Consider the following 1,121,282-nt stretch of genomic DNA (forward strand, 5'->3'; position numbering starts at 1 on the left):
GACCTATTACACTAAAATATTTTAAAAATCGCTCTGAATTATATTTTAAGAGGGGCGGGTTCACACGTTTGCTGGAAGCCATAGGGCACAAATAATAGTGTCTTAGGTAATAAAAGGCAAACGCTGTTGTTTTGGGTAACATGCTTCGGATTTAAGTCCGAAGCTTAGCCACCCCGCAACTCCGGTTCCGCCTGAGGCGTATCCATAGAGACCGGGAAGCGTCCCCTAGCCCGGCGGCCCTGCTTCTTCTGATGCACCGGCTCCCGGTTTCCGGGAGGGACGCGAAGAGACTTCCGTATCTCGGGACTCTCGGTGCAGCCGGCTAGGTTCCGGACTCACCAGTGGCTCCCAAGCTGCACCAGGCCCCGGAGCGACCGACTGGGCACTTCCGGCTTGGGCCAGCGCGGCTGCGCATGAGGGGCGCTCTCATTGGTCAGAGCCGACTCGTGCGATTCGCGTCACGGCGGCTGCGGCGCGAGTAAGCTCCCGGACGCTGGGTCGCGGCGGCGGCGGCGGTGGTAGCGGTGGCGGCGGTGGCGGTGGCGGAGGCAGCGGGCGGCCTCTCCGCTACCCTGGGCTCCCGGCGGCCGCGGTTCCGAGGAGCCCGAGACGCGCGGCGAGACGGCGGCGAGCATTGGTGAGGTTCTTGAGTGAGAGCGCCGTATCGAGGAGGGAGGTCGGGCCGCAGGGGGCGAGGGCTGAGGGCTGCGGGCTGCTGTCCAGGCGGCGCGGCGGGAGGGGAGGGCGCTCCTCTGTCTCCAGCTCTGCCGCCCGGTCCCGGCGCCACTCAGCCCAGGTCCCTTCAGCCCCACCTTTGACGGCCTCGGGTACCTCCAGTCCTGGCTTCCTTCGGCCCCGGGATTCCCCGGCCCCAGCGCCCCTTCGCGTCTCGGCTAGCCGCACTCCCGGGCGGGCTCACTTAGAGACCCGTCCGGTGCCTGCGGCGGAGGGACCCTTCCCAGTCCTTGCCCGCAGGGATGACTGGCTGGACCGCGTCCTGGGCCCTGTGTCCGGGACCGCGTTGGGTTGCCTGCGTCGGTGTTGCCTGTTGGGGCTGCTGCTCACCGGCTTCGGTGGATCTTGGCGTTCGTGTGAGAGCTCGCATTGGGTCCCGGCTTTGGACCATGTTTACGTTGGCTTCTGGCGTTTGACAACTTTGTGGGGTCGCCCAATAGGAGTCAGACGTCCCACTGTGATTGTATCGGGCATGCTAACTTCAATGCAGGTTGTTGGCATTTCTTTAGTTTTTTGTTTTTGTTTTTTAAGTAGAGTGGTCTTTTAACGTCTTTATGTTTAGACTCTGGATTTCTCAGCCCTAGGTTATTACCATCATATCTCCTCCAAAAACAGCCCTTCCTCCCTCCTCCAAGAAATCTGTCATAACATTTCAGATCTGACCACAAAACTCTCCCCAGTGAAATGTTAAAAATAGTTTCCTCCAACTCAAAGCTGTATTTTGGGGCAGAGATCAAAAAGTTTGTCAGTTTTGAAGTTTGAAGTGTTCTCATATCAAAGGCCACTTATGTGTCCCCTCTTACCACCCTCTGATTCTAATTCTTTCAGAATTTGTGAAGTTGCCAGTTGTGGCTCAGCGAGTTGGGAACTGAACCTGACATGACATAGTGTCCATGAGGATGCGGGTTCTGTCCCTGGCCTAACTCGGTGAGTTAAGAATCCAGTGTTGCCTCAAGCTGCGGCTCAGATCTGGTGTGGCTGTGTCTGTGGTGTAAGCTGTCAGTTGCAGCTCCAATTCCACTCTTGGCCCAGGAACTTCCATATGCTGCAGGTGTGGCTGTTAAAAGAAAAAAAAGAAAAAAAAAGAATTTCATAGATTTCTTTTTTTTTTAGGGCCACAGGTGCAGCATATGGAAGTTCCCAGGCTGGGGGTCAAATCTGAGTTTCAGCTGCTAGCTTACACCACAGCCACAGCAACAAGGGATCCAGGCCTAATCTTTTACCTACACCACAGCTCACGGTAATGCCGGATCCTTAACCCACTGAGAACGGCCAGGGATCAAACTCACATCCTCATGGATGCTATTCAGGTTCATTACCACTGAGCCACGACGGGAATGCCCTAGATTTTTATTTCTAATTTTTGTCTCAGCTATTTCACTTCTGATAATAGTGTTAGTTATCCATAGGTGTTTTCATCTCTTCTCACAAATTTGTCAGTGATGACTGTGATGATCCAAAATGAAAATTATTTCATCAGTAATTGTGAGTAATTGCCACAGGTGTGGTGGCAGCTATTTGGTGGTAAGTTATGAAATTTGAAGAAATTTCAAGTTGTTTTAAATATGAAAGATGTTTTTCTTTTAGCTTCTATTTGTAATGCCTGCACACCAGTGTATATTCCTAGCTAGATTTAAGATTTCTTAGCACATTTTCCCTTCCTGGGGCACTGAGGATGGAAGGAGGATTTCTAGAGCCTAAGTAAAGGAGTTTGTGTTTTTCTGTCTCCAGACTTGCGTAGATTAAATGAACACATTCTGGAGTTCCCATCTTGGCTCAGCCAAAATGAATCCGACTAGGATCACTGAGGTTGCGGGTTTGATACTTGGTGTCACTCACTGGGTTAAGGATCCAGTGTTGCCGTGAACTGTGGTGTAGGTCGAAGATGAGGCTCGGATCTGGCGTAGGCCAGTAGCTGTGGCTCCAATTAGACCTGTAGCCTGGGAACCTCCATATACCCTGGGTGCAGTCCTAAAAAGACCAAAAAAAAAAACCCAAAAAAACAAAAACCAGATTCCCTGCCCCCCCCCAGCATCCGCAGTGGCAGTTTAGTTGATATATCTTCTTTGGTATAAATCACATTTTGTTTTCCAAAATGAAAACAATTTTGTTTCCTTCTTTATTTCAGGGGTTGGGAAACTTCACAGCTTGCTGTTCATGTCCTGCCAGCTGTGTATTTTTATAAATTAAGTTTTTAATAGGACATAGCCATATGCTTTCATTTAGGTATTGTCTTTGGTTGCTTTTATGGTGTAATGGTAGAATAGTTGGGACAGAGACTCTTGTGGCCTGAAAAGCCTATAAGATTTACTTTTTGGCATTCAATAGAAAAAGTTTGCTGACTGCTACTTTATTTGTATTAAAAATGATACATATACAATGTAGAAAATTAAAATATGTCAGAAAAGTGTTAAGTTGAAAGTAAACACTGTCTAGAATGACAGCACTTACAGGAGTTTTTGTAATTATCCTTATAGAATCTGTTAGTGATTTTTTGTTGTTTATTTTTGGCTGCACCTGTGGCATGCAGAAGTTGCTGGGCCAGGGCTCAAACCCATGTCACTGCAGTGACAGTGCTGGATCCTTAGCCTGCTGAACCACATATGGAAGCTCTGGGAAGCACTTATATTTATTTTGTTGTATTTTATTTTTTGGTCTTTTTTTGTCTTTTTTAAGGGCCCCACCCGTAGCACTTGGAGGTTCTCAGGCCAGGGGTCTAGTCACAGCTGTTGCTGCCAGCCCACACCAGAGCCACAGCAACATAGGATCTGAGCTGTATTTGTGACCTGCAACACAGCCCATGGCAACATGGATCCTCAACTCACTGAGTGAGGCCAGGGATCAAACCCGTGTCCTCGTTGATGACTGTTGGGTTTATTAACCGCTGAGCCACAATGGAAACTCTGGTAAGCACATATTTTTTAACTGGATAGTCTGGCTCCTCCATGAAGGCATTCAGCTTCTTGGAGATTTCTTGCTGTTCTTCATTGCAAGAGTGGTGGCCATCAGCCTGCTTACTGTCAGCATGCTTCTCCTCCTCACTGAGACTGGTATCTCCCCCCCCCCCATCTTTATCTTTCTCAGAATCCTCTTCATCAACTTGTAGAACTTCTAATTTTCCATATTATTCCACCCTTGATTTTGTTAAGGCCTTGGTAGTCTTACAGAGGAGTTCCTTCTGCAGTATCTGTGGATTCAGTTTTCATACGAACTGAGTTAAAGTCCTTTTGTAGATTTTGTACTGGGCCAGGTCTTGAGGAAGTTTTTCAGTCGTTGAGCTGTTATCTCTGTCAGAGCATTTGCTACTACAGTCCTGATCTCCCAGAGTTCTTGTCATAACAAAATGGGTGGCCATGGTCATGAGCAGCAACTGAATGGTCTCTGGGATCACTGGGTGAACAGAAGTGTGTACCGTAAGCAGAATGATCTTGTACTTCTCTTTGGTGCTGCTGCAGAAACCGTTGCACGAAGGGATAGAAGTTAGGGAGAAAAAGCTCATCAATTCTTGACAATCTGGAGATAAGATTCATGAGCAGCATCTTCAAACATTCCCTTATAACTCTGGCTGCTTTAGTAGTTTTTCTGCAAAATCCTAGGGCTCATGAGTCAAACAGATAGCTGAAAGTTAAACAATTCCATTTTTTTTCTTCATTTCTGAATTACTTTCATAACTTTCTTTTCATGTGTTTGGAGCCTCTCTCCTGTGGATACTGCATTAGCATTCCGAGTTGCTGTTCTGGTCCTCTTGTTCATCTTTTCCTTTGGAAGACTGTCAAGGCAGCAACTAATACCTTGGGGACTTTAGAAAGGCATACGGTTGTGGTGACATGGACAGTTTTGGCATAATTTCAGATGTTTCTTCTGTAGTTTAGTTATCACTTCCAAAGATATCTTGGCTGCAGTTCCTTTGCTGTCCCTTAACATGTGTACATGCAATTCTGCAATACTATATTCACTTTATTCTTGCTTTTTGCATTTTTATTTTCTACAGTCACAAAATGAGTGTATAAAGTCTCAGAAACTCATATGGCAAGGGAGAGAAGTTCAAAGAAGAGCTCTAGCAACCTTGATGGATTGAGGAGATTCTTCTCAGCAAGATCAGAGCATGGCAAAATATTATTGGGAAATCTACATTCAAGATGGTATGATTGTAGGAGAGCAGGTCTTTCAGTTCTTGAGGAAAGTTGTCTGGATGTTTTGGGTGGCAGTGACCAGTCTGTGCCATGAGCATCACCAACTTTGCCATTTCTTTGCTGAGTTTATTTGGTTGATACAGTGATCAATTTGCAGATCTCCACATTGGATTTGTAGTGAATGTTCTGCTGAGGAAACTCCTCAGCATAGACCAGAGGGTCCACTTTATTAATTCTATTAACTGGTAGCTGGGCAGCGAGTGTTTATTTCTGCTGGACTTGTTGCTGGTGACTGGTTCTCCTTGAGCAGTTCGTAGAAGACGCACACTGCTGACACCAGGCAGTCCTTCTCAGGCTGTGGCTTGGAATCTTGTTTCCCACTTGTGACTGGAAGTAGCACTTGGGAGCTTGGCAGTTGGTACCATCTTGGCTGATAGTAGTGTGCTTTGAAAATCAACATTCATGATGGCGTCTCAGGTCAATACATTTGCATTTACTCCATTCTTTAGTTTCGTAATATTTTATTGAGTATGTGCACCATAATTTAATAGCATTCTATTTATGGACATTTAGATTGTTTAAATTTATTGTATATTGCACATATGTATTGTGTGGACAGTTGTTGCATGCTGATGACTCTTTAGGGTAACTATCTAAGAGTCTAGTCACTAAATCGAAGGAAGTGCATGTTTTTCCTTTTGATGTATATTGCCAGACTGCCATCCAGAAAAGTCACAATAGTATAAACTTGTACTAGAAAGGTCTAGCTTCTCCATGCTATTGTGAACTTTTTCCCCCAATCTTTATCTGATGGGGAGTTACACATTTCTTGCAGTGCATTCTGTTTCTCTTGGAGATGTTTTGTTTGGATAGCATTCTTTTGAAGTTGATTTAGAATTATTTTAGGCAGGACTTATTCTATAGTTGTTCTTTCTAGACTTACTCCTTTAGATAGAGCCTTGAAAGCAGCATGACTCTGCCACCCTTGTTAAAAAGAATCTGTGTGACTGCCCAGTAGACCGTATATTTCTTAAGGATATCTGTAGCAATCCTGGTGGTGCGTAAATGTTATGTTTTTTAAAACTTAAATTGGATTGTGTTCTGGGCTTACTGCTGAGTAAAGTGCTTTAACTTTGTTAAAAATGACCTTTTTAAAGTGTTTGTGAAATGTGAACTCAAAACATTGAAGCACAAAGTGGTCACATTGGTGCACATTCTCTATATTATCCTTTATTTCTAAAAATGAGGTAGGAGTTCTTGTGTGGCTCAGTGGTTAGCATGTCCAACTAGGAACCATGAGGTTTCGGGTTCGATCCCTGGCCTTGCTCAGTGGGTTAAAGATCCGGCGTTGCTGTGGCTCTGGTGTAGGCTGGTGGCCACAGCTCCGGTTAGACCCCTAGCCTGGGAACCTCCATATGCCGCTGGTGCATTCCTAGAAAAGACAAAAATAAAATAAAATGAGATAAACAGGACTGGTTGATATCCTAGGACCTGTTTGTTAGGAAATAACCTATTTAATAAGCATATTTGCCATTCAGTTTTGGAAGTTAAGGAATGGATTAATTAGGGGCTTTGGTTTGAATTTTCTGTATTGGAACATACCATGTGTAGCCAGAATGAGTGCTGGAGAAGTGGTATGCTCGGCTTAGTCATTGGGAGAGTCCAGACAGAAGGAAAAGGAAACTGCTAAATTCAGGAAACTGCCAGAAGATCTTTAGGATGGGAATAATACCTGTGGGAAAGGACATTTCAGTCTTTTTATTTTTGGTCAAGGCATATGGGAATTTTTGGGCCAGGGATTGGACCTGCACCATAGCAGTAACCTGAGCTGTTGCAGTGACAATGCCAAATCTTTAACCCACTGAACCACAATGGAACTCCATTTCAGTCTTTAAAAAAAAAAAATCATAAAAATAGAATTTTCTTTATATCTGACTTACACTGTTCATATGCTTATTGGACCTTGCATTTTCCACAATATCCATGCACAGGAACACAAAGCATATAGAACATCATGGTCTTGAGACAGAATTAATTAGCTTATTAAATTTTGTCCAACTTCACATTTATGCATTTTTTTGTTAGTATAACAGCTAATTATTTTTCAGTGGTTGCATTTTCACTTAAATCCTACATGTCTGGAAATAGTTTAGTGAACATGTATGCATAGTTGTATCTGCACACCCATTCCTTTGGACAGGGAAGAGGTAGTGGCAGTAAAAACTCCTTAGTGTGGTGAAAGAGAAGGGTTATTTTAATTTTCTTTTGATTTATTTTTATTTTATGTCATTCCAGAATTTATGTAACTTAAAAGATCCAGAAGTATAATTAAAAAGTACATGTATATGAAAGAGAAATGAAGAAAAGGAGGAAGCCTATATTCTTTTCCCAAGTAGCAGCATAATTCAGTGACTAAGAATAAGATTTGGATTTGAATTTTCTTGGCAGCAGAGATAAAAATGGAATATGGTAAAATACATAGCACTGAACTGGAAGGAGGAGTAAGACCAATTTTCCAGGGATAAATCTTCCCTTGAGAGGTTCTAAGGAGCTGATTAAATTGAGTGTTAGAGAAAGTTTTTTTTTTTTTTTTTTTTTAAAGAAAGGTGGAGATATGTGTTTTATTTGGCTAACACAGACTTTTTTCCCTTAAAATGCTTCAAACATATAGGAGAATACAGAGACCGATAAAATTAACATTCACAAATCCTCTGTACAGCTATGTCAAATCTTAACATTTTCCCACACTTCCCTTCTTTTTTTTTGGCCATGGTGTGCGGCGGCTTGATGTGGGACCTCCGTTCCTAGACCAGGGATTGAACCCGGGCTGCAGTGGTGAAAGTGCTGAGTCCTAACCAACTTTCATGTGTAGTCGAGGCACCTTCTTGGGTTACTTGTCACTGTCTTCAATTTGGTGTTGACATTTCTGATATCCGTTTTTATGAATTATTACATAGGCATAAATCATAATTTTGTTTTGAGTATTTTCAAACTTTATGTAAACATTATTCTACCTATTCTATAACTTATTTTTCATGAAATATGTTTTTTAGGTTCATGAAATTGCTGATGTTTTTACTCAAATGGCAGTTTCATATGATTCGTTTTAATTACAGTCATCACTTTTATCTATTGTATAGTTACATTATTTTGTTATACGAACAGAGCCAGTTTAAGTTTATTTTCGTGTTGATAGGTATTTAGGTTGTTTCCATTTTTTCCTGTGTGTGTATGTGGTTACTAAGTTTGAAATGAAGTTATTTGGTGTAAGTTACCCAGAAGTGGAATTATTGCCAAATTGCTCTCCAGAATTAACACTTTGCATTTTTTTAGTGTGAAGAACATGAGAATTTGTTTGTTTTGGCCATGCCTGTGGCATATGGGAGTTTCTGGACCAGGAATCGAATCCATTCCGCAGCAGCAACCTGAGCCACTGTGATAATGATGCCAGATCCTTAACCCGCTGTGCCACAAGAGACCTCTTAAGAATTTGCTGTATCTAAGACCAAAAAAAAAAAAAAAAAAAAAAAAAAAAAAAAAAAAAAGAAAAAGGAGTTCCCGTCATGGCGCGGTGGTTAACGACTAGGAACCATGAGGTTGTGGATTCGATCCCTGCCCTTGCTCAGTGGGTTAAGGATCCGGCGTTGCCGTGAGCTGTGGTGTAGGTTGCAGACTCAGCTCGGATCCTGCGTTGCTGTGGCTCTGGCGTAGGCCGGCAGCTACAGCTCCAATTAGACCCCTAGCCTGGGAACCTCCATATGCCGCAGGAGGGGCCCAAGAAATGACAAAAAGACAAAAAATAAATTAATGAATTAAAAAAAAAGAATTTGCTGTATCTAAATCCTTATAGATCCATGGCATGACATTGCCAGATTTTTTTCATGTTTACAAATCAGATAAGGGTGAAATGATATCTAAATTTTTTTTTTTTTTTTTTTTGGTCTTTTTGCCATTGCTTGGGCCGATCCGAGGCATGTGGAGGTTCCCAGGCTAGGGGTCGAATCGGAGCTGTAGCTGCCAGCCTACGCCACAGCCACAGTGATGTGGGATCCAAGCCGCGTCTGCGACCTACACCACAGCTCACGGCAATGCCGGATCGTTAACCCACTGAGCAAGGGCAGGGATTGAACCCACAACCTCATGGTTCCTAGTTGGATTCGTTAACCACTGCGCCACGACGGGAATGCCTAAAATTTTTTCTTGATTATTTATGAGATTGAGCATGTTTTCGAATGTTGAGTGACCTCAGATTTCCATTTCTTGAACTAGCTGTGTCTGTCCTGGTTTGTCTTTCCTCCTTCCCCCATCCCAGTTGGATTGTCTTTTAAAATTGCTCTTTAGGAGTTTGTTGCATACCTGTTTATGTCTGTTAAGTGAATCACAGATATCTTCTAGTCTGTGTGGCTTATCTGTTAATTTTTTTTTTTTTTTTTTTTTTTTGGTCTTTTTTAGGGCCACACCTGAGGCACATGGAGGTTCCCAGGCTTGGGATCCAGTCGGAGCCGTAGCCACCAGCCTATGCCAGAGTCACAGCAACGCAGGATCTGAGCTGAGTCTGAGACCTACACCATAGCTCACGGCAACGCCAGATCCTCAGCCCACTGAGTGAGGCCAGGGATTGAACCCGAAACCCCATGGTTCCTAGTTGGATTTGTTAACCATCAAGTCACGATGGGAACTCCTTTTTTTTGTTGTTGTTAAATTTTTATATGGTTGGTTTTGTTGAATAGAAGTGATTATCAAATCTATCACCCTTTTCTTTACTGGTTTGTGTCCTTTGTGCCTTATTTAAGAAATCTAGGGAGTTCCTGTTGTGGCATAGTGGAGACAAATCCGACTAGTATCCATGAAGATGAAGGTTCTATCCCTGGCCTTGATCAGTGGGTTAAGGATCCAGCGTTGCCATGAGCTGTGGTGTAGGTTGCAGACGTGGCTTGGATTCCATGTTGCTGTGACTGGTGTAGGCTGACAGCTGTAGCTCCTATTCGATCCCTGACCTGGAAGACTTCCATATACCATGGGTGAGGTCTTAAAAAGCAAAAAAAAAAAAAAGAAAAAAGAAAAAGAAAAGAAATCTATTCCATGAGTTTCCCAGTGGCTCAGGGGGTTCAGCATGTGGTGTTATCAGCTGCTGTAGCTCATGTTGCTGCTGTGGCTCAGGTTTGATCCCTGGCCTTGGGACTTGTGCATGTCACGGGCATGTCCAAAAAAAGAAATTATTATACTCCAAGGCCATTCAGGTCTTTGTATTTCTTTCTAAAAGTTTTAGAAATTCGTTTTTTTACGTTTAGATATTGATTTGCCTGAAAAAAATTTTTTTTGTGTGTATGATGTGAAGCATAATTTTTTTTTTTTTTTTTTGTCTTTTGTTGTTGTTGTTATTTCTTGGGCCGCTCCCGCGGCATATGGAGGTTCCCAGGCTAGGGGTTGAATCGGAGCTGTAGCCACCGGCCTACGCCAGAGCCACAGCAACGCGGGATCCGAGCCACGTCTGCAACCTACACCACAGCTCACGGCAACGCCGGATCGTTAACCCACTGAGCAAGGGCAGGGACCGAACCCGCAACCTCATGGTTCCTAGTCGGATTCGTTAACCACTGTGCCACGACGGGAACTCCCCATAATTTTTTTATATGCATAGCCAGTTACTGCAGCACCATTTAACAGTATGTTTTACAACTTGAATTGTAAATCTTTTAAGCAGTTTCTGTCTCAGCACAATAACAGTCTTTTTGTCTTTCATCAGGCTGCTGCACATGTTGGTTTGTGACTTTTGGGCCAGGGTAATTGGTGGATTACTTGATGCAGAAAAAGAACCTAGAGGAGGAGATAGATCTAGCACATTTTGTAGATTTTGCTAAAATGTCATTTCTTTCTCTAAGCTACTTTTTTGTTTTTTGGTTTTTTTTTTTTTGTCTTTTTGCCTTTTCTAAGGCTGCTCCCGCAGCATATGGAGGTTCCCAGGCTAGGGGTCTAATTGGAGCTGTAGCCGCCCGCCCACACCACCAGAGCCACAGCAGCGCGGGATCTGAGCCTCGTTTGCAACCTACACCACAGCTCATAGCAACACCGGATTCTTAACCCACTGAGCAAGGCCAGGGATAGAACCTACAACTTCATGGTTCCTAGTCGGATTCCTTAACCACTGAGCCACGACGGGAACTCCCACTAAGCTGCTTTTTTAATAGAGGCGAGTTGCAGACAGTTTGAGGATAAACTTTGATGAGGAAACAGATTGCTGGCTTTTTGAATTGCTGGTTACTATCTACACACTTTGGAAACTAGATAAGGAGATACTCAGTTGACTTCTTGATATTTGAAACTTTAGAATAGTTCTGTGTATTTAGTTATCAGTTGCTATTTATCATATATATTCTGAAGTTAGAGACTTTCAATTTTGATTTTAGGAGAATTATGCATATAAATTTGAGTCTTAGCTTTTTGAAATGTCTTATGGAAGCTGCTATAAATCACTTAATTTAAGATGAAAATTATTTTCCTTTCCACTTGAAAGGGTTTTTATTGTATTTGTGGTCTGAGAAGAGTTGCTGTGAGGTCTGCAGATAGTTATATATTTTAAGCTTCCCCCATTCCTTGTTTTTTATATTAATGGTTGAAAGAAGGCTCTGTGTTTTAGTGGAATTGAGAGATACTGAGAAAAGTTGTAGAAACAAGTTTTATTTCTAGATTTCGGATTATGATATCGAGGGGGATAACTAACCACTTGCTTGGATTTTCTAACTATTGCATTGTGAGAAAACAAACTTGTAGAGAATGTTATGTAGGATGAGTTAGGGCCATGAATGATTATTATTTGCTTACAGAGGAAGGTCTTTACTAAAGTAGGGTTTTTGATTTTGCCTGAAACATTGACTCTGCAGTCAGATATTTTACCTGGACGTATTTTATGCCTGAAATAGATGGAACAAGAGTGTGGTTGTATGATAGGGCATATTTGTGGAAGGAAGTCTCTATTTTACATATTTTGGTTCAGTGTAGGTATGACAGTTTGCCCCGGACTCATCAGGATTTCTCTAACATTTCAGGACTGTTGTTTGTATAATGTACGTTTGCATTATTGTGTACTGTTCTTCATTTTAGAAACTCAGGGTTACTTATAGATCTTGTGAAATGGAAACAACCATTGTAGTGTGGCTCTAAAAGTTGTATAATATCTTTTTTATAAAAGTTTTTATTTGTGAGTGTGACCAGTGGCTGTAATGCACTATTTGTGTCTTTAATGAAGCCCCGTAAAGTAGTGGTAAGGTGTAGTCTTTGGAGTTAGACACACACAGATTTGAATTCATAGTCTTCCACTTAAGTTTGTGTCATTGATAAGTTATTTGATCTTCTTTAGCCTCAGTGACCCCATTTCATAAGGATTGCTGGAGGATTAAATGAGACGATAGGTGACAGACCGACTCCTTAGCCTGGTTTAAAGTTGGCTCCAGTAAGTATTAAGCAGCAGTTCACCTCCCTTCAAAGAGATGACATCATAACTAGGAGAATGGGACCACTTAACCTTTGTGGGAGGCAGTGTTGTGTAATGGAGAGGGCCCTAACCTGGGTAGTTCTTGCTTCTCTATTTTGTAACTGCTGTAACCTTGAGTAGTTTTACCCTCAGTTCTCTCATTTGTAAGTAGAGGTAATACTATCTGTAACAGGCAGGTTGTTACAATTAAGTGAAAGTACCTGTCAGAGCTCACCTTATCTGGCATTTTTATAGTTAGTGATGGTCGGTAATACTGTGCTTCTGAAGTAGGTCTCAAGACTGAGAGGTAGGCTTTCGCTGCTTTTTTCCCCAACTCTTCTTCACAAAATTTGCCTGGTTTCTTCTCAGAGTTAGTCAGTAGGGTGGGACAGTTAAGTTTGAAGAGGTTCCTTGTGACTTGACTTAAAAGTTGCCCTACCTAATGCTAGGAAAGAAAAGTAGTGTAAATGATACAGAGTGTTGCCAGCCTTTATAGCTTCAAAATAATCCTTAAAAAAGTAAACCGCAGTTTGATTTGAAATGTGTCTGTTCTTATAGCAGTTAAGGTTTTATGAACATGAAAGTGTGATAGTGCCTGTCTTAAAAAAATCTAGCTGTTGCTCCTTCTCAGTTATAACTTTACCATTTGTAAGGGCTGTTTCAGTTAGTAACATATGTTGGGAACTTTTCCCATTTTATCAGTTATTCTTTTCCCAGTTATCAGGTTTTTTTAATTGACATTTTTCTACTCACATGTTAGTGTTTGGGAAGAATTCCAATTTTAATTATTTTATTGCTTCTGGTATGGAGCAAGGCTCCATGCTCCTCCCTGTTTCTTGACTATTTCTTAATACTGTATTTTCAACATTGCTGTAAAGTACAGTGTACTGTCGGTGTTAACTCCTGGTTTTGTCATTTAAGTGCTATCTATCATGCATTTACCTGAGAATAGCTTATGGTTCATGCTAACGTAGAAGGTTGTGGGTAAGAGCATTAACTTGAGTGTCAAGTAGACTAGATTGACTAGATAGATTAGGTTGCTGCTTATTACTGTAGTTATCTCAGGCAAGTTATTTATAACCTCTCTGGGTGTTTTGTCATTTCCAAAATGGAAGAAACAGTTGACCTGTCACCTAGGATTGTTGTAAGGATTTTAAAGGGATAATCCATGGGAAATTTTCTCTGTGTGCTTTGCATGTAGTTAAGCACTCATTGCATGATAGCTTTTCGTGTCATCCCACTCCTCCTCCTTATCATCAGCAAAGGTTTTTAAATACCTCCTTTATATCCCAGACCATGCTTGTTGTGAATACAAAAATGGATTCCAAAAAAGGCTCCCTGACCCTGAGAAGGTTCTTTGTTTTTGTTTTGTTTTGTTTTGTTTTTTGCTTTTGAGGGCTGCACCTGGGCATATGGAAGTTCCCAGGCTAGGGGTCCAATTGAAGCTGAGGCTGTCGGCTTATGCCACAGCCACAGCAATGCCAGATCCAAGCCATGTCTGTGACCTACATCACAGCTCATGGCAATGCTGGATCCTTAACCCACTGAATGGGACCAGGGATCAAACCTGCATCATCATGGATGCTAGTTGGGTTCATTACCACTGAGCCACATGACCCTGAGAAGTTTTGCAGTTGAGGAGCGGAAGACAAATACAATAAATTCTGACAAGTACTATAATAGAAATATTAGTAAATAATAAGAAGAAAGGAGTTAATATCAGGAGTCTGGGGAAGTCTGGGAAACTAGTTTCTGCCCATGAACTTTCTCTTGAAGTGTGGGTAGTAATTCCCCACTTATGTATTCAGCAGATATTTACTAAATACACCTACTGTGCTATTAACTATTTTATTTTAGGTGCTGGGATATAGGAGTAAAGAAGATACATAATGTCTCTTCAGTGTAATGGGAGAAAACCAGTATTAAACAAATGGATAAGTGCTATGAAAGAGATTAATTAAAAGGTGATGTGATAAGGAGTGACTGAGATTGTGTGGATGGGGAAGGCTTCTTTGAGGTGACCTTTAAGTTGAGATCTGCATGTGAAAAAGGAGCCCAGCCTTGGGGAGATTCAGGAGAAGTGTGTTCCTGGCCTTAGGAACCAGGTGATAGACCTTTGAGCTTTCAGAGCCCTTTGAACTCCTCAGTGTGAAGAGGAGAGTAGAAGTCATTGCGGTTGGAACAGCGGTAAGGGGGAGAGTGGTACAGAATGAGGCCAGAGATGGGGCTAAGTCATTTAAGGTTTTGTAAGCCAGCGTAAGAGGTTTCTTAGATGTAGGCTCAAAGCCTTTTGATAAAGATCACTATGACGGCTGTTTGAGGACTGGATTCTGAGAATAATGAAGCCCAGAAACCTCTGGCTCGAACCCAGCCTAAACCTAGATTGGGACTTAAACCCATTTTTTTTTTTTTAATTTTAATTTTTCTGTTTTTTTAAATTAGAATCACTCACCTGATGTCTGGATTTACTGAGGCACAGGTTCTTTGAGTCTCAGCACAGAATGAATTTAGCAAGAGGCCAAGTGATGGGCAAGAAATAGATTTAGTAAGCTAGGACGCTTGTGAGGGATACAAGCCATCAGGAAAGAATTAAGTGGGCTACATTTTTTATAATTCAAGGAAAGTGGGGGAGTGGGAAAAAACTGCCTTGGCTTACATCACTAGCTCCTCCTTCATATTGGGTAAGAGAGTATTTGACCCTATGAGGTCAAGCCAGGAGAGTCATTGTGCTTATTCAAATCAGCAGAAGGGTGGTAACATATGCTTAATATGTTGCATCATCTCAGGTTTCCATGTAATGAGGGTCTCCTACTTTGGAATGTTATCTTTCCCTTAAATTCCTGTCCTTGGTCCTATGGATCATTGTGTTGCTAAACTTGAATGCAGGTTTCATTTTATCTTTCGTTTAGTGACCTGAGGCATATCTTAGATCATTATCTTATTTATGATTTTATAGTTAAGCAAGCCTGCTTCTTATGGCTTTCTTGAGCTATCATTTACTTAGAGTGGTCTCCCAAAGTTCCCTCTATCTATGGACTTTGGCAACTGCTTGTAACTGTCCTATTCTGCCCCTGTCAATAAGGGGTGGGGTGGGTGGGTAATAAAAAAGGACCATGGAGACCTTCCTGGCTATTCTGTTAGGACAGGTGAGACATGATGGTGGTGGCTTGAACCAGGAAATAAGAGTGAAGAGAAAGAGGTAGATTTGGTCTATGTTTCTAAGACCCTTCTCTTCCATCACTGTAAAACTTTTTTAAGGCCACACTGGTGGCATATGGAAGTTCTGGTGCTACGGGGTCAAATCGGAGCTGCAGCTGACGCCTATACCACAGCAACACAGGATCTGAGCTGGACCTGTGTTGCATCTTGTGGCAACGCTGGATCCTTAACCCACTGACTAAGGTCAGGGATCGACCTGGATCCTCAGGGATACTAGTTGGGTTTGTTTCCACTGAGCCACAATAGGAACTCCACTTTTTTTTTTTCTGTAGAGTTTTTCTAAGTATTAATTTTAAGAGTGTCCAACCTTTGTCCCTTTTTGCCTGGCAAAGCAATAAAGCTATTTTTCTCTTCTCCCCAAACTCTCTCTCTGCACTTATATTTGGCACGTGTTGACAGAGCTCGGCAACATTAATATTTCAGATTTGCATTCACTATATTTTACTTCATGTGGAGTCTGAAAGAAGAGGTAAGCGAGAGGCACAGCATACCCATGTGTCCATGTGGAACATTTTGTACAACTTGGGTTTCCAATCAAGAAAGAACATGCGGAAGTTCCCATCATGGTGCGGTGGTTAATGAATCCGACTGGGAACTATGGGGTTGCGGTTCGATCCCTGGCCTTGCTCAGTGGGTTAGGGATCTGGCGTTGCTGTGAGCTGTGGTATAAGTTGCAGACGTGGCTCGATCCCCGTGTTGCTGTGGCTGTGGTGTAGGCAGGTGGCTACAGCTCCGATTGGATCTCTAGCCTGGGAACCTCTATGTGTCTCGGGAGCGGCCCAAGAAATGGCAAAAAGACCAAAAAAAAAAAAAAAAAAAAGTGGAGTTCCCGTCATGGCACAGTGGAAACGAATCCGACTAGGAACCATGAGGTTGTGGGTTCGATCCCTGGTCTCGCTCAGTGGGTTAAGGATCTGGCATTGCGTAAGCTGTGGTGTAGGTTGCAGACCCAGCTCGGATGTGGCGTGGCTGTGGCGCAGGCTGGCAGCTACAGCTCTGATTAGATCCCTAGCCTGGGAACCTCCATATGCCGTGGGTGTAGCTCTAAAAAGACAAAAGACAAAAAAAAAGAAAGAAAAAAAAAGGAACATGAGCTTCTTGCCAGAAATCTTATTAACCATGTACCAAATGCATGCTTCAGTGCAGAAAGATAGACAACACTGGAATAATGTCATTATACAACTTTCACAATGAGCCCTCCAAATTTTGTTGCTGAAACTCAGCCTCTGTTCGATGGTGCCAAATAAGAAACGCAGAGAGTGTTTTTGGTGAAGTAGAAAAGAATAGCTTTTAGTGCTTCGCCAGCCAGAGGAGGCCACAGCAGGCTAATGCCCTAAAGACTGTGCCCTCTTTTGGGAGAGGATAGGAAGGAATCTTACAGTTTGGGCCACAGATAAGGATCAAGGTAGACATAAGCTTGTATTCTTCTTCAGAGCTGGTGTTCAGTGGTCTGGGACTGGTACTGGTGGTCCTTGAGATGATCACACCGTGACCTTCTTTCTGAAATGAAGAATACTTCGTCCAGTAGTTAACATCTTCCATTTGTTGGGGATTTTACTTTTGCAGAAGAGCTCAAAGATATGTGTACCCCTAGAGGAGGAACTAGGACCTTGTCCCAAGGCTGCACTGTTGTTTCTGGACTGTTCCTCCCTTATCTCTGCATCCCCTCCCTTCGCTGATTAAAACCGTTTGAACCTGCCCTTTGGAAGCTGAATGAAGCCCATTTCCTACAAACAAAAAATGGGGGATCCAGGCTTTTGTGCCCAGAAACCATAGGGTCCTGCTTGGTTTTACTTTCACCTTAGAGGAAGCCAACAAAATCATGGGACATATTTTATAGTCTCTTCTCTACCACTGAATAATTATAGAACTAGAAAGTGGTGCAACTAGAACTAGATTACTGCGCCCCACTCGCTGTGTCCCGGCTAACACAAAGACATTACACCACTGGTCCTTAGAATTTGTGAGGTCCACGGCACATGGCAAGTCTTTAGAGAACCTTGCTGGAAGGTTTCTATCTATCACATTAACTGACAAAGTAAGGGTTGAACCTCTTAAAATTAATACTTGAAAAAGCTTTTCAGTGACGTGGAAGAGGTCTTCTGGGTGCCAGAATGTTGTTTGTTGCTGGTGACACAGCATTTATACTTTGTCAACTTTGTGTCCTTAGTGTGCTTTTCTGAGTGTTATTACCCATGGCATATAGAAGTTCCCAGACCAGGGATCAAATCTGAGTCACAGCTGCAATCTATGCCACATCTGCTGCAATGCCAGATCCTTAACCCACTGAACTACTGTGGGAACTCCCAAGTGTATTTTTTACATTAATAAAAAGCTTAGTAGAGAGAGACACAGTACGATAGTATATTTTCCTGAAAGCTATTGCCTTGATTATCTTCTTTTACAGTTACTAAAACTTTTATTTATTTATTTATTTTTTAATGAGTTTGGACTCTGTGAGGCCTAAATTAAGCATGTTTTAAAAAAGACATTTCTATCTCCTTTTTTCACCCAATTTTTAAAGATAATTTAACTTTTTGTCTTTTTTTTTTTTTTTTTTTGAGGGGGTGCTGCACACTCAGCATATGGAAATTCCCAGGTTAGGGGTCACATCAGAGCTGTAGCTGCTGGCCTACTCCACAGCCGCAGCAACTTGGGATCTGAGCCACATCTGCTACCTACACCACAGGTCATGGCAGCACTGGATCCTTAACCCATGAGTGAGGCCAGGGACTGAATCTGCGACCTCATGGTTCCTAGTCTGATTCATTTCTGCTGCGCCAAGGTGGGAACTCCAGGAACTCTGATAAAGATAATTTTATTTCTTCTCATTTGTTCCCAAAATAAGACAGTAAATTTACCCCTTCACCCATATTAGTCGTTTTTAGTAAAGTTATATAACAGTATAGGTGAAGAGCCTCAGCAGCGAGACTGACTGGGTTAAAGTTCTAGCTTACCAATTACTAGTTGTATGTTAATTATTCTGACTTGTCTTGCTTTATTTCCTTATGTATAAATTGGGGCTTCTTATGGTACCCATCTCACAGAGCTTTAAATGAATTTATTCTTAAATATTAAGTAAAAGACACAGTGCCTGGCATATAGTAAGCACTAAATACATATAACTTATAGTGGGTATTGTTGCCAAAACTCAGCCTCTGTCGCTGGTGCCAAATAGAAACAAGAGTCGGGTGAAGGAGAAAAAGATAGGTGTATTGCTTTGCCAGGCAAAGGAGGCCACAGCAGGCTAATGCCTTAAAGAGTGTGCCCCCTTTGGGATTAGGAGGTGGTTTTATAGTTTTGGGAGTGGAGAATAGGGCTGCAGATAAGGAACAGAGTAGAGGCAAGCTTGGATTCTTTTTCAGAGCTGGTGTTTAGTGGCCCCCGGACTGGTTCTGGTGGTCCTCCTTTCTGGAAGAAGAAGGCTTCATCAAGTAGTTAACGTCTTCTACTTGTTGGGGGTTTTAGTTTTGCTGAAGAGCTGAAAGATGTTGTTATGTATATTCCTTGAAGAGGAACTAGGACCCTGCCGCAAGACTGCACTGTTGTCTCCTGACTGTTTCTCCCTGGTCTCTGCATTCCCTCCCTTCCCTGATGAGCAACTGTTTGAACCTTCCCTTTGGAACTCATGGAAGGCCTTGATGGCTGAAGCTTATTCCCTAAAAACAAGAAATGGGGGCACAGAATGGCTTGTGTGTGCAGGAGCCCCACAGGGGCCTGCTCGGTTTTAGTATTGCTATTTTTTATTATGCTAAAATGTACATGATATGAAGTTTATTATTTTTACTGTTTTGAAGTTCATATTTCAGTGACATTAAAGTACATTCACAGTGTTGTATAACCACCATCAGTATCTATTCCAAAATTTTCCCGTCACCTAAAACAAAAACTGACCACCAACAATAATTCCCACTGTTCTCCCTTAATCCTTTGTAACTTCTCTTCTACTTGTTGTAGCAGGAATCTGAACTTCATCCCCCCCCCCTTTTTTTTTTTTGCTTTTTAGGGCCTCACCTGTGGCACATGGAAGTTCCCAGGCTAGGGAACTTACACCACAGTTCTGAGCAATGCTGGATCCCTAACCCACTGAGCGAGGCCAGGGATACAACCTGCATCCTCATGGATCCTAGTTGGGTTCCTTAACCGCTGAGCCGTGAAGGGAACTCCTTCATTCCCTCTTACAGCTGAAAAATATTACACTGAATGCTTATACACATTTTGTTTGTCCATTCATCTGTCCATGGACACTTGGCTTGTTTCCATGTTTTAGCTATTGGGAATATGGTGTGTAAGAATCAGTTTGATATTAGTAACTGCTTTCAGTTATTTTGGGTGCATAACTAGGAAGTGGAATTGTTGAGTCATGGTCAACTTTTGAATTTTTTGAGGAACCTGTTACTATTGTCATAATTATTATTATCATCCTTTGGTGAAATGTATTGATGAGCTTTTTCGGGGATATTATTTTTAGCACCCAGGTGCTGTTGGCATTATGGTGTGAATGTTTTATTGGGAAACTATGTACATGATTTTCTACACCCCCCCCCCTTTTTTTTCAATTTCTGGTATCAAGTATTATGTTTAAAACTACAGCTGGGTTTGCGTGCTTTTTTTTTTTATAAAAAAAAATTAAACTCTTCATTTTGAGATAACTGTAGATTCAAATATAGTTGTAAGAAATAATATAGCGAGATCTTCCATGCACTTTGCCTAGTTTTTCCCAGTTTTAAAACTTGCAGAACTATATACATGATATTGACATTGATGTAGTCAAGATACAGATCAGTCGTGTCTCCCCTAAGACTGTCTCCCTTAAGTAGTAGCCATGCAGTCTTCCTTCCCACTCCCACACCTTTCTTAACTCTGGACAACCACTAATCTGTTTTTCATTTCTATGTTTTTGTCATTTCAATAATTTTACATAAGTGGAACCCTATAGTGTAACTTTTTGCCCCCCTATTTAAAAAATTTGTAAAATATACATAATGTAAAATATGCTATCTTAACCATTTTAATTTTTCAATTATTTTTTATTTATTTTATTTTATGTATTAATTTTTTTTAGGGCCACACCTGAAGCGTATGGAAGTTCCTAGGCTAGGGGTCCACTTGGAGCTGCAGCTCCCCAGCAGCCATAGCAATGTGGGATCTGAGTCACACCTGTGGCCTACACCGTAGCTTACTGCAGTGCTAGACCCTTAACCCACTGAGTGACGCCTGGGTTTGAACCAGCCTCCTCATGAGTACTAGGTGGGTTACTGCTGAGCCATGACGGGAACTCCTATCTTAGCCATTTTAAAGGGTATTGTCATGTTGTACATCCATGTTGTTGTGCAGCCATCACCACCATTCATCTGCAGAATTCTTCTTGCAAAAAGGAAACTCTGTACCCAGTAAACAGTTCCTCTCAGTTCCCTCTTTCCCCTCAGCCCCTGGCAACCACCATTCTATTTTCTGTCTATGGATTTGACTACTTTTAAGTACCTACGGTAAGTGGAATATACGGTATTTATGTTTTGTGTTTGGCTTATTTCACTTAGCATAGTGTCCTTAGGTTCATTCAGGTTGTAGCTTATGTCAGAATTTTCTTCTTTTTTGAGGCTGAAGAATATTTTATTGTATGTATAGATCACATTTTGTTTGGCTGTTTATCCATTGAAGGACACTTGCTTGGGCTGGTCCACGTTCTGTGTATTGTGAATAACTGTTATGAACATGAATGTATAAAGGTCTCTGCAAGACCCTGCTTTCAATTCTTTTGGGTATACACCTAGAAGTGGAGTTGGTGATCATAGAGTAAATCTATTTTTATCAATTTGAGGAACTACTGTATTGTTTCACACAGCTTGTTTGCCGTTTTAAGATTAGGGGCAAGGAGTTCCCTGGTGGCCTGGCGGGTAAGGATCCAGTGTTGTCCCTGCTGTAGTGTGGGTTCGATCCTTGGCCCAGGAACTTCTGCATGCTGTGAGGGTGGTCCCAAAAAAAGGAAGAAAAAAATGGAGGCAACATAAACATTAAAATCATGAAATAGGTCAAGTAATACATTGCACTAATATGGTCTACCTTGATAAGAAGCCCAACTGTGATTAAATGTCCTATAAATAATATTAATTCCTTTACCTCTTTTTCCCCTAAAGAATGATACAGTCATTCATTTATTCAAGAAACCTTTACTGAAGGTCTACTGTGTATCTGTTGCAGTTTAGTTTTTAGCAGTGAGCAAAACAGAAATCTTTGCCCTCATGGAACATGTGAATATTACTGGTTTTTTAAAAATCCCTTTCCTGGAAGAGAGGTGGATTTCTAGACCAGAGGTATCAAACAATTAAGTTAGCAGTTTCTTCAGGTAAAGAAAATTGCTTTTGAGGTATCATGTAAGTAAACTTGGTGCTTTTAAGCAACATAATTATGCAGTATTATTTGAAGGGAAAGTGAAGTCTTAGAAATAGGGAGTTTTAAAATTTCCATTGCTTTCCCATTGGGAAGGAGATCTGATGTGAGTACATTTAACTGGGAGTCCAGGGGTTCAGCGCCAGTCCTGAATTTACCATCTAATATTTGGTATTCTCCTGGATTCTTTATTTTGATCCTTGCTCCTCCTCTGTATATCTCTTTTTTAAAAAAAAAAAAAGGATTTTGTCTGCTGTTGTTACACTGATAATTATGCTAGTATCACTTTTAATCCTACTAATACCTCATTCTGTTTTCAAGCTCATTCTTTTCTGAATTCCAGATTTGTGTGTCCTGGTGCCAGCTGAACATTTCTGTCACTTTAGACTCCATTTCTTTCTTTCTTTTCTTTTCTTTTTTTGTCTTTTTGCCTTTTCTAGGGCTGCTCCCATGGTATACGGAGGTTCCCAGGCTAGGGGTCTAATCGGAGCTGCAGCCACTGGCCAACGCCAGAGCCACAGCAACGCTGGATCTGAGCCGCGTCTGCAACCTACACCACAGCTCACGGCCATGCCGGATCCTTAACCTACTGAGCAAGGCCAGGGATGGAACCCGCAACCTCATGGTTCCTAGTCGGATTCGTTAACCACTGTGCCACGGCAGGAACTCCTAGACTCCATTTCTTAAAACAAATTCTTCTTCCCCTGTGAATTTGCTTCTCCCCTTGTCACCCCTTCATCTTAGTGAATGACATCTTCTGTACACTCAGCTGCCTGAGCAAAAAGCTTGGTTTACCTGAGTTCTTTCTGTCTAGTCATCACTGACCCTCCCCATCCAGTCAGTCAGCCTAAGGATTGGTTTTTTCTACTGAGCCTATCTTGAATTTGCCCATTCCTGATTTCTTTCTTTCTTTCTTTTTTTTTTTTTGGCTTTTTAGGGCTGCACTTTTGGCATAGGGAGGTTTCCAGGGTAGGAGCTGAATCGGAGCTACAGCTGCCAGCCTACGCCACAGCCACAGCAATACCACATCTGAGCCATGTTTTTGACCTACACCACAGTTCACGGCAACACTGGATCCTTAACCCACTGAGCAAGGCCAGGGATTGAACCCTCAACCTCATGGTTTCTAGTCGGATTCATTTCCGATGTGCCACAATGGGAACTCCCCCTGTTCTTGATTTCTGAACAGTCCCTTCACTCCCTGCCTTGTTTGTGCTGTTTGCTCTGCACATAATACCTTTCCTCTACTCTGCTTGGTGAAGCCTCATTGCTTTTGGGCAGTTAGTGATGTCTGAGTCTGCTCCTGGAGCACGTGAAGTTGAGTCTCCATTGTACTTCTTTTGTAGTTTCAAACTGTTTACTGGGAAGAAGTCTTGGCAAATTTAAAAATAAATTATTTTATGCCAGTACTTAAATTAGTTTATGAGAACATTTTTAAAAAGAGAAAAATAGAGTACGTGTTTAATTTAAACAGAAAATGAGTTTCTTTTCCAACAAACACTGTAGGCTTAATAATTCATTCAATAAAAGAATAAGTTTAATGTAGATATTTGGGGCAAGGTGTCTTGGAACCTATAAAGGACCTGTAGGAATTGAAAAACTCAGTATTTTCTATCTTTCCTCATCACCACTTCTGGCTGCTCAGAGACTTTTTTTTTGTCTTTTTGCCTTTTCTAGGGCCGCTCCCGCGCAGCATATGGAGGTTCCCAGGCTAGGGGTTCTAATTGGAGCTGTAGCCACTGGCCTATACCAGATCCACAGCAACGTGGGATCCAAGCCGTCTCTGCAACCTATACCACAACTCACAGCAATGCTGGATCCTTAACCCACTGATTGAGGCCAGGGGTCGAACCTGCGACCTCATGGTTCCTAGTCAGATTTGTTAACCACTGAGCCATGACGGGAACTCCAGATTTTTTTTTTTAACTCAATGGATTTTATTACATTTATAGTTGTACAATGATCATCACAACCCAGTTTTATAGTATTTCTATCCCAAACCCCCAGCCCATCCCCCCCACTCCCAACCTGTCTCCTTTGGAAACCATAGTTTTTCAGAGTCTGTGAGTCAGTATCTGTTATGCAAAGAAGTTCATTTTGTCCTTTTTTTAGATTCCACAAGTAAGTGACAGCCTGTGACATTGGTGTGTCACTGACTAACTTCACTTAGCATGATAATTTCTAGGTGTATCCATGTTGCTGCAAAAGCCATTATTTCTTTCCTTTTAATGGCTGAGTAATATTCCATTGTGTATGTGTACCACATCTTTATCCACTCCTCTGTTGATGGATATTTTGGTTGTTTTCATGTCTTGGCTACGTATATAGTGCAGCAGTGAATGTTGGAGTACAGGTATCTTTTCAAGTCATGGTTTTCTCTGTATAGATGCCCAGGGGTGGTCCTCAGAGATTTTTAAAGATCTTAAATCTGCTCTCCTTGCTGAAAATGTACCTGGTTGAATTTGTGTAGGACTTCTACATTTATTCACACACTCAGCACCTCTTAGTTACTTGCTCCTTCCTGCAGCTGTTTTGTTTGTATTGGGTTCTTTTCTTTCTTTTTTTCTTATCTCGGTGTAATACAGCGTAGTATTCATAAAAGCTTGACCAATGAGCATTTTCTGAAGAAACAGAATAAAGTTTAACTCTGATTAACAGATAATGGTACTCTGAAGTCTCACTTTTTTGGACTGCCCGTGGCATGTGGAAGCTCTGAGGCCAGGAATTGAACCCACACCCCAGTACCGACCAAGCGGCTACAGTGAGAACGCCATATCCTTAACCTGCTGTGCCACCAGGGAACTCCTGAAGCCTCACTTTCCATCTCCCATCTCACTCCTTTTTACTGTTAAGAATCTTAGAGCAAATTGAAGCCTAGTCCCAAATCCTTTATCTTTTTTTTTTTTTTTTTTTTTTTTTTTTGTCTTTTTGTCTTTTTAGGGCCGCACCTACGGCATATGGAGGTTCCCAGGCTAGGGGTCTAATTGGAGCTGTAGCTGCCAGCCTACACCACAGCCACAGCAATGCCAGATCTGAGTCGCGTCTGTAACCTACACCACAGCTCACGGCAATGCCGGATCTTTAATCTATTGAGTGAGGCCAGGGATCGAACCTGAAACCTCATGGTTCCCAGTGGGATTTGTTTCCACTGCGCCACAATGGGAACTCCCCAAATACTTTATCTTTTATTCTTCTTAGCAACACAATTGGCTGGACAGTTCGTTGTTCCAGCTGCTTTTAGCAACAGACTAATGGCCTTGGAAAAGTTACCTAATCTCTGAGTCTGTTTCCACATCTGTAAAGTGAAGGATATGGGAGATACCACATGTAAATTCTCTGGTACAGAATTTGACTTAATTCAGGGTTCTCCTTTTGGCACAGAGGTTAAGACTGTTGTTGTCACTGCTGTGGTTTGATCCCTGACCCAGGAACTTCTGTATGCCACAGTGTGGCCACCCCCCACCCCCAAATTTTTTTTAATTGAGTCCATATGCAATAAATGTTAGCATATGGAACAAAATGAAATGATGAGTGTGAAACAGCTTTGTGAGCTGTAAATAAAGAAATCTAAGTCAGTAGCATTGTTTGCTCGTTAAGATGGGCATCAGTAGCATAGTTTATAACCTCAGTATTATAATACACTGGCTCAGGCTCTTCGTGATAGGTTTAGGCCCAGGTTTGGTCATGCTTAAAGACTGCATTTGTTCTTCTAAAAACTTTAGAGAACATCTCCAGCAAACTTAAATGATGTATGAAACAAACAGTAGTCTAATTCAAACTCTTCAGTTAATTCTTAGTCACCTTTTACCCTTTTTTTTTTTTTTTTTTTTTTTTTGTCTTTTTGCTATTTCTTTGGGCTGCTCCTGTGGCATGTGGAGGTTCCCAGGCTAGGGGTCTAATCGGAGCTGTAGCTGCCAGCCTACACCAGAGCCACAGCAACGTGGGATCCGAGCCGCGTCTGCGACCTATACCACAGCTCACAGCAATGCCGGATCATTAACCTACTGAGCAAGGGCAGGGACCAAACTCACAACCTCATGGTTCCTAGTTGGATTCGTTAACCACTGCGCCACGACGGGAACTCCTACCCTCTTTTTTTTTTTTTTTTTTTTTTTTTTTGCATCCAGGCCTTCCACTTTGCCCTACTCCTCCTCTCCCCTCTTAAGAATTTTGAATCTCATGAGATTTATGAGCCTAACATGTACCTTGGCTTCTTCATGTTTTAGTCTTTCTAGTTGGATTGGCTGTGATAATCACCTTATTTGGATATGTATCTTAAATCTCTAAAATAAATTAAGCTTTTGTACTATGAGTTATGAAGTAAAGGGCCAAGGACTTAAAATTATTGACCCACTAGGAAACTTATGAGATCCAATTTAGAGGAATATGGATGAATTCTGAAAGTATTTTTACCACTTAAAAACATTTAAATACCACTTGTCACATTCTTTAAATATTTATATGCATAACACTTTCTGGGAGCTCACAGGGATATAAAAGCGGTGTGCTCTGGTGTCAGTTTCTTGCCTTCTAGGGTAGTCTAGAGTTAGTTCAGAACAGCTCAGAAATATTGACATTGCAGACATTAAGCAAGCAACCTAAAATATAAAACATTGCCAATAATATATGCCACATCAGTCAGAGACACTGTCTTACTTATTTCATAAAAGTGTGTTGAATTTTGGTTTCCTCGCCTGTGAAGTAGAAATGAAAATACCCTGAAGAGTCATCATGATTTAAATGAGGTTGGATATGGAAAACTTACATTCTTTCTGCAGTTATAGGTATGTTTTTAATTGAAAAAATATTATATGGCATATGGTTAAAAAAAAAAATTCAGGCAGGACAAGATGGAAAGTAAGTCTTCTTACTCCAGACCCTAGGTTCTGCCCTGGGTACTCCTGTACCAAGAGCACAGTTAGTTGTTCCACGTACATATAAACTTATTTTTATAAAATCTGTGTGGGAACATTATACATGTTATCTTTTATAGCCTGCTTTTTTTCATTTAAAAATATATTTTGGCGGAGTTCCTGTTGTGGCACAGTGGAAACGAATCCGACTAGGAACCATGAGGTTGCAGGTTTGATCCCTGGCCTCTCTCAGTGGGTTAAGGATCCAGTGTTGCCATGAGCTGTGGTGTAGGTCGAAGACGTGGCTCGGATCTGATGTTGCTGTCACTGTGGCGTAAGCCTGCAGCTGTAGCTCTGATTAGACCCCTAACCTGGGAACCTCCATGTGCCACGGGTGTGGGTCTAAAAAACAAAAAATAAAGAATAAGTACATTTTGGCAGTCTTTTAACAATAAATGCAAGTTTTTAAATACATTTATTATTCCTAATAATTGCGGAAAATTCTAGTTTTAGTGTATAATAACACAGCCTATGTCTTCCCTACAACTCATTCAAATGTTGATTCAAAACTTCTCTCCTTAGGGTCAACTCACTATCCTAAAAGTCCACCCTCCTGAGAAGAAGGGACAGAAAGACCTCTCTGTAAGAAGGGCTTGGGTATCCCATGAACGAGACAGCAGAAAACCGATCGGAGTACAGCAGGACTCCAGAGCCAGGTATAAGGCTCAGAAAAGGGCACCAACCTGATGGTACAAGAAGAGGTGACAATGACATCCACCAAGGAGCCTTGGATCCTGTTATAGAGGCAACTGTCATTTCTTCCTGCCATAAAAAAGTAAGTTAAAAAAAGTGTGGGAATCTTGCTGGAGTTTGGAAAGGCAGAACACTGCCTTTTGAAAAGGAACCTTGTAAGGTTTTGTTCAGGATAATTTGAAGTTTTGTATTCTTAAGTTACCTAGGTATTAGTTACGCCTTTTCTATTGACACTGAGAACTGTGCTTATCTGTTTTATTTAAGAAAGGTGGTGGGTTTCTGTAGTTACCACATATCCATTATATACTCTTGTGTCTGGCTTCTTTCACTCATCATCATGTTTGTGAAGTTCATCTGTATTTACTTTGTGTAGCTATAGATTGTTCATTTTCATTGCTCTGTAGTATTTCTTCATGTGACTATACCACATTTAATTAATTAATTTATTTTTTTGGTCTTTTTAGGGTCCCACCTGCGGCATGGGAGGTTCCCAGGCTAGGGGTCTAAGCGGAGCTACGCCACAGCCACAGCAGCGCCAGATCCGAGCTGCCTCTGTGACCTACACCACAGCTCATGGCATCGCTGAATCCTTAAGCCACTGAGCAAGGCCAGGGATCAAACCCGCAACCTCATGGTTCCTAGTCAGATTTGTTTCCGCTACACCACGACAGGAACTCCTGCCTTTATTTACTTTTTTTTTTTTTTTTTTTTTTTTTTTTTGAGATGTTTTGTGTTGGCACTCAGGGAGTACAAAGATAAGACATGGTTTCTGCCCTTAAGCAGGTTGTGTAGTTTAGTTCAGGAGACAGACAAGTAAATCAGTTCATTTTTGCTAACTGCCATGTGACTATATGCACAGGGGGAACCTCTCCTGGCAGGTTGGCATCTGGGAAGGTAGAACTTGCATTTCAAAGTTAGCTAAGAGGAGGGATTAGAAGGCATTCCAGGAGTTCCCGTCGTGGCGCAGTGGTTAACGAATCCGACTAGGAACCATGAGGTTGCGGGTTTGGTCCCTGCCCTTGCTCAGTGGGTTAACGATCCAGCGTTGCCGTGAGCTGTGGTGTAGGTTGCAGACGTGGCTCGGATCCCTCGTTGCTGTGGCTCTGGCGTAGGCCGGTGGCTACAGCTCCGATTCAACCCCTAGCATGGGAACCTCCATATGCCGAGGGAGCGGCCCAAGAAATAGCAACAACAACAATAACAACAACAACAACGAAAGACAAAAAAAAAAAAAAGAAGGCATTCCAGGCCAAGGGAATAGTATATGTGAAGACACAGAAGCAAGAAATAGCATGATGCTTTCAGGGAATAGGAGTCATGTATTTATTTATTTATTTTTTGCTTTTTAGGGCTGTACCCATGGCATATGGAAGTTCCCATGCTAGGAATTGAATCGGAGCTACAGCTGCCAGCCCACTCCACAGCTATAGCAATGTGGGCCATGAGCTTCGTCTGTGACCTACACCACAGCTCACGGCAACGCCAGATCCTTGACCCAGTGAGCGAGACCAGGGATCTAACCCATGTCCTCATGGTTACTAGTCGGATTCCTTTCCACTGCACCTCAACAAGAACGCTAATAGCTAATGTGTAGACACTGGTGATACTGATGTGTGAACCTGCAAAATGCTTGGTGTGGGGGGGAATGTAGGGTGACAGGGACAAGGATTATTAGCAAGGAAGCCTTAGATAATCCAGATCTTTAGACTCCTGGTCCAATATTCTCCCATTGTCAAATTCTTTTTGAGATGTGTGATGTCGTATATTGATTGAAAAGGAAAGACCACTACTTCTAGGCCTCTGACTCTAAGGCCTTGGCTCTTTTAACTATATTTGTTCAAGTTTATAGTTTGTGTTTTGTAAGCTTCTATAGATAAAAGCATAAAAGAAGCATTTCAGACCAGGTTGGCCTGATCTTAGTTTTACGGCTTTATTTCATATCTCTGAGTTTTCAAGGATTAAGTTGAATAAAGAGAGTAGCCCTTATGGTTGTCCTACTTTTCCTCTGTTCTAGGTTCTTCTTTATAAATGGAAGTTTAGGAGCCAGTTTTCATTCATTCAACCTGGGATTATTCTCTTGAACTGATTTGCTTTAACCAAACTTTTAGGAATGCCACTGTATATTAGGTTATCATAAGATAAATAGACTTTCCTGCCTGTTAATCGCTTTATTTTCTTTTCTTGAGGAAGCTTACTTACAAAACTCAGTTAAGATTAGAGAGAGTTGCTTTGTGAGGAAAAAAAAAAATGATTTTAAAGATTTTTTCCATCAAGCTTGGCAGAGATAACTAGTCTTTTTTTTTTTTTTTTTTCTGGCTGCGGCATGTGGACATTTCCTGGGCCAGGGATTGAACCCTCTGTGCCACCAGGGAATCTAGAGATAATTAGTTTTTACAGGCTAAGACTGTATGTATTTCTAGGCTGGCCAAAATGAATGTTCATATAGACCAGCTATTGTACTTACTCTGTTTGACCATACCAGAGACACATCTACAGTGGATGTTTATTTATGGCCACACCCATGGCAAATGGAAGTTTCCAGGCTAGGGGTCTGATTGGAGCTTCAGCTGCTGGCCTATGCTACAGCCACAGCAACTCCAGATCCGGGACACATTTTTGATCTACACCACAGCTCATGGCAACACCAGATCCTTAACCCACTGAGCAAGGCCAGGGATCAAACCTATGTCCTCATGGATGCTAGTCAGATTCATTTCCACTGAGCCATGAGAGGAACTCCTGTATTTTACTCATCTTTTAAAAAATCCTTTTGGAACTCCCTGGTGGCTCAGTGGGTTAAGGATCTGGTATTGTTACTGCTCTGGCTTAGGTTCAGTCCCTGGCCCGGGATCTTCTGCATGCCATGGGCAAGGCCAAAAAAAAAAAAAAAAAAAAAAAAATCCTTTTAATATATATTAAAATGGGAGTTCTCATTGTGGTTCAGTGGTTAGGGGCCTGACTAGTATCCATGAGGATGTGGGTTTGATCCCTGGCCTCACTCAGTGGATTAAAGGATCTGGCATTGCTGTGAGCTGTGGTGTAGGTCACAAACTCAGTTCAGATCCTGTGTTGCTGTGGCTGTGGTATAGACTGGCAACTGCAGCTCCGATCCAACCCTTAGCCTGGGAGCTTCCATATGTCACAGGTGCAGCACTAAATTAAAAGCAAACACATATATATGTGTGCGTGTGTATATATATATATATGTATATATACTGAATTACTCTGTTGAACTGAGTTGGGCTAAGATTGATGAATTATTTTCATATTGGACTCTTTCATCTTTATTACTCTGGTTCTCTCTTTCCATAGGTAAAATACACTCCAGAAAATTGGTGTTTTATTTTGCACTTTGGTTCATCAAAGTTGGTATCATTGTGTTTTGAATTATAACCCACTTTTAACTCTTCTCACAGATGGACCTCACTGAATGTAGGAGGAGAAAAAGACTCAAAAGTGTCTTTGTACTCACTTCAGAGCATTGACCTCTCTTTAAATTTAAATATACTGATTTATTTATGGAAAATCTTAGAAATTAAGATTTATGCTTTTATTTTAGGCAGCTTTAGTTTTAATTGTTTAATCATTGACAGTGTCCTATTTCTCTTCAGAATTTGTTGTGGTAACAGGTATGACAACAGAGGCAGAACATGGCATATTTAATGCTTGCATGACTGTCTTAGTATAGATGCAATTTAGTGTTGAAACAGAGATCTTTAGGTGCTGTGGTTTAGTGGCTTCTAGAAGGGAAATTGAAAGTTATTTCCACTCATGACAAGGTTGTTCTTGAGAGTTATATTGGAAGACAGAGACTTTTTTTATATACAGCGCCCAGTACAGACCTTCCAAACCTTTATTGTGTAGCAGAGCTATAAACTTGCCTGTGTGCCCTGGAGAAAACATTTTTATCCTGTGTTCTGGCCACTGCTCGACACTAACCACTTTATTCCTACATGTTGTCCTCTGTTTAACCAAGGGAACTATATTTACCACCACCCACTTTGCGTAGATCCCTCATTAGCAACTCCTTAATGCTTGAACACAATAACTATTTATGGTCTAGAGTTTTAGACACTTGGTTTTTGAGGACATGTTTGGAATGTTCTATTACAGGAGGGAGAGGAGTGAGGATATTACCTGATAAAATGTCAGACTTACGAACTAATACCTTGCTTTTCTGATGGAAACATTTTCATAAAAATTCAGCAATTCTCCTGATACATTGGGATGGATGGAAGTATTTATCTTTAATGTGAATTTCTTACCATTGACCACCTTCTGTCTCATAACATATGCACTGGGCCATGGAAGATGGGATTATTACTGTTGGTGGTGTTTTTTTTTTTTTTTTTTTTTGCTTTATTTTTTTTAAGGGCCTCACCTGCAGCATATGGAAGTTTCCAGGCAAGGGGGCTAACTGCAGTTGCAGCTGCTAGCCCACTCCACAGCCATAGCAACACCAGATCCAAGCCATGTCTGCAACTTACGCCACAGCTCACGGCAATGCTGGATCCTTAACCCTCTGAGCGAGGCCAGGGATCGAACCCCACAACCTCACAGTTCCTGGTCGGATTCATTTCCGCTGTGCCACCACAGGAACTCCATGTTGGTGGTATTTATTAATAAAAAACTGACCAAAAAACCCGGACAAAGCTACATATCTTAGTAATGGAATCTATAGTGAAATTCTTGCCTCACATTTGGCTTGCATTCTTTTGAATTGAAATTAGCTTTTTTAGAAGCATCAGTTTGGATAGGGGAGCAGGTGTAAAAGATAAGAGAAATGCATACAGGCAACCCTAATGCCTTTGCAAGTTTTAGCTGCCATGGGTTCGTTAAATAGTACCAGTCCCTCCACAGTGTTGTTCAAATTTTAGTTACTATGGTGTATTTAAAGTACCAGCTTTCTACTCGCTCTTCAGTCCACAGATGACTATGCAAATAATAGATGTGCAGTGTATTAATGACCAGTCTTGCCGCTTCTTTGACAGTCTGTCAGTGACCGGTCAGTGTACCTCTGTTATTTACTTAATACGTAAGACGCAAAGTGTGTTGCTTCCTAGTGGTACCATGTGACCCTTTACAAAAATGGATAATCGAAAGCGGGAATTGGCTAACAAAAATAAGAAATGAAAGTGATGATGTGGAAAGTGAAGTTTAAGTCAAATATAAATGGAGTTAGGGAAGCAGTAGCTGGCTGTGGGAATGTTGATACTGCTACCACCTAACAGATTCTGGATCTGCAGCCAGAGGATCTCAGTGAGGGCAAGCTTGTCACCATGTGGGAGTAACAAGAAAGACAAGGATGTCCAGAGACTAATGTGAGCAAAAAGTCAAATGAAAGGATATTTCATGACATTGAAAGTTCAAAGAATAAACTGTTGAAACTTGGTGCAAACTTAGGAGTGTGACATTTTGCCAAGGCTCAGAGAAGATAGATGCTCCTGTGTTACAAGTACAGCAAGAAGGAGGCAAGCATTGTTCAAATCACTCCTGGTAACTTTTTTTTTTTTTTTTTTTTTTTTAACAAATAAACCCTTAATTCTCTTTCTGTTTTAAAATATAGCATACTAAGTAATTACTAGTTTTACTGGCTTATTTCTCTGTACATTTAAAACTAACAGGTTTTTATGTTTTGACAATTTTTTTTTTTTTTGTCTTTTTGCTATTTCTTGGGCTGCTCCCGCGGCATATGGAGGTTCCCAGGCTAGGGGTCTAATCGGAGCTGTAGCTACTGGCCTACGCCAGAGCCACAGCAACGTGGGATCTGAGCCGCGTCTGCAACCTACACCACAGCTCACGGCAATGCCGGATCATTAACCCACTGAGCAAGGGCAGGGACTGAACCCGCAACCTCATGGTTCCTAGTCGAATTCGTTAACCACTGCGCCATGACGGGAACTCCTGTTTTGACAATTTTTTTAAGGTCATGGAGTTGTGCCCACTGGTCATTAAGATTGCTTTTACATGATTTTGGCTTGCAAAGTTGTTTTCACATCCTGCACTGCCATGCAGAGCAAGGGCTGCCTGTGTGTGGGATGGCCTCTTGGTCTAGTGTCTGTTGTGCACAGAAACAGGCTGTTTCATAACTACAGCACTGTAAACGGAGTGACCAGAGGAGGAACTCTGTGGACCTGGAGTTGAACTTCTGACTCTGGCCTTTTCTGGGTGTGTGACCTTGAACACATGGTTTAACCTCAGGTTCAAGAAGGTCAATGAATCCTTCTTGAAGTTTTTGAATGAACATTAGCATCTAGCCCCACCACTTAGTATTAAGTAGCTCACTCTTACTAGCATCTGTCACGGTGAGGGACTGATACAATGTGTCTCATGTGAACACAATGTTGAACCTGGCATTACATAATTTAAAGTGTATAGACCCTCTTAGACCAGAGTTTCTCAACTCTGAGTGACATTTAGGCCGATAGTCCTTTGCACTGTAGGCCCCTACTTGCTAGATGCCAGTAGCATTCCCACCACTTGTGACAAGTAAAAATGAATCCGGACATTGCCAGATCTCGCCTGGCAGGGGTGAGGGTAAAATTGCCCCTAGTTGACCTCAACTGCTATAGACTTTATTTTCTTAATTTATTTCTCTCCTGTCTCCCTTGTCTCTGTTGCCAAAGCAAGTTTGCAGATGCAAAGCTAGTGATGCTCTGCTTGCCCTGACCTCAGCCTTTAAATGCTCTGCTTTGTTTGCAGGGTAACAAAACTCCTTAATCTCCAGACCTTTAAGGAGCTGGTTCCTGCCTAACTTCACCTCCACTCTCACCCTCCTGGGTTTTTTTTTAAAGCATTTTGCTGGAGAATAATTTAAACACAGTAAAATACCCAGATCTTAAATATATGGTACAGTGACACTGCCCGTGTCTGACGACCACACAGATCAAGATTCCAATTATTTCCACCATGTCGAAACTTCTCCTTTGCCCTTTGCAGTCAGTAATCCTCCCCTGTCCCCAGAGATCAGCATTATTCTGACTTCTGCCCCAGTAGATTTGTTTTGCTTTCTTGTCATTGGCCTTAATATAAACATAGTCATGTGATACATACTCGTAATAGTTGGTCTCTTTCTCTTGGCGTTTTCTGCTGCTCACCCACATTGTTTTGTGTCAGTTTATTTTATTACTGAAGAGTGTTCTATTACATAGATATATTGCACTTGTTTATCCAGTTTCTTACAAATCCTAAGTTTTTATTTCTTACAACAATTTCTTATAAATGTGTAAGTTTTTGACTTGTGACCTCTTTGCTTCCTTTAAAAATTTTTTTTGAATTCCCATTGTGGCACAGTGGAAACGAATCTGACTGGTAACCATGAGGGTACGGGTTCAATCTCTGGCCTTGCTCAGTGGGTTAAGGATCCAGCGTTGCTGTGAGCTATGGTGTAGGTTGCAGATGTGGCTTGGATTTGGCGTTGCTGTGGCTGTGTTGTAGGCTACAGCTCCAATTCGACCTGGGAACCTCCATATGCTCCAGGTGTGGCCCTAAAAAAGCAAAAAAAAAAATAAATAAAAATAATTTTTTTTTTTTTACTGTGGCAAAATTTATAATGTAAAAATTCCCATTCTAACCCCCTTTAAAGTATACAATTCTGTGGCCCTAGACTTTAAATGATGAAGAAATTCAGAAGAGGCACTTGGTTGACTAGCCCCTACATTCTCTGGTGGAGTAAGACACTCTTAGATATTACAGTGGCTTGTAGCCTTCCAAAGGGCTGTGTTACTAAAATTTCACGGGGTTGGTGGAAGAGATCTTAAAGTGCTCTTAGCTCTCGGGGTTGGGGTGGGGAGTAGTCTGCAGGGAGGGAAAGGTGGAACCTTCATGAAGAGATGGAGAAACACTGGGCTGGAGGAGTTAGGAGGTTTAAATAGGAAAGTGATGGTGATGGGCTGGGAAGGTAGGTTTAGGTAAGTAAAGAAGGGAGGCTGGTTTATTGGTAGAGAAGCAGATTCACAATAGTTTTCTGGAAGAGCATGATGTTTTAAAAATCGAGATTGAGTGTGTATCATCTCACACGCTACTTAATAGCCTATAGTTACTTTGAAACGTGAAGAGTAGGAAAATATAGTCTTAGGATTTCTTTTTAAACATGTTCAAGTTCAGTGGCAGATTACCTCCTGCCTCTTTGTGGTCATCTTTACTGGTCAGCTTTCTGGAAGATCATTGTGCTTCTGTGTGAAGTTGTGTCGTGAGCAGTGCTGTTAACCTCACCAACAGAGTAGGAATTGGCTTCCTTGTGGCGTCATCATTCTCTGAGTGACAGAACCCCACATTTTAGAGAATAGAGAAGACTAGAGGTTTAGTTTAAACTTCTCCTTTTATTTTTTTTATTTTTATTTTTTGTCTTTTTGCCCTTTCTAGGGCTGCACCAGCAGCATATGGAGGTTCCCAGGTTAGGGGTCTGATCAGAGCTGTTGCCACCGGCCTACACCAGAGCCACAGCAACTCCAGATCCAAGCCACACCTGTGACCTACACCACAGCTCACAGCAACACCGGATCCTTAACCCACTCAGTGAGGCCAGGGATCGAACCTGCAACCTCATGGTTCCTAGTTGGATTCGATTCAGCTGCACCACAATGGGAACTCCTAAACTTCTTCTTCTTCTTCTCATAGAAATGAGAAATGGAGGTTCAGAAAGGTTGAGAGACTTGTTTGAAAGTCCATTGGGGAGTTCCCTGCTGGTGCAGCAGGTTAAGAACTTGGCATTGTCACTGCAGTGGCTCCAGATGCTGCTGTGGTGGTGGATTCCATCCCTGGCCTGGGAACTTTTATTTGCTGTGGGCACAGCCAAAAAAAAGAAAAAGTCTGTTGATATTAGTGGTTGAACCGAGCTACGACTTGACTCTCCTGAGTTTTAGCTCATTGCCCTTCTTACAACATCACTCTGTCTTAACCTGTATGTTGCTTGACTTGGAAGTAATTCTTAATTTTAGTGATTTATCCCTTAAGACCTATCCAGATTGTCATGTCTTCCTGCATTTCCTCAAAGTGATCATTTGTTCAAGTATGTACAAAGACTGGGTTTTGGCTTTTTTTACTTTTCTACTTTGTTAGTTTTAATCTTGGGCCACTTAATTTAACTTCTTTCCCTAATGTTCTCCTTTTTTTTTTTCTTTTCTTGTCTGTTTACCTTTTCTAGGGCCACTCCCGGGGCATATGGAGTTCCCAGGCTAGGGGTCAAATCAGAGCTGTAGCCACCAGTCTACACCAGAGCCACAGCAACACGGGATCCGAGCCGCGTCTGTAACCCACAGCTCACGGCAACGCCGGATCCTTAACCCACTGAGCAAGGCCAGGGATCGAACCTGCAACCTCATGGTTCCTAGTTGGATTCGTTAACCACTGCGCCACGATGGGAACTCCTCCCTAATGTTCTTTATATGTTTAATGGGGATAAGAATATTAACCTAATAAGGTGGCTGTCAGGATTAAGTTAGATGGCCTTTCATTTGTGCTTGGTATATTTTAAGAATTTAGTAAGTCTTAGGGAGTTCCTGTTGTGGTGTGACCTACATCACAGCTCATGGCAACGCTGGGTCCTTAACCCACTGAGGGAGGCCAGGGATCGAACCTGCATCCTCATGGATAATAGTTGGGTTCCGGTTCTGCTGAACTGCAATGGGAACTCCAGTGAATGTAATTCTTGAAGCATTCAGGCTACTCCTGGAATTTGCTACTGAAACAAACATAGGAATGCTGTTGTCATAATTCATCTATCTTTCTGAGAAGCGTCAGGCAACTCTTGGTCATTTCTAGAATTCATAATTCTATAATAAACCTACCTTACTTCCTATATTGTTACTTGTCTGAGGCCTTGTTTTGACCTTAAGAGAATTTCACTGTAATTCTTCAAGGGAGATGTGTCGTTTGCATCCTTTGGCTCCTTGTCTTAGTCTTTGACTGCCCTTGACTGTTCTGTGGTTGCCTTGCAGAGCTTGGAGGAGCCTGAGTGTGACAATGAGGCGTCTCAGGAAGACGAGGGATTTATGGGCATGTCTCCCCTCTTACAAGCCCACCATGCAATGGAAAGAATGGAAGAGTTCGTTTGTAAGGTAAGGTGGCCTGGCTTGTCATTTCCATGCTGTATGTTTAGCCCTTCCCAAGGAGAATGGAGCGCCTTGGCCTTGGGCGTACTTTGTGGATGGTGTGCAGCACAGTAGGGCAGAAGTAGTGTTAAGACTGTAACTCTGGTCAAGGCCCAAGACACTGGTTTGCCTGTAGCAGCGTAAGGTTGTGGTAAGGCTACAATACCAGCCGGGAAATGGCCTTCCTGATAGTAGGTTAACAGAGTGGATGTCAGAAGACAGACAGAATGAAAGACAAGACAAATGAAACAAATTTGGAGATGTCTGATGATGCCTAAAGATGTGAAAATGTCGTTTCCAAGTCCCCTGAATCTGCTGTACTGTGACAGCAGACGTGCTGCTCTTAGGGACTGTGGGCAGTCAGACTCCTTTTCAGATAGGACTTGCCCAGTTTTCATGCACATCTGGTATTTTCAGTGTAGCTGGTCTCTTTCCTGATTCATTAGGGCCCATGTGGGGATTTTTTCCTCTAGAATGGTGACTGGTGGGTTGCTTGCTTAGAGAAAATGGTGAGGGACACTGGTTCAGGTAAAGCACCTTGATTCATCTGATCCCATAGGATCCTTTAGCAGGTAGAAGCTAAAGTCAACACAAGTCAGTGTGTGTGTGTGTAAATTTATTTATTAAACATTTCTGAAGAATTATTGATCATTTAGAGAAAACATTTTTCTGACATTTAGCTTTTAAGTGGGTTTTATGAAACCAAGACTTTTAATGCATGTAGTCAGTCTCTGATCCTGAAAACTAAATTTAGGCTCTCCTACATTTACCATGATGCTAGAAATAATTGGGACTGGTTGATTTGGAGTACTGTGTTTTGGGTCCGAGCCAAGAGGAGAGCATCTAATTTGAGTATAGGCACCCCTTCCAAGACAAAAGGATGGATGGGGAGTGGTGGTGGAGGGGCTGAACATTTATGGGTCTGCTTTTAGAGCCCAGGTTTTTTTTTTGCTTTTTAGGGCCGCGTTTGTGGCATATGGAAGTTCCCAGGCTAGGGGTCAAATAGGAGCACAGCTGCCAGCCTACACCACAGCCATAGCAACGCAGGATCCAAGCTGCCTCTGCAGTCTACACCACAGCTCATGGCAATGTTGGATCCCTGACCCACTGAGCGAGGCCAGGGATCAAACCTGTATCCTCATGGATACTAGTCGTACTCATTTGTGCTGAGCCACAGCAGAAACTCCCTAAAACCCAGGATGTTTTAGTCAGTGTTTGAAAATGGTAAAGAAAAAGCCAGGCAGAACAATAGGCCCATTCTAGTAACCACTGTCTCAAGAGAATGTGCACAAAGGAATTTAAAATATATACTTTTTCAAAAAGCAGGTTTGGTGTTAAATCTCTCAAAGTTGAATATTTAGTGTCAGCCACTAGGAATTTTTCTATTTACGGGTCAGTGGGGTCCTGTTGCCTGACTTTTTGTTCTCCTTTCTAAACTCAGAATAAAGAATGAAGCAAATAAAACTTTCCAGGTTAACAGCTAGTGGGCGAATGAATAGGGCATTTATTTGTTTGCTATAGACTGTGTGCGGTTTTCTGAAGAAAAACCGCACAGAAATTATTACGATTCCCTTATCACCCACAGCAGCTTATCTGTGAGCAAAGGAGAGAGGCTTCCTGGGTTGTTCCACCACTGCGGCCTGAGCTGCCCACCCTGATAGCCCTCAGATATTAGTGACATAGGTCTCTATTTCTTGGGTTGGAAGCAAGTCAACAGTTTACTTTTTATTTTTTTAATTTCTTTTTTGGCCATACCCACGTCATAGAAATTCCTGGGCCAGGGATTGAATCCGAGCCACAACTGCAGCTTACGCCATAGCTGCAGCAACACTGGATCCTTAACTCACTATGCCAGACTGGGGTTCGAACCCGTGCCTCCACAGAGACAACACGATCCTTAACTTGCTGTGCCACAGTGGGAACTCTGTATGCTGACAGTTTAAAATGAAGTTACTAGAGTTTAAAATGAAGTTACTGGAGTTTAAAATACAGTTACTGGAGTTTCTGTTGTGGCTCAGCTGGTTAAGAACCTGACTAGTATCCCTGAAGATGCAGCTTTAATCCCTGGCCTCACTCAGTGGGTTAAGGATCTGGCATTCCCCTACCCAGAGCTCAGTTGTGGTGTAGACCGACACACCTGTGGCTGTGAGTGTGGTGTAGGCTGGCAGCTGCAGCTCCGATTCTATCTCTAGCCTGGGAACTTCCATATGCTGCAGGTGCAGCCCTAAAAAGACACACACACAAAAAAGTTACTTGTCAGAGTTCCTGTCATGGCTCAGTGGTTAACAAATCCAACTAGGAACCATGAGGTTGTGGGTTCGATCCCTGGCCTCGCTCAGTGGGTTAAGGATTCGGCATTGCCGTGAGCTGTGGTTGCAGACATGGCTTGGATCCCATATGGCTGTGGCTGTGGCGTAGGCTGGTGGCTACAGCTTCAATTTGACCCCTGACCTGGGAACCTCCATATGCCGTGGGTGCGGCCCTAAAAAGACAAACAGACAAGTTACTTGTCACCTTACTGGTGTACTTTCCATTTTGGAAAAGCTTTTCTTATAGGAATAAGGGAAGTGAAATAATTTAGACTTTTATAGAATGGCCAGATTTGGTCTTGGTGTCTCTTTTTTCCCAGCCTTCAGTTGCCATTTTACCAGCATAGACAGGCCCATGTGGGAATGAGAGATGTTCTGTGGGTAGTTTTTGTTTTAATTATATTTTGTGCATTATAATTATATGGTCTAATACAAACCTAGTGGACCATTGCTAATTAGGCATTGTCCTTCAGGCTTATAAATAAGTGACTAAGCTGTGACCTTGGGGAGGAGAGAGAATACCTATTTGGGTTGGCACTTGGCTGCACTGCAGGGTGAGCCCATGGGGGCAGTGTCTGAACATGACACCACTCGCAGTATGATCATGGAAGCACAGCTCCTCACTCTGTCTTTAGACCCCCAGGATGTTTGCTTAGAGCCAATCACTCTGACCACTCTGACGTTGTATGCATATGCAACTAGTAAGAAATGTGACAGGTTTTTGGGCCTGTTTCAGCTACGATTACACATTAACACTTTCCATATGGTCACAGCTGAGCTGTTGGGGTGTTGTGAACTGCCTTGAGGGAGGTAAGGATTGATTTCTATCTTTGAAAGTAAAACTTTCCCAAAGTGAAACATAGTAGTAGTGTCTTGTTAATCTCAACTGTTACCCAAGTTCAAATTAGACTGAAAAATCAGTATCTTGGGGTGACTTTTTCTCTCCAGGAAGCCCTGCAGAGGAGCTTAAACAGCTTTTCCGTAAGTGGCGGCACAATTAGCAGTAGACATCCACAGTCTAGGCTAGTCCTTTGGTGTTACTGTATTTTCTTGTCCCTTGGGAACAAGCAGGGAGTGGCCGGATTGGCACAGGCCTCAGGCTTTGCGTTGAAATGCGGGGGAGGGAGGGAGTAAGTGTTAAGAGGGCCACTCCTGTGCTTCTGTTGTTAGTCCCCACTCCCTTTGGAGTCCACAGAGGGGTCTCTAAAAATGTCCCTAAGGAAGATACGAGAGAGTAATGACCAGGAGGTGTTATGGAGCCACAGGGTAGGCACAGTGGCTGGAGGTGTGTGGTCCAGCCGTGTCCCTGCACTCTTCCTCAGTTTAGCAGAGGCTTATGTGGTCCTGTCTCTCTCTCGGCCGAGAGACATTAAAAGGAGCCAAGCGGAGGGGATGATGGACTGGGGGAGGGGCTCCTGACCCCTTTCCTTTACAGTCTGGTGGGGGGAGGGTGACAACAAGGAGCAGGGCAGGAAGGCTGGTCATGAACTCTCAGGCGGTAGCCTGTGGGGCGGTCAGGGCTGCACACCCCTTTTGGGGCGGGAACTGGGATTTGCCAAGTCATTTATTTATGGAGTGCTTTGGGTCATTTCCTTTGGTCCTCATAACCTCCTTCTGTCCTCATTTTATAAACGAGGAAACCGAGGCTTGAGGATTGTATGTTAATTAAAGCTAATTAATTAAAGCTCATTCAACTAGTTAATGACAGATCCAAGATTTCCCGACTCCTGTGCTTTCTTTCCTGCATCCTGTTTGCTGTGGTAGGAGGAGAAAGAGTAAGCAGGAGGGAGAAATTTTAGCAAAAGGTACATGAGTGTGAGCCTGTGTTTTTTTTCCACAAATAGGAGCATTAAGTATAAAATGTTCTTGGTGGAGTTCCCGTTGTGGCTCAGTGGTAACAAACCCAACTAGTATCCATGAGGATATGGGTTCAATTCCTGGCCTTGCTCAGTGGGTCAAGGATCTGAGGGTGCCACAAGCTGTGGTGTAGGTTGCAGATGCAGCTCGGATCTGGTGTTGCTGTGGCGTAGGCCGGCAGCTGCAGCTCTGATTCGACCCCTAGCCTGGGAACTTATATATATATGTTGCAGGTTCAGCCCTAAAAAGCAAGCAAGTAAATAATAAATAAATAAATAAGTAGTCTTAGTTAATATGGCATGGATTTTACAGAGGTACAGTCTGGTGGAGGATGAGGGCTGGGTGCCTGCCTTTAGCCACTCTTGGGTGTTTTCTGTAAGTTTCATTTACTCGTCCCTTTCTTATGAACCCCCCACCCCCACCATTGTAGAAAATGTTTTTCCTCGAGTTTTTAAAAAACTCAGAATCTAGGACATTATACCTCTTGAATGTTAGTTTTCTTACTAAAAGACAAGTGTGGTAAGAGATAGTTGTCAGTGTTGCTTAACTGACAGACTCAGAGGTACTGGGTGATACTCTTCCAGGTGTGGGAAGGTCGATGGCGAGTAATCCCTCACGATGTGCTGCCTGACTGGCTCAAGGATAACGACTTCCTTTTACATGGACACCGGCCCCCCATGCCCTCCTTCCGGGCCTGTTTTAAGAGCATTTTCAGAATACACACAGAGACGGGCAACATCTGGACACATCTCTTAGGTATGTAATGGTGGTGTGAGGGGATCACTCTCTCTCTCCCCCACCAAGGTATTGGAGGGTAAAGACAGAACAGAAAATGGGAAACATCGCGGCTCAGCGGAAATGACTCTGACTAGCATCCACGAGGACAAAGTTTCGATCCCTGGCCTCGCTCATGGGTTAAGGATCCGGTGTTGCCGTGAGCTGTGGTGTAGGTCGAAGATATGGCTTGTCTCCTCCGTGGCTGTGGCTGTCCCTGTGGTGTAGGCCGGCAGCTACAACTCCGATTCGACTCCTAGCCGGGGAACCTCCATGTGTCACAGGTGTAGCCCTAAAAAGACAAAAAAAGAAAAAAAGAAAAGAAACCAGAACTTAGAAAATGTATTTTGTACTTGCCATTTTTGTTTTCTGTATTTCTAACAATGTGATTTCTCACCGGTTGTAATTATCCTGGTTTACATAATGATTTCATTATAGCCGAGTTACATTTTTCTCTACTAGATTTTCAGACATGCCCTTAAACCAGGCCAAGGAAAAGGCACCATACAAAATGGAGTATAGTGTTTTAATGAGCACGGAGAGGAGGGTAGTTATGTAATAGAAGTAAACTGATTTTTTGAAATTCATTACTTAGACTATTCGCTATTAAATTTCAGTTTGGTTTGAAGTAGGATGTGATCTATGATATTTTTTCCCATCATGACTGTATATTGAAGAAAGAGTACAGTGGGGGAGAGAACAGTCCTCAGCAAATGGTGTTAGGAAAGGCTGAGCAACCAGTACGCAATTGACTAAAGTTGGACCTCTAACTCACACCATATAGAAAAATTAACTCCAGGTGGTTCAAAGACCGAAACAGAGGAGCTAAAGCTATGAACCCATTAGGAGAGACCATAGCTGTAAATCTTTATGACCTTGGATTAAATTTCTTAGAATTGACACCTAAATTGTGAGCAGCCAAAGAAAAATTAAATTGGACTTGATCAAATTAAAAATTTTTGTATGTCAGGGGACATTATCAAGAAAGTAAAAAGATAACCCACAGAATGGAGACAGTGTTTGCAAATCATGTGTCTGGTAAAGGTCTAGCAAAGAACTCTTACAGCTAAACAACGGAAAGATAACTCAGTTTTAAAAGTGGGGAAAGCATCAGAATAGACATACAAATGGCCAACGAACACCTGAAGAGATGCTCAATATCGTGACTCATTTGAGGAAGTGCAGTGAGATAGCACTTCACATGTACTAGAGTGGTTCTTACCAAGGAAGTGGAAAATAACAAGTCTGCCAGGGTAGGGGATATAGAACTCTCATGCCTTGCTGGTGGAATATAAAATGGTGCTGCCCTTACAGAAGATGGTTTGGCGCTTCCTCAGAAAGTTTAGAATTGTCAGCAATTCTCATTCTAGGTATATACCCAAGAGAATTAAAAACATATTCACACAAAAATGTGTACATGGATGTTTTTGGCAGCATTTTTCACAGTAATGCTCAAAAGTGTAAACAACCTGAACATTTATGAGCCAATGGATAAATAAAATGTGGTATATCCATATAGTGGAATATTATACGGCCACAAAAAGGATGGACTGCAGATAATGGGCCACATGAGTGAGCCTTCAAAACATTGTGCTAAGTGGAAGGAGCCAACAGAGGCCAGTGGTTGTGTCGTCTATATACATGAAATACCCAGAATGGGGAAGTCAGCAGAGATAGGAAGTAGGCTAGGTTGTCTAGAGCTGTCTAGTGGGAATGGGAGATAGCTGAACAGGCATGGGACTTTCTTTGGGCTGATGAAAACATTCTAGGGTTGAATAGTGGTGGTGACCACACAGCCCTGTGAGTATACTACACAGTGTCTGCCCTTACCCCATTTGAGGGGCATTTCTATCCCTCATTGAATTTCCAATGTGTCTCCAGGTTCCAGGCTGCTGGTGTAGTCAGTGTGGTGCATGTCCGATAGAGAATCATGTCAAGTTGGTTGATGACCTCTTATTCGAGGGTAGCTCCTTTATTAAGTGGATCAAACAGAATCACTTAGTTATGTTTAACTTCTTAATTTATGTGCCTGTCTTGTGTTAAGTGGCCTTTCCCTAAGCAATAAGAACATGGGATCTTCCTGTGAAGAACAGTTTAAAAATTGGTTATGCAATGGCCCAAATAGGCATTTCATTGTCTTTAACTCTTGAATCTTCTGGACCAACTGGTGAGGACCAGAGAATCATAAAGTTTCCTGACAGCTGTGGATGGAGGAAAACTGTATTTCCAGGCAGAGTTTGGTATATCAACATTCATTGCAAAAGAAATTGCAAAATGGGCCTTTGAAACCTGGGCTGTAGCATGTATGCCAAAGACTGTGTAAATCAAATTTTACACTGGGTCTAGAGATAGAAGTGGGCTTCTTTGGTTTTCTAAAAATAGCAGCATTGTCTGTTTTTTTTTTTTGATTATGCTCTTAGATAAATAGGTTATTCTTTGTACTTGGTTTGTGAAGCTAAGGAATATGTGATACCACAGTGTTTGGGGTAGACCAAAAGTTTGGATAAGGTTCAGTTATTTGGGAAAATTTTCTCATGGAACTTTGCATTATGAAGGATTGAAAACATAGTATATAGCACTGTGCCTTCAAAAGGATAACCCTTTCTCTCTTCCCATACTCTTTTCCTAGGTTGTGTGTTCTTCTTGTGCCTGGGGATCTTTTATATGTTTCGCCCAAACATCTCCTTTGTGGCCCCCTTGCAGGAGAAAGTGGTTTTTGGATTATTCTTCTTGGGGGCCATTCTCTGCCTTTCTTTTTCGTGGCTGTTCCACACAGTCTACTGCCATTCGGAAGGGGTCTCCCGGCTCTTCTCTAAGTAAGTACCTGTAAAGGCCATATTTTGGTTGGTGACTTAGAGTCGGTGGGTCAGGAAAGTACTTCCAGCAGAATTGGCAGAATCCTTGATACCATCTGCTGGGAACTTTGATTGGAACCTGTAGCAGGCAGTTATTTTTAACAGGAAATGGATTTTTTTGCTCTTCTAGACTAGATTACTCCGGGATTGCTCTTCTGATCATGGGAAGTTTTGTTCCTTGGCTTTATTATTCTTTCTACTGTAACCCGCAACCTTGCTTCATCTACTTGATTGTCATCTGTGTGCTGGGCATCGCAGCCATCATCGTCTCCCAATGGGACATGTTCGCCACCCCTCAGTATCGGGGAGTAAGAGCAGGTAAGAGCGTGGGGAGGTGCTGTCCTGGACACTCATTCATGGGCCAGAAGCCATGTGTTTCCCTGGAGGAGGGACGGGCCTTGGCCTGCACTGCCCTGTGTTCTTTCTCTGCATTCCCTCACTCCTCCAGTCGGTAACTGTTTGAATCTGCCTTTTGGACCTCAGGGAAGGTCCAGGAGGCTGAAACCTTTTCTCTACAAACAAGAAATGGGGGACATGGTACGGCTTTCCTGCCTGGGAGGGACCCCACAGGGTCCTACTACAGGTGTCAATCCCCTTTCTGTTTGATGGCCCTCAGTCTTGAGGCGAACAGGTCTTGGATGGGAAAATTACTCTGTAGACAGAAGCTCCATCGTACACGCTGCAGGGGAGCTGGGTCTCACCAGCTGTGCTCAGCCAGGGTTGTCTGCGGGGCATGTGACCTGGGAATGTCTTTGCTGATTGGAGCAAGTGGAGCCGCAAGGGCTGCTCTGTACCCATCAGAACCACGTTCCTGAGCCTTTGGCTTTGACCACTAGCAGCCTCTGCTTAGCCCAGGGAAGAAAAGAGCAGTGAGAGAACAGGACTGCGGAAGCTTTCTGTCAGGAGAAGGGGAGGTGGGAAAGGTAGTCACCGCTTTGGCTCTCTTGTTCGTGTGTCTCTGAGGCAGCACTGCCTCTGCTCTGCCCTCCTGGACACCTCTCTCATTCCCAAGTGTGCAAGGGGTACGGTTGCACGGTAGTGCTTATTGTAATGTCCAAAGCAAGAAATAGACTCTGTGTCTTTTGAGGAAGCCTACCAAGTGACAGTTTGTTTTGCAAAGGTCATTATTAACTGTGTGTCAAAATGCGGGAGCAGTTACTGGCTGCTGTGAGGCCTTCCTGTGTGCTTTGTTGATGCAGATTTCAAAATAGTTTTAGATCCAAGTTACCTTTAAACCTTTTTGATCATGACATTTTCTATTATAACCTTAAAAACATGTATGTAATACATAAATTCACTGTATAAAACTTGGAAAAACTGATACCTAACCCTCCACCTGACAGTCTGATTTTTTTTTTTTTTTTTGCTTTTTAGGGCTGCTCCCTGGGCATATGGAGGTTCCCAGGCTAGGGGTTGGATCGGAGCTGCAGCTGCCGGCCTACACCACAGCCATAGCAACGCAGGATCCGAGCTGCATCTGTGACACTGGATTCTTAATCCACTGAGGCCAGGGATTGAGCCTGCAACCTCATGGATGCTAGTCAGGTTCACTTCCACTGAGCCACGACGGAAACTCCTTGATATTTTTTTTAGTCTAGTTCATTTAAAAAGTTGCTGATCCGATTCAGTTTATCTTGTAATCTAGGTCATATCCAGAAGTTTGAAAGCCTCTGACTTTGATGGCAGTCTGGCTGTGGTGGAGCCAGGCTGATAGATTTCTGTACCTGACTGGTACCCTGGGGCCTGGGCTGTCCAGGGCACCTTTCTCATCGCTTCTCCCACCCTCCACCCTGGGACTTTAAGAAAGATAAATGTGTAAAACTGCTCTCTACCCTAATCTGTGTGTTTAAAGAAGCAGCATTTAGCACTGCTTTAAGCCAACTCCCCGAGCTGTCTGTTCCTGGAACACTGAGCACCCTAATTCCAAACCCCTGGAGACGACTGACTTGTTAAGATGAGCCTTTGTCAGCAGGAGGCTCTTTGCGATTGTAAATAGACTCTTGTCTAGAACTTGGCTGTGCTGTCTTGCGTGGCAGAACCCCAGACAGAGCTTGAAGAGCCCTTTTTCCTTTCAAACAAGAGGCTAATGTTGCATCCTGCTTAGGGATATTCAGCTTACGGAATCACAGGTACTGCGATTGCCCAAGTTGTTCTTCCTTGTTTCTCTTCTGCATTTTTACTGTTCTTTTCTTGACCCCTAGGAGTGTTTTTGGGCCTGGGCCTGAGTGGAATCATTCCTACCCTGCACTATGTCATCTCAGAGGGGTTCCTGAAAGCTGCCACCATAGGGCAGATTGGCTGGTTGATGCTCATGGCCAGCCTCTACATCACAGGCGCTGCCCTCTATGCTGCTCGCATCCCTGAACGCTTCTTTCCCGGCAAGTGTGACATCTGGGTAAGTGTGGTCACGGGCTTAGTGTGTATTCGTCCATCTGTTGGTGGGTTGTTGGCAGACTGGGAAGTGAAATAGTTGAAAAAGTTTTAGACACAAAATCCAGAGATCTGTATTCTAGCCCTCAGCTTTCCCTCCTTAGCTGTGTCTCTTTGGGCAATAAGTGCAATAATAACTAACATTTATTGGCGCCTGGCACGGTACTGAGGGAGTACTTTACATGGATGGTCTCTTTAAATACATTGGCCTTGTAAAGTGTAGCAGCTGTTAACAGTGTTCTTATTTCAGAGATACGGAAATGAGGTTCAGGGAGATTAGGTAACTACTTATCCAGCATCCCTGGCTATTAAGTGGCAGGCGTGGAATTTCTGTCTGCTGCTGTGCACTATCCCGCAAGTCTTCTTTGTCTGGTTTCCTGGTGTATGGGAGGAGGGTGATAGGCCAGATTTTTACTGAGGTCCTTTTTGATACCAAAATTCAGCGACTTGTAACAAAAGACTGGTATCTGTGTTTGGTTGGAAGAGGAGATGGGATAACTACAGTTGTTAAGAGAGGGGGAAAAAAAGTACAGGGCCCAGGAGACAGAACATCTTGTAACTAAAGATGGCCTGAGATATTTTCAACAGTACAGTGGTGTTTGATAGGGAATTTGGCCTTCCAGAATTCTGTTCCTCAGCCAGTTACTGATTATATAGACTGAGCTGATCTTCTAGTCTCTTCAGAGATTTAGTTTAGCTACTCTTTAAAAAGAGAGAAAATCCTAATTCATCTTTTGAAGTTCAGATGATCAGATATATCTTTCTGAGATCACCTCATCATAGTTTTGATGTTGATAATGGAGAAATTTTACCACCCTCCCCCCTTTTCTGCAAATGAATCCCCATTGCTTTTATAGGAAGCATCTCTTCTAAAATCAGTGTCTGTCCCTTGATAATTAGTTTTGCCATTGTACTTTTTCATTTGGAGACTAAAATGAGAGAATAGTGTTTTTTTGTTATATTGTTGTTTTGGCCGCGCCTGTGGCATGTGGAAGTTCCTGGGTGAGAATAGTGTGATTCTGCAAGTGATATTTGGTGCACTGAGCAAATACCATATCCCCTTTTAAGGTGTGTACTAGCCTAGTCCTCAACAGAACAGGTTAAATCAGACCTGTCACATGCTTGTAGAAGCTTCTGGCTTGAGAAGGAAGTAAAAGGGCTTGTATTCCTAGTCTTTTGAAGTCACATCTCATACATGTAATTTTAGCATCTTTGAGCTGAAGTCTGGCTGCCTGATGGTTGACTGTGCCCCATCCTGGAAGTCCCTCCGTTTTCCTAGAGCAGCTTTTAAATGACCAGGGCCCTAGTGCTGAGCCCATGAATACCGAGGAAAACACCCCTGAGTCTGCCCCAAGTCTGCCAAGTCCTCCAGTGTCAAGTGTGTACGTGAGCTTAGGGCCACAGCTTGACTTCTGTGGGCACAGCTGGCCTCGGCCTCAGCAGAAAGTGATACGCTTAATGGATCTTCCCGGAGCTTCAGTGCCTCCAACTCGAGTTCTGTCACGTCCATCCATCCTCGCTCTCCCTGCTCAGTATACACGATCTTAAAATCTTCGGCCAATTTTTAATAATGTCGTCTCCCCCTGCCCCGCTGCTCTCCAGTTTCACTCTCATCAGCTGTTTCACATCTTCGTGGTGGCTGGCGCTTTCGTTCACTTCCATGGCGTCTCGAACCTCCAGGAGTTTCGCTTCATGATCGGCGGAGGCTGCAGTGAAGAGGAGGCACTGTGACACCTGCCAGGAGCCGGGACTATGACCCCGACCGGGGCCTGCGGCACCTGCAGGCCTCCCTCGCTGGCCCTCGATGCCAGGACCAGAGGAGCCCCAAATGCGGCAGCCTCAGGGGCCTTGTGACGCCCCAGGGCTCCATGCGGTCCATGACTGGGAAGAGAAAACAAATAAATCACACCTCAAAGGGTGGGGAAGAGGAAAGACGCCCGAACCCTGACTTGTTCTTGGCGCTGCTGGCTGAGGGCTCCATGAGACCCCAGGCAAACTGGCTTCTGATCGGTATCCTGCTCATTTCTAGACGTGGGGACAGTGTAGTTGGAGGTTCCTTCTCCCTTCCTCTCCTTCAAACAATAATACAGACCAATTTCGGTGAACATTTATATTCTATTAAGGGGTGAGAGTGTACTTTTAGATGCTCTTTTGGGAGAACAAAGAAATTAATGTAAATAAGATTTCTAACTTACTGTTTAAATACAAATTTATATAAATGTTTAAAACATAGGGGTAGGGGAGGGAGGGAGAATTTTTGTATAGAACGAAACATGCAAGTACCACACACTGTTTCAATTTTGCACAAGTGACTAGGATGATCAGGTGACAGCCCTGGAATGTATAATGCCTTGTGCACCCAGGTGCCTTCGGAAGGCTGGCACACCTTGGGCCCTGGTGGGGCAGAGCGTCCAGCCCAGCAATCACGTGGCCACTCTTACGCCTGAGTGCCCTTGTGGCCCCGAGGTGGAAGGAAGTGCATGTATGTTCCCGGTGGAAATAGCACGTGAAAGGCTATCAGGATGTGTTAGATCAAGGCTCTAGTGATGGTATTGTTTGCGAGACTGACTTGTCTACTCTTGACAGTGGCCCTTTCTAAGGAGCAGAGCCATCTACTTGGCAGAGGGGTTGGAGAGGGGAGACTCTTAGTATCAGACCTCATTCCTTCCTGGCATCCCCTTCAGCTTACTGGTTGCGAGGGGACAGTTCTCTGTATTTTTGCTACGGAGCTCTGGAAATCCCTGTGAGTTTCGCTCTGTTAAAAGCACTGCCCTGAGGTAGTCTTCCTCCTGCTGGGAATGAAGATCGACCTTTCCCTGGCATCATAGTTCTTGGCGTGGAGCCAGCCACAAAAGAGGTTCTTTTGGGTCCAGGTGCCTCCTGACTCATTTCCATGGGCTTCCTTTGCATCAGGCAAGTTTCATCTGTGTTAACTGTCCTGGTAAACCTAGGTGACAGACGGAAACAAAGCCAGTGGAATGCTTACAAGGCATTGCTATTACCTACCCACCACAGAGTTACCAGCATTCCCAGGACCCCCCTTTTTAGGGATAGTGTGGTGGGAAGTTTTAAAAGGAAATGCGGTATGTTATTGCCAGGGAGTCTGGTAGAATCCCTAAAGATGTCTTTGAAGGGATTCTTGGAGTGGAAAAAGGCTGCTTCTGTCCCAGAGGTGGCCCCTGTGATGTCAGTGTGGAGTGTTTCCTTGGTTCTGTTTCTCCTTTCTCGTCCCCTCCCATCTCCAGCAAGTGGGAGCCAGGAAGGAAGACTCCACCGTGGACCTTGGGGAGAACTTGAGTGTTGTGGTTCTGAGCAAGGTCACTGCCCTGGGTCCTGGGTAGACCCAGTGAACGACTTGAGCTGCTGCCGTGCCCAGCAGGACAAGGAACAGTATTACTTCCCTGGGGCAGCCCGCCCGGCTGGGCCATGGCCTCTGGAGGGAACATCCTCCGTTTTATGGGAGCAGCAACACATATCAGAAGCCAGGCTTGCTCTGTGGTCATGCCCTGGGGAGTCAGAGGGCCCAAGGCAGCCCTGTGCCACCAGTGGCAGTAGCAGTCTGGGCCCTTGTTGCCCCACACCCCAACGGAGCTGGCCTGGTTCAACATAGCACAAACCCTTAGGAGAAAAGGAATAAATGCCACCGACGCGCCCCCTGACCTCGGGGTGGGGGGCCCACTTCCGTGTATGTCTGCGCGCAGCCCGTTCCCCACCTCCGCGGTCTTACCAGCTCGCTGAGAACCCTCACAGGTTGGCGCCTGGATGCCTTACTCTCAGCAGTCAGGGGCTCGCTTGCTCTGCAGATTTTTAATTTCCTTTGGGCCCTGGGCTGGTTAGGACCTCTACAGCTTCATCCTCTCACCATTAAATAGTGGCCTTTTCAGTATTGTCCCCCTTCCCCTTTATAAATTGCTGAAGCCACAAAGCACACTTTGGGGATCATAGGTTGGGGTTCCGGAGAGGCATTTGTGTGGTGGTTCCCTTCCCCATGGGATTTCCCTACTTGCTGTGTTCTCAACTTCTAATAAAAAGAACCAAATGGAACATGAACTTTTCTTGGGGGTTTCTGTTTTTACACTGCCTTAACGCCATAGCTTTTGGTACTTCTTGCTTAAAGCTGCAATTTAGACACTGAAGCTTAAAATTTTGGAAACTTCCCTTGAGTGCTGGAGCCCAGACTGAAAAAGCTCTCCAGGAACTGACTGTTCAAGTTAAGTAAGATCTTGTGGAATTATTCATAGTATTTTTTGGCCACCAGAGAGGTTTTCTATACTAAATAGACTAGCCTAGGACATTTAGGGGGTGTGTACTCAGAGGGCTACCAGTGTTTTGAAAGCTCTCTTGCTCTTGGTCATGCAAAGGAAGAGGGATTTCAGGAATTTCTCCCCCAGTATCTTGTCATTGACTGAATGCCTGAATGCCTTAGGTTTTTTTAACCTGTCTCTGAAATCAAGGTGACAGGACTTTAGCTTGAGCCAGGCTGCCACCTGCTGTCCTTTGGTGGTGGTAAAACTACCAAAGTAGAGAGAAGGACAGTGCTGACCTCTGAAGGCCAGACTCCAGAATGTTCTGTTAACCCAGGTGAGTAGCAAGCTTGGTTTATGAGAAACGGTCTTTGCTTCCCTTGGTTCTGAAAGGGAGCGCCAAGCCTTAGAACCCACTTCCGGCCACGCAGAGACCCAGACCCTGCTCTCCCTTCCCAGTGGACTCTGGAATGTTCCCCAGAGTTCCAGACCCCGGGACAGAGTCGGGTAGTCTCTTGCCTACCAGCAGCCAGAGAAAGATCACCTGCCGGTGGGACCTGGCATCCTGGGACCTGGAGTTGGCCCTCAGGAGCCCCCTGACCATGTCAACCATGAGGGACACTCTCCTGCACCTCTGCTTGGCTGCAGTGTTGGCTGCCACCTCCCCTGAATTTGCATCCTCTTCCGCCAAAGCAGCTTGTATCTCACCCTATTGGCTCTTTCTTAGAGATGCAGACATTCTTTAATTAGAGCTTTGCAAGACATTTTTAGAATTTTTAAAAAAACATCAACGGTTTGTGAACATCACATGCAGCCACGTTAATGTAAAGGACCCTGCCTTTCCTCTGTCTCTCTCCCTGTCTGTCTCGCATACACATGCAGGTAGTTGACGTGCAGCGGGGAGACTGAGCAGCCCTGCCGTGCACTCACCCCGGGGCGGCTGCATTTCTGGTGGGCGCATTCCTGCTCTCTTCTCCTTTCTGCTGTTGGCCTCATTCTCCTCCTTTTTCTCAGTACCTCTAAGTCCTTGGATTCCACTGAAGACCACCTGGATTCCTGAGAAACAGCCGAGCCTCTCCGGAGTCTAGCTGGAAATAAATTCTGTCGTGGTCCCCACCGAGTTCATGGACTCCCAAAGAGGGGGACGGAAAGGAGGATGCACATTGGGACTTGGGTGGACAGTACCAGGCACCCTGCAAGGTTTTGGGGGAGCGATTTCTGGCTCCAACCAGCACTCTTGGGAGGCAGGGACCATCAGCCCAAGCTTGGGATGAGTGTTGAGCTGGGCGAGGATCCCACTGTAGAGCGCTGGAGCCCACATCCACTGCTGACGTGCCAGTGTCTCTGGAAGGATTGACTTGTCAAACAGGTCAGACTGGGCAGGGGTCACTGCAGCAGCCGGGGTGGCAGCACCCAGGCACACAGAGGTAGCAGGAGCAGGGGGTGTGAGGCTGAGGTGTCCGAGGTGCCACCACAGTCCTGGGCGTTCTCCTGTGAACCCAGAACATTCAAGGTGAGGTAACTGTCCCCAGCCGAGGCCGGGTGTGTGTGTGTGGGGGTGTCTCTGGGACTAATTGAGGCCAATGGCCCGGGGAAGGAGGGAAGTTCCAGCAAGTGGAGGCGACATGGCCTGGCCCCTTTGTTGGACCCCTCCATTCTGGGGAAAGGAGAGGCTGTTCCCTCGGCCCTCAGCCTTGGTCAGCCCTGAACTGTACATGTGTGGTGAGTCCACTTGCCACGGAGGCACCTGTGCAGCTGCATCTGTCAGCATCCAGAGGGGCCCAGGTTCACGGTTTGGGGAAGAAGCCCCACCCCGACCCCCGAGCCCCCACCTCTGGATGGAAGGCATGGCAGGTGTCTGGTCGCCGGCGCAGCTTCTGGGAGCGCATCCTGTCACACTTGACAGAGGCGTTATGTGCAGAGCTTGCCGTTAAGGTGGACACACCTGGTGATGGAGCTGATTCTGGAGATTCTGGAAGCCGAGTTCTGGGAGAACTGACCCCCTGGTGGGACCAGCTGCCCTGCAAGTCGCTTCCAGGGTCAGGAGGGGCCCGGAGAGGGTGGCCCCCACCTCTCAAAATCTGAGCCTCTCAGTGTCATGTCCTCCCCTCCTCCCACCTCCTTGACCCATCCATCCCGAGGATGGGGAGGATATATTTGACCTCCATGGCCTCTTGAAGGACTGGTGGGAAGATGCTGCAGTCACAGGTGGGGTCTGTCACCAGCAGGAGAAGGTTGCTCTTGGGAATCTGTTGCATCACAAATGTCCTGTAGCAGAGAGATCAGGGGGGTGGGGGGGCAGTCCTCCGTGGCAGCTTTACCCTGAGCCTTCTGGGACGTGGAGTTGGGACCAGCTCAGTCCAGGGGCAGCCCAGGCCTGTCCTGACTACCAGCTGGCCTCATGGCTTGTTTTACCCACGAGCCTTTGCAGCACTGCTCCTTTCCCAGCAGATTGTAGAAGTCGAGGAAGCTCAAACATTTGGGGGGGGCATTTTTGAGAATGAAAGGACTTGCTACTGATATATGCAGGGACAACAAGCATAAGTCAAGACCTCACAAAGCAAACGGGGATGTGTGGCCATCTTTGCCCTGAGCAGGTGTGGGGGCAGGCCGTGGGATGCAGTACTCATGCTTGGCCACAAGGTGGCACCAAAGTCCTGCAAGCTGCCCGTGCAGGGTGCAGGGGGGCGGGAGGGGGGCCACAGTCACACACCAGGCCTGCTGCTTCAGGCGGCAGCCCCTGCTCAGCATTTCCTAAGGGATGGATGGTCTGGGGTCTCAAGCCATCCCAGGAAGCGCCCAGGGAGTGGCACACTAGTCGAGAGGACAGCCTGGAGGAGGCTGTTGACCCCGGCTCAGGTCTAGGTCAGAACCTCCTGGCAGCAGGCGGCTCCAGGTCTGAGTGGGAGTCAGCAGGACACAACTTTGACCAGGCCTCCCGGGGTCAGGACCAGGCAGAGTCTGGTGTGTGTGGGGGGCCAGTGGCCTCCCCTCGGGAGCCAGGCACAGAGCCAGAGGAGCCTGGCATCCTGGTCATTCACGGGGTACATCCTTGTGCCTCTGGGGACAGGCTTCTGCAGCACGCTGACTCTCCTTCCCAGATCTGCCCTCACTGCCCCCCCTCCGCCCCCATACTGCATATTCCCCCAGCCTGGCCTGTGGGTCCCCCGCTGGGGAAGTGGGGACCCCTGCCCTCTCCCACCCGAGATGCCCGCGCACTTCTGGCAGGCTCCACACTCGATGATGCCGTTGGCCTCCTGGACAGCTGTCTGGTGCACGAACACGGGGTATGCGGTGTCGCAGGGCTGCAGCACATCCTGCTTCTTGTGCTTGTGGGCTGCGGGGACATGGAGAGGCTGTGGACTTGAGAGGGCCTTGGCCGTGCCCGCGGGGACTGGCATCAACATTCCGGGCAGTGTGTTCCCTATGTCCGCTGGCCACAAGACTCAGGACGTGTTGGGGGTGGGGGGAGGAGGGAGAGCAGCTGTGTGTGACCCTCATGCTCGTGTGACCCTGGGGAAGCCACCTCTCCCTTCACTGTCAGCAGTGACATCCTGGTCTGAGAAGAGGGCAGAGGGTCTGGGGCTGCAGGCCCTTCACCCTCTCACCCCCAGTCTCCGTGGACCGTCCCACCAGGTGCTCTGCAGACACACCTCCTGGACAGGCCTTGGGCTGCTCCCTGTCCTGGGCCACCTAGCTGGACAGGGGCCCAGCACCCAGCCTCCTAAGCTGTGTGGTCACTTGAGTTGGCTGAGGAATAACTCGGCAAGCACAGGGCAGAGGCCCTGGCGGCCGCCCTGGCAGACCGTGTCTACTCCAGGGGAGAAGAGCTGCTCATGTGCACAGGCCACACGGCCTTTGGGCTACACAAGCCTTTCTTCCCGGACAAGGTCTGGGCTCCATGCCCAACCCTCAGGAATGAGACTCTCCATTGGGAGGGGCCTTTGGACAAAGCAGGACAGAGACACCGGACACCTTTGGAGTCAGGGGTTCAGGAGGGAGGGGACCATCCGCCTGGGTGCGCTCCTGGGACAGCACCAAGCCCGCCCTGGTCTCCCCACTGTTCTACTTACAGTGATGGAAGACGGTCTTGGCTGCCCAGGACACACGGCCCCGCACGGGTCATGGTGATGGCACACGGGGTAGACGATGAATGGCGTCACACAGAATGTTGTTGTCACGTGGGATGGATGATGTCACATGGGGTAGACCAGTGGGGTGAGGGGAATGGTGTCACAGGGGGGAATGGCATCACATAGGGTAACATCGTCACACAGGATGAATTATGTCATACAGGGCAATGATGGTGCCTCATGGGATGGATGACGTCACACAGAGCCTTTGTATCCGAGATAGTGGGACATCATACCGAAGTGGGGGCAAGGTGATGAGAAGGCCCACAGGAGGGACCTGAGCAGTGGGCTCTCCAGAGTCCCCTTCCCCCATCCTCCCCCCAGAGGTGAGCTTCCTCAAGGCAGCTGGAATGTCACTGCCCCTCTGGGCGCCTGCAGCCCAGCACACTCACCCTCCGCCCTGTTGTCCGCATGCCAAGAGCCCCAGGCGCTCCACTCCAGCAGGAGCCTGCTGGACAGAACCCATCTCAGGCCTGCCCCTCACCATGGACACGGCTGGCCACGCTCGTTCTTGCTGGGCAGCGTTGTGCAGGGAAGGGGCAGGAGGGTGCAAAGAGGGGGGTGAAGGCAGGGGTAGGCAGGGTGCAGGGAGAGGGAGGGGGGTGCATGAGGGGGTACAGAGAAAGGGGGTGGGGGTAGGGAGGAGGATGGGGGGCAGTGGGTTGTGGGGAGGAGGCCCGAGGGGAGGGCAGGGCAGGGCAGGGCGGAGAGGGAGGGCAGGGCAGGGCGAGAGGGAGGGCAGGGCAGGGCGGAGAGGGAGGGCAGGGCAGGGCGGAGAGGGAGGCGGGCGGGGAGGGCAGGGGCAGGGCAGAGAGGGGAGGGCAGGGCAGGGCAGAGAGGGGAGGGCAGGGCAGGGCAGAGAGGGCAGGAGGGCAGGAGGGGAGGGGGAGGGCAGGGCAGAGAGGGGAGGGGGGAGGGGGGGGGGGGGGGGGGGGGGGGGGGCAGAGGGAGGGGGAGGGGGAGGGGAGGGCAGGGGGGCAGAGAGGGGGAGGGAGGGGCAGGGCAGAGGGGAGGGGGAGATCGGGGGAGAGGGGGAAGATCGGGGGAGGGGAGGTTTGCAGAGGAGCAGGAGAGGCAGGCTCCCAGAGGGGTTTGCACAGGGACAGAGGGGCGGGGGGTGCTCCCACGGGGGATTGGTGGAGGGGCAGGGGGTGCTCCGGGGGGGTTGGCAAAGGGGCAGAGGGTCTGGGGGGGCAGAGGTTTCCATGGGGGGAGTAGGGGACTGGGGGGGCAAGAGCGGGGGGGGGGCTTCTGGGGGGCAGTACAGGGTGTGTGCACAGGGAAGGGCATCTTATCCCAGGGCCCTTGCCACCCCCCCGGGTTGCTAGCTCTAAGGGCTCCCTCAGAAACCGCCCCACATGAAGCCCCAGGCCCCTCACTCACAGCATGAGCTCGTTCACCAGCCACCTGGCAGCCGTCAGGAGGGCAGAGATGGGCTGGGAGGAGGGGACACAGTGTTGACCCCAGGTCCCGGGCTCCCAACCCCAGCAGGGAAGCACCGCAAGCTGCACTACTGGGAAATCCCTTCTGTCATCACACTGGGTGACATCTCTGGGGTCTCTGATGGTTTGTGAGATTGGGAGCCTACTTCTTCTGCCAGAGCAATTGCCCTGAAGCCCCAGGTAGGACCTGGGGTGGGAGCCGGCTGTGTGCAGGGGGCAGTGGGAGGGGACTGAGAGTGGCCCTGGAGCTCTAATGAGAAAGGGACAGGCTTGAGACAGAGGGGACATCTGGGGTGACACTCACACTGGCCAGGGGCCGGGAGGCGCTGGGGTGGTGAGTGGGGGGCTTGCACATGGCCTGGTAGTCGTACATGGTCACTCTGAAATCAGAGGCAGGGCAGGGCAAGTCTAGGACCCACCCTCCCTAAACCTCCCCCCCCACCCGCCATCGTCCCTGGGCGGGGGGGGGGGGGTTTGCAGTTTTCCCTCCCCCAGATCCGCGAGGGGCATGATCAGGCAGATCAGAAAGTGACATTTCTGTGCTTAGACTTCCATGATGAAGAGCAAAATGTGCTTTTCCCTCTAAGGATCACAAAATGGACCCCCCCACCCTGGCCTTCCCCAGCTTCAGCAAGGCTGCTTTTGGAGTTCTTGGGAGCTGGCTCCCTCTGGGCTTTTGAGGTCAAGATCTGAGGTCCGCCTGGGCCTTTTAGCCTCCCATTACCCCCGCCCCCAGGTGTATTGAGGTTTGCGGGGGTGGGGGGCGCCCCACTTACTGGCTGAACACTCCCATGCCGAGCAGCTGGGTCACGAGGGCACCGTCCACCTCCCCTAGGAATCTTCCCATCTGTGAGGGGGGCGGTGCAGCGGGATGAGCTCCGGACCTCGCCTTGCCTCTTAGGTTCCCCTCCAGATGCCCTTCAGCACAGTCCACCTGACTGGCTGGTCCCAGGGGCGGCCCCGGTGCCTTTGAACTCTGAGTTGGTGTGACATCAGTCTAGGGGTTGCACCCAGATGGGTTTTCAAAAAGGTACAGAGTTCTGTGTGACTCCCTTGCTGGGAGGCGAAACTTGATTTGTGGTGTGTTGTGTGCACGTGTGAGTGTCTGCATTACCAGACAGTGAGGTCCTGGGGGACAGGCGTCTGCCTCTCTGCTCCTCACGGCTGGGGTGTCTGGCTCCCGGTAGCAGTGTGCGTGTTTGCGGAAGGGCCGTGGGAATGAGCAGACCCAGCAGGGTGGGGGAGCTGAGGCTCCCGCCGAGGCTCGTACTCCCCCAGCCTGTCCCCCACTCTGTCCTGAATCTAGGCTTCTTCACCAAGGGACCCCCTGTCCAGACACCAGATTCCGAGATGGGAGCAGCTCCCAGACACTGGTCAAGTTACCACGTAGCCTCCAGCCAGGCTGCCCACCCTTCTTTGGGAGAGCGGCCCCGCTTTAACTATGAAAGCATCAGGCCTCTCTCCCAGGCCCCTGGGAAAGGGCATGAGACAGACAGCAGCGCCCTGAAGCCTGGGCAGCGGTCCCCGACCTCATCACAGTCAGGGGCATGGGGGAGGGAGGGTTGGCCACCCCGGTTTCTGATCCCCTCAGTTTGGGGTGAGGCCTGAAAATTGGCATTTCTATCAAGCCTCCAGCTGCTGCTGCCGGTCCCCTTGCTGCACTTTGAGGCCCAGGGATGAAAGGGGGAGGGGAGGGAAAGGAGGAGGGAAGGGCCAGGCCTCTCTGGGCACCTGGATTCTGGGGGCTTGGGGTGCTGGCTTTGGTTTTCATCAGACCTCTTCCTCTAGTTGGGCCTGGGCTGGGATGGCTTCCCGCCTTTCTCTGGGCAGCGTGACCCCTCAGTTCCGCCTCCCAAGTACCTTACCTCCTGGGCCCTCTCCGAGATCAGGATAAACCCATTGCCGTCAATGACGAAGCAGTCCAGGTCCTGGAAGACCCCCAGAAGGAGGTCAAGGCCAAACCCTGCCACTGACCCCCGTCCCTGCCCGCCCACCGCAGGGGGGCTCCCTGTGTGGAGCCCAGGCTGCAGGGAGGGAGGGGCTGGCCCACCCTCTTCCCACTGGGGAGGCGCTTACGCTGTCCTGGCAGCTCTCCAAGCACGGCCCCTCGGCAGCACCGCACTGCAGGGGAAAGAGGGGAATAAGTTGTGTATTCGTGTGGCGTGCACATGGGTGTGATGGGAATAAGTTGTGTATTCGTGTGGCGTGCACATGGGTGTGATGTGTGTACATGTGTGATGCACCCGTGTGGGGGACGGTGTCCACTGCACGCCTATGGTCTGTGCAGGTGTGTCATATACACGTTTAGTTTATGTGGTATGTATACGGGGGGTGTGTGTTGTGGGTGCGCTTGTCTGTTGTACACATGGCTTGTGCATGGTGTGTAAGCACTGGGTGTGTGCATTTGGGGAGAGGGGTCACGGGTCAGCGTCCTCTGAGGGAGCCAGGCCTGCGGCCTTGGCAGTAAGTAAGATCGGCTGTGTGGTGGGGGCTGGGCTGTTACCCCTCTCCCCTCCCCTCTGGTGGGTGGCTCCTGGTGAGGACCTGGCAGTGCTTGGGGAGCCCTGGTGTTGGGGTGGCTGGTTCAGGGTGGTGGAGCTGCTAGAGGACAGTGAGGTGCAGTCCTTGGACTGTGGGGCCGCAGGGGTGGGAAGGGAGGCCTGGAGGGCAGGGCTCTCAGTGTAGACATGGCCAAGGCTTGGGCCTTGGTAGGGGGACCACGGGGCTCACATTCCTCTACCTGGTGTGGCTGCAGAGAGAAAGAGAGATGCAGGCCGGTGGAGGGCTGGGTCTGGGCAGAGGGGGACCTGGGGCAAGAGCGCTAGGGACATGGGGAGGGCGGAGGCAGAGAAGAAAAGGGTGTGGGAGCCCACCCACCCATCATGGTGGCGACGCTGGCGAGTCCTCACCCCGACCCGGCCCTCGTACCCACCTGCCGTGTGGCCGACCAGAATGTGCGCTGCAGGAACTCCACCCTCATCTGGACGCCCACCGCTGCCAGGAAGCGGGAGGACGGCCAGGCCGCGTGCGAGTTTTGGGGAGGGGGTGGTGGGCGGGGAGAGACAGCCAGAGAAGATGTTAGATTCGAGCCAAAGGGAGGAGGCGCACCCACGGGAAGCGGGGGGAGGTGAGAGGAACTGGGGGATGGTGGCTCCTTCTCTCCACAGCCACAAACCAGAAGCTGCCCCCAGATGAGGCGAGGTCGGCGAGCCCAGTGGCACAGGGGTCTCAGGGAGCTGGAGGCGAGGCCTCTGGGAAGGCCATGCTCCCCTTTCTGGCCCAGAGTGGGCACCCGCCTACTCTCCACCCAACACACCCCTTCCTGTGCACGTTCCGGGACCAGGTTACCAGGCGTGCGGGAGGCTCCGGGAAACCCAGCTGCTCTGCCCCGCCTGGAAAACCTTGCTCGGATGCCGCCACGCCTTGCTGGTCCCCAGCAGGCTTGGAGAAGGCCAGCCAGGGCTCAGATGCAAAGAGAAAGGGGGCCACAGAACCGAGAGAAAGGCAGGTTAAAGTGAGAGAAAAAGAGTAAAGAAACGAGGCCAGCTTCCCACTGTCTGGGACAATAATATCGAAAATGTGCTGGTACCAGGCACCCCGCGTCCGTGAGTATGCGTCCTCCCCGCGGCAAACCTGCTCTGGTGCTGCTGGAACCTCCCAGCTGAGGCTGCGTCATCTAAATATAGAAGCCAGACCCACCCACCCACCTCGTGTCTCTAAGACACCTGACCTCTATCCTTGGAGCCTGATTTGAGCCCAGAGCGGGGGAGATGGGGGAGGGGCCGACCGGCCTGGTCAAGCTCCCCACCCGGGTTCTGGTTCCCTCATCTGCGAGGTGGGACTGGGTTGGGGTTCCCAGCCGTTATGCATGTTCGCCAGACATTCTACAGTCACCCAATGGCCGTCATTGGAGAGGTTTTCCATCCCAATTTTCTGACTTCCTGAGACTCAGCTGGCTCTTCTTAGAGACTGGCGTCTTGGTCCAGCACAGATTTACTGCATGCTTCTGCTTTTCATTATGGAATGATTCTAAAGACACGTGATGAAGAGAAAGAGGGACTGACCAGAGAAGGGTCAAGGGGCCAGAGTTCTAGCCCTGGGTTAACCAGGCAGCGCGTGTCAAATGCTCAGCTGTAGAATGGGTCGTGATTACATTTAGCCTAGAAAGGCAGATGGAACCTAAGATTGTTGAGGCAAAGATGAGCTCAAGTGGGAGATTTTTCTAAACCAGAGCTGTGGTTCTCAAACTTCAGCCTGCACCAGAATCATCTGGAAGTTTGTTGAAACCCCATCCCCAGAGTTTCTCACTCCATAGGCCTGGGGTGGGGCCTGAAGATTTGATTTCTAAAGTGCTCCCAGGGGGTGCTGATGTATTGGGAAGCACTGCTGTCAGGTATTAGTGCCTGATGGAACTCCTGAGATGCGGCTGTTCTAGATCTGCTCTCTCCCACACAAGAGTCACTAGTTATACGCGGCTATTGAGCCCTTGAAATGTGGCGTGACCGAGGACCTGAGCCTAAAATTCAAAACATATATATATATATATTTTTTTGTCTTTTTAGGGCTGCACCTGTGGCAAATGGAGGTTCCCAGGCTAGGGGTCTAATCGGAGCTCCAGCTGCAGGCCTACGCCAGAGCCACAGCAATGCCAGATCTGAGCTGTGTCTGCAACCTACACCAAAGCTCATGGCAACGCCAGATCCCCAACCCACTGGGCGAGGCCAGGGATCAAACCCGAAACCGCATGGTTCCTAGTTGGATTCGTTTCCGCTGTGCCACGACAGTAACTCCTCAAATGGTAATTTTAGGAGTTCCCGCTGTGGTGCAGTGGGTTAAAGGATCCGACATTGCTGCAGCTGCAGGGTAGTTTGAAGGTGTGGCTAGGATTTAATCCCTGGTCTGAGAACATCCATACGCTGCAGGTGTGGCCACTAAAAAAAAAAAAAAAAAAGTGATTTTAATTAAATGTGAAGAACTACACATTGGACAGTGCAATTCGGAAGCATCACCTGAGGCCCCGGGTGAGTGGACTTGGAGCCCTACTGCAGCTCTGCGGCTGCTACTGGGGCTGGCCTTCGTGAACAGGTCCCGAGATATGGAAACATCTGAGCTCCTGGGGGCTTCTTTGTTTCTTCAAGGTCCAGGGGGCGGGGGGTGAAGGGAGTGGGCAGGAAGGGGACAGGTAGGCCCTTTTCTGGGTTCATGACAAAAATGACAGACCCAGATGCATCCAACTGCCTGCTGACATACTGCTTGGGTCACCAATAAGCATTTCAGAGTTCACATGTTCAAAACCTAATCTGGGGAGTTCCCGTTGTGGCGCAGCGGAAATGAATCTGACGAGGAACCATGAGGTTGCGGGTGTGATCCCTGGCCTTGCTCACTGGGTTAAGGATCCGGCGTTGCCATGAGCTATGGTGTAGGTTGCAGATGCGGTTCGGATCTGACCTTGCTGTGGCTGTGGTGTAGGCCGGCATCTGTAGCTCTGATTAGACTCCTAGCCTGGGAACATCCATGTGCCACAGGTGCTGCCCTAAAAAAAAAAAAAAGACCAAAAAAAAAAAAACCAAACCTAACCCAAACAAAACCTAAAACCTAATCTGGGCTTTTCTTCCCCAAACCCGACCCTCCTTGAAACTTCCCCCCAGGGAACACATCTACCTGGTTGTTGTCATCCCCCGCTTCCCACCCAAGTTCTTCTTCCAAAACCTCATAAATCTTTCATTCTCTCCACCCTCCACTGTGACCCCTGAGACCCCTCGGATTAATGCTGCAGACCCGCAAGCAGACAGGGCTTCACGGAGCCCCAAGAGTGAGCTCACTGTGCTCCCTGGCTCAAAACTGCCCAAGGCCTGCCCGTGGCCCTTTGTAATTGGGCCCCACAGGAGCGGGCCCCGCCCCCTCCCAGATTTCAGCCTGAGTCCCTTTCTCCCTCACACAGCCCAGGCTATCCCCACCCCAGGGCATCTGCCCAGCTGCCCTCTCACCTTCTGATCTCAGCTCAAACACCATCAGGACCAGTGTCCTGACCTCCCCAGATACACAGTCCTCCCCTTGGCCTCATCGTCTGTCTTGTCACTGGTTTTAACTTCTAAGCATGACTGATGTACTGGGTCCTCATTCATAGTCCGCTTTGCCCCATTAGACTGGGGGCTCACGGCAGGTGGGGGTGGGGTTGAGTTCTGATCCTTAGCACCTAGACGAGCACCTAGGATGCAGCAGGACTCCTTGAATATTTTTTGAGCTAAATGAATAAATACATGCGAATTCTGTCGAGTTAGCTACTTGGCTGGAAAGCCAATTCTACAAGCCTCCTCTCACCTCCCGGGGGCGGGGGGGGCACCCTCCGCAGATGCTGTGGACTAGATCCTGGAGATCTAGCTGGGCTCTGGCACCCCTGAGGACCCAGGAAGGAACCTGCTAAGAGGCAGGAATTCAGGTGAGCACTGAATTCAGGTGAGCACTAAAAGCAGCAGTTGGTGCGGAATGGGGATGGCAGGGAGCACGGGAACTCATCCACCACAGAGGAGTACAGGCCTGCTGGCTTGTACAATGTCCAATCATTTTATTTTTTGTCTTTTTAGGGCCGTACCCGCAGCATATGGAGGTTTCCAGGCTAGGGGTCTAATCGGAGCTACATCTGCTGGCCTACACCACAGCCACATCAGATCTGAGCCGTGTCTGTGACCTATACCACAGCTCACGGCAACGCTGGATCCTTAACCCACTGAGTGAGGCCAGAGATCGAACCTGCAACCCCATGGTTCCCACTCAGATTCATTTCTGCTGCACCACGACGGGAACTCCTATGTCCAATCATTTTAAATTCTTTTGATTCACATCTGCCTCGCAAATCAAATCATGCTTTTCCACCTCAGACACTGTGAGGGCCCCGCCTTCTCCTGAGAGACCTGCCGGGATGACCTTCAGTCCCCTCTTCCTTCGCTCAAGTGGGCCCCAGGCTGCCGCCCTGGCCTCTGGCACCTCCTAGAAGCCTGTCACGTGCAGAATCGGGTACCCCTTGGTGGGCTTGCAGAGGGCAGAAGGCAGCGCATGATGAAGGGCAGCTGAGGCACCAGTCCTTCCAGGCTGACACTCCCCACCCTGCTCCCCTGCCTGTGCTTGGCGGGTCCTTGTGTCAGAGCCCAACCTTGGTCCCCAGGAGCACCTGCAACAGCCTGATGGATGAGGAGCCTCGGCCCCTTCCTCCTCCCCAGCCTGGCCTGTCCCCATCTCTGGGCCACCTCCCGCCTTCCCTCTGGCCTTCTTCCTGCAAAGCAGCTTTTCTTGAAGATCTGTTGGGCTGGCAGACAAAGAGCCTCGATAAGGCCACAGGCGGCAGACAGCTTATCAAGATGCACCTCTTTGCTCTGCACCCCGGCTGTCACCTCCGTGTGGCTTTGTCATCACAGACGGCAAAACAAAACAGCTATGCACACAGAGAAACCCTCCCTGTCAGGGCTGGGACTGGGGGTCAGAAATGCTGTCTTGCCCCTTGCTCTCCTATGGACCTGGTCCTTGGAACCCAGCTTCAGCCTGTGCTGACCTGGGTGGAGGGCTTCTAGGTCAGCTCAGGCCCATTCTTTAAGGACAAGCTGGGCAGCCGGTGCTCAGGGACCCCGGAGACGTTTAAGATCCCTCCTCCAGATTACAGGGCGGTGGGGCTGGGGCGTTAACCGCTAATGGCAGCTCAGCAAGCAGCCTCCGAGACTAGCCTCTGGGCCTTGACATCCGGGCTAGGCTTTCTTCCTGCCCATTCCTTACCCAGCGAGGTGAGGCAGACCCTTTCCCAGAAGACCCCCCACTGTAGGAAAGGGGTGACCCACTCACAGATAGCTGCCATGCGTCCTGTGATTGGGGTCACAGAAAGTCCAGCCAGGGACTAGCCAGGGAAAGCACACCCGGGAGGTGCATCCTGGTCAAGTGTTTAAGGCGAAGGTCCAGACGCAGGGCAGGACACGGCTCTCCTGCATGGGGGGTGGAGGTGGGGAGTGTGCATAGGGCTGGTGGGTGCCCATGACGGGGGTGGGGTGGGAGGCAGGGAACCCCGCCAGAGGTAAAGCTGCTCTTCTTCCTGGGCCCTTAGCTGCTGTGTCCCCTGGCAGAGCCAGAGCAGACAGAAAGGTGGGTGTGGGAGCTTCCTGGGTCAAGGGTATTTCTCAGTCTGCCCCCAGGGCTGACCATGGACCCCGGGAAAGCATGTAAAAGGGAAGAGAGGGATGCTGGGCTATTGAGTCTGGCTGTCAGGCAGGGTTTTTTTTTTTTTTTTTTTTTTTTTTTTTTTTTTTTTTATCTTTTTGCCATTTCTTGGGCTGCTCCTGCAGCATATGGAGGTTCCCAGGCTAGGAGTTGAATCGGACCTGTAGCCACCAGCCTATGCCAGAACCATAGCAATTCGGGATCTGAGCCGCATCTGCAAGCTACACCACAGCTCACGGCAACGCCAGATCCTTAATCCACTGAGCAAGGCCAGGGATTGAACCCGCAACCTCATGGTTCCTAGTCGGATTCGTTGACCACTGAGCCACGACAGGATCTCCAGGCAGGTTTTAAGAGATGCCAGGAAGGGGAGTTCCTGCTGTGGCATAGCAAAAATGAATCTGACTAGTATCCATGAAGATGCAGGTTCAATACCTGGCCTCTTTCAGTCGGGGATCTGGCATTGCCATGAGCAATGCTGCCAGTGTGGCTCAGATCCTGCATTGCTATGGCTGTGGCATATGCAGCTGCTATAGCTGCAATTTGAACCCTAGCCTGGGGAAAAAAAAAAAAAAAAAAAAAAGATGCCAGGAAGGCCACCTGGGTCCAGCCCCGACAGGCTCATCCCCTGACTTGGTCACTGGCTTCCTTTCCTTCGGATTACACTTGCCTCCCCCTTGGAATACGGACTTCTCCAACTCCTTTGTCCTGATTGGCTGGTAAAGAAAGAGGCCTCTGAGTTCTTGATACCAGTCTCTCCCCTTCCCTGGCCCCATCTAGCCAGGAGCCTGTGGAAGCCTAGCCTGGGGAGGTGGGGCTGGGATTGCCCCCCAGACCTCTGGTTCACCCCTGCATCAGTAGACAACCTGCCCCACAGGCCCTGGCTAGCCTTTTGCATTTCCCTCCCCCAGCAGCCCTGGTCTGGGGTCACTGAGGCTCAGTAACCTCTGTATGACAGGGTGACACTGGCTTTAAGTGTCCTGGGGCCCGTTCCAGGAGGCCCACTAAGCAGATGAGCCCCCATGTGTCCCTCCAGGCACCCCCTTCCGGAATAAGCCGCCTTCTGACCAAGAGCAGGGTCCAGCTTTCCTTTCCTGCCGGCAGGGTGGGAGCTACTGCCCTACCTCTGAGCAGGATGCAGACTCAGCTTCCAGGGCCTCTGGGCCCTGGGGAAGGGGAGAGGGGAGAGCCAGAGGAGGTGCCAAGCAGCGGGGCAGGGAGAACCTGCGGAGGCGGGGAGGGAAGATGGGGGCCCGGGAACAGCCCTCCCCCTCGGAGTTTCGCCCTTGAAATGGTAGCGTTTCGAGGGTGAGCGCCTCCGGTATGTATGCGCCCGCCTTCCCGTGTGCGCGCCTGTCGCTGTCATCACGGATGTTCCCCCTGCTGTCACTCCGCTGCTCTCTGCTCCGCACACGCGCTCCCCCGCCCCGCCTGCCCCTTTCGACTCCCTCGTCCCTCCCTCTCCTCCTCCGTGTGTTATTGACCCGGCAGCCCCATCCCCTCAGCGGAGGTGGCCGCGGGCGTTCCTCCCGCCGGTGCTTTGCTTGCCGGTCCTGCGGGGGTATCCGGGACTCGGCCGCTGCGTTCTGCTCGGCAGGGCTGTCTGATTTCTCTAGGAATCCTAGGAGGGGCTCGCTGGACGGCTCAGAGTGACTTGATTCAAGGAGCTTGTGGGGGTGAAGAAGGTGAGTGTGTGTGCTTGGTGGGGGCCCGGGGACCGGGTTCGGGGACTGGGCCATATTCCCTGGGCTCCCTGCCTGCAAAGACAGCTGCTGTGGCCTCCTGCCCCCTGGGGAAGGGGCGATTGCTGGGGCTGGGGCAAAGCTCAGTACCGGACCTCTGGGGTGCAGAAGGGCACAGGCCACTCTGACCTCCTGGTGCTGGGGACAGGAGCTGGGGTTCTGCTGGGGAAGGAGAGGGGGGATGAGGCAGTGCCAGTGCCAGATGACAGGCCCGGTGGCATAGAAACCAGTCCCTGCAGCATGGGGAGCGCCAGCCAACAGCCCTGTGCCTCCTGCATGCCCAGCTCCGCATAGATAGCCCCAGAAACTTGGGTGCCATGGGAAAGGGGGTGCTGGTGACAGGGCTGGCACAGAGGATGCCTGTGGGTCTGGGTGGCTGGGAGACTGATGTCAGAGGACCTTGGGGTGCCAACGGTTCTCTTACAGGATGCCCTCAGCATGGAGTGCTGGCCTCTAGAAGGCTGTCCTTGGGCTGGGGCACAGAGAAGCCTCCCCAGCTGGACCCAAGTGCCTGCGGCTCTGGTGGAGCCTCCCTGGGGGGGCGTGGCTGGCAGTGGACCTGGGACAACAGCTTCACAGCCCTTCCTCTCATACTTCACTGAGGCTCCCAGCTCTGCTCCCAGCCAGCCCAGGCCCACTGGGGGTAAGGGAACCAGGCTGGGGCTGAGGCACCCGGGCTGCACACCCCCTCTACCTATAGAGGGGTCAGGAAGCCTTGCGGGTGGTGGACTCAGCTTAGGAGCATGTGGGATGCAGCCGGGCACACTGGCTTGGTTGTGCAGGCTGGAGCAGGACAATGCAGGACATAGGAGGTCTGACCAGAAGTCCCGACCCCCTTGCTCACTCCCAGGGGGCTCTCTGTCCTCTCTTTGACCAGCTCGGTCCACTGGTCGGGAGTGGGTGGTGGGGAGGCTGGCACCTGGCTGTCAGGGCGCATTGGGCATCTCCTGGTCTGATTCAGATTGACACGGGGCAGCTTAGATAACTGCATGGGCTGGGGGAGGGGGCAGGCTGAGCACGTGAGATGGGCGGGGGAGTCCAGCCGGAGGGAAACCCGCAGCGGCGTCCCCCCTCCCCATGGGCACAGGCTGCCAAGAGAGGGAGACCAGGGAAGCCAGCCGGAGGCAGAAGGAGGGGGGTAGGCTTCTTAAGCAACTGATCTGGTTCCTCTGGGGGCTGCCTGAAAGCTGCAACTGGGGCCAGGATGAGCAAACCCTGCCCCCCCGTTTGTTTCCAGGCTCCAAAGCTGAGGGGTGCACGGAGGGGGTTGGTGAGGGTTGGGTGCACGGGGAGCAGAGGGGAGGTGGGGGGAAGGAGGCCTTTCCCTCCTTCTCCACAGATCAGGCTCCTCTGCCCACCTGTGGGGGGCTGCCCCCCCGCCCCCCGCAGGCCAGGCACCTGAGGAGTGACTCCAGGGCTCTGCTGTTCCCCTCCCAGAAGGTCTGATTGGGATGCGGAATATCGACAAGGAAACAGGCTGCAGGAAGCGGGGCTGAGAATGGGGCACACGTTTAAAAATGAACCAGGAGGTTTGTCTGTTCCAAGTACAAATATAGAGATTTAAAAAAACCTGTTTCCGTGCTGTCTGGGCAGTGTGTGTTAGGGGGTGACAGGCAGGGAGGAAACGGGAAAGGGCCTAGATGGCCAGGCTGGTGGCAGGTGGAACTCAGCCCCGCCCCGCTGCCCAGGTGCCTCTCAAGACCCTGCCCTTGAAGCCCCAAGCACTGGCCCCGTCTTGGCCCTGCCTGTCACTAGCCTGTGACTTTCACCCCTCTGCAGAATGATGGGTTCGGAGGCCTTGTCCTGAGGAGGGACCCCTGACCAGAGGGAGGTTCCAGGGGAGCCGGCATGCTATCCCAGGAGGTGGGAGTCCCAGGTCCAGGCACAGTGGGCACTAACGGCCATGGGCTTGGACACTGACTTGGGAGCATAGATATGTTTGAGCAGCATCAGAGGAGCTTGGACACCAGGCCATGTAGGTTTCCTGGAAGTTTCTGGCTGGAGACTGAGCCAAACTTGCCTGGAGGAGGAGTGGGGGGAAGCCCAGAGAGGTCAGGGCACCCCCTAACCCGGGCATCTGCTGGGGCCAGAGCATGGCAGGTTGCTCCTCCCAGGGCCAGGCGAGAGCTTGGTGGGGAAGTGGCTCCTGCCCCTGCCCCCACCCTCTAGTCTGCATGGGAGGCTGCACCCCCCCACCCAGCTTGGCAGGGACACGTGGGCCCTCCTGCTCCCGCCGCTGCCTGCTGCTCCCTCACCGCCACCCCAGCCCCAGCTTCCCTGGAGCTCACAGCCCACCTCCTCACCTCTGCACACAACCCCAACCAGAGGGCTTTTAGAAGGCACCCGCTGCTCCCCAGGAAGACTTCTGCCTCCCAGGACCCTGCCCACTACATCTGTGGCATCACCGGGTTTGATAAGAACACCTGTCTCTGGGGGGCTGCAGTGAGACAGGACCAGGAAATGCTGAGTGAATGAATGAAGCTGCATCCCTTTCCCTGCCCCTTCCTTCCTGTACCAGGAAGCCTCTATGTGCAAGCAGATCAGGGCAGAAGAGGCCTGGAGGCCTGAAAGGGCAGCTGAGTTAGTAGCTTTGTCCCCAGGCCATCCAGGCCCGAGGCTGTGTTTTTCCATGGCATGAATCTCCTGGGCCTCAGTTTCCCTATCTGCAAAATGGTGTTAGTACTTCCAACCCCAGAGAGTTGTTAGGGGACGGAGAATCACATGCAGGTGCTTGTGGCCATGGCAATGGCTCCTTGCCAGACAGAACCTTCCTGCAGAAGGTGATGCTGTCAGTGCTGCCTCCCATCCCCTTTGCCCAGGCCCCTGCCATCCCCCGCTGCCTCCCCAGAGGTGCCAGGGTCCGCAAGGAGAGAGGGGACCCAGCCCAGAGCTGCTTACACTTGACCACGTGCATGAATTGCCTGGCGTCTTGTTAAGAGGCAGAGTCCAACCCAGTCGGCCAGGGGTGGGTCTAGGAAGTTCTCTGGTAAGGCTGGTGCTGCAGGTCCATGGACCAGGCTTGAGTAGCAGAGGACTGGAGCACAGAGCCCGTGTTTCTTTCTGGCAGCAGGGTGGCGGGTGGGGGGGTACTTGGCCGCCTTTAGCTCCTAAGCCCCACCCTCCCTCCACCCTGATTCTCTGAGCAGAGCCAAGTGAAGGAGGCTGGGGGCCCTGTGGGATCTGTTCTTCCTGGGGCTGGGACAGAAGTGCCCATGAAGCTGTGGGTCTTGGAGCCCAGAGATCCCACCTACCCCAACTCACTCTGTTGCTGATTCTCTACCCTGGGTGGGGACTTCCCTCCTAGACGTGGTAATTTATTCTAGCAGCGGCCAGCGCCTGCCATAGCAGCCACACTCCCAGCTTTCTATGTAGGTCACCCCTTTCCTCAAGAGGCTGGTGCTTCTGGGGGTGGAAGGGGGTCCCTTGGTTAGAGGTGGGCTGAAGGGCAGAGGCCTGGGAGCTTGGATGTGCTGGTTCCATATCCCCTCAGGGGCTCTTCCCAGGAGCACAGGTTATGTCTCCCTGGACTGGGGGGCCTTGTTTTTGTCATGTTTCTCCAGAGACCCCTGGGTTGTCAGTGTTCCATCCCCTGCAAATGATGGCTCTGGCATCATTTGAGGCTGGGAGTGGGGTGTCAGGACCTGCATTCCAGGGCACCATCTCCACGGACTGGTGCTCACTCTAGTGGTGACACAAAGGCTAGGGATGGGTAGTGGGGTGGGAAAGCGGGGTGGGGGGAGCTCAGGTGGAAACAGGACTCAGGCTTGGAGGAGAGGTTCTCTGCCACCTATCTCCCCAGAGGCAGCTGGAAAGAGCAGGAGGGATGCTGTGTTGCAAGTCCAGCCCCATATGGGTCTGAGTCTGGAAAGGGTCCTGGGTCAGGGGTGGTCTGCTAGGGGCTTCTCTGGACCCTGGTCCTAGGCTGGAGGTCCCCCTGGGCATCTGTCTAATGGGGGCATTTGGGAACTGCCTGAGTGATGGCATCTGAGAAGTGCTGGAGGACTGCCAGCCTGCTGCATGTGCGCATGTGTGTGAGTGTGCCCGCATGGGCCTGGCTGCACGGCTCCCTGGGGGGGGGGTGTCTGCACCACGTGTTGTGTTGGGAGCCTGTGTGTGCACGCGGCTTAGTCCCACATACGTGCCTCCCCCCAGGGGCCATTGCTGGGGGACAGTCACCAGGGAGCGGGCCTGACATGCTGGTTTTCTCTGAGACTGGGCTGCCCGATAGCGTGTGGGTGCTGCAAGCTGCTGACCTGGGGTCCTCGCCGGCAGGAGGAACAAGGGAGTGTGGCGAGGGTCGGGGCCCAGGGGCACGGAGAGGGTACATCCTGTCCTCTGTGATGGAGGTCCGGGAGGCCGTGTGAGCGCTTCCCACGGTGACCTCCGTGTGATGGCTGCTGGCCCAGGGCAAGCTCAGGAACAGAGAAACCAACCCAGGTGTGAGGTTTGGGGGCCAGGAAAGAGGCCACTCAGATGTGCTGTAAGCTGCTGACCCTTCCCTGTGGAGGACACTTCCCCACGCCTCTCTGCGGCTCAAGCCCTAGCTCAGAGCATCACTTAGGCTGTCTTTCAAGGTGATGTGTCCCAATTCAGCAAGTGTTAGCCGTCCTCCCTTGATTAGACTGAGCTTCAGGGAGGACAATGTGTTGTGGTCTCACCTTCAGAGATAAGGAAACTGAGGCCCAGAGAGTGTGCATGCTTTGTTTAAGTTGCACAGTGTGGGAGTGGCCAGACAGGGATTGGGTGGCTAAGACAAGGAGGCGTGGTGGGCCTGGCCCTGGAAAGGTGGCTGAAGAAGACCCCCTGGGTTCCTCTGCCCCTCAGCCCAGGGCCCCTGATCCATCCCAAAGGCGCATGGGACCATGCAGCTCCCCTTACCCCATGTCTGAGCCCAGTGCTACGGCTCTGCAGCCCCTGCAAGGCTGTGAGTGCTCCAGAAGGGGAGGCAAAGCCCATAGCAACAGACAGTCCCCCCCTTCCTGAGCAGGCGCCCTTGCTGGGCACAGCTGAGGCCCGGGGCTGCTGTGCTCTGACCGGCCTGGCAGTGGCAGTGCCCGCCCAGAGGCAGCTCAGCAGCTGTGGGGGAGGAGGCGGGAGAGGCCCCTTCTGCCAGAGGGAAACCCTGCTGGATGCTGAGATTCCAGGGCGAGTGGAGCCCCCAGCAGCTCCTCCCACCTCCTCAGCGTCTGCTCTGCTCTGCCATTGGCTCCTGGGCTCCCAGAATTAAACCGGCTGTGGGAGGGGGAGCGGGAGGCCGCAGCCAGGAGTCACCAGGACCAATGTGGCAACAGGAAAGGGCTTCTGCACCCTTGGGAGCAGGGGGCAGGCCAGCGCTGTCCTCCCTGCCGGGCCTGCAGGTCAGCCCACAGATCTCTTTCCCATCCCTGTGCTGAGCCCTTGGCCCCTCTGCAAGGAAGAGGGACCAGGGGTCAGCCGGTGCTATTGGGCTGGGGTTGGGCAGGACACCTGGGGAGGGGAGTGCCCCTGTGTGACCCTGGACCTGCTCAGCCCTGTTCTGCAACCTCATGCTGCCCTGTCTTGTCTCTGATGAGCAGCCCAAGCCTCCAAGCCGACCTGCCACGGAAGACGGAACCGGGAGGGGTCGCCGGGGGCTTCCCTGCAGCAAGAGTGGGGCCTGGGCCTCCCTGTACCCGACAGCTGCCCCGTGTGGGACCTGGACCCCTCCTCCTACTGGGGCCATGGTAAGAGGGCAGTGGGGTGGGGGGGTCTCGCTCTTGGTTCAGCACCTGGGGGCACCTGGCATGTGGGGACAGCTCAGCCTTGGAAGCGGCTGCATGCTTCAAAAACAGTTGAGAGAGACAAGAAGAAGCAGACACAAGCTGGGGTGGGGTGGGGACAGGGGACAAGGCTCCTGCATCTCTCAGCCCAGAGCTCAGTGCTGTACCGCCCTTGGGCTCCGGCAGTACCCCTGTCCCTCCATGAATCCTCGCTTATGGAGGGAGGCTGAGTTCCTGGCCTCTCCACCCCCTCGCCCCCCTCCTTCCCCTACCAGGAAATCATAGCCCAGAGGAAAGCAGAGCAGTGTAAAGAGACACCGGCCCCTCCCTGACCCCCAGGGCTGGACAGGCCTGGATGCCTGCTTCTGCTCAGCACTCTCCTTCTCTCTCAGGACTGACCAGGGGACGAGGGGCTCCTCTCTCCCCACAGGTGCAGGGCCTGAGACCCGTGCAGCCATCATGCTGGCCCCAGGCAGCAGCCCTAAGCCGAGGACCAGGCTTGTCCTGCAGTGGAAGCCAATCTCCTGTGAGTGGACTCGGGGGCTGGGCAGGGAGGCAGGGATGATCTGGGACCGGCCCCACCCCACCCCCCACGGTCCTGCCCGTGGTACCAGGGAAGAGAGCTGAGGTGGGCGGGTCAGGAGCTGGAGGTCTGTCTGTCCCCAGCAGCCCCACCCCGAGCACTGTCTCTCTAGCCCTGCCTTGGCTGTCAGCTGGATGTGCCCGGAGACCCCTCTTATGGCTCAGCTCCCCAACTCTGAGGCAGAGGGAACGAGTGGGCTGTGGGGGCGCCCTGCTGGAAGGGAGCTTAGGGATGGGGTCCAGCCTTCCTGCACATGGGGAAACTGAGGCCGCCTACTTCCCGCAAGGAAACCCTGAGTTGTCTGGGTGAAGGAAGCCCTGAGAATTCTCTGCGTGTGGGGAAAGGACAGGGCTGGCCCAGCGACAGGGCAAGAGGGAAGATGGTCCTGGGATGTCCCCGCTCCCCACTTCTGCCCTGCGATGCCTCCGCCCCACAACACAAGCGGCCTGAATTATTCACTGTCAGTGCGGCTGGTCCCCGAGGAACACAGCTCCCCTTTCAACCTCCTTCTAGAATCATTCAACACCTCGAAGTACAGGGTTATGTTTTCTTGTCACTAGAGCTTGAACACCAGCCTGAATTTCTCAGGGAGCGGGGGGAGGGGAGTGGCCTCGGGTTAGATTGCTCTTTTTGAGAGGGAGGCTGTGGATGGGTTGAATTTTTTTCTGGGAAAAGTGACGTCTGAGGAATGTTGACCTTCAAATGGCACTGTGTGGCAGGGAATCATATGGGCAGGCAGACAGCTCAGAGGGTAAGAGGTCCAGCAGGTGGCCCCAGGTGGCCATGACTGTGCTCGTTTCCCTCGAGAACAAAGAGGCTCCAGTGTCAGCCTGGCCGGGTGCCTCTCAGGTGTCACAGATCTTCCGGGGGAGGGGGGAGGATGTGGGGGGGACTGTCCCATCCCGTTCCCTCAGGCTCTGCCTTCTAGGACACCAGATACCAGACCCAAGACCGTCCCCTCTAGGCACCTGGTCAGGCAGCTGCTGCCCCTCTGGGTGGAGCCGGGTGGCCAAAGCTGGACTGAACTTGTCCATCACTCCTCAGCTGGGCCTTTCCTCCCTTCCCCTTCCACGGTGACACCCAGGAGGGCAGTTACGGGGGCTGTGTGGTCACTCTTAGTACGTGGAACACGGAATGAGTTGCCTTGAGGGGACTTACTTTCCTAGCACCCCTCACCCTGCTGCCCTTCCTCCTCAGAGGGCCCTGGGCAAATGTGGCTTGCTGTCAGCAGACCCATCCTGTAGGAACTGGGCCCATGCACCAGTCTAAGGGCAGGATGGCTGTAGAGTGAGGACAGATGTGGGATGTGTCCCTAGCCCATGGTTTGTCTGGAACTGAGCATCTCACTCACATTTCCACGGGGGTCTCTGGGTGGGACCCTGGTGGGCCAGAGCTCCCATTCTCACACTGAGTCACTGGCCCATCTTGGAGGTGGGATTTGTGCAGACCTGGGGGGTTGTGGGGAGGGTCTGGTACCCCTTTGCACATGCATCCCAGCCCCTCCCATGCATGGCCCTCAGCCCAGTGCAGCTCCAGGTTGGGTGGGGGGGTGGCAAGGAGCAGCCATAATATCTGGAAAGAAAACCCTTCCGGGACAGAAGCCCTGAGAAAGGAAGGTGCAGGGACCCCCTGACATCCTCAGACCCTCTGTTGTGTCCACAGCTGTGGTGTCGGGGGTGCCCAGACTCCCAGGGAGATGCTCTGGGCTGAATCCCAGCACCCTGCAGTGTCCCTTCACGTGGAAGGGCTGTGGGTCTGTTAGTTCTTTTATGTGGTGAGGAAATGCTTCTGCTTCTGCACCAGCTGTGGTTGGGCCTATGGAGCTGAGCCCAGGGCTGTGCAGTGAGAACCACACAGGAGGGAAAGCAGCGGGGGCACTGACCTGAGTTCCTTCCTCCACCTGCCCCAGGGCTCACCTACTGGATCGCTCTGTGTGCAGCCGAGGCCCTCCCTGCCTGCCCCTTCTCCTGCTCCTGTGATAGCCGCAGCCTGGAGGTGGACTGCAGCGGCTTGGGCCTCACTGTGGTGCCCCCAGACGTGCCGGCCGCCACACGCACCCTCCTGCTCCAGAACAACAGGCTGAGCTCCCTGCCAAGCTGGGCCTTCGCCAACCTGTCCAGTCTGCAGCGGCTGGACCTCTCCAACAACTTCCTGGATCGGCTGCCCCGTGCTGCCTTCGGGGACCTGGCCAACCTAACAGAGCTGCAGCTGCGCAACAACAGCCTCCGGGCCCTGGACCCTGAGTTGCTGCGGCACCTGCCGCGGCTGCGCCACCTCGACCTATCCCTCAATGGCCTGGCTCGCCTGCCACCTGGCCTCTTCGACGGGCTCCCGGCCCTGCGCTCCCTGTCGCTGCGCGCCAACCGCCTGCAGAGCCTGGACCGGCTGACCTTTGAGCCCCTGGCCAGCCTGCAGCTGCTGCAGGTCGGGGACAACCCCTGGGAGTGTGACTGCCACCTGCGGGACTTCAAGCACTGGCTGGAGTGGTTCTCCTACCGAGGTGAGCTCTGCCTACGGCTTCCTGGGGCGGGTGGGGGAGGAGGGAGCAGTGGGCGGAGGGGCCGGGCTACCCCCTCTCTTCCCAGCCTCCTTTTCAGACTGACTCACTGCAACTTGCTCACTTTTGTAGGTTTCAGGATGGACCTAAAAACACAGTTTAATTTTCCTCTGCCTCTGGGCTTCCCTTGGCACGGCAGCAGGAGGAAGAATAAAAGCACTCTTGCTCTTCTGACTAATGCAGCCATTTCTTAAATACCCACAGTTGTGGGAGGGTGCAAGAGAATTCAAATCCATAAATGAAACCACATTTCATTTTGATGATGATCACAATTCCTCCCAAGAAGTTTTGTTATCAAAGCTTTTACTAAAGGGAGTTCCCATCATGGCACAGCGGAAACAAATCCAACTGGGAACAATGAGGTTGCGGGTTTGATCCCTGGCCTTGCTTAGTGGGTTAAGGATCTGGCATTGCCATGAGCTGTGGTGTGGGTCACAGTAGCTGCTCAGATCTGGCATTGCTGTGGCTGTGGTGTAGGCCGGCAGCAACAGCTCTGATTAGACCCTGAGCCTGGGAACCTCCGTGTGCTTCGGGTGCAGCCCTAAAAGGACAAAGGACCAAAAAAAGAAAGCTTTTACTAAGAAGCCAAATGCCTTTGGTTTCACATTGTTAACTCCCTGTGTTAACCTGGGAAAGTTCTATAACGATCTTCGAAATGATTAAGTAAAGTGGACAAGGAGGGCAAAGAAGTAAGCCTGCTGGTTAAAAGGGCCAGATCTGGGTTTGCTTTGTGGCTCTGCCACTTACTAGCTGTGTGATCTTGAGAAAGTTGATTAACCTTTCTGTGCTCTGCCCTCATCTGTGAAATGCGGCAAACAGCAATAGCTATCTCAGAGAATCTTTGTGCAGATTAAATAGGTAATGCATGGAAAGTGTCTGGGAGGGCTCAGCATAAAGTGAGTCCTCAATAAAACCTACTCATTTATATGCCCACTTGTGGGCAGTAGTCATGATATTAACCGGACTTAATTAGACACAGCTTAGTGCCCAGCACAAAGCTGGCACTCCATGAATGTTTGCTATACGAATGAAGTGACGTGAGAAGGGTGCTGATGCTGTCATCAGTCTTATGCCTTTGTTTCCACAATCTAATTATTTGCATGATATTCTCTTGTGTTAGTGAAAAACATTTTATAAATGATAAATTGCCTTAAAATGTTAGTTGCTGTGATAATTTCTCCCATTTTTGTGAGTGGGGAAATAATAATGAATACTTGCAGCGTTTCCAGTGTACAGATATCTTTCCATGTGCATTACTATTTGAACACTTAAAACAGCTGAGATGGCCATTCTTATTTACAGCCAAGAATCTCAAGACTCATCAGTGATGAAATAAGTAATTTGCACATGATGACAAAGCCAGGAGGGCGTCAGCCTCAGGGTTTTGGAGTTGGAAGACAGGGTTGCCTCTGTCAACACCGAGCTCCCACAGGTGCAAAGGCCCTGGACACACGTTCCTGGATGTAAGCCTTGTCACAGGCAGTCGGAGGGCCATGTGGATGTGTCCTCTGGGGACGTCCTTGGCCTTCCACATGGTCATCAGTCATCAGGAATTAAGGCCCATGGAAGGAGAATGTATGTTTTTAGGAACTTTTCACTATAGAGTTATTTGCAAACTTGCACTTCTCCAAAAATCCCCAGACCAAACCCAAATCAAAAACCTGGACTGTTTTCCTGAGCACCAGGAAAGATTGTAGTAGCTGGGCTGGGAACTGGTGGGGACCAAGGGGCAGGAGCCCAGGCCCTTTGGCAGGAGTGGGTGCCAGCACCTAGAGGTCAGGAAACTGGGAGAGGCCTGGACTTGACTCTGACCCCAGGGGGTATCTGGCAGCCCATTTCCCCCTTGTCCCACCTGTGTTCTGTATCCACTGCCCCCCAGGGCATGTCTGGCTTGGCTGTTGTGGTGAGCCTGTGCAGCCTTGGCTGCCCACATGCCCTCATTGGCACTAGCCCCTCCTCTGCCCTCAGGGTCCCCTCCCAGGATGCCTCTGCACTTGCAGGTGCTTGGCCGGGGTGCGGATGGGGCCACAGTTGCTTTTAAGGAGGAAAGTGCTCTCACCAGCCTCTTCTCTCCCTCCTCTCTGACTGCTGTCCTTTGTGTGAGGGGGAGGAGCCTGGAGGCATGAGACACCGTGGGAGAAGTGCCAGTGGAGGCTCAGGGCAAGGAGAGGTGGGGACTGCCATCTGGGCCAGGCTCCTGCACCTCCCGCCCTGAGCACCAGGGTGGTTTGACTCTGGGGAGCCTGCGAGGTGGAAATGTTTGTGTGCTTCTCTATGATGGGGATGCAGATGCAGTCCATTTATGAGGCTCCTGCACAGGTGAAGGGGTGTGATGCGTGTCCCTCGCCCCTGTGGCACTGGGCTGCATAAATGCTGGTCTCCCCTCCCCTCCCCTCCTCTTTTCTCTAGACACCATGACAGACGGCATTGCCGACAGAAATTAGACCTTCTGGGCCCTCTTTGCCAGGGTCAGGGGGTAGGGAGTGCTGGTTCTGGATGCCTGGTCAGCCCCGCTTTCTCTCTCCTGGATGCAGGGGGGCGCCTGGACCAGCTGGCCTGCACCCTGCCCAAGGAGCTGAGGGGGAAGGACATGCGTGTGGTCCCCATGGAGATGTTCAACTACTGTTCCCAGCTGGAGGACGAGAACAGCTCAGCCGGGCTGGAGGTCCCCGGGCCGCCCTGCACCAAGGCCAGCCTGGAGCCCGCCAAGCCCAAGCCAGGCCCCGAGCCTGAGCCCGAGCCCAGCACCGCCTGCCCCCAGAAGCAGAGGCCGCGGCCCGTGAGCGTGCGGCGGGCCATCGGCACGGTGATCATTGCGGGGGTGGTTTGTGGCATCGTCTGCATCATGATGGTGGTAGCCGCTGCCTATGGCTGCATCTACGCCTCCCTCATGGCCAAGTACCACAGGGAGCTCAAGAAGCGCCAGCCCCTGATGGGTGACCCTGAGGGTGAGCACGAGGACCAGAAGCAGATCTCCTCTGTGGCCTGAGAGCCCAGCAGGAGGTGGGGGAGAGCCCAGCCCACCTCCGTCTCTGTCCCTTTTCACTCTCTTCCCAGCCTGCCAGCAAATGGGCCAGTGTCTCCGTGAACTCCTAAGTGTCTGGAAGCCACCAGTGTGCTGACACTCCTCTCCAGGCCACCAAACCTCCAGACCTCCGGCAGAAAAGACTGTGTGCAAGCAGAGGCTCCTAGGCCAGACCCCTGTGCCCCTTTACCCAGGGTGTGGTCATAGCCTGGACGCTCCCCCCTCTGGCTTGACCCATCCCGTCTTCATTTGGGGGTGGGGAGGAAGGGGTGTGGGGGCCGGGTAGGTTCTGGGATTCTCTCCTAACTGGGAAGATGTTGGGTCCAGCTTTCAGATGCTGGTACTAATGTGCAGCCAGACTACCCCTGCCGTCTGCACCTGGCACGGTCAGCCCTGCTTTCTCCCTTGCTGACGCCTCAGTCCCTGCATCACTGGCCACACCGCCCTCGGATCACTGACCACTCTCACAAGCTCAGCGTCTTTCACACAGTCACACTGGGACACAGATTGTGGGACCCTGGCGGGGGGTGCAGAGCCATGCGTCCCTGGTCGTCTCCAGCCCTCAGACCACACAACCTGCTGCTTGTTTATGCAATCTTCTCCAGCCGATGGGAGAAACCCATACCCGCAACAAAGGATTCCTTTCAGATCCTCTCCAGAGGCCAAGGTAGTGCTGTGGATGAGACTACCCGTCACCATGGAAACCCGCTCACACCTCTCCTGCGGGGATGTCCAGGGACTCCAGCCCAGAGGCCTTGGCGCTGCAGCGCCCATGGATGGCAGCCTCCTGAGAGCCCACCACAGATCACTGGGCTTGTCCTCAGTGCCACCTAAGCACATCATCACTGCCAGGCCCCGTGGGGACCCCATCACATCCATGCCTGCAGCCTGCAGCCCAAGAGCTGTCGCCCTGTACCTCTCACCCTTCCACATCAGCATCTCCGGGCCCGTGACCTCGGGGGCAAGGACTGAGTCATGATCTGTGATGGACCCACCAACACATCCCACACAGACCACGGGAGCAGGGAAAGGACGCTCACGTTCTGCTCTGAGACATCAGTAATGGGGTCCCTTTTTCCCCCAGCATTTCGTCAGCTCAGTCTGCTTTCCCAGAGCCCTCTGTAGCACCTGGACTTGGGCCTGAACCAGAGCATGGGCCAGGGGTCCACCTGCTCTTTACCTGTGACCCACAGCAAAGGGGCAGAGACGGGGGGCAGGGCTGGGAAGGGGGCAGTGCAGGGTGAGGGTCACTCTCTCCTCTACGAGGGCTGCCCCTCCTGGTGACTGTGACCCTAGGGAGTCTTGGGTCCCTGGTCTCCCTCTGCAGGACACCAGTGTCCTCTTGGCTGCATCAGGCTGGTTTCTGGCTCTGGGACAAGGGTCTTGGGGGTGGCCTGCGGAGGCTGCCAGAACCCAAGTCTGAGGCAGGGCAGGGACAGAAAGACCAGGTACAAGCTGCCCACCAGGCTGGCCCAGTCTTCCTTCTTGCAGGTGCTGGCTGACAGCAGATCTGGGGGTTTTCTAAGGGGAGTGGGGAGAAGGCTGGCGTTGTCAATGGTGGTATCTTCAGCCTGAGATAGAAGATTTTTAAAGGCAAAATTATATTTCTGGTTTGTTGTTTCAGATGACCAATAAAGACTGTATTTTCCTATGTACTTCTTGGTTTCCTTGGGTGGGAGAGGTGTGGGCACCCCTTACACCCAGGCTGGTGCAGAGTCCTCAGCTTCCTAAGGCAGACGGAAACCTTGCCTGGGGCCTGGCCTTGGGGTACCGCTGGGAGGGTGGTGGAAGGTGAGGGCTGGGTTGTGGGGTAGGGGTGGGTGGGGGGTGTCTGGCTGTGTTCAGCCTCGGGCCCAGGTGGTAGCAGAGCACAGACACCAGTGCCTGCTCCCAGCTCTGCCTCTGGCGGGGCCGCTCTGTAATCAGAGCAGATGCAGCTGGGTACAAGGCCTACCTTTGTGCAGGGGACCCCGTGGCATGATGGGAGGCTCCCTGAGAGCCACACAGGGGATGAGGTCTCACCAGCCTCCAGGAGGTTGCTGGGTTTGCTGATGCGTGCAAGGAGCCTGTTTAACACCTCGAACTTTCCAGACTGATCTAGAGACAAGCTGACAACACTCTGGGTTTACAATACAACCCCTCCTAAGGGCTCAGCAGGCACAGAATAGAATTATGAACCAGAGGGCCAGGGCCAGGGCCAGGAGGGGAGTTGAGCCAGAGAGCAAGGCCTCTGGGTTTTCTTACCTGACTGGCCTCTGGCTGAACCGGCCTGGGCTACCTGGGTCACAGTCTTCAGAGACCAAGACAGAATTCCAGCCCACCCAGGAGCCCTGACTTGGGCAATGCCCCAGTGAGCCAGGAGCAGACCCCAGGCAGAAGAGAACATCAGGTCCCTGTTCCAGGGGTTCAGCTGGACCCTGGGCACCTTCCCAGCCTGCCGGGTCTGGATATATTCTGAGCGCACCATGATCTGAGGGCCACATGCATGTGGGCAGAGCTCCAAGGAGGGAGTAGGAGGCTCCAACCAGCAGGGCCTCTGCACATAGGCCTCTGTGCTGGGAAGTACACCTGTGGGTTACAGCCCCACCACCGCGATGCTTGGTGAGGTTCCCCAACCAAGACCCAGAGAGCATGAAGGACTAAAACTGGACCCTGATTAAAATGGTAGATTCCTAGAAGTTTTGCATAAACTGTTGATAAACACTTGCTTAGAGGTTAAACAGTCCTCCTCTCTCATCTGCCAGGCCCTAAGCTGCCCTTCCACCTCCTCGCCGGGCCCAGGCATAAACATGGACCATACAGCCCGCACGTCACATAGCACACTCACATGCATGCAGGAGGGAACTGCCAGGGCAGCACCCAAGATGCCTGTACCTCCCAGCGCTCCAGGCCCAGCTGGCGCAGGGTCGCGGAGGCTGAGCCATAGGCCAGGAAGAGGAAATTACAAAAGGACATCGAATAATTGAAATACCAAGGTCTCCAGTGCCTCATCCTTGTCCTGTCACATCCGAGCCCCCCAGAGCGTCAGAGCGATTGTCTGCAGTGAGTTAAACCAGAGGCACCAGGACACAGTTTCCATGGCAACCCCTCCTGGCTCTAATTCAGCGCGGAGTTAAAAATGATAGCAAATAATTGGAGGGTGCAGGGGAGTGTAGCCAGCAGCCTGACCTTACATGCCTTCTCTTTCGGGGGCTTTCAGGTGTGCGGGAACCGAGAAGGTCACATTGCGGAGGGAGCAGGTCCAGCACAGACTCACCCCAGGGCCGTGGAACCGTCTCTAGTGTCTGGGAATAGCAGGCCAGGCCAAGCACAGAAAGGTGACTGGGACGGCGAGAGGCCCTCCCTAGTGCTCAGGACACCAGTGACACACGTGTTTCCAACAACCAGACCAAGGGGTTTCCCTCCTGCCTTCACCCTGTCACGGACGGTGGCCTCGCCTGGGCAGCCTGCCTACCCAGACCTGCTCCTCGCCCTCACGCAGCCTGGGGAAGAAGGTTCAGAGTCCTGCCCACACCCCCATGGCTGCAGGGTCCCTCCACACACCAGGCACCCAGCCCAGAGCCCCCCATGACCCAGAGCCTGAGGACCACGCAGTTTCTCAGAACACAGCGGGGGCTGAGCTTAGAGGTCCAGGGCAGCACAGGGAGGCTCTACCACATAGCCCTCCAGCTCCGGGACGACTGGGTAGAGATGCCAAGAGGCTTCAAAGTTGGGGCAGCTTGTGGGGTCCACTGGGTGCTCTCATGGCTTTTGTGGCCAGTTGCAAAGCAGGTCATGAACCTGGGCTTTCAGGAGAGGTCATCTGAACTTATATTCCATCCTCATTAACTCTTAGCTGTGGGACTTTGGGCAAATAATGTTTCTGAGTCTCAGTTTCCCCATCTGTAAAATGAATCCAAACTAGATGGGCTTCATTGGGCCCCCTGAGGGCTGGATGGGAACATGTGAGAGAGCAGTAGGCAGGGGCTCAGACTTTAGGGCCTGGGTCAAGAGCCCAGCCCTCCCTTCAGTGGGACCCCAGAGCCCAAGGCAATGGAGGTGGAAATGCCATGCAGAGGGTGGGAAGGAGTCTGGGGCAGTCTCTGTCCTGTGTGACCTTGAGCAGTCCTCTCAGCCTCTCTTGGTTTCACTTTACTGCATGAATTCTGCTGGATCTAAAGTTTTACAGTTTTACAAAACGGCTCAGAGGCCTCCGTCCCCCTCAGCCCCACATTTCACCTGGGAAAATGCACAGCCACGGCACTGGCTCCGCAGACCACATGCAGGGGCCTCTTGCACCCCTGTACTTGTTCTTGACACTGACTCACAGTGGCCTGGCCTCTTGGCCTGGGGTGGCTCCTACCTGCAGCGATTGCTGTCCTCTCGTCCACGGTCACGGCAACAGCTGTGCTCACTGTCACTACCTCAGGCTCGCCCGGACTTTCTGGAGGAAACAATTGCCAAATCACTTTCTCAGCCCCCACCAGGGAGCCAGGTAAACCCCAGGCAAGGACATTCCTGAGCAAGCAGGGGCTGTCCGGGAAGGCTGCCTGTCACCATTAACCTCTTGTCTTGCTTCCTAGGTGCTCCTACGTGCCAGAGTCACCCACCTCTCCATGCTGAGCCGAAGCCAGCCAGGCCAGTGTACAGTGGCCCTGGCTGCCTGGACGGTGCAGCATGGTCAGGTCATGACAATGCGGGATTGCTCTACCTCAGGGGGCAGCAAATCTGTCTGCTTGTAGCTGCCTCGCTGGAGCTTGGCACCTGCCCGGGACCCACCCAGAAGGCTCGTATGGCATCAAGTGGCCCTTTTGAACAGCAGTCAGGCTGTGATCCAGCACGTGGTGCTGGCCGACCCTGAGTTGTCCTTGATCCATCGCATGAATCAGTGACACCATTATCCCCTTTGGGAAGCCAGACGCTGGGGCCTCACTGGGCACAGAAGGCTGGCTGGCATCTGACACATCCAAGGTGCCCCATAAACCCTGGTGGGCTCCATGTTGCTACCTGCTGTGTCTCTCCCTTGCTGACAGCTGGCCGCTGTGCTCTGGTGCCTGCCTGGAGGTGCTTTCTGGCCAGGTGCAGAATTTAGGTGGCAGTTTCAGCTCCGCATGAACATGGAGCTTTCTGGCTCCAAGGGGTGTCGACTAGGACATGTCCTCAGCCTCTTGATTTTATGGCCCTGGATTCGCTTTTCAACACACTTTTGTTTACGGGTCAAGTTCATCACTAAAAGTCCCAAGAAGGGGGCACGAATTTACCATGTGCTCTCTTGTTAGAACGTCTTTACATCAAATGTTGCTTGGGACAAACAGGTGACGAGACTCTTACAGTGTCACTTTAATGAAACTTAACCACTGGGCTTCTTGTATCTGCTCTTTTGCCAGATTACTCATCACGCCTTGCTGTAACCAGAATCTCACAGAAATCAAAAATTACTCTGATCCTAGGAACTGACACTACGGCCATCCTGGATTTTGGGAATGGTGAAGACACAAGGGACCACAGCACACACAGAAGCCAGCTTCCCCACCTCGTGCCTGGTGACCCCAGCAGTGTCCCTGGCCACAGGCTACTTGCTGGACAGACCTTCCATTGTGTGTGCACCCCAGGCTTAGAGGAACACCTGAGTGAAGGTGCAAGGCCCTAATGACATGGTCTCTGGGTATATCAGGGATCTTGGTGCTGGGTCACCAGGCAGCTACCTGGCCTAGCACCAGGATGGATGAGCAGGCCACTGGGGGTGGTGAGGCCGAGGGCTGGCCCAGGAAGGAGCGGTAGCTACAGGAGCAACAGGCCTGAGCTGCAGTGGCTTTGCTCTGTGCTGGCAGGTTTCTCAGCACCGACTGCAAAAGACAGCTCCACGTGGGCAGGGCTCGCCCACCAGGCCCTGGGTGGAGGGCCACAGAGTCAGCTTGCAGTAACCCCCTCCGCTTCCTCAGGGTCCCCTATTGAAATTGTTTTGTCTCTTTGGGGGAGAATAGAGCGTGCGGAGCTCTCGTGCTGGGGTTCCAGCTTCCCCTCTTCACCTGGCGCTCTGCTCCTACCCACCGCCCCTACCTCTGCCTCAAAAAGCTCCCCAGGAGGCCAAGCAGGTCCCAGTGACAGGCAGGCCCCAGGTATGGGATGGGCAGGAGGGAGCCCATCCCCAGAGTCAGGCCCTCACCCAGAGACCCTCCCAGGATCCCATGGTCTCTTCCTCTCCTGATGGTGCCAGGAAGGAGGAGCCGCCTGTGGGCTCAGGGGCCCATGTGGGAAGGGGTCTCTGGGGGTGTTTGGGGCAGGCACAGCCCCTTGCTGCCTGACCTGCAGAGAGGGAAGACCCCAACTGCAGAGGGCAGGCCGGGGCTCCAGCCTGGCCCTGAGCCCCTGGCCAAGCCTGAGATTCTCCCTGGGGAAGGAGAGGGCTGTACGTGCTGGGTGAGTGACATGTGGAAGGACCTTTGCACAGCACGTTAGAGATGCTCTGGTAGAAGACGGAGCATCTGGTGGAAGATGGAGCGGAGGCTTAGGCACAAGGCCAGGAAGACCTGCAGATGGCATGCGCTGCCTGCAGCTGCCAGGACCCTTGGACTGCACCACCCTTCCCTGCAGTCAGCTTAGGAGGATGGTTTTGCAGTAGGAGGGTCTGGGTGGGCAGGCCCTGGAGGGGAGGACAAGCCTTCATCCCAAATTGACTCCCAGCCTCTGCTTGTGGTGTCTACTCCTCCCCTCCTTGGCTCACTCCACCTGGATGGACAGGGACACTTTCCAGGCCCTCTTACCCCACTACACTGGACTCAGGACCTCCAGAGGTGACTCTTGAACCCCCTCTGGGGTCTTAAGTCTCTTTAAGTCTGAACAAAGAGAATGAGGATGTGTGCTCTCCCAGGTCTTTTCTGTCCTGAACATTTTGCAGTTTTCTTGGTGTCTGGCAATGCCACTTGCTGGGGCCATTTTTCACTGTGGGGGTGGGGGTGGGAGTTGGCGGCTACAGCTCTGAAACCCCTCCTGGCCCTTGGACTAGCCGGTGTGTGCTGGCTTGGTGCCCAAAGCCCAGTAAGGCTGCCTTCTTCACACTCTTGCAGCCGCAGGGCCTGGTAGCCATAAGGCACCAGTTATTGCCAGGAGCTCCAGGGGCGGGGGTGTTGGGGGCTGAGCCCAGTGCTTCTGCTCCTGGGAGATGCTGAGGGAGGGGTGACAAGTTGCTTCCTCTGCTTGGACTTGTCCAGCCCAGCAGTCCCCCATGGAATTAAGTCTGTTCCTTTTATCCCCCTGGCTTAAGCAACCCTCAGAAACACTCAGATGTTTAGAAATAGAGGACTCTTAATGATCAACTCTCCCAATATCCTCCTATATGGAATTTGGGCTAGAATCCAGCTCTTCCTGACTCTGGGGTCAAACCTTTCTCATGCATTCCAGCTGATTTTTTTTTTTTTTTTTTTTTTTTTTTTTTTTGTGGCTGTGCCCAGAACACGTGGAGATTCTGGGGTCAGGGATCAAACCTGAGCCACACCAGTGACAAGGCCGGATCCTTAACCCACTGAGGCTCCAGGGAACACACCAGGTGGATTTCTAAAGGCCATCATTGACTGCTGGCGAGGGAACGGAGTGTTCCAGCCAGAGTGCGGGGTGACAGACCCCCAGGTCGGGACATTCCTTCTTGTCTCCTGCTCCCATTTGCTGGTCCCCGTCCCGGAGCTCGCGGTGTGGATTACCTTGTCCTTCCACCGAGCGGAGGTTGAAGACCATGTTGCCTGGAGGCTGCTCGGCGGCCTGGCGGTACCACAGAGGGAAGTGGTCCAGGGTGAACATGCTGGCGTCATCTGCAGGAGTCAGGAACTGCCTGCAAGGAGAAAGTTCTAGCACCTCCCCCAGATCCAGGAGATCCTTCTTTCCTCTCTTCGTTCGTACAATGTCATCCTGGCTGGGCCCAGGGAGCGGCTCCCCTCTGCTTTGGTGGAGTTGTCGCAAGAAAAGATTAGCCCCTAAACTGCTGTTCCCCAGACAATGTTCCCAGTAGTTCCTGCCTTTTCCAGAATCAAATGCTGGGGCATCTGATAGTGCGTTGTAGCTAGGAGAGGTGGAGGGCCTGCGTTATGAAAGAGCCAGTTCATCTTTTGTAAACCCCTTGCTAGCAGGGTTTATTTATTTATTTTTTTTTTGGATGTAGCCTAATTTCTCTGTCAGGCTAATTAGCATGAGTGAGGGAGAAAACTGTCTAGTCACAGAGGGACATAAATTCCCCCAAAATGGTTACTTCAAAAGCTACTGTGTCTTGGCTTGAGAGGCAGTACCAGTCTTCCTTTTTTTGAGCAGCTCTACCTTGCTAATTATGGTTTTGCACTCCCTGGGCTCAACCCGCAGACAGAAGGGAGTGTTGGCCCAGAAGCAGAGTGGGAGGCAGGGAGAAGCTGGTGGGGGATTAAAAAAGTGACTGTGGATAACCCGCAGGTGGATAACTGAGGTTAGATTCTGGGAGTGCCTGGCTCATGGGTCTCAGGAGCCCGACTGCCTAGCTGTACCACCTGGGGCTGCAGGGTCCAGGTGCACTGGCCCCCTGGAGGTGTACAGTGCACACACGGCTATTCATGGCAGCTGGTTCATGAGTCAGGAAGGTCTATCTGTATCGCCTTCCCTCTTCCATTCTTGGAGCCTTGTGGAGGGGTGCAGGGGAATACAAGATCTTCCCCTCACTCTGCCTGGTGTGGTCTGCTGTCCAACCTCAGCTGCATGAAGACATGGACATGTGATTTTCCAAGTGGGAGAGGAGGTTTAAGGGATGGTGAGCTTGGGGAAGAAAGTTCCACGGGGCTCAAGGCCCTTGGGCGAATCTGTAGCTTCCCCACCGAATCTGGTTCATCTGAGTCACCTGCCATGTCTCTAACAGGGCAGAGGAAGGGTTGGCAGGCAGGATGCTCCCGCCCTCAGGGAGGTAGTTGGGGGAGAGGGAAGAACAACTTAATTCTCCTTCCCGGAAAGCCTCTGCTTCCTAGCAAGCGTGATCTGCCCAGAGTGTCAAGGTTGTGTGCTTGGATTTACAAAAGGGGTGGAAGGCAAGCACGGACAGGGGTGGGAGGGTCAGGTCTGTGCAGGAGCCCCCTTCCCCTTTGGCTGTTCTCCCACAGGTGCTCGGCGGCCCCACCTACTCGAGTCTCTTGGTCTGCAGAAGGCAGGTGGCTCTGCTCCTCAGCCCAGCTCCTCCCCGCCCCCTCCTCCCTTTGCTGCAGCACTGCGTGGGCCAATCCCTGGGCCCTGGGTGGAGTGGGATTCTCCCAGAATACAGGCTTTGCCAGGATCAAGGCTTCTCAGCCTTAGCACTACTGACGCTTGGGGTCAGATGACCATTGTGGGGCCATCGCAGGCAGTGTGGGATGTTTAGTGGCATTCCTGGCCTTTATCCACTAAATGTCAGCAGCGAACCCCTACCCCTAGTTGTGGGTGGGGGTAAAAATCACAGCCCCCTGTGAGAACTGGGGACTGAGGGGGATGGGAGAAGTTGTTGACAAAGGATGGCATGGCTGGAAGATTTAGCTTGTCACCTAGAGACCCATCTGGCAGGAAGACTGTATCTGGGTCCCCTCTTGGGACTGAAGGTCTAGTGGAATCTCCCAACCTCAAGGTCTGGCCGCTCTCTGCCCTGACTGGGCCACCCTCCCTGCCTCTCCTGGGGCACGTCCAGGAAGGAGTACTTCTCTGCTCTCCCAGGCTGTGAACCCCAACCCACCCCCCCGGCCTCCCAGAGTCCAGGGTCTTCCCACAAACCACAGGGACACCCCTCATCAAGGGATCTCTCCCCTGTGCCCAGTTGGACTCACTTGTCAGAGACTTTCTCGGAGCCCACGAATAGGCTGCTTCTGAGGAGGCCGGCACGGGTGCCCAGGAAGGCCATGTCCACTACACGCTCAGACTCGCTGCTGGGGAAGACAGCAGGCGTCACCCCGTGGGCCCAGAAGGAGGCCACAGGGAACCCAGGGGACCCCAGGCATTGCCCAGTGCCTGGCCCTCCAGCTGGGGGTCTCTCAGGGGGCCGCCCACACACGCACCGGCCCTGAGTATCCCTTGTCAGGGCCACTGGGCCTCTGCCCTCTGCGTTTACTCAGCTTCCAGGGGCATGGGCTCTGGAAGCAGGAAGGGACTCTGGGAGAGAGATTGTGTCCTGGGACCCGAAGAACGTAACGCCTTGTGTGTGTATGTATGTGTATGTACGTATGTGTATGTGCAGCCATTTTCACAGGTTTCCCTTATCACTGAGCTGTGAAATGAGCAGACTGTCCACCCCCACCCAGACAAGTTCCGGCAGACCTCACACCTTGGCAACAAGATGTGGGTGAGCCCGTGGACTGAGGGCTCTGATCCTTCTCATGATTGCAGAGCAGCAATTTTAGGGCCCCGTTCCACGCTGCGGTTGTCTCCTTTTTAAAAATTTCAGTTTCATTAAGGTATAACTGACATAAAATTATAAGATGGTTTAAACTATCTTGTAAGATATTAACGACATGGTGGTTTAATATACATGTACCTTGTGAGAGGATTCCTTCCATCATTTGTGTGTGACATGTATATATGCATTTGTGTGTGCAATATGCGTATCTATATATATGTGAGCATATGTATGTGTATATGTGTGCATGCATATGTATTTATGTACATATGCGTGTATGCATGCTTATGTGTGTATGTGCGTGTATGTGTGCGCATTTGTGTAAGCACACGTGTATGTGTGCACGTGTGCATATAAGTGTTCATGTATCCACATGTGCACACCTGTATATGTGTACATGTGTGCGCGCACACACGTGCACATGTGAATGTGTATATGTGTGTGTGTATGTGTATGTGTGTATGTGTGTGTGAACATTTAAATTCTGCCATTTTAGCTAATTACAGTTATACAAACCAGTGCTGCAACTCAAATTGCCACCTCAGACCTTACCCACCTCACACCTGAAAGTCTGTGCCCATTCACTAGCCTCTCCCCAGTTCTCCCACCCCAGCCCCGAGCAACCACTTTTTACCTCTACATTTCTATGAGTTACATTTTTTAAAAAAAGATTCCAGGCGTTCCCGTCGTAGTGCAGTGGTTAACGAATCCGACTAGGAACCATGAGGTTGTCGGTTCGGTCCCTGCCCTTGCTCAGTGGGTTAACGATCCGGCGTTGCTGTGAGCTGTGGTGTAGGTTGCAGATGTGGCTCGGATCCCGTGTTGCTGTGGCTCTGGTGTAGGCAGGGGGCTACAGCTCCGATTCGACCCCTAGCCTGGGAACCTCCATATGCCACGGGAGCGGCCCAAAGAAATAGCAAAAAAAAAAAAAAAAAAGATTCCACATATAAGTGATACCTTACAGTTTTCACTTTCCTGACTTATTTCACTTCACATAAATCCTCTAGAGTCATCCATGTTGTTGCTAATGGCAAGACCTCCTTCTTTTTAAAGGCCGAGTACTATTTCATTGAATAGATGCATCACATCTCCCTGATCCATTCATGGTTCAATGGGTGTAGTTGTTTCCATGTCTTGGCTACTGTGAATAATGCTGATATGAACACAGGGTTGCAGGTATCTCTTTCAGAGTCCGCTTTTGTTTTCTTTGGATAGATACCCAGAAATGGGATTGCTGGATCATACGGTGGTTCTGTTTTCAATTTTGAGGATCCTACATCCTGTTTTCCATGGTGGCAACATCAGTTTATCTTCCCACCAACAGTGCACAAGGGTTCCCTTCTTTCCACATTCTCACCAATACTGATCACTTTAAAAAAAAAAAAACATCATACTAACAAGTATAAAGTGATATTTCACTGTGTGGGTTTGACTTGCATTTCCTTGATGTGTGGTGACTTTGGAGCATCTTTTCATGTCCCTACTGGCCATTGCAGATCTTCTTTGGAAAAATGTCTATCCAGTTCCTCTGCCCTTAACAAAAACCAGATTGTTTTGTTGCTTGTTAGTTCTTTATATATATTGGACATGAACCCCTTGTCAGATATGTGATTTGCAAAACTCTCCCTACCCTGCAGGTTGTCTTTTCATCTTATTCCCTTTGCCATGCAGAAGTTTTCTAGTTTGATGTAGGCCCACTTGCTAACTTTTGCTTTTGGTGTCAAATCAAAATCATCAATGTCAAGGAGTTAACCACCTATGTTTTCTTCTAGAAGGTTTATGTTTCAAGTCTTATGTTCAAATCTTTCATTTATTTTTACCTTATTTTTGTGTACAGGGTAAGAGAGTGGTCCAGTTTCCCCAATGCCATTTACTGAAGAAACTATCCTTTCCCCATTATGTATTCCATGGTCCCTGGAGCTGGATTAGCACACCTGGTCCACAGTCTGGAAGATCATCAAGGAAGGGGTCTGGAGTGTGAATGGGGCACCCCTCTGTGAGGCTGGAGAGACTAGAGCTTCTGGGGCTGGGTCAAAGCCCCTATGCATCTCTAAAAACCTTCCAAAAACAATTCTCTGTTCAGAGTTCAGAAATAGGGAGGAGTCTAAAGAGACAGTAGCACCCATAACTCAGATCCAACAATTGCCACCCTTGCCAATTCTGTTTCATATACAGCCTCTTCCATACCCTCCGCTAGACTATTTTGAAGCAAATCTCAGATATCATTTCATTGGTAAAGATTTTAATTTCAGCCATTAAAATATAAGGAATGAAAAAAGCCCTCAATGCCATTATCACCTAACTATCCCCTCAATTCTTTAATATCATCAAATAATCCAATAGCCTCATGTTTTTTTTTTTTTTTTTTTTTTTTTTTTTTTTTTTTTTTTGTCTTTTCAGGGCTGCACCCATGGCATATGGAAGTTCCCAGGCTAGGGGTCTAATTGGAGCTACAGGTGCTGGCCACAGCCACAGCCACAGCACATCTGAGCCGCATCTGTGACCTACACCACAGCTCACAGCAACGCTGGATCCTTAACCCACTGAGCAAGGCCAGGGATTGAACCCACAACCTCACGGTTCTTAGTCTGATTTGTTTCTGCTGCGCCACGACAGGAACTTCATGATTTTTTTTTTTAAGTTTATTTGAATCAGAATCTTGACTTGGGTCCATGGTTTACATGCCCTTTCTCTTCTATTTAGTTATAGTTATTGAACTATCATTCACATACCATAGGTTCATCCATGGACAGTGTACAATCCAAGGATTTTTAGGTATTCACAGAGTTGCGTGACCATCACTGCAGTAACTTTAGAATATTTCTATCATCTCCCAAGAGGAACCCCACACCCACCAGCAGTTACCTTTGGTCTCTTCTTGCAGTTTATTTGCTTCAGCAGGCCCTTTGTCCCCCAGAATTTTTTGCATTTTTGGGTCCAGGTGACTGCAATGCTGCCATGTCACTGGTATGCTCTCTGTCCCCCGTCTCCTAGGAACAAGCCATTGGACCCAAGGCCATCAGATTTATATTTGAGTTTTTGCAGGTGGTGTGCTCTTTGTCAAGAGACACTCAAGAGGTTGCAAAGTAGGGATATTCCTTGGTTTCTTCTTTATTTATACTTGAGAAAACTCCTCCTACTCATCTGTTTGTCCTGAGATACAATTTGTACAGGAGAGGCAGGATAAAGAGTTTTGTCTGTTTACTCACTGGTTTTTAGAACATTGTCTGAAGATGGCCAATAAGACTTTTTGTCAGTATACCTGTGAACACAGGATTTGAACATATTACATATGCTTTGATCCACTGCGGTGTCCTCACTTCTGCTGCCCTGACTGCCCCATGTCTGGCTGTTGAGCCTCTTCAGTGTAGCTAGCTCCGTTGGTGCAACCTCATTAGTCTTACATGACGGCTCCTGGCATGACCAGATGCCCCCAGCTCCTTCTGCGCCTCCTGCCCTGGCCCTGAGTCAGGCACTTCTCCAGGGATCACCAGCTCTTTTTAATGAGGACTTCTTAAAGTGGACACTGAAGTCCATAATCTCTGTCTTCTCATTGAGCTCGGTCCTTTCAGTGGAGATCCTTTCTGTTTCTTTCAGGGAAGACAGGTCATGAGTTCACTGATATTTCCAATTCACATTTTCTATTGCATCTAAACTTCTGATTTAAAACTTTTGCGTGTTTTCTTGTTTGCTGAAAGTCTTTTTCCCAATGACATTAACATATGATTTGCTCTGTCCATGTGGTTTGAGAATAACAGTGCCAATAAATACCATTTCTAGAGGAATTCCCATCGTGGCACATTGGAAATGAATCCGACTAGGAACCATGAGGTTTCAGGTTTGATCCCTGGCCACACTCAGTGGGTTAAGGATCTGGTGTTGCTGTGAGCTGTGGTGTAGGTCTCAGATGTGGCTTGGACCTGTGTTGCTGTGGCTGTGGTGTAGGCCAGTAGCTGTAGCTCTGATTAGACCCCCAGCCTGGGAACCTCCATATGCCATGGGTGCGGCCCTAAAAAACAAACAAAAAACCAAAACCAAACAAAAATATATATAGTTTCTAGAAATGTGCTTATTGAACCCTGTTTTTAAGATTTTATTTGTTTAGTGTTTATAGTTTTATGTTTCCAAGTCCCTTGAAAGGAGGCCCAGATGTGTGGTTATTGCATGAATGTGATATACAGCCAGGTTTGCTTCGTTCCCTTTCAAATTTTTAGAGCTTATTTTTAAAAAATTTAATTTTGTTTTATAATGATATGAAGCACAGTTCCAAAGTCAAACATGCAAAGTAAGGCATATTCAGAAGAATTTGTTTCTGTCTCCATCCTTCTCTTCTTTCACTCTTCTTACAAGTAAACTTTTTTGTTTGCTTGTTTATTGTTCCATTAAAATATATAAACGTAGGAGTTCCCACTGTGGTGCAATGGGATTGGCAGTGTCTTGGGAACGCTGGGACATGGGTTCAATCCCCAGCCCAGCACAGTGGGTTAAGAATCCAGCATTGCCACAACTGTGGCTTAGTTTGCAGCTATGAATTGGATCTGATCCCTGGCCTGGGACCTCCATATGCGGTGGGGCAGCCAAAAAAAAAAAAAAAAAAAAAAAAGTAAATATATACATGTATATGTGCACATATGTATGCATACATTTATATATATGTAAATGGCTATGAAGATATATTTGCATTTCCTCTTTTAGATAAACAGTAGGCTATTATACACACGCTTCTTCATTGCTGAGCCCTTCTGCAGCAGTATACAGAGATAGTTCTCACTTTGCACCGCTGTGTAGTATTCCATTGGTGGATCACCAGGGTGTATTTAACTTGGCTCCTTAATGGTTATTTCCAATCTTTGACCATTATAAGTGGTGCTATGACGAGAAGCTCATGTGTATGTCTTTAGGATACATTCCCAGGAGCGGGCTGGTGGGTCAGAGTGTAAACTCTCACATCATTTTGGTAGGTATTGTCAGATTCCCCTCCACAGGAATACAAAAACACTTTGTATTTCCAGCAACAGCATGCAAAAGTGCCTGATTCTCCACAGCTCTCCAATACTGCCCATCAACAAACATGGACAGTGGTCCATCTAAGTGACAAGTAGTATAACAGTTTTAATTTGCAGCCCTTTTATTATGAACTAGATGGAGCATTAGCATTTTCCATATAATTAAGGACTAGCTGCTCATCATCTCTGCGAACTGTCCACATCTCTTGGTTGTTTCCTGTAAGTACCTGGTTTTTTACTTCTTTCTCTGCTGTTGAGGTTCTTTATCTAGGACAAATATATGATACAGGACAGTAATCTTTTCTTTGTTTTCTAGGTTGCTGACACTTTTCCAGTTTGTCATTTCTCTTTCTACCTTGCTCATGTTGGTATTTTTTTTTTTGCCAAATAAATATTTTATATTGTTAAATTTATCAGACATTCCTTTACTACTATTGAATTCTGAGTCATTGTTGGGAAAGGTTTCCTTACGCCTAGATTGTAGAGAAACTGGCTCATGATTTTTTTTTTTTTTTTTAGTGCTTATGTGGTTTAATTTTTCACATTTAAATCTGAGTCCCTTGGGTCTTATGCAGGTGTGCAGTGTGAAGGAAGAGTACAATGTCATCGTTCCCCATGCGGCTCTCAAGCCAGCTCCTGTGAAAAAGTCCGTCTTTCCCTCACTGATCTGACGTGGTGCCTTTGTCATGTACTACATTTCCACATACCTTTAGATGAATTTATAGATTTTCAGTCCCTTGGTCTCCCTGCCCATTCCTGTGTCAACACCACATTTCATAAATTCCAGAGGTTCTGTGACATATTTTACTGTTGGGTGTCAACAGTCTTCCTTTGCTGCCTTTCTTTTTTAGCCTTTTCCTGGCCATTCTTGCCTGTTCTTCCAAATGAACTTCATAATCAATTTCTCTGGATCCAGACAAACACTGGTGGCATTTTTATTGGAACTGCATTAAATTTATAAATTAACTTAGGAAGACAATATCTCTGTGATGCCAAATCTTCCTAATCAAAAACACTATCTTCCCATCTGCTCAAGTCTACTTTTGCATCTTCCAGAAGTGTTTTCTGATTTTCCTTATGTATGTTTTGGGATATTTCTCATGGTTTATGCCTGGTTATTTTCTTACATTTTATCTTTTGCCTGCCAAAATAGGCTTGTGCACATAAAGTCTTTTATCTGGTTTTTGTTTGTATAGATAAAGGTTACCAATTTTTGAATATTCATATTATAATCTGCTACTTTACTAAATTCTCTGTTTGGTCTTCCTACTAGTTCTTTGGGGTTTCCAGGTATATAGTCATACCTTTCTTATTTATTTATTTATTTTTATGGCCACACCTGCCACAGCAATGCAGGATATGAGCTGCATCTGTGACCTACACCACAGCTTGCGGCAACATGGGATCCTTAACCCACTGAGTGAGGCCAGGGATTGAACCTGTGTCCTCATGGATACTATGTCAGGTTTTTAGCCCACTGAGCCACAAAAGGAACTCTTCATATCATCTTTTTTTTTTTTTTTGGTCTTTTTTATGGCCACACTCACAGCATATAGAGGTTCCCAGGCTAGGGGTTGAATCGGAGCTGCAGCTGCCAGCTTACACCACAGCCACAGCAATGCGGGATCTGAGCCTCATCTGCAACCTACAGCATGGCTCATGGCAATGCCAGATCCTTAACCCACTGAGTGAGGCCAGGGATTGAACCTGCGTCCTCTTGGATGCTAATCAGATTTGTTTCTGCTGAGACATGACAGGAACGCCTCCTCATATCATCTTTAAAGAGAAATAATTAACTTCTTTCCACCTCACTGTCTCAGGCCTAACTCTCTCCTGGTTGCTCTAATCCTTCTGACCTTGCTGAGTAGTAATGAGGCTGCTGAGCTCTAATCCCTACCTGTGGTGCTGAGCTGTGAGGGTCGATGCCCCATATCTTCCCACCCTTACTTTAGGCCAAAGGTGGTGGGGTCTTCTGACCTGCCAGCCTGAGAATGGGAGGGGCCCAGCTCAGCCATGGACGTACTCAGAGATGTTGAGGGCCAGCGCCGTCCAGTACGCTTCCATGGGGGCCGTCACCACCGCATCGAACAGCACCTCCTGCAGCAGTTCCTCATCACCTGCAGCAAAATACGCAGACCAGTCCCCTTATTCCCCCACCTGCATGTCTGGAACATGCGGAGCCACCTCTGTGAGCTGGTCCAGGTCACTTTGTGTCCTCAGCCATCCATGTGAGTGGAACTAAGTGACTCTAAGGCCTTTCCAGCTCTCGTGCTGCATGACATCAGGAGACCCGTCCACCAGGCACCCCTCAGTCAGCCTCCTTGTCTGAATGTGCTGGGAGCCGGCACATGCTGGACTGGGTGCTCCCCCCCGCTCTTTGCATGGCTGGCTCTCTCTCTACCCCACCAAAACCACTTATTCACATTTATTGAGGGGACATTCACACAACACAAACCTGATGGTGCAATCTGGACATTTACACTTGCACAGAGACAGGCAGCCACCACTTGTCAGCCACACAGCCTTTTCACGGCCCCAAAGACGACTCACTTGGTGGCTCCTTTTACCCTCAGCTTAGGCAATGCCTCCTGAAGAGAGCCCATCCCCATCATTTAGAGTAGCCCCCTTTCCCCATAGGGCACCTACTCACAGCCTATCACCACCTATAGGAACCTACATCCACATACGTGCTGCTGCCTCTGGGCTGCACAGCTTCTCCCCTAGGTCAGAGGCTCCATAAGTGAGGGCCTGGTCTGCGGGTCACTGGCAGCATTACTTCCCACAGCCCCCTGCCCCCAACAGGGCTGGGTGGAAGACATTGATGGAATGAATGGATGAGGCCCTGTTGGGCTGGCACAGGAGGTGGGGTCTCCTCCCAGGAGTGACAGGATGTGACAGAATGACCTGTACCTCCTTCCAAAGAGGAAGAAGGACCAGGCGGAGGGTAGCCTATGGTCCTGGCTGCATTAATGCAGGGGCTTAGGAAACACTCACAGACCCACGGCCTCAGGAGACAAGGACCTTGGGGTAGGCAGAGGCTGGCTGGGTGGTAGGGACAGGTCTGAGGGACAGGCCAGTATCCTTCGGCCATGGGAGCCTTAACAGTACTGGGGTGACAGAGGTTTAAAGCAACCTTAGGCCTTGCCGTGGGGAACACCTGTGCCATTGCAGGTCTGGGAGCCCCCAGTCACTGGTGTGGCCCTGGTGGGGCTGCCTCCACCCTTTCCTTTGGGAATCCCCTGTTTCCCTAAGACATCAGTGAGCTCCACACACAGGGCGCCCTGCTCTCCAGCCCACCATCCCTGCAAAGTCCTGAGCTTTGGGACCCCGAGGGAAACTCACACTCCAGTGCTGGGTCTTGCCCCTTCAGGAAGCGGACCACAGCCTCCAGCTGGCTGAGCTTCCGGTGGTCAGGGTCAATGTCCGTGAGGCAGTAGATCCTGGAACCCAGCAGAGCTCCGTCACCCCAAGCCTCTCGCCAGCCCCCACACTCTGCTCCACCAGCGCCCTGCCCCTTACCAATCACCGGCCAGGCTCAGGTCCGGGTGAAGCAGGTCATGCAGGCCTGAAAGCAGAGTCCGTGCTGGGTCCGTGCTCCCCCAGGGCTGGAGGACGTGCACCTGTGGTCTAGAAACAGCTCCAGGGAAGGGCGGGGAGCGGGAGCTCAACCCACAGGATGCTGGGGCAGCACCGAGCACCTGAAGTTGTGTTGCTCCCCAAAGCCTTCCTTCCACTGCCTCACATTCAAATCCCGCCCACTGGCATCACCCTCAAAGGAGTTTTCAGCTTCCAGGGCCTCAGTGGTTCCAGCGGAGCCCCAGGGCCACCAGTGTCTGTATAGTCTCTGTGGCTGCATGGCAGCACACGTTTGTTGACTAACTAAATGAATAAATGCCCTACTGTGCACCTGTCAGTGCTCAGAGCTAAGTGGGTGCTCAACTCAGGTTTGTTAGTTAAAAGAAAGGGTGATAGAAATGCTGAGGGCCTCTGTGGAGTCACTGAACGTGGTGCTGGGCAGGCAGACAGCTCAAGGGTGATGCCCCCTCCCCACAGGAAGCCCCTGGACCCTAGTGGGTCTCGCTGCAGAGGAAGGTAAGGGAGGTGGCCTCGGTCCTGCCATGGTGACACCTGGGCATACCTGGGAAGAGAAAGAGAGGAGCAGGAAGGAAGGAGGAGGCCCAGGGAGGTTGGTTGTTGGGGGACAGAGGGAGGCAGAAAAGGTCTGTGTTCTAGCATCGCAGACACCAGTGGTGAGAGGTGGATGCAGGGTCACAGGGAGGAGGCCACATCCGGAAGAGCCCCCAGCAAAGCCACCTTCACATGCACCCAGGTTGGCTGGGATGAGAGGGTGGGGCAGCAGAGGGGAGCGTTTCTGGGGGAGCACAGGACAGGACAGACCCTGAAGCTTAGCAGCAGGAAAAAGGAAAGGAAGGTCTTTAGCAGTAACACCAGCCAGCTGGGATTTCTAGAAATATCCCTCGGGAAGAGATCAGAACAAGGAAGAAAGCACAGCTGGTGTACTTTCCAGGAGGGAGGGATAGCGGTGAGGAAAGATGAGGGATGAGATGAGTCAAGGGTCAGAAAAGGAAGAACCAACAGAATGTGGGGTTCAACCGCTGCAGCCCCTTCGTCCAAGGACCCCCTGACATGCCCAGGGTCCCGCGTGGGTTTTGTTCTCCCAGGGCACCCAGGAGGCTGCAGGTCCAGAGCGGGTCAGGTTGGGGGCCTCTCTCCCATCCTCCCACCACACCCCAGTTCACATGCCAGAAGCCCCCTACCACAGGTGGAATGGTGTCCCAAAAGAGGTGTTGACATGTTAACCTCAGTACCTTTGGACATGACCTTATTTGGAAATAGGGTCTTGGTAGATGAAACCAAGTTAAGATGAGGTCCCTAGGGTGGGCCCTAGTGCCTGATAAGAAGGGAAAATAGAGACACACAAGGGGAGAAGCAGTGTAGTTACAGAGGAGAGAGATAGGAGAGCAGTAGCCACAATTGCAGGGGCCACAGGGAGCAGGGAGAGACAGGAAGGACCCCCTCCTCAGAGGCTGGAGGGAACAGGGCATCCAGAACTGAGAAGGCAGCCAGTTTGGGGGGTGGAGGGGGCAGCTCCAGGGACCAGCTAAGGATTTGCCCCGTCCTGCTCCCCAGCCTCCTTTCTCTCCTTCTGCGTGGTCTCCAACAGATAACCTTCAGCCTTGCTGGGAAAGACCCTCACCCCTCAGCCTGCCCCGTCCAGCAAGGCCACCTGGAATCTGACCATCCATCCAGGCCTTAGGCTTTATGGTCCTGCAGGCTCTGGTACCCAGGATGCACAGGCCCCTGCTGGCCCTGCCCAGTATCCCAGGAGAAGCCAGATTTCCTCCAAACTGTCCGCCAGTCCTGGGCGCCAGCTCACCCACCTTCTTCCACAGACGTGTTACCCAGGAGGATGTATTCTCCGTGGCCACGGGACAGCACCACTCCCAAACTGCGGGCAGAGCAGAGGACATTGCGCTGGCCCACAGCTGCTGCCCATCATGGCTGGCCACCTTCTCTGAGCTTCCGAGTGCCGTGACCGGGACAGTGCACACACCCAGCCCCCTCCACCCTGGCTCAGTGTCCCCTCCAAACTGAGGCAGCACTCCTACTTTGTCACCAGCCTTCTCCCTGAGAAGGACCCTGGACACTACAGGGCAAAAGGCCTCCTGCTCCTATTTTGGTCTGGTTCTCCCCAGACCTCCTGGGGCCCCCCAGGGATAGGGAAAGCTTATAGTGTCCACCCGTTCCACAGTCAGGGAGGCCCTTCCTGCCTGGAGAGTCCCCCGACGCCTCCTCTCCCCCTGGAAGAACACAGCTTCTGAACCTGGGCTGGATGCCAGAACCGTCTGGGGAGCGTTTAAGGGTACAGGCGCCTGGGTCCCAACCCAGGAGTCCTGAGGAAGGAAGGGGGAGACTGGGCACTGGCAGCTGACAAAGGCTGGCAGGCGCTCCAGGGGGCAGCCTGCGCTGGGAACCAACCTTTGGTGAGAAGTGGGTAAGTCAGGGAGAAGGGCCATTTCTTCCCTAATCTGTACGCTGCCTGGTGTTGAATCTTCGTACAGCTGGGGGAACCTGAGAGCTCTTCAGTCTCATCATTCATCTTACAACTGCTTACAGCTGCATTGCTTTGCAATCTCTAGGTAGGTTACGTCATTGAATCCTCCCAATACCACCAAGCAGCAGCTAGTAGTATGTCAGTCTTACCGATGAGGGATCTAAGGCACAGAGAGATTAAGTAACCTGACGAAGGCCACACGGCCTGAGAGTGATGGGGTTGGGGTTCCAGTCCAGGCAGTTTAGCTCCAGACCCTGCACACTAGACTACACTGCAGACTGGGCTACACCGCAGGTGCAGACCTCAATTTCCTGAGTGCAGACTCATTTTCTGTTTCCATAAAACTGCCAGCTACCTGTGAGTAAATCCATCCCCCAGACCTGAAAGTCCCCCCTGAGCCGCTGGCCGGAACCCACCCCTCCCCCGATAAGGCCCAGGCCCCTCACCTGAAAGGCGTGTCACTGATGTCTGTGAAGAAGTAGTCATTGGTCAGGAAAAGAACTCGCTTCTGAAAGAGGTACCAGGAAAGGGTGCTTGTGGGGAGGGGGCACTAATCACCCCTCCCCCACCACCCACTGCCTCCTCTTGGTGATGCCACAAGCAGAGCCACCTCCTGCCAGCGCACCGAAGAGCCATGGTCCAGACCCACAACACCCCATTTGGGGCCACAAGCCATGACACATGCAGTTCAGGAGCGGAGGTTTTAAATTTTAGTCGATGTCAGGTAACAGAAATTGAGGTCTAGAGAGCCTCGGTGGCTGGCGGCCACTGCACTGGGCAGTGTCTGTGGTTCCAGTGGGACCGGAGGAGGCTGCCAGGCTAAGCTCACCTGCAGGACCCACCTGCAGCCTCCCAAACTCTGGGGTCCAGACCCCTTAGGGCCACACTGCCCTTTACAATGTCTCTTCCCTTCAAAGCTGCTCTTTTTAGGTTTAGTTGAATATGTATAAGTCAGGATGAGGAAGGACATCAGACAGACCTGGCAGAAGCCCAGTGGTCACAGACTGATGGTGAGCTCCTAGGTGGGTAATTTCACTTCCCAAGCATTGTTCCCATGGTAATGGATCAACTAGAGCATCCTCTGCAGAGGCCACTGGGAGGGGTGGGTGTGGCTATAGTGGGTGGGGTTGGGTTGGGGCTCTGAAGCTCTGCACTGTGCTGTCTCAGACACAATGATGCCTTTGGGAAAGACAGTGTTGTCCTTGGCTGTTCTTATCCTCTCACTTCTTCTTGGCTTTTCTTCTTCCACTTTGGAAACGGGAGTAAGATGTTGGAAGGGATGTGGAGGAAGAGGGAGGCAGAGATGTTTGCTTCTACAGGAAACCAGTGTGGATGGAACCATGGGCCTCATCCTGTGTGATGCCCTCCTGCCCCCTCTGCTTCCCGTAGATGCCCCCTCACGGCCACCCCTCCAGGGGAGTTCCCGGGAGGTTTGGAGGCAGCTGGGCAGCAAGGACAGTGTTGGGCTTGGAGCTGTGCTCAAGTGGGGCTGGCTTGAGTTTGGAACTGGAGAGCATTTTAAAAAATCTTTTTTAAATTGAAGAAAAAATGCACACATCTAAGCGTATCATTCCATTAGCTTTGTTAAATGTATACAGCCATGTACCCCAGTCCACAATTGGGACTTTTGCATCCTCTACAATCTCTGCATCCTTCCTGTCCATCCCAACCTCTTCTGTGGATGAACTCCATGCCAGAGACTAGGTCTGTCTATCCTCACAGCATGTGCACTTTGGTGTCTGGCTTCTTCTGTTCAGTGTAATGGTCTTAAGACCCATCCGTGTTGCTGAGGGTGTTAGCGGGGTGCTCCTTTACTCCACTGAGTAATAGGGGCTTGGGGGGTGGCGTGACACCCAGTTTGCCTCCACATTCACCCATGGGGTGGAGGGCAAGCATCTGGGGTGTTTCCAGTTTGGGGCTATTATGAATAAAGCCTCTGTGAACATTCTCCTTGTGGACATGTGATTTCATTTCTCTTGGCAAATACCTAGAAAGGAATTGCTGGGTCATATGGTAAAATGTTTGCCTTTATAAAACACTGCCAATTTCCTGAAGTTATTTTATTATATTTCTACCAGCAATGTATGAGTTCCAATTTCTCCACATCTTTCCCAGAATCTGGTATTATCAGTCTTTTAAATTTTAGCCACGATGAAGGGTGTGAAATGGAATCTCACTGTGGTTTATATTCACATTTTCCTAATGACTAAACCTGCTGAGCATCTTTTCATGGGCTTGTTGGTCATGTCTGTTTCTTCAGTCAAGTGTCTGCTCAAGTATTTTGCCCATTTTTATTGGGTTGTTAGTCTTTTGTTAATGATTTATAGAAATCTTTATAGTCTGAATACATTCTGTGCCTTGCTTCTTAATTGTGCCTTTTGATGAAGTTCAATTTATCAAATTTCATTTTATGGTTAATGCTTTTGGTGTTTTGTCTAAGAAATCTTTGTATAACCTCAAGTCATGAAGATTCCCACCTACATTTCCTTGTAGAAGACTTACAGTTTTAGTCTTTACATTGAGAGCTATGGTGCATCTCAAGTTAATTTTTGTGTACAATGTATACCTGAATGTTTATTTTTTTCATATATTTATTCAGTTGTTCCAGCACCATTTGTTGGCAAGACTTTCCTTTCTCTATTTATTTGCTAAAGTGTCTTTACTGAAAATCTGCTGACATGTGGGTTTATTTCTGGAGTCTCTATTCCATTCCACTGATCCATTTGTCTCTTCATATGTCACTCTGCTTGGTTACTGCAGCCTTGTAGTAAGTTTTGAAATCAGGTAGTGTGAATTACCCAAATTTGTTCTTTTTCAAGATAGTTTTGGCCATTTTAGGTCCTTTGCATATTCACATAAATTTTAGAACCATTTTCTTCTCTTATGTCTAGAAGAAGTCTGTTCAAATTTTGATTGGGGGAGTTCCCATCATAGTGCAGTGGAAACGAATCTGACCAGGAACCATGAGGCTGCAGGTTTGATCTCTGGCCTTGCTCAGTGGGTTAAGGATCTGGCATTGCCGTGAGCTGTGGTGTAGGTTGCAGACGTGGCTCAGATCTGGTGTTGCTGTGACTGTGGTGTAGGCTGGTGGTTTCAGCTCCAATTGGACCCCTAGCCTGGGAACCTCCATATGCCAAAAGTGCGGCCCTAAAAAGCAAGAAAAAAAAATTTTTTTTTTGATTGGGATTGTGTTGGATCTTTAGGTCAATCTGGGGAGAATGGATATCTTAGAAATATTGATCTTACAACCGCCCCCACAGTTATAGCTATTTATTTTTTTCCTCTGACGTGCTTTCTGTAGTGTTATGTAGTTTTCAGTGAGAAGTCAGATATGTCTTTGTTACTCCTAAGTATTTTATATTATTTGATGCTACTGAAATCAGAACTTAAAAATAATTTCATTTTACAAATAAATTTGGAAATGCTGCTATATATAAAAATACAATTATTTTTATAATATTGACTTTATGTTCTGCAAACTTGCTAAATTTACCTATTTGTTCTAGCAGTTGCTTTGCAGATTCTTAGGATTTTCTGTGCAATCATCTTGCAGTGAATGAAGATAGTTTTACTTCTTCCTTTCTAATTTTTGTGCCTTTTGTTTCCCTGCCTTCTTGCAAAGATAGGTCCTGGCAAGGTCCAGTGCAATATTGAACAGAAGTGCTGAAGCCAGACATTCTTACCTCCTTCATACTCTTAGGGAGAAAGTATTCACCATTAAACATGAGTTTTTCATACCTGCCTTGTATCACATTGGGGAAATTTCCTTCTGCTCCCAGTTAAATTTTGTCAAACGCTCTTTCAGCATCTATTGGGATGGCCATGTGGTGTTGTCCTTTAATCTGTTAATGGAATGGGTAACTCTGTGTGTGTGCTTGTTGCCATATATCTTACATTTTCCCACATTACAAACCCTACAGTGTCAACATTTTTACTTTAAATAGTCAGTTGTCTTTTTGAGATGTTAAAAAATGAATACTTATCTTAACCCACATATTTACCATTTGCAGTGCTGTTCATTTCCTTGTGTTGATCCGAATTTCCATCTGTGTCGTTTTTCTTCTGCCTTAAGAGCTTCCTTAAGCATTTCTTATAGAGATGAACATTGATCTATTTTATCTGAAACTGTCTTTATTTCACCTCTTTTTGGAAGGCTATTTTCTCTGTATATGGAAATTTGGGTGGACAGTTATTTTCTTTTGGTATTTAAAAAAATATCATGTTACTGTTTTTGATGAGAAGTCAGCCATCATTCATATTATTGTTTTCCTCTAGCCTTTGAAAAACATTTTCCATTATTTTCAATTCACAGCAAGTAGACCATGGTGTGCTTAGATTCTATTATTTTTATTTTTTGCTTTTTTAGGGCCGCGCCTGCAGCATATGGAGGTTTCCAGGCTAAGGGTTGAATCAGAGCTACAGCTGCCAGCCTACACCACAGCCATAGCAGCACAGGAGCTGAGCTGTGTCTGTGACCTACACCATAGCTCACAGCAATGCCATATCCTTAACCCACTGCGCCAGGCTGGGGATCAAACCCACAAACTTATGGTTACTAGTTGGATTCATTTCCACTGCACCACAATGGGAAATCCTAGATTTCTTTTAAAAAAGAATCTTTCTTGGGTTTGCTGAGAATCTTGCATCTATTTGTTGATGTTTTTCACTAAATTCAGGACATTTGGGACATTATTTTTTCAAATTCTTTTTTCTGTTCCTTTCTTTCTCTTTCTTCTGGGACTCTAAGGATGTATGTCAGATCACTTGATGTTATCCCACAATGAGGAATAATTTTTGAAAATTTTTTCTCTTCTTCAGATTAGATAATTTCTATTTACCTAACTTCAGATTCACTGCCTTCTTCCCCCCTCCAATTTGCTGTTAATTCCATCTTGTAAAAATTTCATTTCAGATTTGTGCTCTTTAGTTTTAGAATTTCTGTTTGTGCTGGTTCTTGTGCTAGTTTTTCACTGTGCCAAATCAGCAAGGCTGGAATTGCTTTTTTTTTTTTTTTTTTTTTTTTCAGATTCACTTCCCTGTATGGTTCCAAGTTGGGGTTGGCCAAAGGAGAAGTCTGCATGAGATCCGTAAGGCACAGTAATGCAGCAGCCATTTTACAAGCCAGTGATGAGCACAGCCCGTGGCACTGTCGCAGTTTGTTTGGTTCTGCTGAATTTCCTTCTTGAGATGGGGAAGCGGTCAGATCCAAGCTTCCCCTGCTGCCACTGAATCCTCTCCCTCAGTTTCTCTGAGATCTGAGCCTGACTAGGCAGGTCCAGGTGAAGGGCACTAGCTCCTGCATGTCACCCGTATCATTGTGGTTACAGGTAGTGAGAGACGGATGTGGGTTTTACTTTGTTCCCATGGGTTCCTGTTCCTCTTCATGGGTTCCAGTTTATTCCTATTTCCCCCCACATTTCATCCAGTACTCCTTCCTAATCGCTAGCCCAGCTGACTGACAATGACTTACAGCTCATGACTAGAAGCAGAGACACCGCCTTCCATGGTCTGCTTCCTCAGCTCTCACAATTTCATTAGGTTTACCCCTACAATAAAACCCTGTATTCGTATCAGTTGTAGTCCCTCTGTTTCTTTGATTAAATTCTAACCATTTCTCTCCTGAAATTCTCCATCTGTTCACTCATGATGACCATCTTTTCCTTTAATTCTTTGTGCATATTTATCATATTTGCTTTAAAGTCCTTCTAATTCCAACAGCTAGGTCATCTATGGGTCATTTATAAGACTGCTGTTTTTCTTGACTGTCAAGAAAGGAAACATCATCTTGTTTCTTCACATATCTGGTAATTTTTTATTGTGTACTGCTACTGGGAAGAACAGGTTGTAGATACTTTTGTCTTCCTCTGACGAGTATCGCTTTCTATTTAACTCAGCAAGTAAGTGACTAGCTGACCACCTTGAGCTTGCAGAGACTTGGATCACATTTTTGTTAAGGTGGGTCTGTTTCCCACCTTAAAGAACTTTCTCTTTAGGTCTAGGGTGAATTCCTTGATCACTGCCTTTACTTCCAAGGTGCTTTCAAAGAAAATTCCAAAGTGTTCCAAGCCTCTTCACCCCGGTGTGACATGGGCAGCAGTAAAGCCCCTGCTCTGACTTTCAGCTGCTGCTCAGAGTCTCCATGGGGTTGTGTAGCTTTGCGGTCAGCAGAGGATTTGAGAGGAGCTTGTAAACATACGTGAGGGTCACTTGCGGATCCCTCATTTTTGGAGTATCTCCCTTTATTTTCTGACACTCTGGGAACTCAAATTCTGTCCTCTGACACTTCAAGGTGATAACAACAAATTTCTGCTTGAATTCTAGCTGTTCCATTCCAAACGGACTGGGGGGTGACCTTCGGGAAAAAAGCCACACAAGCGTGCATCTCACCCAGAGACCTTCTCAGGATTCAAGGCTTGAGGCCCCTTCAGCCCTGTTTCTGCCTGCTTTTAGTCATTTTCAAGTACCTTTAAATGTTTGTTTTGTATATTCTGTCCAGATTTATAATTATCTACTGGAGGGTTAGTCTAATGCAAGCTACTTCCTTATGGCCAGAATCAGAACTTTGAGATCATGTTTCATGGATGAAGCAAAAGGAGAGAAGCAGCGTGGGTGGGTGGGTAGTAGTGTTCCCTGAATCCTGTTACCAGGAAGAGAGCTGGAGAGGTTTGGGAGATGGAAGTAAAGAGGTGTCGGACAGTCTCCTCCTTTAACAGACTGCTTCTGTTTGCTAGAAAGTGTGTGTGTGTGCGTATACGTGGATATGTGTGTATGCATGTATGTACACATGTATAATTGTGTGTTCATGTGTACGTATATATGTACACGTGTGTCTCTGTGTAAGCATGTATATGTGTGTATATGTATACACACATATGCACATACATGTGCATATGCATGTATATATGTACACGTGTGTGTGTGTATGTGTGTGTGGAGGGGGAGGAGCCCAGAGCACCCTGATCCCATATTCCTGAATCCAGTGCACAGGGGTCAGAAGACAATGGAGGAATGGGGGGTGAGGCGGCCCCAAGCGCCTTGCCAGTTGCTGGTATGTGTGTAGACACCACATGCCTGAGTGAACTGGGATCTTAGAAGCCCCCAAAGGCTAGTAAGGATACAATGTCTGCCTCTCTCCCTCCCCCACTGCAATTATTTATTCTAAACTATCAAAACGACATGAGAATGAGAAAAAGGGTCCCTAGAATACTTGCTTTCCTGGCTTGTTCTTTTAAACATGTCCCAGGATATCTGAGGACATTGCTACTGAGGGGATAGAAACGATGACGCCTACTACTGGTCCACATTTAGGGGAAAACAGCCTGCGATCAAAGTGGCAAATAGGAGGACTGCAGGCCAAAGTGGGCTCCTCTCATTTGCTATCCTGGATATTGGACCAGATTGTGCATCTAACATTTTTAGAATTAGTTGCACGTGGATTTCTGGTGAATTCTCCAGGGGGCTCTGTACAAGCTGCCTAGCTCCCAGCTCCCCCAGCACCCAGGCTGGCCTGCATCACTCACATTTCTGAACTTGGCCTATCTAGCCCCACAGGTTTTAGAGTCTGTGAGTCCTGTTCTAAATCAGGCTGGTGGCTACCACTGTCCTTGGTAGCGCAACCATAGTTGCCTGTCTGGAGTTAGGGGAGAGAGAAAGGTCTGGGTTAATCTGTGGGGAATAAAGACACATGTAAAATTCCCTGGAAAAAACAAGGCAGGTTGTCACCTGCCAGGAGGATGGCCTGAATGATAACAGATATTCCCACAATGCCCTAGGAAAAGTTTCCCTGTGCCTCGACCTGAAGAGTGTTTCTACCAAGGATCAGGTGTGCAAGGTAGATGCACGCTGAGCTGAGAGAGGGCTAGGGTGGATACTGGGGGACAATGGGCCACTGTGATTCTGGTAGAGAGAGGCCACATGGGGAGACAGGGCAGCTGGCTGTGACAAGCTGTGGCAACATCGGGGAGGGTGGCATCACAACAGCAGTGAGATGCTGGCTTCCACTTGGCAGCCTTCATACCAGCAAAACATCCCCCCACACTGGGCAGGCAGTCACTTCTGGGTGTGAGAGTAGAGGGATGAACAATTAAGGAGGGCTGAGTCATTACATAACTGGGTGGAGGGAGAGGAGAGGACAGTAAATTTTAAATATGAGACAGAGAGCCTTCCCTAGAGACTTGGGAAATCTTTAAAGTTGGAGATGAGCAAGGAAACAAGGACCCATCCTACAGGAAGGCCTCACAAGAGATGGTCAGGAGTGGTGGACAGAATCAGACTCGAACACGCCAACTGGCGATGAAATGTCGAGGTGATCTTGAGCAAGTCTTTGAATTTCCTCATCTGTAAAAGGGGGGGTCAGACAGAACTCACGTTGTAGGGTTGTGTGAAGCAGGCGGATGTTAGGATGTATTTAGTCCAGCTTCTCGTAAACGTTAGCTTCCATCATTATCGTGACAGATTGTGGTAGAGGCAAGGGCTGAAAACTGTGTGCTGGGTAGTGCCCATCACGGTCACGACCATGGTCAGCATCACCTACTTCTTCATATCAGAGCACCATATGCCAGGAAGCCTTTGACGAATTGCAAATCTAACCTGGACGGTTAATTAGCAGCAAAGAACACATTTTGAAGGTTTGGACGGAAGCTTCAGGTGACGCTCAGACTGCCTGGAACTGGTTAGGACTGTCCCTTGGTGGCTTTGAGAAGTGGACCTGGTGCTCAGGGGACAGGATGCAAGACAAACTGCAGCCCTTGATGAGCTCATCTGAGTTTGATGTCATGCAGCTGTGCTCAAATCTGCCTCGAAGTTGCCCGACGCCACGTGTGGTACTTTCCCTGTGGCCTGGCCACAGGTCTCCTCTGACATGCTCTGGCAGCACTGCGCAGTGGTCCTTGGTGCATGTGAGCAGGAGGCCGGTCGGGATAAAGGTGCAGGCACTTGGAAGAAACGTGCTTTTCTGGGTTAAGAGAAGTTGCTACTGGGACGGTTGGAGGTCAGTAATGTTGCCTGGCCTGCCTGAACGAAGCCCCCTCTTGGTCTAGAGCCTGAGAAAGAGCAGGCAGAAGCCTGGAAATGACTGGGTCCCAGTGAAAACCAGTCCATGTGATCAAAGGAAAGCAGAAATGCTTTTCCTTCCAGTGTTTTCTTGTTGGCCTCCATGGAGGTCTGCGTGTGTCTGTGGAAGAACTTGGGTCTAATTGTTGTAGACAGATGCCTGTGTTCTCCCTGCGGAGGCAGATGGGGGACAGGAGGGGGCGGTGGGGGTGGCTGCAAGGGAGGAGGTGACATTTGTAAATATGTCAAGGGACAAGGCAGAGTCAGTGCAAATGCAGCAGAGCCACTTAAATAAGAAGATGAAGCGGCCTTTTGTATATGATGTGCGGGTCTGTGGGGATGGAAATGGCATTGGTGGGGGTGGGGGTTCCCTTTCGTGATTATCTGTGGTTACCGTGAGTGAAAACCTGCTCGGGATAGCAATTATTTTCAACTTCTTCCCATATAACATGTTTTACAAGAGCTGCTAACAGTCTGCAAAACTGTCAGTTTCCCCCTTTCTATCATAAACAACGAAAGGACCAAATAAGGCAGCATGAGGAAGGGCAAAGCACTGTAAAGGACTGGGACCCACCTGCTGCCCTGCCCAGCGGCCCCTAATAACCAGGCATTGGGTGGGCAGTACCTCCTGGGCCGGAGCCCCTCAGGGCTGACCCCTGCTGGGCTGGGCCCTCTAATCAGGCCCGCCAGGCTCCAGCCAGCTCTCAAGTCTCAAGCTCTAATTCAGCCATATCCCTGTCCCCACCCCAAACCTCAGTTAACTACGACGCTGCTTCCTGGGACTGGACCCCAGTTCTTTCCCTCAAGCGCCTTACCCCTCTGTCCAGCGGGACCTTCACGTCCATGGAGAGAGACCCTGTCTCCCTGTTGATCATGGCTGTTCTCAGCTTCAGGAGGAAAGGCGATGTTGTTAGCTCCTGGGCTCACACTGGCGGGCGGGGGAGGCACCGAGCCTAGGCCTGGAGGTGACCCCTGGGAACTCTCTTCCTGGAAGGAGAGCTAGGCTTGCCCCCCCGCCCATCGCTAGGATTCTGGAATTCACCAAGAGAAAGCGCCTGACATGTGAGGGAGCACAGTGGCCTACCCCTGAGACATAATTTCCTCCAGGACGACTCCTGACACCAAGGCCAGCCTATAAATCACTGGAGCTCAAACTCTGTGCCTCAGAGGAAGATGCTGTTTTCTCTTTCTAGTTACTGGGAGAACTGCTCCTTGCTTCTGCTATGGGCCCAGAAAGGTTGTGGGCTCAATGAGCTCAGCGTCTGCAGCCCGGGCACCCTATCCAGCCCAGCTGGCCCTGGCCCCAGCACCTGCTTCCACTCACAGTTCCGGCCTGGTCTTCCCATTCCACTTCCGAGAGGTCCACACTGTTGTAGTTGGGTTTGGGCTTCAGTTTCTTCCCCTCCCAGTACTGAGGAGAAGAGACAGAGGTGAACACAGGGCCCCCCTCACACCCCAGCCTGTCTGTGAAGCCTGGCAGCTGGGCTCATGAAACCAGAGAACGCCAGCGATTCCTCACCGTGGTCTGGGCTGAGCTTCCATCCATTTGTGACAGATGCTCTCCCAACCTTCAGGTGAGTGTTTCCCTTGATGAGGTGTTCCCTTCGGACAGCCCTCACTGTTAGAATGTTCTTCCTCCTCCAGAGCTAAAATCTGTCTCCCTGTGACTTTTACCCAAGGGTCCTAAAAGCTGTTCCTGGAGCTACCTGGAACATCTCCCACCTGACAACCCTGGGGATTTTCAAAGGGGCCCATCACTCCTGAGACCCCAAGGGAAACATTCTTCATTGGCAGAAACCTCAGCTTCCTCTGAATATGCTCCACTTGGTCAACTGCTCTCAAAACAGAGTGCCTGGGACAAGTTTCAGATGAGGTCTGAGCAGTGTAGACAGATGGCATGAGCTGTATGGACCAAATCTTGCATGTCTCTGGCTGTTGCCTCTGACTGCTAATATCCAGGACAGCTACTTTGCCCTGACAGGTCGAACCAAGGTTTCAGCCAATGACACCCCCTTGACTTGCCTCATGACACACTGTTAAATCACAGCTTGACAATCTTATGCTTGAGCATCGAGGATGTTGCAGAACTTTCCATGCATCCTTAATAGATATTTCATTTTGGTTATTCCAGCCCATTGTTTTAGATGAATACTTCCTGAGATATTAATTTTCTTGCTTCATGTATTACCATAACTGCCAGACATTGTGGCATCTGCCTTCTGTGTTACTGTCTTATTGATAGAATTTGTGAATAGGACAGAGCCAAGGACAGACAGATGCCACAGAGCCTAATAAAGCCCTCCTACCAGCCTGACGCAGAACCATTAATCAGCACTTTTTGAATGTTGTTATGATTTTCCGGCTCTGACTTCTCCCCTTCTCTCTGATACCAAGACAGATACTGTCAAGCAATACACTAGTAGGTCTGCAGCACTTCCCAGGTTTAGTTTAGTGATAGACCAAAAAAGGGAAGTTAGTGGGGGGGGGAGGCAGGATCAAGATGGCGGCAGCAGAGGACAAGGCGCTCGCCTTCTCCCACAAAATTGAAAAACAGCATCTACATGTAGAACGACTCACAGAGAACATCTGCTGAAGGCTAGCAGAAGACCTCAGACCTCCAAGAAGGGCAAGAGACCCTCCACATAACTGGGTAGAACAAAAGGAAAAAAAGAGAGCTAGAAGAGAAAAAAGGAACAAGCCCTCCTGAGAGGGGGCTGTGAAAGAGCAAAGGAACCTGCATCCTGGGAGGCCACTAACTGATAGGGAGATCAGCCTGGTTGGATGGGGAGCCCTAAAGCCTCAGAGAGAAGTGCAGCAGCTGAAGTGAGGAGGGAAAAGCAGAGAGAGAGCTGCACAGACCACGGGACATCACCTGGGACACCACAGCCTGAGACCCTCGGGTGGGGGCTGGGCACTGAGACTCAGAGTTCAGAGGTCAGTTCTGGGGAGAACACTAGGACTGGCTGTGTGGAGATAGCCTGGGGGCTGGGGAGAGGTGCACCACAGGCTAGGGAGCAGAGTGCCATGCACGGAGAAATGGAGTGCCCCCTCAGCACAGAGAGTGCTGGAGGAGGCAGGAGAAGTAGGAAGCCACTGCTGGGGAGGGTGAGAGGAGGAGGGGTGGGACCACCATAGGAACATCTTTCTCTGTGCACACTCAGGCTCTCCAGTTGTGGGGTGTCTCTTGCATGGGCTATGGGTGATGGGGGCAAGCTATTGCAGCCATCTTGAACTCCAGATGGCCCACCGCCACTAAGGGTCCTGTGACCAAGCACTACCTGAGGCATTGGTCACCTCAGGGGTTCCCATGAAGGAGGGCCTTGCAACTGAGAACTACCTGTCGCCCTCACTCTCCTGGGAAGGCACAAACCCTGCCTTGTGCCTGGCAAGAGCTATGGGCTCTGTCCCCACCTTCCTGAGGGTCACTGCCACTTCTCAGGGCCCTGCAGCCAGGAGCAGTCTTCAACCCTATATCCCCATGAGTTCTTGCCTCTGTCAAGGGCCCAGCAACCAGGTGCTACCTGCAGGCACCACCCATTGGCCCCATTTCACTGAAAGCACATGCACAGGCTGTATAACAGCACACTGCCTATCAAGGGGATAACAGCCTGTACACACTGAGGAACAAATCCAATCCAAAAGCAGTTCTCATGCCAAAGGGGGAAAAAAAAAGGAAGCCTTCACAAACTACCCAGGAGTACTCTCAAACAGAAATAGTGCTCCAAGACTACAGTAGATAATTGTTTTCCCTAAATTCACACAGGAAGAAAAACATAAGCAAAATGAAGAAGCTCATGAAACATTCCTAGTGAAAAGAACAGGAGAATTCCCCTGAAGGAGCAAACAATGAAACAGACCTCTGCAGCCTAACAGACACTGAGTTCAAAAGGAGGTAATGAAAATACTGAAGGAATTAAGAACAGATATCAGCAGTAATACAGATTACTTTTAAAAGGAGCTAAAAACCATAAGAAGGAGCCAAGAAACATTAGAAAATTCATTTGCAGAGACAAAAGCTGAGTTAAAGGCACTGAAGAGCAGAATGAATAATGCAGAGGAATGAATAAGTGACTTGGAAGATAGAAAAATGAAAATCATCCAATCAGGATAGCAGACAGAAAACCAAATGAAAAAATATGGAAGAAGTATAAGAGATCTATGGGGTAATACAAAGCATGCCAATCTATGCATAATAGGGATTCCAGAAGGAGAAGAAAAAGAAAAGGGGACTGAAAATATATTTGGGAGTTCCCATCATGGCTCAGTGGTTAACGAACCTGACCAAGTAACCATGAAGTTGTGGGTTCAATCTCTGGCCTCACTCAGTGAGTTAAGGATCTGGCGTTGCTGTGAGCTGTGGTGTAGGTCTCAGATGCGGCTTGGATCCTGCGTTGCTGTGGCTCTGAGGTAGGCCAGTGGCTACAGCTTCAATTAGACCCCTAGCCTGGGAATCTCCATATGCCATGGAAGCAGCCCTAGAAAAAGACAAAAAAAAAAAAAAAAAAAAAGAAAGAAAAAAAAAAGAAAAAGAAAAAGAAAGTATACTTGGCTGAAAAAAAATTATGGCTGAAAATGTCCAAATCTAAAGGAAACAGATATCAGGATACAGGAAGCACAGAAGGCCCCAAACAAGTTGAACCCAAACAGACCTCCACCAAGACATATAATAAAAATAGAAAAGGTTAGAGATAAGGTGAGGATTTTAAAGGCAGCAAGAGCAAAACAAAGAGTTAACTATAAGTGAATTCCTTATAAGTCTATTAGCTGATTTCTCCAGAAAAACACTACAGGCCAGAAGAGAGTGGCAAGATATACTCAAAGTTCTAAGAGGGAAAAATATGCAATCTAGAATACTCTACCCAGCAAGATCATTTAAAATAGAAAGAGAAATAAAGAATTTCTCAGACAAACAAAAACTAAGCAAATACAGCAATACTAAACCCATTCTAAAAGAAATACTGAAAGGTCTCCACTAGGAAAGAAGTAAGAAGATATAGGATGGGGGAGATCACAACTGGAAAGCAATCACTTAAATAAAGCAAGTATACAGATTAGAAAGAAAAAAGCCCTATTTGTGAAAGCATGATAAACACAAGAAACAGCAAAAGGATAGACATGAAGATGTATAAAAGAGCATCAAAGTCATAAAATGTGGGGAAGAAGAGTAAGAAAATCTAGACTTCTTTTTTAAGAAAGTGTTTGAGCCTATATGACTATCAGTCTAAAGCAAGCATATACAGGAAAGGGTTAACATATGTGAAAAACAGGGCAACTACAAATCAAAAACAAACAACAGATTCACCAAAAAAAAAAAAAAAAAAAAGAGAGCACGAGAGCGAAAAGTGGACACAGGCATAAAATAAAAGGAAATCATCAATGAAAAAAGAAAGGAACATGAATTCCCCTTGTGGCACAGTGGAAATGAATCCATCTAGGAACCATGAGGTTATAGGTTTGATCCCTGGCGTTGCTCAATGGGTTAAGGGTCTGGTGCTGCTGTGGCTGTGGTGTAGGCTGGCAGCTGTAGCTCTGATTCAACCCATAGCCTGGGAACCTCCACATGCTGCCAATGTACATATTTATCAATAATTACCTTACATGTCAATGGACTGAATGGTCCAATCAAAAGACACAGAGTGGCAGACTAGATTAAAAACTGGATTAAAAAAACCCAACAATCCAATTAAAAAATGGTCCAATTAAAAATTCAGAAGACCTGAACAGACATTTCTCCAAAGAAGATATATAGATGGCCAACAAGCACATGAAAAAATGTGCAACTTCACCAATTATTAGAGAAGTGCAAATCAAAACTGTGAGGTACCACCTCATACCAGTCAAAATGACCATCATTAATAAGTCCACAAATAATAAATGCTGGAGAGGGTGTGGAGAAAAGGGGACCATCCTACGCTGTTGGTGGGAATGTCAACTGGTACAATCACTATGGAAAAGAGTATGGAGGTACTTCAGCAAAGCCATACTAAGAAGGAAAAATGGAGCTGGAGGAATCAGGCTCCTTGACGTCAGACTATACTACAAAGCTACAGTCATCCAAACCATACGGTATTGGCAGAAAGACAGAAATATGGATCAGTGGAACAGGACAGAAAACCCAGAATTAAACCCATACACCTACGGTCAACTAATATATGACAGCAGGAGGCAAGAATATACAATAGAGAAAAGACAGCCCCTTCAGTAAGCGGTGCTGGGAAAATTGGACAGCCACATGAAAAAGAATGAAATTAGAACACTTCCTAACACCATACACAAAAATCAACTCAAAATGGATTAAAGACCTAAACATAAGACCAGATATTATAAAACTCTTAGAGGAAAACATAGGCCAGACACTCTCTGACATAAACCACAGCAATATCTTCTCAGATCCACTTCCTAGAGTAATGACAATAAGAACAAAAATAAACAAATGGGACTTAATTAAACTTAAAAGTTTCTGCACAGCGAAGGAAACCCTAAACAAAATGAAAAGACAAAACACAGAATGGAGAAAAATCTTTGCAAATGAAGTGACTGACAAGGGATTAATCTCCAAAATTTATAAACACCTCCTGCGGCTCAGTACCAAAAAAAATAAACAACCCCATCAAAAAATGGGAAGAAGATCTAAACAGACAATTCTCCAAAGAAGACATATGGATGGCCAAAAAACACATGAAAAGATGCTCAACATCACTAATTATTAGAGAAATGCAAATAAAACCACTATGAGATACCACCTTACACCAGCCAGAATGGCCATCATCGGAATGTCTACACACAATAAACGCTGGGGGTGGAGAAAAGGGAACCCCATTACACTGTTGGTGGGAATGTAAATTGGTGCAACCACTGTGGAAAAGAGTATGGAGACTCCTTGGGAAACTAAAAATAGATTACCATTTGATCTAGCAATCCCACTCCCGGGCATCTATCCAGAGAAAACCATGACTTAAAAAGATACATGTACTCCAATGTTCACTGCAGCACTATATACAATAGCCAAGACATGGAAACAACTTAAATTTCCTTTGACAGAGGAGTGGATAAAGAAGATGTGGTACATATACACAATGGAATATTACTCAGCCATTAAAAGGAAAGAAATAATGGCATTTGCAGCAACACTGATGGACACAGAAATTATCATGCTAAGTGAAGTTAGCCAGAAAGTGAGACACCAACATCATATGCTATCACTTACATGTGGAATCTTAAAAAGGACACAGTGAACTTCTTTGCAAAACAGATACTGACTCACAGACTCTGAAAAACTTATGAGACAGGTTGGGGGTGGGGGGATACACTGAGGGTTTGGGATGGAAATCCTATAAAATTTGGTTGTGATAATGATTGTTGTACAACTATAAATATAATAAAATTCACTGAGTAATTAAAAAAAAACCAAAGGCCATAAAGAAACATAGAGAAGGACACTAATCATAAAAGGATCAAGTCAAGAGGGGACATTACACCCATCAATATATATGCTTCTAATATAGGAGCACCCAAATACATAAAACAAACACTAACAGGTATAAAAGGAGAAATTTATAGAAATACAATAATAGTAGGAGTCATTAACACCCCACTCACATCAATAACAGACCTTCTAGACAGAAAATCAGAAGGCAACAGAGATCCTAAATGACATAGTAGGACAGTTAGACTTAATTGGTATTTTTAGGAGATTATACTCAAAAAAAAAAAAAAAACCCACCAGAATATATGTTCTTTTCAAGTGCACATGGAACATTTTCTAGGATTAACCACATACTGGGGCACAAAACTAACCTCAGCAAATTTAAGAGTATAGAAATTATTCCAAGCATCTTCTCTGAACAATGGCATGAAACCAGAAATCAACCACAGGAAAGGAAATGAGAAAAAATGGACTACTTGGAAACTAAACAGCATGCTACTGAAAAGTCAGTGGGTCAATGAGGAAATCAAAAAGGAAGTTAAAATATTCCTTGAGACAAACGACAATGAAAGGACAACCATAGAAGCTCTATGGGATGCCACAAAAGCATTTCTTCGAGGGAAGTTCATAGTGATACAGGCTTCCCTCAAAAAACAAGAAAAATCTCCAGTCAACAACCTGACCTACCACCTAAAAAAATTAGAAAAAGAACCAACAAAAGCTAAAGTCAGCAGAAGGAAGGAGAGCATAAAGATCAGAGAGGAAATCACTAAAATAGAGATTTTTTTTTAAAAAAAAGGAAAAAAATCAATAAAACCAAGAGCTGGTTATTTGAAAGGGTAAACAAAATTGACAAACTTCTGGCCAGACTCACCAAGAAGAGAGAGAGAGAACCCAAATAAACAATGAAGGAAATGAAAAAGGAGAAATCTCAACTGATACCGAAGAAATACAAAAAACCATAAGAGAATACTACAAACAATTCTATGCCACCAAATTTGACAACCTAGAAGAAATGAACAACTTTCTAGAGACATGCAGCTTACCAAGACTAAATCAGAAAGAAAGAGATCATTTGAACAGACTGATCACTAGAAATGAAAATGAATATATGATAAAAACACGGCCCACAAACTAAAGTACAGGACCAGATGGCTACACAGGCAAATTCTACCAAACGCACAGAGAACAACTTATACCCACCCTTCTTAAACTTTTCCAAAATATGGACGATGGAACACTCCCAAAGACATTCTGTGAAGCCACCATCACCCCAATATCAAAACCAGACAAAGATACTACCAAAAAAGAAAATTCTAGGCCAATATTTTTGATGAATATCGATGCAAAACTTCTCAACAAATTCTAGCCTACTGAATCCAACAACACATAAAAAGTTCATATACCAAGACCAAGTGGGATTCACCCCAAGTTCACCAGGATGGTTCAATATATGCAAATCAATCAATCAACTTCATACACCACACTAACAAAAGAAGTCAAAAACCACACAATCATCTCAATAGAGGCAGAAAAAGCATTTGACAAAATCCAACCTCTGTACATGATAAAAACTCTTACCAAATTTGATACAGAGGAAACATACCTCAACATCATAAAAACCATTCATGACAAACCCACAGCTGGTATAGTATTCCACAGAGAAAAGCTGAAAGCCTTCCTGCTAAAATCTGGAACAAGACAAGGGATGCCCACTCTTAACAGTTTTATTCAACATTGTATTGGAAGTCCTAGCCACAACAATCAAACAAAAGCAATAAAAAGTATCCAAATTGGAAGGTAAAATGTAAAATTGTCACTTTATGCAGAAGACATGATACTATATATAGAAAACTCTAACGACTTCACACAAAAGCTACTCAAACTAATCAACAAGTTCAGCAGAATAGAAGAATACAAGATTAATATTCAGAAATCAGTTGCATTTCTGTATACTAACAATGAAATATTAGAAAAGGAATATAACAAATACCTTTTAAAATTGTACCCAAAAAATTAAATATCTAGAATAAACCTGACCAAGGATGTGAAAGACTTGTACACTGAGAACTATAAAACATTAATCAAGGAAATTAAGGAGGATTTAAAGAAATGGAAAGATATCCCATGCTCCCAGATTGGAATAACTAATATTGTTAAAATGTCCATACTACCCATAGCAATCTACAGCTTTAATGTCATCCCTATCAAATTACCCATGACGTTTTTTCACAGGATGAGAACAAATAATCCAAAAATTTATATGAAACCATAAAAGACTCAGAATTGCCAAAGCAATCCTCAGGGAAAACAAAACAAAACAAAACAAAACAAAGCAGGAGGCATAACTCTCTGAGACTTCAGACAATATTACAAAGCTCCAGTAATCAAGACAGCGTGGTAATGGTACAAAAACAGACAGATGGACAAATGGAATATAATAAAGAGCCCAGAAATAAATCCAGACACCTATGGTCCATTGATCTTTGACAACGGAGGCAAGAATATAAAATGGGAAAAATATCTGTCACTTCACCAAGTGGTGCTGGGAAACTGTACAGCTTCATGTGAATCAAATGAACTTAGAACACATCCTCACACCATGCACGAAAATAAACTCAAAATGGCTTAAAGACTCAAACATAGGACAAGATACCATAAAACACGTAGTAGAGAACATAGGAAAAACATTCTCTGACATAAACTGTACATATGTTTTCTTAGCCTAGTCTCCAAGGCAGGAGAAATAAAAACAAAGAGAAACAAGACCTAATCAAACTGACAAGCTTTTGCATAGCAAAGGAAACCATTAAAAAACCAAAAAGACAAGCTACAGAATGGGAGAAAATAGTTGTAAATGATGTAACTAACAAAGGTTTAATATTCAAAATATATAAATGACTCATACAACTCAGCAACAAAAAAAGAAACAACCCAATCAAAAAATGCCAAAAGGCCTAAATAGACATTTCTCTGAAGAAGACATATGGATGGCCATCAGGCACATGAAAAAATACTTGACATCACTAATTATTAGAGGAATGCAAATCAAAACCACAATGAGACACCACCTCACACTGGTCAGAATGGCCAAGATTAGTAAGTCTACAAATAACAAATGCTGGAGAGGGTGTGGAGAATAAGGAACCCTCCTACACTGTTGGTGGGAATGTAAATTGGTACAACCATTATGGAGAACTGCATGGATGTTCCTCAGAAAACTCAATATAGAACTACTATGTGATCCAACAATCCACTGCTGGGTATATATCCAGAGGGAACCATGATTTGAAAAGATACATGCACCTGTACATTCACTGCAGCACTATATAAAATAGCCAAGACATGGAAACCAATTTAAATGTCCATCAACAGATGAATGTATTAAGAAGATGTGGTACATATACTCAATGGAATACTACTCAACCATAAAAAGAAGGAAATAATTCCATTTGTGGCAACAAGGATGCGACTAGAGATTATCATACTAAGTGAAGTAAGTCAGAAAGAAAAAGACAAATACCATATGATATCACTTGAACGTAGAATCTAATATATGGCACAAAGGAACCTATCTATAAAACAGAAACTTGTGGTTGCCAAGGGGGCCAGGGGAGGGAGTGGGATGGACTGGGAGTCTGGGATTAGTAGATTCAAATTATTACATTTTTTTTTTCTTTTTTGGTCATCCTGCAGCATTTGGAGTTCCCTGGACCAGGGGTCAGATCCAAGGTCAGCTGCAACCTAAGACATAGATGCGGCAATGCTGGATCCTTAACCCACTGTGCTGGGCCAGGGATTGAACCTGTGTCCCAGTGCTCCCAAGAAGCCACTGATTCTTTTGAGCCACAGTGGGATCTCTGCAAACTATTACATTTAGAATGGATAATGAGGTCCTACTGTACAGCACAGGGAACTATACACAGTCTCTTGAGATAGACTGTGATGGAAGACAAGAAAGGGAGTGTATGTATGTGTAACTTTGCTGTACAGCAGAAATTTACAATGTCGTAAACCAACTATATGCTAATAATTTTTTTAAAAAAAGGGCAGAGGAGGAGTTCCTGTCATGGTGCAGTGGAAACGAATCCGACTAGGAACCATGAGGTTGCAGGTTCGATCCCTGGCCTCACTTAGTGGGTTAAGGATCCAGCCTTGCTGTGAGCTGTGGTATGGGTCACAGACGCAACTCAAATCCCATGTTGCTGTGGCTGTATTGCAAGCCAGCAGCTGAGCTCCGATTCGACCCTGAGTTTGGGAACCTCCATATGCCACAGGAGCAGCCCTAAAAACCAAAAAATAATAATAAAAAAAAGAAAGACAGTCTGTCATCAGGGCCAACTAGGAATTAATCGGAGGGTCTCTTTTCAGTAGGACAACACCCCTGCCTCCATGTTGGTGAATTACTGAAATCCTTCATCACTGTGCTTCTTGCTCCAGCCTGGTCCTTTTTTTACCCCAGGAAGCATCTCCAGTCTCTTGCCTGTCCAGAGGTCTGCAGTGCCCTGCCTCACAGGACCCCCATATCCCTATTCCCACCCCTGCTCAGTTGATACTCCCATTTTGGCTTTACTGGGTGTCTGTTCTCATGACAAACAACACTGTCCTGCTCTCCTCTGCATGGGATGTGCTGTTTCTGAGTGAGGAGTGGCAGCCCTCATTCAGTGCCATCTCCCAATTCCTGATGACACCTGAAAGGCCATTTTCACCTCCTCACATGAAAACCACCATTCCATTTTAATTACTCATCCTTTGGGCACTAACATAGAAAGCTTTCAGGCCAAAGGCATGGCTCTTGACCCTATTGTAACTGATTTTTAGGGATGTTCTCTATTATTTTTCTTTCTTTTTTTTGTAACTCAACAGTTATTGTCCTTGATCCCTGTCGTAAGAGGATCGCATTTTCTGCAGGGATCTCATTGTGCTGGCTCTACTCTATCTGCTGTGATGTGACAGTGCTCTGTGTGGTGCTATCCTCTGTTTCATTTGTGTAAGTCTAGTTCCTTAATTAGAGCATAAATGTCTGTTTACAGCTTTCTCAGCGCATAAGGCCAGGTGCACGGTGAACTGATTGGTTGACACCTTCTACTCATTTCCATATACTATACTGGTGGTGACAGACAGGTGTCTGATCAGTGCCCCTAATTCCACAAGTCAGCTCCAGCATCAACATCTCTGTTACTTCCCTAGGATGTTATTGTCTTCTTCCTGGGGTTGCCCCTCTAGAACCCGCTGGGACAATCAGGGACCTATGATGGAGTCAGATGCTTGACCAGCAAGCCTCAGTTGGGAAGACGGGGTGGTCTCCAGTGTGCCCTGATCTCCCTCAACTCCAACCGCCTCAAGTATGCCTTAAATAGCTCAATCTGTGTCTTAGTCGTAAGGGTACCTCTGACCCACAGGTAAAGAGTGTGGCCTGGACTGGTTTTCCGTGGCACCGGGCAGGTGAGGCCATGGTGAAGGCCGTCTTGGTGCCAAGCTCAACTCAGGATGAGACTGTGGTGGGGGAAGGACTTTGACGCTGCAGGACCTTACGCCCCCTCTGCCTCTGCCCCAACAATCACCCTGAGAGGTGTGGGCAAGGGCCAGGGCCACAGGGAGTGGCCCTGGAGGCAAAATTTGGATGAAAGGACACAGCTTTCTCTCCAGCCTTGGTTGCTCAGCTGAACAGGTGGAAACGCCCTGAGTCGTCATGTGGGGATGGAGGAGCTGGAAGGAGGTGGGAGTTCTCAGGAACATATCCCAAGCCTCAGCTCTCAGGGGACTCTGCCCTGCCATTTCTAAAGTTAGCTTGGCACTCACACCCCCTTGGGTGGCCCTGGAGCTCTGGGGGCATGCAGTCAGACGCCAAGAGGGAGCATGGGTGGGGGCTCGACTGGGGCAGCGATGGCAGCAAGTGGCGGGTCCTACAGGGAAAACTGCACACTCATCACCAGCTCCCCGAGCCTGACTGGTACCAGTTCGTGTGTTGCTGCCTTGTCTCTCCCGCTAGATCATAAACAATTGAAAAATAGGGACCACAACTTAAATTCTTTGTCTAGTGTTACACTGAATTCTTAAATGGAGCCAAATGTACGTTCCTTGTTTTAATTGTTTTTATCAACTACCCCCAAATCCCATGGTTAAGACCCCAGGCAAATAGGATCGGCACCTACCAGGGGTCGGAGGTCAGGATGTGAGAGGATGTAGCCATTGTTCGTGTTCAGAAAGGCATATCCGTGCACACCGAGCTAGGAGACAGGGGTGAGGGGTGTCAGTGGGCATTTGTGCAGAGGACTGGGGCTGGGATGGGCTTGGGGCCACAGGCGGGAAGACGGCAGCTCAGAGCCCCGGGTTTCACAAACCAGAGTGTGCTGGGCCGGCCGTTCTAGCCACTGGCTCTGAATTCCACTCCAAATTCTACTGTTTGAAGTGACCGCAATATAACCAAGTACGCCACTACCTGCCTCCTCCCCGCACCTGCTCTAGGTGCTTAAATGACACAACCTCATTCCTCCCTAACTGGGGCTTCGTGGCCAGGAGCAGACTGAGAAACTGAGGCAGTGGGACAAGCGCTGAAGGCCACGGAACACATTACAGCTGCGGTGACCAGGGGTCCCCAGCCTCTGTTCCTGTGCTCTGCCCCACACATCTCTAAGGGTGGAATTTCTGGGGGTGGAATGTGGGGGGATGTCCGGGCAGTGGAGTGTTGGGAGGGGCTGTGGGCCCCACCCCAGCTGTGGGCTTGGCTGTGCTGCCTGCAGGGAGATTCCTAAGCCTGCTGGGCTGGCTCCTGGGTGTCCTGATCGGGGCTCACCTTGTACCGGGGTGCCAGCTTCATCAACTCCCTCAGGGCCACATCGGAGCCCACCACACCCAGGAGGATGCCGTGGGATCGCTGAAAGGGAAACGCCAGTGTCAGGGGGGACCCAGATTCCCATGCACAGCACCAGACCGGACTGGCCTTTCCAGAGCGTGGAAGAGGAAGCCACCTGGACTTTTATGTGCTCCTTCCTCTGCAATCAGATTTTAGGCTGACCTCCCTCGAAAAAAGTCAAGAACTGACCAGAAGAGGCCACAGAAGTAATCTCAGCTGCTGGGAAGATTAATGTCCAGTATTAATGTTTATGTTGTAATATTTAAGTGAAACACAGAGTTGAATGAATATTCATCTTCAGAGCAGAGGCTGAATATGGGATCCAAGGGACCCTAACCTGGGGGCTCTGCAACACTCAGGCCTGGAAGGAACTGTTTCCTATGGGATGGAGGGTGGAAGGCCCTGAAACTCCCCCACCAGAGCCTTACAAACAGGTTAGAGCTGCCCAGACCCTGGGTTAAGCGTGGTTTTGCTGGAAGCCTGGCAGGCAACCCCTCTGACCCTGTATCCCCAAGGCAGGGTCCCAAATTCAAGCAGAGGGACAGCCCCAGGCTGGCTGAGCAGAATCTCGGGGTGGGGGGCATTGAGAAGAGTGTGGAACCCCCAGCCTTTCCTGACCCAAAGATTCTGACTTGGCCCAGAATATGCACATAAAAACTTTCCAAGGTGGCTCTGATGTCCTTCAAGAACCACTGGCCTAAAGATGCCAGCTAGGGGCCCCGACTCCGAATCTGCTGCTGCTGCTTATGGCTGGAGTAGCGGGGGGAGTCGTGGGGGGAACGCTCACCGTCTCGTTTTTCTTGCTGAAGACAGGCATGGCTACCGTGGTGAGGAGCGTCAGGCTCTGTGCCTGTGGGGTGAAGAGCGGTCAGGAGGGGCAGGGCCCCCAGATTAGGGGACCCAGGCCACCAATGTCAACCAGGACTCAGTGCCACCTTTCAACGGGAGGGAAGAGATCCCAAAGGAAGGTTCCCTTCCTGCACAGGAGAGCTGGCAGAAATGCTGGGGAGGGCGGAAGGGGGACCAGGGTGACGTCACTTAGCCAGGGTGGGTGTCAGAGTCCCAGAGCCTGCAGCCCAGCCCCCAAGCTCGCTCACTGGGCCCTCACATCTCAACCAAGCATGCCAAGGCTGACTGCTCACCCACGGGACAGGCCCATCCATGCTCGCCTGGAACCAAAGGCTCAGACACAGGATATGCCAAGGAATCAACAGGGGACAAGCTCTGGTCACTGAGCTGTAGGTTAAGTGTCAGGACAGACCCCCTGGAAGTTTCCCTGAAAGGTGGGGTGTGCCTCTCTCCCTGCCACCCCACAAAGCTTAGCATGTGGCTGCAGTTGTCCAGAGCTGGGACCAGGCAGATGCTGGGCGTGGCAGGGGCAGCGGGAGGGGGGCTGGGTCCCTGAGGGCCAGGGCTTCTTTTACACAAGGGGGATACACTGCTCTCCCATTGAAGCTACCACTTCCAGGCCTCTCCTAACCCAGCCTGACACGGCACCACTGGGGCAGAGGTCTGCGCTGTGGTGCGATGGAGGAGTGTTAGGACATCTCATCCGACTGTCCACTTCCCACGTCCGCTCTTGCATGTGAGAGACCGTGGCTGTCTCACTGAAAACTTGGGCCCAGAGCAGGGATGCTGGGTTAAGCTGCAGGATCTTGAACCACTGGTCAATCTCCTTTCTTCCCAGACCCGGTGGGAGAGGACAGTGAGGCGGTGAAGGGAGCAGGAGGGACAAGTCTGGAGCACACGGCCCTGTCCACGGAGGGCAGACCCCAGCTGGTCTGCTCCTGGAGTCCCAGCCGGGAGCCTCACCCTTCACAAGTCTCCCCAGGAGGCACTCTGCCTGGCCCTCTCCTGACCCACAAGTCACCTCTCACTCCCTGGGGGTTCCCAATTCTGGAGTGGCCTGGGCCCCACCTTGCTGTCCATGTAGGCTTCCGTCCAGGTGACGTCATGGTCATGGTTGATGACCATGGGCCGGCTCAGCACATGCAGGTACTCCATCACGTTCTCCTGGGCATCTGCCAGCGTGGAGATTTGCGTGTAGTAGCCTGGGGAGGGACAGCATGTGGCTGGGGGGTGTGGGCCCACGCCCTCCCTGGCCACCAATGGGTCATGGCTGGGCCCTGGCCGGGAGCTGCCCTAGGCCGCCAGGCTCTGCTTCTCCCAAGGCTGCCTTCTCCCCGGGGCAGCCTGGGCCCGGTGGGGGTGTGGGGATGTGAAGGCCTAGCCTTTCATGAGGGCGCCCAGCTCCAGAGCTGCCCAGGAGCAGCAGGGCCTCAACTCAGGGTACAATGCTGCCCTTCCCCTCCCCACAGGGCTGTCCTCCACGGTTCCCTCGCCTGCATGCAGCTCTGTCCAGAGGGCCCCACCTCCTCTTTTCTCTGACTGCTGCCCTCCCTCAGTTCTGGGGAGGGAGCTGAAGCCTCTCTGCTGTAGCTGAGGAGGTGTTTAAAACAGCAAATGCCAGAGTTTCCTAGTGGTCCAGTGGTTAAGGACCTGGTGTCACTAGTGTGACGAAGGTTTGATCCCTGGCCTGGGAATAGCTACATACTGTGGGTGCAGCCAAAAAACAAAAGAAAGATTGGGGGGCAAACGCCTTCCAAGGCTGTGAACAATTCAGCACATGTTTGCTCATCACCTCCCACCAAGTTCACTCTAGCTCCCAAGAGTGGGATAGCTTTCATACGCACAGTCCCAGACCCTTTGAACATGCTATTCCCTCTGTCAGGAACACCCTTCCCCGCTATCTGTGTCTGACTCACCCGCTACCATTTCTTTACATCTCACTGTAGGAGAGCCCCCAAAACACCACCCAGGGGCTGCTCTCCCCTGCCCTGCCCAGCCTATGCCCCTCTGCCTCCTGGCACCTTTCAGATCATGTCTCCCACAGCCTTGTGCGTCTCTCCCGCTGGACAGAAGTCAGGACAAGACTCCTCTGTCCTGACCACACAGGTTCCTCAGGGTAGGGATAGCCTGCTGGCCCAGAGCTGGTGTTCCTACACTCAGACCATGAGGCCTAGGTTGTGTTCCCCAGACATAGATGAGGGCTGGCAGCGCGGACATCACTCAGGAAAAATGCCAGCCCTTTGTCTTTTGTCTGGAGCAGAACCAGAGCAAACTGGCTTTGACTGAAGCAGCAGTAGCAGTGAGCCTGGACATAAGAGAGAGCTGATATTTAAATGCCCGTCCTGTCTCTATGAGTTTTCTGTGTGGTGGTTTGGGTCAGGCTTGATTTGAGAGACAGCGCTCCCTGCTGCAGACACCAGGTGATGACCTCCAGGAGGTCGCAGGGGCCTCACGGGGGTGCTGGCAATGCAGGCAATGCAGACGGCTCCGGTTCTGGGAGCAGTCAACACCTGTCTCGCTTTGTCTGGGTAGGAAGGGGGTCGATGCTGTCACCTCTGCTTGGGACCCATGCAGGAGCCCTGGCTCAGCACCAGCAGGGGCTGGGTGACGCTGTCCTACCTGCACACAGGCGGGGCCCCAGGCACCACCCACCTTTGTTGTTGCACGCAATCCACTTCAGGCGGTCAGCAAAACTCACTTCCCTCCCGATCAGATAAGTGAAGACCCGGACCTGGTGGGCAGGACACGGCAGACTCAGCAGAGTCCAGACCACGAGGGGCCCACTTTCGGTCCGCACTTTGACACCTTCTTTCATCAGGAAGGGCCTGGGGGTGCCGCTGGTATGGGGGCTCACAGACCAGCAGTTTCCCATCTCCACACCCTCGCATGGGGCCTCTGGGTCACCCTGATTTTGGAACACGTCCTGGGTCTCATGGGGTAGAGAGGAGGTGAGCAGCCCTCTGCAGTGGGAGGGGGCACTCCCTTGCCCTCTCCGCCACCCTGACCTCTACCCGGAGGAACCTTGCGGTCGGGCCAATTGTATTTCTGGAACACCGGCTCATAGTCCTCCACGGCCCCGTCGGTGATCAGCATGATGGCCTGGTTGCACAGGCTCCCACGCCTGACCTCTTGGAACTGCGGGGAGGACGAGGTCGGGGTGGGTGTGCTGTGACCCCTCCCTCCTCCCACCTCCCCTATCTCCCCCTCACTCCCCACTCCACCCAGGGCCGCACCTGCTGCAGGATCTGGAAGGCTTCACTGAGAGCTCGGTCCACAACCCCCACGCCCTTGACCATCAGCTCGTCCACCAGCTGCTTGAAGTGCTGTCATGGGTAAGAAGTTAGAGGAGGGGCAGCGGGGTGGTCAGTGGGCCAGCGAAACTTCACCTTTGGTCCTATCTGCAGAGCCTGTTCAGAGCTTTTTGCCCAGAAGAAGTGACTGCAGGACCCACCCCTCAATTTCATGGCTGGACCCCTGCAGCAGATGCTTCTCAAATGCCCCAGGATAAGTTGAGAGGGGGTGAGTGGCTGGATGTGAGGCCACTCGAGGCCCTGGAAGGAGATGCCTGACCAGCGCCTGGCACACCCACCTCACGGTTGTCCCGATCTGCCTGGACCAGGATCCCTTTGAAACAAGGCTCAATGTAGTGGATGTAGTCGTTGTACTGCAGAGGGCAGAGGGCAGAACACCAGGGTCAGTGTGGGAAGTCAGGGCCCAGTGATCAAGTCTGCAACTCATGGGGGGGAAGAGTGGGCTCCCCTGGGCCCCTGTGTTGTTATCTCTGGGGACCCTACGCTTCTGGCAGTTTCTCTGAACAGAGGGATGGGTACGGGGAATAGAGAGCCTTGACTCTAAATGACCTCCATCAAACCCTGGCCCTGGGTGTCTCCCGGGGGCCGGCTGGGTGCTGCTGTCCCTGGATCTCGTGGACCATGAGTTACCTACCTCACCTTCCCTGTTTCTATTTGTCACTCTGGTCATCACCTTTCTGGGGTAGGGGGAGTGGCCCTCAGGACAGTGGCTGTGGGAGCAGGCCAGGGCCTGTGGGCCCTCCCCCCTCACATCTGGATTTAGAGCAGAAGGAAGCGGGAGGCGGGAGTCACTCATCCTGCAGAAAAGAGGCCCCTACAGCATGACGCTAGGCAAGGGCATCGTGGGGGAGCAGTCAGGGACCTACTCCGACACGCCTTCGTCTCTACTAGATCCCAGATGAGGCTGAGACTGAGGAAACCAACAGACTCGGGACATACACATATCACGTGTAATTTCATAAGCCCTGTGTAGCCCTTGAAGCCCACTGCGTGGGGTGGGGGGGTCCTTCAGGTAGCGGTGGAGGGCGGTGCGTTTACCGCGATGATGTTCACAAAGTCGTTCTCTCCCAGCGTGTCCAGAATGGTGGAGACAGTGTGCTTGGCGATGGTCATCCTCAGCCCCTTCATGCTGCCGCTCGTGTCCACCAAAATCACTATGTCCTTGGGGGAGGTGGCGGCTTGTATGTACCTACAGCAGAAGGAGGGGACAAGTCAGGGGTGGGAAAGCCAAGGCCGGAGCAACCTCTGACTGGCTCTCTCGTTATTTCCATTCAGATTCTGGCCCGAGTGTGTGCAAAGCTGAGGTCACTGTAACCATTGAAGCCATTTCAGGCTCAAGAGTTGGGACTGTGTCCATCAAACAGGCATGTCAAGCAGGAGGAGAGTCAAGTCCTAGTGGTGACCCTTGTCCTCCCTGTTTTGGGCCAGCCGGGTCCTGCAGAGTTGGCAGGGGGAAGGGAGGGAGCTGGGTCCCCCACTTAGACTCAGTTACAAATCTACCAGAGGAGGGGCATGGCAGTGGGGGGAGCCTGGCTGAGGGTTGATCTGGGGATGGATCAGTGTCCTCGAAGGAGGTGTGGGGGGGACAAATATGGTCAATTTGGAACAGAGGCAGCGGTAGGGACACAGGTAGAGGGTGGGAGATGTGGCTGGACACTCTTTTGCTCCTGTATTGCTTCTACAACCCAAAACCTGCAGCATTGGGGTGGGTACGGGTCAGGCACTGGAGGAGAACCAGGCAAAACCCAAAGGCTACAGAGAGATGCCCACACTGGAAGCCTTGCCAGGGAGCACTTACCAACCGCGGTTTCTGCAGTCAAAGGTAATGACTCCATTCTCGTCAGGCGTCCACTTGATGCCTGGGGAAAGAAAGGCTGGTTGTTTCACTGGCTCAGGGAGGCTGTTCCCAAGCCCCTGGCTGGGTGCTGACACCCAGGATGGCCAGGACAGGGCCAGCAGATCACACCCTATAAATGAGGAAGCCGGCCAGGGGGAGGCTGCTCGTGGCGGGCACTCAACTCTCAGATTGCCCCATCCAGTTGGGGTTCAATTCACAGGTAGGACCCCAATATGGTTCCGGGGACTCATCTGTGAGGGTGAACCTCCAACCACAGAGTAGAAGGCGGATTCAGGGCTATGACATTTATTTAGCATCATTACCAGAGCCTGGACAGAGGGGGAGCCAGCCCGGTGCTCAGAGCTCCAGCCCACCTGCCTCCAGGCAGGGTCAGCTGTTACCATTAACATCCTTCCTGTTAGTATGGGAAGAGGTGATTTGGCTCTAAGCCTGTAAGCTCCTCAAGGTCAGGGGTTCCCAGTATCTGGTGGGTCTGACCCAGCTATTCCCATACCTGTTGAGTCTGACCCAGCACCTGGCAGAGCCGGAGCTCAGTAAATGTCTGTCAACGAATTACCCACTGGCAGTGCTGGGGTGGCTTCTGTTCTACTCATCCAATCAAAAATTTGGATAAACTCACCCCCAGCACAGGTAAGACTGATATGATTCACAACAGAATCTCTATTTCTAATGACTGGAATAGTGGGTTTAAAATGAGGAGATTAGGAATTCCTGCTGTGGTGCAGTGGGTTAAGGATTCAGAATTGCCACAGGTGCAGCTTGGATTTGATCCTTGGCCCAGGAACAGTTGTGGAAGGAAAAAAATGATAAAAAATATCTAGTGAGATTGCATTGTGTCTCTATGAATGTTAGATAAAATAGACTTTAAAAAATTGTCATAAAGGCTAACAAGGGTCAAGCAGACATAATATCAGAAAAGACAGAAAACCTAAACAATACAATTAATGGTCTTGATCTAGGGAGTTCCTGTTTTGCTCAGCGGTAATGAACCTGACTAGTAATCATGAGGATGTGGGTTTGATCCCTGGCTTCGCTCAGTGGGTTAAGGATCTGGTGTTGCTGTGAGCTGTGGTATAGGTTGCAGATGCAGCTTGGATCCTGTGTTGCCATGGCTGTGGCATAGATTGGCAGCTGCAGCTCTGATTTGACCCCTAGCCTGGGAACTTGCGTATGCTGCATGTGCAGCCCTAAAAAACAAACAAACAAAAAAACCTTGACCTAACAACATAAGCAGACGTTTTCATCCAACAATTAAAGCACACATATTCTGCCCAAGCACATGTGTTATATTTACAAAATCTGATGATACACCAAGCTCTTAAACTAAATCCCAACTAATTTCATATGAGTACCACATACACCATGTTCTTGGACTACAAAGCAATCGAACAAGAAATTGATAATAAAAAGATAAACATAAAATCCCTATGTATTCGGCAATTAAAAACACACTTTTAAATAACTAAAAGATAAAAGAAGAAATCACAGGGAATTTAAAAATATTTAGAAAGAAACAATAATTAAAACACTACGGGGGGGGGTGGAGGTGGGATCAAGATAGTGTAAGAAGAGGATGTGGTGCTTACCTTTTCACAAACTCATCAAGAAAACCATCTATTTGTAGAACAATTCACACAGAACATCTACTGAACACTGGCAGAAGACCTCAAACCTCCAAAACAGGCAAGAAACCCTCCAAATAACTTGAGGGAGAAAAAAAAAGGGAGAGAAAGATAGAGAAGAGGGGGAAAAAAGGAACCAGGATGGGACCAGCAAGCCTGAGAGGGAGCTGTGAAGGAGGAAAGGCATCCGTTCCCTGGGGGGGCCACCAAACTGACCAGATCAGCTTTGACAGAGGGGTACACTCAAAGCCTTGGAGAAAAGCACAGCAGCAGAACTGAGGGCGGCAAAAGAGAGAGACTGCTGCACAGGCCATGGGTACCACCAGCCAGGACACCACAGCCTAATACGCTCAGGTCAGGGCTGGGTGCTGAGGCTCAGGCTTCAGAGGTCAGGTCTGTGAATAAGCACCACCTGTGGCCCAGTCACCTCGGGGGTTGCTGTGAAGGAGGGCACAGCAACCAAACACCAGCCATTGCCCTCACTACCCTGGGAATGCACATGATCTGCTGCTGCCACTGTCAACGGCTCTGGACACTGCCCCCACCTCGCTGAGGGCCCTACAACCAGGAGCAGTCTGTGTCCCCACTTTTCCGTGGGTCTTTGCCACAGTCAAGGGCCAGCAACCAGGTGCTGCCTGCAGGCACTGCCTATGGCCCACACCTTCCTGGAAGTACACACAAGTCATACGGCTGCACACCCCCTAGCAAGGGGATAATAGCCTGTACACACTGAGGAAAGACAGCAAGCATCCAAAGCAAAAGCAGTCCTCATGCCAAAGGAGGGGGGAGTAAGCCCTCAAAAACTACCCAGGAGTACTCTCAAACAGAAATAGTGCTCCAAGACTATAGCAGATCATTGTTTTCCCTAAACTCACACAGGAAGAAAAATATAAGCAAAATGAAGAAGCTCATGAAATATTCCTAGTGAAAAGAACAAGAGAATTCCCCTGAAGGAGCAAAAAATGAAACAGACCTCTGCAGTCTAATAGACACTGACTTCAAAAAGGAGGTAATGAAAATACTGAAGGAATTAAGAAAAGACATCAGCAGTAATACAGATTACTTTTAAAAGGAACTAGAAACTATAAGGAGGAGCCAAGAAACATTAGAAAATTCACTTGCTTGGAGTTCCTGTCATGGCTCAGTGGAAACAAATCTGACTAGGAACCATGAGGATACTAGTTCGATCCCTGGCCTCACTCAGTGGGTTAAGGATCCAGTGTTGCCATGAGCTCTGTTGTAGGTCACAGACATGGCTCAGATCCTGAATTGCTGTGGCTCTAGCATAGGCCGACAGCTGCAATTCCAATTTGACACCTAGCCTGGGAACCTCTACACGCTGTGGGTGAGGCCCTAAAAAATACACCCCCCCAAAAAAAAGAAAGAAAAAGAAAATTCATTTACAGAGACAAAAGCTGAGTTAAAGGCACTGAAGAGCAGAATGAATAATGCAGAGGAACGAATAAGTTACTTGGAAGATAGAAAAATGAAAATCACCCAATCAGGACAGCAGACAGAAAATCCAATGAAAAACATGAAAGCAATATAAGTGATCTATAGAATAATATAAAGCAGGCCAATCTATGCATAACAGGGATTCCAGAAGGAGAAGAAAAAGAAAAGGGGATTGAAAATATATTTGAAGAAATTATGGCTGAAAACTTTCCAAATCTAAAGGAAGACAGACATCAAGATACAGGAAGCACAGAGGGCCCAAACAAGGTGAACCCAAATAGGCCCACACAAAGACATATTATAACAAAAATAGAAAAGGCTAGAGATAAGGACAGAATTCTAAAGGCAGCAAGAGAAAAACAAAGAGTTAATTATAAGGGAATTCCTTATAAGGCTACCAGCTGATTTCTCCAGAGAAACACTACAGGCCAGAAGAGAGTGGCAAGATATATTCAAAGTTCTAAGAGGGAAAATTATGCAATCTAGAATACTCTACCCAGCAAGATTATCATTCAAAATACAAAGAGAAATAAAGAATTTCTCAGACAGGTACAACCACTATGGAAAACAGTATGGAGATACCTCAGAAAACTAAATGTAGAACTACCATATGACCCAGCAATCCCACTCTTGAGAATATATCTAGACAAAACTTTCCTTGAAAAAGAAACATGCACTCTTATGTTCACGGCAGCACTATTCACAATAGCCAAGACATGGAAACAACCTAAATGTCCATCAACAGATGAATGGATTAAGATGTGGTATGTATACACAATGGAATACTACTCAGCCATAAAAAAGAACAAAATAATGCCATTTGCAGCAATATGGATGGAGCTAGAGACTCTCATACTATGTGAAATAAGTCAGAAAGAAAAAGCCAAATACCATATGATATCATTTACATCTGGAATCTAATATATGGCACAAATGAGCCTTTCCACAGAAAAGAAAATCATGGACAGGGAGAACAGACTTGTGGTTGCCAAGGGGGAGGGGGAGGAAGAGGAATGGACTGGGAATCTGGGGTTAATAGTTGCAAACTATTGCATTTGGAGTGGATAAGCAATGAGATCCTGCTGTACAGCATAGCACAGGGAACTATATCTAGTCACTTATGATGGAGCATGATGGAGGATGATGTGAAAAAAAGAATGGGGAGTTCTCATCATGGCTCAGTGGAAACAAATCAACTAGGAACCATGAGTTTGTGGGTTTGATCCCTGGCCTTGCTCAGTGCGTTAAGGATCCAGCGTTGCTGTGAGCTGTGGTGTAGGCTGCAGATATGGCTTGGATCTGGTGTTGCTGTGGCACTGGCCAGTAGCTGTATCTCAGATTAGACCCCCACCCTGAGAACCTCTATATGCTTCAGGTGAGGCCCTAAAAAGCCAAAAAAAAAAAAAAAGATTGTATATATATGTGTGACTGTAGAAATGACACTTTGCTGTAGAGTAGAAATTGAGAGAACACTGTAAAGCAACTATAATGGAAAAAATGAAAATCATTTAAAAAAAAGGAATTTCTCAGACAAACAAGAACTAAAAGAATATAGCAATACTAAACCCATTCTAAAAGAAATACTGAAAGGGCTCCTCCAAATAGGAAAGAATTAAGAAGCTATAGGATGGAGGAAGTCACAACTGGAAAGTAATCACTTAAATAAGCAAGTATACAGATCAAAAAGAAAAAACTATTTGTGAAAATGATAGTAAACACAAGCAACAGCAAAAGAATAGACATGAAGATGTAAAAAAGGACATCAAAATCATAAAATGTAGGAAACAGAGTAAGATAATCTAGACTTTTTTTTTTTTTAGAATGTGTTTGAGCCTATATGATTATCAGCCTAAAGCAAGCAGATATAGGAAGGGCTTACATACATGGAAAACAGGGCAACCACAAAGCAGAAACAAACAATAGATTCACAGACAAAAAAGAGGATACAAGCTTAAAAGGAAATGAACAAAGGAGAAACACAGAATCAACTGGAAAACAAGGTTTAAAGTGGCAATAAATACATATTTATCAAAAATTGTCTTACATGTCAATGGACTGAATGCTCCAATCAAAAGACACAGAGTGGCAGACTGGATTAAAAAACAAGAGCCTACAATATGCTGCCTACAAAAGACTCACCTTACGGCAAAGGTCATACATAAATTGAAAGTGAGGGGGTGGAAAAAGGTATTTCACATGAATGGAAATTGCAGCAAAGCAGGAGTTACAATACTCATATTAGACAAAATAGACTTTAAAACCAAGGGCATAAAGATACATAAAGAAGAACACTATTTAATGATAAGAGGATCAGTTCAAAGAAGAAGACATTACACCCATCAATATATATGTCCCTAATATAGGAACTCCCAAATACATGAAAAAAATCTAATAAATATAAAAGGAGAAACTGATAGAAATACAATACTGGTAGGAGTCATTAACACCCCACTCATATCAATAAACAGACTTTCTAGACAGAAAATCAGAAGGCAACAGAGATCCTAAATGACATGGAACAGTCAGACTTAATTGATATTTTCAGGACATTACATCCAAAAAAAAAAAAAAAGCCCACCAGGATATACATTATTTTCAAGTGCACGTGGAACATTTTCTAGGATTGACCACATACTAGGGCACAAAACTAACCTCAGCAAATTTAAGAGTATAGAAATTATTCCAAGCATCTTCTCTGAACAATGGCATGAAACCAGAAATCAACCACAGGAAAGGAAATGAGAAAAAATGGACTACTTGGAAACTAAACAGCATGCTACTGAAAAGTCAGTGGGTCAATGAGGAAATCAAAAAGGAAGTTAAAATATTCCTTGAGACAAACGACAATGAAAGGACAACCATAGAAGCTCTATGGGATGCCACAAAAGCATTTCTTCGAGGGAAGTTCATAGTGATACAGGCTTCCCTCAAAAAACAAGAAAAATCTCCAGTCAACAACCTGACCTACCACCTAAAAAAATTAGAAAAAGAACCAACAAAAGCTAAAGTCAGCAGAAGGAAGGAGAGCATAAAGATCAGAGAGGAAATCACTAAAATAGAGATTTTTTTTTAAAAAAAGGAAAAAAATCAATAAAACCAAGAGCTGGTTATTTGAAAGGGTAAACAAAATTGACAAACTTCTGGCCAGACTCACCAAGAAGAGAGAGAGAGAACCCAAATAAACAATGAAGGAAATGAAAAAGGAGAAATCTCAACTGATACCGAAGAAATACAAAAAACCATAAGAGAATACTACAAACAATTCTATGCCACCAAATTTGACAACCTAGAAGAAATGAACAACTTTCTAGAGACATGCAGCTTACCAAGACTAAATCAGAAAGAAAGAGATCATTTGAACAGACTGATCACTAGAAATGAAAATGAATATATGATAAAAACACGGCCCACAAACCAAAGTACAGGACCAGATGGCTACACAGGCAAATTCTACCAAACGCACAGAGAACAACTTATACCCATCCTTCTTAAACTTTTCCAAAATATGGACGATGGAACACTCCCAAAGACATTCTGTGAAGCCACCATCACCCCAATATCAAAACCAGACAAAGATACTACCAAAAAAGAAAATTCTAGGCCAATATTTTTGATGAATATCGATGCAAAACTTCTCAACAAATTCTAGCCTACTGAATCCAACAACACATAAAAAGTTCATATACCAAGACCAAGTGGGATTCACCCCAAGTTCACCAGGATGGTTCAATATATGCAAATCAATCAATCAACTTCATACACCACACTAACAAAAGAAGTCAAAAACCACACAATCATCTCAATAGAGGCAGAAAAAGCATTTGACAAAATCCAACCTCTGTACATGATAAAAACTCTTACCAAATTTGATACAGAGGAAACATACCTCAACATCATAAAAACCATTCATGACAAACCCACAGCTGGTATAGTATTCCACAGAGAAAAGCTGAAAGCCTTCCTGCTAAAATCTGGAACAAGACAAGGGATGCCCACTCTTAACAGTTTTATTCAACATAGTACAAATATTTTCTTAGGTTTCCCAAGGAAATAAAAATGAATACAAAAACAAACAAATAGACCTAAACAAACTGTATAAGTTGGCACAGCAAAAGAAACTATAAAAATAAGAAATAGAGCCTATGAAATGGGAGAAAATAGTTGCAAATAATGCACCTGACAAGTGCTTAATCTCTAAAATATACAAACAACTCATATCACTCAACAACAAAAAAACAAACAATACAATCAAAAAATGGGCAGAAGACCTAAATAGGTATTTCTTCAAATAAGACATATGGATGAGAGTTCTTGTCGTGGCTCAGTGGTTAACAAACCCGAATAGTAACCATGAGGTTGTGGGTTCGATCCCTGGCCTCGCTCGGCGGGTTAAGGATCTGGTGTTGCTGTGAGCCGTGGTGTAGGTTGCAGGCACAGCTTGGAACAAGCTGCAGCTGTGGTGAGGCCAGCAGCTACAACTCTGATTTGACCTCTATCCTGGAAACCTCCATATGCTGTGGTTGTGGCCTTAAAAAGACAAAAGACAGGAGTTCCCGTCCTGGCTCAGTGGTTAACGAATCCGACTAGGAACCATGAGGTTGTGGGTTCGATCCCTGGCCTTGCTCAGTGGGTTAAGGATCTGGCGTTGCCGTGAGCTGTGATGTAGGTCACAGACGCGGCTCAGATCCCTTGTTGCTGTGGCTATGGCGTAGGCTGGAGGCTGTAGCTCCAATTCGACCCCTTGCCTGGGAACCTCCATTTGCCGCAGGAGTGGCCCTAGAAAAGGCAAAAAGACACACACACACACACACACATAAGAACACACAAAAAAAGACAAAAGACAACAAAGAAATTTGGATGGCCAGGAGGCATGTGGAAAAATACTCAACATCACTAATTATTAGAGTAGTGTAAATCAAAACCACAATGAGGTACCACTTCACGGCAGCCAGAATGGCCACCATTAATAAGTTTACAAATAACAAATGCTGGAGAGGGCATAGAGGAAAGGGAACCCTCCTACATTCTTGGTGGAAATGTAAATTAGAACAGCCAGTATGGAAAACAACATGGAGGTTCTTCAGAACACTCAATATAGAACTACCATATGATCCAACAATCCCACTCGTGCGCATATATCTGGAAAAAAATATGTAATTCAAAACTACATACATGCACCTGTATGCTCATACAGCACTATTCACAATAGCCAAGACATGGAAACAACCTAAATGTCCATCAACAGATAAACGGATTAAGAAGATGTGGTATATATACACAATGGAATACTTCTCAGCCATAAAAAGAACAAAATAATGCCATTTTCATCAACGTGGATGCAACTAGAGATTCTCATACTACGTGAAGTTAAGACAGAAAAAGACAAATACCATATGGTATCACTTATATGTGGAATCTAAAATATGGCACAAATGAACCTACCTACAGAACAGAAACAGACTCACAGACCCAGATAACAGACTTGTGGTGCCAAGGGGGAGGGGGAAGGGACTGGGAGTTTGGGGTTGGTAGATGCAAATTATTACATTTAGAATGGATAAGCAATGAGGTCTTGCTGTACAGCACAGGGAACTATACCCAACCTCTTGGAATAGACCATTATGGAAGATAATATAAGAAAGGGAATGCATATATACGTATGACTAGGTAACTTTGTTGTAGAGCAGAAAATTGGTAAAACACCATGAACCAAGTATACTCTAATAATAAAAAAAAAAGACTACCATGACACCAATGAACATAGGCAATAACTTCTGTGCAACAAAAGACACAATCCACAGGGTGATTCACAGGGACCCAGAGAATGTGAAGCAATATCCACAGCACATAGAGAACTCCTTCACCTCAGCATCAACAACAACAACCCTGTTCAAAAATGGGCAATTGTTGTGTCTGACACCCGAAGCCATGACGTGTGGGAACTCCACCTGGGGAAGGCTTGAGGGACACGGGCCTTGTCTCCAAGCATTTGAAAGCCTGTCCCACGGAAACGGGTTGAACTTGTTCATTGGACAGAAGCAGAACCAATGGCTCCTTGTGGCTTTGGGCAGCAAGACAGAAGCCCTGATGTGGCTTTGTCCTCCTCCCAAGAGAGGCCCTGGGGACACAGTACCGTCCTCCAGGCCCCTCTGGCTCCTATCTCAGAAAATAGGACATTAGGGCTTTCTGGACAGCATGTTAAAATACGAAGATGAGTAGGAGTGAGATGTGGAGGTGAGTTATTTTAAATGAGAAGTGAAAAAAGACACAAGTCTCAGAAACCTTGTGCTGGATGTTTTGTTTCCTGTTCACTGGCAGACAAGGGGGGCTTTCTCTGTTCCATGCTGTCTGTTGGGTTGGCCCCTATCATGTTACAGTCAGTGTTGTCACATCTCATGTGTTCCCTGCTGTTGAGAAAGTCCAGTGAATCTGCCCCATTTCTCCAGCTGAGAGGCACTCATCTTAAGATCAAGAATTGTTTTACACTCTGTTCCGTCTCCCACATGCTCTTCATTGGACAAGTCCAGGTGGGCATTTATTGGCGGGTTACCGAGGTGTTTGACGTTTTGTTTACTCAACAGCTATTTCTTGGAAGTGTGCTCAGCATGTTGTGAAGGGGATGGAAGTGGGACTGGAGGTGCCTTTGGGTGGGGGGCCCACCCGTCCCTGGGGTCTGCGCACCAGGGTCCATCTGCGGTGGCTCCACCACCTTATTCCCAGAGAAGGAGCCCGAGGACCGTGCAGAGCTTCCCAGCATCCTCACCTGGATAGATGCGGAAGAATCCAGTTGAGCTGCCAAAGTACTGCCAAGTCAGCGTGGGATCTCTCTGAAAGTTCTCCACAAAAACAGAGTTCAAGGCTTCAGACATGTAGATTCCATTCAAAATATCTGGGTCTGAAAGGCAAGGTTACAGAAAGAAGTGCAGGGAAGCTCAGGCAACAAGACCCAGTCTTCACCTGCTAAACATGTGTGCACACACACACACAAACACGTGCAGATGTGGTTCACAACCCCTCCACGCCACGCAGACACCATGCTCAGCACTCCCACCCGGGGCTTGGTTAGCTTCCTGCCCGGCCTGAGCGGGATGGCTTCTCGCCTTCCTTCCATGGTGAGGAGGCTGGGGATCTGCGCCCCCGGGGGCTCTTTGGGAGGGAGGTGGGCCTGGTGGGCACCTTTGTTGTAGACGTTGGTGGGCAGCTGCACGCTGCTCAGGGTCGTGTTCACCATCAAGTTGCTAAAGTGAGCATTGGCCTCGAGGACAAACTCAGCCCCCAGCTCCACATATGCGCCGCTCTCGTCTTTCTCGTTGATGAGGACGGAGTTGTAATAGTCAAACTGGGGCGACCACGGAGGGACACAGAGACACAGGGGCCAGGGGAGGGGGAAGGGAGGGAGAGACACATGTGAGGGATGTTGGACAGATGGATGGACTGACCACATCCAAACCGCTGCAGGATTCCTGCAACCATCACTGATTTGGGGGAAATGCACACCCAGACAACCAGATTGGATGCTTGGTTCTTCTGGGTTTTGGTGTAAACTGTCTAGATCACTGCTTAGGTCTCCACGCTGGTGTGTGTGGACATAGCCAGCATTGGAGACAGACAGGTGGACACAGGTTCAGGGGGCATTGAAGGGACAGCCTACAGCCTGGCCTCAGGCCGGGCCCATGAACCCCTTCTCAAAGACTCGGGGCAATTCTGAATCAGACCACTCAAACCGCTGCGGGTCACACAAACCTGTGAGTCCTAAAAGGCCGGGGTCTCCTGCCTTCCCATCACCTCCATGTCCCATCCTCAGGCGACCCTAGACCTTGGGCAGCAGGGACATCAGTCATCACACCTCCCAGGCCTGTGGAGCAGGACTCACCACCAGAGACTCGTTGAATTCGTGGTTCAGGTCGGCCTCCTCGGCAGCTTCTACCAGACTCTGCGGGAATGCCAAGGGGAGAGTGAGGGGGGGAAATGAGGACCCCTCCCAGGTGTCCACCAGCGAGAACTGGGGACAGACACTTGGGCCAGAACCAGAACGTGCACAGCAGCATTAGTCACTCTAGTTGTTCAGAAGGTAAATGCACGTCACGGGGGAAGGGTGCCAGTCTAAAAAGTCAACCGCGGAGTTCCCACCATGGCTCAGTGGTTAACGAATCCGACTAGGAACCATGAGGCTGCCGGTTCGATCCCTGGCCTTGCTCAGTGGGTTAAGGATCCGGCATTGCCGTGAGCTGTGGTGCAGATTGCAGATGCGGCTAGATCCTGCATTGCTGTGGCTGTGGTGTAGGCCGGTGGCTACAGCTCCGATTCTACCCCTAGCCTGGGAACCTCCATATGCTGCAAAAGCAGCCCTAGAAATGGCAAAACGACAAAAAAAAAAAAAAAAAAAAAAAAAAAAAAAGTCAACCGCAGGACTGTGTGGGAACCGCAAGGCTGGAGAGACTGCACAGAGCTCAGCAGTGGTCAGGGGCTTGTGGGGAGGGAGGGATGAATAGGTAGAGAACAGGATTTTTTAGGGCAGTGAAAGTACTCTGTGGGATATTGTAATAATGGATACATGTTGTTCTACATCTGTCCAGCTTCCCCAAATGTGTGACACCAAGAGTGAGCCCTAGTGAAAACTGTGGGCTTCCAGTGACTATGATGTGTCAGTGCAGTTTCATCCATTGTCCAAATATACCATCTGGTGCGGGGTGTTGATGGTGGGGGAGGCTGTGTTTGTGGGGGCAGGGGGTAAATGGGAACTCTCTGTACTTTCAATTTTGCTGTGAACCTAAAACTGCTTTAAAATTAAGTCTATTGAAGAGCTCCCACTGTGGCACAGTGGGTTAAGGATCTGCCATTGTTGCAGCTGCAGCTCAGATTTGATCCCTGGCCTGGGAACGTCCATCCGCCATGGGGCAGCCATTAAAAAAAAGTCAGAATGGTCATCATTAACAAGTCCACAAACAACAAATGCTGGAGAGGGTGTGGAGAAAAGGGAACTCTCCTACACTGCTGGTGGAAAAATGTAATTGGTACAACCACTATGGAAAACACTATGGGGATACGTCAGAAAACTAAGTATAGAACTACCATATGACCCAGCAATCCCACTCTTGGGCATATACCCAGACAAAACATTCCTTGAAATAGACAGGTACTCATATGTTCATTGCAGCACTATTCACAACAGCCAAGACATGGAAACACTGTCAGATGATTAGGTTAAGAAGATGTGTTTTTTATACACAATGGACTACTACTCCGCCATAAAAAAGAACAAAATAATGCCATTTGCAGCAACATCTCATTATTTACAGAAACAGAAAAATCAATCCTAAAATTTATATGGAACCACAGTAGACCCTGAATAGCCAAAGCTATCTTGAGAAAAAGAACAAAGCTGGAGGCATAACCCTTGCTGATTTCAAACTATGTTGTAAAGCTACAGTAATCAAAACAGTAGGTACTGGCATAAAAATGGACATATAGACGAATGGAACATAATAGAAGCCCAGAAATAAGCACATGTATCAATGGGCAATCAATCTTTAAATACATTTAAGTACACACAACGTTAAGAAAAAATACCTCTTCAGTAAATGGTGTTGGGAAAACTGGATACCCATATACAGAATAATTAAATTGGACCCTTATGTCACACCAAATAAAAAAAAAATCAACTCGAAATGTAATAAAGACTTAAATGCAAGCCCAGAAATCATAAAATTACTAGAAGAAAACATAGGGAAAAGACTTCTAGACATTAGTCTTTTGTTTGGGGGTATTTGACACCAAAATCACAGGCAACAACAGCCAAAATAGAAATGAGACTGCATCGCACTAAAAAGCTTCCACATAGCAAAGGAAACACTCAATGGAGTGAAAAGGTAACCTATAGAATGGGAGAAAGTATTTCCAAATCATGTATCTGTTAGGAGGTTACTATGTAAGATACGTTAAGAAATTTTTAACAGCAAAACCCAAATCACTTCATTTTAAAAACGGTTAAATGACCTGAATAGACATTTCTCCAAAGACATACAAACGACCAACAGATACAGCAACAGCTGCTCAGCTTTGCAGATCATCATAGAAACTCGAATCAAAACACAATGAGGCAGCGGGAGCAAGATGGCGGCGGCAGAGGAGGACGCGGCACTCACCTTCGCCCAAACACAGCAAAAAAACCACCTACGAGTAGAGCGATTCACACAGAACACCTACTTCAGACCTCCAAAAAGAGCAAGAAACCATCCACATAACTGAGTAGAACAAAAGGGAAAAAGAAAGCAGAGAAAAAAGGAACCAGGATGGGACCAGCCCTCCTGGGAGGGAATCTGTGAAAGAGGAAAGGAACCTGCACCCTCCCCTCTTCAGGGTTGGGAGGCCGCCTGACTGACCAGGAGATCAGCTGGGACGGGGTGGGGGAGGTGGGGGAGGTTGGAGGGGGCGGGGGACTCAGAGGCTCAGAGAAAAGCGCAATAGCCGCGACTGAGGAGGGCAGAGAGCCACACAAACCATTGGTACCACTCCCAGGGACACCACCGCCTGAGACCCTCGGGTCGGGGCCCAGAGACTCAGGCTTCAGAGGTCAGTTCTGGGGAGAGGACCAGAGCTGCGTGGGTTCAGCCCAGAGAGTGCAGGAGGCAGCCTTGGCCCACAGGAGCAGCAGGACGCCATTGCTGGGGAGAGCTGAGAGGAGGGGCGGGCCCACCAATAGGAACTTTGCCTCTGCTCATGCGCATGCTCTCAGGCAGCGGAAGGCCTCTGGCGTGGGCTGCAGGGGCAGGTGCAAACTGTATGCCAGCCAGAAGCCTGAGGTGGGCGTGGCCCACTACCACAGAGGGTCCCAAGAGCATGCACCTGTGTGTTCATTGCAGCACTATTCGCAGTAGCCAAGACACGGAAATAAATGTCCATCAACAGTTGAATGAATTAAGAAAATGTGGTACCTGTATATACAGTGGAATACTACTCAGTCATAAGGAAGAACAAAATAATGCCATTTGCAGCAACATGGATGCAACTAGAGATTCTCATACTAAGTCATAAAGACAAACACATAAAATATATCATTTATATGTGGAGTCTAAAATATGGCACAAATGAACCTATCTGCAAATCAGAAACAGACTCACAGACATAGAAAACACCTGTGACTGCCAAAAGGGAGAGGGGAGGGAGTGCGAAGCCCAGGGAGTTTGGGTTAGTAGATGCAAACTATTATATTTAGAATGGATAAGCAATGAGGTCTTACTGTATAGCACAGGGAGCTATATCCAGTCTCTTGGGATAGACTGTGATGGAAGATAACATAAGAAAGGGAATGGAGGCATTCCTGTCATGGCTCAATGGTTAACGAATCTGACTAGGAGCCATGAGGTTGCCAGTTCAATTCCTGGCCTTGCTCAGTGGGTCAAGGACCTGGAGTTGCTGTGAGCTGTGGTATGGGTCGCAGACGCAGCTCGGATCCCGCATTGCTGTGGCTCTGGCATAGGCTGGTGTCTACAGCTCCGATTCAACCCCTAGCCTGGGAACCTCCGTATGCCGTGGGAGCAGCCCAAGAAAAATGGCAAAAAAAAAAAAAAAAAAAGAAAAGAAAGAAAGAAAGGGAATGTTTGTATGTGTAACTTTGCTGTGCAGCAGAAATTGGCACAACATTGTAAATCAAATATACTTTAATTTTAAAAAGGGAAAAAATAGGAGTTCCCGTAGTGGCTAAGTGAAAATGAATCTGACTAGCATCCATGATGATGCAGGTTCGATCCCTGGCCTCGCTCAGTGGGTTAAGGATTTGGTGTTGCCGTGAGCTGTGGTGTAGGTCTCAGATGTGGCTCAGATCCTGCATTGCTGTGGCTCTGGTGTAGGCCGGTGGCAACAGCTCCGATTAGACCCCTAGCCTGGGAAACTCCATGTGCCGCGGCTGCGGTGCTAGAAAGACAAAAGAAAGGGGGGGGGGGGAATAAAATGAAAGAATATGTAGCCTAGAAAAAAAAATAACACAATGAGGTATCACCTCACAGAGGTCAGACTAGCCATCATCAGAAAGATAAGATATAACAAATGTTGGTGAGGGTGTGAAAAACAGGGAACACTGGTGCACTGTGGGTGGAAATATACAATGGTGCAGCCACTCTGGAAAACACTATGAGGGTTCACTCCCCAAATTAAAAATAGAACCAATATATGATCCAGCAATCCCACTTCTTGATATGTATCCAAAGGAAATGAAATCAGGATTTCCAAAAGATACCTGCACCCCATGTTCATAGAAGCGTTTTTCACAATAGCCAAGGTATGGAAACAACCTAAGTGTTGGAGCAGGTGTCTGGATAAAGAGAACAGTGGACTGTGTTGGGTTCTGGAAGGGTCAGTGCCCCCTTCCTGTGGGCGGTTCTTCCCCCCAACCAGGTACCACCTCATTGGTTCCTGATGCTAAGGGCCTGCCCTAAGCCTGGAGAAAAGAGACTGCAAGTTGCAACGTGTGGGAAAGAGGATCCCATCAACACAGGTTTCCTCCTGGACAGAGGTTCTGCGGGGGGAGGCAGGAAGGGCTTGCACACTGGCCAGGCTGCAGCCTGCCATCCCGCCTGCCCTCAGCGCTGCCTCGGCCTCCCCAGCACATCCACCATCCCAGCCCTATCTCCTCTCTCCTTGTTCTCTAGGGCCCCAAAGGAGCTCCTTTGGTGACAATGCTGGTCTGGCGTGGCCAACTTCCTGGCTGGGCTTAGACACTGCACCTGTTGGTGTACACCAGCCAGGTCCCCACAGGTGTCTGGGAAGGCACGTCATGCCAAGGAATGACACATCCCATTTCTACTGGCCAGGCCACGTGGATGTGCCGTGATGCAATCACCAGGGTGCTGGGCACCCCTCACTAGCATTTGTGTGCCATGAAGGGTAGGTCCACATGGCAGGAGGGGGACGATGGAAGAGGGAAGTAGAGGAGGGAGAGCTTCACTTGGCCTGCTTTCACCCCTCTGTGCTCCTGCCATCTGCCCAACGCTAACTCACCCACCCCACCAACCACTCACCCCCACCACTCACGCAGCAGGGCACTCCTATGCCCTCACTCTGTATCTGCTCCGCCTCATCGCTGAACCTGAGGTCGTGATGCAGAGTCCTTCTTAACACTGTGGGCTACCTTAGAGCCTTCTTCCCTCCCCAGCCCTCCCCTCTCTCCCCTTGGCCTCGTCACCTCCTCCTTTGCAAGGGTCTTATGGGGCCCCCAGGGCTATGAGCAGGAGAAGGTGACCGGGCGAGAGGACTCGGGAGGGTGTTGTGGGCAGACCCCCAGCCCACAGGCCCGAGCACCTGGACAGCCTCCACCTTCCTGCGGAGCATGGTCTCCATGTCTTCCGAGAACTTCTTCACCAGCTCCAAGCCGTCCACCTCCTTGATCTTCAGACCAGGCTCCACATCCTTGTATTTCTGCTCAGGGACATGGGAGAGATGGGCACCTGAGCATCATGTGCTGGACGTCTGGCCCTGGCTGCGGTGACCTCCGTCCTCCCCACCTGTGCGTTCACACCAGGGCCAGGACAGCCCCCCCTCCTTACACACCCTCCCCCATTGGCCACAAGAGATGCCTCTTATCAGAGCCATCTGATTTACATCCTTCAGAAGGAGGAGACCGAGGCCCAGAGAGGTCCTAAACTTGTCCAAGATCACACAGCCAGCGCGGGGCGGGGTCTGGGATTCTATGCTTCTATGCACTGCTTCCAGGGGCTGCTCTCAGGGGCCATGAGGCCTGTGTCCCCCTCACATGCTCTGCTGAAGGTGTGGGTACTGCCTGACGCATGGCCAGTGGGCCTGGGGGCATTAAGAGGGCCGGCCCACAAAAGGCACACTCTCACTGTGTGTTCTGCGAGCCATCTGAGCACAGGTTAATTCCCCAAACTTAGATGCATCATGGGGGGGGGGCAAAAAGGAGAAAGTTGGAGCAAATGTGCTTGGCTGGGGCAGGGAGCAGGCAGGGGGAGCAGGGAGCTGGCATTGCTACCAAGGCCTGGGGGCCAGGATAACGGGCACCCAGCCTGGGGAGGGGACAAGCACGGCGGTAAAAGCCAGAGGCTCCCTCTGGGTGGTGGCGAGAGAATGGTGCTGAAGCCACAGTGGGAATTAGGTGAAGCTGAACTCAACAAGGGCAGCACTGGGCAGCAATGCCTTCCTTGGCGCTGGCCTGGGAGTCGTACCCAAAGGGTGGAGGTTGCTTCTAGCCTAGTGAGACAGGCAGTGTCGGTGGACACAGCAGTGAATGAATAAGGGGCAGCAGCCCAGCTCCTGCCCTGGAGTGAGTCGCCCAGTGCCCCAGCCAGGGGGGGAGGTGGAGCACTGGGTGGACAGCTCTGAGCAGGGCCCCCCGCCAACCCCTCCCCACTCCCAGACCCTTCTCCCCTTTATTCCTCACCCCATGGTCTCATACCCCCCAAACCCATCTTGGCATCGGCTTCCTGGGCCCGAGCTGACACTCTGCTCTTGGCCACCCTACCGACCTGCTCCGTGTCTTGGGCACATCATTCCCTTCTCTGGGTCTCCATCTCCCCTTCTGAGATGGGACTGGATTAGCACCTCACTGCACTGACCACCCGGCCAGCCCGGGAACCCCTAGGAGGGGCACTGACCTTCTGCAGGAGGAGGGAGCCTGAGTACTTGGTGACGGTGTCATACAGGTCCCTGCCGAAAGTGTCTGCCCACAGCTTCACTCTGCCAGAGGAATTACATGTGTGTGTGTTCACGCATGTGCTTGTGCACGTGTGCATGCACAAACACACACAGAGACGTACAAACACACACGGAGACGCACACACACACAGGAAGCAAGCGTCTGCATAGAGACTCTGATGCACGCACATATACACCTGCACAAACATGCAAGGACACAAAACACACACACACTGGTATACACCTGGGAAAACGCACAAGCAGCTATGGTCCCTCTGGCCAGGGCAGGAGACCTTGAGGACCGAAGGGGCTCGGCAGCTGCACTGTGTCTCCTGCTAAGGGGCAGGGGTGACTTCCTGGAACCAAGCTGACCCCAAGCCCCCAGGGCTGGACAAGAGGGCCAAGGCTGGGGAGGCCCTGGCTATCTGGAGGACCCCGAGATCAGGCTCAGCTGCTGCTCCTTGGCTTGTTGCCCCCCTGTTGCCCTGTGCAGGTCACCCAGACTATGGATTCCTCTGTTGGCGCCACTAAGGGTCTGGGACACAAGTACTCTGGGCCAGGTGTGCAAGGCTGGGGCAGGAGGGCAGGGAGGAGCCTCAAGAGGGACCTGTCGCCACAAGTGCACTGAGATCCCTCCTCTGGGGGCCGCAAAGGACCATGTCTGGGCCTCTCCAGATGGAGCCAAAGGAGTCTGTCTGCAGGATCACGTCAAGGTCAGGCACTGGGCACAGCACTGGAACTGGTCCCAGTCCTCGCCTCTGTAGAGCCCTCAGTCGGAGCATAATCCACGTTTGAGAGGGCACCTGCGAAGCTGAGGGATGCGTGGGGCAGTGCCAAGGGCTTCCTGGAAGAGGTGGGATCTGATTCGGTGGTGGAAGTCTGGGAGCATTTAGCCCAGCAAAGGGATTGGAGGAGAGCTCTAGGTAGACTGTAGAAGAGCTTGGAGGAGTCAAAAATTGTATCAGGGAAGAACAAACCTGACTCCATATTAGACCTTTTACTTTCTTCACCTTTGCAGTCTATTGCTTTTGCTAAAACTCAGTCACTAAAAGAATGTTGCCTACAGCCTGCAATATACAGCAGAGCCCATGCTCAAGGCTCTGACCTTTCAAGGTGTAACACTCTTCCTTCAAATAGAGATAAAAAAACTGCAGAACAGAGAATAACAATCATCTGGTTGGAGGTTTACAGGACCATGGTGACCTGACCTACAAGGATTCTGACACCAGAAGTTTGCAACAACCAGCCATACTCCCTCCGCTTTCAGTACGAAAGAAGCCCAAATTCTACCTTGAGGAAGATGATTATTTGGGACCCTAGTCCACCATTGTCTCGGTCTGCTGGCTCTCCAAATAAAGTGGCTATTTCTTGCCCCCAACACCTTGTCTCTCGATTGATTGGCTTGTTGAGCCGTGTGAGCTTGGACCTGGTTAATGAAGTGACTTTCAGGTCTGCAGCTTGGGCGGCTGAGCGGGTGGGGTGTTGTTGAATAAAACGAAGCCTGTCAGGATGTTGGGGGAGGGTGGTGATGAGTCAGCCTGGAAGATTCGGGAAGTGAGGTTCCTGTCACAGGTCTATTGAGTGCCCCCAGCAGGTGGTGGGCTTCCCGAGCTGGAGGCACCAATCTCATTGTGTCTTGAAAGCCACAAACTTGAAAACCTCGTGTGATGCTCAGAAAGAGCTGTCCATGGCAATGGGCGTCGATCTACAGGTGGTGGCAGGGCTGAGAGCCACTGGTCATGGTGGGAGTTGAGATTCTGGGGGCAGATGGGTCACAGGAGGGTGTTGCATAAGGTCCGTGAGTGGCTGGCAGACCCAGGGGGAGCTCGGGGCAAGGGGAGGAAAGGGGCGTTTGAGGACAGTGTTAATGCATGTGCCCAAGCTGACCAGGGAGGGTGTCGAGACTCCAGAAAGAGGGAGAGGCTAGCGGCCAGGCCAGGAGGCCAGAAGGTGAAGGCAGGAGTGGGCACTGGGCTGGGTGAGGAGATCCTTGGAGATGCTGGTGGGAACAGATGGGGGCTGGCAGGAGAAAACTGTGGCAGAGGGCTGAGTGGCCTGGAGTGGGAGACGCAATGGCCAAAATGTCCATCTCAGCTCCCCACGGATTCGTTAGGGAGTTCACATCTTGACATTCGGAAAGAGTAACACAGTTCTAAACCCACCGGCACTTGTGTAATGGGGAGCTGGGTGAAGCTGCCGGGGTGGCCTCCATCCCTTTCTCTGCCTGAATGCCTCCCTCCCGGCCCCCGTCCTACCTCGTCGCAAGACCAGCTCCAGGAGGACCTGCTATCAGTCATTCACACTTGGGTATAAATTTAAACCACTGTGTGATTCTGAGGGTGTCTAGTTTTTAGTCCTTGGTTCTGGTGGTTCCATGAAAGAAAGTTCCTGACCATGTGGGAGCAGAGCTCTCTGAACTAAAGGGGCGCCCACCTCAGCGCACCAAAGCCCAGCAGGACTGTCAGGCGACAGCCAGCCTCGTGTCTTACTGAGGGTTTGTGTGGAGCCAGGCTGAGTGCGGGGTGTGAGCAGACAGCAAGAAAGGGGGAGGGGGCAACCGAGCCTGGGGAGAGCCTGGAGGTGGAGGAGGAGGCAGGCCAGGGCGGGGAGGGAGGAAAGGCAGAGGGTCTTCAGGGTGGGGCTTCACTTGATGCTTACGTTTCCAGAGGAATCCTGGCCTGCCCCTGAGAGGGGGACAAGGACGTGCTGGACAGTAGGCACAGGAGGACTGCCATCTTCCGCAGGGAGGCCCAGGCCACTGGCCACTGGCAGGAGGGCCTCCTGCCGTGGGCGGTGCTGGGGTCTGTGTGGACCCTGGGGGGTCCAGGCATGGTTCCCCTGCTGGGGTCAGGCGGAGGAGAGGCAGGAGCAGCCTCAGGCCACGAGCTCTGTCTGCCCGGGTCTCTGGCACGTCTCCAGGCCTTCTGCCTTCCGTGTTCTGGCCAGCCTGGGGGTCCCCAGCTTCCAGGGGGGTCCTGGCTGCAATGCCCAGTGGTGTGGGCCTCCTTTCTCTGCTCTGCAGGGGAGCCCCCTACCTGAGCAGCAGGCTTCCAGGAGAGGGGCTGACAGGGGAAGTTGTGACAAAATGAACCAGTTAATCCACTGGCCTCTTCTCTAATCCCCGCCCAGTGTGTGGGGGGAGCGGGCAGCGGTGACCTCAGCGGGATTACCCTGATTTCAGAAGGCAGGGCTGGCTGGCCCCAGCAGGGTCAGAGCACACCCTTCTGCTTAAAGAGGCAGACCCAGTCCCAGAGAGCACGCTTCCGGACCCAGGCAGAGGACGACAAGTGACATTAGGAACCCTCACCCCGCAGACCACAGAGTCCCAAGCACTGGCCAGTGACAGGTTCCTGAGCTCTACCCTGCAGGGGGCGCTCGTGAGAAGTGGGCACCACCTGCCCTGCCCTCCTCCTAACTGCCCCCTGCCTGCACACACCCCTCCCTCCCTTCCCCCTCCCTGCAATCACCCTCCCCTGCACACACCCCTCCCCTGTATGGACCCCTTCTCTGCTCTCCCCTCCCTGTCCGCCCTGCTCCCCTGCATACACCCATTGCACTGTGATGCTTAGTGACCACCCCTGCCCCCTGGGCTCTCTCTACCTGAGCAATGGAAGGACAGGTGGAAGGAATCAGGACGTCAGGCATAATTCCACAGCAGAGCAGGAAGGGCCAGACATGCCCACCATTCCACGTCGATTGTCCCTCCTTCACCCGGCAAATATGAACGAGCACAGCTGTATTTCAGGCCCTGTGCCCTGGCTGCGTTTCCTGGTCACTGAATCCCTCCCCCACCTGGGCAGCGGGGAGCAAAGGAGGCAAAGCCAGGATGTGTGTCAACAAAATGTCAGCTCTCAAATCAGGGATTTCATGACATTTTTTTTACCAATTGAATCCTTTCTTCCAAAGAAATTTTTGCAGAAGTCAAAGAAAGCTGAGTCAGTGGCAACCCCATTTCTCTGTCTGCTCAGGCCCCAAACCTTGGGGCCGGTTGTGGCTCCTCTTTCTCATGGCAAGTCCATCAGCAAATCTTGACAGCTCTGGCCTGTGTCCTCACTCACGGGCCCACAGCAGCTATGCCTGGGCGCCTGAGCCTCCTCTGTGGCTCTGCCTGGCCTCTGCTACGGGTGGCTGCCCTTCTCCATCTCCATCAGGACTCTAGCAGAAAGGGACGGAGCATTTGAATTGGCCTGTGTGGACAGGGTGTTGGGGAAACCCCGGGCTGGAAGCAGTGGGAGTTGATCCTGCCCGCGCCTTAGGACCCTGGATGGGGTGAGCTGTCCTGCAGGAATAGGGCCCAGGGGGTGGCCAATGTGGGGGGGCTGATCTCTGGAGGGGCTGCAGGAATCAACGCCCCACCCCTCTCCCCACCTCAGCGTCCTGCTGCTGTCCCCCATTAAAGCCACTGAGTGGGACAAGGGCCCCTGTGGAGCCCACCAGACGCCTCTTGTGCTAGAAGGGCAGAGACCGCGGCTGGAGGAGCACCTTTTCCCCGTGGCTGACATCAAACACCCTGCACACAGGATCCCTAGCTCTCATGTCCACCCTGTCTCCCCCACGGGGCAGGGACATGTTCTGATCTGTCCCTGCTGTGTCCTCCCATCTGCAGAAATGGGGTCCAGCTCAGGGAGGTGGCTTCATGGGGATGAGGGTCACCTGGGGCCGGAGTCAGTCTGGGGGGTGGGGTGGGGACCCTTCCTCTCCTCCCCCCAGGGCCTCTGAGAACCGCCCTCCCAGCTCGTGCTCAGCCTGGAAACCATGGCGCAGCCAGGCAGGGGCGTCCGTCTCCCCGTCACCTTCAGACAACACAGTGCCGCATCACAAGGGCGGCTGAGCTGTGTGCACGCCTGTGCGCAGAGCCGCGTGGCTCATGATTACCAACAGCTGGGGGCGGCCCACGTGTCCACTGACAGATCAACACAAGGTGGTCTACACTGAGCCTGCGGAGGAAGGAGCTTGACACCTGTCACAGCACGGAGGACCTTAAGGACAGCGTGCCAAAAGGTGCCAGCCAGTCACAAAAGGACCAGTGCTGTATGATTCCACTTACACGAGGTCCCAGGAGGAGTCAAATCGTAAAGACAGGAAGTGGAAGCGTGGTTGCTGGGGCGGGTGGGGGAATGCGAGTTGGTGTTTAATGGGGACAGAGTTTCAGTCACGCAAGTTTATGTTATGTGGGGTTTGTTTAAAACCACAATTTTTAATTTTCATTATTTTATTTTATTTTTTGCTTTTTAGGGCCTCATCCATGGCATATGGAGGTTCCCAGGCTAGGGGTCAGTTGGGAGCTACAGCTGCCCACCCACACCACAACTACAGCAACACGGAGTCTGAGCCATATCTGCGACCTACACCACAGCTCATGGCAATGCTGGATCCTTAACCTACTGAGCGAGGCCAGGGATCAAACCCGCAACCTCATGGTTTCTAGTCAGATTCGTTTCCACTGCACCACAATGGGAGCTCCCTAAACCACACACACACACAAAAAAAACCCCCAAAAACTCATGGCATCTATAGCCATGAGTTTGGACCCAGACTGTTTCTCATTTTAAAACATCCACTGCCTCAGAGCGCTAGTCCTGGCTTCTGGAGCTTGGAAGGGAGTGGACACTCAGATTCCATGCCTTGAACCACAGCTTGGCCACGTCTACCCTTAACTGGGGGCGGGAAGGGGAGGAAGGGCTGGGAAGCAGGAGGCTTGCATTTAAGAACCATATGCATCTTCCAGCCACACCTGCATCCTCCCCACCAGCACAGGAAACACATCTTGGATAGCGGTGACAGTGCCTGCACCAGCCCGGTGTCAACTTAGATTTGCTGGTGCTGTTGCTGTGGGACACCACACCCTGACTTCTGCCTGCAGATTCTGAGGCCTATCCAAGCCTAGGGCAGAGGGCAGGCTAATTAGAAGCCAGGCAGGCAGGCATGCAGCCACTGCCCAGCAAGGTCCCTGGGGACCTGCTGGGTCTATAAATACCTGGAAGGCACCTGTAGAGGAAGTGAGCCTGTGCTTGAGAAGAGGTGCTGAGCAGGAAGAAGGCAGAGGCGGCCCTGAGGGCTCTGGGATCCTGGGGGTACTTGGTGGTAAAGGACTTGGTGCATTTGCATGCTGTCTGCATCACCCTCCTACTCGCAGCCTCAGGAGGAAATTTGGGCTTCAAAGAACAGGCTTTGAGAGGCAACCAGCTAAGGGCCAGTGTGTCACCCCCACTTAACCAGAGAGCAAGGGCTGCCTCTGAGCCAGGCTGTAGACGGGACAAGGGACAGTTGGGAATGAGGTGAAGGCCATGCCAGAGACTGAGCCTTCTCCACAGGGCCAGGACAGCGGCTTCACTGTGGGTTCAGAGAGAGGAGCTCAAAGCCTGTCTTTCAAGCTGTGGCCCAGTCTTGACCAAGTGGGCTGGGAGTGGCTCTGGGAGGGGTTCCAGAAAGTCCTGGGGGGCCAACAGGGGCCTGACCTGTCTGTAACTTGTAGCCTCAGGTCCCTCTACTCCCAGACTGGAGGGCTTGGAGGAGGCTGGGCTGTGCATCCTCGCAGGCTGTCCTGTGCTTGGCCAGGCTGCAGATGGCCTGGTCAGAACAATGTTTGCATTTGCCCCGTCTGGTGAGTCCCAGACCCCCTCGTGAGGGGCTGTCTATGTGACCACGGCAGGGCAGGACGCAGCGGCACTGAGAGCTGGGGCCACTGTGCTGCATTTAGCAGGAAGGTTTGTAATTAGCCTGTAATTATCCTTTTAAACAGGATAAACATTTTCCTTGCAACCTTATTTATGTGAGTAGTTTGTTTAACAAACTTTGTATACCCTAAGAGCTCAGACTCTGGGGTCCAGGGCCTGGGTCTGAACTCTCGCACCATTTCTTCCTTGTTCTGTTGTCCAGGGCATCCCGTTTTTCTTGTCTGTGTCAGACAGGGGTGTATTCAGTGGGAGCAATAGGAAGCCCCCTAACAAATGAGGACTTGACAGCAGAGAGCCGGAAACTGAGGCAATGTTTGTTGGTCAGGCTTAGTGTTTGTGAGGCCCGGGAGCTCCCTCTATACCCTTCCCTCCTTTGGATGCTGCATTCATCCTCATGTCTGTCACCTCTCTGTCACAAGATGGCTGCTGCCCTTCCAGACATCACATCTCAGTTCAAGGCAGAAGAAAGGAGAAGGGCCTTGACAGATATTTCTGTTCTTTTTTGAGCAGGAAGGCAAACATTTCCCCTAGAATCTCACTGGCCCCCTTTTCTGGCAGACTTAAGCCCTGACCCACTGGCCAGACGTGAGCTCTGCGGTCGCCAGAGCTGCAAGGTGGGCTGGGGAGATGGGGTGGGGGGCAGTGGTCCCACCTGGTCTAATCAGTCATGGTGTCTCGTCCAGGGTTGCGTGTCATTATGAAGGAAGAGCAGGAGGCTGAGCGTTACCTGGGCAGCACGCCTGCCTCTTGCTCTCAGGAGTGGACAAGATTCTGCCCAAGTTCTTGGCAAAGGCACCCGAAACATTCTCCATTATGATTCACATGTAAGTTCTTCTCATGTGCAAGGGTTGGTGGACAATCCTCTCCTCCCAGGACATTGGCAGGGAGCTGGTGTGCCCTCTTCAGAGGGGGAAATGCATGATGGGGAGGGCAGGGAGGGAGGCCCCTGCCTTGACTCGAGGGAACGCTGGATGTCGGAGTCCTTGGAGGAAGAAGCAGGTGCCAGCCCAGGAGCACAGGGGAACAGGGCAGGGCAGCACCCCACAGGCACCCTCGAAGCTGCCCCAGACCCCAGAAATCCTGTGCGCTAAAACGCAGGGCCTAAGTGATGCAGGTGAAAGGTTGGGGAAGGACGTGGCTGGAGGTCAGCGCCCACAGCAGGTGACTTGGGGACCCCCCCCAACACCAGACCAACAGGCACTTCCAGGGTTCTCTCTTTGCACACCTTGTCCACTCCAGGGGTGACTCCCTTGCTGGGATCACATCACTAGAAGGACCAGCCTACCAGCCACCCCACACTGAGTGCCCCCATCCCTGTGGGGGCGGTGAGAGCCTGTGACTTTGCAGAGAGGCCAGGGTGGGGAGGAAAAGGGGGGTCAACGGGTGGGAGTGGAGGAGAGGGATCCTGGGTGAGTCCCTCACAATTCCACTGTCCACTCCACCCAGAGGGCCCTCTGAGCCCTGAAGAGGTGGGGCAGCCTCTGTGTGAAGTGTCTGCCCTGGGAGCACCTGCCAGGCCGTGGAGTTGGGAGGGGAAATTCGCCCGCGGACATGGACATGAGCTGCCTGTGTCTGGACAAGGACAAAGGGAGCTGGGTCCTAGAACCGGTCAGTCACAACCTGCCATGCAGCCCTCAACCCCCCCACCCCCAAAAAACACTGGCTGAGCCCGTGGGAGTCCAGCCACTCGGGGTTTTTTTGCCCCTAAATGCCGCCCCCCCACCCCGGGATGAGGCAGTGGTTTCTGTCTCACAGGCAGGAGTGGGGGGCGATGTGCGGTGTCCCTGCCCACTGACCCCTGCCTGGCAGTACCTGCGGGCTCACTCAGCCCTGCCTCATCATCCTGTCACTGTCCTCCACCCACGACGGGGAAGGCAGACTGCTGGGAAGCATGCAGCAGCCTCCCAAGCTGGGGGTGGTGATGGGGGCATCGGTGCAGGCTCCCCCCAACAACCCCGCCTCAGCAGCTGTGCTGGAGCTGGGAGATGAGTGGTGGAGGCGAGCGAACAGAAGGCAGCTATTGGTCCTGGGGAGCCCTGCAGCAGCTCCGGGAAGCACAGCTCATCCCACTAAGCCTAAGCCGTGTCCTCATTTCCCCGAGAGGAGGGGAGAGCACGGAGGCGGAGGTGGAGGCGGAGGGCAGGGAGGAGGGGGCCCAGGGGCCTCTGGCACCAGGCGTTTGCTCAGGCTCACTCGCCTGTGACCACCAGCCTCTGGGTCCCTCGGTCTCTGTCTGTCTGGCTCACAGCCTTGATTTCTCCCTTCATGGGGCCTCCACGGGTCACTGCAGAGGCCACACTCTGTGCACCTTTGCCTGCAAGCTGTCCCTGGAACCCTCCTCATCTTCCCCCACCTGCACCCTCTTCATCTCCCCCCCCCACTTCTCTTCTCATTCTCTCTTCTTGTCTGGAGCACCTGTGAAGGTGGGGGCTCAGAACCACCAAGCTGGTGGTGGTTTCAGACCCCAGGGAAGCTCAAGGCTACGGAAGAGGCAGACACAAAAGAAACTTCCGACCCAAGAGTGACTGTGGGGACCCAGGGCCTGAGCAGCATCTCTCTGGCCTTTGTCCCCAGCTCTGCCCTGTGCAGGTGGATATGTCTGACAGCCCAAGTGAGTCCCCAGCACCGTGGGCCCCAGGTCCTAGGACTAGAAAGTGGACTTCCTGGCCCGCATCTTCTAGGAGTGGTCCGAAGAGTGCCTTAAATATGCTGAGGGTGCAGGAATGAGTGATTTCAGTGAGTGCTTTGGGCTTAAAGTAACAGGGAAGCCCTGCTCAGCTGACTGAGACAATGACAATTCGGTATGTCTCAGAGGAAGTCTCACGTTTCCAGGACTGATTAATGCAGCAGCTGAATGGTGTCATCCAGCTCCCCCATCATTTTTCCCAGTCACCCCAGGATTTGGGGTTGTCCTCAAGCTAGCGCCCATCAGGTCACAGTATGGCTGCCACTGTTCCAAGCATTATCCTCAGGCATGGTAAGATCTTGGAGGAGAAGAGGGGCTGATTGTATCTGTGCTTCTCTCATCCATCTGGGGACACGCAGCCACGACCAGCTCAAACCAGTCCTGACCCCTCCTGGCTGGGGCTGGGTCCACCTCCCCAGAGTGTGGGGGCAGAGAGGGTCTGCTGGAATGGAGCGGGGTGGACGGCTGTGTGACCAGCTGGCACAGGGGACCTCAGGTCCATCCTGGGCCAGTTCATGTCCTCTTCAGGGCTTTGGGGTGGTCTGGGTACAGCAAGCAATGGTCCTGGCAGAGCTGATGCAACAAGGTGGCAGCAGGTAGAGCCTCATGGCCTTGCCTGCCCATGTTTCCCCAGCCCCCTGGCTCTTTATTCAGCTGTTTCCCTCCAAGGGAGGCCTTCCTGTGGCCCTTCTGTCCTCCTCAGCTCCTCTGCCCACCTCCTACGCCATTCACTTGTCTCTCTTGCTAATTGCTCATCTTCTTCTCCTCGTGGGAGGAGTATTGTTTGCTCTGTTCACTATTCCCAACCCCTAGATCAGCACTGGCATACAGTAAGTGCTTAACCAATGCTTCTTGCAAGGAAAAAACCTGGTGGCAGATCAGAATCCCCCAGGGAGCCTGCAGGAAATGCCGGTTCCTAAGCCTTATCCCAGATCCAGGGTCCAGGTCTCTGCGTGGAGCCCACGGTGCCTGGGATCCCTCTTCCGCTGTCCTGCACGGACGAGAGACAGTGACTCAGCAGAGAGAGGGAGGAGGGCAGCCTGGGGATCGAGGTTCTGCGCAGCCATCCAGTGTGGGGACAAAGGTCGCTGGATCAAGTGCCTTCTGACCCCTGTAGGGCCATCCAACCTGACACAGGAGTGACCTTGTGGGGAGGGGGAGGGCAAGGGGCCGCAGGGACAAGTGGTCACCTGGTGGAGGGTCAAGAGAGATTAGAAGCGGCGGTTCCAGTGCAGATGGCACAGGATGAAGAGTAAAAACGGCATTAGTGGGAAAAGGCAGATTTATTACACGACAACCTGACATAAATGAAAAATACATGCCCAGCGACTGGCAAGGATTTCTTAAAACACAAAAAGCACTAATAGTAAGAGAAAAACTAACAACTTAGACTTAAAATTAGAGCATTTGTAACTGTGTCAAAACACACCACTAGGAGATTGAAAAAGCAACAGCAGACTGAAAAGGCATTTCTCTCCATCCAGAGGAGACACAGAGAGGATACAGATCTGCACAGACAAGCAAATGGCCCCACTAGAAAATGGGCAAGAAAGCTGCTCAGGCATGTCCCCAAGGGCATGGGTGCCTGGCTGGGACCACGTGCACAGCACTGTTGCCTGGGAAACGCAGACTAGACCAGCAGACCCTGTGTGTGCCCGCCAGAGGGGACCTGTTAGAATTGTGGTGGGGGGGGGTCATGACCTGCAGCGCGCCAGGGGTGGGGGCTGCTTGCTGGTGACCCCTCTGCTCTCAGGAGCAAGCCCAGCTGTGTGCCAGGAGTCGTGGATGGAAATGTTCACAGCAGCCCTGGCCAGACACCCTCCAGGGCCCAACGCAGGTTGAGCAGTTCAGAGGTTCTCACCACTGGTGCCACAGGTAAAAGCTGAGCGTGGAGACGAGTGCAAGAGGCCAGGTGGAAAGGCCCCAGGACCGTTGTTACCCCTCTCGTGGGGAATTCGGAAAGGAATCCATGGCGGCGGGAGCCAGAACCCTGGACTCAGGAGGTCGGTTTTGATGAAGGAGGCTCTAGACCTTCTGGAGCGCAGGACGTGTTCTAAGCTCAACCCGGGGGCACCACATGTACCCAGACACGCATGTGCATGTGTGCATAAAGCTTAAGAGTCTGCACACTTGATGTGTACATGTTCACCGCCACAAAGACAAAATACATTCCCGCACACAGAATGTCAGGACATACACACAGCAAGACACACGTTGGCTCAATAGAAGGATTGGGGGTTGTTGGGAAGGAAGGGAGTGGACGGGGGTTTGGATGTGAATGGGAAGAAATGACCTGAATGAAAAAGGGTTTGGGAGTTCCTGTTGTGACTCCGTGGTAACGAACCCGACCAGTATCGGTGAGGATACAGGTTTGATCCCTGGCCCCCCTCAATGGGTTAAGGAGTTGGCACAGCCATGAGCTGTGGTGTAGGTCGCAGACCTGGCTCAGATCCCACGTTGCTGTGGTTGTGGTGTAGCCTGGCATCTACAGCTCCTATTCAAAGCCTAGTCTGGGAACTTCCATATACTGCAAGTGCAGCCCTGGAAAAAAAAAAAAAAGAAGAAAAAAAAGGGTTTTTGTCCAAACAAATAATGAAGATTTGTATACACAAAGGCACGTAAATAATTCAATTTCGTGTGCGCCCAACATAGAGACTGAGAGAGATAGAAAATAAAGGAGACCCAGAAGCAGCTGAGGCAGAATTAGGGTCCCATTTGGGTCAACTTCCAAGAGCAGGCCCCTAATAGGGCTGACACCAAGCAGGGAATCCGTGATGGTGATACGGGGTACAGGACGGAGTCCCTGCTGCTCCCCACGCTCAGGAGCACCCTGGCTATGAGCACACGAAGGCCCAGGCCTTCTGAGGAAACCCTGATTTAAGGCAGTTCAGGTTATCCGGCCGAGCCCTCAGCTGCTGGTCAGCAGTCCCTGTCTCGGTGTCTGAGAAGGAACATCTCCATGTCAGTCACTCAGGCCACCAGGATGACACTGATCTGGGAGGGACCCTGATTTGTGGAGCTCCAGGAGCACACTGGTCCGGGTGGAATCATGCCTCCACATTTGTACACTGAAGTCCTAACCTCATTGTGTTCCCCCTCCCCCGCCCCACCCTGTGCCTGTGAGCGTGACCTTATTTGGAGACTGGGTCTTACTGGAGCAGGGCAGGCCCTTACCCATATGACAGGCATCCTTACAAAGGGAGATCTGGAGGCAGACACAGGCACAGGACACCCAGGCATGGATCTTTGGACAGGGTGTGGGGTGACAGTGGGGTGTCCCAGGCACTGCTGGTTAGGGCTGGACACCAGGGGATGTGGCCCGGGATGTGCAGGAGATGCCAAAGGGTGAGGTGGGCAAAAGCCTGGTGGGAAGGATGCTAGAGGGCTGATGGAGCCGGCTGGGTGCAAGCGCAGATGTGTGCACACATGTGCATGCATGTGTGTGTCCTGAGCAGACTGAGATAGAGGGAAATCCAGGGAGAGGTGCCAGCGTGGAATGTGGTCCTCTAATGACCCCCAGACCCTTCCCTCCAGGGTGGCTGTGAGCCCTCCTTAATTAAAGCCTGTAAAACTTTCAGATGCTGGAAGCAGCAGCGGCTTTATAAATAAACACTGACTTCTAAAGGTTGACTAATGCCTGAGCCCCTCGGGGGAGGAAAGGAGGAGAGAGGGAGCTAAGCTGGGGGAGGGGGTTCGAGGAACTGCGGGGAGAGGCTGAGGCTTGGGTCCAAGCCTGCAGGGGACAAAGTGCACACCCTGGGACTGGCTGGGACTCCTTTCCCAGCCTGTGACTCCAGCAGCAAGATAAAGGCCAGATCTTTCTTTTGGATCTCACAAGGCCCTCTCTCCATCCTCTTTCACTGTCAGTGCCTTTGGCCAGGGTCACAAAATGACTAGGGCTGAGCTCCAAAGGCTTTTGGGGAAGCAGGCAGGAGCCACTCGGCTGGCCTGGGCCTCAACAGTGACCTGATGATGGGGGCCCTGGGCTCCCTACAAGAGGCCCAGGAAAGGCACACAACTCGCCCAGTGCCCCTGCTCATGTCAGCATAGACGTGATGCCATCATCATCCTTCAGAAACCCCATCTCAGGCGTGGAGGGTCTTCTTGCCATTTTCACACCCAGCACCAGTGGCCGCCTTTGGTAGGGACCTTTCCTGAACTTATATCTTAACCAAAAGGGAAGGAACCTGAAGGAGAAGGGGAGCTGGCTCTTGGGGCTGGAAGAAGCCACACTGAGTTCAAACCCTTCCCTATAGCTGCACCCAGCAGATTAGCAACAGAGCCAGGCCCAGGGCTCGGCCTTGGCCTTGAGGATGCCGCCTTCTGCAGCCTGGGTTCCTCAGGCTGAGTCCAGGCCGGTGCTTGCTGCATGGCCGGACTGGGTGTCCTGGGCTGGCTGTTTGGCATGTGCACACAGGGATGGGGACACAGAGGGGACCATCTGTCTGGAGCCCAGGATGGCCCATGTCCATGCCCCTGTCTGGCCTAGTTACTAACAAACAGGTCATGCTCAGAGCAGCCTGTTTTGAGTGACAGATTATGTGGTCACCCTGCTGACGGCACCCAGGTGGCACTAAAGAACAAGGAGTGAAGGTTCAGGATCCTTGGCCTTCAGGTGGGAAAGGACGTCTGTCCAATCCAAAGGCTGTGGGCTTCCGCTGACGTTGTTCTGTGGAGAGACCTGCCCACTGGGGTGGGGTGTGAGGGAGGACCCGTCAGGGGCAGCCCCACAGGACCCACACTTGTGCAAGAAACGGCCACAGTGGCACCTGGTCCATGGTGTTGCTGGGTCTGGAACTGTAAAGACCCCCCTCCCCCACTCCCACCCCAAGCGTGAAGTGTCACTTTCTGTTACTGAGTCCAACCACTATATTTTACCCATAGGGACACTGACGTCCAGAGGGGAGAGAGGTCGTGTGGCCGGCTGACAGCAAAGCACTGGCGCAAAGCAGGGGTCCCAGGCCCTGCTCCATCAGCGCCCTGGCTCTTGGCACTCACGTTGGGCAGGCGCCCCACGGCAGCCAGGCCTGGGCAGTGGGGAGAAGTGGGGCTGGTCCCTGGCCTCTCGTACCTCATTGCAATCTATCAACCAGGTGAGCAACTGCAGGCCCCCGGAGGGCTCTCGAGAGTGACAGCTGAGCAGGCGAGGGCCTGGGAAACACGGAGGGGGCCCTTCTGCTGGAGGAGGAGTGAGGGGGGCTTTCAGGAGAGACTCTGCCGAGCGCCACACACCAAGGAGGGCTGGGCCTTTGGCCAACACCCAGGGACACGAGAAGGCTGCATGCGCAGGGGACACCGGGATCAGACTGGCCCAGGGTACAGGCTCCCTCATTCCCAGCCTGGCCCTATTCTGGACTGGGCGAGGATAGGGTGGGCCCTGCTTCCCCCAGCCCGGGTCAGCCCACAAACACGGCCGTTCCGCTCCTGCCTCCCAGCACAGGCAGCTGGGCCTCCAGTGGATCGAGTGAAGGGGAGCATCAGCAAGCAGTGGACGTCTCTGCACGTCAGGTTCCTCAGACATGAAACCTCGAGGGTCTCAGTAAGACATGCAGCGCCGCCCTGGGTGTGGCAGACGGTGCCTGGTGGGTGAGGGAATTAAGCCACCTGCTATCATTACTGTTATTATTACTAAGTCCAGCCAGCATTTCCTTACTGAATCTCATTGTCACCAACTTGGTCAACCACGTCAGAGACGTGGGCCATCCCTGACGTCTCCCTCATGACTTCTCCAAAGATGATCTATTATCAGGTGTTACCAGTTTTGCTCCCTAAATATTTCTTTTTTTTTTGTCTTTTGTCTTTTGTTGTTGTTGTTGTTGTTGCTATTTCTTGGGCCGCTCCCTCGGCATATGGAGGTTCCCAGGCTAGGGGTTGAATCGGAGCTGTAGCCACCGGCCTACGCCAGAGCCACAGCAACGCGGGATCCGAGCCGCGTCTGCAACATACACCACAGCTCACCGCAACGCCGGATCGTTAACCCACTGAGCAAGGGCAGGGACCGAACCCGCAACCTCATGGTTCCTAGTCGGATTCGTTAACCACTGCGCCACGATGGGAACTCCCCTAAATATTTCTTAAATATGTCTCCTATTTCTAAATCTCACTTCCGCTGCCTTGGCCCAGGCCATCGTCCTCCAAGGGAGCCTCCACTGCCCGTCTCCTCCCTGTCCTTCCCCTCCCCCATCTTCCCCCTCCCATGTGACCCTCCCCACCCTCCCTATCCTCCCCTCCCCACTCCTCCTCCCTCCCCTGGGCTGCAGGACCTGTGGGGAGTGAGGTCCAGCCAGGGCTCTTGCTGCTGGTGTCATCCAGAGTCCAGCCCCGCCTCCTGCCATCCCTGAGGGGCTTGTATTCAACCCCCTTCCCACCAAGTACACACCCCACTGCCCTGCCTCCCCACCGCCCTGTGCTGTCTTTGGTTTGCTGACCCTTGCCTCCTCCCCTTTTCCTTCTTGTCCTTTCAGAACCAGCCTGGAGTCCTCTGCCCCAAGGCTTCTTTAAGGCTCCTTGGGCTCTACATGGGCCCTAAGACTCCATGCTCTCAGGTATCCCCCATCCCAGACATGGAGACCCTTGTGCAGGCGCTGGGTCCCTTTCTGTGTGAGTTTCCATAGAACAGAGAGCTGGGGACAGGCTCACTGCTCCTGTGAAGTGGCCCCAGACGAGGCATGGAGTGAAGAGTCTGGAAAACAGCTCTCTGAAGTCTCTGAAGATGGGCGAGGCCTGCCTCTGTCTTGGCCAGTGAGGGATGGGGCAGGGAGGCACTGGGGGCAGCGTTCCTGGGCGCCTGAGGGAGGTGCAGCCTCTTGGCTCAGGTTGCAGCTGCCTAAAGAAGAGGCGGTTCTGACAGGAGACGGACACCCAGCTGGGCCTTGCACCCAGGAGCTGGGCCCTGTCCAAGCAGCACCTATTCCACATGGATTTTCTGTCCAGACGGTGACTTAGGCTCTGTGCACACGGGCGGACTAACTCGTATGCAGAAGGGGGAAATGAGACTCATAACCCTGGAATGTGCTGTGGGCAGAAAATAGACCAGAGAATTCTGCAGGGATTTACTGCAGAGCTGCAAAGGCAACCAGGATAAGCTGGGGGCCCCACCAAGACTTTGGGGCACCTGCCCCTCTGCACACTCACGCCGTCCCTGGGACAAGCCCATCGGACACTGTGGGCTTGGCCCCAGGGGCAGCCCCTCTGCTGCCATGACAGACACAGGAACGGCTTCTCCCCAGCACTAACAGTCAAGGGGTGCTGGGATGAGAGCCCACATCTCTGTGACCCCAAGGCTTGTCACCACTTGAGACTGAGCTTGGTTGCCTACATGCTGCAGGAACCTTGGTCCTTTGAGCCCACCAAGGACTAGTGGCTCTGCTGTGCTGAGAAATGACTTGGCTGCCGTCACCTACAGCAGATGCGGAGTGAGAGAGACCTCCCCTCCTGGAGGAGGTGGCGCTTCCTCACTAGCCTTGTGCGTGGACATAGCTGGACGGACCTCTGAAGACGCCTTGCCTTGTCTTCCAGACCAGGGCCTTGCTGTCATCGCCCTCGTGGGTCCCAGTGCACGCCGGTCCCGGGTGCTCCGCCTCCATGGTGACGTTCACCAGGGGGTTAGTGCCCCTGTCTTTTAGGTTCTGGCTCACAACTGCTGGGTCCCCCACCTTCTCTCTTGCTCACCTAGGACATGATCCACTTCCTCCCTGTTAACTCGCCCGGGAGGCCCGCTGCCCAGAGCCAGTGCCTGTCTGTGCTGTGCCCCTGCTGCCAGGAGAGCGATCCCGCGGTGCTCTGCTTCCGAGCTCCTCCTACTGTTTTAAGACCATAATCTGCACACATGGGTTTTATTTGTGTTCTTCTCTCAAGGCTCCACGTGTTGGAAGGCATTACTCATAACTCATTTTGGTGAAAATCTATCCAGATTCTCAAATTGAGTTAAATATGCCACGTATTTGTAACCGCCTCTCTTCCCCCACCAATTGTAAGGGGTGGGGGGATGCTGAGGATTTGAAACCTGAAAATCAAGCCCCAGCCAGCGCTGGGGAGGCCCACCACCCTGCAGCCAGGCAGCGCTCCACCGTGAAGCGGGCCCCGTGTCCCATGGCCCGGGAGCCAGCTGCCTCCTCCGAAAAGAGAAGTCACAGGTCTGAGGAGAGCAGGCAGGTGGACAGGAAGGTGGAGACTTTGCTGGTGGGAGCAAGCAGCCCCGTGGTCTGGCACCAGAGACTCTGAGCCCAGCCCTGAGACCCATCATTGCAGGTCAGCTCTGGGCTCCCCTCCTGCTTGGGTCTGAGTGGCATCTGGCCAGACCATGTGCAGCATGGTGCTCAGAGGCCTGGGCTTGAGGTGACATCCATGAATCAGGGACACAGGCTTTGGTGGGCACCGGCTGTTGGTGTCCTCTGGCTGATGTCCTCAGGAGAAGGGTGCGTCCTAGGATGTACACTTACTCACGCAGGAGGAAGAAATCCAGTCCCGCCTGTCCTGGGATCAGCGGCCCCAACCAGCCTCTGAGGAAGAATGGATTCCTCGCATGCAGATGATAAGGCATCCAGCCTGGGGTCTCTGCCCAAGGTGCCTTGTGAAAGGGCGGGAGCATGTGGGTCGGCGTCTACTTCCTCAGGGGTACCAGGAGCTTCTTGAAGATGCTGATGAGGGGCTCTCTCCCAACAGGGAGACAGAGATGCATGTCTTTGCAGAGACCGCCCAGGTCTGGTTTGCAAGGATGGGGCTTAGGAGTAGGGTCAGCTGGGTCACAGACAGATGTCTGTGTCTTAACAAGCTCAGGGCCCCTCCTCTGGAGGGAGAGGTGAGCAGCACAGTTTCATCCTTAAGTGAAGGGAGACAGCTGGGCTTCACGGGTGTCAGATGAAGTCACCCCCAGTAGGAGCACCTGCCAGGACTTCCACTGGGCAGGAAGGGGCGTGTGCCTCCAGCCTGCAGGGCCTGAGGACCCGTCTCCCTACTGGCTCCTACTTAATCCCTGTGAGGACCAGTGAGATGCATACTGCTTTCATTTTACAAATGAAAAAAACAGCATCTCAGACAAGTTCCTTGCCCAGGACTCAAAGGCAAGTCCTTTTGACCAAGACCCGTGTTCCATCCCCTCCACCAGGCAGAACTTCTGTAACTTATCCAGGGTTTACATCCAGGGCCTGGGCCAATCTCAGGCTCCCTTCCACGTGGAATTCAATCAGCTTCCGGCTGCTGACTCAGGGGTACCAGGAGCTTCTTGAAGATGCTGATGAGGGGCTCTCTCCCAACAGGGAGACAGAGATGCATGTCTTTGCAGAGACCGCCCAGGTCTGGTTTGCAAGGACGGGGCTTAGGAGTAGGGTCAGCTGGGTGAGGTAGGAATAGGGGAAGTTCGTTTCTATGTGAATTCTAATTCTGGGTGCTTAGATAACCCTGCAATCCACTTCCTGGGCCTTCTGGAGAAAGGTCTTGTATAAAGCAGCTCTCATCTGCTTCCCACATGGAGGAAACAAGCTGTCTCCCAGTGCCCATTGAAAGAGGGACTCTGTCTTTGGTCTAAATGAATTGGGCTGTCACTTTTAAAGTGATTCATTCCATTAAAGGATGGAGAATTCATTTTCAAAACAGATCACCTGGTGTTGACCTAAAAAGGCCCAGTGAAGCCTGTGGTGTAGGTCTGACCACGCCGGGTGTGTGTGTGTGGGGGGGTTCCTTCCAGCCACAGCAGAGGCGTATCTCTTCACAGTAGGTGCTGAAATGATATTTTTATTTTATTTATTCAAATAAAGTAAAAAATTACATATTTCAGAAATTAGCTGTTTGCTACCACAAGTATATTAGAAAAATCTTCAATGGAATTCATTTCTCCCCAGCTAGAGAATCAGCTCTAAACATGTAATTAAGATCAAAGATACGTGTATGTATTTTAAAGGCTGGCCAGCGGTTTGGGTGGTTGATTTTGTTCCAGTGTGAGTGTGTGCTGCTGAGGTGAGCTGTGTGTCACTGACCTGGGGAAAATGGGTCCATCTGTGTCTCTCCTCCACCCCCACACTCCTTACAAGGACCCTGAAATACTATACATGAAATCATGAACTTGAAGTATTCTGTGGGAGTATCCGATGTTAGATGTTGTCGGGGAAACAGAGAAAACCATCCCTTCCTGACACAGGAAGCAAGAGCAGGCTCCTGGCCTCAGGGTGCCCGGGCTCAGCAAGGTCAGCTCCTTTTTGGCCTCCTCTCCTCCCTAGAAGGGCATGCTCCTGTGCCCACCGGAGACCCTGGCCTGGCCTAGTGCCTGCATCAGGTCTGAGCCTCAAGCCCACATCCGGGCATCAGAAGCTGCAAGGACATCTGCTTCCCCTGCCTCCTATGACCTCTAAGATGAGAATGAAGCCGGCTCCTGTTGCAGGCGGCTAGAGATCTTTTTATGGTCCAAGAATAAACAGGGCCATGGAAATGCAAAGCTTCGTTTATCACCAAGGTTCAGCAGGGGATAATTTCCAAGCTGACTCCTTTTGGCGAGGGCTCTCCTGCCTTCTCCAAGAGTAAGCTCCTCACCTCCGTGAACTGAAGTCCGTCTGCTACACGGCTTGAAGAACCTTCTTCGCCGAGCCCAACAACCCACTGCCTCTCCGAAGGGGCTAAAAGATGGCTTTAAAATCTTCTGTGACTTTCCTCTCAGCACGTTTTGCTGAAAATGACAAAATGTTCATTTGGAAGCAGAGGCAGGCTTCTGCTGGTTGGGTCCAAAAGAAATGACAGGAGCTGGGATAGATGAAGTGTCATAGAAATCTGGGCCACTTGTGGACTCCTAGAACAACCACCCCCTAGGAACAAGCTATAAATACCTTTAGAAATTATTTCCCTTCAAAGGCCTGGGGAGAATGGGCCAACTGATTTTTACAAATGAAAGGTTTACTTTCACTTGTTAGGTGCCAGGCTGGTGAGGCTGGCGAGGCCTGTTGGTGGTCTCGGGGCGACACTGCCACCTGGTGGTCAGCACATTCTCCAGGTTCCAGAAATAACCAGAGCTGCTAATAAAAAAGACACCAAGTTCCCAGAAGAGCCCTTCCCATGGAGAGATAACTTGTTTAGAAATGGCCGAGTATGTGTAAAAAAAAAAAAAAAAAAAATCATTTAAGCTTGGCATTTACTGTGTGATATGAGCAAAGGACTTTTCCTACCCACTCAATTCCTAGTACCAGGCGCACTGAAGGACGTAATTTAAAAAATGCTTGACTGAAAAAAATCTGAAACATTTTACTTCATATAATACATACTTTTCTTTAAAAAAAAAAAAACCAGAAACATTTAGGGTAACAACATGGATATGAGAGAACCTGCAGCTGGAGGACTTTGAAAATCAGCTTTAAAATGTTTTGCTTTCACAGAGTCTTTTTCATGGCCGCTTGTGTCATGCTGAAGAGATAAGCTTCGTAGATTATATTTAAGAAGCTGTCGTCATTCTGGAAAATAAAATCAAGAGACCCAAGGGGATGTGATTTGGTTGGAGGAAACCAGAGGCTTTCTCTGTCTGGAGCTGAACTGGCATTTTGATCCTAAGATGCTCACCTCTACCTGTTTGTGCGAGCAGCTGGTGGTTTTTGATTGCATGTGTGAGCATTAAGTGGGGTTGCAGGCAAGGCCAGACAGGGTCAACTGCTGGTTCTCAGTGGTCAGCGTGTGAAGCAGCCAGTGCTCATGGGCTGCACAGAACAGGGCTGGCCCCCGAGAAGCCTGGTCTGCTTTGTGGAAGGACACGGTGCTCAGAAGTTTGTATGGGGAGGAAGTGATCCAGCTGAGTCCTCTGGCCTGGAGAGGAGGGTGCTGGTGGCTCCAAATAGTCCCCTGAGTCCCCTACTGGGGTGAATTTCATTTGGAGCGTAAGTTAAGATTTCACTTGGGGTGTGCTTTGCTGACATCTCATCAGAGCCAGTGCAACCCCCTATGGTTATGGGAAGCTCTGGCCTTAGCCAGCAGGCAGCCGTTAGACGGTAGGCCTGGGCTCTAGTGCCTGACTAGGGCCGAGGGAACCATGGGCTCATGGGTGGTTTTTTGTGTTTGATGCTGGAGCCGTCTCCCTCCCACCCAATTCCTTAACGCTCTGGCAATTCACCCATGTCTCACACTCTGGCTTGGCCTCCACACACAGGGCCAGCATCGTTCTCACGCAGGGAGAGTCTCAGGCAGGGAGAGGGAGCCACGCTAGCCTGGTTTTCCTACATGGTCTGTGCATGAGCCTGTGTCCTAACAGCAGGTGGAGACTAAAGCAGAAGGCTTGACTTTCAACAGCTCATCTAACGCGGGGAAAGTAAAACGCAGGTCGAGGGGCGGGAACGCACGTATGACCTCTAACTATCAAGGTCCAGGAGTCTCGGTTCCTGCACTGAAATCTTTGGAACAGTGTTATTTAAGTGGAGTAAGCCAGACAAAATATGGAACTTTCACATTCAAATTTAAGGGGTTTTGTTTATTTCTCACAAGAAGTTTACAGATGTCATCCGTCTGTGCTCATGAACTTATCACGAGTGGCTTCTAGGAAAGGTGGAAAACGTCATTCTTTCTGAGCGAGCATGGAGCGACTGCCACTCTTTAGCAGCCTGCCACTCTGCTTTCACACTCACAGGCTGAATTTTGGGGCCATGCCTTCCCTTCTCTCTGAAATATGTTATCTTTAAAGAAATATCCTTACTAACAGGATGTTTCTCTGAGTAGGATGAGATGCTGGGAAAAGGCTAGCCTGCTCTCTCAAAGCCAAGCAAAGTCCCACACAATCTTAAAGGCTGTCTACCTAAAAGATACCTAGCTACGTGAACTGATGCGTGGGAGGTGTGTCTGGGTACAAGCACCCACTTTTCAGGGCCTCTCAGTGTGTGGGGTGTGGCCTGTAGTCACTGCCCTTCCGTCCGCAGTGGGGAGGGCGCTCAGGAGCCAGGCTGGCCCCGTGACCTTGGGCCAGTCACTCAGCCTCAGTTTCCTTTTCTCCAAACAGGGCAACACAACAGGGCTGCTGTATAAGGATTTCTACACAGGTAAAGCCTTCAAAACAGTATTTGGCACAGAGCTCCGTGCAAGTGTTACCGTTTTATTACCTCCTAGGGACTAGGGAGGCAGGTGGCTGACAGAGATGTCATCCCACCTTGCCTTCACCGGCAGGTTTCAAAATGATCTATAAAACGTGCTCTTTGTTGTCACAGCTGGTACTGCCACCCCAGCCAGTTGCTGCCATGGGCTCAAAACACCTCTCTCCTCAATATGCATCTAGCTCCCGGCAGCAGTGGGCTGCTTGGGGGCCCTGCAGACCTGGAGCCTCCTATGCACTTAACTGCACAGTGTCCGCCTCCTTCTCTGCTGACAGGTGGCAGCTGGAGGGCTTGGTCAACTCTCCGAACTACAACCCCCTGCGGGGCTGAGAGGCTCAGAGCCACAGTCATTCCTAACACTCACCAGCAGCTGAGCCCTGAAGCCCTGGGTTCAGCCCCGTCTTACTCTTGGGAAGCACTAGCTGGCATGGCTCACACAGCACCTCAGGGCGCCAGCGGGTCAGCAGCTAGAGCAGGAGGGAGGGGCTCCTACCTGGATGAGATGCAGCAGAGCTTCCTGGAGCTGTAGCTTGGTCAGGGGGCTGCTGGGGGTCCCAGGAGGCTCCGGGGTCTGCAGAGGCAGGAGGAGGCCGCTGGGGGTGGCCACTGGGTCCTGGCTCCCTGGGGGCAGGAGCCCGCTGAACCTCTCCTGTGGCGGGGCCCAGGGGGGCTGTGTGAACACCATGGGGGACATGAGCAGAGATGGGGCCACCGCGGCTGGGATGCGCTGGGGCAAAAGGACCTGCGGGGGGCAGACATGGACATGGCAGGGTGAGGGGCAGAGGGTGTGGACATAAACAGGCTTCTGTTCACAGCTCCTCGAGGCAGCCACCAGGCTCCACGATCTACCACTCTCCCTGGACATTGCCGGCAGCCTCGCGCCTGCTGGCCTGACTGTGAGCCACTGCCCTGCCAGGGCCCCACGTTCCTGCTATGAGGGCCCCCCTCATCGGGCACCGGAGGGTGTGGGGGCCCACTTCGCCCCACTTCCAGATTCTCTGCCTCAGGTTTCAGGGGCAGCACTGGGGTGACCTGTTTCTCTGGGTGGGGCTGTCTGCCTCTCTTGGGCACCAGACCTAAAACCGACTTTTCCAATAGTGTTTCCAGATGTTCACAGGACAGCTGACTCCATGTGACCCGTACAGCCACCTCTCATGTGTTTCCAGGTAAGGTGAGAAGAAAGAGTGTTACTGTCAGGCTCCGAAGCCCCAGAGACCTCAGGAGAACAAGGCATAAAGGCCGGTGACCTGGGGGCTGCAGTAATTTCATAACCACTCCCTTGGTCTCTCCCAGGCAGGAAGTGGCCAGGAGGAAGGCGGGTTGTCTGTTTAACTGTCCCCACTGCTGTTTTGAGGGGAAAAGCTGAGAACGCTGATCCAAAGGAGGGCTTGTGGGCGCTCTGGGAGCAGGGCACCGGGAGGGTGTGCACCCGCAGAGCACGAGGCCAACCACGCACCCCCACTTTCCTGTGTCCCAGCTATGAAAGAGAAGCAGCAGCGAGCACGGCACAGCCGCTGTCTCTGCGGCAGCAGGTACTCAGGCCACTGTGAGCTCTTCCTAAAGGTGAGGCAAGAACTCTGGCCCCTGGTCTCATAGATGCCAAGACTGCGACCCAAACTGTGCATCTTGTTTTCACAAAGTGAAAGATTCCAGAGGCACCTCTCTAAGCTACTTGTCGGAACACAACAGGAGAACCGATAACCATGTATACTAAAAACAGGGGAAACCTCCTAATTTTTGAACCTGGTGCATTTTCAATGAATTTGTACCAATCCTAATGGAAAGGGAAGCCAGTCAGATCTCCAGATGTTACCCAGTGGTGATCACAGATGGGGAAGTTCTGGCTTTCTGACTGTTCTGAGCTACCAGCGACCACAGAGAACCATCTTCCCTGCAGGACAGAACATTTCTAAAAATTACAGTATTTCCCCCTCTCTGGCCATCGGTGTGTGTGTCAGGGGTCAGCAGCACTTTCTTCTCCCTCTCCCACTGCCGTTCCACCACACCCACTGAGACGGAGGGGAGGCTATACCTCCCGGGGGCAGTGACCTGCTTTCCTGCTGACTTCCAGCACCAGGGCTGAGGCTTCCATGTGGCAGGGCACCCAGCCCCATGTCTCCTCAGCCTGAGCAGCACGGCCTGGCACGCGGTTAGTGCTCAGACACTTACTGGGTAACAAACACGCAGTAATTTACTGTGGACCCAGGTAACCAGATGAGGTCAGAGCTGGCATTCTAGAAGAACCTCAAAACAGACCCTAAGTTTCTGAAGTCAAAAATGTGGGTTTTCCCCACATGCTCATCCACACCTTCAAGCCTTGTAACACAAAGACTTGACTCTAGGAGAGAAGTATCTCTGAGGGGGGCTCCTGGATTGCTGAGCAAAGACAGATTCTCTCCCAGGCAGGAAAAGAGGTAAGGAGATGCGCAACCAGGCCCGCAGCTGCACACACAGAGTCCCTGGCAACACCTCCCACCTCTACAGACACCTACCTGCAGGAGCGGAGCCTGCTTCTCGTTGCAGGGGATCTGGTCCCTCCAGGACTCCAAGGGATTTGGAGCTCGGGCGCTGGAAGTGGCCAAGGGAAACTTCGCTGCCAAGGCAGGGCGGCTGGGCACTGGCGGTTCCTGCTGTGCCCCCTGCAGCTTCCGCAGCAGCTCCCGCGGGGACACCTCGCTGGAGCCCACTGCCTGACTGCCAGGCACGGGGGGTGCTGGGGCTGCAGGGGTGGTGGCCGAGCTGGAGGGTGCAGGTGCAGCAGGATCACACCTGCTTGCAGTCCTGGGGCTGCTCTGGAGCTTTTCCAGCAGGTTCTGCGTCCTGGGGGCCCCAAGTGTGCTGCAGGGGGACCCGGGCTGGGCGGCTCCAGTGCAGGATTCTCCATCTCTGCAGGGCTGGTTCTCTGGCAGCTCCGACAGCGGGTGCAGGTCTGCACTCCTGACCATAAGCTTCTGGATGGCGGGGCAGAGCTGCTTCTCAACAAGAGGTGAGTGTCTCCGGGGGTCCTCATAGGACATGGAGTGCACGACCCCCTGCTGGCCCTGCTGAACCCCCTTCTCTTGCTGCAGCTGCTGGTGAGGGGTCTGTGGAGGCCCCACAGTTTGCTGACACACAGCTTTGTCCTGCTTCCCAAAGAGAGCCATCAAGGACAGGTGCTGAGGTTCGGGGTCTAAGGTCTGGAAAAAATGACGTCATTTGGTTATACTGGGGAGGGGGCAATGAAACAACTTACCTACCCGATTTCTTTTCTTGTATTACAAAGAATCAATTAGAGAGGATGAAAAAGCTTAGTCATAATACAAGTGACAATTATAACCCCTTCCTAGGATGAGTAAATTAATAATAATAGTAAAAAAAATCTCTACTTTGAAATCTCTCTTTCCTGGATTGGCCTTAGAGACCCTGAACAGCATAGCCCCACCCCCACCCCCAACTGTACCCTGGGCAAAGGGTTCTCAGGAACCCCACCTGGCTGGGTTGGGGGATGCGCTGCTGCCGGTTTCCACTGGGCTTCACTGGGATCGGCTTGATGAGATTGGGGTTGTTGTAGATGGCAGATGAGCTGGTGATCTGCTTTGGCTCAGAACAGGTTTTACACTGAAATGGAAAAAAGAAAATTTGAATCATTTTTTGGTGTAAAGAAAGCTTTAATCTTTTATCTTTTTGACGTTTTAGGGCCGCACCTGTAGCATATCAAGGTTCCCAGGCTAGGGGTCTAATCCTAGCTACAGCTGCTGGCCTACACCACAGCCACAGCAATGCCAGATTTGAGCTGCTCTGAGACCTACACCACAGGTCACAGTAACTCTGGATCCTTAACCCACCGAGTGAGGCCAGGGATGAATCTGCATCCTTATGGATGCTAGTCGGGTTTGTAACCACTGAGCCACGACAGGAACTCGTTTTAATCTTTTAAAAAGAACATACCTTCCTTCTGTTATTTAGTTGGTATTTAAATAGATTTCCATGGACAAAGGAAAATCTCTTCTCCTCTGATATGAGCTATGTTTGAGCATAAATCAAATTCAAACTTAATTTTTCTTAGTTGCACAATGCAGCGCCCTAAAATACTACCCACAGTGTCAGCCTGCAGGACCTGGGGGGGTAGGGGGACTAGGGGCCCTGAGATGCTTGAAGGTGTTAAAGGCTGTGGGTCCAGCAGTTTAAACACAGGGACTCCTGCTCTTTAGCAATAAACTGATGGGATTGCCCCTCAACGCCTCGTCTGGGTCCCTCGGGCTCTGCTCACCATCAGCTATTGACTTAATACTGGAAAGCTGCACCCTCAAAGCGACTAGTCGTTTTTGGTCTTTATTATAAAGCTGACTCAAACCACTGATTTAAAAATTACTAAATCATCTTTATTTAATAAATGGCTTTTTGCATAAATGGAATAATTCGAACCTGAGTATTCTGAACCACTCAGTACAAATTAGAATTTCACAGAGAAAAAGAACACGTCTCATCATTTCAAATACTGAATCATTATCACACATTAATCTAACCAACCATGCAATTGCTCACACAGTGGGATTCCTAACAGACAGAGAGCAGTGATGTCCGTGAATCCCTCATGGAAACACCACACAGAACTGACTGTGAAAATGCTGCCTTCCGCACTGCACACTCTCTATGGCATTGTCAGCTTCTACACACACCGTGGCCTCGGGCCAGAAGACACCTCTCGGTGTCTCTGATGGGGAGTGAGCTCTGAACCCAAGCTTGTCCCTTGGGACCCTGGTTCCAGTACACTCCACCGTCATTGGGCTGTATTTTCTATTTGAGCGTGTAGGGATATGGGGCAGATTACCACCGCGCTCACCTAGGTTTGCAAAGGTAACTGTACAAAAGACTGTTTTCCACCAAGAATCCTGCCAATCATTTGCATATCTGGCACTAGTATTAAACAGCACGTGAAGTCACTTTATGTTATTTCTAATTCTTTCTTGGTGAATGGTGACTGCAGGACCCCCTGGCAGAGTTTTCAAGACTTGAATCACCAAAGCAAGACAAGAGTACAGCCTGAGACATGGCCATTGAGCAGAGGTTGGCCGGCAAAGCCTCCGCCCCTGCTGGCTGCAGACTTCATGTTGTTGGCAAGGGGCTCTCTCTGTGCTCAGGGCCTCTGTGTTGCAAACAACTCCCCTCTGCACAGGTGCATCTGGGCGGGAGGCTGCGGGCTCCCCTTGTGCGCGCACAGACAACACTCCCTAAGGAAGAGGCCAGAAGCTGCTTTCTGTGTCACCACAACTGACTCTCAGCCCAGCAATGAAGCTTCACTTTCATGTTGAAACTGCTCAGAACTAAACACCACTGACCTCGATCGTTTGCAGCTCATTTTCCAGTTGTTTAATTTTCTATGCTTCTCCCGACCCAAATAACTTTAAAATACTTGGAAAAATACACAGAGTTGGAAAAAGTGCATAATGAATTCTTCACTGGGAACCTGAGGCGCTTCTTGAAAGCCTTAAAACTATGTCACATGGGGAGTTCCCGTTGTGGCGCAGAGGAAACCAATCTGACTAGTATCCATGAGGATGCAGGTTTGCTCCCTGGCCTCACTCAGTGGGTCAGGGATCCCATGTTGCTGTGGCTGTGGTGTAGGCCAGCAGCTGCAGCTCTGATCCGACCCCTAGCCTGGGAACTTCCATATGCTTCAGATGCAGCCCTAAAAAGCACAAAAACAAAGAAACAAACAAAAGAAACTATGTCACATGATCGATCTTGTTTTATCACACGAACACATCTATCTACCAGGGGAGAAAAGTCTGAAGGAAAATGAACTAAAAGTGCTAAAAGCAGACATCGTTGGGTGGCAGGATTACGTGTGGTTTTGTTTTCTTTCCTATACTCTTGAACTTTTCTCATTGAATGTCAAAAGACAAAATCATTTCTCTAATTTCATAAATAAGTCACAGCTCTATCTAGAAGACAACTATTTATCTCTCCTTAAATGACAAAACACAAAGTGGTTTTAAGTGTGGAAGTATTATTTTGTTTTATTGAAGTAGAATTGATTTACAACGTTGTGGTAGTTTCAGGGGTACAGCAAAGCGAGTCAGTCACATATGCATAGTCTTCAAAAAGGTCCACTTCTGAAAGCTCAGCACTTCAGCCTGAAGCACAAGACCCCCTGGCCCTGCGGCCCTTCCTCCTGAGTTACCCTCCTGCTCACCTGGCCACCAACTACAAGGCCACCGGGGAGGAGGTGAGGGAGATGAGGCTCAGGTTCACATTCCTGCTACTTTATAGCAGATTCATAGAAAGTTATTTCTTTGGGGAAAAAAAATATTGGCCAAAACAGGTTTTCAAAGTATTAACCTTATGTAAAAAGTTGTATCTGGTGTCACAAGGATTTACTTTATCAATATCATCTACCTCTAGCCCCAAATGTTTCCTTCTCTTCCTTTTCTGGATTTTCTAGAGGTTTAGGGTTGGAGAAGTCACCCAGAGGTCATTCTGTTTAATGCTCATCCAGAGAAGTGCAGTTCTTAGGTAACAGTCCCAGCATCAGCGCTCTGTCTCTTTGTGAACACTTCCGGGAACGGGAAATCCATGTCCTCACAGCCAGGGTGCTGAGGGAAACGGTGTTTCCATGTCCCCGTCTGGTACATCGGCACCCCCTTACCCCCGTCCCCACGTATTTGGACATGTCCATGTGTGCTGGGAGCAGATGACACAGAAGGAAGGCGAGTGCAGAGCAGGGCTTGCCCTGCTCAAGGGGACTTCCTGGGGCATTTACGGCTGGTGGAGACCAGAAACAACACAATGGACAGAGAGCAGGAGACATGAGCCTTCGCAGACTGGACCTGCCGACAGGTTAAGGAGAGGGTGGCCTGGGGAAAGGCACGGAGGCGGCTCAGGAAGCAAATACTGCTCAGGTTGGGAGGAGATTCAAATATCTGCAAGGGTGGTGGGAAGATAAGGCAGGGAGGCCTGGGGCCGGCACTGCGCGGTGAGAAGCCGAGAAGCATGCGGATTCAGGAGTACTGAGCATGCAGGTGTTTCTGGACGCTGACATGACAGTGCCTGGCTGCCCATGGCAGAAGGAATAGTTTCTTCTGTTATTTATCTCACAGTTGGAGCAATTAACACTACACAGATAACATGTATTTGATTTTACAGGAAAGCACTGATCCAACACCTGTCGGCACTTCCCGTCAACACTGTAAGAAGCAATCCACAGGGAAATGAATAGAACACTGTTTCCACCTCAACAAGTTTAAGGTGCAGTGGGAGAGGTTGCTGTAAATATAACAAATGAGGAAGAACAAAATTCCTTCCAAGGAGTAACTGACTGGCGAGTTCAGTAAAAGAATAATCAGTTCGAATGAAGAGATCTGGGAAAACGCCATGTAAGAAGTGGCATTTTTACAGGGCCCCACAGGAGATGGAGATTCTGAAGGCCAAAGAAAATGAGGGGAAAACACTGCAAGTTGTGGGTATGGCACAAAGGGGTGGCCCAAAGCAAGTCTCCAGGAGAGGAGCAGAAAGCAAAAGTGAGGGGAAGCAAGGCTATAGCCTCTGTTGGGGTTTCTGCACCAGAGGATTGGCTGGTCTCAATAGTTTCAGGGGCTGCAAATGACATGAGTGGCCGTGAGATGATGGTGCAGAGGGATACTGCCTCCAGGCACACTGGCAGACAGGAGTCGTGTTCCAGCTCACAGGTGTGCTCCAGCTCTGGCGTGGCCCTGGACCATCTCCAATAACTGGCTGGTTGTGGAGGGGCAGTCTCCCCAGTCAAAATGTCATAAAGTATAAACAATACAGTAAGTGTGTTTGTGTGTGTGTGTGCGTTTAGAGGAGAGAGGGAGAAGAAAGAAATTAATTTTTGTTCAGTGTTTGCATTTTTCCTCTATTGGCCATTTTTATGCTGTCTTCACAGAATTTAAGTTCCCAGAGGGTGAAAATGTCACCTTTAAGATTAATTTCAAAACAACAACAACAACAAAAACAAAACAAAACAAAACAAGATGGAGTTCCCGTTGTGGCACAGCAGAAACGAATCTGGCTAGGAACTGTGAGGTTGCAGGTTCGATCCCTGGCCTCACTCAGTGGGTTAAGGATCCGGCATTGCCCTGAGCTGTGGTGTTGGTTACAGATGAGGCTCGGATCTTGAGTTGCTGTGGCTGTAGTATAGGCCGGCAGCTATAGCTCTGATTCGACTCCTTGTCTGGGAACCTCCATATGCCCCAAGTGTGGCCCTAAAAAGACAAAAAAGACAAAAATAAAAAAGGAAAAACTTTAAGGAGTTCCAGTTGTGGCTCAACAGGTTAAGAACCTGACATAGTATCCATGAGGATGCGGATTCGATCCTTGACCTTGCTGACTGGGTTAAAGATCCGGTATTGCCACAAGCTGTGGTGTAGGCTGCAAATGTGGCTTGGATTCCACATGTCTGTGGCTATGGTGTAGGCTGGCAGCTGCAGCTCTGATTCAACCCCTGGCCTGGCAACTTCTATATGCTGCAGGTGTGGCTGGAAACAAAGATTAATATCTAACGGCACAACTACTAAAGTATAATTAAGTCACTGGGATATCTTTTTTCTTTTTTTTCTTTTCTTCCTTCCTTCCTTCCTTTCTTTCTTTCTTTCTTTCTTTCTTTCTTTCTTTCTTTCTTTCTTTCTTTCTTTCTTTCTTTCTTTCTTTCTTTTTTAATGGCCGCACCCACAGCATATGGAAGTCCTCAGGCTAGGGACTGAATCTGACTTGAGTTGCAGCTGCGACCTATGCCCCAGCTGCAGCGATGCCAGATCCTTAACCCACTGGGCCAGGCCAGGGATTGAACCAGCGCTGTCAGAGACAACACTGGATCTTAACCTGATGTGCCACAACAGGAACTCCATGGAATATCTTTTAATGGCTGCTGAAGAATTAAACAAACTAAAACATGGATCCAGAGCTCGTTGTTCCTGATGGAAGCTGGGGAGAAGGCATCCACATCGGGGCCCTGTGACAGGAGGAGGTGGTTTGTTCATGTTCATTCAACAGCCTTGGGTTGCTGCTGGCCATGTGCCAGTCTCTGAGGGTGACCGGGGCACAGAGGTGACATGGGAAGCTCCTGTCCCCCAGGAGCGCACCTCTAACCATCACGTCCGAGGCAGGTTGCAGAAGCCTGGTCAGCTGTCCTGACTGCTTCCTACCTGCCTGATCCCCTTGAGTCAGTGCTACAGACAGACTCAGTAGCAGCTCCTTTGCCTAGCACATCCTGAAGAGGTGCTGAGTACCTGACGTTACATGGTGGTGGGCAGCTCGGCACGTTCAGCAGGTGGTCAAGTTTCCATTAACCCTTCTCAGGGCACTAACATTATTGATCATCTTCGTCCGTGTCAATTACTTCACTGGGAGTTTAAGTTCTATCGTTCCATCCACATGTAAGAGCTGGAGGTCTTGGGCAGAAGGCCTTTCCCTCATCAACCGGTTAGGTAGTGCCACTGGCCAGGCAGGATAAATGCTTGCTTCTTTCCCACTGACCAGCAACTGTGAGAGGAAGAGGCTAATTCTCCTTCCTACTTCTGGTGTCCTAGTACCTCCAAGGAGAGCCAGTAAATATTTCATACAGGCTGTGTTCCTTTCTTGTTCATTTTACCCCAGAGCATTTACAATTTTTTTTTTTAATTAAAGTATAGGAGTTTCCATCGTGGCTCAACGGAAACAAATCTGACTAGCAGCCATGAGGACGCAGGTTTGATCCTCATGTGGATTAAGGATCCAGCGTTGCTGTGGCTGTGGTGTAGGCCAGCAGCTGTAGCTCCAACTCGACCCCCAGCCTGGGAAACTCCATATGCTACAGGTGCAGCCCTAATAAATAAATAAATAAATAAATAAGTAGAGTTGATTTACAATGTTCTGTCAATTTCTGCTGTACAGCAAAGTGACCCAGTCACACACACGTATACATTCTTTTTCTCATGCTATCTTCCACTATGTTCTATCACAAGTGACTGGATATAGTTCCCTGTGTTACACAGCAGGATTTCATTGCTTATCTATTCTAAATGTAATAGTTTGCATCTGCTAACCCCAACAAGAGCATTTTTGTTGGCATGCATTAGTTCCTGGGCCAGGGATCGAACTGGTGCCACATCAGTGACCTGAGCCACAGCAGTGACAACACTGGATCCTTAACCCACTGTGCCACTGGAGAACTCCCCCGAAGTATTTTCTATGAATTTGTTGATACCGTCAGTGAAGTCTTCCAACACATCTTCTGAATGGAGATTATTTGTATACATGAAGGCTACTGATTTCTCATGCTGCCTTTTAAGCCAATTAAAACCAGTCTTTAGCCTATTAAACGCCAGTAAAGACTTTATGGTGTGTAATTTTGTCTGGCTTGGTGCACAGGGGAGATGGACTCACCTTTGTGTACTCGTCCCTGGCCTTGGTGAGCATTCGTAGGATGTCCACCTCCCTGCTCTCCCCTGAACCGAGGGTCATCGTGGGGCCTCCTGCTCTGGCTGCTGCTCCTGCCCCAGTTCCGTGGTGGGCTTTCAACTGTTCATACTGAGTTAGGCTGTTAAAACACAGGGGAAAGCCACATAAGAAAAGCCAATTCAATTCAGTGCAACTGTTTTTTTAAACCATCCAATTCTCACCCAGTTATTATCTTGTTATAATCATGTTAGAAATAAGCCTGCTTAGGAAGTGAGAGAAGGAAAATGGGAGTTGAGTTTTGAGTACACTGACCACATGGATGAATCTGGAGGGGGTGGGGCCCAGCCCCTGTTTTCTATGGCAAGTTAACAAGGACACCTGTCTATGCATTGTCTGTAGGCAGGTGCCACATAGTCAGGGAAGGGCTGAGTGGCTGAGACAGAAACCTGGTGGCCTTGCAAAGCCAAAAACAGTCACTGTCCGGTCTTTTTCAGAAAAAGTTTGCCAGCTCCTCATGGAGGCATTTGAAAGGATGCAGTATTGCTGAGGAAACCCAATTCAGGGCTGTCAAACACCGAGCAAACTGCGTGGCAAAGCGAATTTTTGCCTCGGTCCAAAGTGCCTGGAAGTCAAAGCAGGGCTGATCCCAGATCCTCTGATCCCATGTCCCAGCCAGTTTAGAAACACAGTGAAGATTCCGCCCAGAAGAAGGGCACTGAAGCAGCAGCAAAGAGGAGCGTCTGCGTTTTCGGGAAAACAGCACAGAGGGGAGGCGGACTGCTCCTGCAGGGCACAGGCACACCGAGAGGGACTCACCCTCCCTCTGAGCTCCAACTGCAGCTGAACCTCCACTAAAACTGCCCTGAAGTCTATGGTGACAGGTGACAGTGATGGGGTCTGAGAATTTACTGAGAGGTTCAATGCTAACAAGAATAGGCTTGGAATCCACACAAACTGGAGGCTCATTGCTCAACGATCAATTTCCTGCCCCAGCTGTTGAGTAATCCCTGCAGATGCTGAGAATTTTTCCCCGCCCGGGCTGAGCCACAGGGTATTTTTTAATCTAGATGAAATCCTGCTATTATTACCCATTGCAGTTTACAATACCATGAATGTTCTAGGAACCGGTTGTTATGGTGGTAAATATTGGTTTGAACACACTTAATCACCAGCTGCAGCTTGAGCTAGTTACCTAAAATTAGCTATCACAAGCTAGGTTTTCCAGAAATCAATCTTATTTATAAAAAAGTGCTCACCACAGTCCATATTTTGGGGTCACTTTTTAGCTATTTCATTGATTCAGAATTTAAAACTGAAAAATGGCTCTTTTGCAGACGGAGCCACTCTGTGTTCAGACGAGTCCAGTTGGCACAGATACAACACAGGCAAGAAACACATTTCCTTCGAGGCACTAAACTGTCTGTGAGAATGCAGGGAAAGACCTGCCTCCCTATAAGCTGCCCTGGGGCTCAAGAACTGGTCAGAGCTGACAGACCCCACGGGAGACAGCATGCTGCCCTGGGCCTCCTTTCAGTGTCATCGGTGGGGCTGACAGTGGGACAGGCAGATGGGAATTTAAGTTTCCCCAAGTGCAGGCTGGGACTAATCACAAGGCATCATGTGATTAACAGAAAAAGAGACTAGTCACGAGAGAGAGACGTCTACTGATCCCTAAACTGGTATTAGCTCAGGGATTTCCAAAAAATTGAAAACACAGACTCTCCTCAGCACTAGCAGAGTCTGAGCCTCACAGGAGCAGGTAGAGGAGAGGCTCAGGGCTGCAGGAAACAGGGCAGCCATTTAGAACGGCTCTGGACACTCTCTTCACTGACGACACCTCAAAGGAAAAAACTGCTAATTTACAAATGAGGATAATATTAAGGAAAAACTGCCATCTGGGAAAAATTCATATAACATATTTCACATGTGCAGGAAAAAATGAGGTGAACCATTCTATAACTTTACTTAGTGGAAATATAAAATGTCATCCTTTTTATTGATTGACTGATTTATTGATTGTCTTTCTCTCTTTTTAGGGCCATACCCTCGGCATCTGGAGGTTCCCAGGCTAGGGGGTCCAGCTGGAGCTGTAGCTGCCAGCATACGCCACAGCCACAGCAACACAGGATCTGAGTGAGCCTCGTCTTCGACCTAGCCATGTCTGCTGACCTAGCTGCCAGCCACAGGTCACAGCAAAGCCGGAGCCTTAACCCAATGAGGGAGTCCAGGGATCGAACCTGTGTCCTCATGGATGCCAGTGAGGTTTGTTAATGGCTGAGCCACGATGGGAACTCCTATTTATTTTTTATTTATTAAGCAATAGTGACTGTTTTGCTAACCACTGTGAAAAGGACTGCTGTAAGAAGTGTATGCTGCTAAGATGACAGTGTGGTTAACACACTTAGAAATACAAACAAAAGCACCAGGTCCTGACAAATACTTAGCCTGCAGCACTTACTTTTTCATAAGCTCTGCAATTCTTTGGCATTCTTCCTTGTCATAAAACCAAATTCCATATATGGACACTGCAAAAAACACATCGAGCAAATTATGAGCATCTTCAAAACTACACGATGCAAAGAAACTTCCTTTCCATCTTGAAGGAAATACAAACTCACTGAATAAATGAAACCAGTCATTCGAGTTAAAGCTTGAACACCTCACACTGGGGCTTTTTAGGCCCACGGAGAAGTCTATAGAGGGTCTATGCACGCTTGTGTGTGCGCACACGCACGTGCCCGCATGTGAGCATATTCCACTTTCATTTTTTTTTTTCTTTTTAGGCGTTTCCTTTGGCATATGGAAGTTCCCAGCTGGGGGTCAAATTGGAGCTTGCAGCCGCTGGCCTACAGCTGGATTCAAGCCAAGCCGCGTCTGTGACCTATGCTGGTAACACCAGATCCTTACTCCACTGAGTGAGGCCAGGGATTGAACTTGCATTCTCACAGAGACAACATTGGGTCCTTAACCCACTGAGCCATACTGGGAACTCCTGTCTTTAAAGTTTTCGGAAACCTGATGTACAAAGTAGGCCTGGAAGCGGAGAGGAGCCCTCCTCTTTCTCCCAGAGGGGGTTAACTGAAAGACTGGCTTTGTAAGCCCTAAGCGAAGATAGGGAGCAGGAAAAACAAAATTCAATAAGAAACCTCTGACTTCAAAATGTCTGCACAGAATATTTACAACTGCTGAAAGATTAGATATGGTTATGGCTTAATGACTTCGTGATGAAAGAACAATGTGGTGTAATGTAGCTGCTATTGATACATGTAAGAATTTTCAAATAAATTATATACTTTAGCATGTGCCTATCCATGCCATTTTTACAGCAAAGGCTAAACAGTTCCAAAACACACTGATAAATATCCGGTTGTGGGTCTGGTGGTATTAATCATATAAATAATACATTAACTACAAACACATTTAAAATAACCTTCACTGAAAATAGCTGCACTGTTAACATGTGGTGATAAAAACCAACAAAATATATTTTTAAAAGGAAATTATTTTTTAAATGTAAACTTGCAAAATATTTAATTATGTGAATATTATTTGGTCATTAAAACAGCTGCAATATTTTGACAACTTTTTTCCCCTGCTCACCTAACCAATGGTTCAGTGTGGCATTTCTGCGTCTTGTCAGTAAAGATTCTGATATCAAAAGGTACAGGAAATGTCCTTTTAGTGCTGTTTTAAGCAGATGTCTTTATTTTTTTTTTTATTATTATTTTCCCACTGTACAGCAAGGGGGTCAGGTCATCCTTAGATGTATACATTGCAGTTACAGTTTTTTCCCCCACCCTTTCTTCTGTTGCGACATGACTATCTAGACATAGTTCTCAATGCTATTCAGCAGGATTAAGCAGATGTCTTTAAAAGGAAACTATAGATCTGAATTACCAGCCTGCTGACAGGTGGCAAGCGGGTGTAACTCTTCATGTAATTAGTGCACCAGGAATCTTTTATCTTACCTACACGTGGCGGGAGAGGGGGGGAATGGAAAAAAACCCAGCTTTTTCTTGAATGGGACTGTTGTATCTTCCGAGAAATACGTATGCATACTCTCTGACATACTGACATTTAAAAACAGAATATCTGCGTTGGAAAGCCTATGTGCTGAGAGCCTCAATATCACAAAGAAATTCTTTCATCCCAAGATCATGAAAAGAGTACCTTAGAATTTGACTCAAGGCTGCCCTGGTCCATCGACACTAATTCCCAATGCTGGGTGTCTCCACAGATTCCCCTAGGCTGGCCCACATCCCCGTGTTCTCCTGAGTGGGTGGACTGCATCACGGGCACTTGGCCATGAAAATCTAAAGATGATGTGCGTCTTGGAGGCTTTAATCCTAGTTACAAAACCAGGATCCTGCTCTATTCTTTGGTTACAGTGAAAACTTCCTTTCCTTGGAGAATGAATTTTCCAAAACTATCAGAGGAGAAGAGTGGTAGTAGCAGGGGAGAAAAACACGCAACTAAGAGATCTGAAACCCAGTAGCAGGGAGGATAGCCACTTGTGTCTTATCAGTAGAAGACAGAAGCAGAAATATTTTGGGTGCCATTGGGGGGATGTTACACATTTGTGGCCTTTGACATAAGGAACTAGCTTCTCATAGGAGAGGATGCCAAGGAAACTGTTGATACAAAGAGAAAAGCAGTTTGAAGATGTTATTACCACAGGGAAACTGACAGGGATGGAAGGAGGGAGATGGCGGTGAAACACAGCTTTCACAAGTTAGGCAGGATGAAGGGGAGCCTGGGTGTGAAGCAGCTGGTTATCCAAGACGCTGCAGAGATTTCCTTAGCACCTGACCACTTATCTCTAAAGCAACACGACTTTGAGATTAAAATGGGATCGTTTTCGAACAGCTCTCGTCATCCCAGTTAATACATAGTTTGAATGAAAAGTTAAATTCAAGGGGGGTGAAAACAGATTTACCAACAGTGCTGGCTACTGATAGGTAGCACCAAGATAAGATATTGAACTGGGCCTAAATTTTCCTCCTTAAAATAGTTTTACGACACGAGCACATTCCATGGGGCAAGGGCGGTGAGTTGCCCTGGATAAACTTATCGCTCTCCTGCACCGGGGGAAGGGGGAGGCATCAAAGTGGCTGGTGGCAACTATGAAACCCAGAGCCCGTCACCCCCTGGGAGGTGATGAGCTGACGGCTGACAGAAACCATCACATCTCACTCTCAGTTTTCCTGGGCGGCCACAAGGTGAGGCCAGCCTGGTGCAGGCAGCGGGTGCCGAGGGAAGAAAGAAAAAGACCAGGTTAAAGAGGACCAAAGAAGGTGTGGTGTTGAAATTCTGAAACTTAAAGTGATTGCTGTAAACTAAACCCTGAGATATGGGACACAGGCTCATTGGGCACTGAGATGTCACGGCAGGGACAGTTTCCATGTTTTAGAAGGTGATCAAGAGAGAAGTGTACAGCACGTCCAGACCGGCCATGTTTCGAGCCTTCATCCCGTCTGCAGCGGCCGGGTACCAGCCGCTGCCCAGCCGCCTGGCCCAGAGCCAGGTGGGCTTTAAGGGCAGTTTGGTGCATGAGGCTCAGCTCGGCGCTTCTTATAGCCCTTCTGAAGGTAAGAAACCCCAAAATGGAGTCAAGACTCAGAAGGCCCTGCTGAAATTTACTCTATGACAGTCTAATAATGCTGGAACTCGACTCCCCTGTGCTAAGAACACATCTTCAGGGCAATCTTCCTTACATGGATGAGCTGCAGGGTTTGCAATTTTGCCTAAAACTGCACTGCCCTGGTTGATGCCATGCTTTGGAAATTCTCAGTTGAGAAAAGCCATGTTTGAGGCAACAGGCAATGTAACATCGCCTAGACAGGTCTATTATAACATCATGTATTAGACACTGTCTACTTTCCTTTTAATTCTTCAAGAAAGATTAGGAAAGCAAAATTTCTATGTTAGACCTCTTGTCTGAATATTGTAGGTACAACAGAGAGAGAGAGAGGGGGGGGAGGGAGAGGGGGAGAGAAACAAGCTGGTGGGATGTGATAATATTTTTTAATTTCTCCAGCAAAAAAACCTAAAGCTGATCAAATTTTAAGAGGCTGGTTGAGCGTTTATAGAGGGAATATCAAATGTCCTTAATTGTACACTCATTTGGAAACTGTTGATTCTCATTAGCATGGTGCATGGAATTCACTTTGGAAGTTCTTGGGAATTTACCTTGTGCCTAGATTACGTTCCTAATGAATACTTCTATAAATCTATTCTCTTAAGACATGTATCATTTGTTCTATATTTGACCCCAAACAACTTTCAACTCCAAATCATGAAGATGGCCTGCAATCTTTCAGTAAAGGATTCACTCTAATGTTTGTGCAACTTTCAAGAATAAGGCATATTTCCATATAGTTGGTAGGTAGATAGGCCACAACTGCAGGGGTGAAGGTGAAGGAGGCAGGGTTAGGTGTTTGATTCGGGGTGCTCTCATGCGCTTTAAAAATAATCTAAGTTCTCTTAAAAGGATAGGAAATATATATATATTTTTGGTCAATATACAGCAAAGGAGATGTTTAAGTCCTCTCTTTTTACTAGGAAAGCCATGGAAACCAGGCAGTGTAAATGACACAAACCTCTCCTGGGCACTTAAAGATAGCCAAAAATTGAAAAATTCCTTCAAATTCCATTCTTTCCTGAAGTCTTTCACAAATGAGTGGAACAATGGAAGGAGCAAGAACATCTCATCATATATTTGGTGTGAACACTTGTTTTGAGACTTTGCTTGAATACAGAACTTCTTGGATTATTGTACATTTATCCAGTTCCAGTTTTACAGCTTGAGCCCAATGATGGTGACTGGGCACTGGGTGTTCAGTAGGAAGCACACACACACACTGCTACTAGCCTTCCGAAAGATCACAAGCTGGTTAAACACTTAGGAAATGGGGCGGAGGAATGCTAGAGCTGGAGGCGGTGCAGGGGTGTGGATCAGCCCCCCCCCCCCCCCGTCACGAGTTAAGGAGGTCTGCCACGGCCACGGTCATGTGTCCCAGTCCAACCTGTCTCCATAAAATATGCCCCTCTCCCAGCCTGACAAGCGAAATATATAAAGAAACAGCAACACAATTTTCACATTTGATTGATTTGTAGGCTTGGTTATCAGAGATGGGAATCTGACTTGTTTAAAATAAGGTTCAAACTCTCAAAAGGATGCCGGGAAGTAGCTGGGCACGAGAGGCCAGGTGCTTGGGGTGCTGGGGGTGGGGTGCCTGGTCGGGTCTGTGGGCAGGACCGCGGTGCCCAGGCTTGGCTGGGGGGCTGCTCCGTACTAACTTGGTACTTCTCCCCATCTGGTTGCTCTGTGCTGAGGCCACGATCCTTCTGCGCGTTCTTTAATGCCTTCAGAGCAATGTTCTTTCATTCACCGTCTGCCTTTGCTTCACTGTCCAAACACGGACACGATCTTGTAAAAGGAAATCTGCACTGGCCCCCTCGCGTCTACATAGCACTGTTATCTTGGTCTGGTTCTTTTCACATGACATTGTTTTACTGCACCTCACAAATCAGTGGTCCCATGACCTCCAAATACTAGAAGGTACACAGGAGACGAGAAGCAGTTTCTATTTGATGAGTGACTAATACTCATGAACATTTGGGGGGAAACAGTAGAAAACCTAGACAATCTGTGAAGCAAAAACCACCTCCCCTTTGTGAAATAAATTAACTTCATTACAAAATTAACATCATAAACAACAGCAACAAAAGCAGCCTCTCTACTAGAGCAGTACATTACTTTGGATGAAATTAATATGGATCTCCAACTACAAATGAGAAGTTTTATCGTCAAAGAACAAGATGGATTTATCCTTCAAAATGTGCTCATTTGTAACAAATGCGTGCCACGTAACTAGACCAAGATCCCCCATGGGAATCTTCAGGTCCACCCCCACCCCCAGGTTCATGAAAGGTTTCATGGAATCTTCCTCATTACACACTAACTTTCTAATTTTATTTATTTCAAGGGAAAGTAGCTTTAGTCTAGGAGGTTTAACAGAGTATAAACATTTAAAAAATTAGGAAGTAGGAAAAGTCACAGGTAACAGTAAATACGAATTGGAACAACTCATTCTGTTTTGTTGGCCATTTAAGTTTATATCTTCATTTTGTCCATAACCTTGTTGGCTAATCCCCAAAGCCCCCAGGGTGCAGGGTCACGAGCCTGCGCTCCCTAAGGCGTCTTCCCTCCCCAGACCTTCTGCTCCTTCAAGGCTCCTCTAGGGGGAAACGGTCTCAGATGTTTCTTTGCTCCCACGGTTTTTGGTACACCCTCCAGCTAGAGAAAAGCACATGACTGAGGGTTTGCAGAAGTGTGCCCTCCACTAGACCTGAGTCCTGGTGGGCAGGACTTGAGCACATGATGTCCAGCATGTGGCAAGTTCAACAGGTGTCTGCTGACCAGAACAGGAACCTGAGATGTCAAGATCTCGTGGCACGTCTATGACAGCGCTCACTGCTCCGGCTTAATTAAACGTGGTCACCGCCCAGATGCTCACAGCGCGGGGTGCTCCTCATGTTGTCCTTTTTATTCTCCCCACCCAAGTTTATCTGATAATCTTGAGCTTAAGCTGTGGTGGTGGGGTCTTGTCACCAGCTCCCTAGGACTGTACATTCCATTGATCTGGCACTGTGCGGGCACTGGTGTCATTTTATGTGTATTAATTTTTGCAATATTTCTTCCAAATACCAGTCTTCTTGATGGACTACCCGTGAGGCACTGGGAACTAAGAGCTCAAAGAGTGTGCAATTCATCTGCAAAATCACAAGCATTTCTCTCCAGATTATAAGTAACAGTACTTTGATCCAGCAGAACACTGATATTCATATTCCAGTCAAGTCTCACAGTGGTATTCTACAGCTTATGTGTGCAGGTCCTTAAATTATCTTAAAGTATCACATGCAATGTCACTTACCCCAGCAACACATGAAAATTATCTGACGTGAATCTCAATAGAGCAAAGTGAGTCTTGTTTCATAGAATTGTAGTTTGTGAGAAATACATGTTTAAGTTAAACAAAATAGTGTATTTCTACAGGTCAAAAACTTGTCCCAGTGAAAAACAGACTTCCCCATATTTGAATCAGATTATTTAATCAAGGGTTTACTCATTACAAGAATAGCTTTGCTGAAATACCCTAACTATAAAAATACATGGGAGTTCCTGCTGTGGCTCATCTGGTCAAGAACCCTACTAGTATCCATGAGGGTGGAGGTCTGATCCCTGTCCTGTTCACTGGGTTAGGATCTGGCATGGCTGTGGTGTAGGCTGGCAGCTGCAGCTCCAATTTGACCCCTAGCCTGGGAACTTCTATATACTGCCAGTGCGGCTGTAAAAAGAAGAAGAAAAAAATATATATATATGATTGCTGAAAAATTTCTAAGATTTTACAGTGGTTTAGCAAAGAGCCAAATGCTACTTCTAGAGCCAGACTTTCTATACTTTTCTTATTTTGACCTTAAAGTGTAATTTTGGATATAGCAGACAAAAGTCCTTTCTGTTATAAATAGTTAAATCATGGTTTGGTTCTACTATGAAATAATGGCCCTAAGGTTGAATAGAGGATAATTCTAACACCAGTTCTTGCCTAAAATTGTTTTCTTTCTCCACAACCCCTAAGAATATGAAAAAATTGTAATTTTTCCTTCTGTGGGTTAAGAAGTAATGATCCAATCGCTTCAAATTGATTACTTGCAACTACTTTCTAAGCAATTTTTGGACAAAAAACAGTAATATAAAAAATAGACTCTAAAAGAACACAACGAACACTCAATGCAGCCATACTGAGCACTTCCCACATGCAAAGCACTGTTAGGGAAATAAAAAGATGCTCACTCATTTAAGCATTTCAGAAAATGTTTTGGAATCCAGTTTTTCTCTGCCAAGATTTAGACTTCTAACATATCAAACTGGGCTCTTAAAAAACGAAAGATAAAAAACAGTCATCTACAAGCTGCAAACGCAGTACATGAGTCCAAATAGCATTACGATGCATGTTTCCTGGGTAAGGATGAGAATGTTAAGTCTTTATGGTCCAGGATAAAACAAAGCGACCTCTCTTTAACTTTACTCTCACATGGTGTCTGTCTGTCACCTGACATGATGCGCTGCATGGTCTGTCTCATGTAAGCAGGCCAGATGGTTAAGTTAAATAAGCTCAGAGAGAATACACATTTCCTGTCTAATTCGAGAGAAGGTCCTGCCTGCACTGAGTCCCCTGATCACAGATGATGGCGTATGGAGGCTGTGAGGACGGCATGGTCAGGGCGACAGCACCATGGACCCAGACTGTGTGCTCCAAGGTGCTGTCAGGTGTCACAACGCAACACAGGGGAAACAAAGGCCCTAAAGTAAGACTGCTTCCACCAGGCTGTGAAGAGCCTTCTTTAATTGCCAGGATACTGGTTCTGTAGACCACAGAATTTAGAGCGCTTCCTTTCAGCATGAGCTGAGCACTGATGAGACAGCAAAAAAGCAATTCTGGGCTTAAGGTCAGAGAAACAGGGGTCATCACTCACGCCCCAGCAGGTGCGCAACCTCTAATCACAGATGAAAACACTTTAGCTTCTAGGATGGCTTGTGGTAAACAGGCCAGTTTTTCAGTTGGAACAGCAAAGCAATGACCACATTACCATTTTAAATTTCAATTGTCTTTCCTTCTTTCTAAGAAGCACAGATGGAGGCGGTGGAGAAAGTCCTGAAAGGGGGCCCACTGACCACTGCTCTCACACATGGTGATGAGCCTCAGATGCACAAGCACCTCTTTGCTTGGGCGGGAAATGTCGAAATCCTCATTTCCCATTCCACACCGCGCCTGATTTGAAGGAGTTAAAGATCTTGTATTGCTGGGCAGATCCTCAACAGAATGACATTCTGTTGTTACTAATAAGATTCTGTGTAGTAGTAATGTCAAGTATTTTAAGCCATACAATTACTTTTAAGATATTTTTTGACTCTAGAGGGCTTCAGTTCAATACACAATCCCCTAAAATGGTATGTGAAATGGTGTGTATAGGATTTTGGAGGTGGGGAGGTATGGATCAGAGCCCCTAAAACAATGCTTGGCACACAGCAGGAAAACAGAAACTATCTGAGGGAGGGGGCAAGGGAGGCCGGCAGCCAGGAAGTTCACCAGATTCTCAAAGGGGTTTGTGACCCCTAAAGGTTAAGAACTACTATTTGAGGCTATCAGCATACCAGTAAATATCTCAAAATGGAAAAATAAACTCTCAATTATCTGTGGGCAGATAACACGGCTTTCATTTTCTTCGTAATAAATTTACACAGGGCTCACTTTTAACCTTTCAAATTGCTTTTGTAATAATTGCCTGAATTGACTCCAAGGTTAAGAAAACAGATGATAAAGGCTCAAGGTTTTAGAATTTGTTAGAAGACTTTTATTGCTCCCAGGGGCCTGAGGTCGGGGAGAGGGCTTAACAGCCCCGGCAAACTCTTAGCCTCCTTGGCCTCACGCAACTTTGGCTACTGAAAGGCGGGGTTTTTGTTTCAATCTTCATCGTAAGAAAGTAAGGAAGAGGGAGGATTTTAGAAAGCTGGGCGACTTTGTGGCTCTTTCTCAATCACCCCAAGAAAAATATCTTCAAAGTGGACATACAAACATCAGGCATATGGACATACACAGCAACTCTGGCATTAACATATAAACAGTTTCTGGAGTTCCCGTCGTGGCGCAGTGGTTAACGAATCCGACTAGGAACCATGAGGTTGAGGGTTCGGTCCCTGCCCTTGCTCAGTGGGTTAACGATCCGGCGTTGCCGTGAGCTGTGGTGTAGGTTGCAGACGCGGCTCGGATCCCGCGTTGCTGTGGCTCTGGCGTAGGCCGGTGGCTACAGCTCCGATTCAACCCCTAGCCTGGGAACCTCCATATGCCGCGGGAGCGGCCCAAGAAACAGCAACAACAACAACAACAAAAATAACAACAACAACAACAACAACAAAAAGACAAAAACAAAAAAAAAACCATATAAACAGTTTCATAATTACGTCATATCCAGAGCTGTTCACTTTCTGCCTTTATTTGGTGCCACAGAATACAAACAAAATATAATATATGGTTTCTGCCCACCAGGGGCCTGTAATTTATTACTCTTGCCACTGCTTTCTGCATAGTCTAGGAAATCAATAACCAATTAATTAACAGCAGTACAACGGAAGAGCGAACATCTTAAAAAATGCATTCTCAGTGAGCAATGCTGATTCCAAATTATGACCTATTTTTGTTTCCAAATTTGACATTCTCACTGCTATTCTGGTATATACTGTATATACAGGTATATACAGGTAAATTTCCACTGGAGCTTTGGAAGAAATTAAAGCATATACCTCATAATGTGTTCTATAAGAGCCATCAAGAAAAGACTCTATTTTAAAATCTTATGGTTTACATATTGTTCTAGGGAAAGGAATGCAGAATAGATGCCAAGAGTTCCCTCTGTTACAAAACGGACTCTTAAGAAAGAAGGGAAAGTTAAATCCTTCTACTCAGGAAAAGATGAAGTTCCACAGGTTTTCATATTTGTAGCAAAAAGGAAACCTTTCCTCCCTGAAACATATGGAGAAAGCGGTTTGTGCTTCTTAATCTCCTACCCCTATTTTGCCTCTCCCCGCTTCCCTCTCCCCACTGGTAACCACTAGTTTGTTCTCCGTATCTGGGAGTCAGTTTCTGTTTTATTGGATTCACTAATTTATTTTTTATACTCCACATATGATAGCATACAGTATTTGTCTTTGACTTCTTTCACTAAGCATGATACTCTCCAAGTCCATCTGTGTTGTTGCAAACGGCAAAATTTCATTCTTTTTTATGGCTGAGTAGTAATCCATTGTAGTCCCCTTACATCTGGGTACTGACTCCAGCCACCTGGACTCTGGCACTATGGTCATGGCAGAGGGGATGATTGTGCTGAGGGGGAACAGGCCAGGCACCAAGGCTCAGGATTTCTCTAATTGGACTGATGAATCCTTTGATGAAATGGACAGTACCCTAGCTATTCAGCAGTATATTCAACAGAACATAAGAGCATATTGTTTCAATACTGACAACATTCCTGAACCACCTGAAAGCCAAGAATGAAGGTGTATGGAAGTATGAACATTTAAGAAAATTCTGTCTTGAGCTAAATGGACTTGCTGTCAAATTCAGAGAGAATGCCATCTAGGTACATGTACTCCGATGATAGCAAGTGAACAATGGATTTTTCTTTGTACAGCTCATAAAACTCCAAAAGAGTGTCCTGACATAGACTATACTAGATATACACTTGATGGTGCTTCATGTCTTCTGAACAGCAATAAATATTTTCCCAGCAGGGTTAGCATAAAGGAATCATCTGCAGCAAAACTAGGATCTGCATGCTGTAGGATCTACAGAATATTTTCTCACATGCTTATTTTCATCACAGGCAAATATCTGATGAATATTAAAATGAAACATTTTAGGGTCATCGATTTTCTAAATTTGTGATGAAACATAATTTGATGTTCAAGGATAACCTGATTGTACTTATTTTATTTTTACTTTTTAGGGCCACATCTGTGGTATATGGAGGTTCCTAGGCTAGGGGCCCAATCGGAGCTACAGCTACCCGCCTACACCACAGCCACAGCAACATCATATCCAAGCTGTGTCTGTACCTACACCACAGCACACAGCAATGACCGATACTTAACCCACTGAGAGAGGCCAGAGATCGAACCCACAACCTCATGGTTCCTAGTTGGATTCATTTCCACTGTGCTGTGACGAGAACTCCTGATGGTACCAATTTTAGAAGATGAAGTTCAGAATTCAGTTTCTAGGGAAAGTGAAGTATGAAGAAAATCATATAGAAAAAATGTACTGATGAAATAACTTTAATTATGTAATCTACATATATCATTTTAGACACATCAATCATATATACATTATAGCTTCTTTGTTTATAGACACATCAATCATGTATTCATATTATAGCTTCTTTGTTTAGTATAGGTTTTTGTATGCTGAGTGTTGCATTTTAAAATGGGACATACTTTAAAGTTATTCATGAGCTCTATATTCACCAGTGTGGCACTCGTGGTTTTTAAATAAGATTAGTAGGGAGTTCTCGTTGTGGCACAGCGGAAACGAATCTGACTAGTATCCATGAGGACTTGCAAGTTTGACCCCTGGCGCTGCTCGGTGGGTTAAGGATCTGGTGTTGCTGTGAGCGGTGGTGTAGGTCACAGACGTGGCTTGCATCTATGTTGCTGTGGCTGTGGGATAGACCGCCCACTATAGCTCTGCTTCGACCCCTATCCTGGGAACCTCCACATGCCCTGGGTTAGGCCCTAAAAAGACAGAGAAAAAAAAAAGATTAGTATTACCTGTTTGTAATGCCTGTTAATAAAAGAATTTACAGTTTGGTAAAATTGCTGCTAAGCAATCACTGGATCACAATCCTCACCAAATCAACCCATCTATGAAAAGATGAGTAAGCATGAGGTTTCACATAAGCTATCTGTTAAAGAGATAGTAATGTTTTCCTTTGGTTTTATACCTGAGTTTAGATGTCTTAGAAAATTCCATGGTACCTATATAGTTGTCTTAACTGTTAACTTTTCCAAAATGAGATAAAAGTGTTTTAAAATTCTGTTTGTAGTTGTTGCTATACATACATAATTATGTGCATATTCAAATGTAAATGCAAACGAAGCATTAGAAATACTTAAATAATCTTACTATGCTACATAAACTATATTCTAGATTAGCATCCTTGGAAAGGATTTATCTTTCTCCACAGTGGACTGTTATATATAAGACTGTTATATATAAGAGAATGATAATGATAAAGTGTATAAACAATGTTCCCACCGGAAATCTGCCCTGTCCTTCCCTTCTCTTCATTTCCCTTAACTCCCTCCTGTAACGACATTTAGCTGAGAAGCTTTTTACAGACTGATTTAGTGGTGGCTTATACCTATTTATATCTGTATTAATTGCTTACAGATTATCCCTCATATTAGCAGTTACATTACTTTTTGGAAAAATGTATCAGCATGGGCTCTTGCTTAGCTTGGCTTTGTGAAATTGTTCTAACTACTTGGAAAATAGTCTTTAAAATAGTTTGACTCTTCCTGTTAGTAATATCAATCTTTTCATGTAATCATCTAGGCAGCATTTAAAAAGATTTGAAAAATATTGTGGTATTTATTTTACTTTCCTTCCCCACACAGTTTATGTTTGAATTATATGCACATGTGAGATTTTTTTTTTTTGCAGTAAATCACAGCTTCCAAAGGTGTTGATGTATGCTCATACATTTTTTTGGACTTTGTTGTAATTCAGTGTCTTAAGGATTCAACCACAGATTTTATAATCTTACCTATTGACTGCAATTTTTAAAAAGCACTTGAGGTTTTATTGATAACTGGCTGTGAAAAGGCACTAAGGGCAAAAAAAATTGTACATATAGTGAAGAAAATATTTAGATCCATCTTTTGAACAGAGTAACATGAGGGACTTATTTTTCATTTAAATGGGCTATTTTGAAATGAAGATAAACATGTAGTCACCTTGATATTTTTTCCAAATTGGAGGAAAATTTTATACCATGTTACGAGACAAGTATGTATAGCAAAATCTGGGCAACAGTAGCGTCCTGAGAGTTTGTACATATGTTTATGCCTTCCCAGTCCTGCTAATATATCTGGCTTTCAACAATGCTGTCCCAACAGCCAAATATTACTTTACCCCAGCCCACAACTATCTTTTAAGAAGTTTTATTTTCACAGTGAAAGGAATGTTGACTTTGAAATTATGCATTTGTATTAATGTCACTATGAACCAATGGGAAAACTCATTTTTACACAAACTTGCTAAATATTGAGAGACTAAATGACTAAGTTAATAAATTATATATAGCAGTATAGCTATTCTTTCTAGACTGTCTCACAATGGATTTCCATTGCTTGACTATTTTCTTAGGGAACATGAACTAAGGCAGTGTTGGAATTGGTGATCTGGCTAAGTATTTTGAAACATACTTTGAATAATATGACTTGGTGTTGATGGGGAAATAGGATTTTTTTTTCTTACTTAAAAAATAATCCACTGTAAATATGTACCTCATCTTCATCCACTCATCTGCTGATGAACTCTTGGGCTGCCTCTATGTCTTGGCTATTGTAAGTAATGCTGCCATGAACATTAGGGTGCAGGTATCTTTTCAAATCAGTGTTTTTGTTTCCTTCAGATAAATGGGATCATATGGCAGTTCTATTTTAGTTTTTTAAGGAACCCCCATACTGTTTTCCACAGTGGCTGCACCAATTTACAATCCCATCAACAGGGCATGAGAGTTTGTTCCCTTTTCTCTACATCCTCGCTGACATTTGCTATTTGCGGCCTTTTGATGACAGCCATTCTGACAGGTAGGAGGTGCTATCTCATTGTGGTTTTAATTTGCATTTCTCTGATGATTAGTAATGTCAAGCAACTTTTCATGTGCCTGTTTAGCCATTTGTATGTTTTCTTTGGAAAAATGTCTGTTTTTGCCCATTTTAAAAATAATTTTCTTGATGTTGAGTTGTATGAGCTGTTTACATATTTTAGATATTAACTCCTTATTAGTCATGTCATTTGCAAATATTTTCTCCCACTCAGTTGGCTGTTTTTTTGTTTTGTTGATTGTTTCCTTTGCTGTGTAAAAGCTCCAAGCTGAATTAGGTCCCATGTGTTTATTCTTGCCATGTGTTTATTCTTGCTGTTGTTTCCTTTGTGTTAGGAAACAGACCCCAAAAAATGTTGCTATGATTTATGTTCTTCTGCCTATTTTCTTCTAGGAGTTTCATGGTTTCTGGTCTTACATTTAGGTCTTTAAATCCATTTTGAGTCTATTTTTATATATGCTGTTAGAGAACATTCTGATTTCATTCTTTTATGTGCAGCTGTCCAGTTTTCCCAGCACCACTTATTAAAGAGACTGTCTTCTTTTCCTGATGTAGATTAATTGACCACAAGTACCTGGGTTTATTTCTGGGCTTTCTATCCTGTTCCATTGATCTGTATGTCTGTTTTTGTGCTAGTACCATACTGTTTTGATTCCTATAGCTTTGTAATTCATTCGGAAGCCAGGAAGTGTGATTCCTCTAACTCTGTTCTTCTTTCTCTAGATTGTTTTTATTATTTGAGGTTTTTCGTTTTTCCATACAAATTTTAAAATTACTTGTTCTAGTCTGTAAAAAATGCCTGTGGGGACTGCACTGACTCTGTAGATTGCCTAGTGTAATATGATTATTTTAACAATATTTATTTTTCCAATCCATGAACATGATGTACTCTTCCATCTGCTGTGTCATCTTCAATTTCTTTCACCAGTGTCTTACAGTTTCCAAGTACAGATCATTTAACTCCTTAGGTAGATTTATTCCTTGGTATTTTATTCTTTTTGATGAAATGGTAGATGGGCTGGTTTTCTTAATTTCTCTGATAGTTGGTTGTTAGTGTATAGAAATGAAACATATTTCTTTGTATATTAATTTTGTATCCTGCAATTTTTCCAAGTTTATTGATGAGTTCTAGTAGTTTTTTTGGTGGCATCTTTAGGATCTTCTATGTATAGTATCATGTCATCTGAAAACAGTGAGTTTTACTTCTTTACTTCTTTTCCAGTTGGATTTCTTTTTCTTGCCTTATTGCTGTGGATTTCCAAAACTATGTTGAATAAATGTGATGAGAGTGGGCATCCTTGTTGTGTTCTTATCTTACAGGAAATGCTTTCAGCTTTTCACTGCTGGTATGATGTTATTAGCTGTGGGCTTATCATATATGGCCTTCGTTATGTTGAGGTATGTTCCCTCTATGCCCACTTTCAGGAGAGTTTTTATCATAAATGGATATTGGATTTTGTCAAAAGCCTTTTCTGCAACTATTGAGATGATCACATGGTTTCTGTTCTTCAATTTCTACAGGTTAATCAATGTGATATACCACAGTTAACAAACTTAAGAATTGGGGATTTCATTTAAATACACTGTACTTATACTTCTTATCCAGATCTGTTCATTTTCTTTATTTGGTACCACAGAATATAAACAAAATAAAATACGTGGTCTCTACACAAAAGGGGCCTGTAATCTATTATCCATGCCACTACTTTCTGCGTAGTCTAGGTAATCAATAACCAATGAATTCATGGTAGTATAATGGAAGAGTAAGCGTTTCACAAAATGCATTCTTAGTGAGCAATGCTGCTTCCAAATTATGACCTATCTTTGCATATTTGACTTTCTCATAGCTATTATTCTATTATGAATGAAACTGCTATGAAGATTTGTATAAAAGTCTTTGTGTGAACATATGTTTTCACTTCTCTTAAGTAAATACTTCTAAGTGGAACTTGCTGGGTCATATGATAATTACATGTTTAATTATATACGAAATTGCCAAACAATTCTCCAAGGGGGCTGCACCACATTTCCCTTCCACCAGCAACGTGTGAAAGTTTCAGTTGTTCGACATCCTCATCAACACTTGGTAAAGTCAGTCTTTTTAACTTTAGCTATTCTAGTAAATTATGTGGTATTCTCATGCTTGTTTAATTTATATACCTATCCAATGTCCAATGAGCATATGAAACAGTGCTCAACACAGTTATAGCAAAATGCCAACAAAAACCACGAGATATCACTTCAGAACTCCCAGAACAGCTCAAATTAAACAGAGCAACAATACCAAGTGTTGACAGGGATCTGGAATAGTGGATTTCTAGACATCACTGGAGGAAATATAATTGCGCACAACTTTGGAAAACTGTCCAGCAGAATCCACAAAGCTAAATAAACCTACACAGTACATGAGGGGCTGGTATAGACCCCAACAAATAAGTGCATGCCCACCTAAAAACCTGAGCCAGAATGTTCATGGCAACTTGACTCACAACAGTTCAAGACCAGAAATAATTCAGATACCCATCAACAGAGAACAGTTTAATAGACTGGATAATGGATTAATAGACTGATGCTACAGTGCACTGCACAGCAACACAGAGGAAGAGACGTCTATGGGACACACCAACTCAGAAGTCCCTGACGATTAATGCTGAGCACCTCTTTATTGGCTATTTATTTTCTTTTGTAGAGTGCCTGCTAAATATTTTTCCAATTTTTAAATTGGATTTTGTCTTTCTAAAATTGAGTTCTAAGAGTTATTTATACATCTGGGTATAACACTATGTCAGGTATGTGTGTATGTGTGTGTGTGCGCGCGTGTGTGCGTGCACACGTGTGTAGTGACTATTTTTTCCCAGTCTGTGCTTTGCCTTTTTATTTTTCTAAAGGTAACACACCTTTAGGTATATAATAGAAGAACGGAGGTTTCTAATATGACAGCAGTTTATTTTTGATGAGGTACAGTTTATCATTTCTTTTATGGTAAATGCTCACAAGATTCTATTTAAATCTAGCATTTGGTTATACTATACCATACTAGTTCTTTGTTTGTTTGTCTGGGCGGTACCCACGGCATACGGAAGTTCCTGAGCCAGGGATCAAACCTGCACCACAGTAACCTGAACCACAGCAGTGACAATGCTGGATCCTTAACCCACTGAGCCACCAGGGAACTCTAATACTACCTGTTTTTAACCATTTTTAAGTAGTTATTTTTTTATTGCTTCTACAAAAAATGATAAAAACTTTCTTATTTAATTCTCAGATAAAATACAGCACAAGCCTTATTGTTTAAACCATACAGCCATGGTTCAGCAGAATTAAAATACCAACTTTGTAGCACTGAACAAACTTCTTAAATATCAAATCAGAATATTTCAATAAAAGTAGAATGATTTGAAAGAAATTTCTATAAAATTTTTTGTAGAACTTAAAAGTTTTATAAAGAACATTCACACAGATGAAATTAATACTTTCCCATGTTAGGAGTTCCCATCGTGGCTTAGTGATTAATGAACCCAACTAGGATCCATGAGGTTGAGGGTTCAATCCCTGGCCTTGCTCAGTGGGTTAAGTGTCTGGTGTTGCTGTGAGCTGTGGTGTAGTTCACAGACACAGTTCGGATCCTGCAAACTATAGCAGCTACAGCTCTGATTTGGCCCCTAGCCTGGGAACCTCCATATACAATGGGTGCGGCCCTAAAAAGACAAAGAAATTTTTTTTCCCACATTATATATCTCTTCCTAGAACTATGAAATTTCTCAAGATGAGGATGTGTGGTATTCTCACAACTTACAGTTATTTCAAGGAGCTTTTAGGTAAATGCAACCAAATTCTATATAAATTCAGCCTTGAGGAACAGAGTAATGCCTAGGAAAGCTGCTAAAATTAGTATTTTTAATTTCTACCATAGTATTTTGAACTTCTTAACCATATAGTGCTTAAGGTTTTACTTACTGTCTGGTGACTGATGCCCCTAAAGAAAAAAGACTGAAGATACAGTTGTGAAAATTTTGGTTAAGCTTTATTGGTTGCCTTGAATAAAGAAACCTAACAAAAAAACAACTCATTGAAAATATTTAATTCTACACAAGGAGTTAAGTGCTAAAAGGGCAGTAGAAAGGTACCTTGCCCTGAAGGAGCTTGCACTCTAACAGAAAAACTAGGATAAATATTATATTAAAATATAAGTACTAGTAAATGCCTGTTGTCTAGTTCTAGCTCAGCATTTAGGATATCACTGTGCACATATTTGTGCTAGAAGAGTGCACTGTAAGAATGAAGAAATGCATCTTAGTCATTACTGGGCACCCCAAACCCAGGACACAATCAGTATCAACAGGCAAGAGTTCAACAAACACTTAGGAAAGTCAGCGTGGGAGAGGCAGGTGCTGCAGCTGGAAATCCCAACTAGACAGAGAAAGGATGACAAAAACACTAGGGGGACAAGTTTCGGTTGCTTCTGAAATATGAGTAGAATTTATCTGGTAGAGATTGGTTGGGGTGAAGAAAAAAATTCAAAGAAAAAAAAAGAAGAACTACGTTTAAAAGCACAGAGATAAAAATTTAGAGTATTCTGGGAAAGTATATAGTAGTGTTTGGTGAGAAGAGAAGAAGGCAAGTGTATAAAATTCATGGTCAGCCTGTCCAGACAGGTAACCTAGGACCTGATTACAATAAGCTTAAATGTCAGGGGGGAAGTCTACTTGGGAGGCATTTAAGATTTTGAGCAGGAAAATGACAATGAGACTTGCACTTTAGGAAGATACATCCAGCAGTGGGTTTGGATGGAGGGGATAACCTGGATGCAAATTATACAGCAAATGGTTCAATTTGTTAGTATTTCTTTTGTTGTGATAAAGTGTAAATAACATGAAATTTACCATTTTAACTATTTTCAAGTGTACAGTTGAGTGCCATTATGTATATTCACGATGTTGCACAGCCATCACCACCATCCACCTCCAGAACTTTTTCATCCTCCCAAACGTAAAAACTCTATCCTTATTAAACACTAGCTCTCCATTTCCTCCTCCCCAGTTCCTAATAATCACTATCCTACTCTCTGTCTCTAGGAATCTGACTATTCTGGGTACCTCATATAAGAGGACCATACAATATGCGCCCTTTTGTGCGTGGCCTGTTTCACTTAGCATGATATCTTCTATTTTATTTTATTTTTTATTTTTGTCTTTTTACCATTTCTTGGGCTGCTCCCATGGCATATGGAAGTTCCCAGGCTGGGGTCTAATCAGAGCTGTAGCTGCCGGCCTACACCACAGCCACAGCAATGCCGGGTCCCTAACCCACTGAGCAAGGCCAGAGATCGAACCTGTAACCTCATGGTTCCTAGTCAGATTCGTTAACCACTGAGCCACAGTGGGAACTCCCAGCATGATATCTTAACAGTTCACTGCTGTCACAGCATGTATGAGAATTCCCTTCCTTCATAAGGTTGAATAATATTCCAAGGTATGTCCACACCATATTTTGTTTATCCAACCATCATCGGTGGTTGCTTCCACCTTTTGGCTCCTGTGAATAATGCTGCTCTGAACACTATTTTGATAGTGTTTTACTGAGAATTTTTCATATCTATATTCATGAGGGATAGTGGTCTTCAATTTTCTTCTAATGTCTGTCTTGCTTTGGTGTCAGGACACTGTTGCTCTCACAAAATGAGTTGGGAAATATTCTTCCCTCATCTATTTCTGGAAGAGGCTGTGAAGAATTGAATTCTTCCTTGAAGGTCTGGCAGAATTCACCAGTGAAATTGTCTGGGCCTGAATTCTCTTTGTTAGAAAGCTCTTAACTACAAATTTGATTTCTTGAATAGATATGCAGCTGTTTGGGTTATTCCTGACACTGCTCATTTGCAGCCTCTCTTTTTTCCCCTTGATCAGTTTGGCCAGGGATTTATCAGTTTTACTGACTCTTTTCAAAGAACCAATTTTGGGTTTCACGGATTTTCTCTATTGTTTTTCTAGTTCTTATTTCATTGACTTTTGCTCTTACTTTTATGATTTCTTCTACTTGCTTTGTGTTTAATTTGCTCTTCTCTTTCTAGTTTCTTAAGGTGGGACCTGGATTACATGTTTGAGACCTTTCTTCTTTCCTAATATAAGTATTTGATGCTATAAGTTTTCTTGTAATCCCAACTTCAGTTGCATTTGACATGTGTTTTCTATTTCATTTTTTGTACATGGACAAACAAAAGACAAATATTTTCAACTTTATTCAGTTCATTTTCTAATTTTCCTCCCTCTTTGACACAGAGGTGATTTAGAAGTGTTATGTTTCATTTCAAAATATCTGGGGATGTTCCAGCTATCTTTCTGTTACTGATTTCTAGTTCAATTCCTTTGTGGTCAGAGAGCACACTGTATGATTCCCATTTCTTTAAAAACCTTAAGGCTGATGTTCTGACCCATGATGAAGTTCACCTTGGGTACTGCTCCATGAGCACTTCAGAAAAGGGTGTATTCTCTTGCTGTTGGGTGGAATGTTAGACAGATGTCAATTACATCAAGTGAGCTGACAGTGTTGTTTAAGTCTTCTAAAGCTTTGCTGTTTTCTAATTATTCTACCACTTACAGAAAGTGAAGGACTGAGGCCTCCAGGTACAGCTGCAGATTTGTAATTCCTTTCAGTTCTATCCCTTTTTGCTTAGCGTATTTTGAAGCTCTGTTGTGAGGTGCATGTATTAATGATTGTCATGTATTTTGGGTGAACTGATCCTTCTAGGATTATGGAATGTATCTCTTTATCCCTGTTGGTTTTCTTTGTCCTGAGGTCTACTTTGTTTAATATTAACATAGCCACTCTGGCTTTCTTTTAATTAGCATTTCCATGGTATGCCTCCTCTGCTTTTTGCTCTGTTGGTATCTCCTTTCTTGCCTTATTTTGGATATTTGAATTTTTTTTAGTATTCAATGTTGATTTATCTATTGGTTACATCTCTGTATTTTTTTTAAGTGACTGCTCTAGGAATCCTATATACATATCTAACTTTCCCCAGTCTACTACAGCTGTTATTTGACCACTTCAAGCAAAGGCTTTAAAAGTGTGGAGATCCCTTTTCCCTCCCCCTTCCTGTTACAGTTGTTCATGTATTACACCTACATACAATGAACCCCCTCTCGACAATCCTATAACTTTTGCTTTCAATAGTCATTTGTATTTTACAGAATCTGATGGTAGGAAAAAAGTCTTCTCCACTTACCCACGTAGTTCTCATTTCCATTGCTCCTCCTCCATTCTCTGGTCCCAATCTTCCCTTGACACCACTTCCCTTCAGGCTGAAGAACTTCTTTTAGCATTTATTTCAGAGCAGGTCTAAGTTCTTTAAATCTTCCTTCACCTGCGGATGTTTTTATTTTTACCTTCATTCCTGAGGAACATCGTCATTGGGGACAGAATTCTAGGCTGACAGCTCTTTTATTTCAGCACTGTCTCCCAGACTCCAAGGTTTCTTAAGAGAAATCTGTGGTCATTCAGAATGTCATTCTCCTATATGCAATGTATCGTTTCTGGCTGCTTTCAAGGTGTTTTTGTGGTTGTTGTTGTTTTGTCTAAGTCTGTTTTTCAGCAGTTTCATTATGTTTAATGGGCATGGTTTTCTTTGGGTTTATCCTGTTTGGGACTTAACTAAGTTTCTTGAATCCATATATTTGGGTCTCACCAAATTCGGAAAGTTTTCAGCCATTAATTCCAATACTTTCTCTACACCAGCCTTTTTCTTTTATGGGACTCCAGTGACAAATTCAGACCTTTAGATATTGCCCCACAGGCTCTTGAGGCGCTGCTTTTTAAAAATCTTTTTCCTGTCTATTCTTCAGGTTGGATGCTATGTATGGTTGTATCTTCATGATGATTCTTTGCTATCCCTGCTCTGCTATTACAGCCATTTACTGAGCACTGTATTACTCAATCCCTATGTTCCATTTGGATTTTTATACCATCTCTCTGCTGAGAGCCTCCATCGTCCCACTCACTTCTGTGGGCTGTTTTGCCTCCCCAAGCACAGTAACTGTCTTAAAGCCACTGTCTTACAGCTCCAACAGATGGCCATCTGCCGGCTGACTCTTCCCATTGAGAGGTGGTCAGGTTTTTCCGGGTTCTTTGTATGATGAATAATCCTTACTTGTTTCTTAGACATTCTGTTTACGTCGTGAGGCTGAGTCATCCTAAAGCCCTCCGGAAAATGCTGGTTTTGTTTGAGGCAATCAGTTTGTTCGAGTTCAGACAGGGAGTTCAGCCCTGCCTTTCATGGGCAGCAGTCCCCATGTCAGTTCCGTTTTCAAAGCCATGTCTGCCCTAAGCACATACCACTTAGGTGCTGGCCTGCAGCTTGGGTGGTGTCTGTATCACAGGCTAGTTCTCAAAGCCTTGGCTACACGTGTGTGATGGTGAGAGGACTCGTGTTAGCTCACGCACAGAATCGGCATCTGCTCACCCAGCTCTCTCTCCAGTGCACAGGGGTCCTTCTCCCCCAGCCTTCTGGCCTCAATCAGGGTTTCCCTCAGTCTTAGCGTTTCACACTGTCAGGCAGTGCGCGTAGCCTGGGCTGTCTGCAGGTGAAGCAAAGAAGTATAAATTAAAAAAAACCAAATATATAAACTGGGATTTTCTATACACTCTTGAGACCACAGGGGCTCTCGTTTCCAGATCCTCTGGCAGAACAGGCTGTTTCTCGGCGCCCTCCTGGGCCTGTGCCACCACCAGCAGCAGCAGTGCCCAGTGGGAGTAAGGTTTGCAGGGGGCTTCAGGGTGGGGCCAGAAAAGGACAACAGAGTGATTCTCTTCACTCTGCAGCTCACAGGAGTCCATTCTCCAGGCCTTGGTTCACAAAGATGTCTCTCTTGGTTTTTGTTGTTTTTGTCCAGTCCCGTAACTTGGCCCGCTCTTGAGTCAAAGTCAGGAGATAAAGAAGGAGAGAATAAATCAGGAAACACACCACCATACTGGTTGTTCTTCAAGTTCCAACCTCCCTCCCCAGTATGCCTGTTATTGTTTACTTTCAGAATCCTTGGGGTTTGGTTTGTATCCTGTCCAGAACTTTTAGTTGTAACCAGTGGGAGAGAGATGTGAACTTACTCTATTTGGGCCGGTGCAGGAAGCTTAATCTCTTGTTCTTAGGAGTTATGAACTACCCCGTGTAAAACGTAATACAAGCCTGGGCTAGAATGGATGTGGGCCTGGAAGGGAGAAGAGTTGTGGAACCGACGCAGAGCTGAGGCTCAGTGATGGGCTGTGAAGACCTCAAGAGCCGCTGCAACACGCTAAAACGAATTTCACAGGAAGGCCCAGCCTCACAAACGATCTGTTAGTGTAAATGTGCACTAGAAGTCCTCTGCCTTGCTGCTAAGGTTTTACTTATGGGGTCTACCCAAGTTGTACTTTTTTTTTGGTCTTTTTAGGGCTGCACCCACAGCATATGGAGGTCCCAGGCCAGGGGTAGAACTGGAGTTGTAGCTGCTGGCCCACAGCCACAGCAACGCCAGATCTGAGCCACATTTGCAACCTACACCACAGCTCAGGGCAACGCAGGATCCTTAACCCACTGAGCAAGGCCAGGGATCGAACCTGCGTCCTCATGGATACCAGTCAGATTCGTTTCCGCTGAGCCACAATGGGAACTCCAAGTTTTACTTTTGAATTAATTTTCCCACAAAAATAATGCTATACTTACTTGTGCCATATTTTATATTACATCACTATGTTAATGCCTTATTCTTAGCTGACTTAGAAATCTAACCACCAACTAAAATATTGCTTTTATGAATATAGTCTGATATCCAATTACATTTTTTAATTTAAATTTTTATCAAATAAAACATAATTTTAAATATCAAATACAAACAGGAGAACTCTTCTTTAGCCATCACATTCCTAATTACTACTCCCCCAAAGCAACCTTTTTCCATAACAAGTTATTTCTGCTCTCCATTTTATTTCTCATCCAACTTTTCTTCTGGTATGTAAATCTCTTTTTCTATATATCATGTACACACTACTTCTTGATTTAAAAAAAAATCCATTGAGAAGAATTTTGTTCTTTGACAATATACGCATACTCTCACATACAAACATACACACCTTCTCCATCCTTCCAGTGTGGGTATAACCATTTCATATTCAGTGTTTGTCATTTAATTATGATCAGCAGAGCCATAGAGTCTACTGATTATATGCCCTTTCTTGTATAATATTTTGTTTTCCCAGGAATAAAGAGTTGCTTACTTTTGTTGGTCTTTTCCCCTCTCAATTCTTAATGTTCCTATACCATCACCAAACTCACTTAAAAAGGAACTGTAAATGTCCCAATAAATTCAAACTATTAGTTGTAAATTTCTTCTTGGACACGCTTCCTGGATCTTTCTAGGTTTAATTTAGACTAACTCACCCTTAGTTTCACCAGGGTCGTTATGGAACTCCTCTTTACCACTGTTCTCATAATTCCTTTACCTCCACCCTGTGTTTGGATCCCCCCTTTCGTGGATGGCTTATGTATCTGTCACAATAGCTCAAATTATGCTGCAGTAACAATGACCCACAAATCTCAATGGCTTACAATGACAAAGGTTTATTCCTCATATACATGACATGTCCATCATGGGTCACCTCTGTGCTATATCTTCATTCCAGGACCCAGGCTGACAGAGCATCCTCTGCCTAAACACTGCTAGTGACCATGGCAGGAGGAAAGAGTCATGGCCAATCATGAGCTTGTTCTTAAAGTGTCTGCTCAGAAATGACACAAAACACTTCTACCTCCATTTCACTGACCAAAGCAAATCACGCAGTCAAGTCTGACATCCACAGAGCAGAGACACAATCTTCTGCAGGGCGGCAAAGTTAACGACTGTGAACAATGACGCTATGGTAGCAGGTCTTCCTGTTCTTGTACATTCCATCTTTTTCATGAAATTCACCCTCCACCCTCTTCGATTTATATCTTTTCTTATTCCTTTACTGTCATTTCAGTAGCTTCAGAAGCGTGTTCAATCTGCCATGCTGAGCCAAAAGTCTACCAACCAATTACTTCAAAAGGACACTTCTAGGACATGGTCTATTTGAAGGATGAGGACTGTCTGTGATGATTGTTTTCATTCAGTGTATCATTTTCCATTTTTCCCAGATCCTACAAATGTCAGCAAAGGATTTAAACTGTATTTCTCTATGAATACAAAACTGCCCAATATGGTAAATTCACTTTAAAATTGAGGAGGAATTTTCTATAACACCTTTGATCTTAAGTATCTTGACTCTTGTTTTTTCTGATTTTTTCTAAGCTCCAAGCTTATGTCTGTGATGAAATCAAGCTGCTCAAAACAATTTCATTTAATTCTGTAACCACAGATGATAATATATTTGACATGCTGGCCTAGCTCTGAAATCTACCTGTCATTGCTATCTGTAACTTATCTTAAATATGATGTATTTGGCAAAATACAGTTCTAAAATATATTTCCATATACCAAAATCTAACTTAGTTTTAAAGTGGCACACACAGTAAAGTTACCAGAGGATAAGAATACACAAGAAACAGTCAAATTCCACTTTTTGTTACATTAGTTTTTATTTGATATTCTCCTTTCTAATAACTGCGATACAGGAGATTCTCAACTTAAAAAGAAAGAAACTTACTTTTTAACTCTGGAGTGTACACTACAAGACCAAGTATTTCTTAAAAGGTAAACCTCACTCAGACCCATCACTCATGCGTTGGCGCTTCCACTGCTTGGGCCTGGAAGTTCTCAGTCTAGGGGTTAAATTGGAGCTGTAGCCATTGGCCTACGCCACAGCCATAGCAACGTGGGATCTGAGCCCCATCTGTGACTTACACCACAGCTCATGGCAACACTGGGTCCTGAATGCACTGAGCGAGGCCAAAGATCAAACCTGAGTCCTTATGGTAACTAGTTGAGTTCGTTACCACTGTACTAGCATGGGAACTCCTGGGCCTGAGCTTTTGAAGCTAGGCTTTCTCAGTTCTAGTGCTCTTTCTATCTCAAAATAGGCACAGAACTTGGTAAATTACGTAATCCCTTTAACCTCAGATTCGTCATTTATAAAACAGGAATAAGGGGACTTCCAAGAAAAAGTTATGAGAATTAAACACTATAAAGCCTTGACATAGTGCCTGGCAGACAGTAAATGCTCAGTAAATGTTTGTTGAATAAATAAACTTCCTGTCCTAATTTAACAGCTACCTTATTTACTTTTAAAGCTTATACAGGTCAAATTCTATGACAACAAAGTTTAAACATCATAAATCCTTTAATAAACCATACTGTAATAAACCATACATTTTGTGTTTGACAAAAATTCAAATATACTTATTTGTTAAACATCTTTTTTTTTTAATTAAATGAAGAAAGTTTAAGATTTTCACTTCTTTATTAGGCTCTTCTAAATAGACCCAATTCTAGAAAGGGATGGTTATCTCCTTAGTTTCAAATCCTTTTAACCCAGTAAATCTGAAAAACTCACCACAAACCTGCATCAACTCTGCCTCTTGACATGTCTCTTTCTGGCCTGTGACATATACTGTACATACATGTGACATGTACATGACAAATGTCAGGACTACATAGAGATCCTTGCTCTACAGATCTCGAATCACTATAGAAAACCAGTCCTGAGTGAAGCTGGGTTCACTGTCCAAAGGATGATGAATGAATCTATATTCTACAGCATCAGAGAATATATAGACCAGATGCAATTATTGCATAAAGTATCACAATTATTTTAAAACATGTGAAAGCACCTGGAGTAAAACTTTCGGAGAACTTCTGATGTCAGAAGCTGAAAGAGTTTTGTAAATAAACTAAACTAAAACCAAATGACTATGGCTGCCAATATCTGTCAAGCCACGTCAGACATTAAGGAGAAAAGAAAGCAAAATAAACTGTTCATTTCTTTCTTATGGAAACACATTAGAAACATTTTACTATGCACCCCAAAGGCTGCCTTCCGTTTGCATTCATGTTCAACAGCAGAGAGGGTGTGGCCGGTGTAAGAAAAGCAATGGATGCGAAATCAGAACGTGTGGGTCTGGCAGGGTTGCCTCCACACCGAGACTCAGTTTTCTCATCTGCAGAACAGCAGTGAGAATGCCCACCCTTCAAACTTGTGAGGATGAAATGTGGTAAAACACACCAAAGGCCTGGAACGGTGTCGTCCAATGGAAACATACGGCGAACCACAACTGTGAACCCCAAGTGTTGTTTTAAGTCAAAAATCAAAAAGAAGCAGGGAAATTAATTTTGATAATATACTTTATTTACCTCAATATATTCAAAATATTACCATGCCAACAGGTAAATCAATATAAGACTATTGGGATTTTTGACATTCTTTTTTTTGGTATTAAATCTGTGAAAAATCAGTGTGTATTTAACACTCATGGCACAGCTCAAATCAGACCAGCCAGAGGCCAGGTGCTCCACAGCCCTGTCAGTCCGCGGGACCATATCGGGCAGCACAGGCTGAAATTGAGGTAAGGCTGAACACAGGGCTACTAGATCCAGCAAGATAAACCCTGTGAGACCTAGTAAAGTTATTTTTTTAATCAACCACATCAAAGAGAGTTCGTATTCTCATACTTTTGATATAGTACATAATATATAATATTGTAATAAGAATTTGAAATATTATCTATACCAACTATCTTATCCAAAATAGGAACAACCAAAAATTATCATAAGCCACTGATATTTATTTTATATTTATTTTTGTGGTTATTTTATTAGGATTTAAATTATATATTAATCTGACATAAAGTCTAATAATCTCAAAAAAGATAATACAACTGACATAACGATAAGCATACTAAAAATTCTAATGACTACTAGCTACAATTGACTAAACTATATCTTCCAACAAAGAAACAGGAAAACTAATAAGTATTTCTCTATATTACTAAATTTTTCACTTCATAGGCCGTACCATTAGAAAGTCATGTTATAGTTTTAACAGCTTTCTCATACTTTTTTCTCATAAAAATTTAACTGTATTCTCCAAATAGGATGACCACCTATTAGGACAACTTAGTCATATGTGAAGATCCTTTTAAGTACATGTAGCGTTAAAATGGTGCTATATTTACTTCAAAATAATTGTGGGGTTGAAACATTAAATATTACTTGTATTACATTCATTTAATTACGATGACACTAAATTGTGCAGAGTAGGCAAATTTCTGAGCTCAAGGAGTAGGATGGGAAATATGTGGAAACCATTTCTTACCTGCAAGGTCTTTTGGGAGGCATCATGGAGCCCAGCACCTGTGCACACACACGTCTACGCAGTCTCCGTGTGGAGGGGCTCCTGCAGTGCCTCTCATTTCCCTCCGTTTTTTTGTAGGCTGCCCAGCGGGCCAGCATAAGTGCCAGATAAGATGAAAGAGGGAAACGGAGACAGACTGCTGGGCTGCTATGTCATTTCAAACCTGATAAGGGCCATTCAGTTACCTAATAAACCTCAACTCTACGAAGTGCTATGAAGTTCTTAATGAACAAAACCCTCTGGACTTTGATTTTTCACTTACTATGTATAAAAGATGGTCCTTCTGGAAGACAGGTCCCTCCCTCCATCATGTCATCAGAGGCCCAGCCAGAAGTCACTTCAGCCTAGTCACCAACATAGGTCCTGCAGCAGTACTGCAATACCCCCTGCAGCCTCCTGGCTGAGGACTGCTCCCCGGCCTCGCCCAGGTCACACCACAGACTCCTGGCTGCTGGAGGACGAGGTCCAAACACACATCAACACACCACACCATCTCCACTTAGAGTCCCCCACTGAGGCATGCGTTTCCCAGTTCCCAGGGCTGACCCCCCAGCATTCCTGACACTAACAGCAAGGAGAGTCACACAGTCTCAAACACTCGATCAGACTCACATCTGGCGTTCCTGTAGAGGAGGAAGGGGTCCTGGAGCAGGAAGTCCAGGTCTTTCGTGATGGGCTCCGTCCTGTTCTCCATGCTCAGTCTGTTCATGATGGTGAAGCCGTGCTTGGGAGAGGCAGACCTAGGGGTGGCCGGAGGTGGGGACAGAGACAAGCCATTGAGAGCAGAGCGCTGAGGACGTGGCACTTGGATGCACAGCCCCTGTGTTCTCTGCGGGCCACACCTCATGTGGGATGCGTGCTGATGCCGTGCTAGATGGTGCTAATATGTCACTTGTGTGTGTGTGCATGTACACACAAATACGGCTTGCCTGCCTATCTAGGCTGTAAGTTCCTTTAAGGCGGAGACATAACTACTTTTTAAAAAATTACCAACAGGTACTGCTAAAGCTCTGGATGGTTAATACAGAGTGTACATCACAATCGTATGCAGAAATTTTTCCTAGAAAGTGACAGTGTTGGCCTGCAATGGAAAGCTGCATAATTTCTTAGAGAAATGACATGACTCTGGTCAATGAACCTGTGAGGAGATACAGTATAATTAACAATTTATGGAGCTCCCGTCGTGGCGCAGTGGTTAACGAATCCGACTAGGAACCATGAGGTTGCGGGTTCGGTCCCTGCCCTTGCTCAGTGGGTTAACGATCCGGCGTTGCGGTGAGCTGTGGTGTAGGTTGCAGACGCGGCTCGGATCCCGCGTTGCTGTGGCTCTGGCGTAGGCCGGTGGCTACAGCTCCGATTCAACCCCTAGCCTGGGAACCTTCATATGCCGCGGGAGCGGCCCAAGAAATAGAAAAAAAAAAAAAAAAAAAAATTATGCAATTTAAAGCAAATAGCAGATACGTGGTTTTCCTCAGTATAAAGCAAACAGCTTCACAGTTAAACTACTATAAAAGCTTTTATCCATAGAACTGTGGCATTTAGTAACTTTTAAGCTTTCACTTCATTCAGTAAACCTTCAGTGCCTACTCTCTGTCAGGCAGAAAGAATCCAAATTACACAGAAACTGACAAGTGCGTGTGTCTACCCTTGGGGACAGCCAGATACCAACTCACTGTGCAGCTTCTGCTGACGAAGGGACTACTACATGCTCGCACAGTGACCTGGAAACAGGCAGCCATGCCCCAAACTGGGGCACAGGGTAACAAGCCCACCGAAATGCTGTGCGCAACACCAAGAAAGGGGGTTTATATCTGAATCTCGTCTCTAGCCATTTGAAAGTGAAGTGAAATACAGCTGCATCACCACCTACAGTTTTGAGACTCCAATTTTAAAAATGCTGAGAGGCAAGGCTTGCCCAACATATTTTACTAAGTGGTAAAATGGTGTCTGGCATATAATCAATACCGGAAATAATCATGATAATCATTTCAACTTAAATTCTGGGCAAGAATGGAGAGTGATCTCTGATAGGGGGTCCTCTGGAAATCAGTGGGTGTCTACCGGTGTGTGTGGCTCTATTGCAGATAGACAGACACTGGAGGAAACGAAGAAAGGACATAATTTACAAAATAGCATTGAGTGTTTTTTATAAGGAATCAGAATATTCACTTTTCCAGTACTTCATTATCACAACAGGCTCTCACCTCTCTAATGGTACAGTTACTACACCACCTCAACATTTATAAAAGAGGCTCAGCAGATAAGTGTGCCAGCTGGTCTAAGCAACATCTCTAAGCCACAATTTGTGGCTGCAGTTCCATCGCCTGTACCCAAACTCCCTTGTGATTTCCATGAGCTTTCTGTCATTTCCCACTCAGAAAAGACCTCATGTTCTAGAACCTGGTATAGGATGGGGGTGCGGGGAGTGAAGAGGGGAAGGGCTTCTGTTCTTAAGGAGTTGGATCCAGAGAAGAGATGAAGGAATAGGAAGCATTTCCTTCTGAATTTAAAGGTTTGCCTAACTGACAATTCCACTAGGAACTCAAGAGTATATTACGAAGTACCTGAAATACAAAGCCACATTTTGCTTTAGTACAAAAGAGAAAATACCTGTATAATCGGTTACTCTTCTCATTCAAACAAACGGCCTATAAAAACCCCAAGTGCAACTCAGCACACCTTTCCTTCAGTTCCGGGCATAAGGGTACTGTGAGAAGTGAATGAGAACTCATACAGGATGCCTGGGATGCCTGGGTGCCTCCCACTTCAGGACTCCAGGGGCAGTCCACATTCCCCTGAAGGCTGGAGGGGGGCATGCCCTGGTGCGTTTGGAACGTTCTGGCACAGGATGTAAACCAATCAGCCAGCAGCTCCCTGGCACACCCATCATGCTGTGAAGAAGCCTGCTCCTGGGTACCTGCTGGGCCCTCCCTCACCCACTCCTCTCCTCCCACCCCCACAGAGATGGCCCGCCCCTGCCCCTCTTGGTGCTGCTCTGGTCCTGCCTGTACCTGTGGTCCGACGTCATTGCTGGCCTTCTAAAGCCCCCCGTTAGCCCCCATCAGTTTCCTCTCCTTCAGAGAACACTTCTCTCCCAGTCCTAACAACCTACTTAACACAAGTGACTCCAAACCCTGCATCCCTGCCATTCCGAGTGTGTGGGTGCCACCATGGGAATGCCCTGCCATCACTCCAAAATTACCATTTCAAACTAAAATTAAAACTATCTTCAAACCAGAGTCGCAACCTTCTGTCTTTCCGCTGTGCTCATGATTCTGTCGTGCTGTCTCAGTTTTCCACTTCAGAATCTCACCCGCCTTCTATATTTGCGGCCTTCCAACAACCCTCTCCACTTCAGCTCTTTCTTCTGTTCTGCAGGTCCTGGTCACACCTGCCCACTGCACTCACCTTACCGGTGTCCTCAGATGCGAATGCACTGACTTTCCCCACACATTTCTCAGAACTCTATTACTCCCTGCTTGTAAACCTTCAATGGCTCCCTACTGCTAGGACAGATTTCAAAATCTTCAGTCTGATATTTCAATCCAGCAAAACATCTTTACCCCTACTATCAGGTCCTAACTCCCATCAGCCAATACAAACTGCCGGCACGAGGCCCCCCTTACTGGGCTCTGCCACAGTAGGGTCTCCCCATTCTCCTGGGGGGTTTCTCCTCCCCCTTCTGCAGGTTCAGCTCCACCTCATGCCAGAGGCCGACCTGCCACCTCTACCACAGCCACAGCCCATTCACTGCTCATCACTCATCAACTGGCACTCGGAACCGTCTGTCCACATCATGCTTCATCCTCAAAGGGGAATGTGTTTGCGAAAATAAGAGGGTATGTGTGCACACACACACATGTTTTCTGACTGCCCAATGAGACCATTAGCTCTGGAAGGGTCTGTATGAGGCCTCTGTATCTTAGCTTTGTTACCGATAATGGTGATGGGCTTTAGCTATGATACTTTATGTGAATGTTTGTGAATTCAAACTTTGGCTATTAAGACAACATACATACCATATATCTCTGTGTACACGTATTTACAATATCTTATAAAAATTACCAAAAAACATGACCCTCTTAAATCTATCCTGAAACATACACTACTAGGTCTACAATGGAGGACTCAAAGACATCTCTAATTTTGGGTCATGCTTTTTTAAAGAGTCAAGGGTGGGGTGACCAATAATACCCTCTTCCAAATATTGATTAAATAACCTAACATTCTTAACAGCATACTCCTAGCTTCTTGTCGATCCATTACTTTCAGGCACTTTGGACCATTCATTTGAAGTAAAGAATAAATATTTGGAGTTCCTGTCATGGCTCAGCAATTAGCGAACCCGACTGGCATCCACGAGGATGTGGGTTTGATCCCTGGCCTTGCTTGGTGGGTTAAGGATCCGGTGTTGATGTGAGCTGTGGTGTAGGTCACAGATGGGGTTCGGATCGCATGCTGCTGTGGCTCTGGCATAGCCCAGTGGCTACAGTTCTGAATGGACCCCAGCCTGGGACCCTCCATATGCCACGGCCTTAAAAAGACAAAAAGACCAAAAAAAAAAAAAAAAAAGAATATTTAATACTGTTTAAAAAAAACAAACAAACACAGATTTAAGTTTATCTATGTGGAAGTTTAAATTATATTCTGAAATGAGTACTCGGCACACTACACAGATGGCATTACTCAGTACTCCCTTCCTTATGTCAGCTAATAACTTGAAACTAAGATCCAGTTTTTTCACTTCTCTGAAATGAAACTACACTTAAGAAGGGTGACACAGAGCTAAGGCATTACTTCAAAGACTGTCCGTTTCTTTACAAAAGTAAAACACTCTTACCTTGTGTAAACAAATAAGGTTCCTTCCACATCAGTCTTTTCCTAAAAAATAAAAACAAAACAAGCAGCAAAATGGGTATATTCTCTTCACGAACAGGAAACACAGAGGACAGAGAACATAAGCTTCTTAGAGAAAAGGAACTGGATCCAGTTTCAAGTGGGACCAAATATACGTAACAGGCGGGGCATTTCTTGGGAAAAGGAGAAACAGATTTTCTACCAACTGTGGCCCGGCTGACCAAGCAACAGGAAGCATGCTTTCATCATTTACAAAATAAGCCATCGGTATCTCTCTTTACCAACACACCTCTGGCTGAACAAAAATAAATAAGTATGCTCCACATATCTCAGAAGGTTGAGATATAGTTAAGTATGCTATCTTTCCCTCCAGCCCTGAACTGGGGCCACGGCAAGCTGCACAAAGCCCTCATGGCTGCACCCTGGTCTCCTTTTCTTTATTTTCTGGTTTCCTATTCTCTTATAGTATCCTGTCACCTAGGAGGGCAGGTGATCTGCAATAACTCCACTTTGACTCCTATGCAGAAGGCCGAAATAATGCTGTAGATTTCAGACAAAGCAATCACCTACTTGGTGCAGACTATTGAGAGTCAAGTCTGGTCTTTGAAATAAAGTTAGACAGAAGCAGGACCAAGCTAGGACTCAAGAGATCTAGAGGAACTGGGGAGCTGTAAAGTTAAAATAATCAACTATCATTTCAATTCACTGGGAAAGACTCTTTTCCATCTCTAGGCCCTGATAAAAATATTCAGCTTATTAACAAAATTTTTAACAATCCATTTGTCTGATTAACTAGTCATCAGACCATTGCAACTCAGAAAATGTATTTTTGCTATTCACATGGCTTAATTTCAGCATTGTATTTAACCTCTTGACATTTTGTTATTTATATACCCATTAGCAAAGTCATTCAAAGTGTAAGTGCTTTGTAATTTTGGTGAAAAACACTCTCTTTAAGAAACAAAGGTGTAATACTTAAATGATAATTCTGAAAGGCACACAAAAAATTGAAAGTATGACCCTTTCTATGCTCAAGTAATTTTGTCATCCTTAAACTAGACTATAAAGTGATCACTTGCTATGAGGACAAAACAGTATTTGATCCTGGACTGCTTCATCCCAGAGATCTGAATCAGGATGCTTATACAGATGAGCACACAGAAAGCCAATAGCTTCTGACTTGTTTCCTTTCTTCCTTAATGAAGTAGTAACAGAAGTTACCATTTCCTTAAGGGAAAAAAAAAAAAAGCCTTTCATGCTCAAATTTAATTTTAGAAAATCCAGAACCAGAATTATAAAAGGCATGCTTCTCCTGAAATTATTCTCTAATGCAAAATATGCAATTCTTTTTTTTTTTTTTTTTTGTCTTTGTTGTTGTTGTTGTTGCTATTTCTTGGGCCGCTCCCGCGGCATATGGAGGTTCCCAGGCTAGGGGTTGAATCGGAGCTGTAGCCACCGGCCTACGCCAGAGCCACAGCAACGCGGGATCCGAGCCGCGTCTGCAACCTACACCACAGCTCACGGCAACGCCGGATCGTTAACCCACTGAGCAAGGGCAGGGACCGAACCCGCAACCTCATGGTTCCTAGTCGGATTCGTTAACCACTGCGCCACGACGGGAACTCCTGCAATTCTTAATTAGTTTATCATCCTGTCTCAGTTTCTCCACTGAAAAGAGATAATCAGCTTACACCACCACTCAGATCTTTTGATGAAAAAGCATATTTTTCACCAAAGGTTCTATGACACCTAGATTAAAAAAAGGGCTTTGGAAATCTAAATTTCTGGTCTATTATGGCTGAAACGGCTCAAACTCATGCATTTTCTTCGTCCCTCCACAATTATTCAAGGGTAATCAGATTTTTTTTTTCCCTCTGGGCAAATCCCAGGTTTGAGGGTATGAGGAATAGTTAAAGCAAGATTTTATTAGATCCTCTTTAGGTTCTCCAAGTAAAGAAAGACTTTTATGTTTAAGTATTAGTTCACAGTTCTGGGGGATTTCAGCTTCAATTTTAGAAGTACGATTTAATGATTTAATGTTACGCTCTATTATAAAATCTAACAAGTGCTCCCAAATTAAGCAAAATTTAAAATAATAAAATAGAATGTAAAACAGTCCTAGTTTACAAATTATTGGAACTTGGCACACTATTTGACACTTTTGAAAAAAACTCAGTGCAATCTATATCTCATTATTCTTTTAAAATGATGAAAAAAGTAAATCTCCATTAACCCTCTAAATTTGTCTCTCTCAATCATGTTCGTAGCATCTGAGTCCTCTAAGAAGCTTTCAACAAACATCAAATGCTTGGGCCTCATATCCAGAGATTTTAATTCAGTGGGTTGCACTTTTTAAAACTCCAAATGATTTTGACACACAGACCTTAGAAAATCACTAGCTAGAAATAACAACGGGACACTAGTTACTCTAAGGCAGTTTCTTTTGATGTTTGGGGCCAAATAAATCTTTGTTGTGGGGCCTGTCCCATGCACTACAGGATATTTAGCAGCACCCCTGGCCTCTACCCTCTGGATGCCAGTAACAAGCTCCCTCTCAGAGTGATAACCAAAATTTTTCTCCAGACCCTGCCCATGTTGGCCAGAGGCAAAATCAACTCCAGTTAAGAACTACTTCTTCAAGGGCTGAGAGGTAAAAATAGCACCAGGATAAAATCGACACAGGTATTTTTAAGGAGTGGGCTTTCCAGGCAATGGGAAGTAAGTCTAGTTCCAAAATTCTTCCTCCAGTCCTAACATACTCCTTCTCCATCCTCCTTTAAAGCAGCTCATTTTCTGTCCACCCTTCATTCCTTTTTCCTCCTGCACAATGACTGAAGTCATCCTTTATCTATTTTCAGTGTACCAAGAAGTCCCCTCCTGGAAGGCCCACCTGTGTATATTTTCTCCTCTAAGCTTAAAAATTTTCTGTATAAGTTTGTCAGGCTCATGTTCAGGAGCCCCCATCCAGAAGCCCTGGGTGGGGGCACCTGGAGACCTGTGACAATTTGTTTACCCCAGCAACTGCTCTGCAGCTAAACTAGGTTTCTCTCTTTTTTTCTGGCTACCACAGCCTTGGAGATCAGCACTTTGAAAGAATGACCTTTCACGGAATGACTTATGCACGGTCCGAAGGCAACAAGTCCAGGAAGCAGGAAAACATAACTCCTGTAAATAATGTCTTGTGACACTTGTGCCTTCCGATGAGCTATAGTGGAAGGGCCTGGTGGGCTTCCGTAAGACTCCGTCACTGTGTTAACAGGTACCTGTCTCAGAGATCGCATCCAAAGCCTGGAGGAAACTGTGCCTGTTCATCTCTAGAACTCCCCAGACTCTCGCCCTGGCATCAGGTCAGTTCAGAGAACTATACGCCCCTGTTCCTCGTCTCTGCTCCGGGATTTCCTCGCCAGAATTGGGACACTATGCCTTTGGTATTTTCCTACAGGGCAGCGTAACAGCCACATGTAGACCACCTTTGCATTTTTACAGGGGCCACTGACGAAACTGTCCACTGAATCGTTCAATGTCCTTTATACAGAAATAAGGGTAACACATTCCCCGGAAAACCAGGAGAAGCAACCTGCCTCCTGCGCTTGGTCTTCCTCCCATAGAACCACGCGGGCGGAGGTGTCCCCACTTCCCTCCAGCTAGCGGACCCCATTCCCGACGCGTTTCGGTGAATTTCCTCAGTTACTAACTTAGTGCAAAACCGTTCTCTTCTAGCCAACTTTAGGACCTGTTTCTTAACATCTACTTTGGGAAATGGGTTAGGAGTGGATTTTAAAGACTGAGGCCGAGGAGACGAGCAGGCTGCAGGGACGAGACAGGGTGATGATGTGCTATCCATTCCCCGGGAGTTTTCCTCACAGACGGAACGGGTCAGAGGAGTGTGTCTGACCCGCTCGGTGCGATCAGTCCCGTCAAAACCGTGGGACGCGCTTCGGCAACCAACGGCGGGTGTCGCCAGGGCGGGGGAGACCCTGGGAGGGACAATCCCCGCCTGCCCGGCCCCTCCCCCAGCCCCGCCCGACCCCGCATGCACGCACCCACTCATTGGCCCGGTGGCCGAAGGTGTACAGGGCCACCTGGCTGGCCACGTCCACGATGTGGCTGATGTAGGGGTCGTGGCGCCGCAGAGCCGCCAGGCTGATGTCGCGCCCCTTCCCCGCCCGGCCACCAGCCGCCGCCGCCATCTTCCCGTCCGCCCGCGGGCCGCGGCAGCCCCGTCAGTGGAGCGCAGAGCGCGCAGGCATCACTGGTCGATGGCCACGCTGCGCTCTCCCGCGATCGTTGCTAAGGCAACCGCAAGCCGGCTCCTGAGCGGTCCAGCCAGCATCCCGCAGACCCCAGGGTGGCTGGATGCCTGACGCATCTTCTCCCGCGCGCTCGGCGGTCAGACTTACAATAAACACGCCTTGAATGTCTATAACTGAGCAGGGAGGGAACTGCAGTTTCTTAGGCGCGGATATCCGGCGGTTCTCAAAGTGCGGTCCTTGACACCCTGGGGACTCGAAGACCTTTTTAGTGGGCCTGCCAGGTCAGAACCGTTCTCGTTACAATCCTAAAACTCATCGGACTCATGCTTTTTGCTGACTTTTGCATGAATGCTGCAAAAACAATGGTGGGAGAAAGTGCAGGGGTCTTACTGTGAATGCAGGCAGGCACCACACTATATATACAACTGTCACTTGATAGTGTACGTGATAAGGCAGAAAAATTATTAGTTTTATTACGTTTCAACCCTTCGGTGCGCTTTAAAAATTCTGTATGGAAAAATAGGCAAAATGCATAAAGTACGTGTGCTGGAGACTGAGCTGCCATGTTTGCCTCCAGGAAAACTTGGGTGCTTGAGTTGCAAGCTGAACTAGTGTTTTTATTTTTATTTTCATGGAACACTATTTTTCCTTGAAAGAAAGAAGGACAGACTACAGTTATTCAGACAGGCATTTGACAGACATTTTTTGGAAAATAAATAACGTGCACCTGTCACTTTCAGGAAAACAAGGAGTAATTACTGTTGCCAATGATAATTTTTGAGCTTTCAATTGAGAATTAGAAGTTTACAAAATGTGTATCTACTGCCATGAGCTTGACAGCTTCTCAATACTTAAAGTCTTTTCTGATGAGACGGCTGGGTATTCGGAAAGTCTATAATGAGGGATTTGCTCTTTAAAACTTCGGAGAAAGGTGAATGTTTATCACTCTGGTATGTCTGTTATGTACATAACTGGATTACACTTTTGTGAAAACATTTCACTAAAGCTTTAGCTTTTAGCTTTTCTTTTCTTTTCTTTTCTTTTTTTTTTTTTTTTTTTGCTTTTTAGGGCTGTACCCTCAGCGTATGTAAGTTCCCAGGCTATGGATCAAATCAGAGCTACAGCTGTTGGTCTTCGCCACAGCCACAGCTACTAGGAATCCAAGCCAGGTCTGTGACCTACACCACGGCTCACAGCAATTCCAGATCCCCCGCCCACTGAGTGAGGCCAGGGATCAAACCCGCATCCTCATGGATACTAGTCAGGTTTGTTTCCACAGCACCACAATGTCAATTCCCTAGCCTTTCTTTTATAAAGGAATTTATCTTTGAGTCTTGGGGTCTGTGGGCAAAGTCTACCTTTTGATAATTTCAGGGAGTGTAGATATACCTTAATTGTCTCTCTAGCACTTGGTCCAGTGCCTTGTGCTGAGTAGAGATTTGTAAATACTGATTCTTTTGAACTCAACCATGAGTTAGTTGAATATACTCCTTAAATGTCAGCTTTGAAAAAAAAGAAGTCTGTGATTTATAGAGTACTAAGATTGGAGTTCCCGTTGTGGCTCAGCAGTTAAGGAATCTGACTAGGAACCATGAGGTTGCGGGTTCAATCCCTGGCCTTGCTCAGTGGGTTAAGGATCCGGCGTTGCTGTGAGCAGTGGTGTAGGTTGCAAACTCGGCTCGGATCCCACATTGCTGTGGCTCTGGCATAGGCCAGTGGCTACAGCTCCAACTCAACCCCTAGCCTGGAACCTCCATATGCTGCGGGAGCGGCCCAAGAGATGGCAAAAAGACAAAAAAAAAAAAAAGGAGTACTAAGATTGAAGTTGGCATAAAATAGCATTCAATAACAAGTCCTGATCTTTCAGTGTTTACCTTCTAAGGAAGAGAGAAAAAAATGGAAAGGTTTGTTTAATTTTCTTACTACAAAGAAAACAAGAAAGGAAAGGGGAAAGACCTTGAGGATTAGAGATCACATTCAGAAAAAGAAGAGATATATAATCCTGCAACAGCTTCAGCACCCAGTGTTATTCATCTCCTGGCAATAGAGTTTGCTCTCTTTAAATTATTTTTTCCCCTAAATTCTTAAAGATCTAAACTTATAAGATGAAGACAGACTTCTGCCTAATTTCTACTTAAATAACCTGTGTTTGAAAAATCAGCTCATCATCACTTATCCAAATATACTAAGTTGCAGGCTCTATATTAGCAAAAGGCTATTTATATTTAAAATTGGCAAATTATTTTAAAATCCATGTAACTTCCACTTCCACTGCCTTCTGCAGTGAGGTCATCCTTACATTGTGTTTCCAGAAGCCTCATCATGATACCTGGGAGAAATTTGGGAGACTTAGGTGTTTTGTGATTATTTTATAATTGTCATTATGAGATAAAACATGTGCTATGACAAAGTGACATATCACAATTTAAAACAAGTTGTAGTGTGATTAAAAAAATGTTGTCTGGGTCTAGAATTTTTATACCTTTTCAATGACTAGGACAAAATTCCCCATTTAAGCAAGGTAATTGTAGGAATACAGGATGTTTAAATTGTCTGGGGATAGAAATATAACTGAACAATGTTTGGTTTTGTAGCCGTGCATGGATGTTTGCATGCAAACATAAACTGACTCTTTATGGTGTGATAGTCTAGAAACATAAATGCATAGTCTGCTTTACGAGTACTCTTTGCTTTACTGTGTAAAGAGGCTCTGCATTTTGCGTTTGTCTGGTAGTAGACTGTACTGGAGGGCTTATGATTCTAAAATGACTTGAGCACCCTCTGACACCCTGCTCCTTGTTATGAATTGCCCTTCATGCTGGGAATTTTATACCATAGGGGACAGAAGTGAGGAGTTAATGCCCTCTTTCTCTGAGTGGAGGAACGCAGTTTGAAGCTGTGTATTATCAGTTGTTTTCAATGCGGGGTTTGTTTCTTTTTTAAGCAGCAGAGCACAGCAGAAAGGGCACCCTTGCAGAGGGAAACTAGTCTCATTTGCTTTTACCTATGCGGCCTTCAGTGAGGGACCTCAGCTCTAACTCAGGGATCATAATATCACAACTTCGTGGGGTAAATGAGAGCAAATGGGAAGAAAATGTACCTGAAAAAGATTTGTGTAAAATGTTCTGCAAATGAAAGAGCTATTACTAGCTTCACCATCACCACCACCATCATCATTATTGCTAATAGGAGCCAGAAGGGATTCTACTTGTCTAATTACCTAGCGGGGCTCAAATCATCTCCACAAAGTTCTGCTTAAGCAACAAGGAACACATTAAATCCCAAGGCGGTTCATTCCCAACATTTGTATGTGCTAGGGGATGTGAGCTAAGACGCGTTTATCAGGAAACCACAAACAGGAAGAAATGATGTTGCAGCTGTAGCTCCGTGCTCCTTGAGATGGCAACGTGGTTAGGATTTGAAACATCATCAGAGGGGCTTCAGGCAGATGTGGGGAGGGAAGAGGCCTGATGAGCAGGCCTTTGAAGAGCAGAAGGTAGCAGGAGGTAGGGTCAGAACTTCTCCAGTCTGGGCCCAGCTGCTTGGACTAAGCCTCTGCTAGCCTGGCCTGGAGCAGGCCCTGGGCCACGGGAAGTCTTGGGAGCAGGGACTGTCCTTGCCTGTTCTCTTCTCACCTCTCCCTGACTTTCTGCCAGTTCTGTAAAATCTATTCTGTTACGCTCATTGTCAGGGGTTGAGTGAGGGCTTCCTGGGCCCAGAGGGCGTCTGCAATGACATCTTTTCTGTTGCTGCCCAATGCGCAGAGCGCGCTAGGACAGGAGGAAGGGCTTTTGTTTCCTAATGAAGCATAACAGGCTTAAAACACAAAGAGAGGGTGGTAACCGATGTGGCTGAGCCCAGCCCCTGTCACCCAGAGGCACCAGGATGTGGAAGGGGGCGGAGGGTGGCAGGAGACCCTTCCCCCTGTTTCTCGACTGTGCCTCAGAAGGCACAGGGCAAACTGTGCAGACACCACCTGCTGTGTCTCTGGAAACACAGGCAGCTCTGTGTCTGGTAATTGAGGAAGCTGCTGTCTAATGTGGCCGACTTCGCATCAAGGAGTCCTGTCCTGGGGCAGAGTGGCTGGTGGGGGTGTTAGTGGATAGTCTGCTGGAATGCGAGCAGCATCTCATGTGAAGTAGGCGTATGTGGTCCTGGCGGGGTCATCACCGGAGCGCTGGGTCATCTGGGGATGGCCTGATGATCTCTCATTCCAGCAGAGGCCACAGGTCTGGGTGGTGACTTCCCTTCTGTGCTCTAAAGGGTTGGAAGGATGCTCCCCAGCTCTGGGCTCTGTTCAGGTTCAGTTGAACCGCCCCCATCTGTGTCAGATGCAGCCAGCTTTATCAACACGTAGATAAGCCCAGACATGATAATGAGCAATTTGTTGAATGTATATTGAATTTTGGTCAATGGAACAGCCTGTTAAGGACTTTTACATGTTACATCAAAGCCGAGGCCGCCGTCTTTAGCGAGGAAAGTGTGAGGGCTTTGTTCTCTCCTAGGCTGTGTCTCTTGTTCTCAGAGGAAGGTAGTCGCTGTTCAGAGGAAGGACTGTTTATCCCTGCCGTCCTTCAGGTGGCCTCCAGCTGGGGCGATCAGCTCTCCCGACAGCATTTTAGTCCAGGTGAAATGTGTATTTCAAACTATCTGTGATGGCTTCCGTGGAGGTCCGTAAGAAGCAGTCTGGAAAAAGCGTCTGGGACCCCTGGTGGAATGCATTTGAAGGATTTTCTAATTACTTACTATTGTTACAATGGACCACATCAGCTCTTCACTTAGCCATTGATTTTTCTCTCTTTAAATGATGTATGAAGCCCCGGAGGATATTATGCTGAACTAAACTCAAGTCCAAGGTGAGAGGCTTGGAAAAATTCTTGACTTGGTCAGGAGCTGGGACCCTGGAAAGGAAACAGAACCTGCTGCCGTGGTGCCTCGTCCCTTGGACCCATCATAAATAATCTCTGCTGGGCCCTCTGCCTGGTTGTTAATAAAGTTTTATCGGGGTATAGCCACAGCCATTGCATTGCTGCTTTCACCCTGAAACAGCAGACGGGGGCAGAAACCAGACAGCCTGCGAAGCCTAAAATGGTGGCTCTCTGGCCCTTGGCAGAGTTGTCTGGTCTGTGGTCTCTGTGGTTTAACAAATCAGTGAGGAACTTGTGTCGAGGACCTGCTACATGCCAGTGGGCCCCTGTTTGTGCATGTCATAAGCACATGATGGATTGGAAAGGTGACAAAGGATGGAGCCTGGTCACTATTCTCCAGGGATTATAATCTGGTGGAGGAGACAAGGATTGGCATGTGTGAAAAAACAGTGACAGTAAAAGATAACCTAGGGTCAAGGGTTAAATGGTGATGGATAGACAAGCACTGGGGTTTGGAGAAAGGAAGTGAGGGTCATGAGAGCTCCAGCAGTGGGAGAGGGTGATGTTTAACGTAATAAAGTCCCAGAACACAGGCAGCCCCGGGACGCTCCCTTGGGACCCATGGTAATTGGATCTGACCTGTATTTCTACTCATGTCATTTAAGTCACTGATATTTTTGGCCTAGTGCTTGGGGGTACCTTAATGACCAGAAGTACTTCTGAGTAACTTTAGCTGACTGAGTCTTCTGAAATTTAGGATTCTTTCAATCTCCTTAAACTGCAGCGAATATAATCTCGTCTCAGTAGCACGAGGCCCTTCTCTTTTGGAGACAGTACAGTGCAATGAGCTTGGAGTCAGAGGCCAGGTCTGAATCTCCTTGCCATGGAAACTGGGGGCTCTGTGACACCCTGGGCCTCAGTTTCTCCATCTACACAGTGGGGACAATAACAGTGTCTGCCTCTTTGGGTGGCCGTGAGAACTGGGTGACACAGCCATGCGAAGGGCTTAGACTCCACGAGGCAGGGCTCAGTGGACGTTCAACCTCTGACCACGGCTCCGGACGACAGCAGGGTCTGTATCCAGGACAAGAGAGCCATGCTCACTTCCAGAAAGAAGTAGTGCTTGATCATTTATAAAGACATTTGTGTGTACTACAAAAGACACATGAGCAACGCGCAGAATCACTGCTCCTTGTCGTTTAATTTACTAATGATCCCGATGCTTAATTTTCCGCCTTCTTGCCACTGCCGGCCCCCTGGCTTATTTCTGTGGTGTTCTGGGAATCTTGGGATGGGGATTCAGGTCTCATCTGCAGGGATCACGGGCGTTCCCCTGGTCCCCACCACTCCCTCTGGAGGTCAGGCAGGTTAGCACCCAGACAGCCTTGTGCATGAGATCAAGTCCAAACCAGACCAGGTTCCCTTCTCTGGAATAAGGAGATAATAACACCTATTTCTGTGACTGTTGTGAGTGTGGCTGAAAGAGCTCTTTGAAACACTCTGTATTTTGAGGTCATCATAAAACATGAGGTTTGAAACCAGGGTCTGAGTGTCCAGAGCAGGCTCCCCATCCTGGGACAAAGCCTGATGACAGCCTTGCTGGTTTCCCTGGAGGTAACTTGGAGATTAAGGGGCAGGGGTGTTTTCTGCATTTCCTGTGGGTGACGAACGGCCTCTGCGGCGGGCGACCTTTACTGCTATTATGGAGACGCCAGAGCCGTGGACGCCAGAGCCGTGGCTGTGACTCGGGGGCCTGTTGACAGCGCAGCAGAGGGCTGCCTCTGAGGACCTTTAGCATGAATGTGTTAAGAACCGCAAAAACACTGAGGTCACTGGTTTTATTTGCTCTTAAGAAATTACATGGGCTTTCTAAGAGAACAAGAAACTGTTTAAAAAGCACCCCTCTTACTGAACTCAAAGAAGCCACATTTAGCCTAAGCCAGGAGACCCTGGATAATACAGAGGGCAGTTCATGTCTCCTGGAAGCCTCCCCACCCCACCGCCCCACCGCCGCCACCTGTCGACACCTGCAAAGCAGGTAGCAAGTGTCTCTACATTTGTTTGTCATAAAACCTTCACACACGTGTTCCCTCAATGAACGTTGGTTAAGCTCTAGAATGGGACAGGGCAGGACTGTGGGCAACCAGGCAGGCCCTGCAGGGCCCACAGTCTAAGTGGGAAATGGCCCCACAAACAAGTTAGGATGAGACAGTGGGGTGCATGCTGCATGGCGGTTTGGAATGCTGTGGGGTGCACAGCAGAGGCCCCAAAAAGGGTTCTGTCACTTTCCATGAATGGCCAGGTGTGACAAAATGAAGGCACTACCCAGACAGTGGTAACTGGCCCTGAGGGTAGAGGCTGGGCCACGGGGTCCTTAGACCCTGAGACTTTTCCTGCGTGCTTTGAGCTTTCAGTGTTAGAGAGCATCTCAGGACTGGTCTGAGTAGCCATGGGCCACTCAGAAGTAGCCTTATGCCACCTCAGTCCCCTCTGGCCATGGCTCACACTGGACTGAATGAGACCCTCTCAAGGCCATCCCTTCCTCCCTGGGGACCCCCAGGTCTCGGCCATGTCTCCCCCTTCGTGTCCTTGAACCACCGGGAGTGCGCCCTGCTCAGCTATCTCTCGTTCTGCTCTTTGGGGTTCCCTTCTCCTAGGACAGGCTGGCTCCCCTCCATCTCTCACTTGTCACTAGGAGGCAGAGTGAGAGTAGCTGTGACCATCCCCAAGGGGTTCTGTCCCCTCCCCAGTGCTGTGAGGCCGTCCTTGGGCAGGGCTGGCTGTGTGCTCATTGGGCCACGTTGATTCCTCCTTATTCTTTCTTTGAGCTTTTATTTCCTTTACTGTGTCTCACAAAGGAAGCCATACTGGTCACTCACTCCTGCCCCAGTGTCTTTTTAATGGGGGTTGAAAACTCCACGAGGAGGTTGCCTGGGAGTTCATGTATGGAGTCCGAGGAACCTACTTTATGCCTGTGCTTGTTGTTGGGGATGGAGGGGGGCAGAGATAATTCCTAGGTATTAAAGCTCTGTGTTTCAGCCACTTCCTTGTATGGAGAGAACCAAAGCCTGAGGAGTCAGGCAGGGCACCCAGGGCAGAAGTCCCCAACCCTGGCTACGCTGAAGATGCAGGAGGGCACTTAAAAAGGACCAGCTCTGGAGTTCCTGCCATGGCGCAGTAGGTTAAGAATCCAACTGCAGTGGCTCAGATTGCTCTGGAGGTGTGGGCTTGATCCCCGGAAATTCCATGTGCCATGAGTGTGGTCATTAAAAAAAAAAAAAAAAAAAAAAAAAAGACCAGCCATGGCCAGGGTTCACCCAGACTCCTCCATCTACCTGTGAGGGCAGGCCCGGGAATCTCCTCAAAGTGATTCCACTGTGGCCTGGGGAGCAGCCTCTGTGCCCAGGACACGTCTCCCAGTGGCCTGGCTGGTGGGGAATTTGGACAGTTCACTTTCCCACGTGAAGCTCTGTCTCCTTCCCTGTGAAGTGAGGTTATTTATGACACTGACTGTATGGTATTGTTGTTGAGAATCAAACAAATAATACAAGTAAAGCACCTGAAACATATCAAACACTTGACAAAAATAAATTACTGAGATGGTAATTTGTTAATAACAGAATAGGACAAAACTTTGTGCCTCCTGGTTTCCAGGTAATGCTCTTTCCAACTGGATCATTTTATCAAGGCCTATGGTGATCAATTCCATGTAAAATGAGGTGCTTTGTCTTTTAAAATGACACAAATGACCTTATTCTTCATTTTAAGTCCTCTTAAGCATCACTCTACTTCAGTGTCTCCTGCTTGATAAAATGCATTATTTATTTATCTCTCATTCATTTGTTCTCTGATCTGACAAACATCTGCTAGGTGTCTGTCAGGTGCCAAGAACTATCTAAATATCATCAATATAACAGAAAGTTAAATACAGACACTGCCTTCCAGGAGTTTAAAGTTAAATTATTTTGTTGTTGTTGTTGTTGCTTTTGGCCATGCCTACAGCATGTGGAAGTCTCCAGCCAGGGATCAAACCTGTGCCACAGCAGTGACAATGCTGGATCCTTAACTGCTAGGCCACCGGGGAACTCCTACAACAAATTATTATAGCATATTTTTATTATAACAATAAGTATATTAAAAAATAGTTCTAAAAGAAGTTTCTAGTCTCCAGGCAATCCAGGAGACCAAAGCATTATTACAGTTTTGGTGTTATCTATGATGACAGTTTCTGGCATCACCTCAAGACGTTCTGATGGAACTGAGATGGGATGTGACCTGGGTGTGGGGATGGGCCAAGCTCCCAGGTGGTTCCAGTGCCCATCATTGTGTGGGATCCACTGATTTAGACTCTTTCTGCTCATTCAGGATAGAGCTTGGGAAAGACATACTGGAGCTGGGGCTTGGCTCGGACCTTAGAGTTTGGAGTTTATTCTCCAGACAATGGGATGCACTTGAAGGTTTTTAAAGGAGAAGTGACATCTACGTTTCAGAAAGATGATTCTGGCTGCAATGTGGGATGGGGCTGGAGACAGAGCAATCTGTTAGGGGAAGAGATGATAGAGCAGGATGGGGGAGGGGGAAGGGTACCCACAGAAACCTGGGCCCATGGAGGAAAAGAAAAAGAGTCAGGGTAACTGAGACGTTTGCTTCTGCTGGTTTTCAGCTTTGAGACTTAATTGTTGCCTCCTTGAGATCCTGCTGAGTAGCATTGAGAACTATGTCTAGATACTCATGTTGCAACAGAACAAAGGGTGGGGAAAAAAATGTAATGTATACATGTGAGAATAACTTGATCCCCTTGCTGTACAGTGGGAAAAAATAATTTAAAACAAAAGAAAAAACAACAACAAAAGAATTGTTGCCTCCTTGGCAAACATCTTAAGAATTCAGTTGATACTTACGAGGTTGGTCTTTAAATGAGGCAGCTCCTTCAAGGACTCTCAAGCATGTGTGGCCTTCGGAATGGCACTGGGGTGCATTACCACCCTTACAAAAGGAAAAGGACACCAATTTTGTAATTACTCGGTTAATTTTGGCAAATCAGATCATTAAGCTCCCAAATAGAGTTTTCAGAGAGAGGGCAGAGAAGGGGTTCTGTGCTGCTTACATTGATCCCATCACCTGGGTAATCACCAAATACCCACTTACCCGCATGATACGGAGATGGGTGTTGTTTGGGGGTTTTTCCCCCTTACTTATTGCTTCTAGTCATCAGAACATAATTTTACTGTTGTTGGGTCTGTGGCGCTAACTAACATGCCTCTGGCGGTGAGATCCTGGTGTGCTATCTGATGCAGCTGTCGGCCGAGTCCTAAAGCCCACCCGTCATCCAGTCGGAGGAGGGAGAAGGCCAGGCATTCTGGAGGTTCAATGTGACTTAGACAAACCTTAGGTCGCCGTCCAAACTGGCCGCAAACAACATTCATGTCTCCACCAGGGTGAGGTTCTGAATACTTTTTCCAGCCCTTTAAAATATACAGACCATTCTTAGCTCAAGGGTTGGCAAAGACAAGCCGCTGGCCGGGACTGCAGACCCCTGGTCTAAACAATGAACAAAACAGCACACCCAGGGCTGATGGGTAACCTTTGCTGGCTTCCCTGCTGTAAACCCTCCCACCATGATTTGATCTTAAATTGCAACGGGCACATTGTGGGCCCTGGAGCTGGGGAGAGCTGCTGTGGCCTAATGCTGTAAACTGGTCAGAAAGGGTTGAGCTTTTAGAATTTCTTCCTTTTGTTTTTAAAAAAATCTATTTAATTATAAATTAATACAATTCCATTTTCATGCTCACTCTATCTGACAATCAGTTCACATATCTGAAAATTTTAAATCTCCTCTCAGAGCTGGTTCAAGTCTGCCCCTACACATCTCCTCTAGGAGAAGAGGCTTTTGAGGTTGAAGCAAAGGGGCCAGGAACCACGAAGTTCAAGGCTGGGGAAGACACCTGCAAAGTCAGTGGGGATGGCGCCAAGCCTGGCCTTATGTGGAGAGCGGTGATGGTGCAGAGGGAATTCGGGCCCTCTACCTGAGCAAGTACGACTCAACCACTTTGGGAAGAAAACTCAGTTCCGTTTGACCAATACCTGGCAGGAACAGAGAACTTGACTTAATTTGTGGCAAACCTGATTTTAAACACACTGCTCAAATGTACACATGAGTAGAACTACTCTGGTTTAAAAAAAAAGAAAAGAAAAAGGTAGAGCCTTTCCCTAACCATCACATTGGGTCTCTGTCCTAATTTAGCTCTCGTATGAGCGTGCAAGCAGTGGTCCCAAGTCCCTAATTTTTTTTGTCTCTTTATGGTTGCACCCACAGCATATGGAAGTTTCCAGGCTAGGGGTCAATTGGAGCTGCAGCTGCTGTCCTACACCACAGCCACAGCAACACCAGATCCAAGCCGCATCTTCGATCTACACCCCGCAACTTACAGCAATGCTGGATATTTAACCCACTGAGGGAGGCTAGGGATTGAACCCACATCCTCACAGAGACTCTGTTGGGTTCTTAACCCACTGAACCACAATGGAAACTTCCAAAGTCCCCAATTTTAAAAGCCACTTAATCCTCCCTTCAACACCGCTAAGGAGGAAGTAAAATCTATCCTCCTCCACTGAGCGGCAGGATTCCTGATTTCTGTGGCTACGACTGAAGGGAAAAAAAATAGAAGGCAGACTGTGGCTCCCTGGGTCATTATTCTGGCTCCAAACTGTGTGAGTCTCAAATGGTGCAGAAAGGAGGGTTCTGTAGAAAGGGAGGAAGAGGAGAGAAGCTGAGGTTGGATGCCTGGGGATGGAGATGGGACAAGGTGGCCTCCAGTTACCTGTTCTTTGTGCAAGGGGATACCTCGAGCCATCACACTGGTGGAATTGCCCAGATTGAGTCCATATTTAGTGCTCTTAATATACTAACTATGATTTAATATGAAATATGTACCTATACATATTTAACAGCTACCACTTAATGGCATCCTTATGAGTGCGATGGTAGGGGGTGTTTCTCCAGGCACAGCTCCTTTCACTGTGCTTCTCACACACGGCAAACGACAGTCCATGGCAACGCTGCACTGAGTGAGTCTGCTGGTGCATTTTTCCTGCAGTATTTGCTCACTTTGTTTCTCATGTCACACTCTGCTGAGTCTCACAATATTTCAGACTTTCTCATCATTATTATATTTGGTATCGTGGTTCGTGATCACTGATCTTTGATGTGACTGTAACCAAAAATTACAACTCGTTGAAGGCTCAGATAATGGTTAGCATATTTTAGCAACAAAGTATTTTTTAGTTAAGGTATGCACATTGTTCTTTGCACTCAATAGACTTCTGTTTAAACCGTAAATGGAACTTACATGCACTGGGAAACCAAAAAATTCGTGTGAATCACTTTATTGCAATATTTGGCTCATTGCACTGATCTGGAACCCAAGCTGCAACATCTCTGAAGTCTGCTTGTACTTATTTTCCATGTTTTTCAACTTTCTGTAGAGAGGAACCATGTGTTAATTTTTTTCCCCGTTTCTTACCATTTATCCCTGTGCCATGAACATGAGGGTAATCTGTAATATAGTGCCAAAGACCAACATTAAAAGGTACATGATTCTTTCAGAGCCCCCCTCTCTGTCTCTGTCTCTGTCTCTCACACATACACACTCACTTCTCTTGGAAGCTGAAGGAAAGGAGGGAACCGGAACCCATCAGCAAATACCTTTTTTTTTTTTTTTTTTGGTCTTTTTGCCTTTTAGGGATGAACTGGCGGCATATGGAGGGTCCCAGGCTAGGGGTCCAATCGGAGATAACAGCTGGTGGCCTATACCACAGCCACAGCAACTCGGGATCCGAGCCGCATCTGTTATCTATACCACAGCTCACGGCAACGCCGGATCCTTAACCCACTAAGTGGGGCCAGGGATTGAACTAGCATCCTCATGGATGCTAGTCGGGTTCGCTAACCACTGAGCCATGACAGGAACTCCAGGAACTCCAGCAAAAACCAAATGGACGTCAGTAAAAACAACTGTGGATAACTTAGGTGCCCAACACCCTGCTGAGCAAGTTGCATGCATCACGTCATTTCCAACTCAGAATAAGTATATGAGTTGGGTGCTGTTACCATCCAGAGTTTTTCAGGATGATGAGGGGAGCCCTCCAGGGTCAAGGTTGCAGGCACTCAGGGCCAGGAACCTCCAAACCTATGCTCTTGAGCCGTGAGGCCCCAGTCCCTCCCTCCCCAATCACTTCATCAGGACAGGTTTCTCAAGCTAGATCTCTAGGTGGTGAACCTAGAGAATGAAAGGATAAAAACAGAAGCACCAGGGAGTGGGAGGGGTGGGCTAGCTGAGGCAACAGTGCACACAGTAGGGAGAGAAGAGAAGCTGGAGATGCTCGAAGGCCCCGGTGTCTGTAAGGGCACCTGGCTGGAGTGAAGGGATGAATGGGAAGGAGGGAAGACAGAAGGGCTGGTTTGGTGGAGGCCGCAAAGGGAATAAAATTAGACAGTGAGTCAAGAAGAGAAGCAGAAACTCCACGAATCAACAGCACCTCCAGGCTGGAAGGGAACTTGCAGGCCATCTGCCTAACCCCTAACTTCACTCTGCATCTTGACAAGGGACATGCTCAGCCTCCTTGGATGCCCTTGAAGACAGACTCATGACACCATCTCCACAGAGGGTGCCTGAGCGTTTTTCCTTGTACGAAACCAGACTCCGACCTCCCAGGGCCATCCCCAGCATAGTTCCTAGAATAGGAAACACCCACACATTGACTGTTTTTCCCCAGTGGTAAGGTTTTTCCTCTATACTGAGTTCACCAATGCTCCCAATCACTGACACTTGTTCAGTTCAACTGGCTTCCCACCAGGTAGGAATAATAATAGTTGATTGGGTGTTTACGACCAGCCAGGAGTTTGGTCCGTGTCATTTCCTTTGTTGTCATTTCTGCCTTACAGTAGGGAAACTGAGGTTCGGGGCTCAAACAACCTGCCCAGGATTATAGTCGGAGGGTTTGGGATTTGCATCCAGGCAGCTTGGGCCCAGAGCTGGAGACCTGAACAGAAAACCGCTCCACCTGGTAAGGAGGAGAATAACACAGATCTAGCACTGGGTTCGAGGACATGTATCTTGTGCAGTCCCACCTAGAAGGGCTCCAAGCTTGGTTTATACTCTGCTATCCTCGTCTTGAAATTCTTGATGCATTTTGAACAGGGAGCCCTGCATTTTCATTTTGCTCTGAGCCCTGAAAATCATTAACTAGTTCTGGGTCTGGCTTTGAAAACAAACAATCCCCCTGACAGATGAACTATCTATGTTGGTGGTGGGTGCGTGTAGTGCTCTGTGCGTCTGACAGTTACTGTTGGGGTAACCTCTAGGAGCCACTCCCCATCTGTGACTCTGATCCCACCAGCTGGGAGGCCCTGCAGGCGGGCGGCCGGGCCGAGGGCACAGGCCGGCTCCTTCCTTGTACCTTGTGTTCTGCGGGGATCACGCACTGAGTTCCGGCAGAGATGCTTTTACATTTTAGGATTTTGTTACTTTCTACTCCTTTGACACTGTTTTCTGTCTAAGGAAATTTATGGGCATGTTATAGCAGTTGACAGGGACAAGGAGCCTCCAGGATTGCCCCAGAGGCATTTCACCTGCTGAGTGGAGCCTCCTCCTAGCCGGCTCCCTCCATCTTTCCTGGGCCTGCAGAGCGCCCGGCGAGGGCGGGCCTGGGGCCCTAGAACAGCAGCTGGTTCTCAGTGCCGGTCCCAGGACCAAGCTGTCAGGTCCGCGCTCCCCGGATGTATGCTTTCAGTCCCTTAGGAAATCCAGTTGAAGGAAAATGTGCCTTTTCTGAGTAGATGTGCCTCGGCCCAGGGCTGCCAGGTAAGAAAAAGGCCCAACAGCAGGGATGACCTTTACCCACCTGCACCTTGTCTGGGACATCAGGCGCCTGATGGAAGTTTCCCAGCTTGTTAGATGTGGATGCCTGCAGAGGGGCGGGAGGAGTCTGGAAAAAGACTGGACAGAGAGATAGGAAAGCCGGGCTCCTGGTAAAGAGAGGGATTGAAGAAGGTGAATTTCAAGCCCTCATGTCACATCCAGCTCGGGGACTTTATGAGGCTTTGTATTTGGGAAAATTTGAGCTTGAGTTTCCATCTCTTGGCTCAAGCGCATAGGCTTCAATCAACAAAGGGGTGTTTTCTGAGGTCTTTACCGCACTTCAAGGGCTGCATCCGAGGGCAGGCGGGCGGGGCGGGGGGGGGGGATGTGTTAGGAGAAAGTTCCAGTAGTGTTTGCTTTCCTGACTTCCCTCCTAGGGCATGGGTTCTGAGTTCTGACTGTCAGGCAGAGTCCCCCTGTGCAGGTGTTTGGGGGGGTCTAGACTCCCAGGAGAGAGACTTGCATGGAGGCAGATGTTTAATTCCTTTCTAGCAGCCCAGGTTACCTGGCGGGTGTCAGGCCCCCAGGCCCTTTCTCCCTTATTGTGCCTCTGCTCCTGGATGACTGCCTTCACCTTGTGCACCAGGTGGTTCTTGACCATGTCACAGTCCAGGTGACAGGACCAAGGAAGGGAGGCAGGAAGTAGGCTGCACCCCTCCCCTCCCAGCCCAACCATTAGCACTCGTCCCTTGGGAGAGAGGAAGCGTCACCTTCACCCTGTGCAGCCCCTTGGGGCCTGCAACCACCAATGGATGCTGGCAGCAGGCAGGTGGCAGCTGATGTGGGACCTTATCTTGGGATTTGATTAAGATGAACAAAAGGTCTGTCGGGACCTGCACGCCTGATCTCTGTGTGCTTTAGTACATGAACTTCACACAATGAAGCGAGAGAGTAAAGTGGCTCAAGGCCCCCCTATCCATTTCCCTCTGAGCCAGCGTGGCTGCAGGTCTGGGTCTCCTCCTCCTGCAGGATCTTGTTGGATGGCGCTGTGTGCTGGCTTCTTACTTTGCAACGCATCTTATCGGCCTGAGACTTCATCACGTCCTGGTTGAAGTTGGTCTCTCAAAACCGGCTCCACGGAGAGCCGCTTAGCTTCTTTCTAATGTCCTCTGCAGACACTGGGCTTCCCATTCCTCTAACCTGAATTCTCTGCCTCTTCACATGGGACCCATGCTTCTGTGCGGGAGTGAAGGGAAGGGGCCCTTCTGGTGGGAAGAACACCTTCCTGGTTGGAGGCAGAGCAGAAAAAATGACCTCTGGCTTCAGGGAAGCATTCTGCGGTTCCTGTCCCCTGCACCACGTGAAGAAGCTGATCCCAGCATCAGCAGAGCCTCTGCAAGCATAGCTGAGCGGTGTCGTCTGATCCTCTGAGGCAATGTCTGGTGGGCGGTGTGGGGGTGTGCGGGCGAAAGTGGGGTGCGCTTTCTGCAGGTGGAGGCGGCAGCCGTTTTCTTTCTCAGACTCCAAAAATGGTTCTGGGGTTGCCTTGGTTTTCGCCTCCAAGGGTGGCTTGAGCTTTCCTGCTTCCCTTTTGTCTCTCCCAGAAGGCGGTTCCAGCGTGTGTGTTCTGGTTCAAGTCCCGCGCATCTGGGGAGACAGAAATGCTAAACCCCTCCCAGAGGAGCCCTGCCCCAAACACCAGCCTCTGAAGTTCTCTCGGGTTTCTTTCCTGGGTCAAGCTGAACTGCCACTGATCCTTATCGTTAGGTCTTTAACTTCACACCAATTAGTTGTAAATGCCCAGCTTCTCTCATTTCCACATTCGGCAGTCACTCCCTGGGCCTTCGTGTGGGGACCGAGCTAGACACGGGGTGACGAGACAGCCATGCCCCCAATGCCTCCCTAAGGTGACCAGGGAGGGATGGCATTCCTGGAAGCAGAACAAAGCCTTGCTCTCCTTGGAGACAGACACATGTGTAAATGCTTGGAGAGACCGGAGAGACACCGGCTGCCCGGGATGCTGGAGAGTCTCATGCAGAAGCCAACAGTGTCCACTGCCTCCCAGGTGGAAGGGAGGGGACGCAGGAGTGCCCATGTCGGAGGGGGTGGGGCTGGAGGTCTGTGTGTGTTTGAGGGAGACAGAGGGAGATGAGCAGGACGCCAGGCTGGAAGGACAGGGTGGGAGAGCTGGCGCAGCACTTACAGGCCCTGCCAGGGGCTTGGATGATCCTGTGTGTAATAGGGAGCCACCGAGGTTCTTAAGGAGGGAGAAGCATGATCACGGCTGCGTTTGAGAGAGATGATGTTGGATTCAGCATGGAAAATAGACTGATGGGGGCTGGGGAGTGAGATGCAGATGGATGGGTCGTTAGAGATGGATTCAGGTTGGATGACAACACTGGCGAGGTGAGGGCGCAGAGAGGCCGCCGTGGGACTGAGCCCAGGGGCTGGTCTGCAAGCCAGTTGGACGAAGGACATTGCAGACACCTGAGGCCGAGGCTTCTCTTCCTGAGGCTGGGTCTCACCTCATGTCTGATGAGCCTCCACTGATCTTAAACACTGTGACAAGGACATAGGTCTTTGTGAACCTTTCGTTTTTGACATTAACTCCAAAGACTTAAACCACATTGGTATTACGATTTTTTTTTTTTTTGTCTTTTTAGGGCTGCACCCATAGCGTATGGAGGGAGGTTCCCAGGCTAGGGGTCAAATCAGAGCTGTAGCCGCTGGTCTCCACCACAGCCACAGCAACACAGGATCCAAGCGCATCTGCAGCCTACACCACAGCTCAGGGCGATGCCTTAAACCACCGAGCGAGGCCACGGATCGAACCTGCATCCTCATGGATGCTCGTCAGATTCGTTTCCACTGAGCCACAATAGGAACTCCAGTATTGCTATTTCTAAGAGTTGAACATAAAGCTTCACATGGAAGTTTCCTGCAAAGTACAAAATTGTGCGATGTTGAGGACCAGCCTGCATGGTGGTCAAACTCTTTTTTTATTAAGGACACTTGGCTGTTTCATTTTTTATGTGTGGCATGAACTAAATTTAGGGTGATCTCTCAGTGCGCCCCCGAAGAGGCTGCGGGTAGGTTTCTGGTTTGTACTCCCCCTTGAGTCAGTCACCAATAATCTCAATAGGTTACTCCCCTGCCACACAGGACAGTTGGGTTAAAAGAGGACGAAAACAAAACAAAAAACAAGGAAAAAATTATGTCCATCACAAAATACTAATAAACGTATGACATCAATCTATTTTACTTTCAATGACTTATACACTGAACTTCTTCTGTGATAATTTTTGGCTCCTACATCAAAACACTGTTTTCAACTTTGGTGGTTGGAGTAATAAATCTATTAAAAGTGAACAAAAGTATTGCTTATGACATTTTGGGGTATGCACAAAACACATTCTGGGAGAATACCATCAAAATGTGTTCCCTTGAAGTTCCCACTGTGGCTCAGTGGGTTAAGGACCCAACATAGTGTCTGTGAGAATGAGGGTTCAATCCCTGGCCTCACGCACGGGGTTAAGGATCTGGTATTGCCATGAGCTGTGGTGTAGGTCACAGGTCCGGCTTTGATCCCGTGTTGCTGTGGCAGAGGCCTAGGCTGACAGCTGCAGCTCTGACTCGACCCCTAGCCTGGGAACTTCATGTGTTTAAGGTGCAGCTCTAAAAAGGAAAAAAAAAAATGTGTTTCTGCTATGTTTTAAACCAAAGCTAAAACTGATGATTGTTTTCCTTCAGATTTTATGTGTTCAAAAAAAAAAAGTGGAGGAATAGCTTTCTAATGCTTTTTTACCATTCTCCCAAGAAAGATACTGTGATGTCTGATTAAATTCAAACTGGGGTTGTTTGTTTCCTGCTGTCAGGCCAGCAATCTGGAAGAAGACACTGGGAGGTTGGGGGCGAAGGAAAGGGCATTTCCCATATAACCCCTCTTCCAGCTTGAGACCAGCCTCAGAGCAGCACTTTGCCCCCTGAGGGTACACGCTGCCCAAATGGTAGAACGAGGAGCTGGGGACAATGGCTTTTCCTTTGTGTCTGGTGTTGCCCAAACCACATACTTGTTTTTAAGTTAATTGATTCAGATGCTCCTTTGTCTCTGAAGACACCCATGTCCCCCGCCCCAAACCCGGGCTCTCCCTATTTGTGAAGCTCCTCTGCTTTAGTGCCTAAATGCTCAACAGCCGATCTGCAGATCCCCTCAGCTCCCAGATACTGAGAATGAATTATCTTTATGTTATGGCCACTATGAATATATTCCTGTCTGTCTCGGCCTCTGAGTTATGGGCAGCTGTCTGCCTTGAACTTGGCATCATAACAGTTGTATAACCTCCTCCTAGCACTGCAGCAAACTTGAATTTCTAAATGTCTAAGGAGCAAATGGGGAGACCAGTGCTGACCTGAGCTCAGATGTTTGAAACCGAGATTTTCTTCCCTGGGGCCTCTGTCGGCTGATCTTTCTAGAACGAGTACGAGAGGCATATTCTCCCTGACATTTCTTCCCAATTATTCCTTGACCAAGTTTAATTACAGGCAAGATAACAGTTTCAAGCTTTATGAAGAATGAAGTGGTGCTGCCTTGGCTGATGTAAACCCCTAATAAACGCTCAGCGTCAGGACCGTGTCTTCACATTTTCTATCAGTTAAAGGAACATTGTCAAGATAAAGTACTGCCCAACATAGGTTTTGTTTTGTTTCGTTTTAATTTCCTTAAACTTTCGAGAACCAAGAACTTCATAGATTATTTTGCCAAAAATGTATTTTTAGAGCCAGATCCCACGGGTTTGGTGTTTATCTGGGCTGTGGTTGTACCTCGCTGGCCCTGCTCCATGGTTCTCAGGGTGGCCCTGGGGCTGCATTTTGTCCACATGAAGAGCCTGCATCCTGGTTTCTGTGATGTGTGTGAAGCCAAGTCTGTCTTGTTGGTGGCCTATTTGTGCTAATCTTCCCAGAGCCCAGGCTTGGGGCACAGTGGGCAGAGCCACCTGGACGGGATCAGGGCCCAGCCACGAGGCCATGGTCCACAGCCGTGGGCAGGGAGACAGGTGCGGTACGTCCAGCAGCATGCGCTTGAGTGAGAGTAGCCAGGGGCAGATAGGGTCAGACATGGGCTTTTGTACAATATACGAGGCAGGTGGCTGCTGGACTGCCAGCAAGAGGGCAGCGAATTAGGGACACTAAGCCCCAAGGCTGAGACCTTCTCTGCCCTGACCTCCTTGACCTTCCCCTTGGTCCCTGTGTCAGGAAAGGACCTGCAGGTGTGTGTTGGCTGCAGGAAGGCAAGTCAGGTCTGCACAGGTGCATCTCATGCCTGGTTAAGGATGGACAGAGGCGCAGACTTTTCAGAGGTCCCCTGAGGTGAGTTGCTGGCAGGAGACTTGGTTCTCTTGTAACACAGGCATCTGGAGCCCTGCTGCTTACCTGCTGAGGCGTCCTGGATCCTCGTCACCAGCAGACCCTCCCTCATCCTCGAAGGGCCAGCCACTCACCTCCTAGGGGCCCAGCTGGATCCTGTCTTCCTCATCAGCGTGGCCTGCAGGTGGGAAACAAGGCCTTGTCCTGCTCCCCTTCCCTGAGCGCCCTGGCATCCAGGTGAGTCTGGGCTGCTACCTGCTGGGCCAGGCTGCCGGGCATAGGTGGGAGGCTGAGTTGGTGTTTGAGCCGAGCTCTTCAGGCTCAACCACACAGAAGATGGTTCTTCCCTGTTCCTCCCTCGCCTGGTTCCCCGTCCAGGACGGACGGGAGAGCTTTGTTCTATCTCTGCCCTCATTTTCTCTGGCAGCAAAATTTGAAAGTTGGGCTGCTTGGGGCTCTGCCCCTTCTCCTTTCCTGCCCCCCTTCCTCTGCAGCAAAGGTTTTTGCTGAGAATGGGCCACTGGACACCTGAAACCCTGAAGACAGGCGGTGCCCCCGCTGGCCTGGGGGGGTCCTTCTGGGCCGGTCCCGGGCCCATGTTCAAGCTCCCTGGTGCGCAGGCCCCCCTCCCCCCAACCCCATCCACCCTTGAGGAACGTGTCAGGATGGACCAGCCTGGGCAGATGGGCCGCTGGCCCTTTCCGGTCAGGGTCACGGGGACAGGCCGCAGCAAGTCAGCCCTGTACCTTAGGCAGCTGGGTGGTGAGGAGCCCCAGGCTGGAGCCTGGCTCCGCCCACAGCCGCCAGGGCCCCGTGGGGGTGGGAGGGTCCACTGGTGGGGGAGGACTGTTTGCAGCACAGTCTGTTTTCCTGCGACCTTTTTGCTGAAGGAGCTGTAGCTGGTTTCTCTGTTGCCTCAGTGTCCATGTCCTCATCAGGGGTGTGGCCCAGCTGACCTCCCCTGCCCCGCACCTTCGGCCACCTGCGGGGCCACAGCTCTGCCGTCCTGGTGGATATTCTTACAGGTGGATGTTCTCACCACCCAAGAAGAGCTCGGGGCCTTTCTTTGGTGCCTTTCGTTTGTTTCCCTGAATTGTTTTCTGAGTCCTACCCAGCTCTCCCTCAGGGGCTCTGAGAGGGTGACCGAGGAGAGCGGCAGAGCTGCAGGGAGAAGGCTGGTCTGATGGCGAGTGTGGTGTCCTCACGTTGGCTTGCGCTCTCTCCATCCGAGACAGACGTTTGCTCCGTCTGTGTGTGTCTGCGGGCTTGTGTGTATTTGGGGGTGAGAGGGGTGGCCCCACACTCTCACCTGAACCCCTTTACGCTTCAGGGTTTGTGCAGGGGTGACACGGATGGGAGTGGGGAGCCTTGCCGGGGGAGTCCCGGTAGCTGGAGAGGGTGGGCATGTTCTGGGCATGGCCTGGACCATCCCGTGGTTCTTCACAGCCATCTGTCGCTGCCGCAGTTCTTTCTGGGTTTTAGGTTTTATCTGAGCGTTTCTATCACCCTGGCCTCCATCGGCCTCAGGCTCACACAGTCCCCAGCAGGAACACCAACCTGTCACCTGCCACATTTTGGGTCTCCTCCAGCCAAGAGACTCAGCCTCTGCTTACGGTCACCTGTGCAGTCTGCTCCCCTTGAAAAGGATTTTTTAAAGAGTGGAGTTAGCATCTTGGTTTTCCTCCTTTTGCTGTCTAAACCTATCAAAACGCATCTTTAACTGAAGTTAGCACGACTGATGTTTCAGAGTAGGTGATGAGCGTGTGAGTGTGTTGGAAACAGCCGTGTCGCTAGGCTGCGTTTGCAGGTGTTCAGATGTGCCCCTTACACTTGTTGGCTGTGCACCGGGGCGGCAATGTTTTATGTAGAATGCGTGAAAGGAGACACAGTTCAGTGGTGTTTATTAGTGACCTTGCCCTGTCCTCTGAGTTACGGATGGACAGTGGGAGGCGGTGCTGACAAGTGGGCCGTGTTTTCTCTGTATCCAAATCCCTGAGACGCTGCTGCCATCCTGGGCTTGGATTCACATGTTGAGAAAGGGAATGTGGCTTTTCAAACCAGAGGTATTTATAGAATTAGGTTCTGATTTAACAACCGCTGAAGCCCTTGTGCTGGAAATAATAACACAAATCAGGAAGGAGAGAATCTTCCTCCTATTCCCACCCCCACGGTGTGTGCTTCTGGAGGGGGGCTGCTTATGAAAAATTAAGGGTTTGCCAATCTGATCAAGAGGGGTTTAAACTGAACATGGAGGTGCTGGAGGGAAATGCACTGACAGACACAGCTGAACCATCCCTGGGGTGTACCACTGGCCCGGAAAGGGTGTGGGGCTCCCCACTCCTAAACCTACAGGGGCCCCTGGGGAATGTGTGGGCAGACCTTCCCACACTGCAGGAGCGCCATCGCTGTGTCCAGCTGGCTCTGACCAGTGATGCCCGCCCCCAGTGGTCCTCAGCCTATTCACACAGGCAGCCCCCACCTGGGCCACAAACCTACAGGGACAGTGCCCCAGGATCGAGCGCCTGATGCCTCTGGACCCCAGAACACAGCTCGCCTTCCCTCCAAACCCAGCTGCTTTTCCACCTTCAAAACCTGACAGTCTAGCTCCACTTTCTTTCCTGGAAAACTGTTTCACCCCCTTCTTCTGTGCCAAATGTCTCCCAGGGTCTTACACTGTCCTTGCAGGGTCAGGGACATGATCTTCAGGGCCTCGAATATGACTGTACTATAATCCTATACTGTACTATACTATAATCCTGTACTATAACTGCCAGGGCAAAAATGTCTGGCAATCTCACACTAAAACAGATGAGAAAAACAGCCATAAATCCTAGCTCCTCCTCAGTGAGTCAACCCCAAATCAGATCTCCAGCAGCCATCTCACTATAGAGATGAGAGGAACAGGGTCAAAACACCAGGAACCACAGCAGATGCAGCTGCCAATAAGGCTAACATCACCTTAGGCTCCATTAACAGAGGGATAGCTTCCCAAACAGAGGAGGTGATGGTTGCACTGAGCTAGTCATACCTGCCTGGGAGACAGCAGGTTTCGAGAGAAACCCTGATAGAGAAAGAGATGAGGATGGCAGAGGATGTGACAACAGCTCATGGTTTGGCCTGGAGAAGAAAAGACGCATGGAGCCAGGAGGAAGAGTAACTAGGTGCTGTGTCTCAGATTTGGAGTATATTATGTCACTTTGGTCCTCACAACAAGCCCCTGGGTGGGCATCATTACTCGTTTGATGCAGATGACCACCCTAAAGCCTGGAGAGGTTCTGTGACTTGCCCAATCTCACACTTAGCAGTGGCAAAGCTAAGATTCACCTCTTAGATCCAAAGGGCATGTTCCTATCTCTGGGTCTCCCTGGTGTCTGGAAGAAGGCGTGTTCTCTGAGCGAGGCGAGGCTGAATGAGAACCACAGGAAAGACAGTAGAGGAGCTGAGATGGAGCTCAGTGTGGGGGAGAGCCCTGCTTCTTGCCAGAGTTGCCCAGAGATGAGTGAGCATGGCCAGCCCCGAGGTTCCTATCCCTCAGAGGCCTGTAGGCAGAGGCTGTGGCACCAGGGCTGTGGGTGCGGTGGGATTGTTTACTGTCATAAGAAGGAAGCCCAGATGGCCCCAGTGAACCTTCTGGCTTTACTGCTCTCTGCAGTGTGACCCCTGGCAACAAGCTCAGAGAGAAGGTCAAAGTAAAGTAACATGCAGGCTGACATTCAATCACTTGGGCACCGTTCAAGGAGTAACTGTGCCATCCAGTGTGTTAAACTGGCAGTTACCTATTCATTCATTCACCCGACAAGGGTTTTTCTGAGGGCCTTCCATGCATCAGGACTTGATAGATGGCGGTGAGTGACACAGGCCTGTCCCCCAGAAGTCTGCAGACCACCAGGGCCAAGCAATGTGTGAGTAGGTGCTTTGAATTCTGCGTGGAGGCATGATTAGGAAGGCACAGGATGCTAAGATTTCCAGCTTTGAGCAAAGGGCGGGGACCAGACAGTGCTCAGGTGCCCTGGGGCCCAGCAGCTTGGCCACAGTTCAGGTGGTGGCCGCCGCTGGCACAGGGGGACCTCGTGTCCCTGCAGGGCAGGGTGAGCCCCGACAGGGGGCTCCTGTCTCCCAGGCACTGTCCCCTGTGGCTCCAGAACTTCCTCGGTGAAGTCCTGAGTGGGAGCTGTTTCCTGTGAAATAGTCACGAGTCCAGAAGTCCAGAGCTGCTCTGGACGTTTAAAAAGAAACAGGGGGACTGTTCTTTCCTCCATGGGGTGTTATGCTTGGTCACTTGAAAATGAAGCAGGGCTGCCGTACTCCTTCCTGCGTTTCTCAGAGTCCTTGGTTCCTCCAGACTTGTGTGGTGGGGAGTGGCTGGAGGGGTTAGGAGGGGCTGCAGGCGATGTGGGGGGGGGTCCTGGAAAACAGACCCCTCTTGTCCTTGCAATCCATTCTTCCCCCAGAAGCCCTGGCGCAAGCCTCCTCTGTGCAGCCGCCGTCCTACCTCATCCAAACACAGCACTGTGCCCTCCAGTCCCGCTCTGGGCAGCTCCGGCATCTGATTCCCAGCGGGGGGCAACCCAGACCCACTGGGGCCCCCTAGTGCCCCGACACCCAGGTGGGATCACGAACCCCACCATGTGACAGTGAGGGGTCCTGCATTATTTTTCTGCCTCCGAGGCAGGACTGTACTTAAACCATCTCAGACAGATGGTTAACTGTCCTATTTTAAAAGATCTCCAGGGAGGACGGTTTCACAATCCCTGTGGCTGTCTGTTCCAGTATTTAATCATCTTCATTTCCAGTGATTCTCCTTTATACCTCATCTGAATCCCTTGGGTTGTGATTTAAGTCTTGCTCCTTAAGGGCAGATGCTGGGGGCCTTCTGCTTCAGGGAAGGCGGGGTCTGGTCCTGATATTGCTGCCCTGAGGATCCTCTCTTCTGTGTAAGACCCTTCTCGGTAAACCGCTTATTGGTAAACCTGGGGATGGAGTGAAGGACGGATCCCCAGGACCCCTCCAGCTCTAAAAGCTGTGAATCCTCAAAGTAAAAGGGCTCTCCAGGTACCCCAAGCAGCCCAAGGCTCTGTGGAGATACCCAGGGTTTGCTGCATGGCCAGCTGGTAGCTGAAAGGTGAAATGATGCCACAAAGAGAGAAAGCCGTCTTTCCCTTAGGGACCTAGTGCGGGACTCCAGGGAGGAAGGAACGGCCGGGGGCTGCAGTCACTCAAAGCCAGACCTCTCAGAGTCTCTGCCGAGGAGGGATAGTCTGGTTGTGTGGGAGCCGCCCCCGTTTGCAGCTCCTGACAGCTACCTTTAAGGCCAGTGCCCTGGGAAGGGGCGGACCTCAAGCCGTTTCATGTAGCTTTTGTGACCCAAGAGGGAAGCCATCACAGCAGCCCCTCGGTCTGCAGACAGGAGGGCGCAGGGGTGACTCGGGGTCCTGGAAGTGGAAGTTTGCCACACTAGGAGCCAGAGGGTGCTGACGACAAAATTTGCTTATTTCCCAGGTTTTAAAATGTTTAAAAAATTATTATTGTAATATAGTTGATAACTATATTCAATATCATCTAATAAACCATCTATTAAAAAAGAATGCATATATATGCAGAAGTGACTCACTTTACTATGCAGCAGAAATGAACACAACGTGGTAAATCAACTATACTCGAATAAAAAAAGAATTCCCAGTTTTTCAAAAGCATTTGCGTCTGCTTCCCTTGGTCTGCAGGTCCCAAGGAGCCAGCGCGGCTCGCTCCAGGTGGCAGTAGTTGTGTGGCTTTGGGGAGGCTGGTCAGAGTGGTCATCCCAGGAAAGGATCCACCAGCCTCCCTTGTGAACACGGCCGCAGCCACTGACTCGATCATGGGACAGATTAACCTGTCATTCACTCGGCTACTCTTACCTCCTCAAGCTCTTAAGCTCTAAGAGGAGACAGGAAAAAAAAGAGTTCGTTGTTGGGCAGGCATGCAAGGAATTTTAATCTTCTGCACATGTAAATGTGAGATTGTAGAATTTCTCTTGCTTTTATTATTTGTATCATCAAACTCTGCACCGGGCTTACTCTCTGCTGATGGCCCTCCTCGAATTATTATACCAGAGTTAGCTGGGGGCTCAGCATGTATTTGGGACCCAACTCTCTCTGGAAATTGTTTGTTAAAAATTGTAGCGTCCTGAGAAGGCTACACACTGTATGATTCCAATTACATGCCTTTCTGGAAAAAGCAAAACTCTGGAGACAGTAACAAGATCAGTGGCTTTGGGGGCAGTGAAAATACTCTGAGTGATGGTCTGTGGGGCCAGGGTCAGTCCTTGCATGTAACATGGGCCTCATACCAGAAAAACAAGAGCCCCAACTTTCACGCAGAGGCCCAGCCCCCGGAAGAGGGTCTGTTAAAGCTAGGAAGCCCACTGAATAACCATGGGGCACAAGGGAAGCCACCTCCCTCTAAAATCGGCCCCCTGGGGAACTTGCCAGAGAGGAATGCTTGTCAAGGCCAGCCTTTCATGTACATACTTCGGGGACATGACGGATGGAAGGAGGGCAGGACTCCTGGTCCCGAAATATCTCCTCTGCCTGCCGGGGACCATTAGCAAGACACCCCTTAATGTCTCACCGCCTTCAGAGATTGGAGAACCTCATTCCTTTATCACATGTTTCTTAAGCATTTACTATGAGCCATATACTATTCTTGGGAAAGGAAACTTCAAGGCGAGTAGAACGTGGTTCTCGCCTCTGAAATGCTCGAAGTCCCGTTGAAGAGACAGGAGGTAAACAAAAGCCCAAATAAATACTGAGAAATATAACTGGTGCTTTGATAGGGAAAACTACAAGGCTCCACGTGGGGCAGTGGCAGAGGAAGGGGAGTCTGAACCACCTGAGCAGGTGGCTTCTGGACATAACTGGGGCTGAGACTTACAGGAGGCAGAGGATGGGGGTTGGAAAGCAGGGTGTGGGAGAGACCAAATGAGGGGTTATTCTGGACCACAGTGCCCTCTAGGTAGGAGGGAGCACCCTGAGGTGGGCAGGGGACTATAGACCTTGGGTTTCCTCGGAACATCTTATAGTTGTTGGATGCCTGTGTGTGTTGAGAGACATTTCTGGAGAGGTGGGGTGCAGGATTTATGCAAAGAGATGAAGGAAGGCAGGGGTCCATTTTTCTGCTTGGTCACTTGGTTGGAATCATGACAGCACCAGCTTTTTCTTTTAAGCCCTCCCCTCTTCATTCAGCTTCCCCCCCCACCCCACCCCCGACCAGGTGCTGCTTTCCTGCCCAGTGGAGGCTCACCCCCATGACACTGGCCCTCAGAGGGTTAGCCAGCAGATTTCCGAGGTTGGACAGTAAAACTCCATCTTTTTTTTTTTTTTTTTTTTGGTAACACTCATAATTTGGGCATTTTAAAAACTATGGAAGAGGTCTTTGTATAATGGGAAATGTTTTAGCTCCATGCTTACCAACCTCGGATGACATTCTAGATCCCCGGAAATGAAGCTTGCTCTGGCTTCTGCAGAACAATCCATCCTGATGGGGCTCTAGCTCAATGCATAGACTTGACGGCAAATAATTTGGTTAATCTAACTCCTACCGTTCCGGGATTTACTTTCAGAATGTTAAGGGAAATTTTTCCAGCTGAAAAAGACTACATGGATAAAACTGTTGAAATTTAATTTGCCTTTCATGAGAAATTTGGCAGAATTTGGTTATAGAGGTCTAGTGCTGGCTTGGTGCTGTGGAGATGTGGAGTGCTCTTGACTTTCACTTCCAAGGGATTGGTTCAAATAGATAGCGGGCTCTTATGGAAGAGATGGAAGCCAACTCTTCTCTTTTTCCAAAGAGGGGAAAAAAAGAAAAGGGTTGGAATTGTGGTTAATGATGTTGAGGTTGGACCGGGCATGATCCCTGGGAGCCGCTGCAGATGGTCAAAGATGATGTAAGACTCCATCTTCCTGGTAATAAATATCCTGCTGTGCCTATACTTTTCTCACCACGCATTTTCAGACTAATACTTCATCTTACGCTCAGACCCCCCTCCTTGGGGTTTCCCAGTTGCTGGTAGAGGAACTGACGCTCAGAGGACATGAGAGCCTTGACTAAAGTGACACATCTGGGCAGGGGAAGATGCAGGCCTTGAACCCAGGGTTCATCCCAACGCCTAACCCTTTTGGCTCCCAGTTGGTAAATGAAAATAAGACAGATTCAGATCTGCCCAGTGAATCCTGACTGAAGGCCAAAAAAGGAGAGAATTTCTTCTGAGGCTGAGAAAATCCAATCTCAAATCATCCGAAGTCCTACCACCTGCTGTGCTTGGCCTTTACCAGTGCAAACCATCCTCAAAAATGGAACGATTCTGTCATGGGGTAAAATACAAATAATCTGGGGTCAAGAAGACCCCTCGGGAGTATTTGGGTCACCACGAGCCCCCTGGGATAACGTGACCATGTGACACTGCATTTCTTTCTCCAAGGAGCTCAGGGTAAAAGCCTTGAGAAGGGAAGCCAGTTGTTCAACATGGTGTTGGGGTTAAAGACAGAGTGAGAAGAGTGGATAAAGACCAGAACTGTTCACCTGCTGCACAAGCGTGTCCTCACACGGCGAATGCCTCCTCCTGGTAGCCTGACTTCACTCAATGTAAACACAGGCTCAGAGGCTGGGCGGCGTGGGGCCTCCCAGGGCTCGGGCTGTGCAGCATCCTCAGTCTCCACACTGCTTGGCTTGCATACGCCCCCAAAAGAGTTCTGAAAAGTAAGTGCCTTATCGTACACTTCAAGTTGACATCCCCAAATTTTCATGATAAGTTTAAATGGTTGTAAATGATGCAATTTCTGGTGCTTTGTAGATCTTGACAGTTTAAAGTAAAATAAAATTGTTGCATCACTCTTCAAAAAGTTTCCAATGAAGTATAAACACCCGAGCTATTTGAAACCTTCTATTATCCATTCAAAAATATATGAGAGCTCTTTTTTAAACAAAGATTTTGCATCATTTCTTTTTCTCCTTGGAAACGTATTTCCATGCTATTTTCTCCATAAAACTATCCTGATACAATGTATTTTCATGCCTGAAAGTCTTTCACTGATCCTGCTATCATACGACTCTGCAACAAAGAGATATATACATTGAACTTTAAATCAAAATAAACTTCCTGTGACTACAAGGCTCCATGCTCCAGATTTCTTCTGGACCCAGAATATTATTAACCCAAATAGTATTAGTGTACACAGGAGCAAAACAACAAGTTGTATTATGAGCTTTTAAAATAATTATTAATATAAAATGTAAATAGTATTAGAAATATGTGATAAAGGGATGGATACTTGGAAGGGTCCGCCTGATTAAAGGAGGCCTTCTAGACACCAGTGTGTGAAACACCTTTTTCTTCAGTGCCTGGAAGGAACCATGTCACTAGGAAATGGACCCTGGAAGGATGGGGAGTATGAATGGGGTGACAGGTGTGTCTCTCCTCTGCAATGGGCGAAGGTGGCTGAGAGAGGTCAGAAGAGAAAGGATAACCTCAGTTCCACATGGTCCTCCATCCAGTGTTAAGACTGAGTATGTATGAAATTTGAGGCTCTAGAAACACATTCCATTGAAAACCACTCATGTATCACATGGGTTACTCATACAGCTGTTTGGAGATGCCATAAACAACCCCAAGCACTTTCTAAGCCCACTTGGGAAATTGTTAACATGCTCTGATTCACCCACATAAAAGCAGTCTGCATAAGCTATTTGATATAAACATAGGCATCGACATACCTGTACTTTTGGCAGATTTAAAGAAAGAAATGTGTTTTGGGGGTATTTCATCTGTAAAATCGATTGAAATGGAAATTGTCATTGATTTATCTAGAACAAATAAAAGCAATGATATGCTACACAAATTATAAATGCTCTCAATATTCCTCTGTCATGAAACCATCACGGTTGTGACCTTCCCTCTTATGAATTAGAATCATTGACTGATTTTATGCTGATTGGAGTGGAAACCAATTCAACTAATCAGAACTTGGCAAATCCCTGATCACACGCGGATCACACACAGAATTGTGGTTACACATCAGTCTTTTGGTTGAGGCAGGCAATTATATATGCTGGTAATGACTTCTGAATTCTTGGGACTTAATAGAATAAAAGCTTATTTCACCATGTGATAGCACTTACAGGTGGAATCTAGAATATGGCACAAGTGAACCTAGCTACAAAAGAGAAACAGACTCACAGACATAGAGAACAGACTCGTGGTTGCCAAGGGGGAGGGGGAAGGAGTGGGATGTATGGGGAGCTTGGGGTTGGCAGATGCAAATGATTACATCTAGTATGGGTAAACAATGAGGTCCTGCTGTATAGCACAGGGAACTATATCCAATCTTTTGTAATAGAACATTATAGAAGAGAATATGAGATAGGGAAAAATATATATATATTTATAAAATGTATGACTGGGTCACTTTGCTGTGCAGCAGAAATTGGCACAGTGTTGTAAATCAAATATACTTTAATTTTTAAAAATGTAAAAAAAAAAAAGAAAAAAAAAGCTTATTTCTTGCTCATGCTCTATGTGCAGATAGGGTCAGTGTGAGAGGTTCTGCTTCATGAAGCCACTCAGGGGTCCCGGGTGATGGATGCTTCTTTATCTTCTAGCTGCTCCATCTGGATTCTGGGACAGAAGAAGCAGAAGCATCACAATTGGACTCTCATTATTTCAGCCTGAAAGTGACACATGTCACTCAACTCAAATATCATTGGTCTGAACAGCCCAGTAGTGTATTCGAATACAGGTTGAGAGGAACACCGTTCCATGTGCCCAGAGGGGAGGAAAACAGAATATTCTTGGAGCCAAACTGTAGTTAGAAGTTTATAGAGGTGTTACTTTATAAGCAGCAGCAGCCAATTTGCAGAAAAAATTTGCCACAGTTTGGTGATTAATAATAAAATAATGAAGTTATATTTATTGCACACAATGATTACTGAAGCAGGACTAAACATGAGAAGAGCAGAAAATTTGATTCTGTTATGGAATATGGCAAGACTGGTAAACTTTGAAGGAATGACGGTCTTCAAGTATGACCTTGACCTATAACCTCTCTAGGGGCAGAGCTAGTTCTGCAGGGTCTCATGAAGAGATGATAGGGAATGTCCTGGCGCTCGAACACCGTCAAGTTCTTGGTGGCACCAGGCCCTACCTGGCTGTTGAACGGAAGTCATTTGGCAAGTTAACGATGTCACGGCTCAGAAGACATGGAGTCTGTGGCCACATAAGCCCCCGGACTTGGCTTTCTCTGAGTTGGTGTCCAGATGTATTACAGGTCCTGAACTCACTGTGTGGGTGCTGGTTATTAGTGACAACTTCTCCACCCACAGGACTGGGAAAACCACCTTTCAACAGTTCAGAAGACAGGGTGACTAAGCCAGTTCTGGTACCAAGTGTAATTAGTTAGTGGGGTCCCTTTCTGTGTGGCCTGTATCAGTATTCTTATAGTTTGACACAGGGAAGGCACTGCTCTAGGTTGACCCAAGGGTGTCCCTCTAACAGATCCCTAGAATCCATAATCCAAACAGAGCACTATCTTTGAAAAAAACAGAAAAAGAGGGCTTAGGGAACAAGGATCCTTTTTTGTTTAATAAGGTGCCCTTGCTCCGAACATCAGGCAAAGGGTTACCTGACCTATGTCAGATTAGGAAGCAGAGATTTTCTAGTTTACCATGATTTCTGATATTGTAGGAAAACAAACTGGAAATTCATGCCGCGGATCTAGGAGGGGTCCATGCAAAGTGACACTTCGGGAAAGAATAATCAGAGCACAGACGTGAACTGAGCGATCATTTCTTACCATCCATGGCAAGAAGGAGAAGAACCAGGGGTCAGAGAGTGCAGGCATAGGAGATTGAAAGCCAGCTGAAACAGCAACGGTGAGCTGAAAGGACCGAGAGCTACATTCCTAGGAGGGCTGTGAACTGGACAAGAGCGCTGACAGCTGCTTTCCCATGGCCAGAGAAGGGTGTTTACTCTCAGACCATGTTTTTTTTTTTTTTATTATTTTCCCACTGTACAGCAAGGGGGTCAGGTCATCCTTAGATGTATACATTGCAGTTACAGTTTTTTCCCCCACCCTTTCTTCTGTTGCGACATGAGTATCTAGACATAGTTCTCAATGCTATTCAGCAGGATCTCCTTATAAATCTATTTAGGTTGTGTCTGATAAGCCCAAGCTCCCGATCCCTCCCACTCCCTCCCCCTCCCATCAGGCAACCACAAGTCTCTTCTCCAAGTCCATGATTTTCTTTTCTGAGGAGATGTTCATTTGTGCTGGATATTAGATTCCAGTTATAAGTGATATCATATGGTATTTGTCTTTGTCTTTCTGGCTCATTTCACTCAGTATGAGATTCTCTAGTTCCATCCATGTTGCTGCAAATGGCATGATGTCATCCTTTTTTATGGCTGAGTAGTATTCCATTGTGTATATATACCACATCTTCCGAATCCAATCATCTGTCGATGGACATTTGGATTGTTTCCATGTCCTGGCTATTGTGAATAGGGCTGCAATGAACATGCGGGTGCATGTGTCTCTTTTAAGTCGAGTTTTGTCCGGATAGATGCCCAAGAGTGGGATTGCAGGGTCATATGGAAGTTCTATGTATAGATTTCTAAGGTGTCTCCAAACTGTTCTCCATAGTGGCTGTACCAGTTTACATTCCCACCAGCAGTGCAGGAGGGTTCCCTTTTCTCCACAGCCCTTCCAGCACTTGTTATTTGTGGATTTATTAATGATGGCCATTCTGACTGGTGTGAGGTGGTATCTCATGGTAGTTTTGATTTGCATTTCTCTTATAATCAGCGATGTTGAGCATTTTTTCATGTGTTTGTTGGCCATCTGTATATCTTCCTTGGAGAAATGTCAGACCATGTTTTGACGATAACCGAGAACTCAGAATGCATTCAGAGAGGGTAGAAGGAGAGGCGAGAACCTTTGTAAAGCTAGTTAGAGAAGAAAGGTCCTGGAAGGCCTGCTGAAGGGACGTCTTCCGCTATACGTTGAGAAAACAGTTTCTCTCCAGCCTGAAGAGTTAGGAAGGTAAAGGGCTGGGGAGGCAGGCGGCAGGAGGGGCTCGGGGAGTAAAGTCAGGTCCACTCCTGGCTGCTGATCCATGAGGCCAAGTGACCCCCCTTCCCAGGCAATCAGTTGTCCTAATTCAAAAACTGGGGGGTGCTGTTTCCCCCACAGGGCTGTCCCAGTGTGAGATGGGATACCGAGGGATGGGTAAGCATCCTTCTATGTAAGCAGTCATGCTGGATTTATTTACCACTCACTTAAGTCTTCACATAAGCCCAATTTCAATTTTTTAAGTTAAAAAGGGAGCCAGGCAGGGTGGTGCCAAAGTTTCCTGTCTTTGAGTGTCAAATGAGAGTGGCGAGGAGACCTGAGGGCGAGTTAAGACCACGTGTGGGGTGAATGGTGGTCCCTCAAAATATGCATCCAGGGAGTAACCTGTGGTTTAGTGGGTTAAGGACCCAGCGTTCTCACTGCAGCTTGGCTTGGATTCGATCCCTGGCCTGGGAACTTCCACATGCCGAGGGCTCAGCCTATATATATATATATATATATATATATATATAGTCCAGGTTCTAATCCCTGGAACGTGTGACTGTGACCTACTTAATTACCCTAAGGATCATGAGAAGAAGATGTCATCTTGGATGATCCAGGAGCCCTAAATCCAATGACAGGTGTCCTTGTGACACTGGACTGGAGAGGAGGAGGTTACGGGACCCAGAGAGAGCAGGAGTAGATGTGGTCACAAGCTGAGGGCAGCAGCAGCCACCAGAAGGTGAGGAGGCAAATGGACTGTTCCCTGGGGCCTGTGAAGGGAGTGTGACCCTGTGGGATTTGGGACTTTTAGTTTCCAAAGCTGAGGGAGAGAAAAATCTGTGTCTTAAACCACCTGATGCGTGGTGATTTGAGGGCAGCCCCAGGACACGGCACATGCAGGCAACGTGTGTTCATGATGGCCTTTGAGCCCCTCAAAAGTGGGAGGCTGGGTCTGAAGGGGGCTGAGGGCTTCCTTCTGGGGTCATCAGGTCACCCACAGCAAGGTAACTTCCCCAGGGCCTTGACGAGGCACCAAAAAATCACTCCAACCATTTAGCTCTTTTCTGGTGTCAGCTCCTCTTTGCAAAGAGCTGAAGGCCACGGGCCTGGGGCCCCATTTTGCAGGTGAGGGGCACCAGCTGGCTGTGTGACTCAGGTTGGACAATATCCCAGTTTGGACCACGCATGGGGCCGGAATTCTGCTCCCAGGAGGGCCGGTCGCCAGGGGCAGGCTATCGACGATGGTACCATTTTCTGTCTTGGGTCTGTCTAGGTCACTGGAAATGACCAGGGGAGATGTATTGGCGCCTGCGATCTGAGGGGCCTTCAGGATGAGGATGGCTGAACTCCCACCCCCACCCCCCGCCGCCGCCCGGTCCCCGCACTCTGAATACTCTGGCCCCACCTTGCGTTGAGATGGGTCTGAGCTCCAGCCGTGTTGCCTTAAATGCAGTTTGTAAAGACAGCCGGCGGGTTTGTGGGGATCTGTCCTGTGGCCTCTGGACAAGCCGGTAAGGAGGAGACATCCCATGTGAGGAAGGGGGCTCGCGCTCCTCAGCCCTGCTCTCTGTACGGTGAGTTGGGGGAGTTTTCTGGAAGCCCTCATCCCCCTCCATCTTTGCTCCAGCATGCGTGTGTCTTGCGTGGCCTCTGGGTCTGCCTTGACTTGGGTTCGAAGCCTAGGTCTCTCAGGCACTGCCCGAGCAGTCTTGGGGAGGAAAGCTAACCTCTTAGCTACCGTTTTACTCCTGTACAATGGGGGTGGTCAGCCTCGTGGGCAGGGCTGGGTGAGGTCAGGCCCCTCAGGAGCCACGTGACACGTCGTGTTGCCTGCAGGATGCAGGGTGGTAGCCATCCACGTGCTTCGCCTGGATTATTAGAGTTAACTCTCACCAGTACCCCAGGGAGGCAGGTACCACGGTTAGCTCCATGCTGTAGAAACCGGGTGTTAGGCAGTGAGGTCAGGTGTCCAAGCTTCCAGAGCTCATGGCGGGGAGCCCGGGTCTGTGCCCGGTCCATCTGCACAGACCAGGTTCCTCCCCGCAGGTGCTGGAAGTGATGGTCATTAGGATGGATTCAACAGCTGGGCACTAGCCACTTACTCATGAAAACATCTAAGCAAGTAGCCCAGGTAAAGCTGTGAATGCCACACGGGCATGTCCCTAGGCTGGATGGGGGAGTGGTGAGTGACTAACTGCAGGGTGTCCACTTTACCCAGCTGTGGGAGTGGTGGGGAGTCTGTGGGCTGCTGCCTCAGTGTCCGAGGGTAAGAGGACCAGAAGCCAGAGGCACAGGTGGATGGGACCTAGGAGAGAGTGAGATCTAAACTGACCCCATGACCAGTGGTGTTCCTGCTGCCTCCCCACTTTTACCCTCGACTGTGTGGGGCTGTGCCCTTGACCCCAGACCCTGGCGTGCCCTTAGCCCAGGACTCTGAGCAGCTGAGGGGAAGAGCTGGGGAAGCTGGAGGCACACATCACAGGGAAGGCCATTCTGGGAAACAGTTCCAACTCTGTTAAGGTGACTCTCTGCAAAACCAAGCACCCTGAAGTTCCAGGCTGGGCTCTGAGAAGGCCCCATGGGGAGGTAAAGAGGCAGCCTCTTGGAAGGTGCCTTGTTGCTGGGCCATTCGGTTTCTCCCATCACTCTCACCCGCCCTGAAATGCCCACCCTTGCATATGTATACACAGACAATCCTTTGGCTTAGAAATGAAAGGATGAAACCTACTCCCAGGAGGTCACTGTTCAAATGCACCCACTACCCTGGTGCTGTCGGCTTCCTCCTGTAAGCAGGCACCTTGGCAGGCAGAAAAGGCCCCCTGAGCATTTGCACTCAAGACGCTGGACAGGTAATTTCTGCAGGTGGCGGCAGCATTTCGTGCTGAGGGAGAGGAAGGGAAGGACCCTTTGGGCCTTCGACGTGGGAGTTGGGGGCGTTATTCCAGGTGGTTCCTCACAGGTGTTCCTGACTCACAGGGGGAGGTGTGGTGCCTGTCTGCCCAACTGGCTTTCGAAGCTGTGGGCCAGGCAGGAAAAAAGAAGAACATTTACCCATAATCCCACCTCCCAAAGAAAGTTACTGTCAATATTTTGGTGTGACCCCTTTTTCCTAGTTCAAATTATACACCTGTCTTTAAAAGAAAAATGGAGTCATAGCATACATAAAATTTCATAGCTTATCTTCGTTTTGGTGTAAATAGTCTTTTTTCTATGTTGCTAATATTATTCCTTAATGTGGTTTACATCTGTGTAGGGTTGCATTGTATGAATGCTCCCTACTTTATCAACAAATTGGGTAACAGCAGAGGCTCTGAGGGTGGACAGCTGAGGTTCAGATCCCATGTCTTGCAACATTCACCAGCTGTGAAGTCTACCCTTCTGTGAAATGACCCCTATATAATGTGGCGCAGTACAACCTATAAAATGGGGCTAGCAGTCCTTCCTTTACAGAGTTGTGCTGAGGAGCAAATGGCTGTAATGATCTCGCTCTTAATTGAAATAGAATTGATTTACAATGCTGTGTTAGTTTCTGATGTACAGAAAGGGATTCGGGTATATCTATGATTCTCTTCCATATATAGGTCATTATAAGATATTGAATATAATTCCCTGTGCTCTATAGTAGACCTTGTTGTTTATTTCATTTGTAGTAGCGTGCATCTGTTTGTCCCAAAATCCTCATTTAGCCCTTTCCCTTCCCCTTTGGTAACCATAAGTTTGTCTTCTGTGTCTGTGTGTCTGTTTCTGTAAATGGTATCATTTTATTCTTTTTTATGACTGAGTAATATTCCATAGTGTATATTAGGGAGTATATCTTCATCCATTCATCTGTTGATGGACATTCAGGTTGCTTCCACATCTTGGCTATTGTAAATAGTGCTGCTGTGAACACTGGGGTGCATATATCTTCTTGAATTACAATTTTTATCTTTTCTGGACATACGCCCAGGAGTTGGATTGCTGGATCATATGGTAGTTCTATTTTTAGTTTTTAAAGGAACCTCCATACTATTTTCTATTGTGGCTACTGTAATAATCTCTTAATGTTATTATTTAATCAACCTTTTTTTTTTTTTTGCTGTTGGATATTTCGATGTTTCCAAGTTTTTCACTCATACAAATGTACTATAATTAACAAATTCAGTGTGCTCTTAATTACCCCCAAAGGAAATATCCATGGTCACTTTAAGGAGTCTTTTCTAGAGTGAATCATGCATTCGACATACAATGAGTGTCCACACATGCCAAGCACTATGCTTTGCACAAAGAAAAATGAACACAGTTCTCCTCCGAAGATGTTTAAGAAGACGTGGGGAGGGGGTAGGAGAAAGGGTGCATTCACATCCAGGTGTCACAACACAGGCAGAGAGAGTGTTCACCTCAGCCCCTTCCACAGAGAGTCAGATCCTGCCACGACAGACAGAAAGATTCCCATCGCCTCCCAAACCCCAAATCAGAATTGTGCCTGGTTTCCCTTTGTCATGTGGAGAATCTGTTACCTGGAAAGGGAGCACCGAGGGCTGTGTTCCAAAGTTAGAAGCCAAGATTTGGGTACACGTTGCAAGACCAAATATTTAGGAAGTAACTTTTTCTGGAAGGGAAAGAACATATCTTAGCTGAAAAGAGAAGTGAAAAACGAAACTGGAGAGGCATGAAGGTAATATTGACTTGCCAAATTCACACAGTGCCTACCTTTCAAAGAGCCTGGCTGTAAATTCCACATAATCCCAGTGAGTTCCCTAAGGCATGTGGTGCGGTCATTTCACTGTCACTTTCATCTGCCTGGTCCCCTGCCCAACTCTAGCTCACCCTTGGTCACCCCTCTGAGAGTAGGATCATGGTATCAACGTGTGTTTGGAGCCAGACCCTCCTGGGCTAAGTCCAGGCTCCAGAGTTTACCAGATGGATGACTCTGGACATGTAAGTTAAAGCTCTAGGCCTCAGTTTCCCCATCTGTAAAATGGGCATAATAATCACAACAGCAACACCAGCCTTATCCTTGCAATGAGGATTATTGATTAGAGCCTTTTCTTATTTTTATCAAAGTATAGTTGATTTACAGTATTGTGCCAATTTCTGCTCTATAGCAAAGTAACCCAGTCATCCACACATACATTCCCTTTCTTCTATTATCTTCCATCATGTTCTTTCCCAAGAGACTAGATATAGTTCCCTGTGCTACACAGCAGGACCTCATTGCTTATTCATTCTAAATGTAACAGTTTGCATCTGCTAACCCTAAACTCCCTGTCCCTCCCACTCCCTTCTCACCCCCACCCCCCACTCCCCCTTGGCAAACACAAGTCTGTTCTCTATGCAACAGGATTAAGTGAGATAAAGTGGTAAAACACCTATCACCCCCCCAGAGCACTCAGCAGTGTTAACTGTCACTATTATTCCTGTATTGCCCTGTGTAAAGAAGGGGCAAACCAATTTTAATATTCGTTTAAACACATAATCAGGCTCATGGGCCTCTGAAACACAGGCTTATAATGCATTCTAAAGCTAAATGGAGGAGCTATTTGGATTTATGTCATTTCTGATTTTCTCTCTTAGCTTGAAAATGGAGTGTGAACAGACCAGAATGAAGAGGCCAGATTTATCTTGTAGCCAACAAGATCTAGATCATCATTCACAGTAGAAAGACGGATAAGGCTTAATGCCTCTGGTAGGGGCGTTTGCATTTTAAACTTCGCCAAAACTTGGCCAAAGGAGCAAAGATGGAGCTGTGAGTTTTCAGACACCAATCAGGGATCCTACAGAGGCATTCTGGTGTGGTGAATGGTGGCACTCTTGAAACTATCCCAGGAACTCATTCACTCATTCCAAACATATTTATTAAGGAACTGCTCTCTGCTGGACATTGTTCTGTACATTTGAGATATACTGGTGAACAAAAAGGACAGAGAGCCCTGCCCTTATGGGATTGACATTTAATCAGTGGGGGATACAGACAATAAACAAGGTAATTAATGAACAAGTAGACTATACACTATGTTATACAGGGAGGGATTAAATACCAAATAAAAGTAGGGAGAGGGGAGATCGAAGTTGCTAGAGGAGCCGATTCGGCAGCTTGTGGTGCAGTGGTCCCTTGATATTTGCGGGTTGTTGGTTTCAGGACCTCCATGTGTATCAAAGCCTCCCGATGCTCAAGTCCCTTTTACGAGATGGTGTCCCTTAGTTGCCCTCACCCCATCTGCGGTTCCTCAACCGCAGATTCAACCAACCGTGGATCCATCCGCAGATTCGCAATCTGTGGATACTGACTTTGGACTGTACTAGGTATGGTGGTGAGGGTCAATCTTCATGAAAAAGTGAGATTTGAGCAAAGTCTTGAAGAAAGTGAGGGAGTTTATCAGGTGATATCTGAGGAGAGAGTGTTGCAGGCGGTGGGGATAGCTAGAGCAAAGGGCGCCAGTTGTGTGTGTGTTTGTGTGGGCACACGCGCGCGCCACGCGCCCATGAAAGGGAGTAGACTTCCTGGAAACCCTGGGGTACAGCACGGGGCCAGTGAGGCTGGAACAAGTGTGAGATCAGTAGGAGGCCTTGAGAGAAGCTGTCCCCGCTGTTCACAGGGCCCCCGGGAAGGCTCCTCTGAGGACACGGGCTTTGACTAAGTGGACTGGGGAGCCCTGGGGGTTTGAGCAGAGGTGCTGGGATGCGACACTTTGCATGTGTGGCTCTAAATGTAGCACTGAGAAAATATCAAAGGAGGGGAGGGGGCCACCGGCCTCTGCAGAAACGCAGGTGAAGGACAGGAGGATGTTGGCTCAGGCCCGAGATAGGACAGAGAAGTGGTCACATTCAGAATTTTTCTGTATTTCCCAGAGGATCGGTGTAAGGATGAGAGAAAGGAACCCAAGAACGACCCCAGCGTTTTGGTTCCATCAACGGAGATGGGGGAGGGGCAGGTGAGGAGCAGGTATTGCTTGGAAGAGAAAGAATTCTGCGTTTGGATCTGTTAGGGTTCAGATGTTCGCACTGATTTGGCTGTGTAGCCTGGCGCTCAGGAAGACAGGCCTGGGCTGAGGACACAAATTTGCTGTGGACAGTGGCTTAAGGCCAGGGAAAGAGATGGGCTCGCCCCGGGGAATTGTGCAGTTGGGGAGTGGGGTCTGGGCGCAGGAAGTGGAAGTTTTCCCAAGAGGGAGCTGTAGGCCGCCCTGCCAGGGTACAGGCCGCCCCACTCTCAGGAGCCCGGGCCTGCAGGGGGTGCCATGGACCTTCCTTGTCTGCCTGAGGCACGGGGAGAAAGGTTTGCTGATCCGGGAAGGAGAGGCGCTCAATAGATTCCCGCCGGAGTGGCAGAAATAATTAAGAGGAGAAGGTAAGGATATCCTAGCAGCACGCTGCTCGGCCCGCCTCGGAGGAATTGAGAAACCCCGGGTCTATTAATCTGCTCAGACATCTGGGCACCACTGCCTTGCCAGGAGGCTCCGCCTCTCGGGCCCTTTCCCTCTCTGCCCTCGCCTCTTCCCACCCTCGCCTCTCCACGCCACTCGTGCACCGGTTCTGATCGTAATCGATCGAACAGAGCTGTGGGATCACGGCTCGTTTTGCTGTTTTGCTTTCTGGTCCGATCTGCAGAGACTCTAGGTGGGCAGACGGCAGCCCCTCCAGGAATTGCGCGCCAGAGGCCGCGCCGCTGTGGGGGCCGCGCGGGCCCCGGGGGCCGGGGCGGGGCGCGAGGGGTGTGTCCGGGCGGCATGTGGGCAGAGGCGCGGGCCGCCGGGCAAGTGGGGGCTCAGGCCGGGCTCAAGTCCGCGCCGCGCGCCCCGCGCCGTGCGCCTGGCCCCGCGCGCCGCCGCCACATCTGGAAGCGTTCAGCGCGTCCGCCTGGGGCGCGCCGGGCGAGCGGGCGGGCGGGGCGGCGGGCCGCGGGGTGAGCGCCGCGCTCCGCGCTCCTGCCCGCGGCTCCCTCTCGCCGCCTCTGCAGAAACAGCTTCTGCCAGAGCGGCGCGCGGCGCGGCCCGGAGCGGCGGCGCCTTCCTGCCTCCTCGCCCTCGGGACTCGCCGGACCTTTGGGCAGAAAAAGCGGAGCAGAGCCGGGAGGACGCGCCGAGAGCGGGCGGAGACGGTTCAGGCCGGCGGCCGGCGGGCCCCTCCCGTCCTGGGGTCCGCGCTCCCCTCTCCCCCTTCCGCCTCCTCTTGCTCTGCCTCTCCATTTATTTTTTCAAATGCTGTGGCCGCCAGAGGTGCGGCGCTGAATTCTTGGAAGGGGCCCGGATGTGCTGAGGATGCATTACAATTTCACTGAAGGAGGCGGTAGTGGAAAGGATCAGTTTTTGGTTTTTGATGCAATAATGGGAATCAGGTAATCAGCCAAAGGAAAGAAGAGATACTGCAGATCCACGGCTTCCTCGAATTTTGCACGAAAGCCGCCGACCTCGGAGGAGGGATTAGTGCAGACCCGCTTGGGGGTGTTTGACATTTCTTCCTCTTTGTGGCTTCTTCTCCCTTTAAAACAATTCTTGGTCCATGGTCAATGAAAACACGAGGATGTACATTCCAGAGGAAAACCACCAAGGTAAGGCTAGCCCCCGCCGCCGCGCCCGTCAGCCTCGCCGGCTCATCGGCGCGCCCCGCGGCCCCGGCCGGTCCCCGACGCGCGTCCTTCTCCCAGAGCGGCCGGGAACCCGCCGGACCCAGGCCGAACCGCGCGGAGCCCCAGCGGAAAATCCCCGCCCCTCCCCCGCCCGCGGCCCCCGAGCCGGGCGTCCGGAGAAATTCCAAGCAGGGGGAAAAGTTCCCAAGTGTCTGCTCCTGCCTCGTTGGCTCGTGCTGGCCGGAAGAGCCCGCCGAACGGCCCGCGAGCCCCAGCCCGGCGGCCGGGGTCCTCGCCTCGCCCGGGGCGCGGTTGGGAGCGCGCGCGCGCCCCCGGCACCCGGCCGGCCGGCGCCCCCGCCCGCTGCCCCGCGCCCCCGCCCCGGCAGCGCGCTCCAGGTGGCGGGTGGGGGCCGGGAGGCAGCCGTGAGTCTGGGAGTCTCGCCTCTCCCTTCCCCTCTCCCTCTCCCAGTGGACTACCCGCCCCCCCCATCTCTCTCCCTCCCTGTGTCCCTCTTCTCTGGCTCACCTACACCCACCCACCTCGCTGCTGCCGCTGACCCCCAGCGCGCCCACGCCCCGTGTGTTCGGATTCGCACCCACATGTGGGCTAGCACCTGAGGATGTCAGCGGTTGGGATGCGGGCGGTGTGTGGGCTCTGCTTTTTCATGTTTTGAGGCAATAATGAAAGGGTGTGCCGAGCTCACGCGGCTGCACACTATCGCCCAGTGTTTTCCCAGCAGCTCCATCCTTGGCATCAAGTGTCAGCAGCTCCCCCTGTGAGGGGGAAAGGCTTTCAAGCAACTCCCCACTTCCTGGAAACTTTCTAAACCCCCCCCCATATTAACAAGTGATTATTTTTTGGCACTGCTCAGCAGTTAAGGTTATGGTGGAGTGTAGAGGGACAAGTCTTGCTGGCCTGTGGCGGTCCCCAGCTCCCTCTGCCTCCCCCATGGCTTTCTCTGTCTCTGGGTGCAGGCTCTTCCTTGTCTCTCCTGGTTTCCTGAGCCTCCGTGTTTATACTCTTCCTTCCAATCTCTTCCTTCTCAATACCTGTCGCTGTTGGCCCTGCTACTTCCTGGGCACTTAAAGTGTTCCTCTGACGATCAGGCTGTCTCTGCCTCCTCTTTCCAGCCTCCTCCCTCCTGCGGCCCCCATCCCCGTGGTAGCAGGCAGAGCCCCTACCCTGTAGAACCCGAGGCCGCCAGGCAGCTTCCCTGGCCTCCATCCCTCCTGAAACTGATTTCCAGCTTGGCTGGCAGGAAGGGGATTTTGGCCTCTTTTGGTGGAAAGAATTTTGTCCAGGGTCGTGAGTCCTGGGTGAGCCAGGGCTTTGGGGTCACAAGGGCAACTTCTGTCCCTAGATTTCTCTAGGCCGTGCCCCACCCTCACCTGTTCCCCGTCCCCCTCCGGATGAAGCAGTGATGGGTTAGGAGGGAGGCCAGGAGAGACACAAAGGAAAGGGTGACGTTTGTGAAGAGCAGGGATGGATTTCTCCCCTCCGGCCTCTCGGCTCAGTCCCGGCAGCCTCCAAGAGGAGGGCCCAGTGGCCGGTCCCCGCTGTCACTGACAATGGCAGTGGGCTGTGGTCATAATTATTATTCACATGGTGGTGATGGTCTTAGTTCCTGAGGCCTCCCCTCAGTGCAGGACAAACCCTTTTTAGCGCTTTCCCCCCTTCCTTTTGCCCCTTTGTCCCCCCACATCTCCTCCCCACACATGTTCGGGGAGCAGACATTAAAAGTAGGAGCAGCGGCCTGGCCCCGGCGAGGCTGTGAGGAAGATGGAGGGAAAGGCAGTGGCGAGCGTGGCCGGAGCTCTGCTCTCCCAGCCACAGCCGACAACCACTATGGCAACCTGGATTCCAGCCCTCTCCCTTGAAGCTGCAGTGGTTATATAATTCTCGGGAGCAGTTTTGCCTTCTTTCTTGGATGCAGTTCTCAGGTGAAAGAGTACCAGGGTCCCTGTCTCCCCTCATCCCTGTGCCCTGTCCTTGGCATTTCTGGGGTCTTCCTGGGGGTGGAAGGGGGAGGGTGACGAGGTGGGGAGCAGACCTGAAAGCAGGAACATCTTCCGGGAGTGGGTTGCTGTGGCTTAATAACTAAAGGGGCCATGAAACATACCTGGGGGTTGAGGTTTCAGGAACAGAGCGGGAAGACCAGCAAATGATTACCTGGGGTGTATGGAGCACCCAAAAAGTTGCCAGCGGCAGGGCTTACAGACACTGCCTCACAGAGGCACTGAGTGCAGCGGGCCTTTCTCCCCAGCTTTGCAATGGGCTGTGTGTGTGTGCATGAGTTGAGGATTGGGGTCTCTGGTGGGTCGAAGCAGCCTGCTGGGGTCAGGCTGGGAGTGGCTCGTGGGCCTCACCTCCAGCGCCCTATCTGTGCTGGTCGCATGTCAGCCTCCCACTTTTCTGGGCTGATTTTCCATTGCAGGCTCCCGCTAGCAAATGAGTTTCTTAATAGTCAACCATTTAACAAATAAAACATCAGAATGTCGCTTATCTGCTGGAGACAAGGCAGAGGGGGGAACGCATTCTGGGAGAGGAAGACATACCGTGGTTTTCTTTTCAGAGCACTGCTTAGCAATGCAGCAGACAGCGATGACCGTGAGAAATGATGGTACGATGGTCACTGGTCAGAGAACACTGTTGCCGGCTTCTCAGCCTGTGCAGGTTGAGGGAAGCGTGACATTCACGTCTTCCTCTTGGAAGCTGCTTGGAAGAAACAGAGAAAAAGGGCTCTTGAGGTTCCAAATATGGTTCCCAGGACTGCTCAGCTACTTTCAGTGTATCAGAATACTACACAATAGAATACATTACAAGAATCAATTATTCATTATTTCCACGGAGCCCATGCTAACAGTGTTTAAATGTGCGCGCGCGCGCGCACACACACACACCCTCCGAATAAGGAAAAGCTATTTCAAATAGATTGCACAAGAGCCTAATGCCCTTTGGGGGCCTGGCCATAGCAGCCAGGAATCCTGGGGATGCACCCCCCGGAGACTGTTTGACAGCTGTGCCTCACATTGGGTGAACGGTTCCCTGCGGGTACCAGGCTTTGCAGACTTGATGGTGGCCCCAGGCCCTGAGTCTTGGTGATGACGTGGGACTCTTCCTTCAGTTTTCTCTGTGACTTAAAACCAGCTGCGGTGGGTTCTTCTGGGTGGGAAATGAATGCTAAGGGAGACCTGGGCCTGTCCTGGGTGGGGGTCTGAGGCCTTGCTGACCTTTCCCCCACCTTCCAGCACAGCCCCCAGACCAGAGGGGGTGTGGTTTCTGCCTCTTCCAGGAGGTGGCGCCCCAGGGCTTGGGAGTCAGGAAGGGGCATTGGCCGGGCTGGGCCAGAGGGACAGAGGCTTAGGAGGGCACGTCCTGCTGCTGAGCCTCCTCTGCCTGCCAGCCCCAGGTCAGAGATTGGCAGACCTGAATGTCCCGCCACACACATGCAGGGGCCGGAGGGTGGGGTGTAGCGTGACTCACCTCAGGCTGACCCCCCGCCTCCCAAGCTGCTCTCGGTAAGGAACCTGCTTGGATTTCACTTGCCCCATCATTCTCCTATCCCAGCCTCTGCTGACCTCTGTCCCAGGCAGCATTCCGCTCAGCTGCCCCTGTCACAGTCCTGGGTTAGCTTTCTCCCTGATTGACCGCCAGGGCTTGGTAACCAGAGGGGCTGCTGGGTCCAGGCCGGGCGTGAGGCCGGTCGGAATGGGGGAGCTGGAAAGCCTGGCCTGTAGGGCTGCAGAGCCTGTCAGCTGAAAGGCAAGAAGGCAGTTTCCTAACTTTATTAGGGGAAAAACACAAAAACGACTGGGTACACTTCACAGCTGATTTCTGTTTATGAGTCTGGCTGGTCTCCTGCTGGGTAATGGCAGAAATGCTCCCGAGACCTAGGGTAGGAAGTAACTGAGATTTGTACTAATTTCCAGTGATGTTTTCCAGCTCCCAATGTTTTCTTTTCTATCCTGGTCCTCGCTTGGCTTTCTTGGTTGTTGTGGTGAGTTCCCGGGGTCTGAGGACCCTTGCGTCTGTGCTGAGAATGTAAGTAGGGGGGCTTCAGTGCCCTTCCCCTGCCCCCCCCAGATCCTCCTGCCAGGCGGACCGTTTGTCACTCGGCGGTGACCCCTCAGCCAGCGGTGTCTCGCTGTTCCTCGCTGGGACTCTGGAGTCAGTGCTCTGCATTCAAAATCAGGAGACGATTTTATTTTCCAGTTTGGACTGAAGAAAGCTGATAGATTGTTTGGGAGATACCTGGAGACTTAACAACAAGACCAATTAGCGAGGTAATCGCACTGATTAGTCTGTTTCAGGTTCTGCCTCACTGTTGCCCAAATTGGCGGTGGGCTCTGCAGAGGAGAGCAGAAGACTGATTTTTTTTAAAAAGGCACGGGGAATTGTTTTGCAAAATATCAGGTGCTAAATATTTAGTGACATAAGTGCTAAACATTCTGATAATGAAACCACCCTCCCAGCCATGGCTGTCACTATTAAAATAATTTAGTAAACACCTGTTTACATGAACCTCAGGGTTAGCTACTGTACAAAACAAGTCAAAGCGACAAAATCCCTCTGGGAAAGCCAAGGGCTTTCTGCACGGATTCAAAGCCAGGCACAGACTCCCCCGATCTGTTGCGGGCCAAGCACCATGGAGGCTGAACCGATTCCTGTGCGTGTTTATGTTTGTGGCTCAGGTCCCAGATGGGACGCTCATTGCTCCAAGGCCAGGCTGCCCCCTGCTGCCTTCTCTCTGGGTTCTGGGGTGCATAGAGGCAGCTGCTTCAGGCTGGGGGCAGGGGCGGGTGTCAAGGACGCATCAGGTCTTCAGGAGCCTGGGAACCCTAGGGCCTTGCTGCTTCTGGCTGGGGGACTTGTTGGGGGTGCCAGGGGACCTGGGAGAGCAGAGCTGTGGGATGGCTGGGGGCCTCAGGGGGCATAGGGGGAGGCCCAGCTCATTAGGTATCTGGGGGAACCTGGGGGGCACACAGTTAACTGCTGGTGGATCTGGATTAACTTAAGTGGGAATTTAAGGGACAGAGGAGAGCAGCTTGAGCCTGCAGCTCAGGAGGCAAACAGAGGTTGAAAGTAGGCCCTTTACTTCCCTGGAGACCCAGGAATGAAAAGGAACAGTTGATTTGATCTGGTTTTGAACAGAGGTGAGGGAGACGGGGGCTAACTGGCCAGAGCCTGAAACGCCACAGCACCTGATCCCCAACCCTTGCTATGCTCTCCATCCTGTGGCCTCTTCACGGTAGTCCTCTGGTGGGGTGTTGTGTGTGTGTGTGTGTGCGCGCGCGCGCGCGCGCGCCGCGCACACTTGAGTGAGAGGGGAGGGAGGGGCGGGCCCAGACTCATGTTCTCTGAAGGGTTGTCAAGCAGACAGAGTAAATGCATGTCTTGTTGGGAACTGGCTCTCTAGGATCAGAATGTTTTACCGGTGAAAGGAACCTTAGGGACAAAGTCCGCTTCTGATTGAGAACACAGGACCCTGTAGGGTCACTCAGGAGGGTCCGTAATGGAGCCTGGCCTGCCCTCTCCATCCTCCTGCATCCTTGCCCGTACTTGGTGTATGCGGACCCTCTCGGGGCACTGTTTCTGCTTAGACTTGGCTGAATGAAACTCTTATCCTGTCCCTACCCGCCCTGTCCTGACTCCACTTTTGTTCTGGCTTAAAGTCACTTCTGAGATGTTAGATTTTGAAACAGAATTGGGGGTCACTCTCCTTAGAAAGGTTTAAACATTTTTTTTTTTTTGTCTTTTCTAGGGCCACACTTGAGGCACATGGAGGTTCCCAGGCTAGGGGTCTAATTGGAGCTGTTGCCACCAGCCTACGCCAGAGCCATAGCAACACGGGATCCAAGCTGCGTCTGCGACCTACACCACAGCTCACGGCCACGCCGGATCCTTAACCCACTGAACAAGGCCAGGGATCAAACCTTTAATCTCATGGTTCCTAGTCGGATTTGTTAACCACTGAGCCACGTCGGGAACTCCAGGTTTAAGCATTTCTTACACTGCAAAGTTCATGTATGTCCACAAGAAACTCCTACAAAACTCAGATCACTATTTTGTCTGTAAACAGACATGCCCCCCAGCCTCTTAATTGGCTCACTTTGTTTCTGCCCATCAGGGCTCATTTTGGCCCCAGAGGGAGAAAGGCTGGGCAGTGCTGTCTGCCTCCGGGGTTGGGTGCTCTGGACTGGCCAGCCTTGCTGTCGGCCAGGCGAGGACAACAGGTAGAAACCATGGGCAGTCAGGCTGCAGCTGCCAGAGGCCAGGCTGCCCGGAGTCCACTGAGTTTGGAGAACAAAGGCTCCTGGCTCCCTGGTCAGGGCTGGTCCCCCAGACCCCTGCTCTTACCAGGAGAGGCTGAAGTAAGGAGAGGTCTGTGTTCAGCAGGGGCAGCGCATCAGCTAGGGCCTGCCTCTGACCTTCCCACCATCCCTGCGGCCTTTGCCTTCATGTTCCCAGAAACTGGAAGGCCTTTGAGGCTGACCTGGTCTCCAGCTCTAAGACAAGACATGAGCCTGACTCAGACATGTGGCCTCCGAGGTCCCCGCAGGAAGCCACCATTTCAGAACAGTGTTGCCATAATTTCATGAAATATTCAAGCTGCCCATTTGCCAACAGAGGTTTCTCTCAATACACTTGGCTAGGCGTGGTGCTGCCCATTGGAACCTAGCTAAAAGGAAAATGAAATAGTCTTGTCTCCTGTCCTTTAGAGAGACAAGCCAAAATCCAGACAGTAAATGAATGTTCTCCCCCGTGTTGCCTGTGGGCAGAAATGTTGAGAAATGTTGACTTGATTACTCAATTAAGCTCTATTTACTTTGTAACCATTGTGTCATGTTCAGTCATTTATATATATTTTTCCTTCTAAAATAATCCATGTTGGGCTAAAACCTTTCAAAGATGTTAGCAAAAGTTAAAAAAAAAAAAAGAAAGAAAGAAAGAGAGAGAGAGACAGAAGGAGAAATAAGGCCACACCTAGACAAGTGACTCAGGTCACATTCTTGACTTGGTGTTTTTCTCTGTGAGTGTTAAAGAGTCACGTCTCCTCGTTGTCACCTGTAAAGTGGAGTCAGTAACCCCCGGGCAGCCGGTGTTGCAGGGCAGCAGCGAGGCTCCACACAGGAGTGGCACTGTCCTCCACTATGGGGGTGGTAGCTGTTCTTAGCAGAGAGCAGGACCCTGGAGTTGGAGAAAGTGGCCACGAGACAACTTCCAAAGCCATCCAGGCAGCTTTGTAGGTGGTGTTGGATGGCTGACATTTTTCAAAATTTCAAGGATGGAAAGGTAGAACAAAGAGAAACAGGCCGAGTCTGTCTGGCTGATACTGAGTGATGAAGGGAAAACCAGAGGGGCCTGGAATTTTGGATTCTTTTGACAAGTGTCAGCCAAACTGAACCGGCAGGATCCCAGGACCGTGGGGCCATCTGGATCGCTGTTTCCAGCTGGAGGGTCGGGCCCAGGGAGGCTGGGCTTCCTCGTAGCCAGCAGCCGCCCCCCTGCCAGGCTGCCACCTCTCAGCCATGTCACGTGGTTCCCGCCTGCAGCTCGAGGCCCAGGCCCAGCCTTCCAAACTGGCCGGAAGTCCTCTGAGGGTCCGAATGTCTGAGTGCAGGGCCTCAGAGAGCAGGAGGGGCAGACAGGCATGTGTAATGAGGCACTTACTTTTTGGAAACTCTTTTGGGGGATATACAAGCCTAAGCATCACTCCTCAGTAAAGGACAGACTTCCTGACAAAGAAAGCTTGGCTTCAGTTGTAAACCTTGGCTTTGAAAAATAAACTAATATTTTCTAAAATATATAGCAGAAGTGCTGGAGGTTTCTGGATAAAGGGAGGGAGCCATTCCCAATCGCATCTTGAGATACTTGTCAAAAGAGGAAAGGGCTTTCCTTTCACATCTTCGGGATCAGACTCGCCTTTAGTTTCCCAAAGCAAAAGTAATCTCGTTGTCACGAAGCCTGCTGGGACACATGCACTTAAGTTTGCGCCTTGCCCCCTCACCAGCCCTCTCCTGGCCACTGGGCCTGTGATCTCTGGGGCCACCCATGTTTTCATCTTCATTTTGAAAATAACCGACAGGGCTGTGTGGCATCAGCTGTGTTATATGTGTAGGGTGGGCAGGGGCAGCTGCGACATCATTGGTGCTCTACGCACCGAGTGCTGTTGCATCCTTCCACCCATCTTCTAGGAGGGCGTTCATGATGTTTTTCAGATGAGGGACCTGAGGACCAGTGGTCTTGAGTACTGTGGCCAAGGTCATCCAGACAGTGTTGGAGCTGGGGATTAAGTTCAGTTCTGTTAGACTTTCCAAGCACGTGCTCTTTCTCTTCTCTCTCCATGTGGGGCCGAGGAAGAAACGACCTTGAGCCAACCTCATGGAGCCTGGCTTGGATTCCCTCTGTGGTCTCTCCACACACCTCCCTTCGCTGTCCCCTCCTCCAGCTGTTTGTTGGTCCCCGGGGTTCCTGCCTGGGCCTCCCTGGTCCTCAGTTCCCAGTGGGGACCCAGATCTGCCCAACCTGGCTTTGAGACGATGGCTCCATGGCATGGCCTTCACCCCATCCTTGGACCGTGTCCTAGGTTATTCCCTCCCAGGGAATAAGTGCTCTCTGGCCCCAAACAAGGTTCCGATGTGTTCTAGGACCCTCCTTGCAAGCTGCGCTCCCTGGACTGCAGGTGTTGATTATTTTTAAAGACTATCTTTGTAGAGCTATCATTTACATGTGATAAAGAGACATTTCACACACCTTTAGAGTGTACTCTGCAGTGATCTTTCGTGGTTTTACAGGATTGTACACCCATTACCACTGATTCCTGCACATTTTCATCACCTCCAAAAGAAACCCCACACCCACTGGCAGTCACTCCCCACCCCCCACGCCTTGACCCCTGCATCCCCGACTGACTGTGGGTTCTCACGCATCCTGGGCAGTGATGATAATTCTGTCACTGGGGCTCACCTGTACTGTCTCCTTGTGGGTGGCGCATCCCTGCATCCCATGCGTCAAAGCATGTTGTGATGATCCATGTGATACATGGTTTGCGAGACCAATGAGGCAGTTAAAAGGAGGCTAGTTAGGGACCCAGGTGTCATTTGCAGGTGAGATTAAGCACTCTCTTTGAGTTAATGGGAAAAGTGGCTTTAAGATTTATTTCTTGGGGAGTTCCCATTGTGATGCAGAGGAAACGAATCTGGCTAGGAACCACGAGGTTGCAGGTTCAATCCCTGGCCTTGCTCAGTGGGTTAAGGATCCTTTGTTGCCATGAACTGTGGTGTAGGTTGCAGGTGTGGTGAGGATGTAGCTCGGATCTGGCGCTGCTGTAGCTGTGGTGTAGGCTGGCAGCTGTAGCTCCGATTAGACCCCTAGCCGGGAACCTCCATATGCCAGGGGTGTGGCCGTAAAAAAAAAAAAAAAAGATTTATTTCTTTTAACTATTGTGGTAAAGCTAAGTCTGTAAGTCACATCTACTACTAGTTGAAGATGTGAATTATGACCTTTTAAAATTTGTTTATTACAAAACATGTATAACAAAGTTTTCTGCTTTAACAATTCTTAAGTATACAATTAAATGGTGCTAATTAAATTTACATTATCGTACATCATCACTATGCTATTTCCAAAACTCTTTCCTCATTCCAAACAGAAACTCTGAAACTTCTAATTGATAGCTCCTCAGCCTTATGTAACATCTAATCTACTTTCTGTCTCTATGAATTTGCCTATTCTAGATATTTCATAGCAGTAAAATCATACAATCTTTGTCCTTTTGTGCCTGGCTTCTTTCACTTTGCATAATCTTCTCAAGTTCAACCATGTTGTATCATGGGTGTCAGAACTTCATTCCTTTTCATGGCTGAATAATACTCCATCGAACAATCCGACCACTTTCTCCTTATCCATTTGTCAATTGATGGACACTTGGGCTGTTTCCACCTTTAGGCTCCTGGCAGTAATGCTCCTGTGAACGTTAGGACACAAGTATCTTGCTTGAGTTCTTGTTTTCAGTTCTTTAGGGTGGATACCTTGAAGTGGAATTTTGGGGTCTGAATTATGGCTTTTTAGTTAGAAGAGCCCATTTCCTGTGTGGCTTCCGCACTTGGAATCCCATTTAGAGGAGGGTGTGAGGTATTAGGAGACTCCACTGTGGCAGTAGTGAGGGGCGAGTACTTTCCCTTAGCTCCCGGGGCCCGTGTTAGAATGTTTACTCTCATGAGGTGTGTAATAGTCCAGCACCTGCGTCTGATGGAGAGTCCTGGATGCCACCCCTTCCACAAAAAACGAGGGTCTCTAGATCCAGTTTAGCCCCACCTTCCTGCCAACTAGGCGTCGTAACTCCACAGGAAATGGGACTTTGGCAAGACAGAGCGATGTAGGCTGTCTGTCTCCGTCTGCCTGTCTGGAGTCCAGGAGTACCCCGGCCTGGGAACCGTGAGGGCCCCCGGAGAGGCTGGCTCCCGCGGGGCTGGACAGTGTGGCCAGGTGGCGGCTGGCGTGGGGCCTGTGTCAAGCTTTGGGACTGTCTGGGGGACAGCCATGTCCACGCCCTCGCCAGCTTCTTTAACAGCTAAAGTTGAGGAAAGAGGGAAAAACATGCAAGGAAAAAGGAGGAGTGGTGGGAGAGAGTTAGGAAAAGAGGAAGGAGATGAAGGGGACAGTAACACTTGGTGGCCCTGAGTGGGACTGATGGCCAGTTAGTGACTCGGGAAACCCTTTCAGTCTTGGGATGATAATTTTTTTTTAACCTAAAAACTTACCTTTTTTCTATAACCATTTTACCTACATTTTACTTAAGGTGATGTGTAAACAACATCCCTTTACTTTTTGATTGTTCTAAAATGCTTTTAAAACCTTTTCACCTCTACTACATCAACAGTTCTTTCAGGAAAAGAAAACGTCGAAGCAATGGGACATGCTTTGTTATTTCCATTTTTTTCAGATAAGCAACTCTGGGCTTAGAGAATTTGAACAACTTGCCTGGTTAGGGAAGGGGAACAAAAACACATGCGATTTTTTTTGTTTGTTTTTGGGGAGAATATTGTGTTGAACTTTATCTTGTTTACCTTCGTGGGCTCACGTGTGTTCTTCGTTTGATGCCTCCAGGAACCTGTTCAGGTTGGTCAGCTTTCTGCCACAGAACAGCTGAACTGCTGTCTCCTGCCTCTTGGCTGAACCCCTCTTACAGCCTGACTCTCGTCCATAGGGGCGCGGTGTCTGCCGAGGCTCAGGCCTCCAGTCCTGTGTCTGTGAGCTGCTTCTGCCCCAGGCCCAGCTCCGTGACCCTCAGGGTCAGCTGGGCCGTAGGTGTGCCGTGTTCCTTCTCACGTTAGCAGAGCTCCACTGCCTAGGACAGAGTGCAGGTCGGGCCCTCTGCAGCCGATACACTTAGTTTCATCCAGCTTTTCGTGAATCCCCCCTCTTGTGGGTTCTGCCTTCACGTCCCCTCCCTGGTGCTGCTTACAGGTGTGTCTCGGCTGCTGTCCAGAGCTGAAATGTTGCACGGTGTTTCTCCAAGGTCAAAGCCTCTGCCACCATGTCTGGCTGCCCAGGACCTCCTGGGGATCCGAGCTGCACATCTGAGGGGATTACGGTGACTCAGATGTCACATTTGGTGTGCAGTGGATAAGATCCTGTGGCTCTGTTTTTCAGTTATTTAAAAGGCAAGAATTTTGACCTGTGCCCAGCTGTCTGAAAGACCAGGGGATGAGGAGCCTTTTCTCAGGATAAATTGACTTGAAATGCCCTGAAAATGGGGAGGCTCATGCCAGTTGTGATGAAAACAATGCCAAGTTGTCTCTCCCCCTCCAGAATTGGGACAGTCATTCGCACAGTGCTTTTGAGCATCTGTGGGGCAGTCTGAGTTCGAGGAGGCCTTCAGGGTTACAGCCCCACAGTTATCCCTTCCTTTGGAGAGTGTGTAGGCTAGTAGGAGGTGAGAGGCAGAGACACCCATAAGTGAAATAACAGGCAGGACATGCTTGCTATTTCAGGGAGGTGAGGATGAAAGGCTCCCAGTGTAAAGAAGGAGGGGATGCAGTCTGCTGGAGTAAACGGAGAAAGCATGTACCACGGTGGTGACAGCTGAACCTCGGAGGTCGGGCAGAAATAGGGTAGCGACGAGGGTGCATGTTCCCAACAGAAAGAGTGGCATGGACAGGCCTGCATGTGGATTTTAAAGGACGGCGAGTTGAGGTTGGTCAGAGCACAGGCCAGGCGTGGAGAGAGGTGAGTCAACTAGTGAGTTTGTGTCCTGTTTGGTGGGCAGCGAAGGCCATTTGACGTGTCTGAGTGAGGCAGTGGTGTGACCAGAGCTGATCTTCCAGAAGGCTAGTCAGGCAGCAGGGTACAGGATGAAGTGGGGGTGCTAAGACCCACAAGTGGGGGGACAGTTTCAGGCTGTTGTCACAGCCCAGGCAAGAGAGGGAAGAAAGGATTTTCTGAACAAAAGCTAGAGGGCAAGGAAGCCCTTTATGTACATGGGAAGGGCTGTCTAGGAGGGTGGGGCCATCCAGGTGGGTGGGGTCATCTAGGTGGGTGGGGACATCTAGGTGGGAAGAGTAGAGGGTGGACCCGGAGGGCTCGCGAGGATACCCAGCAAGCATGCAGCATGAGAGTTCATTGATATTTGAAGCTGTGGAAATGGATGAAATGATTAGGGTGAGAGAACTGAGAAATGTAGGGCTGAAGACAGAGCCCGCATATTTAAAGGTCAGGAATTGAATAAAACAGAGGAGCCAGAGCTAGAGGCGTCAGAGAGGTGGAGGAGAGCCTTGCTACTGTGGGGTCACAGAGGCCAAGGGAGTCAATCACTGTCAGAGTGGGATGGGGCGATGGGGAGGGAGGGGAACTGAGAGCCCTCCCATTGAATTTGATGACCTGGTTTGCAGGGGACCTTGAGAGTGGGTTTGGGGTAACTGCTGAGCAGAGGGAGAGCAGTGGAGGGGGGGCACACATGGACCGCTCTTCCAGGAATTTTGACTTTTGAGTGAGAAAAGAGGAGATGGATTTGCTGGCACAGGAGAGATTGGAAATGGAGGCGGGGGTGTGGATGAGGCAGATCTGGAAGAAAGCCATAGGCAGTGGGGTCAGGATAGGAGTGGAGGGTTAACCCCAGCTGGGGAGGAGGGATTCTGGCTTCAGAAGCAGACCTGAGCAGCTAAGCAGAGGACGAGAAGCTGTGGCTTGGTGTCGGGGGTGGGGCGTGCAGCTGAAAGAGATGATACCTACCTCGGGGAGAAGGTACCTACCTCTGGGTGTTCTCACCCCCACCCCCACATCCTGTCCACACTAGCCGAGCTTCCCAGCCTAGGACATGGGCTCTCTGGAGGACTGGCTAGCCTTCCTGAAGCGTTAAACCCTGTGATTTGATATCCTTATAATTAAATCAGAATTTCACGTTTCTTAGAACAGAACATTTTGACATTTTTTCTTTACTCTCTCCTCCCTCATAACCCTGCAAGAGAAATGCTACAAACCACTGGAAAATCTCACTTCGGATCCTATTTGAGCTTGGCCATGCCCGAATTTCCCTGTAACCAAGACAAATATCCTGAATGTTTAGTGGAAGGACAGTAACACTTGGAGCGCCGGGGAGACACCCCCTGCTGGCCACACTGAGTTTACTCTCGGTCCAGGGGGCAGTTCATAACCAGAGGGCACCCTGGACTCTGCCCCAGGCTGTCTCATGTGCAGGGGCTCTGGTTGTGAGGTCCACATGGCTGGACGGGAAGGCTTTTCCTGGAGTCTGTAGGGGTGGTGGTGCAGAGCCAGGCTGCAGAGTCAGGCTGCAGAGCCCTGCACTTGCTCCTGAGTTGTCCGCACTGCCTGGCAGGTGAAATGCACAGACGGTCCCAGGCCCAGAGCCCTGCTGCTTTTCTCCAGCTCCTGTACCTACCGTCTACCCCCTCCACTTCAGAGGACCTGACCGCAGGGGTGGGTAACCAGGGAGGGCCGAGGCCTTTGCCTGGAGGTTATTTTCTCTGCCTTTCTTGGCTGGGCAAGTGACACAGCTGCCCATCTGTCTGCCCAGAGGCAGTATGCTGCCACCCCCTCTGGGGCCTGGTGCCCTGTCACTCTGTGTGGCCCTCCCTGGATACCTGCCTGCAGAGCGTGGCCTTATTCTCATGAGCCTGGAGGGCAGTGCTGACCCCAGCCTGATGTCTTGCTGGGTCTGGGCAGCAAAATGCTCTGGTTTCCCTCTCCCACTCCAGGGCAGAGCATTGGCTACAGAAGAAGCTCTGAGTGCGGCATTAGCTGTGTCACTCTCCAGACGACAGGCCCCAGGTGTGCACCTGTGGAGTGTGCCTTGGCTTTGATAGAGTAGAGGAAGTGAGAGGAGAATCTCAAGAGTGAATGACCCGAAGGAAAATGCCCCCTAGTTGGGTGAAGTGATGGAATGGGCCCGGTAATGGAAACACCCACTGACATCTGGGGTGAAGTCACGTTCAAGCAGGTCTGGCCATGGATGGGCACAGGCCAGAGCCTCCTGAGCGGTTACAATTAGGTTGTGGTCTGTTTGAAAGGCAAAGAGGATGACCTGGCACTAGAGGTCATCTACTTGTGTTTGTTCGCTCAGAAGCAAATGAACAGAAGCTGTAAATCAACGACCCTTACGGAGTGCTTCCTCTGTACTTGGGGCCACACACAAGATCTTTGGTGTGTGGTGTGTGCACGTGTGTAAGAGAGAAGTGCCGAGGAGAGAGAGCAGTGGACTGAGCTTGATTCTCCAGGGCAGTGGGCTGCCAGGGCTCAGGCGTGTCTGGGCCCCAGGAGATCTGTGTGTGGCTGTCCCTCTGCCTCCTGCTTTGGCGTTTTTTTAATCGCTCACCTTCCCTGTGTCTGGGGAACTGCACCCGCTACCCCCAGCTGCCTGATCGAGAGTCTGTTTATTTTTTTAACCCCATTTATAAATGACTATGACTTGAATATTGCACAGGGATTAACTGAAATACAGCAGGGGAAAACTCTGTGCATCTGGTCCTGTGTGTACTGTCAGCTGCATGGAGACAGGATCACATAGGCTCAGATTTGTAAGGCGAGTTTCTAAGTTTTCCCTGAGAAAGAATGTCTTGGGGGAGGGGCAGGAAGAATGCGGAACAATCCTGCTTCTTGATTTCAAAAATAGTAGCAAAGAAAAGATGCTTTGGGTTTTAAAGCCCTGGCGGTGTCCTGTGTCTCCTTTGCCTTGTGTGTGAAATGACTGAAGCAGCTCGAATTGGGTGCCTTATCTTACAAGGGATAGCTGTGGCTATGAATCATGCCTGCTTCCAAGAAAGTCTTTAGGAAGAAGCCTTATTGCATCTTGCATTCTCTTCCCTCCTTCTGAATTTCTTTCCTTAACACTGAAGCAATGCTTTGTAGTTTTGGGGCAGTGGTCTATTGTGGTAAAATTCCTCAGTCTTTGAAGTTGCTTTTCTCCCTTTCTTCCTTCCATCTTTCTTCCTTTCTCTCTCATTCACGAATAATGGTTTAGTCTGGTACAGAATTCTATGTGAGCAGTTGTCTCTCTCATTCATGAGTAATGGTTTAGTCAGGTACAGAGTTCTGTATGAGCAGTTGTCTTCCTTCAGCAATTTGAAGATATTCTATTATCTTCTGGGCTCCATTGCTGCTGATGAGAAGTCTGCTGTAAGTCCAAATCGCCATTCTGATTAAAAAAAAAAAATGCTCTCTTTGTCTTTAGTCTTGGGCAGTTTTACAATGTTGTGTTAATGCATTGATTTTTTTTTTTTAAATCTTGCTTGTGATTTTGTGAGATGCTTCAACCTAAAGATCTGTATCATTACCAGTTCTGGAAAATTCTCAGTCATTTTCCACTATTGCTTCACCCCTAGCCTTTCTATGTTGTTATTCTGGAACTCTGTTATTAACATATGTATTGATCTTTTAAATTTTACCCTTTCTCTTAAATGCTCTCCCATATTTTATATTTTATTATCTTTCTTTGCTACATTCTGGGTAATTTCTTCAGGTCTGTCTTCCAATTCACCAGTTTTTTCTTCATTTGTATCTAAGCTGCTGTTTAACCTTTAAATCTATTTTCATTTTTAATGATTATGTCTAACAGTTCTGTTTTGCTCTTTTCCAAACCTTTCATTGTTCTCATAGTGTATTTTGTCTCTTTATGATTTCTGTTCCATATTTTAGATTGTTAATCATTTAAAACATATATATGCTATTCAGAGTCTATTTCAGATTGTTTTATTCATTTCAGCCCTTGGGGAGGGGTTATCCTGTTTTTTGTACCTGCTGACTCTAACTGATGGTAGATCACTTCCTTCTGTGGCATGCACATTTTGAGTATCAGCCCATCTTCTTTGCAAGTTTTTCCTCCATGAGATTCTAAGCCACTGGATTGTAGAGGTGATGCTATAGTGGCTTTTACATTTGCCTCCAGTGGATAATCTTGGTGATTTCACTGGTCTAGAAGCAGATTTTTAATATTTCTCCTTGACTTAGAGGGTCCAGAGCATCCTGGTACCATGAGAAACAATTCTCACACCCAGAATCTCAGTCAGAGGCAGGGGCACAGGCGTAAAGGATGGACTGATTCCTACAAACAGGACACCTTTTACTTTCCAGCACTGCTGTGGGCAGACCTGCTCTGCTGACCCCCATCTCCTGGTCTTTCCACCATCACAGCCCATCCTAGCTTTCCACTCACATTTGATTGTTAGAACATTTCAATACTTAGGACTCCTTTTACAGACATTCAAAAGTCCATGGACAACTTCAGACTTTACCCAAGGCTTTCAGATTTGTGCAGAGGAAGAGGCTTGCACGACCTATTCTTCTTCCTCTGGTCCTCCCACCCTGGACTTCCAGGACTAGGGCAGAGGAGAGGGGCTCAGAGGAAACACGGCTCATGGCTTTCTGCTTGGTGCTGGCTGCTGTCATGCTCTCTGCCACAGCAGCCATCTCAGTGCTGACTCTTTCTTGGGGCACCTCTGTGGGTTCTTGGAAGGTCCCTGTGGCGTCCTTGCTGTGGGTGATGTGACCAGGCCTCTTGTAAGTCTCACAGCCTCTTTCTGCTGGGACATCCCTCTGGGGTGGAATGCTTTGGCTCAGATCCAGCCATCTACGCGTCATCTGCTCAGCCCAGTGGTGGCCAGTGTTCCATTAACAGCAGAGCTTCAGGCTGCTCCCCACCCCTGTTGCCTTGTCTGCACAGCTGCCCCAGTGCCTCTGGAGAGTTCTCTGGGCCGGAAGCATACACCATCCCTCGGGTGTGTGCACCCCAGACTCGGGAAGACGTGGGTCAAGGCTTTCCCAGGCCTGGTGCTCTGCACCAGGGTGGGCCCCTTCCTGGGCATCGCTGAGGGCTGGGCTTTCTTTATCACAGGCATCCGGTCTCTAGGGATGCATCTGGGGCCTCTGTTTGCTGAGAGGACCTCTCCTTATTGTTCTTAGCTTTGACTTCAGCTGGAATTCCAGGACACCAGGAGAAGTCCCAGTCACCATCAGGTGGCCCAAATCCTTTTCCCTTTCTGGGGCAGGTGGGCAGAGGTTTTAGACTCTCTTTTCTGGGGAGCACATGTTTCTCAGCTTTGTGCCAGGGTCTCAGTTCCAGCCTTCAGCTTTGTGGGCCCTTCAGCTACATCTGCTGTCCTGTGTGGATGTTTAAGTCCCAGCCCTATGCCTCCCATGGCCATTCCCCACAGCGGTGGGGCCTCAGCTCCTTACTCACATGTCCTTCCTTCCTGGGACTGAGGAACCCCTTCCTTTGGTGCTCAGTTCACATTGTTCAGCATTTTTCTGCATCATAAAAAGACTGAATCCCCTGTTTCTTGGTGGTCTAAGCTTGGCCTGCCATACCACTAGACTGGACATTTGCACCTGTGTTTCATAGACCACCAGGAAGCCTTCTTCCTCCGTCACAGGGATGCTGTGGGAATGGATGTGCTTTGAAAGTATGGACACGTTATAGGGAAGAGGTTTTTATAAGTGTATCTCTGCCTGGTTTGTTAAATGACCCTCTGTTGAACTGGGCACTTGGTCAGAGTGTATTTCAAAGGGGAAACTCTCAAAGACCAATGTGACATGTTGCTGTAAGAATTTACCTCCTGGAACTCTCACCTCCCATGTATGGCATCTAATGGTTTCCAGTCTGTCCTTTGGAATTTACTCATTTAGAGCATTTTAAACTTGCAGGATATCAGTCCATTATTTCTTCATTTTATATCATTTGCATAAACGTTGTATATTGGGTGTACAATAGAATATGTATTAGGCACATTAGGTATCTGTTGGATAAAGTGCATTTGGCACATTAGGTCCAGACTGTGTGTATCAGGGGGCTCACTCTCCTGTCTTCACTTGGGAACTAGAGACAGGACAGGCTACCAGTCAGTCCTCAATCAATCAATCAATGAAACACTGCCATCAGTCAGTGTTTGGTGTGTTTCCTGTGAGCTGGCACTGTAGTAGCCACTTGGCATCAGTCAAAATCAAGCATAGGCAACTTTGACAGCCGTGCATGGTGTCCACTGGATGTCAGGGTGACAGTGAGAGGCAAGGAGGTGCGAAACAGACGGACGTCCTCCCTCCCCGTGGTGGCCACGTGGTACGACGTGGCAGTGTGTGTTCCTGATGAGTGAGTGGGTCCTGCAGACTCTGGAAGTCTCGCTCAGTGTTGACGGAGCCCCCTGTGTGGACGAAGCTCCGCCCCATCCAGGACCACGTGGAACACAAACCAGGCCAGGAGTGGCACAGCTCTGGGGACAAGGGAAAATGGGCATGAACAAGGGCTTTGTGGACTCAGTGGCTGTCTCTGTTACCAAGGTGTATCTCTGGTTGTCATTGTCCCCCTCTGAGCTTCTGGTAGGCTGTGGAACTTTGCATGTCACCCTCCAGGATCCAGAGCCCTCTGCCTGTACGTACCTCTCCTCCTGTGTAAACATGCCTGGGAAAGTGTTCTGATCCCGCAGCACCATGCAGCGTGGCCCCCACTCTTCCTGGCATCCGTGGATGATGTGAGTGACCGCTGCTGCCCTTGGAGACCCAGAGCCTCCGTGATGCAGAGAGCAGTATAAGACCTTCTCCAGGAGGAGCAGGGCTGCCTGGACCCTTCTCAGAGGGAGGCTGGAATCAACTATTTACATTTTGTATAAATTCAAGTCATTTTGTGCCCTCTCTGGCGTATTTGGCTTTTGTTTAACTGCGAGATGAAAGATTTCATCTTTTTTTTCCAGGAATTTCAGGCATCAGCAAGCATCAGGAGGAATTAGTAAGATGGATATTATTATTATTATTATTTTTTGTCTTTTTGCCATTTTTCTTGGGCCGCTCCCGCGGCATATGGAGGTTCCCAGGCTAGGGGTTGAATTGGAGCTGTAGCCACTGGCCTACGCCAGAGCCAGAGCAACGCGGGATCCGAGCCGCGTCTGCAACCTACACCACAGCTCACAGCAACGCCGGATCGTTAACCCACTGAGCAAGGGCAGGGACCGAACCCACAACCTCATGGTTCCTAGTCGGATTCCTTAACCACTGCGCCACGACGGGAAGTCCAAGATGGAGATTATTGAGCCTGTGATTTCAATTTCAATCAGCCAAAGGCTCACCAAACCTTAGATGACAAATAGGTTTCAGATCCCTTGCGGATTTGGGCCTGGTTATGGTGCCTGAAGTGCTGAGTGTTGAAAGGATTCTGAGCTGCAGCCTGAGCTCAGGACAAGGAGTGCAGGGATGGATTGGTGATGTCTGCCCTAGACCCAGGATGGAGGGAAGGTGTCTGGCATACCTATTATTTTGGCTGTGCCTGGTAGAGTTGGACAGATGATTAGGCTGTATTTCATACAGCCAGCTGATTCAATCAGTTCTGTCAAACAGCCAATCAGTGGGAAAAAATCAGTTGAAATATATGTTTGGTGTAGTGCATGAAAGAAAGAGAAAAAATGTACCCATTTTTATAAATTCTGTTTTTTGCTTGTTATTCAGCTCTGTTGGTAAATCATAGACATATTTTAAAAAGTGAATTAAATCTGAGAGCTTCTAACTTCCAGTCTGACTTTCTTGAAGGAGTTATTAGATGGCCATCTATTATAGTTTTATTACACAGTCTTGCTAAATAGTTTTCAGAACATTTCACACATAGTATCTCATTTTTTCCTCCCTCGATCCCTGTGATAGAAAGTGATGCTTGGAAGTGACCTGACCAGTCATCACAAGCAGGTGAATGGTTGACCCTGATCCCTCACTCCTTCCTTTGCTCTCTGAATGGTCTATGTCTCCTCTGGGGTCTGGAGGCAATTTCCACCCAGGTGATTATTGTTGCTTTGTGCTTTCTTGGGGGCTGGAGCTTGTTGGTCAGAGCAGCCGCTCAGGATAGTGTGTTTTTTGTTTTGTTTTGTTTTGTTTTGTTTTGTTTTAGGGCCGCACCTATGGCACATGGAGGTTCCCAGGCTAGGGGTTGAATTGGAGCTGCAGCTGCCAGCCTACACCACAGCCACAGCAACGGGGGATCCAAGCTGCGTCTGCAACCTACACCACAGCTCACGGCAACACCAGATCCTTAACCCACTGAGTGAGGCCAGAGATCAAACCTGCAACCTCGTGGTTCCTAATCTGATCCATTTCCACTGCGCCACAACGGGAACTCCTCAGAATAGTATTGACGCCAGCTTCAGTGGCCCCTTTCAGCAGTAGGCCGATGCCTTAGACCCCACTGCTCTGATAAAATACTTCGGGGTTTATAAGATGGAAAATTTTGTTTGGGAATGAGCGCAGCCCGTAGTCATTCGTACCCTGGAGCTGTCAGCTGGCGGGTCTGAGTCACCCCTCACCATCTCCTGGCGCCCGCGGGCCTCCTGGTCCACCTACAGTGGTCTGAGCTTGGCCATATTTGGCTTTCTCGAGCCGGTTGGCTTTGGAAGTGCCTTTCAACCTGCCAACACCCGAGTGGGGACCCAGATCCAGCCGTACGTTTAAGTGGCAGGCGGTGGGGAGCGCCGGTGTGTGGAGACGTCCAGCAATGTGAGGCCTCTTACTTAACATAAATCAGATCTTGGCTGAGCGTTCTTTGACTGTAAACAGTTTAGTGTCATGACGGCCAATGTCTTCTCTCCCCCACGCTCCCAGCCCAGACCTCGATGTGGATTTGTTTCTACAACCAAGGACTTTGACATTACAAGGGGTTCCTCCCTTCCTCCAGCGTGTTCGTGCCCCCACTCCGCCCCACAGTGGGCGCCCTGCTCAGTGCGCCTCATCCACCGTCTCACTGAATCCTCACCTCCAACTCATGAGCTAGGAGTCGTCTTATCCCCATTTCACAAAAAAGAGAACTGAGGCTCAGAGAGCCTAAGGAAGTTGCCTCAGGTCACACAGCGAGTAAATAGTGGTGCTGGAATTTGAACCTAGCGGCTGTTTTCTGAGCCCCTGTCCTGGAAAAGCCCTGCGTGATTATGTGTTTTCCCTCCTCATTTGGCCAGATCATTGGCCTCTTGAGATTTTTCTCAGTAACTTAAATGGCAGCCCATTCGCAGGCAGCACAGGCCCGTGGGTCTGCCCAGACCTCCCCGAGCAGGAGGGAGGCTGGGCTTGGGAACGCATGTGCTCATGGCAGTGGCCTCGTCCAGACCTCAGATTCAGGCCAGCAGGACCCCGGGTCCGAGAGTCTGGTTTGTGCTCTGCCCCAGGTTCCTCTGAGATGGGGTGCCCCCGGGCCTGTGCTGGGGAGACTGCTTGCAGGCAGGGAGTCCGTTCTGGTACAGACAGAGGGTGGTAAATTTAGAACTAATCTCTAGGGACTGTCCTGTGTGTTTATCTGCATTCTCAGAGATAAAAGTCAGGGAGGTGGGTCAGCAAGAAATGCCGGGGTTGACATCCCGTTGACACAGTGGCTCTTTCCCAGGGATACGGGGCAGCCTGATACGCAGGGCCTATTTTAGGGTCTTTCTTTATCGGTTTGGAATTGTCACTGTCTGCACTGCAGGCAAACAAGAGCAGCCTGCAGCTGCCTCTCCTGACTTGCAAAAACACCCTCTCACAGTCTTGCCTTCTGTCCTGTCTCTCCCCAGCCTGCCCGCACACGTAACCTCCCAATTCACTGGATCATTTAGGGCAGAAATTTGCAGAGCAATGTCAAGAGGGGCTGTTTTCACTTCTGGATACTACACACGCCTAATGTTCCTGCTTTGAACGCACTCCAAGAGGATACAATAAATAAGAGAGCGCACACGTCTATCTCGGCGGCAGCTGGCCCCGCGTGGAGCCGGCTGCTTTGGGGGATAAACCACACTTCTTTCCCCCTCTCCTCCCCACCCTCCCTCCCCTCCTTCAAATATATTTTTCATTCATTAGATAAAACAGTTTTCCACAGGACAGGACAGGGCACAGCGATTACATCTCTTGCATCAGATGTTTTGCCGTCATAACATTATTTGCCTCTGGCTTTTCTTCCCAGTTTTATCCCCATTTATTCTAGAGGCGAACATGCCAGTATGAGGCCATTGCTGATCTCTGTAAGATGGCTCAGTTCCACCCAGCTCTTGCTTTGTGTAGGGGGCTTCTTAGTTGGGCCTCCTGTGGGGAAGGCCCAGGAAGCTTCCCGCCCTCAGTGCGGGAGGCTGTGCTGGAAAGATGGGGGTTCTGCTCTGCTGTACCTGTCACAGGAGGGGAAACTGAGAAATGAGCATGGGCCATCCGCCAAGGAACCCAGGTGAGGGCAGAAGTACTGGCCAGTGGGACCCTCGATTTGGAGCCAATGCCAACCAGCCAAGGGCGCCATGTTTGGCCACGAGGCTGAACAGTGTTCCATGTAGTACCAACACACTGCCACCTGGGGCATGGATGGACATTTGTATCTGTGCTGTCCAAAGTGGAGTCTAGGTCCAGCTAAGAGCTGTGTGTGTGTGTGCGCATGGGCATGTGGTAGGTTGGTGAGCGTTTTGTGCATTTTGTTTGAATTGGAACATTAGCTAATCTGGACAGTGTTTCATGTTGAGGCTGTCTTATCTATAAAATGATCCTGGGGTCAGACTTTGCAGTTGACTACAGATATGTCTTTTACTTTTGTCTTCTCCTATCTTTTTCAAGAGAGTGGAGAGATGTTTATGTAGAAGTGATCCAAGGTATACAGTGTGAAATATTACAGAGGTTGAATTTTTGCTACCTTTTTTTTTTTTTTTTTTTTTTTTTTAAAGAGCAAGGTTAGTAGTTGGGGCTCCATGGGGCTGATTGAGTTGAGAAATAGAAATAGCCACAATTCATTGACTGTTAGTGTATGCTAAACTTTGTATCAGGAACTTCACACGGATTGCATAGTTTACTTCTCAAAGCAGCCGTGTGTTGTAGGTATGCGTGCTTTAACCTTACCAAAGAGAGGGTAGGTCCAACATGGCCAGAGGCACGGTGTTCCAGCCAAGTCTGGCTCTGGGAGTGGAGCACGGGGTCTGAGGGTGGAGGATGAGGGTCATGGCCTCAGGCCTGTGACATTTGGGGGATCAGGAGTGGAGCCCTTTGGTAAGGCCCAGAACCTAAAAGAACTTTCTGTTCCAGAAAGGAAGATGAGAAACACTGTTTACTGCTCTGGAGTAGACAGTGAGGCTGCTCACTGTTGGTTCTGGGGCTTCCTGGCCCACCCGGGGGGGAAAGAGGGGCTCTGCCTGTGTCCTCATGGAATGGAGTCTGGATTTGTGCTACTTGCTTATCACAGGAACACTAGGATTAAAAAGCAGACATAAAAACTCTTATCTTAGACTTTGATGATTGAATGGATTCAGAAAATGTTATGTACAGATACTGCTTGGACTAAGTTGTGTCCCTTCCAAGTTCATATGTTGAAACCTTAACCCCCAAGAGATGGTACCCAGAGATGGAGCCCCTGGGAGGTGGTTGGGGTCAGATGAGGTCTTGAGGGTGGAGCCTCCATGATGCGATTAGTGCCCTTGTAAGAAGAGATACAAGAACTTGTCTCTCTCTCCACCTTGTAAGGACTCAGTGAGAAGGTGGCTGTCTCCAAGGCAGGAAGAGGGCCCACACCTGGAACCGGTCACCTAGTCTTGGACTTGTAGCCTCCAGAGCTCTGCAAAAATGCACGTCTGTTGTTTAAGCCATTCGGTCTGTTGCTTTTTTTTTTTTTTTTTTAAGGGCCGCACCCGAGGCATGTGGAAGTTCCCAGGCTAGGGGTCAAATTGGAGCTACAGCTGCTGGTCTATGCCATGACCACAGCAATACAGGATCAGAGCCTCGTCTGTACAGCTGTGGCCTACACCACAGCTCATGGCAATGCCGATCCTTAACCCACTGAGCAAGGGCAGTGATAAAACCCATGTCCTCATGGATACCTCATGGGTTTGTTTCTGTTGCGAAACAATGGGAACTCCCAGTCCATTGCATTTTGATATGACAGCCAGGCAGACTAAGACGTGTTCAATGAAAATATTCTTCAGCCTTGAAGAAGAAGGGATTCCTGTCATATGTTATAACCTGGATGCACGTTGAGGACATCATGCTCCGTGAAACAAACCAGGCACCAAAAGACGAATCCTGCATGATTCCACTCCTATGAGGTGCTGAAGTCTTCAAGCTCTCAGAAATAGAAACTGGACTGGTGGTTGCCTGGGGCTGGGGGAGGGGCAGGGCAGTTAGTGTTTAATGGGAACAGAATTTCCTTTTTCAAGATTAAAAAGTTCTAGCTGCACCAAGGTGTGCATATACTTAACAGCACTGAGCTGCACACGTAAAAATGGTGAAGATGGTACATTTTGTGTTTTTTAACCCCCAGCACAAACTAGGTACAGGATAATTGGTATCCATATGGTCCTTCAAAAATAAACAGAAACAACTCTGAAGAAACTTCTATATCTAGGGCCCTCAGTACTTTCATAGAATAAGCAATCCTGGCTGAAGACGAGTGAACAAGTGAAAACACAAACCTTAAAGAAAATAAACATCCACGAGGAAGAACTGGCAGATACAACAGCAGGAGGGTTCGTGCCCCAAGAACTAAAGTAACTGGTGGTTTGAAGGGACCATAAGATAAACTCGTGTGAAACAATCGAAGAGACAGAAGAAATAGAAAACCTAATAAAAGAACTGTTCTCTATGAAAAAGAGGAGGTTTGAAAAAAGGGCCCACACAGTACTTTTGGAACTAAAGAGCAGTCATTGAAGTCAAGAACTTCATGGAATGGAGGGAACATTGGGGTAGACACAGCAGAAGCGAAAGTCTGTGCCTGGAAGTTGGGCCTGAGGAAATTGCCCAGAATTCAGCACTGAGGGATAGAGTATTGACTCTGGCAAAGAGCAGTTGAAAGAATCAGGGGCTAGAAGGAAAAGATTCAATACATGTGTAAATGGAGCTCCAGGAGAAATAGAGAAGAAGAACATTATTTTAGAAGAACATTCCAAAATTGAAGAGCAGTGTTGATTTTTAGGTTGTGGTGGCACACTGAATAGTGGATAGGGTAATTAAAAATACATCTCCATCTAGACACTCAGGCTCGAAAACTGCACAAGTGCCAAAGAAAATGAGAAAAATCTTAAAAGCACACAGGGAGGAAAGACAGATCACTGGCGAAGAGCACACATCATCAAAACCACAATGGAGGTCAGAGGACAATGAGCTAACACCATATCCAACTCGAAATCTCTGCAAAGCTCGATTATCACTCGAGAGCCAGGATGAAAAGGCATTTTCCTCTATAAACAAAGACTGAGAGCATTTACCTCGCAAATGATCGTGGCTGAGAGCTACCAAGAGACATGTTTCACAACGAAGCATTCGTAGATTCTTTACTTTAAAAGGAGGCTACAGTTTAGGATGATTTGAAAACAGGGTCGTTTTGAACGTTGAGCAATAATACGGCGGAAGATTAGTGATAGATGGGGTGGGTGCAAAGATCAGAATTTAATGCGTTCTGAGGTCTTGGTATTTTTCAGAGGAATAATGAACTCTCTTTTAAAATCCTTCACAATTCAAAACAAAAGAGAAATATCCAGACACTGACTTTGGATGCTGGTCATGCGCACTCTAGGGAAACAGTTAATGTGTATCGAACTCTTTTTTCATTTGTTATTTCATTTCATCTCGAAGCAACCCTACGGAAAAGGCATCGCTCCCATTTTGTGAGGCGAGTAAACGGGGTATGTTTATCATTGTACCCCCACCCCTCAAAGCAATGCACAGCAATAATGTGTTTGGTAAAGGGGACTTAGCGACCCAGTTGAGGTTAGCATGCTGGCTGGTGTCACAGCATCAGAAGAGTGCCACTGGATCCTCTACCCTTAGTCCCCACCTTCTGCAGGGTCCTGCCCCCATTGCCGGGCAAGTGACCTTCTGCACTTCTGTACACGGATGCCCGCGAGCCCTCTCCCGCGGTCTCTGGTCTCCCAGGTGACAGGTATCCTCAGACCCAATGTGCCAGCTGTGCTTTCGCTGCAGGTCATAGGCCAGCAGGCCTGCCTCTTGGTTTTGGTTTCTCAAGCTGGGGCGAACCATCTCCCCAGTGTGTGCGTGGTGCCCCGGACACCGTCCTAGCACTGAGGGGCCAGCGGTGCAGGGAGGACGAGCCTCAGCCAATCCCCACCCGCACACCTGCTAGGCCACCTGCACAGGAGGGCCCCGGGCTGCCCAGGGCCCTGCGGCTACGCGTGGTCTCAGAGCTCAGGTTTCTTTACCCGAGGAGGTGTCCACGAGAAAGCCAGCGCCTGGGGTTGCTAAGCTACACCGGACCCTGTTCCAGTCACACACGGAGGGGCAGGGATGGCCCCACTCAAGGAGGCTCAGTCAGATTCACATTTCAGATAGGAAGGCCTACTTGAGAGTCTCTGTCTGTCTCTCTGTCTCTGTGTCTCTCTGTGTCTGTCTCTGTGTCTCTCTGTGTCTGTCTGTCTCTGTCTCTCCGTCTCTCTCTTTGTCTCTCTGCCTCTGTCTCTCTCTCTCTGTCTCTCTCTATATGCCGAATAAGCCAGTTAAGTCTGTGAAGGTAGCTTGTGGTTGTGGTTTGTGTTTTGCCCCTTTGCTTGGTTAAATCATAGCCTCGCGTTTGGCTCCTGCATGGCCAGGTGCTTTCAGGCCCCAGCACTTCCTCAGCCGGCCCCCTCCACCTGACTTGCTCGTAGAGGGAAGGGGAGCTCTGAATGCCCTTATGTTAATATGTATGTGATGTGTGCTAGGTTTCTGGCTTCTCACTCCTTGCCATTCCCTCAGGAACATTTTGTGTTTTTGTGCATCTGAGTAGACCTGAGAGCCTATCTGTCTCCGAGAGGGGTCTGTGCTGCGGTGCTAGCCTGGTGTCTTGGAGGCAAACAAGGGCTTGTGCTTGCTGCTGATGGAAGCCATGGGCTCCTCTCCTCTGCTTCTCCCCCAGAGGCCCTGGCTGTGGGTTCTGGGCACCTGCGGCATTGAGCCGTGTCCTTTGTGGCTAAGATGGAGCATTTCCATTTGGACAGGGCAGCTGGAGGTCGGCTTACCCCTTCCTGGGGGAGATGGCTCAAGGCAGGTGGGATGGCGTCCACTCAGCAGTGGGAGGAGCTGGGCTTGGTTCTGCCTCCCCCGTCCCAGATGCAGCCTTGGGAAAGCCTGAGCCTTGGTTTCCCCAGCTGTCAATTCAGGGTATCAGTCATTCTTCATGTGGTCAAGAAAACTGAGTGAGATGACAACACGAGAAATGGCTTTGCACGCTTACAACGCACACTGACGTGGGCATTGTCACTCTTGGTGCTTGGAGAATGGACTAGGGGAGGCCGGTGGCCCTTGCTGTCCCATTGTTCAGTGCCAGAAACAATGAGAGCATCCATAGGTGTTGATCAGTGAGGAGGTGGAGAAGCTGTTGGGCCCTGTGTGGAAGCTGGGTTTTATGTGACAAATGGACGTCTCTCCTGAGCAGGTGTTTGTTGAGTGCCTGCTGGATGCCAGGCACTGGGGCTGCAAGTGAACGGGCCCCTGACTCATGTTTAATGTTTCCTCTGGGCTCCCAGAGCTGGAGAAGGAAGGTGCGTTTTTCTGAAACTTAAGTTTATTCAATGTAAAGGATTGCCCTTTCTGCTTATAATGTCTTTCTTGCTCTTTGGTGATAAATGTCTTTTTTTAAGGAAATGATAGTGATAGTAGATGATAGTTGAGTTTGAAAGATTGCTCAGATAGCAAATTAAAAAAAGGCCTCACTGGTCCTTGAAATGCAGAAACTTAGAAACCGGCCCCTGCAGAGTCACTTCCCATTCCTGAGAGGTGGTCATCTGATTTCGTCTCTGCTGATTCCAGGGAAGGGAGCCGGACAACTTGCCAAACAGGCATTTGGGTTTTGAACAGCCTTTATTTTTTGAAATAAGATGAAGTCGAAATATATCTGCCCTAAGACTTCCGCCCACCCATCTGACCTCCCTCGGAAATGTGACCATGTTTCTTCTAAGGATGTTTTCCAGGGTTCTTGCCCTTTTTGCCACCCAGTTCTCTGTGGCTTTGTTCTGACTCTTCACCCTCCTCTGATCTCCTGCCCTTTGCTGGGGTGCCTGGTGGAGTCCGTGCCCAGGGGGGCTCCAGCTGGGGGCTGACTTGTGCTGCTTCCCTGAATGCAGATTACAGAAGAAAGACGGGTTTTGCTTTTGGCAGCTGAGCTTACTGTGGACTCACAGTGAGTTACAGTCTCCCAACCCCGGGGGTCTCTGTCATCTGAATTACTGAGAAGCCGGGGGCCTCCCGCCTTCGTTTGGGCAGTGATGATTTTTCATGTAAACGTGGGGTTTTATAATCGTGCCTCTTATATTTCATCCTGTCAGTTTGAACAGGTTTCAGACAAGTTCCCATAGTCTCAGCGGATTAAGGTCACTCGAATCTTGGGTCAACCTTCCAACTTACCAGTGGTTCCTCCCAGATTTGTGTCAGCAGCACGGTTGACAAATTTGCCTTCGTCCAAATTTGTAATTCAGTGTTTAAGAAGCAAGAGCCAAGGACAGAGCCCTGGGTCACATCAGTAGAGACCTTCCAAGCTTAGATGCATCTGTGAATCGGTGCTCCAAACATCTGTGCCTGGACGCAGGGCATCTGTGCATCCACTAAGCGCAGATCCACCTGAGTGTGTTGGCTCACTGCTGATATTAGTTCTCTCTCTGACCCCTCCTCCCAGTTCTCACGGTCAGCCACGCTCATCGCCGAACCCATTGTTGGTGGGGTTCTGACTTTGAAAATTACCTCTTCGGCCCACATGTCTGCCTCCAGATTGTATTTTGATTTTATTTATTTTATTTTTTCTTTTTAGGGCACCCCCGTGGCATATGGAAGTTCCCAAGCTAGGGGTCGAATCGGAGCTACAGCTGCCAGCCTACACCACAGCCACAGCAACGCATCATCTGAGCCCCATCTGCGACCTACACCACAGCTCACGGCAACGCCGGGTCCTTAACCCACTGATCGAGGCCAGGGATCGAACCCGCAACCTCCTCGTTCCTAGTCGGTTTCGTTTCTGCTGCACCACAACGGGAACTCCAAGATTGCATTTTTAATTTGCTACTGGACACGGCTAGAATGTTTCAAGTTTTCCAAACTCAATCAATTCATTCTCTGTCTGCCAAAGCAGACAGAGAGCCTTTTTCCATCTCTGGCTTCTGTGATCACTGTTTCAGCAATGGCACCACCGCGTTGGTTAAGCCGGACACAGGGCCCCATCCTCCACATCTTGGTCTTCTTCTCACTCCACAGCAGATTAAGTTATCTGGTCTTGGAGATTCTCCACCCTGGTCTTACTCCTTCTAGTTCATCTTCTACTCTGTTGCCAGAAGGCAGAATCGAGTTATGTTGGTTTTCTACCTTGAGTCCTGTGCTGGGTCCGCGTTGACGGGAAATGATGCTGGACCTCGGCAGCCTGGCCTTTCCTGATCTCATCAGCCTGAGCGCTTACCGCATCCTCTGCCAACTCCATGCTCCCGGCGAACCACCTGCTGCTGGTTCCGGATGCGGGCATTCATCTGTACTTTGCACATGCTGTTCCTTTTATACTTTCTAGTCGACTGACTTTCAGAACTCAGATCACAACACCCTCTGCTTTGCAGCTCCTCCCCTGACCGCTCCAGGTGGGGGTAGGGGTCCCTTTTCTGAGCTGCTGAAACACTGGGGGTGGATCTGTTAGTGACCGGCTCACATGGTGGAGGAGTGGTTGTCTGCCTCTCCCACGTGGTTGGGGCCCCAGGACCAGCTTGGGGCCCAGTTCATGGCAGTTGCTCAGGGTTTGTTGAACAAATGGGGGAGCTGGTAGCCTGACCCAATCATTTCCTCTTTCACCTGGACTGCGTGATCATTTCCTGGCTCTTCTGGGTCTGTGTCTGTGGCATCTCCCCACCAACCCCCAATTCACTGGCCTTGTAATTCTGTTGGAAAAGGGGTGCTTTGACATTTCATCCACATCATCTGATTTCTTATCCACCAAACGTTTAATGCTTGGTCACAGGCTTCTCTCCCTGACCCTGAGTGAGTGAGGGCTGCAGCAGCCCCGAATCCCCCTGGCTGGACACAGAGTACTTCTCGGGGGTGCCAGGATGTGGGCGCTCCTTGCCAGAGGGCCTCCACAGGGGGCTTGGTGACCCAGGCTCCCCTTGGGTCTGTGCGCTATCCTGGTTTTGGGCACCAGAGTCCTTCCCATGCAGCTGATGTGTGGGAAAGAGCAGCCTGTGGCTGGGAGACAGCGCTGGTGTGGGAGGCTCCCTGCCGGACAGGGTGGAGCCCCATCACTTCTGCTCACATCTCACTGGTCAGAACTCTGTCCCAAGGCTGTGTCCAGCTGCCTGGGAGACTGGAAACTGTGGGCTCCCTGTGACCCCGGAGGAATAAGGGCACAGATACTGTTGCATTAAGGGTTCCTGCCACACCCTCAGGCTCAGCTGACCCCACATGTCCCGGGCTGCATTCCAGAGCCCTGCTTGTCCCAGCTCTTCCCGTGCTCCGAGCATGTGGTTATTCCATCTCCCAGCCTGGGCTGTGCTGCTTGCTCTTTGCCTTCTCGTTCTCCAGACCCTCTGGTCTGTTGTACCCAACTCTCTCTGCCTGCCGACTTGGCTGGACTTGACTCCCCATCTCTCTGGTCTCCTAGCAACCCTCCTTGCCTTGCTCACGTGTCTGGGATGGACCATCTGATGCCTGGTAGCTGCCTGCCATCACCATGTGTTCTTCTTGGATGAGAGTTCACTCGGTCCAAGTCCCAACCTGACGGGCGGGGGGTCCTTTCCGATGTCCGGTGTGCTCAAGTCCTTCCCATGAGTACTGGGATGGATTGAAACTATTTGAGAGATAATCAGAGAGTGCCAAGAATAGCAATGAGAGCCGTAAAATAAGTAAGACAGTGGAAAATACAGCTTTGGGAAGCCAAAAACTGGTGCCGTGGATCTCAGGGATAAGCCTGAAGGGAAGAGCCGATCTTTAAATACAAGTCAAAAGTTGGTTTAAAATTATTTTAAAGGTGATGGCGCTAGATGTTCTTTTGTTTCTCTGAAAAGGAAGTTAGCTCATCTTTTAGCGTGGAATTTTTAGGTAAGAGACAAAGAAAGATTTGCAGTTCTAGAATTTGGGGATCTGGGGATGGGTTCCTGAGAGAGGTTAAGTCACGTGCTTTCCTAGAAAAGACCGTGAGTAGGACAGCCCAGCCTGTCCCTTAGAAGAGCAGCTCAAAATCTTTCCCCATGTTGTGTTTTTGGCTCACGCCTCCTTTGAGAGACGCTTATAGTTAAAGTATTTGTCTCTGGGTGATATTTCCCAATGATTTCATAAGAGGAAGGGGTAATGCCTTGTCAGGTTTCAAGAACTATGATGCCTGAATTCCATGACCTGTTTTATCATCCACTTGCTGGGCAGGTCGCTTCTCCCATCTTTGGATGGTCTGCTTATCTGTTAAGTGGGGGTGGGTTTGCAGGCACTGTGGGTGAGAAGTTGTTCATATTTGTCACGAGCTTCCGAAAACAGAGGGGACACATCCTGTACCAGGTGCATGGAGAGGCACGTTTCTCCGCATCTGGTTCTTTGGTTCTTGCCCTGAACCAAACTCTTTGCAAACACTTCTTTAGAAACAGCTCTCAGTGAGGCCTGCAGGTGCCGTCTGCTGAGATGGGGGCTTGGCACCAGGAGCTCCATGGGCCTCAGCCTTCTCAGCTGGGAAGTGGTTGTAACCGTGGTGCTTGCTCCTGAGGATGTGGGAGGATAAGTCTGCTAACACAGGCCAAGCTGTGAGAAGGGGACCTGGCCTGAGGTAGATGCTCTGTAGGGATTATGGTTATTTTTAAGCGAGGGTTTCAGAAGGCGTCTCCATCTGGCTTTCTGTCCTGTGACTTGCTGAGCAGCCCCTCCTGTCCCTGCCAAGGACCCGGGGCTGACCTGGGCTTGCAGACAGGAGAAGAAAGACCCTGCCTTGTCCCCATGCTGCCCGAGTTGTGTGGCAGGGTGACCACCAGTGCCCGGGGGTTGGTGTTTTGGCTTCTGGCGCTTGTGGAAGTGGTCGCTACAGGGGATCACAGGATTCAGGGAGCATCAGAGGAGCCCCCTGCCTGAGTGGACCAGGCAGCTGGATCCGTCCCCATTCTCACATGAGTCTGGGAGATGCTGGTGGGGGCCGGAGCACCCAGACCCATGCTGAGCTTCTGGGGTGTGGCCTTGAGTCTCTGCCTTTCAGTCTAATGCAGTGTGAGGAAGGCTGGGCTGGGTAGAGGAGGGATGGCAGATGAGCATGTGGAGGATAATAGTGCTGTGTTTACTGGCAGCCAGGGCCTCCCTCAAGCCCCAGTCCACCCCCTGCCCTTCGTGGTGTCCCCTGGCCTAGGGCTCACACCCTGGGGTGAGCCAGGGATGGGGTGGAGGGTGGAAGACTAGAATTAATTTGCAGGGAGCTAAGGCCACACTCTCGTGAAAGAGCCATGTCAGCGGGTGTCTATGGAGCGCCCCCTGTGTGTCTAGCATGGCTCAGGTGCCAGAGGGCGGCACCTGGAGTGACCATACTTGACCCCTGTCCTCGGTGAGCTCATGGGCTCTGGGGACACACCAATAAACAGACCAGGTGTGGCACGCTGGGTTCACGTGGTGATGGGAACCCTCACAGGGCTGTGCTGGGCTTACACTGCACGTGTCACACACTCAGAGAACATAATGGGTTTTTGTGTTTGTTTGTTTTATTGTGGTGAAAAACATGAAACATAAATTTAACCATCTTAACCAGTTTCAAGCGTATAGTTCAGTAGCGTTAAGTATATTCACGTCATGGTGAACTAGAGCTCCAGAACTGCTTCAGTTTGGGAAACGGAAATTCTACCCCCTTTAAACAACTCCTTGTCCCCCCCAACCCCCTAGTTCCTGGCAACCATGCTTCTACTTTCTGAGCCTATGTACTCAAGTCCTCTAGGAACCTCATATAAGAGGATTATACGCTATTTGTCTTTTTGTATCTGGTTTGTTTCACTTAGCACAATGTCCTCAAGGTTCATCCACGTTATAGCAGGTGGCAAGATTTCCGTCCTTTTCAAGGCTAAGTAATGTTCCATTGTGTGGGTGGACCACATTTTCTCATCCATTTACCTGTCAGTGGGCACTAGGGTTGCTTCCACCTCCTGGCCGTTGTGAGTAATGCTGCCGTGAAATGGGTTTACTGAGATCTCTTCTAGATACTGCTTTCATTTTCTGGACTATATAACCGGACGTGGGATTGCTGGATCATATGGTAGTTCTACTTTTACTTTTTTGAGGACCTGCCATGCTGTTTCTAGAGTAGTTGCCCCATTTTACAGTAACACCAACACAAAGGTTGCAGTTTCTCCGCATCTTCACCAACATGTGTTGTATTTGGTTTTTGGCAGTAGCCATCCTAATGGGTATGAGGTGATATCTCGGGGTGGTTTTGATTTGCGTTTCCCTGATGATGAGTGATGTTAAGCATCTCTTCACATGCTTATTGGCCATTTGTATATCATCTTTGGAGAAAGGTTTATTCAAGTCATCTGTCCATTTTTTTCATTTTTTATAATGATTTTTATTTTTTCTGTTATAGTTGGTATACAGCGTTCTTTCAGTTTTCTGCTGTACAGCAAAGTAACCCAGTCTCTCTCTCTAACACGCACACATTATTTTTCTCACATTATCCTCCATCATGCTCCATCACAAGTGACTAGATATAGTTCCCAGTGCTATACAGCAGGATCTCATTGCTATCCATTCCAAATGCAATGGTTTGCATCTATTAACCCCAGACTCCCAGTCCATCCCACTCCCTCCCCCTCGGCAACCACAAGTCTGTTCTCCAAGTCCACGAGTTTCTTTTCTGTGGAAAGGTTCATTTGTGCCATATATTAGATTACAGATATAAGTGATATATTTTTCATTAATACCCAAAGATTTTGTTTCTGTTCCGCCGATACCCCCAGACATCTGGCATTGGCCAGACCAGTTCAGCACCAGTAGAGGCCAAGGGAACCAGGGACATCGCCCTGGGAAGTCCCAGGTGTAGGGGTTGCTTATCTCTGTTAGCCAGATAACCCTGACCATTAATTCTGCCTTCTTCCTGTTCTTTCAGCTTTTGATGAGTTTACGCAGGTGAGATGCTGGGGGTTTTGGTTCCCATTGCTTCTGTGGCAAGTTATCATGAACTTAGTGGCTTCAAAAACATGATTCTGGACTTCCTGCTGTGGGTGCAGTGGGTTAAAATATGACCTCAGGGGCTCAGGTCACTGGAGAGGTGTGGGTTCAGTCCCTGGCCCAGGAACTTCCATATGCCATGGTATAAAAAACTAATTCTGGAGGTCAGGGCTCCATCCTCTCTGGGGCTCTTGGGGAAGCTGTTTCTTTGCCTTTTCCGCCTGCAAAGTTGGCTGTCCCGGTCCCTCTGCTCTCTTGCCCTCCTCTTAGGACCCTAGAGAGTCATTGGGCCTGCCAGATAATCAGGCCAACACCCCCCATCTCAGAAGCCTCCCCCTCATCACACCTGCACGGTTTCTGCTACCACGTAAGGTCACACGGTCACTGTTCCCAGCCCCTGGCAACCACCCTTCTTTTCTGTCTATGAATTCACTCTCCAAGCCTTCCTGTAAATGGAGACATGCGGTGTTTGTCTTTCTGTGACTGGCCTCTTCCCCGAGCTGTTCTCAAGTGTCCACGTTGAAGCACGCGTCAGGATTTCCTTCCTTTTTAAGACTGAATAGTAGTCCGCTGTACGTGTAACATTTTGTTGATCCAGTCACCTGTCAGTGGACACTGGGGCTCTTTCCCCCTTTTGGCTATCCTGAATGATGCTCTGAGAATGGGGGTGTCCCGGCTTTCAGTTCTTTTGGTAAATATCCAGAAGGGGGATTGCTGCATCGTATGGTTTCGTTGTTTGAGGGACCACCGTGCTGTTTGCACCACATCCGTGCCATTTTACCTTCCCATCAGCAGGACACAAGGGTTCTGGTTCCCAGGCACCCTTGCCAACCACTGTTATTCCCTGGTGACACCATCCTAGTGGGTTTGAGGTGCCCTCTTGGGCCTTGAGAGCTTCCATGTAGACCTTGTGGAGACCCCAAAGTCCTGGGAAGACCCTGGGACAATGAACTAGAAAAGAATGGGGGGCTGGGAGTTGTCCTCTCTGTTGCCCTTCCTGGCTGTGGGGCCCTGAGGTTGAACTTGCCCAGGCCTGTTGGGGGCAGCCACTGAGGCCAGCTGAACTCCCCCTCCCAGGCCACCCCTCTATTCAGGAGTCAGCCAGCGAGCCCTTATCAGCCCTTGTCCCGAGGTCTGTGGGGAGGAGAGCTGGGCACCCGGGAACTTGGTGGCGCTTAGACCGGCCGGGGCTGGGGGTGGGGTGGGTGATGCCTGGATCACGGGGTTCTGGGAGCAGAGAATCTGGCCTCTTATGGTGTCTGGCTTAGGCTTCTGGCTCGAAGAAGGGGAAGCCGAGAGCCAAAGAAGGAAAGTGATTCGCCCGAGTGCCCAGAACAAATGGCCGATGGAGCTGGGCCTGGAATTCAGCTCTTTCGACTTCTGGCTCGCTTCCTCCCCGCCCAGCCCGGGAGAGAGTCAAGGTGGTGTCGTGTCTGTTTGCAGCTTAATGTTTACCAAGGAATGACAGCCTCAGGGCCACCTGCTTATTTTTTTGTTGCCTTCCCCCTTCCCGTCTGCCTGCTGTCTGGCAGAGGTTTCGTGGGGATTAATGAGATAAACGGCATTGACTTTTCCAAATGCAAGAAGCTTTATGCTTCATACAGAGGGTGGTTATTAAGCGACCTGCGAGTATAGCGGAATCAGCTTCTTTTGTTCCCTCTGGATGAGAAAAAGCGATGTCCAGGAAGAGGACAGAGGCTGTGCCTGGGTGTATCTGTATTATGCACATAGCATGTAAACGCACGACCCCCCACCAGTGCAGTCGCACTGACAGTGGGAGATTCTCAGAGCCTCCTTCCGAGAGGGGGGGCCTTGGAAGACGGAACATGGGCTTCTCAGGAAACCTCTGTATTCTGAATTCTCTGGATAGATTCACTCTTTCGCAGACGGACGCTGTTACTATATGCGTGTGAGATACAGCACTTTTTAGAGGGGGTTGCTTAACAAGGAGGGCATGCGTCTAGGAAAAAGCTATTTTTAATAGAACAGTTTTTGTGTTTTATTTCACGTCACTGAAGATGATTTCCACTCCTTTGGTGGCCTGAGGCTTTGTATGGGTGCAGTGATCCTTGTTAAGCCATACTTTGTATTTGGGTAGAACGTTCATAGACAGAATCTCAGTCCTGAGAGTGTCGGGGGGAGACTGTGTTACCACCTCCATTTCACGGAGGAGTAAACTGAGGCCTTGGACAGCGCCCGCTGCCTGGTACTCCACAGTGTGGCTGGTGGGCCTTGGGTTCTGATATGGCGACGCTGGGCAGCTGGAGGAAAGCCACTCCCTCCCTCCCTCAGATGCCTGGTGCTGCATGAACTTCTCCAAAGGGCTTGCAGTTCCATGATTTGGAGTCTCGGGCCTAGGGGCTGAATCCAGGTGTCCCGACCCCGGGGCCTAATGCCTTTCCCCACGTGTGAACATAGCTGCTCATACTTCAAGGGCCCCGCTGATGCTACATGAAGTTGTTCCGAAAAATCAAAAGACAAGGCAAAAGAAGGGAGCTTGCCTGTGTTTCTCGGCTAATTTTCAAAGCAACATTTTCACTTTATCGCAAGCTGGAGCCTTTTGTTTACAGAGAGCTGCAGCTGCGGACAGGGTGCGAACCAGCTCAGTCCTGCGCTTCGGTTGGGATCGGCAGAGGGCTGCAGGGAGGGAGTGGTCTCAGTTGCTTGGGTTTCCCTGACATGCTGGGGGCTGGGAGGAAGAGGCTGCAGGTGGGGTCTCTGGGCACCCCCACCCACCGTGGCTGGTCAGCAGCTGGACGAGCATCCAGGGCTGGCTCGGCCACAGTAATTTTGGAAGTGTGCTTAAACAGTCAAACAAAATCACAACTTTTTTTCTTTCTGATTACCGACGAATTATGTATTGTACAGAACTGGAAAAACACGGTAATACGAAAGTGGTCCTTACAAGGGTCTTCCTCTCGGGCCTTATGCTGAGGGCTTCACCTTCCTCAACTCGCTTATGTGATGGTCTCCGAAACTATCTCCATTCGCAAGTGAGGAATCACAGGGACCAAGAGGTCACGTGATGGCTCCCCTCGCCTGGCTGGAATCCCAGGCCAGAGCCCCGTGTGCCAGGCTGACCTGCCCTCTGCAGATGGATGGCACTCGTCTCCACTAGTACCATTTCCGTTTTACTAGTTTCCTTTTAGCCTTTCTTCTGGGAAAAGAAATGTGTTGATAACATTGGGGTTCTACTATAGATGCTTTTTTTGGACTCGGTTTCTGTGGCGTAATGTTATGTTGTGAAATTTTTTCTATGTTATTTTTCAAAATGCGATTCTTCCAATTTTCTCATGTGACCATGCATTGCTTTGTCCAGCCAGTCCCCCCTGTGGTGGGCTTTGGGGGGTTTCTGGCTTGATGTTGGTGTAATTCACCCCGTGGTGATACTTGCCCAGCTCATTGCTTGCCCGAGCCCTGTCGAGTCCTTTAGGATGGCTGCTGAGACGGGTGTGGACTGTTTGCATTTCCTAGACTCTCGTTAGGGCTGAGTGGCTCTCCTGACCGGGTTTGTCAGCTCCTGCTCCCGTCTGGGTGTGAAAGAGGCCTGGGCGGAGTTCCAGAGTTCAGCTTCCTTGTCCCTGATGGGGCTGGTGGGGCTCTGGGCATGGCCAGCCCTTCTCTCCTGAGGAGCAGGAGTGCTCTCAGCCAAGAGAGATGCTCCACGCCTGGGCAGGGCTGCACCTCTGCTGCTGGGGGCATCCTGCCGGGGTGCTCGTGGGCACAGGGGTGGAGCTGAGGAGGTACTGCTGGTTCCCAAAGGTGCCTGCCCCCTCCTGGTGACGAAAGTGGGCAGGTGAGTATCAAGGAGGCCAGCCCTCTTGTCCCCTGCCCTCCCAGATGGTGAAAAGGAAGGAGGTTGGGGCCCCTGAAAAGCTGTCCTCCCAAAGCAGCATGGCCCCTCATCGATGGTCTAGTCCTTGTGGCTGGGAAAGGCCTGTGTCTGTGTCTGTCTTTCTGCCAGTGACAGGGCCCAAGCAGCAGACCCCTCAGGGCCCTAGGACAGTTGCATTCTGCATTCATTCCACTCATGCATTCATTTTACACAGCTTGTGCTCACGCATCATGTCCAGGTGTCCCTTGGGAGCAGAGTGGTGAGTAGGATGGACAAGCCCTGCTTCTTGGGGCTTCCCTTCTGGTGGGGGACAGGAAACAGACGTCCACTTACAAGGACATAAGCGCGCTTAGCATATGGCGAACATGCTCATCTAAATGCAGGAGTAACAGCATCTCTGTGAACTTCCGCGTAGAGATCTGTGAAGCCTCAAGGAGAATTCTGCAGTGAGTGTCCAGGCAGCCGCTGTGCTTGGAGCCCGCCTGGTACCTGTGCTGGGATTTCTGAGGCTGGAGTGTGTTCCCATACTCAAGGGGCTTACGGATGGTTGGAGTCCAAAGAGGGTGGGCGTTGGAGTGTAACCCCCTGCGCATTGGTTGGCCACAGCACAGGAGGAATGGCTGGGTTTGGGTCCTGTGGGTGCTGCTCCAGGCCACCGTGGCCTTCTTCCCACTTTCTGCACCCTGCCTGTCCCCAGACATCGGCGACCTGGAGGATTTTCCATTTTTCTAGCCGGTATATGACCTCAGTCAGGGCTGGATCTACATTTGTACTACAAAGACTACTTTGTGGTGACACTTAAAAAGCTCAAATGCTGACTTTCAGTAGCCTTGAATGAATGCTCATCTAGGTCCTGTAATTTGGGTTTGCCATCACCAGGTGGTGACAGGTGCTCTTGTTCAAATTGCAGGGGGTGGGATGTCCCCCTCCCTCTGCTGGGAAGTGAGTGGAAGATGCATTTCCTTTTTCTTTTGGCCACGCCCACATCATGCAGAAGTTTCTGTGCCAGCAGTGACTTGGGCCATAGCAGTGACAATGCCAAATCCTTGACCTGCTGAGCCACCAGGCAACTCCAAGAAGTAGGTCCTTGTGACTGCACTTGATAATCTTTGATTGGAGGGCAGGGTTGACCATGAGGATCTCTGTTTGCTTTCTGGCTCTTCTTCCTTCTGTTCTCTGATGTCAGTATGACCTTGAGCACCACGGGATGGCCGTCTGGTTAGGGTCATCTGCAGATGGAGGCTTGAGTGCTCCTGTGAGAATTCCTCTCAGGGTTTCTTTCCCTTCTTGCCTGCTTTGGACTCGCTGTCCTGTAAGAGCAGAGGGCAGGCTTGGCGTGCTGGATCTCGGGACAGTGGGAACGCCGGTCCTCTACCTCTTATGCTTTTCCTGTTGGTGAGCTTCTGCATGGCTCCAGGTTCTCAGTCAGCCTTTGCCCGACATCAGCAGAGGTGGGATGGTGCACAGAGAAGAGATGGGTTTATTTAAGGCATCGCCTGATAGGTTGAGTCGAGGAGACGGCCTCAGAAGTCCTGGGTCCCTCACTGTGCCTTGTTTAGGGGCAGCTTCGATTCCTGTGGCCACTGGAGGATTCCTGTTCTGAGCATCCCGCCTCCCATGAACCGTAGAAGGATGAAGGGAGAGGAGGGCGAAGGGATCAGGAGGATGCTGTTGAGAATAATGCGGAAATAGCTCGGGGAAGAGGAGGAGCTCATGGTTGACATGCCTAGAAGTCCCTTCATGGGGCTCAGTCTGGGGAGGGGGCTTCCCTCTCAGCTGGGATGTCCTGGGGCTCCCATGGGCCCAGCTTGGGGAGAGACATCAGCTTCCCCACCTGTCCCCTGGGAAAACTAGTCTTTCATCCGTTGAGTATTAACCCCTGAAAAAATGACTTTTTGTTTCTGTGTTGTTTGTTGGATCTTAGACTCTCTTGTGCTTTGAAAATATGTCTTTCTGCATAGGGTGGTTATTTCCTGATCAGAAAATCCACCCACCCGGCAGCCTCTGAATCAGGTCTTGATTGCTTTTTTTAAGTCCCTGCACAAGTTGGAATTTAGGGCTCTGCTGTGCGCTCTCGTTTCTCACCCCTTATCCTCCTCATCCTGCACTTCCCATCACGACTTCGCCTTAATATAGACCGTGCTGTCCACACTGGTAGCTGCTCGCCACAGGAGGCTGTTTAAATGTAAATTGACTGAAATGAGAGACAATTTCAAGTGTTGCCCTAGCCGCGTGTCAAGTGCTTCAAGCCAGTGCCTGGTGGCTACCTTCCTGGACGGAGCCTGTCTGTGCCTGTGCGAGTTCTCTCGGACAGTGCTGCTGGAGCTGCCTGTGTCACTCAAGGTCAGACCTAGTGTGGACACTGCCTTGGCCATTTTAAGAGGAGAGATATTGGAGTTCCTGTGGTGGCACAACAAAAACAAATCCGACTAGGAACCATGGGGTTGCGGTTCAATCCCTGGCCTCCCTCAGTGGGTTAAGGATCTGGCATTGCCGTGAGCTGTGGTGTAGGTTGCAGACGCAGCTTGGATCTGGCATTGCTGTGGTTCTGGTGTAGGCTGGCAGCTGTAGCTCTGATTATACCCCTAGCCTGGGAACCTCCATATGCCGTATTTAAGGGCCTACAAAGCAATGGGAAGTGTTGGGACAGCAGGGTCTAGGCAAGGCCCCCAGGGGTCGTCCCAGAGCCCCACATGGTGGAGCTGGGTTGCTGAGAGGACTGGGGCTCTGCTGTTATTAGAAAGCTGGGGGTCCTGGACGTCACTATGCCGAGAGCTGACTTCATGATCTCAGCACCTGATCCACATCTCAGAGACCAAGAACCCACTACCCTCCCCCTGGACTCAGTGCCCGTTCTGGTGTTGAGTTGGCCAACCCCATGGTCACATCTGTCTGGTCACAGGAGATTGGGAACAGGACGGTGCAGAGGAGGATTTTGGGCGACTAGGTCCTTAGTCCACCAGCCGGTCCGCACGGGGCCGGGAGGGCCAAGCCTCCGCAGGGTGAGCACCCGGGCTAGCGGAGGTCCAGACCGCGGCTGTCTTCTGAGATCACAGCGTCTTCCCTGGGTGAGCGCTGGCCATCTCGGGAGCGCACTAGATAGAGAAGATTAATGGCCTCCTGCTTTCTGCTCATTTGGCCTTTAATGGGCAGAGAAAGCTCGGTTTCTGTTTCAGGTCAGCCGCGATGCTCTTAAAGGGAACGTGGGCCCCTCATCCCTGCAGCGAGATGCAAGCTTCTGGGTGGCAGTTGGCCCGAGACGAAGCACTTCCTTCACACTGCAGGGTTGCTTCCCATCTCCATAAATCAGCTGAGGTTGCATTGTGTGTACAAAGCCTGGCTTCTGTGAATGGCTGAAGGTAATGAGCCAAAGAGTGAGGTCATGCTTACAAAGCTGGCCTGCGACCCCAGCCTCTTCCACACACATGGCTAACTGGGGTCCCCATGCCAGGGGTTTGGGCTAATGTGGAAACAGGAAGACAGGGAGCACGCTGGCTGCTGGGGTTTGAGGTCTGCTTGTTTATACTGGGGGTGTCAAGATTTGAGAAGGATTCCCCAAGCACAGAGCAGAGTGAACAGCATGCTGAGTACATGCAAAGGTCCTGTGGGGCAGATGAGACACTGAGCTTGTCTGAGTGAAATGGGACCCGGACAGCAAGCGTGCGTTGGATTGAGAAGCTCAGAGAAGTGGGCAGGACCGGCCCTCATAGGCTCACAGTCCAGAGTCTGGACTTCAAGGAGATTTAACTGGGAGGATGACAGGGCATGAGTCATGACTTATATTTCTAAAAGGTCACTCTGGCTGTGCATGGAGATGGCACTGGGGACAGGCAAGAGAAGTGAGGGAAAGGTCAGGGCTCCTGCAGCATCCTGGGCAAGAAATGGGTGGTGGCCTGGACCAGAGTGGTGGCACCGTTGGTGGAAATCACAGCCTCTCCCTCCGACATGCCCCCCGCCCTCAACAGTCACAGCCAAGAAGCAAGCAGGGGAGCCTGGGAAGGCTTGTCCTTTACGGTTCAGACCCATCCCAGCCATGTTTCCCAGGTCATGCTTATTATGATGTCATTGTCATCACAAGCTTAGCCAACAGATATTGGCATCTTCTGGATGCGGCCCTGGAGCAGGTGCATGGGTGGAGGCGGATTAAAGAAAAAATCAATGTTACATCACTGAGCAGCTCCCGGCCCCAGCCCCATGCCTCCATCACTGGGGTCCCAGGGAGCACATGGCTTGTGTACGTCTCCTCGCCTGGACCCTGGCTGCATGGATTGTCATGAGGCTGACCTGTGTGTGCTGGGGTTCTGGCTGGTCCTGGTCCTTGGGAGCAGCAGCCATGTGTGCAAGGGGGAGCTGGGCTGTTTCACATGTGGGAGTCACTTTCTCTATGGGAGGAAGAGTCCAGAGTGGGCACTCCGCTGTGTGTGGCCCGGTCTAAGCTGCCGCCCTGGGATTCGCTCGGGGTCAGAGCGTCAGTGCAGCTGGGCCAGGATGGTGGGAGCCAGAGCCGATGTACGTGGTGGCATCTTTTCTGCTGGCAGCCAGGAGACGGAGCTTTGAATTAGCTTTATAATTTGAAAATTGTTCTCTTTGCATCAGGTGGTTATTTCGTGCTACAAGAGCCATCAAAACACTGCTGTCCCCCCTCCTCCATGGCTTTGCTCGGGGTCCACACAGTGGGCTTGGCAGGGAGCTTTTCCATTCCTGGCATTCTTGGTCACTGTGCCCGCTTGTCTGGGGCCTGGAGGTCCTGATAGAGCCTTGGGCCTGGCTGGGGAGTTGTCCCAGTTGAGGGGGTGGTAGTCACTTAGAGAAGTGGAGGCTGAGCCAGGCCTTGAGGCATAGCCTTGACGGAGGCCAGCCCAAGGGGCACAGCTGTGTGCATGTGTATGTGTGTGTGTGTGCATACGTGTGTGCATTCACTGCACTCTTCGTCACACTGCACGGCTGCAGTGTTTGGGCTGCCAGGACCAAAATACTGCAGGTTGCTTTCTCATCCCCCAGCTGGGGAGGGGCTGACATCCCCCTTCCCCCCTGGGCTTGTTCGTCTGTGCTTCTCCAGATGGCGCGCTCCCCAGAGGGCCTCCTGCTCTGGGAAAGGTCCGTGGTGTAAGTGTGAGGTCACTTGCAGTGTGGGGTGGCCCCGAAGTCAGCCCACCAGGATGAGGCTTTCCTACCACCTCTGGCCTCTGTGGGGCCCTGGTCTCAACACCTCGGGGCACCCAGGGTGCGCCCACAACAGCCTTCCCCACGTGACGATGTCTCCTCGCTGCTGCTTCCTGCCTGAGCCTCAAATGTCGCCCATGGCCTCCAGGATTGCGGGAGGTGGTCAGGGCTGTGAGAGGGGGTTGGGGAAATGCTGGGGCCCGCAAGGACAAGTGTGGACAGTGACCTTCGAAGGGGTGTGGAGGTATAGAGGCCCTGTTGTCAGCAGACACCAGGGTTGGAGGGTCGGATGGGGTTGGAGACACGCTGCTTTACATTGTGAGGCAAGAGGAGGGGTTGGTCCAGAAGTTCCAACAGCTACTCAGCATTGTCAAATGCTGGTGAATTTCAGCCCTCTCTGGTGACCCAGTGACATATGAGATCCAGGGCAGCAGGTGAAAATGGACACGTCCCACCCTCCTCATCCCAGAGGCGCTGGGCTGATGGGGCGAGGGGCAGCATCCCGTGAACATCAGATCAAACACTTAAGGTGTTCTTGGGGTCAAAAATGCAGCCCCCTCAACCTCAGGCCTCCGTAAACTCAGCAGGAAGTGCTTTTCCAGTGGCCACATGAGCGTGCATGTGAAGCGCGTGGGGTCTGTGGGGGTGGGTGAGGCCATCGTGGACGCGGCTAGCAAGTCACCTTGACAACCTGCTGGTGCCTTGATCATCAAGACCTTTCTCTCACTCTTTTCCTCTGGGGTCTCGTAAGAAAGGTGACGGCCGGCTTGCTGCGGTCTCCCTTACTTTAAGTTTTGGACCCGCATGGGGGGTGTGAGATCCAGGACCCCTGCTGGAAATGCTGGGCTCCCCAGGCATGCGGGTGGCCTGAGCGGCTGGGGACAGCGAAAAGGGTGATGGCAATCAGTGTGAGGTGAGAGCAGACGGAGAATTGAGCGTAGAGGCTCTTCTCCAGGCCAGGAGTGGGTGCGGGGCTCTCATGCCACAGGAGCAGACGGTGACAGTACAGGAGGCAGCTGGGGGTGCAGTTGCCCACCTCCTGTTCCCATGGCAGACAGCACTCCTCTATCATGTTACACTTTCCCCTTGTGCTCAGATAAGCCTTACAATCCTTGAGATACGTTGTTCTGGATGGTCAGATCAGTCAGTTGCCATGAGACTGGACACCTACCCTGTCTGTAGTGGTGGAAAGGACATAGACTTTGGAATCTGGCAGGAATGACAGCTCAGACAGATATGAGCTTGTAGCACTGAGCATGCGTATTTGGTCTCTTTTGGTTGCAAGGGACAGAAAGCTGGTTCACACTAGCTTAAGCTAAGCTACCTAAGGAATCAAACTGGAAAGCTCAGGGTAATTCTGGCATCAGGTGTGGCTGGATCCAGGAGCCCAGTTGTTCTCTGAGTCTATCTCTAGGATGATGTCTCTGGGTTCTGTCGCTAAGGAGGGGTCATGTGCTCATCTCAGAACTGTCCCAATCAGGCAGTGGGTGTGAGAGGGAGAAAAAGTTGCCCTGAAGGTCAAACCTAAAAGAAGAGTTGGGGGGAGCTGGCCAAGCAAAGCACCAAATGTCCATCTGGATCCAGTGCCGTGTGGTGAGGAGGGAGAAGGGCCTGCAAGACACTGTGCTACGGACCAGCAGCTTCCCTGGAAGAGCTTTGGTGTACCGAGCAGAGAAGAGGATCACTTTTGGGGGAGCTTGCAAGTGATGTTTGTGCCACTGGTCTGGCTCTGGCACAGATGCCAGGCTCTCTGTCCATAGTACCCTTTCTCTGCCGCTTCTCCTGATCCTGCGGCACCTGGCCAGCCAAAGTCACACGTCTGTCCTGGGGTCCAGGCTGAGCTGATAACTTGGTAAACCTTGCAGAATTCTGGGGCGAGGCGCTGTGTCATGGAGACAGTCTCGAAGGCTTCCATTGCCTTCAAACCCGAGCAGCGCAGATGCTTCTACTCTGGATTTCACTGGTTCCCACCCAGGTTTCCTTCTGGACGGTGTCCCTGTACCCCTGTCTGGTCACCCTTGCTACATACAGTGTGGTTTCCCAGATACCAAACGCTCCATGATGAGTCACCCCAAACTAGTGGCTTTCCATAGCACACATCACGCCATCTTCCCCAGTTTCTGCAGGTCAGGAGTTCAGGAAGGGCTTGCTGGGCAGTTCTGGCTTGGGGTTTGTCATGGAGGTGCAGTCAGGTGGTGACTGGAGCAGCTGCAGGGGCTGGGAATCCCACCAACCCCCTGTAGGCTGGCTGGGCTTCCCCACAGCATGGAGGCCCAGGGCTGATGCTGCGTGTTTTTGACCTAGCTGAGAAAGTCACATCTACTGTTGCCTCTGCGGAGCCTTGTGAGTCAAAACAGTCACAAAAGGCCAGCTCCCTTTCAGGAGGAGGGAGTGTAGGTCCTATTTCTCAGGGAGAGAATGTCAAAGAATCTGCTGACATGATTTAAAACCATCAGAACCTGAAGTTCCTGTTGTGGTGCAGCAGAAACGAATCCGACTAGGAACCATGAGGTTGCGGGTTCGATCCCTGGCCTCACTTAGTGGGTTAAGGATCTGGCATGTGGTGAGCTGTGGTGTAGGTTGCAGATGTGGCTCGGACCTGGTGGTGCTGTGGCTCTGGCGTAGGCTGGCAGCAACAGCTCGGATTGGACGCCTAGCCTGGGAACCTCCATATGCTGTGGGTGTGGCCATAAAAAGCAAGCAAACAAACAAAAAACCCCATCACGGCCCCCAACTCCTCCTATCTAACACCCATCAGACAGGCTTGGGTACCTGGATGTGACCTTGTTTTGGTTTGACCCCTTCATTGATTATACTTACTTTCATTTGGGGGGACTCAGGTGCAGATCTGAGTGAATTACAGCCTTTAATTCATTGTATGTCAGCCTTGATTCATGCAGTGGCACGCACTCGTCCATCCATCCTCCATTCATTCTTCTTTTCTGTCCTCATATCCTATTCTCCTCCTCACCTTCCATAAACATCCATCTTATTCGGTTTGTTTGTGTTCTTAGAAATATGCATTTAATTGATGTGTGTTGCATATTTGTCTTTTTCTGCATCCTCTCCTCAGGGTGTTTCTAAGTCCATACGTGCTATAATGCATACGTCTCATGTCTTGTCCACCTAAAATGAGGCCGTAAGACTGGAGCAGGCATGACGCATCCAAGGTCACACAGCTGACCTAGCCTGATCTAGGACCTGAACAGAATCCCAGCATCACACACTGATGCTTCTGTGTGCCACCTCCCTGGTTCCTGCAGTAGTTTGAAATAAGTTTTTTTTTTTTTTTTTTTTTTTTTTTTGAGTGGTGAGTCTGGGATCCAGAGAACATCACAGGCTCTCTTGTGTTCTCCCAAGTAACTGCTGTCCCCTGTCCTCTCCTCCTGCAGGACCCAGCTATGGGAGCCCACGCCCGGCTCACGCCAACATGAACGCCAACGCCGCCGCCGGGCTGGCCCCGAGCACATCCCCACACCGGGGGCCGCCCTGTCCTGGCAGGCAGCCATCGACGCAGCCCGGCAGGCCAAGCTGATGGGCAGTGGCGGCAACGCGACCATCTCGACGGTCAGCTCCACACAGCGGAAGCGGCAGCAGTACGGGAAGCCCAAGAAGCAGGGCAGCACCACCGCCACCCGCCCGCCCCGGGCCCTGCTCTGCCTGACTCTGAAGAACCCCATCCGGAGGGCGTGCATCAGCATTGTCGAGTGGAAGTATCCTTTGTGCTGGGCGGCTGGGGGGCCCCAGGCCCGCCGGGCAGTGGGCTGTGCTGGCCGGGCAGGTGGGCAGGTGGGGGTTCTCAGATCTGCTGCCTCTGTCAGCCGGATGCTGTCTGAATGCAGATTTCCAGGCCCTACCCAGACTTGACAAGTTCAGAGGCTTGGAGATGGGGCCCAGGAATCTGCGTGAATAGCAAGCTCCCTGGGGATTTTTTTTTTTTCTTTTATGTAAGAAGCAGTATTTGAGAAAACAAGCCTAAGGGGTGGTGAAGTATCCCGTCACCAGGCTGACCTGCTGATGGGCGGGATGGACACTCCCCAGCCCTTCCGCTCCTGCCGAGTGGTGGGCTGGCTCAGGTGCTTCCCTCTGGGGCAGAGAAGCCTGGGAGAGGCCAGAGGGCACTGGTCAGCACCAGCCCTGGTTCCGTGCTGCCCAGGTTTGGAGCATATCAGCATCACTTGGGAGAGTGGGACAAAGCACAGGTGCCTGAGCTGCGCCCAGTCCTGTTTAAACTGTGCAGGTGCCGCTGAAGCAGAGAGCACAGGCCTGCGGTCCTGCAGACAGACCCCTTGGTCTGCGTGGGACCCAGGAGAGGGGCCTGCAAAGAAAATGGCTTTGAAGGGCTGGGCTCTCACCGTGCAATTGCCAGCCCCTTCTCATCTAGGAATTGTGGGATGGGGGACATGGAGAGGCCCCTGACTTTCCCCATAATGATATCGAGCCTATAGAGCCACACGGTCAGTGACGGACAGGGGAGCTGGGGCCTCTGGGTCAGGACGCCCAGAGGGGGCGTGAGGCCTGGAGGAGCTGCACTCACCCAGGTCACAGCTGGCATCCAGATCTGGGTGCTCCAAATCCAGATCTGCTCGGGGGATGCCACCCAGCCCAGAGGGACACACCGGGACCCAGATCCACTCTGCCACCTGAGCTCTGAGGGGTCATGGGTCATCTCAGTCCCCAGGGCTGTGGTTTCCTGTCTCTGACTAACCTGACAAGGAGTCCTGGGCACTCGATAAAAGGTCAGGTGACTCCACAGCCTGGGGAGGGGGGTGAATACTCAGGGCAGGAGGGGAGTCGTGCAGGAGCAGGCCTTCGTCATGCATGTGCGTGACAGGCCGTCCACAGAGACCTCGAGTCCCAGGAGGCTGGAGTCAGGCCCTGGATGGGGCAGCCGCAGTGTTAACAAGGTGCCCGCCGTGGGTCTCAGCCACCAGCTCCCCAAGGTGGGCAGGAAAGGACAGGGACCAGCCTCAGTGGTGCTGATTGGTGACATCCCCAGATTGCAGGGAGGGCTGGCTGGCCAGATAAGGAGGTGGCCTGAATGCCAGCCCTCCAGCGCTCCCTGGATGCTGTCACAGAAGAGAAGCCAGCTTAAAAATGCTTGGGCCACCCAGGGTGACACAGCATCACAGGGCTGACCTGGCTTCTCCATGTTGCAGGCAGCAGTTTTTCTTACCTGCCTGAGTGGTTTCCTTGCACAGTCTCTTCCCAGCAGTGCCCAACTTTAACATGGAGGGGCCGGGGACTGACAGCATAGGAGGCACCCACTTTGGGGTATGGGTTAACATTTGGGGTCTAGGGCCGGAGGAGGGCTCAACTGAACTGAGGCACTTGCCCTCGTTGGGGAAGCACAGGGCAGATGACTGGACCAAAGTCCGGGGCTGTCACTTTCCTAAGGGGGGGGGCAGGGAGGGGGGCCTAAAAGGGCTGACTTCCTAAAAATGCTCAGGGTGACTTTAGGATGGGCAGCATAGAATAGTCCTGATGCACATAGCCCCCTGTCCCACCCCACCCAGGCGGCCTGACTCTGGGCCCTTGTGCCTCGGCCTCCTCCTCACTCAGAAATGGGATGATAATGGCATGTCCTCCTCGGTGTACATATGTGGAGCGTGGACAGAGCAGGGCCTGGCCCGGAGTGTGCCTTTAGCAAGTGTCGGCCCTGTCTGTGCTCTCTGCATCTCTGCCGGCACCGTCAAGGTCCCCTCGTCTCCGGGCGCTCCTTGGCCAACTCAAGGGGCAGCATGGCCCATTGGAAAAGATGAGTCAGAAGATCTGGTTCTGGACCTGGCTCTGCAGTTTGCCAGTCCGGGATCTGGGAGAGGTTGTTTTATTTCTGCATCTGTCCAATTGGGAGGTTGAGCAGGCCCACTGCAGGACTTGCTATCAAGGCCCTGCAGAAAATGACAGTGCTGGTGGGCGTGCTGGGGGAGTGGACCCCCAGTTGATCCATGGGGCCGAGGAGCTGGACAGCGCACTGACCAGGAGGCCCTGAACCAGGTAATCACTAAGATTCCTGCCAGCCCGAGCTGCCCTGGTAACACAGACCAGAGGCCATCCACAGCTAAGCAGTGAACTGTGGACTCTGTGGTCAGAGATCTGGGTTCTAGTCCTGGCTGGTCAGTGCCTGCTGTGTGTCTCGGGAAGGTTTCTCAGGCTCTCTGGGTCTCAGAGGTTTGGATGTGACGACCTCCGAGGTCTCGTTCTGCTTCAGGATGTGTTAGCTTTGTGAGCGCAGGTTTCCCCAGGAAATGGAGGAGGTCCCTTCTTTCAGGAACATCTGTCCCTGTCTTCTTCGTCCTCCTGTGAGGCTCCACGGACAAGGCTGGAAATTGGCCGTGGTTGGGGGAGTGGAGCCAGAAGAGCAGAAACCAGGCCCTTTCTCTGAAGTCCCCCACCCCCACCCCACCCCCCGGCTCTCAATTGAGAATTCAGGGTGGAAGGGGTGTTATCATAGCTGCCCATTTTTCTCTCAAGAAGGTGTCTATCCTGATAGTTTGATGCAGAAATCCGGGCACAAGGGCCTCCCTGGGTGTGGGGAGTGAACCGTGGCTTATCCCTCTGGACCCCAGCACGGCCCGCGGGAGGGTCAAGAAGACCTGGGACCCAGGGTCTCTGCAGACTGAAGCTGCTCGAGGCCTCTGTGCAAAAACAGCCGCCCTCTGGAGCTCGCAGTGCACACTGCTCAGGTCCTGGACCCAGAGCCCCTGGCCCTCTGCAGGCTCTCTGGAAGCAGCCAGAGAACAAGGGGCAAGAACAGAGCCACTACTCTGAACTTCAAGGAGAAAGGTTGAAAATACTATCTCCAAATTCCAGTGAAAAGTCTTCAAGTCAGGTCTCTGCCTCGAATGGGCGGGTTCCGCCTCCCCCACCCCAGGCTGGTCGAGCCCTGTGCAGGCAAGAGAGCTGGAGGAGGGGGCTGCCGGGGGCTGGCGGTCCTGGGTGGAACAGGCCCCGCTCTTTAAAAGCAACTCCGAGCACACATGAGGGAAAATGAAGTCCGGCTCAATCTAAATAAATAAAAGAAGGGAAAAAAGTTTCAGAAATCTGTGTTTACTCTGGCACGCGACTGGCCTCCACTGCTTTTGACATATTAGGAAAAATTTTGGCAGGGCCCCATGAGAAGCACTTAAAAAGGCATATGTTTCTTCTCAGAATACAAGGGGCTTGGAATGTATTGTTTAAACAAAATTCTTACGAACCTTTGATTCATTTTTAAAATATATATCTGTGTATGTTTGTTTCACGGGTACTTTCCGTGGCATTACCTTCCTTAACGCCCTCCCTCAGGCCATTTGAAATCATTATTTTACTGACCATTTTTGCCAATTGCGTGGCCTTAGCGATCTATATCCCCTTTCCGGAGGATGACTCCAACGCCACCAACTCCAACCTGGTAAGTGCACCGTGGCGTCTCTGCCTGCCCCTCGGCGCAGACCTGAGCTTGGATCATGTGCATTCAAGCCAGACCATGTTCGCTGCACAGAGGTCGGCCCAGCTCCATCTCGAAGTCTCTTTACCTCTTTGTTCAAATCGGCACATGTCTAAGGTTAGCCTGTTTTCAGAGAGAGGATTGCATTCTGGTGGTCTGAGCTGGGTGTGCATGAGTGTGCGTTCTGGGCGCGCCCGTGGGTGCTGGGAGTGTCCCTGTCCTCAGGGGCAGGTGTTTGCAGGGGCCAGCATGCTCTCGGGATCGTCGGGCGTCGTTTGCAGGGCCTCTGTTCCGCTGGTGGGATTTGCTCAGGTGATCTGCCGATCGGCGCACGGTAAATAATTTCTAGGAAGCTTTTAGGAAAGTTTGTGGTTTGCAGCCAAGATGTACTGTTTAGTGTAAAAGGTTTAATGTTCTTGGGAAAGGCAACTTTCCATCTGGACAGTGGGGAGGCCAGGGCTGGCAGTTTGGGGTTAGTATGTGTCCATGGAAAAAGTGTGGAGACTGTTTACTTTGGGCCGAGGGTGAAGTCATCACAAAGGCCTCTGCGCCGTCTGGGCACGGGGGGAGCAGGCCTGCGGAATGCAGCTGGCCAAACCGGGCGCTGGGGATGCTTGGCCCGCCTCTGCCCTCCCCTCCCAGGGCACCATAGCGCCCACATGACCCCTGCAAAGCGCATCCTTCCTGTTGTCTGCACCTTCCTCTGGTCTGTGAGACTGGACTGTCCTGTGACAGTTTCTGGGAGAAGCGGGAGGGTCTCAAGCCACCCTCCGCTGTCTCTGGCTTCTCCTGATGTCCTGGGGCGATGTGTTTTCCTGCCTTTTAGCCATTGACACTTTTTCTGGGCCCTTCGGCAAGTCCCTCTGATGTTCGGTGCGCTGCCGGCCCATCTCAGGGAGGTGGAGCCGGGGGTCAGACCCCTAGCTGGCTGGTGAGTGGAGTGAGGACACGGCCGCCAGAGCCTTGGCCCAAGTTCATGCAGCCTTCTGGGGCGTGACCTCCCCTCTTAGCAGGCCAGAAACCTTTGCCATGTCGACAGAAATACACGAGGAGTGTCACAGATGGCCCCTGGAAAAGCAGGAGCCTCTTCCATTGGTGTCACTTTTTCTCCCCAAACCCCTGTAGCTTCACGCTTACTCTGAAACCGAGAAGAGAAGAATCGCGTGCAACTGGAAGCCAGTGAAGCATTGGGGCCCCTCAGCCCAGAGCTGGGGACTAGCAGGGCTTGGATGCCGCACAGGTGGGCATGCTGGGCCCACACCTCTAGGCTGGAGTGGAGGGACTGCGGTTTGGAGGTCACTCCCCAGAGCGATGGGCCTGCTCTAGACCCAGGTGGTGGTGATGGTTGCACAATGTGACGACTAAAGATCTCAGGTCGTGCACTCACGTCCGGCCAGTTTCATGGTGTGTAAATTGTACCCCAATAAAGCTGTTTTGAAAAAAGGGTGGCAGAGGCACCAGGCCCACACCTGTCAAGGCAGTAGAGGGGGCTTTCAGGTGGAGGGAGAGCGGAGGTAGGGCCACCAGGATTTGTTGGGGAGTGACACTAGGGATCTGGGGGTGCCCGAGAGAGTGAGGGGCTGGAGGGGTTCTCGTTGCTAAGGCAGCTGCTGCCCCTCTTGAGCCAGAGGTTGGGCAGTGACTTAGTTAAGGAAGCGTGTGGGGAAGAGGAGGGGTTCCTCCACCCTAAAGGCAGGCACGCGCATGTGCACACATGCACACACACACACACAAAAGGACACAGACATGGACACACATATACACACTCACACAGACCCACAGGTACATATACACAAACACACGGACACACATAGATACCAACACACGGACACGCACAGACCCACACAGATACACACGGAAGTGCTTCCCTGGTTGTGCTCTATCCCTGAGCCTTTGATGGACACACGTGCACATACATGTGTAATGTTTTAATGGGAATCTCCCTGAGGAAGGGTCTGCACCCTGACCTCCTTTCTGCTCTATCCTGGGGCAGTGAGGACCAATGGACGAATGGCAAGGGGTATAAAAAAACCCCTAAACAGACAACAAAGCAGAGCGCCTCACCCCCCGCCCCCTGCCCTGTGGCGGATGAAGCCCCCGCGGCGGATGCATCAGGATGCTGACCTGCCCAGGGATGCTGCACCATGGGTGTCGTGGTCGGGACGCGCCCCTTCTTCCTGCTGCAGGAGTTTCTGTCATCAGAAGCCCCTTTGCAAAACTTTCCCCCAAACTGTGGCTTTGGGACCCAGTTACTATCTAGTCCCTGTCACCTCTGTCACCATTTCCCTGCTTCTTCTAGCTCCTTTTCCTGCATCTCCCGGACTTGGACCGGGGTTCTGTCTGCACCTCTCATCTTCCTTTTCTGTCCTCTCCCTCGGTGAACTCAGTTACTTCTGCAATTTTTCCTTCCCTTTCTACGGAAATTGTTTGTAGACGATGTCTCTGGCTCCAAGCTCTTTCCAGCGGCCTGGACCAGCATCTCCCAGGTTGGCCAGGCCCATGGACCAGCGCAGTGACTCCCAACCCTGCTTGGTTCTTGTAAACGCCTGGAGAGCTCGAATGGCACAGACTCCAACGTTTTGGAAGATCTGACTCAGATTTAGTAGTTCGGGGGCATGGGCCAGGAATATGCATTTTTAAAACTCTTCGTGGTAGGGTGATGTGGTCACTAGGTGCTGTGGGCCAGGGGAAGGACTTCAGGAGAAGGTCACATTTAAGGGCCAGGGAGGGAGTGAGGGAGACAATTTGAGTTCAACCAAGGAGCCCCTGGAAGGTGCAGGAGGAGATGTCCTATCGGGGCAGGTGTGGGTCTAAGCTCTGGTGGCAGTTTTTGCTGGAGAGGGACGGGGATAGGTGGATGGATGGAAGAACCCCAGGCCTGGCTCTGAGCACCTGCTGCAGGTGCAGAGGGAGGGGCGGGGCCTGGAGAGCCTGGACTGTGTGGGTCTCGGGGGAAGGAGGAGGAGGGTAAAGGCCCTTGGTTGGGGGTTGGCCAGAGAGTCGGAGGGAAGTTAGAGAGAGCAGAGTCTCAGAAGCTAAAAGAGCAGAGACTTGAACACATCAAAATGAACCGGGCGCTGGTTCACACTTGTGTCTGGCTGGACCACAGCATGAGCTGGGCTTGGGGCTCCGTGAGGGAGGAGATACTGCTGCAGCCTCAGCGGTCCTTGAGGAGGAGGTGCTACAACGATGTGTTGAGTTTTGATGACAGAGACACCCCCTGTCACACCAGAACGGGGTCCCCTGAAATGCAGCTGGAGAATTCCCAGCGACTCTTGTAGCTGGTTTTATAGTGAGACGTGGCAGTTCTGGAGTCCCAAGAGTCACCTGGGGAGTGGGCTACAATGCCTGCAAACCATCCGCTGCCTCCGGAGTCGGTGTTTCTAAGCCTTTTGGGAAAAGTGACCAGAATGTTTATGTCCTGTGGGTGGGTCCCCATCAGCGCTCCCTCTCCCCACGGCTCAGGATCTGAACAGAAAGAAAAGACACGTCAACTGCCTAGAGGTTTCCGACTGTCGGGTCCAAGAATAATCCTTTTAGCAGAGACACTGGCACCATTGTGGGGAGGGGCCCCCTGCCCACTGTGGGTTCACCGCCACTCCTGGGTGGCTTCTCTGAGAAATCTCTTGGCTTCCTCCCTTCTCTCCAGCCCCTTCCTCCCCCACCTGCTTAATAGAACCCCGTTTATTTTCCTAGCACTTTGCTCCCTTCTCTTTCCAGGAGATGAACAGTGTTCTAGTATGGCATTTTTTTGGGTCTTTTCCTCATTATTTAAGTAAGGTTCTGTTTGTTTTATGCTCCATCTAACATAGGCTGTTGCACCCAAATCCTTCATCTTTGTTATCTTTTCCTGGTGCTAGTGGAGCAGAAGGAAACGGGAACTGGTCCATGACATGATGCTTCTTTCTGCATCATTCACAGTCTTGTTTTTGGCAGTGCTGCCTGCCACGCACAGCAGCCCATAGAAATGGCACCATGACCCTCTCCCACCGCCACTGCCCTGCAGGTAAATCGGACCACGTCTCTTGAGCCTGTTGCCAGCAGAGTGGACTCATGGTGTGTGGGAACCTCCCAGTTTCCTGCAAGCCCTGAGGTCCACACAGACTTGGCTTAGGTGGAAATATGAAGAGGATATATTTGACACTTGACCTTGTCCAGAGAATAGGGCTGTGTGCTTTCTGGAGCCAGAGCCAGGCAGTACCTGGAGGTGGAGGTAGGTGGGAGGAGGCCAGAGGAGTCATGGGTGGTCGAGAGGGGAGTATGCTGGTCAGAGAGGCCTGAGTGCTGGGAAGAAGGCTTGGGTTGTCTGGTTTCCCACTTATACTGTGAATTGGGGGTGACAGTGAGCATGGTGGCCTAGGCTGGCCATGAGGGTGGGTGAGTCAAGGCACATGGACCCTTAGAGCCGTGCCCACACAGGATGGTGTGTGCTGCCTGGAAAGCTCCCGGCCGGAGGCTGGGGGCCACTGAGACTGGTCCTGGAAACAGGTGAACCCCGTGGCTCTCCGGAAGAGCTTTTGTGGGAGAGGGGGCAGAGGCTTTTGTTTCTGGCGACTCTTACCTAGGGGGCTGGGTGTGTATGCTCTGGTCCTACTGCTCAGGGAGGGGCAGAGGGGCCTCCGTGGCTAGAGAAGGAGCCCCGGGCCCCGAGGCGGGTGAGAGCTGGTGTTTGAGGGGTGAGCAGAGCCACCTCAGCCCTCGTCCTCTTGCAGGGAGAGGGCACACTTTTGTCCTCAGGTTTGCTCTGGGGCAAGAGGTCTCTGTGGGGTGTCCACGCATCACGAGTCACAGTCACGGCAGAGGGAGAGTCAGGGCTGCTGTCGGCAGGTGTGTCCTCACACAGAGGTCCAAGCTCTGCGCAGATGGGCTTGTGAAACACAGGGACAGGTGACCACAGGGTATGGGCCACGTGGTCCCCATCGCAGCCTGCCTGGTCCTCTGGCCTCCGGAAGGTGCTTCATCTGGGAGGGATCCCCTTGGAGGGTGCAGCTGAACTGCTCTGGGCCGGGGTCGCAGGGGCTGACCCAGGAGAGAGGCCTGGACTGTGTGGCCTCCCTCAGTCACTGAACCTTTCTGTTTGCATCTCTCCTGGCAGGTGGGGGCCGCAGATACGGCTTAGTTATTATAGTTACCTTTATCGAGTGACCACCAGGCGCCGGTGCTTTGCACACATGGTTCCTAATCCCTGACAGTAAATGATCATATCTATTTACTTGTTTACTTGAGGGTAGAGACTGGATCATTGCTCTCTCCCCGGTGCCTGGGGCAGGAGCTGGCATACGCCGGACTCTTGATAAATATTTGTTGAGCCAGTGGACAGGAGGATGAGGTGGTGGGGGGAGAGGCAGGGCCCTGCCAGATGGTCTCCCTTTGGTTCAGAGGAGCAAAGTGACTGGTGCGTGAGGGCTGCTGGTGGCTCCCACCCTGTGTTCTGCCAATGAGGGACTTTGTGAGCAGAGCAGGAGGGAGAAGGGAAGGTGCCCCAGAGATTAAACACCCCCGGCAGCGTTAACTTTTATGAAACAAAAGCTTGGTTCTGTTGCAAAATAAATTGGGTAAACACTGAGGTAACCCGAGTTACAGGATTGCTGACCCTGAGTCTCTTAGCTCAGTCCTGATGGGCCCTGTGTATGTGTTTGCTCCGTGTGCAGATGCTGACCACAGTGCCGTGTGCAGACACTGGCCACAGAGTCGTGTGCAGACACTGGCCACAGTGCCATATCTACCCAGTCATTTAAGCCTCCTAATAACCCTCTGGGATCTTGCTCTTGTCGTCCCATTTTTCAGATGAGGACACTGACACCAGAGAAGGAGATGGTCTGCCCTTGAAACACAGACGCCATGGTGTGGGGTGGGCCTGCGTCCTTAATGTCATGTGACCGCTGCCTCCATGTCCCGAGGCGTCGTGGCTCCCTGGACGGGGCAGGGCGGGCATCCCCTTCCCAGCCTTCACCGTCACAGACAGCACCAGGTTTAGAACTGCCCGTGGTGGAGAAGCCCTGTCCCCAGGACCAGTGCCGTGGGGAGAGATGCAGGATGCGTGGGGAAGCCAGTGCAGGGCAGCCGCACCCAGGCCAGGTGTCTGACAGGCAGAGGGAGCCCCGTGCGCGATGAAAGGGTTCCCCTCCCGAGCGCAAGAGGCACCATCCACTCTGCAGTAGGCAGTGGACAGGGTGAGCGGGACGAGGCTTTGAAGTCTAAGTATGTGACACCTCTTGCTCTGTTTTTATCCATTTGTCTTCATTTGGGGGGATTGTTCGACAAATACATTCACGTGCTGTGTAATGGCACGCCTTTCATGCACCGAGCTCCTTTTAACCTAAGTGTGTTTGAGGAAGGTCTTTCTAGAATGTAAATATCAAATCTCCGGATCTTTAAAAGGAAATTCTGGGTCTATTTCACCCCTTTCCAGTGCTGCACCAGCCTCCGACATTTCGGGTGTTGAACCTGCTGTCAGGCTGCGAAGCCATCGTGAGGCAGGGGGCAGCTCGGTGTCTTGGAGCTGGGGTCCCGGAGGGGCCCCTCGTGCTTCTCAGGGACGGGCCTCAGGATGTGTGCCCCTGCTCCTGTGGCCTGGAAATGGGTCAGCAGCTCCATCCAGCCGTGTGCTCGGTGGGAGCGGGAGGACCGAGGGGCTCACAGGAGTGAAGTGCGTCAGCTCCCACCTGTGGACCTGAGAACGTCGATTTTGGCTTCTTAGGAGTTTGTCCTCCTTTGCTCCCTTTGTTCCTGCTTCTCCATGACAAGTGTTAGCTCAGCCACCCCCCTAATGATGACAGAGACGTCCATGCTGTGGGGCCACGCTATACCGCAGGCACCGCTCTGAGAACCAGGCAGTGCCCACTGGCCTGGCCCTCTCTGCACCCCTGGGAGACCCTTGAGAGTTAGAACCACCACAATTTAGAGACAAGAAAGATGAGGCACAGAGAAGTGGAGGAGCTTGCCCTGGGCAGCACAGCCATGACGCAGGGGAGCAGGGGTTCCAGCCCAGGTGTCCAGGTGCATGGGTCTCAAGACCCTTAATGCCTATGGGTCCGGCCCTCCGTGGCCTCAGGGAGGGTGTTTGCCTCCGTCATCGGGACCTCACGCAGCAAGTGTGCCACGAATGTGAGGGTCTGTTCACAGTGACGCAGGGGGTGTTGTGTCTGTGAGTCTGGAGGTGTCTGGAGCCCCTCAGTGCTATCTGGAAGGCGCTGGAGATGGATGAGTGGGGAGCTGTGATCTCAAAGCAGGTGTAAGGGCAGTGACCCGAGCTGGGGTCATCGTCCCCAGTTCCGGCTCCACCGTCTGTGGCCTCGTCACTCCACTTCCTGGACAGACCAAGGTGGTGACTCCCACGGAGGTGTCGCGGCTGGTCCCAGAGGAGAAGATGGAAATGCCAGCGGCCGGGGGTGGAGCTGAGTTCTCACGATGGCAGTCGGCACTCTGTCATTGGAACAGACGTGCCCTGCCTGGGGCCTTGACCCCTTTCCTGGCAGGTTCCCCTGTGAACTTTTCCCGCAGCCTCTTCTCAAGATGACTTAGGGATGTGAGAGCTCAGAGCCAAGCTCCCAATTTAGTTCCTGACCTTTCCAGGCTGGATGGGAGTGGTGTGGCGGGGGTGGGGGTGGGGGCCGGGGGCCAGCGGGAGTCATTGGCTTCCTGTGAGGCCCGGACACTCCCTCTGAGCGGCCCCTCACGGGCACCTAGTCCAGTGCTCTGGCTGTGAGGACTTCCCTTGCCGGGGTCCTGCGGCCTGCCTGGCCTCCTCAAATGCAGAAAACGTCTGAAACACAGGCTTGTCTGTCTGAGGTCTGTGCGCAAAGTCAGGGTCTGAAACATCCTGTCTCTGGAGACAAGGGGGAGGCCCAGAGAGTAACGGGGCATAGGGTGTGTGTGCCAGCGGTGGGGGGAGAGGTGCGGGGGGGGTGTCAGGCCTTGTGGAAAAAGGTGTGGAGGCTGAGAGGTGGCTCTAGTCCCCCCACCCACCAGGCTACAGTGTGTGGATGAAGGGGCCCCACAAGCAGACGGGGCGGCCCTCCCCGCCTCAGGGACAGCGAGCAGTACCTGGTCACTCCCCTCTCCCCGGCACGTGCACGGCCGCTGTGTCCTCAGGAGGCCCCCCAGGTCCAACTGTGGGTGAGGGTGAGGCAGGAGTCAAGGCAGCAGTGGCGGGGGCACGGGCCCCTGGAGCCTGGGTCTGAGGATGCTCACGGGCCCTGCTGCAGGGTGGGGTGTTGTTCTGAGGGTGAGGATCGGGGGGGGGCTTGGTTCCCCCCAGGGGGGCATAGGGAGGCATCGTGAGAGGTATTGTGTCTTCTCACGTCTGGGACCTTCTGTGTGCCGCCTGTGGCCCGGGTGGATGTCACCAAGAGGAGAAGCCCCAGAAGGTGCGGGTCACAGAATCACGTTGAGGGCACCTGTGAGAATGCCTCGGGGACACCGGGGTGCCTCTGGAGGCTCTGGTCTTGGCACTGCTGCCCTAGTTACCTGGCAGCTTCTCTGCACCAGGTTCAGGAGGGAGCCATCTGCCATCCCACAGGACAGGTCCCAGCTCCCCCTGGGGGCTGGAGAGGTGTGTCCGCCCAGCTGCAGTGCCTCCTGGGCTCCAGCCTCAGCTTCTGCTCTCAGAGGAGGAGGGCCTGGTCTCCATCTCTGCCTCTAGGCCGAGCGCCCAGTGCACATGATGACAGCCTGTCCTGGTCCCAAAGGTGTCTGCTCCTTTGCATCATCCCCCCACTTTGGGGGCGGGAGGCCAGGTTGACCTGAAACTCAGGCAAAGGAGTGAGCACTGAGCTGGGGCTGGATGTCCTGCACGGCCACTGCTGGCCTGGGCCCTTGGGTACAACACCCGACCTTTGTGTGTGCTTCTGTCCCAGGCTCCGTGCCTCCCACTGGCACCTCGTTCAGTCCTCCAGCAACCTGGAAAGGGAGGGGACGGTCACCCCTGTGACCAGAAACACCCTGGTGCTACGCTGGGTGGTGAGGACGAATGGGTGCCCATACCCAAACCCTCTCCTCTCCTGCCCTGACACGTGGCCGGGCCCAGTGTCTGCATCCTCAAGGTGGGGCTGGAAAGGTGAGTCCTTTTTGACCCCGAGGGCGTATGGATTCTTCCTTGAATCCATCGCAGCACAAGCTGACAGCACTCACGCCCACTTGCCAAAGGGAGGACATGGAGGCATAATCACTACACAAAAGTTATTTTTAGGACTCGACCAAAATGAAGGAAAATCAGAAAGATACTTGGTACTGTTCTCCCTCACAGACTGTATACTGCGGGGGCTTTAAAGAGCTTTGTTGCGAAGACTGTTGACGTGGGGTTTCCTGGCTTTGTTTGTGGGGGGGAGTCTAGTTATGTTGGAGGAGATGCTTGTCCTAAACTTACGCTGACTCCCCACCCCCATCCCCAGTGGGACATGCTATATATATATATGCTAAGGTGTATCTTTGCTTTAAATTTGCTTAAAGACATTGGACTATAAATCTGTAATTGCTGGTGTTGCATTATTTGAAGACAGTGACCATGGTGGGCTGGTTAGTTGGTCCATCTAAGCACAACTGAGCTGGGCCCTGCTGTTGCCTGTGGTCCGCAGCAGGTGGGCCTCAGGCAGAAACGTCCCACACAAGCATGGAGAAATCAGCGCTGAGACAGGGGAAAGTCAGGGGGCGAATGCAGGATTCTGAGATACTAACGTGATTGGTAGAAAGCCCCAAAGACTGGCGGGTTGAAAAGTGGTAGAAAAGGTTTTCCTGGGAGAAGTTCTCCAGGTAAAGCCCTGAAGCCTGAAGCTTGTGGGCAAATGGGCCAGCCCAATGGTCGGAATGCCAAAATTGCAGGTAAGAAAAACAAGAGATACGATGCCATGCGAAAGGTATGATTTCAACCTAGAAACCTAGGTTCTCATGGTTCGATCTAGGGACATTCTTGGAGTGATCTGCATTCACTCGTCCATAAATGCTTACTGAGCACCTGCTTTGTATAAGACACAGCCGTGCTTAAGGCAGATGCCCTCACGAGGCGTCACTCCAGGGAGCAGTACCAGCATCTAATTAAGAGACGGATCACTCAATTATAATTGGCCTCTCAGATATGTATGTTTAGGTTTGGATGTGACTATATGTAAGTTAATATTTCATTTAGGCTGCTGAAAACACAAAACCCAAACTAATGATCGCCTTATTGCCTAGTAGGGAGGGCTGGATCATGAAATCTCTGAAGTTGTGGTGAATGCCATGCTGTAGGGTAGGTTGTGGAATTTTTAATCCTGCTGACATGGCCTCTAGAACTTAAACCTTGAGATTTGCTGGATCAGAGGGGTTAAGAGTGAGGAGGGAATTTCCCACTGTGGTGCAGTGGGATTGATGGTGTCTCTGAAGTAGCAAGGACATGGGTTCGATTCCTGGCCCAGCACAGTGGGTTAAGGCTCCGGCGTTGCTGCAGCTGTACTGTAAGTTGTATCGCCAGCTTGGATTTGATCCTTGATCTGGGAACTTCCATATGCTGTGGGGTGGCCAAAAAAGAAACAAACAGAAAAATGTATTGTAAAAAAGAAAAAAAAAATGAGGAGGAAGGATATGTGGTTGTTGCTTGAAGGAAGGTCACACCTGTTGTCAGGTACAAGGAGAAGGTTCTGGAAGGACCGAATGGAGACAGCTTGTCAGCTTTTTGCCATGTTGGGGTCAGGAGGGAGCACCACTTTGGAGAGATCATTCAGCAGGAAAATGATGTGCAAAAAAGTTCCTGCCTTTAAAGGATGTTTTACTGTTGAGAAGATGCTGCCTGATGTCATGCGTTACCTCTCAGGATGATTTGAAATTCTCTGTTGCCAAAGTCATTTTTCTCTCCCTGTAGCCAGACATTTTTAGTAAAGCTTGTTTATTTTTATAGAAATTTTTTGCTTTTTAGGGCCTCATCCATGGCATATGGAAGTTCCCATCCCCTTGCGGCCACCGGCCTCCCTGAGCCTCGGTTTCCACCAACTCCTCATCTCGAATCGTGCCGAGCCTCCAGCTCGGGCTTTCCAGGGAGAATGTTTCTAAAAGCTCTTTGAAACCGTGTGGCATTATTCAGATGGAAAGTGTTGTTGTTGTGATTACTGTCGGCCCCCGAATTCCAACGCAGGCTGGTGGCAGATGGAGAGCAGGCGTGTAATATCTGTCCCTGGGCAGGTGTTGTGGGTGGGTATGGACCAGGGACCAGCTGCACAGGGGAGGCCTGGGCAGGGTCCCCTCTCTGGGAGTTTAGGTTCTGATTCAGGTGAGGGGAACCCACAAGAGAATCACGTAAAGGTTGAGAGAGATGGGAAGGAGGTGTGAGGTCAGCCTTCATCAGAATCATCAGAACCAGAATCACCTTCTCGCGATTGTCATTAATAAGTCTTTGCTGAGCAGCCGTGTGTGGCGGAGGAGGCGGGTTGGTGGGGAGTCGCATGGAAAGATGTCCGAGGTACAGACAGGATTCCTTCCTGCAGGGCAGGTGTGGGAAGTGCTGTGAAAAACAGGGAGGGGTGCCCGGTTTGGAGGTCATTGTGAAGGGTAGGGTCCAGACAGACACAGAACCATCTGGAAAGCCAGTCCACATTTCTGTTCATTGCCGGCATGTAATTACCCGTTTTCCCATTAAGCTTGAAGAGGTTGCTTTCCGCTCTCCGCACCTTGTCTTGTTTCCCGGCGGGTGGGGAGAGCACGAGAAAACCCCCGTCATGCCGCCCGTCCTCTCACCATCTCCTCCTTTTACAGGGGTTTGTGTGACTTCCTGTGACTTTTCATTCAAGGTCAAGGTCTGAGGATCAACTTGATCGGCTGTGTCCAGCGCTGCAGGGCAGTGGGAGATCCTAAAAGAGGGACAGCACGCAGTGTAACAAAACACACAAGACTTTCGCAGTTAGAAGGTGGGGGACCAGGAGGCACTCAGTTCCACAGAACACGGGATCTAGGCTTTAGCCCTCCTGACTTTTGTTAGGGAAGGTGATGTAGGTTAACAAGCAAAATCAGGTGCAGGCAGTGACAAAGCCACCTCTTAGTGAATAATAAAGGAAACTACTAGCACCCAGTTACAGGTGCATACCTCTAGGGCATAGTGCAGCTGCTCATGGTTAAGGCGTAACTCCCTTACCTTGTCTTCGAAGGAGACCCTCTACCTTCGAAGGAGACCCTCTACGTTCGAACTCTGCGTCAGCAGTCCTTAGCTTGTTGTGCTTTTGCACAAGTGCCAAGTTTGCCTTTTGCAGAGTTCAGCAGTTCAATGGTCGCCAACACTGACCCGCGTAGAGCCAGGAATGGGGGTTGTGGGGGAGGAGTCCACCAGATGTGAGCAGAGGACAGACGGGTCCCCCTGGGGTCAGAGCACATTCATGTTCGGGAATTCCCATCTGCAACCCCTCATCACCCCAACTCCACGTCTACACAGTTCTGGGCTTAAGGACTAGGGTGACATCTGGAGAATGAGCCCAGGGCACAGAGACACTGCAACCCCCTTGGGGTGTGTTTCAGGAGCCCCAGAGGACTCGGGTCACAGAGGCTAAGTTATGAGAAGGGGGCTGAGCAGAGAGGAAGCTGGGGCTGCCGGGGGTGGGGTGCAGGTGCCGGCTGCCTGGCTCCTTCCAGGCAGGTGTGCGTGACGTTAACAGGACGAGGGGGTTACCACCAGCCTCCTCGGGCAAGCTTGGAGTGAGAAACGCCAAATACAGCACAGCCAGCGCTCCGCTTTAGTGGTGTTGGGGCTTCACCTGAGTTACGATCCGTTAGTCCTTCCCGGGGCCGACCCCTTTGGGGCGAGTCCGGTGCTTTCCAGTGGCTTGTTGTCAGGAGCAGACAGGAGGAGAGGCGGTGCAGAGAAAAGTGCAAGGCAGCTTCCAGATCAGAAGGCGAGGAGAGGTGAGGTGACTTGGGACATGAAGGGAGGCCTTCTCAGGAACCTCTCTGGGGAACTGAATAGGCAGCAGTTCTCCCCCAGATGAACCATTTTGGGAACTTCACCCCAAGCACGTGGGTTTCCCTGCTTTCCTTTCTGGGTGCTAGGATCACCCGTGTCGGTCTCCCAGGTCCCCGTGGGAAGCAATGTGCCCTCAGCGCATCTGGGACCGTTTAGGAAGATGCGGGGGTGGGAGGGCGGTCCATGGGGGCAACTTCTAAAGCTTCTTTGTTGCTTCTGTGTTCACCTGCACACATACACACTTGCACTTATAGAAAAACGGTCAAAGCTTTCAGAACTTTCTGAAGGAATTCACATGAGAAAGTCATAAAGAAATCTCTGAAGTGCCCTCCGAGTAGGGACGGAGGAGGAAAACAGCCTAAACAGATCACAGCGCAGCAGAGCCATCATCCCCGCAACCCCAGAAATCTGATAAATCTCTCGTGAAGTGAACTCCCTCCTGCGTGACAGTCTGTCTGGAGCTGTCAGCTCTGCCTTCGTATTAAAATACTGTGTTGAAAGGACCTGCCACGGAGATATTGATCTCACTCACAGGCCAGGGGCCTTGGATCTTGTCTTCTAGCTGCCACTCACAGACCCGTGTGTTAACCCCACCATTCACGTTTCATATTTAGCCAGATCTCTATGGCAAGGCTGGGGCCCTGATTTTTGGGAACACATCCTGTCAGGGGGTCTGAGTCCCACCTTCCTTGGTCAGACTGATAATGGCTGCGTGGTTGTAGTTCTGCAGCAGGTGTCTGTGCCAGGGACTCTGCTGTTTCCAGCTCTAGTCTGCAAACGGGAGAGCAGGTGTAGGGGAAGGTGACCTGGCCCAGGTCATGGGGAACCACGTTCCATGTGACTCTGCTTATTCTTTTCCAGCCCGCAAAACATTTGCCACCATGCCCAGCCCAGGTATGTTACCAAGGAGCCAGGGGCAGGGTGGTCTGGGTCTGAGACCAGGGGCGAGATGGCTGCAGCCCGTGTGTGACTTGAAGCTGCCTCCGGGCAGGCTGTGTCCATGGGCCTTACTGCTTGTCATCCCCTCTGGCCGGCTCTGAAAAATGTTCTTGGCCTTTCCAGTGGACGTGCCACAGAGGACTTGATTTTTCCCGGGGTCCCTTGGGAAATGATGCTATGCATATGGGAAGATGTGGTCTTGGCGGCCACCCGGGCGGTGGCAGAAACCTTGCCAGATGACATGTGGGGCTTCTGTGGAATTAACGCAGAAACTGATGAGTCTGCAGGGCCTGAGAGCTGACAAGGGACGTTTGAATGTCTGAGGTGAGGAAGAAAGGGCGGCTCTGACCCGTTTTGGGATTGTGTGCTTTGTGCTTGTAACCCTTCAGAAACACTCAGACAAACGCTCATGCTCAGAAGCCTGCTGGGCCGATGTGCGTCCGTTCCAGGCTCCAAGCCAGGGGAAGGAGAAAGGCAGGGCAAACAGCACGGGAACACCGTGGCCCTTCCTCCTGGACTCACTTGAAAAGCCAGGACCTATGTCACGTTTCGAGTGCAAGAATTTTCTCTACTGATGGCTTTTGGAAAACAGGAGCCTAGGAGATGCCCAGCTGTGGGAATCTTCTAGTAGCGAGAGCAGGCTGTTGCTTTTCCTGGTTTTCAACAGTATCTTAATTTTCCTATTTATGAACCATCCACTGCACTGGAAACTTTCTTGGCCCTCTTCAGGAAGGGTTGGTAGCCTGAGCGCAGGGGAGAGGCTTGTGTCAGCCGAGGGCAGCTGGCGGGGCCTGGACTTGGGCGGCACATTCCGCTGGGCAGGTGCAGGGTCCAGGCTGGGGCCTGGGAGGAGGAGATGTGGGCACAGCCAGTGGCTCAGGACCCTGAGGGCACCAGAGCACCTTTCCAAGTCAAGACGAGACTGTCGGCAGGAGGCTGTCTAAGGACCCAGGCTGGGTCAACCGGGGATGGGGTCTCGGGCACAGAGAGCACATGGCAGGGGCAGGGACCAGGACCAGGCAGGAGGGTGGGCAGAAGATAAGGGGCTGGCACCTCCTATCAGCAGGGGTTTCCTGTGCTGCTGGGGGGGCCGGCCCTCAGTCCTGCGTTCGGCTGCCGGGATCCTGCAGGTTGAGTTGGGTTCTGGCGGGAGCATAAGAGCAGGACCGGGTCTCCGCCTTGGTCTTTAGAGGAGCCACTGCTTGGGAGAGCAAGTGTTCAGTAACTGACTGACCAACAGGACTTGACCCACCTCCACCCCCGGGGATGGAGCAGAGCGAGGAATCCCCACCTCCTGTTCCCACGGTGACATCCTGCCCCTGGTGACGCCCAAGCTGCGCTCCCAGGCCCACAGCCCACCTTCCGTGGACCATGCATGCATGTCGGGGGTGGGGGGTGGTTCAGACAAACGAGGGCCAGATGTCACCAGTGACAGAAAAGACCCTGTCATGCAACATCCTTTCTCCCTGTTGTCCATCCCTGGAGCCTGCAGGACAGTGTCTTTCTTGGGAGGTGAGGTTGGGGCTGGGTTCTGGCGAACAGGATGCTGGCACCCCCCTCCCTGCCTCCTGCTGCTGTGAACGCCCTCCTGAAGAAGAGAACAAAGCATGGCCCGAGGGACGGCAGGGCTACAGTGAGGGGCGCTGGTGTCAGCTCCCCCACCAGCCTGGCCCCCTCCGGGGAGCTGGTCAGCCACTCCCAAGAGAGCACAGTTATTTTGGTCTCTGTCCCTGCAGCTGGATTTATAATTCAGGCTATTCCTTGCTTGTTGGGAACATTGATTCTAAAAAAAATAAAAGATAGCAGTTGGATAAGAAGGCCAAGACCAAGCGACACGAAGAAGAAAGGTTACTAGAACAGGGAGCTGTTTCACGTGGAGGACAGTGCCTGGAGAAAGGGTGGGATCCCCCCACCCCCGCCCCCAGCTCCAGACGCTGGTCCCACAGCCCTTTGTGCTCGGTGACACGAGGGCTGTCGTCCAGCCGGATTCTCACAGTGCTGGGAAGTGACAGACACAGTCAGACTGGGAGGCGGGAGAAGAAGGTGCTGGAGTTAATTCCAGAAGAACCAGCTTAGGGTCCAGCTGCCCTTCCCGGTCAGCGTGGCACAGACGGCAGAGGGAAGGCCAGAGACAGCCTCCCTCTGGTCTAACTTTAATCGTGAGTTTTCGTGTCCAGTGAGTCAACGGAGCACTTGGCTCGCCGTTTCATCCTCAAACTGCCTCTTGCCGTTTGCCTGAGGATCTGGCCCTTCCTCCTGAGAGGAATGAAAGATAGCGCTCAGCTCATCGGAGGCAAGTATTCTGCTTGCATAACTCTCCATTTTAGGATGGTGTCTCCTCTTTTAAAAAAATGGCGGTGAAATGTACCTAACATAAAATTGACCATTCGAACCATCTGGAAGTGTCCGCACAGCTCCGAGGCATTAAGTCCATTCACATTGTTGTGCAGCCGACAGCAGCAACACCTCCAGGACTCGGTCGTCTCCCCAGATTGAGACTCTGTCCCCAGTAAACACTGAGTCCCGGCACCCACCCTTCTCTTTCTTGTCTCTGAATCTGGCTCCTCCTGTTCCTCTCAGGGGAAAGCACACAGCGCTGGTCCTTCTGTGGCTGGAGGCCCCTGGACGGAGGTTGGGGAGAAGTGGCGGGGGCCCCAGCCAGGAGGGACTGGGGTCTGTGATCTCTGGGGATGTGCAGACCCTACGCTGTAGCTCTGCTTTCCCTCTGGGCGGGGAGGTAGCCCTGGGCTGAAGTGTCCTCCCCCATCTCACATCCCTTCCCTGGGGAGGAGGGGACTGGTACCCGCCTTCTCGTGTGCAGCCGTGGACCATGAGTAAGACAGCCGGAATGTGCCTGGCAGAATATGCAGTGTTAACTGTCTCAGAAGAGCTGAATAATCACAGAGCCCCTTCAAGCTCCACCACTTCTGTGGCCCTCTCAGCATCCTCGGATGTGCCCTGCCTCCCTCAGTACAGGGTGGAAGTTCTCTTACATCCTCTGCCTTCTCCGCAGGGACATTCCTGAGGTCTCTTCTCCGACCAGGGAGAGGGGAGATTTCCCACATAAACTCCAACAGGCTTTTCCAGAGGGTTTCCCCGTGATCCTCCATCCGAGAAACTTGGGTTCTTTCTTTCTGATAGCTGGAGGCTTGGTCACCTCCCTCCGTGACAGGCCTGAAGCTGAGATGGCCCCCTGCCTGGGGCATGGGCGGGGCTGGTTGGCAGGGGCAGCGCTGGGGCCTGAGATTGTGTGGCTGGGCAAGCAGGTGGCCAGGGTGGGTGGGATGCCCCTGGAGTGATGCTGGCATCTCTGCCGAGGGGCCTGCTGTAGCCGTGGTGGTCACTGCATCCAGCCTCCTGGAGCCACTCCATGCGTTGGGTCAGCAAAATGTTAGAGGGAGGGAGGGAAGCCAGAGTGGCCGTGATGGACTCTGGGAGGGAAGACCCCAGTTCCCCAGCCTGGAGCCCGGATTTGGCTTTGGAGTCAGCCTCACAGGGGTCATGTCAGAGTGTCCAGGACCTGAGAGGTCACCCGTCCTGCAGATGGAACATAAAAGGCCAACAAGCCCTGTGGCTCAGACAGGTAACCCTACTTCACTTGAACTTCAGTTTCCTTATCCAAACAAAGAGATTACCCTAAAAGGGTCTTTAAGGACATTTTCAGAATGCTCTATAAGTGAGATTTGATTGCCATTTTCTCTCTGTGCTTTGGCTTCCTTAGAACTGCCTGGAATAACTGGCTTGCTTTTTAAGGAGTGGCTGCCCTTGGTCCACTTTCCTCATGTAAAGACTCCATCAGTGGTGGGACCCACAGCTCCCAGCTGTGCCAGGAGAATATTGGATTGTGAGGGGAGACATTGCCAATTCAGAGCCATTGTAGGGGAGCTTTCCACTCACTTTGAAAAGTCTAACGGTGGTTCACGCTTCAGAGAGAAGCATTTGTGCATCTGAGGATCTTCTCTCTTAAACTTTGGGCAAGTTATTGAACTTCTCTTTCTTTACAGCTCACTCCATAGCTGCCTAACACCCCTTGTTTTTATTATTAATGCTGCAAAGGATTTTTCACTAAAGGGTAAAGATGTGGAAAAGAATACGTAGTTGAGGTAAAACCACAAGGATGGAGCTGAGAAGGGGATGAGAGAAGAAAGATGTAGCAGTAATGTCCCTATGAAGCTAAAAACAGGCAGAACCAAACCGTCTTTCAAAGTACATGGATAGGTGGTGAAACCTTCAAGAATAGCCAGGAAATGGGGATGGCAAAAGTGGGTGGTGGTGCAGGCGGGAGGGGTGATGGTGTCGTCTGGGGAGGGTCATGTGGGGTGCTGCCAGTGTGTGTGTCCTGATCTGGATGGTGGTCACAAGAGAGGTTGCTTTACGATTACTCATTAATCTGTAAAAATGTGTTTCATGCACTATCCTGAATATATGTTCTGTTTTATAAAAGTAGAATAAAGTGGCATGGTAATGAGGGAAAAAACCACAGCAGCTTAGACATTGTGATTGAATGCTCTCCTCCAAAATCACGCTAAAATTATGGTAAAGGATCTTTAAAATATGCATAAGCCACAAAGATAAAATGAATGGAAAATAAGACAACAGCAACCATATGTGTGTGCATATATATATATATATATATACACACACACACACACATGTATATATTGGAGGACAGGGTTTTTATTTGTTTGTTTTTTTGTGTGTTTGAAATAGACTTTGATGACCTTTAGGGCTCTGGAGTCTTTGCCGTGATCCTTAACAACCATGTGGCTACAACCAACCCACCAACCGCTTTATAGGGCTTTGCCTCGCTGATGATTTTGCAGAGGCCTCTCTGTTCCTCTAGTTTTGGTGATGAGCAGCCTCAGTTCAGCGGATCAGTGATCAGCACAGAGTCCCTCTACCAGATTTTTCTCTGTAGGCTCACCACAGTTGGATGGGAACACACACGTGTGGCTCAAGCAGGGCTCTGGTGAGTGAGGGCATCTTTATCACCTCTTTTAAAGCTGAACTGATGTCCATTTCACCCCAGAAGCAATGCCTTCTCTTTTTTTTTTTCTTTTTGGTCTTTTTGCCATTTCTTGGGCTGCTTCTGCGGCATATGGAGGTTCCCAGGCTAGGGGTCAAATTGGAGCTGTAGCCACTGGCCTACACCACTGCCACAGCAATGTGGGATCTGAGCCACGTCTGCAACCTACACCACAGCTCACGGCAACGCCAGATCCTTAACCCACCGAGCAAGGCCAGGGATCGAACCCACAACCTCATGGTTCCTAGTCGGATTCGTTAACCACTGAGCCACGATGTGAACTCCCAGCAATGCCTTCTTGGACCATGGTGGTGGGTTAAGTTTGGTGCTGAATCCAGAGCTTGCCATCTTAAGAGGCCCTGGCTCCAGGCAACCCAGTGGTGCCCAGGAGAGACCATAGCAGCTTCGACAGCTGGAAGCCATATGAGATGACTCGATCTTAAGCTGCAGAGAGGAGAAATGAGACAAACTTGCAGCTCACAACTCCCAAAAGGGAGTTAAGCTTAGGGTTGGTTTGTGTTAGCATTAGGGTTAGGGTTTGGCAATTAGTGGTCAGGTATCTTTGGAAGGAGAGCTGAAAACTGGAGATTTGTTTCAAATCTGTTTAAGAAGGACTTGGACCCCAGAACCCCACTCCCTCCTAGCAGTCCATACTCCTCCCCACTTCAGTGGGAGACTGGACGACTCTATTGAAGGCCAAGAGGAATCTCTCTGGCTGTGGTGTGGCTGGCACACCTAAGATCAGGACACTAGGGGGGGCGATGGGCTGAGAATTCCCAGCTGTCTTGCCCCTCAGCTTTCACAGAGAAGCCCCTTGGCCTGTGGTCTCTAGGCTGGAGATCTGAATATCCTCCAGGCATCCTTCCAGCTGGCAGTCTGGAAAAGAAAGCCCTGAGGACCCGCCAGAGTCCACCCAGCAGACCAATTCTGCTGCTGCCTCTCTAGCTGAGTCTAGTTGACAAGCCCCCCCCCCGTTGGTTTTCTGTTGTTTCACTCTTAAATGTGACCCATCAATTAAGATCCCCTAAATATTTGAGGATGTCCCTTAAAGTGAAAATAGAAACCAAAGCAAACAAGCAAAGGATGTCTATTTAAAACAGAATATGAAAGAATAAACCTTGAAAAAACCCACACCAGCACCACTGACATTCTTTTCTGTCTTTAGAAAGATGAGAGAAGACGTAACTTCCCTTGAAACTGAAACTGATTTCTATGAAAAAGGAACATTCAAGAAGCAACAAAGAACTCTTAGAAACTAAATATGTTGTAGCTGAGAGCTCTGAATCATTGGAAATCAAAATTAATGAATATCCACAAAAGCAGGGCAAAAAAATTAAACTGGAAATTAGGAGGAAAAAAAAAACATGACAGTGAGATGACCAGTCCAAGAAATCCAGCATCTGCTGGAAGTTCCAGAAAGAGATCACGGAATTGAAAGCAGGAGGAAACCAACAGTGAGCCAGTTCTACGATCCTTCCTACAGCTAGTGGCCGTTGATTTCTAGGTTGAAGGGCTCGTGAAATGCCAGTACACATGGACACATCATGAAAATTTCAGAAAAGGGGGACAATTAGACAATATTACAAGTTTCTAGAGAGAAAAATAAATACATTACAAAGGATCAGGAATCAGGCTGGTGTCAGGTGCTTTAACATGGGAAGCTAGAAGATTGGAGCAGTGCCTTCAAACTTCTGAAGGAACATGATTTCCAGTTGGGAATGTTATACCCAACCAAACTACCACTCAAGCAACAAAGACATTTTCAGATGAGCAAAAATCTCAACTCTAATAACAACAACAAAAACAAAAGAAAATCCCCAAACCAAAACCAGGTTAGCTCCCATGCAGGGAAGCTATTGCAGGAAGTTCTCCACCATGGGGCAGGAGTAAACCAAGACAAACATGGGTTTCAGGAAGGACAGGATCCAGCACAGGAAAAAAGCAAAGAGCATCTGTGCTAGGGCCCCTTCCTAGTTATCATGATACAGAATAGGATGCTGATCCCAATTCAATTATGATACAGCTATTGAGGAGGGCAGGGGAGGATAAGAGAGAGAAATTCTCAGTTCCCATTGTGGAAGAAAAGTTAAAATCTGGTAAGAGGTTATATAAGCATATGATTTTAAAATATGGAATTAGGAGTTCCCTTTGTGGCACAAGGGAAACAAATTGACTAGGAACCATGAGGTTGCGGGTTTGATCCCTGGCCTCGCTCAGTGGGTTAAGGATCTGGCGTTGCCTTGAGCCATGGTGTAGGTCACAGATGCAGCTCGGATCCTGCATTGCTGTGGCTGTGGCATAGGCCAGCAGCTATAGCTCCAATTCGACCCCTAGCCTGGGAACCTCCATATGCCATGGGTGCAGCCCTAAAAACCAAAAAAAAAAAAAAAGGAATTAGGGAGTTCCCTGGTGGTACAGTAGGTTAAGGATCCAGTGTTGTCACTGCTGTGGCTCAGATCACTGCTATGGCATGAGTTCTATCCCTGGCCCGGGAACTTCTGCATGCCATAGGCGTGGCAAAAAATATGTACGGAATTAGCTATACAAAGAAAAGCTAAGGAGCTGCAAGCGGTGTTTGTTAGGAAGGCAGAAATGTGTGGTCAGGAAGAGAACTGTGGACTTGTCTTTTGTTTGCTTTGCGATGAGCCTTTGGGAGCTGTTTGACTTGAAATTATGTGGCTGTGTAACAGATAAAAATGAAAACTGGAAAAATGTCATAGCTTATGGCCGAGAGGTGGCTATCTCCTTTGGAATTATGTCACATAAAATGAGAGTCCCGTGTTGTTTCACACACCTCTTCTTGATCCTCTGTTACGTCCTAGGCATTGAGGCAACTTCTTTCTTCAGAGGTTGTCCCTCTTTTCATTGCCCCCATCTAGACCCTCCTGCTGGTGGCCTGTCCCGGATCTCTGCTGGCTGTAGCTGCAGCTCTGATGCGGAGGCGGAGGGCCAACATGCCTCCTTCAGGCCCATTTGGCTTTTTCTTCCAAAGGGAATAAGCAGACCCCAGCCATAAGCTCCTGGAGGGCCCAGACTGTGGTATATTTGCTGTGCACAGTTCTTGGCACATATAGGTCCTCAGCGATGCTGAGCACAGTGGTTCCGACAGGCTCTCCTGTCTCTTAGCCTCAGTGTAGACCGAGTATTTACCTTCCTGCCTCCCCAGAGCACCCCTTAGCTCAGGCAGAACAGGGCCATTAGGGAAGGCCTACAGTAGCCCCCACGACTGCCCAATATTTATATTCTTGCTACCTGAAATCTGATGATTTGAGGCTCAATTCTTTGAGTCTTAAAGTATTTGGGAATTTAAGGAAAGTACAAATGCCTCTAAGAGGAAAAATACCATGAGCCATTCTTGTGGTAATTTCCAGCCTGACGTCCTCACACTCTAACATCTCATAAAGGGCATAATGATGGCAGAGGGTTCTTTTGAATATTTCAAAACACCTAATGGAAACTGCCCATTATTCCAGAGAAGGCTCTAAAGAGTCTGTAAATGTCAGGGTTCTGTGCGCTCAGCGGCCAGAGCATGTCCTGACTTGGTGCCACTGCTCTGGCTGCCCCACCTTGACGAGGGGCCCTGGCTGGTGGCATCTACCTGTGATAAGTTTAGGGATGCAGGGGGAGGTCACAGGCATCAGTGCCATGTTCTTGGGTGGCAAAACCTTGGCAAACGCACTGCCGGGCGGTGGGACGTGAACAGGGTCTTGGGGAAAGAGTTGAGGGCTCCGTGTGCTCCCTCCCTCCCAGGATTTGTGGCCGGCGGGGCTGAGGGCAGAGGAGGGAAGCATGGAGCTGAGAGCACCGCAGATCCACTGCGCCACTGGCTGAGGGCAGCCTGGGGGGCCTGCGTCACCTCTCCCCCAATTCAGACCCCATCACGCGGCACCGTGGCAACAGAGATTAATGCTCCGAGGAGACGAGCGAGGCCAGAGCATGGTAGCCTCACGACATGAAAAATGACGGGGACAGTGGCCTACTTCTTGCCTTGTACAAGTACTAGCACTTTCTGGGCACAGCTGGGTGCTGGGCGGGGGGGCGGGTGGTGGACACGTGCGTGGAGGGAGGCAGGGATGCTGTTGGCACACGAAGGCCAGGCTCAGGCCTCTGGTGGTTCTGACTTCTGAGCCCAGACCAGGGAAAGCCCCTCTGGAGACCGTGTGAAGCTTTGCTGGTCGGTTTCCTGGTTGGTGACTCAGGGGGTGGAAATGGTTTGGGGATTTTGTTTTTGTTTAGTTTTGAAGGAGCAGCCTTTTGAAGCAGGCGTTGGGGAAACACTAGATTTGGGCCGTGGGGTGCTCTCTTCCTTTGGCCTGGTCCGATTTTGTGTTTCCAGCCAGATTCAGAGGTCACTGACCTCTGTGTATTTACCAGGAAGCCTCAGTTTCTCGTCTGCAAAGTGGGTATTCATGCCTTCTTGCAGGTTTGCTGTGAGTGATAGGGGCTCGGGGTTCAGGTTTGGCTCTGCCCTTCCCCTTCCTGACTCTCTCAGAAAGGATCTTCCTTCCAAAGAGTGAGATCTGGCTGAGGGGGTGATGTCTTCCTTCAAAAGCCTGGCGAGCCTTTGATTGGCCCCTCTCACTGGGCCCCCTTGTTCCCTCCCACTGCGTCCAGACCAGGCTCTGAGGAGCAGACCAAGGGTTTGTTTGTGTGGCTGGGAGGGGAGTGCTGGAAGCCGGGAGCACAAGAGGAGTTTGGAGGAAATGAACAAGGGATGGGAGCCTTTCTTTCTCATCATTGCAAAACAAAAGATGAAAGAAGAGGGCCTGCCTTTGAAGCCCATTAGCCCTGCCCCTGAATGTCCGAGTGCAGCTCAGTAGCCCAGATACCCATCCTATAGGGAGCCCTGGGCAGGGGATAGGGAGAGAGAAGGAAGTGACCTCCACAGATGGCAGAGGAGAAACAAGAGGACCAGTTAGAGAGGAATACCAAAGCCCTAGTACACTGGCTGGCCCGTCGGAGGGGCTTCCCAAGGTGGGCTGTTGTTTTTAGCAGGGTTTTCCTACTAAACAATTTCCCTGGCAGTAGTGTGCCTTGGTGGACCACTTTCCTACGAACCAGCACCAAGCAAAGGGCCTTCTTGTGCATCTTCATTAAAACCAGAAAAATTTCTGTTCCTCACTTGCCCATGTGTCTGGAAAACCCATGGATGTGCCACCCCTCTTTAAAAATATGACCACTCGGAAAAAAAAAAAAAAATAAAAAAATAAATAAAAATATGACCACTCGGAGTTCCCATCATGGCACAGCGGAAATGAATGCAACTAGGAACCACGAGGATGCAGGTTCAATCCCTGGCCTTGCTCAGTGGGTTAAGGATCTGGTGTTGCCGTGAGCTGTGGTGTGGGTCACAGATGCGGCTCGGATCTGGCATTGCTGTGGCTGTGGTGTAGGCCAGCAGCTGTAGCTCCAGTTCGACCCCAGCCTAGGAACTTCCATATGCTGTGGGTGCGGGCCTGAAAAGACAAAAGACAGAAAAAAATATATATATATGACCACTGAAATTTGTGTGATGCTTTAAAATTAACAGTGAATTTCCTCATCTGTCATTGGAGCCTCATTAGAGCCTGTAACCCAGCAGTGGTCTGAGTGTCCTCCCTAAAGATGAGGAGACTGCTGCAAAAGTGGCCATGTTCATAGAGTAAGTGCACAGGGAGGCAGGACATGGTCTTCAGATCCACTTCCGGGCTCCTTCCTGTAATCCGAGATGCTTCTTCCGCCCGCTAATGAGCACAGCCACTTTCTTGTCACCTCTGCATGGAAGGCATCCTGTGCAGCCTCTTCTGCCTTCCAAGGGGGTGGGAAACATGGCTTTCTGCTTTGTTGAAGGTTCACAGAAAAATGGGATCCAGAAATGTCTTCGAGTCTGGTCCGGGTGCCAGAAGAGTTTGGCAAATGAGTTTGCCACGCTGCGTCAGGCCAGCCCCCGCCCCCGCCCGCCGCAGACCTTGGATCGATGTTGCAATGACTCTGGCAGTTCCTTACTTTTCCCTTGGCCTCGAAGGCATTCCAGTGATGATGATGGCTTGTCAGGGTCATGGCCCTGGTACAAAGCAAGGCTATTTGTGGCTGATGGAAAACATAACTAGAGCCACCTGCTTGTGAGGCTGGCTTCTCAGGCTCTGGGGCCTGGAAGCTGATGGGTGAGCTGTTCCTCTTGCTGCGTGCAGCAGTTATCAGGGTTGCATATGTGTCTTTAGGTTTGCCTTAGTGATTGGAGAACCAAGTTGTCGACTACCCTGCCATGTTCAACCAAGCCACCCGGTTTCTCCTTCCCACCCCGAGGCCTGGAAGGTCCATCTTCTCTCTCTTTGTCTGTCTAATCTCTGCTTGCCTGCAAGACTCTGCTTCCTCTCTGGAGTGTCAGTTCCAGTGTGCAGGTGGCCCGCTCTCTGTCACTCATGGTGGTGCTCTATTAAATACCCCTCATGCTAGTGGTGAATTGCTTTGTGCACATTTGTCCTGACCACATTCTTTGGGGCCAGACACTGGGTCTGCATTGTTTTTCCTCTGTATCCACGTGTCCGAGATATGGGCACTGGCTGTATGTACTGACAGTCATCTGATGAAACATGGGGGGGAGGGTTATAGGAGAAGATCTGGGAACCCAGAGATACAGTTTTATTACCCGGACAAATCCTCCTCCTCTCTGGGCTTCTGTCCTCTGTCAAATCAAAGAGTTGAACTGAAGATCTCGGGACCAAACCTAAAGTTCTAGGACGAATGATGGGTTGATGAATCAAGAGAGCCTCCTAGTTTGGCCGCATGCCCGCCCTGAACTGTCCCCTGTTGAGATGTCTTTGGCTTATCACTGGCACCTGTGACTTGGCTGCCTGTAACTTTTTTTTAAAAAGCTCTTCGTGTCTCAGAGGGAGGGCCTAGGGAGAACAGGGAACAGAGACGAGGAGTCAGGCAATCCTGCCTGGAATCCTCGTCCCACCATGTGCTGGGTGTGCAGTCTTGAGCCTGTTACCTTGTTAAACACCACTTTTGTCATCAAAATAGAGTTCAGGATACCAGCTTCACCCAGGGATGGAGGAATAAGGGAGATAAAGCAGGTGTAGTGGTGCACAGGCAGTGTAAGTGCTCAGTAAATCATGGTGAGAATAATACTTATTGTAATTGGGAAGCAGAAGGGTGTGTCTTCTAATCCTTGGATGAACACTCTTTCATTTGTAAACTGTTGGTTGTATTTTTAAGACAATGCCTTTATCATTTGAATAAGCAGTGTAATGATTTGAGGAGAATCATTTCAGTTCTAATAAGAACACTAGCAGTACTAATTATGCACGATGGCATTTTAATAGAGTTCCATAATTTATGGAATTGGAGAGACTTACAAAAACATGCATTGACTCTCTGGCATCTCAGATTCCTGGTGAGTGATTCAAACAGACTACTCTTATTTCCTGCCAGCACAAATAAATCAAGTGTAAACCTTTACTTTTTAACCAAATTGTAGAAAATGGAACAAATTCAATGATAAGAAACTGTTTTAATGAGACACTTCATTCTTGAGGTGATTTGCTAAAGAGGGACTCTCCAATTTGTTCTCGGACTACTGAAAGCAACAGACCCATAGTTGTAGGTTTTTTTCCCCTTAGCTCTTCTGGGTTTAAGCAACTGAAACTTCTCAAGTATTAAAGTTGGAGGAGGTGGCTCAGTGATCCAGCAATGGAGGCTAAAAAAAGACTTTGGGTGTAAATCAAAATTTTCTAATTGCCTTGTCCTGAGATGCCAGAAAAGCCACTTACAAACCTTGGGTGTCTCAGTCTTACCAGCTACAGAATTCTCATGATGGACGTAACTGGCTCTAGAGAGTACTAGTGAGGAAATAGAATATTAGATGATCTTTTTCTGTTTAAGTGGAAAAAAAATCTATACTGAGAATTACTTTTTAATCCAGTGTGTACATGTATTAGTCTGAATTTCAAACATTTGTAAAATTTTCCTGCACACAATGACTTTCAGAAAACAGAGAAAAGTCTTTCATCAAAGTAATGTCTCTCCATCAGGGAAGGTGAGCTGGACTTAGGACTTCCAGATCACACATGTCTTTACAATTTATGTTTACCTGAGTTTCAACATTGGCTCTCAGAGTCAGAAAGAATTCCAGAAGATAAAGGAGAACCAGCATGCCAAACGTCAGTAACTACTCAGCAAAAAGAAATAATGGAAATGGCGTGCATTGCAGAGGGTGTGTGGCTCATGGAGGAAGAGCCTCAAAGTGTCTTCTGCCTATTAATCCCATTAGCGCTGAGAGGTGGATTATCTCTGGGGAACTGTGTTACATCAGTCCTCAAACTGTGGTCCTGATCCCATTAGGCCCAGCAGACACTCTATGCTGTTGGGATAATGGGCTTGGAGGCCAGGTTTACCCATATTCCTCCAGCTTGTCCCCTTCTCAGCAACCTCATCAGGAGCAGATCAGTGCCTCCATCCTTATCTGTGGGACTAGCTCCCTTACACCCCTCTGGAAAGTGAGACAAACCCAAACAGGATGGGAGGCAGCATCATCTCGGTTACGTGTAGGTCAGCTGACCAATTCTTCATCTGACTTTGGTGTGTATTTAGGATTTTCATGGTGGGTAGACATGCTGTTTCCTTTCAAAATGCCTCTTTAAATTCAAGCAAGATACCTAAGGAGTGTCCAAAGTGAGAGGCAAAATTGCTTCTCTTGAAGTCCTTCTTTGTCTGGTATAATGGGCAAAGGCGTTTGCCAATTGGTACCCTTTTTATCAAAAAGCTGCTCACAGGCTCAGTGTTGATCTGAGTAAAATGGCAGTAATCACAATAATACCTCCCTCATAGGTAAGGAGACTTGAATGGGTTTAGTGTTTGGTACATGTGCCTGCCTGGCATTATAGAGGGTATTCCGTGAAACTTAGCTAAGATGATACTAACATTCTAAGGGAAAGGTTCAGTAGGCATATTGGGAATTGATATTAAGAAGGAATAAGATCCATATTGGGAAAAATAGGGATCAGGCAGAATACCAGTGAGGAGCCTTCTGAATGTGGGAAAGTGCAGGATCTCTATACTTGGGCATCCATATCATCCTTGTACAGAAATGCCCTACATCAGACACAGCAAGAAAAAAGGACTCATGCAGTTTCAAGCCTGTGGACGTGGTATGGAGGGGCTACCCTTGAGTCAATGATACTTAAGCCTTTACTATCACACTGTTGCTTCATTCATTGCTTCATTCATTCAGCCCACATTTATTATCCAACTTGTGCTGTATACTGATGTTATCAATAAAAATGACCCATTCTCTACCCTTAAGAAAGATGACCAGATAGTTGGACACAAGTTCATGTGTGATCAGGAAGAATGAAGTACACTGGGAAGGCTTCTTGGAGGAGTTGACACCTGAGATTAGATGAGTGAGAGTTACTTAGCAAGGGGAGAGCGTTTTTTGCTGAATGATGAGATGGTATGGATGCCATGAAGGCATGGATGACAGACAGAGTACTGTGTGTGACAAACCTTGTCTGCCAGTTCCAACATCTAGTCATCTAAGGGTTGGTCTCCACTGATTGCCTGTTCTGTTAAGTATAGATCATATTTTCATGTGTCTAGTAATTTTGGATTATATTCTGGGCATTATCCTTGGTCTGTTGTAGAGCCTATGGATTCTATTATGTTCTTATGGAGAGTGTTAATTTTTTATTTTGGCAGGCATTGAATGTGATTGAACTCAAACCCCAAACTCTACTGCCCTATGGGCAGAGACTGAAATCTCTGATCAGTTATAATCTTAGCTGGGTTGCTTGGAATCTGTGCCATGCAACAGCTAGAAATTTAGGTCCACAGTAGGTATTTCAGGAACTCCAAGCAGTTCATTATGGTTGGAGGGGAGTGTGTGTGTGTGTGTGTGTGTGTGTGTGTGTGTGTGTGTGTGTGTGTGTGTGTGTGTTTTGCAGGGCAGGGACACAGAACTTAGAGAAAAGCAGAGGCCAGGTCATCAAGAGCCCCATGTGTTACACTGGGGAATTTGAGCTTTGCCCTGAAGGCTGTGTTGGAATGCTTTTAATCAGAAGAGGAAAATGATCAGAATTGTGTCTCAGAAACATTGCTTGGCATCTGTATGGAGGATAAGCCAGAAGGGGTAGGAAGATGGTTAGGCAATTCATGGGTAAAGTAGAATTCAGTTTTCCCCTCTGTAAGATGACAGACCGAGCTAGCTTGTTGTTATGTCTCTTGTAGCTTTAACATTCTGATCTTCCCACCAGTGCCCTCACTTGGCCTCCTGGAGCTGGGAGTTTCTGCAAGGCTATGTTTTGCAGAGGATTATACACAGTTCTCTGAGTCCAGACTTTGTATGACCCCATTAGAGAAAAATAAACTAGGTGGTGTTCTATGGTTGTGAATAGATTAAAATAAGGGGGCAGAAGGCAGCACTCATGAATGAACCACGGTGAGAACAGCCTTCGAAGGTCTCTGGCTCTCCTTTCAGACCTGCTGCAGCACAACAGGTATTTGGTTATTCCATGTGAATTGGAAGGGCTGATTGTTAATCTGGCTTTGAGTTTTGCAGCCCTCAAAGGGAAGGAGATGGGTCTGGTCAGAACCAGTGATACAGACCCAATGCAGCCGGGGTACCCGAATTGGGAAAGCTGGGAAGATATGCCGTAATGGTCTCTTGAGAGCCTTGGTAGATGCTGGGGGGGGTGGGGGGCGTGTTGAATCCATCCTTTCCTGGCTCTGGACCAAGAGGAAAGCAGAGCTTCCTGGAGCCCTGGACTTCCTGGATACGAAGAGCTCCTTTGTGTCAGATGCCACGCAGGATGCTCTGAGGAGGCCTGCGGTCTGGGGAGGGGTTGTCTGAGGACATACTTACCAGGTTCCATCTGGGAACCGTGGACGGCAGGTGTGGGGTGGGGTGAGTCTCAGACGTTGAGAGAGAGCATTTTCAAATAGTGGAATTTTTGCTCAGTCTCGTTCTTTTGAATGTAGCTTCAGCATGAACAGGACTCTGAGGAAAGGAGTGTCCTTGCCAGTGTGGGATGGGCCTTCATTTCTGATTTCCCTGCTGAGCTTTTGGTCACACACCTGATTTTAGAGGGAAACGTCCAAGGTAAGGGGCCAGGCTGTCGTTCCACTTGGCATGTGGGTGCCTGGGCTGACCTTGACTGCAGGCAGGGCTGGGTCTCACCCTGGAGGTAGAGTACCCACTGGAGCAAGTGGCTTCAAGAAGATCAAAATAATTAGTCAGTTTTCACTGCGACAGTGAGTCACCCTTTTCAAGACACTGTGTTCCAACTAAAGAGTTAGGAGCTGGGGCAGAAGCCGCCTGGCTCCTGTTCCCGGGACTTGGCTTGGGGGTGGGGGCTGGGAGCAGAGGGGCCTCGGTCCCTTTCAGCTGCCCATGCTTTTTGCTCCCTCCCTCCAGCCTCCGGGGGGAAGTAATGTGGGAGAAACCACGTAGGAGGTTGAGCTGGGTTGGAGTGGAGGCAGGCGAGTATCAGCAGAAGGGGGTCTGCTCCCCTGGGCTCCAAGGCCCCTGGGGCTGCTCTGGGGCGACTGGTGGGAGTGGGACCAACCCCACAGGGGAAGGGGATGGGTATCTCTGTGTCCCTCAGCCTGTGTGACTCTGCCGGCCCGTGCTGGTTCAGAGTGGAAGCTTCTCAAGTTGGGCCTGGGTTCTGGGGTCTTCCCTGGAGCATCCCTGATGGGCTGCCTGGCCGGAGCAGAGGTATGATGGGACGCAGCTCCCCTGGGAACCAAGTGGGTTGACCCCCCCCCCAGGGGCTGACGAGGCCCCCACTCCAGCTAACTTGCAAAGGGGGGGAGCTGAGAAGAGCCGGTGCAGCTGCCCGCACAACCTCAGTGCTGTGGAGGTGCAGGTGACCCTCAAGCCCCCCTCCCTAGACTCTTGGAGTAGACGGAGGAGCATCAGGAGGCGGGGGGGATCCTGTCCAGGCCCTGTCACTTCCTGACATGTGACCCTCGGACGTCACTTAATATTTAGCCCTTCTTTCTGCCCATCCCCTCTCCCCTTCCTTTTCCTCCACGTGTATGTCTTGAGTGCTTTGCAGGGGCTCAAAGTGCTAAAATCCAGTGCAAAATAATATTGACAGGCTGACGTTCTGCTGGCAGGAGAGCCATAGATATAGGTGATCAGCTAATAAGTGAGGTGGATGCTGGGCAGCACGGATGAAGAGGTGAAGGGGGCCTGGGACAGGAAGACCTCCCTGGGCAGCGAGTCTGGGCTTCCAGCCCCTTGTCGCAGGTCTGGAGAAGGGTCGTTATAATTGGAGGGACAGCCAGAGCCCTTGCCCTGGGTGTGCATGAGGCCACAGTGCCCTGAGGGGCCCAGAGCCTGGTCTCTGCATCCCTGTGTGCAGGAAAGCTCCTCAGGACTTGTTTATGCTTTGGACCATGAGCAAGAAATAAACTTGGATTGTGTTAAGCCACCAAAGTGTTGGTGTTTATTTGTTGCAGGGTTAGCACCAGCCCAGCAAGCACAGTGTAGCCACTGCGGGTGGCAGTGTGAGAACCTGGGCACAGAAGGGACAGCCAGGGGACGGCTGCGCATCCCCACCTCCTTCGCAGTCTCGGCTGGAGGCTCTGTCCTGCTCTGATGCCAACTCAAAGGCAGGCTGTCACGTCACCAGGAGCTCTTGGTGCCCGAATTAAGCAATAATGTGCTTGTCCAATAAGTGCCATATGGCTGTGATGAGTCAAGACCAAATTATCTCAGCTTTAAAAATTGATATTATTAATGGTGATAATGAAATCTCAGAGTCGCATGTCATGCTTTTCTCCTAAAGGGCTCCACATGCCAGTATTAAAATATAGGTGTACCTAGCCAACCCACCATGCCTTCCGAAGAAATGGGGATTTGGGAAAACGGCTTCAGGCTTGAAGGCTCAAATCTCTCTGTCTTTATCTGTACCCCGTAAGGATAGCAAATCTTTCCTAGCAGTAAAGCAGAATAGTGTGAGAGAATTAAGGAAATGGGATTATTTTAATGCCACAGTAAGGAAATGAAACACAAAGAACTACAGCTAATTAGATACTACAAGATGCTGAGAGTGGGTAGCTCGCCCTCTGCACCTTGTCTAGGAGGGAGGGCATGGGGTGGGGCCGGGGACCAGGGAAGGGGACCGGGCCAGCCTGGGGAGCCCCACTGCCTGGCCGTGGCTGTGACTGCAGAGCTGGTGAGGAGCCCAAAAGGGACTAAGTAAGTACGAAGGGGCAGGTAAAGGGAACCCAGAGAAGATGTGGGGTGTCCCAGGCTGTTGGCTGGACGGGGCATTTACATCTGAGGGGAGTAGCTAGGAAAGGGCTCTGAGTCTCAGGATTCAAGAGTTGCCACGGAAACCACGAAGACAGTACTGGGTCATTCCTCCGTTTCCAGGAAGGTCTCTTGCCATAAAAAAATTCATTAACCTTTTACTTAACAGGTATTAATGAATTGGCTATTATGTGCTTTTCTTACCCCGGAGAAGTGGATAATTCAGGTGACCATAGCATTTATCATCCAAACTAGGACATAGTTGAAAAGGGAGCGGCTCACGGTTCGTTGTCACGTGGGGACAACAGGCACACACAGAGACTGACCTGGCCTAAGCTGGGATGCCGGGTGACCCCACCGTGAGACCGGCCCCGCTGCCCCCCAGGCCCACCCCCTCCCTTCCTCCTCCTGGGACCACCCTCTGGGTCGTCAGGGCCCGCTCAAGCCCCACCAGCCACTCGCCACCACTCTGGCCGCTGACTGGGTCTGTGACCTTGGGACGTCACCTCCCCTTCCTGTGCCTCCCTGTCCTGGTCAGTCCCTGCCTTGCGGGGCGCTGCTGAGGACCAAGAGTCGATGCAGATGTACCTAGAACAGCGCCAACACCGTGTAGGACCTGGTATCATCTCCTCATCTCAGTGAGCTGGGCGCTGGCTGGTAGCTCATCCCACCCCGCCCCGCCGCGTCGTGCCCTCATCTGGGACACAGGGACATGCACCTGCCTTTTATGGGCCTGGAATTTGGTGCATGCCAGCCCTGCTTCCTCCTGCTGCCGACATCAAAGGGTGCGCTTAATACTTTCCACCCAAGTTCACAGATTTATGACATAGCATATTTAGACGTGGTTCAGGAACATCTCAGGAAGGGACGGAGGGGGTGCCGAGGGGTCGAAAGCTGACCGGGAGCTGGCGCTTGGCCTTATATGGGAGACGTGGGCGGGGACCAGAGGGACGGCGGCCAGCTGCCCCATGCTCTCAGGCCAGGGAGAGACTCTCCACGGCACAGGATGGGCTGGCCTTCGTCTCAGGAGAAAAACCAGAAGGCCTTTCTCTAAACTTGGGGGCAAGGCGCTTGGGCACATCCTTCGTCAGAGGACGCCAGCTCTCCTGCTCCTGGGATTTGCCCTGCACTCAGGGCTCCAGCCAGAAAAGCACAGAACTATTCTAGGTACTTTGGTGTTTTTTTTTTTTTTTTTCTTCTTCATTAAGTTCATCTACAAAACAGGAAGTTGTATATTTTTAAAGAAGGGTTTTATGATGGAAAAATTTGAAACAATCAAAGTGAAGCGACTCACTTGGTTGATGGGTTCCCATGTACCCCGCTCCCAGCTCCAGCTTCAACAGTTATCATCGTTGGCTGATTGGGTTTTATCTATTTCCCTCAAGACTTTAATTTTTTTTTGTCCCAAGATGTTTGAAGGCAAATGCCAGTTCACCTGTAAATACTTTGGAATGCATCTCTTACAGATGTGGCCTTAAAAAAAAACCAAACGTGTATGTATTAGCTCAGACAACAAAACCCAGGAAATCCTTAATATCATCTACTATTCAGTTTATATTTAAATTTCCCTTCATTATCAAACTATCTTTTGCCACTTGGTTGGTTCGCATCAGGACCCTAATAAGGTCCAGACTCTACATTTGCTGTCTGCCTCCTAAATCCCTTTTTATTTGCAAATGTCCCTCTCCCACTTTGAATGTCATTTGTTTGCTGAAGAAACTGGGTCACTTGGCCTGTAGAATGTCTCGCATTTCGATTTGGCTGCCTATCTCCTCATTTGGTCATTTTTTATTCCTTCATCCTCCTTATTTTCTGTAACCTAGAAGCCAGGCTCAGGCTTCATTTGCTTTGGCGGGCCAAGGGTATTCTGGTGGGGCCATGCCCTTCCTGTGGGGTAAATCAGGAAGCACTTTGGATACCGAATTGGGTCCAGCTTCTTGCTGCTCAATAATCAAAAGAGACAAATGTTAAAGGAAAGGAAAGTTGCTTCTAATCCAAATGCAGGCAATCTGGGGAGATGGTGGACTCAGTGTCCCCCCAACCTCCCCCCCCCCCACCCCAAGATTCTGCTCGGTCATAAAAGCTTTGAAAGGGAAACAGGGAAGTGATCCCAGTTAATCATGGAGATGGGGGGCGATGTGAGAGTGGTCTCTTCTCCCCCCCACCCCCACACTGCAGGCTTGTCAACTCCTCATGATCTTTCTTAGATGCCTTCTTGTTCACACAGTTTGTCCTCAAGATTATCGAATGGGAGCCTGGGGGAGAGACCTGGTCATGTGTTAATTATTCTTCATTTCTACTTCTTTGCTCTACAGAAAGAACCCACAGAGGTGTTGTATGGTTGAAAGATCTGAAAGGTGTGCTAGGGCTGGAAATGAGGAGAGCATGGGGTGCCTGGTTTAAGGTTAGGGACAAGACACAGGGGCCTCCTGCAAAGAGCTCTTTCCTGTTAAAAGCCACTTCCACTTTCAGTGATGCTTTGCCTGGGGAGTGGGCTAAGGGATTGTCACAGCCCGGCCCTTCCACCCTAGGGTTCCCCACTACCTCTCACCTCATGATTTTAGCAACTATGAATGACCATTGCTCCGGCCCATGAGTTCATTGCAGCTTGTGAAATGCCCATTTCTGATTGCATCGTTCCTTTGCATTTAGTAGCTGGAAGTCTTCTAAAGAGACAGGTCTTCCATCAGCTGTTTCGTTATCTGAAATGCAGTTTGACAGATAAAACAGGACAAGTGTTTTCCTATCACTGATCAATTTTTAGAGTAATGAGTTGGTGCCCTAGCAAAGGAGAATAGATCTTTAATTAACTAAACAGGTATTATTGAGTTCTTACTGTATGTTGGGCATTTTTCTAAATCCTGATGGTTCAGCAGTGAACAAAGCAGAGAAAAATCCCTGCTTTCTTGGAACTTATCTTCCAGTGGGGAAGACAGACAAAAAAGAAACCTGTTTATATATTGTGTTAGGTGATGACAAAGGGGCACAGGGAATGGGAACTGGGTTTGAAAATTTATTTATTTATTTATTTGTTGGTTTGTTTGGGTTTTGTTGTTGTTGTTGTTGTCTTTTGTCTTTTTAGGGCCGCACCTGAGGCACATGGAGGTTCCCAGGCCAAGGGTCTAATCGGAGCTGTTGCCACCAGCCTACGCCAGAGCCACAGCAACGCCAGATCTGAGCTGCATCTGTGACCTACACCACAGCTCACAGCAACGCCGGATCCTTAACCCACTGAATGAGGCCGGGGATCAAACCCTCATGGTTCCTAGTTGGATTTGTTTCTGTTGCATCATGACAGGAACTCCTGGGTTCGAAATTTTAGATAGCGTCAGGGGGGCTCCTGAGAGGGTGACATTTAAGCAAAAAGTTACAAAGGTGACAAATGGGCTGTCTGCATGGTGGAGAGGAGCATTCCAGGCAGATGGGCCGAGGGAATAACAGAGCCGTGTGGCCGGTGTGGCCTGTGAGGCTGCTGAGAGATGGAAAAGGGGGAGTTAGCAGGAGAGGAGGTCAGAGGTGGGGACGGGGAGGGGCCTATCCTGTAGGGCCTTCTAGGCCATTTAAGGACATCGGGTTTCCCCCTGAATGAGATGGGTGGCCACTGGAGGATTGAGGGCTGGGGGATGATATGGCCTGACTTATGATGGAGTAATCAGGTAAGGGCAGATTGGAGTTTAGACTTAAAAGCAGAGAGCTTCCTTCCTTCAGAAAGGGGGGAGGGGGGCGAAGGGGCTTTATCTGTTGGCGTCTGGTTAACAGCTGGACTCCAGGAAATGAGTCTCTCTGAATCCATCCTTGAACTTTCCTAGGTGTGGCATTCTCCTTGGCGCTTTGAGTGCTTCATGCCATCAAAACCCAGGGCAGAAGTCTTCTTCCTACAGACTCCAGACAAAACAACTATATGCCCATCATCCCAGAGAATTGGAATTCCATCCCCTATAAAGGTGTGATCCATGGCGAAATGCTATCCCTTGACCTAATTCCTTGTTTCTTGGCTGTGAGTCTATCAGAATATCTCCGCATCACTGAAGAACTAGTGGTGGCTAGCCAGGAACATCCAGCAGGGAGTTCCTATCAGTCCAGAGCTGGGCCAGCACTTACCGTGCCACAGGCCATCCATGCATGCATGCATCCATCCTTATGTCCATCCATCCAGGGTCACCACTTTAACCACAGCAAGGGTTGGCTTAACCAAGAGGCTCCTGACAATGTAGACCAGGCACCGTTTCCCTTCCATCCCGACTTCCCCAGGCAGCTTAGAAGCACACCTTTTCACGTGTGCTGCCTTCTCAGCATCCAGAGAGCCTTTTTGTGGATGAGCATCTGTCTGTGCCTGTGACTCCTGCCCGTTATAGGCTGCTTATGAATCTCTGGGTGCTTAGCAACCAGGAGAGGAGAGGATGCAGGCAGCCTTTGCGGCTGTCAAGTAGCTGTTTCCCTCTTTCATCTTCTCCTCTGGGTTTGTATCTGCAGTGAAAGCATCCAGAGAGAGACTCAACCTCGACTTAAACAGTGACTTTTTAAATTTAAAAATTAATCTGAATCTAGTTCAAGTAGATCTTGCCTCAGAGAAAGCTTGCCAGCTTCCCTCCTCATCATCCCCTGTCGTTACTTCGGGCACTGCTCTGTAACCTTCTGAGATCTTTCCCACAGGCCTAGTGTGAAGGGGAGATGCACCAGGACAAGGCAGGAGGTGGGAGAGGCTTGGCTTCTCCAGCTGTAGGTTTGCAGAGAAAAAAAGGACATAATAAGAGAAGCAGATTCTTCAAAGAAGGGACCCCATGACTTAGAAAGAGGCTCCCTGCCTCTTGTTAAGAGGGAGGCTGCTTGCTGCGGGAGGAGCTGACATTTGGGGTGGACGACTATCCTTGGCATCTGCCTGTACCAGTCGCCAAAGCAGGATAGACATCGGGGGCCCTGCGCCAGGAGGTGTCCTGAGGAGCCAGGAGCCTGGGGGGGAAGGGAAGAGGGTGCTGCTTCGTTTACTGTGTCTCCAGGAGTCATGCATGGTTCACTGTTTTTCTTTCGAATACCCGTAGGAGGCATGAGCCTGCCTCAGCATTGATGCTGAACGTGAGCTCTGTCTGTGGATGATACAGGTCCATGGAGGCCTGAGGATGGGTCTGAGTTGAACTCTAATTAAACTCGCAGCTGACTTGTGGTATCAGGGCATCTGTGTCTGGGGGCTGGATGCCCAGTCCTAAAATTTGGGCCCTTTCTGGGTTGTTGCAAGAGGCTGCAAATGTCTTTCAGCTCCTGGAAATGCGCTTTTTTCCTGGCCCCTGGGCGAACCCTGCAACTTCCTTCATGACCAGGTTCCCACCAGGGAGCCTTTGGGGCTGCTTGCACCAGCTTCTTAGAAGGGCTTGCGGGTGTGCTCTTTATTCAGAGGAATTCCACGGGTTCCAAGAGGAAAATGAAAACATGGACGCCATGGGGGTCTTTTCTGTGGCTGAAACAACCTCACTTGTTTAACAAGTTAAACAAGCATTAGAATGAACATTTGAGGACTCGGAATCCAGTCTTTTCTTATGCTCTGAATGTTCTCTTGTCTTTCCCAATACCCATGACAGGTTACAGGCATCCGGCCAGGTGGAGCTGGGGGCACAGAGCAGAAGCAAAGGGGGGTGGTGTGTTACCAAGGATTCCTGAGCATCCTTTGGGGCTGCTGGTGGTTAGCTAGTGAACTGATGGTTTTGGTCAGATTCTTGATGGAGCGAGTTGTCTAAAACATATCAGTGAGGTCAGTGCCTTAGACCCTTAGACTCTTGAAGGTCAGAGGGTCTTTCAAGGTCATCCAGCTCATTGCCCACTGAGCGCTTGACTAGGAGTTGGTGCAGGAACACGGCCCCTGTGCCCAGCATGGACCTCGCATTACTGGCATAGAATACAGCATTGCAGTTTGGGCGGTGCTGCAGGAATCTCGGCTCCAGACCTGAACCCATAAACCGGGGGAGAGTCACAAGCAAAGACGTCCAGAGGAATCTGCGGATGGCAGCTGCACCAGGAAGCCACGTGGCGGGGACCTGGGTCCGCGCGCAAAGCAGAGCTGTCTGATCACAGCCACAGGGGGTCTCAGTGGTGACCAGGAGTGTCCTTGCCCTACACCCATGTGGCGCGAGTCCTCTTTGGAGCGCCAACTCTCCTGCGCGGCTTCCTCACCCCACACTGCGTGCACGAGCCAGGGGCTGAAGCCCTGGGCAGCGCTTCTCTGGGACTCTTCCCTGCGCGGATGGAGACCGGCTGGGCGGTGCGGCCGGGTCGCGCGGCGGCTCCAGGGCCCGGTTCCTCCGCCCTGTGCTGGGGCTTTGAGCTGAGGCGAGTTCCCTGGCGCGCTGAGCACTTTACTCCGGAGTCGGAGCTGATGCCCGCTAGGACATGCACGTTTCCCAGTCCCTGTCACCTGCGCTAAACTCTGTCACGCGTTGAGCACGAGGTCAGCGAATGTGTGCTTGCACGAAGCCCAGGTTCTGAGTGTGAAACGCACGCCCTCTCACAGCCCCGTGTGGATGCGGGGAAGGCTGAGGATCGGGGCTCGGAGGAGAGCGCGGGCCTGAGACCCTGCGGACACGGAGGCCAGGAGCCCCTCCCTCCCAGGAGCCCCCTCCCTCCCGAGGAAGCCGAATCCCTGCAGGCGGGCAGGACGGGTCAGTGGGAGGAAGGAGCAGAGTGAGTCTCTCCTGAGGAAAGGCTGAGGGAGCTTCTCTGGCGGAGGTGCCGTAGGTCCTGCTCATTTGGACGTGGACGCAGCGGGTAAGTGCCGGGGAGGAGAAGAGGGGGGCGATGCAGGCGGTGCTCCCTGACGCCCAGAGTACTGCTTCTAGAACGTTTGTGCCCAGAGGGAGGCGGTAAATGAGGGGCTGAGGCGCTCGGAGCCGGGCGACCTGGTTCTGATCCTGCGCTTCCCAGCGCCCTGGCACCTCCAGCAGCCACTCAGTCTAGCTCGGTGTCGTCCTTTCAGAGTGAGTGTTGTCACTAGGGCCCAGTGAGGCCACATATCCGCTTCTTGCACGAGGTTCTGTTGCGGACCTACCATACACCTGGCCCTGGGCTAGGGGTGTAGAGGTCGCGGTGGGAAGACCCCCGGTGGCGCCTGCAGGCAGGTGGGAGGTCACAGCAAGCCCAATCACCACCCCTGCGGTTTTCCCAGGGCCAAGTCGTCCTTCGCACGTCAGTGTCTTCATCTGTAAAATGTGGAGCAGCTGAATCAAAATCCTCTCTCAAGTGAACCCCCCCTCGACTTCTCGTCTGGGGCTGGTGTTTCTGAGCGCGTGTGTGTACTATTCAGGCAACCTCCGGACACACCCAGAGACAGCTGCAGGGGCAGCCTGGGCCTTTGAGTGGGGGCAGAGCTAAGATCCTAAGCTTGATCAAAACAGACCATGAGGTGAGACATGAGGTTCTCACCTGCCTGAGACTTAGATCCCAAACTCATGATGAGGAGGCCAGACTCAGGGCAGTTCCTTTGGTGAGCATCCACTTAGACAGCTCATAGTCCAGAGTCTCTGCAGACCAAGATGTCATTGGATTACAGCTCTTGAACCCCATCATAACTGCGTGAGGTCGTGATCACTCTTACTGTTACCGTGTTAGCGATGAGGACACAGAAGCTTAAGAGAAGAGCCGGAATCCGAGGGATGCTGGTCCATGGCTCCTAAATGACTATGTTTTAAGGTGTCGTAAGGTGTAGGCTGAGTTTGGGTTTGTCGTTAGTGCAGAACTCAAGACAGTGGTGGATGCTGTGGGTTCAGGAGGGAGCTCTTTGGAGGCAGAATACCTCCGGAGCGGCGGGTTCTCCCCTAAGAGCAGAGGCCAAAGATGGCACTACCAGGCTCTCCTCCTTGGCCCCTCACCCCTGAGAGTGGCAGGAACACAAGGCAGGGGGTGGGTCACCTGGTTCTGGCGGGGAGGGAACCAGTTGGGGCATCTCTTCAGTTGTCTCAAGAGGTTCTTAAGATACTTGGTTGTAACCAGCCTGAAAAGCTGACGTGGAAAATGTTTCCGTCTGGTTCCCGTAAACGTGAAATCTGTTCTGAATTACATCCCTCTGAGAGAGAGAGGCCAAGAGAGGTTTGGTGTGTGTGCAGGAGAGCCCGCCTCTGAATGGTCTGAAAGCTTTTGCAATTTTTCCTAATTGGTCCAATCCTTTTCTGTAACCAATCTCCTCTCTCTTTTGTCCATCCCATCCCCCACTGCCTGCAGCTTTGGATTCCTGGCTGGGATGTGGTTATTGCCAGGAGTTCGGGTGTGTGTTTCAGGTGAGAGCAGGCAGGAGGGAACTCAAAACCCAGGTCTCGCAGTTGAGGGGACTTGTTTTCAACATACCCCTGAGCTTAGGAGACCGGGGCTTTTTTTAATGTTCTCTGTATTTTTGTATGTCTCCTAAGATGCTCCTTAAACTGCTGGGGAAGATTTGTGATGCCCTGAAGTTCAGTGCTGCAGGAGAGGGGTACCCCCAGCTGACTGTGCCCCTGATGGTGGGAACCTGATTCTCTGAATTAGAAGAAAAGACCAAAAACAGACAAAGTTATTATCAACACCATACCCAAGGACTCTCCTCCCCAGGCCTGAGGTCACCTGATTCTGGTGGCTCTACCCTTCAGCATATCAACTCTCTTAAAGTGTATCCACAAACCATATTGAATAATGTATTTTTGCTATAACAAAATTAGAGAGACGGTTGTATTTTTTATAATGTTAAGTTTTATTAAGGATAAATTATTCATTTTGGTCTTGTGTCATAAACTCTATTACACTGATGGATGACTGTGTGTTGAGCTACATTTCACTAGTTGACACAATGTTAACTTTTGTAGACATGGAGTTAAATATTCATTTTCATTTTGCAGACAAATTTTTATATTTTGGACCCAATCTAGTTTTGTTTTTAAGCTTCAGGTATTTTTGTGGGACAGTGGATAGCTCCTGGGATATGGACATTGAGCTTCTTGGGCCTAATGGATAAAATCTCCTCTGTCCCCCACCGCCGCCCCCCACCCCCACCCCCAGAGAGGGGAAGAAATGCAGAAATGGCTTCAGGGAACTGATGTTCCATCTCTAGGCCTAAATTGTGCAGGTTTTCTTGTCTCCTCCTTGGTCTTGTTTTTATGACAACGAAATATAGGAGGTGTTCTCTGGGAGATGTGGGGCCTTTCCAAACATCCCAGGCAGGGAGCATGTCATCAGTTACCTGAGACCCTCTGACAGAGGGATGAATTGGATTCCTCTCATGAGTGTCTCCATCTGCTCTGGTCCAGAAGGGAGGGCAGGGTGAGGGAAGGGCTGCTTCCTCTTGAGCCTCTGATTGGCCCCTTCGTGTGGCTCTGGCTTCATGTGGGCCCTGGATTTCTCCCTGGCTCCACAAAGAGCTTTGCTCAGGTACAGCCATGACAGAGGCACCGCCAGAACTGTGTGCAAACATTGAGCACCAGGGGTGTATCGAGGAGGGAGAGAACCAAGTCTGTACACAGAGAAGGAGGCTGGAGGGTCTAGTCCCTGGAAATGGGGACTGAGCTAGGCTCTGGCCGTGCTGCCCAGGATGAGGGGCCAGGTCTGTCTTCCAAAGGGCAACTTCAAGGTAGAGGGCAGCTGACCAACTCAGGAGGTTGAGTAGGACCTGTGGGGAGAGGAAATGAGGGGCCCTTGACAGCAGTGACCACCTGACATAAGAACCCTCCCCTGCAGGAAGGCTGCAGGGGGTTGGGACCCATTTTCATCTCTGAGAAGTAGTGATTCTTGAAGAAAAAAGAAAACACACAGAAAGACCCCAGGAAATCTCCTCCAGGAAAGGAAATACAGATCCTTTCAGATCCCTGACCTAAGAGGACAAAGGGGGTCTGGGGTGGTTGCCTTGATCAAGGTCAGAGCCAGAGTCTTTCAAGGTTGGACACTGGCATGTCTGAAACCTGACAAGCATCTTTTGGGTCATACCTGGCATTTGTGCATTAAGGGACTAGAACACTCCACCAGAATTAGCTCTTTGTCAATGGGGTGGAATCCCCTCCTCTACACTAAAAATGAGATTATGTGAAACCCTTGAAAATTTATTTGAAAAAGGGAGGGCTTTCTGTGCCTGACGCATTACCATAAAATGACACTGTCTTATTCTTTATTGCCTAATTAGTAATATTGTACTTCAGTGTGAAATGGCGTGTTTAAACATTGCCAATTGATTTAAACAAAGGATTTCAAATACTGTAGGGAAGAGCACCATGAAAATTTGCTGTCAGCCAGCACCTCCAAGGGTGCATTTTGTCACCTCCAAGGGTGCCTGCCTAGCAGGACCTGGCAGAGGGAAGGGCATACCCACCCCCTGTGTTTTCTGGCCTCCATGCCCTTCATCCGCGGCTTAGCTGGTCTTGGGGCTGTTGCTTTTTAATGAACTTTGAGGGTGTGTAACACACATTGGGCTCTCAGCTGGGCTCTATCTTCATTCATTCATTGATTACCCACCTAACAAGACAGACGTAAACTCTAGTTCTAGGGCCTCAGGGTGCAGAGCAAGTGTTAGTCAGCCCAGGGGGAAATGGGTGTTTTTGTGGAAAATCGAAACAGCTCGATTTGTTCCTGCTCGGTGACGAGGGTGGTGGAGAGGTGAGTGTGTCCTCGGGGTGGCCATGAAAATGAGTGTCTTAGGGTAGCCTGTCTGTTGTGACAAGTGTCCCCCACCCCTGGTGGCTTATTTCTTGCTGACACCAGTTATTTCTAGCTGACACCACTGGATTGGCACAGTGGCATTTGGGTCCCTCGGGGCCAGGCTCTTCTGTCTAGAGGCAGTGCATCCCATTGGGCCTGGAGATTTCCCTCTGGACCCCCTGGATCTAGCTGACAGATGGCGATAAGGAAGAGGGCATGAAGGGGGGCACCCAGAGTTTCAGGGTCCAGCCTAGAAGTGGTGCCCACCATCTCCTGCCTGTCCCGCCGTCTAGAACACTTGGCCCAGCACTGCCTCCTGCAGGGGAGGCTGGGAAATGCAGGTTTGCCGTGTGCACAGGTGGAGAGAAACAGGTGTCTCCGTGGCAGGGAGCAGCCCTCACACCTGGGGAGGCAGGAGCCCCTCCATCTGAGGGGAGCCTCGGGGTGGGTGGGGCTGGTGAATTGATGGGGTTGGGTGCAGGGTGGGGACCGCAGGTGTGAGAAGACATTCAGAGCAAAGGGAGAAGAAATAGCTTGTCTGTGTGTCAGATGGAACTGAAGTGTGGTCCCACAGCTATTGGAGCCATGACCTTGGGCCTGGGGCCTGTGATGTGTCCCAGGCGTCACCTTCCTCCTTTATCCCAAGTCTTCTCAGAGATGTGCGTGTCCCCAGGGACCCTCCATCTGTGGTCACCATGGCTGCAGTCTCACCAGGAGCCACTTTTTCTGACAGACCCCTTCTTTCTGTCCTGGATGAGCCCTGACAGGGACCCTTCCACCGGGTCCCCCACACAGGTCTCTGCAGGTGGCACAGTCCATACCCATGTTTGGGGAAGTTCACATCATTGTCACAGATATTGGCTGTTTGAGATTTCTGTGCTTGAAAAGCCCCTCAGATGTTTCCCCAGCCTGGGTGTCAGCACTTTATTACTTTTCTCTCTGGCTTTTCCACCTCTGCTACCCTGAACAGCTCAGACACCCCTGCCCACGGTTGCTGTACGGAGCGCTTCCGTTCCTTCTGCCCCCACCCCCGCCCCAGCTTGGATCCCCCCTCGTGCGTCCCCAGCGTGTCTCCCCCACCAGGGCCCATCTCCTTCCACAGGGGAGACTTCTTTCCCCATCACTTTGAAGGCAGAGGTAAATGGAGTCAGCTCTTAAGAGACCTCTTCTTTCTCTGATATTTCACATCACCAAAGTCGGATGGGAGTGTTGCCCCATTAGCAGGGTTGCCGTGAGGCTTACGAAAGGTAACACATGCAGGTGTGCAGGAGCCCAGCACACAGTCACCCTCCATTAAAAGGCAGCCCCACGGCCTCCTGTCCCCGCAGCCCTCAGCGTCGCACTGTCCTGTGGTCAGAGGGAGGGTGTGGTGCGGGGGGAGCCAGAGGTGGGGCTGGAGAGGAGAGTGGACCCCACAGCCTCACGGGTATTTTTCCAAGGAGACAGGCCTTCGTCCTCTGCATTCAGAAGTCGGAACACAGCACATCAGCTGCAAATGGGAGGAAAACCTTTGAAAACTGCCATGTGTCTCAGCAGAGGTGTTTTGCTAAGATTCAAGATGTGGCTGCAGGATGGGTTGAGTTTTCAGGGACACCCCCCAGAGGCTGGGGGGAGCTCAGGGGTCCCCATCTGGGGTGGGGGCAGCACGGTGGTCCCCTTGGCCAGCTGACCCAGCCTGGGAGGCCCCGCCCAACCTTGCTGTCCACAGAGGTGGTGTGTGGGAGAGGGACCATGGGGGAGAGGCTGGGGTCCCAGTGCCCCATGGGGCCTCCACCTCATCGTCTCTTTACAGGAAGAGAGCCCCAGACAAGCTGGGTGGTCATCAGGGTCTGGCAGGGCCCTGGGGCCGAGACCGTCCTCTCTCCTGCAAATGCGAGGAGGGTCTCCAGGGGCCATCTGGGAGAGGGGGCTCTCCTGCCGTGGCCTGGACAAATCTGGGGCATCTGCCCTCCCCAACACCTCAAGGCATGGGGACGTCTGCAGTTGTGGGCAGGTTCCCTTAAAGACCACTGACCTTCACTGTGCCCCCTGGATGGAAGGAAGTGTCCTCTCTTCCTGCTATGTCCTTGCTGACTCTGAAGTCATCCTCCTCAGGTACCCCCCCTTCTCTGTAGCCCCCTCCCCAGTCCCACCACCTCTTTGGAAAGCTGCTTGACCCCCAGCTCTCAGTTCTCCCGCAGGTACGAGCACTGCTGCTCTGTTAGGGAGCAGCTCCTTTCTGCCTAGTGGCCAGATGGCCCCCGTGTCTCCTGAGGTAAAGGTGGGATTGGGCTAAAGAGTGTTTTTAGCCATACAGTTCTGCAGTTGGAGATTCTCTGTTATTTCTGAGATAGGTTCCTTTGGAAAGCATTGTTGTCACGTGAAAAAAAAAAAATTGCTCTGCTGCAATGTCCTCTGGTCTTGGACAAAGGTAATGAGGTCGGTGCCAGGGGTCGGAAATGGTTTCTACAGGAAGGGGGTGGGGAGGACTGGACCACACGTCCTGACTCTGTGTCCTGCCCTCAGAACCCCTGGAGCCAGCCATTGGCCAACCAGTAAGGGTCTTCCCCTCTGCCCCAACTCAGACCTTGACACCAGATCCCCAGAAGGACCCCAGTGACCATTCAGTTCACCCCTTCATTTTGTTCGGCATCAGTGGAGCTCCCAGCCTTGGAGAAAAGAGATCTCCGGGGCCACTGGTCCCAGCTCTGGGCGGACCTCTGTGAAGAGCTTTCAAGTCAGGTGGGCTCCCAGGCCATGCCCCCAAGCACGCCCTTCCCATTATAGTAGCTGCGGACCTGGACCTCGGGAGAGCAGGGCTTGGTCCTCGGGAGAGCAGAGCTTCCTCTGGGCATGTGGAGCCTCAGTGCCTCCGCCTTAGAGGCCGCAGGCTAACTGATGGAGACTCCCGAGGCTTATTTACGTGCTGATGATGGCAGGGCAGAAGCTCACTGGCCAGGCTGTCTTAATGCCATATTCCTGGGTCAAGGGGTCCCTAGCCCTCCTTGGTTTGGGAAGCTCCCCTGCCCAGGTCTTGTCCCTCCAGCCTGAAGACCTGTGGTTGCCAGGTAACAACCTTTTTAGGGGGACTCGATGAATGCAGAGCTCTTCGTTACTTCTCAGGTGATAAACGGTGGTGAAAACACCATCACAACTTCTGGCAAGACTTCTAGGCACAGAGAGAGCCTGAAGGAGGTCCCATTTTCACACAAAAGCAATTTATAAATGATCTCCAACTTTCTTTTATGCATTGTCCAGTTCGTGTTTCAGACTTAGCAATCTTAAATGGCATTTAGATGACCAGGCTGGGCTGTTTAACCCGTAACACGGCTGAAACACTGTCTAGTTGCTGAGGATCATCATGGGATATAATATTTTTTGCAAGTGAGCAGTATAGGGTTGCTATTCCAGCTTCCCTCTGTCTTGAACCACTTTTGGAAGGAGGGCCTTCAGCAGCTCCAGCTCCAGCCAGAACATAAGTATATTTACCCTGAAGTGTAAGAGAAGGATGTCAGATTCCCCTTTATTCTGATGAGAAGGAGATGGGGAAGGAGCCAAGGCTATACTGCTGTGTGCATCGCAGCCCCAGGAAACAGCAAAGATAGCAGCCAGGTCTCTGCGCAGCCCCGATGGTTTCCTGTAACCATTTCTTCCTGGGTATTTCAAATATCTCATGGACTCGCCCATCAGAGCTGAAAGCAGCAAGGTGGGCAGAGAAAGAGAAGAACCTAGGCATCCAGAGATTTGAGCAGGACCGAACCTGACAGTGGCTTCAGTAACTAAATGTCCATTAAATCCAAAGTGCCGTGAGACTTAAACTGTACCCCAGGAAATCGGACCCAGTCTGTGTTCCCATTGATTTAAAAAAATTAAGACTCAGTGGTATAAGGTATTTCATTATTATTTAATAAAAGCCTATTACGGATTGTAATTTTCAGTGACTGACTTAATTTTACTTATTAATGTTCATTTAAATCTTAGCTTATTGTATGTTCAATGCTGCAAGTACTGGAACCATTGTTCCATAGAAATCAGCTGTTTGGAATTTTCTCATCAGTGTAAACAAGACGCCCCGCCCTTCTTCCAAAAACGTTTAGATTAGTGGGGTTTTCTTACATTTAAGTCAATGATTGACCAGGACCAAACTGGAGGATAATTGTTTTTTGAATCAGAAGCACCAAAGTGAAATGAATTTTATTAATTTCAAAATCTGACATTTTGAGAACCCTTTGATAGGAGCAGGGATTCTGTAAATAACCTCCCAGGGAATCAGTTCCGTGCACCCTCTCTTAAAATGCAACATTAAGAGCTTTGCAAAGCAAGATGTGGGTTCACTGGGAATGTGACTGATTTACATTTTCTGAGTTTAGTGAATTCAAATCAAATTTATTTCCTCCTAAATGAGTTTGCACTAGCGGAAGGCACTTGTATGGAAATGACCCTCTGTCACTGTGTGGTTGCCGGCCCCAGAGAGTGAGGTGGCCTTGGAACTGGAGCCCAGGCCAGGGCTTAGGCCTGGGGAGCCGCCCAAGGCCTCCTCCGTCTTCTGCCTCCCCAAGGACGTGGCTCCCGCCAGGCCCTGAGATGTGGGTCCCGGAGCCCTCCCCTCAGACCGATTGTTCAGGGCACAAGAGTGACAAGCCTTTAGCCCTTCGCTGCAGCTCCTGAGATGTGAGTGCATGGGCGCCAGCTTTTCCCTGTCGTCGGACTGTGGGGACTTTGGTTTAAAAAACAGAAAGCGAACCATGTTTGAGGAAAGGCAACTTCCTACAGTGTCCTTGATAGGAAATCTCTTCATTTCCCTACCAACTGCAGCTCTCAGCCTGCATCGGCTTAAACTCCACCCCACCCACCCCACATGGGGAAGGTTAGAGTGGGAGGATTGGATGGGGGTCCTGGTGTCAGGGGTCACAGTGGGGGTGTAGGACCAGGAACTGGCAGGAGCACTGTAGCCCAGGCCCCTCAGAGGCACGCCCTCAGCCACACCTTCATTTTCTGTGATCTTAGTTTTGAGTGAGGAATGCATTTTGATGTACCTTAATTGTTCTTAAACGCATATTAAGGTCTGTTATCCAGAAATCTATTCCACCTTTCCCTGAAGCCCTTGTAGGTTAGGTATTGGCTTCATAAGCTATCCTTCCTGACCCTGGTGGCCAGTACGTAACTCCAGGTTATTCCGTCTTTGTGCCTATCCTGTCCCAGTGGACCTTGAGGCGTGGTCTCGCTTGGTCTCTGTGCTCTGCCATCTTCGCAGTGGCAGCGCCGTCCTCTGAGAGCTCCCCTGGAAGTCCCTGGACCTTGGAAGCCTGGCGGGGAGTGGCCAGTGTCCAGGGAGTGGGAGGCAGCCCTTCTCTGCGGGCCTGTCACAAGCAAGGAAACCTTCCTAGAAGTGTCTAGCTGACTCTCTGCAGGTCTCCTTGGCCAGGAGTTGGTCAGGTGTCCCTTTAGCCAGGAGAATGGGACTGTCCAGGCTGCTCAGCTGCATCAGGATTGAACTTGATCCCTGGCAGAGGGGTGCACCCTACAGAACCTGCGCCTGCCAGCAGGGAGGGAGCTGTCGCTCCTGGGGCTGCAGTTCTGCCACCAGCCTTCCCAACCAGGACTCAGAGAACCTGGACCATTATATTTCTCCAGTGCTGCATCACAGGCAAAATATGTGTCCTTTTCTTTCTATGTTATGATAATTAGGGAATGAGAAGCTGATGACCTTGGGCCTCTATTGCCCATCATCTGAGCTGGACCCAGCTGGGCCATGTGCAGACCTTGCTCCCGATAAATTGGACCTTAGAGTCGGAAGCGTTAGTAAAGGCTTCCCTCTGTTTTACAAAGAGGGAAACTGAGGCTCAAGCTGCCGGGAGCGGGGGTGGGACCTTATAGCTCCTTTAGCTGAAGCTTTGGGTGCCTCACATCCTTCCTACTTTGGGGACTCCTAGTCTCCCTGCCCCAGGCAGTCACTGCTATTGTGCACTTAAGTTTCTCTCTCTGTTAAAACCTCCTCGGGAGCTAAAGAACCAAATAGCAGTCATTTATAGCCTAGCGCGAATGTCAGATATTTCGCCCAAGTCTTCTCGAATCCTTGAAAGGCATTTTGAGCTTTATTAACAGGTGTAGGGTGACTGGGGTAGTGGCCAGGAGACCTCGAATTCTCTTCTGGGTCCTCTGTGTCTTGTCCCCAGGAGGTGTCTCTCCTGTGCTCTGTCTCCCGGGGGGCAGTCCCCCACAACCATCCCAACAGCCACCGCTCGGGGACAAAGGGAAGAGCATCCCGCCCCACCTGGCCTTGACCCTTCTTTTAACCGAAAAGTGTTTTGTGAGTAAACTCCAGGCTCTGCCGTCTCCCCCCAGGTCAGAGGTGAGGGGAGGCTCGCGGGCAACCGGCTGCAGCTCCCATGGGGGCCCCAAGCCCCACAGGTGACGTCTGACACGTGCCCCCTCCCAGGCAGACGTCCCTCTCCATGCGGAGATGCCTTGTTTCTGGAAGTCGAATGCATGATCCCAGAGACCCAGGAAGTGCTATTTGTACTCCACACGTTTCCTTTATTCTGTGCAGGAAGAATCCTGGGGTCCCATCAAAGTCCCCTAGAGTGTCTAGGAAGTGACTTGATTGCCACTCTGAGGGTTGTTTGAAGCGAAGTGTGGATAGTGTTTGCCCCAAAGCAGGGATCCTCTGAGCTGTTCAGATGGAAGCAGCATTAGGGTGGAAAAGGGACAGGTGGGCTAAGAAGGTGGTGCCAGTGGCACACCTGACAACTTGTCTTGTGCCCCCCCCATGCCACTCAATGTGGCTTCAGGCCCACTCCTTCCAGTCCCAAGTGCTCTCATCCCAGTGCTGTTGGCTTTCTGGCTGAGACTGCTCGTCATTGGGGTCTGTTCCCCCCATGGGGGCTCTAGAGCCTTGGCTGCCCCCCACTCAGTTCCCCAGCCAGGCTGGTGACAGCCAGGTGCCCCACTCCCTGCTGCCAGCCTCAGGGGACATCCTGCTCATGGGACACAGAGCTAGTTCAGGGTCAGGACTCTGGTGCCTGACCTGGTCCCAGGCTTGAGCCTGTCCTTGATTTGCTCTGTTTTTAGGGCCATTTTCTGAATCTTCCTTATGTCATCCACCTGGACCCACACAGGTTCCCTCAACCGATGGAGGGAGCATGGGTGCCCCCGGACTTCTGTGGATCCCGCATCTCGGCATCGAGTGTGTCCTCACAGCCGAGGGATCACTGAGCAGAATCCAGGCGGTGGGGGCCCCATCCTGTAGGGTCTCCGTGTCAGGCCTGCCCCTCACCCATCTCAGGGCCAGGCCTGGGCTCTGTTCCCAGGGCCCGGGCCACCGTGACGTCTGCATAACACACTTCAAAGGGGCACAGGGCTGGGGAGGCCTGGCTGTTTCTTGGACATCAAACAGCGCTTGCAAAATAGTTAATGACTTATGAATGAATCAGAACCAGACGGATTCAATTTCCCCCAGAATGCATCCTGAAGACCTCTTACACATACCCACCCCCGAGAACACTCAGCCCTCCCCGGGGATGCGGTCTTGGCCACAGGGGCTGGGGGCTGGGGAAGCCAGTGTGCTTTTAGCCCATGAGACTCCCCAGCTCCTCATTCCTTCCTTTCTCCTGGTTGCCACTCTTCCTAGAAGGAGATCACCCATCAGAGCCCTGTCAAAGGGCTGAGTGACATCAGACCATGGGCTCTGTGGTTAGGCTGGGAGGCCGTGTATAAGTTCAAGTCACTCTCCTGCCCATCCGTCCTGGCGGTGGTCGGGTCTAAGTGTCACCTTGGGCCTCATGCTCCACTGTCACCCTGGGCCTTGCCGCAGTCTTGCTTTTGGAGGAGGAGGTGTGTTGTTATTGGACTTGCTTTCATAGAAGCAATAATCAGACACCTTAAAAAATTGTAAGTATTGCTTTGTGTGTCACTATAGCTCAATAGAAAACCCACGGAAAACAGACACCAGCAATCCTCAGGAACAAAACAAATGGACAGTCAGAAGTGGTCTGTTTGGTAGTTGTAATAATTAGAAATTCACTGGGAGGTTGTTCTGTGCCTGAAATGCAGTGGCTCTTGAGATCAGTGGTGTCCATCTGTGTGCATCCGCACGTGAGAGAGACAGAGCCAGACAGAGACAGAGACAAATAGAGAGAGACAGAGAAAGAGACAGTGACAGGGAGAGACAGAGACAGAGATAGAGTGGGACAGAGACAGAGAGACAGAGAGACACAGAGAGAGAGGAACGGAGAGAGAGAGGGACAGAGAGAGGGGGAGAAAGACAGACATAAAGAGACAGAGAGAGCGAGAAAGAGAGAGGGAGAGAGAGAGGGACAGAAGGAGACAGACAGGAGACAGACACAGACCGGGAAGTGAGTCCACGCTGCCCTGTGGTGTGGGTGTTTCGTAAGGTTTTTACTGGCTCCCATCACTGTGTACATAGGGCCCTATTAGCAGTTGCTTGGCCAAGAATAAAGAATCTCTAATTCTGTTTTAGAAATACAATTTAAGGAGCTGGAGTTTAAAATAACTGTCCTGAGCTTCGGAAAACTCATCTCTGGAAACCATCCATGGAAGGATGTTTGTATCCCCAGAGGGTCTCATGGGGCAAAAAGCAAGTCAGATTTTTCTGCATTTCAGGCAGCGGCTCCTGAAAGGTGCCTCATGCATCTCCTTCAGACAGTGACTGCCTTGCTTTTGCGAGAGCCAGGGCCCCTCCAGTGCCCTCAGTCACATTCTCAACTGCAACCAGAAGGTTTAAAATCCAGTACTTTGAGTGCTGTATACCCTCCATGTGTGTCTGGTTCTGCTTTGTGGAAGCAGCTCGTGTCAGAGATGCAGCAAGTCCAGCTCCTAATGCTTAGTGCAGGGGAGGAGACGGGGAGACCGATAACGCTGCCTTGTCTGCAGGGCAGCCCTGCCTTTTACTTTCAGCCCTTTCTAAAAATGGCACATGCAAAGTAAGAAAACAAGTTTATCTGTTGCTGGGAGGAACACAGGCGGGAGAGGAGTCTAGTCTCCAGCTTGGTGTGATTTTATTTTTATCTTTCACTTTTGCAGCAGAACATCAGGGGCTAGTGCAAAGCCAGGTCGGCCTGGGCTTCAGGTAGCATCATCAGGGTCATAGAGGTTGATTTCACCTGGCCCGGGATGGGGACCGTGTGAAGTTGGGGGTTGAGGATGAGGAGACTCCTCCGTGGAGTCTCTTTAGAAAAGCCCAGTTGCGTGTGTCTTTGTAACTCAAGAAGACACCAACCCCCGACTGTCCTTCTCTTGAGGCGGTCAGTCAGTTCACAGGGCACTGGTCTGGGATGTGGGCAGATAAGCAGCCGGGCCTGCTCCAAGACCCCAGTCGTCCTGCAGCTTCTGCACTTGCCATCCTGTCTCTGTGCTTCTTATTTGCACAAGCTCAGGGTAGGGGGGTTGGAGGCAGGAACCAGCATTTGGATTCATGGCTGGGCAATCCAGAACAGTCGAAGAACCAGGAGATAATTTATGTTTTGTTCTGGGTTACTTATTTTTATGGAGTGATAGTGAGAGAAATAATGACTTTAGTTTCCTAAGTATAAACTCCTTGCGCCGGTATTAAAATTCGCAGTTGTTTGCATTTGCTGAGTGCATATCCGCTGTGGGGGAAGAGAACCCAAGGCAGAGTGTGGCAGGGGGTTGAGGGGGAGAAGCCAGGAATTTAGGTGCTGCTGTGGCTTCTCTCAAAACAGATTCTAACGACCACAGACTCTCCGAGTTACATTAATTGTACCTGAGAAAAAGTAGGCAGGTCGATGTTTGATGAAATCCTGTTATGATTGCTTGCAAAGGAAGTTATTGCCAACACAATTCTGGATTTTAACGGATCTGATCTGCTTAAAGCATGATGCACCCATGCACACAATAAGTCAGTGCTTGAGACGAGAGACCTGTTCAGGGAGTCAGACTTAGTTCTTGGAATGCAGAGCTTGGCATTTTAGAGAGAGGGTGCTTTGTCCTGCTCAGACTTTACTGCTGTTGGCATCTTGCCATCACCTGGAGTGTGGTCTCCGCTGTTTCTGATCAGCTGCCCTCCTTCCTCTGCATGCTTATTGCGCGCTCTGCATCTGGGGTGATGCTTAAGCGGAGGTTAGGAAGGTGAACAGTTAGGTGTGATTTCTGCCTTTGTGGAGCCTAAAGGCTGGCGGGAGACACTGGCAGAGGACACAGAACTGCTGGGCACCAGGCCTTCTCTCCTCTGATGCTCTGATGACAGGACCAACCTGGAAGACCCTGGAGCTGGTTCTGTCACCTGGCCCTTGGAGGTGTTTGCAATTTCCCCATGTTTTGTATTGTTAGGGCACCTTACTTTTTGGAATGAGCATCACGATGGCTCTGCTGGTATCACAGTCGTAAAAGGAACCATAAACCACCCAGTGCTGCCTCCCACGGCCGCACTCTTGGGGCTGGGGCCTCTTTAGGCATTTTCCAAGAGGAACGGTCCATGGGGCCCCTGCTACCTCCTGTTCTCAGAGAGCCAAGGAGTGGGGTGAGTTCCAGCTGCCTGGAGCCCCTGCTTCAGGGTGGAGGTGAGGTCGACCCTGGAAGTCAGTGCCTGGAGCCAAGGGGGCACCCCTACCCAGGCTCTGCGAGGCAGCCTCTCGGGACTGCTGGCTCTCTGCCTTTGGGCTGTAGCCGTCACCCCTGCCTGGTGTCCTGTCAGCGCGGCTCTAGGAGCAGCTGTGGGGGCTGCCTGGGAAGGAGGCGGCGAGCTTGCTGCTGGTTACACATGGACATGGAGACATAGCGGCTTTATTTTTAGGCTTCGCTAATTCTCGCTCTCCTCCTAGTTCTCAGCTCCCTGGCAACAGCTTGTTGTCATGGCAACGCCCATGTTAATGAGTGAGGCTCTCGGTGTGTCTGTTCCACCCCGGCCAGGACAGTGGTTCTGCCTGGAGCCCAGGAGAGGATGGAGGGTTTATAGTTTTGCTTACATGGCCCTGATGCCATCTCGGTTTGCAGGCCTCTCCTCCAGCCGGGCCCGCATGGTCTGCCTGGGGATGCAGCTGGTCATCAGGGCCTGGTCCTGAATTCTCAAGGGAGGACACTTCCAACAAGTCCTGGGCGGCTCCTTCCACCCTGGACATGGGCAGGGACCACTTCTTCGGTGCCTCCTCCCAGTCCCTGCTGCCTTGAAGGACTGGATTATAATTCCCTTGAGGACGGAAGAGGCCTCGAAGTGCTTCCTACCTGCTTCCTCATATCAGCATTCCTTCCAAGAAAGGCCCAGGCTCTTAATGCACAATTAGAGATAAAAGGCTGAAACCGGAGGAGGTGATGCTTGGAGTGGGCGTTTCTCAGTTGAAATATAATCAGTCCAACAACTAGGATAATTGACTGGTTATCAAACCATTTTTGCTTTTGATGGTAGGAAAGGAGAGAAGTTATTTGCAAGGCAGAGATTTTGTAAATAAAGAGAAGAGCCACCACTCCAGGAAAGTTTAGAGCAGTGATTCTCCCTCCTGCAAAATTATCTCGGGAGGGGCGTTCAAAACATATCCACTTCCTCTGCCTCAGCCCAGGGATTGGAATTCAGTGGGGCCCAACACCCCAAGATGATTGCCGTACTGGTTGAACCACTACAACCCAGTTGCAGTCAGATTAAACCACTGAAAGATGGAGGCAGACTTGCAGACCCCAGCATGGAGTTCACTGTTTCTCAGGCCTGGACCAATGGAAGACATGTCCTAACTTTAACCTGCAGTGCTATGTTCTGAAATATACATCAGGAATTGAGAAGTTTAGGTGCTTAAAAAAAAAAAAAAAAAACATTGTTGTACACCCATGTACACAGCAGCGGTAGTCACAACAGCCAAAAATGGAAGCAAACCAAGTGTCCACCAATGGATGATGGACAAATGTGGAGGGTGGGGGAGGGTCTCTGCTTACAGGGGAATGTTGTTCCCCCTTGAAGAGAAAGGAGGTCTAACACCTCCTGCGATGTGGACGGACCTTGAGGACATTGTGCTAAATGGAATAAGCCAGGCACGAAAGGATGAGTATCGCATGATTCCGCTCACACGAGGCCCCGAGGAGCCAAATCCGTAGACACAGAGGGTGGCATGGTGGGTATCAGTGCCTGGCGGAGGGGAAGGGAAGAGCTGTCCTTTAACCGAGACAGAGTTTTTGTTTTACAAGATGAAGAGTTCTAGAGATAGATGGGTGGTGGTGGCTGCACACCAGTGGAAATGGACTTAATGCCTCTGAAGTGTACGCTTAGAAATGGTTAAGACAGTAAATATTATGTGTATTTTACCACAATTAAAAACATTTAATTTCAGATTAATAAGAATCATCTGTTTGTCTGTTTTGTGGAAGAACAAATTTATAAAGAAGAAAAATTTTTAAATCGCCACTTGATATTTAGATGTATTCTTTTCTCAGTGTATGTGTAAGTGGGTACACACACGCATGCACGAACGCACACACACTCACTCACACTGAATCTCTCTCCACTCATGACGTTGCACCCGGGTTTCAGTTGGACTCATGTGGTTTCTCGCTATTTCTTAGCGATGCCATTTTGGGGAGGCTAAGAAAACCCCTTGTTTGCTGGGCCACATGGTATAGTTGGGTTTGGAGTAAGAAAAACTGAGTTCAAGTTGCAGCTGCGACACTCAGGGCCTGTGTGACCTGGGCCAGCTTCCTCATTTCGGGTTGTCCTGGAAATGCAGCACTGCCCCGTTCTCACTTAGGCCCCAGGAAATGCACTGATATTGCAGGACTGGAGGACCCCACCTGCCCAATCTGCATCTCATCCACTAGAGAGGGGGCTGCGGGCAGCTGGGCTCTGAGGTTTAAGAATCATGGCGACTCTGCCCTGCTGTGGCCTGGGGGCACACTGTCCCCGCTGTCTGTCCTGCTGCTGCATTTGAAGTGAGCACCAGGCTTTCAGGTCTGGAGCGAGCGTGAGGTACCAGGTCTGCTGGCCCTCCCGCCGCCGTCTTGTCAGGTGGACAGTGACAATACGCCACGGCACGTGATGGCATGCACCGACGTGGGGTGACACGCAGCAGCCTCTGGGGAGGCTCTCTTGTCTTTCTCAGGAAGTCAGTTTGCTGATGCTGCAGGCCGTGCTGGTGAGGATCGTGGAGAGGCTCCGCCAGGCCAGAGGGCAGTTTTCCCTCTGGGCAGTGAAGTGCCTGAATGGGGCAGAGGAGGGATTGGTTCAAGGGCCTGAGAGAGGCTCGCAGTCCAGCTGGGAGCCGAGGGGAAGGTCTGTGTGGGAAATCCAGTGAGGCTGGCTTGTTCCAGTCAAGGTGCTGTATTTAATTTCACTCTGGGCATCACTTGATCCTGTCTGGGGTGCTAGGGTACGTGAAATATATTTAAGAAGATGTATTTTTTTGGAACCATGGGAGTGCAAGGGCTGGGGGCGGGGACTGGTACAGCACATAGGAAGTGGTCGTTTCAGTTGGGTTGAATCGTGGCAGCTGTGGACTCCCATGGGTTAGCGGGTCTGTGTCTAGTGGCCTCTGCATGGCTGTGTGGTTGCACGTGTCTCAGAGGTGCAGTCTAGGATGTGCCTTCGAGCATATGAGATCCCTGGCCTGTGAGTGGCCTGTGCTGTTGTGCTGGCCGTGCAAAGGGAGGCTCAGGTCTACACCTGTGCTGAGTTCAGCCCATCTGGCAAGGAGGCATCTGAGGATCTGCTTTACCCACCAGCCCGATGGCATCTGATTTTCACAGTCACCCTAAGCACTTGGTTAACGGTCACTACCCTGTGGCAAGGGTGGCCCTGGCCTGTGGTGGCCGAGCAGAGCCCTGGGTTAGAGCCCACAGACCCACCCTCATCCCACTTGCTGGCCCCGAGGCTCCAGGTGGCTGAGTCCTGCCTCTGCTGTGGGTCCAGGTGTGAAGTTAGGAGCCACCATCCCCCCAACCTTCCTTCCACTCAGAGGCCCACCCACAGGGTGCCCACCCCACCCAGGAAGTGCTCCCTCACCATCTGCCTGGATGGCTAGAAACCAGACATGTGTGTTTGTTGTTCAGAATTGGGTTTTGAGGACTTGCCACCCTCTTGGGTTGCAAATGAAAATAGTTGTCTGTCCAGATTTATCATAGGCTTCCAGAGGGGGCTGCGACTAGCCTTCAGGGCCACCTTGGTCTATCCCTCGCCCGTGACACAGGCTAGACGAGGAAGCCGACCTCAAGGAACTGTGACGCTTCCTCTCAGGGCCTCCTGGGAACATCCCCCCCACCACCACATCCACCTGGTGAGTGAGGACACATAGCAGCCGGGGCTGCTGACCCAGGGCCAAGGGGACCCAGGAGAGTGGCTGACCTGGATGGGAGATGCAGATGGGGAAAGCTGTCTCGATGGTAGGAGGGATCTCCCGAGGGAAGTGCTTCTTTGCCCTGGCATCCAGACTCCACAGGAGAGGGTGGGACATGAGGGACCAGGGGCTGGGCCCCCCATCGTCACCCTGGGCCACTATGGGGAAGTCTGGTCTGTGTGCGCTGGGACCCTGCAGGCTTGTGGCCTCTGCAAACCCCGATTTCCTGGCTGTGGGAGTGGGGCTGTGGTTCTTGTGCTCGTGCAGTCAGGTGCCTGGGGAGTGCTGGCCACCCACCAAGGGCTCAGTGGTGGGCGACCTGGGGGGCCAGGGCTGCGGTGGCTGCCATGTGATCGTTCCTGTGGTCGGGAGGCCTGATGTGTACCTTTCACCTCTTTGAGTCACTCCTGCATTGGGTCTCAAGGTCCTGCAGATCAGCTGTGGTGCTCACCCCTGCCTCACTGAGCCGGACAGGTCCTGCGACTCTAGCATGGAAGCACTTGAACGCACACTCAGACGGGCTCCTCCATGTGGTCACTTCCTAGAGACGTGACTTTCTAACAGACGTAGCTCTGTGTTTCCGGCGTGGTAGGCTGTGTCCGTGGCATGCGAGGCCGCAGCCCCAGCCAGGCTCTGCAGTTCCCGCCGGTCTCGCTGGCGGCGGTGCCCCGTGTCTTTCTCCCAGTTTCTGAAAGGCAGCAGGAGTGGCTACCATAGACGCAGCCCTCCCCTTGCACTGGGTTAGGGCAGCGCGGTGTTTCCTCTTCCTGAGCTTTGTTTACTTGAGTGTGGACCGAGAAGCCCCCCAAGCCAGGCCTCCATCCTCTGTGCATGCGGGAGGTGAGGGATCTTCGTGAACCCCTGGGAGGTAAGGGATCTTCGTGTTTCGGTCAGCTGGAGAAAGAAATCTAAGAGGCCAAACAAAGCGATGGAGCTGTGTGGCCATAGCAAGAGTGGCACTTGGAGCTGGGGCCAAGGAAGACCTGTCTGGAACCTTGATGGCAGGAAGGAGCTGGACCAGCAAGGAGAGGAAAAGCCTTTGGGCAGGGGAACAGCAACTACAAAGACCCTGAGGCAGGGCATGCTTGGTGTGTGTCAGAGACAGAGGAGCAGGGCTGGCCACAGCCAGTGACCAGGAAGGTGACTGGCCAGGAGGTCAGAGGGGTCGGCAGAGGCCAGATGAGGACTCGTGGAGAGGCAGCCTGGTTTGACTTCGAAAGCTCCTTCTGCCTGTGGGTTAGAAAATGGATTTGGGAGTGTGTGGGGGCGTGGGGGGAGACCAGTGGGGAGCCCATTCGGTCAGGCAGGAGGGTTGGAGCCGGGACTGGGCGCCAGTGGTGGAGGTGAGATGGATGGACAGGGCTGGCCGATCCTCTGGGCCCTGTAAACTGTTACTGGCTTTGAAGGGTAACTCGGGAAGAAACCTTCATGTTTATCCCCTTTGGCCCAAGAATTCCATCCTGTGGAAATAGTCAGAAATACACACGGAGACTCTTTACAAGTATTGCACTATAGTCTTACTCATGAGGGAGTCAAACTTGAAATTATCCCCTCCCTCTTCTTGTCCCTGGGGGACTGGTGGCATACTGTGGGTGCACCGGTGTGGTAGAACACTGTTCAGGTGATGGCACATGTGATGGGACACTGTTGAGGTGATGGCGTGGGTGATGGGACATTGTTGAGGTGATGGTGTGGGTGGTGGGACACTGCTCAGGTGATAGCGCAGGACAGTTGGTGGCTTGGGAGACGTGAACTCCACGGCCGAAAGGGAGACTCTATCACAGAGTTGTCTGTAGAACCATCCCAGTTTTGTAAAACGTAGACCCTGTTTACATGTCACAGAGGTCTGGACAGAATATACTCTGTCCCAATAACTGGCATATGGCAGAGTATTAACAACAAGCCATTTCGAGGAATGGAAGGACACATTATTACTTTCTCCCAATATTTATGATCCCTTCACATTTTCTACGACAAACATCTTGAAATCAAGAGTTAAAAACAGTGTTATTTTTAAAACCTAGTGATGGGTGCTCTTCCCTGGCCGAGTATGAACTGGAATCGTGGATAGTGGATGAGTAATGGCCCTTCTAAACACCCGGCCTCACACAAGGCAGCATTTGCATTCAGAGAGTTTGTGTTGAGAAAAGCCTTGGATTTGAGTCAGAGGGACTGGGGTTGGAGCCCCCGCTCTGCCACTTCCTTATGCTCAGCCTCTGCCACACAGACCTGGCCCGCTTCAGCTTTGAGAGGGAATGAATGGTGGTGATGACGGAAGCAGTAAGAACACTCTCATGGAGTTGTGAGGGTTGAACGTGGGGTTGGGGAACATTTTGCAGCAGGAGGAAGCACAGTGTAAGTGTTGATACGGAGGCTGGGTCCTCACATGCAGGCTGAACTGTGGGCACAGGTGTACCTGGGCAGGTCACCGTTTGGCACATGGTTCGGGTGATCCATCCCATGAGTCTGCATGGAGTTGAGTGGAGGGAGGTACCAGCTAGAGCTGGGCTGAAGGAGCCACACGATTAAAGGAGACATTTGGTTTTTAAGGACCCTGGTCACTGGGATCTGAAATGTTCTGTCCTTAGTACAGAATGGACATGCACAGAAACTCAGATGATCAGCTCACAGGCCCTTCGTTTTTAAATTCTCAAGTTGCTCAAGCCAGGGACATCCTGCCTGGCTCTTCAGGGCTCAGGGTGTGCTGGATGGTGGTGTCCAAATCAGGGCATCTTCGAGGAGAGTTACCCTCCAAAGAGAAGCTGTTTAGACAACAGATCCAGGGCTAGAGCATGAGGGTTTAAGCCCCTGCTTTCAGCTGGCATTTCTGGGAAAAGGAGGTGAGGCGGCCAGGCCTGACCAGGTGTGTGTCTCTGGGGACTCCCAGCCCCCGAGGTGGGGAAACACAGTACACGCCAGGATCAGCAGATGAGCTGCTAGCAAGTGGAGACGAGAGCCCCAGCCTTGTGTGAACAGCTGCTTCCCGGTCCTCCCGTGGCACTTGACCCTGCCAACCTCGGGGAAGATGCCCAGGAAGGATGGTTCCAGCTGGAGCTGCTGCTGTTCATGACATGTACTCTGTGCCGAGTGCAGTGCCAAGAACTTTACGGGTGTCTTCTCCCTTAATCTCGGTATTGCTGCCCCCATTTCACAGAAAAAGAAGCTAAGACTACACAAATTGCCCAAGTTACTCGCCTGGGGCTTGAACCCAGGTTTCTCTGACTCTAAGGTTCATGCTCTGAGCACCTCCACCTCCTCTGACTGAGCTGTTTTTTCCAGCACCAGGGATTGTTTTGAATTCAGTTCCATCGCACATTTATTAGCAAGGGCCTGTTCTGAGCCAGGCACAGCTCCTGGACAAAAATTAATACGTTGTGGTTCCATCTCTTAAGAAACTTACACACATTACTCTTAAGAGTTTAACGTCTATAACAAGAACTCAGCCCATAATTAACAAATAAACTGTAATATGTAAGTTCAACCTCAGCCAAATTTTGATGCATATCCTAAAAGATGCACAGGAGACATCCTTTGGGAGCCTAAAAAAGGGCAAGAACACCTCCGTTTGGAGAAACCAGAAGAGCAAGCTTACTGTGATGTTGAGGTGGGCCCGAAAGGTGGGCTCTTGATGGGTGGAGATGGTGGGAATTGGTTCCCAGCTGACGTCGCCCTTTGGGCTGTAAACCGAACTGGTTGCGGCAGCTGGGTCTTGCCACAGACCCCGTGTTCCTGGTTTGTTTCTTTCCATAGTTCCGCTTCTCAAAGATATTTGCCACTGAGAGCTCAGAAATGAAGTTTTTATTTTGATGCACATGGTGGGCTCGGGGACCCACATGAAAAGGTGAGGCTCCTGATCGCCCCTCAGGGCCTCCTCTCTGTGACTGTGACTTCACCTTCATTCTAGAATCTCTCCCACACCTCTGACCCCCCTGGCTGATCCTCGGAACTTGGTGTTCTGAGCCCTCAGACTGAGGTCTGGAGCAGGAGGCAACCTCCCCTCCAGGGAGGCCCCGGCCACCCACCCACCTGTTCTGCTCAGTGCCTCCTGGCTGGAGCAAGAGCGGTCAGCCACACTGTATTTTATTTTATTTTTTAATAATTCAACGGGTTTTATTATATTTAGAGTTGCCAACCATCATCACAACCTGATTTTAGAAGGTTTCCATCCCAAACTTTCAGTCCGCCCCTCCCTCCCCACAACCTGTCCCCTTTGGTAACCATAAGTTTTTCAAAGTCTGTAAGTCTCTTTCTGTTTTGCAAGTTCATTTGTATCCATTTTTTAGATTACACAAGTAAGTGATACCGTACACTGTTTGTCTTCCACCATCCAACCAACTTCACTTAGTTTGAGAATCTCTAGTTTGATCCGTGTTGCTGCAAACAGTATATTTATAATGTTAAGGGATGGACAACTGGGCCAGAGTCTTGTGTGAAAAGGTGACTTTATAGGTCAGGCTCTTTCGTTGGCTCCCTTTGGGACCTTGGCATCACTTGCCATCAATTTCTTGATGAAGGAAAGACAACTTGGCTTCTTCCGTGTGCGCGACCAGATCAGTGTTGGAGATGATTCAATTATGAAGCACCTTGGAGCCCAGAGATGGGAGGGCTCCTGTAGGCAGCCCTGTGCCCAGGGGATGATAAGGGAATATTTGCTTACAAGCTGGTTTCCTGATGTTCGGCAGAAAGAGGACTCTGTACCGGAGCCAGCTGAGGGCTGTTTTCCTTCTGGCACAATTGCCAAGTGCTTTCTGTCACACCCAGATTTGCAGGCCGGGGGAACGTGGCTATTGCTGGTTGTGGCTTTGAGAGCAAGTGAATAAACAGTAGCTCTCCAAATGGAAGGGTTCAAAGGCTGTCAAGCCTCCGGCTCCGATTTGCTTTCTGTTCACATGCAAGTCCTTTCACCTCTCTGCTTTTCTGTGTCTCCATCTGGGAGCCATTGCTCACTTTGCCAGGATATCTTCAGTATGAATAAGATAATGTGTGGAGCCCTTTCAGCTGCTGCATCATTAAAAAGCATTTATTCGGCACTTAACATACAGTGACACAGAGAGAATTGTAAAGACCAGAGCCCTGCCCTGCCTGCTAGATTATATCCTAACATCGTCTTAGAAAGGCAGACACTCGGCGGCCAAGGAGAGCAACAACTCAGGATAACTCTTTGTGTCTGTGACACAAATAATGAACCAGGACTGACATGGAACAAGGTCCAGTTGTCAAGATGGAGCTCATGTCAAAAAAAAAAAAAAATGTAGGTCAGTGATTGGCGAGTTCTCACCTATCTGGAGCCAAGTGCTACAGGAAGCTTGTTTTGAAATTGTCAAGATTTGGTCCATTGGGACCCACAGGAAGGAGACCCTGGGGTGGAGGGCGGGGTCCTCTGGGAAACTTTGCTTGGGGTTGTGGTTTTTAGGCTTCTGTCAGTGTCTCTTGTCCCCCAGACTCACACTGCAAGTCTGGACCTGAAAAGGAGACAGGCGCACTATGTGTGTGTTGAGGGGTACAGCTCTGGGGAGCAGGCCGCCACCAGAGCCTGGTGGTCAGCCTGGGATGTAGGGAGGGTGGGATTCAGGTTAAGCTGGACGTGGATGGAACCCAGGGACCAAGGCCACTGCACGAGAGCCAAGCTGGTCATCTGCATGTCATGCTGGGGGACTCTCAGAAGTCTGTGTCCATCTGATTCCCCGTCAACTAAAGGCTCTGGAAGGTTAGGCCAGCGAGAGAGTGCCCTTCACTCCCCCAGTGCCGGGCCAGGGGTGATGACATGCAGGCTGCTTACTCATTTGTACCCTGCTTCTGCTTAGGGATGTTTGCCATCCCTAGTAACACACACACACACACACATAGAGAGGGTTTTCTTCCTAGGAGGGTAGTAAACCTTCCAAGAAAGGGAATTAAATGAGCTATCCCTTTGTGCTTCTCTTCGTAGTTCAAAGCATCCTTTCACTGGTTTGATCTCATTTGATACCACAAACTAGTTCTCATGTAGGTGAGGCGGATGACTGATGAGATAGACAACCGATGCTTGACCTTGGGGGTCACCTCTGCACAGATGAGGCAGTTGGGACTCAGAAGTCAGACTTGGCCAAGTCTGTCTTGTAAACTGAGGACCAGGACCAGATCCCTGAGCTGCACTTGGCCTTCTCTCTGGAAGGGCCACCTGTATCTGAAGACCTGCCAGTGATGACCCTTCCAAGGAAGGCGTCCAGCCCCCACCAGATGTCTGGATTTCCTCTCAATGTCACAAACATTTGGAGTATTATTCTTTGCCACCAGAGCACACAGTGTGGTTAAAACCTGACTCACTGCTGCTAATAATTACATAATGTCATCCTTTCCTCCAAGGAGGCTCCAGCTGGAAGATGGGAGCCCAGATCACCCTTCACTGTGCCTGGGTCCCAAGCGGTTATTAAATTCATGAAGCTTGACTCCCATCCCCTACTTGTCCTCAGCTCCCTTCCTGATGTTTCCAGAAAGGGTTTCAAGTGTGCTGTGGTCACTAGGAGAGCTCTTGAAAACTCCAGGCATCAAGCTGATTCCTTTGTAATGAGCACGTTGTGCATGTGGCTCTGAGGGCTACATCTGGGGCCCTGTCCAGGTGGGAGATGCTAGACTTGCCAAAGGCCAGAAAATCCACCCATCCTGGGCCCAGTGGGGGTGGTACCCTATTGCCGGCACTGCCCCGTGTGGAGAGGCAAAGCGCGTGGTTCCCCCAACACTGGCCGCCACCTGTCCCCTCTGTGCTGAAATCCTCTTTCCTGCCTTTGCCAGGATGTCCTTCCAGCTCCCCACCCCTCTGCGAGGGGCTAATTCCTGCCCTTCAGTGTCAGGTTCTCCCAAGGACAGCAGCCTTTCAAAACTCCAGTGCTCACTGTGCAGCCTGCGGGGCTGAAGGGTTTCCCAGATGGGGGTGTAGTCGGCGCCTCATGCTCTGGGCTCTGTGGTCACATGACCTGCATCTGAGCCCACCTCCACTCTTCACTAGCCTTCGGCCACTTGGCCTTTCTGGATTTGTAGAATGGAGATCACTGTCCTGCTGGATGGCACACATGCGGTCTAGAAGCCCCTGCACACCCAGCCTGTGTCCCCACCTTTCAGCTCCATCTCTCCCTCCTAAAGACCCCACAGGGTTCCTTATCCAGGAGGAACCAAAGTGCTTTTACTGGCAGGGGTTACTGTCACCAGAGAGGGGCCCTCCCGTGGTTTGGGGTTGATACACTATATTGTAATGATTCCAGTGGTTCTGAGATGCACATTTCCCCCTAAATTTTAATGTCTCTGAACCTGGGATGCAGTCTACAATAGCGGGTGTGTTGCAGAAGAGTTGGCAGCATTTTTCTCTCTTACTGGTACATAAGATGACGGGCAGGCCTTACAATCTATGACTTCTCTAATTTGATGAAATATGGCAGAAGTTTTTAAAAATCTGAGTTTAAATCCCTTAAACTCAAGTGTCAAATGGCTGCTGTGATCTGCTGATCTTTGATGTCACGTGTCCAGGGTCCCCAAGAAGCAGGGTGCTGTCTGCGTGAAGGAGCTGCAGAGGAGGAGTTTCTGGGCAGCACGAAGCCAAGCTGCATGGTCCAGACTGTGGGCGGGGAGATGGCAGCGGCAAGCCTGGCAGACGTGCTGAGGGCAGGCGGGTCTGCTGTGGCTTCACTGGGCTGTGCTGACTGGGAGGAGGGGCGGGGATGAGCCTCAGAGAGAGAAAGGACAGGGGTGTGTCCAGGCATTGCTGATCCCCCGAGAAGCCTCTGCAGATCTGACACTCAGAGTCCCACCTGAGTGTCCAGAAGGTTAGGATGAGCCGGGCGAAGAGGGGTTACAGCTGCCCTGACCATCGGCAACCTCTGGGTGGCCGGTCCACGCTCACCTGACCGCTCATGCTCTTTCTCGCCTGAGTCTGCTTTTCTGGAGCAAGGAGGGCTTTGTAACTAGAATTTTCTGTTTTGATTTGTGTGGGTCTTTCTCCTGCTGTCAGTCACAAAGCCATGAGTACGTTTCCCCAGGACCAGAAGAAAAGTAACACCAACAACTGACTCTTGCGTGGTGCCTCCGTATTTGGTGCCAAGTACTTGATTTCTGTCAACGCCCTTGATCTTCAGAACCATCCCACCAGGAAGGTGGTCATTATCCTCATTTTGCTGAGGAAGAAGTTGAGGTGAAGGGCCTCATCCAAAGGCCCACAGCTAAGAGGGGCCGGGCCCTTATCCCACCTCCTGCTTCTGCCCCGGAAACCTTCTCCCTTTGCCCTTTATCAGTCTTGTACTTGTTTGTCCTTCATCGTGTGAGGGCTTTTTGGAAATCATTTGTGCAAATAGACACACGGGAGCTGTGTGGTCACAGGGGAGAGAGCTGTTGGCTTCTGTCTCTTCCTGTGTCTACGTGGTGACTTACTGGGATGTGTGTCACCCCCTCCCCAAGGCGGCACCCTTGGGGAATTTCATTTTCCGTTCACTGGAGCACCTAAGCCTATCCTTAAACGTGGTAGGTGCTCATAATCTCATATTTTCATAAAAAATATGAAATCATTTCTAAAGTTGATGGATGCATTTGGTAACCAGTTCCCCCGTAAGCTTTTCCTTTCTAACAACAGTGAAGAGGAGAACATTTAAATATGTGAATCATAAACCAAGGTTACGGTTGAATCAGCCTTTTGTGATTTTTTTGGAATCTTCTATACAGGTTAGCTCACCTCACCTCCCAGCCAACCCCGTGAGGTGGCAGGAGACAGGTTATGTTGCCAATGATGAGAACGCCGAGGTCAGAGATGGGATCTGCCCAAGGTCACCAACGCTGGTTTTTTGTTTTATTTTTTGTTTTGGTTTTTATTTTGTTTTTGAAATCAGAGCAGATGTCCGAACCACCATCTCCTGGTTTGCTGTCCATTAGCAGTGGCAGTACCCACACCTGTTGGGTTCAAAGCTGGGACGCAGGCCCCGGTAACGTTCACTGGGCTTAAGCAGCAGGAGATCAGATTCCTGTCCTTTTGGTAAACGGCAAACGAGCTGGCACAGCTCTACTCAAGATGCAGCCCCAGCCAGGGGACCGGTCCCGCAGAAGGTACAGCAGCATCCATGAACACGCTTCGTTTGCCGGGCTTTCCCCCTTTTACAATGATTTTGAAATAAAGTGAGGCTTTTGTAAACATTGGAAAATGGTACGGAGAGTTCCCACAGACCCCTCACCCAGCTTCCTTTGTATTAACACTGCACGTGATCATAATACAATGGTTAAAACTCAGAAATGGCCACTGGTACCGTACATATGGTTAAATTCAGCCTGTTTCAATCTCACCGGTTTGCCCACCTATACCCTTTTTCTGGCCTGGGATCTGATTGGGGACCACGTGGCAGGTGTCATCTTGTCTCCCCTGCATTTCTGCCTCAAACACTTGCACAGGATGAGTCTTGTCTGGCCAGAAGCCCTGGATGCGCGTTCCTCTGATGCTCATCGTGATTTGGTGGGGGAGGGGTCATGCATTTTTGCTTCCCGAACACACACGTTGCTTCTGAGTATCACAGAAGCCACCTGCCCTTCACCATCTGTCACATGGGGACCCACGATGACCAGGGTCTTTTTACCGATGCTATTAAGCTCCATTGAGCTTCTTGACCATAAGGCCGCTGTTTCACCATTCCTAATTAATAAATCATCTGGGAGAGGGTTTTTTTAGCTCCTGTGGACACATTGTTTCTTCTCAAACTTTTGCTCAGATTTAGGCCACATCGTGGATGGCGCCTACAGCATTGTCACCATGGTGTCTGCTTCAAATGATTTTCCTCTGGTCCTCTTTACCCAGCATCTGTGAACCGGGATTCTTCTATTCAGAAGGACTGTCCCTCCCCGCCCCTCAGTTCTTCTTTATCCCTCGTTTATATCATCTCTTCAGTCTGTTCTGGGGGTCATGGCCCAGCACCTCTGTCACTTGTTTCCTTGTTCTCACATTGTTGGTCTGTTAAGACTGCCTCCCGCCTTCCCACAGGACCCCCTTTTTCAAGCATTTTCTTTTTAAAATTGATGTACAGTTGACTTATAGTGTCGTGTTAGTTTCTGCCATACAATAAAGTGATTCAGTTGTACACACACACACACATTCTTTTTATTCTTTTCCGTTATGGTTCATCACAGGATATTGAATAGAGTTCCTGGGCTCTAAGGAGGACCTTGTTGTTTATCCATCCCTTGTATAATCGTTGGCATCATCAAGCATTTTCTTGCTTTTGGACCTCAGGATGCTCCAGCATCATCTTGGATTTTCCCTCCCGAGCCCCGGAATCCAACACCTCTCCAAGGAACCGTGGTCCCTTTTTCTGGAGAATGGCATTTAAAAACAGAAATCTGGGAGTTCTCATCGTGGCTCAGAAGAAACAAATCTGACTAGGAACCATGAGATTGCGGGTTCGATCCCTGGCCTCGCTCATGGGTTAAGGATCTGGTGTTGCTGTGGCTGTGGTGTGGGCCAGCAGCTGTAGCTCCGATTAGACCCCTAGCCTGGGAACCTCTATGTGCTGTGGGTGCGGCCCTAAAGAAAGAAACCTGGGCACCGGCTATGCTCACTGTGGTCCCTTTGCTTTTTGGCGTTAGTGTCTCCTTCATAGAGGAAGCGGTGTGTCCATTCCCATTGTAAATGGCAGTCAGCTAGCTCCTCCTCTGGTCATGGAACAGTCATACTTTGTGGCCCTGCCACTTGGAGTCTTCTTAAGAATCTGTCACCATGTCCGTGTGACCCATCTGATGGCAATTTAGAATACTATTGGATTAAAGTCATGGGTCAGCGTATTCTTTCACTCTCTGTGTGCCAGGCTTTTAGGTGCTGGGTTTCAGTGTGGGAAAGGTCTGCTCCCCAGTGAGCTTGTGATGTTGCAGTGTTTTCCATTAAATCTAGGAGACAGGACTCTTTTTCTTTGGTCACTGCAAATTAGGAGAACTCCTCTTTTCAGATTATTTAGCATTCTGAAGCCTTGCCAATTTAGCCTGGGGGATTTTTGACTTTGATTTTAGATTCAGGGGCTGTTGGACTATGAAGAGATTGGTTCCCAGCTCAGCGCCTCTTGGTGCTGTTAAGACCTTTGCCCACGGCTTGGTTCCACCTGTAGGTGGTGGACTCCTTTAGGCCTCATGTAAGGAAGCTGGGGTATGTTTTCTGACCTGGACAGACCTTTGGGGTCTAACTACTCCCTCCAGGTCTCGTGTGGAAGGGCATCTGCCAGCAGGAAGGGAGAGCAGCTGAGGAGCCGGGCTCCCTCTCCAGGTGCCCATCCCACGGGGCTGGGCACGGGGTGGGAGCAGTGTTCTCCAGCTGCTCTCAGACCCCGAAAGGATCCCTCGGCAAAGGTGTGTCTTCAGAGGTTGTGGCCTGACTTTAATCCACCTACACGTCAAGTGGGTCTGGGCTCAGGGTGAAGGAGACTAACAGCAATGTGGATTGAGGCCACCTGAACATGTGTTGTCCTCACTCCCACCTCTTGAATTGATTTGATACAACCTGGCCCTGTCCCAGTGCTTCCCCCTTTGGCTGGTTCTTAGTTTTCCTTGAACTTTTCAGTCATAGATGGACTTGGAGGCGCCCTCACAGCCCAGAACCGTGTCCCTCACAAGGAGGAATCTGCGGGTTGGTCAGCGCAGCCGTCTCAGACAAATCCGGAAGCATCTCTTACTTTGAGGAGAGATGGAAGTGCTGACAACTCTTTCCAAGGCTGGTGCCCCCTTTCCTCAGTCCCCTCTGGCACCTACTGGTTACATCTTCTGTGGCTCTGAGCAAATGCTCCGTGCACTCGAGGCCGCCTCGCTGCTGGTGCTGGGAGGATGGGCCCTGCGGGCCATGCTCAGGCTATTGCCAGGACTCAGGTCGGAAGGGTGAGGGCAGCAGGGGTCACACGCATCCTCCTTGAAAAGTCACACAGAACCCAGGCATCTGAGAACATGTGCCAGATGCGCCAAAGCTGGGCAGCCAGGGGGCTGCTCCTCAGCCCTGAGCCGTTCACCAGACTCGCCCCAGCCCCGAACCTGGCAGAGGGGTCTTTATGCCTGTCCCAGGTTGTGTCTGGTGCTTTTCATGCCTGTTTCTCTGTGTGTGTTTTAATACGTGAAATCCACTTTCGAGGACGGCTTCGTATGCCCTGTTCTGTGTGAATGTGGTGGTCTGCCCTTGAGAATTCAAATGAGCTGACCTACATAGCTTAACCATTTCAATTAAAAGTAAGAGGGAGCGTCGCTTGGCAGAGTTGGAGGGCAGGGAGGGGAAGACCCCTCCCGGGAGGGAGCACAATGGCAGGAGGCTGTGGTGGGAAGCCTGGACGTCTGACACCCCGGGGGCTGGAGTCCTTGGGGAGCTGGCTTCTTGGTGCTCTCAGCCGGGGTTGGGACCAGCTTCCTCTCCCTGGGAGGGGCTGCAGCAGCATCATTCCAGTGGCTCCTGCACATGATTCCCAGCCAGGTCCCAGGGAAGACAGGGAGAGGAGATTGGAGGGGACGTGCCGTTCAGGGCACAGGGCAGCCCCCTTGCCTTTTACTCTCTGCTCTTCCCTCCTGCTCAGAATTCCGATTGCACGGAAGTCCCTATTTAACGTAGTCGCTCTGCAGCGATGAGGAGCTCACATCTGGAGCTTCCAAGACAGGAAAAGCCACTTGGCCTGGATCCAGCACGGCTGCGCTCCCTGCAACCCGCCCGGCAGCTGGGCGCTGCACCAACCTGACATCGCAGGAGGACAATGCCAAGGGCTGGAGCGACTCAGGGCTAATTGTTTCACCCAGAAAATCATGGGTTAGATATTTTTAAATTGCTGGCTTATTTTGAAGCTTTTTATTGGTAGGAGATCAGGAGATGGTGCAGCCACCGGAGGGGCCATCTACCCATGCTGCCTGTGTGAAGCCCCTGCAAGGCTCCCTGGGCGCAGGGGACAAGGCAGGGCCCTGTCGGGGGTGGGGATGGGAAGAGGACAAAGGAAGGGACGACTGACGGAGGACTGTCTCTGTCAGGCTGGATGGAGGCAGTGGGGTGCACAGCAGACGTAGAAACCACTCCTGGATCTTTTTTGAGGTTCTAGTTCACATCCATCGTATCATCTATCCGCTGACCCTGTGCAGTGCTTACTGGGTGACTGCGCTGCTCTAAGTGTTTTGCATGTATTTACCCATTTGGGGCTCACAGGACCCCGTGAAGCTATTACCCAGATGAAAACTCAGGCACTCAGAGGTTTGTAAACCTGCTCACGACCACGTGCTTCTGCAGTGAAGGTTTGAGCCCGGGCACTTGGGCTCAGAGTGCCGTCTGCTGTAGGAAAAGCAGGTTGTTGGAAGTGTGGGTTCCCTTCTGTCCTGGCCTTACGGGTTCATGGAAGAATTCTGTGTCCCTGAGGGCAGTGCCTCTCAAACTTCAACTTGCGTAGAAGTTATTGGGGATCCTGCTGAAATGTGGATTCTGGTCCAAATGGTCTGGGGTGGGGCCTGGGCTCACTTTCAGCCAGCTCCTAGGTGACACCAGTCCGTGAGGCTGACCTGTGGTCCACACGTGGAGGAGAAGAGCCTTGACTGTCCCGTCTGGTGGTCACTGTCAGGTTGCACTTGAAGACCACGGCATTTAAACAGAGGGCTCTTGCAGCCACAGAAGATCACCAGCACGAGTTTAATAAGTGATCTGCTGGAAAAGAAAAGAACCGCAGTGCAGGGAGTAATCAAGTTTGTTTAAAAGCTCATTTTCTTAGGCTGTGATGGAAAGTGGAGAGTATGCCCTCCTCTTCCATGTCACAGCCAAGGGGCCTGCTCTTGTTCAGCTTGGCGCTTCTGGGCCAGTTTCAGTGCTGAGCTTTGTCTGAGTCACCTTATTTCCAGCTCTCCCAGCCACACCCTGGCAACGTACAAGGGGTCAGACACTAATTCTTATTCCATCACAAAAGCAGAGTCACCCTGGTAACCACATCCTTTGATTCGCCATCGTGCCCAGCAGCCTGGGCAGAGCTGATAGTTGAGGTGACCCAAGTTGCTCTCCTGAGAGATGGAGAGGCGTGGCACCCTGCCCTCGCCGGGCTGTGGGATCTTCCTCCCTATGGAAGAGGGCTGCCCCTCGCTCTGAAGCGTCTGGACATTCAGGACCCGCTGCCCCCCCTGGAATTGTGAGGCCGCCTTCAGGTGCTTCCTAAATGACCAGCACCAGGAGAATGCTGCCATGCTTGGCAATCCTCTTGTTCTTCTGGTTCGAGTTTTGGTGGATAACCACCTCTGAGTCTTGCTGTGTGAACATGTCAATAGTCTGGTTTGTCTGCTTACTGGTAGTGTGGGGCTTATGGCAGATGCAGTAGTGAGAGGGCTGGCAGACTGGAGCCCCCACGTGGTGGCCTCCGGGGGACTCTTGATCTCGCTGTGTGAACTGACTGGATCAGGGCTTTATTTGCTAAGTTAAGGCAGATGGCGACCTCCTGTCATTTGGAACAGTCTCCCATTGCCCCCTGCCCCTCCGGCCTGCCCCCACACCTCCGCTGCTCAGAGGAGGCCCATTTTGTCCTTCTTGTTGGGACGACATCATCAGAGAAGCCCTCCGAGCCTCTCCCCTGAGACCCAGGAGATGACCTAAGGTTTGGCAGAGCTAAGAAACCAAGATGGCCAGTGGAACGTGAGTGCTGGTTTTGCTGATCATTGTGTGACTGGAAGGGGACAGTGGACTGAGAAGCATGAGCTTGGCTCCTGGACTCCTTGAAAGACTCCTCCTGGACATGGACACCCTTTAGCAGGTTGTGCCCAGCGGTCAACAGTTGACCTCTTGAGACATTTCCAACAAGGAAGGAAAGACAGGCCTTCGGGTCTCCTGTGGAGTCTCATTTTCCACAATGCTGCTTTACCAGGATGTGACCTGGGTCCAGACGCTGATTCCATCTCACTCACCTTACTCTTCATTTTCTAGCTAAGCTCCCAGAAACCAGTGTTAATTACCAGCACTCTTCCTACCACCAAGAGGACCTTCAGGAAGGAGCGTCTTAGGTAGAACATTAATGAGCACGTTTGCCGTCAAAGTTAAGACCCTGCTTGCTGCTTCCCTCTGCCTCCCACCAAACTCTGATACCCTTATCCCAGGTCACTTCAAGTGGTGTAAAAGGGACAAGTTTTAATACTGAAAACCCAATATTAATAAATGCGCTTTTGCTCCTGTCTGCCTGTTATTTTGCAAAGGTTTATTTAAAAGCCAGACAGTCCTGCTCCTTCCAGAGACCCTGTTTGGTCTTCATCCTCCAAGCCGACAGAATGAGGTTTCGGAACAAAGCTTCTACACTTGACATGGGAAAACTCTGGTGTAGGAGAAACATTTTCCCCCAGGGCCCCCAGTGTGGATAGTGTGGTGTGTACATCGACCAAGATGTGGTTCCCGTGATGGAGTAACTAGTTCATCTTGACATGATCTTCCCACAGAAATATTGGTGTTGGACCAAAGAAAAACATTGCCGAGTTTAGAAAGACCTAGAGTGTGTCAAAAAGTGTCTTCTTGCTCTCGCCTGAAGTGAGGTTTAGGGGGCTGCAGACCCCCAAGTATCTCAGAAGCCCTTCTCTGGCTGTCGTGGTGAAGGGTGAAAGATTGGGGAAGCGAGGAGGTACAGTAGAAATTCCACCAGAATCACGTTGGATCTTATAGGAAAATTGGAAGGGAACCAGTCTGACTGCCTGATTGCCTTTGTGCCAGAATCAATGGGTAGTCCTGATGGGACCTTGAAGTCAAGTTAGTGCAGGATGACCTTGGGATGGGCCCAAGGAGTGCTGGGCCGGGGGGGGGGGGGCAATCTCAGAGTGTTACCTGGTCCTTTGGGTGGAAGGTCACTGTGTCTGAAGGGCATCCTTGCCCGTTATCCTCTTTGAGAAGCAGAGTCTGGAGGCCGTGCTTGTAGGAGGTGGAGAAGAAAGAGGAGGAAGAGTTTGGAGAAAAGGCTGATGCAGGGACTGATCCAGCACAGTCGTGGGGGCCCTGACCCTGCCTTTAGAGACAGAGTTTCTTATTTGGACCAGCTTGGCCCTCAGCCTCTTCTGTGTCCTTGAGCAAGTGTGTAGCCTTCCTGCACCTTAGCCCCGGCACCTGTCCAGTGGGGATGCTTGTTCCACAGGTTAGTGCGAGGCCCGCATGAAGTGGCATGTGTGAGTCACTTAGCCGGCCTCTCCTGTCCCACAGTGCCCTCACGGTCCACGAGTTACTGCTGCCTCCACATGTGTTACAGTGTCAGTGGGCAGGGAGAAGGGGCTGCATCTCGGGGCAGGACGGGGGCATCGGGGCAGGAGCAGAGCAACGGGAGGTCCTCTGTCCACAGCACTCAGCTTGACCCCATCCCCAGCATCCACTGGACACAGGCCACACACCTCCCCTGCACCTTATTTCATCCCGAGAGGGCTCTTGGGGCCACAGCTGGGTCTGGGCTGCTGGGGGGCAGAGGTAGCACATGGCCCACAGAGGGTGCTGCCTGGTCCCCAAGGTCCCAGGGTTACTCTCACCCCCTTCCTGGGAAGCCCGGCTTCTCACTGGTCCCAGTAGGTGTCAGCTCCCTTCTGTTTCTGGTCTCTTTCTTCCCTCCAGCCAGCCGCCCCCTCTGCGCCCCCCTCCCCCCCATTTCCCATGTTAGCTGTGTTCCCAGGGCAGGTTTCAAAAAGCCTGGCTCTCGAAGGCCATCTCCATGCGGCCGTGTGCCGGCTCCGGGCACGAGGCTCAGCAGTCTAGCCCCATCTGTTCCTCTGGCTGCAGCCCCGAGCATCTGTGGGGGGCGGGAAGCCTACCGGTGCCCAGGCGGGGGCAGGGAGGACCTGGCCACGTGGTGACTTGCCTGCAGGGGCCGGTGGGAGACCCACCAGTGGGTCCTGGTGACTCTGGGGCAGGAAGAAAGTAGAAAATGAGATCAAGTTAAAATTCAAATGTTTAAAAAAGTGATTTGTGAAGAGCTGAACGCATTTCTTTCAAGCTGCTTTATTACTCATAAGAATTGTATCAATCAACAGTGAGCGCAAAATTGCTGGGTCAGTCAGGAAATATTGTTGCCGCTGAAGAATCAATGCTAATTGAATCATTGGGGCATTATTACCCGAAATGCAGATAGTCTAGGATGATGACTCCTGGCCCTGGTCTGCAGGATCTGCAGGCCGCGGTGGGTGTGGTGGTGGGTGTGGGTAGATTGTCTTCTGCTAAAAAAGCCCACCTCTTGAAGTCCATGCTGTTGAACAGCTTGACAGGTAAGAAGTTAAAGAAGGTGGAACTCTTTGGGCAGGGCCCGTCCTGTGCGAGGATGCATCTGCACCGTCCCGAGATGTGCACAGTCCATCGAAAACCAGAGTACAAGGCAGGACCTGTGACAGGGTGGGGGGTGGGGTTGCAGCCTGGACACTCAGGTCTGACCCCCTGGCGGCTGGGGCGACCCCCGAAGGAACCCAATGTTTTGTAAGGTCTGGGCCTGCCATCAGCACGGCTGTCTCCCCACCCCCTACTCCAGGCACGTGGAATTGACCCTTCTGCATGGTGGATGCTGATGGACCTTGAGCAGAGGAATGAGAGGCGTCCCCCTCGTGTCTGGTCCTTAGCAGATGATAAAGTGGGCATGTTGGCCCCTGTCCCTGCCCGCCCCCTTTCCTTCCCCCACCCCCGGCCTTGCCCACACCTGGCCTCCGCAGCCCCAAGCCATCCACTCTGCCGCTCTCACCCCTGCTGCCTCCTTAGTCAGTGATCAGTGGCCCCTGTTCTGAATCCCCCAACAATGATGGCCCCTCGCAAAAATGCCCGGGTGCCTGGGTTCCCATGGTGAGGGGCCCCCATCCCACCCCCTTAGGGGGTGTTTTGGCCAATGTGGGCTCCCTCCCAGGGATTAGGTTTGATCTTAAAGACTGTGTCCTAACCCAAAAGGAGTGATCATTGAGAGGATTTCAAGTATTTCTTCGATAATGTCAGACAGAGACCACCTACCTTGGTGGAGACCCTCCTTATGCTGGAGGTGATGAGGTGGGGAGGGAGTGGTTTCCCTGGAAGTCCCCAGCAGCTGGACTTCTGACTTGTAAGGAGGTCAAGCAGCCTAACCTGCCTGGTGCTGGGGCCAAGGGCCCAGCGGAAGGACAGTGCCCCTTGCAACCCCTCCGCGTCCTGCATGGCCTGCCTGACATGGTTCCTCTGACCCTCCTTTTAAATGAGAAGATGGACACCTCGAAGCAGTAACTTGCCAAGGTCATGCAGGGGAGCTGGAGTTCAAGTCCACGTGACGTCAAGTCCAGGTCTTCCCGTTATGCCACACGGTGTACTTGTCTCTCCCTCGCCCATCACCCCCCCCCAACACACACACACACACACACACACACGCATGCACGCACATAGACAGGCACACACTCATACTCATACATGGGCAGGCACATGCACACATGGGCACACACGCACATGTACACACACACACACACACACATACACGACTCCTCTCCAGACTCTGCCCTGCTCTCGCCCTTTCTCCACATCACTTCCTTTGTCTGTAGGACCTCCTTGTCCTCCAGGCCACATCCCTGCCCTCTGCAGGCCGTTATGTCCTCTCCAGCCTCCTCTATCAGGGTATCCACCAGGGTCCTGGTGCCAGCCTGAGACCAGGTACCCTGTGTATATCATGGTGAGCAGTACCCTATGATGCCTCCATGTTCTCACTGCACCTACCTGGTCCACACGCCCTCCCTCCACCACCAGCTCATGCCAGCTGCCCCTTTACCTGCCCTTCCAGCTCTGTGATTGCCAGAGGCTCCTGAGCAAGACACACGCAGAGTGGCCAAAAAGGAACCCACAGAGAACACTGTTAGTGGATTGTTCTCAGGGGCAGAAATACCACAAACATCCCTCCCTGCCTGGCCCCTGGCCCCTGCTCCTGACTTTTATCCCTCTGCCTCGATACCTAGAGGCACGCAGGCATGATTCCTCACACGCCCCAATAATTACTTTTTCTATCTCTTCCACCAGTGAAACTGAAAGAATTGTCATCAGGGGCCATGAGCTGGGCTTGTGTTTCCCCCCTTTTCTGAATGCAGAGGCCCGCTTGCCTGAGACGTCTGGTTGTCAAGGTGACCTTCTGCAAAAGCTTAAAGGTGGGGGTGTCCGTGAGTGTACATGTGTGCATGTGTGCACGCATGCGTGTGGCGTGTGCGGGCGGGCAGGAGAGAGCTCGTGTGGGGGAATGTGTATGTGATCAATCACACAATGTGAGAAGCCTGGAAAAATAGGTCAAAGGAACAGCAAGACCCACTGTCTGTGCTGTGATTCTGAAGTTGGTCCACGTCTGAGAAGATGGATGAGTGGGTTTCGAGCTGCTCTGTGCTTGCTCGGGCTGGGCAGTGCCAGGCCTCCCCGTCCCTGCTCAGCTGCCCGCCCCCCCCCCCGCCCGGGGAAAACCACCAACCCAGCCATTTGTCTGTCTGCCCTTGCTCCAAAGCACCAACCCACAGCTCTTGGCTGATGGGGCAGAAACATTAATGGGGTTTGTGGCGAGATCTTTCCTAGCCTGGCTGTATGTGCCATGAAAGCAGGGACTCTTTATCTTGCTTTATCCCCTGTGTGTTCCCATTTCTGGGACACAGTGGTGCTCAATAAAATGTTTTTGGATGCACAAGTTTGCAAAGCATTTCTCCTGTTCTCAGCCACCAGCATCTTCACCTCCTCTCTACCCCAAGGTAGCGCCATGGTGCCCAGTCTCCTGGTTCCCTGCAGTTGCCACCCTCACCCAAGATCCCAGCCCCATAACACAGCCTTGTTCTTGATCCCAGCTTCTCCGCAGCCCTGCAGCTGCAGCAGCCCCTGCACACATCCCTCCCTCCACCCGGGTGGCACCCCCACCCTTGGCTTTGCTGTTGACCTGCCTCCTGACCTCGCAGAAGTCTCTCTGTCCTCAGGTCAGAGGTTGCACACTCAGATGCCTATGGGAGCCAGACAGAGAAACGTGCACAGGTGATGCAGGCCAGGTACGGCGATGGGGAGGGGTGGTGCTTCACTGTCCCAAGCAATGGTTCATTGCCATCGTTGTGTGAAAGTAGGAGAGCAGGAAGATTGGCAGACAGCTGCTGATGCTCGGCCTCTGTGTTAGAGAAGCAGCAGGGGCTGAGGATTGGGGATGGACTTGAGCACGTGTCCTTTTTCTATCATTATGAGCCCTACTCTTTGAAGACAGGAAATCTGGATGTTCGGCGAAACCCATTCCTTCTTAAATGTTGGCTCAAAGAATTTTTTTAAAACTGTGTCAGCCAAATAAAGTACATCTTCCTGGGTCACTGGATTTCCCCTCCCAGGGCTCATGCTCCAAGTGGTGGGGAGACCACTGGTGAGGAGCTAGGGCCCAGCGCTGTACTCCTCGTCCTGCTCTGGCCTCAGTCTCCTCATCTGTAAATGGGAGCCATAGCGTTTGACCTGTCTAGAAAGATAGTAGTGGCCAGGTGCTTGAATTACAATGTCGAAGTGCTTTCAAGTGCCTGGTTTCATTTGACCTTCCAAACAAGCCTGTGTGGAAGGCTTGAAAGGTGCTTTTGTTCTTCATTTAATAGGAAGGGACTAAGCTCTGAGTTAAGTGACCTGCAGATGAAGCTGGTGGAGGGAGAGCTGGCCCAGTGGTTTGGTGTCTTGTGTTTTGAACTTTGGGGTAGAAGGAGCTCCTCCGTCGTAGTCAGTGCTGTGTGGGTCTGTAAGAGGGAGCAGGGAGCTCGAGGCTCTGCGGGCTGTTCCCTAATGAGGCAGGTGTTGTACGTTTCCGCTCAGTTTGGTTCTTCGGTCTGTGGTGACCTTGCTTCTCTGACCAGAGGTGCCTGGACCTGGGAGGGGTCCTGGGCAGAGATGCCTGCAGAGGCTTTGGGAAGAAGTTACAGAGAAACTGGAGGAAGGAGAGGTGATGCTGCCTGGTCCAGAACCTTGGCAGCTCATCGTCCCAGGAGCTGCTGGTCCCAGGTGCTGTTCATTTCTGTTTATAAGCTGATGTCAACTTGGTCACTTGCTAAGACCCCAAACTGGGGTGGGAGGGCTGAGTGGCCTGGTGGCCTTGTGGTCTGGGTTTAACAGCTTCGTGGCCGTGGGGCAGCAGCCTCACCATCAAGTGAGAGTAAGGAAGCGACCCCGAGGGGTGGGCAGGAGGCTGAATAACGCACAGCACAGCGCAGACCACAGGCCGTAATGCCTGCCTGGTGGCCAGAGTGCCTGTTAGAGCCGTGCTCATGAGGCCCGTGTGTGGCCTGGTGGCCAGGCTGAGCATGGAACCCTTGCCAAGGTTGCCCGTGAAATCTCTCCATCCTTTATAACAGAGCCTTTCAACTTGAGATTTTATGAAGACAATGAAAAGAGGCAGAAGACGACTAGGTCTATGTGGCAGAGAGAGAGCAACCTTCAGTTTAAACTTAAGGCCTGAACTGTCCACGATTGTGGACTAAGTCTGGGGCATCCCAGAGTCTGCGGACCAAAGAGCAGTCCTCGAGGGCAGGGTGGTGTTTGCGACTCTGGGAGGCAGCCCAGCCCCCCACCCACCTGCCCCTCTTTGCTGGAACCCCCTTTCCTCTTGCTGCCTCCCTTTGCAACTGGGCTTTTGCTACAAGATTCCTTTTGCTGCAGCCCTCATTAATCCTGATGAGAAGGGGCCTCGGCGCCTGGGGCGCTCTGCCCATCTCCACCTGCCCTGGGACGTGTGGCTGATGCCCACTCAGGGCTGCAGCCCGTTTCCTTCACCAGGCTGGGAAGGCTGCTGCTTCGGGGGTCTGTCCACTGTATGAGGCACTGTGGCCATGCCGCTCCTGTGCAGCCCACAGACCAGCTGGCACCCCCCTCCCCGGCCCAGCCATGTCCTTACACCACCCATTTTTGCCCACTCTCTGAGCTCCCCTCTGACCAAGGTTGGCAGGAGGGCTGCAGAAATCTGGTGGGGGCCTCCTGCGTGTGAGGCTGGGGCCCTTGAGAGCCCTGTCCCGTCCAGGAGCCACAGCTCAGGGCCTCACGTGGCCCCACCAGGAACACGCTGAGGATTAGCAGTTAATGCCGGTAAAGCACTTGGGCCTATAAATGTCAAGTTTAATGTTAATAAACAGGATTAGGTTCATTTATGCAAAAAGGAGCTCTCCTCACAGAGGACACTGGGGGAAGACTTTTACTTTTATCAACAAAAACAAACAGAGTAAACTGTAAACTCCGACTCATCATGTCCTAGGCCTCTGTCCTGTTCCCGCCTTAGTATTCGGGCTGGATTCCTCGCACAGTTGTAAACTGGGTTCAGCTGCTGAGCTGGTTGCCCGATTGTGTTTGTGTGTTTGATGTCTTTGGAAGTGGACTTGTGGAAAGGGAGCAAACAGCAGAGGCAGCCCAGCCAGGTGTGGGGGCCGCGCCACATCAGGGGCCCGTGTGCTGCTGCTCAGATCCTGGGTCCGGTAGGGGAACCCACCCGTTGCCGGCCCTCTGTTCTCCCTGCTTTGTGCACGACGCGGCCAGAGGGCAGACAGGTACACAGGCCACCCTATGGCATCGGCGCTGTTCTTAGGGCTGTAGCTGCCTAGTCCACGACTTGGAGGTGCTCTCTTATCCCCGTTTTATAGATGAGGAAACTGAGGCGGGGATGCCCATGCGTGGGGAGGTAGGGGCTGTCGTGCAAGTACAACGTCTGTACTTTAACTGCAGCCCCTGCCTCACCCTGTTCTTCCTCAAAACCCAGGATTGACCACATCTTGGGCCTGGGGAACCCCTCAGCTCTGGGGTTTTGACCAGCACCCCTTTCTTCCTTGGAAATGCGCTGGTGGTGGATGGGGTGACTGAGGCAGCTCAGACAGCTTGGGGTAGGGGGGGCATCCTGAGGTTTAGGAGCCAGTCTCTAGGAAACGTGATTCAGTGTCTTCATGGGGCTCATCCCCTGCTGTGGCTCCCATGTAGATGCTGCCTCCCTGCCTCCAGCTCCCCGTGTCCCCCGCCCGCTCCACCCGGGATTCCCACATGGTATGTAGCGCCTGCCCTGGGTGTTAGGTGGAGCTGACATCTGGCAAAATTAAGGGAAGCTGGGGCTGTGGTTGGAAAGGCTACATCACCTTCCCTCCTTCAGGCCTTTGACTCCAAAATCTATGGCTTTTCAGTCATTTGGAGTTTGTCTTCCGGTTTTCACCCTAATTATTCCAGGAGCAAATCGTATTCTTTTCTTGAACCCACCCTGGGTGGCGGGGGTGGGGGTGGGATACACTTGCTCGTGCGTCCTGGAAGTGGGGGCATCTGGCTGTTTCCCAGGAGGTCATGCGTGTGGGCCCTGTGGCAGGGCCCTTTTTCCAGTAAGTCAGAGGCGCCTTTGTCCTTGGACTCCATTTTCCGGTGGCTTTAATTAGCTAAATCTGCATGTGCCAAAGTGAGGTAGAACCTTTGTTGGGAAACTCCTCAGGGATTTCCGGGACAGGGCAGCAGGCGGTGCCCCATTGTGATGGGCCGGCCTGGTTAAGCACGTGACCGCAGGCCTCATCCTCCTGGCCGGCACTTTGTCCCAAGCCTGGGCTCCGGGCGTCCCCTTCTTCCTCCGTTCCCTGCAGGATATGACAGCAAGACTTTGCAAAGGGACAAAAGAAATCTTTCCGGAGACTTTTTTGGGTCTTTAATCACGCATTCTCTTTTCTTCTTCAATTCTGAGCCTCTTTGTCCTTCTTCCCGTAATGCTCTGTCACCTTCACTTACCCTTGTCTTACCTGCTGCTGTTTCTCTTTGTCCCCAAGGGAGGGGAAGACAACTTGCATTTTAGGAACAAAGCGAAAAACCTTATGGAGAAGGAAGAAGCGCTGTGACCCCAGCAGAAAGTGGACAGATGGTTGGGGACCTTTGCAGGGCAGGGGGACAAAAACACTTCTTTTCTTTCCATTCTCAAAAAAAGAAGGTGTTTCTAAAATTGGCTGGGTTATTGGGTATCTTTGTCCACTCAGACTTTTTTTAACTTAAAAGTTCTCTGCGTGTGTGTGTAAAGGGTCTGTGCTTCCTCTGCTGGGGGGGAAATAACGCCTGACATAGGTCACCTGGGGCTTAGCTCACGCATCCAGGGTAAAGTAATGAAACAGCAGCTCCTCCCTGCTCGCTCACACTGGACGTTCTCTTACTGAGTCTCGGCTGCTCAGGCTACTCTTACAAAATACCACCCAGGGGGGCTTAAACAATAGCCTTCTACCTCTCATGTTCCTGGGGGCTGGATGTCCAGGAGCCCTTGGCCATGGTTCCTGGCCAGGGCCACTTCCTCCTTCTCACGTTGCTCGAGGCCCTCCTGGGTCCACTGGCAGAAGGGGAGAGGGAAGCTCTGCAATCTCTTCCTTGATGTTAGGTCACCAGTCCCACCAGTGGGCCACCCCCATGAGCTCATCCACACCTGGTCACCTCCCAGCCCCGTGCCTCCAGGGACCAACACGCTTGGGGCTTGGGGGACACAGGCGTCTAGGCCACATCTGGCATCCACGTCCTGCTGAGGCACTCTTGTTGGCAAACACAGCTGCTGAGCTGAGCCTCTCCCTGCACAGCTCCTTCCCGGCCACAGGGAGGGCAGAGGAGCTGGCAGCCACGTGAGTATGCTGGGAATCTCCCAGACGCCCCTCCTGGGAAACCTCCTCTACAGCGGGGCCGAGGCCCCAGGGAGCATCCCTTTCCTCAGGGAAGGAGCCAGTTGATTCCCTGTATTTTAGTTAGCAGGCTGCAAGTGAGATGTTGAGCCCATGGTGCTGGAAGAACTGACAGGTGATGTGTGTTGCTAAGTGACGTCCAGACTCAGCAGGAGAGGACATGGAGCAGGGAATGGCTGCCATGGGAACAGAGGGGTCCCTCCTTCGAGGAGGACCACTGGGCGCTGCTGGGCAGGTGCTCAATGTCCAGAGGCTCGGGGAGTTTAGGCTCCACCTCCACTGTCACCAGGAGCTTGGAGAGTAGTGTACCCATGAGGGGAGAGACACAGCCTCAGGCTGCAGGCCCTGCGCAGGTAGGGGAGGTGAGGAGGATGGGCCTGTGTCCTGCTGACGGGGTCCGTGGATCAAGTCGGTGATGGGGGCTCAGGGGCTATGGCCAGTCCATGCGGGTGCCTTGCTGCCTCGACCTGCCTGTTGGAAGCCTCTGCTGGAACCCCCACAGGACTGGGAGCCCCTTACAGCACCTGCTTCCCATCAGAAGGGCTTCCCATCAGAAGGGCCTTGCCTTATTTCCCTACTGCTGAAGTCGGTGGCTCTGACTAGCTTTCAACTCTCTTCCGGTGCTGGACAGCGATTCCCACGGGACTGGCCCAGCCACATGAACCAGTGTACGTAACTTCTGGTGGGAGATGAGAAATCATTTTATAACCGAACTGCTCTTTTGGTTATGAGTCTCTTGCACCAATAATGAGAATCAATGGTCCTGCAGAGCTCCATAGCTTGGAGTCTTCCCAGCCTCTGAGAAGTGACAATGCATAGGAAACTAAACAGAATCAGGGCTGGGGTGAGAGACCGGGCTTCGGGCACACTTGGGCCACCACCTCCCATGGCCCCCAACCCCATCCTTTCTCTGACCTTCAGGTTCTGTGTCTGTGGAACAGGCTAAAGAACCAGCCCCGCTGGGACGCCACCTGAGAGTCACCCTCCCGCTGAGCAACTCGGCCACAGGAGACAGTCTGCATCCTGGCGTGGGGGGTCGATGTGCTTTGATGAGTGGGTGGCTCAGCCCAAGCCACATCTGTCCCACCCTTAGGATTTTTGCTGCTCTTTGTGGAGTAGCCGCTGGAGTTCAGAAGGCCTGTGCTCCTGCCACAGTTAGAACGGGTGCTATGACCGCATTAATAATGATTTTCTTCAACCAGAGATGGCTGCTCGTGTGAATGCATCATGTGGGCTGCTCCCTGGCTGTACACACTCGGGTGCCTGAAAAAGAAAGTCCAAAAAAGGGCTGGTTTATTCGGTGCCGCCCCTGCGATCTGTCCACAGTCAAGTGGCCTCTTCAAGTCATTGGGGCTGACATTGTACACAAACATTTGGGTCTCGGGGACAGTCTGCAAGGGGGAGGGGGACCTGGCAGAGGAAATCAGCCCAGAGCCACAGGTGAGCTTCTGCCTGACCCGTGGCCTGGCCTCACGTGGGCCTCACAGCATATGGGGTGGTGGGTGGGGTGAGCATGGTGGCCCCGGGGTCAAAGCTGTCTCTGTAGGTGGCGGAGGCTGGCTCTGTCCTGCAGGTCTATTAGATTCTTCCCAGAGCAAATGCTGGGCGGGATCAAGGTGTTTGCACACAGCAGCTGCGTGTCGCAGGCCTGTTGAGTCAGGGCCCCTTCCTTTTCTTGCTGAGCTCCTAATCCTGCCCACTCATGCTTCCTGAGACATTCCTGGCTCCTTCCTGGGTCTCTGCATCATCGCAGAGCATGTCCCTGTACCCCGTCCATGGGTTACACTACTCGCCCCCCACTCACGTGGCCTAAAAACCCTGATGACCCCCAAAGAGGGGGACACATGCTGCTGTGTCCTGGGGGGGGCATTTCCCCCCATCTCTGGAGGGTCTACTGGTGCCCATGATGCTGGCCAAGGAGAAGTGAGTTATCTGACCCAGCCACTCTTGGAGCTCTCTTGAATCTCTTTGTCCCCAGAGAGGGGCTCCCCAGTTGCTATGGCTGCCTCCAGCCTGTGGGGAGCCCAGAGTGGTCCTGTTCTTCGGGTGGGTGAGCAGGTCGATTCTGGTGAAACCTCAGGCAGCCAGCCCTTTGTAGCCGCACACAGAGGCCGTGTCCTCCTGTTTAGAGTTTGTTTGTAATGAAGTTTTTAGCTTGATTGCAGTCTTTGTCCTTCCCATACCTTATCTCTTAGTTGGCTCTGAACTTTATGGGAAGAGAGGAGTGTTATCCACCGGAGCCCCAACCCCCTTGGTCATTGATCCATGCACGTTCGGGCTCTCCCAGCCGCTCTGGGCATAAAGGAGGCAAGGCGACGTCCATGGACCCTTTCTTCCCCCTGGAGCGCTATTTAGAATTCTCCAGAACCAAAGCCCATGGCCTCTGTGTTTTGAGAAGGGCTGCTATGGAAATGTTTTTATTTCTCCCTTTCTTCATCTCGATGCTTGCCTGACAAGGGCGTTGGGAATTCAGTGAAATAATGCACATTTGCACTAAGTAGGTCATCAATACACGGTAGCCTCTCCTGTCTCTGGGTCGCCTGTGTCCTGGCTAAATGGAGCTTGCGGTCAGAAAGTTCATTCTGGTGTCTAAGATGTGCCCCTCCTCCTGCAATCGAAGGTCTTTTCTTTTCATCTCATCGAGAGCAGTTTATTAGCTTCAAACATGATGAGGAAACCTCATCTCGCATATACCTGATTTATAGGCCTTTGAGAGAGTGAACTTCAGAGGGCTGAGGGCTGAACGGGAGGCAGTCCAGAGGGTGGGGTGGGTCTTGGGCTCCATCCCTGAGATGGTTAAACCTGCCACGATTAGCCTGGAGTATCGGCTGGCTGGCTGGCCTCATTTGGACAGTCCTAAGTTTGGCTGTGCCTTGTTCAGAGCCAGATGACACGGTCCTGAAAACAGTTCCTGGAGGGGTCCTGCAGGAACCTACAGTTTGCTCTCACCTACTTGAAATGCACGACCTACTCGTTCTCCTGGACCTGCTCTGTGTGTGTCCAGCTCAGGCTCAGCACTGTGGGACCTCTGGGCAGGCAGCCCCATGCCTATCTGTGCTCCACAGGAGGAGTGGGTCAGCAGGAAGTGGCTTGAGGACACGGCCCGAGTCTGGGGTAGCCTCATGCCCTGGCATCCAGAGCAGCCCTTTCACTTCTTTCTTACAGAGTCCTTCCTCCCCTGCCACCTTCCTTTTCTCCCTCCTTCCCTCCCTCCTCTCTCCTTCCCCCCCTCCCCACTTCCATCCTCCAGCTCTGGGTGTGATCTCCATCTGTGACCCTGGTTTCTTGGTTGTCCCTTGGTGCAGGAACAGAGGTGTGGGGTCCGGGGGCCCCTTCGCTCCCTTCTTCCTGTCCAAGCAGCAGGGACCTGGCACAGGGTGCACGACTTCACCCGCAGCTGTTGATTCCCAGGTCTGGGCTTCTCCTGATCACCTGAGTCTACTTTACCAATGACAGCCACCCCGAAGGAGGAGGTAAGGGGACATGCAGTCAGACGGCACCTTGCACTCCTCATGTGGGGCCTGGGCGGCAGTGGGCCTGGTCAGCCGCCCGACTGTCCAGGGAGGGGAGGAGAGAAATGAGGACGAGGTCTTCAGATGGTCACATGCCCCACCGCCCATCCCATCCTGAGACCCGAGGGTTTGCTCCATCAGGAGAAAGATCTTGCCTTTCCCCTCTCTTCTCTTCACCACGTGGCAGTGGAAGGGCAGTACCCTGGAGGGGCAGTCCCCTGAAGGGGCTCACCCGAAAGGTCTTGTAAACGAAGAAGACAAAGCCCAGCTTGGTGTTTCTGTTCCGATGGGGCCACAACCCAAATCTGAGCAGCCTCAGCTCCCAGTACAGCCGGTGCGAGAGCTTGGCTGCCCTCCCTGGCTTCACAGCTGACCTGCTGTGTGACCTTGGGCAAGGCAGACTTGCTCTCTGTTCACCATCTGCAGACGTGGATGAAGACGCTGGCTGCCACTGCTCTTCCTGAGGCACCGACCGAGGCCCAGAGCTGTGCCCAGACACAGCCCGGTTCTTAGGCAGGGACGCCGCGGGGCGAAGGCAGGCTCCCGCTCCCTGGAGGCCCCGGGCGGCTCACTGGCTCAGAGGAGGCAGACTGGGCACAGATGGTCCTTGGCAGAACGTGCGGGTCACGTTGAGAGAGGAAGCTGGCTCCTCAATTAGAACCGGAGCAGATGGGCCCAAGGCAGCCGGGGGACACGTCCTAGGTGTTCAGGTGTGACAGTGAGCTGGTGGCCTTCAAAGGACGGAGGAGTCACCTGGTATCCCGTTCTTGGAGGAGGGGTGGTGCTCAGAGTGAGTCGGATAGCCGAGTCTCCTCCCTCTGCAGAGCTGGCCTCCTGTGTGCCGGGCAGCCATGAGGCCCGTGGTTAACACTGGACAGCCTGGACCTGGCCTGGCCTGTCCACACGCCCATGGTGTCTCACCACTTGCATAGGAATTGGGGCCGGGGCAGGAGGTGTGTCATAAATGCAGATTCCTGGGGCCCACCTGGAACTACTAGGTCAGGCTATCAAGGGTTAAGCCCAGGAACCCACATTTTAAATAAGCTCCAGAGCTGATTCCTGTGCTTTGGAGTTTGTGTCAAAGAGCGCAGTGACCAGCCCCTTCCTCCACCACTGGCTCTGAGCATGAATGACGTGTGTGCCTGGAATGGTTTTTTGCGAGTCCAACCCCAGGGCCTAGCTTGCCAGATAAGCGCTTTCCTCCCACTTCTCCTCGTTGAATGGAAAATAACTACTCAAATGAAATGGAACTAAAGTGTGGATTGAGCGTTTGATCACCTGCTTGAGAAAGAAATCTGAAAGCTATCATCCTGGCCCCTGATGAGCTTGCAGCATTCTTGGGTTAACAGAACCCAACAGTTAACCAGCTAGATCCGGGCTGAGCCGTAGAGCAGAGGAGGGTCCCGGGCATCCAGTGTGAGGACCTGGGCAGGGGCAGCATCATAGCCACATCCTGTCCACCTGTCTCTTGACTCAGTCTGTTGACCAGACTCAACATGTACTAAAGAAGGGGAAAAATATCCTGGGAAAATTCAAGAGATCGGTGTGGGGCATAGGGGAATCTGCCCTGAATGAAATGTCCCCAGTGGCTATGAGGTTTGAGGACCAGAACAGCGTCTGTTTAAATGATGTATAGCATGCTTTTCCCCGTCCATTCTTCTCTTATGCAAACCGTGTTAAGAGCTGAGTCCTGAGATGTGGTGGGTTCTTTCATTCTTCACGGAAGCCCTCTCAGGGGCTCGGTGGCTCTGCCCCTTAGGTGTTGGGGACCAAGGCTTTGCCCTGGACAGCTGCTTCCCTGCCCTTGGGAGCTGGGGTGCAGCAGCCAGCCCAGCAGAAGATGAGCAGGCAGTGATGGCGGCTCTTCAGGGCCAGGCCTGGAAGTGGCCAGGGGTCAGCCTGTGGCTACGCTGTCTGCCAGGCGCTGGGAGTGCAGGAGCCCTGGGACCGGGTGGAGGGGCTGGTGTGGTGAACTGTCCCCCAAGCCCGTCCCTTCTCCTGCAGACTCCCCAGGCTCGGAGCCGTGAGGGTCACTACTGGTTATGCCACTCTAGCCTTGACTTTCATGCTTGTCAGAACCGCACAGAGGGCCTTGAAACTTCCTCCGCACCTGCCCCTCACCTCTGCTCTTCCCTCCTTCATTTGGGCTTCCCCTTAGGCTAAACCGTATGAACTTTGGCCTACCAACCTGGCATTTTCCTCTGGTCAGTGGAACATCACACACCCAACTTTCTCCCGAGAGGCCGTGATGGAAATGCACTTCTGGTCCACAGCAGGCAGGGACGTCTCAGAGAAGCAGACCCAGGAAAGAGGGCAGGCGTGGCCGGCTTTCTCTGCATGGGGTCCTATCCCCCTGAGGAGTTTGGGGTCCGCCCTGTCTCACCTCTGCCTTAAACCTAAACGATGACATCTTCTTTCTGCTTATTTACTAGAAGCTTTCACATACATCATCTCTTTTAATTGCTTCGAGGAATTGATTTGTTTCCGCTTCTCAATTAACGAAATAATGAGAGTTATATAATAATTTCCTTCTTTAGTTGAACTGCCAGGAAACAGGCTGGCATTTATGATTCATCAGAATAATTGTACTATGTTTCTGGTTGGTATATTTAAAAAACGGTTTTTTAGTTATTAATTTTTGATAGTTGTCATTTTTGTCTCAAGGCTAAAGATGTGAGATTTAAAAATTCTCAGGTCCTTTCTAAAAATGATGCGAGAAAGAAATAATTTTAATTCTATCATAACAACATTTGAAGAAGACATTACTACCTTCGTCTTATATATGTGGAACTTGAGAGGCATAAAAGATTTTGGAGTTTCCTGGTGGCCTAGTGATTAAGGATTCAGTGTTATCACTGCTATGGTTCAGATTCAATCCCTAGCCTGGGAACTTCTGCATGCCGTGAACAAAGCCAAAAAAAATGTTTTTTAAAGAAAAGGTTGGAGTTCCTGTCATGGCACAGTGGAAATGAATCCAACTAGGAACCATGAGGTTGCGGGTTTGATCCCTGGCCTTGCTCAGTGGGTTAAGGATCCAGCGTTGCCCTGAGCTGTGGTGTAGGTTGCAGACGCAGCTTGGAACCTGCGTTGCTGTGGCTGTGGCGTAGGCTGGCAGCTGTAGCTCTGATTCGACTCCTAGCCTGGGAACCTCCATATGCCGTGGGTGCAGCCCTAAACAGCAAGAAAGAAAAAAAAAGTTTTTTCTGAGCCCATTAAGTGGCTCAGGTGGTGCCTTGAACTGGTACAGGTCTAGCTGCACCCTGGTAGTCTTCCATTACACCTTTCCCAAACGTCCCATCATCACTTGAATCTCTTCCCTCTTAATTTCACCAGAGTCATATTTTAAGAGACTCAAATATTTTCCATCTTATTATTGTAGATGCATGAGCGCCATCTAACTAAAAGGAGGTCACTGTATATTTTTTAAATCAAACGGTTAGTTTTGTTTCCTTAAAATGAATGTTTAAGTTTTCAGAGGATAGGAAAAGAGGCAAGAAGCCTTTTTAAAAAGTAGACTTGAGAGATGGATTAATAAAGTGATGTTATGGGTTCAATATAAGTTAACTTGTATATCCTCTTAAATTCCAAAAATCAGTGGGGGAGATGGAATTACTAGTGAGTTAACATGGTTACCAGTGATGGTTGGGAATGTTTACATGGGCCTGGGGAAAATCAGACAGCTCAGTATTTTCTTTACTTTCTTGTGTTTTCCTCCTGGAGGAAAAAAAAAATTTTCAAGGGCCGCAAAGATGCCAGAAAAGGTAGCTTCAAGCAGCTATTATCAAAATGTGGTCTTGAACCAGCCACATTGAAAATCACCTGGGAACCTAATTAGAACTGCTGATTCTGGGGTCCTGCCCCAGATGGCAGAGCAGAACACCCCCAGGTGGGACCCAATACTTTGTTCCAAGGATCCCACCAGGTTTTCCTTTTCTTCCCTTCCTTCCCTTTCCATTTTTTATGGTCGTACCCATGGCATACGGAAATTCCCAAGCCAGGGTTTGAATCTGGGCTGCAGCTGCAACCTATGCCACAGCCGTGGCAATGCCAGATCTTTTAACCCACTATGCTGGGCCCGTGATCGAACCCTCACCTCCACAGCAACCTGAGCTGCTGCAGTCAGATTCTTAACCCGCTGTTCCACAGCGGGAACTCCCCACCAGGGTTTTCTAATGTATGCTGTAGGTTGTGACCATTTGGCTTAAAAGGACCTCCAAGATCAGCTGGAAGTGACTTCTTTACTTGGTTATGAACTGGGTAGTTAAGAGATCCCTTAGCAATTAACAATGCTAATGAGGAAGATTTCTACCTTTTCCCTAATTCTCCCCCTCCCCCAAACCTTAGGAATCAGTAGTAGTTAAAGCCCAGAGGTTGCTCTGAGGTGTTGGGGTGAGAGCAGATCAGAATTTCTGAAGGTCCCTGAACGGGAGGAGGTGGTCTGGGAGCCTGGCAGTGTTGAGAGTTCTCTCAGATCTAGGTATGTCACTTCATAGAATTTAGAGCAAGAGTTGTACTCATTAAGATTATATCTTTAACAATTAGTCAATTTATGATTTTTTTAATTGGTAGAAAAATCCTAAGTCCCAGGCTTATAAGTTAAATCCCGGCTTTCTTGGGTGTTGTCATGGTCGCACTCAGAGCACCGTCCTTGCGCTGGCGTCCCCAGATTGTACATGGTGTCCGGGAGAGCCATGTCCTCAGAAACTTGGCCCAGCAACCTCAGCCTGCCGGGAGGGGAAGCAGACGTCTGCTCCTCCATGAGGTCACAACCCCTGTGCTGGCGCTTGGCTGAATCTGGGGAGGGAATATAGGTGGCCCAACCCCGAGAGGGCACAGCCTGCTCCTGCTGGGAGGCCACGGACCAGTCCTGGAGTCAGTGCAGCACGGCGGTCAAGGGTGTGGATGGTCACATGGGTGGTCTGCTGCCCTGAGATGCGGGCAGAGCCCGTGCTCGGTCCTCTGGCAAGAGGCTCCAGGCACGTGACAGTCAGCTGGCACTGCCAGCCGCTTCCTGTGGCCTTTCTTTGAGTCCAGAAGCCATCCTGCAGGCAGTGGGCTGAGTGCAGCCTCAAGCTGCCGTGTTGGCCGGGAACTGGGAGCCCCACCCCTCTGCCGTCTATTAAACACCTGCTGTGTATTCAGCCCCATCTGTTTCTCCCAGCCAGGGAAGGAACAGGGACCGTGACCAGTCGGGGTGGGCTCAGACCTGCAGGGGCAGTAGCACAGCCTCCCCATGGCTGATACCTGTGACTCTGGCCCCATGGTGGGTGTGAGTGGACCTGGTTATGGGGGTCGTGAATGGCCAGGAACCTGGGGCAGCAGATGTGTCAGAGCCTGGGATTGGAGGCAGTGGGCTGGGCGTGGGTGTGGGGTCTAGAGTGTAGGCCAGTGGTAAGAGGCCAGGAGGTTGGAGAAGGCGGGATGACACCAGGCACAGGGCAGATCCGGGACGTAGCTTCTGGCCCTTCTGTGGGGTTGTGCTTGGGCTGCCCAGTGGGGAGGGGCAGTGCTCACTCAACAAGGATTTACTGAGCCCCAGCCTGTGTGAGGCACAGTGGTCACACCGCTTGTTGCGTTGGTGAACAGAACAGGCAAAGATCCCTGCCCTCAACCACGTGCTGATGTATGGGACATGAGGTCCGGGGCGGGAGTGGCTCTGAGCAGCTGGGAGCCTGGCGAGAGCCACTGCCTGAGTGGGCAGGAGAGGGCCGCCTGGGAGTCCAGACAGTTTGGCGCAGGTTTGGGGCGTGTCAGGTTAAGATGTCCAAGTGGAGATGTGATGACAAGAGGTCCAGGCTGGAGCAGGGAGAACAGGAAATGACAGGAGGCAAGGGAGAAACAAGTCCTGTCCTGGAGCAGATGGTAAATGAGAGGGTATCTCAGACCAGCCTCCAACCCTGGGCATTAACCCCAAGTGCAGGCCCTTTGTGCTCCCTCGTGGGCAGCACAGGGCGGAGGGCAGGGCTGCCCGGCCTGGATGGACGAGCGCGGTCTGGTTATCTCGGAAGAGGGGGTGGGGCTGCCTCTGTGGGGTCCTGGGAACCTGCTGGGGATGCTGCAGGCTCCACTTTTCCCCGACCAGGCCTCTGGCACTGTGGTTCCCCTGGGCCTGTCTTCAGATGCTTGCGGTCATCCAGGGAGGCGGAATTGGCAGATCAGAGTCCCCGATTAGACCTGCGGAACATCAGAGCTGACAGAGAGCATCCTGTCCAACCCGCTCTTCTTACAGATGCGGGAACTGAGCTCCAGAGAGGCCACGTGACCCCCAGGCTAGGAGCGTGGGGCCTGGGGCGAGTCACTTAACCCTCACAGCCGTGCCAAGCATAGTGTCTTCCCAACCACACTGGCCTGGAGACAGCGTGTGTGCCCAGTTCTTCCTGCTCCTCAGCCTCCTCCTTCAGGTCACTTGAGGAGTGATTGACAGCCCGAGGTCACCCCGCCCTTTTGGCAATCTGGCTGCCCCATGGTAGTCTGAGACATGGATTCCTTGGCAGCAGTACTTCCTCATGAAATAACTTCCTTAAAATTGATGGTGCCTCTTTGGCGTCGCTCTGTACCAGGGTGTTCCCCGCCCTGCCCCGGCCGGAGCCATTTCCTCCAGTCTCCCCGAACCCACATTCGGCCCTTATGTTCTCTGCAGATCTCTCTGTCCTTCCAACTGTCTGAGCTGCCTTTTTCCTGACTACTATTTAAGCCTCTGGATTTCTCCTTAAAGATCAGCTCCAGGATGTCTGCCTGACGAGCTGAGGTCATTCCTACCCTTAAGTGACCTGTGGATTAAGCAACAATACCAGGGATTCTGGGACAGTGAGTTTGAGGAGCAGCATCCGTGCTGGCATCTTTCTGGAAGTGGGCAGAGGGCCACTGACCTTCTCCCGGGCTCCAGGAGGGAACTGCTGACAGTGAGGCCCGCTGCCTCACCCTGGCCAGCGGCTCAGGGCTTGCAGACGCGGACCACTACTGCTTCCCAAAGACCCCAGGCCTGGCCTCTCTGAGCACAGAAGTGCTGATGTTCACCCCAAGCAGGGAGCAGGGAGCAGGGAGCCCTCTCTGTCTTACGCTGTGTCCTGCTTGGCTCCCTTGCTGGGTGTCAGCAAGGATGGGGAGCCCTGGGTCCCTTCCTCCTACTCCCTCTCAACAGGGACTCAAGCCTGTTTCGTCTGTGGCTGCTGGGTGGGACCCTGGGGCCCATCTTCCTGCACATGCAGATGAGGCTGTGTTTCTACCAACACTCTTGCTCTGTGGGGCAGTGGGTGAGCCTTGGGGGCGGGCAGGAGCTGCCTGGGCCCAAGCCCTCGACCCTCCCTCGCCGCGTCACCCAGCAGGTTTCTACTGCCTGGGTTCCATCTCCCCCTGGAAGGGGTGCTAGGAGGGCCTCTGGCTCAGGTGTCCCACATTTCTTTGTGGTCCTCTTGTTCTCTGGAGGATCCTGTGTTACTTCTGTGGGCATCTCCACTCCCCTACCAGTGACATCAGAACACCCCCACTGCTGCTCCACGGCCTCATGAGACAAGGCCTCGTCCTTGTGCTCCGTGGACACCCTCCTTCCCGCCACAAAGAACTAGAAGCACAGGCTGCCAAGGGGGACGGGCAGGCAGGCAGTGGACTCAGGCATATCCCTAGCAAAAGCACGCTGTCTCTGCCCCGAGCCCTTGTCTTCCCCAGAGCCAGCCCACTCCCCTTCCTCTCCCCTGAATGCTCCCTCCACTCACTGGCTCTTTAGCCTGTGTTGGAAGGGCTGATGTCAGGGCATGCGACATCACCCTGAGGGGGGCTGCCCGCTGGGCGCCCCCTCAATGGCCAGGCCCTAAAGTAATGAAGTTGTGCACTTGGATCCAGGGCAGCCCAAGGCCTCGGCATCTGCTCCTTCTCTCCCTCCGGGTCCAGGACTCACCTGTGAGGTGGACCGTGGGGCCCACGGGGTGGCGTGATGTGTTTGAGCCTGGAAGGCAGCTGGTTTCCAAGAGAATTAGGAGCTGGTGAGCTGACACAGGCGGGCATGTGGGGTGGGTGACCTGGGGCCTCACTTTCCCCATAAGCAGGAAGGATGTAGCCATCAGGTCCTTGGCTCCTGGGAAAGCGGGTCTGGTGAGGGCAGGAAAGTTCGTGGGGACCTTTACTGGTTTGTGTGATGTCTCTGTTGGGGTCCGAAGCCAGCGTGGCGCCTGGCCACCAGACGTGCTCGAGAAATCCTCGTTCGGGAGAAAAGACTCTCCTTTAATCCCCGCAACAAACCTGTCAAGCGCACATGATTATTATCCCCATTTTAAATAGGAGCAGAATGAGGCCCAGAGAGGCTAGGCTCTGTGCCCAAGGCCACACAGCCAGGAGCTGCGGAAATCAACCCCGTTGCTCAGTGCCTGTTAGGACTCCTTGGACATTGGTAGGCAGAACGGGGCAGGGAGGAAGCAACTGGGCACCCACTGGAGGCACCATCCGCCCTCACAAAACATAACGTGCCCTGTACCCCTCATGGTTTAATGCCCTTTTGACAGCTGGGGAACGGAGGCCCAGAGAAAGGCCCGGGGGCGCTGCTTGGCCCGACCTGACGGAGACTGTGCGAAGGAATTGATTTCCCGCCTCCCCAAGGAGGGGCAGTGAGGGGGGCCCGGCCAGGCTGAACTCCTCGCATCAGCACCGCTGGGAGGGGCCTCTCCGAGGTTCTTGGGACATCTTGACGTCTGGCTGGCCGCCAGCCTATTCCTCTGACTGTTCTTTTGTTCTCCAAGCGCCCGCCAAACATCTGCCTCTGCTCAGGGCCGATTGCACGGAAAATGAAGAGTGAGGAAAACAGTTTTTTTCCCTGTTGTCATCTAAGGCCCAGGTTTTTAGGGCTTTGATTCTGTCCCAGAATCACCGTTATGCTGGGCCTTGGCTCCTGCTGAGCAGCCCATGTCTTTTGCAAGAGGTCACTTTGTTTTCATCTGTCATAGGACCTAACTTGCTCCAGAAACTTTGAACCAGGTGGTTTCTGAGAGGCGGAGAGACTAGGGTTGGGGGACCTCTCGTTTCCTCTGAGGAGAGCCCAGCTCTCAGGATCTGAGAGGAGGAGCGGGCAGGACGCCCCAGAGGCCAGGGTCACTGGCAGGATCCGGGGAAAATAGTGCTGCGGGGCCGGAGTGCGCCAACCCTGCCGTGTTAGTTGATCGACTCTCCAGGGCTGGGGCCAGCTGCTTTTGTTCCAAAGGATTTCATGGATTAATTCCCTGGGCTTCAGACAATTGTTTCTTTTTAAGAAAGGGAAGTTTGGGGGTAGCTGAAAGGAAATGCCCCTGGCAGGTTGGGGGCTGGGGGAGGGCTGGCGGGGCAGGGGCCCAGATCAGTAGATGGGAGGCCAGCCGCTCCCAGGAGGAATAATAGGGCTTGTGGTGTCCAGGCTCCTGAGCTGCAAGGCCTCCTTGTCTCTGCAAGGCCTCCTCCAGCAAGTGCTGAGTCTGGAGGGGGCATTTGGGTGCCTTGTAGGGGAGCATCTGGGCATCACGCGGGAACCCAGCGAGCCCTTGCGGGCCTGGAGGTTGCTAGGCACTCGGGTAGGTTCCCCAGGGAGATGTGGCTAGAAACACCGTCTGCCAAGGATGTGCTGGTCCCCAAAGAGGCAGGGGTGGATGAGGCACTCCTCACTGTCCCAGTTAACCTTGGTTCTTTGGGGGCCAGCATTCCTTCCCCGAGTGGATGAAAAGGCAACCACAGCTCTGGGTGAGCTGGGCATCTGGCAGGATGGGGCCACCTCCCTGCAGGGCCCAGGGCTCCCTGCTCTGCGCTTGCTATCTGGCACCAGCAACCCCACGTGTGGGGAGGGGGTGTCACAGGCAGAGGGTTAAAGGTACTTTGTGAAAACACTGACACTTACAAGGGCCTCTGCATCTACCCGGGGAAGGGTGACCTTTGGGCAGGGACTTGAACACGCTGAAGACATTCCGCGGAGCCCGGCAGGAATTGGATACTGGAGCCAGGAGAGTAATGGGGATTAGTGCTTGATTTATAGGCTCTCGAAAGAAAACTGGGCCAGGCCTGCCTGCACTCTGCTCTCCCGAGTGTGCTCGCGGGGACCGGCCGGATTTGCTGGGAGTTCTGGCTCCTCTGTGGGGAGCAGAGCACCCGGCGGGGTCAAGCGGGAGGAGCTGGGAGCCCTCAGTCCTGGACTTAGCATCACGCACAGTCCTGCCGACAATGGAAAGGGGCCGACCTGTGGAGTTGAGAAGGGAGAGTGTTGGTGGCCCCTTTAGGACAGGTCTGGACACAGCTGCCCAGAGGGAGGACTTAATGTCCAACCACGGAAGCTCTGCTTTCTCTACAAACCGCCCTGACTACAGAGAGTGGGCATCACAGTGGGAACACAGTTCCCGCTGACAAGGCCTCACTGAGGGGCGTGTTTACAGAGGTGCCCTGGGCCAGTGCAACAGGGTTGTGCCCACTGAGGACCTAGCGGAGGAAGTCATGTTCCCCGAGCCCAGCAGTTGCTAGAGCTGGAGAGGGAGGACCGAGGGTTGGAAACTGGCCCTGCGGAGACCAGGGACCACCTCAGGGGGGACATGGAAAGAAGGGCCCTGGCTTCCCTTTCCTTCCTCATCAGCCAAACCAACCAAAAGCCAGAGAGCAGGGGAGCCAGGGAAACACGGTCCATAGGTCCAGACACAGACCTAGGAGGGGAGGGTGGCGTCAGCAGGGAGCAGGGTTTATGTGTAATATTCGCCTGGTTTAGCCAACTCTGGAAAGCTCTTCCTGAGAAGGGGGGCTTGTAAAGAGCTTACCCACTTTCAGATTATTCTGTTCCCAAGACTAGCATGCTCACCTTGCAAAACTCTGCACAGACTATGGAACTCGGAAATCCCCACATACGCCTCCTTTGTTGGTGTATGTCCACTTTCTGAGGGCAGGGACAGGACGGTCCCTATGTGTGGCCCTATATGTTACAGAGTGCAGTGGCACAGGGAATCTTCCCAACACTTCCAGGCTGACAGGACTCCTGAGTTCTCCAGCAAGGGAATGTGGGCAGGCCTGGCTCCATGATGGACCCAGGCTCTCTGAAGGTGACAGTAAGCCATCCACGGTGAAGGACCAGCCCTGCACCTGATGGAGCCATGGCAGCGAGGCCAGAGCCGGGGAATCAGCAGTGTTCCCTGACCGGTGGCTGACCGCATCTTCCCTCCCGAGGCCGTGAGGCCTGTGTGGCAGCGGTCAGCCTGCTCCTGGGGAGTCTTGATCCTCCTGAGGCGGCGGCCTGGAGTCATGAACACCCAGACCCTGGCTGGGTGAGGATGAGGGCATGGGAGTGCTGAGGGCTGGAGGCCTAGGGCCTGCTCCCCAGGATGAGGACTGAGGGGACACTGGGTCTGGTGGGCTTTGTCATCCATGACCTCATGAGGTGGCCGGAAGGGCCCGGGCAAGTGGCGTGCAGACCAGTTCATGCTCTAGTTCTGTCCCAAATGGGAAAATATCTAGGGATTGAAGTCCAAGGCGCAGCCCTGGATGGAGCTGGCGTTTTCCCTTTTGGCACAGAACAGGAATGGAGACAGCCCAGGCCTTGGGAAGGACCCCAGAGGAATTCCCCCACCAGGCAGGGATGCCTCGGGCCTCAAGCACAGCCCTGAGTTCAAGGCTGGTGTCAGTTACCCAAGTCAGGGTTCCCTGGCGTCCTGGTCTGTACAATGAGGACACACACGAGGATGGGGTCGGGGTCAGAACGTCTGCATGCACGGCCCGGGCATGGGCAGCGCCTGCTTTGTTCTCATGAGGCAGCCCTCCTAGGGTGAAGGGACATCCAGGAGGCCCCCGAGGGGCCACCTCCCTCTCCCCGTCAAGCACCTCTCCATCTAGAAACCTCGAGTCGGCCTGCCTGGGGTACAGTCCGCTTCTCCCCACCTCTGGCCCCTAGCCTTCCCTGCTCCTTGATGCAAAAATCAGCCACCCCGGAGAGGTCTGTGGGCCCCACCACAGACTTGCTTTTACCTCTGGGTTTCCACCTGTGTTTTTAACACTTTCTTAAGAACACGGCGCTGCAGAGATGTGCAGACTTGGCTTTGTAGGGAGAACCCATCCAGGCAGTCGACTTGTCTGTCTTGATACGTCATTGCTGTAACATGGACACAACAGCACTTCAGATGCCGGCAAGAGGGCATCAGTCACCAGGGCTGTGGCTGCTGCCTCTGGCTCTATCTTTTCCTGAAACAGCGTCATGACCGGTATGATGAAGTACTTGTTCTCTTGGGCTCAGCACTTGAATAAGTTCATAGGAAAAGAAATCAGTTTAGGGAGTTTCCGTTGTGGCTCAGCGTTAAGAAGCCAACATAGTATCCATGAGGTTGTGGGTTTGATCCCTGGCCTTGCTCTGTGGGTTAAGGATCTGGCATTGCTGTGAGCTGTGGTATAGGTCACAGACGCAGCTTGGATCCTGCATTTCTGTGGCTGTGGTGTAGGCCAGCAGCTGCCGCTCCAATTCAACCCCTAGCCTGGAAACTTCCATATCCCACAGGTGTGGCCCTAAAAAAAGGTAAATAAATAAATAAATTTACAGACAAGTAAGACTCTGACATTGGTCCTTTGAAAGAGAGACTGCTTGTGTTATGTACGACACTTTGATTTTGTCCCGTTAGAAGCCTACTGGCTCAAGCAGATACCTTGGCTTATTAACTCTAAGCCTAATTGCTAAGTTTTATTTACCCAGATGACACCTTGATCATCTCAGATCTAAACTTCAGTAGCTGGGAGGGGGGACAGGAGCCCAGGACGACAGTAGGGAAGACGTAGAACTGGAGGGAAGGGTGCTGGGCCCTGGAGGCTGACTCTGTCCGTAGCCTGGGTGGCCTGTTTGGGGGCCAGGGCAGGACCGGCAGGCAGCTGGGCCCCTGGGCACCTGCTCTTTCTTTCAGAGCTGGGAAGAGTGTCTTGCTTTTTTCTGGGAGTCAAATCAACGTGAAACCACAAGAAGAATGTAGACCCCTTGTAGTCGTTTGGCACACGAGGCCCAGACAGAGGGCATACACGGAGCTCCCTGGATGCCTGTGAGCTGAGAGGGATGCCTGCAAATCCAGGAACCAGGGTCATGCTCCTGCTGAGAAGGGAGCGGCCGCCGTCCTCCCGAGCTCAGGAGGTGACGGCACAGCTGGACATGGAGGGGAGCCTGGGAAGGGGCCAGGTCCTGGGGGCACTGCCTGCAAAACTTACTGTGTGACCTTGAGCAGGGTCCTTTACCTTTTGGCTCCATTCCTCTCATCTGTCGATGGTGAGGGTAACGGTACCCCCCTCAGAGGGCTGGAGCAAGAATTAGATGTGTTAAGGTATGTTCCATGCTTAGAACCTGGCACACAGTGCCCACGGTTTTAGTAACTGACAGTGGTGATGATGTCATTGTTGTTATCAGAGTATTTTTATTCAGGGTTCCATGAATAAAAGTTCCACCTTCCCATGACCCAAGGTGACTGTCCCCAACATTTGGGGTTTGTGATGATGGCCACTCTGACAGGTGTGAGGTGACACCTCATTGCGGTTTTGATTTGCATTGCTCTGGTGATTAGCAATTACCTGTGTGATTCCTGATTCTCACAGCAACTGTATAAGGTAAGCATTTCTATGTCCCTCTTTCAGATGGGGACATAGAGGCCACCTGCCTAGGAGCTGGTGGATCTGGAGGTTAGGCTGGGCCTCTCTGATTCAAGGCTGTGTTCTTCCCACAGCTCCTCAAGCGTGTGGTGTGGAGCTGAGGCCTTCGCTTTGCTTAGAGGAGCAGCAGGTGGTGGGGGAGTCCAGAGCTGGCCAGCACGGTGGCCCCTGGACCCCAGCCTCAGGCCCAGGACTGATGTATCTGTTGGAGTATGGTGGTCCCCAGGCAGCCCACACTGGCCTTGACAGGGAGTGACAGCTGGATTCAGCTCCTGCACCAGTGGCAGCAAAAATGTGGTGAAACAAGGGGGAAAAGACTGTAATTACCTCTTAACACGTTGCCACGTTTCTCTGCTGTCAGAATGGTTTTACTTTCTGATTTATTTTGATCTGCTTGAAAATGAATTGCCACAGTTGCAATTGGTGTGTGATCCTTGTCCTGCTAGCTAGCGATTGTCATCGGTAGCAGAAGCCCAGCCAATGTGACTTTCCTCTCCTTTTCCCAATTTATGTCAGTTTCTGCGTCAAGAGCAGGGGGAGAGGATGACTGGGTATCTATCCCCCGCCCTCTCCTCACCAGGACCCCAAGAAGGGCTTGACTCGCAGCGGTGCCCCCACGACTGTCTCCTGAACCTACGACCTGAACTTGGCTGCCCTGCTTTCCACCCCTCAGACAGCCTCCCATCTGCTCCCTCCCAGCTTGAGGCCCCCACAGTCCCACTTCCCACCCTTGACCCACCTCCATCTGTTGTCAGGCGCCCGTACCCGCTCACAGAGCTGTTATCCTTGAAACCGAGAGAACCGGGCCTAATGCTGCCTGCCCATAGGCCGCCAGCTCTCTGTGCGCTGTCCCTGGGAGGTGGTGTCTTAGTCCAGCTGTGTGGCGGCCTTTCTCTCAGGCCAGCCCAAGAGCAGAGGGAAGCCAGCACATAGCCATAGAAGCTTAGGTGGAGCAGAGGGAGCCGCCCCTGAGATGGCGAGATGCTTGGTAGTCCCCCAGGATGAGCAGTCATCCACAGGCTCTCACGGGAGGCAGTGGCCATAACGAACACTCCAGAAACAAGGGCTTTAGAGCCAGAAGGAGCCTCTGAGGTCCTTGATCCCAGCAACTTCATCACCTGGAGGAGAAAGCCGGGTCCTACAGTGGCGGAGTGGCCTGCTCAGGATGCAGCTGGGTGGCAGTATGTCTGGGACAGGAACCTGGATCTCCGCTGTGTTCTATCCTGAGGGGCTGGCAGTTTCAAGATGGGGGTAGACTGTGCCCCGTGTGCATCTGCCGTTTCTCCCCTGGGAGTCCTGCCTGTTGGAGCAGATCAGGGATTAGCAAACATTTAGATCCAAAGAACCTGTTCTTCTAACAAAACCCTCCATGGAGAAGAAGGTGCATGAGCCCACCTGTTGAGCTTCTCTGATTCTCCACAGAACCCTGAGGTGTCTGTTCAGAACCACCAGTGCCCATGGGATGTAGTGAGAAAACATTTAGGGTCCCTGTTACCAGACAGATAAATAGATAAAGACACTTCTACCTTGACATGACCGTGTGGGCATGTTTGTCAGAGTAACTACAAGCAGGGACCAGGACTGTGCAAGAATGGGCCTCCCAACAGGAGAGTTTTGATTAGGAGACCCTCGGAGAAAGAAGGCGATGTCTATGGCCTGGGAAGGGCAGGGTTAGCTGGGTCCTGTTGGGTGGAGTGTGCTGGGCAACCTAGGGCCTCCTGGAAGCTGGGCACCTTTGTCAGGATGCAGGGACCACAGAAAGTCTCAGACTTAGACTGGTGGCCCAGTGACACCACCCCAAGTGTGCATGCCTTGCCCTTTGGCCTTGGCCTGCAAGCTGGTCCACAGTCACAAGGGCTGCAAGGTCCTGGAGAAAATGACAGCATGAAGCTGCCTGTCAGAGGCTATGCCCTCCGCTGATGCTGGAGCTGATAATCGCCTCGAGGCTTTATAAGAGCTCCCCACCCTGGCTGGTGCTCCTCATACCACATGAGATGCTATGATGATGATCCCCCATCTCACAGAGGTAGAAACATGGCCTCTGGGGCCCAATGAGCCCCTGGGTGGAAGCACCATCAATAGCAGTGACTCCCAAAGTCACATCAATCAACTTATGTCCCGGAGGTGCACTCAGTCCACCTCTCTTTCCTTGTGGTCAACAGACAGGCAGACATACAGACAGACAGACAGACCCACATAGCCCTCTCTTTCTGACTCTGAGGGCTGGTGAGAAGCAGCACCCACTCTGAGCTCCGCTCTGTCCTTGTTCTCTAACAAAGCTCTCTTAGGACCTCCAGTTCCGCTGATGTCCGAGGGGCCACATGCCTTGCTCTGGGCATTCAGACTGCATCCAGAAGGACACCGCCTCCAGAGAGGGACCCTCTGTCTTGTGCCCCCTCCACCTGATGACAGGTGACTCCTGTCTTCTCCATTCCACCCCCACCCCCGCTTACCGCACACAGGTATATTTTCTCTGGTACTTCTTTTTGTTTGTTTGTTTGCTTTGTATAATGATTTTTATTTTTTTCCATTATAGCTGGTTTACAGTGTTCTGTCCATTTTCTACTGTACCACATGGTGACCCAGTTACACATACATGTATACATCCTTGGTAATTCTCTATTTCATATTAATGTCTGTAACTCCTACACTTGATCCTGTCACACCTGCGCTGACAGAGAGCAGAGTGGGGCCGAGGTCCCCATGCACATTAGATGCAGACACCACCTGCAGTCTGGTCACACTGAGGTGACTGTCATCACTGCTCAGCGCTGAGCAGGCTGGCCCTGCCACCAGCGCCTGGGGCTCAGAACCCAGCTGCTCCAAAGCCCACAGTAAGGCTGGCCTCACTCCCCACACTTCCCAGGCCGGGGCCTTCCAGGTGCTCTGTCCCTTCCCTGCTGCTGGCCTGTATGCTACTGTTGTCATTTGTTGTAAACATATATATTGTTTGTAATGTTTGTTCATAATACATTGTTACTGCCTTTATTTAAGTAGTCTTTTAGAGGAAAACCACACATACATTTCTGGTACCTTAACTGTTTTTGTAGATCCACATTTGCATCACATATCATTTTTATTCTGCCTTGAAGAGTTCCTTTAACATGTCTGTTGATGAAGATATCCTGGTCGTGAAGTTCTCTGGCTTTCGTCTGTCTGAAGAAAGTCTCTTTTTCTCCTTTATTTTTGAGAGCTCTTTTGACTTAGGGTAAAATTCTAGGTTGACATTCTTTCAGTAATATTAGAGTGGTTGTTCCACTAACCTCTTGCTTAAATTGTTTCCAACAAGAAATCTGCTGTCAACCTTGTCTTTGTTTCACCACATAAATGTGGCTTTGTGCTCTATCAACTTTTAATGTTTTCTCTTTACCACTGATTTTGAGCAATTTGATTATGATGTACCTTGGTGTGTAAATTTTTTGTATTTCTTATGCTTGCTGTTCATTGAGCTTCCTGAATCTGTGGGTTTATATTTTCAAAATTAAATTTGGTGAAGTTTTGGCTGTTGATTTTATAAATTTCTTATCTCTCACTTCCCTATTCCTGTGGGAATTCTAGTTATACATTAATATATGTATATAAACTACTTGATGTTTTCACACAGTTCACTAATGCTCTTTTCTTTTTATTTTATTTTTTAAATTTGTCTTTCATTTTGGATAGTTTCTATTATTACATCTTCAAGTTTACTATTTTTTTGGCTATGCATAATCTGATGTTAATCCTATCCAATGTATTTTTTAATCTTGATCACTGTAGTTTTCATCTCTAGAAGGACTTCGGGGGCCTTTTAAATATTTTTCATGTCTCCTCTTAACTTTTTGACCATGTGGAATACCATTATGATTACAGTTTTAATATCCTTGTCTGCTAATTCTAACATCTGTGTGATTTTGGGTCAGTTTAGATTGATTTTTCTCCTCTGCTAGGGGTTGAATTTTCCTGCTTTCTTGCATTAGATGCCACACATTGTAAATTTTACCTTGGATAATTTTGAATTCTTATAAATTTAATTCAAAATTGTTTTATAAATATTTTCAAACTTTTTTTCTGGGACTCAGTTAAACTCCTTGGAAGCAGTTTGATCCTTTTTTGTCTTGATTTTAAGATTTGTTAGTCACAATCAGTGCAGCATTTAGTGCAGGGATAAATACCGTCCACAACTGATTCCTCTACCAGCACTCTGTGAATCATGAGTTTTAAAAGTCTGGTTGATAGGCATTACCCTCAGCTCTGTATGAGTAATGGACACTGTTCCCTTTAATCCTTTTGGATGTTCCTATGGCAGAAGGACCCTAAGATGACTCTCGATGGCCCCTGCCTCTGTTGTTCAGGCCTTGGTACAGCCCATTCCCCTTGAGTGTGAGCAGGACTTGAGATTTGTTTCTAATGAATGAAATATGACAGGGTGATGGGACACCTCTTCTGTGACCAGGTAATGTTATATGGAGGATGATGGCTTGTCACTCATATGATCAAGCTGCATTATATGATCCCACTTTAACCAACTGGAGCTAGAAGACCTTCTGTGATCTGGGCTGGAGGATCCCGTGTGGCCAAGTGGCCTCTAGAACCCAGGCTTGGTTTTAACCCCTAAGGTTGTGGGAACTTTTTTCCCAGGAATAATAAACAAATACAGTTCTCCCCTCAGCCTGTGGTGGCTTCCTCACACGGATGCACCTGTCACCCAAGGGGGCCCTCTGCAGGGTGGCTCTCCCTTGTCCAGTATTCTGTCCCAGAAGTCCATCTGCCTTGGTCTCCTTGGACCCTCAACTCCCTCTCTTCAGTCATCTGCGAGGCCCCATTGGGTCCCTTGTGTGTGCCATGGCCTGAAAACGCTAGCAGGGCAGCAGGTGGGCAGGCGTGGGGCCCCCTGGTTGGTTTCCTATGTCTCAGGGATCACCCTCTGTTGCTTAATATCCCAGGTCCTGAAAACTCTTGTTTCAGCCATTTTTGTTTCTATTTTGTTTTTGGTTTGGGCTGTTAATGGCAAGAGGGTAAGTCTGGTCCCGGGTGTCCCATCTTGGGCAGAAGCATAAGTCTTCAGTTATGTGACTTTTGTCAAATTCACATAATCGTATAACCACTATAACAATTGAGAGAAAGCATTTCCCTGGTCCCCAAAAGCATTCTCTGCCTCTTTATAGTCCCTCCCCCTGCCCCAGCCCCTGACCTGGTTTCCATCCCTATTGCTTTGCTTTTTCCAGAATATCACATAAATAGACCATTCAGTATGGAGCCTTTTGAGTCTGACTTCTCTCAACTTAGCACAATGCGTTCACAAGCTGTCCACGTTACTGCATGTGCCTGCCATTCATTCCTTCTTATTGCTGAGAGGATCCCATTGTGTGGGCACATCTGTCCTTCCAGTGACTTTGGAGTAATTAGTCCAGAGAGCCACATATCAGGGGAGGAGGTCAAAGCCTAGGTCTGCCTGCTTTGCTTCCTTCTTCCCTTCCCTCCTTCCTGCCCTCCCGCCCTCCTCCCTTCCTGCCCTCCTGCCTCCACACCTGCCCCTTGCCTTCCTTTAGAAGACCCTAGGTAGATTTACCCAAACACTTGAGAATGGTTGTTATTTGGAAACAAACCCAGAGTTTTTCAACCTGGACTCTGCAGGCTGAGACATTGGCCTCTGTCCCCCAAGCTGCACTACTGGTGGAGATGCTGGAGGGAGTAACTCCAAGGGTATGTTTCTGGAGCTGGTGGACTTTGTGTGACATCACCCTTTGGAGGCTGGGTTGGGATGCATCCAGTTCCTCTTGCTTCCTCTTCTTCTTTCCTGTCCCCAAAGGAAGGACAGTCCTGAGCCAACTGGCCTGAGTACATCCCTGGCTTGCTGGACCTAGTGCTTGGATTTCCTCCGCAACAGAAAAGCCTGGGGAGGCTGCTTTGGGAGTGAGGGGGGACTCACTCGATGGAAACAGAGAGTCAAATAAACACCTGGGGAGAATTCAGGCTGCTCTGAAGTTCCTGGGCTTGTGACTTCAGGAGGCGGTCGCATGACCACTTCTCACCATGGCTGCTCAGGAGCTCAAGAGGATGAGGAACAGGTGTGATGCATACCTGTGCACAGTGTCAGAGCCAGCTGTGCCTACTGAGCCCTCTGCAGAGCTGGGACTCACCCAGTTCCTGCCAGACACAAGGGGGGAGCAGGGGGACCAGTGAGTCTCAGGGGAGATGCAGGCTTGACCAGCTCCTTGAAGACCCTTCCTCATGCTGAGGCCTTAGAGCACTTGTTAATGAGGAATATTTGCAGCTTCAAGTAACAGGAAGGAGGTCTAGAATAGCATAAGGGTGCCGCTAAGGACCCAGGCTCTTTATTGCTTCCCTCCTCCTCATCCCAGCCTGTTCGCACTCAGCTCCTTTTCTCATTCTTGCCCATGGTTGATGCAGACCCAGGCATCACACCCATGTAGGTTAGAGGGACAAGGTAGGCGTGGTGCCAGTGACACTCTGTCCCTTTTAACAGGACATGGAGGCTTTCCCAGGAGCCCCCAGAATAACACTATTTGAATTTAATATGCATAATTATCACCTGGGGATCTTGTTAAAACACAGACTTGGATGCCCATCTGGGATGGAGCCTGACATTCTGCATTTGGGCTGAGCTCCCAGGGTGTGACAGTGCTTCTGGAAACAGCATGTTGAGTGCAAGGTACTGATTGCTGGGATTTAGCCATCCAGTTATAGCTAGCTGCAAGTGAAGCTGACAGAGTGGCTTGCTCTTTTCAGCCTTTCCAGTGGAAGGGGACAGAAGAGAAGAGGAAAGACGAGTTTGGGTAGCAAACCATCAGCTAGAGTGCCCTGGAAAATGCAGGCATGGAGCTGCTGACATCACGAGGTAGACTCGGGACAAACAAGAGCTTTTGCCCTGCTTGGCTGTGTTCCCAGACCCCCGCAGGGCAGTAAGCATGTGTGCTGGGCAAGTGTACTCATTGGGGCAGAGACCCCACTGCAGAACTGCTTGTCTTGCACCTTGAACCTTGCACCATGCATGGTGCCTAGTGCCCGCCCAACACACAGCAGGCGCCAACAGTGTCTGCTGAACCAAACTGTCCCAGCAACCCTCTTATACAGTGCTGCTTCATGTGGCCCCAGTTCACCCAGGTAAACAAGGGGAATCTTGTAAAAATGCAGATGCTGATTCAGTACACCCAGGATGCGGATCCAGGATAGTTTTTTGCAAATCCTCTTTCTTTTATTTTTTAAATTTAACGATAGTTGACCTACAACTATAAATTATAGTTGATTTACAGCTATAAATCAGTTGTGTTAGTTTCAGGTGTACAGCTTCGGGTTCTTTTCCTTTATGGGTTATTACAAGATATGAGTATAGTTTCCTATGCAGTATGGTAGGACCTTGTTCATCTCTTTCATATATAGCAGTTGATATCTGCTAATCCTAATTTATCTCTCCACCACCCCCTTTCCCTTTTGGTAACCCTAAGTTTGTTTTCTATGTCTGTGAGTTTGTTTCTGTTTTGTAGATAAGTTCATTTCTGCCATATTTTAGATTCCACATATGAGCGATATCTTATGGTATTTGCTTTTCTCTGTCTGACTTATTTTACTTAGTATAAGAATTCTAGAGAGTTCCTGTTGTAGCCCAGCAGTTAAAGAACCCGACTAGGATCCATGAGGACTCGGTTTCAATCCCTGGCCTCTCTCAACACGTTAAGGATCCGGTGTTGCTGTGAGCTGTGGTTTAGATCGCAGACACGACTCAGATCCCACGTTACTATGGCTGTGGTATAGCCAGCAGCTGCAGCTCTGATTTGACCCCTAGTCTGGGACCTCCATATGCTGCAGGTACGGCCCAAAAAAAAAAGGAATCTCTAGGTCCATCCGTGTTGCTGCAAATGGCATTATTTTGTTCTTTTTTTGGCTAAGTAGTATCCATTGTGTATATGTACCACATCTTAATCCATTCATCTGTTGATGAATATTTAGGTTGTTTCCTTGTCTTGATGGATATTTAGGTTGTTTTCCTGTCTTGATGGGTATTTGGGTTGTTTTCCCTGTCTTGTAGTAAACAGTGCTGCAATGAACATAGGGGTGCATGTATCTTTTCCAATTAGATTTTTCATCTTTTCAGCATATATGCCCAGGAGTGGGATTGCTGGATCATATGGCAGCTCTACAATTAGTTTCAAAAGAAATATTATATTGTTTTCCATAGTGGCCACACCAATGTACATTCCTACCTACGGTGTAGGAGGGTTCCCTTTCCTCCACACAGGGTGTTGCTTTTTGAACAAGCCTCCCGGTGACCCCACTTTGAATAGAAAGGGCCCAGGACACGCAAAGTCAAGGCCTTCTTCCTGACTCACCCAGCCGAGCGGTTGTGTGGAAAGATGTGGGCAGATCCTGGACACAGACCTGTGAGGGAGGGGGGTGCCTCATGCGTCTCCAGGGCAGGGCCTGGATGCCTGCAGATCTCATTCCTGCCTCCCTGAGCCCTGCCTGCTGAAAACCAAAGTGAGCAGCACATGGGGTGAGAGGAGAGACCAGCCAAGCAAATCTTTCAACAGCTCTTAAGGCTTGGCTCTAGCTGCCAGGCAGGAACGCGGAGCCCGCATCGGTCTGGCCTCTGGGGCCCTCAGGCGCTGCGCAGAGGGCCTTGTGCTGGATGGTTGAGTCTCCCCAGCCGAGGAGGGAGGAAAGGGGTGGGGGAGAAGTGCATTTTCTGTGAAACTTTGTGCCAGGGGAAAAGCTGAGTCCTCCAGGGCTGGGCTCCGGGATTTTTTTTTTAAGTAGCGGGAACGCAGTTACTGGAATTTCTTCTGAATTAAAAGCCAAACAAAAAGTTTCTTGCGGTTTTAGTTACACAAGAGGCTGCTGCCAAGATGGAATGAATAAGGGCTGCTGAGAGGGAGAGGCAGCGGGAGCCAGGCCGGGTGGGCACTCCGTGCCATCAGCTTTTGGGGAGAGCTGTCTGCCTTGGTCTTCCTCCCAGGATCACAGTGGGGGGGGGGGGGCTTGCGAAGGTGGTATGCGGGAGGGCACGTCCCCCTAGGAGCGGTTATGCATCTGTGACTTACCGCAACCGGGCCTGCACTCCAGGGGGCCTTGCTTTGTTCAGATTCCGACCCATGGGCAGTTGGGTCACATGGCTGTTCGGGCCCTGAGTTCCAGGCTTCAAGGGCCTTGCTCAGAGGGAGGCTGTGGGCCACTTCCACTGGCCATCCCGAGGCTTCTTTTTTCTGGGCGCCTCCAACCCGCTGCCTGCTGCCTTCGGGGGCCACTAGGGCTGGCGGCTGCATGTCTCAGACCATGTCCCGCTCTGGAAATACGCCAGGTCTACCAGACAGGCACCTCCCTTCCTTGGATCACGTGGGTCGGGGGGATCACAGGAGCCAAGGGAACCCACCCTCTGAAGTGCATCCTGTGTCATCAGATCCACCACTCAAAGAGGCCCTGGTGGCAGCGTTGACACCACAGAAATCAGCAGAGGCTGCATCCTATCCCCGTTGAGCCCACGGAAAGACCTGCCCGTGAAGGTGTGGCTGAGTTGGGGGAGCCTGGGGGCGGATGGGATCCCTTTGCCTCTCGGCCTTGCTGGCCCCACTGAGCAGCTCTGAGAACCCAGAGCCTGTTCTCCAAACCTCTTTGGATCCTTCCTCACTCCAGGGGCTCCTCCTCCTCTGGCTCAGAGCTGGGCTCAGTAAGCTGGGCTGCAGACGATTCTTCTTCTTCTCCTACCCCCCCCCCTTTTAGGGCCACACCCACGGCATATGGAGGTTCCCAGGCTAGGGCTACAGCTTCGGGCCTGCACCACAGCCACAGCAATGCAGGATCTGAGCTGCATATGCAACCCACACCACAGCTCATGGCAATGCTGAATCCTCAACCCACTGAGCGAGGCCAGGGATCAAACCCGCAACCTCATGGTTCTCAGTTGGATTCATTCCTGCTGTGCCACAGCGGGAACTCCTAGATGATTATTCTGAGCTCCCAGCCTCTCTCTGTCCCCATCCACCTTCTCCTATCATCCAGACTCTGTCTCTCTGACCGTTTTTCTGCTCTTTGTTCCCAACCTGCAACTCCTTTGAAGAGACTGCGGATGCCTCCCCAGGGACTGTTTTGGGACGTGTGGGGGGGGCGGGTATTGTTAGGGGTCAAAGTCAAAAATCCAAGGACAACCACATGGATGGTGGAGCTCAGTTTCTGTTGGAGGCGGGTGAGTGCTTTTTAAAATGTGCAGCTTTTCAGACTTTGTGATGTGTGTAGTTGCCCTAGAAACCCTTAGTCAAGGCCTCATGTCACAGGGAGGAAGTTGAGGCCCACAGAGGTTTCCTGGAGCCTGAACCTTAACAAGTGGGATCTCTTGGCCCTTGGCCCATTTTCTCACTCTGCTTGGGTGGATCACGGGAGCTGCTGGTGTTGTTCGGATGGACGGAGTGACCAGGCCCTACATCCTCGTCATTTGCATCCGACTGTATCTGTCTTTACTTGTCCTTTTTCTTTTCAAAGGACTTTAAAACTCGATGCCCGTTTGACTTTCCATTTAGAGTTAATGTCAAACTTGCCAAGAAATAGGTTTGGTTGTTTACGCAAGAAGGATTAGGAAACCAGAACTTGACCCCCCTAGGATCTTCTTTAATAAAGGAACTTGAGAGAACATCCCAGTGGCTGGTGTTCCTAGAATACGATTCTTTTGGAGTGAAGCAGGCAGAGAAACACGTACCTTAGCGGGATGCCAGATCTCAGGGGCCAGTGTCTGGAGGATACACGGCCAGGGTCAGAGATGCGGCCGGGAAGGGGCCTAGCCAGGGGCCGACTCTTCCGCTGCAGCCTGGCCTCATGGTGCCTCTGGCTGCTGGAAAACCAGGCTAGTGAGGTTCTTTCAGCAGCTCGTGGTGATGGACGCGGTGATATGCCGGGTGTTGGCCCCTGCTCTGGACGGCCCGCTGGCTGGGATGAGGGGGAGGGGCAAGCAGCGAAGAAACAAGGGGGTTTGGGTCTCACAGGCCATTCTCCTCTGGGGACAGGGAGGTGGAGCCAGGGAGGCATTCCCCCAGTTTTGTTGTTTTGTTTTTCTTACTGAATGAGACTCATCACAGGGTAATGGGATTCTTCTCTCTTCCAAAAGAATGTGCCTCTGGTGCTGACATTGGCCAGGACACGCACCCTGGAATCCCAGTGGAATTTTAAACAGATTTTTATTCCAGTTTTTGGGAAATGAAATCCAGAGTCCACAGGTGGGGGCTTGTGCGCCTGGCCCGGCCTCTGTCACCCTATGCAGCGGGGCCCCCGGGCCCAGATGGGCCTGCCCCCCGCACTCCTTGGATGTGCAGTAGACTTTTTTCACTCTCTGTGGTCTCCTGGTGTTTTTACTGCCCTCTTCAGCATCTTCCAGAGGAATATTCTAGAGGGGGCTTCAGGAATGGGTGCCCTCTCATGGAGCTCTTGGAGGGGGCAGGAGGATGCCCAAGTGGTCCCTGCTCATCCTGACTGAGGTCCCCACCCAGTCCTTCATGCAGTGTCGCTGGAGCAACGACCCAGAGGAAAGGGGTGGACGCGAGCAGTTATTTGGGGAGGTGGGGGTTGGGAGCAGTGCGTTGAGGTGCAGCTTCCTCCTGCAGTAGGGACATGGGCTTGTTCATCCCTAATGGGACCCACCTCCCATTCTGTGGTTCTGGATCAAGGGCTCGTGTGTGGTGGGCAGTGACCGTGCGATTCTCTAATAGCTCTTATTGACGACCACACATCAGGGGGGGACTGATGAAGACACAGGCTCCTGGCCCCCAGAGCTTCAGTGGTTCTGGGGTGGGCTCGGGACTTTGCATTTCTGACAAGCTCCCGGATGCGGCTGGGCTGGGACCGCACCCAGAGCGTCACTGTGTGGTCTCAGTGATGTGACGGATGACAGCTTCTGCTGGTGTGACCAGGCATCAGGCCTCTCTCAGACCCCCCGGGGTGATTCGGTTGTACGGCCACGTCTAAAAGCTGCTTCACACTGCGGGTTTATTGCATCACTGATCAGCCAGTGCCAAGGCACCATATGGAGGGGTGGACAGGCCTTTGGGGCCCTCTGATCCCTGGGTCATCAGAGGGGGCACAGTCCTGTCTAGGACATGGGACACGGTGATTGTCCTTGAACTTCTGGGAGGTCACGTAAACCTCCAACCCCAGCCCTGCCCCTGGGCCCGAGTATGTGGGAAACTGCTGATGGCCTCACCTCTTCCCTCAGCCTCCTTCCCCTTCCAGCCAGCTTCTCCATTAGGTTTGATCATCTCTGGCCCGGGACATGAGGATAGACTGTTGATGCTCTCTAGAGGCTTGAGGCTCTTGTGGGATCTTCCTCCTGGGGGCAGTTCAGGCACGGTCACCAGCTGGCCCTGGTGGCCTGGAGACACAGTCTGCTCTGGGCCGCCTTGTGCTCCCAGACGCCCTCCCACCATCCCAAGCAGCGTGTCCGCACTTGCCTCCTCCTGCATCAGTGCTTCTGGCCCCAGGCTGCACTGCTGCTTGGTTCTGTGTTGCCGAGGCCCAGTTTGGGCGCTGGGCTGAGAGCCTATCTTGTGTCCTGGGGGTCATGTCCTTGGTGGACCTGAGCCTCCCTGGCCTGGTCCCTCCAGGACCACTCACTGCCCTGTACTCAGTGGCCACACTGTGAGCAGCCTGAGCCAGCAAACCCTGTGGTGCAGCCTCATGGGCCAAGCTGCCTCTACGTGTGACCTGAGGATGACCACGTAAGCAGCAGGCAAGTCATATGGGAGGTGAATTGTAATTAAGTCTGTTTTCCGGCTCAGTCTGCCTGAGAGGACATGGATGCCAAGCGCAGGCTGCCAGGCAGGTTGCAAGGGTTCCTTCGTGCGAAAGGATGGGGGGAAAGAACGGGCCTCATTGAAATTGGATGCCTTTGATTCATTTCGTGCCACATGCAGCCCAGATGGGAAGACCAGCCCCAGACAGGGAGCCAAGGCCTGGAGGGGTGGGCTCCTCACAGGCGAGGCTATGGGGGTGCAGGGGGCGGGGCAGGGCGGGAGATGGGCTGTCCAGTGGCGAGTGGGGCTGTGGGGAGCATGGCAGAGGCCCAGCGTGCCAGAGAGTGTGCAGAGCCCTGGAGGGAGGGATGGGTTGGGAGGGCAGCCTTCATCTCCACCACTCCTCTTCGTCCTGGGACAGAGGCCCCCTTAGAATGTTTTCTTGTGGAAATCCCCAGAAAAGGTTGGAGATGTGCTGCAGAGGCCATGAAATGCGAGTCTGCTGCCCTGGCTCTGGTGGATTCAGGTGTCAGCCCTGGACGATGGACTCTCCTTCCTGCAACAAGCTTGTATTGTGCGTGTGCAGCGAGCTGGTGCGAAGGTCCTGAGGTGGCTGTGCCTCTCTGAATATGGGGGGTGGTGGGGTCAGGCCACCCATGCAGTGCTCCATGGGGCTCATGGGTGCAGACTGGGGACACCCAGCTTTGAAGTGATTTTTCAGATCCTAGGTGATCAACCCAGATACTCTGCTGCATTTATTTTTTTGCTTACCAAAGACCAGCCTCCCTGTTTTTGTCATTTATGCTCACATTCATGTAGCTGAAGGGACTCTTCTGAGAAGAGGAGGTTTGCATCAAGTCACAAAGAGTCCAAATATTTGTCTTTGGAGGGTCGCCTGGTCCAGGTCTCCTACTTTAAATGTGAGGATACTGGAGCCAGAGAAGTTAAGGAATTTGGCCAAAATGATGCAGCTGGTCGGCAGTAAGGTTTGGATGGCAGTCAGCCTTCCTGACTCCCAACTCAGTACTCCTTTGATTTACCTCATTGTGTCACCTTTACAAAAATGAAGCTCTTGCAGGGGACATCCTTGGGCACCGATCCCCTGGGCTCTCTCACTCTGAAGAGTTAGTGTTTGAATTGGCTCCGCAGAGCTGAAGTCTGCAGGTGGGTAAGTGTGGACAGGTGGAGAGTCAGCGTCAGGAGAGAGCCTGCTGACCACAACCTGACTCCAGCCAATGTCATGGTGACATGGGGGTGGAGGGGAGGCAGGAGAGACCTGAGGTCAGGACACTGTCTTCTGGGCCCCCAGGCTCACAGGGTAGATGCTGGTTTCTGGAAGGGGTGGTGCCGGCCTCTCGGGAAGTCTTGCAGGGATGGCAACTCTGTGTGTGAAGCGCCTAAATGAGAAGAAAGTGCTCATCGGAGGCAGAGAGGTTGCTCTCTTTGGGGAGAAATAATCCGTGTCAGGAACTTCAACCCTGAAGACCTGGCAAGATGACCAGAAGGCAGGGTGGGACGGCTGCAGTGGTGACGTGATTCATTGCACTGCCTGTGACAAGGGACCAGGGAACCCGCCCGGGGCTGCTCTGCCTGGGACCCCTCCTGCTGGACCAGGGTTGTTCTGCCCAGTGTCATGGGGAATGAGAGGGGAAAGCTGTGCTCAGAAAGAGGGTTGGCACATCACAAGATCTTGAATATGTGGGAAAGGATCAATTGTCTAGGACTGGCATTTCCAGTGTCCTTGATCCTGCCTACGGGATATGTGGATATGTGGATGCAGGGATTGCTTCCTGGCTGCTCCAGAATCTGATCTTGTCCTTGGCTTTCTCAGGTGGCTGATCTGAGTCAGCCAGCCTGTGGAGGAGAAATGGTGTGGTTTACAGCACAGATTGGAGTTCTGTAGCTTGGATTTAAATCCTCAGTTCTGAGTTTCTATTGTGGTTCAGCGGGTTAAGAATCCAACTAGTATCCATGAGGATGCAGGTTCGATCCCTAGCCTCACTCAGTGGGTTAAGGCTCCGGTGTTGCTGTGAGCTGTGGTGTAGGCCAGCAGCTTCAGCTCCAATTTGACCCCTAGCCTGGGAACTTCCACACCCTATGGGTATGACCTAAAAAGACAAATAAATAAATTCTCCGTTCTGCCAACCATGAGGCAGATCACTTAGCCTCGTGGAGTCCTGGATCCTTTGTGACATGAGATGCTAACTCATGCAATCTTACACCTAATAGTATCGAAGGTGCCTAGCAGTGGCTTTGGCTCATAGGAAGCCCTAAAATGGTGACCCTTATTAAAACAAAATAGTAAAAGCTCCTTCCTTTGAAGCTGAAAAAAACCTCCATTATTTGGAAATGGAGCAGTCTTTTCATGAGGGAGCCTGAGAATCTGGAAACACCAGCCTCAGCGCTTCAGGCTGGAGCCTGACAGCTGTTGATCTGAGGCCTCTGCTTACCTGGCGGTCGGCCTGCCAGCCTAGGCCCAGGGCTCGCAAGTTCCCTCCACTCCCCACCTCTGCCTGGACCTGGCTGCTTGGTGAGCAGGCGGGAGGTGGCTGGTGGGAAGGTGGAAAGGAAGGTCACCAGTGGTTTTGCGACTATTTAGATGACTTCAAATTGATATGTTTGTAAATAAGACATTAGCATCTGGAGATTTGGTCTGGTCTTGTGTCCGGCATAAATACAGTTTTATTAAAACTTGTCACAGCCGCATCCTGCCATGGAGACCACGGGATTCGGCCGTGACAGAGCTGGAAGCAACTTCTGAGAGGCAGCCCCCACAGGCTTGCTCTGGGCAGCATGCCCAGGCCACTTAAGGGCCCCTGCTGTCCCTTCTGAGAAGCGAGACAGGGACGGTCACCAACGTATAGAAGCTGGTCTGTTTGCCATCAGCTCTGTTTACTGTGGGGGAAGTGGTACGTACACAGGAAGAGGCCTTTCCAGAAATCCTCAGTAAGCGGGGAAGGGAGATCCGTACTAGGCGGAGCCACGTTTTGTTTTGAATTGTGGTTGGGAGGCTTTTTTCCAGTTGAGCCTGTCACCACTCAGCTGGGCTAAATGACTGCTTGGTCTGGGGCTGCAGTGTGGGGTCAGCAGGGACCGGTGGGGGGGCAACCCTAAGATGAGAAATAAGGAGACAGACACCTGTTAAGCACCCTCAGTGCCAGGCTTGGTGTCAGCTCCTGGGGAGGCCTAACTTCATCCTTCAGAAGACGATGGCTCATGAGTGAGACGGCAGGTGTAAATAGGGGAAGGGGTCCTAGGACACAGGCCCGCTTGCTTCTGGAACCTTCTGGAAGGGAGACAAAGTTAGATGTGGTTCTGAGAGGTTGGTTCAGTCCTATGTATGCTTCTGCATCCTCCTCCATGTGCAGAAGGTGGTTGTGGAGGCTCTGAGTATTTGGAGCGGGATAAGTTTGGGGACCCTCGTCACCTTCCCTCTGACAGTTCCCCCCCCTGCACACCGCCATGGCACAGCAAGGGTCAGCAGTACCATTTCAGGAACCAGCCCATTGGAAACCTCCAGCACTTACCAGCTGTGTGACTTTGACCCCGTTATGAACCTCTTGCACCTCACTTAGCCAATCACCAACCCTGTTGTACGTCCACTGTGAGACGGGTGGGCCTGGAGGCACAGCAGGTGTGAGGATGGAGGGGCGGTAGCAGGCTGAACAGAGCGACCTGCCCTGTGTGGCAGGGCCTCCGTCTCTCAGCAGACCTCCCCCAGAAGGCGGACGGGCCAGGCGGGGAGGTGTTTCATGTGTCTCAGGGTCCCTCCCTGCCTCTGTCCTCAGCCCACCCCGTCTGTGCCCTGCAGCGTCAGGCCCATTCTGAGTGCTGTGGTGACAGGGCGTTGCCAAGGAGCTTTCCACGATTGCTTCCTGTCTTTTATTTTCAGGCATATTTATATTTTGAAAAGCCCTTGGCACCTGAGAAAATCCCACTTCCCACAGTAGCTCCCCAGTACCTTCCTTGTCTATGCCTAGGCACTAACACTTGTGTGTGTGTGTGACTCGGTTTTTCTTGGGGGCCCTGCATGCGAATTTCAGGCCTGGGGTGGGGAGGGGACACCTGGACCCTCAAGGCTCAAGGTTCGGGGTAGAGTGACACTTTGACCAGTTGTCTGCACGTCTGTGTCCTGACAGTGGACGGTCAGAAGGTGCCAAGGGACAGGCCTCTTGCAAGGAAACGCACTACTTTATATTGAAGTACAGTTGGTTTACAATGTCGTGTTAGTTTCTGGTGTATAGTGATATGATCCAGTTACACATGCATGTCGCATATTCTTTTCCATTAGATTTATTACAAGATATTGAATGAGTTCCCGGTGCTGTATGGTAGATCCTTGTTCTTTATCCATTCTATATATAGTAATTTGTATCTGCTGATCCCAAACTCCTAATTTATCCTCTCCTCCACATTTCTCTTTAGTAACTGTAAGTTTATTTTCTGTGTCTGTGGGTCTGTTTCTGTTTCATAGATAAGTTCCTTTGTGTCATATTTTAGATTCCACACGTAAGCAATATCATACGGTATTTGTCTTTCCCTTTCTGACGTACTTCACTTAATAGGAGAGTCTCTAGGGCCACCCATGTTACTGCAAATGGCAGTATTTTGTTCTTTTCATGGCTGAGTATTATTCCGTTGTAGATATACATACTGCATCTTTATTCATTCCTCTGTCGATGTGCACTTAGGTTGCTTCCATGTCTTGGCCTCTTGTAAATAGAAACAGCACTACTTTTCCTGTGTCCTCTGAAGATGGAAAGTGAGAGAGATGGGCTCCGTCTTAGCGCAGGTGCCAGAACAGATGGAATAGCTTCCCTGATACAGACAAACGCCCCTCTGCTTGTTAACAATAAGCTCTTGTAAGTACAGGCTATTCCTCTGATTGTGACGTGTTGACAAAAGTGTGGTTCTGTCTGGAAGCAGAGGGATAAATGATATAAACATTGGTGTAATTCATACTTTCAATCCTCTGACTCCACGAATGCCTCTAAACCAAGTCTTTCGACAGTTTGATCTTTAGAATAGTTTTTTTTGGCTTGTTAGCTATTTTATGTACATTCTTATATAGTTATAAGTTTATATAGTTGTTATAAAGTTTTATGTGATTTTATAAATGTATATGTATTTAATTTTCCAAGCCAGATGATACACTTATTTTCATTCATAGCTCTATAGAGCCTAGAAGAGCGCTTGACTAGTGTTAAGAATGTGTTTGATGAATGGCCAATAGATCGGAGACACTTCCAGATTCCGCCATTGCCTATAATATAATTCCTCCTTTCTCTTGAGGTGACAGGGAGCTTTTATAACTCTCTAATGTCAGTTTTTCTTTGGTACTAATATATCAATTTAACCACTTAGTAACTGGCTGATAACATGCACAGGCATTGTTAGGTGCTGGTAGTCCAAGGTAATTCAAGGCCCCATCCACATAGGGAGACACATTCAAACTGATAGAAAGGTAGTGCCTTTGTTTAATTTAAAATGAAATAGGAGTTCCCGTCACGGTGCAGTGGAAACAAATCCAACTAGGAACCCTGAGGTTGCGGGTTTGATCCCTGGCCTCACTCAGTAGGTTAAGGATCCTGCATTGCTGTGAGCTGTGGTATAGGTTGCAGATGCAGCTCGGATCCCACGTTGCTGTGGCTGCGGTATAGGCCGGCAGCTGTAGCTCCAATTAGACACCTAGCCTAGGAACCTCCATATGCTGTGAGTGTGGTCCTAAAAAAATAAAATAAAATAAAATGAAATATCAGTTAATAATGTATTGATACAGAACATGTATTCATAATTTACATGGAAGGAGTGCTTTTGGTCGGATATAAAAGGGCGGGTTCCATAGACAATATATTTGATCTGGACCTTGAAGATATGCAGGACTTGGTTGGATAAAATGCTGGTAGGTAGAGAGAGGAGGAGGAAGATGCCACGCAGAAGGAGGAGCGTGTCCCTGGTGTGAGGTGAGGCTGGCTGGCGTGTTTGGGGAGCCCGAGCCAACAGCCTGGGGCTGGAGCTGGGGGAGCTGTGGTGCACCCTGGGATGGAGCCAGAAGGCCCTGAGTATCTGGGGCCCAGGTCTGTCCTGGGAGGCTGGTCAGGTCCCCGGGAAGGGTCAGAGGACAGGAGCTTGCCCTGAAGCATCGGACGGGGAGGCTGACTCTGGGGCCACATTCTGGAGCTGAAGATGGGAAGTGGGGACAGTCCATGAGGGTGGGGTCCGGGTCTCCCAAGTCGGGCGAGGCCAGCAGAGCTGCTGGAGGAGTGCTTGGTCAGCAGCTGAGGGGTCACCGTGACAGGGACACCCAGACCAAGGCCAAGGCCATTTCACCATCCATCAAGCAGAACCCCCGTGGGCCTGGCCGTCTCTGTGCACCTGGCCCTCGGTGTGCAGGTTACACTGCTGGGCAGGGCTCCCTCCCAGGGAGGCTTGTCTGGGCCCGTCCTGTCCTCTGTCCCACCTCCTGTCCCAGTGCGCTTCCGGGGCCCGAGTCTCTGCAGTCGTCCCCAGCTGGCCTCCCATGTACAGCCCCTGCTAGGCCTGCTTCCTAGCCCTCTTTGCCCTTTCAACCCCTTTGGCTCCTAGAAGCCCAGACAGTCAAGACCCTGGATCTGAGGGGTGGCCCTTGACAGCCCCAAACCGATGCCCCATCAGTCTCCTGCAGGAATTGCCAACGTGGCCGAGCGGGTCAGCGGCTTACTCCCTGTTCTTGTCATGCCCTCACCTGCCCAGGTCCCCCCAACCCCCATCTGAAATGCCTCTCCCTCATCTGCCTTTTGAGGTCTCATTCAAAGCAGACACCTTCAGTGAGGCAGCCCTCCTCTCGTGTCTGGAGGCCCTTACGACGCATCTGGCATGTCTTTCCGTAGCAGGGTGTTTCCTTGCGTCTCCCTGGACTCCGGGTATCTGCAGAATTCCTAAAAGTTACACTCTTCCATGAACGGGTGTTGATAGTGGCAATTCTGGCTCGCCTGAGGGGGCCAAAGAGATGCCAAGTGGTATCAGGACTGGGAAAGGCTTAGCAGGAATAGCAAAACCTACCACTTATTCACGGCAACGGGTCAGGCCCAGTGCTGGGCCCTGTACCGTCCTTCTGTGATCAGATTGCACTAACCACCCCAGGTCAGTGTGCCCCCACAAATCAGTGCCAAGTGCATGGACCGCCATCTGGTCCTGCTGCTCTCCCCCAACCCCAGCACGCGCCCTGACCTCCACCGTAGATTGCGTGGGGCTCTCTCATTGTTTTGCTTTGTGGACGTGCCACCTCTTTATCCCTGTGACTGGTCTTGCCCTCCCCTCTGATGTGGGAGCAGCGGGGAGGATGGAAGGGGTGTCACATGCCAGAGTGCGCAGAAAAATGAGGCTGCTCAGCCGGTGTCATGAAAATGGATGACTCGTGCCCTGTGCCTCCGAGTAAAGATGGGAAAATGAAAAGGGAGCGGGGAAGGAGGTGTTGACAGATGACGGGGAGGCACAGGTGTTTATCCATGCTAATGGCCTGGGCGCAAGGCCGCTCTGCCCTGACAGCTCTGGGGCCAATCCTGGCTAAAAAATGTGGGGTGAATCTGTACCCTTGGGACAGAGGAACCTGAAATCCTGGCTGCAGAGCATGGCTGCTGCATTTCTCCTGTGGTTTTGTGATCCAGAGATTTGATATTTAGGGGAACTTAACCCTGGAATGAGTGGCTCTTTACCCTCTGGATCCTCAGGAAGTCCAAGGCCATCTGCAGCTCTGAACTGTGTCTGGTCGGAGGCTGGAGGAAGGTCACAGGGTCAAAGGCATCCAGGTCCAGTTTTCTTTCCCTTCCAAGGTCACCGCACTGAAACAATTGGATCTGCTTTCAGATATCCTCAACCTGGACCCCCACTGCCCACCACCACTCACACATGATGCCAGGTGCCTTGCCCCAGCCTCCTGCATGGAGGCTGGGGGCACAAAGAAAGACCCTGCCCGTGGCGGCCTCGTTCTGTCCCAGGCCCAGCAGTTGTTCCAGAGCCGACTTCCTGGCTGGCTTGTCTAAAGAAGTTGTGCTCCCGGGGTCCGGGTCATGACCTTTGAGCGCTCTCAGCTGTCATGCCCCTGGCTGGAACCCGCAGCCTCGGTTTCCCCTTCCTGCTGCTGGCCTGGCACATTGTGGTCAGGGAGGCTGCCCACAGGGTCCCCAGTTTTCTTGACGAAGAAGCGGGTCGTTTGTGCTAGAGCTTAAAGTGCAGGTGTCCCTTGGGTGTCCTCAGTGCCGATCTGTCCCTGCCTGCCTGGCGTTTGGAATGTAAGATCAGGGCCTGGGGGCCTCACAGGTGACCACCCTGGGCCCCTGCCAGCTGCAGCCATGAGGTGGGTCCTTCCTGGTCTCATCCCCTCCTGGCTCCCCAGTGCCTCCTGGCCCACCTGTGCCTGGTGACACCAACCACACAGGCCACCAACTCATAAGGGACTTCAGGACGGCCATGGCCCTGGGATCAGTGTGTGTGTGTGTGTGTGTGTGTGTTCATGGTATGTCTGTGTATATTTGTGTATATGTGTGTTTATATGTATGTGTGTATATTTGTATGTATGTGGATGTGTGTGTGTGGATGTGTCCTGTCTTACTCCTCTTCCTGATTTGAAAGAATTTGGGGCCGGGGCAGGGGGGAGACTTTGCTGCCCCACTCACCTTGCTTATGTGAGAAAGGAGCTTCCTAAAACCAGAGGTGGATGGCCGGGGTCTTTCATCCTAAGAAAAGACAGGTGCCCAGGAGGCGCCTGAGAATCGCAGGGGAGGGTTTAAACATCCTGACGTGGGTGCGCTGGGCCCACCTCTTCCTGGCTCTCCCCGCCTTGCCAGCATCAGTGTTTTTTTTAGGTTCTTACATTGATGCTGACATGCAGCAGGGTTGAAACCCACTGGGCTACATGGGAGGGAAGGGGTGAGGTGGGAAGTGGGCGGCCAGCCAGCTGTTTCCCACTTCCTGCTTGGTGGGTGTTTGGTGGGTGTTCACCAGGGCCTCCTGTCTATACCTGGCCGGGTGGATTCAGGGCCTGTGGACAGAAGGGCGCAGCTTGGGTCAGTGCTTCTTAGGCCTGAGGGATCATCAGAATCACTGAGTGATCCTGGAGAAAATATTGATTCCTGGGTCCCACTCGGATTTGCTGACACAGAACCTCTGAGGGCAGCAGTATTGCTGGTGTTATTTGATTTTGATAAGCAGCCAGATTCACAAACCACAGGAAGGCCAAGATTCAATCCTCATTTTCCAGGAAAGTAGATTTTACACCTTTCCTTTTGATATTCTGGTGGCTCTGGGGTCTGCTAGATGGACTGCGTGTGTGCTGAGGGGGTGGGGGGCCTGGTCAAGACAGCCAGGCTCCTTGAGCCACACTTCATCATCTGTCAAAGGGGAGCCATAATGGGACCCACTTCTTAAAATCATTGGGAAGCGCGAATGGCTGAATTTGGGTAAAGCGTTTGGCTGCCACAGATGCTCAATGAGTAGTGACGATCCTCATCAGTGTCATCGTTTTGTGACTCAAGGAAAAGCTTCGGCCTTAAAGAGAAGCATAATATTTAAGGAGGATAAAGTCATAAATGTGGCCCTGACGTCGGCAGCAACTCCAGGGTCTGGGGAGGGTAGATTAACGTGTCTGAACCAAGAACCTCCTTCTCTGGGGACAGTTGGAGTAATAAGATCACCCAGGTCACTCAGGATGTATTTGTGAAGAATGGAAAGCATCAGTGGGAGAACTGTGAGGTCCTGATTACCAGCCACGGGGAATTAACCAGCACCAGTTTATTGAGTGCCTACTGTTTGCAGTCTGGTCTGAGAAGCAGAGGCTGTGTAATGAAGAGCTAAAACTGTGTCACGGACAGTCCTCAAACACAGGATTCCAGCCGGGGGCTCAGTGGGCCCTGAAGACGGTTGGGGCGGGGAGCAGTCAAGTCAGGGGGCCGCAGGCAAGTCCAAAGGCAAGTAAAGTCCCAGGAGAGGCCACCAGGAGGCCTCCTGGGACAAGCATGACCACGAAGCGGGTGATGAGCAGCTGGCTGGCCCAGGGTCCCTTTGACTCAGGGTTATTCGGCTCGTGGCTGCTGGACAGCTCCTGGAGGTCTGCGGGCATCTACTGCTTCCTGCTGGGACTCCCCGGGGTGGTGGGCACAGCCCAGGAAGGGAGGCAGTCACGTCCAGGGCTGGACTGAGGTGGCCTCCGTCCTCTGTGCCACCATCTATGGGACTTCGGCAGAACACTGTGACTCAGAAGACCAGCTCCATCTCCTGCATTCCTGTCTGTGGGTCTTAAAAGCTTTCCCATCTTAGAAAAATATTTTTAACAGTTAGCTTTTATCCTTCATGTTAGGAATGTTGTGGCCTTGATTCCCCTCCTGGAGAATCACAAAGGCCAGCATTGTCAGGGTTCAGAGATGTCTGACAGTGAAGGCCCCCCAACCCTAGAGCCCTTCTTCCTGCAGAGCACCTGTGAGCTCCTGAGACAGCCATGTCCCTGGCTAGTCCCCTTGGGGAAAACCTGGTAGGAAAGTCCTGCGGTGGGAGTTCCCATGATGACTCAGTGGTAATGACTCTGTCTAGTACCCATGAAGATGTGGGTTTGATCCCTGGTCACACTCAATGGGTTAAGGATCCAACGTTGCCGGGAGCTGTGGTGTAGGTCACAGACGCAGCTCAGATCTGGTGTTGCTATGGCTGTGGTGGAGGCCAGCAGATGCAGCTCCAATTAGACACCTAGCCTGGGAACTTCCATATGCAGCACATGTAGCCCTAAAAAGTGAAAGAAAAGAAAAGAGAGAGAGAGAAAGTCCTGCAAGGCTGAGCATGAAGGAGCCTTAAAGACACCATCTGCCTCTCACTTTCCACATGAGGCGCACAGTGGCCCTGGATGCTGAGGAGCGTTTCCTGAGGTCCCCCAGCCTGGCCTGGGGCAGAGGTGGGAGCCCAGCCCTCTTCCTGGCTTCATATTCCTTGAGGTTCATCCGCCAGAAATAAGGTTGAGGGGGAATGGGCGGGCTTTGCCGTTGAAGGGGCTATCTGTGTGGCCGGAAGCTGTTTTGAAGACATTCTAGATTTGTTTATGGGTCTGTTATTTTACAAAAGAGTATGATCCAACTGATTTATTAGGAAGAAATTTGTAAACTTTGGTGTTTGGGTTTCTGAAGAAGATGCTGTTTGTGAGGCTGGACGATTTTCGTGACGGACAAAGGTTTAGGAGGTGAAATCTGGCCGCCTCTGCTCCTTAGTGAGTGCTGTGGATTCCTACCCAAGGCCTCTTCCTGGCTTTTTAACCCCCAGCACCATCCTCAGCCCTCGGCTGGGGCCTCTCCCAGGACTGGACCAGATGGGAGGCAGAGAGGCCTGGCCTGCATCTTGATGGGGGCAGCCTGTAGCCTGTGGCTCCCTTCCTTCTGCTGAGCCGGGCTGCCCAGTGCTGCGAAGCAGAGGCCTCACCTTCAGGAGGAAGCTGGGGCGGGGGTTGTGGAAGCCTTGCCTCAAGCATCCTCCTGCCCCCTCCCCAAGAGGGCAGGAGTCGCCCATTCCCAGAAGCTCTTCCCTTGAGAGTCGGCCTCCTGGGAGCCCCAGGACTCTGCTCTGCTGGGCGGGTCTGTGCTCCCCGGGTCTGTGGCCGGTCCCCTGTGACAGTCCCCAGTGAGCTGGGTGGGTGCAGGTGAGGAGGGGTCTTCACCCCCATATGGCGCCCTTTCTTTAGGAGGGTTCAGCACATCAATAGCGTGTCCGCCGGAATGTGCAGAACTATTTTTAGTGCTTTGAACATGTTGACTCTTACATAAGATTCATCAGTGTCTGTAAACTATTCAGTAAATATTCCCTCGTGAGGAGAATGCTCTTTGGTTGCTCTGTTCCCCTGCCCTTCAAGTTCTAATTTTGCAAGGGGGCCAGGCCTGCAGCCTTGGGGAGGGGCAGGCTGGGGCCTGGGGGCCTCGTGGATGCCAAACTTGTGACACAGAGCAAGCCCTGGGCAGGACCTTCACGCAGGCGCCATGGGCACATGGTTGGGACTCTCCCTCTTCTTCTGACTCTCCACCTCCTCTGGTCCAGGCCGGGGTGGGCATTGGGCTGCAAGGGCCTCAGCGAGAACCTGGGCCGTGGTGGGCTGGTGGCGGGGCCCTGGCTCCTTGCCTGCCAGTGTCCAACAGCCTAGAGAAGGAGTTTGCTGGGGCTGCTGGGGAAAGCACCCCGGACCCGCAGCCTAAGAACAGAAGTGTGCTCCGTCCACCCAGGGGCCAGAAGTCCAAGATGGGGCGTCTGAAGGGCGTGTTCCTCCTCTGGCCCCTCTCCTTGGTGTGTGGACAGCCCTTGTCCCTGTGTCCACGCTTCCTCTCCTCATCAGGACACCTGTCAGGTGGGGTGAGGTTGCCAGGGGACTTCGTGTTGGCTTCATCCCTCTGCGAAAACCACTTCTGTCTCCCTGATGTGGGGGTCCTGGGGGTCCGGGCCTTGTCCTGTGAATTTAGGGACAGAGTCGTCAGTGGGTCTGTCTGGATGGGCCCGGCCGTGGGTGAGATCCATGGGATAACCTGTATCCAGGTCCCACTGAGGGGAGTAGGCCTGTCCCGGGACATGTGCACGGGCCCTGGGATCGCAGCCTGTTCTCTGAGCTGCCTCGCTACCTCCCTGATGGGATGTGTCCTTCCTGAGAAGAGGCATGACATGGGCCTGGGGGGCTCAGCCCCTCACCTGCCAGATGCAGTGGGAGTAGGTAGCATTTGTCACCTGTGCTGTCAGAGCTGAGGGTTCAGCTGAGGACAGACAGGGTGGCTGCCAGGGCTCTGAGCTCTGGGAGGTGAAGTGAGTTACTAGTCAGTCCAGACTTGTGTATGTATATGTGTGTGCATGTGTCAGTATGTGCACGTGTGTGCCTATGTGTCTTTGTGTGTGTATGTGTGTATGTCTCTGTGTGCCTGTGTGTGCACCTGAGTGCCTGTGTGTGAGGGTCGGGAGGGCGTCTGGGGCGGCACGAGGCCTTGGAAGGAATCCAGAGGAAAGACCCTGGGCCCGAGTCCTGTGGGGGACGGGCTGCTGGGATGTGAAAGTGCACTGGATGCTCCAGGCCCCGGCTCAGCTGTTTCCCTGGCTCTGGTCCCAGGTGGGAGATGCGGGGTGAGTGGACAGGGAGCCTTCAGCCCAGATGCCGACGGTCAGCGGGCACTGCCCTGCTCGGGCGCAAGTCTCCTGAGACTTTGCCAGGAGACATGTGGACCTGGGGCTGGGGTCGCCTCACAAACAGCTCGTTTGAGCCCTAGAACCTAAGTAGTCATAAAGTTAAGTCCCACACTGCACAGTGTAAAACTCAAGGGAAAACCTTTAAAATGTTTCCCTCTCCTGCTTCTCCCCTCCTCTCAATCCTCAGAATAGCAGCCTTTTTCCAAAACCCACACTCAAGCACTTCTGGAACTATCTCTGTGTGTTGCACAGTCTTCCAGAGAACAGAAGATAAACTTTACTTGTAAAAAAATATCTGTCAGAATGAAGTTGGAGGCTCTCTGGCTTAAAAACAGGCTGACCTGCCCTTCCAGCCACTCCTGGGGTCTGGCCTGGGGACGCAGCCAGCCCAGAGGGTTCAGGGCTGTATCCTTCAGCATGCTGGGGTCCTGATGGAGCACCCCTGGGCGGCCGCAGGTGGTGCTTGCTGCTGCACTTGAGCCTGTTTCCTATGTCCAGGTACTGCTTTGGCAGCAACAATTTCATTGCCAAAGCAAAATCTCTAAGCATCTGATTTTGTTTGACTCCCTTTGTTTAAGTTTAGAGCGAGACAAATTAAGGCTCCAGGGTGCCTGGGGACCAATGCGGGGGTCACACAGCTCCTCAGAGGCGCAGAGCCAGGACAACAACCAGCTCCCCACTGCTCAGGTTCACAGCTGCATGACTGTGCCTCTCAGCAAAGCTTGCTGGGCTGAGCTGCAGGCCTGGAACTTTGATTCTCAAATCTGACTGTGTGGCATAGCCATCTATCCTGAAGCATGAAGACCATGCAGGACAGACCCGGGACATCGCCTGGAAAGATGCTTCTTTCTTGGGGGACTCTGGATTGAGGTTCTTTCTGCACTGATGACCCTGGCACACCAAAGGGCCTCCCTGCCCTGTATTTGACAGGCAGAGGGTGCACGTCCCTTGGCTTTAGCCCATGCGTATAAGTACCTGGCCACCCCCGCCCCCACTCCAAAGACAAATGCGCACAGTTGCAGACTCTGAAAAGCAAGGGCAGGAACAGAAGCCTCCAGATCCCAGAGGTCATGCCAGGGGCCTTGTTTCAAGGGGAGGTCCCTGGCTCTGTCCCCAGGGTTGATGGTCCAGGAAGTCCGGCTGGAGGCCAGGAATCTGCATTTTTAACCAGCACACTTCCTCCCTCCACCCCCACCCCATGTGGTTTTGATGCAGCTCATCCTCGGACTCCACTTGGTGAAATGCTGACACACACAGTAATGAAGCAAAACTGCTTAATTACAGGAACCATTCCAACACCCACGTGCTAGGCTGTGAAGCAAGGGTGTCCGGTCCATGGCTGTCCAGGTGGGTGAGAAGGAGAGGCCAGCGTTCAGTTCTGGGTGCAAAGGACATGTCTTCTTGATGGTCATTCTAAAAAGCCCTTCTTAGGCACCACTGTACAGGTGGCTTTGCAAGCACCACACCCTGCGGGTCACACAGATGTGGCCCTGTCTTCTGGCCACTTGCAGTCCACAAAGAAGGGACAGGGACATGGAGCAGAACTGGCCATAGATGTGGCCCTGGTTCTTGGGCTTCTGGGTGCACCCAGCACCCTCTGCAGCCAGACAGGGTGGCCAGGGTCCACCGTCCACATGTGCATCTCGATGCTCGCTCCCCGGAGTCACTCAGCTCACTGCTCAGGCACCCAGGGAACCTCTGGAGCTCACAGGGGACCCTTGACCTTCAAGCGCCTCCACCTCACATGCAGCAGATGGAGCTTGAGTCCATGTCTAGATCTGCTGGATCACAGGGCCCACTTCCTTTCTGTCCCCAAAGCCAGGAAGACAGGGCCACATCCAGTCTACCCCTCTGGGTTAGAGTGACCGGAAGAGAATTCCTGAGTGCGTCTCCAGCAAACCCGTCTTGGTTTGGGTGAGTGAGAGGCAAAGACTTTGACAAATAATAGGACTTGTGTGAAGCTTTGATTTGATTCGAGAAATCCTGCTAGCCCTGTAGCCTTGTTGACTCATTTGGAAATTTGACTCCAAAGGAGCAAATGCAAAGTGTCTTTCGTAACCCAGCCTCCTTCCTTAGCTCTGAAGGGGGCGGTCATGTGGGTGGAGGCTGGAAGGGAGCACGGGGCCTCCAAGGGAAGCCTGGAGAGCCTCCTGCTCCCAGAACCATTCACTCGCAGGCTCCTGCTCTCTGTGCGTCTGCAGACATCACGCGACAACCTCGTAACGCTCTCAGACCCAACAGGAAAACCAGCTGCGCCTCCATCACCCTCCCCAATGCAGACGGAGTTTCCTGTGACTCCAGGAAGGGGCACCTGGTGGGGGTGGGTAAGGAACAGGCACAGCCAAGGCTGAAATGGCATGAAATAACGTCTAACAATGCCATCCTGGTCGTCAGTGTCACGTCTTTCCCCAGGCTCTCGTCCCGGACTTCCTTCCGTGCCGAGGGCGGCAGAGGTGTGGCTTCCCTCTCTGCTCAGAACCCGCGGCACATCACTCTGGCTCCAGAACTCGCCTGGTGCTTTCCTGTGTCAGCAGCTTGGGGAGAGCAAGTGACACCTCATCTCTCTCGAAGCACATCGAACTTTCCCAAAGAGCAAACTCTGTCTCTTTTAGCAAATGACTTCCAGATGCTGGAAGCAGCGGCCAGTGGAATTTTATTCCCCCCAAACTGCGGTTCTGGGCCACATACTTCTGACTTGAAGGTAATTTGGAATGTAAACATTGCAAGGCGTGTACTGGAATTAATTAAAGCTACCCTGGATTCTCCAAGGCCTGCTAGCCTGCAATTAACTGTTTACATTAACACGCAGCCAGCAGATCAGCCGGAGTGTAGGTGAACCCAGGATTATGACTTTCCCCCTTTACCTTCAGAAACGAGTGAAACTGGACCCAGGCTGACCCGTTTCCCCAGCGGCAGCCATCCATCCTGACATCAGAAGAGGCCTCTAAGCCATCACCCTGGCCCCAGCAAACAGAGGGCAGACCACGCAGGGACAGCAGAACTGGCCCCGCGCATCCACAGCCATGAACCTCCCACTTGCTGTGTCACTATTAGGAGCCATCGAACTAGGAGAGCAAGTGTGCTCTGGTGGACAGTCACGCCCACGATGGCTGGACGGGGAAAACTGTGGCTAAGAAATCTAGAAACAGCTTTGGGGAATAATGACACAAAAACGGGATGGATGTTTGGACGACGAATCGTGGTGATGGTTATATAGCAGCGTGAATGGACTTGATGCTGCTGAACTGTCTGCTTAAAAAGGGTTAAAATGATCAGTTTCAGGTGTGAGTGCTTTATCCCACATGAGCAAGCAGGGTGACTGGGCTCTAAAGGCCCTCGGGGATGGTGTCAGCTCTGAGGTTCCTGGGAGGGTCCTCACCCCCATGTGACGCAAGCATCCAGGGACAGTTCCACACAATCCAGGGTGTGTCCCAGGCGTGCATAGAACATACCGGGAAGCCATGCCCTGGGCTGGCCAGCCCCTCACCCCCCACATCTGCAGAGCTGGAGGACTGCTGGCCAGGAGCATGTCGTACCTGCTTTCATTATGGACGGCAGCCTTTGCACGGGACTCTGGAGGTCAGAGGTCATCTCAGCCGACCAACTCCTCCTACAGGAGGAGAGAAACTTACCTGCCACAGGGTCCACACTGGGCTCAGTGGACATTCCTGCTAATACTAAGAAACAAGCCCTGTAACCTGCTTGTTGGTCCTGTTCTTCTCTCTCTTCTAAACACAGAGTGAAGTGCCAGTTCCTCTTTCACTAGTGCTTTAAGAATTTGGAAATAACATTTCTGTGCCCATCTGTACCTCCTCCGATTCTCCCCTGATTCTTCAGCTCTGATGCTTCAGTTCCTCTGCTTGTGACCAGACCCTCCCCACCTGGGTGTCTTCCTTGGGCCCCCAGCGGGTTTTTTGAGTGATGCCTGGAAGCAAACATGATCCCTACCAGTTGTCTGCTCAGGGGATCTTATGATCTGTTCTGATTTGACCTCTATATGTCCAACAGTGCAGCCCTGTGTTACATTTTAACCCTCACATCATGCTCTTGCCTTTAAAAAAGCTCATGGTCGCCTCAATCCTCCAGATTTAAAGACATGAGTGGCTGCTGAGCAAGTGCTGCTGAGTCTTGAAGTTAGGGAAATTTATTTACCTAAACCCGGAAGTTGACACTCAGGCTTTGGGTGATCCATTATGCTGAATCAGGCCCCCAAGACACCTCAATTCCCTCAGCGCTCCCTGGCCCAGCTCTGAGCTATAATTCTGTAAATCGCAGTGTGATAGAGGTGCTCTGGCCACCTTGTCAGTTGCAGAACCGATCACAGCTGATCCGCCTGCCCTGTCCCCCAGCCTGCATGTCCCCACTCTGTTCCCAAGGCCGAATGCGGCCTCTGCTGGGTGGTGGGTGAACCAGCCCATTGCTGTCCACGCAGGCTGAAGGGCAGTGGGGCTCTCGCCTGGGGGTGGGTGCCTGACACTCTTGGGGCAAGTTAACCAGTGGAGAGCCGGTCACCCCACCTCACTGTAGGTCCGAGTTCAGCCTTTGCTTCCTTGCCGCCCAGACTTCCTTCCAAGCAACTCACCAAGGGTGACGGGGCTATGAGGATTTCTCCAGGAGCCCCAGGAGGGTGCTGGTTGGCAGGAAGGGAGCTCAGGAGCTCTGGAAGGAGAAGGGACCTGGGACTGGGGCCTGGAAAATCCCCACGAACCAAAGATCATCCCTGCAATCAGCAAGGGACAGTTTGGGGCATTTGGTGTCATTGGTTCGCTGAGAACCTTGCTTCCAAGACTGGGGAGTGGATTTTCTGACTTGAATGAGAAGGCCCCCCACGTGCCCCCTCGCCTCCTCCCCGGGCCTCCCCGGTGCAGACACCAATGGGCTGGCTGAGACCAGGCTTTCAGCGGAAAACGCTTTTACTGCTCTTTGTCTAGTGACGCCTTTTCAATGAGGACACCTCCTGGGAGATGGCCGGTGGACCCCTGTCTGAGCAGCTCCCACACCGCCAGGCACCCTCTCTGCCAGGGAGGCCCAGGGCAGAGTCAGCAGCCTGCTGACTTTCTCAAGCTGTCACATTCAGATGGCAAAATGCAGGACCTCGGAGCGTTTGGGGCAGCTGGACGGGGTCTCAGGGTGGGCACCACTGTGCAGCCCAGACTGCAAAGCAAACTGGTGTTTGCATCCCTCTTGTGGCCTTTGTCACCACCACCCCCAACCGATACGCAGACGTCTCAGCTCTGCCCCCTTTGTGCTTTGCGTACATGGAATCCTGCAGTGTGTGTTCTGGGACTCGTTTCCCTCCCTCAGTTATTCTGGGAGACCCACCCGGGCGGCACCTGTGGTGCTGCCTGCCCCTGTGAATAGCATTCCTTGGACCAATAACCAGGTGTTTTTATCCATCCTGCTGTCGATGGGTATTTGGCCCACTTTTTAGAAGAGCAAATGTGTGCCTGCTCCTCGGATACATGTGCCCTGGGGCTGGAATTGTGCAGATGCTGAGCTGTATTGCTGCCGGTCTCTTGAGGTGGTTGCATGGCCGTGAGAACAGTCCTCTGCTGCCACCCGGCTACCTCCCTGCCTGTCCGGGTCTGTCCATCTTCGCCCTCCCTCAGCCTGTGAAGGCCCCTTCCTTCTGAGGGATACAAGGGAACAACTGGCTGCGCCCCCCGCCCCCGCCACTCTCCTGCACCTGCTCCTTCTGGATGGTTTTCCACAGGTGCCTTGGGGTGACTCTGCAGGTTTACACGCAGGCGAGCCAGCAGGAGCCGTCATCTTGTCCTTGTTCACCAGGGTGGGGTCGGGGGTTGGGCCAGCGTGACTCCTGCCTGCCCTTGACGGCTGTCATCTCTGTCTGCCTTCCCTTTGCGCCGGTGGTCTGGGAATGAGAGAGAAACGAGCATTTGCTTAGACCGAATGTGTGGCCCATGGCCAAGGTCCATCAAGCCCTGCCCCCCACACCACCGTGCTCCCCGGGGTTGCCTGTGTGCTGTGTCGACATCTACCATCCTTGGAGGCCTTGGCAAGGGTGTGAAAGGGAAGAGAATCTATTTATTGAGCAAAGAGTAAGTTCTGGGTGCTGTTCAGGGACGTGGTTACTGAGAGAATGAATGACGGAATGACTCCCTGTGGAACAAGTGAAAGGGCTCTGGCTCGCTCCCCGCAACAGAGGTCTTTGGGTCTCCTAGTTCCAGAGTGAGACAGCGCCACAGATGCGTGGCCTTTGTCAGAAGTCTCAGTGTTCCTGACCCCAGAGGCTGGTCTCATCTACAGGTCACAGCAGACTGTAGCGGTCGCGTCAGGCTGCGGCTCTTTGCACTGCGGACTCTCCTGGCCTCTGGGAACCAGGTCTGAGGATGAGACTCGTCACAAGCTGCAGTCGGAGGACAGGCCTCATGCACAGAGCGCAGGCGAGCCACCCAGGAAGTCATGGGCTCCTCTGAGGCAGCCGGCTCTGTCCTGTTTACCTTCCACTCACCCGGGGCCGACCCCTGAAGCTGGACACGTGTGAGGCACCGACCGGCCGGCCAGAGCAGCCAGGGGCACGGGCTTTGCGGCCTCTTAGCTGTGTGACCTTGAGGAAAAGCCTGTGTTCCCCGCAGACCTTGGTTTCTTTATCTGTAAAATGGGGTGATCCCAGCTCCCTCGGCTGTGTTGTTGTGAGGATCAGATCAGCCAGCGTGTGCAAAGGGCAGGACGGCTGTTGTTGGAGGAGAGAATTCAAGGCACCTTCTCCAAGACATGCCGGCGAGCATCTGCTTCCTGTACCAGCCGAGATGGGGCTGAGAACAGTGCTCAGACAGAGCTGGTCATCCCTGCTTCTGCTGGAGGGGCAGCCTGTGGCACTGCTTGGCTGGAGAGGCAGCTGTAGGTTCAGATCCCTGGAGACAGAGCCCTGAGGCCCAAGACACTACGCAGCTCTTCTGGTGCCAGGAGCACTGCTTGCTCCTTCCTGGCCAGGTCTCCGGCCAGGTATCCATGAAGGCTGCGGGCTGGCTCCCACCCGGTGCACGTGTATGCCATAGAGAGGGCTGGTTTGCTAGGGAGAGAAATGCACACTCACATGAAAAAAATGACCAGTGATGAGGGAAGAAGGCAGCCACCACTGCACTCGATGTCCTGGGATCTTGTGGCTTAAACAAGAGGCTTCATGCCAAGCACCAGCCAAGTGCCTGAGCCAGGAGAGGGAATCACTGCCTTACACCTGCTAGGACCCTGCCCTCAAAACCTGAACCAAACCAAGACAAACAGGAAGTAACAAGTGCTGACGAGGATGGAGAGAAATTGGAACACTTGTGCCTCGTTGGTGGGGACACAGCACGGTGCAGCCGCCGCAGGAAACAGAGCGGCAGTTCCTCCGGCATTTAGAATATCACCACCAGGAGTTCCTGTCACGGCTCAGTGGTCATGCACCCTACTAGTATCCATGAGAATGCGGCTTTGATCCCTGGCCTCATTCACTGGGTTGGGGATCTGGCGTTACTGTGGCTGTAGTGTAGGCTGGCAGCTGCAGCTCCAATTCGACCCCTAGCCTAGCAACTTCCATATGCCGCAGGTGCAGCCCTGAAAAGACAAAAAATAAAAAATAAAGTAGAACCGCCATATGATCCAGCAATTCCCCTTCTGGATATTCACCCAAAAGAAGTAAGGGCAGGGTCTCAAAGAGATATTCGTACCCCCGTGTTCAAAGCAGCATTATTCAAATATGCAGAAGGCAGAAGCAACCCCATGTGTTCGTGGATGGAAGGATGGATGAGCAAATTGTGGTGCGCATCTACCCAAAAGGGAAGGAAATTCTGACACGAGATAGGACGTGGATGGACCTTGCGGACATTATGCTCAGTGAGATAAGCTACAGTTTAACTCCACTTATGTGGTCAAATGGTCAAATTCGTAGAGACAGAAAGTAGAACAGTGGTTCCCAGGGGCTGAGGGGAGGGGTGGGGAGTCAGTGTTTAATGGGACAGAGTTTCTCTTTTGCAAGACTGTTTGCCCAGCAGTGTGAATGGTCTTAACACTCCTGAGCTGCCCCCTTAAAGATGGTTAGGAGGGTAAATTTTGTATTTATGTATATTTTGCCACAGTTTTTTTTTTTAATTTAAAATTTAAGAAAAACTTAAAAGGAACTCAGTAAATATTGGCTGCACATAAATCCAGCTGAACTGAAGAAACGTGTTAGAGGGCAGCCCGAGGGTCCTACTGGTGACTGGATTTGCGGACACAGAGGAGCTGTTCCCAAGGGGCAGGGGGTGGCTCCCAGGGACCTTTGCTGTCAGTGTCTAGAGGAGAGATTCTGGGAGAAAGCATCATTAGGCTGAAAGCAGCCCCGTCCTGGAGAGGGAGCCACCCAGAGAATGAATAGCTGACCTCCTGTTCCCGAGCTTCTCTGCTAATTAAAACTTGCTGTTAGTGGTGTAGGGGCCTGGCCCTTGCTGGCTCGGTTGGGTTGTTGCAGCCTAACTGCCCTCCCCTGGGGCTGACTCAGGAGCGTGTGAGGAGTTACCCGTAGGCCCCTTAGTGAGTCTTTCTGCCCCTGGAGCTGGGAACCGCACAGTCAGGAACCCACGAGGTGATGAGGCGTCTTACTCTGCAGATGCCTGGATAGTGTTTTTTCACTGGGTGGGGGAGGGACGGCGGGGGCCATCAGTGCCCTGGTGAGCATGGCCAGTGCCCGGCCCTCAGGCAATGTCACTTCCAGTGGAAGTGGCCTCCTTCCTGCTGATTGCCTCTGGGCATCCCTCCACCCTCCAGGCGGCTGCATTCTTCCCAGCTTTCTCTGTAGACGCTGTGTTGGGCCACACGGTCTCAGGTCTCACCGGGGCTCCTGCCCTCAAGAGGCTGGTTGTCCAGAGGCATCCTTGCCGAGAGTCCCAGAAAGGAGAGGAGTCGGGGTGGCTGCTTGGGCAGTAGGGACACGGGGCTTGGGTGCGCTTACAGGTCCCCCATGGCAGGTGGGCAGGAAGTGAGCGCCCAGGGTGGGGGAGGTGACTGGAGGGGGAGAAGGGAGGGAGAGGAAGGTTAGAGGGGAGGCAACGGGGAGGCAAGTCTGGCTCCTTTTCTGACAATGGTGGCACCTCTGAGGACCAGCCGTCCATCTGCAGAAGGCACTGATAGGTCTCTTGCTCCAGCTCCTGCCTATGTCCCACGGTGGATCAACAGCTCTGGGACCTGTCCTGGCCGGGCAGGGTCCCCATGGGTCACTGCAGCCTCACTGCCCCTCCCCTCGCTGCAGGGGCCTGTGTGAGGAGCAGCTGCCAGGGACCATGCAGGAGAGGGTCCCTCCCACCCAGCTGTCCAGAGGGCAGGCCCTCGGCACCCCCAGCTTCCCACACTCTCTTGCCTTTGGGGACAGGGCCAGGTGGTGCTGGTGGGCTGGACCCCAGGGTCCCCACACAGGGCCCAGGGGTGAGCCTCGAGCTGGCGTGGCTGCACCAGCCTCCCGGGCACCCGTCACACTTTGCTTTGATCTCGGCTGCGGATGTGATGATCTGCCGCAGCTGCAGCTACTGATGTTGGAGGGGGTGCGGGGGCGGGGCCTTGCCCAGGAAGGAAGGCGGCTGATGCGCTAGCAGTCAGGGCCAGGCCCTGGAGACACAGCCAGGCACCCCTTACAGTGGAGGGTCCAGCAAACACTTCATTTCCTAGGGCCTGAGTCATTCCAACATTTCAGAGAAAATGCAGGCTGCTGCCCAGAGCTGAGGAAGCCCACAGCTGTTCCCTCCTGGTGCCAGACACGCCCCTAGAGCACAGCCCCTGGGGTTTGCTGCAGGAGCTCTCAGCTCTGCGTCAGGCACTTCCTCTCCCTCTCAGACCACCAGTGCCCTCCACCGTGCCCTCTGGGGCTTTTCCAGCTACCTGGCCCAGGGCTCGGCCCCTGGACACGTGCTCTGCCTAAGGAAGAGCCACACCATGCCTGACCTCTGGGTCCCCGGCTCCAAAGCTGAGCAGAAAACGGATGTCCAGGGTCAGCCCGTGGCTGCGCTCCAGGCCTGGCCTCCGGGTCCTGTGGGGTCCAGGCCCCTCCTCCCCGCTCCCAGCCTCAACCTTGTTCCCGGCAGCCACAGCAGCCTGCCCTCTGCCCTCCCTGACTGTCTGTTTCCCTTGCTTTCATTCATTTCCCATGCATTTGTTGAATATATATTTTTAGCAAAAAAGAAAAAAAGAGCAACCCAAATACCAGCATGACCTGTTCCACCAGGCGCGGCGTCTGCTTTCTTGGTCTGGGGAAATATACACAAAGCATTACATAGCAGTCATTGCAATTAGCGGCATGTGCACGTGAGCCAGCAGCCTTGGGCCCTCCAGGTACCGCTCTGGATTGGAGCTGCTGTAAGAGGCACAGAGGAGGGAGGAGGGGGCTGGCTCTCTGGGCCTTCCCCCTCTAAGGCTGCCTTCTCTGGGACCCACTGTCAGCACACAGCTTCCCTTGAGGACAGTGCTTTATTAAATCAGCCCATCTTAGGTCCTCAGCCTCCATCAGGCATTCAGGCCACAGCAGGGGCAGGAGCAGAAGATGTGCTTGGAAACCTCAGCCTATCTGCACCCCACACCCATCCCCCTCAACATACTAATGGCTCAAGGATAGTTACAGGTCCTGAGGGACAGCCAGACCTGCCAGGTCCCCCAGAAGCCCTTGGACCAGAGAAGGAGCATCAAGGCCATGTCCCCACTGTGTCCAGGCAGCCGCCCTGACTCCTCAGCCACATATTGGGGCGGTATGTGGCTGAGGCTGTAGCAGTAACCATGCATTTGCAGTGGCCAAGTCACTGGAAATTCCAGGTGTGCACAGCCCTGCCTCCCATTCAGGCTCCACTCAGGCCCCAGTGTTGTCACAGCTGCTCCTGCTGGCTCTTCCTGCCTCTCACCTTTCCGGGCACCTCTTTCTGGCTCCCAGGGGCGTGGCAAAGGGGGAGCAGGTGTCTTACTAACATTGGCTCCCAATGTCCCCTGGGTCTGATGGGAGTAAGGGGGAGGTTTCTGCCTTCTGCCTCCAGTTTACGCAGTGAGCTCCACTTCCAGCAGCCCACGTTGACCTGGGTCAGCATCTCTGCCAGCTTCCTCATCTGTAAGGGGGCGGGGGGGGGGAGTCTGTCCCCACCTCATTGGTTGGATGGGATGATTAAGTGCAATCCCACTTGGCTTGGTGTTGACATTAATTAATTGCTTAATTCATTAATTCTGGTGAGCACCGTGGGTGTCAGGTATGGACGGCTCTAGGTTCTGGGGATAAAGCAGTGACATAGAACTTCCATGGAGTGGTATGTGTATGAGGGTTTGTGGAGGGAACAGACAGGAAACAAGTAAAAAATGAGGGGATTTCAGACAGTAACATGTGCTAAGAAGACAGTAAATTGTATGGGGTGGGGGCCAAGGGCTCAAGCAGAAATTCAAATGAGGAAAAAGGAGCTGCGTGTCATGTAAGGAAGGGCTTTCTAGGCAGAGGGATCCTTTAAAGCTGAACCAACTGTATCAGAACAGGAATTGAATCCTACCTCAGAGGAACATTGCAGATCCAGCTTGGGGTGAACCCTGAGGCCACCTGGGCCTGACCATGCACCAACAACTCTTTAGGAGATGTTCTGAGAACACACAGGGCCAAGCTCCAGGAGGCTTGTGGTTTGGTGAACATTCTCTCCATAGGGCTGAGCAGATCCATCAGTTACCCTCTAGTATCCATTCTTGCTCTTCTTCCATCCTTCTTTGTCCCTTCCTCCATCCTCTGCCAGGAATGTGGATGTGATGGCTGGAGCTCCAGCTATCATGTTGGACCATGAGTAAGAGGCACACATTCTGGAGATGACAGACTAGTGAGCTGGAAACCTCTGGTGTCTGTGACCTTTGTAGAGTGGACTATTTACCTCCATACTTTGTCATGAGAAAGAAAAAATAAACTGCTATTTTGTTTAATTCACAAACAAGGAAGCTCAGACCCCCTTCTTGAGACTCAGATCCTGGGTGTTGGAAGCCTGTTCCTCTTGTATTTCTCAGTAGCTTTATAAATCTTTTCTGGTAGAACCACTGTCCTTATACATCCTTTGCAAATCTTAAACAGTGAAACACAGCGCCGGGAAGGTCTGATGAACGGCACTCCTCCGCTGATTGTGTGATTGATTGAGCGATTATTGATTAGGTTACCTGTCCTGTTTCTACACAGAGAAGATGAAGTCCACTGATGGAGTCAGGGCTTCGGGTTTCCGTCTGATCAGTAACTAGTTCCATGGCCTTGCAGCTGCCTGTGGGCCACTGTAAAGGACAGTTTGGGACCAGGCACGTCCATGCTCCCTCTATCTCTAATAAGCCAAGAGGCTTACCTTAGTTTTCAGAGGCTTTTGGTGGGGGAAAGGTGAGCAGGAGTTTGGAGTGTGCAAACCCCACGGGGAGCTCATCTTGCGACTCTGCTAGTGCAGGACTGGGACAGAGGTGGGTTGGGGGGCGATGGAAGAGAGATGGTGACCTGGGAGGGCTGATTGTCTGGAGCACGGTGACAGTTCAGTTGCCTCTGTACAAACTCGTAAGGGACGACGGACGCCAAAGGAAAAATCTGCGTGACCAGACCTTGGGACCTACAGGCACTGGGAGCTGAGGCTGTACCTGACAACTGGCACCCCACCCTCTCTTCCTCCTTCACCTGAGATCTGTCATCCTGAACGTCTCATTCAGAAATGAGCCCCTGTAATTCCTCCTTTGGAGGGTGGATTCCAAATGCTCTGGATAAGGGCCCATTCTTAGAGCTCAGCCAGAGGAGCGGTCTTGTTCGACCCATCAGAGAGGCAGGGCCGCTCGCTCCCTCTCCCGCAGCGTGGTGGGTGGAGAGGACGTTGGCCGTGATATCCGTGTCCCCCACAGACCCTAAACTTTGAAGGTCTGTCCCAGCAGCTGGTTCTCTCCAGATGGTTCACTGTCTAAGCAGCGTGTCCCTGCTTGGACAGTGGTTGCCCCATGGGCCTTGGTGTAGGTGTCACGGATGTTCTCAGGGATATTCTCACAGCAGTGAAATCACCATGATTCCAATGTTTTTATCTGTTCTAAACATTTGTCCAAACTTGTCACTTGTCCAGAATGGGTGTTTGTCCAAACTTGTCACTTAGTTCTGTGCCCAGAATGGGTGTTAAAATGACCTGATGGGGGTGTTCCCCTTGTGGCTCAGCGGGTTAAGGACCCGGCGTAAGTCACAGACACGGCTCCAATCCAGTGTTGCTGTGGCTGTAGCGTAGGCCTGGCCGGGAACTTCCACATGCCGTGGGTGTGGCCATAAAAAGAAAAAAAAAAAAAAAAGAGAGAAGAATGAGTTGATGGGAGAGGTGGATGGGGCCTTCAAAGTGAGATCTGAACACAGGCAGGTTGTCCAATGTCTGCTCTGTCCACTCACCCCAGGAAAGGCGTTAGGAACCCGAGTGACAGTGGTGGCTCAGCCGTCTTCCGACCAGCATGAGCAGCTTCTATTCTTCCAGAGGGGTCCTGAGTGAATGGACACCCCTGGGCTGGTCTCAGCTGTTGGTTTGCTATCTCAGTGCAATTAGACGGTGGTGACTGGGCTTTTGTGTGTCGGCCCTGTGAGGAAGGCGTCTTAGCTCCTGCTGACGTGTCCTCTTTATTATGCTGTTGGCCACCTGCAGCACACAGACAGTGCAGGGACACAAGGCCACTTGGGGGCAGCCTCCAGGGATGACCACAGGCAGGCAGTGTGGAGGCTGTCCGTGTACAAGCCAGTTGCAGTGACGTCCTGCTTGGTGTCACCCCGGTTGATTTGTTCAGGAACAGCAGTAAGGGTGTCAACAAAATCTGCTGTGAGCACCCCTGGTTTGTGACAGAGAATAGATGAGTGCCTGGGAGTGTTGTCCTTGTGAGGTGGGCTTCTATGTCCCTCTGGCCACCCCTGGCCACGGTGACCATGCAGACACAGCGGTCCTAACGGCATCACCTGTTTTCTTTCTCAGAATCACATCATTTTCCTGTGCAGTATTGCAGATGGTCTTGATTAGTGGGATAATAACACCAGTGTTTTCCATGCTGTTTAATTATTCCAATTTTTCAAACACTTGGAACTTGGTACCAGAATGAGGCGCTGTCTTGGGATTATATCAGTTGTCTGCCACACACAAGCCAAGTAGGGAAACTTGCTCACGGGGGAAGGCCCATTCATCTGCAGTCATGGCATGGCCATGGGCGCCGGGCCACCGCCAGGGCAGGTGACACCCTGTGTCCACCTCATTAACAGCGACCTTCTGGCCTGGCATCAAGTAAGTGGTTCCTTGGAGGAGTTCCCATCATGGCTCAGTGGTTAACGAATCCGACTGGGAACCGTGAGGTTGTGTTGTCGATCCCTGGCCTCACTCAGTGGGTTAAGGATCCAGCGTTGCTGTGAACTATGGTGTAGGTCACAGACCTGGCTCAGAGCCCGTGTTGCTGTGGCTGTGGCGTAGGCCAGTGGCTATAGCTCCAATTTGATCCTTAGCCTGGGAACCTCCATATGCCTTGGGTGCAGCCCTAGAAAAAGGCAAAAAGACAGGGACAAAAAAGAAGTTAGTCCTATTCTGCATCTGCCATGTGATCCAGCCCAGCTTGTCACCTTAGACACTTCAAATCCTAACAAAAATCTTGTTTATAACATTTTGACCAAAGGAAACAATCTTTGCCACCAGCCATAGATGCTGTGTGGTTTGTGAAATGGGACCTGTGAGAGGTTTTAAGCCTGGGAAAGCTACAGTCCAAGCACACTCTAGAAGTTTCCTTGGGGGAAAAGAATTGGGGAGGGGGAGACCTAAGGCAGAGAACCAGGCAGGTGGCCATGACATGACCATCATGGTCTTTGTGGTGAATAAAAATTCCCTTCCAAATACTACAGCAAAGTGCAGAAGGGCATCCATGTCTTTGTGTAAGGCCGGGACAGCTGGTTTTGCTCCGTACGGAGTAGAAGTCTATTGTTAGCAGTTGAGCCCCAGATGGAAGTATAGTTGTTGGTTTGCATTTAGGGGCTCTGCTGTTGGAAAAAAATACATTATCTTTAAACACTGGCCACCCACCCGACGTGATGAGATGCTACCTCTTGGAAAAGCTCACCAGAGCTAAGAAAGACCAGGTGGCCAGCTGGTTGGTACCTCCGAGCTTGGAGGGGACACCCGTGTGCTGAGTGTCGGGGTAGATGCGTCATGGGCACTGTTTGAATTGCCTTCTCCCCACTCCCTCACTCCCTCCCTCCACCTCCCTCGTTCTTTCCTAGTAGAATTTTCCTTCAGTTAAAAGCATGAGATGTGAAGAACTCGCCTCCTCTGTGGGAGATGTGCTAGGATGGGCGTCTCTCATCTGAGAAATAAAGGAGGTAACATTAAAACATCAAAACAGGAGTTCCCATGTGGCTCAGCGGGTTAAGGATTAGGGTTCTCACTGCAGCCGCTCAGGTCACTGCTGTGGTGCGGATTGGATCCCTGGCCCCAGAACTTCCACATGTCATGGGGGTGGCAAAAACAAACAAACAACAACAACAAAAAAAAGAAAACCAGCAACAAAGCAGTTTTGAAAATAATGACTAACACTGGGCTCTTCCAGGTGCTAAGTACTGTTTCAAACATGTTAAGTGTTTTGACTCATTTAATTTCACAGTATCCTATGTGGTAGGTACAGTTGTCTCCATTTCACAAGTGGGGAAGCTGGGGCCTGGGTTTGAATCCAGCAGCCTGGCTTCAGTGCAGACACCAAATGCTTAGACAATGTGCTCCTTTCCCAAGGATCTAAATTATGTGAGATTAGGAGAAAAAAAAACCAGTTTACCCTGCAACCTTTATGAAAACCACTTGGCCAGATGGAGATGCAAAAAGCAATTTCTAAAAACAACAATGATAAATCAGTGATGAAGGGAAGGGTTATATAATAAATGGCGCTGGTACCATTGTTTAGCTACTTGGAAAAAAATATCAGAGCAATTTAGGTCCTCATCGCATACAATTTGCCACAATATATTCCAAGTTGATTAAATAGATTAATGGAAAAAGGAGAAAATAGAAGTAAGTACCAAGTCCCCAGCTGGGGGAGGGCTGCAGTAGTGCAAAACAGTGGTAGAAATTCCAAAAGTTGATGATAGTTCTAACTTCAATAAATTAAAAATCTCTAATCAGGAATAAAAAGTCAAACCTTGGATCTGAGAAACGAATTACCACAAATGTAACATTTTGCCTAATATCTGTGTTTAAAAAGACATCTGAAGGAATAAGAAATTCAAAAAGTTTGATAGACAGAAGGGCACAAAATCCATCCAGACTTTAATAAACATTTGGAAAAGTATTCAACCTAAGTAGTAACTTTTAAAACTAATTTATAAATAAATGCCACATTAAAATCATTATGTATGTGCATACATACTATATATACAGATATATGTATATGATTTTTACACGCACTCACACACACACACACACACACACTTCCCAGTTCTATAGCTGCTGAAATAACTTTCAAGTGACACCCCATCAACAATGAGCACACTGGGCATCCAGCTCTTGTTCTCTAATGCTGTTCTCCACTCAAGGAATCAAAGGCAAAGATGCATACAAGAATCCTGCAACGTCTGGTGCCAGAAACTGGTGTTCCTGGGATGATAGGGATACTTCAAGGACATAGGAGCCAGCTTGAGGGGCCTCCTTCTGGTTATCTGAGATAATTGAGCTTCAATAAATGACATCCATAGATTAAATAAAGTAATTCTCTCTGAGTCTATACTGATCTGAGTTAATGAGTCGGTAAATGAGCAAGAATGAGACAGTGTTTTCTTATAACAAAATGTAGCTAACAAATGTGGAAGGAATGATGGAGTTAGAAAGTTGCCACCGGGTCACTGTCCCATTGCTTCAAGCAGGAATCTGCAGAGCTAAAACTAGTAAGTGACCATTAACAAAGGACAGGATATTCTCCTCATAACATGCGTATTGGTTCAATAGTAACTTCATAGTAGAGAACCTGGACGCCACCTTAACTAGTGGCCAAGGTTAAGCTCCGCACTGATGGGACGAGCCAACATCACAGACCCCCAAAGGTGCATGCAGTGTTCTGTGTGTTCCTGCCACGAATGCATGACCTTGTCCCAACCGTGAGGAAATGTCAGACCCAAACTGAGGGACATTTTACAATACCTTGGCTTGTCCTTTTCAAAACTGTAAGGTCATGAAAGACAAAGACAGATGGAGAGAATGGTCCCGGGTTAAAGAGACTAAACAGACATGACAACTAGATGGGATGCATGATCTTGGTTGAATCCCAGACCAGATTTCTTTTTCTGTCAAAGACATTGGGTGAAATTTAAGGTCTTCAGATTAGATTCAATATTTATCCAAGTAAATTTTCTGATTTTGCCAATCATACTATGTGAGAATGACTTTGTTCTTATAAAATGCTCCCTAAAGTATTTAGATATAAACGGGTGTTTGTTACTTAATCTCAGGTGACTCAGAAGAAAAATTACATACGTATTTATGTATGTGATATGTTGCTAGCGTATATGTCTATGTCTCCCTTTGTCCATGTATCTCTCTGTCTCAGGAGAGAGGATGATAAAGCAAACATGGCAAACCATTAACAGCTGGGCTATTTGGGAGAAGGGTATGTGAAAGTACCTTTTACTGATCTTGCAAGTTTTCTGTAAGTTTGAAATTATTTCAAATAGAAAGTAAAGCCATAGCAAGAGCTCTGTTTCGCCTCTAGAAGCAAGAATAAGCAAATGAGAGGACCACAACGTGGCAGACAAAATCTCTCATCCTCTTGTCGGGGTGGCTTTGCCCACCCTTTCTGAACTGCAACTTGGCAGTTCATATTGAGAAGCCTAAAAATATTTGTAACTTTTAACCTCATTTCTCCTTAAAGAGAATATACGGGTGTGTAAAGATTTATGCACAACACCTTCTTGCGGTGTTGCTTTCAAAGGTAAAAAGTTGGAGACAGGAGTTCCCACTGTGGCACAGTGGGTTAAGGATCCAGTGTTGCCACAGCTGTGGTGCAGCTTACAGCCGTGGCTCGGATTGACCCCTGGCCCAGGAACTTCCAGATGCTGTGAGCGTGGCCAAAAAGAAAAAAAAGTTGGAGACAAGCTAAATATTCACAGCAGGGCTGGTCTGAGCGCTGTGCAATAGGATGGCCCTAAATGACGTCCAGGAGCATTGTCGACAGCGCGACCAGATGCTGCTTACCCCGCCGTGTCCCACAGCATACCTGAAACACAGGACAGCAACGGAATCTCCATTAGATCCAAAATATGCATTACAAGCTCCGGAAGAAAACCTTAAGAGGCTGCCTCTCAGGTGTAGCCTTTTTTCCTTACTTTTAAGTAGTTTTCAGTAATACTGCATTTTGACCATGTGCAAACAGAAAGCAGTAACAACAACAAATAAAGCAGCAGCGAGAGTCTAAAGCTGTCTGGGCCACGCGAGGACAGTCCTCTCTCCAGCAGCCATGACGCCGCAGCCCCCTGACTCACCCCAGCAAGGGTGAAGACAGAGGCTAGAGGCCGGGCCACTGACGTCAGGGTGACAGTGGAGGGTGAGCCTCCCTCGGCTGCCAGAGTTTGGGCCTGGGTCCCCCGGCAGCCCTGATGATGTCTGTCCCATACTCGGGACTCCATGCCTGCAAGGCTGCAGCCTGCCACCTGCCGGAAATCATTGGGGTTTAAAAACACCCATCAAACAAGCAGCTGCAGTGTGTTGTGTTAGGAGCCAGTTCCTTCCTCTGGAAGACAGTCTCCAGAGGTGGTTTTCCTTAGGTCAGTTACTCCACATTGAGCAATGACCTGGAATGCAGAACCATGGGCACGTCCACAAGGGGCGGGGGGCATTACCTGATGGGCCCCCCATGAGACAGAGAGAGCACCATGCCCTCCCCCCACGGGCCCCCACCTTTCCCTGGGGAGCAGGCCTGCTGCTGTCTCGCCTCCCAGACCTTCTCTGTGTGCACGACATCGGGAGTGGGGTCCTGGGTCAGAGACCGGCTCTGTCGTGGCCCCTGGGCCACCTCTCCCTCTGAGCGTTTAAACAGAAAGTGATGACATGGGCCAGCCACATCCCAGGTCACCATGAGGTCGCATGAGGCAGAGCAGGTAAAGCCCGTGGTACATTCAGAATGAAGTTAAGCTGTCACAACTTTGGCCAAAAAAAGAATACATGACAGTGGTGTAGGTGTCTTTCTCGAAAGTACAGCTAGTGTAAAATCAAGGCTGGTCCTAAGGCCATTCAAGTTCAAATGGTTCATAAGCAGTGGGAAAAGCTATGAGATTTTTTATACAGGGAGAAAACCCTAAGCATCCTCTGTTTCTCTCTGACAATTTGCCCAACTATTTTAAGGCACATTGGTTCTCAAGGGAGAAAGTACCATGAAAGCTCCAATGGGGAAGTTTCGTTTCCCTGCCCCTGCTGTGGATATACCCCATGCTAATTTAAAGATCTAGAACGTTCTGATAAAAACCACCAGAATGTGTTAGGTATAATTATTCCAAGTCTGCCCATCTGCTTTCTGTCTCTGGTACCTGTCCACATAGCCAGTTGATTTCCAGAGGATTCGCAGTGGCTTATTTACATTTAGGTTCATGTAAAAGAGCACAGTTCTAGCCCCTGTTTGCTTTTTGCATTACAGGTAGGGCAGTAGTGTTTTAAAGAGCCGTGTTTGTCTCTGTCCTATTTTGGGGCCCAGGTACAGGTCCCTATTTTTAGCAGCTCTGCGATGTTGTGAATCTGGATCTCAACCACAGTGAGTCAGAGGGTCTGGCTGCCCAGAGATGCATGACTCAGATGGGCAGGAATAGTCTGTTCGACGGGAGATGGGGCTTAAGGGGGAGGGGGGTTGGCTTGTGCTTAGTGAAAAACGGAAACGAAGCATAATGTTTAGGTAAAAATCTGTTGCCCTTCTGCAGGGAGCTTTCCCCTCACCCCTGAAAGCATTTGTCCCATACCCGGAAGAGCCTTCTGGCCCCATCAGCATTAGAGTCAACAGAGTCCCACAGGCAGACCTGGAGGGGGGCTGGAGGAAGGGATGGAGCAGGTGTTTGGGCAGGTGAGGGTCCTGGGGAGGGGATTTTTCTAAGAGGAAAAAATGTGAAGGAAAAGGTGGTCCCTCTGAAAGAGGGGAAGCAGCAGATGGTCTCATCTTGATTGGACCAGATTGTTTTTCACCATCTGTCTGTCTGTCCGTCCCTCCATCCTATTATGCGGACTTCCAGTAGACACAGTAGAACTTGAAAGCTGATTGTGTCCTGGGCTCTTTGCCAGACTCAGGGGAGCAGCCCCTTACAGAAGGTGGGAGTGGGGGAATAGTCCAGCCACAAGATCCCATCCAAGGCTTCAGTCTTACCATCCCCAGCTGTCAGGAGCTTGGGCACTGGGCTGGCGTCTGTCCAGGCCCTGCTCACGTGGGTAGAAGGGACCCCGTGTACCTCACGGGATAAGCAAACCCAGAGGAAGCCAGTGCCCTTGGTTTGAGGGCTTCCTTCTCTTTTCCCTCAACTCAGACCTCTGGCGCTAAGTACCTCTGGGCGTGGCCAAGGGGCCCAGTGATCAGAGGTGGCCCCCCTCCAGCCTCTCCTGGGAGCGGGGACGGTCATGTTTTCAGCCGCTGTTTAGATTTTCCAGTGTTCCATGAAAGCTCCTGAATCTCTTCCCCAAATAACAAAGTCCTGTTTGGTATTTGGTGAGCTGTTTGCAGCACGGTGTTCAACTGAGCAGAACTAAGCTGCTGACAAAATACTGTCTCAGCCGTTTAATCATAATGGCCAACATTTGTCTAGGGCTGTGTGGTTTAGCCCCCAGTGCCATCCATCCGGGGGCGTTGCACCCACGGAAGATGCCGGTGAGGTGGGATGCCAGCCTCCTGGTCCCTCTGAAAGCCTCAGCCACCCTCCTCTAACCCCGGTCTGGTCTCAGCCCCCCACGGCCCACAGCCTGCCCCCCACTCTCCACCCTGGGCCCTTTTCCTACTTTGGCCCCTGGAAGGGCTCTCGCAGGATCAAGTCCAGCTCTCAGTACTGGATCCCCTCTGCACAGCTTGGTCCTTCCGCTGTCCCTCCCCGCTCACCAGCAACAACTGTGTTCTCTGTGGACGGGCTGACCTTCCCCGGGTGCTGGACCAGGCCGCGGCCAGCCATAGGTCCCAGGCCCGGCTGTGTGTCAGGTGGGAGGGCTGTAACTCTGGTTTTTTCTGTAATACCCTCTCTGGTGTCTGGCAAGGGGCTATTTAACTAGAAGTACCCCTTCTGAACCAGTAAGTCAGAGAATCTGAATGAAGTGGGCATCTCTGTGGGCGTAGTGGCATCACCATGGAGTCAAGAGCAGATGAGGCTGCAGGGTGGGCTCCTTTTGGGCAAGAGGCTGCCTAAACTAGGTGCCAAGGGAGAGAGGCGACGTCTAGTCAAGGCACACTGGTCAGGACCTGGTGCGTTGCTCAGGTGTGCTGGAGCCCAAAGTGCCTGCAAACCAAAGACGTGCCCCCTAAACCAAAGATGCCCACCCCCTAACCAGAGACACCTCCTTCTCCTGAACAAGACAACCCCACCCCCAAAACCAGAGACACCAGACCCCCCCAAACCAGAGACACCCCCACCCCCACCAGAGATGCTCACTCCCCACCCCACAGTGACCACAAAAGGGTGATCCCAACTGGTCTGTGGGTCCCCAGAGGCTGGGTGAGGCCTGAGGGGTGGGGAGGAGAGTTTGAAGGGACTTTGGAGCAGAGTGACCAGGAGAGTGGGGCCCAGTGAGCCCTGTGGTGTTAGGAGCAGGGGACCGTGGACACCGAGGGGGGCCCTGGAAGTGGGGTAGGAGTGGCTGAGGCCGAAGAGGTCAGGACTCCCCTCCTCCTCCATACGCCTCCCCCTCCCCAGCACACCCCACAGAGAGCGGCAGTGTGACCACTGTGAGCTGGCTTCACTCCTCTCACTGTGAGCTACAGTGTTGTTTTACCGGAAAACTACTTTCGCTCTGTTTTCCAGATTTCAGTCAGCTTTGTTTTAATTTAAGAAAAAAATTTTAAAGTATAATTACATAAGTAATATGCAATCATTATGGAACAATTAAAAGACATTTAAAAAGTAGGGGGAGAAATCCCTTCAGAATCGTAGACCTCAGGGACACTGGGGTCTTTTTGTGTATATCCTTCCAGCCTTAACCACACAAATGCAGAAAAGTTTTAAAATGTTTAAAAAAGAACCTGCTACATAGTGCTGTGTACCCTGATTTTTCTTTACTTACAGACTATGGCTGTGCTTCTCTGGTATGTATGAATCTACAGCGTCATTTCAGTATGTACCTAGTATTGAACTACACGAAGGTGCCATAATGTGTTGAATCAGTTCCTTGTGTGATCAGTGAGGCTGTCTTCACTCATCACCTGTGTTCTTCTCTGTTCACCTTTACGATATGCACAATGATACGAAGCACAGACAATTGATAGCCTTAATCCACGTGCATCTCTTTTTGCATGTGCCTTTTCCTGACAGTAAATTCCACGCGTGGGATTCCCAGGTCACAGTTACGCCTCGCGCTCTGTGTTGGCGAGGAACACAAATGTTGGTCCAAATCTAGATTCTCAACAGCAGACGTAGGAGTTCCTGGTTCCTCAGACCCATGCCACGTGGCCAGGCATTATCTTTACTAATCTGGAAGGAAATAGCAAACATGACGCAGCACTGGAAAATGTCTTCTGAACCGACCTTCATTCTTTTAAAACACAACCCAAGAACCACCTGTAGAACCTCTAATAAAACATGGCCAGACCCCGGGGATGGGTTGGGGGAGCTTATTTCCACCCAATGTTAAGCAAGATTCTGGTGTGACAAAGGAGTATGGACAGTTCCTAGAAATGTACTGAGATGAGGTAGATTTGCTCCATAGCTGAAATTTCCTTGGGAAAGGAGGTCATATTAAACATTTATCAGTTTAATTTCTGCCCCAGGGCCTTTGTTTCCCAACCTGCTGTGACTTTGGATGACTGGCCAATGTAGACCTCCTGGGAGCCCTGGGCCCCATCAAGGGCCCCACGAGCCTGGCTGTGTGCCCAGAATCTGGGCCTGGATGGGCCCTCCCGCCCTCGCCCTCACCCGTAGGACTTGGGGCCTAGGCACCGGTCAGCAGCCCCAGGTTCCTCAATGTGGGGCTTGAGGAAGGGTTCTGTACCGTGACTATGCGTCTGCCTCCCAGAATTGCCATGCACTTTCAGGAACGTGTGACCAGCTTGACACACCATCATCGTTTCTCTTCTGCCCTTTGCTTTATCATCTGTTCAAATGAGGGATTCAATTATCTGATCTTTAAAAACCCTTTTAGATCCGGTTTCCTTAGGATTTCAAGTTAGCACGAGTGAGGTCCTGCCTCTTTAAGCACAGATTTCCGGCAGCTGTGGTTCAGCTCAGAAAGAGGTGCTTTTGCTGGCTTTGATTTTGCATGGCCACATGCATCTTAATCCACTGCATCCTCCTGCTTGTCCAGCCCACCGTGCCCCACCCGCGTCCTCCTGTCCACGTGCTGCTTTGGCAGATGTTTGCGGTTGTCTCCTTTCCTCCATGGTTTTTGGCATCCAGGTTAGAAGATGAATTTCCTCTCCTTTGGCACCCCCCACCTCCTCCTGTGAGCACCTGTGGAGTAGACCCTGTTCAGGCTCAACTACATTGTTGATGATTGACAGGGAGTTGGACCTGCAGGGAATTTATTTCGGCGGGTCAGCCTCGCTGGTCCTAGCTGTGACATCCTGGTCACTGCTGCTTGATATTGGCCTATTTTCAGCCCATGTGCACAGCCCAAGGCCCCCATTCAGCCTGTGTCTGTATGTACCTCTCACAGGAACCAACCACTAGCTGCTCTGACTTTTCTGCACCTGTCCTGATGGGTCAGAACGTGACAAAGGCCAAGCCACTTTTTGGGAAAACAACACAGAACAGGTTATTGTCATAATATTAGAGGAGGGGACTCAGTAACCATGAACCACCCGGATGTTATCTTTAGAAATGTCTTCCGGAGTTCCCATCGTGGCGTAGGGGAAACAACTCCGACCAGGAGCCATGAGGTTGTGGGTTCGATCCCTGGCCTCGCTCAGTGGGTTAAGGATCCGGTGTTGCTGTGAGCTGTGGTGTAGGTCACAGACGCGGCTTGGATCCTGCATTGCTGTGGCTCTGGCGTAGGCCGTCGGCTATAGTTCTGATTCGATCCCTAGCCTGGGAACCTCCATATGCAGCCATACAAAGACAAAAAAAAAAAAAAAAAAAAAAAAAAAGAAATGTCTTCCCCATAGTTGATCCAGCAGCTGAATCTGGCATGATCACTGAGTTGTGATCCCAACTTTCATGCTTGTCGCACTTGCCGTGATGAAAAAAACCCTCCGAGTCTCCACGTCATTCACATACCTGCCTGGTTGTCCTCCTGCCCTGTGCTGTTGCCTGTCGTATATGGGAGTTAATCCAGTATCCTAGTCCTTTTTGTCTCCAGCACTTTGTAATTCACCCTGGGAATTCATCCACCGCTTCCTCATTCGTTCCATAAATATTTACTAGAGGGATAACAGCTAGTTTCTTTGCGTAAAGAGCGTCCTCTGAGCTCGTGGGTGTGGATGTGGCTGCACGTGCCTGGCACACAGTAGGTACTCAGTTCCGGTGGGGCGGGTCACATTCTGAAGCCTTAGAGCCTGGGCAGACTTGCCTGGATGAAGTTCTTGGCTGCCTTCTTAAGGCAAATACATAGAATAGAACTAAATCTTCTCCTGCTACCTTGGGGCCATTCTTTCGAGCACCAGTGCCTATGCAATGAGGTCACCTCTGCTCTGCAGGGCCACACCGGGTTCTGGGCATGAAATAAGTTCGGAAGCTGTCTCGTGGCCCTTGTGTGTGGTTTTTAGAGTTTGTGTCCTTCCTCGCAGTGAACCCGAGGGATGCTGATTTTCCTTTTCTGTCAACTGCCTCTTTGTGAGAAGCCTTCCCTTTGCTTAGCATTTTTCACATGTACTATTTCATTTATTCCTCACATCGGCTCTGCAGGTTAGATGGGATCATATCAATTTGTTGATTAAAAGAGAGAAAGAAAAACCTGACAGCTTTTAAGAGTTAAGTCGGAGATCCCATGGATAGAGAAGGGGATAGAGAGGGTTCTGGCTCCCAGCCTGGGTCCTCCCTGTGCCAGCCTCCCTCACCTGCTCCCTGGGGCTGGTGACTGCCGCAGGCCCTGTGGAGATGGGCTGTAAAGTGGTGGATCAGCAAGGAGGATGGTGGCAGCTAGGGTTGCCAGGTTTAGCAAAAAAACAAAGCAAATAAAAACCAAAATGATGATGTTCACTTCAATTAGAATTTCAGATAAAAATTAATTTTTTCTTCATATGCATAATTTCCCGTGTACTATCTGGGACAGGCTTATCAGAAGAGAATTACTTTTTGCCTGAGATTCAGATCTAGCTTGTGTCTTGTGCTTGACCTGCAGCCTAAGAGCAGAGCTTGGGCTGCGGGAGGGTCTGGGACCGGCAGTGATGGAAGGGCCTGCGTGGGAGCGTGGCCGGAATGGAAGGGAAATCCGCAGTGTCCTATAAGGAGGGAGCTGGAGCGCTGCTCGAGCCGGAACAGGACGAGGCTCAAAGCAAACAAGGATCAGCCACTCTGACTTACTCAAGATGACAGTGATTTGTCCCTGAGTCGGGGGTCACCCTGGTCCCTGCGGTGGGAACGCAGAGGACGGGTGCCCTCCCACATCGTCCCCCTGACCATGACTGCTGGAGAATCTCTGGGTCCCTCAGGCAGTAAATGCAGGGTGCAACCTGCCTTAAAAATGCAATTAGGGGAGTTCCCGTCGTGGCACAATGGACACGAATCTGACTAGGAACCATAGGGTTGTGGGTTCAATCCCTGGCCTTGCTCAGTGGGTTAAGGATCCGGCATTGCCTTGAGCTGTGGTGTAGGTCTCAGACGTGGGTCGGATCTGGCATGGCTGTGACGTAGACTGGCAACTATAGCTCCGATTAGACCCCTAGCCTAGGAACCTCCATATGCTGCAGGTGCAGCCCTAAAAAGACAAAACACAAAAAAAAAAAAAAAAAAAAAAAAAAAAAACCAAAGACACAATTAGGTTCTAATGACATCTTCCAGAAGTCCAGGCTTTCTTGAAATTCCAGGCTATCGTTGTTTGCCCATTAATGAGATCTCATGAGTCCTGCTTTAAGGCTGATTGCTGCCAGCTGTTAGGGTTTCCCTGGGAAGAGCCCAGGTAGAGGAAGTTTCCAGGACACACTGACAGCAGCTCCCTGCCGACCCAAATGGAGCGAGACCTCCTCGAGTGCCCTGTCCAGGTGTTAGTATTTACCACGGGAGCGGGGACCCCCTGGCGCCCCATCTGCATCTCCCTGTCTCTTCCTCTGGTGGCTGGTCTGCACCACAGATAAGAGACCACGTCACTCCCATGTGGCGTTAATATTCAACTAACTCTCCTCGGGTGCCTGTTACAGCAGACACCTGTGGCGATGACCTGCATGCCGCCTCTCGCCACGGCTCCGGGGACCCGGCTGCAGAGGAGGGGAGCGCAGGCGTCTGTGAGCAGGACTGACGTGCCGACAGGGCATGGGGCTCAGGCACGGCCCTCGCCATGAACAGCCTACAGCTGCTTTGTGGGAAGGTCCGGGGTGAGGAAGCCTGGGTGAGAGACCCTGCTGTCTGAGGGCACAGGCTGTGGACCCACCAGTTCTCAAGTGTTTTCACTGTTTAGATGCTTACTTGAATCATACCCTGTTACATGATTGATTCAGGTAACTTTCACAAATGACTCTGGGCATCAGGTCTTGTGAATGTCCCCACTTCACAGATGTGGAAACTGAGACATATCTGGAAAATAGCAGAGCTGGACTTGAACCTTCTGTTTCATCTCGAAGCCTGTGCTCTCAGTGCCAAGGCAACTTTTGTCTCCTCGGCCTTCTGCTCCCCAGGGGTTGGTCTGAACTAGTCACCAGAAGCCATTCCTCCCAACACAGTGACCTGCTGTGTCTGAAGAGCTCCAGTCATAGTGTGGCCTCCCCATGATTGGAATGCTGGTCCCAAGTGGCCCTTCCCCAGTCGGCACCACAGCCCTTCCAGGACTCAGGTCACCAGCCTCTCCCAGCAAGCGGGCGGCCCCTGGTGTGGGAACATCCCCTGCCCTGGCCTATCCCCCAGGTGCAACACAGCTGCCAGTGTCCCTAGAGCCACAAAAGTCCCTCCCTGTGCTTCTGCTGGGTTTGCAGCTGCACAGTGAGGAGGTGGGCAGAGTGGGTACCACCAAGAGGACACTCTTCTGACACCCAGAACCCAGATGGTGGGCCTTTGCCAGAGACCTCTCCTGGGCAGTGCCACCGAAATGTTCTGTCCCCTCCCGGCCCCCTCCCCTCTTGACTGTGAGGTCCCCCAGCTGCCTGAGGCTGTCAGAAGGCCTGTGAGAACTCACTTGACAGGCCCTCTGGGAATGCAGTTCCCCTGTAATTAAATCCTTAGGTTAAAAAAAGTCTTCATCAATCATACAAAGCAGGCTGCCTGCATTTGATGTGTGTGGGTTGCAGGAAGGTTTGGTAAAAAGGTTTGAAGTCCTTTGCAAGGCATGGGGATTCCCTGTCCTGCTGCTCTTTCCCTGCCTCCTTCTCTACCCTGGGGTGGGGGCCCTGTTTCTCCAGGGGTCACCAAACAGGCACCAAACTATTTGTTGGGGAACAGATCCAGTGTACACTCGGGTGTTGGCCTGGCCTCAGTGTGATGTGGGCTCTGAGGGCCTGGGTCTCTCTGAACCTGCGTGTTGCCTGTCCGTGAAACCACGTCCACACTGCCTGTCTCCGAGCAGTGGCCAAGATCAAGTGAAGCTGTGAGACAAGTGCCTTTTCAATACACAGATGGGACTGAGGGCCCATTCCTAGGGGGAGGGGTGGATTGCCTGCTGAGAGGCAGTTGGGGTGCCGGATGCTGGTGGGAGGTCCCATTGAGGCAGCCGGTGGGAGCCAGGACCAGATGCTGTGGCTGGGATGCCTGCCTGGTAGGTGTCCTAGAGCAGAAGTTGAGCCCTGGCAGGATCTCGGAGGGGGCATAGACCCTGCACAGACACCCAGGCCACCTGTCTCCTCTGCCTGGGTCAGCCCAGGGGAGCAGCGGCCCTGGTTTCAGGAAATTCTGAAGCCTGTGGCCCCTCTGGGCAGCTGGGCCCTGCCTTGGCTCAGCCCTTGCACTCCCTCCCTGTCTCCTGCAGGGACATGAATACACTGCCTGCCACCTTAATTACCCTCCTGGGAAGTGGTCTCCATGCTTCGCATCAGGGCCTGGAGCATGGAGAAGGGCAGAGTTCACCATGGGACAGAACAGGGTGGAGAGGCCTCTCTGAGCACGGCAAAGCCCAGGGATCCCAGGGAGGAGGCTGGCCAACTGCCTGCCCCGAGCTGTGTTGAGGGGCCCCCAGTGGTGAGGGGTTGGGGAGCGCACGCTAGTCTGCTCTGGAGGGCTTTCTGGAGGAAGTGGGGCAGGATTTGAAGGGGCAGGATGTGAAGCAGGCTCGAGGCCAGGATGACAGGACTGTCTCCCCAGGAGTGTGATCAGCCCTTCCTGGCTAGGGCAGAGCTGTGCAGAGGAGATGTGGAGCAAGTTCAGATATAAGAGGTCTTTGGGCTCCTGAAGTGAGGTCACAGCGTCTCAGTGTCCCCTGCAGGGGTGTGGAGGGAAAGGAGCTGTAAAGTGATGCTGGCCGTGTTCTCCAGCGATTAGTCTGCATCTGTTTTCACAGGATTAGAGCAGAGTCCAGAGACAGGACCCCATGGGGACCACTGCCAGGCGGGCTGGGAGTTGCTTCCAAAATGTAGCTGTGGAGGGAATGGGGTGTCAGGAAGGAATGGTTGGGGTCTCTTTCCCAGAAGCTCCTGGACAGGGAGCTGTTCCCCATCAGCTCTGCAGGTGACCCTCCCCCCTGCCCTAGGATGCAACCCTCGCCTCTCTGCTCCCCTCACCTGAGCCGTCATCAGACCCCCACAAAGCAGAGACTGGAGAACAGACCCCTTTGTGCCTCCCAAGGTGACTCGGGAGGCTCTCCAGCTGCCTGCCTGGACTTTGATGAGTCTCATGTTTCTTCAGGAGAGCAAAGCTGCCAGCCAGGGACACAGCTCACCAGGTGGTCCTTACAAGATGCCAGTGGGACAGGACGTATTCAAAAGGGACTGAGAACATGGTGCTGGACCGAATAGCGTCTTTGATTTGCGATTCCTGGGCTGTGAGCCCTCCCGGCTGTGGCTGGAGTTGAGAAGTGTTGTCCTTTTCGGAAAAGACGAGCACTGGGGTCCATCTCCTCCCTGCCTGGCAGGAACATTGGCCATCCTGCCCAGGCAGTTAACATGGAACTGTCTGCACCTGCTGGTGCCTGGGCTTCTGGCTCCTCCCCGCTCCCTTTCAGGTTCCACCCAAATACTCGTTTCAGAGTGATGGTCCCTCCAGCTCCAACCAGACCTGCCTTTCCCCGCTTGAGATAGTCCACCTGGTCACAGGTAGTCACCTCTCCTTTGCCCCATAACATGTGGTTTATACCTCTTTGACGGAACTGCTGGTTTTTAACCTCATATTACAGCAGTGGTTCACACAGGGACACCGCCCTGGGGAAATCTGTGTCTGTCGGAGCAGAGGCAGTGGACCAGGGGGCAGAGGCCAGAACATTCACATCAGAGGGTCCTCGTCCCCACACGTAATGACACCAAGGTCCAGAAACCCCGTGTGGCTCCATCTGTGAACCCTGGAGGCAGACCAGCCACCTGGTCCTGCCCCCGGATGGAGGGCCGTCCTTGCCTAGTGGCCCCTGAGTACATGGCTGGATTGAATGCATTTAGTTAAATTGAATGGAACTGAGATGCATGTAAGCTGCCCCACGGTCATTAGGCAAGTCACCAGTTACCCCCAGCTGTCCTTCCGGTGCTGCACTAGCAGGAAGCTTGGAGGAAGGCCCTTTGGCCCCTGAGAGGGCTCGGGGATACTTGTGAACAGTTTGTGGCTTGGGGCGGTGACAGGGAGTCAGTCTGGATCCTCATTGATTCTGCATCTCAGTGACACAGCTGTCCGCTTACCCTCTAGTCCCTCAGAAAGATGGGCAGAGAATGGCCCCAGCCCAGCTTGTCCTGGGCAGGCCTTGGGGAAGCTCAGGACCATCCTGCACCTGCACCAGGAGGCAGCACCACAGCCCACGAAGGAAATACTTGTGTCCGTCATGCACCAGGGCCTGACCTTGACTGTGCACTCAGTTCCCTCGTCTGCAAGTGGGGACAAGGAGGGCTCCCCGATCTGAGGCAGGGGCTGGGGCTGGCCACCTGTGCTCCACTGAGCTGCATCAGGGATCTGCTGTCAGCGTCCTTGTCCCACAGGTGGGGCCCTGGGGCTCCGCAGCTGGAACTGCCCCTTCCCCACCTTCCTCTTCTCCACCAGGCAGCATCTGCCCATCCAGTGTCCTCCCCATAGGTTCTGGAAAACATGAGACCATTTGGCTAGGAGTTTTTCAGCCACCTTTGGAAGGAGATCTCTTCCACTCACTCAGTAGAACCCAAATCGGACACAACTAGAACCGGAGCTTGTGTTCTTGTCTGAATTGGCTTTTCTGTCCGTCCCCCACCACCCAGAGTAACCTACAGTTCCCCAGCACCAGCCCCCTCCCCCAGCTCAAGAAGATCTCATGTGACAGGAGTAGCTGCTTTGAGGCAGCGGCACTTCTGATGAGAGTAGACATTAGCGTGGGAAGCACCCTAAAGCAGGGGCGGCCTGTCCTCACAGGAGGCAAATAAAGCCGCCTTCTTTTCCTGCCACCGTAAGGCCATGCCTAACCTGGGGTGTGTTCAGTTTGGTTCGTATCTGGGAAGTTATTCTCCTCCAAGACTTCTCTCTGGGGACACAGCCCTCCTTGCAAGGTGAGCGATCCCCTCTCCAGCTGCTCGCGATCGCTCGTGAGGGAACAAGAGGCCAACACACACAATCAGCTGTCAGGCCACCATGTAGGGTGGAACCATCAGGAGGAGAAAGAGGTCAGCCTGTTTTTGTCCTTCCTTAGAAAAGAAACACAACCAAACATGCCGCACTTCCCCAGCGGAGTGACTTTGGTCACACCTGAGTCCTGCCAGCATGTGCGAGCCATGTGAGAAAGGTCACGGGGGATTCCTTATCCCGTCACCGTGGAGGCCCCAGAGCGGCTTCCCAAGAGCTGCCATCTCCTGTGGGGTACGCAGGGTCCTACCCGTCTGCTCTGACGGTGCCGGGGGTCCCCTCTCCCCTCTCATCTGTCCCTGCCTCCGCCTCCCCCTCGGGATAGGGTGCAGAGGGAGGCCCACGTGCGCCTATCCTGTGAACAGTTCTTGGTGTGCAGCTACATCATCTTGTTGAAATCCCATTCCAACCCTTTCCACTTATTGGGCGCAGAGATGGAGGCTAAGATCTATAGGCTTCCTCGGGGCACCTCTGATGGGCAAGGGGCAGCACCAGAAGCCGGCTGTGGTCTCTAGCTTCAGTGCCTGTAGTCTTGGGATGTGTAACTCATACATGCCGGTTTCATTGGGAAGATGAATGCGCCCCATAAGAAATCCAGAAAGAGAGATGTGCTAAATTAGGAGATACTTCCTGGAAGCTGCGTTATCATGGTGACCACAAGTGGTTCTGTGAGGTCACCTCTCAAGAACCATGTAGAACTTGCTGCCCACTTTCTAGCTTCTCAGCAAAGCACCACGGCCCCCTCCTCGCTGGGCAGAGCAGTGACTGTTCTGGCCCCTGAGGCTTCAGGGCAAATCCTTTCTGGGTTCCCTGCCCGCTCTGTTACCCTTTCCTCCTGGGGCACCATATCCCCTCTTCTGGTCCTAGGGACAAACAGGTCTGCCCCGACCTCTGAGCTGGCCCTTCCCTGTTCTCCCCACAAGGGGATCTTCCTTATCATAGCCTTGAAGAGATGCTACATGGCTGAAACATCTTTTCCAAAGGGGATCGGTGCTGACGGCAAAGGTTGGCTGTCTCCAGGGTGACGGATGACCAACCCGCATCCCCCCTTCCATCTGGCTCCATTGCCGAGTCCCAGAGTCTTAGTGTCCCAGCCTGCCCTGAGTCCGCATCCCAAGGATCTGCTGAAAAGCTTGACCGTCCTTCCTGGCTCACTGGGGGGCCAGCAAGTGGACCCAGCCCCGTAGACCCGCCTTACTTCTTTAGAAAGTGCCCAGAAACTTTTGGGGTGTGTTGCCATGGAAATGATTGAGCCTTCCTTGTAGTCCCTCCCTCAGACTTTCTTAAGGAACCTGCCCTCTTTCCGGATCGCTGTGATGCTGCAAGGAGGTTTCTTAAATTAATCCTGTCAAAATAGCCTTCGAATTCTTTTGGAGCAGGGTTTTTTTTTTTTTTTTTTTTTTTTTAATTCTCAAGACACAAACTGTTCAAGGGAAGAACTGGGAACAAAGACGGGGGGAGGCACTGGAAGAGCTTGGAGAGTTTGGGAGGAAAGCGTGAGCATAACTGTGGACTGGGAGGGGTTGGCAGGTGAGCTGGGCTTCACTGGTGGGAGAGCAGGCTGAAAGGTGACCCAATAACAGGCAACACAGGGTCAGTCTGGAGGCCGGGGATTAGCGAGCTCCATCTCCGGCTGAGGAGGAAAGACGCTTGAGGTGGGTGATAGGGGCGCGTGAGGCTGCAGGGGGATGGTGACCTCAAAGGTGAGTCACAAGAGCTCCCAGCAGGGTCTCTCCCTTTGAGTCGGAAGAGTTCCAATCTGCAGTGTTAGAAAGAGAGGAAGAAAGGGAGGAAGAAGGGCTCTGGCGGAAATTATTAACTTTGCTTCTGAGCTATTGAGGACCAACCACACACCCTGATACTTTTTTTAAAAATGGAATTATATAGAGTATAAGAAAAATTGCAAGTTGTCTACCCCAGCACCTGATCTAGGCTTTCTCCTTGGTAACTGAACCTTGATCTCCACCTGGCACATTTCTACAAAGGCTACCTAGATTTTTGTGTCATGTAAGGCTTAGTGACAATTTCTGGCCAATGAGAAATTTAAAACTGTATGCTATAATTTAACGAAAGCACCAAAAGCCGGTAGATGAGCCTTTTTTTCTCCCCTCCTTCCTGCTTCCTGGAATGCAGTTGTAATGGCTGGAGTTTGGCAGCTACATTAGACCGTAAGATGAAAGCCAGGCCTTGAGGTCAGGGAAGCAGAACAAAGCCAGCCTAAGAATCCATGACCATGCAGCTACCATCTGAGCCAACCTCCCTTTAAACAGCTTCGTTTGATAGAAAAATAAATCTTCTGTTATTGTTGTTTCATTTATGCAGCTGAACCAAATCCTGGTAGTTACACATGGGTTCCAAGGAGCTGGCATACATGGTCAGAGGGAAGGTGAAAGGCAGCTCGGATAGCAGTGCCACGGCTGAACTGCCGTGCAGCAGACCTTCGACAGGCCAGTGCAGGAAAGGACCCGGACAGGGTGGTGTGACATCCAGCTCTGCCTCCGATTTACCATGACCTTGACCAAGTCTTCATCTCCTCACTTATAAATTGGAACAATCATCTCTACCTCACAGGCTTTTCTTAAGTATTTGATGCCCCACTTATGAGGAGTCTTATTTAGTGCCTAGCTCACTGTGGGTGTTTAAAAGTGGTGGCTGTGCATGTGTGCGTGTGTCTCTGTGTGTCTCTGTGTCCCTCTGGCTCCAGGCACTCTGCCATCCCTGGGCACAGGCAGAGGAAGACAGGAGACCCTGCTTTCGGGAGGTCTTGGGTGCATGAGATACCGAGGGGTGTCTCTCTTAGAGCCTGGATGACTGCCCCTCCCTTGTCCTCTGGTCCTACCTGTTTTCATGGCCCTCTGACACTCTTTCTCTTTCCTGGAGCCATCCCAGCTATTCCTGCCATTTTGTGACATTTCACCGAGTTTATTTCAAGATTATACCATCCAAGGCTTAATTTAGTCTCCTCCTGGTATGTGTGCGTGTCCATCCTCTCCAGCTGGACTGTCAGCTTCTGGAGGCAGAGACCAGGTCTTGGCGTGCTTTTTGCGTGGACTGGATGGCGGGTACTCAGTATTGTTCTTGAGAAAGTGGAGTTCTGCAGGTTAAGCATGATTGTTTGCACTCAATCCCTGGTCGGGCCTGCAGCCCTTCTCCTCCCGTGGCTGCAGGTGTGATGAGGGAGGGAGGGGTGAGCAGGGCCAGGAGGCCAGGCAGACTTGGGGAGCCTTCCCTCCCCAGGTGTGAACCTGTTGGTAAGAGACAGTTTCTTACGCTCGGGAAACCTCTGCACAGAAGTTCCTCCATGGAAATCCTCCCAGAGGCTGTAAGATGCTGTTGGTCGCATGTGATAATGACTTAGGGGACCAAGGTGGAGGGGCGGGGGGCAGGCATCAGGCAGCAGAGAGGGACTGTCTTTTTCTATCAGGAGAGAGCTCTTAAAACCCACGTGTTTGCTCTCAGAGGGACCCAGGGCTCAGCCCAGGAGGAGCTGCCCAACTTCTCGCCTCCCGGTGCTGCCCTGCAGCTGGCTGAGTCTCAGCTCTGTCTGCCCCCAAGAGTTCCCGTAGGGCCGGGGGACATGCCACCTTGGAGGCCTTCAACAGTCCTGGCTGACTCGATGGTGCCCTGGGAAGTCCTGAAAAACACCAGAATGATCCTTCTCCCTCTGTATCATTTCTAGGTTCCTGGTTTGTAAAAACCCACATCATTTTGAGCTGGCTCCCTAATACCACAGCCCTTTCACGTAACTTGCCAGCCAGTGCTGCTGGGACAGTCAGAGCTGTCGGAGGGGAGTCACGCCAGCTCCTCCCGTCAGTGAGCCCATTCACGGGCACCACATCCCGTGTGCTCTCCCAGCCTCCTGGCCCGCTGGGGCCCAGCCTGGTCTGTTGGCCTTCCTCTGGAAGGAAGAAGAACGGCCATGATGAGAAAGAACGGTCATGATGTGCCTGGGGGAGGTCGAGGACGATCCCTGGGGCTCTGTTTCAGCCCAGGGGCCAGGTCCTCCTGGGCTTCTTGGAGAAGAAGAGGCAAGGGGTCTTGTGAATGAAGGGGGTCTATGCGTCCCTGGAGCTGGTGCTGAGGGGGCAGGCCAGCAGCGTCCAGGCAGCAGGCAGGCCCCCTACCTCCTGGGCTGGCCACTCCGGGCCCCCAGCTTTGAGAGCTGGGTCAGCAGAGAGTGGGACAGACCTGGTCTCCTCCAAGGGCAGGCCTGATCATCAGCCAGCTGTCCCCACCCCGACCCCATCCCGGGGTCCATGCTTCTGGAGTGAGTCCTTGGACCTCAGTCAGAGGTGGGATCAGAGTCAAGGCTGACGGCCCCTCTTAGCTCTCTTTCTTCCATGCTTGGTGTGATTCTAGGTGAATGTGTGTGAGAATAATGATGTAGGATATGAGAAACAAATGCATATGAGAAATGTTCATGCAAAACGGGAAGTGAAGTAGTTACAGGCATCTCTGTCATTGGTCAAGCCCAGGCAGGGAGGGTTAAGTTTACAAGGTGCATCTCAGTGGAAGCAGCTGGAGTGACTGTGGACATCAGCATGCCCCCCCCCACCCCCTCCGTTACTGTGTAGACTGGGAAAGCCGGGCGTGGAGGCCCCATGCAGAAGAGGAAGGAGCGTGAGTTGGGTTGTGGGATGTCCCACAGTCTGCCTGGGTAAGCAAAGGCACGAAAGCTAATTTCTGATTATGGTTGGTAGAATAGGTGCTGAAGCAAAACAGTCTCACTTCTGCTAGAAGTCTCATTCCGTTAAAAAGTGGAGCATTTAAATATGCTCCCACCATGGATGCCTGGGGAGGGGGGCTCTGTGCAGGACTTGCTCTGAGCAAAGAGGGCATCAGGGACTAGAGTGGTAGTGGTCTTGGGCACCTGCTCACATCAGAGCAGCTGGTACACACAGTGCAGCTCGCAGACATCAGGCGAGGATTCTCTGCAAGGCGCAGAAAACTGCCTTGTGATTCCATGAGGCTCTGGATGGGAGCTGGTGCTGGAGAAGCCAGTTCATCAGTGAGGCTGATGAACTGGGAACAGGAGGGGGGTTCGGCCCCCACTGAGGGTGGCCTCGGCCAGAATGCACAGTGAGGATGCCACAGAGGAACTGGAGAGGTGTGCGCCCAAGATCCGCCTGTCTTCAGGGGTTCAAATCTGTCTTGTCTGACTCTGCCCTAAATAGTGAACAGGCCTCCAGTGTTTTCTTAGAGCCTCTGAGGGGTCTCAGTGAGGTAACAGGACAGGTATAGGGACCAGAGCAGCAAACGTGTTTCTTTTCCCAAGTCCAGAAGCTCTACAAGAGTTAGCTTGGTGGGACTCCCCAACAGACTCCTGGACAGCTTCCCTGAGAGATGGCACGTCTGTCTGTGTTTTAGGAAGGAATCAGTAATTTTAGGAACACGTCAGAATAATGAATTTTCTTTTTTTGTGTGGGGTTACTAGGCTTAGCTCAAAAGAATTCTTAAGATAGTGTTGGTTTCAGTAAGGCACTTAAGAACATCAATCATGGTTTCTTTGCAAAAAATATAGAGAAAAAGGTTTATAATCGGCCAATTCTTAATCAAAGAATGTGGGTTAATAGACGGATGTCAATCTGGAGAGGGGCCTCCAGTTCAACGCCAGGGGGCTCACACCTGCTCAACAGTCTGCAATGAAACTGCCAAAAAGGAAACATCCAATTTGTTGAAGATGCAAAGTTGGGAGATGACTAATGCCATGAATAGGAAAAAAATATTTACAAGATCCACACTGGCTTCTTTCTTAACATGGCAGGAGACCAAATAAACTCAACGCACTTCCTAGGAACTCCCAAATTAAACACCCCTAAGTATTCCAACGAGTTTTAAATTGGCAATGGCAAAGTGAATTACAGATCAATAAGGAGCACACATCAAAGAGGAAGCAGCATTCTCACCGCAGGAATGGAGGAGGGAGAGGCACATTCCCGGCCTGCCTGCCGCACGTGCACTGGCCCACAGCCCCCAAAGAACTGGATTGTTAAAAACCAGGTGATTCAGATGGAGAGATGTTATAAAAACACGATGGTGTGCAAGGTCTCAGAAAATAAACCAGTCATGTCTTCCTCCTGAGACAGCGAAACAGGCCTTAATGTTTCAGGTGCCTGCAATGAATCAAGATCAAGGACACTGGGATGGTGTAAAATGGACCAGTGGTCAACCTGAACCCAGTTTAAATGAGCCAGGGCATTAAGAGCACAAGCTTTGGGATCAGAGACCAGCAGATGAATTCCAGCTCTGCCTCCCTGCTGATGTGGGGCTGTTCACAGTTATTTAACATTCCTAACCTCACCAAAGAAGCAGGGTTTCTGTAAGGATTAAGTAAAAAAATCTAGGTAAGGTGCTTGATGCAGTTCCTGGCACATAGCATGTACCCAGTAAATTATAGCTCTTATCAGTATATCTTTTGATTTTATTGAAGTCTAGTTGATTTAGAATGTTGTGTTAGTTTCTGCTGTACAGCAAAGTGATTCAGTTATATATATATTTTTTCTTATTCATATTCTTTTTCCGTTATAGTTTATCACAGGATACTGAGTTTGTTGTTTATCCAGTTTTTATATAAACTTGTTGTTCATCCAGTTTATGTATAATAGGACCTTGTTGTTTATCCAGTTTATATATAACAGCCTGCATCTGTTAATCCCAGCTCCCAATCCTTCCCTCCCTGACTCCTGCCCCCTTGGCAACCACAAGTCTGTTCTCTATGTCTATGAGTTTGTTTTTGTTTTGTAAATATGTTGATTTGTATTGTATTTTAGATTTCACATATAAATGATACGGTATGGTATTTGTCTTTCTCTTTCTGATTGACTTTGCCTAATATGATAATCTCTTTAAGTTCATCCATCTGCTGCAAATGACATTATTTTACTCTTTTTGATGGCTGAGTAGTTGTCCATTGTGTATATTACATCTTCTTTATCCATTCATCTATTATTAATATTAATAGTATTATTAATACAATTAAGGATTATCAATCCTATGAATATTAGTAATAAAAAATAATGTTATCTCTGGTTACAAAATAGAAATTAGAAGTTATTTTTTAAAACTATTTTGGGAAATAATTACATAAGAAACTGTACATATAAGATTAAATTAATAAGGACAAGGAAATAGTGGGTGCCAGAAGAAAGCAGGTATTACATATACTTAAAATATATTAAATATACTTGTCAGAGTTCCCGTCGTGGCGCAGCGGTTAACGAATCCGACTAGGAACCATGAGGTTGCGGGTTCGGTCCCGCCCTAGCTCAGTGGGTTAATGATCCGGCGTTGCCGTGAGCTGTGGTGTAGGTTGCAGACGCGGCTCGGATCCCACGTTGCTGTGGCTCTGGCGTAGGCCGGTGGCTACAGCTCCGATTCAACCCCTAGCCTGGGAACCTTCATATGCCGCGGGAGCGGCCCAAGAAATAGCAACAACAACAACAACAAAAGACAAAAGACAAAAAATAAAATAAATAAATAAATAAATAAATATACTTGTCTTAATGAGGGGAGCAATGAGTTATGGGGTTTTATTATATACATAGGCATTTCTACAGCATATGTATATAATAAACATAAAGGTTAAAAATCAGGTTTTCTACCTTCAAACCATCAAGATGTTAAAATACAGTCTATGAAATAAAAAAATGAGAAAATGAACATGCACAAAAACACTCAGAAACATACAAATGGCAAAAGTAGGGGTCAAACACATCAACTATGATAAAATATGTAAGTAGGTTAAATGTTCTTATCATTAAAAGTCTAAGACTTTCAGATTTAAGTTAAAAAATAAAGCTCAATTATATCCTGCACAAGAGATACAGTAAAAGCAAAGTGATGCAGAAAGACTGGAATAAAATTAATGTTAGTTAATTTAAGGAACAGTGTAAGAACAGAGTGGATAAATGTGTCAGGGAGCCAGTGCTATGAAATAAAAAATTGGGTGACCTCTGGAAAGGTTAGAAATAAAAAAGAAAAATAAAATTAATAATGAACCATGGCATATGCAAAGGAGATTTCAAAGTTAAGAGAATGAATGCTCAGAAATTAAAAAATCTCAATGGCAACTTTCTGGAAAAATATCAATTTCAGTTTTAGATAATTTGTCCCCAAATCAGAAAAAGATTAAAGTTAAAATTTCATGTAGTAAAAGTAGCATTATCCTAACAAAGGTGTCACTCACACAGATTTACAACAGTCTTACATGTGTATACAGATGAAATTTAATTGAATCCAATGGATTCCAATCAAGTAGGATCTAGCCAATGAACTCAAGGACTATTTAATATTAGGAAAAGTATTACTATATAAAATCAACTAAAAAATAATACTGCACGTGATAAAATTCAATATCCATCTCCATTGAATGGATATTGAATGCTAATATATGCTAAAAAAAATAGTCTGATTACTAGTTGATAAAGGACATCTATCCCAAACCAACAGCAGACATATAGTGGTGAAGCCCAGGAGGCATTTCTTTAAAATCAAGAACAAGGGGACCGTGGGTGCTAGAACCAGTGCTGGTTATTATTGTGCAACATTTAAAGGATGTGACAAAGTAGGAAGGGGAAGGGAAGAGGCAACATTGTCAATATTGGCAAACAATATGATTTTAGGCCTAGAAAATCTGGCTGAAAATGGAAGGACAAAAGCACTCAGAAAAAATGGCTGGAAATGACACAAATATTTTTTAAAATATCAATAGCTTTATGGGCATCAAAAATTAAATACATTAGACTGCATGAAGAATGAAACTTAACTGATAGACATAAAGAACAGTCTGAATACATGGAAACATAGCATGTTTCTATAGACTGAACCTTTCCAGGATGCCAAATCTTTCCCAATTAATTCGTAGCTTTAAATAATTCCAGTCAACAGCCCTAGGTAGTTTTTTTCAGGGGAGCAAAATGGGAAGAAGGAGAGTACCTGGCAAAAAAAATGATAGAGTTATATTCCTTCTTCTACTAAGCAAAATTTATAGTAAAATAATAGTCATAAGTAATGATAATAAATTGCTTTGAAGTACTGGAAACTAATAAAGGAAGTATTTGTCCTAGGTATCTATAATATTATAGGAAATTACATTTGGAGCCAACATTGTCACATAATTTTAATTGGATAATGATATTGTAAAGGGAGATTTAAAGTAAAACAATCCATAACATAAGGTTATAACCATTGAGGAATCCAACACACAGTTATTTTAAAAGAAAAAAAATGATAGTATTAAGGACTTGTGGAATAATAAAAATTGTTTAAGTTCAAGAATAATGATAGCATTTATCTGGAAGGATACACAGGCAGAATTTACCAAGGAAAACACTTGCAGAAGTCTAGTGAGGTGGGGGTCTTCTGTCTAAGACGATCTGTTACGGTCGTCAAACAGAGTAATATGGGTAAAGGGATCCACAGGTAGAGCAGAGAAGCAAAACCTCTGGGAAGCAAAGTCCAGTAATGTTGTTTGCTGGTGTATGGAAGAAAACCTTGGAAAAGAAATGTGTTGCCATGACCTTATGCACAGTGGCACCATTTAACAGTGGACGGCCAGAGCCGTCAAGTAATAACACAGGAGAAAACTTGCATTGTCCTGTTGCATCTCCCCTGTGGCATATACCGTGGACCAGAAAACAAAACCTGCTTCTCCTTGCAAAGTTAGCTTAAAATTAGCTCTAATTCAGGTATGGTAAAAAGAACTCTAAAATGTTTCTCCAAAAAGATGCAATGGGGGTGTGTTTTATTTAGGTGCAACTATGACTCTGAGAACCTACCCTATGGTAAAAGAAGCTTTGAAATCCTGGGGGAAATGAGGGAGGTCAAGGGGCCAGATTGCTAAGTACTGAGGGGGAAATAACTTTACACACCTGCCTTACACATTTAGCCAAGACACATTCATATGGATGGAAGAGTGACATGTGAAATAATAATCATCCATAAAAGCTGGGAGGAAATGAATCATTAACTACTCTCACAGAGAGGGCTTTCTAAACATAAAAGCAATAGGAGGAGTTCCCATCGTGGCTCAGACGTTAAGGAACCCAACCAGCATCCATGAGGACTTGAGTTCAATTCCTGGCCTTACTCAGTGGGTTAAGGATCTGTTGTTGCCATGAGCTGTGGTGCAGGTCACTGATGTGGCTCAGATCCCATGTTGCTGTAGCTCTGGCGTAGGCCAGTGGCTGCAGCTCGGATTAGACCCCTCACCTGGGAACCTTCATATGCAGGGGGTGCAGCCCTAAAAAGACAAAAAAGTTAAAAAAAAAAAAAAAAGCAATAGGAGAAAACACCAAGGGAAAGATTGAGGTTCAACTCATAAAAGGTGTAAAACTTTTACACGGAGAAGAATTCCAGAAACTTGGAGTTCCCGTCGTGACGCAGTGGTTAACGAATCCGACTAGGAACCATGAGGTTGCAGGTTCGGTCCCTGCCCTTGCTCAGTGGGTTAACGATCTGGCGTTGCTGTGAGCTGTGGTGTAGGTTGCAGACGCGGCTCGGATCCCGCGTTGCTGTGGCTGTGGCGTAGGCCAGCTGCTACAGTTCCGATTCGACCCCTAGCCTGGGAACCTCCATATGCTATGGGTTCGGCCCTAGAAAAGACAAAAAAAAAAAAAAAAAAAAAAAGACAGTGTGGTACTGGTACTAAAACAGACATACAGACCAATGGAACAGAATAGAGAACTTGGAAATAAACCCAGACACCTATGGTCAATTAATCTTTGACAAAGGAGGCAAGAACATAGAAAACAGTCTTTTCAGCAAGTATTGCCGGGGAACCTGGACGGCTGCATGTAAATCAATGAAATTAGAACACACCCTCACAGCATGCACGAAAATAAACTCAAAATGGCTTAAAAACTTAAATATAAGACAAGACACCATCAAACTCCTTGAAAAGAACATAGGCAAAACATTCTCTGCCATCAACCTTACAAATGTTTTCTCAGGTCAGTCTCCCAAAGCAACAGAAATAAAAGCAAAAATAAATCAATGGGACCTTATCAAAATGACAAGCTTTTGGACAGCAAAGGAAAGAAAAGAAAACAAAAAGACAACTTATAGATTTGGAGAAAATACTTATAAATGATGCAACTGACAAGGGCCTAATAGCTAAAATATACAAGCAACTTATACAACTCAACAGCAAAAAAAGCCAACAACCCAATTGAAAAATGAGCAAAAGACCTGAATAGACGTTTCTCCAAGGAAGATGTACCAGTGGTCAGCAAGCACCTGAAAAAATGCTCAACATCACTGATTATTAGAGAAATGCAAATCAAAACTACCACGAGATACCATCTCACATCAGGCAGAATAGCCATCATTAATAAGTCCACAAATAAATGCTGGAGGGGCTGTGGAGAAAAGGGAACCCTCCTGCACTGTTGGTGGGAATGTAAGCTGGTACAACCACTATGGAGAACAGTATGGAGGAACCTTAGAAATCTATACATAGAATACCATGTGACCCACCAATCCCACTCTTCGGCACATATCCAGACAAAACTTTCCTTTAAAAAAGACACATGCACCCACATGTTCATTGCAGCACTATTCACAATAGCCAAGACATGGGAACAACCCAAATGTCCATCGACAGATGATTGAATTAGGAAGGTGTGATTGATATATACACAATGGACTACTACTCAGCCATAAAAAGGAAAAAAATAATGCCATTTGCAGCACCATGGATAGAACAACATGGACGAACTTACTGGGTCACCATGCTGTAGGGTAGAAAAAAAATTGTATTGGAGAAGTAACAATTTAAAAAAATAAATAAATAAAATCAGCTTTGCTAGTAAAAAGAAATGCAAGTTAAAACAAGATATTTTTCACTTATAGTGACACATTTATTTAAAAAACAATATATTAACAAAAGTTTTGGTGACATGGACTCTTATGTACTCTGTTAGAAATAGGAAAATGTGTACCTTTCTGGAAACAGTTTAGTAATATATATCAAGGTCTTCAAAATGTCCCTGTGCTTTTGCCAATAATTTTCCTTCTAGGAATCTAGGCTAGAAAATAATTATGCAAAGATTTATATTTATGTACAATGGTGTTCATTGCAGCATTATGTATAACAGCGAAATAATTAAAAATAACCAAGATCAAAGGGGAATATTTAAATAAATGGTGTTATAATTCATGTGATGAGCTAATAAAAATATGTTTTAAAACTTACAAGTCAAAATGCTCATTTTGCATTAATAGTAAGATATAAAACATATGGACAGCATAACAACAAAAAAGGGAAAATATAAATGCATAATATCACATTTTCTATACAGCATAAAAATAAATTCAATTGCCTGAATAAAAGTTCTGGACCAAAACTAATGAGAAAAATGTATTATTAGAAATGTAAGCTTCTGTGCTCAGGTTCAAAAATAGTAATGGAAGAGGAATGACTTAACAATTGCATTTTTTAAAAAAATGAGAATGTTTGTTGCCCACAGGCTGGGAGGTGTGTGGTGAGCCAGCAGCCCTGGGCTGCCCGGCAGGTCTGCGGTGTCCAGGTGGGGCGGACGGAAAGCCCTGTGTGTGAGGTCGGAGCCCATCTCAGCATCGCTGGCCATGCTTCTAGGGCTCGAGGTGACCCCACATCTCACTTGGTCATGTCCCATGAGGGGACCATGTGCAAACCCTGCTGCATAAACCCCCATAGAAACCCCAGGATGTCCCACCTGGAGAGAATCCAGCACCAGCATCACCAACGGCATTAATGGCATGAAGGGCTGTTGTCACAGGGAGAAAAGTCAGGCTAGTCCTGAGTAGCTTCAGGACACGGAGTGGCTCTTGGAGTGGAGTTAAGTGGAGGTCAACTCAAGACCCACGTGGGTGAGAACTAGCTGTTACAACGAGGCCTCTTCTGGAGGTGCTGAGCTGCAGCCTCAACGGTGGGACCCGGACTGTCCTCAGCACCCCCTTGGGAGCCCGTGGCTTGGTGGGGTAAGGCCAGCCACAGCAAGGATGTATGTAGCCTGTGGGAGACACGGGCAAGTGCTGGCTTTCTCACCTATGACCTTGGCTGTGTTGAAATCTGTGGAATTAAAGCACAGGCTGTTGGGAGGGCTGGTGGCAGGACAGCACCATCACCAAGCCAGGAGACCTGATGCGGATGTTAAGTGTCTTGGGAAGCAGGGCATGCAATTTTTCTGTCCCTTTTCAGCTGCTCTTACTTGGGGTGGTAGGGGGAGTTCATTGTCCCTTAGAAATTCTCGAAGGAAATGCAGTCTTGGTCTCGGGCCTCAGAGGCCCACTGTGAGCTTTTGTGGGTTTGTTTTGTTGGTTGTTTTCTTTGCACCAGAAGGCGGCCTTCCTTGGTAAACACTTCATTATGGTTAAAACAGTTTATAACATAGAAAACCAAGGACAGGCCCCAGAAGTTTGACGGTGTCCCCAGTGTCTCTAATTTGAAAGAAGACCTGTACCTTCTGTGAGGGTCTCAGTTCAAAGGGAGCCTCATTGGTTTAGGGAGGAACTGCCAGCCCCACCCTCTCCCACCCCCGCTGCTCTGAGCAGACCTTGTGCCTGACACACTCTGGAGTTGGTTGCCATGGCACTGGGAGGAATCCAGTTCCCATAGCAACATTAGGTTGACTCGTTACCTTGCGCCACAGGCAGATCCCAGGCGGTGGCTTCTGTGATCTCGCGTTAATCTGAGAGAGAGGAGCACATGCAATCCTGAGAAACATTCTGTTTCCCTACAACCCTCCGAGTCCTGCTGCGTGCCTCCCCCGTGTCACCACAGTAGAACAGTGGTAACAATTATACATGCATGTTCTTGGACCTAAATGGTGCACCAATGTATTACTTTGATGTCTTCATCAGATTAAGGTGTAGCTGGAGGTCAGTCCCTATTTCCCGCCTTCTGAGAATCCAGCCAGCAGGCCTGGCAGCCTGCGGGGAGGTTCCGTCCGCCAGAGACCCATGTGTGGGCCACGTGGCGGCAGCTCTGAGCAGGCCTCAGAGGACCCGCCTTTCCTGTGTGAAGCGTCACCCCAGAGGCCGTGTGCAGCCTGAACAAACTAATGGAGAAGCAGCCCCAGGAGAGGTGGCGGGTCCAGTCTGAAGGCCCCCCGTGGCTCATTCTCCAGAGAAGTGGGTGTAGTCCTGGGTCTGAGCTACGTGGGGCACCGGCCTGTGGCTCCAGGGCCCTCACCCTCTGGACTCGGGGAAGGCAGGGTAGGACACGAGCCACATCATGCGCAACAGGAAGGACTCCACTGGCTTTGAAGGCCCTCAGCGAGGCGGGGGCTGTGATCTCCCCATTCACCTGAGCGCCTTACAGTTCCCTTGTGACCTCAGTGGTGGACCATCACAGTCCACTCAAGCACCGGCCAGCCCTGTGCTCACCCTGAGGTTAGGGCTTTGAGAAGCACTAATAGATTTCTTCTCTCCTGGCACCTGCGTTCTAACAGGAAGTACCAGGAATGTGATAAAACACAGCAATGTGATGGCGGGTGCTGTGGGTTGAGTTGGGGAGGCCTTCAGTGACTGTGAGCCCCCTGCAGGAAGGAGACTATCTTCGGATGAGCGGGAGGAAGGGCAGCCCTGGCAGGACACCGTGACTGGTACTGGGGCTGTCTATACTGGGAGAGAACAGGATGGGAGTGGAGGGTACCAGCCATGGAAAAAGCAGGGATTTCCAGGGGTGGGTGTGGGAACCATGGAGGGCCTCTCAGCAGGAGAGCAAGAGTCAGACCCCAGCTGCCCTCACACTCTCCAGCCCATGGGCCAAGGGAGGAAAGCCGCGCAAGTCCCGCATCCCTGCCTTCAGGCTCCTAAGCTCAGCCCCATCTTTCTCCCCCTGCAGGTGCACGTGGTCATGCCACCCCCCAGGGACACCCCAGTTCCTTTTGCATAGAGTCCTGGAGCCCACAGGGCCTGGGAACCAGCCAGGTCCCACAATAGTTTTACAGACCACGCAGCTCAGTCTCCAGGGGTCCAGGGGTCCAGCCGGCCAGCATCCTACAGTGAAGGGCTGTGCTCGGCCTGCAGCCCACCTGGTTCCCCTCCCCTTGTCTACTCTTGTCCGCCTTCCTCTAACTAACAGCCATAAAGGTTCGCAGAAGTGCTGAGCTCAAGGCTGAGTGGCCCTGGAGTCCCAGCTGGGGGCAGAGGTGGGGGGACCGCTGTCTTGTCCCAGGAGGAGCGAACCCCATCAGACCTCACGGGGTTGGGAAGGAGCCCAGCCTGGAGCTCAAACACCCTCCCGTACAAAATGCACCTGAGCTTGGGGTTCCCCCTGCCTGCACCCTAGTGGTCAGATAGATGGTGAAATGGGGACAGAGGGGCAAATAAACGAACCAGCAGGGTCTGGGTGCAGCAGAACTTTCCTGACTTAGCAAGTGTTGTCCCACCTCCAGAGATAGGCCAGCGGGTGCCTCTGTCTACTGTGGTGAGACCCCACCCCCACCCCCACCCCCTCCCCTGTAATACCTGGCTAGGAGCTGGGATTCACTGGATCCTGCTGCTCTGGGCCAAACGCTGACCAGGAGAGGGCATCCCAGGCACATCTTCCTGCCTGCAGAAATCCCCGTGGGCAGAGGGGAGGCAGTGGCCGGGCCTGCTCAGGCAGTGCCTGCCCGCCTGGGAAGATGGGTGACAGTAATCACAGGGCGGTGATCTGGCCTTTTCTGCAGCCCACCTGCTGCTGCGCTGTCACGCTCTGTGCTGCGCCCTCCGCCTGCGCTGGTGGAGCCGGCATCTTGGCAGCCCCGGGGTAATAATTAGGGTGGGGCTGCTCCCCAGCTGCTGTGATGCTCCAGGAGGGACGAGGCGGGCGGGGGCGGGGGGGACGGCTGGGACCCAGCCAGCAGGAGCAGAAATTCCATGGCCTACCGGGAACCCAGCCATGGAAACTGCAGCCGGAGCTGGGGAGGGTCAGTGCCCCTGCCAGGCCTCCACCTTCCAGACACTTCATGCAGGGCCTGGACAACAGGGGACAGAAAGCAAAGCAGCCTGGGCCCCTGCGTCAGCACTCCCAGCCTCCCGACAGCCCCCAGGATTGACCGTCTGCTCTGGCCCTGCCCAGCACCCTATGCCCTGCTCTACAGGCCCCGGCCCAGAGGGGATTGGGGTTCTGTGTCATTTACCGTCAGTATCATGCAAACTGCCGTTCTAGTTGTGGGGAGACAGGACATACTGAAAAAACACAAGCATGGGTGCAGGGCCCTGAGTGCAGCTGGGTCCTTATAGCACGTAAACACCCATGGACTGGCTGGGTCCCCCACAGCTCCCATGCGTGAGGAAGGGTGTGAAACAGGTGTGTCTGCCCTCTTGATTCTCCACGCCGGCCCCCAGAGCAGGACCCGGGCCTCAGAACCTCACCATTTCCCCTCCGTGGGAACCCAGCAGAGAGTCTGGTCCTGAGGCCTCTGGGTGACCGCCTGAGCTCAGGGCCACTGGCCTTGCAGGCGTCGTGGTCAGAGCCGGAAAGAAGGCAGGCAGTGCATCCTCGGCAGAGCTGAGCTGTGACTTCTTTGCAGCCAGGGCTCCGTGCAATCACCTGCCCTTTTCTGGACTTGAGTTTCTTCCCGTGACAACGGTGACAGTGGAAATAACGCAGTCAGTCATCAGAAGTTAGTGACGCCGTGGAGCGAGTGAAGCTCCGGGTCTGGTGGATGATTCTGCAGGGAGAAACAATTGGGAAAATAGAAAGTGGCCTGCAAGGAGGGCTCTGGGTGTCAGAAGGGAGCACGGGAGGAAGGAGGGGACCAGATGCTTTGTGCCAGGTGGGGACAGGCTCAGTGACCCCTGCAGGCCCTCCCACAGGCAGGCCTTTAAAACCACTTTCCATCAGGTCATCCCAGGCTGGAGGATGACCCCCCACAAAGGCACCATCCTCCTTACCCAAGACCCCTAAGGCCATCAAACTCAGGCACATTTAGTCTGGCCAGCCGGCATAGATAGGGCTGTCCCAGTGTAGTCAGCAGGTGTAGACAGGGCTATACCAGCGTAGGCAGCAGGTGTAGATGGGGCTGAACCAGTGTAGGAAACAGGTGTACAGGGCTCTACCAGCACAGGCAGCAGGTGTAGATGGAGCTGTACTAGTGTAGACAGCAGGTATAGACAAGGCTCTACCAGCATAGACAGCAGGTGCAGACAGGGCTGTACCAGTGTAGGCAGCAGGTATAGATGGGGCTGAACCAGTGCAGGCAGCGGTCTGCTCTTTGGGGCCATTCTGCCCTGGTGATGCTAAATCACCTCGGTGATGAAGACCCCTCCCCCTGGGCAGGACGCCTCCCTGCCCCCACCTCCACCATGAGAGCCACAGAACCTTCGAGTCGGCTGTTCTTATATTTCATCTGTTGGGTCCGTGTCTTTTCCAGCCCAGAGGCCACCTGTCACTTCCGTGACTCTTCTTGGTCAATCTGGTGTTTACTACACAGATTTAGTTTTTTTTGTGGTTGCCTTTAGGCAACGACCTCTGGAGTGGTAGGAAACCCCAGGAAACCAAGCAAGGAAAATACTGTTTTCCTCTTTCTGTTATTTACATATAAATGTCACAAAAATATTCCTATTCATTGGGGTTTTGCATGGTGCTTTTTAAAATCGAGGCCTCATCCTGGGCCTCCCTGGGCGGTGTCCCTCTAAGCAGATGGAGGGCGGGACAGCCTGGCAGGGACGTGTGTGGCGCTGTAGAGGTGCCCGTACGGTACAATTTTCTGGGTCCTGACTGATAAATTACTGTGCGTCTTCCGTGGGCTCTGACGTGCGGTACAATTTGTCCGCGGAGCCGTGATGATAGGGCTGTCCTGGGCTAATAATCAAGAGCCTTTATTTAGCTCCTCCAGCCTTTAGAGGAATCGCAAGTGACTGTTCTCGTCCCTTTATCGGCCTTCTCTTCCATATTGTAGCATAAGTGGGAAAAGCTTTTAACCTTGAGAGTTTTACTCACACGCACGGGGGGTGCTGGGGTGAGGGGTGCGCATGGAGCAGGGTGGGAGGACCGGCTTTTCCTCGGCCGACCTCGGGGGAGCACAAGCTTGTGTGGTAGAGCCTGTCCAGCCCGTCCTTCACGTGACGGGTGGGAAAAGCAAACCTGGAGGGTGATAGCTTACTGAGGTCATGCTGCGGATACACCCAGAGGTGAGTCTGGGCTCTGCCCATGTCGGAGGGCCCGCCACCGGCTGCCACGATGCTTTCCCCAGCTTGTTCCCAACACACCCACCCACCCAGTGCTGCCCCGGTCAACACCACCAGCTCAACACTCTGCCCATGTGGCCGGGCGTGCCCAGCACCGGTCAGAGCTGTCAGGGTAAACCGTGTGCCGTCTCTGCTCTGCTGAGCGTATGTGGCAGGCAGGGCAAGTAACTAAACAGTGCTGTGTGGGCAGTGTTCTTGTGATTCAAACCCAGTGTCCAGAAGAAGAGAACACGGATGAGGGGCATCCACTAATGAGCACTCTATCTCCCCTCACTGAACCCCAAGGGGAGCCTCCCGCCAACTTCCCCAATAACCCAGCCCTAAAGTAGGTTGGTTAGATTCCCAGGGTCCCCTCCCCCAACCCTGAGAACAAGCACACGAGTGTCTGGCAGGTTCCACCACGCCCTCCTGTCCCCATGGGGTGCCCAGGGCATCTCTGTCTGCGCCCGACCCTTCTGGCTGTGACCTGGGAACCTGGGGGTGGGGTCCCACACTGACACGCTCTTTCAAGCAGCAGTTCCTCGCCCCCGGAGGCTCTTCAGCCCCAAGGAAAGACATTGCTCCCCTTCCGCCCAAAAGCAGCCCTCCCTGCAGACGGGTCTGTCCAAGTGGGAATCACGGAGGCTTGTTCCGGGCTGGGAGCTGGCACCAAACAACGTTAGAATTAAAGCCATGATAATACCAATTAACTTGCCTGTGCCATGCTCTCTTCATTTGTTATTTGTGTAGAGATAAAGCCTTAAATAACAGGGCTGGCTCTCTGGGAGTCCCGCTGTGGGGCGTGGGGAGGAAGGCAGTGTCCCCATTCCAGCAAGTCAGACGGATGGTGCTCTGACCGTCCACGTCTCCAGGACCCCTGGGAGGTGTAGCCTCCTTCGAGGCCGGGCCTGGGACAACCCTGGGCAGTTTCCAGTGACTTGGCTGTCTGCCTTCCTGGACCAGTGGGAACGTTGCAGGCTCAGCCTGGTGGCCCATGGCTATGTGACAGCCCTGTGATTCTCTGGTCTTGACTTTGTCACCTATGACTGGGGCACTGGGGCTTAGATCAAGGGGCTCTTGAAGTTCCTGAAATTCTATGCAGAAAGTGAATGGCTTCTGGGCATTTTTCAGGGATTAAAGTCCACTGCTTGCCTCTGACTCTCCAAGGGATGCCTGGACTGAAGCTTAAGGCCACTGGGCAGAGGCTCCCTGTGTCCGCCTCGCTCCTCTAGTGAATGATTTTAAAGCTGCCCAGCCGAATATGTCGGGTTGTGGGACAGATGATGGACACTTGGCTCAAATGTCCTATAAACTACTTGCTTTAAAGCATTGACCTCACAGCAACTACTATGGGGTGGCCTTGGTGTCACCCCCTAGCCTGCTGCAGCTCTGGGAGCTTGCTGTACTCCTCCCGAGGATGATCTCGATGCAAGACCTCCAGACACTCTTGATCCTAGGCCAGCCCTGAAGACCACTCCTGCCATGGGCAGCCTTGCAGTACGGAGCTGAGCCTGCCCCCAACTGCTGCCTCTGACTCCCTCCCACTCCAGGGTCTGTGTCCTGTAGCTTCTTCTCAGATCAGCTGATTTGCAGAGTAGTCACCAAGCAGCCTGTCTCATTTGAAATTTTACTAATGAATTGGTAATCATGAGGTTGACTATTGGGATTGCTTGAGAAAATCTTCCAGAGTCCTTGCAAGTATCCTGGGAGAAAATAGAAACAGCTTTATCTGAGCATCGGAGCATCTGGGAAGATTCTGGGAGACTGATTCCCAGGACTGCCCAGGACCAGCCCTCTCGACATAGGTCCTGCCTCTAGCTGAGGATAGATGTCTCTCTCTGCTGTTTTCCCAAACCCTCCCCTCCAACACCATCTCTTTACCTGAGGTTCAAAGGGTCTGCAGGTGGAATTCCAGAGGGTCCAGGAACTTAGACGGGTAACTTCACTTTCACAGACTTCTTACTAGAAGTGTCATGTGACTCCTTTATGAATATGGGCAGTAAACCGCAGTAGTATCCACCAGTGAAATGCATGGATATTTCCCTGTCATGTCAGGCAGGTTGCAGGTAGCTCAGAAGAATGGTTTTTCCTGCATCAATGCTCAAAGTTCTGGTGGCCCACGAGATTTTGTTATTTGATACATAAAAAAGCACATATATTTTTACATTGCAAATGTGTCTTTTAACTATTTTTCATAACTGTATTTCACCATACTTGATTTTCTTTGCAACCCTTTATTTCCACTTTAAAATGTTATTCTGAGAAGCAGTCCACAGGCATCGTTAAAACTGCCAAAGGTGTCCAGGGAACAAAAAAATGTTGCAGAACCCTGCTCTGCATCAAGAATTCACATTCAGGAGTTCCCGTCATGGCGCAGTGGAAACGAATCCAAGTAGGAACCACGAGTTGGCAGGTTCGATCCCTGCCTTTGCTCAGTGGGTTAAGGATCTGGCGTTGCTGTGAGCTGTGATGTAGGTTGCAGACGCAGCTTGGATCTGGCATTGCTGTGGCTGTGGTAGGCCAGCGGCTACAGCTCCGATTAGATCGCTAGTCTGGGAACCTCCATATGCTGAGGGTGTGGCCCTAAAAAGACAAAGAAACAGCAACAAAAAAAGAATTCACATTCAGTCCTGTGCTGTTTCTGGCTTGTTTGTGTCCGGTGGAACCCTGAGCATGTGAGTGTCACCCAGGCCGGGAAGCAGAGCCGGGGGTGGGGACGGCATGTCTGCTAAAAGCTGAAACCAGCCACATTCCCTACAAGAAAGGAGCCTAGCTTGGCAGCCCCCAGGGTGATTTTGCCCTGGAGGCTTATTTACGTCCTCATTAAATCAGGAAATAACCCATGAGAGTTGAAAAGGAGCTTGTAGCAGTGGGAAATAACTTAGAACAGAGCTCATCAAACACTCTGAGACCCATGTACTACTCAGCTGCTCTCAGCTGGTCCTTGGGGTCCCACAGGAGGCAGGAGAGGGGGTTACACGGAGCCTCGGTATTAATCACCTGGGCAGAGCTCAGAGTGGAAGTTGGGGTGGCAGTGTCGCTAAGGGTCAGATGGTGAACCCAACGCCATTGCTCACTAGCCCTGTGATCCATCCAATGTGTTCACCCTTCTTGTGCCTCAGAGCCCCCCACCCATACAAAGGGGGCCTGACTCCTCGGCGCCTGACAAATGTGGCCCCGTTACTACCGACTGTGCTCCTGGGGGCTGGGGAAGGAGAGGGCAGGGAGCCTGGCCACCACACCCATTCCTTCACTTGATCTCCCTGCTGCTCCTGGGTGACCAGGGGGACCCACCCTCTTCCCTGGTTGCTAAGCGCTGGTGTCTTCTGTGTGGTCGAAGGAGGGAGCAGCATACACCCCCAGTCGTAAATAGAAGGGTAGGTTCCCAGAGCAGAGGAAGGGGCAGTGAGACAACAGAGCAACTTGCAAACCATCCCTGCCTCCTCTGTCATGACAGGGCCAACGGCCACGACCATCAGCCCAGGAAAGGACTCAGTATCAGAGGCAGGGCAGGGAAAAGGGCCTCTTTCCCAGGCCTTCCTGGGGAGCGCTCAAAACCACGTCAAAACAGAGGAGCCAAAAATAGAACGAACTGCCCTTTGCCCCTCAGTTTCACAGAGAAGCCAGGACAGGACAGCCAGCTGCAGGGGCCAGAGTGGGGGGAGCGGGGGGAATCCACCCAGGCTTTAACTCCCTCCTCTGATCACTTCCGAGAGGCTTAATGAGCAGGAAATCTAATTGATTAGCATCTCGCCTCTGCTTCCCTTGCTGCCAAAGGTGCTAATGAAGAGGAAGCCACAGAAACCTGAGCAGGCTCCTGAGGGGCCACATGTTGCCCCAACCTGGGCACCTGGGCATCTCGCCAAGGGTCTCTCCCACTTTTAATGCCTACGGACTAATGCCCACTTCCAGAAGCAGTCATAGGGCCAGGGGGAGGATCTGTCTGGGGCCCCGATTCTGGGCTTGTGGGGTTGGCCAAGTCCACCAAGAGCCCCAGTGCATTTTCTTTAAAGAGGCAGTTAGAGTTTCGGATCTGGACTTGGGGAGGTGGGACAAATATAGCCAGAGGGTCATCAGCTTGTAGGTGGTGACTGAACCATGGGAGCCAAGGCCACCCGTTACCCAGAGAGTAGAGTGAGGGGACATCTCAGGACATGGCCGGCGTGGGCAGAGCCGGTGACAGAAGTGAGACCCAGGGGCCAGAGTAGACGGAGGGAACTGGGAAGCGTGGAGCGTGGGACCTTTTCATAGATGGATGGCAGTGTCACACTGTGACTGTGGTGACCACTGTGTCTGACCCCATGGGCATTCAGAGCTGCCGCAGGCGCGTCCTTCTTTAGCCTCGTTTCCCTGGTAACCAGCTCTGTGACTCCCTGCCGCCTCCTAGTCGTCACCCCTTGGGCCTTCATCTTTCCTTTTCCTGAGATGTTTATAAAACCCAGCCTCCCACCACACCTCCTGATTCCCTGTGTTTGCAGGGTTCTTGCCCCAGTTCCACCCGGCCCACCCCTTCCTACCCTGCCCAGTCCCTCTGTCCGTCCTATTTCTTTCCCGGCCATGTTCCAGCTGCGTAGCATGGATGCAGGTAGTCCCGGCCTCGCTTATCTCTCATTATCAGAGTTTACAGAAAACCGCCTGGGTTGCCTCCCATTCCCAGGCTGAGGAAATTAAAGTGGCTGCATTTTTATTACAGCTTCTCTCAAGGATACTTCCAGAAACCACAGAATCCGGGAACCTTATTACTGAAGTGGAAGTTGAGAGGTCACCTCCCATCCCCTTCCTTCTAGGCAGTTGGATTTCTTTTTGTTTTTGTTTTGTTTTGTTTTTGTCTTTCTAGGGCCGCACCCGCGGCATATGGGGATTCCCAGGCTAGGGGTCTAATCGGAGCTGAGCTGCTGGCCTACACCAGAGCGACAGCAACACCAGATCCGAGCCACGTCTTCAACCTACACCACAGCTCACGGCAACACTGGATCCTTAACCCACTGAGCGAGGCCAGGGATTGAACCCACAACTTCATGGTTCCTAGTTGGATTCCTTAACCACTGCGCCATGACGGGAACTCTGGCAGTTGGATTTCTAAACTCTTTATAAATGGACCTTCTTTAAGATTTCTATGTCGACAGTCACAACTCGGGCCTTATGATAGGGCAGCCATGGAATTTTTCATTCAAATAGGCGGACATGCAAGAATGAAAGGCACCCTGACCACACAGGACCCCAGGGCAGCTGAAGCAAGCTGGGGTAGCCTTGGGCTGGCTGGGACTTGCGGTCACTTCCACACAATGTGTCCAGCAGACGGAACCTGAGAAACTCCTTTTTGTGAGAGTTTACTGTTTGTCACGAGCTGATCTCCAAGAGTTTTCTGGGGCCATTGTTTCAGGTGCTGGGACCAAAGTGAGCAAGGTGCAGTTCTGGCCTTGACGCCGTCGGGGAAGAAAGACAGGAATATAGTTTGCTGTGATTCGGTTTGACTAGCTTTGGTTTCTGTGTGGACAAGGAATAGCTTTGTGAACAAAGCAGCAGTGATGGAGGGGGGAGCCAGAGGCAGTGACACGAGAGGGGCCTGCGAAGAATGCGCAGGATTCCGCGGGGAGGCTGCAGACCTGGGGCAAAGCAGGGGCGTGAAGAGCATGCGGCCCAGCACAGTGTGGCCCGGGGTGGGGAGGCCGGGGCTGGGAGTGGGCCCCGCTGAGGAGCCTCCGCTTTTGGGGGCCTCCTTGGTGCCGGGCCTTCGTATTCTCCTCCTGCTCCAGTGTGAGGTCTTGTGAAGGTGGGGGGGGGGCAGGGACTGGAGGCGGCCCCAAGACCCTCTGCCCCACAGTGGGGCGGGGACCCCCAAACTGAGGCGTGTCAGGAGGAGGAAAAGGCAGAGAAATGTCCAGACTGTGGCTGCCAAGACAGGGGAGGGCCACGCTGGTGCCCGGATCCCAGTGGTCCGCTCACGAGGACCAAGGAGAAGGGACTTCCGCTGGCTGAGTCATGGGGTGACAGGGTTGAGTCCCACACTCCTGAAGGCAGTTTGGGGCACGTGTGTGGCAAAAAGGGGGATCGACTCCTGCAGAAAAGTTTGATTCCTTAGTGGGTTGATCAAAAACAAGGTGGTAGAAGAGCGTGGTCAGGGAACAAGGGTGGCTTGAGGGGACTTGGGGACCATCTCACCCCAAAGTGGGGGGGATCGTGAATGACAGGGAGGGCCATCCAGGAAGCTGGGGGAGAAGAGCCCATGATGCCAGGGTGACCAAGGAGAGGCTGTTGGGTCTCAGAACTAGATGGCCATTGGGAACTTTCAGAGGAAGCTTTAGTACCGTGACTGGGCGGAAGCCAGGCCAGGAGCTTGGGAGATGGGGAGCAGGAAGGGCCTGCTCCTTGCAAACAGTTGGAGGAAGGAGGAAAGCTGAAGCTGGAGGGTGAGCTGGGGCTTCATGAAAAGTGCTCCTTTCCAGGTTAATAGAGTCTTGAGGAAGTCGCTATGGACAGTGAGTTAAAGCCCGCCCAGTCTGGGCTCTTGAGGGTCATGCAGGCTTCCCACTGCCCCGTAGACCTGTCCTCTCCATACCCCAGCCGCCAGCCGGGTATGGCCATTGACATCCAACTTGATTAACATTGAATCAAATTTCAATTTGATTAAAATTGAAAACTGGGGTCTTCCATCTCATCAGCTACATATCGAGTGTGTAGCCACGTGGCCCATGACTGCACGTCAGACAACACCCACGAAGCGCGGGCCCCTCACCAGAGCTGCCCTAGGCTTCCCCACATCTGTGGTAGACTGATCACCTCCCATTCTGCCTTTTGGGTTTCATGGGCTCTCAGCATTATCTGGTGCCCCAACCCAACTCTAAAGTGAAGGAAGCCAGATGATGCTTTTTGCAGAAGTGCTGAAGAATTCTTAGCATTTTAAAGTCGACCTTATCCCCAAACATAGGCCTATGATAAATTGCTCCATGAAGTTAAACAAGAAAAGAGAGAGGAAAAAAATGTAAATAAGTGGATTATTTCTGATGAACCATCTATTTACAGTCTTTTCATAGTTACCATCGAACTATTTTCATCTGATAATTAGCCTTTGTTCATGCACAGAAACTTAATTCTTGTAATTCTTTCCCAGTTATGTGCTCATTAGAACAATTTGGCAACTTAGCCTCCTCCATCCAGGAAGCCCTGGGGCCCTGCTGGCTGCCCACCTGCCTGGGCACTTCCAAATAGACCTTGAGGGCTGCAGGGAAGAAGAGGCGTATCTGTTGGTGGTGGCAGGTTTCTGAGAAACCGCTGCATCTGGGCACAGAGCAGGTGTCTCGTTCTCTCTAAGCCACTCTGCCCTCTATCCTTCAGAGGGAACTCATCTCCAAGATGCTTGGGTTTAAAAAGGTCTTTCCAGGAGTTCCTATCGTGGCTTAGCAGAAACAAATCTGACTAGTATCCGTGAGGATGCAGGTTCGATCCCTAGCCTTGCTTAGTGGATTAAGGATCCGGCATTGCCATGAGCTGTGGTGTAGGTCACAGATACGACTCGGATCTGGTGTTGCTGTGGCTGTGGCATGGGCTGGCAATTTGACCCATAGCCTGGGAACCTCCATGTGCCACTGGCACAGCCCTAAAAAGACAAAAAAAAAAAGCCCTTTCCGTTGGATGCGCCGAGGTCGGGGATGTGCAGGTGGGAGGTCAGGCCTGAGTTGTACATGTGGGGGTCACTCATGGCCTTTACTTGGGGGAGGAGAGCGCACTGGTTGAAGGTTCTCGATGGCCTCACCCCGCGTGGTCGCACTCACGGACACGTTCAGCAAAATGTGACCAGGTTCACAAGCTGCAGGTACAAAGCTGGTCTGAGGCAGACTTTACTTCAATCAGGATCCAAATTCTGCCCTGTCAACTTGTCTAATTCTATATGTTTACATTTTGTATTTGTTTTCTTTTTCTCTTAGTTTTCTAGGGAATTTTTCATATGAAAATTCCCAGCCTTGTTTTAGCTGAATGAAGGGAAAGGTTTTTTTCCAGGACTCCTGAGAAAGATGGAGGGAATTCGGGCGCCCCTGGTGGCTGTGGTGGCAGCTGCAGGGAGAGTAGCCAGCTTCCCGTCTGGTCCTCAGGGAGCAGGTTCTGTGGGAAATGTCCGGGAGATTCAGAGACGCCCGGCTGGTGGGGTTTCTTCCTGCCTCTCCCTACAGGGCAGGACCTCCGTGTCCATCCCTGAGCCCCAGGTTGGAGCCCTGGAGCCCATGTCCACACTCAGATCTGCCTTGCACTGAGAGTTTGGAACAGACTGGGCTCTGGCCGGTGTTGTCTTATTTAGTACTTAAGCCAGTATCAAGTTTCAGGGCCCCAGTTTTCAAATGGACACACGGAGGCTCAGAGAGTGATTGGTCCAGATCACATGGTCAGGAGATGCTGTTCTGTCTCTCTGGAGCCTGGGTGCCCAGCCTGATCTGCTCCCTGATATTGAACTGTAGGCAGATGGCCCTGGACAGTTGAAGGGGTACAGCTGACACAGGGAGGCCATGTGAATGGTCCAGCTTGGACAGCCTTGGCTGTCACGTCTACCGCGCTGGTTGAACACATACAGCTTCTAGAAAGTAGGCTGCGTTTTCGGTTGTGGGCTGTGTCCTGTGGTTCTGCCTGTGCTGGGTTGTGTATGCTTCAGTGACAGGCGCCTGCTCTCCCAGCCTCCTGCGATGGAAAGACCAGGAAGAGGTGAAGACAAAGACCCCTCGAGAAATCTGGAAATATCTGCAGCTTAGCCACAGCTGAGTGTCTTGCTAGCAAAGCTGTTCCTGCTTCCTTTCCAAGTCTGAGGACACAAAGGGTTCTCTTCTCCGTCTTGGGGGTCGGGGGGTGTGGGGGGCAGAAAGGCAGTCCACCAGGAGTGGCGGTCTGGGGCAGACCCTTTGGGGGCTGTGCTAAGCTTTGATCCAGCTGAGCAATGGCTGGCTGCCCGGGCCTGTGGTCCCCCACAGTCCCTGTGAGGCTCCCGAAACCTCAGGCCCCTGTGAAGAGGGTGAGTTGTTGTCACAAGGCCCTGCCCTGTCACCACCTATTAAATTTTCTGGGGACCTAGCAGCCCCCGGCCTGTGGCCACTCGGCAGCCTCCTCCGGGCCAAGAACTCTGGCGTGAAGCTAGGCCTCTCCCACTATTTACTGTTTCATTAGTGGTTTTCCAAAGGCAGGCGTCCAAGCTTGGCTGGGCCACGCCATTCGGAAGTACGTGAACACTTAATAAAACCAAACTGCTGAAGGATCCCAAACCCAGAAATCTGGTCTCTTAGAAGTCCAGGCCGGAGGCCCGGGGTCTGCTGCATTGCCTCTGGATACTTCTGTGCCACTCATCTGTCTCTGAGCTCTCCAGCCTGCTAGCAGTTCTTAGCTCTTTGGGGCTCACTAACCTCTTTTTGTATCTTAAGAAAGCTTTGGACTCTCCCCAGAAAAGTGCACCCCTGAACATGCAAGCAGCATCTTGCTTAGAGTCACGGGATGCTTACAGCCGCCCTCTGAAGAGGGATCCCGCTGAGAAGCCTGGGCTAAACAGCAGCTGCTTGCAGGATAGGTGGAGTGTTTTCTCACCAAGAAGAGTCAAGAGGCTTCTCAGTTCTTGGTTTTTGAAATGCCAGCAACCAGGATGGGGCCTAAACCACCAGAGTCACGGCTGACCTCAGAGGCCAGAGGGAATTCAGTGCCCAGGCTCAGAGTCCCTGTGGGCAGCTGCTCAGAGCCCTAGGCTTCGGGGCAAGTCGGGAATGGCTGTGGGAGTCAGGAGTGGTTTTCAGCAGGTGCTAATGGCAAGAGCCACGTACTGAGGAAGCATGGTCACCTTGAAGGTGGCCTTGGGCAAGTCCCAGTCTGTAGCCTGCGAATGGTAAAAGGCCAGCAGTGGATGGGGACTGGGGCACAGAGTGTCTGAACAAAGTAGGAGCTGGGTAAACTGAGTGGCGTAGAGGAAGGGGAGTAGTGAGCACCCCATTAGAGGGGACGGTGTCGGCATCGAGGGGGGCTTCCTGCCCTGCTGGTTTCTCAAGCTGGGAGCCTTTGAGAAATCTTCTGTGCCCCCACCCTGCCCCCATCAGAGCTTCTAATCTCAGGAAGGTGAGAACAGAGGGGAGAAGGGGGAGTTAGTGTTTTGGTGGCTGGTTTTGGCAGGTGGCATGATTTGTCCCCAAAACAAGCTCCCTCAGGTCCCCTAGAAGTGTGAACCCCCTGAGGGCTGGTCCAGAAGACCTTGGACCTGCAGTTCCTGAGCCTCTACCCATTGGCCCAGGGCTGGAATAGACCCAGGCTGGGCTGGAGGGACGATGCGGAGGACGGGGCTGCTGGGGCCCTTTTACATGGGGGCGGGGGTGGGGGGCTGCTCACCTCTGTGCTCTAAACCAGAGACCTCTTTTAAAGTCATCTTCTGGAGTTCCCGTCGTGGCGCAGTGGTTAACGAATCCGACTAGGAACAATGAGGTTGTGTGTTCGATCCCTGCCCTTGCTCAGTGGGTTAAGGATCCAGCATTGCTGTGAGCTGTGGTGTAGGTCACAGACACGGCTTGGATCCCGTGTGGCTGTGGCTGTGGTGTAGGCTGGCAGCTACAGCTCCTATTGGACCCCTAGCCTGGGAACCTCCATATGCCGAGGGAGCGGCTCAAGAAAAAGGCAAAAAGACCAAAAAATAAAAATTAAAAAAAAAAACATAAAGTCATCTTCTGAGTTCCGCTGTCCGGGAGCAAAGCCCAGTAGCCGGGCCTACTTAGCCTTGGAGAGTCTCTGCCATCACCTGCCCCCCGCCACGGCCTGTCCCCTGGCAGGAAAACTGTATCAAGCTTTCCTTGGTGACGTTTGTATGAGAAAAGCAATAGCTCTGTTTTCATTTCTCATATGAAGTTGTCACACTGAATACGCTGCTCTAAACCATGTGCGCTGTGTTTGGACAAGTGTCCACCCCTTTGAGATGCTTCACCTGGGAGGAAGGGCAGTGCCAGGGCCCCTGGTTGTTCAGGCTCCCAAGTGCATCAGGGACAACTCAGACCCCACCTTGGTGCCCCAGACTCCAGACCACAGACCCAGGAAAACAGAGCTCTTGTATAGTTTGACCCAGGCCTTCTCCCCTATGCAGGCAGGTTTATGCTCTCTTTTATTAAATAGCTGCTCAAGACGCCCTCAGATCATTAGCGACTCAGAATACAAGCTCCTTGCTCAAAATCTGAATCCTGGCTTTCCTGTCTCTTGACTTCTTGGAAACATTAATGCAAAAGCTTCTGCCCAAAAGCACCGGGGTGTTGATCCCTGCAGGGAATTAGGAGTTTAAACAGTGAGGCTTACAGCAGCAGTGGCCCACTGTTAAAAATGTCACTTTCTGGAGGTGAAAGCAAAGCGGGCAGGTGTCTGAAACTGCCCGGGGCGGAGGTCAGGTGCTGGTGCTTTGCCTGACCCCACCCATTCCTCACTCCACCTGTGGGATGGCTAATGTTATACCCATTTTACAGAAGTGAGGACTGAGGCCTATATAACATTGTCACTGGTAGTCTGGATTCAGACTCAGCCTCCTTTGACTCTAGAAACCAGTCTTCCTTCATATCTCGTTGCCCTAACCTGAAGGCTAACAGCACAAGGTCCTCAGCAATGGGGCAGCCCATGGAGAAGCAGGCTTCAAGTGGCTTCCACGGAGCAGGTGCTCATATGGTCCACACTGTCTTCATCACCTGCCAGGGTACCAGGCTGAGCATGGAGCAGGCTTTCAGGAGCCCTGGGCCCGCTGGACGGTAAATACCAGCGTCCCTGTTTGGGTTTTAGGGCATGACACTCAGGTGTGGGTGATGACCTCCTGGCCTTTTTCCTGCTTATCCAAGGCTCCATGATCAAGGTTGAAGAGTTGGGGTTTTTTTTTAAGACAAAGCTAAAGTTTGCCTTTTTATTTTCATGCTCCATCACCATCCAAATTTTTATTTGGCCCGTAATGTACATGGTCCTCTGATAGATATTGAATCAAATGAGATTAACAGACCTCTTGACTGCATATTTCAGACCCCAAATCAGACTCACCAATGAAGACATAAGTTGCGTCTTTGAATGGATGGATAGAGAATGTATTGCACATGTGTTCGTGGCACACGCTTGTAGGAAGAGGCACTTGTTCCTGTCTATGGTCCCATCTGATCATAGCCAGCCTCTGAGGTTGGTAGGTGGGGCAGGTGTTCCCTTGGACGCTTGGGGAGACTGAGGCAGGGGTAGGAGGGTCTAGAACCAGCCAACTGGAAGCAACCAGTCTCTGCCCTGATCACTGCCTGGGCAGAGCAGCCAAGTTGGGAAAGGGTGGGCAGGATGGATCCAGAGCCTGGGTGTAAACCTCAGCTTCCCCCTCCCCCTTGAGTTTGGTTTCCTTGACAACTTAACTCAATCTCCCTGTGCCTCTCTTTTCCCATCTTTTAAAAGGGTAAAATAGCACTCATAGGATCATCGTGAGGATTAAGTGAGCTTAATAGCTGCAGAGCAAGTGTTAACTTAATAAATACATGCTTGGTGCACAGAGAGCACTGAATGTTTGCTTAATGAAACTGCAAACCCGGCTGTGCAGATGGGGCTTCTTTCACCACGTCCTCTCCTTGTGCAAACCTCTGAACGTCCCTGTCATGCAGAGGAAGGAACAGAGTGTCACCCGGTTTTCTGTTAATTAAGGGAGGCTCCAGACATGGCGTGAGCTTCCCGAGGGTGGTTTGAAATCCTTGCCAGAGCGTGATGGGCAAATCCTTGCTCCATGCGTGAGTGCTGCCCATCTGCACCTCCGGCAGGGCAGGTGGAAGCGGGTTACGGGTCTGAATATAGGATGGTGGCTTCCCCCCGCCTCAAGTGCTGGCACATCCGGCTCAAGAAAACCTTGCATTCCCACCTGGGCCCATGACTTCATCAAAGCTGGGTAACCATCCAGGCAGCACCTGACCTTTCTGACTGTGCTCCAGGCCTTTAAGGATGAGAACGAGGAGCAGGGAATACTGTCGCAGTAGGCTGGGAAGGGGCCGCAGCCCAAGAGCGCAGTTTGAAGGGGCCGTGCCATGTGCTCCTCGGCCCTGAGGCAGACCCCACGTGGAGCTCTGGGGAAGAGCAGCCAGCCAACTGGAGGGGAAGGTGGGAGGTGGCATTTAGACTGATGGTTTCCCAGGCCTCACTCTGCCACGCACTGCTGTGTGACCTTCAGCAAGGCATTTAACCTCTCTGAGTTTCAGTGGTCCCATCTGGGAAACAGGGATATTAATACTGGCTCTGATGATTTCACACGTGAGATCAGCCTCACTGAGAGCGTGAGCTGTGGGTGACCAGCCACATGCTGGCAAAAACTTGCATCACCAGCCAGCCTAGGGGTCCCAGTGGCAGTGGGAGCCTCCAGCGCCTGGTCTTGGGAACAGCAGGGAAGTTCTGCAGCACCACCAGCAACACCAGAACTTTTCTCCCTTCCGGATTTATTTAGAGTTAGGGGTTAAGCCATTGTCAGTTATAATTAAATAATTGTAATACCTAATGAAGAATAAGTTTTTTAGATTTTTTTCCTGCCCATTTGACCCCCTGTAGGGAGCCAGTTTGTTTTGTTTTCTAAAAGGAGAGAGAGCTGGGAGTTCCCATCGTGGTGCAGCAGAAATGAATCCAACTAGGAACCATGAGGTTGCAGGTTCGATCCCTAGCCTTGCTCAGCCGGTCAAAGATCTGGCGTTGCTGCGAGCTCTAGTGTAGTTTGCAGACATGCACGGATCTGGCACTGCTGTGGCTGTGGCGTAGGTCGGCGTCTACAGCTCCAATTCGACCCCTAACCTGGGAACCTCCACGTGCCATGGGTGTGGTGCCAAAAAGATAAATAAAAATAAAAAAATAATGGGAGTGAGAGCTGAAAGGGACAGGCTGATCCTGAGGGTCATGGAGCTGGGGGATGAGAATGGCCTTTTCGGGGCAGGGGCAGGGATTTGGGTGTCTAGACGACAGCAGGGACACACAGGGACAGATGTTGGCCTGTCCTGTGATGCAGGACAGGTCTATCATCCCAAAATTTTCTGAAGGTCAGTCTGATTCTCATGCCCTTAACTCCTTTCTGACCCGCATCTCCCTCCACGCACCCCCTACCCCTCCACCCCCAGGAATCAAGTTGAAGCACATACAACTGCAGGCCAAAGGTCTGTCTGGTGTTAAGGACCAACTGGGTGGGTTGCCGTTTACTCTCTGTGGAGGTGGGGTGGGCTGCGGATAGAGGTGTTCTTGAGGGTCCGGGGTGGGGGGGGAACTTGGCGATGGAACCGCAGCTCCTGCGCCGGTGTTCCTTCAAAGACAACTCAGCAAGGTCTGGAACCACCGTTTCAAGGCTGCTTTCCTTCGCTTCCCTTTTTCCCCCCTTTAATTAATTTAAAATTTTTTGATTAAGTGACAGCTTTCATCACTCCTGGCAGCTGCTGAGAGACAAGATAATTTATAGACACGCTGACACTGTATGATTAGGACAAGTACAGTAAATACCAGCTGAGAGGTGACTCGGAGCAGTCTGAGGCCCCATCTCTTCAGCCCACCCCCTCCCCTGCCAGACAGGTCCCAGGTAGATGTCCCCATGTCACCCAGGGATGCAGGGAACCTGAGATGTCTTACCCACTGAAGGTTGGGAGTCAGGGGGTGCTTTCTCAGAAACACTTAATTCTTCATAAGTCCTCTTGTCAGAACTTCCTTGCTGGTTATGGGGGCACCCCCACCCCTGTAGGCTTGGTCCAGGCAAGGCCAGGGACACAGTGTCTCCTGGGCCAGTCACTTCCAGCTGACCGTGAGCACACCACCCGCCTCCCTCTGAATGTTGTTGTCCCAGGCCTCACTTGGAAAGGCTGACCCTGCTCCTGGGCCTCCGACAAGGACAGTAACTAAACCACATCAGGGACTCAGCATCTTCCTGAGCCTGCATAGCTGTCGGGTACCCAGCCCTGTCAGAAATGCACCCTGTACCTCTTCACCATGTCAACCAGATGTCCATGGGTCACAGGGCGAAACAAAAGCCCTTTCTGGGTGCAGCCCATTTCCCTGCCCTCCCCTGCCATGTCGCATCCTAAGCGCCCCTCTTCCCAAGGTGACGGATGCTTGGCCCAGTCACAAAGGGTCCACTTCCCAGGCCGTTCATGTGCAGCGTGTGCCCTGTGTGTAGAGTTCATATTTATGAGGCAAGATTAAATCAGGGACATTCACCCCTGTGTGGCCCTGACAATGAGATGCTGAATCGGAAGCTTCAACTCCATCCCAGTCAGGGCTCCGGCCTGCGGTGTGTGGCCTCTTCCCACGTGGCTGGCAGGAAGAGCCACATGCCCACCTGATGAAGGAGGGACCCTGGTTCCAGAAGATTAGGTAAACGAACCACATTAAGATAAACCAGGCAGCCTGTCAGCTTCTGGGGGTTGCTCGTTACAGGAAGAAGCCAAGCGCAGCCAAGCACTGTGTTCCCAGTGAAAGAGCACACATTTGTGGCTGGGTGTTGGTGATGGTTCTTTGCGAAGAGCCAAGTGAGCGTGAAAGACTGAGGAAGTCCTGGAAGCGTGAAGCCCTGGGATCTGGGGGAGGGATCCGTGCCACGTGTGTTCCTAGTTGCCTCTGGGTTGCCAGGCACTGTGCTTGGCACACAACACACATCAGTGCCCTGGGAGCCTAGCTTGTCAGGGGCCTGGCACAGTGGCCACCCGGTCTGGACTCATTGGGGAGGAGCTAGCTGATGGACAACAGGACAACGGGTGGCTGGACATGGGACTACTGAGCCAAGTCCCTTATGATTTCAAGATCTTTTCATGGTAATGTTTGTAGATTCTTAGGAGCTTTCAAAGGTATGACAGAGGTCACCATGCCCAGTGGTTACATCCAACTTAACTATGGTACAGCATCAAACCAGGACCTGACCTTGGTGCAAGTGTAAACACCGTTCACTCGTGTGGATCTGTGTAGCCTCCACAATCATGACACAGGACTCTCCTGTCATCACGAAGATTTCTGTTCCACTGCCCCTTCATCTCACACCTCTCTTCTGTCCACTGTCCCCACCCCGGTGAGCACTAATTATTCTCCATCTCTGTCTTTTTGTCATTTTAAGGATGTTGTGTCAGTGACTTTTCACCCTCCTGTGGATCACTTGAACATTTTAGAGCTCTGTGTTTATTTCCTTCTGGTGTTTCCGACTGTATCTCTTTATATAGCTCTTTTAGTCTTGCTCTCAGTATTACATTGTATACTCATAGTTTATCAGCCTACTGGTATTACATTTACCAGTTCAAGCGAGGTGTAGGTACTTTATCTCCCTTTACCCTCCCTTTTTATTTTTTAAATTTTGGCTGTGCCCATGGCATGTGGAAGTTCCCGGGCCAGGGATCGAACCTAGCCACTGTGGTGACAATGCCAGATCCTCAAATTGCTTATCCCCACTCTTTATAATCTAATTGCCTTAGCTATTCCCTCTACATACAGGAGAAACACATTAGTGTCATAATCATTGTTTTAACCATCAAATGTAATGTGGAAAACTCAAGAGAATGAGTATTTACCCATGTTTTTGCTCTTTCTGTTCTTTCTTCCTGATGATGTAGGTCTCCTTTCTTTTTAAAAAAATTAATTTCCCTTCTATTTAGAGACCTTTCTTTAGCTATTGTAAAGGAAGATCTTCTGGCAACAAAATCTCTTAGTTTTTCTTCATCTGTGCAAATGCATTTGTTTCCCCTTCATTCACAAAGGATATTCCTGCTGGATATAGAATTTGGGTTGATAGTTCTTTTCATTTAGCACTTGAAGAATGTTATTCCACTTTCTGATACTAATGGTCTCTAATTAGAAACCCACTGTCATTGGAATTGTCCACCCAGCCCCCCATCCATGCATGGAGTGTCATTCATTTCTCTCTGTTTCCAAGACTTTTTCTTTGGCTTTAGTTTTCCAGGATTTGACTGTGATGTGCATCAATGTGGATTTTCCTGTTTGGGATTCACTCAGCTTCTTAAATCTGTAGATTATATCTTTTTCCAAATTTGGGGTACTTTCAGTCATTATTCCCTTGAATGCTTTTCCAGCCCCACCCTTTCTCTTCTCCTCCTGGAACTCTGATGACATGAATATTACATCTCTTGTGTTTTCACTTTTTTTTGTTGTTGTTGTTTTTTGTTTATTTTTTCACCTTTTCTAGGGCCACTCCCGCACTACATGGAGGTTCCTAGGCTAGGGGTCTAATCAGAGTTGTAGCCGCCGGCCTACGCCAGAGCCACAGCAATGAGGGATCCGAGCCACGTCTGCAACCTACACCACAGCTCACGGCAGCACCGGATCCTTAACTCACTGAGCAGCACCGGATCCTTAACTCATGGTTCCTATTTGGATTCACTAACCACTGAGCCACGACAGGAACTCCTGCTTATTTTTAAAGACTGCATAATTTTACCTGTTTTTCACACTACATAATTTCTGATGTTCTGTCTTCAGATTCACTGCCTCTTTCCTCTCTTGTTTCCATTCTGCTATTGAGCCATCCATTGAGTTTTTAAATTTCCTTTGTTAGAGTTTTCAAGTCTAAAATTTCCTATTTCTTTCCTGAGACTTTTCTATTTTTTTTTTCATTATTTCATTGTCTCAAGCATGCTTGGAATTGCCTGTTGAAGCATTTTATGATAGCTGCTTTAAAATCCTTGCCAGATAATTCTAACATCTGGGCCATCTCTGTGGTAGTGTCTATTGATTGTCTTTTCTCATTCAAGTTGACATTTTTCTGGTTCTTGGTGTGATGAGTGATTTTGATTGAAAACTGGATGTTCCGGTTGTTAATTAACAGCTCGTGTCATTGCTGGTTTTCTTTGATACCAGCCCAGCAGACAAGAGGAGTGCTGCCTCATTTCTTCCAGACGGAAGTCCAGCTTCTGCATGCAGTCCCTGTTGAAGGTCAGCAGGGCAGGGCCTCCTCTTTGGGGCATGGTAGTTTAGGCTCCCCACTAGGTCTGCCCTGGGACCACCCTGGCTGGGTGATGGGGGGAGCCTCATCCCCCTGCTTAGAAAGCACAGAAGACAGCTTCAGAAACCCTGATCCTTCTGGATACAGCAGCTTGGCCGGCAGTGTGTTCAGAATTGTCCTACCCTGAGAAGCAACACCAGAGCCTGTCCTGCCCCTGTCCATCCCTGCCCGGCCCTGAGGTTGCTGGAGCCTCTGGCCGTGGCCTTCCCACTGCTCCAGACACCAGCCACCAGGTGGCCTGGCCACCCCCCACCTGCAGAGCTTGCTGAGAGGCACTCGCAAGAATACAATTGCAACACCCCAGCAGCAGAGGGGCTGGGCTAACCTAGCTGCCACCCAGCACCACGGAGATACCTTCCAGTCATCCCTGCCCTGTGCCTTTACATTTAGCTCAGGAGGAGCCAGGAAGCCAGCCCTGTTTCTATGGTGCCCAGGGATGTCTATATTCTTTCATGGAAGAGGCAAGGTTGGGAAACTGGAAGGTCTATGGTGACCAGGCTCTGCTGCCCAGTTCTTGGGCACCATTGGAGAGATTGCCCTGGAAGGTGCCCCTGGGAGCCCCCGGGATGAGCTTGCCAGGGCTGCATGATGGAACCCCTCCTACAGCAGATCTCCAGGGTGCAGTACCCATGAGAGGGCACTCTAGAAGCTCAGTGTCAGGCATAAGTTGGTGACAAGCCACCCCATTTGGTGTCTTTTGAGCCCTCCCTGCATCTTGCAAGTTGTGGGGCATATGTGGGGGACAGGGGTGGAGCAGGGAGACAGGCAGTATCCAGAACCACTGGGCCGGGGTGTCAAGCATGCTTTGCCACCAGCTTAGGGTCCCATCTCTCCCACTGAGCACGTCAGCCTCATCCCGTCCTCTCCAGCCCACGGAGAGTGCTTCATAAAGCATCTCAATCTCTTGAACCAGGGAATAAATAAGTATTTTGACCAATATGTAAATAAGTAGCTATCTAATAGATGCCTATCGAATGCATTTACTGCATTTTCAAACGTTGAAGCCAGAAGGAGGGACCGTGTTGAGGGAAAGGCAGTATCCAAACCTAGGTGTCTATAACATCACCCGTGACCCAGCACACTTTCCTACACGGCAGTGTGGATAAGATGAGGCAGCGCTGGGGGAAGACAGAAACATGCATTTTTGCCCAAATCTACCAAATTTAAATGTAGGTGAAATTTATCATGCAACCTAAGAGACTAGGAGAAAGAGCCATTCCCAGCATCTGTCAGCTTTTGCACCTGCCCAGTGCTCTTCCGGAGAATGAGTGAATGAATGACCAAGTAAATGAATGAATGAGTGAAGGAGTGAATGAAGGAGTGAGTGAATGAATGAATCGATGCAATCTGATAAGCTGAGGATGATTCCCCACGCTCCCCCCACACCATGCTCTCCTGCACCCTCTGGAGCCCTTTGCTGCCTAAGTGTCAGTATGAATTTATAGCACCTACCAAATGAAGCCCCCTGAGATGGAAGTATTAATTTCTTGGTACGGACGTGTGTCAGCTCAGCTTTGATGGTTGCTTCTGCCACCGTTCTAAAGACTAGAGTGTCTCAGAACCACTCATGGTGCAGCTCGCAGCTGCTGGGTCCGGGCTTTGATGGCTGCTTCTGGCTGGATCTGGCCCCATCCTACCATGTCTCTCACATCCCTCTGCCACACAGTCCCTGTGCCACCCTATCCTTTCCTATTGTCCTGCAAGTGGAGACCCGTGGTTTCAGGGTCTCAGCCCTGAAGTGGTGTGGGTTGGGCCAGGGGTGAGAGGAGAGGGTTACTTCTGGGACCCAAGCCCTTAAGTGTGTCCCTTCACTTGCCCACAGGTTTTAGCGGGTTTCTGGAATGTCCCTGAGACTTTGAGACATGAAGGCATGAGGTCGAGCATGTTGACCCCGTCTTCTCCCCATCCAGCCTCCGCCAGGGGCGCTGGGCAGAGCCAGGCCTTCCCTGGGAGTCAGCCTGAGGCTCCCAGCCTGGCTCCAGAGAGCCCAGCCCTCCTCACCTGCAGAAAACAGCAGCCGTCGTTTGCAGCCGTCGTTGTGAGGATTAAAGGGTGTTCGGGCGGCGGCTCTGTGCACACCTGCACTTCTGGGGTGAGGTGTGTGCACCAAGACCTTTGTCCACTCCGCTCCCCGAAGGGTAGGGAACACTCTCATTTCAGCCAGATCCTGAATCAGATTAAAAATGGCACAATAGCCAAAAAGGGATCTGGTGACTAACAGAGTTGCCGTCCCAAGAATACACTTTTATTTGCCTTTAAATAAAATACCCTGATTATTTTTCTCATCCTCCCAACCCATAGGTTAGAACATGTAAAGCTGAGCAAAAACACCTTTCAGGGACCTTATAAAACATGTTGGGAAGGTAATTTTTTCAGTTAACTAGCTTTGCAAACATTTTTATGGGATGATCTGCTCAATTAACCCGATAATTTGAGAACTTGAAAACTTTGCTTCATGAATGAGAAAATGTCACGACTGACTTGGTTAATGTCCCAAAGCAATGTAGGGGCCCCCCCTGGCCAGGACCTCCCACACCTAGAGTTTCCTACCCTCTCTTAAGCCGCTTAGCTGTGGAGGATTTTTGAGGGACAGGTGGGGTTCACTAACTCAGGGTCATCCAAGAGGAACTATCAGGTGCACACGGCCCAGCCCACCAGCTGAGCTCCCTGTTGTTAGAGGTTTCCCCCCTACGGAGGCCCCTGGCCCTCTCCCTCTCTCCTCGCCGGCTTCCACAGTCCCCGTGTCATGTAATTCTCCACCCCTTGTTCTGACTGTAAGAAGACAGAGTAAACTTGGCAGTGAGTGAAATACCTTTCTCTCTTTCTCTACGTGGGGAAATTCATCAATAATTAGACTTATTTTTCAATTTTGCCATCTAGATACAGAAAATGCCCATAAATCTTGCCAGATCAAATGGAGCCCGTGTAATTACCAACGAGTAAACAAGGTGATTCTTCCTCCGAAAGATGCCCAACACATTCGTAACTGGCTGATTAAACTACCATGGAAGCGATGATTCACTCTGAGGGGGAGGCAGGAGGGGACAGGGGCAGGGAATGGCGAGCTTTCCACAGTAAAGTGAGGAGCTGGTACCACGGGAGGAGGGGATCAGGAATAACCCCGTGGTGGTGTCACCTCTGAAACAAGTCTGCGATGCCAAGGCGAGCCTCGTCCTTCCTCACCTGGACTCTCTCTTCTCCCCCCAAGCCCCCACATCCTGTAGGAAGATACCCCCAAGCCTTCCTCAGGTCGCTTTACCTACAAGGAGCAGGGGCATGGCAGGTGCTTCGGGAACCCCATGAGGTGTGATTAGGGTGCTCTGGTCTCTAGTTTGCCTGAGATGTTCCCACTTTGCACCTGTGTCCCAACATGATTCTTACCAGTGCCCTCCTTCTCGCTCAAACCCCCCCTTTTTGAGTGACAGACTGTATGGTCACCCCGTGCATCTTGCAGGGAGTCAAGTTGTGAGTCAGCACTGATGGATCCACTGTGGCCGGAAGCATTGGGGGGAGGAGGATTCTGAGGTCACGGTGTGGGTCAACCAGAGAAGTCACAGTGACAGCTGAGCAGCCTCTGCCAGTGGGGCATGTGAGGGGCACAGCTTGAGCACTGGGCAGGATTCAGGAGATGGGAGCCCTTACCCCGCGCTGCCCTGGTGTCCTGCGTCATCTTGGCGGGGGGGGTCACTTCCATCAAACGCTGAAGCAGGTCACTCACAGGTCAGTTTCTGAGCCTAATTTTGTGTCGAGTGGGACACCTGAACTCCCTTCTTCCCCAAGATTGTGTGGTCCTGCAGTGATTTCCCAAGGGGAAGCTACACTTTGGGGTGATGCCCACTGGTATTTCCACAACACTTTACAGTGTACAGACACGTCTGCAGACATGAGCACGAGCACATGACACAGACTGTTTTCATTCTTCTCATTTGATGGGTGAAAAAATTAAAGCCAGGAGTTTCCTGGTGGCCTAGTGGTTAAGGACTTTGTGTTGTCACTGCTGTGGCGTGGGTTTGATCCTCAGCTCGGGGACTTCCGCACACCGTGGGTGCAGCTGAAAAAAATTGAATTTTTTAAAAATTGAAGCAATTTTTAAAAAATTGAAGCTAAGGGAGAGTGAGGACCAGCACCCTGGGCCCAGCAGCCTGAGTTCAAGCCTTGCCTTGGCTCTTAGGGTCCACACCATCTGGGCAAGTGGATGCTCCTTCAGTGTCTCAACGTCCTCACCTGAGAGGAGAGGTGACACTCCTGTATCCTGATGTGAAGATGGAAGGAAGTAGTGCAAGTGCTTGGGAGCACAGCCGGGGTTTAGAATATGCAGGATGGTAGAAGCTGGTGCAGGTGGTGATGGCGGTGGTAACCAAAAGGTAAACGGCACAGCCGGGACTCTGGACCCCAGGGTCTGTCTATGACCCCAGCACCCACTGTCCCCGCCTGCCGTAGGAGTCCCATCCACAGCAGAACAGGATAATAGAAGACCGTGTTCAGGGCGACAGTCTGCCCATCTGGCCCCAGGAGAGTGTGAGCCAGAACCTAAAGCCCCCTTCCCCGGCCTCAGATCCCCCAGCAGAGGAGGCAGTGGCAACGAGGGCTGTATTTGGGCTCCCATGGGACCTGGGCCCTTCCGAGGGAACCTGGGCTCACGCCGCCTGTCCACACAGGTCAGGAAAGCCCCCATCCACACCCAATGGGCAGTGTGGGCTGCCTTCGTCAGTGTCCCAGGCTGTTTTTCCATTCCCAGTGGGTCTGCACACTTTTCAATCCATTTGCAAGAAATAAGCAGTGAGCCGAACTCCTGTGACCCCATGGGTGCTGCCCTCCCTCAGGTGGAGAGAGCGACGGAGCAGGGGCTGCAGGGAAGAAGACGCGTGGGCTGGAGGCGCAGGGGCGACAAAAGAAAGGTGGGGGAAGTAGGGACGCTGGGGCAGGAAACACATTCGCTCCTTTTTTTTCCCATGGCTCCAGGACCCCTCATCCACTGGCACCAGAAGCCTCAGCGTTGGTTTGGGGCTTTTCTCCTGCCCCCACCAAGTGGAGTCCCAGGTTTGCCGCCTCTACCTTGTCCTGAGACTTGGGCAAGCTGTCCCCTCATTTTCCTATGAAATGGGGGCTTGACTCGGCATCACCAAGACCCCACCAAACACTGGTGCCTGCTCCTGTTTGGTGGTGTCTGAACCACGGGAATCTCAGGAGCTCCACGGGGCTGCCCCCTGCCAACCAGAGGAGCCCCTCTGTGCCCGCCGCCCTCAGACTCCCTGGGCAGATGCGTAAATCACGGCTCCTGTCTTGCCACTGGGACCCCAGGGCTGTTGAATGTGACCCTGGAGACTTCGTGGAAGATGTTTACAGCCTGTTGTTAAACAAAAAGCAAGGTGGTTAGGAACTAAGCTGAGCAGTGTGAGGATGACTCTTCACGCAGAGGAAGTATTACGACCACAAGGGACAAAATGCTGGCCAGGTGGCGAGAGTGCTCTTTTTTATTTTCCTTTTTGCACCTTCAAATTTCCTTAAATTTCTAATATAAAATTTGTTATCTTTGCAATTAGAAAGGAAAATGATCAAGATTCTAGGAAAGAAAGGGACACGGCTGGGAGGCTGCAGGACCACAGGAGACAAGCTCCAGTGGCATCATCTGGTGACATGGGGAGGAGGACGCAGGGCTGACTCCTCCCCAACCTCTGGGAGGCCAGAGGGTGGACAGGGGAGTGAAGACCTTGATTTTAACCCTGACAGCCTGAGTCACTTGTCGCTTCCCTGCTGGCCTCAACTCCCCCTACCCCACCCCAGCCCTTTGCAACGCTAAGCTTTTCATCTGCGTCATTGCTGCCCCCAGCTTTGTAGTCCCCTTTGAAGACCTTGATGGGGCTGAAACAACAGGAAGCCTGATTATCCGAGGCCAGTTCCCCGGGGGCAGCCAGAGATCATGGTGGTGGGGGGGAATCGAGAGGTCCCAGGGGGCTTGGGGATCAAGTCAGAATTTGGCCACAAGGGTTTTCCCTGCTCTGGTTTGGGTGTGCCTCTGACTCGGGTTAGAAAGCCTGTGTTTAGGGGACTGAACAATGAGGTGAGTCCCCCTGGGAAGGTGGGGGGATCCTGGACCCCGTGCAGGGCTAGGGTCAGGCACTGGGAGGGCTGACCCATGCGAATTTCACGTCTTATCCATCACTGAGCCGAAGAGAAAAGCCTGTGACCATGCTGGGGGCAGAGCTGAGTTTAATGTAAGACACGCGCTACCCAGGAAGGACCAGCGATGTAACTGAGGAGACAAGAGGGTGAGGTAAATGAATGCAGGACTTGCCCTGGGGCTAAGGCTGTGACCAGCGCCACAGGGGTGACACAACAGGATGCTCTGGGAAGACGAGGCCCCTGACCTCTGAAAGTGCGTCTCTCCCCTTGTTTCACGTGTTTAGAGCAGGTTCTCCTTTCTGCCCGTCTGTGTAACAGTAACAGCACTTTGACAGTCCAGCAGCCTCCCATGTATGTTTACGATTCTTACTGCAAGTTCACCACATCCCTGCAGGTAACTTGTCCTGCTACCTTTTTCCAGATGCAGAGATGGAGGCTTAGAAAGCACATCAGCACTCGGGTTCTGCCACCAGTATCTGCCGTGGCTTCAGGGGCCTGATACAGGGGTGACACCCAGGCCCTGACCCCCAGGTGGGCGAAAGTGACAGCAGAAGGAGGAGGTGCTCCCGGCACAAGGCAGGAAATTCCCCCGACAAGTCCTCCCAGTGCAGCCCGGCACACGCGTGTCCTGGTGGAAGTTCTGATGGTGCTGCCAGCACGCTAGGGGCCAGGAAGAGTATAGATGCACACTCGGGGGGGTGTTTGTTTTTTTGCGGTTTTTTTCTTTTTAGGGTCATACCTGGGGCATATGGAAGTTCCCGGGCTAGGGGTTGAATTGGAGCTGCAACCACCAGCCTACAGCACAGCCACAGCAACGTGGGATCCAAGGCGTGCCTTTGACCTACACCACAGCTTATGGCAATGCTGCATCCCCGACCGACTGAGCGAGGACAGGGATCAAACCTGCCTCCTCATGGATACTAGTTGAATTTGTAACCTGCTGAGTGAGCCACAATGGGAACGTCCACATATGGGTTTTAATGAGCATTATTACCTCATTATTTACACTCTGTGGCTTTGGGGGCACCCCTCACCAGGCCGGTCCACCTCTTTGTCCTCATCTGGGCAGCTAAGGCGTCACATCTGGCAAGCCTTGGTTCCCTGCCCAGAGCATTCTGTGCACCCCTGGGCTTGGTGGCCTCTGGCCTGCTGGCACCAGGATGGAACCAGAGCATGGAGGGGCACATAACGCAGAGACCAAGGCTGCATGAGCGGCCACATAGGCAGGGAAGGGGACCAGGAGGACATGGCGCGTGTCCTCACCTTGCCCGTAGAATGGATGCAGCCCTGCCTGTCTCCAGAGCATCTCGTGACCTGGACAGCCTTGGGCCTGAGCCAGTCTGGGTGCATGAGGTGGGGAGGGGACCACAGCCCTCTCTGCCTCCCCATCCACCCACCCACCCCTGCATTCACTCCTTCCCTGGCTTCTCCCCATTCACGAATCAGGTACCTCCTGTTACCAAATACCACAGTCGTCAAGGGACCTTGAAGGAGGTGCAGACGAGTCCCTGAACCCCTCCCACAGGTACACACATGTGACACACAGGAGAAGTGGGGGCCCTGGGCCAGGCAGGTGCTGCATATCAGACCCTTGTGTAACACTCCTGGCTTTCAACAAAAATCAGACATCAGTGTGGCCCCCGACGAGTCCCTGTGCAGAGGTGCCAGGTCAAAGTGTCCACCCTTCCATCACTGCAAACAATGGTGGAAAGCATTAGGGTCTCCGCTCCACAGCCCCCTGACTGCAGGTCTTTGTGAGGTTACCCAGACCTTCCCACCAGCTTTCTCGTGTGTGTAACGAACAGAACATTCCTTATCTGTCATACAGTCACTGTTAAGATTAGAGCGAATGCACAGGCTCTGACTCAGTTGTTGGCGGCTAGCTGCAGTGGAAGAGGAGGCAGAGTCAGTGGTGGTGGTGGTGACAGTGGTCGAGATGGTGGGGGTGGGACAATAGTGGTGATAGAGGGGGCGGGGATGGTGGCAATGGTGGTGGTGGTAGTGATGATGACAGTGATAATGGTAATGTGATGACGGTGACAATGGCGGCGGTGATGATGGTTATAATGATGGTGGTGGCTTGATGGTGGCAATGATGACCATGAGAATGATGGAGGAGGTGGTGGTGACAGTGACAGTGATAGGGATGGTAAGGGTGACAGTAGTGGTGGAGATGGTGATAATGACAATGACAGTGATGATGGTGATGACATGGTGATGGTGGTGATAATGACCGTGGTGGTGGAGATGGCGGTGATGATGACAATGGCGGTGGACATGGAGGTTGCTAGTGAGGGTGACAGCACTAGCTGGTGATGGGGGTGGTCCTGGCAGTGAAGGGAGGAGGAAAGGATATGGGGTGAAAGAAGCAGGGAAGAAATTACCTGCCTTCCTGCTTCACCAAGTGGTCGTGAGCTCAACTTAAAATGGGAGGCACCTTGTAAACTATAAAATTCTGCCCCTCGAACCCTCACTGAGGAGAAGACCCCAGATCTGCAAACCTGCTGAACCCACACCCTTGTTCCTGAAGGGCACTTCTGTTGTGGGTCACCTCGTCCACATGGCTTCAAGAGACCCTTGGGAAATGCCAGCAGTGTGGGGCTGGGGTCTCTTTGGCCAGAGTGGAAACTGTGACTGTGGGGCTGGGGCTGGGGCTGGGGAGGGAGGGTCATGGGACCAGCGAACGCACAGGGAAGTTTCTGGTTTGGTTTTGTTGCTTCAATAATAGAAAGCAGGTGGGAAGCCTCAGGCTCTAGTTTTTGTAGAAGTCAAGAGGCTTAAAAGTGAGTCATGCTGCCTGGGCAGGAGATGCAGCAGGGCTTCGCTGCGGGTGCGTGCGGGGAGCGGCCCAGGCAGGACCTCTAGGGACCTACAAAGCCACCTGGAGCATGTGTCCACCCCACTGACGCGTGCATGCCCGCTATGCCTGTTGCTGAGCCCGAGGCTGCCGTCCGAGTGTTGACTGTGACTGCTACTTTCCCAAATCGCCGGAGCTGGTGCAATGTTCCCACTTCCCTGGTGAGCAAGATTATGTGTCTAGTCCCAGGGAAGCCACTTGACCCCAAAGCCCTCTTCCTCCATCACTTTGCCCCTCATTCAAAGACACCTCCTAACTCAGGAGTCACAGATGCTGGCTTCCGTCCTGCATGCCTTAGTCCTCAAGGGAGAAGCATGCAGAAAACACACACGTTGTAATGGGTGCTATAACCTGTCTGCAGGGGCCCAGCGGCAGGTGGGGAGCATGAGGAGGGTTTGCAGGTGGAGAAGGGCAGGGTCAGGTTGGGTGTGGTGGGTCTTCAGGTGTGGCTGGAGTGTAGGCTGCTGGCCGGGGATGAGGCCAGAGGGACCATTGGGGTCCCCTGGGACAGGCCTGGGATCCGGGCAAGGGAGGCGAGACCCCCATTCCAGGCCCAGGGGCTGTGCGAGATCCTTAGGCAATGAAACAGCCTGGATGCCAACAAGACCGTCAGGAAGCTGCCTTATACCCAGCCAGCGCCAGGCGGGGGTGTGCTGAGCAGCAGCGAGGGCAGAAAAGATAGGGTCTGCTCCGTGGGCCGGCTGTTGGTCGACTCCCTGCAAGAAGGCGGCATTTAGGAGAGAGCCTTTGGGCTCCTGCTTCACCCTCCCTCTGTTTGGGAAATGACACACTAGCCACAGGTCACTAAGCACATGTCCCCCAGAGCCTGATTGGTAATACCTGTCACCTCCCTGCTCCATTACCCAGAGCAAAGCTAACATCCCGGAGCCAGAGTGATGGCCTGGGAGAGAAGGGACTGGCCACACTCTGACCACCCGCACTGCCCACAGACGGATGGCAGCCCCATGGGCCGCGGGGGAGGTCGGCCCAGGGAGAGCCTGCTGTGGGGTGCAGCTGCCTTTGAACTCCAACATGCTGTTGACCTTCTGACCAGCTACCGGGGACAGGCAGCTGAGACAGGTTTACACGTGACCTCAGGCATTTTAGGAAAAACCCGTGAAAGCTAGAAAATCTTCGCTTCCAAAGGGAATGCTGTCTTTTTCTTCTTTGTGGCAAAATAAATCTGCCACTCTAACCATTTTCAAGTGTACACTTTAGGGGCATTAATTACACTCTATCCCTGCTGTCTATCCCCATAGCCTTTCGTTCCCCTCCCTCCCCAGCCCTGGGAACCTCTGATCCACAGTCTCCGTGAATTTTCCCGTTCTGGGTGTTTTGTACAAGTGGAGTCGCACACACCCTCCCTGTCCTCTTAGGGCTGGCTGCTCACACAGCTATTCCTCTGTGCCTGCACACACCACACTTTCCTGGTGGAAGGTAGGCTCCTTGATTGCTGGACTTCGGGCACCAGTAAAGACCCTGAGAGGGAGGAGGACTTGGGACCCCTCCTGACACCCTTGCAGCCACGGCACATAGGTGGCCCGTTACTGTCTGGTGGCCCCAATGGACACAGTAACCCAGCGGTTCCATCCATCTGCAGCCATCGGTGACCCCAGGGCTCCTTATTTGGGCTGGGACAAGCCCCCTCCTCCTCTGTGTCCCTCTGAGGGTCCCTGCAGCCCCCTACATTCTGCAGGCCCGTCTGTGTGCTACGAGGGCCCTCTGGAGGTGTCTGTGACCCCCTGAATGGATGCAGAGCAGGGGAGCAGAAAGTCGGGGGTCCCAGCTTTCCCATCTCCCTTCCCGGAGGGCAGGCGGGAGGCTGTGCTGAGAGCTCAGGTTGAACGACCCCAAGCCGTGAATCCATCCAACGCCCATGGTGCCACCATCGTCGCACCTTGGGCTGAGATGGAGCCAGACGATGGGGCTTCCTTGTGTTGGGCGCAGGCTTGGCAGCTTGGTGAACTTCTCGGGTGCCCGAGGCTCTGAGTATGAATCCACACCTGGCCTGCCACAGAGCAGGTATCCACTGCACGGCGTTCAGCACGGACATGTGTGTGCATGTATGCATGTGCAGAAGCGTGCCCACGTGACAGCCTGGCCCTGGGAGCTCTCACCTGCCACCGCTTCCCTCACAGGAAGCACAGGCGTTAATAACCTCGTTAATGAAGGATTCTTCACCAGAAGTTCTGTCTGTGTTCATAGTGACCCTCAGGACAGTGAGGACAGGGACTCCCTGTTCCTTCCATGTCTGGAAGTCTGACTGCCGTGGGCAGAACTGCACGCGGACCAGTCACAGGCTTGACACGCAACTTTGCAGAGACTTTGGAAGGCATGTACCACTTCAGAAGCGGTGTTCCAAGTTCCAAGAAAAAAAAAAGCAATCATTCCTCTTTGCAAGTAAAATCTCAGGCAGAACCCAGATCTAAAGCCAGCAAGTCACCCAGATGGGCCAGGGATAGAGGGCCGTGCCTTGCCTGTGTGCTCTGTCACACTCCACAGTGTGGACTCCCCAGGCTCCAATCACCTGTGTGGGACTCGTGGACAACTGAGTATGTGGTTAAAGGTCACTGCTCTTGGTCAAGGTTGGGGGGTGTGTGTGTGGGGGGAAGCCCTACCTTGTCAGCACCCCCCACACACACACCTGAATCCACTCCCTAAGCAGCCCTGGGGAGCTGAGGGCTCTCGATGGCACCATATTTTTTATTTAATGCTGAATTTTAGTTCTTCTCCAAATGAGGATCAGGGGAAGGTAAACGGCTCTCCCAGACACAGAGCCGACTGCTGTCAGAGGCAAGGTTATTGCCATCAAAAGACAATTGTGTCTGCTGTGTAGAAGCTAATAAGGCGGTTGAAAGGCAAGGCACGTGGGCGTGGAAAGAGAGTGGTAACCTCAGGTGGCCTGTGCCCACCAGCACCTGACCAGCCACAGATGCTCCTGGGAGCCCAGGGGCTCTCTGGGGGAATTTTCTGAGTGTCAGACATGGGTGTGCCCATGGGCCCAGCTGCCAGTGGCAGCCCTAAGAAGTGAGCAGGGAGAGAGGAAAGACAGACGAGGAAAGGATGCCCTGGGGGAATCTGTCGGGTAGGAGGAGAGCGTGGTGTGAGGGGAGAGATGGAGCGTCTGAGGGGCAAGGTCCCCACCCTGCTCTGGGCGCCCCTCCCCCACTCCCATGGGGGCACATCCCTGAGGTTCTCTGAGCTTCATCCCCCTGCCTCCCCAGCCTTTCGGATCTCAGAACACAGAGCGGGACCGGGATCCGCCTGTCCCAAGCTGGCCTCCAGGGTTGCCCAGTTCCCAAGAGCACAGATACAGGAGGTCCTAAGCTGCCCTTGGGCGCGTCCTTGGGCTTGCGACCCCCAGGACTCAGGCAGGTCCAAGGAGGCCACAGGGACAGAACTCACGCAGCCAGAGGCACCAGGCACCAGCGAGGCTGGGGACGCCTTCCACAGCCACATTGCTCCCCACCCCCGAATGTTTCTATGGCAACACACAAGTATTTAGAAAGGATGACCAAGCTGTTTCATTTGTTTATGGTTTTTTTGGCTTGTTTTGGGGTTTTGAAGAGGGGGTTGGAATTAATTCCGTAAGGACACGCATACCTCTGACGTAGAGTGAATACAGTGCTTTCCACAAGAGCAGGGCCATACACGCTTACACACTCACACACTCACGCACTCAACCACTGGAGACAGCGTCCCAGACTTTGTGACCACAGGCTCCTGCCCCTTGCCTGGGTTCTTGTGCAGACCTCTCTTCCTGGCTCCCTTCAAGGTCTGTCTCAGGCCTTAAACGGGGTAGCCTGAGGCGTCTTAGGGGCTAAGCGGGACCAGTGAGGGAGTTCCTGGCCCCCGGGGAGGCAATGACGTGACTGGACCTTGGACAGCTGACCTGGGTGCCTGATCAGTGTTCTAGTCTTTCGAGCAGCGGGGCTACTTAGATAACCGCTAAGTTCCTTTTACCTCTAGACCCCGTGGCTTGGAGCAGGATCCTGTCACTTCTGCCTGAGACAATTTCCATAATGTGGACGTGCATCCCCTGGGGACTTGGACCCCAGCCTCAGCTCTCCTCTGGTCCCCAAGCTCTCCAGCCACCCCTGTAAGCCCAGTCTGCCCCGACGCCCCCTCCATGTCCAACACCAGCAGCAGCACTACCCTGACATCCCGCAGGTGCCTTGACATCAGCATGTCCAGAGTGGACACCCCCTTCCTCCTCCTCAAGTGCCCACTGCAGTGGGAGGCTTCACACCTGGTGTCACCTATGAGGAACCCCAGGGAGTGGCAGCGCCCTCTTTCACTGCCTCTCCCCCAACCTCACAGGCAGCCAGAAAACAAATACACCCTTTCTATCTCTCCAGTCCCCCCCACCTCGTTCTCAGCTCGCCTCCATGACCTCTGCGTGTGTCACCCCAGCCCTCTACCCCCTGTCACCTCCCCACCCGCAGCACCCCATCGTGACAGTGCCAGAGGGCCACGCACATCCCATCCAGGGCTGCTGTCTCCTCAGAACAGAAGCCAAGTGTCCAGACCTGGCCCCAAAGTCCCAGTCACCTTGCTCCTGCCACCTCTCCAATCCACCCGCCCACCCACCCCCAGGCTTCTCTGCCCCCACAGTCACCTGGCAGCTCTTCATCCTTTAAGGTTTCATGCCTCTGGGACATCCACCCATGGCAAATTGTGCTTCCCTCTGGGACACGGCACACCCATTGTGCTGACCTCTATCCACTTGTCCCCATCGTCCAAGAGCTCCTGAGGTTAGTTTCTTCCATCTCCACCCAGCATGTACACGTGTGACAGCGAGAGAAGGGCTTACTGCCATGTTGGTGGGTCCTCCTGAGTCTCCACCTGTTATGTCATATTGTATGGATTAAGGAAGGCTACAAGGGTCAAAGGTCAACAGGAGAAGTCACAGGTCCCCAAGTCCCCCACCCCATGGGAGGAGTATAGATCTGCCCTGAGTGGAGGGACCGGGACCCTCTCCCCCACGGCCTCCTCTTTGCCTCAGATCAGGCAGGGGAGGCAGCTTTGTAGGTGAGGGAATGAGCAGAGTGCGGGGCCAGGCAGCCAGGGGCGGCGGCGCCAGCTTCCCAGCGCAGAGGCCCTCAGGCCCTGGGGGTGGCCATCCTCCCTGCCAGGGGAGGAGAGGATCCGAGCTTGGGTGCTCCCTGTCCCAGCAAGCTTGCCATGTAGACAGCTCAGAGGGGCTCCAGCATCACTTCCCAGTGATTCAGCTCGTTGTGCCACAGCTGTGATGCGTGACTGGACAGGGGTGGAGGCACCTGGGACACAGGTACATACATGACAGCACCTGACCCAAGTGGGTACCAGCCTGCATTTGTTTCCCTTCTCATCCCTGCTCCAACTTTGTGAGTCCTGCAGAGGTTTCTGGGGTGTGAGGGAGGTGGCCCTGTCCCTTGGGGCTAAACGTGAGAGCTCTGGACCATTGTGGGGATGGGGCTGAGTAGCCGTCAACAGCTCACCTTCCTCAGGCATCCGCAGGTGTGTTGTGCCCTTACGTAACGTGCTTTCCCTTCATCACTGCCCTGAAATATGTTTTAAGCCAACATCACCCGCTTCCTAAACCGCAGCAGTCCCACACACTGATTTGTTCCTGGGTCACAGCCCCCAGTAGCCACATCCCAGACCAGCTCCATGATGGTAGGAGTTCAGGACCAGCCTGCCTCCATCCCCTCCCCACGGTCACCGCCCTATCTGGACCTTCCTCACCTGTGGGCCAGTGCTTCTTAAACTTCAGGGTGCTTTAGAAACACCTGCAAATTGTCTGGAAGGCATTGCCAGGCTCACAGCCAGGAGACCCAGCAGGTCTGGGTGGGGCCGAAACGCCGCCCTTTGTAGCTTTGTGTCCCAAATGTCGTCACCCGAGCTGGGCCCGGTGAGGCTCTGTGTCCAGGGGATTGGGGAGGATGGGCAGATTGGGAGCATGGGCGCAGACCTCCCTGCAGGGCCACCCATCTCACCCACCCCAACCCCCTGGCCTCGGAGCACCAGCAGTAGGCTGAGTGGCAGGCCGTGTTCCTTCCTGGGACTCCCGCTCCCACCCCTATTCGCAGTGTGGGTAGAGCCTGGCTGGAAGCAGGGTCTGGCTGAGGGTCCCACAGAGGTGGGCAGAGGATGTGAAGGCAGCCAGCCACCCCATCTAGTGGGGCCAGTGAGGCGCTGCCCTGGGGACGGTGCGGGGGGGAAGGGCTGGGGACAGCCAGTGGATAAGCCCCCATTTGGCTCTAAGTGAGCTGCCAGGTCTGTCCTGCCGAGTGAGGGCCTGGGGACAGAGCCGCGTCCCACAGCAGAGCCCTCCCGGACCCCGCCCCGCCAAGTGCCACCTCTGTCCTGGAAGCAGGGTCCCACGTCCTGTCTCCATCTTTGACAGAGAGTTTCTTTCTTGGGAAAGAGTGTGCTCTCCCCGGGGAGGTTGGAGCCTCGCAGTCGCCTGTTTCTGCGGCTGTGGGAGGTTTGCCCTCCACTTCTCAGGGCTCGGCTGGTGCTTCGGGGTTTGTGACTCAAAACTGGGGCTCAGGTACCGTTGTGAGTTCTCTTCTGGGAAGGTGCAAGGAACTGGTCACTGCTTATGTCTGATGCTTCTCAAAGATGTGCAGTTCCCCCACCTAGTTTTTGCATTTTAACATTTGATGCCCTGTGGGCCGGAGCTCCTTGAGGAAGGGACTGTGAGGCTGGTGGTTTAGCCAGGGGTCCCTCCCCAGGTCCCCCACATCTGACCACAGAGGGGCTGCTTCTCCTCCACTCCCTGCAGTGGGATCTCTGCAGGTCAGAACTTTCCAAATCCCCGAGCTAATGACTGTCTTTCATCTGCTTTTGTTTCCTAGGAACGAGTGGAGTATCTCTTTCTCATCATTTTTACTGTGGAAGCATTTTTAAAAGTCATAGCCTATGGACTCCTCTTTCACCCCAACGCTTACCTCCGCAACGGCTGGAATTTACTAGATTTTATCATTGTGGTTGTCGGGTAAGTAAGCCACCCTGCCCCTCTGCCCCCCGCCCCAGTCAGGTCCCTTTGGGAGCAAGTCCCTATCTGTGGGCACGTGGATGGTCTTAGGGATGTTTGGAGCTGCTGTAGGATTTGGTCACTTTTTTTTGAGTGACCTGCGTCAACATCAGGAGCATGGAAGTTGCTGGACTCTCTGCCACATGCGGATGTTGGATGAAAGTGCAGTCGCTTCTGTTCATGCCAGGATGAACAGAGTGACTGACAGATGCCTTGAACTAACCCAGCAACCGCGGCAGAAGTCTTTAACGTGGTTGTTCCTAATGCATCTCAATCCTTTTAAATTCAGCATCTTTCTCAAGGCTTCAATCTCCCAGGAAACTCACACACTTGTAGAAAGAGCCCCAGCAATGAGATCTGGTGTTTCTGGGGCCGACACAAAGAAGAGGGTGCCTCACAGGGACCAGTTTTGTTCAGGCAGAGAAGCCACGTCTCCTCCTGTGTGAGGCATGAGTTGGCATGGTCTGTATGTCCCTCTGCCCCAGACATGGCCTTAACCTCCACATGGGGATGGAAGCAGGTGGCACGGGCAGACCTCAGACCTCCTGGGGCAGGAAGCAGGCCCCACCTTGGAGCTGCCATCTCTCACTTGTGTGACCCAGCCTCCTCCCACCATCACAGCGGGAAGGCTGCTCGAGGCCCAGCCCAGATCCTAGCCGTGTCTCCCCGGGCCCGGCCTCTGGCTGATGAAGGCACTTGTCCAAAGGATGCTCCGGTCTGCCGTTTACAACACCGGGTTACAAGGCCAGCGCTGACTCCGCTCGTGTTCCACTCTTCCCCATTGATCTGCCAAGCGGCCACATTTAGCTCCAACTTTCTCTGGAGCTCAGGTCTTGGCTCTCCATTCTCAACCCATCCTTCTCACTCAAAAAATGGCACACACCGCATGGAGGGTGTGACCCAACCACCTCTCTTCAGCCGAACCCCCTTCCTGCTCCTTCCTGGATGGGCCTTATCTCCCTCCTGTCTCCTGGGAAACACCTCTCTCCTTGGTTCCTCCTAAGCAGCCCCTGGCCTCCTGTAAACCAGGGGGTGGGTCTGCCTGCCCTGGGGGAGGTGGGCTTGCCAACCTGAGTGCCAGGCCGAGGGCCCCTCTCCCTCTCTGCCCGGCCACCCCGAAGGCCAGTGCCAAAACAAAGCATTGCTCTCCCCATGGGACCTGTGCCTTCCCCAAGTGGAGGCGTCTCCTCAGTAGAGCCCAGTGATGGAGCTGCTGAAGGGGTGTGGAGAGAACCTTGGAGTCTCTCTGAGCTACTCCCCCAAAACCAGGCACCCAGGAGTCCTCCCACCCCACCCCCAGGCACCCAGGAGTCCTCCCACCCCCACCCAGGCACCCAGGAGTCCTCAGTAGGTGCACCTGCTCGGACCACCTACTGCAGCTTCAAAGGCCTTTATTTCATCCCCTTTCCCTCCCAGCGGGGGCCCCACCTCTGGGCTCACAGGCGGCCTCTCTGTCCTCTTTGACAAGCTCTACTGTCCAGCTAAGGAACAGGCACAGCGCCTGGAGAAGGTCCCCCCGAAACACCCACAGCTGACCCGGCCCTTAGGTACAGGAGGGTACAGAGCAGTGGTTTCACCTCTACAATGTCTGATTGCCGAGAAACACGCTGGCCCTGCACGCCGAGAACACCTCCAAGACCCGTTGCTGAATTTTCTTCCCCTTCAGGGTTAAAAAAGAGGAAAGTTCTGTTCCCTTCACTGAATAACATTTGTGAACATCTTGTACTTCGATAAGCGTATTCCTTTCTTCCAGGAAATACGAGGAACCAAATCTGGTTTGTATTTGGAATGTTGTTCAACAAATGTCCAAACTGGCCTCCATCTCCTAAGGTTTCAGTGATCTGGGTTTCAGTGGAGAGACCATTTCTCTGGGAAGAAAGGGCCCCGCTCCCCAACCCTGGCGACCTCTGCCTGGGATGGAAGGTGCCACCAAGCAACACCCGAAACCCTCAAACTGTCCAGCCGGGGCGAAGGAGTCCTAGAGCCAGAGGGACTTCAGAGGTGGTCTGGTGGAGCTGTCAGGCTCCCAGCCGCAGGGCCCGCTGTGCACATGCAGCCTTGCTCAGGCCCCGTGCAGGAAACAGATGGAAGGGGAGCCTCTCAGCCCTGGCCTTGATGCCTAGCAAGTCCCTCAGGGCTTCCGTGCACGTGGCTAATCCAGACCAGCTCCCTGGCGGCTGGGCCAGCCTGGATCTGAGCCGCTGCCAAGCCCCCAGCCGCACCTCCCGGTCCACAGTCCCAGCTCCCGGGGCAGGAGTCACAGGCGTGCCCCGCCTTTTCCTCAAGACCAGGCCGCCCCGGCTGGTTCAGGTCTGGTCCCTAGCCTTCCTCCTTGGCCCCAGGCACAGTGAATCGGGGGCATCTCTAAGTGCAGAGGCCAGAGGTTGTCCTCAGGGCCTTTTCTCAGTTCCCACAAGTAGCCAGGATTCCAGACTCCTGTTCCCACTGGTTCGCTGCATCTTCTGATCCCTCTCCCTCGACCCCTACCCCCAAAACCTTCTCCTGGAGGCCGTGTTCCCCTCAATCCCTTCCCATTCCAGTGTCAGCAAACATTTTCTATAAAGGCCAGAGACCAGTTTTCAGCTCTGCAGCCAGTAGCCTCCATCCCAACTATTCAGCTCTACAGAGAAGACATCGGTGTGTAGACGGGTGGAGCTGAAGTCTGTTCAGTCTTATGCAGTCCTGGTGGCCCGGTGCTGCCCCAGCCTGCAGCATCCTCTCCCAGGCAGTCCCACCAGAGAAGGCCTCTCCCCTGTACGTTTCACAGCTCAGGGGGGGCCTGCTCTCCTGTCAGCCAGCTTTCAGAGCACCACACCCCAGCCCCATAGCTGTGATGTTTGTGTCCTCAGACCCCCTGCTTCTCCGAGTGGTGGTCCTCTGCACACCTTCAGGTGTCTCCTCACTCCCTGGGATGTGAGCGCTGGGCTCTCTCCCCTCTCCATCACGCCCTGTCCTGCCATCAGCCTCCCAAAGCTTCCTGGGTCTTTGCTGTCTTCTTCCCCCAGGGGTCCTGACTCTGTCCTGTATCAGCTGCCCAGTTCCTGGGTCACAGCTGGGATCCCCCCTTGACCAGTAGCCACCCCTCCCCCACCATCTCAGCCAATTTCCTGTGTCTAAGCAGTGCCCATCCTTCCAGCTCCCTCCCTCCGGCCCTTGACGCCAGCAGCCCAACCAGACAACACCCGCCTCCGGCCGTCACGTCCACCCCTCCTCCCCCTGCACGGGTGCCTATCCTGCCTCATCATCTCTCACTGCATCTGCTCCCAGCTTCCTTTCTCTGCGCTTCCTTGACTTGCTCACCTGGAAAAGCACTGACTCAAATCACACCCGACCAGCTAGACGTCTGGTACCAGAGCTGTGCCGATGGAGGAGGAGACACAGGGCTGTGCCGATGCTTTCACTTCCCCAGTGACCACCTCCTCCGGGAGGCCGTCTTGGATGACACTGGCCACCCTCCTGCCCGTCAGGACCTTGTTCACTCTCCCACTTTCTCCCGTGGCTCTTCTACACCTCTACTTCACCCTTCAAGCTTTCGGGGCTCCCTCCCCTTTCATGTTTCAGCCAATAACTTGCTACCTGAGAAAACAGGTGCCACTGGAGGAGAACGTCTGTCCACAGTCTCCTTTCTGAACCGATGAACCCTCCCACCTCCTGGGTGGGCGCCCCTCGGTAGGAATTGTACCCTCCACCTGCTGGGGGATACAACCCCTCCAGTAACTGCCCCCTCGCTTCTGCATTGTCTGCTATCTGTCTGTTAGAGGATCCTGTTTTAAAACAAACAAGCGGGAGTTCCTGCTGTGATGCAACGGGATCACTGGCATCTTGGGAGTTCTGGGACATGGGTTTGATCCCTGGCCCAGCACAGCAGGTTGAGGATCTGCGTTGCTGCTGGGATGTGGGATCTGATCCCTGGCCCGGGAACTCCATATGCCGTGGGGCAGCCAAAAATGAAAAAAATAAAAAAGCTTTTTAAAAATTTAAAAAATAAAAACAAACAAGAACAACTGATTCCACGCCTTCTCCTGGGAAACAGCTTTTTCTTCTCCTGCCTCTTACAAAATTCCTCAGGAAAGGCTATTTCTCCAGGACGTTCCCCTCCAGCCATGGTGGCCACTGGCCACTGAACAGAGGTGTGCTGTTCGCCCAGAACACACAGCAGATTTCAAAGATTTAGCACAAAACAGAGAGTGACAAATGCCTCACTAAAAACTCTTTGTTACAGTTGAAGTGATAATATCTTGATTATGTTGGATTAAGTAAAATCTCTCATCACAGTTCATTTCACCTGTTCCTTTTTCACTTTTTTATTGTGGCTACTGGGAAATTTAAATTGCACACACAGCCCACATCCGTGGCTTGTGCTGTTTCTTTTGGACATAGTCATCCAACACTCTAAACTCTTTCGAGCATGTGTCTGTCAGCTCTCATCCCCATCACTCCACCAGAATAGACATTGACAGCGTCTCAGAGGCCCTTGTGTTTCTAAGGCTGGTCGGTGGTCAGTTTCCGGTCCTTGTTCCTGGCACACCAGGTCGATTGCTCTGGGACCCTTTGTGGCACCCAGGTACATATCAGAGCAAGGGGCTTGTCACGAAGGACGTGAGGGAATGTGGGTCCTGGGCACATGCAGACAGAGCCAGGGCACCGTGGGGGGCAGAGGGCACCACAGGGGGACAGACACTGGCAGCCACGCTCACCTGCCTGACGCTCTGCCCAGGCTGCCAGCACCCACGAAACCAGCTGGACGGGCACAGGGCTGCCCGGGGCCTTGCTCAGACCTCTCTGGGATGGGACCCACCCAGAGGGATTGTCATCTGATGAGGGTTTCAGACCCTTCACACACTTGGACTGGTTCGTGGCTGGAGGCGCCTGCACGCTCCACTGTCCCTGCGGGAGAGCAGGACTCCCTGACATGCCCTCTCTCCTTCCCTTCCAGGCTTTTCAGTGCAATCTTAGAGCAAGCCACCAAAGCCGACGGGGCGAATGCTCTCGGCGGGAAAGGGGCTGGATTCGACGTGAAGGCACTGAGGGCGTTCCGTGTGCTGAGGCCCCTGCGGCTGGTGTCCGGGGTCCCAAGTAAGTGCAACTTCATCCTGTTTGCCATGTGACCTTGTCAGTGTCTCCCCTTCTCCCTCCCTGAATTGCCAGGGAACCGGATTTCCTATAAACAGGGTTTTCTTGAATGGGTCCTTTGCTCTGAAGGACCCAGCACTGATGTGAGTCCGTTAAAACACACCTGGCCCCCATCTCCTGCTCCTGTAATCACCTGGGGAGTTGACAGCAGTCACACAGCCAGATGGCGGCAGCTGCGCAGAGAGGAGCCCCCAGGCTCTGGGCTGGGGATTTAAGCACATTCACAGCAGAAGAGCCAGTTAGCAAATCCCTAAACCTTGAAGGCCTAGGGGCCAGTGGGATTAGTGCTTCTGTCTGTATTTTTTCAAAGAACAATCAGAAAAACATCAGTGATGTTCAGAAAGTTCCATTTGCCACTTCTCCCAGCCCTCTCCTCCTTTCATGTCACGTGGGGCATCTCCTGCCTCAGAGGCCCTATTTTTGGACTCCCGCCTGTCAGAGTGAGAGCTGGTTCTGCCGACAGGCGGAGAGTGCTCGCCTGAGCCTGGCCCGCGGGCGTGGCGGAGTTACTGTCTGTCAGGAGATGGGTCCCGGGGACAGCCCCCCTCCTACCTCTCCTTCAGACCCCCCCATTACCGAGGGGCCCCAAGTCCTGGATGCAGAGCATCTGCTGCAGCTTGCTCCCGGGCTAGGTCTGCTTTACAAGAGCTCCGTCCACTCCTCCTGTTCGGCTGGTGGTCACCGAGCCTAATTCGGACGTGGGTGCCAGAACATGTCACCCTCGAGTCAGCTCCACCAGGTCTGGCTCATAACTCAAGGTGGAAGAGATCCCCAAACCAAGCTGAGGCCAGATTAGCCTGGAGATGGGCCGGACCAGGAAGACAGAGAGGTCCTCTGGATGCCCACCTTATACTGCCCAGGCACCAGAGCGTGAGAAAGGGCATGAAAGCGTGGGGATGTGAGGGTCCTTGTCGACTGGCCTTGTGCTTTCCACGAACGTGCAAAATAGTGGAAAGTCCTCCCAGAGGAACTGGCAGCAGAGCAGAGAAAGCCAGGCCTCCTGGCTCAAACCAACTCAGCCCACGGCGCCGCATGACCCCCGTAAAGGATTCAGTGTATGTAACCCCTGATCGTCTCAGGCTTTTACACATATATCCCACCTCTTCAATTAACTTACAAGCCCGTGAAGCCCAGAGTTGTGCCCTGTGTTATCTCTGGTCTCTGCTTGGGATGCGGGAACTTCCTAGCTGGATGGAGGCGGGAGCATGGGGCCCTGGACAATGGTGGCCTGTCTTAACTCTGAGCGAGTATAGACATGGCCACACCATGCTGTGACGCAGATTCGCTCTACTTGACCCTAACGACTGGGTCACTAGGAATAGAAACTGTACCTGGTGGCTAAGACCCAAGGCCCTTTTTGCGAAGCCTAAACTATTTGGATTTTCTTGGTCAATCATCCATCACTCAATAGGCCAGAATCAAGGAATGAGAGGCAGGGTGAAAATGAGTTTGAACCTGATTTTAAGGGGCTTGTTATGATGGTGCAGCCCATGTACCAGTGACCAGAACTGTAAACAGACCCCACAGGTCAGTCACCCAATGCTACCATGGATGCAGTGACGCTGACCCGATAGGTAGGTCTGTGATTATCAGGGGCCCACAGTTTTAGAGCATTGGGTTGGGTTTGAGGACACATCATGAAAAATAAACACGGTCCCTTCCCTCAAGGAATTTGAGCATCTAATAAAAAAGTACACTGGTCAACTTTAGCAGCAGGAACAAAGAATCCCAAAGTCTTGGTGACTTAAAACCAGAATCATTTTCACTCGGCTCTTGTTACATGAGGCTGTAACCGGGCTCTGGGTTTGACCGCATTCCGTTCTCACCTTGTTTCAGAGCCCAGGTTGAGGAAGCGTCCCTGGAGTCCTTGTGGCAGAGGGCAGACCTCACGGGGGCACACGGTTAAACCACACAAGCCTGTTTTAGGCCTTTGTTCCACATGGCTCCTATCCAGTTGCTCACATCCCAGTGGCCAAAGCAAGTCACATGGCTGCCATTGTCCCAGAGATGGTGGGACACAGATGTGTCCTGTCCCTACAGGGAAAGACAAGTAAAGAGTTGTTAGCAAATAGTACCCACTACCCCCAAAGAGACATGGGGGGTGCTATTAATAGGACTGGTCACAGTAATGACACTGCTCTAGGATTCTTCATGGAGACGAGGGGACAGGGTTGACAGAGGAGCCGGAAGGCGTCACCCCTCCATGTGCGGTAACAGCGGCAGCTCTGTGCTGTGGGCCAGAGTTCTCCCATCAAGACCAAGACCCCATGACCACCTGCCATGAATTCAGGGGGATGTTCTGTTGGTAAAGATGGTGGTCTTGCTGCTGCGGAGCCTGCAGGCAGCTCCAGCTTCCACAGACAGCTCGAAGCTGGGCTTTGCTTTCTGTAAACAAAGGTAAAAGGAACAGCTTGTTTTGGAGCCTAGAGACAGGGCTGATCCAGCCTTTCTCGCTGGGATAGTGTCTGTGCGACTTTTTTTCTTTTTTAATATTCTTTTTTATTTCTTTAAAAAATTTTTAAAACGTTTTTAATTTTTAAAATTATAGTTGATTTACAATGTCGTACCAGTTTCTGCTGTACAGCAAAGTGACCTGGTCATACATATATATTTATGTACATACACACACATTCCCTGTCTTTTATTATCTTTCCAGCATGATCTGTCCCAAGAGACTGGATAGAGTTCCCTGGATAAGCACGACCTCATTGCTTATCCATTCCAAATGCAATAGTTTGTATCTGCCGATCCCAATAGCCCCAACCACCCCACTCCCCACCCCCCACCCACTTGGCAACCGCAAGTCTGTTCTCTTTGTCTGTGAGTCTGTTTCCATTTTGTAGATAGGTTCATTTGCACCACATTTTAGATTCCACATGTAAGTGATATCATATGCTATTTGTCCCTTTCTCAGTTACTTCACTTAATATGAGAATCTCTAGTTGCACGCATGTTGCTGCAAGTGGTATTTTGTTGTTGTTTTTATGGCTGAGTAGTATTCTATTGTATATAGCTACCACTTCTTCTTAATCTATTCATCTGTCAATGGACATTTAAGTTATTTCCATGTCTTGGCTGTTGTAAATAGTGCTGCAATGAACACAGGGGTGCGTGTACCTTTGGAATAAGAGGTTTGTCGGGATACACACCCAGGCATAGGATTGCTGGATCACATGATAGTTCTGTATTTCGTTTTCCAGAGTAGAAAGCAGTATGTGCAACTTTTTAAATAGCTGAGGGTGTAGACCAAGGTGGTTAAGTGCCCGGGGCTGTCTGGTTGATCTCTTCGAGGACGATGTCACCCGCATTTCCTAGCAAGCAGTCTCCACGTGCACCACCTTTAGCCTTTTTAAAGGGTTTTTGCCATCTGTCTTATTTGGTCCTCATGACAGTGTGTGATGTGCAGCTGTCCACATAGGTGATGTGCTGCAAGGGGTTGTTTCTAGAACAAATAGACTGACGGGTGGTTTGAGGGTCCTGAAATCCCAAGCCCCAAAAGTTACCATTATTTTTTGTGTCCCTGTATGTGTTAAAAGCCAGTGAAATCTTAAGATTATGAAGGGAAAGAGATGATTGTGAGGGTACGCGTCTATGAGTCATTTATTAATTAGTTCAACAAAACCCACTGAATTCCCACTTCCTATACTTCTCCAGCCTTCAGAGCAGATACAGAAATGAGTCAGGTGCAAAATGTGTTCTCAAAAAGGCTGAAATGCCAAAGAAAATAATGTTCATAGAAATGATGGTATAGAACAAAAATTGGAGAAATGCAAAAAACAAAACAAACAAAAAAAAACCTTGAGTAAGATGTGATGGGCTCTGCGACAGGTATGCTTTGCGGACCTCTGTACTTTGGAGAGTGGGGATAGAGATCAAGGCAAGTGGAGGAGGTGGCACTTGGAATAGACCTGGAAGGATAAGACAGGAGGGGCATCCAGGAAATCAGGGTGAGGAAGGAGGGTGGCTAGGGCCTTGGAGTCGTGCACAGTGAGACTGTAGGCAACGGGTCAATGTCACTGTGAAGGTAAAAAGCATCTGGCTCTCCCGCTGAGATGCTGTGTAACTGAGGCTTGTCCACTTCGCTCCGTCGGGATTTCCACAATAGAGGAAATCAGTTCCCACTGCTTGGGAGGCCCTGCTTTCCCTCAGCAGAAGTGCTGAGGAACAGGCATGTGGCACCAAAGAGAAGCCATGAGGGACAGTGAACATTATGCACAGTCCCCACTCCATGCGAGGAACAGCACCAGCCTCTCCCATCAGCATTTATTCAAGCACTTCCTGTGAGCCAGGACTCTGGGTGGGCGCTGGGGACATAGACCAGCAGGACACCATCCCCTCGGCTGGGGTGCGAGATGCTTGAAGGATTTCCAGGGATGTGAATTTTTATGAGATCGGCTCTTTCTCAGGTAGCAGTGTTATTTCTGGAAGCACACAGAGTAGAAAACAGCTTGTTATCAAACAAGGTTTGCTTCTCACTGAGAGGTGAGAAGGACCACGTGCGGAGAGCGTCGGGCTCTTGCCTCCTCTGTTCCTGTGCTCAGCTTAGAACTGTTACTGAAAAACAATCAGCACCAATCCATCCACACATACCTGCTGACTGGCTGCTCCGTGGACGGCTCCAAGAGAGCCTTGACCTTGGTGGTCTTAGGCAAGAGCCCTTGAATCAGACTGGCTTCCTCCACTGACTTCCTCTGTGACCCAGGGAAAGTCGCTGAGCCTCTCTGGGCCTTAGTCTCCCCATCTGTAAAATGGGAATAATAACAGAAACCATTTCCTATGTTACTCAGAAGATGAAGTGAGTTTATGCATGCAAAGCCCTTGAGCTGTGCCTTGTTTAAACGGCCACCCTTGTGTTATGTCATATACATCATGTGACGTGAGGCATGTCAAAGAGAAATATGTGACAAGACCACTGTTAAGGCAAAGCATTTATGCTTTTAACATAAAGACTCTTAAAGAGCGAAATAGCAGTGTGCGAGCAAAGCCTCCCAGAGAGGCCCGTGTGCAGACTGTGAAATGGACTTGAGGGTCCCGTGATAGTGGCAAGTCCAGAGGGTTTTGTGAAGGAGCAGGATATGAGATGAGCCTTGAGGTTTATGTAGAGGAGTCTGGGTGGAAATGAAAGCACATTTGGGGTGAAAACCTCATTTGTTTGGGTCACTGGCGTGGGTCAGCCAGGCCGCCACAAAGGAGGAGCACAAGCCAGAACTCAGATTCCAGTCACTTTACCAGGACCAGCCCAGCGATCCCGGGAAGGCCTGGTCCCCTTCTGATCCGTTCCACCTGTAACTTCTAGGGCCTGGGCGTCAGGGGCCCCGAATCTCCTTCCTACTCCACCGTCTCACACCCCACCCGCCATGCCCGTGTTGTGCCAGCCCTCCCTGTACCCCCTTCTCCTCTTCCATCTCCTTGGACTTGGCCCTCTAACCCCCTCACTTTCTAATTTGCTTCCTCTAATTTTCATTCCTTTTGTCCAAAACGGGTCTTAGATATCATGGGGTCTTTACCAAAATGAAGGACACTTAGAAGGAGGGGGCCTGGACACTTACAAGGACAAGGCCTGGGCAAAGGGCCACCCTCCAGCCCATCCCCACCCTGCTTTCCACGGCCAAGGCTGCCCGCCACTGCCCAGCCCACTCAGGACCCTTCCTGCAGCACCTTCCATGGAGGGAGATGTAATAAAACCCTTGCCTCCTTCAAGCATCTCATGGTGCAATTCCTGGTCAGGGTGTCTGAGTGGGAAGTGACAGTGAGCAGGTGTCAACACCAGTCCAGCCAAGTATCCACTCTGCAGACGAGCGAGCTGAATGGCTTTCTCAGGGTCACACAGCTGCCAGGTACCAGAGCCTGCACCGGGGGTAAGAAGGGGATGGTGGTCATGATGGGCCCCAGCCTGTATGGTCCTGAGGCTCACAGAGCCCCCTCCGCATGTTCTCCACAAGCACCCTGAGAGGGAAGCAGCCGGGGGTACGGGTGCCCCAGCAGCCCGCAGGCCTGTGTTCACGCGAGGAGCAGAGTCCTTGGGGACAGCTATGCACAGCCTGACCTCTTAATGTTCCAGACAGGTTGGAATCTGCAGGAAGAGAAATCTGAAGCCAGCTCTCTGGGGCAGCCTGCCCATCAGGAAGCGGAGCAGAATCAGGATGGGGTCCCTGCCCCCCACCTGGCCCCAGCACCCCTCACACCCAGGCAGCTAGGAATCCAAGCTGGCCCTCCCCTGCTGCCCATGATTCCAAGCTGCCCCTGCAGCATCCCCTCAACCCCCAATTTGGCCACTCTTGCCCCATTCCCCACCTTGTGGCTCCCAGGGGCCCAGACTCTGAGGTCTGAGGCACAGTCAGTCCCACTCTGCTGCCTGCCTCTCTGCTCCCTGCTCCTCGCGTTGCCTCAGTTTCTCTCCCTGCAATGTGGGGTGAATGGTGGGTGTTCCTCAGAAAGGGGTGAGATTCTACCTGTAAAACCTGTGGGCTTCTAGCCGCAAAGAGTCTTGCAAACCCACCTCTGAGAGGTGTCATGGACGGGGATGAGCCCCAGCGCCCAGCCCTGAGAAAAGAAGCTCAACAAAGCAAGTTCCTTCAGACAGCGTGTGCCCTCCAGAAGCGCCAGTCCTGCTGCCTCGGGGTTTCACTGAGACGTCATGCAGCAGCAGTAGCAGCACAGGCTCAGCTAGGAAAGTAGTCGTGCTCTGCCCGCGGCCGCTTCACAAGTAACCGTGACCAAAACAGCGTGCAGTCACACGGTAACTTCTTGTGTTTACTGAGGTGCACGGACTCCCAGGAGAAAAATGTCCCTTCTTGACTTGAGAACAAAACGCAGGTGGTAATGACGCCAGGGTCACCACCAGCTGAACGCGACAGTGGACATCTGTGTGAGACTCTTAGGTTTCAAGAGCTTTACTGGCTGGTTCCCGGCGCAGTGGCCCAGGAAAACTGGAACGCTAGTGCTAATTTACACACAGACAGCTATGTCCCCAGTTGCTTCCCCCAGAGCCCTCAGCAGAGTGAGCTCAGGCCGTTTTCCAGGGCAGGACTACCCCCTGCAGGACACGTGCCTCTGTTGTCAGAGATGCCACCTTATGGCAGGTGTCCACCTGGCTCTCGAGATCAGGGACCAGCAGTACCTGGAATGTCGGTTTATGTATATTTTGATGGTCCCCAAACCTTGGCCATAGTGGCTGATGCCCATGCCCCTGAGGGCCTCATGGCAATGTGGGGGACCCCCTGGGCCTGCAGTGAAGACTCCAGGCATTCAAGTCTGGCCATTCGTGTGACCCACCACTTAACCTCCAGCCCTCACTTTTCTTGTCTGGGAAAGGACAGGTTTGTTAAACTGTAGCTCCTGAGGAGTATCACTGTGCCTCAGGGACAGAGAACGGCAGTGAGCTGAGAGTTTCTTTGGAATCACTAATTCTAGACAGAGTCACAGCCAGGGCATGAACCTCTGCCGATCCCAGCACGGCGGCAGTCAGTTCAGAGGGGCCGTTTCCTAGGCACTGGCCTTGTGCCCAGGACCGTGGCAGTAGTGCCGCTTAGCAGGAGGGAAAGCGTCTGAAACCTGGGAAGCTTCACCATTGATCCTCTTCCCTGTCCGTCCCTTCCCTGGAGATCCCAGACCAGAAACTACAGCCAGCAGCAAGGTGACTGTCACCTAATTTAAAATAATGCTAATAATAAAGGCCACTTAGGCTTACAAGTGACCCGTGCTCTATAAAGGCTGGGAAGAAAAATGAGGGGAGAGGAAATGAAGACACAGCATGGTCAGTGTCCCATGAAGGGATCGATACGCAGAACATAAGCCTCGGTCACCTGTGACACTCGGTCCATTCCCTCCCTCTGGTTCCTGAGGATTCGCAGTTGAGGACATGGACAGTGGAGTCCCACTCCCTTGGGTACATTCCCAGAGCCACCACTTGGCTGTGTGCCTTGGCTTCCTGATCTATAAAGTGGGGGTTAAAATTACACTGACCTCGTGGTCAGTGAGGATTAAACACGTAAGTGTTTGCAGAGCGTTTAGAATTGTGGTCAACGTGTAAGATGCGTTCAGCAAATCTTAGTTTCGCGGTGTTCCTGTGGGTCCAACTCCCTGTCTGCCTACCTTAGACTCCAAGTTGGACTGATTAGAGGAGTGTGCACTTCCACTCTTGACTTTTTTTAATTTTTAAAAAAATTTTTATTGAAGTATAGTTGATTTACAATGTTTTGCTAATTTCTGCTATACAGCATGTGTCTCAGGTTTATATATATATATATACACACATATATACACACATATGTACATATAGTTATATATACATATATATACACATATATAGTTATACATGTACATTCTTTTTTACATTCTTTTCCATCATGATCTGTCCCAGGAGTTTAGATATAGTTTCCTGTGCTGTACAATAGGACCTCATGGCTTATCTATTCTAAATGTAACAGTTTGCATCTACTGACCCCAAACTCCCAGTCTATCCCATCCCACTCCCTTTCCCCTTGGCAACCACAAGTCTGTTCTCTATGTCTGTGAGTCTGTTTCCATGTTATAGATGGGTTCATTTGTGTTTTACTTTAGATTCCACATATAAATGATATCATATGCTGTTAGTCTTTCTCTTTCTAACTTCACTAGTGTGAGACTCTCTAGTTGCACCCATGTCGCTACAAGTGGCATTACTTTGTTCCTTTTATGGCTGAGTAGTATTCCCTTGTATGTGTGTACCACATTGTCCTAATCCAATCATCTGCCATGGACATTTAGGTTGTTTCCTTGTGTTGACTATTGTGAATATACACTTGGTTTTTTAAAATTCACTTTATTAAAGCAAAATTTATATTCAGTACAACTCACACATTTTAAATGTACAGTCACAAAGGTAGGAGCCTTACAATACCATCTATCTGTGTGATTGTTACACATCTTCTGTTTAGACAAGTATTATAAACCCAACTTCTGTGTTAATATTTTCTGCTTTAAACAGTCAGTTGTCTTTTAAGTAAATTACAAGAAAAAGTAAAGTGTAGCCTTTCATATTTGTCCACTTATTTGCTTTTTCTGGAGCTGTCCATTCCTTTCTGTACATCTGAGTTTCCTTCCAGTGTCATTTCCCATTACCCTGAAGGACATGCCCTAGTATTTCTATAAAACAGGTCTGCTGCTGATGAGTGATCTCAGCTTTTATTATCTGAAGATGTCTTTGTCCCATCCACTTCTCAAAGAATATTTTTGCTGGATATAGAAGTCTTGGTTGATAGTTTTCTTTCAGACCATTTGAGATGTTGTTCCACTTTCTCCTGGCCTATATTGTTTCTGATGAGAAGTCACCAACATTCTCATCATGGTTTCCTGTATATGTGCTTCTTTTTTTCTTGACTCTGTCTAGATTTTCTCTCTGTCTTTGGTTTTTAGCACTTGACTATGATGTGTCTTGTCATATATTTGCCCTGTTTAGAGTTTGCTGAGCTGCTCAGATTCATCAAATAATTGGAGCTTTCCATCAGGTTTGGGAAGATTTTGGCCATTGTTTCTTCAAATATTTTTTTTCCAACTCCAATTTTACTCTTCTCTCTCTGGGACTCAAATGCACTTATGTTTGGCCATTTTTTATTAGCTCCTTGCTCCCTGAGGCTTTGTCCAGTTTTCTTCAGTCTTTTTTCCTCTGTGTCCACAGATTGAATGATTTCTATCAATTATTCTTCTAGTCCATTATTTGTGGTTCTGCACTTGTTGGTGCAGATCTGTCCAAAGCTCAAGCTCCTCACCTCCCTGCTCATTTCCCTTTAAGATCTTGTCAAAACTTGGTATCTTGTCAGGATGGGTCTAGAGGAGGGTCTTACTCCAGGGTAAGATGCTGACTCTTAAGATGTTCCCTTTCTGATGTCTCAGTTGGTTTCCCAAGGTCTTAATGAGATATTTACTTGATCTTCCCACTGTGCAGGGCCATGGACACACAGGGAGCCCTACACAAACTTCTGGGGCCCCAAGTCTATCTATCTGTCTCACCACAGCCACCCCATCTGCCCAGATTCTCAGACCAGGAGGACTGCAGTGGTCTGTCTGCAGTTTGTCCTGCAGTCAGGAAATGTTCCCAGTCAGAGAACTGGGGTGTATATGGTGTTCGCCTATGAGGTTCAGTTCTCTCAGGGATTAAAGCCTGTGCTGCTTTATGTCCATGCTTGGAAAGCAGTTGTCCAGTTGTTTAATGTTTATGGTGAAAGGGCTTATCTGATACCAGTTCCTCCAAAATGGCTGGGAATAAAATATACAAGATAATTATATTTTAATGTAATATAGTATAATCCCATATTATTCAAGTTACACATGAATTCATTCATCACACATTTATTGAGGATGTATTGTGTATAAGGGACAGTAGTAGTTGTTGGAAGGAAAGGTGCTAGAATCTTTCTTAAGATATTTGGGAAATAACAACCTAGCAAATTTTAGAGCCAGAGAGGGCTTTCTCACCCAACGTCCTAATTTTAAAGATGTTGAAGCCTAGTCCCTAGACAATGACATGACTGCCAATGTCACACAGCTATTAGTGGAGGGGAGAAAATAGCCTGGCATTTTTTTCCAGTAAATCTGAAATTTCTTTAAAACAAAACCACTAAGTCTGTTTGGAGATTTTTTTCCTCTATAGAAAATTTGACCAGTGCCAAGATCCCTATTGATTCATTAGTGATTTTAGCCATATGGGAAAGAGGCCCATCTGGAATCCTTTGAACATGCATAAAAAGTTTCTTTCTCATGGCATAGAGTCGCCATAAGTTGGCAACAATAAATAAGCTTGTTCTTTGTTAAACTCCACCTCACGGCCAGGAAGAGAAAGCTGGGAGTTGCCTGGTTTAATGTATTTGTCAGAAAGAGAGTTAGAGCAGGGTCATGAAGGCCACCTTGGGGTCTCATCCAACCTGGTAACTCGTAGGCAGTATGTCTAATTTGCCACCAAAATCTTGGAGATATTTTTCAAGTTTCCTAAAAGCCACACCTTCTATACCTTTCTGAGAGCAGAGGTGAGACCTCACAGCAACTGTAACCAAACCATGATCCCTTCCTGTTTAATCGTATTATCAGGCATGTCACTCTACACAGTCAGTCCCCAGAAACTTCAGTCCTAGAAGCCCCACCCAGGGTTCAGCACTAAGAGAGTCTGACTGGCAGAGATTGCCCAGCCCTTAGGAATATGTCCATTTATTCAAAGACTCAGGGACCTGGTTCTGAGGTGGGGGTGGGGACAAAAATATAATGAGGAGACTTCCTTGGGGAGCTTCTTCCTTAGGAAGCGCTGGTCATTTTGCTTTCTGAAATGGCAGGCAAGGTAATTTGGATCAGTTGTCTTTCTGAAGACAATAAGAAATTTCTGGGGAAAATATTCTAAATCTTCTCTTTTCTAAAACTTGGAAGAGATGCCTGACAAAAACAAACATGAATCCTCTCTGGAGAAATAACATCATCAAAATTCTCCAATTATTTTAAAAAACAATTTTTTAAAAATAGGGTCTAATCCACAGTACAAAAGAACGAGATACACAAAGAAACAAGACATGAAGGAAGAGGAGGAGAAACTACAGACAATAGAAATAGGCCCATGAGGGACCTGAATAATGGAATTTTCAGACATAGACTTGAAAATAACTGACTGTTATTTACTATACTCAGAGAGATTGAAGCCAAGATTGATAATTATCCAGAAAACCAGAGATATGGAAAAGAACCAAATGTAAATTTTAGAACTGAAGAATATAACAGCAAATATGAAAAATGCAGTGAATTGATTTAAAGATTTGGCACAGCTGAAAACAGAATTTTTTTATTTTTTATTAAAGTATAGTTGATTTACAGTGTTGTGCCAATTCCTGCTGCACAGCAAAGTGACTTAGTCATTTATACACATACATTCTTTTTTATATTATTTTTCATCATGGTCCATCCCAGAAGATTAGATATGGATCCCTGTGCTATACATTAGGACCTTATTGTTTACCCATTCTAAATGTAATAGTTTGCATCTACTAAGCCCCAAATCCCAGTCCCTGCCACTCCCCCTTGACAACTGTTAATATTGTTCTCTGTCTTTGAATCTGTTTCTGTTTTGTAGATAGGTTCATTTGTGCCATACGTCAGATTCCACATATAAATGATATCGTATGCTGTTATTCTTTCCCTTTCTGACTGACTTCACTTAGTGTGAGAATCACTAGTTGCATCCATGTTGCTGCAGATGACATTATTTCATTCTTTCTGTGGCTGAGTAGTATTCCATTGTGTGTATACCATATCTTCTTAATCCATTCATCTATCAGTGGACATTTTGGTTGTTTTTGTGTCTTGACTATTGTAAATAGTGCTTCTGTGAACATTGGGGTGCATGTATCTTTTCAAAGTATGGTTTTCTCTGGATATATGCCCAGGAATGGGATTGTTGGATCATATGGCCACTGTATTTTTAGTTTTTGAAAGAGCCTCCATACTGTTCTCTGCAGTGACTGCACCAGTTTACATTCCTCGGCGGTGTAGGAGGTTACCTTTTCTCCACACTGTCTCCGTTTGTTATTCTGACTGGTGTGAAATGATACCTCTGTGTAGTTTTGATTTGCATTTCTCTAATAATTAGTGATGTTGAGCATCTTTTCATGTGCCTGTTGGCCATCTGTATGTCTTCCTTGGAGAAATGTCTATTTAGATCTTATGCCCATTTTTTGATTGGGTTTCTTGTTTTTTATATTGAGCTGATTATCAGTGGTTAGCTTGATGTAAGAAGGATTACTACCAGGAGGGGCTGTGAGGGGCTTCTATGGAGCTGGTAATGTTCTATTTTTTGACCCGAGTAAGTTACATGGTTCCATTTTGTGATAAATTATACACTGTAACATCCTTATTTTTTACACTTTTCTGTATGTATGTGATATTTCACAATTTTTTCCCAGAAATGTTTAAAACAGAGGTAAACATGCAGGCCCAGGCATCTACATCATTGGCAGGTGCCTAAAGAAGACTGCATCCTATTTTTCCTGTAGCAGAAAAGAGTTTGTCACCAGTAGGGAGGCAGCATATATGGGCTGGAAAATCATGATGCAATCATTTCTCTTGGATTAGAGCTATTGCAAGAGGTGTGCTTTTGAGAAGGAGTCAAAAGGGAAAGAGGCTGTGGTCCCCCTGTACCGGCATCAGCCATGGGCCAGGGGGTAGCTTGTATATCTGCTATCTGCCTGGATGGTGGCTGAGAGTGGAGAGTTTGCAATCAGGTCAGCTTGGTTTTTTAATTCCAGCTCAGGTGTGTCATCCTAGACAAGTCATCTGTCTTCCCCAAGCCTCAGATCCTATACCTTTATCAAGGTATTTGGAGAATTCAATAAAAATACTGTGTGTAGAGTGCTCAGCACTGTGCTCAGCTCATGCTGGATCTTCAGGAAACAGGAGCTGATGCTTTCATCATTGTTGCTCAGTCTTGTCTCCATCTTGCCAAATTTATTTTCTTGTTAATATCTAAATTGTTTTCCTATTTTTCCTTTGAGCTTCTCTTTCCAATTCATATTGTTAAGCCAAAAATTAATTCAACATGAAGGTTGATATTTTAATTACTCTTACAGTTTGTAATTTATTAGGCAGCAGAGTATCCACCATTCCTTTCCCAGACCAAAACCCTCCTTTAGTGCTCACCAAAACACTTGTGAGATGGAGAAATTTATTAATATGGAAAGGTTAAATTAAAAATAAATGAAAAGCTCTAATGAATAAAGACATTTTTAATAAGAACATGCAAAAAAATAATAAAGCTTGAGAATGTAGGAAGCTATCCAGGCAAAGGTTCTTCCTCCCTTCATCAGGCACCCTTGAACCTCCATGTGATGAGCTTACTCCCCGACCCAGGAGAAAAGCACTGCCTTCCCACTTCTAAACCTATTTTCTTTTGAAAGTTACTAATCCTGTAAGACCATTAAAAGTGTCCATTGCTGGAATTCCCATCGTGGCTCAGTGGTTAGCGAACCCAACTAGCATCCATGAGGATGCGGGTTCAATCCCTGGCCTTGCTCAGTGGGTTAAGGATCTGGTGTTGCCGTGAGCTGTGGTATAGGTTGCAGAAGCAGCTCAGACCCTGCGTTGCTGTGGCTGTGGCATAGGCCAGTGGCTACAGCTCCTACTGGACCCCTGGCCTGGGAACCTCCATATGCCACAGATGTGGCCCTGAAAAGACCAAAAAAAAAGTGTCTGTTTCTTCATTAGCCTAAAAACGTGATCTGTGAGATTTATCACACTTCCAATTTCTAGCCAGTACAAACTGGTTCCTGTAGATCAGAAGTAAGCATAGGCCAGTCGTTTCACCCAGATGATGGTGGTGCTGATGGTGGTGAAGATGATGCTGGGTGTTGTTAACCTTGATGGTGGTGATAATGCTGATGCTGACTGATGATAATGGTGATGATGGTGGTGCTGGTGATGATGATGGTGGTGATAGTGGGGATGTTGATGTTGGTCTTGGTGATGGTGGTGATGGCGATGGTGATGATGGTGGTGCTGGTGACAATGATGGTGATCTTGGTGATGGTGATGATGGTGGTGGTGATGACGATGGTGGTGGTGGTGATGTTGATGGTGGTCTTAGTGATGGTGATGTCTGTGCTTGTATGGTGGTGATGGTGATGATGATGTTGATGAGGGTGATGAAGGAGATGGTGATGATGGTGACGGTAGTCACAACCACGCATACTGATAGGAGTGTGCATTACTAGACTCTAGTCAGATATGAGTGTGGAAGATGAGGACCCAGTGCTGGCTACTGAGGTAGAGTCAGAGGACGCATATCTGACCACCCTCCCTAGAAGAGGATTTGGCTCATAAAACTCAGAAGCTCCTGGCTTAATAGAATGCCATGGTGCATATAGAAAACCAATGACACTCTGCCAGCCACTCTACGCTCAGTGTTCACTATGCCCCACATTGTCCCCTTTGCCACCACACCCCCTCTCCACTTCACTCTCTGGCCTGAGGAGCTGACTACTGGGTCAAAGCCTGCCTGCCCCTGCCTTCCGGTTGGGTTCAGTCCATGGCAGGGTTTCTCTGTCCCCAGATCCTTTCCTTCAGGCTGACAGGCTGCCCCGCTCAATGCTCCCTCCACTCTCAGATCTCCTTCCTGATCCCAAGAACCATCTGTTTCTTGCTGGAACCCACTGTTCTGCTACCTGTAACCTGTTTTCATTCTTTGCTAAACACGTTTTGAGTACCTACCATATTTGGCCCATGTAGGAGGGATTCAGAGTCTGCTCTTGATCGTGGAACCACTGTAGGTTCTGCAGGGCCATTGTGGGCTGAGTCATGGCCCATGAGCAGAATGGGTGGGGGTAGGCGGGACCTGGAGCCAGGAACTCAGCCTGCGATTCCAGGCAGGAGACAGTGAGTGGGGAAGGGCGGGTGCCACAGTTGGACAGAGAACTGTCTGTTTGGTGAGTTGCTAAGCCAGGTGACTGCCAAGTTGGGGCCTTGTGGGGACCCGTTTTCGGGAGGAGGCTGTGAGTGCAGGGTCATGTTTCTTGAGTGTGAGGAGATGGTAGGACAAGCCAAGAGAGTGTCTAGTCGGCTTCTGGAGTCATGTCTTAAACTGAGAAGGGAGGACAAAGAATGTGTAATTGCCCACTGGACTCACCTCATGGAGGCGACTGTCGAGCCTTTGGAAATGCATTTCCCAAGAGAAAGTTTAGAGAGAAAGAGGGTGTTTAGGGTGAGCCACACAAAGCAAGGAAGACTGACCAGAGAGGGGACAGAAGGAAGCTTCACACACACAAACACACATGCGCCCACACACACACACACCGACACCCCCCTCCGACACCCCAAACCGCCAGCTCCCATCTCTGGGAGCCACCTCCCTCCCCCATGCCCCAACGCTCCTTGAGGCACAGGTCTTTGCCCAGCATCACCCACTTCTGCAGCCAGTGGTCCACCTCCCCACCCCTGAGAGCAAAGGCACTTGATGGCCAGCCCCTCAGTCAGCCAGCGTTCAGCCCATCGGGGCTCTGGGGTGAACAGCATTCTGCAGGGAGAGGACAGCAGCTTAGACCGAAGTGTCTGTTCTCTGAAACCCGGGGTGTGGCCCCAAGCGGGGCCGCCCTGACCCTGCCCGGGGCCTGCACCGGGACAGTCTTCCCCCTGACGCCCCGACGCGCTGGCCATCAGCAGGAGACCTGGGAGCTCTGTGTGAAGGCGCTGCTGCATCAGGCGTGGGGTCGCCCTGTCTTAGAAGCATTTCTGGGCGTGAGATTACAGGGGCTTCTTCCCACCCATCCTCCCAGGCGGCAGCGCCCTCGACGGCGCAGCAGGGTGTCCACCTCCACCTTACGGATGACGAGAGCCTCTCTCAGGTCCTGCCCAAACTGTTTCCTCTGAAAGTGATTTCTCCCTCCTCACAAGTCAAACAGAAGCAGGCACCTGGCTTCCCAGATCTTCCAGTAAGTTCTCCCAGGAGGCAGAACAGAGCTAAGGGAAGGCGTGAGCCTGAGCAATGGGGGAGCCACAGGCCGCCCCTCAGTTGTGCAGGCCGCTTTCATCCTCGGACGCACTGGCCCCCCTGCAAGACCCACCTGCCCGCGAACCTGGCTGGGTCCTCTCCATCACGGGCTCAGCCTCCAGCTCACAGGGACGACTTCCTCCTGAGGACACCTTGGCAATCCCTGACTCAGGAGACCTTCACCACACCCCTCCTGGTCCTCTGAAACAGTTGTGATTATGTATCAATTGTATGCTTGTTTGGTTAAGGTCTGGCTTCCTTTACAAGCTCTGTGAGGGCGAGGCCTCCAGGTCCCTCCTGACCACCGTACTCCATCCTCGGAGCATCAGGCAGCCCATGGAACCTGGATCAGTAAACATCCTTTGCGTGAAAATGAAGCATTGACTTAGGGGGTCCTGGAGTCCCCTTCCCTTTCTGGCCAGCTTTGTGCCCCGCACCCCTGTGAGAAACTTGTACCTACCCCCACGCTGAGCCCAGACTGCCGGTTCAGTGGTTATCAACATGGCTTCCTGTAGAGTCGTGATCGGGCCTTCCCGGTCATTTCTGCTGCTTTGCTAATGCTTGGCCAGAACCACGGAGTCTGAAGTTGGGACGTGATGTTTGTGTTCCCACCAGCCAAGAAGCTCTGAGTCAGTGCGGAGTCTGAATGGTGAGGTCAGGCGAACGTCCGCAAAGAGCTTCCATCTGGGGTCTTCAGCGGTCTCCCCCTCCCCCTTCACACCAGGCGACAGACGTTGAATTCAGGAGCCTGGCTCTGCCACAGACACACGGACGATGCCTCCTGGGAGCAGGCTTGGCAAGAGGCTCTTTGACAGAATGGAAGGGCACGCTGTGCCCCAGCTGTGCACCCACCGCCAGAGCCAAAGTTCTCACTCAACACCCTGCTGAGGGAAGAGGCCAGCTCTGCTTCCCGTGATCAGGGGAAAGCAGCCTGATTCTGAGGCTGGCGTGACCTGGAATTCCCACATCGGACCCCGGCAGGAATCCGGACTGTGGTCCGTGCCTCACAGCAACATGAAGGGAAGGAGAGGCCACGGCAGTCAGCTCAGGGCTTTCTATCCTAATCCCAGCCGCCGCTGCCGAGGAATCCGCTTCCCAGAGCCAGGCCCCCTGGGGGTCTTCTTAGCACCGTCCTCCACGAACCACAGGCGCAAGACTAGATTTCCAGACTATATGTTCAGCGCCCCGCGTCTTCCAGGGTGGTTCTCACGGCCAGCTCCCTGTCCCGTGGCCCCTTGAACAAGCCTCTGTTGTCAGCTCTCACGTCCTGACTTAGGGCGAGGAACACGTGCACCTTCCAGCAGCTGCAGCCCCAGGCCTGTCGGGGACCCTGCAGAGGGCCTGGCATCTGCTCGGCGGCCCCACACGGCCCACCCCAGGAGAGCACTTGATGGAGAGAGGCCGCCGTATTTCCGAGCTGGGATTGAGCAGAAGGGGCTCTTTCAGGACAGCTGTGTGCCTGCCCTGAGGCCTCGATAGCCGATAATGTGCACTGGGTTTGAGAGATGGGCTCTGGCTGTGACTGCCCGGCCAGCTGTGAGAACAGTGCCAGGAGCTCGAAACCTGACTAGAGGGGCCTGGGGGCAGCTGAGCCCCCCAGGAGCAGGGTGAGACCTCTGCCTTCTGGCAGGTGTGGTGGGTCAGACAGATTGGGGAGGCTGAGAACCTCCACTGGGGGTGCAGGAGGCACTTAGCACCGTCCTCAGGCCCTGGGACGTGGAGTCAGGCCACTTGGCACCGAACCGCACGCCACCCCTCACCAGCTGGGACACCGCAGACAGGCCATCAACCCCTCCAGAACTCGCTCTTCCCTACACATACAGTTAATGACATACCTACTTCACTAGGTCATGCCAGGAGGAAACGGAACTATTGCCTCACCCCCGATAAGTCCATAAAATGTTAAAGAGGGCTGCGGGTTTCAGGGCCCCAGGGCTGTCCTTCCTCCACTGGCCAAGTCCTCACCAGGCATGTCTCCCCAAAGCCTCTTCGGTCAGTGCTTGCATACCTCTGAGAACAGGGAGCTCACTACCTCTTAGAGCCTCCTGCTCCATCTTAGGTCTGTTTCTTGGACAGTTTCTATTGGTGTTGAACCTAAATCTTTCTGGACAGTCCTGGTTCCATTCCTGTGGTTACAATGACCTCCACCACCTCCTCCTCTTCAAAGCAGTGGGTTGGAGGTGGGGGGTTGTCGACAGCTCCTCCGTGCCTATGCTTTTCCTGCTCCAGGACTGCTCCCTCCCTGATGATACACCTCTTTCTTCTGAAGACCCTTGAGTGGCGTGGCTTCTGTCTTCTGAAGGCAGCCTGGGTGCTGGATCCCTCCTCTGTGCCGAGCAACAGAGATGAAAGGACATGAGGCTCCAGGGCGCTCAGTCGGGCAGGGCCCAGCGCCCAGTGCGAGAATAGCACGTGCTGAGACTGGGAGGCCTGTGGCTGCAGAAGCTCAGGGCATGGTTGTGGCCAGAGTGTGAGGTGTGAGCTGCAGTCAGAGGACTGGACGGAGGCAGGTGACAGGATGTCACTGGAGGGCTTGTCAGGGAGGTGACACATTCCAACTTGTGGTTTGGGAAGAGACGTCCAACCACAGCAGGAAGACTAGGCAGAACCGATCGATGGCAGGGAGACAGCTCATCCAGTGACCAACACCAGGGACCCGCATCCAAAGTACAGACTGTCAGCGGCTCCCTCTGGGTAGTGGGACATGAATGGGTTCTTCCTTCTTCCTGCTTCCCTGATTTCCAATTTCTCTATTATTGCCCTATAATGAGTGTGTATTATCTATACAATAAAGTTATTTCTACTTGTCTAAAGCACTGCGAAATCAAGCTGGCAGGAGGGAAGCGTTGGAGGGAGGATCCTGGAGAACAGGGGCTGGTCTTGGTGCTCAGGGTGGGGACAGGGATGGGAGGGGACACATCGAGGGGGAATTTTGACACCCTGACGGCTGCTTTCACGTCCTTTGGGCCCTTTGCAGCCTGCGAAGTGTCCACTGGGCCTGTGGGCCCCAGAAGCTCACCTGTCCATCTGCAAAGCTGCCTGCCAGCCAGGCCGTGGGGCCACAAAGCCCAGAGCTCTAGTGTGCTAGACTGTGATCAGGATCAGACCTCGTGATAAGACGGCCAAAAGAGCCCAGTTCCAGCTGCCCAGAACGGCCCAACACGAGAGACGGGTGTAAATGCTCAAAAACCTCTTAATGAACAGGTAACCCAGGAAGTGGTTCCAAGAAGACATAGAAGAAAGGAGACGTCTCTGGTTGGGAGCTCGGGGAAGGCTGCCCAGAAGAGGGGGATGCCTCGGCAGAGAGCGGAGGGAGAAGGAGGAGGTGGTTACGGAAAAGCGTTCCAGCCGAGAGAGTAGCACTGGCTGATGGGAGAAGCATGTGCATTTAGTCCAGGGAGTGAGGGGCTGGGAGGAGGTGGGTGGACCTCCCAGGGCCTAGAAGGGCAGGAAGGGCTGCTGCATCCCGTGCCCCAGCCCCATCCGTGCCCCCCCATTTGTTCCCCCCACCACCCCTGTTCTCATGCCGTGTGACACCTGGGAGCAGAGCCCCTTCTGGCCTGGGTGGTGGGATGAAGGGACCTCCGTGCCCACCCCACCCCTGGGAGCAGCATCAGGGCACTCCTGCCAGCAGACAACCCCGAAGGTGACCTGCCGCCCAGCGGTCACAGTCCTCCTGGGCTCCATATGCTTTAACGGTGTGTATACAACTTGCTAATTAATGGAATCATTTGGATCCAAAAGCATCTTGTTCTAATGGGAGGCACAAATCCCTCCCATGGATTTGCAGGTAAAATTATTCCAGCTTTCCTCGTGTTTCCCCCTTCCCCAGCTCGGCTTAGTAGCTGGGGAGTTCTCCCATTTAGACGAGTGGACACCCCTCCAGATGACGAAGCCCCGCAACCACTCCAGGGCTGGGAGGGGTGCCCAGCCTTCTTCCAGCAGTGCCCAGCGCTGTGGCTGAGCATGGAGAGGTGGAAAGATGCCCGTGCTGGGGATGAGTCAGAGACCCCAAAAGTGCCCATGGGCTGGGACTCAGAGTGTGGGTCCTGCTGTCCGCGTGCCTGAGGCAGCCCCCTGGTGGGGGGGGTGTCCTCTGCACAACCGGCCTGGAAGTGAGGAGGGCAGCCTGGCCTCCCACACTTCTGCCCTGGAACATGGAGACAGTGCACCCCTGTTGGTGGAAGGTTTTCTGGAGCCTGGGGGAGCTCCGGGGGCCTTGCTGGCATGACCCCTCTGCCATTTACAGATGAGCAGATGTGACATCTCCTTTAAACAATGGACATTCTGGGGTGTTATTCATGGTTTAGCTTTTAAGTAAGGGGGCCGAGTCTCTGTAGATAACAGTGCAAGCCTGCAGACCCCTGGGGTGCTCCGACAAGGCCCATTGCTAAAGAACATTTTTATTTACTTTTTCCCCCGAAGGGATCTGGATACATTAAAAAAAAAAAAGTTATTGTGGTATTTTATGCAAAGCACAGTTTCCTGTTCAGCCATTTTTAAATGCACGGTTCAGTGGGGTTTTTGAATGGAGGCCGTCACCCAGGCAGGCCATCACCCAGAGGTATCCCAAGGGGAGTCAGTTTCAGCAAAGGCAACTCCCACTTCTGGACGTCGCACAACCGGGCTAAGCCCTGCTTTCGGCTGACAGTCAGCATGGGCTCCAGTGACTCCCTCCTTGGGTAATAAGGAAGCCCCCATGGCTGCCTCTGGTCTAGGGGCTCTCACTGTGCTGAGCACTGCTCCTAGAAGATGCTAGGTGGTCTCTGGATGGGGGATTCGAAATCCCACAGTTCTGGACAGAACAGCCTGTATCCAACGTCCTTCTGTGTGCCTGTGGCTCCCAGGGAGCTGGGAGTCAGGCCCCCTGGATGTAGATCGCAGCTCCCCCGCCCCCCCGACTCCCCGCCCCCGCATCCCTCTGACTCCATAGCCTGGGGCCTCTCGTTCCTCACTTAAGACTCGGAGAGACAGCTGCCAGCAGAGCAGACGCGCGGCTCCAGAGGGCGGTGTGCGGACGGCGGGGCTTTGTCTTTCAGGCCTCCAGGTGGTCCTGAACTCCATTATCAAGGCCATGGTCCCCCTGCTGCACATCGCCCTGCTCGTGCTCTTTGTCATCATCATCTACGCCATCATCGGCCTGGAGCTCTTCATGGGGAAGATGCACAAGACCTGCTACAACCAGGAGGGCGTCCCAGGTAAGGAGGGGCCTGGCTGGGACCATCCACGCAATGGCCCTACCCCCGCCCATGAGCTGGGGAGGAAGGGCCCTGCCCCTGGTCCCACTGCCCAGAGAGAGGTGGGGACTGTACTTTTCTCTCTCATTTCTAATGTTTGTTTTTTACGAAAAGTGAATCTCTGTTAAAATAGCTAAATGCACGCTCTGTCCAGCACTGCTGAGCACTCTTTAAAGGAGGCGAATGGTTTCAAAGAATCAGAACTAACCTGGAGGCTGTGTCTCTGCCCTCGTCCCCCGAGTGGCTTGTCATCACAAGTCCCCTCTGGGGGGCCTCTGCCCTCGGCCGGTGGACTCTCCCGTCACAACCTGGGTCCTTCTCACCTTCTGGGGTGACAGGACTGCTCCATCTGCCCGGTTTCTACTTCCTGTTGGAGGCCCCCCTTCTGGGGGCGGGCAGACCTCCGGGAGGTGTGGCTGTCCCTCGGGACATCCCCAGCCCTGTCCTACCTGAGATCCCTCTGTCTGAGCTCTTTCTGCAAACTCAGTGTTGCTCACTGGGCCTGCCTGGCAGGACTGGAGTGTGGGCTTGTGGGGTGTGGGACAAATGCTATCCTAAGTCACTAAACTCTCAGCTTGACCTTTTAAAAGGCATTTAGACAGACATTGACAGGGCTGTTAAGCAGGCATATCACGTAATTTAATGCAAAAATGTTGTTGAAAAAATAACCCCAAAGGGGTTAGCAGTGTTAAATTTATGTGACTTTTTTTCACACACACACACAAATCTTTCATCTTAGTTTTCGGCATCTTGGTGGAAAAAGGGGTACATCTGTCTGAAGCATTGATGGGCCCTTATTTTCCTCCGTGTCCACTGCTCCTTGCTCCCACTCAGCCCAGGCAGTGAGTTAAATTTGACCCCCTGCTCTGGTGGGGGTGGGGATGCTGAGGCGGGAAGCATCAGACTAGAAGGATTTAAGTGGATTATTCCGCTTCACACCCAACCGGTGTGATCTGGTTTGATGGGGTGGATTGTCTGGGCCTTTGCACATGGCCACAGTCAAAACAAAAAGCCCATACTCTAAACCTGTAGTCACAGACTCACACTTGTTTTTACTTTTTTAATGCAGTCTAAGAGGAGACCATTTTTTCCACTGTGGAGAGACTTTCCAAATTACTTGGATCATAATTATATAAAATAAACTGTCACATTAAAAAAAAAACAGCTCTTTAAAATTGAAGGAATTAGGTCTTGACTTTAGTTAAAATTCTGAGATTTCCATTCTTGCTTAAATACCCAATAATGCAATGAGTAATATTCTGTCCTGTAATTCAAATCCTTCCTTTTGTTCACCTCAAGCTGTAGCTGCCCTGAAACAATATATTTATGTTAATTATGTGGCTTCCTTAGAGCTCATTCTCAAACCTGCTAAAGAGCCGACTGGAGAATGTCTGAAGTTGATGACAATGTATTGAAATGATCAACAACAACAAAAAAAGACAAAAGGAGTTCCCGTTATGGTGCAGTGGTTAACGAATCTGACCAGGAACCATGAAGTTGGAGGTTAGATCCCTGGCCTCGCTCAGTGGGTTAAGGATCCAGCGTTGCCATGAGCTGTGGTGTAGGTCACAGATGTGGCTCAGATCTGATGTTGCTGTGGCTCTGGTGTAGCCTGGCAACTACGGCTCTCATCGGACCCCTAGCCTAGGAACCTCCATATGCTGTGGGTACGGCCCTAGAAAAGACAAAAAAAAAAAAAAAGGAATTGATCAATGACCTGTTGACCCAAACATCTCAGGCAGGTGGGCGTGTGGCAGTGCAAAGTCCCCATCAGTTCAGCAGCTCTGGGTAACTGTGTAGCTCTCATCCATGGCCCCCTGGTTTCTGCCACCCAACAGGGAAAAGGGCAGGAATGGGTTTCACCAACAGCCAGATCCCATGGGGGCCTGTGCCAGCACAGCCCCACATCCTGGAGATCTCTGACTTTGAGGTCAGACCATCAGTGGTCTCGAAGGGCAAGAAAAGGGTGGGTGTGATGGACAGGGCGATGGGAGCCTCTGTGCTGGAGCCGGACAGGGCAGCCCAGGGAACCAGTCTGCTCGAACCTGCAGTGGCCTCCCTGCTGTTAGGAAACTGACCAGAACTGCCCCAGCCAAATGGGGTGGCCAACCTAGGGCCATGCTGCTGTCCACCCCAAAAGTAAACATGACCAGGAAAGTATGTAAACACCACCTGCTTCCTCCCAGAAAATACCCCCGGTTATTTACGTGATGGGTTACCTTCCCCCACTGAGTTCAGAAGAGAAGTTGGCCCCCATCACGGAAGGGCCGCCGGCCCAGAGAGCAGGAGTATCCAAAAACAGACACCAGGGACGTGCCCCCAAGAAGAGCCCCGCCGGGAAGGTGACCTCGCAGTGCGTGGAGCCAGCCTTCCTGCCAGGTGGGGCCAGGACACTGGCAGCAGCAGCCTCTCCTGCCTGCACCCTGCACTCAGAGCTCACTGACCACCGCGCACCTGCACCTGCATCTGATGATGGTCCAGGGACCCTCTCATCACTCCCAATGGAACATGACCCCGCTGCTGTGGGCCCCTTCTAGCCCTGTGCCTAATGCTGAAGAAGAGAGTCCTGTGCAGGCATCTGGGAGCACTTGGCACAGCCAGGGAGTGACCAGGAACCCACGATCCTCAAACCCAGTCCCCGCCCATTTGGGAGACGGTTGCATCACCTTCGGAATGGGTGGGGTCATTTTTTTTTTCTTAACTTTAGACTTTGGAGTGAATCACTATATTTTTCTGCAGACTTAGACTATGCAAACAAGCTTGTGTGTCCTACTCTTGATTTTTTTTAATGGAATGCACATCAAATAATTTTAACACTCTTGGAGTTCCTGTCGTGACACAGCGGAAACAAAATCGACTAGGAACCAGGAGGTCGTGGGTTCAATCCATGGCCTCACTCAGTGGGTTAAGGATCTGGCATTGCCGTGAGCTGTGGTGTAGGTCACAGACACAGCTTGGATCTGACACTGCTGTGGCTGTGGTGTAGGCCAGCAGCTGTAGCTCCCATTCAACCCCTAGCCTGGGAACCCCCATATGCCACGGGGTGCAGCCCTAAAAAGCAAATAATAACAATAATTTTTACACTTTGCACTTATTTTGTGTACTTGTAGATTTTAGAATACACTGGATTTGAGCCATGCTTCTTATCAAATCCGTGCAAGAAAGCTCTAGAGCTGCCCTGAACCGTTGTTCTGCCTCCGGGCTTCCCCTTCCGGCCCCTGAGGACGTGGTCTCAGAAGAGGCGATTTCCTCCATCCCCAAGGCATCTGCGAGGCGCCTGCCTTGTTCCTCAACAGATACAGCGCCATATGTCCGTGCTCTTTGTTTCTGCTTGGCCCATCTGTTTGGTGGTGCTCTGAGCCAGGCCACTGGATAGCTCGCCCAGGCACAGTAATTACCCCCGAGACTGGCATAGAATTGGTTGGCCGAAGCCCAGAAATGAAATCACTTTCATTCTATTCACTCCTTAAGGTTGGGTCCTAAAAAAAGTAATTGGTTTTGTCTTTGGCGATTTCTTCTTGGAACCCCTAACTGGCGTGCTCCCAGATTCTGTGTCCTTGTTGGAATGAACTGCACTTCCATAACCTCTCCTGATCTGTGCCTCTGTAATTTTACCACACACTGGATTTGGACTTTCTGGAACAACTACCTCTCTTCACTTCTGTTTTAAAACAGAGAGCCCACCTCCCGCTCCCACTTTCCTCCCCGGGTCTTCATGGCTCTGAAGGAGAAACCAACACATTTTCACCTTCCAGCTCATTTTCCCTCGCCGTTGAGTGCATGTTGCCAGGACCTGTGAACTTGCGTGTGTTCACATTTTGCAAGTGTCCCCTTTAGTGCTTTTTATAGACACCTATTTTTACCGGATCATTATTGCTCCTTAATTGTTCCCAAATCTTTTAAAATTGTTGGAGACAGATTTAAACTAGCAGAGTAGCACTTGAGCCCTTAGAGCATCCTTCTGAATCTCATCTTTTCTCCTTTATTAATGAGATCACGTCTCCTGGGAGTTCCCCTTGTGGCTCAGTGGGTTGAGAACCGGATGCTATCTCTGTGAGGATGCAGGTTCAGTCACTGGCTTTGCTCAGTGGATTAAGGATCTGGCGTTACTATGGCTATGTCATAGACCAGCAGCTACAGCTCCAATTTGACCCCTAGCCTGGGAACTTTCATATGCCGCGGGTGCAGCCATAAAGAAAAGAAAAAAAAAAAATTCACGTTCAGCTGGATGCCATTTTCTTTTCAACAGATACCTTTGTAAAACCCCCAAATACGTTTTCCTTCTGTGAGGACACTCAGAGCTCACTTTGGCAACCTCCACCTTTTCCAGCGTCTCCCTGTTTTTAGGAATGGAGAATGCTGTGAAAGCTGTCAGATTAGCAGTCACAGTGCAGAGATTAGCAGCATCTGTATTGCCCCAGAAAGCAAGACCGGAGAAAAGGAAATGTATGCTTCCCTCTGTTTTGTTCACTCTCTCCTTTTGCCTTATCTTTCATCATCCCAGCACGTTGGTCGCAGTGACTGAACCCATCATTCTAGAATGCCATCCCCAGGTGGGGGAGTACAGCACAGAATTTACGATCTGTTTGCTTCTTGCATTTCCAGTCCACCTCCTCTCAATTTTCAGGCGCTCGATATCCACGCTTGTATGCATTCCTTAGGTTTGAGATTCGCTTTTCAGTTTCTATCCTTTTGTCGCCTCCCATTATTTAATCTCACATCCAAATCACCAGTGATTTCAAAATTATCACAAAAAAAAACGGTGACTGGAATTCAGGTACAGGAATGGAGGCCTCCTGGGGGCCAGAGCCTGGAGCGGGAAACAGTGCAGACATCATCCTTCCCATGTGCTGCAGGGCCTGGGGGGGTCTCCTCGGTCACTGCGCAGGCCTGGACCCAGCCGGAAGCCCCACTGCTCACGGGGACCCCAGCCTGGAATCGACCTGCTGCCCATCAGCAGGTGACCGGATAAGCGCACAGTGAATATGTGGCCGCAGAAAGGAACAGACTCCTCTGAACCTCCGAGCACCACGCTGCTGCAGGAGGATGGTCACCTAGGGTGTGAAACCCCTCGGAAGGCAGGGCTGGGGGGAGTGGGGGCTGATGCAGACAGGGCCTCGGCAACCTGGGATGATAGAAGCGTTTCCAAGTGGGTCATGGTGACAGCTTCACAACTCTAGAAGTTTACAGAACATAACTGAGCTGTCTGTGTTCGCTGATGACTTGTAAAGCGTGTAGGTTTTGTATCAGTGAGGCTGTGGGAAAGAGCGAGAAAGGGAAAAAGACACAGCACACCAGTTAGCATGTCTCCAACCACAGGGTTCAATTCCAGGCCTCTGAGAGTTACCTCTTAGTTAAACGTTCGTATTTCTCTGCTGCCTTCCTCTGGGGAGTGACCAGCTCCAGTCCCAACTGAGAAAACAGCCACCAATGAACCATCTCCCTTGCAGAGGTCGTTGACACCTGATTGCTCTGAAACCAGAGAGGACATGGGTGGCCTCTCTGGGGACACAGCTTCACTGCTGCCAGGGGCTGCCGTGTGTTTGTTAGGAATAAGATCTATTCTCTGACTACTGTTTCTTTCTGCATGCATGAGACTGTGTCCTTAATTTCACAAATTTCTGCAAATTCCACGTTGTTACCTCCCATAGTTGGGATGGAGACTCTCTCAGGATTTTACCAAAATGGACATGTTTAGTTAGGCAAGTCTCATTTCAATTTCCCAGTGATCTCCACACAAAAAACATCTTAACTCGCCAATTCCCTGGCAGCTCTCCTGGTGTGTGGCACAGCCCAAGCGCTGCCTGCCGTCACGGTAGATGTTGTTACTCTGTATCCTGAAAAAGCCAAGAATACTCCATACCTGGGGAGCGCCCTCCCCGACACCCATGGCCACTCTGTCCTGATCGGAAGTCAAGAAGGCTCTTCTCCTCTGAGAGGTGCCGTGGCTGGCAAGCCCGGGGCATCTGCAGGGCTCCATGCGGCATGCACCGAACACAACCGTGGCGTTCGTGTCCGGGCTGGATGCAGACTCTGCAGCGGGAACTTTGCCGCCAGAGTGGTTGCCTCAGTTATCTGCTCCGTGGCCATTGGCCAGGCTCTCCTGTCTTTGAGGTCCATGGCCAAGGTTAAAAGTGTTTCCCAACCATCAGTTGAAAGCACTGAGCTCCATCAATGGCAGCCCACCATGAATACCTAGTGCCTTGTCTTGTTTGCTTCGTGTTTGGAGCATTGGTGTGAGCCTGTTCTGCATTGTCACTGTGGTCGTCCGCCGTCTCACCAGCCTCTCCGGTCACTTTTCTCCCTAACTTCTCTCTCCTTTCTCTGCCCGTCCTTCTCCCCGCCCTCTGCTTCCTTCTCTTTCCCCACCCCGGCCATTTGAGATGTTCCAGCAGAAGACGACCCCTCCCCCTGTGCTCTGGAGACGGGCCACGGGCGGCAGTGCCAGAATGGCACAGTGTGCAAGCCAGGCTGGGACGGGCCCAAGCACGGCATCACCAACTTCGACAACTTTGCCTTCGCCATGCTGACCGTGTTCCAGTGCATCACCATGGAGGGCTGGACCGACGTGCTCTACTGGGTACGTGGCTCGGGTCGGGTGGAGGCGGGAGGCTGCCGGCTGTCCCTGGACACCCGTCTGCCCGTCCCCCCCAGGGCATGGGGTGGCATGGCTGATGGAGGCCATCGGCTTCTTCCAGGTCTGCCTGAGAAACAAAGTATGAGGCTTGCACCCTGATGAGTCCCTCTGTAACCATCAGTCCAGGAGAAGGGCCTTCTTTGTTCTCCATAGAAAGAATTGCTGGCACACAGCCCCCGTCCCGGGAGGGACAGGCCCTTCCAGACCCGATGGTTCTCCATGTCGCTTTAGGGCTCCTTCCCATCCATGTCCTGCCTCTGCCCCCAGAAGACAGCTGGAGGGCACAATGTTTAATTTCTAGGGCTAAAAAGAAAAGGCAGGCGTGGTCTTCTAAGAGGAAGCCATTTGGATTGAGCTGTGTTGGCATCATGGCAGGCTATTGTGTTTTTATATCTCATGTTAGTCTTACCTCGTTATAGCAGAATAGTCCATCTAACAAATGCACAGCCATCATTTTCACTGCTGACAAAACACTCCTTTGGTTGTATGATGCTCGTTCAAAAATGCCACTTCTTGGGTGCCAGCCAATGAACAATAAATCTCCTCTTACCTTAAAGATGCCCCTCTTATCATCCAGCAGCTGACACTACTTTGCCAGCACTTGAGCTGTTGGGGTGCCAGCTTTTCATAAGCCTGTCCCACGAGCAAACACACCATATTTGATCTGTCTCCATTCTGGCAGACTCGGGTCCATTATTTGTAAAAACTCCAGAAAGTGTAATTTTTTGTCGTATCTCGTACTTCAGCGTGAGAAATGACTTGCCAGAGAGCCCTGTGCTGTGCTTCAGCATCTGAGTAGAAAAGATGCTTATTGCCAGCCTTGAAAATACCATCACGCCCAGTGTTTTGCTAATAGCCGAATGGATTTAGCCATCCTGAGAACCATCCCAGAGCCTGCTCAGGGTGGACAGGGGTGCAGATGGCTCCCCAGGGGCCCAGCTGCCAGACAGAGGAGCCAGTGCCAGGGCAGGCATGGACCTTCCCAGACCAGGGGAGACATTCTGGAATGCCTCTGAGTTGTTCTATGAATTCTGGGCATTGTCCTTCTAAATTGTTTCCCAGCAACTCAAAAGTCCCTTTCCCTCAGTTCTCGGGTTAGAGTCGGCCCAGTATTGCCATGACATGCATCCCTCTCTGCCAAGGACCAGCTGAAACTTGCCCAAGTGCCTTGTACCTGCAAATGGTATCAAGCTGTCCTTGCTTGCTGGGTGCCCTGGGTCCTGAGTGTTCAGACAACACCCAGCTCAGTACAGGGAACTGAGCAGTGGTGTTGCTGCTACAGCCCTGCCCTGCAGAGCAGCCGTGTGGTAACACTTACCCCCAAACCGCAGAGGTCACCCCTCTCTCCCTCCCATGCTTCTACTCAATTAGAACTTGGTTTTGAATAATTTGTGCGATAAAGAGAGTTGAGCTGACTGCATCTAGGCAAACTTAATTTCATTCAGCGAAGCAGATCGAAATCAAAAGTGGCCCTCACTGGTCCTTCCACCTTGGCCAGTCCCTCTGGCCAGCCCAGAACAGAAGTGCCCTCTGCAGAGGGGCCATGGAAGATGTGGTTGTGTGGGACTGGGCTTTGGGGCCTCAGCCCATGAGCTTCAGACCCACCTTGAGTTGCTTTGGAAATGCCTCCCGTGGCATCAGGGTGGGTGTGGGCTGGGGAGTAGGTGTGGTTTGCTTTGCTGATGGCCCCTTCCTACCCTTTCCCCCGTCAGTCAGCCATTGGTACACCCCCTCCCCAGCCAGATGTGCCCAAGGGAAGCGCTGTCGCCATGACAGCCAGAGTGGGGGCAAGGAGCACACATGGCAACCGCCAATTTTCAGCAGCTGTGTTGTGCTTTCCCCCCACCCCCGGGGGTGGGGGTGGGTTGGCAGGGAGGTGATGGGCTCAGGCAGGAATGGAGAGCATCAGAGGTGAGGGCAGCCCCGGGCTGGCAGCCCAGCCTCGCCCTGATGTTCTTAGCACCCCTTCTCGAAGGCCATGCCTCTGTGTGTGCATGTGTGTGCACATATATGCCTGCGTGCACACCTACACACACACACCCCTGGAACCAAAATGAAGTCCCCTCATGGGTGTTCATGAGGGAAGGGGCTCCAAGCCCAGGGCGCCTGCTTCAGACAGTTCCTCTCGTTCAGACCCTTCCCGGACGTCTCTCCCTTTCTCCTCCCTCTGCCTCTGCCTCTCTCCCCTGCGGACTCTCCTTCTTGCTGCTAGGTTCTGCCTCCAGATTCAGACTCTCAGATCTCAGCGTGCTGTGGCCTAAGACATGTAGCTTTCTGATGGGGAGGGGCTGTGGGACGGCAAGCTCAAGGTCAGGCCCCAGAGTCTATGTCTGCACAGCTCCCAGGGGTTCCTCCCACCCCAGCTGGGGTTAGGCTCCCTCAGAGTCTAACGCACGCATCCACGTGGTGCTGCTTAGATGCCCCTGGGTGGGCAAAGCCCGTCCAGGAGGCGATTTCTGTGGAAGGTGGGGGGCCACATCTTCCCCTCGGAAGGGGGTCCTTATGGGGATCAGGTTTCCACAGCACCCTCTGGCCCTTAACCTTGAATCTGCCTCGGTTAGAGCGTTAACACTTAGCACCCATGCTGCTTTAAACGGAGAACTTGTTACCTAAACAATAAGCCCTTGATTTATAAACATATTAAGAAGGAGAATTCACATCTCTCAGAGCTATTATTTATTTACTTATTAGGTTTTGTTTTATTCATTTCACTGGCATTAGATGAGTCCTTATTACTCAGTAATTCAATTTAACAAACATTTAGTGAGTGTTTACTGTGTCCCCAGGCCCACACTCAAGGAGTTTGGGTCTAACTAGAGAGACGGGGACACAGAAGAAGGTGGCTCCCACACAGGCTGGGCTCAATGAGAGCAGGAGAGCTTCCTGGAGGGGGTGGGCTTTCGCTGGCCCTGAGCTGGATGTGGAGCAGGAGAGAAGGAAAAGCCAGCTTTATGACATTTGGAACCTGGAGAGGACAGTGCTTTGGGTTCCTAACAGATCCAAGAAACACCCCGGCCACCCCAGTGACTGCGGCCGGACCCCATGTCCTGCAGCAAGGTGGCAGGGGCCAAAGGTCTCGGCACTCCTGAGCTTGTTTGGCCATCTCCCTGGGCACTGGCTTTCAGCCAGAGCAGACCCGCCCTCAGATGACAGTCCCTGTAACATGCTGTGACTTTTTACAGGCTCACACCTCCTGCCCCTTGAGCTGCTCAGTCCTTAGGATCCACAGCACCTGTGCTGGACCTTTGAGGGGAACGTGCTGGCCTGGAAAGCTCTCGGAATGGGCTGGGCTGCAGAGTGGCCCAAGGAAATAGGGCTGGAATTGATGTCCCTCCAGCGCTTTGTTTGGGGGAAGACGTGTTGTTTGCATTTGAAGGTTCAAGGCTGTGGTTCCCTCCAGGAATTATATGTGGGGGAAGAGCAAGGTGTGTGTTTGAGCAAAGCCTGGTCCCTGCCCGGAGGCCCGGGGGCTGTAGGTGGCAATGCCAGAGCCTCTTCAGGTGCCTTGCCAGGCGGCCAGGAAATGTCTGGCTTCAGTGCTTTGAGGAGGCCTATCCTTCTTCATCTCTAAGTCAGGGTGTCAGCAATCTGGGCCATTTTTTAAAATATGGCTCTATTTACTCTTTTCTTCTCAACAGCTCTTCTCCAGCTGATTTAAGCCGTCAATCTCCACTCCCACACTGCCCTATTTCAGAGCCACCTGCACCTCGTGCGGTCCCCCTGGGCCATCTAGAGCATGTGGCAAAGCAAGAGAGAAACAGGAGGCTAGAGCCAGCCAGACCAGACTGGGTCCCCTCGTGCTGCTCAGGGCTGTGGGGGCCCCCAGGACCCCTCACCTGTCCAGCACCTCCCACGCACACCTGTGACCCCCCCCATGTTGACCCTCCAAGAGCCAGCCCGCAGCCTGGGATGAGACCAGCAGGTAGAAGAGGGTCAGGGGGAGGCCATGCATCCCTGGATGCCACCCTGGCCCTTCATGAGGCATCTGTGGGTCACGAGGTTACCTAGGGATCATAAGGTTACATTCAGGTCATCATGCTACCTAGGGATCACAAGCTTACGTATGGATCATGAGGTTATTTAGGGGTCACAGGGTTACTGTGAGACTGGCTAGGGGTCTCTATGGGTCGGAAACTCCTGATGATGCTGGATGTCACTCTCCTTGCCTGTGGCTGGAAGGAATGGACACCCAGACTAACTGGGCCCCAGGAAGCTTCTGAGGCCAGTGAATTCCTTGAGTCAAAGATATGTGGCCTGGAGGATGGCATTTTCCTTGACCTTAAACATTCACAGACGTAGGGCCTAAGGAACCAGCAGGGTGAGGTCTGACCCAGGAAGGCTGCTGGGGCACCAGCCCTCTGTCCTCATCCCTGTCCACCCTGCTCAGGGGGCAGTTCAGCAAGGATGGCCCTACCCTGTACGAGGCACTGTTCTGGGCACTTGGGGACGTGGGTCCTCATGCAGCTGGCCTCCTAGCACAGAGGACCAGCAGGGGACAATAGTGAGTTAGACCGTGGGAAAGTGGTCGGTGCGTGGGAAGAGCAGAGCGGATGGCATGGCAGCAGGCTGTGCCACACACTCGCATACGCAGAGTGAATTGTGACCTGGGGAAGGGTGTGTGGGGAGCCCTCTTCCTCCAACAGCGGCCGAGGCCAGGCCACAGCTGTGTGCTCTGCACGGCTGCACGTCGGGCATGTTCCTCATCCGTGCAGAGAAGTACAAATAGATTTAGGAAGGCCATGGGAGGTGACACCTCAAACCGGTCAGTTCTTCTCAAAGAACACACAGCCATCCCGCAGGCCTGGGCGCGAGGATGTTTCCCGGGGGCCTGAGAGGCCCTGGGGGCAGTGGGGTGCTGTCCCAGCACACCTCTGCTCTGTGAGACCCTGACAGAGGGCCCCCAACCTCAGCTTGCCCTGGAGTCACTCTGAAGCTCGCAGAGTCTTGGGGTCGGCCCGGAAGCCCCTCGTGATCTGATGTGGGTCCCTAGCTCCACTTGGGGGACCACTCTGCACAGCGATCCACACACGGAGGCCCAGCACGCAGAGGTGTGCAGGGACTCACAGCACCTGCCAGCCAGTGCCTCGGAGGCTGGGCCCTGGAGAGGGTGACGTAACCCAGCAGTCCTCAAACTTCAGCTCTGTCAGCTCACCCACAGGGCCTGTGGGCCAAGGGTGTGCGGTTTCACACTAGTTCCTGGGCTGAGGCTGTGGTCTGCAGGCCACGCTTTGGGAGCACCAATGTGGGGCATTCTGGGAGCTTGTGGCTCAGGGAATTGGGAAAGTTGGGAGGGTGTGACCTTCTCAGCGTACCCATTACCTGGTGAATTACAGGCACAGGAACCGTTCCTTGAACATATCAGCCCAAGTGTGGCCTATGGTGCTGATGACGCAGTGCTGTCCACGCCTAAATTTGGGACCTGGGTGTCCCCCCCGCCAGGACGTCCCCTCCCCACATGTCCCTGCAGGTGCCAAGGCTACAGCTCGTCCACCAGAGCTGAGGCTGCGGGGCTGGGCACAGTGGAAGACTTATCAGCCACATAAACCCAACTGAGCGAAAACCATCTCGTGCGAAGAAATCACTTCTTGAGGTGACCCAGCTTAGTTAGGCAAGGGAGTGGAAAACACTGTTCCAGAAACAAAACAACAGGGACAGCCAGGCGAGATCCCCCAGAGGGAGAGCCACCCGGGTCCTCCCAGCTCAGGTCAAGGTCACAGGGTGTCTGAGTGGAGACGGTGCTGGTGACCGTGGACCCCGGCCTCTGCTCCCAGCCTCCCTGCCTCCTCGCTTTGACGCACTCTGCTTCTCTCTCTCTCTCTCTCCCCTAACTGTCTTTCCAGATGCAGGACGCCATGGGCTACGAGTTACCCTGGGTGTACTTTGTCAGTCTGGTCATCTTTGGATCCTTTTTCGTTCTAAATCTGGTTCTTGGTGTGTTGAGCGGGTAAGCTGACCGTTTCTGTGTCCTCTTTACGACGCAGCTGAGCGAGGCCCCAGGTTCCAGGAAAAACAGAAAAAGTCTCCATCAAGCCGCAAATTCTGATCCCTGGCTGGGCAGGCCGTTTGGCCTCTGACAACCCGGAGGACCCCCGTCCCGGCGCTGCCTGGTCGGTGTCCGGGGCCAGGGGGACGGGGCCGTGCTGGGCGCTGACCGAGCCCCACTAACTGTGGTTCCGTTCTTCCAGGTCAATGATGCCGTGGGAAGGGACTGGCCCTGGATCTATTTTGTTACACTAATCATCATAGGGTCATTTTTTGTACTTAACTTGGTTCTCGGTGTCCTTAGCGGGTAAGCAGGACCGAGGAAAAAGGTCTTGATTTTTCCATTTATCTCATTTACTCTTTCTGCTCTTCCTGGCTTTATTCTTTTTCTGACTCTGATGAACCTGGGACATGGGGCCGCCCCAGGAGCCTTGAAGTGAATGTCCTTGGCCTGGCTGGGCACAGGTCAGACGCTCCAGGATGAGCCCATTGGTTTGGGCCCCTGTCTCCTGCCAGCCCCGTCGCCCTGGCTGTCTAGGTGGGCAGGACGCTTCTCCCTGAACCTTCGGAGCAGTGGAGCCCCTTTCTGGGGTGGGCCTGGCAGAGGAACTAGAGGAAGCTCCATGGGCCGTGGGCTTCAATCCACATGGCAGCCTGGCCGACCACAGTCCAGGGCAAGCTGGCAGTGAAGCCTCAGTGCTGGCCGGGCTAGAGTTCGAAGAATGGAGCTAAAATGCAAACAAGCCAAACAGACACAATTCAAATTCTCTGACCCTGGCTGCAGACTGAGTGTCCATATCTGCAGACCTTCTCTGAAAGGAAGGGCACTCAGCGGTTTAAAGCCATTGGTCATCGGAGGGCAGAGGGACAGAATACGCTATCCTCTCATTCTGTCTGGTGACTCCAAGTACCAGGCCACCTGATTTTGGCCTTTGCTCAGATGAAGTTAGAAAAGTGGCCGGGACACCTCTGGACAGCCACCCCTGCCCCATGGCCCTGCTGGACGTCTCCTGGGCCCTCTGTCTTCCTCACTGGCCACGCCAAGGCCATCACCTGAAGGCTCCTGGTGACACTCTCTGCCTTTGCCACGTGGGGGAGGGGCCGCTGCTTCGTAGCCTTTTCTTGGTCTCCGGGAACAGGAATGTCGGGGGAAGTAGGCAGAGGAGGAAGACTGCTCCCACCCACCCCCTCTTGCCACAGGAGCATCGAGGTCAGCCCTGGGCATGGGGAGGGACAGAGTCCACTCCATCCTCACCCCTTCCCAGTGGGGTGGGGGCTGTCAGAGGGTCCATCACACCAGAGGACTTCGCTGCGAGCAGCCACACAGGAACTAGCGCCTCCCATCAGGGTGACAATGACACACGGGACAGCAGACGTCCTGGTCAGCTGCCTGGAAGGTGGAAGGGTTTTCATTTTTTGTCTCCAACACAGGAAAATGCCCTGTGTGTACAGTGAATGGTTAGGAAAGCGCTGAAAAACCAAGCTCATCACCCTGTTCTACACGAGCCGGGTGTAGAAGGCCTCTGAACGCAGGCCACGCATCTGAAAAGACAGAGACAAGAGATTAGGAGCCATCTGAGCAAGTGAACTCCTCCCGAAGCTCAGGTGGAGAGTGAGGCCTGGACCACGAAGCCCCCCAGCAGGTGTCTGCCCAGTGGTCTCTTCATGAGAGGAGCCCTCCTCCCGGGGCAGACGGAGTCAGACTGTGGAGGGGCAGGAGCGTGGTCTTGAAGGCCCTGTCCTGGCCCTTCTCAAATCTGAGCAAGAGCATGTGTGTGGGCTGCCTGACCCACAGGATTCCAAAAGCCTGGTCCACTGGGGACCCCACTCAGCCCTCCCTTATCCCCGCGGACACCTCCCTACATCTGCTTGCTGCCCCGTGCCTCCCATAGCGCATCTCCCAAAGCTTCCTGGGCCCTGGTTCACCCTCTGCCTGGACACAGAGCCCCTCCCCTTGCAGGGCTAAGGGGGCCTCTCCTGGCCTGTCCAGAGGGCTGGCACGAGGTGAGGACCCCTGGAGGTAGGGTCGTACTGGCTGAGCATGCATGCCCACGACCACCTCCTAATCAGTCAGGATGGCCGCCCACTAGGCATCGGCCAGCCTTTTGAAGCATCTAGAAATATCCGGAGATTCCCTCTGGGTGACAGCACCAGCTGTAAGGATCTCGACGTCAGGGTCCAGGCTGGGAGCTTGCAGCAGATTCACTCACTTCCTGCCCACGACAATACTGGGAGCTGATGTAAGCGCATCTCCACCCCACAGAGAAGTGAGGTTTAGGTGCGGGAACGAGCGCAGTTCTCACAGGTGGGACCTGGTGGATGGGGTTAACCCCACACGATGTGAATCTGCAGCCTCATCTCCGGTCCGCCATGCTCCACCAGCTGGGAGCTAACACCCTTCATCCCCAGTTAAGAGCCAGCACGGTAACTCTCCTCATCAACGCCACCCTCAGTTACCAAGGATGCCCAGCTAGCTTGGCGCCTCCGCTCATGGGGACAGAAGAGCGGCCCTCTGCAAAGCTTCCTTTTTCAAGGCAGGATCCAGAGATTCTGGTCATCGGAGGGTTGGGCCATGTCTGGACTCGTCACATGTCTCTGTTCCCGACAAGACCGTGTGGATTGGGGTTAATGGACGTCTCGTGGATTTTTTTTTTTTTAATGGTTCCACGTTCATTATCTGTTGGTCCTCAGAAGTCTCAGGATGGGTAACAATCATTCAAGAACCAGGTTATATGACCTTCCTTCCAGAAATCTCAGCCTCCCACCCATTAGAACTACAGTGACAGTGATCTTGAGATGCTGGAAACTGCACTTGAAGCTGCAGTCGGGTGAAAGTCCCTGGACTCTTCGGTGGTCAGTGGTTGCAAACAGAGAGGACATGTGTCTTCAGGTGCCAAGGGGCCCGGGGTCTCTTAGATGGTGGGCACCCAGCTCTTGTTCTCCTGGGAGTCGGGGCCTGGGACCTGGGGACAAGCATTTTACAGCCTGAAAGCACCCTGACCACAGGTTACTATTAAGATGCTATATCCAGGCCCAGAGGAAGCAGACGTGCCTGGACACTGCCTCGTGGCTGGAGCAGAGGAGGTTGGCAAATGCGGCTGATGCCCATGACTCCGGGCAGGGCTGTTGCATGAAGTCCCCAGCATCAATGAATTCATGAACAGCAGACCTCTGCTCAGGGCAAAACGGGGTCAGTTTCCCGGGAGCCCCTGGCCACCACATTGTTGCTGTCAACACAACTTTCAGCATGTGTGCTTTTGTCTGAAGTCACTGGGTTCAATGCACAGTGTTGCTTTTTCTGCACCTCGCTCTTAGCCAACAGTTCATAAGTCAGGCCCAGACAGAGCTCGCCTGATATGCGTGCTTCCTCCATGAGGCACTTCCCAGCTCCAGCGCTCAGGGCCACAGACGGCACAGCATTTTCATCAAAAAAATCACCCATGAAAGCACCAGATGCGGACGCTGCGGCTCCAAGTGGACAGTTCAAAGGCTCTTATTTAGAGTATGGGCTATGCTGAGGAGGGCAGGACGTGACACCCGTCCCCCCACTCTGTGTGTCCACAGTGACTGCAAAGGCCCCTGGCGTTGCCGGGGGTCACTGATAGGTCTTGGCGAGGAGGCAGATTAGCAGACATGGAGTCAGTAGGTGACGTGGGTGGGCTGCACTTGTCATCTCAGGGCCCAGAGCCCTGGTGTTCGTGCTGACTGACCTTCCACAGGCAGGAACCCACACCCTGACTCTCCCACGTTTGTCCCTTTGGCCGTGGCTGGCACGTACGTGCTCCTGCCTTTGGACACGTCCCACTGTGACTGACCATGCAGCCAGCTTGGTCCTTGGGCCCAGGTGGTTGTCAGTTTAGGGCCGTGTGTTGCCACTTGCTTTGTCCCCTGAGCAAGTGCATGACTGGCATCCAGGCGAGAAGTTGAAGAGAGCCAGGTGCCTCCACCCCCAGGTCCCCTGCCAGGTGGAGTCTGGGGACAGAACCCTGCTCATCTCCATCTAGTCAGAGCCTGGCTGTGCCCTGCTCTCTGTGGGGACTGGGGTGCTGCTTCTCCACGCACCCTCCCCAAGGAAACCATTTCCTTTCCTCCTCGGATGTTCATTCTGGACGCCCGGAGGCCACGAGGTAGGGAGGTGAGCTTCCATTCTGAGGGGCTGTTGCTGTAATGCACAGCTGGGTCCACTCTCCCCACTCCAGTCTAACCCCGACTCAGGAGAAAGATGGGTGGGTGTTTTCTAACTAGAACTTGACCTCTACAAAATATCCCCAAAGGGCCAAAGTGAACTCTGAGCTACTGGTCCATCTTACAATCCAGACCCTCAGCACAAGGATCGGAGGTTGTTGAGTGGGCATGGGTGGGACAGTTGAGAGGGGCCTCGAGCTGCAGGCTGGGCCGATTTGCCAGGGAACTGTGCTGTGAAGTGACCGGCTCCAGCGGACTTGCCCACAGCCCGGGAGGAGTGGCGGGTACGGAGGCCCTCCCCGACTGCAGGAGGCAAGGCTGGGTCAGCAATCAGCCTGGCCCTTTTCCTGGGCAGGAGGAGAAGGCACAGCCCGCCGGCAGGAAGCCCAGGAAAGAACAGGTTCCATCCGATTAGAATTGGATTCAGTCAAAGTGAAGAAGGAAATTCCTTCCCAGCCAGAGTACCATGGAGGCAGCTGAGACCTCGTGGCTCAGGGCCCACTTCTCCCGATGACAACGTCCCCTGGACCCCTCCCGACCCCACCCCTCACCGTACAGGGTGGCCGCTAAGATCTTCGTTCCCGAAATGGCTGCAGCAAGTGCAGACCCTGGACAGGGGACACGGGGGCCCAGCCACCCCAGGACCACATAGACTCCGGCTTGTGGGTGTGTCTCTCTTCCAAGGGGAGCATCCGGCTGAGCAAGAAGTCCCTCAGGGTGGACTCCAGCCTCCTGCCCTAACAGGGCTTTGATTCTGCTGAGGGAAGGAGGCATGACCAGGAAGCTACCGAGATGCCCAGTGCAGCACGTGCATACATGCATACTCACTCACATACACACACATATATACTCACATGTGTGCACATACACACTCATGCACACGCACACACATACAGATGCATACACACACACTCACTCTCCTTGAGGGCCCATTTCCCAGACTGGACCTCAGAGGCAGGCTGCTCCTACGCCCCTATTTCGGAAGAGGAGGCACAGACTTGCTTTGAGAGTGAGAACCAGCCCCAGTTTCCCTCTTGGCCACCCGGCTCTTCGTGCTCAGAAAATGAATTCAAAGTCAGAGGGAAAATAAGGATAGATGCATAGAAAATACGAAAGAAATAGCCACTCTTAGAAATTTTTCAGTAGGCCCTCTTCTTGCAAATCCCAACCCAATTCCAATTTCTACTCGTTATTACCGTAGACTGAACACATCATTTAACTTTCACATCATCTTGATTTTATGTGTTTCTCCAAGCTGATTGGATTTCCTTTTGAACCTGAAGGGCAGCCCCCAGGACATGTTCCTGTGTTTGGAGTCCTCCCTTGTCTCCCGGCTTATGGGAAAGAACCGTCTCTAGACAGGCAACCGCTCCAGGCATGCTAACCCGGCAGGACGAACCCTGGAAATGAGAGAAAGGAGAATGCGCTGGAGGAGGCCACAGGCTCCTGGGTCTTAGGTTAGGGGTGTACCTGTAAACATTTAACACTCGGCTCTTCAGGGGGAAAAAGCCCTGGTTTGCCTTTGTGTCTGATGACTCCTGTCATGTAAATAACCGCCGTGCACCCAATGGCCTATCTCCAGCCACCCAGGGTTGGCAGAGCCAGTGCAGGGGGTGGCTTCAGCCCCAGCCTCGTCCCTGGAGGCATGGTGGGGCTTCACCTGGTCACCGTTGGGAAGGCGTTTCCAGGTCGTTGGAGAACCTTTGCCAGGAGGGACGGCCGGTGATCATGACACAGACAGAAGGGACGCGGGTTTGGTCTCCCCCATACTTGAGTCAACAAGACCCCCTTCCCAGACCCTTTCCTCATTCCTGAGAGCAGATCAGCCCCGGGCGGGTAGAGAGTGTCTGTGCACAGTGGGGCGGGGGGCGGGCTTCCTGTGCAAAGCTGTAATGCCCTGTCCCTCTTGTCTCCTCTCTCCCCGGCCTGCCTGCTCCGCCCTCCGTCCCCAGAGAGTTTTCCAAAGAGAGGGAGAAGGCCAAGGCACGGGGCGACTTCCAGAAGCTGCGGGAGAAGCAGCAGCTGGAAGAGGACCTGAAAGGCTACCTGGACTGGATCACTCAGGCCGAAGACATCGACCCCGAGAACGAGGATGAGGGCATGGACGAGGAGAAGCCCCGAAACAGTGAGCCGCCACCTGGCGGGGGTGGGTGGGGGGGGAGGGCGCAGAGCCACGCCTGCCTTGTGGCAGGGAGCATCCGCTGCCTTAGAAACCAGTCACACTGAGAAGCAAAGCAAAGCCTTCTCGGCTGGGGGGTTGTGGGGGGGCGCAGGCTTCCTGCTCTAGGCTGGTTCAAAAGGGACAGTCTCTGTGGCACCACCTAGAAACACCGCTGTGCTTTCTCAGGGAGAAGAGCCAGAGGCTTCTCTCAGGAGGGAGATCAGATGCAGAGATCTGGGGAGCTGCGAACGGGCGAAGGGGTGGGTCGGGGAAGTTGGGAGGAACTCGGCGGAATAGCATTAGTTACAGACTCTGGGTCCTGTCCCTCCTGCTGGGGCTTCCCGTGGTAGGTTGTTGGATAGGCTTTTGCTGGGATGGTAACGAGGGTGATGGATGATATTTACTCGCAAGTGTGGGAAAGACAATGAATCGTGGAAATTCAGGCTCTCATCGGATAAGCCTGGTGGTTCTCCAGTGTGGGCCCTGGACCCACAGCACCCACATCACCTGGTTACTTGCTAGAAAAGCGAGCACTTGGGCCCATCTTCAGCTCTGGAAGCTCCGGGGTTGGGCCCAGGCCCCTAGGTGCTTGGGCGTGCAGGGACATGGGACCCAGCGTGTGGGCTCTGATGGCTCTTCGGCTCAGCCCTCTGTGCTGTGACTCTGACCATGCTTTCCTCCTGTGGGCACCCTTCCCTTGTATTTGGTGTGTTTGAGGAGGAGCGTTTCTGGCCAAGGGGCCAAGCAGCTTAAACTGACCCCCACTTGCTGCATGGGGTCAGGCAGGGACAGGCAGGAAGCCAAGAGAGAGAAGACAGGCCCGCTGGGGCTCTGAAGGCTGATGGGGAAGCAGGGTGGCCATCCCTGTGTCCTTATGGAGACCCAGATGGTGCAAGGATGCTCGTGTACTGTATCCTGCCTCATGGCCTTGTGTGTGAGCGTTGGTCACACCCATTGTGTTGACACTCCCGACCAGCGGGATTCTGTGTGTTCCTGCTCCTTAGCTCCTGGGCTCTGGCTGGGAATCTGGGAGCAGGAGCAGGTAGGTGGGAAAGGTGTTGGCAGAAGGTGGGACCTTCTTCCCTGGTTCCAGACATGGGTTGCACACGTCCACATCCACCGACCGCTTCCCTTTCTGATAACTGCTCAAGGCGCAAACACGAAATTAAAACGCACACACAACAGGACATTAACAATGTGATTCAGAAACCTTGAGAGGTCTTCCCACTCTTCTGAGGAGTTCTGCAAGTTGGAAGACGAGGCCTTTGGTGGATTATAACAGTGAGCAGTGATGCCGCTGAGGGTCTTCCTGGAAAGACACCCAGCATCTGTTAACGCTGTGGATGAAATGCAGGTGGTCCATGGTCCATGGTGCTGAGCAGTGTGGCAACAAGTGAGCCGGCCTGAGAGCTGCAGTGACGCGTGCTCTGGAGCACAGGGCCTAATGTCTCAGCTCCCCTGTGCACCCTGGTCAGGGTGGCAGTGAGCATATTTCTTACATGTCAGCAGAAACGTGTGTGTCCACAGCCTGCTCAGCACACAGTGGCCATCACAGAGACACACTCTTCCAAGGACAGGGGCGCTGCTTCCCTGTCCCGCCCAGATGGAGAATTCTTTGCTGCTGGAGCAGATCCAGTGGACAAGGCCCACCTGCCTCCATTTCTGACCTGGCTCTGGGAAGAGCATAATGAATCTCCCGCCCCAGTGGACGGAGTCCTGCCAAGATTTGCAGGAGGGAGTTCCCGTCATGGCTCAGTGGTTAATGAACCCGACTAGTATCCACAAGGATGCAGGTTCGATCACTTGCCTCACTCAGTGGGTTAAAAATCTGGCGTGGCTGTGGCTGTGGTGTAGGCCAGCAGCTACAGCTCTGATTCCACCCCTAGCCTGGGAACTTCCATGTGCTGCGGGTGCAGCTCTAAAAAGACAAAAGACAAAAAAAAAAAAAAAAGATTTGCATGAGCCCAAATATGGATGAAACCAGGATGAACACTGCTGTTCCTCCCCCGCACTTTCCTTGTGGCTGGAGGAGCCTGGGGTCTGCTTCTTGTTCTCAGCCCTGTCCCAGGAGGACAGAACAGAGCCTGTTTCTGTCCATCGTGGGAACGGTGGCAGGGCCATTCTAGGGGTTGGGACCACGGAATGAGCATCTTAAAAAACAAGACAGAGAGTGAAATAGAAATGTACGAAGAACTGGGATGGAGCTGGGAGGCGAGTCTCAAGGCTGGACTCCAGGGAAGTCCAGTCAAGAGCAGAGCTCCCTTACGTGGGTAGATGGCTAAGGAACTGACAGACTAAGAGGCTGGCAGAAAAGGCAAGCCCATGGCTCAGAAACTATATTCTGATCCTGAGAATGTCAGAATTTTGAAACAAACACAATGGAAGAGATGTTGCTATAAATTACGTGTTTTGACCAAAGTGGGATCTTGGCCTTGAAAGTTGCTAAAAGGTCATAATACGGTGTATTTGCCGTTCTCTTCAGCTCAAAAACTGGATAGTCTTGTAAGAAAAAGAGGAAAAGGGTATCTTCACTCTTCACCATTGGCTCAGGCAGCTTCACTCAGGCCCCAGGTGTACCTGCATCGCACTTATGAGAGGCCACTGTTGCCACATGCTGGTGAGACGGCTCCAGTGTGGAAACAGCTCGGGGACATGTTTTTACCTGGTCACCTGGTTCCTCGTCTCTCCAGGAAAAGCTAGAGGTGCCAACGAGGACATGGGAAGAGCAGGGATGGGAAGGCAACAGGGAGAAAGGACATCGGTGGAAGCTTTTCTCTAATAATGAGGGTCAGTTGGGTTGGCCAGTAAATCGTAGAAAAATACCTAAACGTGTATTTCACTCATTCTTCCACCCACGCATCCATCGACCACCAATTAAAGGCCTGCTCTGTGCCAGGCATTGTTCTAGGCCCTGCAGATCTAGCCATGAACAGAGTCATCAAAAATGCCTGCCCTGGTGGGACAAGAATTGCTTCTCTTCTTTATTTTTCCTCCTCAAGATCAAAGGACGCATGGATTAAATATCCCTGCACGTGACAATCTTTCTCTAATGTCATTAAGGCCCTTTAAATGCAGCCCCAGCCTCGAAGCTGAACGTTTGTGCGGGCGAGCGTGGAAAGGACAGACAGACGGTGGAAGGGAAACACGGTCTGCATGTAGATGAGCCGACAACCAGTGTATTCGGTTCTGTTCTCAGGAGACGCTGCTGCGATTGTCACCAACCAATAGAGCTCACGGCTACCGCCCGCCCTGCAAAGCCTGGGATGGTGTTGTTGAAACAGGGAATCTGAAGGCTTCCGGGAGGGGCAGGTGAAGGGTCCCGGGGCTGGAGAGCAGTGATCTAAATATCACCCGTCCACACTGTACAGGTCAAGTGCTCATGCATCATCATCTGAGTTTTCTTTTTTCTTTGAAGGCATTTTAATCGGTACGATCAGTTTTTTTCCTTGGACTGACTCGCAGTCACAGCTGCACACGTCTGAAGCCTGAGACAGGGCCCCACCAGTGTCCAGATAGAGGCCTCAGGGTACAGACAGAACCCTGAGCCTAAGAGTATCCTCTACCCACAAACTCCAGAATACAGACGGACGCCTCCATGGTACAGAAGTGGGACAGCGGGAGCAGGAACCTTCGACCCTTCTCTGGTCCCTGCTACATCTTGACTTAACTCTTCCACCCCATGGCTATGGTGAGACCGTGCCAGGGACCATTCCTGGAGACACAGCGTCACCTGTGGAGCCCCCGATGGCCCCACAGCCTGAAGGGGACAGTGAGGAGCAGACTCGGGGTGGAGAGGCTAGAAGCTCTTCAAATGCATGCAGGCGGGCAGAATTGAAGCACTGAATTGAGTCCCCTTTGAGTCAGGAGAACTGGGTTTTAGTCTCTTCCTTCCTGCCTAGTTGCCAAAGACCCTTGTCTAGTCTTAGCTGCGCTCATGGTGGATCCTCAGAGAGTGGACTCTGGGCAGAAGGGACCGGGAGCTTTGAAAAGTGGGCCTTGGAGTTTCTGTTGTGGCTCAGGCAGTTAAGAACCCAACTGGTATCCATGAGGTTACGGGTTCAATGCCTAGCCTCGCTCAGTGGGTGAAGGATCCGGTGTTTCCGTGAGCTCTGGGGTAGGTCGCAGATGTGGCTCGGATCCCGCGTTGCTGTGGTTGTGGCCTAGGCTGCCAGATGCAGCTCCAGTTCAACCCGGAGCCTGGGAACTTCCATATGCCGTGGGTGCGGCCCTAAGAAGACAAAAAAGTGGGCCTGGAAAGGCAGCTGGGGGGGACCGCAGATCCTCTGAAAGAGAAAGCTGGTGGTCAGGAGAGCGAGGGCGGCCCCCTCACTCACTCTCTCCTCCAGGGCGTCGTCCTTTCTCAGCTGATGGGGAAGGGCTGTTGGACGCTGAGGTTGGGCGTGGACACGTGTCAGCCTCTGCGGGCTCTCATGGGCTCGAGGGCACCGGGCAGAGGCTCAAGTGGGCAAGACCTAGATGGTCTGGTTTCACCCCCAGGGCGTCTCCTGTGGGCACTGACACCCCCTCCCCCATAGATGGGCAGCCCGGTGCTGCCCCAGGGGAGGGGGGCTTCCTCTCTGCTCCCTCACCCCTCAGCGGGGCGGACCGCCTGCTCCTCCAGGCAGAGGGGCTACAAGGGGCCCCTCTCGTCCCCTTCATCAGAGCGTCTGTAACACTGTCCGTCTAACAGCAAAGCAGGGGGACGGAGGGAAGGAAGGAGGGCTGGTGGTGGAAAAACTGACCTGAAGCATTACCGTAAATAGTCCCGAGTTTGATTTTAAAAGCTGGGGAGATGAGCAGCATGATCCTAAGAACCGTGTTTGAAGCGTGAAAGGCGGTCGTGGTGACATCATGCTCAAGTGAAGAAAGGTCACCGAGGTCAGAAGCCATCCCCTTGCCAGGAGGCACGTCAGCTGTGTGATCCGTCGGCATTTCTTTCCGTTCTGGGCTCCGTGAGCTTGCTTAGAGGAGGGCGTCGCTCAACCAGAAGGCTCTGGGAAGGGGCGCCCCAGCTCCCTGACCGTCCCTTCCTGCCTTGGTGTGCACCCCGGGAGGTGTGATGTCATCCGCCTTCGATGACACAGGACGTGTGGTGCCACGTGGTCACCATGGCTGAGCCTCTGATGGTCCTGGGAACCTGGAACTATGGGGGAGGGGGACTCCAGCCAGGAGCAGCCTCACTGTGCTGGCTCCTGTCTAGTGTCTTTGCAGATACTGTCACCTCCCTGAGGCCACCAAACCTGTTGACAAATGGCTCTGTCCACTCAGCCTGCCCATGCAGCCACCCAGCAAAGTGTTGATTTGATTTTAATGTAATGCTTTGCCAACCTGAATGCAACAGCCCAGCAGAGGCACTGGGGGAAGATGAATCATCCTAAATTTCCCTCTGATCCACTTCCTCCGTAGCCAGGGCTCAGCCCCCGCTCCCACTTCCATGTAAACACTGGGAGGTGAAATCCCTTGTCACAGAAGAAGGCTGTCAGTGGAGGAGAGTGACCGCCCTGCCTCTGTCCCACTTGCTGACGTGGGGAGCCTCACGTGCAGCTGTATGTCCACCCCGGGTGCGTGGCGTGGGGCTGGTGGAAAAAGCAGGTGAACTAGTCAGACGGTTTAGGAAAGACCCTCCTGAGTGACACGCAGCCCTGCTCATTTGAGAGACATCTGTGTGTGCATCCAACACATGTTCACTAGGACAGTGGGATGGGTCCTAGGGGGCTGGTCAGGGGACAGGTGCACATGTAGACGAGTTATAGCAGAGAAGGCAGGTGTGAACAGGTCCTGCAGAAAAGCAGAGGAGAGAGAAGAGGGCTTCTCAATGGTGCGGGCGGCCTGCCTGGGAGCTTCCTGCCTGGGGTGGCCTGCCTGGGGGGTGACACTATCAGTCAGGTGGGCTAAGTGTTGTAAGCAGGTCTCCGCCCTTGATAGGGTGAAGGTTGCTTTTTGATCCCAGTTCCACGTGGGTTCAGGTTGGCAGGAGGGACTTTCGCCATTACACCGCCTACACTGGCCTCAGGGGCCTCTGTGGACCCCCTGTGTCTGGGCAGCAGGGCAGGGAAGGGAGAGGGTGCATGGAGAGCCTGTGGAGGCCAGGCCTGGAGTGTGGGCATCGCCCGTCCATGGGGCCCTGGCCATAACAGCTGTGGGCCCCACATGGCTTGCAGGGCGGGGCAGTCCAAGTGCCCGGGGACAAAGCAGGGGAAGGAGGGGACATACCCACAGGTTGGTAGCAGCTCTCGAGGCCAGAGGGATAGGAAAGGGCATTGAAGCCGAGGGGGCGTAGAGGTAACATGTAGAGGGAGTGGGGGCAGACTTCTGTTTCCGGCACCCGGTTGAGGGGCGAGGGGGAGAAACCGAAGGTCACGCCAGAAGGGGAGGCCGAGACCTGGCCCCAGATGGTCTCAGCTGTGGACTTTATCCTCTGGGTTCAGAGGAGCCACAGAAGAGATCTGAGCAGAGGGACAAGTCCTCTGTGGAGGGGTCGCCGGGCTTCTTTTGTGGACAGTTGACTGGGGTGGGGAGGGGGAAGCAGGGAGGTCAGGGGTCCCAGGGGCTGACGCAGCTAAAGTGGGAGTCACGGCGGGGAAGGGTCAGGCTGGCAGGTGGTGGTGTCCGGAATAAGCAGCTTGGCTGTTCCAGACCTGAGGGTCCCCTGGAGTTGGCCTGTCCTGTCTGCTTGGCCGTGGGGCCCTTTGCCCCTGACAGTCTCCTGCCTGTAACTTTACCCTAAAAGGTGCTACATGTGGAATCCCCAGGAGCTCCCCAACATCTGATCCCTGCCCTTGTGATTCAGAGGCTGATGAAAAAATATGGAGCTCCCGTTGTGGCTCGGTGGATTAAGAACCCCACATAGTATCCGTGAGGGTGTGGGTTTGATCCCTGACCTTGCTCAGTGGGTTAAGCATCCGGCGTTGCCATAAGCTGTGGTGTAGTTCACAGAGGCAGCTTAGATCTGGTGTTGCTGTGGCTGTGGTGTAGGCCAGCTGCTGCAGCTCCAATTCGACCCCTAGCCTGAGAACTTCCCTATGCTGTGGGTGCAGCCCTAAAAGAAAGAAAAAAAGGTAAGAGCTGCGTAGCAGCCCCAAATGGGCTTTGTTGGCTCCATCCTTCCAGGTCGCTCCATCAGCTGGACGAGCTCGGGCCTCTGTGACAGCTGCAGAGCCTCTAGAAGAGATTTATGGCCCCATAGGCTGGGAAAGATTCCATCCTCTTAAACAGCAGTCGTACCTGCTGTGCGCACTGGACTCAGTCACCATGGCCGCTTCGCATGCGGGCCTCGTGCTAAGAGGAACAGCACTGCTGCAGGGCTGGGAGCAGCAGGCGGCCGCCATCAGGGAGCTGCCCCGCAGAACGGTGGTCCTGAGGGTGGAAGGCCCCTCACAGACAAGAGGAGGTGATGGTCAGGCTGGGCGGAGGCAGGGAGAAGAGGGATGCTGGAGGCAGGGCCCCCACTGGAAGTATTGTTCCTGCCCCCACCTGGCTGCTGTGTCCTCGGAGATGCCCGCTGCCTGGCCTGCAGTCGGCCGTCTTCCACTGTATCCTCACAGCAGGGACACCAGCCAGCTCTCTGGCCCTTTCTTATAAGGCACTAATCCCATTCATAAGGACCCCATCCTCGTCACCTAATCGCCTCCCAAAGGCCCCACCTCCAAATCCTATCACACCGGTATTGGGGTTTCAGCATATGAATTTTGGGGAGACACACATTCAGTCCATTGCAGTGATCTTTCTGTATCCCCGACTGAGGCCCTGGATTCCTTGTTTAGCCAAGTGCATGGCTCCATCTCAGAAAATCACAGACTCCTATGATCCTGGGATCCTATGATCCTGTGCCCCAACCTCTGCACAGAACCACGTAGCCCGTCACCCTCACCCTCCTGCGAGTGCCTGGGGGTCTGCCTCCTGTTGGATAGGCTCATTTTCTGGAGTCACAAACGGGCAGGTTTTCTTCCTGCTCATGGTCCTTACAGACCCACCTCCTGTCCCCTAAGAAATATACGCAGGTTTCTCAACACTGCCTCAGGACAGATCACAGGATGTGCTCAGAGGTCACACAGCCAGAACCTGGCAGGCCCTCCCTGAACAGAACAAGCAGTTTTGCTCATTTCCAAACACCTGATTTCAGGCCTGTACTTGGACGTCCCTGTGAAGGCCATAAACTTCCCTCCCCTGCCTCCAGTTTGGATCCACACACTCTCCCCCAGAGGACAGGAGGAGCAAGAGAACTGTTTGCACTTAAGACCCTGTTCTCGGAATGTAGTCCACGCGTGGGCAGTGTCCTCAAAGGCCTTTGAGAAAGGCACAGGGAGAGTAAAATGTCCTATCCCAGGTGACAGCTCCAGATAGTAGCCTAGGACAAAAAAGAAAGCTATACACTCAGATTCATAGCAATATACATTCTTTGCAGTTTAGACTTAATCTGTATGAGCTCATCTGGCTGACCAAACTTACCCCCAGCAAAGCGATCTACAGGGGAAATTCACTAGTCACAGCGCCAAGGAAAGACAGTTAAAAGTTTATCCTTTCCAAAAATATGCATTTGAACTTGGACAAGGTTCTTCAGTGTTGGGTTTTTTTTGGGGTTTTTGTTTTTTTTTTTTTCGAAAAAGTAAGGATGTTAAGATATTTTTAGGGCGTTCCCATTATGGCTCAGTAGTAACGAACCCAACTAGTATCCATAAGACACAGGTTTGATCCCTGGCCTCCCTCAGTGGGTTAAGGATCTGGCGTCGCTATGAGCTGTGGTGTAGGTCACAGATGTGGCTCAGATCTGGCGTTGCTGTGGCTGTATTGCAGGCCAACAGCTATATCTCCAATTCCATATGCTGCACCTGCAGCTCTAAAAAGACAAAACAACATACATGTTCTTAAATGTCTGGACAGGGGGAGTCTCTTGATGGCTCCTAAATTCTAAACATGATTTGCCAAATATAACCCTGGTTTTAACAAACATACCCTGAGTCCTCTTCAGAGGCTTCAGAAAGTGCAAGTGCCTCATATGTGGGAACACAGCACCCCAAGATTAGAGGTCAAGAGAAGACAAGAATACAAGCCAAGGAATTTTTGTCATGGCTCAGAGGAACCGAATCTGACTAGCATCCATGAGGACACAGGTTTGATCCCTGGCCTCGCTCAGTGGGTTAAGGATCCAGCATTGCTGTGAGCTGTGGTGTATGTCGAAAACATGGCTCGGATCCCACGTTGCTGTGGCTGTGTCGCAGGCCAGCAGCTAAAGCTCTGACTCTTCCCCTAGCCTGGGAACCTCCATATACCCTAAAAAGACAAAAAAATAAAATAAAAATACGGGCCAAAAGCTGTTAGAGAATGCTGACAGCAGCCCTGGAACCTGTCTTTGCCTCTGTGTGTGTTGGGTTTAGGGAGGGGGAGAGAATAGATCTGATCTCAGCAACTTGCTGAGGAGGCAAAAAGCCCTAATCATACGCCGGCCAGGCTGACTTTAAGGGGAGAAACCTTTGTTTATCTCACCAATTCCAGTTTTCAGATCAGCCTCTCTAACCTTCGTATCTCATTTCAGTGACTCGCAAGTCAGGATCACGGTATCCAGTATCAGGCCAGTTACTATATTATCAAACTTCTTGGAAAATAACACCCTGTACAGACACACACACGCCAGGCACGTACACTCACACCATATACATAGGCAGGAAGACCTTGAGGGCCCCCCTTTTTTTAATGGCACCCGCAACCCATGGAAGTTCTCAGGCCAGGGATTGAATCCAAGCCTCAGCTGTGACCTGAGCCGCTGCAGTCGGATTCTTCACCCATTGTGCCACCTGAGGACCACTTTCTTGACAGAAGTGTTCAGAATTAGAGTCTCGTGGAATTTACCAATACTTGCTTCGGTCAGCGGGTCCGGCTCTTAACGGGAAGTTCAGCGTGATGTTTGCTATGCCCGGCAGAGGCGGAGAAAAAGATCGGTGCTCTCCTGGGGTGGGGGGTGGGGGTTGCCTCTTCTGGGTGTGAAAACTGAGGCCAGTGGTGGAGGGGCCCAGCCCCCTTGACCTACAGTTCCCTCTGCCCTTCCACCACCTCTGGGGAACAGAGCTGGTCGGTCACTAACCATTAGGCAGAGCACCCTGGGTTTTTACCAAGAAGATCCCAAGCTTCAGTTAGGCTTATAGAGCTGCTTCTTGAGTCTCTGAGATGGTTTAAAATCATTTCCATTAATTATGATTTCCATAATCCCTTAATGGATGGATTCTACTTATTTGAGTCATGTCCCTCAATTAGAAGAATTGAGAGCACGGCAATGGGGGGGTGAGTGGCCCTCATCCTTCTCTCCTAGATGGAGGCCAGAGTTTGGGGTCTGCCCAATCCTGATAGTTATAGGAGAACAGGGCGAGTGACTTCCAGGTCGCCCAGTCACTGACGGGCAGCTTGCCTCTCTTGGTTTCCTTGTCTGTCAGATGGGAGGGGTCGGATCAGAGAGCTGCAAGTCCGCCTTCCAGCTCTGGGTTTTGTTCCTGTCATTTGAAGCTGGCATACACTAGCTTTAGCCCTGGGGGTTCCACCAAACCTGGATCATTCTGGTCTATCAGACCCAGAGGAATTCCTTTGATTCTAGAATCCTGGAGTCCCCAGTCTCCTGGAATTTGCAGGATTCTCTGAACCCCATAAGCCAGCTGGTTCTTCCAAAAACCCTCCTGGCACCTCTATACATTCTGGCCTCCCTGCCTGGAAAGCCAGCTGGGCCACCTGCCTTGGGAGCCGCCCCTGCTCCAGCCCTCCTCCCGCCCTCCTTTTGCTCCCAGAACACCTATTCCACGCCTGCATGGCAGTACTTATGCCTGGGAGCTATGTATCCACCTTCCCCACTGCGGGGTTGCGCACCTGTCAGAGAAGGGATGTTTGTGTCCCCGTCATTGTCACAGAGCCTGGCAGACAGTGAGTGACTATTGCTTGGAAAGGAGGGTGAAATTAAGGGAGAAAAGTGAGATCTTGGCCTGGAAGTCTTTGGAATCCCGCCATTGGGAACAGGTGACCTGGACCTGCCTTGTCACTGCCAGGCTAAAATCAGAGAGGACCAGGTCTGGTCCCGCAGAGGGTGTGTGATGACTCAGACACACAAATTAATTTCTCATCCTCTGTTGTCTGTCACCGTGCCTTTCTGACGTCCGGGAGAGAGTGGACTGTTTCTCCATGTGTTCTCCATGAACTTACCTCTTCACCCCGTTCCTCTTCAAACGAATTCAGAGAAGGGTGGGAATATCCCTACTTTACTTCTCTCTCAGTGAGGGTGGCTTGCCAGCTCCGCACGGCAGTGGGAAAGGGTTAAGACAGAACCCAGAGTCAGTTCCCAGCGGCTCCTTTAGGACCGGAAAGCTGAAAGCATTTAAGGCTTGAAAAGGTCACCTCCCTTCCAAGGGGTAGAGGTCTGATCCCACGCATCACGTGGGCTTCGGCGTAGCGCTCATCTCGTTCACTGGTGGGGACAGAGGTTTTTGGACCAAATGTTAGCCCAAGCTGAGACTTACTCCGCTGCATCTCCTGGAAGGAGTGGAAAGTGGCCATCTTGGTAATAAATAGAGAACAGCATCTAATTTGTGAATTCCTTTTTCCATTGCTGAGTCTAATCAGATCAGTGGGACTGAAGGCAATTGTTAGTGACCAAAAATTATTTTCCATACCTTTATCTGGCCAGGAAGCATTACCTCTAATGGAAGCGACGTGCCTCTCTGGCAGTGGTCAGGGATGACATTTGTCATCAGACTAACCCAATTGTTGCATATTAAAAAATATGTTTAGCCCCAAATCTATTTAAAACCAAACTGGATGTGAGGCCCCCTCTCATCTGCTACTAGTGTCCCTGGGTCACAGAAGCAGAAATTCTTTCCAGATGAGCTACAGACATCTTGTAGCAGTGCCAGACCATCCCTAAAGGGTCCTGGCCCACTTGACCCAACAAAGGACCCAGAGTTAGGCGGGGCGGGCCTCCCTGGGGCCCTGGTGGGGTCCCGGCACGGCCTCGAGCAGGTGGGGGGAACAGAACAGTCTCTGCCAGGCCTTTGCTGTGGTTCAGGGTGAAAAGGAAAATTAAAGAGGCACAAAAGGGAGTTGGTGCAGCTCTTGTCTGGTTGTGCTTAAATCTTTTGTGTGTGTGTGTGATTCATCACAGTTAAAGGTATGCAGAGGTTGTCTCCTCACAAGCTGCGAAGCTTTTCTAGTGCAGGGACTCTGTCTGGGGCAGTTACTATAGGCACAGAGTAGGGGCTTCATGAATATTCATGAAGGACCGGCACCTGTGGTGATGACATCAGGAGCTAATGGCCCTAAGGGGACCTGGTCACTGCAGCCCCCCTTGGGGATCCCGGCAAACACATATCATGGCCCACCAGTGCCAAGACCCCAGGTGACCCTTAGATATGAAGTGAGTGATCCCGAGCTCCTTCTCTTGGGCCTGCATTTGGCTTTTTTATCCCCAGTAAATCCGCCCAGTGTCAGGTGTTCCCCACATGGGGAATTAGTACTGAACGTCAGGGCGCGGCCCCCACTAGCTCCTCCTCTAGCTGTGTTACCTTCTATCCTCACTTAACCCTCCAGAATGGGCTTCAGTTTTTTGGACAAGAAAGAAGAGGTTCAGATAATCTTCCCAAGACCAGAAAACCCATGGAAGCTTTAGCCAGGACTCGCACCAGTCCTGTCTGTATATAAGAGTCACCCTCTTTCTCTTTTGTCACACAGGAAAGAGGCGACCCCCACATACCTGGTGATGGGGAGTGGCAGGGAGAGGGGACCCTGGCCAGGAGGTCAGGAGACTGGCTCCTGGGCTCCGCTCTGATAACAGCTCTGTGGCCTCACACAAAGCCTTCCCTCTCGGCCTCAGTTCCCCGACTGGTAAGGGGTTCTCCAGTGGTCTCTAGTTTCCTGTTGCTCCTTGAGCATCGTGTTCCTGGGAGCCCCTGCTGGCCCTGTCTCTTTCTTTGAGTCCTGTGTTCTAGAGTGACAGGGGCTGAGCCAGGGAGAGAAAGTCCCTGTTTTGCAGATGCTGCTCCCTGCAGGTGCAGCTTCCTCATCTGCAGGTAGTCTACAGGCGCCCCCTGGTGGAGAATGAGGTTGGGTGGTGGATGCTTCTGGGCTGCTGGTGCCACACGGAAAAGTACCATGGGACCCAGGCCCCGAGCTGTGCCCTGGAGGGAGCAGGCCCGGGGGTTCCAAAGGCAGGACTCCAGGGAAGGGGGCCTGTGGGGGCTGGGGTCCCTGTAGGCCCTGCTCGAGGTGGGTCCTCCAAGGAAGGTATCAAGCCAGGCTGACCCAAGTGGCCATCCTGGAGGCTGGGAGTAGAGTCCAGCGAGCACTGGACCAGAGGATGAGCAGTGGATGTGGAAGAGGAGATGGACAGGCAGAGCAGGACTGAATCACAGAGGGAGCTGGGGAGACAGGCTGGGTAGCCGTAAGGATATGACAGGAAGGGCATGGGTGGTGCTGAGGGATCTGAGCCCCAGAGCCCTTCCCTCATAGACAGCCAGGAAAGAAACCTTAGGAATCTGCCCCCAGACCCCGCAGAATGCTTGACGGCTTCCGGCAGTGAGCCCCTCCTGCTTTCTACAGACAGCAGGCCTTCTGGGGGCAGAATCTTCACCCACATCCTCCTTCCCTGGAGCCTGGTCCTGGAAGGACCACTCCAGGCAGGGAGAAAAGACTTTCCCGCCTCTGGAGGTGGTGACCGGGCCCCTAGCCCACCTCATCTAAATTAAACCTTCCTGGCATCAGACCATGGGCCCAGCCCTCACTGTCTCAGAACTTGACTTTAGGCCACCCCTGTGGATGTGGCTCTGAGGGTCTGACCCATTGGGCGGGGGTGGGGGTGGGGGGGAGGTAGGGGGTGTGGAGCACAGCTTCCCAGTCTTTGCCAGAGCAGGGTTCTGGAGCCATCCTGTGATCCTGCTGAGAACTTCTCCACCAAAGGCGTGGGCCATTAACATAGAGTCCTTACCGGGACAGAGTAATGTGACAACGGGCAGCATCCAGCAGGCAGAGCTGGAAGATGAATTAAAGGAGAGGGCTCGGGGCAGAGGGGGACAAGCTGGTCGATATTCTGACAGCTGCCTATAAACTCAGGCACGAAATTATGGGGCTGAAGAGGCAGCATGGGGTTGAGAGCTAAAGTGACTCACTTCCCATAAACACCGTTAATGGAGGCAGCCTGGAAATTTAAGGCAGCAATTTGCTTGCGTGCTAGAGGGGGTGAGGCTGAGGCCTGGAGAAGCAGGACTGCTCTTGTCAAGACGGCCCCTCAGTGGTACCCATGTCCACCAGGCTCACGCTGCGCGCCCCTGTCAGGCCTCCTTGGGGGAAATCTGACCTGGGCCAAAAGTTTCTTGAGCAGCAGAAGATGGGGAGAAGGCGGAGCCCAAGAGGAAAGAAAGTGAGGGTGAATCCTGAGCTCTTAGACTGCTGTGAACAGCACAGACGGGGCACAGGGCGAGCCACACCCACACAGAACTTGGGAAGAGAGCCCTGGGCCTGTGCTTGGCTGGAATGACCAAGGGTGGTCTTTTAGCCTCTCATGACCTGAGGAAAGGGCAGGTGAGGAGAGGAGGCAGCACTAGCTGGTAAAAAGGGGACTGGATACCTCCACAACTAGCTAGCTATGCGACCCTGGGCAAGTTACTGACCCTCTCTGGACCTTACCATTCTTCCCTGTAAAAAGAAGGGCTGGCCTGCTCCTTATAGCCCAGCAGCACAGGTGGGCTTCGTGAGGAATAGAGGAGGGAGGTAAAACCACCCCTCAGGTCATGTGGCTCCAAAGTGGCAGAGCCAGGATTCAAACTCGAGCCACCTGAGTCCAGAGCCCAGGCTCCTACCCATCTGCTCCGCGTCTCCTAGAAGAGCCAGCGGGAGGCCCAGGGCAGGATTATAAAGTTCTTGGCTCCTCCCAGAACCCCCACCCACACTTTATGCCCCTCTCCTCCCAGTGACCCAGCACATCCATAGGACCCTCCTCTCTCCTGACTGGGAAAGGGCTTTAGGACTCCATCAGATGTACAGGAGGGTAGCCTTAGCATGGCACCTGCCAGGGTTCAAATCCCAGATCTTACAAGCTGCTTGGTTCACTTTGAACAAGTGGCTTCATCCTCTAAGCCTCAGTTTCCTGATCTGTAAAATAGGAACATGTAATGGGGATGTGTAATCTCTCATAGGGTTGTTCTGAGGCTTGAATCAGCCAATATAGACAAAGTGTGCAGAAGAGAAACTGGAATGTGATGAGTGACAGAAAAACCAAGGTTACAATTAGCACACAGATAGAAATGACATTATACCACTCATCCCAAGGGTATTCGTTCTCTGAGGGGTCAGGGCCCCCGAACGACTGGATGACCAGTAGACATCACTGGACTGGGTTGGAGCGGGGTTGGGGACAGTCCGTCTCTCTCCCTCTCATGTCACGCCACGTGGTGACCCTCTGCTAACCCTGGCCTTGGGATCTAGAATGATGTCGTCTCCAACCTAAGAGTAGCTTCGTACCTAAATCAATCTCGTTTCCAGAGGAAAGTCGCACAGGAAGGCTCACCCGTGTCTAGGAGACCCCGTCTCACTCCAGTGATTGCAGAGAGCTGTTTCCTGGGGGTGGGGGGAACGTCCAGCCCCTCCTGTGGGGCCAGACACCTGTTTCCCCATGGTCCCAGGAGCCTGAGGAAGGTGGGGCAGGGTGGGAAAGGAGGGGGGCCCCAGGGCAGACCTTGGTCTGGGGCAGCTGCACCTCCGCCCCATCAGCCCCATCATAACTGAGGCGGCCCGACTCGACGGCGCCGTCGTTGCGGAGAGAGATTTTCTGCTTGGGAGCGCTGGGTGTTTATGGCCTGCTGGGAGCACAGCGACCTGGTTTCCTTCCTCAGACTGTGGCTGCAGACCAAGGACGGGCATTCTGCCTCCTTCGCTTTATAGCGGTAATAATAATTATTGCGATGGCACGTCGAGCTCATATTGTGCCTTTTTAATAAGGTCCCTTTGTTTGGCTTCTTAATATTTAATCCTGTTTTATATTTACTTTCCAATGGTTTAAAATCAACCAGATTTTAATTGCTTCTGTGGAGGCAGCCCTGCCGGGCCGGGTAAGCAGAATGCAGCTGAGGCGGCTCTGGGGACTGCGTGACCTTCCCGCCCCAATCAGCCACCGAGGCCAGCACCCGCTCCCTCTCTCTCTCAACAGCTCTTTCCTCTTTTTGTCTACAGCCTGCTTTTCCTTTTCCACCGCCTCTCTCTTTCCCTTGGAAGAGGCCTTCCACTCACCAGCTAGCTCACTCTAGTCACATAAGAGACGAAGAAAATGAGGCTCTGATCCATCATGTGATCTGCAGTGTCTTAGAGCAATTCTGAGGCAAGGCTGGGACTAGGGTTGGCATTTTCTAGACCCACAGCACCAGGAGCTTCACTGAGACCCTGGCCGGGCAAAGATGTGTAAAGGGAGCTCCTGCTCCATCGGCCTCAGACTGTGAGCGGCTGGGTCTTCCAAGTTCTGTTTTCAGCAGGTGAAGCCGGCTGAGATGTGACACAGTTCCTCCCAGGGGAGTGTCCTGGGGCAGTAACCACACCCAGACTGTCCCATCCTGTTCTGCCCCCTGGGGCTAAAGCAGTTGGGATGTATCCCCCACCCCCACCACCCCGCCACCGACTTCCCAGGCCCTCAGACTGAACTGGTTATTTGAGCAAAGCTATTCCAGAGGTTTCCTGATGGAGCTGGGAATGCGCTGGACTTGAGGCCAGCTGTTCTCTGCTCTACCGGCCCTCACCTGGGACCACTAACCAGCTTCGGGGATGCCAAGCAGACGGGAGAACTGGAAGATTTATGGAGAAGCTCTAGGAGTTCCCATCGTGGCGCAGCGGAAACAAATCCTTCTAGGAACCATGAGGTTTCGGGTTCGGTCCCTGGCCTCACTCAGTGATTTAAGGATCCCATTTCCGTGAGCTGTGGTGTAGGCTACAGACACGGCTTGGATTACACATTGCCGTGGCCCTGGCGTAGGCTGGCGGCTACAGCTCCAATTAGACCCCTAGCCTGGGAACCTCCATATGCCGTGGGTGCGGCCCTAAAAAAAAAAAAAAAGGAGAAGCTCATGCAGAGCAGGTGCAAGGGGCCACAGCCCCACAGCCCCAAACAGGCTTTGATGGTGCTGCCCTGCTGGTGCCTCCGCAGACCAGCCAGTGGGACACCCTGCGGGGGAAAGCTTCTTGATGCAGTTTGCAAAGGTCAGCCCCCGGGGTTCCAGAGGCTCGGAGGAGCATCTGAAGGACAAATGCAGAAGATGCCCAGCACGTGGAAGCAGCCCTGAAACCCCATGGAGATGCCAATCTTCCTTACTGTGGTTCCACAGCCAGAACCGTGGACCTGAAAAGGACCCCAGAGGATTCTAACACCATGTCTCTGGTCTTGAGACTGATCTAATTTAGTCAGGGGTGGGGAGAGGTGGAGGGGGACAAAGTTAATGCTTGTGAAATAGCAGCAAACTAGAAGAAAAACAGATTACAATGAGTTGGTGGTATTAGCAACTCGTGGCACTTTGAATTTTACAAAGTTACCCTATAGGAGGTCCCATCATGGCCCAGGGGAAATGAATCTGACTAGCATCCAAGAGGATGCAGATTCAATCCTTGGCCTTGCTCAGTGGGTTAAGGACCTGGCATTGCAGTGAGCTGTGGTATAGGCCAGCAGCTGTAGCTCTGATTTGACCCCTAGCCTGGGAATCTCCATATGCCGTGAGTGTGACCCTAAAAAGATTTTAAAAAAAAAAAAGTTCCAAAGTTACCCTACAAATGTTGTCTCATTTAGTCCTTCTCAGAAGCCCTTGGATACATAGTACCATTGTCTTTTTTGCAGATGAGGAAACCTGGGCTCAGAAAGATTAACTCACGTACCCAGAGGCAGGCAGCTGCGGCGGGGGGGTGGGGGGAACCGTAGCTCCAATCCAGGTTGCTATTAAAGATGCTCAGGTCCCAGTGTTCTGGGGGCTCAGAAGAGGGGTCTTGGTGGCAGTGTCCTGGAGCCCCGCCCCCCCCATGGAATGAGTGAGATGTCAATGCTTATGAGGCAGCATTCATCCTCGGAAGGTCCAGCTGGCAGAGTTTCAGCTTTCAGGCCACATGGGAGCCTCCTTTCGCAGCAGGAAGGCAGCAGTAGTAACACACGCCAGCCGCATGATCCTGCTCCAGCAGAAGTTCATTTTTGCCGTAACAGATGAACAGATGAACAAGTGGCTGTCTGGGCTGGCCCGAGGGCCCAAGTTCCCTGACTCCTGGGACATGCGAAGGGGAGGTGGACAGGGCCTCACCAGAAAGCCCAGAGGTTGGAGTAGAAACAGCACATTCCAGGCACAGTGGGGGCAGGTTTCTGGGGAGCCCCAGGAACAAAGTCAGCAAGAGCTGAGGTGACGAGGTACCCCAGACCCGGCAGCACAAACAGTCATCCTCTCTCGGCTCTGGAGCTGGGAAGCCCATGATCAAGGCATCAGCAGGCTGGTTCCTTCTGAGGCTGTGAGGGCAAGCCGGCTGTAGCCCCTCTCCTTGGCATGTAGACAGCCGCCTTCCCCCTGTGCGTGTCTGCGCCCTGATGTTTTCTCCTGAAAAGCTCACCAGTCGTCATGGATTAGGCGCACCCTCGTGACCTCGTTCTAATGCACTTGAAAGACCCCATCTCTAAACTCAGCCACACTCTGGATCTCCAGGATTTCAAGCTATGGGTTTTGAGGGGACGCAGGCGGCCGTAACATTTGGGATGGAGTTTGGGGCTCCAGGTTAGGTCGGTGCGGCAGGAAATTAGGAATCCTTTCGCTTGTTCACCATAACTCTGAGAAAGAATATTAATTACACCCCTCATATGCAAAACAAAGGATAAAATGCACATCTGGCCCAGTAAATGGCCAAGCCCATTCTTCACTCGCATCCAATAGTTCACAGGAGCCTGGGGGATGGATCCCAGTGTTGGGCTGACCCGGGAGCCGGGCCCTGGAGAAGCTCAGGTTCGGTGAAAAATGCCTTAAGTTCCTTGGGCTCCCAACCCCACCATCCCACCTCGGCTGCATTAGGGCCCTGATGGCCCAGCCTCTTCCACCAAGAGGAGGGGGGTGAGGTCTCTGCCCGGCTCTCGAGGCCCCCACCTCAGCTCTGGGCCCTTCTCTCAGCAAACCTCAGGAGAGGCTGGCCATCCTGCCCCAGCAGGACACAGCAGAGCCCCAGCCCAGGGACGCAGGTGCGCTCAGAGGCTGGCAGCCCCTTACCCCTCCCACCTCCAAGTAGAAGACCTCTGAGTGCTCACTTGAGTGACCTTGTCACCCTAAACTGACACCTGTCTTTTCCTGGAAGGGAAAATGAACTGAGTCATCCATTCCAGCTCCTCTCTCAGTGCTTTTTTCGTATGGGAGTTTTGAGAAGTGAAAAAATAATGCTACTGGTTGTAAAATTTCTGTTTATTCCAAGCTTTGTGTTGGTTTTTTTTGGGGGGGGGCGGGGGGGAAATAGGTGTGTGAACCGTTATTTTCAACTATTTTCCTTTTTTTAGTATAGTTTATTTACAATATTACATTAACTTGAGGTACACAATGTAGTGATTCAATCTTTTTATAGATTATATTCCATTTAAAGTTATTATAAAATGTTAGTGCTATTTTCTTGCGCTATACAATATATCTTTGTAGCTTATTTATTTTATACATAGTAGTTTGTATTTTTTAATCTCCTACCCCTATTTTGCCCCTCCCCCTTCCCTCTTCCCACTGTAACCACAAGTTTGTTTTCTATATCAGTGAGTTTTTCTTTTTTGTTATATTCACTAGTTTCTTTTACTTTTGAGATTCCACATTTAAGTGTTAACATAGAGTATTTATGTTATATTTTCTCTTTTTTTGTTTGTCTTTGTCTTTTTGAGGGGTGCTGCACCTGTGGGGCATGGAAGTTCCCAGCCTAGGAATTAAATCGGGGGTGTAGCTGCCGGCCTACACCACAGCCACAGCAACTCAGGGTCCGAGCCGGGTCTGCAACCTACACGACAACTCAGGGCCACACCGAATCCTTAACCCACTGAGCAAGGCCAGGGATCGAACCCGTGTCCTCATGGATACTAGTTGGGTTCGTTACCACTGAGCCACAACAGGAACTCCCTGTCTTTCTCTGTCTGACTTACTTCACTGAGCATAATGCCTTCAAGTCCATCTGTGTTGTTTCAAGCTTCTATTTGACCAATAAGTGTGTTTGGAGAATGGCCCTTCACACAGGTTAAAAACAAGCCTGACCCTCTCTTCTCACAAATAGTCTTTGGGATTCCTGCTAACAAGCAGGAATGCTGGGGGGCCCCTCCTGGGAACCCCTCTCCTTAGAGCCACTACCCACCTGCCAGTGTAGACTGCCACTTCTGCCGGAGTAATTCCTTCTTCCCAGGACCCATTGTTTGCTTTGTATCCTTAATTCATGTGATTTGGGGTTTGGGTCCTATATTGCTGTGTTTTGGTTCATCGATTTGTATAATTTCTTTAGTTTGTTTTTGGAGGTGAGCAGGACCTCCCACATGAATGCCGAGCCCCGTTTCTTTCTCTGCCCGTGGCTGTCTACACTCTCTCTGGCTGTCTACATCCTCTCCATCCTTGTCTTATTCCTGGGTTTTGACACTGACATCTTGTCTGTGGCAGGAGGTGCCCAGCAGCCTGGCTTGTTAAGAAGGAGGGGAGTTTGCCTGGTTTCATCACCCATATAAACCCATGGTGATGTCCCCTGTGCCCATGGGTGTGAGTGTGTGCTGGTGTCCACTGGGCAAGACAGAGGGGTGTGTGTGTGAGAGAGAGAGAGAGAAACCTGTCCCACACGAAGCCACCAGCTCATCGTCCCTTCAAACATATTAAGCCATAGCACTGTCCCCTGTTGGGGCTTAGGGTAAGCGCCTCGACTTAGAAAGCAGTGTGGTTCCTCTGGGTACCCTGGCCTGCCCACTCCTGACCTGGCTCCCCCCAGGCCAAGCCCTGCTGCCATCACAGCCCCCCAGCAGCACAGAGTGGGTTCCCTGGGCAAGCGTGTCACGAAAGCAGATGCCAGCCCTGTCGACAGTGATGCCTGAGGAGTTCAAGGTCAGAGATGGCTGAAGATGGGAGGACTGGGGCTCTTGGGTCTTAGGCCTTCCTCAGTGCAGACCAATCCTGGCTCCCAGCCCCAGAACCACCCCAAGGTCCGGTCTCACCCAGCGGTTCCCTCAGACCTTGGGCCACAAACAGAGTGTAAACGCTGTAAGATCCAGCTGCTCCATTTGGCTGCCTGCCGTACCTGTGTTGCCCCGAGCCTGACTCGGCTGTATGAATCCCATCTCAGTGAGGGTGTGGCCCGGGGGCAGTCAAGTGAACACAGGGCAGGTGCCAAGCACCAAATCACATGTGACCGGGGCATCTGACTGTTCCCTGGACCCCATGTCCCTGTCCTGTGATGAGAAAGGAACCAGTTGGGGCTGGGTGGCATCCAGAGTCCCACCTGGCCCCAAACTTCCTTGAAATGACACCTGGCTTGGTTTTCACCCAACTTGATGGAAAAGGGTGGACAGTCAGAAGCATGGGGAGTTGTGGGCTTTCCAGCTGCGTCTTCCACATTCTCAAATGTCTCTCTCACCTGCCCATCTTGACTTCGTCCAAAAGAAAAGAAGCCAGGAAAACCTCATGTCCAGTGACTTTATCCACACAGCATTGTCTGTCCAGCCAGGAGAAGTCTATTCCTGGGCTGTACCAGCTGGGGGCGGGGTGTGGAGGGGGGAACATGTCGCAGGTGCCACATAGCCGTATGCCACACCCTCACTAACAGCAGGTTCCGCAGCAGGGCTGAGCCAGGACAGGGGGAGTAGTGGCCATTCTAGGAATCAGGGCTGGGAAAATGAGGAGTTCACTGTTGCGTCGTATTAAAGGGTAACAGATGGCAAAAAGGAAAGCAAAAATTCCTTTGAGTTAAACTTTTATTGGAAATAAAAACTAATAAAAGAAATGGCTTCTGCTAAGCCACCAAACTGGATTCAGGCTCAAAAGCTCCTGCTGCCCTGGAAATCCAACCCCTGCTGCCTCGGGAGGGCCTGGGGCAGGACTGGGCGGGTTGGTCACAGGGGAACCAGGTGCTTTATGTCCCGGGTCTGCCTGTTGAGATGGGACCGTCCAGGCGTGCAAGAGGAGGGGTTACACTCGACGCCCACCTTTGGGCTACATTTCCTCTTAATTTGGTGGATTCACTCGGGCCCCCAGTCCCATGTCTACAGCACTAGCTTGAGTCCCAGTACGTGATGCTGGAAACGGCCATTCCCTTCAAGCCGTATTTCAGGCTTGGTCCTAGTGCCTGATAGAATCGACACAGGGCCCAGCCTGCAGGATGAGGGACGAGGGACAGACATGCCTCCAGATCCATCTAGTAGGCCTTGGCAAAGGCGCCCTTTCTACAGACAGGCTGCACCCTAAGTGTGGGGATGAGGCCCCTTAGAATTGATGGGTGGAAAGAAATCAGAAAAAGAAAAAGCTCTTCTTTATGGCGAGGAGGGTACACTGTGGGCAAGCCTGTGTCAGTTTCCCAAGGGCGTGGAGTTGAGGTAGAGGAGGACTCGGGGTCTTAGGGGCCTCCTGCCCCGTCCCCCTTACAGTGTCCTTGGCAGCAGAAGAGCAACCAGTGTGTGGGTCAAGGACATCACACCCTCGGGGGTGACCAGGGCCTCCCTGCCTGCGGCAGCACCCCCTCCCCCACCCGCCCCCTCCCAGTCGTGCACTAATGCCTCTCTCCCCTCCCCCTCTGCACCTTGCTCTGCGACCTTGACTCCACCCTGCAGTGAGCATGCCCACCAGTGAGACCGAGTCTGTCAACACGGAAAACGTGGCTGGAGGTGACATCGAGGGAGAAAGCTGCGGGGCCAGGCTGGCGTGAGTACGGCGGGGCTGGGGTGGGGTGGGGTGGGGGGGCTTGTGGGGTGAAGCCCAGGGGGAGGGTGGCCCCTTGGCTGAGGATGAGTCCTAGCTGGAGGCTGCTCCCAAATCCTGCACTTCCTGGGGGTCTGACTTTTGCATTTTGAGCCCGTTTCCATCCCATCAGAGAAATAGTGTGTTTGGGGCTAGGGGGCTTTGAAGTCTGTTTCTTCCCAGCCCCTCACCCCCTTTCACCAGAGACTGCGGCGTTTTCAGGCTCCCGGATCCCACTCAACACCCTTTCATTTCTGATCCATAAGACCTGGAAGGAAAGCAAACAGGCAGGAAAATACGGAAACACATGGGTCTTACCTGCAGCTCTGAGTGTGCCATCCAGGGAAGGCAAGCACAGGGCCTGAATGGTAGCCTGAGCTGAGGCAGGTTGACCCATGCCAGCCCAGACAGCGGCCCCTCTGCCATCACAAGCCCTAGCCTGGCTAGTGCTGATGGCAGTGGAACAATTACCATCTTAGCTCAGTTTTAGAAACATCCCTGGGGGGTGCCCCCCCACAGAGAAATGAGGGGCAAATGGTTTAACTGCAAATAAGCAAACTGCTGGTTTCATTCCCAGTGTCTCCAAAGGCAGAGTCCACAGAGTGGAGTCCCGACCCGCCAGGGGTCACGCTGACCTTGTGCGGGAGGCCTCCTTGCATCCCACGGGCTCCCCTGTGGGCACCCGGCAGGTGTGAGAGAGGCGTGGTGACCAGGAGGCGCTGAGGAGGACCGGCCCCGAGTGGGCTGAGCGCCTGAATCTCTCGCGTGTGGACCATGATCTGGGCTCAGCTTCCCCCCGAAGGGCTTCCACGTCTGGGCACACCCGGCCCTTTGGGAGGGTCACACTGTGGGGAGTCTGCCCTGAGCCAGCCAGCCTCCGAGCCAAGGAGGGGAAGCAGAGCGACAGTTCCAGGGCCCACGGGCCTCGCCATCGCTCACCCTGACAGTGGCACCGGGGAGTCTGCATGGTTAGGAAGCAATTACTGTCAGAATGTTGTTAAAATACGGGGCTAATTATGTTTCTGAGCAGCAGGCCAAGCCTTTCCCTTCTTCCCTCCTTTTGGAACCATACAAACGAGACTCTGGTCGTGGGCCCCAGATGCCACACTCCGGAAGGCAGGTGGCAGGCCCCCAAAGGCCTTTCTGTTGTCCCGACCCAAGGAGGGTCAGAGGGATGGTGATAAGGACCTGCCCTCTGGCTTTAGGCCCCAGTGGCAGACCGAGAGGGACTGCATGCTGGAGAGGGCGTATCGGGAGGGCCAGGCTCTGCCAGAAGGAGGGCAAACTTGTCCCCAGAAGGGACCGAAGGGGGCTGGCATCGCCAAGGTCTCCAGCACTTCCTCGAGGACATGCTCTGCCAGCTCCCGCAGCTCTAGGGTCCCCTAAATATCCGCATTTACGCACCTCCTCTGTGCAGATAAAATCCTCATTACAGCACCAGGGTTATGGTATGTCCTTCCTAAAATGTGGTCTTCCCCACCCCTCAGCCCCAATGATGGGAGAAGACTGCCAGCATTCCTGGTGGGAGAAGCAGCCTGCCAGCCGGCTGGGGGCCGGGGCTGGGTGTGACGGGCAGGGCAAAGCTAGCGTTTCTGAAGCCGAGAGTGAATGGCCTGTGCAGTGGGGTGAGGTCCCCACGAGGATTTGCATGTCAGGAGAAGGCCAGGCTGACCGTGTTTCCCAAGGGTGCGAGGCAGACAGAAAGGCACTGCCAAGCGATGTTTTGCTTGGGAGGGGGCAGGCGGGCAGGGAAGGTGACCAGAGGAAGGAACCATCGAGTCTGAAGAAAGAAATGATATGGATGCTGAATCACAGGCAGGGCTGCACGATGTGGAGGCCGGGGCTCTGCTCTGAGTAGGGAGAGAGCCACGCTTCGGAGGCACCAGCGTAGCAACAATGAACGCAGTTACGTAGCACCAGGGCTGATGGTTGGGAAACCCACACACAGAAGAAAAAGAACACGTAACAGATGGAGAGGTGCCAGGGGAACAGACAGCACGGGCCCAAAGCCACCAGAAGAGGAACTTCAAGCCCAGGCTCTTACTTGTACCTTCGTTCAGCAGTACACCAGCTTGGTGCCGGACCATGGGGACACGGAGCAGAGAGCAGGTTGACACCATCTCTGTCTCCTCAGAGCTCACCATCTGGTGTGAAAGTGACACTGAACAAGACGGGATAAGCCTTTGGAAGAAGCAGCTATAACGGAGGGCTAATAACGGAGGGAGAGGCCCGGTGAGACCTGCAGGTCAGGAAAGGCTTCTTGGAAGAATTAAAATTTGAGCTGAGAACTGAAGGGCGGGCGGGGGAAGGAAGCTGTTCCAAGCAGAGGCAGCAGTGGATTCAGAGGCCATAGGGGGATGAGGGAGAGCAGGCGACTGTGCCATGGGCGATGTGGGCACCATGAGGGGCTGGCAGCTGTGGCCCGAGGGTGAGGTGATGGGAGGGTAGTGAGGGCAGATCAGGTTCCATGAAAGAGCCGGAAGGAAACTGGGAAGCAGACTGGCCAGAGATGGGGAGCAAGCAGTCCATCCCCTGGCAGTTGAGCCGATGCTCTGGACGACGAGGTCCAGGATTTGGTGGCACCAGTCGTGCGAGGAGGCAAGGAGGTTGATGCAAACGTGTGTCCGCCTGGGTGGCGACCTCAGTGCCGTCTCGCTGTTGTTTGGGGCAAATTGGAACGATTTTCACACAGCAGGTAGCAAAGGTATAGTGCTTGTTACTCTAAGAAGGAGAAAGGCTAAAAACAGAAAGAGCTCCCAAGAAGTTCAGATATTCATCTGATAACGACGGATGCACATTGAGTAAGTGAGAGAAGCAAAGAGAGTTTGGAGTGTGTCTCGTTTGAAACGTTGCTTTCAGCAGAGACAATCACGGTTTCCTGAAGGGTTTGTCTCGGAGGCTGAGGCAGGAGAGGCCTCCAATGTCAGGTCCAACCTGGTGCTCATGGACTCGTGCTCCAGTGTCCCGCTCTCTCCACTGCCTGTGCTTCAAGAATCCACGTGAGACACTGGCTGGGAATCATACCGCAGAGGGTGGTGATGGGGGAAGCATGGTGTGTCCCCAGCGTGGTCTGGAGCCACAGGGCCCTCACTTTCCGAGGACTCAATGGAATCTGGGGGGTTTCAGAGCAGGAGTGGCTTCGGCGCATCAGAAGTGCAGGGTGAGGGGGGTGCGGACACTGCCCGTGAACCCACAGCGGGACAACCAGCTCTCCAGACCCTGAGCCTGTGGTCACCACCCAGGAGGCGAAGGCTGTGCAGACCGGGTCCCTCTGGTTCCTGGAAGGGGCTGACCTCCTACACCAGGAGCGTGAGGCCGCAGCTCGGGTGCTGTGCTCTGCTTAGCCTCTGGACTCATGCCCTCAGGCAGGACCACTTCTTACCTGGTGCTGAGTCATCCAGTGCTGCAAAGAGGCTTCAGTGTGGCATCCAGGAAGTGGAATTGTGGGATCAGGAAGTGGAATTGTGGGGTCAAGAATATCCGCTCCATTTCCTCTTCAGAATGTTCTAGAACGTCCAGGAAGGACCTGTAGCCGGTGGCCATGCTTCCCTGGGACCACATTTCAAACAGGAGCCTTGGACCCCACACCCTTGTCCGAGTCCCTTCCTTGGGGGTGGGCACTCAGACCTCGGTTCCCCCATATAGGACTTTCTAAGAACCCACTTTTGCGTATGACCATTGGCCTGAGAAGGAACCTCACAGTGACAGCATGGAGTCTGCGTTGAAGACCATTGGGAATCGGCGAGAGAAGATGGGGTCCAGGCCCTGGGGTAGAGCCACAGGCTAAAGGACATGGCCACCCACTCTGGCTCACGTCCTGTAGCGAGGGGTCAGCTGCCCAGTGAGCCTGGCCCAGCTAGGGAGCCGGCACCCTGCTCCCTACCACCCAAGAGCAGCTGGAAGGCATTGGTTCCCACATTAAACCATGGCTCCCAGTAAAATGCCCGGCGTGCCTCCCCACCCTGGGCGGGCACGGGATTAAGCCCTGCAGGCAGTTTCAGGTGGGAAAGGTTGTTAGCTGATGGTTCAGAGCAGCAGAGGCTCTTGGCTCTGGTTATCAGTGCCCCAGAGATATAATTATCTCAGGCACGATGACTCTGCCACCTGTCACATCTTCTGGTTTCATTTTTTTTAATGAAAAATAACAAGAGGGGTTGTTTTCTTGCTTGCAGCAGAGCTCGCTCTGTGCTAAGCTAGGACAGGCTGTCCCCATCCCTGTCCTCATCTCAGCTTGGCACTCCAAGGCCCTATCCTCATCTCTGCCTGCCCATCTGAGCTGTCACCCCACCTGAGGTCCCACCACTGCCCACTCCCCGGGCACCAGGGCCTTCCCGACACATGGCTTTCAATCAGCCCGTGTCAAGTTCCTGCATATGTGCCCCACCAGCCCGCCTCCATCCGGCCTCGGGGCCTCCTTGAAGGGTCCGCCTTCCAGTGCCCCCCACCCCCATCCCGTGATGACCCTCGTGTCAGCCTCCAGCACAGCTTCCTGGGGCTTCTGCCCACAAGGACCAGGTGCTCAGGGTCTCCCACCACAGTCAGCCTCGCATGTGTGCCCAGCCCCGGGCTGTTTCTTCAGGCCCAGGTTCAGCCCCTAGCCAGGCCGTGGTGGGACTGGGCCCCTGTTCAGACAGTGCTGGGTGCCTGCCTGCGTGTCCCGCCTGTGGTGTCCAGCTGGTGAGGCCCCATCTACAGGAGGGGCCCCCCCATCCTCTAGCTGTTCTCTGGGTGCAGCCCCCAACATGCTGCCCAGCTGAGACCACGGCACCTCCTCCGGGGACCACATCTCCACTTAGAAGGTGTTGGATCTGTAGGCGGCTGGTTGTGTCAGCCCTCAGTCTCTCCCTTCGAACACAGAAACATACCGGGGGTTCTGTCTCCTCAGCTGCTCTGTTCAGGCCACACAGACTTCTGGCACCCACGGGGTCACCCAGGAGCGGCTGGGAAACAGGGAAACGTGTCATGTGGTAACATCTCCCCTTTCCTTTTCAGCCACCGGATCTCCAAATCGAAGTTCAGGTGAGTGAGCTGCATGCTGCCCTCCTCTCCTGCTGGGTGGTGGGTACCCACCGGGTGGGGGCCGAGCAGGGCTCTTCAGAGGGGCTGCTTCCACTCTGCATGGCTGTCAGAGGGAGGCTCATGGATCAGAGCAGGCGAGTTGGCTTGGGGCTTGGGGTTCGGTGACTTTCCTTCGACTGTCAGAATTGGGTGTGAGATGAGTAAGATGCTAGTTGAGTAGCACGCTGGGTGCTGGGTGCCTACTGATACATTTGTGGAACACAGTGAGATGATGGCACACTGCCTCGGAACCTTCCCCGGGACTCCTCCTCGCCCCACTGGCCCTTCTAGCCCCTCCGCCCACACACCTGCTGTTCCCACCACGTGGAACTTCCCACAGTTCCCGAAGGTCCCCATTGAGGCTTTTGCCTGGAGCCCTTTCTCTACCTGCAGTGCCATGTCCTTGTGCCTCCCCCGGAGAACCCAGGCTTCTGTTAAGACCTCAGGTGTTACCGTGTCTTGACACCATCTGCAAACTCCCTTCCATTCCTGTAGCGGTTTGCTCAGACCTCTGCCACCTTGCCATGCAGTCCCGTGTCCCCAGTAGGCTGTGCAAGCCTCCAGGGTGTGTTTGCAGGGAGCCCGCTGAGGGCCCGACTGGCGGCAGGCTGCCCCCATGTGTGGAATGGACAGATTTGAGGGGTGGGATGGGAATTTACTCCCACAAAGCTTGTTCGTGCCAAAAATATTGGTTGTTTATGTTTCATAATTGATCTAATCTTGCTTCCCCAGCCTCACCTGCTGTGTAGCAAGAGCATAAATAACGTTCCATTTTAGTCCAGCAGAGCAAAGTAGCCCAAGGATGCATTTTAAACAGCCCCTTAAGCTCACATCCATCCTCTCGTCATTCCTCTCCCCAGGAAGGACACAGGGCTCGGAGCCCCGAGTCCCCTGCTTGTCCCTCTGAATGAGGGCTGCTGAGGGGACCTCCACCAGCGGAGTCCCTGGGCCCCTCCCTCGGCCTCTGACCTTGAAGTCATTACCTCTGATCTCTGGCCCCCAGCTGTGTTGACTCCTTGAGTGCACGGATACCCCCAGACCCTCCAAGGACAGGCTGCGGGAATCGGGAGCTCACCTACCTGCCAGCCCCCTGTCCCTGTCTGCCCAGCCTGGTAGAGCTCTAGGCCAAAGACTGGCGTCCCCAAGGGGCCTGCGGACCCCATGCTATGCCCAGGAGAGGCACCCTCCATTCCCGTGTCCTGGCCTCCCCATGATTATTCAGGTGTTTCTAAAGCTCGGAGCCCGGCTGGAGAATTTAATGAGGATGCTGGTGTCCGACCTTCTGCTCCCGTGCTCCGCTGGGCCAGGAAAATGCAGGCTTCCTCCTCTTCCTCTTCCTTTCAAGCTGAGACTTACTTTATATAAAAAATCTAGAGTCAACTCCCCGAGGCCTAGCTCATTTCAGGACAGAGCTCGAGAAATATGGATAATCCTTTCTCTCCCAGTGATGCTGGGATCTCACTGCTTCCCTTCTGGCATCTGGAGAAGCGGCCGGTACCTAGTGGGGACTAAATAAATACAATAAATACTCGTCACGTAAATGAAGGGACAGAGGGACTGTGCAGCCCCGGGAAGACAACAGGCTTGACACAGACGAAATTTCTGTTTTACAGCCAAAGCGAAGCAAGCGCTTTGTGTTTCTCGCAGTTCCAAAGCCCCACAGGGAGAGAGCAGAGGGATAAAAAATTATGTTGGAAAATGTTTCCAAAACATCATTCTCATGACATGAAAATGAGTGCATCGCAGATGAGCAAATGGATGAGTGAACGCACGGGCTCAGGGGACAGCAGAGAAATCTCGTACTTGGCATGGACCCCCCAGGGTCATGGCCCTGGGGATGTTTGCATCCAGTGTTCTAGGACATATGCTGTGCTCTTGAAGAAAGAGGGGGCACGGGGTCCCCTGGGCTGTGTTCCCGCCTCTGAGACTTGGTTGTACAGATGGACCCCCAGAAAGGGCTTCTCCCCAGCAGCAGAAGTGTGGGGAGAAGTCTTTGTGTCTATCCCCCAAAACCTATTACTAGGTGGTCGGCACTTTCATCGAACCCATTTCCGGAGAGTGAGGGTTGGGTTTACTGAGGCTGAGAAGGTTAGGGTTGGGGTTACTAAGGCTGATAAAGGGTTAGGGTTACTGAGGCTGAGAGAGGGTTGGGGTTACCAAGGCCGAGAGGGGCTCATGCAGCCAAGCCAAGTTCGACACGCAGGACCCGGGCCGCCCAGTGATGGGGTTCTATCTGAGGGTCCATAGCCTGTTTCTGTTCAGCCATGAGTTGTGGGAGGGGAGCTCCACGGCTGTGCCCACAGCATGTGGAAGTTCCCAGGCCAGAGATCAAACCCATGCCACAGCAGTGACACAAGCCATAGCAGTGACACCATGAGTCCTTAAGAGCTAGGCTACCAAGGAACTCCCCACATGCTCTTTTAAAAACATTCTAGTAGCTACATTAAAAAAGTAAGAAGAAATAGGTGAAATTAATCTTAATACATTTTATTTTACCCAATGTGTCTAAAACATCATTTCCATATATTAATATTTTTTAAAGTAATGAAATATTTTACATTCATTTTTTTTGTACTAAGTCTTTGAAATCCATTGTGTACTGAGCATCTCAGTTTGGACCAGCTGGTGGCTACCATACCAGGCAGTGCAACCCTACAGGGTCAATGGCAGCCGCCTCATATATAGCCCTACAGCCTGCTGGAGGTATCTGTTTAGGGAATAACAGAGGCTCGTGGTGGATTGACAATGCCATCAAAACTGTCAAGGTCCACCTGGAGCATTCTCTGCTGCTAAGGTTTCCATGACAGACACAAGAAAACCATCCCCACACTCTGATTTCAGCAGGTGGGATGGAATGGAGAAGGCAAGGGACCACAGGAACAAGGGAAAATTAAAGAGAGAATTTTCCCAACTCAGAAGTGACCTTGTAAACAGTGAAGAGCCTGTTTTACTCCAAAAAAGAATCTAAAATTTGAATTAAAAAAAAAAAACCCACAAAGTGGAGTTCCTGCTGTGGCACAGTGGGCTAAGAATCTGGAGTTGACGTTCCCATTCATGGCACAGCGGAAACGAACCCAACTAGGACCCATGAGGTTGCAGGTTTGATTCCTGGCCTCACTCAGTGGGTTAAGGATCCAGCATTGCCATGAACTTCGATGTAGGTCTCAGACACAGCTCGGATCTGGCATTGCTATGGCTGTGGCGTAGGCTGGCAGCTGTACCCCTAGCCTGGGAACCTCCATATACCAGAAGTGTAGCCAAAAGCAAAAAAAAAAAAAAAAAAGAATCTGGAGCTGTCTCTGGTTGGAACCCGGTGCAGGCTGGATCCCAGCCCAGTGCAGGGGGTTAAGGATCCACCATTGCCACAGCTGTGGTGTAGGTGGCACCTGAGGATCAGATTTGATCTCTGGCCCAGAAACTTCCATGTGCCATAGGTGTAGCCAAAAAAGACCCCAAAGTATTGATCATTTTCTCACTTTAATAATGACAAATAGTAGAATTTGCACTTCAAACTGGCCTGTTCCATTGGTAAGACTGAATACTACAAAGTCACAGAGGTTTTTGTGGGTTTTTTTGGGTTGTTTTTGTTTTTGTTTTTGTCTTTTCTAGGGCTGCACCCAGGGCATGTGGAGGTTCCCAGGCTAGGGGTCTAATCAGAGCTACAGCTGCCAGCCTGCACCAGAGCCATGGCAACGCGGGATCCGAGCCGCGCTGGCGACCTACACCACAGGTCATGGCAATGCTGGATCCCTAACCCACTGAGGAGGCCAGGGATCGAACCGGCAACCTCATGGTTCCTAGTCGGATTCGTTAACCACTGAGCCATGACGGGAACTCCAAAGTCACAGAGTTTTTAAATGAAGTATTAGAACATAGATTTGAGGGAGACTTTGGCCAATTAATGGACTTATAATATTAAGGCAACATTTGGACATTCCCTTGGCCAGCTCAGATTCTACTTTGAGGAATTAGTTACCATGAGGAATTTTGTGACATTCGGGGCTCAGAATAGGATTAAAAGTTATGGAACAGATTCTGCACATTGTAGGTAACTGGAAGGGATTAGTCAAATGAGTGTTGGGGTTTGGATCTGGACACCCCGCCCTGGAGTCTGAAGCCGGGGACTCTGTTGCCCGTTTTCAGTGAAATGTGCCTCCGATGTCACCTTTACTGCTGCTGTCCCATGAGCAAAATTCACACACCCAAATTTGCCCCAGTCTCTCTAGCCCATTTTTAAGTGACTTCTGTATAAAATAGTTAAACGTGAGGATGTTCTGGGTTGCTTATTCTCAACTTTGTTAAAGAAAAGACAGAAATTTGCTCTGGCTACTGTAAAGAATCCTGTGTCAAGCATTTGGTGTCTGCTATTCTAGAGACTTGTGCAAGATCTTGTGCCAAGCAGACTTTCAGGAGCCCCACCCTGTACCCACTACAGCCCCATCCCTGGGTCACAAGAGGTCCAGACCCTTAAGCCCCGTCGCAATGGGGAGTGAATGAATCTGTGTAGATGGTGTCTCCACAGCTCTGCCGCCTGCTGGCCGGTGGTCCTGCTGCGTGCGGTGGGGTGTGGGCCCACCCAAGATCAGGATGCAGCCCCTTCCCCCAGGGGGAGGCAGAGCCAGACAGTAAAGACACTGACATACAGGAAACAGGGCGTCTTTTCCCCATTGTGGTTCAGAAGTAACGAACCCGACTAGTATCCGTGAGGATACAGGTTCCATCCCTGGCCTCGCTCAGTGGGTTAAGAATCCAGCATTGTCGTGAGCTATGGTGTAGGTCGCAGGTGCAGTTCAGATTTGGTGCAGCTGAAGGTGTAGGCCAGCAGCTGAAGCTCTGATTCGATTCCTAGCCTGGGACCTATATGCCGCACATGTAAAAAGACCAAAAAACAAAATCCCAAATGTGTAGCTGAGCAACACAGACCATACTTGTGCCTGGAGTTCACGGCTGGGACACCTAGAAAAGTGCACCATGACTAAGCGGGTGCCCCAGCCAAGCCCCTGAGTCTGGGTGGGCCTGGAAGGGGAGGCCCTGCTACGGGGACAGCAGGTCAGTGGAAAGGCAGGAGCAGAGCTGGGGTGCATGAGACATGTCCATCCCACCTGCCACCCCTGTGTCTGTGTTCAGAAAGTTTCATTTCTAGAGTAAATGGCTTTCCTGGGGAGTGTGAATGGGAACATGAAGAGCAAGCAGATTTCTCCTCCCTATTTTATCATTTAATTTCTATATCCTCCATGCATATGTAAACACACAAATAAATTTACACATTCTAATAAACCATTCCATTTATTATACAGTAGGAAGCGTTGCCAGGAAACCAGTTGTCAAGCAAAGCTATCTTTTGAAGAGTGGGAGGTGTGTAATTATCTTTAAATACTTTCTCTGGATAGTAATTACTCCACCCCCACCCCAGCCCAAAGCCACGTGACCCCCTGAGTGGCTGACTCGGGGGCGTATGATCCATGGGTGCTGCCCCGTGTGGACGTCACAACCACAGCTGCGGGAGGGTCCAGCACAGCCTTGCCCGACCCCTGGGGCAGCCTGATCATGGAACATCCCAATCCACGTCCCCCCACATCGGGAAGGAGCGTGATCGAGGTCTGGGTGTTAGGCGACATTCGAATCAGCTCCTCCAAAGTGTGGAAGAAAGTAACCTCTGCTCCTTTGGGAACAGAATCACAGTGATTGGTGATTTCTGGAAATGAGATTGTCTCTAAAACACATTCTGTACAAGTACAATGTAAGCTAGTTGAGAGTGTGTCCTGAAAACTGTGTTTTTCAGGGGAAAAAAAAGCCTTACCAAATTTGTCTGCAGTGTTAATAACACAGTCCCAGGAGAGAAGTAGAGTCCCGCCAGGTCCAGCACCACCACCAGGGGCCTCCCGGGACCCTGCCCCATTGCCTTGTCCCCCCTCTCCTCCCCCACCCCCGCTCTTTCCCAGGTGGTGTGTCTGGAGGTTGGCAGCCCCCACAGTGCATTTGGAAACCATCATTTTCTGAGTCCAGGCATTTCTTCTCTGTGTAGTGACTTTCCACCAAGTGACAGCAGGCATCCCCTGCCAAGGCTTGGTGCTCCCTGGCAGGGGAGGTGGAGGTCGGGTCAGAACAGTGCCTGTAACCCTTCCTTCCCTCCCATCCTGCAACCAGGTGCTCCTGCCGGTCTGAGGAAGCAGCCCCCTCCTCAGACTGCCTCTCACTTTCCAGTCTCAGAGCAGATTCCCATAGAGGTCTGGGAGCAGGATCCCCATGGGCCGCAGGGGGAGAAATAGCAGGGTAGAAACACCAAGTCGTGCTTCCCGTAGGCCGTCTGGGGTTGAGGGAGTGGAAGGTCTGGAGCACCAGAGCCGGCAACCCTGGGGAGATGTGAATGCAGGTGTCCAGGACGATGGCCGTCTCCCCTCCCACCTGCTGTCCCCAAGCAGGGGCTCTGTTCTTGCCGCCAGGTGGGTGTCCTTAGTGACATGACCTGCAAGTCCATCGAGGCATGTCTGGAGTTGAGCTCCCACCGCCGGCCCTGCAGAGCAACCTCGTGGCCCCAGTGCTGCCTCTCTGGGTCTGCGCCCACCTGGTTACAGGGTCTCCTCCAGACGCCAGCCAGGACCTTTGGCTGCCTATCCACACCCTTCTCTCTCACCCTCACCCAAGTCAGGTCAAAGGACTGCTGACTCTGCCTCTGAAATCAGTGTCACATCCTGGTCCCTTTCCAAGCGTGAGGCTTTGCCTCCATCATTTCCAGCCTGACAACCGGAGAGCCTTTATACTGCCCTCCAGCTGGATGCTGAGAGGCTGCTTTTGTTCATTGCTATTTTCCTAAAAGTGGACCCCCTCTCGAGGGCTTGGAGGGGCCCCGTGGTCTCCCCGGCTACCTGTCCTTCTCTCCTTGCACAGCGTGGGCATTTATTAAATGTTTGGTGAGCTCAGTTACCAAGTAGAGCTGCATGTTTTCTCAGCATCAAGGGGATGAGATTAGGGACAAACGCCAAATCCGTTCATCAGTGGGTTACAGAATGTGAGCGTTTCCTTGGCATCATCTGGCTTCACAGTTATCAGCCTGGTTACACATGCGAGCCACTCTGGGGACACTAACACATGCCAGCAGTATTTGGGGGCTATTTTAAATTACTCAGCCCCCAGAGTCAGACCCTCTTGGGTTGGGGTTGGGAGCTGGGTCCTAGTGGGTTGTTTGTTATTTTGTTAGAGTTTCTTCCCAGTCATTCTCTGCACAGCCAGGACTGACAACCGTCCCTAACCCGGAGACCATGGGAAGTAGCGTCCTGCAGCCCGGGAATCAACTGTAAGGGCCCACGTGCAGTGTGAGCCTGTGAGGGGGGCGCGGGGGCGCTTATTGTTCTGGACTGAGGGTGTAAACTCTCAAAAGGTTCTCCAGCTCCCCACCTCTCCCCGCTCTGTGAAGGCAGGAACCTTTGATCCAGATTCCCCCTCGCCCTTCACAGACCAGGCAGCTGGAGGCGTGGAGCACCTAGGAAGGGGGACAGGCCACTGGCTCTGCCCCTGGGGGTGTCATCCAGGGGCCCAACCCAAGGGCCAGGCCCTTAGTTTTCTCCTCAAAATCAGGACCCACGGCTGCTTTGCAGAGTTGTGTCAAGAACTAGGAGAAGACTTGAGAAGGGCTGATGTGGTACCAGGCAGACCTGAGGGTCACTAATGGTAACCATCACTAGTCCCAGTACTGCCATCACTACTAGTTAAGCTCCTAAGGCCTGCAGTACTACCTCTAGTGAAGTTAAAAGATGTCTCTTCAGGGAGTTCCCTGGTGGCAGAGTGGGTTAAGGATCTGCGGTTGTCACTGCAGCAGCCCAGGTCACTGCTGTGGCTCGGGTTCAATCCGTGGCCAGGGAGCTTCCACATGCTTGGGGCATAGCCCAAAAAGAAAAAAAAGATGTCCCTTCAGCTTTAGGCCAGCCTGCCACACCAGGCTGGCCCTCTCGGTGTCACAGATGAGAGTGCTGAGGTCCCAGAGGAGCAGGGCACCCCGAGGCCACACTGGTGATAAGCCGGTAACCTTGGTGGGGCCCTCATCCTCACCCCGGGTTGCCAGCTCAGGGAGCCAGGTGCTACTGTGGGACCCAGATTTCACAGCTGCCTCCCTCCCGTCCTTGCCCCTCTCCAGCCGCTACTGGCGCAGGTGGAACCGCTTCTGCAGAAGGAAGTGCCGCGCAGCCGTGAAGTCGAGCATCTTCTACTGGCTGGTCATCTTCCTGGTGTTCCTCAACACGCTCACCATCGCCTCCGAGCACTACAACCAGCCCCGCTGGCTCACGGAAGTGCAAGGTGAGAAAGGGCCATGCTCGCCAGGCTGACCCAGCCCAGTCTCAGGGAGGGCATGGCCAAGGGCACGAGGTTGATGGGAAAGCAGCTGGCAGCAGCCACGCCAGACATGCAGAGGGCCTGGCAGCTTGCAGGCCAGTACAACCTACAAGCTCGTTATAAACAGACGGGGTTCCCCCAGCCTGGCCCAAGCTGTCTGCTGCTGCCCCAGCGGTCACCACATGTGGGTTGTCGGAGCAGGAGGCACAGCATAGTCTCCAGGTGTGCTGTCCTGAGCCTGTGTGGGTGTGGCAAGCACAGAGCCTGAGAGGGGACAGGAGTGGCCTGAGTGCAAGAAGCTGCCCTCGACTCAGTCGGTCCCGGGGGGATCTCCCTGGCCAGAGCCTCAGCACTGATCCAGGGGATCAGGCAGACCTGGCCTTGCCCGGGGGAGTCTCCCAGAACCTGGGCAGGCCGTCTCCTGGTGGTGAGGGCAGAGCCGGCCAGGCCAGCCCACTTCTCTTCCTGCGAAATGGGCCCCAACAGCCGCCTGGCCTGGCAGAGCTGCCGGGAGGAGCAGGGGACACAGGGGCACGGCCTTCCCACCCATGCGGCCGAGGGAGCGGGGTGTGGCGGGGCGAGCGTAGGGGATCCCCGCGGGGACTCTGACACTCACAGCGCCCCCTGCGGGTCCCTCCAGACACGGCCAACAAGGCCCTGCTGGCCCTGTTCACGGCGGAGATGCTGCTCAAGATGTACAGCCTGGGGCTGCAAGCCTACTTTGTGTCCCTGTTCAACCGCTTCGACTGCTTCATCGTGTGCGGTGGCATCCTGGAGACCATCCTGGTGGAGACCAAGGTCATGTCGCCGCTGGGCATCTCCGTGCTCAGATGCGTCCGCCTCCTGAGGATCTTCAAGATCACACGGTGGGTGGGCCTCGTTGCCCTGGACGCGGGGCTGGGGTGGGGGTGCCGTTTCCCCAAGGGTCTACCCTGGGCGTGTGAGTGCAGGGAGCCACGAGGCCACATCACTCAGATGGTCCTTTGGCTGCTAGTGGACGGTGCAGGGGTGGCAGCCCCAGGGCTGCCTCCCCAGGTCACAGGTGGCTTCTGAGGGCCGAGCCCTCCGTGTGAGTTCGAGGCGGGAGCAGGGAAGGAGCAAGGGGCTGTCCTGGCAGGGCTCCCCGAAAGCTCGCCAGCAGCTCTGTTTTCGTGGCGCTGGGCTGCTAGAGGCAGACACGCGCTCTTCTAGCTGGACGTGTGCAGCCAAAAGGCAGGCCCGGGTCCTCCGCCCGCTGTCCCCACCCACCTTAAGGCCTCGGGCTCCTTAACCCTCCTTGGGGGCAGGAGTGGGCAGCATGCTCCAGGACAGCAGTTTTTCACCATGTTATGACCTGTTTTGGGTAGTGAAATCAGCATGTTGGGCCATAGTCATCATTCTTAAACAGCTTTATGGAGATTTAATTCACATACTATATAACTGACCCTTTTAAAGTGTACAATTCAGGGACTTTTTTAAAGTGTCCTCCAAGGTTTACAGCCATCACCACAGTCTAGTTTTAGCACATTTTCATCCCCTAAAGCAGACCCCCTCCCGTTCCACCCTCCCCGAGCACACTGCCCTCCGTTCGTTTGCTGCCCCCTCTACAGACCCACCTGCTCTGGACAGTTCCTGTCAATAGGGTCGTGTGACTTGTGCTGTTTCATGACCTCTTTCCCTGGAGTGATAGTTCCAAGTCTCCCCCACGTGGTCCATAGATCCGAACTCTCTTCCTTTTTATGGCTGAGTTACATTCCCTTCTTTGGAGGCACAGTGCATTCTGTTTATTCATCCAGCCATTGGTGGACATGTGGCCTCCTTCCTGCCTGTTGGCTCCTGTGAATACTCTGCCGGGGAGCATCCGTGTTCAGGTTTTGTGCGGACGTGTTTTCCGGGGAGCATCTGTGTTCAGGTTTTGTGCAGACATGTTTTCAGGTCTCTTGGATGCGTATCGAGGAGCAGAGTCTCTAGGTCATTTGGTAACGCTATAGCTAAGATTTTGAGGACATGTCAGCCCATTTCCCAGCGAGACTGGACCATTTTCCATTTCCAGCAGTGAGGCCTGAGGGTTCCCATTTCTCCACAGTCTCGTTCCTAATGAAAGGATGAAACAGGGTAGAAAACAGCAGACTCCCCACCATGAACGTGAGCATGAAAGTGCTGGAGGTAGTGTCTGAGTCTCTGTATAACATGTGCTTCTCGCAGTGGGTGGCCTGTGGTCACCCTCAGACAGACACGTCAGAAGCACCTGGGGCGGGGTCCAAACTGTGCCCCCAGAAGGACAAGCCTTCTGGCCTTAACGTGTGAGGGTGGGAGACTGGACGTCACCAGAGTTGTGCTGGGAAAGGTGGGGTTGGTGTCGTTGGTCAGGCCCTGGATGTAACTGTCTGGCTCAGCATACTCTGAACTTGGTGGGGGGGGCAGAAATAGGGGCTGCAGGACACCCATGTGTTTGGGGCTTTGTTCTTGTTTTTTAAATTCCTACAGAAAAGAATTCTTGCCCCCAGATATTGTCGGAGCATCTTGGAGAGATTTAACATCCATTCTATTTTTTAGTCAACAATTTTTGTATTTCTGACCTGAAACTGTTTTAAAATCTATCTTTTGAAGTTCCCATCACGGCTCAGCAGAAACGAATCTGACTAGTATCCCTGAGGATGCAGGTTCGATCCCTGGCCTCACTCAGTGGGTTAAGGATCTGGCATTGCCATGAGCTGTGGTGTAGGTCACAGACAAGGCTCAGATCTGGCGTTGCTGTGGCTGTGGCGTAGGCTGGCAGCTGCAGCTCCGATTCGATCCCCTAGCCTGGGAACCACCATGTGCCACAGGAGTGGCCCTAAAAAAGACAAAAATAAATAAACAAATAAAATATATCTTTACCCAAGAGCTTCCCACAGCCCCTCAAGAAGGATGAGTGGTCTTAACAGATCTCTATAAAGTCTATAAATGGAATAGCATCATCATCTGATTGGAAGTGACTTTGGCAAAGGCCATCATCTTCCTGGTTTCCAGTCCCCAAATCCTCTGGAGAGGTGGGGGACAGGGAGGTGGGGCTTTTGCAAAACAACAAAAAGACTAGCTGCGGGGGTCCCACGCCCCCAAAACCTGTTCCCCATGCACACTGGTGCCCAGGAAGTACCTGGACTAGCAGCTGGGGTGTGGCAGCCCCTGGAGTCAGGTCATCTCTGCCCAGTCCCGCCTGTTTCTCCCTCTTCTTTTTAATTCTCTTGGAGAAAGTGTTGCGGCGTCTGATGACGATTTTTAATGTTTTCTGGCCCAGTGATTGTGACGCTCAAGCCTAGTTGAACTCCTCAAGAGAACTCCCCCACCACCACTCCAGGGATTTCAACCAGCCGCTCCCGGGGGTTCCAAGCTGGTGGCCCAGCGAGCTCGCTTTGAGCTCCTCTGGCCTGATTTCCTGCCTTTTATCCTCTTTCTTGCCTAGACCGATGAACCTTGAGGTATGACTAGACACCCGGGTCCTTAGGTCCCTGCTCTCTTCTCCAGACTATAGCCCCCACCCCTTTAAGACCCTCCCTCTGAGGGCCCTCGACTGAGAAGAGCGAGGAGGAGCTGGGATGAACCCAGCAGAGGCTTTAATTGATTCTAACTGTGCTCGTTCGTATGCACCTGTGCGTGTTTCAGGCTCTGTTTAGAGCCCCAGACACTTGGCTGTACGGACCCCTCCTCCAATTCCAGGCGGCCCTCCCCTCCCCAGGGCCTGTGATCTAAGAGCTGGGGGGGGGCGCCCCCCTGTTTCTCCCCCGCCATCGCTTCTTGCCACGACCTCATGACCCTCGGACGTCCAGAGCGGCTGAACACTGAGTCGCAGGCAACTTGCTCGTACTGAGCTGAAACACCTAAACGTGTGAATGGTTTCTTTCCAAAACACTAAATACAGGCAAAGTCAATATTGCTCTTGTAACACCGTCACTCTTGGTCACTTGTGGTCCCAAATGCTTTTATGAACAGACGAGAATCAGTGGACATACAACTCGTCCCTGCCTCTGTGGGAGCATAAGTCTTTGGTCTGTGATGACCTTGAGCGACGAGCCTACTTACGTTTTTTGGTGTTTGGTCAAAATCTAAGCATGCCTTAGGGAGTCTACAGCATGTGTGAATATCATGCACCCTATGGGTCTCATTTTTTAAAAAATAAGACTGAGGACCCCACACCGGGTGATGTTAGCTGATCACTGACCACTCCCGTGCTGTGGGTGGGGGATTGCAGGGCGGCAAAGACTGGGTACCACAGGGAGACAGAGGGGCGCACACGGCCAAGGTAAATCTTTGGGTAAATGACCCATGGGGCCTCCCACCCCGTGATGGGAGGGCTTTTTCTCCTGCTTTGAGGTTCTCTGGGGCTCTAAGTGTTACCTAGTTTCAGCCTCTAGTTGGTCTGCTGTTTGTCAGCTCCGCCTGACGTTCCCTCTATGGGGAAGAAGAAGAGCTTCAGTTTGGTTAAATCTGGATGTGGTTCCGATTACTAATTGCATCTCATTTTTTATACCAATGGTTTTCAAGTGTAGCAGAATCTCTCCAGCCCTTGCTATTTTCCTCTCTTAAGCCTTAAATCCTTTTCTTCCTCCTCCTGTTCCTCCCCTGACAAGTGAGGCTGGGCTGACTCAGCACAGACAGACCCATTGCTGCCCACTGACCATGGGCAGCCTCCCCAGAGCCCCCACTGACCATGAGCAAGCCCCCCAGGAGACCCCGCTGACCACAGGCAGGCTCCCCGGAGCTCCTGCTGACCACAAGTGGGACTCCCAGAGCCCCAAAGTACAAGCCTTTGGCAAACACTCCAGACTCCCAGTGTCCCCCTGTCCTGCCACTCTGGCCGTGTGTGTCAGATCCACCCCCCCACCTCCCAGCTCCTAGTCTTCTCAGGGCCTCAGGAAGGCTCCGAGCTCACTATGGGCCATTTTCATAACGGAACTTTGGCGCCTGCCCAGTTCCCAGGGTGGGTCCAGGATCTGTGAAGAAGGCAGCTCAGAATCCAGAGCCTGGAGGCCTCTGTCAGTGGGCCCCAATTCTTGGGGATTAAGAAGACACAGGTGAGGATGACTCTGTGTCCCCTGCTGCAGTGTGACACAACCATAGGGCCAACGCGGGGACTCTGAGAAGCTCAGGGAAGCACCTGCTAAATCCCACGGCCAAGGCCAGGCCACCCTGCCAGTGTGACCAGGTCACATCTCCGTGAGGCTCTGTTCCCGATGTGACCAAGGCTTCCAGTGCAAACAGGGGAGACGGGACCTTTGGGTCTGTAACCCAGGTGGGTTTGACTCTGGAGTGACAGACACGAACTGGGTCCTGGCCCAGGAATGGACAGGTGGGCAGCTAACAGAAGGAGCCAAGCTGGCAAGTTTGACCTCTAGCCCCAGGCTGCCCGGGGCCCTGACCACCGTCATCTAGAATTCTCTTTGGCTCCTGGCCCTGCATATGCCTGTTCAGCCTCCAGCCTTCCTCCAGGCTCTGGGGTCTTACGGGACCAGGGCCTTACTTTACTGAAGTGGTCCTTGGACACCACCCATGGGTCCTGTAGCTGCACACGGGAAGCTGAGCTTCCACTGAATGAAGTCCATCTGCTCCTCCAGGTTATCTCTCCTGACCCACATCCCGCCACCCACTCCCGCCCTCGGGAACGGGGACAGCAGCCCTAGCATAGACTCACCACGTGACTTCGCTTTGAAATACTCCACCACAATAGATCAAAGCCACAGCATGGAGAGGGGTCCTTTTTTGCTCCTCGGAACAAGAACAGTCGGGACGAGTATAAATTTAGCGGTGACCCTCTCTGGAACAGAGAGGCAGTGGGGTGGAGAGTTTGCAAAACTCCCCAGAGCTGTGGGTGCCGTTATTTTGAGAATCTTTTATTTATAGCAGGCCTGGGGCTCTGCTCTGTACCCAGAACTCAGAGGGTGGCCCTGAGCTCTTTGAAGCCCGGGTTTACAAGAGGATGTTTCCGGCTCAAACAAGGCTTGGGTTTTTTCCATCGTCCAGAGACGGGAGGATCCATGGGCACAAACCTGAGGCAGACAGAGCAGCAGCAAGATGCAGACAGGGTTCCCTTAGCCCGAGGTGGGGGGCGGGGGGATGAAAATGAGGAAGGCCAGAGAGTTTAGGTAACAAAGAAAGTGACGGGTGAAAAGCCCTCACATGCACCTGCTGCAGCTGGAGAGGCAGGTGAGCAGGACACACTTTGGGGAGAGTGACTCAGAGCCAGAGGAGGGTTGAAGTGAGACCTTGACCCCAAGGATGGCAGGCAGCAGGAGGCGTGTCTCTGGACCACCTTGTGCTGGGGTGGGGGGCGAGCCCCCGATGCTGGAGGATTCTTTCATGCACGTGAAGAAGAGATGGGGCTTGGTTTTCCTGTTTCTCTACAGGGTTCAAGACTTTTCACCATAGCTTTCTTTTTGGTGCGTGATTGTGTTTGAATCGATTAGGAAAAAAGCCTCCAGGGATGGTGATTATGCCACTAACCCTCCAGTTCATCACCCACGAACCTTTTGAAAGGGAGGGGTTCTGGGACCTGAGCATCATCTGACCTGAGGCAGGAGGTCAGGAAACAGGCTGACATTGAGGGGGCAGTGTCTGCCAGGCCACTGCCACTTTCTTTAAATTGCTCCCATCACCCTGCCCAGAGGCTGAACACAAACAAGACCCTCCACCACGACCTGGCCCAAGGACAGTGGCTTCTCAGCCCAGGAGTGTCTGTGAGCAGGAAGGCTAGGTCAGGGGCCTGGCTGCTGTCGGTCTTGTGAACCAAAGCTGGCAGCTGCCCTCAGGTCTGTGGCCACTGGTTCTGAGCCCCCAGGGTGGACGCTGTCTCCAGGCATATGATTCACATGCTTTTCTGGGAATCCTGCCCAAGCGTCACAAAGCTATAGCAACCCTACTTTCTGTGCAGCAAATTAATGAATGATAGATTTTTTCTCTTTTTCCCTTTTTAAAAAATCGGGGCATACACTTGATCCTTGAACAACATGGATTCGAACCGTGCGGGCCCACTTATAAGCAAATATTTTTCATGTTGTGGGACCACATGGTCCATGGCTAGTTGGATTTGGGGACCCAGAACCTCAGCTAGGGAGGGCCGACTGTAGAGTTATACTCTGATTTGCAACCGCTGTAGGGGGTGCCCTAACCCCCGAGTTGTCCAAACGTCCACCATAGTTGACATATGACCTTGCATTGGTTTCAGGTGGACAGCACAGGATTCAAGCCATGTCCATATTATGCGACAGTCACCTTAAGTCTTGGTAACATCCGTCACCTCACACACGTTACAAATTTTTTGTCTTGTGCTGAGAACTTTTTAGCATCTTCTCTCTCAGCGGCTTTCCAGTGTACAGTACCATGAACTTGCTCACCATGCCAACACCGCAGTCCCAGGACTTCCTGATCTCATAACTGGAAGTCTATACCTTTTGTCCCCTCACCCAGTTCTCCCCGCCACCGCGGGAACCACCAGTCCATCCTCCAGACACATGATCTGGTGGTGCGTGATCTGGTGACAGGCGGTCAGGAGACTCAGACCCCCTTCCCCCAGATCTGGAGATGATGTGGGCGGGGAGCCACCTTTGGGCAAAGTGGGTGTGACCCCCCCTGCTCCACACACACACAGGAGTCTGTGTCCCCCCCATCCCCTCACCGCCCCTCCAATAAGCACAAAGGCATCATGTTTAAGAGTCATTCCTTCATCCAACAAGCCCCCCAACCCCCTAGTCACCTCCTTTGGGCTGTGCTCTCAGCACAGAGGATGTGACCCAAGCTGGTGGGCCTGGTGTCTGGACCTCTCACCCTGTCAGTGATGGGTGAATAAGAAGCAGGCTGGGGACAGAGTGGTCACCAGGGGGATACCTGGTGAGGGGACTTCGAGTGTGGCCTACAGGGACTGCAGGGTGACACCAGGAAGTTCGCAGCTCTGTGGGTCTGATATCAGTGACTCCAAGGGGGGACGTGGCCAAGGGGTATCTGCAGGTCCCTCTGCTGTGAGGTTCCCTTTCGAGCTGTGATTAAGGAGAAACCCAGAGAGATGTCAGGAACCCTGCCCCACAGAGACCTGTCACCTGTGATGGTCTGTACCTGGATCACCGGCCACTGGGAAAGGTGATTTTCTAGTTCATTTGCTCAGTCATTCGTTTGTTCCTATTATCCATTCAACATCCGTGGGTTAGATTTTTCCAGTGTGTTATAATCCATCACCAGCTCCGAGAACACCATCCATGGCTCCTTTGAGGCTCCTCACCGAGCCGTGGGGGGAGCTGCTGCAGGGACCTGGCGGCAGGGCCATCGGAGTCACTGGGGCTTGTGCTGCATGGCTGTGAGAGGCCTGAAGGGACTGAGGGTTTGGGCTCCCCTGTGGGGCGGGCTGTGGGCTCCTGTCTCTGCTGAGAAGTGCAATCACTGAGAGAGCTCAGGCTACCCGGGCAGCCTGCTCTGGCCATGAGAAGACAGTTCTCCCTTCTCACCAGAGGCTCTACCCCTGGCTGGCTGTCCCCAGTGGAGCTCTGCCTTCCCTGATCCCCTTCCCACAACCTGGGCCCCCAAGGCCTCCCCCAGCATCCCCTCCTCCCTTTCACACCAACTTTCTCCCTGGAGTCTGGGGCATCCTCAGCCGGCTCCCCTTAGGGCTGGTGCCCACCTGGCAGACAGCTTCGAACCTCAGTGCTAGGCCTGGTGTATTTCCCTCCTGGGCACGGGCCTCATGAAAATTAAGGCCCCAACCTTTTATGGCCATTAAGACTCTCCCAGAATATTCTGTGCCACTGAAACACAGGATCTCAGAGGGGCTCTGGAACCTTAATCCACAAACAGACTCTCTCCCCTCTGATGTGGCTGGACCTTCTCCTTACACATAGGCTCCAGAGTTACTGGTTCCTAAATCCCAGCTTGCTGGCAGGTGTTGGAGGGTCATGTGACAACGCTGGGAGTCAGCATTTGGAAAATGGTCCCTCCTCAGCTTCTCATCTCCAGGCAGCTTTGGGAACTTTAACTGGGGTGGTGGGGGTGGGAGATCCAGTCCAGAGAGGTTCTGACTCCTTGCTTTAAGCAGAACCATGGCTGCCACCCTAGCCCACTGGGCGTCCCAGAGCTCATCACACACGCCAGCTTAGACAGAATTTATTTGAGGATGGAGGTGGAGGGGGTGGAAGGGAAAACCTCTGCCTTCTGCCCTCAAGAACTCAAGTCTGTTTGGTTGAGACAAGGCTGTCACAAATGAGGAGCATGTAAGAGCATTTATAGACCAGATACAAATCAATGTGCATTAATATTCTGCAAAAACAGAGGGAGTGTGGCGGGCAGGCAAACTAGAGGTGGAGAGAGGCCAGGTCTGTGAAGGAGAAAGGAGCGTGAGAGACTCCAGGAGGGGAAGAAGTTCGTGTTTACACCCAAACTGTTGGCCCATCTGCTTCTGTCACTTAATATGAAACTGTTCTCGGGAGAGAGGCCGTGCCGGGGTGCAGCTGCAAGGCCACAGCGGGGCTGCATGTCGCTGTCTTAGGCAGTAAGAACAATCCTCCGTCTCCGTTGGTAGCCAGCTGAGATGCTCTAAGCGGAAGAGATCAAGGTCGTGACCCGGAAAGCAGGTGGCCGCAGGTGTCACTGCAGGGAATTGAGACAGTCCTCTCTCGCCCAGCTGGAGGCTTAGTCCCTTTGGTGGCTGCAGTGGGTCCCTTATCCTGTACCGACCCTGTCATAGGCACCCAAGCCCCTTACAGCAACCGTTTGTGTCCCCCCTGCCTCAACCCACTTTTCCAACAGAGGGCTTTTCCCCACCCATCCCAGCAGTGAAGGGCATCATGTTCATGGCAGAGAGACACAGGGCCCCGCCAGCCACAGGCCTGGCCCTGTGGGAGGGATGGGTTTGCTGCAATCCAGGATTTCTCAAACTTGCCTCCTTATTAGAATCCCCCCGGATCCTTGGTAAAAGCAGATTTCTGGGCCCCAAAGTACAGCTATTGAATCAGAATCCCCAGAAGAGAGGCTTTTTACAAAAACCAGCTTTTTGAACAGGGTGACTTTGGGAAACTTCAGGAAACCATGCACCCTCTCTTACCCACGGATGCAGCAATCCACCTCCCAAGAATGACCTCACTTTTGCCCAGGCTGGGCTGAGGGCTACATTCTGGCAAAAAACTTAAAGGCATTTTTTGTCTGAAGATCAGTAGTGATAACAATTATCACTAACCTGTGTGCCAGGCATTCTACTTGGGTCTTTTTTTTTGGGTGGGGGGCAGACCTATAGCATAGCCACAGCATACAGAAGTTCCCAGGCCAGGGATCAAACCTGAGCCACAGCAATAACCCAAGCCAGTGCAGTAACAACACCAAATCCCTAACCCACTGTGCCACAAGAGAACTCCTTTTTTTTTTTTCAATTGAGAGTCAGAATTAGGAATTCCCGTTGTGGCTCAGCAGAATCGAACACAACTAATATCCAATACCTGGCCTCGCTCAGTGGATTAAGGATCCACTGTTGCCATGAGCTGTGGTATAGGTTGCAGACACCAACTTGGATCCCACACTACTGTTGCTGTGATTGTGGCTGTGGCTGTGGCCTAGGCCAGCAGCTGTAGCTCCAATTCGACCCCTAGCCTGGAACTTCCACATGCCACTGATTTGGCTCCAAAAAAAAAAGGAGGAGAGAGAGAGGTAGAAATATATTTTTCTAGTTTTATTGAGAAATAATTGATGTAATTGTATATAATAATAATATATCAGTGTCTAAGGTGTGAGCAGGATGGTTTGTGTTATATAAACTGAAATGACTGTGACAGTAGGTTTAGTTAATATCTATCATTTCATATAGATACAGTGTGAAAAAGGAAAACAAAGTATGCTTATGATAAGAACCCAGGTTCCACCCTGTCTGCTTTGCCGTGTACCATTCAGCTGTGCTGTTACACTCAGCGCGTTCCACGTTTCATCTTCGTACTGCTTTATCTTGTAGCTGGGAGTTCGTACCTTTTGACCACCTTCCTCCAATTCTCCCCCTCCAACCTCCCCCCACCACCACCACCTCTAGTAACCACAAACTTGATCTCTTTTTCTGTGAGTTTGGTGATTTTTTGGTTTGTTTTTGGTTTTGTATTTTTTAGATGCCACATACAAGTGAGATAATATGGTATTTGTCTTTCTCTGACTGGCTTATCTACTTAGCATTAGGCACTTAAAGTCCATCCATATTGTTGCAAATGGCAGGATTTTCTTCTTCTTTATGGCTGAATAATATCCTATTGTTGATATGTACTTCACATTTTCTTTATCCGTTTATCCATTCATGAACACTTAAGGCTGTTTCCATGTCTCGGCTGTTATGAATGATTCTGCAATGGACGTATCCTTTGGATATATCCCCAGAAGTAGAATTTCTGGATCCTATGGTAGCTCTGTTTTTTTGTTTTTTGTTTTCTTTTTTACGGCCACACCCAAGGCATATGGAAGTTCCTGGGCTAGGGGTTGAATTGGAGCTGCAGCTGCCAGCCTACACCACAGCCATAGCCACACCAGATCTGAGCCACATCTGTGACCTACACCACAGCTTGTGGCAATGCTGGATCTTTAACCCACTGAGCAAGACCAGGGATTGAGGAGTTCCCGTCGTGGCTCAGCGGTTAACAAATCCGACTAGGAACCATGAGGTTGCGGGTTTGATCCCTGGCCTTGCTCAATGGGTTAAGGATCTGGCGTTGCCATGAGCTGTGGTGTAGGTTGCAGACGTGGCTCGGATCCCGCGTTGCTGTGGCTCTGGTGGTGTACGCCACTGGCTATAGCTCGGATTAGACCCCTAGCCTGGGAACCTCCATATGCCACAGGTGCCGCCCTAGAAAAGGCAAAAAGGCCAAAAAAAAAAAAGGAGTTCCCGTCGTGGCACAGTGGTTAACAAATCCGACTAGGAACCATGAGGTTGCGGGTTCGGTCCCTGCCCTTGCTCAGTAGGTTAACGATCCGGTGTTGGCGTGAGCTGTGGTGTAGGTTGCCGACGCGGCTCGGATCCAGCGTTGCTGTGGCTCTGGCGTGGGCCAGTGGCTACAGCTCCAATTGGACCCCTAGCCTGAGAACCTCCATATGCCGAAGGAGCGGCCCAAGAAATAGCAAAAAGACAAAAAAAAAAAAAAAAAAGAGAGAGAGAGAGACCAGGGATTGAACCTGTGCCCTCATAGATACCATGTCCTGCTCTTAACCCACTGAGCCACAACAGGAATGCCAGTAGTTCTATTTTTAACTTTATGAAGAACATCCGTACTGTTCTCCATAGTGGCTACACCAGTTTACACTCCCACCAACAGTGCAGGAGGGTTCCCTTTTCTCCACACCCTCTCCAGCATTTGTTATTCGTAGACTCGGGATCGTGCCATTCTGACCAGTGTGAGCTAATACCTCACTGTGGCTTTGATTCGCACTTCCCTGATTAGTGGTGTTGAGCATCTTTTTATGTGCCTGTTGGCCATTCGTATGTTTTCTTGGGAAAAGAATCTAAATATTCTGAGCAGTTTTTCCTCCTTTTTAAAAATTAAAGTGTATTTGATTTAAAGTGTTGTGTTGATTTCTGCTACACAGCAGAGCAATTCATTTATACATATATACAGATTCTTTTTCATATTCTTTTCCATTATGATTTATCTCAGAATATTGACTATAGTTCCCTGTGCTCCACAGTAAGACCTGTTGTTTATCCCTTCCATATGTAATAGCCTGAATGTCCTAACCCTAGCCTCCCAGTCCATCCCTCCCCTACCCCTCCTCCTTTCCGCCCACTTTTTAATCATACTATTTGGGGCATTTTTTTTTTGTGGGTTTTATTGTTGTTGCTCTTCAGTTGTATGAGTTCTTTGCATATTTTGGATATCAACCCTTTATCGGATATCTGGTTTGCAAATATTTTTTCCCATTTTGTAGGTTGTCTTTTTGCTTTTTTGATGGTTTCCTTTGCTGTGCAGAAGCTTTTTAGTTTAATGCAGTCTTATGGTTTATTTTTTATTTTGTTGCTGGCAGGGGTGGGGGGCTTTTTAAAAATTATTATTTCATGGAATCCTCCCAATAACTTAATGAAGTGCGTGCTACTGCTGCCTCTGTTTTTTCAGATGGGGGCAGGGCGGAAAGGAGGTGGTCCCCCGACTTGCCCAAAGGCACCTACAGAGCTGAGTCAGAATCAGGCTCCTGACTCCTGGCCCTCAGGTTCTCTGATACACATTCCTGGTCCTGAGTTAACTCACTCACACGTTGACTAGGAGCTGGCCAGCCCAGTTCACACCAGCCCCAGCCCAAGGAGAGGGGATAGAGGAGGGAGTTGTCATCGATCTTAATGTCTCGGGTGGGTGTGTCCAGGGGAGAGAGGAAGGATGCTAACCCCCCACTGCCCGCAGGTACTGGAACTCCCTGAGCAACCTGGTGGCATCCTTGCTGAACTCCGTGCGCTCCATCGCCTCCCTGCTGCTGCTCCTCTTCCTCTTCATCATCATCTTCTCCCTCCTGGGGATGCAGCTCTTTGGGGGGAAGTTCAACTTTGATGAGATGCAGACCCGGAGGAGCACATTTGATAACTTTCCCCAGTCCCTGCTCACCGTGTTTCAGGTATGGGCTCTTCTCTGCTGGGATTGTGACCTGCAGGGAGGGGGAGGGGAGGTCAGCCAGTCTGTAGCCCCCCCAGCCCCAACCCCTTGGAGTTCCACTGTTGGATGGACCCCTGGGGAAAAAAGATCCAATTAAGCAGTTTAAAAACTGTTTCTTAGGCATGGACACCTTCATTCAATGAGAGCCCAAAATATAAACAAAAGAAAGCAGGCCGCTCGTGCTGGGAGGGGAAAGGAGGGTGGTGGGTGTCTTTCCTGCCCATCACGCTTGCCCCCCAAAAATACCATCAGATTTGTGACTTCGGTGATATCTTTGGCTTAGAACCAAGCTAAAGTAGCAGTTGAGATGGGAAGCAGATAGATTTCAAAAAAATTAAATAAATAAAAGTAGATCGGTTTACCTAGTAACATGAATAATATGTGGCTGTTACCCCAGTCTTCAAGATAGCACCTAAATTTCTAATGTTTGAGGGAAACAGGGGACCATGTGGCCCCTCCACCCCGCGGGTCCACTAATGGTGGCTCTGCACTTACCTGCGGGCAGGAGGAGTTTGCTCAGGAAGTCCTCCAGTAGATCAAACCACTGATGCAGTGGCCACGCTCTCAGTCTAGGGAGAGGGTCGGACTTGCAGGGGTGGCAGCTCAGAGTCCTGGGGAGAACCGAGGGCAGGAGGAGGGCGGGAGGAGAGAGGTCAGAGCGTCAGCAGAGCAGTGGGGCAGGGCAGGGGCGTGTCGGGGTTTGCTGTTGGTCTAACGCTGTGTCCCTTATTGGTGGGACTGTGTCATTCAGATCCTGACCGGGGAGGACTGGAATTCGGTGATGTATGATGGGATCATGGCTTATGGCGGCCCCTCTTTTCCAGGGATGTTAGTCTGTATTTACTTCATCATCCTCTTCATCTGTGGAAATTGTATCCTTTGCTCCTGCCCCCCGACCCCCACCCCGCTGCCCTACCCCTCAGCCTGCAATGCCAGTAGGTGTCCCCAGCAGGTCCTGACTGGGGGCCATCAAGGTGCCTGGGGCCCCCGGCAGCAGGGAGAGGCCTGTGCCAGCGGGTCTGGGTGGGATGCGAGTCCATCCCCAGCGACTCCCTGGCGCGGCGGCCCTGGTGTTGTGCTGTTGTGCACCCTCTCACTCCCACTCCATGTGAGGCTCCGGCTCCCCTGGCCTGGTCCCCTGCTGAGGGAGGATGCAGCCTCCACCCTGAAATGACCTTCCCCCTCTCACCCCGTTCTCTGGCCAGGGTCCCTCCCTCTGAAGCCACCCTGCAGGATGTTAGCCGTGGGCAGGCGCCCCCTCCCATCCTAAGCCTGTGAACTTGCCTGCAGATGGGTCTAAACTAGAATCGCAGAAGATCTGGACACAGAGGCCAGCAGACAGCCTCGGGCACACCCAAGGCTGTCCACCCTGGTGATCTGGAAATGGGGTGAAAATAGTGCCTCCAACCTAAGGGTCAGGCGAGATTCAGCAGAGTAACGCAGGCTCAGCCCCTGCCCTCGGGGGCCAGGCCCCTTACCTCCCAGGGGGAACGGTGCCACCTGGGAGCTGTGTCGGGGCTGATGTGGTTCCCTGGCCCGAAGTGTGTCTGTCCACATTGGTGGCAGGGGAAGAGGCCATACATTCTGCTCCAGTTAGGAGCTCGGCTGGGGTCTGGGGCTCCTGCAGAAGTGGGCGGGCAAGCGGGCAGCTCCCCAGCAGGGTAACGGCAGCTCTGCGCCACGTTCTGCTGGAGGCAAGGCTGTTTATAATGTCACTTGCAGCCAGGCATCTCTGAGGGAAACAGAAACCAGCAATTAAAGAGCAAGGCTGGGCTCCCTGCCTCCCCGCCCCCGGCCCCAGCCTGCAGTCTGCCTCCTCCCACCCCCAGAAAACCCAGGGAGCCAGTAGGGTGATGGGGAGGGAAGGGGGGCTCCCTGGGCTTGGAGCCCCTCTGTGTCCTGTGTGTCCTTCCCCCCTTCCCCCTGAGCCCACCAAAAACCCCAAGTCCAAGGGTCATTTTCTTTAAGAATGGACACAAACAGATATCCTACTGAACGTGTTCTTGGCCATTGCCGTGGACAACCTGGCGGATGCTGAGAGCCTCACCTCTGCCCAGAAGGAGGAGGAAGAGGAGAAGGAGAGAAAGAAGCTGGCCAGGTAACCCCTCAGGGCCCTGGCCTGGTTCTGACATGTGCTCCCGTGGGTGCTGGGGAGAGCCTCGGCCCCAGCCCGGCCCGGCCACCCCTTCTGGAGCCGGGGCTCCTCCCTAGGGTCATTTGGGCCTCTCCCTAATCCTCTGCTGTAAGTGGGGACCAGCAGAATCCCCGTCCCTGGGAAAGCGGTGTGTTCCCCCCACCCCCACTGCCCGTCCAGGAAGCTGGAGGGATGGGACAGACACTCCAAGGCGAAATCCAGCTCCCTCAGGAAGAACTAGCCCTCTGACTGTTCTGTAACCCTTCTCCCGTGTTGAGAGGACACGGTGGGGCCCAAGGCTGTCCCTGTCATTATCCAGATGAACTGTCCTAGGCCACATACCTGCTGGTCCTGAGGCACCTTTAGATGGTTTAGCCAAGGACTAAGCAGCCGAGAAGCTGGAACCCAGTTCCAGACAGAGTCAGGCGAGGCCGCCACATGGGTGGGTCCTGAAGGCGGGTGGACACAGGCCCCGACAGGCTGCACCCCTGGCCCCAGCGGACCACAGGGCAGCACCCTATTCCACTCAGCATCCCTTTCTTTGGCCAGGACTGCCAGCCCAGAGAAGAAGCAAGAGGTTGTGGAGAAGCCAGCAGTGGAGGAGACCAAGAGGAGAAAATCGAGCTGAAGTCCATCACGGCAGACGGAGAGTCCCCGCCCGCCACCAAGGTGAGGGGCCGTCCCCTCCAGTGGCTGGGCCACGGCCCAGGGAAGGAGGGTGGACAGCAGAGCTGGGAGTGCAGAGAGAAAGCAGGCCGGCCTCGTGTCGATGTCCTGGGCCCTTTGCAGAGCGACGGGCGTGGGTCTGCATCCACCGCTCCACCTAGACTAGGGCGCAACTTCAAGGCTACCCCAAGCCTTTCTGACTGGACCCTCCTCCTCTCTCTCGCTGCCTAGATCAACATGGACGACCTCCAGCCCAACGAAAATGAGGACAAGTGTTCCTACCCCAACCCAGAAACTGCAGGTACCGGCCCACTGCCTGGCCTGGGGGGTGGGGGCTGGGGGTGGACGCCAATTCTGAAGCCGTGTGCAAGTGGCTGCGTGGTGGTTCCAGTTTCCCCCGCAAGAACTGGCCCCGCCAGGCTTCCCCGTCTCACCCTTCTCAGCTGGGGGAGAACGCTGTTCCTGGTCTCCTCGTAATAACAGCGGAAGATAGAATATGCCATGTTGGAATGGTGCCTTCAGGTCCTTTGCAAGCTGGATCCTGCATACATTTAAGGTTTTACTGTCACCTATGTTGTAAAATCATTATTGGGTTACACAACTTATTAGTGTAACGTATGCGGCAGTGTCGTGCTCGCTTAATGAGAACAGTAAATCCCAGATCTGTGCCACCCTTACCCAGAGGCGGTCCTGCCTCCCCAGACACCCCACGTGCTGCTTTCCAAGCTGCTCTCAGGCCTCTTCCTGTAAAAAGTGCTCTCCCTGACTCAATGTCCTGCCTGCCATCTCATCATAAATCCACAGGCAGGCTCCCCCGACAGGGTTTCATGTCAGAAGCCCACCGGCCACCCTCAGGAGTCACTTCCCTGCCTTAGGAAACCGCTCGCCCTGTGTGAGCCTGGCCTGCCAGCCTTTTACTGTGAATTGCAGGTATTCTCACCCGCCTGAAGCTCCAAGTCATTGCAGACCATCAGGGCACTGCTGTCTCACTGACACCCCATCTCGTGCAGGCTGGGCTGCACGGGGTCAGAACCTGGTGGGTGGCCGTGAACCTAGGGTGTCGTGACCGCCGCCCCCCCCAGCTCCCCAGTTCTGTCTGCTGGGAGAGAGGGCTCAACTGCCTGGGGCTTGGGCAAAGAAGGGTCCCTGTGCCAGGGACCAAACCCTTCATGGACTCCAAGTCCTTCTGGGCGGAAACTCACAGAATTTCAAGACAAACCAGAAATATCGACCAAAGGCAGTAGGAGGGTCTTGTCCTGATCCTGAAGGAACAAAGAAGCTTTCAGATGACATTTTTGAGGTAATCAGGGAAAACTGAATGTGGACTGGGAACCAACTGATTTTTAGTGGTTCTGTTCGTCTTGTTAGCATAATATTATTACCGTGGTTCTGTGCTGTGAATGCTGATGGGTCTGTGGCCGGAGTCTAAGGTGTGTAGAAGGCGGCAGACATGCTGACGCAGGAGCCTCACATTTCCTTGTTCTGAGAAGTTATGGTTTCCTCTTCCTGTTTCATGTCAGAGGCCCACCGGCCGCCCCCATGGAATCAGAGGACAGGTGGAGGGGAAAGGACCCCTGGGGGCTGTCACCACACCAGCTGTCCCAGAAGCCTCTCTGAGTTGAGGATTCTAGAAGCAGCTTTGTTTTAGACTGAGCAGCTGTTCCCACTTTCGGCTGACTCCCTGCCTTTGCCCCATCACCTCACCACCTTCTCCACCTCCCCCAGACCAGGCTCCATTTCCCCTGACCCCAGGCACCTCCTGCCACTGGTCTGCTGGTGACCGTGCCATCCTGCTGTGGCCCCCAGCACCCCTTGAGCCTTTAAAGCATCTCCCGGGGTCCACATTCTCACCCAGGGGTGGCGCCCCTCCTCCAGGAGTCCACGCCACTTCCCAGCCCTCCTGCTCCTACCCTGCCTCACGGCAGCTCCTGAGCCCTTCAGCAGTGGCCTGGCCTGGCCCTCTGGCTTGTCAGTTTCTCCCCTAATCTGCCCCTTCTGCTTCCATGGCCTCTGGGCTGCTGGCCTTGCTGGGTCCACCTTCCCAGATACCCCTGGGGAGGCAGCAACGTGAGGACCCAACCCACTGGAGGGCACTGCTTGCTTGCCCTGCCTCCTTTGCCCTGGGCCCCACTCCCCACCCCCCAACCGCCCGGCTTTGCTCTCCCCGGGCTGCTGTGTCTGACCCATCCAGGTCGCACCCAAAGGCAAACTGACCTCAGCCAGCCCTCTCGAGAACAGCTGCAGGAAGGGCCTAGTTCACAAAAAGTGGCCACACTGCCTGGCGGTCAGTCCTCCCGTCACAGTTTGATCTCCAAAGTGCTCTGGTGGGAGTAAACCTCCCCGCTTTGCCTACAGTACGTTTTAGAAACACCTATCGCCCGGGAAAGAAAGCTTTGTGCCAAGATGATGCTTTCATCTAATTGATTTGTTTACCTGAGTGAACGTACAGATATTCTTAAGTCACCAAGAACTTCAAATGAACAAGTACTGTGAAGAAGAAATGTGATGACGCTGGACCCCTATGGGGTCGGCCTGGCCTGCTGGGGGGTCAGGAAGAGCAGCAAGGGGTGGGGGGCTTTGGGGAGCAGATGGGAGAGTTGGCGAGGAAAGCCAGTTATTTCTGGACCATCCTGCAGCCCCAGACACAGAGCTGGACTAAAACGGGAGGCATCCATTTATTGACTTAGTAACTGTTTGGAAGACCTGCCGGGGGGTGGAGTGGGGGGGGCGGTGGGCAGGGGGGGATAAAGGCCCCGGAGGAGATAGAGGGGCAACTGTTCTCAGGGGCCCACATTTCCAAGAAAGCAAACCAACCAGAAAGGTAACATCGGGAAGATGGCAAAACTAGGGTTCCATGATTATGGACAGGCGGGCTGGAGGCCCTGGCTGTGTGTCACCAAGGCCTCTTTGAGAATGTGACATCTGGCTGAACCCTGGTGTGCAGAAGTTGAGGAAGAGCCTTCTGGTGGCGGGACCATCTGGGGAGATATCTGGCTTCAGGGAGTCCCCGGAGGCCGGGGACGGAGGTGGGACAGCCCCAAGGCCACACAGGGCAGGGCAAGGCTGGTCTGAGCTGACATGGTGGTGACCTCCGGAGGCTCTTAGCTGATGGAAAACAGGGACCGTGAGGGTGCTTGTGGAGCCTGCCAGGTGGGATGATGGCAGGGGGCAGGGCACCTCTGGGGACATGGAGGGAGCAGCCCTGGGAGGCAGAGCTGGACGGAGAGGTTGGAGAGAGATGGGGGTGCCGAGCTGAGCCAGGAAGGAGAAGATACCCAGTGCGGGCAGTGCAACCCCAACCTTGCTCTGGAGGTTGGCCTTTTAGAGCCACTGGATCTGGGGCCACACGGAGCCTGGTCCCAGGGTTAGGCCACGGCTTTGGGTCAGTGAGCATGGCCTGAGGTATTAGAATCAGTGTTTTTTGCTTGAACAGCCAGGAGCAGAATCACAGCGATGAGAATGGGATCACGTGAAAATCCATGGGTGACGAGAGCCAGGGGCGGGCACTTAGCTTTGCTGTGGGGCCGCATCTGGAAAGTGGCAATACACTGCCTACCACACTTCTCCAAACCTCCAAGAACAGCAATGAGCAAACCAAGAGCCCCCAGCAGCATGAGTTTGATCCCTGGCCCGGGAACTTCCACATGCTATGGGTATAGCCAAAAAAAGAGAAAGAAAGAAAATGAAGAGTCCTGAGGGATTCTGCGGGCCACCCTACAAAGACCCTGGCAAACCTCCATCACCGTACGAGTTTGGGTTTGTCCTTCAGAAATAGTTTCCTTTGGCAGTTCGCACTGTGGCACAGGGGGTTAATGATCTGGCTTGTCTCTGTGGCAGTGCCTGTTCGATCCCCGGCCTGGTGCACTTGGTTAAAGATCTGGCATAGCTGCTGCTGCAGCTCAGATTCTATCCCTGGCCAGGGACCTCCATATGTTGCAGGTGCAGCTGAAAAAGAAAAAAAAAAAAAGTAGTTTCCTCTTAACCCCCACACGCAGGATGAAAGAGCACACACAGTTCGTCACGAGCTTAGAGGAGCACGAATCTGGCAGATGTGCTTTTCTATAAACACAAATGAATAAATAAACATTCAATTACCTGTTCGCAATATCCGTGAATAAGAAAGTGTTGGATCATTTAGAAAAGGGAAAAGGGATTTAGGAAACTGAAAAGAGAACAAGGAGCCAGGAGGGACCTGAGAACCTCCAGCTGATGTCCACATGGAAATGCGGTGACCTAGGCCTACTCTGGGTTCACTGATTTTGCTTTAATAGGAGACTTTACCAAGGTTGGTTAGAAAGCATCAGCCACGGTCTGGACTGTCTTTCATCCTGTGCCCTTCTGCTGCTGAAAATATTGATTGCCTGCTGGTCAGCTCCAGGTACTGGAGAGAAGGAATTGGAGTCGTGCCTATGATCTGCGGGTCCTCCAGAAAGGCCGAGGGTCCCCAGATGCCTCTTGCTTGATAAAGAACCAGTTTCTGCACCACCTGGCTTCGTGGTAACCAGGAGAGAAAGAGCAGAGTCATGGCTGGTCCCTGAACTGAACTTCCCAGCACCATCTCTCCATCATTCCCCCCAGCCCTCTGCTAAGTCCCCTTCCTCATACAGCAAATGTTGGTGCAGGCGTGTGTCATCACCAGGAAATAAGGGCTGTACGTGCCAAGCATGGTTTCTCTCTGCAGGGCTTTTGGCACAGAAGGAGATGGAGCAGGTACTTTAAAGTCAGGCATCCGAGGCATTTTGTCCTGAGTGCCAGGTGAATGCGGGAGGCGGGTGGTGCTGCAGGGATTCCCAGGAAGGTCATTCCTGGGCTCAGGTGTTCAGGAAGGCCATGTGAAGGTGCTGGCTAAGGTGGGGTGCGTGCAACTTGGCAGAAGGGCCAACGGGCAGTGCAAGCAGGGAAACAGCTGAGCCAGGGGCCTGGACAGGAGGCTTAAAACAGCAGAAATTCATCCTCTCGCAGGCTGGAGCCGGGAAGCCAGACATCCAGGTGTGGGCAGGGCCGAGCTCCCCCTAGCGGCTCTGGGGAGAATCCCTGGGCTGTTGGCTGTTCTCCACCTCCTTCCTTCTTCCCTGTGCGCCTCTCCTTAGGACATAGTCCTGGGAATCAGGGCCCACCTTAGTCTAGCATGACTGCCACATAGCTAATGACATCTGCAGGATGCTTTTTCCAAAATAAGGTCACATTTGCGGTTTCAGGTGGGCATGAATCTGCAGGGAAGTCGGGGGACACGCTATTCAGCCCACTACAGTGAGCATTCAGAGAATAGTTTGATGTGAGTGGAAAGTCTGTCCAGGAATTAAGACAAAGAGCAAACTGAGAAAGATGCTATACAATAATTTACAGCCTAAGAGGGTCTCCCAACGGTGGATATCGAAACAGCATCATTCTGAGTATGTATGTGCTAATGTGCTGTCACCCCATCTTGCAGGTGGGGAAACTGCAAGGGCTCAAAGACACTAAATTAAATCCCCACGGTCAGAAGGAATCAGGGCCAAGATTTGGATCCAGGCATTGGCAGAAGAGCCCATGCTGTTAACTTCCATCCCCTCCTAAACATTTTTGTTTTTGTTGTATTTTTAGGGCCGCACCCATGGCATATGGAGGTTCCCAGGCTAAGGGTCAAACCAGAGCTGTAACCAAGGTCCTGTGCCACAGCCACAGCAATGCCAGATATGAGCCTCATCTGCAACCTACACCACAGCTCACGGCAACGCCAGATCCTTAACCCACTGATCGAGGCCAGGAATCGAACCTGCTTCCTCATGGATGCTAGTCATATTTGTTTCCGCTGAGCCACAACAGGAACTCTGCCTCCTAAACATCTTTAAGTACATTTGACCAGAACAGGACAGGCAGTTTCCTTCCACAGGCAGTGAGCTTGTCTTCCTGTGGTCCGCATTCAGTGTGGATGCTGGCCCAGAGAACAGAGTGCTTCTGTAACTGGTGTCAACGTCTAGACCTTTGGGCAAAGGGCCTGCTACGGCAGCATTACGGCCTCACTGTCTCTACAGCACAGTGTTGAAGCATTTTGTATTTTCAGGAATAGGGAGAATGTTGATTTTAAGCTCCTGGAGCCTTCAGGATGGGGTTATTTGCCAGGGAGTCAGGTCAGCTAAGCTACGCCCTTTCCCTACCTGCAGCCCAGACTGGCAAGCACACCTGGCAATGCTCTAGTCTCATCTGGCCCTCTTTTTAGGGCCCGACAACTAGGATGACCACCATCCCAATTTTCAGGAGGCCGAGGGGGTTCCTGGGGTGTGGGGAGCTCTGTTTAAAAACCAGGACAAACCAGCATGAGTTGGTCGCGCCCCCCCCCCACCCCACGACCCACTTCTCACGTGCTGCCAGGAAGTTTTCCTCCAGCGGAGATGAGCTGCAGCCGGCCCACAGGGAGAGCTGGTTGTCCTGGTTGGCCTCTTCGTCTCCAAAGATACAGCTGCTGTCTGATTCCTGCCCGTAGGAAGGTGTCTGGAAGTAGGCAGCACCGTGGTAAAAATAAGTGGGAGCCATGGACCTATTTAGAAGGGTGCTTTTTTCCTGCAGGAGAAGAGGACGAGGAGGAGCCTGAGATGCCCGTGGGCCCGCGCCCCCGCCCCCTCTCCGAGCTGCACCTGAAAGAGAAGGCGGTGCCCATGCCAGAAGCCAGTGCCTTCTTCATCTTCAGCCCCAATAACAGGTGTGTGGATGGTGGGGAAGGTGGGGCTCCTCTTGCTCCATGACCCAAGCCCAGCAGGTGCCAGCGTCCTCAGCCTCCAACCCCTGGGACTCTCCCAGCACCGCACAGCTTGTGTACACAGGCACTGATTTAGGGAAGGGAGTCCTGGATTTCAAAGCAGAAGACCTGCGTTTGCTTTTCTCTGCATTTTTGATAGCGTAGGCTGCATTTCTGTTCTGTTGGTGACTACGCTTAAAGCCTAAAGTTAAGATCCCAAACTTTCTCCCCTCAAATAGAAGGAGTTAAAATAGTTAAAGCACTTTTAACTCCTCCCACCTCTCCCACCTTGTATGTTATGGTTGATGAGTGTGTTGGTGCTGGCCGCCTACTTCAGCGAGTTAGACGTGATTGCCGTTATCATCACATAGACCATGTCTGTTTGGGTTTACATACGGTTACCGTTGTATTCGTTCATCATTTTTCACGGATCTCAGTTCATCCTTCTGCAATCACTTTCTTTGCTCCTAAAGTACATTCTTTAGACGTTCCTTTAGTTCCTTTATGGCAAATTCATTTGGCCTCTGTTTATCTGTAATTGTTTTTATTTCTTCTTCTCGAAGGATAGTTTTGCCGTATGTAGACATTCTGGTTGACAGGTTTTAGCCCTAGAGCATTAGATGTATTATTCCCGCCACCATTCCTTGGTAGGAAACCACGGCCCTTATCTCTGCTGCTTTTAACATCACCTGCTGCCTCTGGTGTGGGGCACATTTGCTGCCAGATGTCTGGATGTGGATTTCTTTCCATTTATTCTGCTTGGACTATGTTGTGCTTCCTAGGTCTATGGGTCTATATTTTTGTCAGTGCTTGAACACCATTGAAGCACTTTCATTCTTGGAAAGTTGTAGGATAGTCGCTTTATATACCACCTGTCTTCCTTCTCTCTGGCTGGTCCGCTGGGACTCCAGGTTGACACGTGTTAGACCCTCCTTTCTGTCTTCCCTGACTCACACATTCACGGGTTCATGTCTTTTATCTCCTAGTCTCACGGTTGGAGTTCAGGGCCATTTCTTCAGATGTATCTTCCAATTTCTCAATTCTCTCTTCAACTCTGTTACTGCATAAACCAGGTTTTATATCCAGGTATATTTTGTCATTTCAGATAGTTCCATTTGCTGCTTGGTTTTCTAGATCCATCTGTCTATATCTGAGTTTCTTATTGAGTCATCAGCTTTGTGGTCAAGTTCTTTTTCCAATTAAATATTTCCAATATATTTGCTCTATCATCTACATCCGGTATTGCCAATATACACAGTCTTTGGGGGTCCGAATCACTTATTTTTAGTATCTTCTGGTTTCCCATCTTAGTAGTTTGATGGGATCTTGATCTTTGCTTGTGACCTTCATGATTCCCATGGACCTAAATTAGGACTGGGAAGCTTTCTTCCAGATCCTCCTTGAGGGTGTTGGCTCAGCCGAGAAGTCCCAGGCCCCTCCAGCTTCCTGATAGCCGTGCCACTGTCCTCAGTCCCCTCTGCCCATCCGGCTGCCTGTCACACAGACCCAGCTCAGCAGATTGGTTTGTTGTTTCTTTTTTTCAGGGGAGGGTCACTGCAGACCTTCCTGACTCTCATGGAACCAAAACTGTCCCAAAGATTTTGTTCCTTCCAGGATGTGGTGCTTCTGCATCAGTAAGCTCCATCAGAACATTTAGTCAGTGACATGCCAGGGGCAGAGTCTGAAGGCCTGGTTCAAGCCCGGACACACCCCCATGCACACACACCCACACAGTCTGTAGGCTACATGCACAAGCCCCTCCATCCTGGTTTCAGTAGCTTTAGCTGTACAATGAAGATGATAGCCACACCCTCGCCCTTCCTGCTGCCCAGATGAGTCAGTATAAGACACCCTAGGCACTGAGGATCTCCCAAGGGTCAGGTGTGTCCTTCTTTGTAACTATGCTGAGGTGTGGGATTGAATTACTGCCTCGGGAGCAAACCTCCTCAGAGTCCAGGCTTGACCAGCCTCATAGCATCCACGTCTCTGGGTAGCTCTGTCATTCCCTGTACAGAACCATATGAAGTAGATCTTATAAAGCGGTCGTTTTGAATGATGGGGAAAGAAGTCCCCAAACGAAAGCCAGTGGATGACATCCCAGCGGCATTAGAAGATGTGGAGTTTCCCAGAGGTCTCCAGCATGGCCTCCAGAGTGGCAGCTGTGTGTAGCTGGGGGTGGCAGGCCTGAGGGGTGTGGTGGGGTGGGCTGTGGCTGTGGTCATGTGGTCACCCTGCAACAGGATGACTCAGGGCTGGAGGGCCCACTGCCCAGCCCGCAAGCGCCACCTGCCAAGGTGGATTGGGGCCCCTCCCCCGTGTGACATCCCCTCCTCCCGCAGGTTCCGCCTCCAGTGTCATCGCATCGTCAATGACTCCATCTTCACCAACCTGATCCTCTTCTTCATCCTGCTCAGCAGCATCTCGCTGGCCGCCGAGGACCCCGTGCAGCACACCTCCTTCAGGAACCACGTACGCCCCCCTGTCCTTTGCACTAGCACCCACTGCACCCCACCCAAATGTGACCCGGCCTACCCACAGCTTCTATGGCTGGCTGACCTCCTGGTTCAACCCAAGTGCAGCTCCAGCTCTCAGGATCAGAGGCACAGCAGATGCTTCCTTAAGAGATGAGAGCTTTGGTAGAAACCGAGACCATTAGCAGGAAAGAGAATGTGGACCCGGCACCTCAGCCCAGCCTGACTGGCATGTCAGGACTCACTACCCTGGCGATTCCTCAGGGCTCTGCTGCCCTGTAACTTAGTAGAGAGAGGCCACTGACTTCCTGCGTTGCCCCCAGGCCTCTGGCCAGTCCTTGTCCCTGGAGGGCAGTGGCGGGTGGGTGCTGTCATGAGACTGACCTTCCCGAGGAGAGGCTCCGCAGAGTAAAATCCAAACTGGAGACCCACCCCAAGCTCTGGTGAGCAAGAAAAATAATTTCAACATCTCCAAGCCAGGAAACTTAGTCAGACCACAACCAAGTGGGCATGAAGCAAGGAGTCCAGCAGCCTAAAGCCAGACCCCTGCCAAGCCAGCTGACGGTCCTGCAGCCAGCATGGTCCACAGCCTCCCTACTGGGAAAGGCAGGCCTTGCTGTGACCCACCAGCAGAGACCCAGTAAACAGGAACTCTGGAGCCTCCCTGACCCTGGGTGCGCCCTCCTGCCCTGAAGGGCACAGCACCTGCTTAGGCCCCACAGGGCGAGGGGCCAGCTGAGCCATGCCAGTGTGGGTTAAGCATTTTGCATCTTCGCACAAAAAAAAAAAAAGGAAACCCCACTCTGTCCTTTTGACAAGCATCCCAGGGGTCTGATTTGGGTTTGTGAATAAATTGAATTAGGAAGAAAGCACCCGCCCAGACCCAGGACCAACAGAGTCAGCCTGGAGCTTTGCTCACCCATCTGGGGCCTTGGGGACCAGTGCTGTGCCCAGGCCTCTGGCCCCAGATTCATTTCCACGCCTCAGGCGGGAAGGCTCTGTGCTTCGGGAGTGTGACTCCCCTCTTGGACCCCGCTGACCTCCCCGGCTTCCCCCATCCCCACCCTGTTTCTCTTTGTTTTGCAGATTCTGTTTTATTTTGACATTGTTTTCACTACCATTTTCACCATTGAAATTGCTCTGAAGGTAATCCGCCCCCTCCTCTCCTGTCCTCCTGCTGTGCTGGCTCTGGCTGCTCTGTCCTAACACACGCTTCTGTCTTGGGGTCACTGGGAGCCACTAACCCGGGTGTGCTTGTCTTTCAGATCCTAGGCAACGCTGACTATGTCTTCACTAGTATCTTTACCTTAGAAATTATCCTCAAGGTAATGCACGCGGCAAAGCCTTCTTTCTCCCTCTCTGTCTCTTTCCTCTCTCGGTTCTTTCACTCTCGTTTTTACTCTCAAGCCTGAAACTAGACGAATTTGTTTGCCTCACTTTGTGCCATGCACTTTGTCAGGCTCGGAAGCCAGAAGAAACCCCCGCCCCCACCCAGCCCCCAGCCCCAGGCCCTCCTGTCAGCCTAGGAGAGGCCCTTGGCTGGCAGTGACGGATGCTGGCCCCGCACTGGGCACCATACACCCCCGCCCCACCTCCGGGAGCTCTGGCGGACCCCAGCTAGAACCCTCCTTGCCCCTCCTGCCCAGAGGAAACCCCCACAAACCAAAAAGTGGGAAAGCTCAGGGGGCTCTAGAGACCCCCTGCCTGGGCCCTCAGTGCCTGTTGTCACCACCGCCCGTGGGATGGGACCAGGCGGGAGTGGGTCTGTGTGACTGATCGCAGGCCTGATGCCAGTCTCCCAGCCAAGGGCTTTGGACAGACCCCTGCAGAAAGCCTCGCGGCCTCGCCCCTTGCCCCAGGTGGAGAAGGGGCTGTGTCCCCAAAAGCTAAGGCAGCCCAGGAGCCCAGAGCTGACAGCTCCACCGACCCACTCCAGCCCTGTCACCCGAGCACGGTAGCACCACCTCTGAGCAGCTCGGGTTGACGGAGGTTTGCCCTAAGCTTTCTTTTATTATTTCTATTAATATACGATTAATATATTACTTATGTTTACTCTGTTATAATTTCTAAGTTTCCCAGTCCGCCCAAGGCAGGACAGCGAGTGTGAGCAGTGTTCTCTTGGGGGTCACCCCGGCCCCAGTCAGATGGGCCACGGGCTGTGACACACACGCCACTCAGGCCCTCCCAGAGGCTCACCCGGGATCCTGCCCACCCTCCATGTGCTGCAGCCCCAGACCCCCCTTTCTGGGCCTGAGGCACTACCCAGCCCTTAGGCACAGCCCACTTGAGTGGTCACCTTCTGTGCCTTGTTTTTGTCCAGACCCCCTAGTTCCAGCTGAACGGACCCTAAGCAAGAGTAACCAGGAGCGATCACTTTTCTCTGCAACCCCTGGGGGTGGGGAGCGGACTTTCCTTGACTTCAGACTCAGGGAGGCCGCACACGTCCAGAGCGCTTTCCGGTTCTCAGGGCCTCCTTGGAGCCCGTTGCAGGTTTCAGCGGCACTCTTTCCCTTGGGGCTTCATCCCTTTACACGCCCTTCCTGGCCAGCCCTCCCTCTTCTACCTGCTTCTACACTGACTGTGTTTCTGGACAGAACCCGACCCAGGCACCCCCTGCAGCCCGCCCGCTGGGCCCCTCTGCCCTGCCCTCAGGGTGGTGTCCTGCCACGGCACAGGTGCCTAGCGTCCAGGAGGGTGGCTAGTGTCAGGAAAGGCTTGTCGGACCATGGCAGTGGGCCTGAATGATGCCAAGGGCTGTTCCACGGAGGAGGGAGGAGGTGGAACCAGGGCCCATGGGTAGAAATTACAAGATAAGATGCACTCAGTGAGCAGAATTGCTGCCTGGAGAGTCCAATCCTCTTCTCTCCCCAGCAGGGCTTTTCCTGGGCACAGGTTAAACCCTGCGGAGCAGGAACGGGGAGGGCGGCAGTCAGCAAACAGGGTAAAGGGGGACATGGCACTGAGCACCTGAGCCCGGTCTCTTCTGACGCCCTGAACGCCACTTTCACACAAATGCCCCATTTTCCCAGTGCCTACTTGCGCTTCTGCAGCCAGTCTTCCTCTGGCCCTGCCTGGGTTGGCCTCCCTGCACTCATGCCCACACACACACACTCTCAGGACTGCTGACAAACAGGAGCCCAGAGTCACAGGGTGGAGGGGATACTCTGAGCCCCGTTGTCCACTATCCAAGGACACCTTCTACATGTGATGGCTCTGCCAGAGCTTGGTGAGGCCTCACCATGTCCAGCACTTCCCTGAGACTGAGAACGGCGTGGCAGGCAGGCCCCAGCCTCCAGAGCTCACAGCCTCCTGACTAACATGAGCCATGGTGGCACTGGGGTCCCCCCACACCCCCAGGGCCCAGACCTCCCCTGAGAGACAGGGAAGGAGCCCTCCAGATGGAGGGCCTTGGGGACAGACCTCCAACTATATTCCCCTGCAGCCCTTTATATAATCCACCCACTTCTGGAAACTCTTGCAGGACACAGTTGCCTGAGTCCCCTGTGACCCCCTCCTACAGGAGAAAAGTGGGAAGAATTAGGTTGCAAGAGCTATTTTTGCCAATTTCCCCTGTGTTTGCTTTTGATCCGCTCTGTGGACAAGCTGCCTTGAGCGCGCTCTGATTCCAAAGAGATAAATTGTGCCGCAGGTGATGGGGAGCCGCTCCCAGACTCTCAGCCCTCAGCTCCAAATGTCCCCCTTTGGCTGTCGCTCCACAGCCCCATGGCCTTTCAACCCTTCACCTGGGTTGAAACCCTTCACATGGGCCCTTAATTCACATGAGCAAAACTGGACAGACAGTGGTGGAGCATCAACAGCAGCTCTAGCCCGAGCTCTGGGTGGTGAGGTGGGGGTAACAGCAAACCCCCGACAGTCATCCCCCCAATGTGGTCCCTTCTTAGTCTCCAAAGGGCTGTCAGTGCTTCTGTAGTGCCTCGCATCTGCAGGAAGGGGATGCCGCTTCGTGGAGGGGGACACTGAATAGTTCCCCCAATGCCCCCGTGCAGGAGGAACCCAGAATTCAAATCCTGGCTCTCTGGCCGAGTCCAGTCTGTAGTGAAGCTCGCCTGCGTGGAGCTTCCGTCTGCAGGATGGTGTAATTACAAGCTTGCAGGGTAAAGGTGTCCTTATCCTATTTCTCAGAAGAGCCCTAGGGAAGTTGGTTAACTTGCCCCAGGCACTCAAATGAAACACGTCAGGGTGGGAGTCAAACTCAGGGGGCCCAGCTCCAGAGCTGTGCTCTTGCTGTGTTGCACACGGCCCGGCCCCTCTGAGCACAGCTCTAGAACCAGGCGTTGGACTGGAGCTCAGGCTACTGGCCACAGATCCTCAGCAGTGTTTGAGGCTGGGAGGTGGCAGATGCCGACTGCCATTCTCAGGAGAACGTCTTCCTGGCCATCATAGTGACAGACTGTTCATCTTTGCCCCAGGCTGAGGGGCTGCCTGGGACTAAACCAGGAAAATCCTGGGGAGCCAGGGTGGCTGGTCCCCCGATGCCTGAGGTGGAGAGGGTTTGGAGAGGAGGCAGAGACCTGGGTGTGCAGGGACGCTGGCCAGGGCAGATTCAGTATCTCAGGCTGGAGCCACAGACACGTGCTGAGGGGCAGCGGGGGTGGGGCTGGGGCTGGGGCTGGGGGCCCATGAAAGGGCTTCAGATTTGGGACTGAAGAGCCTGGCCGCTGACACGTCCAGGGCTGGGAGACTTTGGGGTGCAGTGTTCGTGGCCCTGAGTCTCCCCCTTCGGTCCTGCCTGCCCCCAGCACTCTGCCACCTCCCAGCTTTTGTCTGGGCCCTGCGAGGGGTGATGTGGGGGGTGGGGCAAGGGCTCTGGAGGCCGGCCGCTCACGCCACACTTCCCTGTGCCTCCCCAGATGACTGCCTATGGGGCCTTCCTGCACAAGGGCTCCTTCTGCCGCAACTACTTCAACATCCTGGACCTGCTGGTGGTGGCCGTGTCCCTCATCTCCTTCGGCATCCAGTGAGTGGGTCCCCGCAGCCCTCAAGGGGGCAGGAACTAGGAAGGTGTCAGAGGGGACAGCGGGAGCCTGGGAGGTGCCGGGCCACAGTGGGGCTGTGATAGGGACGGGGTAGGGCCTCCCTGGAGGCTTCGGTTTGTGGTGTCTGTGTCCCCAGTGGTGTGACGCTTGGGGTACCTTGACCCCAGCAGGAATCTGTTTCAATGTCTGAGTCTTGCCAAGCAGACAGGGAGGGCCCAGCCACAGTGAGAGGACTGTCCCCAAGGCCCTCCCACCTGCTCCTGGGTACCCTCAGGCTCCAGGCCTGCTAGGGCCTGGCCAGCCCAGTCCCGACCCTCCTCACCTGTCTGCAGTCAAAGCACCTGACAGGAGAGGGCGGGAAAGGGATGGCTGCTTCTCATACTTGGCTGTTCAGGGCAGTCACCTGAGAAACTCTTTTAAAAAGACTTTTCTGCTGGATCCTTCGCCCAGCATTTTGATGTAACTGGTCTGGGCTACAGCCAGGGCTTTGGGGGTCGGGTGGGGAGGGGATTTAAATGTGGTTCCAACTGTGAACTTGCTCAGGTTTAAAAGGATCTGATTACTGGTTTCTCCCCCAAATCTATCAGCTGATAAAGTAACCCTGTCCTTTGACTTTGACCTTGACTTACGTATTCTGTGACCTCACAGGACCCATGAGGCAGGCAGGCCAGGGCTGTTATTAGCATTTTATGGACAGAAAGGCTGGGGTCAGGACCTCACACTTGGCTCAGGTCACACTAGTGGCAGAGCAGAGGCATCCTGGGGCTCCTCCTAAGGGTGTTTTCGGCCTAGAAGGAGCAGAGACGGGGACTTTAGGAGAGAGAGAGAGATCCTTTACTGTGATCGTCAATCATTTTACCCCAAACTGTCCACCTGGGAGCCTGCAGGTCTAGATTCTAATCCCAGCACGGCCACTAAATCACTCAGCCTGAAGCAGGAACTCCCACCTCAGTCTGACCTACAGTATTTCAAGTTCATGGTGATAGAAGCCACCACTGAGCCAGCTTACACGTGCCAAGAGTTCTGCTGGATGGTTCCTGTGTGTTTTCTCACTCAATCCTTGCAACAGACTCATGGCAGTGACTGCCGTCCCATTTCACAGTTGAAGAAATGGGCTCAGAAACCTTATGAAGATTATCCTCAGTGGCTGGGGTTTGGCAGAGGTTTGCCTCACCCTCAGCTTCCTGGGCACCGTACACACCCCTGAGTAGCACATTACACCGCTAATGACTCGTGGTAAATGCTTTTCCCATGACCGGTTCACAATGAGAGGGGCCCGGCCCCAGGCCAGCTCCGGTCCCTACAGGAGGAAGACCAGGGTGGAAAGTAGTCCCGAGGAGAAGGTCCCGAGCAGGCTTCCCATTTCTCCAGTCTGGCTGGGATGTCCCGCCAGCACTCCCTTCGCCACTGTCTCCTGGCACTGCAGGAACAGGAGAGCCTCACCTGCCCGTCCTCTCTCCCAGGTCCAGCGCCATCAATGTGGTGAAGATCTTGCGGGTTCTGAGGGTGCTCAGGCCCCTGAGGGCCATCAACAGGGCCAAGGGGCTGAAGGTGAGCTGGGCAGGCCTGGCCGGGGAGCCCCCAGCCCAGGGAGCGTCAGCTGGCAAAGGTGGGGGGTGCTGGTGGAGGCCACATGAAGTGACCAGTGGGTGGGAGCTGGGACCCTTCTGCCAGGCCCTCAGCCCAATTCCAGTCCTGGTTCCCTGTGGAATGGAACCATAACCAAGGCTGCCATTCACATCCCGCCTTCTCAGCAAAGCTTCTGCCGAAGGAGACCCACACACCACCCTGGCCCACGTGTGGTGAGGTCTCTGCGCTGCTGCCCAGGAACAGGGAAGTTAGCAGGGCTTTTGCCCCTGGGGTCACCTAGAGCCCAGTGGGGTGGGGCTTCCACCAGATCCATCACCCAGTGACCCCAGAGGGTACTTTCTCTTTTCGTCTTTTTTTTTTTCAGGGCCACATCTGCAGCATAGGGAGGTTCCCAGGCTCAGTGTCGAATCGGAGCTGTAGCCGCCAGCCTACGCCACAGCCACAGCAACGCCGGATCCGAGCCACACCTGCGACCTACACCATGGCAAGCTACACCGGATCCTTAACCCACTGAGCGAGGCCAGGCATCGAACCCACATCCTCATGGATTCTAGTTAGATTCATTTCTGCTGAGCCATGATGGGAACTCCCGGCGCTTCCTCTTTGAGTCTGAATTCCCTGAGGGTGGTGAGAGCGGCCACGCGCCCCCCTAAGGGGGCTCAGCCGGGCCCAGAACCGAGCCCCTTCCGTCCACTTGCAGCACGTGGTGCAGTGCGTGTTTGTGGCCATCCGCACCATCGGGAACATCGTGATCGTGACCACGCTGCTCCAGTTCATGTTCGCCTGCATCGGGGTCCAGCTCTTCAAGGTAGGGTCTGGGCTCTGGTCAGTGGTCCCGCTTCCCGCCCAGCAGCATCCCCGACCCAGACGGAGCTGCAGCGGCCACAGAGGGGACAGTGCTGGGTCACACGGGGGATGTATGCAGTCTCCACCACAGCCCCTCCCAAGCTCTAGACATGGAGAGCCCTGGTTCCCAGACCCACGGAGGACTAGTTCCCAGCCCAGAGGAGGACCAGTTCCCAGCCCCGGGAGGCCAGTGTGGAGGCATTTCTGCCCCACCAGTGTCCTGCCCTCTGCCTTAGCCAGGCCCCTCCCTCTCGGAAAAAGGGAAGGGCTCTTCTTTGTCCCCTCGTGTCAGTCACCTGCCTAAACCCGCAGGGCCCCAGGGGCTCCCCCCAGCACCAAGTCTCCTCCACACCTCACAGCAGAGCCCTCCTCCAGGGCTCACCTTGCTGCTGGCTGGCCCTCGGCAACAGGACGCCGCTCTCCCTCGCCCACCCTTTTCTGCCTCAGTCCTTCTCTTCTGCCCTTCTCCATGTGGGGCTCTCACCCCCTCCCCTTGGAAAACTCCCCTGAACCCTCCACAGACTTCAGCTCCTTGCCCTGCCTGCTCCACCTCCCTCTGGAGGCCTTCCTGGGAGGGGGGCGGTCCAGCCTCCTCAGACTGGAGTTCCCTTTGGCTGAGTCCCCGCAGCCCTGGGTGTGTTTGTGGGCCGGCTGCTCTCTCTGAGCCGAGATGCCCATCTGGGCTCTGCAGTCTTACGCTTTTTGCCCCGAGACGCCAGCACAGAGCTGGGCTGCAGAGATGACCGCTCATCAGCTTTGACTGATGTCTTGATGAAGGAGCGTCTCCAATCACTTTGCTCCTCCGCCTTCCAGGGAAAGCTCTACACCTGTTCAGATAGTTCCAAGCAGACGGAGGCCGAATGCAAGTAAGTCTGGCCGGTGGCACCGGTGCCCGGGCTGCCTGACTCTGGGCGGTGGGTGGCTTGGCCTGAGAGGAGGGCAGCCCATTCTTTCCTCAATGGCAGTGACCCTGGGTGGGCTCTCTGCTCCCACTGACCATCTATTCCTGAACGTTCTCCCACTGATGTCCTTCCCAGCGGCTGGATCTGTGGGTTTAAGCTTAGCCAATCCCACCCCGCCCCCAAGCCAGGGGTCCCTGGTGGGTGGGGTTGAGGGGAGAGGGGAGAACCCAGAATCAGTTCTCTCCCCCTTTCTCAGGGGGAACTACATCACATACAAGGACGGGGAGGTTGACCACCCCATCATCCAGCCCCGCAGCTGGGAGAACAGCAAGTTCGACTTTGACAATGTCCTGGCGGCCATGATGGCCCTGTTCACCGTCTCCACCTTTGAGGGGTGGCCAGAGTGAGTACGCAGATCAAGGCCAGTTTTCCTGATGTCCCACCCTCCTTCCCAGAAATCATACTTATCTGTGGCCTCCCCAAACAGTGAGGCTGTGTTTCTAGAACCATCTGCAGGCCACGGTCACTGCTAAAGCATACCTCTTCTTCTTTTGGAAGATGTCAACATTTTGGAAGTTCAACCCCAAACGTGCTTCTTTTAGCTCCCCTTCCCAACCAATACTGATGCAGCGATGTCTGTCATCACCCTCCTGGCGTCTGGGAGACAGTGGGGAGGGTTTCCCCAGGTGAGCACCCTTGGGTCACCCGGGGATTCAAGGTCACACTCCCAGAGGGCGTGCACATGGGTGAAGACGGCAGAGATACCCACTGATGAGACTCTCCTTTGAAGGAGCCCTGTCTGTATTCACAGTGGGAAGTTCCCGCAGAGGCAGTGCTGCCAGGCCTGGACCAGCACATCCCCTCCAGGCCCCTCCCAGGCCTTCACACTGCATCCCTCCACCAGGAGTGCCCTGTGCTCCATGTACCTCTGCACAGACACCCACTTCCCAGAGCCCCCATGTGTATCCCAGTGTCACGATCATCTAACTCAGATGATTCTAGATGTTTCTAAGTCAACAATAGCACATGGATCTTAGGTGGGAGGCACCATTATTAAAAGGCAGCATGATCAGTAGTACCTGGAGAACAGCGAGCAAAGAGCATGCGTATCCAAGGCAGGAGAGGAGGGAACCCCATCCACGAAGGGAAGCGGGACTGCCAGGCGCGCAGCCCAGCCCAGGCGGACGGCCGACACGGGTGACCCAAGTCTAATCCCCACCACTGCTGAATGAGCCTGCGCTGTTTTTTATCTATATGGGTATTCGCCGCCACATAGATTTATTTTATGTTCACTGCAACATCCTCCTCTGAGTCTCTGCCAGGGAAACAGCAACGCTGTTGCAATGTTTACCAATATTTCCAGTACTTGAAATCAATGCCCATGGCTCCTGTCACATCTAGAGAGTTCTTGACAGTTTCAAAACGCCCTCCTATATGTTATAGCCGCTCCCCGGCCGGGTAGGAAAGTCGGGAATCACTGTCTCCATTTTGCAGATGAGGCCTCTGAGGCTCAGAGAGTTTGGGTGGTTTGCAAGTTGCACAGCTGGGGCTCGAACCCTGACCTCCTGACTCTCAGCTCAGAGCTGTCTCCCACCTCCCTGGCCTGGGGACACCTGGGAGCAGCGGTGCCATCCCCTCCCCTGCGGGGCTGTCCCCTCAGGCTGCTCTACCGCTCCATCGACTCCCACACGGAGGACAAAGGCCCCATCTACAACTACCGCGTAGAGATCTCCGTCTTCTTCATCATCTACATCATCATCATCGCCTTCTTCATGATGAACATCTTCGTGGGCTTCGTCATCGTCACCTTCCAGGAGCAGGGCGAGCAGGAGTACAAGAACTGCGAGCTGGACAAGAACCAGGTACCCAGCCCGGCCCAGAAGGCCGTGGTCAGGACAGACCCGCATCCCCTCCGTGAACCACAGGCTCAAGGGCAAACCCTGCGGGCCCCAGCTCCAAACGCTTGCCCGCCGGGTCCATCAGCCTCCCACATCTGTAGACTCCATGGGGAAAGATTCTTGCACCCCACCTAGAAGCTGGCACGTGGCGGGGGAGGCGGGGATGTGTGGAGATGGGAACAAGAGCGAGAGGGCCAGAAACCTCTGTTTCTTAACTAGAATGCAGAGGAAAGTCTTAAGCAGGGAGACGTGGCAGCGCCAGTCCTTGGATGCGCCCTGTCGTGAGGAGCCAGGCCAACGGGTGGGCTGGGCTGTGCCGCCCAAGGAGAGCCCCTGGCCCCCCCCCGCCTGGGAGGGACTTGAGTTCCACCCCCCAGGCCAGCCAGACCCCTGGTAGCGCTGACCTCAGCACTTCCAGTTCAGACTCACCTTCTGGCCCCCCAGGCCAACGTCTGATTGTACGAAGACAGGAAGGAGGGAGGCCAGTTAGTGAGCGTGGACAATCTGCTACTACTAGGTCATTAGGGCAGAAAGAAAAGATGGGGAGCAAAGTGCCCCGAGGGCTGGGGTAGGAGACAATCGGTAAGAAGGCCCACGGCAGGCAGCAGGTGTTTATCGACGCCACCAAGTGTCCACGATGCGGCGGGCATCACTGAGATGGAAAGAAGCGACCCCAACCCCTTGAGTACGTTCTGAGAAGGACATTGACTAGAGAGGGTACCCCCGTGGTAGGGGAGTGATGGAACATCGGGAAACGTCCAGGGAGCATCTCAGCCTATAAATGCACTGACACGGTTCATGATTTCTCAGACCCCAGAAAACCACCCCCACGGTGTGCAGCTTCCTCTGCATCCCCCCCAACCATCCTCCAGATTCCTGTCCCCTGCCCCCCAGCGGCAGTGCGTGGAGTACACCCCCATCCTCCAGGTTCCTGTCCCCTGCCCCCCAGCGGCAGTGCGTGGAGTACGCCCCCATCCTCCAGGTTCCTGTCCCCTGTCCCCCCAGCGGCAGTGCGTGGAGTACGCCCTCAAGGCCCGGCCCCTGCGGAGGTACATCCCCAAGAACCAGCACCAGTACAAGGTGTGGTACGTGGTCAACTCCACCTACTTTGAGTACCTGATGTTCGTCCTCATCCTGCTCAACACCATCTGTCTGGCCATGCAGGTCAGTCCAGGGCCAGTGACGAGGGCAGTGGCGGGGGGTCGGGGGGAGTAAATACTCCACGGGGGGGCAGTTGTCGCCATCACACTGGCCAAGGGGCAGGAGGAGCAGCTTCACAGAGAGACGAGTCTCCTCTTGAGGGTGCAGGACATACAAGACCCGGGTTGATGAGATGGAGAACGGGGTGACCTTGAAATAGCCGTCACTGTCAGTGAGGCATCACCTGTCCTCAGAGGTCCAAGCCACAGGGACCCCCTGAGAGCCAGGAATCTCTGCACAGTTGTCCACCAATGGGACCCGAGGTGGGGGCTCGGCCTCCCGTGTTTTCAGAGGCGGAGGGGAAGGGAGGGACCCCCAGGCTCCTGAGTCCCCCTGACGGCCCGCAGGTGTGCCCCGTCCCTGGGCCGGGTTCGGGGACAGGGGCGGGGGCAGGGAAGCCGGCTCATCTCGCGGCCTCCCCACAGCACTACGGGCAGAGCTGCCTGTTCAAGGTCGCCATGAACGTCCTCAACATGCTCTTCACCGGCCTCTTCACGGTCGAGATGATCCTGAAGCTCATCGCCTTCAAGCCCAAGGTAGGCTCGGAGGCGGAGGCAGCGGCTGGGGCGGGGATCTCGGGGAAGGACTGACAGAGATGCCGCAGGGCTGGGGGTGGCGGCCAGCCCCTGAAGGATCTCCCCCCACCACCACCACCCCGCGGTCTGTGCCCCAGGGCAGAGCCTCCCTCCAGGAGGTTGGCTGATCCTCTTCTCCCACTCCCGCCCCGGCCCTGGCGCACCATCTGGAAGAGACTGGAAACCAAACCTCTGCAGGCTCAGCCCCCAGACCCCCCCGCAGGCTCTGTTCTCTACCCAGGGCTGCGTTTGCCTGCGTTTGTCAGTGTCTCTGCCTACGGAGTTCCCACCTCAGGGCTGCTCCGTTGCCCCTTTGTACCTGCAATGTCTGTGCCTTGCTGCATGTAAGCAGCTTCTAGAAAAAAGGGGTGCGAGAGAAGATTAGAGCCGTTGGCAGCATGAGACAGGGCAGGGGGATTCCTGGCACTTGGGTTATCTGTGCCCTCCCTAATCAGCTCACCCGTACTGCTCGAGGGCTGGGCTTCACTTGGGGTGGCTGCCCTGAGGGGGCGTCACGGGGGCTCAGCTGGAGGGGAGGAAAAGGGGCACTTATTCCAATAGGCTGGGCTGTGCAGCTCTCCCAGCCTTCTCTTCCGCACCTCCACTGGCCTTACCAGAGGCGACACAGGTCAGCAGGAGGCGACCAGCAAGGGCCCTGGCCAGGTATCCCATCTCCACTCAGATGCTCACCTGCCCGAAATTAGCGGGGGCGGGAGGGACAGCCCTTGGCCGTCAGATCCCTGTTCATAGACGAGATCCTCGTGCTTGAATTAATATTCAGCCAACATCTCAGTCAGCTACGGGCACTGCACACATCTCATTGCGTGGACCCTCTAGACACTTCTCCTCCTCGTGTCTCAGGAAAGCCGATGGGTCCCCTCCAGCGCTTTGCTGGGCTAGGAGCTGGGATACCTGGTGTCGAGGTGCCAGCGGGTCAGGACCATAGAGGTCAAGGTGCTCCCTGTAGGGCCCACTCCCCCAGCGCAGCCCCAGGCCGGCCCTGATCAGGCCTTGCCCAGGGGAGCAGCAGCCCAGCTGTGAGGCCAAGGTGGTGGCTCAGGGTCAGCCCTGAGCAGCGAGGCCAAGCCAGGCCAGCATGGTCTTCGTCTGGAAGTCTGAGCTGAGAAAGGGCGGCTGGCCTTGGACTTGCCGACCTCAAAGGCAGCCTTTGTCTTATTTCCAGCCTCACTTGTGCAGTGAGGGTCCTGGCTGTGGTGCCCCCGAGCAGAGCCATTTCCATCATCCATAGAACTGCTTTTTTTGTCTTGGGAAGGAAGGACTGTTGGCCCTGCCCCGGGCGGGGATTCCTTAAGGACATGGACATGTTAGAAAGAGTGGCCACCAGCTGACTCCTTTCCCCTGGGCTCGTGGCAAAGGGACAGATGAGGGCTGGGCCAGCAGAGGGAGGCTGGGACAGGGAGGGGCTGCAGGGAGTGTCAGGGAGGGCTCTGCCAAGAACAGCAGCCAGTGCCCCGTCTACCCCATCCACTTTACTGCATCCAGAACCTCCTGCCTTGAAGACCCAGCACCTGGTTCCCCTTTGCCAAGCTGTCTTCCTCACACAACCACATCCTCCAGCCACCTGGGGCTCCCCAGGGGCACCCCTGCCCCACACACAGTCGGTAGGGGGCTTCTGAGGCGGAGGGCCAGTGCTCAGACATGGACTCACCATTTCCACTGTCTCCTTGTCCTCCATGAGGAAGATGCCCCAGGAGGGGGCCCGATGGGTGGAGGAACAGGACAAGCCCCCAGTAGGTGACCAGGGAGGGGACCTGTCTGCACCCACTGAGCCCTCCTACCTTGCCCTCAGGTACTGCATCCTACTTGGGCCGTGATTTCCCTTGACACCCACATCAGCTCTGCCAGCGCGGGGGGAGGGGGGGGCACGCGCAAGGAGAGGTTCCGAAATGAAGAAACAGAAGCACCAGGGTGGGGGCAGGGTTCGAGGACCTGAGTTAGAGAAGGGGCCCCCGAACCCTGCCGGGGCAGCCTGGGCAGATGGGGCCGAGCTTCTCTAGGTGCCAAGCAGACCCCACAGGCAGGAACTCTCATGCCCAGTGCCGGGGCCAGACTGCCCCTTAGAGCCAGTAAAGGACCAGGAGACAGAGGAGAAAGTGGGGTGACTGGCAGGAAAGGAAACAAATCAGGGCCATTTCCTCTTTTGGAAACTGGGTTTGTCTTCAGCAGCTACTTACATTCCCAGCTAAAATCTTCTTTCTCTCCGGCTTTACCTCTGGCTCCAACCCCACCACCCGCTGTAATTCTCCTTCTAACTGTTTTAAGTTAGATGTGCATTTCTGCATGAGACAGTAATTTTTGTGAGGCTTCATTTCTGACAAAGCAAAGTTTATTTCTTGCTTAATCATCTGCTGCCCGCAGATCCCACCGAGAGAAGATTCTAGGAGGCTGAGGACAGGAAGCTCAGCTTCGCTCAGCATCACCTGGAGGGAGCCGGGAGGGCAGGTGGGGCCCGCGGTTCAGACGTGCTCTGTCCTTTCCATGTTCATCCCTCAGTGAAGTGGGGAGACTGGCCTAGCAGGGCCTGAGTGGGGTCACAGCCATGCCAGTCCGCGCGGGCTGCTGTGATAGATGCCACAGGCCGGGGGGCTTAGAAACAGCAGAAACCTGTTTCTCATGGTCTGGAGGCTGGAGGTCCAAGGTCGAGGCACCAGCAGGGCTGTATTCTCCACAGGCAGAAGGGTTAGGGAGCTCCCACACCTGAGGGCTCCACCGACATGGCTTAGTCACCTCCCCGAGGGCCCCCAACGCCATTCCAGCCTGTGCACCTGTCAGGGGAGCACCCTGGGGAAACAGGACACAGAAGAATTCCAGCCCCAGGGTGATAACCCTGACATCCTAGGAGGAAACCCCCTCCACCCTCCACCCAGCCACTCCGGTCACGGCCAAGAGTTGCTGGCGAGGGAGGCAGACCTGCACAGGCCTCCGCAGCTGAGAGGCTGGCCGCCCTAGCAGGGTGACCGTGCCTTAAGCCAGCAGGCAGCTCTCCCAGGGAGGGACACAGAGCCCCTGGTGTGTGGCGCTCGGGGCTGGCCCAGGTCAGGGCTCCCAGTACAGGGGCTCCCTCCCTCTGGGAGGGCCATCTTTGTTTTGGGTTTGTTTGTTGCCTCACTGGTTTTGTGTAATGCCAGTCACGTCTCACAGAGCTCATGTTCTTCCCGACACAGGTTTGGGAATCTGCAGGGGGCAAGACCGACATTTGGGATTGAGTGGGTGGGACCAAGGTTGCTAAGTGCCCGTGACGTGTGGGACTGGTCTGCCCAGGGGAGAATCTCCCTGTGCATCGTGTACAATCGTTTGGGGAATGTCTGCCTGAGGAACCCGCAGGTCCCGTTCAGGAGAATCTGTGACTCGTGGCTGGTTACCCGCCAAGATTCAGTGCTGATAAAACTACATTAGAAATAGGAATGTTGGGAGTTCTCTGATGGCCCAGCGGGTTAAGCCTCCTGCGTTTTTACCTCTGTGTCTCAGGTCTCTTGTGGCGCAGGTTTGAGCCCTGGCCCCAGAACTTCCATATGCTGTGGGTGTGGCCAAAAAAAGAAAGAGAGAGAGAGAACCTGAAATAAACATTGCAACTTTCATTTAAAAAAAAAAAGAAAAAAGAAAAAAATATGAATGTCCTGGAGGTTCCCTGGTAGCACAACAGGTTAAGGATCTGGCGTTGTTACTGCTGTGGCTCAGGTTCGATCCTTGACCCGGGAATTTCTGAATGCCTAGGGTGTAGCCAATAAAGAAATATGCACGTCCTCACCAACATGGAAAAGTCAACTTAAAAACTCCCAAGAACCAGCGAGAACATTTCCTTTTTGAAAATTGTGTGGAAACCTGGACATTCTTTTAGGCTGGTGGGCTTCAGTCCATCTAGAACCAAGGCTCCCTTTTTGTAACAAATACTTTGAAATACCTCCTTATTTTTCCTTACATAAAATTCAGAGGAAATTTAAATCTTTATGTATGGAAAAGTCACAACTATACACTAACATAAAACTGCATATGTAATTCCTAAGTTACATATGGGAAGGAAGATCTGTAGGGCAGGAGAATTCATTCCACACAAAACGTAGAGCCAGTAAGAGCAGAGGTGAGGCCTCGGAATCACAGCTCAAGGTCAGTATAACCCACGTGCCTTGTTTGCACTCGGCACCCACGTAGTCCCTCAGGACCCAGCACCATTCTCCCCTGGACAGGACTGTCCCACAAACAGCAGGACATTCAGCATCCGTGGCGCCACCCTCCTAATCCTCAGTGCAGGTGGTGGCCCTGCAGATGCTCCCTGTGAGAGCCACTACCTTGGGCTAAAGGCAGGGCTTCATCAGCCTCTTACTTAATTTCACACAAAACCTATTCATCCAAACCATCAGCGGGACCCCATGACCCCTGCGACCCAGAATTGCACCCCAGGTGTCTGCCACCTTTAAAAGGGCCAGGAGGGAAGAGAAGGGAGGCAGGCAGCCCCTGGCCTGGGCCTGCGGGGTGGCCCCCGTTCCTCTGCACCCTATTGCTGCCTGCCCACCAGTATCCCAGACCAGGTGGGTGCAGAGGGCTGTGCTGGGGTGCCTCCCTGGACTGAGTATTGTTACGTGGGGACAGGCCCTCCCCTGTCTAGAGCCTGAGGGCACAGAAGTCACTAGGAATGATGAAAAATGATTACAGGAGACTCGGAAAGCTTTCATGTAGAAAAGACAGTGTGAGCTGTTACGTTTCATCATTTAATGTGAAGGTTATTCACGCTGTGGGATGCGGCCGTGGGAAAGTCCCTGGGTTCCCGCCACAAAGAAAGAGAGGAACCCACCACATCTGGGAGGGGGAGGGGTCCCCACACCTGCAGGTGGTGGCATCCAGCCTGGCCCTGCTGGAGGGGGAAGAAGGACTCCCTGCCACAGAGGCTATGGCAAGGCCAAGACCAGATGGTCATGGGAGCCGTCACAGCCATGCTGCGTGAGTGAACTCCTGACCCTGGCCAAGCCCCGGAGGCACGGTCGCTGTTCCCATAGGAGGAGGCGGGCGCTCTTGTTAACTCCTTAGGAAGTGGGCACAGGTTCGGGGGCTGCAAGGTTGCAGTGGGTCACACCCGCCCAGCCGGGCAGCGCTAAGGGGCGCCAGCCCTTTAGATCTTTGGGTGGGGAGGGCACAGAGGTGAGAGGGTAGGACTATCAGCCCAGGTTTGGGGGACTCTCCCCAGGGCCTGCTCTGCTGGGTGGACCAGGAGAGGGTTCCAGGAGGCCAGACAGCTCCAAGCTCACCCCCAAGCGAGGGGTGAGTTGTCCTCCCCACTCCCCCCAAGGCTGCTGTCCTCTGCCTTCCTGTCCCCTTCTACAGTGCTCGCCATGTCCCTTTGACCTGAAAGTGCCTGCATCCCTGCGATGTGTCTGCGCGTGCCTTGTCCCCTAGAACCCCCGTTTTGGCTGATGCTGCAGTGGGATCCTGCCATAAACCTGCACAAAGCGGCCCTCCCCAGGCCCCAGAGGAGCCCAGCCGACAGCCCTGTCCCCTCACCCTCACTGGGGGGCTGCGCGTCAGGTCTGGCTCGTGCTCTGCCCACACCTTGCACACTTCCAGGGGCCCAGAAGCACTCACTGTGTGTCAGTGAGAACCATAAATGAGTGACGGTCTCTGAAAGTCCCCCAAGGGAGAAAAAGCTTATTTCCTAAGAAAAATCAGAGCCCATGTCCAGTTCAGAGGGTGTGTTCCCCTAAGAACCCGGGGCACAGCTCCCTTCACCACCACCCACCTGGGCCTCCCTCGGCCCCTGCCTGCTGCTGCCCTTTGCCCCCCACCCTGTTCCAGGCTGTCTATGCTGTGACATTCTGCAGCCTCTGAAGGGACATGTTTGCGGGTGGGAGCTGCTGAGGGAGGGCTGCTGGGGGCCGGGAGCAGCTGTGCGCCAGCCATGCCTCCCCCCAGATGCCACTCATTTCCCTGATTACTGTTATGTCTGAATGGCATCCTAATGTCATACAATTTATATCATCTCTGCGTGGTAGCAGTTACCAGTATGACTCTGCTGCCAGCTGAGCCCAGCCCCCCCAGTACCCAGAACCCAAGAAAACCAGGGCTCCCAGGACCGGGGGCCGCCTCCCACACCCACCCGCTGACTCTGCTCACCCAGTGCCTCTCTCAGACCCCCTTCCCTGACCAAGCACACACCAACCTCCCACTCTAGGCACCACCTGCCCTGGAGGCCTTGACCCCTTCCTCCAGCTTCTGCAGAGCATCTCAGAGGCCCTGCTGCACCTCTCCCTCTCCCCCATCCCCAGCGTCCGAGTGGTCCTCCCTCCCTCTTGTCCACCTTCAGGGGCCTTTCCCATTAAACCCTGCTCACCTGTCCTCCCCTAGCATCTGTAATTCCTTCCTGTCCTCCCTCCCTCCAGACGGCCTCCCACCCCGTCTCATGTGGCCACGTCTAGTCCCACAGCCTCCCATGTTGATCCCTGAGCTCCGTGTGGTCCTGGAAGGGAGCCGTCTTGGGGCAGTGACCCTGGACAGAGTCCGAGACACCTGTCCCCACCAGGAAAATCTTCCAGTCACCTCCTCTGAGTCCCTTTGCTTCTTTCTGCTGGATCTGTTAGAGGCAGCCAACGTGGAAGGGCAGGAGGGAACAGAGGAGAGGAGAAAGTGAGCGGTGGCAGTAGCCTTGCCTTGCAGCTCCTGAGGGCGGGCAGCACGGCCCCGGCGAGCACATCTCTGTGGCTTCTCACACCATCCGTGTTAGAGCTTGCGCCACCTCTGAAAAGATCACAGCACAGACCCTGCTCTGGGTGGGGAAGGGGCTGGGAGCCCAGAATTCAGGGGCCAGGGCACATGCCTGGACCTCCCTGCTGCAGCCCTGCTCTCAGGACCGGAAACGGAACGTGGGCCCATGTAGCGGCCACTCCTCTCTTCAGGGCACAAGAGGGAGTAATCTGGTCAAGGTCACCCAGCCAGTAAGTACCAGAGCTGGACCCCAGACACGCCACCTCAGGGATCACACCCCAACCACCACACCTCATTGCTTTGCTGCTTTGCTTTCCACTTGGAATTGCTCCAGGACGGAGTGAACCAGGGCACAGATAACCCAACAGAGGAACGTGCAAAAGCCCTGTGCACGTGGACTGCATCAGGCGATGCTTTGGTGGCTGTTTTTCCCAGTAACCATGTGCTAAGAGGAGATGTGTCAGTTGGTCACACATCTCCTCTGCCACAGCAGCCTGAGAGTGGAGGGTCAGCACACTCGGGAGAGGGATTATTCCCATCAGCCCGGTGACTTGCCCAAGACCTGCAGGGTCAGGGTTGGAGAGGGAAGGCTTCCACCCCAGACACTGTCCCCGGGCAGTCAGCCCTGCCTGGCTCTGGGGAGCTGGATGCTGAGAGGTTTGGTTTACCACTTCCAGGGGAGCCCAGAAATCCCTTCCCCTGAGCCTGACTTCTACCCTCCTGTTTGGGACCCCATCACCAGGAAAAGAATGAGTGACGGGTATGACCTGGCTCCTGGTCAAACTGATTTCATGAGAGGAGAAGTCTATGATATTTTCCCCACTCTGCTTCCTCCATCACACCTCGTATCACCCATGGTTTCCAGCAAATGAGGAGAGGGGCGGAAACAGGTTGGGGTGAGTGGGGGACACTGAGCTCTCAGGCTCCAGAGAGCGGGATCAGCCAGGTGTCTCCCTGGTCACCTGTAGACACACACGGAAGGGAATGGGTGGAAGGAAGGGCTGGCAGCAGGACCTGAAACTGTGCTCATGGTCCAGCTTAGAGGACTGATGGGCTTGTGGGACTGAGGGGCAGGAAGAGGGGCGGACAGGTCAGGGGAAGCTGCCTCCTAAAGGGACCCTGTCACCGCCCCCCATCTCGGGCCATGTGTAGCCTCCCCAGCTGGGAACCATTGGGTCTCTGCAGCCAGTGGGGGCCTTGCTACTGGGCCCATGGGACAGAGAGGTCAACCAAACACCTCTAGTAGCACAGCCTGCGGAGGGCAAGGGCGGGGCATGAGCCTGGCCAGCCAGCGGACATCCCAGCAAATGCTGGCCTTGGAAGGCTGGGGGAGGCCGTGGTCACAGAGGAGCTGACTGTCCTGTGCACGGACACAAAGGAGCCTGAGAGGGGGTGCCCAGCATGCTCGGGTGGAGGGGCTACAGTGTCCCCTGGGGTCTGGCTCCCCCCATGTGAGGTGCCCCCAGCTGGTTAACCTCTGCCTGCCTGCCTGCCGCCCCTTCCATCTCTCCCTCAGCCACATTGCAGACTGAGACCGCCTCACCATCTGTTTCAGGTCCTCTGGTGAGTGAAAGACTGCAGCGCCTCCTCCTCCCTGAGCGCCGAGACGCCCAGGCTGCTCTCCTCCTGCCCCCAGGCCCCAATAATGCTTTGTTACTGGTTTCCTAGGCTGATGCTGAGTGTTCCTGGATTCTGCTGTGGTTCCAGCTTTCCCTTCCCTCCTTCCAAACAGCTCTGCCCACAAAGATGGTTTTCCTACCTAGAGGTCCCCCCAACAACCGCCGTGTTTTCGACAGCCTGGTTTTAACACTCATGCGTATCTGTCCTCCTGTGGGTCTTCACTCTCTACCTCCCCGCCCTCGAGATCATGCCCTGTGTGTGCCCACCTGGGAGGGAGTGGCTTCCTTCCGGCTCATAGCACGTGACTCAAATGAGAGCTAGAGAGACAGAGACAGAGAGAAGTCCCTGCTTCAGAGGCTCTGGGAGATTCAGAAAAATACTCTGGGAAGCCAGCAGGACCCTCACCTGATGCCAGCCCCGGCCAACCCCTGCTTCCTGGGCAGGCTGCCCAGGCTGCTTTCTTGTGGCAGGAGTGCCTGGGAACCACGAGGCCCCTTTCTCTATGACCTGACCTCCACACTAAGAGCAGCAGCCCTGGAAGCAGGGCTGGTGACCCTCTGAAAGGGGCATGGCTGGGAAGTGGGGGCGAGGGAGCTGGATGGAGCCAGGGTCAGAAGTGCAGAGGGAGCTGGAAGAGGCAGCCGGGAGCATCTCCAGGGACCCTGGGTGCTCACCCACCTCCACATCCATCTCCCAGAAGCCCAGGCCTATGTTGCCCCCTCTGCAGGACAGTCCTTAGGGAGCCAAAGGGCAGTAAATGCCACCAGGGAAGGGTGACTGGCCCTGGCGTTCTGAGTGTACAACTGCCACTGCAGGTGTCCCCTGCACTCTGAGAAGCAGTGGTCCAGACCCAAGAACCGTCCTCCCTTTGCAGAGTCTGCCCACCCAGGACTCGGGGACCCTCCCAGCAACTGGGACAGCCTATCCTTGGTTGACCAGTTGTCCAAGTACCTCAAACAGTCTTTTAAAAACATTCATCTGTTCCCTTCCCAGAATATAGTGTCACACAGAGTCTGTGTGTGCAGGATAAAGGGATGGAGTCAGAACACGGTCTCGCCCCCACCCCTACCCCACCAGACTGCCTTGGTGCCCTTCCTTCCTTAGATGCCTATGTCCCTCGCCCCCACCAGCCTGCAGGGAAGGTGTTGAGAACTCCATTCTCCTGGGTGGCATTGCAGCAGGGTCCTGAGTCAGAATGACGGGGCAGGGGAGCAGGGGGGACATCCTGGGAGATACCCAGAGAGACCATCTAGGGTCACCTCCCACGTTGCCAAACCTTGGGACTGGCCCTGCCTCTGTGTCCTTTCAGTCAGGAAAGCTTTTGTCCAGAAGCCCTAGGACACGTCCAGGGCTGGCATGAGGGTGACCTTGTCATCCTTGACAAGGCTGCTCTGAGGACCTGGTCCCGCCTTTTTGAGCTTCACAAGTCACCCCTGAGCCCAGAGGGCCCGGCCACCCTCCTGGACCACACTGATGGCTGCTCTCTAATTCCAGGTCCACATCTGTGTCCCCTCCCTTCCTGCAGACAATCCCTCTGATGGAGGAGGGCTGGAGACCCCTGAGGTGCTGGCCGCAGGGCCCATCCAGCCCCATCCAGCGTGGGGCCTGCACATAACAGCCAACCCCCTGCCCTGGGGAAGTAGGAAGGGCCTGGTGCAGGGGTGCTGCAAGGAGGCCAGGGCTGGAGGAAGAGGACAGGGAAGGCAGGCCCAAGCGGGGACAGGCCCCCCTCCCTCCCGGGCTCGGACTCCGGCAGCTACGGCGGCGACGGCGGCTCTTTGGTGCGCATGCTCTGTTCTTGTCTGTCTAACCTTCCTTTTCACTCCCGTCCTGCCGCCGTGTAGGGCTACTTTAGTGACCCCTGGAATGTCTTTGACTTCCTCATCGTAATTGGCAGCGTAATTGACGTCATTCTCAGTGAGACCAATGTGAGTATGACTCTGCCCGGACGCCTCCTCCTCGCCTCCGTCCCCCTCTCTCTCCGCCTCCTTTTGTTTATTTTTGGTTTCCTGTTCTCCCCTCAGTCATGCTTCTCTCCACACCTGCCGCCGTCCTGGGGGACATGAGCACCCCCTGTCCCCACTCTGCCGCGGCGCGGGCAGGGGGGAGGTCCCTCCTCGGGCGCCGACGCAGCGCCCCACTAATCCCGCTTTTGTCAGGCTCCGCGAGCGGTAGGTGCCAGGCGTGCGCCTCCAGACGGTAGAGTGGTGAGGGTCCAGTATGCCCACATAACCTCTTTCTTTTCTCATTTTTTTCTCTTCTCTCCTTTCTCTCATGCTTTCTTTTTTTTTTTTTTTTTTTTTTTTTTTTTCATTTTCCTCTTTTGTTTTGTTTTTCTTTGTTGTCGGTTTTTCTCCCCCCTCCCTTGGCTCCTCTGCCCATGCAGCACTATTTCTGTGATGCATGGAACACATTTGACGCCTTGATTGTTGTGGGTAGCATTGTTGATATAGCGATCACCGAGGTAAACGTAAGTACCGCGGCCCTGCCCTGCGACGTCATGCCTGCTCTCATGCCACTGCCATTGCTCTCTTCCTATCTCTTTCTCTCCCCGCGCCCCCACCCCTTACCTCCACCTAGGAATTCCTGTTGGTTTGTTTGACTTGGTTTAAAGGGTTTTTTTCTTTTTGCTTTATTTTAATCTTTTCCTTTTAACTTTTGGAACGAGCTAGGCCTCCCTTTCCTCTGGAGTTCTGATCGCTGCATCCTTTTCTCTCCCCTTTACAATCAGCCTGGCATGACCCACACTGTACAGGAGGATGCAGCCCGGGGTCCTGGTTGGACCCGAACCCAAACCCTTTCCCCCACTTCCGCCCCCAGGCCTTGGCCTCCCCCACCCCCCAACCCCAGCCTTTGTGCCCCCAGTGTCCTGGAAAGGATCACTCACCTGGAACCAGGTGAGGGCTGGGACTTGGCCGGCCCTACCAGTCTATCATATTCGTGCTGAGAGCCCCTCCAGGCCTTTTTGGGAGTGGGGGGAGAATGGCCTGCCCTCTTCTCAGCAGAGGCCCCAGGCCGGGTGGGGGGCCAGCCTTTCTACTTGCTGTGGGAGTCCCAGCACCCCTGTGAACCTGCCCAGAGAGAATGGAGAACCCACCTTGCCCTGCCTGGCTCTCCCCTCCCTGGCCCCACCCCTGCCCCCCCCTCCAAGGCCCTGTGCCTCCCACTCCCCCGGACCTGCCTCCTCCTATACAGCCCTCCCAGTCCTGCACATGTCCCGTCCCGGCATGTTCAACCTTCTTCTTTACCTATAGGCAAGCCTTCTTGCGGTCGGTCCTTAACATGTGTGATTTAGTTTCTCGCCATGATTGTTCCTCGGTTAAGAGACTGGGTAGCATTTGTACCACCTTTGATGCACTGAACTATTGAATAACAGCATGGAGCAGGGGCACTAGAGTTCTGATCTCAGGTGTCAGAAATGACCCCATGACGGCCACCGTCTCTCCGAATGTCCTTACCTGCCCCTCCACCCTGCGATTGCTGCCAGTCAATTGAACAGATGTAATTTTACCTCCTGATCCCCCTAATCAGAAGCACTGCCTGCCCCCCGCAGCAGATGGGTGTTAGGAGGACACTCACCCTAAGGTCCCTTATCAGCCTCTCACCCCCTCCCTGCTCACCCTGCAGCTCAGAGTCCATTGCCCCTCTGTCTCTGGGACCAGGATTGTCTTTGTCCTATGCGTGCGTGCGTGCGTGCGTGCGTGTGTGTGCGTGTGTACACTATCCCTTGACCTCTTCCCATAAACCATCCTTCAGCACCCACCCCCACCCTGAGCACACCCTGCGTGGCTGGACAAGCCCCAAGTTGTGTCCCAGGCGGTCAGGGCCCTGAGGTCAGACCAAGGGGCCCTCTGGAGGGACCAGGGAAAGGTAGACGGGCCCTGTGTCCCGGGGGGACTGTCGTCACAGCCCACAGTGTGGGTCCCTTGGGGACCCATGCCAGGGCACTTGGAACTGATGGCAGGGAAACACAGGGAGATGACAGCAGGCTGCTCACTGGGTGCCAAGGGTCCCTCAGTCCCGGGGTCCTTGGGACTCTCATGATTGGCGAGGTCACGTTATCACTCCACCTGCAGTTCTCTCTCAAACTACTGCTGTGTTTAAAGAAAAATAATGACAAAGGAAAAATCATCTAGTGATGATTTCCCAAAGTAGCCACTCGGGATAGGATGGTGCTGGCCCCAAAGGCGCATGGAGTGGTTTCCATTACACCTGCCTCGGCATCCAGCTCTCGTAGCTTTCTATCCTGTGAGTTGAAAGGACCAGAAGCTCTCAGCCCAGCCACCCCCGCGGTGGAGCCCCCCACCCCCACTTTGCTCACCTCAGGAGGCTCCCCACTCTCTAGACCAAGGAGGTTGTTAATAGTCACGCAGAGGGTTGTCTGGGGCTAAACAGAGGACAGCACTTGGGACAGAAGCAGAGGCGCATCCAGGGGCCCTCTGCTCCACAAGACTGTCCCTTCCTCCCACATGCCCATGGCTTCAGGACAGAAAGGACACACGTGTCAACCAAGGCAGGGAGAAGAAGGCAGGGCGGCCGCGCTCAGGCGGAGCACGCAGATCCTGCTTCCCTCTGCCTGAGGCGTGTGCGGGTACTTCAGTGCTGGGCCTTGAAGCTCATTTAAAAGCCCCACCTAAACGGTAAAGCGCTGGTGACAGAGAGAGACCTGGTGCCCAAGCAAAGGACGTTCTTTCCAGACCTCCTGTGGACACACCATCAGTGTGTGGAGTGACAGCTGACCACCCACAGGCATCACAGCCCTGGATCCCATGTACACCTGGACTCTTGATCCACAGGTCCGCCAGATCAAAGCAAGCTTGCTGACCACTGCCCGTAACTCAAGCCCTGGTGGGCATGTCATGCAGCGCGGACGTGGCCCAGCATGAGACAGCAGCCAGGATTGTGGGGACCAGTTCTATGAGCAAAGTCACTTTGTCTTGGAAGCAGGACCCTCCACCGTGTGGTTCTGCCTTTAGGCTGTTGGCAGCATGGGGTCTGGGCGCCCTGGGATAGGGGGAGCTCGGCCCCAGGGCCTTTCCCGGGTGCCACTCCTGGCCTCCCTGAATTTTCTAAGCTGACTGTTGTCACCAGACCTCATTTTGCAGACAGACGCTGCATTCCAGCCTCAGAGGATCCTTGAGGGATTTTCACCTGTAGCTCATCATCTTTGACTTTTTCAAACCTACGCACACCAGCTCTTATTTCTCTCACGGACGCCCTGCAAATATTCCCTGGTTCAAATGCCCCTCCCCTCTCCGGCCTTTGCCAGGCTCTGGTGCCCTCTCAGGAAGTGGATTGCCCAGCAAGGCCAGGAACTTTGTTCAGGCTTCCCATGACATTGGAGCCTCTCCTTTCATGTGCCGGGGTCCACTGTGGACCAAACAAAGCCCATCCTCAGAGCCCCATCCTCAGGCAGGGGGACAATCAGACATGAGCACAGAAAATAAGGAAATCACCCAGCATGGGAGAGGCTATAAGTGCTTCGGGAAGAAATAGGGCCCAGTGAGGGGATCGGAGGAGCAGGGAGCAGACAAGGCAGGTGCTGTTTCCGGGAAGATGAGCTTTACTGAGGAGGTGATGTTTGAACAAAGTGAAGGCGTGAAGGAAGGGAGGTGTCGCCTTGCACATACCTGGACGGGAGCTTTCAGGTCTGGCCGATCAGGGAGGGCACCGGAATATGGTCTGAACCTGAGCAGGAAGGGGAGACACTGCACCTCTGAGAAAAAGTGTCCCGTGACCCAAGGGGCCCCTTTGGGTCAAGGGTAACGCCGGAGCTCCACTTGGAGGGTCATTGCCACCATCCGGATAAAAGGGGACAGAGCTGCAGCAGAGGGGTCCAGGTGGTCCAGCTCTCAGTCTGCTCTGAAAGTGGAGCCCATAGCACCTCCTAACAGACTGGACATGGGTGGACGTGGGCGAGGGAGAAAGAGGCACCCGGATGCCTCGGCTCGGGGCCTGTGGGGCAGGGTGCAGCTGGTGTCAGCTGGGCGGGAGTCGGGGGTAGCACATTTGCACGAGGAGGACGGGGCTTCCAAGCATGTCTACTAGGCTGCCAAGTGGCAACATCAGGTGGACAAGCTGATCCCCCATCTGAGGTCTGAGGTCAGGCATGAGGACAGCAGCACAGAGATGGTAGTCACAGGCCTGAGGCCCTGACGGGTGAGGCGCTGAAGGAGGAGGAGAGATGGGCAGGGCTGAGCGGGGCCTCCAGCCTCCGTGCTCAGGGCCACCTGTGGTTGACCTTCTGTCTGTCACACTGGATCCTGCATCAGTGCCCAGACCAGGCACCCATCCTCTCCCAGCATCACCTCCTCCTCCATCTGACACTTCCAGAGTTAGTGTCTCACCCCCTAAGGAAGACTTTACCTCTTGCATTTGAAGTTATATTTTCTGGAAGGAAAACCCAGAGTCGACACCCTGTGACTGTTTGTGGAAGTTCCTGGGGCGTCAGAAGTGCCCCCTCCCACCCCTGCTGGCATCTGGGCTGATGGCCTCCCCATCTTCCTCTCCTGGGTCTGACATCTGCTGCACAACAGGAAATGCTGGGAGGCTCAAACCTCCCTGTGGACACAGAACTGTCCCCAGTCACTGATGAGGAAGCCAGGTGACCCAGAAGAGTGAACCCGTCTTGGAGCCACGATGTCCTTGAATGCACGGGGGCCCAGGTGGTCCCAGAGGCCCCACAACTCCACACCAGGCACTTCCTGACAACAACCCTCCCATGTCCTCACAGGCCCTGCTGTGCACGTCCTTTCCTAGAGCGTCCAAGGCCCATGAGAGTCAGAATTTTCACGTGGAAATTCTCCAGAGGGCAGGCTCTGGGGGGACCTCCAGGTGGGGGAGCAGGACAGGCTGTGTAAGGGAAAGCACACCAGTCCAGGGGCCTCTGGACCAGGTTCAGAGAGGGACCCTGGAGGACTTCCTCGGACACAGCGCCCTACTGCAAAGTGGCCCAAGCCTGACATTAAGGCGAGATGACAACCTCCGCCTATAGGTTCAGGATAAAGAGTGGGAGAGGGGGTCACGGTGCTGCTCTTGGGGAGTGAGAGGGCGCCAGGGCACCACCTGCCACACCTCAGGTAGACTGTCCTGGATGCAACATCTCGGGGGCCCCTGGCCCTGGGTCCCTGCCCTGGGGGCACTCAGAATCTATGGGCACAGGAGGTATAGACTGCCCCACTCCTCTGCCACTGGACAGGAGGACATGGGGGGATCCCAAGGGGGCTGGAGCAACACTTAGGGGGTTGGGGCTTGTCAGTCAGTGTCCGGGGCACAAAGCGGGGCCTCTGGTGCTGCCCCAGTGGTCCTTTGACCCAGACCAACAGAAGGACTTCTGATGGTGACCTCACTGCTCCCTGGAAAAGTAATGCAGGGTTTGGCTCTGCCCAGCACGGGCCTGGGGCCAGGGGTGACGGGAAGCAGTCTCCACAGTCAATATTTGCTGCACACCCATCCCTCAGGGCTGTCAGGGCTCACAGCCCTGCTCATGCCTCCCTCTACCCCAGCCTGGCCCACAGCGCCTTCCCTGCTCCCACCAGGCAGAGAGGGCCAGACTGGGCACCACTATCTAGACAGGGGTCCGCGTGGCCTGGGCTGGTTCAGGGAAGATTAAACCAGGATTGGTGGTCTCAGGCCAAGCTGGGTGGGGTGCACACAGTCCTGCCACCTTCCTACACCCCCATTTCCCTTTGCTGGTCCCTCCCTGCTGCTCCTGAGCCCCTCCAGCATCCTCCCCTCGCAGGACCAGTGTTTCTAAGGTGGGGGACTTGGGGAGGAGACTGCTCCCTGCCTTGCTCCTTCATAGTCCCATCTTCCTCTTCCCTGCTCCCCTCCTTCCCACATCCAATTCCAGGTCTCCATTCATAGCAGAGCAGAATGAAATTCTGATTAAGAGCTGCTGCTTTTTTTTTTTTTTTTTTTTCCTGCTTTTTAGGGCCACACTCGCTGCCAGTTCAATCCTAAACTAGGGATCGAATGGGAGCTGCAGCTGCTGGCCTACACCACAGCCACAGCAACACCAGATCCAAGCCACATCTGTGACCTACACCACAGCTCATAGCAATGTCGGATCCTAACCCACTGAATGAGGCCAGGGATCGAACCCACATCCTCCCCCCGGATACTAGTATGAGGATGCAGGTTGGATCCCTGCCCAGCTCAGTGGGTTAGGATCCGGCGTTGGACCCTAGTCGGGTTCGTGACTGCTGAGCTGCAGTGGCATCTCCACGAACTGCTTTTGATCACGCATGTTTTCTTCACTTGCGCTTTAAATCTGAGGGCCAGGACACCTTCCCTCCACTGTATGTCCAGTTGACGTGGCTTACTCAAACCTTGGAAGCCCTGCATCACCAGTAACCCTGGCCCACTGGCTGTGCAGACAAGGAGGAGGCGGAGGAGGGGGAGAAGACAGGGGAGGAGGAAGAAGAGGAGGAGGAAGAAGGAAAAGGAGGAGGAGCACAAGGAGGAAGCAATCCCTTTCGCACCTTAAGAGCGATTTTTCAGCAACCTCTCAGTTTTCCAAGAAGCCATGGGATGTTAAGAACCAGGAAGCATCAGCGCCCTTGGAGAACGTCTGCAGACCTGGCGTCCCCTTGGTCCCCTTGGCATCCTAGAGAGAGGACCTCATGTAGAGGAAGAAGGGGTGCTTTCCGGAAACAAAGCCTTCATCCGCGGAGGTGATGCTTCTCCCTGATCCTGAACTGGAGTCAGAGGCCATCTCTCTCTGCAGCCAAAGCCGCCCCAGGTCTTTGGCAGTTGAAGCACCTGGGGGGTCTGCATTCGAGTGCCACGTAAGGGCAGAGGCCGTCCTCTCTGCTGGCCAGGGCGTGTCAGCTGGAACCACCAGCCAGGACTCTCCGGAAATGCTCCACCTCTACCCCACCCAGCAGGAATAACCTGATGTCACTTCCACCAAGTGCAAGAACAAATTAAGTTCACTGCCCCAATATCCTTTAACACTTGAAAATGACCAGATCGTTAGAAAATGGAGGCGAAGGATTTGGCCGCACAAACATGGGCTCCCTGCTCCCCACTCTGGATGGACTCGCTGCTTGGGGACTTCAGGGAGGGTACCAGGCTCCAGGGCCCCGCACCTTATGGGTTCTTGCACCCCTTCATCCCCAGGAAGACGGCTGCTCCAGGGGTGCTGGGAGCCAGTTTGGGAAGAAGTCGGAGGTGGAGTTTAGCTCAGAAGGTGGGACTGATGATGCTCGGTGCTTCCTCAGGATGTGATTCAGGGAGTCACAGCGGGGGGCAGGCAGCGCTCCCCAACCTCCAGGTGGAAAGCATAGATGAGGTGCCCTGACCCCTCTAGCTCAGGGAACTCCGCTTGCAGCCGGGCAAGGGCACCAAAGTCTGGCCAGGGTGTCCGGGGTGGGTCCTCTGAGGGCAGGGCCGTGTGATGGGCTTCTTCCCTCTCCCTCCACTTAGAAGTCGCTCTGAGGTGCTTTCTGGCTCTATTACAATGCTTAGTTATTTTTGAAGCTGTGGCTCTTGTACACTCAGCTCCTCATTAAGAACAGGCTTGTGCGAGTGACTGACAGGCACCCTGCCCCAGCAAGTCAGAAGCACCTTCCGAAGAGCAAGGCTTAAGGCCCAAGAGAAAACTGACCTATGAGTCTCCAGATTCTCCCAAAGCGAGGCTCTCTGGGGTGCCACCATCACCTGGGCTGGGTCCCCAGAGGCCCCATCCTTCTTCTCGCCACGGCCGGCCTAGTACCTCCTGACTCCTCCTGGTCTCCTGTTGGAATGATGCACCATAAGGATGACGTGATTGGCCACACTGTTAAAATAGTAAGAGATGCTCAAGGTGATTAGGACAGACTTAAAGGTAAATCTTGGAGTAAAATGTGATTTAAGTAAATGAGATCTTACACAGGAGCATAAAAGAGCAAAAGCAGCAAGAAATGACAATGAAGACATTTAAGAATCCCAAGTGAAGGATTCTGAATGTTCAAGTGAAATAAGCTGTTTTGGAGTTCCCATCATCACGCAGCAGAAATGAATCCGACTAAGAACCATGAGATTGCGGGTTCAATCCCTGGCCTCGCTCAGTGGGTTAAGGATCCAGTGTTGCCATGAGCTGTGGTGTAGGTCGCAGATGTGGTGCAGATCTGGCAATTCTGTGGTTCTGGTCTAGGCCGGCAGCTACAGCTCCAATTAGACCCCTAGCCTGGGAACCTCCATATGCTGAGGGTGTGGCCCTAAAAAGACAAAAAAAAAAGCAGTTTTACTTTTTCTAATGGCTGGGGATTAATCCATTTGGGCCACGTGACCCAGGTGGGTCCTCTCAGTCTCCTTCACCTGGTCCCATCCAGGACAGGGTCGAGGCATTTGCCCAGGGTTCTTGGGAGTCATGGGCAGCTTGGGGGGTTCTCAGGGCAGATCCAGAAGGGAGCACTGGCCCAGTGTGCTGCCTGCAGCCCCAGCACTAACTGTGGTGTGGACCTCCCCCCATGACCCTCCCCCACTGAGCCTGGAAACACGGAGCTCCATTAACACCGGCGCCCAAGCCCTTGACCCTCCTGGAACTTCCTCCGTGTGTGTGTGTGCGCGCGCGCGCCTGCCTGAGCAAACTTCCTCCGTGTGTGTGTGTGTGTGTGCGCGTGCACGTGCACGTGCACGCCTGCCTGAACGTGCATGTGCCTGTCCGTCTCTGTGTTCTCCTGCTGGCCCAATCCCGGATGCCCCACACCCTCTAGGCACGTGGGTCCACCTGACCACTGGTTACTCCCCAGGAAGCAGAGACAGATCTAGAACCTGTTCCGTAAATGACCAGAGAGGCATCCTGTCCCTTCTTCTCCTCCCCTGCCTCACCCTGTTTCTCCAGCCATCCTAAAAAGGGACACCTACCAATTTGCCATGGCAAAACAAGGAATTTGCTGAGAAATCTGTTACCAGAAGTATTTTCAGTCTGTGAGCCAATGTCTAACTGTGCACCTTTCCGTTCTTCAAAAGCCCCATTCCACGTTCTCATTGTTTGTACTTTGAAAACAGAAACACAAGAGCAACCCTCTGAAAGTGGAGCGTAAGAGTGAAGTCATGGCCTTCTAGAAAGAGCTAGCAGCTCAGGGGTCAGGGCCAGTCCAGGGTAGGCCACCTCTGGGTACAGGGGTTGCGGCGGGATGCACCTCAGTGGCCAGGCTCCTCAGCTGCTGCCCCCAAAGGAGCCAGCAGTCAGGCCCAGGAGAACAGCTGCTGAGGTGTCCGGTTGTGTGCAGGGCTTTTGGATTTACAAAGCAAGTCCACCCTTGTGTCTCCTGCCAGTGGACGAGGTTCTTCACACCTGTGGACCAGGAGCTGGCAGGACCACCTCCTCCTGGGCCTCATGTTGAAGGCTGGCCGCTACTGCAGTGGGGTTGAGGACCACCTCTTTAGATGGTCCTTGGTGGTGACTCAGCCTCAGTCGCCCCTGAGCCTGGGGGCTGCTGCCCTGGCTCCTTTGCTCCAACTCGTGTGGGCCAAGACCTGCCCTGCACATAGGCGAGGCCGCCCACCCTTCGCTGGCAATGCTGGTGCGTGCAGTGCCCCCCGACCCAGGGGCTCTCTTAGGACACACAGCTGATTAAAAACCAGCAAAACCTCCATCTTCAAGATCCAGAAGACCTCACTAGAAAGGGTGTGAAGGAGTTAATCTGTGGCCAGCGACCGTTCCAGGTAGAACCCCTGAGGGTCCTGGCCACATGGGAGCCCTGCCAGGCACAGCCCAAGGCAGGGACGCCCAGGACTGGCCAGGCCTGTGCTTTGCGCCCCTCCGCTCGGCCCCTCTTACCCTCTGCTGCCATGGTGTTGCTCCTGTGTTACCGAGACCTGAACGCCGGTGTCTTCAGTGGAGACGCGTTACAGCTTGTCTCTGTCTGCCTTTCTTTAAAGCCAGCTGAACATACGCAGTGCTCTCCCTTTATGGTAAGACCGAGCCTCCAGACCACGCTCTCAGCTTCTGTGACCCCCTCCAATGTCCCCACTCACACCCCCCAGCCCCTGGTCTCTCGGAGCCCAGCTCCCATGCATGTCGTCTGTGTCTGCCGTGCACCTTGCCTGCCTGGTCTGTGAGCTGTCAAGTGCTGTTGCTGTGACTTTTCCGTCCCTGAGCTTTCCTGTGGGTGGTAATTCACTGTGACCTTGACTGTCTGACAAGCCACTGGGAGAGAACAGGACCCAAGGGTCATTTCCTGTTAAACGTCCTGAGGGCTCCGCTGGCTGATCTCTCCAACTTTAATCTGGGGGTTCACATGGGGCCACAGGCCATGGGGAGGCCTCTCAGGAAGAGAGGAAGAAGAGGTGAAGCAGCCAGGACGGAGAGGCAGGGCTCCCTCCCAATCGCCAGGCGTCCAGAGTCCCCAGCCTCCCTCAAGCTCTGAGTTCTAGGTCCCAGGAAAAGGTTTCTGAGTGGGCGGTTGGATTTCCACCACTCTGACAGCGTCCCCTGTGAGGTGCATTACAGTTAGGCCCACCCACTTCCCTGCAGCAAATTGTTTGGTCAGGGGTCACTCCTGCCATAAGAGTCCGTGATTTGCTTTGGTCAAAGTGATAGAGAGGCTCCCTGGTATGACCTTGAAGTGTCTTTGGAACAGCCCTCTCTGAAATGCTGTGGTCACACACTTCAAAAGTGAGCCAAGTGTGAGTTTCTAGAAGGACTAGGGAGTGGGTTGGTTCCCTGAGACCTGAGAGTCAGCAGACAAGGCCAGACGGGGTTGGCAGGTGGTGTTTCTAGGAAGGGCTGAGCCCCTTGTCACAGGTCATTAGGGCTTTGGGCAACAGCAGCCTCACAAGGGCCCCAGCCCAGGACGGAGCTCAGACTCAAACGTGACTTTGCTTTTTACCTAGTCAGATGCACCTGCCCCTGCAGCACGGACTTCCAAGCCCTTGCTCACAGCTGGGGGTAACACAGCTTGCTCCTCCCTTCCAGAGTTACAAAGCCATCAGCCCCCTCTGGGGGCACAACCTCCTTTCCTTTGAAGGAGAGAAAATAGAATTTCAAGTGGAAGCACAGGTGATAGAAATGCAAAGACTAAGGGCATCAAAGACTTCAAAACACAAGCAGGAAGGGCTGGGGGCAGACGGGCCTGCTGCCAGCTCCCCCCACCCCCCCACCCCCAGCAGCCTGCCTTGGAGAGCAGCTCTGGTTCAGAAATAGAAGGCTCACCGTGTGCTACTCCCCACAGCCTCGTTTCTATGCTCCCTCAGGGCAGAGCAGTGATCTGCGTGGGAGGAGAGGCCTCTGGAGCCCTGGCCACACAGTGACCATCAGCCAGCCACGGGGTTAGAACCAGGAGCCGCCAGGTCTCCAGCGCTGGGGGGGATTTCCAAGGGTGTTGTCAGGGCAGATCCGACCTGGAGATGGTTAGAAATAAAGCAAGAGGAGCCAGGAATTGGGAAGCAGGGCACAGGGTCCTAGCAGCAGCCCAGAGATGCCTCCTAGCAAGGGCCTGCGGCAGGAGCAGTAACAGGAAGCCTGAAGGTCCGTTCTCTCCTGGTACCCATGGGGCTGGGGGTCTGCACTAGCTCTGGGGAACCGGCTAGCTTCCTGGGGGCCACCATTCCCAGCTCCCTCGCCAGTGTGGGCAGGAGGAGGGTCAGGGGTCAGTCTGTGCTGATTGACCACAGACCTGGAAGGAGGGCCACGGTCTGCCTGTCCTGCCTCTGAACCCTGGACAGGCATATGCCAGACCCAGGGTCCCTCAGACCCAGCAGCCCCAGGCCTAGCCCCCTTGGCTGGCCTGGCCTTGGCCTCTTCACCCAACCCCGCCCTCCATCCAGGATGCCCCTGGGGAGACCACCTGTCCTGAGCAGGGCCCTAGGTCTTGTCTTAACTGCAGCGGGACTCACTTTCAGCTCCCCTGCCTCCCCCTGCCCGTACCCCCAACCCCCCAGGTATGTGCAGCTTGAGGCTCTGGGGCAGGGGGCGTGCCCGGAAGCAGGGACCACAGGCCAGGCACTGTCCCAGCACCAAGCAACAGCTCAAGCCCACCTGCAGCCACAGGGGCTGTGGGAAGTGGGGGGGGGGGTGACACAACAGAGTGCTGGGTCATGGCCGGGGCACAAGACCCCTCCGTGGGCAGCCCACTCACCCACCAGGACCACCAGTGCCACCAGGATATGGCACCCTCAGCCAAGTGGGGCATGAGGGAGGCAGGGCCCTCAGGGGCCGCTCTGGGCCTAGATTCAAGGCACATGGAATTCCTTGCGGGATCTCCTCCTGTTCCCCCGATGGCGTTAAGACTGGGGGCGGTGGGGAGAGGTTCTGGCCCAGGCACAGCGGGGCTCTGACGAGGCTGGGGCCGCACCCACCTGCGGGCACCCAGCAGCTAGTGCAGCTGACCTGCCACGCCCCGCACCCCTCCCTCGGTGTTAACTGCCACCTCCTGTCGGTGGCCCCAGAACGCGGAGGAGAACTCCCGCATCTCCATCACCTTCTTCCGCCTCTTCCGGGTCATGCGTCTGGTCAAGCTGCTGAGCCGCGGGGAGGGCATCCGGACCCTGCTGTGGACCTTCATCAAGTCCTTCCAGGTAGCACCCACCCTGCCCACCAGGCGCCCCACTGACCCCGCTGGGGCTTCCGCTTTCTCTCCATCCTGGGTTTCCCCAAGAATGGGGCCTAGTGAGGGGACAGGTTCGAAAGCTGTGGACAGAGGTGGTCTGATGACCCCTGTAGCCCCTCCCAGCGGGGCATCATCTGCTGTCCCTACCTGCTTAGAACTTAGCCAGACTCCCTAGGACCCAGTCCCCATGTGGACACAAGGCTGCCGACTGCAGGCCTCTCTCCTCCCTGCAATCACTTCCTTGTGTAAGAGCAGAATAGCATGGCCCTGGCCCCTCTCACAAGTGTTATGTGAGCCTGCAACTGAAAGAGTCTCAGCTGTTGGGTCATTGAATTTTTTGGAGACACCACTGCAGGGATCCCTGAACTGGCAGTTTCTCCCACTGGCCCCATGGAGACCCAGGGACAAGTACAGGGTGGGTCCTGCCGAAGTGCACCCAGAGCAAAGGCTCTGCCCTCAGGGTGCCCCCAGGCACCCCCCTCCCACCAGGCCAGGAACTTCCCCTCCCTGGCCCCCTGCTCCTGCCCTGGGTGGGAGCAGGCCTGGACGCACCCCTGGGGTCCCACAGCCAGCAGTAACTATCCAGGCTACCCCCTCCTCACCTACCTCAGCATTTCCCGGACTCAGGTGGGGGCTGAACACCCACCAGGCAGGACACGCCCCATGGTCCCTCGGTGCCACCTTGTGGTTTCATGGGCTCCGTCCCACAGCTGCCCTGAGCCCCTCCAGGCCCCTCCAAGAGACGGAAGTCATGCCGAGTGAAGAGAACACAAGGACCAGCCTCAGACAAGGCGCCTCCTGGCGTTTTGTGAGCCTAAAATACTCTAAATGCACAAAACCCCTGAGGTCACTACACTTCTTCCCATTTTCAGAGGAGGAAACTGAGGCTCAGAGAGGTTAAGTCCATGCCCCAAGCTCTACAACTAGAGTGGCAGAGTCAGGATCGTGCCCAGGCTGCCATGTCTGTTTGCATTTCCTTAGTTCTGACTTTCCTACACCTGCTGGGCCAGCTCCCCACTGTGGAGGGGAGGGACCCTGGTGTGTCCTCCAGCTGCACAAGGACAGCTGTGTGGCAGGAGGGCGTCTTGCAGATGGTTTTTACTGAGAATGGGAGGGAGGGTCACACTGGGTCACCCCCTGCACTCAGAGCCTACTCCTCTGGCTGCACCGCCCACCTTTCCGTGCTTGGCGCCAAGGTGAGGGGAGGGGTCAGCACCGGCTCAGCCCCTTCCTGGGCACCCACCGCGTCTGTGGGGCTCCTGGAAATACCTCCCCAAAGAGGCAGCAGCTACAGAGACCAGCCCCAGGGAGGGGTCCAGCCGCTGGTCCCCACCCGCCGGCCTCACGCTCTGTGACCCCCCCACCAGGCCCTGCCCTACGTGGCTCTCCTGATCGTGATGCTGTTCTTCATCTACGCCGTGATTGGGATGCAGGTAGGCCAGGCTCCGAGGGCTCCTCTGCCTGCGCTTCCTCCACCCCCTCCCAGCCCCACGTCCCCAGCGCCCTCCACCCTCCCTCCTCCTCTTCCTCCTCCTCTGAAGCCAAAGAGGTCACCAGCATTAGAGCTGCCCTCACCCCGTGATGTCCTTTAGGTGTTGCCCCCTGCCATTGTTCTGATCCCCAAAGGGAAACCTCTCCCAAGAGAGGTCCCCTGCAGAAATAGCGGGGAGCGTGTGCCACACAGCACCCCCTCATTGTCCAGGTCTGAGGGGCTGGAAACCACCCCGACCAAGTGGGGGGTGGGACTGGGTGGCCAGCGGGCTCTCTCCATCGAGCAGGTGTGCACTGCACCTGGTCCTACCCTGACCCAGTCTGCAGCCTGTCTTCCGGTTCTGGGGGGGTACCCAGCCCATTAACCCACACCGGGAAGGCACTTTCCCTCAGCAGCTCCTTCACTGAGAGCCCCCCACTTGCTGCTGCAGAAGGACCCCAAGGTCCACAAGCTTCGTCCTTTTCGGATGAAAAGAGCAACCTTGCCCCCTGATGGAGGGTTGCCTTTCCTAAGATAAGCACAGCTTGAAATGGCCAGGAAGAAGCAGAGAGGCCTCTGATTTCAAGGCAGAGCTGAGCTTGCCCAGCCCCAATCACTATTCCACACCGCAACTCCAAGGGCTGAGTCTGGAAGAGTGCTTGGGCCCTCAGAGCTGACACGTAAAGGCCCTGACAGAGATTAGAGTCCGAGTCCTTGGAAGTTGCCAGAAATGGATCTTAAGCTTTCTCACCACAAAATGGGGTGGAAACGACGGCCGTGTGAACGGTCTCTGTCTCGGTAACAATTCTGCAACGGCATCAAATCATCACCACGTTGTGCACTGCAAATACATGCCATTATTTCTATAAACTATTCCTCAATAAAGTTTTTTTAAAGAGAAAAGAAAAAATATTCTCAGTAATCTGCAGGAAAAAAAAGAAAGGGAGGGAGTGTGGAAGGAAAGGAAAAAAGAAAGAGGCAGGCCGGTGAGCGCTGGTCCCTGTAGCAGCAGTAGCGGTGAGGCCTCCACCTAACCCCCAAGGACCGGGGGCACTTTTCTTTTGACCCTGGTCCACTGTGGTGGGAGGAGGGGGGCTGGACAGTGCCTGCCCCACCCGAGGCCCTGCAGGTCACAGATGGGACCCCTCCCAGTTTATGAGCCAGCCTGTCTGGGGTCAGCTGTGACCCTGAGGGTCCACCGAATGATGGGGGGCCAGGACCCTCCGTCCACGGCTCACTGAGCCCCATCTCCTCCCCCTGCTAGGTCTTTGGGAAAATTGCCCTGAATGACACGACGGAGATCAACCGGAACAACAACTTCCAGACCTTCCCCCAGGCCGTGCTGCTCCTCTTCAGGTGGGTCTGTGCGGGCAGGTGCACACCCACACAGGGTGGCCTGGGTTCCACATGCCATGTGTGTTCTGCATGCCATGGCGCTGGAAGGGTGGTGAGCCCTTACCATCCTCGGGGATCCTTCCAGAAGATCCAGAGCCTCCCCATCAGATAACTCCACCTTCACCATGACTTCAGAATCCTTTCCCCACACCTAAGCCCAAGGGTCATTATTGCTCAAAATGTATTAAATCAAAATGACAGGCCCCTCAAATGTCAGGCCACAGTGGTGAAACACAGGGACCTTGTCAACCACAACGTCTAACAGCACTGATGCCTGAGCCACATTTAAATATGAGATTTGAAGTTCACTGATCCTTAGCCTAGCAGTTAAGGATTCAGTGTTATGCTGTGGCTCAGGTTTGATCCTGGCCTGGGAACAAAATTAACTTATTTTTTAAATGTACAGTAAGTCAACTAATAGACGGAAAAAAAAGAATCGCAAAATAACCTCCAAGTATGAAGGAATACCTTTATCAAAATAAAATCAAAAATTAGTGAAATATAAAACTAAAATATTTTATCAACAAACCCTAAAACTAATTCTTTGAAAAGACCAATAAATAGAGAAGCTTTCATCACACCCAATTTTTTTAAAAAGACACATCAGGAATAAGAAAAGCAACACAATTACGCTTACACAATTTCACAATTGTGGCAGTGATTTTTAGAATGATGAGAATATTATGAACAAATTTTTGCCAATATATTTGAAAATCCAGATGAAGTAGGTGCTTTTTTTTATATAGGAAAATATAAATCAGAAAAATTGTTTTCACAAGGAATTTTTAGGAGTACCCTTGGCGCAGCAGGCTAAGGATCTGGAATCACTGTAGCAATTCCAGTGGCTGCTGTGGTGCAGGTTCCATCCCTGCCAAAAACTTCCACATGCCAGAAAGAAAATAATTTTTTCTAATTAACCACAAAGAAATCAAAAACATAGTCAAAATTTTAGTCCTCAAAAAGGCCCTAGATCCAATATATTTATGTATAATAGTTACCAAACTATCAAGGAGTCATTCCTGTGTTACATAAACTTTCCAGGAGTAAAAAGGGTAAGAAACCCCTTTCCATAAGATAATATAAGGCCCATAAAAAAGGAAAGAAAGCACAAAGTATAGACATGAAAACGTGTAGACAGAACTATCATTGCTTATGAACAGCAGCTAATCCACGTAGAAAACCCAAGCGAGAGTTCCTGTTAAGAACCCCACTAGTCTCCATGAGGATGCAGGTTCCATCCGCGGCCTCTCTTGGTGAGTTAAGGATTCCAAGTTTCAGCATAGGTCACAGACATGGCTCAGATCTAGTGTTGCTGTGGCTGTGGTGTAGGCCGGCAGCTGCAGCTCTGATCCAACCCCTGGCCTGGGAACCTCCACATGCCGCAGGTGCATCCCTAAAAAAAAAAAAAAAAAAAGGAAAAAGACAACCCAAGCAAAGCAACTCTGAAGCCTTTACAATTCACAGGATCAGAAAAGCAGTTAACACAGAGTTCCCCTCATGGCGCAATGGAAACGAATCCGACTAGGAACCATGAGGTTGCAGGTTCAATCCCTGGCCTTGCTCATTGGGTTAAGGATCCGGCATTGCTGTGAGCTGTGGTGTAGGTCACAGATCTGGCATTGCTGTGGCTGTGGCATAGGCCAGCAGCTGTAGCTCCGATTAGACCCCTAGCCTAGGAAGCTCCATATGCTGCAGGTGCAGGCCTAAAAAGCAAAAAAAAAAAAAAAAAAAAAAAAAAAAGAAAGAAAGGTGGTTAACAAAGGCAAACAATCAGTCACTTTTGTGTGCTGATGGTGGATTAGTCTAGTCCACCTGCTGTAACGAAATACTGTAGGTTGAGTGGCTTAAACAGCAGACATTTCTTTCTCACATTCCTGGAGGCTGGAAGTCCAAGATCAAGGTTCCAGTCTGGTCCTGGTGGGTGCCCTCTGCCCCCCTGCCTGTAGACACAGTTTTATTGCTGTGCCCTCACGCAGTGGAGAGAGGAGAGACTGGTCTCCCTTCCAGTTCTCATGAAGACACTAATCTCAGCACGCAGACCCCGCCTTATGTCCTGATCCCAGCCTAAGTGCCTGCCAGTGCTGTCACGTTGAGGTTTGAGGCTTCAACATATAAATTCTGAGGGGACAGGAGCATTCAGTCCATACAGGTAATAGCTAATCCATAAATAGAATAGATGAGATCTTATCTACCAGCTGATACTGCAGGTCGTATCCAATGCAATAAGATATGAATAAATCAAAGGGTAAGAATCGGAGAAGAAAGAAAATTCAATGCCAAAAGAATTGATCCAAACTTGACATCAAGAAAATGAACAATCCAATTTAAAAATGGGCAAAGGACTTGAATAGACATTTCTCCAAAGAAGACATACAGCTGCCTGTGAGCACACGAAAAGATGCCTGACATCACGAATCGTCAAGGAAATGCAAATGAAAACCACAATGAGATACCACCCCACATCTATCAGGATGACCACTACCAGAAAAACAGCAAGTGCTGGTAAGGATGTGGAGAAATTGGAACCTTCGTGCATGACCAGTGAGAGTGTAAAAGGGTAACAGCCACTGTGGAAAATGGTGGTTCCTCAAAAAATTAAAAATACGATCCAACAATTCCACTCATGGGCATATACCTAAAATAACTGAAAGCAGGATCTCGAAGAGATATTTGTACACATATGTTTATGGCAGCATTATTCACAATAGCTAAAGCATGGAAGCAACCAGCATGTCCATTGGCAAGTGAATGGATTAGCAAAATGCAGTCTATACATACGGTGGAATATTATTGGCCTTAAAAAGGAAGGGATTTCTGACACCTGCTGCAGTACAGAGGGACCTTCAGTACCTGATGCTTAGTGAAATCAGCCAGTCACAGAAGAACAGATTCTCTGTGTGATTCCACTTACATGAAACTCTTGGAATAATCAAAATCTAGACACAGAAGTGCAGTGGTGGCTGTGGGGTGTGGGGGAGGGGAGGATGTGGAGTTATTGTTTCATAGGCATAGGCTTTCAGTCTTACAAGATGAAAAGAGTTCTGGAGATGGATGGTGGTGATGCTGTCACCACAGTGTAAAAATATTGATACCACTGAACAGTATACTAAAAATGGTTAAGATGGTCGATTTTATGTTATGTGTTTTTTACCACAATTTAAACAACATCTTTTAGAAAGTCAGTTGCCTATGTGACTATACAAGAGAAACCACAGAACTAATAAGAGAGTTCAACAAATCTTCCATGTTCAAAGTCAACTTTATTCCCTCGACAGCTGTTGCATCTGTTGCAGTACCTTTTTCAAGGTTCTGTCTACAACAGCAGCATTTTATTTAAGTAAGATACCTAGAAATAATCTAACAAAAGATGTATATGGGAAACTATAAACTTTCATTAAAAGACATTTTTCAGGGCTCAAAAGACCTAAATAAATGGGTTTGTGGCTTGGAGACTTCATAGCATTAAGATGTTAAATTCCCCTAGTTAATTTATATTTGGATGCAATTCCAGTAAGACAGTCAACAGGATCATTCATGGAACTTGACAAGCTGATTCTAATGTGTCCACGGAGTTTCAAAGGAAAGAGAAAAGCCAAGACGGTTTTCAAGGACAGCAGGCCAGAAGGACTCATTCTCTGTACAAGATCAAGATTTCCTAGGAGTTCCCATTGTGGAGCAGTAGAAATGAATCTGACTAGGAACCATGAGGTTGCAGGTTCGATCCCTGGCCTTGCTCAGTGTGTTAAGGATCTAGCGTTGCCCTGAGCTGTGGTGTAGATTGCAGATGTGGCTCGGATCTCAAGTTGCTATGGCTCTGGCGTAGGTCCAATTGGACCCCTAGCCTGAGAACCTCCATATGCCACTGGTGCTGCCCTAAAAAAAGACTTCCTATAACCCTGGAGTAATTGAGACAGCAGGTACACTGGAACCAAGACAGACAGACAAACCCAGAGAATGGGATGCAAGACCCACACATCTGTGGAAGTAGGATCTTCTGTGTCAGAAGAGGTATTTCAAATCAGTGGGTAAAGAAGCACTGTTCAGGGGAGTTCTCAAGTGGTTCAGCAGGTTACAAACACAACATAGTGTCCATGAGGATGCAGGTTCAATCCCTGCCCTTGCTCAGAGGGTTAAGGATATGGCATTACTGTAAACTTAGTAGGTCGAAGATGTGGCTAGCATCTGGCGTTGCTGTGGCTGTGGCGTAGGCCAGCAGCTGCAGCTCTGATTTGACCCCTAGCCAGGGAACTTCCGTATACTGCAGGTGTGGCCATAAAAAGAAAAAAAAAAGATTAACTATTCAATAAATTGTATTAAGAAAACTGGTTATCTAGATAGAAAAAAAGCATTATTTCTACCTTGTATTGAGCCCCAAAATGAATTCCATATTACTGTATGAAATTATTATGAAAAAATTTTTGGACCTTTTAGAACACAAAGGATAATATTTTTATGACCTAGACTAGGGAAGGATTTTTTAGACAAGATGCAAAAAAGGACAAAACAGAGGAAAAATTAGATTCTGACTACTTTGAAAGGTAAGACTTAGGTTCATCACAAATATACCATAAATAAAGCTGGAGACAAACCACAGACTGGAAGACATTGCTTGCAACGCATATAAGTGACAAAGGATTAATAGAAGACTCAGCTTGGATCCCGGGTTGCTATGGCTGTGATGTAGGCCAGCAGCTATGACTCGGATTCAACCCCTAGCCTGGGAACTTCCTTATGCCTCAAGTGCAGCCCTAAAGAGCAAAAAAAACAAAACAAACAAACAAAAAACCCACACAGAAATGCAAGGGAGGTTAAAAAAAAAAAAAAAAAAAAAGCCTAGAGAAGGAACCTATAGATTAAATGAATCTTAAAAAAAAAAAATTAAAAGAGGAATGAATGATCATTTCCCACCCTTCCTATAAGCAATGTTTTTTAAAAATTCACTGATAACAAGAGTTGGCGCGTCCAAGCTCAGAAACAGAATAGAAAAGTAGTGGGGGGGAGGGAAGTACTGGGGGGGGAAGGGAGGGGCTGGTCAAAGGGCACAAGCTCTCAGCCATAAGAGGAATAAGGTCTGAGCTCTAAGCTATGACATGGCAACTAGCTGATAACACTGATAGTGTATCATCTAAACTTGCTAAGACAGTAGAACTTAAACGATAATTTCTCACCAAAGAAGAAAAGTATGGGAGGCGGTGGATGTGTTCATTCGCTTTGTGGGAGGCGCCCTTTCACGATGGTGCCACAGAGCACGCCGTCACCATCTACACCCTAAGTAGACTGGTTTTGTTTGTCACTTATGCCTCAAAAGCTGAAAAGAAAGTTGCCAAGTCTGTAGAATGGTGGCGTCCCTCCTGCACTGATGCCTGCAGCACAAATTGGACACACACCTGGAGAACAAGCAGTGTCTAGTAAAGTAAGGACACACCCGTGCCCTGTGAGGCTTTTCCCTTCTTTCCTGTCTTGCCATCACAAAGAAACCTGCAGTCACCATGCAGGGCTGACTGGACACCAGCTTAGAGGTGGAATTGCCAGCAAGACAGGAAAGTAAGGAAAAGCCTTAACAGGACCGTGGGGTTTTTAAATAGTTGTATTCATAGAAGGTCTTCTGTACAGAAGTTAAGATGAATGAACTAGGAGTTCCTGTTGTGGCTCAGCGGGTTACCAACCCAACTAGTATCCATGAGGATGTGGGTTCGATCCCTGGCCCCATTCAGTGGGTTAAAGATCCAGCATTGTCATGAGTTGTGGTGTAGGTCGCAGACGAGGTGTGGATCCCATGTTGCTGTGTCAGTGGGTGTAGGCTGGCAGATGCAGCTCCGATTCAGCTCCTAGCCTGGGAACTTCCATGTGCAGGTGCGGCCCTAAAAAGAAAAAAAAAAAAAAAATGAATGAATTAGAGCTAAAATATATCCACATGGCTAAAAACTTAACGTGGATTGCAAAAAGAAGGACTTTGCAAAACAGATTCACAAACATGGAAAACAGACTTGTGGGGGCCAAGGGGATGGGGAGGGCGTGGGGGGAGCTGGAGTTTAGGCTTAGTCAATGCAAACTATTATATTTAGAATGAATAAGCAACGAGGTCCTGCTGTACAGCACAGGGAACCATATCCAATCTCCTTGGATAGACCGTGATGGAAAACAATATTAAAAAAATATATATATATATATATATATGACTGAGGCACTTTGCTCTACAGCATAAAATTGGCACAACATTGTAAATCAACTATACTTTAATAAAAAGTTAAAAAAATTTTCAACAGGGGGACTTTGCAGAAAAGGTCCAGTTTGTTACCTTTTCCATAAGTTTTAAGATGTCAAACAATGCCGTGTGTTGTCATATTCAGTGAATGCCCAGCGTGGGGGGGTCTGACAAACCCCAGACTCAATTAGGGGCTCCTGTGGGGAGGAGCAAGGACAAGGAGCCGTGAGAGGTGGCTCCAGGGTATGGTGGCTCCAGGGCACGGTCTCTCTGCCAGGTGTGCCACAGGGGAGGCATGGCAGGACATCATGCTGGCCTGCATGCCAGGGAAGAAGTGCGCCCCCGAGTCAGAGCCCGGCAACAGCACGGAGGGGGAGACACCCTGTGGCAGCAGCTTCGCCGTCTTCTATTTCATCAGCTTCTACATGCTCTGTGCCTTCCTGGTGAGTGGGGGGACCAGCTGCTGGCTAGTTACCCGTCCTTGGCAGCCCCACCTGGCAGCTGGGTGAGGGAGGCCGTGCAGCCCACATGTGGGGTTCTCCCCACCCGCACAAGCCTGAGGCGAGCGGGTCAATTCCACGTCCGAGACACCCTCGTTGCGGAGGCCGGTGTTTTCCGTGGTGCCACACGGCTAGTCTGTAGAAACCTTGGCTGCTGCCCATGGGGCCTTGCCGATCCCATGCGCAGGAAGGCCCTCTGGGAGCAACTGTCTGCACCCTCCGTTCTCCGCAGATCATCAACCTCTTTGTGGCAGTCATCATGGACAACTTTGACTACCTGACCAGGGACTGGTCCATCCTGGGTCCCCACCATCTGGATGAATTTAAGAGAATCTGGGCGGAGTATGACCCTGAAGCCAAGTAAGTCCCCAGAGGGAAGCTGGATCCCCGAAGCCAAGAGGGGGCTGAGTGTCCACCTGTGGAAGGGGGTCAGGATGGGTGAGCACCGGGTAGATCCAATACAAACACCAAGCTGCACAAGATGCCAAGGTCAAAGGTCAAGGGCCAGCAATAGGAGGCCTTCGGCTAAGTTAAGAATGTATCCGCTATTTTCAGTTGAACAGACAGCCAAGAGGCCCTGGTGTTAGGAATGACCAGTAAGCCCCCAAGTCAGGGCGTCTGGGGTCAGGCAGTTCCTGACTCCATTCCTGCCTCAGGTGCATCAGTCCATCCATCGCATTTGGTTGACACTTGGGAAGTACTTTTTGGTCAGCTAGTTAATTGAAGCAACAGTAAATACTGAGATGATTTGCGTTACCTGCTAAAATCCCTTCCACCTTAAACATAGCACTGATGGAGAACTGCTCCTTAAAATCTAAACATGTGTCTGCTGGTTGGAGCGTTGACTGTGTGGTTCTACAGCTAGGCACAAGTTTGGTCACCAGCGTCCAGCTGTGACCTTCAGGAGAGCTCGTCCCTCAGGGACACCCTCACCCCCAGTCCACGGGTCCCAGGCCACTGGCTGAGACTGCGACCTCCCACTGACCTCCCCTCGTCTCCTGCCTCTTCCAGGGGTCGCATCAAACACCTGGATGTGGTAACCCTGCTCCGGCGGATCCAGCCCCCGCTGGGCTTCGGGAAGCTGTGCCCTCACCGCGTGGCTTGCAAAGTAAGAGATGAGCTGGGTCCGTGGGGAAGATGGGGAGGCCAGATGCCCACTGGTGACCCCGTCAGGGCACTGTCCCTTTAAGGGAATGAGGACAGCATTTTCTGTGCCTAAAGAAAGAGGCTGAGCCGGAGCAGATGCTGAGGGTCCCTTCAGCATATGGGTCCTTGGACTGGGAGGGGCCCGTTCTGCCCAAGGGCCTGGTCAGAGTCCACTCTGGGCTGCACCCAGGCGTCTGGAGGACCCTCAGCCTCAGAGGGAGAGCTTCAGTTTCCTTCCTGGGAAAGAAACTGGAGAGAAGACAAGGGCACTAATTAAATGTGAGAAATTGAGGGCAGGGGCTGTGTCCAGCCTGTGTGAGGCCCCCAGATGGGCCCTGTCCCTCTGCGGACAGGGTGCCAATCCTCCCAGGTCCCAGACAGTCCACACTGCCCCTGAGGTTCAAGAAGATCCAGTTCCTGGGATCATTAGAACCTGGTCAGCACCAAGAGTAGCAGGTGGTCCCTACGTGATGTGATGAATAGCGGTCTGGACCCTCCAGAGTGGGTTTGTGGTGCTGGTCCTCATGGGCCTGCTCCTGCGCTCCAGTGGTGGCAGAGTCCTGGGTGGTGGGGCATAGCGGGGAGGTGGTGTCGCAGTTCTGGTCGGCCGGGGGTGCAGGCATGATTTTCAGTACTCAGAAGAGCGGGCTCAGGCATCTCCTGCAAGCCTCCCGTCTCCGCCTCCCTGATGGGGCCTTGCTGGGCCCCCACCCCGAGTGGCAGAGCAGACCCAGGGAAGGGGCTGGCCTGGGCTTAAGCTCCTGCAGTGGGAGCTAGGGTCGAATGAGGACCAACTCAGGGACATGGGCCGGGGAGCCTGGAGGCCCCCAGCGTCCTGCTGCCTCAGGCTTCTGTGGGGCCGCTGCTGTGATGACCTGCCCTTCCTCCTCCCCAGCGACTGGTGTCCATGAACATGCCCCTGAACAGCGACGGGACCGTCATGTTCAACGCCACCCTGTTTGCCCTTGTCCGGACGGCCCTGAGGATCAAAACAGAAGGTAAGGGTCACGGCCCCTGGGGAGAGCCACCCAGAAAGGCAAGCAGACCAGCAGCGAGCTGCAGCTCCAGGCCTGCGCCAGTTCCCTTTGCCCTGAATGGCCTCCTGGCCTCTAGCCTATCGTTTCAAACCCTAGAAACCCTCCCCGGGCGGTACTTTGAAATCCACAGGTGCAGCTCCAAAAGCAGGATATGCACGTAACCTGAAGCAGTGCCCAGCCCCATTTTAACCGGGATCATCTCAGATGTTCAACTCACTTTGCAAATTAAAGTGCAGTGTGGGTCGGGAAGGGGTCAGAGTTGACTGTGGTGGAGGTCAGCACACACCACACCAGGACCATACTGGCCCAGGTGCTCAGCCAGCCCACCGGTGGGGGTAATGGCCCTCCCCCCACTCCCCTGAGCCCCCTTAGGTCTGTGTCCCCGAGAAGGAGGAGCCGTCAGCAGCGGCTCGGCTGCAATGACCTGCTGTCTTTATAACCAGTTGGTTCTTCTGACCTGCACTGGAACGGCTCCAGACGGACCCACGGGTTTGCTCCCATCCTATTCCAGCCTTTTGTGGTGTTAGAGCTGGTGTGAGTTGCTGGGGCCCAGCACCAGCCCAGGTCTCAGAATCTGCCTCCTGAAGCAGCTGCTCAGATGATTCATGTGTGTGCAGGGTCTGAAACCCACTGGCCCAGTAGTTAGAGAAACACAGATGGGACAGCCCGTGCATTTTCTCTGCCTCCCCACGGCTCCGTCTGGAGAGCCCTGGGTGGGAGACAGGGCCGCATCCTGATGACGCATGATGCTCACTGCTCCCCCTCTGCCTCAGCTTCTTTGCTTGTGTGGAATTCCGTTCTGTGGACAGGCTAGGAAGGGCCTTCTCTCAGCTACTCCTTCACAAACCAGCAGGCATCTGAGATGAAGGAAGAGAGGAACAGGGCCAGGAGGTGCCTGTCAAAAGATGAGCCAATGTAAAAACTTTTAAATAGTTCAAGTTCTGATGCCAAACCAAAAAGACACTAAGGCTAAAGGATATACCCTCAGCAGCCAAGGCCATAACTTAGTCTAAACAGGTGTAAATCGGCCTATTTCTGACGAGGAAAGAATGGGACCCACATTTAATGTAACATGTGTGTAACTTGGGGGAAACTTGGAAGTTCGCTGACATGTTAGCCTCAACTGTCACCGGTGGTGGAATCAGCAGTGACTCCTAGTCACTTCCTTTACCTTCATCCTTGGCTTGTGTTACTCTCCAAATGTTCTACGATGACTCTGACAACAACTCTGTCCAGCAGAGCAGGTGTCCTTTTCCAAGGAGGGAAGAAATAAAGACCCCTGGAAGGGACGTGCTGTGGTCCTTCAGGCTTGATGCAAAGTGAGGATATAAATTTTCATCCCACGGAGGGTGCAACACCAGTGCCTGCAGCCGTGACTTGGTACCGTCAAGAGGCCCAAGCTGCAGTCAACGAGCCAGGCGTGCACAGCTCATCCCGAAGAAGCGGGCCCCCGAGATCAGGAAGAAGCCAGCCGCACGGGAACAAGCCAATCCAGGACTTAAAGGGAGCTTCAGACAGACGTTTGTCCACCGAGCAGCACCATCCCTGAGGCACCATTCTGCATGGTTCACTTGAAATTCCGCTGGGCGGGTAGATCTCACGTCCAATGTTCTTACCGCCATTATATCAAATTTAAAAATACAAAAGGGGGTTTCCCATTGTGGCTCAGTGGAAACAAACCCGACTAGTATCCATGAAGATGTGAAGAGGTTAAATCCCTGGCCCCGCTCAGTGAGTTAAGGATCCAGCGTTACCATGAGCTGTGGTGTAGGTTGCAGACATGGCTCAGATCCCACATTGCTGTGGCTGTGGTGTAGGCTGGCAGGTGTAGCCCCGATTTGATCCCTAGCCTGGAAACTTCCATATGTTGCAAGTGTGGCCCTAAAAAGCAAAAAACAAGTAGAAATAAAAATTTTAAAAAGAATAGGAGTTCCTGCCATGGTGCAGCGGGTTAAGAATCCAACTGTAGTGGCTCAGGGGCTCAGGTCAGTGCAGAGATGCAGGTTTGATCCCCAGCCTCACACAGTAGGTTAAAGGATCTGGCATTGCTGCAGCTGTGGCTCAGATTCGGTCTCTGGCCTGGGAACTCCCATATGCCCTGGGAGTGGCCAAAAAAGTTAAGATAAATAAGTAAATAAATAAGACTTCTTAAAACCTAAAAATAAAAAAAGGAATAGCTCCCAAAGGGCGATGGTGCCAACTCAGGGACAGCCCACCTCAAACCTGTTGAACTCTCAAGCCCCAAAGACAAAGGTAAGTTCTTAGAAGCAACTAGAAAGAAATGGGATAAAGCATTTAAACTGGAGATAATATGTCTCACAGAGTCCTCACCCTTTGGACTGTTGAAATGAGAGGATTCGGAGAGAAATTAACACCCGATTCAGAGAACCAGTGCTCCTCACCTCCAGGTCCAGTCCCACACCTGTCAACCTTTGGGGCATAGAAGAAAGATGTTCTGAAACCCTCAGATGGTATAAAGCAATCGCCGTGAAGTTCCACGGTTATGTGAGTCATTGTGAGAACAAATAAAGTCTTGGGGAAATGTGACAGATCCTTTTGGAAGACGTATCGGTGCCCAGGTCAGCTGTAAAACATGATCACAAACTGGATGACTTAGAACGGCAGAAATTTACTCTCTCACAGTCCAGAGGCCAGAATTCCAAAATCAAGGTGTCACAGGCTTGGTTCCGCCTGGAGGCTGAGGGAGGGTCTCCTCCACCCTTGCCTGGCATCTGGTGATGTGGGAGGCACCACACCCATGGGCCAGTAGCTGTGTCTCTCTTAACACGCCGCCTTCCCTGTGCATCTCTGTGTGTCCCCTCTGCTTATAAGGACACCAGGCATCACACCTTAACTAATCACACCTGCGAAGTCCCTGTTTCCAACTAGGGGCCTATCTAAGGTTCCATGTGGGTGTGAATTTGGGGGCACCATTTGGCCCGTGGTGGAAGAGAGGTATATTTGAGCATCCTATTAACCGGGTCTGCTTCACTGCCCATGTCGGAAATGGCTAACCACCTCTCCCAGGAGGGCCTGCCTATGGAAGGGGAGGCCCAGCCCCCTGCCCCCGGAGCTGTGCAGCCCAACCCGCATGCCGCATGCCGGAACTCAGGGCCCACCCCCTGGCACCGCCTTCCCAGCGGGTCCCTCCAGCATGGCCATGGGGCGGATTCCAACAACAGAGCCTCTGACCCAGCCCCTGCCACCTGCCAGTCACAGTCACCCCACCAGCTCTGGGCTCATACTTGAAGGCCTGGGGTCCCGCCATGGGATGGCAAGTTCCCCATTCAGGGGCCTCCAGGCCATGGTCAACATGTTGACCAGGATGCATCCTCTTCCTGGACCAGGGGAGAGTCTCCCTCCCAGCTCGCCCCAGGGGTGGGCAGTTCATTCCCTGCATATGCAGGACTGGCCCTGGGCTGGCCCGGCAGCCCTGAGGCTGCCTCTCAGCTCCGCTCCCAGCCTGAGAGCTCTCATCTTCTGGCCCCTTCACACATTACTTTTGTTTTGTATTTTTTTTTTTAATTGGGGCATAACCGACGTATAACATTGTATATCAGTTTCAGGTGAACAATATGGTGATGCCATATTTACTATGATGAAATGATCCCAAGTCTAGTTGCCATCCATTACCTCCCAGTACAGTCGTTTCCCTTGTGATGAGGACGTTTAAGATCTGCTCTCTCGGCCACTTTGGCACACGCGGTGCAGCATTGCTGAGCGCAGTTTCCATCCCAGGGTGCTTTTATTCTGTAACTGGGAGTTTGCACCTGGGAACACTCTTCTTGTAAAGAGCCCCAGCCAAAAGGAAATAAAGGAGTTCCTGTCAGGCTCAGTGGTAACGAACCCGACTAGTATCCACAAGGACGCGGGTTCAATCCCTGGCCTGGACCAGTGGGTTAAGGATCCAACGTTGTGGTGAACTGTGGTGTAGGTTGCAGTGTGGCTTGGATCCCACATTGCTGTGGCTGTGGTTTAGGCCAGCAGCTACAGCTCCAATTTGACCCCTAGCCTGGGAACCTACACATGCCGCAGGTGCGGCCCTAAAAAGACAAATTTTTTAAAAATCCCCTGGGACAGGTGCAGGCCCACTGGATAATCTCCCTACCTGAAGGGCAGGTGTGCCTTATGACATAACCTGACCACAGGTGAGATCCCCTGTTCACAGTCCCAGGGGTCGGGCAGGGCCTGTGTGCATCAGTGGTGGTGGGAAAGAGCTGGGGGCGACTGGACCCAGGCCCCCACATTTGCTCTCCTGCTGGGTCTCAGTTCCCTTTCCAGGGCTGTCAGGCCAGCATCCCAAGGCTGCGTGGACAAGGGCCTGATTCAGTCTGTTTTGAGTGGCAAAAGTAGACCCCGAGAAGCCCCAGGCCTCAGGACCTCATCTTCCATTTTCTGCTTCCACGCCAAGGTTTGGCCACCTCCTCCCGGCAGCACAGGGGGCTCAGCAAAGGGCTTCGACACGGAGGCCCCAAGCAAGCTCGCTCCATGTGGGTCTGCAGGGGGGACCCCGATTCCTCCTGATCACCCACATGTCCCTGGCAGCCCTGCCCCTGTGCTCTCCTGGCAGTTCCACCCGGCAGCCTCATCAGTCCCAGGGGCTCTGGGAGAAGCAGCAAGTAGGGTTGCCATGGCCACCGGGCAGCAGGCAGGGAGGAAGGGGACAGAGGGGGACAGCGGGAACCCAGGGAGGAAGAAATGGAACTGGTGGTCATGGCTATCTGGGGCAGAGTCCACCCTCGGCAGCCTCCCCTCCTGCCCTCGGGGGCCACTGGTCAGCCGGCCTTGCCTCTCCCTCCACGCAGGGAACCTGGAACAGGCCAATGAGGAGCTGCGGGCCATAATCAAGAAGATCTGGAAGCGGACCAGCATGAAGCTGCTAGACCAGGTGGTGCCCCCCGCCGGAGGTGAGTGTGCGGCCAGCTCCAGGGTCCAGGCTGCGCGAGGCCTGTCCTTTCAGGCTGCTGCCCAGTCCAAGCCTGCAGGTCACCAAGGAGGCCGGGCAAGGCCCTTGGATGCCTGGCGGTTTGGTAGAGCTCCAAGGAAACTCTGAAAATTAGAGGTTTTCCCATAACCCGCTGGGCCAGTTGCAGCAGGAGGGACGAGTCCTGGAGAAAGGCCAGCCCCGGGCCCTCCTTGGTGGAAGTTCTTTGGTTCCTCTCGGGGCGGTGTTTATAGGCCCTGTCAAACTGGCCCAAATATGAGCATAACACTTTAGTAGGAAATATTTTAAAATCAAATGTTTTTCAGTAAGTAAATGTTCTGGCGTACCCGTGCCAGAAGCCGTAGTTGAGTGACAAAACATTTGCCTGCACCACCTACTTGTGAGGAACAAGTTTGTGTTTAAAGGAGGCAAGACAGTGCTGAGTGTTCTCGACGTTTTTGTGTTGGTTACTTTGATGTAAGGGCCACCAAGGTACATTTCACATGTACCCACACCTTCTTTAAGGCACACACACAGGGAGGTGCACACGCGGGCCTCAGTGCAGACCCATGGGGTCTGGCCCAGCGGGTGACCACGCGCGAGGTGTCGTGCCCTTGGGGCTACTGTTTTCCAAACTGTGAACCCTTCTGGGTCAGGTTGAAACTAAATAAACTAGTCTTCCATCCACTTAGTCCAGGTTACATTCCTGGGAGTGCAGGTCCCACATGGCGGAAAGTTAGGGTCTTAGGTCTGTGGTTAAAAGCGGTATTCCCCCACCCAGAAGGTCACTCCGGCCATGACCTTGAGACCCCTGCAGGGTGCAGATCGCTAAGCTAGTGTTTAGTGTTTGCTGTGCTTTGTGGGGCACATCCGGAGGCATGTCATTAATGCCAGCAGCACCCCCAAAGCGTGGGGATGCTGAGAAAATCTCATCTGTTCCCAAAACATTCCTTAAAAGTATCTCCACCCCTGCTGTGACCGAGGACGCCTGAAAAGGAGGCAGGACAGGCCAAGCGCCACCTGGCCTGGGGTTTCACACACATCCTCGCTTTGCCCTCATCTCCTTTCTGTGATGTCTGCTCTCGGAGCTGGTTCAGCAGCTGAGTAGCTGACCCCAGGCTGCTGATGAGTGACTGGCAGGTTCAGGACCCAAGTCCAGGTCCAAGGCACCCAGAACCTGGACCCAGAACCAGGTCAGAGGGACCCAGAACCCAGCGGCTCCTCCCGCTTGCGCTTGTCCCCTGGCTCCCAGCAGACAGGCTGGGGCATCTCATCGATATGGGGATGGGGCCCCTGGGTGGAAGGCAGGCACTGCTGTGGACACGGTAGTTCTCACAAGACATCCAGGAGCCGGGAACCATTACAAGCACCAGATCCAGCCCAGCAGCCTTTCCCAGGCCCAGCAGCCCCCACCGAGAACCAAGAGATAGAGCAGAGAGGCTGCCTGCAGGGCGTGAACTACGCCCCTTGGGGACCCACTGCCTTCTCCAGCCCCAGTTCATTCCAAGGCGGAGGCTGCGTCTGTCTTGTGTAACTTGGAGGCCAGCCCAGCAGGGTCCCAGCCCAGCCACCGGGTGAGAGCAGGAGCTGACACCCGAGCTGAGGCAGGAGGCCTCCCGGGCCCCTTCCATCAACCCCTCCGCCAACCTTTAAGCAGAACGCTTGCCCTTAGGGGACTGGGCAGTTTATGGTGGCTTCAGAATCACATGAGAGTTTGTTAACAAGTCAGAAGTTTAAAAAGCAAAGTAGAAAGTAATTTCGACAGATAGGCTACTTCTGTGGGGGGTGAGAAGAGATAAAAATGTATTTGCTTATTTGCAGGAAGAATTTACGTAACGAATCTCTGGGAAAACACTCAAGAAATGAATGCAAAAGTTTCTCTAGGAGTTCCCATCATGGCTCAAAGGGTTAAGCCCCGACTAGTATCCCAGGCAGATGATGGATGGGTGGGAGAGAGACCTTTGACTGTACACATAACTTTTTATATTTTTTTTTCTTTTTGAACTATATGAATGGAGTGCCTCTTCCAAAACATTAAATTTAGAAAACTTAAAAGTTCGGGGAGTTCCCGTCGTGGCTCAGTGGTTAACAAATCCGAGTAGGAACCATGAGGTCGTGGGTTCAGTCTCTGGCCTCGTTGAGTGGGTTAAGCATCCCGCATTGCCGTGAGCTGTGGTGTAGGTTGCAGACGCGGCTCGGATCCTGTGTTGCTGTGGCTGTGGTGTAGGCCGGCAGCTGTAGCTCCAATTTGTCCTCTAGCTTGGGAACCGCCATATGTCGCAGGTGCTGCCCTAGAAAAGACAAAAAAAGAAAAAGAAAACCTAAAGTGTGGCTACTGAACAAAAAAGGTTCATGCCGCCTGGCTGAGCTCCCCTGTTTACCCTCCAACCCCTGCCCTTCCTCTGTCTCAGACGATGAGGTCACGGTTGGCAAGTTTTACGCTACGTTCCTGATCCAAGAGTACTTCCGGAAATTCAAGAAGCGCAAAGAGCAGGGCCTCGTGGGGAAGCCCTCCCAGAGGAACGCCCTGTCCCTGCAGGTGAGGACAGGGGCCACTCCCCAGGGAGGGCCTGGTCACCTTCCTCTGACCTCTGCAGGGCCCACATCTCTCACCGGCCGGCTGGAGGCCAGGTCCCTTTCTGAGAGCCCCGAGGCTTCCCGAAGGTGGACTCCTGCAGGGGTGACTTTCCCCCTGCCCTGCTTCCACTCACTCCCCACCATGGTCCTGCAGCCACAGCCTGAGAGTTGGTAGGGCCGGGGGTGGGTGGGGGGGCTGCTCTGCCAAAGCTCCCGAGACCACCCCTCCCAGCAGGCCCTCATCTCCCCGCTCCCCTCTCCCCCGTGGACAGACGGTTCCCTCCCCACACAACACACGTTTGTGCCCGTGCTGGGCTGCCGCAGGGAGCAGCAGAGGGCCAGGGGGGTGTCGGGTGGGGCGTCAAGGTCCTCACATGTCCCCTGGGCTCCAGGCTGGCCTGCGCACCCTGCACGACCTCGGGCCCGAGATCCGAAGAGCCATCTCTGGGGACCTGACGGCGGAGGAAGAGCTGGACAAGGCCATGAAGGAGGCCGTGTCCGCGGCCTCCGAAGACGACATCTTCAGGGTAGGCGGGCGCCTCGGAAGGCTGGAGGGCGGGCTGGTGTCCTGGTCCAGGGAGGAAGCCCTGAGGCCACAGCAGAGCGCCCAGGCCTCTCCCAGCCCTTCCTCGTCCACGCGAAGGTCTTTCTCAAGCTGGGGCTCCCAGGACAGAGCAGCTCAGAGCACCCCTGGCCCTCAGAGAAGGAGGGAAGTCATCATTTTCCTAAAGAAGGGTCTCCAAAGAGATACTTACACCTCGGTCGCTGCAAAGCGGGAGCCCTTGGGCCACATGTAATCCACAGACCTATTTTGTTTGCCAACATTTGAAAATATGGCTCCTTCAAATAAAATGTAGACATCTGGCCTTTCTCAAAATCACCAGAAGATGTACAATATTGGGAAGCCAGTGGGATCTCAACATAGAGCACGAGGTCCCCAGGTCCCAAAGTCCCCTCTGTTCTCAGATGCTGAGGCTGCCATCTGCTGTAATAGCAAAAACTAGTGACTTCTGGGGCCCTCCCACCCCGCTCTCGACACGCATCCCCAGGGTATTTGGCTAAGGACCCTATAGCAGGGAGACGCTATAGCCGTGCCAGGGCCTGCTCACCCGGCCTCCCGCCAAGCGCCCGGCTCCCAGGCAGGGGAGACACAATGAGTGAGGGACCCGTCCCCCACCTCCCCCTCTTTGCAGTGGAATGTCTGTTACCAAATGGCCTCAGGGTCACAGCAGCATGTCAGTGTGAGCCCAAGAGACCCCAGCCTTGCAGGTGGCTACTTGCCCAGGACTAGGAGGGAGTGTTGGGGGCAAACCCTTGTTCTGATTTGAAATTTCTAGGCCTCTCCTGCTGGGAAGGGGACCACAGTATAACTGATGTCGTAACCAGGTGCTCTCACACTCAGAACAGTTTGGCCGGCGCAGTTTCCAGCTCAGTGAGCCAGCTGGGTTCCAGGGTTTGCTTTTGTTTTTGTCTTTTTAGGGCCACACCCATGGCTTATGGAGGTTCCCAGGCTAGGCGTCGAATGGGAGCTACAGCTGCTGGCCTACACCAGAGCCACAGCAACTCAGGATCCAAGCCATGTCTGCAACCTACACCACAGCTTATAGCAACGTCGGATCCGTAACCCTCTGAGCGAGGCCAGGGACCTAACCTGAGTCCTCATGGATACTAGTCGGGTTCATTAACTGCTGAGCCACAATGGGAACTCCTGGGTTCCAGTTTTTAAATCTCATTAGAACCTAGCAACTGCAGGCCCACCCTCGGCCCCACAGCACCTTGCAGCCTCAGTGAAGGGTCAATACCCCAACTCGGCATCGAAACTCAATCCCAGTGTTGGGAGTCTGTCTGCAACCCCCAGAGCAGCAGCCTCCCTGCCTCACTGGTTCCAACAGAAGGCCCTGCCCCCCACCCCCAGCACCCTGTTCCCCAGGCGTTTCGGGGGACCTCTGGGCCCCTCCCTTTCCAACAGCTAGGCTGCCTGGCCTGGCAGTACTCTCACCACCCCCTCCCGTCCTGCCTACAGAGGGCCGGCGGCCTGTTTGGCAACCATGTGGGCTACTATCCAAGCGACAGTCGGAGCGCCTTCCCCCAGACCTTCACCACCCAGCGCCCTCTGCACATCAGCAAAGCGGGGAACAGCCAGGGTGACACGGAGTCGCCCTCCCACGAGAAGCTGGTGGACTCCACCTTCACCCCCAGTAGCTACTCATCCACAGGCTCCAATGCCAACATCAACAATGCCAACAACACCGCCCTGGGCCGCTGCCCCCACCTGGCTGGCCACCCCAGTGCGGTCAGCACCGTGGAGGGCCGAGGGCCCCCCTTGTCCCCCGCCGTCCGGGTACAGGAGGCTGCATGGAGGCAAAGCTCCAAGAGGTAAGCAGGAGGCGCTCCAGGCCTCACGCTGTGGCCAGAGGGGGTTGGGGAGGAGCATTCGGCCCCCAGGCCTGCCCCTCACCGCTCAGGCTGGGGTGGAAGCTTCTGCCAAGACCCCGGCCAGAGGGCTGTGAATGCTGCCTCCCAGGTCCTGAAGCCACACTTGGGGAGGCACGGTGGCCCTACTGGCCAGCAAGGGCCCCAAGGTGCAGGGTCTGGTCACGGCCTCCTCTGCTCCCTCCCCTACCTGAGCAGAGGAGCCTCGGCCCCAACTCTGTTCCCCTGGGCCTTTCTCCAGTCTCTACCCACACGAGCCTCTGGCCCAAGTGGGATGGGACGGGGCTACACCCCTTGGTTATCACCTTCTCATCCCAGGAGGGTGTTCTGGTGGCAGGAGGCCCTTTGCTGGGGCATTTACCTGCCCTGCCCCAGTGTGGGATCACTCCTGGTAGTCCTGGTGGTGTCCCCCCCATCCCCTGCTCTTTAATGCCCCAGGATACACTGCTAACATGTTCTGGGACAGCAGGTGCCTCTTCCATGCTCCGAGCCCATTTACATCAGCAGCTCCAGATTCCCAAGGCTGGGCCTGGCAGGTCAGGCCACTCCACCCTTGACTGAGCTTCCCCTCTGGAGCAGGCCAGTGCCCCCCCACCCACCCACCCACTTCCCCTGCAGGCCAAGTTCTGTGGCAGCCCTCCTTTCTGACCCTCAAGCTCAGAAAATGATCCAGAAAGATCTTTTCTAGATCCCTGGACAAGTGTCCTGAGCTGCTCACATCCCAGGAGCCCTCCTCACGCCCTTTGCTGGGTGCTAGCTCTGGGTCATGTCATCCTGCTGCAGCTCAAGGCAGTGTGCAGCTCCGGCCTCATGTCTTACACATGGAAGCCCCCAAGGTGGTTCTGCCTGCCTGCCATCATCCTCATCCCAGCTCATCCATTGTGCCCAGCCAAGTGCCCCCCATCCCTCCCCCCTATGCCTTCCACATCTCGTGTGTCCTTCAGGCTGTGAGGAGGATGCCATCTGTCAGATCCTGCCCTAGAGAACATCCTTGACCCTTCCTGAGTGGGTCAAAGCTGGACACTGACAACAGCACTCAGCTCAGAGGGGATAAAGTGGGATAATCCCCCTCTACGCCAGCGGGTCTGAGCATGAAGTAGGCCCCATCACTAAGGATCTATAGGAAGAAAAATGGGAGAAGACACTGAGCTGGGCACAGACAGAAAAAAGGAAGACAGATGGCCAAGTGAGCAGAAGGCCACAGCCCAGAGGGAAAGCAGCTCAGTCCAAGACACGTTCTGGTGTGGGAAGATCTCGAGCATAGGAGGGACTCAGGCCCCGGAGGGGAACTCAGGCTCAGGGGGGGACTCAAGCTCAGTGGGGACTCTGGATTATGGGGGGAACTCAGGCTTAGGAGGCGTCGGGCTCACTCCCTTCTACTTAGAACAAACCCCTATGTAAAGACTCTTCTCTGTGCCTTCACTCCAAAGAGTCAACATCAAACTCAGAAGCATGTCAAATATGACACCAGGTACTTACCAGCTCTGCCCAACAAATGCCAACAGGCTTAGCTACCTCTATAGTAGCGGGTTGGACAGCCCCCTCCATGGCCCCCACCCTTATATAAGAGCTGATTGCCCCACCTTTCAAAGCACCATCTCATCTCCACTTTGTTCCAACCAGCCTCTGAGTAGGGCAGGGCAGACAGTTCCAGATTTACTGATGGGACACTGAGGCCTGGGTGGACCAGAGAGAGTCAGGCTCAGGAGGGACTCAGACTCAGAAGGGACTTAGGCCAGAGGATAAGTGAACTGGGGTCGGAGCTCAGATCTCCTTGGATCCTAACCCAAAGGCCTTTTTCCTGCACGGAGCCCAAATCACGGTAGCATTTCTCCGCCCTGCGGCTCCAGCATCAGTTCTGTGTGTGATGCCTTATTTGCTGGGGGCGGGGTATGGGGGGAGCCTGGCTGTTTCAGACTTTGGTCTCTGTCCCCGACGGTTCAGGCACCTCTCCCAGGAGAGCCAGCTAGCCATGGTGTGTCAGGAGGAGGCCTCTCGGGACGAGACCTGTGACGTGAGGGCGAATGAGGACGAGGAGTACGGCAGCGAGCCCAGCCTGATCTCCACAGAGATGTGAGCTCTGGGGAGGGTCCCGGGGTGATGGGCAAGTCCCTAGATTCCTCCAGCAGCTGCAGAGCAGGCGGAAGCCCCTGACCCTCATACACACAGGCCTTTGGTTAGTTTGGCCTTGCCTCACGATACGATGCTTTCAGGAAGAAATCTAACATTGTTTCCTAAGCTTTTTTGGCTGCAACCAACCATCATAAATATAGTTTATAATGAGACTCAGTGCCTACCTGCAGATATTGACTAGACAAATATTCAGGAAACGGCTTATAATAGAGCTACCAGCAGAGGGCGATGTTGGCAGCAGCCGCGGAGAGTCGAAATTTCTCAAAAGAGGTTTTTAAGTTGCACCTCCATTAGGAGGCTGTGACATCCGCTTGCTCGGTTACAATCAGCACTTTTAAAAGAAAGCATAGCACAGAATAGCATAGGATAGGATAGAAAAGGACAGTAAGAAATGCTGTATCACAAACATAGTATTATTTTGTGGAGCCTTTGCTTAATTGCCAAGTCCTGTGAAATATGTTTGTGACTGTGGGTTGCATTCACAGAATTGAAGCTGTGTGAGAAGCTTTCCTGAGAGGAAACACTTTATCATAAGGAAGGACCAGGCTTTTAGGCTTTTGCTTTCCTGAGAACGCAGATTAATATAGGACCACACATGAGAAATCAGAAAAGCAGATGCTCCAATCATTTGGGCTCTTGGTGCATGCTTGGTGCTTCAGGCCCTCTGCTTAACTGGGGATGAACCAGCCTCAGCAGCCAAGGGGACTTTACAAACTCGTTAGGAAGCTAAGAGGATCTCTGAGGAGGAAAATGAAGGAGATTTCCTAGGTAACTGCTCATGTGGTTGTGCAAACAAGGGGAACAGACACTCAGAGAAGGTCAAGGTCAGGGTGACCAAAACAGGCACCAGGCACAAGGTCAAACAGAAGACAAGTCTTCCAGAGTGGGTACAATTTGGATAAGAAGAAAATGTAACAGCGAGGGTGACCAGGCTGAAAACCAGAGGAAAGGCGGGGCGAGTTTTTTAAAGAAACTTCCCTGCTCATCTGCAAATGCTCAAGGAGCAACAGTTGCTGGGAGCACAGCCTCTGCCCCCAAAGGACCTGGAGTCACACTGGGCTGCAGTGGCCTCGTCTGTAACACAAAGGGCTTAGGATGCAGGCTGCTCCACAAGGGACTGTGAATCAACTTAGTGTGCAGCAACTGGCTTTTTCAATGAAATACGACAGACTAAGGTAGACCAGAAGTTCTGGAGCGCAGTGGGTACAGTGAGGGTAACTGTGGGCACGGATCCTGGCCCCCTAGGTGCACTACAGCCATGAGAAGCTACTTCTGGCCGAGTTCCCATTAGAATGGCTGAGGAGCCCTTGACCCAAAGCCCCCCAGCCGCCCCTCACTGACAACAGCACATTTGTTCTGGGCAATTGTATCTGCTCCTGGTGACCAAGGGTGGGCAGGCCCGGGGGGTGGGGGGCACATGCGTGGGCTCACACGGGGCATGGCCATGGTAAACAGCACCCTCATGTGCCAAGAAGGAGCCCAGGCCATTCTGTGGGCTCAGAATTTTTTTCCAAGTTTCTCAGCCACGTTGACCAGGGTCGTCCCCACTGCCTCTCATCAGAAAACACACAGGACACAGTTGGAGGAGTGGAAACATCTGTAGTAGCAGAGAGCGGGCCACAAGTCCAAGGTGGCAGCCTCTGCTGCCCCACGGCTCTTATGAGAGCACAGAGTGGGGATTCCCTTCACTAGGGCAGAAAAGCAGATTTCCTGGGGGTGACGGCTGCCCTGTGGGCCTCCAGGGACAAGTCCCAAGCATCCTCTGTTCCAGGCTGTCCTATCAGGACGACGAAAGCCGGCAGCTGACACCTCCTGAGGAGGACAGGAGAGACATCAGGCTCTCTCCGAAGAGGGGCTTCCTGCGCTCCGCCTCCCTGGGTAAGCCTGCTCTCTAGATGAGGCCACCGGTGGTCACTGCCCCCAACCCCAGGTGATGGCCAGGCACACAGGAGTGACTGAGGAGCCTTGTGGCCTGGCTCAGAAGGTTGGACTTCTAACCCCAGGGCAAGGCTGGACCCGGGCTGGACCTGAGACATGCTCTCGGTGCTGTGTCTCAGAGAGGGGCGGGATGAGGAAGAAGTGGGGGGTGAAGAGGGCGGAGCCAAAGGACCACTACAGAATAGCAGGCCAGGGGCCAGGAGAGGGCGCAGGGGGAAGCCTTGAATCCTTGTGCTTCCCAGGGTGGTAGGTAGCCGTGGTGGCCATGTCGGCCATGTCCCCTTCTCTGCTGACCCTACTCTCTGCTGACTTTGCAGGCCGACGGGCCTCCTTCCACCTTGAGTGTCTGAAACGACAGAAGAATCAAGGGGACGTCTCTCAGAAGACAGTCCTGCCCCTGCATCTGGTTCACCATCAGGTAGCCCACACCTTGGGATGGGCCACTGCCCCTGTCCAGCAGGCTAGACAGCCCCCCGCCCCATGATTGGAACAAATCCCCAAGATGCTAGTCATCCTTCCCGTCTCAGACCACTGCTGTGTCCCACCCCTGGCCCTAATAGCCCCACACAGGTGAGAGCCTGAGCAAGGACCACGCTCTCCAGGGCAGGAGGCTGGAAGGACCTGCAGCTCCAGGATCGGCCTGACAGTGGCCAGAGGTTCCCTCCTCAGAACTGGCTATGGAAAGGGCAAATGAGGTTATACCTAGAGCTTCAAGACACCTGGACATTTTGCTGAGATACAGAAATGACCAAAGAATCGTCCAGCAGCATGGTCGGGGCAGGGATGATACCAGGAAAGCAGGTCTGGGCAGATTCAGTAGCGAGCTATCTCTAGGCCTGGGTGACGCCAACTGAGACTGGAAAGCCCAGCCCCCAGTAGCAAGTGTATTATTAATGCCTTAGAGCAGTTGAATCACCATCCAAGCCCTGTCTCTCACCTCCAGGCAAGTTAGGGTCTAAACCAGACTCTCAAACTGCTTACTTCTTTTTTTTTTTTTTTTTTTTTTTTTTTTTTTGTCTTTTTGCCTTTTCTAGGGCCGCTCCAGCAGCATATGGAGGTTCCCAGGCTACGGGCTTAATCGGAGCTGTAGCTGCTGGCCTACGCCACAGCCACAGCAACTCAGGATCCGAACTGTGTCTGCGACCTACACCACAGCTCACGACAACGCCAGATCCTTAATCCACTGAGCAAGGCCAGAGATCGAACCCACAACCCCATGGTTCCTAGTCGGATTCGATAACCACTGCGCCACGATGGGAACTCCTGTTTACCTCCTTTATTATATGTGTTCTTACCACAGGCTTTGCTTTAAATGATTTTCTTACCCCCAAAGGCATTCAATGCCAGTCAAAGCTTCGATCAGTGTAAGACAGCCAGTGGCACTCAACCAGGGCGATGGTATTTCCGCTCAAGTAAATACACTGTTTTGCTCAGCCTGGGTGCCATCACCTACATAGATGGGGTCTCCACGGGGCTTTCTGAAATATCAAGCATAGCCCCACACCTCCCTTGGAGCTCCAGGGCCTCAGGGCCCCAGGACCATCCAGAGCAGTAAGTGAAGGATGCAACCGTGTAAATAGTTTAATCACAGTACAGTATAAGATTTGAACAGAAGTTCAAAGGCCAGCTGAGCCAGAGATTGGCAGGACGTCAGGCACCCCGGCCAGGGTCGTCAAGGTGAGAACACTAAGGATTGGACCTGTCTAGCTCCTGGCGGTGCACAGACACCCTTCCCAGGCCTTATTCGCCTGACCCTCACATCAGACCCGCGACGGAGGCACCCAGAGGGCAGAGTCCCACACCTGCAGGGGATGCAGGTGTGATTCTCTCCAACTACCAAGGAAACCAAAATCCAGGGAATTCCCAGCCTACGGGGATAGGGCCAGGGCTAGCGAGCAGACGACCTTGACGCCACCCCACCTCAGTTCCTGAACAGGAGAAAGATCCCTGCAGACAGAGAGGTGCAGAGTCTATTTTAGGGTGGTTGGGACTAACCCCGGGTCTTAATGGGTGACCAAGAGGGTGTGAGTGGCGGGCTGTGGGGCCCACTGGAGCAGGAGCTGCTGGGAAGCGGAGCCCCCCAGCCCATGCTCTTATTTCCGCAGGCTTTGGCGGTGGCAGGCCTGAGCCCCCTCCTGCAGAGAAGCCATCCTCCCGGCACCTTCCCCCTGCCATGCACCACGCCCCCCGCCACACCTGGCCCAGGCTGGCCTCTGAGGCCTGTCCCCACCCTGCGGCTGGAGGGGGCCGAGTCCAGCGAAAAGCTCACCAGCAGCTTCCCGTCCGTCCATTGCGGCCCCCGGGCTGGGGAGCCCACGCCCTGCGGGGCAGGCAGTGGCCCCCGGAGGGCCCGGCCGGTGTCTCTCACTGTGCCCAGCCCAGCAGGGACCCGGGGCCGACAGTTCCACGGCAGCGCCAGCAGCCTGGTGGAAGCGGTGAGTGGCTGGGAATGGAGAGGAGAAGGGGGCCCTGGTTTTCTCCCGAGCAGAGGGGGTGTCAGATCTCTGGGCCGGAAAGACCCTTACTCAGGCCTCGAATCCTAGTGAGCGCCCAGCACCCAGGCGTGGGCCACAGCTGAGAAATAGTGGTCACACTGGTGAGGGAGCTGGCACGAAGGCAGAACCATGAGGAAGGCTGAGTAGGACAAGGGTTGGTGGGGAGCAGGCCAGATAGAAGCGGAGGTCCTCCAGGCTCATCTGCTTCTTCCCAAGGCCATTCCTCGAGCAGCCTCCAGGAAGGGGGCAGACACACACACACCCCCACCCCGTCCCCAGGACCCTCACCCCTAGAAAGGCAGCCAGGGGCACTGGGCCAGGTGTCACCAGAAGGGAGTGGAGGCTTCCTGGAAAGAGTGACTTGGAGGCTCTGGGGCACCGTGGAGGCCCAGTGGGGGTTGGGGGGACCAGGGCAGGCCGGGCCCCCACCGCTTTTGTGTGCCAAGGCTCCCTGTGTTTGATGACGGGTTCCCCAACCCCAAAGTCCTTTCTCCAGCCTACACACCCCCAATGCCCTTCCCAGCAGGCGTGCACACGCAGGTGCACACGCATGCACACAGGCTCTTCCTGATGGGAGCAGTCAGAAGCCCGCTGTGCTGGTCCCGCAGGGAAGAGCTGACCCAGGAGTCACATCCTCCTTGGTTCCTCTCTGCCCGCCCCCAGGTCTTGATCTCAGAAGGACTGGGGCAGTTTGCTCAGGATCCCAGGTTCTTGGAGGCCACCACCCAGGAGCTGGCCGACGCCTGCGACATGACCATAGAGGAGATGGAGAGCGCCGCCGACAACATCCTCAGCGGGGGCGCTGGGCAGAGCCCCAACGGCACCCTGCTCCCCTTTGCAAACTGCAGGGACCCAGGGCCGGACCGAGCAGGGGGCGCGGAGGACGCGGCCTGGGCGCCCGGCCCCGAGCCCCGCCAGGGCGAGGACGAGCTCCTGGACAGCAGGGCCTTCGCCAGCAGCCTGTAGCGGCCGGGCCGGAGACGCCGGCTTTTTATTTGTTTCAATGTTCCTAATGGGTTCGTTTCAGAAGTGCCTCACTGTTCTCGTGACCTGGAGTTAACCGGAACAGCGTCTTCATTCATTTCGTGGGGACAAGATCAAGTCGGGTGGCCAGGAGAGAAGCAGCCGCAGTCCGTGTCCGCGGGGAGCGGTTGGGGCGGGGCGCCGGCACCAGGAAGGGCCCCCACCCCGCACCGCCAACCCGGCTCCCCCCAGCCCTCACCAAAAGGACCCTGTGCCAAACGGGTGTCTTTCAACCTTGCTTGTAAAAAAAAAAAAAAAAAAAAAAAAATCATTTTGCACATATTCTGTATGAGCCTCACTGTCCCCATAGAGCCAGGGCCCGCGGATTCACAGAGGAAGGAGGACCCGGCCCCACCCACGCTGGAAGAGGAAGCCAGGGAGGGGCCCCGCACCACCGCCCACCACCCCACCTGCAGCTGGATCCCCTTTCCTGCCCGGCCACGCGCGCACATCGCATCGAGGCCAGGGGAGCGGGCACGCCGGTGGGACAAGACCGGGTGCTGCTGAGCTTCCGTCCAGCGCTCTTTTGTTCTGGGATTTGACGTTTTTCTTGACCGCATGTTGGTTTTCTTTGGGGGAGGGTGTTTGTTTTTAATTTAGTTTTGCCAGGGGGAGGGGAGGAAGAAGAGTGTTTACAAAGTTTTGCAACCACCCACCTTCCTGTTTTCACTTTTGCAAATGTAAATTGGGTTTGGTTTTGTTGTATTACTTAACGGTTGTGGTTTCCTTTTCTACGGAGGATGCAACGGAGCCGCTGTAGGAGGGTTTTACCAGCCATTTTGTACGCCCAATAATTTGTTATAATTTCCTTAGGTGGTGACAAGATTTGGGGGTTTGGTTTCATAATTTAAAGGTAATCAAGAGTGCACTCGGATAGGATCTTGCACATTCGTGTGTACTAGTGGGTGCCCGAGAGAGGAAGCACGCATGAAGCACACACAGGGTCTCTGCGTGTGTGTGTGTTGTGTGTGTGGCAGGTGTCTGTGTGAGGACGTGGTCCGTGCCCACCAGTTAGCCCACGGCTCCCCGTTTCAGGCCTGTGGGGAGATCCGAATCTGGGGCCATTTGAAAGCAAAAACAAACCACTGTCTCTGCTTCTGAAATGGGAATCAGTAACTCTTTTGCATTTTCTGTCCCACAAGATATGCAAAAACAATGCAATAATATTCATTTTAAAAAATACAATTGTGAGTTGTGTTGGCATTAAAGCTGTATTTAAAAAAACCACACAGAAATTTAAGGGAAAAACTCAGAAGGCGTTTTGCTTCGATTTGTTCCGTGTAATGTTTTACTGCATTGATGGTGTTTCTGCTGAAGAGACCGTTATACTTGAATTCAGGTCAGTCTCAGTATTTTACAAATATTTTTTTAAAACTGAATTGCAATTGTGCCAAGCGAATATAATGAATTGAATTAAGTTTGTTTTTGAATTCACTTCTTGTATATTTGCTGCATGTAAGTAAATCATTTTGTATTTGGAGTGTGACAAGCTTTACCTTTGAGCTCTTAAGTGCTTTCCTACATGTGGTCGGGAAAAGGGAACAGCTTTTCCTTTCATGTGTGCGACAAGTGTGGGCACCACTTGTGTGTGGGGGGGGTCCGACGCAGGCTTGAGCATCACTGTTGCGCATATCTTGTGTTCGCTTCTGTTTCCCTCATTTTCCCCAAAACTCGGTGGCAGTGCATCCGTATCTTGCTTTGAGAGACAGGACTCATTCCAGACCCACTCCATCCACTCCACCCCAGTTGTCTTGATTTGTAATTTCTTCAGGAAGAGCTCCTCGCTGTGTGCGGCCCTGAGATGCCCTGACCAGCCTCTTTCGTCATCTGCTGGCATCGGCGTCCCCCATGGGAGAGGTGGCAGCACACGTGTTCCTTAGGGAAGTGTTCTCTGACCGGAAGGATGGAATGGTTGGAGGGGAGGGCATCCTCGCCGGGCACGCTCTGCTCATACCAGGTCCCTGAGCTGGGCAGCTGGGAAAATCCTTTCCGTCCAAAGCCAAGGCCGTCCTGCTCACTTCTCCACCTTTCACTCACTCTGGAGCAGGATTTGCTCCAGCCAGCCCCTCGTAAGTGGCAGCCAGGGAGGAACCAGGATGTTGGGAGTGGGAGCGGGATCAGAACCCGAAGCCTCTCGGGGTGTCTCTTTGCCGCTACCTGGATGTCACCCAGGGTGCCACTTCCTTCAAACAGACTACAACAGTGATGGTTGGAAAGGGACCAGTTTGGAGGAAACAGGACCCAACAATTCATCTGGAACTTTCCCATTGAGCCTCCTCCAGGCCTGGGGCTCTTTCAGCCCTTCCTGGCACCTCCTTACGTGAGCAGTTTAAAAATCAAAGCCGGGGACGCCCGCTCCTCAGTGAAGAAGATTTTACTCTGATGACTGACGTGCAGGCTGCCAGGTTACCTTACAGCCTGGAGACCGAAGAGCCGCTCCCTGTTTCTCCACGTCCAACCCTTCACATTTTCTGGGCTTGTCGGTGCCATCGAGATCTCAAGAATTTAAGTTCAGGTCCTGTGTTTCCCCAGATGTCCCCCACTGTGCCACCACAAGATTTTAGTTGTAATGGACAGAGGAGCCCTTTGGGGTTAATGCCTGGTCCTAGCCGTATGCTTGGCCGCTGGAGAGACATTGGAACCTTAACTGACCTCACACATGCACACACTCGGCCTTTTTGTGCTGCCTCCTGTCTTCTTTTTGGACTTTCCACCTGCATCACCTGCCAGCTCCTGCTTGGCGCACGCAGAGCCCACCCTCACCCTACACGGAGCCCACCCTTGCCCCTCCGCGCGCATGTGCAGGTTTGCTTCTCCTTTGCCTTAAGCTCTGTCTCTGTCGGGCAGAACTAGGCGTCCTCCCTGCGTGCGGGGACACTGTCAGCGTGGCAAGGGCACTCAAGCCGCCGTGAAGGGAAGTGTCTCAGGTGGGAGGGCCCTGTGCAGGAGAGGGTCTCGGGAGCCTGAGTGCATGACTGACCAGTGCAGGCTGGACACGCGACACGTCGTTCTGAGCCTCTTCCACTGCGTGGCCTCCACCTCTGCATCCAAATAGAACCTCCCCTGTGACCTCGTAAACCAGAACCAGCAAGTCTTCTGAAAACCCTGAGTGGTGGGAGAAAAGCCACGATGCCCGAGGACCCCAAGGACTTGAAGAGTTCAAGTTCCAGGGTCTGGCAACCTGATTTGTTGTCCCCTGGCTGGCAGCCTCTTGTCTCCAACCTGGTCTTAATAGCTACTCGCCTGCTGGGTTCGATTCCCAGCTGTCTCCTGTCTACCCCCTCCTAGATGGTTTTTTAGGTCTTGGAGTAAAAAGGAAGACTTTCCCCCAGATTTCAGCTTGATTCATGAATTTTTCTCTGCTTTGCTGCAGAAGTTCTTTGTCCTGGTCCCTTCCCCGGTCTTCTAAGTCTGACTAGAGACCCAAGGACAAAGGGACAGCCCCTCCTCGCTTCATCTTTATCTTTCTCTGCGCCCCTGCTCCTGTCCCCAGCCTCATCTGGGGAGCTGCCCAGCATGTCTCCAGGATATCTCCAACTGTTCAGCTGAGGGGACCCAGCAGAAGTACCTCTTCCAAGGCCAGTGGGACTTCTTTCTGAGGAAGAAGAGCACCCAAGAGGGAAGGACTTGGAGGTCATCGAGGGATCGGAGCGCTTTTCCAGGGGCCAGTTGATACATTCAGGCCCCCACCCCTAAAGGCCAAGAAATAGGAGAACCTAGAGCAGGTGCAAGGAGGAGCCAGTGGGCAGGGCTCGTAGCCTCATAAACCATAACCACGGGTGCAGCTAAGGAAGTGACGGCCTGGCCGCCCTCGAGAGATACCTGAAGAACTGGCACATGACTGTCTGAGAGTCAGAAATGGTCAGCAAAGAGGTCAAGGAAAGGGGCCTGGTTTCAACCCTCTCAGCCCCCAAGTTAGTCAAACACCTGCTGACAGCATCCAGGCTGGTTCCGCTTTTTACGTACCTGGCTCTGGTCTGGGAAAGGTGCCAGCCCAGGACCTGCAGGGAAGTGGGGGCCAAAATGCCCCCCATATGTCTGGTCTCATCTTATGGAAGAAAGTGTCCTGTACCCGCTGTGGCCAGGACAGTGGACAGGCTGAGCCCTCAAGCATCCACTTTGGAAGAAGAGAAAAATAAAACTGGGCTCTGGCCTTGTTTCCAGCCAACCCCCCTCCTCTCTGGGAGCACGGGGTATCTGCCACCACGTCCCCCGTCCCTCAGCATGCTAGCCAGTCTGCCATCCAGAGCGGGTTCCAGCAGGATGGAAGGCAGAGGGGAGGCCCTGAGCTCGGCCGGGTTTCCCACAGCCTCATCTGAGTTGGGATGGGGCCTCCCCTCCCCTGCTCTTTTCCCTCCTCCCCCAGGTCAGTGAGTACAGATTCTGACAGAGTTTCTTCATGAAGCCGTCTCTGGTTTTAACTTTATCTTTTTATTTATTTATTTATTTATTTTTGTTTCAAAGCCATGAAATACTGCTCTGTGGGGCCAGATAGCAAGCCATCAGATTTCCATGCCGTTGGGACACCTGAGCAGCACACACACACACACACACACTCACTCACACACTCTGACCCACATGCACACGCACACAGGCACGCACACACCCTTAGTGGGCAGGTGCTGGAGCTCGGGACTGAGCAGAGACTCACAGCTTTGTCCTTGTCTTAGACGGCTGGGCGCTGGCCAGGCGCTGACCAGACAGGGAACCAGGGGCACTCCCCTGGGTGGATGCGAGCCGTGGGGACCTGTTATTACTGTGAACTAAGTATCATTTCTCTTCATTGAGAAAATTCCACCACCCTGCCAATCAAGAATGTTCCCCCCACCCCCGTGACTTAAGGAGACTTGGTCCACGCAGACAGGTGGTAAAACCCCGAAGGCTCCCTGGTGTCTTAGAAAAGCCGCCGGTGGGCATCTGCAGCCCATGTATCCTTGTGTTGGGCAAATGAGTTGAAGCTGAGAGCAGAGTCAGAGGTGAGATTGACCGTGAAAACCCCCTTTCTCCACTAGATGAGGTAAGACCAGATCATGGGACGATCTTGGCTGTCACATTCAGATCAGGCGCTGGTCTGGCCACAGGCGCCTCCACTTCTTGGGGTGTCCGGGCACCCCAGCTTTCAGAATCTAAGTAGTCTTGGTATGGACACGGCCCCTAGGAAGGTAGTGTGATGCTTAATCCACACGAATCAGGCGTTTGTGACCAATTTGCCACCTGAGATGACTCGTGGGTGAGAACGCGTCTCACCAAGGTGACCACAGAGCCGCTGTGGGCCAGGGGAGGGTCGTGCCTGTGGAGGAGATACAGGTGGGCACAGTGGTTCCTGGTCACCGTGAGGCCTGGAGGGCCTGCGTCCCACCGTCCTCAGCATCCCGGGGGTTTGTAAGGGAGGTGAGGGAAAAGGTGGCGCCAGGCAGGAGCCGGGAGGCGAGGCGTCACTGGTGCCCCTGCCTCCCAAGATTTCCAACGTGGAGAAGCCACCCCCAGGCTTAAGAGGGGAAAAAAGAGCTTGAGACCCGACGGTTTGTAAGCAAGGGGGGCTCCCAAATGCCATGACCCCTCGCTGCCCGCACCCTCCGCCCTGAGTCGGCACATTCCACTTGCGCTCCAGTTGCCAGGACCCCCATCCAAAGGCGCATGTCCTCCCCTGCCCCCACTGCTGCCCCAAAGCCTCGTGGGAAGAGGGTCTGGCTCCGGAGGGGGTGCTGTCCAAGGTATGAACAGGTTTGGACAAGGCAGTGACGGGAAACACACCCGTCCACCAGGAATCAGGGTGGCAGGGCCCTGGAGGGTGAAGCCCCGGAGTGTCTGTTACACGCAGACTTTTCCTCTTTATTTGGACACCCCCAAGCAACAAGCGGACACCTCCGAGCCAGAGGCCAGACCCAGCCCCTCGCCCCTCCTCACCTCTGGTCCCAGTCAGCCCACCTTCATCCCCAACCCGCCGAATCAACGCTTGTTCTCAGAGACCGTCGCTGCCCACCCCACCCCGCAACACCCCACACCTCCCTCGGGCCCCCTGGCTTCACAGCCTCATGTTGTAAATACGGTTGTACAGTTTGTAATCATCAAATAACCCGTGTCATCGGCCTCGCCTGCGCCCCTTCTCACCTGGAGAAAGGCCAGGGAACGAGAAGAGCTTCAGGGCCATCTCTGTGTGAGACGCTATGTATATTCCTGTAAGATTGCATTTTTATCTACGGAATGATGTTATTTAAAAAACAAACAAAAAAACCCAAAAAACAAGAATTGCAAATAAATTTCTTAACAATGGCTGCTTTGGTTCAAGAGTCTTCCCTCTGCCGTCTCAGCCCATTTCCTAGCCGTCTCCCGAGCCCACTCAGCCCCCAGATGCCGGGCTCTGCCTCCTGGCGGGAGGAAGGCAGGCACACATGCGAGATCTGAGCCCAGAGCTTGTCTCCAATCCCATTTCAGCAATTAGCCTCATCGCCACGCCTTCCTGCCAGTGGAAAGGGGACAGAAAAATGGCCAAAGGTTGACGGGACAGAATGGGAAGCCTTCAGTGGGTAGTCCACCAAACACAAGAGCTGCCTAGCCCCCAAATCCAGTATCAGGAAAGACACGAAATTGGTTTTCAGTGTAGGAGGGAAAGGAGGGGGAGGGGGAGGGGAAGTAAATGGTGCATATTAAGGCACTTCGAAGACTACAAACATGCAAGGTTCTTTTGGGGGCTATTAAACTGACTGAGACAAACTTTCCAGAATAAGTCCCTGTGTAACATAACTTGTCCTGGAAAGAATGTGTCTTAGTTGGATACAGCTATGACGTCCCCTCCTTGGACGATGTAGTTTCCAGTCATTGCCCCCACCCTCTTCCTCTGCAGAGCCCCTCTGCCCCAACCCTGTGCCCCAGCCAGATTCTGAGCTCTAGAACCCGGGCTGCACCCCCAGGACCTGCCCCTTGGGCCACAGCAATGATCAAAGTGCCAAAGTTTGCAAACGCAGCTCTAAACCAGCTGGAGCAGATAAGAGACTTGACTGACCATAGTGAGTTTGCTCTGCCCGAGTTTGGAATGCAGACAACCTCCCTGCTGCTTTGCTCTCCTGTCAGCCTGGCCTTCACGCCCTCCCCTCTCAGGTGGGCTTCTGCCCACTTCTCCCCTTCTCCCCACAAGGGGGATGTGGTTATTTTTTCAACTGGTTGGAGAATTAGATATTAACTGGGTTAGTTACTCACGGTGGAAAGTCAGTGGACGCCCAGGACACTCTGTCCTGTGCTTTATTTTTCCTGCCTCCAGTTCCAAGCAGAACTAAGCCTCCTTTCCGTGTAGCTCCATGTGGCTCTCTCCCTGTTTCCATATGGCCTTTGGGGTAGGTGGGCCCCACGAACTCTCCATCTCCTACTCCCATAGGCCTATCTGATCACATCAGCCCAGCAGGTCAGGCTAGAAAATCCTCAGGTGGAGTTCCCGTCGTGGCTCACTGGTTAACGAATCTAACTAGCAACCATGAGGTTGTGGGTTCGATCCCTGGCCTGCTCAGTGGGTTAAGGATCTCGTGTTGCTGTGGCTGTGGTGTAGGCCAGCAGCTATAGCTATGATTAGACCCCTAGCCTAGGAACCTCCGTATGTTGTGGATGCGGCCCTAGAAAAGACACACACACAAAAAAAAAACGAAGAAAGAAAGGGGAAAAAAAATCCTCAGGTGCCCATGAGCCAGAGTGCTGGGCAGCCCAGCGTACCCAGAGCCCCGCCGTGCAGTTATCAGCCAACACTAGAAAGCCCCAGGTTTGTAATTGACCACACACCTCACAGAACTGTGTCAGATCAAAAAACGAACTCCACAGCAAAGGAGGTGACAGGATCAAGCCCAGGGTGCCTCCCCAACCACCCCTCCCCCAGAGGTGTTTGGATGCAGGAGCCGTCAGCTGTGTGTCCAGGGGAAGACCCGTCCAGGCAGAGAGATGAGCATGGGGGTCCGTGTGGGGGTTGCTGGTCAGGTTGAAGACAGGACAGAACCCACATCAGCAATCTAAACACGGAGAGGTTAACACGAAGGCTGGTTAACTGCTTACAGTGGTCAGAGGAGGACTCTAGGTGTCCGGAGGTTTCCTATCGGAGGACAGCTGCTCCCTCTGGGGTGGAGGGAGCGTGGATGGGAGGATGGTGTGGCTGCAGGGGAGGGAGCAGTCTGCGGGGGACCAGGGTGCAGTCCGATCCGTCCCTTCCACCCTTTGACTCCCAGACACATGTGTCCAGGCCACGTGGGAGAGAGCCATGTAACGCAGCCTGAAGACAGACTGGCTTTCCAGTCTGCTGGCACCGCACCCGAGTTTTCAGTGAGCCACTCCAGGGGAGGGGTGAGGTGAGAGGTGAGAAGGTGCCCTGGGCTTGAGTGGGTCACATTCTCTTTTCTCTGCTCCTTTTCCAGCCTTCCCAGGATACCTATCACTAGACTTTATCTGTAATAATAACAAAAGCACTGGCCACCTATGGACCAAAAAAGAAAAAAAGTTACTATTTGACTGTTCTTTTTTTTTTTTCTTAAATGTCCACACCCTTGCTCTCTCAGCACATGGAAATTCCCGTAGGCCAGGGATTGAATCCCCGCTGCATCTGTGACCTATGCTGCAGCTGGATCCTTTAACCCACTGCACTGGACTGGGGATCAAACCTGCGCCCCTGCAGAAACCCAAGCCACTGCAGTCAGATTCTAAACCCGCCATGCCACAGCAGGAACTCCCATTTGACTGTTCTCGCTCTTTTTTTTTTTTTTTTCTCAGTCTTTTGTCTTTTTAGGGCTGCACCTGTGGCATATGGCGATTCCCAGGTTAGAGGTTGAATTGGAGCTATAGCTGCCAGCCTACACCAGAGCCACAGCTATGCAGGATCCGAGCTGCGTCTGTGACCTACACCACAGCTCACAGCAACGCCGGATCCCTAACCCACTGAGCAAGGCCAGGAATTGAACCTGCATCCTCATGGATATTAGTTAGGTTTGTTAACCACTGAGCCACAACGGGAACTCCCCATTGACTATTCTTAAATGGTATTAAGTACATTCTCATTGTTGTATAACCATCACCACCATCCATCTCCAGCACTTTATTGTTTTCCAAGATCAAAGCTCTGTCCCCATTAAACACTAACTCCCCGTCTCCCTCCCCTAGCTCCTAGCAACCATCCTTCTTCCCGGCCCTAGGAATTTGACTCCTCTAAGAAGAAACATAGGAGTTCCTGTTGACTCAACAGGTTAAGGATCTGGTGTTGTCACTGCTATGGCTCTGGTTGGGAACCTCTGCATGCTGTGGGTGAGAAAGAAAGAAAAGAAGGAAAGAAAGAAAAGAAAGGGAGAGATAGAGAGAAAGAAAGGGATGAAGGAAGAAAAAGGGAAAGGAAGAAAGGAATAGTATTTGTCCTTTTGTGTATGGTTTGTCACTTAGCATAATGTCCTCAAAATTCATCTATGTCATAGCCTGTGTCATTATTTCCTTCTTTTTTAAGGCTAATATTCCAGGGTATGTACAGACCACTTCGTGTTTATCTAGTCATTCATCCATGGACACTTAGCTTATTTCCACTTTTGGGTCTTGTGACTAACACTGCCCAGAACATGGGTGTACAAATATGTTTGGGCCCCTGAAGACACTTCTTACTAGTACAGACCCAGAAGTAGAATTCTGGATCATATGGTAGTTCTATGTTTTATTTATTTATTTATTTACTTATTTATTGCTTTTTAGGGCCGCACATGCGGCATATGGAAGTTCCCAGGCTAGGGGATGAACTGTAGCTACAGCTACCAGCCTATGGGAGTTCCCGTCGTGGCTCAGTGGTTGACGAATCCGACTAGGAACCATGAGGTTTCGGGTTCAATCCCTGGGCTCGCTCAGTGGGTTAAGGATCCGGCGTTGCTGTGAGTTGTGTGTAGGTTGCAGACGCAGCTCGGATCCCGCATTGCTGTGGCTGTGGTGTTAGACTGGCGGCCACAGCTCCCATTGGACCCCTAGCCTGGGAACCTCCCACATGCTGCAGGTGCAGCCCTAGAAAAGACAAAAAGACAAAAAAGAAAAAGAAGAAAAGAGGGAAATTTACTCGAGCCAAACTGAAGATTATAACCTGGAAAGCAGATTCTCTGAAAGCTATGAGAGCTGTTCTGCCTGTTAGGAGTCATATACGTTTTTGAGACAAAAGGATCATACATCAAAATGACAAGCTGATATTTTACATAAAGGTCACCAAGGATACCGAGTCCAGGGAAGCACATACACAAAGTGACAAGCAAGTCACCATGACCCCCTACAGAGCTGGGAAAGGACGCTATTCTTTTAAGACTTTACACTGCTAGTGTCGTCATCAGAGAAAGAAAAAAACAAGATCTTTATGGCTAAGTAGGCCTCCACTTTTGAGGGGCTCTGGTTAATGTGTGATGCAGACGCACACGCCACCCATCAGGAAGGGAGCGGGCCCAAACACACGCAGAGAGAGGATTTTTGTGTTTAACTTTGCTTGTCCTGCCTGAAAATATAAACTTTACCTCAGCCCCACACTGGGCGCCTTGTAATAAACACCGTACTTTCCTTCCCCACAATCCGGTGTCAGTAGATTGGTTTATTGTGGACAATAAAGTAGACCCAAGTTTGGTCCAGTCACAAAAGAACCAGCCTCACAGACATACAAGCCAGTGGTCACCGGCGGGGAGAAGAAAGGGAGGTGCAGGAGGGGGTGGGGGGTTAAGAGGCACCGACTACTGTGCATAAAGCAGATAAGCTACAAGGATATACGTACCGCAAGCGGGATGGAGCCTTTATGTTGTAATAACTTCAAATGGAGTGCAATCTATTAAAATATTGAATCACTATGTTGTACACCTGCAACTAATATAATAGCGTAAATCAACTAAATCATTAGGAAAAAAAAGCTGATTATTTATACTTAATTCTCATGCACACAAAACTGCAGCTCTCTGTGGCCTTGGGTAAATTATCTAATCTCCTCAGAGTCTATAAAAGAGTCCATAAAATCCCCACCTCACAGGAGGTTGTGAGGCCTGAACAAGATAACCGGGTGGAGCCCTGCCAGGGCCGGGTGTCAGGGCTGCACTCAGCAAATATGGTTTCCTCCCGCCCCCACTCACCCCAGCCGCAGGTTTCCTGAGCTCACTGGTAAAGCTGCGCTATGCAAACCAGAACTGAGGTCCGAGGGCCTAGGAGAGGAACACATCGGGCAGAGAGCCCAAAATACAGGGGCTGGGAGCAGGAAACGGCTTTAGCCTCTGGTCACTGCCCGCTTCCAGCCATCGCCCCAGCATCATAATCAAGTCTGGCTGTGGGACCCCCACTTCCCAACAGCCTCCTTGGGATCTGACTTCTGTCGCCCTCCCCACCCCGCTGGAACCTGTCATAGATCTCATGGACACACTCAAGCTCTCCAACCAGGGTCTTTCTGAGTGTGGGGCCTCAGGCTGGGGTTGGCTAAAGAATCCAATAAAAGTTCATGCAATTACGTCACTCTGCTGGTCACCACGGCAACCAAGTGTTTGGACTCAGGGTGGATTATAGTGAGACAGACCGTGGGGGTGGTTACACACCTGTGACTCTCAACACAGCCTGTACACTTCGATCATATGGTATGTGACTCTATCTCAACAAAGCTGCCCAAAATGAACAAATAATAAACAATCTGACCTCATGGCCTCCTGATGTGATGTCACACAAAATAGACAGACTCTTGCCAAACTGTTTAACCTGAATCAAACCCAGCCATTCAACCTCATTTCCATCCTACAGGAAGTACAGGAAATAGAAAAAAAATCACACAAAGAGACATCAGGAGGAAACCGCCAGACAAACAGAAAATATGAAGTATTCAACGCCCTTTCAAAAAACAAAAATGGTGAGGGAAATGTCCTATATTTAAAGAGACCTAACATAACCTCCTGCAGTATGTAAAACTTAAGTGAACCCTGGTTTATGAAAAGCAACTATAAAAATAGTTGGGTCAGGAGTTCCCGCTGTGGCACAAAGGGATCAGCAGCGTCTTGGGAGCACAAGATGCAAGTTCCATTCCTGGCCTGGGACGGTGGGTTAAGGATTTCATGTAACTGCAGCTGCGGCTTAGGTCACTACTGTGGCTCGGATCTGATCTCTGGCCTGGGAACTCCACATGCTGAGGGGCAGCCGAAAACAAAAACAAAACAAAAAACAAAAAACTCCACACATTGGGACATTTGGGAAAATCTGAATATGAGCTGAACTTAGGTAGTTATTGTTAAATTCTTAGGTGTAATAAGGTGTTATGTTCAGGTAGCAAACTGTCCTTCCTCTTAGGAGATGCTTGCTGAAATATTTGGGGTCAAGTATCACGGAATCTTAGGTCGGTCACAGGTCGGTCTGTCCACATAACAGAAAGCTAAGAGCGGGCATCGGAGGCCAGCAGCGGCGGTCAGAGTTCACAGGGAAGGAAATGCAGCCGACGGTGGGCTTAGGATGAAGAAAGAAAAAGGGTGAAAAGCGCACTTTTCCGGAGACAAAACTGTCAGCGTGTAGGATGAAATGGCAGGGTCCGAGGCTGGAAGGAGGCCGCCCGGGGGACTGGGGGTCTTGCAGGACCGGGAAGGAGTGGACTCAGTGCGCACGCTCCAAAGCCAGGCTCCTCGGGAAGGGAACTAAGTAGAGGTGAGCAGCCAGGCGGACCCTCAGCAGACGTGGAGCGTGTCTCTGGCGAACACGCCGGCTCGGCTGGGGGCACAGAAGGCCGAGAGCAGATGAGGCCCAGAGCCCGCGCAGCTGCTTGAGGGCTAGCGCACCAACCCTCGCTCGGATCCAGCGTCGGAGCGCAGAGCTGTCCCTGCCTCAGGAGGCGGCAAAGCCAGCGAAGCCGAGCAAAATCGGGGGAAAAGAGCCAGGATAGAGAGAGACAGGGACTGCGGGAAAGGACTTCCTCTGACGGAAAAGAAAACTCAAGGGGAAGGGGTTAGAGTTTTACCGGCTGACGGCAAGAGCGGGGGTGGAATACGCGAGCAGGCTGAGCTGGAGTGCAGAAGACGCTGGCCTGGGGTTCGCAGCGCAGGCGGGGCAGGAGGAGCACGGGGAGGGGCCTGGGGGTGTCGGGGAGGAGCCGGAGAGGAGCTGGGGAGGAGCCAGAGGAGTGCGGGGAGGGGAGCGAGCAGGAGCCGGGGAGGAGCGCGCACCTGGGACGCTAGTCTGGGAGGAACCCGTGGAAGGACTGTCCCGGCCCGAGCCTTCCCCTCCGCGCCGCCCGCCGGGGGCAGGGCTGGAAGCCGGAAGCAGGCGACTTGGGACTCGGCCGAGGGGAAGCCCGGGGCACGCCCTCGCTGCGCCCCCAGCTCGGGCGGCAGCCCTCCGCGAAGGGCCGGGGCCATGCGGCCTCTGCGACACGGGCAGCGCCTGTCCCCGGGGTCTCCTCTGGGGCTGCTTCTCCTGCTCCTCTTCCTGTTCCTGCGCGCGCTGGGTCTGGGTCGCGCCGCCCCGAGGCTCTTGGACCACCCGGCACCCGTGTGCGCCCAGCAGGTGAGACTCGGCGCGTTACCCGAGAGCGGGGGCCGAGGATGCTGCCAGGTGGGGAGGGGTCGGCCCAGGGCTGAGGGCCGAGGGCGCGGGGCCGCCGAGTGGGCAGGAAGTCTGCTCGGGGTCTCCAGGGTCCGAGGCTTGGGCACAACAGCGGGCCGGCCTGGGGAGGGTTCCCAAGAGCGGCGGGAGTTGCGGTGTGGACCCGGGGGAGACGGGGTTTTCGGGGAAAGATCGCGCAGCGCGGGTTGCACAACAGGAGCCGGCGTCCCGGCGGGAGGGGTGGCAACTCCGCTGGGCCCCACACTTTGGGGAAGGACTAGGAGGCGCGGCCGGCCGGAGACGAGGCGGGCTGGTTAGAAGAGGGTGGGGAGGGGCCTGCGGAGGGCAAGGCGGGACTGGACCGGCTTCCGGCCGGGGTCATCGAGCCCTCCTCCACTGGAACTCGCGCCCCTAGGGATCCCGTGTTCGCAGCCCCGACGCTCCGGCCCCGGCGCTGCGGGAGGCACCCTCCGCGAAAAGTTGTCCGGGCAACTTGCTGATCCCTTTGGCCGAGCCCTGGGGGGAGGTAGGATGCCGCCCTTCCAGCCCCCACCACCTGGGTCTGGGGTCCTGCGGGTCTAAATCCGCCAGGCAGTTGCCCTGCTGTGCCCACAGGAATCGACACACCCACCGCCGGTAGTGGCCTTGGGGTGGAGGCGGCCCTTCAGAGAAAAGAACCCCCGTGCTGGGCACACAGCCTCTCCCGGCCATGCTGTCCTCTCCCCTGGCTCGTCTTGCTTTGCCTGCCCCCCCACTTCCACTGACCCTAAGAAATAACGCTCAGTTTCTGAGTCACAGGATGTGAAACACTAAAGCTGTATTTCTCATCTAATTTTGTGGAGGATTTACCACAAGAGGGTGGGGTAGAGGGCCAGTGACCATTTAGCAGAAACTTTTCTTAACATGGAAGATGTTGGGAAATGTCCTCGTGACTCCCATTCCTGGGCAGAGCAGGGACACACGCTCAGCAGGTCCTTCCCCGGGGGTGGATGTAGAAGTATCTCCTGTCCAGGACCCAGGTTCAGGTTTTGATGACCATTTACCAGGTGTCTGCAAAATACAAGGGACTGAAATGGCAAAGACACACTCCCTGAACCCTGATGACCAGGGCAGTGAATCACCCAGCAGTAGGCAACTGCAGCGCCAGCCAGCCTGTGGCCAGTGCTCTTTGTACAGCCAGTGCGAGTGCGACGTTCCATCTGGGAAAGAGACACTCCTTCCAGCCGAGTGGTCTTTGGGCAGAGAGGATATTTGCGCAGCCCTGAGGGATGGTGGAGGCTTCAAGGCAGAGATCTGGAGCTCTCCATGACATGGAAAGAGCTGAGCCAAGGCCTCAGAGGGGGTCAGGATGAGAAGCGGAGGGTGTGTGTGGCAGGAAAGTGAGAGAGAGATGCAGCTGGAAATGGAGGGCAGGGCTCCACTGAGCTGGACTGAAAGGGTGTGACCTCAGCTGCTCAGTGGAGCAGAGGTTCAGCCTCATTGGGGGAGGGGGGGCGGCGGCAGGGGGCACTAGAGAAGAATACTTGGCCAGATTTGTCTGTCTCCCTGGCTGTCCCTTCCTCCCACCTGCTTCCCGTACACCTGGCGCACAGACACTCCAGGGCCATGGGCCCCCTGTTCAGTGATTAGTGTCTTGGAAAAGAGATAGGCTTAGCCCTCCAGATGTCTCTGCTGCTGGTGTTTCTGTGGATGCAACACCACATAGTGGCGGAGGGAAAGCCACGCACTGGACCTCAGAGGACTTGGGTTTGCAATCCTGATTTCACTACCTACAGCCCAGTGCTGCAGGCACAGGCCTTGGGCACGGACAGATATCTGTGGAGTGGAAGGAAGGAGGAGAGGGTGAGTGGTGAAGCATGGCAGCTCTGCCCGAAGATCAGTGATCGGCAGAGACCACCACAGTTTGCCCCTGGCTGCTTGGATTCAGCACCTCAAAACCCAGGGGACCCTGAGTCTCCCCTCCACCCTGTCCTCACCAGGTTACAGGGAGACCACATAACACGCTGGATGTGCTAGGGGCTTGTGGGGCTGGGCGTGCCAGGCTTTGCGCCAGCCTCTGTGCCATGACATCGAGAGCTCTCAGCAAGCTGGCACCATTACCCTGTCTTGGAGAAGTTAGGTGACTGGCCAAAGTGGTTCAAAGCAGGGCTGTGTGTGGGACTTCCCAGCCCCCTTCTCTTTACCAGGTGCTTGGTGATGTCTGGGAAATGCAGGGAGTGGAAGTCAGTCTTTGAGCCCTTCTTTCACTCCTCATCACTGTGCATGGGGACTGTAGCGCCCCCTCACCCTTGTCATTGTCATCACCACGTGTCCCCATGGATTTCTTCAGGAGAGCTGACATAGAGCTCTTCTCAAGCTCATAAATAATATTCTGATCCTACTACTTTTGAAGTGGGCATTTGAAGTCAGGAAATCACAGGTGATTTGTGGGTGAGAATAAAACAAGATCTATTCTAGAATCCAAAAAAGACCCTGAATGCCTTTTTTACGTTCTTAACTTTACATCTGCAGTTCCCTGGTGACTCAGCTGGTTAAGGATCCAGAGTTGTCACTGCTATGCCGAGGGTTCGATCCCTGGCCCAGGAACTTCTGCATGCCACAGGTGCAGCCAAAAAAAAAAAAAAAAAAAAGGAGTTCCCGTCGTGGCACAGTGGTTAACAAATCCGACTAGGAACCATGAGGTTGCGGGTTCGGTCCCTGCCCTTGCTCAGTGGGTTAATGATCTGGCGTTGCCGTGAGCTGTGGGGTAGGTCGCAGACGTGGCTCAGATCCTGCATTGCTGTGGCTTTGGTGTAGGCTGGCAGCTACAGCTCTGATTAGACCCCTAGCCTGGGAACCTCCATATGGTGCGGGAGCGGCCCAAGAAATGGCAAAAAAAGACAAAAAAAAAAAAAAAAAAAAAAAAAAAACCCTTACATTAATGTATCTCATCTAGAAATTAAATACAAGGGAAAAATCTGCTATTCCTTCCCCTAAACAAATTAATATTTTCATTTGTCTATCTCGCTTTTTAATCTTTTCCTTTAGAGTAACATCATAGATGAAATTCTATCTTTTAATTAATTATCATCGAGGTAATAATGATGACTTTTTTTTGCCACACTCACAAGTTCCCAGGCCAGGGATCGAATCCAAGCTGCAGGTGGGACCTATGCCACAGCTGCGGCAGTGCCGGATCCTTTAACCCACTGTGCCGGGCCAGGGATTGATGCAGTCGGATTCTTAACCCACTGCACCACAGCTGGAACTCCTGTGATGATCCTTTTAAAATAGTACAGGAGTTCCCAGTTGTGGCTTAGAGGGTTAAGATCCCAACATGGTGTCTGTGGGGACTTGGATTCAATCCCTGGCCTCACTCAGCAGGTTAAGGATCTGGCATTGCCACAAGCTGTGGTGTTGGTCACAGGTGTGGCTCAGATCTGGCATTGCTGTGGCTGTGGCATAGGCCAGGAGCTGCAGCTCTGATTCAGTCCCTAGCCTAGGAACTTCCATGTGCCGCAGGTGCAGCTGTAAAAAGAAAAAGAAAAAAAAAAAGAAAATGGCGCAAAGATATTTAAAACAAAACTCAGCAGATCGCTGCCCCAACTCTCGCCACCCCCAAAACTGTTGTCCAAAAAAGATGTCACTTGTACATCTTCTAGTGTTTCTTCTGGCATTTGTCTCCATACTTCTAAACATACTGATTTTGCTAGTCTTTGTTTTTTTGTGGGGGTTTGTTTTGTCTTGTTGCTTTTTTAGGGCCGCACCCGCAGCATATGGAGGTTCCCAGGCTAGGGGTTGAATTGGAGCTGTAGCTGCCGGCCTCTACCACAGCCACAGCATCACAGGATCCAACCCACATCTGTGACTTACACCACAGCTCACAGCAACGCTGGATCCTTCACCCACTGAGCAAGGCCAGGGATCGAATCTGCGTCCTCATGGATGCTAGTCAGATGCCTTAACCACTGAGCTGCAATAGGAGCTCCTATTTTGTTATTCTTAATTTGTAAATTTTAGATCTTACCTACTGACTAACAATAGAAGAAAATTTAAATGTCCTATATTACCTACTCCTACTGCTTCCCACTGTGGTCCTATCACAATTTCAGTTTGCTCAATGGTCCGTGTTTTTATTATAACAAGTAGTAATCTTCACTACCTAGGCAATTATGTGTACTTAGGTTATATTGCTTTTCTGGTATAATTTCTTTCTCCTCCTATAGATGATACTTGATTTAATTCTTCACTTCCATAACTTTCCATGTGTTTCCATAGTTTAGGGTTTTTTTCTATCCGATTTTTCATATGTTTTTCCCTTGACTATCTGAGAGTCCATCAATTCCATTCTGTACTCTCCAGCCCCTGCCTGGACTGATGACTCCCCAGGCCTGTGGTCCCATTGGCATCCGAGATCCTACCATGTTCATGGTTCCCGTGTCTTCCTTCTCAGAGGTTAACTCCCTCGTTTAGCTGGAGCACATCCTTCTGCAGCTTCTTAAGAGAAAGTACTAGGGTATAAGGGGTATATATACAGAGAGAGAGAGGTTTTGGTTTTTGTTTTTTAAGTCTTTACATATCTGAAAATGTCTTGACCCTACCTTTACACATTTGTGATAGTTTGGCTGAGTATAAAAATTTTAGGTACAAGATACTTTTCCCTCAGAATTTTGAAGTCATCATTCTGCTGCCTTCTAGCCAACAGCACAGATGCTAAGAAAGCCAGGACCATTCTGATTCCTGTCTCTTTGTGTGGTGCCTATTTTGTTCCTCTGGAAACTTTTAGGATCTTCTTTTCAAGCCTGGTATTCTAGAAGTTTTGTGATGTTAGGTCTTGGTCTAGGTCTTATTTTCATCTGTTGTGCAGGCCATTGAGTGGATTTTTTTTTTTTAAAGAGCCTTTCCCGAGGCATATGGAAGTTGCTGGGCCAGGGACTGAATTCAAGCCACAGCTGCAACCTACACCACCGTTGCATCATTGCCGGATCCTTAACCCGCTGCACTAAGCCAGGGGTCAAAGTGGCATCTCCACAGCAACACAAGCCACAGAAGTAGGTTTCTTAACCCACCTGTGCTACAGAGGGAACTCCTGAGTGGATCTTTTCAATTCTAAAATAATAGTTCTAGAATTTCTTTTTAATGTCTTCCCTCTGTTTTCTGTGTAATCTTTTTCTGGAAATGCAGTTAATCATGACTTAGATTTCCTGAATTGATTCTCTAAATTTATTTATAAACTGTTTTTCATATTTCTTTCTTTCTTTCTTTCTTTTTTCGGCTGCACCTGCAGGATGTGGAAGTTCCTGGGCTAGGGATTGAACCTGTACCATGATGACCCAAGCTGCTACAGGGACAATGCCAGATCCTTAACCCACTGAGCCACAAGAGAACTCCTCTCCTACTTCTGTTCATATTTGTTCTACTTTTGGACTTCATAGGCTAATCTTTCTATGGAACTTTTTATTCCGAGGGGTTTTTTTGTTTGTTTGGTTTTTGGCTGCCCTGCAGCATATGGAGTTCCCTGGCCAGGGATCAGATCTGAGATGCAGTTGCAACCTTTGCTGTGAGCATGGCAACACCAGACCCTTTGCCAGGCCAGGGAATGAACCTGCATCCTGGTGCTACAGAGATGCCACTGATCCAGTTGTACCACAATGGGAACTCCTTCAAGGTTCATTTGTATTCTCTGCTTGCTCATTTTTCCATAGTACTCTGTCCTTGTCATAGAGATACAGTATCCTCTCTTATTTCTTTCAAACTGTTATAATTTTAATTGTTTGTTTTAATTCTATTCTGCTCACGGCCTTGTCTTATTTCCTCCAAAAGCATTTTTTTTTTTTAATTTGGGGGTTTTGACCTATTTTCCATCTAGGAAACCCTTCTCAAATATCTGATGAGAATTCCCACTGTGGGTGTTGGGTGATGCTCAGATGTCGAAATCAGGGGGTGCCAGGATTCTGAGATCAGGGCAGGAAAAGAGAAGTTAAGGGGCCCCAAATCCCACATAGAGCCCTTCCCTCCACCCCCACCTTCCACCTCTTGGCTTTATACTACCTTCCACGGTACCCGATCCCTTAAGACCTCGTTCTTGGAAGGTTCTGATGAGCCTTCCTTCTCGCCCCCTCCTCCTTTTAAAAGTCTGTTCACATGTCTTGTCCACCGAGGTTTCCTCTTTGTCCTTGAAAAATTCATAAAAATATCTCTTCCCTGCAGTGCTGATGTGGTTTGGGGATGGGGAGAAGATAATATGTGTACAATGGTCAACAGGCCAGGACCTCCGAGGGAATTTTTTAGTCTATGTTTCACTTTCATGCCTATTTTTGTTTCATTTAGGTCTTTCTCCCCTTATCTTTCCTTACCCCATCTCCTCTGTGTCCATCCCTTTACCCCCAGGAATCTATGTTTACAGCCTGATGCATGTCTGTCTGTGTGTTTTTATATGCTTATACGATCATATTCACACATATGTAAATATACAGGGAGCATTTTTTCATCACTTATTTCCATGGAAAATTGGATCATATAATACAAGTTTCTTTGCAGCTTATTCTTCTCACTCATAACACATCTTGGGTATCACTCCAGGTCAGCAGACATCTATGCATGAATTCTTTTAATATGTACATAATATTCTCTAGACGATGGCAGTCTTTTCCACCACTTCTGTTTTGGTGACGTTAAGATTCAAACTAGAGCTCACCTTATTCACCACTCTTTTTTTTTTTTTTTTTTTTTGCCTCACTTGCAGCATTTGGAAGTCCCAGGGCCAGGGATCAAAACAGTGCCACAACAGTAACAACACCAAATCCTTAACCCACTGCACCACAAGGGAACTCCTTCATTCCCTATTTATGTTGACTTATAATATGGCATTATTTTCAGGTATAGGGCCTAATGATTCAGGTGGGGTTTTTTTTTTTTTTTTTGCAGATTATATTCCATTATAGTTTATTACAAGATATTGGGTACCATTCCCCATGCTGTACAGTACATCCTTGTTGCTTATCTACTTTGTATATAGTACTTCATATCTGTTAATGCCATTCAGTCGTTCCCTATTGATGGGCTATTAATACCACAAAAAAGAAGGGCAGTTATGCACTTTTTAAAGCTAGCGTGAGCTTAATTATAAAACTTGATAGATCAGCCACAAAAAGAGAAAGTGTAGGCCAATCTCACTTATGAATATAGGTGCAAACAATTCTATATAAAAAATTATCAAATTGAATTTAGCATAATATGCTAGAATAATGCACCATAACCAAACAGGATACATTCGCAGAATGCAGTTTGTTACCTCGAATCTATGAACATAATTGATTATGTTGTACATTAAAGGAGAAAATCTACAAAGTTGTGTACGTAAATGCTCGAGAGATATTTGATAAGATTCAGAAGCTGTTTTAATAAAGCCAGTAATAATAAATTAATTAAAAACTGGTGATAGAAGGAAAATACTTACACACAACAGGGATGTTCCATAACCAGTCTGAAGTGGTGACATGGCCAGGTTACATCTGTCACAGGAGATAGAGGCTAGACACCTACCAGCCTCCTTGTTAGTCAGCTGACTGCATTTTCAGACCCTCCCAACCTCCCCTCGGTCACATGACCTGAGCCTCTTGCTCCTCTCCTGGTTTCTGAGTAGATGCCGTGGGCAATAAGGAGTTATCCAAATGGGCATGTTTAACTTTTCTAGAAGAACTCCCGTTTCAAGGTGAGAGAACCCATTTCCAGTCCTCTCTTTGTGCCTCAGTCTGAGGAGGTTCCAACCCTCCCCCAGGAAACGGTGGCACTTGCAGGGAGAGCAGCACCGCTGGAAGGTGGCAGTGAGTGGGAGGAATGCCTAGCAGGGCTGTGATGGCGCTGGGACCAGGGGATCAGCTGCACAGGATACCGAAGGCCTGGACCCCAAGGGCTAACGAAGGGAGTCCCAGAAAGGTGGGGTAGGATGGAGCGGCACATCTGGACCGGATCCTGGGAGGAGCGCTAGCCCGCGCGGGAAGCTGGCAGCCTCCCCCTCCTCCGCCTTCAGCCCTTGCTCTCTGCCAACCCTGGCCCCCTACCCATGCCGCCCATGTGGGAGGCAAGAGCATGGGAGATTTTGCTGCAGTTTCCTCGTTGTAGAAGCGGGCAAGGATGCTGTGAGTGTGGTGAGACCCATAGATGATAGCGTGCGAATCTCTGGGATGGGTGCCTGCCCTTCCCACGGGGATTTGTAAGCGCTCAGTGGACCTTACGCCACTGATCCTGTAACCGCGACTGCGGATCTTGTGCCTTGTTGCTGAGACCAGAGATGTAGGGACCTTCTGACGAGCCCAGAAGAATCCCTGGTTTTGAGGTGGGAAGTTCCCAACAACTATTCAGAAAAGCCAGTTCCATTTGCCATGTGCTACGTCCACATCTCACAATTTCTCGGTCGGCAGGTTGAGGAAAGTGTCCCCCGAGAGTGGTCCCAGAAGAGAGGGAGGGCCCGTGCATTTCCTTCCTGAGAATGAGCCCGGCAGACCACAGCCTGGCCTGTGAATTAAAGTTCTTTTCTCTGCTGTAATTACCTGCTTCTTTTTTCTGCAGGGGCTAAACTGCACGGTCAAGAACAGTAAGTCCTCTGTTTTTCTTCTCGTGTTGCCTGGTTGATGAAGTGCTGACCCCATGCTGAGCTGACAGCATCTGCTGGGCCTGCAGTTGGGGACAAAGGTCCCAGCCTGCAGCAGGCAGACCCCAAGACTCAGAGGCGGCAGTCAGGACAAGAGGCACAGGACCGTAATTCGGGCTTTTGAAAAACTCTCTGGATACTGCCCTGGGGCATTTATAATACAACTCTTTGCCAAAGCTGTCACTGTGGAGTGGGAGACTCCGTGGTGGGGATTTTGCTTTGTGCTTTGAGTCAAGGAGGAGGGGCATAGTTCAAGTTCTTTGCTGATTAGGACCTGGCAGGTAAAACAGAGCGATGCTGTGGCTGCCCCCCGCCTCCTGCCCCACTTCCAATCAGTGCCCCTTCTCCAAGCCAAGGGTGTGCTTTCTCACCTCTCCTAAACCGCCCTTTAGACGTTAGGGCTTCCCCGTGACCCCAAACAGATGCGGGAAAAGCGGGCAAGGTAGGGAGGCTGGAAGCCCAGCTGTGGTCCTGGGGTCTCAGCCTGATCCAGAATACTGGACCCCAAGAAGTGTCTTGCTTTGGGCTGCATCCCTCTGGTTCCTTGCAGAGCCCGCAAGTCTCTGATCTCTACCTCCCAGGTACCTGCCTGGATGATAGCTGGATCCACCCTCGGAACCTGACCCCCTCAGCCCCCAAAACCTGCAGACCCAGCTGCGTTTTGCCCAAACGCCACGTGGACACCTGCTGCCTGTGGTTCACATCGAGTGGGCGCTGCAGACAGATGGTGAGTCGGTGTTTCGTTCCTGAGAATCCACAGACTAGACCACCCAGCCCTCCCACCAGACTCAGAACTTGGCCCCCAGCCCTGTGCTCATACAGGGGGTGGGGGGCGCTTGAGAGAAAGGACCCATCTCTTCACGCGGTGAATCCTTTTTCAGTGTTTCAGATGTGAAACCATGGTGATATCTTCTCATCCCACCATCCTTCAGGAGAGTCCTTCTTAGGAGTTCCCTTGTGGCTCCCTGGGTTTAGGATCCAGCATTGCTGCAGCTATGGCATGGATTCGATCCCTGGCCCGGGAATTTCCACATGTTGTGGGGACAGCCAGGAAAAAAAAGAAAGTCCCTTCTGCAGCCATTCTTTATCACCCTGTAAAAAAGAAGTCAGTTGGTGAATCCTCTGACTGCAGGGCTGGCAGTTCTGAAAGCAATACCCCTGGACCTCTCCAGGGTAGAGCTGTGCACGGAACAGGGAAGAATGGTTCACAAGTGCAGCCCAGATCTGTGGACGGGCCTGAGGGAGCTCTCTTTCTGAGTCTGAGACTCTACAACTGCTTGGCCTCTTCAAGGATGGGACATCATCTGACACCCACGTGGTGTCACCAGCACCCTGGCCACAAATTTGCAAAGCTTCCGCTTATAGCCCAGTGTAAAGTATCGATGGTTGGGAGGTCCCGTCATGGCTCAGCAGTTAACAAATCTGACTAGCATCCATGAGGATGCAGGTTCAATCCCTAGCCTTGCTCAGTGGGTTACGTGAGCTGTGGTGTAGTCCAGTGGCTACAGCTCTGATTTGACCCCAGCCTGGGAACCTCCCTATGCTGCGGGTGTAGCCCTAAAAAGCAAAAAAAAAAAAAAAAAAAATTAAAAAAATAAAGTATCGATGGTTACCTGTGCCCAGCTGAGGTGACTGCAGGGCTGTGGCTAATCCAGCCCAACAGGGGAGTTGGAAGGAGCAGGAAGTGGAGGGTTGGGGGCAAACAGGGAAGTGACCCCCAGTGATCAGTCATCACTGATCGGTGGTGTCTGTGTCTCCTCTCCCCACCCTCCTCCAGCCAGTATCCTCTACCTGGAGGGTGCCGAGCTGTCTGTCCTGCAGCTGAGCACTAACGAGCGTCTGTGCGTCAAGTTTGAGTTTCTGTCCAAACTGAAGCATCATCACAAGCGGGTAAGACCCTAGCCCAGTAGGCAGTGGTGACAGTGGGGAGCAGAGCGTGGCCCTCTGCCCTTCCTTCCTGCGTCATAAAAGAGCTGGATGGGGGTGGGGGGCTCTGCCAGACCGAGCTGCAGTGCTTTCTGCTGCAATCCCCGCTCCTTTTGCTGCTCGAAGCAGAAGTGGATTCTTGCTTAGTTTGGTTAAAGCACTGGTTCTCAGAGTGTGGTCCCAGGACCAGCAGCGGGAACGTATTAGAAATGCAGGCTCCAGGGCCCCATCCAGACGTCCTGAATCAGAGGCTGGCGATGTTTAACCGGCAAGTGGTGTGAACAAAACCATCCAGGCAATCTTGATGCAGGCTACCTGAACACTGCTGGTTTACACCTGCAAAGTGGCAATTTGCAGAGTCCCACAGACACAAGCAACAAAGACAGATCCCCTGTCCCGTGTTTAGTTGGGATCCCCAGACAACTGCCTGGAGGCTGGTGAGGACCAGGGACCCCCACCCCTTCCATCAGGGTCACGAGTTGGAGTCAGTATGTGTTATCCGCACCATCCAGAAAATCTGAACCACAGAGGTGCCTTCAGGCCCAGGTGGGTAGGAACCTCACAGCCCTCCCCCCCACTTCATGCTCCAGAACATTCTCCAGAGACCCCTGGCTTTCCCCTTTAAGGAGGCAGACTCACAGTGAGCAGCTTTGGGCTGCCCCTTGGGCTCCACTCCCTGCCTCTGGAGTTGAAGAGGGCTGTAGGGTGTCGGCGGGGGGGGCTCTTCTGACCCCGCAGCCTTGGGCCCCACCGTCTCTGATGAGGCCAGTCTGAGTGTTTTAAAATAGGCAGGAGAGACCAGAGGAAGCAAAGGACAGAAGCAGATCCCTCCGATGTGGGATATGGCGGTTGTGGTCGTTTTCTCCTGACTTTGACCGATCTTTGGGGGGCGAGTGGGGTGGTTTTGGGGCTCAGAGGGGTGAGAGCCGTGACCTGTTTGACCCTCTCCTTCCTCCCTCCCCCTAGTGGCGTTTTGCCTTCAGCCACTTTGTGGTGGAGCCTGACCAGGAGTATGAGGTGACCGTCCACCACCTGCCTAAGCCCATCCCCGACGGAGACCCGAACCACCAGTCCAGAAACTTCCTGGTGCCTGGTAGGAGCACCCCCCGCCCCAGCCACTCCTGCACCCCAACCTGCAGAGGAAGCCAGCGGGGGCCGGGGGGGCGGCAGGGCAGACATCAGCCTCCCTGGAGCCTTTCTCTGCCACACACAGTGGGGACCCTGGGGGCCCAAGACCTCAGGGGTTTTGTGGGAGCCGGAGTCCCTCCCTCCAGCTTCCTGCCCAGAAAGTGTGTCTTGGGAGAGCTGGGACCCCCTCCGGTTCACCGCCTCCCACCCACCTCATCCAGCACCATCCTCCTTCCCCGCTAATTCCTCCCGCCAGTGAGGCCTGCCAGGATCATCTTCCAAAATGTCCTATGATGTCTGTGCACCGTCTGCTTCTCCCCAGAATCTCTGCCACAACCTACATCCTTACTGTTCAGAGCCAGCCTCACCTGGAAGCCCAGCCCCCTGAGGGCTGGGTCTGAGCCTTGCACCTGCCCTGCACCCCTACCCCTCACAGATTGCCCTGCACGTGGGAGGTGATCGGGAAATGCCTACTCAGCCCAGTGATGGCTTTCTTTGTCCCCAAAGCACACACGCACACACCTGCACACAGGTACACTCACAGACACACACACACAAGTACAAACAGATGTGCACACATGGACATGCACACACAGACATGCACACCCGCGCCGTGCGTATGCCAACTCCTCACATGGCTTTGCTTCCCTTCGCATCCTTCGCCACCCCTGACAGTGTGTGTCTTGATACGTTTGTGACGTGACATTATGCTGTTTGCTTTCATGGTCTCCTGCTGGAATGTGTTCTTGGGAGGGCAGGACTTTGTCTCATTCATCACTGTATCTCCAGGGCCTGGCACCTACTGGGGGCCCAATAAGTATTGTCTGATGCGGGACCTCCCCCCACCCCCTTCTGTCCCTAAAGTAGACTGACTCAGCCCCTGTCACTTCATGGCAATTCACACCTGTCACATGTCTTCTTAAACCAAAGTAAAAGCACTGCAGTCAAGGAACTGGGCAGGTGGAAGAGACATCTCTGGCGAGGTGGTCCCCACAGGGTCCGCGGGTCAGCAGCACCATGGAATGCCTGGGAACTTCTTAGAAATGCAGCTTCCCAGCCCCGCCCTAGATGGGCTCAACCCCACACGACTGATGACACAGGAGAGTTGCAGAAACGCTGCCCTGGGGGACCAAGCCCATCCCTTTGAAGGGCAGAGGCAGCTCCGGAGGGAGTCCCGTGGCGGGGGTGGGGGTGAGCATGGGTGGAGCTGGAGTGGACCAGATAGCTCAGTCCCAAAGCAAGTCCAGGGGCTTACACCTGGATCTGGAAGCTCCCCAGAGAGAGGGGAGAGCTGAGTCAGCCAGGGCATCGTCGAGCCCAGTGGCTTCTTTAAAGGGCCAGCTTTGATCAGGCTCCCCAGAAGGCAGAAGACTGTTAGCCCCAGTGTCAGGGAACCTTCAAGGCAGGGGCGTAATGGTTTCCTTCTGTCCTGTCGGCAGACTGTGATGACCCCAGGATGAAGACCACCACGCCGTGTGTGAGCTCAGGTAACCGCGGCTGGCGGCCCTGTGGGGGCTTTGCTGGGGTGCACATGGGCACACATACGCCTGTGCATGCACGCGCCACACGCGCCCTCCCCTCATGCCTGCACCCCTGTGCCCCGTGCCCGGACAGGCAGCCTGTGGGACCCCGACATCACCGTGGAGACCCTGGAGGCCCACCAGCTGCAGCTGAGCTTCACCCCGTGGAACGAGTCTACCAACTACCAGATCCTGCTGAGCAGTTTTCCACACACGGAGAACCAGAGCTGCTTCCAGTACATCCTGGATCTGCCCGCGGTAACCACTTTTCTCCGGCTCTTTCCTAACCCTCCTCTTGGCCCAGAGCCACCTCCCTAAGCCTTGAGGCCTCAGTGCTTGGACCTGGGCCGCAGGCCCACACTGCTGCATAATTGCTCCTGCAGCTGCCCTGACGGACCCCAGCCCTGCCCCCACCACACTCCCCCAGCTCTCTTTAGTTTGGCTCTATTAATTGCACTATTGCAAAGAGGGTTGGAAGACTTTAAGGGGTGGAAATGAGGACAGAGGGGACGGTGAGGAAATAAGATGAAGCTGGAGTGGGGCTAGGGCAGGACACCCGCATCAGTCTCCACAGTCCCGGCGGCCACAGCAAAGAGGGACACTGGGCGCTGGATCTGGTCCTGAGCTAACACACCCAGGGCCCAGGAGGTGGGCTTCTCCTGGGGCGGGACCTGCCAGGCCTCACCGTCCCCTCACCCCCTCCTCTGAAGGCGTCACAGGAAGCGTCCCAGCGGTGCTGCAACATCACAATCCCCCTGTTGCCCTCCAGCTGGTGCTGCCGCCACCATGTGCAGGTAGGGCGTGGGGCACGAGTGCAGGGGTGGCTGTGGGCTCCTGATTCCCTGCCCCCTCCCATGACAGGCCACCTGCCCAGCAGACCCTGGGGGGCGGCAGGGTCCATGGGGGGCCCGCGCCCCCAGCCCTCTCCTCCCCTTGCTCTGCCCTCCCAGATCCAGCCCTTCTTCAGCAGCTGCCTCAACGACTGCCTCAGACACTCCGTGGCCGTGCCCTGCCCAAAGGCCCCACACACTCCAGGTGGGACATGCGGCTGCCAGGGGCACCTCCGGGGGTGAGAGGGTGAACGTCAACAGCCTGAGCTGAACCCTGACCCGGTCCTGGGATTGGGGGTGGGGGCAGAGTTTAAGCCTGCAGTTTGGGGCCTTGGAGAGACTCCCAGCTTAATTCCTACTGCCTTTCATTAGCTATGCAGCCTTGGGCGAAGCACCTAACCCTTCTGATACTCAACTTCTGTGCCTGGAAAAATGGGGATTCTTATTGTTATAGTTATTGAACAAAGTGCTTTAACATGTTCATTTTAATTCTACAGACTGTGAGTCATAGTACTATCTGCTAAGTGCTGTGTGCTAGGTACTGTGTACTAAAGTACTGTGTACTAGGTACTGGACAGTATGTACTGTGTATTAAGTACTAAGTACTATAGAATAGGTACTGTGTGTTGTAGTCCCAAGAATATGTCCTGTGTACCAAGCACTGTACTATATACTGGGTACAGTGTACTGGGTTCTGTGAATACTGAGTACTAAGTCTTGAGTACTGTGTGCTATATACTGGGTACTGTGCACTATGCACTGGGTACTGTGTAACACGTACCATGAAGTGGAGACTTCTCCCCCAGTTCATAGGTGAAGACACTGAGGCAGAGGAATATCAGGTACCTCGTCCAAGCTCACATACCGAGGAAGTGGCAGAGCCCCTGTGCTGTGGCCAACGTCCCATCAAGAAGCGCTTGCAGCCTGCATGTGGCCACAGCCAAATGCCCATCAGAAAGCAGCAGGCCTCGCGCTGACCTCCGGTGGGAGGCGGGTACCTCTCTGTAGACCACCAGCTCAGGAGTTCCCTGCAGATAGGCTCACGAGGTTTAACCCCTGCCAAGGGCAGGGGGTTGGGCCAGGGTCCTCAGCAGGCCCCGTGCCCATCGGTGGTGGGTGTTGTGATCCCTACTGATAACCGGGTCTATTCCGCTTGGTTCTCATTGCAGACGCTGTTGAAGGTGAGCCGACTCCTTCCCAGGCTGTGCAGCTGGAGCCCCCGGGGCACGTCCCTCAGGGTCACAGGGAGGCCCCGCCTGGCCTGGTGTGGAGCCAGGCAGACAGGCTACACCAAGAGGCAGCCAGGCTGGTGGGATCATCACCTGTCCTGGTGCCAAAGAGGGGCTGGACCGTGGGTGGGGCCCCAGGGCCAGGGTCACTGGCCTCCTGGCCACATCACTCACCCAGTTCTCCCCGCCACAGACCTCATGCCCCTTTGGGTGTACGGGTTCATCACAGGCCTCGCCGTCCTGCTGGTGGGTTCCGTCATCCTGCTGATCGTCTGCATGACCCGGCACCTACCCGGTAAGGGCGGAGGCTGCGGGCGGACCTGGGGCTCCCCCCGCCCCTCCTTCCCATACCCCCTTTCCCCCACTCCCGCTCTGAGGCTGTGCTCAGAGCGCCCCCCCCATGCCCCCCAGCCTCGTGTGGGCCACCCCTCAGCTCAGCTTCAGCAGCTCAGAGGCTGCGCGCAGGCTGGCCTGGGCCCAGCCCCGAGCCCCACCACCTGCTGTCTGGGCAGATGGCTTCATTCCCCAGCCACAGGCTCCAATTTTGTAAGGTGGAAATTACAATGCCACCCACATCATTAAGCAATTGTGAGGATTACGTGAACCCTTCGCATGGAGCCCGGCACCTAATACGTGCCCATGTTCATCGCCGCGGTCACCTCCCCAGGTCACCCGGCAGTGGTGGGAGACACGGCCCACTCGGGTAGAGGCCCAGAGCCCCTGAGAAGTGCTGCCTCGGCCCCTCTGTCAGGAGGAAGCAGTGCTCCCAGCAGATGCTCAGTGAGCTGGTCCCTATTTCTCTTCCAAAGGAATTGTTCTGAGACATCTTATAAGATTTGTGCCTCCTGCAAGGACACTTGTAGAGTATTTTTTCTGATATTTCCTTTCCTTTCAGGGTCCCATTGCAAAAAATATGAAAATGGCACCAAATGCACAGGTGGGTACCTCCCGGTTTGGGTGGCCTGGGTTTGGGGTGAGTCCTGAAGGGGGACTGGGAGACGGGCTCCTGTCCTTGGCAAGATGTCGCCTGCGGGGGATCCCCCCCACCAACCCCGAACAGAGCAGACCTTAGACAGCCACGCTGGCCTCAGTTGTTAATCAGTGAGAGGAGGGAAAGGCACCACACTTTTTTTTTTTTTTTTTGTCTTTTTGCCTTTTCTAGGGCTGCTCCACAGCATATGGAAGTTCCCAGGCTAGGGGTCGAATCAGAGCTGGAGCCACCGGCCTACACCAGGGCCACAGCAACGCGGGATTCAAGCCGCATCTGCGACCTGCACCACAGCTCACAGCAACACGGGATCCTTAACCCACTGAGCAAGGCCAGGGATCGAACCCGCAACCTCATGGTTCCTAGTCAGATTCGTTAACCACTGCGCCATGACGGGAACTCCGAAAGGCACCACATTTTGTGAGGAGAGGTGCTCCCTTGAGCACTGACTTCCATTCCATAGGCAGGCCTTTGTGTCTTTTCAGAAAAAAAGGAATTTTATTTAACATATAGCTAAAGGCCAGGTAAGAAAGGGAGGGATTCTTTCCCTGAGGGCGCAGGCTGGTTCCAGGCCTCAGGAGCCAAGCTCTGCCGGTGCAGGCCCTCCGCGGCCGCCGGCGGGGGCTGCCCTTGGCCGGCGGGGTGTGCGCCAGCACGGACACGTCCGAGCCACACCCTGCTTCCCTCGTTGCCCCCAGATGTCCTGCCCGCCACCAGCCCGAGCCCCCCACCCCTGAAGCCCAAGAAGGTCTGGATCGTCTACTCGGCAGACCACCCCCTCTACGTGGACGTGGTGCTGAAGTTCGCCCAGTTCCTGCTCACCGTCTGCGGCACCGAAGTGGCCCTCGACCTGCTGGAGGAACAGGTCATCTCGGAGGTGGGGGTCATGACCTGGGTGGGCCGCCAGAAGCAGGAGATGGTGGCCAGCGACTCCAAGATCATCGTCCTGTGCTCGAGGGGCACCCGGGCCAAGTGGCAGGCCATCCTCGGCTGGGAGGACGCCGCCGTCCAGCTGCGCTGTGACCGCGGGAAGCCCGCAGGGGACCTGTTCACGGCGGCCATGAACATGATCCTGCCGGACTTCAAGAGGCCAGCCTGCTTTGGCACCTACATCATCTGCTACTTCAGCGACATCAGCAGCGAGGGCGATGTCCCCGACCTCTTCAACATCACCTCCCGATACGCGCTCATGGACAAGTTCGAGGAGGTTTACTTCCGCATCCAGGACCTGGAGATGTTCGGGCCGGGCCGCATGCACCGCGTCGGGGCGCTCACGGCCGAGAACTACCTGCAGAGCCCCAGCGGCCGGCAGCTCTGCGAGGCTGTGCAGCGCTTCCGCCGCTGGCAGGCCCGGCGCCCCGACTGGTTCGAGCTCGAGAACCTCCGGTCAGCAGAGGACCGGGACCTCTGGTCCCTGGACGAGGAGGCGTTCGAGGAGCCGCTGCCACCTCTGGGAGGAGGGATCATCCGACAGGAGCCCCTGGTGCGGGAACCCGCCTCTGAGGACCCTTTGATGGTAGAGCTGCTTCTCTCGGAGGAAGGAGGGGGCCCATGGAAGCTGGATCCCCAGTCTCAGCCCTGGGGACAGCTGCTGGCAGCCCAGACACTCCAGACCTCAGTGGTCCCCATGGAGACGGTCCCTCCCACGCAGACGGTGGAGCCCATCCCTCGCGCTGTGGGGAGCGGCCCCGGCCGGCTGGCCCTGGTTGGGGCAGGTGAGGCCTGCCCGCTGCTGGCGGGCCACGGCCCCTGGCGGAACAGTGTCCTCTTCCTGCCCGTGCACCCCGAGGACGCGCCTGCCCACAGCACCCCACATCATCACCCACCCGGCCGCCGGAGTGGTCGAGAGGGCAGCTTGATGGCTCATTGCTCCCACTCCTCCAGCAGAGCACAAGCTGCAGGGCCCAGGACCTGCTCACACCACATGGGGAGAAGCAGCGGCAGTCTGTGCAGTCTGACCAGGGCTACATCTCCAGGGCATCCCCACAGCTGCCTGACCCGCCAGGGGAGGCAGAGGGGGAAGAGGAGCAGCCGCTGGCCCCTGAGGGCCTGGAGAGCCTACGGAGCCTCCAGCTACAGCTCTTCTTCCAGGAGCTTCTCAAGAACCCTGGCCTGGGGCTCCCTGAGGACCTAGCGGACTGAGGGTCCGGGGTGTCACTGCCGTGGCTCAGGTGCAGTCCCTGGCCTGGGACTTCTGCGTGCCTAGGACTCCACCACCTGGCCTGGGGCCGAGGGAGGCCACCTGGTAGGGACCTCCCAGACCCAGGGAGGTGAGCACACATAACGTGTGCACATGTGTGCTCGTGTGGATAAGTACATGTTGTGTGTGAGATGTGTACCTTTAAAATATAGATCTTGATTCCATCCCCTGAACTTTTCCACCTCTGACCTCTGGGCATCTTCCGTCCCCACAAGAACCCACAGCCCCTTCCCAGGAGCTAAAAGCAGCATGTCTGTCATTCATTCACTCAGCCTATTCTGTGCCTGGCACGACCCTGGCCTTGAGGATGCTGCCCACCTAGCAGAATAGCAAATAGGATGGGGCGAAAGATGCAGAGGCTGGACAGAGGCCTGCCCAGGGCTGCCAGGTGCCCAAAAGGGGCGCCTGCCTGGGGAGAAGCTCCTGGAGGAGGAGATCTCAGAACTGCAGGAGAAGCCAGTTTCCCGGGGCTGTGGCTTAGGGGCCTGGGGTTGGAGGGGGAGGTCCCCGGCGGCTGGGCTGGCAGCAGAAGGCTAGGCAGTGGGCCCAGCCTGGGGAGGCCTTGCGGGCTCCTTTAGCAGGATGAGCTGTTGTCTGTAGGAGGCTGAGGGCCAGACATACCCAGGTCATTTTATTTTTCTTTCTCTTTCTTTTTAGGGCCACACCTGCAACATATAGAAGTTCCCAGACTAGGGGTCAAATCAGAGCTGCAGTTGCTGGCCTACACCACAGCTCACAGTAAGGCTGGAACCTTAACCCACTGAGCAAGGCCGGGGATCGAACTGAGGCCTCATAGATCCTAGTCGGGTTCATTACTGCTGAGCCATGAGGGGAGCTCCCCAGGTTGTTTTTGGAGACAGGAGAGAGAGGTGAGTGTCATGACCCCTGATGGCATTAGCAGAGGAGAGACACTCATGTCCTAGCCCACATGTGGCCTTGGTCATTGGTGCTACAGCAAAGGGTCCTTCCAGGGCTGCTGGCCGGACCCCAGGGCTGTAACCCCCAGTTGAGGGAGCACTGAGCCCCCAGCCCTGTCCACACAGGGGTCTGCCCTGGACTGAGGGTTCTCTGCCTGTACCCCTGAGAGCAGGAGAGGATTCTGAAGTGTGGTGGGAAATCAGGTATCACTGGGTCCAGACGCCTACCGGCTTTCAGAGATGTTCCCTCAGCTTCCAATGAGCACATACTAAACGTCCAGAGTGTGGCTTCCACGGGGGACTCGTACCTTGCTGGAGCCGGGTCTCAAGCCTGGTAGCAGAATGGCCCAGAATGACCAGTGGTCCTGGTCCCAGAATTACACTCTCTGTTTGGATTCATTCCTCGAAAACCCCTTGCTTTGCTGGCCTTTGATGCCAGGTGTCCCCAACTGGCATTGTCCACTGTGTTCCTTTATCACCAGGGCTGCTGCTTTTACCCCCAAAAGCTTTACTGAGATTCAGCCACATCCCATACAGCTCACAATGGACCCTGTTCAGTTCAGAATCCAGCAACCATCAGCAACTAGTTTGGGAACACTGTTCTTACCCCCTAAAGACACGCAGCACCCTCCTCATCAGCCCCAACCTCCCCGCCCCTCGACAAGCACTAATGCATTGCATCAGTGGCTTTGCCTGTGGACACGAGTGTAAGAGGAGTCATGAAGTTCCCACGTGCTTGACCCTTATTTAATGTCCCACTCATGTCCCCTCCCCCTTCCCCAGAGCCCCCAGACAAACACTGGTCTTAGCTGGACTGAGTACTGGAGATCCCGTCAGCCTAAGTGTGGTGTCATCAGCCAAACACCAGGAGCATCATGTATGAATAAGTCCAGGCCTCTCTTCATGTTGTTCTGAACCGTGGCTAATAAAATCCTAACTCACCCAGCAGGGCCCCCAGAGCAGGTGTCCTCCAAGCTAGTACCCCTGCCTCTGGGGCCCTCTCCTGAATAGAGTGAGCAGGAGGGGCTCAAGGAGGTGGATGCCCCCCGGCCCCCTCACCCGCGAGCAGGTGCAGCTGCCTGGGACCACATGGACCCTGGCTGAGGCCCAGCTCCACTGCCTGCCTGGTGGTGACTCAAACTGAGTCACCTTCCTTAGGTCAGGCTGCCGCCTCTGACACTGGCAGAACGCACAGTCACAGGGCGTGAGCAGGATCCATCCCCGGGACACACTGGCCACTCCTGCCACCCCCGCCCTGATGCTTCTATGGTCTCTGCCTCTCAGTGAGCCGCCGATCCTGGGTTAGAGCTGGACCTGGGCCTCTTGATCCAGCTGCTCTTCTTGTGGCATGTTCTTCCTCCTCCAGTGCGTGCTTTGCAGATGATAAAGCAATGCATACAGTAGGAGCTCCATTAATGTATTATGTGAGTGCATGTGCTTGTCCTGGGAAAATGGAAGCGACCTCGCCCAGCCCACAGATCTGGGCTGTGAAGCTGGGGTGCCCGTTGCTTTCTGCCAGGGGGGACCTGGACTGCTCTCTGCGTCCCGCTCACAGCCTCCCTCGTCACCCCTCCATGGCCTGTAGATCTGTCTCCTTTTGCTTGGCCTCTCCTGGCACCGGGTCCACACTCTCTTCTGTCCACTTAGGCAGGTGAAGGCAGCCTTGCCTGCCAGAGGACGGTGGAAGGATGCCATCCAGGCCCCTCACCCTGGCTCCTCACACCTTCATGGGGGTGGGTGTCCTGGCCCCTCCCTTTCAGTGGCCCGAGAGGAGAGGGGGCACAGCTGGCTGGCTTCTGCCTGCCCAGCATCTCTCCACGGGGCTCGCAGGATCTGAGTCCAGCCCTTGCTCGTTAGCCAGAACCAGACAAGGAAGGGCACGCCAAGTCCGAAGGCTGCCTGGGGCTGACAGACGTGGTCCAGACCTGGACTCCCCTCCTGACCGTAGCGTGGCCTCCAGCAAACCACTCCATCCTTCTGGGCTCAGGGGAAGGGAGGTGAAGCTGCCCAGAGGGGCTGGGAGGATGATTTCCTGTGCATCAGGGGCAGGGCCTGCCGAGCACAGGGCCCCTGAGCTCCACGCCGCCTCCCCACACTGGGCTGGCTGCAGGGCCAGGACCCCCCAGGACCCCCTCCCCTTCACCGAGTGGGTGAGCGGCAGCTCAGCCCTGAGAAACGTAACATTCATAACACACTTAGTCAGATCAGCGTCCCACTGTCCATCTGGATTTAGGGAAACATGAAGCTGTGGTCTTTGCTGTCCCGTGACAATTACACACCTAAAGTTCTGTCCCCAGTGCCACTATAAACGTCTTGAAGAAAAGGACCATTTTCGCACCTGTCACCCCATTTACATTTAACTCTTACTGCAGCCCCTGAGGGAGGTGACATTGCTCCTGTGCGGCAAGTGAGGGCAGGTCTAGGAGGCCAGCACATAGCAAGCAGGGGCAAGGCCAGCCCAGACCGGCCCTCCGCCTCTGCCTTGGCCTCCCTGGATCACCAGCAGCCCCAGCAGAGGGTTTGACTCGCACAGGCTCTCAGTGCCAATGGGAAGAAACAGCTGTAGTTTTATTTTTGTGCAGACTCGATGTTCTCTCGGACTCCCGAGTCACCCCTGTGTTAAATACAAACACGCATGGATTTCCCTGGGGCTCATTCGGTTAAGGATCAGGCGTTGTCCCTGCTGTGGCTTGGGGGTCACTGCTGTGGTGCAGGCTTGATCCCTGGCCCTGGGGAACTTCCACATGCCGTGGGGGTGGCCAAGAAAAAACTAGCATGGCCTCTTCACCTTCCTGACCAGAATTCGTGCTCCCGGCTGGGAGAAGGGGGCAGAGTGTTTAAAAAGTGTTTCCCAGCCTTTCCCCCTTTGGCAAGTTATTCTCAGAAAGAAAAGGAAAGAGAGCTGAGCCCAGGGGTGTTGGCTCTGCCGGGGGAAGACCGGTTGGGCCTCATGTCAAGGCCAACCTGCTTCCTTGAGAGCCTGGACCACCCAGAAGGAAGTCGCCAAGGTATGCCCACAACGTTGACACAAACCCACAAAATGACAACAAAGGTCACAGTGACATTTAAGAGTTTAGTAAGGAAACTAGGACAGGAAAGATCTTAAACCATACAGGAAGCTTGTCACAAGTCTCAAGTTTTTTATTTTCAGAACAGAAGCTGGTTTTATTTTTAAAAAGAGACGGGGATTTAAAAAAAAAAAAGTGATAAATGCTAGCGAGGTGCCACTTCCATTCTTGAGGCTCCGACTGCCAACTTGCTGTCTTCCACAAAATCACAGGGACCGGGAGCGAGGGCAGGTCCGACTGTAACCATCCTCAGAGAGGGTCCAGTCCAAGCCCCGTCCTGGAAGGAGTGAGAGACCCCGGGGAGGACGCACCACGGCAGGCAGCCTGGGATCCGACCCCAGCTTCGACTCTGTGCCCGGGGCTGTGGTCACGGACCTGGGCGAATGGCACACCTCCTGTCTGCTAGACCTACAGGCAGCACCTCCAGTTTGACCCCGCGCTACAGATGCCCCTAGAAAACAAGGAAAAAGGACCTTTCGAGGCATTTCTTGTTGTGAATGGGACAAGGAAAGTAAGAAAAAGGACTCAAGAAAAACACACCAAAAGGAAGGGGCTGACCCCCTGAGCACAAGTGCTGGCACCAAGTGTCGGAAAGGGGACGTCTGTCCAGGGAGAGTGGGTCCGGCAGCCGGGCCTGAACGGGCCTCTGCCAGAGTCAGCCGGTGCCACCAGCCTCTCAACATACCTGGGAAATAGCATCTCCTGGAAGCCATCACAGCCTCCCAGCGGGACACCCACCAGCCTTGAGATGTCACAGCCAGTCACTCAGCAGGGAGACCACCGTTCAAACAGTTGGAGAAAGGGGGTGGGGCAGGGGCCAGCCGGGCCGGCCATGGCTCAGACACAGTCCTGCTCAGTCACTGAGGTTAGGTAGCAGAGAAATAGCAAAGCTGGAGAGAGGATTCAGCTCTCGGGGGCCCCCAGGGTCTGGGCCCCAGAACTTTGACCCCATGGACTTCAAAGAGAAAGAAGAGGCGTCCTGGGGGAGGGAGAGAAGGCAGCAAAACACAGTTAGTTGCAAAATCCAACCCGCTGATGTGGGGCCTGGCGGGCGGGGCTGGGAGCACACGCACTCTCCTCCCGCTCCCCACACCAGAGCAGGAGTCGCAGGCCACCAGCCGCTCTTTGTCTGCCTGCTGTGGACAAGCACCCAGGAAGCTGGGTGAGAGAGAGGGGCCCCAGGCAAGAAAGCTAAAGCGATGTGTCCCTCAAAGCTGGTGGGTGACAGAGTCAACACTACAATCTATGACTCCGGGCCCTTTGTCCGGGGCTCTGCACCCATGCAAAGCGCCTCAGGCACAAGGAGGGGGAGAAACACGGGTTCTTCCAAACTGCCCCCACCCCATCCTTCCTCTGTAGAGGAGAGCGAGTGCCCCCGGCCTAGCTCCCAGGCCCCTCCTGCACTCTCACCACCCCTAAAAATACCCGCCCTGCCACAAAGATGCCAAGAGAGGCCCTACATCAAGAATAATCCCTGGATGCCACCTGTCATTAACCTCAATGTAAGAAACACCAGGGAAAGAGGCTGGGCGGGATATGGCTTGCCTGCCCACTCCATGCAGGCATCTATTCCCTAGACACTTGTGACCAGAGCAGAGCACCAGGTCACCACCACCTTTTCAGGTCACACCAGGCTTCCTAGAGGGCGGAAGTAGGCATTCCTAGGTGGGAAGCGGTATTGCCTGCTCCCTGGGGCCCATGGGAACCCCCCCCCACATCTATCCAGGAACCCCACCAAAGCTGTTCTTTTGAGCCCAGATCTGACCAGCTGGCAACAAACTTCAGGAAGGACAGGGCTGTGGGTGCAGAGGGAGGGAAAGAGGGAGGGCAGCCGATGGCTGACCCTCCACAGACCCTGTAATGACACTGGCACCAAACCTCAACTGGATCTGGTGGCCACGGGGAATGCAACATCTGAGTATTTGTCTTTATTTTTGCAAAAGCAGCATCAGCGTGTGATGCAGCGGAAGTGGAAAGCACAGAGGTAGAAACACGCACTCACCCCAGAAAGGGTGTAGTTTGGTCCTTGGAGTATGGACCTCCGCTCCCCTGGCTGAGGGAGAGGAGTGGGAGTGAGGAAGGTCCCAGTGAGCTTCCCCCTCAGAGAGGGCAGCGGGCAGCCCCAGAGCCCAGCTCTGTTTGGGAGATCATGGCCAGATTCAGGTAGGAATGAGGAGTGTGTGGTGGGGAGGGCAGGGACTCCCCAGAGCTCCTACTGATTGTGAGGGGCATGGGGTAGACACAAGGAAATAGCACACGCAAATACACACACACACACACACACACGCAGACTTTGCATCCACCATCTGGAAGAAATGCAACCGACACATGGCGGGGGTGGATTCTGGGTCAATTTCAAGGCATGGGGCAATGACTACTAACCACAGCCTAAAAGAAGCTGGCATATCCAAGCAACAGGGTGGCCCAGGGCCCAGCACCCCCTGCCTGGGCACCCCTTTCCCTCTATTCTCCCCCACAAAGGAGAGGAACTAAGGTGAGGTGGGGAAAGCCAGAAGCAGAGGCACCAGCCCCTTGGAGGCAAAGATTAGGGAAGGAAGGGCAGGAGAGGAAGAAGAGAGTCCACGGACCGCTCTCCATCTCCTTAGCAGCTGTCCGCTCCAAGTAGTCTTGACCGGAGGGGTTCTAAAGGGCGCCCTGGCCCTTAGCCCTATTAGCAGTCACCTCTCCCAGAGACTGATCCAGTTGGGTGACAGAAGGTCAGAGGACCGGCAGCGGGGTCTCCCAACCCCAAAGCAAGCCTCCCAGACCCCTCAATTCTGGGATGCCACAGCCAGGGTGTTGACATAGCCGTGGGCGCCCCCCTCATCCTCTGAGATGCAGTGGGCCAGCTGGGGGCCTCCGGTCGTGGTAGGGGCAGAGGGTGGAGCACCATAGCCCGCCCGGGCCCGATTTGGGGACGCTGGGGTCCCCCGGTCCCAACAGCCCTCCAAGGCTTCCAGGCCGCGGCAGCCCAGGAAGAAGAGGTTCTTGAGCATGAAGACGGAGAGCGGCTGCTGGTAGCTCACGGCCAGCAGGCAGCGCAGCGCCAGCAAGGGCACGTCCACCAGGCAGCCGCCCAGCAGGCGCAGCAGGCGGCTGCAGCTGCCGGGCCGCGAGGCCCGGCCCCGAGGCGAGGCGGCTGCTGCGGCGTGGAGCTCGTAGAGCCAGAGCACCGGCGAGGCGAGCGCGAGGAAGTAGACGGCGATGAGCAGATAGCGCAGGTGCGCGGGCAGCGGCGCACGACCGTCCAGCATCAGCTCCACCAGGGCGAAGCTGTCCAGCAGGTCCAGGCACGTGCCCAGAAAGCAGCCGGCGGCGCGGTGCTGCTGGGGCTGCAGAAGCAGGGGGCCCGCGGAGCCAGGGGCGGCGCCCGCCTCGCCGATGGCCCGCACCAGGCTGTAGAGTAGCGGCGCCGACAGAGCCATGGTGAGGCGAAAGCCCGTGGTGCCGAAGGGCGCTCGCAGCTCGATGAGGTCCAGGATGGACGTGCCCAGGATGAGCACCACCTTGGGCGTGAAGGCGATGGAGTAGATGAGCCAGGCCAGGTAGGCGAAGGCGAACTCACCGGCCGCCCCCGCCGTCCCCGCGGGCCCCGGGCCGCCAGCGCCCCCGCGGCCGCCGCGCACCTTGGCGCCCGCAGCCCCAGCAGCGGCAGCGGCAGCAGGGGCGGCGGGCAGGTGCAGGGGCGCGACGTGCGGGTGGTGCGGGTGGTGGGCGTGTGGGCTGCCCCGACGGCCCCGGCTGTTCTTGGCGAAGAAAATGGCCCAGCCCGCCGCCACTACCAGATCGGTAGCGACCCAGGAGCACCAGTACAGGTCGGTGACGGCGATGAGGTACACGTCCAGCAGGCCGCCCTGCGCCAGAAGCAGCGCCACGGACAGAGCCTGGTAGCCCCAGCGGCAGCCAGGGCCAAGGGTGCAGCCGCGGTTCCCGCCCCCGCGGCCCTGCCGGGACGGGCGGCCGCAGCAGCCACAGCACGAACGACAGGAGGGGCCGGGGCCGGGACCGCCCGCGCCCCCGACGGCCCCGGCCACCACGCCCGCGCCCAGGTCGGCGGCGGTCATGCTGCACGGGGAGGTGGGCGTGGAAGCGGCGGAGGCGGCGGGGGTCCCCGGGGTCCCGGCGGGCACCAGTGGCCTGCTGATGCTGGCGCTCTCGTCGTCGTCCTCCCGCTCGGCGCCCGCGCTGCTGCCGGAGCCGCCGCCAGTGCCGCTGCTGGTGCTGCTGCTGCTGCTGCCCGAGCCGCTCCGGCCTCGAAGAAACGGGGGCTGCAGCCGGGCGGGGGGCGGGGCCGCGCGGGGGGCGCCGAGCGCGGGGCGCATTGTCCTCGGCTCCCTCCCGCCTCCCCGGCCGGAGCCGCGCGCCGCGAGCCGAGCTCCGTGGCCGGGTGCGCGCGGGCTGCCGCCGACGCGCGGTGACGGTGGCGGTGACGGCGCGTGAGGCGGCCCCGCCAGAGCTGGGGGCGGGGCGGGGAAACGAGGATTGGATTCAGGGCCGGGAGGGGGAAAGCCTGGCCACCGGGTCGCGGGAAGAAGGGGAGCGGGTGCCGAGGCGAGGAGTTGGGGCAGGAAGGAGGACTCAGCGGGCAGAACCAGGAGGGACGCCGGGCGGGGCGGAATGGGAGGTGGTCGGCGAGGTCCCACTCGCTGAACCCCTGGGGCGTTAGGGGACCGGATGGCCTTGGTCTCTGTAGTCTCTATATAGACTGTGCCTCCGGAGGACCAGGCGGGAACCTCTGCAGGCACCCCTGGGCCAATCCGGCCTCTCTCCAAGGCTCTTAAAAACCAAGGGAAGAATCAGGCGATACTGATTACAAGGACAAAGAACAGGAGCCCCAAACATGCAGCTCTATTCCGGGGCCACCCTGGGTGAGGTACCAGTTTCCAGCGAATGGAGCAGCTCTGTGAATGTAAATGCGCTTGGAAGTAAGGAGCAGTAAAAGGATGGTAGGAGTTGACCCTGCCAAGTGGGCTTCAGTATTCTCTGAAGTTCTTAAAGCTGGAGTGGCAACAACAGTAACATGTAGCTAGCAGAGGAAAATAAAGGGACACCTAGAGGAACGGCGCCCTGATAGAACAAAGCCCCAAGGCAGTGGCAGGGAAGGCTGCAGCCCCGCGGTGGGCAGAAACACAGCATCCTGCATCTACAAACTCAGGGCCCATCCTGCCTCACCCTCTGAACTTAGTCCATGTTGGGGCTGGAACAGGGAAGCAGCTCAAGAAGGCAGCAGGTGGAGTTGTGCCTGTAGGGGTTTAGGGAGCAGGTGGGGTGCCTGTGTAACACTAACACTCCAGCCCATCAAAGCAGGGCAGGAAGCTCTCCTGCCCCTTCTTGGTCCTCCACATACCTGAGGCTGCCTCTCGCCTGCCTTCATTTCACCCCCTTTCCACATAACACCTCACAGGGAGGGAGGGGACTCAGGGGGACAATGGAGGCTGGTTGCCTGGCCTTGACCCTAAATCTGCTTCTCGAACAGGGTCAGTTTGAGCTGCATGGCTTTCTCCAGTCTCTTGGAGGTCTGTACAGTTAGTCCTCAGTAGATGTGGGGTTTAGCACTCACAGCCTACCCCTGGCACACACAAGCTCTGTGTCCAGTGGTCACACAGGCAGAGCAGGTGTGGCGGGAGAGCTGGGCTCTGGGGCGGTGGTCTCAGCTCCACCACTTTACCTGTGTGACCTTGGACCAGCTATTTCACTTCTCTGAGCCTCGGATTATCCAGCTGTACAAAGGGACCAATGTCTACGTTCCCAGGCTGTTGTATTAGAGAGGTTGTTACAAAAAGAGAGAGGGAGGCTGCAAGTTTGGAGGGTTGGCCCAGTGCCTGGTGCAGAGCATGTTACAGGTGGCTGCTGTTATCATCACAATTCCATTCAGCATCTGTCTCCACCTCCCAGGAACATTACTCACAGCACAGGCCACCAATGACTGTTTTCTGGGCTGAATCCCTTCCTGAGGCCACATTCCTAGCTCCGCTCCCTGACGGCTTTGCACTTCAGTAGGTGCCAGGGAGCAGAGCAGCTCTCGTTACTGGTCACAGGCTTCACAGTATGAGAGATTCAGCCCTGCCAGCTGGTGCCAAGACCCACCACACGGGCAAGGTGGGCAGTAAAGAGCACCAGCAGCCTGTCCTGTGTGAGCATCACATCAGGGCAGGTGTCAGGGCAGAGCAGCTCCTGGTTACAACTCAGATTGAGGAGCTGCCAGGTGCTCATGGGGGTGATTACAGCCAGGCTCCCCCATCTCCCCCAGGAAAACACCAGCCAGCAGCTAACCTCCAGCTCAGGAAGCAGCTGAAGAAGGCAAAGAACGGGGCTTCTGAGGGAACAGTGGCAACTCTGCCCCTGACCCTCCCACCCTCCCCCAGCCAGGCTCCCAGCTCCCTCCTCTCACCCCGCAGGCCAGGTCTCACCCACAGCTGCCTTCAGAGGACAGGCCTCCTCCCTGGTAACTTGGGTGCTAATAGCCCTTTGACTTAATCCGTGCCTCTCTAGGAAATGGACTTCACTGGCTCAGAGTAGCTTCTGTATGAGTTTTTTTTTTTTTTTTTTTTTTTTTTTTTTTTTTGGCTTTTTCCTTTTTAGTTGCACTCACAGCATATGGAGGTTCCCAGGCTAGGGGTCTAATTGGAGCTGTAGCTGCCAGCCTACACCACAGCCACAGCAACGCAGGATCCAACCATGTCTGTGACCTACATCACAGTTCACTGCAATGCCAGAACCTTAACCCACTGAGTGAAGCCGGGGATCGAACCCACATCCTCATGGATCCTAGTTGGATTCGTTAACCGCTGAGCCATGAAGGGAACTCCTATGTAAGATTCTTTAACCCAATTTCTTTCAAGTCTGAGGCCCTGAATAAAAAGACCACAGAGGAGTTCCCTGATGGCTCAGCAGGTTAAGAATCCAGTGTTGTCACTGCTGTGGCTCAGGTCACTGCTGTTGCAGGTTCCATCCCTGGCCGGGAACTTCCACATGCCATGGGCACGGCTGAAAAAAAAGACCACAGATCATAAGGATAAGCGGTCAAGGCACATGGCAGAGTACACAGGTGGTCCAAGTGTCAGAGGGAACTACACTTTGCACTGGGTTATGTCTGATCTTCTGTGTGCACGCACGCACGCACATACACATGCGCGCGCGTGTGTGCGCGCACACGCACAAATGCACACAGGCACCACACAGAGCCTTCACTTCAGCCTGGAAAGGGCTCGACAAAGATGTGACTGGGATGAAAAGAAGTAAGTTGAAAAGAATTTCTCATTTATAAAGTGAGTAGAAACATACCACAGGGATCTGTAAAAGGGAAGACACAGGATCTGTGCTCACACCTTATATATGATACCCGGACACAGAGGCAGAAACAGCTTGCTCTCGGCCACGCAGCCAGTCAAGGGCAGAATTGGGGTTAGAGCCAGACCACCTCCCAGCCCAGTGTTCTGACCAGCCTAGGGTGGCGCCCTGGGAGCTTTCCATCCAAAAAACTAAGCAGCTTTCAATCCAAAAATCCTTTCCCTGGAGTTCCTGTTGTGGCTCAGCGATAACGAATCCAACTAGTATCCATGAGGATGTGGCTTGATCCCTGGTCTTGCTCAGTGCGTTAAGGATCCAGTGTTGCCATCAGCAGAGGTGTGGGGCGCAGATGCGGCTCGGATCTGGCATTGCTGCGGCTGTGGCTGTGGCTGTGGCCAGCAGCTACAGCCCCAATTCGACCCCTAGCCTTGGAACTTCCATATGCTGTGGGTGTGGCCCTAAAAAGACCAAACCAAACCAAACCAAACCAAAATCCTTTCCCTAAACACCTGGTAAATGGAGGGAAGGACAGGGTAAGGCCCGTTGGAGACCTGCTACCCTTGTCTTCTCGGAGCAGAAAGGCCAATGCTCACCACTGTCCTGGGTAGCAGCAGCAGGCGGGCTGGGAGGGAGGAGAGATGTCCCTTGTCAGCTCAGAAGCAGGAAAGCTCAGTGGGCAGGGCCAGCATCGCCAGCACTAAACCAAGACCCGTTCCACACCAACCTGCTGTCTGTTGTCATTGCCGCCCTCTCCACTTAACATCAAGAATAAAGAGTGGGTCCAAAGGGAGCTGTCGGAGGCATGTGAAGCCTCTCAGGGGCTCCCGTGGAAAGACTCTAGGGGCCTCTTGTTCTTGGAACTTCAGAAAAGGCCAACTCCCAGAAAAGGAAAGGGAGTGGGGCAGGGAGCTGCGGCTGGTGCAGGATGACTCTTATTAGGACCAGAAGCCTCAGAACCCCTTTGAGAACTCTAGAGGGAGCCCTCTGCGTCCCCGATTCAGGGTGCCTCTGGTGCCGGGGCCAGGAGTGGCCCACAAGGATGCACTGCACCCTGGGGGGCAAAGGACAGTCCCAGCATCAGTGCCTCCATGGGTCACTCAGCCCTGGGCTGGCTGCTAGGCCCCAGAGACCAAAAAGGCAAGTCCTTTCCTAGCAGTCTGGGGTGGGCAGGAGACAGAGGCATGCACAAGAAGCACAGGCAAGCATTGTGAAGGTCATGACCAAGTGCTGGACAGGGTCTGGAGGAGCAGGGACAGGAGTAGATGCTCCTTAGCAGCTGGGAGGCAGGCTCAGGACTGCAGGGCGTCCCAGGGAGAAGGAGCAGGATGGACAGCGGCCCCCTGCCCTGAGATGGCAGGGCTCTGCTTGAGTATGAGTTACCAGGGGAAGACCGTAGATGAGCTCTCGGGCAGGGTCAGGTCACAGAGGACCCTTGGGCCAGGCTGAGCTTGGGCTGCATTCTGAGGGAACCGGGACCTCTACAAACAAAAATGTAACATGAACGGATTTGCATCGGAGAAAACTTTCTTTGCAGCAGAGCTGAGGGGCTGGAGGGAAGAGAAAACGGAAGCAGAGACTGTTCCATTCTGACAGTACTGTGAACAAAATGTAGAAAACCTCCCAGCTTAGCAGAACGCCAGGTAAAACTCATCCTTTAAAATGCAGTTAAGAGAGTGAGAGAAGGCTTCCCCATTCAGGAAGAGGGCACTAGGGCCAGCATGGCTGGGGGAGTGAGTGACAGAACAGGTGCCTTCAGATGTGTGGCCCATTCCTGTATAGCAGGAATGCTGCCCAGTATAGTGGGAGCCAGCCACAGGCAGCTCCCTAAATCTAACTGTATTGAAATTGGTATCAGTTGAAATAAGTTCAAACTTTAAATTCAGTTCCTCAGATGTACTCGCCACATTTCAAGTGCTCAGGAGCCCCACGTGACTGGTGATTCCTGCTTGGAACAGAGATATAGAGCAATGCCATCCATGGCAAGCTCTGCTGCGCAGCACTGATGTGGGTGTGGATTTAATAGCCAAACACAGAGAAGAGACCTGGGATCCAAGCCCAATGAGCCAAGAAGATGGAGCTGAACTTCCTGCATAAGACCAGGACTCAGCGAAAGGGCGGACAGAAAAACAGATCTCCACCAAACCAGGAGACACATGCAAATGGGGAAGCGTTGGCTTAGGCCTGAAGTGGAATAAAAATCCCTCCTGGGAATTCACAGCCACTGGCCTATACCACATGTAGATTTAAGGTTTGAACAATCTCAACCTAAGAAAGGAACAAAAATATTACTGGTAAGCTGGCAGTAACCATGGATGCCCAGCAAAAGCAAATACAAAAGTTCTGCGGGGACACACCAGGAATCAGACCTTAAAGGATCCCCACAGATAAAGCACCAGTAAAAGTGGTTCACGATCCCAAATTACAAACACACATGGAAATAACCCATCATGAATGAAAACCAGCAGATGAAACAGATAAGATTAGACCCCCAAGAGGTTCCCGTTGTGGCTCAGCAGGTTAAGAACCTGACTAGTATCCATGAGGATACAGGTTTGATCCCTGGCCTTGCTCAGTGGATTAAGGATCCAGAGTTGCCAGAAGCTGCAGCGTAGGTCACAGATGTGGCCGGGATCTGGTGCTGCTATGGTGGTGGCATACGCCTGCAGCTGCAGCTCCAATTCGAATGCTAACTGGGGAATTTCCATATGCTGCAGGTGTGGCTGTAAAAAAAAAAAAAAAAAAAAAGGGGAATCCAGCTGCAGTGGCTCGGGTCACTTTAGAAGCACAGGTTTGATCCCCAGCCCTGCGCAGTGGGTTAAAGGATCTGGCATTGCAGCAGTTGTGGCTCAGATTCAATCCCTGAATCACAATAAACTCTAAACAGGATGAAGGAAAATAAACATGCTCCTAGGGCTTGGACGTGAAGCCAGACAGTAAAACAAAGAACAACAGTTCAATTGACAGCAGGCTTCTCATCAGAAATAATAGAAGCCAGAATGCAATGGGTGGTAAAAAATAAAGATAAAATGTCAGTAATTACAATAATTTCCATATGTTGTGAACACAGCCAAAAAAAAATTTCTTTTGGAAAAGCTGGCACAGCTATATTGGGGGGGGGGCTATATTAACATTAGAAAAAACTTTATACCCAATGAAATTATTAGAAATAAAGAATTTCACCATATAATGATAAACGGTATATAGAACTGTAGTTAAGGGCACACACACTAGAGATGGATTACCTAGGTTCAAATCCTGACTCCCCCACTCAGAAGTTGGGTGACCTCAGTCAAGTTATTTAACCTCTCTGTCCTCAATTTTCTCATCTCCAAAATGGAGGCAGTAATAGCACCTACTTCATAGAGTTGTTATGAGGATACGTAAATTAATACATTGACAGCATTTAGAAAATGCTGGCACATTGTACTGTATAAGTATTTGCTGTTATAAAATAATCAAGTTCCAGAAAGACATCAATTCTGAATTTGAGTGTACACAATAATATACCTTAAAATTTATATAATGCAAAATGGATAATATTATAATGAGAAATTGGCAAATACCTAATTATAGTGAGGAATGTAAACACATTCTTGGTAGTTGACAGATTGAACAGATAAAACATTGGTAAATACATATAGAAGTTTAAACGCATTATTAGCAAGCTTGATCTAATGGCAGAATGTAGAGCTCTGCACCTAAAAAATTAGATGCCACACGGAGTTTACAAATATATGTCTAGTGAAACCTGAGCATGTACAGACCATATGCCTTGAACTCAGAGGAATTAGATTAGAACACAACAACCACTCTCCAAACATTGGATATTTTAAAACATATTTCCAAATAACTCACACAAAAATTAGAAAATATTTAGAATTAAATGATCATGAAAATACTTCTTGACAAAAATGAATGTGATACAGCCAAAGAAAAATTTAGAGGAAAATTTATAGGCTTAAATTTAGGTTCATGTTCCCTTGTGTCACAGCAGGTTAAGGATTCAGTATTGTCACTGCTGTAACTCAGATTACAGTTGTGGCGTGGGCTTGGTCCCCAGCCCACGAACTTTCACATGCCAGGAGTGTGGCCCCCCCCCAAAAAAAGTGTGTATATATATATATATGTCATTTACCAAATGAACAGATTAAAGAAGAAAAATTTGTATGATCAACTCAATAAATATACAGAAATAAGTTTCACCATTTATTCACGAATTTAAACAAAACTAAGCAAATTGGATTTCTTCTTTATCCTAGTAAATAGTAATATGGCAATGAAGACAGGCCAGATGCTGACTGATCCCATTTCCTTTTCCCAGGACAGAGGAAGACCACATTCCCTGTCCTCTTGGGAGTGGTGCGGGAACCATGTGCCTGGCCAGTAGACATGGACAGAAGTGCTGTACACAAAGACCAGGTAACACCCAAGTCCCATCCTCCCTCTCTGAAGACAACATCACAAGAAGGTGCCTGGATGCCTGTGACACCACCTGGAGGGGAGGGCCAATAGCACTTAGCCCACATCAGACTATGAAATGAATATTTTCATATATTTCATGTGTTTCTGAGTGCTGTTTTGTCCCATTGGTTTGTAACCCTCCCTCTACCAAAAGAATGCTGTCTTCTTTTTTTTTTTTTGCTTTTTTGGGATGCACTCGTGACATATGGAGGTTCGCAGCCTAGGGGTCTAATTGGAGCTACAGCTGCTGGCCACAGCAACGCCAGATCCTTAACCCACTGAGCGAGGCCAGGGATCAAACCTGCAACCTCATGGTTCCTAGTCAGAATCTTTTCCGCTGCGCCATGACAGGAATTCCAAGAACGCTGTCTTAATTACTACAATTTTATAAAAATGTTTGAAATCTGATAGGACCAAGTCCAGGGTCAAAACAAGGATGAACTCCTCCAAGACAAAGCAGTTTTCATTTCATATCCCCGGGCTTTGTAAGTGCTCTACAGGCATCTGCTCAGTGAATAAATGGAGCCAAATGAAGAAGTTAGAAAGACCAAAGGAAAAAGCAGACAAGAGAGGACACTCCTCCCTGCTCCAAAGAGTAGTCCGGATGCTAAGGCTGTTCTGGAAGGGGTGTGGGCAGAGCGGGGGCGGGAGGGGAGTTTCAAGCCAGACCCCTCTCTCTGCCTCTCGAAAAAGAGAAAATGACAGAAGGCTTTTGGAACCAAGAGCTGGAGGAGGCTAGAAGCAAAAGCCCTGACAGCTTCACAGCAGTTCACACCCTGAGACAGCCTCCCACCTCCAGCCCCCAAGGAAGCTGCCAGGAGCACCAGGCAGGAACAGGCAGGCGTCCCCACATGGCCTGGCCCCGCAGCACGGGGGAGGTGACAGAGATTGGGGGAAAAAAACTATCATAGCCGAGATAATTTTAAAAATCCGCCCTCAAGGCAGCATCCAGTTGCTATGGCAACCCTAGCCCTGCTGGGTGTCCTGACTACCAGCCTGCTCCCCATCTCCCCAGCCCAGAGGTGTCCTCAGGAGACCAGAAGCTGCTGCCACCACGGGGACACCAAGGTGGTACCCTGCATTCAGCCACCAAGGTCAGAACTGAGACCCAAATGGGTACCTGAGAGTGCCATTCTGCTCCAGGCCACTTTTTATGAACATGGGCTCACTTCCTATTCAAGCTGACTCACAGTCTTTTATTCACTTGGCTCCCTCAAAACATTCCGCCAGGGCTGAGCAATGAAGCAGCTGGTTTTGGGTTTTGATTCCAGAGTCCAAAGCCCCAGGGGACCTGCAACAGCGTGAGTTATGCTTCGACCACCTGCTCTCCTGCACCCCATCTGAAGGGCTCCTGCTACCAGTAAGACTAGAAGAGAAAGGGCCACAGAGAGAGTGACTGGCAGCCAAGGGGCAGAGTTGTCACATGTCGCACAGGCCCTTCAACTGGAGGCTCTGGCAAGACTCCTCCATCGGCAGCCACATCCGGCTGGTCCCCTGACCCATCCTGCAGTGTCCCATCACTTCTGTCAGGCTCCTGGGCCCACGGAGAGCTTGCTAGGCTGCCCCCACAACACAGCTGCTCCAGGATGTGAAGCCTGCCTGCAGCAGGGCAGTGGGCTGGCTGAAAGCAGACAGGTCCCTGGTGCCCATTCTGGGAAAGCACAGTTGAACGGGGAGCTTGGCCCCTCCAGTTCCTAACTGACCTCGGCCGTGTGGTCACTGCTCCACAAGGGCAGGTGTGGTTGCCCGTGGCTGGTCCTGCTAGGGCATCCAGCACTGGGATTGGCACCTAGCAGGTCTTCGGTCAGGGTTTCTGAAAGAATGAAATGCCCTCATTTATGAAATGGGATGAGAAGCGTGTCTCTAGTAAAGGGCTCTGAGAGGCTCTGATGAAGCATGAGCCAACACTTTCTGCGTTAGTCTTCTGGAAACACAGTAGCTCAGCGGCCCCTCAGACTCGGTGCTCCAGGCCTGGTTTCACCCAGGCCCTCAGATCACTTGGGCAGAGAACCAGCCGAGGGCACTGTTCTCCTTCCTCATGAACAGGCTCAGGGTTTTTGCCCCCTCCCCGCTGTGACCCAGCTTTGGTCAGCTGACTGAAGTGCCCAGCCAGGTGGACTGGAAGGGCCTTCTTTAAAGGGAGTCCTCGCCCCTCCTCCCCTCTCCACGGAACATGGAGGAGATACAGGGGCCAAGCTGCAGTGGACAGGCCCGCACCCTGGACGGTGGGCAAGCAGGCCTTGGGATGCCCCAGAAGCCTGCCCCAAATGTCCCAATGCTTAGAAAGCATTCAAGACACTGCATCAGGCGTCTGCAGCAAGCCATGGAACAAAATCCTAAGTGACACAAAGCCTTACCTAAAATATCTCCTTCGTGACATCCTCATTGCCAACGCTAGTCCACAGACGAGAAAACGGCGGGGGGGGGGGGCACGTAGCTGAGTGAGGATGGAGCTGGGGCCCAGCCCACCCTCCCCCAAGTGACAGAAAGGAGAAGCCACGTTTGCCTGCGGGGCCCTGTGGGAGAACCTCCAGGACCCACCTCCGCCAAGTGCCAGGACCCCCAAGGGAGCCGATGTGGACAGTCCACGGAGCTTGAATTTCAGTATAAGACGTGGAATAAGGTCATGGGGAGAGGAGGGCCATGGGCACAACTCCACAGGAGAGGCAGATGAAGAGCTATTTCTAGGAGGTTGAGGTGACATCCCCAGAGCCAAGCAGACAGAGGTAAGGGAACCACACACACACACAGAGGCCCGGAGGCAGGTGGGGGGGACCGAGGTGAGGCCGGTGTGAGACGGTGGAGGAGATGGGGGGGCCCTATGTTTCAGGGAGAATCATGGGGCTCCATGAGAGAGCAGGTCAAATCTACAACCTGCCTCTTGCCTATAGCGGAGACCAGCGGGGAGGCAGTGGGGGTGTCACAGGCCAGAAGGGTCCTGTCCTGGGTTGCTCTGCAGGGAAGGCTGGGCTGGACCTGGAGGGGAGTGGCTGTTGTCTGGAGGGCGGTGCTGGGGCGCAGGGCCTGCTGCGTCCGGTGTGGATGTGGTCACGCTCTGGTGCCCAGGGAGTGAGCACGCTTCACCTCCTTTCCACCTCCTCCCCAGTCCAGACAGAGGTACCCACAAGCGGTCAGGTGCAGCCCAGGAAGAAGTGTTTTAAGAAGGGGGAGCTCCCTGGTGGCACAACAGGTTAAGGATCTGGCATTGTCACTCCCATAGCACAGATTCCATTCCTGATCCAGGAACTTCCACATGCCAGAGGCACAGCCAAAAAAATAATAATAAGGGAGGGAGTAAAAATAAACAAATAGGGAGTTCCCGTCGTAGCGCAGTGGTTAACGAATCCGACTAGGAACCATGACGTTGCGGGTTCGGTCCCTGCCCTTGCTCAGTGGGTTAAGGATCCGGCGTTGCCGTGAGCTGTGGTGTAGGTTGCAGACGCGGCTCGGATCCCGCGTTGCTGTGGCTCTGGCGTAGGCTGGCAGCTACAGCTCCGATTAGACCCCTAGCCTGGGAACCTCCATATGCCGCGGAAGCGGCCCAAAGAAATAGCAAAAAGACAAAAAAAATAAAATAAAATAAACAAATAGTAAAAAGTAAATAAATAAATAAGTGAGGGAGTAACCAGCTTGTGTCAGCTGGAGTGAGATGGAGACATGGCACATGCCAGGGTCACGGGGACAGGCCGTGGAAGCATGGCATGGGGTGACTGCTAGAGAGAGGAATATGAGAGCTTGTACTTTCTAGAGTCAAGGCAGGAAAAGTTCTCACTTTCTCTCTACAGCAGGGGAGCTAATGAGTCGATGGTAACGCCTGAACTAAACTCCTTTTTACACAGATGCGGCCTCACTGCTCAGTCGGGTAAGCAGGGGTCAGTGGCTTACAGGAGTGAAATGCCCACAATCCCTTCACCTCCAGGTCACCCACACCCCTCACTCACGATCCTTCCCCCATCAGACGTTCCAGTATATTCCAGACAGAGCTTCGTAGAGACAGCAAAACGAATATTTATTATGATTATCTTAAAAAAATAAGTCTGAAATATCTGGGCGACAAGATAAAATACCAAACAAAATAGTGTTGGGGTGTTAGTTACACTCCATGCTGGCACGGGCAGAGGCCACACCGCCACTCCTTCTGCAGAAGTTACCACTTGAGGGATGATGACAAACCTGGGGTCAGGCTGCCAGGACAGGCAGACAGTAATGGGCCCAGAAAATCTGATGCTTCCACCCAAAGGGCTACCCAGGGTACAAGCCTGTGGCCCCCACTGAGCAAGAGAGCCAGCGCGTCCCTGCAAGCCGCAGTGTCAACACCCCTGGGGACAGCAGGAGCTCTGGGAGGCAGCAGCCAGTGGCCCCCACCCCCGGGGCCGCCCTACAGAGCCCAGCCCTCCTTACGGAGGACTAGCTGCACAGCCTCGTGCACGTCGCTCACCACATGGGCTGCCTCCAGGAGGCCGGGGCTGAAGCCGAAGTCCCGGTGCCCGTGGAAGGGAGGCGCCCCCCCCCGGGGCAGGCCCTGGGGACTCTGGAGCCTCGGGGCTGTACACCCCCGTGCACACCAGGATGGAGGTGCAGCTCCGAGCAGTTGAGGGCTGCTGCTTCCAGGGGCCCCTGGCCCCCTCCTCCGCCCCCACCGACCTCGCCGTCTGCAGGTACTGGTGGAACAGGTTGGCCCCGTAGATGTCAGACATGGGGTTGTCACTGAGGAAGAGAAAACCCGGTTCAGTGCAGGGGACCAGGCAGGCAGAGGGGCAGAGATGCAGGGAGGAGGGAGGGCACGTTGTAGGGGGTTAGGGGGCGCAGGGCTTACCCCACTGCGTAGAGATTCCGGATGGGGGCTGCCCAGCCCCGCCGCTCCGCTTGCCGCCGGAGCAAGCCCTCCGCGTACTGGTAGGTGAGGAGGCTGGGTTTACCCATCAGCCCTTCATATCGCAGCTCCTTGCCAGTCACCTTCCGGTAGATGGCCTCTAGGCACAGCAGAAAGGTGCCATGGCCAAACCTGCCAGAGAAACAGCCAGCCACTTGGTCCCCTCCCCAGGCCCCGCCTGCTCTGACAGTGCCTTTCACTGGGGGTCTGGCAGTGACAGAGCAACGTGACTTAGTTCTGGTAAGAAGTAAGTACATTTATTAGCTGCATCTATGACCTGCAACTACCTGATAACGTCTATCGAGCACTGTCCCAGCCCTGGAGATGGCAGGTCATGTTTAATCTTTAGAAAACCCTATGGGAGATTTCCCTGTCCTAGAGCAGCGAAAATGAATCCAACTAGGAACTATAAGGTTGTAGGTTTGATCCCTGGCCTCGATCAGTGGGTTAAGGATCCAGTGTTGCCATGAGCTGTGGTGTAGGTGCAGATGCGGCCTGGATCCTGCATTGCTGTGGCGTAGGCTGGCAGCCGTAGCTCTGATTCGACCCCTAGCCTGGGAACCTCCATGTGCTGCAGGTGTGGGCCTGAAATGCAAAACAAGAAAAGAAAAACGCTATGGGAGCTCTCATCATCTCCACTTTACGGGTGAGGCTGAGTGACCCGCCCAAGGTGTGAAGCTAGGATGACCACCTGGGCAGCCGGACCCTAGAGACCTAAGCTCAAATTCTGCCTTGGATCCAGGCAGACTACTGGTGACATCCCCTCCTGTCTTGGTGTCAATCTTCACTGAGCCTATTGCCAACCCACTGGGTATAAGAAAGCAGCCCCACAGCAGCTAAGCTATGAAATCCAAGTGCTAGGCTAAGCTCCTAGGAAGTATCCTCCACACTGGGGATATGTTATCTTATCCATCCTCCCTTACTCCCTCCTGCTGCCTGGAATGCTGATATGAAGGCTGGAGTTCAGGCAGCCCTTGTGGATTAGGTAGTGAAGGGCTGAGATGCCTGACAGGTGGACTTTTTTACTTGAGAAAGAGACTGCCATCTCAGTCAAGACTCTTGTTTTGGGTTTTCATCCCTTGCTGCTAAACCAAATCCTAACTGATACTGTTCAGTATCTTGAGGTTATATTCCAATGTCACTTATTTATATACTGAATTCTATTTTCAATTTTTTAATTACTGAATAAAAAATTAATCTCAAATGTGGTTTATAAATGGTAATTTTCCTCTTGCTATTCAGTCCACAGCCTACAAATCAAACCCCCTTCACCTAATGTCAGCAAACCTGAACTCTAGGAAGAATATTCTAGAAAACACCTGACCTCAAGCTGCAGAAATGCACTTCAAAAGTCAGAAGAGGAGTTCCCGTTGTGGCGCAGTGGTTAACAAATCCAACTAGGAACCATGAGGCTGCGGGTTCAAGCCCTGGCCTTGCTCAGTGGGTTAAGGATCTCGCATGGCCGTGAGCTGTGGTGTAGGTCGCAGACATGGCTTGGATCTGGCATTTCTGTGGCTGTGGCGTAGGCTGGCAGCTGCAGCTCCGATTCAACTCCTAGCCTGGGGTTATATAACTTCCATATGCTATCAATGCAGCCCTAAAAAGACAAAAAAAAAAAGTCAAGTCAGGAGAGAGAGCTCGGTGGTGCCTGCCCCCCAGGCTGCTGAGCCATGTGACCCGAGGCAGTACTGGGCCCTGGAACCCTGGCAGCCGACTCATCGCACAGCCCACTGGGAGGCAGGGCAGGAGCAGAAAACTCCAGACTTTGCCTTGCAGACAAAAGCAGCCAAACAGCACCAGCAGCTGCCCTTCCAGGAAAGCAACCCACTGGCCAGCAAAACAGGGCCTGGGCTGTGCTCAACCCTGGGGAGGATGGGATGAGGTGGGGACCAGCTCAACGCTCCAGGCCTTTTGAGGAAGTGACTGGTTCAGGGGCCTCAGAATCATTCCTGCTTTGCCCTCCCCCACGTCTCAGGGCAGAAGGAAACAAGAAGTGAAAGAACCAGTGCCACAGGGTGCAGGCAGGGAGCAGGGAGGGAAGGGCAGGTCATGACAGAACTGACCGTCCCTTGGGTGCCATTAGCCAAAAAGAACACATCGGTCAGGACTCCAGAGGGCAAGGCCGGGGTTTAATAAAGACCATCTCTGTGAGTCTTCTGTGTTCAGCAACCCACACTTTTCGTTTATTAATCAGTGTGCGAAGTGACCCTGGAGACCCCTCCCGGGGGCAAGTTACCATGGCAACTCCAGGGCACAGGATGGCGTGAGGAGCGTCAGCAGAACTGCCCCGGTGGCAGCTGGAGGTGGCCCCCAGGGCCAAGGCCAGGGACCCTGTGTCCTCACCTAGGCATCTTGGCCTCGGCCATCCAGAGGAGGTCGTGTTGCTGGCCAGGACAGGGAGGTGGGGGTAGGGGGCCGTTGCCAGACCCGTGCCAGGGTTCCCATCACTCAGGAGGACGTCCATGATCAGCTGCAGGCTGGTCTCCCAACGCACTGGCTCCCCAAGGAGGAGCACCCCTGCAGAGCACAAGTGAGGGAGGGCCCAGGTTGTGCGGGTGCAGGAAGGCCTCCGGGGGCCCTCAGTGCCCCAGCCACACACACTTCCCTTGGTGCACTGGCCTGGCAAGTGCACGGATCCCCGGGCAGCGGGCAAAGTTCCGAGAATGAGGAGCAGAGGAGCGGCAGCCCATGCTGCCCAATGCTCTGCCCACTGCCTCACCCTGCAGGTTCTTACCCTCCTCAGCCACGTCCCCCAACCCCAGGGGCCACCCAGCCTGGACACACGTCACAGGCTGAGCTCCCAACCTGACTCTGTCCACATCCCTCATGACTGTGGGCCAGTTCTCACTGTCGCTCAGCCTCAGCCCTTCAACTACATGATGACAAGGACACATACCTAGCACTGTGAGGATACAAATGAGATAGGACAAAACACAGAAGCCCTGCTGGACACGCAGCACTCAAGCCAACACCACTACCAAGGTCTGCCTCAAGAGCAGAGAACTGGGCCAGGCCGTGGCCCCGGGGGGAGGGAGGCAGCACCACCCCTGCCTGGGCGATGTACTGGAAACTGGCACATGGGTTCTGTCACAGTGACTGACAGACTCAGTGGCAAGACCATCAGGGCCCAGGGACCCAAATGGCTCAGGACAGTCCTGCACGATCAAAACCGTCCCTGTGTCTATAAACAGCTGACACTCAGGCAGGTGAACAATCTGCTTATAGTTAACTGAACCTAAACCCTAATTCCATTCTATACGTAAACACAGTGTTTCTTAGTGAAGTTTTCATAAACACTGATTTTTCCAAAAACAAAACTATTGTGTTGGTCAAGAGAAGACTGTACTTTACTTCTGCTAAACTTTACCAGGACTTATTCCCCACTTTGGAAAACCATGCCACCAGTGACAATACCGCCCCTAATTTCTGAGTCACCGATGAAACACACCCACATCACACCCATAAACATACATGAGCCTGCTTCTGTCGCTGTAACATTTATGGGGATTCTATTTTTGGTATAATCATTTTGCTAATTATGTCTTCTTGGATAATTATTACATATTGAAATACTGATTATCTTATTAAAAAATTCTTTTACTTCTGCCTATAACAATTAGGGCCTAATTTAGTAAACTAATTTTTAATATTTGGGTATTATCTAAGAACTCACTTCAGGGTGGTAAAGTAACAATACTTTTCTAACACAGGGGAGAACTGGGTTTAACAGCTGAGAAACACTGGACTAGGTCCTTTAGGTCATGGTTTTTCTGGAATAACGAGGTGAGTGACACGGGGAAGGAAAGATTAGCAGTTAGATATCTCAGAGGTCGTGAGTGGCAGATCCGAGACCAGAGCCCAGCAGTACCAGCCGTGGGGAGAGCCCGCCCATGCCATAAGGACCTCATTACCTTCGATAGCAGGGAAGTCGTTCCTTGGAAGGGGCTGCGAGAGACAAAGAACAGCCCGTCAGCGCCTCAGTCACCTCCCACGCCCGGTCTCCAGGGGGTGGAGGGAGATGCATTCCTGACAGATGGAAGACCCCTTGGTCTAGCCCAGGCTGGGGGTCACCATGGGTGAAGGGCAGCCAGGGGACAGCTGGGTAGCCTGGAATCAGGTGGCCAAGGACCAGGCAAGCTCATGGAGGGACAGGAGGCTGATGTCACTCAGGAGGCAGGGCCTTCACTGAACCATCCTCTTGGGGTCTGTTCCTTCCAGGAACGGCTCCAATGGTCTTGGCTCTGCCACTAACCAGCTCTGAGACCTGCCCTGAGCCACGTCCCTGTGGCGGACTGTCTCTGAGCTTCTCTGAGACCTGCTTCAGGTGACATCTGGTTCTGCACACCAGGTGCATAGCACAAAGGCTCTGCTCAACTGGAAAGCTCAGAAAGAAGGGTAAAGCCACACAAATAAACGGAAGCACACGCCTCTGTTCTAACTGCGCTTCATCACATGTTAACAGCGCTGACTTAAAACAGGCAGTGTGATCCACACAGAGTTCACAGGAGGAGGAAGAGGGCGAGAGGCCATCGGGAGATGGGCAGTCACCCTAGAGAGTCAATGAGAGGCCCTGCAACCACTGGTCAGAGAGATGAGGTTCAAATGTGGGCCAAACCCCCAAGGAAACTGGACAGATACTCAGAATGGACAAGAAACTATTTCCAGAGTTCCCGCTGTAGCTCAGCAGTAACGAATCCGACTAGTATCCATGAGGATATGGGTTCAATCCCTGGCCTCGCTCAGTGGGTTAAGGATCCAGCGTTGCCCTGAGCTGTGGTGTAGGTCGCAGACGCAGCTCATTTTGCTGTGGCTGTGGTGTAGGCTGGCAGCTGTAGCTCTGATTCGACCCCTAGCCTGGGACTTTCCATATGCTGCAAGTGTGACCCTAAAAAGACAAAAAAAGAAAAATGAAAAAAAGCTGTTTCCCACCGGGTCAGGTCTCTGTAGCAAGCTTCAGGTTAAGCAGAGCAGGGATTCATTTCATAAACATTAGTGATCCTCCCAAGTGACTCTGGGAAAGCACAGAACTACCACCTGGAGGAGACACCAGGACTCTGCAGGGGTCCTCAGCCAACGGCCAACCACACAGAAAGGCAAGCCCTGGGAGCTGTGCCTCCCCTAGCCGGTGCCTGGGCCAGACGTGCCCTCCAAGGAAGCAGCTCTGTGTGGGAGGGGCCAAAAGTCAGCAAGAGGAGGCCCAGATTACCGTGGTCTTCGGCCGCCGCTGGAGATCCACCATGTCGAGCACAGGGAAGGCTGCCCGCAGCTCGTCCACTGTGACCAGGCTCTTGAAGCCCAGTCTAGAGTGAGGTCAGGAAGCAAAGCCAGACAGTTCTGAGGGACACCAACCCAGCCCCAATCAAATCAGCACCCCCAACCCCAGACAGGACCCAGCGAGACCAGCATGGATCCTGAGGATGCGGGTAGTGGGGGCCACTCCTGGGGCCTGTCCTATGCTGGGCACCACTGGGCGCAAAGGCACACAAGAGGCCCAGAACCGTGAGAACCCGTGTTCTGGGGACAGCTCAGGAGACTCCCTGGAGGATGAGGGCTGAATGGGGTCTAGAAAAGCCAGGCCGGAGCTAACTCTGGATGGCTGGACCAGATTCAGCCAGAACGGCAGGCTGTGGAGGGCACGCCCGCTGGACCTCCAGCACCTGCTGCTGTGCTCCCGTCCTCCACTCCCCAGAAAGATGCTCCCATCGGCCTCAAGCCCACACAGACCACACTGCCTCACAAGTAAGCTCACCCACTTATGCTCTGGTGCCATTCTCCTCCCCTCCTCCCCACATGGTCCCATTCTGGTCTCCTGCTCCAGGCACCCTCTCACCCCCTCCTTCCAGCCTCCTCAGCTATGTCTCTGCTGAAAAATGTAAACCCCTCCTGGGGCCCAGCAACCCCCCACCACAAAGCCACAAGTGAGTCCTGCTCCAGGACTGGCCTCCCGCCAAGCACCAGGGACACTCAGACCCTTTCTGCCCTTTGCTGTCTCTGACCACATGCTGTCTTAAATGTTCCTCCACCATCCCTGAGTGTGACTTCAGCCGCCTGAAGTACCAGCTCTGATTAACCAGGACCCATGAGCTTCTCTGGCCCCAGAGCGCACCTCGATCACAGGAAACGCTCGGCTCAGGTTTGCGGAGGCAGCGCGTGGGTGAGCTACCTTGGAGCAGGACTATCCCCACTTCCTGAGCACACATCCACAGGGTAAGCCCACTGCAAATGCACTGGGAGCAAGTGGTTCCCAAACTAGCCACAGAACTGCCTAGTTCTCAGATCCAGTGAGTCAAGACTCTCCAGGGAATAGCCGTGAGTGCACTCTGTAAGCTATTTGACAGGTTCTGAGGCACTGGGCTGGCTTTCAGAAACCCCCAGGTGTCAGGGGTGCCCCCCTCCCCTGGGGAGCCACCCGCCCTCCCGCAAGAGCCTGGCACACCTGGCTCCAGTCCCCTCTGCCAGGTGAGGACAGCAGAGCAGGAAGCAGCTCAAGGATACGCTCGGGCGTTTTCCACCAGGGGCCCCTGCCCAGACACCAGCATCCGCCTCTCGTGATGCTGTGAGAAGAGCCGCATAGGGCTGTGGGACAGAATCACCTGGTCAGGCTCCACCTGCCAAGAAACAGAGAGGGAGGTGAGGGCAATAACTGGAGTAGGGCCTACCTGCCCAGGAGGAGGCAGAGCTGATAGGTATTGAGGAATAAACTCAGTTCCCAATACCCCCACTTTTCAGCCCCACTTGGGAACCACAGGGCTAGTACATGAGCTCAGATCTGTTGTTTTCAGTTCTACGAAAGCCTTTTCAACCACAGCCCACTCTCCAGATACCAAGGGAGGAACCAGTCCTGTCCCTTTATTCTGCATCCCAAGCAGCGTCACCCAGTCAGTCAGCACTGGATTTGCCCTCTCAGTTCCAAAGGACACTTTCCAAGAATGAAATACTCTGCTGACAAAGACGTGTGGATGCCGGGACACAGTGGAGCTGTAGGTGGGTGGCAGGGATAGCACTCCCTGAGCTGTCCTCTCATGAGAAACGCAGCTGTCACTCCAGAGTTCCACCTGGCACATGGGGATTCAGCAACATGGGACCCTAAGGCCCAGGAGAAAAGAAATGGATACAGAGAGTTGGGGACACTGCCAAGTGCATGGGTGGGACTTCAGGGCTCCACACATGTTTACATAAAAGACGGCGCTGCCCTGCCCATGAGGCCCGACTCTGGAGGTTGGCCTTGAACTCCAAGCTTTTTTTCCAACAGGACTGGAAGATTTACACTGATAACCATGCCCTAGGGCTGATCCCTACTGTCCCCCTCCCACACCAGGGCAGGAGACGCAGTCAGTGCTGGAGGGGGTGCTCCGTGGGAACCAGGTCCTGGGCTCCAGTGTCTCCCACTGCCTCCTTACCTGGAAGCCCAGTAGGGCGGACAGCTCCTGGGCCTTGCCATGCTGTAAGATGTTCCCCGCATTTGTGACAAACACCACAGGCACCCGCAGCTGCCCTTCGGGGTTCAGCAGCTTATGGAAGGCTTCCTGTGCAGCTGGGATGATCCTATGGCCCCGCACCAGCACCCCGTCGATGTCCAACAGGAACCCGAAGGTGGGCGGCCTCTGCACGGAGGGGAGACAAGAAGGGCCCCTGAGTGAGGCATGGAAGGTACATCACCCCTGACCCTGGGCCAGCAAGGCTTTGATCAAGGTGAGGACACGGGGTTGCCTACAGGACAAATCCATCTGCAACAAAGAATTAGGCCTTTTCAGGTATTTTCAAGCATATAAGTATTTTGTTGAAATTATTTTTGCATAATATAAAGTTTTGTTTTGTTTTTTTTTTTTTTTGGTCTTTTTGTCTTTTCAGGGCTGTACCCTAGGCATACAGAGGTTCCCAGCTAGGGATCCAATTGGAGCTACAGCTGCTGGCCTACACCACAGCCACAGCAACGTGGGATCCGAGCCGCATCTGTGACCTACACCACAGCTCACTGCAATGCCAGATCCTTAACCCACTGAGTGAGGCCAGGGATCAAACCTGCAACTTCAGGGTTCCTAGTCGGATACGTTAACCACTGAGCCACTATGGGAACTCCAATATTAAAGAAATTTTTACATTGGAAAACAGAGAAATTCGCAAAGAATCCCAACACTGGAACACAATCGATAGTATTTCATCTCTTTTTCTATTCTTACATTTGTCGCATAGCTACAACGGCACTTTATATGTATAATTTTGCATCTTGGCTTTTTTTTGTTTGACCTGAAGCAATTTTATCTGCTACAACAACCTTCATAACCATCTTTTAAAATTGTTTTACCAATATCGACACACAGAGTTCTAAAAACACACTCAATTGCTACAGACAATATAGAAAATTCTTGTTTCTTGCTGCTGCCCAGTGCTACTACTCCCTGTCTTGTGTGTTTTCCAGAAACTGTTTTATGGATGGTACTAATTTCTTATCTTGGAGCTAACACAGAAATGGCCCTATGTCGTGCTTTCTTTTCCATCTTCCGTTTTTCATTGGTATCTCTTGGTTTTCTTTCTGTACCACAGCCCCACCTCCTCCACATCGCCTCTGCTACATATTTTGAGTGTATACTCCATTAGGTTTCCCCTATTCAGATATTTAGGTTTTTCCACACTTTTGCCTCTACGAATTATACTATAAAGAACCTATTCATGCTTACTAGTTTTTCCATATGATGGATTTTTCTTCTAGTTGTTTTTTTTTTGGCTGCGCCCACAGCATGTGGAAATTCCAGTGCCAGGGACTGAACCTGCACCACAGTAATGACAATACCAATCCTTAACCCACTGCACTACCAGAGAACTGAAAGATAGATTCTTAAAAGCAAGAGTTATAAGTCAAAAGAGTACAAACATTTTAGTGATGGAACACCTATTGGCCCATTTTCCAAAACACCTATCAACCCACGTGCAACCTGGTCCCCTTGCCCAGGATGGTTTTCACTGGTATCAAAGAGTTTGTTAAGGATCAAACATCCTGTTAATATCACAATTTAAAAAAAAAAAAAAAGAGGTATCTCATCTCAATCTGCATTTCTTTGATTTGTATCTTTTTTTTGGGGGGGGGGTTAGGGCCACAACTGCGGCACATGGGAGTTCCCAGACTGGGGTTGAATCTGAGCTATAGCTGCCAGCCTATGCCACAACCACAGCAACTCAGGATCCAAGCCACGTCTGCGACCTACACCACAGCTCATGGCAACACTAGATCCATAACCCACTGAGCAAGGCCAGGGATCAAACCCACGTCCTCATGGATACTAGTCAGATTCATTACCGCTGAACCACAATGGGAACTGCCATTTCTTGGATTTACAAAGCTGAACACTGTACTCCTTAAAAAAAATCACCCCATTTTTTTTGTGAACTAACATACATGCAAGGTGTTTTTCAGCTGTCAGAAAAACCCAAGCTAATCTGTTTACCATTTTCCTTTTTGTTGGCACCAGCTAAGTCAAGCCACTTTCACCACAAATGCGCTGTGGTTCAAAATGTCCTTATTTTCTTAGACGTACATACAGAAGAATTTAAGGTTGAAATGATAAGAAAATGGATTCCCTTTAACATCTTAGAGCCACAAGAAAAGAGGGCAGATAAGCAAATCAAGTGCAGCAAAGTGTTAGTAACAGCTGAATCTGGAACATGGGTCTATGGGGTTCATAACACTGTTGTGCTTTTGGGTTTTTGAAAACTCACATAGTCAACAAACCAAACAGTTCATTTATGCTGATGGCTGCAAAATTAAACTACTGGTCTTAGGGGCCATATCGTAAACAGTCGTAAGATTTGCTTAGAAAGACCCGCAGATCCTGCCACTTAGAACAAGAAAGTTTCAGGACAGTTGAGCAGTATCTGTGACACTCCCTCATCTATTACTGTGTAGTGCGGGATGACCACCTGTGGCCCTCAGGTGAGCACACAGAGAACCAGGCACCCAGGACCTGGGAAGCAAAGGCGCATCGGATGCAGCGACTCCACACTCCATGAGATGCTTCACAGAAGGGACGCGGGGAGGGATGTACAGGTGTGACTTCTCTACACTTGCTGCTCGGCTTTCTGAAAACTTAAAACTGGTCTAAAAAAAGTCTATTAATTTTTGTTTAAGTGAAGTTACCTAGAGAAAAGGAAATAAGAATTTTCATTCTCTTTTCATTTTTCGTTTTATTTTTTTCTGCATCTATATTCTCATTTTTCTTCTTTATCACTTCAAGTTTTTTGTAACTTGTCCTGGGTATTAAGCCAGCTCTGAGTTAAGTCCATATATGTGGAGTTTCTGTTATGGCTCAGTGGTAACAAAATTGACTAGTGTCCATGAGGCCTCAAGTTCAATCCCTGGCCCCGCTAAGTGGGTTGGGGATCTGGCGTTGCTGTAAGCTGTGGTGTAGGTGGAAGACTCAGCTCAGATATGGTGTTGTGGCTGTGGCATTGGCAGCAGCTCCAATTCCACTCCTAGTCTAGGAACTTCCATATGTCTCAGGTTCGGGCCTAAAAAGACAAAGGGGAAAAAAAGTCCATATTTGTGGTAGTGATAAAACGTGTGGTTTTCTACTACATATAAAATAGATAAACAAGGTCCTACTGTATGGCACAGGGAACTATGTTCAATATCTTGTAATAATCTATAAAGGAAAATATTCTTAAATAGTATACATATATTTTATATATATAATATATGTATAACTGAATCACTTTGCTGTACACCAGAAAGCAACACAACACTGTAAATAAACTATACTTTTAAAAAGCATGGCAGAGGGGAGATCCCTTTGTGGTGCAAAAGAAACGAACAGGTTCAATCCCTGGCCTCCCTCAGTGGGTGAAGGATCCCGCCTTGCCTGAGCTGTGGTGTAGGTCACAGACGCAGCTCAGCTCCTCCATAGCTATGGCTGTGGTGTAGGCCAGCGGCTGTAGCTGATTCGAACTCTGGCCTGGGAACCTCCATATGCCACTTGCGCAGCCCTAAAAAAAATAAAATAAAATAGATTAAATAAAAAGCATGGTTTTAAGATTAATTTGGGGAGTCCCCTGGGGGCCGTACCCTCGACCCTTGACCACGTTTGAACTGGGCGGATCCACTTATAGGGGGGATTTATTTCAACAAATATACATTCAGCCCCCACAGCTGTGGGCTCCTCACACGTGGATCCAACCAACTGGTGATCGTAAACTTCACAAGCCATGGCTGTTGGTGGATGGGGGATCCGCGGATGCCAGGCGTCTGTGGGACGCCAGCACCTTCAGGTCTAGGAGTCCTCCACGGACAGCGAGGGAGGGCGGAAATCGGCCTTAAGTCACACAGGTAGTAAACCGCCGGGCAGGTGCGCATCCCCTTCTTCCACCCTCCCACTCTCACCCTTGGAGAGTCGGGAACTGTGAGAACCCGCGGGCCGGGGCCGCGGTCTTCTGCACGTTCCGACTGGCGGGTCACCGAGGCCCGCGTGCCCAGGTCCGGCCCCGCGAGTGACAGAGTCACGCGGTGCCCCGGGCGGCGGCTACGCGGCGGGGACCAAAGGACGTGACGTCACTACACGCGGACACTGCGGGGACGGTGGGAGTGATGTCCTGGAGGCCGGACATCAGAGCACGGTCCACGAGGCCACAGGGCCTCCTGCCCTGCCCGCCCGCCCGCCGCCCTCACCTGCGCGCCGCCGCTCGCCAAATGGCGGCCCCCGAGCCCCGCGGCCCCGCGCGCCGCCCCGCAAGCCGCCCGCCACCACAGCCCGGGCGCCCGCCGCGCCACCACCTCGCCGAACGCAGCCATGGGCCGCCACCTGCGCGCACCGCGCACGCCCGGCCCGCCGCGCGGCCAATCATCGGCCAGTGGCGCCTGGGGCACCTGGGAGCTGTAGTCCCATCCAGTATTGGGGGCGGGAAGGGGGCGGGGGTGCTCGCAGGGCATCTCGGGAGCTGTAGTCCCGCTTCGGTCTCTGCCTTACGCGTGTGGGCGTGGTCGTATAACTGGAAGTTTATACCCTTTAACTTTCTCACACTTTTAACCAACTCCTAACCCTCATATCTGGCAGCCACCACTCTTTCTCCTGTTTTCTGGATCTATGAGCTTGGTTATTTTGTTTCTTAGAGTCCGCATGTAAGTGACCTCATACAGTATTTGTTTTCTCTGACTTACTTCATTAAACATAATAACCTAAAGGGCCATCCATCCACGTTGATGCTAAATGCAGCATTTCCTTCTTTTTTGTGGCTGAATAATATTCCATTATATATGTATGTATATGTATACATACATATATAACGTATATATATGTGCGTGTGTGTGTGTGTGTGTGTGTATCTCTTCGTCCATTTATCTTTTTTTTTTCTTGGTAAGAGAGGAGGTAATTTATTGTAATGTGTTACGTTCAGCCACAACTGGGAACAGAACTAGTCCAGAATGTCACAGGTCCAGGACAAAATACTAAAAGGGATCATTTTGCTGTGAGCAAGGTGGGTCTCAAAGTGGCCGAGGGGCTCAGAATGGTGAAAAGTTGTTCTGGATCCACTGAGACAAGTTCTAGACAGAAGGCATGCAGCCCAACAAATTGTACCAGCGTCCCTGGCCTCTGGGCTTTCCTTGTTTCTGCTCCTGCGGCTTCTGCAGATGTACAAGTTTACTCGGACCTCTGCCTCCTCTTTGTTCTTTTGTGCTGCAGCCTCGCATTCGCTTCTTCCTGCACTTTGCTGTCATGGCACAGAGGTTTCTCAGAAGATGGCACTAAGGCCAAGAGCCCATTTATCTATTGATGGATGCTTAGTTTGCTCCCACATCCTGGCTCTTGTAAATGGTGCTGCTATGAACATTGGGTTGCATGTATCTTTTTAAGTTAATGTTTTCATTTTCTTTGGACAAATATCCAGAAGTGGGATTACTGAATTGTACATTAGTTTTATTTTAAATTTTTCTGAGGAATCTCCATACTTTTTTTCACAGCGGCTATACCAGTTTACATTCCCACCAACAGCACACAAAAGTTCTCTGTTCCCCACCAACACTTGCTACTCTTTTTGTAACAGCCAGGGAGAGTGTTATTAAAGAGGGAGAGTTGGGAGTTCCCGTCATGGCACAGTGGTTAACGAATCCGACTAGGAACCATGAGGTTGCAGGTTTGATCCCTGGCCTCGATCAGTGGGTTAAGGATCCGGTGTTGCCGTGAGCTGTGGGGTAGGTTGCAGGCTCGGCTTGGATCCCGCGTTGCTGTGGCTCTGGTATAGGCCGGCAGCTACAGCTCAGGTTCGACCCCTAACCTGGGAACCTCCATATGCTGTGGGCGCGGCCCTAGAAAAGACAAAAAAAAAAAAAAAAAAAAAAAAAAGGAGAGTTGGAGGCACTAGCAGACTATGGCAGGAGCAGAGTAAAGGCCTGGTGGGGGGGGTGGCGCTGAGGGCTCAGAACTTAGTTCCCACCAGAGCTCCCAGCACAAGGTCAGTGCTCTCCTCTGTGTTCCCAGGCCCACCTGTCTCCCCTGCTTGGAAAAGTCAGGCAGAGGACGGGGCCGTGTTAATCCTGGGCTGAGGGTAGTTTGATTCCTGGATGGTCTTGCTTCCCTGGGCCCCATGCAGCAGTGGGGTCCAGTGGGAGAGGGTGGAAGGGTGATTGCTGCCCCCCGGGCCTGTCTATGAGTTCCACAAATTTCTTCCATAAGTAGATGAACTCAGGGAGCCGCCTGGTCACACTGACGAGTCCCCATCACAGCCCCGTTCCTGCTCAGATGCTCCCAGCTCCCCTGACCACCAGTGTGTCTTGTCGTTGCCATGTCCTCCTGTCCCTTCCCGTGTCCATCCTCACCACCCGCACCAGGACGCCAGCCAAGAGAGGCAGGTGGCCTGGGCATGGGAGGCTTGGCCGTCTTGAGGGCCGAGCTGTCCTCTCCAGGCCCGGAGACTTGGGAAGTGGGAACAGCGCAGCCTGGCAAACCACCCCATCCCCTCTGCCTGCGCTGTCCATCTGTCCAGTGTGATCTCTGAGGGGAAAGAACCATAAAAGTCAGGGAGGGAGTGATGGGAGAGAAGAAGGCAGGACCGGGGGAGAGGAGAGAAAAGGAAGAGGCAGGATTGATCAAGAAATCTTTCAAACCCCAGCAGGGAGAGGAGTGGGAAAAAAAGGAGGAGGAAGGAGACGGTGGAGGAGGGCGGTTCTAAGCATTTTGGAAGCGGGTAGTGTCCAAGTGAGTCCCTGGGCTGGGTGCTTAAGGAATCCACCTGTCCCTGCTCAAAGCCTGGTGGCCCTTCCTTGACCTCTGCTCCCAGCCCTTCTGAGCACTTCAAGGCTCCCTGGGGCAGGTCCCCAGGCCACACTGCACGTCCAGGTCTAGGCAGTGCCAGGATCCCCCCAGCATGGCTCCTTGCCCACCCCTCCCCTGCAGAGTCCCCAGGGAACAGGGAGCAGTTGTCACTGCAGCTCCACCCTCCAGCCTCCTGCCACTGGCCCCCAGGGAGCCTCTGAGCAGAACCAGGGGCCCGACCTGTCAGCTCAGCCTTGGCCAGCCAGCTCCTGCAGCCCCCCAGCCTCACAAGGAGGGGGCGGCAAGGGGGGCCAGGCAGGAGGGGAGGTTCCTGGGAAGTCTGACTGTCCTCCCGGGAGGAGTTGCCCCTCCCAGGCCATAACCATGGGACCTGGCAGCTGCCCTGCGTCTCCAGCTCTGGAGGGCACAGCTGAGCGCAGCCACCCTTCACCGGTGCGGGAGTGTGCTGGCGGGACTCAGAAACAGTCCTGGGAAAGACTCGAGGTCCAGCCACCTCTTTACAGGCTATGAGGGCCAAGGAGGCGGTAAGGAATTCCGTGGGAGGCAGTCACTTCCAGACCGGGAGGGCCCTGCAGGACAGATGACTTGTTCCCTCACCAAATAAATTTGAAGAAACAGAAGAAAACAAAGGAGACGTTAAAAAAAAAAAAAAAAAAAAGAGCAGTGATGGATCCTGCAGAGGTGCTGGACTCAGTGACACCTGCTCTCCACCAGGACAGGCCTTCCGTCGAGTCCTCGCCCACCATGGCTTTCCTGATAAGATGAACTCAAGTTTGGGGTTTTTTTGTTTTTTTTTTTTTGCTATTTCTTGGGCCGCTCCCGCGGCATATGGAGGTTCCCAGGCTAGGGGTCCAATCGGAGCTATAGCCACCATCCTACGCCAGAGCCACAGCAACGCGGGATCCGAGCCGCGTCTGCAATCTACACCACAGCTCACGGCAACACCGGATCATTAACCCACTGAGCAAGGGCAGGGACCGAACCCGCAACCTCATGGTTCCTAGTCGGATTCGTTAACCACTGCGCCACGACAGGAACTCCTCAAGTTTGGTTTTAACTCAGAGGATGACACCTTCCCCTCCAGCCACCTTCCTGTTGCCTTCCCGGACCACAGATTCTCACTGCCAGGTAAACCTTCCAAGAGCAGAAAAGAACGGGACTCTCAGAAAAAGCCACTAAGAAAACACCCAACCCAACACCCACAGTGATAAAATTAGGCCCAGAGGCCATGTGAGCCACTGGACAAGGGTCAGAGCACCAGCCAAGGTGGCAGAGGCCCCAGGCTGGCGCTCAGTCTTCTGGGACCAGCACTGTTCCCTTTCCCACATTGACCTCCCTAAATGCAACCCCACCCAACCCCTCATCTCCCAGGGTCTCCCAGTCTGCTGGGCAGAATCCTCTGGAATGGGAGCTCACAGCCCTGCTGCCTTCTTCCGAGGGCTCTGGCCTCATTCTCCTTCGCTCTAGGCAGCTGTGTCACAGTTGGCCTGGGGTGCGTTATTCCGGGTGAAGAAAGGCAGGCTTTTCTGGAAGAGGGCTGTGATCTCAGATACAGCTTCCAGCATAAGGGGAGGGTTGGGGGCGCAGAGGACCGAGGGGGTAGGCAGAGGCCATTCCCGGAGCTCACAGGCTGACAGACGCACTGACCCCTCACCTTCCAACCCCTTTCTGAGCAGACAGTGTTGCAGGAAGCTCTTGTCTACAGAAAATTTTCTAGGTCCTTATTTTTTTCATCAAAATATTTACATATATTTTTTCCATTTCTATCTCTACCCTGTCTGGACCAGGCCTTTGACTTCTAAAGCAAGACCCTTGGCGTTCTCTTGTGATGCAACAGGTTAAGGATCACTGCAGTAGCTCAGGGAGTGGGTTTGATTCCCTGGCCTGGGAACTTCCACATGCCACGGGAGCAACCAAAAAGAGAAAGGAAAAAAAAAAAGCAAGGAGTTCCTGTTGTGGTGCAGTGGAAGCGAATCTGACTAGGAATCATGAGGTTGTGGGTTCCATCCCTGACCTCGCTCAGCGGGTTGAGGATCTGGCATTGCGGAGAGCTGTGGTGTAGGTTGCAGATGCAGTTTGGATCTGGTGTTGCTGTGGCTGTGGTGTAGGCCGGTGGCTGCAGCTCCGATTAGACCCCTGGCCTAAGAACCTCCATGTGCCTCGGGTGTGGCCCTAAAAAAGCAGAAAAAAAAAACCCAAAAAAACAAGACCCTGCTTCCCCTCATGCTGCACAGAGGACTATACGCAGGCCCTCTAGGCCTCCTCTGAGTGGGTCCGGAGAAAGGGGGTGTCAGTCAACCCAAGGAAGTGCCCACAGGGCACCTGGCCCTTTACTGCATAAATTAGGCAACTATTCTGTTGCAACAGAGCTTAAATAACAGAGATTTCAACAATCCAAGTGCCAGCTAGCCGGGCCTTGTTAATTAAACTCTGGTGTGTTCCCACAGAGACACCGAGTGAGACAGAGGGCAGGGGAAGACCACCAAAAACAAGCAGAGTTCAGACGGGTGACAGGTGCCTTTCATAACAGAAAGAGGAAACAGAACTGACTTTACATTTGCATTTGTTTACTTTACATAAACGCCAGAAATGAATAAACACTGGGAAAAAGTGGGTGGCGTGGGGAAGAAGCTGAGAAAGTAGAAGTAGGCATAAACATTTCAATGTATTCCTTCTTATATTTTTTTGATTTTTTTCTTTCTCCTTTTTTTTTTGTATTTTTGTCTTTTTAGGGCCGCACCCAAAGCACATGGAAGTTCCCAGGCTAGGGGTCCAATCAGAGCTGTAGCTGCCGGTCTACACCACAGCCAAAGCCACGTAAGATCCAAGCCACGTCTGTAACCTACACCACAGCTCACAGCAGTGCTGGATCCTTAATCCACTGAGTGAGGCCAGAGATTGAACCTGAGTCCTCAGGGATGCTAGTCAGGTTCACTAACTGCTGAGCCACAACGGGAACTCCTTTTTTTGATTTTTGAAATCTGCTCAAACTTTTAATTTTTTTTTTTTTACTTTTTTCTTGGCCGCACCCACAGCCTGCGGAAGTTCCCAGTCCAGGGATTAAACTTGCTTCACAGCAATGGCAAGGCCGATCCTTAACTGCTAGACCACTATGGATCTCCAAAACTTTTGTGCATGTGTCTTTTTAAGGCTGCACCTGTGGCATATGGAAGCCATAGGCTAGGGGTGGAATCTGAGCTACAGCCACTGGCCTACACCACAGTCACAGTGACGTGGGATCTGAGCTGTGTCTGTGACCCATACCACAGCTCAAGGCAATGCTGAATCCTTAACCCACCGAGCGAGGCCAGGGATTGAACCTGCATCCTCATAGATGCTGGCCGGGTTCATTACCACTGAGCCACACTGGGAACTTCAAAATTTTTAATTTTATTTTATTATTTTTTATTTTTAGGGACGCCCCCATGGCATATGAAAGTTCCCAGGCTAGGGGTCAAATTGGAGCTACAGCTGCTGGCCTACACCATAGCCATAGCAATGTAGGATCTGAGCTACATCTGCAACCTACACCACAGCTCCTGGCAATGGCAGATCCTTAACCCACTGAGCAAGGCCAGGGATCGAACCCACAACCTCATGGTTCCTAGTCGGACTCATTTCCGCTACGCCAGGATGGGAACTCCCAAAACTTATTTTATTTTATTTTATTTATATATATATATTTTTTTGGGGGGGGGGTCTTTTTCCCTTTTCTAGGGCCACACGCTTGACATATGGAGGTTCCCAGGCTAGGGGTCGAATCAGCTGTAGACGCCGGCCTACACCAGAGCCACAGCAACTCAGGATCCGAGCTGCGTCTGTGACCTACACCACAGCTCACGGCAACGCTGGATCCTTAACACACTGAGCAAGGCCAGGGATCAAACCGGCAACCTCATGGTTCCTAGTCGGATTCGTTAACCACTGAGCCACGATGGGAACTCCTATTTTATTCATTTATTTATTGTTTTTTGGTCTTTTGTCTTTTTAGGGCTCCACCCGCGGCACATGGAGGGTCCCAGGCTAGGGGGTCTAATCAGAGCTACAGCTGTCCACCTATGCCACAAGCCACAGAAACATGGGATCCGAGTGGTGTCTGTGACCTACACCACAGCTCACTGCAGTGCGGGGTCCTTAACCCACTGATGGAGGCCAGGGATCGAACCCCTGTCCTCATGGATACTAGTCAGGTTTGTTAACCACTGAGCCACGATGGGAACTCCGAAACTTTTTATTTGAAATGTAACAGAATTTCAACATTGTGATGGCACTCCCCTCCTAGGCTAGGATGACAGTGCAGGACCCAAGTCAGAAGGACCTTTCTCTCTGTGAGGGGAAGGGGCAGCAGAAACAAGCATGGGAGGCTGGTGATCAGGCCGAAACCAGGGCTGAGACCCCAGATCTGTTTACTGTGGGAAAGAAGCAGAGAAAATTATTAACAGAAGTGGAATTCTGGCCCATGGGTTTTCATTTCTCCTTTCGAAGGGAGCACACCCACGCCGTAAGAGGGTCTAAGCCTGAAAGGGGAGTGGGAGCCAGCGGCGGCACCTGAGCTACCAAGGGAGGCCACCAGGGGTCAGCAGCGTGCCGCCCGCCGAAGGAGCCGCAGGTGCGGCAGCAGCCACCAGCATCGCGTGCTTCTTCCTCGGGCCACTTCCCTCCAAAGGGTGGCTCAGGGGAGCTGGGCGGAGGGGCCTCTGGACAAAGACTCTAGGTAAGAACCCGTTCTTCCGGGGCCACAGGAAGCTGAGGCTGTTTCCGGGGCTGGGAGACAGGCACAGGAGAGCCAGGGGTCACAGAAGGGGTCGAGGAGGGGTCACAGGAGAGGTCAGCCTGTCCCCAGAGGCCTGATGCATCCTGGCCTCATCAAGCTAGGACAGGAATTGAGCAGCTGCGGTGGGTGGGTTACCGTCGGAGTTGTGCAAACTGCACCATCAGGGCCAGAGAATGGACCCAGGCCCCCCAGGGGCTGATGAGGACCTGTTAGGAGAGAAGGCAGCCCTGGGCCGGGAGGTGGACACTGAGCCTACTGTCACCTGCCAAGAGGATACTGACCCCCTCTGAGCCTCGGTTTAGTCCTTTGTTACCCAGAGAGATTAGATAAAATCATCTTTGGGCCTCTCCCAGCTTTGATATTTTGTGAATCTAAAACTTCCAGTCCTCCTACCCTCCCCTCAGAGGGGGCCGAGCCTCAGGGAAGTCTGGCTGGACCAGGCAGGACCGTCCTCAGGGAATGGCCCATTGGAAGGCTGGATCCTGTCCACCCTGAAGAAGGAGGAGGAAGAGGCTCTTGACTAAAAAGCCTGGAGCGATGGACCCAGCCTCACTGCCCGGGCCACAGCATTGTGGGTGAGAATTGGGGTCCATGGATGTTTCTCGGGGCAAATCCCATCCAAAAGTGCTCCCTGCCCCACATCTTTTTTTTTTTTTTTTTTTTTTTTGAGGTTTTTAGGCTTGCACCCATGGCATATGGAAGTTGCCAGGCTAGGGGTTGAATCAGAGCTGCAGCTGCTGGCCTACACCACAGCCACAACAAAGCAATGCCAGAACCGAGGCGCATCTGCGACCTGCACCACAGCTCATGGCAACACCAGATCCCCAACACACTGAGCAAGGCCAGGGATTGAACCCACGTCCTCACGGATACTAGTTGGGTTCACTACTGCTGAGCTGCAACAAGAACTCTGCCCCACATCTTTTATGTACACCCTTCAGGACACAGAAAAAAAGATGACGAAGTTTATGATGTTTTTAGGATGACTGCTATTTAAAGTAACATATATTGTGTGTTTAAAAATAATATTTATAATCCAGTGTGCTGACTTAATCTCGGGCTAAAGCTGCAGCTACCTGTAGCCAGACCTCAAGGGTCAGTTCTTGCGAGAGGTCTGGATCACATCTGTTCTTTCCAGCTCCTGACCTGGGGAAAGAGACCTGGGGACCCCAGACTGGGTGGCTGAGGCAGGTTACAGAATCCTTTCTGGAGCTTTAAAAATTAAATAGGCACCTTCCCAAGGTGGTTCTGGGCAGCTGCTCCTCTAGAAGGCAGGAGAGTTTCCAGTGCTTGCCTCCTTCCAGCCGGTTGCAGCCACACACACTCCTCGTCTTCTTCATTCCAGGGGAAAGCTGACCCAGAGCAGGGCCCCTGAGGCCTCCACGTATTTGCAGGGCCCTCTTAAAGACTCTAAAATTGCTAAGATACACTTTGTCTTGCAAGGGGTCCACTCACGCAAACCCCTGAAAGAGAGCTTCAGTAGCACCAGTAGTCTGTTCCCGTCTAGAAGTCACTCCAAGCTCTAAAAGGACCGTGGGTTTCTCTTCTTCCAAACCTTTTTCTCTTCCCCTTGTTCCCTTGAGGCATCTGGGACCAGTGGAAGGGCAGCTAAAGAGGCAGCAGAGGGGGCCCCAGATAGACCTCATCCAGGGGCATCAGCAAGGTGAAAATGCCTTGGAGGTGCTGGTTGCTCGGTTCTCACTGTTGGGGAACAGCAGTCCCAGGTGTGTGGGGGGATGGAGGCTGGAATCACCCCTTAGATCTTTAATGGAATTGGAGGGATGGGTGCAGACTCATGGCTTTTTGTTATACATAGATACATTCGGAAAGAGAAAAATGTTAGTGCACAAATGTATATAAATTCTATTTATGTGTGTATCTACACACATACCAGTAACAATGGGCACATCTAATGCCCAGATCAGGGCTTCTAAATATTATTCTCTACAAAGAAGAACCAGGGCTCTTGTCCTCCAGCAACAGATGGGGAAAGTACAAAGTGAACCTGGAACATTTTGTTGTGTCAGAAAGTAAATAAGTGCTCAAAAAATTATAGGTGTCTGGAGTTCCTGGCAGCCTAGCAGTCAAGGATCCAGCGTTGTCACTGCTGCGGTTCAGGGTCACCACTGTGGCATGGTTTTGATCCCTGGCTCAGGAATTTCTGCATGCTGTGTACGCGGCAAGAAGAAAAAAAAATTATAGAAATTTACCCAAGAGTCTCAGGAGCCAGTTTAATGGGGCTCCCATGGCCAAGTCTGCAACAGTGAGAGCATCAGAATAAAGAGTGACAGTGACAGGTGATAGGCCATTGAATAGAGTCAGAATCCATACTAATAATCAGTCAATCGATAGATCAGAGAAAGTTCTTCCTCATAGCAGAATGACAGCTAATAAATACAGGAGGAGGAGTTCCTGCTGTGACTCAGCAGTAACGAACTGGACTAGTATCCATGAGAACTCAGATTCGATCCCTGGCCTTGCTCAGTGCGTTAAGGATCTGGCAAAAAGACAAAAAATCAAAAGACAAAAAAAAAGCAAAACAGAAGGAGGAGTTCCTGTTATGGCGCGGCGGAAACGAATCCAACTAGGAACCATGAGGTTGCGGGTTCCATCCCTGGCCTTGCTCAGTGGGTTAAGGATCTGGCGTTGCCGTGAGCTGTGGTGCAGGTCACAGACAAGGCTCGGATCCTGTGTTGGTGTGGCTGTAGCTCCGATTTGACCCCTAGCCTGGGAACTTTCATGTGCCGCAGGTGCAGCCCTAAAAAGCAAAAAAAGAAAAAAAGAAAAAAAAATAGAAGTGGCGATTCTATTTTCCAGATATTTTCTAGCAGCATCTCTTATTTGTCCTTTTTACGACGTGACTTTGACAGTCCTCCATCAACAAGTGGGGTCTCTACCCTCTCCTCTTGAAACTGGGAGGGTTTAGCCTGGAGAAGTGTGATTTCCATCCCCCCAGTGTAGCAGATGTGATGCCTTGGGACTTACAAGGTTATCAGAAAAGGCACCAGAGGAGTTTCCATCATGGCTCAGTGGTTAATGAACCAGACTAGCATTCATGAGGTCTCAGGTTCGATCTCTGGCCTCGCTCAGTTGGGTTAAGGATCCAGCATTGCTGTGAGCTGTGGTGTAGGTCGAAGGCGCGGCTCAGATCCCACATTGCTGTGGCTGTGGCGTAGGCCAGGGGCTACAGATCTGATTGGACCCCTAGCCTGGGACCCTCCATATGTCTTGGAGCGGCCCTAAAAAGACAAAAAGACAAAAAAAAAAAAAAGAAGAAGAAAAGAAAAGGCACCAGAACTTGTGCTTTGTTCCCTGAACTCTTACTCTTGGAGCCTTTGGCCACCGTGGTTTGAGGAAGTCCCCCTGGACCATGCAGAGACTCCTGGCTGAGGCCAGCAGAGGCCCACGCTCAGGAACAAGGAGGTGTCTGGCCAGCCCTCAGCTCCTCCTGCTCTGCCACCACTGTTTTTTTCCGCCAAGTCCATTGCAGAAGTTCCTGGACCAGGGATCAAACCAGAGCCACAGCAGTGACATTAGATCCTTAACCACTAGGTCACTAGGGAATTCCGCTTTTTTTTTTTTTTTTTTTCTGCAAGTGTGGCATACAGAAGTTCCCGGGCCAGGGATTGAACCTGCATCACAGCAGCAACCTGAGCCACAGCAGTGACAACATAGATCCTTAACCCGCTGGGCCACCAGGGAAGTCCTCCTCCTCCACTTTGACCACAACCTCAGAGAGACCCCAAACCGGACCTCCCTGGCTAGGCCCTTCCTAAATCCCAACCCACAGAAACCATGTGAAAGAGAATATATTTTATCGGGTGGGTTTTTTTGGTCTTTTTAGGGCCATACCTGTGGCACTATGGAAGTTCCCAGGCTAGGAGTCAAATTGGAGCTGTAGTTGTCAGTCTATACCACAGCCATAGCAACACCAAATCTGAGCCACATCCATGACCTACACTGCAGCTCACAGCAACACCGGATCCTTTACCCACTGAGCGGGGCCAGGGTTCGAACCCACGTCCTCATGGATACTAGTCGGGTTCTTAACCCACTGAGCCACAATGGGAATTCCCATCTTATTGTTTTTTTAAGCCACTAAGTTTCAGGATAATTTAATATACAGCGATAGAAGAGCAAATATGGCAGTAACAGTCAATTCAGACAATAATCCTTGCTGAATGCCAAATAAGGGGTAAGGGTGTGATGAGGAATAATATTTTTCCATTGAGTTAAAATGTTTCCCCTCTAAATATTCATTACAACAGAGGGGAAAACTTTACAATGGCACATCCTGGCATGCGTCACCTTACAAAGTGATAAAGTTGACTTCCTTGTAACGGACAAGCTGACAGCCGATGCACAGGGGTGCCAGGCACTGGTTTGTAACATTTGCTGATCTCTGTGGTGTGAAAACTCCTCCGATGAGCAATTTCAGACTACCACTGCTTTAACCCCAGGCTAAGTGTTCACGATTTGCTGTTGCAGGTGAGGCCTCTGAAGGATTGCCCCCTGCAATGCAGAGAGAGATCCAGCGCCACATGAGGGACCCAGCGCCAAGTGAGGGACACAGCGCCACGTGAGGCATGCCTCTCAGACACGCATCGCTGGAATCACAAACCCCGAATGAGGGACAGTCTCCAAGATAACTGTGTTGTTCAGAGACGGTGAGGTCACAAAAGCCAAGATGGAAGAACAGTCCCACCCTGAACTGTGACATGGGACTCTGCATTGGGTTCAGGCCAGAGAAGGAAAACGCTTGGAAGGGCCAGGGCCAGAAGGTGGTATCTCATCTGAGTTGATTTCCTGCTCTGGATGGTGGTGCCCTGGTTACTAGGAGAGTGGAGCTGCCTTTCTAAGAGGTACAGGCCTCACTCAGCGGGTTAAGGATCTGGCATTGCCATGAGCTGTGGTGTAGGTCACAGATGCTGCTGGGATCTGGCATTGCTGGGGCTGTGGTGTAGGCCAGCAGCTGCAACTCTGATTCAACCACTAGCCTGGGAACTTCCAACTTTAGGCCTGCAGGTGTGGCCCTAAAAGAAAAAAGATAAGAAGAGTAAATGTTCCATGCTTTTCCCTGAGGTTGGAATCCAACTTCTAAATTGTTGGGAACAAGGCTGATTTGCATCTCCTGCAAGATTCCCTCCTTGTGAACTTCCAAGAGCCCCCGCCCTCCCCTGGAGCCAACTAGGACCAGGATGCCAAGCCAAGACACCCTTCCAGGGCCAGATGGTGGGGACAGGATGGGGTTTTCCAGCCCAGACCATTCACCTGACAAAGAAGGACAGAGAATTTGACCTCAGTCTAAGACATCAATGATATGGACTCCAGGAGTTCAAATCATAAAACCTCAACTAACACACAAGTTTTCCCAAAAGACGCTATATCAGGACACCCTCTGGGAAGTCACAGGATGGACGAGTGAAGCTGGTTCTACCTGCTCTGCCCGGCAGAAACGTCACTCAGGCCCGGGGACCCACAGCTGTTCCCTCCCTGCGCGTGGGGGTCTGGTTCTGCCGGTGTGTCTGGTTCTCTGCTTGGGCTGGGCCCATTGACCCAGCACAAAGGCAGCACAGTTGGTTGGTTTTGCCCAATCAGAGACCGTATCCCTCTCGAGAGACCCCTGTGGACCTGGCCACGTGTTACACTTTTCACCACTTCCTGAGCGGAAGTCAGCTGTGTGGGGACTGCCCCCTGCTGGGGTTGGTTAAGGCCACGAGCCAAAGGCTCTTCAGGGTCACCTGGTTCCCCCAGTGGCCAGAGCTGCCTGAGGGGCACCTGAGTCCACCTGAGGCTACGCCTTGGTTCTTTTCCACACCCTGTGGTCACAGGAGGCTGGGACTGCCCCTCGCCACCTTCTCCCAAAGACCAGGCCAGGACAGATCTGGGGACCCCACTCGCTCCAACACAGCACGGACAGGGTGCGTCCTTCATTCGACGCCTGTGTGTTGGGACTGACTGGGTCTGGGGTTCTGAGTGCCTGTCCTCCGTCCTCCAGGAGCTTGCCACAGAAACAGGTGTGTAATGCCAGGTGGTTCTGGGGTCAGGACAGCAAGGAGCCAGTTTCCCCAGGGAGAAACCCAAGACAAGGGCAGGAAAGGAAGCCTGAGGTTGAGGGTGATGGCGGGAATCAGACAGAAGTGGGAGGAGAACATTCTAGGCAGAGAGAATGAGAGGCGGGGCAGAGCTTGGGCACTAGAGCCTGGGGCATGGTGACTAGGGGCGCCCAGGGAGGGACCAGGTTAAAGGGGATGCCATGTGCCCTGTGGAGACATGCAGGTTTTTCTAGGTGCTGAGCTGTAATAATGGAGCGTCCTGGTTCAAACTGATTTGGAACAGTCATTGCTCTGGGAAGAATGAGCTAGAGAGGGTGAAGAGAAGGAAGCCATCGATTAGGCACTGTCGTAACTCAGGACAGAGGGACAGCGGTTGGGACTCAGCCAGCAGTGGGGGAGTAGAGGGCAGACGGAGCCAGGACAGCAGCAGGAATTCCACGGACAACTTCCACTCTGAGCCTCTGTGCAGAGCTGCCATTTACCCAGCCAGGAAAAGCCCAGGAGAAGCTCTGAGGTTCCCGTGAGCCACCCGAGTCAATGCAAAGTTTGGGAAACCTGGACAAATACATAGTCTTATTTATTTATTTGGTTTTTCAGGGCCATACCTGCAGAAATACACGGTTTTAAAAGGGAATGAATGGGCGTTCCCATTGTGGCTCAGGGGGTTAAGAACCTGACTAATAGCCATGAGGATGTGGGTTTGATCCGTGGCCTTGCTCAATGGGTTAAAGATCCACTGTTGCTGTAGCTGTGGTGTAGGCTGACAGCTGCAGCTCCAATTTGACCACTAGCCTGGGAACTTCCATATGCTGCGGGTGTGGCCCTAAAAAAATAAAATAAAATAAAAGTGTAGGAGTGGATGAGACACCCCAGGAGAGGAGGCGAGAAGGCAGGAAGTGCAGGGCTGAGCTGAGGGCAGGCAGAGAAGAGTCTCTGGGAGTGGACCGGAGCCAGGGCAGGAGTCCCAAGGGCCCTTGCACTGAGGCCGAGAGAAGGATGTGTGTGTGTCCACTGATGGAGTGTTCCCAAGGTCGGGCAACAGGGAGGCCATGGGGTGACCCCACAGGCCGGTTCTGATGAAGAAACGGAGATGACTGGACTGGACTCCAGGACAGCTGAGAGAAGGTGAGGCCGGCCTGGTGGGAGGCAGAGGCAGGGCTGCTGTTCTGCTCACTTTGGGCCCCTGGCCAGCTCCGCTACAAACCTATGCCATCGCTCCTCCCAGGTTTCCATGGCAACCTTCTTCTCAGTCTCTGACAGGGCGCTGTACCTGCAGAGGGGGGGGTGCCTGGGTCAGCTTTGGGGAGGGGGCAGGAGGGGATCTCAGGTGCTGGAGGGCTCATTTGTTCCCAGCCCAAGAGCAGGAGCAATTAAGAAATGATGCGGGAGTTCCCGTGGTGGCGCAGTGGTTAACGAATCCAACTAGGAACCCTGAGGTTGCGGGTTCGATCCCTGCCCTTGCTCAGTGGGTTAAAGATCCGGCGTTGCCGTAAGCTGTGGTGTAGGTTGCAGACATGGCTCGGATCCTGCGTTGCTGTGGCTCTGGTGTAGGCCGGCGGCTACAGCTCCGATTCGACCCCTAGCCTGGGAACCTCCATATGCCACAGGAGCGGCCCAAGAAATAGCAAAAAGACAAATAAATAAATAAATAAATAAAAGAAAACTTTCAAAAAAAAAAAAAAAAAAGAAATGATGCGGAGAAATCTACAGAACCTTCTAGGTTCTGCCCCAAACCTCTGAGAGGTCAACATAAGCCATGGGGTGGAAGAGGAGCACAAGGGACACTCGCCTGATGGAGTTCATGGCCAGTTGCTTGAGTGTCCTCAGGTCAGCCGTCAGCCCCCCGAGACCCATGAAGGCCTCATAGAAATCGTAGGACAGGCCTTTGGCCCCAAAGGCAGCAGGGTCATCTGAGCTGATAACCATGGGGTACCCGGTGGCCATCAGAACGGCTGCAGGGTGGTTTCTCAGGTCCGACACCAGCTTCAGCACCTGCCCAGTTGGAGGCCAAGGAGAGAGACAAATGGGGATGGTGAAGAGCTGGCAGGAGATTTGGGGCTTTTCTCATCCTCGTCACCAGTCCCTGCAATGGGACAACTTCTGGGCAAAGTCCTGACTCGGGGAGAGCCAGCCCTTTCTCCAAGGACATCAACTCAGATCAGCTGTCCTGAGCCTTGCAGGACAGGCAGTGGCACAGAGGGCCCCAAGCAGCTGTGCTGGTAGTGGGACCCCCCCAACCTTGTGCCCCCCCCCAGTGTCCCTTTAGCTTTGTCCGCAGCATCACCCACAATTCCACCACCAGTACGGTGACTTGTTTAGGCAAAGGCCATTCCTCAGTATCCTCCTCAGTGAGAGAGAGGAGGATACTGAAAGCACGGGTGTTAAGGACAGGTGACACAGGGGCAGCAGCTGAAGATCGAAGCGCACAGCCCATGGACCTCGCATACCTGGTTGGAGATGGGACAGACTTCTAAGGGGATGTCCTTCCTCCAGGCATCAGCCCACACGGCTGGGTGTTTGCTCAAAGCAAATCCATGCCCGATCCTGGTGGAGTTCAGTATTAGGGCATCCAGAAGGTTTCTGTCTGCGGAAGTGCCCTGCCAGTCTGCGAACAAGGGGTGGGCTTAAGTGGGATGGATGGATCTGACTCAGACCATGGGCAGATGAACGCCCCACACTCCCCGGGGAAGGAAAAGGAAGAGAAATGAACATTGAGACAAAGAGACACTTTTCCTTATAACGATGCTCAAGAGAGGCGTGGCGGGCCTACCTGCCGGTAACAGGTGAGGAAGTGGGCCCTAAACAGACTCTGTAGGAGTCCCTGTCATGGCTCAGTGGTTAACGAATCCGACTAGGAACCATGAGGTTACGGGTTCAATCCCTGACCTTGCTCAGTGGGTTAAGGATCCGGCATTGCTGCGAGCTGTAGTGTGGGTCGCAGACACAGCTCAGATTCTGCGTTGCTGTGGCTCTGGCATAGGCTGGTGGCTACAGCTCCGATTAGACCCCTAGCCTGGGAACCTCCTAGAAAAGGCATAAAGATAAAACAAAAAACAGACTCTGTAATGGAAGGACTGTCTCCCCTGGGAAGCAGCAAGCTGGGCTGTAAACCTTGGTCTGTCTGACCCACAATCCATACGCTTTCTTTCCATTTTATATTTGTTTCCAGAGCTGTTTTCAGGGAATTTTATGTGTAGCATCTTTACAGCAGTGTCTCTGTCACTAGAGCTATTAGTACATACTCACGTCATATCTTTAACAGAACTCTTGGGACGACCAATGGCAAGAGGACAATGGCCAGCCCAAACCAGCCACCCGCTGCACCTTCACTGCACCCTCCTGGCAGTAGGGCCTCATGGGAAGTGAGAATGTCGGGGTCTGACTCCCCAGGCCTCCCCTGCAGCTCGGATAGTCCTGATCAGAGCCAGCCTGGGGGGCTCTGACAGGAGCTCCTGTGGCTTCCTTTCCAGTACAGGGACGAGGTCACACCTGGATGTGACATCACTGTCTGCTGACCAAGGGAGGTGAAATCCCAGACTCGGAAGGACAGCAGGAGTTGCTGGTCGGGCGAGATCACAGATGAGCCGATTATAAGACTTACAGGATGTGCGGACCTCACTCCTGGCCGCCAAAAGCATCCTAACTGATCCACAGGTAAAATATGAAAATCCAAGAGTTTCCATTGGTAGTGAGGGCATATGTGTCAGGTGGATTTTCACTAGTTCCCTAATACTTTGTTTTCAAATTTCTCTTTTATTAAAAAAAAAAACAAAAAAAAACAAAAAAAAAACAGGGTATTAAGTACCCACTTCCTGGCAAAATCCCCTCCTGGGACAGTGTGATTTGGAATTGAGATGATTTCATGGAGGTGGGTGTGATCTTCCCAACTGGACCACAGCCTTCAAGGCTAACACCCCTTCCCCTTCCCCATCCCCCACAAATAATTCTTTCAACCTCCTAGGACAGCTTTGATCTAAATTAGATCTAAATTGACTTGAAATGTCAGGAAAAAGAGATTAATGCACAGGAGCCCTTCCCCTGAGAGGCTGCGTGATAAACCAAGGTTTAAGCCTGGCTGTGAAGTGCAGGCTCCCCACCAGCTCCCCTCTTAGGTACCCTGGGGGCGGGGAAATGCAGCAGGTCTAACCCCCCCCCATCTTCCTTGGGATCTGACATCACAGCCATGACCGCATTTTAGCTGTTTACACACTTGAAGTGTGTTCTCTCTGGAGGTGAGAGAAATGACCAGTGAGCTGGTGGGCTGGGCCTGGAGGAGCTGGTGGCTGTGGACAGTGCATTCCAGAGGCAGAGCAGGCCTGCTGAGCCCCCCTACCTAGTGTGTGACTTTGCCGGTGAGGGCACAATTCGCCCATTATAAAAGGGGGGTCTTGGGGAAGGGGTTGAAGTGAGACCCCTGATCTCCAGTGACTTACCTTGGACCAGTTGCCCTGTTTGGTTGGAGCCTTGGGCTCTTCACCTGTAAAATGAGCTCAAGTGCCTTCCTGGTGGGACCAGGTAAGAACCATGAATAATGTGTGTTACCCACTGATGCTGTCACCGTCCCCAGCACACCTTCTCCGGGGTGTGGCTGTCACACAGACCTGATATGTGCATGAAGTGGGCAAGCGCTGTGAGATGACGGTGGGCTGCCACCACACTGCCCAGTGCCCCTCATGCCCTGGGAGGGCTCCTGCCCATCACCCCTGTTCCCGATGATGTCACAGGCTCACCTGTCTCCCCGGCGTGGAAGAAGTAAGGCAGTTTCACACCACGTGAGGCTGGAATCATCAAGGCCTCTTTGTAGTCATACAAGGAGTGGCCTGTGTCCTCACGCCCCACCTGCAGGACAGAGGGGACGTGGGGCACCTGCCCAGCCCCTGCCTCCCCTTGCTGGTGTGCCCTGCAGCCCTGCCCACCACCACTGAGGCCTCAGTCACACAGTCTTTCAAGAAAGACTAGTGGCACAGGGAACTATATCTAGTCACTTGTGATGGAACATGATGGAGGATAATGTGAGAAAAAGAATGTGTGTATATATATAGATATATGACTGGGTCACTTTGCTGTACAGTAGAAAGTTGACAGAACACTGTAAACCAACTATAATGGAAAAAAATAAAACTCATTTAAAAAATTAAAAAAAAAAAAAAAAGAAAGACTAGTGGCAGGGCTGGGAAAGAAAAGAGAGCGAGAGCACTGTGGCCCTGAAATTACGGGCCCACCCCCCTTACTCAGAGGCTGTACCTGAATCCTCCGAGCCCTTCCCAGCTTCCTCCCCATCCCCCCGCCTGCCTTCCAGGGCCCCGTGCTCCAGCCTGAGCTCCTTAGATGGGAGAGAGATGGCTAGAGACAGAGAAATAGAGACAGAGCTAGAAAGAGACAGAGAGATGGCGAGAGACAGAGAGGGTGAGAGAGTTGGAGCCCTGGACCAAGGTCAGGACGACTCTGGCCTGGAGGTCACAGACAGCAGCTCCCAGAAGAGTCCCTCAGCCAGAGTAACATGAACAGCGACCACACCAAAGTCATGTTTTTCAAGGGGAGCCACGGCCCTGGGCTGGGCAGCTGGGTGCCGGAGTGAGGGAGCTTCGGGACAGAAAGCTTCAACCTGCAAGGGCTGGAGTGTGGGGCAATGACGCTTTCACAGGAAAAGAAGCCTGGGTAATCAGGGCAGTAGGATGGAGTGCAGGCCCAAAGGATACATGGGGCTCACCGTGGACCCTCTGAACAACTCTAGCGGGGACTGTGCACCCAGTCCCCGCAGGGACCAGCCCATGAGCCCCGCTGGACGCTGTCCTCAGGACCTGCTGTCAGTTCCATACACAGAGGGAAAAGGCGATGGGGGGACTCCCACCCCCGTCCCATTTCTGGGGGGAAGGGGGGAGGCTGGATCCTCCGATCAACCCCCCAGGACCCCAGGAGGACATCTTGGTACCTTGGTCCAAAGAGAACAATTACTTGAGATCCTCTCCTGGGGGAGTGGGGGACTGGTGGGGCTAAGATCGAGAGCTGGAGCACTGTCTCGGGTGAGATGTGCAGACTCTCTGGAAGCAGGGTCGGGAGTGCCTTTTAGGGCCACACCCGCGGCATATATAAGTTCCCAGGCTAGGGGTTGAATTGGAGCTGCAGCTGCTGGCCTACACCACAGCCACAGCCATGCCAGAGCTGAGTGGCATCTGCAACCTACACCACAGTTCACAGCAACACTGGATCCTTAACCCACTGAGCAAGGCCAGGGATTGAACCCATGTCCTCATGGATGCTAGTCAGTCGGGTTTGTTACTGCTGAGCCACAATGGGAACTCCTTAGCTTTTTTTTTTTTTTTTTTTTTTTTTTTTGTCTTTTTGCTATTTCTTTGGGCCACTCCCGCGGCATATGGAGGTTCCCAGGCTAGGGGTCGAACTGGAGCTGTAGCCCCTGGCCCACAGCAACGAGGGATCCGAGCCGCGTCTGCAGCCTACACCACAGCTCTCGGCAACGCCGGATCTTCAACCCACTGAGCAAGGGCAGGGACCGAACCCGAAACCTCATGGTTCCTAGTCGGATTTGTTAACCACTGCACCACGACGGGAACTCCTCCTTAGCTTCTTAATGAGATCAAGCTGTCACCTGGGAAGTGTGGCCTGGCTGTTATTTGGTGGGGGGATGGGAGGGGGTCCCACGAAGCAGCTTCAGAAATAGCTGGGGGCAAATGGGGGGGAGGGGAGGGGCTGCTTCTGAGTTCTGGATGCTCTGCCCAGGCTCAGCCCCATCTCTGCTTCCAGACGCCACCCCCACCCCCCACCCTACTGGACTGTGGTTGGGGGAGCCAGATGTGGTGGGCAGTGTGGCCAGAGCAGAGCAGGGTCCATTACCAGGTCAAACCCAGCCACCATCTGGGGGAACTTGGCTCGAAGTTCCATGGCTCTCTGGACGGATTCCTTGATGAGGGACACGTCTTTGGATCTGCGGGAGAATAGAGGAGAAGGCTGGGAGTCAGCATTTCGGGGCCAATGGCGTGTCTGCCCCTGGCAGCTGGGCTGGTCTTGTCCAGGACACCCAGCTATCACTTCCCCATGACCCCACCCCACCCAGGCTAATGCATTCCCTGAAAGCACTACACCAAAGAGGTGTCTGCCCAAGCCCATGCCTGCCGAGGACTCTGGCTGGCCCCAGAGGGACCCCTGGTCTCTGGAGAGCCAGTGGGTAGGGGACCCACAGGGCAAGTTTTGTTGGCCTGTGTTTGGATGAAACAAAGTGTCTTGACGGAACTTGCCTAGCATCCCTGAGAGGGTGGGTCCTGGACGTGGCCAGCCCTCTGATCCCTGGACACCTGTGAAATGCCATAGGCCACCGAGGCCCTGCCAGGGCAGCTGGACCTGGCCGCTGCATGTCTCCTTTCTCTGATTCAATCAGCACGGCCCAGGCTCTCCAGAAACCCCACAAGCAAGCTGTCTCATCCACCGCCCCCCCCACCCCCGCATGCCTTTCCCTCCAGCCCTGGTCGGGGGCAAGGCAAGAATGTCACAAGGGAAACACCCAAAGAAAAGGCACTGGCGGGCCGCTGGCCACCTGTCCCCGTCCTCGGCTCTGCCCATCCCCCATGCACTAGGAGCAGTTGTCAGTGCAGCTCTGCCCTCCAGCCTCCTGCCACTGGCTCCCAGGGAGCCTCAGGCAGAACCAGGGATCCGTCCTGCAAGCTCCGTCCTGGCGGCCAGATCTTGTGCCACCAGGGCCTCCCCCCGCCCCACTGTCACTAGACAGGAGGGGGCTCTTGGGGAGGTCTGACTGCCCTCACCCCCCACGGGGGCTGAGCAAGTGGGGCCACCCCTCCCCAAGCCTGACCAGCCTGACCCCATCCAGGTGCTGCCCTGGCCTCCAGCGGAACTCAGCACAGACTCTCCGCTGTCCAGTCAGCTCCTTGGCTGCTCCTTCACAAAAGAAAGACTCTTCCTTGGTAAATCAGGAGAATTCAGCTATAGGCTTTCTGCACTAGCTCGGGGCAAGAGTGGATCTGTCTTCACAGCGCCTTGGGACTCCGCACAGATGCCACTGATGCCATGAGACAGACCAGCCGTGGATTAAAACAAACTCTCCAAACATTTGAGCAAAAACACTAAACCCATTACTGATCAGCCAGGTCAGTGTGGGGTCACAGTTTGGAATTACCTAGAAAATTGCCACAGTTCTTCCTTGTTGCAGCCTCGTTATGATTTCAGCAGACATTCTGCACTCAGTACACACACGAGCCCCCGGCACTTGGGCATCTAGGGGTCTCTGGCCCCAGCCTCTCAGATCCTCCTCTGTCCACTCCCAGCCTAGTGGCTCTGCCTGCAACCCTGTCCAGCCCCTGCAGCCTCAGCTGTGCTCAATCCTACCTGTGATCCGAATAAATGAGCTTGATTCCAATAAACCCAGGATGCGTCTTTGCAAACGTACGAGCCACTTCTTCATAGGTCCGCACTGACCACTCGCGGCTGTGGACCATCCCATTCAGTTCGTACACCTGGGAGGGAAGCATGGTCCCGACTGGGGGTGAGCAGAGCAGAACTTCATTCCCAACCACCAATAATCTTCAAAATTGCGTGGCAATTTTTCTGTTCAGTGCCTCTGCTGGCCTCTGAGGTTGACCAGAAGCCCAGCTCTTCCTGGGACAATGCCCTTTGGTGCCACGAGGAGGGATGTCTAGCTCTTATTTGAGGCTGGGTCCTCGCACCCAGAACAATGCCTGGCATGCGTCAGTGCTCAGTAAGCCTTTGTACAAGGAATGAGGAGCAGGTCGGCTGAGGACAGGACTCAAACCAGAAAGAGCAGTGGAGGACTCCCTTCATGGTTCCATCAGGGGACCTCCACCAGGGACACCAAGGGGCAGAGTGGGAAGAGCCAGGGATGGACAGTAGGTAAAACAAAGGAGGAAAAGAAGAGCAGCCTTTTTGCTTGTCCAACTCCAGGGGTCCTGAAGGGACTCAGAACGTGCTACCCCCCAATTTTGCCACTTTTTACATAAGGATTATTTTGAGCTGAAGGCAATTAAGAAGCACGAACATGGGGAGTTCCCCTTGTGGCTCAGTGGGTGAGGAACCCAACAGAGTGTCCCTGAGGATGAGGGTTTTTTTTTTTTTTTCCGTCTTTTCAGGGCCACACCCGCAGCATATGGAGGTTCCCAGGCTAGGGATCTAATCAGAGCTGTAGCTGCCAGCCTATGCCACAGCTCACAGCAACTTGGGATCCTTGACCCTCTGAGCGAGGCCAGGGATCGAACCCGTGGTGCATCGGAAATGATTCCTAGTCGGATTTGTTTCCGATGCACCATGACAGGAACTCCAAGGATGAGCGTTTGATCCCTGGCCTCACTCAGTGGGTTAAGGATCCAGCATGGCTGTGGCTGAGCCACAGCTCTGATTTGACCCCTGGCCTCTGAACTTCAATATGCTGCAGGTGTGACCAATGACAAAAAAGGGGGGGGGGAGGCACAAACAGAGCTGTAAGCCCTCCTGTCTGGTTAAAAGCAGGACATATATTTCTGTTTGTGAAGGTGTCCGCCTTTCCTCTCCCATCTCAGAACAGCCCTTATCACTGGAGACAGAACTTGGGCCCCAGGACAAGTCTGAATGGACAAACCTTACGAAAATAATCTTTATCTTCTGTTCATTTCCCTTACAATTTACTGCTCCTGGAAGCCCAGACCCCCTTTCTCTTGCTTTGTTGCTTCTTAACAATTTATCCCCATTTGCTAAAATCATATGAGCAGCCCTAGCAGCCTCACAGCCTGGCCTTGGCCTCAGAGGAAAGTTCTAGGCTGGTCTGGGGTTCTGGTCAGGCTTTTGGGCTCAGGCTCTAGGGAGATGTAATTTATTCCCAATCCATCACTCCTTGTAGGGTTGCTGCAATGAGTTAATATATGTACAGCACTTGGAAATGATAACTATAATAGTGACATTGTTATTACTGAGCTATCAAATCTGCAGGCTCCCTAGGAAGATGAGCACTAAGAATTCAACAACCTGTAAGTACAAGTGGGGTCTCTGTCCCTCATCTAAGAATCAGTGGTAGGAAAGCAGCTCTGTCCCCGTAACAGGGCCTCTTTAGGAAAAACCCACTACACTCAGTTTAGATCATCTCAATTCTTAGCTGCAGTTTAATTGAGGAACTATACATTTGTGGGGAAGTGAATCAAACTATGCACTGCTTTCATAAACCAACATAAGATTACACATTTCTGTTGTCCATGATATCGTGGAATTAGGGAACACTGAAGCTGAAGGAAACAGAAAGGAAATTGCAGGGCAGAGTTGCTCAAGGTCACACAATCAGACTAGAAACTAGGACTAGCTCTAACTCCCAATGCAACCAACTCCCTCACTCTTGGAGCCTCATTCACTTCACCAGCGTTAACAAATCTCCTACTATGTGCCAGGCACAAGCCAAGAAAGAGCCTTCTCTCAATCTCATTTAATCCTCGAAACAGCACTATTAGGTAGGTCTGATTTTTAAAATTTATTTGACCACAACCAAGGCATATGGAATTTCCCAAGCCATGGATGGAATCTGTGCAACAGCAGCAAGCCGAGCCACAGCAGTGACAGCACTGGATCTTTAACTTGCTGAGCCATCAGGGAACTCCTAGGTCTCATTTTACATGTGAGGATTTTGAGGCTTAAAAAGGGTAGAAACCGGAGTTCCCATCGTGGCTCAAAGGTTAACGCATCCGACTAGGAACCATGAGGTGGCGGGTTTGATCCCTGGCCTTGCTCAGTGGGTTAAGGATCCGGCGTTGCTGTGAGCTGTGGTGTAGGTTGCAGACGCAGCTCGGATCCCATGTTGCTGTGGCTCTGGTGTAGGCCGGAGGCTACAGCTCAAACCCTAGCCTGGGAACCTCCATATGGCGTGGGAGTGGCCCCAGAAATGGCAAAAAGACAAAAAAAAAAAAGGTAGGAACCTTGACCTGCTCCCTGGTTTGGGTGGGATTGGAGGTCCCTGGGCCAGGGGTGTGGGGTGAGGTGCTGTGTCTGGAAGTCTCCAATCACCCAGGGAAGAGAAAATGCCTGGGTCCCACTCTGGATTTTTTTTTTTTTTGTCTTTTTTTTTGCCATTTCTTGGGCCCCTCCCTCGGCATATGGAGGTTCCCAGGCTAGGGGTCGAATCAGAGCGTAGCCACTGGCCTATGCCACAGCCACAGCAACGTGGTATCTGAGCCACGTCTGCAACCTACACCACAGCTCACTGCAACGCCGGATCTTTTAACCCACTGAGCAAGGCCAGGGATCGAACCTGCAACCTCATGGTTCCTGGTCGGATTCGCTAACCACTGAGCCACGATGGGAACTCCATCACTCTGGATTAATTAAATCAGATTCTCTGCGGTTGAACCTGTTTCTTTTGTTTTTTTGTTTTCATTTTTGCTTTCGCTCTTTAGGGCCACACTCATGGCATATGGAAGTTCCCAGGCTAGGGGTCAAATTGGAGCTGCATCTGCTGGCCTATACCACAGCCACAGCAATGCGGGATCCGAGCCACGAATGTGACCTACACAGAAGCTTAAGGCAACACCGGATCCCTGACCCGCTGAGCGGGGGCGGGGATTGAACCGGCATCCTCATGAATACTAATTGGGATCCCCCTTACTGCTGAGCCACGCAGGGAACTCTGAACCTGGCTTTATTTAACTCCCCAGGTGATTCGCATGTATAATGGTCCTCTAAGCTGAAGACTTTGTTTTTGTTGATTTCACAGACTTGTCAACAGCACAGTCACGGTGTCAACAGCACAGTCACGGTCCTGCCTAGTAAGTGCTGCTGTCAGGAGTCAGCAGAGCCACATTAAGGACAAGAAACACGGGTCACCACAGCAGAAAGCAGGTGGAGTTTCTAAAGACGGATTCTGCTAAGAATCCAGGGAAAACCCTGGGGCAGCACCCCCACTGCTGGTTACCCAAGTGACAGCATCCAAGAAAACGTCTGGGAACCACCATCCTGGGCTCCCTTCGTCCTACGTGCCCCACCCCCCCAAGACCGCCCTCGCCTAAGTGCCAGCTGGGCAGCCCCTGGGGCTAATCCCCTGGGAGCTCCGCCCGGAAGGCTGGCCCGACCCAGTCTGAGCCTCAGATTCCGGCCGTGGGGGAGGGGATGGGGCCCAGGAGATAAGACCCGCCTAGCAACTGTCGCCAGGGGCGAGTGGCCTTTGTGATGGAGCATTAGCGGCATAATAGGAGGCTGGGCGGCCAGGATAGTCCATCAACATCATCCCAGGCCCAGAGTAAGCCCCCCAGGCGAGGAGGGGGAGGCAGAGGGCTCAGAAAAGAATTCCAGGGGGCGTTTTTAGTTGTTAATGTGTTGATGGCTCCCCTACTCTGGCTAAGGGGGCGTTAGGCAAAGACACCACGGTGAGAGCCCTTTGTTCCAGGGTCAGACCAGGACCAGCCGCCCGGCCCATCCCCCTCAGCCTCCACCCTCGAGGAAGGCTGGCTGGGTGCCGGAAGGGGTGGGGAGAGGGGCGAGCGGGGGGCCGGTCCCCAGGCTAGACCCCTGCCCGGAGAGTCCCCCAAGGGGCGTGGCGAGAGGGGGAGGGGTGAGGAAGACCGGATCCAGCCTTTCTCCTCCCTCCTTCCGACCCCGCAGCCACTCCCCCAGGTGCCATCCCCAGGGGCTCAAACCCTCGCAGCATCTCCCTCCTTCTCCCTCCCCCACCCCCCAGGGTGTAGGCCTGCCTCCCCTGCCCACTCTGAGAGGAAGCCAGGATGTGCCAACAGGAAGCGCCTCCCCAGGCCGGAAGCCCCTCGGGGAGCTCCTTTTGAGATGCGAGTGGTTCTTTACGGCCCAGGGCCCAACGCCCAGGTCACTCCCTCCACATCCCACTTACTGCCCTCCTGGCCTCGGTCAGGCTCCTTAACTTTTCCGAGCTTCAGTTTCCACACCTGTAAAATGCAGGTTGTGATGCTCAAATGAGAAGGTGCAGATAAAGTGCTTTGAGAAGATCTTTCTCCAAGTGGGGCGGTCAGACCATCTTCAGCAGAACCGATGCGCGGGGGTGGGTGGGGGGAGTAATTAACGTGGCGGCTCCTGGCCCAACCCTAGACGGCAGACTTGGACTCCTGGGAGCTCGGCCCAAACAGCACCTCCAAATTTGTCACATGTACACCCAGCGTCCCCAGGCGTGAGGTTCACCCTGGAGCTGGGAACCCAGGGCTGCTTGGTGAGGACCGCAGTGACAAAGCTGCTGGGATAACCGGATTCAGGGGAGGTCCCCAGTCCCAGGAAGGGAGTAGGGGGCTTGAGGCGGACCAGAGGAGGGTGGGCCTAGAAGGGCGGAGCCTGGGCTGGGGGTTCCGAGGGATACCGCCAAGCCCAGAATGTGGGCAATACCCTCCTACTCCAGGCAGCATGGCCCAGGGGGAGCCCAGTTCTTTCCCAAATTCCTCTCCTAACCCGATGTGGATCTTTTAAAAGAAGGTTTGTGCTCACTGAGCCAGTAAAGTCTCTCCTGGGGGCAAGGTCAGGCCCACTTCCACTCCCAGAGTCAGAAATAAGGATGCAAGTCTGTGCTCAGCTTTAAACCCGCCAAACAGCAGATCCTAGAGGAGAGGTGCACCCTGACCTGGGCCGCCCTCCGGGAGGGGCTCGCATATCCAAAGAAAAGCAGGCTCGTCAGTCCAGGACTCAGAGATAAAAGGAGAGCTGGGAAACTCTGGGGGCGGGCGGAGCTGTCCTGACCCCAGATGGGCAGGAGGGCCTCCAACATTTCTAGTCAAACGAGGGCAGTAGAGTCATTTTAGGGATCCCAACCATGCTTCAGAAACTGAATGCAAAAAGACCAGAGTCATCCTGAAACTGAGCAGGGCCCTGTGGGCTCCTGGGTACAAAAGCCTTTCTGTGTCCCCACTTCTTTTTAGGAAATAGGCTTCATTCAGCCTCTGTGACCTTCCCTGAATTCCAAAGAGCAGATTTAAACCACTTCTAATCATGAGAATGAGGGGATGCAGAAACCAGGAAGGAGCAGTCAAGAAAGCAGCCCAGGAGTTCCCATCATGGCACAGCAGAAACAAATCCAACTAGGAACCATGAGGTGGCAGCTTCAATCCCTGGCCCCACTCAGTGGGTTAAGGATCTGGTGTTGCCGTGAGCTGTGGTGTAGGTTGTAAACATGTCTCGGATCTGGCGTTGCTGTGACTCTGGCGTAGGCCGGCGGCAACAGCTCCAATTCGACCCCTAGTCTGGGAACCTCCATATGCTGCGGGTGTGGCCCTAAAAAACAAAAAAAGAAAAAAAAAAGAAAAGAAAAGCAGTGCAGCCTGGGAGCAGGGTCCTGGGTCCTCCCCAAGAGGTACACAGACCTCTGAGCTTTTCTGCAGAACTAAAACCCCCAACAAAGGTAAGATGTGATGAAGCATTCTTCATTTCCAGAAAGGAGGACCACCAGAACCAGTCCAGGACCACTGAATGCCTGCTGTGAAGAAGAATGCAAGCTTGCATCTACTCTGATCCTTATCTGTGGCCCTATTTTCCACTCCAAAACCATAAGACCACCTCCTGTTCTCTCCAAAGGAGGGCACAGACTTGCAGGCATTAGCCTGCTGTGGCCTCCTTTGCCTGGCAAAGCAAAAAAGCTATTTTTTTTCTCCTTCGTCCAAAACTCTGTCTCTGTGTCTATTCAGCATGAGTTCTTGGCTGTGCATGGTATTGTTTGCAGATGTATAATCTTTAGCAGTCAATTTATTCTGGCACTCCTTCCCCGGGGGAAAGGGTAATAGCTTTCTTTAGATATCCCAAGGGTTAAGGACACCCTTAGAATCTCGGCTCAGCTGACCAGGTCTCTGGTTCACCAACACCTTTCCAGCTATAATTTGGCTTCAGGAGAAGTTAAGATTTGCCTTCAGAGAGAATTTACTGGGTGTCGTGGCACAGTGGTTAACGAATCGACTAGGAACCATGAGGTGCGGGTTCAGTCCTGCCCTTGCTCAGTGGGTTAACGATCGCATTGCGTGAGCTGTGGTGTAGGTTGCAGACGGCTCGGATCCCGCGTTGCTGGCTCTGGCGTAGGCCGGTGGCTACAGCTCCAATTAGACCCTAGCCTGGAACTCCATATGCGCGGGAGCGGCCAAGATATAGCAACAACAACAACAACAAAACAAAAGACAAAAAAAAAAAAAAGAGAGAATTACTGATTAGGAAGTATAAATGTCTGGTCTGAGATGATTTTCTCTGAAAACTGCATTCTGACTTTCTTGTATATACATCTGTCTCTTATGAATTTGGTCAACATGTGTTAGCCCTCTGGTGCCCTATTCTTTCTTGATGTACAAGCAGTAAAATTTCTGAGCCTATAAAGACTATGGAAGATCGTAACAAAACAAAAATTCTGCCTCCCTTGTAGTCAGTCACCAAGGCCTTGGCTCAATAATTTGAATAAATGGGTAGGCGGACCACTGTGGCTACTGTAGGGGGAGGGCTCCTAGGCGGGCTTAATGTCCATCCCCATAAAACATGGACCAATCAACCCTCACACTGCAATGTTTCCTCGGTCTGGAGCCCAAGTCTGCTGTCCTGATGGCTTTGGTGCCACAACTGTGGGGTTCTCGCATCAAGGAGTCCGGGAACTTCTCTCCACCCCAGACTTTGTAAAAGGCCCTGGTCCCCAGTGAGGGGTCCAGCCAGGGGACCCAGGCCTTCTATCAATCTTTAACTTGATTAATCAGCCTGACTGTTGCCTCGAGCGATTGCTGGTCAGTTGCTGTGTAATCGCTACCTTCTGGCCTTTACCTTTCTCCAAACTGGGGTCAGTAGAGAGGACTTGTTTGGGGTGAAACCAAGCTGGGCCCTGTGGGGCTCTTGGCACAAAAGCCTTTCTGTCCCCACCCCCCCTTTTTTTTTGGCTTTTTAGGGCTACATACCTGGCATTTGGAAGTTCCCAGACTAGGAGTTGAATCGGAGCTGGAGCTCCCAGCCTACACCACAGTCACAGCAACACAGGATCTGAGATGCATCTGTGACCTACACCACAGCTCACAGCAATGTCGGATCCTTAACCCACTGAGTGAGGCCAGGGATTGAACCCGCATCCTCATGGTTACTAGTCGAGTTCATTACTACTGAGCCACAATGGGAACTCCTTTTCTTTCTTTCTTTTTTTTTTTTTTTTTTGCTGCATTGGCAGCATGTGGAAGTTCCATCAGGGATCAAATCCGGGCCACAACTGTGGCAACACTGGTTCCTTAACCCACTGCGCCACACTGGGAACTCCCCCCATTTCTTGTTTTTAGGAAATGGGCCTCATTCAGTCTCCATGGCCTTCCCTGAGTTCCGAGGGGCAGGTTCAGACAGTTGCTGATCAGGGAAGGAAGGGGATGCAGAGACAAGGGAGGAAAAGTCAAGAAAGAATAAAGCAGTCTTGGGACAGTGCCCTGGTTCCACCTCAAGGGACACACATAATGACGTGGGTATCTTATACACCTAAGAGAAAAGTTATATTCCTCATGCTTCTTTTAGAAATGAATATGTTGTTTTTGTTTTTTTGGGTTTTTTTGTTTTGTTTTGTTTTCTTGCTTTTTAGGACCATGCCCATGGCATGTGGAGGTTCCCAGGCTAGGGGTCCAATCGGAGCTGTAGCCACCAGCCTACGCCAGAGCAATGTAGGATCCAAGCTGTGTCTGCGACCTACACCACAGCTCACAGCAACACCGGATCCTTAACCCACTGAGTGAGGCCGGGGATCAAACCCACAACCTCATGGTTCCTAGTCGGATTCATTTCCACTGCGCCACAACGGGAACTCCAGAAATGAGTACTTTAAAATTGAACAGCTTGGAGCCCTTCCTTGTCCTTCTCCCTCAAAGAATTGCACCCTAAACACAATCACCCATGTGCTAAAGATTAGGCACCCTGAGCACAATTGCCTGTGGGTCAAAGATAATGAGGCACACGATGTTTTTCAGGAACTTTCCTACTTTGTTCTAATCTCTGATCAATATGCCCTTTTTGCAAATATTGCTGTTCTAGGAAAAGTCAAGATGCCATAACCCAGAAGACAACCACCAAGCTCACGCCAAGAACTCCTGACACCACCTTCCATGACTAAGATTCCTCCAGAGAAAGAAGAATTCATGTCTGCCCTGATCCTGATTCTTATCTGAAATCCTGTTTTTCTCCTTTTAGACTATAAAGCTCCCTGCAGTTCTTCTCCAAGGGAGGGCAGTCTTTTAGGCCTGAGCCTGCTGTGGCCTCCTTTGCCTGGCAAAGCATTAAACTTTTTTCTCCTTCACCAAAAACTCAGTTTCTATTTGGCACCGGTGGACAGAAGCCAAATTTTGGTAACAGTGGCCCTTTGATGTTGGGGGGTTGGTCCCTTGGGCCCACCCTACCTTAGGTAATGCTAGATCAAAAACTTATTTTTTTTTTTTCTCTTTAGGGCCGAATCCACTGCATATGGATGTTTCCAGGCTAGGACTGGAATCAGACCTGCAGCTGACAGCCTACACCACAGCCACAGCAACACCAGATCCTAGCTGTGTCTGTGACCTACACCACAGCTCTAGGCAATGCCAGATCCTTAATCCATTGAGCAAGGCCAGGGGGTCGAACCTGCGTCCTCATGGTTGCTAGTCAGGTTCGTTACCACTGAGCCACAATGGGAACTCCCCAAAACCTTTGTTTTAATCCTATGAATGTCCATTTTATTCATCCCATTTCCTAATAGCCATCTGAACATTTCTGCCTTTGCTGGGACAAGTCCTGTGACTCTGCCCTTAATAACCCTTTAAAAATCTTTTTATTTTTATTTTTTTGTCTTTTTGTCTTTTCTAGGGCCGCACCCAGGGCATATGGAGGTTCCCAGGCTAGGGGTCTAATAGGAGCTGCAGCTGCCAGCCTACACCACAGCCACAGCAACGCCAGATCCAAGCTGCGTCTGCGACCTATACCACAGCTCACTGCAACGCCAGATCCTTAACCCACTGAGCAAGGCTGGGGATCAATCCTAGTAGGATTTGTTAACTACTGCACCACAACAGGAACTCCTAAAAATCTTAAGATTCCATCTTTTGGGGGAAGAGTTTCTTACTCTTCTTCCCACTCCTTTGTTAATTAAGTGAATATTTTTATTAGCAGCTGTAAGACCCATGAGGGAAGCCCAGACACGTCATAAGTCTTTCCAAGCCGCTTTGTTCACATGAACATTACATTTCTTTGTATCCACCTTTTTAATTTGGTCTTAACACTGGTACAAATAAAACAGGTGTTTACAATGAGAGGCCTCTAAAACATGTACCAATTTAGAAGTTTTTCTAGTTCCAAGGAGCTAGTTCCTAGGCCACTGCCAGTAGGAACGTAATATTGATTCATAGCAGTAAGGCTTTTTCGTGCTATAACTGTGGAAGCTGCCCCAAGAGCCTACAGAGGAAGCAGCCTCACAAGATGCGGAAAGTTTGCTCTCAAGGCCACTCTGAGACGAGTTCCCGTCGTGGCGCAGCAGAAATGAATCCAACTAGGAACCATGAGGTTGCGGGTTCGATCCCTGGCCTCATTCAGTGGGTTAAGGATCTGGCATTGCCGTGAGCTGTGGTGTAGGTCACAGATGTGGCTCGGATCCTGCGTTGTTGTGGCTGTGGTGTAGGCCAGTGGCTACAGCCCTGATTGGACCCCTAGCCTGGGAATCTCCATATGCTGCCAGTGGGGCCCTAAAAAGCAGGAGAAAAAAGGACACTCTGAGAAAAGAAAGGCGATTGTTGCACAGGCAGCCCTGAAGGTTGGGATGACAGGGCGACCCTTGTGGATGGGAACCCCTTGTGACGACTCCCCCTGAGAGCCAGCTTGACCAAAGATGCCAGCTGCAAGCCCAGCTGTTACCAGTGCCTCTGCCCAGCCAGCCACAGCCAGGAATCCCAGTCTACTCAACTGGATGCCCAGTGCCCTGGTGCCTATGAGACCAGAGCCAGGTCCCTCCCTGGTCATAAAGCCACGCTCTCAAGACACAGAACAAGAAAGAAGGAAAACCAACCAGACCAATAGTTTTCCTCCTTATAACACAATAGACGGAGACTTAAAAGGACACCAGTGACTGTCTCCTGGAGGAAAAGGATTAACAGGCCAGGAGCTCTGCCAAACTCACCGAGAGGCCCTAAGGCTGAGGAACTGCTCCACAAATATTTTCTCCTGCTAAACTAATTTTAGAAAAGAGAAAAAGTTCTCTTACCCTCCCGTTTCCCACAGGCCCTGCAGGCAGAGATCCAGGGGACGGACTGACAGCTAAAGAGTCTCACCTTTGGTGCTTTGATCAGCCTTAGCCTCGCAGGATATCCGGCTGCAGCAGCCTGGGAGCCGGGGCATCCAGCCACCTACGCCTACTGGCCAAGGGCCCAGGAAGAGGATATTTCCTCTGTCCTTCTAGGGGCTTCTGGCCAGGCTAAGAATGAAGCTGACACGAGACAGATGAACAGGAGAAAATAAAGCAGCGTTTCATAACACCTGCACGAGGGCCAGCCCCCAGGAGGACCGAGTCACTCACCCAAATGGCTGAGGCCCTCACTTTAGCCAAGCATCTCCAGCTAAAGACCAAAGAAGATGTTGGGGGCAGAGGCCTGGGACTTCAAAGAGGAGGTGGGCAATTCGCATGGAGATAAAAAGCAAATGTTTGGTAAACAAATGTTTGCTGGGCCAGCAGAGACCAGGGACAGAGAGGACTGGTCCCCAGGCTGGGCTGACTCCCCCACCCCACCCGGCCTGAAGTTCTTGGCAGGTACCTCCTCCTGTCTCAGATCCATCTGGGAACAGGCCCTTTATCTAAATTCTTTTAGGCACTGGGGGAGGTGGGGGCGGTCTGAGGCTCTTCCTTGACTGTTTCAGCTCAAAATGATCCGCATGCCAAGGAGGCATGTTGGGGGGCAAGCATACTTCCCTAACATGATATGCAGAGGTGGAGGCCCCTTAAAACTCTTAACCTGTCACACTCTATGAGCCCCCAAAGATACCTGGGCCACTCCCTCAATACCCCAGTCCCCACCTCCCCCAAAAATCCTCAGGAGAATCCTCTTTGCAGGCCCACCAAGACCCCTCCCTCAGTAGCACTTGACCTACCCGGGGTCCTCAAGGGACCTCCCACCCCAACCTGGAGCCTTGGCAGCTCAGGTCCACAAAGCCAAGGTCAACTGCCTCAGGTACCCGAGACCCAGTCACCCCTGGTTTTTGGCCAAAATGTAGGTTCCGAGTCAGTGGCTTTTTAATATTTTGACACATCTGGATATTTCTGGACTCTTGCTAATCTTTTCCAGTTCTTTCTCTATGACATTCCTTCCTCAAAATCAAATCAAATGTCTCTATTGCCCATAGAAGACCCCCTGCTTCACAGAGAGCCCTGCAGAAACTTACCAGCCCCCACGCTCCATGCAACTAGACCTGTTTACTGAAGGCTCAGCTGTCCCTGCGCCAAGGGCACCGTCCCGCAGGACTCAGGGCACCCACAAGCTGATATGAACAGAGATGGCTCAAGGATGGTCCTGACATGAGGCACTGCCCAGAGTGTAGGCCAGGGAAGGTGCCCTGACCACAGCAGGGGAGATAGGACCTGGGAGGTGGGACCAGGGGCTCAGGAGAGAATGGAGGTGCTTTGCACCATTCTGCAGGCCAGCTCAGCCCATCCCTGGGCTACTTGCTAATGTGGCTCCTGGAAAGACCTGTGGCCCCTTAGCGGGGAAGCCAGCTCCAGTCCTGTGTGGCCCTAGGGCCAGAAGACTTTGGGACCTACAGGATGAGAGCCAGGGGTCCAGCCAGAGTTGGGGGTGGGGGTGGGGAGGTCTGGGGGTGGGGAGAGGTGGCCTCACCGGGTAGAGCATCGCTCTCAGCTCCAGGTAGAGCACCTGGTCCTGGTAGAACTCCTCCAGGCCCAGGAAGATGAAGTCTCTGAACACCGGGGCGTAGTTCACCAGGCCCGAGATCGCAAAGAAGATGGTTTTGAACTTTTTCCAAACCATGTCTTGGTTTGCATAAGTTTCCTGGGGGTTCTCGGTCATCAGAGTGAAAGTTCTCAGCAGACTGTCAGGACACAGGGGAGAGGGGTGCTGCAAGCCTTCGCCTCCAGTCTTCTCCTGCCCAGAGTACCAGCATCCCTCAGCCAGAGGTGAGGAGAGGCCTAAGGGAAGGGTCCTGGGGTCTCTGCTGGAGGCCCCGCCCTGGGACCCCGTGTGTTCCCTGGAGATGGCTCGGCCAGACATGTCCACCAGCCAGGCGGTCCTGGTCCCCTGGCCTCTGAGCCAAGCAGACCCCCCTGAACTGACCTCCCAGACTAAGCCCTCCTTGGAGGCTGCTGTGCACTGATTCCTGCCCCCAAAATTCCCATGTGGAGACCCTAATTCCCAATGTGACCATGTTTGGAGATGAGGCCTTTAAGGAGATCATTAAGGTGAAATGGGGTTGTAAAGTTGGACCCCAAACAGGACCGAAACCCCAGGAGTGCATGCACAGCCCTGTCCACAAGCCAAGGGGCGAGGCCTCGGAGAAACCTGCCCGCCTTGATCTTGGACTTTCAGCTTCCAAGACTGTGAGAAAATACCTTTCTATCGCTTAAGGCACCCCGTCTGTGGTATTCCACTATGAGGGCCCCACAGACTCATCCAAGGGCCTGATGAAAATGACTCTGGTCTTGGCTTTAAGGTTCTGGTTTACATCCCTCATGAGCCATTTCCTGGCTGTGTGGCCTTAGGCAAGCTCCTTAACCAGGCTGAGCTGCAGTCTCTTTTCTTTTTTTTTTCTTTTTTCTTTTTTTTTTTTTGGCTTTTTAGGACCGAACCTGCGGCACAGGGATGTTCCCAGGCTAGGAGTTGAATTGAAACCGTAGCTGCCAACCTATACCATAGCCAAAGCAACACAGGATCTGAGCTGCGCCTGCGACCTACACCACAGCTCAGGGAAACACTGGATCCTTAACCCACGGAGCAAGGCCAAGCATAGAACCTGCGTGCTCATGGATGCTAGTCTGATTCGTTTCTGCTGAGCCACGATGAGAACTCCTTGCATTTTCTTATTCATAAGGGAGGTACCTCCTGAAAGCACTCTGCAGGCAGTTCTACCGTTAGACTAATTATTACTTACAATGCTACTGCACCAGTCTATTAAGAAGCTTTTTACCCACCCCGGACCCTCTCAGCTCCAGGAGCTGGGAACCTTCTCTCTGGTCCTACTGAAGGTCTACACCAATGGACAGACCAGTGCCACGTGATGCAATAGCAGTGTCGCTGGTCGATTCAGGCTTAAACATAGCAGGAACCGATGTGGAAGGGAGAGGTGCTGAGTGCCCTGGCAAGGCAAAGACCCCAGAGTTGAGAGAAAAAGGCTCCTGACCTCTCCGGCCATTCACTCGCTTGCACCCCACCTGTGCAGATGGCAGAGTTCTTTCTGAACCACCACCCACCTGTTGTCGAACTCGGTGACATTGGGCAGCCCCTTGCGGAACTTCTCCAGCAAAACCCATTCGGAGCATTCCTCTTGCTTCGGGGTGGGGGGAGGGGGTGAGCGAACTTGAACGGGTGGCCCCCTTTGGGGTGAGGCAGAAATAGCAGTAGGGCCTGTAGGTGGCATTTTTCACCAACCAGTCCATGCTCACCATGCCAAAGTCATGGACATGTAAGGCGGCACCTAGAGGGAAGAGGAGGGCAGGCAAGTGAGGGGAAGGCCGAGAGGACAGCAGATTTGGACCATGGGGGCCCACAGGGGGTCTTTCTGGCCAGGTTCCTTTAGAACCCCCCAGGGTCCTGTCCCTCTGCCGCAGGAGCCTGCCAGGCTGCTTGCATGGCCCCAGGGTGGCCACTGCCTTCTGGCTCCATGACTCCCTCCCTCATCGGCCCCGGTGATCTCCTAGAAGCAGCACAAGGAAGGCTTGGAATTGGAAGATCAAGGTTCTTGGGCTTCCAGCTCTCTGTCCAGAGCTTAACCCCCACAGTGTCCTGGAGGCCAGTGCTGGGTGAGGGTGGGATAGAGGAGCTTCCACCCCCACCTCAGCCCTCACTAGTCGGTTTGCATGTGGTCCTGGGGTCCCCGTCCTACCCCATCTCCACACCACTGCTTCCTGCCCCCTGCTTCCCACCAGGGTCTGTGCAGCCTCTGGCCTCCTGCAGACCTCAGACCGACTCGGCCCAGCGTCCACCTTTCCTGCTGCCCCTGCCTTAACGCTGGCCCCTGGGAAGGTGTCCTGCCATGTGACCTTACATACATCCACCTCCCTGAAACTTACATGTCCACCTCCCGGAAACAAACAGCTGGGAGGCTACCCACTAACCTCACATTTTTATATTTTTTGACCTCTATAATACTAAAGAAGAAGTATATGGGAGTTCCCGTCGTGGCTCAATGGAAACAAATCCAACTAGTATCCATGAGGACGCAGGTTCGATCCCTGGCCCAGCTTAGTGGGTTAAGGATCTGGCGTGTTGCCATGAGCTGTGGTGTAGATCACAGATGCGGCTCGGATCTGATGTTGCTGTGAGCTCTGTGGTGTAGGCTGGCAGCCGTAGCTCTGCTTCAACCCCTAGCCTAGGAACTTCCATATGCCAAGGGTATGGCCCTATAAAGCAAAAAAAAAGAGGAACTATAGAAAAGTTCTTGTGAGCTGCAAACTACTATTTCCGTGTGCAGGATAGTAATTATTTTACTATTCACAGTAATCATTTATGCTGCAGCAGGAAATGACTAGAAATGTGTCCATCCAAGATGTATCCTATTTGGTAACTTGGCCCCTGGAAAGGACTAGAAGAGCACATGAAGGGAGGGAAAAGGAAGTTCCCACTGTAATGAAGTGGGTTAAAAATCTGACTGCAGATTTATGTTCCTGTGGAGGTGCGGGTTCAATCCCCAGCCTGGCCCAGTAGGATAAATGATCCAGCACTGCTGCAGCTGGGGCTTGGATCCAATCCCTGCCCTGGGACTTCCATGTGCTGTAGATACAGGATTAAAAATTTTTAAGAAAAGAAAAAAAAGGTGGCCCAGGATGTGTTCCTTTCGGGGACACCTGGGGACACCTAGGCCCACGCCCTGCCCATATGTCTGAGGCTTTGCCCCTTGGAGTCTGGGCTTTGGTTTCCAGGGTCAACAGCAGCCACCTAGAGCCTCTGCCTTGTCCACCGGCAGGACGAAGGCGCAGAGCACTGGGGGAGTCAGGAACCACCAGCTCCAGTTTAGTTCCTCCTACATTCCAGGACCCCCAAAGCAGCCCCAGACTCCTACCTTTTGGCATCTTCTTCAGGATATTAAACACGGCGCTTTTCTCCATGAGGCCCTTGGCCTGGAAGAAGTGCAGGCTGGGCGGGAAGATGCCAGTCCTCTTGGCCTCCTGCATCTCAGCCTCTTTGAGGGCCTGGAGCCTCCCGTTGGCCCGTTCCTCCTCTTCCTGCAGCACCAGCTGCCCCCCCACCTGCATCATCTTCTCTCTCATTAACAGCCGGTTTCGCTCCTCATCTCTGGACGTGGCCGAGTGGAAAGAGGACATGGCCACGGCCAGCAGCAGGGCGGGCAGCACTGGCCACCCCGACATCGGGATCCTGCAGGAGGAAATTGCTGTGATGGAGACCCAGTCAGGCGGGTGTGTGTGTGTGTGTTGTGTGTGTGTGTGTGTGTAAAAACCTGCATACCTAAGTGTTGAACTTGGATTTCCTTCTCCCACCCTGTTCTCAGGTTACCAAGAAAACCATGTTTGTGGGGTTTTGGGGTATATCCGAGGCATGTGGAGGTTCCCGGGCCAGGGATTGAACCTGAGTCACAGCAGTGACCACACTGAATCCTTAATCCCTAGGCCACAGGGAATTCCATCAGGAGGTAGCATTGGAACCACACTTCCCTGAGACCCCAGAGAAGAGACCGCTGGGTGCAAACAAGGAGGGTTTTCCCCTTGAGGCCTCGCAGACGGGAGCTTGCCCTCCGCAAACCTGCTCTCACCAAGAGGAATATTTTTAGTGTTTCAATTTTAAATATAACCAGAGAGAAGAGGATCAAGAGTCTTGTGAAGAAAGCCTCCAGTATGACAAAGAAACTAAAAATTAACACCGAGAAGGAACTAGCAGGGGAAATGAAAGAGAGTTCAGAAGAACCACAATTAATATCCTTACAGAAATAAGAAAAGATAGGTGTCCATAAGACAGAAACAGGGCAGTGTAAAAAAAAAATAATGGAACAAGGAAGAGTTTTTAGAAATTAAAATTATGAATGCTAAAATTGTATTTTGTTTTATTTTGTTTTTTTCTTTTTAGGGCTGCCCCTGCAGCAGATGGAAGTTCTCAGGCTAGGGGTCGACTCAGAGCTACAGATACCGACCTACACCACAGCCACAGCAACGTGGGACCTGAGTCCTATCTGCCACCTACACCATAGCTCATGGCAATGCCAGATCCTTAACCTACTGAGCGAGGCCAGGGATTGAACTCACATCCTCATGGATACTAGTCAGGTCCTTAACCCATTGAGCCACAAGGGGAACTCGTGAAATTTTAATCATTTAGTAGCAATATTAAAAGATGGAATGGAAGAGAAGCTTTTCAAAAGTAGTTCAAAATAGGAGAGAAGGAAATGAGGTAATGATTGGTTCAGGAAATCCAGCACCCAAATAACACACATTTCAGAAGGAAAAAGAAAAAAAAAAGTAGGTGGGAGGAAAAAAAAAAAGGAACTAAATAGTACAATAAATTGTCCCAGAACAGAAGAGCTGCCCTCCTTTATTCAGACTTGCTGAGTACCCAGCACAGTCAGTCATTCAAACACCATGTTCTTGATATTTCAGAGCTTTAGCAGTAAGATTCCAGAAGCTTAGGGAGAGCAGCCTGCCCAGCTAGCCCGTGGGCAGGGATCTGAGAGGAGGAGGAAGGACTTGCCCTGGCTGGGTCTGTGTGCAGCCCCACCGGGGACCATGTGAGTCACACTTGGGCAAAGTTTCTGCACAGTTGAGAGTAGGAGACTTTCCACTGAAATCATCGAGACTCCAGGCACAGCCCCAAATCACCACATCTCTTTGAGATTTTAGGCCTGCGGGTCTGTTCCCTCACCTGCAACAAGGGTAAATTGGACTTAACAGTAGTTCTTGACCCATGTGTCCTCAAGATTCAGATGGAATAAAAAAACTTAAAGCAGGAGTTCCCGTCATGGCGCAGTGGTTAACGAATCCGACTAGGGACCATGAGGTTGCGGGTTCGGTCCCTGCCCTTGCTCAGTGGGTTAAGGATCCGGCGTTGCCGTGAGCTGTGGTGTAGGTTGCAGATGCGGCTCGGATCCAGCGTTGCTGTGTCTCTGGCGTAGGCTGGTGACTACAGCTCCGATTCGACCCCTAGCCCGGGAACCTCCATATGCCGTGGGAGCGGCCCAAAGAAATAGCAAAAAGACAAAAAAAAAAAAAAACTTAAAGCAGGAGTTCCCATCGTGGCTCAGCAGAAACAAATCTGACTGGTATCCATGAGGATGCAGGTTCGATCCCTGACCTTGCTCAGTGGGTTAAGGATCCAACTTTGCCGTGAGCTGTGGTGTTGATCGCAGATACAGGTTGGATCTGGCATTGCTGTGGCTGTGGTGTAGGCCAGTGGCTACAGCTCTGATTCAACCCCTAGCCTGGGACCGTCCATATGCCATGGGTGTGGCCCTACACACACACACACACACACACACACACACACACACACACACACACACCTTAAAGCAAGTTAATGTGAAGAAACATATTAAGTAAAGAGAGGTGCAGGTTATAACAGAAATGGCAAGTCTGGGCAGAGCCTCGTTGCCTGCCCGCTTGTATCTCTCACAAGCGTCCTATCTTAACAGATCTATTTCTTGCCTATCAAAAAATAAAAATAAAAAAAGGAGTCCCATCATGGTTCAGGGGAAATGCATCTGATTAGCATCCTTGAGGATGCAGCTTCCATCCCTGGCCTTGCTCAGTGGATTAAAGGATCTGGCATTGCCGTAAACTGTGGTGTAGGTCTCAGATGTGGCTTGGATCCTGAGTTGCCATGGCTCTGGTATAGGCCAGCAGCTATAGCTTTGATTCAGCCCGTAGCCTGGGAACCTCAACGTGCCGTGGGTGTGGCCCTAAAAAGACAAAAAAAAAAAAAAAAAGGAAAGAAAGAAAGAAAGAAATGGCAAGTCTGATCATCACTGGGACATGTTATATCCAGGATTCTTTCCAGGGGTAGCTTTCAATGATTCAGTATGTTTATGCAGTTACAGCAGATACTCCACGGGGAAATTTTTTTTGGGGGAGGAGCGCACCCGAGGCATATGGAAGTTCCCAGGCTAGGGGTAGAATTGGAGCTACAGCTGTCAGGCTAGGCCACAGCCACAACAGCAACGCAGGATCAGAGCTGAGTCTGTGACCTATACCACAGCTCACGGCATTGCTGGATCCTTAACCCTCTGAGCGAGGCCAGGGATCAAACCAGCAACCTCTTGGTTACTAGTCGGATTCGTTTCCATTGCACCACAATGGAAACTCCCAAGGGGGAATTTCAAGAGGGAGCCAGAAGACCAGGTGACTGCTGGCTAGGAGGACAGCTGGCAGAGCTGTGCACCGAATCCCAGAGCTGGCCTTGGCAGTCCCTGCACCTTCATCAGGTCCTGGAATCTGTCCTTGGGTGAGTGTTTGTCTCCAGGAGGGAAGGACAGTGATGTCCCCACTCCTGAGCCACCCCCACCACATCCTCCACCAAGGGCCCCGCTCTTCCCCTCTCCCCAGTGACATATAGCAGGGCCACCAGCCCCCAAACCTCCCACTCTGTCCTCTCCAAGGATCCCAGAGCTTCTGTGTGGCCAGCACCCTGGGCCTCCTGGTAGCCTCTCAGACAGAAGTGTCCTCCCTCCCAGGAAAGAACTCCCTGTCCCCACTCCAGCTGTGCTCACTTCATCTCTCTCTCCATGGTCCCACTCTTTTGCTTTTAAAGGAAGGTCCAGTTCTAATATATGTACAACTGGGTCACTTTGCTGTACAGCAGAAATTGATACAACATTGTAAATTAACTATAATAAAAAAAAAATTAGGCGTTCCCATTGCAGCTCAGCGGTAATAAACCCGACTCTAGTAGCCAGGAAGATGCAGGTTTAATCTCTGGCCTCACTCAGTGGGTTAGGGATCTACAAGCTTAGGTGTAGGTTGCAGATGCGCCTCAGATCTGGTGTTGCTGTAGCTGTGGTGTAGGCTGGGAACTTCAGTCGCATTAGACCCCTAGGCTGGGAAATACTGTATGCCATGGGTGTGGTCCTAAAAAACAAGAAAGAAAGAAAGAAAGAAAGAGAGAGAGAGAGAGAGAGAGAAAGGAGGGAGGGAGGGAGGGAGGAAGGGAAGGAAGGAAGGAAGGAGGAAGGAAGGAAGGAAGGAGAGAGAGAAAGAAAGAAGGAAGGAAGGAAGGAAGAAAAAGAAAGAAAGAAAGAGAGAGAGGGAGAGAGAGAGAGAGAAAGAAAGAAAGAAAGAGAGAAAGAAAGAAAGAAAGAGAAAAAGAAAGAAAGGGAGAGTATTAAAACGCTACAAAATTCCCTGGTGGCTCAGTGGGTTAAGAACCCGGCATTGTCACTGTTGTGGTGTGGGTTTGATCCCTAGCCTGGGAATTTCCACACAGCGCAGACATAGCCAATCACATTAAAAAAACACTCTATGAAAATATTTTGTTTTCAGACAAGGAAGAGAGGAACTTGCATGTCCACAAGCCTGGTCCCCGCCCTGGGCCATAGCCGGTAATGCATTGAGCAGCCCTGCTCCTGGCACCCCTGGAAGCCCCCAGGTGAGCAACCAGCACCCCCAGCCACCCATTCAGGCCCGATCCCCCACCCAGGGGACCCCAGTTACCTCGGAGCAGCTCCAGAGCCCGAGAGACTGTGGCCACCTCAGAAATTGAGGCTCAGGCTCGGTTCACTTCCCCAGGGTGGTTTCACTTCCCTACTGCCCCAGCCCCGTCTCCGCCCAGGGCCCAGGAGGGCGGGAGTTGGGTGGGGGGGGGTCCCAGTGCATGTGTGTCTATGCGTGTGAGAGCCTCTTCCTGGAGCTGTACCTGGGGTGCTTGGCGGGTTAGACACAGTGTGTGCCTCCATGTGCGTGTACGTCATGCTTAACTGGCAGGTGCCGTGGCTGTCACAGTGGATCCAGGACCAGTTCCACACCACACGAAGCGCAGGAGGCACTCTAGAACCTGCTCCGGAACTTTGTTTTTTCGTTTGTTTGTTTTTGTTTTGTCTTTTTGTCCTTTAGGTGTCCTATATGCTGCATCCGTGGCATATAAAGGTTCCGAGGCAAGGGATTGAATCACAGTGGTAGCCACCGGCCTACACCAGAGCCACAGCAACTTGGGATCTGAGCCGAGTCTTCAACCTACACCACAGCTCACAGCAATACCAGATCCTTAACCCACTGAGGCCAGGGATCCAACCTGCATCCTTATGGATGCTAGTCTGGTTCATTAACCACTGAGCCATGATGGGAACTTCCCCTGCTCGAGAACTTTGGGCAAGGCCTCCCTCCTCAAAATTGGAGGTGAATTGTGGGCCAACCCACTGGATAGAAGGTAAAAAAGTTGATGCAGGAGTTCCCTGGTGGCACAGCGGGTTAAGGACCCAGTGTTGTCATTGTTATGGTGTGGGTTTGATTCCTGGTTCAGGACCTTCTGCTTGCTGCTGGGCGGGTGTGGCCAAAAAGAAAAAAAGATACAATAGAAAGTAGGTGCTTTAAGGGGAATCAGGGGTGTGGGGGGAGGGTGGGAAGCCTAGGGGCTGTGGGGAGAACAAGGGCAGGAAGGTGGGCAGGGAAACCACTCCAGGGGGGTGGGGAGGGGACACAGCATGTGACCAGAGGCTGCGGTCAGGCCTAGCCATATCATCTACACTCTCCAGACTTCGTTTCCTGGGCCGGAGTGGAGATGGTAGAGCAGGGCTGTGCAGGGTGCCATGGGCTCAATGAGGAAGTCCTGCAAAGTGCCCGGTGCATGTAGCAAGTTCCAGAGATGCCTGCATTACTGCTGTTGGAAGTAACCACTGTGCCACATCCCCAGGCCAACACAGAAGACACCACAGGAGACCGTATAGCGACCTCTGTGTCACAATCAACCCACATGCCTGCCCAGCACCCCTCCCAGCCCAGCCCCGCCCCCTCCAGTGCCTTCTGCCCCAAATCACCCACAAAGCCACTTCACAGCCCCTCATTGCTGAAACCTCTGGGCCCCTTGCCATCACCCAAAAAAGTAGAAAGGTCATCACTTACTAGGCAAGAATTCAAAAATGAAAATGTACAGAAATAGGAACTCCCTCAAAAGTCCAAGATTAATTTTTTTTTTTTTTGACTTTTTAGGGCCGCACCTGCAGCATATGGAGGTTCCCAGGCTAGGGGTCCAATTGGAACTACTGCTGCCAGCCTACGCCACAGCCACAGCAAGGTGGGATCCAAGCTGCATCTGCCACCTACAACACAGCTCATGGCAACGCTGGATCCTTAACCCATTGAGCGAGGCCAGGGATCGAACCCTCGTCCTCAGGGATACTAGTTGGATTCATTAACTGCTGAGCCAGATGGGAACTCCTGTCTGTCTTCTTTGAAGAAATGAGTATTTAGGTCTTCTGCTGATTTTTTGATTGTGTTATTTGTTTTGTTGTTGTTGGTTTGTAGGACTTGTTTGTATATATTGTAGATTAAGCCCTTGACAAGATTAAGCCCTTGCCTGTTGCATGGTTACATTGTTTGTAAATATTTTCTCCCATTCGGTCTTTTCTTTTATGTGTCTGTGTGTGTGTGTGTGTGTGTGTGTGTGTGTATACACACTTTCTTTTGCTGTGCAAAAGCTTGTCAGTTTGATTAGGTCCCATTTATCTATCTAAGAGCTTCCCAGGCTGCTCTCATCTCCCTTCTCTCCCTCTCTTTTTTTTTTTTTTTGTCTTTTTGCTATTTCTTTGGGCCGCTCCCGCGGCATATGGAGGTTCCCAGGCTAGGGGTCAAATCGGAGCTGTAGCCGCCGGCCTACGCCAGAGCCACAGCAACGCGGGATCCGAGCCGCATCTGCAACCTACACCGCAACTCACGGCAACGCCGGATCGTTAACCCACCAAGCAAGGGCAGGGATCGAACCCACAACCTCATGGTTCCTAGTCGGATTCGTTAACCACTGTGCCACGATGGGAACTCCTCTCTCTTTTTTAATGGCTGCACCCATGGGACAAAAAAGTTCCTTGGCCAGGGATCGAACTTGGCCAGTGCAGTGACACTGCCCACTCCTTAACCCACTGTCCCACAGGAGATCTCCCCACAGATACACAAATTCTTGGGGAGTTGAGGCAGGAAGCTGGGAAGCTGCTGGCTGCCTCCCAGAGAGGTGAGATTTGGATGTCAGGCGAGGTGCCCATGCTCACATCTGGCCCTTCAGACCTCCGCTCCCCGCAATGGTCCTCAGGCTGGAGGTCGGCAGAGGCCAGCTATGCTGTCCCAACCTTTAATGTTCATTTCAGACCACATTTCAAAGATGTTGAAGCAGAAAGAGAGAGAAGTGGGGAGAGGGCAGGAGGGCCCCCTCTCCTCTGCCCCCATCACTCCCTCCCCCTCCCCCCAGACAGAATCCTGCCCCCACTTCTAGACCCTGTGCTTTCACCACCAGTCCCAGGAGCTCGCTTGAGGGCCCCACATGGAAGGGCTGCCTCCACGGGCTGCAGCTTCCCCTCAAACGGGGCACCAGCCAGTCCTGGCTGACCCACGCTGTCTATTGCTCCAAAGTTTCAAAAAGAGAAACTGAGTTCTGCAGGAGGAAAACTATCTGTGAAAAGTGGCATGTGGATCATGGCCAGTTCAAGTGGAGGAGGGCGGAGATGGGGAACGGGGCTGTTTCTGCTTCAAAACAGAAACCAGACAGGGCTTAGAATAAATCCATCATTGTGCCCTACTTCCCAAGACCTACCAAAAACCACAGCCTCTCAGTTAGCCCAGGGATGAGGTGGGTTCAAGATGGGGTGTGGGGGGATGTTCCCATGGTGGTGCAATGGGATTGGTGGCATCGCTGACTCACCAGGATGTGGGTTTGATCCCTGGCCTGGTGCAGTGGGTTAAAGGATATGGCATTGCCACAGTTGTGGCATGGGTTGCCCATGGCCTAGGAACTCCATATGCCTTGGGGCAGCAAAAAAAGAAAAAAAAAGATAGGGCGTGGGGGATGTGGGGGATGTGGGGGATGTGGGGGATGTGGGACCTGTGCGCACTGCCCCAGCCACCCCCAACTGGCCCAGAACCTCTATTTGCATCTGGGATTGTTCTATAGGTATGCCAGACCTACCTCCTAGGCAGCATTTCTTTTCCCCCCAGCGCAAATGGAGAGATTTGGGGTGATTCCCCCCCCCAAAGCATGGAACCTGGTGGGGTCTGTGTTAAAATGCAAATGCAGGGGCCTTAAATATTTTTCGAAAGTTATAATACAAGAAACAGATTGCCCTGGGGCCAGGAGGATTACCTTTTAAATGCAAATAACAATAATGAATCTTTAAGTGTAGTTATTGTCAGGGTGATGAGCTGACTGAGGCTGGAGGGAAGGGACCAACTGGGTGGGCCAACACTTCACAAAAAAAAAAAAAAGAAAGAAAAATGAGGGCAGAAAAGAAAAAGACCAAAAGGGGACGCACGAGCCCAGGAGAGTTGATAAGAAGCTCCAAGAAGGAGCGTGGCCGTGGGCGGAGGATCAATAACTCAGGGTGACCAGGGCACTGGTTCCAGCAGAAAACCAGGGTTCCACTGGGACAGAGATGGAAATGACACCAGGCCCCCACAGCATTTCCTGCAGCGCCTCCGGCTCCCAGGTCCCAACTCCCCAAACATCCCGAGAGGCTCCGGGGGTCTCCTGGCCGCAGGGGCTCCCTGTGGGACCTACCTGGAGAGGAGTGAGAGGGTCTGGGTCTCTGCTTTCCATCTCCTTTGTGCCTTCACCAAATGGGCCCTGAGACCAGTCAGGAGCGGCGGGGTCCTGCCCAGGGAAGGCTGCAGTGTGCCCACCTGATCCTGGGCTGTCACACGACAAGACTGCATCGAGGGTGGCGACGAGTAGGGGTAGGAACAGTGTGGGAGGGAGACCCAGCACAGAGCGGGGGTGCAGAACGGCGTCCACAGGAAAGGACATTTTCAGTGAGATTTGAGAGGCGTAGGGTGGGCCTGAGGGAGGAGAAGCCTGGGCGGAACCGAGTGAGGTCCTGGGAGGGAAGGGTAGGAGGCAGAGAAGGATGGGGCGGGGAGGCAAGCAAGGCCAGCGCCTGGCCTGACACTGAGGGGACTGGAGCGGACCAGGAAGCCACCTGGTGCTGGGGCGGCAGGAACTGAGGCCATGCAGCCCGGAGTGGTTGCCTGCCGGGCACCAGCCCCTGTCGCTGACCCTGGTCTGCTGTCCCAGCCCTGCACCCGCTTAGGGAGCAGCCTTGGCCCCTCCACCCCCCACTATGTGTGCCCCACCCCCAGGCCTGAGTGGTAACCTTAGGGTTGTGGGGGCTGTGGCCCTGGAGCTCAGGAGCCGTGGGTCATTTCTGTCCTGGCCGATGGAGCTGAAAGTTGAGGCCTCTGCAGACAGGAGAGGAGGGGCAGGGGTGGGCTGATGAGTGCACCCTGCTGGGGCTGAGTTCATCATTTTATGTGAAGAAGGATCAATCAGTGTGAACCTTCTCCAGACGATAGAAGACAACTCAAGGGAAAGGAGAGGAGGCGGGACTGGCAGGAAGCGGTGCAAGGAGGTGAGCCAGTGGCTCAGCAAGGGAGAGAGTCCTGAGGCCTGGGATGGATTTCCTTCCAGGAAGAATATCTGGTGGGCGGATGGGCATTTGGGGACAGGGCAGCAGCGCATATGCCCTCTGGGCCTCACGACCCAGGTGACATCACCCCCACCTGAGTGTGTGTCCATTTCCTGGGCTGCTGCCCTGCTGGTAGGTGAGCAAGTCCCAGGAAGAGACTGTCACCGAGCCAGCTTGTCACTAGCCTTAAGGATGTCAGAACTAAAAAGAAATCAGTGACCACAGGCAAGAAAGGATGCCACGTGGAGCTGGTAATCATGAGCCAAATTGATCACTCGGCCAAATCTTGGAAAGGCCAGCAGTTCGTCAATAGAGACCAGAGACCAGCTTGGGGAATGAACGGCCCATTTAGGGGGGCTGTGCTTTGTCGGGACAAGAACTTCCTTCTCTACGCAAACTTCATTTAAGTTAGGAAAAAAGAGCAGGTGCAGCAGTGTGTATTATGCCCCCTCCATGTAAGAAAAGAAGAGAGAATCATACACACTCCTGGTGTTTCTACCCAGCAGCCCCGGGAACGCAGGAGGGATGGGCCCAGGCTAGCTAGCGGATGCCAAGGGGTCAGGGTCGGGAAGGGGGGGCTTTGTTCTGTAAATGTTTTTATGTTACTCTCTTTCCAACCACATTAATTCTTTGTGGGGGGCAGACTGCCCCCTATAGATGTCTGTGTCCTATCTTTGGACCTGTGACTATGCTGTGTCCTACAGCAAAGCAGACCGCAGATGTCATTACAGTCAGGGCAGGCCGCACTGTCCTCAGAAGCACTATTCTGCACTTCGAGGTCTACGTAGAAAACACTGTTCCAAGGTTGCAAACAAGGCCATCTAGAAAACTGAGAATGACTGCGATTACTAACTGCCGAAACGTTTTTTATTTTTTTGGTCTTTTTAGGGCCGCACTCGCGGCATATGGAGGTTCCCAGGCTGGGGGTCAAATCGGAGCTACAGCTGCTGGCCTACGCCACAGCCACAGCAACGCCAGATCCGAGCCTCGTCTGCGACCTACACCACAGCTCACGGCAATGCTGGATCCTTAGCCCACAACCTCATGTTTCCTAGTCGGATTGGTTAAGCACTGAGCCACGCACAATGGTAACTCCTGCAGAAATGTTTTTACAACCTGAAAGGAGCTCGTGTGCTCAGTTCATTTGTGGCTGTGCCAGACCTTGGGGACAGGGACTCAGGTGAGAAAACAGCCTTCCCAGGTTCCTGTCTGAGTCCCACAGATGCTCCGGAGAGAGCGCCAGGGTTAAGTGGAGGGAGTCTTCCTGCCCACAGCCCCCGACCCAGGCCTCTGTGGGGTCGCCTAACAAATGGGCGTTGTCCCAATGTCCTGACCAGCTCCCTCCTCAGCTGCCTTTTGGTCTCTGCCCTTAGTGTCATTCCCCCACCCCCCACTCCCACCCCAGTCTTTCCAGGAACTCTGCAGACCCACAGCCCCAGGCCCACCCCAGGACCCCCCGCCCTGGTGCCGCCCACCTATGCAGAGGCCTGGGCCTTGGGAAGATGTTCCCAGGAGCCACCTCAGCCCAGTGCAGCGTGAGCCTTGCCCTTCCTCACAACGCACGTGGGCACGTGGTAACCCTCAGTGTCACTAAGGAGTGATGTGGGGGGCGGAGCTTGAGAGAGTGGGCGGGGCGGATGAAGCCGGGAGGGGGTGGTTCCTGATGGAGACCCATGCCCCTTTTTTGTTCGCAGGGAGCATCAGAAGGCAAAAGTCCAAGACTGTGCCCTTGGGCAACTCCAGCAACCGGCGGATTTCTCGAAGCTTGAGCACACACTTCCCTTCCAGAGTCTCAACTTCTCTCTCCGTATGAGTCAGCTGGCGCTGCGGGAAGGGAACTCCACAGACAAGTTCAACAATAGCAATTACTCTCTCCCAGTCCCAGAGGCTGAAGGTCCAAGATTTCAGTGTCAGCAGTTTCTTCCTTGGCTTGGAGACGCTGCCCCGTATTTGGTCCTGACGTGGTCCTTCTCTGTGTGCCCGTGGGTCTAAAACTGTGTCCACATTCCCTCTTTTAAGGACACCAGTCAGATTGCATCAGGACCCACCCTGACTGCCACCTTTTACCTTAGTCGCCTCTTAAAGGCTGGGTCTCCGAGTCCAGCCCATCCTGAGGTCCTGGGGGTTAGCACTTCAACATACACATTTGGGGACAGGATTCCACCGATAACACTCTGGAGTTCTAATCTCAACCCTTTCAGAAGGCAGAGACATGTCAGAGTCAGCAGACTGTTTTATTTTTGGCTGCCCCACAGCATATGGAGTTGCCGGGCCAGGGATCAGATCCAAGGTGTAGTTGTGACCCACACTGCAGCTGCGGCAACTCTGGATCCTTAAACCACGTGACAGGCTGGGGATCGAACCTGTATCCCAGGGCTCCAGAGATGCTGCTGATCCTGTTGTGCCAGTGCAGGAACTCCAGCAGACCGAGTTTAGGGCCAAGCACCACCGCTAAGACTTTCAGGAGGTGTGTCTTGCTCTCTATCAACAGGATTCCTCCCTCACGTGACAACAGCATCACAAGGGCAAAGCCAGGGTCCCCTGCAAGGCAGACCCATGGACCCCAGTCCTGAGGGAGCTGGTAATTCTCACTGGGGGGCTTGACAAACTCCTGTGAAGCAGCAGGGCTCTCCTGGTGGTTAGACTTCACTAGCTGCTGGAATTCTGAAAGATGGGGGGCACTGTCTGAGCCACTGTTCCAAACAGTAAAAGCCAGTCAGAAAGCCTTAGCCAGGAGTTCCCATCGTGGCGCAGTGGTTAATGAATCCTACTAGGAACCATGAGGTTGCGGGTTCGGTCCCTGCCCTTGCTCAGTGGGTTAACGATCCGGCGTTGCCGTGAGCTGTGGTGTAGGTTGCAGACGCGGCTCGGATCCTGCGTTGCTGTGGCTCTGGCGTAGGCTGGTGGCCACAGCTCTGATTAGACCCCTAGCCTGGGAACCTCCATATGCTGCAGGAGCGGCCCAAGAAATAACAAAAAGACAAAAAAAAAAAAAAAAGAAAGCCTTAGCCATAGGGACAGCTTCAGTCTCACTTCAAGGTTCTAACATCTCCAGACAACTGTGTGTCTTGCTCCACCCACCATAGCCCCCCTCCCCCCTCAACACCAGGGGGGAACTGAGACTTCCCGCCCTCAGGGGAAGGTGAGACTTCTCACCCTAAGGGGTGAGAAAAGGGACTCCCACCCCACCTGCTCTGCAGGCAGCCCTGAGCTCACTCTACCTGCCCACTCCACCTCCCGCCCAGCCCCTTCCCCTGGGAGCCCTGCTGATGGGCCTTTGGTGGGGGGCCGGGGGGAGGGGAGGTACTTCCAGCAGCACTGGGCTCAGCAGGGGGTAGGGTGGGTGGGGAAGCTATAGAATTAGGGCAAGACTAACTAACGGAATCAGAGCCAAAGAAGCTGGAGGTAGAGAATACAGGGAACGGAGGACCCGACTGATGGTCTGACACACGGTTCCCTGTGCCCCGCCTTTTCAGGGCCAGGGTCTGGCCTGGTCTGGGAGCACAAGCAGCCCTCCACCCAACCGGCTCCACACATGTCTTCTGAAAGGCTCTGTTGGCACCTGTCACACTCCAGGAGCAGCTGGGGAAACCATGGGCCCCTCTGGTGGGGTCTCCCTCTCCAGCACAGGAGTCCAGGGCAGGTGGTCAAAGTGCCTTCATTTGAGCCGATAGGTGGGGGAGACTTTTAAGACCTGCCTGAAGCAAGTAAACCAGAATTCGCTTTCACTGAGAAAGTAGATGAGGGCCCCCTGGCCCTTTCAGGAGCAAAGTCTGCAGGGGGCGGGGAAGCGGAGATGGGACAGTGGAGGTTGTGAGTACAGGCCTCCCAGAACCTGGGGCGCCTAGGCCCTGCCCACTGCTGGAAAAGGCCTAGTGCTGACCATCGGGCTCCCCCTGTGCCGCTGACTGTGACTTGACAGAAGCGCTGAGTCAGCAGGGATGTGGCTTTCACAGGCACACAGGATGTTAATCAACCCTCCTCGGAGTCCTCAGAGGAAGGCCTAAATCTCAGCTTCTGAAGTTGGCGCTCTCCTTAGCCTTGGCCGTGCGCGCCGAGCACCCCTGCAAAGCCCCCCGTCTCAACCTCTTGGTGCCGAAACGTGAGCTGAAAATGTCGGGGACCTGAGGGCCTCTGGGGGGTGGGAGCCTGGCCTCAGGCTCATCGAGCCTTAGCGATGTGCCCCTTGTTCCTCACCCAAGGGCGGGCGAAGGTAGGGGGCACCCATAGCCTGGTGCCTGTGTGGCCAGATGGCCCAGCCTGAACTCCATAAGCCCCTGAGAACGTCGTTGTGTGGGTGTGTTACACACATCTTGATCGAATCCTCCAGAGCTCGCACAGTCATTCCCATCGTAGAGATGAGACAAGGTGGACAGTGGCCTAGAGTGAACATGCCCAGGGTCACAGGGCTGGTTACCAGGAAGGGGGGCAACCCCGGGGACCTGTGGCCCTTGGTCACCTCCAGGCCACACGGCCTGCCCTGGGTGGAAAGTAACATAATGTCTTTTCTGTCAAAGGAAATCTTGGTGACTCCATTTTGCTCTAGTTTCGGCTGAAACACTTTCGGGCAATCGCCCCTCCTCTTTCCCTCTTTTCCCAGTAACAATTTGTTTCAATTCGCCAACCGGGAAGAATGTGCGCCCTGACCTGACCCGTGGGAAGGGGACAGGTCCATCAGCTGCGTTAAGGAGAAATAGGGAGGGTCTTTTCTGGTTTGCAGCACTTTTTGAGCACCTGCGCCCTTCTGCAGAAGTAAAGAGGCTTGTCGAGATCTCCCCCTGTTCATGTGTCTCATTTTCCGACACCGACGATCCGAGCCATGTCCCCAGCACCTGTGGCCCGGTGTCAACACTGACCTCAGCAACCAGGGCAAGTCCTCCTGACCCTGGGCAGAGCCAGAACCAGAGAGGCCTTGGGAAGAATATTTCTGTCCAGGGCAGCAGACCTACCGCCTGCGGGCCAATTCTTTTCATACTTTATTTATTTTTCTTTTGAGGGCCGCACCTGCTGCATAAGGAAGTTCCCAAACTAGGAGTGGAATCAGAGCGGCAGCTGCAGGCCTACGCCACATCCACAGCAATGCCAGATCCTTAACCCACTGAGCAACGCCAGGGATCGAACCTGCATTTCTAGTGTGCAAGTTCTTTAGTCATAGTTAAGACAAGCTCTTTTTTTTTTTTTTTTTTGTCTTTTTTGTCTTTTTGCTATTTCTTAGGCCACTCCCGCAGCATATGGAGATTCCCAGGACAGGGGTCAAATTGGAGCCGTAGCCACCAGCCTACACCAGAGCCACAGCAACGTGGGATCCAAGCCACGTCTGCAACCTGCACCACAGCTCATGGCAACGCCGGATCGTTAACCCACTGAGCAAGGGCAGGGACCGACCCTGTAACCTCATGGTTCCTAGTCGGATTCGTTAACCACTGCACCACGACGGGAACTCCTAAGACAAGTTCTTAACCTGCTAAGCCACAAGGGGAACTTCTGTTTTCATACTTTACTGAGGCATACGGACACCTACTTTGTTCATTTCAAGTGTACAATTCAATAAATGTTAGTAATCTTACAAAGTCAAGTTGTGCGACCATTGACATAAAGACACTTCAGAACATCTTCACTGCCTCAGGAACATTTTTCAAGCCTGGTTACCTGCAAGTCCAATCTGATCCATATTTGGTCCCCCATATTTTAAATATACTTTTTTTTTTTTTTTTTTTTGGTTACTCCCTCGGCACGCAGAAGTTCTAGAGCCAGGGACTGAACCTGTGCCACAGCTGCAACCTGAGCCGCTACTGTCACAATGCCAGATCCTTAACCCACTGAAACACCAGGGAACTCCCAATTTGCTAGCTAACTTTTCATTTTTATTTTAATTTTTTTCTTTTTAGGGCCACACCCATGGCATATAGAGGTTCCCAGGCTAGGGGTCCAATCGGAGCTACAGCTGCTGGCCTACACCACAGCCACAGCAACACTAGATCCAAGTCGAGTCTGCAACCTATACCACAGCTCATGGCAATGCCGGATGCTTAATCCACTGAATGAGGCCAGGGATTGAACCCTCAACCTCATGGTTCCTAGTCGGAGTCATTTCTGCTGCACCACCATGGGAACTCCCCAGCTAGCTTTTTTAAGTGAAACGATTTCAACGTAAAATTTTAAATTTATCTACTCTTGAAAGATCAAAAGATGTGGCAAATTGGACCCTCCTTCATACAAGGCAAAAGTTGTAGCTGCCCCTTTGAGACAGATGTGTGCTCCACTTCCTTGTGAAATCAGTGAGGGGCCCAAGAGGCCCCCGAACTGCAGCCTGACACCTGGCCCCAGGTTCCTGGCAGATGGCAGAGTTTTCACCAAAAAGGAGAGGATCTTTTCACTTGGGCAGCCTTCCCTGAAAGCAAAGCGGCTTCACAATCAGGGTTTGTCTTTGCCGTGGGTTTGCCTGTCTCTTGCTCAATTTGTGGCTCAGGGTCTACACACATGGGGCACCTTCTCGCATCTTGCTTCTCCCCCCAGGGAGCTCTTGACTGTTGATCAGAGTGACTTTCCTTCGTCACCAGCTTGGCTCCTCATTGTTTTGTTCAAAGTGGAAAACTTTCGGGGGAGGTGGGTCCACCCCCAAGGACTGAAACGTGATTGGTCAGAGCCACTCTGGGCCAGCTTTGTGGACAGCGATTGGCTTGGAGCAGGCATGTGACCTGCTCTGGTCTGAGTTGCCAGGGGACACTGACTTTGGCTGGGGCTTTTGGAGCAGATGCCCTCCCCCCTTTGCCCTCTTGCTTATCATCACTAAAGTATGTGAAACTGGGCGCTATGGCAGCCACCTTGGGCTCGTGAGGGCAGAACCAGGAGCACCACAGGGAAGCTGGGACAGAGCATTGGGGTTGTTGAGCTGCCTGATCAACAACTTCTGGACTTCCTGAAATGAGATTAGATGCCCCGTGGTTTAGGCCACTTCTAATTACAACATTCTGTTATTTGAAACCAAAATCACCCTCGCTGGAGTTTAACATGCTAACCCTAAGTCGTGGGGCCAGCACCAGGAAGCCTCCTAGTTTCCACCGTTTGCTCGTTTCCTTACCCATGTTTTGGGGTGTGTTTCTCATGTGTAAAGCTACATTCAACCATTTTATGTTTGAATGCTTATGCGTTTTTATTTTATTATTTTCTTGGCTGTGCCTGTGGCACGCAGAAGTTCCAGGGCCAGGGATCGAACTCATACTGCAGCAGTGACAACACTGGATCCTTAAATTCTAGGCCATTAAGGACCTCCAAAATAGACCTACACATATAGGAGAGATTGATTTTCTTCTTCTTTGGCCAGGCCCATGGCATGCGGAAATTCCCAGGACAGGGATCAAACCCATGATACAGTAGGGAATGAACCAATATCACAGTAGTGACAATGCTTTAACCCTAATTCTGGAGTTTACATCTAAGTGATACTAAAAACCAGATTACAAAGGGCTGAAGGTTTAACCAAGGAATCAAACAGCAAAGTTCACAGAACCTGCCAGAGCAGATGTCCTTCCATCAGGAGCAAGCAGGCAGGAGTTTTCTTGGCTCAAAGACCGTGAAGAGGCTCTGTTTGCTGCCAGCCTCCACCCAATGGCTTCTTTCAAGTAGAGAATTATTTGAAATTCTGCAGATCAAGGCTCCAGCTGCTCTAAACCTCACCTCACTGGACACCTGGGGGAATGTATTCAGTCTCCCAGTGCTGGGTGCTAAGGGCAGCCCCCAGTACTGGCCTGGCCCATCACTGGGCCCCTGGCTCCATTCACTACCAAAAGATTCTGTTTGTGGAGCTCCTGACATGCCAAGTATCTCTTGTCTGTTGGTGCTAATCCCTAAACGTCCTCTGCTAAGTAGGATAATTACAGTGTCCATTTCACAAACAGGGAATCCAAGGTTCAAGGGGTTCGAATGACTTGCTCAAGACCAAGAGCTGAAACCTGCAGCGATGTGCCTTCTCCAGGTCGGCCCTCGTCCTTACACCGTGCTGCACTACTATCTGCAGATCCAGGACAGGGACCAGAGTCCTAGGCCCTAGCTCTTAGGTCCCAGCTGGAAAGGAAGACCCTTCTGTCATGGCTCGAGGCCTGGGATTTGCCATAGGAACCTGCCCAGGGAAAGCCACATCCTCCCAGCACACATGTGCCTCCTTCTTGCCTGACTCTCCATAGTAATAGAACCAGAGGCAACATCTGGGATGTTCTCCACCAAGAAGCTTTAATCGGAATCTCATCAGGCCTTTTAGGTCTACATTTCGGTTTAGAGATATACAGATAGATAAAGGAACAAGTTAGCACAGCAGGCACATAATTAAACAAATTCAAAATATGAATATTAATTTTTTTTTTTTTTAATGTAAGCACCCTTGGCAAGGCTGGGCCCAAGTGAGATCAATTTACCAGAGAAGAAAGTCTTTCCTGGCTAGCAAGATCAAAAATGAGGTTGGCTTTCATCAGGCTGATGAACAGATTTAGCACAATTTCTGTAAACACCAGTAACAACTTTATGGAACTTGGCAAAATCATTGCATAAATTATACGGAAAAAAAGTGCTTCAAAAATAGAGACTTAGGGAGTTCCCGTTGTGGTGCAGTGGTTAACGAATCCGACTAGGAACCATGAGGTTGCAGGTTCGATCCCTGACCTTGCTCAGTGGGTTAAGGATCTGGCGTTGCTGTGAGCTGTGGTGTAGGCTGCAGACACGGCTTGGATCTGGCATTGCTGCGGCTGTGGCGTAGGCCATCGGCTACAGCTCTAATTAGACCCCTAGCCTGGGAACCTCCATATGCCGCGGGAGCAGCCCTAGAAAAGAGAAAAAAAAAAAAGAGAGAGAGACTTAGGGGAGTTCGTGTTGGTGTCTCAGAGGGTTAAGAAACCAACTAGTATCCATGAGGATGTGGGTTTGATTCCTGGCCTCCATGAGTGGGTTAAGAATCTGGAATTGCCATGGCTATGGCTGTGGCATAGGTTGCAGATGTGGCTCAGATCTGGCTGTGGTGAAGGCCAGCAGCTGCATCCTAGGAATGTCCATATGCTGCAGGTGTGGACATGCAACTAAATAAATAAAAATAAATAAATAAATATATATATATATATACACGTACCTATATACACTTAGAAGTACCCACTGTGGTCCAACGGGATCTGTGGCGTCTCTGCTGTGCAGGGACACGGGTTCAATACCCAGCCCAGCACAGTGGGTTAAAGGATCCGGCATTGCTGCAGGGCTCAACTGATCCCTGGCCTGGGAACTCCATATGCTACAGGATGGCCAAAAATGGAAGAAAAAAAAAGACTTAAAGAGCATGTTTGGAGATATTCCAACAATATTGTCTGCCTCCCCAGCAACCCCCCTGTCACTGCACGCAATAGGTACTCAATTTAATAAAAAATCTGAGGAGTTCCCAGTGTGGCGCAGCAGATGAAGGATCCGACGCTGTCCCTGCAGCGGCTAGGGTCACTGCAGAGTCGAGGGCTCTACCCTTGGCCATATTGAAGGGAGAGCGGGGAGATAGGACAGAGCTGTCCCCCTGCGGCTTCCAGCTCACCCACAGCTCACTGGGACAAGGTCGAGGTTGTGATGTCTCCTGCATTCCTCTGGGTCCAAAGTAAGTGCTCAAAACACACTTGGTGAATTGAATGGAATGTCATCGGAGGCCCGAGAGCCCTGGCCTCACTCCTGGGAAGTGGCACTCACAGAACTCAGTGTGAGGGTCTGGTGGGAGGGCTTTGGCCCGGAGACACTGGCAGAAATGCTCAAACAGGTGGTGCGCTGGCACTTCCGGAAGCTTTCCAAGCTCCCTCACGAGGAAAGCTTTCACTAGGCTTCAGCCTGAGGACCTGGGTTCAGGAAAACAGCTGGCTCTGCTGCCAGCACCATTAAGTGGTGATTTTATTGGGCTACCTGGTCTGTGGAGAAGGAAATGGGCTATAGACGAAGAAATTAGCATCCTAAAAGGAGAAAATCTGTAAAGCAGAAAAGGACCCAGAGACCAGAGCCCCAGTCCTGCCTTTTACACTGAGTGCCCAGAGAGGGGAAGCGTGGGCCCCACCCGCTAACTGTCAGCAGTGAAGCAAACACGAATGGGAAGTGAGTCCTGATCCACATTCCCAGCTCTCCCGCTCCCGCAGCCTCTCCCCAGGTGGTCCCTCTGCCTTCAACCTGCAGACAGACAGACCTCTCAGCCTTTTCTGTCCGTCCTGCATGTGTACCACGAAGACCCAGAGCAGCCAAACCGGGACTTGCACGCGTCCAGAGCTGTTTTGGCGGCTTTCAGGTGCCAGTGGTCACAGACTGCATCGGGGCTAATGCAAAAGGCCCCTGCGACGCTCACACTGTCCCTGCCAGGCCCAGTGCCTGAGAAGCAGACCCTCTGCCCACAGAGCGGCCCTGACTTTGTGCGCCAAAGGGAGGCAGGAGCTGTCTCTGGTGTCAGACTCGCCCCCAGGAGGAGGGAAAGGGAATCGGGGCAGAGAGGTCCTGCCTTTAAATGTTCTTCTTTAAATAAACAAGAAAAGAAAGGAGAAAGATCCCAGGGGAAAAAACTAGCAAAGTCTGGAAATTGCACTGAGATTGCAGCCTAGCTGCTTTGCAGACTCTGCTGCGTTCATTTGGTCAAAAGACGACAGAGGGAACGAGGCTGCCGCCCAGCCTGGCCTCCAAACAATCTAGCAAGTGAGACCCAGCCAGGAGAAGGAGCCGGTGAGGAAGTGAGGCTGCTGGCGGGCAATTGTCATGGGTTTGGTCCGGCTGATGCCAAGCCCAAGAGATGGCTGATTTGGCCCCAAGACCTGTGCCAGCTCACAGGGGACACAGCCGACTGAGGCCCAGGAACGCACTGGTGTGTGTTTGTGCCAGTGTTAACTCCGGGGCCGGGCGGGTCCCCACAACACTGCACTGGGGAGGGTGGTGTTTGCACAGCAGAAACTGGCATATGGGCCCAACAGAAACCCCCTGAGAGTGGGGAGGGCTGCCCCCTAAGAATCACTCTCTGGTGGTTTTGCTTGGTTTCAGAACCTGTGGCTGAGGCAGAAGGACCACAGGGCCCTGGCTGTGTTTCTTTTTCTGCTCCCAGCTGCTTCTGTCTCTCTCTCAGGCCCCTGGACACAAAACAGCTGAGCAGATAAACAAGTCACCAGCTGCTCCCTCCCCCACGACACCACGGTTGGTCCCCAAGTCCCACCCCTTCTTGCCTCCATTCCTCCCAGAAGCCAAACTTCCCGCAGAAGCAGCTGCAGCTGAACAGCCCCTCCTGACACAACCCCATCCCGTTCCCCCTCCAGGACCTGACGGGGAGGGAGGAGCACATGGAGGAGCCCTGGCTCCCCCCACCCCCCGCCCCGCTTCAGCCATTTCAAACAAAACAGTTGTGCTCCTGAAAGTAATCTTGGAGCCCTGGGGTCCCCGAGGAAAAGGTTTATGGCACCGCAGCAGCCCTGGAGACAATGGGGTCTGGCCGCTTGGCCGGGCCCCTCTGCCAAGCCCAGGGAAGCTGCAAGGAAGGAGTTAATCTGAGCAGAGGCCAAGAGGGCCCCCCATCCAGACCGCAGGGGAGGGAGCCCTGGGATGGAGGGAGGCCAGGAGGCCAAGGCCCAGCTTAAACCCTGAAGAAAGGCCACCGTTCTGGTAGCTGGCAGCATGCGCGCACACGCGCACGCACGCCGCACCACCACACACACACACACACACTCTCATTAACAAAATAAAGGTTGTCATGACAGACTCTGGGTTGGTCTGTTTAACAAGTCCCCAGCGCCCATGGCAGGCACCACTGAAGGCCTCATCCTAAGAGACCTGGGGGAGGCCTGCGCTGGTGGTGGGGAGCCCCCAGGGGTTTCCTCTGCAATCCAGAGTTTCGCTTTGGATTACTCCTGGCTTACCTGCGTTCTGAGAAGCTGAACACATGGTAGCTAGAAAGACGCACCAGCTCGTCTTCACTTTCGGGGTCCCCTTCTGCTCGGAGGTCTGTCTGCTGTTCTGCTCACAAGGCAGGGAGTGGACTTGCTTCAGGAAAACAAGCTGCCTTCCCCTTGCCAACTGCTCAGATTTGTCCGCACAGCCCAACACCTCTCTGCAGGAAGAAGCGGGAGTGCTGGACTGCGTGGCTTGGAGGGGCTTGAAACGTGATGGATGGCTGTGTGACCTTGGACATGTTACACAACCTCTCTGAGCCTCAGTGCTCCTACTGGTAGAGTGGAAATACTATCTACCTTACAGATTTTATTTTCCAGGTGTGACTAAGTGAAGAGGCCAAATTAAGGTAATATATGTGTGTAAAATGCCAAGCATTCTGCTGGGGCCTCACCTTGTGCTCAATAAAATTGTTACCTTTTTTGTATTTTTGAGGAGGCAAGATAGAAGTACCATATAGAAAGTGGACAGTGGCAGTGGAGGAATTATGGCTGCCAAACCTGGTGCCCTTGAGGTCCATGTAGGCCGAAGTGTTGGTGGGGGAAGGGTCGTCCCTCCTTGTGTCAGGGGGGCGGTGGGGGGGCAGGGTCCTCAGCCAGCATGACTGACATTCGGGGCCAAGCAATTCCTTGTAATGGGCTCCCAGTTACAACAATCAAAATGTCTCCTGGAATTCCTTTCATGGCTCAGTGGAAATGAATCTGACTAGCAATCATGAGGATGCAGGTTCGATCCCTGGCCTCACTCAGTGGGTTCAGGATCCAGCGTTGCTGTGAGTTGTGGTGTATGTAGCAGACATGGCTTGGATCTGGCATTGCTGTGGTGTAGGCTGGCAGCTACAGCTCCAATTCGACTCCTAGCCTGGGAACCTCCATATGCCATGGGTGTGGCCCCAAAAAGACAAAAAAAAAAAATGTCTCCAGAGCTAGTCTGGTGTCCACAGGACCACTGGCGGTGGGGGGTGGGGAGTTTGAACCACGAGTCACAGGAGGGAGTCAGCAAGGTCAGCAGGATGGTCCCCAAACCTCCCTTCAGTGAGAGTGTCTCAGACAACTCAGACCCTGGTGAGAGGAAGCAGCAGACCTGCTTCCCACAGCTGGACCCCCACCTGCCCTTGAGGGACCCCCCACTTCTGGACCTGTGTCTCACCTTAGCAGAACTAAGGTGAGCTTTCTTAATAAAGGGGAAGACACCTCGAGTAGCAGGAGTTAGCGCTGTTCCCTTTGTCTGAGAGGAGCCCCCTTGTCCTTGTGGCTGTGGGTCCTACTGCGGACACTGCCAGTGTGTCCAAACCAACTGCTGATAGGCATCGTGAAGGTCCACTATCCCCACAAAAGTTATCTCAGAATCCCCGACAGGACGCTGGAGGAAGCTTTTCTCATTCCTTCCAGGGCTTCACAGAAAGACAGTCCCAAAGGCCTCACACTCTCCCAGGGCCTGAGTTAGGAGACTGGCTCACCTCTAGGAGCCCTGGGGCAAGACTCTTGTCAGTTTCTTCATCTGTAAAATGGGCACAATAATAGCTCTCAGGTCACAGGTAACTGTCAGAGTTACAGAAGCTTACAGGTAGGAGTTAGCGAGGTGCTTGGCACATAATTAAGTGCAAAAAAACTTGATGGCAGTAAACCCTTACAGGGGACTCTGCCCCCCACCCCCACCCCCAGCAGGTGGAGGTGAGGTTAGGGGTCACAGGGCCTTGGGGGATGGGTGTGAAACAATGGGGGGCATCTGGCCCTGGCCGGGACAAGGGTCAGTGGACAGGGGTGTCCATGCTGAATCTGGAAGCAGGGCCCGTGGGCAGCTCAGAGCAGTAGCTGCAGTAGGAAGGGAACACTTTCCATCAGACACCCTGTTCCCTTTTTGACCAACCACCAGGCGGCTCAGATGTCACAGCATTTCCTGTTGCTATCATGCCCTCCTCCTGGGCTCCCCTGACAGCCTGGACCTGAACCACTGAGCTGGCTCTGGTTTCCTGGTGCCCCATCACCACCTGTAAACGGCCTTGAATCCCTTTTGAACTCTGGTGGCAGGAAAATAGAAAATAAATGAACTGTAAATACAAGAGAAGGCAGACCCTGTTGGGCAGTGAATCTGGAGCTGGATCAGCGGCTGAGACCCTGAGGGACGTGAGGGGAGCTCCTCCACGAGGCCCCAGGACCCTGTGGACCCCCGTCTTGACTGTCAGCTGCTCCCAGCACCTCCTCCCTGGCAGGGCTCTGTGGCCCCAGAAGCAGCCTCCCCGACATCTGGGCTTTGGCCCAGAGGCTGAGATTCAGCTGGACAAGGCTGACGGGCCTTATGCGCCTCCTTCCTCCGGCGTCAGTCGGGGACATTCACTGAGTGAGAAGGAAAGGACTGCTCCTCAGCCGACATGGCCTTTGCTCGCGGTTTCTCAACGTGTTGTTTGCCCCTTCTCCTCTGAGGTGGGAGCAGCAGCGCCCGCCAGGCAGGGAAGCGGGCTCTTGAGGGCGGGCGGGGGATGGGGGTGCGGGTCTCCCCCTCCCTCTCCCGCCCCTGCCTCCCAGAAAAGTCTCCCTAGATCCTCGGCTTCTCCTCTGCGCGGGATCACTGCTCAGGGCCATCCAGGCTGCTGCTCCACGGAGGCAGAAGCGTCCAGGCCCTCTCTCTTCTGAGTGCCAGGGATCCTCTCTCAGGACTCTGAGGGCCCGATGGCCTTGGAGAGGTGGGGGCAGCTCAGGCGTGCCCTCCCCTGTCAGATACACTTGGCCGCAAACAGGACATACTTAGGGAATTAGAAAAGATCAAAATATTTAAAAACATTTTTTTAATTTAATTTTCTTTTCAGGGCCGCAGGTGTGGCATAAGGAGGTTCCCAGGCTAGGGGTTGAGTCGGAGCTGCAGCCGCCAGCCTATACCACAGCCACAGCAATGTGGGATCCGAGACACACCTGTGATCTACACCACAGCTCACTGTAACGCCAGATCCTTAACCCACTGAGTGAAGCCAGGGATGAACCTGCATCCTCACAGACAATATGTTGGGTTCTTTATTTTATTTTATTTTATCTTTTTGTCTTTTTATTTATTTATTTATTTATTTTTGTCTTTTGGGGGCCGCACCCAGGGCATATGGAGGTTCCCAGGCTACGGGTCTAATCAGAGCTACAGCTACTAGCCTACGCCAGAGCCACAGCAATGTAGGATCTGAGCCGCATCTTTGACCTACACCACAGCTCACAGCAACGTCGTATTCTTAACTATGTCGGGTTCTTAACTGGCTGAGCCACAATGGGAACTCCAAAAAGATCCAAATATGCACTTGGGCTGCGGGAGTTCTAGTGCACACAGCTCTGCCCCGGGCGGCTGGACAGAGGCACAGCAGGCTTCCTGTGAAGGAAGCCCCTCCCACCACCCATGGACACGGCAGGCCGCGGGCTCCTAAGTGTCCCATGCTCAGTCCTAGCATCAAAGGAAACAGGGTCACACATGTCACCAGGAATGCCCCAGCCTGCATGAAGCCAGGGCCTAAGCTGGGCTCAGACCAGGCCCCTGGGAACCCCGCCAGGCCCCCTGTGCTCACCTTGGGAGCAGCTCTGCTGTGGGAGCAGCAGGCAACCTCCCAGGATTCAGAGAAATGACTTCCCAGAATGTCACCAGCTGCAGACACCCTGTCATAAACCATCCCAGCTCTAAGCCGAGGGCTTTCCCCACTCCCTCTTAGCTACTCATTACCCTGCTTAATTAGGCCAGGGAAGGCTCTTGCAAAGGACACTCTCGGCAGGAGGCCAGGCTGGAGGAGAGATTCCAGCAGCTCCACTTCCTGAGGCTCAAGCGGGGGCTGAGTCCCGGGTCCACATTTGCTCCCAGGCTCTTGGGAGCTGGGGCTGCTCTGGTTTCCGGAACAGAACTGGATCTGAGAGCTTGAAATGCCTGCTTGCCCACCCCCACCCGACCTCACATGCCCCTCGGCAAGAGCTAGGCACCTCTGGAACCACCTATGGGGTCCCGTCCCTGACAGAATCACAGCCAAAGACACAGCCCGAGAACACCTTCCATTCCCAGCCGGCCCCAACCTTGGCCCTGAGCTGCTGTGGTCCATCCACGTGGGGCAGGCGAGGCCACCCCCGCAAGATGGCACAAGATGCCTCTGTGTCTGAGCACAGGCACCTGGCCTGCTCTGAAGTTGCATGTGCCTCTGCTATGGCCAGGGCATATGTGCAGGTGGGCGGTTGTGAAGGGGAGTGCACTGTCCAAGGGCTGCCCTGTTCAGGGGGTGCATGTCCAGGAGGTGCATGTCCAGGGAGTGCATTGTCCAGGGGGCACACTGTCCAGGGGCTGTACTGTCCAGGGGTGCATTCCAGAGGCTGCACTGTCCCGGGGTACACTATCCAGGGGGTGCCTTCCAAGGAGTGCACTGTCCAGGGGCTGCATGCTCCAGAGCGTGCGCTGTCCCAGGGGTGCATTCCAGGGGGTGCACGTCCAGGGGGTGCACTGTCCAGGGGCTAAGAGCACAGATTTATTGATTCCTTCTGTGATCTTGGGTAAGCTGTTCCATTTTCTGGGCCTCAGTTTCCACAGAGACAGTAACCAGATTTCTGGGAGGCCCCCCGTGGCAGAAGCAGGCCAAAGCTCAGGAGGCTGCAGCTGGCGTCTGACCTCTGACAGTGGCTGGGGGCTTTACCATGGAGCCAGGGAGGAGGTCTGAGTCACTGCCCTCCCACACCCCCACTTTTCTTTGAGGGGAGCTTGAGGAAGAGAGACGAATGTTAATGAGCGCCCACTCTCCATGGGGGTCTCGTATTAACTTTTTTTCACATAACCCCTTAATTATCTGTTGAGGCTCAGATACGGAGGAGTAAACTGAGGCCCAGAGAGGGTAGGAAAACAGTATGGAGATTCCTCAGAAAACTAAAGATAAAACTACCACTTGATCCAGCAATCCCTCTCCTGGGCATTTATCCAGAGAAAACCATGACTCGAAAAGACACATGTTCATTGCAGCACTATTTTCGATATCCAAGACATGGAAACAACCTAAATGTCCATCGACAGAGGAGTGGATCAAGAAGATGTGGTACATATACACAATGGAATATTACTCAGCCATTAAAAGGAATGAAATACCAGCATTTTTAGCAACATGGATGGACCTAGAAATTATCATGCTGAGTGAAGTCAGCCATACAATGAGACACCAACATCAAATGCTTTCACTGACCTGTGGAATCTGAAAAAAGGACAGACTGAACTTCTTTGCAGAACAGATGCTGACTCACAGACTTTGAAAAACTTAAGGTCTCCGGAGGAGAGAATTTGGGGGGTGGGGGGATATGCTTGGGTTGTGGGATGGAAATCCTGTGAAATTGGACTGTGATGATCATTATACAACTACAGATGTGATAAATTCATTTGAGTAATAAAAAAATAAAATATATTAAAAAAATACAGTTTTAAGCCCACGTGACTGACGAAAGCCTTTGAGAAAACCATCGCAAAAACAAGAAATTTCTCATGTTGAAGATTTTGGTGGGAGTTCCTATTGTGGTGCAGCGGAAACGAATCTGACTAGTATCCATGAAGATGAGGGTTTGGTCCATGGCCTTGCTCAGTGGATCGAAGATCCAGTGTTGCCATGAGCTGTGGTGTAGGTCGCAGAACATGGCCGAGTTGCTGTGGCTGTGGTGTAGGTTGGCAGCTGTAGCTCCGATTTAGTCCCTAGTGTGGGAACTTCCATATGCCGTGGGCGCAGCCCTAAAATCAAAGCAAAACAAAACAAAAAAGATTTCAGAGACCTTTCAAAATGCCTTCTTCATATTTCTCCTCGTAAAGACAAGGTGTGGGCTTTGCCTGGTGTGGCTGAGCTTCAGGACCAGCGTGGAAACCCAGTTGGAGCTCAGGCAGGCACGTCCCACAGAAAGGCCTCCAAGACTCCCACCCAGAGGGGCACCCACTTCCTCTGAAGCCTTGCCCTCCACGTGCTCCCAAGTCCCTCCTCTGTGGCTCTTTTACCCTAAGGCGGGAAATCTCCAGGCACAGGGCACAGAGCTGCCGCGACAAGTGCATGTGGGCAGAACACAGATGCCCGTGAATTTGGACACGTCTCAGAGCCTCGACTTCCAGAATCACAGAATGAGGTAAGAATGCCAATCTTCTTCCTTTCTTCTTCTTTTTTTTTTCTCTTTGGTCTTTTTAGGGTCGCACCCTCGGCATATGGAAGTGCCCAGGCTGGGGTCGAATCAGAGCTGTAGCTGCTGGCCTACACCAGCCACAGTCACATCAACAGGGCCACGTCTGCAACTTACACCACAGCTCACGGGAATGCGGGATCCTTAACCCACTGAGCAAGGCCAGGGATTGCCCTCATGTACTCATGGATCCTAATCGGGTTTGTTACCTATGAGCCAGGACGGGAACTCCCAAGAATGCCAATCTTGCAGGACATGTGTGAAGATTACTTAGAAGATGTAGCTGAACACACCTGGCAGATCACACTGCCGGGGATGGTCACTATCACAGATAAGCGTAGTATTGGTCTGACCTGGTGTCACACCCCGGCTGGCGCCCTGTCTCACCCTACTCAGGCCATCCCAGAGGCACTCCCTTCCTCTGGAACCCTGGATGTGCTGTTTGGGTCTTGGGACTAAAGGCTCGCTCGGAAGCCTGGGAGCCTGTCTGGTGTCCCAGGCTTCTGACTGACTGGTCACATCTCCTTTCTGAAGATTTTCTGAAGTGGATGCCCTTGCCTCTCTAACATGCTCCCTAATGGCCTCCTCTGTGGCCTCCTAAATCAAACCACCAGGCCTTCAGAACCAGCCCCCCCATTTCCTGTCTCCGGGGTCAGGACGAGCTCCATGTGCCCTGGTCCTGGCTCCAAGGACGCAGAGTGCTCACACACGGGCGGGTGCTGGTCATGGGTTCAGGGCCCCTGATTTGGCAACCCCCAAAGGCACCATGTCTCTGGGCCGTGCCCTGCCACTGCTCTGTAAGACTGCTGGAACCTGGCGCTCTAAAACTGGGCCTGGGGGATCCCTGGGCAGGTGGGCGGCGTGTCCTCTCCATGATTTTACAGGAGTAGGACCCGGAAAGCAGACACAAATCCAGGTGAGGGTCGGTCTTGAGGAGGACGCAGAGGGGCACTCTCTCTGTGACGGAAGGGGCCCAATGAGGTGAGGTTGTCTCGGCAGCTGGCCAGCCTGCAGGGAAGGAGCCCTGGTGGACAGCTGGTGTTGGGCCCATTGTGATCGCCGCTCCTGAACCAGGACCTTCTGCCCCTGAGCCTCATGTGCAAGCCTGGGTGATGAGGGCCCCTTTGACAAGAATTCACATGGGCACACGCGACCTATGGAGACACCCCCCCTCACCCCCCGCCCCGGGTTATTGAGAGGGATTGGTGAGCCTAGAACGTGACCTGTGCAGCGTGCAGCTTGTGCTCAAGAAATGGGTGAAACCGTGCTGAGAAATGGATGCCAGAGAGAAAAAGAAATCTACCGTGTGGACATGGCATGAAACAGCATGCAAATATGAGACACACACAATACAGAAAACCACAAAAGGAAAGTATTTACAGGCTTTTTTTTTTAAGAGAACTTTTTCATAAGTGAATAATTTACTTTTACTTGAGTCCTTCCCCCTGATGATCTGAAACAGCTTGGTAGGCAACTGTGGTCGTCACTTTACAAAACGGGCAATACATGTTATTAATAATCCAAATTGGATTTATTGCACAGGACGTCTTGTGGCTGTGGGTCCAGCCTTTGCAGGGCTACAATCCCATGTGAAGAAGAGGGGAAGGACTCCCCTGGTGGCACAGTGGGTTAAGGATCTGGCATTGTCACTGCTGTGGTGCAGGTTCGATCTCTGGCCCGGGAAATTCCACATGCCCTGTGCACAGCCAAAAAAAGAAAAAAGAAGAGATATCAGTGGACTGGGGCTCATATAAATAGGCAAGAAAGTAAAGGCTCCGTTACCCTGCAGTTACATGGTGGGTGAGCACCCGGTTCCCCTCTGCAGTCTCTCAGGAAAATAGCCTCATTTTCAGGGAGGGAGGCACTGTTCTGAGAGCAGAAGTGTTCGGGGGACCACGCTGGGTGGTGGTGGTGGGTGCTCAGCAGGGACAAGGGGCCAGTGAGCCGAAGGCCATCACTACAAACATGCAAACACAACCAATGAGACAGGATGAGGCGTGACGGTCAAGCTGCATGTCCAGTCAGACCTGGTCAAGAACCCTATAAATCGCAAAGGGAAATACAATAGCCTGTAATAATCCATAAGGAAAATAATCTGGAAAAAGAATATACACATATGAATAACTGAATCACTGTGCAGTTGTAGTTCCTGTTGTGGTGAAGCGGAAATGAATCTGACTAGTGTCCATGAGGATACTGGTTCGATCCCTGGCCTCCCTCAGTGGGTTAAGGATCTGGTGTTGCGATGAGCTGTGGTGTAGGTCACGGATGTGGCTGGCTTGGTTGTTGCTGTGGCATAGGTCTGCAGCTGTAACTCCGATTCAACCCCTAGCCTGGGAACCTCCATATGCTGGGGGTGTGGCCCTAAAAAGCAAAAAAAAAAAAAAAGGAATTCCCACTGTGGCTCATCAGTAACAAACCCAACTAGGATCATGAGGATGTGGGCTGAGCAGCACCCTGCCAGGCAGTCCTGAGAAGGAGAACAGTGCTTACCAATTCTTGGGACGGGCCTCACTCCTGGCTCTTCTCTGAAACGCCCTCCCTTGAGCAGGTGACCCAGACACCTGCCCGCCCCTGCGAGGACAGCTTCCTTTCTTCACATCCAGGCGTTCAGGTACTTTTAATCTCAACTCACAGTAAGGAATACATTTTACCGGAGTTTTTGTTGTGTCTCATCAAGTTGAGGACATGATGTTGCCTCTGAGGATGCAGGCTGGATCCCTGGCCTCATTCAGTGGGCTAAGGATCCGGCATCGCTGCAGCTGCAGTATATATAATCTTTGGCCTGAGGAACTTCCGTATGCCATGGGATGGCCAAAAAAGAAAACAGAAAAACAAAAACAAAAAATATAAAAGTGCTGGTTGAAACCCACTTAGCAGCTCCCATGACCAGCTACCAAGCCAGGAATCATAGTCGGAAATGTACATCTCTGACATCTAAGGGGCAAACAGGGGTTTCCTCCCAGATGCACCTGAGTTATTGGCTTGCAAGCCGACTCCAAGTCCTGGAGCCTCAAAGGCACAGATGCTGCCCTCAAAATTCTGACTACTTGATGGAGAAAAGAAAATAAGCAATGACAGCATGGAATCCTGTGTCTAACAGGTGAGTCTTCACAAAGGAGAGGGTGCAACTTGGATAATTGATGGGGAAGCTTTGGGGGCAGATGAAGCTTGGTGATGAGGCCAGAAGGTTGCAGGGAAACTGCTTTCAAGACTGTGGCTCATAGGGGCATAGGTTTACCTCTTGGGAGGTAGGTGGTCATGCCAGATTGTAAGTAAGGGGGGGTTGGTGGTCAGATTTGCATTTTTGAATGAACCCAGATATGCAAATTAAAAAGGGGCAGAAACAGCCACTAAGCAAGACTGTATCTGTGGACAAGTGAACCAGTATTGGAAATGTCAGAGCTTCCCAGTGGAAGGAAACAACTGTGGGACGTCACAGGGGTCTCGAGGGAAACAGACTGATCAATTCCTTACTGATCACCCAGCGCCATGGGTGTTCCAAGCCCTGAAAGCAGACAGTGGTTGGGGTGATGCAGACTCATGGGAGGGTTTCTCCTACGGTTCACGTTTACATCAGGAAATCCAAGAGAGGCCCAGGCACCTGCTCCAGGGCCGGAAGGCAAAGCTTGCCTACTAGAAGGATGGATAAGAAGCCATGTCCTACAGGCCCAGCATGATTCACTGTAACCCTTTTTTTTTTTTTTTAATTTTATGGCCATACCCTTGGCAAATGGAAGTTCCCAGGCTAGGGATTAAACCTGAGCTGTAGCCACGACCTACACAGCAGCTGCAACAACGCCAGATCATTTAACCCACTGTGCCAGGCCGGGGACCGAACCCACACCTCTGCAGTGACCCGAGCTGCTGCAGTTGGATTTTTTTCTTTTTTCTTTTGTCTCTATAGGGCCACACCCATGGCACATAGAAGTCCTCAGTCTAGGGGTCGAATTAGGGCTACAGATGCCGGCCACAGCCACAGCAAGGCATGGTCTGAGCTGCATCTTTGACATACACCACAGTTTACGGCAAAGTTGGATCCTTGACCTGCTGAGCGGGGCATGTCCTGATGGATGCTAGTCAGGTTCATTACCACTGAGAAACAATGGGAACTCCCGGGATTTTCCTTTATTCACACATCATCCTTTCTTTGGGGCAACTGCCCCGCCCCACTTCCCCCAGTTCATCTCAAGGCACTTGACCCTCCCAAACCCATCAGTTGCTCCCTCCTTGATTTCTTTTTTTTCTTTTGGCCACACTTTCTCAGCATGTGGAAATTCCCAGGACAGGGACCAAACCCCAGTCACAGCAGTGACCCGAACCTCTGAAGTGACCATGCCCAGTCCTTAACCTGCTGCACCACAAGAGAACTCCTTGAAATTTAAATGCTGAGCAGAAGGCGTTCCCGTCGTGGCTCAGTGGTTAACAAATCCGACTTGGAACCATGAGGTTGAAGGTTCAATCCCTGGCCTTGCTCAGTGGTTAAGGATCCGGCCTTGCTGTGAGCTGTGGTGTAGGTTGAAGACGAGGCTCAGATTCGGCATTGCTGTGGCTCTGGTGTAGGCCGGTGGCTACAGCTCCGATTAGACCCTAGCCTGGGAACCTCCATATGCCAGAGGAGCAGCCCTAGAAAAGGCAAAATAAATAAATAAATAAGTGGCAAGCAGAAAAAGATGGTGTGAAGCCCAGTGGGAACCAGTGCCCCAGAGCTGCCTAAATGCCAGGACTCCTTTCAAAGCTGGGTGGCTGGATCCTTTCCTTGGTTCTGCGAGAGCTTCTCCTAATGCCCCTCCCCCTCCCCCCTCCAGTTAGGATCCACCTCCCTTGCTTATAGACAAAGCATCCTGGTACAAAAAACTTCAACTTTGCCAAAAAGGAAAAAGTAAAGACTAAGAATACGCATAATATAAATGTTTGGCTTCTGTCACATGTATGCATGCATGTACATGTATGTAATTTTCCATTTTTAAACTACGATCCTGTAGGTTTTTAGGATTAGCAGCTAGGTTTGTTTGGTATCTTTTTTGAAACGGGGATCACTGGGAGTTCCCTGTGTCTCAGCGCACTCCGGACTCAGTATGTGCCTGGTGGATCATACCACCTGCCACTTCCGGGCTTAGTGGCCAAGTGGCCAGTGGGGTCCTGGAATGAAGTGGCCGCCTCGGCTCTCAGCCCCAGTGGAAGGGGCTGCAAGGCAGTCTGGTGTCAGTGTCAGCTCTCTCCCTCCCGTTGAGGGACTGAATTTTTTTTCCCACCTTGCCTGCAGTGCGTGAGAGTTCCCAGGCCACAGATCCATTCCATGCCCACAGCACTGACAACGCCAGACCCTTAACCCGCTGAGCGAGGCCAGGGATCGAACCTGCGTCCTCATGGATGCTAGTCAGATTCGTTTCCGATGAGCCACGATGGGAACTCCCAAAGAACACACTCTTAGCATAAAGGCACTATAATGAAAATTCTTTGTGCTTCAAACTGCTGTGTGATGTGATCACTGGGAAATTATGGACTTGTTTGGCGTCAATGCAGTTCCTCGGCTGGGAAGAGGTAAATATCTTCAGTGCTATATTTAATTGAGAGTATGAAGGATTAGAAAAATTAAAAGTCTGTTTGATCATTTACAACACTCCCCCATATATACACAAGATACGTGCAGAGAGTGGAGGAAAACGGGGAATGTTCCATCAACAATCAGACCCTGCACTTTACTCTGCAGAAGTACGGTCCGTGCAAATGCAGGTCTTGATATTTTGGTCAATGACATAAAAAACAACAAAAAAGAGGGACTGCAATTCTACTTTTTTTAATTTATCTTTTAAAATTTTTTTATTTTTATGGCCACACCCCCAGCATATGGAGGTTCCCAGGCTAGGGGTTGAATCGGAGCCACAGCTGCGGCCTATACCACAGTCACAGCAGTGTGGGATCTGAGCCCCAACTGCGACCTACACTGCAGCTCAAGGCAACACCAGATCCTTAATCCACTGAGGGAGGCCAGGGATCTAACCCACATCCTCTCAGAAACTGTGGTGGGTTCTTAACCCGCTGAGCCACAGTGGGAACTCTAGGACTGCAACTCTTCTGAAGTGTGGAAATACGTGCCATCGCAGCTGCTGCTGATGGGAAAGACGCAATTAACCTTCACACAGAAAACCAGAAGCTAATGTTCCTCATAAGGAAGATCAGCTGAGTCTTAAAATTTGATGGGCAGGGGAGTTCCCGTTGTGGCTCAGTGGTTAATGAATCCGACTAGGAACCATCTGACTAGGCCTCGCTCAGTGGGTTAAGGATCCAGCGCTGCTGGGACCTCTGATGTAGGTTGCAGACGCGGCTCGGATCCCGCATTGCTGTGGCTGTGGCTGTGGCGTAGGCCGGCGGCTAGAGCTCTGATTAACCCCTAGCCTGGGAACCTCCATATGCCGCAGGTGCAGCTCTAGAAAAAGATTAAAAAAAAAAAAAAATTTAATGGCGAATTGGGGGTCAGAAGGCCTGTTTTTTTGTTTTTGTTTTTTTCCCAGTTCACATGCTGCCCCTTACCAGCTGTGCGGCCTTGGTAATAGGACTGAGACTCTTTACATCCAATTAGAAAACAGGAGCAAAGCATGGACTTGGGGTGGGGTGCCTGTCACAGGAGAAGCGGAGAAGCATGTGGGCCGGTGGGCAGGAGGTCTGCCTGCATTCTGGCTCCAGGCCCCACTCGCTTCTCACCTTCCTGGGCCTGGGTCTTCGACCACCAGATGGGGAGGCAATGTCTCCTAGCGCTGTTGGGATTATTAAAATAAAGCAGTGTAATTAAGGCACTTAGCACTGTGTGTACACTTAAAAAATGCTACTTCCTTTTCCTTCTAATTTTTTTGGTTAGAACTTGAAATGCACCTATTTGACTTTATCCAACCCAATTGAATTTTTTTTTTTTGCTTTTCAGGGCCATACTTGTGGCACACGGAATTTCCTGGGCTAGGGGTCGAATCGGAGCTGCAGCTACTGGTGTACAACACAGCCACAGCAACTCGGAATCAGAGCCAAATCTGTGACCTACACCACAGCTCATGGCAACGCTGGATCCTTAACCCACTGAGCAAGGCCAGGGATCGAACCAAATCCTCATGGATGCTAGTAGTATTTGTTACCCCTGAGCCACAATGAAAACTCCAAAAAGTATTTTTAAAAAATATATGAAAGATAAGTGAAAGTGGAAGGCAAGATCAAGGAGAGGCAGGCACTTAGGGCCCTTGCCCCCGCAGCACAGCTGCAGGGAGGGAGTTTATCACCCAGGTGACCAGGCTCCAGCACTCAGGAGGCACCCAAAGGGTTAAAGGGCACAGCCATTTTGTTGCAAAAGGAGGGCGTTTGGGCCCTGGCTGCTGCAACTAGAGGGACTGTAGGATGATGGGAGACCAAGTTCCCCAAAGCTGCACGGCCTCTAGAAACCCTGTATTTCACAGCTTCTCCCTAAACACATTTGCCCTGGAGAATTCTTTGGCTTTTCTGCAGCAGAATTGAGGAATGGGGACAGCTAGAAATAGAGAATTGACAGGGCAGAAAATCCATAAACAACTATGTCTCTGCAATTAATACCAATACGGAGATGTGGACAGACCCTGGGGTGTGGCCGGCACAAAACAACAGAGGTGAAGAGGCGGCCCTAGTGCAAGAAGGTAACACCATCTCTCTCTCTCCTCTCTTCTTTTTTTTTTTTTTTTTTTTTTTTTTGCCACGCCTGTGGCACAGGGAAGTTCTTGGGTCAGGGGTGGAATCTGAGGGCTGTGGAAAGGATGGATCCTTAACCCACTGTGCCGGCCAGGAGGACCTCCGCTCTCCTCAACTCTTCCGGTAGCTCATTTGAGTCACCTTGAAAAAGTCAGCAGTGGCTGTTACTACCATGAAATTGACCCTATCCTCTTTGGGAGAAAATAAGCCAACTAGAACTCCAAAATACTGCAAAGTCAAAAAAGCTCTGGCGTTTCCGCTGTGGTGCAGCAGGATTGAGGATCTGGCGTTTCTGTGGTGGTACGGGTTTGATCCCTGGCCAGGCACAAGGGCTTAAGGATGCCGTCCAAATCAGTTTCAGATCTAAAAATCTTCTGATTCTATAATCAATCAAGTCTGCCGAACTACTTTTTCCTCACCCCTCCTGAGGCATAATTGACAAAGAAAATTTGTATGCACTGAAGGAATACGACATGATGATCGAGGTGCAAGTGGAATCTGCCAGCTCACCTTTATTCCATGTGTGTGGTGGGGACGCCCTGGTTCTACTCGGAGCAAAGCGCAAATGTGCATGGCATGTTATTACCCAGGGTCACTATGCTGAGTGTGACAGCCTCACGTAAAACTCTAAGTTTATTGAAACTGAGCTTAATATGGTTATGGCTAAATTATTTTTAGGTTAAGTTCAATTCATGTGAAAGCTCTTACTGAGCCAATAGCACATCTTGGTATCTCAGAGTCCTTGCCAATGCCTGACTCAGATCCCAGCATTCAAGGTCATGGCTCAGGGCTTTCCCCAAACTGCCGTGCAGGTGCCTGTTTGCCACCTCCAGAGAACAGAAGCGACAGAATAAGGGAGAGGGGAAGCTTCTCTTCACTCCTCCCCCTCCCCCTGTCAGGCTGATCTCCTGCCCGATCCTGGTATTTGATCATTTCTTTGGAACCAGGTTAATTGCTTTTTTTTTTTGCTTGTTCAGATAACAGTCTGGTATCATTTTCAAAGGCCACATGTCTGGAAGGGAAACATAATGACATTTAATAATTTACTGGCCTCTGCCTCGGATTAATAGTTTTGGGTACTTTAATCTATGGGCCTGTAACGAGGAAGCTCTAAGTTTTAATTAGAAAAGACAGAGATATTCGTGTACTGAGAAGGGGTTAGTCGTCACTGGCAGTTTGCGAACGTGCTAATGTATAAGAACAAGAGAAAATAAATAAAAGGAAAGAGAAGTATCTGATCAAGGGAGTACTTTGTATTTTAAGTTGCTTTATTTTTAATCAAAGGGCAATTCCTAGGTGACAGGCCGGTCACTCTCTTTTAAGAGTTACCCTGGGCAGCAAAGGAAGCATCCAACTCGCCCAGTACAGGAAGCAGGTTTGAGATAAACTGTTTCTTTTGTTGATCTGGAAAATATATCAGAAAACCTGGCTGGAGAATAAATCTGTTGCTTTCTGAGGCTTTTTATGCAGATCTCCAGAAACTGATTCTGGAAGCATTTCCTTAGCCTGCAAAGCCTCAGAGAAGTAAGGAGCCCTTTTGTTTACAGGTGAACAAGCCCACCCTGATTCCAGGAGGATATTTCCCTGGCTTCTTTCCCTGCAGTCAAACCATGCGACCCCAGGATCCACGGCTTACCAGTTGTGTGACCTCCTTACAAATAGGGGTGTGCCGTTACCACTCACAAGCATGATCTGCAGCAGCAGCAGCTGTGGTTATGAAGGCCTGCCTCTCCTTCCTGTTCCTTCATCAGGACTCCAGACTGTCCTTACCTGCCCACAGCCTTCCCGATGGTCCTTGGGCACTGCTTTCTCCTCTTCCTGCAGCTTTGCCTGTGTGCCACCCCGAGAATCTTCAGTTCTGCTTCCCTCTGTTTCGTCTGCCTCACGTTGCATGAAGCCTAGTGTCCCTGCAACCTCTTTCCCAGGCTCTTCCCAGGCCCCAGTCTCTCCATGCAGGAGGGCATCCTCCACTCCTGGACCCTCAAAAGCCTCTGTGCGGTGAAGACATCTTAAACAGATATTGGATTTCTCATATTCCCTACTGGAGCTCCTGGGCCTGGTGTGTGAAGAATTCCATCCTCTGACTGATGGGTTGCTGGCAGCAGCAGGACCACTCGGGGCCGGCATTTAGAGCCTGATAAACATTTCCACATGTTGAGCTTCATGAACTGATGGTCTGGATTTGGGGCCAAGCAGGAAAATGACCACATCACTGAAGCCACTTCCCAAATTATGAGATTTAATGAGCCAAGGAAATTAAATTATTCTCTAAAGTACTTTCTGGTTTAGATTACGACTGGGTGGCAGCCGTTGCTACCACCAAATCTTTCGGAAAAATGACACACAGATAACACTGAACTTGGCTCAAAATGCTATGATTTTACTTATCCATTCACGTTTACTAAGAGTCCGCTATATGAGGAGTATTGAACCGAAGAACGGCTGGTACACAGACTTGGGTCCCTGCCCACAAAGAGTCTGCATGCGACCTGTCAGGAGGGCCAAGGCATGGAAATAAAGACTTATAATGAGGAAGCACTATGTGATAAGCAGAGTAAAAATGGTAGAAAGTTTAAAGAGTGCAAGAGGACCAAGACATCAGAAAAGTTCTCCTGGAAGAAGTGTCACATGCATTGGGCTTTGTCAGGTAAGTGAAATTTAGGATTTCAACAGCTGGCGTTGTAGAGCCCCTGGAGCTGAGTGATGTGAGCTTGAAGAAGTCAGAGGCAGAAGGCAGAGGAAGAGGGGACATGAGGTTGATGCTGGGAGCTTGAGCTGGAAAGCCTCACACACCATCATGAATTTATTTATTTATTTATTTATTTATTTATTTTAGGGCTGCCCCTGTAGCATATGGAGGTTCCCAGGCTAGGGGTTCAATCGGAGCCACAGCCACTGGTCTATGCCGCAGCCACAGCAGCTCGGGATCTAAGCCGAATCTGCTACCTATGCCACAGCTCTCGGCAATGCCAGATCCTTAACCCAATGAGGGAGGCGGGGGATCGAACCCGCATCCTTGGGCATCCAAGTTGGGTTCGTTAACCGCTGAGCCATGAAGGTAACTCTGCCATTATGAATTTAGAGTTTATAGAATGGACAGGAGGCTCCCAAGTACAAGACAGAGGCGGGTCACTGGGGTCCCAGAGGAAGGAGGAAGGATGCACTGATGCTGCATCCTGGGGCCAAGACTCCTTACCAGGAAAGGATACCCAGAGCGAGGAGGCTCATGGCTCCGTGCCACCTGCTGCACCTGCCCACCTCTCTACCAAGTCTGATCCAGCAGGACAAGAGGCTTGCACTCCAATGACAGTTCCGAAAACAAGATGCTAAATGCTTTCTGTCATCACCGCGCATCCATTAAGCCCACTCACCCCTCCGTTCAGGTGCCTGGAAAAGAGCACACATCAAACCCCGACTGTCCGCAGATAGACCTTTAACGGGAGGTCAGCATGAGCTGATGACAGGTCAGCTCGCCTCATTAGCTGAGGCCAGAAAGGTTGGGAAAGGGATGTTACACAGGGTTTAAGTGGCACAGGGAGTCCTGTGTCCCATTTCAAGTATCACAGAACCCTATCCTAGAGGACTGGTGTGGACCACTGAGCTCTGCCTTGGGTTTTTGATTCTCCCTGATGACTTTTGTGCAGAACGCAGTCTGCCTCCAGCTTGTGCGGCCTCCGCTGCTGGGGGTTTATTTCTGAGGATGCCAGGCACACAGGAGACTCTGATCTGCCTGTCTTCATGACGACCCTCAGCCTTGCCCGCCTCTCACTCATGGGTGAAAGCCCTGGTTCCTCTCGATCCTATCTGGTCATGTGTACTGACTACACTGTCTTCTATGGACGGCTCAGCCACTCCTTTCTCAATTCACTTATTTATTCATTCAACAGATACTTAAAGAGACACTGTCCTAGTTGGAGAAGAAAACGATCAAATGAATGAGTGATTTGTCAGCTGGTTAGGATCAGAAGAAGGGAAATTCGGGGGGCTGGAGAGGGAGGAGGTGGAGGAGCTACTTTAGAAAGAGGATCAGAGTAAAAGGGACATTGGAGCAAAGGCTCTGACAAAGTGAGAGGTCCACACCAGACACGTATGGGCAAGTCCTGCTCATCTCAGCCCCTCAGAGCATCTACTGCTGTGACCTGTACCAGGTGGCCTCTCAGGAAACACCAGGGCAGTGGCTACTTGAAGGTGAAGTTGGGGAATAAACTACTCACCATTACACTGGACTAGAGAAAACATTTGCTGCACAGCACTTTTCTTTAGAGGGCACTTTATTTTTGGCCTTGCCCACAGCATGTGGAAGTTTCCTAAGGATAGAAACCATGCCACAGCAGTGACCATGCCAAATCCTTAACTGCTAGGCCACCAGGGAACTCCCAGAAGGTATTTTATTAAAACCAGAAATACCCAGTATTGTCATATGGGACACAAATTTGGGCACTAATTTGAAAAAGGGTTTATTATTATATTCAAATACAGAACTCTTCTTTGCAGCAGTAAGTATTATAACAAGTTTTTTTTGGCTGTGCCCATGGCTTGTGGAAGTTCCCAGGTCACGGATTAAATCCAAGCCACAGCAGCAACCCAAGATGCTGCAGTGTCAATGCCTGATCCTTAGCCCATGGTACCACAACGGAACTCCTTGATAGAATTTTATTTTAAAAAAATTGCTCAGCAGGTTAAGGGCCCAGCGTTGTCACTGCCGGAGCTCTGGTTGCCACTGTGGTGTGGGTTTGATCCCTGGCCCAGGAATTTCCACATGCTGAGGGCTCAGCCAAAAAAAAATGTATTATTAATTTTTTTGTCTTTTTAGGGTCACACCCATGGGGAACTCCAAAAAAAAAAAAATTATCGCATTAACCAATTATTGGAATTGGTTAGAATTGTGCACCTTTTATTACATTTAAATTCCATTATAATTTTCTGCCTTGTAAAAATTATCATTCAAGTAAGCAATACATTTATAAGAACTTAAAATCAGGGAGCTCCCGTTGTGGCTCAGTGGTTAATGAACCTGACTAGCACCCATGAGGACTCAGGTTTGATCCCTGGCCTCCCTCAGTGGGTTAAGGATCCAGCATTGCTGTGAGCAGATGCGGCTTGGATCCCGCGTTGCTGAGGCCATGGCATAGGCCAGCAGCTGCAGCTCCGATTCAAGCCCTAGCCTGGGAACCTCCATATGCCGTGGGTGTGGCCCTAAAAAAGACCAAAAAAAAAAAAAAAAAAAAAAAGTAGAAAAAGAAGAAGAATTAAAAATCAGAAAGTATAAATGCAGTGAAAAATCTTCCTCCCACCATGTCAGGTTCTTAACCTGCTGTGCCACGACGGGAAATCCACAGAATTTCTTTACACATATACAATTAAGTACAAATAGTCCACCCTGCACTTTGCTGTTTAACATCTCATAATGCAGGAGTTCCCATTGTGGCTCAGCAGTAATGAACCCAACTAGTATCCATGAGGATGCAGGTTCAATACCTGGTCTCATTCAGTAGGTTAAGGATCCAGGGTTGCCGCAAGCTGCTGTGTGGGTGGCAGACCTGGCTGGCATCTGGCATTGCTGTGGCTGTGACTGTGGCCGGCAGCTGCAGATCCAATTCTACCCCAAACCTGGGAACCTCCATATGATGCAGGCGTGGCCCCCCCCAGAAAAAGTCATAATGTGCCTTGGAGGTCTTTCCACACCAGGATATGTTCTATTTACAGTTGCCTCGAATTCAATGGCATGAAAAGCCATGATTTATTTAAAGCACCCGCAGATAGACAATGGGATGTCCTGTCTTTTGTTATTAATACAAAGTGTCAATAAATAATCTGGAATGTTGATCATTTTACACATGTATGAGTGTAGCTATAGAAGAAATTCTTACAAGAAAAATAACTAGATGAGAGGAGTATGATTTTCTCATTTTTATAGATATTCCTAAATTGTCTTCCCCAGAGGTTGTACCATTTGACTGTCCTGCCAGCAAATCAATAAGAACATTGGTTCCTTTCTTTCATTCACTGCGTAAGTATTTATTGACTATCTCCTGCCTCTTAGGTACCAAGGGAAGCATGAGGTATGTAAATCAAGTAAGATGAGGCTTCTGCACAAAAGATGCTGACCCCGGGGGCAGTGGTTCTCAACTGGGGGGTGATTTCACTTCCTAGGGGACTGCTGGCAACATCTGGAGACACAGTGAAGAAATGCCTGTGTCTCGTGGGAGAGACAGACACTCACAGGTGCTATGGACACTTGTGTTCTGGGGACCCAGAGCAGCGGCTTCTGAAGTGGGGAGGAGCTGGCTTCCAGGGTGCGTCAAGGAGGATGGGTGTAGGGGGACAGCCAGGCCCGGGCCCTCGAGGAAGGTGGGCAGTCTTGCAGGCCAGGGGTGAGGCTGCGTGGATGACACCCGTGGAGCCAGGCCAGGGAAACTGCTGTGGATCGTCGATTGGACGCCCAGGGGCCTTGGTTCCTTAGCTAAGGAATGTGACCTTTAGCACAGTCGGCAGGGGAGTGAAGGGCTTGGACTGCATTTTAGATGCTGGCACTGGCTGTAGGAGGAGGTCCAAAGGGATGGAGGCAGTCGTCCAGGTTGAAAGTGACAAGGGCCGCCACCAAGGTGGGAATGGAGGAGGTGGGTTCCCAAGACACAAAGGAGGCTGGAGTCAGAAGGACCTTCCTAGGTCTCTGGTTGTAAGCAACAGAGAGCACTCTGTTCAGCAGAAAGGGAGGAGAGCAGGTCTGGGGGAGGAGAGAGTTAATGAGCCTGTGAGTCTGCAGCAGAGCCCAGGGCTGGAATTCCCAGTCCAGAGGCACCAGCGCAGCACAGGATGAGGTCATTGGGGGGCCGCAGATGGAGAAGTGGGTGGAGAACCGGGCTCCCGGGAGCAGCTGCTGAATGGCCTCCCAGGAAACCTTCCATGAACTGCTCTCGCTTCTTCTGACCACAGTGACACTGCTGCCTTGGTTCTTTCCATGCAAGTGTCCCAATTTTTGACAACTCTGTAAACGGCTGTGCAATTTCAGCTTGTTATTAACGCTGTTGTGTTCACTGTCCCAGTTGCTCATGTGGCATCTGCAAGCTTTCTGCAACATACCCTCCACCACCCCCAACCCTCAGGGAATACCGTGTGCCTTAAAAACTGGGCTCAAGAATCCTTGGTTTCCTGCCTGCCTCACAAGGAGCCCTGTGCAGGCCCCTGCCATGCGGTAGTCTTTTCTAATCTGCTGCTCCAGCTACACTGAAAGTTCCTTAGGGCAGGAATCATGATTTATTTGTCTTAGAATTTCTTAGTCTAATGCAGAACTTGGCACATAGCCCTTTGAACAATGGCCAGTGAAGGAGTGTGTTCGGCTGAGTTATAAAAAGAGAACTGACTGGGCCATCATGTGTCCCAGGGCAGTCCTGGTTTCCCTTCAATCTCAAAAGTGCCCTGGTTTGGAAGATAAAGTACATGGCTACTCTATTTCCAGGATCCCCTGTTGTCATGGCTGGTCCTATGTCAGGTGTCTCTGTTTATAAGACATTCCTACCAGAGAAACCAATAGGGCCTATTACTAGTTTGGGTCAAAATTAAATAATGGGGCGTTCCCGTCGTGGCACAGCAGAAACAAATTTGACTAGGAACCATGAGGTTGCGAGTTCGATCCCTGGCCTTGCTCAGTGGGTTAAGGATCCATCGTTGCTGTGAGCTGTAGTGTAGGTCACAGATGGGGCTCGGATCCGGCGTTGCTATGGCTCTGGCATAGGCCAGCGACTACAGCTCCCATTAGACCCCTAGCCTGGGAACCTCCATATGTCATGGGTGCGGCCCTAAAAGGACAAAAGACAAAAAAAAAAAAATTCAAAAAATTAAATAATGGGACCTACTCTTCTGAAATGCAGAGACAGAAATAAGACTCCAGAGTTTTGGAAAGAGAGGGAATTCTGGCAGATCCTCAAATAAATAAGCCTTCTTTCAGGAAGTTCCCTGGTGCTTAGTGGGTTAAGCATCTGGTGTTGTCACTGCAATGGCTCAGGTCGCTGCTATGACACGTGTTTGATTCCTGGCCCCCCGAACTTCCTCATGCTGTGGGCGTGGACCCCCGAAAAAGCTGGTCCTAGACACAGGAATAACCTCGTAGATCAATGAAAGAATATCTAGAACTCAAAAGCAGAGTTACCTTTATCCAGTCATGCAACTTTCAACAAAGGTGCCAAAGAGAACCAATTAGGAAAGTATATTCCTTTCTTTTCTTTTTCTTTTTTGGCTGCATTCGTGGCATGTGGAAGTTCCCAGGCCAGGAATCGAACCCGCGCCATAGCAGCGACCCAAGCTGCTGCAGTGACTATGCTGGATCCTTCATAGATAAATATGCACATGTATGTATGTAGATGGAAGATAACTGATAAGCAAGTAGGGTAAACTTGGAACACGTGAGGACAATGTGTGAAGGTGACTGAATTCTCAGTGCCATTGGTGCAATATTTTGGCAATCTGAAATTATTTCAAAATAAAATATTTTAAAATATAATAAATACATACATGTATATATTTTTATATTATACTTATGTATGACAAAGGATTTGTATTCAGAAAATAGATTGAATGCCTATAACAATAAAAAATAAAAAACCCAAGTTTCCCTCATGGCTCAGCGGGTTAAGGATCCAGTATTTTCACTGCTATGGTGCAGGTTCCACGTCTGGCCCAGAAACTTGTGCATGCCACAGGTGCAGCCAAAAAATGAAATAAAATTTAAAAAGATTAAAAAATAACTTTAAAAATCATTGAAACTGGACAGGATATTTGAAAGGATAATTCACAGATAAAGATATATAAAAGATAAACACCGGAAATGATGGTCAAAATCATTTATCATTAGAGAAACGCACATTAAAACTGTAATGCGATACCACTGTACACCCATCAGGTTAACAAACTGACAGCACTAGCCCTTGGCAAGGATATGGAGCAACTGGAACTTACAAATTTGTTAGTGGGAGAGTTAAGTAGTACTATCACATGGGGAAAAGATTTAACGGTTTCTTATAAAACTAATTATATGCCTCTTCTGCAATCCCAAGATAAATCAAAGCACATGTCCCCAGAGTCTTGTGCCACAATACTCAGGGCAGTTTCATACATGATGACCCCAAACTGAGGACAACCTGAATCTCCATCAGCAGGAGAACGTACGTACATACATACACACTGTGATCTGTTCAATCACTGACTGAATAATGAAAAAGTCATAATGAAAAAGACCAAAGATATAGATGAATCTCAGAAACACTCGCCAAATGAAAGACGCCTTCCACCAAAAAATGCATATAGGAGTTCCCGTTGTGGCTCAGTGGTTAACAAATCTGACTAGGAACCATGAGGTTGTGGGTTCGACCCCTGGCCTTGCTCAGTGGGTTAATGATCCGGTGTTGCCGTGAGCTGTGGTATAGGTTGCAGACGTGGCTCGGATCCCACGTTGCTGTGGCTCTGGAGTAGGCTGGTGGCTACAGCTCCGATTCGACCCCTAGCCTGGGAACCTCCATATGCTGCGGGAAGCAGCCCAAGAAATGGCAAAAAGACAAAAAAAAAAAAAAAAAAGCATATAATCTGATTCCATTTAGATGAGGTTCTCCAGCAGGTGAAACTCATTCAAGGTGAAAAACTCGGAATCGCAGTTGCTTATGGGAGGGTGGGGGTTCAGATGGACTGGAAGGGTATGAGGGAACTTTCTGGGATGAAAGTCATCTCTAGTATCTTGATAGAAATTTGGGTCATGGAGGTGTAAGCCTCTGTCAAAGCTCATTGGGTAGAATACTATATGTAAATTTGTTTCACCATGTCAATTTTACCTAAATATAAAGAACTGTGCCCTACTTTTCTTTTCTTTTTAGGGCCACCAGTGTGGCATATGGAAGTTCTAGGGCTAGGGGGTCAAATTGGAACTGCAGCCACAACTGGACCTCTGAGAACTGTACACTACTGAACTCAAATTGTCAGCAGGTGTGCTGAAGAGTTTAGGGGTGAGATGTGCTAATGTCTGCAGGACTGGGATGTATCAGAAAATAAGACCAAGCACTATATGTTTAGGTGGATGAATGGATGGGTAGGTTAAGTGATGAAGCAAACAGAACAAATGTTAATTGTAGAATATGTATACAGGTGGCACATATAGACATGTTCACTGCAGAGTGCTTTCGACTTTGCTGTGTGTTCGAAATTTTTCATAGTAATACTGGGGGAAAATTGGGCCAAAAGTCCCAGCCTCCAGTTTCCCATTTTGTTATTCTTTCCGTAAACCACACTGCCTCTTGGTTCCAGCCACCTCCTTGCCAAGCTTTCGGAGCCTAATCATTAGACACTGGTCCATGGTGAAAAGTCAGGCCAGGAGTTCCCATTATGGCACAGCGGAAAGGAATCCAGCTAGGAACCATGAGGTTTCAGGTTCGATCCCTGGCTTCACTCAGAGGGTTAAGGATCTGGCATTGCCGTGAGCTGTGGTATAGGTTGCAGATGCGGCTCGGATTCAGCGTGGCTGTGGCTATGGTGTAGGCTGGCAGCTGTTGCTCCAATTTGACCCCTGGCCTGGGAACCTCCATATGATGTGAGTTCAGCCCTAAAAAGCAAAAAATAAAAAAAAATTAAAAATAAAAAAAAAATCAGGCCAAACCAACAATAAAATATGAAGGAGACATGACAAGATATGCCAGGAAAATACTCCACAGAGCCAAGGACACTAGTAAGCAACTCAGATCTGAAAAACAGTCTCCAACTTAATCAAGGCCCAGTAAGCAGAGACCACCCAGAGGAAGGACCACACTGCCTCTGGGGAGCTGGCAGGTGCAGCCCTCAGAGCACTGGCTGAAGTGTATCTTCAAAACTTGTTAAAGACCTGCGGTGCTCGGAGAAGTTCTCACGGGTTCCATGTCTGTCTGACTCTCCTTCCCTGGACCTTACCTCAAATTTCCTCAGCAGCTTCACCCACTTCCTTCACAAGTCAGACTTAACGAACCAACAAGAGAGGTGCAAGAACACACCTGCCTTGCCTGCACGGGAGCAAGAGGTTGTGCAATCCACAGCTGAGCAAGCTGGGGAGGATGACTAAGGGGACACACGCTCCGCCCCGGGTGGCAAACCCGCAGCGGGGGAGGGAGCATCCATGGGGCGGCAGGTACACCAGATGCAAGATGGCATCTTCAGGCAGCACAGGGGGACAGGCCAGCTGCACATAGCTTTCCCTATGGATTCAGGCTGGACAGGTTCCTGGCCTCAAAACGATGGTCAGGCTTCCCTGGACCCACTCACACACCTGGATTGTACCTACTGACGGCATCAACTTTGAATATTACAGATATAGACAGAAGCAGGTAATATGTGGGACATCTGATACATGTTTAACCTTGTGTTCATCTTTACAAATTCAAATTTATAAGAGTTCAGGGTGATTTTTTAATATTTTATTATAAAAATAATATACAGTTAAATTTTAAAGAATTGAAAAGTGGAGTTCTCGCTGTGGCACATCAGGATCGGCAGCATCTTAGGAGCACTGGGGTGCAAGTTTGATTCCCAACCGGGCACAGTGTTTTAAGGATTCCATGCTTCTGCAGCTGTGGCTTAGGTCGCAACTGCAGCCCTGGCTGCAGAACTCCATATGCCACAGGGTAGCCAAAAAAGAAAAAAAAAAAATGTTTTTGAAAAGTAAGGAGTTCTCTTGTAGTCCACTAGTTTAATGATATAGCGTTGTCACTGATGTGGCTCTGGTTGCTGCTGTGGCACAGGTTTGATCCCAGGCCCAGGAACCATCACATGCTGTGGGGATAGACCAAAAAAAAAAAAAAAAAAGCACTCTAAAACAAAAATTAGAAAAGTAGAACACTGGAAAAAATTAAGAGAGCTATTCTTTTAATTGTTTGAGTTCGCAAATATTTTCCTAATGTAAAATTCATTTATGATTACTGCAAATAATTTGGAAGATAGGAAAGTGTAAAGGGAAAAAGTTTTAAGTGGTGATTATCCTCATGCAAAAAATAATTTCAGCATTTCATTACATTTAAGCATATCCTTTTCTCAATTGTTTAAAATACAATTGATTCTTACACAACTGTTTTTTTATAATGATTTTTATTCTTTCCATTACAGCTGATTTACAGTGTTCTGTCAATTTTCTACTATAGAGCAAGGTGACCCAATCACACATACATGTATACATTCTTTTTCCTCACATTACCATGCTCCATCATAAGTGACTAGACAGAGTTCCCAGTGCTATACAGCGGGATCTCATTGTTAATCCATTCCAAAGACAATAGTTTGCATCTATTAACCCCAAATTCCCCATCCATCCCACTCCCTTCCTCTCCCCTTTGGTAACCACAAGTCTGTTCTCCATGTCCATGATTTTCTTTCCTGTGGAAAGATTCATTTGTGCTGTATTGATGTAAGTGATATCATATGGTACTTGTCTTTTTCTGACTTACCTCACTTAGTATGAGAGTCTTTAGTTCCACCCATGTTGCTCCAAATGGCATTATTTTGTTCTTTTTTATGGCTGAGTAGTATTCCAATGTGTATATACACGTCTTAATCCAATCACCTGTTGATGGCCATTTATGTTACTTAGGTTGTTTCCATGTATTGGCTATTGTGAATAGTGCTGCAATGAACATATGGGTGTGTGTGTCTTTTTCAAGGAAAGTTTTGTCCGGATATATGCCCGAGTGGGATTGCTGAGTCATACGGTAGTTCTATATATAGTTTTCTAAGGTACCTCCATACTGTTTCCTACAGTGGTTGCACCAATTTACATTCCCACCAACAGTGCAGGAGGGTTCCCTTTTCTCCACACTCCTTCCAGCATTTGTTATTTATGGACTTATTAATGATGGCCATTCTGACTGCTGTGAGGTGATATCTCATTGTAGTTTTGATTTGCATTTCTCTAATGTTCTCTTTTGAGAACAAGTCCATCGAAGCCCTATTTTTTTAGAGAAGAAAGGAAATAAATGAAATCGATTACTGACTAAATAGCATTTAAAGTAGCAGTATTGTGGAGTTCCTGTCGTGGCACAGTGGTTAACAAATCCGACTAGGAGCCATGAGGTTGTGGGTTCGATCCTTGGCCTTGCTCACTGGGTTAAGGATTCAGCATTGCCGTGACCTGTGGTGTAGGTCGCAGACACAGCTTGGATCCCTCGTTGCTGTGGCTGTGGCATAGGCCAGGGTCTACAGCTCCTATTAGACGATTAGACCCTTAGCCTGGGAACTTACATCTGCCACGGGAAGCGGCCCTAGAAAAGGAGAAAAAAAAAAAAAAAAAAAGATAAAGTAGCAGTATTGTTGGCTCTGGTTTCCGCAGAACACAACCTTCCAAGTTCCACCACCTTAATCAAAGAAACTGACACTGGACTGGGCCTCCTTGTCCTTCACTGAGGAAGGGGAAGCAGCATGGGGTCCCCATCCCATCCTCGGCGGCCACCGTGGTAGTCAGGGTCACAGAGTGGCTGTCTCTAGTCCCACACTTGGTTGGTGCCCCCGGGGGGTGGGGTCCGGGTGCTGAGTCTGTTTGCTCCTTCTCGGCAAGGGCCTCCCCTTATCTCCCCCTGGCCTGGGGGGTGGAGAACTGCCAACCCTCCTCCTTCCCCTCCTACTGCAGCCGGGGACCAATGGGAATTTCCCAAAAGCTTTCCTAAAGTTGAGGGGAGCCAACCGGAAAACCAACAAGGGAAACGGGGACCTAAGGCCCTCTGCAGACAGCTAACTCCCTCATGAGCCACTTCCCATGTCGTCAGGGCCCCTGGGGTCTGGCTAGCCATCACACCTGCTGGACAGACCCGCACGGAGGGAGGGCCACTGGGGGGGGCCCCACCTCCTGGGTGTTTCTAAGACAACCCAGACCAGCCTCAGGGCTGAGGGCTCCTGCCTCCCCCACCTCGGTCTCCAGAGTTAAGGAACTGTTGTGCAGAGAACATCTGTGTAACTTAAGGGACAGAGCTACCAGGAAGTCACCACCGGGGCAGAGTTTGAATTAGCTTCAGTGCTTCCTGGCTGTGCACTCTTTAAAAACGAAACAAAAAACCACTTTTATTGAGATATAATGTATATAACATATAATTCACTTATGTAAAGTGTACATAGTGATTTTTTGTTTTTGTTTTTGTTTTTGCTTTTTAGGGCTACACCCTCGGCATGTGGAAGTTCCCGGGGCTGGGGGTCAAATCGGAGCTACAGCTGCTGGCCTACACCACAGCCACAGCAACATGGGATCCAAGCCACATCTGCAACCTACACCACAGCTCACGGCAATGCCGGATCCTTAACCCACTGAGCCAGGCCAAGGATTGAACCCATCTCCTCGTGGATACTAGTCAGGTTTCTATCCCGCTGTGCCACAATGGGAACTCCCACATAGTAGTTTTTATAATATTCACAGGGTTGTGTAACCACCACCATGATTGATTTAGGGACATTTTCACCACCCTTAAGAGAAATCCCACACCCATCAGCAGTCACTCCCTTTTCCCTGAAACCCCAACCTGCCATCCCCACCCCAGGCAAACACTTGCCTTCCTGTCTCCTCTGCTGGCTGTGCTCCTGAAAAAAATTACTTAGGGGAGTTCGCTTGTGGCTCAGCAGATTAAGTATCCATGCCCATTGCCACTGCAGTGCCTCAGGTTGCTGCTGTGGTGTGGGTTCAATCCCTGACCCAGGAACTTACATATGTTGCAGGTTTGACAAAAAAAATAAAAAAGGAAGAATGAAAATAACTTTAGCTCTTTCATCCTCAATTTCTTTTTTTTTTTTTTTTTTTTTTTTTTTTGTCTTTTGTCTTTTTTGTTGTTGTTGTTATTGTTGCTATTTCTTGGGCCGCTCCCGCGGCATATGGAGGTTCCCAGGCTAGGGGTTGAATCGGAGCTGTAGCCACCGGCCTACACCAGGGCCACAGCAACGCGGGATCCGAGCCGCGTCTGCAACCTACACCACAGCTCACGGCAACGCCGGATCGTTAACCCACTGAGCAAGGGCAGGGATCGAACCCGCAACCTCATGGTTCCTAGTCGGATTCGTTAACCACTGCGCCACGACGGGAACTCCTCAATTTCTTTTTATGTAAAATGGAATTAACAACACCAACCACATAAGCAGCACACAGAGGCATTAAAAAATCAGTTATTTTCGTTATGATCATTATACAACTACAGATGTGATAAATTCATTTGAGTAATAAAAAAAAGAAAAAAAAATAATGCATTGATATAAAAAAAAATCAGTTATTTCCGGAGTTCCCTGGTGGCTCAGTAGGTTAAGGATCCAGCGTTGTCGCTGCTGTGGTGCAGGTTTAATCTCTGGCCTGGAAACTTCTTCATGCCACAGGGGCTGCCCAACCCCCCAAAAAACAAACAAACAAAATCATTTATTTTGGGAGTTCTTGTCATGGCTCACCAGAAATGAATCTGACTAGTATCCATGAAGACTCAGGTTTGATCCCTGGCCTCATTCAGTGGGTTAAGGATCCAACATCGCCATGAGCTGTGGTGTAGGTTGCAGAAGCGGCTCTGATCCAGAGTTGCTGTGGCTGTGGTGTAGTCTGGCAGCTACAGCTCTGACTGAACCCCTAGCCTGGGAATTTCCACATGCCTCGGGTGCAAGCCCTAAAAAAAAAAAATCAGTTATTTCCTTCTCTTCTAATTGGGGCTTTCAGATCTTGAAGTCTTTTTGTCTGCTTTGGTTTTGTGTTTTTTGTTTTGATGACACCTATGCTGAAGCATAGTCTGTTATCACTCTATAATTTGGTAAAAATAGGGTTAAAGTCACTGAGAGGTTGTGTGGCCCAGGGTATGAACCCGCCTCCCACCACCATGTGTACCAGTCATAATAACAGTACCATTTATTGAAAGTTCACGCCTTGTTCCAGGAATGAACACGTGGTGACCATATCATCCGCACAAAATCCTTTGAGATAGGTAGGTGCTACCTGCTACCCACATCAACAGTTGCAGAGCTGGAAAACACACAGAGGTTAAATGACTTGCCCTGATTACATAGCAAGTAGGGGAGTGGTGGAGCTAGAGCCCGAATGCTGGACTGGGACCCTGGCCTCTCCAGCACACATCACCCATACCAGGTACTGGTCATCAGCCACCAGAGGCACTAGCCAGGCTGAGGGCAGCTGCAGCTCAGGTTGTGTCCGTATCTGAGCTATGCCTCAATAAAGCGCTTCTATTCTTCAGCTCAGAGTGCAGATCCCCTGGAAACCCTTGCCTCTGGAGGCTGCGGTGCAGGAGTGTCAGGCTGCAAGGGACACAGGCACAGCTCTGAGTTCGAATCAAGAAGGCAGCAAGGTATCTGTATCCCTAACCACAAGACCACTCCAGGATGGAAAGATCCTGTTTCCAAACAGCATGTGGCTGTGCTAAGCTGGTAGCAGGAATCCACTTTATTACTCACTAGACTCATTTCTTTTTTCTTTTTCCTTTTTTTCAGGGCTATACCCGAGGCATATGAGGTTTCCAGGCTAGGGGTTGAATTGGAGCTGTAGCCGTTGGCCTACGCCACAGCCACAGCAATGGGGGATCCAAGCCGATTCTGTAACCTACACCACAGCTCATGACAACCTGGATTGCCGACCCACTGAACAAGACCAGGAATCAAACCTGAATCCTCACAGTTCCTAGTCAGATTCATTTCTGCTGCACTACAACGGGAACTCCTTAGACCCATTTCTTGAGACCCTTTTTGTACCTGCGTTGGTACTGAGACCCCCTTCCCTTCACAGTTGATTTGAATTTCATACTTGTCTTCTCCCAATTTTCCAGGCTGTCGCAGGACAGTGCCCATGTCTGATACACTTCCGTATCCTTCAGAATTAATGCCCTTTCTAGCATGTAGTAGGTGCTTACATGTTTTTTGAGGAGAAACAAGATGAATTCACTGAGCTGAACCAAATAGCTCCTGGTCTGACAGTCCCAGCTGAGCATTCACGGAAGGAGATCCCCAATTCTTCACAGTAATTTCAGCCCAATTCTTAAATCCTACCATGGTTGTTCCCTGGGGACCAGAAGGCCGGGCTTCAGCCTGAGGTTCTGGGTCCCACAGGGACAGAAAATCAGTTGAACTGAAACTCCATCCTTTCCCTTTTGGCTCTGGCTTGTGTAAGAGATAAGAGGTCAGGCAGGAGGAAACAGGGGGTGCCTCCTGCAAATTCTGAGCAGAGGCTGGGGCTCCCTTTCTCCCTGTGCGGGCTCCCAGAGCCACGGACATGGGCTCTGCTTGTCCTGGGCCCCAACACTCTCCTTCAGTTTCTGGCAGCTTCCAAATCTATTTTATGCAATGCAATAGTCAGGGAAGCCCCGTCACAGTACTTTTCTATTACACGAACATCAAGCCAGGCCCAACTTCTCTCTTCTCTGATGCACAGATTCCTCTCTGTGAATACCATGTGTGTGGGTATGTGTGCATTCTTTTTTTTTTTTTTTTTTTTTTTTTTTTGGTCTTTTTGATATTTCTTGGGCCGCTCCCGCAGCGTATGAAGGTTCCCAGGCTAGGGGTCGAATCAGAGCTTTAGCCACCAGCCCACGCCAGAGCCACAGCAATGCGGGATCCGAGGCGCGTCTGCAACCTACACCACAGCTAACGGCAACGCCGGATCGTTAACCCACTGAGCAAGGGCAGGGACTGAACCCGCAACCTCATGGTTCCTAGTCGGATTCGTTAACCACTGCGCCACGACGGGAACTCCTATGTGTGCATTCTTTCCGTATCAGAAATGTACTGGTATAAAGCAATCTATTCTTTCTTTCTTTCTTTCTTTCTTTTTTTTTTTTTTGCTTTTTAAGGCTGTACCCAGGGCATATGGAAGTTCCCAGGCTAGAGGTCAAATTGGAGCTGCAGCTACAGGCCTACAACACAGCCACAGCAACGCCAGTTCCAAGCTACATCTGTGACCTATGCAGCAGCCTGCAGCAATGCGAATCCTTAACTCACTGACCAAAGTCAGGGATCAAACCTGCATCCTCAGGGAAACTAGTCACTGAGCCACAGCAGGAACTCCAAGCAATTTATTTTTAAAATGGTCTAAAACCACATCATTTTGCATGCTCCTTCAGGAAAGACTGACCCTTTTGGCCTGTTGTTCCTTTTTTTTTAAATTTTTTTCCAGCCACACCCACAGCAAGTAGAAATTCCCAGGCCAGGGTGGAACCTGAGCCACAGCAGAGACCTGAGCCACCTCTGTGACAATGTTGGATCCTTAACCCAATGCGCCACAGAATTTCCCCGTTGTTCCATTTTGATTACTTATTTCACTGTTTCATCATCACTGAGATACAAAAATATTAACACACAAAGTATATGTAAGATAAATACCATTCAAACGAAATTAGCAAAGCTCTTCCCAAATCTCAGCCAAAAGCCTCCAGCACCCTGGGTTTCTGATGGCTAACTGGGAGTGACCAGAAGCGTGGGATCTGAGGGTGACCAGTGCTTTGTCCTTCCCTCTGAAAACAGACAGACACTGGGTTGTGCAGACTCTGCTCCCAAGTACCTGTGTCTGGCTGTGCCCTGTTCTAGGTCTTGGCTGCCCCGTCTCTCTGCTGGGGCTCTGAGCCTACCTCTCCTGACTCCTAGCCCTTGGTCCCTTGGTAAGAGAACCAGACACAGCTGAGCTGTTTATTCTCCGACACTAGCCCAGCCACAGCCACAGCAACACAGGATCGAGCCAAGTCTGCGACCTACACTACAGCTCACGGCAATGCCAGATCCTTAACCCTCTGAGTGGGGCCAGGGATTGAACCCATATCCTTATGGACACTATGTTGGGTCTTTAAACCACTGAGCCATAACCAGAACTCCTCATATGATTTTTAACATGAGTACAGGTTTTAGTTGAAGAATGAATACATGCTGATTAATAAATATAAGAAAACACCAAAAAATCTCCCTTCAGTGTTCTCTAATAGTTTAGACTTTTTTGTTTTAGATATTTTATTTGGAATAAATCACATGTCTTCCTTTTACCTCTATCTGTGAACCACCCAGATCCCCTTCCTTAGGGACACAGTGTTCGGAATGGCATGTTAATACAGTCTCTCGATATAAAAACCAGCGTTCGTATTCCTCCAGATCTTTAAATTTGGCCACCATTGATTGAATATGCTTTGTAATTTCTCAGGAGATGGAAGGAAAATGTATGAGTTTCTGGATTAAGAAAAAACTTGAGGAGTTCCCATCATGGCACAGCAGAAACGAATCCAACTAGGAACCATGAGGTTGTGGGTTCAATCCCTGGCCTCACTCAGTGGGTTAAGGATCTGACATTGCTATGGGCTGCAGTGTAGATCGCAGACGTGGCTCAGATCTGGCATTGCTGTGGCTGTGGTATAGGCCAGCAGCTGCAGCCCCAATTCAACCCCTATCCTGGGAAACTCCATGTGCCTTGGGTGCAGCCCTAAAAAGCAAAAAGAAAAAAAAGAAAGAAAAAAGGAAAAGTGAGTGTAAATTGTTCTTACAAAAGTCGTCAGGAGTCTTGCATGTGGGAGAGCCCCCAATCTCCACGGATTTCCGGGGCATCCCGTCGGAAGCCGGTTCATTCCCTCTGGTTTAAACTTAAAGGTGCCTTTGACTCATCCCTTTCCCTCAGCCTGGAGAGCCAAGCTGGCTTCCTGGTTCTATCTTTGAAACTCCTCTTTGACCGTTGCTCTGACTTCCCGCTGATGCAAGGCTAATCTTGGACCCTATCACCTCTGTCCTGCCTTTCGCAAGTATCCTAAAATAGCCTCACTGACTCCCATGCTTCCCTTAAGTCTTTCCTGGCCCGAGGCAGCCTCCCCTGGAGGCTTCCCAGTCCCCTACACACACTGCACACGGGTGGCCCAGCCCCACCACCTCATAAGCACACCCGCCCAGCCTGCTCCTGCCTGTCTTGCCATTTATCTTGCTCTCCAGGTCTGAAGTGCCTTCTGCCTTTCCTCTGGCGATCCACCTCTCACCCACAGTTCAAGTTCAGCTCAGGTTCACCTTCACCAGCTCTCCTCCAACAAACTTAAACTACAGAAACCACGCCCTTTCCAGGCATCCTACAGCACTTAGATATAGAATAAAAGAGCTGGAAGGAACCTTGGTGATCAAAGCAAGCAATGCATTCATTTCACCAAAGGAGGAAACAGATTCTGGGAGATAATGATGTGACCTGCCCAAGGTCACACAGATCTTAAACAGTAGGGCAAGAAGAACAGAGACCCCCAGATTTTTTTTTTTTTTGCTTTTTAGGGCCACACCTACGGCATATGGAGGTTCCCAAGCTGGGGGTCAAATTGGAGCTGTAGCTGTTGGCCTATACCAGAGCCACAGCAATATCAGATCCAAGCTGCATCTGTCATAGTTCCTAGTTGGATTTGTTTCCGCTGCAGCAGAATGGGAACTCCCAGAGACAGCCCCCAGCTATTATTCTGGGCTATTTCTTTTTCTTTTTTTTTTTTTTCTTTTTTTTTTTTTTGTCTTTTCAGGGCCACACCAGCGGCACATGGAGGTTCCCAGGCTAGGGGTTGAGTCGGAGCTGTAGCCGCTGGCCTACGCCACAGCCACAGCAATGCCAGATCTGAGCCGCGTCTGCAACCTACACTGCAGCCCATGGCAATGCCAGATCCTTAACCCACTGAGCAAGGCTAGGGAAGAAACCCACATCCTCATGGATACCAGTCAGGTTCTTAACCCAGTGAGCCACAAAGGGAGCTCCCATTTCTTTGGTATGCTTACAGCAAATAATGGTACTCCAAAAAATTTTTGTTGCATTAAACAAAAACATTTCAAGTCTTCTGACAACTCACAGTGCCTTGCACATGATGAGCACATTAGAAGATGCTTCAGAAACACTTGGTGATTGATTAGCTGAGTGAAAGACAAACAAGCATGCAGGCATCCCTTTGTTCATTCATCTGAAATGCTATCACTCATCAGGCACCATCTAAGCGCTGGAGGTACTCGGATTACAACAAGTTTCATGCGTGGTGAATATGCACAGGGCATTACGTGCAATCAAACAAAGCCCTAACAGAGAAGACACAGCAAGGTGAGTACCGGGAGGACAGCAATTTATTTCAATTATTATTATTATTTTTGTTTTTTAGGGCGGCACCCATGGCATATGGAAGTTCCCAGGCTAGGGTCAAATCAGAGCTACAGCTGCCAGCCTACACCATAGCCACAGCAATGCCAGATCCGAGCCATATCTGTGACCCACACCACAGTTCATGGCAACGCCAGATCCTTAACACACTGAGCCAGGGCCAGGGATCAACTCCGTATTCTCATGGATACTAGTTGGGTTTGTTTCTGCTGTGCCATGACAGGAACTCCAGAGATGTTACTTTATTTTTATTTTATTTGTTATTATTATTTTTTTGCTATTTCTTTGGGCCGCTCCCGAGGCATATGGAGGTTCCCAGGCTAGGGGTCCAATTGGAGCTGTAGCCACTGGCCCACACCAGAGCACAGCAACGTGGGATCCAAGCCGCGTCTGCAACCTACACCACAGCTCACGGCAACGCCAGATCCTTAACCCACTGAGCAAGGGCAGGGACCGAACCCGCAACCTCATGGTTCCTAGTCGGATTCGTTAACCACTGCGCCACGACGGGAACTCCCCAGAGATGTTACTTTAAAGATGGAACTTGAAGGAGGGCTACAGTTTCTTTCAGGGTAGACGCAGAAGAGGAATTCTTGGGTGCAGAGCAGGAGGCAGCTGTGCACTGTTCCCAGGAGGGCAGCAGGGCTGTGTCTGCTAGACAGGTAGGTTGCCATCAGTTGGTAGGAAGCTTGTGAGCAGCACTAAGGAGTCTGGAATTTATTTTGCAGACTGGAGTGGGTGGTGGTGAAGGAAAGCAGTGGGGATGCAATTCCTGGTGGAGGAGAGGTGAGAATCAGGAGTAGGACAGAGAAGAGGCAGAGTAGTGGAAAGAGACCTTTTTCCTCCCAATTAGAAAAGTTATACATGAGCCACAAGCCTAACAGCACAAGTACAAAAATGTGAACAGTATCACAGACAGTTTTCCTGTTTTTTTTGGCTGTGGCATGCAACAGCTTGATGTGGGATTTCAGTTCCCAGACCAGGCATTGAACCAGAGATGCAGAGGTAAAAGTGCTGAATCCTAACCACGTGACCACCAGGGAACTCCCTGTGTTTCTTACGTTTTACACATTGAGTACATATTACATATTATTATATTGTTAGTCATTATATTGTACATATTGCCATTACTAGAAAAAGTAAATACTACTTTAAAAATAACTGCTCAGCTGAAAAAGGAGAAAATAAGTATACATATAAGAAAAAAATAAAAAAATAACAAATAAGTAAATAAAAAATAAAAATGAAAATAACATGTGCTCAGTGTATAAGACTTAAGGAGTTTCCTTGTGGTACAGTGGGTTAAGGATCTGGTGTTGTCATAGCAGCGGCGTGGGTCACTGCTGTGGTGCGAGTTTGATCCCTGGCCCCAGAACTTCCACGTGTCACAGGCAGAACCAAAAAATAAAAATTAAAAATAGGAGCAGTGGTTAATGAATCCGACTAGGAACCATGAGGTTGCGGGTTCGGTCCCTGACCTTGCTCAGTGGGTTAACGATCCAGCGTTGCTGTGAGCTGTGGTGTAGGTCGCAGACACGGCTCGGATCCCACGTTGCTGTGCTCTGGCGTAGGCCGGTGGCTACAGCTCGATTAGACCCCTAGCCTGGGAACCTCCATATGCCGCGGAAGCGGCCCAAAGAAATAGCAAAAAGACAAAAAAATAAAAAAATAAAAAAAAAATGCAAAGTAAAAATGCTGGGAGTTCCATTGTGGCTCAGTGGTAAGGAGCCCAACTAGTATCCAGGGGGATGCGGGTTGGATCCCTGGCCTCCACCTGTGGGTTAAGGATTTGGAGTTGCCATGACTTGTGGTGTAGTTTGAAGAAGTGGCTTTGATATGGCATTGCTGCAGCTATGGCATAAACCCACAGCTGTAGCTCCAATTTGAGCCCTAGCCTGGGAATTTCCATAAGACAGAGTTTGGTCCTAAAAAGGAAAACAAAAAAAATTTAACCTTATTGTCTTTTTCCTTATAAAGGTAACATGTAATCATAATAGAACATGTGGTAAATGCATAAAAGTAGAGAGGCTGGGAGGTTTCAGTTGTTTACAATCCAACTTATATTTCCTTAATAATTAGAGCTACTTAATTTTTTTATTTTTATTTTATTTTATTTTATTTTTACTGTGTATCAGGAATTCTTCACTCACTGAATCCTCACCATAAAACTTGAGGTGTGGAGACACTAAAAAATTAGTCCAAGAGGAGGAAGATTGTGATTAGTAGGGCTAGGACCCTGTGTTACTCTTGTACAAAGCAGCTTTATAACTTGATGTTATATATTACTTTTTTGGGGGGGTGAGCCAGAGGCATGTGGGATGTGCCACAGCATCAACCCGAGCCACTGCAGTGACAATACCGGATCCTTAACCACTGAGCCACAAGGGAACTCCAACTTTTTAAAAGAGGAAAACTTTTTTTTTTGCTTTTTAGGGCTGCCCCTGCAGCATATGGATGTTCCAAGGCTAGGAGTTGAATTGGAGCTGCAGCTGCCAGCCTATGACACAGCCACAGCAACATCAGACCCAAGCCACGTCTCGACCTACACCACACATCTGTGACTTACACTACAGCTCATGGCAATGCTGGATCCTTAACCCACTGAGCAAGGCCAGGGATTGAACCTTTGACCTTATGGATGCTAGTCAGATTCACTTCTGCTGAGCCACAATGGGAACTCTAAAATGGGAAAACTTTATATTTGTCTATTTATTTTTATAAATTTTTAAATTTTTAAAAATTTTTTGCTTTTTTGGGGGGGCAATGGAAGTTGCCAGGCTAGAGGTCAAAACAGAGCTGCTGCTGCCAGCCTACACCACACCCACAGCAAGGCCAGATCCAAGCCATATCTGCAACCTACACCACAGCTCATGGCAATGCTGGATCCTTAACCCACTGATTGGGGCCAGGAACTGAACCCCCATCTTCATGGATACTAGTTGGGTTCTTAACCCACTGAGGCACAACTGGAACTCTCTATATTTGTCTATTTAAAAATCACAGAACACACCAATGTTTCCAGAAAAAAAAAAAATCGCTGATAACATTACCACATACTTCTCTCCTTCTGTGATGTTATCCTCTGATAAAGACAGGATCAGATCCCAAACCTGAAGATGGTGAGAAGGATGGACTCAGAAGCAGGCAGGGGGCCTGCAGGGCAGGGCAGGGGTGGGCCGGAGGAATAAGAAGATGTGAACCAAAGTCAAGGTCAAGAGCAGTCAGGGAGATGAAGGCTGGGGCCTCTGTGCTCTCAGCAGTAGATGAGTGTTTGGCTGATGGAGAGAAGGGGAGGGGGCCAGCCCATGGTTGGACTATGGCCTGGAGGTGAGTAGGAGCAGGTGGACCAGCCACAGGAGGAGTAGGAAAGGGTTCCAAGCGATTGAGACTGAAAAACTAGAACTGTTTTTGGTGGAGCCAATTAGCACATCTATCATGATTTTTTTGTCCAGCAACAAGGATGCAACATAATCTCATTAGCCTCCTCTGCATTCTATTTTAAAATGTTTTTCTGAAACATCCTCTGAGCTGTGTTGCAGATAACGTGCAGCATCTTTATCTACCATCAGCAGAGGCCTGTGTAATGCAGGTCATTTTCTAGTAGGTAAATGTGAGATGAGAGAATCAGGTACCAAAAATCAATTATAGAAAAATAGTTGGAGGAGCCCTTGGCCTAATAGTTTATTTAAAAAATTTGGAGGTTTCAGTTGTCCATTTGCTGGACATGAACCACTGGTGTGATGAGCTGCCCCAAAGTGAATACTGTCTTGGCTGTCACAACATAAACACACTTATCAGATCAAGGGAAGCATCACCACTGTTCTGTGAGCTGCTGAAGCCACCTCTGTTTTCATTTTTTTTTTTTTTTTTTTTTATGTACAATCCCAAGGAGAACCTCGGCTAAGAGCTGTGACAGGACTTGAAATTGTAAGTCCTATCCCGAGAACAAGGAGGAAGGGCAGGACCACAGCCCCATCCTGAGCACCCCCTGCCCAGGAACCACCCCAACTTGTACACACGGAGAGCCCCCCACCCCAAGGCCCCATCCACCTTCAATGGCCTATCGCCTCCATTTTGGCCACAATCAGTACTGTCAACAAGAAATGCTGCTTTGTCCACTCATTCTGGGTTCTGAGGCACAGACAGACAGTTGTCCCCTGCAAATGGGCTGTCAATTCATCCTTCACACGTCCAGCACCCCACCTTCAGCTAGAAAGCTTAGTTGGAAGTGGGTTTCCAATGGGCAGTGGCATGTGCTCTAAAGGCCCGGAGCCTTGTTTGGAACCCAGAATGGCGACAGGGATTTTAAGAGTTTCTAGCCTTAGTTGTAAGAATTGTGCCAGGAGGTCTGTTTTATGTTCATTGGGAAGCTTGCTAATTCCTGTCCTTCAGTCTAGCAGTTACGGGCCCTTAGATTAGAATGTTTTTTGAGGAGTTCCCACCGTGGCGCAGTGGTTAATGAATCCGACTAGGAACCATGAGGTTGCAGGTTCGGTCCCTGCCCTTGCTCATTGGGTTAAGGATCCAGCGTTGCTGTAAGCTGTGATGTAGGTTGCAGACGCGGCTGGGGTCCCGAGTTGCTATGGCTCTGGTGTAGGCTGGCAGCTACAGCTCCGATTCGACTCCTAGCCTGGGAACCTCCATATGCCGCAGGAGTGGCCCAAGAAATAGCAAAAAGACAAAAAAAAAAAAAAAAAAAAAAAAAAAAGTTTTTTGAGGCCATCCTATTGACTAGAGTTTCTGGTGTAGGTAGAACTAAAGCCACTTTCTGCACCACCAAGGTTGTGCCAGGAACGTCCCCATCTCTGGCATGACTAAACCTAGCAGCATAATCAACTTCAGTCCAAACAATAATACTGCAGTAACGTCAGGACACTTCCAACTGTCCTTCATTCACAAAAAGGTCTCTTTCCCCTCAAGTCCCTCTCCCTCTAGGTTTTCATCTGCAGAAAGGTGAAAACTCCACAGGCCCTGCTTAGTGGTTGCCAGGTGAGGCAGGAGGTGATGGGGGAGGCTTGGTTACTTTAAAAAATAATGAAGCCAGAGTTCCTGTTGTGGCCCCGCGGAAAAGAATCTGACTAGCACCCATGAGGTCGCAGGTTTGATCCCTGGCCTCACTCAGTGGGTAAGGATCCGGGGTTTCTCTGAGCTGTGGTGTAGGTCGCAGACTCGGCTCGGATCCTTCGTTGCTGTGGCTGTGGTGTAGGCTGGCAACTGTAGCTCCGATTAGACCCCTAGCCTGGGAACCTCCATGTGCTGTGAGTGTGGCCCTAAAAAGACGGAAGGGAAGAAGGAAGGGAGGAAGGAAGAAAGAAAGAAAGAAAAAGGAAGGGAGAAAGAAAGAAAGAAACCGTAAACATAACAGATTTGAAGCTCCAGGCATTTCTAGATCCTCAGCTCTTAGAACAGTGCTTAGAACATGATAGCCGCTTAATAAACATTTAGTGAATTAAGTGTCTGGAGCAGTCAAATTAGAAAACCATGTTAATCTCACAGTTTTATTCAAGAAAAGTAGGAAATATGAGTTTGAGTTTTGATTTGTTGTTGTTGTTTTTTGGCAAAGAATGAGGTCAGCTTAAATAAGCTAATAGTCTGATCTTGTATTGTAATAAAATGAATAGAGTTTGCCGTAACTGCTGATGGTTACTTTAGACTATATACAGGTTACTGTGTATATAGGTTCGATCCTTGGCCCAGCGCGGTGGGTTAAAGGATCCCAGTATTGCCGTTGCTGCAACTGTGGTCAAGATCACAACTGTGGCTCAGATCTGATCCCTGGCCCAGGAACTCCATCTGCTATAGGTATGGCCATTAATAAAAATAATAAAAAATAAAAAATACACTCAGATCAGAATTCCCCTGTGGCACAATGAGTTAAGGATCTGGCATTGTCACTGCAGTGGCTCAGGTCACTGCTATGGCACAGGTTCAGTCCCTGGCCTGGGAATTGTCACATGTCGTGGGCACAACTGAAACAATCAAACAAACAAACAACAAACTGTTAAAAAAAATACACTCAGATCAAGAAATCTGGGGCACACCAATAAATGATTTTTATAACAGTGGCAGCTAATACACTCTTCACCATTTCACTTCGCATTTTCTTTTTCTTTCTTTCTTTTTTTTTTTTTGCTTTGTAGGGCCGCACCCATGGCATGTGAAAATTCCCAGGCTAGGGGTCTAATCGGAGGGAGCTACAGCTGCCAGCCTACACCACAGCCACAGCAATACCAAATCTGTGCTACATCTGTGACCTACACCACAGCTCACAGCAATGCCGGATCCTTAACCCACTGAGCGAGGCCAGGGATTGAACACGAAACCTCCTGGTTCCTAGTCGGATCCACTTCCACTGTGCCAAGACAGGAACTCCCCATTTTCTTCTTTTTAAAAAAATTTTATTTATTTATTTTATTGGTCTTTTTACAGGGCCACACCCTAATGCTGAGCCATGATGGGAACTCCTATTTATTTTAAGGGCCGCAGCATATGGAAGTTCCCAGGCCAAGGGCTAAATTGGAGCTGCAGCTGCAGGCCTATTCCACAGCCACAGCAACGCCACATCCGAGCAGCGTCTGAAACCTACGCTGCAGCTTGCGACAATGCTGGATCCTTAATCCTCTGAGTGAGACCAGGATCCTAATCAGGTTCATTACTGCTGAGCCACACAATAGGAAATCCTCACTTTCCATTTTCTTTCTTTCTTTTTTTTTTTGCTTTTTAGGGCTGCACCCAAGGCATATGGAGGTTCCCAGGCTAGGGGTCTAATTGGAGCTACAGCTGCCGGCCTACACCACAACCACAGCAACACGATATCCAAGCCACATCTGCAACTTACACCACAGCTCACGACAATGCCGGATACTTAACCCACTGAACAAGGCCAGGGATTGAACCTGCAACCTCATGGTTCCTAGTCAGATGGGTTTCCCCTGCACCATGATGGGAACTCCTCACTTTCCATTTTCTCGTTCAAGGTGATGCATACTTGAAATACACTGGATAAATTAAATGATTAGGCACCCACAGACCCTGTTAGTGGGAGGTTTCATTGCTATTACAGAACGCTCCTCAGCTAGTTAGCTTCAAGTGATGTTGGACAATCAAACCAACGAAGCATTAAGTAGATGGAGATGCTGGTACCAAATGAGGGGCCAGGGGAAGACAGAGCTCCCCTCCTCAAAAAGATGGTATTTGTGGAGTTCCCGTCGTGGCACAGTGGTTAACGAATCCGACTAGGAACCATGAGGTTGTGGGTTTGGTCCCTGCCCTTGCTCAGTGGGTTAACGATCCGGCGTTGCCGAGAGTTGTGGTGTAGGTCGCAGACGCGGCTCAGATCCTGTGTTGCTGTGATTCTGGCATAGGCCGGCGGCTACAGCTCTGATTAGACCCCTAGCCTGGGAACCTCCATATGCCTCGGGAGCGGCCCAAAGAAATAGCAAAAAGACGAAAAAAAAAAAAAAAAAAAAAAAGGTTCCAACTTAATGGTTTTAAAATCAACAGAATTTTGTTTGGCCAGTTGTGATTCTCACCAATTCAAGACCCAGCTTCCTCATGTGGCCTCCCCAGACCCTGCAGCTCACACCAAATCTATTCCACCCCGAACTCTTCTCTAAAGGAGCCTGGTTTAGAAGACTTCTTACACTCTTTAGAACTTCACTATCCTTACATTGCATAGGACACAGACAATGTCATCAATGGCATCAGGAACTCCACGAGGCCAGAGGCTGAGTTTTCTACCTAAAAACTGTCGAATGGATCAAATGGGAGCAACGACTCCAGCCCAGCGAAAGAGTGTGAGGCCCGATGTACACAATCCTGGGCACTTTGTCAACCAAAATAATGTGACCTTTAGACTGAGTAGGGAAGGTTTGAAGCCAAAGGAGTGACACAAGGAGCTAAAATAATTAAAAAGGAAAGTTAAAGAAATTAAGGATTGTCATCCCTTTGAAAAGAGATTAAGGGAAGAACTCATTAAGATTCACCAGCTTCTGAATGGCTTGGAGAATTGAGATGCTACAAAGCTATTTGACCTGGTGTCAAGAACAAGGGAAGATGCCACAATAAGATAGGCCGGCGATGGACATGCCAGGAATTCGGAAAGGAATTCCAGACCAGGACAGCATAAACATGGACGGAGTGACCCAGAGGCGGCATGAGTTGATTCTTCGATAAGAGTTTCTAGAAGAGAACTGAACAAGAGTTTCAGCAGACAATAAAATCCGGGAGGCTCTGAGTCCTAAATCAAACAGGGGGGCCCCTGGTAGAAAGGATTCCCCGGCCCCCTCTTAGCCTCCCTGGTCAGTCCAGGACCAGGTTAGCTAACATCCCAGTAATCTCCCTAACAGCCGCATGCGGTGTTGAAAACGGCATCTGCGAGGATGCAGCCTCCAGCTCTGGTCCAAGCTGGTTTGAGCCTGAGCAGACAGCAACCGCCCCCCAGAGAGCTGCTGGCTCCTCAGGGCTGGGCCGGGAGGGCCGCAAGCCTGACGCTTGGGCTTCATGGCAATAACAAATAACCAGCTTAAGGTCACAAATAAAGAGCTGCTCACAGGGCCCTGGTCTCAGGCAGCCTAGCCACTGTGGCGAAGGCACCACAGTCCCAGCAATGGGGCCCTCACCACAGAGCCTGGGAAGGGTGTGTCCAGGTAGAAAGGGGACCCATGCTGCTGTGAGCACATTTCCACTTCAGTCTGGGTTTTAGGAAGCGTAATGAACTGGAGGAGACTCTGGAAATGAGGGGCGTTTACACAGAGCACAACATGCTGAGCCAAAGAATTTCTGAGTTCTCTGCTCACCGTCAATCCTTATAGCATCTCGTGCTTCATATCCCAACACACTTTTTTTTTAAATTTAATCTTTCTGCCATGTCCTTTCTCAATCAGCCATCTCCTGTTACCTCTGGCACCTTCTTCCCCAACCAGTGGCTTGCCCCTCCTTTTAGATCTTCCAGGCATCATTTCTGAAACCTGCTTGCAGAACAGTCAAAACCCACAAGCTTCCCATGGAAGGTGAAGGGAACAGCATGTGGGAACTGCAGAGCCGAAAGGCTCCGGGGCAGAGCTGAAAAGCTGTTGAGAGAGAGAGGAGGTCCACGATAAACACCAGTGACAGAGAAGGGGAAATCATATCTAATTTCTTTGTAACTCACCTTTTGTTCATCTACTCCCCACCTGCCTTCAATCCCTGGGCAATGTTACTGGCCTTAAAATGAAAATGATGAAGACTTACCTGTGTGATTTCATTTGTCCTTAGCTTGGTGTCATGTGAAATGAACTTGATAATGTGAAATTGCCAGAAACCAAAAGCCAACATAATGAAAGGGAAACATCAGGACTGGGGGAAACAGTCTCAAAAATAATACAAGAATCACTATTAAGTAGAGAAATGAAATGGAAGTAGAAAGTCAAGTTCATAGGAAAGGCTTGAAAGTAATCATAAAATTAGGTGGTTAACTAGATTACATAGTAATAGCAACCATGTGGACACTTTAAAAATTATAATCTTGGAGTTCCCCGTTGTGGTGCAGTGGAAACAAATCTGACTAGCATCTATGAGGATTCGGGTTCCATCCTTGACCTCGCTTAGTGGGTTGGGGAGCTGGCGTTGCCTTGAGCTGTGGAGTAGGTCGCAGACGTGGCTCAGATCCTGCGTTGCTGTGGCTGTGGTGTTGGCTGGCAGCTGTAGTTCTGATTTGACCCCTAGCTGAATGCCTGGGTTCAGCCCTAAAAAGCAAATAATAAATAAATAAAATTTAAAAAAATAAAAATTATAGGAGTTCCCATTATGGCTCAGTGTTTAATGAAACTGACTAGGGACCACGAGGTTTCGGGTTCTATCCCTGGCCTCGCTCAGTGGGTTAAGGATCCGGCGTTGCTGTGAGCTGTGGTGTAAGTCGCAGAGCCAGCTCAAATCCCGCGTTGCTGTGGCTGTGGTTTAGGCCGGTTGCTACGGCTCCGATTAGACCCCTAGCCTGGGAACCTCCATATGCCGCGGGTGCAGCCCTAGAAAAGGCAAAAAAAGAAAGACAAAAAAATAAATAAATAAAAAAAATACAAATTGTAATCTTGGGAGTTCCTGTTATGGCTCAGTGGTATGGAATCCGACTAGTATCCATGAGGACGGGGTTCGATCCCCGGCCTTGCTCAATGGGTTAAGGATCTGGTGTTGCCGTGAGCTTTGATATAGGTTGCAGACATGGCTCACATCCTGCATTGCTGTGGCTGTGGTATGGGCCAGCAGCTGCAGCTCCAATTTGACCCTTAGCTTGGGAACACCTGTGGCCCTAAGAAGACCCCAAAAAAAAAATTATAATCTTTTACCACTAACCTTTATGGTTAAAAAAACTGGAGTTCCCTGATGGATCCAGGGTTGCCACTACTGTGGCACAGGTTCAATCCCTGGCCCGGGAACTTCTGCATGCCCTGGGCACAGCCCCCCCCCCCAAATGTTATAAATAAGCCAAAAGGACACAACACAGGGTACAATACAGGAATATGCCAATATTTTATAATAACTATAAATGGAATATAACCTTTAAAAATTGTCAACCCCTATGTTGTACACCTGTAACATATAATACTGTGCATCAACTATATCTCGCATCAGAGTGATTCAGTCATACATGTACACATGTCCATTCCCATACAGGTTAACTGTGAACATATTGCTAAAGCACAAATGCATTTATTTCACAAACACTGATTTATAACCGATTATTTGTAGATTGCTCAGTTATTTGCAAACAGTCCTTGGGCTGTTTCTTATGGAAGGGCTGGGACTTTCTCCATGAAATCCAATATCCACGAAAGAGGTAGGCTGGGAGATGCTGCAATAGGCCCAGCGGCAAGGAGGCCAGGCTGGAGGTCCCCTTCAGAGGCAGGGTGTGGATAGGCTGATACTAGTGATTCAGAGGTTCCTAGTACTCAGAGTGAGTTCTGGGCACGTGAGTAACTTCGGGCTTAGTGCCTACCACAGCAGCCACCAGCCACAAGTGCCTCACCAAGCACTGAGACCCAGCTGGTCCTAATGCAGATTGCGTTTAGCACCAGATTCCAAAGGCCTGGTATGAAAACAATGAATATAGAATATCTCATTGATCTTTTAATACTGACAACACATGTTGAAATTATAATATTGTGGATATACTGGGTTTAAGAAAACATTACCATTAAATTCATCTTAGTTAGAACTGATGCACAGTTCTAAGAAGATAGATCTGGTGATGCTGGTGAGATAAGTAGGTAGGGGAGAAACCAGAGGAAACAGACCCAGTTAGGAAGCATCTCAAATAGCATGATGAGAGGACCTGGGTTGAGGTGCAGACTGGGGGTGTCAAAAAGAAGGGGGGAACCCAAGTAGGCAGGGCCCATAGGACTGTGTTCCTAGCTAGGAGGAGAGCAGAGGAGAGAGGCACAGGTGAACCCGGAAGACTGGGAATACAGCTCTTCCATCGAAGGCAACGTGAAGTTGGTCAGGGTCTGTGGTTTGCAGAAAAAAATCCTGAGTTAGTTTTCCCCTCTTTTTAACATGTTTACTTTAAGCTGATGAGACGCATCCAATAAGGAATTTGAGGAAATGATCTTGGAGTTCAGGAGAAAAGCTAAGCTGAAGATGGATCCATCTGAGCTTGGAAGAACCCTCGAATGTGGAACTATGAATACTGGGCTGATCCCACTACATATACCAATTTTTTTTTTTCTTTTGTCTTTTTAGGGCCACACCCATGGCATACTGAAGTTCCCAGGCTAGGGGTTGAATCGGAACTATAGCTGCTGGCCTACATACACCACAGGCACAGCAACGCCAGATCCGAGCCTCGTCGGAGACCTACACCGCAGCTCACAGCAACGCTGGATCCCCAACCCACTGAGCAAGGCCAGGGATTGAACCTGCATCCTCGTGGATACTAGCTGGGTTCATTTCCACTGAGCCAGTACGGGGAACTCCTACCTACACCATTTTACAAAAGGGACTTTGGTGACTTTTGTTTCCGAGGGGGTCTTGGAGCCAATCCCCTGAGGGAGGACAGGACTGTATTGAGAAAGGCATAAACTTTCAGATTGCTGAATGAGTTCCAGGAGGGAGAAAGCTGAAAGGCAGAGGAAGGAAGGAAGGTAAGCATTTAAAAGAGTTCTGAATTTATGTTTTTATGCCATTATTTACATCATCACTATATAATCAAATCCATCATTTTATTTCTGTCTATTAGGGAGGATCCCCCTCTCTCCCCAGGCTAATCTGGTTGAGAAGAAAACACAACCCCAATTACAGTAAAAGATTTAGGTAGCACTTCAAAATAAATAATAGAAAGATGACCCAAGGAAGTGGTTGATAAGTGAATCATACAAACTGCAATTTCTTGAGCAAGAGTACCTGGAGAGATACCCCCAAGCTAGGGTGTTTCAGGGAAGCTTTAGGAAGGAGGTGAGTTCCTAGTGGGTCATGATCTGAGAGGCTGAGTCGTCTTTGCAGGCAATTGAAAAAGCGTGATCAGAAGGGAGGAGCGGGAAGATCCCAGGGCTGCTGGTGAGCGAACCAGTTTGGCAAGAGCGAAGGAATTGCTGGCTGGGCCAGGTGGGGGTGGGGATCCCAGGTGAGGCTGGGACAGCCTGGCTTGAGTTAAGACTTGAAGGGACTTTCACGCTTAAGGGAGAGTCATAGAAATTGGGGCAGGTGCGTGACATGATTGATTTGAATTTTAGACCATCAATCTGGCTCTATTTTAAAGGTGAAAGACATCTGGCTCAGGGACCATTAGTTCAAGCCTTTCCTCACAGATGAAATACAGAGAGGTTAAGCCTTTTCTAAGAGAGAACCAAATTTCCTAATATATTCACTTTCCACAACCTCTAAAATTTTTAAAATTAGCCTGGCTTACAGCCCTCCGTGGGAATGCAGCCCTCTACTGAGAAAGGAGGGTATGTGTGAGGGGTACCAAGAATTTGTGAGATACCTGGATCTCAGTTGCACACAGACAACTGAAGTGAGAGAGTAATGGTCCCACATTACTCCAGCTCCAGCTGGCTTCCTGCACTGAGGCAAGGAGGAGTAGTCAGGGTGGCCAGGCAAGGGATAGAAAGGGCAGCTTGAGTAGAGGAGAGAAGCAGCATAATCCAACAGAGAGAAAACTGCATGAATGGTGAGATGATCTGAATTCTAGTCCTGGTCACCAGGGGTTATAGAAGAAGCCATACTTTCGTCACACCCCTTTCAAGATTCAAATAACTGCTTTGAACTGATCATTTAGAATTTGCCATGTATTTCTCAAAGAAACAGTGGTATAAAATGTTGGTTAGTTTCCCAGATTATCCTCCAGGAACCTATTAAAATTCCATAATAGCTGAAATTATTGCATATTTTGTGAAGAGAAATATAAGTAATTTTTGCCATGTTCATTAATAAGCAAAACAGATTTAAACTAATTATTGCGTGTGTTTGGGGATTTTAGGGCTGAATCTGCAGCATATGGAAGTTCCCAGGCTAGGTTTTGTGTGTGTGTGTGTGTGTGTGTGTGTGTGTGTGTGTTTAATGGAAAACATTTCATTAGAAAATGACATAGAACTGAAGGTTGTGGCAAATCTGGAAGAGAATTACTCTGGGCATTGCAAGGTCATCTGAGATCAACAGCACTGGCTCACAAACAGAAAAGAGGCAAGAGAGAGAAAGGGAAAGAAAATATGAGCTGTGCATGTGCTGGGAACACGATACCCACAGCTGGTGTTTAGAGGATGAGGAATGGGCCAGGATGGAAAGGCAGTAAGTAGGGAGAAGAGGCCAGTGTCCAACACGGAGGCACAGGGGGCAGTGATCCAGGTTAGGCCAAAGTCAGTCCAGAAAACAGATTTGAGGCAGTTAAGTCTTGGGGGGAAGGTGGGACAAATGTTCAGCTTCAGGGTATCAATTCCAGCAGAGGCAGGGTGGGTGCAGATGCCAGGCTTTACCTGGAGCCCAAAGGCAGGGAACCCAGAGGCCACACCTTTAGCCCCAGAAGACACAAAACATGTCTGGAGGGACAGGACTGGTTCTGGCTGGTGTGAGAGCGGGCCAGTCAAGAGCACAGGGGACCAGAGTTAGAGGAGAGAGAGAAACATGTATAGAGCTGTGTGCCGTCCACGTGGACACTGACAGGTGACCCTCATAAGAAAAAGGCGGCAGGAGGAAAGAATGCTGAGGAAGGGGCAGGAGGCAGCCAGCCTCCCCACCACTGAGGATCCCCAGCTCCAGGACAGCTTGGCTGGTGTCCAGGACTGGGCAATGGTGTGGGGAGGGCAGCCTTCATGCAAGCATGCCAGGGTAACCAAATCTGGTCCTAGTATGTGACATTCTAGGAGCTGTTACTTCCAGCCTGGCAGTCCTGACCCCTGGGAGGCAGGTAAGAAGGTTAATCAGCAGTAAAGGATAAAGGGCAGAATGAGGAGACAGAGGAGAACCAGGAAAAGGTGGGGAAAGCAGAGGCAGGATGTCATGGATTAGAAACAAATGTGAAGTGAAGCAGGAACCCTTGCACAAAAGAGAGGGAAAAGCATGCAAAGTCAGTCTGATCTGTGGGCAAAGGAAGAGAGTCGGGGACAAAAACGGCGAATTCAGGGCATGTGATTAATTCCACAGTGCGCACAGGTCTTCCACCAACAGGGCATCTACAGGAGAGCTGGGCCTTATCAACACAAAAATGCAGCCTCTGCTGTTTTGGGGGTATTTAGATATGTGCTCATTTTTGTCAATGATCAGAACACACGGTAGAATTTAAGGATGAATTTTAAATCGTTCAATGGTTCCAGGTAATAAAAGAGCAGAACTGCCCAAGTTTTGTGCTGTTTCGGTGCCAGGGCGGTTGGGGGAAGGCGGTGCGAGCCTGTGTTGGATGGACGAAATATTCTGACGCATGAAAGATACACGTAAATATACATTTTCTTTAAGAATCCGGGTTTTTAATAAGTGCTGTCTTATAAAAACAGAACAGGTTACTAGAAAGACGAGAATAAAGTGAGGAAGAGAATGACCCAGAGGAGCGCTCCAAAACATCCCGGCTAAGCGTCCCGGGCTGGTCCCGGTGACGGCCGCGCCGGAGAGGGGAGCGCGGGCGCCCAGCAGCCCCCAGGCCGGCCGGACCAGCGCCCGAGAGCCTGGGTTGTAGCCCACCCGGGAGGGGCAGGTGGCCCCCACTCAGCGGGGGTGCGGGTCCACCCCACGCCCGCAGCCCCACGTGCGCTCAGCCCCGCGAGGCGCCGCCCGCCTCTCGGGGCGCGACCACCCGCCACGTGGGGGCGGGGCCCGGCGGGGGCGGGGCGGTGTTCGCCCCGCGGCCCCTCCCCCCGGCCCTCGGGCGCCCCTCCCCCGCCCCGCGCGGCCCGCGGGCGGGGGCGGGGGCGGGGTTGTTGTTGTGCCGAGGCCCCGCCCCTGCCCGCCCCCGGCCCATCTGTTCCCCGCGGGCCGCGGCGACATTGTGCGGGCTGGGCGGCCGGGCCGCGGCGCGATGGGCCCGGGGCAGCCGCCGCGGTAGCTCGGCCGGAGCGGCGCCGGGAGCAGGCGGGCGGCGGGCGCGGAGGCGGCGGCGCGGCCGGAGATGCGCCCCGAAGAGGGCGGCGCGGCGGCGCTGGGCGAGCTGCGCTCGTGGTGGGAAGTGCCGGCCATCGCTCACTTCTGCTCGCTCTTCCGCACGGCGTTCCGCCTGCCGGACTTCGAGATCGAGGTGCGCGGGCCGGGAGGGCGGGCGGGGCCGGGGCCGGGCTGAGGGGATCGGGCGACAGGGAAAGTTGGGCCGTTAGTCCCGGGCGTCCCCGCGAGCCCTGTGCGGAGTCGGCGGCCGGGGAGCGGGCGGCGGGCTTTGTGGGGCCGGGCGGGCGGGCGGGCGCCCCCGGCCGGCGCCGCGACCCCTCCCCCGGCCGCCTGGGCCCAGCGCGCGGCCGGCCGGTGCCCGCGGCTGCGGACAAAGGTGCGGGGCCCGGCGCGGCCGGCCGGGCGGAGCGCGTGGGTCAGGCGCCCGGGGAGGCGCGGCGGGCGGGGAGCGGGCGCGCCGGCGGCCACAATGCTGCGGCCCGGTGCGGGTGTGGGTACCGGCCGCACGCTTGTTCTCAAAGTTGGGACGCCACTCGGACGAGCACGGCTTCGACTAAACGAGCTGGCGGGGCGACGGTCCGCGGCGGCTCAGAGAAACGGGCGCAGAAATGAGAGATTTGGGAGTGTTGAAAGTCAAGACTTGATTCACAACTCTTCCGAAAATCCTGTTTCTTTTAGTTGGTAAAAGCACTCGGCACTTTAATTCTGCTGCTCAAAATGGTGGCTGCGGTGGGAGGTGTTGCTGGTGACAATGCCGTCGTGGTGCTGCTAAACTTGCCCCTACCCCATTTTCTCTCTGGGATGTAGTAAAACTGAGGTGCTGCTGAATCCCAGGTTTAGAGTTTAAGGACCCGTCTGAAAATCCTGTGGAAAAACTTCATCTTTCCAAATCCGTGTATTCGGATTTTGTTGATGGAAAAATAGAGGTAACTAATTTCGCTCTAAGTTGTACAGAAATCTAATCTATAAATCACTTCTTATGTTCTAAGAGATAAACTTGTGGTTTTAAGTATTAGCTGCTTTAATTCCTAAAGGAAATGTAATCTGATCTGAGAGGTCCAATTTGTACGTATAACTGAAATGAAAAATCGTTGTTGCAGGTGAATAATCAGGGCCACTTGAGATGACTATTCTCTCTTTTGATCTCAGCATTTCTTGGAATTGACACGTTTCTGGTTGTTAAAAGTGTGTACTATTTGAAGTATATACAACACGAATTAGTATTTGGAATCTAGCGTATGCATATTTTGATAATTATCCATATCTGTTTATATTTGGAGATGTTCAGTAGATGGGTAACTGATAGTGACTTTCACCATTGCAGTTCTTGTATAATCCTTTTCACATAGAGGTGTGTTTTGATGAATTTGAGGAATGCAGATTTTAACTTAAAGTCTTCAGTAATAATCAGAAAATTAAAATTTTGGAGTAATTTTTAGGCTTCTAGCAAATTTGACTCAGTGGCGCAGAACTCAGAACATTATCAGTTTTGATTCTTTAAGTACAAATAAATTTGTTGTATTTTTTTTGCTTAGGTGATTTTTTTAAAGTAATAGTTTATTGTCTTGACATTTTGAGAAACAGTCCCTTGGTTAGAGTTTATGATGCACTGGAAGGGCTTTCTTCAAAACAGCAAATGACACCAATATTGAGATGTGTCTATTGGGACAGCTGGAAAGGCCCTACATTCTTAATTTACTGCAATTTTAAAAGATAGAAACGAGAATAATACCAAGTGGTAGAAGTTGGATATCATCTTTTTTAGGAAACCAGTTTTCAGCTGTGGGAAAGAGCTCCTCTTACCCTTGACCACCAAGCTGAACCCGTGGATTTATAGAGAATTTAGGAAGCAGAATCTTCAAGGACTTGGCTTCTATTTATCTAAAGCAAGGCAATCTCTTAGATAGCTGAAGGGCTAGGAGGATTCATGCTGCAGTTCTGCAAGAGGTCAAGACCTCACACTTAGAGAATTGGCCCCCAAAGCATAGATATTTTTACTTTTGCAAGAACACCTTTTTACTCTGTTAGTCAACCTTGAAGACACAGGATTTCTTTAGAAGAGTCAATATACCTGATTCTTGTTTTTTAAGGTATGTTTAATTTGTATGTTGCTGCCCCCCAAATACGGATTCTATAATCATCAAACCAGAAATCTGCAAATGTGTAGGTAATGCATTAAGTTGTTCACAGTTTCTGGTTTTAAAAACTACGTAGTCATGATATGAAACTTGTGAATTTTAGCAAAATATAGGTAAGAGAATTAAATCACCCATAATCCCACGCTTAGAGATGTCAGCTGTTAACTGTTAACATTTTATCCCACCACACAGGACAAAAGCTGTTAGCTGTTGATATATTTAGAAATTCCCAAATATGCTCCCTACATTAAGTGGTGTTTAAACTTTTCAGATGAGGAGGTAGAGGTGTTGCTGGACAACAGTAGGTTAATGACACTGAATTCGGTAGTTGGTATTATGAAACACCTATAACCAGGTGCTCAACATCAAACCAGATGGTTTACCAAAGAACTTCCTGGTGTGCCCCCTTTTGCCTCAGAAGATTATCAAATTTGGAACCACTTCATTTATATCAAGTGTTCTGTGATTGTTTAACATGCTAGTGGGTTAGACTGGTTAAGGTTTGCCCTGATTTGAGAATGAAAAATGGCGAACTGATCTCCCCAAAGATTTAGTCTGATTTTTTTTTTTTTCCCCTAGCCAAGTGCTCTTTGCAGTGAATAGATTGTCTCACTTGCCCAAAGTAAGGTAAGGGAGGATAGAATCATTTTCAGTTATCTGGTCTGGAGTTAATCATGAAGGGTATGGGATTTCAGTCATACATCCCATCAGAAACATTTGGGGCATATTTTTTCTAGAGAAGAAACTATGGGGTCTCCAGATGGTTATTTGAATGTGGTCGTATAGAATGATCTGGTTTGTAAGGTAGCACTGTGATTGAAAACAATCTGATTGTCCTGTCTCCTTTCCCCCTGAGTTTCCTGCTTTGAGTAGAGTTTCCTACTTTGAGTACGGAGTCCATTGCCTTCCTGGTTGTCGTTATATGATGATCTGAGGCTGGATTTTTAATTCAGATTCTTGTTGCTGTTTCCTTTGCCTCGGATCCAGCCTCTTAAGAGCTCTGGACATGAATTATTAAATATGAAAATGAGTGATAAAAATTAGAGTAACTTATCAGTCTTATAAGTGGTCTCAGAGCCTGGGGCCTAAGGATGGGCTCTAGGATATTTTGTGTTGGTGTACATTAGTGTACTTTGCTCCCATGATCATCAGATTTTGAAAGAGGTACCAACCATACAAAGGCTAAGAGCATTTGAACTAGATTAAAGATTAAGTTGGCCTTGAATAGGGGAACCAGGAGGCTAGTTTCATGACACAAGAAGCACTGACCAGGAGTGCTAGTGTTGCCACTAACTAGCCCTGTTGCCCTGAGCAGGTCAAATAGCCTAATGATAAAAGACACTTGTATAGCACTCTATTCATTTTCCAAACGTTGCCTCATTCTATATGTAGTCATTACCAGGAGGTAGGAGTTACTCTAATTTTGCAGGTGAGGAGATTGAAAGTTTGGAGAGACTAAGTTGCTTCCACAGACTCTCACCTGGACCTCTGATACCAGATTCTGTGCTGTTGCTGCTACATCACACTGCTTCTACTTTAGATTTCCTTATCTGTGAAATGAAGGGCTAGACCTAGAAGTAATGGCCAAGATCATAGTGCATATGTGGAGTTCTTTAGTGTTTTTTTTTTTTTTTTTTTTTTTGGATGCACCTGTGGCATGCAGAAGTTCCTGGGCTAGGGATTGAAATTATGCCACAAGCAGGGACCCAAGCCACTGCATTGACAATGCCAGATCCTTAACCCACTGAGCCACAAGAGAACTTCAGTTCTTTGGTCCTTAATAATGTGGGGTGGGAGTTCCCATTGTGGCTCAGGGGGTTAAGAATCCAACTAGTAACCATGAGGATGCGGGTACGATACTTGGCCTTGCTCAGTGGGTTAAGGATCCATCCAGGTTACCACAAGCTGTGGTGGAAGCCGCAGATGTGGCTCATATCCAGAGTTGCTGTGATCTAGGCTGGCAGCTGCAGCTCTGATTCCACCCTGTAGCCCAGGAACTTCCAATGCTGCAGGTGTGGCCCTAAAAAAAAAAAAATGGAGTACAGAAGATCCCACAGCAAGCTTCTGCTGAAAAACTTCTGAATACAAAGGGAGAACAAGTTCATGATTTTGTTTCTTTCAGCAGGTATTTATTGAGCATCTACCGTGTGCTAGTTGCAGTGGCAGCGTGTTAGGTGCTGGAGGTACAGATGTGAACATAGCACAAAAATATCAACCTTCCTTTTAGTGGAAGGAGACAGTAAACAAATTGGCATTCTGAGGGCCAAGTTGAGGGAGTGTGTTGTTGCAATTTAAAATAGGGTGATTAGTTGTGACCTCATTGAGATGGCAGCATATTTGAGCAGGAATGAAAGAGATGGGGGTTTAAAATGAAATAAAAAATAGTAGTTTGTCACAGTAATCAAAATACCAGGTTGATAGATGTCTTCTGAAGATTCAGGGTCTGCTCCTTCTCTGAGAAGGAAAGCTCTAGAACAGGATGTGAATTTCAGAGGGGCGATCTTGATGCAGTTTGAAACCCTAAAAGGAGGACTGCTCTGTCAGAGTGTAACTCCTCCAAAGTGAACATTGGATCCTTTTTTTTTTTTGTCTTTTTGCCTTTTCTTGGGCCGCTCCCGCGGCATATGGAGGTTCCCAGGCTAGGGGTCGAATTGGAGCTGTAGCCACTAGCCTACGCCAGAGCCACAGCAACACGAGATCCGAGCCGCGTCTGCAACCTACACCACAGCTCACGGCAACACCGGATCGTTAACCCACTGAGCAAGGGCAGGGACCAAACCCACAACCTCATGGTTCCTAGTCGGATTCGTTAACCACTGTGCCACGACGGGAACTCCTGGATCCTTTTTTACTTCTATTAGTGTCTTGAAAGAGAAGTCATTGTCTTCATCTTCATTTGCCTGCAGTGAAGCTTCAAAGAAGTAGTTGGAAGTGTCTCTAGTCGTAGAAAGAGCAATAACCTCTCAATTCTGAAGAACAGCCCATGTTAGCATCTGGCTTGCTTTACCACGGAAGTTCAGTTTGGTGTTGCTTAATTTTTGGAACATGGTGAGGAAGCCTAAAATACGACTTGGCAACCGACTGTCTGCCCTTTGATCAGGAGGAGAGGCCAAGTGCTGGATTCCTTTTGAGGGGGGCATGCCGGATCCTTATGGTTTTGTTGGGTTTCAAGTGAGAATGAGGAGCGCAGGTAGAGTGCTGGAAAACCACCAGTGCATAAGGTGGTTTAGGTAAAAAGTGGGTGTGGACAGAGCCCAGAGGGACAGAAGGCACAGCTTCTTTTTTTTGTGTGTATCTTTTTAGGGCTGCACCTGCAGCACGTGGAGGTTCCCCGGCTAGGGGTGGAATCAGAACTGTAGCCCTCAGCCTACACCACAGCCACAGCAATGCCAGAACCAAGCCATGTCTGCGACCTACACCACAGCTCACAGCAACGCCTGATCCTTAACCCACTGAACTAGGCCAGAGATCAAACCTGCATCCTCATGAATGCTAGTCAGATTAGTTCCCTCTGAGCCAGTCCGGGAGGGAACTCCAGAAGGCACAGCTTCCAACTAGATGGTTTTATTTTATTATTATTATTGTTAATTTTTTTTGTCTTTTGTCTTTTTGAGGGCCACACCCGCAGCATATGGAGGTTCCCAGGCTCGGGGGTCTAATCGAAGCTGTTGCTCCTGGCCTACACCACAGCCACAGCAACTCCAGATCCTTAACCCACTGAGTGAGACCAGGGATTGAATCCGAAACCTCATGGTTCCTAGTCACATTCGTTTCTGTTGCGCCACAGTGGGAACTCCTAACTAGATGGTTTAAGATCTAGTTGGTGGGCTCAAATGTACTTTAAAAAGGGATCAAGCTGGGAGAGCCAGAAACCTGGACTCTGAGCCCACTTCTGTCATTAACTCTAGCTGTGGTTTTAGGCAGGTGGCTTGGTTTCAGATGCCCCATCTTTAAAGAGGGAATTGTGGACTAGGGGATTCCTAGGGTTTTCCTGTGTTCACAGTGCTACAGTTCCCTTAGGGTGTTCCTCAGCACAGGAACTGATCTGGAAAATAACCCACCTCACTGTTTAGGACCAAGATTACCAGCCACATTGGAGTCCATGTCTTACAAATTAATTTTGTACCAAACGAAGTCTGCAAATCCATACTTGATGTGTTTGTGGATTAAATGAATTTGTCTTTCTGTGGAAATCTTGTCTGCAAATACATTACTTTGAAAGTAGCTTATTTGATGTTTTCACTGTCTATGGTCCTTAAACTAAGATATTGTATTTTGAGATTATGAGATTTGAGATTATCGTTCTTAGATCGAGCTGGGAGTTTGTTGGATGGTGCGGAGCTCAGGGTTCTAGCTTTGCACTCTGACATTGGGGCCGTGCGGGCCGCGTGCGTGAACTAATCCTCCATCCTTGCGCGAAGAACTCAGGCCGAGGGCAGGCCCCAGCCCAGAGGTGAGTGAGGGCTTCCCCAGGGATGCAGATGGATCCCTTGCCTGAATGTTTTTGTATGTAGGGTTGAGGGGAGTTAGAATTGGGCTCAGATGTGAGCGTCATCAGCAGCTGCACGTCAGAAACTTGGGAAACAGATGCCTTGTTAATTCTTTGCTTGGAGTCGTTAAGTGAAGAAGAGCATTTGGGGGGCTGTGAAGCGGGAACCACAGCACTGCCAATGGGGGAAGGGGGCCCCCCTCAGGCCCAAGGTGATGGGGTTAGCGTGCCCCCTGTGCCAGGACTGTACCCCTCAAGTGGTAAGTGTGTTGTTACTCGGATCCCAGTGCTTGCTGGGTTCCCTGAGTGGCTTCCCCTCTATGGCGAGTTTCCTGTGCAGCAGGCAGCATGTTTGGTGCGTTCACCAGGCTCCTTTGGGAATGGGAGGCTTGTGTTGTGGTGGCCCCGGAAACCCTGGAGTTCCTGGGTGCGTAGGTGGGTGTCTTCGGCGGGTAGTGGCTTGGTGATTCTCTGTTATTCACACATGCGTTGAAAACATAATGTGGTATGTATAGGAATGTACATTTAAAACGTTGATGTTTAAACCCCTGACCTCCTGTGCCCTTGAAGATGGGCCTTTTGCTGGCCCTTCGATGTCACAGTCACCTCAGCTTTCACCCTAGCCTGGGCTCCAGGGCCTTTTCTGGGGGCTTGGCCACAATGACTGCCTGACTTGGCACTTGGCGTCTGGATTGAATGATGGGAGAGATGGTATAGCCCACTGTGCCTCCTGTGCCCCGCCCATAAGCCCCACCCCAAATAAGTGAAAGTAAGGACAGCGATAGGGTCACAGTTACTCTAAACACTTGATGTTTTTTTTTTTTTGTTTTTTTTTTTTTTTTTGTCTTTTTTGTTGTTGTTGTTGTTGCTATTTCTTGGGCCGCTTCCGTGGCATATGGAGGTTCCCAGGCTAGGGGTTGAATTGGAGCTGTAGCCACCGGCCTACGCCAGAGCCACAGCAACGCGGGATCCGAGCCGCGTCTGCAACCTACACCACAGCTCACGGCAACGCCGGATCCTTAACCCACTGAGCAAGGGCAGGGATCGAACCCGCAACCTCATGGTTCCCAGCTGGACTCATCAACCACTGCGCTGCGACGGGAACTCCACACTTGATGTTTTTAATGTCGAGCCTTCAAATCACTTCCAATTAATAATTCTTGAGAATGGAGTAAGTTCTTAGAACTGAGAATGCTCTGGTGGGGCGTGTTCTCTCCTGACCAGCTGCTTTTAATAAACACCCCTCCTTGAGGATAGTTGATTTCCTTGACTGAAAATGTGTTAAATTAACAGGTCTACTTTAGCAAAACTTTTCTCATCCCCATTCCCTTCGTGTCTCTTCTGTTTCCCTGAAATATTGTGTTTGCAGAGTTTTTAGTTGTGGGAGACAATGTTTATAGTTGGTATCCTGGTACTCTTTGTTGAGGAGACACGGCTGTATGGGGTAAAGGTGATTTAATGGCATTTCACCTGTGCCGAAATTAGAGAATTTATTTCTTTCAGTCTTTGACTAGCATTGCTTTGGGTTAGCATCCCACACTTTGTTTCTTTTGTCTTTTTTTTTTTTTTTTTTTTTCCTTCTTAGGGCCGCACTGGCAGCATATGGAGGTTTCCAGGCTAGGTGTCTAATCAGAGCTACAGCTGCCAGCCTACGCCACGGCCACAGCAACGCCAGATCCGAGCCGCATCTGAGACCTACCCCACAGCTCACGGCAACACAGATCCATTACCCACTGAGCAAGGCCAGGGATCGAACCCGCAACCTCATGGTTCCTAGTCGGATTCATTTCTGCTGCGCCCCAGTGGGGAGCTCCTCCATCCCATCCCGCCATTTTCCATTGTGTTGTTAAAGTAGGCATCCAGCCTTTCTTACTGGATGTTGGGAATTGGGAGAGTATTCTAACAATGTTGAATAGTTCCTGCTGTAGCGCAGCAGGTTAAGGATCCAGTGGCATCGTCTCTGTAGTGGTGCTGGTTCAGTCTCTGGCCTGGGCAGTTCCATATGTTGTGAGTGTGGCCAAAAACCAAAACAAAACAATTGTTGAGGATACCTGTATCCTCACTAACACAAGATTTTCATCACTCTTGGTGGAGCCCCTATTTATTATCAATAATTGTACTTGGATTTATGCAATATGCGGCTCTTTAGTGGTGGAATAAAAGGAAAAGGAGACTCTAAAGTCCTAGTTACCATCCTTTCTGTCCGTTATTGTCATCATTATTAATATTAACCGCCCCAGAATCATTATAGAGGTGTGGGGTGTGGTTGCTGTTCTCTGCTGCCCTGCAGAGTTAGCGTAGCTGTGGAGGGAATCACTGTGGCGTCTTGGGTGAAGTGCTTCCTGGAGAAGGCAGGGTGGGTAGGGGTCACAGTGAGGAAGTTAGTGCAGCCGGATCAGAGTTCTCTTCTCTGGGGAACTAGTGAAACATAAGCTTCAGGTATGTTGCAGCAAGCCTGGATGGGAATGCTAGGCTCAGTAGTTTTGATCTTTTTTATTCAGGCATGGAAGTTTTAGACAAGAATGTCTATCCTGTATTCTACATGTGTTAGACTGTCTGGTATTGGTAGTTGGGCTTAACTCTTGGAGTGGGTGGGTGAAAAATGCTGGAGTTGGTAGTGATGGGACAGGACACTGTTCACTGGCATTAAGGAAGAGTGGTACCAGGTGGCCAACCATGTTGGGTGGGTAAGGAAGGTGATGTGGAGTAAGAATGTTTCTGGCTGCAAGTAATGGAATGTGGTGCTAACAAGCAACTTAAAAAACACTGGACTGGAGTTCCCTGGTGGCTTAGTGGGTTAAGGATCTGGTATTGTTGCCACAGTGGTGCGGGATCCATCCCTGGCCCAGGGACTTCTACATGGCACAGGTATGGCCAAATAAATAAGTAAATAAAAGATAGTTTAAGTTTTAAAGACAAAACCAAAATAGCACACTGGACTGTTCTGTAACGTGTCCTCTGGAGGATCCTGGCAGGTATGGCTGCTCACTGACCATGTTCTCAGGCAGTGGCCTTGCGAGGTTCCAGGTCTAGTCCAACAGCTCTAAGGTCTGCATTGCTGAGTGATGCCAAGAAGTATAGGAAAAGTTACAAGTGAAAACAATCATTGAGGAGTTCTGTTCGTGGCTCAGCAGTTTACGAACCCAACTAGTATCCATGAGGACGTGGGTTCGATCCCTGGCCTCACTCAGTGAGTTAGTGATCTGGCATTGCTGTGGGGTGCTGTGTAGGTTGCAGAAGCGGCTCGGCTCCAGCATTGCTGTGACTGTGGCATAGGCTGGCAGCTGTGGCTCTGATTGACCCCTAGCCTGGGAACCTCTTTGCTTTTTTGTGGCCCTAAAAAGCAAAGGGGTGGGGGAGGGGGAGAGAGAGAAAGAGAAAAAAGGAAAGAAAACAACCTTTGAGTTGGTGACTTGAAGAGGCCTAAGATGACTTCAGAGGCTTGTCTGAAAGAAGAGAGGCTAAAACTACATTCTGGAATGAGAGGGGAAGAGAGCTCTTTAGGAGGCCTAAGAGAATGGTGGGCAAGAATGAACGTTTTAAAAACTTTTTTTCATGACTAGTATAACTGATATAAAAAGAAAAATTCCTAGATGGTTAACACTGTACTGAAGAGGTCAATTGTAGAACAACCCACCTGCTTTTAAAAGGAGAGTCAGAGTTAGTTCCATGGTGGCACTGCAGGTTAAGGATCTGGTGTTGTCACTTCAGTGGCTAGGGCTGCTGCTATGGCACTTTATTCTCTGGCCTGGGAACTTCCACTTGCTGCAGGTAAGGCCAAAAAAAGAAAAGTCAGCCTGTTTCTGTATTCTACGCTGTGTATTATACCTTCTGTCCTCTTCACTCTGATTTCCTTTTCTGATTGTTGGGAGAAGGGTGATAGTGAACCAACCCCTGGTATTGTCCCTTGCTCCCTGTTTTAGCTTCCTGTTTAGGAAAATGAAAATCTGGGCATAGAAATGTACTTCTGGCTGGGGGAAAAATGTAATTGTAATGTATACATGTAAGGATAACCTGACCCCCTTGCTGTACAGTGGGGAAAAAAAAAAAAAAAAAGGAAATGTACTTCTTTATTTCTTTTCTTTTCTTTTTCTTTCTTTCTTTTTTTTTTTTTTTTGGTCTTTTTAGGGCCGTACCTGTAGCATACAAAAGTTCTCAGGCTAGGGGTCGAACCTGAGCTGCAGGTGCCAGCCTATGCCACAGCTACAGCAGTGCCAGATCCGAGCCACATCTTTGGTCTGTGCCACACCTTGCAGCAACATGGATCCTTAACCCACTGAGCAAGGCAAGGGATTGAACCTGCTTCCTCACAGATAGTAATTGGGTTTTTTAATCCCTGAGCCACAACTGGAACTCCAGAAATATACTCTTTTTAACATTAGAAATTTTTTTTGGCTATGCCTGCAGTTTATATTAGTTCCCAGGTCAGGGATCAGACCCCGACCAGAGCAGTGACACCACCAAATCCTTAATCACTAGGCCATCAGGGAACTCCTTTCATTAGAATTTTATTTATTTATTTGTCTTTCTTTTTTTAAAAAAAAAACTCCGCAGCATATGGAGTTTCCCAGGCTAGGGGTCAAATTGGAGCTGTAGCCGCTGGCCTATACCACAGCCACACCAGATCTAAGCCTCATCTGGGGCCTACAACCCAGCTCATGGCAACACCAGATCTTTAACCCACTGAGCTAGGCCAGGGATCAAACCCGCAACCTCATGGTTCCTAGTTGGATTCATCTCTGCTGCGCCACAGTGGGAACTCTGCTAGTCAGATTCTAATGAGGGACTCCTCATTAGAATTTTAGATTTACTCTTGCTTATCTATTGATTGTTTGGAATACCTCAGTTTTTAGTCTCTCCCTGTTAAAAGTATTTCATGATCTTAAGTGGAACTCTAATGCTTCTGTAATGGGAGTTTATGTACCAATAAGATAGTTATTAATGTGGTGTTTCTTCTAATCAGTTACCCATGCTTGGGAAATGACAGCTCAAGGGAAAGGCGTAGTTCTTTTGTCTTACCTTTCCGTTGGCTCTACAGTATTTTTGGAGGTTATCTGGTTGTTATGCCTTTTACCCCCCACCCCATGAAGTAACTATACCCTTGCTAGTGATCTCACACAACTTGCAAGAAGAGATGAACTAGGATAGTCAAATTCCCATTTTTGGGATTGTAACCTAGGAAATACTAGGGTTATCGAATTATTGTGGAAAAGAAGTTGAAAGGTCACAATGAGAAGCCACAATGCAAATCAAAACCTTGCCATATGAGGGAGCAAGAAAGACCCCCCCATTAGGGGAATTAACAGGTGGGCTCCAGCACCAGCCTGTTGGTATCCATCCTGTGGGAACCCACAAGCGTCTGAGGGTCTGCACTCCTTGCCCCTCAAAGAGCCTGACACTTTCTCCCTTTCTTCTTTGTGTGTGTATTAAATATTGTATCAGTGTAGGCTTGTACTTCGCATACTCTTCTGAATCCTGTTTTATTCAGTTAACAATATTACATGATAGAATGCCCTTTCATTGTACACGTTCCGACTTTAATAGCTGTGGAGTATTCATGCTGATTTATTTAACCAATCCTCAGTGGAGCATTAAGGTTATTTTTAGTTGTTTACTATCATAACAGCTATGAACAGAAAGATTCCCCACCCCTCCCAGGATAGGATTGGTGTTTTTGTCCATTAGGCTTTTCTTAATACCTTCTACATTTGAGGTCTTGGGTTTTGAATTTTCTTCACAACTTTTATCTTAAATTTCATGACAAAAGCTAACTTGAATTTAGTGTTCACTGTGAGTGTTCCAGGCACTACTTGATGTTTCTCATTTGTCAACTTATCCTTTTTAAAAATTGAGATAGGGAGTTCCCGTCGTGGCGCAGTGGTTAACGAATCCGACTAGGAACCATGAGGCTGCGGGTTCGATCCCTGCCCTTGCTCAGTGGGTCAAGGTTCCGGCGTTGCCGTGAGCTGTGGTGTAGGTCACAGACGCGGCTCGGATCCTGCGTTGCTGTGGCTCTGGCGTAGGCTGGCAGCTACAGCTCCGATTCGACCTCTAGCCCGGAACCTCCATATGCCGCAGGAGCGGCCAAGAAATGGCAAAAAGACAAAAAAAAAAAAAAAAAAAAAAAAAAAAATTGAGATAGGAGTTCCGTCGTGGCTCAGTGATCAACGAATCCAACTAGGAACCATGAGGTTTCGGGTTCGATCCCTGGCCTTGCTCAGTGGGTTAAGGATCCGACGTTGCTGTGGCTGTGGTGTAGGCCGGCAGCTACAGCTCCGATTCAACCCCTAGCCTGGGAACCTCCAGATGCTGTGGGAAGCGGCCCAAGAAATGTCAAAAAGACAAAAAAAAGAAAAAAAAGATATAATTGACGTAGAATGTTACTAGTTTCAGGTGAACAACATAATTCCATGTTTTTATATATTAAACAGTCACCTCAAGTTGAATGTATTAAACGATCACCACCACGAGTCGAATTCCATGTTTTTATGTATTAAACAGTCAACACCACGTGTAGTTACAATTTTCTTTTCTTTGTTTCTTCTTTTTTGGCTGCACCTGTGACATGTGGAAGTATGCAAGGGATCAAACCCATGCTGCAGAGCTACCCGAGCTGCTGCAGTACCACCACCAGATACTTATCCCACTGTTAACTCTTCAAATTTTTTTCTTGTGATGAGAACTTTTTAAGATCTACTCTCTTAGCAGCTTTCACGTAGATAAGACAGTATTAACTATCGTTACCGTGCTGTATGTCACATCCCAGGACTTACTGTTTTATAACTGGAAGTTTGTACCTGTTGACCCCCCTCACCCATCTCACCAATCCCTGCTTCTGGGAACCACCAGTCTGTTCCCTGAGAGTAAGTTGCAGACATGATACCCATTAACTCCTAAACATTTCAGTGGGGTTTTTTTTGTTTTTTTGCATTTGTCTTTTTGTTTTTGTCTTTTTTTTAGGGCTGTACCTGCCATATGGAGGTTCCTAGGCTAGGGGCCAAATCAGAGCTGTAGTCGCCAGCCCACACCACAGCCACAGCACCGCCAGATCCGAGTCGAGTCTGTGAGCTACACCACAGCTCATGGCAATGCCAGATCCTTAACCCCCTGAGTGAGGCCAGGGATCAAACCTGCGTCCTCATGAATACCAGCCAGATTCCTTTCCGAAGAGCCACAGTGGGAATTTTGTTTGTTTTTTAACGGCTACACCCTTGACATATCCAAGTTCCCAGGTCAGGGAGGGAATTCCAGCTGCAGCTGCTACCCAGAACCTGCTACACCACAGCTGCAGCAATGCAAGTTTCTTTAACTCACTGTGTCACAGTAGGAACTCCAACATTACAGTGTTTCTATGCTTTAAAAACATGGGCATTCTTGGGAGTTCCCATTGTGGTGCAGTGGAAACGAATCTGACTAGTATCCATGAGGATGCTGGTTCAATCCCTGACCCTGCTCAGTGGGTTGGGGATTCTGGCATTGCCGTGAGCTGTGGTGTAGGTTGAAGATGCGGCTCAGATTTGGTGTTGCTGTGGCTGTAGTGTAGGCCAGCAGCTGTAGCTTCTATTTGACCCCTAGCCTGGGAACCTCCATATGTCACAAATTTGACCCTAAAAAGCAAAAAAAAAAAAAAAAAAGCTTCAGATCTTGGGAGTTCCCACTGTGACACCATGGGATCTCTGCAGTACCAGGATGCAGGTTCAATTCCCAGCCTGTCACAGTGGGTTGATCCAGTGTTGCAACTGCAGCTCAGATCTGATCCCCAGCCCAGGACCTCCATGTGCTGCAGGGTGGCCAAAATTAAAAAAAAAATAAAAGCTTCAGATTTTATTTTTTCTTTATACTTTAAAAAAAAACTTCAAATCTACAGTGAAGTACAAAGACAATTATAGGTGAACCCTGCATGACTTTATATTAACCAGTTGTTAACATTTTACCACATAAGCTTTATGTTTTCTTTTTTGTTGAACCATCAGAAAAGTAAGTTGGCAATGTGATGATTCTTTTCCCCCAAAATACTTTTGGCATGTGCTTCATAGGAATAGGGACCCTCTCCCACATGCTCACACCAGCATGTTCACATTTATGGAAATTAACAATTCTATAACAACACCCTCACTTGTCCCCATAATAACTTTCATAAATGTTGTCTCGTTTCTATCCTGCATTGCACATTTGTTTGGTTGTTGGGATAGTTTTTAAGCAGGTTGAAGCTAACCTAGTTATCCAAGTAATCGGGAAAAATCAGTAAAATTATTTAAATTGGAAACTGCAAGTATATCCGGTGAAATAATAATGGGAAAAAGTTCATTGGAATAATACTAGCTCCAGGGAGTTCCCGTTGTGGCACAGCAGAAACGAATCCAACTAGGAATCATGAGGTTGCGGGTTCGATCCCTGGCCTTGCTCGGTGGGTTAAGGATCTGGCGCTGCTGTGAGCTGTGGTGTAGGTCGCAGACATGACTCGGGTCCCACGTTGCTGTGGCTGTGGTGTAGGCCAGTGACTACAGCTGCAGTTCAACCCCTAGCCTGGGAACCTCCATGTGCCCTGAGTGCTGTCCTAAAAAGACAAAAGACCAAAAAAAAAAAAAAAAAAAAATACTGGCTCCAGTCCAGGCGTACTGAAGGTGTGGATAGCTACTTGACCTGTCTGAGCCTCACCTTTGTTGGTAAGCTTCTTGCCCATTCCATAGGGTTCTACTGAGATTGAAATGAGCTGAGGCATAGGAGGGCCTGGCACACAAAGTTTTCAACAACTGGTAATTATTGTTAACATTTTTTTTCTCATTTTAGATTTCGAACTATGGTAATGTTTTAACTGAGAATCATTTGGAAGACAGGATTAAATAATAAAGATATGTTTGTGTGATCTCCTATTTACTTTGAAGTATAAAGCAGTAATTGTAAAAACAAAATCCGTCTCATGCTTATGTGGGTTAAAGTGATTGCCAAGTACAATTTTTTAATGACTTTATTGAGGTATAATTCACATACCATACGATTCACTCACTTAAAGGGTATAATTTGTGGGTTTTAGTATGTCTACAGTTAGGTACAGACTTCACCACAGTCAATTTTAGGACATTTTCATTACCTCCACCTCTCATCCCCTTTCCATCTGTGAACAACCACTAATCTACTTCGTTACCCCTTTTCTGTTGTCTTCTGTTGTCTTTTTTTTTTTTTTTTTGTCTTTTTTTGCTATTTCTTTGGACCGCTCCCATGGCATATGGAAGTTCCCAGGCTAGGGGTCAAATCGGAGCTGTAGCCAGAGCCACAGCAACGCGGGATCCGAGCCGTGTCTGCTACCTACACCACAGCTCACGGCAACGCCGGATCGTTAACCCACTGAGCAAGGGCAGGGACCGAACCCGCAACCTCATGGTTCCTAGTCAGATTCGTTAACCACTGCGCCACGACGGGAACTCCTGTTGTCTTTTCTGATACCTCTTTTCTGTTGTTTTAATGCATGGACTCATACAGTATATGGTCTACTGTGACTGGCCTTTTTCATTCAGCATCATTTTCTCAAGGCTTATCATTGTCATAGATGAGTACTTCATTCCTTTTTTTTTTTTGCCTTTTCTAGGGCTGCTCCTGCGGCACATGGAGATACCCAGGCTAGGGGTCTAATCGGAGCTGTAGCTACTGGCCTATGCCAGAGCCACAGCAACACAGGATCCGAGCCGATTCCGCAACGTATACCACAGCTCATGGTAACCCCGGATCCTTAACCCACTGAGCAAGGCCAGGGATTGAACCTGCAACCTCATGGTTCCTAGTCGGATTTGGTAACCACTGCGCCACGATGGGAACTCCACTTCATTCCTTTTTTCTAACTGAATAATAACATCCCATTGTGTGGATGTACTATATTTACCTGTTGTTGATGGACACATCTAGGTTGTTCCCACCTTTGGCTTTATGAACAATGCTGCCATGAACATTGGTGTACAATTTTTTGTGTGGACACATGTTTTTTGTTCTCTTGGGTATATAACCAGGAGTGGAATTGCTGGGTCATATGGTAACTGTGTTTGATTATTTGAGAAACTGCCTGTTTACCAAAGAGGCTGTACCATTTTCAGTTCCTACCAGCAGTATACGAGGGTTCCAGTTTCTCCACATTCTTGCCAAGTCCTGTTATCTGACTCTGAATTTAGCAATCTGGTTAGTGTGAAGTAGTATCTCATTGTAGTCTTGATGTGCATTTCCCTGATGATTAAGGATGTTGAGCATCTTTTCATTTGCTTATTGGCAAAAAAAAAAAAAAAAAAAAAAAAGATACAGAGCGTTTTTGTCATTGACAGATATTCCTTGGGTCCCTTAGCAGTTGACTCCCACTCTGGTCTCAGAAGACAATCACTGATCTGCATTCTGTCTCTATAGATTTATTTGCCATTTCTAGAATTTAACACACATGGTCTCACAGCCTGTGCTCTTTTGTATCTGGCTTCTTTCATCCAGCATGACTTGAAGATGCATCCATATTGTGTATCTCAGTGCTTATTATTATTATTATTATTATTTTAGGCTGCACTCTTGGCATGTGAAAGTTCCCAGGCCAGGGATTGAACCTGTGCCATAGCAGTGACCCAAGTCTCTGCTTTGACAACACTGGATCTTTAACCTGCTGTGTCTCAAGGGAACTCCAGTTAATTTTTTAAGTTGCTAAGTGGTATTCCATTGTATGGCTGTACTGCAGTTTATCCATTTTCTTGTTGTTCTCTTTTTGATGGACATTGGGTTGTTTCCAGGTTGGCAGTTGTGGATGTGAGTGCTAAGTACATTCACACACAAATCTTCACGTGGACATATGTTCTCAATTCTCTTGAGCACATACCTAGCAGTGGAATTGCTGGGTCATATTAAGTGCATATTAAACTTTATAATAAACTGCCAAATTGTTTTCCAAATTGCTTTTTTAATTATTTTAGTTGATGTATAATTTATATATATTAACACTCCCACATCTTTTTCTTTTTTTTTTTTTTTTTTTGTCTTTTTTTGCCATTTCTTGGGCTGCTCCCTCGGCATGTGGAGGTTCCCAGGCTAGGGGTTGAATCGGAGCTGTAGCCACCGGCCTACGCCAGAGCCACAGCAACGTGGGATCCGCGCTGCGTCTGCAACCTACACAACAGCTCACGGCAACGCCAGATCCTTAACCCACTGAGCGAGGTCAGGGATCGAACCCGCAACCTCATGGTTCCTAGTTGGATTTGTTGACCACTGAGCCACGATGGGAACTCCAACACTCCCACATCTTTATATATTTCTGTGACTTTTTATAGTTGTATAACCACTGCTGCAATTGAGGTATAGAAGAGCTTCATTCCCCCCAAAATTCTCCTCTTGCCACTTCTTAACCACTTCTTCTAGTCTGGGCAGTTTGTATAAATGGAATTGTACAGTATGTAGCCCTTTGAGTCTGGTGTCTTTATTGGCAAATAATAATCCTTTGTTGAGACAAACCAGTTTATTTTTCCATCCACCAGTGGAAGAAAGTTTGAGCTGTTTCTAGTTTGGGCGATCATGAAGTTGCTTAAGTGTTCACATACAGGTGTTAGGGTGAGTACCTAGGAGTAAGATTTTTGAGTCATGGTAAAAGTGTGTTTGCCTTTGGAGAACAGTTTTGTAGCTTCTGGAATTGCCACCGGTAGTGTGTGAGCCACAGCTCCTCTGCATCCAGTGCTTGTTACTATCAGTGTTATTTTTTCACCTAACCTGTAGTTCCCAGGCCTAGGGCTCGAAGCAGACCTGCAGCTGAGGCCCTCCAGCTGAGGCATGCCACAGCCATAGTAACACTAGATCCGAGCCACCTCTGTGGCCTATGCCAGAGCAGAGTGAGGCCAGGGATTAAACCTGAATCTGCTTCAGGGTCTTAATCTGCTGAGCCATAATGGGAACTCCAGTGTTGTTGTTTTTAACACTATCCTAATAGGTGTGTACTGCAATCTAATTGTGGGTTTTTTGGTTTTGTTTTTTATTGTAGTTGGTTGTTGTGTTTTTGCTGCCCCCTTGGCATGCAGAAGTTCTTGGGCCAGAGGTTGAACCCCTGCCTCAGCAGTGACCCAAGCTGCTGCAGTGACAGTGCTGGATCCCGTCTTGCTACACCACCAGAGGGAGAACTGCTATCGTTGTGTTAGGAATTTACATTTACCTCATGACTGATTGTACTGAGTAATTTTTCATATGCTTATTTGCCATCCCTATACTATGGAGAAGTATCTTTTGTGGTTGGATTTGTCGATGTGGGGGGGGTGCTCATTCATGGCAAGTGAGGAAGTTTTGGGGCCAGGGATTGAATCCATACCACAGCAGAGACCCAAACCACAGCAGTGACAACACTGGGACAACCTGCTGTAGTACCAGGAACCTCCTGGAGAAATATCTTTTTAAAATCTTTTGTCCATTTAAAAAATTGAGTTGTTTGGAGTTCCCTGGTGGCGCAAATACATGAAGAACTCTCAAAACTCAACATTAAGAAGACAATCCAGTTTTTCTTTGTCAGGTGTATACTTGAAAAATATTTTCTCCAATTCTAGGGCTTATCTTTTCATTCCCTTAACGGTGTTTTTTTGGGATGGCAGGACATTTTATATTTGAGAAGTGCAGTTTATCCTCTTTTTCTTCTTCAGATCATGCTTCTACCATCATTTTAAGAAACTATAGCCTGACCTGAGATCACTAAGTATTTCTTCTATGTTTTCTTCTAGAGGTTTTGTATTTGCTTTTTAGATGTTTCATAATAAAACATGGGAAGTATTTTTATTGCTCTTTATTTAATCTGTAAGAAGTAAGTGGTATTTTTCTCTTTGCATGGAACTGTTTTCTCTGAGACAGTTTGTGGGCTAACCTGTGGAAGCAGAGTTCTCATGTCTTTTTCCAGCTTAATTCTGGAGCATAGAGAATCATTCTGTGTTGGAAAAGACAAGTCTTCCATTTAGGTAGATGAAAGGGAGTTTTCCTCAAAGTTTGCTGCAGTGGCTCCACAGAACCATCAGTGTTAAGTGTGTTAGTGTTGCATCCGTTTTCTCTGGATGATGGGATTTAAGAGCAGATTATTGGAATAGTTGGTACAAGATAATTTGTGTGTGTGTGTGTGTGTGGCTGCACCTGCAGAATGTGAAAGTTTCCAAGCCAGGGATAGCAGCCACCCAGGCTGCTGCAGTGACAATATCTGATCCTTAACCTGCTGTGCCACAAGGGAGCTCTGGTATGAGGTAATTTAAAAAGCAAAAACCATCGGGTTTTTCTTTCTTTCTTTCTAACATTCAATTCCTCAAGTACTTAATGGCTTACTCAAGATGAATGAGGTAAAAAATTGTGACGGCACAGTCATGCAAATTGGTACAAGTAAAACTGGAAAATCCAGTGTTGGTCTGAGCTGTGGTGTAGGTCACAGATTCAGTGTAGGTCGAAGATTCGGCTGGGATCCCACATTGCCGTGGCTGATTCGACGACCTCTAGCCTGGGAACTTATATAGGCCACATGTGTGGCTCTAAAAAAGCAAAAAAAAAAAAAAAAAAGGTTCAGGACGGGCATTCTCTTTGACGCTTGTGACACGCAGATTAAGGACCTGGGAACTCCCACTGTCATGGTTGCGGCCAAAAAGAAAAAGAGAAAAAGTGATTCAGTTAAAGTAAGACTGGGTTCAAGGTTTCAGAGCTAGAAGGTACTTTGGTGGTATTCCCTCAGCTGAGTGACACAGACCTGAAAATGTAGACTAAGCTTGAATGAAAGGACTAGTTCTTAGAACTATCGAGGTGGTTTATGTGCTGCCTTCTTGCAGCCACAGTTACACATAACCAGGACACAAAGGAGAAACAGAACTTGAAGCCAGCAGATGGTAAGAAGCAGAGGCTTTGCACCTCGAAGAGCTGGAGGTGCAGAGAGTAGCAGGAGGTTTCCTGGCCTTGTGGCGCCTCGCCTGCGCGTCATTGTGTGGCTGTGGTGCTTTTCAGTGTATGGATTAAACTCTTCATCTGAAGCTGTTTAGATGAGAATGTTCCTGAATTATATCAAAAATCTGTTCGGTGGAGAAAAGAAACTAACAAATCCGTTATAAACTCTGAAAGAATGGTACAACCGACACCCACATACTCTCTGTATATATGTGTGTGTGCATATGTGTATACATGTTTATGTAAATGTAAATACTAACTTTCATCATGCATACATTGTGACATTTCACTCTTAAATACTTTAGCATACTTTGCATAAGGACAGTGTAAAAATAACATTCTCCTACATAACCACAATACTAGTAATACTATGGCAAATTAAGAAGTTCCATATTATTACTCAATAATATTTCATAATATTATCTAACTTAATATTCAGAGCCTGCCCCCACCCTCATCACAGAAGTGTCTTACATCGTTGGTTTGGCTTTGGTCAAGGATGTGATTAAGGTTGCGTGCTTTGTACCTGAATATTATTTAATTTATCTTTATCTAGAGTAGTCCCCTTGACTGCTTTTTATAACTCTTTGAAGAGTCTGGGCCAGTTGTCTTATAAAATAATTTGTGTTTTGGATTTTCCCAGGCTGGTAATGCAAGATTAAAGTGAAATATTTTTGGTAAGACTATTTCATACATGTTGTTGCATACTTATCGTGTCTCATCAGAAGCTGCACAATTTCATGTTGTTTACTGTTAGCGATACTTTTTTTCCATCTCTTGGTTAAGGAAATTTACCTTTTTGATTCAGAAGAAGAGAAACTATTATATCACTCAATCAAGTTATCTTTGAGAGAATTCAAGGGTGTCTCTGCACACTGATAAGTCCCAGAAATTGAGGCAAAAGCCATAGACATTACCCATAAAATTTAAGAGATAGAGGGAGATATTATAGAGATAGATGTCTAAATAGTACAGTAAGATGTTTGTTAGAAAGGAACTGTGCAAGATATAGCAGAAGCTAACAGCTAATAGCTGAGCCTGTTTAGAGGACTTGGGAAGGTTTCACAGCTTCCCCAGAGCCTGGAAGGCTGGGCACGGAATCAGCAGATGGATAGGTAGAGGGTCACTTGGGGCGGGGGGGCATGATAGCCGGTTAGAAGCATGAACTAGAGACCATGTGACTGAGGGAAGGAGTGTTGGGTATTGTAGGACCATCTTTGCAAGGCAGGTGGGGTGGCAGGAGAGGAGGTGAGGTCCTAGCGAGGGTGTGGTTGGGTAGGAAGACTATTTGGTTCAGGTTTCATCCTGAAGGTTGTGATTTTTAAACTTTTAAAGATGTGAATCACTTGGATAAAAGGAAATTTTTTATTGAAATTCAGTATGTAAAACAGAAAAAAAAGTGGAGCACTGTTTGAAAATTGCCTTAGGTGGGAGTTCCATCATGGCTCAGTGGTAACAAACCCAACTAGCATCCACGAGGACGAGGGTTTGACTCCCTGGCCTCGCTCAGTGGGTTAAGGATCTGGCATTGCTGTGAGCTGTGGTGTAGGTTGCAGATATGGCTCAAAGCCCACACTGCTGTGGCATAGGCTGGCAGCTGCAATGCTGACTCGACCCCTAGCCTGGGAACTTCCATATGCCACGGGTACAGCCCTAAAAAGACAAAAAAAAAAAAAAAAAAAAAAAAAAAAAGAAAGGAAGGAAGTCTTAGGTGATGAGTTATTATAGTTTGAGCAGATAAGAATGATGTGATTCAGTGTTTAGAAAAGGCCTGGCATAGGAGTTCCCGTCTTGGCACAGTGGTTAACGAAGCCGACTAGGAACCATGAGATTGCAGGTTTGGTCCCTGGCCTTGCTCAGTGGGTTAAGGATCCGGCATTGCTGTGAGCTGTGGTGTAGGTCGCAGATGCAGTTCGGATCCCGCGTTGCCGTGGCTCTGGTGTAGGCCGGTGGCTACAGCTCCGATTGGACCCCTAGCTTGGGAACCTCCATATGCCAAGGGAGCTGCCAAAGAAATGGCAAAAAGACGGAAAAAAAAAAAAAAAAAAAGAAAAGGCCTGGTATATAATCTGTGTGCAGTAAACATTTGTTTATTGAATAGATAATCTTTGCAGAGTAGAACGTTCATTTCGATTCACTCTTAAGATAGAATAAGCAGATAGGAACCAGAAAGACAAATTACCAGGCTGTGGCAGTAGCCTCAGTGGCCTTGTCATCACCAGGTAGTATTCTGGGAATTTGTGGCAGTGTTTTTCATCCCAGAGATCTGATGGCAGTACTGGCGGTTAGTGGATGGGGGTGGGCATGCTGGGTGTCACAGAGGGCTCAGGACACCCCCTCAGTGAAGAACACCCCCAGCCTAAGATCTCTTGTTCAGGTGAAGGAAGACATTTGTATTTGAGTCTAAGTCCAAACTTGCCTTTTACGTGTAAACACAAGATATTTTATGCAGTGTTTTAACATACACTAAAATTTTTAGGAATTCTGTGAGTTGAGAGGTTTACTGTTTTGTTTGGAACATCCCTAAGAGTTCTTCAGCACTCTGGAACTTTCTGTATCAGATCTTGCTCATCTCTGGTCATAGTGGGATTGCTTGCACTGCTGCCCTCTTGTCTGCACTCTTAGGTGCCCTTTTAACAAGTGACTGACAGCTGTTCTTCCAGTGCCTCCATGCTTAAGCATTTATATTTTGAAATATATCTTTTTACATTTTATGTCTCTTTTTGAGTACAGTAAGATTAACATGTCTATTTATATTTGTGGATGTAGGAAGGCTTTATTATCTATGAGTTTTACATCAGGGTAGCAGAGGGGGTGTTAAAACCCTGTGTCATGAAGAAGGGAGTGCTGGTCTGACTGTGGAGACTCACCTACTCCCATGAGTCCTGTGGTTCAGCCTGGGGGCTGCCAGGTGTCGGCAGGGTCTTCACTGAGTTGAGGATTGGGTCTGTGGTGAAGTGTAAGTGTGGGGCATGGTGAGCTTGGGCTTAATTTGCAACCTTCAAGAGGAGATGTGCAATAGAAATTGTCCACAGGGGAGTTCAGCAGAAACAAATCCAACTAGTAGCCATGAGGTTGTGGATTGGATTTCCAGCATTGCCATGAGCTGTAGTGTAGGTTGCAGATGTGGTTCAGATCCTGAGTTGCTGTGGCTGTGGCAAGGCTGGCAGCTGTAGCTCCATTTCAGTCTCTAGCCTGGGAACTTCCATATGCCATGGGTGCGGCCCTGAAAAGCAAAAAGAAAAAAAGAAATTGTCTACGGGGATTTGGAATCAGGAGGACAGTGATGTACTTAAGAATGTACATTGTTGGAGTTCCCGTCATGGCGCAGTGGAAATGAATCCGACCAGGATCCATGAGGTAGCAGGTTCCATCCCTGGCCTTGCTAATTGGGTTAAGCACCTGGTGTTGCTGTGAGCTGTGGTGTAGGTCGCAGATGTGGCTTGGATCCTGTGTGGCTGTGGTATAGGCCATTTGCTACAGCTCCTATTTGACCCCTAGTCTGGGAACCTCCATATGCCGTGGGTGTGGCCCTAAAAAGCAAAAAGCAAAAAAAAAAAAAAAGAATGCATATTGTTTCCTGTTGCCAGGCTAAGTACCTGTGTGACATCACACAAGCAGTAGTACCTACCCATTGAATTACTGTGATAATTCAATGCCCTCAGATATAAAAATACCTAAAAATTGCTTTCAAATTAGCTATTACTAATCACCAAACATTAAGTACCAAGAATTAGGTATTAATATGTGAATTACATCATTTGGTCCTGACAACAGTACTTTTTTTTTTTTTTTGGTGTTTTTATCTTTTTAGGGCTGCACCCAAGGCATATGGTGGTTCCCAGGCTAGGGGTCAAATCGGAGCTGTAGCCGCAGGCCACAGCCACGGCCACAACAACTCGGGATCCAAGCCGCACCTGTGACCTACACCACAGCTCACGGTAACACCAAATCCTTAACCCACTGAGCAAGGCCAGGGATGGAACCCGAGTCCTTATGGATGCTAGTCGGGTTCGCTAACCGCTGGGCCACGATGGGAACTCCATGACAACAGTACTTTTATGAGAGGACTGAGACTTAGGGAGATTTAATGTAGATTTGAGAGTTATAAATTGTACAATAAGCAATAAGCCTGAATTGGATAGGATTGAACTCGGTGCTTTCAGGCCTTTCTCTTCTGTTTGTGATCCTCAGACCAGCAGCTTCAGCATCACCTGGGAGCTTGTTAGAAGTGCAGAATCTCAGGCTTCATCCTAGGTTTACTGTAGCAGACTCTGAATTTGAATGAAGTTTTCAGGTGCTCCTGTGCACAGGAAAGCATGAGAAGCACTGGGCTCAGGGATGTGAGCTGTTTGGGTTCAGCAGGGACAGGCCTCAGTAAGTGGTGCAGCGGTGGGCTCAGGAGACGAACCACCAGGTCAGGTCCTGGCCCCTCTGCATTTTACTCTGGGACCCTGGCAGGTCTCGGCCATTTTCTGGACCTCAGTTTTCTCATCTTTGGGTGAGGCAAGTTTTCTTTCAACTCTAACATTTTATGGTTCTGAGTCCCAGGTCTTCTACCTGGAAGATGCTTTTGCAAAGGATGGTTTGGGTGGTGTCGGAAGTAAGTGGTGATTTGAGCAGGAGGGTCAGCTTAAGTACACTTAGGGATGAGCATTACCATGAATGGAAAATGGTGGATTTTACTAATGTAAATATATTTTAGTAAAATTTCATCCTTTCTGGATGTTGTCCAGAAATCTTAAGATTCAAGAGATAATTCTTTGAGCATGTCTTCAGATTTAATACTGGTTTGCTTTTTTTTTTTTTTTTTTTGCTTATTAGGGCCATACTCGCAGCATATGGAAGTTTCTTGGAGGTCACTTCATTTTGAAATTCTTGTTTTTAAAACGGAGCTGAATTCTGACTCTGGTTCTGGCTGCCATCTACTTTTCTCCCAGGTTTAGGAGCATGAGGAAAGACAGCGAGCCAGGGAAGGAAGAGGTAGGAGAGCAGTTGTTGGGAAGGGGATGGTGACGCCGGAGCCTTGCTTTCTATGTAACTAGCTGCTCATCTGGGTAATTGTAACCTCATCTGCCTTTGTGGAATTTATTGGCAGGACCCCAGGAGAGCCTCATCCTTGCAAGATTGTCTTTAGGTTGAGAGAACAAATGTGGCTATGATTTAGAACCCTCCTCTCCCCCAAAGAAAAAATATTCTGGGGAAGAGGGGTAGGTGGCAGAAACTGGCAACTGAAGAGGTTTTGTTGGTGGATATTGGTTTCTCCATACCACTGCTTAATACTGGAAGAGAAGAATATATTGTCAATTTAATTTTTAAAAACAGCTCTATCAAAGTACAATTGAGACAATAAACTGTGTATGTGTACAGTTGGGTAAATTTTGACGTATGTACACTTATATATCATCACTACATCAAAGTAGTGAATGCATCCCTGACTCCCAAGGGTTTCCTTGTCATCCTGACTTCCTTTCCCTCCCATCCTCCTTTTCCAGGTAGCACCAGATCCGTTTCTGTCACTGTACATTAGTTTGCATTTACCAGAATTTGATAGCAATGGAATTGCACAGTATGGACTCTTGTGGGTCGAGGTGGGGGGCTGTACTTTGTCCGCTCAGCATAATCAGTTTGCAGTTCATCCACACTATGGTGTGTGTGAGAAGTTCTTAGCTTTTTTTTTTTTTTTTTTGGCCACCCCTCAGCATATGGAGTTCCTGGGCCAGGGAACAGACCTGAGCCGCATTTGCAACCTGTGCTGCAGCTGTGGCAACACTGGATCCTTAACCCACTGTGCCAGGGGTAGGGGTAGGGGAATAGAACCTGCATCCCAGTGCTCCAGGGAGTGCTGCCAATCCCATTGTGCCACAGTGGGAACTCAGTTCATGTCTTTTTATTGCTGAAGACTCTTCCCCTTTATGAGTATACTGTGATTTGTTTATCCAGTTCATCTATTGATGAACATCCGTGTACCATTCTTTGGACATAAGCTTTCATTGTATTATTTCTCTTGACTGAATACCTAGAAGTAGAATGGCTAGATAATATGGTAAGTGAACATTTAACTTAAAAAACTTTTCCAAGTTCCCTCTTGTGGTTCAGTGGGTTAAAAACCCAATTAGTATCCATGAGAATGTGGGTTCAAATCCCTGGCCTTGATCAGTGGGTTAAGGATCCAGTGTTGCCACGAGCTGTGGTATAAGTCACAGATGGAGCTCAGATCTGGCCCTGCTGTAGTGTAGGCTGGCAGCTGCAGCTCTGATTCAACCCTTAGCCTGGGAATTTCCATATGCCTCAGGTGCAGCCCTAGGGGGAAAAACTTTTCATTTTAAAATATAATTTTAGATTTACAGAAAAGTTATAGTGACAGTACAGAGAGTTCATGTGTATTAGGGGTCAGCTTTTCCTGTAAAGGGCCAGATAGACAGGTGGACTTTCTAGGAACTGCTGAGTTCTGCCAGTGTAAGGCGACAGCAGCTATAGACTGTGAGTCAGTGAATGGGCGTGACTGTGTCCCAGTAAAATTGTACAAAAGCAGGTGCAGGTTGGATGTGGCCCATGGGAGTATTTTCCTGACCCTGGTGAATACCCTTTACCTGGCTTCCCTAAGGTTTCATCTTATACAACCAGTGTGTGCTTGTCAAAACGAAGATGTTAACTTTGGTAGAACACTGTTAATTCAGACTTTATTCGGCTGTTACGATTTGTCTCCATGTCTGTCTGCATTTCAGGTTTCAACCCTGCGTACCACGTTACCATTGTTGTCATGTCTGTTCAGTCTGTTACTGTCATCAAGGGGACTCATGGATACTCATTCTTTGAGTTTAATCTAATACTGTCTGTTTTGTTGTTCAAATTATTTTAAATGATTCTAAACTATTTGGCCTTTGGGAATTTTTTCAGCTTAGCTTGTGTCTTTTAGACATGTCCTCATTTTTTTCTTTTTTGAGTACTTTTTGACTGAATAGTATGCCATTTTATGGTTATGCTCTTCGTTTTGTTTATCCTCTCATGATATATCGTGGACTTTTGGATTGTTGCCGTTGTCTGGCTCTTAGGAATGATAGCTTTGTGTATATGCTCATGGGTGTTGGTGTGGACATGTATTTTCTTTTCTCTTGGGTAGAGTTGTATTTAACTTCTCAGTAAACCATTATACTTACTTACCAAAGTGGCTGGCACCAGTTCCAGTTTCTCCTTATCATCATTAGTATTCATTACTGTAAAGTGGTACCTCTTTGTGATTTTGATTTGTATCTCCCTAATGCTAATGATGTACTTTTCCATGCATATGTTAGTGATTTACTTATCTTTTTTTTTTTTTTTTTTTTTTTTTTGTATTTTTGCTGTTTCTTTGGGCCACTCCTGTGGCATATGGAGGTTCCCAGGCTAGGGGTCTAATTAGAGCTGTAGCCACCGGCCTACGCCAGAGCCACAGCAACGCGGGATCCGAGCCGCGTCTGCAACCTACACCACAGCTCACGGCAACGCCGGATCGTTAACCCACTGAGCAAGGGCAGGGACCGAACCCGCAACCTCATGGTTCCTAGTCAGATTCGTTAACCCACTGCGCCACGATGGGAACTCTGTGATTCACTTATCTTTGATAAAATTTCTGTAAAGATCTTTTGTTCATTTAAAGAAGTACTTTGTTTAATTTATACATTCTGGGTACAAGTCTTTCATCAGAAATACCATTTTACAGGAGTTCCCATCGTGGCACAGCGGAAATGAATCCAACTAGGAACCATAAGGTTGGGGGTTCGATCCCTGGCCTTGCTCAGTGGGTTAAGGATCTGGCATTGCTGTGCGATGTGGTGTAGGTCACAAACTCGGCTTGGGTCCAGTGTTGCTGTGGCTCTGGCATAGTCCGGCAGCTACAGATCCGATTCTACCCCCAGCCTGGGAACCTCCATATGCTGCGGGTGCAGCCCTAAAAAAACAACATGGCGCAGTGGTTAACGAATCCGACTAGGAACCATGAGGTTGCGGGTTTGATCCCTGGCCTTGCTCAGTGGGTTAAGGATCCGGCGTTGCCGTGAGCTGTGGTGTAGGTTGCAGACACGGCTCGGATCCCGCGTTGCCGTGGCTCTGGCGTAGGCTGGTGGCTACAGCTCTGATTAGACCCCTAGCCTTGGACCCTCCATATTCCGTGGGAGCTGCCCAAGAAATGGCAAAAAAAAAAAAACAAAACAAAACTACTTTACATATATTTTTTCTCATCTGGGTGTTGTCTTTTGAGAAGTTTAAAATTTTGATGAATTTTAATTTATCAACTTACTCTTTCATGGTTGTGTTTTATTATCATATCTAAGATTTTTTTCCTTGCCCAGGGTCACAGAGGTTTTCTTTTACGTTTTCTTTTAGAAGTTTTAGATTTTATGTTCAGGTCTATGATCCATTTTGAGTTGGTTTTTCCTTATGTTGTCAAATTTGTCATTGTTTTGCACATGTTTGAGCAGTGTTGAAAAGGCTATCCTTTATTCACTGAATTGCCTTTGACCTTTTGTCAGCAATCACTTGCCTGAATATGTGTGGGCTCATTTCTAGATTATTTATTCTGGAATTATGCTGAGAATTTTGATTGGGATTGTGTTGAATATATAGATCATTTTCTGGAAAATTGACCTTTTAAGTATTTAGTCTTTTTTTCTTTTTTTCAAAGTGTGTCTTTTGAAAAATTAGTGAATTTTATTACATTTATAGTTGTACAGTGATCATCACAATCCAATTTCGTAGCATTTCCATCTCAAACCCCCAGCGCACCCCCAACCCCCCCAACCTGTCTCATTTGGAAACCATAAGTTTTTCAAAGTCTGTGAGTCAGTATCTGTTCTGCAAAGAAGTTCATTGTGTCCTTTTTTCAGATTCCACGTGTAAGTGATAGCATTTGATGTTGGTGTCTCACTGTCTGACTGACTTCATTTGGCATGATAATTTCTAGGTCCATCCATGTTGCTGCAAATGCCATTATTTCTAAGTATTTAGTCTTATCTCTCTATTTAGATTTTCTTTAATTTTTCACAGGGAATTTAAAAAACTTTTCAGTTTAGGTCCTACCTTTTATTAAGATTTATCCTAAAGCATTTTATACTTTTTTTTTAAGAATGCTATTGTATTAAAAAAAAAATTTCCAGTTGTTCTCTGCTAGTTTACAGAAGTGCCACTTAGTTTTGTATATTGATCTTATACACTATAACTTTCCTAAACTCACTTCTTTTAGCATCTTTTTTGTAGATTTCATTAGATTTTCAATATAGATGATGTAATGTGCAAATAAGACAGTTTTGTTTGTTGCCTTATTGTTCTGTCTAGAACTTCCCATCAAACATCAAATAGAAGCTGTCTTGTTCTTCATGTGAGGGAAAAGTGTTCAGGCTTTCACCCTTTTCCTTTTGAGTTCTTCCTGAACCTATGTGTTATTTAGGAGTCTGTTAGTTTAGTTTCAGATACTTGGAAATTTTTCAGAAAGCTTTGTGTTATTTCTAACTTAAAGTCAGACAGGATACCTTTTTTTTTTTTTTTTTTTTGCTTTTTAGGACTGCACGTGCAGCATATGGAGGTTCCTAGGATAGGGATCCAATCCGAGCTGCAACTGCTGGCCTACACCATAGCCACAGCAATGTCGTGGGATCTGAGTCCCATCTGTGACCTACACCACAGCTCGTGGCAACGCCAAATCCTTAACACACTGAGCAAGGCCAGGGATTGAACCCACGTCTTCATGGATACTAGTCAGATTTGTTACTGCTGAGCCATGACAGGAACTCCAAGATACATTTTTTTTTTCTCCTCCCATTTTGAATCCTATAGTTTTATTTTTTTTATTTAAAAAAAATTTTTTTTAATTATAGTTGATTTACAGTGTTCTGTCAATTTCTGCTGTAGACAGCATGCTTTATATGGCTTGCATCCTTTAAAATTTATTGAAACTTGTTTTGTGGACCACAGGTAGTCTTTCTGAGCTAACTGTTCCATGTGTACATGAAAAGAATGTGTGTTCAGCTTTTGTTGGCTGGAGTGTTCTATAAATGTCAGTTCAGGAACTTTTGTATCTTTGAGTACAAAAGGGTGAAATATGAAGTGGATCCATTTCTCTTTCCCCAGATTCATAGTGTGGGTCCTTGGAAGTCCTGCCATCTTTTCTAGCTGAGGAGCAATCTCCGGATTGGGATGACAGCTCTCAACTGAAAGACCTCATTTCATTAGCACACTAACCAGCCAGGGATTACCTGATTGGCTACTTAGTCATTAAGTGAAGTTGCTTGTAAGTCTTAGAGGACACACAGAACTAATTACTTTAACTCTTTATTGCCCAGTATGCCTGGAATAATCTTAAATGAAAATAAAGGAGCCTAAAATCTTTTGAAAACTCTGAGATAAAGATGTTTCAGTCACTTTCAAGAGAAGAACCTTATTCAAGAAGCTTATTAAATACAAATAAAACAAAAAATAGTTCTCCGGTGGCTAATTGGGTTAAGGATCTGGCATTGCCACTGTTGTGGTTCTGGTTACAGCTTGTGGTACAGGTTCAGTCCCTGGCCCAGGAGCTCCTACAGGCTACAAGCATGGCCCAAAAAAGCAAAAACACCAAAAAATAATACCAGTTCTGAAACTATAGTCCTCTGAAAACTTGAATATTCTTCCATTAACCGTTTTTTTTTTTTTTTTTTAAGTCTTAATGGAAAAGCTTCTGTACCAACACTTCTTTTGGATGGCCATTTTTCTGTCTTTGAGGAGGTTTCCCTGTACAAGCAATTCCTTGGTTATTTTGTCATATCCATGCAACAACCTTGTGAGACACAGAGTAAGGGTGATGAAAGAGAAGGCTGTACTGGATTATAAATCACAGGCGGTGAATAAACTGTGGACTTGAATTTCAGGATTGAAAGGGACCTTGGATAAGATGACGAGTACCTGGTGGCTGAGGAAATGAAGATGCAGAAAAGTCGGTTCTTGCTGTTCTCAGCAGGCATGGCATGCCCCTAGAGGTCTTCAGCAGTGTCTGGAGACATTTTTGGTTGCCACAACTTGGGAGGGGGGCTCCTAGTATCCAGTGGGTAGAGGCTAGATATCCTTCAGTCCCCAGAACAAAGCAGTCCTCTAGCTCAAAATGTCAGTACTGCTGGGCTTCAGAAACCCTGGTCTGCATTCATTTTATCTTGAGTTTTGATTAGAACAGGAATCTCCAAAACGCTGCTTTATTTCATCATCAACTGTTATTTCTCGTTCTTTTCAACTTCATTTTTAAAAAATCAAGGTAAAATTCACATAACGCAAAGTTAACCATTCATCATTTTAAAGTGTCCACTACAGGTCATTCAGTAAATTCAGCACGTTGCGCAACCGCCGTCTCTGTTCCAAGACGTTTTCCTAACCCTTCTGACAGCACTCTCCACCCCTGCCCCAGCTCTGGCAGCTTGTCTGCTTCTGCCTCTGTGGATTCCACGTTGTTTTTATGTTGGCTCTTTTGTGGTGCTTAGGAAAATAAGACTGGACAGAAGTCAGGAGAGCAGATGTGGCATCTGGGTCCCCTGTTCTTTTCTACTGTCAGTGATTGGGGCAAATCATTTATCTGACCTAAGCCCGTGACTAGCTGTGACTGTGGCATAGGCTGGCAGCTACAGCTCCGATTGGACCCCTAGCCTGGGTACTTCCAAATGCTGCAGGTGCAGCTCTAAAAAGACCCGCCAAAAAAGTAATTAAGGAGGTAAATTCATCCCGCTACTAAACATAAATGTATTTGGGGTTACCTAATTTAGCACCTAACTTCTATTACTTTGTAATTAAAAGAAAAATCCCAAACCAAGTGCAAGTATATTCTTATATTCTTAGGCCTGCTTCAAACTCTCCAAAGGCTGCTGCTTGCATTTAGAATAAGTCCTGAATTCCTTACCATTGTGTAGTAGGGTCCCCACAGAATCTTTTCTGCTTTCATAGCCTGGCCTGTACCATTCTCTCCCAGACTCTCGCCTTTTTTTTTTTTTTTTTTTTTTCTCATAAAGACTCCAAACTCCTCAAGGCCTTTGCACCAGCTGTTCTCTCTATCTGAAAGGCATAGGGCAACATACCTTGTTACTGGTTTTCAAATCTCAGCTCAGATGTCACTTCATGAAACCTTCGCTGATCATCCTATCTAATCTGTGGCTTGTTCTAGAAATTTAAAGTGAATATTGTAGAGAGAGGAATACAGTGATTCCCCATTACACATTCTGCTGTTCATGGTCACCCAGTTTAGAGTAGCCCTGCCTCTTTTCCTGTCACTGTCATACTACTCTTTTCAGTTTTCTTTTGCTGCAGTTACATTTTTATATTTTACTTTACTATCTCTTTACTCCTTAAGACTGCGAGTTTCCTGTCTATCCTATTTATTCTTGAACCCTTAGTACCTGGAATATGTCCTATATCTGTGTATATAGTAGATGTTCAGTAAATACTTGTTGAATGAAGGAATGAAATAAACTTCTCAAACCAGGGACTGTGTTTAATTTGTGTTTGTATTCTTAATTGTGCCTAATAAAGAGCTACTTCACACAGAATGGGTAGACACTCAGTAAATGTTCCTTCAAACATTTTTATTTTTCTGTCACCACTCTCCTTTACTGACAACAGATTTGTTTCCGTAATAAGCCTCTTGCAGGGTTTCTTTAATGGAGGAAAATACGCTTTTCTTTCATTTGCTTTCAGATCCCTCTGCTTGTGTAATAAGATGGGAAATTGTTTCCCTTGCCAGATTGACTTGGTTTTTGATCTCAGTTGTCTTCTCATAGGAAATTTGTAACACATTCTAGAAGCCCACATTTATCTTTCCTTTTCCTGGTTGGTTGTTTCTAGAACTGTGGAAGAGCTGTAAAGGATGTTAGGATAATCTAGGTTTAGCTATACAGATGAGGACTTAAAAGTAGGTCCCAAGATCAGACAGTAAGGCAGTCGGCACGATTGGGATTGGAAACGAGATCCAAGCCTAGCAGAAATACTGAATCATTTCCTCATTGTTTTGTGTTCATGGGTTCTGTTTTGTTATTTGGACTCTTCAGTTCTTTATAATCAGGGACCATGTATTGTACTCTTTCAGTACCTTCCATAGCTTTTAACACAAAGCATGGTAATGTTTTTGGACTAATAGAATAATGTGAAGGCATTGCTTTGAGAATTAATATTATAGTTCTACCTGCCTTATGGAAAGAGACACCTGGAGGGCACATCTTGTTCACTTGTGCAATGGGTATATAAAAAGGACTGGGGATGGGACAGATGAGACAGGGAGGATTAACAGAAGGCTACAGATGGTGGCTCAGCACTTTGGAGCGAGTCCATCAGTTCCTGCTGTCTGATCCAGTGTGAAAGACCATCTGGGCCTCCCCTGAGTACAAGAATGTGATGTAATGGACATGGGATGTAAAAGCTGGGTTTTGCTGAAAGTAATTGTCACACTAGATAGATTGTTCAGTATAGAGACAGGATACACAGAATTGAAGACTTGGACTGGGTGGTTCTTTTCTACTTATCTAGTAAAATCCAGGACATTGGTACTCTGGTTCCAATTTTATTTTTTTTCTCAAAAAGAAAACTTAAGTAAATGTCAAAATTTAAAAAAACAGTACCTTTCCTCACAAAAAAAAAAAAAGTTGAGTGTAAAAACTTTAGAACATTGAAGTAAGGAGTTCCCGTCATGGCATGGCGCAGTGGTTAACGAATCTGACTAGGAACCATGAGGTTGCGGGTTCGGTCCCTGGCCTTGCTCAGTGGGTTAAGGATCTGGCATTGCCGTGAGCTGTGGTGTAGGTAGCAGACGCGGTTCGGATCCCATGTTGCTGTGGCTGTGGCGTAGGCTGGTGGCTACAGCTCTGATTAGACCCCTAGTCTGGGAACCTCCACATGTCGCAGGTGCGGCCCTAGAAAAGGCAAAAAGAAAATTGAAAAAAGAAAAAAGAAAATGAAATGATTATCATTAGTTATTTTGAGCCTGGGTAGGTCTATTTATGTATATGCAGACAACTTTAAAAATGTGTGGTAGCCAGAGTTCCTGTCGTGGCACAGTGGAAACAAATCTGACTAGGAACCATGAGGTTGCGTGTTCAATCAATCCCTGGCCTCTTTTGCTCAGTGGGTTAAAGATCTGGCATTGCTGTGCGCTGTGGTGTAGGTCGCAGATGTGGCTCAGATCCTGTGTTGCTATGGCTGTGGTGTAGGCCGGAAGTAGTAGCTCCGATTGACCCCTAGCCTGGGAACCTCCATATGCCGCAGGTGCAGCCTGAAAAGCAAAAAAAAAAAAAAGTGTGTATGTGTTGTGTCATTATAATATACATGATGAACAAAGTCAAAAATAGGAACGTTTTAATGTTATTTTGTAGATCTGTATGTACTGTTGTTATAATCAAATGTGGCCATGCCATCATTTATTTAACCACTTCCCCTGTGGTTGGATGTCTAGGTTTTCTTACACAACGACAGTGCTAACATGGCATCTTTGTATATATATGCATAGGACTCTTAGGACAAAGTTTACAGTAGACTTTCTGTGTTCAAGTTGATGTACCCCCCTTTTAAAGTGATATTTTTGATTGTCATGGCTGATATTCTAATAACTTGTCTTATTTTTTCTGCATGTCACATAAATGATGCAGTTCTGGTGTTCTTATTTATTGTAGCTAGCAAGATTGGGGGGGAATTTCTGTTTATTTGGTCTGATTCCCTAAAATAAGGCAATAGGAATTATCGCCATTGAGTCCTAATAATGTGGTTAAGTCCGGTTAATAAAGTCGTTATGTTATTTTCTCATCACTACACTTCATTTCCTGTTACTGGTTTTTCTTTCCATTTTAATTCCCTGCCCTATCCCCATACCCTGTCGCTCCTTGTGTGTGTGTGTGTGAGGGTGTGTGTGTGCGCCACCACGCACATGTGCATGTGCACACACATGCCCCTAAAGCATGCCTTGGTTTTGGCTTAGCTCCCATCCTTAGGGCTGAAGAACCCTTTGGCTCTCAGTACAGAATTCTGTAGCATTTGCTAATTTTCAGGTTAGAGGAAGGAAATGAGGACTGTATCTAACCCCTTTCACCTTCCAGCAGAGGTATCTGGTGGAAGATACTGCAGTGGGGTCAGCTGGAGGCTCTGCTAAAGGCAAACGAGGACTTCTCAGGGTGGGGGAGATTATGTCTGGAAGTCCCTCAGAGCTCTTGGAAGTAATTTGAGAGTTTTACACGTGACTTGAGTTGGGCGTTGTCTGTGAGCACGCAGGTGGAGGTTTCCTTGGTGAAAGCTGTCCCTCGAGGCCTGCTTTCCCCCAGCCTCGTGGGTGCAGCAGTCTGTGCATTTGTGCATGTACGCACTGTCCTTTGAGGAGGGTGTTCTCTTCTTGCTGATAGGTTGCACTCTTCCCATTAGCCATTGGTACAGTTTTCTCTGGAAATGCCTGACACCCTGTTTAAAACTGCTCTGAGGTGGGGAGCCTTGCCTCAGCCCCACTGCCTTCCTTGGGGCACTGACTTTTCTTTGGCCTTGTTGGAAAGACACCAAAAGAGAGTCTTCAGTTAGTGGTGAGGCTGGTTTTGGATGAGGAGGGATATCGGTGATGATTGTGCACCTCCTATAATGGGGTCAAAATCGAAAATTATTGGGAGTTCCCATCGTGGCGCAGTGGTTAACGAATTTGACTAGGAACCATGAGGTTGCGGGTTCGATCCCTGCCCTTGCTCAGTGGGTTAATGATCCGGCGTTGCCGTGACCTGTGGTGTAGGTTGCAGACGCGGCTCGGATCCCGCGTTGCTGTGGCTCTGGCGTAGGCCGGTGGCTACAGCTCCGATTCAACCCCTAGCCTGGGAACCTCCATGTGCCGCGGGAGCGGCCCAAGAAATAGCAAAAAAAAAAAAAAAAAAAAAAGAAAAGAAAAAAAAATTATTCTGTGGGGAGAACAAAGCACATTTCTAATTCTGACCTTGGAGTGTACAGAATAGGGCTGAGTTGTGTGCTCATGGCAGCAAAGGGTATGACTTGAAAGGTTTCTGTTTTGCAGGCACTTACCCTTCAATATCTCGAGTTACTCTTGGAGACCATAGTATCTATTTTTGTTTATACTTTTTGATTGTTCCTAAGCCCCTCGGTGTATGCTTTTTTTCACTATGGCATGCAGCAGCTTGATGCAGGATCTCAGTTCCTAGGCTAGGGATTAAACCCTCGCTGCAGTGGTGAAAGTGCTGAGTCCTAACCACTAGACCACCAGGGAACTCCCCCGAAGCACACCCTTAAGGTATGGTCTGACTTGGCTGTGATTGCCCCATGTGATCAGACTCACAGACCCTTGCTTGCTTACTCATTCAGCACCGACTTCATATCTGCGGGTCTGAGCAGCAGAAAGTGGAGGGTTTGCTGTCATAGGACCAGCTCTATTGCAGGACCTTAGAATTCTGTCACTTAATAGAGTAATTCAGATGTAAATGGGGTGTGACTGGCATTTTAGATATAAATCATTAGAGCACAGGCAGTATGACATGGCCTGTAGTTTCCTTCATATTTTATGTTGTTCTAGAGAAATACCCATAGATAAACAACATTTTCTGCATGATTCCAGAGTAGTATTTTATAGTGCCCAGTTTCACTAAACCCCTAGGTTTCTCCAGTTATTTCATGTCCTTGGGAAACTTAAGGCACTCGAGATAAAATTTTAATTCACCTGTAGAAATAATTCCATGCAAAAGGAGATAAGGTCTAAAACTAAAGCACCGTACAGTATCTAAAGTCACTCCTTTTGCTGTGAACTAGAGGAAAGGGGAAGTGAAAAGTTTGTACCTTATAATAAGAGTCAGATCACCCACCGCATCTTCTCTCCCAAATGTGCTAGTGTACCATGGTATTATCTTTTAGTATCATGTGTGAAATGTTCGGGGCTGCAGTTGAGATAATTGAGTGGTCAAATGCATCTGAACTCTTGGAAAGAATGTGACCTGTACTAAAATATATCCTAAAGTGTAGTAAAAACCTGAAAATCCAGCATTTTGTATTAAAGAGAATCTTGATGCTGTAGCATCTATATGCTAACCACTAGGCAAACAGATTCTTATTGTAATATATTTTGTTGTGAATAGGTAGGTAGCATTTATTAGACCTATTGGGCTTGCTTGTGATATTAACAAATTGCAGTACATATCAGCTGAATGGGAGAGTATATTTTACCGTTCCTGATATTTTTGCTGTTCTATCTATGTAATGGCAGTTTGGAAGTCAGATAACATATTCAGTTGTGGTTGTCTCCAAGTCTTTTTTAACGTTTTATTTCATATATAATATATGGTGGCCTCAAGCCAGAAGCAGAGATGTACTAGTAGTGGGATGGGGCAACCTTAGCGATACCCCCAGAAAATAGCACCAATAATGTGACTTGAATGAGGTAGAAACAGAAATGTTTGCATTCAGAATTTTAGTGTAGGTTAGCTACACATTGCCTGTTGTTAATATTTTTACATAAGGTTAAAGTTTATTATTTTTTTATTTTATTTTTTGTCTTTTGTCTTTTGTCCTTTTAGGGCTGCACCTGCAGTGTATGGAGGTTCCCAGGCTAGGGGTCTAATCAGAGCTGAGCTGCTGGCCTACGCCAGAGCCACAGCAATGCTAGATCCGAGCCATATCTGCGACCTACACCACAGCTCATGGCAACGCCGGATCCTTAACCCACTGAGTGAGGCCAGGGATCGAACCCACAACCTCATGGTTCATAGTTGGATTCATTTCCACTATGCCACAAAGGGAACTCCTTTGTTTTTTGTTTTGTTTTGTTTTTCAAGATTTCTATATATTGCAGAGTTTACCACAGAGTTTGCCAATTTGTGGCCTAAACTTTTAATTTCCTCATTTTGAGAAATCTTGATAAAATGTATTTAACTTCCCAGTCTTTTTTTTTTTTTTTTTAAATCAACTTAAGTATACAGTTGACTTTCAGAAACCATATACACCCCTGTAACCACCACCCCAAACAAAATGCAGATCATCTCATTCCCCTAGGAAATTCCTGATGAAACTTCAAGTCATCCCTGCACCTTGTGGGACACACATGCACCAGGCCCTGCAGTCACTGGGCTGCATCCTGTCACTCTCTTAGAAAGTAGATGGACTCATACAACCTGTATCCTTCTATATCGTTCCCAGCCTAACAGTGCCCGAGACGGGCTTTTACCTTGTCCTGGTAATTGTGCGTCCTGCACTGCAGCACGGTGTTCATTTCCATCCCTTGGCAATGGATGCCCCTGCCCCAACTTTAGAAGTTCCACACTTAGGTTTGGGGGTGAGAGGGGCTCTTGCGCTAGCTTTTTAAAATATTGTTTCTGGCTCTTCACTTCATGTCAGACAGCCAACTACTGGGATACTGGTAGCTTCTCCCCATTTTATCTGCATTATGTCTTTCATAAGTCAGTCTTATTGAACTGGTCAAACTTTCCAGTAGGTTGCTGTATGATAAATGCAGATAACATGTGCTGACATTTGTTTAGCAAAATAGTGAACATGAACATGGATTTCTGAACATGGATGCTGAAGGTCCTACCTTTCTGCACCCTATCTGTGACCTCTCCCCACCTGTCCTTTGGCCACCATTCCATCTGTCACTCCCATTTTGGCTGTAATTCTCAAAGATGTTCTGTCAGCCCATTTATCCTCTATCAGTTTATCACGTCCAATATCTCTAGCCCTCTCCCTGCCTGGTCTCTAGCATACACCCCATGCTCCTGTCTCTCAGGCTGTGATTGATTTCCTTTCCTCTCCAGCCGTCTTTCTCTAGGCTAGGCCATCCCAGCAGATTTTAACACTGGGGAAAGGTGTTCTACCCTAAGCTGAGTCACACTTTGTGCAGCCAGACTTGTTTTTTCAACACACAGCAAGGAGGACGAGAGCAAGCTTTCTTGTTCTTGTAGGTTGTGGCTGCATTGTCTCCGCTGGTTTTCAAAAGATGACCCTGCAAACAGTTATTCGGCCTTTGTAATAGTTTATAGACAATCACTGACACTGTTTGCATTTAATTATTGTTTACATAATTATGGTAACGCACATTGTTAAATATATGCCAGATTAAATGTTAGTTTGCTTGACCAATACGGTAACCTCTGTTTGGGAATGCTGTGTTTCCTGTTTTGTTTCTTGGAGAGTATTGATCATCTTTGAATGTTGATCATAACCCTGATCATTTATACACATTTTAAAGATACATCTATTTTTGTTTAAGCTAGGGTAAAAGCAACAGAAACATGAGTGACTGTTAATGCCAGGCTCTTCTTTTTTTTTTTTTTTTTGCGTTTTAAGGCTGCACCTGGGCATGTAGAAATTCCCAGGCTAGGTGTCAAATTAGAGTTGCAGCTGCTGGCCTATGCACAGCCACAGCAACGCCAGATCCAAGCCATGTCTGTGACCTGCACCACAGCTCATGGTAATGCTGGATCCTTAACCCAGGGATTGAGCTCAGATTCTCATGGATACTGTTCTGGCTCAGGAGTTACCACTGAGCCATGACAGAAGTCCTAATGCCAGGCTCTTTTTTTAAAAAAACAATGAATTTTATTACATTTATAGTTGTACAGCAATCATCATAATCCAATTTTATAGTATTTCCATCCCAAAGCCCCAGCCCACCCCCTCACCCCCATGCCAGGCTCTTAATAGACCTTATTTCATAGAGTTTTTACAACTACTCTGGTGTAAGGAGCATTGCTGCTGCTTTCACAGATCAGGAGCTGAAGCTTTGATTTCTGAGTTGAACTTCCTCTCTTCTGGTCTTGAGGACCTTTGGTTTGAGCTAGTTCAGATGAAGACGCTGCGACCTACCTTGCAAGGTTGTTGGAAGGATTACAGCTATGTATACGTAAAGCGTCAAGCACGGTGTCTGACGCTGAGGTTATTGTACAGGCGTGTTTCCTATTCTCAGGGAATTAGGATATCTTCTTAGACCCCTGGCCTTTGCTCAAATTTGCTCATCTCCAAGGTCATCAATTCTGTCCTGAGCCACCGCATAAAATGGCTTATGTGTAGACTTTGAATGACTACCACCAGTACTCTGCTTATACACTACTCTTCAACCTGAATTCAATAACTTTATTAAAAAGAAAAAAAATCTCTATTTCCATCTTGACTGGTATCATTGGGGCATCACTTAAAAATGAAAAACAACCATAACCACAACCACAACCAAAAAGCCCAGACTACATTTCCTGGCATTTTTTCAAAGTTTTTTTTCCTTTCCGGTAACACTTCATTGAGATATTCACAAACCACATAATTCACCCATTTAAAAGTATGCTATTGAGTGGTTTTAGCGCCTTCACAGAGCTGTGCAACATCACCACAGTCACTTGTAGAACATTTTTCATCACCCCTTAAAGAAACCTGAGACCTTTTTTCAGTCACCTTGTACTCTTCCCTCCCACTCTTGTCGTCTGGAAACCACTGCCTTCCAACTCTGAATTTTCTGGTTCTGGAAATTTCTGATAAATGAAATAATATAAAATACAGCCTTTTGTGACTGGCTTCTCTTACTTAGCATAATGTCTTTAAGGTTTATCCATGTTGTACAGGTATTAGTACTTCGTTCCTTCAAAATGTGGAATATCCATAAAAGAGAACGTTTGTTGGCAATGAAGGAACAAAGTACTAATACCTGTACAACATGGATAAACCTTAAGGACATTATGCTAAGTTAAAGAAGCCAGTCGCTTTTCCAGAATGGCTGCACTGCAGTATATAATAAGGGTCCCATTCTCTCCATATCCTTATCAACATGGGCTTTTATCTGTCTTTTCTATTATAGCTTTCATAGAATTTTCCACATTGGGCTGGATAACCATCACATGCTTTAGTGATGTCTGTAAATGTGGCGCATGTTCTGTTTCCTGGTACTGCTGATGGCCAGAGTGCTGCTCTGACTTTGGGGTGGGAAGCTTCTATATCATTGGCCAACAGAAGAGTTAGTTCTTTGAGCTGATAAGAGCAATGTCACTTATTTATGTGAAGGCCTAGTATTGATATAACTAAAAAGTCTCAGAAACACCTTTATTTATTTATTTATTTTTGTCTTTTTAGGGCCGCATCCACGCATATGGAGATTCCCAGGCTAGAGCTACAGCTGCCGGCCTCCGCCACAGCCACAGCAATGCCAGATCTGAGCTGCGTCTGCAACCTACACCACAGCTCACGGCAACACTGGATCCTTAATCCACTGAGCAAGGCCAGGGATGGAACCTGCAACTTCATGGTTCCCAGTCGGATTCGTTTCTGCTGTGCCACAATGGGAACTCCCAGAAACACTTTTAAATGCCATTTGTTTTAATAGCAGCTGATAGATTTTATAGGAATGTTGTTGGTATAATAATACCCAGTTTGGGGAAAGTTTATGTGGGGAACTGAGTATTTAAAACCCTGGCAATAACATATATCAACTCAAGTCTTGGCTTGATTTGGTCAAAGAAGTTAAACTTAAGTGTTAAGCATTGGACTGACTGTTCTCTCCATCATTTCCTTGTTATTGTTCATATGCAAACACTATTGAATGCATTCTAAAGCAGGTGGTATTTTCCCTAGGGGGATGCACATTGGTTCTTTTGGGTGTGAGTTGACCTGAGGAGGAGAGACTAGCATTATCTAGGACTGATGTGAAAGGGCTGTGGCTGTTTACCTTGGAAAGGAACACGTACTGGTTACTGTCCCTTGGTCACAGTTCACATACAGGTTAGGTCACCACTCATGAAAGTTGTAAAGCTGGATGTCAAAACTCAGATCCTACAGAGCCAAGCAGGTGATGGAGTGAGGGCGCTGGGATGCAGTTGCTGAGCTGGAGGGTGAGTGTCCCTTCTTAATGAAGGGGGCCACCCCACCCAGTAGTTGTGGCTGATGTCATGAAGCAGGTCTGGTTTTTCTAGAGAAGCGAGAGAGCCAGATTTTTACGTAAACTCTCCCAGAATTTTTTTAAAGTAATACAACCAATTAAAAACAGTATAAACAAAACTATAGATCAGAATGTGTATTTCTGCATGCTACCAGCTTGTAATCTCTTATGTATTAGATAAAACTCTGAATAGTTAACCCGTAAACCTATTCTAATTCTGTGATGCAGGTGGACAGCTTACAAGAAGGAACTAACTCACTTGTTTATGAGACCCAGACCTTGGCAGTGAGATTGTAAAGCTGGCCAGCCTTTGAGACGGGGTTGTACTGGTGAATTGTTGGCTAGAATTTGTCTCAAAGTGAGAGTCAAGATGCACTGTCTCTTCTCTCATCTCTAAATTTAGAAGCCTAGGACCCCTTTTGAGCTATATGTAGCCTAAAAAGGGAATTATGGGGAATTAGCAAGTGAGATTGGTCACAGAACACCCGTTTTTGTCTAATCCAGTGAAAATTCTGGTTGGGCCATAGATTCGTTTAGCTTAGAATAGACTCGTTGGATTGCCTTTTACAAAACCCCAAGAAAAATGAAACTATTAGGGGAAGGGCCCTCCAACTTAACCTACTTAAATGTTTTTTTTTTTCATGGTACCCTGTCCCTTTCGATTATACAGTGCCTCTCTGATGGTTAATTAGTATGTCAGATGTTCTGAAATCCATGGCAATAAATTAGATCTGGGGCCATCGAATATGAATTATCAGCAATCCTCCAAGGATACTGGGCATAAGCAAAGACAGATCCCCTCACTTCACTTTCTTGGAATACAATTTAACTGTTACTTTTAATTGTGTTTAGTTACAGTCAAAGCTGAAGTAGATAAACTTTATCTACAGTAGTACAATGTACAGTATGTAACATAGCCTGTTTCTAGTTCATCACAAAAAATTTGAGTGGCTTGAAAAAGACTTGAGTCAATTAAGAATTCTTTACATGCAGCCTGTTTATTCCCACTTTTGAGTTGTATTTTAGTGAACTTGTTTGGTGGTCTTTTATCAGATGCTTAGGCTCTATCCCTTTTGAATAATGAATTACCCTTTGGGTAACTGATTTTGAAATACCTGTATTTATACCACTGCTAATTCTCACAGCTCTTTTCTCAACTGGAGATGCCTTGTATGCCTACTTCTCAGTGTTGACTACATTTGTCACCACTGAGTTTTCCCCAAACACGGAAGTCCTATGGGATGGATGTCAACCCTCCGTCAGGAGGAGGTTGTCTTAGTAGCTGTGCATACACTCCAGAGGGGCTTCAGATTTGAAACCCCCTCTTAGGGTAACCAGTGTTCCTTGAATTGAAAGGAACCTTGGGCTCTGTGTTCTGGTTCCCAGTTGGCAGCCTTTAGGCACAGGCTGGGGGTGGGGGGAGTTTATATTTCAGGTTGTCCCCAAATGAATGAAGTAACCTGAGAGCCCTGCTTTTTTAAGCTTGGCCTTGAGGCTGGAAAATGGGTTACAGAAGGTGAAAACTTTGCCCCCAGAGTCCTCGTGATTCAGACAGTCTCTTGCTGTGCTCTGAGGACTTCTGTTCCTGGAGATGCCGGTGGGGTCTGAGTGTTTGCTTTTTAGGTTTTCTGCTAGATTGTGCCTTAAGACAGTCTCCTCCTCTTCTGCTCTGCCTCCCTTTCGTCTCTGCTTCCCCCTTGGCCATCTAAATTAGATACATCCCCTCTGCTCCCAGACTCCATCTCTGTCCCCTGACAGAGCAATCATTTATCAAGTTGTTTCACGCGTTGTCGGGAGGGGGCCCTGGGGACTCGAGTTTGTTTCGTCCCTTTGTTGGAGCGCCGCAGGATCGCCCAGCTTAGTCTCCAGCCAACTGCTGAGAGTTGCTGGACTCCGGGAGCAAATGTTAAGGGGCCGCCTTTCATCTACAAGCGGCTGCTTCAGTCTTTTATTTTAAATTCCAGCTTATTGGAGCTGCAGTCACCCTGTATGTGCACACTTTCTGGACACCTATGTAATCACGAGAGGTTTCTTCCACTACTTTTCTTTCCCCATTCCAGTCATTGAGACCCAAGAAATAGATTTTTATTCTTTCTTTCCCTTTGTTATTCCTCGTCAGTTTTCTGTTCTTCCTTCTTTCCAGTCTCACCTTTTTCTGAGTGATAGATTACTATGGATAAGATTTAGTAAGAGAGGGTTCCTGCTTTTACCAGACATAGTCTTTTTTAGTTTGGTTTTAAGTTATCATGGTGTCCTTTTTCATGTTGTCAGGCTGTTCCCTATCAGCAAAAATACCTAAATAATATAGGGATTTGAAAAAGATTTTAAAGTTTGTCAAACTTTGGAGTGCAAGGAGAGTATCATTACATGTTACTGGGTGTTATGCAAGTTTTCCAAAGAGTCTAGAAAAATTAGGGAAAACTGTCTTAGACTCAAGGATATATGTGAATATTAACCTATCTTCATTGACCTTGAATTTGGAAGATAGCTGCTGCGTACTGTCGTTTAATAGTTTAAAAGGACAACGTTTATTTTGTGGGGGTAGGAAAAATTGGACTGTAATGTTAAAAGGGTTGCTAAAGAATTTTTTTCTTTCATCCTGGAATATATCCCTCCAATGTTTTACTAAGAAAACTTTCAGAAGAATGCAAAAGTTGAAAGGATTGTACATATATTTGGGTGTTTTTCTTTATCAAGTTGAATAAAACACATAGTAGTCCTACAATGCATTGTAAAATTACGCTTGGAAACAAAATAACAAGGGGAGAAAAAAGTGCTCCAGATGACATGGTGTCACAAACGGTTTGAATTCTAAAATGAGCAGAAATGAGCTTGCTGTCTTGGATTTACTGTAGATGTTGTATATATTGCTGAGCATTAAGTTTAGTGGGTAGAATGTTCCCTCTCTTCACAGATCCTTTAGGTTGAAAATGCTTAAACACCTTGATTAGACTTGTCAACTGAAAAATAATTTATAAGCAGTAAATTGTCTTGAGTGCTGTGATTTGGTGCCTATTATATAGAGTCTCTAAAACAATTTATTGATTTTAGCATCAAAATGAGCCCCAAATGTTTTCCCATTTGGTGTGTCCTTATTATTGGGATACTTTTCAGCTATAAAATTGTAGTGCGTTGATTCTCATTGATTTTTTTCCACAATAAAATTTAATAAAATTGTACATTGCTAAAATAAAAAGGATTTTTCTTTTATAACAATACTATTTGAATATCACTAATAGTTGGGTGCATTTCCCATTAAGAATATGAAAGCAAGGGAACTTTGCATTAATTCTGAAAATTGGGTGTTACCATTTGCCAGATACTGTATTATGCAGTATATCAATGAATAAAACATACAGAGGTCCTCTTGGAACTTAAATTCTTCTGGAGGGGAGGTGACATATCAGGCACTCCATTTTCTTGACATTCCATGGCAAGGGCTGGTGACTTTTCTGTAAAGGACCAGACAGTGTCTGTTAAGCAATTACTGAACCTTGTTATGTAAAAACACTGCAAGGCTGTGTTTCAGTAAAACTTTATACTAACAAATGGCAGACCATAGTTTGCTGACCCCTGTTCTAAGTTGTAAAAAGACAAACATCAGACAAAAAAAGATTTTTTAAACAGTTCTTTAACAAAAGATACAATTAAGTCAATGGATAAACAAGAAATTTAAGGACAAAGTATTGGCAGAACAGATGACGAAGAGTTGTCATCTGTTCAGTCGGCAAAGAATATGAAGAAGTAAGTCACAGAAGAACAGATTTAAGTGGCCATCAAATATCTGAAAAGATGCCCTTCTGACTGGCAAAATTTACAAGGAAAGCAATATCTTTTATTAGAAAAGGCTACTCTTAAACACTGTTAATGGGATTGCATGCTGCCTTTTTGATGTCTTAAAAATTAAGACCACACACCCACACTCTTTGTCTCAGAAATGTTACTCCTTTGATTTGGGACTGTAGGGGGAGGTAGTGATAATTCACTGTGGTTTTATTTTTTCCAATTTTTAAAATTGTGGTAAAATACACATAAATAATTTACGTCCTAACTTTATGTCCTTTTAAGTTTACAGTTCATTGATATGAAATCCATTCATGGTATTGTACAGTCACCACCAACATCCATCTCTAGAACTCTGTATTGTAAAATTGAAACTCTGTACCTGCTAAATAGGTAACTCCTCACACCCCCTTCCTCTAGCCCTTGGCAGCTACCATTCTACTTTCCCTCTCAGATTTTGACTTCTCCAGGTACCTCACGTAAATGGAACCTTTTTGTGACTGGTTTATGCCACTTAGCATAATGTCCTCCAGGTTCCTCATGTTGTAGACTGTGCCACAATCCCCACCCCCCAAGACTGAATAATTTTCTTTCCTTCCTTCCTTCCTTTTTTTTTTTTTTTTTTTTTTTTTTTGGCCTTTTTGCCTTTTCTAGGGCCGCTCCCATGGCACATGGAGGTTCCCAGCCTAGGGGTCTAATCGGAGCTGTAGCCACTGGCCTACACCACGGCCACAGCAGCGCAGGATCTGAGCCCCATCTGCGACCTACACCACAGCTCAGGGCAACACCAGATCCCCAACCCACTGGGCAAGGCCAGGGATCAAACCCACAACCTCATGGTTCCTAGTCAGATTCGTTAACCACTGAGCCACGACGGGAACTCCTGAATAATTTTCTACTGTATGTATTGACCACATTGTGCTTATCAGTCCATCTTTTGATGGACACTTGATTTGCTTCCACATTTTAATTACTGTGAACAGTGCTGCTGTTAACAGTGTACAAATCTCTCCTTGAGATCCTGCTTTTAATTCTTTGGAGTATAGACCCAGAAGTGGAAGTACACCTAATTTATCCCTTCCCTCCTTTTTTTAAATCAGACTTTTTTAAAATCAGATTTAGCATGTAAGTGATAATCATAGGATATTTTCCTTTTTCTCTTAGACTTCACCCAGTATGATAGATCTCTACATCCATCCATGTTGCTGCAAATGGCATTGTTTTGTTATTTTTTATGACTGAGTGGCATCCCAGTGCGTATATGTACCACATCTTCATTATCCCTTCCTCTGTCAGTGGACATTTAGGTTGTTTCCATGTCTTGGCTATTGTGAATAGTGCTGCTGTGAACATTGTGGTGCATTGTATTTTTTTCAAATGAGGGTTTTTCTCCAGACCTATGCCCAGGAGTGGGATTGCTGGAATATATGGTAGTTCTATTTTTAGTTTTTTGAGGAACCGCCATTAATTTTTCCATAGTGGCTTCATCAGTTTGTTTTTTTTTGTTTTGTTTTGTTTTGTTTTTTAAACAGCCACACCTTCTTCATGTGGACATTCCTGGGCCAAGGGGTTGAATCAAGCTCCAGCTGTTGCCTATACCACAGCCTCAGAACACCAGATCCAAGCCGCATCTGCGACCTACGCTGCAGCTTGCGGGAGGGATCCTTAACACACTGTGTGAGGCCAGGGATTGAATCTGCATCCTCACAGAGACAACGTCGTGTCCCTAACCTGCTGAGCCACAGCGGGAACTCCTTCACCAGTTTACATTCCCTCTAACAATGCAGGAAGGAAGGATCCCTTATCTCCACACCCTCTCCAGCATTTATTGTTAGTAGACTTTTGATGATGGCCATTCTGACCCATGTGAGATGATACCTCATTTTAGTTTTGACTTGCCGTTCTCATAATTAGTGATGTTGGGCATCTTTTCATGTGCTTTTTGGCCGTCTGTCTGTCTTTGAAGAAATGTGTATTTAGATTTTCTGCCCTTTTTTTTGACTGATTTTTTTTTTGTTTGTTTAATTGAGCTGTGTGAGCATTTTGAAGATTAATCCCTTCATTTGCCCATCTTTTAATAGCTTTGTTAGGGTTTTTTTGTTGTTGAATTTTAGAAAATTTCAGTATATTCTGGATATAAATCCTTTTTTTTTTTTTTTTTTTTTTTTTTTTGGTCTTTTTGTCTTTTGTTGTTGTGTTGTTGTTGTTGCTATTTCTTGGGCCGCTCCCGAGGCATATGGAGGTTCCCAGGCTAGGGGTTGAATCGGAGCTGTAGCCACCGGCCTATGCCAGAGCCACAGCAACGCGGGATCCGAGCCGTGTCTGCAACCTACACCACAGGTCACGGCAACGCCGGATGGTTAACCCACTGAACAAGGGCAGGGACCGAACCCACAACCTCATGGTTCCTAGTCGGATTCGTTAACCACTGCGCCACGACGGGAACTCCTGGATATTAATCCTTTACTGGATATATGATTTACAAATATTTTCTCCCACTTGGTGAGTTGCTTTTTTGCTCTGTTGATGTCTTTTGATGTTCAAAGTTTTAAAATTTTCGTAAGGTCCAGCTTTTTCTTTTGCTGCCTGTAGCTTTGATGTCATATCCAAGAAATCACCAATTCCAATGTCATGAAGATTTTGCCTTATCTTTCCTTCTAAGAGTTTTATAGTTTTAGGTCTTGCATTTAGGTTTTTAAAATTTTGTTTTCTTTTTTCTTTTTAGGGCCACACCCACAGCATATGGAAGGTCCCAGGCTAGGGGTCGAATTGGAGCTGCAGCTGCCTTCCTCCGCTGCAGCTGCCATCCTACGCCACAGCAACACAGGATCCAAGCCATGTCCACAACCTATGCTGCAGCGCACAGCAACACCAGATCCTTCAACCCACTGAGCGAGGCCAGGGATTGAACCCACATCCTAATGGATACTAGTCATATTCTTAACCCTCTGAGCCGCAATGGGAACACCTATGATGGATTTTTCTATTTCTACTGAAAATATCTTTGGGGTTTTGATAGGGATTACATTGAATCTAGTACTATTCACATTTTAACAGTATTAAGCCTTTTTTTAATTATAGTTGATTTACAGTGTTCTGTCAATTTTTGCTGTACAGCGAAGTGACCCAGTCAAACATGTATATATACATACGCATTCTTTTTTTTTCACATTATTCTCCATCATGTTCCATCACAAGTGATCAGATGTAGTTCCCTGGGCTATACAGCAGAATCTCATTGCTTATCCATTCCAGATGCAATAGTTTGCATCTACTAACCTGAAACTCCTAGGTCCCCCCTACCGGCAACCAAAAGTCTGTTCTCCATGTCCATGAATTTGTTTTTTTTCTGTAGGGTTCGTTTGTATTGCATATTAGATTCCAGGTATAAGTGCTATCATGTGGTATTTGTCTTTCTCCTTCTGACACTTAGTATGAGAATCTCTAGTTGCATCCATGTTGCTACAAATGGCATTATTTTATTCTTTTTTATGGCTGAGTAGTATTTCATTGTGCATATATACCACGTCTTCTTAATCCATTCATCTGTTGGTGGACATTTAGGTTGTTTCCGTATCTCAGCTCTTGTGAATAGTGCTGTAATGAACATAGGGGTGCGTGTATCTTCAGTGAAAGTTTTGTCTGGATATGTGCCCAGAAGTGGGATTGCTGGGTCATATGGTATTTTTACATTTAATTTTCTGTGGTACCTCCTTACTGTTTTCCGTAGTGGTTGTACCAGTTTACATTCCCACCAACAGTGTAGAAGGGTTCCCTTTTCTCCACACCCTCTGCAGCATTTGTTACAAATGATGGCCATTCTGACTGGTGTGAGGTGGTACCTCATAGTAATTTTGATTTGCATTTCTCTAATAATCTGATGTTGAGCATTTTTTCATGTGCCTATTGGCCATCCATATGTCTTCTTGGAGAAATGTTTGTTTAGGTCTTCTGCCCATTTTTCAATTGGATTTTTTGATAGTTTGTTTGCTGTTGAGTTGTATGAGTTGTTTGTATATTTTGGAGATTAAGCCCTTGTTGGTTGCATTGTTTGCACCGTTAGGTTGTCTTTTTTTTTTTTTTTTTTTTTTTTATGGTTTCCTTTGCTGTGCAAAAGCTTGTCAGTTTGATTAGGTCCCATTGGTTTATCTTTGTTTTTATTTCTATTGCTTTGGGAGACTGACCTAAGAAAACACTTGTATGGTTGATGTCAAGTAATGTTTTGCCTGTGTTCTCTTCTAGGAGTTTTATGGTACCTTGTCTTATGTTTAAGTCTTTAAGCCATTTTGAGCTTATTTTTGTGCATGATGTGAGGGTGTGTTCTACTTTCATTGATTTACATGCAGCTGTTCAGTTTTCCCAGCACCACTTGTTGAAGAGACTGTCTTTTTCCCATTTTATATTCTTGCCTCCTTTGTCAAAGTTTAATTGACCATAGGTGTCTGAGTTATAGTTAGCCTTTTAATCAGTGAACATGGGATGTGTTTCCATTTATTTATGTTCGTCTTTAATTTCTTTCACAATGTTTTGTTGATTTTATTATACAACTATATCACCTCCTTGGTTAAAGTTAACCCCTGCATATTTTGTTCTTTTCTGTTGGTCATGTAAATGGAATTATTTTTGTAATTTAAAAATAATTGTTCATTGTATATAGAGATGCAGCTGTGTTCTGCCTGTTGACTTTGTATCATGTTACTTTTCTGAATTCATTTGTTCTGTTTTTTATGGAATCTTTAGGATTTTCTACATATGACATGGGAACAGAAAGAAATAGTTAAGCTTCTTTCCAATTTGGATGCCGTTTGTTTCCTTTTCTTGTCTAATTGCTCTGCTTAGAACTTCCAGTGCTGTGTTGAATAGAAATAACTAAAGTGAGCATCAGTGCCTTTTTCCTGATCTTAGAGGAAACACTTTCTGTCTTTAGCACTGGTGGGATTTTAGCCCCTAATGCAAAACAACAAGGACATATGAGCAAGGAAGTTCATTGTGACATGGTTCTAAATAGCAAAAGAATGGAAAACAAAATGAAAGTTGACCAATAGCAAAGTGGATGAATAGAATATATTACTGCGTATCATGGAATATTAGGTAGTGTTTAAAAGAATGAATTGTTTTTTTGGATTTTTTTGGGTTTGGCTGCACCCACGGCATATGTAGGTTCCCAGGCCGGGGATCAAATCAGAACTACAGAGCTACAGCTGCCGGCCACAGCAATGCAGGATCCGAGCTGCATCTGCGACCTACACCACAGCTCATGGCAGCACCAGATCCTTAACCTGCTGAGCAAGGCCAGGGATTGAACCTGCATCTTCATGGATGCTAGTTGGATTCCTTAACCACTGGCCCACAATTCATCCGAAAGAATGAATTGGAGCTGGTCTTGGAGGGACTTGCACAAAATAGTGAGAAAAGCAGTGTACAGAGACATATGGGTAATATTAATCAATTAGGAAAAAGCCTGCCTTCATGTGTTTTTGTGTACATCTGTTCATATTTGTATGAATCATGTATTTAATTTTATGTGCTGGAGAAAATCAAGAAAGTATATATATTTGATTATTAACATGAAGTGTTACTGATGTAGAGCATAAGGAAAGGAGGGAAAAAGACTCCATATGTAAAACCCCCAGAATGGAGTTCCCATCGTGGCTCAGTGGTTAATGAATCCGACTAGGAACTATGAGGTTGCGGATTCGACCCCTGGCCTTGCTGAGTGGGTTAAGGATCCGATGTTGCCGTGAGCTGTGGTGTAGGTCGCAGATGCGGCTTGGATCTGGTGTTGCTGTGGTTCTGGTGTAGGCTGGCGGCGACAGCTCTGATTAGACCCCTAGCCTGGGAACCTCCATATACCGCGGGAGCAGCCCTAAAAAGGCAAAAGACCAAAAAACAAAACAAAACAAAACAAAAAAAACCCAGAAACCCAGAATGAATAGAATGATTGCTTTTCAGATTTATATAAACTATGTGTTTGTGTATGTATATTTGTATATAGTCATTTGTGGCCTTTTTTTTTTTTTTTCCTTTCCTTTTTGGCCTTTGGAAGTTCTCAGGCTAGGAGTTGAATCGGAGCTACGGCAGCTGGCCCATGCCACAGCCATAGCAACATGGGATCCGAGCTGTGTCTGCGACCTACACCACAGCATGTGGCAACACAGGATCCTTGACCCACTGAGTGAGGCCAGAATTCTAATCCTCAACCTTGTAGTTACTAGTTGGGTTCATTTCCGTTGTGCCACAACAGGAACTCCTCGTATATGGCGTTTTTTAAAGAGGAAAAAAACCCTCTGTCACTTGGGCCTTGAAACTCTAGTGATCTGTCAAGGGCTTTGTAGCACCCAAGCTTGATGTCGTCAGAGACGCTTGCCTTTATGTATATCTCTGCTTACTTGTCCTATTTGCCCTGTTGACTGAAAAATTGAACACTTTTTCTCTCTGTTTTTATGACACAAAAACTTTGAGGAAAAGACCGAAAGTGCCTCAGAGAAATGATGACTCTCTAGGTCACACATCTAGTACTGGTGGAACCAATGTGTGAATTGAGTCCTGTCCATCCTGCACTTGCCACTGTACCCCACGTGGTCTGATTTTGATCTGAAAGAAGGTGGGCTGCCTTGGGGAGAAATGGAAGGGAATGGTATATAGCAAAGATTTGGAAGAGAAAAGTTTATTTCAGTTGTTTCTCAACAGATTTATTAGGAATCGGAAATCCTCTACCTCCACCCCAAATCTGGGACTGAGAAGCCAAGCCTTTGGCTGTAGCTTCTGTTATTCCTTGAGCATTATTTTCCAGGGCTAGAAGTAGCTAGGTAGGTTTTTATGCACTTCCAGTCTTCCTTGGCCATTATCTGCTTGTTTGTATCTTGGATAAGCTGTGTGCAGTCATTGGATATGTTGTCTGGCACATTTGTTTAGTAAACTACTGTCCAGGACATCAGGACCTTACAACTCTGTGGATGACTGTGTTTCTCATTCTGCAGTTACTCAGAGGGTTGTCTGGTCTTGTCAATACAGGGAAATGGTCTGTGTTGAGGTGGAAAGTACTGGGTGTTGTTGGATGAGTTAGACCTTTCTTGCTGGTAGGAAAATGAGGAATATGGTAGAAGGCACAGGTATGATGTCATACTTGAATGACGATATGAAATTAGTTTTACTCTGATTTATTCAGTGACATTCGTATTGCGGTCTGGTTTTTATTTTATTTTATTTATTTAAATTTTTTTTAAATTTTCTGTCGTTTTGCCATTTCTATGGCCACTTCTGCGGCATATGCAGATTCCCAGGCTAGGGGTCGAATCAGAGCTGTAGCCGCTGGCCTACGCCAGAACCACAACAACGCGGGATCCCAGCCTTGTCTGCGACCTACACCACAGCTCACGGCAACGCCAGATCCTTAACCCACTGAGCAAGCCACAATGGGAACTCCAAGAGATATTTGTTTCTAGGTTGAAGAATTTTACTTGGGGAGTTCCCTTCGTGGCTCAGTGGTTAACGAACCCCACTAGGATCCATGAGGACGCGGGTTCCACCCCTGGCCTCCATCAGTGGGTTAAGGATCCAGTGTTGCTGTGAGCTGTGGTGTAGGTCACAGACTTGGGTTGGATCCTGAGTTGCTGTGGTGTAGGCCAGCAGCTGCAGCTATGATTCGATCCCTACTCTGGGGACTTCCATATGCCACTGGTGTGGCCATAAAAAGCAAAAAAAAAAAAAAAAAAAAAAAAAAAAGAATTTTACGTGGAAACAAGATTAGGATGATGATAAATAATTGTTTGGTTAAAGAGCTTTATGAAAGAAAATGTTACAGTGATGTGATTGATATTTATATATGTCACCTTGTGGTAAGAATTTTATAGAATATATTCAAGTATAAAAGTTCTAAAAGGAGATCATACCAGGCCATCTCTTGTAACCAGACATGTTATAGTTTGTCTCTCAAAAGGAAAAGAAAGTTTATGTCTAAACCTATTTCTCTGTGGAGAGCGGATGGCAGGCTTATTAACCTGATTTTTGAGTAAATATTTACATAGAATCAAACTGTTATCTCTTTAAAAGAATCAAACTGTTATCTCTTTAAAACTGTACAAAATTCAGGAAGCTAATTGAATCCAAGAAAAGATGCAAAGAGAGAAGGGCAATTCGAAAAAGAACTCCAGGATTTCCTGCTGTGGCACCCGTGGGTTGAGGATCTGACTGCAGAGGCTTGGGTTGCTGCAAAAGCATGGATTTGATCCCCTGCCTGGTACAGTAAGTTAAAGGCTCTGGAGTTGCTGCAGCTGCAATGCATGAGTCATAGCTGCAGCTTGGATCCAGTCCATGACCCAGGAATTTCCATGTACCAAGGGTATAACCATTAAAAAAAAAAAAGAGAGAAGTTCCTGTTGTGGTGCAGTGGGTTAAGAACCTGACACAATCTCTGTGAGGATGTGGATTCAGTCTCTGGCCTTGCTGAGTGGGTTAAGGATCTGGTGTTGCTGCAAGCTGTGGTGTAGACCCGAAGCCACAGCTCTAATTTGATCCCTAGCCTGGGAACCTCCTTATGATGCAGGTGTGGTTATTAAAAAAAAAAAAGGACTCCAAAACAGAATATACTTTTCGTGGAAGAATTCCGTGTAAAATGTAAGAGTTTGGTCTCTCCCGGTCACGGTTTAACTTTGATGTTCATGTGAACCTTGATGAGGGGAGTCTGTTCAGTGTGGATCCCTTGTCCTCCCTGAGATACTTTGATCCAGTTGGAGACTTGTCGTTTTGCATTTTTTATAAACACCTCATGTGAGATGATTCAGGTCCATAGATGACAAATTCAGATATATTTCTCCTAGAACATTGCTTAAATTAATGTCTTTGTGTTCTTATGAGCATTCTAAGAAGAAGAATGATGAGTTTTATGATGGTCTTAGTCTATAACCCAGATTTTTAGAGAGACAAAGGTGTCTTGATAAAGTCACAGAACTTGTTAATCACTGCAGTTCTTGTGCTAAAACTCAACTTTCTCAGTAACACTTCTTTTTGGTTATGAAATACCTATATCATTTTAATAATTTTTGTTTTCATAAAAGTAACATTTTCCTATTTCAGAAATGTGGAATGAACTATCACTAATAGAAGCCTGCTGTCTTGCCACTTTAATAGGCAAAAATGGAACTACTTTTTACAAGTTTGTGTTCCCTCATGCATAGTGAGGGCCAGACAGTACTGAAACATCAGAATTTGGAGCAAAGAAAGGTGTGTTGCAGGATCATTAAAGGAGATAGGTGGCATTTGTCCCCCAAAGCCAGGTGAGGGAGGGATGTGGTTGGTTGTTGGCAAACTTCTTGGTATAAGAATACTTTGTTCTTGCAGCTGTCCTTGGAGGTCAGGCCACTGGATGTTCGTGGAAACCTCTAACAAAACAAATGTTATTCTCTGTTCTGCAGCTTTTTATCTCTATATGAATGAAAAGTGTTAAACCATCAAGGTCAGAACCTTGCAATGGCTCTGCTGTATGTTTCAGGCTATAGGCATCATTCTTTTAGTGATTAACTTGTAGCAAAAAGCAAAAGCAATAGAAAACAAAGGTGAAAGTAAAAGATCTAATATGGAGTCAGGTTCCATGTTTGCTCACAGACAGGTTGTTGCTGGTTATACAGTGGTGCATCCTCAGCCAGAATCTGAGGCTCCAGATGAGCTGCAAAAAAGCGACTCAGGGTGTCAGGCTGGTAAGAAGTACCTAAAAATAGCTACCACTGTTGTGTCGTCATCATAAGATCTCCATAGGAGAAGTTATGTAAAATGAGAAACAGTGTCTTTAAGCCTGCCTAGAACTGAAAGAGTTTATCTAGAAAGAGATGTTTTCCTTTTACATAAAATCAAAGGGTTGGTTAAAAACTTCCAGTAAGAGGGCATTTGAATTTACTGTATTAATGATGTCAGACAGAAGCATTACTTGCCGAGGAAGATGCTGCAGACCATAATCAGTAGCTCCTTAAAAAGAATATTCAACAGAAACCCACAAAGTATCTTTACTTAAGAACATGTCATGATTTCTTGTTGAAAAAGTGAGTTGATTTTTAATTTCTCAAATAGGTCAAATTTTCTTTTTCTCTTGCTACTTTAATGTTCTTAAATGCTTTTGAATTCTACATATTAATTTGGGTTTGTTAGATTATTCTTAAACCTAATATTAAGTTATATATTGAATGTCATGTATGAACATTTTAAATTGGTTCCAGTCACATAGCCATATTTCTTTTTTCCTTCTTCTTCTTTTCCCCCCATTTTTGGGCACCCTGTAGCATGTGACGGTCCTGGACCAGGGACAAGTTCTGAGCCACAGTTGCGACCTACACAACAACTGCAGCAACACCAGATGCTTTAACCCACTGTGCCAGGCTAGAGATTGCACCTCTGTCCTGGTGCTATAGAGATGCCACCAATCCCATTCTGCCACAGTGATAACTCCAGTAACCACATTTCAAGTGTTAAATAGTGGCTGGTGTATAAGACAGTGCAAATAAAGAACAAATACAGAGCCATCATCAGAGAAAATTTTATTTTTGAGAACTGTCTGGACAATTTGAAATTTTTAGGGTTTTAATTTTGGGGAATGGATTTATACTCAAATTATTTCCTGGGGAAAATACAAATAGGCATTCAAAGCTAGGAGATGAATCTGACATGCAAAACATCTATGTTTTGGTTGAAACTTGCTTTTAACATCAAATCAACCATAATCACTCATGCATTTGTATTATCAGGTTAAAAGAAAGCGAGAAATGTAGTTATATGTCTGATTCTAAAAAGCTTGTTAGACTTGACTTCTTATGGCAAATACAGTTACCCCCCCCCTTATCTAGCGGGGTGGGGGTATATCTTCCAAGACCCCCTGGTGGGTGCCTGAAATCGCACATAGTTCCGAACCCTGTACACACTGTTTTTATCCTTGGCATACCTACCTGTGATAAAGTTTAAATAAAATTGAAAGTAGGAGATTAACAACAACAATAATAAAACAGAACAATTATCACAGTATACTATAATAAAAGCTAAGTGAGTGGGTCCGTCTTCCTCAGAGTATCTTATTATACAACTTTAGTGCCCTTTCCATCTTAAATGAGTAGTCAGTCGCGTTTGCAGTTGCAGTTTGAAGTGGGATAGGAAAAGCAGCATGAATTTTTTTCCTGCATCCCAGTTTCATTGATTGAAGATTTGTTCTTACCATACAATTAGCCTGGTAAGCAACTTCAGCATTCGATTTTTTTTTCTCTCAGTAAAGACTTTCACTTTTTCAATTAAAAGGACCACCGTGGCTTCTCCTTAGCAAATCTGATTTGCCAGCTCACTCCTTTTGTATGTTGGAGACAGTATTAAGTAAAATAAGGGTCATTTAAACATAAGGACTGTGATAACCACAGTTGATCTGATAACCAAGGCTACTGAGTGGCTAATGTTGGGGACTCACTGGACAAAGAGATGATTCATGTCCTGAGCAGGGCGGCATGAGATTTTATCACTACTCAGAATGGGGCAGAGTTTAAAACTTGTGAGTTGTTTATTTCTGGAATTTTTCATTTAATATTTTCAGGCCTTTGATGATGGAAGAACTGCAGATGAGGGCAGACGACTAACTATGTTTTGTTTTGTTTTACTTTGTTTTTGCCTTATCTTAGGGCTGCACCCGTGGCATATGGAGGTTCCCAGGCTAGGGGTAGAATTTGGGCTGTAGCTGCTAGCCACAGCAACACCAGATCTGAACCTGGTCTGCTACCTATAGCACAGCTCAGGGCAATGCCAGATCCTTAACCCACTGAGCAAGGCCAGGGATCGAACCTATGTCCTCATGGATGCCAGTCCTCATTTCCACTGAACCACAATGGGAGCTCCAGATGGCTGCGATTAAACACTTAGGTGTGCTAGTATGAGAAATCAAGTTAAATTAGTTATATAACAAGTCCATGTAATATCCAATTTTGTTATAATTCTTAACGTTATTAAGTCAGGTTTTTGTAAGTGTATTTAGTATGATTTATTGTGCATTGGAGGAAGTAGTATAAGGCAAGGTAACTTTTGTTGTGATAAGTAGTCAGCTCTCCCTTTACTAGCTGTATGACCTTTGGTTTTCCCTGATGAATTTCCATTTTTCACATCGGTCAAATGTGGTTACTTAAGATTACCCATCTCCTAGTATTGCTGAGGGTTAGATGACAGAGTATATATAGGCTCTAAAACATTAGCTTGTACATAGGTTTTCAGTGAGAGAGAGCTCCCATTGTTAACACTGTTTATCTTTCGATCTACTCTTGATGTTCTGCCTCCGTCCATTGCTGTCTTCCTCTCTCCAGCAGGAGGCAGCTTTGCTTTTCTAGGGCTGTTGACTCCTAAGACTCAGTTAGTTGCCGTTCATTTTGAGCACTTCCTTCCTCTGTCCTGGCTTCCAAGATGCCCTGCTCCTGACACCACCATCAGCCCTCCTTTTCAGGTTTCTCTTCTTTCACCCACCATTTAAATGTTAACATTCATTCTCTTTTCTGCTCAAAACAGTAGCAGAAGGCCATGACCTCAGTATAACTTCCATATCCTGTGTTCTATGCTCCTTACTGATATGTTCACCTCCTGTTCCACAGACACGGCAGGCTGAACATGATCAATAGTGACCCAAGCCACTGCAGTGACAATGATGGATCCTTAACCTGTTGTGCCACAAGAGAACTCTGTAGTTTAGATTCTTTGTAGGAAAAGAATAGTGTGAAATTTTTATTTAAAAATCAATTTTTTTTTTTTTGCTATTTCTTGGGCCGCTCCCGTGGCATATGGAGGTTCCCAGGCTAGGGGTCCAGTCGGAGCTGTAGCCACTAGCCTATGCCAGAGCCACAGCAATGCGGGATCCGAGCCGCGTCTGCAACCTACACCACAGCTCACGGCAACGCTGATTCTTTAACCCACTGAGCAAGGGCAGGGACCGAACCCGCAACCTCATGGTTCCTAGTTGGATTCGTTAACCACTGTGCCACGACGGGAACTCCTAAAAATCAATTTTAACCTAAGTATTATTCAACGTAATACTAAAAGTCCTAGCCATAGCAATTAGACAAGAAAAAAAGAAATAAAGGTGTCTAGAGTTCCCATTGTGGCTCAGCAACAATGAACCCAGATAGTAGCCATGAAGATGAGGCCTTAATCCTTGGCCTTGTTCAGTGGGTTAAAGGATCTGGCATTGATTGCCTTGAGCTGTGGTGTAGGTCGCAAGCACAGCTCAGATCCTGCAATGATGTCTCTGTGGTATGGGCTGGTGGCTACAGCTCCTGTTTGACCCCTGTCCTAGCCTGGGAACTTCCATATGCCCTAGGTTTGGCCCTAGAAGACCAAAAAAGAAAAAGGAAAGAAATAAAGGCATTCAAGTTGGAAAATAAGTAAAATTATCTCTGTATGCAGATGACGTGATATTATATGTAGTAAACCCTGAAGACTACCAAACGACTGTTGGAACTAATGAACAAATTCAGTAAAATTTCAAGATACAAAATCAGTATAAAAAGTCAGTTGTATTTCTGTATACTAACAGTGAACTAATTAGAGAAGTTAAAAGTTTCATTTGTATAGCATCAAAAAGAAGACAATGCATAGGAATAAATATAACCAAGAAAGTGAAAGATGTATTCACTGAAAACTACTAAGACATTGATGAAAGAAATTGAAGAAGAAAAGTAAATGAAAAAATACTACCTGCTCATGAATTGGAAGAATAAATATTAGTAAAATGTTTATATTACCCAAAGCAATATATAGGTTCAGTGCAATCCCTGTCAGAATTCCAGTGGTATTTTTCACAGAAAAAAAATCAATTTAAAATTTTACATGGAACCACAAAAGACCTACAGCAATTCTAAATTGTTTCTAAATTTTAGAAACAATTCTAAAATTTGCATGGAATCACAAAAGACCTACAAAAATTGCCAAAGCAGTCTTAAGAAAGAAGAAAAACTAGAGGCATCACACTGACTTCAGACTATCCTACAAAGCTACAATAATCAAAACAGTGTGTTGTTATAGACATAAAAACTGACACACAGAACAATGGAGCAGAATAGAGAGCCCAGAAATAAAGCCACATATATGGTCACTTAATTTATGACAAGGGAGCCAAGAAAATACAATGGTAATGGTAAAGCACAGTCGTTTCAGTAAATGGTGTTGGCATACCAGGACAGCCACATAATGGAACCATCTTACAGCATACACAGAAATCAAGTTGAAATGGATTGGAGGGAGTTCCCATTGTGGTTCAGCAGTAACATACCCGACTAGTATCCATGAGGACTAGAGTTTGATCCTTAAGCCTTGTCCAGTGGGTTAAGGATCTGGTGTTGTCATGAGCTAAGGTCACAGATGTGACTCAGATCCCAAGCTGCTGTGGCTGTGGTGTGAGCCAGCAGATACAGCTCTGATTTGACCCCTAGCCTGGGAACTTTCCATATAGCACTGGTGTGGCCCTAAAAAGACCAAGGGGGGAAAAAAGAAGGAAATTGAAGACTTGACTGTAGACTTGAAATTCCCGGAAGAAAACAAGGGATGTGCTTTTTGACATCAGTCATGCAAATGCTGTTTTGTTTCATTTTTCATTGCTGGGTGGTGTGGGAAGTTCCTGGGCTAGGGGTGGAACCTGAGCCACAGCAGCAACCACACTGGATCCTTAACCTGCTGCACCACAAGAGAACTCTACAAATAATTTTTGGATTTGACACCAAGAGCAGAGACAACAAAAGCAAAAGTAAGTGGGACCACATCAAACTAAAAATCCTCTGTTCAGCAAAGGAAACCCATCAAGAGACTGAAAAGGCAACCTATGGAATGGGAGAAAGTGTCTGCAAACCACCTGTCCACCAAGCGGTTGATAGCCAAAATATGTAAGGAACTCATACAACTCAATAGCAAAACCCCAGATACCCAATTGAAGAAACAGGCAAAGGATCTGAATAGGTATTTTTCTGTAGACATACAAATGATCATTTTCATGGTACATGAAAAGGTTCTCAGCATCAGTAGTCATCAGGGCAATGCAAATCAAAATACAATTAGGTGTCATCTCACACATGTCAGAATGAGGCTTACCAAAAAGAGTTGATTACAAGTGTTGGTGAAGATGTGGAGATTAGAGAACCTGTGTGCACTGGTGGTGGGAATGTAAACTGCTACACTGTGTAGAAAAGTGTGGAGGTTCCTCAAGAAACTAAAACTAGAACTACCATACAATCCTGCAGTTCCACTGAGTGTCGTTGGGTGGATGGATAAAGATGTGGTGTGGGTATACATTCAATTGACTATTACTCAGCTTTGAGAAAGGTGGAAATCCTGCCATTTGCAGCAACGTGGATGAAGCTGGAGGGCATTAGCTTGATGAGATTAGCCAGACATAATAGGACAAATGCTATATGATTTCACTTAAAAGTGGACTCTTTAATTTTTTTTTTTTTTTTCCATTTTAGGGCCACACATGAAACAATTGGAAGTTCCTGAGCCAGGGGTCAAATTGGAGCTGCACCTGCTGGCCTATGCTGCAGTTTGCAGCAATACTGGATCCTTGACCCACTGAGCAACGCCAGGGATCGAGCCCTCATCGTCATGGAGACTACATTGGGTTCTTAACCCACTGAGCTGCAATGGTAACTCCTAAATGGGGAATCTTTAAAAAAAAAAAAAAATTTCTATCTCTTAGAAGTGGAGAGTAGTAGAAAGTGGTTGCTGAAGAGTGGGGGAAATGGGGAGAGATTGGTAAAAGGTAAACTTTCAGTTAGAAGATGAATAAGACCTGAGGATGGTAACTAGAGTTGATAACATTGTATAGTTGAGATTTGCTAGAGGGGATGACTTAATATGGGTTGAGAGAGAGGTTTATTGAGTTAATGGCCAGAATCTTTTCAGGGTGAACATGTTTGTCAAATTATCACATACTACACTTTATTTTGTTGTACACTTTAAATATCTTACATTTTTGTCAATTATGTATATACCTCTAAGGCTGGAAAAAATTAGCTTAAATAGGAAAAAATGATACATTAGCCTTAACTTTCTTAGCACTGAAACAGTGTAAAAGCCTGTGCAATGCAAAGATCTCCTCATAGGTGTCTTTCTCAGAATACTTTGTGCATACCTCACTATCCTATGTGCATACATTTCCCTCTTCCTAGTACTTTATTTTGTTTGATTTTCCCAGCCTTTAATCCAGTTTTATATACTTTAAAAAATGCTATAATTATTCATCAAAATTTTGCCCATGCAAAAGCCAGGAGTCTTCTTGGCTGCCTCCTCCTCCTTCGCCTTCTACACCTTCCCACCCACCAGCAGTTCTCTCAGTTTTACTGTTAGCACATGTCCAGACTCTCTCCACTTCTGTTTGTCCTTTGCCCTGCTGCTGCTCTAGTCCAGCTACCATCATCCCTATCTGGATTATTGCTGTTCCCTTCTATTGTCGATCTCCTCTAATCCCTGTACCACCAGCAGCTAGAGTAATAAACATATTCAGACCCTGTTATTTTTCTGCCTAAAAGCTTTCCTGCACTGTAAGAGAAGATCAGTCCTTGTCTCAGTTTATAGGGCCCACTCCATCCCATATTGTGCTTAACCGGGTTTACTCAACCAGTCTGTCTTGCAGGACCCCCTTAGTTCCAGAGCTTTTCCACGGTGGTTTCATTTACCTGGAAAGCTCTCTAATATGTTCTGTATATCTGGCTGCTTCACATCCTATAGGTCTCAGATTAAATGTCATCTTGGCCATATTTCCTGTTCCAGTTATCCTCATGTTCCCCAGATTATTTCCACTAAACTCCTGGCAATGTAGCAGTGAGTAGAGTGCCATCCTTCCCGAATGTAATAGCAGGGCATTCTGGGCCTGTGTTTTGAGTGGTTCAAGAAGGAGAGATGGTACGAATGCCTGGAAAGGACAGAGGGCTTTGGACTGAGGAGGCCAAGTTCAGCTCTGGTGTGTAGGGAGTTAGCAGTGAGCCCAGGGGGGTGGAGGGATAGTGGCAGGGGTTGAACCCAAGCCACTGCAGTGACAGTACCGACTGTGATGGCAGTCTTCTAAACGGATCCTCAAGATCTCAGGCCTAAGAGAATGAGGATGAGGAAGACTGAGTGATGAGGTCAGGCAGTGAGCATTGCTTAGGGGTTTGATCTGTTCTGCTGTTGGATTGGATGTGGGATTGGGAGAGAGGAGTTGAGCTTGAGATTAAAGCTTTTGTCCTGAGCATCTGAAAGAATGGAGGTAAAGTACCCTTTCCTAAGATGGGGAGGAACGCTTGCGGGGCAGTGCTGTCTGTATTCAGATCCTAGACACATTAAGCTTGAGACTTGATCACTCTCTCCTGTATATAGGGAGTTCTCAAAGCCATGAGAAAGGGATGGGATCACTGTGGGGTGGGGTGGAGGGTGAGATAGAAGAGATAATTCATCATGTCTTGTAAATTTTTAAAAATGTAATTGTAATGATCTGTGTTCCCCACCAGCAGTAAGTGTTATTAAAGCAGGGGAGTCTTTCCACATACCATATCAGTCCCTGAGTGTGAACTAGTGTAGATACACAGGTGTCCACTGAATGAATAAACAGACATCTTCTGTCCTCCTCGGTACCGTGCCTTGAAGTTCATTGTAGGCTTGTGCCTTGATTTTTGCCCCTATTTTTAAAAATTTATTTTATTTTATTTATTTTTGTCTTTTTGCTTTTTCTAGGGCCACTCCTGCGGCATATGAAGGTTCCCAGGCTAGGGGTCGAATCGGAGCTCTAGCCATCAGCCTACACCAGAGCCACAGCAGCTTGGGATCCGAGCCATGTCTGCAACCTACACCACAGCTCACGGCAACGCCAGATCCTTAACCCATTGAATAAGGCCAGGGATCAAACCTGCAACCTCATGGTTCCTAGTCGGATTCGTTAACCACTGAGCCACACCGGGAACGCCTTGATTTTCCCCTATTGATGCATCTTTTCATGCCAGCCATAAAAACCACTTGGGAGCATATTTAGAGAAGCACTATGTACATTTGAAAATTTAACAAATGTTACCAATTTATCTTTTTTTTTTTTGGTCTTTTTGTCTTTTTGCTATTTCTTGGGCCGCTCGCGCGGCATATGGAGGTTCCCAGGCTAGGGGTCTAATCGGAGTTGTAGTTGTCAGCCTTCACCAGAGCCACAGCAACGTGGGATCTGAGCCGCATCTGCGACCTACACCACAGCTCACAGCAACGCCGGATCGTTAACCCACTGAGCAAGGCTAGGGATCAAACCCGCAACCTCATGGTTCCTAGTCAGATTCGTTAACCACTGCGCCATGACGGGAACTCCGTTACCAACTTATCTTTAAGAGAGTTTGTACCATTTATGAGTCCTTAAAATTTAGCCAATGCTATATTTATCAACATTGTCTTTTTTGTTTTGTTTTTTTGTTTTGTTTTTTTATTACTCAAATGAATTTATCATATCTGTAGTTGTATAATGATCATAACAATCCAATTTCACAGGATTTCCATCCCACCCCCCAAATTCTCTCCTCCGGAGACCTTAAGTTTTTCAAAGTCTGTGAGTCAGCATCTGTTCTGCAAAGAAATTCAGTCTGTCCTTTTTTCAGATTCCACATGTCAGTGAAAGCATTTGATGTTGGTGTCTCATTGTATGGCTGACTTCACTCAGCATGATAATTTCTAGGTCCATCCATGCTGCTAAAAATGCTGGTATTTCATTCCTTTTAATGGCTGAGTAATATTCTATTGTGTATATGTACCACATCTTCTTGATCCTTTGTTGTTGTTTTTTAGGGCCACACCTGTGGCATATAGAAGTTCCCAGGCTAGGGGTCCAATCAGAGCTACAGCTTCCAGCCTGTATCCAGCCACAGCAGTGCCAGATCTGAGTTGTGTCTGCAACCTGTACCACAGCTCAGATCCACTGAGCAAGGCCAGGGATCAAACCCACAACTTCATGGTTCCTAGTCGGATTCGTTTTCTGCTGTGCCGTGATAGGAACTCCCTGTTCTTACTATTTATTTAGGTGGGTTAGAATTTCAGTGATATCCTTAGCTTCTATTTTAGCTTGAGGAGTAAGAGTGCTGACCATGTAGTTCTTTTAGTGTATTTGTTGGGAGGAGGCTATTTCTATCAATTACTGCAAGTGGAGTATTGAAATCCTTAATTTACAAGCAACGTGTAAAGATTGGCCTTATTTTTTTTCCCCAGAGAGGCCGTCTGAGTAGAGCTTAGCTGTTACCTGACCAGAGAGACAAACATTTTGATATTGCTCCTGGATTTGAGTGTCAAACTTAGTGGATTTTAATAACTTCAACTTAGTATGAAATAGTCAGCCTCCTGAATGTCCCAGTGTCTTTGTCTCTTCCTGCTCTGAATCAGGCTGACCCAGGTGGCCTGTGGAACCCAGTTGAAGGGACAGTGTACACCCTCTGAGGCTAGGACAGTATGGTCTGGTCCTTGGTCCCTCAGGTCATGTGTCAAATGGTACGAGATTTTCCAGAAGCATCTTAGCCTTGCAGCTCCTAGAGCAGAGCATGCTTTTGTAAGTTGTCTGTGTGAAGGGGCCCTTGAGTGGCAGCTAGTATATGCTGGGCAGATGTTTCTCAGGCACAAATAAGTGAAACGGAAAACAAATTTCTCCCAGGCAAAAAGGCCTACACCACTAGGACCCCTTTATGGTCTCCATGTAGCGCCAGGCATGTCTGGGGTCTCCTCTCCGCACAGTGGCCTGCCTGTGGGGTGGTGTCTGTGGAGCCCATCTTATGCCCTGCCAGGCTGCCCCTTAGATGCTCCTCTGTAAGCATTGTCCCCACCTCTCCACTCTGCTGCTTTCTGTTCTAAATCAGACTGCTCTACCCCAGTAAACGACAAGTTATGCCCTAGCAATACAGTTTTTTATTGGACTCATTTATTCTTTTGAAGTTTCATCAGTATGGATCCATAAGTATTTATTGTGGATTTTTTTTTTTTTTTTTGGCCATGCGTGCAGCATACAAACTTGTGCTGGATCCTTAATCTGCTGTGTCACTGAGGAGCTTCTCATGTTTTCTTTTATTTTTATTTATGTATTTATTTGTGTATTGCCTGAGCCTGCTACATGTGAAAGTTCCTGGGTCAGGGATCAAACTTGCACCACAGCAGTGACCCAAGCCAAAGCCACTACAGTGACGTCAGATCCTAAACCTGCTATGCCACAGGAAAGTCCTGTTTTACTCTTTTATATATTTCACTTAGTTTTATGCTTTTATAATCCAGTAGTTGATTTTGTTATTCAGGTTGTTCCAGCTTTGCCATTTGGAACTCTTTCAGTTGACTATGGGGTGGCTTGGTTTCGGTTTTTTGAGTGCTTTCTTGTTTTCCAACACTAAAAGATACTCCGTTTCCTGCCCCATCCTAGAATCAGCCATTTCTCCAAGGAGCTCTGATTCCTTTTATTGAAGAATGATACTAAACACTGAGAGTTGGGTGCTAGGACTAATTGTGAGCTTTTCCTGAGGTCTCCTGGCCATTCGCTTACTCCATGGTCTGTTTCAGCCTGCTCCATTGCTTGTCCGTAAACCCCCTGCAGCTCCTATGCCCTCATTACCCAGGTGACTGTCCAGCTCAGGGCCATGTCCAATTGTCTTGGGCTCTTAAGCCATATCCCTTCAGGAAAGTGCCTCTGGACAGGGACTGTTTTTGCCTTGTAATCTCGCAGGTTCCACTCATTTCCAACGTTACTTAGGTCCGTGGTTGTTCATTATAGAACCCACCCTCTTCCTCCTCTGATGTCATATCTGGGGGACCCCTTCATCCATGACACCTGGGAGAGTTGATGCTGAGAAGGTAGCTGGAGGAAAAGGCAGTAGGGGAGAGGGTAGTTTCTGGACCCATCTTGAAGGGGAGAGTCAGCAGGATTGGTGACTGGGTTAGGAGTGAAGATGAATAGGCTGCCAGAGTGGAAGCAGACCAGAGGTTCAGGTTCCTGAAGCTGGCTTTGTTCTGCCTACTGGATATTCCGTGATGAGGTCCCCAAGTCCCAGGCCGATTGGGGGATTTCGAGGAAAGGTATGGCATATAAATGGGGTGAGGGTGAAGGGCCCTCCATCATGAGCATTGGAGGAGGCAGAGGGAAGCCAGGAGGAAGATGGAGCAGGAACACCATGGGCAAGGAAGGGATTGAAGCCTAGAGAAGGACAGAGGAAATAGTGATTTAAATGCTTCTTGCAGCCCAGCAGAATGAGGGCAGAGGGAGCGTTAGATTTGACTTGGTTTCATATTTGTTTGCAAAGCCAATATTGGCCTATTTTCCTTTAGCTTCTACCTGTGTTACTCCTCCTTCCTACAAGTTGTTTGAGTCAAAACCTGTCATCAAGCCCAAAGCCTCCTGCCTCGTTATTAAGGACCTCACTAGTTTTTTTCTTGTTAAACATTTTAACTTTTTCCTGCTGTGAAGTTTACATTTCTCACTATAAATGTAGGTAAAAACTGATTGGAAAATATTGGCTTATCTGTGATACTAATAAACTTGACCAAAAATAGTCCAGTTTTATGTGGAAGATGATGGGGGGGAAGCAAAGAGGAGAGACCCTGGAGGGGAGGCCAGGTGAACTGTGGGTGGGGGCTGGGGAATAGTGACCCCAAACTGCTTGAAAGTTGAATGAGGGATAAATGAACCCCATTAGGCCACATTTTAGAAGAAATGGATAGGGTCATGGTCAAATACTGTTCTCCATACCTTTCCTTTTTCAGACTTCAGTGGTCTCTTCATTTTTGGTAAAGTGGAAAGAGCCTGAGTTATGAATTCTGACTTGGTTCCTTTTTAAAGTAGTGTTAATGCATAATTTGTGATATATGCTTAAATTTAGGGAATACCCCATTTTCCCAATGAGATGATTCAGTAAAACTTTTGGGGAATATTGATTTATTCTAATATATTTAAACTTTTAATGACAGATAAACAGTCACATTTCTGTTTGGAAATTTTACTTTAGGAATTTTATAATAAATATTTGAATTTTTAAATTTAGAAGTAATTACTTCCCACCTTCCATCCATCCTTATTTCTGGAAATAATTTCTTCATCACCACTAGAACCACTTTTGAAGATGTCCATACAGTTTTCCGAACTATATTAGCCACTTATATCTCTTTACATCTGCTTTTCATGCTTTTTCCTGAAAATATTTTTCCCAATCCCTGGTCATTTAATAGTAAGATAGTTTGGCTTCCCAGTTGCTCCATGGGTGTAAATTCATGGTCATTGCAACATAAGCAGTTACATGTTTCTTTTGTTTTTTTAGGGCCATACGTACAGCATATGGGAGTTCCCAGGCTAGGGGTTGATTCAGAGCTGCAGCTGCTGGCCTACACCACAGCCTCAGCAACACCAGATCTGAGCTTTGTCTTTGACCTACAGCTTACACCACTGCTTGCAGCAACGCTGATCCTTAACCTACTTATCAACCCTCGTCCTCATGGATACTAGTAATTGTTATCCCACAGATAGAGGAATTAAGGAATCATTGTCAAGTGTTTTTTGCCTCCTTGTAAAATGGAGGCAATCAAATGACCTTTGTAGCCATCCGACACTGGCATTGACTGAGGTTGTCTCAAGCTATTGTCTCTTCCTTGATTTCTTATCCAAAAATTAAAAGAAAAAAATTTTAAAGTTAAATGTCTTGTAATAGAATAAATTTGGTCGCTATTAACACTCTGTTTTGTGAGAGAATTTTGCTGAAAAATCTTTGCCTCAGCCCAGCCAAATCATGCCTGTTGTTTGCCAGGTGTGCTGCGCAGGTGTTCCCTCTCTGAAGGCGCTGCTGGACCTGCATCTTGCTGTGCTGGGAATGCATTCAGCTGACCAGTCCTGGTCCTCAGCTCTGTAGAGTCAGAAACCTGACAGCATCCGTGGCCCCAAATCTCATTTGGATTGGAACCTACCATTCAACACACTCGACCTTCCTAACACCTAGCCCTCTTAGCAGTCAGGGAACTGAGAATCAGAAGTGGGTAATTTCTCTTGGTCTGATGAAATTTCCTGCCCCAGGTCAGGGAGGGACTGGGTAAACACCACCAATTCCTTACGTGGGGTCTTCTTTAGATGGCATGTGGCTTGGTTAGAAGATTCTTTTTCTTTTCCCCAGTGAGAATTCAGTACTGTTTTCTCTGTTATAATCACATCCTGGTTTTCCCTGCCTTCCCAGATTTCCTCTCAAGATTTGATTGCAGACATTTCTGAAAAGTTACACGTTCATCCTTTAGACTGGTTCCCTGTGGCTGCCAGTTGTTCCCAGTCTTTGGTTCTCTCTCTGCATGTCTGGCACTTCCTCTGTGGAGGCACCTGGCAGTTGGGCCTTTGGCACAGGTTTTCCTTACAGGTCTCTCCTTTGAGGTGACCAGAAATGGGGATCGCTGCTCCTTTTGCCTGCGTGCCCCCGCCCACCGCGGTGCTCCCGAAAGTGTGGTTCTTATGGCTTGTTTGCCCCCCCAGCGCTAGACAGCCTGCCTTCATGTCCTCAGATGCTGGGGTGCCTTTCCTGCATGCCCCACCATCTCGTGACCACACCTTCAGTCAGAAGGACCCCTCCTGAGGTTAGGTGTTCAGTTAGGTGCAATCACAGATAGACACAAGACTTAGGACAGTGCAAGGTTATTTCTCAAGGTTTTATACATTGTTGTCTGTCCTCGTCCCCCTGCCCCTGCCATCCACTGGCTTCCATTCAGCCTTTTTGTTTATTAAAGATTCCATGATCTTTTGTTGTAGGGGTGGGGGTGGTGCAGGGTTAAAGCCTGTTACCTAAAATTTCCTGTCCTTCCTCTCCATATATAGTTGGTTGCAAAGTCTTATTGATTCTGCTTCTCAAACTCCCCTTCACCCCATCCTTTCCTTTCGCCATTGTCTCCCTGAAGCTTGTCACCCTGGTCTCTCCCACACGTGTCCTGTACCCACACCAGCTGTGGCCATTTTTCTCTCCTGTGTTCAGTGACTCAACCTAAAGCAGTTCCCACCCAGTCCGGTGGTGAGCAGGGGAGGGCATTGCATGACTTTAGGTGTCTAGAGCTACAATATGAAGTAGCTTCCAGATGAATTCTCATGAAACTTCATGTTTAATTTTTAAAATTTGTGCAAATGTTTTAAGTTAAAAATATCTTTTCAGGGAGTTTCCATTCTGGCATAGTGGAAACGAATCTGACTAGTATCCATGAGGATGCAGGTTCAATCCCCGGCCTTGCTCAGTGGGTCAGCCATCTAGCGTTGCCATGAGCTGGGGTGTAGGTTGAAGATGAGGCTTGGATCCCACACTGCTGTGGCTGTGGTGTAGACCGGCATCTGCAGCTCTGATTGACCCCTAGCCTGGGACTTTCCATATTGCCTTGGGTGCGGCCCTAAAAAAAACAAAAATAAAAAACCTTTGCAAACAACAGCAAGCAACAATAAAAGCAAAAAAATCAAGTAAAACTGGCTCCCCTAAGAAGCCACGCCATTCCACTGGCTTCCCATGTTTGGTCGTGGCTCCGCAGTCCAAGGGGTCAATAGCCCGAGGTCTGGACCCCAAGCTTCTTGGAGGCGCAGGACCCTGCTGGCCCAGCACAAACCTCTGGACCTGGAGAAACTTCCAAGCAGCTTCAGTGCTCAGGATAGTTTATGGATCATGGGCATTTTCCTATGGGGGAAGAGCTTTGAAACTTCTGGGCCTTTTTAAATTTCTGGATCCAGTTTTGGTGGTTTATACATTTTAAGAAAATCATATTCTTCTAGATATGCATATTTACTGGTATGGTGAGCATTTTCCAGTTTACCCAACATTCTAGGGTACTGTCATATTCAAGGGGAGCTGTTTGGTTTCTTTTCTGTTATTCCCCGGCATTGTGGCTGGCTAGTGACGTGGATCTCTAGCAAAGTCACAGTACAGACCTGCTGGCTTGGGGGCTTCTGGGGTGAACTGCCGACTCCAGGACCCCAGGAGTATTGGAAGAGTGGTTTCAGGGTGCTCACCCTTACCCCCACACCAACTGACTTATACTTGAAGGTTTGAATTGGCATGGGCAGCGTTTGGGATTAAATTAATTCCCACCAAGTTAGAAAGCATCAGCTGCAATGTCAGGGGTGCATTCTGGAGGGCTGAGCCCACTGTCTAGGCATCTCCTGGAGAGCAGCTAGGAATGCCCTTCGGGAGGGCCTGCTTTGCACCTCCTCGGTGTGAGTGCACTTCTGCCCACACAGACGCTCCATCTTCCACCGCTACCCCCACACATTGCACTTGGCCCATGTGAAGATGAGAAAGATTTGCAAACTTGCAAAACCAAACCCACGTTGTTGACTGTTTCCTTAGGCCTTTTTTCCTTCTTAGCTGAGCTCCAAGGGATCATCGTGCCTGCACATCTGCGGTCTTGATCCTTCCTTGGAAGTTGAAGAAAAGAAAGTTGTTCTCTCTTTACCGCTTTCTTTAGCAAAGATGAAAGAAGTCTTGTGCAGGTTTCAGGAGTGAATCAAATACTGAAAGTCCCTGCTGTGATGTTTTAGGGAAGGTGCTAAGTAGCAGCCATGCATGGAAGGAGTCAGTGGTGTTCTCCGTGCCGCACCTGTTGGTTGTCTCTTCTAGAAGCTCCCTGTTCATAGTGGAGAGTTTCCACAACTTAGACTAAGGGCCCTCTCTCTTTCCCCTCTTTGCTCCGGGCTTCTTTACCCCGCAGCCGCTGCTGGTTCCCAGTGGCCCGGGACGTGTGACGATCTGGAACAGACTTGTCCCTAATGAGGTGTGACGCCAGCTGCAAGGAACGCGGATCCTACTTTCCCTCCAGCTCCTCTGAGGAGTGGGGAGTGGTAGGGCCGGTGTCCCTTCTGATTTGCCCCCCCACCCCACCCCCAGCATCTTGGCAAAGTTCAGAGTTCTGTGCTCACAGCTCAGTGCCCTCAGTGAAAGGAAGTGCAATGGGGAGGAGAGTGGGGGAGAAGAGGTGGGGGTGGGCTTTGAAGGATACTTGTTCCTTGTTGCTTTAGCCTAGATAAGCCTTAAGCTCTGGGTTGAAGGCGTAAGTAAGTGGTAAAACTTTTGAATAACCTGGGTTTGGAGTTAGGTTTATTGGCTCATGCACACAGTAGGCTACGTACGTATTAAAAGAATTTGAATTTCTCTTGTTCAGAAACCTGAATTTTGCAAAGACCACTTTTTATCTCTTCAGTCTGCTTTTTTCCTACACACTATCATTTAAGGAGGATGAGATAATTATAGCATTCACATGTTACAGAGCATTTGTTGTGTGCCAGGCTGGTCTGGCTTTTATAAGCATTGCCTCATTTAATCATCACAACAGCCCCCACATAGGGATACTTTTAATGTTTTGTTTTGTTTGGGGTTTTTTGTTTTTTGGGGGCTTTTTTTTGGCCACGCCTGTGACATGTGGAAGTTCCTGGGATAGGGATCAAACTGGTGCCACAGCAGTGACAATGCTAGATCCTTAACCCACTGTGCCACAAAAGAGCTTCAGATAGTTTGTGACAAACTTTTGTTTTCTAAATTGTGGTAAATGACACATAACATAAAATTTACCATTGTAACCATTTCAGGCGCACGATTGGGCAGTGTCAACTATGTTCAGGTTGTTGGGAAGCAGCTGCGAATCTGAAACCCATTAAAGTGAAAAAATGTTAACTGAGAAGCAGGTCCTTTTGTCAGTGGGATTAACCTTGCTCTCCTGCTTCCCTGCTGTCTCTGTAGCAGTCGAATCCTGCCCCCTGCCCCCGCCTCTGAGCCCTGGGCCTGCAGGCACTGCTCCGCCTTCCCACTCCGCCCCCTCCTGAGCCCCAGTCCCCCCGGGCCTGCTTCTGATTTATGAAGCATAATATTGCAGAAATACATGTGAAAAGCAGTTTTATATTTTGAGACCTCTCTTCTCACTGAGTTCCTGTGTTCCGTGGGTGAAATGGCAGGCAGGGAGGGGTCACGTTCAGGAATGACACAGATTCCTCTCAGTACTTGGATCATTTGGGAGACGTGCCAGCCTACCCATCTCTCCTTGGAAGAGCTGACCCAGTGTCCCTGGTCTTGTCTGCAACCACCTTCCCGGGCACTAGATCATGGTTGTGCCAAAAAAGCAAACCTGTGTTCACTGGGAGAAGTTTTTACCAGCCCCTTTTACCAGTCCTTTTTTACCAGTCCCTTGGATAGAACACGATCAGTTCAGGTTTTTTCAAATTCAGATAAGGGTGTTTGCCTTCAGTTTCTGCTTCAGTTTCTTAATGTTAAGAAAACGATGGTTGAATCACCAATGAAGCCTGGGCTCTGAGGCCAGCAGAAAATACTGTGCAAGACTTTTTAAAAATTATTTTTATTTTCTCCATTGTAGTTGGTTTAAGACTTTTCTTTCCCCTTTTAAAATTCAGATTCACATATTTTGTTCATCATAACTCTTGGTTTCTGAAACATTTTCATCTCTGGTTTGTGACTGTTTTGCTTTATTCATTGGTCGATAAGTAATATCATCAATCTGTAAAAGTAGCCTCCAAACAAAATGAGAACAGTAGCAGACCAGTGCTTCTCTCACATCTAATCTTCTGCCTCCTAGCTCCCATGGGAATATTTTAGAAATCCGGATAGAGAGTTCAACATTACTGTAGATTTATTGAAGTTACTACGGATTTGCTATACAAGTAATCAGTAAACTATCGGGCATGAATTTTGTTTATTTTACCTTTTTTGTCTTTTTAGGGCCCCACCTGCTGCTTCCAGACTAGGGGTCTAATTGAAGCTACAGGTGCTGGCCTACGCCAGAGTCACAGCAACGCCAGATCTGAGCCACATCTGTGACTTACACCACAGCTCACAGCAATGCCAGATCGTTAACCCACTGAGCAAGGTCAGGGATCGAACCCTCCTCAGGGTTCTTAGTTGGATTCGTTTCCGCTGTGCCACTATGGGAACTCCCTTGGGCATGAATTTTAAGATGAACATTTCTTACACTTTGAAAGACTATACATAGTTCTGCCAACTGCCACAGGTTAACAAAGAGTAATTTCAAACTTAAATTCATAATTTACATGTAAATGTAGTTTAAGGGTGTTTTGTGTTCTGCCCCATGTCACTCTGAACCTACTAGTAGTCTTTGTTTTTATTTTGTCTTTGAAGGCCTTACTTCACTCTGTCTGTAATTCTGCTTGTCAGCTGGTTGGGAACTAATAAAAAAGTAATGACAGTTGATATTTTTTGGAGAACACTTTAACCAGAAATGTCATGAAATTCCACATTCTTAGTGGTTTCTAATTATATTTATTGCTGGAAATAACATTCTTCTGTAAGGAGTTAAGTGGCCCACTCTTTCCACAGTGACAACCAGTCTTGTGTGTGGAGTAGATTATTTAGTGGTTTACCTGTATATCTGGAGTGCATTTAGTTCTTCCATACATTTCAGCAGGTTTCAGAGCTAGAGACAGGGATGTAAATTCCACATTTGTTGATAACCACATCTCATCTGCGTGATTTTAATATCGTCATACCTAGTGCTAGTGGTTTTAGATAAATGAGGGGCTTTGGCTGTTCTTGAGATTGTCATTTGGGTATGTTTGAGGTTACAATGTGAGAATTTAATTCAGAGTCGTTATGTCATGTTTCCATCCACCAAGATTCCTCTCTTGTCCACAGCAGCCAAATCAGCCTCCCTGTGGCTCTGCTCAGCTCCCTTGGGCAGGACAGTGACGCTGCCCTGCTCTTTCCCCAGTGTTGCAGTTTCTATCCTAGGTACCAGCTTTCCACAGCCAGGAGCAGGCCTCTTAGTCCCTCAGCACCTTCTCTTACTTGCTGGTGTTTGCCTGTCTGTCCTGTCTTCCTCTCCTAACTGAGCCCAGCTCCACAGGGCTTAGGAAGTACTGTATTGTTTCGCATGGGCTGGGTGCCCAGAAAGTGTTTGTTGAATGAATGAATTCTGACTAAATGTAGCTCAAATCCTCGTTATCTTTGGTGGGTAGAATGCAGAAAAGAGCTCTGCCCTAAAGAATTAATAAGCTAATGGAAGAATAAGAACCACTGTGATGGAGGTGCTAAATAACTGTGACCAAGTTTGTACTCGGGGCAAGCAGACTGTTTCCGGCTGGGCCTTATCTTTGAATCTGGAGTCCACTCACCTGGGCTGCCAGGCACTATAAGTGCCATCCTCAGGGTCTTGGTGTTTTGCTTCTGTCGCTTTGTCTGCTTAGCAGTTTTTTGTCACGTGAGTGTATGTTTATGAACTTAGCAACTTTAAACAATAAAATAATGGAGCAATTAAAATAGCTTGCAGAAGAACTTCACTTTTGTGGTGGTGGGAGCAGATACCCTCTTTGGTGTATACTGCCCTGCACTTGGTGTTAGGGTCAGAAACTGCATCTTCGGTACATCTCATGCTTTCAGAACCACTCACAAGACTCAAATTTTTGGTTCTGAGCTGGTCACACCTCAAACCTGGTGGACACTTGGGAATGGCTCACAGCAGTGGATCCAGGACAGGTTCCATGATCTCAGGAAGCACTGGTTCATGATGGGAGGTTGAAAAGAGAAATAGTCTCCTAAAATTCCCTGTTGTCGCTTTGTGACCCTGGAGCTTCTCAGTGAACCTTTGTTCACTCACAGTGCAAAGACAAGCTCAACCTTTGGTGTTCTCTCCCTCAAGCCAAGAGCGGCAGAGAGGCCTCCCCTCTTCCCTGGTGGCCGTGGCACCGGCCCCTCCGTCCCCATGTGGTGCATGCACCCTGTTTTCAGGCCACTCTTCAGAGCTGCCGCAGGTGGTTTGCCTGTTAAAACTGTCTAGTTAATTGCACCTTTCCTCCTCTTGCCATTAAAATAGAAGGCAGAACGGCATATTTATGTAAGTTAAGCTCTTCTGTGACTGTGCTAGCTCAGATTTACACAAAGAGAGGAGCCTGGTAAGGAGCCATGGGGGTAAACCCGGGGAACCAGGAAGCTGTACCAAACCCACCAGGCAGTGCAGAAACAGTAGGAGCCGCAGGTTTGAAGAATCTCAATTCTCTCCATTCTCCTTCTCAGGAGTTAGAAGCAGCTCTTCACAGAGATGATGTGGAGTTTATCAGTGACCTGATCGCCTGCCTGCTTCAGGGCTGCTATCAGCGAAGAGACATTACGTGAGTAACCTGATCTTACCCCTCCCTGCAGAGCGGCTCACGGAGCAGTCAAGGTGATGTCTGGTGGCTCCTGAAACAGACCAGAGCCGTTATTGGCCAAGACATTCCTTCATTTAAATTTCTGCAAGTAGAGAAGTTCCCGTTGTGGCTCAGTGGTTAACGAATCCGACTAGGAACCATGAGGTTTCGGGTTTGATTCCTGGCCTTGCTCAGTGGGTTAAGGATCCAGCATTGCTGTTAGCTGTGATGTAGGTTGCAGATGTGGCTCAGGTTCCGAGTTGCTGTAGCTGTGGTGTAGGCTGGCAGCTGGAGCTCTAGTCCAACCCCTGGCCTGGGAACTTCTGTATGCCTCAGGTTTGGCCCTAAAAAGGCAAAAAAAGAGAGAGAGAGAGAAATGCCCATTTAAGGAGTTCCTGCTGTGGCACAACAGGATCAGTGGCATCTCTGGAGCTCTGGGACGCAGGTTCAATCCCCATCCTGGCACAGTGGGTTAAGGATCCGGTATAGGCACTGTGGCATAGGTTGCAGCTGCAGCTTATATCTGTTTCCTCTCCCAGGAACTCTATATGCTGCTGGGTGACCAAAAAAAAAGAAAGAAAGAAAAAGAAAGAAATGCCCATTTAGGATTAAAAACCTGTGTACATTTCAGACTGCTTATGCCAGGGGGGTTGCTGCATTTTACCTGTGGCCCATGGAGGCCTAAGGCTCTAGCTGGCGGGTGCTGTAGGTCAAGGCTGTGAGGGCCCTGGGTCCCGGCCCACATCAGTTACAGCATTGCATTTCCTGCTGGCAGTTTCCATGGGAGTGAACTCAAGTCCACAGCGCACACCACCTGTGTGAGAAGGGGACACGTGAACTTGAGCCCCCACATGGGAGCTTCCTGAGGCTGGTGTGTCATGAAGCCCTGGAGTGAGTGAGCAAAGGAAGGATGGAGCGCCCAGGAGCCTCCCACCCATGGGAAAGGTGATGATCTCAAGCTTGATACCCTGCACCAGAGCCTGGAGGTTGCAGAGCAGAAGGTCCCCCATGGTTCAGAAACATAATTTGTTTAAGCTACAGAGTCTTAGCCCCTGAGTGTTGATCAAGCATTGGCAACATCTAAAATGCGATTTCACATTTAAAACTCCCAGTTCCTAGCTTTGGAAAGCATTTAAGATGCCCACCAGCAGGAGGGAAAAGCCCTGTGTGCTCCATCCCACTGGTCCAGCCTGCCTGGTTGCTCTCCACGCAAAGGCCAGCCAGCACTCTCTGTCGGGAATCGGGGGTGTTAACATGGCCCCTACATCCCCGTCAGTTCACGGAACCCAGAGGCGACAGCATAGTGGGAGTGGGAACCCAGCAGGCTGGTAGGCAGGTTTCAGGCATGGGGCTGGTGCAGGAGGCAGTGGAGTGGTGACATTTGTGGTTTTGATTAAGCAGGCGGGGTACCAGGAAGGGGCCAGTGCCTGGACCAGGCCAGAGGGGAGAGATCCTTGCACACCAAGGCCTGTCAGGAAGGTGAGGGTGACAGCCTGGCGTCTCCAGCCCAACAGGCTTTCTGTGTTTGTTGGGCACATTGACAACTTTTGTGTACTTGAACTTCCTGTTACACACTTAGGTCATTTCTTCCATTGATGTGTTGGTTGAAGATCCCGCACAGGAAATGCCCTCTTAAACTTTGTTGGCTCCCTTCTCACAGGGTGTTATGTTTCCCACTTGCTTGGCACTGCCCATCATGTGTCTGTGCTGGGGACATGATGTTTCCTGTCCCTTTTGGGGTTCCATTTTCTTTGTGACCATAGGGATGGAGGAACCAGGCTGCTATTGAAGATACTTAGTTTAAGTAGAGCTCATCTCATTCTATTTATGGAATAAATCTTCCCTTCTCTGTTGGTACATGGGATCTGTTTGATCTGCCGTCTTATTTAATACGCTGAAATGCTTGCTTGTTCCTGATGTACCTGTTGGTCTGTTTGGGTTCTGATACCGTTGGTCTTAATTAATGCTACTTGTATATTCTTCTAGAAAATGATATAATCTTGTCATATTTTATAAGAAAACTCATTATTTTGTTTAAAGTCCTTTATATTGGTCAGCGAAAAGTTGTAGCTTTGTTCAGATCCATTCCTAGACTATTTTAATTTGTAAAATGCCGCCAAGAGGAGAGTTTAACCCCCCCCCACACACAAGTACTTCCAAGTGTATAGTATGGTAAGTTGATTGTCTTGATATTCTAGGGTTATCATCCCACTTGTTTCAGTGTCTGTACTCCTTCCTGTTTCATGCTGTTTTCCTTATCTACTGCTGTGTAACAAATCACTCTGAAACCTGGCAACTTTAAACATCAGCAGTGCCTTAAGTCCCAGTTTGCTGTGGGCCAGGCATCTGGGCCCAGGCTCTGCCAGACTGCGCTCACGGGGTCTGCGGTCACCCTGTAGCCTGCCCGCAGGAGGACCCCTGTGCTTTTTTCTGTGGCTTCCTGCTCTGCATGGTTCACAGACTGAGTGGTTTAGAATCACACTTGTCATCCCCAGTTTTGTGGTTATGTGTGACTTGTCTGGGGCTCCTGCTCTTGGTCTTAGGGTGCCTGGGGGCCTAGCTAGCAGGGAGCACAGCTTCCTTCAGGTCAGGGTAGGGTCATCCTGCAGGTGAGACCTTTGTTTGTTCTGGCTGTTGCCCAGGAGAAACATCTACTGCCATCTACTCCCCTGCATCCCCTCAGTTCTGTGCCCCTGGCCTCGCTTAGCCTGCCAGGCTGTGTCCTGTGGACCCAGATAGCCTTGCGTGGTCTTTCATAATCGTGGCAGTGACGTCACTGTGCCCTATTCTGTTGACCAGAAGCAAGCCATGGGTATGCCTCACTCACTCAGGAAACAAGGCATGAGTTCTAGCAGGTCCCTGTCGCACTCCCCACATCTTCCAGAACAGGGCTGAGGGTGTTGGGAAGGTGTGCGCTAGCATCTAATCCCATTTTGTTATTAGCTATTAACAATATTCTCTGTTTTGATAGACTTTTGAACAATAACCATTTGATTTTTAGATAATCACATGTGGTTATTTATAAATAAAAATTCTCAACAAAAGGTTTTGCTTTTTGTTTGGGTAAATGGCTATAACCACCTTGCTCCTAGTTTAACTATTTCTCCCATATTTCTCATTAGCCTCCACTATGAATATACCTACATTGAGAACATTCCCTGTAAAAGCAATTCGAAAATGCTAGATGTTCTACAGAATGTTTTTAGCTTAGATGCAGACTTTCCCATCACTCATCTTTTTTTTTTGCTTTAGTACATTCTTTTTTTCAGTTTCGTTGTGAGGCTGTGGAGAAGAGGTGCTGAGAGGTCCCCCTAGAGGTTAACCAGGAGGGACAAACCCAGAGTGTGTGGGGTCAGAAGCTGAGCAGACCCCACAGAGAACTGAGAGCAGTGGCCCAGATCTCTATCACTCAAGATTTGCATGTCCAAGACTCTAGCTCCAACCCCTGCCATTTTCTTGCCCTTCCATAAAAATCAATGATCTGGGCAGTATAAAACCTAAAGTTTGAAGGCATCACCTAGTGTAGTGTAGGCTGAAACTCCCATCTCCTGAGGATGCCGTGTGATATGGCTGTGTAGCCAGCCTCAGGGTGAAAATAGCATTGATGGATTTCACAATGTGTGTCTCATCAAAGACAAGTGTGATGCTGCTTGTCAGCCACACACAGATGCCACATGTCATCCTGTCTGCATCTGTGTCCCCTATACACCTCTGCTGCTGTGGACACAAAAAGGTTGCTGTTGCTCTCCGGGGGCTGGCTGCAGTCACCCTGCTTCCTCCTGTTACACCACTGTGTGGGTTATTCCTAAGCCGTTGCTTTTGAAATGAGAAGTTAATTTCTTTTTAGAAATGAAAAAAAATGACCCTAGTCAAACATCATAAAATTTCAGACACTTGCTTGTTGTAACTGGAAAGAAAGGGGAGCCCCCACCCAGTCTTTTTTTTTTTTTTTTTTTTTTTAAAACCAGCAGCTGCTTCTGTGACTTTTCTGCTGTTGAAGGAACTGTTAATCTGTGGTGGACAGAAGCGGAAGGATCAGGGATCTTCCCGCTTGTGGGGGGGCGGGTCCGGGTGCCCTCAGAGCTCACCCCTTGTGTGGAGGGGGCCGTGTAGGTCTTCCTGTTCTGTGCTGGGCCTTGGAGGCAGCGGCTGGCTCCAGTATTTTTAAGGTCATACCTGTGAGGTGTCAGCATTGCAGAAAATAATTTTTGGAGTTCCCTGGTGGCAGTAGGAGTTCTCTAATGGTGCAGCAGGTTAAGGATCTGGCATTGTCACCATGTGGCTCAAGTTTGATCCCTGGCCTGTGAACTTCCACATTGCCATGGATTCGGCCACAACAGAAAACAAAAAAACACAACACATCTGTGACTTTTATTTGTGTAAAAAAAAGGAAGTACACGTGCAATAGAAATATTTCTGATGAGTCAAGTAAGCTTGGGAACTGCTGGACCCAAGTTAAACTAATAGGTGTGGAGCAAGGCTCAGGTTTCGGTCTTCTGAAAACTTGTCCTTCCTTAGTTATACAGCTCATTGAGTTTGTACAAACTGAATACACCTGTACAGTGAAACAGGAAAACATCACAATGAATTTTACTCTTTCCATTGAAGGGAATCGCCCACAGTGATAATTATTTTGTCCTCCCAGTGGTATCCACATGCACTTAGAGTGATAGTGTACTCCATATTCTCTGAAGTTTTCTTTTTTTTTTTTTTTTTTTTTTTTTTTTGTCTTTTTGTCTTTTTTGTTGTTGTTGTTGTTGCTATTTCTTGGGCCGCTCCCACGGCATATGGAGGTTCCCAGGCTAGGGGTTGAATCGGAGCTGTAGCCACCGGCCTACGCCAGAGCCACAGCAACGCGGGATCCAAGCCGCGTCTGCAACCTACACCACAGCTCACGGCAACGCCGGATCGTTAACCCACTGAGCAAGGGCAGGGACCGAACCCGCAACCTCATGGTTCCTAGTTGGATTCGTTAACCACTGCGCCACGACGGGAACTCCTGAAGTTTTATTTTCATCCCACTTTAATCTTGGACAAGTGAATGCTTGCCTTTCCTAGTTCTAAGACTTGCCTATTGTGTGAGGCTAAGAATGTTACTTAATCTCTTTTTGCAGTACTTGCCTCATCTGTAAAATGGGAATGTCAGCCATTCCCACCACTAACGTTATTGTAGGATTAAATGAAATAACTTATGAAAGCCTTAGAACAATCTTGGGCTTTCAGTAGACATCAGATTGTTCTATCAGTGTATATAGAAGCACGTGTGCATGCGGAGTAGAAGGTAGACATCTACCCAGGCTACTTCCTGTGGTTTAGATTCTGTGGTTTGCATGTTGCAGACTGGGGTCAGCAGACTTCTCTGAAGGGCCACATTCTGTGGGCCACATGATCTGCGGCTGCCCCACTCTGCCATCACTGTTCAAAAGTGGCTAGAGCGGGATTTCCCATTCATTGTGGCTCAGCAGTAATGAATCCAGCTAGTATCCATTAGGGTGCTGGTTCGATCCCTGGCCCAGCTCAGTGGATTAAGGATCTGGCATTGCTGTGAACTGCCACATGGGTCCTAGATGCTGCTTGGATCCCACGTTGCTATGGCTGGCGTAGGCTGGTAGCTGTAGCTCCGATTGGACCCCTAGCCTGGGAACTTGCATATGCTTCAGGTTCGGCCCTAAAAAGAAGAAGAAGGAAAAAAAAGTGGCCAGAGCAATGCTTAAGGGCTGGTCATGACTATGTTTTATTAGAAAGGTGTCGACACTGGAATTTGAGTTTTAAGTCATTTTCATGTGTCATGAAATAAATAGTATTCCTGTTTTGAGTTCTTTTTTTCCTCCAACCTTTACAAAAGAATGATTTTTACATTTTTAGCTTATAGGCTAAAGCTGGACGTTCAGGCTGGATTTGGCCCCTGGGCCATAATTTGCCTGCTCCTGCTTTTCTGTCATTAACTAGGTTACTATTTTTAATTCCATGAACTCAGTTACTATCCTTTTCAAGATATTACAATTTCATCTCCCCTGAAAGTGCCCTTTGCAGTAACTCTACACCCCACCCCCACCCCCACCAAAAGAAACACGGCATCCTGTGCAAGCACTGATGTGATTTTTATCCAGGTGTATTGTTTTGCCTCATCCTGGAATTCTGTGTGGGTGCTCTGGGTACCCAGCTCCTTTGAGGAACACAGCGTCTGCGGGACTCACCAACACAGCTCTTTGTATCTAGTGGTTTGTTCCTTTGTGAGGAGAGGGGGGCTAAATTGTATTCCAGAGTAAAAACATATCACAGTTGATCTGTCCACTAATTGGTGGGCTTGAATGTTGGCTCCAGTTTGGGGCTATTAGGAGTAAGACAGCTGTGAACGTTTGCACAAATGTTTTTGTGTGGGTCTTTTCCGTTTCTCTTGGGAATTGCTGGGTCATATGGTGAGAGTGTGTTTAATGTTAAGAACTGCCAAACTTGTTTTCTAAGCAGTTGCAACCTTTATCCTCATAGCAGCAACATATGACAGTCTGGTTGCTCCATAGTTTTGCCAGCATTTGTGCATTTGTTGTTTGTAAGTTTACCCAATTCTTAATTTTACTGATTCAATTGTGTGTAATGTAGTAACTAATTGTAGTTTTAATTTGCATTTCTTTGATGACTAGATATATAATGGCCCTGAATATTTTCTCTTGATGTGCAGCTTGCCTTTCTATTTGTTTGACAGTGTATTTTAAAGAATAGCAAATTTGGAGTTTCTGCTGTGGCTCAACAGACCTGCAGCACCTCTGCAGCACCAAGATGCTAGTTCCATCCCCAGCACGGCACAGTGGGTTAAGTAAAGGATCTGGCATTGCTGCATCTGCAGAATAGGTTGTAGCTGTGGCCCAGATCTGATCCGTGGCCTGGAAATTCCATATGCCTTTGGTGCAGCCAACAACAACAACAAAAAAAAAAGAATGGCAAGTTTTAGCTTCGTTGAAGTCTAGTTTGTCAGTTTATTCTAGTATGTTTCATGCTTTTTATTGTCTAAGATATTAAGACATATTTCAGCGTCAAGAAGATTTTCTCTGAGGTTTTCTCTTAGTTTTATAGTTTTAGCTTTTTGCAGTTGGCATTATAATGTACTTTGAGTTAGTATGAAGTAGAAGGTTGATGTCCATTTTTTTTTCCTTAGGAATTTCATGTATGTTCAGTCTGTTTCTGGCCTCTGCCTTATTCCTTTGATGTATATACATCATTTATTTATTTACCTGTTTGTTTTCTTTTTAGGGGCACACCTGAGGCACATAGAAGTTTCCCCGGCTAGGGGTTGAATGTGAGCTGCATCTGTGACCTATGCTGCAGCTTGCAGTATTGAGCGAGTCCCAGACACTATGTCAGGTTCTTAACCCATTGAGCCACAATGGGAACTCCTGTTTATTTTTAATTTTATTTTTTTATTATTATTTTGGCTGCAGCATGTGGAAGTTCCCGGGCCGGGGATTGAACCCAAGCTATGACCACGACCCGAGCCACTGCTGCAGTGACACCACCAACGCTTTAACCACTAGGCCACCAGGAAACTACTCTTACCTTTATACTAGTACCAGACTCTCTTGAAATTGGAGATCTTCACTTTTTTTTTTTTAGGTGAAAGTTCCTAGGCTAGGGGTCACGTCAGAGCTGCAGCTACTGGCCAACGCCACAGCCACAGCAGTTTGGGGTCTGCGCTGTGTCTGCCTACACCACAGCTCATGGCAATGCCTAATTCTTTAGTCCACTGAGCGAGGTCAGGGACCGAACCTGTGTCCTCATGGACAGCAGTTGGGTTCATTACTGATGAGCCACAGTGGAAACTCCTACTCTAGGTTTTTACACACAGATTAGAACATCAGCTTGTCAGTCCACTCTCACCTTAAGGTGAGAGCCTGCTAGAGAAACGGACGTTTTGATCAACATTGAATTTTCGAGTCCTTGACCATAATAGCTCTCTCTCCATTTGTTTATCTTCTTTAACTTCCACAATATCTTGTAGTTTCAGTGTAAACATACCAGACATCTTCCCATTTGTTCCTAAGCACTGTGTATTTCCCAGCTATTTGTCACCGGTATATGTAAAATACAATTGATTTTTTTTTTTTTTAATTGACCATGTTACTGTAGTCTTCCTGAGTTCATTTTGTAGTTTATTGGTCTTGTAGATAACTGAGGATTTTCTTTTCATCTGCAATAAAAATAGTTCTGCTGCTCCTTTCCATTCTGTGTCCCAGGAGTTTCCTTCTCTCATCCTACAGTGCTGCAGAGACGCCTGACATGTTGCTCCTGATCTTGGGGGAAAGTCACAGTTTTCACCATGAAGTATAATAGAGCCTTGTTCCTTTTGTGTGTTGACGAATTCAACTGCTGATATTTTGTTGAGGATTTCTCCTTGCATGTTCATGAAAAATACTGGTCTTTTAATTTTATTTTCTTGTAAATCTTTGTCAGTTTTGGCCCAAGAGTTGAGAACTGTTGCCTCCTGGTTTCTGAAAGAGTATGTATGATTTCTTTCAAACAGTTCACCACTGGAAAACCTTTGGGTTTGCAATTTTCTTTATGCAAGTTTTTGATGGAGGTTCCCAGGCTAGGGGTCAAATCAGACCTGCAGCTACCAGCCTGCACCACAGCCACAGCAACGCAGGATCCAAGCCCCATCTTCAGTCTACATACCAGCTTTCGTCACACCGGATTTTTAACCAGCTGATTAAGGCCAGGAATGGAAGCCATATCCTCATGAATATCAGTTGGGTTCTTAACCCACTGAGCCACAACAGGAACTCCTGGGTGTCCCCTTTCATAAGTCATTTTGACATTTTTCAATGAACTTGTCCATTTTATTTAAGTTTTAAATCATTTCCGTAGTGCTGTTCATAAATCTGTCTTATCTTTTTAATATCTGTGGGATCTACCATGGTTTCTCTATTTTCATTCTTCATTTATTTCATTGATGTTGTAATGTGTTCTCTTTCCTTATCACCTTTTCAAATATTTACTAAGGATCCAACTTTTTTTTTTGTCTTTTTGCCTTTTCTACGGCCGCTCCTGCGGCATATGGAGGTTCCCAGGCTAGGGGTCGAACCGGACCTGTAGCCACCGCAGAGGGATCTGAGCCACGTCTGCCACCTACACCACAGCTCACGGCAACACGGGATCCGTAACCCACTGAACAAGGCCAGGGATCGAGCCTGCAACCTCATAGTTCCTAGTTGGATTCGTTAACCACTGCGCCATGACGGGAATTCCAGGATCCAACTTTTTAACCTTAACTTTTTGACTGTTTTCTTTTTTAATTTTGTTTTATTTCTTGTCTTCAATATAACTTGCTTCTATTTATTTTGGCTTTAGGCTGCTCTTTTTTCTTTCTTTCTCTCTTCCTTTCTTTCTTTTTTTCTTTAGGGCCACACTCATGGCATATGGAAGTTCCCAAGCTAGGGGTCAAATTGGAGCTGTAGCTGCCAGCCTACACCACAGCCATAGCAGTGTAGGATCCGAGAGGGTCTGTGACCTATATCACAGCTCATGGCAGTGCCGGATCCTTAACCCACTGAGTGAGGCCAGGGATCAAACCTACACCTTTCTAGTGACCAGAGCCGCTGCAGTTGGATTTGTAACCCACTGTACCACATCAGGCATTCCTGTATCCCACAACTTTTGATGTACGGTGGTTTCATTATCTTTCAAAACATGTTCTAATTTATATTGTCATTTCTTTTTATGATCCATGGGTTATTGAAAGTGTTATTAATGAGTTCCCCTGGGCACAGCTTGTTAATGATCTGGTGTTGTCACTGCTGTGGCTTGGGTTGCTGCTGTGGCGCAGGTTCAGTTCTTAGCCCAGAAAATTCCACATGCCATGAGTTTACCCCCACCTCCCCCCCAAAATAAAACAAACAAAAACCTAATAATTCTAAGCCTGGTGATGAAAAAATCTTCTTAAAAAAGTATACAGGAGTTCCTTTTGTGGTGAAGTGGGAGAAGCACTAGGACACAGGTTTGATTGCCAGCCCGGCACAGTGGGTTAAAGGAGTCAGTGTGGCTGCAGCTGTGGTATAGGCCAGAAACTGGCTCAAATCTGATCCTTGGCCTGGAAACTCCATATGCTGCAGGGCAGCCAAAAATGGTCCCCCCAAAAATGTTTTTCAAAGTATGCAAACTAGACATTTTTAAAAGTGTATGTATTAATTTAATTTCTGGTTATCTTAGTAATTTTCAATTTAATTCCATATGTTCAGATAATGTGTTTTATGAAACTTCAGTCTGCTGAAGCTTATTGAGACTTATATCCCAGCATATGGTTTACATTGGTGAACAGTTCATATGCACTTAGAAAGGCTATATATTCTGTGGTTTTTATGCATAGTATTCTGCAAATGTCAGGTCAGGTTGGTAGTAGTTTTGAGATCTTTGTCCTCCTTGATTCTTTTTTTTTTTTTTTTTTTTTTTTTACGACCACACCTGCAGCCTATGGAAGTTCCCAGGCTAGGGGTTGATTTAGTGCTGCAGCTGCTGGCCTGTGTCAAGCAGCAGCAGATCCGAGCTGATGTATTTCTTCTATAGGCTTATTTGGGGGGGGTGTGCGCGTGTGTGCATGCATGATTCTAGGACCAGCAATATGCGTCCTTATATTATCAGAAGGTCTTCAGGATTCTTATTGTACCTTAAACTGGAAACTCCATCATGGTACAGCAGAAACAAATCTGACTAGGAACCATGAGGTTGTAGGATGGATCCCTGGCCTCGCTCAGTGGGTTAAGGATCCGGCATTGCTGTGAGCTGTGGTGTAGGTTGCAGATGCAGCTCAGATTTGGTATTGCTGTGGCTCTGGTATAGGCTGGCACCTGTAGCTTCTATTAGACCCCTAGCCTGGGAACCTCCATATGCAGCAAGAACGGCCCTAAAAAGCAAACAAATAAACAAACAAACAAAAAAAAACCCTGACACTCCAGACCCTTCAGTTCTTACAAATAGTATTTATGGTCCCATTTGGCTTCCATTAAAAAAGTTCTTTATCTTTTTAAAGATTATTATATGTTTATTTCCAGATGACTAATAATACTCTTCTTTGTTACCCAACATAAACACTCATGTACAGAAGTAAAATCTGTGTTATATAGATATTTCCCTGCTAAAAGGTTTTTGTTTGTTTGTTTTGTTTTTTGCTTTTTAGGACCACACCTGCAGCATGTGGAAGTTCCCAGGCTAGGGGTCGAATCGGAGCTGCAGCTGCCAGCCTACGCCACAGCCATAGCAACATGGGATCCAAGCTGCATCTTCGACCTATACCACAGAGCATGGCAGTGCCAGATCCCTGACCTTGAGCAAGGCCAGGCATGGAACTCGCACCCTCATGGATACTAGTCGAATTTGTTCCTCTGCACCACAGCAGGAACTCCCAAAAGATATATTTTTATATATCTTAGTCATATTTTTTTTAATTTGAAATTGTCATGATTTTTTTACTTATCCTGCTATCAGGTTGATTTCAGAATATGTTGGGCATGGCAGCCACTATATAGTCTTACAGAAGAGATAGTCTATAATCATTTTGGTCTTATTCTTTTCATGATGTTTAGCAGTAATGTCTTATAAGATGTTCTCAGAGCCTTTTACCTGTTGATTCACTCTTTATCTCAGTCCACTACTCCTGTTAAATGGGGCCTCACTGCACATGTGTATTTCATCTGCTCCACAAGTAGCTATATCACATGGGAGAATATAATTTAGTCTCCACTGTGGCGCCTGTGGTGCTCCCTGCACATGGACACCAGGGACTCTTTCTTTCATGTCTCTGAACTCATGCAGGAGCCTTCTTTCTACTTGTGATCTTTAAGTCTGCTTCCTTGCGTTATCGAGAGTTCTGCCAGCTCCAGCGAGTTCCCATCGGCCTGCTCCACAAGAGGTATACTGACCCCTGGGAACCCTGGGTCTCACAGTCAAGCTTGTTCTGTCTGAAGCAAACCAAGAAATTCTTTTTTTTTTTTTTTTTTTTTGTCTTTTGTTGTTGTTGTTGTTGCTATTTCTTGGGCCGCTCCCGCGGCATATGGAGGTTCCCAGGCTAGGGGTCGAATCAGAGCTGTAGCCACCGGCCTACGCCAGAGCCACAGCAACGCAGGATCCGAGCCGCGTCTGCAACCTACACCACAGCTCACGGCAACGCCGGATCGTTAACCCACTGAGCGAGGCCAGGGATCGAACCCGCAACCTCATGGTTCCTAGTCGGATTCGTTAACCACTGCGCCGCGACGGGAACTCCAAACCAAGAAATTCTCTGCTGAGTTTCTAAGAAATGCCGACTCTGGGAATGTGGAAAGATGGTGTTCCCTCTCTCCGACCTGCTCACGTTATTCAGAGCCTCAAGTTCATTTCATCTTTTTGTTCCCATGTTCTACTGAAAGGATGACTTAACTCGAGTAACTTCAGAAAGGGGAGAGGTGTTGAGTCATTAAGAGAATTGCTCGGAGCTGAGTGTATGACTAAGTCAGTGAATGTTCCAGGCAGTCTAGTCTGGGAAATTTGAAAGGTTGCATCAGGTTTAGCAGCTCTGTCCAGCTCTAGTCCCAGCCCTGGTCCTGGCCCTTACTCATCTGAGCAGCTCACAGAATTGTGTGTATTCACTTTTCTGAGGGGGAGAGCTGAGTTTATCAGATTCCAAATGAGTTTTGCTTCCTACAGAAGATTAAGAGCTAGTAAGTAGAAAGTATTTGCCCAGTTTTTTGGCCTGCTGAGCCCTTTTGTCTCAAATGACCTTGGCCACTTTGCCCTCAAAATTTTTTTTTCTTTTCTTTCTTTTTTTTTTTTTTTTCTTCTTTTATTTTTTTCTCTTTTGTCTTTTGCCTTTTTAGGGCTGCACTGGTGGCATGGGAGGTTCCCAGGCTAGGGGTCTAATCGGAGCTGTAGCCTCCAGCCTACACCAGAGCCACAGCAATATGGGATCCAAGCTGAGTCTGCAACCTACACCACAGCTCACGGCAATGCTGGATCCTTAACCCACTGAAGCCAGGGATTGAACCTGCAACCTCATGGTTCCTAGTTGGATTTGTTTCTGCTGCAGCATGACGGGAACTCCAAATTTCTGACCTTTAAGAGAAAGATTTGTAGGGGGGTTATCTTCATTACGTGGGAAGCAAGTGCTTGAATCGTTAAGTCCTTTAGCATCTGTTGGGGGAGTGGTGTTTAGAGGGCATATGGAATTTCTGTTTTAGCAAAAGTGATGTCATCAGAACTGAGTAGATGATAGGACATGGGGGAGGGAAGGTTGGGCGTGCAGCTCTGAGACATTGTTCACAGGGCTGGGGTGCTTGTGCTTCATCGCCTCCTGCTATCCTCGAAGTGACCACATTTCACTTTACTGCAGGAAAAACACGCCTGTCTCTTAGGGTACTTGGTGTGCACGAGATGTTCTAGAAGCTGCATGTCGTCTTCATACTCCTGTATGGAAAAGCACCCTGTTTTATTTCAAGTTCTCATTGTTATACAGTGGGACCTCATTGCTTATCCATTCTAAATGCAATAATTTGCATCTACTAACCCCAAACTCCCAGTCCCGCCCCTCCCCCTTGGCAACAAGTGTGTTCTCTATGTCTGTGAGTCTGTTTCTGTTTTGTAGACAGTTTCATTTGTGCCATGTTTTAGATTCCACATATAATGATATAATGAGGAGTTCCTGTTGTGGCGCAGCAGAAATGAATCTGACTAGGAATCATGAGGTTGCGGGTTCGCCCTGGCACTGCTCAGTGGGTTAAGGATCTGGCGTTGCCGTGAGCTGTGGTGTAGGTCACAGACGCGGCTCGGATCCGGCATTGCTGTGGCTGTGTTGTAGGCCAACAGCTGCAGCTATTATGATTAGACCTCTAGCTTGGGAGCCTCCATATGCCGTAGGTACAGCCCTAAAAAAGCAAAAAAAAAAGAAAAAGAAAAATCGTGGGAATTTTTTTTTTTTTTTTTTTTTTTTTTTTTTTTTTTGCCTTTTCTAGGGCCGCATCTGCAGCATGTGGAGCTTCCCAGGCTAGGGGTCTGAATGGAGCTGTAGCCGCCGGCCTACACCACAGCCACAGCAACGTGGGATCTGAGCCGCGTCTCCGACCTGTATCACAGCTCATGCCAACACCAGATCCTTAACCCACTGAGCAGTGCCAGGGATCGAACCCTCAACCTCATGGTTCCTAGTCAGATTCGTTAACCACTGTACTACGACGGGAGCTGAGAAAAATATTTTTAAATCAAACAGATGAAATTATATGCAGATTCTGTCATGGATTAGATATAGAATAACTATCTCTCAATTAAATAGCATTTTATTATACTATATACAAGGCATATTTAGGTACAACTAGAAATTTAAGTCATAAGCCTGTCCTAAATGTTTTCTATAGAAAAATTACCTCAGGTTTAGAGTACGGTGTTTGGTACCGTGTAATAGCCCACGAAAGCATAGTTAGGTGTGCACAATAGAGTAGCCGCTTACATTCTGCAGCAGGTTCTTCCACCATGGTGTGGGGTTTTTTTTTTGTTTTTTTTTTTTTTTTGGTTTTTTTGGCTCACCCATGGCATGTGGAAGTCCCCAGGCCCGGGACCGAACCCACACCTCAGCAGCCGCTGCAGAGATGATGCCAGATCCTTAACCCACTGCACCATGTCAGGAACTCCTCCACCTGTGCATCATAACCTGAAATAGAAAAGGACTGAGCCAGGCAGACATGGGATTCTTTTCATTGCCTGGGTGTCCCCCCGGGGTCCGTAGGATCTTCAGTTGTATGAGAGGAGCTAAGGTGTGGCCTCAGTTTCGGTCTCTCCTACTGATGACTGTGACTTTCTGCTATTTCACCAGAGTGTGCAGTCTGTGGTTTAATGTAAAGCAACCTGTTCTTTGAGAAATCTTCTTACATATAGATGGTGTTGGGTCTTGATGGTTTCAGGTGCAAGGAGGTGACGTCATAAAATGGCGCTTCCTCCAGGGCCCCCAGTGTCCCCCTGGCCTTCCTGTGACTTTGAGTTCTGCTGCTGTGGAAGATGCACAGCATTTGCCCCTCTCTGTTTTGTATTCATGGATCTCTGTCCTTGGGGCCTGGGATAGGCCTCAGACATTCCACAGCTACCTGGAGGACATCATCAACTACCGCTGGGAGCTGGAGGAAGGAAGCCCAACCCGCTGAGGGAAGCCCGTTTCCAAGACCTGCCTCTGCGCACCCGCGTGGAGATCCTTCACCGCCTCTGTGATTACCGGTTGGATGCTGATGATGTCTTCGATCTTCTCAAGGTGTGTAGCTGTCAGGCGGCCCTCTCTTTTGAGCAAAAATTAGGAGAAGCCAGTGTTAGGATAGTGGCTGGTTTGGGGACTCCTGTTGATCATAACAGTGTATATACAGTCATGACCACTGTCACTATGGGAATCCATGCCGTGCTCTCGTGACAATATCTTATTCTCTTGTAGTTTCATCTCTCTTTTGGTTTGTCTGCCTTTCTGTGTACTGATTCCCCGCTGATACAGGACTGACCATAGGCTCCTGTTTTCTTTGTCACCAGCCAAAATGCAATCACATTAGTCACTGGTTTTATGTCCTGAGCTTTATTTTTTTTTTTTTTTTTTTTTTTTTGGCTGCTCCGTGGCATATGGAGTTCCCAGGCCAGGGATCAGATCTGAGCCACAGTTTCCGCTTAAATGGTAGCTGAGACAATGCTGAATCCTTAACCCACTGTGCCGGGTTGGGGATTGAGCCTGTGTCCCAGCGCTCCCAAGATGCCACCGATCCCAGTGCACCACAGCGGGAACTCCTGAGGTCTGAAATGTGACTTGGCAAAAATGAAATATTTATAAGAATTCCCAAGGACTTTGACCTACCCCCCACACACACACCCCGCACACATGCACACCCTTTACAGAAGTGCACTGGGCAAGGGGTGTGGACCCCTTATCTTGTCTCGGGAGGAGGGTACGGGCCTTTGCTTTTCACCCACCAGGAGTCAGTCCAGATTTGTGATGTCTCGGTTCTCTCTGCTTGAATGACTACATGCAGCTCAGGGCCCTCTCTGCTGAGGTCTCAGGGCTTGGGTTGAGGGGTGAGGGGGTGGCCAATCTAGCCACCTCAGACCTAGCGATGGCGGGTGAAGCTGCCACAACCTCAAGTGCTGCTCTGTTGGAGTTTGTTCCTCTGGGGGCACACACCTGGGATACCTGTCCAGACCAAATAAGTCATACATTCATCAGAAATCCTTTTGGTTCATCTGTTTTTTTGGTGAAGTGGGGCAATAATGGGCATAGGGAGCATTTGAAATACATCCATATCCTGTTCTTAAGAAAGGCACCTTCTTCCCCTTCTGTGTTTTGTGTGCCCTGATTGAAAATTATATAAGATTTTTGGGTATTTTAAATATGAGCTATATCTAAGGGTAAATGTAAAATCTTCAGTTCAGTTTTCTTCTGCTTAGCTTTGTTCCCTGTTTCCCCAAACCTTTTTTCCCGGTTCTACTTAGGGTCTGGATGCAGACAGTCTCCGTGTGGAACCATTGGGCGAGGACAATTCTGGGGCCCTCTACTGGTATTTTTATGGAACACGAATGTACAAGGAGGACCCCGTGCAAGGAAAATCCAATGGCGAGCTCTCTTTGAGCAGGTACCTTCTTCAAGGTCAGGGCTGCCATAGCTAGCCACTGTACCTGAAATCACTAAAATTAAATACATCAGATTTCTGCAGCACAGGAGTTCCCTGGTGGTGCAGTAGGTTAAGGATCCGTCGTTACCGCAGTGGTTTGGGTGGCTGCTATGATGCAGGTTTGATCCCTGGCCTGTGAACTTTTGCATGCTGTAGGGACCGCCAAAACCATAAACAGTGAATTCTGCAGCACAAATTTTTTTTCTCTTATGAAAGAATTAGCTGTAGCAGCATCCCTACAAAAGATGGCAAGAAATATTTCCTACTAAAGTAAAAAGGTTTCCTCTATAGCTCAGCTCCCTACACTCCCTACTCTGCAGACCTTGTGGCAGCCCCTTCTCAGGGGCAACACAGCACTCCCCAGGCACCTGCCCAGTCCAATTTGGTTCTGGAGAGCGGATGGTCTGCCCATCAGTACAGGTGGTGCCTCCCAAATAGGGGCCTCCTCCCACCGCCCTCTCCTCCAGATGCTAATGTTGTGAGTTGTCCGTTCCTTGTTGGGGTTACCCTGCTCTTCCCCTGTGGCTGTTGGATCTCATCCAATTTGGTAACCTCAGGGCCAAAAATCAAATTACTAGTTTATAAATCATTTTTAATATATCAATGCTATAACAGAACATTCCACTTAAGGTACTATAACATTCTATTTAATGTACTATTTCTTAGGGAAAGCGAAGGACAAAAAAATGTGTCAGGTGTTCCTGGGAAAACAGGAAAAAGAAGAGGAAGACCCCCAAAACGGAAAAAACTGCAGGAGGAAATGATAGTGAGGTGAGGAAATCTTTAGTCTGTGATGGTCATGGGCCCCGTGCTGGAGGCATCCACCCCTGTCCTTGCTTTCTGTGCCCCAAGGCGTAGGGCTTGGGCCGTGGAGACCTGCCCAGGGCTTGGGGACCCAGCTCCTGTGTGCCCTCTGGTTTAATGGCGGGGACTCTGATGGGGCAAGCGCTGCCTGGACTGGACAACGGTGTGGTACAGGGAGAGCGCGGCAGCAGTCATTCATGAGCTTAGGAGTTACCGTGTTGCTAGTAAACATGCTTTATTTTGTTTATAATACAATTTCCTACGAAGAAGAAAAGGTAAGATGTTATACATCTTTATTGTGTTTTTTCGCATTTTATTTTAGCAAATAAAAAAATTGTTACATTTGGGAAATTTTATTTAATATATCCTTGTCTTTTGGAATTCTCACCATGTGGCTCTCTCAGTATAAAATGTGACCTGTACATTGTTACTGTACTTCTGCCTTTTACTCTGGATCAGACCTTTCATTAGTCACTTATGGAAGTCAGGTCATAGTCTTAAAAATTCTGATAACACAGGACAAATTGCTTCTTCCCTCTATGTTGTAGAAATACTAAATAACCTAAATGCCTGAAGTGGGCTGGAGCTCAGTGTGTTGCTTGCTAGACACCAAAAAATAGCACTAAGAATCAGATTATGAATAAATTAGTCAGAATTTGATTTTTTTTTTTTAAACACTTAAGGATCAGCATTCCACTTAACTTTCCAGAAATTTGTCTATAGGAGTTCCCATTGTGGCTCTGTGGGTTGAGAAGTGGCATAGTATCTGGGAGGATGCGGATTCTATCCCTGGCCTCACTCAGTGGATTAAGAATCCAGCGTTGCTGTGGCTGTGGTGTAGGTTAGCAGCTGCAGCTCTGATCCAATCATTATGCTGCAGGTGTGGCCCTTAAAAAAGTTAAAAGGCATAGATAGCTGCCTTACAGAAATTTGGTTACAGATTGTAGCTTTCCTCCTACCATCATTTGTGAGAAAGGTCCACATGCCAAAGTTTTAGCCAAAAGAAAAAAATGGATTTCCTGAGTGGGATGGCCAGAGAATCCATTTAACAAGCATTCCTGCGTTTGTGCCACCCTCTACTGGTGATTTTATTCTTCAGAGCTCTGTAGCCAATACAGTGTTTAAGCGTTTATAACTTCAATACAACTTTATGGAATCTAAAACCAAAACTAGTGAATATAACAAAAGAGATGCAGACTCACAGATGAAGAGAACAATCTAGTGGTCACCGGTAGCAACAGTGAAGGTGGGAGGGGTGAGACGTGAGTAGGGAGTTAAGAGACACAGACTGGTATGTATAAAATCAACAAGCTGCAGGGATGTATTGTACTGCACACGGGGTATGCCAGTATTCACAGTACCAGTCAGTGGAAGATTCCCTTTAAAAATTGTGACTCACTGTTGTACACCTGTAACTGTACCTCAGTTCAGAAAAATTTTTGTTAAATAATGGTGAAAACCGGAGTTCCCGTCGTGGCGCAGCGGTTAACGAATCTGACTAGGAACCATGAGGTAGTGGGTTTGATCCTTGGCCTTGTTCAGTGGGTTAAGGATCTGGCGTTGCCGTGAGCTGTGGTGTAGGTTGCAGATGCGGTTCGGATCCCGAGTTGCTGTGGCTCTAACGTAGGCCAGTGGCTACAGCTCTGATTGGACCCCTAGCCTGGGAACCTCCGTATGCTACGCAAGCAGCCCAAGAAATAGCAAAAAGACTAAGAAAAAAAGAAAAGAAAGAAATGGCAAAAAGACAAAAAAACCCAGAATGATGAAAACCAAAAATAGTAAGATATTGATGCTAGTTTAGTATTTCCCACTGTGGTGCAGTGGATTATGGATCCCGTATTGCCACAGCTATGGTGTAGGTTGTAGCTGCAACTGGAATTCCATCCCTGGCCTGAGAATTTCCATATGTGGCCCAAAGAGAAAAAAATAATAAGATATGCAGAAGGGGCAAAAAAAAGGAGAAAGTCAGCCCCTAAAATAAATTGTTTTTTAAACAATTTAAAAATAATAGTTCCGGAGTTCCTGTCATGGCTCAGTTGAATCTGACTAGGAACCATGAGGTTGCGAGTTCAATCCCTGGCCTCCCTCAGTGGGTTAAGGATCCAGTGTTACCATGAGCTGTGGTGTAGGTCACACATGGCTCGGATCTGGCATTGCTGTGGCTCTGGTGTAGGCTGGCGGCTACAGCTCCAATTAGACCCCTAGCCTGGGAAACTTCATATGGCCCTAGAAAAGACAAAAAGACTTAAAAAATAAAAAAATAATAGTTCCTGTTGTGGCTCAGTGGAAACGAATCTGACTAGCATCCATGAGGGTGCAGGTTCAATCCCTGGCCTCACTCATTGGGTTAAGGATCAGGCATTGCTGTGAGCTGTGGTGTAGGTTGCAGATGTGCCTCAGATCTCACGTTGCTGTGTCTGTGGTATAGGCCAGCAACTACAACTCCAATTCAACCCATACCCCGAGACCCTCCATATGCTGTGGGTGTGGCCCTAAAAAGAAAAAAAAAAAAAAAAGAAAAAAAATTTTAAAGAATACATCAAATAAAATTTAAAATTCTGCCCCCCGTGACACAAATTACATTTAATTCAGTAGGCCCCCCTGTTGTGGCTGTCACATTGGATGCAGCAGTACAGGACATACTCATTCCCTCAGGATGTGTGGGGCGGTACTGGTTTAAGTAGTTGATAACAAACCAGAAAATCCAGGGAACGTCTCTTGACTCAGAGATTTTTAAGATTGTTGTACCAATGAGCCCAACATCCCGTGAAGTGGGTGTTATTATCGGTTCCGTTTCACAGGGAAGTCAGTTGACTTTCCTAATTTCCGTGGTTAGTGGCAAGCCTTGGGCAGGGTGGCCTGACTTTAGTTGCGTGTCTCAGCTCTGCCTTCTGGGGGGGACGATTAGAACTCCTGGCATTCAGGGCAGCCCTCAGTCAGGGAGGGAGGCACCGGAGTCCTGACGGTTGTCTTTCTTGGCATCTCACTGCTGACCAGGACCCCCTGTGCAGGGTGCTCTGGGTGCCGTGTGGCCTTGCCCTCTGCACCAGCACCCACACCCCGTGGATGCGCCTGCTGTAGCCAGCCTTCCTCCTGGCCTTGCTCTTGGGCACACTCTCCAGGTGTCTTCCTTAAGGGAGCACAGAATAGGTTGGACATGTCTTTATTTGGTGCCTCGTTTTTCTGTGTTGCAGTGAAAAGCAGGAAGAAAACTACTTGGCATCGGAGCCACAGACAAGAAATGGTAACCGTCTTTGCTGGAGGCTGCATGAACGTGATTGACTTGCGTCATTTTCCAGACACACAGATCGTTAGGACTCTTCCAGCAGCCTTGTGACTTCCTGGCCCTTCACACATCACCCTGTGCCCACCTCTTACTGACACATAACCTGAGATCAGGACCACGTCTTTTCATTTGGGCCTTGTCACCAATGCTCGTACCTAAGGCCTAGCAAAACAGACATTCACCCTACAGTTGATCAGGCAGCTTCTCCAAGAACTTGATAGCTAGCGGCCTTCCTTCCTTCCTGCTTTACTCCCTCCTTCTCTCCTTCCCTCCCTTTTATGGCTGCACCCACTGCATATGAAAGTTGTCCACATCAGGGATCAAACCCGTGCCATTACAATAACCCGAGCTGCTACAGTCGGATTCTTAACCCACTGCACCACAGTGGGAACTCACCAAGAGCTTCTGTCTTAGGAAGATCCCAAGAGCTGTCCGATATTGCCTTCAGGCATTCTTCTCTCTTAATTGTAAACACTGATAGTAACAGGAAAATCAGAGTAACATTATCAAACGTAAAACATAATGCATCTCTCCCTTTTTTTTTCTTGTTTTTTTTAGAGCCACGCCTGTGGCATATGGAGGTTCCCAGGTTTAGGGGTCGAATTGGAACTGCAGCTGCCAGCCTACACCACAGCCACAGCAACGCAGGATCCAAGCCAAGTCTTCGACCTAGACCACAGCTCATGGCAACACTGGATCCTTAACCCACTGAGCAAGGCCAGGGATCGAACCTGCATCCTCATGGATGCTAGTCAGATTTGATTCTGCTGAGCCACAGCAGGAACTCCACATCTCTCCCTTTTCTGATTTTTGTCATTACCCAGGATGCAAATGTAACGATAGAAAGGGAAAAGGTCCGATTGGAGTCTTTTGAATGAGCCCATCTCTTTCCTTCTTAGGGTCACAGGGGCCAGGCCAAGGCTCATGGTGGCTTCTGTGCCAGACAGAGCAAGAGTGGAGGCAGGTCACCGAGAGCTTTCGGGAGAGGACCTCAATGCGGGAGCGGCAGCTGTACAAGCTCCTCAGCGAGGACTTCCTGCCCGAGATCTGCAACATGATCGCCCAGAAGGTGCGTGAACGGGCTTCTCTGCTAGGCGTGCCTCTCTGTGCTGGGCAAGAGGCTGCAGGGTTGAAGGGTCTCATCATTTATTAGAACACATTCTGCTGCCCCCTGCCAGTGCTGCATTCCCCTATCTGGTCTCATCTGGTGTGCACTCCCGCCCTTCACTGTGGGCCATCAGTGCCCCTCGCCAGGCCTCACAGTGGCTGCCCACTGCCTGGGACCAACCTCCCTTTCTCATGATGCTCCTCAGGAAGCACCCCCTGCACACCAGGCATGTCTCAGCATAGCTTCCCCCGAAAAAGATGGTGCTTTTTTCCTTTTTAAAAACTTATCCTCTCGTCAGTCGCCGATGACCCTCGCCTCTGAAGAGAGCTGGTCTTTGTGCCCCCCACCCCTCCGGATCAGGGACTGTGCGTCTTAACTCATTTTGACCCCATGGGTGACCTAACGTAATGCCTTTTCCCTGGTTGATACTCAATAATCATTCAGTCTCCTTACTTCACTTCAGTAAATCTGACACTTCATATTGTTGATAGAAGGCAGGTAAATGTGAGCACTGCCCGTGACATCTGAGGAGAAAATGTTTTTAGTTCTTGGTGCAGCACCTCCAGGGAGGTTACTCGATGTGTCATGAATTCAGTAATAATTCTAACCATTCAGCAGGTTGGTGCTTTGGGGTGAATTCTAGAAAGTTGCCATTTTCCAACAGCAGTACTTCAAGAAGGACAATTTCTTGGATGAGGAAAAAAAAACCCTGCATTTCCCCATCAATATACTTAATTCCATTTACTGTACTTGCACTTGGCTTTTGTGAACCACAACCCACTGTGACCATCTTTCTAGGATATGAAATATATGATCTACTTTTCTTAAAATAATTATTAAATGAAGGTGGTTTTGTACCTTTACAGAACCTTGTATATGATTTGTTGATGTGATTAATGAACCTGAAATCATCTGTGAGCCGTGTTCCTAATCTACTTAAACCTTTTATGATTTCTTCCTTGTTACCTGTGATATTCAGCCTATGACTTTTTTTTCTTTTATTTTCAGGGCCTCACTGGTGGTATTTCCCAGGCTATGGGTCTAATCAGAGCTACGGCTGCCAGCCTATGTCACAGCCACAGCAACCTGAGATCCAAGCCATGTCTGAACACCACAGCTCATGGCTACGCCAGATCCTTAACCCACTGAGCGAGGCCGGGGATGAAACTTGCCACCTTATGGTTCCTAGTCAGATTCGTTAACCACTAAGCCACGTCGGGAACTCCAAAGCTGATGGTTTTGATACAAAAAATTTCAAAAGAATTTATTCTTTGCAAGAGAAGAAAAAAATTAAGATAAACCTTTAATATAATTTTCAAGAACCATGAAAGGAGAAACAAAACAAAGCAAAAAAAAAAAAAAATAGATTTGATATTGTGACAGCTGTAGAGTACTGTAAAATTGCAAAACTCAGTGAAATGGGTTGATTCCCCAAAAAATCCAGAATCTAAATTATGCAACGGGACACTCCCATTCTGGCTCAGCAGAAACAATTCAGCTAGTATCCATGAGGTTGCAGGTTCAATCCCTGGCCTCACTCAATGGGTCGGGGATCCAGTGTTGCCATGAACTATGGTGCAGGTCGCAGACCTGGCTCGGATCCCAGGTTTCTGTGGCTGTGGCATAGGCCTGCAGCTGCAGCCCTGGGAACTCCATATGCCTCGGTTGCAGCCCTGAAAAGCAAGGAAATCAGTAATGCGACAAAACCTTAACAGACCAGTAATTAAGAGAAAAGACTTTTCACAAAAGGATCCTGTCAGGTGCTCCAGAATTGTTTGGTTTTATTCACAAGTTTTGTTTTCTAAGCCTTCAATAAAAAATAATTTCCAAACATTTCAAAAATGAGGAAAGATAAAGAACAAACAAAACCAACCAACCAACCAAAGAAAAGGAGTTCCCGTCGTGGTTCAGTGGTTAACGAATCCAGCTAGGAACGATAAGACTGTGGATTAGATCCCTGGCCTTGCTCAGTGGATTAAGGATCCAGCATTGCTGTGAGCTGTGGTATAGATTCCAGACTTGGCTTGGATCCCGAGTTGCTGTTGGTCTGGCATAGGCCAGTGGCTACAGCTGCAATTAGACCCCTAGCCTGGGAACCTCCATATATGGCAAGAGCAGCCCTAGAAAAGGCAAGAAGACACACACACACACAGAAGAAGTGAATTGGCTTCTGTGTCCATTAAGATAAAGATATCTTGGCATTCCCTTTGTGGCTTAGCAGTTAACAAACCTGACTAGGATCCATGAGGATTCAGATCCCTGGCCTCGCTCAGTGGATTAAGGATCTGGTGTTGCCATGAGCTATGGTGTAGGTGGCAGACGTGGCTCGGAACCCACGTTACCGTGGCTGTGGTGTAGGCCTGCAGCTGCAGGTCCAATTCAACACCCAGCCTAGGAACCTCCATGTGCCTTGGGTGTGGCCCTAAAAGGCAAAATAAAAAGATATCTTAAGTGTTCCTATCATGGCTCAGCAAGTGGTAATGAACCTGACTAGTATCCATGAGGACTCAGGTTCAACCTTTGGCCCTGCTCACTGGCTTAAGGATCCTGTGAGCTGTGTTGTAGGTTGCAGACAAGTGGCTGTGGCGTAGGCCAGTGGCTACAGCTCTGATTTGACCCCTAGCCTGGGAATTTCCACACGGCATGGGTGCAGCACTAAAAAAAAAAAAGATATCTTAGAGCCGTATTTTTGGTGAGTTTAAACACACTCTTCAGGAGTTCCCGTCGTGGCGCAGTGGTTAATGAATCTGACTAGGAACCATGAGGTTGTGGGTTCGGTCCCTGCCCTTGCTCAGTAGGTTAAGGATCCGGCGTTGCCGTGAGCTGTGGTGTAGGTTGCAGACGTGGCTCGGATCCCGCGTTGCTGTGGCTCTGGCGTAGGCCGGTGGCTACAGCTCTGATTCGACCCCTAGCCTGGGAACCTCCATATGCCGTGGGAGTGGCCCAAGAAATGCCAAAAAGAGAAAAAAAAAAAAAAAAGATAAATACATTCTTCAAGTAAAGGTCATTTCTTCACCAAAAGAATGATAACTCATAACCCATTAAAGTTATGCTGAAGTCTATGATAGAGGAATATTGTTTTGAAAGTCTTGTGCAAGTGTAATGTAACAAAAAAGCATAAGGGGCAGAATTTTAGAATGTTTTGCCTGGAGTTATAGAAGTCTGATTATAAAATCTGTTAGCTTTTACTAGATACATGTTTTAAAATCTCAAGGAAATAAGTTAAGATGTCCCTGTTGAAGTAAAGAGTAAGTGTAGATGTCAGTATGCCCAAAGATAAATGGAGATTTATTGTAATCTTAGCCAGATCCCAGCCTAATGGAACACTTTCCACACTGTGATGAGTGGTCCTGGCTCTTTAGCTGTAGGGCATCTGGCAGCACTCCTAGCTCAGTAGCATCTCGGCTGGTGTTTGCACAGGCCTGTTTGTGCCATTGTGCTGGTTACTGAACTTACACAGTTAAATGCTATGAAAACAACAACATGCAGGTATAAAATTTTCTATTAAGGAGTTCCCGTTGTGGTGCAGCAGAAACGAATCCAACTAGGAACCATGAGGTTGTGAGTTCAATCCCTGGCCTTGCTCAGTGGGTTAAGGATCTAGCATTGCCGTAAGCTGTGGTGTAGGTCACAGATGTGGCTTGGATCCCATGTTGCTGCGGCTGAGGTGTAGGCCAGCAGCTGAAGGTATAGATTGACCTATGTCCTGGGCACTTCCATATCCCACAGGTGCAGCTCTAAAAAGACCAAGAAAAAAAAAAAAAGTTACTAGTTTAAGAATTGTGGACATTATTGATATTGTGAGTCCTTGATATCTCATTCTTCTCCTTGTTACTCAGATGAGAGTGCTTTTTAACATACTTTTATCAAAGGTTAATTCTTTTTTTTTTTTTTTTTTTTTTGTCTTTTTGCTATTTCTTGGGCCGCTCCCACGGCATATGGAGGTTCCCAGGCTAGGGGTCGAATCGGAGCTGTAGCCCCCGGCCTACGCCAGAGCCACAGCAACGCAGGATCCGAGCCGCGTCTGCAACCTACACCACAGCTCACGGCAACGCCGGATCGTTAACCCACTGAGCAAGGGCAGGGACCGAACCCGCTACCTCATGGTTCCTAGTCGGATTCGTTAACCACTGCGCCACAACGGGAACTCCTCAAAGGTTAATTCTAATCGTGGGGTCTCGTCTCTACTCTAGGCTTTTCTTCAGATTACCCCCCAGGGACCACAAATTATGTAAATCGTTGGGCCCCAGACCTTTTCCCTGTTCTAATTCCCATTGATTTCACAGAAGAGAAGGTGAGCTTGTGGTTCAGATGTGAGGCATCAAGCTGTTTGATAGAAAAGTGGATCTTGGGAGTTCCCTTGTGGCCTGACAGTTAAGGACTTGGTGTTATCACTGTTGTGAGAACTCCTGAGAAATTCTGCCAGTTGCTGATGCATCCAAAAAAGAAAAAAAAGGGAGTTCCTGTTGTGGCTCAGTGGTAATGAACCCAACCAGGATCCATGAGGATGCAGGTTCAATCCCTGGCCTCAGTCAGTGGGTTAAGGGTTTATGCAGTATTGCTGTTAGTTGTGGTGTAGGCCAGCCACTTAAAAAGTCCAAAAAAAAAAGAAAAAGAAAAAAAAAAGAAAAGGAGTCCCTGTTGTGGCTTAGCAGTAACAAATCCAACTAGTATCCCTGAAGATATGGGTTTGATCCCTGGCCTCGCTAAGTGGGTTAAGGATCCGGTGTTGCTATGGCTGTGGTGTAAGCTGGCAGCTATAGCTCTGATTCAGCCTCTGGCCTGGGAATTTCCATATGCTGCAAGTGCAGCCCTAAAGGAAAAAAAGAAAGAAAAAAGGAAAAAAAAGTGGAGTCTTTACTCAGAGCAAAGACCTGATGTTGATGTTGTTGTGTGATGACTATGCTTCTTGGCTCCTTGCAGGAGACTCCTGTGCTCAACAAGATGGAGAAGCAGAAGCGCAGGGAGGAGGAGGAAGAACGGCAGATCCTGCTGGCTGTGCAGAAGAAGGAGCAGGAGCAGCTGCTGAAGGAGGAGCGGAAGCGGGAGCTGGCAGAGAGGGTCAAGGCAGTGGAAGGTAGGGGCCTCTGCCCAGGGCACGTGCCTCGGGGGGCAGGGACTGTCGTTCTGGGTTCCTTCTCACTCTTGGCTTCACTCTGTTCCCTGGGCCGAATAGAAAAAAAAGCTAACTTCACAGAAGTGATCTTACCTATGGGGTAGATATGCTTTACAAAAGCCTTGGAGAAAGTTGCCTTGTGGTGTAGCAGATTAAGGATTGGGCGTTGTTGTAGCTGCAGCTCAGATGCGATCCCTGGAACTTCCGCTGCTTGCATGTATGGCCAAAACATGATTTATATGAAGCATTTGCAGTCATTCACAAAAGCTTGAACACAACATTGTAAATCAATTATGTTTTAATTTTTAAAAGTTTAAAGTGGAAAAGAAAAGCCTTGGATTTGCCCCATGTGCACCGGCAGCATTGCCTCAGGTTCTGCTTGCTCTAGGCTTCAGAGATTCAGGATTTTCTTCCATTTGTCCTTAAAGCCTCCAGGTGCCAGGGGTATTTATAAACTGAACCCGATGGATTACAGGTAACAGACCTTTTGGCTTCATTGAACATGGACCAGTGTTCTTTGTTAAGTAAATTTATTGAACTTATTAAAAGTTCAAATAAAATATCCTAACTTGGATTTGTCTTTTTTTTTTGCGTAGGTGATTTATGATGTTCTGTCAATTTCTGCTGTATAGCAAAGTGACCCAATTACACATACATTCCTTTTTTTTTTTTTTTTTTTTTTTTTTGTCTTTCTGCCTTTTCTAGGGCTGCTTCTGCGGAATATGGAGGTTCCCAGGCTAGGGGTCTAATCGGAGCTGTAGCCTCCAGCCTACACCAGAGCCACAGCAACGCAGGATCTGAGCCATGTCTACGGCCTACACCACAACTCACAGCAACGCCAGATCCTTAACCCCTGAGCACGGGCAGGGATTGAACCTACAACCTCATGGTTCCTAGTCAGATTCATTAACCACTGAGCCACAACGGGAACTCCTATTTTGTTATTTATAGCTGAGTGGTATCATGAATATGTCCCACATCTTAATCCATTCATCTGTTGGTGGTTGAGGTTGTTTCCATGTCTTGGCTATTGTGAATAGTGTCCCAGTGAGCATGGGGGTGCATGTATCTTTTTGAAAGAAAGTCTTGTCCAGATACATGCCCAGGAGTGGGATTGCTGGATCATATGGTAGTTCTATATTTAGTTTTCTGAGGTACCTCCATATTGTTTTCCATAGTGATTGTACCAATTTACATTAATAATTAGTGATGTTGAGCATTTTTTCATGTGCCTCTTACCATCTGTATGTCTTCTTATAAGAAATGTTTAGGTCTCCTGCCCATTTTTCAATTGGGTAGTTTTGTTTTTTTGTTTTGTTTAGTTTGCTGTTGAGTTGTGTGAGTTGTTTGTGTATTTTGGAGATTAAGTCCTTGTCGGTTGCATCATTTACAACTGTTTTCTCCCATTTCATAGGTTGTCTTTTTGTTTTTTTTATGGCTTCCTTTGCTGTGCAAAAAGCTTGTCACTTTGATTAGGTCTTGTTGGTGCTAGTTTCATTGATTTACATGCAGCTGTCCAGTTTTTCCAGCACCACTTGCTGAAGAGACTGGATTTTGCTTTTTAATGTAGTATTTCCATACAAATTTTAAATAAACTTTGGCAGGAAACTTTAAAGTGTTCTGAGCAGATGTGTTTTTCCCTCTCCCATTCATACGTATTGCCTCTAGATTCTCAAGGGAGTCCCTCCATTCCCGCCTTCGTCATTTCTTCATTCTAAAACCCGTAGTGTGTTTAATCTAATTTAGCCAATGCTGCATTTTGTAGTATATTCTGCTTTGGAATTTTGCATAATTTATTTCCAGTACTAGACTTGAATTCCCCAAGATGGTAACTAGCTTTTTGTTGTTGTTTTTGACCATGTGAGTAGCAGCTTGCTGTGGGATCTCAGTTCCGAGACCAGGGATTGAACCTGAGCTGTAGCAGTGAATGTGCTGAGTCTTGACCACTACACCACCAGTGGACTTACATTGGGTTTTATTTCTTTATTTTTTTTTTCAATAGGATTGTGTAATTTTCAATGGAATTTTTATTTGGTTGTTATTTGAGTTTAAGTATAATTGGCATACACTCTCCCCTTATTTTAAGTATAGCATGATTCTACATCTATATACCTAGCAAATTGATCACCACTATAAGTTAATTTTTTTCTTCTGTTGAGAGCAACTTTTTTTTTTTTCTTTTTGCATTTTAGGGCTGCATCCTCAGCATATGGAGGTTCTCGGGCTACAGGGTGAATTGTAGCCGCTTGCCTACACCACAGATCACAGCAATGCTGGATCCTTACCCCACTGAACAAGGCCAGGGATCAAACCCACATCCTCATGGATCCTAGTTGGGTTCGTTAACCGCTGAGCCATGAGGGAAGTCCCTAGCCAGTGTATATTTTTAAAAATCTAAGCAAACACTCTCCTTAATGGGGGAACACTAAAAGGGTTTCCTTTTAAAGTCAGGAAGAAATCAGAGATCCTCTGTCATTGTTTCTATTCTTTATTATATTGTTTTATAGGGATTCTGCTCTATATTGGAAAGTAATATACTCACTCAATTTAAGGAATGCATCTGACACCCCAAGAAGTCATTGTAACTAAGAGTAATTAAGGCAGGTAGCTGGGTTTATCATCATTATAGATATCAGTGTGAGTTATCTTTGAAAAGGAAGCATGTCCCCATAGCAGTGAGAATTGCCAACATTGAGAGGAGCCAAGGCTGACTCCAGTAGTACCAGTGAGAACACAGGAGGAGCCTGGCCTGGGGAGGGGTAGGGCCACCTGCGTGTGGTGCAACTTCGCCCTACAGGGAATGTTCTTGGGAACCGGGACTGACAGGCACTGTCTCTTCTCTCTGTTGCTCTGTCCAGGGCACTGGTACCTCCAGGGAGGGAGCTCTTAGAAGTATTTGGTGCCCAGATTTTTGTGTCTGACACCCAGGGGTCACCCCTTGATCACCTGGCTCTGGTGATCAGAGAGAGAGACCGGGTGACTGGAGAGATGGTTGTGGGCAGGCAGAGACAGTCCCTGCCATCCTGCAGAGGAGGCCCTCGCTTGTTCTGGAACTTCAGCCTGAGGGCAGCCAGCAGCCTTAGGTTAGGCCTTTGGGGCTGCCCTCAGGGGGCACTGCAGGTCCCTGGCTCTAGTGGCCAGAGGGGCTCAGGCTTATAGTCCCTCACCATTTATTTTGCAAACTTTAAAGGAAAGCCTTCAGTCATCCTGAACCTTCAAGCTGCCATCTCCCCTGCGGGCCACTGACAGGTGTCAGCACACCCTCCACTTCCAGGCTTTACTAAAGTAGATCTGGGCTGTGTGGACAGCACAGAGATTTGAGAGGTCAGCTCCCACACAAGGACGCTCCTTCCAGGCCATGCATAGAAACTGACACAGTCCAGCAACGTGAAAGAAGAGATTAAAACCTCAGAAAAAAACCTTAATGAGGCATAAGAGCTGACCTGGGGTGGGGTGGAGCATGGATGAGCACAGTGAGAACTTCCACAGAGAGAAGGAAAATGTTAAAAGGTGCCAAATAGATTTTTCAGAGCTGAAGAATATGATAACTGAACTTGGCTTCGGGAGGTTCAAACCTTCCCCACCTTGTGGGGGCAAAATGGACATACAGATCAGGAACCCAGAGAGACCCACGCTAAGACTTATTGTCAAAAGTTCAAGACAAGGACAGAATATTAAAAAACTGCAAGAGAAGTTCCCCTTGTGGCTCAGCAGTAATGAACCCGAGTAGTATCCATAAGGACATGGGTTTGATTTCTGGCCTCGTTCAGTGGGTTAAGGATCTGGCAATGGCATGAGCTGTGGTGTAGATGGCAGACATAGCTCGGATCTGAGCATTGCTATGGCTGTGGCATAGGCTGGCAGCTACAGCTCCAATTCAGCCCCTAGCCTGGGAACTTCCATATGCTGCAGGTGCACCCATAAAAAGAAAAAAGGGGAAAAAGCAGCAAGAGAAAACAATTTGTTGCATATAAGAGAAAGCCATGAGTCCCTGCCTACCCCTCAATAAGACCATGAGCAGATTTTTTATTTTATTTTATTTGTGTCTTAGGGCCGCACCCGCAGCATATGGAAGTTCCCAGGCTAGGGGCCAGCTCACACTATTGCCACAGCAATGCCAGATCCAAGCCGCATCTATGACCTACATCACAGCTGACAGCAGCACCAGATCCTTTAATCCACCGAGTGAGGTCAGGGATTGAAACTGCATCCTCATGGATACTCGTAGGGTTCATTATCACTGAGCCTTAATGGGAATTCCCAATGAGTGGATTTTTTTAGCAAAACTTCAGGCCAGTTTGGAAAAAATATAACCATAATGGAAAAAATAAACATCATTAAAAAAACTTTCAGGACAGAATGTAGTCAAAGTGCTGCAAGAAAAAACTTGTAACCAAGAATTTGTATGCTGTAAGGTCATTCGGATTGGAGATACGATGAGCTTCCAGATAAGCAAAAGCACCACTTGTAGGAGATTAAAGGAATTTTGTTAAGCTATAAAGAAAGGATTCTAGGGGTTCCTGCCCTAGGGTCAGGATTAAGAACCTAACTGCAGCAGTTCAGCTTGCTTAGGAAGCACAGGTTAGATCCCCAGCCCAGTGGAAGGGGTTAAAGGATACAGTATTGCCGCTTCTGTGGCTCAGATTCAGTTTCTGGCCTGGAACTTCCATATACTGTGGTTGCAGCTATAAAAAAAAGAAAGAAAGGCGTTTAGTAACACATATGAAAGGCTGAATCTCACTGGAAATGTAAGTATATAATTAAGGTAGTAGATTAAATTTCTTATGAAGCCAGTATGGTTAAAAGACAAAAGTAGTAACAACAACAGCAACTGTGATTACAACAATTAAGGGGGGCATACGCAAGATAAAATATAAAGCATGACATCAAAAATATAAAACTTGGGAGTGGCGAGTGAAAATGTTGAACTTAGAAGATGAGAATGTATACACACACAAGGGAATATTACTCCGCCATAAAGAGAAGTAATATAATTTGCAAAACATGGGATAGACCTAGAGTTTATCATACTAAGTGAGGTAAATCAAAAAGAGAGGAGTTCCCGTCGTGGCGCAGTGGTTAACGAATCCGACTAGGAACCATGAGGTTGCGGGTTTGGTCCCTGCCCTTGCTCAGTGGGTTAATGATCCGGCGTTGCCATGACCTGTGGTGTAGGTTGCAGGCGTGGCTCGGATCCCGCATTGCTGTGGCTCTGGCGTAGGCCTGTGGCTACAGCTCCGATTAGACCCCTAGCCTGGGAACCTCCATATGCCGCGGGAGCGGCCCAAGAAATAGCAAAAAAGACAAAAATAAATAAATAAACAAAAAGAGAAAGATGGAGTTCCTGTTGTAATGCAGCAGGTTAAGAACCCGACTGGTATCCATGAGGATGTGGGTTCAATCCCTGGCCTTGCTCAGTGGGTTAAGGGTCTGGCGTTGCTGTGAGCTGTGGTGTAGGTCGCAGGAGCGGCTCAGATCCCCCATTGCTGTGGCTGTGGCGTAGGCTGGCGGCTACAGTTCTAACTCGACCCTGATCAGGGAACTTCATATGCCAAAGGCTTGGCACTAAAGGAAAAAAAAGGAGAAAGGCAAATATCACGATATCACTTATATTGGAATCTAAAGAAATATGATACAAACAAACTTTTTTAGTGAACAGATACACTCACAGAAAACAGTCAACACAAAGGGGAAATTGTGAAGTGGGATAAATTAGGAGTTTGGGATTAGCATATATACAGCCCTAAAGTAGATAAACAGCAGGGAATTCCTCTAGAGCATGAGGAACTATATTCAGTATCTTGTAATAAACCTATGAGGGAAAAGAATTTGAAAAAAAAAAAACCATGTATACATATATGTAAAACTGAATCACTTTACACCTAAAACTAATACAACATTGTAAAAGCAACTGTACTTCAATTAAAATTAAGTAACTTTACCAGATAAGAAAATAAAAGCACCCATGAATACAGGAGTTGAGCAATGTGACCAGTTCAGTGACTGGCCAGAAATAGACCTGGTTTCTCAGAAATATGCCACCAGCACCACTGCCTCCTCACCAACTGAAGGCCAGGATCTTTTGAAGAAAATGTAGGTGATTAAAATGTCAAGGCAGGAGTTCCCATTGTGGCGCAGTGGAAACGAATCCAAGTAGGAACCATGAGGTTGTGGGTTCAATCCCTGGCCTTGCTCAGTGGTTTAAGGATCTGGCGTTGCCGTGAGCTGTGTAAGTCATAGATGCAGCTTGGATCTGGCTTTGCTATGGCTGTGGTGTAGGCCGGCAGCTTTAGCTCTGATTTGACCCCTAGCCTGGGAACCTCCATATGCCATGAGTGTGGCTCTAAAAAGTTAAAAAAAAAAAAAAAAAAAGTTAAATGAAGTAAAATGTCAAGACAAGCAATTCTCCCAGTCAGATAGAAATCCAACCAAGTCAGTGTACAGTAACTTAGATCACTTTTGAAGGGGTAGCTGTAAAATCTTTAATGGCATTGAAAGCATGATCAAGTCAAGGTATATCTGCTCTTGGAGTTTTCATGTGGCTCAGTGGGTCAGGGTTTCTGTGTTGTCACTGCTGTGGCTCAGGTCGCTGCTGTGGTGCAGGTTCAATCCGTGGCCCAGGAACTTAGCCATGCTGAGAGGCAAAGGGGGGAAAAAAGGTGTATCTGCCCTCATCTGGTGAGTCCACTGCTTGTACCCCTGTGCTTGCACCTGTGTCCAAGAAGGTGTGTTGAGAGAACTGTTGTGACACCACTGTTCCCAGGACACAAAGAATTGCAGTCAACCAGAAAAATGGGTCATTAAGTTTGAAATAATTAATAATATGTTAATGAGGCCATGATGTTAAAATCTGTTACATGGATATTCATTTAGTTTTACTCTTTAAATTAATAACTTGAAATTATTCTAGTTCTTTTTTTTGTTTGGTCTTTCTGCTATTCTTGGGCCGCTCCCACGGCATATGGAGGTTCCCAGGCTAGGGGTCGAATCGGAGCTGTAGCCCCCGGCCTACGCCAGAGCCACAGCAACGCAGGATCCGAGCCGCGTCTGCAACCTACACCACAGCTCACGGCAACGCCGGATCGTTAACCCCTGAGCAAGGCCAGGGACTGAACCCGCAACCTCATGGTTCCTAGTCAGATTCGTTAACCACTACGCCACTACGGGAACGTCAAGTATGTTTCTTGTGGCTGTGGTTGGGAGCCAGAACACACCCTCTCTCCCTCCGGCTGCTCTCCCAGGCTCCCCAGCACACCTCTTGCTGCTGGTAGGAGAACTTAATCTCCATGTGATTAATAGGAAATGGGTCTATAAATTCATCATTGCATCCATGGAATCACCCTCATAGTGCATGGCAAAAGAAGCAAACATCCTGCTAGTTAGTGATCTGTTTCTTCTTTCTCTCAAAATTATGAGCAAATGCCTGAGTGTCTAGAGTCCTTAAAGCATGACCTGTGCTCTATGTTCATGTAGATCGAGCCAAGAGGAGGAAACTCCGGGAAGAGCGGGCCTGGCTGCTGGCTCAGGGGAAGACACTGCCGCCTGAGCTCTCCCACCTGGACCCTCCGTCGCCACTTCGGGAAGAGAAGAGGACCAAGGACCCGTGAGTGCTGAGCCCCTGCGAGCCTTTCACTTGCATCCTTAGAACAGCCCTGGGCCGGGGGCAGTGCCCAGTGTCTTTGAGCCTCTTACTCTCCTGTCTGCTCCTCTGGATGATAGTTCTTTTTTTTTTTTTTTTTAGGGCTGCATGCAAAGCATTTGGAGGTTCCCAGGCTAGGGGTTGAATTGGAGTTGCAGCTGCCAGCCTACACCACAGCCACAGCAATGTGGGATCCGAGCCAGGTCTTCAGCGTGTACCTCGGCTCATGGCAACACCAGATCCCCAACCCACTGAGTGAGGCCAGGGATGGAACCCACATCCTCATGGATACTAGTCAGATTCAGTTCTGCTGTGCCACAATGGGAACTCCTGGGTGGTTATTCTTTACATCACAGAAGTACTCATTAGAGTAAAATAAAATACAGGAAAGAATGTCCTATTAAGTAAAATTATAGAACCATTAACTTTATAGATAAGAAAAATGATTTTCCCTCTTTTGCTAAAGTATACTAGTCCTCCTCTTCACAGTTATTTTTCTAGTGTTTTCAGTGTTAATAGACTCAACCTTAAAAAGAGATTGATTGGGACTGTTGCAAATCTTGGTGTCCGTTGCATCAGAGACCTGAGTAGAGAAGGGGGTCTTGGTTGCTATTGATTCCCTTCTTTTCTGATTTACAGCTTTGAGCTGGACGACGACTTCACTGCCATGTACAAAGGTCAGTCCTTGCTCACCCCCCATGCTCTGCTGAGCATGTTGCCACATGAGGGTTGACTCTGTCTCCTTTTTGGCCCTCAGTTCTGGATGTGGTTAAGGCTCACAAGGATTCCTGGCCCTTTTTGGAACCTGTGGATGAATCATATGCCCCTAACTATTACCAGATTATTAAGGTGAGTGCGTTATTGGTGATTTGCTGTGTTACTGTCCCTGTAACCCCTTCAAGGGAGGGGGCTGATTGATACACACCGAGCTTTTGAGTAACTCTTAGCAGCATGACTGTCTGCCCCACATGGAAACTTGAAGACGCTGCCGTCTCTGGCATGTTCTCATTAAATGTGTCCGATTTTAGGAGTTCCTGTCATGGTGCAGTGGCAACGAATCCGACTAGGAACCATGAGGTTGTGGGTTTGATCCCTGGCCTTGCTCAGTGGGTTAAGGATCCAGCGTTGCCGTGAGCTGTGGTGTAGGTCGCAGACGCAGCCTGGATCTGATGTTGCTGTGGCTGTGGCGTAGGCTGGCGGCAACAGCTCCAATTAGACCCCTTGCCTGGGAAGCTCCATATGCTGCAAGTGCAGCCCTAAAAAGCAAAAAAAAAAAAAGTGTCCGATTTTAGGTCCCCATGGACATTTCAAGCATGGAAAAGAAACTGAACGGAGGTTTATACTGCACCAAGGAGGAGTTTGTCAGTGACATGAAGACCATGTTCAGGAATTGTCGCAAATACAACGGGGAGAGCAGTGGTGAGTGGCAGGGGGTTCTGCTCTAAATCTATACTTGCTGTCGCGTTAGGACCGAAAATAAAATTGCCGTTTCTTTGAGAAATGCCCCTTCTGGTGGGTCACACCTTTCTTTAGGACCACAAGGAAAGTGTCTGTGAAAGCTTTAGGTTTTGTTGCCTACCCTGTTCCACCTGACCAGAGGGTGTGGCCAGCTAGCCCCACTTCTTGTCCCCCTCAACTAGCTCAGGTCTGGTTGTCCTGTGCCCCTGCCTTGTGAGTCACCCAGAATCGAAGCTCGTGTGGCTCCAGGTGTGCAAATGTGGAGGCACTTAAGCATTGATTCAAAATGACATTGTGTTTCATTAGAAAAATTGAACAGTGGTACTTAATCTACTTCCACAGTTTAGCCTTAAAGAATTAAAGTTTGACTCTGGCTCCTGGAGTCTCTCAGGACAGAAGTCACGTCCTCATCTCGGTCCCGAGGGAAGCACTGAGGCTGCCCTGCCCGCCTGCCCGCCGTGTGCCCAGGAAGAGGCTGCGGGGTCTGGCGAGCTCTTTCTCCTGCAGAATACACCAAGATGTCCGAGAACCTGGAGAGGTGCTTCCACCGGGCCATGCTCAAGCATTTTCCTGGTGAAGATGGGGACACAGACGAAGAGTTCTGGGTCAGAGAGGACGAGAAGCGGGAGAAGAGGCGCAGTCGGGCAGCGCGTGGAGGCGGGAGCCACGTGTGCACACGCTCCAGGGACACTGAGGGGCCCAGCCGGAGACAGCAGCCCGCAGAGAACGGAGGGAAGTCGCTGCCACCTGGGCGCCGAGCTTCCTCCTCTGGGGATGGTCGAGGTGGTGTCCCCTCGCAGCCCCCTCGTGAGGCGGGTACCTCCAATGGCCGTGGCTTGCCGGGAGCCCTGCGTTACAGTGGCGCACCTAGTCATACGCCCCTTTCAAACCAGATGGTGAGAAGCAGCTTGTTCGTGTTTCTCAGGGTTGGCGATGGGGGCGGGTTGGTCGAGAATCCTTCTCAGTTGGCTCTTTTTCCAGAGTAGCTTTTCTGTGTATGGATGCTTTTATCTCCCCCATCTGTTCTTTCTTTATTCTTAATTTTAAATTCCCTTTTTTCTTAATTATTTGAAGCATACATTCTCGATGTGGGCAAAAATTTGAATTAAAAAACTCACTCCTGGAGTTTAAGCTGTGGTGCAGTGGGATCAGCAGCATTGGGATGCAGGTTTGATCCCCAGCACAGTGGGTGAAGGATCTGGCGTTGCTGCGGCTGTGGCACAGGTTGCATCTGCAGCTCGAGTCCAGTCCCTGACCTGGGAACTCCATATGCCTCAGGGCAGCCAAAATAGAAAAAAAGAGACAGTTCTTTTAAAGTAAAGGGCACAGATGTACCTACAGCACATAGATTAACATTTCCCAGTGGGTGCAGTTGGGGAAAAAACTGGTGGTTAAAGCTCTGGGGAGGCAATGACAGGAAACACAAGTGCAGCCTTGTCACCTGAGAAGCACCTGCTCTGGGTCCTGCTGTGGATGCTGTTTCAGCAGTTCGTTCATCTTCAGGATGTGAAGGGTGTGCTTTCTCAAACTCTTTGCCTTTTCCCAACACCCTCTAGAGGCCCGCGGTGCAGGGACCGTTCTGTCCCCCCCGAGGGTCAGATCCTGCGGCTGTGCATCTCCATGCTGGACCCCCTGAGCCGCGCCCCGGAGGACCTGGACAGCAGCGGCCTTTAGCAATGCAGGTGAGCATTCTGCTCAGAGTGCAGGTGAGAGACGTCAACTTCAGAAGTAGTCTGCCAGGTGAATTGAAATCCTCATTCCCACATCTTCTCTTCTTCCATCACCAGCCTCCAGCTGGAATGAACCACCACCACGGGCCCGGCCGAGGCGCCCCTGCTGAGGAGCCAGTGGGCGGGGGCCTGGCTCACCTTGCTGATGTGGGTTCATGTCCTGGATCCTTGCAGCTCGGGCAGATGAGCAGCCCCACTCCGGATGGACATGTGTTCCCCCCTACCCACTTCCAGCCAGCGTTTATTCCTCCCAGGCTCAGTGGGGCTCCGGCCCGACCCCCAGACTTTCCTGAGAGCTCAGAAATCTCTCCCAGCCATGTGTACCGGCCCTACAAGTACCTGAACCGAGTACACCCTGCGGTCTGGAATGGGAACCACGGTGCTGCCAACTCAGGACCCTTGGGGCCAGACGAGAAGACCCCCATGGGGCCAGGACCCTCACACCAGCCTCGCACGTTGGGTCCCGTGATGGATTCCCGGGTGCTGAGGCCACCCCTCCCCCCACACCCATGGACTGAACAATCAGGCTTTCTACCTCACGGAGTTCCTTCTCCCGGATACATGCGACCACCCTGTAAATCTGGTGGACATCGATTACAGCCACCTCCCGGCCCGGCGGCAGGGTCTCTGTTTGGAGCGCCGGCCCAGGCCCTGCGGGGGGTGCCGAGTGGAGACTCCATGATGGACAGCCCGGAGATGATCGCCATGCAGCAGCTCTCCTCCCGCGTGGGCCCACCAGGTGCGCCCTATCCCCCAGCAAGCCCGCCCCGCCTCCTACCTGCCAGGCCCTTTCCCACAGGTAGCTCCCCTGGGGAGCCCCAGGAGAATGCAAGACGGCTGTGAAACACCAGAGCCTGAGAATGGCCAAGAGGCTGCCCGCCATCACTTTCATTTGGCCCCTTAGCTCTGCGCTATTAATTCATGAGTCATCTTTTTACAGCTGCTATCAAAATGTAGACCGGGCTCCAGCCACTTTTTCTTGCATTTCTCGCGGTTGAGCCCGTCGTGGTCCGGGAGGACCTCTGTGGTGATCCTGGCTGCATGGGTGTAGTGCTGACTGCGCCAGGTGCTCTTTGAGACGTCGTCACACTAACTCATTTCATTCTCAGAACAAGCTTTTGCAGGAGCAGTTACTACTGTCCTCATTTATACAGAGGAAAACGCAAGGCACAAAAATGGCAGGTTATTTGCCTTCATCTGGCTCTGAAGTGGGGGCTGAGGTTTGAACCAGACATACTAGATCCATCCTCTGGGTCCTCAGCCCTCACCATCCAGCCACACCTAGTCATTTCTTGTCAGCATCCAATGTGAAATGCATTTTCAGCGTTTCACTTAGGGCCCAGTTCTTCTGTCCTTGGGTGCACGTCCAGTCTACTGAGAAAGAAGGGTAGTGAGATCTGGCAAATCTCACGAGAATGTCTTAAAGGGCCAGCCAGGAGAGTAAACCTAAAACCACAGGACAGATGCACTACAGCTCCTTTGTGGTTAGCGCTTGTTTCTGGCACAGACGTTTTGGCCTGTGTTGCAGGGAGTTGGGGGAGGCGCATGCACGCGGACTTAGCATGATACGATGATGATTCCGCATAAAGTTTATGGTGGGCCTCTCTCTTAGTATTTCTTTTGAGGAAAAGTTCCCATCTATGAACACCAGCCCTAGCGAATTTTCCAATGATTTCAGGTGTGTCTGAAACTCAGCGCTTTAGAGGAAGAACCTGGGACAGAGCCTCCAGTAGTCTGCCTGGTAGTTGCCATGTTTTATGTTGATTGAATAATGAAAAGTGCATCTTTTCATTTTCTTTGTGTAGCTTGTACCTTTGATTTTGAAAACCAGCCAGTAGCCTGACAACTTTAGAGTCCTTAGGAATTCCTCATCTTGTCCTTACACTGACTGACCGTAGTCACATTTTGACCACACCCAAGCAACAACTCTGTACCACCTGAGAGATCAGAACGATGAGACCATGTTTATGGGTAAAAACGACAGTGAGGTAAAAAAGGTTAACATACTGAAGACACAGAAGATGAATGTTTCCACTCATTTAGCAGATACTGACTGAGCCGCATGTTGTGCAAGTACTGAGCATGTGGTAGCGAACAGAACCAAGTCCCCACTCCCTTGGGCGGGTGTCCTGTTGGCAGAGGTCACGGGACCGGCCTTCCCAGTTTCCTTGTGCCCTGGTCCTGCTTACTGAGTCAGGCCAGCGCTTCTCAAGCCAGCTTGCAGCCATGCCCTCCCACCCTGTTCATAGGCACCTCCTGAAGTCAGGAGTGTGGGTCACACCCTTGCTCACCCAGCTCTGCATAGACCTCACACTTGGTCTGGGACAGGGTGTCAACACCATGGTCCCATAACCACATCATTAGACCATCTGTTGTGTGCCACCATTTCCGCTCCTGAGTTGTGCTTTTCTCCCCGTCTCTCTTGCAGCAGATCCCGTGCCCGGGCTCGAGGAGAAAGCAGCAGGCGTTGGTGCTTCAGAGGGGATGTTCCTCAAGCAGCTACCTCACCCCACACCCACCCTGCAGACTGACTGTGCCAGGCGGAGCTCACCGCAGGGCCGGGACCTGGAGGCCCCAGAGCACAGGAATGAGCCCTCAGAACCTGGAGACGGCTGTAAAGCCAGTGTGGGCAGAACCGCCTGGCCCTCAGGGGGCAGCTTCGCCAGCCCAGTCGCCCAGGGATGCACCCTGGCAGACCGGGGAGTGCTGTCTGAAAATGGAGTGAGGGTGGAAGCTGACAGCCAGAGCCGAGCGCTGCAGGAGGCTGTGCTGCCCACGGAGCCTGCCTGCACCCCCCTGTATGTGCCCGGCCTGGAGTACCCCGGCTCGACTGCACGGTACCACCTGGGCCCAGGCCTGCCAGCAGTGGGCCCCGTGATGGGCGGCAAGCCCCCGGCCCCGCACCCTCAGCCTTTCCCCCCACGGGCGTTCCAGGCTCCCGACCCTCATTCTGGAGTCTTCCCCCGATACCGCCCCCCCCAGGGCATGCGGTATCCCTACCAGCACCCCCCGCAGCCGTCCTACCCCCACTATCAGCGGACTCCCTATTACCCGTGTCCGCAGGGCTTCTCGGACTGGCCGAGACACGTCCCCCCGCCGGGAAGCCCGGGTGGGCCCCCGCCGGCCCAGCCTGCCCCCGCCAGGCCCCTCTTCTCCGACAAGAGCGCCGCGGCTGGGCTGCGCGGCTGCGAGGCCCTGGGCGCCGCGCTGACCTCCCCGACTCGGGCGGACACCGTGGCGGCCAAGAGCGCGGACGGCCAGAACCCCGGCCCAGAGGAGAAACAGGACGAGTCTGCCGAGAGGCCAGAGAGTCCCAAAGAGTTCCTAGACCTGGACAACCACACCGCGGCTACCAAGCGGCAGAGCTCCTTGTCAGCCGAGTACCTGTACAGGACGCCCCCGGCTCCCCTGAGCTCAGGGATGGGCTTCGGTCCAGCTGCCTTCCCCCCGCACGGCGTCGTGCTGCCGCCGGGGCCGGCTTACCCACCTCAGCGGCCGGCCAGTCACTTCCAGCCCAGGGCCTTCTCCTCCCCCGCGGCGGCTCCCCCACCGCTCCGCCCAGGGGTGGCCCAGCCCAACGGCCTGTCCCCAGAGTGCCCCCTCTACCGCTGCCCGGAAGAGGGCCTGGGCCACTTTCAGGCTGTGATGATGGAACACGTGGGCACTGGGAGTGGATCGAGGGCGCCTTTCCAGGAGGCGTACAGACCAGCAGGGTAAGGCTGCGGCAGAGCGCCCTCCTCTCATGTCGGTGCTCCGGTGAGAAATGGCCTGGGGGTGGAGGCAGGCGGCAGTGCGGGCTCAGGAAGGTGCGTGCTCGTTGGTGCTGAGGACACTGGGAACACACGAGCTCTGGCGCCCAGTTGTGTCTGGCGTTTGCCCTCACGAATGGGAACTGGCATCTAAGTGACTGGTTAGATTTTGGGGACTTCGATGGAACTCGGGCAGATGCTCCCAGCAGGGGTGAATGATCACAGCTGGGCTCCCAGGCCTGCTCCTTGGCCTAATATTGAACAAAAAAACGCTCCCGAATTAGAAAATGTCTGCTGCTGTCCCCACCAGCATTCTAATAGTCATATTTTGACACCCAGTGATATGTGATCCAGGAAGTTTTCAAATCAAAGTTACAGAAGTCTGCTCTTAAAACCAGTACCATCCGACATGAGAACCCAAGCGCCATCCCCAGTGCCAGCCTCAGAAGGCCTTTGCTCAGGGCCCTCTCCTCCAGTTGGTGCTTGGCTGTTTTGTGGATGCGTCTTTGCCCTTGATTCTAAGCCACTGGGAAGTAAGCTGCGGTCGGTGTTTGTCTCCTGAGGAGGCAGCGGTGTAGCTCAGTTTGATTTCTCCGCTTTTTCCTTGAGTGCCCTGATGGCAGAGGTTTTTGGTTTTATTTTGAGTTTTCCCCACCTAGGGTCCATTCAAGGTTCACGGACATTTGGTGCCTGTGTCTGTCTAGTCTCTTGATTTACAAGCTTGGTTTTACTTTCTCTGTTTTTTCAAGACTCAAGGCCAATTCACTCCAAAGAGTGCCGCCTACTCTGGACTCTCATTGCTCCCGAATGTTAAGGTCAGGAACACCGAGCAGGTGGTGTGAGGCACAACTTGTCCATCACACATCTTGGGTAGTTAAGGCAGTAACTGCGTGTAGTTTTCACCATTAAAAGTGTTTTTTTTTTGTGGTGAATGTGTCTTCACTGATTGCTAACCACTCGTTCCTTCCGGCTCTAGAGTGCAGACGCACCCGGTCCAGCCCCAGCCCTCGTTCCCAAAGACACCAGCAGCTGCGACAATGCAGGAGGAGCTGCCACCGCAGAAGCCCCCAACGCTTCCTCTTGATCAGGTCGGACTTTTCAGAAATCAGAGCTTTGCTTGTGCTTCCAGGGGCAGGAAGTGAGCTCGTAAGTTCACGGCTGCTGATGCAGGCCTCAGAGGTGGTTTCCCTTCTGTCTCCACAAGGCGGGTCCTTCTTTCCTGTTGTCTTGGTACTGGCTGTTCAGGGATCTTCCAAGCCCCCTTTTCCCAAACTAGCTGTCCACGTTGCTTTGGATGTCATCTCTTGTCGGTGTGACCCTCCTCAGCAACTTCCCACAAGATGCTGGTCCAGCGTCAGGTTTTAACACTGGTACTGCTTCCTTGTGGGACACTGAGCGGAGAGCACTCCTCTCACCCCTCCGCAACTTGATGGGCACCCCCGTCACTGCTGCCAGCTGGGCTGCAGTTGGTTCCCCCCCGCCCCCCGCCCCCAGGACTAGTTGAGGAAGCAGATCAGGCCATTTTCCCAGATGGAGGAGCACGTGTGCAGCGCCTCTGCTTGATGGTTTTTAACAATTACCATGTGTTAATTTTGTTTTAATTTTGCTTCTCTCAGAGCTAGTCCACGGAGGAAACAACCCCAAGGAAACCGAAAGCTGTACAAGATGATCGTGGAGAACGAGGGTACCACCCCGCCTGCCTCCCTGTCACCAGCACCGGCACCGCCTCGCGGCCGGAGTCTGGATGCCCCTCCTCCCTGAGGCGCCGCTCGCCAGGTCCTGGGCGAGAGTGGAGAGCAGAGGGGCTGGACTCTGGCTTTTCCAGACCCCGAGACTCTTGTTCAGGGGAGATCGTCCTAAACTTGGGGGGGTGCTGGTGAGCTGTCACGGGCAGCTATGCTCAGGTATACATTGGGGAAGGGACTACTCATTGTCTTGATGTGTTTGGAGCTGGGTCCAGTTTACAGAGTTTTTCCTGTTGCCTTTAAGATTTCGCTTTTTGGTGGTGAATGTATTGTACATACAGGAGCAGGTGGGGGTGGAGTCTGGCCTGCGGGCACACAGCCCTGCGTGACCCTCCGCTGTTGACAGCCCTGTCCCGCTCACCCTCGGGGGGCTGGATGTGAGGGCGGGCTCCTCCCCTCCAGCTGTGGGGGAGGGGGAGGGGCAGCTGCAGCACCTCTTGCCCTGTCCAGGACCGCATTGCCCTTCCTGCTGGGCCAGCTGCCCTACCAGGTAGTTGTACACCAAGATCAGGAGCTGGGGTCCCATGAGAAGGTCAGGGGCTGGGTCCCCATCACAGCCCTGCTGGGACTGTGGGCCAGAAGGCATCACACACAGCTTCCTGGCACCAATCAGTTTGTGGACATGACTACTCAGGTTTGTATATGTTTAGTATCAATAAAGAAACTGCACAGTTTTGAATAGGAAAAATGTATTCTAATAGATTTTGAGCTTGAATTTAGGAATATTTCAGTATATATAGTTTTATTCATTTTATGTGAATCATAGTACAAATATGTCATGGTGATTTAAAGTAGCTATCAGGAACAAGTTCTTGGAAATCACTTGTCTGTGATAGGAAACAGTTTTACAGTATTAAATCACTTTGTTACAGTTTAGAAGAGAACTACAGTGGATCCCCATTCAGCACTCTGATTTTAGCTGAGGTGCCACCAACCTTAGGGCTCTTATGTTTTAAACTTTTGAATGTCCCACAAAGGAAAAAAGAGAGAAACAATTAAGGAAGATGCCCTGAAATTACAGATTTTTTTTTTTTTAATGGCATATTTTTAAGCCTGCTCTTAGGATAGTAGAAAAGCTTCCGTAAAACAGTGGTGGACCTGTGCTTGTTTCCTCTAAATTCAGCTGTGTGAGGAGCCAAGTGAACCTTCCCCTCCAGTTCCCACGTCCTTGGTGGAGCTGGAATACACATGGGCTCCAGCTCTAAACTGGAGGATGCTGCCCCCTGGGTGCAAATGGCTATGCAGGGTTGAGGGCTAGGAACACAGAAACACAAATTTTTCTCTTCAACTTGAAATTTGGTGTGCTTTGAAGTGAATGAGTTTGGGGGTGGTGTTCTCCTGCAAGCCTAGTTCAGAGACCAGTAAAGGGCTCTAGGCAGTCTGGGTCAGCCTTTGAGCTAGGAGGCTGGGGAGGGGGCGAGGTTGAGCCTTGGCTCCCCCCCCAGCCCCCACCCCACACCTGCAGGGCGAAGTCACCGAGTGAAGCACAGAGTTCAGTCCTGCAGGGTCCCAGCCCTGGGCAGGTATGTCCCCACTGTCCCCAAGCAGGGCCTCTGCAGGTGCAAATGCACAAGGCAGCCAGGTGTGAGGGGGTCTGTGAGGGGCCTTCTTGGGACCCCTGCCACCTGTCAGGTGCCTAGGAGGACAGCCAAGTCCAAGGCTCACCTGGTTAGGAACTTTCCCCCAGACCCAGAGACAGAAGTAGAGCCTCTTTGGAAGGTCTCTGGTCTGAGTTTGTTTTTCCCCTCACATTCTTTTCATTTAAAAAGTAGCTGTTGAATAAAATTTGCTATTGTTGAACATATTGTTTACTATTGTTGAGGAAAAACTAGGACAAAATATGCAGGTCACTGTTCATAAACTTTTCTTCCATACCCCCTTTTGAAGGCAAGTGACATCAAAGCCGATTTGTCTGGCTCACCTCATGGGAGACACTTGCACCCGGAGTCAGGGTGTCGTTTCTCAGAGCCCCAGGCAACTGTCTCAACTGTCTCATGTTTGAAAACCTTAAGACCTTAGCTTGCCGGCCCACAGACCTTGGACACGTCCTTGGGGCTGAGCATTTGGGTCTCTGTTCCTCGGGTTCATCTGCTGTGTCATCATCACTTAGTTCCTATGGGTCCAGGAGCGGGCTGTGTGCATCCAGGACTCCCGAGCATCACCTCTTAACTTTTCTTTTTGATGTAAGTTCCAGTCTATAGCTGCCCTGCTCTCCAGTCATGGTTTAAAATCTCATAGGAAGCCCCCACCCCGCAGCTCCAAGGCGGGGGCCGTCCGTGTCCGAGTGCGCCTGGCTCGGCGCCCCATCCAGGCTCCCATGTAAGTCAGGGCCGAGCCCCCGGCTGAGACCTGCCTCCTGCTTGAAGGGTTGCACTCCGTCCCTGGGATGCTGGGCCTTCCCTGCTCTTTGTCCATCCCCTGTGAGGCCAGCATGAGCCTGTCCCCACTGTGCCTCACAGACCTTGGCTGAGCACTGGTTTCCCCCATCTTGCCCAGACCCCAGGGATGTCATCAGAATGCCTCAAATCAGCTGATTGTCCTGTTTCTGGAAAGGGCGGGTGGGTTCAGGAGTGAGTTACTGGATGCCGCACCCCTCCCCGGATGGGGGTTGTGCCCAGTCGTCCTGCTGCAGAAGTCTGTGAACTGTCCTGGCCAGTCCTGGAGAGGGGATGCTATTTATTTTTATATCGTGTATATTTTGTCTGGTCTGCTGAGTCCCTGTCTCACTGAGAGCCACGCTTACCTCAGTAGTTAGTTGCATACCGTGTGTTGGATATTTTTTTTAAAGAACTTTTTAAAAAGCTTTTTGATCCTTGGAGGTCTGTAGATTTATTTCCATATGAACTGGTTATTTTGTATAAAGTACATTCTAAAATAGCAAGGCTCTGATAAGTGTGAGTTGTGTGTGTCCTGTGTCACTTTTATCCTATCATGGGGCCATCTCCCATCAGAACAAATGTATGAATTAGGACCCAATGCCCTCTCCTGAAACGGCAGTCCCATCTCAGCCCCCTTGGTTCCTGGGGGCCAGGCAGGGTACTGATGGGGCTGTGGGGCGGGCTCTGTAGACATCCTGGCTAGCCAGTGGGTTCAGGCAGTATAGGATCAAATCCTCTCCTTAGCTGGGCCTGTCCACACCCATCTCCTGTGTCCAGCCCAGAGCCCTCCTCCCCTCCCCAGGCCTTGGTACATATACCGTCCCAGACATATGTGTTACACATGGGTTTTGATCTCCCCAAACCCAGATTGGGGCTGCAGGTCAAGTGTGCAGCTGGGACAGCACCAGCCTGGAGCCCTGTGAGTTGCAGCAGCCAGAAGTAGGGGCTACAGGTCTGAGTAGTACTTGCCTCCTTGCTCAGTGCTTGAGAAGGGGAGAATGGAGAGAAAGTTGCCACCTTATTATCACTTAGCTACATCCTAAGACATAAAATTCCTGCCCTATCTTATCCAAAATAACTGTTTCTCAGAAATCCTACCACAAATAGTCCTGGTCTCTAAATGTGCTCTCCCCTAGGTTTACCACTTTCTGGGTTGTCACCATCGTGACTTCCAATTGTCAGATTGTCACCATTGATATATTATTGCTGTATCAGCTAACATGTTTGTGACCAGTTGTTACTGTTTGAAAACTGTTCACAGTGCAATCAATTCCCCATAAAAAGCATTTTTCCCCATAAAACATCAATCACATTTTCTGTTTACTTGGATTTCCATGTTTCTTGCAACAAAAAAATGAAATTTAAACTGAAAGCTGTTAGTCTAGAATTTGACATTATGTCTCATTTAGTCCTCTTGTCCCTTTTGCCCCAGAGCGACACGTGGTCGGGCCCTAGCCTGGCACCCTGTGTAGTCGTGACATGTTGCTGGACCTAAGCAAACCAGCATCACATCCTGAATAAATGTAGACTTTGATTTCTAACCTTGATTCCCAACTGGAACGCCTCCTACTGTGACAGAATTCCCACACAAAGGCCAGAACATTGTGACAGTTTTAACCAGTGATTGAATTATTTTAGGAGGAACTTGGCTCTTAGCTGAGTACCCTTTAGGGTGTTGCCCAGATTTACTTCCTTGAGATCAAAACAGTGTCTTCCACTGGTCAACTCTGTTTCCAAACCCAGCATGGAGGGTGGTGTTAAATCTAGCAGTGTTACTGTTTGGCATTTGCACTTGTTAAGCCCCAAGCACCATGCATGACACCAGCGGTATCCTCCTGTGAGCTGCTTGCCTCAGACTGCAGCATGAAGAGAAATTGGGAAGGTCAAGGGACAGAAGCCAGCTTTGACTTACCAGTGCACCCCAGTCTCGGAATTCTAATGGGACTTTCTTTTCTTCTTTCCCGGGCCAGGGATCAAACCCGAGCCACAGCAATGACCCGAGCTGCTGCACTGACAACGCGGGATCCTTAACCCACTGTGCCACAAGGGAACTCCTGGTGAAATTTCCCATTTTGACATTTGGAAACATCCAAAGATCTTCTCCTGTTAAACAGTAATGTCTTTTTGTCCCTAAAGCTATCCCTGTCATTGGGAGGAAAGGTGTCTTAATTAATGTTATAAATGCATAGCATGGTTTTTCCTTTGAGTTTTTAAGTCCCCTTTCTGCTACACCAAGGCTCACTTCTCTAGGAGCTTCCTTAGGCAATTTTAGCAAAAATAATCAGTGCAAGATGGGAAATACTTGGCCAAGAAGGCAGCTGGAAAAGCCCTGGATTTGGCTGTTGCGTGCTGGGTACCCCACCCCTTTGCATCCCGAGAAGCCGTCCGGCTTCAGGAAGCTTAGGTTTGATCCCCATTCCGGACAGCAAATGGCAAGACAGAGTGGCTGCTCTAGCCAGTTAAGGCTGGATGTGTTATGGTATTTTTTTGTTTTTAATTTTATGGCCGTATAAGAGGCATATAGAAGTTGTTGGGCTAGGGATTGAATTCAAGCCACAGCTGCAACTTGTGGCAATGCCAGATCCTAACCCACTGTGCCACAGGGGGAACTTCTGGATGTTATGTTTTAAAGCCCTGGAATTGGTCCCTTGGGATGTATGCAAGGCTTATGCTTTAGGAAGGAATTGAGTTGGCAGTGGGAGGTGAGGACGCATCCCAGCCCCAGGAACTGAGACGAAAACGAACGGACTCATATCGAGGTCTGGGTAAGTGTTTATTAAATGCCTTCTAGGTGCCTGGTGTTCACATTGTTAGTAACAGGGTGGAAGGAAAAATAGTCCACAAGGAGAGAAACAGTGCAGAAAAGCTATGCAGAAGCCAAGTGCAGGCTGACCTGATGGGGGAAGGAGTGTACCCTCCCTGGGGCGGCCCTGTGGCCCAAGGGCAGGGACCTCGTTTCAAGGCTGGTTTTCTTTGAGCCGTTGTTCGGTCTTGAGTTCCTCTCCCCCTCACCCCAGCTGCCCTCACTAGGCTGAACTAAAGCGATGCTGACAGAAGGCAGACACCACTCCAAGCAGAGAGCCCAGGGTGCCCCGGGCCTTGGGGGAGGTGCCCCAGTGCAGTGTTCCCGAGTGCCTCTGGACAGCAGCCTCTCCTGGGGACTTGTTAGTGCAGATGCTGGCTCCCGGCCCAGGCTCCCTGGGTCAAAGTGAGGCAGCTCTCGGGGGTTTCCTGATGCAGGCGGGAGTTTGGGGGCACCAGCCCCGAGGTACACTGACTTGAGCTGGTCACACATTCTGCTCATCACCCCACTCTTGTTGGCGTGGACTAAGGCCACACGCACCTTCCTCAGGCTTGTGGAGAGACGGGGGCTGCGGACGGCGCAGAATTGAGGAGCTCCCTCACTGCCCATCTGCCCTGGCCTCCTGACACCCGCCTCTGTGCCACAACCACAGCTGCGGTTGCCGATCTGGGCTGCTCATCAGAGGTCTGAAAACCTGAACTTTAAAGAAGTCAGATGTCTGGGTGCTGGGATCTTTCAGAGCTTTGCTGTTAACAGCTGTACAATCAGCACTGCAGGCCACACTCTCCAAACTCGCAGCTCCTGTTGCACACGAATTATCAGGGGATCTTGTTTAGAGGAGACCTCCCCAGGTGGGTGGTGTTGAGGCCCATGTTGAGTGAGTGCTGGCTGTGACCCGTCCCCTCTTCCCCACCTGCTCTTCGAACATCCTCTGACTTCCGTGTGCTTTTCCAAATTTTCATTTTTTCTTTTTTTTTTTTTGGTAGCAGCCATAACATGTGTAAGTTCCCAGGCCAGGGATTGAACCCTCACCACAGCAGCAACCCAAGGTGCAGAAGTGACAACATTGGATCCTTAACCTGCTGAGCCACAAAACCCTCTTATATTTTTTCTTTTCTGCCGGTAATGTCTCCTCCCCAAAGCAAAGCCACCATGGCCTCTACTCCTGGCCACACCCCTCTCCTTCAGATGCCCCCTTTTGTTATAAAAATAAAAACTTTTTTGGCTGCACCTGCAGCCTGTGGAAGACCCACAGCAACCTCAGCTCTTCCCAGAACTGGACTCACCCAGGCCTCTCCCAGCCCCGTTCCCTCCCTTTCTCTCCTCTGGATGCCTCCTCCCTCGAGATGCATGACTTTTGCTTGTGATGCCAGTTGTTGCTCTGTAGCTAGCAGACTGTTCACCTTTGATCCTCATATGCTCTTGCCCTCTCAAATTGTGTCCTGCTGTTTTGTGATTTTGTTTGGCAACGTTTAAATTTTTCAGTTAGTAAACAATTTACAATTTTATTTCCAGACTACATCTTGTCCGTTGCTCAAAAAATCTTTTATCCTTTATTATAATTCACATTTAGTGAATTGCCCTCCAGGGCCACTCATTTTAAAATGTTCAGTTTACTTGCTGAACTGCTCACCTCTTTTTTTTCCTGGGCACACACCGGGGCAGGCTCTCAGGACCTGGTGAGGACAGAGGTGGGCATGGACCTTTTGTACAGGGAGCTTGGGTGGGGGGCCTGGGGGCATGGGGTGCTCTAGAGGTGCAAGGAGATCTGTGTTTAGACGTCCTGGCCAGGTAGGCAGGCCACAGAGAACACACACCCAGTCACCAACCCGGTGTAGCAAGGTGGTTCTGACATTAGCAATGTCTAAGGTTAAGGTGGACCATGTCACATACGGTTACAAATTTCTTCCTTCTGATGAGAAGTTTCAGGATCTACTCCCTTAGCAACTTTCCCGTAAACAACTTAGTGATGTTAATTTCGGTCACCAAGCTGTGCCTTACATTCCAAGAACTTGGTTATCTTACAACTGGAACTTTGTACCTTCATCCAGTTCACTCACTCCCCACCTCCTGCCTCTGGTAACCACAAATCCCATCTCTTTCTCTGAGTTTGGGTTTTCTTGGATCCCGCAAATGAGCGAGATCATACAGTGTTTGTCTCTATGAGTATAATGCCCTCAAGGTATAGCCAAGTTGTTAACAGATGACAGGATTTCTTTCTGTGGCCGAGTCCTATTCTACTGTCTATAATAAACATACATACCCCCACCTTCCTTATCTATTCATCCACCCATGGACACTAAGTCGCTTCCATGTCTTAGCTGTCGTGAATAATGCTGCTTGTGAATGGGGGGTACAGGTCAGCGTATAAATCTGGAATGACTTTTCTTGGGAAAATACCCACTTTGCTCTCCTACCAACAGCACACAAGGGTCCCCCTTTCTCCACATACTGACACTCGTTATTTGTCTTTTTAGGGCTGAACCCGCAGCATATGTCGCTCCCCAGGCTAGGGGTTGAATCAGAGCTGCAGCTGCCGGCCTACACCACAACCACAGCAATGGCAGGAATCTGAGCCACGTCTGTGACCTACACCACAGCGAGGCTGGATCCTTAAGCCACTAAGCGAGGCCAGGAATTGAACCTGCATCCTCATGAATACCAGATTCTTTTCCACTGAGCCACAATGGGAATTATTTGTTGTCTTTTTGATTACAGGCATTCGGACAGGTTTCAGTTGATAGCTCATTGTGTTGTGTATGTTTGTTCTTGGCTGTGTATGCAGCATGTGGAAGTTCCCAGGCCAGAGATCAAACCCAGGCCACTGGAGTAACAATGCCAGATCCTTAATTGGTGCATCACAGGGAACTCCATCATTGTGGTTTGATTTGCATTATCTTGAGAAAATGTCTACTCAGGTCCTTTCCCCACTTTTAAATCAGGAGTTGTATGAATTCTTTGTATATTTTGGATATTAGTCCCTTTACAGATACATGTTGGCAATTATTCCCATTCAGTAGGTTGCTTGTTCTTTTTGGCCACACTTGCGGCGTATGAGTTTGCAGGCCAGGTATGGAATCTGCACCATGGCAGCAACAGCACCCGATCCTTAACCCACTGTGCGACAGGAGAACTCCAGTTGCCTTTTCATCTTGACAATTTCTGTTCTGGAGCAGAAGCTTGAAGCTTTTCATTTGAATGCTGTCCCACTTGCTTATTGTTGCTTCTGTTGTTTGTGCTTTAGGTGACCAATGTTAAGGAATTTTCCCCCCTTTTCTTCTAGGAGTTGAATGATTTCAGGCCTTATGTTTAAGTCTTCAATCCATTTCCAATTAGTTTTGTGAGTGGTATAAGATGGGGGGGTTAGGATCTCTCTTTTTATGGCTGCACGTGCAGCATATGCAAGTTTCCAGGATAGGGGTGGAAAAGGAGCTACAACTGAGCCCTCTGCCACAGGCACAGCAATGCCTGATCCAAGCCACATCTGCAACATTCACCGCAGCTGTCAGCAATGTAGGATCCTTAACCCACTGAGCGAGGCCAAGGATCGAACCCATGACCTCACAGAGACAACGTCTGGTTCTTGGCCTGCTGAGCCACAACAGGAACTCCTGATTTTGTTGTGAATATCCAGTTTCCCCAGCACCATTTATAGCTGAGGTTGTCATTCCTCCACTGACTATTCCTGGCTCCCTTGTCAAACATGAGTCGACTGTAAATGCAGGAGTTTATTTCTGGGCTCTGGATTCTGTTGTGTTGATCAGTTTCCACGTTCATGAATTTAAACAAATCAATGACAGGCACCGGCTCTCTGTGCTTCCTGTTGCCTTGGTGACAGTTCTTAGGGCATCAGGAAGGATGGAATCCAACAGTGGGGTGTTTTCATTGTCCTGGTCTCAGCCTCCCTAGAAGTCTGTTTTAAACTTTGTCTCCTAAAGGGAACCCTCCTGCACTGTTGGGAATATAAGCTGGTACAACCACTATGGAGAACAGTGGAGGCACCTTAGAAATCTATACATAGAACTACTATATGACCCAGCAGTCTCACTCTTGGGCATATATCTAGACAAAACTTTCCTTAAAAAAGACACACGCACCCGCATGTGTCACTGCCACACTATTCACAATAGCCAAGACATGGAAACAACCCAAATGTCCATTGACAGATGACTGGATTAAGACGACATGGTATATGTACACAATGGAATACTACTCAGCCATAAAGAATGAAACAATGCCATTTGCAGCAACATGGAACTAGAGACTCCTACTGAGTGAAGTCCATCAGAAAAAGAAAGACAGGAGTTCCTGCCGTGGCGCAGTGGTTAACGAATCCAACTAGGAACCATGAGGTTGCAGGTTCGATTCCTGGCCTTGCTCAGTGGGTTAAGGATCTGGCGTTGCCATGAGCTGTGGTGTAGGTTGCAGACATGGCTCAGATCCCGGGTTGCTGTGGCTCTGGTGTAGGCAGGTGGCTACAGCTCCGATTGGACTCCTAGCCTGGGAACCTCCATATGCCGCAGGAGCAGCCCAAGAAATAGCAAAAAGACAAAAAAAAAAAAAAAAAAAAAAAAAAAGAAAAAGAAAAAGACAAATACCGTATGATATCACTTATGTGTGGACTCTAATAAATGGCACAAATGAATCTTTCCACAGAAAAGAAAATCATGGACTTAGAAAATACACTTGTGGTTGCCAAAGGGGAGGGAGTAAGGTGGATTGGGAGCTTGGGGTTAATAGATGCAGACTATTGCCTTTGGAAAGGATTAGCAATGAGATCCTGCTGTGTAGCACAGGGAACTATGTCTGGTCACTTAGGATGGAGCCTGATAATGGGAGAAAATAGAATGTGTACATGTATGTGTAACTGGATCACCATGCTGTACAGCAGAAATGATTGTATTGGGGAAATAAAAATAAACAAACTTAGTTTCCTGTCTTTAAGGAGACCAAGCCTGAGGGCCAGGTGACTATTTACCCAGCCAGGTGAGAGGCAGCCAAGGTTAAACACCAAGGGAGGGTGAGTGGCCAGGGAGGGCCACAGGGCTCTTCAGTTGGACTGAAGGAGCCCAACTCTGGCACCCAAGAGCTACTGAAGATGCCTCAGTAGGATCTGAAGATGGAGGTGCTGGCCAGATGTGGCACTGGGGTATGCCAGGTGGTAGTCACCTGTCCCATGGAAATGCTCAAGATCAAGCCACAGGATGCCGGGCGCCTGGGTGAGGCCTCTCCCATCTTCACATGGCTCAGTAAAGGGCTGTCATCAGAGTTCCTCTACGTTCGGACTCATTTGCTAGACTGTGGTCCAGTCAGCTTTCCAGGTCAGTAGAAGCCTTTATGGTTACCATTCTAGATTCCAACATCTCCAGCTCTAGAACAAAGAGCAGGAGTGAGCATCTCGATTCAGGGGGATAGAGAACATCCCCATTTCCTCCGTGGTGCTGCCTTGACAGGCCTGACTCTCAGACTTTAAGAAGGGGCTCAGGAACAACTCAGTCAACAGAAGTTATATTTTGCTACAGCAGTTGGCCTTCCGGGCCTGTGGTGGGAAGGCACTGGAAGGAAGAGGACCACAACAGTCCTGGGATGTTTTACTCTGGAAGAGAACTTTGGGCGCTTCCTAAATGTGGGTCAGGTAGCAAAGCATCTGTCTAGGTAGGACAGGGTTGGCTGGCCCTGGAAGGCCAACTGGGCAGGGGACCCAGAAGGCTTCTCCCTTCCGACCCGCTGAGCACCCATGTGGAGCTGGAATTCAGCCAGGTTTACAGGCTGGATCAGAGGCTGAAAGGCCCCTGCCCCCACCCCCCACCGTGCTGTGGTCTGCACACGTTGTTCTCTAGCCTGAAGGACAAGTATTAGTCCTCCTAGTATTCCCGTAACACTCAAAAACAAGTCAACGACAGGATATGGATGCAACAGGTAAATTACATACCAGACAGGATTACAGACAGACAGGACTGGGAAGGAACTGCTGCTTTTCCAGATCCCTCAGTGGTAACTCACCCTCTCAAACCACTATTGACAGTGCTTTGCCTATAAATTACAACAGCATCCGCGTACACATTCTGTTTTAATAAATAAAGTATACTCATCTAGGCCCAAATAGTTAACAGTTAAGCTGCTACTGCTAGAAGGAATGTGGCTCCACATGCACTTGAAGCCCAAAGAGCAGAGACCAGACCTCTTGGCTGGACGCTGTGCCAGAGAAGGGCAGAAGACTTGGGGACCTTCATGCTTTGGAACCAGCTGGAAGCTGGGTTACTTTCAGATAAGCTAGAAAAATGTTTCCTATCATGTTAAATAAATCTCTCTGCCATCATTTACCATCAGCCAGGGGTGTTAGCTACAGAAGGGTACCCACTGATCAACACAGAATATAAACAGTGAAGAGGAGGCTACGCGGGTGTCTTCAAATGTCAGAACGTCACGTCCCAGGAGGAGAGCAGGGGATGAACGCCACCTCCCAGGCTTAGTCCAAAAACTTCCTGTTGGCATTTGCACCAAACAAGGCTCCCCGCACCTCTGGCATCATCTGTGAAGAGAGTCCTTTCATAAGTCAGCATGTCCACAGGAGGCCTGGAAACCTCACCTGAGCTGCAGGTGGCGACCCCTGAGGGACTGAGGAGCCACAGAGCCAAGCATTGCAACAAAGCTAGGCAGGAAACTCCATAATTGCAAACATGGGCTTGAGGCCAACTGCTTAAAGGGGACAAAGAAGGAAAAAAACTAAAGCCACATGGTGATGTTGGGAAGAAGAGGTGATTGATGAGCTAAACCCTCACCATGACATTCTTGATCACCTAGGTTCTTTCTTTGAACAGTAACAAAGTGAGGTAACAGGTCTGCTCTGTTCTAAGCGAGTCTGTGCTGAGGGAGGGAAAAGCCTCAGGGCTTAACTGAGGCTGTGCTGTCCAATTCAGCAAGTGGTCAGGGCGACAAGGAAAGAAACTTCTCATTCTACTTAGTTTTAAGTAATTTACCCACAGGTGGCTAGTGGGTAACAAGAGCTCTGAGGTTTAAAGAGATGACGCTCAAGGTCAGGACAGCAGGGCACTTCACAGGAAGAGGCCCACGACAAATGATGTTCCCTGACTTGTTTCCAATAAACCTAGAAATATCTGAAAAGCCTGGCGCCCTAAGGTAATCATCACCTTAACGAGCAGTGACTTTAGCTCCCATCATTCTTGCTGGGGTCTGGGGGATTCTGAGGCCTTTGGTCAGCATCTCTACTTGTAGCAAAATAGGTCAAAACCCTAGACAGGGAGTTCCCATCGTGGCTCAGCGGTTAACAAACCTGACTAGCATCCATGAGGAAGCAGGTTCTATCCCTACCCTTGCTCAGTGCGTTAAGGATCTGGTGTGGCTGTGGTGTAGGTCAGCAGCTGCAACTCTGATTTGACCGCTAACCTGGGAACCTCCACATGCCCTAAAATGCAAAAAAACAAACAGTAACAAAAAACTCTAGACAGGGAGTTGTGTGGTGCAGTGTGCCAAGGACCCAGCATTGTCAGTGCAATGGCTCAGGTCACTGCTGTGGTGTGGACTAGATCCCTGGCCCAGGAACTTCCTTATGCTGCGGGTGAGGGGGAAAAAGACACAAGAAAATGAAACCTTAGACAAACCCCTTGTTCTGACCCCAAATCCACCTTCATATAAATGGTATCACCTCAGCAAATGACACCTCAATCCCCACTCCGTTTAAGAAAATGTCAAAAAAAAGGTGAAGAGAACCGTTCTCAACTACCAAGTTCTCCACACCACCCAAGAGCCACAGTAAACCCAGGGACAAGTGAGAAATGTCCCCACACTCACCTGTTGAGCTATGAGGTCCAGCCGGCTCTCTAAGGTATTGGAGACCTTGATTTTGCGATCCCCATTATAGATCTCAACCCCACCAGCTCTGCATACAACACAGGAAATAACAATGTTTATCGATTTGAGGAAAACAGACACGCATGGTACAATTACCTTATTCCCTTAGAGAAAAGCTGTCTTGGTCTACAGTCTAAACAACATTAGGGACCAATAAACATAAGTTTAAAAAGTTTCTGGAGCTTTAAGGTATGGATATTGATAGTAACTGTCATTTACCGAGTGACTATATGCCAATTTGATTTTATGCTATTCTAACAACCAGCCTTCTGCAACTAAAAGGGGGAGGACTTCCAGTTTGCAAATCAATATGTAAAAGAGCCAGCGTCTGAATGCTTCTTAAAAGCCCAAACCTGCAATCACCAGAGAGCACTGCTAAGTGCATCAGATAAAAGGTATTGTAGTGCCAAGACTCAGGTTCAATCTTCAGCCTGGCACAGTGGGTTAATGGATCCTGCGTTGCCACAACAGGTCACAACTCTGGCTGGGATCCGATCCCTGGCCTGGGAAATCCATATGCCATGCTTTGTGGAGGCCTAAAAAGCAAACAACAAAACCAAACCAAAAAAAGTACTCTCCCAGCCAGGCAAAGCCCAGCCCTGCCTCCAGCCAGACCTCACTCCCTTCCTCAAAGCTTCTAGCACTAACAGGCAGAAGGCAAATAAGTCACATCCTATTACAAGGAAACTTCCAGAAATGAAATTATTTTGCTGTATGAGAATTTTATTTTGGGAGTTCCCACTGTGGCACAGTGGAAAGGAACCTGACTAGTATCCATGAGGATTTGGGTTTGATCCCTGGCCTCCCTCACTGGATTAAGGATCTGGCGTTGCTATGGCTGTGGTGTAGGCCAGCAGTTGCACCTCTGATTTGACCCCTGGCCTGGGAACTTCCATATGACACTTATGCAGCCCTAAAAAGGCCAAAAAACCCTCAAGTTTGTTTTTTAGGGCTACACCAGTGGCATATGGAGGTTCCCAGGCTATGGGTCAAATCACAGCTACAACTGCTGGCCTACACCACAGCTCACTGCAACACCGGATCCTTAATCCACCAAGCGAGGCCAGGGTTCGAACCTGCATCCTCATGGATACTAGCTGGGTCTGTTAACCACTGAGCCACAACAGGAATGCCTACAAATTTTTTTTCTTGATCTAAGCAGACTATGAGACAAAGGCTGGGAAAACTTTTGTAAGATTTTCTTTGGGAAAAAAAAAAATTTTTTTCTTTTTTTTGGTCTTTTTAGGGCCACACCTGTGACATATGGAAGTTCCTAGGCTAGGGGTCAAATCAGAGCTGTAGCCACTAGCCTATGCCACAGCAACACCAGATCCGAGCATTGTCTTTGACCTACACCACAGCTCATGGCACACTGGGTCCTTAACCCAGAGTGAGGCCAGGGATCGAACCTGTGTCCTCATGGTTGCTAGTCGAATTCATTAACCACTGAGCCATAATGGGAACTCCTTCTCTAGAAAATTTTAATGCACTATGACATGAATATTCTTCTCTTATTCCCTCCCCCTCTCCCCATTCCTCTCTGTTTCTCTAAACAGGCTATGTGCCCACAAGGACTTGGTCCGTGGCTGAAATCTTAACCCCATGCAGGCAGTAGTGGGAGGGAGGCTCTGTTATGCGCAAAGTGCCCCTGAGGGCAAAGCCCAGGGCCTTCAGGAATTCTGCCCCTCAAAGACCTGGGGAGTCTTCATGTCCTCACTGTTTTACAAACCAGGACACAAGCTTCAGAGGCAAGACTAAAGGACCAATTTACTGGAAAAATGACATTACTTCAAAGTTCACTTGAAACCTGCACAGTCCTTTCTTTACCTGCAGTTCTGAATTACCTGCAATTCTAATTCGTGTGGCTCCAAAGCCCAAACTGAGCACACACGCCAGCCAAGGACTGCCAGTATTTATCCCTTGAATGAGCATTCTCGCCTCTGGGGGGAAGCACCAGTGTGCTAAGGGATGCAGCTGACCGGTGGGTATACTGGAACGTGCAGTGTGTACTGTTACTTTTCCAGATGCCAAAATTCAAAGCATCAGGAAAATGGTACTGACTTGGAATCTCTTATTTACCAGACTGTAAACCACTTATCTCCACACAACCTGACTAAATAACTAGTCCACAGTACCTCACTCATACCTTGCAGTGTGGACCATCAGACCTAAATCAGCTTCTACAACTTCTTAAGTTTACAAAGCATTTTCACATACACTACCTCATCCCTCTTCCTCACTTCATAAAACAGAAAAGAGCCATTTCATCTTACAGATGATGGAATCCGGGCTCCAGGTCCCACGGTGAGCAAAAGGCCACGTCAGAACTCAGATCTCGGTATCAGAGTCCTAAGGCTGGTGCACTTTCAACGAAGCTCAAGGCCTCCCACAATGCTGGCCAAGGCTGTACATAGGCAGTGCTAGATAGGTAGGCCCAAGGCAGAAAATGCTCATGGCCCTATCCTTGCCAGGGTTTCCTACCACCCATCCTAACCACACCAAGTTTACTAGGGATGCCAAGGAAAAGCTGTCATCTCACAGGTGGCAGAAACACCACTGGTACCCACATTCTATGTCTCGGGAATCTAGCAGTCATATATGACTGCTCTTCTTATTTCTGATAGCTACTGAGTGGCAGCAATCATCACTCTGAGCATCTAATAGAGAGATGTGGACCCAGCTTTGGGTACTGGGTACAGATTTCATGCTGCTTCTCTGCAGGATGAACTGAGTGACCAAAAGAAGCTGGGTGTGGGTTTTTTTGGGTTTTTTTTTGTCTTTTTGCTATTTCTTTGGGCCGCTCCCGCGGCACATGGAGGTTCCCAGGCTAGGGGTCCAATCGGAGCTGTAGCCGCCAGCCTACGCCAGAGCCATAGCAACGCGGGATCCGAGCCGCATCTGCAACCTACACCACAGCTCACAGCAACGCCGGATCGTTAACCCACTGAGCAAGGGCAGGGATTGAACCCGCAACCTCATGGTTCCTAGTCGGATTCATTAACCACTGCACCACGACGGGAACTCCAGAAGCTGGGTTTTTAGAGTGTGAGACCAACAAGGCGCTGACAGAGAAAGCAGCAAGCTATACAAGAGGACTCAGCCACACCCCCATCCTGTGCGAAGAGTACCTCGGGGGAAAAAGAGGAAGGCAGTTCAGGAAGTTCCCTTTGTGACTCAGCAGGTTATGAGCCAGACTATTATCCATGAGGATTCACATTCCATCCCTGGCCTCGCTCAGGGGGTTACAGATCTGGCCTTGCTGTGGCTATGGTGTAGGCCAGCAGCTACAGCTCTGAATTGACCCCTAGTCTGGGGAATTCTATATGCTGCAAGTGCAGCCCTAAAAAGCAAAAAAAAAAAAAAAAAAGGAGGAAGGGGCCAGTAGAAGGGCAATGCTCACAGCCAGAGAAGCCTTACAGAGAAATACTTACATTTCCTCAGGCAGGTAGGCCTCCTGATCAATCTGGACATCAACATCTCTTTTGGTGGCGATTTTGTAAACAGGGATTGCTTTCTGCACGGCAGCCTGGGAAAACAATAAAAAAACAATGAGGTTATGACAAAAACTATGCGTGATCAGATGGATCTAAGATGGCAACTATGGAACCAGAAGCCGATGTCAGAAAATAGTCTAATCAGGAGGTGGCCAACCCAGAACACTATACTACACACCCTTTACAGAACAGTTTTTAAAAATGATAAATGCAGGAGTTCCCGGCATGGCTCGGTGGAAACGAATCTGACTGGCATCCATTAGGACGCAGGTTCAATCCCTGGCCTTGCTCAGTGAGTTAAGGATCTGGCATTGCTGTAAGCTGTGGTGTCGGTCACAGATGCAGCTCAGATCCCTTGTTGCTGTGGCTGTGGTGTAGGCCAGCAGCTACAATGCCGATTTGACCTCCGGCTTGGGAACTTCCACATGCCGTGGGTGTGGCCCTAAAAAGACAATAGACAAAAAAAAGGAAAAAAAGATAAATGCATAATGTGGCAAGCAAACCTTTGGGTGATCTCAAAGTATGATGCTGTCGAGACTTTCAGGTGCTATACGACCATATCCAGTGATCTAATTATTTATTTATTTATTTATTTTTTGCTCTTTAGGGCTGCACCTGCAGCATATGGAAGTTCCCAGGCTAGGGGTCGAATTGGGGCTGTGGCTTAGGCCAGCAGCTGCAGCTCTAATTGGACCCCTAGCCTGGGAACTTCCATATGCCATGGGTGTGGCCCTAAAAAGCCAAAAAATTAAAAATAAATAAGGAGTTCCCATTGTAGTTCAGCAGGCAAAGGACCTGATACTGTCTGTGAGAATGCAGGTTCAATATCCAGCCCAGCACAGTGGGTTAAAGGATTCAGCATTGCTGCAGCTGCAGCTCAGATTCAAGCCCTTGCCTGGGAACTTCCATATGCCTCGGGGAAGGCAGAAAAAGGAAAAAAAAAGAAGAAAAAGGATTTCTTTAAGCTCTTACCTTTACCAGAGGGAAATCTTGTTTCCTGCATCGAACGATCATTCGGGGCTCCAACAACTGGTACAAACCCTATTACAGCACGATCAAATGCAATTAGCAAAAAAATGCAAACTATAAAGCAACAGCAAATAAAATGTCTTTTTAATCCTTTTATCTAGTTTGGAAAAAAGTCCCTTGTACACAGCATACATGGTAGGAGAACATGGAAAGATCTTGGTATCACAAAAAAATACACCAGGTGCTCTGGTGGTGGGCATAAATACAGATGGGAGAGAATCTAACCTCACATCAACTAGGTTGAGGAGAAATATACTATATTTGTGAGCTGAGCAGCCAGCAATTAAAATCTGTATAGCCTGTGATCTGAACCCTACTCTCTAAAGCAAGTATTTTAGTGGTTAAATCAAATCAGAAAAGTTCACAGCTGAAGGTTATAAAAGACCAGTAAGACATCAGAGAGTATCATTCAACCAGGCAGACACCACCATCCACCCATGCCTCTTCCTACTAGACAAGCAAAAAAAGGGTTACAATGAGAACACAGGACAAAAAGCTGGCTCCTAACACACAATTTTACAGGAACTGTGGCTATCAGTGGTGGATCTGACCTACAAGAGTTACCTGGAGGACCAGTCCATCCAACAGCACTTGGTACCTGGTTGTATCTTTTACCACTTTGCCTAGTCTCTGTTTCGCTTCATTTAGCAGGTCCTACAACGAATGGGAAATAAAGTTATCCACACACTTTAGTAGTCAGCTCAGAATCCACCTAAGGCTGTTCCTAGCTCATGCCCAATCACTTCTCACTTTCTGGCTGTGTTTTCAATCAACACATTCTCTGAGATGTATGATGAGACAGAGGCTATGCTAAGGACACTGATATAATGAAGCAAGAAGTACTATCACAGCTCTCAGGGAGTCCCCACTTGAGCCAAGAAGCTCAGATTATCGATCAATTCAGAAACCTATGTAACAAACACAGAAAGGCTACATGATACAGATTTAAAAAGCAAACTACTGGACTTCCTGCAACAGGATTGATGGCGTCACTGAGCATTAGGACGAAGGTTCTATCCTCAGCTCGACACAGTGGGAGGTTTCTCAGCCCCTTAAAGTATGTCCACAGTGATCTGGTCCTTCCTCTTAGGAGAGCCTGTCCTTGGAGTTCCCACTGTGGCACAAGGGTATCGCAGGGTCTCTGGAGCGCTGGGACACGAGTTTGATCCCCAGCCCAGCACAGTGGGTTAAGGACCCCTGTTATGGTCACAACTGAATATTGTATCTAATCCCAGGCCCAGGAACTCCACATGCCAGAGCAACCAAAAAAGGGGGAAAAGAAAACAAAAACAAAAACCCTGTCCTCCTGACTTGCTATTTCATTAATGGAGCCCCATTCTTCTAGACAGCCAGGCCTGAAACTCAGTGCCTAACATCAGCATCAGAAGAGGAGGAGTCATTGAGTGCCAATGCCCAGAGCATCTTCCTATAAAGTGTGTCACCTCATTCAGTTCTCACTGCCACCATCCCGATTATCTAATAAGAACAAACATCTACAATGCTAGTGTTTCCTTTGTCATCCATAAAACTGATGTCTTGTACTTCGTCAAGTTCTGTATTTTCAGCTTTACAGCTCTTCCACACAGGTCCTATTCACCAACATTTATTCCTAGTTGGTTACTGTTAGTATACTGAACTATCAATTTCTGTATATTCTCTTTGCAGCCATCACCTTTTTGAGCTAATTACTAGGTCTTTAATTTTATATAAATGCTCAGTACTTTGTTTTTATTATTTTTTTAGGGCTGCATCCACGTCATATGAAGCTCCCAGGCTAGGTGTCAAATTGGAGCTGCAGCTGCCAGTCGACACCACAGCCACAGCCACACAGGATCCAAGCTACATCTGTGACCTACACCACAGCTTATGGCAAATGTCAGATGCTTAACCCACTGGGCAAGGCCAGGGACTGAACCCACATCCTCCTGGATACTAAGAAGTTTGTTACCACTGAGTCACAATGGGAATTCCTATTTATTTATTTTCTAAACAAATTTGTTTATTTTTTTCTTTTTGGCCACACCCCAAAGGCATGCTGAGGTTCCTGGGCCAAGGATCAAATCTGTGCCATAGCAGTGACAACACCAGGTCCATGACCCACTGCGTCACTAGGGAATTCCAAACTACTGGTTCTTATTTTTTAACAGATGTTCTATTTTTTTTTTTTGCATACATTCAAATCTTAAAAACAATAATAAGGAGCTCCTGTTGTGGTTCGGCGGGTTAACGAACCCAACTAGTATCCATGAGGACTTGGGTTCAATCCCTGGCCTCGCTCTGTGAGCTAAGGATCTGCCACTGACGCCAGCTATGGTGTTGGTTGCAGACAAAGCTCAGATCCAGTGTTGCTGTGGTTGTGGGGTAGGCCAGCAGCTGCAGCTCCGATTCAACCCCTAGCATGGGAACCTCCATATGGCACAGGTGTGGCCCTTAAAAAAAAAAAAAAAAAAAAACACCTGTTCAAATGTCAATATAACAATAACAATAATAAGTGTCAAAATTCTCTTGTAGCTCAGCCAGTGAAAGATTCAGCATTGTCACCGCAGTGGCTCAGGTTGCTGCTGTGGCGGAGATTCAATTCCTGGCCCAGGAACTTTCACATACAGGCGAGGCCAAAAAACAAATTTAAAAAAAAATTTTTTTTTTTTTGTTTCTGGTGTTCTCTGGTGGCTAAGTGGGTTAGGAACCTGGTGTTGTCACTGCTGTGGCAGAGGTGTGATCCCTGGCCTGGGAACCTCCGCATTCCACAGGTATGCCCCCCACCAAAAAAGCTTTTTCCTTCTCAATATCTGCATAAGTTATTTCTCCATTTTACAAGGATTCTAGGGTCTCCACAGTAACAATGAAAGAGTGGAAAGAGAGGCATCCCTGCTTGGTTTCTGAATTAGCTCAAATACCTTTAGGCTTTGTCACCTAAGTTGTAAGTTTGTATAGGTTTCTGCTCTCTTCTCTGGAAGACAATACTTTCCAGTTTTGTGTGTAATCTCTTCCCTGTTAGTTTACACACTCACACCAGGAACCCTATTTATGATAGTCCTCATAAAACAAAATGAAAACTTCAACAGCTTTCTACTAAAAGCAAACAAAGCACTTCACTTGCACTCATGGCCCCTAATTAACTCCATCTTACTTTTCCAGCCTTATTAGTCCCCATCACCCTGACACTGCATTGCCACCCATCATGTACAGAATGACCCAGGTCTATATGCTGTTAGATCAGTGGGTCTTCGAAGACAAGGCACATACCTTATTCATTTCTGCATTTATTACAATACCTAATATAATGATTTGCTGACAAAATGTTTCCTCTCTACTAAAAATCATCTCTCAACTCCTTAATCTAATGTTAACCTGCAAATTCGCTACAGTAGGCCAATGAATAAACATTTTATAATTCTATAACTAAATGGGTTACTCACTGTGATGAGGTCATCTCTGGCTCTGAGGACTTTGAGCCTCGCTTGATTCATCAAATTAGACATCTGACTGCAAAAGGTATGGAAAAGTGGCATCAGCACAGCTCAAAACCCACCACAGAGAAGAAAAGGTATAGCCTCCTACACACATGCAAATGCCTCTCTTGGTACAGACCCCAAAAAAAACCTCCTGATATATACTAAGTGGTTTCTACCCAATTATTTCCAATGATAAGCCAAGTGACAAGCACATTCCTACTGGTTATTCTGGTTTTATCTTTCAACAATCCTGTGAGGCCTCCATTTTCATAAATGAGGGGAAAAAAGAAACCTGACCGAGGACAGGTAAGGGGATGGACCAGTTAGGACCAGAACCCTTATCTGCCTGACTTGAAAGCGTCTGCTTTGCCCTCTCATCCAAGTGATTTCCAAAGCTCACATTTTCTTCTGCTGTTCAATCTGCTTTTCCTTCTTCTCGTAATATTCCATAATCTTCAGTCTTTGGGTTTGCACAAGACGACCTTTCTCAATGTTGAACTCCTCTTCTGCCTACAAAAGAACTAATTATTCTTAATTCATTATGCAGACTTTGACAAACAGTTTTATTTTCTGCAGCTGGTGACCAGGGTACTTACTTATATTCACCTTACTCTATATCTAAAGCAGGAAATATGTCCTGGCTCATCTTCAAAGATTACTTCTAATTTATTCAAAAGGAAAGACCAGTGATTCTTCACCATAAATGATGAACCAGAAGACTGAAACTTTAATCAAGGAAAATAGTTGGCATTCCCTTGAGTCTCATCAGGTTAAAGACCCAGTGTTGTCACACTGCTGTGGCTCTGATTACAGATGTGGCATAGGTTTAATCCCTGGCCTGGGAATTTACACAAGCCACAGGCATGGCCAAAAGAAAAAAAAAAGATAATAGTACCCAGCAACAAAGTTACAAAAAATATAACCCAAAGATTCTGTATTTGAAAAAAATGTTTTTTAAATTCGATCCATTTATTTAATAGACAGCTAAGGAAGGTCCAGAGGAATTCCTGTTGTGGTGCAATGGGATTGGCAGCATCTCTGGAGCCTGGGAGGCAGGTTCAATCCCCACCCCAGTGCACTGGGTTAAGGATCCTGCACTGCTGCAGCTGTGGCGTGGGTTGCAACTAATGGCTCAGATCTGATCCCTGGCCTGGGAACTCCATATGCTGCCAGCAAACCCCTCCCAAAAAAAGAAAAGAAAAATGAAAATGAAAATGACACAAAATTTGTTAAAAGATCTGTGTTACTCTAAAAAATGTGGTCTAATAATCTTAGCGTCCTCCCTTATAAAATAATAAAAACAAAAATAGTATTCTTTCCTTGTAGGTCAAAACCTAATAGTCCTTTTAACATAAATTACATACATCAGGAGTTCCCATTGTGACTCAGCAGTTATTGAACCCGACTAGTATCCCTGAGACTCAAGGGTTTGATCCCTGGTCTCACTCAGGGGGTTAAGGATCCTGCATTGCCACGAGCTATGGTGTAGGTTGAAGACAAAGCTTGGATCCCAAGGTGCTACGGCTGAGGCATATGCCAGCAGCTACAGCTCTGATTCAACCCCTAGCCTGAGAACCTCCGTATGGTGCAGGTGCGGCCCTAAAAAGAAAAAATAAATAAATAAATAAATAAATTGAAGTTACTAGTTTTATTAGTGGGTTTTTTTTCTTGTTGGGGTTCTTTTTAGGGCTGCACCTGCAGCATATGGAAGTTCTGAGGCCAGGGGTCGAATCAGAACTACAGCTGCCGATATATACACCACAGCCACAGCTATACAGGATCAGGTCACATGTGCAACCTACACAATAGCTCATGGCAACACCAGATCCCCAATCCACTAAGCAAGGCCAGGGGATCAAACCCACATCCTCTTGGATATTAGTCGGATTTGTTTCCACTGCACTACAACAGGAACTCCCTGAAAAGTCATCTTAAAAAAGGCTATCTTTGGAGTTCCCGTCGTGGCTCAGTGGTTAACAAATCCAACTAGGAACCATGAGGTTGCAGGTTCGATCCCTGGCCTTGCTCAGTGGGTTGAGGATCTGGCACTGCCATGAGCTGTGGTGTAGGTTGCAGACACGGCTCAGATCCTGCGCTGCTGTGGCTCTGCTGTAGGCCAGTGGCTACTGCTCCGATTAGACCCCTAGCCTAGGAAGCTCCATATGCTGCAGGAGCGGCCCTAGAAAAGGCAAAAAGACAAAAAAAAAAAAAAAAGGCTATCTTACTTATGAGCTATCGATGATTTTCAGGAAATAAGAAATTAAGACTTTGGAAGCTAACTAAAGTTGCCTTTTTTTTTTTTTTTTGCTTTTTAGGGTTGCACCCGCAGCATATGAAATTCATTTCTATGGTGCCACAGTGGGAACTCCCTAAAGTTGCTGCTTCAGATGCTTAATGCTTCACAAAGGTACTGGAGCTTTCATATTCTAAAATGCCTAACAGTTTATTTCTATATCTATCACAGGAAATAAGTACAGTTGATGGTATCATTTGAGTTAAGACTACTTCATTTTATTTATTTACTGTCCTTTCTAGGGCCGCGCCTGTGGCAAATGGAAGTTCCTAGTCAGATTGATTAACCACTGAGCCACAACGAGAACTCCGAGTTAAGACTACTTTAGGAGTTCCCGTCGTGGTGCAGTGGTTAATGAATCCAACTAGGAACGATGAGGTTGTGGGTTCCATCCCTGGCCTCGCTCAGTGGGTGAAGGATCCGGCGTTGCCGTGAGCTGTGGTGCAGGTCGCAGATGCAGCTCAGATCCCACGTTGCTGTGGCTGTGGTGTAGGCCGGTAGCTACAGCTCCGATTAGACCCCTAGCCTGGGAACCTCCATATGCCATAGGGGCGGCCCTAGAAAAGACAAAAAAAAAAAAAAAAAAAAAAAAAAAGACTACTTTAAATGGAAATGCACTTACTAGCTGAAACAGAAATTTATATTTGTCCCAGAAAATAAAAGGAAAACCAGGTATACAACAAACTGCAGTGCTTCCATGACCACCCACAGTATTAAACAAGCAGTAAGGGGTAATTCCCTCCTGGTACAGTTAGTCAAGGATCTGCTGTTGTCACTAAAGCGGCTCGCATCACTGCCGTGGTGCAGGTTCAATCCATGGTATGGGAACCTCCACATGCTGCAGGCACAGCCAAAACAACAAAAACAACAAACAAAAACATAGTGTACAGCACAGGAAAATATGGCCATTGTTTTATAATAACAATCAGTCTGTAAAAATACTGAATAACTATGTTGTACACCTGAAACTAATACTATAAACCAGCTACGCTTCAATTATATCTAAAACAACACCTTATCAGGATCCAGCGTTGCCATGAGCTGTGGTGTAGGTCTCAGACGTGGCATGGATCCTGTGTTGCTGTCACTGTTGTGTAGGCCAACAGCTATAGCTCCAATTTGACCCCTAGCCTGTGAACCTCAATATACCACAGGGGCAGCCCTAAAAGAAAGGAAAAAAGAAAGAAAAAAAAACTACCTCCTCACCTAATCAAGAGTCATAATTAGCCACAGATGCTCAACATCTGAATTTGGATTCCATAAGAAAATTAACCCACCCCTTACTTTCCTACTCCCTAACATAAAATTTTAGGACATCTATTGACAATCAGAATGTTTAGAAAGGAACATTTATTTTTAACATATTTAAATATTATTAGTCCTATTTAAAGCACTGTTAAACAATTTTACTAATTACTATTTAGCAAAGCAAAACAATATGCCTTTTTTTTTGTCTTTTTAGGGCTGCACTGTGGCATATGGAGGTTCCCAGGCTAGGGATCTAATTGGAGCTACAGCTGCCAGCCACGGCCACAGCCACAGCCACGCCAGACCTAAGCCATGTCTGCAACATACATGAATTCATGGCAACACTAGATCCTTAACCCACTGAGTGAGGCCCGGGATCAAACCTGCATCCTCATGGATCCTAGTCGGGTTTGTTAACCGATGAGCCATGAAGGGAACTCCAAAGCAAAACAATATGAACATTCGATAACTTTTTTTTCCTTTTTCTTTTCTGGCCACACCCATGGCATGTGGAAGTTTCCGGGCCAGAGATGGAACCCATGCCACAGCAGCAACCTGAGCTGCTGCAGTGACAAAGCCAGATCCCTAACCCAATGAGTCACAAGACACCTCTGATAACTTCTCAAACCTAGAAAATGGAATCTCACCTTCGCATCTATTTCTTCTGCTTTCTCATTGGCTTCTTGTTCAATAAAAGCCATCATGTGCTTAATCTATAAGAAAAAAAAAGGTTATTTTATTTTTAAGTATAATGGGAAAATATATCTATCTTTTCTGATTCATTCAACTATCATTTATTGAACGCATTTTACATGCCAGGCACTGTGTACAAGGGTAAATGAGATTAATTTCTGTTCTCCGGTAACTTACATTCTGGAATTTACTCTAGCAAATGGACCAGGTGCAATACGTAGTAACACAGGTAAACAAGACATTAATCTACTCTCAAAGAATTTGTGAGTTCCTCCTCCGTAGAGGAAGGACTGACTATACACCATCCTCTACTTCTGGCCTCCTCAACCAGCCCCTTTCCCTTCTCCATCTCTAATAAAATATGCCAAAGAGCCATCTTTCAACTTTCTTACCTCCTATTCTCAACACACTTCAGTCTGACTTCCACCCACTCCATTCCACTGAAATCACTCTCCATAACGTGGCAACCATCTCCTGACCCTTTGGTGTCTCCTGATATGCTGACCACCCTCACCCCTTTCCTGAACACTCTCTTCCCTTTGCTCCCATACTTCCCTCCCTATCTTCCTCATCTCCTTTGGGGCCATCCTCTTCTTCCTCTGCCTTCTGCAAGAGCTTCTATGTTTTCTTCCAGCTCTGTCTTATGCCAGTCAGAATGCTTAACTGTCACCTCCACTGGAAAATACTTCCTGAACCTCTCAACTATCTGCACCTAAGACACCACACTTCTTTGCCTAAACACAATCCTAATCGCCTGCTTACTTGTCCCTCTCCTTAACTAAACTGCAAGGCTAGGAAATTGTTAAAGGGTTTTAGATCTCTGCCAACAAATGAAGAATAAAGTCCCCCAAAGTCTTCTGAATGGGGCTTGGGTGACTGATCCAATTACTACTCAAAAATGGAATAGCGTCTCCAATGGCAGGTGTAAAATATACCCAAATGAATACACAAGCAACACTGATAATCATAATCAAACTCACTGGTGGTTTCATTAAGGAATAATTTTTTTTTTTTTTATTTTGGTCTTTTGTCCTTTTAGGGCCGCACCCGAGGCACATGGAGGTTCCCAGGCTAGGGGTGTAATCGAAGCTGTTGCTGCTGGCCTACGCCACAGCCACAGCAATGCCAGAGTCCAAGCCATGTCTGCGACCTACACCACAGCTCATGGCAACGCCAGATCCTTAACCCACTAATCAAGGCCAGGGATCCAATCTGCAATCTCATGGTTCCAGTCGGATTTGCTTCCACTCTGCCACAACGGGAACACCAATTTGTTTTTCTTAAGAGCAGATTAAGGGAGCTCCCGTTGTGGCTCAGTGGTTAACAAATCCAACTAGGAACCACAAGGTTGTGGGTTCCATCCCTGGCCTTGCTCAGTGGGTTAAAGATCCAGCGTTGCTGTGAGCTGTGTTGTAGGCTGCAGACACAGCTTGGATCTTGCATTTCTGCGGCTGTGGTGGAGGCCAGCGGCTACAGCTCTAATTAGACCCCTAGCCTGGGAACCTCCATATGCCATGGGAGCAGCCCTAGAAAAGGCAAAAAGACCAAAAAAAAAAAAAAAAAAAAAAAAAAAGAGCAGAATAAGGAGTTCCCGTCATGGCTCAGCAGAAACAAATCTGATTGGCATCCATGAGGATGCAGGTTCGATCCCTGGCCTCTGGTTTTGCCATAAACTATGGTGTAGGTTGCAGAGGCAGCTAGGATCTGGTGTGACTGTGATGTAGGCCAGCGGCTACAGCTCCAATTCAACTCCTAGCCTGGGAACCTCCATATGCCACAGGTGCGGCCATAAAAAGACAAAAAAATAAAAGATTAAAAAGCTTAATGCAGGAGTTCCCGTCGTGGCACAGTGGTTAACGAATCCGACTAGGAACCATGAGGTTGTGGGTTCGATCCCTGCCCTTGCTCAGTGGGTTAACAACCTTGCCGTGAGCTGTGGTGTAGGTCACAGACACAGCTCGGATCCCGCGTTGCTGTGGCTCTGGCGTAGGCTGGCAGCTACAGCTCCGATTCAACCCTTAGCCTGGGAACCTCCATATGCCACGGGAGCGACCCAAGAAATGGCAAAAAGACAAAAAAAAAAAAAAACTTAATGCAGAACCTCTAAGTTATTAATTCATTTCACTTATTAATTCTCCTGCATAAAGGTAAACTCCAAGAAGTTCCTGCTGTGGCACAGTGGGTTAAGGATCTAGTGTTGCCACAGCTGTAGTACAGCTACAGCTTGAATGCAACTCCTGGCCTAGGAACTTCTACATGCCCGGAGTACAGCCAAATAAAAATGGAACAAGTGCCCCCACAGTGGGTGCTCAATAAACCTTTGGGAGTGAGTGCAGAATCTGTTAGGAGTTTCAAATCTTCTGAGATAGTCCAAGTGTTTTTTGTTTAAGAAACTGGAAACAATTCCCAGCTTCCTGCTGTAACACAAAGATACCACAAATCTAAGGTACCCATAAGAGTACAAAGATGAATTAAGAATGTCCTTGCTGCAAAGGCGAGTAAGGATCTGGTGTTATCACCATGGTGGCTCGGGTCACTGCTGTGGCACAGGTTCTATCCCTAGCCCAGGAACTTCCGCATGCCACAAGTGCAGCCAAAGAAAAACAACAACAAAAAAACACAAAAGTGAATTAGAGGAGTTCCCATCGTAGCACAGTGGTTAACGAATCCGACTAAAAATATAAGGTTGCGGATTCAATCCCTGGCCTTGCTCAATGGGTTAAGGATCCGGCATGGCCGTGAGCTGTGGTGTAGGTTGCAGACGCGGCTCGGATCCTGCGTTGCTGTGGCTCTGGCGTAGGCCGGTGGCTACAGCTCCGATTCGACCCTTAGCCTGGGAACCTCCATATGTCACGGGAGCAGCCCAAGAAATGGCAAAAAGACAACAACAACAAAAAAGTGAATTAGGATTTGTTTCACAAGGATGTGGAATCTCCACTATGGCGCAATGGGATCAGCAGCATACCTGCAGCACCAGGACGCACGTTTGAACCCAGCCAAAAAAAAAAAAGACTTGTTTCAGTGACTTCCCACTGTGGTGCACTGTAAACGAATCTGACTAGTATCCATGAGGATGCGGGTTCAAGCCCTGGCCTTGCTTGGTGGGTCAGGGATCTAGCATTGCTATGAGCTGTGATATAGATTGAAAATGTGGCTCAGATCCCAAGTTGCTGTGGCTGTGGTATAGGCTAGCAGTTACAGCTGTGATTTGACCACTAACCTGGGAACTTCCATAGGCCATAGGTGAGGCCCTAAAAAGCTATAGCTGCCAGCCTATGCCACAGCCACAGCAACTTGGGATCCAAGCCACATCAGCAAACTACACCACAGCTCAGGGCAACACCCAACCCCCAACCCACTGGGCAAGGCCAGGGATTGAACCCGCATCCTCATGGATACTAGCCTGATTCGTTTCCATTGCACCATAACAGGAACTCCCAGGAGCTACCCTACCCTTGAGGAACCAAAATAATTATGACAATCAGAGCCTATTTTACAGTTAATACAATACCTAAAAAACCTCAAGCCTTTAAAAATTGGGATATGTAATCCACAGCTACATTGTATAGAGAAACCACTGGACTTGCTAAGAGGATCAAACCCCCCAGATTTGTGCATGTATGTGTCTGTGGTATGTCCACAAGTTCAGTTCAAATTGACAGTGTACTCAGCTTGGAATTTTAAAAGTAGTTTAAAACCAGTAATCAACACAGGTGCTTATAAATGCTGGCCTCCGGAGGTGAACTCTGATTCAAACTTGCATTATCTGCCTTTATCACTGGTGCTGGGCTCTCTGCGACCAGATTTGACTAGATCAACACAGCCTAGAGCAAAACACACTAATTTTAACCAGGTCAGAGAAGCCCATTTACAGTCAACATAAACACATTCTGCCTTTAGGAGTTCCAACAAGAGAAAGTCACCCTCTTCAGGATACTTAACTCCACCCCGAAAGCAGAAAAATATGCTTTTGAGAATTACTTTTTTCTTCTTGCCAAAGCTACTGAGTTTTATATTTTTTGGAGTCGGATTCCTTTGAAACTTTGATGAAATATATGACCTTACTCCCCAGACAAAAAAGCAACATATACAAATACTATAATACCGCCGGGAAGAAATCAGGAAATTCACGATTTATAAGCACCCACTGTGTGTGTGGTAAGTGGCCTAGTCACTGCTGAAAATACAGGGAACATAGGCACTGCCCTGATGGGGCCCTATATGCAGCGTGAAGAGGAACACATATAGACAGAGCTCTACATTCTTTTTACTGAAAGAAAAATGATTTTGATCTAGATTCACTGCTTTACCTTTATAAAGTATCTTTCCTGGGGGAAGCCTTACTTTTCAGTATATCTTAACAGAGAGAAGACGAAGGAACAGAGGAAGAGAATTGGTACTAGATTCTAGTGACTACGTGGAGTGTACTGCATCGTTTCTCCTACAGTAAAACTCAGATGCAGGAACCACTAAGGTTCAAACCCTTCCCCCTCAACCCCCCGGTTCTGTATGCACCGGGTAACATCCTCTAAATATCCCTACAGAAGCTACTTTTGTAATCCTTTGTGCCTAGCCTAAGAACCATCGAAAGAAACTCCACCCTTCTTAGGGCATATTAATTTACGCATAAAACGCAAGTCGTTTTGAAGGAAATGGAAACATCCAAGGAAAAATCACCGCACTGCTCACCTAAGATTCACAAGGCAATGAGTGAGCGTTAGTCAGTTTTCCCAGAACTACAGAATCACTCTAGTTCTCCAAACTGCTGCTTTGAGTGTCCTTCACCCAAGGCCGGCCTAGACCGGTCAACGCCCGCGCCCGCGAACTCGACGGCGCACAGGAGCGCCGCGACCCCAGGGCCGGCCGCACTGCCTCAAGCACAACGCACGGCCCTGACTCGCACAGGCTCGCGATGCGGTCACCGCCGAGGGCCTGGCAACTGAGGTGGGGCTCCCGAACACTGGAAAGCCTAACCCACAAGGCCGCCGCCGCGGGGCTCCTCCAGGCCCAGGGCGGAGCCGGCCTGCCTCCCGGGGCCCAGTACAATTCTTACCTGCTTCTGCACGTCGGCATCGCTGAGAGCCATAGCGCAAGCGACGTGAGGCAACGGGATACGGGCCGGAGCTCAAGGCTGATGACAACCTCTCGCGAAGAGGAGAGAAAAGCCGGCGCAGCTTCCGGCCTCTCTGTTTTGTGAGAGTGACTTCCGGTTTCCGCCGGCGACGACGCACGGCCCAGCCAGTAGGGAAAGAGGGGTCCGGAAGTCCCGCCCCGCCCTCACCACTCCCCCCACGTCCCTGGCTGTTGCTTGCTGGTGACTTTCCGTGACCTATAGCTGCCTTTTCTTTGGGCCAGGGGTAGGTCGGCCTCCCAGTGCCTAAGGTTTCCTGAGCATTTATAGCTCTTGTTTTTATTTATGCCCACCAAAATTTATTTCACTTTCCTGGCCCTCATGGAAGCAAATGCAGCAATATTTTACTAACAGGTCTTTTTTTAGAGCAGTTTCAGATTTACCGAAAACTTGAGCTCAGAGTCTCGTTACTAGCCTCCTGCCTTTCTGGGGCAGGTTTGTTACATTTCATTAATGGACGCTGATGCAATGACTGAAGCCCACAGTTCAATCAATTTCTTTAGTTTTCCCCGGATGTCCTTTCTCTGTTCCAGGATCCAGTCCCTGAACGTGCCTTTCATTTAGTTGTCCTGTCTCCTAAGTTTCTTCTTGAGGGTGAAGTCTACCAGTCCTTCCTTTTTGATCATCTTGACATTTTGAGGGATACTGTTAGGTATATAATAGCTGCACCTCTTTAGGGATTTTCTCATGATTCATCAGTGATTGTGGGTTTGGGGGAGGAAGAGCACAGAGGAAAAATGCTGTTTTCATCACATCAAGGGCTCATTCTGTCAAGGTGATTTTTGACTGTTGGTTGTCCTTGATCAGTGTCCTTGAAGCAGTGATCAGCCAGAGTGGTTTCTCTAAAATTTTGCACTGTAAAGTTACTATTGCTGCGCTTTCCATACCTTTTGGAAAGACAAATTATGTGCAACCCATGCTTTAGCTCCAGCTTCTCTAGGGTGAACTACCTATTTAATTTATTTGGAATTCTTCCTAATGATCTTGTGCGTTTTTCAACATCATCCCAGGGTCCATTTAGAAGAAATGATTCAGAAAATTAGGGCATGAGTTCCTGCTGTGGTGCAACGGGGTTGGCGGGGGGTCTCTGGAGTGCAGGGACGCAGGTTTGATTCCTGGCCTGGCACAGTGGGTTAAGGATCCAGCATTGCTGTAGCTGTGGCTTAGGTCACAACTATAGCTCAGATCTGATCCCTGGCCCTGGAACTCCATATGTGGCACAGCAACCAAAAGAGAGAAAGAATAGGGCAGAAATTCTCCCAGACTTACTTGCTAAGCCCCCGTTTTACAAAGCCAGAAACCTTTTTTTTTTTTTTTTCTTTTTTAGGGTAGTACCCCCTGGCATTCCCAGGCTAGGGGTTGAATCAGAGCAGCTAATGCTGACCTACACCACAGCTCAAAGCAACGCAGGATCCTTAACCCACTGAGCAAGGCCAGGGATCAAACCCACGTCCTTATGGACGCTATTTGGGTTCGTCACCATTGAGCCACGACAGGAACTCCAAAGCCAGAGAACAATGAAAACATATTTTTAGAATAGATTCTTGTAATAGAATTATGGGCCAAAGGGCACACACATTTTTATTACTAGATTTTATTTTTATGAAATTTAAAATGTTTAAGAATAGTTCAATGAACTCCCCTCTCTTAGACTCACCAGTTGTTAGTATTTTGCTATCTTTATCACTTCATATGTGGAACTATATGTAAGTCATGATTCTAAATAGTTCAGGGTGTGTTTCCTAAGGCTAAGATTGTACATTGATCAAAATTCAGGAAATTTAACAAGCCCATGTTCCAATTTGACTGTATCTTCCACTGATGTTCCTTGTAGCAATTTTTTTTTTTTTTGATTCAGGACCCAATCCAAGTCACCTATTCTATTAATGACCTTGTCTTTTTAGTCTTCTTTAACATGGACTATTTCCTCAGACTGTCCTTCCTGATAGTGACATTACTGGAGAGCACTAGACATCTGAATTGTTATAGACGGTCCCTCAGTTTGGCTTTCTCTGATGGTTTCCTAATAATTACACTCAGGTTATGTCTACGGAAGGAGAACTACATGTGTGATAGTGTGTTCTCAGTACTTTGAATCAGAAAATACATGCCAGTTTGTCCTTTTAATGGGAATGGCACACACATCTTTAAGGCTCCTTTTTTTTCTTTTAGGCTGGCCCCTCAGTATATGGAATTTCCTAAGCCAGGCATGAAATCCAAGCCTGAGCTAGGCTTCTTTCTCTCATCTAGTTAGTTTTTGCACCATCTCAGAAGGCAGGAAGCTGTGCCGCCTCTGGCATCCTATGTCAGGGCCTCACCTGCAGCGCATGGAAGGTCTCAAGCTAAGGGTCAAATCAGAGCTGCAGTGCTGGCCTATGCGACAACCACAGCCACACCAGATCCAAGCTGTATCTGTGACCTACAATACAGCTCATGGCAACACCAGATCTTTAATCCACTGAGGGAGGCCAGGGATCAAACCTGCATATTCATGGATATTAGTCAGGTTCTTAACTTGCTGAACCACAACTGGAACTCCTTCACTAATTTCTATTACAACTTCCCCTCCCATTTATTTTTACAATGTTCTGCAAATAACAGGCCAGGGAGGTGATAGTGGCCATCTAATACATGCGTAAGCATTTATTAAATCAGTGACTGGATCAGACGTAGCACTACGCAGGTCACTGTGCTTTTGGTTTTTGGAAAACAGTGTGCTGAATTTTATAATTTATTATTACTTTCAGACATTAAAAAAAAATAAAAGTACAAAAATAATTCAAATGTCCGTGTATCGTGTACCACCACCCAGAAGTGACAATTAACATTTGTCACACTTGCCTTAAGACTTTATTTTTTTTATTATTATTATTTTTTTAGGGCCGATCCTTCGACATATGGAGGTTCCCAGGCTAGGAGTCTAATCGGACACAGCCACAGCAACGCCAGATGTGAGCCACATCTTCGACCTACAGCACAGCTCACAGCAACTCCGGATCCTTAACCCACTGAGCAAGGCCAGGGATCAAATCCACAACCTCATGGTTCCCAGTCAGATTTGTTAACCCCTGAGCCATGACAGGAATGCCAAGACTTCCTTTTTAAAATAGTGTTACAGATATAGATACTATCCCCTTTTGTGCAACTTTCCTCTCCCCTGTGTGTAAATGCTCTCACACCTAGTTTCTATAGGATTTTGCTGATTCACTGAGGAACAGGCCAGGTGCTGTCTGATAAGAATGTGGTAAGTTTCACTGAGTGAAGTGTAGGAATGAAAAAGCTATTACGAGTATGTGCAAAGATTAACTAGTTGGTAGTTTTCAAAATCCAATTTCTTCCTATACTAGCTTAGGTCTTTTACTAAAACAGCTTTTCAAATAAATTTCAAAAACCCAACTCCCAGATAAGCCAGATACTTATGGCTTCATCCAGCTGCAGGCCTAAATTCCCGTCTCATGAAATGGTTTGTGTGCCTCTCCTCTTACCTGCTCCCAAGCCAAGGCCTCAGTCTGTGGTTTACCAGGTTGAGTCAGCAGAGTAGATATGCCGACGCTTCAGTTTGTTTGTTGCAGAGTGCACACAGGGAGAGAAACCGGAGGAGGATGGAAATCATGTCTTTGAATGTTGAGGAATTAATTTTAGAAAGAAAAAAATGAAAGGTAGCAGAAAGTAGTGAAAGTCTACCTTAGGTGCTTGCATTTTTTACCCCTTTCAGCCAATTTTCCACAACTCAGAGAATGATTTCAAACCTCAATGGCCTCTTGCCACTCCCTAATTTATAACCTCCAGTGGCTCGAGTGTGCTGACCTGGCCCTGCCTACCTGTCTGACCCCATCATTCCTTTTCCCTCTCTCACCAGCTCAAAGCTTTTCTTTTTTTTTTTTTTTTTTTTTTGTCTTTTCTAGGGCCGCTCCCGTGGCATATGGAGGTTCTCAGGCTAGGGGTTGAATCAGAGCTGTAGCCACCGGCCTACACCAGAGCCACAGCAACGTGGGATCCAAGCCTCCTCTGGGACCTACACCACAGCTCACGGCAATGCCAGATCCTTAACCCACTGAGCGAGGCCAGGGATCAAACCCGCAACCTCATGGTTCTTACTCAGATTCGTCAACCACTGCGCCACCATGGGAATTCCTTTACTGGTATCTTTTCAAGCTTTTTGCCTGAGCAGATCTTTTCCTGCCCTTGTTCCTTGGTTTGTTTTTCATTCTTTAGGTCTCAACTTCAAATATCCCCTCCATGGAGAGAGCTTTCCATCAACACCCTTTCACCTTAATTCTCTACTCCTGTTCCTTATTTGTTTACTTCAGGACATGCCACAATTTTAAACTATTTTGGTTTTTTCATTTTTATGTTTTTGTAGAGTACAGGTGTCATGTCATGGTTTTTGCTGGCATCCAGCACGGTGCTGGGCACATACATAGTAGGCGTCCAATAAGTAACTGATGAATGACAATAAATAAAACAAGTGGAATCTAGAGTTCAGATCTTACACCATCAGGCTGCAGTCTAGGACTGTGTCACTCTCAAGATCTGTTGGAAAACACACACGCACCAGTAGAAAGAAGTGAACTGCTTGTGATTTAAGTCAAATAATTTCTGTAAAAGAACTATGTTATTTTACACTATTTGGTGAAAAGACTATCCCTTTCTCCATTGAATTGTCTCTGTCAGAAATCAATTGAGATTAGCGATGAGATCCTGCTGTGTAGTGCTGGGAACTATGTCTAGTCACTTATAATGGAGCATGCTAATGTGAGAAAATAGAATGTGTACATGTATGTGTAATTGGGTCACCTTGCTGTACAGTAGGGAAAAAAATTGTTATTAGGGAAATAACAATAAAAAAATAAAAATAAATTTTAAAGAAAAAGAAAAAGGAATCAATTGACTATTCTGTTTGGTTTTTTGTTTTTGTTTTTTTAGGGCCACACTTGCAGCATATGTAAGTTCCCAAGCTAGGGATCAAACTGCAGCTACAGCTGCCAGCCCACACCACAGCCACGCCAGATCCAAGCCACATCTATGATCTACACCGAAGCTCATGGTAATGGCAACACCGGATCCTTAACCCCCTGAGGCCAGTGATTGAACCCTTGTCCTCATTGATACTAGTTGGGTTCGTTACCACTGAGCAACAGGAACTCACTCAGTTGACCATTCTGGACTTTGTATTCTATTCCACTGGCCTATATTCTGTCCCTTTGGTACACATTAAAAAAATGAAAAAAAGGGGGAACAAAGCAAACCTTAAAACAGAAAGCAATATGAAAGAAATTTACCTAACGTAGCAAATTGGTAATCTAACTACACAGATTTACTGTGGTTTTTGAAATTTACATACAATTAACTGCATAGACCTACAATTAGATGACTTCTGATACCTGTGTAACTAGCACACTATATCCTCAATCTAGAAAGTAAGTTCTTTTCTAATTGATCCCATACTCTCAGTTAACAGTGCTGACTTCTATAAACTTTTTTTTTTTTTCTTTTTAGGGCTACAGGTGTGGCATATGGAAGTTCCCAGCCTAGGGATTGAATCAGAGCTACAGCTGCCGGCCCACATCACAGCCACAGCAATACAGGGTGGGAACCATGTCTACAACCTACACCAGAGCTCTCTGCAACACTGCATCCTCAACCTGCTAAACAGCACCAGAGTTGGAACCCATATCTTCATGGATATTAGTCGGGTTCGTCTCCCCTGAGCCACAACAGGAACGCCTATAACCATTATTTTTTATTAAATTTGCCTGTTCCTGAAATTCACATAGATTGAATCACACAGATGTTCATTTTTGTGTTTCACTTCTTTCACTCAACACAATTCTCTTGAGATTAATCCATATTGTCACATTTATCAGTGATTCATTTTGGTTTTATTGCTGAGAAATTTCCATTGTATATAATTTTTTTTTTTTTTTAGAAAGTAGATTTGGGGGGGGTTGTGTCCATGCCATGTGTAAGTTCTGGGGCCAGGGATCAAACCCATGCCACAGCAGCAACAACACTAGATCCCCAACTCCCTAAGCCATCTGGGAACTCCAAAGTCAACTTATTTTTATTTTTATTTTTTTTTGTATTTTAGGACCGCACCCTCGGCCTATGAAGGTTTCCAAGCTAGGGGTCAAATCGGAGTTACAGCAATGCCAGATCTGAGCTGTGTCTGCGACCTATAGCACAGCTCACAGCAATGCCGGATCCTTAACCCTATGCATGAAGCCAGGGATCGAACCTGCAGCCTCACGGTTCCTAGTCAGATTTGTTTCTGCTGCTCCATCAAAGGAACTCCAAATGTTTTTATTGCTTTTTTTTTAGGTCCGAACCTGCGGCATACGAATTCCCAGGCTAGGGGTCGAATCAGGACTACAGCTGCTGGCATACACCACAGCCACAGCAACGCAGGATCAGAGCCACGTCTGCAACTTACACCACAGCTCATGGCAACGCCAGATCTTTAACTCACTGAGCTACGCCAGGGATTAAAACCACAACCTCATGGTTACTACTGGGATTTGTTTCTGTTGCACTGCAATGGGAACTCCTTAAGTTTTTAAATTTAAGCCTATGACACTGTTAAAAAATGTAAAAACCAAACGCAATCCTGGTTTATTCTTTTTAGTTTTTGTCTTTTTGCCTTTTCTAGGGCCGCTTCTGCGGCATGTGGAGGTTGCCAGGCTAGAGGTCGAATAGCAGCTGTAGCCGCTGGCCTACTCCAGAGCCACAGCAACGCCAGATCCTTAACATACTGAGCGAGGCCAGGGATCGAACCCGCAACATCATGGTTCCTAGCCGGATTCGTTAACCACTGAGCCACGAGGGGAGCGCCTTGAAAACATCTTCATCGCCCCAAAAAGAAACCCTGGACCCCGCTAGCAGTCACTTCCCATCAGGGTTTTAGCCTTTCAGCTCCTCCTCCCAGGTAGTGTCACGTGCGCACGACCCCGTGGCTCCCCAAGAACACAGCTGAGACACCGTACTGCCCCTCATTTGGCTGCGGGGGCGGGGAGGAGGTGGTGGGGAATGGTGTGGCGAGCGCAGGGCAGTGAGGGATAGGGGGAAACCCAAAGATCAGTGCAGAGACGCTCCTTCTCTGCGGTGCCCTGTTGCCCCACCCTCAAGGCCCAGCTTCCCCAGCGCCGCAACTACCCACGCCGCCGCCAGAGTCAACCTTTTTCCCAGCTGTCGACAGCCGGCTAGCGTCCGGAACCACAGAGCGGTGGTCAGGTCAGGAGAGAGTGGCTCTTCCGAGTCACGTTTGCGCAAAGAAACCTCCAAGTCTCAGTGGTCAGTACTTCCTTTCTGGAGTGCGGATCCGCCCCCTTGCGGCGCGCCCAGCGCCCCGCCCTGACGCTAGCGGTGACGGAAGCACGCTGGGTGACGTCACCCGCCAACATGGCGGCGGCGGTAGATTAGGGCTGTGGGTCGGAGCCGCCGCCTCCACCACCGCCGAGGGTTTCTGTCGCGAGCAGCCGCTGCCACCGCCGCGTCTTTCACCTTTTCTGGGGCAGGGGCCTGGGCCAGGTGAGGGAGTGGGGATTGTGGGCAAGCCGAGTCCGGCCCTCTTCCAGCTCCGTCCGGGGCGTCCCGAGGCTGTCGCGGGTGAGGGTGAGCGTGGGGGGCTGAGGTGCGAGGCCGTCCGAGGTGGTGGCTCGGTCTCGCTGACCCGCTGCCCAGCAGACTTTTCTTGGCTCGTCAGCGGTTGGGGTGGGCCTCGGGCGGGAGGGTGCGTGCACAGGGTTCGCGGCCTGGCTCCCCGCTAGCTGGCCAGGCAGTTGCTTCTCCATGTTCCCAGTTCCCCTCCCGGCGGATCCAACGCCACTGTCTCTGTTATTTTTATTATTTCGTTTGTTTCTTTCCCCCCACTCTTGGAGGCGGAACGGGTCACACTAGGTCGTTTCTTCTGTTGGTTTTTCTCCCCACATCCGAAGGAGACCCCACGTTTCTTTCCTTCGTGCCCGCCTGTGACGGAAAACTCCCGGACTTTTCTGAGCGGAGGCTTTAACCCGGCGGGAGATGGGGCTTCTGGCCCGCGGTGCTCCGGCTCTCCTCCCTGCACGAGTGCGCGTTTACTGCGAGCCAGCTCCCTTTTTCTATGTACAAGTTTTAAACTAAAGGAACAGTCTCCCCCTTCTTTTTCTCTGTGGTGTGGAGCAAAACAAGTCTTTCTGGAAGCAGTCAGTGCCATTTCGCTGGGAGGGTTGGTCTAAACCAGAATGTTGATCTCTGCCCTGACTTGTTGTGTGACCTTGGATGAGTTGCCACACCCTTCTAGTACCTTCTTTTCTTAATTTCCCAGAAAATTAAAATATTTGTGTAGGTAGTGAACTGTTTATACTAGATATATTCCATTGGATAAATAATTATACACCGCATATTGAAAATATTTAAACTTTTATGAAATATTCTTTGTTTAATGATAGGTCGTTAGGGACTTTGAAAATCCTTCTACTCTGGTTGGTCAGGTACTATTCTCAGTATTTTTTTTTTTTCCACATGATTAAATTTCTTATGAAGGACTGTACTCCAGTAGTTGAATTCAATTGAAGGACGCTTAAAATTCAGTCCAATTAGTTTTGTAGAGAAGAGGTGCTCCTTAGCACATGTCAATTGATGTTTACCACATGTCTTAATACTCTTAAGGTTTTAAAACAAGTGATTTGCAATGGTAATAGTTAAGAATGTTTCTCTTGTAAAATATCTTAGACGTACAAAAGTTTTGACCGCCGTCTTGCTTATCATCATTTTTTTTTTCAACATGATTTTTATTTTTTTTTGGCTGCACCTGAGGCATTCAGAAGTTCCCTCGTTAGGGCTTCCCAGGTCAGGGAATGAACCTTCCAGGCAGTTGAGATCTACACTACAGCTGCAGCAAAGCAGGATCCTTAACCCACTGCACCAGAGGGTAACTTCCAAGAGTTCTTAATATTTAGAGTTTATACATTACAGAGTTGAAGAGAGGGGGCTGTTTTCAGAGTAGCTGATTTTTTTTTTTTTTTTTTTTTTGTAACAGCTTTACTGAGAGACAGTCTTGCACACATCCACATATGTAGTCACAGGGTGTGCAACTATCACAGCAATGTTCATCATCCTCAAAAGAAACCTGGTAGCCACATTTACTAGTCGTTCTTTTTATTTTTATGGCTGGACCCTGGCATATGAAGTTCCTAGGTCTGGGGTTGACTCTGAGCCACAGCTGTGGCATACCCCCTCAGCTGCAGCAATGCTGGATCCTTTTAACTCACTGCACTGGGCTGGGGATCAAATCTGCTTCTCCACAGTGACCTCAGCTGCTGCAGTTCTTATCCCATTGAGTCACAGGGGGATCTCCAGCATTTTTATTCCCACGATGCCCCGCCCAGGCATCCACACTTTGTGTCTCTACAGATCTGCCAATTCTGGATATTTCATGTAAACAGAAGTATACACTATGTGGTCTTTTGTGACTGTCTTCTTTTACTTCCTTGTTGTAGTAGGTATTGACATTTCATTCCTTTTTATGGCCATGTCATATTGCATAGTGTAAGTACACTACATTTTTTTTTAAAGTCTTCATTTGATGGGCAATTATTTCCACTCTTTGGTTGTATGTAATGCTGCTTTGACCATTTGTGTTATAGCACATTTTTTGTGAAGACATTGTGTTTTCATTTCTCTGTTGCATATACTTAGGAGTGGAGTGGAGTAAATGACATATGTCTCCCTTTTATACAAGCTTTCTACGCATATATGGGAAGCTTAATTGACTTATTGTGAAAGTCAGAGTATGTGTTTTTGAGGAGAATGAGAGTGAGATGTTCTGTAAGTACGTTATCTTGCAGTGCCAACTGCTAAGTAGAAACGTTTTTGAACGGCTTTTTTTTTTTTTTTTTTTTTTTTTTTAAGGGCCACACCCAAGGTATATGGAAGTTCCCAGGCTAGGGGTAGAATTGGAGCTGCAGCTAGCTGCTGGCCTACGCCACAGCTGCATGGGATCCAAGCTGCATTTGTGACCCACACCACAGCTCAGGGCAATACTGGATCCTTAACCCACTGACCAAGGCCAGGTATGAACCCGAAACCTCATGGTTCCTAGTCAGATTTGTTAACCACTGAGCCATGATGGGAACTCCTCTGCCAAGTTTTGTTTTTAATTTTTTTAATTTTTATTTTTTTCATTTTATTTCTCTGCTGAGTTTTAAAATGACAGCCTTGTTCAGTGGTATTTCTCAGGTAGACCTGGTGAACTTTATGCAGTTTCACAATTTTCAGAGAAAATCCTAGAATTATGTAAAAGCTAATAAGGTATGGATTGAAAAAATAAAGTTATTGGACTTACTGTTAAATTGTGGAACTTTATTTTTTTTTATTTTTATTTTTTGCTTTTTTAGGGCCGCACCAGCGGCATATGGAGGTTCCCAGGCTAGGGGTCGAATCCGAGCTGCAGCTGCTGGCCTATACCATAGCCATAGCCACGCCATATCTGAGCCATGTCTGCGACCTACACCACAGCTCAGGGCAACGCTGGATCCCACTGAGCAAGGCCAGGGACCAATCCGCAACCTCATGGTTCCTAGTCGGATTGGTTTTTGTTGCACCACAAGGGGAGCTCCAAAATTGTGGAACTTTAAAAAAAAATTTTTTTTCCTCAAACCACCAATGGGTCTGGAGACCAGAATATGAGAATCTGGGGACTTTGTTAATGTTTAAAACTCGAGTTTTCATTTGTGACCGAATTATCTGTGGATTTTCACTTTTCTCTTTATAAGCTACAATTATTAATCTGCTCAGATCCCGTATTACTAGAGTATTTAACAATCTTGTTTCATTACAATGCTAGTGGAAGAAAGTGGTCAAAAAACAAAGCTTCCTGGAATAATTGAATTATAACATGTTAAATTATAATGTGTTCCTGTTATGGTTCTATGGGGTTAAGGAATACAATATAGATATGATAGTCTTAAGTATTTCTGAGGTAGGTACTAGAAGTTGCTGGCTTTGTTTTTTTGTTTGTTTTTTGCTTTTTTGCTTTTTTTGGCTGCCAAAAAAAGCAAACCACTTATTGTAAGATTGTGAATATTACATTTGTTATTGAAGGATCATGGGTGTTTTGGAGATGCCACCAAATGTATAAACACAGGATTAAGTTACCCTCAGCTTCCTCAGGCTGTCCATCTGGCTGACACTTCATGTAACTTGAGAACAAACTGAAGGTGTAAGGCAGAAAAAGAAACAGTGGGGTAACACAACTATGTTCAGTATATTATTATTAGAACTATGCAAAAAATAGGAGTTTTTATATCTAAGAACATTCTTGTGTTTAATCACTTCTTGATGCCAAGAATGCTTATACCTAATTTGAATTTTGAAGAGTTCTAGATAAAATTGAAAGAGTAAAAATAACTATGTCCTTCTCATCACTTTATTTTTTTGTTTATTTTTCTTTCTTGCGCACTTTTTTTTTTTTTTCCTGCACCCGAGGCTTGTGGATGTTCCCGGGCCTGGAGCTGCTGCAGTGACAACACCAGATCCTTAATCAGCTGTACCAGAAGGGAACTCCCTCTTCCTGTTATTATTAGTGTTGTGTTTTCATCTCTGCATTCTTCTCACCCAGCATGTTGCCTGGCTTGCAGTAATTTTGCGTTGAATGAATGTAGTTAAGGGCTAAGAGTTTGAAGTGAAAGAGGATATACTCAGCCAAGTGGCTGCACAGTTAACTAGCTGTATGATTTGGGGCAAAACAATTCTTGCTTTTTCTCCATCAATAAAGTTGAGACTGTTTCCTTTTCCTTCTGATATGGAGGATTATTGTGATAATAAGTGGAAAAGTGCTTCAGAAATAGAGTTCCCTGCTGTCCTATCAGTTAAGGATCCAGCATGTCACTGCTGTGACTCAGGTTTGATCCCTGGCCTGGGAACTTCCTTTATTTCCTTCACTTTTTTTTTTTTTTTTTTTTTTTTTTTGCCTGGCAAAAAAGGAAAAGAATAAGTAGAGGTCTCCTGCAGCTGTATTTTATTTATGACATTGTTTAGAAGTGCAAGAACCTGTTGTGCTATATGCTGATTAGTCACTCCAGAATGTGGCAGAGGAAATGGATGTCCTTTTTTCCCAGAATACCCTGTAGTAGTGCTATGGAGTTTACATTTGGCATGTACTCAGTGCCTTTGAGAAATTGTAATTTAATACAAATACACTAGATTTATAATAGAATTTCTTTTTTTGTTTGTTTTTTGTCTTTTTTTTTTTTTTTTTTTTTTTCTTGCCATTTCTTGGGTCGCTCCTGCAGCATATGGAGGTTCCCAGGCTAGGGGTCTAATCGGAGCTGTAGCTGCCGGCCTACACCAGGGCCACAGCAACGCGGATCTGAGCCGCGTCTGTGACCTACACCACAGCTCATTGCAACTCGGGATCCTTAACCCACTGCGCAAGGCCAGGGATCAAACCCACAAACTCATGGTTCCTGGTCGGATTCGTTAACCACTGCGCCACAACGGGAACTCCAGAATTTCTTTTTACTTATTTATATTCACACTATAGTTGATGTACAGTATATGTTACAGGTAGACAATATAGTGATTCACAGTTTTTAGAAGTTATATTTCATTTGAAGTTGTAAAATATGAACTATATTCCCTGTGTGGCAGACATGCAGTAGTAGTTCTGAGGTCTACCTGCCCATCACCTACACATAAGCCTGAACAAAATTTACAGCTGGAAGCTCAAGCAAAGTTAGAAGAGTTGGATGGATATTTTATCCTGTGGGTCTGTTATGTTTATGACTGGAATGTCGGAGACACATTAAAAGCCTAAAGACTGTACGCTAAAATGGTTGAAGTGTGTATGATTATCATTTCCATTAGTTTGACTCAAAAAATGATTGAGTATTGGAGTTCCCATTGAGGTGCAGTGCTTAACAAATTCAACTAGGAACCATGAGGTTCCAGGTTCGATCCCTGGCCTCACCCAGTGGGTTGGGGTTCTGGCATTGCTGTGAGGTGTGGTATAGGTGCAGACTTGGCTCGGATCCTATATTGCTGTGGTGTAGGCTGGCAGCTACAGCTCCGATTCGACCCCTAGCCTGGGAACCTCCATATGTTGGGGGAGCAGCTCTAGAAAAGGCAAAAAGACAACAACAGGAGTTCCCATCGTGGCGCAGTGGTTAACGAATCCGACTAGGAACCATGAGGTTGCGGGTTCGGTCCCTGCCCTTGCTCAGTGGGTTAACGATCCGGCGTTGCCGTGAGCTGTGGTGTAGGTTGCAGATGCGGCTCGGATCCCGCGTTGCTGTGGCTCTGGCGTAGGCCGGTGGCTACAGCTCCGTTTCAACCCCTAGCCTGGGAACCTCCATATGCCGCAGGAGCGGCCCAAGAAATAGCAACAACAGCAAAAGACAAAAGACAAAAAGACAAAAAAAAAAAAAAAAAAAAGACAACAACAAAAAAAGAATCATTCATCACAAAACAAACCAAATGGAGTTCCCTGGTGGCTCAGCAGGCTAAGGGTCTGATGTCACTGCTATGGCTCTGCTTACTGCTGTGGTGTGAGTTCGATCCCTTGCCCAGGAATTTCCATATGCCTTGGGCGTGGTCAAAAAAAAGGATCATTCACCAAGTATATGGACTTATGGATACTAACAAGTGTACTATAGCTGAGGACTTTATTGTGAATAAGATACTGAGTAGAAATACGGAGAATTATGAAATCCAAAATTAAGATTGCACTTAAGCAGTTGGATTTGTAAGAAAATATGAAGAATACTAGGTTAAAGATCCAATTTAGGAGTTCCTGTCGTGGCTCAGTGGAAATGAATCTGACTGGCATCCGTGAGGACACAGGTTTGATCCCTGGCCTTGCTCAGTGGTTTAGGGATCTGGTGTTGTCGCAAGCTGTGGTGTAGGTCACAGAAGGGGCTCATATCCTCATTGCTGTGGCTGTGGGGTAGGCCAGCAGCTACAGCGCCAGTTTGACCTGTGGCCTGGGAACCTCCATGTGCCATGGGTGCAACCCTAAAAAGAAAAAAAAAATCCAATTTAGAAAATCACTTTTTTTTTTTTTGCTAGCCAATGAATATTTGTTTCACATACTGTATATGTATGTATGGAGAATACAGCAGTGAGTAAGACAAACAGGGTCCTTGGGCTCTAGGGACATTGTCTCTAATTTCCCTCTTGAATTTCTCCCTTTTTTTTATTATAGTTGATTTACAGTGTGCCAATTTCTGCTGTACAGCAAAGTGACCCATTCATAAATTAATATATACACACTGTCCCTTATCTTCCATCATGGTCTGTCCCAAGAAACTGGATATACTTCCCTGTGCTATACTGCAGGATCTCATTGCTTATCTGTTAAATGTAATAGTTTGTATCTAGTAACCCCAAACTCCCCATTCACCCAACTCCCTTCCCCTTGGCAACTGCAAGTCTGCTATCTATGTCTGTGAGTCTGTTTCTGTTTTGTAGATAAGTTAATTTGTGCCACATTTAAAAAATTTATTTATTTTTGCTTTTTAGTGCCAAACCTGCAGCATATGGAGGTTCCCAGGCTAGGAGTCAAATCTGAGCTGCAGCTGCCTGCCTATGCACAGCCACAGACATGTCGAGACGTGTCTGCGACCTACTCCACAGCTCACAGCAACACCAGATCCTTAACTCACTGAGCAAGGCCAGGGATCAAACCTGTGTCCTCATGATTCTAGTCGGATTCATTTCCACTGAGCCACAAGGGGAACTCCTTATTTTTTAATTTTTATTTTTTTAGGACCACGCCTGTGCCATATGGAAGTTCCCAGGCTAGGGGTAGAATTGGAGCTGCAGCTGCTGGCTTATGCCACAGCCATAGCAATGCGGGATCCAAGCCACGTCTATGACCTATACTGCAGCTCCCAGCAATGCCGGATTCTTAACCCATTGAATGGGGCCAGGGATTGAACCCACATCCTCATGGATACTAGTTGGGTTTGTTAACTGAACTACAATGGTAACTCCCTGATTTACTTTTTTCTTTCAGAGAGACTTGCCTGTACCCTGTTTTGGGTTTCCCCTTCCCTCTCATGGATACCTCCCATTCTTTATTGTTCTCTCTTGTTTATAGACTTGGTTGAAAACTGCTGAAGGCAGGTGATTTATCCTAAGTCTTTGCACCTAAGGCCTGTAGAGTACTGTGTATCTTGAGTGTGTATTGAACACAAGAAATATCAGAAGGCATTGTCTATTTCAGTAGATGTAATTACTAGGTCTGTATGTGGACTTTGTAGAATTAGAAGACTTTCTAAACTATAGATTTAGTCTAGTAATCATCATGAAGTGGGTTATAATTGTTGGAGACCTGCCTTAGAAATTAAAGAAGTTTACTGAGTTCCCGTCATGGCTCAGTGGTTAATGACTTTGACTAGGAACCATGAGGTTGCAGGTTCGATCCTGGCTTTGCTCAGTGGGTAAAGGATCTGGCGTTGCCATGAGCTGTGGTGTAGGTCGCAGACACGGCTCGGATCTGGCATTGCTGTGGCTGTGGTGTAGGTCAGTGGCTACAGCGCCGATTGGACCCCTAGCCTGGGAACCTCCATATGCAGTAGAAAAGGCAAAAAAAAAAAAAAAAAAGGAGTTTAAGTTCCAATTAAGTCTTGGTTGCAAACAACACAAAGTGATTCTTTTTTTTTTTTTTTTTTTTGTCTTTTGTCTTTTGTTGTTGTTGCTATTTCTTTGGCCGCTCCCGCGGCACATGGAGGTTCCCAGGCTAGGGGTTGAATCAGAGCTGTAGCCACCGGCCCACGCCAGAGCCACAGCAATGCAGGATCCGAGCCGCATCTGCAACCTACACCACAGCTCACGCAACGCCGGATCGTTAACCCACTGAGCAAGGGCAGGGACCGAACCCACAACCTCATGGTTCCTAGTCGGATTCGTTAACCACTGCGCCACGACGGGAACTCCCACAAAGTGATTCTATCTTAAGCAGAAAAGGAACTTACAGAATTGGTGGGAAGGCTGCAGAATTAGACTCTGCTGCAAACTCAGAGTTAGGCCACAGGAATAGGATAGTGCACTGCTGCCACATCACCACCACTGCCTCTGCTGAACTCATACCCCCCCTTCTGCATGGATTATCTGCGTTTGGGGAGTTTTTTGTTGTTTTTTTGAAGTATAGTTGATTTATAGTGTTTCGGGTGTACAACAAAATGATTCAGTTATACATTTTATATATATGTATGTATTCTTTTTCAGATTCTTTTCCATTATAGCTTACCACAAGATAATTGAACATAGTTCCCTGTACTCTACAGTAGGTCCTTGTTGTTTATCTGTTTAATATATAGTCGTGTGATTCTTTTGTGTGTGTGTGTGTTGCTTTCTTAGGGCTGTACCCACAGCATATTGAGGTTCCCAGGCTAGGGGTCTAAGTAGAGCTACACAAGCCAGCCTACCCCACAGCCACAGCAGTGCCAGATCTGAGCCAAGTCTTCAACTTATACCACAGCTCATGGTAACGCCCAATCCTTAACCCAGTGAGCGAGGCAAGGGATGGAACCTCCAACTTCATGGTTCCTAGTCGGATTCTTTCTGCTGAGCCACGATGAGAACTTCTATAGTAGTATTGAGTCTTTTAATCCCAGCTTCCCAGTTTATCCCCCATCTTCCCTTTGGTAACCATAAGTTTGTTTGCTTTATCTGAGTATTTTTGTTTTGTGATAAATAATTTCATTTATATCTTTTTTTTTTTGGTGGGGCTCTCACCCATGACATGTGGAAGTTCCCAGGCCAGGGATCGATCCCACAACAGAGCAGTGACTTGAGCCTTGACCACTTGCCTCTGGACTGTTATTCAAGCCACGCAATTTTTTTTTTTTTTTTTTTTTTTGTCTTTTCTAGGGCCGCTCCCACGACATGTGGAGGTTCCCAGGCTAGGGGTCTAATAGGAGCTGTAGCTGCCAGCCTATGCCACAACCACAGCAATGCAGGATCCAAGCTGCATCTGCAACCTACACCACAGCAACGCCAGATCGTTAACCCACTGAGCAAGGCCAGGGATCGAACCCGCAACCTCATGGTTCCTAGTCAGATTCGTTAACCACTGAGCCACAACGGGAACTCCCAAGCCACATAATTCTGAGTCTCTTCAACAAGGGTTCAGACTAATTGAGTAGCACCTGAAGCTGCAAATGAAATGAGGAGATGTAGTCTGTAGCTGTGTGGACATGGACTAGCTGAAATGTAGGAGGCTTTATTGGTGAAAGAAATGAGAGAACATATAGTGGTTGTGGGGGAAGGGGGGGGCGTAGCTTTTAATTTTTTGTATTTTTCACCACAGAGGTGAAAATAGAGTAGGTATGGAGAGGGAAATTTGCTTTTGATCTGAAATCTGAATAAACAAATTCCTATTTGTAGGTAAATTAAAGTTAAATTTTTCAAAGATTACTGAGAAGAAAAGTCTCAGAAATACTTATTTTGGTACTTAGTTAAATAATTGGAGTCAGTGGAAAAATATAAACTTTAAACTGAAAAAATACTTTTATATTTTTAGGTTTTGCACATCTGTAAGTAGACCTTTGTGGAGCTCTGCCAGCCAACCCCATGGCGTCTCTACTACTGTGCCTCTAGGATTTCACTATGAAACAAAGTATGTCGTTCTCAGCTACTTGGGACTCCTCTCTCAGGAGAAGCTGCAGGAACATCTTTCCCTACCCCAAGGTATTATCTGCGGCTTGTGGTGGTTGTATTTCAGTGGTAATAATTACTTCATGTGCAAAATATATGTTTCTAAGTAATTTAAATTTGGTTATAAGATCAAATAATACTAATAAGATGGTTAAGAATATTTAAGATGTATGAGGAGTTCCTGCTGTGGTGCAGTAGGTTAAGGATCTGGTTTTGTCTCTGGGATAGCATGGGCTTGATCCCCAGCCTGGCACAGTGGGTTAAGGGTCTAACGTTGCTGTAGATGAGGCATAGGATGTAGCTGTCGCCCAGATTTGATCCCTGGCCCGGGAACTTTCGTATACCTTGGGTATGACCGAAAAAGAAAATAAAATTTAAGATGGATAAGAATATTTAAGATGATGTTGGAATTCCCTGGTGGCGCAGCAGGTTAAGGATCCAGCATTGTCACCACACAGTGCCTCAGGCTGCTGCTATGGTGCAGGCCATATAGCTGGCCCTGAAAGTTCTCCCTCCACCACCAAATTTTTTTTTTTTTTTCTTTTTAGAGCCTTACCTGTGGCACATGGAAGTTCCCAGACTAGGGGTCAAATCAGAGCAGCAGCTGCTGGCCTGTGCCACAGCTTGTGGCAACACTGGATCCTTAATCCACTAAGCTGGCCGGGGATCACCCCTGCATCCTCACAGATACTAGTCAGGTTCTTAACCTACTGGGCCACAATGGGAACTCCTTTTTTTTTCTTTCTTGTTTTAATCTGTGCCTAAGGCTTGTGGAAGTTCCTGGCCCAGAGATCAAACCTGCACCACAGTAGTGACCAGAGCCATTGCAGTGGTAGTGCTGGATCCTTAACTCACTGTGCCACAAAGGAACTCCTTCCCCCAAGTTCCTTCCCCTGTCTTTTTTTTTTTTTTTTTTTTTCCATTTTAGCTGCTTTACAGTGTTCTGTCAATTTTCTACTGCACAGCAAGGTGACCCAGTCATACGTACATATATACATTCTTTTTTCTCACATTATGCCCCATCATAAGTGACTAGATACAGTTCCCAGTGCTGTACAGCAGGATCTCATTGCTTATCCATTCCAAAGGCAATAGTTTGCATCTATTAACCCCAAACTTCCAGTCCATCCCACTCCCTCCCCCTCCCCTCGGCAACCACAAGTCTCTTCTCCATGTACATGAATTTCTTTCTGTGGAAAGGTTCATTTGTGCCGTATATTACATTCCACATGTAAGTGGTTATCACATGGTATTTGCCTTTCTCTTTCTGACATACTTCACTTAGTTATGAGAATTTCTAGTTCTATCCATGTTGCTGCAAATGGCATTATTTTGTGTTTTCTATGGCTGAGTTGTATTCCAGTGTGTATATATACGACATGTTCTTAATCCATTCATCTGTTGATGGACATCTAGGTTGTTTCCATGTCTTAGCTATTGTGAATAGTGAACATATGGGTGTGTGTGTCTTTTTCAAGCAAAGTTTTGTATGGATATATGCCCAAGAGTGGGATTGCTGGGTCGTATGGTAGTTCTATATATGGTTTTCTAGGGTACCTCCATACTGTTTTCCACAGTGGTTGCACCAGTTTACATTCCCACCAGCAGAGCAGGAGGGTTCCCTTTTCTCCACACCCTCTCCAGGATTTATTTGTGGACTTATTAATGAAGGACATTCTGAATGGTGTGAGGTGGTACCTCATTGTAGTTTTGATTTGCAGTTCTCTAATAATAGTGATGTTGAGCATTTTTTCATATGCTTGTTGGTCATCTGTGTATCATCTTTAGAGAAATGTCTACTGAGATCTTTTGCCTATTTTTCAATTGGGTTGTTGGCTTTTTTGCTGGTTGAGTTGTATAAGTTGTTTGTGTATTTTAGAGATTAAGCCCTTGTCGGTTGCATTGTTTGAAACTATTTTCTCCCATTCTGTGTAAGTTGTCTTTTTTTTTTTTTTTTTTTTTTTTATGGTTTCCTTTGCTGTGCAAAAGCTTGTCAGTTTGATTAGGTCCCATTGGTTCATTTTTGCTTTTATTTGTTGCCTTGGAAGACTGACCTGAGAAAACTTTTGTAAGGTTGATGTCAGCGAATATTTTGCCTATGTTCTCTTCTAGGAGTTTGATGGTGTTTTAAGTCTTTCAGGTATTTTGAGTTTATTTTTGTGCATGGTGTGAGGGTCTATGTTCCAGTGTCATTGATTTACATGCATCCATCTAGTTTTCCCAGTACCACTTGCTGAAAAACTGTCTTTTCCCCATTTTATATTCTTGCCTCCTTTGTTAATTGACTGTAGGTGTCTGGGTTTATTCCTGGGTTCTCTGTTCTGTTCCATTGGTCTGTATGTCTGTTTTAGTACCAGTACTACACTGTCTTGATTACTGTGGCTCTGTAATATTGCCTGAGGTCTGTGAGAGTCATGCCTCTGCTTGATTTTTGTTCCTCACGATTGCTTTGGCAATTCCTCAGCCCCAGTCTTTTACAGTTGTTTCTCTCAGGGCCAATTTGATGTGTGATTTTTTTTTTTTTTTTGTTAAGAGCTGTTCCTGCAGCATATGGAAATTCCGGGGCTGGGGTCAAATCAGAGCTACAGCTGCCGGCCTATGCCATAGCCACAGCAATGCAGGATCCAAGCCATGTCTGCGACCTACATGATGTGATATTTTTAAAGAAACTTCTGAAAACATTTAATTTAGCTTTCATAGAAATAGCAAGCCTCTTTGTATGTTATATTTCAATGCTATTTGTGATCTTACATACACAATTTCAGTGACCAGTATGACTTTCATAAACAGGCTGGGAGAAGAAATAACATCCTTAATAGGGAATACTCTATACAGGTATGCCAGAAAGCATCTGCCTGTTCCATGTGCTCACCTGGCTGTGAGTGGACAGTGTGTGTTACAGGGAGAGCGTAGTGGGTCTTGGAACTCAACAGATCACTTGAGTGAAGGTTAGTTAAAAGTGCTTCTGTATATTGCTTTTTTTCTTTTCCAGTTATTTACTTTCCAAATTATTTAGAGTCAAACTTTTTTTTTTTTTTTTTTTTTTTTGGTCTTTTTGCCATTTCTTGGGCCGCTCCCGTGGCACGTGGAGGTTCCCAGGCTAGGGGTCTAATCAGAGCTGTAGCTGCCAGCCTACACCAGAGCCACAGCAACGCGGGATCCAAGCTGCATCTTTGACCTACACGACAGCTCAAGGCAACGCGGGATCCTTGACTCACTGAGCAAGGGCAGGGATCGAACCCGCAACCTCATGGTTCCTAGTCAGATTCGTTAACCACTGGGCCACGACGGGAACTCCTAGAGTCAAACTGTTGAATTAGAGAGTAATAATATTCTTATGAGGAGCTTGCCATTTAAAATATATATGTGTTCTATTGGTTGTCTTACCATGTAGTGTATCATTTTAAGTTTTTTACATTATCTTAACTAGTTATAATTTCTGAAAATGCTGGATTCTGTTCTAAGACTCAGTGAGCATCTACCATAATAAGAATTGCTGGAAATCTAATTGAGTGGTTGTGTTGATAGTGTGGTGGTTAGTTCACCTGAGGCAGGAATTATATCTTAAGTATTTCTGTTTGGGGGCAGATTCTGGAAATTAATATTATGAAACACACATGGTGTTATTTTGGGTTTTTGTTTTTTGCCCTGCCTCTGGTGTAGCAGTGAACCCTCGGTACAGCAGTGACCGGAGCCACTGCAGTGACAACACTAGATCCTTAACCTGCTGAGCCATAAACATCCACATGTGGTTTTTATACTTTATCCTCCTAATTCCACAGGTGCCCAACGCTGACATCATGTCTCAAGATAGTTTATTACTCCAGCCCAGTGAACAGTGGGAGTATTACCATGGTGGCCTCGGTTCCCCAGTCCTCAAGTACCATAGAGTAATGCGATTAGTCGGCATGGTGTTTTATGTCGGGGTTGTGCTGCAGCTGAGAACCTGGTACTGAGGGCTTAGCACCTTCTGCAGCAAAGACTAATCAAGTCAAGTCCCCTTTCCCCGGGAGTGAGCAGTCATTCGGCTATTGGACCTACCTGGTTGTCTTCACTGCTATCTGTAAAGATGGCTCAGAGGACAATTACGCCTTCAGTTTGTCACACTCAGCAAGGACGTATGGGATGCTTGGGGTTCATTATAGGGTGCCACTCCCAGTAGTCCACACCCCTCAAGATGACATACAGTGAAATCCATTTGTGTTTCATTAACTCCTGATTAAGGATGTTATCAATAGAACCTGAGTTAGCATAATGGGGATCATAGTTGTGCAGGGTTGGTCTCAGCCATCCACCTCAGGACCCCCATTCAGCCAAGTGAGTAAGTCCCAGAGGGACTAGTAGGTCTTTTTTTTCACATAATTGCTTACTTTTTTTCCTTTTTCTTTAGCAGGTGTGGATTGTTCCGCCTACCCCTCAGTAATAATCCAGCTCAGCAGGAGGTTTTGGCAGCCACTTGTACTCCTCACTGCTCATACAGGCTGTAGTCCAAGACCAGTCTCTTGTACTCCATGGAAGGGCATTGAGACTGATCTTCTAGGGCTGCCATCTCACTGGCTGTGGTGGCTAAAAATAAGGATAGGTTCCTGATGATTATCTGTGGGGCATGAACTCCAACACTAGGGAACAGTACTCACTCTGCTGTGTGGACCCAGAAGGCAGTGTGTCCCTGGGTAGGATGGCTTTCTTTACTTGGGGACCCAACAAGGGGACTGCAGTCCAAGGGAGTTATCACTGACTCTTAGGAACATTTTCCAGGGCAGGGTTGGCAAACAGCAGGTCTCCTGATTTTAAAGCTTTAGTTCATTAAGAGACATCTTCAAGGAGTTCCTTGGTGGCCTAGTGGTTAAGAATCCAGTGTGGTCACTGCTATGGCTTAAGTTCAGTCTCTGGCCCACAAGCTTCCATATGCCACAGGCATGGCCAAAGAAAAAAGGGGGGAAAAAAAGAAAAATCTTCAAGTCTGCAGAGAAAGCTTATTTTCTTTTTTTTTTTTTTTTTTAGAGGCACACCTGTAGCATATGGAGGTTCCCAGGCCAGGGGTTCATTTTATTTTGGTTTTTTGTTTGTTCTTTCTTTTTATGACTTCACTTGTGGCATATGGGAGTTCCCAGGCTAGGGATCAAATTGGAGCTGCAGCTGCCAGCCTACACCACAGCCACAGCAATGCCAGATCCTTAACCCACTGAGCGAGGCAGGGCTCAAACCTGCATCCTCATGCATACTAGTCAGATTTTTAATCCCCTGAGCCATAACGGGAATGCCCTTAAATTTTTTTTTTATTGAAATACAGTTGATTTACAATGTTTCAGGTATACAGCAAAGTGATAACTATATATATATATATAACTATATATATATATATATATACACACACAGTACATATATGTATATGTGTGTGTGTATACATATATGTATGCATACATATTCTTTTTCAGATTTTTTTCCATTATAGGTTATTACAAGATACTGAGTAGGGGTTTCCATTGTGGCTCTGCAGGTTAAAGACCTGACATTGTCTCTTTGAGGATATGGGATCAATCCCTGGCCTGATTCAGTGGGTTAAGGCTCTGGCTTTGCTGTAAGCTGCTGTGTAGGTCACGGATGTGACTCGGATCTGGAATTGCCAAGCCTGTGGTGTAAGCCCTTGCTACACCTCCAATTCGACCCCTGGTGTAAGCCCTTGCTACACCTCCAATTCGACCCATATGCCACTGGTATAGCCATATAAAGAAAAAAGTAAACAAACCAATAAGCAAAAACCAAAAAAACCAAGCTATTGAGTATAGTTCCCTGTTCTATACAGTAGGTCCTTTTTTTTTTTTTTCCAGTAGGTCCTTGTTTACCTATTTTATATATAGTATGTATCTGTTAATCCCAAATTCCAAATCTATTCCTTTCCCCCTTTCCCTTTGGTAACCATAAGTTTGTTTTCTGTGTTTGTGAGTCTATATTTCTGTTTTGTAAATAAATCTTTTGTGTCTTTTATATTCCACATGTTAAGTGATACTATATAATATTTATCTGTCTCTTTCTGACTTACTGAGATCCAGTAATTTTCATATATCACAAAATAGTAATCTTTTTTTTTCCCTTTTTTTTTCTGGCTGCTGCTGTGATGTGTGGAAGTTCCCAGGTTAGGTATCAAGCCTGCACCTCTACATTGACCTGAGCTGCTGCAGTCGGATTCTTAACCCAGTGTGCCACAGTGGCAACTCCTTAGTCATGATTTTTTTTTTCCATCCATTTGAAAATGTAAAAATTCGGAGTTCCCATCGTGGCACAGTGGTTAATGAATCCGACGAGGAACCATGAGGTTGTAGGTTCGATCCCTGCCCTTGCTCAGTGGGTTAACGATCCGGCGTTGCCGTGAGCTGTGGTGTAGATCGCAGACGCGGCTCGGATCCCGCGTTGCTGTGGCTCTGGCGTAGGCCAGTGGCTACAGCTCCAACTGGACCCCTAGCCTGGGAACTCCATATGCCGCGGGAGCGGCCCAAGAAATACCAAAAAAAAGACAAAAAAAGACAAAAAAAAAAAAAAGTAAAAATTAAAAAACGTTCTTGGAGTTCCCATCATGGCGCAGTGGTTAACGAATCCGACTAGGAACCATGAGGTTGCGGGTTCGGTCCCTGCCCTTGCTCAGTGGGTTAACCATCTGGCGTTGCCATGGGCTGCGGTGTAGGTTGCAGACGCGGCTCGGATCCACTGTTGCTGTGGCTCTGGCGTAGGCTGGTGGCTGCGGCTCCAATTCAACCCCTAGCCTGGGAACCTCCATATGCCGTGGGAGCGGCCCAAAGAAATAGCAAAAAAAAGACAAAAAAAAAAAAAAAAACATTCTTAGCTCGTGGGCCATATAAAAATATACACGGGGCAGATTTGGCTGATGGGCCCTAGTTTGCTAACATCTGATAACAGTGCAAAAGGAACATTATTTTTCTCAATATTATTAAGGAGTTTAGTCCATTTATACACAAAAGTAAGTGCTGTTATTTTTTTATATTAAGCCCAAATCTATTTCCTGTTATTTTTATTCTTTAATCATATTTTTATTAAAATATTTCTTTTTTATTTTGTAAGTAACATGTATTTAAAGTACTTAGAAAAGTAAAAATATAGGGAGTTCCCGTTTTGGCTCAGTGGGTTACAAACCCAACTAGTATCCATGAGGATGTGGGTTTGATCCGTGGCATTGTTCAGAGAGTTAAGGATCTGGCGTTGTTGTGAGTTGTGGAATAGATCGCAGAGGTGGCTTGGATCCCACATTGCTGTGGTGTAGGCCTGCAGCTGTAGCTCTCATTCAGTCCCTGACTTGGGAGCATCCGTATGCTGTAGGTGGAGCTCCAAAAAGCAAAAAAAAAAAAAAAAAAAAAAATTAACATTTTCCCAAACTTTTTTTTAGCTGCCCCTGGGCATATGGAATTCCCAGGACAGGGACCAGGTCCAAGCTATAGTTTCGACCTAAGGCACAGCTCTGGCAGCCCTAGATGCTCAACCTGCTATGCTGGGCTGGGAATTGATTTTTTTTTTTTTTCTTTTTTTTGCCTTTTTGCCATTTCTTGGGCCACTGCTTCGGCATATGGAGGTTCCCAGGCTAGGGGTCTAATCAGAGCTGCAGCTGCTGGCCTACACCAGAGCCACAGCAACGCCAGATCTGAGACGCCTCTGCAACCTACACCACAGCTCATGGCAACGCCGGATCATTAACTCACTCAGCAAGGCCAGGGATCGAACCCGCAACCTCATGGTTCCTAGTCGTATTCGTTAACCACTGCGCCACGACAGGAACTCCTGGGCTGGGAATTGAATGTTTGTCCTAGTGCTCCCAATATGCCACCGATCCCTTGCAGCACAGTGGGAACTAACCAAACTTTTTTTTTTTTTTTTTTCCTTTTTAGGGCTGTACCGGTGGCATATGGAAGTTCCCAGGCTAGGGGTCCAGTTGGAGCTGTAGCTGCTGGCCTACACCGCAGCAATGCCAGATCTAAGCCTCGCCTGTGACCTACACCACAGCTCATGGCAATGCCAGATCCCCAACCCACTGAGAGAGGCCAAAGATCAAACCTACATCCTGGAGTTCCCATCGTGGTGCAGTGGTTAACGAATCCTACTAGGAACCATGAGGTTGCGGGTTCGATCCCTGGCCTTGCTGAGTGAGTTAATGATCCGGCGTTGCCATGAGCTGTGGTGTAGGTTGCAGACGAGGCTCGGATCCTGTGTTGCTGTGGCTCTGGTGTAGGCCGGTGGCTACAGCTCTCATTCGACCCCTAGCCTGGGAACCTCCATATGCCATGGGAGTGGCCCAAGAAATAGCAAAAAGCCAAAAAAAAAAAAGAAAACCTACATCCTCATGGATACTAGTTGGATTCGTTTCTACTTCGCCACAGTTTGAACACCCCCCAAACTTTTTTTTTTTTTTTTTTGTCTTTTCTAGGGCCACACCTGCAGCATACGGAGGTTCCCAGGCTAGGCATCTAATCGGAGCTGCTGGCCTACACCATAGCCACAGCAACTCCAGATCCAAGCCACGTCTGATCTACACCACAGCTTATGGCAACGCCGGATTCGATAACCACTGCGCCACGACAGGAACTCCCCCCCAAACGTTTCTGTAGTTAACATATAAACTTGAATTTATGGTTTATAAGAATGAGATTATGTACATACTATTTTGTCACTTTTTTTTTTGTCTGCCCTGTGGCATGTGGAGTTCCCAGGCCTGGGATCAGAGATCAGATCCAAGGTTCTCTTGCTACCTACTCTGCAGCTGCGGCAATGCCAGATCCTTAACCTACTGTGCCTGAGTTGCTCTGGAATAGTAGGCTCCTGTGACAGTGATTCCTGCTCCTTCCCCACATTTGTTCTTCTCTCCTTTCTGGACTATGGGAAATGGTGTTTAGGCAGAACCATTTGACTGGTACTAGCCAGTGAAATGTGAGTGCATGTGATTTGTGTCACTTCTAAGCCTGTGGCATTTAAGAGCTAGTATGCCTTCTCATTCTTTTTCCTTTGCCTTGTGGTGTGTGTATGGATTTTTTTTTTTTTTTTTTAATGACAGCTGATACTTTTGTGTCATTAAATGTTTCAGAGATCATCTATACTCTTTCAGTAACAAGCCAGTACTGCTTAGACACATGCCAGCCTAATCTGTTTTGGAGTATTTGACTCTGGAGAGCCTACTGCTTTTGAGTCACTTTGCTCTTCCCAATGTGGATATGTTTTACAATGGAGGAATAATAGTGACCAACCACCCTCGGTTATTGTGAGTTAAATAATTGTGAACATTGCAAATAATATTAGATTAATACGGAGTACTCTCTAAATTTTCACTGGATGGAATTCCAGACAAGATTAGCAGTGGGCTACCGGATTCTTGGGCACTTCCTATGCGCCACTCGCCCTTCATACGCTGTTTGGCTGTTGGGGAGTTGAGGGCACTGAACCTGAGAGGGTTTGGAAGTTGCCCCGGGGCCATGCAAGATGGAAGGGCCAGAGAGTGTTTTCTAGGTGTTTGAATTGCCATGCTGTTTCTATGATAACACTTAGCTTCTCTCTAATAGTGGAGGAGAAATATTTTGAACATATTTGAGTAAAAACAGAAAGATTTTTGTGAATGATTAGGACTACATGTTGGATTAGTTGCATGAATGAAAAACCACGAAGTGAGCTACTTTAAATCCTCCAGTGGTGTGTGTGGATTTAAGGGGAGATATTTGCTCCTAAGGACCACCATCAGGCAGGGTTGCTAAGAAACTGTGATGTGGTTTCCTTGCCTCCAGTTCCCCAGGTCAAAGATGGAACACAAGCAAGAGATTGGCTTTTGGATTAAGTTGCTGAAATTCCTGGCTTTATTACTGCAGTATAGACTAGACTGTCCTAATTAACATATCTCGCCTGTATACATATTAGAGTGACCAGCTGTCCAGTTTGTCGAGGCTTCTGTAAAACTGGGAAAATCCTGGGCAAGATGGGATGAGTGGCTCATCCTAAAATGCATAATTTCCCATCAAGTTAAATTCCAGCTTTTTTTTTTTTTGTATTTTCTAAGGCTGCTCCTGTAGCATATGGAGGTTCCCAGACTAGGGGTTGAATGAAAGCTGTAGCCACTGGCCTATGCCAGAGCCACAGCAACGCAGGATCTGAGCTGCGTCTGCAACCTATACCACAGCTCACAGCAACACCAGATCCTTAACCCACTGAGCAAGGCCAGGTACTGAACCCGCAGCCTCATGGTTCCTAGTCAGATTCGTTAACCAGTGTGCCACAACGGGAACTCCCCCCCAGCTATTTATTTATGGTCTTAACTGTAACAAACTCCACGCTCCACAAAAACCAAGCTTTTTCAACTCCTGGGATTTACTAAATTTGTAAGGACCTTTAAGTAATTACATAAATCTATATAGGTCAATTTTTTCCTATCTGAATGTTATAGGACCTGAGGAGTTTACCTGCTTTGATGTTTGTATTTCATTTTGTTTTTGAAATTTCTTTATATTGTTTTCTTAAGCATAAGTACAGAGTATTTATACTTAAATACAAACATATGTATGCTAACTTCTTAGAGGGAAAAATTAGGTTCTAATTGCTGTGTCTGCTGCTTTGCTATCCTATTTGCTATCTAAAATGAAAATGTGATGTAGAACTCACTTCTTTGCCATGCATTATAAATAGGATCTGCCATAGCATTCATTGCTGTAAAGTGGATAGGGTTTGGTTTCAAGTTCATGAAGCAATAGGTGTGAGAAGAAGAGGCTAAAGGAGGTAACTCTATTCGTGACTCAAGATTCTTGTCACATTAAATGTCTTTCATATTTTCCTGAATGAGTCATGTGCTTGGTACATGCTCTTCCATAAATAGTTAACTCTATACTATTCCAGAAGTTGTCAACTCTTCCAAGACTGTGTTAGTTTGTGCTGAATATGTTCAAGATTATATACTGTGACTTGTAGAAGTCCTCCTGGCTTGCATATGTGATACCAAATAATAGCTTGTGGTGTTCAACTTTGCATGTATTGGGGTTCCTGTGTGGCCAAGCAGGCTAAAGATTCAGCTTTGTCACTGCTGTGACTTGGGTGGCTGCTATGGTGCAGGTTTGATCCCTTACCTAGGAACTTCTGAGTGCTGTGGGAGTAGCCCAAAAAAAAAAAAAAAAACCCACAAAAAACTTTGCATATATTAATGTAGAACACCTTGATGTAGTCATTAATAGGGCTTTAATAATAAGACATTTCTTAGGTTAGGAAGGAGAGTAAGTTTATGTCTATTAATTAGTAATGTGGCTATTAAATACATGTCACTGTGATGCTGGCTTGTTGTTGATTCAGTCATTAAAACACTAACCTCCCATTCTTCCCTTCCTCCCTAGGCAAACACTGTTCTACTTTCTGTCTATATGAATCTCATTTGAGTGGAATCATAACATTTGTTCTTTTTTGTCTGGTTTATTTTGCTTAGCATAATGTCTTTAAGGTTCATCCGTGCTGTAGCATGTTTCAGAGTTTTATTCCTTTTTAAGGCTGAATCATACTCCATTGTATGCGTAAGGCACATTTAGTTTTTCCATTCATCTGCTGATGGACATTGGATTCTTTCTACCTTTTGGCTGTTGTGAATAATGCTGTTGTAAACATTCGTACAAATAATCTGCTTGAGCTTCTGCTTTCAGTTCTTTAGGGCACAAACCCAGGTGTAGAATTGCTGGGTCATTCTGTGTTTAATTTTTTTGAGGACATGCCATACTTTCTTCCACAGTAGCTGCATCACTTGACATTTCTATGAGCAATGCACAGGGGTTCCAGTTTCTATACACCCTCATCAACACTTGTTTTCTGTGTTTTTTGGGAGGTTTTTTTGGCCACATCTGGGGCATGTGGAAGTTCCTGGGCTAGGGGTTGAATTGGAGCTGCAACTGAGGCCTTCACCACAGCCACAGCAATGCCACATGCAAGCCTCATCTGCAACCTGCACCACAGCTTTGGGCAACACCGGATCCTTAACCTACTGAGTGAGATCAGGGATGGAACCTTCATCCCATGGACTGTGTCAGGTTCATAATCTGCTGAGCCACAACAGGAACTCCTGTAATAAATTTTGAAATTGTGAAATACGAAAACTTCAACTGTACTCTTTTTTTTTTTTTTTTTTTTCTTTTGTCATTTTAAGGCCCCAAATGTGACGTGTGGAAGTTCCCAGATTAGGGGTTGCATTGGAGCTGTAGCTGCCAGCCTACACCACAGCCACAGCAATGCCAGAACCAAGCCATGTCTGCGACCGACACCACAGCTCACAGCAATGCTGGCAATGCTGGATACTTAACCCACTGAGCGAGGCCAGGGATTGAACCTGCATCCTCATGGATCCTGGTTGGGTTCATTATTGCTGAGCCATGATGCGAACTCCCCTTATTTATTTATTTATTTTTTATTATAGTTGATTTATGATGTTCTGTCAATTTCTGCTGTACAGCAAAGTGATCCAATTACATAATATATAGATGTATATATATATGTGTATTCTTTTTTCAAATTATCCTCCATCACATTTCATCACAAGTGAGATAATAGCTCCCTGTGCCTCAACCTTATTATTTTTAAAAGTTGCTTTGACTTTTGTGTCTCTTGCAGTTCTGTATGTGTTTTAAGCTTGTCTTGTCCATTTCTGGAAAGACAACTGGAATTCTGATAGGGATTACATTGAATCTGTAGATGAGTTTGGGGAGTATAATCATCTCAAATCAGCTTTTCAAGACAGATTGACCTAACCCAATCCCAAATTGTGGCTCACAATTCTTTCTTTCTGAGGATGTGTACTGTTTCTTTTTTTTCTCTTTCTGTCAGAAACAGGACATGTTTGATCCTGAGCACTATGAACCCAGACTTTGAGTGGGTCTTCTTTGGATTTTCTTTGCATTTTTCTCTTTCAAATCTGTCCTTGCTCGAACTGTCCCCTAATCTGCAGGATAACTGGGGAATGTGGTAACACTAGATCCTGAAAACTACCTTTGTGATTATTTTGGAATTTGTCTGTTTTTTAAAAATCTGAGAGTTCCTGTTGTGGCACAGTGGAAACTAATCTTGACTAGTATCCATGAGGATGCAAGTTCGATCTGTGGCCTTGCTCAGTGGGTTGGGGATCTGGCGTTGCCATGAACTGTGGTGTAGGTTGAAGATGTGACTTGGATTCTGAGTTGCTGTGGCTGTGGTGTAGGCTGGCAGCTATAGCTCTAATTTGACCCCTAGCCTGGGAACTGCCATGCCTTGGGTGTGGCCCGGAAAAAAAAATTTTGTGTGTGTGCGTGTGTGGTTTCTTACTTACTGGTCCAGTATGGTATCATTTGGGGTATTAGTTTTTGTTATTGAATGAATAAGTGAACCATGTAGTCTGTACTGTTCAGTAGATAGAATGATTGTAATTATTTGGGTTGTCTAGAGCAGTATTTGTCAAGTCTAACTTGAATACTTACTAAAATAAGGATCATGGAGACCTACCCCAGAACTGCTGAACCAGATGCTTCCTACTAGGTCCTGAAATCTTTACCTTTAATTATTATTTAATATTCTCTTGGTAAATTTTTTTTCCCCCTTTTTAGGGCCGAACTTGTGGCATATGGAGATTCCCAGGCTAGGGGTTGAATTGGAGCAGCAGCTGCCCGCCTCCACCACAGCCACAGCAGTGTGGGATCCAAGCCATGTCTGTGACTTACACACAGCTCACAGCAATGCCAGATTCTTTACCCACTGAGCATGGCCAGGATCAAACCCACATCTTCATGGATACTAGTCAGGTTCTTAACGCACTAAGCCGCAACGGGAACTCCCTCTCTTTGTAATTTTAATGTGCTCAGGGTTGGGGAAACCATAGATTTAGAGAGTATTTTGCTCCGGAAGGTTCAGGCTATAAAACTGTTGTAAATTCATTGATCTGATGTTCACTTTGAGTGCATTTCAGGGCTGGAAAATGATTGCTGACTTGCCTGACCCTTCGTTTGACACTGAAATGGGTGGATTTAGCCTGCCAAAGTCTGTTTATCTTCGAAATATTTTTCTTGGTTTATAGTGCCGGATTTAGGCTGCATTGATGCTCCTGCATAACTCTATGCTTTTGAAAGTCTGGGTGGGGTGGGGGTTGATTAAATGAAAATCTTTGAATCTGTCTGTCATTGGTTAGCTAAAGAAATAGCCTTTTGTGTCCTGACAGCAGTAGACTTTTTCTGGTTTAGGTTTTCCACATGGCTTATTATCAAGTATGACAACTTGTCGTGTGTAATTAGCATCACATTAGTCTCATGAGAATGGGTAGGCCTTTAATCAGCTGCTTTTCTTTAATCAGGCGGGATGAGGCATATGGTAACCAAGACATTATTGTCATTTATTTTATGGCAGGGTGGTGGTGTTGGAAGTGGAGTCACTGTGTATATTTTAGGTATGCAGATTTTCCAAAAAGAGGCAGATGGGAGATAAAATGAGTTCCTTATTTTTCATTGTACATCAAAAGTTACATGTTTTTATTTTTTAAATTTAAGGGGGGGTTTTTTTGGCTGCACCCATGGCATGTGGAAGTTCCCAGGTCAGAGACTGAACCCATACCATAGCAGTGACCCTAACCACTGCAGTGACAAGGCTGGATCTTTGACCTGCTGTGTCGCAAGAGAAATCCTGTAATCATATGTTTTTGTTTTTGGGTGTTTTTTGCTTTTTAGAACCTCCCTTGCGGCATATGGAGGTTCCCAGGCTAGGGGTCTAATCAGAGCTATAGCTGCCGGCCTACACCACAGCCTCAGTAATGCCAGATCTGAGCCATGTCTGCGACCTACACCACAGCTCATGGCAACACCCACTGAGTGAGGCCAGGGATCGAACCTGCAACCTCATGGGTCCTAGTCAGATTCATTAACCACTGACCCACGACGGGAACTCCTTATTTCCTCTTTTTTTAGGTGTTCTCTCTCCCCAGCAGGGTTGTTGTATATACATTGTAATCCTTTGAATCTTCATCAAGTGATAGCTATTGCTGTCATGTATTTGAGTACTGTTTTAGTCCTTACTTGACACATGTCTAGGGCAAGGGGGCTATCTCAAATAGTTTGTAATCTGGTTAGATTAATGATAATAAAACATAAAATCATTGAATGATTTAAGACCCAAGCTATGTAGTGACAGTGCCAGATCCTTAACCCACTAGGCCACTAGGGAACTCTAAAACAGTGTATATTTAAGTAGTTAAACTATGTGGCACAGACTAAATAATATAAATGCTCAAACATTAATGATATGGAAGTAATCAGTGAAGATAGTGTGGAAAAGCAGAGACTTAAATTGGTCCTTGCAGTGTGGACAGAATTGAATAATCAGAAAAAGGAAGGGGAGTCCAGGCTAGGTAAAAATTTCTTTTTTTTTAGTCAAGAAATTGACAGCAAGTCCATACTAGCTAGGAACAGAAATGAAAAATTTTTTAATGTGTCTTATAATTAATACATAATTGGGGGTAGGAATTCCTGTCATGGCTTAGCAGATAGCAAACCTGACTAGCATCCATGAGAATGCGGGTTCAATCCCTGGCCTCATTCAGTGGGTTAAGGATCTGGTGTTGCTCTGAGCTGTGGTGTAGATCACAGACACGGCTCACATCCCATGTTGCTGTGGCTGTGGTGTAGGCCGGCGGCTCTGAATGGACCCCTAGCCTGAGAACCTCCATATGCCGCGGGTGCGGCCCTAAAAAGACAAAAAGACCAAAAATATATATATAGTGGGGATAAAAAGTGAATGAATTTTAATAAAATGAGAATAGGAAGACTGTACATTTCCATTGTGGGAATAATAGATCACAGATATTTAGTCTGTAAGGTCCTATATAGTAATATTAGCATTGAGCAGTGAGTTTAGTTCTGAGGAAAGGCCAAAAAAAAGTGGAGGTATACACTATTTCCTCCTTAGGTATGGGGAATACAATCCACAGTTCTCAGTGGATGCTTGAAACTATGCTGTATAGTACCAAATCCTCTATGTTTTATGTGTTTTCCTGGAATAACAAGCAGGTACCGTATACAGTCTGGATATACCAGTATGATTCAGGTGTCAGGTGGAATAGCAGACCATGACATTTCTTCACATTATTCAGAGTGGTGTGCATTGTAAAGTTTATGAATTTTATTTCTAGAATTGCCTATGTAATATTTTGGAACTGCGAGTAACTTAAACCAGGGACAAGGGGGACTGTTCTACTTAATTCCCAGGATTTTTTTCCTACAACTAGAAGCTCTACTTCTGTTTTTTGTTTGTTTGTTTGTTTGGCTACATGCACAACATGTGAAAGTTGCTTGGCTAGGGATTGAACCTCCTGCTGCAGCTATGGCAAGACCATATCCTTAACCCACTGCACTGCAAAAAGGAACTTGCACCATTTTCTTTTAAGTGGAATGTTATTAAGATAATTTTTTCTTCAGTAACAACTTTATCACATATGCCACAAAGAAATGCAGTAGAAAATGTAAATATCAAAAACAGTATTGTGTCAAAACACTGTCTCTTCATGTAATTCTAAGTAAAGACTAAAGAAATGACATCAAAATGCAGCTCAGTCAAAACAAATAGTTAATACTATTTGGGTACTGTTCTGATGATCCAGCTCAACTTGAAGATAAATTCTAGAATGCAAGGAATGGAGGGACTACCTCTCATGTCAGAAAACCTCATAAAAAGTTAGATCCAGCATATCGTATTCTTTGGCAAGAGTCTGAAATATTTGGGTGCTCTGTTTCTGATTAAAGATGAGTCAGGAACAAGGTAGCAGATGTTGAGTTTGAGGTGTTTTTGTAGAAATTTATTTTTATATTTTTTTTTTTGCTTTTTGGGGCTGCACCTGTGGCATATGGAGGTTCCCAGGCTAGGGGTCCATTTAGAGCTGCAGCTGCTAGCCTACACCACAGCCACAGCAACTCTGGATCCGAGTCACGTATATAACCTACACCACAGCTCATGGCAACGCCAGATCCTTAACCCACTGAGTGAGGCCAGGGATCAAACCCGCAACCTCATGGGATTCGTTTCCACTGCACCACAACAGGAACTCCAAGGAAGATTTACCTTTAAAGCACTGTGTTCACCATAGCTTATGGCAGTGTCTGATCAGAATTCTCAAATTGGTGGGCATGACAGAGATTATTTGAGCCTGGGAAAAGTTAGAAGACAAGTCTCTTGAAGGCAAGTCACATCTGGAAATGTAGAAAGCCACGAACCTTCTAGTGTTCAGAATTGTAGCTTCTTGTTAAACTTTTCCACATAAATTTATTCTGAGGTGTACCCTTAAATTTAAAAAATTAACTGTATTTTTTAAATGATTTTTATTTTTTCAGTCATAGTTGGCTTATAGTGTTCTGTCAGTTTTCTACTGTGCAGCAAAGTGACCCAGTCACGCATACACATACACATTCTTTTTTTTTATGTGTCTTTTCTAGGGCCGCTCCCCCAGCATATGGAGGTTCCCAGGCTAGGTTTCTAATTGGAGCACTGGCCTAAGCCAGAGCCACAGCAACGCAGGATCCAAGCTGCATCTGCAACCTATAAAACAGCTCACGGCAACGCGGGATCCTTAAACCACAGAGCAAGGCCAGGGATTGAACCCACAACCTCATGGTTCCTAGTTGGATTCGTTAACCACTGTGCCATGATGGGAACTCCTATACATTGTTCTTTTTAAACAATTTCTTTACTTTTTTTTTTAATTACTCAATGAATTTTATTACATTGATAGTTGTACAGTGATCTTGACAACCCTATTTTATAGCATTCCCATCCCAAACACCCAGTGCATCCCCTCACCCCCCAGCCTGTCTCATTTGGAAACCATAAGTTTTTCAAAGTCTGTGCGTCAGTATCTGTTCTGCAGAGAAGTTTATTGTGTCCTTTTTTTTAAAATTCCACATGTAAGTGGTAGCATATGATGTTGGTGTCTCATTGTCTGACTGACTTCACTTAGCATGATAATTTTAGGTCCATCCATGTTGCTGCAAATGCCATTATTTCGTTCCTTTTAATGGCTGGGTAGTATTCCACTGTGTATATGTACCACATCTTCTTTTTTTTGGTCTTTTCTTGAGCCACTCCACGGCACATGGAGGTTCCCAGGCTTGGGATCAAATCAGAGCTGTAGCCACCGGCCTACACCACAGCCACAGCAACGCGGAATCTGCGCCACATCTGCGACCTACAACACCACAGCTCATGGCAACGCCAGATCCTTAACCCACTGAGCAAGGCCAGGGATCGAACCTCCAACCTCATGGTTCCTAGTCAGATTCATTAACCACTGCGCCACGACAGGAACTCCCATGTACCACATCTTCTTGATCTACTCCTCTGTTGATGGTCATTTAGGTTGTTTGCATGTCTTGGCTCTTGCAAATAGTGCTGCATTGAATATTGGAGTACATGTGTCTTTTCGAGTCATGGTTTTCTCTGGATAGATGCCCAAGACTGGGATTGCTGGATCAAATGGTAATTCTACTTTTAGTTTTCTGAGGAATCTCCATACAGTTTTCCACAGTGGTTGCACCAATTTACAATCCCACCAACAGTATAACAGGGTTCCTTTTTCTTCACACCCTCTCCGGCAGTTATTGTTTGTAGACTTTTTGATGATGACCATTCCGGCCAGTGTAAGGTGGTACCTCATAGTGGTTTTGATTTGCATTTTTCTAATAATGAGTCATGTTGAACCTCTTTTCATGTGTTTTTTTGGCTATCCATATGTCTTCTTTGGAGAACTGTCTGCCCATTTTTCTATGGGGTGGTTTGTTTTTTTGGAGATGAATCCCTTGTCAGTCGATTCATGTGCAAAGATGTTCTCCCATTCTGTGGGTTGTCTTTTCGTTTTGTTTAGGGTTTCCTTTGCTGTGCAGAAACTTTTAAGTTTAATTAAGTCGTCCCATTTGTTTATTTTTGTTTTTACCGTCATTACTCCAAGAGGTGGATCTGAGAAGATGTTGCTGTCGTTTATGTCAGAGAGTGTTTGGCCTGTGTTTTCCTCTAGGAGTTTGATAGTGTCTGGTCTTATATCTAGGTCTTTAATCCATTTTGAGTTTATTTTTGTGTATGGTGTCAGGGAGTGTTGTAATTTCATTCTTTCACATGTGGCTGTCCAGTTTTCCCAGCACCACTTATTAAAAGGGCCGTCTTTTCTCCATTGTATATTCTTGCCTCCTTGGTCATAGATTAGTTGACTGTAGGTGTGTGGGTTTAATTCTGGGCTTTTTATCCTGTTCCACTGACCTACATTTCTGTCTTTGTGTCAGTACCATGTGGTTTTGATGACTGTTGCTTTGTAGTATAGTCTGAAGTCAGGGAGCCTGATTCCTCTAGCTCCATTTTTCTTTTTCAGGATGTCTTTGGCTACTCTGGGTCTTTTGTGCTTCCAGACAAACTTTAAAATATTTTGAGTTCTGTGAAAAATGTCCTTGGTAATTTGATAGGGATTGCATTGAATCTGTAGATTGCCTTAGGTAGTATAGTCATTTTGATAATATTTATTCTTCCAGTCCAAGTGCATGGTATATCTTTCCATCTATTTGTGTCATCTTTGATTTCTTTCATCCATGTCTTACAGTTTTCAGAGTACAGGTCTTTTGTCCTTTTAGGAAAGTTGGTCCTAAGTATTTTATTATTTTTGATGCAATGGTTAATGGGATTGTTTCTCTAATTTCTCTTTCTGATCTTTTGTTGTTAGTATATGGAAATGCAGTTGATTTCTGTGTATTAATTTTGTATCCTGCGACTTTGCCAAATTCGTGGATGAGCTCTAACAGTTTTCTGGCAGTGTCTTTAGGATTCTCTAGGTATAGTATCATGTCATCTGCAAATAGGGATAGTTTTACTTCTTCCTTTCCAATTTGGATTCCTTTTATTTCTTTTACTTCTCTGATTGCTGTGGCTAGAACTTCCAGAAGAACTATGTTGAAGAGTAGTGGCGGGAGTGCACATCCTTGCTTTGTTCCTGATCTCAGCGGGAATTCTTTCAGCTTTTCACCATTGAGAATGATGTTAGCTCTGGGTTTGTCATATATGGCCTTTATTATATTGAGGTAGGTTCCCTCTATGCCCACTTTCTGAAGGGTTTTTATCAGAAATGGGTGTTGGATTTTGTCAAAGGCTTTTTCCGCGTCTATTGAGAGGATCATATGGTTTTTATTTTTCCGTTTGTTAATGTGGTGTATCACACTTATGGATTTGCGGATATTGAAGAACCCTTGCATCCCTGGGATAAATCCCACTTGATCATGATGTACAATCCTTTTAATGTATTGTTGGATGCGGTTTGCTAGTATTTTGTTGAGGATTTTTGCTTTGATGTTCTTCAGTGAAATTGGCCTGTAGTTTTCTTTTTTTGTGGAATCATTGTCTGGTTTTGGTCCCAGGGTGATGGTGGCCTCATAGAATGAATTTGGGAGGATCCCTTCCTCTGCAATTTTTTGAAATAGTTTCAGAAGGAGCAGTGTTAGCTCTTGTCTAAATGTTTGACAGAATTCGCCTGTGAAGCTATCTGGTCCTGGACTTTTGTTGGAAGTTTTTTAATCACAGTTTCAATTTCAGTTTTTGTGATGAGTCCATTCATCTTTTCTATTTCATCTTGGTTTAGTCTTGGAAGATTGTACTTTTCTAAGAATTTGTCCATTTCTTCTAGGTTTTCCATTTTATTGTCGTGTAGTTGCGTGTAGTAGTCTCTTAGGATCCTTTGTATTTCTGTGATGTCCGTTGTTACTTCTCCTTTTTCATTTCTAATTTTATTGATATGAGTCCTCTCTCTTTTTTTCTTGATAAGTCTGGCTAGGGGGTTATCAATTTTGTTGATCTTTTCAAAGAACCAGCTTTTTGTTTCATTGATCTTTTCTATGGTTTTCTTTGTTTCTATTTCATTGATTTCTGCTCTGATCTTTATGATTTCTTTCCTTCTACTAACTTTAGGTCTTGTCCTTCTCTCTTGAGCTGCTTTAGATGTAAAGTTAGCTTGTTTATTTGAGCTTTTTCTTGTTTCCTGAGGTGGGCTTGTATTGCTATAAACTTTCCTCTTAGAACGGCTTTTGCTGCATCCCATAGGTTTTGGAGTGTCGTATCTTTGTTGTCATTTGCTGCTAGGTATTTTTGGATTTCCTCTTTGATTTCTTCAGTGATCCACTGGTTGTTTAGTAGCATGTTGTTTAGTCTCCACGTATTTGTGTTTTTTGCAATTTTTTTCTTGTTGTTGATTTCCAGTCATATAGTGTTGTGGTTGGAAAAGATGCTTGATATGATTTCAATTTTCTTAAAGTTACCGAGGTTGGATTTGTAGCCCAGGATATGATCAATCTTCGAGAATGTTCCATGTGCACTCGAGAAGAATGTGTATTCTGTTGCTTTTGGATGAAATGTCCTATAAATATCTATTAAATCCATCTGGTTTAATGCTTCATTCAGGGCCTGTGTTTCCTTACTGATTTTCTGTCTGGTTGATCTGTCCATTGCTGTAAGTGGGGTGTTAAAGTCCCCCACTATGATTGTGTTATTATCAGTTTCTCTTTTTAAGGTTGTTAGCAGTTGCCTTATGTATTGTGAACCTGTGTTGGGTGCATAGATATTTAAAATTGTTATATCATCTTCTTGGATTGATCCTTTGGTCATTATGTAATGTCCTTCTTTGTCCCTTAAAATATTCTTCATTTTAAAGTCTATTTTGTCTGATATGAGTATTGCTGCTCCAGCTTTCTTTTGATCCCCATTTGCATGGAATATTTTCTTCCATCCTCTCACTTTCAATTTGTATGTGTCCCTAGAAGTGGGTCTCTTGAAGACAGCATATATATGGGTCTTGTTTTTGTATCCATTCAGCAAGTCTGTGTCTTTTGGTTGGGGCATTTAGTCCATTAATATTTAAGGTAATTATTGATATGTATGTTCTTATGCCATTTTATTAATTACTTTGGATTTGTTTTTGCTGCTCTTTTTTCTTTCCTTCTTCTCTTGTTCTTTTCTGCCTAGAGAAGTTCCTTTAGTATTTGTTGTAAGGCTGGTTTAGTGTTGCTGAATTCTCTCAGCTTTTGCTTATCTGTGAAGGTTTTGATTTCTCCTTCAAATCTGAACGAGAGCCTTGCTGGGTAGAGTAATCTTGGTTGGAGGTTTTTTCCTTTCATCACGTTGAGTATATCTTGCTACTCCCTTCTGGCCTGCAGAGTTTCTGTTGAAAAATCTGCAGATAGCCTTATCGGGGTTCCATTGTATGTTATTTGTTTCTTTTCCCTAGCTGCTTTCAAGATTTTCTCTTTGTCTTTCATTTTGGTCAGTTTGATTAGTATGTGTCTCAGGATGTTCCTCCTTGGGTTTATTTTATATGGTACTCGTTGTGCTTCCTGGATTTGACTGAGTGATTCCTTCCCCATGTTAGGGAAGTTTTCAGCTATTATCTCTCGGAATATTTTTTCTGTCTCCTCTCTCTTCTCCTTCTGGCACCCCTATAATTGAGATGTTGGTGCGTTTCACGTTGTCCCAGAGTTCTCTGAGACTCTCTTCATTTGTTTTCAATCTTTTTTCTCTTTTCTGTTCTGCATACTCCGTAATTTCCACTAATCTGTCCTCCACCTCGCTTATTCGTTCTTCTGCCTCCTGTATTCTGCTGTTAGCTGCTTCTAGTGAATTTTTTATTTCAGTTATTGTATTTTGCATCTCTTCTTAAGTTTTATATCTTGTATCTTTTTGGTCATTGTTTCCTGTAAGTTATCCATCTTTGCCTCCAGTTTATTTCCAGCATCAACAGTCTAAAATCTTTTTCCTGGAGACTAGGAATCTCCTCCTCACTTAGCTGTTTTTCTCTGGTTTTTCCTTTCTCCCTCATCTGAGTTATAGTCCTCTGTCTTTTCATTTGTATAGGTTTTTGGTGTGGTTACCTTCTTACAGATAATAGAGTTGTAGCCTCTCTTCTGATGTCTGCCCCCCTGTGGCTGAAGCCAATATGGGGGCTTGCTGTAGGCTTCCTGATGGGAGGGGCTGATGCCTGCCCCCTGGTAGGTGGAGCTGATTCTAATCCCTCTGGTGGTGGGGCTTAGTCTCTGGATGGGATTAGAGGCAGCTGTGTGCCAGAGGGGTCTTTAGGTAGCCTGTTTCCTGAGGGGCAGGGCTGTGATCCCACCTGTGTTGTTTGGTCTGGGGCTTCTCAGCAGCTGACTGGTGGGGCCAGATTTTCCCAGAATGGCCACCTCCAGAGAAAGACACTGCTGCTGAATATTCCCGAGAGCTTTGCTTTCAATGTCCTTCCCTCACAACAAGCCACGTTCACCCCTGTTTTCTGATGTGTGGCTCAGAACTCTCACTCCTGTAGGTGAGTCTCTGTGAACCAGTAAGTTTCCAGGCTGTGGAGCTTCCCACCCAGGAGGTATGGGGTTGTTTATACTGCAAAATCGCCCCTCCTACGTCTTGATGTAGCCCCCTCTTTTTCTTCTGGAGTAGGGTATCTTTTTTTAAGGTTTCCGGTCCATTTGGGTGAAGAGTGCTCACCCAGATGGACCGGTGAAGAGTCTTTAGTTGTGAATTTTGTTGTTTTTAGGAGAGAAGTTGAGCTCCAGTCCTTCTATTCCGCCATCTTCCTTCAGATCCTCAGTGCAGTTTCCATCAAAGTCCCAAATGAGTTTCTCCATGGAAACCAACAAGCTGGACCAAGGCGTCTGGGGGCGCTTCGGAGTACTCAGCAAGGGATGTCGGTTGCAGGGGTGGTGGCTCAATCTTCGGTTTCCCATATGTTAGTTCTATATTTAGTTTTCTGAAGTACCTCCATACTGCTTTCTGTAGTAGTTGTACCACTTTACCTTCCCACCAACAGTATAGGAGGGTTCCCTTTCCTCCACACCCTCTCCAGCGTTTTGTTTTGTTTTGTTTGCTTTTCCCAGGCTAGGGGTCAAATTGGAGCTACAGCTGCCAGCCTACACCACAGTCACAGCAACAGAGGATCCAAGCAGTTCTGTGACCTACACCACAGGTCCTGACGACGCCAGATTCTCGATCCCCTGAGCTAGGCCAGGGGTCGAACCCACAACTTCATGGTTCCTAGTCAGATTCCTTTCCCCTGTGCCATGATGGGAAATCCTCCAGCATTTGTTATTTGTTTCTTTCTGTATTTTTTAATATAAATTAGTTAAACTCTGTTGGACATGTGTTCAGGAGAAAGTAAATTTTGGTTTTAGAGCAATTGTTATTAAGCCATTCTCTTGCAGCAGTTGAAGAACAAGAGTATCTGTCTATCAAGATTTCTCCTATGGATTTCCCTCGTGGCACAGCAGGTTAAAGATCCAGTGCTGTCATTGCAGCAGCTCATTTAGCTGCTGTGGGGCAGGTTTGATTCCTGGCCTCGGAACTTCCACATGCCATGTGCTGAGCCAAAAAAAGGATTTCTCTTAGTTGGTGTTCTAACAGCCCTACTTTATATCACTTGGCATTATCTAAAATGGTCAGAAGGTTGTCCCTGCTGATCCAAACTCTTAAAGTACTGAAACCAATTCTGTATAAGTATCATTGAAGGGAAATCTGTGATGAGCTGTTCTGTCATGGAGACAAAGTTTGGGCGAAGATCAGTGTGCAGTGGTAACATTTTTAAAATAGAATCAAAAGCATTAGTGAGTAGGAGCCACTGTCTCTTAAGCACTTTTGATATGGTGGAACTTACTTATCTCATTACCTTTGTCCTGTTTATATAAGAGGAGAAGTTTAAGAAGGTTATTTTCCTGGCCCAGGGTCTCGTGTACAAAGTACTGAGCTGGAATGCTTGCCTCCAGAGCTTACCTTTCGTTTGACTGAGATGCTTCCTTCAGGAAACAGGAAAGGAGAGAAATAATTTCATTGAAAGAAATAGGTCAACTCAGAATCATTTCCCAGTCTTTTTGTCTTGTTTTAATAATATTTCATGTATTCTGGAAGTCACTTTACGTAGTGTTAATTAATTTTTATAATTTATTAATATTAAATTAATATTAATCAGAGCTGTTGTGGATAGTCTGAAACTACAAATTACTTTTAAAGGAAAAGCCTCTTAGAATTAATAAGCTTTACTGGGAATTTATTTCAAGTCTGCCTGGGAGTCAAGTAAGCCAATCCCTGAAAGACAAATGCTGTATGATCCCATTTATACAAAATACTTTGAGTGGTCAGAATTACAGAGACAGGGTGTAGTGGTTGCCAAAAAGGCTAAAGATAGGGAGTAAGTGAGAGCTGGTGTTTAACGGGTTTGGAGTTTCAGTTTTACAAGATGAAAAGAGTTCTGGGAGTTCCGGTCATGGCTCAGCCGAAAGGAATCTGACTAGTGTCCATGAGGACTCAGTTTCGATACCTGGCCTCACTCATTGGGTTAAGGATCCAGTGTCATGGTGAGCTGTGGTGTAGGTCGCAGTCGTGGCTTGGATCTGGCGTTGCTGTGGCATAGGCCAGTGGCTGCAGCTCTGATTTGACCCCTAGCCAGAGAACCTCCATATGCCGTGGGTGTGGCCCTAAAAAGACCCAAAAAAAAAGGGGGGGGTTCTGGAGATAATGGTGGTGATGGTGGCACAACATTATGAGTGTATTTAATACTACTAAGGGTTCGATCCTTGGTCTGGAACTTCCACTTGCTTTGGGAATGGCCAAAAAAGAAAAAAAAGAAAAAAGATGGGCATTTTATATTAGCTGTTTTTCACTACAGTAAGAAAAATTTGAAAAACGAAGTCTGTGTGTAGAAGACATTTATGTTTTATGAGAACTTATAAAGATTACCTTTTTCATAGGATGCATTGTCATTAAATTTTGCATAACATTGTGTCTGTTTTACGTAATTTAAAAACACATCAGGAGTTCTGTTGTGGCCCAGTGGAAATGAATCTTACTAGTATCCATGAGGATTCAGTTTTCAGTCCCCTGCCTCGTCATGAGCTGTGGTGTAGGTTGAAGACGAGGCTCAGATCCAGTGTTGCTATGGCTGTGGCATAGGCCAGCAGCTGCATCTCTGATTCAGCCCCTAGCCTGGGAACTTCCACATGCCACAGGTGCAGCCCTGAAAAAAAAGAAGACCAAAAAAAACACGTATATATATACTAGCTTTATTAGGTTATAATTTTTAAAAATTACATATATTTAAGGTAGACAATGTAATGGTTTTTAATTTTTTATTATTATTATTAATTTATTTATTTTGCTTTTTAGGGCTGCACCAACGGCATATGGAGTTTCCTAGGCTTGGGGTCAACTTGGAGCTGTAGCCGCCGGCCTATGCCACAGCAACGCCAGGTCCAAGCCACATCTGCAACCTACACCATGGCTCACAATAGCACCAGATCCTTAACCCACTGAGCTAGGCCAGGGATCAAACCTGCAACCTCATGGTTATTAGTTGGGTTCATTAACCACTGAGCCACTACGGGAACTCCTGTAATGGTTTTTTAAATACATATTGTGAAATGATCGCCACAAGGAAGAATTTCCTGGGACAGGGATCATATCCGTGCCGCAGCAGCCTATACCACAGCTGGGGAAATGCTGGATCCTTAATCCATCGTGCCACAAGGGAATTTCAGTGATTTTTTTTTTTTTTTTTAATCCCCCAACCCTCTCCCCTCTAGCAACCATGCTTGCTCTCTACATCTGTGAGTCTGTTTCTGTTTTGTTTTGTTATGTTTGTTCATTTTTTTGTTTTCTAGATTCCACATATGAATTACAGCATATGGTATTTGTCTCTATCTAATTTCTCTTAGTGTAATACCCTCTAGGTCCATCCATGTTGTCACAGATGTCAAGATTTCATTCTTTTTCTGTGGCTCAGTAGTACTCCATTGTGCATATATACCACTTTCTTCTTTATCCATTTGTCTGTTAATGGACACTTAGGTTGTTTCCACATTTGGGCTATTGTAAATAATGCTGTAATGAACATGGGTGTGTGGGGTGTGTGTGCTGTAATGAACATGGGTGTGTGTGTGTGTGTGTGTGTGTGTGTGTGTATCTATCTTTTCAAACTGTTTTTTTCAGAATAATACCAAGAAGTAGAATTGCTGGATTGTATGGTAGTTCTACTTTTAATTTTTTGAGGAACCTCCATATTGTTTTCCATATTATCTATATCATTTGCATTCTCACCAACAGTGCAGGATCTCGTCAACATTTGTTTGTTTTTTTCTTTTTTCATTTTACAGCCACACTTGTGGCATATGGAAGTTCCCAGGCTAGGGGTGCAGTTGGAGATGCAGTTGCAGACCTATGCTGTAGCTTGCAGCAATGCCGAATTGTTAACACACTGAACGAGGCCAGGGATTGAACCTGCATCCTCATAGAAACTATGTTGTGTTCTTAATCTGCTGAGCTACAATGGGAACTCCAACATTTGTCATTTACTGTCTTTTTGATAATAGCCTTTTTTTTTTTTTTTTTTTTTTAATTTTTGCTATTTAGGGCTGTATGTAAGGCACATGAAAGTTCCCAGGTTAGGAGTTGCATCAGAGCTGCAGCTGCTGGCCTACGCCACAGCCACAGCAACACAGGATCTGATCCTCATCTATGACCTACACCACAGTTCATGGCAACACTGGATCTCCGACCATTGATCAAGGCCAGGGATTGAACCCACATCCTCATGGATACTGGTTGGATTCATAACCCAATGCGCCACAATGAGAACTCCCAATAATAGCCGTTCTGACAGGAGTGAGGTGATAATCTTATTGTGGTTTTGATTTGCATTTCCCTGATGATAGTCATGTTGTGCTTCATCTTCTCAGGTGCCTGTTGGCTTTCTGTATGTCTCCTTTGGAAATGTCTATAGAGATCTTCTGCCTTTTTTTTTTTTTTTTTTCCCCTGGCTGCCCCCTTGGCATAAGGAAGTTTCCAGGTCAGGTCAGGGATTGAATCCTAGTTGGAGCTGCAACCTCTGCAACCTCTGCTGCCCTGGGGATCAAACTGTTGCCTCAGCAGTGACAAGCCAGATCATTAACATACTGCTCTATAGCCCCCCGCCCACCTCTTTTGTCTCTCTGGGCCGCACATGCAGCATGTGGGGATTCCCAGCTAGGGATCAAATCAGAGCTGTAGCTGCTGGCCTACAACACAGCCACAGCAATACCAGATCTGAGCTGCATCCGAGACCTACACCACAGCTCATGGCAACACCGGATCCTTAACCGACTAAGTAAGGCCAGGGATTGAACCTTCACCCTCATGGGTGCTAGTCAGATTTGTTTCCACTGAGCCATGGCTGGAACTCCCCCATTTAAAAAATTTTTTTTAATTAAAATAATTTTTTGCTTTTTAGGGCTGCACCTGCGGCATATGGAACTTCTAGGCTAGGGGTTGAATCAGAGCTACAGCTACCAGCCTGCACTGTAGGCATAACAACACGAGATCCAAGCTGAGTCTTTTACCTACACCACAGCTCATGGCAACACTGGATCCTTAATCCTCTGAGTGAGGCCATGGATCAAACCCGAGTCCTCATAGATACTAGTTGGGTTTGTTACTGCTCAGCCGCAATGGGAGCTCCACTCTGTCCTTTTTGGGGTTTTTTTTTTTTTTTGCTTTTTAGAGCTGCACTTGAAGCATATGGAAGTTCCCAGGTTAGGGGTTGGATCAGAGCTACAGTTGTCGGCCTATGCCACCACCATAGCAATGCAGGATCCGAGCTGCATCTGCGGGCTGCACCACAGCTCACGGCAATGCCAGATCCTTAACCCACTGAGAGAGGCCAGGGTTTGAACCTGCATCCTTATGAATACTAGTCGGATTTTTTCTGCTGCGCTGCAATGGGAACTCCAATTCCAGCGTTCATTGAAGAGGCTTTCTTTTTGCCATTGCCTTCTTTGTTCTGTATTAATTGTCCATATAAGCGTGGGCTTATTTCCAGGCTCTCGTTTATTCCATCGATCAGTGTGTCTTTTTTTGTGCTGGTACCATACAGTCTTGATCCTGCGACTTTATAGTGTAGTTTGCAGTCACAAGTGTGATTCCTCCAATTTTGTGGTTCTTTTTCAATATTGTTTTGGCTGTTTGGGATCTTTTTTCTTAGATGTGGGCTTGCTATATATGGCCTTTATTATGTTGAGGTATGTTCTCTCTATACCCACTTTGTTGAGAGTTTTTATTATAAATGGATGTTGAATTTTGTCAGAAGTCTCTTCTGCACCTATTGAAATGTTTGTGTGATTTTTATTCTTTAATTTGTTGATGTGGTATATCACATTGATTGATTTACAATCCTTGCATCCTTGGAATAAATCCCACTTTATCATGACGTGTGATCCTTTTAATATGCACATGATAAAGTGGGATTTATTCCAGGGATGCAGGGACAGTTCAGTACCTGTAAATCAGCCATATCTGTTTCATTTATTTTTTTCTCTGATCTTTATGACTTTTTTCCTTCCGCTAACTTTGAGCTTGTTTTTTTCTTAGTTCCTTTGGTATAAGGTTATGTTGTTTATTTGTGATTTTTCTTGTTTCCTGAGGCAGGCTTGTATTGTTTTTGGGTTTTTTTCGGGTTTTTTTTTTTTTTTTTTGCTTTTTAGGGCCACACCTGAGGCACATGGAGGTTCCCAGGCTAGGGGTCTAATTGGAGCTATAGCTGCCCACCTATGCCAAAGCCACACCAGATCTGAGCCACATTTGCAACCTACACCACAGCTCATGGCAATGCCGGATCTTTAACTTCACTGAGCAAGGCCAGAGATCGAACCTGCAACCTCATGGTTCCTAGTCCGATTCATTTCTGCTGCACCATGACTGGAACTCCAGACTTGTATTATTATAAACTTCCCTCTTAGAACTGCTTTTGCTTCATCCCATAGACTTGGGATCTTTGTGTTTCTATTTTTATTGGTCTTCAGGCATTTTTGGATTTCTGTTTTTAATTTCTTCAGTGGTCTGTTGGTTGCTTAGTAGGATATTTTAGGTAATAAAGTTTTTATGTATGTAGTTTCAACTAAGATAACTTACATAGGGAGAAATGTTAAGTGAAACATCACTAAACAAAATATATATTAAACACGGCATTGAGGGATAGTTTCTGTGTACTTCAACTAGAAATACTAAAGGAATTTTGTGTTTTCAATAGAAAAATCTTTTAAGGGTGTGAGTTTTATTTTGGTTCATCTCAGATCAGAAGGAAAGTGGAGATAGATATACATATATATATTGTATTTTTAAGGCCTGTGCTTGCGGCCTATGGAACTTCCCAGGCTAGGGGTCAAATTGGAGCTGCAGCTCCTGGCCCACACCACAGCCATAGCAATGCCAGATCCAAGCCACATCTGCGACTTATGCCACAGCTCACATCAACGCCAGATGCATAATCCACTGAGAGAGGCCAGGGATTGAACTGGCATCCTCATGAATACAAGTCAAGTTTGTAACCTGCTGAGCTACAACAGGAACTTCAAAGGAACATTATTTTGTCAACTTTAAAAGTTCAAGTTGGAGTCCCCGTTATGGCTCAGCAGCAGCACAAACCAGACTTGTATCCACAAGGACATGGGTTCATTCCCTGGCCTCACTCAGTGGGTTAAGGATATGGCATTGCCATGAGCTGTGGTTTAGGTCACAGACACAGCTGGGATCCTGTGTTGCTGTGACTGTGCCGTAGGTCAGCAGCTATAGCTCCGATTCAACCCCCTAGCCTGGGAACCACCATATGCTGTGAGTGCAGCCCTAAAAAGACGAAAGACAAAAAAAAGTTGAAGTCTAGTCAGGAAATCTGTGAGATTTAAAAATGTTTATCCTTTTATTTTTCAAATGTTTTTCTAAGACCTATAGATGCCATAATAAGTTTCTTGACCTATGATAATAAGTTTGTCTTTGAATTCAGAATTTTTTGTTTGCACATGATATAAACATATAAATGGCTAAATCTTCCCTTTATAAAACTTGTCAGTGATACACCTATACTGGAAATGTGTCTATAAGTATCTGCTGAATGGGAAAGGTGCACTGCCATAGTTGGATTCATTGCTGTAGCTAAAGTGGTAACACTCTGCTCCAAATATCTGAGGCAGGAGAAATCAGTAAATTGTTAAGTATCTGGTCAGTTTTTCTCCTTTAGACCCCTCCTCTCTGTTCTCCAGTTTGTGCTACAAACCACAACCTTCCTTTTCCTTTTACTGCGTGAGAGTAGCTTGTGCCCCATACTTTTGGTACAGTCATAGTTTTCCTAAGTTGGAGGATATAAATCTTTTGATGATAATAGGCCTTCTCTTGCTCTGCAGTTTGCATGAAGATATGAAGGTAAGATTGTGAATGTCACTACCAGGAGACATTATCAGTGATGCAGACAACCGTTCAGATTTTTCTTCTCTATCATGCCAAAAATGTGTTTCGGAGATATTTCCTTCATAGCAGCCCAACCAGATGAGGAGAATGCAGCCTGGATTAGTGGTTTTGAGTTTCAATCACAGCTCCTCCATAGTTGTACAACTTACCTAACCTTCAGCTGATATCCCCAGCCCCCTACACATGATTTGAGTTTTGATTTTATATTTTCTGATTCCATGCTTAGAATCCTATTCATATTCTAATGTTTTCTTTCTTTCTCTTTCAATAGTAACCTTTCTTGTTGGTTTCAGGGTTCAGCAAGATATAGCCTCACAACCTCTGGATCCAGAAGTTTTATTAAAAGTTAAAACTGAAATTGAAGAAGAGCTAAAATCCCTGGACAAAGAAATTTCCGAAGGTCTCTTTATTCCTATTTTCCTAGTTAAGTAGTGGATTCTTTCTGGTGTGGTTTAATTTTTTTTCTTTTATAGTTGAGTGTTCACAGCATTACACCTCCATGAGTATAGTATTATAAGGGTGAAACTAGAAGGTATCCTTTTTCTTTCCTAGGGGATCTTTTTATAAGTTTCCAAACTATACACAGCAGATTAGATGTAGCCTTCTCTGATGTTAAATCATGGACTAAACAATCATGTCAAGGTACTTTCTGTTCAATGTGGGGTTTTTTTGGTCTTTTTAGGGCCACACCCTGGGCATATGGAAGTTCCCAGGCTAGGGGTCGAATTGGAACTGCAGCTGCCACCTACACCACAGCCACAATAAAGCCAGATCCAAGCCTCATCTGCAACCTACACCACAGCTCATGGCAACACCGGATTGTTTAACTCACTGAACCAGGCTAGGATCAGACTGGCATTCTCATGGATACTAGTCATGTTTGTTTGGGATGAGTTACCACGGGAACTCCTTCTTCATTGTGATTTGATATCTTTATGTTAATAACAACATTGAAGAGATTAAGTGATCTACTTTCATTTTCTATGCATATATACAATAGACAGTGGTCGCAGTAATGTACATGTGATTTTATAGTCATGTACTTTGTTCTTAACATTAAATTATATACTTTAAAAATTCCATGTATTGAATGAATATTTACTCAGCCATTCCCTTACTATTGAGGGGAACATTTGGTTTCTTTTTTTAATTAATATTTTATTTTTTGTCTTTTTAGGGCCGTGCCCATGGCATGTGAGGGTTCCCAGACTAGGGTTCGAATTGAAGCTGTTAGCTGCTGGCCTTCACCACAGCCACAGCAAGGCCAGATCCAAGCTGCATCTGTGACCTACTCCCCAGCTCACAGCAACCCGGGATCTTTTTTTTTTTTTTTTTGTCTTTTTGCTATTTCTTGGGCCGCTCCCGCGGCATATGGAGATTCCCAGGCTGGGGTCTAATTGGAGCTGTAGCCACCGGCCTACACCAGAGCCACAGAAACACGGGATCCGAGCCACGACTGCAACCTACACCACAACTCACGGCAACGCCGGATCGTTAACCCACTGAGTAAGGACAGGGACCAAACCGCAACCTCATGGTTCCTAATCGGATTCGTTAACCACTGCACCACGTCGGGAACTCCACAACACGGGATCTTTAACCCACGAGCGAGGCCAGGGATTGAACCTGCATCCTCATGGATGCTAGTCATATTTGTTTCCACTAAACCATGACGGGAACTCCTTGGTTTACTTCTTGTTTTGCCTTCCATAGGTAATTTTTTTTTTTACAGCTTTATTGAGATATATTTCACATACCGTAAAACTTATTTAATATATAAATTCAGTGGGTTTTAGTATATTTGCAGAATTGTACAACTGTTATTACAGTATAAATTTAGAACATTTTTAATACCCCAGAAGAAACAACCTATACATTCACAGTAACTTCCTGTTTTTATTCCCCCAGCCCCCTGTCCCCATCTCCGATCATGGCAATCATTAGTCTGCTTTCTCTCTCCACACATTTGCCTATTAGAGGTATATATGTAAATGGAGTCATGCATTATGTAGTGTTTTGTGACTGGCTTCTTTTTTTTTTTTTTTTTTTTTTTTTTGTCTTTTTCCCCTTTTTAGGGCCGCTCCCAGGGTATATGGAGGTTCCCAGACTAGGGGTCTAATCGAAGCTGTAGCTGCCGGCCTACGCCAGAGCCACAACAATGCAGGATCCAAGGCGCGTCTGCGACCTATGCAGCTCACAGCAACGCTGGATCCTTAACCCACTGAGTTGAGGCCAGGGATCGAACCCGCAACCTCATGGTTCCTAGTTGGCTTTGTTAACCACTGCGCCATGACAGGAACTCCCTGGCTTCTTTAACTTAGTATTTCGGTGGTCATCCATGTGGTAGCAGATACCAGTACTTCATTCCATTTTATGTGGAATAACATTCCATTGTGTAGTTAGAACACATTTTGTTTATCCATTCATCAATTGATGGATATTTAAGTTGCTTCCACTTTTTGGCTTTTATGGATAATGATGCTATCTATGGCTATTCATGAACAAGTTTTTGTATAGATGTGTATTGCCCAATACATTTTTTTTAGGGCTATACCTGCAGCATATGGACGTTCCCAGGCTAGGGGTCAAATTGGAGCCGTAGCCACCGGCCTACACCCCAGCCGAAGCAACACGGGATCCGAGCCAAGTCTGTGACCTATACTGCAGCTCATGGCAGTGCCTGAGCAAGGCCAGGGATCAAACTCCAGTCCTCATGGATCCAATCACTGCTGAGCCCCAGTGGGAACTCCCTTACCCAGTAATTTTTAACTAGAAAAAATAGGAATCATATTTGGAAATCAGTTCTCTGTTACTAAAAAAAAAAAATATGTAAGTTGAAATTGACAGAGTCCCCTGGTAGCCTAGTGGTTAAGGATTCAGTGTTGTCACTGCTGTGGTATGGGTTTGATTTCTGGCCTAGGAACTTCCATATGCTAAGGGCACAGCCAAAAAAGAAAAGAAAAAAAAAATGAGTGAAGTTTACAGAAATCCATAAACCTAATGTTAGTATTTTTTTTTACTTTACTGATGTTTTTAACTGATTAATGTTATAATTCTGTTTCAATCATTGGTCCATTTCTCCCCCCCTGCCCCTGCAGCATATGAAACTTCCCCAGGCCAGGGATCAAATCTGAGCCACATATGCAGCCTTTGCCACAGCTGTGGCAGTGCTGGATCCTTAACACAGTGCACCAGGCCTGGAATCAAGCTGGACACCACAGAGACAGGCTGGATCATTAACCAGTTGGGACCTCCCCTTGGTCCATTTCTCATAACAGTACTACATAACAAAATGGGCAAAAGGCAGAAAAGAAAAAACATTGAAGGTTCACCTGTGCTTCCTCATCAAAATTTCTGTATTCCCCAAGACTGATCATCAAAGGGAGTATTGTCAGGTTTGGTCAGCCAACATGGCATTTTTGAACTTTGTAGCTATCATTCTTTAAGAAATACATAGTTAACTATAGTGAAATTTGCAGCCTTTAGGAGTAAGTTTTAAAAGAATAAATGCTTTGTGGAATTTACTGATAACCTTTGGGAGTGGGTGCAAGTGCTTGCTTTCCTAAGAGTCTATGCCCTGCATCTTCTCTATATTGTGGACCAGCAGTGATTCAACCTCTTTCTTATTGCAGTTAGAGCAGGGTTTCACCTGTGTAACAGGAGTGAGGAGGCAGGGGAGAGGCTGGCTATGAGTGAGGAGAGCTCAGCTGTGACTGCCATGTGCATGAATGTGAGTTTGAAAGTTCACTCTAAAAAGGAAATGAGAGGAGTTTCCATTATGGCCCAGTGGTTAATGAATCCAACTAGGAACCATGAGGTTGCGGGTTCAATCCCTGGCCTTGCTCAGTGGGTTAGGGATCCAGTGTCACTGTGAGCTGTGATGTAGGTCAAAGATGCGGCTAGGATCCTGCGCTGCTTTGTCTCTGGCGTAGGCCAGTGGCTACAGCTCTGATTAGACCCCTAACCTGAGAAGCTCCATATGCCGCAGGTGCGGCCCTAGAAAAGGCTTTTGGATGAAAAGGAAAAAAAAAAAAAGGAAATGAGAGTAATGACATCCTCTAATGTGGAATGACTGATTAGAATCTGGTTTAAGAAGTGCCACATTAAGAGCTCCAGTTGTAGCTCAGGTTCAATCCCTGGCCTTGATTAGTGAGTTAATGATCCAGCATTGCCATGAGCTTCGGTGTAGGTCACAGATGTGGCCCGGATCCCAAGTTGCTGTGGCTGTGGTGTAGGCCAGCGGCTACATCTCTGATTCGACCCCTAACCTGGGAACTTTCGTATGCTGCAGGTGCGGCCCTAAAAAGACCAAAAAAAAAAAAAAAAAAAAAAAGGAGAAGTGCCACGTTAGGTAAAAATAAAAATCTTAAAAGAGGGATGATAGAGCCAGGAGTTGCCTCTTTTTGGCATTCTGAGACTAAGTTGGTCTGCAGTAATATACCAAATTGGTTTGTGTATTTTAACATATCTGTTTAGCCTTTTTCTTCTCTTTTTTTTCTTTTTTGGCTGCACACGAACCATGCTGAAGTTTCCCAGCCAGGGATCATATCTGTGCCACAGCAGTGATCCGAGCCACTGCAGTGACAGCACCAGGTCCTTAACCCACTGAGCCATAAGAGAACTCCTTTTCCTTTCTTAAAACTATGATTTTTTTCTTTTCATAAACATCTTTCCTTAAAAAGAAAATCTCTAAATTTAGGACCTTTCAAGTTTTGTGCTCTAGGAAAGATGAATATCCCATAACGATTGTGTGACCTTTTAAAGTGGATTATAACTATCAGCTAGTTCCCAGTTGTAGTCATCTTAACCCCCTTTTATAGCACGTTTGACGTTGCTTGTTAACTGCTTTCCTTTTGCCGTCTTCAGCCTTCACCAGCACAGGCTTCGACCGCCACACTTCTCCTGTGTTCAGCCCTGCCAACCCTGAAAGCTCCTTAGAAGACTGCTTGGCTCACCTTGGGGAGAAAGCATCACAGGAACTGAAAGTGCCTCTGCTTGGAGCCTTGCAGGTGCTCCTCAGCCGGTGAGTCCTCACTGGGGCCCGTCCCCACATGGATGCACTTCTCTCTGGGCTTCTCCACAGCTAGGGCTTTGTTTTAGGTGAACAGTGTCACTGCCTTTATTTACTTTTTCTTTTTTTTGCTTTTTACAGCCACACCTGTGGTATATGGAAGTTCCCAGGTCAAGTTAGAGCTACAGCTGCCAGGCTACACAACAGCCACAACAAATTGAGATCTGAGCCGCATCTTGACCTGCACCACAGCTCATGGCAATGCCGGATCCCCGACCCACTGTGAGAGGCCAGGGGTTGAATCTGAGTGCTCATGGATACTAGTCAGATTTGTTTCCCCTGGGCCACAATGGGAACTCCCTTCGCTTTTTATTTTTTTGCTTTCCCAAATCTTCTGTTTGCATTTTGAGCAGTGATTTAACTTTTCTAGCATGAATTTAGTTATTTGTATTTACTTGTTGAGCATCTAGGTTTCAACAAATGCTTTCCCTGGGTTGTGAATACAAGCGTTTCACTTGTCCCGACCACTGTTTACTACCACTGCCTCTTGGCCAACATAACTAAAATGGTTAGGGTTTTATGGATTATAATGTGAGAACAGCATCTGTATTTTAGGTATATAGATGTTGCTAAACTTTTGGGTTATATGTCTACCCATGGAACTACTGCCACATTCTTATGGTGGAAATTTTTCTCCTGGCTGTTGTTATGACTGTTAAAGCTGAAGGCAAGACACTCACCGTCAAAGTATATTAAAATAGAACCAAGTCATTTTTTGTAGATTGTAAAACTTCATTTCCCTTAATTTTTTGTTGAGAGTTGTTAAGGAATTGGTATGAATTAGAAAAAAAAAATGCATCTTTTAATGGAGATTAAGTTATCTAAAGTAAGGCAAAGACTGTTCCTTCAGTAATAGGGCCAACATTCAGATGCCAAATTATTGTTGTAGTAAAGTAATTCCTTACTTGCACATAGGCAGAGTTTATTCACTAACATTTGTTAGTGGAAATCAGTTTGAGTTCAATTGTTTCTGCATGTTGTAGTGACATTAGCAAATGTAAAAAGGCAAGCTGCACATAAGAAACAGTGAAATGAAAATCATATTTGGATTTTCTTTATACAAAGAAAGTTTAATGATAAATATGGAGAGAAGATTCTGGGTGTGGAGAATTAAAACTTAAACAGGAAATTTGGGTTTACAGCAGTGGCTTTCAATTGTGGGGCGTCGAGGGGGTGGTTAGGCCCTCTTTACTCTTAAGGCAGAACAGCCATACTTTCATATAGTTTATATATTGATGTTTCATGTTGGATTTGAAGAAACCTACTATTTGGCCAAAACAAAAAACTTGTAAAAGCAGTTGGGGTAAAAGCAGTTGGGGCTAGAGGTAAAATCACTGAGAAGCATAAGGCCAATTGTTTCTACATTTGATACAAAGTATTTGTTTCAGATCTTTCTCTCTGTATCTTAGGTTGTCTGTTAATCTTAACTTTAGAACAATATTGTAGTTTATACATGTGCAGTGTAAGCGAAAAATAGTATTATATATGTTTTTAGAGTCCTTTTCATTATCTACAGGAAAAATTGATACCTTTTCACTGCAAAGTAAATTATACTTTCAAAAATATATTCTTGGAGTTCCCATCGTAGCGCAGTGGTTAACGAATCCGACTAGGAACCATGAGGTTGCGGGTTCGGTCCCTGCCCTTGCTCAGTGGGTTAACGATCCGGCGTTGCCGTGAGCTGTGGTGTAGGTCGCAGACGCGGCTCGGATCCCGCATTGCTGTGGCTCTGGCATAGGCCGGTGGCTACAGCTCCAATTGGACCCCTAGCCTGGGAACCTCCATATGCCGCAGGAGCGGCCCAAAGAAATAGCAAAAAGACCAAAAAAAAAAAAAAAAAAAAAAAAAATTCTTGAGTGAATATTTTTTTTGTTTTCCCCAAGTTCTGTTACTGATACCTTGAAAATAACTGATGAGGAACTGAGAGGGTTATGCAGGTTGATGGCTGTATCTTTTAAGGTGGAAAATACCACTTATTCTTCCAAATAGTTTTGTTAAAGTGGTAAATTAATCCTGAGCTCTTCATATAGCCAAGCACCAGCAGTTTGAGAAGGTTTTACCCTGCTTTATCTTCTTGGCTGTGTTCACATAGTGCATTAGATAGGGCTGATTTTTTCAACTGCTTATTTTTCCATGTATAATATTTCCTTTGAATGTTTTAATCTGCATCTTTTATGTGCATATATGTGTGTACGTATAATGTTTCAAATCATGTTTCATTCTGAAGGATGCTAACCTACTTTAGCCTGATAGACAAACTACCCATAAGGACTCCTGTGACCCACAAGAGCAGCAGACAGTTCAGGAAAGGAAGTGAAGGGACTGAGACACGCAAGTAGAGCTTCAGGGAGAATATAGGTAGGTAGATTGTACAGTGTCTGCGCAAGTTCCAGTTTTACAGCTACCTAGTATTTAGCCTAGGTCTTCGAAACAATTCTGTGCTTGCTTTAATGGGACTAGGATGTCAAGAAGGTAGTACATAGCATCTTACTAAGTAGGTCATGCCCCATGTCTTTTCTTTTGAGCTTTTCACTGTAGTACTGATGTTTTATTGACTTTCATAAGGGAACAATATCTGTGTCATCAGAGCCATTTTCTGAAACATCCCGACGAGCACACTCTCCAGTAGGTAAAATGCCAAGTCACATGTATGTAATTTAAAATTTTCTAACAGATGCATAAAAAGATTACATGATCAATGTTAATTTTTTGTATTTATTTTTGTCTTTTTAGGGACACACCCGCGGCATATGGAGGTTCCCAGGCTAGGGGTCTAATCGGAGCTGTAACTGCTGACTTACACCACAGCCACAGCACCTCAGGATCTGAGCCACATCTGTGACCTACACCACAGCTTGAGGCAACGCTTAACTCACTGAGCAAGGCCAGGGACCGAACCCACATCCTCATGGATACCAGTCGGGTTCGTTAACTGCTGAGCCACAACGGGACCTCCTAAATAATAAAATTTAAATGTATTTTATTTAATACATATTAAAAAATAGTTTTACTATATTGTCATTGTAAAAAGGATTTGGTGAGCTGTTGTTAGGTTCTTTTCTCTTACCAAGTCTCTGCAGTCTGGTGTGTACCTCATCAATGAGGACCAGGTGCCCTTTGGCAACATGGGGCATTAATATGTGTGTTAATAATCCAGGCTCAGAATTGGAGGTGTGGGGCCTTTGGAGCCAGAGCTAATTTACGTCACTGCTTGCCAGCTCTGTGGATTTGGAATAGTCTCTTGGCTTTTCTGAGTTTCAGTTTCCTAAGTGTATAATAGAATATGAAATATAAAAGTATAAAAAATATAAAACAGCAGGCCTCTAATAAGTATACCTCTTATCAATCTAAAATATCATAGGCTGAAGAGATGGCAGATCAGAGTAGTCAGAGCATAAAATGCCTTTGGAATGGATTTTAAAGTACTTTAAAATCAAGACTCCTTGGAGTTCCCGCCGTGGCGCAGTGGTTAATGAATCCGACTAGGAACCATGAGGTTGCGGGTTCGATCCCTGCCCTTGCTCAGTGGGTTAACGATCCGGCGTTGCCGTGAGCTGTGGTGTAGGTTGCAGACGCGGCTCGGATCCTGCGTTGCTGTGGCTCTGGCGTAGGCCGGTGGCTACAGCTCCGATTCGACCCCTAGCCTGGGAACCTCCATATGCCGCGGGAGCGGCCCAAGAAATAGCAACAACAACAACAACAACAAAAAGACAAAAAAAAAAAAAAAAAAATCAAGACTCCTCTCCTTTTTTACATATATGTGTATTCATTGCCCACAAAAATGGGGAAGGAGGTAAATTTTTATTAAGTCTGTTATCCAAGCTCTTGGTGACTTCATGTGTGACTGGGTATCATGTATTTTTGTTGCTGTTAATTTGCACAGAAGCCCAGGCTTAGAACAGAGTACTCAGGTCCCCTCAGAAAGCGAGTATCTGGGTGGCAGGAGTAAGCAGGGGAGCGTCACCCCTGGTCTGGGCATCAGAAAATGCCAGGTTAAAAGTCGAGCTCATTTATTGACCTTGCTTATTCCAACTCCTTATATCCCCTATTTGAAATGACATGTCTCTTTAATTTTAAAATGGTTTATGTTTTTTGGCTTTAAAAAGTTTAAATTGTTCTTTTAATTTTATTGAGGTAGTTTTTGTTGTTTGTTATTACTTTGTTCATATTAATAACCCAAGTGTTTTATCTGCAATAAAGAAATTTTGTTATATAAATTTCAAGCAGTTATAAAAAATTTGTTGTTACTTATTTTTTCCCTCTTATGTTATAAATTGCTTTCCTGAGCTGATGGCATAAATCTCAGCTTATAGAGAATGATTGAAGAAAAATGCATACCAAATGTAAAAGCTCTATCTCATATAAAACAATATGTAAGGTAAAGTTCAGCAAAAAGTTCAGCAGCAGAGTAGTGGTTGTATATTTATTCATCTGGAAATTGAGACTTTTCCTTCTTTATGACACGGACTTTTAAAAAAAATTTCTACAGGCCAGTGACATATCAGGCATACCGGGAATGTACACTGGAGACCACAGTTCATGCGAGCGGCTGGAATAAGGTATAAACCAAGTTATCTTTTCTCTTATAAGATTTTACTGTGTTAATAATAAAGTACAGGAGGAATTGTTGGCATTACCTAGGAGAAAACTGTTAGAGCTTGTCATTTAATGCATAAATCCAACGAGTAAGTGGGTGTTTTGGAATAAAGTGGGTTTTTGATTAATGCTGCAAGGTTGTGGTTGGCCCAGGTCTGCATGTTTGTAATGTGCCATCCTCCTTCCCACCTGCCCTGGGTTTCCCTTTATTCTCTGCCTTAGGTAGGGCATTTCTCTCCAGATGGTTATTTGTTAACAGGTGAGTGTGTCTTAGAGGGGAAAGCATAGGCTTCACCTGGGAGACAGCTGCTTGTGGTTCTTACATGAGTAACCCTGTTTGTGCATATCGTTTACAAAGTACCTTACATCGCACCTCATCTGATCCTTACAACCATCCTTTGCAGAATGGATTTTATTAGCTTTTGTTTTGTTATTTACTTAGGTCAGGTGAATAGTCAGTTAAAAAAAAATAAGTGAAGAATACTTGATTAAGGGAGTTCCCTTTGTGGCGTAGTAGTTTACAAACCTGTCTAGTATCCATAAGGATGCAGGTTCGATTCCTGGCCTCGCTCAGTGCATTAAGGATTAGGCATTGCCACAAGCTGTGGTATAGTTAGTGGATGCAGCTCGGGTCTGGTGTTGTGTAGGCTGGCAGCTATAGCTCCAATTTGACCCCTAGCCGGGCAACTCCCATAATGCCGCACGGGCAGTCCTTTAAAAAAAAGTACTTAAGGAGTTCCCGTTGTGGCACAGTGGTTAACGAATCCGACTAGGAACCATGAGGTTGCGGGTTCGATCCCTGCCCTTGCTCAGTGGGTTAAGGATCCGGTGTTGCTGTGAGCTGTGGTGTAGGTTGCAGACGCAGCTCGGATCCTGCGTGGCTGTGGCTGTGGCCGGCGGCTACAGCTCCTGATTGGACCCCTAGCCTGGAAACCTCCATATGCTGTGGGTGCAGCCCTAGAAAAGGCAAAAAGACAAAAAATAAAATAAATAAATAAAAATTAAAAAAATTTTTAAAAGTACTTGTTTAAGACCACCTAACTGGTAAATATTGGAACCAGCACAGGAGCTGAGATTTTCTGATTCCGGCTTCATGCTTTCCCCTGTACATGCTACTTATCTGTGGTTTCAGGCTGTATTATCCACTTACCACCTTGACAAGGCAGAGTCGTCTTAGGTGCACTATGAGTGGCTTAGCTTGTGGAGAAGGAAGTCTGGCCCTCAGTGATGGAGTGCTAGGGATAAAGTGCAGCACAATTATTTTTATAAATAGCCGTTTCTGCTCAGAATTGTTACTACCATGAGCCAGACTCTGTGACCTTATGTCCCTAATTGATGTATATTATTTTTACTCACCTTAATACAGGCTTTGGAGGCATTATAGCATAATAATTAGCATCATAGGACTCTAATCGGACTTGTTTCAATATCAGCTTTGCCACAAACTAGATGCATGTCTTTGAACAGGTTAATTAAGACTCTGCATCTTAATTTTCACATATTCGAAATGGAGATGATACTACTAACCTTGGAAGTTTTATTAGCACTAAATGACATAATGTATGTTCAGTGCTTATTTTAATTCATTGTCTGGCACCATAGTAAGCTCTCTGTAAACAGAGGCTATTTTGTTAGATTTAACACATGGGACTTTGTTCCCAAATATGAGTTTTACTATATTACTTAGCTGTAAAAAATTTGTTAAAATACCTGTTTTATCTGCTATCTTGGAATAAAACAAACCTCTTATATGGACATTGGAAATAGATTTTATAAATGAGCTAGGTTATGGTAATTTCTTAGTATATCAAGCAGCAAATATTTAGGTACCTAATATTACTAGCTTTCTTCCCCTATTTCATTTTATTCTTTAAAATTTTACATACATACTTTTTTTTTTTTTCCTTTTTATGGCCGCACCTGTGGCATATGGAAGTTCCCAGGCTAGGGGTCAAATCCGCATCCTCATGGATACTAGTTAGGTTCGTTTCCACTGAGCCACAACTCATCTTACCCTATTTTATGTTTTCTCCTGTTACTCTTATTTAGTGACTATTAGAATCAGCTATTATATGCATGTACATACTCCCCAGTCCTATGGTTATCCTGAAAAATTGAAGTAAACCCCAGTCTTCACTGTCTCTCGTCCCCTGTACTTTTTTACCCCATTCCCTGCTTCATTTTAGCCTCTCATCTGGACCCAGGTCCCGCTCTTGGCCTTCAGGGCTGTGGCTTGGAGACCTCATGTGAATGAGACATGTCAATCGGAATATTACTTGCTCTGCTGAATCCAGTATCACTCTTCCAAGTCCTTCAGGGCTGAAAAGAGCCTCTTGTATTATGATAGGCAACTGAAATGCCCCCCCAATCAAAGTTAAATTGGCTAAATTAAGCAATTAGGTCATATTTTGCATAAATGTTTGTGAAATTCTGATGTAACATTATTGTATGAATATGGCTGTTTGGCATGTAAATGAGACTCAAATGAGAAAAATGTTGACAAAGCATGCCATATCCCCAAACTGAATGTCAGTTCATCTCTATCAGGATTTTATTTCATTTTATACTTTTGATTTAATTTAATATGATTTTACTTTATTTTTTGTCTTTTTAGGGCTGCTCCTGCAGCATATGGGAGTTCCCAGGCTAGGGATCAAATCAGAGCTGCCGCTGCCAGCCTATGCCACAGCCGCAGCAACATCAGATCCAAGCTGCATCTGCGACCCATGCCATAGCTTGTGGTAACACTGGATTCTTAACCCACTGAGTGGGGCTGGGGATCAAACCCACATCTTCATGGATACTAGTCAGGTTTGTTTCCAATGAGCCACAACATGAACTCCTATATAGGTATAATCTTTTTTTTTAAAGTACATATATAAAGTAGACTGCATAGTTTATATATTCTGAGGAAGATAATTGGAACACATGCCAACACATTAAATAATCTGTAGTAGTTAACTGAGAATTGTAGGTTATTTTCTTTTTTTTCCCTTATGGATATTGATTTTTTCCTGTGAATTTATCTGCTTACAGAAAAAGAAAATGACCATCAAAGAGAAAGAACCAGCTATAGTTAATGTGTGGGGTTCATACTGTAATAACTAAATTTTAGAAAAATAATAGCAGAGATAAATGAATTATTTGCCTTGGTTAACTTTTAGTGGCATATTAAATCACTAGTGTTTTAAAATTTTTTATTATTTAGATGTCAGGTGTACACAAACTGGAATGAGTATTGTAACAGACCTCCCATATCCATCACTCAGCTTCAGCAGATATCCATGTGTGGCTGGTTCCTGCACACTTACCACTCTCTCTCTAGATAACTTTATTTTTTAATTTTTTTGTCTTTTTAGGGCTTCACCCATGGCATATGAAGGTTCCCAGGCTAGGGGTCGAATCAGAGCTGTAGCTGCCAGCCTACACCACAACCACAGCAATGCCAGATCCAAGCCAGGTCTGCAATCTAAACATCAGCTCACGGCAACACTGGATCCTTAACCCACTGAAAGAGGCCAGGGATCAAACTTGCATCCTCATGGAAGATACTAGTCAGATGTGTTTCCGCTGAGCCACAATGGGAATCCCCCCCCCCCCCCCCCCAGATAACTTTACAGCAGACCCTAGACATCATGTCATTTTATTGGTAAATAAATTAGTATGTCTTTCCAAGGGTACTGTATCCCTTTTTTTAACTGACGGTGTTATCATTACACCTCAGGTGTTAACAGTAATTTGAATAGAGATCCAAATAGGGCTCATGGATTGTATTTCATTGATATGTCTCTTAAGTCTTCAAAAAAATTAATATAATTCCATATACCATAAAAATTTACCCTTCTAAAGTACACAGTTCAGTGTTTTTTGGTACATTCACAGAGTTATGCGGCTATCCCCACTGTCTGCTTCCAGAACATATTCATCTTCCTCAAAAGAAATTTCATGTCTTGTAGTATAGTCACTCCCTACTTCTGCTCCTCCCAGCTCCTGGCCATATGGCTTGACTCTCTCTCTATGAATTTGCCTCTTCTGGACATTTCACGGAAATGGGACCATATAACATATGACCCAAGTCTCTGCTGTGTAGACTTACTTGCTCTTTTTCCTCTAATTACTTAAAATTATTTGTTCTATAACATTTTCTACCTTCTGGATCTTATTGACTGCATCACTGTTTTGCCAGGTAACATGTTCCTCTGTATCTACACAGCTGACCCCTGAACACCCCAGGGGTTGGGGCTTGGCAGATAAATTGGGAGTTTGGGATTAACATACACACACACTACTATATATAAAACAACAACAGGGGCCTACTGTATATAATAGCACAGGGAACTCTACTCAATATTCTGGGATGACCTGTATGGGAAAAAATATGAAAAAGAATGGAGATATATATTTATATCTGATTCACTTTCCTGTACACCTGAAGCTAAGACAATATTGTTTATCAACTATACTTCAATAAAATAGTAATAATACAAATAAAGCAGTAATGGAGGAATAGAAACAAAAAAGATATAGGATGTACTTAAAAGGGGGGGGGGCAAAAGACTTGAACAGATACTTCTCCAAAGAAGATATGCAAATGGGCCAATAAGCACATGAAAAGTTGCTAAACCACACTAATCATTAGGGAAATGCACATCAACATTACAATGGGATGTCATCTCACATTCTTTAGGTTAAAGAATATGAAAAGTTATAACTGAAGCACTTTGCTGTATACCTGAAACTAACACAACACTGTAAATCAACTATACTTCAATTAAAAAAAAGGATAATTTTGTTAGCTAAGTATACTCTATTGGAGGAAGGCACTTTATGGTACATATGAGACAACCAAGTAGAATGTTTTCTGATGGTCAGAGTACCTTAGCTTTCCACTGCAAAAGTTACTGAAGAAAAAAATAACTTCCATGTGTTGTGAGATCACTATTATCCAATAAGGGAATGACTTAACAGAAAGGAATTTAAAGTGTAAGGGTTGCTTTTTAGTCCAAGATAGTGGAAATTATAAACTGTGGTGGGTCCCTGACCACAGTATGTCAGATACGTGAAACAGACTGGACATGCACAACCAAGAGTATTACCAGTCATTAGTCTTGTAAAAGGAACTTTCTGTACTCAATGCATTTCAAAAAAGATGTATTTGTTCCTACAATTTCCCTTGTAAAACCTTCATTCTGCTGATCACTTGATATTTGTAAATACAGTTTCTCCAGCTTTCTAAACTTAAAAAAAAAAAATGTGATGGAGAAGATCTAGGAAAGGATAACTTAAATGATAAAAGCAACGGAGGAATTAGTGCATGAAGAACAAACTAAAAGATTAGTAGATTTCAGAGTAAAAAGTATAGTGACTGAGAGGGAATGTGATTAAGGATTAAAGTTAAGACAGTAGTAGTGAAGAGGATTATAGATTTATCCCTAGATTATTATATACTAAAACTAGGGCAACTGCATTTGATACATGAAAGAGGTAAATTTGGAACAAATGGAAGTATTATTTTATCTAGCAAGTATGAAATATTTGCTACTCATTTTTTCTAAGAGGTAATAGAGCTTAAACACAAATAACTTTAAAACATTGCATGTTAGTAGATTAGTGTGGGAAATGAGAATGTCCTGAGGTGTGGAATGTCCCAGGCCTTTGGAATTGATGTGGTGCAAGTCTGCATGGCTGACGCACAAGCTCCCACACTGCTCTTGCTAAGACAGAATACAGGGCTGGATGAACACCCATATTTGCATTTGCGGTGATGATACAGCTTTCTGATTGTGGAAGAAGCTTAACATAGTCCTCTTTATATCCTTCTATAGTGCAGAGAAGGGGTTTCTACTATATTCTGGGCTGGACTTATTTTAGGATGTAAAAGTGAACATAAGTGTTTGTTGAATTTTTCTTTCAGACTTTGATGTAGATTCCTTCAGGGCTGCTTTTACTTAAAAAATAATATTAGGATATAAACTCATTGTCTTTTCTGTTTTGTCCCCTTTTGCAGAAATCTCTTGTAATCCCTAAGTTATTACTTTGGCAGGTCATTGACCAGGAACTGGAATTGCTTTCATTTCCTTTTGCATTCATTTTGCAGTCCTATGGAGACTTCGATGTTTTAGACAAAAGAAATTGCATGCAGATGGTTAACTGAAAGTACTTAGGTCTTTGCAATATGCAGGGGCTTTTGGAAGGAATGGGACTCTGGTTAGTCTTTGTCATAAATTTTGGTGTTTATAATATTGAGGTTATGGAGTTCCTGCTGTGGTGCAGTGGAAACGAATCCAACTAGGAACCGTGAGATTGCAGGTTTGATCCCTGGCCTCACTCAGTGGGTTAAGGATCTGGTGTTGCCATGAGCTATGGTGTAAGTCATAGACGTGGCTCTGATCCTGCATTGCTGTGGCTGTGGCGTAGGCCGGCAGCTATAGCTCTGATTTGACCCCTAGCCTGGGAACCTCCATATGCCATGGGCCTAAAAAAGCAAAGTAAATAAATAATATAAATAAATAATAAAATATTGAGGTTATTAGTTTATTACAATAATACCTCCTTTGGTTTTTGATGACTTGTATAATATAGCACATAATTTTGAAAGCTCTTTTTAGGTTCATTTTTTTTTCTTTTTTTCACTTTGTTTTAATGAAAAGTTCTTTTCAAATAGATAATAAAAGCACATGGTAGAGTTCCCGTCGTGGCTTAGTGGTTACCGAATCTGACTAGGAACCATGAGGTTGTGGGTTCGATCCCTGGCCTTGCTCAGTGGGTTAAGGATCCAGCATTGCCATGAGCTGTGGTGTAGGTCCAGACACGGCTCGGATCCCACGTTGCTGTGGCTCTGGCGTAGGCCGGCGGCTACAGCTCCGATTAGATCCCTAGCCTGGGAACCTCCATATGCCGAGGGAGCGGCTCTAGAAAAGGCAAAAAGACAAAAAAAGTCAAAAAAAAAAAATGCACAAAGTATAGAAAAACATACATTGGAAAATACCTTCCCACCTTTATCACCACTTACCTAGTCTTTTTCTTCTTAGGCTAACACTATCACCAGTTTCTTAGGTATTTTCCAAAGATACTATAGGATTATACAAACGTGTGTGTAGATTTTTTTTGTTGTTGTTCACACAAATGGTATCATTATTAGGCACACTCGCCTTAATCTTTTTCTTTTTTTTGTAAATTTTGTGGCTGTACCCATGGCATATGAAAGTTCCCAGGCCAGGGATTGAATCACTGGATCCTTTAACCCAGGGGCTAGGGATCAAACCTGCACCTTGGCAGTGACCTGAGCTGCTGCAGTCAGATTTTTAACCCATTGCACCATGATGGGAATTCCTATCTTGCCTTTTTCACTGAAAATAAATCTTGGCATTTAACCAGTGAACAATCTAACTATATGATATTTTGTTTAACAGTCCCTGTTGGGTCATTTCCAGTTTTGAATTTCCTATACATATATTGTCTCACACACACAGGAGCTCAATTGTTTTCATATAATATTATTTCTACCACCTTGTGGTATAAAAGATACATGCATTATTCTCAAAAATTCTAGTAGGGGTCACTTTTATTTCTTTATTATGGTAAAAATGTAATTTTATAATGATGCACCAGTGTTGAACATATAAAATGAACTATAAGAATATTGTTTTTTTTTTACTCATCTTTGCATTGAAGATTTTGGTGCCTCTGATTTTGCTACGACAAATGCTCTTGGAGTTAACAAGACGTGGTCAAGAACCTTTGGGTGCTTTGCTGCAGTTTGGTGTGACATACCTGGAGGACCACGCCGCCGAGTACATCATTCAACAAGGTGGCTGGGTATGAGCTTTCAAGTATTTTTTAATATCTTTAAAAAAAATTAAGCCCTTCATATTTGTTTTGAACAGCATAGGTTAAGTAACATTAATGTTATTCAATATTATTTAATACTGTGATTGGATGGTGATCAATGGCAAGGCTAGTCATAACGTTTAACTACTAAAGTTTTACTTGTAATAAGTTGGTAAGTGGGGTGTTTTTGTACTTTTAGGGCCGTTTCTGAGGCATATGGAAGTTCCAGGCTAGGAGTCGGAATCAGAGCTGTAGCTGCTGGCCTACACCACAGCCACAGCAATTTGGGATTCAAGCTGCATCTGCAACCTACACCACAGCTCTTCTAACTGTCGTTATCATTGTAAAAAATTTATATAAGACACACTTTTCTTGTAATCCCACCCCATGGAGATAATCCTTATGTTGGCTTGATGCATATAGTGCTGTAATTTCTTTTTTTTTTTCTTTTTGTCTTTTTAGGGCCACATCCGTGGCATATGGAGGTTCCCAGGCCAGGGGTCGAATTAGTGCTGCAGCTGCTGGCCTACACCACAGCCACAGCAACACCAGGTCCAAGCCATGTCTGTGACCTACACTGTAGCTCATGGCAGCATGGAATCCTTAACCCACTGAGCAAGGCCAGGGATGGAACCTGTGTCCTCATGGATACTAGTCAGATGCATTTCTGCTGAGCCACGACAGAAACTCGTAGTGCTATAAATTCTAATGAGAGTTTCTCCTTTGCAGTTTTGTGATATTTGTCTTTGGAAGAGGTGAGGGCAGAGGGAGAAGTTGAATTAACTTTCTCTATACAAGGAAGCGTATCATTTGAAATTGCTTTTAGTTTGTACACTTTCCTGTCTGGATAGGTTTTTGTTTTTTGGCTGCCCTGAGCTGTTCCCAGGCCAGGGATCAGATCCAAGCCACAATTGTGACCCATGCCACTGTTGCAGTAACACTGGATCCTTTAACCCAGTGTGCTTGGGATCGACCCTGAGTCCTGGTGTCATAGAGATCCCACAAATCATGTTGCTCCACAGCAGGAACTCCTGGATGGTATTTGAGAGGCTCTCTCACCAAAAACAACCAGAGCAACAAGAACAATAGTGAAAAAACATAATTTATAGATGGCTTACTACGTACAGGGGATTATGTTAAGCACTTAGAAAAACTGTATCTAAGTTTGTATGACAGTCTTACCAAATCATTTTCATTTTATTTATGTAGGGTTTTTTTTTTTTTTTTTTTTTTTTTTAGCTTTTTACGGCTGTACCTGCGGCATATGGAAGTTCCCAGGCTAGGGGTTGCCTGCCCCACAGCAACACCAGATCTGAACTGTGTCTGTGACCCCTGCTGTAGCTTGCGGCAGTGCAATGCTGGGTCCTTAACCTCTGTTGAGTGAGGCCAGAGATAAAGCCAGTTCCTTCTGGATACTTAGTCCTGTTCTTAACCTACTGAGCCACAGCAGGAACTTTGAAATTGAAATTTTCAAAGGCCAAGCGGGCCATTCAGATTCACACAGCTAGTACTTAGTAGAGCTGGGATTCAGACCAGTTTTGTTTTTTACCACTGAATACTGTATTTGTACAGTATTGTCTGTCAGTATTGTCAGTACAGTACTGTACTGAATTGTCTGTTTCATACCAGCACCTCTTCTGAAGGAGGCTGAGGCAAGGGCAGGGTGCTGTGTGGGACAGTTAGAAGGTCGACCTTAGGAGCAGTGGTTTGTTTAGTTGTACTTCTGGTGCAGCTAGTGTACTGATGGAGAGACTATTGATTTATATTGGAACCTGAGTGACCAGAAAGTTTCTGGTCTTGATTGAAGAATAAAATTATTCTATTTGATGTAAACGGCAGCCATGGTCACAAAATAGCAAGTACTTGGCTTTGCATAGGCTCTTCAGACTCTCCGTAGCACTTGTGAGTGTCGTCTGTCATCCCTGACATGACAGCCATGGTTCTCTGCCTGCCCTGCTGCTCCCGCCTTAACCTCTGGGTCCCCTGTGCATGCTCTGCTGTCCCTCTGAAACGAGATCCTCAGCTGTGTGTTGCTCTGGTGGACTCCGGCTGAAGAGAGAGCCAGGGCGGCCCATTGCCGGGCCCCACTGAGCCTCTGCCATAGAGCGGCCTCTTTGCGGGGATTGGGCTTGTCAAGTGACTGACCTTCCTGCTGAGCTCTGTCTCCCCGCTCCTCCGGGGCCCTGTGTCCCTCCTGGTCCCCTGGTCGGGTTTGCTGTGCTTTGGCTGATGCTGCCGCCTCTGCGGCTCTCAGGGTGTACCCGGGGAAGCTGCCACCACTCCCTGCCTCTCCAGCTGCCCCCGAAAGGAGCTCTGTGTCTGGACGCCAGACAGTACCACCCCTGCCTGTGAGCTACTCCCGGAGAGCAGGCTGCTTGCATTTGTTTGCTCTGCTCTTGGCAGTAATTGTTGCATTGGAGATACAGATGTTGAAAATAAATTAACTTTCTGATTTTAGCTTCAAGGAAACTGGTCAGAGGGTTGTCTTGTTAAAATTCTTCTTCTGTAAACTGTGGGTTTAGACAGTGTATTTGTTTAGGAAAGAGGCTTTTTCGAGATTTACATTAACTTCGGATGTCTCTGCCCTTTGTACTGACTGTCGCCCTCCCGTCTAGGGCACTGTCTTTAACCTGGAGTCGGAGGATGAGGAGTGCCCTGCGGGCACCGCAGAGGACAGCAACGACATCTACATCCTACCCAGCGACAGCTCTGCACACGTCAGTCCCCCAGAATCGCCAACAGCAGCCGCTTCCTGGCAGGCAGAGAGCTTACCCGTCTCGCTGTCGGCCAGCCAGAGCTGGCACACAGAGAGCATGCCGGTGTCCCTGGGTCCCGAGTCTTGGCAGCAGGTCACGGTGGACCCTGAAGAAGTGAAAAGCTTGGACAGCAACGGGGCCGGAGAGAAGAGTGAGAACAACTCCTCAAACTCCGACATCGTACACGTGGAGAAGGAGGAGATACCTGAGGGCGTGGAAGAGGCGGCCATGGCGGCCAGGGCCCTGCCAGCTGGGGAGCTGCCAGAGGTGGCCCCCGGAGCCAGAGAGCCCTCGCTTCCACGCATTACTGCCCCTTCCTTGACGGAGGCCATGGGACCTGACGTAGAGGTGACAGCTATTGAGAGAGTCAGCCCCACGACGTCTGTGTTTGTGGAACTTGGTGAAGAAGAGGCAGAAGCTGAACCTGCTGACCTGGAGCAGGTGGGGGGCCCTGTACTGGAGCCCCCAGCACCCCTGACGAGCCAAGAAGGGGTGGATGGCAGGGGGCGGGGGCTCAGGGCTGGGCCCCCTGTGGCCAGCGACCAGAAGGCTGGCCTGCCGTATGAGGGCAAGTCCATCCTGCTCTTTGGAGGGGCAGCCGCTGTTGCCATCCTGGCGGTGGCAGTTGGGGTGGCACTGGCTCTCAGAAGGAAATAGATTTTTCAGAGAAAGATGACTAAATGGGGTCAGGTTTTAGTTGTGTTGACCGAATTTGAACTGCTAGCGGCTGGTTGGACATTTTGGACACTCTGGGATAACTGGGGACTTCAGTCAGCAGGGCAGTAGGTTGACCCACATGTTAGGGTTCAAGGCAGAGGGTGCTCGCTGGTCTGATTGCAAGTTCCCGGGGCCAAGGCTCCTGCTAGATTCAGGGTCCTCTGTAATGTGCTCCCTCGACCTTGCCTCCGACCCTCGTTGGTTCCTTGTGGTGGGGGCCCCTGTGCATTGTAGGTTGCATCCTGGCCTCCACCAACCAAACTCCAGTAGCACACACACACCCCTGCCCCCATTGTGACAACCAAAAGTGTCTCCTGACATTGCCAAATGTCCCCTGGGGTGATGTCGCTCCCATCAAGAGCCACAGCCTTAGAGGGAGAGGGTTGATGCAAGAGGATCAGGGGAGAAGTCCAGGCAAGAGGGCTTGGCTGCAGGCTCCTCGGCTGCTGACCTCTTCCTGCCCTTGGAGTTTCCTCTCTGCTAACAAGCGCTGTGCTTCATGGCTGTGGCTGTTCCTCCTCGGCTCCTCTGTTCTCCCTCCCTTGGTCCCGCAGCTCGAGGTACCCTCAGCTGCCTCTCAGGTACTGCCCTTGCCCTCCTTGCCCCTGGCGGCCTTCTGAGACCCCACAGAGGGACTTGCCCGAACGTCAGGTCCTCGATGCTCCCCGCAGCTCCCCTTGTAACGATGCTGCCTTTAGTCATCTTTTAAAAAATAAACAAGGTGAAAGAGACCCAGGCCCTTGCCCATGACTTTGGGGCAAGTTTGTCTCACTCAGAAGCTGGAGGATGGCTTAGCTGACCTATTGAGGTTTCTTCTGGCCCTTTTATCTGTAGCCACCCTTGAGCTGACAGTGACTTGCCCAGTGGCTCTGTCTCTGTTGCTGGGTTGTCGCTATAACCTGACTGGTGTGTCTTCCCGGAATCTGGCCTCAGTGTCCATACTGGTCCAGCAGCTCCTCTGCAGTCTCTTGCCATGTGCTAGGGATTTCCATCACTGGGCTTATATTCCAGTGGAATCATAACTCAATTTAGGAGTTCCCGTCGTGGCGCAGTGGTTAACGAATCCGACTAGGAACCATGAGGTTGCGGGTTCGGTCCCTGCCCTTGCTCAGTGGGTTAAGGATCCGGCGTTGCCGTGAGCTGTGGTGTAGGTCGCAGACGCGGCTCGGATCCTGTGTTGCTGTGGCTCTGGTGTAGGCTGGCAGCTGCAGCTCGATTGGACCCCTAGCCTGGGAACCTCCATATGCCGCGGGAGCGGCCCAAGAAATAGCAAAAAGACGAAAAAAAAAAAAAAAAAAAAACAATTTAAATACACAAGGTCTCCTAAATATCACTGAAGAAAAGCAGGGAAGGAGAATTTGCCTTTGAGATTCTAGTTTGGCTTTCAGAGTTCAAGAATGGGGCCTTTACTGAACTCACAGTCTGAATGCCAGAGTGACAGGCATAATGACCGCAGTCAGTATGTGCCAGGGAGGGTCACCGTAGCCTTCTGGCTGGCCGCATCCCTGCCAGGGCCGTGTCCCCATGTCTGAGGGGCAGTGTCACTGACAGGACATAATGTGCTTGAGACAGGTCATCTCAGATTTATCTAATAGTAAATGTAACAAATTACTTTTTAGATCCTGAAATTTGTAATAAAATTACTTTACCTATCCTGATCACCAACACTTGATGTTTTAAATGTGCTTTTTTAATTTAAGAAAAATATTTTTTTAATTAAATCTTTTCCCTAAAGCAATACGGCTTAAAAAAGGTTGGTCAGAGAGGTCTGAGGTGTGTATGTCTCTTCATGTCTGAGCTCTGGTGTCCCGTTATAGAGGGGTGTTTTCGAGGGTCTTGGTGTACCTTGGTTAACAGAGCTCGAAGTGTGGGTTTCGTGTGGCAGACTTTCCTCCCTGGGCTCTGATGGTCGAGCTGGGTTACCCAGTGTTGACCGCTGCACTGGTGTTTGCACGCGTAAGAGCCGGGGTGAGGCATCTTGATCCTTGCCCCTTTTATAAGAAATATTTTCCTTCCAGTGTTCACACTTTTAAACTCTGGATCCTCAAATCCATTGGCTGGACACTTAAGCACAAATGGACACCAGCGGCCATGAGGAGGTCTGTGTTTTGGAGGCTCGCCTCTGTTTTCTCCAGCAGGAAAGAGTAAGACGTGCTCTGTGCTGCTTTACTTTCCCATCTGTCATCCCTGGGCAGTGGCTTTCTCTGCACCGAATCCTTGTTGGGTCCTGAGAAATAGCCGAGAACAGGGACAGGCACCCTAGTAAGAGCTGGTTCTGCAGTGGCCCTCGCCCTTTTCCTGCTACATTGACATTTGCTTCCCAGCCACCCCACCCATCTCCGGTGGGGCTGGTGGTAGGAGGCTTCCTTCTCCATGCGGTGTGGAGCACCTGAATCTGACCTGAGAGTTGAGGGTGCAGAGACATGACACTGCTTACCATCCTCTCTGAGCTGTTGAGGAAGTAGCTGTTACCAAGTCCCTAGAACTCTTAACTGCTCTTGAATGTAATGATTTCTGAGCACTCAGTAAAAGCCATTGAAGGTTTCTTGAAAAAAATATCAGAATTAAAGGATGCTAGGAGTTCCTGCTGTGGCACAATGGTTTAAGAATCTGACTGCAAGGGTTCCTGTCGTGCCTCAGCGGTAACGAACCCAACTAACATCCATGAGGATGCGGGTTGATCCCTGGCCTCGCTCTGTGGGTTAAGGATACAGTGTTGTTGTGAGCTTCAGTGTAGGTCGCAGATGTGGCTTGGAGCCCCACATTGCTATGGTTGTGGCGTAGGCTGGCAGCTATAGCTCTGATTTGACTCCTAGCCTGGGAACTCCCCTGTGTTGTGGGTGCAGCCCTAATAAGACACAACAACAACAACAACAAAGATTCGACACAGCAAGCGGCTTGGGTCACTGCAGAGGTGCAGGTTTGATCCCTAGCCCAGTTCAGAGGGTGGCATTACTGCAGCTGTGGCTTGGATTTAATCCCTGGCCCCTGTAACTCCCATGCGCCATGGGTGTGGCCATAAAATTAAAAAGAAAAAAGAGCCTAGTTTATTCTCTGTGTAGTAAAGGGGGTAACCACTTGGGGTCACAGAAACCAGTCAATACTTAGCCTGCCTTACCGGCACTCTCGAAACACCACTGCCTCAAGAAAGCTTCTTGGACGAAAAGGTATCTGTTGGCCATCTGGTTCCCAAGGGCTGAGCCCTCCTTGCACCTGTGTGTCTCAGATTACCTGCAGCCACCGCCTGGGTGTGTCCTGGTGGGGGCGGGATCGACAGGGACTGGCGACATGGTTTTGAACCACAGCTGCCATTCATTTCCTGTGGGAATTGTTTTGCTCAGCCTTTTGCTAATTCCCTCTAATATAAAAGCCATGCCTGCTCCTTGCCTTTTCCCTGAAGGCTTGACATAGGGACAAATGTACCCTGTAGAATTTGTAGATTATTTTAAGAAATGTTTTATAGAAATGAAAGGCATTGTATGTAAGATTTTTTTCCCCTTAATTTGGCTGCACCCACAGCATACAGAAGTTTCCAGGCCAGGGATTGAACCTGAGCCACAGCAGTGACAATGTCAGACCTTTAACCTGCTGTGCCACAAGAGAACTCCATTCCCTTAATTTTCTTTATATCTGCACAAGTTTATAGAGAATTTGAGGTGGTGATCGTTTTTTCAAGAGGGACTGTGGGCTTTCTGGTCACTGTAGAAACAGCTCTGCAGAAAGGGAGGTGGGAAGGGGTACAGAGGTTTTGTCAGGTGCCATCTCAAGTGCTAGTTGTACCAGATGTCCTCTCTAAACTGACGGCAGTGGCTGGTGGTTACAGAAATGTTGCCTTGGCTTCCTCAGATGAGTGGAACAGAGCCAGGGGTTGTGGAAGGAATGGGCACAGGCACATCTTGCCCGGAGGCTGGCGCTGGGTGACATCCCAGTGCAACAGGCCCTGTGCTTTTTCATGGCCTTGGCCAGGGCGCCAGCTTCTGGATAGTCTGTCACTATTCCTGTTACTTTCTCCTTAGGCTCCAGGGAGAGGAGCCTGTCAGTCACTGAAGTATCCTGTTCTTTGCACAAGACCGTTCCACTTGACCTACTTTCACATTCCCTGAATTAAAATCAGCTTGTGTTCACACTGCAGGGACCCACTGTAGCTCAGGGGCTGTTCTCAGGGTATCTGTGAGGCCGAGAAGTCCACTATCCCCTCTCCTGGTGACACTGCTCCCTCCAGTGAGGGCTTTGTGCACCAGAAGTTGGTTAGTTAATATGCTGTTTAGAACAAGTGTTGCTGTTTTCAGGCAACTGGTTTGTTGCCTCCTTCCCCAGGAGTAACAGGAAGTTCAAGTTCCATCTTCCCCCTTAATTCTGGACCAGCTAGGTTGTCCCAAGAGAACAGTTCTAGGTGGATGGGTCCTTGGCCAACACCAAAGGAGAAGACAGAGTTTGGTTTTTCCCGCTGTTACAGTTCATTACTTTTTTTCCTTCAGATTGAAAGTGCCTCTCATTCCTTGATGCGTTCTTTATCATGGTTCACGTGTTCTATCCCCTCATAGGTTCTGGGGCTAAGGTGGTCATGGTGACTTACTCAGCCTGTGTCCATCCCCCTTTTCTGTATGAGATTTCCCTGCTCTCCCTGCACAGCTGATCTTTGGGTCATTCTGGCTCCTCTTCCCCTGGCATCTGTCCTTTGGGCAGTGTACTCATGGGGAAAGCAACAAAACTCCGATCTGTGACTTGTGCTTTGTGAGATGCAGTGTGTTGGGGAGAACACGTTGGAGGGGGTAATAAAATGAGACTTGGAAGACACTGGTGGACTCATCTTTCTGTTCATGTGATAGCAACCCCAAGTCCTCCCAGATAATCAGTCTTGTGGTTTGAAGACACCACCAGCACATCCAGAGGCCCAGTCCGCACGGTGCATGAACTTGAGCGGCTCTGGAGGGAGGGGGGTGGAAGGCAGCCCTGAGGAGGTCAGGAAGGCATTTTGAAACTGTCTCTTAACTAAACACCCCTCAATTCTGTTCACAATGATGACGTTACGTAAACTGCACCAGCCTCTGGGATGTGCCCTGATCAGAATCTCCTGATATCACTGACTTGGGGAGAAGAGCTGATAGTCTTGCTTTGTGACCAAGAAAGTGTATTGGGCTTGGTCTGGACAAATCTACACCAAAATGTGTATAAACTGTGGGCTGACTACTTGTGGGTTTGTTGTTGTTGTTTTGGTCTTTTCTAGGGCTATACCCACAGCATATAGAGGTTCCCAGGCTATGTGTCTAATCAGAGCTGTAGCCGCCGGCCTGCGCCACAACCACAGCAACATGGGATCCAAGCCATGTCTGTGACCTACACCACAGCTCACGGCAACGCCAGACCCTTAACCCACTGAGCGAGGCCAGGGAACAAACCCACTACCTCATGGTCCCTAGTTGGATTCGTTAACCACTGAGTTAACTGACTGAGCCATGACAGGAACTGCTGACTACTTGTGTTAAAACTGCTGCTTCTGGAAGGTTTCTCCCTTCTGAGACTGTAGGGATTGATGGGTATTGATCTGTGTGAGTGTACGTTCATATGTGATTCACCTTGTTTCCACTGTGATATGAACCCTTTCAATCTTGAGGACTTTGTTTCCAGAAGCACAGCAACCTGTTTTTAGGATTTGCTGCACACTACAGAGGTCAGGCTGAAGCACAGCCCTGGAGGGTTGCATGTTTAATGCTGTGCACGGTAGAGTCCTTTTTGTTATAAATGTAAACTCTCAGGGAGCAGAGAAGTATTTTTGGTAACAAGAACTATTTATTAGTACTTCAATATTCCTTGTTCATATGCTTCCCCAGAGCAACATGTTCACAGGACCAAGTGTTTCTGTTACTGGTAACGTGACAGACCTGCATCTATCACTTTGAACATAACCGTAGGAAATGCTCATTGCTGGGAACAGACTAGGCTGAGCTGTTTCTAAAGTAAGTGCTCCCTTATTTCCTTTGGTGCTAAGGGACGTGCTTGTTACTTGTCTCCTGACTTTGTCCTGAGAAAAGGGAACTGCCCTAAACCGTAAATTTTTTTAAGTCTAATTGTTCGGTTGTACCTAGAAACCTGTACTCTCCAAGAGCAGCTTCTTAGATGAGCGGAGGGCATGGCTGGAAGATGAAAATGTAAGATTATTAGCAGACAATCACCACAGGACATATGCAGTAGCTTCTTAGTGCCTGAAGTTTTTTATCAAAACCTTGACTTGGTGAAAACAGAACTATGATGTACTTCGTTATGTGCTTTTGGAAACTGACATGGGCCTTGAAATCACCTCTGCCTGTGGTTCTTTCGATTTTGGTTTTGTCTTTAGTGCCTCACCAGTGGCACATGAAGTTCCTGGGCCAGGAGTTGAATCGGAGCTACAGCTGAGGCCTGTGCCTTAGCCGCAAACACATTGGATCTGAGCTGCATCTGCAACCCATGCCATAGCCATGCGATACCCAATCCTTAACCCACTGAGGAAGGCCAGCGATCGAATCAGCATCCTCAGGGACAATGTTGGATCCTCCACCTGCTGAGTGACAACAGGAATGCTCCCTGCTTGTGGTTCCTGAAGCAGATAAAAGGTAACCAAGGTGAAAAAGTCAAACATGTTTTGAGGCCTGATTTTCACATTGTTTGAGTCCAGAACCTCTTCTGCTGTTTGTGTTTTTTTGTTGTTGTCTTTTTGCCATTTCTTGGGCTGCTCTCGCAGCATATGGAGGTTCCCAGGCTAGGGTCTAATTGGAGCCATAGCCACTGGCCTACGCCAGAGCCACAGCAATGCAGGATCCGAGCCGTGTCTGTGACCTACACCACAGCTCACGGTAACGCCAGATCCTTAACCCACTGAGCAAGGCCAGGGATCAAACCTGCAACCTCATAGTTCCTAGTCGGATTTGTTAACCACTGCACCACGACGGGAACGCCTGCTGTTTGGTTTTTAAACAGGAAGACTACACTTCCTAGTGTGGGAGTGTCCCTATTTCAAGGGAGATTTTTTCACTTGTAAGGGATATGTACACACCCCACCCCAGTCCCTGGTTCTACTCAGACACAGCACCACCTGCTAGAAGACCCACCTGCAAGGCTGCACTTGCATAAACAATATTTTTTTTTTAAAGCAAAAAAAAAAAAAAAAAAGGCATCAAGTGTGTTATTTCTTTTACCTACAATATTTTATTATTATTTATTTTTTGGGATGTTCCTGGGCCAGGGATCCAATCTGAGCCGCTGCTGCAACCTACACTACAGCTGCAGCAATGCTGGATCCTTTAACCCACTGCACCAGGCCAGGTATCAAACTGGTGCCACTGGATCCTTACCCTGCTGTGGTACAGCAGGAACTCCTACAATCTGCTTTCAGATCTGATTTTCAGGCGGAGACCTTTCCAGCTGACACTAGATAAAGGCACGGTGTGTGGAAGGACTGAGGAGATGGTGGAGATCTTCACATATGTGCAGGGGAATGTTTCCATTCACATCCGTTAATGCAGATTCCTGAGTGGTCCTTAACTAGCCATCAGCTCATGCCCGTTGCCTCTGAGCTGCTGTGGCTCCATCTCCAAGGAGTCGGCTACAGGTCAGAATCTCAAGTTTGAACCAGTCTGCTTTTGCCGAGTTGTCCATTCAGTCCATCTCCTGGAGCAAGAAAGGGAAGCAGGCAGGATTAGCCAGTCTCCCTCACCGACCAGACCCACTACTCAGGGCCTCTAGCGCCCCAGGCAGTAGAAGTGGAGCTGGGGTTTGGCAAACACAGATTTCACTGACTCTGTTACGGTGCCGAGAGGTCTCTTGGTGGGTCCAAGGGCTGAGCCAGGGTCTTGCTTCAGCCCCACAGGGTTTGGAAGCTGTTAGCAGACAGCCAGGCTTAGCTCCTTTTGACAGCTGTGCAGTTACACCCCGATTTGGGATTTACACTCAGTCTCTGTCTTCAAACTTCTGTAACAATGACACCACATGGTGCCTCTGAGGGTCCTCAGCACATAGTAAGAGGGTGAGATGCCTGCGCAATGCTTCTGACATAAAAAAATCCCAACACTCACTCCTATCTTCAAATTTACAGATTAAGATACATCCAATTCAAGTTGGTCTTTGAAACTGAAGCAACAGACTTTACGAGGACTGGGGGACAGAAGTGTGCAGTTTTTCCCCGATGGACCACTCGCTCTCTGGTAAGCATGTCTTAATTTCAATGATACCTATTTTTGTGACAAGGTGAAGTTGAAAGCAGACTGAAGCAGCTCAGCTTGGGTCCCTCCTGCCACTTTCACTACCTCACCCCTTCCCCCACTCCCAGGGTCCCACAAAGAGCATGAAGTCTGCCTTCACTGCCCTGAGACAGCAGCAGAGAAACAGAAACAGCCGATGAAGCTCAAGGGCACAACAGGCATTCACACCCCACTCTCTCTGCAAGGGTGGGAGCAGAACCCAGCCTTTTTCCCTGAGCAGGAAGGGAGGGACCCTGGCGTCTAGTCCCCGGCAGGCAGCGCCATGGCAGAGGGTCCCAGACCTCTAGTGGGAGGGGAACAGTGAAACGTGAGGAGCTGCTACACTGGCTCTTACACTTTGGACTAAGTTGCGCAAGTAGGTGAGGAGGTTCTGGTTGATGAAGTTCACCGTTGTGTGAAAGACATCCCGGAGCAAGGCCGGCGAGTGTTCAGCCACCTTTCTGGCCAGGAGCATAGTCAGCACAAGCAGGGTCTTCTCCTGGCCCATGTCTGCAGGGTAGGAGTGCACGAGCTGCTGCAGCACAGCAGCCAGGCCCTGCCGTCTGTCCTGCACGGGTGGAGAAAGCTGGTTACCAGTGTGCTTCCTACTGCAGGAAAACCTGTGCCCAGAGTTAGCAATGGAGAAGCCATCTCTGCAGAGGGATGTGTGTCACAGCTAAGGCCAGAGGGTGTGAGGAGCAGCTCCAGTCTGAGGGCGAAGCCAAGGGCAGCCGAGTCCTCACCCCCTGCTCAGGGCACCCAAGATCACGACTGGTCACCCCCCAGGGCTGGGTGGTGGGTAGGGTGGAGCGTCCCCACTAGACCTGAAAGGACCTTCTCTGTGCCAACACGTCACCAATGGCCATTGTCTGGGGCTGGCGAAGCTTGGCAGGGAGGCTCCCTGAGTGAGTCCTGCACAAGTGTGTCTCTGGGGCCTGGGGACCAACCATGGATGGCTGTGGTGGCATCGTGGTGAGTGACTTGATCAACTCCCTCAACCAGGAAAGAACAGCCATCCCGTTAATCCTCTGGGGGTTCTGTCCCCAAATGCTTGAGTCTGACATAGGGCGCAGGTTTTCAGATGTCAAGTGACTTAGTTCTGAGACGACTCACCAGGCTGAGTCTACTGGACAGTCATGATCTGAGCCACCTCACTGGACGGGCCCCCGGACAGCCCCGCCCTCACTGCCCCAAAAGGGCACGTAGGTTTTCACTCACCTCCTCCGACAGGCTCTGGTTCCTGAACTGTGCGGCCAGGCTATCCACCAGCCCTGGGCGGATGCCATACTCCATCCTGTCCCCTATTCGGGCGAGATGCCTGGCAATGTCCCGAATGACTGCCTCCTGGCTCTCAGAATCTAAACATTCAGAAAAAGTGACTGAGATGATGCCCCCTCAGAAACCCCCCTCCCACAAAAAGGCTGGGTTCTGCGTCGGGGCCAAGCCAGCTCCTGTGTCCACAGCCCAGTGAGGCAGAATGAGGACAGGACCGGTCATGCAGCGGAAAGGGCTTGGCTGGAGAGGCCAGCCTCCCCCAGAGACTCAGACCTGCCCATGAAAAGGATTCAATACTGTCGGCCCAGTTTAAGAAGTGCCAACATTAGGAGTTCCCTTTGTGGCTCAGCAGAAACGAACCCAACTAGGGTCCACAAGGACTCAGGTTCGATCCCAGGCCCCTCTCAGTGGGTTGGGGATCCAGCGTTGCTGTGAGCTGTGATGTAGATTGCAGACAAGGCTCCGAACTAGCACTGCCGTGGCTGTGGTGTAGGCTGGCAGCTGCAGCTCCAGTTTGACCCCCAGCCTGGGGACCTCCATATGCCACGGGAATAGCCCTAAAAAGACAAAGATCTGAGCCATGTCTGTGACCCACACCACAGCTCACGGCAACACCAGATCCCTAACCCACTGAGTGAGGCCAGGGATTGAACTCGCATCTTCATGGATACTAGTTGTGTTCATTAACCACCTGAGCCACAATGGGAACTCAAAAAAAAAAAAAAGTATTTTTAACTAAGGCACCTATGTGAAAATGGCACTATGGTATACATAACAGACCACCGCCGTGAGTCTAACTTCTATGAAACCAAGAAGCCCATGCACCTCACCTTTGACCCACAACCCCTCTGAGCTGGGTGTACTGTGTCCCTTGGGGTCTGTGAGGCAATGGTTCCCCCCCCGGGGGCTCAAGTCTCCTTATAAAGTGGTGTATATTTTAGATCATCTCTGGATTACTCATAACACCTAACATGTCAGCAAGTTTAAGTCATGCTTTGGGGAACCTTCTGAAATTTTTTTCTCAAGTATTTTCAACCTGCAGTTGGCAAAGTCTGCGGGCACAGCCACACTCAGGCACAGGCCTGTCTGCACCGCACAGCCCCAGGAGTGAGCCTCTTTAAACCTGCCATCTCAACCGTGATGTGAGCAGCCCGAGACTCCCCTTCTCTCCTCAAACCTTCCTGCCTGACAGGCCCATCAGGGGTTCCAGCCGGGTTCAGCTACCCCGGGCCCCTCACAGCCCTGGTCTCCCTTCTTCAGGTTTTGCCTGCTGTCACCAGCCCCTCTTCCAACCACCTCCTTCCCCGACGGCACTGTAACCGTGCTTTTCCTGAACCCGGTGGTCAAGGCGCCCACCTTCTCCATGGCTCTCCCACCTCCTTCCAACAGCCTTGGGGGACAAGTGGAACCACGTCCAGCTGAGCAAACGAATTCACCGACAAGTGGTACCAGAGCCTCCACATGCTGCCTTTTGCTTCCAAATCCCACCAGGTTTCTGATCTACAAGTCAGTTTCCTACCAGAGTCGAGGGCATGTGCACAGCCCCATGATCACCTTCAGTCAAAGGGAGGCCCAGGGACAGCAGCTTCTGACGGGAAAGTCTTTCCTGCCCCCACGCCTTCCCAAATCTTCCCTGAGGGGCCTCCAGCCACATTCCTGTCCAGCCCAGGAGAACAGCTGGAGGCCCTGGGGCTGGATGGACCACACAGGCCTCCAGGGCACAATTCTTTTTTTTTTTTTTTTTTTTTGTCTTTTTGCCATTTCTTGGGCCGCTCCCGCGGCATATGGAGATTCCCAGGCTAGGGGTCTAATCGGAGCTGTAGCCACCGCCTACGCCTGAGCCACAGCAACTCAGGATCTGAGCCGCGTCTGCGACCTACACCACAGCTCCCGGTAACGCCGGATCCTTAACCCACTGAGCAAGGCCAGGGATCAAACCCACAACCTCATGGTTCCTAGTCGGATTCGTTAACCACTGTGCCACGACGGGAACTCCAGGGCACAATTCTAACAGAAGCTTCAGGAAGAGCCCGCAGCCTCACTCCCTGGACCAGCTTGTGAGGAACCTGGAAGAGTTCCTCGGGGTTCCCGGCCCACACCCAGGAGGGGCCCCCAGTTGTCTGCCCGGCAGCCCACACTGGCCTCCATCGCCAGTGCAGGCAGCAAAAACTGAGGCTGGGAGGGCGGGACGCGTGCCTGGAAACTGACGTAGCATTGCAGGGAGGACAGCCAGCCAGGATGAGGCCAGGTCCCCATCTGGAAACAAGCCAGACACTGCAGTGGCCCCTGGGATGGTGCAGACCCCACTGTGCTCGACACGACACAGCAGAAGCGTGGGGGCCACAGATGCCCCAGGAAGCCTCAGCTGTCGGACTCTGCCAGGCCCACCCCACTGGACACACGCCTGGGCCTACCTGTCTCCGCCGCGTCCTCCATGAAGTAGCTGCACCGATTGCCGTCTGTCTGCAGCTCGTCACTGCCCGAAGTGTGCACAGGCAGCTCGTGGCCCAGCACCTCCAGCTCCTTGTGGAAACTGGCATGGGGGCAGCTTTGGAGGAAGCCAAACACCAGTAGGTTTGTGATGCGCTCGTCCTGGAGGCTGGAACCGTTGCTGACCTGAGGAAAAAGGGCCTGTAAGAACCTGGGCCCAGGCAGCCGGGCAGGATAGCCGCCTGGCCCAGGGGCCCGAACACCCTCTCAGTGGGCAGAGGCTGGGTCTGCAGGGCCTGCTTTAGGCGAGGCCACCATAGATGCCAGAGAGAAAGCTCTGGTCCTAGGGAAGCCTCTCACCTGCCGTTTGCCTTCATCCTGACCTCTGGCCGGGCGCTTCCCCTGGCAGAAGCTGCCATCCTTGCTCCCATGCACTTTTGACAGGTCCCACATACCTTTTACCAACCTGAGCCTCCTTCACCAGCGCTGAGCCCTTCCTCTTCCCTAATCTCCCTGTGGGCACAGGAAGGTATTGTGCAGACAGCAGATTTTTAACACGTATAGGGCAGTAGTGTCCACAGACAACACCTGCTCTGGGCAGGCCCAGCTGGCCTCAGGTGGGCAAGCCCCTCAACCCAGAGAATAGCTCCTGCCTCCTGAGCGGCATTGTGGGGGCTGCATGTGGCAGCCCATGTGCACTGAGACACCCCAAGACCCAGGACAGGAGGGGGCCATCCTGGAGGCCAGGGTGCGAGGTCTGCCAGCTCAGCACATGCAGTACCCACCCTGGCTGGAAGGAAGCAAACAAGGCACAGGTACCTTCAGTTCTGTCTTCCTAGTCCTTAACATTTTTCACCAGAAAACTTTTAGAGGACCATTTTTAGAGGACAAATTGTCTTAATTAAAATGTATAAAACAAGGTGCTTATGTATTGCTATTGGCCTTTACTTCTCCAGAATTACTATTTAAAAAGAGGGGAATGTATGCAAAAGCTCAATTGCATTAAATCTTTACAGTGAGGCCAGGTGGCAGGGGCAGCTTAAAAACTGTAGAACTGGAGTTCCCACTGTGGTGCAGTGGGGTAAGACTCCAACTGCAGCAGCTCGGGTCACTACAGAGGCACAGGTTGGATCCCCAGCCTGGTGCAGTAGGTTGAAGGATCCAGCAGTGCCTATGCTGCAGCTGCAGCTTGGATTCAATCCCTGACCTGGGAACTTCCATATAGCGTGGGCACAAGCAAAAAATTTATGTAAAGAGAAAGGATCAAGACTTTGGCAGTTGTGGAGTTCCTGTCATGGCTCAGCAGAAATGAATCTGGCTAGCATCCATGAGGATGCAGGTTGATTCCTGGCCTTGCTCAGTGAGTTAAGGATCCTGCGTTGCTATGAGCTATGCTGTAGTCACAGATGCAGCTCAGATCTGATGTTGCTGTGGCTGTGGGGTAGGCCGGGGGCTACAGCTGATTCAACTCCTAGTCTGAGAACTTCCACATGCCATGGATGCGGCCCTCAAAAGACAAAAAAAAAAAAAAAAAAGCCTTAGGCAATCTTTCTGGACATATTACAGAGCTGATCTATAGGAGGGAAAATAACTTGCGCTATAAATCAGTCCCAGTGCAGAGAAAACAGTGGAAAGCTTTGTGATAAGAATCTTAGTGCTCAAAGCCTGTGAAATTAGTGCCAAGCAACAGTAATAAACCCAAACCTGAGACATTATGCTCAGTGAAATATGCCAGACATAAGAGGACACACACTACACAAGCCCTAGCACCTGTGTGGTCCCTGAAGTGTCGAATTCCCAGAGAAAGAAAGTGGAGTGATGGGGCCAGGGGTACAGTGCTGAATGCCACTAAGCTGAACACTTAAAACAGGCTAAAACAGTAAATGTCGTGCCAATGTATATTTTTACTAATTTTTAAAAACTGGAAAAAAATTTCAAAGTCAGAAAAATTGATAGCAGGATGACAATTCTGTTGCAGGGAGGGGAAGAGGAAATAGATGTCTCACCAGCAACTACAACTATGGACACTCCTGTCTCGGGTTTCTCAGCTTGAAGGAAAAGAAAGGAAAAGAGAAGCCCTGGGAGCAATCCTGTCCTCCTTCCTCACTGACAAGTCATCAGGAAACAGGACCAGGGAAGGCAGCAGGGGTCCTGCCAGGAGGGCACAGGGCAGGGGCACCAAATGGCATTTCAGCCCTGAGGACTGGCCTGTTCCCACTAGGGCAGCTCCTGAAATCTCTTCTGTTCAAGACCGGATGTTTCGCTAGAGCTCATGACATCTGAGACCCTTGGCCACCAGGGTCCCCACCTCCTGAGAAGGACGCTGGTAAAGTCCAGACTGAGGCCCTTGCAGGTACGGGGCTGCTTGCTGCTCAGGACTCACAGAGCAGGCACCAAGCTTAGGAAAGTCTCCTGGCCTATCCAGGGGGTGGCCAGGTATAGGTGCAGGAGGAGGTGGGGAGATGCCACAAGCTTGTCATCGTCATCCCCCGCTATGGATGTGAGGCTCCTTCTGCAAGGCCTCAGCCACCCGTGTCCCCAAAGCCTTCTTCCAGGACAACCGCACCATCTGACCTTAGAATCCATGGCCCACACGCTCCGGCTCACAGGGGTCCAAGTCAGCAGCCTGGAAGAGAACACACAGGATGGTGCTGGCCCTGCAGGGACAGCCCCAGGATCCCCCAGGAAACAGGGAGCCATCTGGGCCCGGGCTCTGCTGCTCATCCCAATAGCATGCACTCCTCTTTACTGAGACGGAGACTCCCCAGCCTCAGGGGCCAAGGCTCCCACCTCGAGCTCACTCTTCAGGCCCAGGGGGGCAGTTGGGCTTATGGGCTCTTTCTCCATAAGTACTTAACAGCACTGGGTTTCCCCCGTGGTTAACGCCTAGACACTGTCAGGGATCTGCTGTTCTTACCATGGCCCCATACCACCCTCCCCTCGACAAGTACACTGTCCCTTCAGCTACAGCCCCAGAGCAGGGACCTGTGACTCAGCCTCACAGCTACTGAGGGCCAGGCAGTGTCCGTGGACGGGACTAGACGCAGCCAGGCAGGCCAGCTCCCAGGCCATGGGCTTCAAGGGTAGAGAAGATCAGTCTTCTCATAGAGCTCTAGTCAGATGTGTATAAAGAAAAAGAATGTGTATTTGATAGCTACACAACGATTACAGCTCCCATGTGGCACATAATTCCACATTAAATAACCCAAACAACTGAGCAGACCCAGTGGAATCTAAGTTTAAAAAGGAACAGAGAAGAAAGAAACGAATCTGACTGGTATCCATGAGGATGCGGGTATGATCCCTGGTCTCGCTCAGGTTAAGGATCCAGTGTTGACGCAAGCGGTGTAGGTCACAGACACAGCTCGGATCCCACGTTGTTGTAGCTGTGGTATAGGACGGCAGCTGCAGTTCTGATTTGACCCCTAGCTTGGAACTTCCATAAGCTGTGGGTGCAGCCCTTAAAAAAAAAAAAAAAAAAAAAAAACAGAGAAAAGAATGAGAGCTCTGTTTGCATTAGGAGAGATGTCCAGACAGACTAGACAAGTTTCTGCAGAGCAGTCTCACCAGAATAATCATACACCTGCATCCGTGTGTTCCCACAGTATTAGGCTAAGGCAAGTGAATCAGTCACTTTGTAGGGCAAAAACAGCCAAACACGGCAATTCCATATGGTTCCTAAACACACAAGAGGTAAAAACAACCAGCTCATCTCCGTGGAAAGGGTAAGGTTCCCACTGAGGGCAGGCGGCAAGGCCAGGGTGGTGCCAAGGGTGGGTGGGGGGTGCTCACCCAGCTTCAGTGGCCCTGTACCCCAAGCCGCCCCTGGGAGGTTAGTCCTCGTAGTTTTGTCGTACCTGCATTCTCAGACTCAACCAACCACAGGCCGTGGGGTAGTTACTAATGAGAAACATGTGCAGAAGTGGATCCGTGCCGCCCAAACCATGTTGTGCCTTCACGTGTTCACAGCTCTCTCCATAAAAATGCGGAGTCAGAGGAGAGCACGTGCTAACCCAGACCAGGACCCAGAGGAACGGAGCAGGGGAGCTCACTGCTGGGCCATGGTTTGGAGAAGGTGAATTTCCTCTTACTCCTTCTGAAATGAACACTTATTAAGGATTTTCTATGTAACTCCTTATTTAACAGGGAAACAATAAGATGATAAAAATACTCAAAGGAACCCAAGATCCACATTCACAGGCAGGGCACATGCATTTCTACTGACAAATCATTTCCTTCAGCATCAGTTTTTTGCAACTTACAAAGGCATAAAATAGCTCAAAGACAAGATATCCAGAAAGGGAGAGCTGGCCAAAATATCCTGGGTTTTGAGCCATTTCAAGATCTTTCATGGTTCCCCCATTGGTCTCCAGCCTATGACATGATCTCAAAGACTAACACAAAACGGCGGGAGGGTCTCATTAGAGAGGCCTGTCACATTTGTGCAGCAAGAATGCTCATTAACCAGCCAGGCCACCTAGGGTTTCTCTTGCAAGTTTAGATCCCTGCTTTTTTTTTCTTTTCAGGGCCGCACCTATGGAATATAGAAGTTCCCAGGCATGGGGCTGAATCAGAACTGCAGCTGCCAGCCTACGCCACAGCCACAGCAATTCCAGAGCCAAGCCTTGCGACCTACACCACAGCTCATGGCAACGCTGGATCCTTAACTCACTGAGGGAGGCCAGGGATCAAACCCACCTCCTCATGGATACTAGTCAGGTTCATTACCACTGAGCCACAATGGGAACTCCCTAGATCCCTGCTATTAAACAACTACTGAGGTCACAAAACCACCTTCCATCTGGAAATTTCCATATCTCAGATTGGACTCTGCTATCCTGAGGGTGGAAGTCAGGCCTAAGCAATTCCACAGGCTTCACCCGCAGCTCCCTTCAATGTGTGCAAATTCCTCTAGGGTTGGGGGGGAGCCCAGGCACTGGGAACAAGGGCGACTAACTCAGATATGGCACATGGCGGAGGGTAGGGACACTCCTGTGGGGGCTGCCCCCTGGCAACAGCTCCCGTGGGACGGCCTTCACCCTATGGCCCCAAGTTGGAGGCAGGGACAGAAATTAGGAAAACTCTTGGTTATTGATCCAGTCCTGAAGTTATTTTCAGCTTGCTGGGCTGGTTGCTAGGGGTGACGGCTAGCAGGTCACTGTTTTACAGTCCGGCCACTGGCCACCTGAATATTCAGTTCCTGCCTCAGGTCCCCAGATCACAGGAAGTAACCTCCTACCAGAAAGGGCAGGTCCTCAGGGCCAGAACGGTTTTCAGTGGTGGTGGTGGGGGGGGTCCTCGAGCCTTTGCTCCCTACAAGGTAAATTAGTTCTGTGACAAGTGGCTTGTCATGGCTGATCACAAGAGCATCATTCAGAAATATGACTTTCTCAAGAAGGCTCTCAATTTGTCCAATTTATTATATCCCGGTAAAAAGAACAAAGGACAGTACGGCAGTTTCTCAAAAAAAAGAAAATGACACAATTACCATATGCACTATAACTACTACTTCTGGGCATGTGCACAAAAGAAGTGACAGCAGGGACTTCCTGGCCACATCACTCACCACAGCTACAAGGTGGAAACAAACATGTCCATCCACACAATGAGTGTCATTCAGCCTCAAAAAGATGGGTATCCTGGCACCTGTGGCAACATGGAGGCACCCCAGGCCAAGACACCAAACCAACAAGGCAGCTGCCACAGTAAATACTGTGTCAGTCCACACACATGAAAAATCATGCCTGCTTTTTGGAGAATCAAGTCCTTGTTAATGCCACAGAGCTGTACACTTAAAATGATTAAAATACCACAATACGATTACCAAGGACATTTTTCACAGAACTTGAACAAAATATTTTAAAGTTGTTTGGAAGCACAAAAGACCCAGAGTAGCCAAAGACATCCTGAAAAAGAAAAATGGAGCTAGAGGAATCAGGCTCCCTGACTTCAGACTATACTACAAAGCAACAGTCATCAAAACCACATGGTACTGACACAAAGACAGAAATGTAGGTCAGTGGAACAGGATAGAAAGCCCAGAATTAAACCCACACACCTACAGTCAACTAATCTATGACCAAGGAGGCAAGAATATACAATGGAGAAAAGACGGCCCTTTTAATAAGTGGTGCTGGGAAAACTGGACAGCCACATGTGAAAGAATGAAATTACAACACTCCCTGACACCATACACAAAAATAAACTCAAAATGGATTAAAGACCTAGATAGAACACCAGACACTATCAAACTCCTAGAGGAAAACACAGGCCAAACACTCTCTGACATAAACGACAGCAACATCTTCTCAGATCCACCTCTTGGAGTAATGACGGTAAAAACAAAAATAAACAAATGGGACGACTTAATTAAACTTAAAAGTTTCTGCACAGCAAAGGAAACCCTAAACAAAACGAAAAGACAACCCACAGAATGGGAGAACATCTTTGCACATGAATCGACTGACAAGGGATTCATCTCCAAAATTTATAAACATCTACCAATCAATTCCAAAAAAAATAAACCACCCCATCGAAAAATGGGCAGAAGATCTAAACAGACGATTCTCCAAAGAAGACAAACGGATAGCCAAAAAAACACATGAAAAGAGGTTCAACATGACTCATTATTAGAAAAATGCAAATCAAAACCACTATGAGGTACCATCTTACACTGGCCAGAATGGCCATCATCCAAAAGTCTACAAACAATAAGTGCTGGAGAAGGTGTGAAGAAAAAGGAATCCTGTTACACTGTTGGTGGGATTGTAAATTGGTGCAACCACTGTGGAAAACTGTATGGAGATTCCTCAGAAAACTAAAAGTAGAATTACCATTTGATCCAGCAATCCCAGTCTTGGGCATCTATCCAGAGAAAACCATGACTTGCAAAGACACACGTACTCCAATATTCAATGCAGCACTATTTGCAATAGCCAAGACATGGAAACCGCCTAAATGCCCAGTGACAGAGGAGAAGATCAAGAAGATGTGGTACATGTACACAATGGAATACTACCCAGCCATTAAAAGGAACGAAATAACAGTATTTTTATTTTTTTTTAATTTTTTTATTTTTTAAAGTCCCTTGACTCTCTTGCTGAGGTGGTTTTATTTTATTTTATTTATTTATTTATTTGGTCTTTCTGTCTTTTCTAGGGCTGCACCCTCAGCATATGGAGGCTCCCAGGCTAGGGGTCTAATCAGAGCTGTAGCCGCCGGCCCACACCACAGCTACAGCGACACAGGATCTGAGCCACATCCTCAACCTACACCACAGCTCATGGCAACATTGGATCCTTAACCAGTTGAGCAAGGCCAGGGATCAAATCCACAACCTTACGGTTCCTAGTCTGATTTGTTAACCACAGAGCCACAACAGGAACTCCCTATTTTATTTTATTATTATTACCTTTTTTTTTTTTTTTGCATTTTAGGGCCACTCCCACGGCACATGGAGGTTCCCAGGCCAGGGGTCTAATGAGAGCTACAGCTGCCAGTCCTCGCCACAGCCTCAGCAACACAGGATCTGAGCCGTGCCTGTGACCTACACCACAGCTCACAGCAACGCCAGAGTGAGGCCAGGGATTGAACCCGCAACCCCAGGGTTCCTAGCCAGATTCGTTTCCGCTGTGCCATGAGGGGAACTCCAATAATGGCATTTTTAACAACATGGATGGACCTAGAAGTTATCATGCTAAGCGAAGTCAGTCTGACAATGAGATACCAACATCAAATGCTTCAAATGCTGTCAGTTACATGTGGAATCTGAAAAAAGGACACAATGAACTTCTTTGCAGAACAGATACTGACTCACAGGCTTTGAAAAACTTATGGTTTCTAAAGGAGACAGTTTGGGGGGTGGGGGGATGCACTGGGGGTGTGGGATGGAAATACTGTAAAACTGGATTGTGATGACCACTATACAACTATAAATATGCTAAATTCATTGAGTAATAAAAAGATAAATAAAATAAATTATTTTTAATCGCACACACACACACAAATACCACAATACAGAAAGTCTGACACCCCTCTCCAACAGGTTCTTCTTTTTGAGCCTATGCAAAAAGAATTCTGTCAGTCAGAACTAGATGTTCTGACCAAGTTTTATGGGCTACAGTTTAAGGAAGAGAAAATTTCCTCATGTGTATCTAGAAAACAGAAATTTAAAAGCCAACAGTTTTCCAAGCAAACCACCAGTTTCCCGCACTGGCCTGTGGGTCCTGAGTAAATCACACTCTGCAGCGTGTGGGGCTGCGGCCACAGGGCAATCTGCCTCCACAAGAGCCTGGAAACCCCTACTCATACTCTGGGTGAAGTTCTGAGTTGTTGAAGCCAGGACAGCACAAAAGACTGCTTTTGAAACATCATTAGTTTTTATTTTATTTCATTTTTTTGGCTGTGCCTATGGCATGTGGAAGTTCCTGGCCAGAGATGGAACCAGAGCCACAACAGCCTAAACCACAGGTGCAGTATCAACTTGATACTTAACTTGCTGTGCCACAAGAATCCCAGAAACATTACTAGTTTAAAGTGCCTGGTACACTGGAGTTCCTCTTGTGGCTCAGCAGGTTAAGAACCCAACACAGTGTCTGTGAGGATGCAGGTTCAAATCTTGGCCTCACTCAATGGGTTAAGGATCTGGTGTTGCCATGAGCTGTGGTATAGGTCACAGATACAGCTCAGACCTGGTGTGCCTATGGCTGTGGCCAGCAGTTGCATCTGTGATTCAGTCCCAGTCCAGAAACTTCCATATGCCACAGAAGCAGCTGTAAAAAGAAAGAAAAAAAAAAAAAAAAAAAAAAAAAAAGCCTGGTATAATCCTTTTCTACAAGGCTCTGATTCTGTCCTTGGTAAAGGATACATACAAAAACCCCCAATCATCTGCAGAGGGCATTTCTCTAACAGATAATATCAGAATGGAGTTCTCTTTAGGGGAAAAGAACACACAAATTCCATCAGTGTTTCCCCTGAGAATTAAAGCAGACTATACAGAGCAAAGGTGCTCCCAGAGAGCACACAGCTTTCATATGAAACATCTATACAAATCTCTCTTCTTTTTTTTCCATTTTAGGGCTGCACCCGGGGCATATGGAAGTTCCCAGGCTAAGGGTCAAATTGGAACTGCAGCTGCTGGCCTACACCACAGCGACAGCAACACCGGATCCTTAACCCACTGAGTGAGGCCAGGGATCAAACCCACATCCTCGTGGATACTAGTTTGGCTTGCTACCGCTGAGCTACAATGGGAGCTTGCAAACATGAATACCATTTTATCTGTAACCATAACCAAGGGAAGGCTGAGCCTCTGCTGACAACTACACTTCCCAGGAAGCTCTTCCATAGTAACAGCTCAAACAAATCTAATGAACTTCATCATGTCTCTCTTTTTATACGGTGAACCTGGGAAATCTCAATACCAGTTTCAGTAAAAGATATCCTGAAAAATTTTCCCCCTAAATTTAGGGTCCGATATTTGGAAGTGCAGTCAGAGTCCACTTGGGCACTTAAGACAGGAACGGGGATGCATGAGAAACAGGATCTGGTTATCAATTAACGAAACTAAAAAAACCTTAACTCCTCATAAGTGATTAATCTTTGTTCTTTGTGGGACTGCTTTTCCCCTTAAAACATAAAAAATAAAAAATTATTCTTTTAGGGTGGTAGCACAGTGGGTTAAGGATCCGGAATTGTCACCGCTGTGGTGAGGGTTGGAGCTGTAGTGAGGGTTCAATCCCTGGCCCCCAAACTTTCACATGCCATGGGCACAGGCCAAAAAAAAAAAAAAAACCTGCAAAACTATGAAACAATATTGTTGTCATTAAAATGTTTTGTAAGGCGTTCCCATTGTGGCTCAGCGGAAACGAGTGCTACTAGTATCCATGAGGATTCAGGTATGATCCCTGGCCTCACTCACTGGGTTAAGGATCAGGCATTGCCGAGAGGTGTGATATAGGTTGCAGATGCAGCTTGGATCCCGAGTTACTGCGGCTGTTGTATAGGCTGGCAGCTGTAGGTTCGATGCCACCCCAAGCCTGGGAACTTCCATATGCCGTGGGTGTGGTCCCTTAAAGCAAAAAAAAAAAAGTTTTGTAAAATACAGTTTCAAAAAATGATTTCAACAAGCAATGGACATTGACATTTTCAAACACATTAACAACATCTAAACTTTTTCTCCAGTTTTAATATCTAACACAGAAAATAGATAAAACCCACTTAATCAAAAGCTTTTTAGGGTCCTCAGTAATTTTTATTTAAGAGACCAAAAAGTTTGAGAAATGCTGCTTTGAGAAAAAAAAAAAACAAAAAACACAAAAAGCTACCCCTTTTCCTTGAAAATAAAAGCATAATACACAAGAGTTTTTCTCTGCCATCCATTTTAATTATGATACTTATTCAAAGTGACTGACTTTTTCAGGGAACCAGGCACCGAGAGCTGTCAAAGCAGTTCAGAGTCCAGCGCTTCCCACACCACATGTGCTCTGCTTCCCCAGTGGAGGCACATTCGTAAACCAGCCAAAGACAGAGCCTGAGCACATAAGAACACCTGAAGTCAACACCTGGAACGGTGTAATGTGTTTCAGTGTCCTGTCCTGTTATAAACTGCCTGCCCACAAACCCAACATGCTGTGCCCAGGAATACTGTTAAAGCAAACACTATCAGAAATCAATTAAATTGAGTTGAAAACAAATTTACATTTGTCATGACTTTACACATTATGGTAAGAATAATATTAATGATTTGATAAGTAAACCTGTATGAGTCGGGGGGGCAAGTACAATAAAATGTACTATATTGACATACTGAATACTGATTATTTATAATTAATGTTAGGTATAATATTGATAAACCAGAGAAAAGACAGCTTTTTTAAATTTTTTATTTCCTTTTTAGGGCCACACCTGCAGCATATGGAAGTTCCCAGGCTAGGAGTCGAATTGGAGCTGCAGCTGCCAGCTTACACCATAGCTCATGGCAAGACAGGATCCGAGCTACATCTGCACCTACACTACTGCTCACGGCAATGCCAGACCCTTAAGGCCAGGGATAGAACTCACATCCTCATGCACACTATGTCAGGTTCTTAACCTGCTGAGCCACAAGGGGAACTCCAGAGACATAGCTTTTTTTTAAACACACAACTACTAATTTATTCTCATTTACCAAAGGTTTATCTGAATTATGTATTCTTTTTTTAAACTGAAGTATAGTTGATGTACAATATTATGTTACAGATGTACAACATAGTAATGCACAATTTTTAAAGTTATACTGCATTTATAGTTATTTTATTTATTTATTTATTCATTTATTTTGGTCTTTTCTAGGGCTGCACCCATGGCGTATGGAGATTCCAAGGCTAGGGGTCTAATCGGAGCTGTAGCCGCTGGCCTACGCCACAGCCACAGCAACACGGGATCAGAACCGTGTCTACAACCTACACCACAGCTCACGGCAACGCCAGATCCTTAACCCACTGAGCGAGGCCAGGGATTGAACCTGCAACCTCATGGTTACTAGTCAGATTCGTTAACCACTGCGCCAAAGGGAACTCCCATTTATAGTTATTTTAAAATATTGGCTATAGATCCTTGTAGCTTATTTATTTTATACATACCCATCTAACCTCCTAAGCCCTTACCCCTGTCTTGCTCCTCCCCCCTCCCACTGGTGACCATTATAGTTGATTCTGTGTTTCTCTAAGTAGGCTTGTGGACCTGTATTCCTAAAACATTTCTCAGTTTGTTTCTGTGAATTTTATATCATTTAAAATTGTAGGAGTTCCCATCGTGGTGCAGTGGTTAACGAATCCGACTAGGAACCATGAGGTTGCGGGTTCGGTCCCTGCCCTTGCTCAGTGGGTTAAGGATCCGGCGTTGCCGTGAGCTGTGGTGCAGGTTGCAGACACGGCTCGGATCCTGCGTTGCTGTGGCTCTGGTGTAGGCTGGTGGCTATGGCTCCGATCAGACCCCTAGCCTGGGAATCTCCATATACCAGGGAAGCGGCCCTAGAAAAGGCAAAAAGCCCCCCCCCCAAAAAAAACCAAAAAACTAATGCATTTCAATTATTACAAATGTGATTTCCTGGAAATTTTAGAAATATGCGTCTTAGGTAAGAATTTATTTAGGTCCACAGCCAATCAGAACAGAGTGTCTCCAACTTCTTTTTCTTTTTCAGCCACCCCTGCAGCATATGGAAATTCCCAGGCCAGAGATCAAATCAGAGCTGGAGCTGTGACCTACGGCACAGCTGCAGCAACACCAGATCCTCAACCCACTGCGCTGGGCTGAGGACAAATCAGTGCCTCCAAAGAGATAAGCTGTATCATTAACTTACCACACCACAGTGGTTCACACTCGAGTTCCTCCAACTTAAGACACTTCACAACCTAACTGCCTGATGATGAAAATGTACACAGCTGGAGGCAGAGGCTGTTGTGAATCACAGACACACAGCACAGGACAATGGTCCTACAACTTCAACTCAAGGTGCTCTTTGCGGTGTGCACAAAATCCTAAACTGAGCTCAAAAGAGACTAAGGACACAAACCAAAGTCCGACCATTCAGATTCTCTGTCCTCTCCTGCTCAAGAGAGAACAGACCCCTGCCATTTGCCCACAAGGACCCCAGGACCCCGCAGTCAGCGAGGCCACCACAGTGTGGCTGGTCCACAGGGGCAAACCAGAAGCAGAGCCAAAACACATGACATAGAGAGCAGTTCCATGGCCCTGAGAAGCCACCTCTGGGATGTGAGCAAAGACTCATGGACCCCTGAGCACATTTCCGGGGATAGTTCTGAAACTGCCAACTATAGAAAAAAGGTGAAACCATGACTTTTGGACAAATACACAACAATAAAATGAACACATCGAAGACTTTACTTAGCTCATTCATTAATGAAGGAACCTGCAAGATGATACAACCAGTTTCTAGATAACATGGAGATCACGGCTGGAGCTGTAAGGAGACAGTCCTTCCCCTGCAGTGAGTGGACAGGGTCAAGGCGGAGCCACAGGGAGGCCCAGGCCCATATCCACTGAGTCCTTCTGACCATTCAAGGTGGGTGGGAGCTGTCGCTCACCCACAACACACTGTGGCCTCGCTTCTGCCCACCAGGACTGTCAGGAGAGAAGGAAGCTGAAGCTGGGAGGCTGGTTCCTCCGCCTCCTTTGACTGAGCTCACCAACCCTCTATCCTCCCCACAGACACCTGGGAAATTCCCCAGAAACCACTCTCTTCCCTCCCCTTCATCTCAAAGGCCTGGGAACCTGGAATCAACTGAGGCTTTAATACATGTTTGACGTGATCTTGCACATGGAAAAGTCCAAGGAATCCACTAAAATATCCTGGCTGTGATAGATGAGTGCACCAAGGCTGCAGGACACAATCTTCCAAGGTCTTTTGTAATTCTTTTTTTTTTTTTTTTTTTTGGTCTTTTTAGGGCCACACCTGCAGCATATGGAGGTTCCCAGGCTAGGGATCGAATCAGAGCTACAGCTGCCAGCCTACACCACAGCCACAGCAACGCCAGAGACTCCTACCTACACCACAACTCACGGCAACGCCTGATACTTAACCCACCAAGTGAGGCCAGGGGTTGAACAACCTCATGGTTCCTAGTCGGATTCCTTTCCACTGTGCCACAACGGGAACTCCGCTGCTGTATTTCTATAATGCCTAGCAATAAGCAACCCAAACATGAAACTGAGAAATATAATGGCATCAAGAAAAATAAAATTCTGGAATTCAAAGCTTATTACTGAGCTACAGTGACAGAGACAATGTGGTCCTGGCAAAGGATAAACATATAGATCAATGGACCAGAATGACAGTCCATAAATAAACCCTAATATTATGCTTGATCAATCTCTGACAAAGGGGCCAAGACCAGGGTAAAGAATAGCCTTTTGGGAGTTCCCGTCATGACGAAGCGGAAATGAATCTGACTAGGAACCATGAGGTTGTGGGTTCAATCCCTGGCTTCGCTCAGTGGGTTAAGGATCTGGCGTTGCCCTGAGCTGTGGTGTAGGCCGCAGACACGGCTCGCATCTGGCATTGCTGTGGCTGTGGTGTAGGCCGGCAGCTATAGGTCTGACTAGACTCCAAGCCTGGGAACCTCCATATGCCGTGGGTGCGGCCCTAAAAAGACAAAAGACAAAAAAAAAAAAAAAAAAAAAAAAAGCCTTTTGGCATATATCCAGAGAAAACTATAATTCCAAAAGATACATGTACCCCTATGTTCACTGCAGCACTATTCATGATAGCCAAGACATGGAAACAACCTAAGTGTCTATGGACAGATGAATGGATTAAGAGGATGGGGTACATATAGACAACTCATATATATTACTCAGTCATAAAAATGAATGAAATCATGCCATTTGCAGCAACATGGATGGACCTAAGATTAGCATACTGAGTGAAGTCACGCAAAGACATCTATCATGAGATCACCAATATGTGGAATCCAATAAAAATGATACAAAAGAACTCATTTATAAAACAGAAACAAACTCACAGATTTCAAAACCAATCTTCTGGTTACCACAAGTTAAACTTTTGGGGAGAGGAAAGAATTTGGAGGGTGGGAATAACACATACTTACTACTGTATAAAATAATTAAACAAGACCCTACTGTATATAGCACAGGAAAATCTACTCAATAGTTTGTAATAACCTATATGAGAAATAAGAATGGATATATTTATATGAATGACTGATTCACTTTGCTGTACTCCTGAAACTAATACAACACTGTAAATCATTTATACGCTAAGAAAATTAAAAAGCATGAATTTGGGCCCCTGCATAAAAATTAACTCAAAATAGATCACAGACCTAAATGTAAAAGCTACAACTATTAAAAAAACTCTTAGAAGAGAATGAAGGAATAAAACTTTACAGTCTTGGGTAAGGAGATGATTTCTTAGATGCAATCTTTTTTTTAAATTATTTTTTTCCATTATGGTTGGTTTAGTGTTCTGTCAGTTTCTACTGTATAGCAAAGTGACCCAGTCACAAATATACATACATTCTTTTTCTCACATTATCCTCCATCATGTTCCATCGTAAGTGACTAGATATAGTTCCCTGTGCTATAGAGCAAGATCTCATTGCTTACCTTTTTTTTTTTTTTTTTTTTTTGCTTTTTAGGGCAGCACCCCCAGCATATGGAAGTTCCCAGGCTAGGGGTCAAATCGGAGCTACAGCTGCTGGCCTACACCACAGCCACAGCAACTCGGAATCTGAGCTGCGTCTTCGACCTACACCACAGCTCATGGCAACATTGGATCCCTAACCCACTGAGCGAGGCCAGGGATCGAACCCACATCCTCATGGATCCTAGTTGGGTTCATTAACTGTTGAGCCATGAAGGGAATTCCCAGGATCTCATTGCTCATCCACTCCAAATGCAATAGTTTGCATCTACTAACCCCAGACTTCCAGTCCAGTCCATCCCACTCCCTCCCCTTCCCTCTTGGCAACCACAAATCTGTTCTGCAAGTCCATAAGTTTTTTTTCTGTGGAAAGGTTCATTTGTGCCATATATTAGATTCCAGATATAAGTGATATCATATGGTATTTGTCTTTTTCTTTCTGACTCTCTCAGTATGAGAGTCTCTAGTTCCATCCATGTTGCTGCAAATGCCATTATTTTTGCTCTTGTTTATGGCTGAGCAGTATTCTATTTTGTATATATACCACATCTTCTTAATCCATTCATCTGTCAATGAACATTTAGTTTGTATGTCTTGGCTATTGTGAATAGTGCGGCAATGAACATATGGGTGCATGTGTCTTTTTCAAGGAAAGTTTTGTCCAAGGTACCTCCATACTGTTTTCCAATGGTTGTACCAATATACATTCTCACCAACAATGAAGGAAGGTACCCTTTTCTCCACACCCTCACCAGCATTTATTTGTTGACTTGTTAAAGATGGCTATTCTGACAAGTGTGAGGTGGTACCTCACAGTAGTTTTGATTTGCATTTCTCTAACAATTAGTGATGCTGAGCATTTTTTCATGTGCCAGATGGCCATCTGTATATCTTCTTTGGAGAAATGTCTATTGAGGTCTTTTGCCCATTTTTCAATTGGGTTGTTCTTTTTTTTTTTTTTGCTGTTGAGATGTACAAGTTGTTTGTGTATTTCAGAGATTAAGCCCTTGTCAGTTGCATTGTTTGAAACTATTTTCTCCCATTCTGCAGGGTGTATTTTTGGGTTTTTTTACAGTTTCCTTTGCTATGCAAAAGCTTGTCAGTTTGATTAGGTTCCATTGGTTTATTTTTGCTTTTATTTCTGTTGCCTTGGGTGTCTGACCTTAGATGCAATCTTAAAAGATTAAGACAGGAGTTCCCGTTGTGGCTCAGTGGTTAACGAATCCGACTAGGAACCATGAGGTTGCGGGTTCGATCCTTTGCCTTGCTCAGTGGGTTAAGGTTCTGGCGTTGCCATGAGCTGTGGTGTAGGTTGCAGACACGGCTTGGATCCTGCATTGCTGTGGCTCTGGCATAGGCCAGCAGCTACAGCTCCGATTTGACCCCCTAGCCTGGGAACCTCCATATGCCACGGGAGCAGCCCAAGAAATGGCAAAAAAAAAAAAAAAAAAAGACATAGGAGTTCCCATCACGGTGCAGCAGAAACAAATCTGACTAGGAATTATGAGGTTGCAAGTTCAATCCCTGTCCTTACTCAGTGGGTTAAGGATATGGCATTACCATGAGCTGTAGTGCAGGTCCCAGACCTGGCTTGGATCCTGAGTTGCTGTTGCTGTGGTGTAGGCTGGCAGCTGTAGCTCTGATTTGACCCTTAGCCTGGGAACCTCCATATGCTCCAAGTGCAGCTCTAAAAAGCAAAAGCAAAAAAAAAAAAAAAAAAAAAAAAAAAAAGAATAAGCCATATACAAGAGAAAAATTAACTGGACTTCGTGAAAATTAAAAATCTTTGTGCTCCAAATGACATAATCCGTGAAAAGACAACCCACAGAAAGGGGGAAAAAATACATCATTTATCAAAGGATTTATATCCACAATACATAAAAAATGCTTGTAACAACAATAAAATGACAACCCCATTAAAAATTGCGCAAAAGATTTTTTTTTGGCCATGCCCTCGGCAAGAAATTCTTGGGCCAGGGACCGAACCATCACCATAGCAGTGACAATGCTGTATCCTTAACCACTAGGCCCCCAGGGAACTCCATGGGTAAAAGATTTTAATAGGATAATAAATACACAACAAGATGCTCCTTGTCATTAACCATTACAAAACCACAATGAGGAGTTCCATCATGGCTCAGTGGTTAACAAATCCAACTAGGAACCATGAGATTGCAGGTTCAATCCCTGGCCTCGCTCAGGGGGTTAAGGATCCAGCATTGGTGTGAGCTGTGGTGCAGGTTCCAGATGCGGCTCGGATCTGGTGTTGCTGTAGCTCTGGCGTAGGCTGGCAGCTGTAGCTTCGATTAGACCTCTAGCCTGGGAACCTCCATATGCCGTGGGTGCGGCCCTAAAAAGACAAAAGACAAATAATAAGAATAACCACAATGAGACACTGGTTCACAGGCACTGGGATGGCTAGACTCAAAAAGATAATAGCAAGTGGTAGAAATGGTGTGGAGAGGTGGAAACCCTCAGGCAGTGCGGGTGGGAATTTAAACAGTACAGCCACTATGGAAAACAGCTTTGCAGTTCCACAAACTGTTAAATAGAGTCATCACATGACCCAGCAACGCCACTCCTAGGTGTGTCTGCATAGAGAAGAAATGAAAACATGTCCACACAGAAACTTGTACATGAATGTTCATAGTGACAATTATTCAAAATAGCCAAAAGCCAAATGTCTATGAACTGTTGAACAGATAAAGAAACTGCAGTATATCCATAAAATGGAATGTTATTTGGCCATCAAAGGGAGTGAAGTTTTGATACAGGTTACAGCATGGATAAACTTTGAATCATTACACTGAATGAAGAAATCTAGTCACAGAAAATCAGACTGTATGATTCCATTTATATGAACTTCCCAGAACAGGCAAACCCACAGAGAAAAAGGTAGACTAGGGTTGCCTATGGCTGTGGGATAACGGTGCTGGGAGTGATTGATGTGGAGTTTCTTTTCAGGGTTTTGAGGGCTCTAAATAGAATGTGGTGACCACTGCTCCACTCTGCAAATATACTGGAATCCACTTTAAATGGGTAAATTTTATGGTATGTGAAATATCTCAAAGTGTTTTTTAAAAAAACTGCTAGAGGAAGGCTGGAATAAAGAGAGAAGCCATCCTCAGCCCCCCACCCCCCCTCCTGGGAAGGACACCCTTCTGGTGCTAAGAGCTTGGTGTCCTGCTGCCCCTACCTGCCCAGGGCAGGGGCTTGAAAGATGTGCATATGCACATGGGGCGGAGGCAGGAGCCCCAGGCAACCCCAGAGCACCAAGGCCAGTCTTGGTCTGAACAGTCCATAACCATCCTCCCTTAGAGCCACCAAAGCTCTTCTGGAGATCCTGAGCCCTGGACCCAGAAGGGGCCACTCCCCACACAGTGGCAGCCCCACTCCTGGCCACCACTCCCACTAGGGCAGAAGGTCCCCAGGCCCCACAGCACGTGTGTGCCTGAGGTAACCAGTCCCCTCTTACACCTTGCCTGTGACTCAGAGGGCACTTATTTCCTTTAAAACCACCACCTCCACCGCCAAGCTGGCAGGATTACTGGGGGGAAAGGGTAACTGAAAACAAGCCACTTCCTTCCTCATTGTCTAAGCTGGTGGCTTCTGGGACCCGACGCAAATACACAAAAGCCAACCAAGAACTCCATTTGCAGCAGAACCTCCAAAAGTGGTTGCTCTGTGGTTCACCAGAGCCTGCCATTCATGCCTACCATTCACTGGAAACTTCCCTATTTAGACCCACACAGGCAGGAAGCAGGGAAAGGGACTGGGGGGGGGGATGCCCCAAGAGGGTCTATGGCACTGCCCTGCAAGAAGGAGAGTCTGCTGAGGGGCCAGGGTCCTCCCTCTGCTCTCAGGCAGGTCTAATGGGTGTGCATGCAGGGACAGGGTGGAGGCCCGTGAGGGCTGTGACCCTGGGCAAGCTGCTCCAAGCTTGGCCTCCGATTCCTCCGATTCCTCCGATTCCTCATCCCCACCAGCATTTGCCCAAACACAAACTCTCGAGCTGTGGATCTAGCACAGAGCCCTCTGAGTGTCATGGCTGGTCGTGCTCAACTAACTTTTGCAGACCTGGTGGCTCTGGACAGGCACATGTGTGACCTCCAGGGGGGCAGTCAGGTGCTGCTGTCTGATCCCAGGGGGTTGGAAGGTGGCCTGCACTGCCCTCCACAGCCCTGGCCTGACAAATGGCCAGCAAAGGTGCAGCCACAGAAGCACTTTCAGTGCCACCCTCTAGAGCATGTCTCCTGAGGGCTCAGTCCAGAGGCAGTGTCCTGGGCACCCCAGCAAGACACATGGTCCATCCTCAGGACACAGGCCCCTTCCTCCCCTTGCAGGAGGCAGAAAGAGAACCACTCACTGCCTCTGCCCTGCCAGCCAGGCCTGCTGCAGGGAAGCCCCTGATCCTTCCTTCTCAGTGCAGGGGATCCCCAAGGGGCCCATTCTCACTTGCAGTGAGGGGTCCAGGCACAGTCAGCAAAGGTTGTGAACTCCGAACTCCCCACCCCCCGCCGCCCTGCAAGGAGCAGGCCCCTGTCCCCCAGTTCCCTGCACAGCTGGCAAGCTCCTAGTCATCCTTCAGAGCCCACCTCAGAGAGCATAGCAGGAACCAGCCAGTGTTCCCGCAGCTCTCTGCACCAAAGCCGCATGCCTGCGTTTCAGTCACATCCTCACCGCACAGCTGCCCGCCCAGCCCAGAGAATTGTCCTTGAACCCGCCGCTCTTCGCTTCAGGCAGGACAGCAGAAGGCACCCTTGGCTGCCCCTTCTTCCCAGCAGTGCCTTCCTGGAGTCACCTCACACGTCTAAAGCCAGAGGACTTCCTCCCACCTCCGCCCAGCTCCAGCACAGGCCCTCTTCCAGGGACAGTCAGGCGAGGCTCCCAGTGGACTCTGGGACCCTAGCTCAGGGTGTGCCCGGAGATGGCAGGGACCCAGGCCCAGGAAAGGCCCCCACCCCAACCCGCCTGCGCCCGGATGAGTGGGATGGAACTGAGAACCACGTGCCCCTGCGGACGCCGTCTAGGGAGGCCTGCGCAGCAGACAGACCCGCCGAAAAAGTATGGCCTGGGGGTAGTTGCCCGAAAGGGGGTCGAGGATGAGGCCCGCCTCGGTTAAGGACCCTTCCCCCCTCCCCTCCCTATGAGGACCATCCGACCCCGACAGCGCAGCACGTCCCATTCGGTGGATAAAAGAACCGTGCCCCCACTGGTGACTGAAGGCCTCCCAGGGTCTCCGGTCACTAAGTCACTCAACCCACTTTCGCCGCCGGCAGCGTGTCACTGGAGAAGTGCCAGGGCGCCGGACTGGCAGCTACCTCACGCGGAGGAAGCGGCGGGGAGGAGTGGGGGTCCCGGGAACTGGGGGCGCGAGGCGGTACTCACCTCCCAACGAGGTGCGAGCAGGAGGGACAGCTGCGTGAGATGCGGGACGCGGAACGCGGGTCGCGCAGCGAAGGGCGCGGGCGCCGGGCAGAAAAAACCGACGTCCGTGGAGTGGAGTGCGCAGGCGCCGCGAGCCCACTTCCTTTAGTTCCCGCCAGGGCCCAACCCCGCCCCGCCGGCCACGCCCACCAGGCCCCGCCTCTCCCCGGTGGTGGGGTCAGGCCCCTTGCCAGGTGCCCACAGGCGGAGCGGAGAAGCAGAAGTAGAGGCCTGGGGCCTGGGAGGTTGAGGCCTCGAGAATCCAGGGGCGGTCCCTACACGCGAACTCAGGAATAGAAACTGAATTTTTAAAAAAGAAAAAGACCGGAAGGAAGTAAACCAGAAGTCGTCCTATAGTTACAGTAGAATCAAAATCACAGGATTTTCTGCTTTTTTGTACTTTTCGACTTTTCTTGACTGTGGTGCCAATTTTACAACGACTAAAAACTGTGTAAAAAAGATCACATAATGCAACAGTTTTTAAATCTACGCAGTGTTATCTGTGTTGCAACTTCATTTCTTTCAGAGTTGCATATCCAAGTGATTAAAGCATACAAAGCAAGTAACTTTTATTTATTTATTTATTTTTTTGGTTTTTAGGGCCGCACCTGCAGCATATAGAAGTTCCCAGGCTAGGGGTCTAATGAAAGCTACAGCTGCCGGCCTAAGCCACAGCCACAGCAATGCCAGCTCTTTTGAATGGGGTTTCTGGCAGCCAAAACAAAAGAGGAAGAGAGAGGGATCAATTTCACAACTCTACAAAGAAAGGACTCTGTGGGCCAATTTCCACTTGAAGAGAATCCAGTTTATCTCACCTTTGTCTTTTTTTCTTTCCTTTTTTTTTTTTTTTTTTCCTGGCCTACTTTACAGCCCACAGCAACGCCAGATCCTTAACCCACTGAGCGAGGTCAAGGATTGAACCCGAGTCTTTATGGATACTAGTCGGGTTTGTTACCACTGAGCCACAAGATGAACTATCTCACTCAACTTTAAATGAAATTTCTGGTTTTTATGTGCAGCTTAAGTTGGCTCTGAAGGAAGTGAAGGAGACAATCTAGAAATTTTTGTCAAGAGCAGGCTCATTCCAATGAAGATGTGACTGGTGTGAAGGGAAACATTCTTAGGATGTCTGAGATCACAAGACAAGCCACCCATCAGGATCCCAGCTCAGCACTCACTCCCCTTGTGGCCATGAAGGCTGCTGGGAACTTGGCAGCTGAGTCTTCAGCCTCTGCCCCCACCGCACCCACATTCTAGAGCCCAAAGTTCATCTCTAGAACAACAAATGCCTTGCTAGTGCCATATATGGACCAGCCAGTTCAAACCATGCTCCCTCAAAGCTGTTCCTGGGCTCTCACTGAAGTCTTACCAGGAGTTTAGCTTCTAACCAGTGCATGTAACCAGTGATCCTTCCAACCTCAGCTCCTCTTACCCTAACCATTTCTAACTACTAAACTTAGGTACAGATGACATGCCTCTCCGCCTTCTAAAACAGGCCTCTAATCATAATTTCACTTTCCATGCCGCAGGCTCCTGGGCTGTGACGGGCTGCTGTGGCTCTGGCAGCACTACACGTTCCCCAGTGCCACAGTGCATGTCTGCCCACGGGTCCATGGGGCCCTAAGCATGGCAGTCACAGTAGTACTGCTGTGAACAGTGTTATGCAGACCTTTTTGTGGACACTTCTCTGCAGTCTAATGCCTCAGAGTGGAGCTGATGGAGTTGGGGAATGTTTAGTTGTATCAGAAGCTGCCAGGTTTGCTAAGTGGCTGAACCACTCTGCACTCCCAGCAGCGGTCTCAGAGTCCCATCTGCCCCATCCTACCCCATCCTACCTCATGGCTACAACACCCTTCCTCCCACCAATGCCCCAGCCCACCTACCGGTCACCCCCCCCACTTTCACGCCCTATAGTCCTTCACCTTTCATAAAAGTTCAGATGGTGTCACACCATCCCTGACCATTCTGTCTGGTTTCCCATGGTCTTTTCAATAGTCTCCAAAGTCCTGCATGTCCCACACCCTCTCTAAGCTCAAATCTCACCGCTGTCCCTTGTTATTCTGCTTCAGCCCAGTGGCCTCTGCACTTTGCCTGGGCCCAGCTTCTGCACAGCACACAACACAACCTGCAGTCTGATGGAACTGTGTGTGCTGGTCTCTCTCCCTGGAAGGTCATCTGTGAGGAGGACTAGGATTCCAGTCATGCTCTCGCCTTGGTGCCTAGAATAGCGCCTAGTGCCCCCGAGGGCTCAGTGTGAAATGAG

General features: G+C 49.9%; 13 protein-coding genes, 4 long non-coding RNA genes and 2 pseudogenes across 32 annotated transcripts; 11 read left to right on the forward strand and 8 right to left on the reverse strand.

Annotated features, from left to right (window-relative positions):
* On the forward strand, positions 456 to 51,914 carry ADIPOR2 (adiponectin receptor 2). 3 transcript variants are annotated; one of them, XM_021091197.1, is made up of 9 exons: positions 475 to 637; positions 1,564 to 1,662; positions 27,384 to 27,636; positions 37,493 to 37,612; positions 42,396 to 42,567; positions 45,215 to 45,401; positions 45,571 to 45,758; positions 47,642 to 47,835; positions 49,473 to 51,914. In XM_021091197.1, the coding sequence occupies exons 3-9, from the start codon at positions 27,466 to 27,468 to the stop codon at positions 49,599 to 49,601; spliced, it is 1,161 nt and encodes a 386-aa protein (XP_020946856.1). In that variant the 5' UTR covers positions 475 to 637; positions 1,564 to 1,662; positions 27,384 to 27,465; the 3' UTR covers positions 49,602 to 51,914. The 3 variants fall into 3 exon arrangements, with proteins under 3 accessions (XP_005664167.1, XP_020946856.1, NP_001007193.1); XM_005664110.3 differs by lacking the exon at positions 1,564 to 1,662 and having other exon boundaries at positions 456 to 637; positions 49,473 to 51,911; NM_001007192.1 differs by lacking the exons at positions 475 to 637; positions 1,564 to 1,662 and having other exon boundaries at positions 27,466 to 27,636; positions 49,473 to 49,601.
* LOC102159577 lies at positions 3,521 to 5,332 on the reverse strand (annotated as a pseudogene).
* Positions 49,759 to 144,064, reverse strand: CACNA2D4 (calcium voltage-gated channel auxiliary subunit alpha2delta 4). The gene is made up of 36 exons (XM_021092500.1): positions 143,886 to 144,064; positions 141,259 to 141,318; positions 140,562 to 140,724; positions 140,149 to 140,280; positions 130,249 to 130,309; positions 129,489 to 129,639; positions 128,729 to 128,803; positions 128,373 to 128,462; positions 128,161 to 128,274; positions 127,792 to 127,870; positions 126,208 to 126,341; positions 125,078 to 125,140; positions 124,231 to 124,311; positions 123,590 to 123,664; positions 111,333 to 111,419; positions 110,824 to 110,895; positions 101,404 to 101,465; positions 100,284 to 100,351; positions 98,401 to 98,446; positions 98,224 to 98,321; positions 96,905 to 96,998; positions 89,310 to 89,405; positions 87,210 to 87,337; positions 83,876 to 83,956; positions 60,622 to 60,683; positions 59,766 to 59,810; positions 59,555 to 59,617; positions 58,466 to 58,536; positions 57,994 to 58,069; positions 57,631 to 57,683; positions 56,640 to 56,695; positions 56,188 to 56,208; positions 55,334 to 55,451; positions 54,270 to 54,382; positions 53,947 to 54,029; positions 49,759 to 53,605 (listed from the first exon to the last, which is right to left on the reverse strand). Exons 1-36 carry the CDS (start codon positions 143,886 to 143,888, stop codon positions 53,501 to 53,503), a joined length of 2,979 nt encoding a protein of 992 aa, XP_020948159.1. The 5' UTR covers positions 143,889 to 144,064; the 3' UTR covers positions 49,759 to 53,500.
* LRTM2 (leucine rich repeats and transmembrane domains 2) lies at positions 66,482 to 81,185 on the forward strand. 2 transcript variants are annotated; one of them, XM_013997908.2, is made up of 6 exons: positions 66,482 to 67,209; positions 67,505 to 67,573; positions 73,186 to 73,332; positions 73,761 to 73,894; positions 75,861 to 76,451; positions 79,043 to 81,185. In XM_013997908.2, the coding sequence occupies exons 4-6, from the start codon at positions 73,828 to 73,830 to the stop codon at positions 79,495 to 79,497; spliced, it is 1,113 nt and encodes a 370-aa protein (XP_013853362.1). In that variant the 5' UTR covers positions 66,482 to 67,209; positions 67,505 to 67,573; positions 73,186 to 73,332; positions 73,761 to 73,827; the 3' UTR covers positions 79,498 to 81,185. The 2 variants fall into 2 exon arrangements, with proteins under 2 accessions (XP_013853362.1, XP_020948158.1); XM_021092499.1 differs by lacking the exon at positions 66,482 to 67,209 and having other exon boundaries at positions 67,216 to 67,573; positions 73,799 to 73,894.
* On the reverse strand, positions 166,753 to 220,947 carry DCP1B (decapping mRNA 1B). Of its 7 annotated transcripts, XM_013997912.2 has the most exons (11): positions 220,463 to 220,495; positions 216,403 to 216,443; positions 212,175 to 212,302; positions 211,825 to 212,013; positions 204,493 to 205,840; positions 183,279 to 183,345; positions 180,806 to 180,959; positions 173,912 to 174,040; positions 172,936 to 173,619; positions 170,937 to 171,185; positions 168,605 to 168,826 (listed from the first exon to the last, which is right to left on the reverse strand). In XM_013997912.2, the coding sequence occupies exons 5-11, from the start codon at positions 204,587 to 204,589 to the stop codon at positions 168,746 to 168,748; spliced, it is 1,461 nt and encodes a 486-aa protein (XP_013853366.2). In that variant the 5' UTR covers positions 204,590 to 205,840; positions 211,825 to 212,013; positions 212,175 to 212,302; positions 216,403 to 216,443; positions 220,463 to 220,495; the 3' UTR covers positions 168,605 to 168,745. The 7 variants fall into 7 exon arrangements, with proteins under 7 accessions (XP_013853369.1, XP_005664182.2, XP_003355657.2 ...); XM_021092983.1 differs by lacking the exon at positions 211,825 to 212,013 and having other exon boundaries at positions 220,463 to 220,622; XM_013997916.2 differs by lacking the exon at positions 204,493 to 205,840.
* On the forward strand, positions 193,564 to 194,448 carry LOC102160671 (annotated as a pseudogene).
* On the forward strand, positions 261,621 to 693,095 carry CACNA1C (calcium voltage-gated channel subunit alpha1 C). The gene is given in 50 exon segments (XM_021092981.1): positions 261,621 to 262,379; positions 309,336 to 309,398; positions 309,401 to 309,656; positions 313,231 to 313,336; positions 520,816 to 520,955; positions 525,931 to 526,070; positions 547,659 to 547,817; positions 554,240 to 554,436; positions 560,679 to 560,782; positions 566,613 to 566,785; positions 589,605 to 589,695; positions 594,724 to 594,750; positions 602,921 to 603,081; positions 603,758 to 603,983; positions 616,467 to 616,674; positions 617,464 to 617,584; positions 618,696 to 618,810; positions 619,396 to 619,448; positions 619,451 to 619,515; positions 619,744 to 619,813; positions 626,059 to 626,191; positions 628,567 to 628,696; positions 629,785 to 629,844; positions 633,570 to 633,676; positions 635,159 to 635,246; positions 635,986 to 636,093; positions 636,945 to 636,997; positions 637,290 to 637,436; positions 638,694 to 638,895; positions 639,937 to 640,095; positions 640,557 to 640,667; positions 650,882 to 650,965; positions 651,424 to 651,507; positions 660,909 to 660,941; positions 663,417 to 663,545; positions 664,945 to 665,010; positions 666,313 to 666,404; positions 672,926 to 673,091; positions 673,381 to 673,508; positions 674,160 to 674,256; positions 675,190 to 675,292; positions 680,137 to 680,238; positions 682,667 to 682,794; positions 683,225 to 683,359; positions 684,856 to 685,208; positions 687,210 to 687,338; positions 689,170 to 689,276; positions 689,654 to 689,754; positions 691,442 to 691,771; positions 692,495 to 693,095. Coding segments are annotated over 50 exon segments (6,492 nt in total). The 5' UTR covers positions 261,621 to 262,330; the 3' UTR covers positions 692,798 to 693,095.
* IL17RA (interleukin 17 receptor A) lies at positions 705,947 to 725,010 on the forward strand. Its single transcript, XM_021092984.1, is given in 15 exon segments — positions 705,947 to 706,345; positions 714,935 to 714,959; positions 715,598 to 715,654; positions 715,657 to 715,743; positions 716,794 to 716,906; positions 717,909 to 718,035; positions 719,510 to 719,557; positions 719,685 to 719,848; positions 720,301 to 720,384; positions 720,541 to 720,625; positions 721,590 to 721,601; positions 721,843 to 721,944; positions 722,545 to 722,586; positions 723,336 to 724,442; positions 724,445 to 725,010. Coding segments are annotated over 15 exon segments (2,538 nt in total). The 5' UTR covers positions 705,947 to 706,195; the 3' UTR covers positions 724,780 to 725,010.
* Positions 728,871 to 733,156, reverse strand: CECR6 (cat eye syndrome chromosome region, candidate 6). Its single transcript, XM_021092985.1, has one exon. The coding sequence runs from the start codon at positions 733,142 to 733,144 to the stop codon at positions 731,594 to 731,596; it is 1,551 nt and encodes a 516-aa protein (XP_020948644.1). The 5' UTR covers positions 733,145 to 733,156; the 3' UTR covers positions 728,871 to 731,593.
* HDHD5 (haloacid dehalogenase like hydrolase domain containing 5) lies at positions 744,558 to 757,226 on the reverse strand. The gene is given in 10 exon segments (XM_021092501.1): positions 744,558 to 745,075; positions 745,077 to 745,280; positions 745,390 to 745,578; positions 747,790 to 747,826; positions 747,829 to 747,963; positions 749,358 to 749,391; positions 750,653 to 750,746; positions 751,942 to 752,054; positions 752,847 to 753,050; positions 757,103 to 757,226. Coding segments are annotated over 10 exon segments (1,257 nt in total). The 5' UTR covers position 757,226; the 3' UTR covers positions 744,558 to 744,951.
* On the forward strand, positions 763,932 to 771,534 carry LOC110260760. Its single transcript, XR_002344149.1, has 2 exons — positions 763,932 to 764,418; positions 768,967 to 771,534. It is a non-coding gene; the product is annotated as an uncharacterized LOC110260760 (long non-coding RNA).
* Positions 771,080 to 799,307, reverse strand: ADA2 (cat eye syndrome chromosome region, candidate 1). The gene is given in 12 exon segments (NM_214016.2): positions 771,080 to 771,804; positions 772,324 to 772,526; positions 772,982 to 773,139; positions 775,265 to 775,373; positions 777,387 to 777,477; positions 778,890 to 779,017; positions 791,318 to 791,528; positions 792,904 to 792,998; positions 793,001 to 793,016; positions 793,019 to 793,127; positions 794,712 to 795,025; positions 799,300 to 799,307. Coding segments are annotated over 11 exon segments (1,527 nt in total). The 5' UTR covers positions 795,019 to 795,025; positions 799,300 to 799,307; the 3' UTR covers positions 771,080 to 771,704.
* On the forward strand, positions 797,863 to 806,567 carry LOC110260759. The gene is made up of 3 exons (XR_002344148.1): positions 797,863 to 798,094; positions 799,129 to 799,234; positions 805,940 to 806,567. It is a non-coding gene; the product is annotated as an uncharacterized LOC110260759 (long non-coding RNA).
* Positions 829,683 to 836,240, forward strand: LOC110260860. The gene is made up of 3 exons (XR_002344381.1): positions 829,683 to 829,968; positions 831,568 to 832,667; positions 835,962 to 836,240. It is a non-coding gene; the product is annotated as an uncharacterized LOC110260860 (long non-coding RNA).
* Positions 866,538 to 992,397, forward strand: LOC100737051 (cat eye syndrome critical region protein 2). Its single transcript, XM_021092503.1, is given in 19 exon segments — positions 866,538 to 866,802; positions 942,831 to 942,925; positions 958,014 to 958,075; positions 958,078 to 958,196; positions 959,411 to 959,550; positions 960,256 to 960,360; positions 963,588 to 963,637; positions 964,579 to 964,748; positions 969,711 to 969,864; positions 977,377 to 977,506; positions 978,182 to 978,219; positions 978,300 to 978,391; positions 978,835 to 978,961; positions 979,508 to 979,896; positions 980,557 to 980,682; positions 980,788 to 981,469; positions 983,159 to 984,443; positions 985,456 to 985,567; positions 986,096 to 992,397. Coding segments are annotated over 19 exon segments (4,008 nt in total). The 5' UTR covers positions 866,538 to 866,676; the 3' UTR covers positions 986,102 to 992,397.
* ATP6V1E1 (ATPase H+ transporting V1 subunit E1) lies at positions 997,311 to 1,016,705 on the reverse strand. The gene is made up of 9 exons (XM_003126593.6): positions 1,016,543 to 1,016,705; positions 1,011,444 to 1,011,509; positions 1,007,656 to 1,007,765; positions 1,007,220 to 1,007,286; positions 1,004,365 to 1,004,454; positions 1,003,744 to 1,003,812; positions 1,002,709 to 1,002,803; positions 999,218 to 999,305; positions 997,311 to 997,937 (listed from the first exon to the last, which is right to left on the reverse strand). The coding sequence occupies exons 1-9, from the start codon at positions 1,016,573 to 1,016,575 to the stop codon at positions 997,875 to 997,877; spliced, it is 681 nt and encodes a 226-aa protein (XP_003126641.3). The 5' UTR covers positions 1,016,576 to 1,016,705; the 3' UTR covers positions 997,311 to 997,874.
* BCL2L13 (BCL2 like 13) lies at positions 1,023,957 to 1,091,305 on the forward strand. 4 transcript variants are annotated; one of them, XM_021092505.1, is made up of 8 exons: positions 1,023,979 to 1,024,147; positions 1,034,124 to 1,034,290; positions 1,065,832 to 1,065,938; positions 1,070,405 to 1,070,561; positions 1,072,837 to 1,072,967; positions 1,075,099 to 1,075,168; positions 1,082,880 to 1,083,023; positions 1,085,651 to 1,091,305. In XM_021092505.1, the coding sequence occupies exons 7-8, from the start codon at positions 1,082,910 to 1,082,912 to the stop codon at positions 1,086,446 to 1,086,448; spliced, it is 912 nt and encodes a 303-aa protein (XP_020948164.1). In that variant the 5' UTR covers positions 1,023,979 to 1,024,147; positions 1,034,124 to 1,034,290; positions 1,065,832 to 1,065,938; positions 1,070,405 to 1,070,561; positions 1,072,837 to 1,072,967; positions 1,075,099 to 1,075,168; positions 1,082,880 to 1,082,909; the 3' UTR covers positions 1,086,449 to 1,091,305. The 4 variants fall into 4 exon arrangements, with proteins under 4 accessions (XP_003126643.4, XP_020948164.1, XP_013853375.2 ...); XM_003126595.6 differs by lacking the exon at positions 1,072,837 to 1,072,967 and having other exon boundaries at positions 1,023,957 to 1,024,147; XM_013997921.2 differs by lacking the exons at positions 1,065,832 to 1,065,938; positions 1,072,837 to 1,072,967.
* Positions 1,093,674 to 1,119,314, reverse strand: BID (BH3 interacting domain death agonist). Of its 4 annotated transcripts, XM_021091203.1 has the most exons (7): positions 1,118,981 to 1,119,115; positions 1,101,705 to 1,101,889; positions 1,101,004 to 1,101,055; positions 1,098,414 to 1,098,615; positions 1,095,943 to 1,096,082; positions 1,095,080 to 1,095,292; positions 1,093,674 to 1,094,155 (listed from the first exon to the last, which is right to left on the reverse strand). In XM_021091203.1, the coding sequence occupies exons 3-7, from the start codon at positions 1,101,013 to 1,101,015 to the stop codon at positions 1,094,144 to 1,094,146; spliced, it is 579 nt and encodes a 192-aa protein (XP_020946862.1). In that variant the 5' UTR covers positions 1,101,016 to 1,101,055; positions 1,101,705 to 1,101,889; positions 1,118,981 to 1,119,115; the 3' UTR covers positions 1,093,674 to 1,094,143.
* LOC110260761 lies at positions 1,094,570 to 1,105,619 on the forward strand. The gene is made up of 2 exons (XR_002344150.1): positions 1,094,570 to 1,094,688; positions 1,097,260 to 1,105,619. It is a non-coding gene; the product is annotated as an uncharacterized LOC110260761 (long non-coding RNA).

Source organism: Sus scrofa, chromosome 5 (genome assembly GCF_000003025.6).
Source record: "Sus scrofa isolate TJ Tabasco breed Duroc chromosome 5, Sscrofa11.1, whole genome shotgun sequence".
Taxonomy (NCBI): domain Eukaryota; kingdom Metazoa; phylum Chordata; class Mammalia; order Artiodactyla; family Suidae; genus Sus; species Sus scrofa.

Coding starts and splice junctions, on each gene's coding strand:
- BCL2L13 (XM_003126595.6), top strand. CDS start 1,082,910: ATGCTCTTGGAGTTAACAAGACGTGGTCAAGAACCTTTGGGTGCTTTG. Junction 1,083,024..1,085,650: donor TCATTCAACAAGGTGGCTGG/GTATGAGCTTTC, acceptor CCTCCCGTCTAG/GGCACTGTCTTTAACCTGGA.
- DCP1B (XM_003355609.4), bottom strand. CDS start 220,609: ATGGCGGCGGCGGCTGGTGGCCGGGCGGGGAAGGGGCGCGACATCAGC. Junction 183,346..212,174: donor CCTCTACAGGAACGCCAGAT/GTGAGTCTGATC, acceptor TGTTTTTTGCAG/TGTCCATATATGGAATTTGG. Junction 173,620..173,911: donor GCATCCCCCAACCCAGCCAG/GTGGGGTTCCTG, acceptor CATTTTTTCCAG/ACCTTAGACCCCGAACCTCA.
- BID (XM_005664129.3), bottom strand. Junction 1,096,083..1,098,413: donor GGAGGACGCGGCGGAGACAG/GTAGGCCCAGGC, acceptor CTGAATGTTTAG/ATTCTGAGAGCCAGGAGGCA. Junction 1,095,293..1,095,942: donor ACCAGAGCCTGTCGGAGGAG/GTGAGTGAAAAC, acceptor CCACCCGTGCAG/GACAGACGGCAGGGCCTGGC.
- CACNA2D4 (XM_021092500.1), bottom strand. Junction 96,999..98,223: donor GCAAGACCCAGCACTGGAGT/GTGAGTTTCCCT, acceptor ATTTTGCTGCAG/GTGATGAGGAACTGCTGCAG. Junction 59,618..59,765: donor TGGAGAGCTGCCAGGACAGC/GTAAGCGCCTCC, acceptor GGGGTCTTCCAG/GACCTGGACTGCTTCGTCAT.
- CECR6 (XM_021092985.1), bottom strand. CDS start 733,144: ATGCGCCCCGCGCTCGGCGCCCCCCGCGCGGCCCCGCCCCCCGCCCGG.
- LRTM2 (XM_013997908.2), top strand. CDS start 73,828: ATGCTGGCCCCAGGCAGCAGCCCTAAGCCGAGGACCAGGCTTGTCCTG. Junction 73,895..75,860: donor GCAGTGGAAGCCAATCTCCT/GTGAGTGGACTC, acceptor CACCTGCCCCAG/GGCTCACCTACTGGATCGCT. Junction 76,452..79,042: donor GGAGTGGTTCTCCTACCGAG/GTGAGCTCTGCC, acceptor TCCTGGATGCAG/GGGGGCGCCTGGACCAGCTG.
- ADIPOR2 (XM_005664110.3), top strand. CDS start 27,466: ATGAACGAGACAGCAGAAAACCGATCGGAGTACAGCAGGACTCCAGAG. Junction 37,613..42,395: donor TGGAAGAGTTCGTTTGTAAG/GTAAGGTGGCCT, acceptor ATACTCTTCCAG/GTGTGGGAAGGTCGATGGCG. Junction 45,759..47,641: donor GTATCGGGGAGTAAGAGCAG/GTAAGAGCGTGG, acceptor CTTGACCCCTAG/GAGTGTTTTTGGGCCTGGGC.
- ATP6V1E1 (XM_003126593.6), bottom strand. CDS start 1,016,575: ATGGCTCTCAGCGATGCCGACGTGCAGAAGCAG. Junction 1,007,287..1,007,655: donor ATTGAACAGCAGAAGAAAAT/GTGAGCTTTGGA, acceptor TACCTTTTGCAG/TCAGATGTCTAATTTGATGA. Junction 1,002,804..1,003,743: donor AAGATTTCCCTCTGGTAAAG/GTAAGAGCTTAA, acceptor TTGTTTTCCCAG/GCTGCCGTGCAGAAAGCAAT.